The sequence below is a fragment of the Erpetoichthys calabaricus genome, chromosome 12 (genome assembly GCF_900747795.2).
Source record: "Erpetoichthys calabaricus chromosome 12, fErpCal1.3, whole genome shotgun sequence".
Taxonomy (NCBI): domain Eukaryota; kingdom Metazoa; phylum Chordata; class Cladistia; order Polypteriformes; family Polypteridae; genus Erpetoichthys; species Erpetoichthys calabaricus.
The window spans coordinates 124,602,833-125,722,326 of NC_041405.2; the positions used below are offsets into that span (position 1 = coordinate 124,602,833).

General features: G+C 38.8%; 9 protein-coding genes across 10 annotated transcripts; 5 read left to right on the plus strand and 4 right to left on the minus strand.

The window, feature by feature from the left end:
* The first annotated feature begins 37,758 nt into the window (after positions 1–37,758).
* gabra3 (gamma-aminobutyric acid type A receptor subunit alpha3) lies at positions 37,759–572,222 on the plus strand. The gene is made up of 10 exons (XM_028816097.2): positions 37,759–38,059; positions 103,119–103,232; positions 201,599–201,717; positions 258,591–258,658; positions 388,962–389,182; positions 448,903–448,985; positions 491,513–491,656; positions 509,150–509,302; positions 535,214–535,425; positions 562,359–572,222. The coding sequence occupies exons 2-10, from the start codon at positions 103,147–103,149 to the stop codon at positions 562,665–562,667; spliced, it is 1,395 nt and encodes a 464-aa protein (XP_028671930.1). The 5' UTR covers positions 37,759–38,059; positions 103,119–103,146; the 3' UTR covers positions 562,668–572,222.
* A 97,741-nt stretch (positions 572,223–669,963) lies between these two features.
* LOC114663147 (ATP-sensitive inward rectifier potassium channel 15-like) lies at positions 669,964–671,371 on the minus strand. Its single transcript, XM_028816898.2, has one exon. The coding sequence runs from the start codon at positions 671,355–671,357 to the stop codon at positions 670,353–670,355; it is 1,005 nt and encodes a 334-aa protein (XP_028672731.1). The 5' UTR covers positions 671,358–671,371; the 3' UTR covers positions 669,964–670,352.
* Positions 671,372–687,492: 16,121 nt separating this feature from the next.
* Positions 687,493–758,580, minus strand: LOC114663148 (amine oxidase [flavin-containing] B-like). Its single transcript, XM_028816900.2, has 15 exons — positions 758,377–758,580; positions 737,799–737,893; positions 737,122–737,259; positions 718,452–718,556; positions 717,526–717,617; positions 716,598–716,739; positions 713,597–713,746; positions 713,029–713,188; positions 710,738–710,834; positions 706,082–706,135; positions 703,170–703,227; positions 696,831–696,928; positions 696,069–696,180; positions 689,697–689,759; positions 687,493–688,484 (listed from the first exon to the last, which is right to left on the minus strand). Exons 1-15 carry the CDS (start codon positions 758,450–758,452, stop codon positions 688,329–688,331), a joined length of 1,596 nt encoding a protein of 531 aa, XP_028672733.2. The 5' UTR covers positions 758,453–758,580; the 3' UTR covers positions 687,493–688,328.
* A 13,197-nt stretch (positions 758,581–771,777) lies between these two features.
* On the minus strand, positions 771,778–803,321 carry brcc3 (BRCA1/BRCA2-containing complex, subunit 3). The gene is made up of 8 exons (XM_051934937.1): positions 803,113–803,321; positions 797,100–797,220; positions 794,999–795,085; positions 794,364–794,452; positions 792,290–792,345; positions 779,056–779,187; positions 778,615–778,658; positions 771,778–772,719 (listed from the first exon to the last, which is right to left on the minus strand). Exons 1-8 carry the CDS (start codon positions 803,215–803,217, stop codon positions 772,568–772,570), a joined length of 786 nt encoding a protein of 261 aa, XP_051790897.1. The 5' UTR covers positions 803,218–803,321; the 3' UTR covers positions 771,778–772,567.
* Positions 803,322–803,540: 219 nt separating this feature from the next.
* cmc4 (C-x(9)-C motif containing 4 homolog (S. cerevisiae)) lies at positions 803,541–811,411 on the plus strand. Its single transcript, XM_051934939.1, has 2 exons — positions 803,541–803,743; positions 810,872–811,411. The coding sequence occupies exons 1-2, from the start codon at positions 803,686–803,688 to the stop codon at positions 811,009–811,011; spliced, it is 198 nt and encodes a 65-aa protein (XP_051790899.1). The 5' UTR covers positions 803,541–803,685; the 3' UTR covers positions 811,012–811,411.
* An 804-nt stretch (positions 811,412–812,215) lies between these two features.
* fundc2 (fun14 domain containing 2) lies at positions 812,216–825,484 on the minus strand. The gene is made up of 5 exons (XM_028816104.2): positions 825,451–825,484; positions 822,060–822,210; positions 815,116–815,191; positions 813,267–813,395; positions 812,216–812,320 (listed from the first exon to the last, which is right to left on the minus strand). Exons 1-5 carry the CDS (start codon positions 825,467–825,469, stop codon positions 812,243–812,245), a joined length of 453 nt encoding a protein of 150 aa, XP_028671937.1. The 5' UTR covers positions 825,470–825,484; the 3' UTR covers positions 812,216–812,242.
* LOC127529867 (zinc finger BED domain-containing protein 4-like) lies at positions 820,424–822,053 on the plus strand. The gene is made up of 2 exons (XM_051934938.1): positions 820,424–820,524; positions 820,776–822,053. Exons 1-2 carry the CDS (start codon positions 820,433–820,435, stop codon positions 821,278–821,280), a joined length of 597 nt encoding a protein of 198 aa, XP_051790898.1. The 5' UTR covers positions 820,424–820,432; the 3' UTR covers positions 821,281–822,053.
* A 69,753-nt stretch (positions 825,485–895,237) lies between the features above and the next one.
* On the plus strand, positions 895,238–1,023,213 carry f8 (coagulation factor VIII, procoagulant component). The gene is made up of 25 exons (XM_028816098.2): positions 895,238–895,534; positions 904,486–904,592; positions 912,021–912,143; positions 932,669–932,881; positions 936,270–936,425; positions 941,648–941,863; positions 946,844–947,093; positions 947,724–947,898; positions 951,210–951,303; positions 965,786–965,997; positions 967,251–967,401; positions 973,512–973,721; positions 975,813–977,436; positions 980,806–980,971; positions 984,381–984,602; positions 988,845–989,073; positions 990,949–991,134; positions 993,381–993,497; positions 996,745–996,816; positions 1,000,621–1,000,706; positions 1,005,138–1,005,293; positions 1,005,918–1,006,062; positions 1,008,749–1,008,897; positions 1,014,316–1,014,498; positions 1,019,365–1,023,213. Exons 1-25 carry the CDS (start codon positions 895,395–895,397, stop codon positions 1,019,512–1,019,514), a joined length of 5,532 nt encoding a protein of 1,843 aa, XP_028671931.2. The 5' UTR covers positions 895,238–895,394; the 3' UTR covers positions 1,019,515–1,023,213.
* Positions 1,023,214–1,030,366: 7,153 nt separating this feature from the next.
* On the plus strand, positions 1,030,367–1,113,797 carry LOC114662565 (transmembrane protein 164). Of its 2 annotated transcripts, none has more exons than XM_051934934.1 (6): positions 1,030,367–1,031,494; positions 1,074,930–1,074,979; positions 1,079,256–1,079,322; positions 1,091,009–1,091,087; positions 1,101,597–1,101,697; positions 1,107,984–1,113,797. In XM_051934934.1, exons 1-6 carry the CDS (start codon positions 1,031,057–1,031,059, stop codon positions 1,108,188–1,108,190), a joined length of 942 nt encoding a protein of 313 aa, XP_051790894.1. In that variant the 5' UTR covers positions 1,030,367–1,031,056; the 3' UTR covers positions 1,108,191–1,113,797. The 2 variants fall into 2 exon arrangements, with proteins under 2 accessions (XP_051790894.1, XP_051790895.1); XM_051934935.1 differs by lacking the exon at positions 1,030,367–1,031,494 and adding an exon at positions 1,067,179–1,067,396.
* The last annotated feature ends 5,697 nt before the right edge of the window (positions 1,113,798–1,119,494 follow it).

Consider the following 1,119,494-nt stretch of genomic DNA (forward strand, 5'->3'; position numbering starts at 1 on the left):
CATGTGTAGCACTTCACACTTTTCTACTTTAAACTGCATTTTCTAGGTGTCTACCCAGTTCTGAAGATTCTACAGGTCTTCTTGAATTGTTTTTTCTGCCTCCTCAGTACAATATAATACAATACAATTTATTTTTGTATAGCCCAAAATCACACAAGAAGTGCTGCAATGGGCTTTAACAGGCCCTGCCTCTTGACAGCCCCCCAGTCTAGACTCTCTAAGAAGACAAGGAACCCCCCCCCCCAAAAAAAAAAAACCCTTGTAGGGAAAAAATGGAAGAAATCTTGGGAAAGGCAATTCAAAGAGAGACCCCTTTCCAGGTAGGTTGGGTGTGCAGTGGGTGTCAAAAAGAAGGGGGTCAATACAATACAATACAATACACAGAACAGAACACGAAGTAAACCTCAATACAGTATAAAAATAAAAAGATTACAAGTATGGAGCAGAATTTTCACAGTAGATGATATCAGTGTCTGCCATCCTTCCAATTTTAGTGCCATCTGCAAATTTGACATGTTTTTACTAACTATATCAGAATCTATGTCATTGATATAAATCGGAGAAAGTAATGGTCCAAGAACAGACCCCGAGTGACTCCACTGATGACCTTGCTTCATGTGAAGTACTCTCCTCTTATCTGTACTCTTTGTTTCTTGACGGTTAACCAACTAGAGATCCAGTTTATTAGTTTACCTCTGATGCCTATACTTTCTAATTTCAGAATTAATCTTTGGTGTGGGACAACTGTATAAAAGGCTTTTTGAAAGTCTAAGTAAATTAGGTTGAATGTTCTGTTTTTGTCAACTGTTCTGGCTGCTTCTGCAAAAAAATCTAAAAGATTGCTTTGGTGGGATTTTCCTCTCATAAACACTGTCTGTCTGCTATTTAGAATATGATTTTCATTTAGGTAACTTTCTAATTTATTTCTTATTATACAATAGTTTCCATAATTTTGCATAGCACAGAAGTAAGACGTATTGGTTTGTAATTACTAGGATCCATGTTGTCTCCCATCTTGAAAACTGGAGTCACATTTGAAACTTTCCTGTCCTTAGGTACTTCTCCTTTCTGAAGTGACTGCTGAAATATACCTAATAAGGGTTTATAGATGAAATCTTTCATTTCTTTTCTTTTGATTGGTAAGATCACATCTTAGTCTTTGACATATTGAAGGCTTGAAGCACATTTGACTCTTCTGTTTTAAAATCTATGAAGTCAGAGTTTGTTTTTACTTCTGGCTTTCTTCCTGTATGAGGTTTCTTCCTTTATGAATACTTGGATGAAATACAGAATTTGTTCATTTCATTTGCTATTACCTTCTCATTTCCAATGATTTATCCATTTGTGTCCTTAAGGTTTCCTAAATTCTCTTTTTTTATCATCCTTTTACTGGAGTAGTACTGAAAAAATGGTGCTGTTCGTTTTGGCTTCTGTATCAATTTTTATTTTGGTTTCTCTTTTGATGTTTCAAATGCTTTTTTGGTCTCTTGGTGTATTTTCTGGTATACCTCTACATCAGAATCTGGCATTTTTAATTTTCTAGTACAGTGATCTTTTCTGTTTTACTTTTTAAATAGTACTCCTATTTATCCATTTTGCCTGATTCGTCAGTCTTTTTTGTTTGTTTGTTTTATTGCTTTTTGAAATAAACTTATTTTGAGCCTGGATCAGAAGATCTCTGAAGTGACACTAACTGTCATTTATAGTTGCTGAGTGTTTGCTTTCCCATTTGATGTTTTGTACATACTTCCTCATCCCCATAAAGTTTGCTTTCCTCAAATTATAAGTGTTTTGGTGTACATCTGTAGTTGTTTCTCAAATTTACCATGTTGTGATCACTGTTGCTTAAAGTATCAGTAACTTGTGTTCATGTTGCTCTGTCTTTATCGTTTAAAAAGATGAGTTCTAGACAGGTGTCACCACGTATTGGACTTGAGACAAACTAGAGGGAAAAAAGCAACCATTTACCATCTGCACCATTTCAGTTTCCTTTATTGTATATCTGATCGGGGCTTCTCAATCAGCATTCAGAAAGTTAAAATCACCCAGGACCACTACATTCTCTTTGATGTACATATATCTTATTTAATTAAATAATATGTTAGTATCTAACATATCAGAATGTTGCGGCCTATAGCAAACTCCAGTAAGCTGATCTCTGCCTTTCTTCCTTACTAGCTTAACCCACAGTGATTCTGATGTTTCCTTCTTCCATCTTGAAGATGTGGGCCTGAATATTATTTTTCACGCACAGCGCCACAGCCCTTCCTTTCCTTCCTTATCTGTTTCTCCTGAAGGATATGTAGCCACTAATGTTATATTTCTCATCTTCAATCTCACTTATCAATGACTCTGTAATTCCTACAATATCATTGTCCCAAGTGAACACTGTTGCCACTAGTTCATGCATGGGTTTTTTTTCTAATGCTTCTATAAAAAGGAAAGTTACTACCCATACACTCATTGATTTTTGACCACTTAATTTTGGACTACTTACCTCTCTTCAACAAAATATTCGGTGATCCAAACAGATAAGGGCCATCATGTGGGAAGTTCGTATACTCCATTACTGTATAACTTTTGCAGTTATTTTCATGTTACAGAAATCTACAAAAGAGACTGAACATTTAACATCTTCAGAACAGCAATGTGACCAATACAAAATGATACTCAAGACTACCATCATGTTCAGTTTCATTCATTGTGGTTTTTAAAGTAGTCAGCAATGATTATGTAAAATATATAAGGAGCTAAAACAGATACACTTTACAAAGAAAAGTCAAAAGTTGAAAAGCTGCATGGATTTCAGATTTTGTTTTTTCCAAATAGACTTTAATTTTACACTATTTTCTTTTGCGTCCTAAAGATGTGCCTATTTAATTGTCAACTCCACATGGGCCCTTTCTGAATGAATGAAAATACATGTAGGAAAGTTACTATGCAAAAGGCAACTGTAAATTGGCCAAGCATAAGAGAGCGCCGACATGGACATGATTGTGCCCTCTTGATAGACTGGTATTCTAGCCAAGTTTGATTTCTGAATTTTACGTGATGTCAGTGGGAGATGCTCTGACCTTTCTTGTGGTTGTTAGGGTTTTCAAGGATTGATGTTTTTAAGCAATGATAACAACGTGAAAGCTATAGATGGCCAGCATCAGGTGAGAAAAATGTGTGTTTCATTATAAAAAAAATAAAAATGAAAGATTATTTTTCCATAATCAACATACAGACTTAATATTTAAATATATAGAGTCCATACTGCTGCAATTAAAGTCCCATCTAACCCTAAGGACTTGGTTTATAGAACCTAAGCCCCACCAAAGAAAACGCTGTCTTGTAACTTCAAGCAATGGGGTAGCTAAGATGAAGAAACAAGCAAAGGGGATTGCTGTGGGTACATAGACCTAACAAACAAAATATAAGGAAGTTCAAAGGTTACAGTATTGCCATACATTGAAATAAACTCTTTATTGTTTCTAAATTCAATTTGTCTCATTCAGTAAGATATCATGGGAGCAAGAAACAGTTTTTGCCTTTCAAAGGAAAAAATATTTGAGTCTGTATAACCAAAATAGTTCATACACTGTCTTTTTTCATGTTCATTTTGTACATCGAGTTTAATCAAAAACTAATTTGATTGTAAATGTAACCAGAAAAACTGTATGTATTCAATGTATTCAACAATATTTAAGTTGAATACATAACTTTTGTAGACATTAACAAATAGATGATCATTGCATATTTTGATGTTCATTCACTGATTTTCCCGAATGAGGAGCCAGTTCTTGGTGTCCTGTTTTCAAATGACCTATGCTGAAAGAATAGTTTTAAATATCTGAATAGGAGCTCATCTTCAACTTAACCATTTTGGATTGCATGTGGTGTGAGTATATCTCATGTTAACCAAATAAACGGAATTCTCCTTAACCTCCACCCTAAAGGATGGTGCTGTGAAATAATTATTTCTAATAACATCTCTCTTATTCAATACTCACCTGATAGGAGTAATTCTATTCTCCATAATGTATACTACTACAACCACTGTCAAATCAAACAGAATAAACAGATGAAGGTTTGTGACCCCACAAATGACCCCATTTCGAAAATGACAATTGGAAAAAATGCAGAAAAAAAGAGGTTAGGTGCATCACTAGTGACGTAGTGAAGGCTTCTTGCCTTCCTAAGAGGAGACCCTTTCTAGACAATAGTCTGGTCTAGAATGATGTTGTACTTCCTTTACTGACGAGTTATGTAGTGGAGGAAGAGAAAGGGTCAGAGTTGATGAAGTCCAGACAGGAAATGAAATTAGTAGTCCTTAAGTTGAGTTCTCCTTCATTCTAGGGCAAACAGAAACTGTGTTAAAGGCAAGGTGACACCCAAATCCTTCCCTATATTCATTTTAATCTGACCCAAGCCTATAAAACTCACCCAATGCTCTTGTTTATCGAAAACCTTGAATAAGAATCCTTCTCAGTGCAAAAAGGGTCCTTAAACCTTTTCTTGGGTCCCATTGTGGCTGCTGCAAAACTCTATATCTTAATAGCTTGTAGCAACTAATGAGATTGCTTGCCCTAGGTCTTTGTTTACAGTCTTGGACATTATCAGTCTATTTCCCAACATTCTTTTCATTGACCTGGAAAGATGGTGTAAGAGCCAATTTTAGAAAGTTAAAGTTTTGAGTTAAACTCATATTAATGTTTGCTTAATTTGAATTGAATATAATTTCTTCCATAGTCATAGACAATGGCATTTTCCCCCTATAAGTTAGTAAGAGATAGAATCTTCTTACTATAACTGAGAAACAGTGTGATATTAGATCTAGTTGTGTTTAGAACAAGTCCCAGTAAACAGGGACTTGAAAGACCCATTTTCAACTTAGAAATGGGATAAGCATACAGTTTTCTGATCGCTTTGAATTGGTTCAGAAACGTTTTGAAATGGTTCAGAAATTATAAGTGATTAGTAACAATTTAAGATGTAACAAGATTAAGCTTAGAACTGAATTTTTATTATAAATTTTTCCTTTTTTTTGCTATTTTAATTTTCTTTTTTGTGTGAACTGTTTTACTTTGAAACTTAACTAAACTTTAAAAATGAAGATATTTTGTCTGTGGAATCATTTCTGCGCATCAGGCTTTTGTTGAATCCCATTTTTTGAGTTAGAGTTGCTGAACTTTGGAAACTCTGGGGAAAATGCAGCTACAGATGGTATCTATCCTGAAATGCCAGGCACAATGCAGGTTCCATCTTTGGGCAAGCACATTTCTACGCAGGGCATACTGAGTTATACTGGGACAATTTAGACTCACTAACCAACCAAACACACATCTTTGGAATGAGGAAAAAAATAGAGTACCTGGAGAAAAAAAACCTACACATACATGGGGAAAATGTGCAAACATGTGAGTATATTGTACCTTTTATAGGGACCAATTTTAAGAATACAGGGGAGAAGGATTTGGATGTAACACACCCTCTGACATACTTTACTTACTTTAATAGATGGGAAGACCAGTATCTGGAAGATGGATAGTAACTTCTCTAGTGACTCTCTCCCTGACAAGATTACTGAAAACTCACCAAACATTGTTAAGACGGTATTAGTTATTATGTGATCACAAAAGAAGGCACACTTTCCTTTTCTCTAAATTAAATGGGTTTCTTTCTGGCACCCAAACCCTTTCCACTTGTTCTTTTGTCTTTTCTTATAACAACCAGTGACCAGGATTCAACCCAGGACTCTAGGACTGAAGATCTGTAGCAGGGCTAATCACTCTGCTGCTTTGCTGCAATTATCAATTAATTTTACCTTAATGCACAGGGGTCAATTCAGATTCACTTGTAAAAAAATTCTCCTAAAGTCAGTTTGCTTTCTAAGGTTTGGGCCTGCATAACCAGCTGCCAGATGGGTAGGTAAGTGTAAATGATGACAGGTGGATGCAAATGATTTCGTAGCCATGGTAGGGTGGCACACTTGTTACTATTGGCACCTGTGGGTGTACACCAGGTTAGAAAAATGAGAGACAAGGGGCCGGAAGTCTGGACCAGCAAAAGAGAGAGGAAACAAAAGTTTAAAAGTGCATTGGTTTTAAAGCCAACATTTATTTATATAGCACATTTTCATACAAACAATGTAGCTCAAAGTGCTTTACATGATAAAGAAAGAGAAAAATGACAAAATAAATAAGAATTAAAATTAGCGAACACTAATTAACATAGAATAAATGTAAGGTCTGATGGCCAGGGAGGACAGAAAAAAACAAAAAAAATCCAGACAGCTGGAAAAAAGAAAATAAAATCTGCAGGGGTTCCAAGGCCACGAGACCAACCAGCCCCCTCCTAGGCATTCTACCTAACATAAATTAAAGTGATTAGCAAATCCCTAAACCAAACCTTAGAATATCTGTCAAAGATAACCACAGAAATGTCCTGCCTCCCTAAAAAGATTTTATCTATTTATTTTTTAAAATTTTATTGTAATCATTCCATACAAAGAGATCAATTTTCACAAAAAATAGGATTGAAAACAAATCAACCCCCACCCCTGAGAAGGGGAGCATGGCCAATGGAATAAAACTTAAAAATATTAAAAATAAATAAATTGATGAGTTTTATAGGCAGATACAGATAAATGGAGAAGACAAAGAAATGGGGAGAGAATCTATTTCCTCAGTGCTTTAAGAGCTTATTCTAAAATATTATTGATTAGATTCTGCCAGGTTTTGAAAAAGTTCTGCACAGATCCTCTAAATGAGAATTTGATTTTTTCCATTTTCAAATAGTTTCCATTAAACATCAGCTAACCAATGACTTAAAGGAGGAGAGTTAGGATTCTTCCAGTTTAGTAAAATAAGTCTGCGTGCCAATAGCGTAGTGAAGGCAATCACAGTTTGTTTGTCCTTCTACACTTTAAGCCCATCTGGAAGAACACCAAACACAGCTGTTAGTGGATTACGAGGGATTGTGACACCAAGTCTGTCTGAAAGGTACTTAAAAAATTTTGTCCAGAATTATGTTAATTTGGTGCAGGCCCAAAACATGTGACCCAGTGAGGCTGGAGCTTGATTGCAGCGTTCACAGGTTGGATCTTACACATGGAGCTCAAATTAATTCTCTGCATTGCTACCTTCCACTCCTTTTCTGCTGAGTGAGAGATCCTTTTCCCATTGTCCTCTTGGATCTTTGAAAGGGAGGGACTGTAAAATATTTTTATGTATTGCAGAAATGCTGTCTGAGTCCTCGAGACTGAGCAATATTTTTTCCAGCATAGAGGAAGGTGGGATATGGGGAAAATCGGGCAGGTTCTGTTTGGCAAAGTTTCTAATTTGAAGATAGTGAAAGAAATGTGTTGCTGGAAAATTAAATTTGGAATGTAATTGTTCATAGGATGCAAAGATGTTGTCTATATAAAGATCTCTAAGCAATTTAATCCCAAATGTTTTCCAGATGTTAAAAACTGCATATGTTTGCGAGGGTTGAAAAAGGTGGTTCTCATGCAGAGGTGCCACAGATAAAAGATTCTCCATCTTAAAATGCTTTCTACATTGGTTCCATATTCTGAGTGAGTGAAGCACAATTGGGTTATTAGTATATTGGCGATAACTTGCATTTATTGGGGCACAAATATAGGGAATATAGAGAAGTACTGCAAGATTTTATTTCTATTGCGGACCAAGCCTGTGTATGTTCATCTATTTGTGTCCAGGTTTTTATAGCTTGTACATTTGCTGCCCAATAATAAAAATGGAAGTTAGGTAGAGCCATGCCACCTTCTGTCTTGGGTCCTTATAGGGTCGCTCTTTGGATACGTGGATGTTTTAGGTTCCAAATAAATTAGGTTATGGTTAAATCTAATTGCTTAAAGAATGGTTTATTGATGTATATTGGAATGTTTTGAAATAAAAAGAGAAGCTTAGGAAGGATATTCATCTTAACAACATTAATTCTTCCAGCTAGAGTGAGATGAAGGGTTGACCATCTATGCAAGTCTTGCTTAATTTTTTCCATACAGAAGGTGAAATTTTGTTGATAAAGAGCTTTATGTTTACTTGTGATATTTACCCCTAGATATTTAAACTGATCTGCAATAATAAAAGGGAACGTGTCCAATCTAATATTGTATGCTTGAGAATTCACTGGAAAGAGCACACTTTTATTCAAATTAATTCTGAGACCAGAGATCTTTTGAAATTCTGTAAGTGCTGTTAAGATTGCAGGCACAGTATTTTGTGGGTCTGATATATACAAAACCATATCATCTACATATAGAGAAATTTTCTGTTCCAGTCCTTCTCTGATAATCCCCTTTATCTGATAAGCATTTTGAAAGTGAACTGCCAGAGGTTCAATGGCAATTGCAAATAGCAGTGGTGACAAATATTTGGCCCAAACCCAAATTTCTCTAATGTAGTGAAAAGGTAGCTCCATTCAGTCATATCAAATGCTTTTTCTGCATCCAATGATAATAATATCTCCGGGTGTTTGACTTTGTAGGTGAATATATTACATTAAACAGGCATCGGAGATTGGAATCTGTCGGCCTTTAATAAATCCAGTTTGATCTTGTGATATTACAGAAGGCAGCACTTTTTCCATCCTTCTGGCTAGGACTTTGGAGAGTATCTTAACATCATTATTCATAAGTGAAATTGGTCTGTATGATGCACATTGTAATAAGTCCTTGTTTTGTTTGGGAAAGACAGTGATTAATGCTTGGCAAAAAGTTTGAGGTAGAATTTGATTGTCTCTAGCTTCTGTAAATGTTGCTAATAAGAGGGGAGCTAGTTGAGTGGAAAATTTCATATAAAATTCGACAGGGTAGCCATCAGGGCCTGTTTCTTTCCTGCTTTGAAGTGACTTTATAGCATCTAGTAATTCTGGTAGCGCCAGAGGTTTATCCAATTCCTCTGCAATAAAAGTATCTATTTGTGGTATTTGTAATGTATCCAGAAATGCATTAGATTGTGTATTGTCTTGTTTGAACTCAGTAGAATGTAAGGATTTATAGTAGTCTCCAAATGTGTCCATTATATTTTTATGGTCAATGATTTTATCTCCATTCATGTTTGTGATTGCTGGGACTGTATTGCGAAATTCTTGCTTTTGGATTTGTTGAGCTAAGACCTTATTAGCTTTCTCTCTGTGTTCATAGTAATGATGTCTTGATTTAAAAATGAGCTGTTCAGTTTCTTTGGTTGTTAAGAGGTTGAACTCTGAATGCAAAGCCTGTCTGTTCCTATGAAAAGCCTTGCTTGGACATCTGGCATGTTCTTGATCTATTCTAGTAATTTCGCTGGTTAGCTCTGATACCTTCTTGGTTTCTAATTTATTTCTGTGGGAAAGATATGAAATAATCTGTCCTCTTAAGAGCCTTTAGAGTTTCCCAGAGTATTTCTGCAGAGACCTCTGAAAATGTATTTGTCTCTAGGAAGAAACTGATTTGTTTTGATATGAATTCTGTACAGTTAATAGAAGTGGGTAAGACGGCAGAAATAACGGTCAGAAATAACAATAGCATCGTACTTGCAAGATTTAATTGCAGGCAAGAAATTATTATCTATAAAGAAATAATCAATTCTTGAGTAGCAATGATGCACTGGTGAGTAGAAGGAATATGTTCTTGAGTTTGGGTTTAGAAACCTCCAGGGGTCTGATAAGATGTGGTCAGTTAAAAACTGTGTAATTGTCTTTGCAGTGTTAGATGTCATCCCCCCTGTGACAGGAGACCTATCTAAGAATTGATTTAAAAGACAATTAAAGTCCCCAGCCATTACAATTTTATGAGTATTCGCATTGGAAATAGATGCAAATACATTTTGCATGAATTCCCTATCATCGACATTGGGTTCATAAATGTTATATTGACATATGACACCATCTTAAATAGCATCAGCAAGCTGATCTCACACGACGCAAATTCTAGTTGGCAACAGGACTCATCGTTAAAATCAGGAATCCATAAAATGGCAGCACCTGTAATCAAACCTCAAAATCAAAATGGTGTCATGAAAATGTCATACAAATAATGAAAAATATAATAACAATACTTAAATCACTGTGAAATAAAAAGAATCACACCCGAACATTAACAAAACACATATTAATACTACAAAACCATGATAGTTAATCTCTTCAATAAAGTATTAAGTAAAAATGAGAGGAAGAAAGGCTGAGGACTAGCTAGATGCATACAGCCTCACATAACAGTTTGTTACTACAAATATTTCAGAATGACACCAGGAAGCAAGGAATTGTGGGAATCTGGAACACACTACAGAGTCACGTAGTTAAAGCAGAAACCTTTGACAGCCTTTAAGAAGTATCTGGATGAGATATTGGGGCAGCTTAGCTGTTCGCTAAACAGACAAGCATCCTGTACTGAATGGACTCCTCTTGTTTGTCAAATATCTTATGTTCTTTATCAGGAAAGTAAAACAAACAAATGAAGAAATGCTTTATTTGCCATTGCAATGTCATTTGCATGGAATTAGATTTGTAGATACAAGTAATTCATCATTATAACTATGTATATGAAACATGTAGCAAAAAAACCAAGATATGTTTGAAAGTATTAACCACATACATGTGCTAAGGACAACAGGGTGTAGGAGGGAAAATGACGAGGCAGGACAAAAACCAAATACCAAATTAAACCCTGTTTAATTCCAACAAAAGGCACAAAACATAATGGAAAATATGCACTTGCAGGCATGTCCTGTAAGTGATAATTCCCTTTAGTAAGTGCTTGCTCCAACAGCACTTTGTTTCTTAATCTACTTGTTATTGTGGTCAGGACCAAAATGGGACACCACTTTCCAGGAGCATCTTCCAGACCAGAAGGGGCGGGCCCTTCTTGGCTTTGTTGCCCTCAATGGGACGTTTCTCGAGACTGTGAGGGGAAAAATTAGACAAGACTGTTAGAGACGGCACCCCCTTTCATCCCAGGGTGGTACCACATACTTTAGTTGAGCCTGGAAGGTGACTCTGTGGCGCACAGACATGAGAAGGGTCATTAGTGTAATACATGCCTCCTTTTTGCTGGGTGTCCCATCGTGTTCCTGTGCTTACATTATAAAAGACATACATCAACAGCTGTAAGAGATTCTGATGCTGTACTGCACGTCATCTCAGGTAAAGGAATCTGCCAAATGTACAGTATAATGACATGAAAACGAGGCAGTGCAGTGGGTCCCCAGGACAACTGTGAAGAACCAGTGCAGTTAACCATCAACATGTTATCAAAATGTTTGGAGAGACCATCAGCATTTCTTTTTTACTACTAAGAAAAAAATTGAAAATTCAGGTCTGTACATGCTATTTTAAACACAAGCCAGCTATTTGTCGCCAAATTTTATGTCATTTCCATCTCATCTAACGTGAAAGAGTAATTTAAAAGAAAACTATTATTTTGGCCGCATGCATTTCCATCATAAAATAACTCAAATTATTTATAAAATTTGCAAACACCAGCAACAGAGCATTAAAATATGAGTCATATTAAAGTTCCTGGAAAATAGGAAAAAACAACTGAAGAGCTTTATAAATGTACTGTATGTGTTGGTTTGCATAATGGCTCTATGAAAATTCAAGCATACAGAAATTCTGGTAAAAATATACTGTCTATAGGAAATGGATTTAGTATCATTTTGAAAATTTCATTGACTGATGAGGTAATCAGAGGTCCCACAGAACATAGCATTTTTTATTTAGTTTTGGGATAAACTGAGCATCAGAGCAACTTTGATGCGAGAAAGCCATTCAGCCCAACGTAACTTGTCAATCCCTATTCAATAAGAACAGGTCCTTTAATTTCTGTTAAGCTTAGAGAGCAATCTGAATACAAAATGGAAATTTAAGCGACTACATAAGACCTTTAATGATTGTCTTGAAACACAGAATCAACAACTAGTATATAAATTATGACCTCTAGGGTGCACTACTGAGCCTCAACCCCAAGACACAATGGTACAAATAAAATCCCAGGATAAAAAAGCAAGTGACTTTTATTTACACAAGCATCTTAATACACGCTTGTTCTTCCAGCACACAATACAATTAACAGAACACTTTTTCTTCTCCTTCCAATCCTTTCATGTAAGCCTCATCCACCTTCTCACAACTGCAAATGCTGATTGAGGTGAGACGGCTTCTTTTGAATCTGAAGTACTTCCACTGCCACATTCAGTGCATGGTGTACTGTAACCACTTATAAGACATGCAGAAGTTCCATAAAGCAGGGAGGTGTTCTCCCAGCAGCACCCTCTTGTGGCATGCAAGGGCCCCAATGGGATTGCTCCCCAGGACTACAAATCCCAAGTAATCCTGTGGATGTCAAAACTGGGTCCATGCCAGAGGAGCACTGCTACCTATAGTACTGGGGGATGATCTCTCCCTGGTTCACAAACTTCCTCGAGTCCATCCATTATTTGTTATCCCCGACTGGGATAAGAACTGGGAACCATCCCATTTGTGTTGCACCTCCATTCATCTGGTCAATCCATTGTGGCCTTCTGGATGGGTAAAGTATCACTCACCAAACAAATGTGGATAACATTATGAAATTCACAGCATAGATATATATTGTCACACACGTGCACATGGGTGACAGTTTATGGGCTCAAATAATGTTATTTCTCAGCCAAACCAGGGGCTGGCACTGTCATCTAATGCTCTCCCTTTGGCCCTCTGCAGAACAACTGAAGAACTCTCTCAGTAAGGTCGCTTCTGGGCCACAAGTACTGCTTCCTGATGACATAACTTCTGTGTCACCAAACCCCCTCCTGATGATTTCACTTCTGGCTTTGCCCATGTAGAATGAAACAGGACAGCGAGGAGGGCCCTGCCCGGCTCCCTACTCCTGACGTCACGCTTCCCCCTCCTCTTGGCCCACAGCCTCTGTCTCAGATTAGCGTGAATATATCGCTTCTGCAAGCAAACTATGATTCTTAGCATGGTGAGTTGAAAAATTATCCGGAATGTTCAAATATATATATTTGAATATTCTGGATGCACATAGTTGCTTTCCCCAATTTGTGCTTTTACAAATGGAGCTTAGGCAAGTTAACAGTTGTGTAGACCAGTGTGACCAAAGCTAGAAACAATAATTCACCTAACAACCTTGTGAGTCCAATACTTTAACCACTAAATCTAGACCTAGGGTTACAGTATTTCCCAAGGACAGGTATAGATGCCTGGGCGAGGTATTTACTTTGGGGCCTTTTGGGGTATATCTGATGTTTGTTAAAAGTTATATTGTATGTAAAACATTAAAAAAAGTTGTGAATTGGGTAAAATGTAAACAAAGTTAGGAACGATGGGCTGCTGTATGAAAAACCTGTACAAACTGACAGTTTTGTAAAAACCACCCGAATGCTTGGTTAGGTGCCCGAAAAGAGGAGATTTCCAGCGAAACCCATACGAATGGTAACCTTAACTAGATCAAACTGTCTACAATTACTGCTAGCCCAGACCTATTCATAATGTATATTTAAACATATATATTTTTAATAACTGGATTTGAAGCATGTTAAGTGATTTCTTCAGGGGGAACAATAACTCAGGAATAGATGCAGAATCTTGTGATTTAAAGTCCAATGATTTAATTGATAAAGCACAATGCCTGATTCATTAATATCATGTCTCAAAAAAATTCAGAGCATCTTTCTTTCTTTCTTTCTTTCTTTCTTTCTTGCTCCACATTTAATCAGACTTTAATGTCATTTTCTGTGCTTCCCATGTGTAGACTCAATTAAATGAGCGCTTCTATTTTTATATGCATTGAGTGGTTTATGGCTGTTGGTGGCCCGGTTGACAATAGCTCACCAGGCTTCTGTACCATTGATGATGTCGTTCAGTTAATAGAGTTATATTCCAGCATTTTCCAAGACAATATCCATTCATCATTCCTAACAGAAATGACTAACTCCATGGGCACCAATTTGTCATGAACATTTGGGGGCAAAAAATGATATGCTACAACATAAATAATCGTAATTCAACTCAGCTACAATAAACCGCTTTTCATTGACAGCTTGAGTGTAGAGACGTCATTGGTATCAAACAGTCAACTGCAGAGCACCGTAGAGATGTTTTTTATTTAAAAGAGTCATTAAAGGCCAATTTGAGAAGCCCATGTTTGATGAGCAGAGGTTTCGACTAGTTCTTTAGAGGAATTGTAGGATTTTTTTTCATATTTATAGGAGATATTTTTGTTGTTTAGAATAACATTGATGTGACTTGTAGTTTTAGTAATTTATTTCTTATAAAAAACAAGATCAAACTAATATAACAAGTCACATAGCAACTTCTTGAAAGTGATCAAAATTCTCAGACAATTCGGGAATGTGTGGTGCCGACCTTTATCCCATCATGGTGATGACATCTCACACACCTCCAGTCGTTTATAGTTTATACATAACCAATATCATGTTGCATGAAAAAGAATTTTAAAAAATGCATCCAAACAAAAAATGAATGAAACCACACTGAACTCCTTGACCTCAGAAACCCCCAAAATGATAGCTTAATGATTTTTTTGAGTTCAATAGATGCAACAAATGAAAATGCAGTCAACTGATTACAGTTAATACAGGAACTCCATAATAACCTAACTGTCAGAAACTATACACATGTGCAAGAAAACCAAACAGTCTGAGCTCTGTTATAAAGCAGGGTGGGCAGCATTTACGCTATGTATGGTATGCATTGGTAGAAACTTTTCTCTTCTGAAGATTTCTGCCCTTATTTGTATTTGATGTTTTTCATAGTACTGATCGCACTTCAGTGTCTCTGTGTACATTTCTTCAGTGCCCACAAATTAATTATTTCAAGCTAATAAAAAAATGTCTACAATTTTCTTTTATATCATATATTCAACAAGAATGTGCTTTGTCACGTTTTGTGTTTTATTCACTTTTTTTGTGCTTTCATAATTTCCTGTGGAAAAGAAAATCTAGATAATGCACTTATTATTGAAATTCATTTTTCAGTCTATCTTTTCCTCCCCGCTTTGCTAACAAGACACAGAGTACAGAATGAAGGGCTGCTTCATTTGCCCTCTAATAAAGCTTGTAGGACACTTATTGCTGTCTGAAGCAACTTGCCAATTTCAGTCTTATGTTTGGGAGGAAATGTCTCTGGCTGCTTCTTTTTCTTTCCACTGATAAGAATTGCTTTTTGCTTGTGTATTAATAATGACCATGCTTTTATTTTTCTCTGATTTCATAAAGCATCTCCATCTTTTTCCAAATGCTCGCTTTAGATGTACTGTCAAGACAAATAGCACAATTAACCCACTCTGCCCCCTTTCTATTGCCTTTACTCCCCCAATTACCAAGGCACTGCTTAATTGCTGCACTGACATAAATTTAATTGATGGCTGGTGCACAATCAATTCATCAGCCACAAAATTCTCATTATATTCTTTTTATCACACTGACTACATATTATTATTCTATCCCCATCTATCTGCCATCTCCGCTGACCACATTATGTCAACACCTATACTTGATCAAAACCCTATTTGTAATTTTATTTTTCCTCTCTCTCATTACATGAACTGAAATTGAATCTTAAACTCATTTGATGTTTGCCTCGTAGCTCTTCAGACCTGGTTTTAGTTCTTGGGCTGCCGACCATGTAGAGTTTGCCCCACCTTATGCTGATGTCAGAGGGGGACATTTTTTTGTGCACTGGGTGGTTCCATTAGGCACCCATTGTTGGGACTGGGGTGTGAGAAGTTAAAAGGCTGTCTGCAGGATGTAGGTATTTGCTGTGTTGCAAAGGAGTCACTTTGGCTGGTTGAGATTACAAACAATACCAAGTTGTGATAGCAGAACTAACTGCTCCTTCCTTGGAGGATGTCTGTATGTACCTGAAAATAACATGTTTGGCAATATTGGTTTCTGTTCAGCCTATATACATCAGACTTCCAATACAACTCGGAGTCCTGCCATGTGCAAAAGTTCGCTGACGACACTGCTATCATGGGCTGCATCAGGAGTGGGCAGGAGGAGGAGTATAGGGACCTAATCGATGACTTTGTTAAATGGTGCGACTCAAACCACTTACACAACTACTACTACACCTGAACACCAGCAAAACCAAGAAGCTGGTGGTGGATTTTAGGAGGCCCAGACCCCTCATGGACCCCGTGATCATCAGAGGTGACTGTGTGCAGATGGTGCAGACCTATAAATACCTGGGAGTGCAGCTGGATGATAAATTAGACTGGACTGCCAATACTGATGCTCTGTGTAAGAAAGGACAGAGCCGGTTATACTTCCTTAGAAGGCTGGCGTCCTTCAACATCTGCAATAAGATACTGCAGATGTTCTATCAGACGGTTGTGGTGAGCGCCCTCTTCTACGCGGTGGTATGCTGGGGAGGCAGCATTAAAAAGAAGGACGCCTCACGCCTGGACAAACTGGTGAGGAAGGCAGGCTCTATTGTTGGCATGGAGCTGGACAGTTTGACATCTGTGGCAGAGCGACGCATGCACTAAACAGTGTCATCTCCAGACAGAAGAGCAGCTTCAGCGACAGACTGCTGTCACTGTCCTGCTCCACTGACAGACTGAGGAGATCGTTCCTCCCCCAAACTATGCATCTCTTCAATTCCACCCGGGGGTGTAAACATTAACATTATACAAAGTGATTGTCTGTTTTTACCTGCATTATTATCAATCTTTAATATTGTTTTTTTTTTTTTTTTGTATCAGTATGCTGCTGCTGGAGTATGTGAATTTCCCCTTGGGATTAATAAAGTATCTATCTATCTATCTATCTATCTATCTATCTATCTATCTATCTATCTATCTATCTATCTATCTATCTATCTATCTATCTATCTAATCAGCAGATCTATACTCATTAATGGTTGGCAACAATACATTTTGTTAACTTGTGTTTTCATTAATTGTTAAACCCAGGAAATTTAGATGTGCCATTGATTAAACTGATTGTCCAGGACTGACAATGGCAGGGACTAAAGGAGATTTAAACTCCTGGGCAGCAGAAGGCAGAGAGGACCGGTCCACTGAGAACGCTGCCAAGATACTCGCAGAGAGCACAGGGGCATCGTAGGCAGACAAGGGTACCTGGCTGGCACGACGTGAGGCACAAGTACGGCAACACTTACTTCCAGGGAGGGAGAGACAGCTCCACAAGGAGATGCCAGTTGTGGGTCCAGCGAGAGAGGGAAGCCACATGAAAGGACCAAGCAAAGCTGACAGACGAGAAATGAGGCGTGTCTAGGTCACAGCAATACAAGGAGCCCAGAGTGGAAAAAAAGAGGAATGACGAAGAGACACTGACAGGGATTCAACAATTTGACACAACATCTGTTGGGAAACGAGTGTCCAGTGACCAGTGTGCATCCGTGGACAGTTGAACGATTGAGTGTTGGGGTAACACAGTGCGCAAACTGGACTCTGCACCACTAAAGGTTGTATCCTCCAAACCTTGTTTTTTTATGGACTTTTAGAGTGTGGACTGTGTGCGTTCCTTTCTAAAAAAGGAATTTTGTTCCTGATATTGTTAGATTTTGTTTATGTTCATTTATCTTTTTAATGTACTTTATATTGTCTTGGTAATAGATGTTACTGCTGCTTTCCCTGAAATTAGTGTGGTGTCTTTCATTGTGTCTTTACTCACCACCCAATTTAAAGAAACTTGTGTGCTATTATTGGTAAATTTCAAGAGTTCCCAGTCTCTTAATAAAACTGGGTGGCGTAGTCGGATATTTTAATGGTGTCTAAGTTAGATTACCTGTAAGTGTGACCAGACACCTGTCACACTTAGGTGGGTTTTTATTTCCCCTGTGAAATGTTGTAGGGAGCAGGAGGCTATCCTGGCTGCATTATGGACAAAGCAGGACCTAGGAATGTAAGTTCGTTGTGAGGCATTCTCACTCTCACGTCTACACAGCGCAAATTTAAATAATCCAGAAATAAACCAGAATACCTGAAGAAAATATATATGGACTGTATATGGGCAGTAGCCATGCTAGGTATTAATCCTGGTCACTGGAGCTGAGAATACAGTACCATTAACCACTTCACTACAGTCCGTACTCTAAGGAAGAAGAAGAACCTCCTTTTTCCTCAAAACCCAAATGCTCTTTATAATCACTTGTTTTTATTACAAGTAATTTGCTTCTACAGTTTATTTATATAAGCATCTGATTCTTTTCACCTTCTGTAATTCCTAAAGTATACAGGGAGATTCACTCGAAAGAGGCCCCAAATATTCTGTAATAACTCTTGCTAGGATGGAGCAATCTGAACAAAACAACGTGCGATGTTCCTCAGTATATGGAGCTTCAAACAAGTTGGAATGCTCCTGCGTCAGAGCGATGAGGTAGGTACCAGACAGCCATCGCAAAGTTTAACCTCTGTTTGCAACTTCTGGGTGCATACCGCCTGTACCCCTTCACTCAGTCACTTGACTTCTCATCAGGATGGTGGTGTACAGTATTGAGCAGCGCATCTTCATGGTGCAAACCTATTGGGTCACCAATTTTGTTTAAGAGATGTCAGAATCAACTGGATGATGTTTGTGAGTTAATGGAAAGGTACTTCCAGCAAGACGGAGCAACATGTCACACATCGGCAAGGAGCATGGCAGAAATTGAGTCTTTCTTCTGCAACAGGGTAATTTTAAAGGGGCTTTGGCCACCACGGTCACCGGATCTGACACGACCAGACTTCTTCCTTTGGGGTTTGCTCAAAAAGTCTATCGGAACAAGCCTCGTACTATGGAAGATTTGAAAGAAAACATCTAACGTGAAATTGTGGCTATTCTGCGACACTTGCCGATATGTTCAGGAACATGGAGTGCCATGTCGAAATGTGTCTGGCAGAAAACGGAAACCAATTCCAGCATCGAATGTAATGCAATCGATTACACTGTCACACACGTGTGTTTAGGAGACAACTAAAGGGCTTGAATACATGTGATTCCACTCCAGACAAGGGGGTGGCGAAGTGCACTCATTTTCCCTCTCGATCTTTTGCAGACCATTCTAGGGAAATCCCGCCCAGCTCTGGGGCAGCCAATGACATCACTTCCGTTCCGGTAATGATGACATCACTTCCTCCACTGGCCTTTAAAGCTGCCATCTTGTGTCAAGAGAATCAGTTCTGTTTTGGACTCTGTTATGTAAACATGATAACTTTTTTGAATCGATTTTGCAGCCGGGAACAATTATACGGGTGGCTGCCCCAAACCTTCTCAACATCTTATGGTCGTTTTTGTGACAACACACACGTCAAGGTATATAGTGTATCTTTTGGTTCAGATTTCTTCTTCCTAACGGGAGTTACAACAGAATATTCGGGGCCTCTTTCGAGTGAATCTCCCTGTTCATTTAAGGATTTTCTAAATGTCTGAATATATTTTGACTTTGTTCATTTATTCATCAGTGAAATCTTAAAACTACTTAAGGAAAGTGCATTTAGTACTAAAGCCTGGAAACATTTCTTTATGCAAAAAGTTGTGGCAATCTGGAACAAACTACTGAGACATGGAGTTGAAGAAGAAACCTTGACAACTTTTAAGTGGTATCTGGATGAGACATTGGGACAGCTTAGCTAAACAAATACGCTTGATGGACTGATTGGTCTCCTCTCATTTGTCAAATTTCATATGTTCTTATTGGAATTTTTATACAAGACTTTCACTTCAAAAATTTTCATTTCCAAAGAGTATTTGGTACTTTAATTCACATATGGTGGTATTTTGCTGGTTACTAATGGCAGGTGAGATAGCAGTTGATTTTGCACATCTTTGCATATATTTTTTCATTTATTATACTACAGGGGAAGCCTACTGCTCGGTCACTAATTCAGCATATTTGGTTCAAATCGTATTCCTAATTGTTGCCAGTGTGGATTTTACACATTCTCTCGATGTATGCATGGGTTTTCCTGTAGATTCTCTGGTTTCCCCCATACATCTATACATACAAAACAAAGTCTGTCTGTATGTCCCCTAACCGATCATACACCCTATCACTAATCTGGACAAAATTTTGCATAGTTTCTCTAGGACCATACGGATGAGAGAGACAACTTTGGAACCCAAAATTTTGACCTTGGGAGTACCAATGGGTTTTTTTTCCTCTTTGTGCTAAAGTTTGCACACCAGACTGAGGCACAACTAGCAGACAAAATGACCAGAGCTTAACATTACCTACCTGGGCAATGGCACATGCTGCTTCTATTTACAGCAAAATAAAAAAAGGAGTATTGTGCGCTTTTGCAAGGGGGTGTTAGATGAGGCTTGATCGAGAGTTGAGGTGCAGTGCAACGCAAAGGAGAATCAACGGGTGGTTGTTTAACACCTGCTTTGTTGGCATTTCTTCATATTTAAGACACTACAAACTGTCCACTTTCAAGTAAGAGGATGAGTCAAGGGTTACAACCAAGCAAGAAACAATTCTAAAATCCAATCAGACCCAAAGAAAACAAATTCTCGCCTCATGAGACCAGAGACATTGGTGGGAGAGCTAACAATACCAACAAGGTCACCATTTAAAAACACATAAACCTTTGCTTTCTTTCTTTAACCCATTCTACAAATATAACCGGGCAGTATCAGGTACTTCATTTAGTTACATTTTAAAAATGTTGAATTACAATGGATTTAATGTGGCTTTTTTGAAACTGATCATCAGAGAAAAAAACATTTTAATGTCAAAGTGAAAAGAGATTTCGGCAAAGTGATGTTAAATGAATTACAAATATAAAACACAAAGTAATCAGATAAGTATTCAACCCATTCAAGTCAGTATTTAGTAGGTGCACCTTTGGCAGCCTTGAGTCCAGCCACAAACTCGCAGTTGGATTGAGATATGTGCCCATATTCATCAAGTGTCTCAAAATTACTCCAAGGAATTGCAATGAAAGTCTGACTAGGATAAGAATTTGTCCCAGAGTAGGACATGAGAAATAGTTATGAAGCGACCTATACCAACTCCCAGTGAGGAGTAGGAGTCCACGTCTGAGAAAGAATGATGTCACAATTTTACAACAGTATGAACATACTGTAAAACTGGCACACATGAAGGTGTTTTGCAGTTTACTTGGAAATCATGATGATGTTTCGAAGCTTTCTGATACTAACACAAAGACTTTGCCACAAATAATAATAATAATATTTAAAGTAGTAGGAGAAGAAGAAGGAAAACATAATAAGGTAGGATATTGCGCCAGTCTGCACTTAATTGTTGCCAATTGTGAACAATATCAAGAAGACCATTTGCGTTCCAGACCACCTGTATGTTGATAATGTGATATCGCTTGCGATTCAAATATGTGTGCTCTTTCACATTTGGGGCAGTGAGCTTTATGTGCATTCTGTCAATCACACCGATAACTCCAGTAAAACCACAGATTTGCATTTAATGAACCTTGCTTTAATATTGCCTCACTTGGAATGGTGATGAAATGTATACATCTGTATATTACCTCATACATTATAAGGATGTTCAAAGTTTAGTGCAAAATTCAAGAAATGGTTGGTTATGACATACACCAATGCTAAAAGCTACATTTACCCTTGGCCAGAAAAAGCGACGCTACCAACACTTTCATTTCAGCTGACAGTGCATAGGTTCTCCGCATAGATGGAATAATTAAATGACATACAAGATTTACTACGAATATTATTCCCTCTCTGTCAAATCAATATCTTTCTATAAGCTCATTGCTGCCCAGCATTTCCCAAACATTTCAACCTTTCCCAGGATTTGCGTGCCTGAACATCATCTTCTGGCAGCTTCTAGTGAGTAAGGTCAGTTCACAAACTCTGCTAACTCCTGGGGCAGTTCGGAGTAGTTTCCTATATTAAGAAAATGGATAAAATGCTATTACTCCTTCTCCTAAGAGTAGGACCAATTTAGGTCACTCTGAGAGCAAGTAGGACTGTTTTCCTGCTCTGAGATGTTTAATAAATATGGGCCCTGGACTCTGAAATGACCAATGCAGGACATTTACATTATTGTTTTAAAGCCATTCCCATATACAGTAGCTTTGGCTGTATGTTTAGGGTTGTTGTCTTGCTGGAAAAGAAATCTTCTCTGCACCATGTTTTCCTCCAGGATTTCCTTGGACTTTGCTGCATTCTTTCATTCTTTATCCTTACTAGCCTTATATGTAGAGACAAGAATCTACTTCACAGTGGACATGGTGTATTCTGGATAATGTGCAGTGTTTAGCTTACATCAGACCTTTTTACGGAGTTGCTCGGAATGTTCTTTTTGTCTTCTGTCACCACATGGTGAACCTTATAGATAAAGGGGCATTTATTAATAGTATAATCAGTTGAAATGTCTTGACCACAGACAGGTGATCATCATTGAACTAATCATGTGACTTCTAAGACCAATGATTATATAGGAGTACCATGTGAATATTTATGCAATCGATTGTATGGATTATTTCATTTTATTTTTGTAATTAACTTAGCCCACTTTGCAGAAATCTGTTTTTACTTTGACATTAAAGAGTCTTTTGTTTCTGTTGCTCAATTTCATAAGGCAGTGTTTCCCAACCTCGGTCCTGTGGCCCCTCTGTTACTGCAGGTTTTTGTTCCAACCAGATTCCTAATCAGTGACAACACCTGATAACACTGAGCTCATTTAATTAGCTGGTATTATTTTTCTTTTATTCTACATTCATAGTACTAGGGTGTTGTACCGTGTTAGCCATTATGAATGTCGAGAAAAGCCAAGCAAAATGACACCTTTTATTGGCTAACTAAAAAGATTACAATATGCAAGCTTTCGAGGCAACTCAGACCCTTTCTTCAGGCAAGATATAATCTTATACAACATCAGCTAATATAAACAGAAAAAATTATTTGGGGATGACAATAACAAAACTACACAGGCACAATGGGAATGCACAAACTTAACTGGAAGAGAATTGTTACCTCTGTAGGTGATGAAGCTTCCACTCCACTCTGTGTTGAATACTGAAAGTTCTTTGTCTTGTGTTTCTTACTTCCTAGAAATAACGTAATTATAGAGCAGACTGACCTGATATTACCAAAAAGATAACAGAAAACTGAGTTACAGTATAAATTGGCCGAGGAAAAGCCCCATATATAGTAAATAAATGAAACAAAAAAGAGGTGTTAAGGAATATGTGTGTCTGTATTAATGTTTGTGTCACAAATGTGAGTGTATGTCTACTCCTTTGAGGAAGATATTCAAATTACACATGAGAGAGCTTAGACTTCTGTGCCAGAAAAATAAAACCGTGTTTCAGCCACAACCACAAATCCATTCATAAAGCGTTCCCTGGAGCTCACAACAGTAGTATAATGACCCGGGAGGCAAAACAGAAAACCTCTAAAGTGTTTGACAATATACTGTATAGTACACTGCATTTGATTTCTGTGAATTTGTTATGATGGAGTGTACATACAGTGCCCTTCCTACGCAGAATGAGGCAGAGGAGGCCAAAATATTCAAAAACAATGTTTTAATTAAATAAATGAATTTATTAAAGGGAAAATTTGACATTAGAAAAAGCTAAAATCTTGTAGCCTAACTGCACAGATGTTTATTCTTTTCTGTCGCATAGGGTGAATCATTCACTTCCCTACAGAAACCGTTTCTTTTTGTCACCTGTGGTCTCTTTTAGTTATGACCTCTCTAGATCCTGCCAGTTTAACCTTAACTAAATATTGCCTACTAATGAATAACTTAGTAAACCTTTGGGCTTTGAGGAAACCTTATCTCAGAGTAATTTATGTGAATCATGGAGGTTTACTTCAGGATTAAGCATCTTCTGGTGTTCCCATACCCATAAGCATTCAGTTTCCTTAAAAGTACCACATCTCTAAGGTGATCCTGCCTGTCATCTTAAAAAGGAAAAACTAGTCTCTGCCATCCCAGGGACTGTGTGTTGTCTTCTTTGCATTTATTTTTCTGTACCATGAAGGTTAGGTGTCCCAGGTACATGTTGGGTTGCTTTCCCTGTAGTGCCATGATAGAGCAATGGTTGCTGTCTCCCCTCTCTCTATCCCCTTCCTGGTTATCCCATCTCCAGCCTTTCTGGGACCTTCTGTACCAATACAGTGCCAACTGTACTTGCCAGTGAACTTTCCCCTAGACTAGAATGAGATGTACTGTACATCATTTCTGCTAGGGTGTTTCTTCTAGGGTCTCGCCGAGTCCTGTTTCATTGCTGTTTTTTTTTTTACTTGCAAACAAATTTTTTGCTTTATTTATTGTATGGCATCTTGTGTCTTAGTTTAACTATATGTACAGTAAATGTATAGCATACAAAAACATGTTGAACAAAATCTATTTTTTTTCATCATATAAAGATTTGGTAGTCAATAATATCCTAAATAAAAATCTTGATAGATTATTTTGCTAGACAAATAACATAATAAATTTGACTACCTCAGAGTCTTGTTCATGAATGAGGGGGAAAAGGATGGTGAGATCAACAGACGGCTAGGTGTGGCAAGCACACTTATGCAGTTGCTATATCGATCCATAGTGGTGAAGAAGGAGACGAGTCAGAAGGTGAAGCTCTTGATTTACCAGTCAATCTACTGTATGTCCATACCCTCATGTATGGTCATTAGCTTTGGGTATTAACCGAAATAATGACATCACGGGTAAAAGTGGTCAAAATGAGCTTTCTCCGCAGGGTTGGTGGCTCTCCCTTAGAGATAGGTTGAGAAGTGCAGAAATCCGGGACAAGCCCGTTCAGGTGGTTCGGGTATCTGATACGCATACCTCCCGGACACCTCCCTGTGGAGGTTTTATGGGCACGACCAATGGGTAGGAGACCCCAGGGAAGACCCAGGGCTCGCTAGGAGAATTATAATAATATGAATTGGCAAGAAGCCGGGGAAGGGGACATGTGGGCCTCACTGCCCCACCACCCAGCTGGAAAATGAATGAAGGAATGAAATAGTCTAATATTTCTATATGAATACTGGTTTTAGTGTAATATTGTGTCTTGCAGCAACCAACATCACCCTGACAAATGAGCCAGTTTTTCATCTGTAGGAGTCATGTGATGAATTCTCCGTGCACAGGAGTTATGGGGCAAGGTTATCATCATTAATGAAAACTTTAACAAAAATGAATATTATTCATTAATTCTAATTTACAGAAAACTAAAATTACACTATATACTCAACAGCAGAACTAAAGTTAAAATGGGAAGAAGCAAAAATGTGTTGTTTCTATTGTTTTATAAAATGATAAAGCAATTGCCTTACTGTTGACCAATGCACAGCTTTAGGACTGTGTTCGTATTTAATCCAATTCCAGTTTTTTCACTCATAGCTAAAATAGATCCACTCTTTTAAGTGTAAGTAGCAAACAACACATGGAACCTAAGTTTTTTTTAATCAAAATTAGACCACTTTGATATGTTATACTAAATCTGATACAGACATATGTGACTTGTCTGGAAAATTACACTACTCAGTTTTAATTCACTGTTTATGTAACCTTTTCATATCTCTGAACTGAAAAGTAAAATTGATTACAGTGCAGACTCAGCCTGCCAATGAAAAAAAGTGAGGTGGTTGATGGACTAAGGCTTTTGGAGTGACTAGCGACCAGCCAGTACAACTCAATTGCTATGTGTTTCCTGAGAGGAATGGCTAATCTTCTAGAAAATCTTGTGGACATTAGTTTTCAAACTTCTCCCTTAACATTTTGAAATTGTCACACCGTTGTTTTGCATCAAACGCTCCACATCCCATCCCCACCAGTCCTGGCCTAACTCTGTTTTGTCCACAAATTTTAATGTACAGATATGGTAGTGATAACTGAGGTCAAAGCCACTGCTATGATTGTTCATTTTTATATTTCTCTTCCTGCTACAATAAGCTGACAAATTTATATAATTTACTGAAAATAATGTTACGTAGATTAGTGGCTAGAATAGTGTGTGTGTTCATGGTTGTCTAGTAGGTTGCGTCTGTCTTATAAATTAGTTTTTATTAATTTTGCACACTTGGACACATTTTGGATAGATATCTGTACACACTTGTATCAGATTTGGATTGCTTTCAAAATTAATTTGAGCAGTCAAACAAGAAAATTGACTATAAGCTAAATTTGGAATTGAGTCACTACTGTGTAAACTTAGTTTACGTTTTGACATACAACATTTTCTACTAGCCAGCCAATAGTTTCAGTCTATTGTACACTGTTCAATGCCATTATTGACTAGATTTTTTAATGGACCACTTGGATTTAATAGTTTATTTTTATCTTGGACTCATATATTTGGATTTACTTAAGGTTTTTGCTGTCAAACACGACATTGTTATATCTACAGTATGTCAACTGTCAAACATCTATTAAAATATAACAGATTGTTTTGCAGTAAACACTGACATTGCAGGCCCCATACAGTTTATTAAAACACAGTTTCAAGGTTGACTCTCAGAGAAAATTCCATAAATCCATTCTCATAACTTCTCGTGCATTCAACACTCATTTCATGACACCTCAAAAGAACCATTTCAACTGAGATGGTCTTACAACTAGTTCCTCTAAAGGTTCACTGAAGTGTGTGGCAGAAAAAAATTAATAAGAACTTACTGAGGCCCGAATGTGTCAGGCAAAAACAAAACAAATCTGTTCGGACAAATTATTAATTTGTTTGAACAGATTATTATTATTTGTTCCCCTTGCAGTCCAGTTCTAATTCATTTTTTAAGAGTTGACAAAGATATATCATTGTGGTGTTTGACAGCCAAAACCTTAAGTATATCCAAATATTTGAGCCCAAGATAAAAATAAAACTGTATTAAATCAAAGTGGTCTATTGTCAAATCTAGCCGATAATGGTATGGAAGAGCATAGAACAGACTGAAACTTTAGGCTGACTACATTATTCCGGTTCCGGTTCATTAAATTACATAATTATGTAATTTGTTAAAACAGATTACTTTTCATTTTCCTACCTGACACCTACCGGGCTCAATACCATTAGGTTTTTGAAGGTGGCTAAATGCTTTTGATATGAAGCATTCTTTTTTCAGTTATATTGTTTTTCTGAGAACTAATTTTTTATCAGTGCTGTTTTGATTTCTGTCTTTCACATGATGCTGTCAGGTAAAACTTTGGTGGAACAGGCAGATTTGATCATTAATGAATGGATGGATGGAAAATATTATTTGCTAAAAAGTGAAATCCACCTCTGTCTGGTGGTCATGTTTAAAAGTTCAGAAAGTAACCCTGCTTTTTGGCTCTGATGCAAATGCAGAGTTGAGATCTGTAGCAATTTTTAACCACATTTGAATGATTTTAATAATCTAGTTACATAAATTATGCAATTAAAATGTATGTATCTACACAATTTATACTGTATGTTATTTCTTCAGTAATAAATGAATTAATTGTTTGTACCTGAATACCTTTAAAAACATGCCACTTTTATAATTACATTTATCAAAGTGTGTTCTGTAATGCATAAAAAATTCAGATTATTACATATGAATACATAATGATATTACATAATAGTAAGTACTGCACACATTTACATTTATTTTTTAACAGACACTTTCATCCAAAGTGACTTACAAAGGAGGTCAACATAATCAAGTAACTTCATCCTAAGGACTGTTTTGAAAAAATGTAGAACGACAGGTTACAAGACTTGATCACTACAAGTGAATAGCTATAAAGCTAGTGTAACAAAAATAATGAATTAAAAATATGACAGATATCCACGGAGCAAAAAAAAAAAAACATTCATTAACAATTTGACAGATATTCTCAGAACTGTAGGGTTTTCAATCATTTCTTAAACATATTGAGAGAGTCAGCAGTACGGATAGAGGTTGACAGCTTGTTCCACCAAATAGAAGCTACATATGAAAAGAGTCTGCACTGAGATTTGATACCACACAGAGGTGGCATCACGAGTTGCTGTCCACTGCCAGAACTGAGTTGCGAAAAAGAACACAGAACCTCACAAGTGTCTCCATATACACAAATGCTGACCCATTGAGTACTCTGTAGGAAAGCACCAAGGATACGGGACCTCATACATAAATGGTGTGTACTCACAAAAATGGTGCGTATGCTTGTTTCCACGCTACACCCTTATACTGTGTGTATTCAAGTTTCTGCTTGGTTTTGCAAACAGAGAGGCATCCAGCATCAAAGCAGTGGTACTGTTTCTGAGTGGTGTCTCTTTTTAAATTTGCATCCATGATGCAAGATTTATTAAATCCACCAAAATTAATTGCATATCATTTACAAATTGAATTCACTTGATTGTAATCATTCTGTAACAATATAATGGTGCACAGAATGGCCAAACTATTCCAACTACCATAGCTGCTTTAGCGTTGATAGAAGACATCACAAATGGAAGAATTACAAGAAAGAACATATTTATAAATGATAATGATGACTGGCTTCTAAGTCAGTTTTGATTTCCAAGAGCTATCCGCTTGGAACTGTGTGCTGAACTGCTGCCAGTTTTACAAAGGCAGACATTGAGGAATTGTGCTTTCCCTGCACCCTTGCAGGTTCTATCCACCCCCAGGTTTTTAGCCACAAAAGCTTTTCAACGTGAACTTGCTGACATATCCAGTATTTCACAAACATCACTGAGTTGCGCCATGCCAGCTCTATGGGATTTTATTATCTTCTTCTTATCCAGATAGATAAGATTTCTTTACACTGTGCTTGAACTGGCAAATATCAAAGCACAATTCGCAGCCATGTCTGGTTTTCCAAGTGTAACTGGAGTGGCCAACTGCACGCACATTGCTATTGCAACGGTGCTGGACAAGTTATATCAGGCAGGGATGAACCACCAAAAGAATAAGCTGCCATTACACCATCTATAGCAGGAGAACCTATAAAAACAGCAACTCCGCAAAGTGGCAGCTGCTTTTTCCAGCTAGGTTAGCAAAAGGCAAGCAGTCCTTTCAATCATAGCGAGTCACCTCAAAGAGTCATGTAAAGAGCAGAGAATCTGTCTGTTGTGGCGCTTAGTGCTGATGCTGCACTATAAAGGTGCCATCAGAGAATGAATTTGCTTATGTAAATATAAATCATTTCCACTCTATTAATGTGCTGCTCTATAGACCACAGAAAGTGTGTTGCCTTGTGCAAGCATGCATTGTGCCACATAATGTGGCACACAATCGTGGAATGACCATAGCTGAAGAAATGCAATATGATGAACCTGAACCTGACCAACCAAATGATCAACCTAATCGGTCAGTGTTACAACTTCATTTGAATGTAATTAGCAGAATGTAAAAACAGGTAATCAGATGCAGCATTTTTTTTTTAACTAATTCATTTAATTTGTGGTCAATATCACATAGTACAGCCCTTACATACCATAGTTCACTGGCCACATGTCTTACAGCATCCACTATTAATTTTTGTGACTCCAGAACAGTGGCCCTAGTGTGTGCTTGGTGTATATGTGTGTGTGTGTCCTGCGGTGGGTTGGCACCCTGCCCGGGATTTGTTCCTGCCTTGCGCCATGTTTTGGCTGGGATTGGCTTCAGCAGACCCCCGTGACCCTGTGTTCGGATTCAGCAGGTTGGAAAATGGATGGATTTTAAAGTGAAAGCAGGAACTGGCATTTCATCAAAAGCCTGAAATAAAAGGAAGGCCACCTGTCACAATTTTCCTTCTATACTAAGGAGCAGTGAAATTATGTTCAAAGGACTAAAGTGAGAATTAAGTAAATGACAACCTGTCAGTTAAGCAGAGTTTCTAATTGAGAGTTGTAAAAACAATTCTAAATTGTAGTGAAAGTGCAGAACAAAATATCCTTTAGCCAGAATAAACAAGATAAGCAAAACCACATGCAAGATTCACTGTAGTTATCCTAATCTCAGACAACCCAAAACCTCCAAGGTGACCTTTTGTGCCATTGAGATGATGACATTACGTATTACATATAGCCCATTCCATAACAACAAAATGACACCTTTTATTGGCTAACTGCAAAATGTTGGCACCTGGGACAACCAAGGTGGCATTGAATAAAAGACACAAATAATTTTACACTACTTGAGAATGAGCTTAAATCAAAAAAGTAACTCTGAAAATGAGTGTATACTTACAGTTACTTGGTTTCTTGACCAATTTTAGAGCATTAGAAATAATGATGCATAGGAACTTGAACAACCTTGACCTTGATACTTTATATAAAGGTGAGAGTGTTAATTTGATCCAGGATTTTGGGACACAATGGAGGAATGAAGCCTCCTGAAAACATGGTAATGGATAAATAGCAGGAAGTCACCTTGTGATATAATTTCTTCAACACCAGACACTAACCTGGAAACCACGGTAGTTTTGTTCACTTTTTTAAATTTTGAAAGGAACTGCTTGCTTAGCTCACTCTAATGCTATGAAAATCAGACATGAGTACAATTTTAAAAAACATACATCAGTGCACAAAAAGGAAACAAAATGATAAGCTTACAAACAAACCACTTCTTTGGAATATGGGGGAAAAAAGCTGAATTTCAGAGAGATTAATGTGGAGAGATTGCCAGCTTCACAGAAAGTCTGTCCAGGCCAAGATGCCTCCAAGTTATTTTTAGCCGTTCTGAAGTGCTAAACACTGTGCCAGGGTACCACCTCAGTCTCATTAAGATATTTTGAAAACGCTTGACTTTCTTCTGCCTGCTGTAACAGCTCCCTGAATCTTTTATATTCCTGCAATGTTTTACTCCTTAAGTCAATAGAAACTTTTAAGGAATCTTTGATTTAAACAGAGAAATAAAAAAAAAACTCTTCAGTCATATTTGGAAAATCTAGGCTAAATAAGATTTTGTGGAAACTATTGTAGGTCTGACTGATGTATCAAAGTTATTGTTTGCTTAACATTATAAGTAGAGTAAAATGTATTACACTTTGGATCAAAATGTGAGCCAGAAGGAACAGACAATTATTTCAATTTTTCCAAGGAATTGCTACTTCTAATTTTTTATTTCCTACCACATCATTTTGATCTGTTGGAGTAAATCATCTGAAGAAAAAAGTAAAGGGATGCAATTTCCCTGTATGATGAAAATGCCAGGAGAGAACTGCTCCAAAATCAACACTAGAAGCATCCACTTCTAAATCAAATGTCAAGCCTATGGCAGGGCATCCGAATACAGAAGCTGTTGTAAATTCTTATTTAGGTCTTTTTAAGCTTTCTATACCTGCTTAGTCTATTAAGATGTGTAGGTTGTTTTATGAGTCAATGTCATGATAGGTGTAATTATAGTGGAATTTGGCTTCTTCTAATCAATAATTGCCTTATCCTTATTTTTTAGTCACACTAATTCCATGTCTTAAAATAAAACAGTCGATTTATGGAATTCACCTTTTCTGATTATGCAAAGAAATTGGTAGAATGTTATCTATATTGGACATGTCGAACAAGTGTATGTTTAAATTGAATCAAACAATTGAAATACTGCAGGATTGTTTGCTGGAACATAGGGATTTACTTAATATCCATAATGTCGATAAGATGTGTTAACTGTAATTTTCCCTTCATCTTCTCCCTCTTATTCAAATGAGGTTGTGAGCTCTTTTTAGATCTATTTTCATAAATATTGCTGATCACATAACCAGTGTGACACATATCTAACGATGGCTATAGCAACCATAAACAGCATGGTGGTGTTCATGAGAAAAATCCACAAAATTAACAAAATGGTGGAAGATGTGAAAAATATATAAAAAAAATTACAGTTTTATCATTTTATTGATTAGATTAGAAAAACATATTTGCAAAATAATTTATAACACTAATAACAATGATGTTGTTTATCTTTTTCTCTTTACCATAAGGGACCCATTATTCATCTTCACTGAAATAACAGAGAAATCACTTTCATTCTGGGAAGGACAGAGTTATATTTTTCACATGGCAATATGGTGATGTACACATTCCCTTACCTGAAAAATGTTCAGGAGATCCTAACCATGTGTCCTCTTTTGAAATAGCAGCTACTGGCAAGAGTCATATGCAGACATTTATGACTACAAGAATGAAGTAGCTTAGAAATACATGGCTAAAGTAAATTATAAACCTATACTGGTTATTTCTCAAGAACTAATAGCTTAGAAAGTACAAGTAAAAAAAAAACATCTTCAAAAAAGTGAATAGGACAATAAGACTATCTGTCTTGCACTCTTAATGAATAAAATGAGGAGAAACTGGATTAAAGAGTCCAAAGATACACAGATGATGTATGTTCCATCAAAAATTGAACATTATAGTCTAAATATGAGTCTTCTTCATCTGCTTCTTTGTTGAAGACTAGAAATGCAATTTTATTCCAACATGTAGAAATCAGAATTCACTTTATCATTAAATTAGACAATTTAACCCTTGTGGAAAGTCTTCAATTAAAGAATAAGACGTTCACAAAACAAAGTGTTGGGGACCGTCCCCGTATATTGTCCTGCGGACAAAGTAGCAAAATAAATGATCAAAAGCAAACCAAAACAGTAACATTTGACAATCTTTATCTGACAAAATGGTGTTTATATACAGTATTGAATTGTGGGAACAGGAAATGGTTGGCAGGAAGTGACGTTATAACAGGAAGCGGAAACAACGTTGTTTGATGAAAACCGGAAGTGATGTCTTTGAGAAAGCATCGGAAGTGATGTCAGTTCATGTGCCCGGAAGTGATGTCATGGCGGCCATTTTGAAATTCAGAAAGGTTGGAAATTAGTTTTCTTCGGTTTTTCTGTGGAGAGAAGAGATTCCGGTAAGTACCACGTGACAACCCTTCATCTCGCGATGTTTCACTCACCTTTAGGCTTTTAGACTGCCTCCTAATCGCACGTGTGTGACACCCTGTATTCTGTTTTCTATTGTGGTGCCAGAACCATCTCCAGTGCCTGCTTTGGCTTCAAATTTTTGACTTACAATTGGGGATGTTCAATGTTATGATCTCAGCAAGAGCCAGAAATGCCTCTTCTTCTTCTTTCGGCTGCTCCCGTTAGGGGTTGCCACAGCATATCATCTTTTTCCATATCTTCCTGTCCTCTACATCTTGCTCTATTACACCCATCACCTGCATGACCTCTCTCACCACATCCATAAACCTTCGCTTAGGCCTTCCTCTTTTCCTCTTCACTAACAGCTCTATCCTTAGCATCCTTCTCCCAATATACCCAGAATCTCTTCTCTGCACATGTCCAAACCAATGAAGTTCAAACATAGCATCAAAATGGGTTCAGAAAGATGATTTAAGTGATTTTGAACATGTTCTGGTTGTTGGTACCAAATGGGCTGGTCTGAGTATTTCAAAAACTGCTGAACTACTGGGATTTTCACATAACCATCTCTAGTGTTTACAGAGAATAGTCTGAAAAAGGGAAAATATCCAGTGAGTGGCAGTTCTTCTGGGTGAAGCTGCTTTTCTGATGCCAGAGGAGAATGGCCAGACTGGTTTGAGCTGGTAGAAAGGCAACAATAACTCAAATAACCACTTGTTACAACAGAGGTATGCAGATCTGAACATACAGCATGTTGAACCTTGAAGCAAATTGGCTTCAGCAGCAGGGTGCCACTCCTGTCATAACGATACAAGTCCCACGAGCTAATAAAATTGGACAATTGAAGATTAGAAACACATTGTCTTGTCAGATAAGTCTTGATTTCTGCTGCAAAATTTGGATGAAAGGGTCAGAATTTGGCATCAACAACATGACAGCATGGATCCATCCTGACTTTTATCAATGGTTCAGGCTGGTGGTGGTGGTGATGTAATGGTATGGGGGATATTTTCTTGGCACATGTTGGGCCTCTTAGTACCAACTGATCGTTGTTTAAATGCCACAGCCTACCCAAGTATTGTTGCTGATCATGTCCATTCCTTTATGACCGCAGTGTACCCATTTTTTAATGGCTACTTCCAGTAGGATAACGTGCCATGTCACAAAGCTCAAATCATCTGAGACTGGTTTCTTGAATATGACAATGAGTTTACTGTACTCAAATGACCTACACAGTCACCAAATCTTAATCCAATAAAGCACCTTTAGGAGGTGATGGAATGGGCGATATGCATCATTAATGTGCAGTTGACAAATCTACAGCAGCTGCATGATGTTGTCAAGTCAATATGGACCAAAATACTTTGTTGAATCTATGTCACAAGGAATTACAGCAGTTCTGAAGGCAAAAGGGAATCCAACCCTGTACTAGCAAGGTGTACCTAATAAAGTGTCAGGTGGGTCAGGCCCCGCAAGGGGAAGCAAAGCTGTGTGCACCTGATGAGTCCAAAATAGGGTGAAACATGTGTCATGTACTCTCTGTATTATTTGGCCAGAAGGACTACACGGATGGAGGCACACCCTGGATGTGACTGTTTCTATTCTCTTCTCAGTTGCAGAGAAGAAATAATGGGTGGACTGGGGGAAGCCAACTGTGAATCCACTGTTCATCCACCAGCATGCTAGCTGGAAGTGCTCCTCTGCCACGGCCCCAGTTTAGACACCTACAGGGTTGCATGGATCTCCTAGTTTAGGAGGGAAGCCCTGTTAGGGTCCCTGGGGATTGCTGGCCAGTTAAGGCTACCCTTCTTCATGGAAATTCAGCCTGACCATGAAGTGGGTGCAATTTTGTGATGCCCTGGCATAAAAGAAACCACCTCATCTCACTCAGGGAGTCGGATACAGAAGGAGATGGACAAAGCATGCTGGAGTGGCGGAGGAGAAAGGGGAAAGAAAATTTTGGAGGTATTCGTACTTATTATGTACTTATTGTGGCAGAAGAGCCCATGGAAAGGTACTTTGTTTAATAAAAAAATCATTTCATTGAACTGTTGCCTATATGGTGGTGTCTGAGGTTATGGAGGGATCTGAGATGCCCACTAGTGGTTTATATATTTATGTTTTTAGCTTTCATTGACATTTAAGTGAAATGGAGCAAAGAAAAAGGTTAAAAATAAAGTTGACATTACCAAAAAGAGAAAAGTGTCATTTTCTGAGTTATACAAAGAGGCCTTTTTCAGGGATCAAGTAATGCACTAATAACTTACAGCAATGGAAATTAATTAAGCCTTGAAAGTTGATGTGAACAATTCCTACAGGAGGCCCAACTTTTGTTGATTACTTACACAATCTCTGTATAAAAGTGGTGTTGAAACAAATTGTTTTGCTAACTCCTCTAAAGCATTATTTGGACAATATTACGGTGTGGATTGCTATCATAAGGGTGAGGGAAAAGCAATTAACAAAAGAAGACAGACCATTATAACCCTTAAAAGTGTGGGTCATTCTGAGAAATTACGAAGAAAACCAAGGTGTCAGTGAGTACGGTTTCTTACACCTTCAAAGGGAACATGGAAACTGGAGGAAATTCTGACAGGAACGGGTCTGGCAGAAGGCAGGTTTCTGAGAGTTAACAGAATGCATGATAGACACCTTATAGGCCAGTGGTCAAAGTAGAGGTGTCACTTTCAACTGTGAAGAGGAGACTTCATGCTACAGGACAGAGTTGAGGCACAGATCTGGGGAAGGCTGTGAAAACATTTCGGCAGCATTAAAGGTTCCCAAAAGTACAGCTGTCATCATAAGTTTTAAATGGAACAAGTCTGGAACAACTATGATTCTTTCAAGATGAGGCCTACATTTGTTCCCCTATGGTATTGCTCTAAAGACCCAAAGAACTTATGTGGAAATGGAACAAATTAGCAGAAGGACATCCATCATTGCAACACAACCCTCCACTGATTTAGGTTTTATGATAGATGACCAGATGGATGCCTCTCCTCAGTAAAAGACACATGGAATCCTACTTGGAGTTTGCAACAAAGCACTTAAATGTCTCTCATACTGTGAGAAGCAAAGTTCTCTGGTCTGATGAAACCAAGATTGGTGTCATGTCTGGCAGAAACCAGGCACTGCTCATTGCCTGTGTAATACCATTCCAGTGGTGAAGCATGGTGATGGCAGCATCATACTGTGGGGTTGTTGGCCAGCAGCAGTGACTGGGAGATGTCAGGGTTCAGGAAAATCTGAAAAGAGCAAAATACAGAGGTACCTTAATGAATACCTCCTCCAGAGTACACTGGACCTTAGACTGAGCAGAAGGTTCACCTTTCAACAGGACAAAACAAGGACAGCACATGAGTAGCTTAGGGACAACTTTGTAAATGTTCTTGAGTGGCCCAGCCAGAGTCCAGACTTCAACCCATCAACCATACCTGGAGAGACCTAAAAATAGCTGTCCACTGATGCTCTCCATCTAACCTGACAGATCTTGACAGGATCTGCAGAGATGAGTGGAAGAAAATCCTTAGATCCAGGTACTGTATGTGAAACTTGTGGTGCCATACCCAAGAAGACTCCAGGACATTTTCATTTATTTATTTGGCTCATGCCTTTATCCAAGGCGGCTTACAACATTTATGATACAATTGGTTACATTTCTTTTGGTTTGCAATTGGAGCACACGCAGGTCAAGTGACTTGCTCTGAGTAACGCAGAGTCAGTAGTGGGATTTAAATCTACAACCTCAGCCTTAACCATTACACTACAGTGTCTGCCATAATTGTGACAAAGGTGTATCATTGAAATACTAAGTAAAGGGACTGAATGCTTATCTCAAAGTGATTGTGTAGTTTTTTAAATTATTTTCTAATACAGTTACAACAATTTCTGAATTCTTGCTTTCAATTTGTCATTCTGGGGTATTGACTGTAGCTTGATGAGGGGAAAAATGAATTTAAACAATTTTAGTATAATGCTGCAACGCGGAAAAATGTGTAAAAGTGAAGGGGTCTGAACAATTTCTGAATTCTTGTTTTGAGTTTGTCATTCTGGGGTACTGACTGTTGCTTGATGAGGGGAAAATTGAATTTAAACAATTTTAGCATAATGCTGCAACACAGAAAAATGTGTAAAAAGTGAAGGGATCTGAACACATTCTGAAGGCACTATATGTGTATTTATGTGTAGCCAAGATGCTAGACTAGCAAATCAATCACATCATTAATAGATATTCAGTAAGAGTCAATTGTAAAAACATGTCTGCGTTTTTGCTTGAGTAGGTTTAAATTTCTGTGGGAGACAAGACTCGGAACATAAAAGGACACAAGTACAATTTTAAATAATTTAAAAGAAAGTCCTTGAACTTCGCGAGTCACATTTTCAACGCGAATCCATTTTCTTGCTGCTTAAAGGGTGTTGAGAAGCCCTGGTGGCTTAGATCAAATTGCACATTTCATTACCTGTTATACTGTACGAGCGCTCGCTCGTCTGGCACTCCGCTGTTTTCCTGGCACGTCCTTAGCAATGTCAAATGGAGCAACAGTTTATGCTAATCGGCGTACACAGACTCGGCTGGAAAATCAACTTGTGGGCATTCTGTTGTGTTTCTGTGCGTATGTACGTGCGCGTGTGTGGGTTTGCAGGTGTTTCCTTCCTTGCTGTCCAATGAATGTTTAAGACCTATGAAACGATCAAGCGATTTTCTCATGTTGTGCTTTGAGAAACGCCAGTTGCATCAAACACCATTCCCGAGTTATTCATTTAAAAACCATACCATTGCGTCCAGTGGCATACCATTGAATGGTAATGACATGATCGTTGTCATTACCTGAACATTCACCAGTTGAAAAACCATGGCACAACATACGCAATAGTGTAGCTGCACACCCTTGTGTGTTCCTATGTGTGTATCAGTAGTGTATATTTTTCTGTCTGACTGCTTTCGGAAAGACGTGATCCGCGGAGACGGGAATTAAACCCTCCTTCAGGGGCAATGCACGCTGCCAGGCAGCACCAATGTGAACTGCTCGAAAGCGCACGAAGGGAAGGAAGGGGAGACGCGGAGGAGGAGGAGGAGAAGGAGGAGGAGGAGGAGGGTTTCCACAAGAACAGCTCTCCCTAATTCGAACATCTTCACCGAGCACTTCAGATTCTGCCGGACAAACAACTATCGCGCAGAAAGAAAGAGAGAGAGAGAGACAGAAAAAAAATTACAAGACTGGCGGACTATTTAGCAATAAACCGGATACACTGACATTCCTGGTCGTCTACAGAAAAAGGAGAGAAAATTGTCATTTCGGTAGGATTTTAAACGTGTTCCTGGTTGCTTGGTTACAACAGAGCATGATTCTAATTTATAGTGGAATGTTTTGTGACTGGAATTGAAAAGAACCTCTCCCACGTTTATGTTGCAGGCAAGGATAGGTTTTTCTTACAGGGGGGCTATGTGGTCATATTCTATCTGTATGCTATCTGTAAAAAAAGCGAGATTTGTTTCAGTGGAAGCGGTACAAATGCGTGAACTGAATGCAGGATTAACAGGTTTCAATGGGTTATTTCAAATTTTATTTGGCTTTCTGTGCGTAATGAAAAAGTAATTAGGAGATCAGAGTTATGAAGGCACTCATCATTCATCGATGACTGACAAAAGAAAAATTGTTTTTTAATTTGTGTTGTGCAAGGGCGATGTGTGTCAAGGAGAACAATTTTGTCCGTATCTGCTTTATGCAATTAATGTTATAATTAAGTTTTTTTCCCCACATGTGTATCTGCAAATCAGCATTGCTTTTCGCAACTGCATTGCTTTTTTTGTTGGTTATTTCGTCTATGATAAATTCGTTACTAGGAAAGCATTAGTCACATATACGCAGCCCTAGTGTAGACGGCTCACAGTGCCTTCCTTACCTTTCGCAGCAATCATTCAGTTTTAACACTGCGGTGAACAGTAAGAAAAGTTTTCCTTGCAGAGGAACATTCAACTTAAAAATGAACGGCATCATAATTAAAACAATATACAGATCCCACAAATAAAGCCTTTGGAGTATTTTACACACTGCAGCGATGTCTGATAAGGATCACCAAGATTACCTCTTCCGAAGTTGCGTTTAGCTGCGTGTAGGTTTTCTCCTCAAGATTTTAACGATATTAAACCACATAAATAGTTCCATGTTGACAGTTTCGGATAATGCGAAAAATAAAGAAACATTCGTGTTGTCTAGTATTTAAATTCTTCGTGCAAGCCAAAAGATACACATCTATCAAAAGCGTTTGCACCTTGTCATCATGCTTTTTTTTCCTGTTATTGATGCTGCAAAATAATTGGTATAAATATGTTAACAATTTAGGCAGCTTAATGGTGAAGAAAAGACTATAGACAGAGTTAATGCACCAAATGGATTATTAGAATTCGGGGAATTAAACCTTGCAAATTAACTTCATTCTCGCTCCATGGTTAAGCTTAGAAATAATGAAGTAGCGTACCTGATCACTGAATTTCACGGATCGTTCTGTGCATTCAATCATTTGGGAGCTGCGACTACTTTGATTATTTTAAACATTAAAAACAAATGTAAAGAAAAAGCGATATATTTATATAAAGTGCGTGAGACCCTAATCTTTCTCTCTGAAAACGCATCAGCGTTTTAATTATCCATCCATTTTCGAATGACTGTTGCTATTTTCTATCTCAGAAACATGCGCAAAACGCTTATTTCATTTTTTAAGTAATAAAAGTTGAAAAGCATTTTATTTTCACTTTAATATACGGGGCGGAACAATGGCTCAGCGGTTAGCCCAGCTGCCTTGCAGATCGCTGTCTGCGTTTTGTTTGCCCGTTCTCTCCGTGTCTTCATGGTTTCTTCAGCTACTCCGGTTTTCTTCCAACGTCCCAAAGACTTGTGGGTCCGGTTCACTGGAGATGCCGGGGTTCGTGTGAATATATGTGGGCCTTCCAGTGGAGCAGAGCCCAGCCCGTGCCAAGCGCCCGATGCCTCCATTAATACGCTCCGGGTCCTGGCAACTGCGATGTGAATTACGGAGGTCTGAATATTGTTCTGTGCGTTATGTTTCATAATTACAACAGAGGAAATAGTCATTGTGGACGCACTTGATAGATAAAGGTTGGACAGAAATAAATAATAAATGATATGCCGATCCACGCATTGCATGTTCAATAGCGGCGTTCATATGTTTCAGCCTGTATCAGATGGATATCACAAAAGACGTCGGGACCTTCATTGCAGTTTTAACATAATGAATGCGCCGGGAGTGCTGCTCGGTAATGTACCTTCATAAAGTACAAGCCTCAGTAGAAAAGGTCACAGAATGAGATTTGCGTGTGTCTACCTTTAGTAATAACGTCATGCCATAAGAAGGGTATGACACACTAACTTTATCAAAAGGCAGTGATCTGTGTGTGGGGAAATTTGTGAATACAACTAAGTGAATTACACAACCTTTTCATAGCCTTTACTAACGTGCATACAGTTCTAATCAATTTAGCTTTAAAGCCACACACACTCTACAGTACTTAACCCCAGAACAGGGATCACCCGAGGAATACCCAAAGCTGAGTCTGCAAAAATCGGTCTGATTTCAAGGGTGAAAAAGAATATTTGACACTTAGCTGTGTATCTGTATGCATGTTTATCAGCTGTTCTGTACATATTTTATCCTTGCTAAAAACAGCTATACAAACTTTGCTTCACTGGTGCCAGATGCCTACAGAAACACCTTCTGAAGTCTGTGAGGTTTCCACTCACTCATCAGCCTTTAATGAATGTAATGAATGGTAGATGCCTTGTGGTGACTGGTCTGTAATGATTACCGGATTCAATAACTATGCACTATAAAGATTGTGGTAAACATACGCATATTAATACAGCAGGGACAATTTCTATTAGTTATGCTCTTACATAAATTGATTAAGAGCTCACTAGAATCTATGAAGACCTATACACTTTGGTAAATACATTCATGCATCCATTCATTAATATTCTAAACTTGCTTTTCCATTAGGGAATGTGATGAATGTTTAACAAATATATCATTTTGCAGCTCTAAACTTGAGTCAACAATAACAACAGTAACATTTATTTGTATAGCACATTTTCGTACAAACAATGTAGCTCAAAGTGCTTTACATGATGAAGAAAGAGAAAAAAGACAAAATAAATAATTAAAATTAGGGGACACTAATTAACATAGAATAAAAGTAAGGTCCGATGGCCAGGGAGGACAGAAAAAACAAAAAAAAACCTCCTGACGGTTGAGTCTATCTTGACTTGAGTCTATGACAGTGAAGCATTATTCATTTTTTCTGTCTATTTTCCACAAATATATCTATTTTAATTTATGTACATATTAATTAAGGAATCTTCTATAGAACAAAACATCCACAGAGCCAATGCTCAGTGGGGTCCTCGAGTAGATGATTCACCACTATGTTGAAAGAATTTTGCTTGCAGTATACTCTGCTTGAGACTAAATAAGTTTAATTCTCTGGAGTCTGTCAGAGTAGGACATGTCCTCAAGTCCTCAAGTCCTGGGATGTTCTTGGCTGCTCTTCTCTGCCAAGCCTCAAGTGCTTTAATCTTTTTTATACAGATAAAATGTCTTTCTTGTGGTGTGCTGACCAGAATTGCACACAGTGCTCCAAAGACATTTTCATTAGTGCATTATAAAGTCTGAGCATAACGTCCTTTGGTTTATATGCAAAAGTTTTTAAGATATAACCTCTAGACTTGCATATCTTTACTATTATATCTTACTAGTGAAATTGTATTTATTATTATTGATTTTCACTGCACCAAAGAGCCTCTGTGCCCAGTTACACTTCATTGAGTGGAGTTGGAGGTGGTGCACTGCTACCAGTACTTGAGGATCCAAATCAGTCACAGGATGGACTGGTCTTTTAATGCAAATTAACTATATAAGAAAGGGAAGAGCAAACTCTTTTTTACTGAGGAGACTGTGCTCTTTTAATGTAGGTACTGACATCCTTTACATGTTCTACATCATAGTGATGGCCAGTGTGATTTTTTTTACGCTGTGGTGTGCTGGGTTGGTAGCATTATTTGAAGAGAGGCTCACTGAATAAACATTAAAGAATTATTAAAGCATTAGATTGATTAAAAGGACAGGTGTACTTATGGGATGCACTCTTGACCCCCTGGAGATAGTAGAGGAGGAGAGAATGAAGACAAAACTGATGGCTGTTATGAACAAAGCAACAAGTTCTCTATATGATACTCTAGCATTAAGTACTTTTAGCTTGTTTCTCAAGAAGCGCTTCTTCCTACCAATATCATTACACCCTTATAACGCGTCACTGTGATTGCTCTCTTATCTTTAGCCAAGCCAGAAATGTTGTGGGTTATTTTTATAATTCTTGTGTGTATCTGAAAGACATTGTTGTTATTGTTTGTTATGCTAAATTTCGTAGTACAGATAAAGTTCTATCTATCTATCTATCTATCTATCTATCTATCTATCTATCTATCTATCTATCTATCTATCTATCTATCTATCTATCTATCTGATAGCGTGACTATTTATTTATTTAGTGATCAGCGATTAATCTTCTATAGATAGATAGATACTTTATTAATCCCAAGGGGAAATTCACATACTCCAGCAGCAGCATACTGATACAAAAAAAAAATATTAAATTAAAGAGTCATAAAAATGTAGGTAAAAACAGACAATAACTTTGAATAATGTTAACGTTTTACCCCCCCCCCCCTCACCCCCCCTTCTGGGTGGAATTGAAGTGTAGCATAATTTGGGGGAGGAACGATCTTCTCAGTCTGTCAGTGGAGCAGGACAGTGACAGCAGTCTGTCACTGAAGCTGCTCCTCTGTCTGGAGATGACACTGTTTAGTGGATGCAGTGGATTCTCCATAATTGATAGGAGCCTGCTGAGCGCCCGTCGAACATGATCTTGCCTAAAGAAGGGGGGCCTGAGTTGCCTCGAAAGCTTGCATATTGTAATCTTTTTAGTTAGCCAATAAAAGGTATCATTTTGCTTGACTTCTCAGTACATTAAAGTTCCAATACTGAATAATTTGGGGCTTAAATCATACACATGAGTAAAGCCTTTGAGTCAATCTGTGTATTTACACAATATAAAAATGGATTCCACTACTAAGATTTTAATAAAATATCCTAATAAATTAAAAAGCAATAATCAATCTGGCAGGTCTCTCTGTGTTACTGGCAGCTCTGATCTGATTAGCTTTTCTAAGTACTTTGGATTTATAGTTTGAGTGTATGGCCTTTACTGCCTTGGGTAATGTCCATATTTCTTTTTATACATTATCACTGTACTTAAGCAAATGTGCTTTAGGGGAAGGGAATTTGGTCCTTATCTGTTAGCTTCATTCTGAATCTAAAACCAGCTTGATTAAAGTGATTGAATGGCAGGTGGTGGTATGCAGGGATCATTAAATGCTGTTGTAAAAGCTCTTCAAAATCCAGAATATTCAATCAACATTTAATTCAAGTTGTAACTGACTGCTTTTGGCCAGTTCTTGTAAAATATTATTAAAATCATCTCTGTTGGGTCACTTTGTTTTTATTTATACCCTTGTGATGCAATATATCCTGTCCTTCAAAGCTTGCATGCTCTGTGTCTTTGCAGTAGGATGTAGTCCCAAAAGGCCAAAATGAAACAAGAATTGGTTAGAAGACTGAAACACGTATTGCAAAACACCTGTGGACATAGCACAGGCTTCCTAGTCTTGACTAACCACTGAGTTGCTTTCTTATGATGACTTCAGCAAGTACTTATACCATTCTTATATATTTTTTTCTTCAGAAGCATTTTGGTTTTGTCTGCACCTCAATAAAAATCCCAAAGTGACAAATCATTTATCTTTATACAGTTAAACTTGTTTTGGATTTAACTGTTCAAGTAGCTGACGTAGAACTTATTACCAAACAGCCATTTCAGAAGCAACTGTCAGGGTGTTTGGTTACCAAATAGTTCATTAATCTTATCATGTCACCCACTTGTTTCTGGAAGATGGCAGAATGTTTGATTGCCAAATTGACTAGTCTGTTTTTTCAATGTTCACATTTGTTTGTCTTGAAAAGGTTGTTCCAACTCTATTCATGGCCTTCTCTTAGTCTCCACTAGGCATCTTTGAGTGCATATTTGGATATTTACCTGGAAGTATTATGCCAGATTCTCTTTGTTGATTCTTTTTTTTCCTTTGATTCTAGGTTCTCAGATTTGCCCTATGTAAATTGCATTGGCTAATGTTTACCCTGAACCTACACAGGCTTGGTTCCTATAACACTCACAGTCACTTAAAACACTTCACTGCTGCAGTGCTGGTTCATTTTTGAAGGAACCAAATTGCTTTTAGTTTTCAGTGAATAACTGTGATGCACCTCACTGTTCATTATTGTGGATGTTTCGCCTTTTTATAGTGCCTGAAATTGAACCCAACATAGTAGACTGTAGTGCTCAAAATATAGCAGGGAGGGTTGTTTGATCATGTAAGATCCATATATTCCCCTTTTATACCGTTTATTGTGTAAAATGTAATAAAATGTCTAAAACCCCATACACTTACCACTCTGTGATCAGGTAAATTAGCGCTTCCTCCCCCATTCCTTCTACTGTATATCTGTAACCTCAGGCAATTAGACAGAGTAAAGAAACAGGCAGGAGTTAAATAATATATTTAATTATGTATTATTGATAAAAATGCCAAAAAATATTACGGATGCAGAGTACTATGTGAATATTGACAAACCATGCCCTTATAGCCTAAATAGCAGCTTGCTTTGCTGCCACATGGTCTTTGAATGGAGTATTGAACAGGACAAATGCCTGTCTCAGTATGGCTGTTTTCATCTTGGTCATCTCTGGCACTTCATGGATGGTGGTTGGGGGCGCGGGGAAGGCAAGGTGACCAACTTTTTTTTTATCATTCTTACCTCAAATCACTAGCCACTGGGATGCTGTGGTATAGAATTGCCTCCAATTCTAAAGCAACCATAAACAGATATACTTCAGACCAACAGAATTAGTTTACCTGTCCCTTCTGGGGCCAGTCACTAATGAAAGTACTCAGGTACAACTCATCCCCCAGTTGCTTTGTGTAGTCAGTTTATGGCCTTTCTGTGGGTGATGGCTTATAGGCTCTAAGTCCAAACACAGTCACCCTTGCCAAACTGGTTTGATACGTGCTCTATCTCCCTGACATAAATTTCACACCATGAGTCAGTCCTAAAGATTTTTGGGGGTTGGTTAGGTAAACATCTAACCATTGCTGTACTCATCAATGAAATAAAACATGCCTTCTGAAACACTGATATTTAATTTTAATTTGCCTAGCTTACAAATACAGACATACAAAATATTTCTCAACTTATATACTAGAAATCACTGCATCCCAGAGGAGCAGAGGTAAATTTGTTTGCACTTTTGCCTAACAGCTCCATGGACCTGAGTTCATTAGTCAAATATACAGTATGTGTTACGTTTATTGGAATTTTAAACTGGCTGCACTAGAATGAACAGACAAACTATGCGGGGCTGGCTCCCTTCTAGTATCCAGTGTTGTTTGGATAGGTTCATGTCAACTCTAAAATGGATAAAATGAACCCAGAAAATGAATTGATAGTATACTGCAGAATATGAGAGGAACTGCTATTGTTTATGGTTTGTGTTTTTGTAATATTGCTGAAAATGTAGTAAATTGTTTTGTATTTTACTCTACATTATGTGAAAGATGACTAACTGTGTGGTGGAAACCTAACACTTGCTATAGAGACCAAGCTTGAGACAATTTTAAGACCATAAGATTAAACCACAATAAACACGTAAGGGAAAAACGTGTGTACTGTAATACATATGAACATTTTTGGTGTATTTATAGTGAAAATAAATTATCATAACCAGACGTACCATAGAGTTTTAAATAATGGAAATGACCTTGCCGGATCACTTCCTCTGTGGTCTCTAGGGTTTGTACTACATAGTGAAGTGGGACTGAAGATGACACCTCTCTCAAGAAGAGACTGATGCATGATGAGTGCCTTTTTGTTCTTGACAGCTTACGCCATAGTACCCTTCAAGTGAATTGGTATTGATAAAGTATGCAAGTTCTGCCCATAGCAAAAGCCGTGCAGTTATTATACTGGAGCAGGCATCCCAGCATTCCCAGGCTACACTGGCATGAAGAATACTACAGTGAATATTGCTTGAGGGTGAAATTCTAGATGGAACGTTAAAAATCAGCAATGCGACTTTAGGTCTGAAGCAATGAGAACAGCTCAATCATAAGAGTGTATATTACAGAGATGATTTTATAATCCACATAAGATCTAATAAATTATTTATGGTAATATAAGTGGCATGCTGAAAAACAGCAGTTTTATTTAATCAATCAGAAAAGTGTACATTGCAGAGATCGTTCCATGCAAAGATGACTTTCTAGAAACATCTAATAAAGTATTTGAATAAGTATAAATGACATGGTGAAAAACAATCCTTTTACAGTATGTATTTATTTTGCCCTATTATAGCCCCAGTATTGTGAAAGGCTAACCAGCAGACTGACATCAATTAAATGAAACGCTATTTTATATTGCATAACCACAACATCCATCCATTTTCCAACCCGCTGAATCCGAACACAGGGTCACGGGGGTCTGCTGGAGCCAATCCCAGCCAACACAGGGCACAAGGTAGGAACCAATCCTGGGCAGGGTGCCAACCCACCGCAGGACACACTCAAACACACCCACACACCAAGCACACACTAGGGCCAATTTTAGAATCGCCAATCCACCTAACCTGCATGTCTTTGGACTGTGGGAGGAAACCGGAGCACCCGGAGGAAACCCACGCAGACACGGGGAGAACATGCAAACTCCACGCAGGGAGGACCCGGGAAGCGAACCCAGGTCCCCAGATCTCCCAACTGCGAGGCAGCAGCGCTACCCACTGCGCCACCGTGCCGCCCATAACCACAACAAGATACAATTAAAATGTAAACATGAAAACAGTGCAATGCAATGTGAAATTAATAGGTAAATTAGAAAATGATGCTAAACAAGTCACAAGGAAATTCTTACGACGAAGGAGAGATGATAGAAATAATGTGAGAAATCACCGGTCCTTATCATAATCAGAATATCTTTATTGTCATTGTAACAAATACAACGAAATTAGGTGCAGTCCCTGCAGTTTCAAAATATAAATAAAATACAATTAAAAAAGGATAAGAAGAAATCAGGTAGAACACAAACATTCAACTTATGATTGAAGGCTGGACCTGACTGTTGGCAGTCATACCTTTCTAATGTGCAGCAGCTCTCAGTCAAGGTGCAGAGTGACCAAGCTTTTTCAGAGAGCAGAGTCCACCATCAATCCCATTGTACATCTGTTTTATCCTAATTCAGTGTGATTTAATAAGGCAAGAGGAAGTAACAAGAGCAGTTAATTTTCTCTCTAAATTAAATAAATTACCATAACTCTTCTGAATTACTATTGAATATACTGTAGTAAAGGTTTGAAAAAAAATACTTTTTTAATTCAGTGCTCACTATGCAGTTTGAAGAGCATGCTGCTACTTGATTACACATGATGGATACCCGGGTGAGGTAAGAGTGGGGATTCAGCTTGTAATGTATCCATAGCATAAAAGCTATGTTTAAATACGCAGTTCAACATCACGATAGAAAAGTAAAAGTAAAAATCTGTAAAGAAAACATGAAATAGAGCTGCAAATGGTTCCCGATTCACATGACATTTTTTGTACTTCCTCATGAAAAGTTTTTTTGAAGTGATTTCAGTTTTGGGCATTGTTTATTTTTCTGAAAGCCTTAAATCCTTAAGTTGAGTTTAACTTGCGTATCAATAAACTAATAGAACAAAGGCACATTTAACCAGAAGGTTATGACATATACAGTAATTGGCTGTCTGCTGTACATGGAATACAATAGCTAGGCTCTCACAAAACAGCACCAGTTACTCAACTTTACAGTTAAGTCAAAGACCCTTCCACTGGAGAAAGTAAAACTCAAACACACACCCAGGGATGGCATGATTGTAGATGGTATGAACAAACTCTAGTCTTTTAATGAAGCCATTTTTTATGTTTTTGTCTTATTCAATTTTTCTTTTTCCTTCCAGTTACTTTTTTTTCCTAGTCTTGTAATGTTATCCTCAACTCTGCACCATGGGGTGGCATGACAGACGTGTTTAAGTCAGGAAACAAGTTGAAATAACACAGATGATTTTGATGGTGTTATGTTTTTATTCATTTTTCATTTAGTTTTTTCAATTACTTTTTCATCTAGCCAGTTGTGACTTTTGCCCCTAGTCTTTTTACCTCCTACTCCTCAAGTCATCCTTGAAAAGGGCTCCTTATGGATGCCATGACTGGAGTTGGTAACTCTTAGAAATAACTTGTTACCATGCTTTATGGAGCCTCCAGCTCTTTTCAGTTCCCCAGTGTATCTACAGGAGATAATTCCTCTAGAATGACACAACTTTACATGTACAATGGGAAATTCTATTTATTATTATTGTTATTATTATTTATTATTAGGTAGTCTTATTGCTACTGCCTGCATTGGGCCTAGGCCAACACATAGGACAGTTTTTTGCGGTGCATATATTGAGTTTCGCCTCACAAAAGAGTATTTACGCCTGGTCACTGTCTGGGGAAGGAGCCACATTGCTTGTCTATTTATCTCTTCTGTTGTATAGTTGTCTTGAAGAGGATTTTGTTAATGAATATACAGCCCTGCAACAACCATACTTACCAATATATGACTGAACATTCTACTATTTTGTTGTGTAGCACCAGCGTTAGATAATGAATTAAATACATCCCATTACTACATTGTGTTTTTTTTTAATTTCAAAGTTGTTTTATTTTATTTGTACCTGTTAGCATGTTCCAGAGTGCTTTCGGAGTAATATTGGAGTGTTTTATTCCTTTTTAATTTTTTTCTCCTGCTAAACTTCCTGGTAAACTGAAAAGGCAATACCCTGCATTGGCATTAGGTAGCCTGATGCCTGCTGGTATCAGAGAGAAAATGATATTTTAGATATACCAAATACATATATGATCTTTATATGGTGAAAAGATTAAAACATAATTACGATTTTTAATCCCATCTTGTATCCATTCCTCTGAGATCAGTGGATTCCCAGCTAGCTGATATGGGAGATGCAGCCGAAAAAATGAATGAATGGATGGATGGCTTCATTTTCTCTGAGAAGAATTTGAAATCACTTACCCAAGAAATACAATATGCCAGTTCTATAAATATGTATGTGGCATAGACTATACTTTGGACATATTATTACACAGAACCTTGTGCTCAATATCCCATGTCTTGATTTGGAGGAATCACAGCATCTACTGCAATAACTCCTGTAAATTGATTAAGCACTTTCAAAAGACTTAACAGACTCACAGCCTAGTGACATCTGGTGTTTTCTGCAGTGGACTATAACAGCCCTTTTGTATTACTGTGTTGAGCTAACTGATAAATGCACTGAACATATCTGCTGATTTCAACGATTACATTTGCAATGGCTGCCTGCAGTATTGTGACCAAGGACTGATGGAAATGGGGAATCAGTCTAATTATAAAAGTATCATTCTTTTAATTTGGTGTCGTGGCAGTGCAAGACTCTTATTTCTGGCTCAGTCACACTCTGTATTCAGTTTGCACATACTCACTATGTCTGCACGGATTTTCTCTATCTAACATGGTTTCTGCCTATAAACTAGGGATGTGCATGTTGGGTGAATTGTTATGAGTGCACCTTGAAATGGGTTGACATGCCATCCATTGTTGCCCCCGTATCTAGGGGTACTTTCCACAAAACACAAGGAATAAAAGAAAATACGTAGTATATAAATATTAAATAATAAGTAAAATAATAATATTAACAAAAAACATATGGGGAAATAGTAATAAAAAAACACAAAAATTACTATAGAACAGAAAATAAACATAAGCCTGGAAATAGACCCTGGCTGTAACATGAGCTCAGCTTCAGGCTTCTGATGAGAAGTAAAATTAACATTCATCAGTGTCAATTACAGATAACTATGATGTGAGTAATGTTGCATTATAAGGGGATCTATTTAAACAAAATTCCAAACTGTTTTAATTAGAATGTGAATGAAAACCAGTTCCGAATGTATTCCAATATTTTCCACAACTTTAGGATTACTTAGAAATGCCGAATTAGGAACTCTAGTCTATGGGTCCTTTACAGGAGCAGTTTGGGCCACACATTCATTAGTACAAAGATGTACTGAAAAGCTAATCATTTCTTCGCACTTTGAATTAGGCACTTGAGAAATTAAGAGGACAAACATTCAAGATGAACTTTAAAAAGCACATTTTCACTGAAAGACTCATGGGAACAATTTACAAACCATAGAATCATCTAGTTGGGTAGGAACCCCTGACAACTTAAACAGAATAATCTGGATGAGACAGTGGGGCAATTTAGCTAACCAAATACGCTTGATGAACTAAGTGATCTTAACTCATTGTCTTGTGTTGTTTAAACTGCCTTTCAATGACACATTTAGATACATTAACTGCAGAATGAAAACTTTATAAGACTTTATAACAGAAAAGAGCCGTGATCTTCAGCTCTCTCTGGATCGGTTCGCAGCTGAGTGTGAAGCGGCTGGGATGGGAATCAGCACCTGCAAATCCGAGACCATGGTCCTCAGCTGGAAAAGGGTGGAGTGCCCTCTCAGGGTTAGGAGCAAGATCCTGCCTCAAGTGGAAGAGTTCAAGTATCTCGGGGTCTTGTTCAAGAGTGAGGAAAGAATGGAGCGTGAGATCGACAGGCGGATCGGTGCAGCATCCGCAGTGATGCGGGCTCTGCATCAGTCTGTCGTGGTGAAAAAGGAGCTGAGCCATAAGGCAAAGCTCTCAATTTACCAGTTGATCTATGTTCCTACCCTCACCTATGGTCATGAGTTATGGGTAGTGACCGAAAGAATGAGATCGCGGCTGAAATGAGTTTCCTCCGCAGGGTGTCTGGGCTTTCCCTTAAAGACAGGGTGAGAAACTCAGTCATCCGGGAGGGGTTCAGAGTAGAGCCGCTGCTCCTCCGCATCGAGAGGAGTCAGATGAGGTGGCTCGGGCATCTGATCAGGATGCCTCCTGGACACCTTCCTGGTGAGGTGTTCCGGGCACATCCAACCGGGAGGAGGCCCCGGGGAAGACCCAGGACACGCTGGAGGGTCTACGTCTCCCGGCTGGCCTGGGAACGCCTTGGGATTCTCCCGGAAGAGCTAGAAGAAGTGGCCGGGGAGAGGGAAGTCTGGGCATCTCTGCTCAAGCTGCTGCCCCCACTACCTGACCTCGGATAAGCGGAAGAGGATGGATGGATAGATGGATGGATGAAAACTTTGTTGCAATATTAGCTATAGTTCCAAATACGTAATAACACATTAATATTACCACTATATATTTTCTCATACATTCATTTTTTTACATTTGTTTTCTAATTTAGAGTCACAGGAAGTCATGATCAGAATTTATTCAGGCAGTATAAAGTACAAGATAGGACACCCAAACACAAATATAATTTCACCCACAATCAATCACATCAGGTTAACCGAGTTACAGTGTTTGACTTGAAGGGCTCATCTTTAAATGTAAGAGAAACCATCATAATGATAAAAAAATAATTTTATGTTTAGGCCTTACTTCTCCAAGTTTGAACTATTGGCTTGCCTATCACACCATATTTGGTTTCATTGCTACTGTGTTTTTGTATGTGTTTCAGAAACATATTTTCTGTTATTAAGAGGAGCTTCTCGTAATTCGTAACAAGAAATTTGACCAACAAGAACAGACCATCCAGTCCATTAGGTTCATTTGTTTAGCTAAAGGCTAAGTTGTCCAAGTATCTCATGCACATTCTTCTTTAAGGTTGTCAAGGCTTCTGCTTCAACTACATGTCTTAATAGATTGTTTCAGAGTCCCTCAACTCTTTGCATAAAGAAGTGCTTCCTGGCTTCAGTCTTAAACGCACTTCTCCTTATTTTCCATTGATGTCCTCTAGTACAGTGCTTCTGAAACTCGGTCCTGGGGACCCACTGTGGCTGCAGGTTTTTGTTCCAACCAGCTTCTGTTTTTAATTGGACTCCTTGGCTAATTAAGTGATTTGTTATTTCCCAACTTCTGTGTTTTGGGAACAATATAGAAATTAGAAAACTAAGTTTGGTAAAAAAAAATACATACTGTATGTATATATTAAATTGTACCAAGCAGTTATATGGGAATAATATATTTTTTTGTTTTTAACAATATTTTCATCTTGACTTTCATTTTACATTTCCAGGTGTTTTGTTGTTTAATTAATCCATTATTTACTAATTAGTTGGTCTGACAGTAAAGTAGTTGCAACCTTTGATTATTCAGTGTTGTTTGCCTGGGTGTCTGCTCTGCTCGTTTTTAATTGCCATTAATAAGATAAAACGAAGGGGGAAAACTGCACAGAGAAAGGGCAAACTATAATGAAATCAACAAAAGAGAGTTAGGCATTTACATTTATAGCAAAAGCAGAATTATTTGTAATCTATACATATAAATAAAAGGCAAAGCCCTCACTGACTCACTGACTGACTGACTGACTCATCACTAATTCTCGAACTTCCTGTGTAGGTGGAAGGCTGAAATTTGGCAGGCTCATTCCTTACAGCTTACTTACAAAAGTTAGGCAGGTTTCATTTCGAAATTCGACGCGTAATGGTCATAACTGGAACATATTTTTTGTCCATATACTCTAATGGAGGAGGCGGAGTCACGTATCGCGTCATCACGCCTCCTACGTAATCACGTGAACTAAAAACAAGGAAGAGATTTACAGCACGAGTCAAATGCGGGAACGAAGGTAAATGACGTTAATTTTTGACTGTCTTTTAATACTGTGTAACCATACATATTTACACATGTGCAATTAAACGTGTGCATTTACGGGGTGATTTCTCAGGCTTAAAAGCTCTCCGTTTACTAAAAAGGTAAATGCAAAACTATTTTCAATCATTCTATGATCTGCTTCTCACAACTGAAGGCACCGTGGCTGATGGTAAATGACGTTAATTTTTGAGTGTCTTTTAATACTGTGTAAGCATACATATTAACACGTGCAATTAAACGTGTGCATTTACGGGGTGATTTCTCAGGCTTAAAAGCTCGCCTTTTATCAAACGCGGGAACAAAGGTAAATCACGTTCTTCACTGTCTTTTAATACTGTGTAACCATACATATTAACACATGTGCAATTAAACGTGTGCATTTACGGGGTGATTTCTCAGGCTTAAAAGCTCGCCTTTTACTAAAAAGGTAAATGCAAAACTATTTTCAATCATTCTATGATCTGCTTCTCACAACTGAAGGCACCGTGGCTGATGTTACGTCACTTGCTGTCCAACCATAAGCGTTACCTAGTAGGTAACCGGACACTCACTTCACTCCCTTTCGGGAATCGAAGCTCTGAGGTTTTCTTTTGTTCTTAATTAAAATTTAAAAGCAATACTTCACCGCTGCTAAGCCCCTCTAGCGCTGATGTCCGAGGTTCGATTACCGTAAGCAAGTGCAGTGAGTGTGTAATTACATTCACGGCATTCGTAGTCTGATTCACAATCTGATTGTATGGGTGGTTACCTACGAGGTAACGCTTATACTTGGCCACCAAGTCAGGTCGAAGTGATCACTCGAGTAAAGGCAGCTTCACAAAAAAACAGATCCTTAACAAACTGTTATTAGTATATTTTCCCTCAATTTAAAAACGTTTTATTTTCTTCTTAATAAAAATTTAAAAGCGGTACTTCGCCGGTGCGAAGCGCGTGGATTTGACCGACTGACACATACAGACATATTCATGAGTGCAGGTACTTCGGAAAGAAAGCCCCTTGGGGAACTGAGCGAGATTCTGATTCCCCTGGAGGGATGGAATACATTTGTAGGAATGCCGACCCACTGCACTACAATTTGTGACCCACAACTGCCCACATCTATTTTAAACAGTAGCAACTTGTGACTCACCAGTAGCGCCCAACGTCCCGACCCAGTGGTTGAGAAACACTGTTCTAAAATGTATAACATGGTATCCCAATTATGGACTGGGTGCTGCCTCCTACCTTTCCAACAAGGTTCTAGTAACAAGAACCTAACAAAGCCATTATAAGTTAGACAGAAATTTTACAGAATAGGAGAGTTTGCAGAATCTTCTTAAATACTTGCTCCACCAGCTAGGAACTACACATGAAAAGAGTCTGGATTGAGATTTTGAAGCTTCTCAGAGGTGGCATCACCAGACATCTTTCATAAGCAAACCTGAGTGGGTAAGAAGGAGCACAGAACCTCATGAGGGTCTCCATACATATCAATGCTGACCCACTGACTACTTTGTAGGCAAGCGTCCAGGATTTGAATTTAATATGTGCTTCTACATGGAGCCAGTGTAGTGATCTGGAAAGAAGACTCACATGTGCCCACCTTGGCTGCATGAACACCAGAAGTGCTGCTGCATTCTGAACCATCAGCAGTGGCTTAGTGAGACATCCCAGTACTCCTGCCAGCAGAATGTTACAGTTGTTCAGACATGCCCAGACCAAAGCCTGACCTAGACGTTATTCTGCATACTACACCAGACACTGTCTATTCTTGCAGAAATTATATAGAGTGATTCTTGAATCTGCAAAACTTTGAAGTATTGATTGGAATTCTATTGAATTTTGCATTTCTACAAGCATATTTATGTCACATACTGTACATTTGTTATTGCAACATCTCAAATCATTCACTCCATAAGCAATACTGTATGTCAGTGGTTCTCAACCTGTGGGTGCGCCGAAGTAACAAAAAAGGGGGCGGGAATGTTGCCATATGTGGTGTAATTTTGCTATTCGTAGGGAAATTTTAAACTTGTAGTGGTGTATCTGAAGCAAAAAATATGGGAAGAAATTTTATTAGGGGTTCAAAAAAATGTTAGGGGGGTGCGATTAAAACTGTTATGAAAACACGGGTCACAAATACTTAAAAGGTTAGAAACGCTGCTGTATGTAACTACCATTTTAACAATGTTTTGTCTCAGTATTGCTAATACTTTACTGCTACATGTGTCCAATAGGTTTACAAAATGTCTTCCCATGCAGTATTCCACTGATGGCATGCATGTAAGCATGTTCTGGAAAGAGTGTAATGCCAATACCTGTGTCATGGGGCCTAGAGCCATTCAGGAAGAAGTTCTTATATTTCACTGGGAACTTTCACACAGAGCAATCAACCTACACAAACAAACCAAGTGTAACAAGGCTAAGAATTAAGCCTGTGCCCCGAATCATCCCCATTAGGTCACCATGTTTCAATGTATTATCAATAGTGTATGACTTGACTTAAACTAATGTGACACTTTATTTATAGGCTTCTGTTACTGGCTGAATCACTTTTTTGCTCTTGTATGTGTGCGTGATTGAGTCTCACAAAGTACTGGCATCCTATTTCTCCTGGGCTTAAACTGGCCGAATGTAATTTTACTCCACAATGCATATGGGAATAAACATATTTTGGCAAATGAGAGTTCTTAATGAGGTACTTTCAATATCGAGTTGTGGAACAGGCCCTCTTTAATAGTTTCACACCCTCAGTAGAGATACACATAGGGAGAACAGGAAAACTCCATAAAGATGTTGAACAGGCGAGCGATCAAACCTGAACTCATGGTGCTGTGTAACAGGAGCACCAGCTCTGCCCCATCGCACAGCCCTCGTTAAAAATCAGTACTAAATAAACTGATTACAGCTACATTTTGCCAGATGACAATGAAAAAGAAGATCAGTGATCTGATGCCAACTGAAACAATTGTGTTGATGCAGGAGCTCAGTAGAGTTGTAGCAGATAGTAAGTGAGTCACATATAAGTGCATACAAATTGATGTTCTTGACTAACAATACAGCTGCAATGTTTTAATAAATGTACTGGGAAGTACACACACTTGCTTTTGATTTTGTTTCCAGTTATTATATACTGTTAGTATTCAGACATTTTTTGTTTTTATTTTAGTTAAAGAAATTATATTTTTTTGTAAACATCATGTCTTATTTTAGTTTTTGTGAACATATGGTCCCATCAGGGTAAATCTATGATGGGGCTGTATTCTGACCTTTATATTTATGTAGTTACATTAATTGTCAAACAATGGTAATAGAATAAATTTAAAAATATTACATACTTGATATCTCTTACCAAATTTCCCCCAGGGGGTAAATAAATATCTATCTATCTATCTATCTATCTATCTATCTATCTATCTATCTATCTATCTATCTATCTATCTATCTATCTATCTATCTATCTATCTATCTATCTATCTATCTATCTTAGGTGTACTGTTTGCGTTTGGCCAGCAGCTTTCTTTGCTGTCCTCATATGGCTTAACCTGTCTTGGCTGGCTCACCCATTCTTGATTGCATTCCTGTAAACCCAGCTTCTCATACTTGTCGCTTGTCTACCATCTGCTTTCTGACTACCACTTATTCTAGGTGGGTCCCATTACCCTTATTTGTATTCTTTCAAATACTTCCCAAGTTTGAAGGTAACTCTTAGCATTCCACCTATGCCTTTCTCCTGTATACTTGTGTGTCAGACTCTCTTGGCTGGAGCTTCCTGTCTTGATCGGGTTTGACTGAGCAACCAAAGTGAAACTAATTAATCAGATCAAAGCCAAACTGACCAAACAGATTACTCGGAGAGACCACACACACACACACGCACGCACGCACACACACGCACACACACACACGCACACACACAGATAGCTGTGTTTTATTATATAGTAGATCATTTCAGTTCTACAGATATAAGGTCTGTATATATATTTATACATTCTTGTTGTCAGGTTATGAGTAAGCTAACATGTTGACAGTAAAGTTTCTGAAGAAGCAGAAAACTCTTGTGTACTTCATGTTATACATAGTGTATAGTATCAGTGCGTAAACCATGGCCTTTGAGTAACCCCTTCATTGAGAATTCTGTTGTAATGACTTTAAATAGCTCACAGAATTGTTCATCGACCACCACTGGAAATTACCCCAACCCCCAACAATCAATATGTGAACAGCATTATAGATGTGCATGAGAAGAATTACTTCTGTATTCGAAAAAAATTTACATTTATTTCATGTTCTAAAATGGAAACCATTGCTTTAGTGCTAACTTGATCTTCTGGCAAACAATTTTGAACTGTGAAAGCTTGGAACACATTACTCTGTTTCTCTTTGTTAGAAAGTCTTCTGCCTGCACTATGTCTGTGTTTTTGTTGCAATTTTCTTTATACATTTCTTTAATTGTTTCTGCATTTATTTAGATATCACATGCAACATTAAACATACAAAATGAAAGCTGTCATTGTCAACATCAAAGTTGATTGGGTGGGCTGTAGCAAGTGCTGTATTTAAATTGGTGAGCTGTTGGTATAAATCTTTGGCCAATAAGTGCTACATTTATAGGCAGCCACTACACGTCAGACTCCTATTAGGTGTGATACTGAAGTATCGTTATACTGAATACTGAATTTGGGACTTTCATTAGTTGTCAGTTATAATCATCAACATTAAAACAAATAAACATTTGAAATACATCAGTCTGTGTGTAATGAATGAATCTAATATACAAGTTTCACTTTTTGAATGGAATTACTGAAATAAATCAACTTTGTCATGATATTCTAATTTTATGACCAGCACCTGTAGTAGGTCTGTGGCACGTAATTTTAATAAATAAATAATACACTCTTGCTTTTGTCTAAGGCATAGGTAGTGTAACAGAGTGGTTCTGGAAGCAGATGTGGGAACAGGCGATCCTGCATTCATGCTCGCTCGTGCAGGATTGACCTGTTCTCTAGTGATGGGTGATACTGCTGATTTTCTTTTCGATCGAACACTGGGTGATTCTGAGGCCAGTATTCACAATACCGATACAGATACCAGTACTGATGCAGCCATTTCATGTGTTTTACCAGGTTTGTGGTGTTGCCGCCATAATGTATGGTCTTCTGACACATATCACATTTTGCTTCGGTATTGTTCACTCAGTGGGGTAAAATAACTCCAAACACTGGTTCACTTTCTTTCTGTCATTGCCTCACATACACAGCTCCACTGCTTTGGCTGGTGGATTGCTGCACTGCTGATGTGAATGCAGGACGATGAAAAGCACAGAAGGAAAAGTAGCTCCCATTTTACACAATATGACATGTTTAATTTAATAATCATGCTCTCACCATGAAATGCTTTTTAAAAATACTTGCATATTATTGAAAATGTGTATTAACGATACTTTTTATATGAACATCGATGTTTAAATTAAAAGGTCAAGATAGGTAGTATTGATACTTTAGCATCGATCTGTCCATCCCTACTGTTCTCTTTTTAGCACCAGAGCCATAACTGAAGCACTTGTGTCCCACAGGGTTTTAAAAGGGAGCCGAATCAGGATGGGGTGAAAAAAAAGAAAGAGAAAAAGAAATGCGTTGGAAATTAAAGAGATGGTAGAAAGAAGGCAGGATTGGGAAAAGAGCCAGTACAGAAAGGAAGGGAGGCAGGCAGCCGGGAAAAGAGCCCCAGGAGAGGAGCATGTGGCCGCTGCTCATGATAGTACTATGGTTGGTCCCATTGAGCGATTTGGTGAGCAGGTGTGACAGACTGCTCCAGGAGGGCTCCAGCTTAAGGCCGAGGACTGGCAGTGGGAGTTGAAGGAGCGAGGCTTGGTGCAGAGCCCTGCTGGGAGCCTGTGACAGCTGCAGAGGCCCGAGCACAGGTAATGGGTTGGCTGTGCTTGTAGGAAGGACGTCTCCTCGGGCTGAATGATCCCGTTCAGGGTAGGTGGAAAAGATTTATTTGTTTGACATTTTAACTTCCATTTTGCACATTTTATGGATTATTTATTGAAAATTTGTCCTGCTGTGCAATTTTGGATTCATTGCTTTGGTGTTAAAAGCACTAAACAAATGCACCAATCCTTGCTGACTGTGTGTCCTCCGTTACGTTTTTAATGGTTCCTGATTCAGGTGGCTCCCGGAAGCAATGGAGTCAACCCAGATCGTCAAAAGAGACAACTTTTTCTTGCACTTGTGGCTGCTGATCAGTGCCGGTGCTAGGTTATTTTGTACCCTAGGCCAGCTTATTAGTGCGCCAACCGACTGTTTGGTAGCTAACTTGTGCGGCTGGGCTTTTCCACCTGTTATGTTCTGTGCCCTAGGCAAATGCCTAATTCACCTTAATGGTGGGGCCAGCCCTGCTCCCGATACAATTTTGAGCATGCACTTTGCTTACCCTAAGAATCCTGTAACTCATAGGCTTGTGCAAAGTTGCAACTGTGAGCGTCCCCTCTACCAACAAGTCACCAATCAAAAAACAGTACTCATTAGAGCCCACCCTTTGGATGAATGAAAATGTCAGTTTTCATTCAAGTAGTATTTCATGTTGCGCTCACAGTCACTGAAATAAATTAAGAAACAATTAAATATAGTAAATACATTGAGAAATAAACAACAAAAATGGGCAGCACATTGGCACAGTGGTAGCGCTGCTGTTTTGCAGTAAGGAGACCTGGGTTCGCTTCCCGGGTCCTCCCTGCGTGGAGTTTGCATGTTCTCCCCATATCTGCGTGGATTTCCTCCGACAGTCCAAAGACATGCAGGTTAGGTGCATTGGCGATCCTAAATTGTCCCGTGTGTGCATGGTGTGTGTGTGCGTGCCCTGCGATGGGCTAGTACCCTGCCCGGGGTTTTTTCCTGCCTTGCGCCCTGTACTGGCTGGGATTGGCTCCAGCAGACCCCGTGACTCTGTGTTAGGATATAGCGGGTTGGACACTGACTGACAACAAAAATATTTTTCATGACAAATTGAATTATTTGTGTTAATTTGTCATTGTTATTTATTGTCACATTTTTACAAATATTTATTTCTGCATTTTATTTTGTCTAAAATATACCTCCAGGGGTATGAGTGAGTGTGAATACATAAGTGTATGTGCTTTGTGATGGATAGGTGCCCCAGACACTGAGATATAACATCTGCTGTTACAGATGGGGAGATGATTTACTATTGTGGCTGCTCTCCAGCCCATATGACACTAAAGGAACAATTGAAAGAGCTCAATGAGGTAATACAGAATCCTAGAGTAAAAGCTGAGGCCTTGAAGTAATCATTGGAACAGGTTAACATCTCAGTTCATGAGTCTACCATAGACAAAACATTGAACAGGCATGGTGTCCAGGGCAGGACACCAAGGAAGAATCTGCTTTTCTCCAAAGAAAATATCACTGAATGCCTGAAGTTTGCCAAAGGCCATCATGACACTTCACAATGCCATCTGGAAATAATTTGTGGACTGATTAAACTAAAGTCAAATTGTTCTGAAAGAATATGCAGCAGTTAGTATGGCGTAAAAAGGGCACTACATACCAACATGAAAACTTTATCACAATGGTGAAGTATGGTGTAAGGAGCATCATCATGTGAGGCTGCTTCACTGACTCAGTGCCTGAACAGCTTGCTGACGTTAAGGGGTAAATGAATTTCCAAGTCTATCAAGGTATCCCACACGGTAATGTCAGAGAGCTCAGTAGACGTTGGGTAATGCAGCAGGACAATGACTCTAAACGTCATAGTAAATCTAATATACTGTAGAATGGTTTTAAAAAAAAGAACAATCTGCCTTTTGGAGTAGCCCAGTCAGATCTCAGACCTTAATCCATAAGATGTGCAATGGACTAAGCTCAAAAGAGCCATTCACACCAGACATTGTAAGAATATGGCTGAGCTGAGGCATTACTATAACAAGGAATTATCCATAATTCCTCCTGAGCATTGAACATGTCTGATCCACATCTAGCAGAAACATTTTTAGAGAGTAATTGCTACCAAAGGATGTTCAACTAGTTATTAAATCCAACATTTCACTTACTTTTTCTACAGCACACCGTGAATGTGTCATGGTATAAAGGCATGAAAAGTTATACTTTTTTGAGTTATTAGTGTAAGCATATTCTGTTCATTCATACTTGTGGCTTAGATGAAAATTACATTTTATGGCCAAGTAATGCAGAAAGCCTGCTCATTCCAGAGGGTTGACATCCTTTTTCTTGCCACTGTAATTACAATGCAAAAATCAGGTTGTGTACAAAACAGTTTATCTGAGTAGTTGGCACGACAACGTCAACAGTTAATCATGACCTGAAAAGAATTTTTGGTGGGGTACAATAAGTCATTGGCCATTGGCCAAAACCCATGATGATAAGGAGGCAACCAATCAACAAGTGGGAAGTACAAAGACCTGTTAGACTTTCAACATTTTTTTCTGATCCAAAGTAGAGGTGAATGCTAGAAAGCTTAACCTGTTCTGTGAAGATATGAGTATTGAAGAGGCATCTGAACGTGTAAAGGAAGATAATCCGACAGCTTTGGGGAACATATTGTCAATAGATGAATATAGAACTTGAATATAGTAAGCTGCAGGACTGGGAAAAAAGTTTGGCGTTTTGTCCTTGAACCTAATCAAGTGTTGATAACCTGTTTTAAATTCTGATACTTATTAAAAACTTAATCTACAACTATCAAAGCTGTTTCTTTAACAGTTTAAGCAATTACATTTTTATACTCTTCAACTTTTAAATGAGACAAAACATTAAAAACATTTTAGCCTTCATCCAGGAAACCCTGTTTAATGGCAGGTTGGTTAAGCCAAAGATAATGATTGTGGTGGTAAAAGCTCTTCATAGTGCCTCTGTTGATCATAAGAATTTCTATGAAATGATATGAGGTTCTGGGAGGGTCTTCTGCTCATTCAGATAGGTGCTGGTTTGACTGACTCAGAGCCCTGCTGGTATGGCTCATTACTCTATATGATTGTGAAAAAGAGGCAGAGCAGGAGGTGGAGGAGAAGTGACACCAATCTCCACTCTAGGGAGAGAAATGGAGACTGTGTAAACAGCTGTTCCACTCCTCTACTATCACCTTGGTGAACTGACACTCCAACTTTGGAGTTCTTATAGTTATTTAATTACCTGACTTTTAACTTTTTCTAAACTAGGGGGCTTTGCTGCTCACATTGTGAAGTGGGGGCTGAACGCACACTAAGGAGATGTGGTCGGTTCAGCTGCTGGCTTGCTGCTGCTGCTGCTGAGGTGCGTGTTCTGCTTGTCACGCTGCGCATTGATCATTTAAAAGCCTGTACAGCAGCTGTCCTTTTGTCTCACTGCCTTGTCTCGTGGGACGTTAAAGTGTCTCCAAGAAAATCATGTATCGTCTCCTTCCAAGCCTTCCAAGATTTTTTTTTTATAATAGAGAGATATATGATGCAATAAAAAACTTCTCTTTGTAAATTTCCATCTTTTAATTAAATGATTGTGCATTAAACATAAAAATTGGGGAAAATCTACAGTATGCTGTTATGGCATAATGTGATTGAGATTTTAAGGAATTTATGTGTACAGAATATATTGTATGCTGATGAGATGATGTACAGTATAAGGTTTTAATGACCATGTATGTGAACAAATGTCACATATTAAAATGCACATATTTTTGTTTCATACATACACATTGGGTTAGTGTTGGTTTTGGGTTAGCAGATAAACTGCTTAATATTTTGATATTTATCACAGACACATTGTGTCATTTTCTAGAACACCATAATATATTCTTTAATCACTTGAAGTCAAAAGTTCCTGCTCATATGGCATATCAAAGCATTTCTGATTGCAATAAGTTTTTAGCATGCCATTATCAGTTCTGTATTTCCAAAATGGAAAAGTAGTAGTCTCACGTTATGCTAAATTCACTCAGAATCTGAAGGCATCTCATCTAATTTTCAAGTAAAGTAGAGTTTATCACTAGAATACACACTAAGAGACATAAAACATGGGGGCTCGTCTTGATTATTATTTTTCTTTTGAGTTTGAATGGTGATGATGCATTTGAATGCATATACTGCTAATCTGTTTATACCCTTCTAGATGCTGGAAAAGCATAACATAACATAACATTCTTAAACTTAATTAATCCAAATCAGGGTCACAGAGGACCCGAGCTTATTTTTCATTAAAAACAATTTCATAAAAAAAATCCAGTAATCATGTCCTATTTAAATGCTGGACAGAGACAGATGAGATGCTTTCATAAAATGATGTTTATTTACAACATAAGCACTACAGCTTCACAACTCCAGGGACCTGCCCGAGTTCTCCTTTATTGGATGGTCAGTGTCTGTGTGAGGTTCACACATGTCTGTGTTGGTTTTCTTTAAGCATTCAGGGTTTCTAAACAGGTTTACTGTGAATGAGTGTGGCACCTTGTTCAAGATAAATTTCTACTATTAGAGTAAGAAGGTTACAAAAATGTGAGAAAGATTCAGGATAGTAGAGCACTTGCACATAACTTGAGGTGGTGAGTTTTAAGATTGGATGAAAGACGTGGATTTGTTAAATCTAACCTTGCTAGAAAGTGAAAGTGAATTACCCCATATTGAAAAAAAACTACAGCATATATTGTTAGGAAGATACTGCATAATGTGCAAGGTGAGCACTCTCAAATATAATTATTTATAAGAAATAAATGAATTGAGGTTAAAAGCTCTAGTACCTTTTTACTATTAATCTATGCAATTCCAGAATGTCGAATTCAACATAATTCAAGTGAATTCATTCTTATTAAGCACACTTCCATTTGGACCCAGCACATTAAACAATGCAGCCGGAGGCAAGACACATTTTTGCCGCACCCCCAAAACATATACCCTTACAAGGCAAGTCAATACACCTAATTCATATGCAATATATGTTGCAACGCATTCTTCAGAATGCAATACTCCCATGACACAGCACATCCTCGGCACAATGGGAAAAAAAAAACCTATTATTATATTTGGAAAAATGTAATAAAAATGAAAAGGATTAGCTTAAAATCAATAAGACACACCATATATACAGTGCAGTATAAACAATAAAAATATATAAATTCTTCTTTGCTTCTGTTTCACCCAAATAAGCTTTTATTGAGTTTTATGATTGCAAAATTAAATGAACCTCGGCTGTTTCACTCATTGCATGTTCCTGCTTTGTGCCCTATGTTAGCTACTGTACAACAACAACAACATTTATTTATATAGCACATTTTCATACAAATAATGTAGCTCAAAGTGCTTTACATGATGAAGAAAAGAGAAAAAAAGAAAGTAAGAATTAAAATAAGACATCACTAATTAAAATAGAATAAGAGTAAGGTCCGATGGCCAGGGAGGACAGAAAAAACAAAAAAACTCCAGACGGCTGAGGTAGACTGCAGCCCTTCCCAGCAACCTCACTCTGGACTACGTTCCTGTGCACAATGCCATGTCCATAATGACATGGAGGAACTTGAGTGGCCAGGACAGAGCCTTGACAGCTTGAACACCTTTGTGATGAATTAGAATGCCGATTTATGAGCCAGGTTTCCTCATCGAACATCAGCACCTGACCTCACAATTCCTACTTTGATGGAATGGGCACAGATTCCCAAAAGACACACTGCAAAATATTGTGGAAAGCTTCTCAGAAGAGTAAAGGCTGTTATAGTCACAAAATGGGGCCAATGGGATTAGTGGACCCATGGTTTTGAAGTGAGAAATCCAACAATCTCATATAGGTGACATGGATCAGGTATCTACAAACGTTTGGCTATATAGAATAGTGTTTCTTAACCACTGGGTCATGACCATTTTTTTTTGCAGGCTGCCACTGGTGTGTCACGATCTGATATTGTTTATAATGGTAATGTTTCACGAGTGTGTTTTGGTGGTTGCCGCTCAAGTGACTATGCTTGATCCCCCCACCCAGTCTCCACCAATCATGGCTGAATCAAAAAAGGGACATTCCACTCTGACAAATGAGCTCAAATCACCAAGGGGGAGCCCACCCCTGGTGGGTCGCAAATACACTTACATAGGTAAAAAGTGGGTCACAATACCAAAAAGGCTGAGAAACACTGATATACAGTACACCTCAAGGATACAGTATATATGATACAGGGCTGATTCCTTTGCTGAAACTTTCCATAAAGTGCATCAAAGCAGGACTGATACTCAAAGTGGCAGAGATTTTTAAAGTGCGATCCAAAAAGAACTAAAGACTAAAACATTGTAAACATCAAGTGTCAAACACACAGAATTAAATAGTGAGCAAAACTCAAGGTCATTAAGCAAACAATGGTTGAACCCTGCAAACATTCCTTAAATTATTTTCATTATTTTTATTTCTCTTGCAAAATCTTTTCTTTTTAGACACTTACTAATCCATGTGTCAGCCTTAAATATGATGGCTTCCATGATGTCACACAACAGCACTTTGCCTCCTTAATGCTACAAAGCTACACCTTAATGGCAGCAATATTGGTGTCACCAGATAACAATGACAGACTAAACAGAAACACAAAAAGCGTAAAATACAATATTTATTTCCTGAATGCTGATTATTTTTGTCCGATGTTGCCAGCGTTCAGTCGTCCATTATCCAATAATGGAATAAGCTGGTTTGGATATTGGATAGATGAAGTAGCATTAAAAGTTTTAATGATCGGGGGCTTCATTAATCCAGCAAAAAGTCATGTCATGTACTTGCACTTGTGAATGTGCATCCACAACTCCAGTTTGTATGGTAAACAACCAATCAAGCTCTACTTTGTGTTCTGCGTTCATATACCTTGGTTTGTCATAACCAAAGAACACAGGTACAGAGAATGCTTCTCTTTAATTAACTCTTCTTACCCACTAATAACATTATTTGAATTATATTCTAGTACAGCGCTAAAGTTAAAATTCTTAAGCAATGTGCAGTAATGGCTTATAACAATCATATGTTGACTCACTAATTGGTGTTGTATCCTTCTACTTCCTGACAAGAATGCTTTGTTGCTCAGTTAGGAAATTGACAGCTTTATTGCGTCAGCTTACTTTTCCATATAGTCTGAAACTTTACAAGAGTGAATAGGTAAAAGCACTAGAACATTTACAAAAAATAATATTTGAAGCAGGTATTTTCATCACTGTCAGCTAATTAAAATTTTCATCTATTTCTTAACATTTAGAACTTCTGGTGAGGGGTGCAGTGTTAACAAGCTGAATATCACTAGTGATATACTTTACCCACTCAGTTTCACCAACCTCTCACACACCCTTTCATGTCAGCAATCTATTATATAATAAAATGTTCTGTGTGTGTCTGTGTGTCTTTTCCCTACAAGTAATCTGATTGGTCAGTTTGACTTTGACGTGGTTGGTCTTTTTGGCATTGATGATATGATTGAAACAGTAAGTGTGAATGTGAGACACAAGAAGAGGAGTTAAGGCGTAGAAGACTTTCAGACAGTTGCTTTCAAAGAGATTAAGTATAACTGTGGACAGGAGGTGAGCAAGGAGCCTCCAAATGACAGAGTCTGAGAAGCAGGCTTAATAGTAATGAAATCAAAAGAAGGAGCACCAATCAAGAAAGGTTCACACATGTTGATTCAGAGAAAAGGCACTAAAGGTACACATAGGAATTGAGATATCATGATCATAGATAACAACAGGAACATACTGACTGGTAAATGAGGGGCTTCAATTGAAACTTCAGGTTTCTGTCTGCACCACTAAATGGTACAGTCTCCCTGTCATCCCAAGAGTGGAAGCCACTGTTGTTTAGAAGAAAACCATGACCTTAGATTTGAATGTGCTGACTTCTATCCTGAATGCATCTCATTGAACAGCAAATCATTCAAGGTGATGCCAGAGGTGACGTTCAGAGGAAGCAGAACTGACAACATCATGGAGAAAAATCACATTACCTCCCAAAGCTGGAACGTTCTTACTTTTGTATATGCAGTATTTTTATAACCCGCTCTTGCACCTTACTAAAAGACGTAGACATTGAATGGAAAAATAACACCTAACATTTAAACCAGATATCACATATTTTGATACTTTTTTAAGAATATAATGAACTAATATAGAATATAAAACACTAACGTTGCTAAAGATGAACAGCAAAATGACCACTTTATATGCAAGGGTGTGTATTATTTAGTGAATGCACAACACCTAAAATATGTTACATAAAGGGCTATCATTCATTTCCCATATGCTATAAAGATGTTACCCAATTAATTGAAGAGAGAGACTTGGCCACAAAAACCTGTTTTATCCCAGACACATTACAGATTAAGATTGCTTACATCTAGGACATCATCTATATTGGCCTTTTTGATTTATGTTATGCTTGGAGACATTTATAACCATTTGTGCCCAATTATACTTTAAAATGAGCTAATCTGCAGTAAATTGGAACGACAACATCTTATGTGATGTAGAGATTCATCTGATCATTAATCTATCTAGTGATCTGCCATATTAATGCACTCTCCTATGCTTTTTATCGTGAAGGAATTTTCTAAGAGCTTCTTTTTTCTTTTTTAAAATGTAAATAAGAATATAGGTTTTGCACATTATTTTTTTATGCTCCTATTCTGAAACTTCCATTAAAGATGCTAGTTCTGTAGCTGCACTCACTGAAAAACACTAAAACAAATTGAAAAGCCACATGCATGTATTAGAAATGAGGAGAAAGCTTGTCAGATGTGAACAGTTGGTGTGTGTCATTGGTGAGACTTTATTCAGGTAAGGATTTGGTTGACTAGGCTGTTTAGATTCATGTTTCCATGTCAAATGGAGCAGATAAAATCAATACACTGTGTCTGAGCTCCACACAGCTACAAAGCACACCAAAACATATAAGGAAAATCGAGTGTAGCTGTCTGCTAAAAGTTTAGTTTTCAGTGTATTTGAAAACTTTCTTATTTGTTATCTCATGTTTAAGGCAACTGGAGCCTTCTTCTGCCATACCCAAGGGGTTGTTGTCCAAAAGACCAGTGGGGATGAGAATGAATTATGGTTTGCTTGAAAGAAAAGCATTTTACCAGCATCAATTAGCTGAGCCTTTGTTGACTAACTGTAGGTTTAGTTTCCTTTACATTTTACAAGGCCTGTACTAGGAGGCATGAAATATACTCTTCAACACATCATTTCACATCAAATACAGTTTATGGTTACATAATAATAATAATAATAACAATAATAATAATAATCATAATCATTTTTATTTATATAGCACATTCCCCATGCTCTTAAATAGTTTTATAACAATTACTGGTAGTTACGGTATATTCAAAAGCAATAGTAATAATAGAATGCAATTACATGTATTAGTAGACTACATTAAATACTGTATGTGCTCTTAAACAGCACTTAACAATGGAGTTAAAAACGGAGCACAAGGAGGCTTGTGGTGGCTCAATAGCTTTCATACACAGCAGATTGCAATTCAAGTGATGTGAAATGGCATTGACTGATGTGTGGTCGTCGTGCAGGCTTTGTGAATAATTGTTGTTCAATTGTCTTAAAAGTGACATTTTTGAAAGTGTATCCAGAAGAGTAGTGACCAAAAATTAGCTATTGAAAAATATTTATTAATACAAAATGACCGATACTAGCATAAAATCAGTATCAATATTATCGTATGAAAGGAGATAAGCAACTGAAAGAAGTTCCCCAACTAGCTATTAATATTAGTTAAAACACAGTTATTCGTTACAGTTATATAAATAGGTAAACACTTGTAAAAGAACTGATTTATTGTGTAACAGAAGTACAAAAGGTACACAATAGACAAGAAAACCAGGGGCTTGCCGCGATTGTATGTACATATGGGACTGAAAAATCAGGGGCTGGGCGCCTGAGATCAGGGGCTTAAGCCATTGAAGCCTCCTACCTCCCAACGTCACTGTCCATTTTTAAATATGTCCTGTGTTTACATCAGTTAGGTTCAGCTGCACCTTTCCAGTGTTATCAGTTAGATCAAACACCATTTTAGCTGTAGATTGATAATGTCAATTCTTTCCAATAATTATTTGCAGATAATGTCGTTCAATCAATTCAAGCTTATATAAACTTACATAATTGCTTTCCCATATCATCTGTTTCTAAAGAAGTGACTTTTTTGTACTCTAATGGTTAACTTACCTAAAGCAGCAGGAGAAAGGCGCTACTGTATGAGCTTTTTGATTGACTTGCATTGGGCATCCGGGTGGCTGTTAGATAAGTAAAAGAGGAAAATCTATAAAACATCCAAGTTCAAGCAACTGCTCTTTAATGTAAAACTGAAACAGTGAAATAATTCCTAGTTAAAGTCGCACAGAACATTTCTCTGTTTTGAGACAGATAAATTTGCAAATTCAGCAATGCTTTTCAAAGGGACATTTTGAAATTTAAAACTTTGTACAGTATGACCTGTCCAAAATATCTGAATGGAAACTGAACTGTCTTGAGAAATTTGTCTGAAGAATAAGTGTGTCATGTCTGAACAAAATTGGTCCTTTGGTGGCTGAGTTGTTTCATACCAATACACAGACAGACAGACAGACAGACATTGGCTTTTGCAATAGGTGCTTCATGCATAATATGCGAATGCACCTAAACATCCATCCATCCATCCATTTTCTAACCTGCTGAATCCGAACACAGGGTCACCGGGATATGCTGGAACCAATCCCAGCCAACACAGGGCACAAGGCAGGAACCAATCCCGAGCAGGACGCCAACCCACCACAGGACACACACACACACCCACCCACACACCCACACAAACTAGGGCCAATTTAGGATTGCCAATCCACCTAACCTGCATGTCTTTGGACTGTGGAAGGAAACCGGAGCACCCGGAGGAAATCCACGCAGACACTGGGAGAACATGCAAACACAGGGAGGACCCGGGAAGCAAACCCAGGTCTCCTAACTGTGAGGCAGCAGCGCTACCACTGCCCCACCGTGCCGCCATGAACTGCACCTAAACAAGAGGCCAAAATTACAAAATTATATATTAAATTAGCAATTCATTGAAACAAAGATTTATTTTTTAAAATTTTCTCACATGGACTGAATAAAAACCATGATGCAGTACTTACCATTATTAGAATAAAAATGCTTTAAAATATCCACAAAGTGGCATCTGGGTGGCATACATAAAACTGTAAACATAAGTAATGTAAAGAGACTTCTTTAAAACTGGGCTTTAGTTGCTTCTGTTTGCACTTAAGATGACTGTTGGACAAGATTAATCAAATCACCTAAAACTTTTTACTTCATTAGCAGGGAAAAAAACCATGAACATAAATATTGACTTGGTATGATTTTCCCCCACATACTGTAGTCGTCACCTCAAATCTGTGAACCCTAAATTAGCCCACTGTTCATGAGCATACCTCTGCAATGGACTGTCCTATCCAGGGTTCAGTCCCACTCCGACCTGATGCTGCTGGGATAGGTGTTAGATCCCACAAATCTGTTCTGGTGCAAGTGTGTTCTGGTAATTAATCAAATTATTGTTATTTATACAAATTACACAGAAAAAAAACAAATAATATTAACTAAATAAACATTTCATCAGTTCTTTTAGACAGTTGTTTTGCATGATTAACAGTCTGAAAGACTTTTAAAATTATCTGCCATTACAGATTGACCAAGGTCAAAGATTTCAGTTTTGCATCATCAAAAGATGATTTGGGCCCTGCACAAACTAAAAGAAACCACTTCATTTTGACTCATATTGCCACTAAATGGGAAGCTACAACCCCATACTATGTGCTGAAATCAAAGCAAAATCCTTGCCAAGGTTGTTAATGGTTGTGGCACACATTCAAACAAGAATTTTAAAGTGTTCCGAGTAAAAAGCTGCTGAACAAAGCAGTGCCTTCATCTGTCTGCTGCTCAGGTGCAGTAGTTCTTCTTACCTTTCTGCATATCTATTTGATTCCACTTTACAACAAGTTTTGCAACGAAAGGAAAGAGTTACAGTCTCATTCAGAGGAAAACCGAGTGGCCCTGATTGGACAGAACAACATTGTCCAGTGATGCCATTTTTTACCATGCTAGTGTTTTTTTTATGTAAATCAGATCAGCATGAATCTCTATCTATCTATCTATCTATCTATCTATCTATCTATCTATCTATCTATCTATCTATCTATCTATCTATCTATCTATCTATCTATCTATCTATCTATCTATCTATCTATCTATCTATCTATCTATCTATAATGTTCAGGGAGCAAACTTGATCATTCTCCAGGAACTACCTTAAAATAACATGAGAGCCTGAATCTAATTGCAATATACTTTGGAGCTCATTTTATCTTTTAACACTAAATTGGTTTAATTAATTAAATCATTTTTTCTTTTGTAATTCTTGTTTCAATGTTATGGGAGGATTGTGGTTCTTATTAACTCCGGTACAGCCTTGTCTAAAACCCCTGCATTGTGGTCATAAACAAACATCTCCAATCTGCTTTCCATTGTCATTAATGAGATTGCTGAATTATCTTTGATAATAGTCTAAACTGGGATCTTTTTCAAATTTTGAGTTCTTCAGTTGCATTACATTAATACTTTCTTTGGCATAGGCACCTCATGATCTGGACCAAGGTTAAACTTGTATCTTTAGTTTTTTTCTATTTCTGAGCAAAAGAAATGTGCCTTTACTCGAATTCCTATTAAAGTTTGTTTGAGTGCAGAAAAGGACTACTATTTAAACATTGTGATAAACCCAGGGCGTCAGCAAGCCCCAAACCCCAACACGAACACACTTGTGCAGTCCCGGGTTCAAATAATCAAAGGTTTTTATTTTAAGTACAGTACACTCCATTTAGCTGCAATGTTTTGGGGCTGAAGGCCCAATTGCAGGTAAGCGGAGATTGCAAATAAGCGGAGTTAGCTTATAATAGACTATGAGTCATGTGCTTCATGCTAGGTACGCACTTTATGCATGTATTGTGTCACTGTGGTCGCCTATTTATAAAGGACGCGCCTAACTGCAGTGCCTAGAGCTAAGGAATAAACACAACATATTGTTACTAACCAGCCTCAAATATAGTTTAATCATCTAATGTAGTCAAATTAGATTACAGTGCATGTAATATACATACAGCCATGCCGGTCTACAGCTGCTAATTTTCAATTGAGCAATGTTGTCGTTTACTCAGTGTTAGTTCACACGCGACGAAAATAATCTGTTATTGTGGTCTGGGCCTGGTTCAGATGACGGTCATAAATTTGGCTGGACAGTGCATAAAACGTTTCATATGAATCACAGCCAGTTGACTCTAGGTAGGTTCATATAAAATCCATCCTCTTTACTGCATTAGCGAACGTCATGGCAGGTGCAGTCTGAACGTCATCGACGTCGGCCGCATCCAGTCTCTCCGTCTCTTCTAGTTGATTAGCAGCTGGAGTAGACACCTTCAGGTTTTCGCATATCTCTTTGTCTGTTTTATCTGCACTTGTTGGAGCATTACTTTCGATTTCAACGAAACGATCGAAGTCATTAGTTGACATTCCAATAGGCAGCTGTAGCCCCACGCTGCTGCTATCGTCCACAACTGCTGCTGAGGCACCCGGAACTGGGATAGTGCCATCTCCCTCCACAGCTTTCACGAAGGTTGCCTGTCTGTAGCAGTTAATGATTGTTGACATACTGACATGACTCCAAGCATCCTTCTGCATGTGCAAACTGTCAAGTAGCGTCAGCTTACTGGCCAGCTCAATTGCTCTCATTGTTTCATTGTCACCTTGATCCATGATAGCCATCAAACGGTGAAGCATGAGGGATCGGTAACTTCTCTTGAAATTTGTCTGTTATGCCTTGGTCCATGGGCTGAGTTAAGCTTGTTGTGTTGGGTGGCATTAAAATGAGCTTGATGTTTGTCAGTCTGATATCATCACTGCGTGCTGCACAGTTGTCACAGAGCAAAACAATTCGTCGTCTTTTGGAGCTCATTGAATTGTCCAGCTTCTTCAGCCACTGCAGCCAAACTTCACTGGTCATCCAGGCGTTGCGATTTGCCTCGTATGCCACTGGAAGCTTCTTGACATTTTTGAAGCACCTTGGCTCTTTGCTTTTCCCTATTACCAGTGGCGGCAACTTTTCTGATCCATCCATGTTACAGGCCAGTAGCAGCATCAGTCTGTCTTTTGGCACTTTAGTTCCAGTAGCTTCATGGTTTTTAAACATTAATGTTCCCTCTGGTATGGCACACCAATAAAGCTCAGTTTCATCAGCATTGAAGATATTATATTCATCATACTCTTTGATGATGTCAGGAAGAATTTCAACTATCCAACACTTGGCACCAAATTCATCAGCATCCTGCTTTTCCCCGTGTTGCTGTTTAAACTGGATGTTTTCTCATTGCTTCCAGCACTCCAGCCAACCATTTGTAGTATTAAATCCCTCTATGTCAAAGCTAACAGCAAGCTGATTGGCTTTTTCACTCAACATCGGTCTGCTAACTGGGAGCTGTTTGCTTCTAGCTTGGGTGAACCAGTGCAACAAAGTGACTTTATCATCCTCAAATTTTCCTGCCCGTTTTCTTTTTCAGTCAGGATTAGCGTTTTTTTGCCAGTCATCAATCACCTGCTGCCGTTGCTTAACAATGTGACAGATTTGGCAACAAACACTTGACTTTCCTTACTATCAATTCGTTTTAACACTTCTACTCTATCTGCTAATGACAGGGCTTTTAACGTTTTTGAAGTCTTACACGCTGCCATATTAGACTAGACCTAAGGTAACGATATTCCAGCAACTTTTCAAAAAACTAAATTATGTCGATCAGTTGATGTTCTTTTCAGATCTGTCAGCTTTCTAAGTTACTGAAATAACAGACACCACCCACGCATATGCCTGGCACTGTCGACTTTATATGGTGTCATCTCTCTCTGTACAGTGTATCAACTACAGTCGACTCCACTTGTGTGCACGTGGCGATCTCGTCTGGAGGTTGTGCTCTTAAACGGAGTAGACTGTACAGTAAGCAGAAAATGGACTCACACGGCCATTGCAGCTATCCAAAGCCAACTGACCTGAATATCTCCGAATGCAGTTAGCAACAGAGTGTATAGTGAAAAAAACATGCCCAAAACCTGCATTGCAGCTATGCGGAGATTGCAGCTAATCAAATTGCAGGTAAATCAAGTTGCTGTACCTCCAAATGTGACACAGACACAAACACAGGTCTTCCTCTCACAATACCTTCTTTGTCCCTACCGCACTACCCTCCTCCACTCAACCATTGCTCCACTACCTCCCAGCTCTGATTCACTTGAATAATTGAGTGCGGTCCCTTTTATTACAGACCCAGGAGTACTTCTGGTGCCAGGGTGACTGCCCAATGAAAGCACTTTTGGGTCGCATGGAAGTCCATAATAGGGAGCTTGTCTCCCTACAGCACCCTCTCGTGGCACCCAGTGAATCCAGCAGGACTACATATCCCAGTATGCCCTGCTGGCTTCTTACTGTGTACCGACCTCTGGGGCTGCTGCCATCTAGCATGTTGGTGGAATAAAAAACCTCCAGCAACTTCTTCTCTTTTTAATGGGCTGTCCGTCCACCCTTTCCAGTCCTTCCTTCCAGGTCTGCTTCCTCTCCTGGCTGGGATTTCCGTCCAGCCTGTGTGGCATCTACAACATATAATATGTACCACATTGTAGTTAGTGTGATGTATTGGTTAGAATTTAAGGTTTTAAACAAGAAGGTTATAAAAAGGATGTGACAAGTGTATTGTCATGGACTCACACAATGAGCCTTCTCAGTTTGCAGATTTAGATTACAATAATCTTCAGAAGCAGTCTGTTATCATTCTGAGCTAACAGGCGACTCCTGGTCTTGGCCTAGCAGACCCTGCTTTAGAATCAGCTGAGCTGTCTGTTCAGCTCCCACTTTACAGTGCAGCTCTGCACCATAAGCATTGCTAGAGAAAGTCCAGTGGAGAACAACTAGGCTGATTATGGGTTGGTGAGATATGAGTAATGAAGAAGGGTTGAAGGAGCTTAAACTTTTCAGTTTAAGCAAAGCTTAGGAGATGACATGTTTGAAGTGATTAAAATTATGAAGGGAATTAGTACAGTGGATCTCAACTGTTACTTTAAAACAAATTCTTCAATAAGAACAAAGGGATTCAGCTGGAAACTTGTTAAGGGCAGATTTTGCACACAAATGTTAAAAAGTTGATCTTCAGACAGAGATCCACAGTCAAATAGAATAAATTATCAAGTAGTGTAGTAGAGAATAAGACTTTAGGAACCTTCAGATCTCAACTTGATTTTATTTGGAAAATTAGGTCAAAAAAATTGACGAGTTTGATGGCCTGAATGGCCTGTTCCATCAATATTGTTCTAATCTTTGTAATATTTGGGTTTGAGTCAGTCTTCCATTGCTTGTTTGCAATTAGTCCAGAACGCAGCAGCTAGAGTACTCAAGAAAAGAGAGCATATTTCTCGAGTTCTAGCTTCTCTTCACTGGCTTTCTGTTTATTATTGATTTTAGTTTAGGTTTTTATTCATTGTTCGTTATGCACTACATGGACAGGCCCTTTCATATACAGTATTGCTGATCTGATTATAGCTTATTGTCCACGCAGATCACAGTGATCATCTGAGCACCTGTTGGTGGTTCCACAGTCACGACTACAAACAAAGAATAATGTGGCTTTTTCTTGCATAGTACCCAAGTTAGGGAATACATTACCTCTTGTCATCAGATCAGCCTCATCAATTATGCTTTCTAAATCTACAGTAGATTGAAAACCAATTGATTTTCTTTGGCTTACAAATAATTTGTTAATATGTTCCTTTATGCAAGTGTGTATATTTTGCTTGTGTTGTATTATTGTATTTCATTGTTTTTTTTAACTTTTTTACTCCTGTACAGCACACTGGTCAACCTCAGTTGTTTTAAAATTTGCTTTACAAGTAAAACGTACCTACTTAATAACTTAGTAATGTGCTAATATTACCAGTTCAGTTCCTGCCTCTGACCTGCTGTTCAATTCTTTTGCCTTTCCTGCCCTCATACTGTAAAAAAAAGATTCTGAACTGTTCTACAGTATATTTTTTCTTTGTCATGCATACGTGTCTGTGCATCACCCTTCAGGCTTATCTGAAGCAAGTACTACCACCCCGGGTTGTGAGAGGGCACATGCGCGCTAACCTTCTCCTCTTTTCTTCCCACCGCAGTACCAAGAAGACGCACAGTGAGGGCAATTGATTCCCCTCCTTCTGGTTTCCTGCCTATAATGCCTGACGCTGCCGGATGGTGGTGGTCAGTTGTGAACAGACTGTAACGGAGCTCCCTATCAATTGACAAAAGAGATGAATCTCGTTGCATTAGCCAGACAGCTTTCCTATTTTTGTTTTTTCTTTTTGTTATTTGTACTGGCATGCACAGCAGCACTTTTTGTTACATTTTCTGTGACTGAATTAAACAGGGGGCAACCAGATTGGCACCCTAACATTTATCTGTGGGACCTGCATTATCTTTTTCGACCACATCTTATAAAATGCCCTGACACTATGTTTAATTTTAAATTCTATATGAAATAAAAGTTTTTTCTTAACTACCATCCATTCTCTGAAATATCCTTCCTAATTCAGGGTTGCAAAGAGCTGGAGCTTTTGAGCGCATGGCAGCTACCAGTGCTGACTAGGGTACTGAACAGACATGCTGGAAACAAGTCTGGAAAAAGAAAATGACTAAAATAAACTATTACGTCTACCAACATTTGAGATAGCTAGGTTGATAAACAGAGTTGTTGCAGAAATTAAGTCTTACAAATTTTGCAAAGTTAATTTAAAGTTTATTTACAGTATATTTAAATAAACTGCTCTTCACATATGATATCTTCCTGACTGACTGAGTTGTTTAGTTTAAAATGCATCCAATTTGTCCATGTGATTATTAACTTGGTTTTCCCGGTGAGCACTTCAATAAAATGTGCAATGACTTATTATGTAAATGTAATTGCATTTAATAAGTTGTTCTTATTTATAATGTTCTCCTGTTGTCATCTTCTTCAATGCAAATGTTAAAAGTCCATATGAATGGTAACCCATAATGAGTGTGCTTTTATGATAGGCTTCTTATAGTGTGACAGTTTTTACTATCAAGACACCCAAATTTAGCTTGATAACCAAAGCTGAAAATTGGGCTTATAAATAACCGCCCTTAATACTCATTTTAAAATGTCTCGGAGGCTGTTGTTTCATTATATTGTCATTTACAGGCTCCTCCTAATCCTTGCTGTTGGTGCTTCCAGTTTATTGCATGGAATGATGGAATTATGCCTCTTCTCAGATTCATTCTCTTAAATTACAATCGTCAAATCTAGGCATTAGGAGAGTGAGGCTTAAAGAAAAACACTAGATAAAGATATTTTCTTCCCCCATGGAGCTCAATGGAACTGCTGTCAGAAAAAAAACTGATGTTTAAAGCAGTACTGCATTTTAAAATATTGATATCTAACTACCGAAAAAAGCAAATTATGGGAAAAAATGCTGAAGTGGTAATATAAATGCTATTGCATGACCAGACTTTGATGTCTGGCTGATGGGGAGTGTGGGGATAAAGAAGTGGAAGATAATGTATAAGCATAAAAGAATGAACTTGTATAATGAAAAATAAGGGTATGTTACTTGTTAAAAGGGCAAGCACTGCAAATGAAGTTGTCTTCTTGGCCTTATTAGACTTTTCCATCTGGTCCCCACTGGAATGTTCCACAGCTAAGAGGCATTTAGCTGGCTTGAGAAATAGCACCTCCAGGTCTGAAGCAATGTTTTTCTTACTTAGATGAGTAACTTCTACTTTAGTGGTAAGGAGGAGATGCTGCTTAAAGTCCCTTATGGTCTTGTTCATAAGTAAAGGTAGAGAAGATTATACTAGTTAACAAACATTTTGCTGCTGGGATTCTTTCACCTGTACTTTAACAAATTTCACTTGCTGACTCCAAATCTGAAAACCGTTTTCGCCCAGCACATCCCATGTTTTAGTTATGATGTTCCAGGTCTTGGACAACTAGGGTGACTGGACAGTAAAAGCGATGCGATTCAGCATTTAAGAAATTAGTTTGGTCTCAAGAAAAGTGAAGCTAAAATGCAGGAACGTGTTTTGTTGGCCCTGAAATCTGTGAACTGATGCTTGACGAGAAGTTGAAAAGGAAACTGAAGCCCACTGTATCAGCACCCTCATTCATGCGGGCTCTCCAGAATTTTCTTGATAGTCACAGAGCAAAGAATAATGCTGAGCTTGTGGAGATCCTGCTGAACGTATATTAGCTTACGGAAGCCAGAATGTCACTGAAGATCCATCTGTAACATTCTCATCTCTACTTTTTTCCACCAAATCTAAGCAATGTCAGAGATGAGCATGGGGAAAGATTTCATCAAGATACAAAGGTGATGGAAAACTGATATCAGGGAAAATTTACTCCGAGCATGATGGGTGACTACTGTTGGTTCATGCAAAGAGAGACGGATGTGCTGTACAAGCACAAAAGCGAGTGCCTCCAACATTTTGGAGCATGCTGACCTGTGCAATTTTCTGGTTTAATGTTTATTTAGTAATTAGGTACCTAAATCACTCCCTTAAAGGGAAAATGTATGTATTTTTGTCATTCTGTTTTTATTTTTATTCACCCATATGGATCCTGACTTACTAAAATCTGTGCTGGGAGGCGGGAGAATTTCTTTTAGTTTGACTTTTTCACTTTTTATTCTGTTGGTGTTAATTCCTCTCTTGTGTGCATTTAAAAGAAACAAATTAACTACTTTTGAAAGAAACACTTGTCTCAGCATTATTCCATGTAAAGTATAAAGATAGTATAAAGATGCCAGGTGGTCTCTGTCCATTTATTATATACATAAACACACACATATACTTAGATACTTGCTCTCTTCTACATATACAGTATGGTACACATATATACAGTCTTGTTTATAGTACATTTTTCATAAAATAATTTGTGTCTGAAATAGCTTTATAAAATCTATGTTTGCCTATTCTCATTTTACTGTTAATTGCATAAACTGCCAGAAAATTGCTATAATATTTTATTTTATTAAAGTCATAAAATAAATTGCAGCAAAATAAAAATACTGTACCACTGTGTCAAATTAGCAAAGTGGCAAGATTTTACACCATGTTTTACAAGAAAGCAGAAAGGCCAAGCATCACTGGATCCATTACACTTACATTTGTATTCCTTTTCACAGGCAACATAATGATCTAGTTTTTATTAACAGGCATGAATGTACTTGAATGGGCTGCCAAATAGTTTTTGGTTGTCAACTCTGAATGTACAATGTGTTGCATTAAAATGGGCAGACAACACTTGAATTTAATGCATGCTGGACATTAGCCATTTAAACGGAAACGCTGAGGCAAAATAGTAGCTCAAAGGCAATGTGTAGGCTGTACACTGTTTATAATAATCTGAAATGGCAGTAAAAAAGGTATACTAGTGGCTATAAAAGACATGAAACCTCTTTGTTAGTAAAAAAGCATACTCAGAAATGGCACAGATTATTTAATATACATAGGAAAACTAGATGAAGTATCCTGAATTGCTTTGGGTAATTCCATGTATAATTGTTAAAATATTGTTAAACAGTCAAACAAATGTATGGGCTGAGGGCCTTATGGTGAAATAAAAAATCAGGTGTTTTAATCAAAACATTGTTTTGTTTTAATTAGATATATGATAAGGAGGCTAGGGCGGCACAGTGACGCAATGGGTAGCGCTGCTGTCTCGCAGTTAGGAGACTCGGGTTCGCTTACCGGGTCCTCCCTGTGTGGAGTTTGCATGTTCTCCCTGTGTCTGTGTGGGTTTCCACCGGGTGCTCCGGTTTCCTCCCACAGTCCAAAGACATGCAGGTGAGGTGCATCGGCGATCCTAGATTGTCCCTAGTGTGTGCTTGGTGTGTGTGTGTACCCTGCGGTGGGCTGGCGCCCTGCCTGGGGTTTGTTTCCTGCCTTGTGCCCTGTGTTGGCTGGGATTGGCTCCAGCAGACCCCTGTGACCCTATAGTTAGGATATAGCGGGTAGGATAATGGATGGATGGCTAAGGAGGCTAATTGTATACTAATAAAAACACATTTTTGTCTGTTAATTTACATTTTCTTTTTCCTTTTTTGTAAAATTGGCTTCAAGATTTAGAAGAATAGAAATGTATTCCTCTGTCTTTGATAAGGTGTTCACAAGCCTAAGCACTTCAGCTTTCTGGAATTAATACACAATTTAGTTTACCCTGATTTCATTTTAATTTCATTTAGTAAATTGTCTTTTAAGCATAGATGTTCCAGATGAAGTCTGAACTACAGTATAGATAGATAGATAGATAGATAGATAGATAGATAGATAGATAGATAGATAGATAGATAGATAGATAGATAGATAGATAGATAGATAGATAGATAGATAGATAGATAGCACTATATTTTTCCCTAGGGGGAAATCAGACTTTTCACAGATGCTTATTAAGTAAATAACTAATATTATAGTCAAATACACTCCAGAATGAATAGAAGGAAGGAAAACAAAAGAGAAAGAAAACTTCACACTTGGCTTAAAATAAGCACAGCAGTCTCAGTCAACATGCTGCGTTAAGCAGGTGTATTGCTGTTGGTATAAAGAACCTCCAGTCACGTTTCCTGAGCACACTTCTGCTGAATTAATTGTAAGTCCTCAGTGTTAGTGTGTCAGAGAGAGGATGTGCAGCATTGGTCATAATGATACTCAATTATGTTTTAATTCTTTCTGGTGCTACTGCCTCCAGGGGGTCCAGAGTGTGCCCCATATGTGAGTCTGCCTTTTTAAGGAGTTTGTGTATTCAGGGGGCCTCTCTTGAAGTGGTGTTACCAGCCCAGCACACCACAGCGTAGAAAATCACAGCGACTATCACAGAGTTATGGAACATGTGAAGGGTGTCACTACTCACATTAAATTAGCACAGTTTTCTAAGAAAAGACAGCCTGCTCTGCCCTTTGTGTTACTACAGTATTCTAACCTGTCATTGATGTGGACCCCCAATTACTTGTAGCAGTGCATCACCTCTACATGTACTTGTGTATAGTAACCAGACATAGAGTCTCTTTGGTAACCAGTACCTTGGTTTTGCTGATGTTAAGTTGCAGACAATTCTTTCAGCATCAAGAAAAACGTTCTGCACATGGCTGCTATACTCCCCTTGTAAATACACCCCATAAGTGCAGAATCAAATGAGAATTTCTGCTGCTGACATGACCTGGTGTTATCTTTATAGTCTGAGGTGTTCAGGGTTAAAAGAAAAGGAGACAGGACTGTTCCATGTTTTGTCAGTGTTGCACACATCTCTAATAAACAAAACAGTCCTTGAGTCTTACAGACTGTGCTCTGCCCAACAGATAATCCATTAGCAAGGACACCATAGGCTCCTCCACCTGCATATCCTTGAGCTTACCACTTAACAGTGAAGGCTGCATGATATTGAAGGCATTGGAGAAATTAAAGAAGATAATTCTCATAGTGCTGCCAGCTTTGCCCAGAAGGCAATAAGCCTTGTGGAGCAGATTGCATCTTCCACTTCAATCTTTGACCAACAGCCAAACTGCAGTGGGTTCATTTGGTCTTTCACAAATACTTGAAGACCAGCCTCTCAGAGGTGTTTATATTTTGGAATGTATGAGACACTGGTCTGTGAGTCTTTAGGTGAAGAGTCACCTGCCGTCTTTGGAACTTTGAACAATGCCTGATGTTTTCCACAGTAGTGGCAATTTTAAATTTAGGGATGGTAAGTGGGTAGTAGACATTGCAAGAAGGTGGTGATAGTGGAAGTAAGGAAAATATTTTTTAAATACTAACTAACTAACTAACTAACTAACTAACTAACTAACTAACTAACTAACTAACTAACTAACTAACTAACAGTTCATATTGAGATAGAATGGAGCAAACAATGTTTCAGAAAATATATTCCACCTGAAAGCACAACCTCCTCTCTCATTGCAATTCAGAGAGCGCATTTAAAAAATAGCAAAGACTTGACAAGGGCCTCAAATTTGAAATACCATAAATTAATTCCTGCCAAATTATATAAAATATTTGAACCATTCAAAGGAAGGAGAGTTTAATTTTTTTCCACTTTAAGATGATGTAAGAGAGTCACTACTACAACCTTTCCATTACACTAAATTAGATGGATCAGTTAATCAAGGTAAATCTTTGAGCAAGCAATGTAGTAAAGAACACCACCATACATTTTTCATTGCTTAATGTTATTCCAGCTGGTGTGGATCCACATGCTGCTGTCAAAGGACTTGGAGTGATTTTAGATCCAGTTCTATTTGTTGTCTGAATGAACAGCATTCTCAACAGCTTATGAGGTGGGCACTTGACAACAACATTCATATTTCTGATCTTGTCCAAAACACATTTTAAATGCTTTTAAGTGAGATATATTTGAACGATGTAAAATTTCAAGCAGCATTATGCCTTGCTTTTAACAGATTGAAAATGAATTAATTTTATGCATGGCTAAGTTTCATTCCTTTTCTGTAATTTGAATTGCAAGATCCTTTTTCCAACATCTCCTAAGATCCTCTAGAGATAACTTCCTTTACATTTTGTTTGTAGAATCTACAACAAACTGCCTGCATCTTCATGAAAACTAGCCAGAATTGCTTCAGGGATCGATATTGGAAGATGAGGAAAGCCGCAATGGTTACTTTTAATGAAATTCCTAACTGGTATATAGAAAAAATAGTGCATTGCCGGAATATTATATTTATTTTGTAGTAGTTTGATGAACACATATAGATTCTCTAGATAAAATATCTAAAGGACTGGATACCTGATGATTTCTGCAAAATCTTCTTCTGAACAGGTTAATGAAGGCTTACATATACAGTATGTGACTGTCATACAGAAGGGAGCTGGAAACAGCATTTCCAGTGGTTTGATATCCTAAGTGAGTGGTAGACCACTGGGTTGCTGGTAAAATAATGTAAATAATTACTGTAGTATTGACTGAGGCACGCAGCAAAGCATACAGATGGGATTTGGAGCAAGATTTAGTTTCCATAGCTAACCAAGAACATGTGGTTTCATTGACTTCTGCCCACTTCCAAAGTTTCAGTGTGAGTATATTTGAAGCCTAGTGTGACTGAGTAGAAAGACCACAAATTTTTAGGAAGGATGATTAGGGCACCAACTTGGTAACCCCTTTTATTACCAAGCTTGACAAACAAAGGATGTATAAGGGTGCAATGTAAATATCGCCTACAGCAGCCCACAAAAATAAGATTTTCCGGTCCAAATCAAAGGATGTAGTCACACTGGAGCTCTGTCCTCTGTGATTGCTGTGTCATAATGAGACACGACCTTCTGGGGCTCTTGAAGTTTTATGGTGTCCACCTGGAAGGGGCGGAGCTTGTTCTGGGTGCCATGGGTTAGGTGTCCTCCAGAAACAACTTCTCAGAACTGCAGGTAAATGGGAAGATACAATTAGCATCAGTACCCCCATCTCGTCCTGGAGTGGTACCACTTACCTTAGGAGAGCCAGGAAGATGATCCCCAAGCGTGCATGCGTGACACCAGTAACAGTGAAAAAATGTTGGAAGTGCCATGCCGTTTTCTTCCTTAGGTCTCTGTAGAGGCACGTCTGTTTGAATTTCTTATAATAGTTATTCCTAAGTATTTAAACTGAGTACTTCATTTACGGAAGTCTAGATATTTGAGTATGGAATGCTGATGGCTGATTTATTAGAACATGGCCCAAGGAAGTCAAAACAAAAAAACTGTAAAATATTCAGTAAATTAGATTTAAAGCAGATTGATAAAATATTTTTAATTTAACGGGAGCAGTGGATACAAACAATTTTTTTTGCTTGGCTTTTCTCTACATTTTTAATTAAAAAAAATTTAAACATGCTACATTTATGGAAAGAGCACAGAATTACTGCTGTAACTGGAAGCATATTCCTCTAGCAACTGTCCGTGTTTGGAATAAGGACAGGGAATCAAAAGTGAACAAATAAATCTGTTTTATTCACAAAAAAACCCCATAAAAGTAAGAACAAAGTGGGAAAACAAAATATCAAATAAACAAAATGAAAAAAAAAATCCCATTTCTGGGCCGGTGCATGTGGTGAGGCAACAAGGCCATTTTCTTAGGTGGCAGTTTGGTCAAGATGACATTTCAGGGAACGGTATTGTTTTAACATTACAAAATAATAATCCAAAAAAATAAAAGTGTGAACCTTAAGAATTACATTCACCTACTCTACCTTGTAGAAGTACCTTTTACAATTTAGAGAAATATTTTCACTTTAAAAATTTCAAATTTCATATAACGCAGTTAGCACTGTTTAGCTGCACCTCAGGCTTCTGAGAATCAATGGAATTATGTCCATCCATCCATCCATTTTCCAACCCGCTGAATCCGAACACAGGGTCACAGGGGTCTGCTGGAGCCAATCCCAGCCAACACAGGGCACAAGGCAGGAACCAATCCCAGGCAGGGTGCCAACCCACCGCAGGACACACACAAACACACCCACGGGCCAATTTAGAATCGCCAATCTACCTAACCAGCATGTCTTTGGACTGTGGGAGGAAACCGGAGCGCTCGGAGGAAACCCACACAGACACGGGGAGAACATGCAAACTCCAAGCAGGGAGGGCCCGGGAAGCGAACCCAGGTCCCCAGGTCTCTCAACTGCGAGGCAGCAGCGCTACCCACTGCGCCACCGTGCCGCCCTGGAATTATGTCCATTTACATAATTCATTATATTGGAGTTCTGCGGTGGGTTGGCACCCTGCCCGGGATTGGTTCCTGCCTTGTGCCCTGTGTTGGCTGGGACTGGCTCCAGCAGACCCCCGTGACCCTGTGTTCGGATTCAGCGGGTTGGAAAATGGATGGATGGATTATATTGGAGTTTGTTTTCCTGATTTTTCAAATAATGTAAGGTGCATATATGGTCATATTGTAAAATCTGATTAATTTCTAGAATGTTATTAAGATGTGAGCCACACATTCAATACCTTTTAAGTCTGCATCATGCATGTTTAGTTAACATTTAGATTTACATTTATTTGCTTAGCAGACACTTTTATCCAAAGCGACTCAGAGTTTGAAACTGCCAAGGTATTTAGAGAACTGTGCAGGATGAGCGGAACAGATGAGTTTCATTTCGCATTCAATTTCACAGTTGCAAAACTCAATGAAATTTTTTGGGAAGTTGTCTAGCTGAAGTGGCAAAGAATTTATACATTTTTGTTATTTATTTAGTGGGTTTTCATTTTTAAAGAATATCCTTTTCATTTTTTTCAAAAAGAATAGATATTTTTCATTTATACATTATTTATTTTTTGTTCATTGTTCCAAGGATGCTGTGTATTATGGGATTGTATTATGAATCTTGTATTGTATATGGATAATATGTATAGTCAAAGGCCTAGTAAGAACATATGAAGCCCCAAGCCAGGTCCTGGCCCAGCTTCTCCTAAATTAACTTGCTTCTTGGCCAAGCAAATTGGCTAATCCACTATCTCATCTCTTGGTATAAAACAAAGCACTTCTTCTCTGTCTCTCTCACTCATGTCTTTCTTTCTCTTGTCCTTCCCAGTGAATGTTCACCCAACATCATCTTCCACTGGTGGGGAGCATTTGTGATAGTTATTTTTTTGGCCAAGGTTAACAGTTCCTTCATACTGTACATCAGGAGTGAGAATGCAAAGTCCAGGAATCATCAGGACTCCTCAACCCAAACCTATTGTTAAGAGCTAACCTTTCAATATCACTTGTAGACTCCATGCCACTTCTTCCTCTGGGGTATCAGCGAGCCACCAGTCTCATTCAGAATACCTCTTCTGCCACATATAGGGTTAAAGGTTATGCACTGGCCTTTTCACAGTCCACCAGTAACTTGTCATATTCTTAAAGTGTTCAATTGGGTTTCTGTCTGCTATATTCTTAAGAAATATTGTTGGATGCTGTTTGAAACACATACTCTCCACTACATTGGCTACTTCAGAGGATTTATTTTCATGATCCCATTCACAATGAGAAGGAATGCCGCCTCCTTCCTCCAGCACCTACTTTACCACTGGCTGAGATGCAATAAATTAGATGCTGTAGCTGTCTTACTATTTCCAACACTTGACTGTATTTGCCCTGTCCTGTGCCACCAACTTGTCATCTCTGGCACAAAAACATTTAGCCTAGTGGAGAACCTAACCTACCTCCTTAAAACTGCTATACTCTTAACCCACTTACTTTAATATCTAATGTTGTCCCAAGAATGCAGGTAGAATGCTGGAACAAACCTTGCATGGGTCCTACACCATCACAAGGTATCATCACCAACAAAGCCACACTCATTTAGATCGGGTCTATTTAGAAATGAGAATTCAAAAAAAAATATTTAAAATGAGACCAGGAAACAAAAGAACACAGATGCAAATATGAAATACAAGAACAACATACAAACTGTACACAGTAACTGACACAACCAGGATTTGAGCCCAGTCACCTGGAGCAGTAGAATTCCTAGGCTTTAGATAGAAATGTAAATGAGCGTTGTTCCCCTGTCAGCACTGCGGTTCATTTTTTAATCAAATGAATCATCCACAGTACCATATGATCATGATCGCTGATGTCTTCTTAAGGTTGATATATGTTGTTCTTTACGGCCTTGACTCTGCTGTCATGCTGTCAACATTACAGCACTTGATCATATTGAAATGTGGCTCATGTAAGTGACTGCTCTCTCATTCCAGCTTAGCATGCAGCTCAGAAAACTAGACTGATTAAGTGACCGGAAGGAAACTAATTACAGCGCATTCAAACAGTTCCCTATGTAGGTCAGGTCACAAGAACAAAGTGAAGAGTACATCTGACAGAAATATGTCATGTGAGGCTTGGTACAGTGACATTTCTAAGAACAACTGTGCATTCCTACACAATGTAATAATTAAGACAAGAAAGATAAAGGGAATGAGTCTCATGCTGGATAAATCCCTGTTTAATTTCCATAATGAAAATAATAAAAAAAAATTATTGTTGCATGACTGCTTACAGTAATTTTATTTCTTTATACAGTCATTCCTTCTGAGCATGAGTGTGGTTTGAATATGTCCTGTTGAGCTAAGACAGGTCAGAGTCACCATTTTCCTTCTCATTAGCAGCTTAAGGATGAAACAGATATAATATATTATACTTGCTAATGTAGGCAAAACCCCTATCTGTGTTCCCTTTGTTTTTATCCATGTAAAGGTAGCAGAAGGCTCATACTCATAATAATCACATTATGAATATTTATTTGACCACATTATAAATTAAGAATTACTCCATCCAATTCAGAATATTTGGTAGTATAATTTATATATGTGTCTTCCAAGGTTGTGACTTCACCAGTCCATAGACTCAATAAAATTATTGTTTAGTACTAATCACGTTGAAAATATATGAGATATGACATATAAAACTATTCCAGTGAGCAAACGTTCACCTACTCTCAGGTTTAAGAATGGTATCGTGTCTGTCTATATAAAATGATTAAATTACAGTAATATTTTCTGTTTGTGTTGCCCATGGCAGTGAATTGGATTAAACAGGTGTGAGAATGTTATATTTTAGCCAAATATTTATAATCAATGAGCAATGTGCTGGACTGTTACATAGTAGTATGTTTTAAAAGAAAACTTCATCCAAAAATAATATTTTTTATATATTACATACACCATGTAGTTTATAGTCATGACCTAGAAAAATGCTTAACCTCATGTTTTCATGAAGAACAGAAATTACAAACTTTCTCATAGAATGGGCTTCTATGTAGACCAATGCTAGATCACAGCAAACATTATCAAAAAACATCCTTGAAAAATTTCACGTCTCTCGTGTCACATAGGTCAAGTCATTTAGTTGTATATGCACAATGGGCAAAACACATTCATTCTTTTGGTAAAATATGGTTACGTAAATACTTCGGCAAAATCAAAGCATTACATGTGGAGGAAGCGCATTCACATAGTAACGAGTATTAGAATGAAGTGCAGGACTCTTAACGAGTGAATGAGGGGGAGAGGCAAGTCGTCAATTCAAAAACTCATTCCTGCTTGAATTAGTTTCCTCGGCATGTATCACTCTGATTTATTTTAACAGTTTGGATTATGCAACATGAGTGATATCAGATGATTTCAAGGGTATTTTCTGTATTGTTTGCTATTGTCCAGTGTTGATCACCATTCTATCAGAAAGTTTGCTATCTCCATTCTCCATGAAAACATGAAATTAAAATGTTTTCTTGGCCATTGCAATTAACCACAAGGGGTAAAGTTAAAAATAAAAATATTTTTTTATTTAGGTATACCTTTAATCATTCAAATTACAGATTTTATATTTATGATAATTAATTATTCACATCCTGCAACGGACAGCCGGGACTCCTACCTTGCTGGGACACCTTTGTAACAGAAGGACAGGGGGAAGGATCTTGTACGGCACAATACCCCTCCAGGGACAACAGAGGGCAACCTTTCTGGCTTGTTACAGTGCCACTGGTTTGGAGCATGGAAGCTCAACCCTACTGGGCCCATGGCCACCAACAGGGGCCGCATGGAGAGTGTTTGAATCCTCCTCTGTAGGGCTGCTGCTACACCCGAAGTGCAGCTGGAAGGAGATTATAGAAGACCTGCAACATTTTTTAGGTGCTCTATAAAAGGGGCCGCCTCACTCCATTTGGGGAGCCAGAGTTGGGAGGAGGTGGATAAAGTTTGCTGGAGGAGGAGTGGGGGCGATGAAAGAGAGAAGCGAAAGGAAGAAGAAAAAGAAGAAGAAAGGCCTGGGTAGTTATTGTGCTTGTGTACTGTAATGTGCTTCTATGGGGATCGAGAAAAAGAATTCCTCACGTATAATAAACATGTGTCTGTTGCGTCAGGGGTTTGGGGAGTTGTACGCTCCTGGTGTCCACAATTTATATATCCAAGAACTCCGGACCAGTCGCTTTTGCTTTATACATCATGAAGACCTTTGAGAGGCGTGTCCTAAAACTGCTACGACCCCTGGTTTCTCTGCATTTTGCATATCAGACACAAATAGGTGTGGAGGATGTTCTGATCTACATGCTCCACAGAGCCCACTCCTACTTGGACAAAGTTGGCACCAGAGTCAGGATAATGTTCTTTGAATTTTCCAATGTTTTTAACACCATTCTTCCTCATCGACTGACGAAAGAGCTGCAGACTTTGAATCTTGATGCTCCCACAATCTCCTGGATCACGGACTACCTGACTTGTAGATAGCAGTTGTGAGGCTGAGGGACAGTGTTTGTCCAAAAATGGTGGTGTGTAATACTGGAGCACCTCAGGGAACTGTCCTGTCACCCTTCCCTTTACCCTCTACACAACAGACGTCCAGTGAAATACAAGTTCTTGCCATCTATATAAATTTTCAGATGACTTGTTCATCATAGGCTGCATTATGGAGACAGTCAGAGTACAGGAATGTTGTAGAGGAGTTTGTCTTGTGGTGCAGGGACAACAACTTGCAACTCAACATCAACAAGACAAAAGAGCCTAGTGGTGGACTTTTGGTGTTCCAAGAAGCCTCTGAAACCAATCACCATCCAGAGGAGGATGGTGCAAAGATATAAGTATTTGGGGCTTCACGTAAGCAATAAACTGGACTGGTCTGACAACACAGTGGTGCTGTACATAAAGGGCCAGGGAAGGCTGTACTTCTGCATTTCTCCATGGGATTAGTAAAGTTCATCTAATTTGTTATACTTGCAGAACATACTTTGTCCAATATGAAGTCACTGGGGCTAAAGTCTATCCTGGCTGCATTTCAATTAAAAATAAATTTAATTGAAATTAACCTTTAAGAAAATAGGAAACCCTTACATTTATGTTAATTTACAAAACAAAAGCATTCAAAGAAATACCAGCTTTTCTGAGTTTTATCAATTAAAATGTTACATTACTTCTAACGGTTTTTGTGCTGATACCCAATAATGAGTCTTACACGTTATGAATGAGAGCTACAATACTTTGTGAATGTAACATATTCAAGGACACCTAGAAAGCACAATTGCAAGATACCTATAAGGCTTATCAGAAAATGTATCTCATTGTAACCTCTGGATCAGAGAGTCTGTGACCCTGAGCCAAGAGTTTAAGTGTTTGTGTTACCTTTCAGAATATGAGGTGGTGATGAAGTGGTGCACTTGGAGATGCATCATACATTTTATTTTTTTTTTATTTTAGTTACTGAAATCGCATGTTGTTTGAGAAGAAATATAAGAAAAAAACATTCTGGGAAGAAATGGCAGCCAGCCAGGTGTTCATTTTGAAATGGAATGGCTAAAAGTTTATTTTGCAAGAGCCTCTGGTGCACACTCATGAGTGTCACAAAAGACAGAAATGAGTTTTCAGCATGTGCTTTATCAGCAGATCTAGCATTAGTCTGGCGAGACTGAAGAAGAAAAGGTTGATGAAAATAAACGTATAGGCAGTTTTCTGTATAGATTTAATATTGTATGTCTTAAAGCTTAGCTTTTTTTCTTTTGAAACTACTTCTAGAGTCTGGCAATTTCAAAAGAGGCATTTATCAAGTTAGATCTTTAACACTCATTACCGTTTGTCGATGAGCTGAAAAATATGAATTTTTTAAATTGGGACTCCCTGCAGTTTTGCAGGCTGCAACTAGTTGTAAAATACAAAATAAAATTTAAAGTTCCTGAAATTGCATCATGATACAGAAAAACTGTTGAGATCAGGAGACAATCAGTTGTATCACTTGTGTTGCCTTCCCATTGATAGAGTAGCTTATTATGAGTCTTGTGCCTGAACTTCAGTTAAAGTGAAAAACAAACTTTGTAGTCACTTTCTCGCGATTTATTTTGTGTTCACTTTCTCGCGATTTATTTTGTGTTCATATGGTAATATGAATAGCTTAAAGTTTAAAATATATTATTTGAGGACAGTGATTGTTAGAAGTAAATGCTTTAAATGTAACTGCTTGTTGGGAGAAACTCTCACTCCTATTTTGCTACACCATCCCAATGTGCTTTAAATTTTAAACGCACAACAGATAGTTTGCCCAAGTCAGACTGATGTCCATGGCTGGTTTCTGCCTTACACCCCACATGGCCATTAAAGACTGTGGCCCAGTGACCTCGTATTGTACCAAGCAAGTTCAGCAAATGGATGTATATGTGAATTTACACCATTTTATAATTGTAAATGTATATCCTGATATTTGAATGATTGTAGTTATACATTTATTATTCCTACTGACTTCTGTCAACATAATTGATTTTGTAATGGATGGGCCTTTTCTCTTAATATCTTCTCCAATTGTGGCATGTCACTACATATGTGAAAGTTAAAAAAATGTAATAATGTGTTACATGTAGCGATAACTTGCTAATTGTTGTTAATTTATTAGCCTTATAACAAAGGACAGTCCCCTTTCGAAAAAGGTATTGAAATCAAATGGCAAACTCTTTGACTGTTTTGTAAACACAGGCTACAAGGTGGGCTTAGATTTCAAAAGATCTTCATTTAGCAATTGTTCTCTTTTTTGATATGCACTTGTAGAAGTTATATAGAGTAACCACGATTTCCAATATGCACAGATTCCCACACTACGGAAATTGTTATGTGCTGTCCACTTCACTAATGGTTACATTTTCGTGATTAGAAACATGTCCATTACTCACATGTCCAATAGCTGAAGCTTCCACCATGGATAAAAATATGTATATTAAGTAATTTCAATGAACCAAAAGGCAAAGAATGATTTCTGTGCAGGAAGGGGTGATGTATGGAAATGAGACTTTGATTTGCCTGCTTTCAACCACTTTTGTATTGTCACTGTAAGCCGTTAATGGTTCTGTTTGTTGTCTGCCAACTTATTGCAGCAGATAGAATGGCCTGGGCCTGGCTGTTGTTTGGATTGTTTGATGTGGTGTGTGATTGTGTGTAATGGTACCATTATTCTTGCAAAATGTTGAAGAATCTCTGAATCTTATGAGTTCCAACACTTCTAACTATATTGGTAATGATGATTTAAAATTACATTGAAATATGTTGTTAAGTTTATATTTCTGTTGTGCATAGATACCCTGCTGATGGACTGATTCCTCACCCAGAACTGGTTTCTGCTTTGGCGTATCATTGGAACAAACAGTTTAGTTAAAAAATGAATGAACATATACAATTATAATCATGTATCATTATTACATAGCAGAGCAAAATCTATCTACCATGCAAACTACTGTAGCTTCACTCTTTCAAGTGCAGATTTTTAATGTAAAGAAACACTTTATACTACACTTTTATAGACCTCTAGTTTAGACCTTTGCATTTATTGTTGTGGAAAAAATGGGCAGAGGCATCATTTGTGAGTGATGGTCATTAAGGTGAGCATCAAAGTTTGGTTATTTGTTACTGAAGTTAGTTTGTGTGGATTCTTTAACTAAGGTGCATCTATCCATCTACCTGTCTATGGATGCCAATGGAGGGGGTGTTCCTGCAGTATGCAAATTAAAACATAAGGGACAGAAAGGGTTTTATTACAACTAAAGGCAATAACAAAGAGTGGTACAGGACTTTCGTGGCAAACATTCAACAAATAAGAGACTAAGGCAAAATAAGAAGACCTTCCACACCTTCCCTTGTCTACATCTCCTATCTTCCTTCTTTCTTGCACCTCTTTTCTTGCATTTCCTCCTCCTGCCAGATTAACACTCGTCAACTCTCCACCAATTCTAAGTTCCTCTGAGCAAACGTCTCTTTTATGCCCAATACCCGGTTTACTTCCAAGGTCACTTCTAGCCAGACTAACTACAAAACCCCTAAAGGAGATTCTTCTGGTGCCCCCAGGTATCTATCTATCTATCTATCTATCTATCTATCTATCTATCTATCTATCTATCTATCTATCTATCTATCTATCTATCTATCTATCTATCTATCTATCTATCTATCTATCTATCTATCTATCTGTCTGTCTGTCTGTCTGTCTGTCTGTCTGTCTGTCTGTCTGTCTGTCTGTCTGTCTGTCTATGAGAGTATTTGTTTAGGCAGGTTCCACTTATTTTATCTCAATCTTGATGTTCAGCTTAGATCAAGCTCCTAGCCTCTTTCTCTGTTTCTCACATGTCTCTGTAATATTCATGTTTTTATATGTGTATTTCTGAGTTACTTTAGGGTTTTATGCATATAGAAATTAACACTCTTATTAGTTTTGCAATTTCAGTTATATATTATGCCTGGGAAAATGAATGCATTAATTTTTACGATTAATGTGGCCTGTTTTAACTGTTAAAAAATATTGTTGCATTCTGGACTGGCAACGAGGCAAACACTTCAGGCAGTGCTTTGGTTAGAGCGGCATTTTCATGTTTTTTTTTTGTTTGTTTTCCATTACGAAACAATAATACCATAATGATCAGGCTAGTGATGTAGAGGGCCATGTGGTTGGGCAGCTACTAAGCACTGTGCTTTCAGAAGCCACTGTGCATTAAACAAATGAAACATTTGAGCAAGAGGATCAGTCCTGGTAAAAGGGTGGAAGGAAATATGGGTTTGAGTGTGGAAGGTGCTGGAACGGAGGCGCTTTTGCTTAACTTTGGTGATGGAGTGCAGGAGCGGACAGAGTGCTGTGGCACAGGTGCGGACAAAAAGGATCTGTGTGGTGTACGCACAAAGCACAGAGCTCAACAAGTGAATAGAGGGGAGCAACAGTGAAAGAGCAGCGTGCTTCTAGGCTGCAACACTGAAGTGGAATAGAGTATCGAATAAAGTATAGAGGGGTTAGATGAGTCTGAGTGCAATAAAACTTAAGGTAATCAGAGAGCTGCTATTATATCGGCTTCTCCAGGTAGTCCCACCCTCCTCAGACAGGTTTTGACAACCTGAGTAGCGTGTCTTTCTCAGGTCAGAATAGAGGGGTATTACATTGTTATTTAATGGCGCAGCATTTGAAAAACACTTGTGTAGAGTATACTGTAGTTATCAAGTTTGTTGATGGTAATGAACAATTGAGGATAGTATTTATAGAGTTTTAACACAAGTTTTAATGTACTGTATGCCCATTTAAGAGATGTTTATTCTTTCAGTTAAATCAGTCATTAGCAGTGCCTTTTTGCCTTCTTTTCAACTTGCATTTTAGGAAGGCATTAAAATTCAGGTTGTACTTAAATTTGTTTGTGTTGAATCTACATTAAATGTGTAATTGAATGTGTATCTACTTCATGATTTATGTATTAAATTTATAATTACATGTTTTAATGTTTGGTGTGATTAATCATAATTAATTACATCATACATTTACTGTATGTGATTATATACTGTAAAAGAATGAGTTTCAACACACTGGAAATTTTGGGACAGCCACCTGTATATTGTCCCTGGCTGCAAAAAGGGTTTGAAATAAGCAGTGATGTGAATGGGTTGAGTTCCAGACTGAACCGATCTGGTGGTGGAGAAGATGGAGAAAGATGACATCTTTCTTGGTGCCAGAACTGGAAGTGACGTTGTTGTTAAATCAGGCAGGTTTTCCTGTATTTGGCCTGCAGAGATTAGGTTAAGCGCATCCCGCCACCCCCTGGCCTGGTGAATAATTACCTCCACTTGGTCCAGTCAGCTTCCTCCTAATCACATGTGTGTGACTATATATATATATACCGTATATATATATATACAGTACACACAACATGTTTGATCGATCATGTTTCTGTGTCATTCATGCCTGTGACATCATGGGATGTGGTGCATATACTGTATAGTATATGGCGACATTCACAGTTGAAGTTATCCCTCGGTGGATACAAAATCTGTTTATCTCTGTAGTACCTCAATTTCAGTAGGGGCCCATGTCTGATTTTGGCCATGTCATAAATTTGGATTTATCTTAGGTAGAATGCCTAGAGGTAGCTGGGCGGTCTCGTGGCCTCAGAACCCCTGCAGATTTTATTTTTTTCACCAGCTGGAGTTTTTTTGTTTTTTCTGTCCTCACTGGCCATCAGACCTTACTTTTATTCTATGTTAATTAATGTTCCCTTATTTTAATTCTTATTTATTTTGTCTTTTTTCTCTTTCTTCATCATGTAAAGCACTTTGAGCTGCATTATTTGTATGAAAATGTACTATATAAATACAATGTTGTTGTTGTTGTTGGCCCTTGCAACATTTTGACCTAAAATATTGTGTTTGCTCTATTGCTCTGATCACACATTCTCATTTTGTCCCCTGATATTTTGATCATAGCTATTCTTTTTGACTTTGATTCTCAGATAATGTAGATTACATTATTTCCTGGTCCTTTTCACTCACAATAATCCATGGGTACTTAGCATAACCATAGCAGTCTTTTTCTGACTTTTATGTTTCTTTATCAACAGTGCTTAAAGAACAGAACTTGTTTAAAGCATTATTGTTTTTCATGTATCCAAACTAGATGTAAGGGTATAAAAAGTAGAATCAGCCAAATTATTGCAATGGGATTTGGATAGCACACAGACTTGGGCAGATGTGTGGAAGATAAAATTAAATGTAAGTTAATACAAAGTATTACACGTGGGAAGTAAAAGGTTAAATTTGAATACACTATGGGAGCTTTGAAGCTTGAAAGTACCCTTAAAGAGAAGGACCTAGGAGTCATAGTGAACACCTCACTATCTACTGTATAACCAGAGAGTGCATAGACAGCTAATAGGACATTAAGTCATATAGTAGGATGTGTGGAGTATAAGTCAAGGGATCTTATGTTTATGTTTAACAACACACTAGTGATGCTTCACCGAGAGTTTTGTTCAGTTTTGGGCTCCATAATCCAAAAAAAAAAAAATCCAAAAAAGATCAATTAGGCTGATTAGGTCTAAGAGGCAAGAGCTGTAAGGAAACAAGGACTTGGGCCTTTTCAGTTTAAGCAAACAGAGATTAAGAGGGCACATGATATAAGTGTTATTACGAAAGGAATTTGTACAGAGGATCCCAGTTGTTGGTTTAAAAATGAAAAAGAACACAGGGACACTGTTGGAAGATTGTTAAGGGAAAATTTAGCACAAACGTTACAAAGTTTTTTTTCACGCAAGGAACCATAGACATATGGAGAGTGGTAGAGCAGAGTGGTTTAGATTAGGTCTTAAGAGACCTTTAAATCTCAACTTGATGTTATTTTAGAAAATCTAGGTGAACAGGATCAATGAGCCTGTTGGGCTGAATGGCCTACGCTTATCACAATTTTTAATGTTTTAATGTATCAGCTATCCATTATATCAACTTGTCACCTCCCTCGTAGCTGTCTGTCTGTTATTCCAGGTCAGTATGTAAATTGCACTGTAGCGGGTGATACTTCTTGTTATCTCATGCAATTCAAACAACATTTCGTGGTCATTTACAGAAGGTTTCCGAGACTCAACTGAAGTTGTGTGATGAGTGGTATATGGCAGAAGACTGTGCATTTTGTGGTCATCAGAAATTAGTCAGAGGGTTCTACAATTAATTATTAGCAATTTATAGTTTATATTTTTCTTCTTGTATCTATCTACCTATCAATCTATATATATAGTTTAAACTGTATACTTTTTATTTTTTTTATAGAAAGAAAAGGACATTTCGCCAAACGGGTTACTTATTTATCCTTAAAGAAAAGATTTTGTGGTTTCCCCTTAACTTAAAGTTCTCCTTTATTATTCTTTGCAGTGTGTAGAATAACTGTCCATGGAAGCAAACCTTTCTCAACAGCATTGTGCAATTCTGAAGGCCAGGCCCCATCAAAAAAGTGTCTTCCAAAAATTCGCAACAACAAACATGTCCTAAGTAAAATGAAAAGATATAGAAACTATATTTTCTCATTAAAGTTCACATTATGATTCAAACAGATTTATGCATCCCAACATGAAAGCCTGGTTAAAATGCAGGTGCCAACAGAAGCTGTGAATTTTTTCACATAATGTAAAGAAGTGTTTTTCACACACTTCGAGCTATCACTGCTTCTTCAGCTCAGAAGTACTTGATATCATTCCAATGTTTTTCAAGTTATGAGCCAAATACGCCTACAAAGCCACATGGTCCGGCCAAGGCAGAGGGTATTCTACATTGTGAAGCTTAGAAATCACTGTCTGTCTATGAAGTTATTTCTCTCTCTTGTGACTAAACACATCCTTGACACTATTTCCTTACTTATTTTAATTTTTTGCAGTTTTGAAACACTAATGTCACTGCCTTATGCTTGTGTTTATCTCAGCTTTCCTTTATATGTGTCATTCTCTTGAATGCCGTGAAATAACAAACCTCCGCTTTGGTAACAAATATGATTTTACGCATTATACTCATTTCGATCCTGAATTCATTTTATGTTTTTGTTGATTTTTTTCTCAGTAGTACCTAAGGACAAATATATTTAGTTAATTAATAATTGCTATAACAAATGTAGTACAAAAAATGTTTTGAACTCAAGTCAGACATTATTTTTCTTTTTTTCTTTTAATTGAGACTTGATAAAAAACTTGAACTTAATCAGACATTGATTAAAATTAAGTGACTACATTACAAAAAGTAAAAGCGTTAATTTTGCTATTACCCAATTCCTTTCAGTTACTTCTTGTCCCTCCGTGAGGGCCAATTCAGTGCTTCTCAGAGTAAGCCGTGGGGGAGATAATCAACACAATGTCAAATGTCTCTTGGCTTCCAACTCCCAGCTCCAGCCTCATGTATTCTCCTTAGGTTGTGTGACAACGGCTAATATCTTATTCAAAGGGACTGCAGCTACCCATGTAATTAAAGCCTGCCATTCAACTCTGCTTCTTGGTGTCCTTAACCCAGCATAGTTCCTCTAACTCACAACCTCCATCTAAAGAGCAAGAGTACCATGCTGTATATTTTATGTACACATCTTACTAAATATAGAAGCTGTGAGAAACAGAAGAAGATTAGGTCTGGATTGAGTGGTCACATGTTTTATATTATTCATACATACAAGAGAGAAATTCATTGTACATATGATTGTTACTTGAACTTGCATTAGAAAAGTCCTCTAGATCCACAATCGTCATAATATCACCTACAGGACTAGCTACATTCATTATTAGTTCAGAAGCAGCAGTTATTATGAATCTGTTACTCCTCTGGCAATATACTCAAACCTATGCATGTTATTAAGGGTTTAATTTTTAGACAAGTGTCCTGTATCTTGTGGCTTGTAGGTGTTGCTTCTTTTAGCGGACATCAAACCCAGTAATGACTAAGGAGATTAAAAAAAAATGAACAGTTCTTTATTAAAAAGAAAAAAAATTACAAAGGGGTTGGTAATACAACAGAAGTGACAATATAAAGTGTGTTTTGCAGTATTAGAGATCTAGGTGACCCTATTTTTCCCCCCTTTTATACTCTTCATTATATAGACTTTACCAGAACGCCTCAAATCCCATAGTCTTAACACGCTGTCAGGTACTATAGTTCAGCAATGACACCGTTTAATTAGACAGAGTAGAAGAACAGGCAGGAGTTTAGTTACACATTCAATTATGTGTCATTGATAGTATGCCCAAATTATAAGGAAGCAGAGTATCATAAGTGTTTTTTACAAAGCAATACAACCTGATATTTCTAGATAAATAGTTTCAGATGGCCTAAAAACTTATAGTTACACTCGAGTTTTTCTGGCCAGCTGTCTTCACATCATCATTTGGTCTGCTATCTTCAGGATGAAACATGGAAGACAGAGTATGCCTTTGCAAGTCTCCCTTTTAGTGTTCCTCTGCAACTCCTGACACACATATACATACATGCATAAAGACACACTTCCTGGGCCATTCAATAAAGAAACATCTCAGGCACTTCCTAGTTTTGCTGCTTTGTAGCTTTATAATGTGGGGGTGTAGCATTCACTAATGAAACAAGCAAACTCAACCCCCAAGTCCAGCATTTTCAACAAACTAGAAAGAAAGGAAATAATTAGGTAATAAAAAAACTGGCCCAGATGGTGTTTTTCTTAGCAGTGAAAGTCTGGAGGTAGAAAAATAACTGGTTTGTTCTGCTTCCTTGCGTTTTACAGCTAGATATGTAGACTGATAGACATAAGAAAATAATAACTTATGTGCTAGATATTCTCCTCCAGTACAAGATGTTATAACTAAAGCAACTAAAAACACTGTGGGCCTCCCTAAATACAATAATGGGTTCCATCTCCAACTCCAACTTCCTGGGGTGGCTGGTCCTCTTACTCACTAACACCACGTTGACTAACACCTCTTTATTACCCTCTCCCAATCCACAATTGCCCACTTTCTTATGCCATCTGAGCTGTTGTTAACTGCTCCTCTCCTAGCTTCACAGGCTCATTGGCATTATGATCAGTGGCCTGTTTTTAAACTTTGACCTTTCAGAGTCAGTCCCCTCAGAATTATTTTCAGGCCTGTAAAACTCCTGGGGCCATCCTCTCAGCATTCCCACTCATCCCTGATGGAGGATCACAGGAATCATGGGAAGGAGGCGTCCTTTCATCGGATTGGCTGGCCCAGCACTGTTTCAGCCATGGAATGGCCAAATGGGGGAGGCAGCTTGATGGATGAGGTCTCCAGGACTCTAAATATATCCAAATCTTCTTATGTGATATCATTTACTGTTAAATTCTGCTTCGTACTTCTACATTTTTTATGTTTATACTGTATTGAGGATTTGTTCTGTTCTGTGTATTGTATTGACCCCCTTCTTTTTGACACCCACTGCACGCCCAACCTACCTGGAAAAGGGTCTCTCTTTGAACTGACTTTCCCAAGGTTGCTTCCATTTTTTTCCCTACAAGGTTTTTTTTGGGAGTTTTTCCTTGTCTTCTTAGAGAGTAAAGGCTGGGGGGCTGTCAAGAGGCAGGGCCTGTTAAAGCCCATTGCGGCACTTCTTGTGTGATTTTGGGCTATACAAAAATAAATTGTATTGTATTGTATTGGTGACTGCAGATATCCCTGCACACTTTGTACAGTGCCTATAAAAATATTCTCCTCATTGGGAATTACCACATTTTATTGTTATACAACATTGAATCACAATGGATTTAATTTGGCTTTTTTGACATAGATCAACAGAAAAAGACTGTTTAATGTCAAAGTGAAAATATGATCCCAGCAAAGTTGTCTAGTTGTTTACAAATATTAAACACAAAATAATGGATCCCATTAATTTTCACCACCTTTAATATGGCACAGTCTCAACTGGTTTTAGAAGCCAAGTGATTATTTCAAAGGAGATCACCTGTTGATTGTGATAGATTGTAGTATAAATACTCCTTACCTGAAAGGTCCAACTTGTGGTGAGTAATTATGGTGGCAGATGAAGACAAAAAAAACACAAGTGACCATGTGAGTGTCAGGGGATAGAGACAAGAAAATATCCAAGTCACTGATATTCTAAAAAGACCAAATTATATCCACTGTGATTCATTATTTTATAATAATAAAATGTGAAAACTTCCCATGGGGTGAATACATTTTATAGGTCTGGGTTTGGCCATCCTGCTGAAGCCTAAGTAACATAGGCAGCAAGAGACCAAACAAAAGGCAGTGTAGCAGCCTGCTATCTCCTGTTATATTGGGAAACCTATACTTTCCTTTATAGAAACATCTCCTGTACCACTATATCTGGTTATTTCCTAAGTAATTAGGTTTGACATCCGTACCAGAACTTTTACAGACGTTTTACATATCAGGACTAGTGATGAGCACACTCCATGGTATTCGCTTTGCCTTGAGTTCAGACAATTCATGGAAGTGTTCGAGAGTATCAGAGAACTCTGCAAAATAAATTGAAGTCAATGCGGACGAAATAACTGAACTTGACTGGATTATAATGGAGCAATCATTATTAAAGTGTCCCCGAGGGCTAGGGAAATGTCTGACAACTATACTAAACTGATTATTATGGCCAAGAAGGTGACCAAGCTGTGCAACAGCAATGCCCACTGCACCACCATGCCTCCATAAAATCAAAGAAGAAGAAATGCAGTCATAGACGTCATATTTATCAAAACAAAGCAGAAATACCAAAATCATAGTTACAAGAGAGAAAAAAATGTAGGTCATGATTGAAGCCACTGCCTCGCTCTGTTTTTTGATGTCGTGATGAAGGCTGTCCAAACTGTCTGTGCTGATGCTTTGCACTTTTTCATTCTATCAAAATGATGGAAATGTCTTGTAGATAGTAATAAATCTTTCATTATTATTATTATTCCATAAAGTCTCCAGCGTATGGGGTGGAGGGGGACATTTTATGTCAGTCTCCTTCAAGGTTTGTTTATTTTTTATCTCCACATGGCTAATTATGCATGCATCTCCTTCTCTTATTCTGACATAGAACTTGAAAATTGACCTGCACATTTGGCGACAAGCAGAGACAACTTGTTATATATGCTGTACAGTGGAACCTTGGTTTGCGAGCATAATTCGTTCCAGAAACGAGCTTGCAGTCCAAAGCACTTGTATATCAAAGCGAATTTCCCCATAAGAAATAATGGAATCTCAGATAATTCATTTCACAACCCACAGATATTTATATAAAAATGTTTAATACAAGGGTGGCACGGTGGCGTGTGGGTAGCGCTGCTGCCTCGCAGTTGGGAGACCTGAGGACCTGGGTTCGCCTCCCGGGTCCTCCCTGCGTGGAGTTTGCATGTTCTCCCCGTGTCTGCGTGGGTTTCCTCCGGGCGCTCCGGTTTCCTCCCACAGTCCAAAGACATGCAGGTTAGGTGGATTGGGGATTCTAAATTGGCCCTAGTGTGTGGGTGTGTTTGTGTGTGTCCTGCGGTGGGTTGGCACCCTGCCCAGGATTGGTTCCCTGCCTTGTGCCCTGTGTTGGCTGGGATTGGCTCCAGCAGACCCCCGTGACCCTGTGTTTGGATTCAGCGGGTTGGATAATGGATGGATGGATGGATGTTTAATACAAAATATAAAGTAAAAATACATAAAACAAACTAACCTGCACTTTACCTTTGAAAAGAATTGTGGCTGGTGTGAGGGAGATGAGAGAGAGGAGAGGAGGACGAGAAGGAGGAGAGTTATTGTGTAGGACGACTTTCACTCTAACTAACGCAATCACTGCTATCTGTTGGCTCACTGGAATCTTTTTCTTTTTTTGCGACTTTAACAAGGAAACCTCTCCAATGACAGTTGCTTTTGCCTGAAGAATCACTATACTTGGACACAAAAAAATGCTTTACGAACTGTAAGGTTTCTAAACTCTTTTGGGATTCCACCCAACGGGATGACATGCAGAAGAGTGTCCCGAAGCAACCGCAGGCTCCCAGCCCTGAAGCAGTTCGCCGTAAATGTGAATCAGAAAAGATCGCGGTCAAGCTATAAGCGCCTGCCGTCGATGGGTGATGCAAGGAACATTATAAATGCAAGAGCACAGTATTACTTAGCCACTAACCTGGTCACGACCCAGCCTGATTGTGTCTCTGTATTGGAGAGCAGTAGATCCCGCTACAATAAATAACTGTGCTGTTCCTGTTTCACACTGAATAAAGCTGGTGTCGCTAAAGTACTGAGACTCAGCCTCATGTTTTGGGGTGCATGACAGGGACTCACACGTTACAACACACACACGTGGTCACCATGCTATAGTAAACTGTACACGCTCATACGGATGTTGACTATATGAGTGAGGCACGCTGACTAAGAATGAGCATGGGAGAAGATTACCCACAATCCCCACGTGATGCTCGGTGGACAAAGCGTATACATACTACTCGTATTGCAGGACATCATTTATTAAAAATTTTAGCTCGTCTTGCAAAACACATGCAGGCCAAGTTACTCACAATCCAAGGTTTTACTGTATATGTTTCATAAAAATAAAATTTTGAGACCGTGCATTATTTACTGTTCTACCACTAAGTAAGTCCCACAGAGTCTGTAATGCAAATGATCAGCATTATATTCTTGGGGGGTGGTCCCATCCAATTTTGGGGCACTGGGGAAAAAGTTCTCCTTAACCGGCTTAATTTTCAGTAAATAATTTGACGAACAAGGGCGAACTTGAATGCTTTGGTGAAATTTGCTGATCATCACTAATCAGGACATCGCTAACAATTACCTAGTCATCATCCAAAGAGGTTGCTCTCCAAAAAGGATCCCATCTGTAATATCATCTGTAATCCTAGTTTCTTAATTCCCGAATTTGTTCCCATTTTTCATCAGCTGTGTAGCTGGTTGCAAAAGAATGACTGAATTGTGTAGTATAAGGATAATAGTAACTGCATTTGTGTTAAATTCTCATCATCTAAACACAAAAGCTAAAGATTTTACACTGGTTCTCAAACTTAAACATAGTTTAAAATTTATGACTTCAACTTAAAATCTCAGCTTTTTAAATAATTGTAAATCATTTATTTCTCATGTGTTTTTACAGGTGTTCGCAAACATTTCCTGTATGAAACATGGCCAGAAGAATTACCTGTTTTCCATCATTTCTGTCTGGAATATGGATACTTGCTTTGGTTATAGCCTTTCTCGCACATCCAGGGTAAGAGATGCCACCTTTACTCATGCATATGTTTTGACAATTAAGCATAAATTTTTCAATACATTCTGAAAAAAGAATACTGTATTTATTGGACACATTTTTGGGACATGGCTGTGTTTTTTAATCCTAAAAATGTACCTTTAAAAACTGGTATGGTAGCGGCATATGCCAACATATATCTAAGCCCGTTGGAATTATTGTATTTAAAGAATTAAGGGTTGCTGTTTAAGGGTTGTTCTCCTTTGAAGCCTTTCTTTCTAAACAGTTATCTTTTGGATATGGTTGCGGCAAAAAATGAATAACATTCAGATGTAATAATAAGCAAAGGTCCACTTGATTATTTGTTTTTTTGTTTGTTTATTTGTTTTTGCCTTTTCAAAGGATTAGCTCATCCAAAATTCATAATTTCACAGTTGTTTTCTTGACCTGAAAATTGTCTGTGGGTGGGAGGAATTTGTGTTTTCAGTTTGATTATTTAGTTATTCATTATTTAGTACATAAGGCTCCAAGGGTTTAGCATGAAATTCAGTGGTTCACAGTTGGATGCTGTGAATAAAATGGCAATAACTCCATGCAGTTCCAAAGCCATGTTGTTCAGTAATGTATACTCAGAATTATTTATGCATACCTGAAAAGTCAAAGTAGATGTTATTCTTATTTCTGTCTAGAGTTTTTTTTTTTTTTAATTTCGGGTTGGCACCATTTTGAATTTGGGACAAATTGAATACTGCAGGTTTTTCTTCCATTGCATGTCAGTCAAAAGTCAGTAGGCATGGCTTCAAGCACTCAGTGAACTCAATGTATGTTAATACAGTTAATTGTTAATATAGATGATGGTATCTGAATGTTAGGAGGTGGAAGATGATTCTGCCAACTAGAACCATTTGCATATGATTCTGATGAAAACATTGACAGCTGGATCCAAATCAAGCAGACCCAGGATGTCATTTTCAGCTCTATCACTCAATAACTATTTGCCCTGAAGCTACAAAGTTTGGCCACATCAGCATCACACTGCCTTGTCATAAACCCGAGGTCATGTCTGAGCACACCACTATAGCTCTCTTCTCGTATTCCAACACATGACTGGGCACAGCTCTTTATTCATGCTTTGCATATAGCTGATAACAGCACTGACAGAGGTAAATAATGATGTTGACTCAGAATAAAACACTCCATGCTGCACAGTCCCTATTGGCCTGGATTACCTGTCCGCTAACTGTGTAATTGTTATCTGCTCCGTCATCACCCAAGACAGCGATTTATCAGAGATAGACAGCTACATCCAAAGTCATAGAACATTGATTTATGTCAAGATGTTACATGCTCATTATTGGCTAAGACAGCCAAGGTACTCTTCCTGCATTCTGCTTGCTTTCTTAGCAGAGAAATCTTTGTGGTGTCAAAGCTGAAATTTTCAAAGGCTTCAACATAATGTGTCAAGTAGGTTTGTTTCTGCTAAAGAGTGAATCCCACCTGGGGAAGAGTAAAGACAGCTTAAGCTCTCCTTTATAGCAAAGACTAATTATAAATTTGGAATAAATTGGCAAATCACCAGGTACTGTAGATGGAGATACCCCAACTATCAATTAAGAATCACCATGATCAGATGGACAGAATGACTAAGTTTTTCTTATGTTCAGAAATGCCTTGCTTACTAACCCAGATGAAGAAAACAATGTATTTGTACAGAATCATTTACCATTATCATAAATGTGCATGTAAGCCTTTTAGTTTTTTTTAGATAGAAATATTTCTTTGTAATTTCTGCTAAGTTAGTGAACAATTTTAATTTTATTGAATCCATGTAGTCCACATTTCTGCTAAAGGAATGCTTATCCGCAAAAAGATGTATTTTTAATATGGTACTTACCTCATGTGGTTTGTAGTAATGCCTGAAAATTTTTAATGTCATGTATTAATGAAGGACAACGACAACAATTTTGCTGATAGCATACCATCTATGGAGACCAATGCTGGACAACAGCAAACAATAGAAAAACATGCATGAAAAAATCTCATTTTAGTCGTGTCACATAATCCACATGTCAAGTCATCCAGTTGTATGCTCACAACAGGCAAAATGGACACATTTTTCACTAAAATATCATTACATAAATAATTCTGGAATATCAGACTTGCTACCAGTGGATTACGTGAAGAGGCAGGTCGTCCGTTCAAATGCTTAAGTAGATGTGACAAAGTCTAAAAAAAGATAAACTGGTATAAGCTTTTAATTGTGGGGAGAGACAAGGAATAGTGAAGCAGATTGAAATTATTTTATTGTACAAACAATGCAGGATAAATTCATCCCCAAAATTAGAAGGATAAATAAGGACGTAAAAAGAATGTTTAATCAGTAGGTACGGGTAAACTAAAAAAATACAGAAAGTCAAAGATTAAATGCTTTAAATTTGAATTTTTTTCTGATGTTTTCATGTGTGAAGATGTCAATAACTCCCAGCAGTTACTTTGACTATTAAACAGATATTTGGGGATTTGGAAATTCTACAGAGAAAAGTGCTGCTTAAATAAAAATACATAAATCAAACAAATCAACAAGACCAGATAACATTTATTCTAACTTACTGAGGAAGATTAGTAAATAAATATATACAACCTGGACTTGTATTTTCCAAATATCATTCCATACTGGGAAAATCCCTAGAGACTGAAAGTTAGCAAACTTTGTCTCGTTATATAAAAAGCTGAAGGGCCTGATTTAATTAACGTTAGGCAAGTAAGCTTAACATGCATTATGGGTAAATGAATAGACGCAATTACTCATACTCATTACTTGATAATGATGGAGCATAACATGGCAAGAGCGAGTCAACACGGCTTTACACAGAAAGATTGTGTTTCACTAATATGCTGGACTTCTGTAAGGAAGCAATAAAAGAGATGTGATTATTGTATTATTTATTTTGATTTTCTGAAGGCATTTTACAGAAGGCTCATAATAAGGTATAATATGTGAAGTGAGGATTCAAGGTGCAGTGTGCAGATGGGTGCAAAACTGGCTTAAGCTTAGGAATTAAAAGCTTATGTTGTGAATTATGTGATATTAACTGGTGTCCCTTTCAAATCTGTGCCATAACCAATGCTCTTCTTAATATATATATATATTGTGGGGAACAGCCCGTACACAGACAGGCAGACATGATGGTTTTACCACACATGTGCTTATTTATACAATATATAGTGCACATACCCAGTGCCTCAGCACCAATCACCCCTTAAGTCCTGGCCACACGCACAATGCCTTTCTCAGTCTTTGGTCCGCCTCCACTCCTCTCCACCAAGCTTCGTCCTCTTCCACCCAACTCTTGCTCTTGACTGGAGGCGGCCCCTTTTATTCCTCCCGGAAGGACTCCAGGTGGATCCTGAAGGCTCATAGCCACACCCCTGTGTGGCGGAAGCTCCCATGGTGAAGCCGGAAGTCCACCGGGTGTCTTCAAGTCTCTTCCCCCCAGTACTTCCCGGTGTGGCGGAAGTACTGAGGGCCAACACTCCCAAGGCATTGGGCACCCCCTGGCGGTGACCACGGGCCCCTACAGGGTTGAGCTTCCAAGCTCCGTACCCGTGGTCCCCAAAGTCACCAGGGAGGACGCCCTCTCGTGTCCTGGAGGAGACACAAGCCCTCCTCCACTCCTCCTGGGCATCCCGGCCAGGCATGGACGCCCGCCGGGCACCACAATATATATATATATATATAAATTATCATGATAAAAATATAAATAATGAGATCGTTAAGTCTCCAGAAAATACTAAATGGTGTGGAATGGCAGATAATCTACAATTAATATAGATGGACCTGGGTAGAAATCAAACTGCAAATTTGTTGCATATTAAGTATAACAGATAGATACATACAAAAGGTGCTGTTAGATAGATAGATAGATAGATAGATAGATAGATAGATAGATAGATAGATAGATAGATAGATAGATAGATAGATAGATAGATAGATAGATAGATAGATAGATAGATAGATAGTACTTTATTTGTGCCAAGGAAGAAATTTAGCTTTTTACAGAAGCTCATGGAATATTATATAAAATGGTAACAACAGGACAGCATGGTGGTGCAGCGCTACTGCTGCCTCACAGTTAGAACACCCGGGTTCGCTTCCTGGGTCCTCCCTGCGTGGAGTTTGCATGTTCTCCCCGTGTCTGTGTGGGTTTCCTCCGGGTGCTCCGTTTTCCTCCCACAGTCCAAAGACATGCAGGTTAGGTGCATTGGCGATCCTAAATTGTCTCTAGTGTGTGCTTGGTGTGTGGGTGTTTGTGTGTGTCCTGCGGTGGGCTGGTACCCTGCCCGGGGTTTGTTCCTGCCTTGTGCCTTGTGTTGGCTGGAACTGACTCCAGCAGACCCCCGTGACCCTGTGTTAGGATATAGCGGGTTGGAAAATGATTGACTGACGATAACAACAATAACCCCCCTGAAACACAAAACAAAAGAATTACAAACAAATTGATGTTTTGATAGTTTGCTGTTGTATTGTATTGCCCCCCTACCATGACCGTTGAATCATAAACTTTCTTATCTCCTTTCTGAATCAAAACACAACAACAAGATTAAAAATTTTTCTTGTCCGTCATTATAAATCAACATTTAAGAAAAATATAGTTTTTGGGTGGAGTACTCCTTTAAATTTATATTAAAAGCATAGAATTGGATATAGTGACTAAAAGTTGCAGATGAAATAAAATCAAAAGTATAACGAATAATCCATCCATCCATTATCCAACCCGCTATATCCTAACCAAAGGGTCACGGGGGTCTGCTGGAGCCAATCCCAGCTAACACTGGGCGCAGGGCAGGAAACAAACCCTGGGCAGGGCGCCAGCCCACCGCAGTATAATGAATAATGTGATAGCAAAATCAATTCAGAAAGTCTGAAAATTCTTAAGAACTTTATCAAACTCTTGGAAAATACCATCTAATTGACAAAAACTGCAAAGTGGCACTTGCAGGTAATTGTTATGTACGTGTCTCTATTAATGTGCATTTTATGTTTTATTGTCTCTTTTGAATGAGTATCGGTCATATTTTTTATGTGTTAATATTCATAATTGTGTACTGCCCCTTTTAATTGTACTACCATTCTTTATGTGTTGTGGGTGGAGCCACAAGAAGTGGGACCACCCTGACATCACTCCTTTTGAGCCCTCACTCTGAATATTTAAGGTCAGAACTGAAGAAGCTAAAATCTAAAAGAAGCATTCTACTGTGAAGGAGATTTTGTGAGCATTGCCATTTCTTTCTTTTTGATGGTTCTTTGATTGTTATGTTCGGGTTATTTGATTCTGTTTTCTGGATATGCAGATTGGGAATTGTTTGTCTTGGATTGCCTTTTTTTGTAAGTCCTTCTGCCTATTTTCACTCTTTTGAGCACCTTGCTTTTACTTTTCTGATTTTTTTCTAATAAATCCGTTATTTATAAAGATTCCTGGTTTGTCCTGTTCATACAAGTTGACGGTTTTTGATTATCCTTCTTCTGATGGAACCTTTGATGTATTTTGCAACATTTTTAATTATTTTTTCAGCTTCCCATTTTTGTAGTTTACTAGACCAGAAGCCTGCAGTTAGAAGTTGTGAGGATAACTGGATTTTGGGTGACTCTTCTTGTGTAGGCTGCTTAAATTAAGGCCCTGCCTTTGTGGTCATTTTAAGAGGCCTGACACCCATTTTGCTGTGTTTGGGACTCCTAATAACAACAGAAATAGGAATATAACTTACAGGATGGGCAGTGCGGACCTGTGTGCTATAGGAGTTTACATTTAAATGTAATTCTAATCATTTAGGTAATATTATTAAACAATTAAAAAGTGAATAAAATGTGAGTTTATGTAATTAAACATGTTGGCGGTACATCAAGGTAATTTGCATAATGGTTACCTTGAGTAAGACATTATAGCATTAGAAGTTGAAGAGAGAAGAGTGATCCAACCATCTCTCAATTCATTTTCTAAACCTGCTTGTCCAGAGCAGAGTCTCTAGGAAGCTGAAGCCTATCCCAACAAGCAATGGGTGCAAGGCAGGAACAATCCTTGGACAGGGTGCCAGTCCATTGCAGGGTGAGAGAAGAGATACTTAATGGATTTTCTGGTTTACTGCTCTTCAGATTCAATAGAGAAGACTATGTGTGGACTTTTTCCAGAATTATTAAATTCTCCATGTCATTAATATAGTTAATTGAGCAAAATTCCCTTCACTTACTAGTTAATCAGGTGCTCAAAGTCACGTTTGAAGATTAGGTTGAGGTGAAGTGAAGAAGGAAACTAGAGTGAACACAAGAGAGCAAGGAACTTTCAATCAAACTATTGAGTTGTGTTGTGAAGGCAGAGACTTAAATGCTTTTCAAAAATGTGAGATCGTCTTGCACCATATAATCCTGATGGACTGAATGGTCTCCTCTTCTCTGTTAAATGTCCTCAGTTTATAATACACAACAATTTGACAAAGTCAAGGTGGTGGAGAGAGGCAAGTGCATTTTAAAAGCATCATGATAGCAACAGATATTGCTTATAATGCTTTCCTATTGCTGGAGAGCAGGGGGATTTTGTCCCATTTCTGTACTGACTCAGAATGACATTTTCTGCCTCATGTACCTCAGACATTCCAGCTGTGTCTCCACATGACATCTTGTCAGCTACAAAGGCACACTTGCAGAGTTAGTGAGACAATCCCCAGCAGTTATTTTAGCTTGCAAAACCAGATGAGCTATATATCAGGATCACTGTGATGAGGATATTACCTCAGTGTACTTGCTAGCTGTAAAATCAGATTACACTATATGTGAAGCCATATGAAGTTGCATCATATTCTGATGCTAATGGTATTAGTTCAGAGCATTACAGGCTTTATTGAAATGCTGAAAAGCTATAACACCTTATAGATACTGAGACATGTAAAGGTCATTTTTTATGTTTATCTCAGATAAAGTACACAAAGAGCATTTCATGACAACTTAATATTTTCAGAACACAAACTGCTGTTTTAATACATATGGATGGGCTTGCTCTGCCACTTCATACATAAATGGCCATCACAGTTTGGGAGATTCTCCTTGATAGTTTTGTTTTGATACATTTTAACTTGTCATAGAATTAGTATAAAACTAGAAGATTTGTTTTTCTCATCTCCATTACCATCATCTCTTGAATTTCTGTTCACCTCATTCTCAGCTGGAACATGTGGAACATGGAACATTTATTACTCTGTGTATACACTACTGATTGAGCTTCTCCCAGTCAAGAGTAGAGTGACGAGTTATAAAAGTTCTAGCACGGTTTTCTCTGTTAGGGACTGCCATAATAATCTGACAGAAGAAAGCAAAACAAGGAGATTTTAATCTACTGTAGGAATTCTTTTTGCACTATGCATGACGCCAATCAGAATGAGGCTCTGGAGCACCTTTTGCTTTTCACACAAAGCCAAAACGAGAGGATGGCTGCCAACTATGGCTAAAAAAAGCAAATTTAAAAAAGCCACTCAAGAAGCTGTACTGTATGTTTGGTCCTTTCACTTCATGAAAAGCATGCCTACAGTGATGCACTCCTGCCTTGAAATGTGACTTGAGTTTGATAGCTCTGTTTAAAAATGTGCGGAGTACTAATGCAGAAATTAAATGTTACATAGAGAAATATGATTTAAGCAAAAACCTGGATGCACAGTGATTGACACCACAACAACTTCCAGTGTTTTCCTGAGAAGTACATGGATGGTGTTGTGAGATGCACAGTGTAGGTAATATTTAAATTTAAAGTTGCTGAAGTTTGGCAGACGATGGTGGGAAACACAGACCTGACACCATCAATGTCTGATATACATTCTCAGTGTAATAGCAGATAATAGGATGAGCAAAAACAACACACACCCATATGACCTCCAGCTAATTTTCTTCAAAAAACTTCTATAATGGTATAAGCTTTTATTGAATCTAATTAAATTATAAAAGGCTTTACCTTCCACAAAAATACAATGGTATGTTGCACAAGTTTCCTCACTCAACACCTGAGGACAAGAACCTGCATGGTGCGGTTTCTGCCCTAATTTGTCTGACAGGGCTGTATCTCTTTCTTCAGAAATAACAACTCCATACATTTAACCTAGTGGAGGAGAATTTTTGTGCTGTGTACCAATCAGCATGCTTTGGTTTTCTTGTGGTTGCACCTTCCTTTTTTCTTCTACCTCTTCTCCTTCCTCTTCATCTTTTCCCACATACTGTATATGTGGTAATAATGTGCTTAATCAACCTTTTCCAAACAGTTTGGTCCTGCACCTCCTCACCAGTCAAGCTCTTGTCCTATAAATCTTTTAATTTATTCATCCACCTCCACTTAGGTCTCTCTTACTTTCTCTTCCCTTGTACTTCCATTCCCATCACACTTTTGCCCACATATTCATTGTCTCACTTCATCACATGTTCATACCACAATCTACTTTCCTGTTCTTTCTTAGATATCTCTCCCACTTTTGTTGGACCTCTGATTGTCTCATTTCTTATTCTGTTCTTTTTTTGTAATTATACACACTCATCTTAACCTTCTAATTTCTGCCACATCTAACTTCTTCTCCTTCACTCCCTTTACTCCCTGTCCCTCAGCTTCATACATCATTGCTGGTTTTACCAATGTCTTAAAACCTAACCTTTAAAATGTGTTGTCTTAATTCTTTGACCACACAAGACCCCTAATACCTTCTTTCAATTGTTCTGTCCACACTGCACTGCAGGTTACTTATGAATTCTGATCATCCTTAAACCTCATATATGCTGTCTTCTTGCTATTTATCTTCAACCCTCTATCTTCCAAAGCATTTCTCCATTCTCCCAACTTCTTCTCCACGTCCTCTTTTCTGGTGCTACACAACACAACATCATCAACAAAAAGCATGCGTTAGGGGAACTGGTCCTTTATCACTTGACTAAGCTCATCCACAACCAGATTGAAGAGGTAAGGACTTAAAGAAGAACCCCAACAATGCTAGGGATAAAAGACAGAATTGAAAATATCATTATGGCTGTTTGTGTAAGTCAGACTCCTTGTTTGTCAGTCATTGGGTCCTTTACTCCATCTGATCTTAATAAATAAGTGCAATTGTGTTGCCTTACATCAGCATTTTAACAGTTGAATTGTCTTGAGCAGCAAAGTTATGAAGGAAGCATTTCCAGAAAAGGTTAGAGGTTACGCATAGGCTGGATAGTAATTGTTTGTGTTTGTGATCTGTTCATGATGTAGATGCCATGAGGGTTGGATGGGCATTCCGGCCAGAAAACGTGGACGGACAGCCCATTAAAAAAGAAAGATATCCCTGGGGGTTTTTCATTCCCCCAGCACGCCAGATGGCAGCAGCCCTGGTTCTCGGTGTCCCGCGTGAAGTCAGCAGGGCATGCCGGGAAATGTAGTCTGGCAGGGCAGCCCTGCTGGGGTCACAGGGTGCCGCAAGAGGGCTCTGCAGGGAAATAAGCTCCCTACTGTGGTGATGGACTTCCGTGTGACCTGGAAGTATTTCGATCGGGCAATCGCCCTGGCACTGGAAGTACTCCCGGGACTGTAATAAAAGGGACTGCACTCCCTTATCCAGGCGAGTTGGAGCTGGGAGGTAGAGAGAGAGAGTTATTGGGAGGAGAGAAAACTTGTGGTTTGTGTTTTTCTACTGTGTTAGAGATATTTGTTGTTAATAAGCAACATTATTTGAACCTGGGACTGTGCTTCTGTGTTCGTGTCGGGGTTTAGACTTGCTGACGCCGGGTTTCCATCACAATGAATATTTAGAAGATGGTTTTATGAAGGTAGCTTGTAAGATCAGGCTATTATACATTTGTTTGCGCGTGAACTTTTATAATTGTTGAACAGTCAAGAACAGTAACTTGGTCAGGGTCACTCAGTGACTTACATGTGTGAAAATCCAGTGCATTGCTGACTACACTAACTGCCTATTTAAAAAAGAGTTTTGTTTTACTGTCTTAGTTCAACATATTTATTTTTCAGTTTTATAACATGCATCATGGGCACAGTGGTATAGTGGTTAGTCCAGCGGTTTCATAACTCTAGAATTCTGAGTTTAGATCCCAATCTGCCCATTGTGTGTGTGTGGAATTAGCATATTCTCCTTGTTTTTTTTTTTTTTTTTTACTTTCTCGTATGCAAAGTATAGGGAAACCATTGCAATTGTCCAAAAATTAGATTTCGAGATTTTACATCTCTGAGTCCCAAAATACCATTTTTGGAATGATGTCTGTGTGTGTGTGTGTATGTAGACACGATAACTTGAGTACGCTTTCACTTCGGTCAACCAAATTTTGCGTACAACTATTAGGTACAAAATGAAGATTTCTATCAACTTTTGAGCTATTTTCGTTAACTGGAAGTGGTACTTTACCTTTTATTCATGAAGCTGCAGAGTCCAATGTATTCAACTTTACTTTTATAATAATTGTTTAATATATTATTAATTTGATTTGATTTGTTGTTGATGGTTCTTTAATGTTCATAATATAAAAATATAATCATTGTCTTGCGGTTTACTCCTCAAATATCCATCCCCCTATCTAAGTATACGAGAAAGTCTAGGGGACTTTTTTTCTTTAGGTGTTCTGGTTTCCCCATATAACATATCATCATCATCATCATCATCATCATCATCGTTGGGCACACTGAATTCACCAGGTGGGCCAACACAGAACTGTGCCCTGCAGCAAACTGGTGACTCATGCAGGATTAATTCCTGCCCCCTGTCCAGTTCTGCTAGGGTAAGCTGCTGCATCCCACAAGCCTTTATTTAGTAGCTCATTGCAACAATTGAATAGACACTGAATAATGGGTAGTGGACTGAACTCTGCCATAATGGTTAACAATGCAGGCCCATAGCTTTGGGAACAAATTTGACAACTTGTGCTTAATCATTTATTTAACATGTGTGAAGTTCACTCACTAAGATAAAAGGGTTTCCCTTCCTAAGAGTGAATTAGAACAAAAAAGGTTAAAATGTTCAAGGGCAACATAAACACATTATCTAACATTAAAGAGTCTAAATGTTCTATGGAACATTTAAAGAGAAAAAGCAATTCAAAAATATGATACTCAAAAATGTACAACAAATAAATCATAAAGAGACTCGGTTTCTCCCCTCTCCATGTCACATTTGGGCACCCATGAATAATTGTTAGTGCTCAGCACAGGTTTCTGTTTAGTTTTGCTAAGTTGAATATGGGCTCTTTGTCAAACTGAAAGCACAATGATATCCATGGCTTCCTGTTTGTATTCTGGAATCTGTGAATGGGTTCAGAAAAGAACATTAGGTTGCAGGAATTTTTAAAAATTTAATTTTTTTCCCATATATGTCATTGCCTCTCAGTCCCTTCTCTGCCTATAGATATTTACACATTCTCCTTGTGACTATGTTCATTTTGATTATTTACTATATTTTTTCCTTCTCCTAAAGAATACTGATGCTATACTAATTGGTGATTTTGATCTGTCCCAGTATGAATAAGTGTGCATTAATACATCAGTTGTCACATTAACAGCTGATTCTTTGCAAACCTATAACACAAAAGATGGTTTTAGTAAATGGGGAATGGGGAAAATGATTAAATACCCGTATAAGTCAAGCTGTCAAGCTAAATGCTAAGTTATGGAATTTACAGGCTGGGGTTACATTTTGTAATTTGAATTCAATGGCACTTACCCAGACCTTCTCATTTTTCATTGATATTTACTGATAAAATAATACAATGAAAGTTTTCAAATATTCAGTATACTCAGGCAGATTTGCAAAGAGAAAATAGGCATAATGTAGAATAATGTTCACAATTTAATTCAGTTATGGTTTGAGAGTCATGTAGTTAAATTGTTATTTGTCACTATTATTAGTTAGTTACTGACATCTCTTAATTACATCTGTGTGATAGCTCACCTTGCAGTTCTGTCTGTGACAATCCCATTTCATAGAGTTGAGTATGAAGAGTGTTCACCAATTTCACTTCATCTGTTTTGTCTTCTATTTCTATGTGTTTTAGTTTTGACCTTCCAAACATCACGATACGTCTTTTTTTTTTCTTTTTTGTTTTTTTAAACAAATGACGTGGTTAAAATTACCATCAATTTGACTATAGATGATTATAATATGCAATCAAGTTTTGCCAGTTCCAAAAATATTGAATTTATCCTCTTCTGGGGCCTCATGCATAACGCCGTGCACAGAATTCGCACTATAACATGACGTTAGCACAAAAGCCAAAATGTGCTTACGCACAGAAAAATCCAGATGCATAAGTCTGTGCGTTCATCAACTTCCGCGTTGTTCTGCTACATAAATCCCGGTCAGCGTCAAAAGTAACGCTCGTGCACGTGCCTGCTGTCCCGCCCCAACTCCTCCCAGAATTATGCCTCTTTGAATATGCAAATCAATATAAATAGCCCTTAAGCTCAGTGTTCTGTGAAAAGACAATGGGAAAAGCAAGAGGGAAAATGGAAGAATTTCAGCGAATACCAAGTGGAGGCAAGGAAAAATGTACTATTCGTTGGTTTAAACAGTGATATAAACAACAAAAGGAAGGTAACTGACTGACATAGCGTGTCGGAGAAACTCAAAAGTTCAAGTTCACAAAGTCACACAGTGCCCGAAATAAAAAAGAAGTTGTCAGATATCAAAGTCGCCGTGAAAAGGCAATACGTAGCCCACCATCTCAGTGTCATATGAAAGCTTATTAGGGTACAGAGAAAAAAAAGGCACACAGTGGGGAAAAAGCACGAAATGTCAACTTCAATCTCGAAATTTCCACTTTAATTACGTAGATAATTTTGTCAATAAAGTAGAACATCATAAACTTCATCTTAAAATCGTTTAACTAACCAGTTTCTCAAATCACATCGTAATTAAAGTAGCACGTTAAATGCTTTGTTTTGTATATGTTCTTCTATGTGCTCTGTGTGTGAATCACTACCTGCTTCTTAAACAGGCTTTCTCTTCCTCCAACAGGACACAGAATCCATTACATTCGTGATATTACAGCTCTCTGAATAACTAAAATACTGAGATGTATATGTGATATCATTTTCATGATAATAGGAGTTAAAGCATGATTTTAAACATGGAAACACGGTGGTGCAGTGATTGTGCATGACCTTCGATGAAATAATTTATTGCAGCAGTACTCAGGAGCAGCTCTAGGCTCCTGGCAGCCCTGGGCAGAGAAAGAATTCGCCCGCCAATGTCAATATGGTATCTTATGCACGGTGGATGGCCACGTCCGTTGTGGACACTGCATAGCCGCCTCGTGCTCATGACACAAGCGTTTAACTTTTGCCGAAATTTGCTGCTGCATTTTTAGCTGTGTTGTTAGTTTCTCTTTCTGTTTTATATTCAATATATATTGGCGTGGTGGCCCCTGGGATTTGGCGGCCCTGTGCAGGTGCACAGTTTGCACACGCCTAAGGCCGCCCCTGCAGTACTGTCTCTTTGAAACGTACTAACCTCCAATTCCTGTCCTTCCTTTTCTTTCTCCAAGTCGCCACACAATCAGCTCTGTAATAGACATTAAGCCATCTGTAAGCTTATAACGCCGATTCTTCAAACTTGTTAAGGAACATTGAAATATCTTCGTAGTACATGTTTAATTATTCTATCGTTCACGCCTGTCCCAGTGAAGCATACAGCGCTTTTATCTGTATAATATAAAAAACATATTTTGCTGCATTTCATCTTAAAAATGATATCGTCATCATATGTAAATACGTGCTTTATAAAGTGGCTCAGGTTGTGCAATATTACAACTGTAGTGCAACTTTACAGTAAGGTGATTGTACTTATAAGTCCAAACAGTTCTACAAGGAGCAGTTGATGGACTGCTTGAATGCGTTTAGAGCTCTTGGTATGAAACTCTTTCTGAACCGCGAGGTCCGTACAAGAAAGGTTTGAAGCGTTTGCTGTGTGAGAAAGCATTTCAAATAGGAAACATGGCAGCAATAATTCTCTTTCCGACCAGCTGCTCCGAGTGGTGCAGTGAGAGCAATATGGGAAAAGATGATCTGCTGTGGCAACCCCTAACGGGAGCAGCTGAAAGAAGAAGAAGGTGCAGTGAGAGTAACAACGCTAAAGCAGTTATGGTATTTGGAATAGTTTGACTATTCCGTGGACCATTATATTGTTACTGGTTAATTACATTCAGATGCATTAAACTAATAAACAATATGCGGTTAATTAAACCACACAGGAACAGTAGCACTGCTTTGACGCTGGGTGCCGCCAGTCTGCAAAACCGAGCAGAGAACTTGCGTACGACAGGGTATGAGGTACCATGGAAATGTGCGTGGCTTTACGCCAAGTTTAGATTTTATACATCGCGATTTGAACGTGGAAATGTTCTTATGCAACATTTCTGTGCATACGTACCGTTTATACATGAGGCCCCTGGTGTTCTGTGGTAAATTCTATCAACTTTGCAGTTCAAACTTCTTCATTTTATTTTGTTCAATGTTTTTGATGATGTGTCGATAACAATTATATTTTGCTACTGGAAAAGTGTTACTTTAATTTTGTTGATAACACATCTTTCCATTGTGTAATATTTAGATTTGCTATGGTTTTTTACCAAGGAAAAGATTTATCCTCTTTTCTAGTGAATCCTTTCGCCCTGGCAGATGAAATGTTTACAACCTCCAGCACAGCATTCATTGTGTATTGCAATATATTATAAATAACTCTGGACACACTGGAAGCTACTGTGGAAAAGAGAATGGTGGCAAAATTAGGATGCCATCATGAAAAATCCACTCCATCACGCCCCAGAGGTACTCTCAGATAACTCTGGGGTACCTTTTCCGCCCACTGCTATTGGACAACTCAGTGCTTCCTTTCGACGTCCCGAAATAAATGCTTATACTCATTAAATTCACTTATATTCTTTTTGCCATTTCTGCACAATATACAACATTTATTTATTTAATATTTTTATTTACATGTAATGATTGGTTGTATTATTAGTTTTGTGAGTCTTTCTTTGTGTTTTATGCTTCTGTTGCTACAGTATATGCATCTAAATTTCCACTTGGGATTAATAAAGTCTATCCAGTTTGATCTAATCTGATCTAATCCAATCAAATCTGTCATTAGTACCCACCACAACTCGGTATAGTGGAGCCCATAGCAATTGTGCAGGTCAGGTTGGGGAGCATGCACTGGTACAGCACGTTGCCGCACCCAACACATGACGAAACAGCTTGGGATCCTGGTTGGCAACCCCCCAATCCCACCCTCTGGAAATGACCATCTATTTGCTACAACCAGGTGTTACGTTAGTGTCTCTTTGGCCTGGTCCAGCTGCTTGGGTCCTGTGAGCTGGATCAGCCTCGGAGAATTGTGTGTCATTCAACACAAAGTCAAACCAGTGGTACCAAAGGATTGTCTGAAGAGACACAGTACAGAAGGGGTCCAGTCTTCAGATCAATGGATAACATCCATGTCTCGCATCCATATAGCAAGACAGGAAGCACCAGGACTCTAAAGACTTGGACCTTCGTCCTAATGCATAGATATTGGAAGTGCCACACACCCCTTTCCAGCAACCTCATGACCCCCCCATGCTCTCCCAGTCTGTCTACTGACCTCATAGGAAGAGTCACCAGAGACATGAAAGTCACTGCACTGGTAAGTAAACCTCTCGATGAGGTCGACACTCTCTCCGCAGACAAACACACTGCTGATGGCTGTGCACAAGAGGTCATTAAAGGCCTGAATCTTGGTTTTTATCCAGGACACTCTAAAGCCCAGACACTCAGACTCCTCCCTCAGTCTCTTGAGAGCCCCAGAGCCTCCACTAACTGTGCGAAGGTCATAGCATCGTCAGCAAAGTCAAGATCAGTGAATCTTTCTTCATCAACAGATGCCCCATGACCCGGCCCAACACCCAGTCAATGCAAGCATTGAACATAGTAGGAGCAGAAACACTCCCTTGAGGAACCCCAGACTTAAATGGGAAAAATGCAGAGGTCCTGCCTCCACTCTGCATAGCACTTCGCAGTACCAGTGTACAGGTCAGCCATAATATCCTGCAACTTTAAGGGGTGTATGTGTGTGTAGTTGCATGGTGGAGTGACTCCAGGGTGTGATTTGGTTTGCTAAAAGTGCATTGATATGCGGATTTCACGCAAGTCAGTCAATTGCCTCATTAGCTCTCTTGAGATTAAAATCAGTGCCTGCACCCCTACATTCCTTAGAAATGTATAAAGAAGCCTGTGTAGAAAATAAGGGGAACGTAGAGGGAACCATGAATGAGAGGGCAGTAATTAGGTGCTGTAGAAAGTATGAGGGAGAAGAGGTAGAGCAGTTGGTAGCTCCACAGAGGAGCGATCGATTAGTGCTCAAAGTGCTCGTCTCCTTCTGAAATCATAAAGAAGCGACAACAATGGTGTTGGTGTCCTTCCTAGGGATCTCAAAGACACCAGAAGAGCGTGGTGGAAGACACAAGGACAGCTGGCACTAAATGGTTTAGGAGACAGTGAGGGAGGAAGCCAGGATGGGAGTCGGAAGTGAGAACTGCAGCTGCTGGCGTCTTTGCCAGCTGAGCAATCTGTTAGGGGATGCAGAGAGTGAAAGATTCACTGGACTCAGGTGAAAAAGAGAGAAAAGACTCAATGACTGTATGGTTTAATTCGTTGGATTATTTATTGGATTTTAACTCATGGACAGACACTAGTTTTATGGATTATTTGTTTAAGGAAAATAAACACTGCACTATGGATCTAATATAAGTACAAAACACTTGCAACTACCTTTTGCTGACTGTGTGTATCCTAATTTGTCTCACTTATCCTTGGTCAATGACTATTGACGGTTCCACGTTTGAGCTGCCAGAGACCATTGAGCCAACTTGGACCTTCACACCAGCATAGAACTGAAACTCAGCCTCAGCACTCAGAGCTCTGTAGGACAAAACAAGAGACCTAAATGGCTGAACTAAAGAAGAGCCAGTGTGGTCTGAGCAGACTGCATTTCATTTATCTGCATAGTCAGTACTATTGTTCTGCTCTGGCAGGCTCACACAAAAAGGTACACTCCCGAAGATGTGTGGATTGTGTCAGTCCAAAACAAAGGTATTACCAGGAACTGGTGAACCCACCAGGGACTGGAGAAGTTGAGATCCCTGCCTCTTTCTGGTTACAAGTACTAAGACCTAGTGTGGGAGAGAGACTGGGTGAGCCACAGTGGAATGGTGGATGTAAGCTGGCTGTAAGCTGTGCGATGGTGGTGGATTGTCTTGTACTCCTTTGGTGACTGGTGCTTTATGATCTTACTAAATAATCTGCATAACTAGATGAAAAACTTTTTGAGTTTTTTGCTAATGGTAAAAACAGAAAGAATAAGTAAATCTCAGCTCAAATAATAAAGAAAATCATTTAGAGAATTTGAAATGTAAAAAATAAATCTCCAAAAGGCATTCAATATTAAAAAATAACACCCATTGGTTAAACATCTCAAAGTATATTTATCAATTCGGGGACATATTTTTCTGAAGTAAACAGCAACAACCCCCTGAAATACTCAACAGAATTACTAAAAAAGAAAAAAACGTATGACTTGCTAATGATGAAAGAGCAGCCACAGTGGGGCATTGCTGTAGCTATGAAGGAATCCCAGTGATGTTTCTTGACACACATCTGCTGAATGATTTGTTAGCTGAAAGTCCTCAATGCTAGTGTGTCAGAGAGAGGATGTGCAGCATTGTCCATAATGGCCATCAGTTTTGCCTTCATTCTCCCCTCCTCTGCTACCTCAAGTAGTTTGAGAGTATACCCCACAACTGAGCCTACCTTCTTATTCAGCTTTTTGATTCAGTGGACCTTTCTTGAAATGATGCTACCAGCCCAGCACACCACAGCATAGAATATCGCACTGGCCAAGACAGAATTATAGAATATGTACAGGATGTTACTGTTGTGGCAAAGGCGCTTTATTGGCACCAACCTGACACAGACTGACACCAGAGGCACGAGTAAAATAAACAAACTATTTATTTTTTCTTCAGCCGTGGGGCACATCTTCCCCATGTCCCACAGGCCCTACACAGTCCCCAAAACACACAAAGAAAAATCACCCCAAATCACAATCTTAGTCTTCCTCCACTACTCCTCCCAGGTAGCTTCATCCTTCTCCTCCCGACTCTGGCCCTGAGTAGTGGCTGCTGGCTCCTTTTATAGCCCACCCGAAAGTGCTGCAGGTGCTCGTTGACCTGCTTCCGGGTGTGGCTGCACTCCCGCCCAGACGGGCTCGTTAAGCTCTGCAGCTCCCCCGTTGGAGGCCACGGAGCAAAACCAGAATGAGCTCCAGTGTTCCACATAAGTGGCCCCAACACAACCCAGGGAGGCTACCAACAAAGGTTCCGAGGGACGTAGAGTGTCTCCCATGGCTGCTCACCCGGATCCAGTGACAAAGGGGCGTCCCGACCAGGCATGGGTCCTGGCCTTCCGCCACACTGTCAACATTAAAGGAGCACAGTCTCCTAAGAAAAAAGAATGTGTTCTGCTGTTTCTTATATACAGTAGTTCCTCTGTGTTAGGAGGCTAGCCTAGTCTGTCATTGATGTAGACCCCCAAGTACTTGTAACAGTGGAGCATCTCCACATCCACTCCCTGAAAAACAGACGTAGAGGCTGTTTTGTGCGGTGAATGTCAATAACCAGTTCCTTAATTTTGCTGATGTTAAGTTGCAGACAATTATCTTTGCACCAAGAAATACATTTCTCAGCCTCACTCCTATACTCTGTCTCATACCCCTCATTGATACACTCCATTACTGAAAAATCATCGGAGAATTTCTGCAAGTGACATTAAAACCTGGTGTTATGTTTATAGCCTGAAGTGTACAGGGTGAAGAGAAAAGGAGACAGGACTGTTCCTTGTTGTGCTCCAGTGCTGCTCACATTATATACACTGTGAGGGATTGCTGGCCATATATTCCGGCCAACACCTCCAAGCCACCAGATGGAGCCCTCCTTGCAGCAAGGAGGTGCCCCGAATGCCAGCAGGGAATCATGGACCTTGGAGTTTTTCTTCACAGCCCTGCTAGATACCATGGGGGCCACCAGGAGTCGCTGCAGGGAGGCCCAGGGATTTATGCTTTCCGTATAGCCCGGAAGTATTTCCAAGTCACGAGAACGGAAGAAATTATATACTTCCGGGCTGAAGAAAAGGAGAAGTTTTTACCTGACCCAGAAGTGATAGAAAGTCACATGGACTTAGGGACAGAACCACTTCCGGGTCAAGGACTATAAAAGGATTGTGGGAAATCCCAGACGTTGAGCTGAGCTGGGTGGAAGGGTGGCAACGCGTCTGGGAGTGGAGGATTGTATTGATTGTTTATTTGTGATTATTGATTTATTGGAGTATAGTGGAGTGGAGGGTGCTTTGTGCACTTTATTATTATGATAAATATTCATTTTGGACTTTTAGCTGGTGTCTGACGTCTGGTCTGAGGGTTCAAGGGGTCGACAGTGCCTCTATTTGTCACAACACATTTAAGTTGCATCAAAGCAAATAACTGGCAAAATGTATGAACAACTTTATGAATGCAAATAAAACAAAGTGGTGCTGGAATAGAACTTTGAATGTCATGTTCTTACCCAGAGAGTGGACCCAACTGGCCAAATTAAAGAATGTCTGTACCACATGGGGATGGCTAACATTGTTATGTCTGGGAGGCTTTGATCGCACTTATATTTCCAATACTCATTAGAGCAAGTCTTGAAAGCCTCCTATGTGCCAGCTTCTATTCTATTATTTATTGTAGCTTCGCATTCCACACTTTCTGGGAGAATCTATGACTCCCAGCTGTTAGGACTACAAGTAATTATCACATATCTAGAAAATAGGCTGGCCATACTAATCAGTCTAAAGCAGGCCATTAAAATGAAAGCAACACCTGTCAAAAGACCTGTTAGATACTGAAGTCATTCCTGTAAGTCGACCTGAATGTAAAGATTCATTAGGCAACATAACATAACATAACATATGAGAAAGAAAAGGGGGGGGAGGAAAAACTACTATTGAATAGCAAGACAAGAAAATGAGGGAGGAAAAGACACCACATAAATTATGATAGAAAAATTTCAGGTCAAGTCACGTCAGGTTGGGGATCATGCACTGGTACAGTGGGTTGCCACATCCACCACATGACGAAACAGCTTGCAATCCTGCTTGGCAACCCCTCAGGCAGACATGTGGTGCAATCCCACCCTCCGGAAGTGAACATCTATTTGCCGCTGATGGGTATTACGTGGGCATCCCTTTGGCCTGGTCCAGCCATTTGGGTCCTCAACAATGAGGATCCTGGGAGTCGGATCACCCTTTGGGAATCACGCCACATGGCCATAGTCCCGTAACTGACGCTCCCTCACAATGCAGGTAATGTGCCTCATTCGGGACAAAGTCAAACCAGCGGTACCCAAGGATTTGCAGTTTGCAAAACTGTGAAGTTGTGTTTGATGACCTGTGGAAGAGACAGTGTGTTGTGGTGGAATGGGAGGACCAACAGGATTCAGGTTTCATTTCTGGGGATCCTTCACAATCTTTCCTTTTCAGAATGGAAATAAACTTTAATCTTTTTTTTTCTTTGAACATGTTCTAATTCCAAAAAATGAGCTGATCTTAGTTAAAAACAACCACAAGAACCTCATTAGATTCTTCATCTGGTAGATGATTTAACTTTGCATAATCTAGGTCTTTTTTATTTTATTGGTTTCAATGTGTAGGTACATTACACAAGTTGCAAGTTATTAAATTAGATACAATTACAATGAAATATTACTAATTGCAATTAACCTCCTTGTTTCTAACCAAATGAAAAAAAGTAGAAAAATGAAAAAAAGAGAAGAAGAAAAATTGAATAAGTAGTCACTAAGAGATACTTTAATCTAGAAAGTTTGCAATATGATTGATGTCGACTTTAAGTAGTCGTAGTTGAGTAGAACATTTCTAAAGGGCTGTCATACATGAAAATATTTTTGAGTTGTTCCTTGTTTAGTAAATTTAATGTCTATAATTTTACTAACAAATAAACATAATTTTCCAATTAAACTAATAGGGCAGTTAGGATTCCTCTGATTATCTACTATATAATAAAACACTAAGGTCTGTGCGTCCAGTTCTTCTGAGCAATCTGATTGGTGAGATTGGCCAGTTTGGCTTTGGTAACGCGATGAAAGAAGAAGTGAATGTGTAAGAAACGCAAGAATCTGTAAAGGTGTACAAGGCACAATGAGAGAGGCGTCTACAAAGATGGCAAATATAAAACTGGACAGGAGGTGAGAAAGGTGCCTCAAAAATAGTAGCAGAGTCTGAGAAGCAGACTTTATGGGAACACGCTCAATAGAAGGAGTGTTGGTGAACAGACATTAGTAAAGGTGTAGGAGGCATGCTGAGAGAATTGCCTTCAAAGATGGCAAGTATAAGGCCTGTGCCTGTGGACACTGCTGTTACGCAAACAGTGTACTGTTTATACTTGTACATGCACTTTATGTAAATCTGGAGGATTCCACCAGGTGATAATGTGAGATATTATCATGGTGAGAAAATAACGTTCAGCTTCACTGTGTTGTGAACTGCCAGAAACATCCATTAAATTCCCAGGACACCTCACCACAATATCTCTGAAAAGGATGGATGTTTAATGGTTACATCTATCAATCCAGCGATGCACCCATTCCAGCAAGCATTGGGCACGAGGCAGTACAATCCCTGGATGGGGCATCAGCTCATCGCATGGTGAATACAAGCACACACATATACTTGCGTCGTTTTAGCATTATCAAATCCCCAAACTTGCATGTCCTTGGAAGGAATTGGAGCACACTGTGGAAACCCACCAGAAAAACATGCAAACTCCAGGCAGGGAACACCCAGAATGTGACTCCCTACTGCAAGACAGCAGCACTATTGCTCTGCCACCACATGTGTAATTATTAACAGTATTAATTATTTAAATGAAGTTAACAATTTATCTGTAAAATGTAACATACATGCTTTAACACATTTCATCATGAAAGTGATGTCAAGTATAAATCTAAGGATTCTAAATGTGCAGAGAGCTGGAATATCATAAATTTAATGTGTTCTGTGGCAATCGCTGCCTGCTGTTGCTGTCAGTTCCTGAGGATGTCCCAGAAGCACGTGGTGATTAACAACTGGGTCAGTTTTAAAATGATGTTTACAATGTTCTACTTTAATGGCAAAATAAACTATGATATTAAAATGGAAATTTGTGTCCCAATTTTTTTTTCTGTGGCTCAAATAGACATCCGTACATTCTGATGCTGTTGCGAAGGTTCAAAGAAAAAAAAAGGCACAGAAGATGGTATGTGAGATACTTAAAATGTTTCACGTGATGCTTGTATTGCTTATGCGAGAAATAGATAAAGAAAAGCACCACGAATACATCTGTAAGTCAGCTTTGAAGTGTGATGAGTTGCTTCACCACATCGAACCATTCATCAAACATCTACTGCTTATGGTTTACAAAGCCTTAAATAACCTAACTCCATCCTATATTTCAGAATGCCTTTCACCTTACACTCCAAATCGTAATCTTAGATCTTCAAATGAGTGTCTGCTTATAATTACATGGGCTAAACTTAAAAGAAGTGGTGAGGCAGCCTTCTGCTGTTATGCACTTAAATCTAGAATAGTTTACCGATAAAAATTTGGTAGGCTAATACGGTGGATCACTTTAAAAAACTGCTAAAAACCTTTTACTTTAACATGGCTTTCTCATAGCTTCAACCCTGATATCCTGTATATGCATTTAATTATAATTTTTTTCATGGCTGCAAAATCAGTACTAACCCCTACTTTCTCCGCTGTTCTTTTTCTGTTTTTCTATGGTGGAGATCTGCGCCACCATCACTCGATCAAAGCATCATGCAGTCTCTACATTGATGGATTGAAGGCCAGAGGTCCACATGACCATCATCGTCGAATTCTTCCACATGAAGCCTGAAAACCATGAGGACTGATTGAGATCATTGATGTTAGGTAGAATGCCTAGTGAGGGCTGGGCGGTCTCATGGTCTTGGAACCCTTGCAGATTTGGTTTTTTTTCTCTAGCCCTTTGGAGTTTTTTTTTTTTTGTGTCCTCCCTGGCCATCGGACCTTACTTTATTCTTTGTTAGTATAGCCTAATTTTTATATTTTTTATTTTTTCTTCCTTCATCTTGTAAAGCACTTTGAGCTACATCATGTGTTTGAAAATGTGCTACATAAATAAACAAATGTTGCTGTTGTTGCTATCGAAGCATGCATGTTGATCCTGTAGGAGTGGCACTGCAGCTTACTGTCACATATTGATAGTAAGCAAAGACTCTGACATCATGTTTCAACTTGAACAAACTGTGACCTCCGATTTTTTGCTGGTACTGATATGGACATGTTGAGAGGAAGCGTCAAATGAACGTTGGGAACACATGGCAGCCATGATGTGTGCACATGCGTATTCTGAGCGTGAAGTATAAACCGGACCTAAAACTTACAAAATAATCAAATAAGCAGGAGTGCCAGTGAAGGCATGTTAGTAAAGGCATAGGAGACGACTGGGAGAGCTGCTTTAAAAGACAGAAACTATAAAACCTGACAGGAGGCGAGAAAGGTGCCTCGAAAACAATGAACAGCCTTAAAAGCAGGCTTTACTAGAAACACGCTAGAGAGGGGGAGTGCCGGTTAAGAGATGTTCACACACACACAGATATAAAGGAAAGGCAATGAAGAGATATCAAATTTTTTTTAATTATTCTATTACCTGTCCTCAACAGGTATCTTGGCTTGTTTAGAATAAAGCAGGAAAATATATTGTATTTTATGGTACGTTACTGGGGTAAAGTGTCCGTTAAGTGACAGTCTTTCTTTCGGTATTCCCCCTAAAAGTACAAAGATGAATATTTATACTAATCCTGATGTGATTAAAAAAGTTCAGTATAAAACTTGTAGTCCAGAAAGGTTTAAACACTAAGGGTAGATAAAACAGACAGAGATGCTTGAAAATGTCTATTCCAAGGTAAATGTTTGATCATCTTAGTCGAGGCAGAAGTATGATATGTACAATTTTCATTTGAATTACAAATGAACAAAATGTCTTGCAAGGATTGAGGAAAAATGCTTTCACCCTATAGATAATTTCCATTGTACTTCTGAGAATCATGTTGTAAGACCCTGTTTCCAGTGCTCACATTATCTAGAAATGGATTATTATGAAAGTACTGGCATACTTTTAAGATACAGTACTTTGTTTATCAGTAGTCATAAAAAAACCTCAGTAAGCAGATAATGGGGGAAGGATTGGGGAAGTGAAATATGATGTTTTTTTATATTAGGTTTCATTGCTTTACACAAAATAGTTATATTTATAGTATAAATCTTTGAAGGGAATAAATAAAATAATACTTAAATCTGATGAGAACATAAAAAAATAAAGTTTTCATGTTATCAGAGAGCAGGCTTCACAGTTGCCTTCTGAGAGTCGGCCTATTAATATTCTTGCTTTGAGGCTGGAGAGCTGTATTAGGCAGCTCCCCCTCCCCCCGGAATTCAGGAGACAAAAAATTCTCATAACTAAGCATGACCTATATATTCGGCAAAGCATTCTGTTAGCATCATAAGGCCCGCCTAAGTCAGTGATACTCAATTAGATCTAGCCGTGGGCTGAGCTGGGATTTTTTTCCTTTTTTTTTTTTTTTTTTACAACAAACAGTATGGAGAAAGCTGATTCAAAAAGTAAAAAAAGAAAAACACTGCAGTCATATCATCTACCGTTATGTTTTCTTTAGGATGCCTGCCTGGCACCTCTAGCAACCCCGTGGAAGGCACATTCTGACAACTTGGTTTAGTCATAAGAGCATTTATTTGTTGCAGTGTTTGACATTTTCCTAATACATGAAATAGCAGCTATGAAAGGGAGTAACACATGCAATTTATAAAAAGCTGTAAATGGCATACATCCTGCCACCCTCTGCCAGAATACACTGGGTCTGAAGTCCTGAGTAAGGTATACTCAATATCCCAAGAGGCACCTCTTTCTTTTTGTCACTGGCAACTGTAATTTCCGCAGGTTAATTGTTATTTTTTCTCTGCTTTTTAATAAATTGACTATTCACATCATTGTACTTTAACTGTATGGGCATTCACACTTACCAAGGATGCCCCCAACATTTTAAAAGAGCTGCTCTGCTGGATTGTTCCTTAGTCGATGCAAACCAAAAGAGAAACAAATAACAAGAGCAGGCATCACCTTCAGAAAATAAAACAGTCTGTCATGCCAAACACTCCTCTTTGAAATTTATAGAGCCCTGCAGCTCTGTATTGGAATACGCCTGTTTGGAAAATTGATGGATGGGTGGCTAATTACAAACTGTGAATGAAAGGTAGCATTGATTGATTTCTTCGGAAATTCATTGCAACAACAAAAAAGCATGCATTGATACAGCATCATGATGAAACAGAAATCAATGGCAATGGTTTCAGCAGTGAATAAAAGGTAAAGATGAAAATGCGTGTGTGCCTTTCCTGTGACATTCCAAAGGTATGCATTTCTGAAAAGAAACAACAGACACTTATTCATCTATTTCTTCATCATCCATTACAGGATATCATAGACCTTGTGTTGTAATAAGTGGTCAGAGTATAAAAAAGGGCGTGAGGCCACTAAAAAGGCCATAAAGGCTAGGAAACTTACTGACCTACCCAGAAGAGGGTCACCCAAGGCAGCTAGCTCAAACTACTACCTGTGTGCTTCAGCCAAAGTAGGCCCCAAACATGGGGAAAATGGCTTTAAAGTTAAAAAAAAAAAAGTAATGAAAGATTTACATTTAGACATATTTGCTTAGCTGATGGTATTATCCAAAGCAACTTACAGAAGGGCCCAACAGAGCTGAGTCAAGGTCAGTCAGGGGGACTGTTTGGTAAGTGTTAGGGCCGGTTTATAGTTCACGCTCAGAATGCATATGAGCATGCATCATGGCTGCCATGCGTTCCAGGCATACTTTTGACACATTTTCTGAGGACGTTCTCACAAATTAATGTGACACGTGCGTGAGTTGCAGTACCAGAAAAAGTATGGGTGACGTGTGTTTTCAAGTTTTGGTACGTGACGTCAGCATTGTTGTTTACTATCAACATGTAATGGCAGGCTTGCAGCTCCAACTTGGCTTGATGCTGTGAAGCAAATGAAATGCTGACATGCAAATGTCTTTATATGCTTTTCTTCTTCCATTTCTTCCATTTCTCCCATAGACAATATAAGCATCACATATTCCCCATTGTAATGATGCAATACATTTAAAGGTCTCTTGTACCATCTTCTGTGCCACTGTTGGCGTCTTTTTTTTTTTTTGCACCTTTGCAACAGCATTAGAATGCAAAGAGTTTGCATCTTTTATATCTTTCTACCCTCATATCACAACAGATGTTGTTTTCTCATCATGATGATTTCTCACATCTGGTGGAATACTCCAGATTTACTTAAAGTACATGCACAAGTATAGTCACTACACTTCTTGCGCAGCAGTAGCGTCCTCAAACGCACACCATGTATAGCATTAAGTATATTCCCAGCCTTATAAGGTTACATAATGATCATCACAAGTGAAGAGCTCTGAACAAAATGCAAGCAAGTTACAAAGTCTAAAACCTAGTAAGTTAGACAGAAATTCACCAAACAAGAGAGTCTCCAAGCGTTTCTTAAACACATTCAGGAAGTCAGAAATTCAAATAGAGGTGAGCAGCTTGTTCAACCAGGAGCCACCCATGAAAACAGTCTTGATTGAAATATGATACCACGCAGAGGTGGCATGACCAGACGCCATTCATCAGCAGGCCTGAGTGGTCAAAATACAATTCAAAAGTGCCTCACAAAGAAGAGAACCTTCAAACTCTGGCTACACTAAACAAAATAGAAAAACAGAGAAAAAAATAAACAAGTAGAATCCAGTAAATAGTAAAATCCAAGATAGCAGAAAAACCAAGAAATAACAATACTCGTTTTTAAATCCAAATACAAACTCAGTGTCCCATTATGGGAGTTCTTTTTCTTGCTGACTTATAAAACCAGTTTGAAGACACAGCAGCACTGATATCATGGTGGAGTCACCTCTTTAGATTGCACCCACAAAGTATACAGAATGGCTATACATTTAAAATAACAGTACAACACTGACAAACTATAAACAAAATTAACAGAAAAAAAAAAAAATAATTTTTCAAAATTAACAGAAAAACCATATAATAAACACCAGCCCCTGACTGTAACTCAACATAGACCTCCCTTTAACGGATGGCTTCCAGACATTACTAAACACATACAATAAAACTTCCCACACAAACAGAAACAATCCACAATAAGACTTAGCTTGGAAAGGGTGACAACGCGAAGAGACTTTAGCCCCCTTAACGAGGCAAGAAGACATTAGTCTGGAGGGGTGACCTGACAGCAAGAAAATCACCTCCCAGCTCTGATGGCTGATGAACGAGAAGACCACCACCTGGCTGGGATGAACGGTCTGAAAAATGCAAAAGCAAAAGTGAGTACTTTGTGACCATACTCACCTTGGTAACCACAGGACACAATGGTATAGGTGGCATCCTTCTGCTTCTAGGCAGGAAGATCTTCCTACGTGTATGTCTTGGGACATTTGGGCATCAGGGCACTGGCAACCATGTCACACTCTGGTAACAGCTGACAACAAAAGGGGCAGCAACTGAGGAGCACCTCTCCAAGAGATGGATCAGTTGCAAAGAGAACAGATGCAGAAGGCCCAGGTAGAGCAAATGGAATTGAAGGCTGAGAGGACAATGCAGACACAGCTGTTGCAGGCAACACAGTAGCCAAAAGAAACTGAAAGCAAAAGTTCAGTTGAAATAATCACCAGGGTGGCAGAGGAAGGGTAAAAAAAATAAAGACAGAAATTGGAGATGGATTGATTATACTGGCAAAAGCAGGTGCAGGAGGTGAGAGTTGAGATAAAAAACACTTGGTGAATTAAATCCACTGTGTTGAATTAATTTCAGCATTGTTTAGTGATAACATGTGGAAACTTCCAAGGGGATAAATCATTTGTATGGCTTCTATAGCGCTGAGATATGGTAGGAACCTATAAATAAAATGTAGAAAAAGGCAGAATGTGAAAACATCACGAAAAAAGTGAGCAACACTTTTCACTCAGTAACAGTTTTGTCAGACACCCATGAACCTGTTCTTCACAACCATAAAATTTCAGTAAAAAGAATATGTTGCATTTTGTAAATCGAGCAAAAAGTATTGCTGATGAATTATTTTCATACAAGCTATGCTCCCCGTCTAACACGAGTTGTAATCTAAAGAATCAACATCAACCTCAGCGTTAACGCTTGCAGTGCACCATGCAATGCCTATGTCTCTTTGTTACATGGCATTTGGTAAGGGATTCATAAAAGCACTGTTAAGGTGATGAGCAATCTAATGAAATGACAAATGGAATGCTTGATATTGCTAAAAATGTTTGTGATTCACCATCTTTTGGAATGACAGAGACTAGATGGACACACAGACAGACAAACAGACACTCATCCTTTTATTAAGGTGGACTTGCTAACTAAGTAGCCAGAAGCTGGTGCATACATTTGACCATTTATTAATTCTTAATTATTTCATGACTATGTTGTGTTTAGACCATACATCTCTATATTTTTCAAAGCCACTATAAAGAACGCTTGCTCGGTTTATCAAAGAAGTAAAAGAACTGATTTACTGATGTATAACCAGACTCCCAGCCCAGCCTCTTTTCTAACTCTTGTGACTCTGTTGTTAGATGTTGGGACTTTCTCAGGTGTCACCTAAACTCATTTGAGTTTATTGGCCCTCAGATTTGAGGAGCCTCTGAGCTCATCTCACTGATACTGTATTTTCTGGGGTCACTTTGTTACAATATTGATTTTTGCTAGTTGCTTGTTCCCTAACCCCATATTTGCCCTCCATATGCCAAAACATTTTTGCTTACTTTGATTAAGCTTTTCTGTTTTGCCAATCCTTTATATTCTTTCATGTGTTTGTTTGGTTTATTAACCTTTAATTCTTTGTTATTTTCTGTCCCATATTACCTTTAAACAAAGCCTTTAAGAGTATTCATTTGACTCTGCAAGTAGATGCCCTTAGAGTCATTTAATCCTAAAGATTCACTAGAAATAAAAGAGGTTTCATGCTACAAAAGTGAAAGCTTGGTGTGGGTTGGCAATGTTAACTAGCAAAGGCTTCGTAATAAATATGTGTGGTAAGTCATTGCAGCAGATGGTCTTGCTGCTTCACAGAGTTTTGGTCAGATTATGCTGTTTCAAGTTTTCATGTTGTTTCATTGTCCTCTTATAGATTCTTTTTTTTCTTAGAGAGTTTAAAGAAATGCTGATTGCTTGAATGAAGTTGATGTAATTCAGTTCAATTTATTCTTCTATAGTTCAACTCTACAGACAAGCCCTGGTCTTTGTGCACATTTTCAACTGTAGGAAACTTAGGAATAAAAATAAAAACACAAAAAAATATGCACAATGAGACATGAAAATACTGCCATTGTTATTATTTATATACTTGTTCTGATTATACAACTTAGGCTCATGAAGCACCAGTGCATATCCCAACAGCACTGGATGCAAGGTGGGAATCAACAAAGTCTGTAATCCTGCTAAGGATTTATAATTTAGTGGAAAAGATTTAATATATGTGTGATTAACCAATGAGAAATGCATGCCTTACCTAGACAATTTGAAAGTGCACTACAATGTTGGACTGTGGGTATCTCCCGCCAATGGCAAAGAGCAGATTATGTATGGTAAAAAAGTATCATTGAGTCACTTAAAAGTAATCAGTGAATTAATTAGCAGGGCATGGGAAAGTTTTAAAGAGAGAAAACTGTTGCCTGATGGCAATTCTAGAAGCATCTGATATTACCTGGTGAGAGCACAGGAGATGGCACTAATCACTTAGGGATCTCTTTCCATTAATAAGTGGAAAAACAAACAAGAAGGAGAGCACTTCTTCCATATATGACTGAATTAAACTTAGGAGGGAAAATATAAACACATAAATAAACAAGCGCTTTTCAGATGCTATATTTTTCTCTAACTGTTCTACTCCTAGTTTCTGTTGATGTCGAGTGTGGCATTATATATTCAGTTCCCCAAGGCATTTCCCTCATTGGAAGCTGCGGAGATTGGAGGTTTCTCTTTTATATTCTCATAAAATCTGAGAAATAATGAAAAAGATTTGTGTAATAAATAGCTGGTGGACCTCAGGCAGATGTTATTATGCATTTCCTGCTTTATAGTGTATGTCTTTGTATTTGTAAATCTGTGTAAGCTCTCTAAGCCTGTCTGAAAAGAGCTATTAACAAATACAGTATCATTTTCTTTGTTGTATCTTTATGGTTACATAACAAGTTACAAAATGGCATAACATTTAGGTGCTTTTGGAGACTTAACTGATGCAAAAGCTGAAGTATTTTACTTTTATAGAAACTTCAAAAAGTTTGCTTTTACATTTTAGATCTTTATATATAATATGCTACCGTGGCTGTTTGATTGTCTGTCCAGGATTTTAAATCATCTGTAGCTCGCAAACCATTTGAACTATTGACCTGAAATTTGGTACTCATATACTACGTGACGTCTTCTATCCACTTTCGGGGTGATGATTGAGCTCCAAGGTTATTCCTCATTCTATTTTTATTTTATTTTATTGTAGAATCAACTCTTAGCAGCGGCCAGCAAGGCGGCTGTGCGGCGCAAGCGTACGGGCACCGTTCTCATCCCTACCACCTTCGCTGTCACTTCCCCTGTATCTTCATATCTTAAATCATTCTTGAGGCAGATTGAACACTTAAGTACCAGATTAAGTGAAAAATTAAAGAAAATGTACTAAGTAATTGCAACACAAACACTGGCCTAATCAGTTTTAATGCGGAAAGATGCCGACGAAAGAAGAGGAGAAGTGGGTTGCTAGGGTGGAGAAAAGAAGAGCTGCAAGCAGGAAGCAGCAAGCACATCAACCTCTGAACAAATAAATGATAAATGGACAGAGAAAGAGTCTGAAAACTATGAATGATCAAGTGAAGTGTATTCACTGCACATTATCGTGCTGTGCATCATTACTGGAATTTATATATTTTTGTAATAGTGAAATATATTAAAAATAATAGAATACAATTATATGATTACATTACATGATTTTTAACAGTACTTCACAATGTCTTGTACTTAGAAATGTAGCCCATATAGGCTAGTGGTAGCTCAAAAGCTTTCATCAAGCACATAGATAGATAGATAGATAGATAGATAGATAGATAGATAGATAGATAGATAGATAGATAGATAGATAGATAGATAGATAGATAGATAGATAGATAGATAGATAGATAGATAGATAGATAGATAGATAGATAGATAGATAGATAGATAGGTGAAAAAGACACTATATACTGTAATAGATAGACAGAAGTTTATTTGTCCCCAGAGGAAATCTGGCTTTTTACAGAAGCTCTTTATACAAATAAATATGTAAATAGATAAATAAATAATATATACACACATACTTTGATCTAAATACACACCAGGATGACTATAAAGCAAGAAAATTAAAAAAGAAAAACGTCTGACTTGGCTGTCACAATCACAGTGAGGTGTTATGCAGATGTATTGCTGCTGGTATAAAGGAGCTCCAGTCGTGTTGCTTGACACACTTCTGCTGAATATTTCATTGTCTGAATGTCCTAAGTGTTAGTGTGTCAGAGAGGATGTGCAGCATTGTTCATAATTACACTCAGTTTTGTTTTAATTCTCTCCTTCACTACAACCTCCACCAGGTCCAGAATGTGTCTTATAACTGAGCTTGCCCTTTTAATTAGCCTGTTGTTTCAGTAGGCTTCTCTTGAAGTGATGTTACCAGCCCAGCACATCACAGTATAGAAAATCGCACTGGCTATCACAGAGTCATAGAGAATGTGAAGGATGTCACTTCCCACATTAAAGGCATGCAGCCTCCAAAGGAAAAACAGCTTGCTCTGCCCTTTCTTATATAATCCCTGTGTGTTCTGAGGCACGTACAACCTGTCATTAATGTGGACCCCCCCCCCAGTACTTATAGGAGTGGACCACCTCTATATCCAATCCTTGAATAGTGACTGGACATAGAGGCTGTTTGGTGTGGTGAAAGTCAATGACCAGTTGAAGTTATGTAATAATGGCATCAATTGATGTCCAGTTATTAGAGTTTAGCTGCAGAGGCTCTATAGCTAACTGTAGTTCAAAGTTCTTAAACATAACATTGTTGAAAGAAGTATCCATGGGGAATTAAATTCTGTTTAAGTTTCAACATATAATTTTTGGCTACTTCAGACCAATAAGGAGAGCAAGTCTGGAGATTTGCTGATAAATTATAGTGTCAGAGAAACACTGAATCATTATAATGTGCAGATAAAACATCCATGAGGTTATTTTTTGCTTAACGTAAATACTAAGTACGTATTTGCTCACTCCGTGCTACAGAGAGATTCTTACATAATTTGTTAACTCCGACAGTCATTTCCAGATAAGTGACATTTGCTTTTTTTTTGTCACTTTTAGTGTTACCTTACCACAAACACCATGAAATGTGAGGTGGGGTATCAGTGACTAGCGCATACTGTATAAATGCGCCTCCCTCGACATTTGATCCCTTCAGGAGTGGCTGTTGGATGAGTAAAACTGAAAAATCTGCTAAATATGCAAGCTAAAGTAACCTCTCTCAAGGTGAATTTGAAATTTGATTGAAGTCACACAGAATGTTTCTCTGTCATAATGTAGACAGATTCACAAATTTACTAGTCCTTTTCAATGGGAGCTTTTGAAATTTTCAAAAATGTGTACAGCACACTGTATTCAAGATATGCAAATTGACAACAAGTCTCCTTAGAAGAGTAAATGTGCCACATTTTAACAAAATTGGTCCATTGGGAGCCAAGTTGATTCATGCAGACATACAGATGGACAGACATCGGTATCAGCACGTATGTTTTGATGTGCTTTATTTAAAAATAAACAAACTGCTTTAACCCTAAACGTGAGACAGTGCTGAGAGAAACACTGTGACAAAAACCCAGCATAACAAACTTTAAGAAAACACTGAACAGATACAATTAAGTTCCCCATTCACAATCCAACAAATATGATTATGTTTTCTCCAGTAATGTTTGGTACCTTTGCTATAAATAAAGACTCCTTGATTGACATGATATATTCATGTATGGTCCCAGGAAAGTGCTTGAAGACCATTTTCTCCCTTGTCAGTTTTTATTGCCAAACTGTCACAGTTTTCAGTATGTCACGGAAAAGTACATCATGAATGGGATCACACCTTGCATTGAAAATTTTGTTGACTATGTAACAGATCCACTTTAAAGATGCATCTACAGGCAACCACTCTCCAGTCACTGCGCAAAAGGAGATTACTGATGATTGCTGAAGAGGCTGCAGAGACCTCTTCAGTCAATCAATTAATCAATCTAACCTACCTTAAATAATTATATCTATCAATCTACTCTATGCTGCTTTTCATATCTGTCTGTATATTGTGACTGGCATAACTACTGTATGCTCCTCTGACTTTGAATAAATTATTCATATGACCACAGTGTACTAAATACAATTTATCATTAAATAAGAAAAATTGAGGATTGAATATATACACAGGAGTCCACTAACGTTGGAAGTATTTTTAAGGCTTTGTCCAAAACTGTAAGATGGGATTTGAAGTGCACTCACTGCAGGGTGCAGCGGATTGCAAGAGGAATGAGCCTACTGCAGAGGGCGGATGCCTTCACAGTCAGGAACCTGGTTAGCTTTTTGACTTGATGGATCTTAATAATAATAATAATAATTTTTATTTATATAGCTCCTTTCTCAACCCCAAGGACACTTTATAAAATATGTAGAGATATAAGGAGCCAGAAAAATAAGAAAATAAAACAAGCAATATAGTCACAATACCGTAAGAATGAAAAATCTACGACTGAGAGAACTTTCAATTTAGTTTTAAAAGAAGAAAGTGAACAGCAGTTGTTCAAATGCTGAGGGAGTTCAAGATGCAGGGGAGTGATGATACTGAATGATCTGTTGCTCCAGGAAGAATGTCTGGTCTGTGGGATCATTAGGATCCCAGTACCAGAGGACCTAAGGACATGTTGAGGATTATATCTCTGAAAGAAGTAGGCAACATACAAGTATGTAGAAGTTAGATAATGTAAAATTTTAAAAGTAATGAGTGCCATTTTGTATTTCATACATGATGAAACAGGAAGCCAGTGCAATTGGTAAAAGACTGGAGTGATGAGCTCTGTTCGCTTGGTGTGTGTGAGGACTGTAGCGACTGAGTTCTGGATATACTGTAGTCTAGGGAGTGTTTTAACAAAAAGGCCAGAAAACAGGCAGTTAGAACATAAGAAAAATCTACACGAGAACAAGCCATTCAGACCAAAAAAGCTTGCCTCTCTTGTCCACTTAATTCTTCTAAAATGATGTCAAGTCGAGTTTTTAAAGTCCCTAAAGTCATACAGTCTACCACACTACATAGTAACTTATTCCATGTGTGTCTGGTTTTCTGTGTAAAGAAAAAGTTCCAAATGTTTGTGCGAAATCTACCCCTAACAAGTTTCCAACCATGTCCCTGTGTTCTTGATGAACTCATTTTAAAGTAACAGCCTCCATCTACTGTACTTATTCCCTTCATAATTTTAAACACTTCAATCATGTCAACTCTTAATCTTCATTGTCTTAAATTGAAAAGGCTCCACTCTTTTAATCTTTCCCCAAAACTGATCCCTGTAACCCTGGAATCAGCCTAATCACTCTTCTCTGAACTTTATCCAGCGCTGCTATGTCATTCTTGTAACCTGGAGACAAAAAATGTACCCAGTACTCCAAGTGAGGTCTAAGAAGAGCGTGATAAAGCTTCAGCATATCCTTCTTGGACTTGTACTCTACATTTTCTGCTATGTAACCTAACATTCCGTTAGCCTTTTTAATGGCTTCCAAACACTGTCTGGCACTTGATAATGTTGCATCCACTATGACTCCAAAATCCTTCTCATAAGGTGTACTTTTGATTTTCAGACCTCCAATTGTGTTTTCAAACCTAACATTAGCTTACATTAAATTTCATCTGCCACAGTTCTGCCCAAGACTGTTTACTGCCCAAGTCCCACTGTAATAATTGAATGGATACTAGATTATCCGCCAATCCACCTATCTCGGTATCATCTGCAAACTTAACCAGTAAATTACTTACATTCTTATCTAAATCATTTATATCTACTCTATATATACTGTATAAAATCTTAAGCCTAAATGTGCAACAATTTTGTGCAGCGATTTTATGTGATGTTTTTATGTGACGTTTTTTGTCATGCTTTAAATCGGGCTTATTTTAAAACCTACATATAAATGTTTGGTATCATTCTTTTCAAAATATGTCGAACTTTAATGTGATGTTGTTAGATTTTCAGATTCTTATTCCGTTTTTAAATTATAAACTATAAAAATATCAAGAACTCACATCTTGTGAGACGAGACTTTATGCCAAGAGATTTAACCATGCCTGGGGCCAGAAATAAATGACAAAGAGTAGGACAGCTGCTGTACAGGCTTTTAAAAGTGCTACGTGAGATGCAGATGACGCGGCATGGCAGCAGCAGCAAGCCAGCAGCTGATCAAGCAAAGAGGAGGTAAAAAAAAAACTATTTGTTTCCCATTGTATCACTGTTTAAGAGGGGGTTTCGGAGGGGCGACCGCGTCTCTTTGGGGTGCGTTCAACCTGGGGGGTTGGTGAGCAATGCGAGCTAATACATATATATATATAAATAGCAGCAGCACCATCATTGACCCCTGTGGAAACACCACTCTTAACGTCAGCCAATTCTGATATTGTTCCTCGCACCATAACCCTGTGCTTCCTGTGGCTGAGCCGATTTTGCACCCATCTACACACAACACCCTGAATTCCCCTCTCTTTTAATTTAAAAAGACAAAAAGAGATACAAATATTTGAGGTGAGAAGTAATGTGAGCTTGCACAAGTGAGTCAGCATCTCTCCCATTTAGTAATGGATGAAGATGATAATAAGCATTTTTGATAAGTGAGCTTATATGAGGCTCAAAGGTAAATGTTGAGTTGAAAAGGACATTTAAATTATGTACCATTTATGAAGGTTGAATCAATACAACATCAATGTTAAGACTGAAGTCTGAAATCTTAGAGGCAATTTACTTGGAAGCAACTAATTACACTTCAATATTATCAGCTTTGGATCTTATCTTCCTTGGCTCAGTTAGGTAAAATAGTTGCTTTCTGCTGTCTGCATAAAGTGAGAAATAGCTCACCATGGGATCACCATCTGTGCAAAGTGAGCCTGGTAACATTTGTGCTATGAGCCATATTATATAAATATAAATTTAATATAATATATAAATATAAATTTTGACCCATTAAATAAATATAAATTTAGAAACAACTTGCTGCAGAACATGAGGCTCTTCCAGAGTACAGTGGAGCTCAAGTGGATAGAAACTTTGACAGAAAAAGTAAGAAGTCTCATTAGTCACTACAGCTGATGAAGTTCTCGTTTACCTTGACTTGCCAACACAGTTGATTTCTCCACTTCATATCCTGTTACTGATAAGGATGGAAAGTAACAGGAGCACTGCCTGTAAATTTAAATCTGTTTTGAAGAGAAGTCCTCCAGATTAAATGTAGTCAAAGATCAGCATATTGTATTTGTACTCTTTTAAAATCTTACTTTTGAAGCACATAAAAACACGAATGGAAAGAAATTTAACATTCTAATTGCAAATAAATTTTTCTTTGTAAAACCATTCACGTTTTCTGCTCATGTTGTTTAAGTGAAGCTGAGAAGTCATAACTTTGGGTGAGCATTGTGTTGATAGTTTTCTCCTATAAAGCCACATGAGTGTTATTTCATGATCATCCTTTTCATTTCTTTAAGTTATTCTCTTTAAGGCTAGGCAGAAAAATAAATTGTCTCCAGATGGGCTTTGAAGAGCCCAGGGCTGACAGCAGTCTTCCAGACTCTGATGTCTCTGGGATCCATGCCACTGTCTCCTAGCATTCATAAGCCATTTTTGAAATGAATGACAGTTAAGTGCCATCTCAGTCTAACACTGCATACCTTGAGGACAAGAGCCACTGTTCCTGTATAAGAATACTAGAGCTAAAGTACAGTTCATGTAGAGCTTGACACCATTTTATTTTAATATAACAACAATAATAATGATGGTATTACATAATGATATACCATGTAAATTCAGCACAGGAAATGATACAAAAAGAAATGGAACTGAGTTGGCAGGAAGTGAGATATGGAAATAACGTCTTCATCGAGGGACGGAGTTGATGTCATCATAGGAAGCCGGAAGTGAAGCCATCAATGTGTGATTGGAAGTGACATCAGTAGTGGACCAGACGCAAAGTCTTTGGTAGAGGGACCTGAAAGTGGAGTTATTATGGAGAGCCGGAAGTATTGTTGTTGTACGGATTTGAGGTATTTTATGGTTGTTGTTCTTTTGTTGAAAGAAGAGAAAAGGCATTAATACTCTGTTCCAATCCCCCATCTTTCGTACCTTCATGTTTATTTAGGCCCTTTGGCTGACCCCTAAGCCTGTGTGTGTGACAATATACTGTATATACAAACGCCACACAGTTAGCTAGCCGAAATTTTGAAACCAAGTCAGGTCAGTCTGTTGCAGTCATGCCGCAGTAGTGCTGTGCTGTCATGTCACCTCATTATGCAAAAGTGTTGTACACAAAACTTGAAAGCAGGAAAATATAACTTTAATTTTATTTGTACGTTCAACATATTAAATTAACTGCCAATGAAATTTTAACGATTTTCAAAAACAAATCCATCTGTGCTTAATACTCAAAGCATTTCTGTTTTAAGGTTTAAAATATTCATGTGAACAATTAAATCCCCAGCTTTCCAACTCCCAAATTTTTGGCTTATTGTGTCTGAGACTTCTTTTTATTTTATCAAAACAAGACTCTTGAGAAGAGCTTATGAATTCCTATTCATGTCATTTGTTTAAAGCAACATTGGTGAGATCTGATACAAGCTGCAACTCTATTTGTCACTTTCTTTCATGTACCTAATGTTTGTGATTGATCACAGATGAGTACCACATTTATTTATTTATTGATTGATTTAATGTATTATTACTGGAAAAGTTAAAAGTAACATTACAATTTTAATAGTCTTATTATCAGGATGTTTTCCATTCTGCAGTACATTAAAAAGCTAATAATAGACAACAGTAATCACCAGATAGATAGATAGATAGATAGATAGATAGATAGATAGATAGATAGATAGATAGATAGATAGATAGATAGATAGATAGATAGATAGATACTTTATTAATCCCAAGGAGAAATTCACATACTCCAGCAGCAGCATACTGATAAAAAAACAATATTAAATTAAAGAGTAATAAAAATGCAGGTATAACAGACAATAACTTTGTATAATGTTAACGTTTACCATACTGGAATTGAAGAGTCGCATAGTGTGGGGGAGGAACGATCTCCTCAGTCTGTCAGTGGAGCAGGACATTGACAGCAGTCTGTCACTGAAGCTGCTCCTCTGTCTGGAGATGATACTGTTCAGTGGATGCAGTGGATTCTCCATGATTGACAGGAGCCTGCTCAGCGCCCGTCGCTCTGCCACAGATGTCAAACTGTCCAGCTCTGTGCCTACAATAGAGCCTGCCTTCCTCACCAATTTGTCCAGGCGTGAGGCGTCTCTCTTCTTTATGCTGCCTCCCCAGCATACCACTGCGTAGAAGAGGGCGCTCGCCACAACCGTCTGATAGAACATCTGCAGCATCTTATTGCAGATGTTGAAAGACGCCAGCCTTCTAAGGAAGTATAGTCGGCTCTGTCCTCTTTTGCACAGAGCATCAATATTGGCAGTCCAGTCCAATTTATCATCCAGCTGCACTCCCAGGTCTGCACTCTCTGCACACAGTCACCTCTGATGATCACGGGGTCCATGAGGGGCCTGGGCCTCCTAAAATCCACCACCAGCTCCTTGGTTTTGCTGGTGTTCAGTTGTAGGTGGTTTGAGTCGCACCATTTAACAAAGTCCTTGATTAGGTTCCTATACTCCTCCTCCTGCTCACTCCTGACGTAGCCCACGATAGCAGTGTCGTCAGAGAACTTTCTCACTTGGCAGGACTCCGAGACAAAGACAAATATGTAACAATAACATAACCAAACTCAATTTACAAAACACAGTGGTAAGTTGTACAAAACAAAGACAAAAGACAATTTATGAGAGATAAAAATGATTTAAGATATAAGTATTTAGAAAATAACAGAACAAATCAATGATCGCAGCTCTGCCCTTGAAGATGAAACTGGTTGTTTTATTTTTAAAATGAGTAAAGAAGATATTAACCCTGATATAATGAGGAATCTTGTGTAAATTTAAGAGAAGTGTCCTTTTTTTTTCCAGGATTCACCTTTGTGGAGCACTGCAAGTTCCATAAAGAAATGTTGGGATACCAGTCTGTCATCCCCGTTTAATTCTCCCAACAAAAGGTAACAAAAAAGGGCAATTATGTGCACTGATACAAGATCTCAAAAATCCAATAAGATGGCCATCAGGCTAGGCAATTGTTTAGTTCTAGTCAGGGAGAAAGGAGCTCCGTCCTGTGGTATGTTCTGTTCAAGACTAAAAACACCTCCTTCCAGCAGCTGTGGGCTTTATAGGTGGGGGAGCGGAAGGGGCCAAGTCAGCTGCCCTCACTGCGGCCTCTTCTCTGTAGTGTGGAGGGAACAAAAGAGGAGAAGTTAGCACAAGCGCCCACTCTCGACCCGGTGTGATAGTACCTACCCCAGATGATCCTGGAGAGTGATTTACAGACATGCATACATACCAGCTTGAACATTGTACAATACTGCCATGTTTTGTAGAGGCTTGGTTCTTAATTTCTTCTCCTCTTTTCAGTGTGGTTCTTTCTTAATTATAGTCTTCTTTGGCCTTTTACTTCATCTTCTCTCATTTTTCCATTTAAACCCATCAACTGAGCCATCCTTATCTACTTAGTTTAACCCTTAACTACTCGTGCTGGTGTATATTTTACACCAATCTGTTATTTTTGTCCAAAGTCCTTTTACTTGAACCTACCGTCAGCATCCCCCATCTATCCTCAGCATGATTCTTTACAAGTACAGTGTCACAATGCCTTCCCTCCAGTGTTCTCCCAACTGGTTTTATGAGTGGATGCACACTATATTCCATATAGTGCATTTGGTACACCGCACAGGTACTTACATATGTATGACAACAATAAGATGTTCTTCTTGCAATGTCTTTGTCTGCAAAGACAATTCAACAACTGAAGTGAAATGTGCTACATGAGCAAATCCTACAGTGGATGAAAGTGTGACCGATGACCAATGAGCACTGGAGAAGCGGATCAGGTTTATTTTCAGATAGTCCTAGACTGTGTCATACTATGCCATAATATGGTATTAAATTACATTAAAAACATGTACAACTTAAAATTATTGCAATATTTTATATTACAACATCACAGCATACATATAAATAGCCATTTTAACACTGGTGCATAAAATACACCACGTGAGTACTTATGAGATGAGAAATGGTGTGAGTAGTTAAGGGTTAAATAGTTAACAGTATACTTAATAAATAGTTCCAATTATTCCTAAATAGGACTATTAAGAGTTCTATAACTTGAAATTGGCCTAACATGTTTTTCTATGCAAAGTCCGTAGGACAAATATAACATTTTAACACCTTAATATTCAACCCATGCTATTTTTTTTTCAAATTTACCATATTTAGCAGTTTTGTTATTTAGTGCTGCCATCTTTTCTCACCTATCAACATGTCATACGCATATTGTTTACTGTTGCTATCCCCTTTTAAGATGGCACCATACTGTATCTGGCAATCAAGCATTGGATCCTTTATCAAGAAAAATAAGGTTTGCTAGACATAGATGGAGTTAAAAGAACATGGATCATTTTACAACTTGTGCAGTGTAGCTTTTGGCTACAAGCTTGGTTTGTGTTGAGGGTTTAAGTGTTTGGTTTTGTTTTGTCCTTTTCTGATTTCCCTAACCCCTATGTGCATTATGCCTTTTTATTTACTTCAAGCATTTCCTTGTTGCTTTTGCAACTTTGAATTGTTGGAATCATAACACTAAGAGCATTTAAATAAAATGACCATGTTAAGGACCATAGCAAAACACTAAACCTTGCACCACAATACAGTAGGAATGTTCACAGGCAGTAACAATCCTATGAAAACATTGACTACTACATTAATCTTTATTGATTTTTAATTTAAAAAGTTACTGTGGTTTAAAAATTAATTCATGCCAATCTTACAGGGTTAATGTTTAATGTTAAATTCATGTAAATGTTTGCTTAGTTTCTATAGAACATCAGTTTCTTATAGCTGCCTAGAATATGTTTCAGCCTTTTTCTCCCTGTAAGTTAACATGAGATCAAACGTTCTTGGCTATATCTGTAGAACAGAGTGTTAAATAGTCCTACTGCTAGAAAGGACTGTTAGATATGATTGCAAATAGAACAGGAGATGTCATACAGTTTTCTGACCGTGTTTAACGTGCTTACGTGATTAACCTGCTTAACGTGCCTGAAGTACGACTGTATGACCAAACTTAAAGAAATGAAACAAGATTTATAAACTTTAAATAGAACTTTTCTTAAACAAGAACTTTTCTTTACTATATCAATTTTTTCTCTATTTTTATGTGAACTGATTTGCTTTGAACTTTTACTAAAACTTTTAAAACAAAGATATTTGTCTGTGGAGTTATTTGATCACATGTCACGCTGGTGCTTGAATCATTCTATGAAGCAAACTAAAAGCTGCAGAACTTTGGTAATTTTGTAGCGGTCCTGTACCGCTAAGATTCACACCATCGTAGAGACGGTAATTTATTTATTTTTTTGGTGGAGATTCCAGGGACGCACTCAGCCTTGGCCCCCCCTGCACACACAAGCAGATGCAAAAAACAACAGGTAATAAAACAATTAAAGAATATATTAATCACTAATAAACGAAATATAACTACACGCTAAATAATCCCACCTTTTTCCACTTGTGGCGATGTACAATAAGCACAAATAAACAACCACAAAAAACACTCAAGATAATGTTCTTATATAGTCCAATACAGCAATAGCAGGTGAAATGATGTGGTGTGAAGATGAGAATCCCAAGAACAGCTTCCGTAGAAAATGAGTGAAACAGTCCTACCGGTAGTCCTGAGCGGCAAAGGGTGAGATTTCTAGGAGCACTCCTTTTGAAGATGCACGACGATTAATCCACCACTATACACACGACAGGCAAGCATGAGACAGTCCATTCATCCTAATGGGAAACGATCCAGGGCACAATTAACTTTTCAGACAACACGTTGGACAGGATACAGAAAAACACCAAACTCCAGTTGCTCCGTCAGGCCTCCCTTTTCAACTTTCCTGCTGGCCTCGTTCGTCCCCAGCAGCTCCTACTTCTGTTCCTGTCATCCTATGCGGGTAACCCCCTTGGGCTGCTGGGAAGTGAAGTTCTCCCACAGTAGCACTGCTACAATTTTGGATAAACACATCTACAATACATACATAAGAATATGTACAAACTGAGAAAAAAAACAACAAATCCTTTAAGGGCTAAGAAAATCATAAGAAAAAACAGCAAAACGATCATTCCTATCTATGATACCTATCTTTCTTCACCAACTGCTTTTACTAAGGTTTAATTCAGCTTCAAAAAACACAGACTTTATTAAAGTGGAAGAGATGACTTGTGACTAGGTGTGTTGCATTATGAAAATGACAACCAAAGTGCCCCATTTGGAAGAAGTCACGTTGAAACTCTCCACACCCTGCGATGATGTTAATAATCATTTGGCAACAAAGTGAATAAAATGTGAGAACCTGACACCTCATTTATGTCAGTGATACTGTTTTCCTGAGCTGGCTATTATATTAATGTCAGTTCTTCTGCATTATGTTTTACTCACCACTTAACAAGAAGTATCACACAAGGGAGAATGGCAGATGACTTCCAATTCAAGATTCGTCCATTATATGACAACCATCAGAGCTGGTTGAAGGTCACAGTTATGACAAGTAAATTATTTGTGGTAGCTGCAATCATCCTTTTGGCACAAGTTCAACTCCTCATTAAATTTTCATCAAATTAAACTGGCGGTCTCTCTCATGGATCTGCCAGGTCTGCTTTTCTACATTTTAATAGATTAATGTTGGTTTTTGGTTTCATCGATTTTTTTTTTACCCCAAACCTAACATTTTTTTTTCTTTTCCATTAGTCGTTATTTCTTACTAAGCTATTTGATCTGCTAGTAATTATACCTTATTTTTCTACAAAGCACTGCAGTTATTTTCACATAACAAACCCACACAATACAATTCAGGATTAGAAGACTAGAGCCTATACCAGCACCATTGGGCACAAGGCAAGACCCAAGTCTTTGTGATGGATGGAGGGTAGTCCAATACAAAGTCCACCCATACACACTCCTACAATCAGACTCACATGAGACGATTTACAAGCATCTTTGAGATGCTGGAGTAAAACTGGAAAACCCATGTAGACAATAGAGCATAAGAACATAAGAAATTTGACAAACAAGAGGAGACCATTCAATCCATAAAGCTTATTTGTCTATTTAATAACTAAGCTCTCCCAAAATCGCACCCAGATACTCCTTAAAGGTTGTCAAGGTTTAAGCTTCTATTACATGTCTCAGTAGTTTGTTTTGGATTTCCACAACATGTTTCCTGGCCTCAGCACTAAATGCACATCCCATTAATTTCCACTGGCGTCCTTAAGTGTGAGATTTGCCATTTAGTTGATAGAATTCTGATGGATCTACTTTATCAATGACTTTTAGAATTTTGAAAACCTGGAATAGGTTCTAATGCAATCTCCTCTGCCTGAGACTAAAGAGGCTTAATTTTCTGAGCCTGGTGGAGTAGAACATGTCCTTAAGTCCTGGGAGAGCTTCCAGTGCTGCTATGTCTTTTTTTGTAGCATGGTGACCAGAAGTACACACAATACTCCAGGGGCCTCATGTATAAACGAATCAAATCGCGATGTATAAAATCTAAAGTTGGCGTAAAGCGGTAGCTAAATGCTTGGCGTACGCAAGTTCTCCACTCAGTTTTGCAAACTGGTGGCACCCAGCGTCAAAGCAGTGCTTTTGTTCCAGTGTGGTTTCCCTTTCTTTTTAGATCCACATCCCTGACGCTGCTTTATCATATACACTGAAATTAACCACTGTGAAGTTGCAATCTTGAGGAAAATAACTTCAACAAAAACAGATAAAGATTTGGGGACCGTCCCCGTATATTGTCGTCCATACAATAAATAACGAAACTGATTCATATGAATTTGCAGTACATCGAACACTTTACTGTAAATAAATTGGCGTTTAAATAACAGAATGAATGATGGGACAGGAAATGGTTGGCCGGATGTGATGACTGGAGACAGGAAACGGAACCAACGTCATCAGGAGTCGACGGGAAGCAAGGGATGGTGGAACCAGAAGTGACATCATCGTGCCGAACCGGCAGTGACGTCATCGTGGCCATTTTGAACCCAGAAATGGAGGTCTTTATTTTTCTTCAGGTTTTCTGTAGATGGAAAGAGATTCAGGTAAGTACCAGGTGATGACCCTCTGTCTCGCAATAATTCACTCACCTTTAGACTCTTTGACTGCCTCCAACTCGCACGTGTATGACACCGCATATTGTTTATTAGTTTAAGGCATCTGATTGTAATTAACCTGTAACAATATAATGATCCACTGAATGGCCAAACTATTCCAAATACCATAGCTGCTTTAGCATTGTTACTCTCACTGTACCTTCTTCTTCTTCTTTCAGCTGCTCACGTTAGGGGTTGCCACAGCGGATCGTCTTTTTTCATATTACTCTCACTGCACCACTCAGAGTATTTATATCACTGTATCCGAGTGGGGAATCACAGCTCTACAGCAGCTGATTTGAAAGACAATTATCGGTATACAGCATCAAGCACACGCTGCCTCAGCCATGCTCCTATTTGAACTGCTCTCATACGGCAAACGCTTCAGAGCCTTTCCTGTACTGACCTCGCAGTTCAGAAACAGTTTCATCCCAAGAACTATAAACGCACTCAATCAGTCCATGAAGTGCACCTTGTAGAACTGTTTGTACCTATAAGTACAATTACCTCACTGTAAACTTGCGATACAGTTATAATATTGCACAACTTGAGCCACTTTATAAAGCACGTACTTACGTATGATAACGATACCATTTTTAAGATGAAATGCAGCAAAATAAGTTTATTATATTATGCAGGTAAAACTTTAACTTCATTTAAATAATCTATATTGTTAATAATTAAACATGTGAGGACACGGTGCCACAGTGCTAGCAAGGAGTTGGTGCCCCATTCACGGATTGTTCCTGCCTCGCGCTGTATTCTTGCTGGGGCTGGTGCGACACTGGAAGGATAGATGGATAGAGTAGTTAAATATTGTAGCAGTAGAGGCCCCTATCGACCTCTTGGACCCTCAGGTACCACTCCAAACACCGGGTAAAAGTACAATTATTATTTATTTTATAATAATAATGTGCACAAAGCACCCTCCACTCTACACTACTCATATAACACAATACTCAATCAATAATCAATCCTCCTCTCCCAGACGCATTGCCACACTTCCACCCAGCTCAGCTCACTAATCTGGGGTTTCCCAAAGTCCTTTATATTCCCTGACCCGGAAGTGGATCCAGCCCTGCAATCCATGAGTCCTCATCACTTTCCGGGTCAGATTAAAAGTCCTTTTCTTCAACCCGGAAGCACGTTGTTCCTTCCGGTTATGTGATCAGGATGCACTTCCGGGTTATAGGGCACGTAGCACTCCTCAAGCCTCCCTACAGTGGCTCCTGGTGGTCCCCATGGTATCCAGCAGGGTTGTTTATAAAAACTGCAATGTCCATAAGGCCCTGCTGGAATTCGGGGAACTTCCATGCTGCTGGGAGGGTTCCATCTGGCGGCCTGGAGGTGTGGACCAGAATGTTTATCCGGCCATCCCTCACAACATGTACTACAAAGATATTTCAATGTTCCTTAAAAGTTTTTAAGAATTTGCGTTCTAAGCTTACAGATGGCTTAACGCCTATTACAGAGCTGATTGTGTGGTGATTGGGTATTTGGAGAAAGAAAAGTATGGACAGGAATTGGGGGTTAGTACGTTTGAAAGAGACAGTACTGCTATAATAAAGTATTTCATCGAAGGTCGCGCATGGCGAAGCAAGCATCTTCCGTGTGACATGAACAATCACTGTGCTACCATGTTCCCATGTTTAATTAACATGCTTTAACTCCTATCATCATGAAAATTATATTACGTATACACCTCAGTATTTTAATTATTCAGAGAGCTGTAATATTATGAATGTAATGGATTCTGTGTCCTGTTGGAGGAAGAGAAAGCCCGGAAACACATAGTGATTCACGCACATAGAAGATCAAATACAAAACAAAGCATTTAACGTACTACTTTAGTTACAATGGGATTTGAGAAACTAGTAAATTAAACGATTTTTAAGATGAGGTTTATGATATTCTACTTTAATGACAAAATAAACTACGTGATTAAAGTGGAAATTTCAAGATTAAAGTTGACATTTCGTGCTTTTTTCCCACTGTGTGCCTATTTTTTTTTTTTCTCTGTACCCTAATAAGCTTTCATTTGACACTCAGACGGTGGGCTACGACTCGCCTTTTCACGGTGACTTTTATATGTGACAACTTCTTTTTTATTTCGGGCACTGTACGACCTTGTGAACTTGAGCTTTCGAGTTTCTGCAACATGCTATGTCATTCAATCAACTTCCTTTTGTTTTTTATACCACCGTTTAAACCTAGAAATAGTATGTTTTTCCTTGCCTCCACTTGGTATTCGCTAAATTCTTCTATTTACCCCCGTGCTTTTGCTATTGCCTTTTCACACAATGCTGAGCTTAAGGGCTATTTATATTGATTTGCATATTCAAAGAGGCATAATTCTGGAGGAGACAGGGTGGGACAGCAAGCGCGTACACGTGCGTTACTTTTCACACTGACCAGGATTTATATAGAGGAAGAACGTTGGCGTTCGCACAGATTTATGCATCTGGATTTTTTTGTGCTTATGAACATTTCTGTTTTTCTGCTTACGCCATGTTATAGTATGAGTTCTACGCACGGCGTTATACATGAAGCCCCAGGTGAGGTCTTCATTCCCAGAACACTGGGTCCTTGAGATTGTAGTGCTAAATACTATCATCCCCACTGTTAATGTAGAGCAATGCATGATCACAGAAGAAACATTAATGTTGACCAAGTTGGACACTGTTACCATTTCACTTTCAGTCATTCGGTTTTGAAATGTTTTATCAAATAGTGATAAAATCTCCAAAGATTGAATTTCTGCTCTGGGGCCTCATTTCTTCAGTCTCAACGGTAGGAGTTTATTTGGGCTGTCACAATTATTTTTGGGGTTTTTAATAGTATGGTCCAAGAAACGTTATCTGAGTCCTCATTTCACAATTCTTTCAAGGAGTAAGAAATGTATACCATACTTTTATGAATTAAATAAGTGCAGTAGCCTTGGAGTTCTTTTTTTTACAAACTGGTGAAAATTTTACTTTACTTGAAGTTAAGTTTTTTCATTTTGACAAACTCTGAAAAGGAGTTGAGAAGTATTCCTGAAAGTATTGTAAATGGAATGATGAAGGTATGGTTCACAGTGGACAACTCTTGCAACTGTAATGTGTGTTTTTTTTAGAGGAAAACAGCTATTAGTAATTCACTTTGGATAAAAGTCGTTGCTAAGCAAATAAATATAAATGTATTATGACATGGTATTAAAGGTTTGAATGATCTCCTCTCATTTGCTCTTATGTTCTTAAAAAGGTGGCTGAAGAGAGATCTGCATTTGTTCCTAAAATCCTATTACTACATACTATTGTATACTATTACATTTTTTCTCAGTTTCAAGAATTATGTTTATAACAAATTAAATATTGTCTTCCCAATAAAGTAATCTGTTGATTATTTTACTTTCTGAAACAATTATCCCAGTACAGTATCTCAGGGGAACAGATTCTATTTAGATAACATCAGAAACAAGGAAGGAATCAACAGTGGTTAGGACCAGTCCATCATAAGGTACAAATCATACCCACTCACTCCCTGCCAGTTTAATGTCATTAATTCAATTTTCATACACATCTGTGCAAACTGCAGACTTAGGGAATGTAGAAATTCAACATAAACAGGGGCCACACTAAGATTTGGGATGAGAATTTAAGAGTTCTGCCACTATAATCTCATAATACTGTAATTATCATGCACTCTTTCAGTGCTTTAACCACAGAGTATACGCCAAATGATGTCTAAAACATTTTGTCGTTATTAATAGCCCATCAGCTCATCATCCTGTATCCTTAAGCTCATAGCCCCATAAACAATTGGTAGACAAAAACATTTAAAATACAGTAATCCCTCGCTATATCGCGCTTCGCCCTTCGCGGCTTCACTCCATCGCGGATTTTATATGTAAGCATATTTAAATATATATCGCGGATTTTTTCGCTGCTTCGCGGGTTTTTTGAGGACAATGGGTCTTTTAATTTCTGGTACATGCTTCCTCAGTTGGTTTGCCCAGTTGATTTCATACAAGGGGCGCTATTGGCAGATGGCTGAGAAGCTACCCAACTTACTTTTCTTTCTCTCTCTCTTGCGCTGACTATCTGTGATCCTGACGTAGGGGATGTAAGCAGGGGGGCTGTTCACACACCTAGACGATACGGACGCTCGTCTAAAAATGCTGAAAGATTATCTTCACTTTGCTACCTTCTGTGTGCAGCTTTTAAGTATGCTGCACGGTGCTTCGCATACTTAAAAAGCTCAAAGGGCACGTATTGATTTTTTTTATCTGTCTCCTCTCTCTCTGTCTCTTCCTGCTCCTGACGGAGGGGGTGTGAGCTGCCGCCTTCAACAGCTTTGTGCCGCGGTGCTTCGCATACTTAAAAGCAAACAGCCCTATTGATTTATTTGCTCCTTTGAAGAGGAAGATATGTTTGCATTCTTTTAATTGTGAGACTGAACTGTCATCTCTGTCTTGTCATGGAGCACAGTTTAAACTTTTGAAAAAGAGACAAATGTTTGTTTGCAATGTTTGAATAACGTTCCTGTCTCTCTACAACCTCCTGTGTTTCTGCGCAAATCTGTGACCCAAGCATGACAATATAAAAATAACCATATAAACATATGGTTTCTACTTCGCGGATTTTCTTATTTCGCGGGTGGCTCTGGAACGCAACCCCCGCGATGGAGGAGGGATTACTGTATTAGCACAATTTTCAATTCCAAAAACATTTCTAGGATTGTGTTGTTTAGCGCAGCAAAAAGTTACTGCCCCAGTATTCATTAGTGAAAAGAATAACAACACATCTTTGTCATCTAGGAATATAAAATAACAAATGAAGTGAACGTGATTTATTGTGGAAGTAAATTTAAAATTTACAACCATATTTCTGAAGATATAAAAACATTTTTTTTATTGGCAAGTAGCATGTAGGCCTTTTACAAAACAGTCATTATCAGCAGTCAGCACTGATTCTTGGCATCTTTTGTGAGAATCACTTGTCTGCAAAATGGCATTGTGTAGTACTGCCAGCAGGGAGAAGGACAGAAAAGGATGCTTTCCAAAAGTCACACTTCGACTTGTCATAATTCCACTTCAGCCTTTAATTGTAAAATGCAAATCAACACCTTGCAATCATGAGAACACATAAAATAGTAAATGAAGTACAAACTAACATTTTTACATAGTATAAAACCATTTAATCCTTACTTGCATATTATACAGAATATGCATGTAAAGAGCATGTGATTTGATTGATTGAGTTAAAAATTGTACACATCAGCAGTCCACATAGATTTTTAGGTTCTATGTGAGCAGCTCACCCACACAAACTGGTGGCACATTGCTAATGTTTATTTTGTTGTGTATGCATCCTCTCACATACTACCTATGGACTTTTTAGACGATTAGAAAAATTTGAATGGGAAAAGGCCATTCGGCCCAACAAATCTCAGCAAACCTATCCACATAATAAATACAAAATTACATCAAGTCAAGTTTTGATTGTCCAAAAGTCGTATTGTCTATAACAGTACTTGGTAATTTATTTCATGTATCCATACTTCTCTGCATGAAGAAAAACTGCTATTAACAAGTCTCCAACTGTGGTCCCATGTTCTATTGAACTCATTTTAAAGTAGCAGCATAGATCCACTATACTAATTGCTTTTATTATTTTAAACACTTCAATCATGTCACACCATAATCTCTGCTTGATTAAACTGAAAAGGTTCACCTCCTTTAATCTCTCCTCATAACTCATGCCCCGCGGTCCTAGAATCATATTGTCATTAATTGTTCTGTCCATTACATGTTACATATTTTGTATAAGATATTTATTTAGAAATATAACACAACAATTTGAAGCCATATTCTATCTCAGGAACACAAGCCAGGATCCTACTCTGAACCAGTTCAGACACAAACACAGAAATAATTTAGAATTGGTAAATATCTTAAATACCCATGTCTTTAGGATGGGGGGAGGAGCACCAGAGTAACCAGAGAAATACCCAATCAGAGAGAAGGAGAATATGCAAAAGTCAGAGGCAGTGACCCGGCTGGGATTCAGACTTATGACAATGGACATGTGATGTGATGTGATACATCTAACCACTAAACCATCATGATGCTCTGATTTTTATTTATTTAGTAATGATAAACATCTGCTATTTTAGTGGTGTATGCCTTATATATTATACCATATATTCTGTTGTTGCTATATTTTTCTGTACCAGTGGGAATAGCAACAAATAATTTTCATTGTACTATAAGGTATAGTGACAGTATAGTACACTAAACTTGAAAACTGGAACTGAAATAATGCAGAAAATGGGCTCTGAAAATGGATAGATACAATCTGACAAAGCTTAAATATCCTAAGTATAAATTTTTCTTTTGCTAGCTTCTTAAAGATATATTATACTCACTTGCCATCTGTTCCTAGAATCATATTTATTACCATTATTAATTACATTACTAATTTACAGTCTTAGACTGTATCAGCTACAGAAGGCTGTGTTGAGCTGTGTTGACTGATAACATGCTGTCTTTGAATAATAAAAGGATGAGGCTCACAGGTCAGTTAGCTAACCAAAACAGACTTAATGGTCACTTCTCATTTATAATCCTTCTTATACTCTTAAGTAAGCAATCTGCAAACTGCCACTGAATTATCAAGAGAAAACTTAGGAATTGTGCCATTTGGTAATTTATACTGAACATTCAATGACTAATCAAAATACATTAAAATCCGAAAAAATGAAATGCTGAACAGTCATGTATTGCAGCAGATAGTATATAGTAAAGTTTTCTTAACAATACATACTTTATATACACAAAGGGCTTGTATAACTAAATCTTCAAGTCTGTGTAAAATAAAGTACAAAGAAAAAAGATTGTGGTTCCAAAGGATATCTTGTTCAATGTCCAGGTAGAAAAAGTGAATAAATGGCTGGTCCAGGCTCAGGAAGTAGAGTGCAGCTCATCTGGCTGACAAAGTGCTTGTTACAAAGAAATGTTTTAGTGCATGTTCTGGTGTAAATGGTGACTAATGACTTTGAGTGGGACTAACAACATCAGAATTGGACATGACATTACTAGTCTTCTGAAATGTCATCCTCCATTTCAAAAGAAACAGAAATTGGGTTAGGGGCGATGTCACACCAAAATCCAAAAATATGCATATTTTTAGACAAACATGCCTCTATGGGACACTTCCGACACTAATGTGCATGACATCTGGTTTTCTTAATTCATTGTTTTTAATTGGTCAGGTTAATCAGGCAGCATGCAAATTATTAGTTAAGTAACTTACAAATGTTCATTAAGAATATTATAGATATTAAACTAGTACAGTATGTTCTTTATCATTTTAGATTGTTTATTCCACATACTGTTAAGGTTTTCTCAGCATTTGTGTACCTACACCCACCACATTATTGAGACAAAACATGACTATAGTAATATGTGTCACTAAGAAGTTACAGTTTTAGAAATCTCTTCTTTGCTGGCAGTGTGTTGGTCCAATGGTTACTCATGGCTCCAGAGTGCTGGGTCTAAATTGTTGCCTGGTCATGCTCTGTGTAGAATTTCTACATTCCCCTTATGTTTGCCTGAGTTTTTTTTATTGTTCCCCTCGTTTCTTATCGCACAGCCTAAACACATATAGATTATACATGTGGGTACTGCAATTCATTTGGTCCAGAGCTGAACTGGTTCCTGTCTTTGGCCCGTTGCTACTGATATAGGCTTTGCTCTTCATGATCCTTTAATGGACTATGTAGATTTAGAAGACAAATGTAGCTGTTATTAAATACATCTTGACTAATTAAATTCTTTCTTCATCCTATTTTGGAACTTTTCCATGTGGTACAAGGTTGCAGAGAGCCACAGTCTATACAGTCAATTAAGAACAGGTTGCAAAAGTCATCCCTTACTAGGGGACCAGTTGATTTTAGGGCACAGTTTTACACACACCTACAACACACTAAATTTAGAGTTGTCTATCAGCCTGAGAACGTTAAAATGGACTGTTTAATTCTCTCTTAAGGAGACTTATGGGAATACAGTAAGAAGTGCAACTCTATACCCAGGGCAGCAGATTTCAGTCAAGGCAATCTGAAGTGGAAATACTGTCTGCTCTGTTATCATTGTACATACATCTGCTACTATTATTACTATTATTGCTATTATCCACATATACAGTAAGCCTTTCAAGGTCACATTATAGAAATACGCCTTTTCTACCGTTGGAGAATTTTCTTATAAATAACAGCTGAGATCATCACTATACTGGTTCTGAAGGACATCCTATACTCAACAGATTAGAGGGAGTCCGAACATAGGAACAGTATGAGTTCACAATAACAAATGCCAACAGTGCTTGAGCTTATAAAGGCTGAGGCAAATTGAAAAACATAGCTATAAAACACATCTTTCTACAGCAGTCACGATTAAGAGAATATTATGGAGAGCAAAAGTACAAAAATATCTGAATACAATTAAAGTCTTTGGCAAACGTCACACGCTACAGTTAATGAAAATGGTTAAATATCATATGATCTCTATGGTAGAGTGTTTTTGTGGAAAAAATAAACATACTAATAATAATTCTTTGTATTTATATAGTCCTTTTCTCACTACTCAAAGCGCTCAGCAATTGCAGGTTAAGGGGCCTTGCTCAAGGGCCCAACAGAGCAGAGTCCCTTTTTTGGCATTTATGGGATTCGAACCGGCAACCTTCCAATTGCCAGTGTAGATCTCTAGCCTCAGAGCCACCACTCCACCTAATATATAAAGGTTATAAGCAGCACTATAATACATTTATAGCAACATTACACTTTAATGTAAACCCTCTTCACTCATATGAGTTCCAGTTTCCAAGTGTGATGGAAATCACTTACAATACTCTTATAGTCTGAGTTATCAATATAACTCAGTTTTTGTCATATAAAATCAAAATGTGTTTGTGGGACTAATTAGAATGATTTCCAAGTATCTTTAACTGTATACCATTAAGAAATATTAAACACTTGTTAATATACAATATTTATAAATACAGGTTTTTATTTATCTATATCAGGGGTGCCCAAACTTTTTCCTATGAAGGGCCAAAAATCAAACTTGACTGAGGTGCCGTGGGCCAAAAGTAAATTTTGCATCATATATCAAACTGCATTACATTAAAGTTGCTATGGTTTCCCCTTATTTATTTCATAATATTTAAAATAAATATAAAACAACTTTAACCTGATTAACTAATGCAATTTTATTTGTAAAGTTTTGCATTTTAATGAACTTATTACAATAAAAACAAACAATCTGCAAGTGTTCAATGTACAATACAGTTCAATGCCAGACACACTAGTCAAGCTGTAAGCAATAATAAAACCATTCGGTTGCAATGTCCGTGACCTAATGAGAGATATGAGACTGGTCCTTATTTTTCAGAAGTTTTTCAAGATTGGGCTGTAGCTGACTTACAGACAAAGACAAGATATTTTGTAGGTGAGAGTCAGTTAGTTTGCTTCTGAGTTTACTCTTGTTCAAGTTCATCAGACTGAAAGTCTGCTCGCAGAGGTAGGTACTGCCAAACAGAGACAGCATCACTTGTGCCTGCTTGCACATCTTTGGGTACCTGTTTGCTGGGACACATTTGTAGAAGTCTGTCAAAGGAAGAGATGTGAACTTGTGTTTCAGTTCTGAATCACACTGAAGATCAATTAGTTCCATCTGAAGATCATCTCTGACTGCATCCACACTGATGGTGAAGGGTTGAGCAAACAACTCAAAGTCAGCAGTGTTGTGTCTGAAGTCCTCAAAGCGACTGTCAAACTCCTGGATAAGGTTGCTGAGAACAGCATCATATTCATGGACCTTCTCTTTCACCATGCCTACCTCTCCGAGACAGGGAAAATGGGCTAAATTTCCTGCATGTGGGGTGAGAAACAGAAAGAACAGTGTGAGATTGGAAGTGAAACAAGCAAAGCAGGCATGTAAAACAGAGGAAGAAAAAAATAGAATAACTGAAAAAAGGAGGAAATTATTATTTCATGACAATTTAAGAAACAAGCTAATTTTAAGCAAATTTTATCAGCTTGAAGTACAACCAAAACACAAATGCTGACATGACTGATTATAAATGCAAACTCCACATATAATTCTAAATATAATTACTAATAATATAATTATAATTGCACATAAAATTTCCTGAATATTATAACTGTAAATGTTACGGTTACCTGCTGAGAGATGTCTTTTTGAGCAGCAGTAGTTTTTGTTTGAAGGCTCTGACGTGATCAAAAAGCTGGGTGATAATCTGGTCCTTTCCCTGGAGCTGAACATTCAAAACATTGAGCATCTCTGTTACATCCACAAGGAAAGCCAGGTCAGAGAGCCATTTCTTATCAGTGGGCACTTGAATATTACCATCCTTGCTTTCCTGAAAAACTCTGATCTCATTACGCAGATCAAAAAATCTCCGGAGAACTTTTCCTCTGCTGAGCCATCTGACCTCCTGGTGGTACAACACATCACCATATTGCGCATCCATCTCTTCCATCAGTGCCTTGAACTGTCGGTGAGAAAGCGCCTTGGAGCGTATATTGTTAACAGTTTTGACGACGTCACGCATCACATCCACAAGCCCGCCAGATTTAGCACATAGTTGTTCTTGATGTAAAATGCAGTGGTACTTAACAACTTTTCCTCCACATTCACTGACTTTCTGAGACACTAATGTAGCAAGGCCAGATTTCCTCCCTACCATTGCCGGCGCTCCGTCAGTTGTAATGCCAGCCATCTTCTCCCACTTTAATTCATTTTTTTCCAACACTCTCTCAACAGCAAAAAAGAGATCTTGTCCTTTAGTAGTACCAGAAAGGGTCTCAATGCCAGCCAGCTCTTGTGTCACTTCAAAAGTTTCATTTACTCCACGCAAGAATACCAACAGCTGTGCGGAATCGGATATGTCAGTGCTCTCATCGCAGGCTATTGAATAGGCAGAGAACGCACTTGCCTTTGTCTTGATTTGCTCGCCGATGTCTTGAGCCATGTCCTCTATGCGTTGGGTGACAGTATTTCTTGACAGGCTAATTTGTGAGAACATTCGTACCTGAGAAGGACAAACTGCTTCTGCAGCCACTGTAAGACATTCCTTGACGAACTCTCCAGTAGCGAAGGCTCTTCCACTTTTAGCAATTAGAGCGGAAATCTGATAACTGGCCCGTGTGGCAATATCTTGTGCTGTTAAAGGACGTAGCAGCACGCTCTGTTCAAATCGAAGTTTAGCAAGCAGCTCGTTAGCCTTCTGTTTTCGCACCTCGCCGCTGTACTTTGAGAAAGCTGCAGAATGTTTTGTTTCATAATGACGACGGATATTGTACTCTTTTAAAACAGCAACCGACTGTTTGCAAACTAGACATACTGCCTTTGATTTGACTTCAGTGAATAAAAACTCGTCTTGCCAAACTTTTTTAAAATTTCTCTTGTCTGTGTGCCACCGCCTTGATTTCTCCATTATTGCGTTTGTTAATTTGTTGACGTTAATTGACGTGGAGTGTAGCAAAGCAGGCGGTGCTGCACCTTGAATTGTGCATGCACGAAAAAAAAAATCAAATTAATTTACATTTAATTTAAACATTTAATATCAGTTTACTCTTTTGTAGTTCAACAATAAAACAAACAAAAATGTTATGTCAAACTACAAATGACGATCTGTGTCGAAGGCATCCCCCTCCCCCCCTCTCTCTTCTCGGATGGTGTGGCGGGCCAAATCAAACATTACCACGGGCCAACTTTGGCCCGCGGGCCCTAGTTTGGGCATCTCTGATCTATATAAATATAATACAAATTGACTGACTGACTCACTCACCAGTTACTCATCAACAAAAATATTCCTTCCTGTTTAAGTGAAAAGCTGAAATTTGGCAGGATGGCATGTCTCGGGCAGTAGCTGTCCACTAAGAAAAAACTTCTCGGATTCTCTATATGTAAGGTTTTAAAAAATAAAATAAATAAAAAACAGAAAAATGAATTACTCCAAAATCTCAAATATGTTTAGACTGATTTGATTAAAATTTGGTGGTACTGTAGGGAAAAGAAAATTAGCAGACATGTTTTTTTTTTTTATTTTCTTGATAGTTGTCGTCAGTAATGCTTCAGCAAATGGAACATTCTAATGCACAGCATATCTTGTTTTGCCACAGTGCTGACAACAATCTCACAGAGAAATGGGGCATGCTAGTTAATACAGCTGCAGGCCGCCTGCACAATCAAAGTAAAAAGACAACGTTCAGCGAAGCTCGAAGATGATGCATTTAGCAAGTGCTGGCTGTGAACATACTCAATTTTCGAGCAACTGATCCATTAAGAAAGGTATTTAATATCACCCACCCACCTTCATCTTTATCTGAAACCATTTGCAAATGCTGAAATGGGGACTACAATTCCCATCAGCCAGTGCGCCTATCCAGACAATGTCATTAGCGCTAAGAAAGTTAAAATCAGAGCATCAATAAAAGTGACATGTTATTGCATTTTTTCCTCCACCACTTTGGGATAACAATTTCATTGTCTTGCTGGATTAAAGCATTTAACTTAGTGCAGTGCTTCTCTGCATTTATGGTGTTGTGACCTTTTAAAGTTCCTTGATGACCAACAGGCAGTATTTGAAGAGCAGGGATTGGTTCCTCCATCTTAACTCAAGGGCAATTAGAAGAGTGGGGGGAGTGGAAGGGGTCCCTTTGGTGAAATGAGTGCAGTTACAAATGGGGATAAATATCATACAGCACTGCCGACCACTTCAGCAGACCCGAGTTGTGTTACTTTTGACAATAAATCTGAGATAAACCGATTTCAATAAATACTTTTTTATCACTGCATATTTTTGAAAAAGCCAATATTGTTGTGTACCTGCATGTTGTCATTAAGCTTCCAATACCCATAAACGATTAACATTAAGTGGTTTTTGAAGGTAAAAAAAAAACAAAAAGGAAATAACAAAAGAAAAAAGTAAATTAATTTTTGGAACCAAATCACATCTTTTTAAAGCTGATGGATATTGATTTTCAGAATGTGATAAGAAGAAATGGTGGAAAAGGATTGTGAGTGAGTGAAGGTAATCAGTAACTTGAATTTTTTTTTTGTTGGTAGACATTTATTCAAACTCACTGTATACTGAAGCTGTACTCATTTTAGGCTTGGATACTAATAGAGCAATAATCTTAGCACATTTTAGCTTTGAATGAATAAATGTTAATCCACTTTTGTAACATTACAGAATACCGCTTTAATACGGAGTTCTGCTGCAATTTCATCCACACCAACACCATCAAGAACTGTATGTAGCACACTCAATAGTAAGTAGCTCAAAGGAACTAATGATATTTTGTATAGCATAAAGTATACAGAAAAGTTCTTGGACACATAATACTTCAGATACACACGATTAACCAATGACACAATAAATGAGGTCCATTAGACTCTGAAATTTCCTGAGCAAAGCCACGTAACACAGCTAGTCCTTAAGTAAAACTCAAATTCTTTAGATAACCAGGCAGCTGAGTCAGCCACATTTTTCTTATTGTTTCATCATCTGCAGTAATAGATGAATGTTTAGAAATTTTTGTTAATTTTTCTAAAATGCTAATGAAAATAATGTTGTGTTTTTGAGCACTGTATCTTTTGTCAATTACCCTGAACTGGTAAGGTAACATTTCTCCTAAAAAGAAAGTACAGTGACCTTCACCTAAGTACTCAATAATCAGACACACACATTGACACTAGCCTCTACCACAAGGCAATATTGCTTATTGATTAATGCACTGAACTATAAACCCATGAGGCCACTGTTTCAATGTCCATCACTTACTCTCTGTCTAACCCTCAACAAGTCCCTCAATCTGCTAACGTTCCGGCTCAACAGTTGTAGAAATGGCTGTACTATCTGCTTTGCATTTGTAAGCTGCTTTGTATAAAGGCATCAGGTAAATAAATACATATGGCATGCATTATGCCTCTTTTTGTATTTCATTACTCTGAATTGTTTTTACAGCAAAATCTATTTTTTCCCTATTAGTTTCACATTTTCTAATTGTTTGGTTAATACAGACCTGTTTCTAACTTCTCTTAAGGGAAATGATTTTTGTATACTTAATTAAAAGATTGGTGTAAGTTCAAATTTAGGTTCTATTAAAAAGAAAATTGACACACTCAGAATAAATTCTATTAGTTTAATTTAATTGAGGGAACATGTCATAGCTACTGCAATCAAGGAGGAATTAAACTCCAAAGATCAATCCCCCAGTTGTAAAAGTTTTATGCTGATCACTTGCAGATTAACTTAACTGATGAATCACACTGCATTTTTCCCACTAAAATGTATTTTTAAGTACTGAACAGAGATTATTACATTCTTAGCTGTTTCGCTGACTACTCAAGAAACTTGACAGTAAATTATGACCTTCTGTAAAAGACCTAATAAGAAATCTCAGAATCAAGTGCCGGCTCCCATTTCCTTGTGATGATATATATATATATATAAATATATATATTTTTTTTTGCATGAGAACATAGTCTATTTGTTATTCCCATGTTTCAAGATAATCGTTAAGTCTCAACAGTGATTCTGTACTTTCAAACATTCCAGATGGTTTGTTCTATGCATCTATAGTTCTGGGTGTACCAATCCACCCATTTTGTAATCTGCTTGTCCAGTTCAGGGTCATAGACAGCCAATACTTAACCTTAGTACAAGGTAGAAACCAACCTAAATGGGAAGCCAGAACTTTATGACTTAACCCTTTACTCATTCACTGGGGGCTCTCTTAAGTTTCCCACTGCAATATACTCCAGTATGCATTGCAGCTTATCTCTTTTAGACATTGTTGTATCTACTGGAAACTTCTGTCTATTTTTGTGGCCTTGACAAATGTTAAAATGAACTCAGATCTCAAAAATGGCAACTTTCTCCTCTAAGTGATATTCACTGGTCTTTGCAAATAAGCACTCTTATGTGTGACAGTGAATCTTTAGCTCGATTCCATGTGAAGGGTTTATAATGAATAGCATCTCATATAAGAAACAAAAAAGAACACGTTTTGGCTTAGATGTGTCAATGGTTGCTTCAGAAAAACAAAAAAGTAACAACAAAAACTCTTTCACATAAAAAAATAATGTATAATTTCTCTATTTTATATACATCAACAACATATTGTAAGTGGAGCAGGATAAAGTGATTTTGAATGGTCACACTTTATTTAACACCATTCTCATTTCAAAGCACTGAGCGCACTTAAACCCTCATTTGCCTGGAGCAATGCTTTGTGGATGAAATATCATTGAGAATCATAATAAGATATTTAATAGAATAAGTATCCAAAACAGGAAACCTGCAGATCTTCATCCATCCATTTTCCAGAACCTACTTAATTTTTAACAGGGGAGCAGTAGCCTTTTTCAAGCAGTATTGACCACAAAGCAGAGGTATAATTAGGGGGCCAGTTAATCACAGAACAGAAATACATGCTAGGCAAATGCATCAATCAAATGTGCATTATCTTTTAAATGTACAAGGAAACTAGAGTACCCCCAAAATATCCTGCTGAAAATATAGAAAATAAGCAGAGAGTGGCTGAGTTAACAATCAAACTTGGGTTCCTAGTACCGTAACACTAGAACACATACAGCAGATTAAAGAAAATGTGAAAGAGACAGCCATTAGCATTTTATATACAGTATATAGATTTGTGCATTTATTTAGAACATTAGAAAAATCTAGAAGAGAACAGGCCATTCAGCCCAACAAAGCTCGCCAGTCCTATTTTCTTCCAAAAAAAACATCAAGTCAAGTTTTCAAAGTCCCTAAAGTCTTACTGTCTACAACACTACTTGGTCTCTTATTCCAAGTGTCTTCTTATTCCAAGAAAAACATTTTAATGTTTGTGTGAAATTTACCCTTAACAAGTTTCCAACTGTGTCCCCGTGTTCTTGAACTCATTTTAAAATAACAGTCTCGATCCACTGTACTAATTCCCTTCATAATTTTAAACACTTCAATCATGTCACCTCTTAATCTTCTTTTGCTTAAACTGTATAGGCTCAGCTCTTTTAATCTTTCCTCATAATTCAACCCCTGTAGCCCTGGAATCAGCCTGGTCGCTCTTCTCTGGACTTTTTCTAGTGCTGCTATGTCCTTTTTGCAGCCTGGAGACCAAATCTGCACACAGTACTCAAGATGAGGCCTCACCAGTGCATTATAAATGTTGAGCATAACCTCCTTGGACTTGTACTTCACACATCATGCTATATAACCTAACATTCTGTTAGTCTTCTTAATGGCTTCTGAACACTGTCGGGAAGTCGATAGCTTAGAGTCCACTATGACTCCTAAATCCTTCTCATAAGGTGTACTCTCGATTTTCCGACCACCCATTGTGTATTCAAACCTAACATTTTTACTTCCTATGTGTAATACTTTACATTTACTGACAATAAATTTCATCTTCCACAAATCTGCCCAAGCCTGTATGCTATCCAAGTCCTTCTGTAATGATATAACGGATTCCAAATTATCTGCTAATCCACCTGTCTTGGTATCATCTACAAACTTAACCAGCTTGTTACTTATATTCCTATCTAAATCATTTATATATATTAAAAATAGCAGCGGCCATAGCACTGACCCCTGTGAGAACACTACTCTTAACATCGGCCAATTCTGAAGAGGTTCCTCGCACCATCACCCTCTGCTTCCTGTGTATGAGCCAATTCTGCACCCATCTAAAAACATCACCCTGAACTCCCACTTCTTTTAATTTGATGCCGAACCTCTCATGTGGCACCTTATAAAATGCGCCACCGTGCCGCCCATTCCCCTTTATTATTTCTGATGCACTTCACCTCCTCCTTGACTGATCCTATTAATTCCAAATTTAGGTGTGTATCTGTCCTACATTACATGTAAAACATTTTTAAACCTGTTCCACTGCTCCTCGACTGTCTCCACACTTAAAAGCTTATCCCAGTTTAGCCTACTTAGACATTGTCACATCTGGTCAAAATTAGCCCTACCAAAGTTCAACTTAACAATTTTAGTCTTTGCATCTGCACTCTTACAAAATACTAAGAATTGTATTATATTATGGTCACTTGACCCTAGTGGTTCAATCACCTCTACACCCTCAATTCTATCCTGATTATTACAAAACACTAAATCCAGACAGGCACCCTGTGTTGGTGCTTTAACATGCTGTGTTCAAAAACAGTCACTGTTTACTTCTAAAAACTCTTGTACTCCTCCATCTGCAAGGTTATCCCAGTTAATATTTGGATAATTAAAGTCCCCCATAACTATAATATCTCCCTGCATTTTGATATTACTAAAAGAATGTGTGTTGAAATTACTGTCTGAATTGGGTGGTCTATAACACACTCCTAAAATAAGACCTCTTTCTCTAATATTTTCCAGGCGAAGCCACATGTCCTCACTAAGATGGGGCTCATCATCCAACTGAAGAGGAATTATATTTAAATTCTGTTTGGCATAAACATCAATCCCACCTCCTTTTCTGTTCTGTCTATCCTTTCTGAAAAATGTGTATCCCTCTATGTTACACTCATCCCCATCTTTGTTATTTAGCCAGGTTTCCGTTATTGCTATAATATCATAATTATGATTTGCTACATACAACTCCAACTCACTTACCTTATTTAATACAGCAGGGCTCTCCAACTCCAGTCCTGGAGAGCTACTGTGGCTGCAGGTTTTCATTCTAACCCTTTTCTTAGAGACCAGATTTTGCTGCTAATTAACTCTTTGCCTTAATTTTAATTGATGCACAACTTAAGACTCAGGCCCCTTAATTATTTCTTTTTTCCTTAATTAACAACCAAATAGTATTAAGACAGAAAATGAACTAACACATAAACAACAACCTGTGTCCATCACACAATAACTGAAAATAAAAAAGGTATATACATGAACACCGTATATACATGTTCATAATAACATGGTAAGTTCTTACGTTTATAAACAAAGTGTGGAGAGTTTCCTGTTGTTTATATCTAGTCTTTTGTAGTGGAACATAACTAGAAGACCATATGGTTTGCTAGTAATATAAATAATATTATTTAATAATATATGCATAAGAATAATGTTTCTACTGCTACGTAACTCTGTTCCCGTCACAATGATATTATAAAATAAATAATAACTTTTGGCAAATGCAAGCACAGAATTTTAAGATTTGCAGTGTACAGGGTTGCTGGGAACCACAGTTTATCTATCCTAACACACCAAACCCAAAATATCAACAAATATGAACGTGACAGTGAATATTCATGTACACACCTACAGTCATTCATTCTAGGTAAGCCAACAGTTGACAATCAGCCTGTCCAGCACCTCTTACAATGTGGGGCTACCCACACAAAATCCACAGATTTTCACAGAAAATGTGCAAGTTCCATACAGATGTGACTGGACCACCACGTCACCTAAAACTTTTAATTTTTAAACAAAAAATGTATTCATGAATAAATTGATAATAACTTGTACATGATGAGATAAATACTTGAGGAACAGAGAAGTTAATGACTCCTACTGTCAACAAAATATATACTAACAATGTTCTAATGAGCAACAGGTTTAAAATAGTGTAATAATGTCATTTTAGGCTCAAGCATCCCACAATCCTAAAATGGATTAAGCAGGATTGAGAATATTATGCTATGTTATGATATAGTTTGTTTTTTGTTTTCTTGTAATCAGTTAGGCCTAGTGGATAAGATAATTGTGCTTCAGTCCCAGCTAACTCCATGTGTAACCTTAAAATGAGTCACTTAACCTACAGGTATATGTGCTGCAACTAGAAAACTCAAAGCAATACAGTGCTGAGCTATAAGGTGTCTCAGAGTTGTGATGTACAGTATGCACATAAAGGCCTATACACAAAACTACTGAATTATATTCCTGAAGAATACACTCTACCTCAGAATATGTTTTTATTTCTTACTGATACTTACACTGATACTAATGCAAACACTGCAGTTTATGCTACTAAATGAAATGTGTGGTAAATTGTGATAATACAGGGTGAGTCAGATTATGTTAACACTAATGGTACTGCTATGTATATACTTATATACAATTTTTGTGAACAATGTTTGTGTCACATATGGTACATGTGTTGAACATGATGGCAAACAGGTTGAGACATTCCTGTAAATCATCTTGCACAAATGAAGTAAGTTTTGTGAATAAACTGTTTCCGCCATTCAAATGTTAACATAATTTTGACTCACCATGTATATATCCAGTGTTTATAATAATAGTGGTAGACAGCTAGGTATAATGCAAGACTAGCAGCTGCACAAGACAAGTAAAAGCATCTATTTCTATAATTCTGATAAATTGAAAAAATGAAATTGAAGCTTACTGGTTTTACAAAAAGTCAAACTATGCAACAGATATACAAGTATGAATCTCTGTAAATGTAAAAACTTGTCCTTTTCAAAACATATGTAAGGTTAAATTGTAGACATATTAATTCAAAAATTATATACAAAATATCTGTGCACTTGCAAGGGTACTCAGTCTACTTTAGCTAATATTTATTTCAAGTTCAGAAAGGTTTCATATTTTCTAATTAGTTTATTTATTTTTAATTGTTATTTCTTTGTCTAATTTGAGTTTTCTAAGTTGTGTTCCCATATACTGTATTGTCTGCTGTATACTGTAGTAAGTTTCTACACCAGTAAGACTAGTTTCCATGTAGTGTAAGCAGAGACAGATGCCAAGTTCATGGACTCCTTGACTTAACAAGACATTATGTCCCTTTTCCCCTAACAAATGTCACCATTCAGAACTAACCTTACAGACACGTTGAATAAAGGAGCATTATTCAACAAAGTGCTGATGCTCTTTTGTATTTCTAAGATATCAAACACAATCTAATAGCTCTATTATATTAGTTGGACAAACAGCAGATACAGCCCACAAGCTGCACAATAATCAATCAGTGCTGTGCCAGCAGTGAGGTGTACCTGACCCAATCTGTAGAGCTACAAACAATAACATTATAGGGATGTGCTTTATCTGTTTTATATCCAAACTGAACCAATAAATACAGGTTAACACCTATCACTAGGTCTAATACAGTCAAAAACACAGCTAGGGAAAACATATACAGTAATGATTAATAAATAAGTAGTCCTAACTTACAAGGGCTCTCTTTCACCCAAAGAATGGCCTTCTAGAGGACCCAGAATCCTTACCCACCATACCTGGCATCAACCTCTGAGACTTTGTTGGTTTAATTTTCATGAGGCCACCTTCATACCGCACAATAATTGTGGAAAGCCGTTAACATATACATAATGAGTGAAGAAAATATAAACAAATAATGAACAAATCATCTAATATCATTGTAAATTTTAAACATTGCATAGGACAGAATACAACATTCTCTATTTAGGCTAAAAAAAAAACCTTAAGTCATCACACTTGCACAAAATAACAACCATTTCACATTTTTTGAACACCAACTCTTCAGTAACTAATGCAATAAGTATTGAAAGTGATTGTGTCATATCTGAGGTAAAGACAGCCCCAGAAATGGTAAGGGGAGCATTTGACATGCCGAGGAGTGGGTCCTAAAAATCTAACAATGCTCCTGTGTTAAATAACATCAGTGTGAAGGAAGCAACATTTAGTATCAGAAGAGGAGTGCTTCTGCTGATGAACACAGTGATCACAGTACTTCTCATAATGCCACCTGAGGCAAGGTACATTTTATTGCCCTTTCATCTCAACCTCATATATCCTTATCAGGCATGATATGATACACTTCATTCACATACAATGCATATTGCTGTATAGGCCTCTTGAACCAGTGCATTCTTTGAACATTGGAGAAAAATAATTCTTTAAATACTGTAGCATGTTATTTTTGGAATAAATGTAAAACAATAAAAATTATTAGCTTAAATAAAGCATACAAAACTGGTAATAAAATTAACAAAATCTATACTACGAAAATTAATGCAAGCCAAACTTAAATGTGTCGCTCCTCCTGCATGCTTCAACGATTACCTGAGCTGTTTCGAAATGTCTTGCAAGGTAAAAGGTGCCTGCTCTTTTAACTAAACACTAGTGGTGCAAAACTTAAGAGACTTTTGTGACACCTTAGACAGGTTCCAGAAATTAACAAAAATGTACAACATGACATTACTGTTATATATACAATGTATGTGCATGCCATCAACCCATCATAAATATCACTATCATCCATCCGTCCATTATCCGACCCGCTACACTATCATTATTATTACAATTATTATTTATTTAGAATACACTTTTATCCAAGGTGACATACATGAATGATTAGAAGGTGCAAGCCATAAAAGCAAAGAACAAGACAAAAAACAAACAAGGAGGAAGTAGTACTACTATATAATTATACCTACAGCCAGATGAAAATCAAAATCAGCATCCCAAACTCTTTGTGAGTACAACAGCAGCTATCCTGTAGATATTGGGAGAAGGGGGCAAAAAACTAAAGTTAAGAGCATGAATGAAAATTCAGCATTAACAACAACAAGACAATAATAATAAGACACAGGCATTGCAAAATCAAATTAAACAATCAGCACAGCAACAGGACTAGAACAGTAGATAGATAGATAGATAGATAGATAGATAGATAGATAGATAGATAGATAGATAGATAGATAGATAGATAGATAGATAGATAGATACTTTATTAATCCCAATGGGAAATTCACATTCTTCAGCAGCAGCATACTGATACAATAAATAATATTAAATTAAAGAATGATAATAATACAGGTGAAAAAAACAGACAATAACTATGTATAATGTTAAATATTAACGTTTACCCCCCCTGGTGGAATTAAAGAGTCGCATAGTTTGGGGGAGGAACGATCTCCTCAATCTGTCTGTGGAGCAGGACAGTGACAGCAGTCTGTCGCTGAAGCTGCTCTTCTGTCTGGAGATGACATTATTTAGTGGATGCAGTGGATTCTCCATAATTGATAGGAGCCTGCTGAGCGCCCTTCGCTCTGCCACAGATGTTAAACTGTCCAGCTCCATGCCAACAATAGAGCCTGCCTTCCTCACCAGTTTGTCCAGGCGTGAGGCGTCTTTCCTCTTAATGCTGCCTCCCCAGCACACCACTGCGTAGAAGAGGGCGCTCGCCACAACTGTTTGATAGAACATCTGCAGCATCTTATTGCAGATGTTGAAGGAAGCCAGCCTTCTAAGGAAGTATAACCGGCTTTGTCCTTTCTTGCACAGCGCATCAGTATTGGCAGTCCAGTCTAATTTATCATCCAGCTGCACTCCCAGATATTTATAGGTCTGCACCATCTGCATACAGTCACCTTTGATGATCACTGGGTCTATGAGGGGTCTGGGCCTCCTAAAATCCACCACCAGCTCCTTGGTTTTGCTGGTGTTCAGGTGTAGGTGGTTTGAGTCGGACCATTTAACAAAGTCATTGATTAGGTCCCTATACTCCTCCTCCAGCCCATTCCTGATACAGCCCACGATAGCAGTGTCATCAGCGAACTTTTGCACATGGCAGGACTCCGAGTTGTATTGGAAGTCTGATGTATATAGGCTGAACAGGACCGGAGAAAGTACAGTCCCTTGTGGCGCTCCTGTGTTGCTGACCACAATGTCAGACGTGCAGTTCCCAAGACGCACATACAGTAGACTTTGAATACATTACTAATGATTTAGTGGCAAGTGTAAGCATCTCTCAAATGGGCTTTCATTAAAACTTGCATTAAAACTTGCCACGTATCTTCATCTGTTGTTCACCATTATCAATGACTTGAAAATTATACTCTTCACATTCATTTAGCATCACTCCAGTATTTCTCTCAATTTTTGGTATGGTAAGGTGGTATATAAATACAGCACTGGATGTGTATATAATTCTTAGGATTCACACTTAACTTTTTTGTTTTATTAATTTGTAATGTTAAAATAAAAGAGTTACATGACAGTGCCACCCTTACCAAAGTAGTATCTATGGCAATTGCCTTGCGCCTCACTCCACATATCAGCCTGGCCTGGCAATGTAGGTGGGTGGGCTTCACATGATTTTTGTTGTGGCTTAGCCTCGATAAATGACCCCCTGGAGCCAGGCATGGGTAACCCACATTGCAGTCTATTTAAAATTAGCTCATTATCAGATAAGTAAAGCCAATTTCAAAACGAATAATATATTGTATGTATTCGTAATAATTAGGTGGCTTTTTTCAATTGGGCCTGTATACAGTATACAAAAAAATCACATTAAGAAGTAAAGCTCCAATTGCAGAGCATCAGATTTACTCAGTATGCAATCTCTTAAATAATATACAGTACCTAGAGAACATCTGTTATCAACTGCAGTAAATTGAATTACACACAAATGCTGGTGGTGCCTTGTTTTAATTTATTTATCTGTTAGGTTGCTTTCTTTCTTGTTTGCTGGTTTTCTGTTGCTAGGCTCAATGCTGGGGATTGTTATTCCCCATCAGCTTTATTTGAGAAAGAAACATTAATTGGATAAAGATCACTTTCTCTCTTTCATTTTCCTGTATAAACACTAGGCGAAGAAACAAAGCTTTTGAACACAGCTTGTGCACATTCTAAGAGAATAGGGTCTAGTGAAAGAAGTAAGTGAGAGCCGCATACACAGAAATGGACCAGGAGGAAAATTGAGTGAGTATCAAACGAGTGAACTAATATGTGAACATCATCTGAAAAGCTATGAACTTTATATGCCTCTTCAAGCAGAAAATGAATAGTAATGAACCTGCTGAACCCATATTTGAAAAAAAAGCCTCTCCTAAGAAAAAAAATACTCTCACTAGAGCATGGGAAGTGCTGCAGTAAAATTGATAATAGGAATCAGGAGGTGAAATAAAGTAAAAACCAAGCTAAGATTTGTAACCAGGAAATCAATAAACCAGTAGCCAGAGCCAAAATGCTGATTGTAAATCCCACTCAGAAAACGGAGCACTATTTCATGACCCAGAACTTTCAAAAGCAGCACAAAATGATCACTATAAGGTTTGTGGTGACTGCTAATCTTGGACAAAGAGCCCAGTGCTGCATCATCTTAAATTGTGAAATGCTAGTAACTTATGGAGTACTACTTGTGCCAAAACAAAATAAATAAAATGGTAATTATGAAATGAATAATCACAAGAAATAGATAAATATATATATTGTGACAGTTTAAGGGTCCCCGTGACCCCCTGAACCCTCAGACCAAACGTCAGACACCAGATAAAAATCCAAAATGTTATTTATTATAATAATAAATGTGCACAAAGCACCCTCCACTCCACTATACTCCAATATATCAATAATCAAATAAACAATCCTCCACTCCCAGACGCTTAGCCACCCTGCCTCCCAACTCAGCTCACCCCTCTGGTCTCTCACAGTCCTTTATATAGTCCGTGGCCCGGAAGCGTTTCTCTCTCTCTGTCCATGTGACCATGAACACTTCCGGGTCAGATAAAAGCTCCTTTTCTTCAACCCGGAAGTGTGTCATTCGCTCTGTTGCCGTGACTAAGACGCACTTCCGAGTTATAGGTGAAACAAAAGTCTCTGGGCCTTCCTGCAGCGTCCCCTGGAGGTTCCCATGGTATCCAGCAGGGCTATGATGAAAAACTCCACTATCCATGATGCCCTGCTGGAACGTAATTTAATTGGGAAATAAAGGTATAATTACAGTAATCACTCGCTATATCGCTATAACGGGAGAGCATTCCCTTGTTTTGCTATATTCTTGTCATGATTTCACTTTCATTATAAATTTTTCTGAATGGTTCCTGGAACACCAGAAATAATTTAGATATCAATCTGCAGGTTTTAGAGACCCAGGAATCCAATGGTCACATTTATTTTTTTGTTTCACACATCTTTACCTGTGCTGCTTATTTTTTGTGTTATCCCATAGTGGTATGATGTTGTTTTTGTTTTTTTTCTGTTTGCACTGCCATTTTGAGAGTTTGGTATTGACGGTTGCTATGTGGTTGTTAGGGGTGACATCAGGGGTCATGGATGTCATGACATCACAGCTCAAGGAGTACAGTAATCCCTCGCTATATCGCGCTTCGCCTTTCGCGGCTTCACTCCATCGCGGATTTTATATGTAAGCATATTTAAATATATATCGCGGATTTTTTGCTGGTTCGCGGATTTCTGCGGCCAATGGGTCTTTTAATTTCTGGTACATGCTTCCTCAGTTGGTTTGCCCAGTTGATTTCATAGAAGGGATGCTATTGGCAGATGGCTGAGAAGCTACCCAACTTACTTTTCTCTCTCTCTCTCTTGCGCTGACTTTCTCTGATCCTGACGTAGGGGGATTGAGCAGGGGGGCTGTTCGCACACCTAGACGATACGGACGCTCGTCTAAAAATGCTGAAAGATTATCTTCACGTTGCTACCTTCTGTGCAGCAGCTTCCTGAAGCGACATGCTGCATGGTGCTTCGCATACTTAAAAGCTCGAAGGGCACGTATTGATTTTTGCTTGTTTGATTTTCTCTGTCTCTCTCTCTCTCTGCTCCTGACGGAGGGGGTGTGAGCTGTCGCCTTCAACAGCTTTGTGCCGCGGTGCTTCGCATACTTAAAAGCCAAACAGCCCTATTGATTTGTTTGCTTTTCTCCATCTCTCTGACATTATCTGCTCCTGACGCGCACTCCTTTGAAGAGGAAGATATGTTCGCATTCTTTTAATTGTGAGACGGAACTGTCATCTCTGTCTTGTCATGGAGCACAGTTTAAACTTTTGAAAAAGAGACAAATGTTTGTTTGCAGTGTTTGAATAACGTTCCTGTCTCTCTACAACCTCCTGTGTTTCTGCGAAAATCTGTGACCCAAGCATGACAATATAAAAATAACCATATAAACATATGGTTTCTACTTCGCGGATTTTCTTATTTCGCGGGTGGCTCTGGAACGCAACCCCCGCGATGGAGGAGGGATTACTGTATATAAAAGTCACCTAATTATTATGAAACAGTATGTCATCATTTCATTTTGATTCAACAATGTAGCTATCTTACATTTAATTATTGTATGTTTTCTTACAAAGTAGCCTTATTTTAAAATACTGTTTTTATTTAATAATGAGACTTTTCCAAGGGCGGCATGGTGGCGCAGTGGGTAGCGCTGCTGCCTCGCAGTTGGGTGATCTGGGGACCTGGGTTCGCTTCCCGGGTCCTCCCTGCGTGGAGTTTGCATGTTCTCCCCGTGTCTGCGTGGGTTTCCTCCAGGCGCTCCGGTTTCCTCCCACAGTCCAAAGACATGCAGGTTAGGTGGATTGACGATTCTGAATTGGCCCTAGTGTGTGCTTGGTGTGTGGGTGTGTTTGTGTGTGTCCTGCGGTGGGTTGGCACCCTGCCCAGGATTGTTTCCTGCCTTGTGCCCTGTGTTGGCTGGGATTGGCTCCAGCAGACCCCCGTGACCCTGTGTTCAGATTCAGCGGGTTGGAAAATGGATGGATGGATGGACTTTTCCAAATGGCTGTTTTAATGCCATTGCTGTTAATTTCAAAATGGGCTGAACCTATTCTTATTGCTTAGTTATTTCCTGTCGATTACTTTTATCTGATTGAAGGCAGTAGACTGCCAGATATGTTTAGAACTGCTTTCTGACATTCAAACTTGTAAAAATATTGAGGAACAAAGAATTGTGATAGTTTTGCAGATGAAACATAAATAATTTACCATATTGAAGCTATGCTGAACAATGAACACAAAGTCCTTGCGAAACAACAAACCCGCACTGAGGACAAGATGTGGCTATTTCACCCCTCGCCTCCTTCTCACTGTTAAACTCAATGGTCCACCAAGAACAACCTCACCACTCCTGCATGTGGCTGCTGTTTATCAATAAAAGTCTCCACCTGTCTTCTTGAATGTTCTTTAGGCTGCTGAAATGCAAGGGTTTGCACCCTCCTATCTAACAGGTCACTGTCACTTAAGCACTTAGCATCTTCAATCTCAAGAACAGTCTGTCAGACACAATGAGATGCTATTTTAAGACAAATGTATGATATTTTGGGAATGCTTGGAACAGATGGTTTCTGTTCAAAATATTCACATTGATAAAAAGGTTTTAAGTAGTTTAAGATTAATGGAACACTGTCTGCACAGAAGGTCATTTGGAAGCACGTCACCTAGAAATTCCAGCCTCAGACATTCAACATCAATGTGTGCGTTTCTTCACAGTAATCTTCTGTGCAGACAAGATGCTCAATCAGTCTTACACCACTAATAAACTCTTCAGCAAAAAGTAAACAGTAAAAAGTTTGAAGGGCACTTGTCCATTTAAGCATTTCCAATATATTGTTAATTCTCTTTCTATTTCATCTGCAAAACTAAATATCCCAACTCTTAACTGCCTCAGGCCAACTGCCAAGTCCTTGGCAGTTGGAATACAACTAGTGCTAATGATCTTTAGTAGTCTGCCACCTACAATTAGGCAAAAGTAATTGACAGCAAAGGATTCATCAATAGGGGTTAGGTTCAGCCTGTTGGTCTTTGTCTTATGTTAACTAATGTTGTCTTATTTTAATTTCTTATTTTGTCTTTTATTTTTCTTTTCTTCATTATGTAAAGCACTTTGAGCTACTTTTTGTATGAAAATGTGCTATATAAATAAATGTTGTTGTTGTTGTCTTTATTGCCAAAAAACAAGAGGTATTTAGAAATAAATAGCACTGGCATTATAAGAGACATTCAGAAATGTGTTGTTTGGAAAAGTGACATTGTGAAATAAAACCAAACTTTAAAAATAAGGCCATTTTGGAAAAAAACTGCAATGGTTAAATGTAAGATAACTACATTGTTGAGGAGAAGAAGGACATTGTTGAACCAAAATAAAATTGTGACATTGTCTTTCATTATGAGTAGATTATTTTTATTTATTTACACAATTTAATGTAATTTAATAATGATTTAATAATTCTTATGTACTGTATACTGCAGTGGGCTGGCACCCTACCCAGGGTTTGTTTTCTGCCTTGCGCCCTGTGTTGGCTGGGATTGGCTCCAGCAGACCCCTGTGACCCTGTAGTTAGGATATAGCGGGTTGGATAATGGATGGATGGATGGATATATGGTAGCAAGATATCCACAAAGGGTGATATATATATATATATATAAATATAAATATTATTATTATTATTATACTAGGGGGGCCAAGCCCCCTGGTGCCTTTGGCGCTCAACCCCCATTTGCGGCCAGAATATTAGTAAAATCTGTAAATGTACAAAAGAAAAATTATTATTTATTGGAGTCAAAATTGCAAAATTCTATAAATATGTAAAAGAACAATTCATTATTATTTAAAATCATGAGAATAAAATATTTACTCTCCACTATGCTCGATGAGTATTTATAAGAGACTAAATAAATGATCCATTCCTTTTAACTGACATTCTTATAGATACAATATGTTTTTTAAATTACTCATTTAAATAACAGGAAAACACGTGAAACCTGAAGTGGTATGCAATGGGTCATCATAACTCGACCTTCAGCTAACTAATTCACCTAAATACAAACATTGGTGTTATGAATAAATAATTTTTTTGTAATAGCTTGTTCCTGTAAAAGAAAGTTTACTCGATCAAAAATAAAAACCATGACTTTCTTGATATTTTTTTAAAACGGAATAAGAATCTGAAAATCTAACATCACATTAAAGTTCAATAAATTCTGAAAAGAATGATACCAAACATATATATATATATATATATATATATGGTTGAAATAGTTTACTGTCAAATAAATGCAAAGAGTACACGACACGTGTTTCGCCCTCATTCTGGGGCTCATCAGGTGTACACACTCCACTGCACTCCCTCTCGGGAATCGAACCTCGGACGTCAGCGCCAGAGGCGATGCCCCTAACGTTGCGCCACGGCATGTGGTTCGTTTATTTGACAGCATGTAGATCGGGGTAATTACATTCACCTCACAAACTGAGGGCACCGTGGCGGATGTTAGCAGATTGCTGGCCAACCACAAGCGTTACCTGGTAAGTAACCACCCATACAATCAGATTGTGACACAGACTACGAATGCCGTGAATATATATATATATATATATATACAGTATATATGTACACACAGTATAAGTATAAAGTCACTGCAGTTTCTCAAGTTATTACTACTTTCATAATTGCCAATGTATTTAATTCATTTTGGCACAAATGGTATTCAGTAGTTACATCACATATTGCAACTTCCCAGGAGGAGTGAGGGTGGGTGGCTTGGCAGTTCCCATAGAAAAAGCAAAATGGTGTCACAGGAGAATGTGATGAATTTTTAACGTAGTTGAGAATGACTCAAAATGAAAACTCAAGGTTAAAAATGAATTTCTTGATCTTCAAAACACCAGTTTTGCACATGTGGTTTCAGTAAGAAGATCAAAGAGCAGCCAGAAAAAAATTAAATAATATAGCACATTATGGCAAGGCGATTCCCACTATGAATATATACAGTGTATTTGTCAGTCTCTCAAACTAGGCTCCAGAATGAGTAAGAAAGCATAAATGTATTAATGATGATGGTAAAGAGAAGACTTGTATGCATTTTTTCTGCAGTAAGGTGGCACATTTCCTGTAATTAACCTGTGGTGCTCTTATGTGTTTTTTGTTTATTTACCTTCCTACAGTCCATTGACATACTGCAACATGCACTGGCAGATCTCATGTGGATGTGTCTTTTTGAGCAGCATTGGATGGTGTTATCACTTAAACTTGTTGCTTCTGTGCTTACTTCTAGGATCCATGAATGTTAGTAAAATAAATGTATTTATACTAGAAACAGCCTTACATAAAAAGAACAAAGCAATAGTTTAACTGTCAAAGGTTTTGGGTGCAAAAATTGGTATGTTTTAACAACTGTCCTTTTGTATGTAGAATTAATGGTTAACACAAAGCGCAGCCATACTATACCAAAAGTCCTGACATCACAAGCATAAGTCTTTCTCAAAGAACTGATAACAAATGCAGTTTGCTTTTAAGCTAACATCTCCACTCATACTTGGTCATTATAAGCACCAATTGCTTTTCAGGCATTTTCACATTCATAGTCAGTCTTCTTTGTTCTGAATCGGTAAATGATTCTTTACTTTGTTTCACTCTCCAGTCAGCTTAGTTGCATTTCACACTGCAAACTTTCAAGCAAATCCGAACATTACAGGTACCCAATGGGCATGCTGGAGACTTCTTTCATTGGGCAGAAACAATTCTGTCCTGTGAAAAATCACCATGGAAGGTCGACAACAGCTTGGTGTTTGGGCACCACTGTATTTTGTGGTTTGGTTACTAAACATATCTCTGTGAGCAGAAAGTTTATTATCGGATAACTAAAAGGTTGCAAAAACATTACACGCTACTTCACTTGCTATAGAATGGACAGATTTCATCTAAGTGACTCTACAGAAGATGGTGGGCTCTGCTAAGGGCAAACAATGATGTGTTTCAGTTTCATTAGACATATTAGGTGAGTTTCATTTCTTGATGTTGTGTATTTACTCTTCAGTAGCCTACCCTACTATATCAATGCAGCCTGTTTACTTTTTTTTACAAATTACATGTGTACTTTATTTAGATCTATAAATATGTGTTAATAATATTTAATTCAGAATGTCTGATTAACATTTCCTGCATCAAAGTTAATGCACCTTCACTGTCAACATCATCCTGAAGAGTAGTCACTGTTGTGGTGTAAGATTAAGGGTCTGATTGTCAGTCTCACAGGGCACTGCTATCTGTTTCTCACTACATCTCTGTGTGATTTGATCAACACAATTATGACTGAATTTGCACCTTTTTTAATATGGTCAATTGTTATCCAATTACAAGAGAGACAGAAAGGCTTTGAGGCTGAATCAGGTGCCTGGTTTGCTTTGATTAACTGATATTCATGCAAGCCGTCTTATGTGAGCTGTGTTACATTTGTACATTATGGATGTGTATTTATTTTTATGCTGACATCACTTAATTACCTGCAACTTTGGCTTTTTGTGACTACTACAGGACTCACATATTTTATCCATGATACAAAGTATCTCTTGTACTTAGCCCATGTCGTATCACATTTATACCTAATGCAAATCATTTCAGAGTTTGCTTGCTGCTCTGCTGACCTCTTTTTTTGTAAAAGTCCTCCAGAGAGTGCAACGGAGAGATCACATCCACCTAAACAAACCTGACTATGGGGGAATCTACTCCAGAGTTTGAAACAGCCTCTCCCAAAAAAGTAGTTCTGAAAACACCTTTTCTCGTAGCATTGCTGCACTCTGGTTTCAAGTGCATCTCTAATTCCATTCTTAGAATGTTCACATAGCCCCATGCCACATGGCTTTTATTGGGTACGTTGGTTTCCTTCTGTGTCCTAAAGCCATTAATGTTAGGATAAACGGTGAATGTAAACTAACCAGCATAGATAGATAGATAGATAGATAGATAGATAGATAGATAGATAGATAGATAGATAGATAGATAGATAGATAGATAGATAGATAGATAGATAGATAGATAGATAGATAGATACTTTATTAATCCCAAGGGGAAATTCACATATTCCAGCAGCAGCATACTGATAAAGAAAATATTAAATTAAAGAGTGATAACAATGCAGGTGGTATTGAAGAGTCGCATAGTGTGGGGGAGGAACGATCTCTTCAGTCTTTCAGTGGAGCAGGATGGTGACAGCAGTCTCTCGCTGAAGCTGCTCCTCTGTCTGGAGATGATACTGTTTAGTGGATGCAGTGGATTCTCCATGATTGACAGGAGCCTGCTTAGTGCCCGTCGCTCTGCCACAGATGTCAAACTGTCCAGCTCCATGCCTACAATAGAGCCTTCCTTCCTCACCAGTTTGTCCAGGCGTGAGGCGTCCCTCTTCTTTATGCTGCCTCCCCAGCACACCACTGCGTAGAAGAGGGCGCTCGCCACAACCATCTGATAGAACATCTGTAGCATCTTATTGCAGATGTTGAAGGACACCAGCCTTCTAAGGAAGTATAGTCGGCTCTGTCCTTTTTTACACAGAGCATCAATATTGGCAGTCCAGTCCAATTTATCATCCAGCTGCACTCCCAGGTATTTATAGGTCTGCACCATCTGCACACAGTCACCTCTGATGATCACAGGGTCCGTGAGGGGCTTGGTCCTCCTAAAATCCACCACCAGCTCCTTGGTTTTGTTGGTGTTCAGGTGTAGGTGGTTTGAGTCGCACCATTTAACAAAGTCCTTGATTAGGTTCCTATAATCCTCCTCCTGCCCACTCCTGATGCAGCCCACGATAGCAGTGTCGTCAGCGAACTTTTGCACGTGGCAGGACTCCCGAGTTGTATTGGAAGTCCGATGTATATAGGCTAAACAGGACCAGAGAAAGTACAGTCCCCTGCGGCGCTCCTGTGTTGCTGACCACAATGTCAGACCTGCAGTTCCCAAGACGCACATACTGAGGTCTGTCTTTAAGATAGTCCACGATCCATGCCACCAGGTATGAGTCTACTCCCATCTCTGTCAGCTTGTCCCTAAGGAGCAGAGGTTGGATGGTGTTGAAGGCACTAGAGAAGCCCAGAAACATAATTCTTAGAGCACCACTGCCTCTGTCCAAGTGGGAGAGGGATCGGTGTAGCATATAGATGATGGCATCCTCTGCTCCCACCTTCTCCTGGTATGCGAACTGCAGAGGGTCGAGGGCGTGACGGACCTGTGGCCTCAGGTGGTGAAGCAGCAGCCGCTCCATGGTCTTCATCACATGTGTTACTGTATATGTGTGCATGAGCATGCCAGCAATGTACTGGTGTCACATTCACCCACCAGCATTTTGAGTATTTTTTATATGTTTCCTTTTCCCTCTTTCATAAGTGTAACTCTGAGTACAAAATCTCTGTTATATTAGTTTTTTTAACATAATAATAATAAAAAAAATAACAGTATCCTAAGTTACGCAGATATTTAGGGAAATCCATGCTGATATGAATGACAGGTAAAAGATGTCTAGATGCCAAAAAGAACATCTTTAGCAAAGCTGCACAAAGTATTGGTGAATTCCCAAACGTATCTTGACTGACATGTCATTTAAAACAAAATTTACATGTTTCATAACCAGGAAATAAACATGGCATTTAAACAACTGTATTAATATGAAAAAAATCATTGATACTGATTGACAGCAAAGATGTCACACTGTCAAATTAAACAGACTACACTGTCAAAAAAAAAGCTAAGTCTCGTGTGTGTAAATATATACAGAGGGCTGTGAAAATGAAAGTAGGCTCTCTTTCAGTGCTTGTTTTTGTTGTCTGTGCGAAATCCTTGAATTGAATACTCCTCTTGAAATATTGGCTTGCTGATGTCATGAGCTACATAGCCACTACATTGGCAATACAAATAATATGTCTACAGAGTACTGGTGTCTACAAAATAATGGAAACATTTTACAAATTAAAATAACAACTCAGAGCATACAAAAAAATTAGTGAAGGCGCAAAGCATCATACCCCAATAAACTAGCAAAACGTTCCCAGCCCATTAACATGGAGTCCCCTAAAATGAAAGTGTTTCTGTAATGGAGTATATAAATATGTAAAAGAATATCTGTCTCTCCATCAAAACCTGATGTACACCATGTCTAACTGCAGACAGGAAAGACAGATTACTGTCTTCAAGCTTCTGTGCAAATGAAAATGATTTGAAAGGTATGAAATAGGCTAAGATTTTGTGCCTAAGATGCCAAATTCATTCTCAAGACTACGTAACAGAGTACCATGCTGAAAATTATTAAATGCTGTGCTTAAGTCCAAAAGCATAATAATATTGACATTGCCTGCATCGTAAGAGATAAGAATGTCCTTTACAACATGAGTTACGGTGTCCCAGTGCTGTGAGTGGGCTCATTGCTCATAAGCACTTCACTTTTTAGATAAAATTTGAGTTGTACGATTAAACTTTTATGTAAAAGAAAGGGTAAACTTGAAATTGGTCTGTAATATGGACATGCATATCTAAATATAAGAGAAGCAAGGGCATTAATATAGGTGGGCAGTGCCTACCCAAAAGGGTCATCTGTCCACTTAATGAAAAAAAATCAGCAAAAATATCCAGTATATGTCTAAGGTGGAAATCTACATGCTGGAAGTTTAATTTTCTGAGGTCTTAAGATCACGTCTCACTGTGTCCGAATTTGGCTGGTGGGCCCGATGTCATATCAGAAATAGCCAAATGATTGCAACATACTGAGACCATCCAATTTTCTATTTGTACTACAGCTGTCAATGTCCTCACCTGGTAATTCAATTCACATATCATTCCTGTCTATTCTAAATCAGCTGAATATTTCATATATGCAAAAATGTCTGTAACATTAGTTTAAGAAGATAGGCTGATCATAGCTAATGATATACATAAGGCTACAAGATTGGGGCTATTGTGTCAAAAAGTGGACTTATGTTAAGTGTAAACGTAGATAACAGGTATAAGATATTGGGACTGTAAGATGTTGTGATTGCTGCTGCTCTTCAGGACAAATAAAGTCTTTGTTCCCTGAAAACTGTTCACTCGTGGAAAACTATTAAAGCCAAATAAAAGCAGCTCTTCTTTATTATTACTGTTATTGGCTAATTATGGATGCAGATTACCTGCAGGATCCAAAAGTGCCCTGTGTCTCTTAGGGATGCCACAAGAGCCGATACTTTAGTACCAAGTCAATACCAAAATGTTAAAAACATAATGGCACTAGCTTATTCACAGTATCAGCAGTACCGAGTGAAAGTGAGTACTACACTCATTCACGACTGCAAGTAGACAAATTACTTCAGAAGGCAAAATAATACATGAGAAAAATGTGATTAAAAATGGAAACAGCTTACATTGGGAATGATACAGCACTACATCAACTTATTTCAAAAGAGAACAGCAGATGTCATGTCTGGAAATGCTTTGTGTTCAAGCAGAAAAGTTTCAGCATACAATTGGTGGAATTAAGCTTATTATTAAACAAAATAATCACACACACATAGGCTTTCAATATTTCAATATTTTATCTCATTATGGAGTTGGCTCAGAAATAGGTTTGTGGGAGCTTTGAGAGCACAATGATGTGACCGATCAGAGTTGTAATCATTTAATTGTATTGTCAAGAATTTTTAGGAGAAAATAAAATGATAACTAGATTAATGGCTTTTTAATAGTGTTCTATACAGTCCTGATAAAGAAATGGAGGCTCTGCATGTACTCTTTGATTGCAATGAACCTGTCTAAATATGTCCATCCAAGCATCCATTTATTTTCTAATTGCAGTATATAGTTCAGGGCAATGGGGAAACCCCCTGGAAGCATTCACAATTACACATATAGGACTATGGGATAAAACTGTACACTGGTAGTGTTAATAACAGTGGTATTTAGTAAAAACTGAGGTAAATTTCAAACAAAGTGTCTGTTTAGCTTGCACACTGGCAATGAAGTGGGTTCCTGGATGTCTTAATGTCAAAATTAAATTAATTAATGATTCAATGCTTTGAAACACAAAGCACTTCTCTCTATTAATATGATATGTACTATACTAACATAATTGTATTATCGCTGAGAAAAGCAGCTAGAAGGATAGGAAAAAGCATACAGTATATACTTGCGTTTAAGTTCTCCCGCAGATTTTACTGTATAATTTTCTGTATTTTAAAATGTCAGTTGTACAAGTTGAATGTGGAAAACTCATGTTATTGGTCCAAGAGATTATGATATGCTAACACCAACCTGAAAGAGTAACCACGGAGCACACTGCCTTTTTTTTCTATGCATTGTGTCTATGTGACCACACGGTAATACCCGAACTATTCCAAAGCGACGTTTGCACTGATTTGTGTTTTTGTATCTCACACCCTCATACATCTTTATCGTAAGAGCATCCATTATCTAGAATGGAGCAATCGATCAGAAGAAAATATGCAGCTGCTTTTAAATTAAAAGTCATTGATGTGGCGAAAGAAATTGGTAACTGCGCTGCTGCAACAAAATTTGATGTGTCTGAGAAACTGATGCGAGATTGGAGGAAGCAAGACGATGTAAAAAAAAAAATAAAGTGTTATATTTTTGAACGGGTGTACAATACGGGGTCTGGTTTTATGATCAATTTTCTGGGTTTCAGTACCCGACTTATATGCGAGTATACATACGGTACTTATTGCCACATACAAATATGCAAATGCTAAATGCATGTCATTCATTTGGTTTCTGAAGACAAAGTAATGTTCACAAGTGTAACCCCTAAAATGTGGCTAACATAAGCACTAATCTTTGCATTGCTATGATTAATTGACTACTGGTAATTTCAGTCCAGTTAATTGTCTAATGTTGGATTTATACAAAAGTCCAATCACACATGTAAGTTACTTTAACAACAACACAACAAAGGCTGCTTTACAAGAGTTCTAAAATAATGGATTAATGTGAGACTGACAAGTCTGATTTCACACAGGAAGCTTTAAAGTTTGGACAAACGTACAAAGGAGGTACAGATTTGGATAATTAAAGCACCAGGAGTTTGTGACATCTAAAATTTTGCTGAATTTTACTCATCTGTTAAAAATTATTTTTCAATACTTTTTTTAAATCTTACAATAGCAAATATTTACAAACTTAACAGAATGATTTTCTGACAAAAAAAGCCTGTTGCTAGAAAAAAAAAATAGTTTGTTTAAATGAAAATAGCCTAAATTATCTTGGAACTCACTAATTCAATGATACAGATATAATAATGTTTGCATTTTTAGTTTTAGTACTGATTTTAAGCAGTATTTGCAGCTAGTGGAGAGGAAATGTTAAAGAATAAATTTACAATCTGCACATATTAAGATAAATCAGTTAGTTCAGGATGATATCACTCTTTATAAACCCAAATCTGAACTCCCCCTAAGATTATAACATCACACCCACCTGCCATTGTTGTTACATTGGAGGAATCCCAATGTCTGTCTCACTTTAAAATCCAAGCCCTGTATTTGATTTTAATATTTTTGAATGCCAATACTAATTTACTTTAAATGATAGTTGGATAACCGCTTAATGGATACACCAGTACTACTATTTTAAAGCTGTTGTTACTGCTAGTATTTATATATTTTATATTCTACTACAGAAAAAACAGAATATTGTTCATTTGAAAATTGGAGTTACTTTTAATAAAAAGCCATTGAATGTCATTTTTTTGTCATGGTATCAAATTATAATCTCAGTGGTACTGGTATCTAATACAAAATTTCTGATTTTGTAATATGCTTAATGTTTCCACTAGAGATGGCAACTGTCAAAAGATGTAAACTCTATAGCACTGCAGTCCAACCACGACTAATGTCAATTCAGACCCCTGTGCACAACAAGCTACCAAAGCTGATCCCCACTTGATGCATTATGCAAAAAATATTATATTGTATACCATATATAAAATAAATACATTGCCACAATGGGTAAGTAAGGAAAGTTCTATTGAAATGTTAAATTGGCTCAACTGAATTCAAATCAAAATATTCTTTGAGGTCTTTGCATCAACATAACAGATTGAACATAATGTCATAAACATTCAAGATCTCTAGCTGAACAAGACTCTTGACTTTAAGAGGTTGATTTCACTCAGCTATATACAGAATATCTTCACACTCTAATGCTAAATTACTCATAAAGAAGTAATTATTTTATCTTTATAATCATTTATTTTTCAACCTTTATACACTTCAAAATAACCAAAGATGAACTTACTGTGTATTTACTGTGCAAATTCAGCTTTTTTTCCATCAAGTAGTTTAATACATTTACAAATTAAACTGAAATGAATGTAGGTTTAGAAATAATGAATAAATTAAAGTACAACACTAGTCATGTTCTTGTAAAATAGAAATCAAAGGCAATGTTTGAAAATGCTTTGCTTTATGATGTGGGCGCATTGGCACAGTCTGTTTATCAGAATGTTTGGTGGGGCAAATTTGGAAGTTTTCAGCTTTTTTACCAGCGTGCCAATCAATCAATCAGTCAGTCAATCAATCGTTATTTTATACAGCACCATTCATTGAATGCACCATCACAAGGGGCTAACAATGACACATAATTAACAATGAATGCAGAGAGCTTCCAATATACATGCCATACTTCAAGGCTAAAGAGGTAGAACAAAGTGAACGGTAGAGTGGAGCGGATGAATAGATAGACAATTTGATAGACTGTAAAATATACACATAGAAAAAATATTCTAAACCCAGCAACAAGTACAGTAACAAGGTTTGCATGTAGTTCAAAAATCATACCAGTGATGTCATCAGGTGGACACTAAGATGACGATGTTGTTCTCTAGGTGTCCAACTTTTTAAATTTTGTGGCAAACTTAGGAATGATTAGTTGGTGATCTAAGTCTATTTAAAGAGTTAGGAATTGCTCTGTTTTTTGACTTTATATCATAGCTAGTGTTTTGGATTTTGGTTATTTTTGGATTTATTGTTTTTCTGGTATTTGACTCCAGTCTGTTTCAGACTAACAATTTTCTTAGCTTTATTTCATGAACATTTAACATTTTTGCCTCTCTGTCTCTGCCTGTCCAAGTAGGACAAAAAATATCCTCAGAAAATCTAATCATAAGCAAAGAGGCCAAAAAAAAACTTAGAGGTAAAGAGGAAAAGGTAATCCCCAGAGTACTGGTTTTGAAAAAGAATCAGAACAGCAGGTGAACCGTGTTCCTTGGTCTTCTTTAGCATAGTGTAGTACTGTATGTCCTCTGACAATTACATAGACATCTTGAAACCTAAGAAACAATTGCAAATCACCAACCAAACAAAACATAAAAAACAGAAATCAATGATTAACTTAGACCAAAACAGCAAAACAAAGTTTACTTAACTATCTGTGAAAGTTGGCAACAGAAAAATGATCTTCTTGTAAACATCCTAAACATAGAAACATACTAAAGACATTTTCAAAAGGCAATCATGCAATCATATTGAAAAATGACTGCAGTCATGAAAAGTGCAGATGCTTATGGCTATGCCCACAAGGGAAACAACAGGTTTTCATTAAATAAAGGTATTAAATAATAAACAATAACATTCAGAATACATATTGGGCTGACTCTAGTGTGACGATGTGGGTCTGCTCCAGGCTCCCAACCGACCTGCATCGTCACATTATGTGGAGCACTGCACTAGTTGTTTTAGCTTGCTGATTTTTAATAAAAGCACCTTTGCACTGATTGCACTAACCCCTGGCTTCATTAGAGAATTGTCCTCATTTGTCAGCTCATCTCGGTGACATTACCGACGGTGTTTGGTTTTAGGGCTCCCGTAAGGACGATGGGAGCTTTGGAGCGAACCTGCATCATCACATCTAGAACTTGACCCAGGTAACTTATAGAATTATACTCTCTTATTTGACTGATACAACTTAAATATTAATTAGGCAATTTTTAAATATGGACTTGAAAGTTCTATTATAAAGTATTATACTTCATATGTTCTGCATAGTCATTCATTACTTAACAGTTTCTAACGTGTAGCTGTATATACAAATTAATTATGCTCATGCAAATAAGTTATGTGGATGACTGATTACTGCAGACATAGGAGGAAAAATAGTTCATCACCGTGCTAACTAAGTAAAGAACGTGCTAATATACAATATATGGTTATATTTTTTAAACTGTAGCATACAAATGCTTTTTTTAATCTTCAATGTCATTGCATGCTTCACTGGCGGGAGTTAGGATGAACAAAACTGACAGTAAATCAATAGTGTATATTTAAGAGTGGCGGCAGATAAAAAAAAAACTTAAAATATAAAACACCAGAGATGTCCCTAGGAGAAATAATATGTACCTCTTTGTTGAATTAAAGCAATAGAAATGATGTGAAAGAAAGCCAAAAAAGGTGAAAAGTATAAAAAATGATTTTAATTATGACCTTTCTGACAGCTAGCACTCAAAGATTAAATATTGAGCACATTCTGCACATACAGCTCATAAATAATGACTTTTTTTATCAGCTGCTCAAAGAAACATCAATTATGTCAGAAAGCGCAGTAGGTGGGATACTAAAAGCAGCATCCACCAGATAAATGTACTTTGTTTATTCAAATTTCAATTCATCTCAATTGCCCTTCTCATTGGAGAATAGACCTCTCTAAAGTACACATTTACAAACATAATAAAAATAAAATGCTAAATGTCAAGTAATTTACAAATGTTAATGTGATGTAGTAAAATATGGTAAGCTAAGGTAAGACCAGTTAACAATGCTTCTTAAAGTGGGGTGTGGGTACCCCCAGGGGTATGCAGTAGGTTTTCAGAGGGTACATGGCAGAGATTTAACTTTGTCACAGTTTTTAAGCTTCAGAAGGGAATTTAATACATAAGAAATATGCTCACATTATAATATAAAGTTTGTATAACAACGAATGTGTTCAGATTCATTTGTTGACACTGAAAGTGTAGAAGGAGAGAAGTTGGTATCACCAAACGTTTGCACAACATAATTGGCTTAAAGGCTGACTTTTGACATTGCACAATTGGTGTCCTTACTGACAACAGCACTAAGGGTCAGTTCATGGTATGTTTTGTCTTTATGGAAGATACGCAAAACTAGCTACCAGTGCATCTGGAAGTATGGCCTCTTAATTAACAAAATTGCTCTCATTTAAAATTCTTACAGCCTTTAATATGATTTGCTGGCTGAAATGTATAGCAGGAAAAAAATTATTTAATGATAATTGATAGAACATAGCGATATACTGTATCTGCCTCAGACTTTTGTAATGATAACATCTTTAAAGAATATGCACCATTTGTGTAAGAACCACTTGTTAGTTAGTTAGGTTATGTTAAATTGATAGGAGCATTTCCTTAGGTAAGTTAAAATGTTTGCCTGTATATTATATTCAATGGGAGGTTCCGTTATAAACCCCACAAGCTAAATTAAAAATGGAGTCATTATTTTTTATCATTCCGACTACATACTAGTTCAGTTTATGCTTTGTAGTTTCTGAGGCATGGAGAGCAGTTTTAAACCATACCGAATGTATTGAACGTACTAACATACTAAAGTGAAGCCTATAAGTTTGCCATAGAAAAGTAACAACTTTTAAGTACAGAACAACTGAAGTTTAATAAGAGAAAGTTATGATTAAAGTTTTTTTTCCCTTTTGCCTTTTATTCTGAATTTTTGTGATTTGTTCTTTTTTTAAACTTTCACTAAACTTTTTAAAAGAAAGTTTTTGGTCTTTCTTTGTTAAGTGTTTGACTCATGCTGGATCCTGTCTTGCCAACTCAGTAGCTAATCAACTTTGGGAACCTAGAAAAGACACAGCTACAATTTGTATGTTTATTAATGGGATTAGTTTAAAAGAAATGAAAAAAATGCATCAAATATGATGAACATTATCTTAGATTTGAATTTTCATGAACTGCGATGTTATAAGAATTCTTTGCATTTATATAGCGCTTTTCTCACTACTCAAAGCGCTCAGCAATTGCAGATTAAGGGCTTTGCTCAAGGGCCCAACAGAGCAGAGTCCCTTTTTTTTTGGCATTTACAGGATTCGAACAGGGAACCTTCCAATTGCCAGTGCAGATCCCTAGCCTGAGAGCCACTACTCCTCACAAATAATCACAAATTTATTCCACTAAGTGTGATTTGTTATGAAATACTCAAAGATAAAAAATATGAACCATCCAAATAAAATTCACAGTTTTAGAATAAAGAATACCAAGCAAAGCCTACTGGAGTGTTTTTTTTTAAATAAATGAAAACATTTTCAAACTCTCCAGGAAATAATGCACAATGTGATAGGAGTGCAAAAATAAAAGCTTTGGAAACGTATATAAATTGGCTTACTTCATAACAAAATCCAGAGCTGCGTCAGTGATTGGCCAACTGACAGTAAGACCTAGAGATCATATTACTTTCCTAAATAACACTGGTCATTTTAGAATCTTAGGAATAGCTGAAAATGAGTCTGGCAGAGTCACTACCAAGTAATACAAGATGATGAATTCACTGATATGATGAATTTTGTTCATGATTTAGTGTTTGTATGATACAAAGTACAATAAATAAAGAAGTACACAGTGGTTTTGTATTCTACAAGCTTGTGCCCAGACATTCAACTGCCCTGTTAAAAATAAAGCTTCTTTAAAGGCACTTTTCTGGGGGTGCTGGTTCCTCATAGAATTACTGCTTAACAACAAACCATTTCATACTGGGAAGGATTCTCTTCATATGACATTGGTTCTTTGAGCTTTGAGAAGGTTCTTAATATATGGACAAAGCAAATCTTTAATGTATAGTAGGCAACATATAACAGGATATGACAGATCAAGAAAACCTGCATTATTGTATTGAACAAGAGTTCATTTGAAATCTGAAACCCATTGGTATTTCTCAAATCTGTGATCTGTTCATTAGTAGTATAAATGTCTTGGAAATCTCTTCATAAATTACCAATGAACTTGGCTAATGAAACTTATATGAGGCAACATTTGGAGAGTCTGTACGAAGACCTTTCTCAGTATTTCCTTGAATCTGACAATCCCTTTGTTTGGATAAGGAACCCTTTAACAAATGGGCAAACGTGGCCGAAGACCCTCTCACATTCATACAAAGAACAGTCCTTGGAAATGGCTTCAAAATATATCGCGGTTAATCAGATAAAGTTGTAAAGTATTTTCTGCCATTTCCTACTTTTGTGTTTTTGCAAAGTTGAATTTTTCTAAGCTAATTGAAACAAAGACAAAAAAATGAAACCACTGGATGTGGATCTAAAAGTGATAAATATAGACCCTCACATTAGGCAGACTCAATATCAGTTTTTTATTTTCGTTTTTTATTTAACTTTTTACTTTCTCGTATAGGAAAAGTATTGTAATTGTACAAAAATTCTCAACATTTTAGACCTCCCTGAGTCCAAATTACTTTCTCGTAGGGAAAGTATTGTAATCGTCCAAAAATTTGATTTTGAGATTGAGTCCGAAAATGCCATTTTTGGAATTATGTCTGTGTGTCTATCTGTCTGTGTGTGTGTGTGAACACGATAACTTGAGTACACTTTCAGTTAAGTCAACGAAATTTTGCGTACAAGTATTAGGTACAAAACATAGATTTCTATCAACTTTTGAGCTATTTCTGCAGGAAGTGGTACTTTTTTATTCATGGAACTGTTGTGTCTGATTTTTTTATTTTACTTTTATAATAATTGTTCAATAAATTATTAATTTGATTTGATTTGTTGTTGATGGTTTTTTAATGTACATAATATAAAAATATAATCATTGTCTTGCAGTTTACTTGTCAAATATTCATCCCCATATCTGAGTAAACGAGAATGTCTTGGGGAGACAACTCCCGATTTTTATTATTAATATAGAATGTATGTATAACATCTGTAATACAGTGATCCCTCGCTATATCGCGCTTCGCCTTTCGCGGCTTCACTCCATCGCGGATTTTATATGTAAGCATATTTAAATATATATCGCGGATTTTTTGCTGGTTCGCGGATTTCTGCGGGCAATGGGTCTTTTAATTTCTGGTACATGCTTCCTCAGTTGGTTTGCCCAGTTGATTTCATACAAGGGACGCTATTGGCAGATGGCTGAGAAGCTAGATTGCTTACTCTTCTCTCTCTTTTGCGCTGACTTTCTGTGATCCTGACGTATGGGGATTGAGCAGGGGGGCTGTTTGCACACCTAGACGATACGGACGCTCGTCTAAAAATGCTGAAAGATTATCTTCACGTTGCTATCTTTTGTGCAGCTGCTTCATGAAACGACATGCTGCACGGTGCTTCGCATACTTAAAAGCTCGAAGGGCACGTATTGATTTTTGACTGAAAAACAAACTCTGTCTCTCTCTATCTCTCTCTCTCTCTCTCTCTCTCTCTCTCTCTCTCTCCTCCCTGCTCCTGACGGAGGGGGTGTGAGCTGCCGCCTTCAACAGCTTTGTGCCGCGGTGCTTCGCATACTTAAAAGCCAAACAGCCCTATTGATTTGTTTGCTAGAGATTGTTTTCTCTATCTATGTGACATTCTGTGCTCCTGACACGCACTCCTTTGAAGAGGACGATATGTTTGCATTCTTTTAATTGTGAGACAGAACTGTCATCTCTGTCTTGTCATGGAGCACAGTTTAAACTTTTGAAAAAGAGACAAATGTTTGTTTGCAGTGTTTGAATAACGTTCCTGTCTCTCTACAACCTCCTGTGTTTCTGCGCAAATCTGTGACCCAAGCATGACAATATAAAAATAACCATATAAACATATGGTTTCTACTTCGCGGATTTTCTTATTTCGCGGGTGGCTCTGGAACGCAACCCCCGCGATGGAGGAGGGATTACTGTATATTATTTTCCTTTTTTATTTAATTATTATCATTAATATAGTATGCATGTATAACATCTGTAATATATTAAATATTATTAAATAAACACCACATTTTCTCTAGACTAGATAAAACATATTTACTATCACTTTCACCAGATTATGCTTTGCCTAAAAAGAGGTACACTGGTAAGAAGGAAATCTTAAACTATACATGCTATATTTAAAATTTGGGAAACATGGAAAAACTTTATTTAACATTGTTTAATATAAACCAAATTTCTATTAGTATTTTCAGTTTGTTCATTTGAGCTTACTCAACAGGCTCATTGCAAACACAACCTTTGTGCATGACTAGTAAAATAAATAGCTAAATAATATCTATGTTAATTTCATTAATACATTCATTTTTGTTTTATGTTTTATTTTTCATTAATTAGTTCTGGTATTTTTTTTTCTCCTCATGTTAATGTTTGCAATGATTTAATCGGAACTGTGTGACAAGTTGCTGCCGATGTACCAGTGCATAATGTCAAAATGGCCATCTTATAGAAGCATACCGGTACTTTTGCATCAATATTCATCTAAACTCTGATTAAAATGGAAGACTAAAGCTAAAAGAAATAAAATATCTCAAAAAGGTCTACAAAATGAAACCAATATCTCAAATAGCTCTTAAAAGACACTGTGGTTTGCTTAGTTTTGACCCTGACACTGTCCCTCAAAATATATTTTAATTATTTGATTAAATAGCCTTTTTTATAAATACACCAATAAAGACATGACAAGAGTAATGATTTCTCTTTTGATTGCAAATATACAATCTTAGCTAATGCACAATAAACCCATTGTTGTTATAATTTTACTTCTATGGCACTGTCGAGACATGCAGATGAATCTTGGATAAAACAACTGAGGTCTGGAGCTGATTATCTGTGGTCCTGGGGTTCTTTTAGACATTAGAATTAGCTTTCTTGCTGTCCCTTTTCTGAGGCAATTTAAAAGAACACCCAATCTCGACCAGCTTTCCTTTGCCTTGTACCCAGAGCTGCCGGGGCAGGCTCCATCATCATGAGACTCTGAATTTAATTAATCAGGTTTAGGAAAGTCATGTTATTCATTCACCTTTATGTTCAGTCATTGTGCCCTTAAATTTTCTCCATCTGTAAACTGCATGCTTAACAGCAAACTAATGAATCCTGAAAAGTTTTGCTGTCGTTTTTTAAATCTCTTCACTTTGATGACCACTTACAATCCTACACCTTAGGTCGTCAGAGGTCTCTTTAGATGGTGGGATCATGTTACAGTAATTTTATAAATAAGACCAAATTAACTTGGTATATTATCTTTATTTAATAACGGGCTTCTTTGGCTTTAACCCAGTGATTGGTTTTTATAATTACCTTGTTCACAGAGCTAATGAATCTTGTGGTTCATTTAGTTTTGCATGTAGGTTAATTATTTTTTTATCATTTTTTTATTGCAGTTCCACTTTAGTACATCTGTATATATAAATCCATTCTTTTACTTAAGTAAGGGATAGTTTTGATTAAACAAAAAATCCACAGCAGAATTTTAACACATAAGGGGCTATAAAAAGGGCTCAGACACTTTCAAAGAGAACTGTTTGTACATTACCTTCTTAAGTAAGCATGCTTTGTCTGAAATATCTGTTTTGGAAAAATCTCTTGGCTTCCACATCTTGACTGTCCTGTGATCGCTCCTTCTTTTTTTCATAACAGAACAGTTTTATGTTGGAGTCAATGGCTTTGTAACACCACATTCACTAGCGCACATGTCCTTGTCAGAAGTTTGTGTGGCACAAAGACAGTCATGTGACAATGTCTCCCTATGATACATAGTGATAAAAAACTTCAACTATCACATTTTCTCAATTTCAGTCAATTCTTTAGAATATGACTCATTCAACTCTACACAAGCCAGCATTTCAGAGGCTTTTTAACCTATTGTGTCATTTTTAAAAAGGAGACGCCAGATAAATATTATGTGAGCCTTTTATTTCAACATGGTAAACCAAAAGCTGGGTAATAATTCCTGTCTTTACAGTAATATTTCTCAGAAGAAAAAAAATCCTATGCTGTAACTGGTGTTATTAAAAGAGGATAAATAATTACCAGCAAATGGTTAAATGTATTTACTTCTCAAGCATTTCACACACTGAGCAACCTTGAGTTTAAGTATAAAAAAATCCCAGGAAGATGAAATCAACAGTTCATTGCAAAGTTCAGGGAAAGGGAAAATAAGTATTATGTTTAGCCAAGGCACTTCCTTAATTACTAAGTCACTGCTGTTGTTGTGACTCCTTCTTTAATTAAGTACAGCAATTAAATCTTTATCATTGCAACCTTGTATTTTTCAAGGCTTGTGTTCTGAATATAGAATTCAGCTGGCCAAATGGATCAAGCCTTGTAATGAAAAATCATTAAACAAGTCATTCAGAGATGTTACTGTAATCTTTTAATTTGTCTTGTTGTGACTTTAACCTGCACGATGTCTTAATCGGGTTAATCAACCACATGTAACGGGAGAGCATTCCCTTGTTTTGCTATATTCTTGTCATGATTTCACTCTCATTTTAAATTTTTATGAATGGTTCCTGGAACACCAGAAATAATTTAGATATCAATCTGCAGGTTTTAGAGACCCAGGAATCCAATGGTCACATCTATTTTTTTGTTTCACACATCTTTACCTGTGCTGCTTATTTTTTGTGTTATCCCATAGTGGTATGATGTTGTTTTTGTTTTTTTTCTGTTTGCACTGCCATTTTGAGAGTTTGGTATTGACGGTTGCTATGTGGTTGTTTGGGGTGACATCAGGGGTCATGGATGTCATGACATCACAGCTCAAGGAGTACAGTAATCCCTCGCTATATCGCGCTTCGCCTTTCGCGGCTTCACTCCATCGCGGATTTTATATGTAAGCATATTTAAATATATATCACGGATTTTTTGCTGGTTCGCGGAATCCTGCGGACAATGGGTCTTTTAATTTCTGGTACATGCTTCCTCAGTTGGTTTGCCCAGTTGATTTCATACAAGGGATGCTATTGGCAGATGGCTGAGAAGCTACCCAACTTACTTTTCTCTCTCTCTCTTGCGCTGACTTTCTCTGATCCTGACGTAGGGGGTGTGAGCAGGGGGGCTGTTCGCACACCTAGACGATACGGATGCTCGTCTAAAAATGCTGAAAGATTATCTTCACGTTGCTACCTTCTGTGTGCAGCTGCTTCGTGAAGCAACATGCTGCACGGTGCTTCACATACTTAAAAGCTCGAAGGGCACGTATTGATTTTTCTCTGTCTCTCTCTCTCTCTCTGCTCCTGACGGAGGGGGTGTGAGCTGCCGCCTTCAACAGCTTTGTGCCGCGGTGCTTCACATACTTAAAAGCCAAACAGCCCTATTGATTTGTTTGCTCTTCTCTATCTCTCTGACATCTGCTCCTGATGCGCACTCCTTTGAAGAGGAAGATATGTTTGCATTCTTTTAATTGTGAGACGGAACTGTCATCTCTGTCTTGTCATGGAGCACAGTTTAAACTTTTGAAAAAGAGACAAATGTTTGTTTGCAGTGTTTGAATAACGTTCCTGTCTCTCTACAACCTCCTGTGTTTCTGCGCAAATCTGTGACCCAAGCATGACAATATAAAAATAACCATATAAACATATGGTTTCTACTTCGCGGATTTTCTTATTTCGTGGGCGGCTCTGGAACGCAACCCCCGCGATGGAGGAGGGATTACTGTATAAAGGTTATCCTCTTGGACACCCTGGTTTGTCCAAGTTTGCAGACTCATTCTAAAACTCTACAACATGAAACTCACAAAAATAGTTTTAATTGTGAATAGTTATTTTTATTGGCATTCATTAAGACATAAAAAATATAATTTAAACATTTACATCACGTTACATTTAACTACAAAGAAGCCTAATTAAAATGTAACAAATTACTTGGTTTGTTCATGTATATGATATTGTTCGAAATTAATTTAAAATGAGATTTTTAAGTCAGTCTAATATTTTGAAACATATATGTAGAGAAACCATATTCATTGATTTTCTTATTACTTCCCTACTTTTTGCCACTTCTTATTTTTATGGCTCATTGTACATATACTTTTTCTAGTTCCGCCATGATACTGACATCCCAAAGTCCCTGGTACTTTTTTTTTCCTGTCTTTGATTTCCTGATGGAATCTTTCACCCTGTGCTTCAATCTCTACAATCCAAGATTTTCAGGGAAAAATTCCAAATGCGAATCCAAAAAGAGAACTTGGAGACTTGAATTACAGCCCAAATCCATAATCTTAACTGATATACTATACTTTTCACAGTTCCTTTGTAATCTATGTGCTTTATTCTTACCAAAAAATGTACAAAATACTTCTTTGAATGACACCTAAGCCTCTCAGTCCAGGTCATTCATAGCACCATCAATCTCTACTTCGGAAATCAGTTGTCTAATATCAGGTAAGCCAAAAATTCCCTTGTTCAATGTAGTCTTACACTAACACAGAAACGTTTGCCACAAATACTCAAACTGCTTCTTTAAACTAAGCTTAGTATGAAATGGTGATAACAGCACTTTATCTGGATCCACCAAGATAGGTGTGATGATGTTTTTGGTACCAAGTTGCAACTGTTTTCTTGCTGTTCATTCCCTCTGATCCCAATGTCAATTCCTGAATCTGTTTTCCAAGTCACAGAGAAAACCTGGGAATTATGTAAGTCATAATTGCTGACCCAGCAAAATATGTAGATCTTTCAGGTCCTTACATATCAACCAGCAATGTTCATTTTCTCAATTTTTTGCTTTAAAGATAGATTTTAATATTAAAAAAAATATTAAATTCAGACAAATTACCAAAATAAAATATTGACCTATGACCCAGCTCGGGATTAAACAGGCTTTGAAAATGGCATGGAATAAAATACTGGTATTTTATAATAGTGTGACAGCTAAAAAATGTTTTTTGTGATAAAACACTATGTGATAGAGAAAAATAGTTTTCTTTTTTAATTTGGTGTCCAAAAATTTATAAAAAACACATAAAATAATCAAAACAATGTTTTCAATATATACCTGTGTTACTGATTTTATAAGCTCTTTGGTTGCAATTTTTGTAATTGTTTCTGACAGCGACATTTGTCCTATGTCTAGTTTTGTGAACTTTGGGTTTCTAATCCTTTTGTTCCGTTCCTTGACCATGATTATTGTTTGATGTCCTGGTCTTTGTTTATTAGTTTGAACTTGACTCCTGGTTACAGCCTTGGCTTGTTTATTCTGACCTCTTTTTATCTCTTAATTCTAATTCCTTAAATAAATTGCCATTCCATGCAGTTTCAATACAGAATAATGTTAACAGAATCCACGGATCCGTTCAAAATAGTGTGTTTGTTTAGTAAACTACATACGAGAATGATGGTTAGGATTGCAAGCTTTAAAGGAAAGAGAGAAAATAAAGCAAAGTCTTCCTCCCTGAGCCTATAGACATCATCCTTAAGTGGCTGCTTGACATACCCCCTCCATATTACAACAAAGGCATTCTCCTTTCTTGCCTCCCATATGTCATTGTTTTCTGTTATAAATATTCTTCTTCCCTTCCAGTAAAGCTATTTCCAAATTACCCCTTGAGTTTGTCAACCCAAGGTTACTTCAGGGGTCAGATCAGTCCGATACACCTATAGGAGCACCAGACTAAAGTGTCCTCTGGTACAGCACCCATCAAGCCTAAATGGCCTTTAGTCTTCTTTTAACTTTAACTTTCTATATTCGCACTCTCTCTCTGATACCTCGGATAAAACCATCTGCTGCAACCTGCCAGCCAAGAAGGTTTGCCTTCTAACATTGTGAAGCAATCCCAACAGTTTTATCCAAGGAATGTGTTTTATTCTGCAGCCCTTAATGGTTTTTATTCAAAACCTCTAAGCTCTGTGCAGCATACCAAACCATGGCAGCTACTGCCTTGTCACCCAGGCATGTTAAGGACTTCCCCATCTGCCAGTGGTTATACTGCTGTCTTTGACTGGTCCCTGTTTGGACTGTCCTCTGTTCTGTCCTATCCTGGACAGTTTTCACTTTGTGCGGTCCCTGGTAGCATATTTGCCCCTGAAAGTCATTTTATATCATCACAATATATATTAAGGTATTTACAAGACAAGCAAGAATAAAATGCAATTTCTAATGCAAAACTAGAGTAATAAACAAAGCAATATTTTCCAAATTCAGACAGAGTCTGCAAAAGTAAAACAAAATATATGAAATTTAATGCAATGCGTATAAAAAGAGATAATTGACATCAAGAATGGACAGTACAACAATATCTGTATCAAAATATTAGATACAAAAAAATATGAATGAAATCCCAGGATTGAAGATTTTAAGAACAACAGAGTCCAGGGTAGATTTTACAGATTCCCCTGATGAGAGTATTCAAGTGCATAGATGATGTAAAGTTGAAATAGCTGTCACCAGCTGAATTTAGGGACAGCGAAATGGCTGTCTTCAGAAGAACATGATGTTTAGTGTGGTCATAGATGTACAGTATGTGGCATTGTACACTTTTACATTTTTCACATATACCTTTGGATAGTGAATAAGATTCAGAACACAAGAAACAATAGTACAATTGCTCATGTATTTTTTTGCAGTTTAAGCAATGGCATGTTAAGTCAGATAGATAGATAGATAGATAGATAGATAGATAGATAGATAGATAGATAGATAGATAGATAGATAGATAGATAGATAGATAGATAGATAGATAGATAGATAGATAGATAGATAGATAGATAGATAGATAGATAGACATTTTATTGTCATTGTCACTTTTACAAAGGAACAACGAAATTGAAGGGTTGCAGATTTAACGATGGAGCTGCTAGGAGTTTAATCTATAAACTCATTCATGAATAACAAGCACCCTGCCACTGAGCTAGGTCTCTATTTCCAAAACAGAAACTTCAAACATTGCCTGAAATGAGCTACCCTGACTTACACATAACTGGAGAGGAAATCCACCAAGATTACAGAGAACAATACATACTATCTGAACTGCTGCCTTCAGATCCTGCCTTCTGGGAGGAGATACATGACTCAAAAAATTCGAATAACTGAGATAGAGGCAGCTTCATCCCTGCTGTGATCAAACTGCTTTGTAGGATGAAAGTGACATGGCAACATGAGAATTTTTTTTTCTTAAAAATTGAACAAAGTAAAATAGGTTTAGCATGAACTTAAAGTGTTGCCGTCTACTATTGTGTTATATTAGCATGCCTTCCATCTTTTTGTCTTATTTATCTTACCCTTTGACTGTATGCCTGAGTTTTTGTGTCCTATACTGTTTGAGTTTGTAGACTGAAGCAGAATAGATTTCCACTTGTGGACAATAAAAATGATCTATTGTCACTTGCCGAAATTCTCATATGATTCTGCACTTATGGGGTGTATTGATAAAGGGGATGAGACAGAGGACAGAAGTAAGATGAAGAACTTTGTTTCTTGGGGCAAAGAAAATTGTCTGCAACTCAACATCAGCAAAATCAAACAACTGGTTATTGACTTTCACCACCCCAAAGTGGATTTGGAGGTGGCCCACTCCTACGAGTACTTGAGGGTCCATATCAATGACTGGCTGGACTGGTCTTGTAACACGGAGGAACTATATAAAAAAGGACAGAGCAGGCTCTTTATTTCTTAGGAGATGGCATTCCTTTAATATGGGTACTGAAATACTTTACATGTTCTACAAAACTGTGATGGCCAGTGTGATGTTTCTACATTTTGGTGTACTGAGCTGGTATCATCAGTAGAAGAGAAGTCAATCGAATCAACAAGCTAATTAAAAGAGCAGGCTCAGTTGTAGGAGGCACTCTGGAACCCTTGGAGTAGTAGAGCAAAGAAGAGAATTAAAACAAAACGGAGTGCCACTATGAACAATGCTGCACATCCTCACTGAGGCCTTTCAGCCAATGAATTATTCAGCAGAAGTGTGTCAAGAAATGCTTATTCCAACAGTAATATGCCTGCATAATGCTTCACTGGCACTGTATGTGTGGCTACTCTTTTTATCTTTAACCCAGTTGGAAGTTTGTCTTGTTTCAGTAATTCTGGTGAGTATTTAATGGGGGATGTTATTGTATGGTTATAATATTTATTGAGCTTTGACAAAATGCTAAATTTCCCCACTGTGACAAATAAATTACTCTCTCTCTCTCTCTTTCTCTATACAGTTAGGTCCATAAATATTTGGACAGAGACAACTTTTTTCTAGTTTTGGTTCTGCACATTACCACAATGAATTTTAAATGGAACAACTCTGATGCAGTTGAAGTGCAGACTTTCAGCTTTAATTCAGTGGGGTGAACAAAACGATAGCATAAAAATGTGAGGCAACTAAAGCATTTTTTTAACACAATCCGTGCACTTCAACTGCATCTGAGTTGTTTCATTTAAAATTCATTGTGGTAATGTACAGAACCAAAATTAGAAAAAAGTTGTCTCTGTCCAAATGTTTATGGACCTAACTGTATATATCTGTCTATCTTTCTATCTATGGCTACTTAAATACAACTGTTGAAAAATGTATATTTGTTTACTTTGGTGATTCATTGATGCAAAATAATATAGAAATCATGCATACAGAGTTTCTAATTTCTCCTGTTGCTTTATTTTCTACATTCTAAATTAATAGTAGATGTTTAAAAATTAAAAATGAAGTCCGTTAAATTGGTTTTTGTCATTCGAACTGGTCCAGATTAGGACTCTGGAAAAAATGTTCTTCATTCTGTTATAATTTAGGGCTGTTTTGTTTTGAAGACTATTGAAAATGGCAGTGCAGTAGTTCAGCACAAGTCAATAAAAGTGTATTTTCCAGTTTGGAGAGGTAGGGGTGGGGTAAGGATCTAGCCATGTTTAGTAGACAGAGTAATACAGTTATAAAACACATATATTCTTTGCATAGATGTTCCAACACAAATGTCTCTTTATTCAAAGCTGGTACTTATGGTCATCACACCTAAGGTAATATTTTATCATCTAATATTATAATTGTTATCAAGTCTTCATAAACAAAACTACCTGGCCATGACCTGAAATTATTTTCCTCCCCTTAGATCTGGAAGGCATGATGCTGATTTACCAGATGATGGCAAAGATAACATCACAATTTTTACACGAATCCTGGACAGACTTCTGGATGGATATGATAACAGGCTGCGGCCAGGTTTAGGAGGTTGGTAAAAACATTTTTTTGGTTTTATGATGTTAATTATAAACTTATATAATTTTATATACTTGACCCACCTTGTGTGAATGCCATAATTTTATACTTGTTTCTGCCAAATTTCCTTTTCCTCAATGCTATTTTTTTTGGTGACAATTTTGGTTGTGAATCATTATGTCATGGCTGTGAGCAAATAAAAGATTACTCTAGTTATCATAGCATTGGGATAGTTTAAAAAGATTTATGGTTGCTTCATAGTTGCTTTTATACTTTGATTACTGATTTTTTTCTTTTACTTTTGCCTGTCTTTTTATTCGTACCTTTTGCCTAGAATGTTGGTTTTGTTGTTCTGTTTTGACTTTTGGGTGGCAACGTCTGTTTGTTTTTGACTATTCCTTTGGCCAAAACCTGGCCTTTTCAAGTGTCCTCTTAAAGGTAGTCCTTTTGCCGCCAGTCCTTTTAAGGTGTAATCTTTCCAACTGTGCTTTTAAGGGCAAGCTTTAGTGTTTAGAGCAGGTGTGTCAAACTCCAGGCCTGGTGGGCCGCAGTGGCTGCAGGTTTTCATTCTAACCTGTCTCCTAATTAGTGGCCAGTTTTCACTGCTAATTAACTCCTTTTCCGTTCATTTTAAAAGCCCTGTTTTTAAGGATTCAGTCATCTGAATTAATTCTTTTCTTCATTAAATGGCAGCCAAGCAGAAATGAGATGTGAAACGAGCCAAAAGATGACAAGCTAAATTGGGGCTTCAAAGTCCAGCCAATTTCACTCCAACCAGATTCTTAATGAGAAGCTAATTCTTGCTGTTAATTAAACCCGTTATTTAATTCCATGGCTTCTTGCTGCTCTCATTGTGCCACAGCAGACATTTCCAAAATTGTTAATGTTCTGTTTTTTCTAAGAACACTGTCAAAATGTTTTGGTGAGCTGAGAGATCAGCCTTACTGAGCCCTTCACCTTTCTTTATTTTCAGATATTGTATGATGGACACAGTTTGCTGGTCATGTTTTGGCTCATTTTGTATCTCGTTGTTTGGCTGCTAATTAAGGAAAAAGAAACAACTAAAGGGCCTAAGTCAAGTTAATTAAAAATAAAGCAAAAGAAGTTAATTAGCATCAAAAACCGGTCACTAATTAAGAAGATGGTTAGAATGAAAACCTGCAGCCACTGTGGCCCTCCAGGACTGGATTTTGACATCCATGGTTTAGAGCACAGGTGTTACAATATTATTTATTGAGCTCTATAAAAAGAAACTCACAGATTTTTTTTGTTCACTTTTTGCTTTTATGTCAGTGACTCGGTCTCGGTCTACAAACTACTGGGTGCCCCATTCGGGAGAGGTGTCCATAGGCTGCAGGCCTGGTCAGTATAAAACTCACTTGTTTTAAACCAGGGCATGAGAGAAGGCAATCATTTGTTCACACAGGACTAGGTGGTACTGGATAACCATAATTTAAAGAAAAAAAACACAAATTGTGTTATTTGTTAATGTGTGTGCTATTAATCTAATATAGATTTTGGTTGCAGAAAGAAAGAAAAAAGCTATGTTAAAAATAAAATTCTAAAACCAACAGACCTTCATTAAATGCTGGGATGAAAAGGATATGAAAGCTTTTAATGGGTAGTAGCTGTATGCAGTTTTGTCTCTAAGGCTGAAACATTAGCTTCGCCTTGAGGCAGGATTTGTAAGAGGTTTTACAATGACAATCTGCCATGCAGTTCTAAAGCCTTTGTCTTAGAAATTCTCCTGTGCAAGGCCTGTTGCCTTGCAAATTAAATGATACTTCCCTACGGCAAAGCTGTCTCTAGAAAAGGCCTTGGCTTGGAAAAGTCAGTAATGCTAACTTGCATCCATTAGTTAGCTTCATATTGAGTATCTTTTAGCAACACTAGATAGTATCAAGAAAAACCAAAAGCACCAACAAGACTGCATAAAAACAACCAAACTTCATTTTACATACTAGTTGTAATATGCAGAAGCAGCATTATCTAATTGCACTTTAGAGATTAGGCACAGAACAACTGTTTTGTAATTTCCATATTATGAACATTGTTAGGTTAAGTGAGTTACTCAGAGAGAACCAGTGGAACTGATAACTTTTTGGATCACTTTTAGATGTCTCAGCCAATACATTCATATTTACTTTTATTCATTTAGCAGATGTTTTTGTCCGTAGCGACATACAAAATAATCAAGTAAACATCAGTTAGGGGGCTGTTTTAAAACAGTGTGACTAGATTCGGGGGAGCAGCCATGGGAACCACGCTACGTCCCTTGGAACCTTTGTTGGCAGCCCCAGGTTATGCGTCGGGGCCACTTTCGTGGAACACCAGAGCTCATCTTGGTTGGGCTCCGTGGCCTCCGCCAGGGGGAGCTGCACGGCTTAACGAGCCCGTTTGGGCGGGAGCGCAGCCACACCTGGAAGTAGGTCAATGAGCACCTGCAGCACTTCCGGGTGGGCTATAAGAGGAGCCTGCAGCCACTACTCAGGGCGCCAGAGTCGGGAGGAGGAGGAGGACAAAGCTGCCTGGGAGGAGTGGAGGAAGACAAAGAGTGTGATTTGGGGTGATTTTTCCTTGTGTGTTATGGGGACTGTGTAGGGTCTGTGGGGCATGGGGAAGACATGCCCCACGGCTGAAGAAAAAAATAAATCTTTTTGTTTATTTTACCCGTGCCTCTGGTGTTAGTCTGTGGCGGGTCGGTGCCAACCAAGCACCAATATCACAACAGGTTTTACAAAACTACTTAAAGGAACCGAGCAAAACAAGTGAAAATGCACTAGACCTTATAAATAAGCAAATATTAAGCCATTAAACTAATAGATCTGAAGTATAGAGTAGAAACATTTTTAAAAAATCAGTATTCTAAACTGCAAAAGGTTTTTTATTCTCTTTCAGTGAGATGAACTACCAATCCCATTCACAGGCAGCATGAAATCTATCTAAAATAATAATTATTTTTATTAGGAGGCCCAGAAGGTCCTATTCATTTGACTAGGCTAGATTTTTAACAGTGACAGGAGAACTTAACAATAAATAGCAGGGAAATTGAATGCTAACTAAAAGAAGGAGCCTTATTGCCTACATGGAACTTCTTTATTCACCTCCCCTAACATGCCTGCCTCCTGCAAAGCACAAAGAAACACTACATTTCTGGGAAAGGGAACAAATTAAAATAAAAATACATGCTTAAACATATTTCCAGGAGTTAATAAGAAAAGTCAGAAACATACAAATGACTGATTTTGGTACTCTAATGTAAAGACTGAAGGGTTTGACAGCCTCATTGCATCTTTGAGTATCTTTTATAAGAAAGACTGCCGTTGTAGTGTTACGTACGCGTGTACATGCACTTGTCATGCATTGGGCTGACGTTATGTGCATGTTATGTTTTATTTTTGTTTATGTTGTTTCTGAGTTTTTATGTGTTTCATATTTATAATTATGTACTGTCTCTATAAATGTGAGCATGTTTCGGGCCACCTATCAGTATTCATTAGAGCTATGTAGAGGAACAACCAAGTGCATCCCAGGACTGAAGGCCATGTCCTACTCTGACAGACTCGGAGAGTTAAGCCTGTTTAGTCTCGAGCAGAGGAGACTGTGTGGGGACCTAATCCAGACATTTCAAATCCTCAAAGGTATTGATAAGGTAGATCCAGCAACATTCTTTGAGCTTAATGGTGAATCAGGTACTTGAAGACATCAGTGGAAATTAAGAGGAAGTGCAAATAAAACTGAAGCCAGGAAGCACTTCTTGATGTACAGAGTTGTGGGACTCTGGAACAAACCACTGAGACATGTAGTTGAAACAGAAACCTTGACAATAACTTTAAGAAGAATTTGGATGAGATATTGGGACAGTTTAGCTATTAGCTAAACAAACGGGTTTGATGAAGTGAATGGTCACCTCTCATTTGTCAAATTTCTTATGTTGATTTAAGAACTGCTCCTTACCCTATAAAGGCTGCAGAGACAGGGAGTGTATGTGTGAATCATTTGTGTTTGTGAAGTTTTTTGTGAGCGTGGGTATTATTATTTATATTCTCGGTCCTTAACATTCACGCCTTTTTTTGCATTGTGTTTATTTTAATGCTTCTTTGTACAGCACTTGGGTGCAACCTCTGTTGTTTTAAATGTGCTTTTATGTATAAATAATCTAGTTTAATTTAATATTTAACTTTCGTGACTTCAAGTATTTACATGATTTTATTTGTAACCTCAGTTTTACTTTTGTGTAGGCAGCCATACTAAATAAGTGTGAGGTAAACTAGATAGCAAGCATACAGGGAAACACATGAAAACAGGATGCCTATGTGCAGCAAATGAGTTGCTTTTTGCCTCTCAAATCACCTCTCTTTCATTGTTGTTGAAGCTCCAAACATAACTTTGAGATGGTGATTCATTTCACTTGGGCCATAACTTTACACCAAGAGAACTCTCACTGTTGTTCTTAAAGGAAGATTAGTTTTTTCCTTCTATGTTACAGAGACTTATTACCATCACTCGATTTGTTTACAATTTGTTATTTCACAATTGTCTCATTTTCCAAATGTCTCATGTTATTTCGCAGATGCATTACAACATTGTCCACCCATGTGCTTTTCACGTCTAGTCACAAGTAGAAAGAGATTGAGCAAGGATATTGTGGCCCACACAGAAAATGAAATCAGTATATGAAGTAACCATTTAGTTTTATCAATAACTAGCTGAGGTACCTGGTGTTGGCCAGGTAAGAAAATGGAAAGATGCAAAGGAAGAATGTAATTACAAATTGCCTATTTCAAAACGATATTACCCTTTCATTTACTCATAACTATTTTTAGAATTGAATGGCTGATTTATATTTTGTACAGTGTGCTGCCCAAATAGCAATAAATGACTGTGGTGACCCATCGTGAGACACTTCACAAACCCTATGCAACTCTGTAGCAAGTCACATCACAAACTGCATGCAACCCTTTACCAGTGAGCACACCGGTGAGTCATGACCCTGTGTGACACAAAAAAGTTGCATCCCGTGATCATAGTTTAAGAAATTATAGACTACATACAATCAGTGATCCCAATTTGTTTTGAAATTTGAGTCAACTGTGAGGTCACAACTCCCACTGCCCCAGAGCCATCCCTATGGGGGACATGATTAAGAGTTTTATGTCATAAACTTAGCTTATGGTAAACAATACCTTTTTGCCAAATTTCAAGTCTGTAGCTTAAAATGCAAAGCCATCCTTCATTGATATGGGGATTTTGATGTGGGGTGAGGCTGAATTTCCAGTTTTGTCATGGAGTTTATGTTTGCAAAGGCTGATTGCTATGAGAGATTGTGCGTGACTGTGCCTAGTGATACATTGGCGTACCTTCAAGGTTTGATTCCTTCCATTAGCCCCATGCTGCAGACTTGAACTAAGCATATTTTCTGGTGGCATCACACACCTGTGCATTTCTTCCCTATTGATATGCCTTCACTTTGTCATTATGAGTTAATGAATGCAGCTTGTTTGGCAAAAAATGTCATATTTATCCATCCATCCATCCATCCATCCATCCATTTTCCAACCCGCTGAATCCAAACACAGGGTCACGGGGGTCTGCTGGAGCCAATCCCAGCCAACACAGGGCACAAGGCAGGGAACCAATCGTGGGCAGGGTGCCAACCCACTGCAGGACACACACAAACACACACCAAGCACACACTAGGGCCAATTTAGAATCGCCAATCCATCCATTATCCAACCCACTATATCCTAACTACAGGGTCACGGGGGTCTGCTGGAGCCAATCCCAGTCAACACAGGGCGCAAAGCAGGAAACAAACCCCGGGCAGGGCACCAGCCCACCGCAGGGTATACACACACACACACACACACACACACACACACACACACACACACCAAGCACACACTTGGGACAATTTAGAATCACCAATGCACCCAACCTGCATGTCTTTTGACTGTGGATTGAAACCTTAGTACCCATAGGAAACCCATGCAGACACGGGGAGAACATGCAAACTTCATGCAGGGAGGACCCAGGCAGCAAGCCAGGGTCTCCTAACTGCAAGGCAGCAGTGCTACCACTGCGCCACCGTGCCGCCCTCATATTTATCCATTTAAACTTAAATCTACCACACAATAATCCACCATATAGGCACACACACACAATATATACTGCTCACACAAAAACACATGTATTTACCACTCAGAGAGCATAAATTAAAACTATAATAATCTAAGCAGAGTTACTCAAGAGCTTATATATCAAAATAACATGCTTTATAATGGGAAGATACTGGTGAGTACTGTTGATCCTGAAGTTCAAGTAAGTAGAACTGCATTTCACAAGCAATACATTCAGTCCAGAACTTTAGCTCAGGTTGTTTATTTGTGTAACCTAAAACTAAAGATAGATAGATTACTTAACTGTCAGACATGAACACTGCATAAAAAAACTGAACAAATTTCTAATACTTTTTGTGGCAATGGTATCAGCATCCCGAAGCTTTAACTTCTTCACATTCAATCCTGTCAGGTTTGAGTGCCCTACTCTGTGACCCTGTTACATATCAGCATTCTGCAACTTCACCTGTAAGGACTTTACTCCTCAGTTTGTCCTCTCTTTGGAGATTTATCCTGTCAGCGATGAATGGCTTTTTCCTCAGCAGATTCTGATGCTGTCTACAGCTACATCTCTGTATTTTTTTAGCTCACACTTTTACCAAAAGACTTAAATGATCTCAATTAGAACATTAGAACATTAGAAAACTCTAGACGAGAACAGGCCATTCAGCCCAACAAATCTCACCAGTCCTATCCACTTATTTCTTCCAAAAAAACATCAAGTCGAGTTTTGATAGTCCCCAACGTCTTACTGTCTACCACACTACTTGGTCTCTTATTCCAAGTGTCTATTGTTCTTTGTGTAAAGAAAAACTTCCTAATGTTTGTGCGAAATTTACCCTTAACAAGTTTCTAACTGTGTCCCCATGTTCTTGATGAACTCATTTTAAAATAACAGTCTCGATCCACTGTACTAATTCCCTTCATAATTTTAAACACTTCAATCATGTCACCTCTTAATCTTCTTTTGCTTAAACTGTATAGGCTCAGCTCTTTTAATCTTTCCTCATAATTCAACCCCTGTAGCCCTGGAATCAGCCTAGTCGCTCTTCGCTGGACCTTTTCTAGCACTGCTATGTCCTTTTTGTAGCCTGGAGACCAAAACTGCACACAGTACTCAAGATGAGGCCTCACCAGTGCATTTTAAAGGTTGAGCATAACCTCCTTGGACTTGTACTCCACACATCGTGCTATATAACCTAACATTCTGTTTGCCTTCTTAATGGCTTCTGAACACTGTTGGGAAGTCGATAGCTTAGAGTCCACTATGACTCCTAAATCCTTCTCATAAGGTGTACTCTCGATTTTCCAACCACCCATTGTGTATTCAAACCTCACATTTTTACTTCCTATGTGTAATACTTTACATTTACTGTCATTAAACTTCATCTGTCACAAATCTGCCCAAGCCTGTATGCTATCCTAGTCCTTCTGTAATGATATAACGGATTTTAAATTATCTGCTAATCCATCAATCTTGGTATCATCTGCAAACTTAACCAGCTTGTTACTTATATTCCTATCTAAATCATTTATATATATTAAAAATAGCAGTGGCCCTAGCACTGACCCCTGTGGAACATCACTGTTAACATTGGCCAGTTCTGAAGAGGTTCCTCGCACCATCACCCTCTGCTTCCTGTGTCTGAGCCAATTCTGCACCCATCTAAAAACATCACCCTGAACTCCCACTTCTTTTAATTTGATGCCCAACCTCTCATGTGGCACCTTATCAAATGCTTTCTGAATGTCAGGATAAATAATATCATATGCTTTACTTTCATCGTATCCTTTTGTTGCCTCCTCATAGAATTCCAGCATGTTAGTAAAACACAACCTCCCTCTTCTAAACCCATGCTGACTGTTCAGAATAACTTCTGTCCTTGCCAGGTGTTGCTCAATCTTATCCTTAATAATTCCTTAAATTAATTTGCCTGTGATGCATGTTAAGCTTACTGGCCTATAGATGCTTGGATCTGCCCTGTCACTCTTTTTATATAATGGGATGATATTTGCCATTTTCCAGGCCTTCGGAATCTCTGCAGTGTGCAGTGACTTCCTAAAAATATGTGTCAAGGGTTTATATATGTACTCTTTAGCCTCCTTAAGAACTCGAGGGTAAATATTATCTGGTCCTGGTGATTTGTTTGATTTCATCTCTTTTAATCTGAGCAGCACTTCTCCCTCTTCAATTTCCAAATCCCTCAGTACCTCCTTCGTAGTCCCTGTTACCTCTTGGAGGTTATCCACAGTTGTAAACACCTCAGAAAAATGTAAATTTAGGGCATCCACTATTTCACTGTCTGTATCTTTTAATTCCCCTTTATTATTTCTGATGCACTTGACCTCCTCCTTGACGGTTCTTTTACTACTAAAATACTGAAAGAATCTCTTAGGGTCGTCTTTCACCTTATCTGCTATATTCCTCTCCAACTGTCTTTTAGCCTCCCTGATATCCTTCTTAATGGTTGCCCTCATGCTCTCATACGCTCTACGATTCACTTTGCAGTCATTAGTCTTATATGCCTTATAAAGCAGTTTTTTCTTTTGAAGCTTCTTTTTTAAATCTTTATTAATCCACTGTGGAGTTTTTTTTAGTTTCCTATTAATTCCAAATTTATGTACCTGTATGTATCTGTCCTGCATTACATGTAAAACATTTTTAAACGTGCTCCTCAACTGTCTCCGCACTTAAAAACTTATCCCAGTGTATTCTACTTAGACATTGTCACATCTGCTCAAAATTAGCCCTACCAAAGTTCAACTTAACAATTTTAGTCTTTGCATCTGTACTCTTGCAAAATACTGAGAATTGTATTACATTATGGTCACTTGACCCTAGTGGTTCAATCACTTCTACACCCTCAATTCTATCCTGATTATTACAAAATACTAAATCCAGACAGGCTTCACCCCTGCACATGCTGTGTTAAAAAACAGTCACTGATTACTTCTAAAAACTCCTGCTCTTGTGCTCCTCCATCTGCAAATATTTGGATAATTAAAGTCCCCCATGACTATAATATCTCCCTGTAAACTTGCCTTTTTGATATTACTAAAGAGATGTGTATTGAAATTACTGTCTGAATTGGGTGGTCTATAGCACACTCCTAAAATAAGACCTCTTCCTCTAATATTTCCAGGCGAAGCCACATGTCCTCACTAAGATGGGGCTCACCATCCAACTGAAGAGGACTTACATTTAAATTCTGTTTGGCATAAACAGCAACCCCACCTCCTTTTCTGTTCTGTCTATACTTCCTAAAAAATGTGTATCCCTCTATGTTACACTTATCCCCATCTTTATTATTTAGCCAAGTTTCCGTTATTGCTATAATATCATAATTATGCTCTACTACACACAACTCCAACTTACCTTATTTTTGATACTTCTAGCATTACGGCAAGCTAGTTTTAATGTGTTACTCCTTCTACATTTAAATGTTTGCTTAGAATTTACATTACTATGCATTTTTATTTCTACACCATTGTTTGTTCTTCCATGTATAGATCTAAACCTGGCCTGTCCTAAACTCCCTGCTCCCCCATTCCCTAGTTTAAACAACAATGGTACAGTTGTATTTAGGCTTCATCAGTGTGATCACTGGCAAATTAAGTGACATTTGCTCAGGGTTGCACAGTGAGTTATTAATGAGGAGTGAACTGGGCAAGTTTGTGGTTTACTTTTATAACATTGTACTAAATATGGATTGAATGGCACTGTACTGAACGTATACAAAATGATATATAATTCCTGCCATTGTCTCTATTGATCTAAATCATAATGACGTTGCTCGGACTGTTTTGTTAAATGTTGAAATCCCACAATAAGAACTCATACTGAAGACATCATGACTAAAAAAATACCACTGTGTCATTAGGAAGTTATCTTGAGTTTTTCAAGTTAAGGTATTTCTTGGTGCAATTCATTTGTGTGCAATCTAATTTAAAGTTGGTATAACATATTCATTTACTGGAGATCTTGAAGCTCTTTGGAGATTTTTGCTTTGAGCTGCTGTAATTGTTCAGCTAAAGAATGTACAGTCTCATTACTCAGCCTGCTGAACTGCCAAAGAAATGGTACATAAAAAACAGACACACACTTACTTTCAGTTTTATACATTAGATGGGAATTAATTATTATGCTTACAAGAAAAGAGATAAGAATTTGTATTTATTTTTGTTTTAGTGCAATGTCAATTGGCTCTAAAATTGAGTCCCGTCCAGCTCTAAGTCCCAAGGCAACTTGAAGGCTTCTGATTGTTCCTGCATACAGTGAAATCATTAATGCTGCACTAGCCATAACAACACTGTGCAACAGTTCACAGGACAGGTTCACTTAAGTTCACAAAAAAACATATTTGAGTTGCACCTTAGGTAGCACAGTGTTGCTGCTTCACAGCTCCAAGAAAACTTTTTTGGATGCCATTTCCTGTCTGTGTGTGGTTTTGGAAAATGAATAAAAGAATTAAGGGGTCCATTTGGGTGTGCAATCATTAGAACATCTGCCTTACTGATCAAACAAAAAATACTTGTGGAGCTAATTTGAGGCCCTAACACAAGTGTGTGGCCTTAGATGCTAACAGCAGGAATATGATGAGCTTGCAAGGTCTTTGTTTGAATTTCAGTTGTTTCTAATGCAGTTAGGTTGAGCACTTGTCCGCATAACTACCTCCTCCAAAAGTGGTAGAATACCATAGTACTGAAAAGAAAGTTGCCTAAAATGATAAAAACAGTAACACTAAATAACAAAGTTTGCTCAAAACATTAGGAAAAATAATCTGTAAAAGCAGACGAACACATGGAAAATAAATCTGAATTAATATAAGCTATCCTAATTCTGGGGGTTTACTAGTAGTGGTTTACTTCATGATGTATAATATAGTTGTGCGAAATAATTGAAATATTAAAATATGTTTTTCAAATGTTTAAAGTCCAAATATTCGCGAACGTAGTAGAAATGTTTCATTTTTTACCCTCTGATAGAAGTCAAAAGACAGCTAGATCCCTAGTACAGGACCAGAAATCAAAAAAAATATATCATATTCATAATTACCGACCTTGAAATAGTCTTAAACGATACCCCACATGTTTGTTTGAAATTTGTCATTTTTAACCTTCAGGGAGTGGCTCTTAAAGGGCTCGGACCACCGGAAAATAATCAGATATTAAAAATATCACCTAATATTGCTTTCTTGATCAGCAACCTCGAAAGAGTATCGACACTCCACATGCCTTTTTGTGAATAGGACTAACATCCCCTTTGTATCACATTAGAGGTTGAATCCCCTTTGTTGGCTGGAATGAGACGCACAACTTCAAGTCCTTCTGATCCTATTCCTTTGACCCTGGCCTGTCTCCATTATGATTTGGTTCTCCCAATTATAAACATTTTATTTTGAAAAGGTTTATTGTCAATGAGGTTTTCTAGCCACATAATGTATTTTGCAGTTATCATGTTACCTGGAGCTTCTTTCGTTGTATCCACGGACACTGTGCAGTCTTACAAATGGTGTCAGTGTGTGCAAATACAAAGTTTGTTAACAAAATGTGTTTCAGACTTCTATTCCTCAACATAACCTTGTTGAGAATTCACTTTCTTTTTGTAAAAGTTTCAGTGTTTCTATACTGATAGCCATCTCTGATGTTCTTTAAAGAACTTTTTGGTTACATATCATCCTTAGCTTAAATTTTACGGTTGTCTATTCATTGTCTTCTGCTGCAAATGTAATCTGAAAATACAAATGTCAATTCAAGCTGGTTTTTTTTTACATTTTTCCAGCACAATTAACATACTTCCCTGATATTGTTATGTTGTGTCTCACCGTGTTACTGTGTCATTGATGATGTGAAGAATAGTGAACATTCTCAAAGTGTTTTCTACCTAAAATAATTCAGTGGAGCTTACAAAAATATAGGGAAGTGATTTTACTAATTACAAATGACACCAGGAAGAAATTTTCAAAGGGGCAATACTCCAAGACATTGATACAGTGGCAAAACGACACTCTTATAACCTCTCTGAGCTTACCTTTGCAATTGCTGAGATCCTACTAATTTTGAGGAGTCACTGGCACAGTTTTTCATCAAGGTGCCTTAGAATAGGTCTCATTATCTTCCATCTGTTTCTTCCTTCTTTTCAGATCCTGGCCTCTCTTATTTCTGCCACACTCAGTAGAATTCTGACTGAGGGACAGCTTCATATGCTATCCCAGGAACACTTTCAGGACTAAAGGCAGCAATATATTTGCAAAAAGAACACAACTCAGAGATCCATTGGCAGCATATTATTTAGTGGGTCCTGAAGATGTCAGGTCTTAATACTATCACCCCTACTGCTTTTTCTATTAGAGGTACTGCATAGTTCAAACCCCCCCCTTTTGGGACTATGAGTCCAGTAGTACCAAGAGGAAGTTGCCATTTCTGGCATTTCTTTGTCAACCTTATACGTTTGGTCATGCAACCTTAACCTTAAGCTGGGTTGTCTGTCTGCTAACATATTGGACAGCATAATGTTTTTCCCCAACCAAATAATTATTGTTGTCCCTTTCTGGTTTTCTACAAGAGCATACTGCCCCTGGTTATGCCCATCTTTCTGCACTAACATAATAATTTATGTTGTCCCTGCCTGAGGCCTTGCCATCTTGTATTGTCCGCTGTGTCACAGTCCACCATGTCTTCGATTGCTATAGTTACTCTTCTTTGTCTCTTTACAAGTCTTCAAAAGCAATTTCCATGGCTCTGTGAAATATTTTGTTGAGCATACACCAAAGGGAAATCTTCAGTTTCAAAACTGGGCAAATGGCATTGTAATTATGCATGATGTGTGTTTCTCTCTTTCTATCTACAGCTGACACATGCTATAAAATGCATCTCAGATTTAAAAATATGCTCTACTTATGCCACCTCACTTAAAATTTCTTCTAATTTGGTGACTTGTAGTATGCAGTCGTTCAAATATTTGAATCTGTGCATATTTACAAAGTGCCACTGCATTTCTATACACAAAACATTGTATTGACCTATCACATAGTTTCCTAAGTTACATTGTTCACTTATAACATCAGTCTTCTTTTAGTGTTGTGGTCTCAAATATAATGAAATATATTGTAAACATTGTTCAGCAAGTTGTTTAGACTCTTTATGATGATCAACTAATAAAATTGGCCCTATTATGGTTCAGCCATGGCTTTTTCCCAGGTATGTTATCTTTTGTTAAGCTCATGTTTTTATGTTATTTTTTAAATATTTTTTTCTGTTTGTTTTTTTGCAAGAATCCAGTCATTTGTAACTTTCATATTATAAATTTTTCATGCCAGTCAAGCAAAACATGAAACAGTATGAAAAGACCCAAAGTGGCCACCATTTTTTTTTTCCCAAACCCATCTTCTTTCCTTAATTGACTTCCCTAAGTTTTCCACTTGCACAATTTTTTATGAAGCTGTCCGGAATTAAAAAAAATAATAATTAAATTGAAAAAGTCATTCAATGAGAAAATCCTAATTATATAACCAAATAAATAACCGATAATAATAATAATAAATAAATAATAAATAAATAAATAAATTATAAATAATATTTAAATAATAATTTAAATAACCAGGTAAAAACACTAAGGCATAAACCAGTTTGAGATAAAGGAGTGAGAGTCAAAACATAGAACATGAACCTTTCTATGAGCACCAGTTCACTGGTTAAATCCACACCTGTGACAATGCAGCTCATGCCACTGCCTCATAATTTATCAGCTCATATGGTATCATGAGGGTAGTTCCTAGCAGCCAGGCAAAGGTTCATAGCAGATCATTGCCTCCTGGATGTGGCTTTCAATGTAAGGATGTGATACAGACAGCTATAAAGTGAAAAAGAATTAAAAACCTTTTCAAACTAATTTTAAAATACTAAATTTTTGTAAACTAAAAAAAATATTCAGATCACAGAAATAATTAAATAAACCAGACAGGATTCCCAAGTTAACAGTTCTTATTTTTCTTAGTATTTATTGTAACGTATGTTAATTCTGTTAGTTGTCTTCCTTGTCCTTTGGAAGCTGCGCCATAGGGGGTGAACCCAAGATGCTGTACCTGTGTTGGAGGCCACCTATTTAAAGGCCTCAGGGCAAGAACATTAGCTCCTGCTCATGGTGTTCGGGTCTTTTTTCTTGGATTCTTTCTCTCTTGAGGATTTTGTAAATTTATGGTTCTGATTATTTCTTTTATGGGTTAATTTATGCCTTTGTCTTTGGCATTGATTTTGGATCTCAGACTTGAATTATGTTAATGTTTCAGTTACCTCTTTGGAGGCAACTGTTGCTTTTTCAAATTATGTTCTTGATATTCTAAAGATTGTTGCTTTGACTTTATTGAGTCAGGTGTTTTATAGGCCGTAAACCTAATTTTTAATTTCTGGACTAGGGTTGCATTAAGATTTGATGCCTTTCTGAGATTTGTGGGTCCAGAATTTCATAAAAGCTTAAAGTATCCATGCCAGCCTGAATATGCATTGCAATGCACTGGTGTCCGACCCAGAGTTGGTTTCTGTGCTGCTGGGATTGGTTCCATTCTTCTTTGGTTCAAAATGGGTAAGCGCTTTAGAAAATGGATTGATAAATGGATTTGTCATTCCAATACTTTATCTGAGATTTTTTTATAGGTTTTCCTTTTCTGTATTAATCTTGGTATTTGCTTATTTTATCAGTCCGTTGTTTTAAATGCAAAGTTTGCAAAGAATTGATATAATGTAGCCAGTTAATTATGCATATATTCTGTGCTTTTATATCATTTGACCATGCTCTTAATCCAACTTGTTTCTTTATCATGTAGGCATGTTTGCAGTAGTTTAAAATCCTTAACTGTTATTACATTCATCTTCAGTTCATTTTTCAATTTAAAAATCATTTCAATTCAACAGATACCTCCATGTGTGTGCAGGACTTTCTTTCTTTATTTATTTGTTAGTAACATAATTTCACTTCCATTGGTTGTCCTTCCTACCTACATTCTCTTTACTTTCCACTGTTGCTACATGTTTTCATAACCCAGCTAACTCATTAATAAAACAAAACAAAAAAAATAATCAAGATGGTCAAATGTTCTGCTTAACAGTATGAAACTGCTTTAAGTTAAAATGTTGCAGACAGCATGTGATGTAACTCATGGCAAGCCATCTCACTAGCCAGACAAAGAATTACATAAAGATTGCAAAAGTTGGTTTCAGCAAATAACTATGTTAAGTCAACGTGTGTGCCTGCCTGCTATAACTAGCTCCTAAAAGATATTTTAAACACCATAGTGCTAAAAAAATAAAAACAAAATAGTAATGACCTTAAAAAAAGAAAACAGGGCCAAAGGACAAGAAAATGTCCTGAAAAGTAAAAAAAAAACAAACTATAAGTTGTAAAAAGTACAGAAATAGAAGGAAACAGTACTACAGGATGTAATTTGGAACATTGCCTGGCTTCTCCACAAATACCAGTTTGACCATAACATTTCACCTGCATCTATAATTTTCTAAAATGGCTCTCAAGCCTAGATGACTATGCCCAGTAACATCACATGCCAATCATGTGACCACACCCAACACACATGTATCCACAAATACATGACGGTTGGGGTGCCACAGCAATCTTGGGTTCAGGAAACAATTTGATACCAGAAGCAAGTGAAACAAATTAAATAAAAAAAAAAAAAAAAATGTACAAACATTGTAATAAATAAGCATAACAAAAACTGTGGTTTGCCATCTCTGAATTGCTGTATTCATGGGACCCTTTCAAATTTGCTTTCTGTCTTTGTAAATGTGGAATGCACAAACATTGCTGCCTAATGCTTTTAGCTTTTTATTAGCTCACAGACACAATCTGATCTCTAACGAATAAGTCCAGAATGTCATCATGATTGCATGGCTATGTTTATATTTCCAAGGATGCAAGACACATTACAAGCTAAAAAATTCAACTAGCTGCTAAATACAGTAAGTGAAGACATTTAGTAGTTTAGCTGACCAGTATGCATTAAACCTATGATGTACTGTACTTCTTCACAGTTGTTCATGTTCCTTACGCTCTGCTGCATTGTATAGCCCACAAAAGTAGTGGATCTACTTTCTCATCTCTATACTTGTTATGATCTCTATTGCAGTCACTTCTAGTAGAAAACACTGTTTGATAGGTCTCCATTTACTGTCCAGTGGACCATTCTTTTATTACATACACCTATAGAACAAGCACATATCTCATAATGAGGCAGTGCTTATTTTTCGTAGTATTTTTAGTTTTCGTTAGTCATTATATTTTCTGCATCTACTTAAAGTCTAGTATAAGAATCACTAGTTCACCTTGCAAATGTATCAGTTTTTATCCGGATTTTCGAAATTCACTCTAGAACATTAAAAATTGTTTTAAGTCATGGATAACTTCAAACATATATACAGAAGCAGCAACTTGCTTCCTTTGAGATACAGATGCCAGATTCTCCTTTTAATCTTTCTTCGGTCTTGTAAATGAGACAGAATAATAAAATTCTAAAATAGGATTTTGCATCAATGTCAGGGATTAAAGGAACTGAAAATTAAGCTAATGATTTGGAAAATGGTGGCTCCTCTGCTGATGCTGTGAATCCCAAGATTCCTGGAGATACTGAATGCGCAATGCAACACTGATAGCTGCATCTTTGACTTTTTATTCACTAATCAATTCTAGGATTAATTTTTTTTGATATTTAGAGTGCTTAAGCAGACTTGAATAGGATATATATTTACTGAAATCCTGCAATATTTACTGAAGCAAACTATTTCATTTAACTAGTGAAATATGCAATAGCCCTGTGCTTATACCTGCTAATCTCATTGCTTGAACAATGCCTGCAGGTTTATATCTTATGTTAATATTGAATTATTTGACGACCGCAATGTGAATGTATTTTTGTGATGGATGCAGTTCCAATTATTGTTCTAAAACTTGGTTCCTTTGTTTATTTGCTTTACATAAGCAGAATATAAGAATCTTGCCTGCATTCAGTAAAACAATAAAACACATCTTGTAATAGCTTGTATAATTTTCATTACAAAAGTGCAACATAAATCACTATATAGAGAAATGAGGCAGGTTATTCAGCAGCCCTTCAGTATTGGTTTGGATGTTGCTGTCAGATGAGGTACATATTCAGAGCACAGATTTACATGTTAATAGTTTGGTTCTCTATAACTGTACACCTATCATCCACATACTGTAGATTTTGGAGAAACATTCCACCAGATTTTAAAACAGCTGACAAAAAGATACTAATGGTAGATCAAAAGTGGAAACCAGAACTTGCATAAGATTTTGTCGCACATGAAATCCAGAAACATTAGGGTCAATCTCAAAATAATAACTTTTGGGATAAATGGTACAATCAGTGTGAGATCAAATGTATGTAGCAGATCTAGGCAGTGGTGGGTAGATGTTTTTCCTTGGACATCATAACGCATTGTAATAAACCAAAACAGAATTTCCACAACAAAAAAGAGTTGGGGACCGTCCTTGTATAATGTCTACAGACAAATGAAAATGAAAAGTCAAAAATGGTGATCAAAATATGTTTACAGTACATAACATCAAGTTTTACAAATAGAGGCTTTTTATACACAAGGAAAATAGTGGACGGAAATGAGCTGGCAGGAAATGTCGTCGGAACAAGCAGACGGATACAACGTCATCAAAAGGGACCAGAAGTGATGTAGTGGGGAAGTGTCAACATGGGTCGGAGCCAGAAGCGACGTCATCAGATGTTGCCGGAGGTGGCGTTTCGGTGGCCATCTTGGAACCCGGAAGTAAGTTTTTCTCTGAAGAAAGAGGGGCGTTAGTACCGCAGATTAACCCTTTGTCTCGTGATATTTCACTCACCTCCGGGCTTGTTGACTGCCTCCTAATCGCACATGTGTGACAACGTTCATAATGGTCTATAAATTGAAGAGGGTGGGGGGCATTTTCTCCTAGAGATCATTCATATTTATATATTACACACAAAGCACTATATTAACATACAATAGAAGAGCAGGGGTTTTGCATATGCTTGGATGAGCCTGAGCTGGTCCTTACTTAGCCTTATTCTAGAGCCAGCCGTGGTTACAATAGTGTCATCATCGCCAAAAACAACAAACCTACTATGTTATCCTGCTTTATATGACATTGTGTAATAGTTTTCAATATAAAGAACTTCATTAAATAAAGAACATATTGTGGATGTATTGGCTCACACCACCCCGGGTCAAGTCTAGGCCTCATACAAATCTGTGATGGTTAACTAGATATTTTAAATTGGCCCAAAGTGGGTGTGGGTTATCTTGCACCCAATTTGCTACAATGACAATGATTTACGTTGAGTACATATACAAAGTTTTAACAGGCAACTCACAGATGTTTTAGCCACAGGTGGAATTTAATGGGTGACTGCCCCCAGCAGATGCACAATACTAAAATAATCTCCTATAAAAGGTTATTTTTCTTCAAAAGCTTTTTGAATGTAAATATGTTAATCAATGGATATGATATTTAAATCCATTCTACCCTATGCAGCTCCCTCTTGCACATTGCCCGTCCTTTAAAAAGAGAAATATCCTGTACGAATTCAATGACTAGTACGACTTCAATAATTAGTTTATGATTTCAAAATAAACTTGAGTGAGGTCACTTCACCTTGCATGTTTTGCATCTGGCATTTTTCTTTTTTACATGTCAGGTAGCTGCTCCTGTCAGCAAACAGATCCTCAGTAGTCAGACCGAGAGATTGAAACGGCCAGAGTGGCGACATTTTTAATAAACAAAAATGTTACCTTGATGAACTGAATGAAAAGTTAAAAACATGTTACCTTTCATAACAGTTAATAAAATCCCAGAATGCACCTGTGTTATGCAATGCATACATTTTCTAACTTGTTTAAAAATTGAGAAAGGGTTTATTTTGCCACAATTACAAGTAGACAAACAAGCTAAAAAACATTTTCTGACATTTAAACATCATTAGCAGTGCTTTGCTGCACCCACCACACAGCAAACCACCCAGACTGAGATCTGAGTGCAGCCGTGCACATTTTCATAATTCCAAAGTTGTAAATGCGTTGTTATAGGTGAGATTTAGCTTATACTGTAACATTATATTAGAAACAATTTTTGATATTTGACTTGGGATATGTAAATATGTGGCAGAAAAACAAATGCAGTTATTTTTTATCGTTTGATATGACATTGGCTGGATGGCAGATAAACTCCAACCATGATTTTTGCATTGATTTATGATTTTTTTTTTTATAATTTATTTTATGAGATTTGTTTGCTGGAGATCTCTAATTGTTTTCATGGATTTTAGATGGCTGCCATGTCATGACATCATAGGGGTGAAGTATTGATGGCCATTCTGAAACACTGTAAAAGCAAACTTAGAGGCATGGTCAGTTCAGCAGTTCTTTTGATAATTTTGGGCCTAGACTCTGCACTTTTGATGGTATATTAATTAAATAATTAAACACACTTAGGAGCTCCTGATAATTCTAATAACCTTAAGCCAGACTGATTGATCACAGCCATAGCCATAGAGCCTGATGAGCAGCACATACGTTTTAGTCATTAAAAGGTGAGAGTAACATCCAACACAAAAAAAGGAACAGTATCATGGGTTTAAAATGTAGTCACTCTCTAATACTAATACCATATTTTGATGTACAAACATTAGAAACGGGACAGGCAGGGTTTCATTTGTAACTCAAGTATGTTTTCTTTTTATTTAACTTTTTTGTTGATTCTTATAGGTTTTACAAATATTATTAATTTTGTTTTTGTTTTATCTCCATATATTTTCTGAGTGAATACTTTGTTTAGGCTGGTGTTCTGTGTTATTTGTCCCTTTTGTTCTGTGCTTTGTGGACTACATACTCAGTCTGGGAGAGTGGAGCCACCAGACACTGCAGCTGCAGAACCAGCGCTATTTATGGGCCCGTGTTGCTTCTTTTGTTTTTTTTTTTCTTTCTTTGTTAAAGAGAGTGCCATGGTTTCAGGTCGTATTTATAAAAATGGAATTCATAAGACCATACTAATGTGAGACATGAATGTGGCATGTGTGTGACTATTATACATGTTTCAAGGCAACGCATCATCACATTTGCAACAAAATGTCCTAGACTTCAGAAAGATAATGAGGAGAAAAAAAAAAGCAGAAATCAATCCAAAATGTCTAAAGAAAAAATGCTAGAAAAACACAGTGTAAGTAACTTGAAAACTTGGTCAGAATGCCAAAAATTCTGATATGGTTACATAATTTTTGGTGACCTTCTTTTCAGTGAGAAATGACAGCCACGCAGTTTCATTTGGGTTGTTGTTAGATTTTGAGAGAAGCAATGTTTGTGACTGTCATGCACCCTTTTCCTTTCTTATATTATTTATCAATAGTAATTTTTGCCTCAAATATATTATCTGTTGCCTAACTTTTCTTACATTATCTATCTATGATACACTATATTGCCAGAAGTATTGGGAAGCCTGCTTTTACACACACATGAACTTTAATGAAATCCTATTCTTAACACACAGGCTTTAATATGGAGTTGGCCCACTCTTTGCAGCTATAAGAGCTTCAGCACTTCTGAGAAGGCTTTCCACAAGGTGTAGGAGTGTGTTTATGGGAATTTTTGACCATTCTTCCAGAAGAGCATTTATGAGGTCAGGCACTGATGTTGGACGAGAAGGCCTGGCTCGCTCGTAGTCTCTGCACTAATTCATCCCAAAGGTGTGCTGTTGGGTTGAGTTCAGGGCTCTGTGCAGGCCAGTCAAGTTATCTCACACCAAACTGGCTCATCCATATCTTTATAGACCTTGCTTTGTGTGCTGGTGCGCAGTCATGTTGGAACAGGAAGGGGGCATCCCCAAACTGTTCCCACAAAGTTGGGAGCATGAAATTGTCCAAGATGGCTTTGTATGCTGAAGTATTAAGAGTTCCTTTCACTGGAACTAAGGGGCTAAGCCCAACCCCTGTAAAACAATCCGTGCCATAATCTCCCATCAAGCAAACTTTACACTTGGCTCAATGCAGTTGGGCAAGTACTGTTCTCCTGGCAACCCAGACTCGTCCATCGGATTGCCAGACAGAGAATTGTGATTCATCACTCCAGAGGACATGTCTCCACTGCTCTAGAGTCCAGTGGCGGTGTGCTTTACACCACTGCATCGGATGCTTTGCATTGCTCTTGATGATGTAAAGCTTGAATGCAGCTGCTCAGCCATGGAAGCACATTTCATGAAGCTCTCTACGCACTGTTCTTGAGTTAATCTGGAGGTCACACAAAGTTTGGTGGTCTGTAGCTATTGACTCTGTAGAAATTTGGTGACTTCTGCACACTGTGAGCCTCAGTCATACGCTGTCCCCGCTCTGTGATTTTACATGGCCTACCTCTTTGTGGCTGAGTTGCTGTTGTTCTCAAATTAATTCCACTTAGTTATAATACCACTAACAGTTGACCGTGGAATATTTAGTAGCGAGGAAATTTCATGAATAGACTTATTGCACAGGTGGCATCCTATCACGGTACCACGCATGAATTTACTGAACTCCTGAGAGCGACCCATTCTTTCACAAATGTTTGTAGAAACCATCTGCATGCCTAGGTGCTTGATGTTATACATCTGTGGCCATGAAAGTGATTGGAACACCTGAATTCAATGATTTGGTGGGGCATCCCAATACCTTCGGCAATATGTTAAAGTTTGGATTGCAGTCATAAAGGTTTTTCCTTTATACATCCTATTTTGTTCAATATTGTCATAAGGTGCTGACTAAAATCCTCCTCCTGAATGTACAAGTAAATGTTTGTTATAGGCAGCAATGTACATTACGGTGTTATAAGATTAAATAAACCAGGATCTTGCCAGTCTAAACCTGTTCATTATTTCACTTAGCACTTCAGTCTTTTTCTGTCTTATTTTATCATTACTTTCATTCAGGTCTTAATCCAGTGCAGCTATAATCCTAGGTGATTCTCTCAATGTCTTTACCACTAAGCATTAAATAAAAGTACTTTGTAGACACATGCAGTTTTTTAACAGTGACGGGAAGAAAAACAGCAGCATTTGGTGTAAATAACCATGAAAGACTATCCATAGCCTGAAAAAGAAAGATCTATGTGTGACCTTACTTTATCAGTAAGCATAAACACCAGCTTTATATGATCTAACTCCTAAATAAGCAATAAAACACTGCTATGCTCTACAAATTGAAAAGACAGCAGCCCTGAATAAACAAGTAGTAGTAGTAGTAGTATTTGTCAAATGTACAGAGAAACAAGAATGAATTAAAATACAGAATTTAATTTTAATTAAAACACAAATAAGCTTACCTGGTGTACTCCAAACTCCTATTTCTATGCTTCTGTTAAATGAAACATTATCATCCTTCAGATAATTGGTTAAGAGAGCTCTGCTGTTGTAAGATTACATGGAAGAGAGTTGAATTTTTAATGAATGCATCTTTGCTATTGTAACTGGATTTTGAACCCCTTCAGTATTTCTCTCTCTATAATATATTAGCAACTAGTAGCTCAAAATAAGAAAACATGTTTGAAAGTTCTAAATAATTGAATATATTAAAGATTTTAAAAGTGTTTTAATGTAATAAAATATTCTAGCCCTTTCAAAAAACTGCCTGTGTTAGTGTCTAATTTTTGCTTTGTTTCTGGGAATGCCTTTTTTCTCTTTTTTATGTTCTGTGGCAATTTGTTTATGTTATAATTGCTAATTCTTACCAATTTATTATGAAAACAAAAGGGATGGCTTGGTATTGCATTAGGGTCCACAGGTACTGCAGTAATTAGGGCTGCAGTCACCTGAGAGAAGCATAAAGGATCTCATTCCGCCTCAATTCTCTGTAGTGTCATTAGTGTCATTGCTGCCTTCTAAAATCCTAGTTTGGCTTCCCCATTTTTTTTTTTTTGACTTAATAATTTAATGATTTTATTTAATGATTTAAGATTTGGACTTTGATATGACTTCATTGTATTAGAGTTTGCAATTATTATTAAATTCAAATTAAAGATTTGTTTCTGGTTCTGACTTTTGTTCTTCTGCTTTTTAGATTTTGTTCTTCTGACTCTTTGATTCAATTAAGTACCTGTCTTTGCTTTTGCTCTGATTAAAATAAATCTATTTTAAATATTTACAATTTTGTTTGGTTTTGTTTTCTGAAGTTGGTTGACCTTGTCATTAGGAAAATAACAGTAATCATTAGAGCTGACAATCTACAACAGTGTCCAGGTCTGTTTATGAAATAGCTCAAAATAGCCTTAAACAGATCATTTAACTAGGCCTGACATATTAAATAATGCCACCTGAGGAAAGGGACATTTTTGCCACCCCAGCCCCTGTATTAAAATAGTGGGCATGAGTTGATAGACAATCCATATACAATATGTATTCCAATTCAAGGTTTAAAATGTAATTCTCCCACAAAACAGTACATGCTACCACACCCTAGGAACAGTGGACAAAATAATAACTATTATTTTTGGAAAAAACATTGAAAAAAATAAAAAGGATTAGACTTCAAAACAATAAAAACACATAAAGTAGACATTAATTTTGTAACTGAAATTGAATGCAAAATTGAACTTGTCTATTTTTCACATCCTGCACTCTTCTCTCAATACCTTGCCTTCCAAACTGTGTTCTTCAAGCTGAAAGGTGCATTCTAACTAAGCAGGTGCAGTGTAAACTCAAGAGATGTTTTATGCACATTGTACATGTGACTGACATTGTAATAACGTTCAAGAAATTAACAAAATTGTACAAAATGACAATTAATATGTACACAATAGGATGTGTAAAAATAGGAAAATGAATGCCAGTATTAGGACATATTGATACTTTGACACTCACAGTGAGATGAAGTGGTGTGGATTGCAGTTTTAAGAAAAAATATTTCTTACAATTTTCAAAGGCAGTAAAATATCAGGCACTTGATATTTATGTAATTCTTACAGTTCATTCTTAACTCTCATTTTTTTATCATTATCAAAGAAAATGAGATCAAATGTTAAATTTGTTCCAAACAGTATAAATAACTGTCAAATGCCAGAGGAACCTGACATTTTATCATTTAAAAGGGAATGGATTTACAGATCCTTTTTCCATCTTACATTTTCTTGTATTTACTTAGCAGATGCTTTTATCCAAACAGATCAACATAATTGAGTAAACATCAGACTGGGTGACTGTTTAGGAACAAGCGTTAGAGGATAAGGGTACAAAATTGATCATCACAAGTGCAGAGCTCAGAACACAATACAAGCAAGTTACAATTTCTAGATTACAAAAGCTAACATCTAAAATCGATTAGACAGAAATTTTGACAAGATGATGCTTTCCTAGGCAACTACTTCAATCAAATATAGTACAGGCCATTTGCGAATTTCCTGTCTTTAGGACTTTTGTGATTTTTTTTTTTTACTAACCTTCAAAAGTAATCATTATGAGTTTACATAAATAAGCATGAGCTTTTTGAAGTCTGCAAGATAAATATTGTGCATCCCCAGTAATGTATTTGCATTCACTCATCTTCATTTTTGAAGCACACTGTTAGGATTTGGCTTCCTTTTAAATTTTTACCTTATTATTCAGAATTTTTTTGAAGACTTTTTATTTTTCATCGCTGTTTTTAGGATGCTGATTCCATTTCTGGCATTCTTTTTTTTGCTTTCAAGTTGTTCTAATTTATTTGCAAAGTATTCATAGTTTTTGCAAAGCCTTTTTGTGGGCACCGCCATTATATTAACAACAATATTAATAATAATGAATTTTTTATATAGCACCTTTCCAATGCTCATTGATTCTTTGTATACTGTTGCTAGGATGGATAACATTGAGGGATGAACAGAAGTTGTGACCTTTGATGTAATCAGGTCAACAAGTAAAAAGGTCATTACTACGCACTTCCTGGACATCTAAGATTGCAGATTCCACTAAAGAACGTTAGTGTGCGTTTCTTTTCTTAAGACTTCCTAATTTATGTCATTTAGTTTTGTTTTAGGTTTAGAGGTTTTGGCTTTGTTATTTGGTTTAATTGCCTTTCTTGTATCGACTTTGGCTTGTTTTTTTTTTTTTGCAATGTCTCATCTTCTGGTCCCAAATCAAACCCACTCTGCTTCCTGTTACATTCTTTACACTGTGTGGGACAAATGTGTCCTGTAGATACTGGTATCACACCATCACACTGACTCTTCAAATGTGAAACTTAAACAAATATACAAAATAAATGTATTTGCTGTGTCCTTATAGAAATAGTACTTCCTTTATGCTGCTTTGTTACACTTTCATTTTCAACCATTGGATACCTCGTATACATTATGATTCTAAACAAAAACACAGTTCTCATCATCCATTGGTCACCTGATTGATTTCTGATTCTGTTGCAGAGATGTACTTACTCACCTTAAAAGAACAAACTTTGCACCTATAAGGATGAAACAGAAATGTAAACGTAAATAAAAGAAATCTGCAAAAAGTATTTTATTGCCCCTTAGTGGTAATCAGGATTAGATCACTGCTTGTGCATTGTTTCTTTTTAAACTCAATATGTGTAAAGGGGTGCTGTGTGCATTGTAGTAAAATGCTTAAATTGTTCAGAACACTTTAAACTTTTTAAGTTTGTGGGCTATACTTATTTATATTAATATTGACTCAGATTCCATTAGGGTGACGTGGTGCGGCAGTAGCTAATCTCGGGGTAATCTCAAGGGGTGAGTGGAGCCCCAGGTAGGTTTGGTATAGCGAAGGGATTTGTCACAGGATGAGTATCTGCAAGAGTGGTGCAGTGGTGGCATAGGGGAGTACCAATGAGGTGATGAAACAGCTTCTTAACTAGCCTGCAGAATTATTGCTAAAGCTATCGATAACTTCAGGTGTCTCATTACTGTTATGAGAAATTGTTGTGAGTAAAATAAAGAAAAGAAGTTAAGAAGTATGAGGCAGAGATCATTGTTGAGACCAGGCAAGGTCAAAACCAATGGATCACAAAGGTAACCCTGCAAACAATGCGCAGGGTTAAAGCAAAAAATGAAGTCAAAAATAGTTCTGAAACTTAGCACTAAGCTTACTTGTAATAACGTTAACTGTTGCTAAAGGTTTTTATTTGTTGTTTACCAAATAAGGGATAACTTAGACTATGTGCACAGCCAAATTTGTATCATCACTTCCCGGTAACAAAACAAATCACATGTCCCATCTCCAATGTCTCATAAATAAAAGAACAGGAATTAAATTGCAAACAGAATTAACATGTACACAGGTAAATCAAAAAGTTAAAGCAATTTGAAAATTACATGGTAACCTCAACGGATAAAAGCTGAAGCAATACAACATAATAGTGATGGTTTATGAGTAGTTCAGACATGCACAAGCAACACTCTGCAGTTAGTCTTGTTGAAGCCAAAGTCAAATGAACATGGGCATTCCACAGCATGATCACACCTTTGTTAAACAACATGAAATAGTGAGAGTTTTTGGACAAAGGGAGCAAAACTTGTTGAAATTCACCAAAGGATGTCGGCTCAGTGTGGAAATGAGAACAGCATGACTCAATGAAATGTTTCTGAATTGCTAGAAAGGTTTAAAGCAGGAAGAACAAGTGTAACTGGTGAAACTCGATCTGGTCAACCATCAACATCGCACAAACAAGCTCACTTCTTCATGGAGAATGCCTTCATCAGAGAAGACCGATGGATTACATTGTCTACTGTTGCTGCATATTTGGATATTAGCTATGGATCTGCACATGCCAAAGTTCATGATGACTTGGGGTACCATAAAGTTTTCGGAAGATGGTCACCCAAATAGCTTGCTGATCTGCACAAGCAAGCATCTTTTGTTGAACGTCAGCAGGTTACACTCCCCCTGCCCTAAAAAAACCTCACTATGGTGCGTTGTTGAACAATGGTGCAATCAGTTCTAAACTAATGGCAGAGCACTGCGCTCTGCATGTTTGTACTACCCATAAGCCATGAAGAACATGTTATATTGGGTTAGCTTCTATCAATTGTGTTCACCACGTAATTTTCAAATTGCCTTTACTTTTTGACATATCCTCATAATATAACCACTAGTATTCTTGTTGTGGAGATCATAACCCGTTTCCTTTAAATGCCACATTTGCAGCTTCCCTTTTCTGCTTCCTTTTTCTTTTTTCGCACCCACTTTAGTTGGCTTTTGCTCGCCATTTTTTCACTAGCTAACATTTTTTTTCCAACCTAGTTTACTTAGGCCGCATCACTAATAACTTATAACTTGCAACTGATGACGACATGACAAGTGTGATTCCAGTTTTAAATAGTGCATCTCTTATCCTACCCATTTTAGATTTCATCGTAAATAAAAATTAAGAGTTTTGTATCCCTTTATTGAAATGTTTAAACATGCATGTATTTATATTTTTATGCATGTGTGAAGAGGCTTTGCAGTTTGTGGAGTGCCATGCAGTAAGTGTGCCATGGGCTCTGGACGACCACCCGCTTTTCCCCTCTTCTTTGAGATGGCTCTGGCTAGTGTAGCTCAGGTGAGTTCTCCACCAACTAGCCTAAGATGTGCCATTTAGTTCAATTGTAGACTGTAAATTGACTCTATGAGTGTGCCCTGTGATGGACTGCCACACCACCCAAGATTAAATCCTGCTTTTAAACCAGTGCTGCTATGGTTGGCTCAAATCTCCACAACTCTGAATTGGTAAAATGGGTTAGGACATTGAATGATAAATGGAAATGGTCTACGAGTATTTGCTTCTCAAAGAAGAACAAACATTAACAACTAAAAACTTGTCAATAATGCAATTGTCTGTTATTTGAATCCTTAGAATTAGGACCTGCATGTGCTTTCTTATAATAGGAGACACTTGTTTCAATTTGTAATTGTGCAATAGCTACTTGTATTCTAAATGTGAAATCAACAAGGTGTACTGGTTTTATGACCAGCTAAAAATGTATCAATATTCTGAAGGCCCCACGTATCTCAACATCTTCATACAAGTCTCCACCACAGATCTAATGATGAACCTTTCCAGCCAATTATTTGTTTGGCGCAAACATAAAATACTGCAGGTGTGCTTCAAATACAAAAAAACTTGTAATAGTCACTTTTGTAAAAGTCATTACTTTGTCCTTTCCCAACTGCTGCAAGTAGTTGGTTCGCTAGTGTATTTTCCCTGAAACACTGGCATGAGGCAGCTAACTATTTATTTTAACTTCACACCTACGGTTCTTTATGTCTACCGCTTGCACTCGCTTTAATCTCCTAGCCTGAATAATAATGTCTTCCCAAGTGTGATCACCCATTTGTTTTGACTGCATGACTATCTCTGTGTTTCTGTTTCTCACTGAGTCTCCATCTGTTGAGCAGTTTGCCTACCTACTGTATGAGTGAGAATATGGCTCCTTATTGCCACTAGCATCAGGGTCAGGCAGGTGTTATTTTTCACAGTTGCTTTGAGAAGTGTGAAGGACTGCACTGTCTAATGAATTCCGGCTGAAGGCACCCTCCATTATTATCATGTCATTATGATGGCATTTAACACAAGCTGTGTGCTTCTAGGGTGCACAGCAGCTATGATGCATGTTTCAAGCATTCCTTAGAAGTTAAATGTTAATATTCAATTGGTCCTCCTTTTTTCTGACACCACGTAAGTTAAACTACCTTTTTCAAATAGGATCTGGGTGTCATATTTTTTCCTTTCCTTTCAATAAAATAATGAAATGCATCACCTCTTAAATGTGAGAAGTTCCTGATAAGCTAATTTTGAATTGATGTGTAAGTGAAGATAACCTGTGGATCAAGCCCAGCATGATGACCAACGGAACTTGCAGTGTCTTCTGGGAGTTCAGCCTGGCCCACCCTGCAGATGCCGTGTGTAGTTTTGTTCTCTTTGTGTGTAATAAAGGCTAAAAAAACATTTTCATAATCTGTAAAGTCTTTACTTTTTAACACAGGCAGGCTCTGTTGTGTAAACGAAGTTAACTTAGTGCTGATATGATATCCTGGAAGTGCAGTGCAGTACTGACAGTTTTTCCTCAGATTTATTTCAGGATGCACCCTATCAAGGGTACTAGGGAATTCCGGTTGAAGAGACAGTAGATCTACAGAGACAGAATCAACATGACTGAGCCTGAATGAATATGTAGCATACAGAGTAAAAAGATGACAGATAAAATTTGCCAGCAAATATAGTCTATAGTGATGTGTCAGTGCTGGTAATTATGAGCCGGAAAAATTAATTGTCAAGTTAAAACAAGTCACACTTTCACCACCTAGGGGGGATAAAAGAGCCGGTGTTCTTGACATTTTTTAATTTTGAATTTTCCAGATTTAAGATGCAACAGTTTTTCAACTCTGGAAACCTTTGTGCAAATGAAACATGAGTGAAAATCCAGGATTTGGTGAAGCCAAGAACATTTTTTATTTTGCCCCTTTCTAATTAAGCTTTTGTACATACAGTATGTAAGAGAATAGATTCCGCATGTGTCTGATTTGCAACAGATAGTAAGACACAGTCAGTCAAGGTCAGGGGCTAAATTCCTCAATTAGTTTTCACTGTTTAACATTTTTCAACCTATGTATCCAATATTTTATAGACATGCATCGTGTTGTAAGAACAATTAATGCTGTTTTGGGATTAAAGTTTTTTAATACAACTTGCATGTGTGGTTGAGCATTTGTGAATCTTATAGAGAACCCGGTGGGAAGTGTGCGAAGCCCCTTTTCTGCTCACTATGACAGTTTGGCCAGACTTAGCTCCAAATCCATTTCTGAATTTGCTGATGACAACGATAACTTAAATTTGATCACCAATAAGGATGACCTGCCTTTTCACACAGCAGTACTAAGTCCATGATTTTTCCCTTAATCCAAGAAAATCCAAGAAAACTACTCATAGACCAAAGGTAGCAGAAAGTAGACAAAACTCCTATTTACTTCATAGTGGATGCTGTGGAGAATGTTAGCAGCTTTACCTTTTTTGCAATCACCATTACTGACAACTTAAAGTTGACACAACACATCTCAACTTTATTTAAAGAGGCTCACCAATACTGTTACTTTCTTAGACAGCTGAGGAAAGTGCCGATATCTCCACCGGTACTCATCTACATCAGTACGGGCACACTGGAATCTGTTTTGACTGGCCCTAGACCTAGCACCCACTCAAACCATTTAAGAGGTAGGAGATATTGGCACTGGTACAGTGCTTCCTTCTGTCATGATCTGGCTTATAACTTTAATTTTTTCTACAACTGTTTATTGGCCTCTAAAACTGTCTAAGTAGGGTTTGGGAGGTGTCTGAAGAAGTGGTTATATTCATGCTTCTTTTTGTTTTTAACATGAATAAACATTATTCCATTTCTCCATGTTGGTGAAAAGTGATTCTCAGAGGTTGTGTGCCTGATATCACTAGTGCAACTTTTTAAAAACCTGGTGCCATGTGTACCTATTCATCCAAGATTTAGATTTATAAAGAAAAAAAAAATAAGTAAACATTTGCATCATTTCATATTGTTTGCTTTTGAATTTACTGGTTATAACATTTTTCCTGCCCTCTGATAATAATTTATATCTTGTTTCATAGCTCTGGTTATGTGTACCCTTCATGACTGTTGACGTATCGTTCTGTTCTCAGACCGTGATTCTGGTTACACATCCTTAGCTTTGTTATGTTAATTATCGTCTCCCCAGTTACAACTCCTTTATAAATTCCGATTTCTCTGTTCCATATTCTGATTCCGTTTTCTCTCAAACCTGCTGTTGCCTTGCGCCAGCAGTACACCTTCTGTTCAGTAATAGTGTGATTTTTGCCACATAGAATTTTCTACCTTTTTATAGCTTCATTTTAATTTCTTTGTTTGCCAAACTTTTTATGTTCTTTATTTTTTTTCTTTTTAAACCCATAATTAACCATAATTCGTAAATAACGAGAGACAACAGCAAAACTGGGGTCATTGTCAACTGTTTGTATATTCATAAGTAGCTATCCCCCGCGGCTCCACTCGTGTAGTAGTGAAACAGGACAAACTTTAAAAATCAAATAAATAAACAGGTATCGCTAGCTAAGCTGAGGCAAGGTATGCTCCAATGCATTGTGAGAGGTAGATCGATTCAAATGGAGGCTGGTACGTGAGTGAGGAGGGCCCTTTCTGGCTCCCCACTCCTGACGTCCCGCGTAGTAGTGAAACAGGGCAAACTTTAAAAATCAATAAACAAATAGGTATCGCTAGCTAAGCAGAGGCAAGGTACGCTCCAAAATGTGGCAACAGTTAGTCTGACTCAAACGGAGGCTGGCGCGTGAGTGAGGAAGGTCAGGCCCGACTCCCTACTCCTGACATCACGCTTTCTCCCTCCCCTCAGTCCACAGCCTCTGTCTCGGATTAGTGCGAATAAATCTCTCCTACAAGCGAACTATGATACTTAGCACGATGAGAGAAGTTGCAAAATCAACCAGAATGTTCAAGTAGATTATAGAAAAAAACAGAATCTAAATCCATTAAGTAGTTCTTTCATGAAAACTGGACAGACAGACAGATATTGGATTTTATATGTATAGAGATTAAGTCACTAATTTTAATAATCTATTCTATATCATGTTGCTATCCCAGAAAAGCAAAATAAAGCCTTGAAGAGACTTCTGACACATCTGAATGAAAATCAGGAACAAGGAGCATACAGTCTAATTAGATGGCATGTTTACCATAAACTAAAGCATTTTATTTGCTTTTAAGAACCTGGGTGGAGCAAAGCAGTGAAGCCATCACATCTCTTCAGGACAAGTGATGTCCACCTGTTTTACAGTGTTACCAGATCGCCTGTGACATGCGCCTAACATAAAATATAACAAGTAACCTTTTAGATTCTTTTCTATGTGACTAATAAGAAGAAATGTCAAAACCAGCTATGTAACTGTTACCTGTCACCTTCTACCTGTCTGATGGTCTGTGCCGAACCCTGTGAGATTCACCCTAGTAATCTCCATGGCTCCACGCAGACTGGAGCCGTCTTTACTTTTAAACCTTTACATCAGCCCAGTTTACTACCAATAGAGGGCTTCAAAAATGCCCACTTGAGCCCTCAAGTAGCTGCAGTGAGACTAGGAATGAACAGAATAACCTTCCAATTGCTAGTAGCAGATAGTGACACTGGCTTTAATCTTTCACTCAAAAACTAGTTTTATTTGCACCAATAACAGTGAGTATAAAGTGACACGTAGGATCATACAACAACAACAAAATGAAAAAGTACAGAATCGGCACAAATGAACACAAGGAGCACCTGGCTAACTAGTTTTCATCTCTGTTTGCAGTTTCTCAAAGCACCCTGAAAGCACCGTGGAAACCTGGGGGAATACAGCCAACCAAACCCCGCCACAGACAGGCAGAGACGCAGATGTAACACACACAAAACACTCTTTATTCTGAGCTGGGAAAAACTTTTTTATCACTCCTCAGAGTACAGCACAACACAGCACCAAAATACACAGTCCAACACAAAACCCTTTCCTGCCTCTTCTTCTTCTTGTTCTTGTCCTTCTTCTTCTTCTTTTTCTACCTCCACTTCTTTTCTGGCAAGCTTTATCCACCTGCTCCTAACTCTGTCTCCCTGAGTAGTGGTGGCCAGCTCTTTTTATAGGACACACGGAAGGACTCCAGGTGTCCGACGAGCATCTTCCAGCAGCATTTCCTTGTGTGGCGGAAGTGCTTCTAAATAGAGTTCGGAAGAGGTCTAGCTGACCCTTGGCGGTAGCTATGGGCCTCAGTAGGGATGAGCTTCCCTGCTCCAAATCCGTGGCCCCTGCTGCAAGCCAGAGGGGTTGCCCACTAGCATTCTGGGGGAGGTGGTCTCCAGAATAAACACTTTCCTACAGACGTTCCATGATCGAGGCGTTCCAGCTAGGTAAGGGCACCAGTGCTCCACCACAGCATGTACATCAAAATCATGTGCATCATTATCACTAAGCTCAAGGTGAATTTTCTGGAATTCACAGCTAACTAATGTCAACACTATAAAATCTGCACCTCAACTTCCTCAGCATGCACTAACTCCTGTTCAGCGTGACAATAATATAGACTAAAAGCAAAAGGCCTATTACCTAAAAAGTTTAAAGTATTTCCCCTTTCCTAAGTGCATATACTACTCCAATTGGAGTGATACTTCCATATCTTGCACCATCCTTGTTTTTGCATGGTTTAGGAATAGCCTTCTCTCACAAAACGAAGCAGAACTGCTTTTCATGGCAAAAACAGACATGTAAACATACAGTCAAAGGTCACCAATGGTTGTACCTGAATTCTTTAAACAATCTGAAATTCGAAGTCTAAGAGACACGCTACGATTAAGTGCACCTTCCAAATAAACACCAGTGGATGCTTTCAGATGATTTGTGCAGACACAGGGCACAGTTCAAAGTGAAGCTTTCATCCTTTCAGTTTTTATTGTCCAGGTGGAGATTTAAACTGGAATTTATATGGCTGTCAAATGTCACCTAGCACCCAGATGCCTGAAACATCATACAATAGTATGAAAAAAACAAACAAAATCTTCCCAGCAAAAGTCACTGTTACAGTAAATGTATCCATTAGTAATTTTGACATAGAAATTCATCTGTCCCATTTTACGTTCACAACATTCTGTTTCTTGCTGCAGAAAGAATTTTCTTCAACTTAACATCAGAAAAATCAAGGAACTAGTTACTAAACATGTATGCCTAGTCTCTATTCAGAGAGTAGATGTGGACGTGATGCACTGCTAGAGGTAACAGGCTGAACTGATCTTGTAACAAAGAGGAACTACAGTATCTAAGGAAAAGAAGAGCAGACTGTTTTTCCTTAGTGTGGGGAGTTACATCCTTTACATCTTCTACAACTCTGTGAGGTCCAGTGCGTTATTTCTAAGCACATTTCTACGCTGTAGTGTGCTGGGTTGGTAACATCACTTCAAAAGAAGCCCACTGAATTAACAGGCTAATTAAAAAGACAGCCTCAGTTATGGGACACACTCTGAACTCCCTTTAGGTCATAGCAATGTAGGGAATTAAAACAAAACTGACTGCTATTATGAAAAATGCTGCACATCCTCACTCTGTGACACACTAAGACTGAGGACTTTCAGTCAATAAATTATTCAGTAGAAGCGTGTCAAGCAACATCATAGAGGCTCCTTTGTACCAACTGCAATGCACCTCATTGTAACTGACTGGCAGAAGTTTTATTTCTTTTTAGTCATTCTAGTGTGTATGTATTTATTTACTTGTGTAAAAAGCCAAATTTTAAAAGTTGGGGTCTAATAAAGTTCTATCTATCTATCTATCTATCTATCTATCTATCTATCTATCTATCTATCTATCTATCTATCTATCTATCTATCTATCTATCTATCTATCTATCTATCTATCTATCTATCACTTCTGTTAATGAATTAGAAGGCCATTTTTGATAGAGCACCAGTCTACTGCAGGACACATTGAGTTTCTCACTCACAGCAACTGGTCCATCAAAAGCGCATCTTTGGGCTATGGCTGGAAGGCTGGAGCAGCTGAAGAAAATCACATGCTGGGACACAAGGAGAAGGCACAGACGGTATTCAGACAGTGAGCTTGAACAGACTGAGGCACAGTCACCCAGAGCTATTAGGTAGCAGCCCTTAAAGACTGCTCTGTCTTACAAGCAATGCTACAAGTAAAGTTACAATGCTGATGTTTTTGGTTTTAATTTTTAAACTGAGTGTATTTATTCCCAAGTATATGTGTGTGGAACACTTTTTGTAAAAAAAAACAATTGTAATATGACCACACTGTAAATACTTTCAAATACATAATATATCAAAAACACAAAATTAAGATAGGCAGTTAAAGTGAGCTGTTCATCTGCCTGTATCTTGTTTTAACCTCCATATTGCACTATAGAAATTATGTAAGTAGAAGGAAGTGGTGTTAAAAAAGCGTGGGTGGGGGGATCAGTGGACGTCTTTCTTGTGACGTCATGTTGATAGCCGAGTATGTGATTCTCAATTTTCTGAGAGAGAGAGACACACAAACTCAGAGGTGCCTTTTCCTCTGAAAATGAGTTGCCTGCTGGGCATCTCTTCAAAGTATAGTGTTCCATTCCATAGATGTGTAATGCCTTCACATGCACTTTAGTACTTCTCACGGTATACACAGTATATACAGTAAACCTTCTGATCCTAATTCTGTCTTTTAGTATGAGTCATTCTCTGTAAGTGGAAAACAGATGAATTCCTTAAATCAGTATGAAAGAATTTGTGAATTCCAGCAATTAATTGAAAATACAAACAGTATTAGACCTCTAGCAACTGCATAGCTTCACACATGGCATTAGGGTTCTTTACCAATGCTGTAAATCCTTAGTCCTTCTTGTCACAGGCTGCAACATGCAACAGTATCAGGCATCTGGCCTCGTTCTGAAGTTCATAAAGACATCTGGTCCAATTAGCCCCCTGGGGTTGCCTCGGTCAGTCAGATATTCAGCTGCCAGTCATCATTAGGAATTAAATAACCAACCAGATGCCAGCAGAGCTCAACACCTCATAATAACAGTGAGAAAGTAAACAGCTGCTGACACCGTAGTTTTACAGCATAATTTTGATTTTGGGATTCCTTCTTTTAAGTAAGGTAAGCCTGTAAGCATCCACAAAATAGGTCCATGCAAGGGATTGTAGACGCTGCACTCTAGATCGCCATACCTAAGTAGCGTAACTGCTACTGTGTATCAAATGGCTCTTTATAAATGACCAAACAAGGGTATGTAGAAGACGTTTTGTAACTTTCTTCATTAAAATGTGCTTTAGATGATGAAAGGTTACTGATTGTATTGTTTAGGATGCCCACTGCTGCCTCACAGGCCTTTGTTACTGAGCTCTATGAAAGGTCAACATGTTTTCCACGTTTGTTAGATTAGGTGCTAAATTGCTCTTCTGAGCACTTAGTTCTGCTTTGATATGACATTGAGAGAAATATCTCTTAAGCCACTATCAAGGTCACTGTGGCTGGAGCCTATCCCAGAAGCACTGGGTCAACACAAAACTCAACCTTGGATGGGATGTCCTCATACGTTAGCTAAATCTAATTAAAAATGTATATTAGTGATATGTCAGATTTCTCCACCTGAAAAACTGTATCTGCTTAAAAAGCTCAAAAACATTTTCTATTGTTCTTATGCATTGCCATCTGATATTCCCAGCATCCTATATCTGACCAGGCCTCCCATGTGCAGCTTGGCTCAAAACTCTCCTTTCAGCTGCATTGTGACTACAGAGGTGCAACAGTCAGTTGAATTCACTTTGCCTTACTGTCGGATGTACGTATACAGCCTTCCAACCTTTGTCTTAGCTTTTTGAGTCTCTAATGTACTTTGCTTAATTTTCTTTTCCTGTTATCTTTTATTAACTACTGTGTTCTTGAACTATGACTTTAAGTACTTTGATCTTTATGTCATATTTCTGACTGTTTCTTTTTATCAGGCTCATTACCACATTCTAACATTTTGTTTAATATTATCACTAACTGCTCTTACTCTCTCCAACACTGCCTGTTCCTCTGTATTAAAGAAACTCTCCCATTCTATTGTACTTTGCATTTTTTGAAGAGGATATGCAAGAAAGTAAGCAGACATGTGGAAATTTCATATTCCGACTAATTGTAAGACACCCAATTATACTTTTTTTGCTAATTAAATCAGACTCTTTGGTCCCTAAAGAACTACTATCACCTACAATACTTAGTGACTTCTTACATGTATATATAGTTCTCTACTCATTCAAACATTTGTGTGATAGTTACCCTTAGTTACCTTCCAACTCACATTTCCTTGTGTGGTCAAAATTTCACATCTTATTAAAAAAAAGAAAGAAAGAAGTATCATCTAACAGGACAATTCGATATTCAGGCAGGAGAAAAGCTGTTCATTGTATCTTTTAATTACTCCTCGGCAAAATGCCTTGGAGGGAGCATTCTTCAGAAGTAGTCTGTTACAGAATGGTCAGAGAAACAAAGAATAGAGATTCATTTTATAAACTTTTGAATTTACATACAGCATCAATCAATGCATACATTTTACTCTGGTTGGTTCATTGGTTTACACCCAAATGATTTATATAAAATAAAAGTCTGTTATATTATATTCTGGTTCTTCTTAAACCTTTGAGTTGCACCACAGCCTTGAAATTTCTGTGCATATAACAACTGCCCGTTCATGTTGCTTATAGTACATCTGCTGATTTCTTAGTCGTCTCCCAGTATATTTTGTATATTACATCAGCCTTTCTTCTGGTACATTCTTTATTTACTTGACCATCTCAGTATTTGTCCTAAACCAAAATTTATATTTAGTGTACATTTTGTTGTTCACTTGACCTTTATTTGGTTTTCCACATTTATTAACCCTTTATGTTATTTCTTTAAGATGAATGCTATGTTACCTTAAAATTATTCTTCCACACTTGTTGAAGAGCTTATTGTAGAGTAGTGTCTGGCATCTACCATAATAATTTGTGCCATCATTTGAAATATCCCTTTTCTGTTTCTCTTGATTTTCATTGGTTTAAAGGGAATGGTTCTACTCCTTCAAACATTCAATATAGCTTGTACATCTCAGTCTGAAATCAGTCTAGCATGGCTTCTCTACACTTTCTCTAGTACAGTTACGGAGACGACATGTACACAATGTTCCAGATAAGGCTTCACAAGGACAGTATACATATTAAAGGATAAGTTTGATATTTTTCAAATCAAAGTTATTTTTCACTATCATGGTGTATATTAATATGCCACAAGAAAGTTATTTTAAAGTGAAGCATTTTTTTATATATTTTTAAAAATATCTGGCCTGCCTTTTAAAGTGGAGGTGAATTGGGCTGAGATCCAAATGATTTAAGAAAATGTGCCTTCTGTGTTTCTAAAGAAATGCACAACATTTGCAAATTAGAAGTAATACATGTTTTCACAGATCGTTGGTACTATTTTCTTTAGGTAAGGATACATTTCTTGCTTGCTCATGGCAGTTGTGACATTTACTGAGCATACTGATCAACTCATCAAATTTTCCTAGCTTCAGGCAGCATATTTCCAACTTTTGTCTCTGTAACTCTGTTTCTTCAACGATTATGTTTAGCCATGTCTTTGTAGTGACTTATATATAATGGCACCTGGTCAGCATGCTTAGACGTCATGATTTAAGATGTGCATCAGTGCGGGTGGTACATACAGTATGTACTGTGGCAGCCAGGATGCCTCGATAGTGGAAGGAACGGGAGAGAGAGTTTATTCAGGACATTATCTACCCTGGAACAATAGAGGGCAGTCCCCCAGGCTTGCAGCGGGGCCATGGCTTTGTAACATTGAAGCTCAACCCTGCTGAGACCCGTGGCCTCTGCCAGGGGGTGCCTGGACGTTTGCCAAGCCCAGAAGAAGTTTGTTGGACACCTGGAGTGCTTCTGGGTGTCCTATAAAAGAAGCCAGCCACCACTACTCAGAGAGCCAGAGTCAGGAGGAGGTGGAAGAAGCTTGCCGGAAGAGGAGTGGAGATGGAAAAAAGGAGTGTGTGAGAGAGAGAGAAGAAAAGAAAAAAAGGACTGTGAGTTGTACTTTGGTACATTGTACTATGCTGTGGGGAAAGAGAAAAAGTCTCTCTGCAGTGAATTAAAAGTGTGCTGTGTGCTGCACAGTGGCACTGCCTGTCTGTGTTAGGTTAGGATAGCTGTATGCGCCCCAGTGGTCCACAGTACTTAACTCATAATATTTTCTTATGCCATGTGTACTCAAATCACATCTTTTATTGGCAATGCTGGCATTCAAAATGAAACACATATGAACATTCACAATTTTTTAACGACACTCAAATTATATGATTATTTTTTTTTATACGGTCCTTTCTTTCCCACTATTACCTTCTCTGTTGTTATTTTACATAGCCTATTGAGGGAGACCATGTGAAGCGCCAGATGGTGAAACATACATAGAAGAGTTTCATTGTACATAACAATACACTGAACTGATTAAAATGCATTACGTTTTTTATAAAAGTCTTACATTTTTTTAAAGAGCTAAGGCCATGTACATATTGATACCAAGTTCGCAGAGCCAAACAATACTCAGCATTAGATGGACAAACCACTGTGATAAATCTTCTTTCTAAATAAGAGGCTTTCACAAATATAAAGGTTTGGGCACCATCCCCATATAATGTCCGTAGGACAAAGAAACAGACGTACACTTTGTTGTTGATCAAAAACATAAATAGTATTTGATGATCGTTACATGTAAACATGGCATTTATATACAGACAGAAACAAAATGGAGACGGGAAGTGAGTTGGCAGGAGATGATGTCGAAGCTGTGGGATGGATGCAACGTCATCAAAGGCAGACCACAAGTGATGTGGAACTGGTAACGATGTCATCAGGAGGAGCCGGAATTGATGTCATGTGAAGAGGCTGGAAGAGATGTCATCTGGGTTTGACAGACGTGACATTTTCGGCAGCCATCTTTGGAATCTGTCAGCGCATATTTATTTTTCTTCTTTTTGTCTGATGGAGAGAAAGAAAGAGAGGCAGAGTTGCTGTATATCAACCCTTTGTCTCGTGATATTTCACTCACCTTTGAGCTTATTGACTACCTCCTAAGCGAACATGTGTGACACCACGATGAAACAGATTCATGGGAAAAAAAATAAAATTTTTCAGTGTAAGTTGATGTTATGGTGATTATTGCCTAGTAGTCTACAGCAGGTTTTCATCTCAACCAACTTTACTTTTAATTTGAATCCAAGCTTACTTGAACAAGCTGTTATTTCCCAGTCTCTCTGTTAGTTTAATTTTTAAGATTTTCATGATTTTTATTAATATTTTCTTGGCCACGGAACTTTTATTTAATAATGAAAACTCTAATGGGTCTAATACCCAGTAGCTATATATAGCCTTTTACCATTTTGTGTTGTTTGTCCCGTGGTCTGTTCTAGAAAGCAGGATTAGTGTGAAATCCCATTCAATTAGGATGTTATTAATGGCAATCAGGCTAATTCCATTCTAGAAAACCTGGATATAGCCAAACCTGCATTTCTGGAATTGATTAAGCCAGAATTACATGATTTGTGAGGCCAAAGATGCAGATAACTTGCTAAACCTGCGTTTTGTAGCAGGCTGGGGATTTGCCTGTTCCAGAAAGAACGATTTGAACAAAATCCAGCTGAATTAGTAAAGCAACCAATGCTGTGAAACAAATAGTAGGTTTATTGTAAAGTAATAACACTTTGAGATCATAATTAAGATCAGAGCATCCAATCATAGGCCAAACATGTCCTGTCAGAAATGCTGATCTCAGCTGCACTATTTCATAAGCAGAAAAAGCAGACAAAATGTTAAAAACATCATGACCCTTCTTGAATGAACAAACAACGCAGAAGCACAATTTTTTCACCAAATTCTGCCTAGAAAAACATAATCAGACTCCAATTTGATCAGACATTTTGGCATGCTCAGAGAGGTGTCTGCATAAACATTACCATTTTATATCTGAGACTTTAACATATCTGAGCAAACATGTGACATGTTCAGTGTCACACATCGTGGCTTTTAGCTGACATCCATGCAAACAATGGACATTTTCCATCTTTTTAAAATTTTTTTCTCATAAAGGGCAGATTTATGCCTTTACGATGCCACACTCATCGTAAAAACGATCGCAAAAGTGCAGCCAACTTTGAAGAGATGTCTGCTGACACACATACACACACACACACACACGTGACCTGTCTTCCCGAGACAGAAATAAATAACCACCATCAAAGAGGAATCCTACAGAGTTGCAGGTAGAGCAATCAAATTTAAACAACTGCAGCACTATTGAGCAATAATAACTGAACAACTAAGCATTTCACTACATATTGGACTGCATGTATAATTTCAATGTAACAAATAAAACTTCAGTTGATTTAATAAGAAACTCACTGGTGAAGCAATCTGTCCGCCCTCAGCCCTTCTGTGTAGTCCTTGACCATTTAAAGAGACGCCTCTGAAGACTCTCCTCTTCATCTGATACCTCCACCAAATATGCTTATTAATGCAGTTTCAATTCAGGGTTCTGTAATGGAATAAGGCAACAATATTACTTTCACATTTTATTGTAGTTTATTTCTCTGATGGCTTTTACAAATGAAGCACAAGTATGTACAGTATATTAAATACTCAATACAAATATCCATGTGTCCTATTATTCATTCTTAAAATAATACGAGATGCCACACATATAATTACTACATAGATGTGAAAGCCAAATGTACAGGATCTCACGTTTGAACAGGGTAACCATTTAAAGAGTGGACACCTGGAGTCTTCTGTTGCAGATTTGTAATTGAAAGTAATTAACCTTTGTTATCTTTTGTGAGACAATTACCCCACAATACAGGGTTCAAAGCAGGCAGCATAACGTTCAACATCTTTGACAGTAACAACTAGAACAACTCAATGTATGCTGAACACATCACGAGTCATACACTTTTTTGACGATATTAAAATTGAAAAAGAAGAATACAATGGTTATTGGAAGGCACATAACATTTCAAGTTAGAGTAATATCATCAGGGTACATTTTGCACACTACAACAATTTACCACACAAAGTTCACATGGATTTTACTCTTTAACTGTTTTACGTATTCATTGTGTCAGTGATATTCCTCTACATCATCTCCATTGGTGGCTGGTGAAAAAAATTTGGGCAGGGGGTGCAGCTTTTGGTGGGACAAACTGAAGCAGCACTTATCTATTATATAGTGCCTTTCACATCTATCTATCTATCTATCTATCTATCTATCTATCTATCTATCTATCTATCTATCTATCTATCTATCTATCTATCTATCTATCTATCTATCTATCTGTCTAGTCATTCCACATGCTCTCGTGGTCCTTATCATAGTGTCAATGCACAACTTAACCTGTCCATTACCAGACCCATAGGATAAATGCAGGCTGAAATGTATTACAGTAAACCCTCTTTTATCACGGTTAATCCGTTCCAGACTCTACCGCGATAAATGAATTTCCGTGAAGTAGGATACTTTATTTATAAATCGAATATTTTCACAGTTAGTACATAGAAAACCTGTTTACTGCCTTCTAAATACATTTTTTAACATTATTAGACCCCTCTAGACATGAAATAACACCCTTTAGTCAAAAGTTTAAACTGTGCTCCATGACAAGACAGATGACAGTTCCATCTCACAATTAAAAGAATGCAAACATATCTTCCTCTTCAAAGGAGTGCGCATCAGGAGCAGAGAATGTCAAAGAGAGAGAGACAGAGAGAGAGAAAAGCAAACAATCAAAAATCAATATGTGCTGTTCAGGCTTTCAAGTATGCGAAGCACCGCGTGAGAAGCATATCATATATCATTGAGGAGTTTTATTTAATACATAATACGTGCTCTGATTGGGTAGCTTCTCAGCCATCTGCCAATAGCATCCCTTGTATGAAATCAACTAGGCAAACCAACTGAGGAAGCATGTACCATAAATTAAAAGACCCATTGTCCGCAGAAATCCGCGAACCAGCAAAAAATCTGTGATATATATTTAGATATGCTTACATTTAAAATCCGCGATGGAGTGAAGCCGCAAAAGTCGAAGTGCGATATAGTGAGGGATCACTGTATACCCTTTCCACCATGCTGCCTATGTGATGTCAGCTTTCTCATTTCTACTGTGCTCCAAAACTTCAGTCCATGACATCCACAGTCCCCTTATTCTTCCCATACCTTTCCCTATAGATGTGGAAAGGAACAGGTGCACCTGCCACCCAAATTTTTCACTACACCCATCTCTAAATTGCCAAATCCCCTGCAACTTGCCCAGTTCTCCATTCTGCCAAAACCCACACCATATTGTCCCCACCACCTTCGTAATCTTCCAGTATCGTGGACTTCCATCTGTCCTACAACATATCCATAGTATAAATCCAATCCAAATTTTATTCTGCCTCTGTTAATACAGTGTCCAGTCCTTAGCCATTTCCAATCACTAGACCTATCATTTGCCACAACCACAGAGACATTCCCACCCTAATTTTATTCTACACTTGCTGACAGTCTGCCCAATCCTGTGTAAGTTTGCCAGGATTTGGAAAAAACGTCTTTGTAAAACTTCTTGCATCACCCCAGTCCCAAAGGTATCACGTCCTAGTGAGCTGAATGATTTCCAGCCTGTTGCTCTGACGTCACATGTGATGAAGACCATGGAGCGGCTGCTGCTTCACCACCTGAGGCCATAGGTTCACCACGCCCTCGACCCTCTGCAGTTCGCATACCAGGAGAAGGTAGGAGCGGAGGATGCCATCATCTATATGCTACACCGATCCCTCTCCCACTTGGATAGAGGCAATAGTGCAGTATGAATTATGTTTCTGGACTTCTCTAGCGCCTTCAACACCATCCAACCTATACCTGGTGGCATGGATCGTGGACTATCTTACAGACAGACCTCAGTATATGCGTCTCGGAAACTGCAGGTCTGACATTGTGGTCAGCAACACAGGAGCGCCGCAGGGAACTGTACTTTCTCCGGTCCTGTTCGGCCTATATACATCAGACTTCCAATACAACTTGGAGTCCTGCCACATGCAAAAGTTCGCTGACGACACTGCTATCATGGGCTGCATCAGGAGTGGGCAGGAGGAGGAGTATAGGAACCTTATCAAGGACTTTATTAAATGATGTGACTCAAACCACCTACAACTGAACACCAGCAAAACCAAGGAGCTGGTGGTGGATTTTAGGAGGACCAGGGCCCTCATGGACCTCGTAATCATCAGAGGTGACTGTGTGCAGAGGGTGAAGACCTATAAATACCTGGGAGTGCAGCTGGATGATAAATTGGACTGGACTGCTAATACTGATGCTCTGTGCAAGGGAGGACAGAGCCGACTATACTTCCTTAGAAGGCTGGCGTCTTTCAACATCTGCAATAAGATGCTGCAGATGTTCTATCAGACGGTTGTGGCGAGTGCCCTCTTCTATGCAGTGGTGTGCTGGGGAGACAGCATAAAGAAGAGGGACGCCTCACGCCTGGACAACCTGGTGAGGAAGGCAGGCTCTATTGTAGGCACAGAGCTGGACAGTTTGATATCCATAGCAGAGCGACGGGCACTGAGCAGGCTCCTGTCAATCATGGAGAATCCACTGCATCCACTGAACAGTATCATCTCCAGACAGAGGAGCAGCTTCAGTGACAGACTGCTGTCACCGACCTGCTCCACTGACAGACTGAGGAGATTGTTCCTCCCCTACACTATGCGACTCTTCAGTTCCACCCGGGGCATAAACGTTAACATTATACAAAGTTACTGTTTGTTATACCTGCATTTTTATCACTCTTTAATTTAATATTGTTTTTTATCAGTATGCTGCTGCTGGAGTATGTGAATTTCCCCTTGGGATTAATAAAGTATCTATCTATCTATCTATCTATCTATCTATCTATCTATCTATCTATCTATCTATCTATCTATCTATCTATCTATCTATCTATCTATCTATCTATCTATCTATCTATCTATCTATCTATCTATCTAGGCTTACCTCACCTGGGCACAAATTCACATTGTAAGATCCGCAGACCCCGCTTAAAACATAACTTACTCCCCAACCTGTCTTATACCTACACAACAAGTTCAACCTAAATCTTATTATGCCTTTACGATCAGGATTCCTATATTTCCTTGAACATAAATGTTGCCTGCCTTTCCTTCAGGCTTGAAAAGAATTGAGTCACTTCACTAAACCTGAGAAAAAAATGCACCGCGTACTATTGTTTATAGCAGTATTTGCACACTTTTTTTTCTGTAGTGGTCAACTTTTTTATAACCAAGGTCATCCCCAGGCACACCTCTACCTTACTAACCACAAACACATCTCATCTATTATTCTGGACAGGATATGTCAATTTTGGTCACCTCTTTGTTGTGTCTTCTAATGTCAAATACTGTAGCCTTTGTCTAGCAGTTCAGCAGTACTAAGCATGACAAAACAATTTAGCCTCATGTATTCTCTAGATGACTGTGGCTACTTTCATGCCGCTTGTATTTCTCAGAAAGATGTTTTAGATCTGGTACCCTCGTAGTTGTCCACAACACTTAGGTACCAACACTTTGAAACACCAACAGGGAAAGCACAAAAAGGCATTACTTATATCACACAAGTTAGCCAACTCATGGCCCTTGTCATAAGAAGAACTGAAAAAGTCAGTGTGTAAGCTCATCCTCAATCACTTGTCTGCTGCTGAATTCTTAAGTCAGGTCTCTCTGGTCCAAGCTCCTTTATCTTCTTTTTTTTCTTCAAGTGAACAATTTATGAAAGGGTATTTCATTAAAGAACTAACCGAATTTTCTTTGATTTCTGAAGTTCCGCTTGGAGTTGCCATCTCTTAAGTAATTTTCACTTATCTGTAGTTACAACAGTAACAACAACATTTATTTATATAGCACATTTTTATACAAACAATTTAGCTCAAAATGCTTTACAAGATGAAATAAAAAGAAAGTTGATATAAAGCATAAACAAACAAGATTAGGCAATAATATTATATGCATGTAACAAAGAAAAAGGTGAGGTCAGAATGCCAGGAGGACAGAAAAAAAGTAAGTTAGGCTGGAGAAAAAAACAAAATCTGCAGGGGTTACAAGTGCAAAACACTGCCCAGCCACAACTAGGCATTCTACCTAACACAGATGTTCTAAATCAGTCTTAATGGTTTACAGGCTTCGCATGGAAGAATTTCATGATGATGGTCATGTGGACATCTGGGACTCCCGCCATTCAATCCATAAACGCAGGGGGCAGCATGGTACCTTGGTCAGGTGGTGGTGGCGCAGATCTGCACCACAGAAGAATCAAGAAAAACAGCAGAGAATAGTACAGATTAGTACAGAATTACAGAACCCACAGGGAAATGATAATTCAGTGCTCTTGTAGACCAATAGTTAAAGGCTGGTATGAACCGTGAACCAATGATGTCAACATAACATAGCATGTCCAATCATGTTAGAGTAAAAAAAAAAATAATAATAATTATTTGTTGTCAATAAATGTGGGAGTGTCCGGGGCTCAGAGAGCTGCATCCCTGGAAAAATCTGAAAGCAACCCATTATACCTGCTGTCAAAAGATCAAGGACTTACATAGACATTCATCACTCTGGTGTCCTTCACTCCAGAAATATAGGTATTCACACAGAAATTAAACAAATACAAGACAGAACCAGTTTTTAATGGATGTTGACATGCGCTAGCACAAAACAAAATTTTTCATGATAATTTCGTATTACCTAATTAATTTAAGTATAGGTTTTGAAATATTTGGGCAGAGTGTGTCATTCCAGTGCCTTGTATTACAAACCACTACTGATCATCACTGATCATCTCCTTTTCTCCCGATCACCAATCATCTCCCTTTCCTTGGCTGTTGCTGCTATGTTTCTACTCTTTTAGTAGATGTGCCAATAATCTTCATGCACTGCCACCAGTACCTCTTGCTCTGCAGGCATGAAGGTTGTTCCCTCTGTTTCTCAGACTTGTAGTCCATGGTTAATAAGTTCATAAGGTCTTGGAAATTTCGCCAACAATGTGCATTAATCCAGATCAACCTATCTAGAATTGCCTGAGCCGACTGAAATCTGGTGTTCTAAATCTGGTTAATCTGCTGTTGTGAAATCATGCTAAAGAAAGCCGGAATTCATTTTGAGATTGACGGTTATCTAATTTCTCTTTCTGGAACAGACCTCTGGTGTTTACTTTATCTATTGTCAGTTGTCATTATAAGATGGGAGATAAAAAGGTGAATTGATAGGAAAATAGCAACAGAGAGATAAGCGCTATGGCAAAAATCGCATATGTGTAAAAATGTATTATAAATGTAAATCTCACACTATTGTGCTTTTTGAATGCAGACTAAGAGAAGAAAATAAAAGACTAGCCAATTAAACAATGAGATCATCCAACCATCCATCCATTTCCCAACCCGCTGAATCCGAACACAGGGTCACGGGGGTCTGCTGGAGCCAATCCCAGCCAACACAGGGCACAAGGCAGGGAACCAATCCTGGGCAGGGTGCCAACCCACCGCAGGACACACACAAACACACCCACACACCAAGCACACACTAGGGCCAATTTAGAATCACCAATCCACCTAACCTGCATGTCTTTGGACTGTGGGAGGAAACCGGAGCGCCCGGAGGACAATGAGATCAATTTAAGGTAAAATGACTGACTGATTGTGAAACAGGTTGGGATGAAAACCTGTAGTCTGAGTGATCCTCCAGGACTGAACTTGGGAATCGCTGGTCTACCGAACAGAGACAGCAATTCACATCTGGGAATCAACATTCAATAATGTCAGTAAGAGCGCTTGGAGACACCTTTTCAAAGTGATACCATAGCAGGCTGAAAGGTTGCTGCAGAGATAAACAGTCAGCAAGGTGAAGCGCACAGCTAGTCTCCTATTAAAATGACAGAATCCCAGAAAAATGTTTATCCTTTCTATAAAGAAATGGATACAATGATTTGCAATAAGCGCACAATCTGTATTTGTGAATCAATACTTGATAATCCTGTTGCATTGGAAAGTTGATGTATTTGGTAAGTTTTAAGGTTTTTCTTTTCATGTGTAGGCCTCTGCTCCATGACTTCCATTTTAAAAGGCTAGGTTTATTTTTTAATTATAAAAAATGCTTCACTTGTGAACACAGTTTCATTTAGCAAATTAATATTTATCATGATTGTGATCAAATAGTTTCAGCTTATACCAAAATTATCCTTTAAGAAGAGCCTTTCTTGATTTGTTCTTGACAAACTGTTTTATCTATTCTAACAGTGGCTTTTTTGAGGTGTAGTTTCAAGTTTTTGATTCTGCCATTTTATAACTATAATGTTTTTATTTGATACATTCAATACTTTAAATATGAGTAGGAGATGTAGTTTAATTTCAAATATGTCCACAACTCTGAATTCAGTCAAGATCTATCTATAATGATTTTTCTAACTTCAAATTATCTGCCTTTCCTTCTAGTTTAGTGTCATTTACAAATATAACCATCTGGTTCATTACCTTTTTATTATAATTTGTATAAATGAAAAAGAGAAGGAGTCAGAGCTCAGGCTGGAGGTTGATAAAATACCAGGTAGGTGTTGTCAGACTTCATTGCATAGCATTATTCAGGAACCAGACTCTTCAATTTAGTGTGATTGCTAGAAAGTATGGCAATAGTTACAAGCCCTGGTTTGCGTGATTTACAACTGGATTTTGCTCTGATGGATGGGAGGGTTCCCAGGATGAAAAAGAGTCACTAGGAGGAAAGCTTTTCATGAACAAATAAATATTCAGAATGTTCCATCTTTTTATGTACTTTGGATTTGGTGCTTGACAAGGAACCATCTGCTGTCTCTGTACTCTTACTGGAAGAATTCCAAATTTCTGTGGGGAGTGATTGAGATATATAATAAAAATAATAATAATTCATTACATTTATATAGCGCTTTTCTCAGTACTCAAAGCGCTATCCACACAGGGAGGAACCGGGAAGCAAACCTACAATCTTCCACAGTCTCCTTACTGCAAAGCAGCAGCACTACCACTGCGCCACCTGTGAGGACATGATGGAGCATATGATGGAGCATGATTGGGGATCAACTTACCTGACCTGATTCAGAGCAGTGAATTACTATTGGATATCTGTGCTAGTCATAGAGTGTATATAACCAACCTCATGATTGAACACATTGTGTCATCTCATCTGAGGCCATATGTTCTGAGCATGCAGATAAAGAGATGGGTTGAGCAGTCAAGTTATCACCACTTGAAGGAGAAGTGACTTAAATAGATGGAGAACCCACTGCACTGCCCTCAAAAACCTAAATGGCTAGTGAGAATTTGCTAGAAAGAAGTAGTGGCTGCCTGTGTTCTAAATGTTTTCATTACCCACCTCCAGAAGTTTATCTCCTGAATGAATATTGGGGGAGGTTTGTTACATAGAGTCTGAAAGGATCTTGGTAGTGCTGTGACTAGAGGATTGTTGTTGCCTGTCTTTGCATCAATCAGCAGACCCATTGGTGGGGACCAGTAGCTCAGGACAGGAATGCTTGAGCACTGATCCCTATTTTAAAAAAGGTAGATAAGACAGTGTGTTACAACTACTGAGGGATGACAGCCTCTCTGGAAAGGTTTATACATGGGTACTGGAACAGAGACTCCATTTGTGTTCATGTGCATTATAAATTGTGGACTGTGTCACAATGTTGGGGATGGAGCATAGAGATGAAGATGCCTAACGCTTTGATATCTTTTAGGAAGGGGAGATGGTGGGGGGCTGTCAAGGGGTGGGGTATAGTTATGTTCTTCCTCTAGGTTGTCTAAACTGTGCATAAACCCGCAGTAATCCTGGATTAACATTATCTTCCTTCAGAGCACGAGGTAATTGCAGAGATCATCCTTTACACAGAGAAGTATATGCCATGCCTGCTGGGTTCTGTTGTATATGTGGCTGATGGGAGGCAATCTACAATGTGATACTAGAGACTATTCCTAAAAACACAATATTTCATTACGTGATCCAGGATGCCCAATACCCAATAAGGCCTGTGCAAGAGGTTATTCCTAAATGATGTTTCCTAAAAGATATTTCTTCCTGTGTGATGTACCATGGGCAATGTCTATATCTACACAGATTTCTGGCATGAATAAATATCCAGAGGGGAAAGACCCTTAAGATAGCCATCCACTCCAACATTAGGTGAAAAGCAAGAATCAAACCTGGAAGGAGCAGTAGCTCATCACAAGGCACAATTATGCACATGCCCACACTCCATCATATGGACTGAAATTAGAGTCAGAAGTAAGTCAAACACATAGCTTTGTGGGAGGAAAATGTTAAGGATTTAAACACAGTGGGCAGGCTGGGCTTTGATACCAGGACCCTGGAACTGTTAGGCAGCAGTGCTAACCACTTTGCCGCTATGCTGCTCAAAAAACAATAATCCTAAGTAAAATATTTCCTGGTTATTGTTTGGAATTTGCACGTTCTCCCTGGCTTTCCCTGGGTCAACTAGACTCTGTCCCTTGCTCTCACATTCTCAAAGATGTGCATGCTAGGCTAGTTGGCAAATTATTCACTGGTGGGTGTGAATATATAGGGCATGTGAGTGGGATTTGCAATGAGCATCACTTGGGTAAAGCAGGTTTGAGAATGTTTATTTAAAATAAAAACAAAATAAGCACTTAAGCTTGGACAATAAGAGAATGGATGATTGCTGTTTTCCTCTTGATGAGGAGAAAGAATTCCATTATAACAGAAGAACCTAGCAGTGTTGAATTTTTATTGCTATTGGCATCATTACACAAACATGATCTTAGCATATTGCCTTGCATATCAAATTCATTTAGAGCTAAAGCATGACTGTAGAGTAAACAAAAATTTATTTACATTGATGTTATAATTAAACTAAGTTTTTATTATTGTATGAACAATGAGCAGATGGACAACAGTATGCCACAGCTCAGCTTGCATGAAAATACATGAACAGTAACATAGGAGGCTTCTAGGGAGCCATTCCTGTGTTTGTAATAGAGCCTTTTCCAATCAAATATTATTAACCTAACATTATACATTATATGAAGATGGCTTTTCATAGATAAAATTTGATCTAAAGAGAGTGCAATTAATTTACTAATTAGAGAGCAATGCTCTGCTGAATAACCCAACACACCGGCAGCGTATTAATTTTTTCTAAATTTCAAGTGGCAAATGATTGATTGATTGCACAGGAGATGTGTAGAGCAATCCACCCATTTGCAAATGTATTTTTTCCTTTTTCAAAACTTTCCACTTTTATTCTGAATTAGTTTTGTATCTAATGTTTTTTTTTACTTATTTCTAAGATAAATGGAAAGAATATTTAAAAAGAGGGCTTTCATTCAAGTTGCACAAGTATGCACCTTGCTCAGTATACCTACACATCACAACATAACATTGTTAGGTTTTCTAAATCCAATACAGCGATGTAAAGGGGCTAGAACTTGTTCGCACAACATTAGACCCATATCAATGCAAAGTCACCCATCCATGTTCATACTCAGCCAATTTAGAATTGTCAGTTAATATAACCTGTCTTTGGGATGGAGGAGGAAAACCTGAGTGTCCAAAAAACATTAATGGAGACACACAGAGAAATGTACTAATCCACCCAGACAGAGACAATGATTCAAACTGAGGATCTGAGAAGCAGCAATTCTCACTGCTATGCCAGAATATCCCTCATGCCTTTGGAGTTCAAAATTAATTTTAGAACTAATCAGCATGCCTTTGGTACCCTGAATGAACAATTGCTTTACACACATATAGTAAACATTTTCTAAACTGTTAAATCCTCAGTAAAGGTATCTCAGTCCTATGAGAGGCTAGAAGGCACAGGAGAAACTGTTGATGTGGTAGCAGCAATATGGTGATGTTGAATTTTATCAGATTAACTGCATAGTTAAATACTGCTACCAATGTTCCAAACTAAATGAAAATCAGATGGGTTGGGGAGAAGCATTCAAGTTTGAATTTATTGTGTGATCGCAATACAAAGAGACTGATACCACGACTCCTATGGACTTGGTGACATTAGTATGCTGTAGCGCTGCCACATAAAAATAATGTTTTCTGCTGTCGATCGCGTGTTGTGGGGAACATTCTTACAGCTAGAGACTGACAGCGGTGCCCCAGAGGTGGAACTTCTGGTTTTACTGTTTTTTCGGGGAGTCATTTGCATAAAGCGCGCCGTTTTAAAGAGTGAAAGAAGGAGGAGGAAAAGGGTGAAAGAAGAGCATCGGATAATTAAAATACAGATCATCTACTGCACTGGCCATGTAAAAAGCCTAGGAGCTCCTACCATCCTGTCAGAAGGTGGAAGGTCTTCTTTGGATTTGGGAATCGAACGTTCTGCTGTTTCCTACGGACTCTGGTGAGCTATTTCAAAACGACTTACTATATTTTATCATGCCGCAAGATTGACTGTATGTCTTTCATGACGAAGAGGGGAGTGTGCTTATAGTCTGCAATTTTCAGGACTCCTCGTCTGCTTGCCGGCAGTTGCGGGGCAGAACTGTGGACAATCTGTGGAGCTATTTATCATCTCTGGAAGGGGAACTGAGGGAATGAATATTGTTGTTGTGTATATACAGTATATGTATATGTGTGTGGAACTGCAATATAAGGGTTACTTCAGGGTGGCGGGATGCATGTGTAAGGGATTGTATTTCTTTTTGTTGTTTATTTGATGTAATGTAAGTATAGATATTGACTATAGTTTTTGTGGGCTATAAATGTATTGGTATTAAGGAACTGTTTTGAGTAAAATAAAGGGTATACGGGAAAATTTATCGGGGTGTGATATTGGCCTATCCTTTTATCATCTGCCGTCACCTAGGACAGATTAGTGGTAGCAATCGTCTCAGGTTAGCGCTCGAGACAAATTGTTACAATGCTAGGTCAGACAATGAAGCAAATCCAACAGCAGAGGAGGAAAAAAACAGCAAAAGGAAACATAATAGCAGATAATATTTAAAAAAACAAGTTTGGTATGGTAGCTAAAACAGTGGTCTTCAAAGTATAAGATTGATTGATCTGTACCTACTAGTGCTAGAGAATGTTAGTTTTAAAACTATGTTACTTATTACTTACAAAAAAAGTAATTACATATGTTATATAGTTAGCATTTGTTACTAAATCCAAAGTCCATTTATGTACTGATCAGAAATGTAGCCAAATTTGATAGTTTTCTTGTGGTTTATAAATATTTTTAGTCTTCAGGAGCTATAAAGTAATTAACTTTCATCCACTTTTTCCCTCCACAAACCGAGATCCCATAGATTGGCAATATGCGCACTGATCACACTGTTTCAGCTTACCAATAGTAAATAATTGGATTACAACTAAACTGACTCTTTATTTATAAGTTTCTGTTACTGGACTGCACACACAACACTCTTTTCTGCTTGGCTGTGAGATTTGAGTTGTACAAAGGACCGGCCTACATTTGCTCCTTGCCTTACACCCAGTTCTGCTGCGGTAATCTTTGTGACCCCAAAGTGGAGCAATTAAATTCAGCCCTCGACACATGCACAGCTGAATGTACACTTAGAACTATTGTTCAGTTCTTTTCACTTAATTACACGGTAGGCACGTGCTTAAGTTCTTCCTAACTAACTAACACCAGATAGCAGACGCATGTACAGTATGTCAGGAATAGACTTCAGTAGTAACACTGTAACACATATGTTGTTTCTTTTAAGTAACACAGGTATTATTACTTCTTTAAAATTACTTTTAACGTGTTACACCCAACACTAGTTGCTATCAGTCTTAAAAATAAAGGGGCCAAAGTGTTTTTTAGAACAATGCCATAGGGGAACCATTTTTGGTTTCCAAAAGATCCATCCACATGAAGGTTCCAGAAAGAACCTTAGTTTATATAGATCTGTAACAAGATCCATACAGTAAATACTGTAACTATGACCAGATGGCAACAGATTTGGGAAATCTCATTGGGTCATAATTTCAAAAGGACTGTTGCTGCATACAATAACACAGAATAACTCTGGGTTTTCTTAATCTGCTAGTGTCCTGCTCGATACCCTACCATACATTAGAGATTTCACTTTTTTTTACATATTGGGAAGTTTTTCAAATCACAAAGAACTAGCCTCGTGTGCAATGAACGCTACCCAGAATTAAATGGATGTAGTCAAGCAAAAATTCAACAAGGAACCGGACATCCCTGTAAAGTCCCATTAAAACAACAGTATTTTCAAGAGTGTACCTCTACTTAATTGTCGACCCTGAGCAAATCATTTAGCCTGATAACCTGTATTTCAAGTGGAAGAATTATCTTTTAGCGCATGTTACATATTCTGATATTATAAGTTGCCTTGGATAAAGTCATCAGGCAGATATAAAAAAATATTGAATTTAGATAGGCTTCATCTTCCCCGCAACCCTGCTCTGAATAAATGGGTTTAGAAGTTAGATGGATGGATGCATAAATGACTATGAGTGACGGCTGATTGACTTTATGTCCAGAGGGTAAAAGCTGTCCCTGTACCTAGTGGTGCAGCTGCTAGTGGTCCTAAACCCTTTGCCAGAATGAGGGAGAACAGTGACCATGAAGGAAGGCTATGTTCTTTGATAATACTTTTTTTCATTTCATGCCATGCTGTATGTTCTAAACAGAAGGGAGTCTTGTGCATATTAAATAAGGTTTTGTGAAGACTGTCATTTGTTTCATTTCACTAAATATTACAAAATGTCTTTCCTCATAAACAACTTGAAAGAATTTCAGTATTTAGTTGAATTGGCTAGATTTGTTCTGGCAATGATTTTGAGGATTATGAAAACAACTAAATTATCAACCCAAGTAATATTTTATGTTTAGACCTTAAGGAATTACATTTTTTTAGCTTGTTGGAAAGATGTGTCATTCAGTCCAAGGATGTACCTAGTTGCTCTTATTTGGGCTGATCCCCATGCCACTCTACCTTTTTCTGCAGGATGTTGACCAAATTCTATATAGAACGGTACTCTGAATCATTTAGTCTTTATTCTATTATAGACTTTGTACAGAAACCTGCCCTTCATTTTCTTTGGCTTTTACTATACAGAGTAACAATTTGTACAGTATTTTAATTCCTTCTACACATTACCTAGAAGTGCACAAGGCTGTATCAATATAAACAGCTAATCCCCATGGCATTTTCAGTGTTTATTAGCTAACAGTTGCTTTTTTCATTTTTCGATTTTCTCCCCTCATAGCTGATCTATTATTTGAAAACAATGAAGTCAACTGTGAAGTTCTGCATTTAATGAATGCCCTACTTCTGCCGTTTGTTGTGACTGTAAAATGTTAGGTATCTTGGGGATAGCCAGACCTCCTGGAATACAGGATTATGCTGCAGATAACTCGTCTCTCTCTCTCTTCACCATCATGAAGCACAGCACTTCAATACATCCATCCATTTTCTCCACTTGCTTTTCCCATTTCAGGGTCATATAGATCTGACACAAAACAGGAAACAACTTCTGATGTGACATGACTCCATCACAGGACACGGTCACGTACACATTCACACTCTCCCCCTCACTGGGTCAATTTAAAGTCATCAGTCAACCTTTCATGTATGTCTTTCAGATGTAAGAGGAAAACAGAATACCAGGGGAAGGCACATACCAACACAAGCAATATATGAAATAATATAGTTATTGCATTGGGCAATATATATTTCTATTGTGATTAAACCAAAGCATTGTTTAATCACAAATCTATTTTTAAAAGAGGTCAATGCATGTCTCCTGGAAAAGCCAATGAGGTAGCAATATTTTTTCCCCCAGATGCATGATTTTCAGTTCAATACGCTTCCCTATTTTCAACTGAATATGTATTAAATATCACATAGTTAACAGCTACTGTGGCTACAGTATAATAATAATTAGTGTTTTAATGAATACACCACATGTTTATATTTTGAATAATATACAGTATGTTTGGATGTGTATGTATTGTGACCTTTGGAGGAGTGATCATAATCCAATCCCAACCCAGAATAACATCAATAAAGAAAAATAAATGTGATGGTAGGTGCAATGGAAGCAGTAATAGAACATATCATGACAAACTAACAAAATCTACTCATTTTTTAGGCCTGACTAGCACAAATGAACAACTGTTCTCAACCTCTATAGTGACTGTTCCGCTTTCCAACTCTAAGAAGCAAACAATGATTTCCTACCCAAATCCTTCATCTCTTCCTCAAACATCTTTGACCTTTCCTCTTTCTGACAGATGAGCCATTGTTATCCACACGTCTCCCAAATCCCAGACTCACTAGATTTATAATCACTGGCTTCTTGTAAGACTATTCCTAAGAGTATTTCCTGAGTCACTTTTGGTGCCAAAATATTCCCAGCTCTATCAAACTCTTGGAATTGTCTTCCAACTACCTGACCTGGGTCCAGGACCACTACTGGCCCCATCCAAAGTACTTCTGGGCCAGACGCAGCTCTATTAAAATCTTAGAATTAGCTTCCTGGTACTCTGCCTGCATCCAAGGTCATTTCTGGTCCCATCCGAAGTACTTCTGAGCTAGAATTGTCTCTATTAAAGTCTTGGGATTGTCTTCCTAGAGCTCCACCGTCTTCCCATCAGCCTCTTGGTCCATGTATAATGAAAACGCTAGGCCACCTTGAAGAAACCTTATCATAGGGTACTGTCTCCTAATGTCCCAGTTATTATTTTTTTTGCTGGAATAGTGGGCGGCATGGTGGCACAGTGGTAGCGCAGCCTTCCCTGTGTGGAGCTTGCATGTTCTCCCTTTGTCTGCCTTGGTTTCTCCGAGTTTCCTCCCACTGTCCAAAGACATGCATGTTAGGTGACGTGGAGGGTTTGTTCCTGCTTTGCACCCTTTTTTCGGCCTTGATAGGCTTAATACCCCCAACAAAAAAAGAAAACCATAAAGACACTGGTCTGGATTAAGTGGGTTGGAAAAAAGTAAAAGAATAGGTTATTCATTCTGTCCTCTTTAGGCATCCTTACCTGGGTAGGATAATTTTGGTGTCCCTTCTGGGATGGTGTTGATAACCAATACCTTGCATATACAATATGTATACATATTATTTTTTCCTTTTTTCCACAGAAAGTGTAACAAAGGTTGCCACTGATATCTATGTAACCAGCTTTGGACCTGTTTCAGACACAGACATGGTAAGTGTATTTTATGCCTTTTTGTAAAACTCAATCCTGATAAGCTGGAGAAATGTGCTTGGTGTGAATATGACGTTGTATTATTTTAAGAGGAATCTTGCTGTACTGTGCCTAGTATATAGATGTACAACTTGTTCTATAAATCCTTATTCTTCTTGTAGGTTTCCTTCAGGACAACCATACAAGTTAGCCATTTTAGTCTACGGATTATATTGCAAAGAGCATTGTATACTAAAATAACAAATAAGAAATAATGAAAGACAATGTGTGAATGTTTTTCTAATAGCATGTTTATTTAAATTAAATATGAAAGTGCATTAGAGCAGTAGATTAAAGGTGTGCAGCCTCTAAATGAAATATTTTCAAATCACCTGAAATTCAGTTGAGTATCCTATAATTTGTCTGGCAATGTTCTGCAGTTTTTACAGGATGCTAAAATATATTCCTGTCTGTGTCATCTCTAACAATGTGTTTTGGAGATATGGAGCATCAATCGTAGAAAAATTCATTTGCTGCTTTTGAGCCGTAAACCACTCTGCACATCGGAGTCTGGGCTATAGGTTAATGGATTCACTTAACCATATTTTAATGATGCTGCCATGTTCCAAAAGGGCGATGCTTTGTGATTTCAAGTATAATGTTTGGATGGGACAGGTCATAGATGTTATATACCAAGCGTTGTTCTTTTATTTTTGGCTGCTTGGCCTTTGGTATTTCCCTGGGAGGGCATCAGTTCCCTGCAATTCCCAGCATTTGAAGTACAGTTCAGGTGCACTTGAATGCATCAGTGCCGTGACTAGAAAGTAAGTAGAATCTTCTAAGCAGTCATATTTTAAAGAAAGTACAAAATAAGAACAACATTTATTTCAATAGCACATTTGCATACACAGGAGTTATAATAGTTGAAGGTGTTTTATAAAATGTCAAAGAAATAGTTGCAAGAAAAGCAAAACAAATTAAATTAGGAAAGAATAATGACAAATAAAAAATAAACCAATACAGGCTTACATAAATTAGACATAAGTAAGAGAAATGTCTTTATATAATTTATAATGATTTGCTTATGGCAGCAGACTCTGGACAAACCAGCATATTAATTCTGTTAGACCTCAGTGCAGCATTTGACACTGTCAGACATGACATCCTACTGTACAGAATGGAGAACATGCTGGGTATCTCTGGCACTGCCCTCCAGTGCTTCAAGTCCTATCTGACTGATAGGCAAGAGTTTGTTAGTCTTGGCAACAGCAGATCCAGCACAGCGCCGATCACACAAGGAGTCCCTCAAGGCTCTGTCCTCGGTCCTCTGCTTTTCTGTATTTACATGCTTCCCCTTGGCCATATTATCCGTAGCTATGGACTGGGTTATCATTTTTATGCAGATTATACTCAAATCTACTTCAATGTTAAAAGTGGAACTTCATCAGAGCTTTCTCAGCTCACAACCTACCTTAGTGAAATTAAAACCTGGATGGAGCAGAACTCTTTAAAATTAAATTGCAATAAAACTGAACTCCTGCAAATTGGGACTAAAATGCAACTTAATAAAATGAGCTCCTTCCCAGTCTATCTTGGCGGTGATCTCATCAGACCTGCCTCTACTGTAAAAAATTTTGGTGTCATTTTTGATTCCTCCCTCTTATTCCGCCCACATAAATCACATTAAGAAACTTTCTTACTTTCACCTCCGTAACATATCCTGTGTTCGCTCCTTCCTCTCTTTCTCTAATGCTGAGAAACTTGTCCATGCTTTTATCACATCCCTCATCGATTATTGTAATTCCCTACTGGCAGGTGCCCCTTCTAATCTTATATCACAGCTGCAGCTTATTCAAAACTCAGCTGCAAGAGTCCTTACTCGAACCAGCAGCAGCGAGCACATCACACCCATCCTGCTCCGTCTTCACTGGCTCCCTGTGTCTTACAGAATCGAATATAAAATCCTACTAATAACCTACAAAGCCTTAAATAACCTTCTCCATCACTATGTGCCTGTCCGCCCACTAAGGTCCTCTGATTCTGGCAATCTTGTTGTGCCCCTCACTAATCTACACTCCATGGGTGACAGGGCCTTCAGCTGTATAGCACCCAGACTCTGGAATGACCTACCAAAATTAATCAGGTCAGATGACTCCATGAATTGTTTTAAAAAACAACTCAAAACTCATCTGTTCAGGAAGGCTTTTAGCTCTACTTGACTTTATTACCCTTCTCTCAGTTTACTTCTCTGTCAAGATGCTCATGTAACCTGTGTGTGTGTGCTAGACCACCAATGATGTTGTCTGTTTTTTTTTCAGAATTCACTATCTTAATTTTCTTTATTTATTTATCTGGTTTATACAATGCTATATACTGTATACACTGCCGTTCTTTATTATATTCTGTAAGTGCTTTGAGCATGGGAAAGGCGCTACATAAATAAAATGTATTATTATTATTATTATTATATAGAGTATCATGCAGTGGGTCTCGTGGACAGCTGTGGGACTTGCCTTCATTTGCGCATCACAGTGGTGTAAAACAAGGGTCAAACAAATCTTCTCTCACAGAGTAAGACTGGCAATGATAAATTAACATTTAGATTTAATTTTAAAATTTGTGATTTTGCTGTGCAACTTGTAGTGAAAACATGATCTGCGATGTTATTAAGGTGCTGGGGAAACCTCTAACAGAGCCAGTTGAAGAAGACAGCGATAAAAGTGGTATTAGTTCAACCAAAGAAATAAACTCAAATTAGCATGAAAGACAAAGCATTAACATATCACTACAAAAGTTTGAGCAGCCTAAATGGATTGAAAAGAATATAGAGATGGATGTGAAAATGAAATTTTTTTTAGTTTATTTTGTTATTTATTATGTAGAATTTGTTTTTAAAGTTCTTTGATCATGTCGATGCATTTTGACATCTAGCTGTGCTGCACTTCTAAGACAGGCTGCATAGATCTCTGCATTAACATTTGCAGTGCACCATCTATTGGAATGTATTTTGTAATGCATGTAGTACTAAAGTACATTGCATTTTTCATTCCTACAGATGGCGCATCACAAACATTTGTAGCAATAAAATGCATCACTACACATGTTTTTAATGCACTATTTGTTGGAATGACAAATGTAATGCATATGTCTCCATTATATGGCATTTGGTATGGAATTCATTAAAGCAGTGTTAATGTTTTGGTACACCATCTGTGGGAAAGACAGAGACCTAGCAACCAGACAGACACACAGACACTTATCCTTTTATCAAGGTGGAAGTGTTATTTCATTCCCGTTACATTTTTTTTTTTTTTATGTGACATAATGAGATGCGTCATATCAATTATGTCACAGGATGTGTCTCTTTAAATATGGTGGCAGTTCCATTGCACATTATCCCATGGTGGATAATGTCTCAAATCTTGCGATAGTTAGCTTCTGTAACAAGTGAGCACTAGTGTCCAGCTTTGTGTTCAGTTTATTGATGTTCCTTCTGCCTTCCATGTCTGATTCTCATTTTGCCCTTGTGGTTTGGTTGCCTTATGATTTGATATTTTCTACTCTGACCTGGTTTTCCCTTCACTATGCTTCATGCCTCATTATCGTTTTCTGGTTATCTACATTTCTCGCATCAATCCTTGAACACCTCGAAGTTATACAGTTTCCAAGCTAAGACATGAGCTCACTTAGCTTTTGAAGAATGCAAGGCAAATAACCTTAAACAGAAGCAATGAGGTACTAAAAAAGAAAAGTAGAAAACAAGAGAGATCAGGCAAAAATCTGTCACCACAATGCAATAATGAATCTAATGGAGGCAAATCACACATAAACAAAGTAGCAAAAATAGTACAATCATTATTTAGAGAGATTCAAGGTGCCTTGTGTACATGTGTGTACATTTGCAGTATTTCTGAAGATGAACACCCTTTTGTCGTCAAAACAAACAAAAAAATATACAGAATGGCTTTATAGTACTATCTGCACCTGAAGCTATGAAACTTGAAAATGTGAAGAATATTATAAATTAAACTTAAATACTGGCTAACCTGAGGGAAACTACTGTAGCCTGAGCATAGTGCTTAACATGCCCGTAAGGGGTTCCTCTCTGCCCATCCTCTGTATATCTAGTAAACGACTCGTATCCTGAAGACCAGGACTAGATTTCCTTAATCTTTGACATGCACTACCTTAACATCTTAATTTAAGCATTCCAATACTAAAATTTGATGAATATGGCTAAGTTTGTTCTTGTCAGATTTGTTATTTATTCTGGATTGTTGTGGAATAAATTACTGTTGTCCTTAGGCTGTAAGTTTGTATTGATGTTTTATTCATATGTCTTTGTGATATTGTTATGGGAATAAAGTATTTACCTTTTACTTTTCTGAAAAAATTGGGTTAAATGCAAAGTGTATCATTATTAGATACTAGGTATGGAACCTGTCAAAGACAGATAATGGGAAATATTTTTACATTTTTCTATGTCAGGCCCTACATGTAATTTCAGTGCAATTTGCTTTGTTTTGTTGTTGCGGGTCCGAACCACTCTTCACAGGTCCTTTCTCCTTCATGCTCGTTCTCGTAAAGCCCACTTCTCAGACTCTGTCATTATTTTCGAGGTGACCTCCAGTCCGGTTTTAAACTGTCCGTCTTTGAAGGAGACTCTCTCAGTGTGTGCCTTTACTCCTCCACATACGTCTTTTATTTGCATTTCTTCTTTTTATTTTCGCTTCACCAAATCCAAAGTGACCAGTCACACCAAAGCCAAACTGTCCAATCAGATTGCTCTGTGGGACTGGACATGCAGATGCTAATGCTTTATTTTACAGTAGATAGATTGTGTAGAGAAATCTTCTGGACCATTATTTAAAAACGTAAAACAATGGCTGAAATGTGCCATGTGAGCATATATGCAAATTAAAGCCTTACTGAAATGTTTGAAATCCAGATCTAAATGTGAAACCAAGGCTAAAAACGAATTTTTATTATTAGTCAAGGGCTTGTGTTACTATCATGAGGGATGAGGGGCCATACATATTTATCAAATTGGTTACAGAAAACTTGGGTTGTCTCTTATATTTGGGCAAAGCTGCATAGTTTTTCAACACAGTAAGATGAGATCCAATGTGATGAGACTGAGGACATTGAAAGCACTGCAGCCAATATGGCCACAAAGATATTAGTTTTGTGGAATGTGCAAGGATCTTAAATATTTGTTAGGGGTAGAGGTTCGTATTCTGGCATATTTGGAAAACGTCTTTATCCCAGGCGTCTTTTAAGATTTATTTTTACTTCCATGTAAATGGAGTTTGGTGATAGGTTTAAAACTTCACTATTCAGTTAAGAGCAGTTTCTGATTCAATGATATTCAAAATGTCAGACAGAGTTGATTTTAGCTTGGTGTCCATATGTTTGTCTGTCGAAAACCTAGGCACAATGATAACTTCCAAAAAGCTTGACCTATCTTTTTTCAACCAAATTGCATCATGTCTGTCTTGTTTCAGGCTCCAAGGCTGTTGTTTTTGGTCCAATCTGGGCCAGTACTTATTTCCATATCCTTCAAAAATGGTTTAGTCACACACACACACACACTCACACCACCAAAGAAATTTAAAATTGAAGATAGCTGACATACTGGGTGATAAGGAGAAAGAAATGAACACATGCCTAGATCTGTAAAGGCTGACGTGCACAGAGACATTCAGCCACCGCTCTACCAATCTGTCTATCTAAGCAGCTTGTTTACTTCATTTGACCCAAAGTGTTTAATTTCAAGTTAAATATTTTAGTTGTTCACTTCATTCAAATTTCCTGGTCGTTTTGTGTACATAGTAAATGTAGGTTAATGTACTTTATTGTATATTACAGCACAGTGCAATTGATTGCATTATACTGCACACTCTTCCATTGAGTGATTTCCTGTGGTATCACTGAAACCGTGGCAGCTGGTGGTCTTTCAAACAGGGGAATCACATTTTTGACCTACATCATAAAATGAGTCAATTATTGCATCATGTTATTTATATGTAAATTCTGCCTTCCTTTCTTTTTGTAGAAAATGCTCTGTGACCCTGTCATACCAACTGGGAGTCTTTTCCAGACACTTAACCAGTTTCCTCTCAATGGCCAGCAGAGAAAGGGTGCTTAAATGGCTTTGGCCCATTGTATTGCAGCTGTCTGCACCTGCTAATGCAGCATCAATTGTTGCCATTAAAGGTAGCCAGATCCCCAAAACCCAGTTTTCACCAAACAACCTGAGATGGTTTCATTAGAAGTACATTCTCTTTTTCACAGCACTTCCAGTTAGCCTGCTCACCTTGCCATAACAGGGGAGTTGAAAAGGCTGATTATTTTTCCCTGACTTTTGAAACTAATCAGTCTTGGGCATTGATATGTCCTGCTGTTTAATTCCGTGTCTCTTCTTATAAGGAAGACTGTCAAATGGCTTCGCCAAAATCACCAATATTAGCAATCTCTGCCATTATGAACAGCTAGATAGCTGGCTGGTTAGTCCCACGTGAACCAATTTGAAATAAACCAACAAACTTTACTAAACTGAAACAAGGAGTAAACTCAAGAACGCTATATTTATGTTTTTATTTACAGTAGGATATGTACAAATTATTACTATTTTTTTAATGTTTTATTAATTTTATTAAAATCAAATAACATTCCATACAAGCAAGACAAGTTTAACAAAACTAGGTTCAAAACAAATTGACCCCCACCCATGAGAAAGAGAGCTAGGTCAGAAGAGTAAAACATTAATAATAGTAAAAATATGTAAATAAATAAATGAATAAAAATAATAGAATAAAAAAAGAGGGGAGAGAATATGCTTCCTCAATTTTAATGCTTATTCTAAAATGTTATTGATCAAATCCTGCCAAGTTCTGAAAAAGGTTTGTACAGATCCTTTAAGTGAGAATTAGATTTTTTCCAATTTAGATAATATAAAACATCAGTTACCCACTGACTTAAAAGAGGTGAGTTAGCATTCTTCCAGTTGAGCAAGATACGTGCCAACAGTGTAGTAAAGGCAATTCCAGTTTGTTTGTTCTTCTTCACTTTAAGCCCCTCTGGGAGTCCACCAAACACAGCTGTTAATGGATTAGGAGTGATTGTGACACCAAGGCTGTCTGAAAGGCATTTAAAGATTTTGGTCCAGAATTATGCTAATTTGGTGCATGCTCAAAACATGTGGCCCAGTGAGGCTAGAGCTTGATTGCAATGTTCGCAGGTTGGATCTTGCCCTGGAAACATAATGGACAATTTTAAACGAGACAGATGCGCTCGATATATCATTTTAAGTCGAATAATTATACACTTTGCACATATGGAGTTCGAGTGAATTCTGTGCATTGCTACATTCCACTCCTTTTCTGAGATGTTGAGTGAGAGATCCTTTTCCCACTGTACTCTGGGATCTTTGAAAGGGAAGGATTTTAAAATGTTTTTATATATTGCAGAAATGCTGTCTGAGTCCTCAAGACTGATCAGTATTTCTGTCCGGAATAGAGGTAGGTGGGAGGTGAGGATATGTACAAATTAAAACAGTGGGCTATATTGCTAGCAAGTAACCAACTACGAGTAGCAGCTTGTCTCATGACTTCACTTGCCAAAAATCCACATAGGAATGAACTTGAAATGCTCCAATGCCAAAACGCTGTCTATCAAAGAGAGATTAAGCCACTTTGACAGTTCCTCTAATCATCATGCAGCAGCCCAATGTCCTGGCCAGCCCACTGCCCCAGTTACTCCCAGAGACGCTGAGCTTCCCTGGAAATGACAATTTGAAGCATTCATCCAATAAACATCCAGCTTTGCTGCAGTGAAAACAAAGAATTTTCTGAAGTGCTGTTGAAGTCCAGTGAAGTTGCACTTCAATGGGTTTTAATAGATCGTGCTGCCATGGGAATGTATGAGAAAAAATCATGTTAGATGTAGTGCAATAAATTATTGCCGAGTTTTTTCATGAGGAGGCGCTTCCCTTGTAGTCTTAGAGCAGTCTCCTTTGCACTAAAGTGAAATTTACATGGAAGTACTGTATGGACCATCCCACACCGCTTTTTACATTTGGAGAACAGGAAGTTTAGGTTGTCAGAGGGTCAAGAACCAGGGTGCAGATACCCATCATTTAAACTGTTTGTTTGACCCTCTAGAAGTTCATAACTGAGATGGGCATAGTGGTGAGTGAGAGACAGCAACCAGATTATATTAGCCAAAGAAATCAGTGTTCTTGTAGAGGTTAAAAACAATCAATAAATACTTTTAAATCCCTTTTAGAATTGCTTCATGGTATCCAGTTGTGCTCCTCAGCAAGACTAACGTGGCTGTCTCTCTCTCCATCTCCCCAGCTCACCCCAGTGGGTCCTCCTGGCAATGCCAATAGCTGCAGTCACCTTCTCCTGACTCCCATCCTTCTTGTCCTCATCAATATCGGTCGAGACGTATCAAGCTGGCCCTCCATCTTCCCATATGCTACTTTGCGCTCACTTCAAGTCCTCACGCCTACAGTTCAGTGAGGACATCCCTTGGAACAGCCATTTACATCACTCCCTCATGGATCCCAACCACCTTGCCTCTACTCTTCCATGTTAAAATGACTTCCCAATGCTGCCTTGACGTTTCTTTAGCAACCGTCCTTCAACCGTTCTGTCCTAAAGGGGACTCTCTTTTTAACTATTGGTGGGGCATAGGTGTTTAAAAATGCACCCTGGAGTGCTAATGAAGCTATTGGCCAGACCGTACACATGTGCCCACAAACTCATAATCTGAAGACCATCTTGTCAACACCCCGGAGTCGCTCCATCACGCTACTACACACCTATATGCTGCTGCCCAGGCTCCAAATTTTCTAAAAATTTGCACTGCCATGGACAGCGCCTCATGACATAAGTGACGTGTTCATGATGATGATCAACACGTGATTCAGAGTCATTTGTATACTACAAGGAGTGCAAGATGGTGAAAAATGTTTAGGGAGAACTAGGAGCCAGTTGCTACATCAAAAATAATCCCAGAATTTGACTTGTTGAATTAGATTAGATTATTTATTTGAATTGAAAAAAGAATGACTGAAAATGAGCTTTGAATGGAAATACAGAGTAGAAGAATATTGCAACACTTGGAGATTAACTCTGAGGTGGATGGCTCCAAATTGAAAAGTCCTGGGCCAATTTTTAGGTGGTAGTAGGGAAACCTGTTTGACCTTATCGGTGTTTCATGGAAGAAGAGCCATAAGAAGAGGGTGTTTCCCACTATCTGGGAATGTAATGAATATTTTACTGAAAATGAAAACCACAATGTAGTAAAATTATGCAAATGTAACACTAAAAAACAGTCATTGCTTGAGTTCATAGGGCTGCATGAAGATGCATTTTGGTATTGCTGAGCAAAGCGTATTGCCATTATTAGAGTAAAGAAACAGCAGAACCTTGTCAAATTCCAGAAGACATGTAGAAGGCACAGGCAAATTAAATGAAGGTTAACTGAAGACCTAATAATAACTGAGGAGCATAATACTGATTGTTTTACCCCAAGGTTACTGGTGCCAAAACCAGATACAGTAGCTCTGTCCAAATATGCCCACAATTTTAGTACAACTTTTCTACCAAAAACAATATGACAGATGCGTTGCAGAATACAGTTTTTTCCACCATAGACTAGGTACAGTATTTTAAAAGATAGTGCTTCCATTTGGATATTGTAGGCATACTGCAACATTGCAGTGTTTGATGAATCTAGTCCTGAAATAGAGCTCTGAGGGAAGCAGGATTTGCATCTAAACCTTTGAAATACCTGTTTGAGACAAGCAAGGCAAAATATCTGTAATTCATAGTTGTCAAGAGATCAATAAACCCCTAAACAGCTAGGTGGTATTGATATGGAATTGACAGGCTCCTATTAATAATAAATGAGTCACAGTAATTTAGGAAATTGCAAGTTATTATAATACTAGCTGTGTGTTGTCTTCGAGACCCGAAGACTCCTTAGCAGTTTTACCATATTGGTGAACTTGCAGAGGAGTCAGCTAAGTGGGCCAGGACAGGTCATATCTTGTCCAAGACGGATGTGTAGTCAGTGCAGCTGTGGCATAAATTGAGCGAGACAGGCTGAAACCAGCCTCAGGCAAATGTATGGTAGCTCGGTGTGTGAACGTACAACATGCATATACCACAAAGCTAAGTTCTTCTGCTTGGGTTGAATGAGAAGTGAGGTGCATGCAAGTGCCATTTCACCAAGTGCAAGTCACACTTCTATAAATAAGTGGATAGTACTGGCAAGTTTTGTTGGGCTGAATGGCCTGTTCTCGTCTAGAGAGTGTTCTAAGTGTTCTATAAGCTTATACATCTTCTGTAGAGTTCACACCAACTCCCATAGCTGTGGTTGGGTGTGAGCAGAGTGGACTGCTCCATACACCCACACAGGTCTTTCTGGTGAGAACTGAGTTGTATGCAAGTGCCGAAAAAAATGTAAAAGTGCATGCATACGCCATCTAGTGGCTGTGGTTGAGCGTGAGCAGAGCGGACTGCTCCATACACATTCACACACACACACACGCACGCACACACAGGTCTTTCATTTATATATGTTTAATAGACACATTTTAAAGACCCTTGCATACCTAATTGCCCCTTTATTGTGAAAAATAAGAGTCAGCTGGTTTTGGGCATAGCTATTCATAGAATAAGAAAGAGTGTAAATAGTTAAGCAGTGCATTTACCAAAGGACGGGTGTGGCAAACTGTGACTCTGAACTTGGGCTTATCTATTTATGTAATGAATAAGCGGAGCATTTGCCCAAATGAGGAATGTGGTGCACATTGGCTTAGAAGGATGTAGTGGAGGCACCATACTGTACAGTATGCTGGTAAGTGAGGTGGTGATAGATAGTGTAATTGACAAATTCCGCACTGCTTAGAATTCCACCATGTTGGGAGCCTACTGGCATGTAAGTTGCAAGGTGACAATTGTCGGGGAAGGAGATTGAATGATGCTTTTCCTGTAGGCTTACTTAAAGGTGGAATGAGCATTTGAAGAATAGTTTGAAGTGTTCAGTCAAGGGTTTATTTGAGTAGTTCCTTAGGGTCATTCAGATTGGTTTGATCTGCCAAACATGCGAGAGAGAGGGTATTGAAGACATGCAATGTGTGAACCGGCCTGATTAATTGTGAGTGATGGAGGTAGCAGTTGGCATGGATCAGGTGATGTAGTGAGAGTAGAGAAGCATGAAAGAACGCACATGTTGGATTAGTCTTCCAATTGACTTGACAAGTTAATTAATCTTGGGTGCTCTGAAGGAATAACGGCGAAGTTGTTGGATTACTGGGTTTTTAAAGGGTTAGTCCTGCACTTTTAACATTTAGTCTGGGAGTCATTCACTTGATTTACTTTGTGTTCTTTTAATTTGTGAAAATGCCACTACTGACTTTGATTGTTGTGTGAAGAAGCTTTTGATTTTACGTATAGTTTAGCACAGAAGAAAATAAAGAATTTGAAGTGATCTGCGTCTCTCCTTCCCTCACTGATGTTCGGTTATGTGCTACATGAAGCCCAGGGAGTAATTGTGCTTGGGTTTAGGGGATTGGGGCATCACATTATTCTTCATTTTATGCTTTCCAGATTTTTCTCCAGGGAGAATAGTTCAATATTATACTCCAAACACATCTGCCATCACAGCTGTCATTTGTACTATAAAATGATAACTATACAGTATATCTATCTTAAAGAAATTGTCGTGAATTTGGGGAAACTGAATTTATTCCCATTCAGATTTTGCAGTTTTATTTTAGGATTTGCAGCATTATTACTTGTTATTTTTCATTTATTTTGACACCACCATTTTGAATATTTTTTCATGGCACTGACTGTGTTGTTGCAGGTAATGGCATCTGTTCCTCCCATATGACAAAGGAAGTTTTGTTGGGTGCCATCATCACTCAGACATTTTTAATGAAGATGGCACACTGTTCCTGGTGTCCATGTTTGAGGATATGAAACACATTGCTCAGTATGCTGAAGAGTATTTAGCACTGTGGACATCTTAATGGAAGGAGTGTCATCACAACTGGGATGGAGGCTGATTCTTTGCCTGGCCGGGAAGCTATAGTGGAGGATCATGTGGATAGAAGTGCAACCGGGGTGGGATGACTGATGGTTAGTACCCCAGTCGGAGTGAACAGATGGTGGATGGACTGGTGGATCCACTTTATCAAGAGTGCTTCATGTTCCAGCATGAGAGATGGCATTGTTCCTGTGGCTTGGTTCTAGTCTGCACACCTATAGGGTTGCCTGGGAGAAGGCAGCCTGGTCTGGGTTCTTGGGTGCCACTAGGGGATACTGCCGGGAAAGAAGCACCCTGTTTTGGATAGCTTCTGTTTTCCATAGCACCAAAAGTACTCCCAAGTCCAATATAAAACAAAAGGTCTCCCTTCACTTGCTAAGTCAGAGTTGGGAGAAAAAGGATGAGGAGGAGGAGGATGATGACAAAGTACTTACATTCTCTGTATGCTTGGAAGTAAGCCTATTGAGGTATTGCTATTCAATAAAATAATGTTATTCTATCCTTGATTTATGGCTGAGGTGGTTGTTTGGCGTTCAGGGGCTCTGGAGAGCCTTCTAGTAGCCACACCCTGAAGATTCTTAGTATTATCTGGACATCTTTTTGTGTACTTTGACTTTTGGAATGCAATTTGGCTTTGTTATTTTAGCACTTTTGATTTTTCGGTGTTGACCCCTTCTAGTTTCAGACCATGGTTTTTTATTTCTTTTCATGTTCTTAGGTCTTCCCTAAATCCTTCTACAGCATAACAGTCGGAAGATTCAATAAGGTGGTCAGCTATTTTGATCTCTACTGAAAGGCTGGATTTCAGCACTCTCAAGTTATATTCTCCTTCCATCCTTACAGTGCTTTTTTGCCTGCCTTTTTTCCTTTTGAATTTCAGCCACATATTATTTTTGTGCTCCTTAATGTGTTGCACTTGATTTGTTTGTTTGGGAGGTCCTTCTTTCCAGCTTTGTGGTGTTTTTTCAGTGTGTTTGTGTTTGTGGGAACTTTAGGAAGTAGTTAGTATAGACTTCAGAAAGGTCTTTGGCTTATCTCTCAATTTTGTGTGGCTATTTGTAGGAACTGTTAAATAAAAAAATAAAAAAAGTTGAGAATTAAAGTCTTCCTATCATTATTTAAACCTTAACAAGACATTTTAATACCAGCTTAGGCATACAGACACATGGAATAAATTACGAGGTTGCGTGGTGGAGAGTAGTTCTTTGGTAATCTTCAAATCTTGATTTGATGTTATTTTAGACAATCTAAGTGAATAGAATGTACAGGCTTGTTGGACTGAATAGCCTGTTTTATTCACAATTGTTCTAATGTCCTAATGTCACCTTTTGCTCTGTAGTTTGTAAAAGCAGGTTCAGGAAATGAATGGATACAGCCACATCTACATTTTCTGAAAGTCCTTCTAATGTTTTTCTATTGCATGGAGCCAGGGCCTTAACCAGAAAGCAACTGTAATGACCTTTGCAACTGAAGTAAATAGAAAATAATTGGGAAATAAAACTGATAAAAGAGGAATTCAAAAGCTACGGGTAGCAAAAATGTGGCATTAAAGCCAAAATGCTGGGACAAAAATCTTAGTCAAAAATCCTAAAAAAAATCCTAAATAACTCATTAAGATCATTGTTTGTTTGAATGTATCTATGTACTGTACTTGGACATTGAGCTTACCACAGCACCTTCTGAAAAGCTGTCTGTGTGATCATGTGATAGCAACCAGCATAGCAACCATACACAACTTGCCACAGCTATGAAAATCAAAGTGAAATGATGTCACTTGAGCTGAAAACTCATGTGAAAATGGAGGCATAATGACATCATATTCATCACGATAAAATTGAAGAAATATTTGCAAAACTAATATAATTATATCAAAATTGACTAATTGTAAATACAAAATAAACAATTTTAGCAGAATCATATAAGAACTTAGTGCCATTATGAGCAATGCTGAACATCCTCTCTCTGACACAGCCAACAAATATTTCTACAGAAGTGTGTCAAAGAGACGCTACTGGGGCTTCTTTATTACCAACAGCAATATGTCTGTATAGCGCCTCACTGCAACTGTGACTGTGGTCTACATGTGCCAGTATTTTTGAACTTCAATTTGAGCTTGTTTTCCAATGTGGATCCGTGTGTGAATGTACTGTTTGAGACAATTTAAAATTGACACCTGTCTTTTGGATCTACATGATACTTGTGATGGAAAAGTTGGTAAAGAAAATGAATAGGCATGACATTTAATTTCCAATGTGAAAATGAATGAGATTGCTTTTTTGGTTTACTTGCTCAGCTTAAAACAAGATATAATAGTTATAAACAAAACAAGGCTGGTACGGCAGTGAAGCTGCATAGCTGCAAACCGGGAAATTCTGAAGCCATATTATCAATGAGTCTGTTTGCTTCAGCAGCTCCCAGCCAGAGTAAGGATTTGAAATGAGCCATTAAGCACACAGACCTGGCCATTTAATATAATGAGCAAACAATAAAACGGTTTGATGTTTAACAGCAACAATGAATATCTCCCATCCCTGCCTGAAGATGCAACTCAGATATCCAAATATTCCTCTGTCAACATTGTTTATTATGTAGAATTGTGACATAATTAACACTAATGCACCCACATATAGCTGTGTCACTACCACCACTGCAGCATTCTTCTGGTCAGGCAAGTATTGAGGCAATAGTAAGAGAGCCTTCTAATACAATATAGAGAAAATTTGAATATTTACACAATGAGAAGAATCATTTACAATTGAGTAGTAACTCTGCAAATTTAGATACAGCATATGCTAGGCTTAAATTCTGACCCTTTTCCATGCAGAGTCTGAAAGATTTGTGTATATTGTAGAGTGAATCAAATGTTCTGAATGACTGCTATGTTTTTATGCTATGCTAGTATTGTGTGGCACTGAGGATGAACAACATCAACAGACGTAACATTTTAGATGATATTTGAGTATTTTAACTGACTTAAGCTCCACAAACAAGAGTAAATGGTTTGTCAGAGTCATTAGGATGCGTTAGAATGAGCTGTAACACATTACTGGCACATATCCTGGCTCAATAACAAAGAACATGCAGAGTGGCTCAGCTTCTTCTTGTTCTTCTTCTTCATCATCTTTCCCCACTTCTTTGTTGAGTCGATGTGCTTGACCAGCCTTCTCCAAACAGCTAGGTCCTGCACCTCCTCTCCAGTCAGGCCCTTTTCCTTCAGACCTTCTTTTACTTTATCCATCCATCTCCACTTTGGCCTCTCCTGCACCCTCTTCCCCTTTACTTACATTCCCATCACTCCTTTGCCCACATATTCATTGTCTCTCCTCATCACATGTCCATACCACATCAACCTACTCCCCTGTACTTTCATAGAGATCTTTTCCACTTTTGTCGTACTGTACCTCTGATTGTCTTATTTCTCATTCTGTCCTTTTTTGTAATTCCACACATTCATCTCAACATTCACATTTCTGCCTCACCCAACTTCTTCTCTTGCACTCTCTTATCTGCCCATGTCTCAGCTCCATACATCACAGTACTGGGAGCACCAGCTAGAGTGCCATGAGCTGTCTGGTGGCCACTTCCCTGCTCAGAGGAAATGGTACAGTGCTGAAAAGGTAGCTATTGCAAAAATGATTTCACTTTCTTTTTATAAAATACAGCGTGTTGTTATGATATTGTAGAGTAACAAGATGGGTGTGGGTGGCCAGGCTAGTCATTAGAAGTGAAAGTTTATATGACATTTGACGGTGATTTTCTCTTTTATTACCAACCATGATCCACCCAGCAATTTTGCTGATTGTTTCCGTCTTATCCCTTGTTGTAGCCATGTCTTAATAATTATGTTAATGAACTTGTATTGTCATAGCTTACGTAAATCGAATTAAAATGCATGTTTTACTGTGTGTTTAATGTATAGTTTTTTTAATTTATGTATTGAGGTATATAAATGTGCTATGGTTTAGCAGTTTACTATGGATGCATTGCAGCCGTGGATTTGTGCAAACACTATGAGAATGCTGTAGAAGAATAAATTGAATTCTGAAATTGAAATTTCAGGTCTGCAGTACACATATTAAATACATATAAGATGACCAGCTTCTCCCAGGAATATTTTTTTCATATTTTAGAATGATCAGATGCAGCTTTTATAATATTCTAACCATGCAATCAATTCTTGCAGCAATTTTAGGTTTTCATTCCCTTTTCACTTTTGGAGATTCTGTTTTTCAGGTTAGAAACTAATTGGTGTCTTTAATTAGCCAGACACCACAACAAAAATGAAAAAAGAGCTTCTTATATCAGTCTCCAATAATGTTAGAGGTTCCGTGAACGCTAGTCATCAGAGTGGAACAAAACAGTGCACAACACCTGCTCAGATAAACAAAGTCCCATATGGCTCACCCAGGCGTTTCTGCACTCCCAGTCCTTGTCACTTAAAGGTGGCAGTAACTTGACATTCCTCAGGTTCTTTATCCAGGTGCCCCAGTCTGCAGAGATGCTCTTCCTTTTTCTTGACATAATCCTTGATTCGGCGATAGCTTCTGTTTGTATTAAAAGTAAGGCTGCACACCTGTTCCTTTATGGGAAATTAGATAAATAACAGTTATTAGATTAAATAAACCGTATTAATCGCATGGGGAAATTCAGATGCATACAGCAGCAGAAGCATAAAAAACAAGAATATAGACTCACAGGACAAATAATAACAGCCAATCAATCAATCAATCAATCAATAAGTAAATAAATATATAAAATTAAAGTTAAGGAGTATGATCGCAAACAAATTAACAAAGATTAAGTAGATAATATCAAAATAAATCTGGTCATTTCTCAAAAGTAAAAGGTGTGGCAGGCGGCTGGCGTCCATGCCCAGCCGGGATGCCCCTGCACACTATATTCAGGGGGAGCAGCCCTGGACACTGCAATTCCTCCCCCTGGACGCTAGATGGTCTGGGGTGGAGCAGTGCCTTGGTTTCCCACAGGGCTCCCTGGGAATTGGAGTTGGGTGCAGCCCTGTTGGGTCCTGCAGGCACCACCAGGGGGTGCTGCGTTTGGGACACCTGAGCCCATTTGGGTAGCAAATGCATCACACCCGGAAGTGCAGCCAAAACTCGGTGATCAAACACCTGGAGCACTTCCGGGTGAACTATAAAAGGAGCCAGCGACCACCACTCAGCGGCCAGAGTCAGGTGGGAGGAGGACAAAGCTTGGTGTGGAGTGGTGGAGGAAGAAGAGAGTGTGTTGTAGTGGTGTTTAGTATTGTTCTTGGGACTGTGTATTGCCTGTGGGTCACAGGGAAGACGTGCTCCCACAAGGGAAGAAAAATAAAATTTTATTTATTTTTATATGTGCCTCTGGGTGAATCTATGTCGGGTCGGGCGCAATATAGCGCCTTTTCTTACAAAGGAAAAACTGTAACATGTGACATTTATCCTAGCCTGCAATTATTGTGTTGCTCTTTAGTTTGTTGTTTTTGTCAATTTATTGGCTGTATTGTCATTATTACTTTTTATGCACTGTAATGTATCCATAATAGTCTCCATCAACAAAATGATGTTGCTGTAATATACAGTATTTATGCTCTGCAACAATATACTATTTGTGAGCTAGTCCTCGTACCTCATGAAACCTGCTCTAGTCCGTCAGTTTCCATGTCCACTAGATAATGCTTGAGTCATATTGTCTTTCTCAGGAGGTGCATCTGTTGCTATTGATTTTGCTAAACTGTAGTTATTAAAGATATTATTAAAGATATTCGAAGTTAAAAACTTTTGAGTACAAGGTTTTTCTTTCACAAACATCCATAGCTTGTTTCATTAACTAATTATATTTTAGGATGTTATTATATAGATAATGTGCCTTAATCATAGGCTTACATTAGTTGTTACATTTTATGTGATCTTAACATCATGTCTTGTTTGCCAGGTTGATTCCCAGGCCTGCCCTCTTTACATTTTCTGGTGTTTCCCTGATCTCTCCATTTTTCAAACCTCCTTATTTAGCAAACAAAAATTTTATATCAAAACCATGTAGCAATATTTTTTGGCTGCATAATTAAGGCCAATGTCACATTATGTGACTTCTGGTCAAGGGGTATATCAGATTTGCTGACTGCTTTCAATGATCTTGTTGGCAGACCATGTCAATTTAAAATGAAAATTGCTCGGCATGTCTGCTTTACTGACAGAGTGCCGATCTTCCAGCAAGCACAGTCATGCTTGCCCCTTTTTGTGTGCGGTATAAATAGTCAACAAGCTAGCAGGTACTGCAAGTTAAGCCTCAGACTTAGCGCTTTTTTCCTTTTTCCATTCTGTTTTAATATGTAAAACACGAGACATCAGAATGACGAGCCTCTCTCCTGTTTGCAAGATTCAAAACACGAGTGTCTCTTATTCATCGATGTTACAGTCAGTTAATTTTACTTTAGGATTAGCATTGATTAGGTTGTCATCTTTCATGTTCACCTCTGTGACTAAAGAGTAAATCAGACCTGTTTGACTTTACCGGAGCAAGTCACGGACTACTTGGTCTCAGTCATTAGTAATATATGTCATCCAGGGAGCAAGAGGCAGGACTTCCAATGAATGGCTAAGGATAGTGATGTCAGTGTGGCTGGGAGGGTTGGTCCTGGAGGTTAAAGGGGCAAAGAAGTTACCAACCATACCGTCTCTTGCTCAGAGTAATATTGCTCATTTTGTGGCCCTTTAGTTACTCCCTACTGACATGTGTCTGATGTGTTATCAAATCACCTGTGACATGCACCTAACACGAAAAGGTACCAACTAAACTTTTAAGTTCTTTTCCTAATAAGGAATAGGAAAAAATGTCAATACCTGTAGTCTCTTACCTGACTCGCTGTCTGTATTGTAGGGTCCTCTAATGGCAGACTGCTTTGCTTTCACAGTGTTGTTTCAACCCAGTCTTACTACCAATAGAGGTTTTCACAAGAGTATCTTCTCCTGTCCTTAAGTGAGCACAGTTTGACAGGGAATGGACAACCTAACCTCTCCGCTGTGCTAGTAACAATCAGACAAGGCCCTTGATTTAAGCGTTCACTTAAATATGACATTGTTTATTTCATTAAAACCAATAGCATCAAATATAAACGGTGCAAAGAATCATACAACCTGTGTGGATCAAGTCTTCATTCAGTCCCAAATAACAATATCTAGGCGGATTCTTTTTCTTAGCTGCAAATTATATATCCCTAATTGAACAAAAAAAGAAAAAAATTTCTTGCTAGTGTTCAGCAGCTAAGAGACAAAGCTCCATGAAAGTGTCAATTTCAGTTTTTACAACACCACAGAGATAGAGAGAAAGGCTGTTTGCAACTGTCCATTTTTGCAGCTGTTTACAAAAGTGTCAGAAAAGCATCAATTGAACAAAAAAAAAAACTCCTTTTAAGAAAAAATGGTCAAAAAAAAAAACAAAACAGCCTCTCTCCTCTCCCTTTTTGCCCCAAAAAATGAACACACCTACAATGTACATACATTGCACTTTTGTTTAGCTTCACGAGACTTTCAGGCAAAGATGTATTACTTGAGGGTATCAGGTGAAAAAGTTAAAGTCTCCCCCATAAAGATACTAAGGAGTCTGTTTCCCAGAGGAGAATGTAGAATAGACAAGGATAACTGGAATAGTGAGAAACACCAAGACAGTGCGGCCATATTACAGATGCCACAAGGTTATCTAGGAGTTGTAGTCCTGGGAGATCAATGTCTCTATCAGTAAAGGGCCAGCAGTACTTTTATTTGGTTCTGGTTGTCCTACAAAATGGCCAATTAAATTAAAATTGAAGACTGAATTGAAGGCAGGAGTCTTGACCAATGAATGACAGTAGAGGTGGATTTTCAATTGAAAAGCTCTTTTCCATGTGAATCATGTTTCCTGTGTCAGAAGAATGAGTTGGAGATATCAGAAAGGTTTGGGGCAGCCACCCGTATAATATGCTCGGCTGCAAAATTGCTTGTTTTTATACAAGATGTGTATGGTTCAGAGTCCAGAACAGAACTGCCTGTACTGAGGCAAGATGGCAGTTTTAAAGGCCTGGAAAGGAAATGACGTCATCGTAGCAGGAACTGGGAGTGGCGTCCTCGTGGTTGGAAGTGACGTCATCCTTGGGGGCGGCAAGAGGCGGGATTTCCCGGGAAAGGTCTGCAAGGGACTGAGAGACATAGTCAGTACACTCCGCCACCCCCTGGCCTGGCGTAGAACTACAAGTGACTAGGCCCTTCAGCTGTTCCCCATGCGCACGTGTGTGACACCTGTTTATGCCCTACTTTGGTTTTCCTTTGAAGCATTTATTTAACAATATTTTAGCAAAAAATGCATGCATTTTGCATGTTGTGAGCTTAGAAATGGATAACTGACATGTGGATTTTGTAACATGAGTAACAAGTTTTTTTTTTCCTGAACATTTTTGATAATTCTTGTTGTGATTCAGCGCTTGTCATCATTGACCATCCTATAATACATTTTTTTTAATCTCTGTTCTCCATGAAAATATGCGAGTTTATTCATCACTACAAACCACATGGATTAAGTAATATATTTTTTAATATAATTTTTTCATGGAGTATTCCATTACAAAGCAAAGGGAGCCAAAAAGCAATAATATCGTTAAGGCTGAAAAGGTCAGTTTCATAAAAAAATGATACTTGGCAGAACACTACTTATGCACAGAGTACCTTCAATATTTTATAAGAAATGCAAAGATGTAGAAACATTTTTCATAGTACTTCATTGCCACAGAGAACAGTAGTTTTTGTTGATGTGTCTTTTTGTACAAGAGGGACAATTTATATTACAAATTAGAGAACCAACCATCTTACTTTTTGCTTTTAGATATATCAGATGGCTTCGTTGACCACTCAATTTGAGCAGTTTCTCACCCTGGAGTCGACTTGCATGGTTACACGGCCAATATTCTTAAGATGAGCACTATTACATGGTCTAGCTGCGATCAGAAACTGTTACCAAATTGAATAAGCTTTCTTTCCCATTGGGACAGTTAGATGTAAGCCTTATATTGGCTCTGTGATACACACAAGACAGTCCAGTATGAAAAATTGAGATGGCACTCATGCACTTCCCTCTAGTGGAAACAAGCCCTGCTTTCTATCATTATTGTTTATTACAAAGTCTTCTGTTTCTATTACGGTTAGATTCTTATTAAAAGCACTAAAATAACAGCACTTTTTATAACTTTTTAACTCAAGGTTGTTATTTAATAATCATTAAATATCAGAAAGTAATGACACTATTATCTATTTGGTAAGATGTAAGATTAATTTAGTATTAACACTCTCTAGGCTATGGGCCATGGTTTATTAATCCTACAATGCAGTTTGCTTTTTTAAATATTACAACATTTCATTTTAGCTTTAATGTAACTCATCTGCTGAACATAACCTTGAATTGAACAGGTAAGTAGCCAGATATTTTTGACACTGATTGTTCTTAAAGCAAAATAAAAATGTACTGTACAATTCTGGCAGATTAATGGAGATCCTGCAGTATTCTAAAAAAGAATCTGTGCACTCAAGTGCGGAATGTGCTGTGGGCAAAGTGGCCATCGTAACAGGGCTGACTAGCCTGAGGGTTTCAGTGAAAGTCCCAAAGGACTATACCAAAGCCAGAGTCTTTGTAGGCTTAATGGATACGTTGCTTACCATGTTACAATGCAATGGGATTTCTGCTTTACTGTTTCTAGGGAGGGTGGACACAAAGCATTAATGCCTTTTTTGGTTTTACAATACTTTCACTTTTTTTTTTCTTCTGTTAACCTTGAAAAATCTGCAAAATCTGGGCTACCATGATTCACCACTAGTGATGAGCCAACCTCAGAAGAAGAATTTAATCCAGTATAGCAGCTGATCCAACATACTGTATACTACTAGGATCAGTATTATATACTGTATAAGCAGCAGCTACTTGTGCAAATTTCTGTCACACCACCTCACTTCTTATGCATATAGTAAATATTTACAGAATGTACTCAGCATTTGCAATGCACTTAAAATGACCTCACTGCTGCATTATCTGCACAGCAATGATTCAGTATTTCTCTGACATTATATTTTATCTTCAGAGTGCCACAATGACCTACTCTCCATCGTGGTTTAAAGGAGTGATTTATAGTCTCAGACTTCCACTTAGATTTTAATTCTCCATCAGGTGCTTTCTTTAAAAAACAAAATCAGCCATAGACCCTCTAGAATCAACAAATATGGATTTTTATATCGCTTGAGTTGTAATCTACTGTCTATAAATGTTTTCCCACCACAGGAATTTTGTCCAGGAACCAGAGACTTTTCAGAAACTTAGGGTCTTTGGTAACATTCCTGTCACATGAACTCGGGCCATTTGTAGTTCCTGGGACTTTATTTAGCTCCTACTCCCTTTGTATGTACTATTTATTTAACCAGGAACTATTGTGGATGGGGCTCAGGCGATGAATTGTGCTGATTGGTTGACCACAAGCACTGGTACCATCTCAGAAATTAGCTAAAAGTTTGCACTTTGAAGAGTTACTGGTAAAGATGAAGTTGCACACTTCGCACCGTATCACTTCAGAGCCACCTCCCTGGTGTGGTGCGCCATACACTACATCGAAGCAATCAGCTCCCCAGTGAAGTCACAATTGTCCCCCGCCTAGGTCCTACATCATACAGGAACTCATTGGTTCTTGTGGTCGGAAAACACCTTATGAAAGCTACTTCAGCCACCACAAGTCTGTTTAGGCTTCATTTTTAAGTGTGGTATTTGATATTATAACATGCTATTAAAAATAATTACGTTGCACTACAATATAATGTAAATGCAATTACATTCTCTTATCTCTGTTATTTTTTACTGTGACTCCCCATTAGAAAAATATGTAATAAACAAGAAAAAATGAACTCTAAAAATGAACTAAAACTGTTCCAACTTTTGAAAAAGATAACTAATACCCCGAATGCACTTGAATGTTACTCCACGTGTTAATTTTCTAATTCCTTAATTGTTCTGACTGACAATATCAAATCTTTGCATTTGCAAAGATGTATGAAAGAAAATAATGGCACACTGTAATGTAGAGGTGAAGGGTTGGTATTATGGTTGGTGTGTAAAAATTGAAGTGGCCTTTGTTTTATTGTCTAATGGATGGAATGTAGTTCAGGATCTAATGTTTGAATGTTTTCATTGGACACAAGCAGAGTGCTTATATTTTACATGTATTCAAGTGCATGTGATACTATTATTTCAAATAATAAAAACCTTGAACCAGCACAAGCCTATGTAGATTCCCTGGAAGCATCAGCCAATCAGAAAATAGAGTTGACAGAGTGTCAGTGATTTGTAGGATCCACTCATACACCCACACTACCCACAAAAGGACAATTTAGAGCCAGCAGTTACACTACATTCAGTAAATATTCAGATGCATTCACCTTGTGCTCACTTTATTGTGTTGTAGATTTAAGTTTTAGATGGATAAATATGCATTTTTGACCGGTCTACACTCAAAAGCCAAAACAACAAAGTGAAGTCATTTTTCCTAATTTATTATAAATCAAAATCTGAAACTTGCTGTGGCAGTTTAAGTTGTGGTTATTTGTATTCTGTTTGCTTTAATTATCCATTAATTGTGCCTAGAATGTGATGGGAGTCCACCGGTGGCAAATTAAATCAATTTATAGATTGTTTAGAAAGGCAAAAACCGGTGTATATACTGTAAGGTGCCATAATTTAAACTGCATGTCAGGACAAGAACCGAGGAACTCTCTGTAGATCTTCACAATCAAATTGTGGTGGGGCATAGATCAGGACAAGGGTATAAAACCATTTCTCAAGCTTTGAGTGTTACCAGGAGCACAGAGGCCTCAATAATTGTGAAATGGAAAAAGTTTGGAACCACCAGAACTCTTCTGAGAGTTGGGCATCTGATCTAAGAGAGCAACTGGGTAAGAAGGGCCTAGGCCAGGAAAGCAACCAAGAACACAATGGTCAATCTAACACAGCTTCAGAAGGCCTCTGTTGAGATGAAAGAACCTGTTGGAAGGATAACCGTTTTAGCAGCACTCCATCAATCAGTTACTTATTGTAAAGTGGCTAGACGAAAGATTGGAGTTGTCAAACAGCTTTTATAGGACTGTAAGAGCCTGTGGAAAAAAATTCTCTGGTCTAATGCCACAAAAACTGACGTATCTGAGCAGAAGTCCACGCACTATGTCTGGCGAAAGACCAGTCACTGCTCTGTCTACCTAATAACATTCCTCCGCTGTCAATGACAGGGATATGAAGACAGTTTGGAATTGAGAAAAGGATGAATTCAGCCAAATAGAGAGAATCCATTGAAGAAAACCTGCTCCAGAGTAAATGTGGCCTCAGACTATAGTGAACGTTGACCTTTAACCAGGACAATGACCCAAAGCATAGAGGCCCAGCAACACTGGAGTGGCTTTGGGACAAGTCCCTGACTGCCCTTGAGAGGCTCCGCCAAAGCCCAGACATAAACCCAATAGAACGTCTGTGGAGAGACATGAATCTGGCATTTCCCATGCAATCTAACCAGAGCTTGAGAGTATCTGCTAGGAAGAATGGCATAAACTGTCCAAATCCTTGTGTGCAAAGCTTGCCTGAGAAGACTAGAAGCTATGTTTGCTGTCAAAGGGGTTTCTACAAAGTTCTGATAAAAGAATCTGAATACTGAATGAATGAGAGAGTTTAGTTTTTAATTTTTCATAAATTTGCAAACCTTTCTGAAAACATCTTTTCACTTTAATATTATGGGTTAGTGAGTGTAGATTTATGTGAATATATGGCAAACTCATACATATAAAAATAAGTCTACAACACAGTAATGTGTGCAGAAAGTGAAGGGGTCTGAATACTTTGTGAATCTGCTGTAACCATACTTGCATATCTCTGGGAATGTGGGATGAAAACTAGAGAACCAGGAGAACAACACACACAAGCCATACAGATTTCACACAGAAGGCATCCAAGTATGAGATTTGAATTCAGGATACTAGATCAGTGAGGCAGGAGCACAAACCATCAGGCCACATGTGATATAATGAGGCAGCCCACCCCTGTGTATCTAATCCCTTTGTAACTGCTTGAGAATCATAAGTGTAATTGTTATTTTGAAGATTCTTGGCAAAGTTAAATAAAATAATGAGCCTTTTATGAAGCTGTTGGAATTACTCAATCAGGATACTATCTCTGTCCTTTTCTACAATGGTCCCACAAATGAGTGGATATTTCCTGGAAGTGACCTGTATATATAGAAACTTTCCCAGAAGGGCCAGTACTTCCATGGTCAGACCAGAAGCGATGTCAGGCATTTTTAGGGCTTTTATCTTCTGAGAAAAGAAGAGGAATTTAGCAATAGCACCCTTTTTTCTTCTCGGGATAAAACCAACTAACCTCTCAGGAGCCTTGATGGTTTCCCCTAAGCACACATGAGTGACAATGGACACATAGTGGCACGGTGCTTAGCCAGGTCAGGTCAGGTTGGGGAGCATGCATTGGTACAGCTTGTTGCCGCACCCACCACACGACGAAACAGCTCCAGATCCTGGTTGGCAACCCCCACAGGAAGACATGCAATCCAGTCCCACCCTCTGGAAATGACCCTCAATCTGCAACAGTCAGGTGTTAAGTAGGCCTCCCGTTGGCCTGGTCCAGCCACTTGAGGATCCTGTGAGCCAGATCACTCTTGGGGAATCACTCCACATGTGCTGTAACTGACGCTCCTTCACAATGAAGGTAATGTGTCTCATTTGGAGCTCCATGAGCAACTGCTCATTCAACACAATGTCAAACCAGCGGTACTCAAGGATTCTATGAAGAGACACAATACCAAAGGAGTCCATCTTCGTCTCAGGTTACTGGATAGCATTCATGTCTCGCAACCATATAGCAAGACAGGAAGCACCAGGACTCTAAAGGCCTGGACCTTCATCCTTTTGCATAGATATTGGAAGCGCCACACACCCCTTTCCAGTGACCTCATGACCCCCCCTGCTCTCCTAATCTGTCTACTGACTTCATAGGAAGAATGTCACTGCCAAAGTAAGTAAACCTCTCGACAAGGTCGACACTTTCTCCGCAAACAGACACATAGCTGATGGCTGTGCCCAAGAGGTCATTAAAGGCCTGGATCTTGGTTTTTATCCAGGACACTCGCAAGCCCGGACACTCAGACTCCTCGCTCAGTCTCTCGAGAGCACCAGGCTTCCTTAAGTATCCACTGTCCTGGGTGTGAATTCTGTTTGTGAAAAGATTGCATGCTCTTTTTTGTGGGTTTTTCTTTGTGTGCTTCAGCTTTCCTCGCACACCCAAAGACATCCATGTTAATTGGTGATTCTAACTGTCCCCTTGTGGGGATATGCATGAGTGAGCCCTGTGAGGGAACAGTTTGACATCCTGCTTTGTTCCCTGCACCGTCCTGGATTTCATTAGGTGTTTTGGACAGTGTTAATTTTTTAGTCTGTCATATGTCAATGACTCATGGTATCTTAAATTGCACTTAACCCAGTCGTAATTACTTGCAAGTTTTTAATTTGTCTGTTGTGGTGTAAAAGTAGCTGTAAAGTACACACATCTTTTAAGTATATCATGAGTTATTGACTATACATTAACAACAGACATATCTAATTGGGATTATATAATATTACAAAGTAATTTAGTGAATCCATCATCTTAGTTAGGTTAAAAAGATGCACCCTCAGGCAAAAGGCTGCCAGGATGGGACATAAATTCAGAGCCTCATACACGGTGGATCACTCTTTAGATTTTATAAATATTGGCAGGACTGTTTATTTATTTTTTCTCACACTGCTAGTTTATACTCTTATGTATTTGCTATTGATTAAGACAAAAATGTCATGCTAAATTAAATGTCTTAGCAGATTCCCTGGAGGCTGGAATCCAAAGGTAAATTAAGTTTAATGTAAATTTAAAAAGTATATCATCTTTTGACATCTATTTATTCATTTCATGGAGGCAAAGAATCAGTAGAAGAAATCAGCACAAGGAAAGTACTGTAAGGTGTAAGAATAAAATGATGTAAACTATGATGTAAACTTCAAGAAAATTTGAGAACTGTTAAGCACCACAGACTTGAAAAAATGTTTTTAGAAAGGAGCATCATGGACAGACATAGGACGACAGTGGGTGCAAGAAAGAAGAGTAACAATAACTTTAGAATTGTGCAGTGAAACATTAAAAAGGTGAGGACTTCAGGATCAGATGATATGGAATTTCACACAAGTTATGTGGGGTAAGCTGTGTGTTATGTTTCAGCCCTGGCTTAAGTTTATTTTCCTTTTTTTTGTTTATTTTGTTTTTGAAATATTTTTCAATTTTTTTCTATTATACAATTTAAAAAATATTTGTATGTTTATTAATTTAATACTTGCGCATTTATGTATTTTTGGGGCGGCACGGTGGCGCAGTGGGTAGCGCTGCTGCCTCGCAGTTGGGAGATCTGGAGACCTGGGTTCGCTTCCCGGGTCCTCCCTGTGTGGAGTTTGCATGTTCTCCCCGTGTCTGCGTGGGTTTCCTCCGGGCGCTCCGGTTTCCTCCCACAGTCCAAAGATATGCAGGTTAGGTGGATTGGCGATTCTAAATTGGCCCTAGTGTGTGCTTGGTGTGTGGGTGTGTTTGTGTGTGTCCTGCGGTGGGTTGGCACCCTGCCCGGGATTGGTTCCTGCCTTGTGCCCTGTGTTGGCTGGGATTGGCTCCAGCAGACCCCCGTGACCCTGTGTTCGGATTCAGCGGGTTGGAAAATGGATGGATGTATTTTTGTTTGCCTCTGTTAGTTGTTTTCTGAGCGCGGACGGAACCTAATAGGTGGGGCCACCATTACATCACTGCTGAGGGACCGCACATAGCCTTTATAATTCAACCTCAGAAGTGCCTTAATAGTTTCGGAATAAGGATTATTAGTTAAACACTGTTTGGATATCTGGTTTTTGTGATTTTCTGCTTCTGACTGTTGTGTTACAGTCATGTTTTTTTCATGGCTTGTATTTATTTTAAAGTTTACTGTTTTTGTTCATTTTAAATTTTTGTTTTTCACATTGTATTATATCTGTTAGTTTTGTTAATAATGTACCTTACCTTCAAATGTGCTGCCATTTTATGCACTTTTTGGGATAAGCCCTGACATCACTGCTGCTGTGTCCTCCTTGTGGCTTTACATTCTCAGTCAGAAGTGAGACCTTGCAGCAAAAACACTGAGTGGAGATTAAGAGTATTGTTTTCTTCTATTGGATTTACTGTTTTTTGTGATCTTTCTGCTTTTGTTCTTGACATAAACACTTGAAGCCTAATTACTACAGCAAGATAGCGAGCCGCTCCAATTTTCTATACCGCTATGTTTGTCAGATCATAAGCACTTGAAGACCAAGATCAAGGTTCAAGGCTGAATGTTTTGCAAGTTTTAGATTTTATATATACAGATTTCATACATTTTAAGATACACAGTGAATACTGTGTGGAGCTGAGGTCTTTGTAACCTTAAATGTACATTAGAGAATACCAAGACAAGAGGTCCCTAGTGTATTCCACAGACACTTAATCTGATTAGGCAAGAGGAGATGAATCTTTCTAGTCTAAACAAACAGAGAGAAAATAGACCATAGAGAGAATTTAAATAGTATAAATGCAATAAATAAAATTCATGACAGCTGTTTGGGTTTTTCAAAGATGACATAGGTAGATACTTAAGCAAAAGGAAATACACAATTTTACAAACACAGAAGTTTAACTACTGGATTAACAGTTTAGTAGTCTGGACCAGGCCTGGGGCCTTGTGAATTTAGACTTTTAAAAACTATTAGATCAAATAGCTGCAATGAGTGCATTATTTGTCCATGTATCTATCCATACATCAGTTCCCCTATTTATCCATCCATCCATGTCAAAGCCAGCTTAATGCATCTTAATCCGGGGTCACAGGGTCACTAGCTTTGTCTGAGAGCATTGGAGTATCAAAGCTGGAACTACCCCAGAATCTGCACCAGTCATTGGGCTGAACAAACCATGAACAAACCCACACCATGCCAATTTAGAATGGCCACTTCATCAGTTATTGAAGGTGGGGAGAAAAATCCATACCTGTTATGTAGGAAAATGCAAGATTTACAGAGAGCATCACATCTGATTTTGAATCCAGAACTCTGGTCCTGAGATACTTTGGCATAAACAATTTAAAATCCTTTTTTTATTTCATTTAGTTAAACAATGAACCTTTGCATGCACATCTATGAATCCATTTTCAGAGTCTGCTACAGTGTTGTGGAACATTGGAGTTAATTCTGGCATCATAAGACAAAAGATACCCTTGAACTTCATATGAAACAATCATTGACACTCTGTAATGGCAAACCAAATTAGAGTCACGAGTACATGCAGTTGTTTGAGATGTAGACGGATCTGGAGAAAAAGCATGTGAACACAAGGAGAACATGTAGCCTCCACGGAGACAGGGACCAAACTAGAAATTGAACTGGCAGAAGCGCAAACAAATCTCCATTTTAAAACAAATGGCAAAAACACAATAGACTTCAGTTTGCATAGTAACATTCTCAGGCTGCTCTACAATTCAGGGTTATAATACATGTTTTGAAGCAGAGCCCGTTTAAGTGATGTGATTTAATCTGATGTGCTGATCAAATTGCCAGACTTCTTTATTGATGTCCATTATTTGAGCTACTAGGCCACGGAGCCTGCATTAATGTAATGAATCCAAGTAAGGTCAAAGATTAAGGAATGACTTTGGTAGCTGATGTGTATTGGAGAGGATTTTCTACTGAATTAACTGTCTCTGCACTTGGATGACTGGGTTAAAATCCAAACTCACTTCTAAAATGTGTGGAATTTGTGTCCGTACTCTGGGCATAATAATTTTGTACATTTGTCATGTTAGATGGTCACAAATCTCTATGAATGAGTGTCCATGAATGTACCCTATGATAAGTGGACATTACATCCAGAGCTGGTCCCAAACATTTGCCAGATAATTCCTGTAGCTCATAAATTAGATTTAGTGAGTTCAGAAGATGTATAGAGGTTACATTTGAGTGCCTTCTGGAAGTTGTGGAACTTTTATTGAAGCTTACGGTTGATCAGCTTCTGAAAGACTTAAAATTAAACATACAACACAAACTGCAAATTTTCTGATCTAGCCTAAGACCTGATATACAAATTGTTTTTGCTTTACATGTTTTCTCATGGTAAGATGATGTGAGATCTTACACCAAAGTGACTAAGATATCAATATTGACTTGACACTGCATTTACCTTTTTAACAGATAAACACATTGCTCTTGATTTTTGTCTTTAAAATAAACAAACACTCTTATCCCTTTTGAATTTGTGTACATTTTTCAATCTTGCAGCTTTATTTATTGAGGTTTTGTTATTTGATTTTTTTTTCTCTTTGTACTGCACTTTATGGATTATGTACGTAAAGGTGTAACCGCTTGTTGCTGTTGAAATAAATGTAGATGTTTAACACTTTTTGCCTTAATCTCTCAATTTGACTGCATATTGTAATTATCTGGTGTCACAAGAATGACAAAGAGACATTGGAAAAGTTTGGGGCAGCCACCCGTATAATATTTCCCGGCTGCAAAATCTATTAAAAAGAACAGACATGTTCAAACAACTGAGTCCAAAACAGAATGGCCTTGCTGCCTTAAAATGGTGGCCTTTAAATGCAAGCAGAGGAAGTGATGTCATCAGGGCCGGAACCGGCAGTGACGTCATTGGTTGCCCCAGAACTGGGCGGGACTTACCGAGAATGATCTGCAAGGAATTGAGAGAGAGAATTAATGCACTTCGCTGCCCCCTGGTCAGGCGTGGAATTACTTTTATTCAAGCCCTTTAGTTTTCCTCTAATCGTGCGTGTGTGACACAGGTTTTATTGGTAAGCGAATAAAAGATTTAGAGAAACAGTAAAAACTTTCTTCTTAACGTACCTGAGTCATACAGACGTATTTTGACAATTACAGGAACTCAGTGGTCAGTGAGTAGCTCTGGTTAATTAGGACTTTTCATGTATTCCCAAGGTTTGTAATGATTTCAGATTTCCTTCCACTTTTTAAGTATGTCTTTGTCTAATACAGTAGATAACTGCAAATTGAACCCATGTGAGTACAATATGAATGTGCGTGAAACTGGGCTAAGAATAGGACTGGCATGTCACCAAGGGCCGGTTTCTAGTTTTCTGCTCATTGTTACTAGTATAGCCTCCGGCATCTTTGGACCCTGTACTTGGTTTAGAAAATGATTGGATGGGTTGATACAGTAAATAAATGGATAAATGATGAAAAAGTGGTGCACGTAGAATAAACAACACTAATATCTTCCAGTCTATAACAGCAATTTACACCAGGGACATGTCTGCAACATTTTTTACCAGTTATCCCATGGATGTTATGAGCAGCAGTTTTGTATGAGCATCAAGGATGGTGGATGTAATATTTATTTCTTCTAGCAACAGTGTTAGTGCCATGTTATCATGAAAAGGTTTTGTGGTGACTCGATCCTAAAACAAAGATTCTTTTATTCCCATGCCTAGATTCTTTGTTATATAGACCACACATATGTTCTTCACCCTAACCCTTGCACTCACCTCATCTGGAAGGAAAAACAGCCTGGTATCCACAATGCACTTGCCACTGGGACTATGGATGTGAACTACCCCCAGACTGACTTCTACCATTCTTCACTTCTCCTATTAGGGGACATCTCCTCTTCATTTATTTATACCCCAGGTGGAAACTGAATAAATACTAAAGACAGGCAAGGGGAGCAGGTAATAAACCTTTTTCAGTCATTATAAAATTTAACATTCTTAAATATTTTTATTGTGCAAAAACACAAAAGCAAATAAAAGTGAATGTGCATGGCAATTTGCTAATAATACAACCTGGCTATTTTACACAATGTTATGCGACGCACCCAATGTGTGTGACATTCAGATTCTGCTTCATCTCATGGCTTGGATCTTCTTGATGGATGTGTTCCTGGTCGCCCTCCTCTTCAATAGTTTCATTTTAACCTGATGACATTTTACAGTTTGCCAGGGCAGGGGTAACTCCCATAACCACTTTCTGCCCAATGTAATTTTGTCAGACCAAATCAACACATGTTCATGAGGCATGCATGCCTGAAGATAACCAATGGTCTGAGGGCTTCACTTTTTACTCAAGTGGAAGGTCCAGAAAATTACCATTATAACTTGACCTTTCTTAAAATACAGTTTTGCAATGTTTAAAGGTTTGACCTTTCTGTAAATCCTACTCATTTGCAAAAGGTAATTTCTTCTTGTATGCAAATCATGTCTCCTGCTCATTTGACTACAGAAAGCCCCCCTCTCTGTGAGAGTGCCTTATGTCTCTATTATCTTCCTCTTTTGTACAGTTAAAGCAGACTGTTATTAGAGAGATCAAAAGGTCAGTTAAAGAAAAACTGCACTTAGAGTTTAAACATTTTTTACACCATAAATTCGTCATCTGTAATCCTTCTTAACATATTAATAGAACATGTAACATCTATAATAATAAAATAACATTCACCCATATGCCATGATGCCATCTTGCTTTGTATAATATTTGGGCTCCACCATTTTGTGAGCTGTGATGCCATTATGTGATTTTCTGTTGCCATTGCTGTGGTCAAAGAATGTGTCTTTTGACGTCATTAAGGTTAGAACTAGTGGCCATGTTCTCATCTGAGCTTGTGTATAATCCCTGTGTTAGTGTACGATTCTTTTGAGGACAATTGCCTTCCTTGCTTTATGTTTTTGTCACCTCGATATTTTGTAAGCAATTTAAAACTGATTGGCTTAACTTTTGGTTCGTATTTTGACTTGTTCCCTGACCACATTTCATCTCCTGTTCCTTATTATTGTTTCGCTGTGAGTCTGTGCAAATGAAAATAAAGTCACACCAATATTCTTAAAAAGAAAATATGTGAATCTTGCATTTATTATATTTTATTACTTACTGGGCTATCGAAACAGATCTCAATACCAAACCTACCAGTAATTCATTTGGCCAATTGCATTACAACTGTCATTTTTAATCTTAACCTATTTTTAGTTATCCTTATTTTTCAGTGACTGCTAATGCTATTTGCTCTGCAGTGGGCTGGCGCCCTGCCCGGGGTTTGTTTCCTGCCTTGCGCCCTGTGTTAGCTGGGATTGGCTCCAGCAGACCCCCGTGACCCTGTAGTTAGGATATAGCGGGTTGGGTAATGGATGAATGGATGGATGTTAATGCTCTTTTTTGCTTTATGGTGGAATTCATTTTATAGCACTGAACTTAATAATAAATCTGCAAACCAAACCAAAAAGACTAACGTTTCATGTGGATGAAGCTAGATTTCACATCTCCTTGGTCTCTTTCCACCAATGTACACATTCAATGTCTGCTTGTATTTTGCATCCAGACTGTTTGACCAGAGATGAAAATAAAAGGTAGAGACAGAATATTAAACTACACTACGAGTTAGAAAACCCCAAAATCAAGGCCAAGATAATGAGCAGGATTCTTAATGAAGTCAACATTATTAAAGGAAAGTAAGCCCAATACACAATTGTAAAAATCAAGTTGAAGAAGCATGTGAAATATTCCTAAACCTTTTATTCAAAAACATACCACTAACACCATTGTAAGCAGCTCTGACCTTTGTATACCGTTACATGATGCAACTTCAGTTGTCCCATGACAGAAACACATCTAGCACTTTTATACCAACAACAACCAAAATGGTGGTGCCCATGAAAAGACAAAATAACAAAACAGTTGCATTCCTCATGGTTCAAAAACTCTAGTGGGAAAAAACATGAAAAAAATGCATAAAGCAGACCCCCCCAAAAAAAAAAAAGTAAACAAAATTATGTCCACTTACAAAAAGAGCAGAGCAGTGCTAGAGAAAATCACGTGAAGAGTCCAAGACTGTGGGGTATAAGCAAGGTAGAAAAACTGAAGTAGTTGTACATTTTTCAATTTAAGCAAACAAAGATTAAGAGGTGACATGATAGAAGTTCTCAAAGAGATGAAGAGAATTAGTACAGTGAATTTCAGCTGTTCATTTAAAATGGGTTTTTCAGCAAGAGCATGGGGACAAAGTGGCAACTGGCTAAGGATCATTTTCACATCAAGCTTAGACACCATTTCTTCACAGAGAAATTCATAGATACTGTGATGGACGGCCGGCAGCTCATCCCGGCCAACACATCCAGGCCGATAGATTGCGTCTTCCCTGCAGTATGGAGGTGCCCCGGATTCCCTCAGGGCATCATGGGAGATGGAGTTCGACTTCACAGCCCTGCTGGGTGCAGTGGGTGCCATCATGTGATGCTGCAGGGAGACGCAGGGATTTTTATTTTCCCTATAGCCCGGAAGTACAGTGGAACCTCTAGATACGAGTTTAATTCGTTCCAGCACTGAGCTTGTATAGCGAATTTCTCGTATCTAGAACAAACTTCCCCATTGAAAATAATGGAAATCCAGTTAATCCGTTCCGCACCCCAAATATATTAACATAAAAATCAATTTTCCTAACAAATAACACTGATAAATTATATATACTGTAGCCTACCTTTAATAAATAACACTGGTAAATAATATAACTGATTATTAAAAGAATCAAAACAGGTGTCCAAAGTGCAGTAGAGCATTCAATAAATCTTTAAATAAATAATCCTTAAAACAGTTGTGAAGTGGAGGTTTAAAATACACAAGAATAACAATCCTTTAACACGAGGTTAAAACGTCAAAAGGATGCCGTCTTTAAAAAACAGATGACAATCCCCGGTGCTTCTTCTCTGTTAGTGTCTCACCTGCGGGCTCTGCAACAGGCGAGACACTCTTAATGCAGCTGACCTTCTCTACACTATCCTGCTTCAGCTGTTTGGCTCGCCTGTTCAGCTCACTGTTCAGCTACACGCGAGCCTGCACTCGCTCGCTCGCTCGCTCGCTCTCCCGCACCAACTTCCGCCTGCCTGCCTGCCTGCCTGCCTGCCTGCGCTCTCTCTCCTCTCTTTTCTTTTACTTCTTCTCCCCCTTAACCGGCTCGTGCTTCTCTATATATGCGGGGAGGACATGGCAGCTGCAGCCCATCAGCCACAGGAACAATCATGGATGTGGGCAGTTTCCCACCTGTGCACATAAGTGAGAAACGCAGACACCGCAGATCGCGGCTCGCAACTGCTACCACGCCCCCTCGCTAAGCCGCGAGCTATACCCACAGCCTGGCTCATGGCTCGTTACGCGAGCCAATGCTCGCATTTAGATCTGAATTTTTCGCTCATACTTTCCTCGTATTTTGAATTTCTCGTATACAGAGGTGATCGTATCTCGAGGTTCCACTGTACTCCCAAATCACGGGGACAGAAGAACAGAAGTACTTCCGGGCTGAAGAAAAATATGTCTTCATCTGATCTGGAAGTGCTATTGAATCACATGGACTGAAGGACAGGAGCACTTCCGGGTCAAAGACTATTTAAAGGACAATAGGAAACCCATCAAGCTGAGCCCGAGTTGCGTGGTAGAGTGACAGAGCTGCTGGGAGAGGAGGATTGTGTTATTGTATTTGATTATTGGTTTATTTGTTTATGGTGGTGTTAGTGGTGTCTTCTGTGGCACAATATCGAAAAGAAGAAATTAAAATATTTCTAAGTGCTTTTACTTGGTGTCTTGGATGTTTGTCTGCGGGGTTTGAGGAGAGACAGCGCCCTCTAGTGTCACGACACGTAGAATAAATAATTAAGTCATGTTGAAGACAATAGAACTTTAGGGACCTTCAAAACTCAACTTGCTGTTATTTTATAAGATATAGTTGAGTAAAGATAGGATGAACTATGCTGGTTTGAATGTTCTGATCATAATTGTTCTGAGTTTCTAATGCTTTACTCTAGCATATTTAAAGCTACTTTAGATAGATAGATAGATAGATAGATAGATAGATAGATAGATAGATAGATAGATAGATAGATAGATAGATAGATACTTTATTAATCCCAAGGGGAATTAGGCTTTATTGCCAGTTATCTACTAAGCTACCATCCTGCAACTGTATGTCCTATCTCATTTTTTAACTGCCTTCTTAAAGTGAATCCATTTAAACTTTGGGTTCCAATGCCATATTGGCATTTCATCCCACACCGACATATTATAAACGTCTTGCAAAAATGGCTCATCTATTAAGGCATTCCACATCACTGCAAGACAAGACAGTCATACATGCAGTACTAAGAAGCTAATGTCTTTTTGTAATTTAATGTACCATTGAGGGTTTCTGTATTATGGGCTAGTGGGGCACAGCCCCATCAGATATTGTGCAAAATAAGTAAGAACTATATTTTAAGCTTATTATTAAACACCCAGCTTTATCTTGAGCAATGTTTTCCAAATTTCTATCATCTCTAGAAAAATATTGCTTCTTGTAGATGTGAAATTGTCTTTATGCCAGGTTCTGCAAGCCTGTTTCTGACTGATGGCTAATTGGCCCTGCAGTGTTTTCTATATCCTCTGGTGTGCCTACGCATATGCAACCTGAATAATCTAGTTTAGTGATACGAAGGTCATTGTGAGGACTGCTTTTTTTTTTTTAAACTTTGCATCGGCACTTCTGGAGCTTTCTCCATTTAAGACCATGTAGCGCACACCCACAAATCGTTACAAAACATCCAGTATATTATCTTGTCCCTTAAAGGTTCAATACCAAGAATGCATCACTTCAAATAATAATAATAATAACTCTTTGCATTTATATAGCGCTTTTCTCACTATTCAAAGTGCTCAGCAATTTCAGGTTAAGGGCCTTGCTCAAGGGCCCAATAGAGCAGAGTCCCTTTTTTGGCATTTATGGGATTCGAACCGGCAACCTTCCGATTGCCAGTGTAGATCCCTAGCCTCAGAGCCACCACTCCAACTTAAAAGACCAGTGGCATTAAGCAGCATGTTAACCTTCACCCGCTTGATGAGGACTACACTAAATTTGAAAAACCCACTAAGGAATCCTATGTGTGATCCTTCTAATTCAGGGAAAAGAATTTAGTACTGTGATGCTTCTGTTTCAAAGAAGTACTGAAAGAACTGCTATATATGTGGAAAAAAAATGACCTGGTAGTTAGCACTACTATCAGACATACAGTGTGCAGTTCCAGTCGTGCAGTGTGTATAGTCTGCATGTTCTTTCCTTGTCATGATGGCTTTTCCTTTTTCACTGGAAGGCTCTATGATTCTAAACTTGATGTCTTCTTACTTCAATTTAGGCAGTTCATAGCCAATAGATTTTCCTGTGCAGCAGGTGGTTGCAAAGCACTCACTTCAATTAGCTTTTAAATCAATATGATTGTATTTTGCCAGATGTTGACAATGTCAGTGTCTGAAATGAGAATGGAATCAGGAGACGGGAGTCGGCAGTAAATCAGCCAATGTCAAAACTGGGAGATCAAGAGTAAAAGAAACAAGCTCAAAATGAGAAACCAAAATTGCAGATAAGGGGTGGCAAAAGAGATGAAATCAGTAATTTGTGAACAGAACCATGACATTAACAGAAGCATGTAGTTAAATAGACAGAAAAAGACCACAACCTTGAAATCTATGTAAAACACAAAGAAAATCAATCAATCAACATTTTCCTCTCTGTTCCATACAATTTAAATTGTAACTTGGACAACCAAGAGATCCACGATGCTGACCTTCAAACCTTCAACCTGGTGATGCCACACACTACACACTTCCAGCTGATCTTACCTAGCAATGGCATAGCCACTTTCAACTAAAAGGTCTTGAAATGGCAGCACCCATTGCAAAAACAAGGCAGTGCTGCGGGACAACACATTTAATTTTCAACAGTGTTAAAATGCATTGAAACAAGAAATACCTTTGTATTCCTTGGTTTCCAAATCCCACTGAACAATGTAACAAATATTTTTAGAGACCAAGAAACCATTTTGAAAAGTTAAAATCAAAAGGCAGATGACACCAGTAGCATTCCATTGTCTGACATGAAAGTGTGACCTTGCATATTTTGCTAGTCATTGGCAAAACATGAGTAGAAATTATTAGTTTGGTAAGCATGTTTGAGAAGTCTGCACACATAAAGGAAAATTATGGTATGGCCACTGATGTATTTATTCTTGGAGTGTCATGGTATGTTTAGGGTAAGGCACTAGAATTGGAAACAGAAAGAAAGCTGCTGTTGTTTTAAATAACCTTATCATCTACACCATGCTGCTGCATTCAATTAAATTGTCTGTGATTATAAATAATATAATCAAAATATAATATCAACAGAATAGTAATTAAGATTACTTCTTATTGTTAAATATGTCTTAAAATTCTCTTTCTCTCCCAAAGTCAAGCATTTCACTTTAAAATTAATGTGACGTTCAATGTATTGTCTGCATAATTAGTACTTATTTAAATATAAATGAATGAGTACAATCAACAGGAAATAAAATGGTAATTTTCATAATTACATTAATTCTGCATGAGGTTCTCTAGACTTTTCTTTGATGATGCAAAATTTACTGGGTGTACCTTATACATTTTTATCAAATTAATGAACTGTTATTTTTTAAAATTGAAAATAACTGCCTAGACACAGAATAGCAGTTGCAGATCAGCTCTCATTTCTGAAGTACAAAGCTGGTAAGCAGAGTTTTATTCAGTTGTTTAATCATTAAAAATACTGACAAGTCAAACAAGCAATAAAAATTAAAAGGGCAGCCTTGCTTTAAGTAATGCTTAAACCTAAATTCAGGACTTTTATAGCTATCATTTAAAAATTAATATACCAATATGTTTTGCAACAGTAGATGTACAATTATTTCTGTTTTTTGGCTGATTTATAGCTGAGTGTTGATTGGCCTGTCAGTTTTTCTGATTTCATAAAAAGGAATTTCTGCATTTCATTTAATGCACATAATAAAATCACTGCAAATATTTGTATCTACGGCCAGATGCTAATACCTGTAGGTCAAACCCTCCTCGGATGAAAGTGGTGTAGAAAGGAGCATAACCAAGTAGTAAATCTTATTATTAATTGTAGTGTATAAAACTTTTTTTAATAATCAACAATTATGACTTACAGTGCCTAAAATTAGATTAGATAATCTAATAAACAAGCATCGAATATGCCTTGCTTTGTTTTTTCAAGTACAGTGAAATAAATGAACTTTAAGACTAGTGAGCATAATGACAGGATGATGGTTATTAATTGTCCACATGTGCACAGCATCACAGACTTAAGAAGGTATTAGATTGAAATTGAATAAAATGGTAAATTCACACACTCAGAGGATATATAGCATTTTACCAAGCAGCTTCACAATTTTAACTGCCTGTCACTCTCTCAGATTTGCTGTTAAATATGAAAGGTATAGAATGTTCTTAATGAAAATAGATAACATCAAGGTAAACAACTAGATTATGTTTATTTTATGTCAGTGACAAAAATAGTTGTTTTCTACATGCTAAGCAAGTCATTCACATATGCAGCAAAAGTATGGATGAATTTAAAATACAGGTCCAATTCTGTTAGAATCAAGTTCAGGGAACAGAAAAAACAATTTGTTATAACGGGGATTTCATTATGGAATTTGAACAAAGTGTTGCCTTTCAGCACCTAACAGTTGACAAAGGTCACTGCAGAATGTTGAACTTGATCTTTTTTTCTTCTTGCCAGTATAAATGGCAGTGAGAAGTTCCAACTTTTTCTGTGAAGTAAATTGCTATTCTTAATGTTGGTTGAAGCCCATACAGAGTCCCTTGAGTTAGCCAAACATCATCCTTCGGTGTTTATATCGTTAATAGTGGTGGTGGTAGGGGGTGGTCCAGAGAGCACACCACTTCAGTTACATAAATGGCACTCCCTCGAAGGGCAAAACAAAACTGATTCCCCCATCTGCTGCAATGCTCAAACCATTTCTCAAGAAACCTGAAAATAAACAACAGAGTCTTGCTGTGGTGAACCTTTACAGCTCCACAGGAAGAGCTGAATGAAGTCGAATGTGATTGACGGTTATCCTGCCCCTAGATCTGCCTACAATGTCTCCGGTCTGCAGTAACCCTCAAGAAGTTCCACTCTGCTACAAAAGTGTGACAAATGTCAAGTAAACCAAATGACATAAATGTGCAATCCTACTAGGAATTTGATCTGATTTACCACTAAACTGGGGGGTATTTTGACCATCACAACACCTTTCCTTAACTTAAATAAGGTTTAGGAAAAGAGACTTTGCAGGTCCTTTACAGAACACATACAATAACATGCAGTTCAGTCAAAGAAACACTCAAGTAAGCATTACAGTGGTACAGGAACTAAGATAATTTCATTTTGTCCAGTTTAAGGCAATATAAGATATTATTTTCCCATTGAATTATGTAAGGTAGATTAGAATTCTCCCAATTCCAAAAGAGTAGCTTTTGCGTAAGCAGTGTAGTTAAAGCTACCTATAGGTACACCCAAATATTGATGGTAAGGATTCCATAGCAGATCTGAGGCAGTCTGACTGTAGAGTACTCTCAAAACATATGACCTAGTGAGGTAAACACCACTTTTGATAACTCCTATTCTAATTTTAGACAGTTTTAAATGAGATATGTGTTCCCAATTTTCAGTTATAACTTTAATTAGGGTATTCTTTTCAAAAAATGAAGACATATTTTCTGAATAGTCGAATTTCCTTCCTTACCTGAAATTTTGATAGAAAGATCTTTTCCTGTCATCCCCAGAAATGTTCTTGGGGTGAGTTCCTTAAAATTTGTTATTTTGGCAGAGCTGAAGAAGGGAAGAGAATAAATATTTTTACCTGTAATTGTGTTTAACTCCCACTGCTCAATATAGAGAACCAATCTTTTACTCCACCAAGGAAAAAAAAAACAACCACTGGACTCCTAGACAACTTGATAAACCCATTAACCAGGTTCGCCCTAATGTTTTGATCTAAGCAATGTGCCAGAGTACTTGATTTTTACATGAAAATCAAACTTTTACCATTCCTGTCTTTCTTTTAAATATGTGAAACCCAAAATAAGCTCAAATGCTCTGCTTTCTAAAGCCATATGTGTTATTTTTCATCTTGCTCCCTGGGGGATATTTTTCATACGTGAATTACTCGTTTAGCCGGATGTAATTGTTGATGATTTGGCCTGATCCTGGATCTGTTGGGTTTTCTAAACTCTTGCTGGATGTGTTGTCATAGCAACACATCCTAATCCTCAAACCTGCTCCGAGCAGGTTTGTTTGATGTAAACAAGGATTAGCTCACACACTTAATCAGTGTCTGTGCATGGAATTCATTCAGTCATGACTTCGCCGTACATGAATGAGCGACCAGTTGATATCAGTACGCAATTTATAAGAAGATAATTTCATATAGAGAGGGTTTTGCGCGATCAGTAAGATCCTTTATTGCTCCCGGAGGAAATTCTTTTTGAAAGATACCGCTTTAGCCGAGGGGGAATATTGTACCTCAAAAATTTATTAGGACCTTATATTCGAAGTCAAACTTGGCGAAGTTGGGTTCTCACAACCACACAGACAGTATGCATTGCTTGAGGTTTTTTGCAAGCGGCACTTTTTTATATACTGTAGGCGATGCAGAAAATCTATCTAAAAGTGCAGTTTGCCGGGCAATTCGTAAAGTCTGTTTGGCTCTGAAATATTTCCTTTGGGTTTTCATAGCGTTTCCTGGATGCCTGCGTGTGCAGACAATAAAAGAGGTGTTTCATGCCATTGCAGGTATGTAAAACACAGGTAAAAACACCCACGGCTCCATAAAGAATCTCACAATCAGCCTAACATTCTCATTACCCAGGATTTTCAAATGTGATTGGGGCATATGGGACTGATCAGAGTGGAGTTTGATTTGGAAAATGTACCTCTCCTCTTTATGAATAATCAGACACAGTGTCTTCATCAAATATTTGACCTTTGTCAATATCTCGTTGGTCAGACACTGGTTCTAGGGATAAGACATTTCCTGCAACTGACCTAACAAAAAAAGAGGGATATATGGAACATACCTATGGCACACATGGAGGACAAATATATGCAATGACCATCCTTTACCTGAAATGAAGTGACCACTGCATCCTGCCACTGGTTCTGAGGAGGAGCTTCCTCCTGGAATGCCCTCAGAAACAGGGCGATGGGCATTTTGTTGGAGAGCCAACTCTTCTGCAGGGGTTAGGTCTGGATCGCGTGGACCTCCACCTGTTTTTTGCTTGTCTGCCTTCTTATTAGCTTTAAAATTAATGTTCTTTACATTATATATGATTCTTTATGTCAACAATTCTTTAAATAGTTATATACCAATATTTACCAGTTTGAAGTATATTCTTGTACTTCACTTTAACCTGTTCCCGTGTTCTCCTTGTGCTCACATTTGATCTGGAATTATGACATATTAAATAATAATTAATCTGACACATAGGTAATGAATTGCTGCTTTCAGTAAGTACAATGCACACGCGTTTAATTTGTCGGCCACTTTTTGCCAGCCATCTTTTCTGGTTTGGGCTGCTTTGGCAGTGTTACCCCTTGTGCATATTAAATCTTGAAATCCTTTGAGTAACTAACTAACTAACTAACTAACTAACTAACTAATTAACTATCTAACTAACTAACTAACTAACACACACACCCACACACACACATACACACACACACACAGCTTGTGTGAAAAAAAATGTGCCCGTTCTTTTGTCATTTTGTTGCAGCCTATCAAAGACTTGCTGATCATATTTTCTAGACTCAATATATATGGACTTTTCACTCAGCGCGGGCGTGCGCATTCATCTTGGATGATTAGATCCAGCTCGACTAATCTACTATGCAGCTGCATTTGAAAAACCGACTTATCCTGGATAAGTTTCACCGGCATTAACTCATCTAAGATCAGGCATCTGATCTCGGATGATTTAAGCGATGTATGGAAAATACCCCCCTGGCTTATGTTTATTTTCTGTTTTATTGTTGTTTTGTTATTTTTGAATTGACTGCCCTCAGGCCTACAAAGGAACAGGAAACACTGTGATACATTCAATGCACTTAGTCATGTTAGTGAGTTCTCTTGTGATTATTGTATTTTGTTGATTCTCTGGATTTGTTTTTCCTTTATTGTTTCAGGCAACTCCTTCTAGGCCTTTTGTACTTTTGTTAAGAGCTTCTCGTGCTGCAGAGCATTTTTGAAAATAAATCTTTATTTATAAAAATTCTTTGACTGCCCTTACTCTTTTACAAGCAGAAGGATGACAGAACTTTTCACTTGTGGGTGTTTTTGCAGCAGTTTATAGGCCTTTTGTGCTTATGAACTCCTAGTTCATGGTACTGGCAATATAGTGAACTAGGGAGAAATTCTCTGCAACAGATTGTCTCATATGTTGGCCTTGTTACCTTTGGCTTCACTTTTAAGCCAATCCTTTTTGCCCTTGTTTTTTAATTTGTTTTGTACTTTCTTTTTCTTTCTTTAAATAAATTCTCAATTTATAAAGATTCCTTTATTGTGTTGTCTAAACAAGCCAGAGGTGTGCAGTTTCTCTCTCCCTTGTAAATCATTTCTGCATATGTTGGGACTTTTATAGATTTTTTGAACTTTAAAAGCCAACTTCCCACTTTGGAGCCTACTCAGTCAGAAACCTCCAGGTAGCAGTAGCAAGGCTGGCTGACTTAGGGTGAGCATCCTCTGGGTTGACCAGTTTTTTTTTGAAGGCCTCACCCCATTTTTGCCATGTTCCTGTATCCCTTTAACAACACCATGTTAACAACCAAAAGTTGACCACAGCCTATCTTAATTCTCACAGGGACAGAAGAAAGGCTTCAATCCATAATGCAAGAGATTTTTAAAACAGTGGATTTTTTTAGGTACCAAAATGTATTCCTAATGAAAACATCTGTCATTACCGTATATACTCACGTATAAGTCTGGTCTTGAAACTCGAAAAATCGATCATAAACTCAGACCCTGACTTATACGTCCATTCAAAAATGTGACACTTATTTTTTTTTTTTACATCTTCTTGCTTCCTCCAATCTTGCACCAGTTTCTCGGGCACTTCGAATTTTGTTGCAGCAGCACAGTTACTAATTTCTTTCGCCACTTTAATGACTTTTAATTTAAAACCAGCTTCATATTTTCTTTTGATCGAATACTCCAACAAAGATAAGGGATGCTCTTACAATAAAAGTATATGAGGGTGTGAGATACAAAAAAAAACACAAATCAGTGCAAACATCACTTTGGAATAGTTTGGGTATTACCGTGTGGTCACGTAGGCACAATACATAGAAAAAAAAGGCAGTGTGTGGTTACTCTCTCAGGTGGGCATTAGCATATCATAATCTCTTGGACCAATAGCATGAGTTTTGTACATTCGACTTATACGACTGACATTATAAAATTCCGGAAATTATATAGTAAAATCAAGCCCCAACATATCTGTGGGAGAACTTAAACGCGAGTATATACGCTATGTATTGCACAAACAGATAAAATTATATATGCTGATGATATTGTGACTTGTAAGTGAATAAAACATATATTTTAATATTCATAAATAATCATTATACTATTCCCAAAAAGTTAAAACAGGCAACTCAGCCAACATCAACTACATTTGATCATTCATAATGTACAAAATAGTAGACTTCTGTGTTTTTCTTAAACAGCCTTGATAGAAAAACACCATTTATGTACTAAATACTTATGCATTTTTACAGCATTTTGAATTAGTTTACACTGTTCTGCGACTGGATGTTTGTGAGGCATTCTAAATAAATGACAAAACTCAGAACTGAAGAATGTTCTTCACACTTCCACTTATATGGTAATGTTATGAATTTGTCTCGTGGTGAGCCATCATACTTATAATCAGTCATATTTTCTGCCCACAAGAAACCGATGGCTGCAGCCTAAGAATTAGCTGGGTGGCCTCCTTTTAACTATTGTTTGCAGATATCATTGGAGTTAATCTGTTCTTACTAATTGCTATAGATTTTTCCTTCACTTTAGACATCTGAGGGATTATACAGTATAGGCTTCTCTGTACTCTGCCAGAGTTCAGCTGATCTAATTTATTTTAGCCAGTTCCATGCTAGAACAAAGCATGAATGCATTTTTTAAAGAGAAAGAACACCTTATCAAACAAATATGTATACTGTATTTCTAATACTATACAACAAAAGTTTAAGGAGCATAGAAAAGTTTATACTTCTGTTAGGGATTCCATTTCTTTGGATGAAATGGTGCCCATGGTGTGCTGTTTGTTTGCCCTGAGCCAAATGATACCAGTGTTATTGTTGTATTAAGACAGTGTAATCAAGAAAACATATAACATAAGGAGTGGTTCTGTTTCCTGTTTAAGGGTGTATTGTAGAGTGGTGCAGTTAAACTGGCCCTTTCCATATAGAACTTTATAATTCAAAAAGATATTTTATATGTCTTTATATGTCAGATAAAGAAACAATAGAGTAATAGGTATGAGGTGTGTAATGCTACCTGAGGCCTGAAGTTCTTACATTTCACAGACAAACTATAGAGATACACATCATGATTAAATAAGGAATTAGAAACAGAAATGTCATTTTGAAATATGAGCATTAATTGTGGGACATTAATTAATGTTATAACTAATGTTAATTTCACTAGACAAATTTATCTGTAAAAAAGGATTTAAACTATAAAATACAAAATAATGTGCACATCTTTTCACTTCATTAAGAGTACTATAACTTTACCAACCGACAGAAAACCCAATCGCAGCTTTGCATATATCAAGCCATTCCCTAACAATGCACTTTGGCAGTAAACTCTGGAGGTGAGTAGGGGCAAAGGTATACTGGGAGGAAGATAGTGGGGCCAGAACATGTTAGAGAGAGGTCAGGAGGTGAGGCAGTCTGTCTGATATGTTTAAGAGGGGATTGGAGAAAACACTCCACCCAGCAGCAAGTGAGCAGAAGGGCTTTGATTTTTTCAAGTATTCATATTGCCCTGAATGGTAGATGAGAAAATAGTCTGCAAATAATGGAGTACATCTTGACATTACCTTCATAACACACTAATCTGTTGTGATACTTGCTGTGTTAACTTATGAAGACTTCTTTCCTTATGGTCCAGAATACCAGTGCTGAATTGTGTGTTACACAGGAGCACTCACTACAGGACATTTATCCATGAATCCCTCCTGTGTCGAATTAAAGAAGCCTGCATGAACATACAGCTCCACAACTGAATTGTACTGTTTCAATAATTAAGGGCTGTCTTTTCTCTACCATACACACACACACACACGCACACACACACACACACACACACACACACACACACACACACACACACAGATAAATGAACTAACAGAATGAAACGAAATTAAAAAGTGTGCACTAGCTTCACCTGACGACATTTGCTATTGCGAAAATCAGGGTTGTATTCCTTACATGCAAGGGGTTCATTTTTTTGTTCGTCACCCTGTACCTTTTGACTATTATTGTCTTTCTTTTCCATATGCAACCAGTGTGATTGTGCACTTATATTAACTATCTTAGGCACTTGCATTTCAAATTAGCATAATCCATAGGATATAATATTGGCTTCGGTCTCTTGGACTGTGGCTATATCTGACTTTGTCTTTGAACTTCTCTGACTGTGGATTTTCTCCATGGATGGTACTGACTGGAGTTTTTTTGTTTTCCTCTCCTCCATTGTCAACTAGCCAAAGTTCAACAATAAAATGGACAGATATTGTTGGTTTCCATTTTTGTTATTCAGATTCAAACTACTTCGTTTTCCTGTGTGTTTGAACAAATCTATGTCTTTATGTGTATCAATTCTGTATTTAGTTATTTCTAAACGTTACACTTGAAATTTACCTCAGCACTTGTCATAGCTCTCTGTGCTTGCACTCAGTGAAGAATGGTTTACAAAAATAAACTGAATTAATACTTTCTACTTCTTTTCAATAGTGAATCTCATACTCACTTAAGTGAAAGTGCATTAAAGAACGAAGCTTGAAGGCATTTCTTTACAAAAGGTTGTGTTAATGTGAAACAATTTACCAAAAGTATCAGGATCAGAAATTGAGACAACTTAACTAATAGTAGATTTTAATGAGCTTCATAGACTGGGGGATGTCCTCTCATTTGTAAAGTTTCTTATGTTTCTCTTATTCTTCAGTAGTTAGAATCTATCCCGTCAGCCCAGGAGATGGGAGGCAGTGTTTTGCAGTGCCCACTCACGTAGAAGTGCGCAGTTCAGCTAACCTGCACATCTTTGAGATATCCAATGAAGACAGAATACTCAAAAACACTGGGAGAATATGTTCAAACACGCAGTGGTCCACCTTTGAAATGACCCCATCTCACTGAACTCTGCAGAAGGACCACCAACCATGCCACCTTGTCCCTCCAACTAAGACTATAAAATGGTTCAAAAAGGCTTTGGTAGTTAGTCTTTTCTTGCAAACTGACAGTCATTCACTAGAAAGCTGCATCAATCTGCCATCTGTCTAATTACATCCTTTATAGCTGAAATACTTCTTGTTGTTTACTCAAGAATGTCAATTGCATACATATCCTCGTTTACATCTTTCTTAATTTATAATCTTGATCTTGCATCCTTCATAAATAAACATCATTTTTTATCATACAAACAGAGCATTTTGGTTTTTTAATTAAGGATGTTTTGTGTTCTTATCAATGTTGTTGTCCCAGAAATGTGTTAAACTGATTTGGAAGCACTCCTTTTAGAAAAAGAAATAGTCGGACATAATTTTCGCTGTTCATTTTAAAAGCAAAACACGCTGCTAAGCAACTAATTATAAAGCAGAACTCCAGCTTAAATGTTGGCAGTTTTAAATGTAACCATGCTATTAACAGATTAGAAAAATTAATATATTTTCCTCATGTTATTGTTAAGCTCTGCATATCTTTAATTAAAAACAACATGATGAATTATGCATTGTTGCAAAAAACACTACAACAAATGAAAAATGCTTTTTTGGTGTAGTTTGTATGAAATACATTTTCCATAATGAAAAACATAGTTTATTTCATATTTCTAGTATTAAGTAAAATAAAAATAATTGAAAATTTGTTATTTAAATGCCATTGGGAGACAAAGTCAGAGAAGCGAGATTGCGTTGGTTTGGTCATGTGCAGAGGAGAGACACTGAGTATATTGGGAGAAGGATGTTAAAGCTGGAGCTGCCAGGCAAGAGGAAAAGAAGAAGGTCTTAAGAGAAGGTTTATGGATGTGATGAGAGAGGACATGCAGGTGATGGATATAACAGAGCAAGATGCAGAGGACAGAAAGATATGGAAGAAGATGATCCGCTGTGGCAACCCCTAACGGGAGCAGCCAAAAGAAGAAGAAGAAGTGATAAAATAAGGGTCCAGAGTGCCTCCAATATTTTTCTTCTTATGATGAGTGTGAGACTTTATGGCACAATGTGACTTAAGTATTTAAAAGCTGAAAGTTTATTTTTATGCAATAGATGTGCCAAATTTCCTGTTGAGACTATGTGTGCCCTCCTTCTATGTATCCATCCATTTTCTGAAACAGCTCATTCCAATAATAGGGTTGGCAGAACCAGAGTCTACTGGGTGGAAGGCAGGCTTGAACACTGCACAGGTCCAAAACCGTGAGTGAGATAAACTGGCTAAAGCTTGAACTTTCCCTGTCAGTCATTTCTTTGACCACTAATGAGGCCCAGAAAGTAAGCTCAGTTTTACACATGGAGCCTTTATTTATTTATAACACAGATCTAATTTTACCTGTGGATGAAGCTGGTTTAGACCAATGTGAAACTTAAAGTAAATCCATAACATTTGTGGGGAACAGCCCGGACACAGACAGGTAGACACGATGGTTTCACCACACACATGTTTATTGTACATTATTTACAATGTCCAAGTGCACAATACCCAGTGCCGCAGCACCAATCACCCCTTAAGTCCTTGGCCACACTCACAATGCCTTTATGTCTCTGGTCCACCTCCACTCCTCTCCATCAAGCTTCGTCCTCTTCCACCCGACTCTTGCCCCTGACTGGAGGGAGGCGGCCCCTTTTATACACCCCGGAAGGACTCCAGGTGCATCCTGAGGGCTTCTGTAGCCACACCCCTGTGTGGCGGAAGCTCTAGCGGTGTAACCGGAAGTCCACCGGGTGTCCCCAATCCTCATCCCCCCAGCACTTCATGGTGTGGCGGAAGTACTGAGGTCCAGGGCTCCCAAGGCATCGGGGCGCCCCCTGGTGGTGACCACGGGCCCCCACAGGGTTGAGCTTCCAAGCTCTGTACCCGTGGCCTCCACAGCAACCAGGGAGGACGCCCCCTCGTGTTCTGGAGGAGGCACAAGCCCTCCTCCGGTCCTCCTGGGCATCCCGGCCGGGCATGAACCCCCGCCGGGTACCACACATTTAAAGCATAGAGACCATTTACTAACGTTTAGTGTATACTGTTTGAGAGACTATATTTAAGAAAGGTGAATCCCTGCAACATGCTGCTCAATAAATTAATGTTATCATTTTTCACATCTTTCATGGTGGTAGACTATCAGCTGGTATTCTCAAAGCACACAAGACACAACATTGCAGAGACTTGAAGAAACTGAGCCCGACTCCTTACAGGTGTGACTTTACTCAGTCCTCATTAGTTTGGGTTGATGGAAACTACAGTACAGCATTTGTGCCCCAGACTTCATTAAAATCTTTCTTCTACAGGATCGGGGCATATTTTTGTTGTCTCAAACACCTTTGGACAGTATACTGGGCATCCCTGTAGTTTTTGCTTTTCTGTCTTCCACATTTAGATGTCTTCAGCACCTTTGAGATGGGATCAATTCTTGTTGTTGCCCACAAGCAAATTTACCCAGTTCTTCTTTGGCATTCCCTGCACATTCAGCCATGTTCCTCATGTTCAGACCATATGGGCATCACCTTTTCAGGCCTCTGGCCCAAATCATTGCAGTCAGCTCCTCAAATTTAACATCATCAGCTGCTTCGAAAAACATCAATCCTAATTGGTTCACTGAAATTGTACACTTTTTCAACACTTTTGTGTCATTTTAAAAAGAACATTAATCCTAATTAATTTTGTCACAGTATATTAACTTAAAATTCATAATGATGACATGTTGATTTCCCTTTGGTTGTTGTTTTGTCCCGGTAGAGTAATATATATATTGCTCTACTTTCCCCTATTGTATTATTAATATGTAGCCTTAGAATGCCTAATCTCACAGACTTACCACTGTTTATAAGGTATTATTGTATATAACTTATCCCCACCTTTACTTCTATATCTATAACCTTAGGCAATTAGATATAGTAAAAGACAAGCAGAAGTTAAGTTACAGTTTAAGCAATGTATTAGTATTATTGATAATATTCATAAATAATAACAAAATGCAAAGTACATTTGAATATTGGCAACCATACAACCTGATTAAATGATGATATGTAGTTCAGATGGCACACAGTCTTCTGGTTACTTAAATGTCTCTAGTTAAGGCATCATTGATGCTCAGCTTTCAGCCACATGTCTGTTCAAAATGGCTGCTGAGCTGTGCTGTTCATTGTGTTCTCTTCAGGTTAGCAAGAGAGATGCTTCTTCATCATATGTTGGTTGGTAAGAGAGAGATACTGAGGTTAAACACATACATTTATAGATGTTCTGTCCAATCCCAAGAGCCAATAGGACATCATGGTACTTAAAGGCCTCTGAACCGAGCCAATTCCAAACAGCCATACTTCAGACCAATGGGGGAAATAGAACATCTTAACACCTGCCCCCAAACCATATGTTAAAGTACACCTTAGCCCATTTGCGGGGGTAGAAATGACTTTTCAAAGAAACACTTGCCAAACTGGTTTAAAACACACATCCCCCAAATCCTGTCGTAAAATTCAAAGAGGCTCAGCCGTAAAAGGGGGGCAAACACGAATGCCTCTCACTAAAGTAACACTAAATTACATTGCTTTGCCTAAAAATCAAATAAAGACATACAAAATTATTCATCAAATAATATGTAAAATCTCACATCACAACAGTTGTGTAATAAGATTCCTCTTGCTCACCAAGCTTCCTCAGTCTTATATGGGGTTCAGCTCACACAGTCACATGTATCGACCAAAAAAGTATTCCTTTAGTGTCTTTTTTTCAATTGTCAACAGCAGACTTTTACTTCGATAGAGCGTTGCTTAATGTAAACCCTGTGATTGTGTCGGAATTACTTTTGGACCAGTAGAGCGGTTAGCTTGACTGCCTCAAGTGTTCAAATCCAGGAACTTTCTGTCTGGAGTTTCATGTCTTCATGTGAACTTTCACCTGACATCTAACTAAACTAAGCATCAAAGTAACTAGCAGACTACAACAAAGGATAAGGAATACATCATAGTTCCTCAAGACTATAGCAGAGTCTGAAGCCAAACTAAGAAAGAGACAGGCCTAACGAAAATAAACACAATCACATGCATTATTTTATGAAAAAATCCAAAAGTGTGAATGCCCTGGATGCCTCATTGCCATCTTAAATAGCTGATAGATGTTGATGTCACATGCCATGGTTTTGAAATTTAGCTGGAAATCTTGAGATGAAATCACATCTCAAAACATCAGTGCATTGATGGCACTGTCATTATGATAAAAATAAACAAGTAGCACATAAAATGAGAATTTATTACAAAAAAGATATAAAATAGGCGCAGAAAACCAAATTAGTAAGATTCTCCAAAAATAAATCCTTAGAAAAAGTATCAAAATTCAGAATATAGACACAAATGATAGGTTGACTGGTGACTTATACTGGCTCAGTATATATATATATATATACATATATATATATATATATATATATATATATATATATATATATATATATATATATATATATATTATGGTCAGCTGCTTTATTAAATTTTTTTCTGAGTTTTCCATGGGGTTTTATGAGAAGTTCTACATGTAGCATAGGGCTTTGCCTATGGAATCTGTTACTTACATTTGTTTTTAGTTTTAGATTAATTTTCATCTCTTATATATATTTCTCTTCTGGTTCATCCTGCTTCCACTTCAAAACTGTTCCCGCCCACACGCAGCCGACACAGCATTTCTCAATTCCTATTCGTCCTCTTCCAAACCCTTCCCCACATTCTTCCAGTACGGTTCCTGCAACAAAACTTTTAAAACGTGAACCTCACTTGCTAAACACAAGAAAAGGCATTCTTCCCAACAACTATATGAGTGCCAGAAATGCAATAAGAAGTTCACTACACAGGATTGTCTGCGTAAACACAACAAAACTCATTCACAACTCTTGCAATGCGACACCTGCAAAGCAATGTTTCCATAACAAATGCAGTCTCAGTAGACATACACACAAACCTCTTACCATTACCACAGGTACTTCTTCACCTAATTCCTGTCTTCCCGTCCAAGAGTACAAAATTGGGACTCCAGACCAGCACTGCAAACACTGTCATGCACTATACTGGCCTGCTGAGTGTAATACATCCAACAAGTACTCGAGATGCTGCCACAACGGTAAAGTAGCTTTACCACCTTTGTGGGAGCCACCTGTGTCTTTACAACAGCTTCTTACACAGCAAACATCAGAAACTAAAAATTATCATGAACAAATTCGAGAATACAACTCTTCTCTAGCATTTCTTCCATGTGTGCACAGATAACTCAACCTCCTGGCCACGGACCATACTGTTTTAAAATACACGGGCAAATTTATCACCAAATCTCTCCACTATACGCTAACACTTCTACCTCTCCAGGATATGGACAGTTGTATGTTTTTGACTTAGCGCAAGCTACTGAAGTACGCTTACAAAAAAAAAGCAAACTCTGAATGCAGCAAAAATTTACTTCTCCAGCTAGATTCCATGCTTAGAACCATCAACTCCTTCGCTAAATCATACAAACACATGCACAAAATCACTCAGTCCAATCCAACAGCATCTGCACGAATGGTTTTCAAGGAAAACCCTAGGCAGGATTTACGACGATACAATGCCCTGACATGTTACACCGATGTTGCAGCAATTTTCGTCGGAGAAGATGGCAAACCGCCTGCCGAAAGGGACATTTGCATCTATCCCATAGGCAACTCCTGTAAACAGATTTCCACGGTCAATATGAATTGCGATCCTATGGTTTACCCACTTTTATTCCCTTATGGAGACATTGGCTGGCTAAAAGATTTACAACATGTTCCCGATAAAAGAACTGCCAAGTGAATAAGGCTTACTCAATGCCAATTTTATGTGTGCAGATTAGCAATGAGGAATACATTTAGTGTTTTGCACTCCAGAGGCAAACTATTCCAACAGTACATCGTAGATGCGTATGTTAAAACAGAGGGCGGGCGTGTCATCTATCTCAGATTACATCAACATGATCTGTGCGTGGAACAATACAAAGGACTATCAGACGCACTACAAGCAAACGCTGAAAATAACAACGTATGTGTAGGCAAAATGATCATATTACTGTCCACATTTTCAGGAAGTCCAAGATACATGCAACAAAACTATCAGGATGCCATGGCCATAGTACGTAAATTCGGAAAGCCTGATTTATTTATCACTTTCACATGTAATCCTGCTTGGCCGGAAATTCTACATGCACTGTTGGATACCCAAAGACCAGAGTATAGACCTGATATTGTAGTACGAGTAGATCTTTCGACTCATTATCTGTCGTCTCCACCAAAACACCTATTCACAACTGCATCTTTCAAGAAGTATTTATTTCTTCTTGATTTCTGAATTCCTTTCTCACCGTTTTCCGTTCCTATTCTTACACCGCCATAAAGCTACCGCGGGCTTCAGCTATAATGTTAAAAAATACTAGCATTCTCCAATGACACCATTTTGTTTTCCCTTGGGTGCGGCCATTCTGCAGAGTTTTTGTTGGTCAACCTGAGGTGAGCAGTGTGTAACATCAGTGAATCAAAAGTATAAAGGTCAGCATCCTGGATGACTGAGATTACAGATACAATTTGAAAAGACTTGTTAGTGCGGCTTTTCTTTACTTTTTTTCTGGTTAACAATTCTCTTTGTGTGTTTTCCTGACCAAGAATTGTGGTTTACTATTTGTGGTTAGAACTTGGACTGGTATTTTAACTGTTTTATCTCCCGATCTTTATCTTTGGGTGGCAGAATAGTACACTGCCAGGATTTAATTTGGCAAACCCAAAGGCAAAATGTAAGTAATGGACTAGGAGATGACATGGAAGCATAATTAAAGTAAGAAGTGGTTGAAACCAAAATGTTAGACAAGAAACACAAAATATTACAGCCTAATACGCAAACACGAATCTTAGTCAAAAATGCACAAAGTTCTACTGTAAATCTCTAAAAAAAAGTGTTTTTCAGATTAAATTCACTACAGAAACACAAACAGGAATGCAGAAACTTGGACTCTCTCATTACCATTCTGTGTGGACAAAGATGGCGATAAAAATGAATGAGTGTTTGTACCTGCCTAACACCAGATGCTACTGAAACTGAGTGTTGTTGGGTGTAGGACATTATCTGCCTGTCCTTCCCGCTATAATAGAGCCATTTTAATACATTTAAGGGTCACAAGTGCTAGAGTACTATGGTAATACTGTGTGGGCACCATCACTAAAAACTATGAAAATGCATGTAGTTTTCATCCCATCGTTATATATAATACGCTGCAGTGGCTGTTTGTTTGTCTGTCTAGGATTTTAAATCACCTGTAGCAAACTGTTTGACCGATTGACCTGAAATTTGGTACACATATATTACGTGACGTCTACTATCCATTTTTGGGGTGATGATTGACCTCCAAGGTTCTTCCTCTTTTTATTTTTATTTTATTTTATTGTAGAATCAACGCTCAGCATTGGCCAGCAGTGAGGCTGTGTTGTGCATGCATACAGGCGCCGTTCTCATCCCTACCACCTTCGCCGTCACTTCCCCTACCTCTTCATATCTTAAGCCTTCAATCTGCCTCAAGAATGATTTAAGTGCCAGCTTAAGTGAAAAATTACGGAAAATGTACTAAGTACTTGCAACACAAACACTGACTTAATCAGTTTTAACACAAAAAGACACTACGAAAGAAGAGAAGGAGCAGGTCGCTAGGGTGGAGAAAATAAGAGCTGCTCAGGAAGCAGCAAGCGCATCAACCTTTGAACAAACAAATGCTAAACGTACAGAGAAAGAGGATGAAAACTAGGAATGCTCAAGTCAAGTGTATTCACTGCACGTTATCGTGCAGTGCGCCATTACTGGTATTAAATATTGCTTGAGAGTATTTTTGTTGAAAAGAAGTTTTGCCAGTTCTCAGCACAAGCACCTTCGGGAAGTGGCCCAAGTATATGGATGGATAATAAGAGACCCTCTTTTCTCCTTCATCAATTGTACGAAAATAAAGAGTGTTTTAAATTTGGTGTGTCTGTAATTCATGAGATGTAATACTTAACAGCATCAAGGACGAAGCAGAGACAAACAAAGGATGGGGCACATGTCCTTGGCAGAGCATATATTATCTTCTTATTATGATTTCTAGCAGTTACAGTAGAGTAGTATTCCATTAGGAGGCCACATGGTTTATATTCATTTGCCTAACTTTCATGCATCCAAAGCAGGAGGTCTGCAAGAAATGTTATCAGTTTGTAACTGATTCCCAATCTGCTATAGGCAAAAATGCTTTACTGATAATAGATTTGTTGGAAAGCAGGGCACATCTGAGGACATAAGAGTTTCTTTTATACTCCAGGGATGTATTTACATCTGCTGGACCCAATGTTTTCTGTGCAGGATGTCTGCTTGGCTAAACACGGTATTCTACTGACCCCCTTTTGTTGCCCCAGGGGGATGGGGCAGTAATTTACTGAAGAGAGAAATAAGTGGTTCAAGCAGTCAAGTGAAAAACAACGCATCAGGAACTGGGTTTTGTAATCCATGGCGAATACTGCCTGATTATTCATGGTGGAAGGGACTTGGCTAGAGGGAACATTTATAATTATTCAGAAGTAATAAAAAAATAGATTTCTAGCAAGTGAAACTCTCTTCCATCTTGAAATGATTGATAATGCCATCACATTGCTTTTTAATGAATAATCTGCATATCTGCATCACTCTATGTACACATTTGTTCTTTATTAAATAAAGTTGGATGGGCTTTGCTGACATCAGTAGCTGTAGGTGACCTGACTTGCTGTTGTGTAGCACTGCAGCTTACTGCATATAAGGCACCTGCCAAACTCCACACAGGCTGTGTAGGTGTATTCAGGAGTACGCCCTGCAAGGTGATGGTATTGCAAATTGCTTCAAGACTGCTGAAAGTTGCACAACATATTAACTGTTGATCATTTTTTATTACTTGAAATGGACTGGCATCCCATCTAGGTTTGGTTCCTTGTACCCAATGCTACCAGTATAGGAAGCGGCTTATCTGTCACACTTAATAGCATTAAATGGCATCTGAAATAAATGAATGGATGGCTGAATGGGCAGTTTCGGAAATACAGAGGGCTCTACATTTACAGAGACAGGAATTCACTATTCATATGTTCCACAGACCAAGCTGCGTACTAGCAATAAAATAAGTATGCACACTCTCTGTCTTTTAAAAATCTCACACAATTATCCTGAAACTCCAATCATGAAGTGATGCAAGCCTATGACATAAAAAGAAAGCTATAAAATGTAATTTAGAGGACAAAATGACAAGAAATAGAAATAAATTAACTTGGGGAAAATTCCAAGTAGACTAGTGTGATTTTTGATTGAATGGCTGCAACACGCTGAACACGAACAGGTGAAAACCTCTGACAATATAAAGGAGCATCGTCCAATATACTAATTATAAAATTGGGCAACATATTCTACATGCATGTGAGTAACCAGGAAAGGTTAACTTTTTTCTTAAATGCAAAATGTAGAATTATTGAACTGTTTACTTTCATCTGGTTTGCTGTGCTGGTTTGTTTGTGTGGAAGTAGGAATATTATACAAAGTTAGTGTGACTTGTGACTGTTGTGAAATGTTAATACAACCATGGCCACAAGGGTGAAAGGCTTCCAAACAAAACTCATGAACTAAATCAGGCCATGACTAGTCTGCCTAAAGCTAGGCCTCACCCCAAGCAGCTCAATCCCAAACTCGACAGGAACAAAACGGAGTTCAGACTTTTACATTTACATGCATTTGCTTAGCGGATACTTATACAAAGAGACTTACAAAAGAGATCAACATTTGGGAACAAGTGTTACAGGGAACAAGTGTTACAAAATTGATCATTACAAGTGAAGTACTCAGAACAAAATACAAACTAGTTACAAATTAGGCAAACAAAGAATCTTTAAAAAGAAAGGATTTATTTAAAAAGAGAAGAACAAATGGAAAAAGACAAAAGGATTTGCCTAAAAAGGCAATTTAAACAAAACCAACCCAATCCACAATCCGGCAGCATATATTCTCAGTGATGATGATGCTAGCTAAAGAGCTACTTGATATGGTACAAAAAGAAGGCCCTGTGACTATACCAAAAATGTTAACAAAAGCGCGTCTTTAACCAAAATTATGACAACTATAGCAGATATTAATTGGGAGATGGTCCACATGGCAGAAGAGAACAAGACAAGCTAGTTAGTCCACCAGCTTTACTGTTTCCTCTACACAGCGCAAGGCACAGCCAGCAGATGCTCTGCTGTACACACATTTGCCTGCTTTCCTGTGCAGACTTTAAGGTATCAGAAGCTCAAGTATTGCTTGCATTGAAGTAAAGAGAAGTAAGAAAGACACACAGTCCACTGTGGTTTCATGTGTCTTGCAGTTCACTGTCTGTTCTCCAAGCCACCGATGTTCAGTTGTCACGCACATTTGAGGCCATCTTGCAACTTTGAGTATGGCGTGCTGGGTTGACACACTTCTTTTCTTGTGGGAATACTGAACTTACAACGCAATGTAGTTCTAGTTTGTTTTGTTTAAGGGATGGATGGACATAATATTGTTGGTTTTGTTTTTTTTTTTTTTTGACACTTGTTATTTTAAGCATTTTTATTTCTTGGATTAGTTTTGGTTTCATGGTTTGTATAGTTCATGCCCCTTTAGGAAAGTAAGTGGCGTCACCTTATTGAGAAAACTGAAAGCCTGCTTAGCTTTTTGCTATTTAAGTCCCGAGATGACATCGGGAGGAGGTTGATTGACCGCACTCTGGAGTGGTGGACGAGTGTTGAGGAAGAGGCTGAGAGCACAGGAGAGAGAGAGTAGCTGTGTGGCTCAGTGCTTCGTGTCGGTAGGAGTGGCATTAACTCCTATAAACCCAGTGATGACTTCTGTTTTACTTTTCTCTGAAGTAGAGATGTATTGTGTTTGCTGTTTATAAACTGTGCCACAGCCTGGACTGTGTGATTTTCCTTTGTAAATAGTGTTCAAGGTTGTTTGTGCCCTCATTGTTTTAAAGGGATGGTAGCCTTGTTGTTTTTTAGTTTAGTGTCTGGGACTCTTTTTTTTTATTCTTTTCACTGCAATATATATATATATATATATATATATATAGATAGATATATCTTGTGGCAAGCAGCTGGGGGCGGTACCCAGCCGGGACACCTGGAAGGACCGGGAGAGGGACTACACCTCCTCCATTCCACGAGAGGGCAGCCACCCTGGTTGGTATGGGGGCCACGGGAACGGAGCATGGAAGCTAAACCCTATGGGGGCCCATGGTCACCACCAGGGTGGCGCCCGGACCCTTGTGAAGCCCTGGACGTCAGCACTATCGCCACACTCGGAGGTGCTGGCAGAAGGATTACCAGGGACACCCAGAGTGCTTCCGGGTGCTAATGTGGCACTTCCGCCACATCAGGAAGTACCGCAGGAAGCTCATCAGGAGGCACCTGGAGCATGGCCGGGTGGACTTAAAAGGGGCCGCCCTCCCTCCATTCAGTGGCTGGAGTCGGGTGGAAGAGGACAGAGCTCGGAGGAGAGGAGTGGAGGCAGTGAAGAGAGGACAGGAGTGTGAGAGGCCTGGACTGAGGGTGTGTGGTGCAGGGGCACTGGGTTGTGTATGATACACTTGTAAATAGAAAATATAAATAAACGTGTGTTGGTGATTGAACCATCAGTGTCCGCCTGTCTGTGTCGAGGCTGGTTCCCACAATATATATATATATATATATATATATATATATATATATATATATATATATATATATATATATAGGGACAAAGGGTTGGTGTAAACAATTACATTACATTCTTTTTAACAACATCTTGCATTCTCAGATTTGTTTCTTAGTGCTTACTTACTGTCCTAGTTAGTCCTGAACTACTAGCAGCACCTCTGTTACGACTGGTGGGTTGTGACAAGCTGACTTACTCAAGAGGATTATCTGTCTGCCTGATACCTACCCAAGTCATTAGCTTTCAAGTATTTTAGTGCCCTGGGCCATTTGTTTGTCTATATAACAAAAAATGCTTTAGTAATTTAAGTACACAGTATGCATTTTGGTTCATGTAGGCTGGCCATATGAATTTATTAACAGTAGAAAAACAAGGCTTGTGATCCAAAAACTGTAGATCTGGTACCTTAAAGACCCCTACAGGCATGAGTTGCCACATGCCTAATGTGAAAGAAATTCATTTGTCTTAAATGTGCTTCACAAAGCTATAAAATGTCTGGTGGCATGGAACACCAAAATGAATTTTTTCAGTGCTAAATGATTTTAAGGAAAGCAAAGAATGCTACATCAATACGGCCATAACATGAGTAAAGGACATTCTCAGTGGGGGCATCCTTAAAAATAAAGACAAACTTATTTGCTGTCAGAGATCACTTCTGCCCTAACTGTAGTAAAAATGGTCTCTGTCATCATAAGGGTGTGTTCTCCAGTAGAGAACACTCTGGACATTCCCTCAAGAGGATAGGGCCGTAACTCACACAATTACAGAGAGAATAGAAGATTACAAAAGGATACTTGAGACTTCAGTTATTAAGAAAACAAAGCCTTGGATGGTTGGCAGGAGGCTACCATAACCCCATACCAATAAATGGCAGCACAGCGCCTAGCTGAGCCAGATGAAACTGTCTTTCCCGTATAAGAGAGCGGTCATGAGGAACAGTATAAAAATCCTTGATTAGGGTGAAGAAATGTGTAACCTATTTAAGAGATTGAAATGTCTGGCCCTTTAAAGTCTATGCTTCTGGAGTGTAGAACCATCAGGAGTCAAAACAGAGGAGCCTTTGTCATCAGATTGCCAAAAAAAGTTGGCTTCTGAGAAACTCTAGGGCTTGAACCATAGATAGATATTGTTGTTTACTTGTTTAGTTAATTAGTTTCCACTTTGTTTTTGAGTATTTGAACAAATCAGTATCCTCATATGTGATAGTTCTGTATTTAGTGAGGGGAATAATCTATTCTTGCATCTTGAGAGTTGTTGCTGGGGTCTGCGACTGCCCTTGGTGAGGAGTGCTATGCAAGAACAGTCATCGTTTGTACTCTTGTATTGTATTTCTGAGGTGGCTCTGTGAAGTAGAATGCTTGTGTTCAGTTTTATGCATTCTATTTACCCCATTTTTTGACACCCATTGCACACCCAACCTACCTGGCTGGCTTCTCTTTACAAATAATGGCATTTATTCAAAATAAAGCAGGCAAGGGAAGTTCACAAGAAGTGCAAAAACAAAGGACTTGAAAAGGCATGAAAACTGGCTTTCCCCATCCCTGGCTTTCCTTTGGTCAGTTGTCTATCAAAGTAAAGGACTTTCCATTATATCATCATATCCACCATTCTGGTGTCTATTCGTGATTGCCAGCTCAGTTGTCCTTTAGTTTCAATGGCTTTATGGTTCAACAATAATAATTTATTTTCTGTATAGCCCAAAATCCCACAGGGTATTCCTTAATGGGGTTTAACAGGCTCTATTCTTTAACATCCCCCGCCCCCCCCCCCCCCCAGCTTTGACCCCTAAGAAGGCAAAAAAAAACTCCCTAATAAAAATCTTGTAAAGAAAACAAATGGAAGAAATCTTGACAAAGGAAATTCAGAGAGAGACCCCATTCCAGCCTCTCTCTCTCTTATATTTTAGCACTTTAGCTTGATTCTTACCTAGGTGATGTGAGCCTTACAAATTTTTTAATGTTAAAAAAGAGCATTTTTATTGAAGTGTTAGTTTTCTGTAACACACCTTCTAGTATCCAGTCTATTTCTCTACACACTCTGCGCTTTGTAACAGAGCCATACAAGTCAGCCTGCTTTCATATTTGTGCCTAAACACCTTTAGTGTCAAAAAGACTCGTCTTTAGATGTCTGCCGTTTATTGAGTCACCAGCACAAAAGATGACTCAATGTTTTCCTTCAAAAAGTGACAGAACAACTAAGATTGTAGGAAAGACCATTTGCATCTTTAAATGACTCCATCTAAGAGCTTGCGGTGTGTTACCATAGCAACAGTTCTGTGTATTACTTTGCTATCAAAATGCATGGTGCATAATTATAATGCAACAATAGTCACAGCATTCCCAAGTATCCATGGTGAGCCTCTCTTATTCATTTTCAAGGACCATTTACCATTTTCCTTCTCTTAACAAAGAATTTGTTTTTATATTTTTTGCTGATGTGACACAAGCACATAAAATTTTAAAGAAGCCTACCATTTTGATTATGCCAGAAAGTGTTTATTAAGTTAGAAAAATCAAGAGGAAGGCTTACAAAATGAGAAGTAGATCGATGTTTTACATGAAATTATAAAAAATGACTGAAAAAACTGTAAGACTATTTTCAGGATAACACGACACAAGCTGCTCAGAATTTACAGAAAAATGGCAACATTGCTTTTGCAAGGATATTTTGATCATTACTGAAACATTAAAGTGAATAGCTACATACTATCAGCGTCAAAACGTCTAACACCTTGTGTGACATTTCTCATACAGGTCATTTACCTATTTTATGACTTGGCAGCTTAGTAATACTGCAATCAGTGAATTTCATATGGAATGAGTTATTTTCAGGAATGGCTGTGAAGCTCCAGGGTTATAGTTGCTGCTTCACAGTTCCAGGAACCCAGATTTAATTATTTGTCTGCAGTTTGAATGTGGGTGCTTTTCTTTTTGGGTGTAGTGGATTTCTACCCCCACTCAAAAGTCTCCATTTTAGACTTGAAAACAGAACCATATAATGAAACTGTTGTCACCAATGACTGGCCCAAATTTAATCTTGCAACCAAATCTGCACCCATGTGTGTGCTTACGAGTAGTCTGGGAACTCAATGACCAGCAAGCCAAGGGCAAATAAGCCTACTGGCACTTTGTTTTTCTCTTTGTCTTTACCAGCTGACCTTAACTCAACATCCTCATTCATCTGTATATGTTTATTAATATTTAGCATCTTTAAGTAGCCAAATCTAGCATATTGTAGCACTATGGCAGTATACACTGTCCATAAGTCAGTGGATTATTGCACTTTACATTGCTGTTGTAGGTAACTCATGGTTCTTACAATGATGGCCCGCTGTTGCATCAAGAGGATGAAATTCATATGTGGCTTTAGCAGGCTAGCTGTTTTTATAGACTCCCCAGCAGCTGACTATGAAATTGTTCATTTGCATGGTGGAATGCCAGCTCATACTAATAGTGACTCATGCTCAGGCTGGTGCAATTTGTCACAGTATATGTTAGCATATCCAAACCTTTGTGGTATCACGACCCCAGGTTTTCACATGCCAGTAAATTTAGCTTGATTGTCTGAGCAGGGGGTGGTGGGATGGTCCCCTTGGTCAATCAAACACAATCGTCAAAGTGGTTGTTGAGGGGGTATCCTATGCAGTCACCAGAGGGTTAGATGAATCAAACTTTTCCTTCTTTGTGAATCGAGTGTGATCGCTGGAGAGGTGCAGTTTCAACAAGGGTTGGCTGCGGCCCACCTGCAATGTTGACACCACCCACAGGTTGGGACACACTAGTGTATATATATTTACATAATTAATGTTGTTTTCATGTCTGTTTTATCATGTTAGCAGATCACATCTCCCCTAACACAAAAGGTACCAACTACAGTAATCTGTTAAATCTTTTGCTTAATAGAGGATAGGAAGAAATGTCAAAATCATCAGTGTGCCTGTTATCTGTGTGGAAGAAAGTGAAATTTAAGACAGTGAAGCAAGCATGGATTAATTTTGTGACTCTTTTGAAACGCTATGTAAAATGAATGAATTTGCAACCTACAATTAATTCAATGCGTGGGTAAACCTTTTTGTCTCATAAATGTGCAAGGCACTGTTACGATACATTATTTGGACACATCATCAGTGATAGAACCTGGCATCACTGGGTATTTCAGGTCTTTCAAACTTAATACACCCTCTTCCAGGTGACCCCGATATGGTTGATCAGACCTCAGCCTGTGTCCAAGTGGCTTACTACAGCTCCACAGTTATCCTCTCTTCAGTGAGAACCATGGGGAGGCTTTCTCTGCAGCCTCCATGTTATTCCTGATGGCTCTTACCCTGCTTAACTCCATGATGCCAAAGGTTCTGTAGGCCTTCCACAGGGATTGCCCCGCGAACCACCTGCAGCCTCCTCTACAGGCGAGCACCTTGTTCTCCACAATTGCCACCAACAGCCCTCAACCAGCTCCTGGTATTTTGCCTACTTCCTGTCTCAGGCCACTTCCATCCTCTCCTCCCATGGAACCATAAGTTCAAGCAGGATGAGCTGTTTTGTGGCCTCTGATAAGAATGTTGGGTCTCAGTGTGATCGGGATGATGAGAGAAGATATTCTAAGTTGCTTTCCTAAGTCAACTGACATCACCTAATCCTGTGCTGTGGGTAGCAGACCAGTCTCACTACACTTTAGTGGCTGCCTTGGTTTCTCTCCAGCCTTGATAAATGCCACCACTTTGCTGGACACCCGGACACTTCCACTGGCATCTATCCTATTACTGATCTCTCCTGCCATTGACCTGAGTACTTTATCATGTTGACACTGATAAGCCTTAGGGCAGCAGCTTAATATATGCTCCAACATTCCTTTCCCTGGAATCATGTAACAGGCTGGTGAATCATTCTTACCCCATGAGGAAAGTTTAGATGGGCTTGGTAGGACATCATAGACTCACTGAATCAGGAACTTAATCCTATGGAGGTCTCCGTACCAGATTTCCTCCCAGGTGATGTTCTGCTCCCAAACCTGCTCCCACCTTATTCGTGCTCCTTGCTGCTTCATAACCACTGTTCTGTGATTCCTTTCCTCCTTGGTGGCTGCTCAAAGTTCCCCCGGCACACACTTCCTTCTTTTTTTTTCTGTGGGCAGTGTCATAATATAACATAAAATAATATATCATAACAACTGTCACAACATTCCCAAGCCCATCTCTGCCCTGGGCTACTCTTTCCACTAGGACTTTGTGCTGAAGTTGGGCCTCTGCTTGTCTCACAGTTTTGGTTGCCTTCCACTTCACCCCTGTCCTCACTGTGATCCCTGCACTAGGCCACCTTTGGGTCACCTGACTCAGTACATTGCAAGTGCTCTCTCTAGTGACCATAAACACCTCTTTCACTGAGCTAAATGGGAGTCTTAGCTTGTTGCTGTTGCCATACAATGCAATGCTGCTCAGGCTGTGTGGCAGATCTAACCACCTCTGAAGATGTCTATTGACCAATTGCTCCAAGACTTCCACAACCGCCCCAGGTACCTTGAAGATAAACATGGGCCAAAGAGTCCTTGGTAGGATCCTATGCTGGTAGATCCAGGCCTTAAATTTTCCAAAACCCAGACCTATCCACTGCCTTCAGCCAGAAGTCCGTTCAACTTGTTGTTTGCATCTTTGATGGTTTCTATATCTTTTTAGCTAAAGTTAAAGCCATACCTAAGCTTTTCAGTGGCTGTTTTGTTATGGATGGGTTTGGCACTCCTCCCACTCTAAAGCGGAACTTGTCCATGATCTTCCGTTTCTTCAGCCCCATTGACCTGGGCTTTACTAGCTTAAACCTCATGCGAGCCCAGGTCATTATCTTCTCCAGTCCCTGCATGATCCATCTGACTCCCAGAACCACCGTTGTTGTCACTATTAGATCATCCATGGAGGCTAGACTGGAGTTTGCCTTGTTCATGTCTTACAAAATGGGCCCCAGCATTCCAGCTCTGCTGCCTTCACCAGCATGTTTATAGCCAGAGTGAAAACAGTTGCGGAGATGGTGCAACTGGTGGATTCCTACCTGTAGCTGGTGCCACTCAGATATCACTAGCCCTGAAGAGATCCTCATCCTGAAACTACTATAATAATCCATAATGAGGTCTTTTATTTTCCCTGGGACATAGTGTCTCTTGAGTGCCACTTCAACCAGCTTGTGTGAGATTGATTCATATGGCAAGATCCAACCACAAAATGTTTAGGTCCCCTTTGCCTTCTCTAGCTTCCCTGATGATCTGAATCAGCATGCCTGTGTGCTCCAAACATACTGGCACATTGGAAATTTCTCCCTTCTATACACTGGTGTCAATGTATCCGTTACTTAACAGGAAGTTAGAGAGATGCTTGGCCACAATGCTGAAAAAGACCTTGCATTCAAAGCCAAGTAAGGTGATAATGTGGAATTGATTGATTTTGTCTGATCTCTCCTTTTTGGGTATACACACACCCTCAGCATACCTCAGCAACGTTCCCTCTCTTCCAGATTACCTTCAGGGCCTTCCAAAGCCAATACTGTAGTCTTGGACAGTTCTTATAGACCTTGTATAGTACCTTGCATGGCCCTAGGGTCAAGCTCATCCTAGCCTTCTTCACCATGGCTTCTACCTCTTAGACTGGGCTCCTTAAGACTGAATTCCATCTTAGGTATTGGTGGAGGACTGACATGCTGCATGACCCAAGAGCTTGGTCTTTCTCAGGGTTGCTATATGTCCACATCAGATATTCATCAATGCTGTCTTTGGTGATTTTTAGCTGGCCAGCACACTTTGTTTTTAGGAGCTGCTTGGTCAGGTTAAAAAGGTTAGCCAGAAATGATTCTCCCTTCCTTGCCCTCTCTTTTCCTCTTCTCATTCTGTGCCCCTCTGCTCTCTGCATCGTCAACAGTTTCTTCTTGAGTATTGCCCAAAACTCTGCCAGAGTGGTTCTTTCTGCCTCCCCTACTACCTGGAGCCACTTCTTAAGTGACTTGAGCTCCTTCCTTAACTGCTGAATCCTCACTGCTTGATGGTGTAAAGTATAAGCTATAAAGGTTAGTTTAGATGACAACTCCAAATTGGCCAATTACATGTGTACTACAATGTGCCTTTCACTGGACTTATACCCAGTGCAGAGTCAGTTCTTGATTTGTGCCCAATGCTGCAAGAACTCAAGAACTGAATTATGTGGTTGTGAAACACATGGATAGATGGATGGTGGCCGGAGCTTAGATCCAGCGGAATCTGGCACAGGATGGAAAACAAGTATGCACCCATATTTATCAAGCATCTCAGAGTAGGAAAAATGGTTGTAACTGGCTCAAAAATCTCACAGTGATACAAACCTGGCCCCACTCTTAGGAGTAGATGTAATAGCATTGTATTAATCCTAATTAAACTAACTAAATTACTTTCCTAATTTAGGAAACTGCTCTTACCTTTAATATAATTTAGGAGAACTTGCGAGCTCCTCTGACTCACTAGGAGCTTCCAAAAGATGGTGTTCAGGCAAAGAATGGCATGCACATTGTGGGATAGGCAAAATGTTCCAGAAACGCTGGAAAACTATGAATTTGTAAAAGGATATTTATTTGACAGAGATGGAATAATGTTCATTACAAATCTTGCATGTTCCATGATCACTTCATCTATGCAAGGAAGCCATGGGCTGTCTGCCCAAATTACAATCTTACTAACTTGTCATTTTTTGGCCATGTGGAAAAATGGAGCTTTGTAATAGTGACGATATGTATATGTCACAACCAACCCGCCATCCATCAATCCATCCATCCATTTTCTGCCACTTATCCAGGTCCAGGTTGCGAGGGCAGCAGTGTAAGCAAACATGCCCAGACATTCCTTTTCTCCCTCCACCTACTCCAAGTCCCCCGTGGGGATACCAAGGCATTCCCAGGCCAACTGAAAGGTTTAATCTCTCTAGTGTGTCCTGCCCTAAAACACCCCCAAAGGGGGAGCCGTCCAGGAGGCATCAGATGCTCAAACCACTTCAACTGGCTCCCTTCGATAAAGCAGCGGCTCTACTTTGAACTCCTCTCGAATGTCTGCACCTCTCACCCTATCTCTAAGACTAAGCCCAGACACCTTGCAGAGGAAACTCATTTCTGCCACTTGTATTCACAATCTAGTTCTTTTAGACACTACCCATAGCTTGTGACCACAGGTGAGGGTAGGAACATAGATCGACCAGTATATCAACCCTCTTCACTAAGACTGACTGGAATAATATCCACATCACTGCAGATGCTGCTCCGATCCCCCTGTTGAACTCCCATTCCCTTCGTCCTTCTCTTGTTTACAAGATTCCGATATACTTGAGGCAGCACCCTATCCCCAACCTGGAGAAGGCACACCATCCTTTTGCTGCTGAGAAGCATGACATTAGATTAGTAGCAAAAGGCCTCATGCTGGCCACTTCATACTCGACTCCAAATCCCCCCAGTGCGTATCTAGGGTCATGGACTGATGAAGCCAGCAGGACCATATCATAAGCAAAAAGTGGTGATGCGATCCTGAGGCCACTGAAATGGACTGCCTCCACTCCTTGACTGTGCTTAGAAATTCTATTCATAAAAATTATGAAAAGAATTTGTGTCGGAGCCCCACACCCACCGGGAACAACTCTGGCTTAAGGCCGGCAATGCAAACCAAGCCTTTGCTCCGGTTGTACAGGGACCAAACTTTGAACGCCCTTGCAATAAATGAGATAATATGCAGATTTATACATTTCCCCACCACTCCAGCTAATGGTAAAACAAGCTGCATTCATGCAAATCACTAGTTTCCGCAGGGTTATTGATGTGATTGACAGAATGCACATAAAGATCATTGCCCCAAATGTGAATGGGCACACATACTGTATGTGAATCACAAGCAATATCACAGTATCACTGCACTGGTGGTCTTGGATGCAAACTGTATTATTCTTGATGTTGTTGTGAAGTAGCAACAATTAAGTGCAGTTTAGTGCAATATTCTATCTTATTATGTTTTCTCTTTTTATCATCCTACTACTTTTATGATTATTATTGTTATTATTTTTGTGGTGAAGCCTTAGCATCAGTATCAGAAATCTGTAAAACATCATCATGATTTCCAAGGAAATAACAAACTCCTTCATGAGTGCCATTTTTGCTCAGGGTGCTATGAAGTTGTGACATCAATCATTCACTGGGTGAATGTGTAGGGCACTTCATAACGACTTCTCATGTACTGCAATTCTTATCCTTGTCAGACTTTTAGTGCAATTCCTAGGAGTAATTGCGAAATACTTGATGAATACGGCACTGGACTGGTAAAACATCATCATGATTTCCAAGAAAATAACAAACTCCTTCATGAGTGCCATTTTTGCTCTGGGTGCTATGAAGTTGTGACGTCAATCATTCACTGGGTGAATGTGTAGGGCACTTCATAACTACTTCTGGTGTACTGCAATTCTTATCCTTGTCAGACTTTTAGTGCAATTCCTAGGAGTAATTGTGAGATACTTGATGAATACGGCACTGGACTGCAATCCTGGCCTTTTAGAGGATGTTATGTAATCCATAGGATTCTTCTTGGCACTCTTGTCTCCTCACACATTCTAAACCTGTGTGGGGAACAGCCCGGACACAGACAAGTAGATGTCATAATTTCACCCAACACACGTTTATTGCACATTAATATTTACAATGGTGAGCACAAACCCAGTGCCGCAGCACCAATCACCCCTTAAGTCCTTGGCCACAACACAATGCCTTCTCACAATCTCTGGTCTGCCGCCACTCCTCTCCAGCAAGCTTCGTCCACTTCCACCCGACTCTTGCCATTGACTGGAGGGAGGCGGCCCCTTTTATACACCCCGGATGGACTCCAGGTGCATCCTAAGGAGCTTCTGTAGCCACACCCCTGTGTGGCGGAAGCTCTGACGGTGTATCCGGAAGTCCTCCGGGTGTCCCCAATCCTCTTCCCCCCAGCACTTCCGGGTGTGGTGGAATTGCTGAGGTCCAGGGCTCCCAAGGCATCGGGGCGCCCCCTGGTGGTGACCACGGGCCCCTACAGGATAGAGCTTCCATGCTCTGTACCCGTGGCCCCCAAAGCAACCAGGACGGGCGCCCCCTCGTGTTCTGGAAGAGGCACAAGCCCTCCTCCGGTCCTCTTGAGCATCCCGGCCAGGCATGAACCCCAGCCGGGTACCACACATGACATCAGGTTAATAATATTAATAATTCTACATCTTATTAATGTGGCATTGACTGCAATTTGTAAATGTGGTTATAATGTATATCCTGCAGTGAACTGACATGCCAACCAGAGCCAGTTTCGGCCATGTATCTATTGCTGCCTGCATAGACATGGAATATGCGGGCACATAAAGTGGATTAATAGGAAGGAAAGGATGACTCTCTATAATTTAAAATACTACCTTCTTTATAATGAACCTAATATTTATTTGTCTAGGCAATTTTCACTACATGTCCTCTTCTCGGAGATACAGAAATCACTAATTGGAACCTATGGAATCTGATGTGCTGCCGGGACAGGCTCCAAAGCCCCTGCGATTCACAGTATTGAAAAATGCATGAACAGATGCATTGTTAACGAGCCTGCAACTGTCAATTTTAAATGGATCTCATATATCAAGTATGGAGAACAGAAAATTAATTAATGATCTAAGCTGAATTTTCAGTGCATTGCTTTCTAATTTTTAAATTTTTTTAATCAAAAAAGCCTGCCTGTGACAGTTGGTCAATGACCCAACTTTGCTTATCATTTTCTCATATCTACTGTACTCTTACTAAATTCTGACATAAACCAGAAATTCCACAAACGCTTCTTTGGCATAACAATGTGCTGTGTGGTGTAAGTCAAAAAAATGCTGAAATAATGGCAGGTCATTATTTAATCAACAGTAATGCACCTACTGGCTGTTCTCAATAGCATTCCCCTCCATTAGCCTTCCTATATTGCGGCATGAGGCATTTGTTCAAGCTGGGCTGCTAGTTCTGCAGCATGTTTATTTTCTCTTAGATTAATTTTTGTTAGTTGTAGGGTTTAGTTTAATTTAAAATTCAACATCTGTTCACCTCTTTTCTGAAGCAGCTTTCTCCATTGCAGGGTCACCAGGAGTCAAAGGCTGTCCCTATGGCTCTGGATAAAAGGCAGGAACAAACCCTGGATGGGATGCCACTCCATCACTGGGTACATTCATGAACACGTTACATACTCACTTAAAGCAGCTCAGCTAACCAAAGGGTTAAAAAGTGGCCATGAAGTGTGAGTACATCAGAACACTCTGGATGAGAACAGGCCATTCAGACCAACAAAGCTTACTAGTCCTATTCGTTTAATTCTTCCAACATAACATCAAGTCTAGTTTTGAAAGTCCCTAAAGTCCTACAGTCTGTCACACTACTTGATAACTCATTCCAAGTGTCTCTGGCTCTCTGTCTAAAGTGAAACTTCCTAATGTTCCTGCTAAATTTACGCTTAACAAGTTTCCAAACGTGTCCCCATGTTCTTTATGAAGTCATTTTAAAGTAACAGTCTCAATCCACTCTACTAATTCCTTTAAATATTGTAAACACTTACTGTAAATCATTTCTCCTGTTAATCTTCTTTTGCTTAAACTGAAAAAGCTTAGCTGCACACAGTACTTCAAGTGAAGTCTAACCAGTGCGTTATAAAGCTTGAGCGTAACCCTCTTGAATATCGTGCTATATAACCTCACATTCTGTTAGCCTTCTTAATATCCTCTGAACACTGTCTGGCAGTTGATGGTGACGAGTCCACTACGACTACAAATCCTTCTTATAAGGTGTAAAGCTAACATTTTTACTTACTATGTATAATACTTTACATTTACTTACATTAAGTTTCATCGGTCATTAATCTGCCCAGGCCTATATGCTGTTCAAGTCCCAACGTAATGATTCAATGGATTCTAGAATATCTGTCAGTAGGTCTGATTTTGAACTGACATCCAAGGAGCTGAGATGTAAGAGCCCTAATGATTCCATTTATTCATTTATTTTTGTGTTTCATTGAGGTATGTCATGTATCTCTGTTGTCAGATCTTCCTACACCATGCTCACAAAAAGATCAGAGCCTCATTGCATTGTCAAAAATGTCTAAGCCTAAATTTGTCCAGGATTTTTATTGTGGCCAGTCCATATTTTTCTTTTGTGGTCTGCTTATGTCATGGCCAATTAGACAACAAGGCTGGGTAGAATAGATAACACAATATGGGAATGAGATAGTAAATCACGACAATGAAACAAGAGGATGTGCGCGTGGGCTGCTCTCATGAGACATAGGCAAGGATGTGATGCGTAAAGTAATTATCTCGTACATGGGTTCCTTTCATATTCCCACAATTTGCCATCTCATGGCTACATCTTTTAGCTCACCCACATGACATAAGGTCCCTGCAGTGAACAAAAAGGAAACATAGTCTCAATCGTGAACATTAAGGATATAAATAAAATTAACCATAGGGTGCTTAGAGGAGTAACTGCAATGTTTCATTCACACAGTATTTGGGATAACTCTGGCACTTAAGATATTACAAGACACCTGACAAATGCAGTACACTCATAAAACAGCGAGAAGAGAAAAACAAGAATAAAATTAAATAGAAATCTCTGGGTTAATATATTAGTAATAAAAAAAGAAAAGTAACTATATACTGAAATTACATCCTAGGAATGCAGTGCAATATGCATGTGCTATGACCCTGAACTGGATAACCGGGTTAGAACTGAATTGCTCCATGTTGGGTAAAAGCAGAAACGGTTCTAATTAATAAATAACTGCATTATAGTCAATCAAAATACATTTACAATCTCTTTATCATTCATAGCAGTAGCAAGCATATAGAACACTCAACAATATGCCCTCAGTAAAAAATCACTGAAACAGAAAAAAATTAATTAAATCAATGAACAAATCTTCTACCTAGTTATAGATTCTCTGTAGAACACTGCCATTAAATGAACTAGATGAAACAAAGCAGGACTATAAAATATGTTTTCATTTTATATTCCCTAAAAATGATCTTTTAGTGAGTATATTCACCATACAGGTGAAGTGACTTGGTCATGGTGGCACAGTGTCAGTAGCCGCATTTGAACCTACAACCTTAGGGTTTGAAGTCCTATGTCCCAAACCTTAACCACAACACAGTGTTGTTATTTAAGATGCATAAACCACCCTTCCATTTCAGAAAAGCAGTCCTGCTGGCCATTGTAAAAAGGGACTTAATAGCGTCCTCTTGTGTTGCCACTCAAACCGATTTCACAATGTCACTGTCAAATGAAGTAGAGCAGGGTACCTGTCCCATCCAGGTCTTCAAGACTGGTGTCTACCGTCAATTGAGCCTGTAAATGCTCTGACATTTTGAGTTTTTTTCAAGTCTTCTAAGCTGCATCTCTATATTTCCTTTTTCAGCAGCAGTTCAAACAGGCCACCCACTTGCACCAAAACTGTGGCTCAATAGTGCTCACCTACCAAACGACCTAAATGATTAAGGAAGATGTGACCTAGATTCTGTAGGCAGTGAGTGAATGACCAGGAGACGCTAGCAATGGTCTTTAATAATTAAAAATAATTGTTTTTAAAAAGCAGCAAATTTACAAAAATAGATATATTTAATATGTAGCGTATTTGTGTCTATCTGGCCTTGCACTAGCAAAATAGCAGTATCTGTTATCTTACTAAAGACAAAGTGCCTACAATACAAAAAAAAAAAAATTCTAATGAGTCCTCTAAAGCAATTTTTAATAAGAAATAAGCTTTTATTTAACACAATCAGGACTTCCTATTTCAGATCTTCGGGTGTTTTAACTCTTTCAGGGCTGATGTTGACTTTTGTCAAAAGGAGGAGTTGACGATAGTAATCAACTGTCAACTGTGACAAAACCAACCGTTATGTTCTGGTTGGTGTCTTGTTGCTAGAAAGAAAGTTAGCTTTGTTGGTTTTGTACTCCCATGAGTAGAAAGGCACAAACAATGGCAAAAATGGCCCTGACACCTGGCGAGAGATCCAAGTGGATGTGTAAATTAGAACACTATGGGGACGACGTTTTGCCTGTTCTCTCTGAACTGGACTATGACTTGTCAGACTGATTTTGATACAAGCGATCGAAAACGATTGTGAGGTTCCTGCTTCAGCTGACTGGTCCCCAGCTATTCGTGGTGCTGAACAGGTTCAAGTAGCTGACACACCCATGACACTGTTCGCCTGGGAGGACTGCCACTTAACAATGACAAGGGGTAGAAACCCAGATTGCAATGCACAGCGACAGTGACCGCTGCTGCTGCCCCAGCCACGCGAAAACAGCCTGGCAGCAAGCCTGCTGCACATTCTTGGCAAACTGGCAGCCACAGCCACGTTGTATGTTGATGTCTGTGTGACGCCATTGCTTTTCGGAAAACTATGTTTTTTGGAAAAAATATTCAGCCCTCAAAGAGTTAATGGGTTTAGATATGTTAGGGAAAAATGTGAAGATGTAGTATATTATAACAAAAGTAGTGCAAAGTAGCAGTTAGAATTAAACAACTAGTGGAATGAACAGGTCAGAAGAAGGAGTAACACTGTAAATGCTTATTGGAAAATGTATAAAGAAAGCAAAATGAAATTAACGATATGCATATACAGACTTCATTAGTCTGCCTTTCCGTTGTAATTAACTTCTTAATCGGGTTGGCAGTGCAGACAAAGACTTAGAGAGCTTCAAACATGATGTAGTAAAAGGCGTCACCCACTCTCGTGTGATCATATCAGGAACATAAGATGAGATTTTTACACACCATTATCACAGGTACACAGAGAATGGACCAGCACATATGAGAATCATTCAGCCAACGGTGCCTCTGTGATTGGAAACAGTTGATTAGAGGGGCTTATGGTGGTCACTAACACTTGTGCAGAGTAACACAAGGTCCACAACTGGTTAACTGAACTCTGAGTACTATAGTGATGATGAAAGACACGTCATTTCTTACCACATTATGGCTGCTGGTGACCCAATGAGGTTCTACTTCTGTCAGAAAAAAAGCAGAAAGGTGCTGTTTCATTAGGCTAAGTAATGCTAACAGTGGGGGACACAGGAAAAATAGTCTGTGGTCTAATGATTTTATGTCCCTGCTGATTCACACTGATGGGATTACCAGGAAATGATGTGAATTCCACAAGTCAATGGATGAGTCCCATGACATCAACAATTCACTCAGGGGGTAGGGTAATTGTGAAGTTAATTTTTGACTTTAGTTTGGAAAGTTTTGAATATCATGGGCCCATTTAAATCTTCCCATAAGATGAAAATGATGTACATGATAAAGTGATTAGTAAATGTCAGAGAAACTTGTAAGCGTTAATGGCTGAAACAGAGTCTCAAGAGAGGTCATTTCATTTGACTAGAGAATTAAAGGTGCTTGCAGAAACTGAAGGGCCAAAGCAAAACTGGAAATCACAATTCATGTGAAATCCTGAAATTCTCTTAAATTACGGTAGATTGCACAATGAAGTTTGTCCATTCTGAATAAACAAGACCAGGTAATTTATCTGACACTTGGCTTGACATTAAATGCCATGAGCCACCATGATATTATACACCATATTGTATGAGTAACATGGCTGGTAATAGTATGATGCCATAGTAACAATAGCACAGAATAAAGAATCGAATGCTATTAATTGCAAGCAGTGTTGGGGAGCATTACATTGGAAAGTAACTTAGTTACATTACTCATTACTTACAAAAAAAGGAAATAAATATGTTACAGAGTTACTTATAATAAAGTATAGTGCATTACAAACAGTGCGTTACTTTTTCTGTACTTTAACTTTTGTTGTTTGAACAACTACACATTTAACGGGTCAATATGTTATTAAATGCTAAGCCCAGATATGAACCTTCATGAAACTGTGCAGATAAACAATTACCGTATATACTCGAGTTTAAGTTCTCCTGTGGATAAGTTGGGGCTTGATTTTACCGTATAATTTATGGTATTTTATAATGTCGGTCATATAAGTTAAATGCGGAAAACTCATGCTATTGGTACAAGGGATTATGATATGCTAATGCCCACCTGAGAGAGTAACCACAGAGCACACTGTCTTATATTTCTATGTATTGTGCCTACGTGACCACACGGTAATACCCAAACTATTCTGAAGTGACATTTGCACTGGTTAGTGTATTTTGTATCTCACACCCTCATATACCTTTATTGTAAGAGCATCCCTTATCTACAATGGAGCGTTTGATCAGAAGAAAATATGAAGCTGGTTTTGAATTAAAATTTGTTGAAGTGGCGAAAGAAATTGGTAATTGTGCTGCTGCAATAAAATCTGATGTGTCTGAGAAAACTGGGGTGAGATTGGAGGAGGCAAGAAGATATAAAAAAAAAAAAAGTAAGTGCCATATTTTTGAACGGGCGTATAAGTCGGGTCTGATTTTATGATCGATTTTTCTGGTTTTAAGACCCGACTTATAAGTTTGATCATTTTCTTGTGCTTCATAAATACATTTAGTTGTTCATTTGCTTGAAGTTAATATTCATGGTATAAACACTGGCTGCTTTGCCACCAGATCACACTGTTTCCATACATTCATTGCTGCAGAAAACTAAACTTATTGGTTTCTGTAACTGGATTGTGAGGCTGCATCTTTTTTTGTGCTTGGCTATATGATTGAGCCTTTTGAGAACAATGAAGTGACATATTGGTTCACCACATCCATCTGGCCAATTAAATTTATACTTATAACTTCTGTTCAAATCTTTTCATCTGATTGCACCCTATGAACGTACTTAACCTCCTCCTCTTTATTTGTCACCAGATGGCCACAGCACAAACTTGTATGATGTTACCAAATGAAGGCAATACTTCTGCAAAATAATGCAGTAATATATTTTTTTTGGATGTTCAAGAATAAGATTCAGTAGTAATGCATATCTGTTTTTTGAAGTAATGCACATATTTGCACTTAAGTAAAATAAGTATTGTGCTACATTACTCGTTACTTTAAAAAGTAATCTGAATACAAAAAACATTACTTTTAACACACTACTCTCAACACTAATTGTAAGCAACACTCAACAAGGAAATATAAGTATGATAACAATGAAAATGATTTTATATATTGTGATGGGCAGCCACAGACATTACCTGGCCGTGACACCAACAGAATAGAAGTACCAAGGGAGAGAACAATGATGAGGCAAAACCTCTCCTGGGACACTAGAGGGCAGCCCACCTGGGTGGCTGTGGCACCATGGATTTCTGCAGGGCTTGCTGGGAGCTGGAGTTTGGTACAGCCCTGCTGGGTTCTGTGGGGGCCGCCAGGGGGACCTGCAGAGCCCTATAATGGACTTCTACCACACCTGGGAGTGATTCCAGGTAATCTTGATGAGTCACCTGGAACACTCCCAGGACCTATAAAAGGAGCCAGTTACCATCACTTAATGGCCTGAAGTGGACGAAGCTCGTGACGAGGAGTGGAGATGAAAGGACTGGAAAAGTAAAGGGACCGTGGTGCTGTATCGACTGTGCTGTATTTTGAAGAGAGCAAAGAAGAAACACTTCCCCGACTGTAAATAAATTGTGTGGTGAAACTTGTGTCCTGCCTGTCAGTGTTGGGTTAGGGCAGCCGTACGTTGGGTCTTCACAATATGTATTATTAGAAACAGATGACAAAACAACATTACTAATACTTAGGTGATGATGCATGAGATATCTGAATATAATTGCCAATGAAATGTTCCTCTTCATAAAAACAGTGCAATTCTACAGGCCAGAAAACTGATGGATTTTTTTCAGAAGCATGTCAGGGAATTCAGCTTAATTCAGTGGTCTCCCCAGTTGCAAGCTCTCCATCAAGATGAATGAAGCCCCATCAGAGTAGAGAACCACCATCAGCTAATAAGTAGCAAGTACTCATTTGTGAATTGTCATTTTTACAGGATAGCTCATGTCACCAGGTTAGTAAAATCATGCAATAACAACAAAAGCTGTGAAGTTATTTGATCAAGACAAGACCATTTAGTTCATCAAGCTGGCAAACTAACAACTAGATACTTTTTACATGCTGTCAAGGTTTCTGTTTCAACAGACTGAAGAAGTACTGCCCTGTAATGAAGTGGCTTTCATTTTAATTTCCATTACTATCTTTGAATAACTGATTTACTATAATGGAAAGAATTTTGTTGGATCAACCTTAACAATGCCTTGGGAAATTTTATGGCCTAAATTAGGCCTTCGTGCAGCTCTCTCTGTTAAAGACTAATTCCCTTAGCTTGTCAATGTAGGGTGCGTCTTTAATTCTATTATTTGGTTGCTTTTCTCCTCACGGTTTCTGGAGCTGCTATGTCTTTTTTGTATCAGGGTGATCACATCTGTTCACTGTTACCCAGATGATGTTTAACAGTTCAGTATGATTTATGTTCAGCATTTCTAACGATGTAACCTAGCATTTTATTTTACTTTTTAATTGTTTCAACACATCTGCCTAGATGATGAGGATGCTGCATCTTCTAGTTATAATTAATGGTTCCTACAATGTGAGAGTGAATTTGGCTTAAAGAAGTGAACTTTCCAATCACCAGCTCAATTTAATCAAGTGTGTAAAGGAGCAATCCAGTACCAGTTACATTCCAACAACTGTCCGACATGTCGGAGTCAACATGTTGTTGACTCTATGCCCTAACAAATTCAGGCAGATCGTCCCCTCCCTGTTCTTGTGTAAGTGTACCCAACTAAATGGCTGCTCATTGAATACATATGCATTTCTAATTCAATCTGTTTGCAGTGATGTTAAGTGCAGCTTTATAACAACAATAATAATGATTGCCATGGTTTTGCAGCATCTTCTGTAACAATGTCATCTTGAGACATCCTTAATGATGCCTCACATTCCATCCTCACCATTACAATCTCATTTCATCTTCACTGATCCAATCTCATTCCATCCTCTTACGTTAGCCTTTAAAAGCATCAGCTTTACTAATGTGATGTTGTTTCATTCCAACTGTCCATACTGAACCTTCAGAAAGCATTGCTTGTACAGTAGTAGTTTGCAGCATTATTATCTGTAATGTTTAAAAACTTGTTATAAGGTAGATATGTATGTCTTTGCCTAAGTTTTTGTGTTAAAGTAGCACAGCCAAATCAATATTTACAATATGTTAGGTGGTTCTGTATGCTTCAACTGTTTAAAGAAACAGATTTGCGATTGATTCCTCTTTACTTGATATATTTTGATATATCTTAATTCATCTGTAGGGATTGTGTTTCCTTTGTATTATTACGTCAAGCTCATTTGATTTTATGTATGTTTTCACAGTTTCACCATATTGATGATTTACTCCAAAGCAAGATATTCAGCTCAAGTTTGCTCATTTTGCTTCATTTGTCACCTTGTTTATCTATCAACAGTGGGGGCAGAATGATAATAATAAAATGGGGCAACACAGTGGTGCACTGGTGAGCACTGCTGCCTCACAAACCCAGCATTTCGGGTTTGAATCCTGTGCCCAATCATTTTCTGCACAGATTCCCTCTGTAGTTTTTCCTCTGGATACTTCGATTTCCCTCCCTCATCACCAAATGATGTGTGCGTTAGGTTAATTGGTGAATTCAATTTGGTTGAAACATTGTAAGAATGGGGGTGTGTGTGTATATAAGTGTGTCCTGTGTGTGTTTCTTCCCTTGGCCCAAGTGATACCAGGATAGGCTGTGGCCCCCCAATTCTGGCTTGGATTAAATGGGTATGAGACTGTTGTAATAATAATAATAATAATAATACCTACAGTATGTTCTAGGCATATCAGATACAGAAACAGCAGCATATCAATAATCATTTGTCACTAAAAACTGTGAAGCTCTATTTAGAGTATTATTAGAAAAAAAAGACAGATTCTGCTACAAAGCAAATTACATTTTATTTGATTTGGAGGCAGAATTTCCTTTGATTGATCCAATGATTCAACCAGGTCAGATGTCACATCAAAAGGATAAGATTGGATCGCTCCAGTAAAAGCACATTCTTCAAGCAATTAACATGTTATCAGCAGTTACTGTACTGCACTTCTGCACAGACGGCAAATCCTAATGGGAATTTGAGAAACAGTACCTCTTATTAGGAGTGAGAGTTTCTAAATATCTCTTAATCTTTAAACTATGGCACATACCATTGTATAACATATTGTTTTTGAAAAGGATTCTTTTACATACAATTGTACTTTATAGAATATTTTAGTGTATCAGCTCAGGGATTAAGTATATCAAAACAAAAAAAAATCAAAGTCAGATCTGTTTATTATTTACATGTTGTCCATCAATAAAATTATTTATTAATTAAATAAAATTATTAACTTTTTTTGTATGATAATCAAAGAAGATGTTTGGTTTCAGTCTGTATTAGATTTTTGCCCTTACCACTACCTGCTTTGAATTTACATTTTATCCCCCTCTAATGGCTTTTCTCTTGGTATTCCAGTTTCATTCCAAATCACAGAGACTTACAGCAGATGCTAGATTAATTACAGTGGCATCTGTATATTCCCCCACTATAAATGAATTACATTTTTACCTGTGGCACCTTATCCATGGGTTCTTCTTGCCTTGAGCCTATTGCTGTTAAGATCAGCTCCAGTTCCCTATGTCAAAGTAATGTAGAAAACAGGTTCTGAAAATAAATGCAGAGTTTACTAACTGCAGGCTACTATGCAATGTGATTATTTGTAATGCCTACCTAATATGCACAGTTGTATATTGTTGTAAATACTAAATTCAGCGATTGTTAATTGATTTTTTTGAATGTACGTAATAGCATACAGAGAGGAAAGGCTTATTATAGGATAACATTTTTCATTGGTTTCCCAAAGAATGAGCTTATTTCTTCTATTTCAACGTTGCTCTTCTCACTCACTAGTAACAGATGCTAGAAGTCACATATTGACACAATGTCAGCATAAATTGCACCGTACTTGTTGACAAGTTCACCACACACACCTGGTGGAGCAGACTGCTGTTCGCTTTATTATGAGTGTTTGTATTACTCTTAACACATGACACTGGGGTGCAAAGTTCAAATAACTGTATCTGATCACCTCTGAGCCCTTTATTCTCCACCTTTTAGTTAATTCTTATACACTAAGTCTACCAGACATGGTAGAGTTCTTCATATTACTTCTCTGAGAATGTAAAAAAAGAAGAAGAAAATCATTTCTAAACGTATGTTCATAAATAATGTATGCTTTAAGGTGAATTAAAAGTTCAGTTTCATTTAAGGTAGAAATTTGAGCGACCAGTTTGCCTTTGCATTTTCAAGGTCTTAACCTGCTCAGGAACAGAGATGAAAGTTCAGTTAAAAATAGGACCAAAGACCACAAAAATTCCATTAGTGTTAATAAGAAAGCACTTATTTTTGGAGTACTAGGGGGATTTGCCCCCTGCTCGCTTTGCTTGCCAACCCCCCAGCCTGCGCTATGCGCATTTCACTTTCACCAAACAATAAATCTTATTAATTCTCATGGATAGGCCTCTTCATTGGGAAGAAACACTACTTCTCCCTGATGGCAACATGAATTAGACGATCTACAAGTCTCTGACTTAAAGTTTAAAGCCAAACAATATCTACATACTGTACTTCTGTCATATTCCCCTATATCCATATATTCAATCTCTTTTTGCTTTTCCGTTATTTCACCGAGTAATAATTTCCGTTTGTTAGTGCTAATGCGATCTTTACTATCAGTTTGTTCAGACTTTCAAATTTTAGTAATTTCATAATCTCTAACCTGCTCTGCATGTTTATCGCGCCAATGTTTTTGAACCTCTTTACGATGTTCTTGTTTGTCTTCTACTCTTTGTCTTTTCTTCTTCTACTGTTTGTCTTGTACTTCCACCCCCTCTTGGACCTGTTAGGTTTTCAATTTATCTCTTGGCACAAAGTCTTGTCTCGTGGGACGTGAAATTATTTCTCTGAAAATGTCCCGTCTTGTCCCAAAATGTTTTTATATAATAGAGAGATTTTTGGGCGCTCTAACCACATGCATGCACACACACTTCAGTACATAATATTCCTGGCACCTGCAAGGTTCAGCACCCAGATGAGAGTGTTTTTTCCCCCATTTTAAAATTTTTATATTTTTTCAAGTGTTTATTTGACTCACTGTATTTCTGACCTTTAAGTTCCAACGTAATCATACTGTTGGAACATCACAGCAGAAATTGACATGCCTGCACATATCATGTTGTTTTATGGTGAATTCCCTCAATGGTGATTTGATTTTTCATTGTGCTTGTTTGTTTGTTTTGTGATCTGGGGGGTATTTTTCGTACGTGGATTAGTCGTTTAGCCGTATGTAATTGTTGACGATTTGGCCTGATCCTGGATCTGTCGGGTTTTCTAAACTCTTGCTGGATGTGTTGTCATAGCAACACATCCTAATCCTCAAACCTGCTCGGAGCAGGTTTGTTCGATGTAAACAAGGATTAGCTCACACACTTAATCAGTGTTCGCGCATGGAATTCATTAAGACATGGCTTCACCGTTCATGAATGAGCGACCAATTGATATCGGTGCGCAAATTATAAGAAGAGAATTTCATACAGAGAGGGTTTTGCGCGATCGGCAAGATCCTTTATTGCTCCCAGAGGAAATTCTTTTCGAAAGATACCGCTTTAGCCAAGGGGGAATATTGTACCTCAAAGATTTATTAGCACCTTATATTCGAAGTCAAACTCGGTGAAGTTGGGCTCTCACAACCACACAGACAGTAGGCATTGCTTTGTGGTTTTTTGCAAGCGGCACTTTTTTATATACTGTAGGCGATGCGGAAAATCTATCTAAAAGTGCAGTTTGCCAGGCAATTCGTAAAGTCTGTTTGGCTCTGAAATATTTCCTTCGGGTTTTCATGGTGTTTCCTGGACACCTGCGTGTGCAGACAATAAAAGAGGTGTTTCATGCCATTGCAGGTAGGTAATACACAGGTAAAAACACCCACAGTTCCATAAAGAATCTCACAATCAGCCTAACATTCTCATTACCCAGGATTTCCAAATGTGATTGGGGCACATGGGACAGATCAGAGTGGAGTTTGATCAAACATTATTTGGAAAATGTATCTCTCCTCCTTATGAATAATCAGACACAGTGTCTTCATCAAATATTTGACCTTCGTCAATAACTCATAGGTCAGACACAAGTTCTAGGGATATGACATTCCCTGCAACTGACCCAACAAAAAAGAGGGCTATATGGAACATACCTGTGGCACACATGGTGGACAAATATATGCAATGACCATCCTTGACCTGAAATGAAGTGACCATTGCATCCTGCCACTGGTTCTGGGTAAGAGCTTCCCCCTGGAATGCCCTCAGAAACAGGGCGATGGGCATTTTGCTGGTTATCCAACTCTTCTGCAGGGGTTAGGTCTGGACCTTGTGGACCTCCACCTGTTTTTTGCTTGTCTGTCTTCTTATTAGCTTTAAAAATTAGTGTTTTTTTATATTATATATGATTATTTATGTCAACAATTCTTTAAATAGTTATATATACCAGTATTTACCAGTTTGAAGTATATTCTTGTACTTCACTTTAACCTGTTCCTATGTTCTCCTTGTGCTCACGTTTGATCTGGAATTATGACATATTAAATAATAATTAATCTGATACATAGGAAATGAAACGCTGCTTTTAGTAAGTACAATGCACACGCGTTTAATTTGTCAGCACTTTTTGCCAGCGGTCTTTCCTGGTTTGGGCTGCTATTGCAGTGTTACCCATTGTGCATATTAAATCTTGAAATTCTTCATGTCCTTCGAATAAAAGGTCCTGCTCCGCTTGTGTGAAGAAAAAAAAATGCGCCCGTTCTTTCGTCATTTTGTTACAGCCTATCAAAGACTTGCTGATCATGTTTTCTAGACTCAATATATATGGGCTTTTTAATCAGTGCATTCATCTCGGATGATTAGATCCAGCTCAACTAATCTACTACATGCCTGTGTTTGGAAAACCGACTTATTCCGAATGAGTTTCACTGGCATTAACTCATCCAAGATGAGGCATCTGATCTTGGATGATTTAAGCGACGTACGGAAAATACCCCCCGTTGCTTTTTTGCTTGTTTAAATGTTTGTTTTGACTTCTTATTGTCACCATTGCTGTTATAACTCCTGTTTGCACTTAATTTTTCTGTGGCTTTCCTGAAGCTTTTACAATAACCTGTATGTGTTTTCTGACCCAGAGAATGCTTTGGGGGCATCCATTTTTTATGTAGAATTGTAATTTTGAAGTTTATAATTTTTTCCTGTCTTTTTCAATTACATTTTGGTTTTCTTCCGGGTGCCGCTATGCTGAGGTTTGCATTTCACTTGCACAATGCTGATGTAATTATTATGATATAATTATAATGCATTATTCAAAGTTATTGTCTGTTTTTACCTGCATTTTTATTACTCTTTAATTTAATATTTTTTTTTGTATCGGTATGCTGCTGCTGGAGTATGTGAATTTCCCCTTGGAATTAATAAATTATCTATCTATCTAATTGCTGTGACTGCACCTGGCTTCATATTATCTAAAATTTAATTATTATTTAGAAACCTGTGCTCTATTTTGGGAACCTTTGTGGGATTGACTGTTGCTCTGAAAATGACTTCAATTTTTTGGTTTGGCATCTCTGATATTGTTGTTCCTTTGTTTAATTTTCTGACCTTGTCTTTTCTCCTTGTTATTCCTCATAAACTTTTTCTGGCCTATTGCTGAAGTCAGTACAATTATAATGGTCAAATGTGCTCATTAGGAGCTAGCTTGCTAGGGTAGCTACGCCTGCTGGATGCTTTGGGCCAGCTGAACAAAACACATCCTTTGTTGGTTCCTCAATAGAGTCATTGTAATTCTTTCAATTTTTAGGCTAATGTCCAAGTCTAAGACATTTACTCCTAATTCTGATTTCTTGTTAAGCCTTTCTTTCACTAGCTTAACTGAGCAGCATACTGAAATGCCTTTTGAAAAGCCATGTGCATGTATGATTGCCCTTAAGTTGTTATTTTGAAGAATGCAATTTACTGCAGAAGCTCCTGTTAACTTGTGTCTCCTAACTGTAATTAATTAGCATAGTATGTGTTTTCTGTCCATACACTGATGTCCAAAGGTGAGTGCTTGAATTAACAATTGGAGGTTTTTGGCACTGACAGGAACCTCAATGAGATATTGCTTTTTCTTTGATTAAGATACATAATTAATTGATACTTATTTAATAAACCATTTTTTCTAACTACAGTTCTTTCTCAGGCACTAAAACTCTTCCACCTAAAAAATCAACAATAACAGTCCAAAATGGTTAAAGGGGAAATATCTGGTAATTGAGTCATGGCAACTGGACTTCTTTCTTGTTAGGTGGATACGTTTCACTGCTCATTCACTAAGTAAAAACAAAGGAAGGGGGAGGTGTGGGTAGATGTAACCATCACACCTTTTAACAGCCCCTCCTACCCCCATAGAGTGGGTCGTTAAGAGTGGTCCACCTGGTGGAGGTGTGAATTGGGCCTGATTTTCACATCACCCACTACAACACAAACTAGGAGTTATCAGGACTCTACACCACTGAGCAGACAACATCCCCATTTCCACAAAAGCTAAGAAAAAGGAAAACAGGCATCTGAAGACAGCTCTTAAGACCTGTGGATATCCCAAGTGGGCCTTTAACAAGGCAGTATCTTGTTCCAGAAAAAGGACAACGGAACAGTCGAAGTCCCAGGACCAACAGAAAAACCTGGTTATTCCATACATGGCTGGTGTGTCCGAAAAGTTAAAAAGACTTTTTGGAAAACACAACATACCTGTCCACTTCAAACCACTAACTCACTAAGAAAGAGACTCGTCCACCCCAAAGACCGGATACCGAAACAGAAGAAGAGCAATGTAATATATGCCGTTCAATGCGTGAAGAGTGTCCTGAACTGTAAAATGGAGAGACCAAACAGCTGCTATACAGGAGGATGGTCCAGCACAGAACACCTCGGGGCCGGAATCAGCTGTGTACTTCCATTTGAAGGACAAAGGACACTCATTTGAGGAAATTAACGTCCAGATTTTGGATAGAGAAGACAAGTGGTTTGAGAGAGGGGTGAGGGAAGCTTTGCATATGCAAATCAACAACCCCTCACTTAACAGAGCTGCAGGCCTTAGGCATAACCTGTCTTCAATTTATCATGCTGCCCTTTCATCCATCCCCGGGAAAATCAGGCCCAATTCACACCCCCACCAAGTGGACCACTCTTAACGACCCACTCTATGGGGGTAGGAGGGGCTGTAAAACGGTGTGACGACTACATCTACCCATACCTCCCCCTTCCTTTGTTTTTACTCAACGAGCCTAATCAGGGCAGGAGTGAAGTGAAACTAACCTGGAGGATAAAATTGTGGTCTATAACAACATTCCTCAGATGAGGTTCTGTTGTCTACATCTGAAGTTGAAGCGCAAGTGGTTCCTGTGGTCTGTAACTTTTCTTGCTGTCCTTTCATATTCCCGCACCAACTTTAGGGTTTCTGCCCCAAAATGCATAGAAATATGTCTGTGAAAGATTCTCAGTCATCCAGGTGAAATTATCTGGTAGTTGAGTCATGGCAACTACGTTTCACTGCTCATCCAAGCAGCTTCATCAGACCGTGGGCCTTTAACAAGGCAGACTGATGAAGCTGCTTGGATGAGCAGTGAAACGTATCTACCTAACAAGAAAGAAGTTTAGTTGCCATGACTCAACTACCAGATAATTTCACCTGGATGACTGAGAATCTTCACAGACTTAAAGGGAAAATGTATTGTTTCTGTTTGTTAGCTCATTGGATTCATTTTGTAATTTGGATATTTGGAAATCATTTTGGACTATTTTAAAATCTTTTTCGGTGTTTAGTAATTTAATTGTTAAAATGGTTGTGTCACTGCAGTGTTATCTTAGTATGTGTTTTTATAGTCATGGTCACGATTTTGCGATACCTTTGCAATGCTGTTGCCATGTTGTTTACTGTGATTATGCCTTTTGCCAAACACATGGTATGGAATTCATGTGATGGTGTGTGTCATTGTGCTCCACTTAAAAAGGATTGATGCACATAAGTCTCTATTGTCCTAGTGTTAGATCAATTGCAAAAAGAGAAATCAAACTTTGTGTTTGTATTATTCATGGTTAACTACTCAACACAGTGTTTAGATTTGTTACCTTGTTTGTTTTTTGGGCTTTGATTCCTGATCTGTGCTCCTGTTTAGTCACTAGATTTTTGTTTTCTCTTCAGGCATTTCACTGCTTTCCATCTCTTGGTTACTTATAAGCACACCAAAAAAATTTTGAACTCTGGTATCTATTAATATCTTTATAAAACAAAAATCCAACGGAACAATACTGCAACCTTTATAATTTATTTAAAATGAATGTTTTACGCTTTTTATTTCTTTCACTACTGGTTAGACACAAACAATAGGAACACTGCATGGGTACCAACTATGCTTATATGCCTCTGAATATGATATACATGGTTTTGAATTTTTTCAACAACAGTAATTACTTTGATTCTTTTTACTCTAGCAAAATTTACCAAAAATAATTATATTTGCAGTCAAAATAAATATGAGTTTTAAATATAATCTGGATATGAATCATTATTTTACAGCATTAAGAAGCAAGAAGAAAAAAAATGTTCTGTTATAAGGGTGAACTAGAGCAAGACAAATGTAAGGAGATGGTCTGAGTGCCTTTTTCCAGCTTAAGTTTTTTGCAGTATTAAGCACACAAGTCGCATACCGCTCTTAAACTGTATATTTTAGGTTTAGCATTTACCAGAGTTATATATATGTATACTAAATTTTCCTGCCTTCATTCCTTTGTCTTATTTAATAAATGTCTATAGGTAATACATGCTAAAACAGACATTTCAGACCTCACAAAGTTAATCTGTATGAGGTGCCTAATGCTGAGTGATTGATTTAATCAACTCGCAACAGACTCTTAATATTATTTCCTCCTGCCTGGAAGTCACCCGATCTGGCAACAGTGTAATGTCCCTTTTTACGCTTTGCCTGACAGCAGTGTCATTTATCATTTAAAGAAGTAATTGGAATTTGAAATATTGCTCCGGAGAGATAGAGTGTGCTTGGGAATTTCAGCACCATGTCCACACAGAAAAAAGAAAAAAAAAAAACAAGCAGCAAAAAAGAAAAAAGAAATAAAAAAATGAAAGGGCCTTCTCAACACAATGCAACTGTTGTGCTAAACTATCAATATGGAGTTTATGACAGAATAATACATTTAATAAAACATTTGTTTGGGAGTTGAGGTTTAGGAATAAAGCTAGTTGTTGGTTTTCCTGGTCTTTTATGTTTTTTTTTTCTTTATGCCCCATCAATATGCTATTTTTCTATTTCTTTCATCCTCTCTATCTCGAGGGAAGCTAAACTTCTTACAGATGCCCTTTCTTCGGAAAATCTTGCAACACTTATAAATTGATTTTTTTGCACGGTGCAAAGAAAAAGCATGCAAAAATAGCAGTAGATGGTGGACTTCCAAGATCTTTGTCATAGGTATATTACTATAATATTTATACTTTATGAATACATTAATATAAATATAGAAATTGCTTATAAATGTTGATTCACTGGAATATTAGGAAAATATTGCAAAAATGAAAAATAGATGGGCTATAAAACAAAGTATGCAATATCAGACATACATATATACTGTACACACACACACACAGACACACACATATACTGTATATATATATTTATACGTGTCATCCCAACTAATTGGAAAACATGACTTGTCATCCCTATCTGGAAAGGGAAAGGTGATCGCATGGATTCCGGCAACTACAGGGGGTAACACTGTGCCGGGTAAGGTTCATGCTATGGTCATCCTCACTTGTGCAACTGCCAGTGACTGGAGCAGTCTGATTTTATGCCTAGGAAGTTTCCCATCGACTGCATCCTGGAACTGAGGGTTCTCATGGAGCGCAAACGCGAATATCAGCAGAGTTTCTTTGCAGCCTTTCTCGATTTTCATAAAGTGTTCAACTCAGTTGATTGAGCTTCCCTGTGGGATATCCTAAGGGTTCGCAGGATCTCCTCAAGGTTGCTGGATATCATGGTCGGCCTGTACACTGGTACTGTGAGTGCTGTGCAGAGTGGAGACAGAACCTCTGCGTTTTTCCCAGTTGATTCGGGTTCATCAGGGGTGTGTTCTTGCTCCTACTCTGTTCAATGCTTGTATGGACTGGGTGTTGGGAAGAATCATGGGGTCCATAGGCTGTGGGGCATCTGTTGGTGAAGAAAGATTCACTGTTCTTGATTTTGCTGCAGATGCTGTGATCTTTGCGGAGTCAATGGAGGCTCTGAAAGACTGAGCAGGTGTCCTGGAAAAAAACCAAGAAGTATGAAGTCAGTAGATGGATTGGGAAAAGATCACTGGAAAGGGATATGTGGCACTCCCGATATATATGCAAAAGGATGAAGACCCACGTCTTTAGAGTCCTGGTGCTTCCTGTCTTGCAATATGGTTGTGAGACATAGATGCACTCCACTGACCTCAGACGAAGACTGGACTCCTTCGGTACTGTGTCTCTTCGGAGAATCCTTGGGTGTCACTGGTTTGACTTTGTGTCGAATGAGGGTTTGCTCACAAAGTCCCGAATGAGGCACATTACCTGCATTGTGAGAGAGCGTCAGTTATGGCACTATGACCATTTGGCACAATTCTCTGTGGGTGATCCGGTTCGTAAGATCCTCATTGTTGAGGACTGAATAGCTGGACCAGGGACACCCATGTAACACCTGGCAGTGGCAGATAGAGGGTCATTTCTGGAGGTTGGGACTGAACCACGTGTTTGCCTTGGGGGTTGCCAACCAGGATCCCAACTTTTTTCATCATGTGATGGGTGCAGTAACGCGCTGCACTAGTGCATGCTCCCCAATCTGACCTGACCTGATACAGTAACCACAATCTCAGACATACTAATGTCCAACACAATTCCAGGTTCAAATAAAAGATTTTTATTTGCTTCCACCATCTTTTTTACATGAACACCAGCCAATATACACAAACTCTCCTTCTGTCTCCAGTTGAGTGTTGCCTGCTGCCTCATGACTTTGACTTAACTAAGTGAGGTGGCAGGTTCTCTTTTAAATTCAACCTAGAAACTGCTTCTGCTGTCATTCCCAGGTTGTCTGGAGCATTTCCAGGTCATGTGGAAACCAGGGAAGTCCTCCCCCGGCAGCACTCTCTGACAGTATCCAAAGATCCCAAAAGGGCTGCATTTCTGAACTCCAACTCCCACTGCTAACTATCATTTGGGGGAATGAACTGCTCCCGGTATGCCCATTCACTATGTCCATCCATTATGACCTCCAGGCTGGGCAGGAATCCCTCCTTTATCCTGGCCAGGATACCTGTTTCTCCCTTGTTGCACCTGCTATATATACTGTGTATATATATATATATATATATATATATATATATATATATATATATATATATATATATACTGCGGTGGGTTGGCACCCTGCCCAGGATTGTTTCCTGCCTTGTGCCCTGTGTTGGCTGGGATTGGCTCCAGCAGACCCCCGTGACCCTGTGTTCGGATTCAGCGGGTTGGACAATGGATGGATGGATGGATATATATATATATATATATATATATATATACTGTATATGTAAGCAGAACATTCTACTATTAAGGTGGAGTTCCCAGAACATATGCTCCCTGAACCAACCAACCTATACACATATTGAACCCTATCTACCTTCTCTTTCCCAAACTTCTAACACAATACTTATTTGTCACCTCCCCTATTATACTCACACTGGCCTTCCTTCTTCTCACCAGTCGTGCCCCTATCACTAAGTTCACCCTCAACTCTAAACTCTGCTGACCAGTACAAGGGGCAGGGAGGGATGGGCAGAAACCCTGGGTCCATATGCCAGGTGATGTGTCCATGATTATAGATAGCAGCAGTCTATATATTATATAGAGGACTACTATGCTCGTCCACCAACAGATTGGGGGTCTGTCAACCAATCGGAAATCATTCCCCACGTCCCACTTCTTAGGACACTTTATTGTACTAATTCCTGAACTCCAAACAGATATTACGGAGCCCAGCACCCCTTTTTTGATGATGTCTTAGCTTCTACTTTATTAGGAACCTGTAAGGTCCTGTGGCCATTAGAAAGTGCCCTCTAGAAGTTGCCATAACTTTATTTTATAGAACCTAAAATGAAAAGACATGGTGCCCTGAGTAGCATGCAAATTCCACTGGTGCTAGTCTTATAAATAAAATAAATTGCCTTGATATTAATGGTAACATAAAAAATGTAAAATTAACTTTGTTTTGAAAGGTTGTACCTAGAGGAAAATTTGTGTAGTGTTCTCAAATATGATTCTTTTCAAGGGAGTTCATAGTATTATTTGCTATGTGCATGCAGTGCATGCCCATTCTAAAGACATATAGTAGTGCCCAGTAATGATTTAGAGAACTATTAAATTTGTTACTAGGCTAGATTGTTAAACTCCAAGTACACATTGCCATACAGAAGACTGTAAAAATGATTCAGGTAACTGAATTCATTTAAAATACAGAAAGGTAATAATACTTGTCAGCATGAAGAAATGTTTTCTAAGCAACTCGCCTAATGAGTTTGTCATCCAATTTTTTAACAACTAGTTTAATTACTTCTTGTTTTCATAATATGAATAGCTGAGTAACTCCCTCTGACGGATGGGTATTCTTATGAGAGTTTATAACATTTATTATGGTCTTTCTGGTAACTAATTAAATCATTGTTCTTGCAAAAATGAATGTACTGTATATAGATTGTCCCATCTGTTTTTTGAAGGTTTTTGAAATAATATGTTTGGCTCCCAGCTTCTTGAGCACAAATTTTTGTACAGCATTGCCATCCTTTGTGTAGTTTGCACATGGTGTCAGCATCTGTCTTTTAAGTTCCTCTTACACTCCGTGGATTGGTGTGTTGGGTTAACTGCTGACTAGTGTTGATCAGTGAAATTCACTCAAGCGTTATTCACTGTGGATATGCTGTGTGTGGAGTGACCATGTTTGCCAAATATTTTCTTGGACATTTGCTTTGTGCATTTAGTCTGGACACATTTTTTTCTCACAGCACCCCATGATTCTTTAAGAGGCCAGAGTGACATTGCAGAGCTACAGCAGCAAATTCTGGATGGGAGAACGGCAGGACTGATCATAATAGCAGGGTAACAATTAGCAGAAAACTGGCAAATTCGTTTAAATACAAAACACAAATATAGAAGGAAACTGGAAATGTATCAGTGTATTCATGTATTGAAGGTAATGCCTTTTTGTAAATACTTGTATGTGACCTGTTTGTAATACACGAGCCCACTCCTAAATGTATTACCCAGAGTGCTGTGTAGTTGATGCAAACCGGAAGAAGCAAAGAATTCACATTTGTGTTGTGCATTTGGTAGCTGTGGCAGTGAACAAGCAAAATTGCCAGGGGAAAAAAAACAAGGTGTACTTTTTGGTTTGAGTACCTGCTGTCAAATCTGTTGGGTGGCAAGCCCTATTGGATTAATACAGTCGTATGAAAACGTTTGGGAACACTTCTCAGCCTACATAATAATTTACTCTACTTTCAACAAAAAAGATAACAGTGGTATGTCTTTCATTTCCTAGGAACATCTGAGCACTGGGGTGTTTTCCGAACAAAGATTTTTAGTGAAGCAGTATTTAGTTGTATGAAATGAAATCAAATGTGAAAAACCGGCTGTGCAAAAATGTGGGCCCCCTTGTAATTTGGCTGATTTAAATGCATGTAACTGCTCAATACTGATTACTTGCAACACCAAATTGGTTAGATTAGCTCGTTAAGCCTTGAACTTCATAGACATGTGTGTCCAATCATGAGAAAAGGTATTTAAGGTGGTCAATTGCAAGTTGTGCTTCCCTTTGACTCTCCTCTGAAGAGTGGCAGCATGGGATCCTCAAAGCAACTCTCAAAAGATCTATAAACAAAGATTGTTCAGTCTTATGGCTACAAAAAGCTATCTCAGAGGTTCAAACTGTCAGTTTCAACTGTAAGGAATGGAATCAGGAAATGGAAGGCCACAGGCACAGTTGCTGTTAAACCCAGCAGGTCTGGCAGGCCAAGAAAAATACAGGAGCGGCATATGTGCAGGATTGTGAGAATGGTTACAGACAACCCACAGATCACCTCCAAAAACCTGCAAGAACATCTTGCTGCAGATGGTGTATCTGTACGTTGTTCTACAATTCAGCGCAATTTGCACAAAGAACATCTGTATGGCAGGGTGATGAGAAAGAAGCCCTTTCTGCACTCACGCCACAAACAGAGTTGTATGCAACTGCTCATTTAGACAAGCCAGATTCATTTTGGAACAAAGTGTTTTGGACTGATGAGACAAAAATTGAGTTATTTGGTTATAACAAAAAGCGCTTTGCATGGCAGAAGAAGAACACCGCATTCCAAGAAAAACACCTGCTACCTACTGTCAAATTTGGTGGAGGTTCCATCATGCTGTGGGGCTGTGTGGCTAGTTCAGGGACTGGGGCCCTTGTTAAAGTCGAGGGTCAGATGAATTCAACCCAATATCAACAAATTCTTCAGGATAAGTTTCAAGCATCAGTCACAAAGTTGAAGTTACGCAGGGGTTGGATATTCAAACAAGACAATGACCCAAAACACAGTTCGAAATCTACAAAGGCATTCATGCAGAGGGAGAAGTACAATGTTCTGGAATGGCCGTCACAGTCCCCTGACTTGAATATCATCAAGAATCTATGGGATGATTTGAAGCAGGCTGTCCATGCTCGGCAGACATCAAATTTAACTGAACTGGAGAGATTTTGTATGGAAGAATGGACAGAAATACCTCCATCCACTGGATAAACCTCTGGCACTATCAGAATTACTAGATGCTATAAATTCACTTCAGGGCGGGAAAGCAGCAGGCCCTGATGGCTACCCTGCAGAATTTTATAAGAAATTCTCCGCTCAGCTTGCTCCCTTCCAATTAGCAACATTTACAGAAGCTAGAGACAATCAAATTCTACCTCAAACTTTTCGCCAAGCATTAATCACCGTCTTCCCTAAACAAAATAAGGACTTACAGTAATCCCTCGCTATATCGCGCTTCGCCTTTCGCAGCTTCACTCCATTGCGGATTTTATATGTAAGCATATTTAAATATATATCGCGGATTTTTTGCTGGTTCGCGGATTTCTGCGGACAATGGGTCTTTTAATTTCTGGTACTTGCTTCCTCAGTTGGTTTGCCCAGTTGATTTCATACAAGGGACGCTTTTGGCAGATGGCTGAGAAGCTACCCAACTTATTTTTCTCCCTCTCTCTCTTGCGCTGACTTTCTCTGATCCTGACGTAGGGGGATTGAGCAGGGGGGCTGTTCGCAAACCTAGACGATACGGACGCTCGTCTAAAAATGCTGAAAGATTATCTTCTCGTTGCTACCTTCTGTGCAGCTGCTTCCTGAAGCGACATGCTGCACGGTGCTTCGCATACTTAAAAGCTCGAAGGGCACGTATTGATTTGTGCTTCTTTGTTTTTCTCTGTCTCTCTCTCTCTCTCTGCTCCTGACAGAGGGGGTGTGAGCTGCCGCCTTCAACAACTTTGTGCCGCGGTGCTTCGCATACTTAAAAGCCAAACAGCCCTATTGATTTGTTTGCTTTTCTCTATCTCTCTGACATCTGCTCCTGACGCGCACTCCTTTGAAGAGGAAGATATGTTTGCATTCTTTTAATTGTGAGACGGAACTGTCATCTCTGTCTTGTCATGGAGCACAGTTTAAACTTTTGAAAAAGAGACAAATGTTTGTTTGCAGTGTTTGAATAACGTTCCTGTCTCTCTACAACCTCCTGTGTTTCTGCGCAAATCTGTGACCCAAGCATGACAATATAAAAATAACCATATAAACATATGGTTTCTACTTCGCGGATTTTTTTATTTTGCGGGTGGCTCTGGAACGCAACCCCCGCGATGGAGGAGGGATTACTGTATTACAATGTGCATCATACAGACCAATTTCAATTCTGAATAATGATGTTAAGATACTCTCAAAAATCATAGCTAGAAGGATGGAGAAAGTGCTGCCTTCGGTAATATCACAAGATCAAACTGGATTTATCAAGGGTCGACACTTATCCCCCAATTTTTGACACCTGTTTAATGTAATATACTCACCAAAAAAGTCAAACACCCCAGAAATATTATTATCATTGGATGCAGAAAAAGCATTTGACATGATTGAATGGAAATACCTTTTCACTACATTAGAGAAATTTGGGTTTGGCCCGAACATTTGTGCATGGATCAAACTACTGTATACCAATCCAGAAGCTTCAGTTTGTATTAACAACATTTGTTCAGACTACTTTAAATTAGAACGTGGTACCAGACAAGGATGCCCCTTGTCACCATTGCTATTTGCAATCGCCATTGAACCACTGGCGGTTCACTGTCGAAATACTGATCAGATAAATGGGATTATCAGAGAAGGACTGGAACAGAAAATTTCTCTATATGCAGATGATATGGTACTGTATATATCAGACCCACAAAATTCTGTGCCTGCAGTCTTAACAGTACTTATAGAATTTCAAAAAGATCTCTGGTCTCAGAATTAATTTGAATAAAAGTGTACTCTTTCCAGTGAATTCTCAAGCATATAATATTAGATTAGACACCCTATATTTTACCATTTCCGAATAGTTTAAATACCTAGGGGTAAACATCACAAGTAAACACAAAGCTCTTTATCAACAAAATTTCGCCGTCTGTATGGAAAAAATTAAGCAAGAATTGTATAGATGGTCAACCCTTCATCTCACTCTAGCTGGAAGAATTAACGTTGTTAAGATGAATATTCTTCCTAAGCTTCTTTTTTTATTTCAAAACATTCCAATATACATCAATAAATAATTTTTAAACAATTAGATTCAACAATAACCTAGTTTATTTGGAACTCAAAATATCCACGTATCAAAAGAGCAACTCTACAAAGACCTAAGGCAGAAGGTGGCATGGCTCTACCTAACTTTCAGTTTTATTACTGGGCAGCAAACATACAAGCTATAAAAACCTGGACACAAATAGATGAACATACACAGGCCTGGTCTGCAATAGAAGTAAAATCCTGCAGTACTTCTTTATATTCCCTGCTTTGTGCCCCAATAAATGCAAGGTATCGGCAATATACTAATAACCCAATTGTGCTTCACTCACTCAGAATATGGAACCAATGTAGAAAGTATTTTAAGATGGAGAAGCTTTTATCTGTGGCACCTTTGAAAGACAACCACACCTTTCAACCCTCGCAAACACATGCAGTTTTTAATATCTGGAAAAGATTTGGGATTAAATTGTTCAGAGATCTTTATATAGACAGCATATTTGCATCCTACAAACAATTACATTCCAAGTTTAACTTTCCAGCTACACATTTCTTTCACTATCTTCAAATTAGGAACTTTGTTAAACAGAACCTGCCCAATTTTCCTCATCTTACACCCTCGTAAATGCTGGAAAAAATACTGCTCAATTTCAAGGACATAGACACCATCTCTGCAATATATAAAATTATTTTACACTCCCTCCCTTTCAAAGATCCAAGAGGACAATGGGAAAAAGATCTCTTAATCAATATATCAGAAAAGGAGTGGAAAATAGCAATGCAGAGACTTCTCTCGAGCTCCGTATGCGCAAAGCATACAATTATTCAACTCAAAATTATATATCAAGCACATCTGTCTCGCCTAAAACTGTCAAAAATGTTTCCAGGGCAAGTTCTAATCTGTGAACGCTGCAATCAAGTCCCAGCCTCACTGGGTCACATGTTTTGGGCCTGCACTAAATTAACATCATTTTGGACCAAAATTTTTAAGTGCCTTTCAGACAGCCTTGGTGTCACAATCCCTCCTAACCCATTAACAGCTGTGTTTGGTGTTCTTCCAGATGGTTTTAAAGTGGAGAAGGACAAACAAACTGTGATTGCATTCACTACACTTTTGGCACACAGACTTATTTTGCTAAACTGGAAGAATCCTAACGCTCCTCTTTTAAGTCAGTGGGTTACCAGTGTTTTATACTAGTTGAAACTGGAAAAAAAACAGATATACAGTTAAAGGTTCTGTACAGATTTTTTTTTAAACCAGGCAGGATATAGTCAATAAAATTTTAGAATAAGCTCTTAAAGCACAGAGGAAGCAATTATCTCTGCATCTCTTTTTCCTCTCCATTCATCTCTACTGGCCTATTAAACTCATCAATTTAGGTATGTCTACAAGCCTTAAGTTTTACTCTGTTGGCCATACTCTCTCTCTCAGGGGTGGGGGTCGACTTGTTTTTTTTTTTTTTCAATCCTATTATTTGTAAAAATTGATTGATTTGAATGCATGATTACAATAAAATGAATTAATAAAAAAAAATACCTCCATCCAGAATCCAGACACTCATCAAAGGCTATAAGAAGTGTCTAGAGGCTGTTATATTTGCAAAAGGAGGCTCAACTAAGTATGGATGTAATATCTCCGTTGGGGTGCCCAAATTTATGCACCTGTCTAATTTTGTTATGATGCATATTGCATATTTTCTGTTAATCCAATAAACTTAATGTCACTGCTGAAATATTACTGTTTCCATAAGGCATGTCATATATTAAAAGGAAGATGCTACTTTGAAAGCTCAGCCAATGATAAACAAAAATCCAAATAATTAAGAGGGGTTCCCAAATGTTTTCATATGACTGTAAATGCTCACTGTCTGTAAGAAATATTACTGTTCTGATATTCAATTTTACTAATGTTATCTCCGGAGGCAGTGGTTAGTACTGCTGCCTCACAGCTCAGTTCAAATTTTTGGCCACAATAATCTGTCACTTAAAAGACTATTGCACCACATTATAGTCCACTCAAAACTAGTTCGGTTTCTCTTTCAGTGCATTTTGCTGAGTTTGGTGGAGTTCCTAAACATGTCAGCGATTTCATTGAACTTGAGGCAAAGTTAAATCAGTGGGATTTGCTCATCACTACGGGTAACTCTTTCTAACCTGCTTAATCCAGATCAGTGTCATGGTCGGGGAGTGGAAGCTGTCCTGGCTTGCATAGGGCACATGGCAGGAACAAACCCGGAACAGGGTGCCAGCCTATCATAAGTGGAACACATAAACACACACACACACACACGCCAAATACTCTCTAGAGTCAATTTAGTGTTGCCAGTTCACTTATATGTTTTTGGACAATGGGAGGAAACTGGAGCAGCTGGAGGAAACACACACAAACATGGAGAGAACATGAAAACTCTACAGAGGGAGGACCAAGCATGCAAACCTGAGCCCCTGACTGTGCAGAAGCAGCAGCATTTCCAGTGTACCACCATGCCACCTGTGGATTTAAGTGTGAAACTGTGAAAAGAACTAATGTTTATTCAGGGTTGAAGCCTGCCTTGTTCCTAATACTACTGGCTGTCAGAAGAAACAGTCAGTGCATTTCATGCTATTTTAACTACTTTTGTTTTTTTTTTTAATTTCGTATTTTTTGATTCTTTTGATCTTGTTCCGAGACCCAAGATGGTTGCCACATTATAACGTCACATGGGGTGGTCATGTGATTGGTATGTGGCTACTGAACAGGGTCATGTGATGCATTGTGCACGTTCACATGGTCTCAACAGCCATTTTTCCCCAAAAACAAACTACAGTATATAATAGGCGCACACATCAAAGTCTTAAGCTCTTCTAGGGTTTTCTGCTGAGTTAAATCAATTTTCTTTTTCAAAAATGCTAGTGTGTTTAGCATGTAATTTTTTTAGTGTACAATTTTAGTACCGTGTTTTTGTTCTTTTAATGCTGTTTGCCTTTCCTCTTATTTAAACACAGTGATTCTTATTTTTGTTTGCCACCTGAGAGCTAGATTATTTTTGTGTTCCTAACACAGGGTCATGGGTGTCTGCTGGAGCCAATCCCAGCCAACACAGGGCTCAAGGCAGAAACAACTCCCGGGCAGGGTGCCAGCCCACCACGGGGCACACAGACACACACACACCAAGCACACACTAGGGACAATTTAGGATCGCCAATGCCCCTAACCTGCATGTCTTTGGACTGTTGGAGGAAACCCACGCAGACACGGGGAGAACATGCAAACTCCATGCTGGGAGGACCTGGGAAGCGAACCCAGGTCACCGTACTGCGAGGCAGCAGCGCTACCACTGCGCTACCGTGCCGCTCTATTTTTGTCTTAGTCACTAAAAACTTTCTACACATATACAGGTTAGCAAAGGAAATCCTTTAACATTTGACCATGAGACCTCATAATTAGCCCCATTTTTCATGCTATTGATAGGACCTGTCATGTGTTTAATCTCACATGCTGTTTTCTGTAATACTAGGGGGCTCCGCCCCCTGCTCGCTTCGCTCGCCAACCCCTGGTGTTGGGAATGACAAAGAGCGTGATGTATGAATGAGATATAGAATAGTGTGACGGTGTAGATGATGCAAATAGAAAGCAAACAATAAAGTGTGTGGCACAGTGTAAAGGTTTATTTGTAAATTTCTTAGTACACGCTGCTTAAGTGTAAAAGGTAATTCCAGCTCAGAACTTGTAAGGTCATTTAAGATGGTTATTGTTGTGATCAGAGTCAAGTTTGTCAGAGCTTAGAAAGAGTTGTGTCTCTCCAGGAAGTAATGGAATGACTTGGGTATTAATGTTTTCCATATTAATATTTTTTGGACATAATATAGTGCGTTGTGTTAAAAGGGGCATTTGGTCTAATGAGATTGCTGTTCGAAATGTCTCTGTAACTAAGTTGTCGCAGATAAAGGCTTGAGGAATTGTAATAATATGTGCCTGAAGTCCAGCTGTATTGGTGAGTGTACCATCTCTCAGTTGTAATAAGCAATTGTTATGATCTGGTTCTGGACATCGCATCTTTTTTACTAACTGTATCTTTTGAAAGCAATGCCAATTGTCTGCGTATTTTAAGGTGCACTGAACAATAGCTGAGTGCATGGCATCTGGAAGAATAGCTAATCACTGTCTAAAATCTCCTCCTCATAAAAGTACCTTTCCTTCAAATCGAATATTATTATTCATAAACGTTTGTAGAATTTTATGAATGGTGTTGAGTAAGTGACTTCATGCCATTGAACATTCATCAATAAACAACATTTTTTCAAGACGGATGTCACGTGCAGTGCCACCGTTAATGTTCATAGTGGATACCGATTTGTAGGATCTAATGTAGTTGATAAAGATTTCACTTTCAGGTACATCGTCAGTTATAAGCCTCTGTAGATATTCAGTATATGAATGTAAAGAAGGCAGTCTAATTTGACCCTTTTGACAACAACGTGTAAATGTATAACTTGTATTTCCAGTTGTTTCTTCAGGGAAGTGAACTGAATGACAATGATTGCAAATGACATTCATTAATCCGAATGAATTTTACTGGTGTATGTTTTTCTTGTGCCGTTTGAGAGGCGCGTTGTTGCATGTGTAGTATTTGGGACGTGTTGTTTTGGAGCTGTAATCGATTTGCCTGTGCTGTGTGAGAAGCCCGTTGTAGCCTTCGCTGCCATTAACGTATGTCTGAGACGGGAGGTGTTTCGTTTTGAATCCGTGCCTGTTGCGATGCAGCACTTTGATTGATAGTTTGCGTCATGTGGATCTAGGATGTAGATTTGTGCATATTTGCGTTGTTGATTTGTTTCAGGGTGCACTGTTCCAATGCGATGCAGTATTTGTGCACATATGCGAAAGTAGTATGGGCCATTGCCTTTTGGTGGCCTGATATTTACTCCGGTATATGCAAAAGCAAATGAACCATTGTAGGATCTAATGCAGTTCATAAAGTTTTTACTTTTAGGTACATCGTTAGTTAGAAGCTTTAGTTGAGCTTTGCGTTTTTGGAGTCGAGACATTTTTTCTTTTAGAAATATGGATAAGTAATAAGGAGAATTGCACTCACTGTTAATATGGAGCCTTTTCTGCGGTTGAACGGTTAATAGTGCCTTATTGTAATGAGATCCACCTATGCTGCATAGCCGTCTATTTTGTTGTTTCTTTCGTTTTCGTGTGTTTGTTCCTGTTATCCTTTCCTTTTCGTTTTGTACCTGTGACCGTGTATTCATGACTTGTTTCTTTCTCAGCATGCGAAATATGGATAAGTAATAAGAAGGATCGCAGTCACTGTTAATATGTTTCTTTTTCTGCAGTTGAACGGTTAATAGTGCTTTATTGTAAGGAGATCCACCTATGCTGACACCTATGCTGTCTAGTGTGAAGGTGTTGACGTTCACTTTAGAATATGTGGCTTTGGGTGTCACTTCTTATGGATGTGTGTGTGTGTAGGGGGGGTGGGGGGGTGGGGGGGGGTTCTTGGTTGAGGATTGTTGTTGCGCGAGCGTCTTCTTTCTTTTTGTGTTCCTGTGTCTTGTTGAATCCCCCTCTTTGTGTGTGTCCAGTCCCTTGCTTGTAGGGTCTGTGGGGTGGTTTTGTGTTCTTTTTTTTGTGTTCCATGGGCTTGTTGAATCCCCCTCTTGGTGTGTGTCCCGTCCGGTGCCTGTAGGGGGGGGGGGTGCCTTGCTGTTGTGCGCGAGCCTCTTTTTTTTTTTTTTTTTTTTTTTTTTTTTGGGTCTAGTTTCGTGTGCAATGTGTTTCGTGCTTTGCTTGCGTTTGAATACTTTTTTATGTGCCGTTTCCTTTTTTCGGTGCTCTTTGCGCCTCATTTCTCAATTTTTCCTGTGCTCACTCCTTTTTTCTGTGGTCTTGTCCGCCTCTCGCGGCCCCTCATCCGCCTCTCTCGCCCTCTTCTATCCGCCTTTCTCGGCTCCTCAGCCGACCCTCGCGGACTCTTTTTGCGCCTGCGCAGTACGTCTTTTTGCAGCTACGGCCCATTGCCGGATGTGCCTGCGTCCATCATCCGGTTTAGCATTCTCGGTTAGTAATATGGATGTCTCAGTTTCTTAGGAATTCAACAGCAAATAATTTGTATTTCAGTATTGTTTTTATTTGTTTTAATTTCATGTGCATGACCTTGAGATAAGCCCCAGATAATTATGTTGTGGGTAGAGTAGCATTTCTAGACCAGTTGTGAAGAGACTTGGTAGACAACAGTTGACATCAATGATGACAGATGTAACATATTATTAAATGATTGTACCACAGTTACAAGCACTAAAATGTGCCATGCAATAATCTAAAAGGCCCATGAGGGTTGAATGATCAAGTTGGTCCATGTCACCTGGACTGACTTTGCTTATTCCAAACTGTTTTACAAGGCAGAGGATTACTTTAATTAGAAACATTGATAGTTCAAGTTCTTTTATGATTTTTTAGACAAATAGTCCTGGGTAGCTTGGTGGCACAGTGGTAGTGCTGCTAACTCTCAGTATGGACACCTGGGCTCCCATCCTGGGTCCTCCCTGTATCAAGTTTGCATGTTTTCCTCGTTTCTGCATTGGTTTACTCTGCATGCTCTGGTTTCCTTCCACTATCCAAAGACATGCAGGTGAATTGGCAATGCTAAATTGATCCAAGCGTGTGTGTGTTTGCCCTGCAATGGACTGGCACTCTGTCTCGAGTTTGTTCCTATCTTGTGCCCTATGCTAGCTGGGATTGACTCTGATGTGGATTGAGCAGGTGAGAAAATGACATGACGTGACAAACAGTCATATCTCTGTCAGCTTCAGTTGTATTTGCTTCATGAATTTGTTTTCTTCATTTATTAAAAAGGTGATTCTTAAATTTCACTTTTGTGTGTAAATGATGCATATAGAAAATGGATTATCCATCCATCCATTTTCCAACCCGCTGAATCCGAATATAGGGTCACGGGGGTCTGCTGGAGCCAATCCCAGCCAACACAGGGCACAAGGCAGGAACCAATCCCGGGCAGGGTGCCAACCCACCACAGAGAAAATGGATTAGCTTATTAATATTTATTGAAATAAAAAAACTATTATATGCATGTCTGCGGTGGGTTGGCACCCTGCCCAGGATTGGTTCCCTGCCTTGTGCCCTGTGTTGGCTGGGATTGGCTCCGGCAGACCCCCGTGACCCTGTGTTCGGATTCAGCGGGTTGGAAAATGGATGGATGGATTATATGCATGTAACTATCTATCTATCTATCTATCTATCTATCTAAATGCTACGTAGTTTACTATATTTCTGTTACTATTTTATATTGTAAATCATTGTAAGCTGTCTGAGGCTGCCTTCAGAAAAGAACACCATATAAACACAAATTGAACTCCAGTTGGATTGATGTAAAGTTTTCTCAAATTACAGTGCCTATTAAAAGTATTCACCCTCTTGGAAGTTCAGTTTGATTTAATTTGGCTTTTTTAACAGGAAGAACAGAAAAATACTCTAGGTGTCTAGGTGAAAACAGATCTATGCAAAATGGTCTAAACTATCCATCCATCCATTCATTATCCAACCCATCCATCCATCCATCCATTTTCCAACCCTCTATATCCTAACTGCAGGGTCACGGGGGTCTGCTGGAGCCAATCCCAGCCAACACTGGGCGCAAAGCAGGAAACAAACCCTGGGCAGGGCTCCAGCCCACCGCAGGGGTCTAAACTAATAATAAATAAATTTAAAAAAAAAACATTGATGTACATAAGTATTCAGTCCCTTTAATATGACATACCTAAATCATCACTGCAAGGGTGATGATCGCTAAAAAGAGATTAATGCTTATGCACTCAGTTATTTCATGTTTATTGTGTATATTTGTAATTAATTTAGATCACTTTGCAGAAACACAAATATTTGTAGTAAGAATAATTTTTAACCCAAATGTAATACATATGTTTCTGTTGTATGCCATTTGGTATGGGATTTGTAAAATCAGTGTAAGATTTGTGATGCGCCGTCTGTTGAAAAGACAAATGCAATGCATTTTATTACTACAAATGTTTGTGATGTGCCATCTGTTAGAATGACACACAGACATTTGTCCTTTTATTAAGGCGGAACTTACATAATAAAATGATCTACATACAGTGTACTGTATACCGTAGGAGATATAAGTAACAACTTTCCAGACCAAAAATCTGCATTAAATCCATATTTTCTCTTCATGCTTTATGCTTCTGTTCATTTCACTCTGGACTCACCTCCTCCAGTCAAACATCTCATCTCTAAGCACTCTGTGGTCAGCAGGGTAACCTCTTTTCATACTTATTCCTGAGCATTATTTGTGCCTCCTCAAAAGATCATTCTGAAAGACTTTATGTACTCATTATACAAAATCTACATGCCCTCTGCCCCTCTTAAATTCTACTGTGACAATGCAGCATCTGTTCAAAGAAGAAGTTACAATTCTGACCACTTCTATACTGTGTATCAAGTAAGCCCATCAGTATTCATGGCGTAGCTTTCCTTAGCACTGTGGTGTACCCCATGGCTTACTAAGGCCATATCCCTGAAATCTCCCGGAATCTCAGGATATCTGTGAACCTAGGATACCCAACTGTTCTAATTTTTCCAGACTTGTCCTCATTTTTAATGCGCTATGGACTGTCCAGAAGGAATTTATAAAATTTTGAAAATGTCCAGAATTTTGGCTCCTAAAATTTAAAATGTCCATATCCTTATCATTGGTAAAAATTGAAAGCCGTACACAAATCAGTATTTGTAGAAGTAGTGCACACTCTTTTTTCCCAGAAACTTCACTTCCATTCCTTCAGTAAACAACACAGATATTGACATGAATAGTCAATGTCTGTCCAACTTGGCTTTTTCATTTCATCTTTTGAATTCAGCTTTATCTTCTTGGTGAGTAGACAGTTCATTGGAAATGTTGTTCCTTTCCTTAATTATTTGTAACTAAGTCAATTTATTCAAAATCGAACTTACAATGTCACGTTTTCTATGTGAGATCTTATTTTCGAATCTTCTTTCAGCAGCTTGGTTAAACAAGAAATTTCATACATCCAGGTATAGTCCATCATATTTAAGTGCAAGTAAGTACTGCTTTGTAATATTTTAATGGAAAATATAATTATCACCTGTTGTCCCAAAATGGATTTATAATTATAAATGAATGAGTCAACTATTAAAGTTTCAGTTAATTAAAAAAAAATCACATATTTATTCTGTCCTATGAATTCAACATCTTTTTAGTTATCAGTTGATCAAGTAATAAGTCACTTCTTCAAGTAATTTAATAATATTTTCATAATTTTTTCATTTACATAAATTCAGGAATACGCATTATACCAAAAAGAAAGTGCAAGTTCACTGAATACTTGAACAACAAATATTCTTGTTTTGGAAACGGCAGAACAGATTCAATTAAGGGGCCAATGCTCACAAGATTCAATTTCAGTAGCATGCTGTATGAAGATCTGTATTCTTAGCTATCCAAGAACGCAGATTTACTGAGAAAAATAGCTTCACTGGAAAAATATAAAACAATGTAGGTAAATGCAAATAAACTAAACTGAAAAGAGTTAAATTATTTTTTATTTTACTAGAAGTGAATTTACCATGTGTATCATTTTTTACTGGGTTACAACAGTTAAGCTATCCAAATAAGAATGGAAGGAATGAAGTCTGTTAATTTAAGAGGCTTGACATATTCAAAATATTGAGTGGGTTATTAGTTTGCCAATGATTGTGATTTTAATTATAGTGATAAACTGTTACTAAAGGTTTATATCATTTAAAAAACCATAAGACAGTATAAAGGTGTATTATGGCATCATAGGGAAAGGCGTCCTCAAAAGTCCTAATTTTCGACCCAAATGTCCTCATTTCCAGAGAAAGAGAGTTGGCAGCCCTATGTGAACTGAATTGTTAAGCTGTCCCTCTGGTATAGTAGAATAACTCATTCCTAGTTATCTGGTGTTAGGAAAACCTAGCACCACCTAAGCATTTGCAGCTGACAAATAAGTTCAAAATTATCTAGATCAGGGGTTCCCCACTCTGGTCCTGGAGGGCCACAGTTGCTGCAGGTTTTCATTCTAACCCTTAATTTGTGACCTGCTTTGCTGCTAATTAACTTCTTTTGAATTCAATTTAATTGACTTTCTCTTGAAGACTCAGACCCCTTAATTGTTTCGTTTTCCTTATTTAGCAGCCAAACAATAACTAGATACAAACTAAGCCAAAACATGATCAGCAAACTGTGTCCATCATGCAATATCTGAAAATAAAGAAAGGTGAATGTCCCAGGAATGTTGATCTGCTCGGGTCCTCAAAACATTTTATCGGTGCTCTTAAAAAAAGAGAAAATGAACAATTTCGGAAATGTCTGCTATTGCACGATGAGAGCAGTAACAAGTCAGGGAATTAAAGTATGAGTTTAATTAACAAGACTCAGTGCTTAATTAAGCAACTGGTTGGAGTGAAAATAGTTGGAGTTTGAGGCCCTGACTTAGTTGGTCTTCTGTTGGCTCACTCACTTCACATTTCATTTCTGTTTGGGTGCAATTTAAGGAAAGAGATGAAGAAATTTACGAGAACAAATCTTAAAAAACAAGTCAATTAAAATTAATTCATAAGACGTTAATTAGCAGCAAAAACTAATGCACTAATTAAGAAAAGGGTTAGAATGAAAACTTGCAGCCACTGGGGCCCTCCAGGTTTGGAGTTGGGTACCCCTGATCTACAGTAGATGGATCACTTCCTCCTTAGACAGCAAAAAATCTTAAATCATCAGCCTCACATTTTACCCCAATGCAGTATAAGCCATTTCTGTCTCAAGCACCTCAAAACATGTTGATAGACACAATCCTTATGTAGTCACCTTTATTGCAACTGCAGAAAATAAGATTATATCTGCATTTTAAATAGTTAAAGTATCATTTTGCTGTGAATTGCATAACATTTGGGATTTAGATTAATTAGAGTAAGGTATTTTAATAGGATTAAATATGATCATAATTGATTGCTCTAATCACTTTGAATTTATTAAAGACAAGATTCTTAGCACGTAAACTAATTTTTAGCCTATTTGTAATTTTCTGAGTCAGGTATCTGAATTTGCCCACACATACATAAAACATGACAGGTTGTGGCTCTTTCCATTTAGTCTCCTGAATTTTAGATTGATGTATTCACTGAACACAATTTTAATATACTTAGTACATTATGTGCTTTACTGCTTTTGCTGACATGGAGAATTTTATTTGGCTAACAACACATTTTTTGTACACTTTCCATTTTTATTAAACTTTGATAATCTGAATATTTCAACTTGCGGGTAACTATCCATCTTCATTTCTCAAGATAACTGCATATCAACAATGAGTGAAGTATAGCAGAACCACTAGACAGTTCACATAAAACATCCTAACCTGCAAATACGGGTATACATACAACAGCTTACTTCTATTTTTATGTTTATTTTAGATGACTGTGATTTGTCATTAAGTACCTTATCCTGTATATCAAGGCAACATATAAAACCTGTTTTAACCATTGTTTGAGGCTTTTATAATAAAAATTTAGTGTACTTATCACGGAAATAAAATGAAACTCTTGGGGGGGGGGGGGGGGGGGTTCATGGAAGATATTTCTAGTTGAGATTTTTGCAAAAAAAGCATTTAATATTAAATTTTGCTGTAATGCCTACTGTGGTGTAGAGTAGTATTAGTACTTTTGTACACATGTCAGCTGCAGAATCAAGGCAACGAGAATGTGGACATTGAACACTAATCTCTTTTTGGTGACCGGAAAGAAGCGCACAGGAAATATCCGCACAGAAAAAAGCGCACAGGAAATAACCACACACGGAAAAATGTGCACACGGGAAAAACCGCACGTGGATAAATGTGCACATGCAAAGAAGAAAAAATTTTTATATTATACATTGCAATAAACGAAATTGTATAATTGTTCACTAAACGTATTTATAAGCTTGTAGTTTGTGCTAATTGGGGTAGTGGGCTGTTGGATGGTCCTTAAATTAAAGTAGTCATTAATCCTTTTATTACTGTCATTGTTGTGCCTAAATTACCATTTCTAGGAAATTATTATTCTTTACAATAGTTTTCAAAATTTATATTATACCTTCTTATTCCACTTGTAGGCAAATTAAGGTTTTATAGTTTTGATTACGGCAAGTAAGTAAAGGTCATCCTATAATAGGCCACACAGTTAGAGTTTTCTTTAATCTTCTCTAATTTTCAAGCAAGGCAAGTCGACATTTTTTTTTTGAATAAGCGAGATGGAGTTTTCAATCAGTCAGAAAGGCAAGCAAATTCTTGGTTGCAAGGGATTTGAATATCTGCATTTTCGCACAACAAATGGAATAGATACTTGGAGGTGCCGTGAGAATCGATCAACAAAGTGCCATTCCTTAATGAAAATGAAGAACGGAGACATTGTATAAGAGCAAACCAGTCATTGTTTTATTATAATAAAAAATGTCTAGCAGTACAGGTGGAGTATATTTTATATTTGTAATAGTTATATGTCGCCGCCATGTGCTTTTTTCCATGAGCGCACTTTACTGTATGCGTATTCTTCCACGTGCGGTTTTTCCCGTGTGTGTTTTTTTCCTGTGCGCTTCTTTCCAGGATTCTCTCTTTCTACTCCACAAGTCTGACTTATGACCCTAAGTAGCTGGTTGTGCACACCACTGGCCACACCTTGGGACTTGCCTTGGTTGGTGTGCTAAAATTAGTGAGGGTAACAGAAAGTTCTGGTTTGAACTGTCAATATTAGGGGACGTCACCCGTTCTGTGCAGGAGTGGCTGAAGTAATGGAAATGGAAGAACCATAGAGTGATGTCAGTGGTGTGTATGGCATGATAGCAAGATGGGAAATGTGTCTGAAGCAGTCATGTAGTTTCATACAGTCAATTATGGTTAATAGTATGTTTTGTAGTTTGTTAATACAGATGACGTTGTGACCCTCGTGGCAGATCCTATTACATACTCCAGGGTAGCAGTCAATCTCAATATTTTCCCTTGACATTTAAACATATATTAAAAACATTTACACACATGCATACACAGGACATTTATGTTTGTACACGCACATGCACATTTTTGCCTTTTCTTCAACTGAATCCCAGTCAATTACACCTCTTATCCAAACAAATAAAATAAATAAAGCACCACTAGTACCACTCTAGTATATGCCTCCTATTCTGAACATAAGTTAAAAAAAGTCCAATTCATAATCGATAAGCTTCATGATTTTCATAAGAGAACATGCCTGCGGTGGGCTGGCGCCCTGCCCAGGGTTTGTTTCCTGCCTTGCACCCTATGTTGGCTGGGATTGGCCCTGTGACCCTGTAGTTAGGATATAGTGGGTTGGATAATGGATGGATGGAAGAGAACATGCTCCTCTACTGTTTTCTTTTCTCCACCTATGTTGTTAATGTGTTACCCGTTTAAGGTTCAAAAATGGACCATCAGTAAGGAGAGAGTAAAGAGGGAGAGAAAGAAAATGACAGTGGCAATACAAATCTGTGCCAGCATTCTACAGAAACTAAAAACTGGTTGTGGTACAGTTCTCTTCTGGCTTCTGCTGAATGATTCCAAAAAGCTGTGGCTCCCAAGCACCCTCATATTGGAATAAGACACTCAGCTACATTGTATTGCTTAAGACTATGATGCTGTAAATACCACCTTGATTTCCTTTACCTCTTACAAGAATGCAAAATGGCACTATACAGGCTGAAGCATTTTAGAAGAGTGATATTGCACCAGGAAGTTCTCATTGGCATTGTGTCCTAAAGACTCCATCACCTCTGTAAAACTTTACATCAACAACCTATAAGAAATGTGAATTTAATTTACCAAATTTAAATATTGCTCCAAAAATATATTCTCTTGGTGCCCATGTGCTTTTTTGGTACTTTGGTTATATCACACACACAAGTTATTTGTATATTGCTGTAAGTTAAATTGTTCAAGTCCAGCAGTGTCCCTCTATGAATCTATAATGGAGAAATTAGGTTAAAAAAATTACTGAATACTTTTGAACTATTATTTAAATATTCTTCACTGGCTGAATTCGAGATGTTATAAAAAAAAAGCTATGTGAATGACTCCATCAACCAGAAACTACTTACTTTCATCTAATGTACACCTAATAAGCGTAATAAATGAACACTCAGGATCAATGCACATTATCTTGCGGTCACTTAAGAAACTGAACATTTCTGCTGGCAGAGTAATATAATTTTACTAATCAACTGAGATTAACTGTCTATTTAAAATTAACAGTAATAGACTGACGCAAACAGAAAATAACAGGATGTTCCGTTGAAATTACACTTTGTGCATCTGCTTTCTTTCTGTCAGTTTGAATTCCATTCCTTAACCATTATATAATTGTATATTTCTTGAAGAGCAATTACAGAAGCTGTAAAATGGACCTGTAACCAGTATAATCCATCAGAAAAAAAAACAATTAATGAAACTAATGAGTATTTGATTTGACTCCACTATTCACACTAGAGAGGCAGCAATCTGTTTTTAAGACACTCATTAATTTCCTCATGTAATAACCAATCTGATCAATGTACATATAATTTTTTTATATTACATTTTCAAAGTGCTTTATACCCTACTAAACCCTCCCTTGATATTTCCAAGCTGAACATTTCAATCTGTTTATTTTCACAGCACAGTCCTTTAGTTAGTCTCATGTTCAATTTAGAGGAAAGGAACCCTCTTCTGTGTCATCGTATGAAAATGCACAACCAGCAAAGAAGCACAGCTAGATAGATTTTCATTTTGGACGTTGCCTGGATTTGTTCCCAAATGCTCCTGGTAAAGATTCATTGATGTTTCATGGGAACATTAAATGGTAGATTTCTCAGGTGGCTCAACTGTGGAGAAGACATTTCATGAAAATGCTAATTCAGCTTTAGTCTTTGGAGGATACAGGACAAAGGAACTGGTAAAAAGAATGTGGAGATACGCGTTTAGATATATGGATGCCTAAGTGAGACTTGTTCTTTTTTTTTAAGGAAGTTTAATTTTTTTTTAAGTTGTATTAATTGTACTTTTATTAGGCAAGAAAATACTGGAGTTTTCTTTCCCTGATAAGTAGAAAACATTGGATTAATTCAAATTTCTATTACTGTATGTATGCTTTTGTTGAAAAGTGTGGTGGGCGATTAGCCAGATTCATTTATTTTGCAAATGTTATCGAATACCTGAAAACGCAGCATTTACAGTAAATACTGTAGCTTTTGAAAATTACTACGAGATGTCTTGTTTGTTAAAGCTGACTTGTTATTCAACTGTGTATGGGTGTTTGGTCAGTTTTACTTTGGTTGCTCAGTCAAATATGTTTGAGGCAGGAAGCAAGAGGGGAAGAGAGGTTGACACACATGAAGATACCAAGCAAAGGTGTAGCAAGAATACTGAGAGTCACCTTCAAACACAGGGGGTATTCACAAAATTATGAATTATGCTATCACAGTAGGTAATTGGGGTCCATCTACCATTGGTAGAAGTCAAATAGCGAGCAGGAGGCAAACAACATTCCCAGAAATGAGTCTGAGAAGCAAACTTTTCGGGAACGTAATCACGACAGGAAGTGATGGCCAACACAGGTTAGGACACACAAGAATACCCAAGAAGGGTGTAGGAGGAGTGCAGAGGGTACGCATTGAGCAAGGGATATCAAATATCAATAAATACATACAGTATATATATATATTCTATTACCTGTCTTCGACAGGTAACATGGTTAGTATTAAATAAAAATATAATCCGTTGATCTATTGTTTTCACTGCTTTATTAATACATTTTGTACATACTTTCAGTCATGGTAATATTAATCATTAGATGTGAACACTTATGTGATAAGATACTTTATGTAATAATGTATACAAAGGTAACTGAGAAAATAAAAGAAACACCTGGGTAAATTGTCTTAATAGTTCATTAGGCTACTAAGAGGTGGCATACATTCACCACATTTTTGTAGCTGCATTGGAAAAACATGACTCCATTCCTCCAAACTACATCATCCATCCATCCATCCATTTTCCAACCCGCTGAATCCGAACACAGGGTCATGGGGGTCTGCTGGAGCCAATCCCAGCCAACACAGGGCACAAGGCAGGAAACAATCCTGGGCAGGGTGCCAACCCACCGCAGGCAAATTACATCATTTAGTATTTTAATTATAGTCTTAAAGACTGCTGTGTTCGACTTTGATCCAGAATTGCCCAAATCTGCTCAGTCCTGGTACATTCTTTTCACCGTTGCCTTGCTCCTTAAACCATTTTTTACCCACTCACGTTGTATGGATGATGGCACTGTTATTCATTGACCATCATCCAAATAGAAATGCTTCCTTAGAGGACACACAGAAGTGCATTGTATTTATTGTCAGTTTCCTTATTCTCTAAGGATGTATTTGGGCCTAAACAATACACTGAAAATATACCCAACACTATATCACAGCCCCCATAATCCTTTACTGTCAGAAGTAAGTATGTTGTCCTGTGGATCTTTTTTGCTGTATAGCAATTGAGAATGATGTGAAATATGATTTTTCTCCACTACTTTAACCACTTCATTCTTTATACCATTTTACTCACAAAAGTCTATTTTTAGGTGTAATAATAGGTATAATAGGGCAGCACAGTGGCACAGTACTGCCGCGCAGTGAGGAGACCTGGGTTTGCTTCCCGAATCCTCCCTGCGTGGAGTTTGCATGTTCTCCCCGTGTCTGCGTGGATTTCCTCCGGGTGCTCTGGTTTCCTCCCACAGTCTCAAAGACATGCAGGTTAGGTGCATTGGCGATCCTAAATTATCCTTAGTGTGTGCTTGGTGTGTGGGTGTGTGTGTGTGTCCTGCGGTGGGCTGGCACCCTGCCCAGGGTTGTTCCTGCCTTGCGCCCTGTGTTGGCTAGGATTGGCTCCAGCAGACCCCTGTGACTCTGTGTTAGGATATAGCGGGTTGGAAAATGACTGACTGACTGACTAATAGGTATAATAATTTATGCACCACACACCAACCTTATTACCACCGCCACACCTTTGAAGTTTACAGTATGCTATTCCCTGTCAAAATGATTCCAAGGTATAGTGTAGTTGCTAGGCTTAACAATCGGAGGTGTGTCACGTGACATCATTGCCGTAAAGGCAGCACATGTTTCTGAATTGTCTGAGTATTCAGATCGCTTCAAAGAACTTTTTGTGTGTCTTACTGTATTAGGTTGATTACTGTAGTTGGTTTTAACTTGTTTTAATAAATAGTATTCAAATTCCTGGCTCCCAGCCCTGTGTCTAGGTCATTTTGGATTCAGATTCTACGTCATGTTTTACGTCCTTTTTAAAATATTGAAGCTCTTACCCACTAACTTCAAATTCACCCTGCTTTTCTGATTTCATCTCTTGAAACATAATTTAAAATCAATTAAAATAATATATTTAAACAGGAAGTACTTCCTTATACGCAATATTTTAAGTAAGCACTCTTTCTTCATTGGGAATTTTCCTTGCCTTTCTGTATCAATAACCTTTACTTTAAACTTTGCTCTTGAGGTTGCTCTAGACCAAGAAACATATGCTCGGTCATATATAAAAACTGGAAATGATAAATAAATCGCATAAATATCTTAAGTGTGCCTAGTGATGGAGAAGGAGGGAATAATACACGTGCTTGCAAATTCAAAGCTATGATAGCTAAAGTGTTATCTGTGAGCCACCTAGAGAAATAAGGAATGCCAGCCTATGACAGAATTATCATGCTTTTGGATGGCACTTTAGCATATCCTCTAATATACGTTTCTGGAGAGTTTTATTTGACAGCCTGATATCTGTTTTAGAATTTTCCTAATAATTTTAGTGTGACTTAACCTCAAAAGTCATACATATATTGTACCATTCTAGTTTATTGTAAAGGAGTTTTTAATGTATATTCTAATATGTTTTTCTGTATATTTTAAAACATAAGTATACTCATATATATTGCTATTTTAGAACAAAAGACCACTGCCAGCCTTGCCTAAATCATGGTGAAGGTCTTAACTTAAGTTCCTTACTTTTCTACAGTCTATAGATGATTAACAGCTCTTTAGCTGTTGTTTATTATCTATGTCTATTTAAGCTTTAAGTCTTTGTTTTGTCAGTGTGGATACATTTCCTTCTTTTCCTTTTCTCCTCCACTCCTCCTGGCAAGCTTTGTCTCCCTTCTCCCTACTCTGGCTCTCTGAGTAGAGGCTGCTGGCTCCATTTATAAGGCACCCAGAAGTGCTCCAGGTTCTCGTTCACCTAATTCCGGGTGTGGTGGAAGAGCTGCTCTCCAGTGCTCAGCAGCAGCTGCAGCACCCCCTTTTGTCACCCATGGATCCGGGACCGTCCATCCACCACTATATATATATAAACTATTGCAGAGTGACTTCAGGACATTTATTTAACAGAAATTCATTCCAGTTTAGTTTGTAACTGCAGTTTGAGTACACATTGTTTACATAATAGGAGAGCCCATAAAAGTGTTAAAAACATGCGTGTTCATGTCTTAAATAATTGAGTACTTGCCTATTCCAACAGTCTAGTAAGACTTACAACCAAAACATACTAACAATGTAATCACACAAGCAGATACAGAGTAATTACTCTGCAAGTACATACAGAAATAATTAGGGGGATGTAACATAAATTGTTATTATAAAGTACTAGGGGGCTTTGCTCGCCAACCCCCGTGTTTGGTTTTCCGGATACACACTTTTAAGATTTTTTTTTGTTTGAATTGTTGCTATTTCATTAGTTTCACTTTTATTTCAGAACTTATGTAAAAACAATATTTGTAATCTTGTGAGTCCCAATATGCTGAATCTTTTAAATGAGGTCAGTGAGACATGTGTTTAATGACTTTGTACCATAATTCAAGATAGGTTTCTCTGTTTGGAATTTCAGCACAAACAAAGCGATCCACATCATCAGCAGTTAATAATTTTTTTTGCAAAGTAACCAATAAATGCATGTGAGGTAAACCCCGTTTTTGAAATTCTCTGACTTAAACTTCAAAGCCTTACAATACTTACATACTTCTGACATATCACCTGGGTCCATATATTCAATCTCTATTCGCCTTTTAGTTATTTCTCCGAGTAATAATTTCTCTTTTTTGCGCTAATGCAATGTTTACTTTTTTTTTGACACTGTCGTTTTTTTCTGCTTTCATATTCTGTATCTTGCTGTGCATGTGTTTCGTGCCTACGTTTTTTTTGAGTCTTTTGAATTCCAGTTTTCATTATCTCTAACCTGCTCGGCTGGTGTTTGCCCCCCTTGTGTTTTAACCTCTTTATGATGTTTTACTTTCTTTTCTACTCTGTCTTTTATTTTTGACCTCGCTTTGTCCTGCTTTTTTTTCAATGACACCTGGTCCGTGGTGATTATTTTCCCTTTCTCGAGTAATAATTTCCATTTGTTTGCGGTTCTGTGATCTTTTACTTTCTTTTTTTTACACTTTCTAATTTTCCTACTTTCATATTCTTTAACTTTCTCCACATTTGTATCGCACATAAGTTTTTTTTTTTTGAGCCTTTCGAATTCCACTGCTTTCATAATCTGCTCTGCATGTGTATAGTGCCAACGTTTGTGAACGTCTTTATAAAGTTCTACTTTGTCTTTTACATTTTGTCTTTTAATTCTGAGCCCGATTGGACGTGCTTTGTTTCAATTCCACTTGTTACGGGCTGATAATTACTTTCCTTATTTTCTGAATTTGCACCTAGATTATTTTTCTTTTTTGCTCTTTTTTCTCTCCAACGCTTTTGAGTCTCTTTTCTCCACGCTGATTTCTTCTTCGCTTAGTCGTTGATGTTTCATTTATAACATATTGTCCTTGTACGTTTTATATGTCCTGAGACCCTGGATCTGTGTGTGCCCAAATCCTTCACAAGACTGATCTGCTGCCCCATTGTCCTGTTTGATAGATTGTAAGTAGGGCGTGTCTGGCACAAGAACAAGAACAAGAATCTCATGTTCTACGTCATTGCGAGACTGTCCTGGGTCAATCTCTTGCACAATGTCTCATGTTTATGGTCCTCGCGGGTCTTTTAACTGTCTTCCGTGATCTTAACATGAAGATCATGTCTCAACGCCCTACTGTTTCTCTCCAGGATTTTTTTTATAATAGAGAGAAGTAAAACAGAACTTATCTTGCAGACTAAATTTCAATTATAAAGATTTCTCCTCAACTGAAGAACAAAACAGTATAATTTTGCTGGCATGCTGAATGCAGCGTTTTATTCCTTAAAGCAGGCCCAGTAGTCATTTGGGGCCTCATGCATAATGCCTTGTGTAGAATTCATACTAAAACATCCATCCATCCATTTTCCAACCCGCTGAATCCGAACACAGGGTCACGGGGGTCTGCTGGAGCCAATCCCAGCCAACACAGGGCACAAGGCAAGAACCAATCCCGGGCAGGGTGCCAACCTACCACAGTACTAAAACATGACTCACAAAAAATTCAATTGTATAAAACAGCGTGTAAGCAAAGTTCTATGTACTTTCCCTTTATAAATCCCAATCAATGTGAATTTTAACATATATGCACAAGCCTTCAGCTCCACCCAAACTTCTCCCAGAATTTTAACTATTTGAATATGCAAATCAATATAAACAGCTCCTTTCGTTAAGTGTTTTGTTAAAAGACAATAAGAAAAGCATGTGTAAAAAAGAAGAATTTCAGTGAATGCAACATCAAGGTCCTGCTAAGTGAAGTAGAGGCAAAGTAAAATATACTATTTGGTGGCTTAAGCAGTGGTATAAGCAACAAAAGGAAACTGAAGGAGCATGGAGGAGGCACTCAGAAGTTCAAGTTCAGAAGGTTTCATGGTGCCCAAAATAAAAAAAGGAGTGGGCGCATATCAATGACGACATGAAAAAACGAGTCGCAGCTCACCGTCTGAAAAAAAAAGGTCTATGTCGAGAAATGTCAACTTTAATCCTGAAATTTCCACTTTAATCTTATAGTTTATTTTCTCATTAAAGTAGAACATCATAAACTTCATCTTAAAATGGATGATTAATTTACTACAGTTTCTCAAACCCCGTCGTAACTAAAGTAGCACATTAAATACTTCATATTCTAAGTGTTCCCCAACCAGGCTGTTTGTTGCTACATGCTTCTCTTATGCTGACGGGAGCACTCAGGCAGTGTTCGCCACGCAGAACATGCTACTTTCATGATAATACAGCTCTCTTAACATTTTAAAATACTAAGATGTATACTTGATATCATTTTCCTGATGAAATGCATTAAAGTAGGGGTGTCCAACTTCGGTCCAGGTGGGCCGCTGTGGCTGCAGGTTTTCATTCTAACCCTTTTCCTAATCATCGAGTAGTTTTCACTGCTGATTAACTCCTTTTCCCTTCATTTTAATAGCCCTGTTTTTAAGGATTCAGTCCTCTGAATTGATTAGTTTCTTCATTAACTGGCATCCAAATAGAAATGAGACGTGAAACGAGCCAACAGATGACCAGCTGAATTGGAACGTCAAACTCCAGCCAATTACACTTCAACCAGTTTCTTAATGAAAAGGCAATTCTTGCTGTTAAATAACGCCGTTATTGAATATCATGACTTGTTGCTGCTCTCATTCTGCCTTAGCAGACTGTTGATTTTCTGTTTTTTCTAAGACCACCATCAAGATGTTTTAGTGACCAGAGCAGAGCAACATGACTGAGACCTTCATCTTTCTTTATTTTCAGATTAGCTGGTCATGTGGCAGCTTCTTTTGTGTCTCATTGTTGTTTGGCTGCTCATTAAGGAAAAAGAAACAACTAAGGGGTCTGAGTCATGTCAATTAAAACTAAAGCAAAAGAAGTTAATCAACAGCAAAAATGGCTCATTAATTTAATGGCTATTTAAGATGATGATTAGAATGAAAACCTGCAGCCCACTAGGACCGGAGTTGGACACCCCTTCATTAAAGAGTGTATTGAACATGTGGGGACATGGTGGCACAGCAGTAGCAATGAGCTGGCACCCTGTCCAGGGATTGTTCCTGCTTCTCATATGGTGCTTGCTGGGATGGGCGCGACAGCAGTAATGTCAAATGTACCAACCCCCAATTTATGTCTTTCTGGTTTTTTTGTCCACGTAACCAAGCACCACACAATAAGAATCTGTAGTAAATGTAAAACCAGCTGTAAGCCTAGAATGCAGAATCTTCAAATCTTTTTAAAGAATATTGAAAAATCTTCATTGTAAATGTTTAATTATTCTATCCATCCACCCATCCAGGGTCAAGTCAAACCCAGCAAGCATCAAGTACGAGACAGAATCAGTCCCAGGCTGGGGCGCCAGCTCATCGCAGGGTGAATACGAGCACACACATATACTAGTAGCATCAATTTAGCATCACTAAATCCCCTAACCTGCATACCTTTGGAAGGAAACCGAAGCACACGGACGAAATCCACCAGGAAAACATAGAAATTCCAGGCAGGATATACCTGGAACATAACCCTTTTAGATGTGAGGCAGCAGCGCTTCTGTCGCGCCACAGTGTCCCCACATGTTTAATTATTAATATTATACATTATTTAAATGAAGTTAACAATTTATATATATGCATTTTATCATAAAATTTATATCTAGTATACATCCTAGTACTCTAAAAACTCACAGCTCCAAGTGGGTAGCTGTTGGAAATGTAAATCTATTTAGAAGCCAGGCATCATCGTGGAACAGGAAATCAGTATGATCTGTAAATACACACTCTCTTCTAATTCTTTCATTTGTGATGCCTTCTAACAACGCATAAGCAACCATGGTAGTTGGAATAGTGTGGCCATTCTGTGCACCATTATTTTGCTACAGAATGATTACAATCAAGTGAATTAAATTTGTAGATGATATGCAATTAATTTCAGTGTATTTGATAAAGCCCACGTCATGGATGCAAATGTAAAAAAGAAAGGGAAACCTCATAGAAAATATGCTATTGACGCTGGGCACCACCCTTGGTATTTCTCTATTACTGCACTACTGATTTGTGTCCACCCATCCCTATGCAGTGCAAAAAAGTAAATCATAGACAAAAATTATAGACAAAACCCTATTAATATTTCAACACTTGCAGCTCATAACAATAAATCAATCCACTAACAGACCAAACCCTGGACTTTTAAATGAACAATAAAGTGAGTATACATAGTGAGCACTCAGGCACCCTTAACTTTGAATGGTTAAACTGTATATTCAAGGAACATTTTAATATATATTCAAATGTGGTATTTATCTTATCATTAATTTATGTGTGAAAAATGGCCTCATTTCTGTACCTTAAGATGAGTGTGTTTTCACATGTGAATAAGTGAATGTATTCCCTGCGTATTAAATGTGCAAACAGGCTTATGCATTCAGTATCTTATTAGCTTAATAAATATGTATTATTTTTTTCATTATCAGAAGTAAGTAGCATCTTTGAGTATGGGTTCCTATTTTGATTATCTCTTATAATAAATATGTCCATCAAGGAGTTGTTAGTCATTTTAAAGAAAATTTGCAGTTCTTAGATGAAAAATCCACTGCTCTTTTGCTTTTTTTTGCAGCAAATTCTGTCATGGTTTTATTATTTCCTCAAGCTTAAAAACATTTACATAATAGTATGTAAATCCGTAAGGCCCATAAAATGTGGATGAAACCAAACCATAAATAATAATTTGCTGCTCCTTTAACAAAATAAATTGATTTGTTTCAGTCAAATTTATGCAAAGATTCTACACCTTTTGTTTTTTTTCTTCCAGGGGTTGTTAAACCTTCCGGGTACCTCATTTTAAGCACTAAATCTGAATTGTACTGTAAATTGGTACAATATACTAAAGAATATAAAAGGTACAATCAAATGTGTAGCCCAATGGTTAACACTGCCAAAAGTCCCAATCTGGGTAACCCTTCTCTGTACAACTCACAGGTTTTTATTTTTTTTTTAAGATGAATTGTGGACTGAAATAATTAAGATATTTTGTAATTTCCTGAATTTCTTTTCCCTACCTGTTTTGCTTACCAATTTTGGATCCCATAAACCAGAAACCAACATTGCAGCATTATATAATATCCAAGGACCAGTCCGGAATAGGATACCAGTCTTTAATGGGCACGCTCACCCACTGTTATGAATGAGTTTGTCATGACCCTTCTTGCATCTTAGCATTGTGTTTTTTGGATTTTTTAAAAATTTGTGTTATGAGTTTAGAAACTTTCTGGAAGCAGTGGTGATAAGGCTTTTTGATTTACATTTTGTTTAATTCAGATAAAGTATTTATGCATCTTATTCTGATGCCATTTTATTTTTTCACTGCCGCTACCATTTTGTTTATGGTTGTCATAGTGTTGCTAAGGAAACGACCCAGGAGTGCACGACCTCTGATGTCATCGCTGAGATGAGATAAAAGGTCAGCACTGGGCAATTTCTGGCCATCTGACATTGGATCTCTCCTTTAAATATTCATACAATTTTCTTTGTCACTTTACTTCTTGGTAATAGATTATTGGCTCTGACTTTTGATGTCGATTTAGGCCTTTGTTTCTGATTTTGATGGCCGTGTTTTGCTCTCTTTGTTTTGATCTTTGTGTGTATTTTTTTCACTACTTTCATCTCCCAACTTTTTTCTGCAAGTCTTTTTTATAGCAGGGAAATTTAGGATTTAAAAAGTCAATGGACTTTTCAGCACTGTCACCTGGCTGAACTACTAGGGTTACCTTCCTGGCATTTTTGAGATTTTTTTTCTGTCTTTCCCTTTTGGCAGAACCCCCACATTCACTCCTATCCCAGTTTAGTTTATCAAACATGTCTTTGGGAATATAAGAGGAAAACACACACAGAAACATGAGGGGAACAAACTCCACAAAGACAGTGAACCAGTGGCATAGCCAAGATCAGTCTTCTGTGTTCTTGAATCCTATTTTATAGTTATTAACTGGGTTATATGGTTCTTCATAGAACTATTGCTTGACAAAGCACCTTTTCATTCTGTGATAGATTCTTCCATATGAAGTTGATTCTTTGTGCTGTGAAAAACTTCCTAATATGTAGAAAAAAAACAGAAATCTTAATGATAATAGAGCACCTAGCAGGATGCCAAGAAATTAAGAAAACCTGAACATAGCCCGTGTTATTGTTAGCGGCGAGAGTCCTTTTAAATCAGGACCCATTGGTATTAATATGTTACCACTGTGGAACTTGACCTGGACACAGACAGGCAGACATGTTAAGTTGCACCACCACACGTTTATTTACACTACTATTATTTACAATTATTGTGCCACAAACCCCAATCTTCCCCAAAGTCCAGGCCAACCACTCTGCCTCTTCGGACCGCCTCCTTCTCTCTTTCTTGAACCTTGTCCTGCTTCCACCCGACTCCAGCCTCGAATGAAGGGAGGTGACCCCTTTTATCCGTACCCGGATGTGTTTCAGGTGTGCACCGGCAATCCCGCGGACACGCCCCAGTGTGGCGGAAGTACCTGCTGTCCTCCCGGAAGCACTCTGGGTGTTCCCTCTCTTCTTCCCCCCAGCACTTCCTGGTGTGGCGGAAGTACTGGGGTCCAGGGTCCTTCAGGCAGGGAGACTCCCCCTGGCGGTGACCACGGGCCCTACAGGGTTGGGCTTCCAGGCCCTGTACCCGTGGCCCCCAATACAACCAGGGTGGACGCCCCCTCGTGGTCTGGAGGAGGAATGAGCCCTCCTCCTGTCTTCCTGGGCGTCCCGGCCGGGCATGAGCCCCGTCCGGGTGCCACACCATCTAGTCATGATTATTTACTGTATACAGCCTGTTATGGATATAGATGAATAAAAGTTTCTTCTGGAACCTTCATGAGGACTGGTCATTTTTGAAGCAAAAATGGTCACCCTGTGGCGTCGTTCTGAAGAACCACTCTGGTACTTTTATTTTTAAGAGCATGGAGTTGTGAGGTATCAACATGATTATTAACTCATTTCACTTACATCTTTATCCAAGGCAAGGTACAACATTTCAAATACAATTGGTTACGTTTCCTCCGTTTTTTCCATTTGGAGCACAGGTAGGTGATGTGACTTGCTCATGGTCATACAATGTCAGTAGTGGGATTTGAACACACAACCTCAGGGTGGGATGTCCAAAGTCGAAAGAATTTTGTGGCATTTCCTGCCACAAATATTACCCACAGTGTTATGCTGCTGTCCTGCAATACACCTTGAAGTTTCTAATTGAGCTAATTCAGATTACCTGTGGCTTAGGATGGTTCCATACAGAACAATGGAAAAGTATGTGAGTGGATTGCAACTAGATGGGCCAAGAAGTACAATGTACCATATATAGAGTTTTGGAAATGTGGTTTATTTGAAAAAGCACGCTGATATACAGTGGTGTGAAAAACTATTTGCCCCCTTCCTGATTTCTTATTCTTTTGCATGTTTGTCACACAAAATGTTTCTGATCATCAAACACATTTAACCATTAGTCAAATATAACACAAGTAAACACAAAATGCAGTTTGTAAATGGTGGTTTTTATTATTTAGGGAGAAAAAAAAATCCAAACCTACATGGCCCTGTGTGAAAAAGTAATTGCCCCCTGAACCTAATAACTGGTTGGGCCACCCTTAGCAGCAATAACTGCAATCAAGCGTTTGCGATAACTTGCAATGAGTCTTTTACAGCGCTCTGGAGGAATTTTGGCCCACTCATCTTTGCAAAATTGTTGTAATTCAGCTTTATTTGAGGGTTTTCTAGCATGAACCGCCTTTTTAAGGTCATGCCATAGCATCCCAATTGGATTCAGGTCAGAACTTTGACTAGGCCACTCCAAAGTCTTCATTTTGTTTTTCTTCAGCCATTCAGAGGTGGATTTGCTGGTGTGTTTTGGGTCATTGTCCTGTTGCAGCACCCAAGATCGCTTCAGCTTGAGTTGACGAACAGATGGCCGGACATTCTCCTTCAGGATTTTTTGGTAGACAGTAGAATTCATGGTTCCATCTATCACAGCAAGCCTTCCAGGTCCTGAAGCAGCAAAACAACCCCAGACCATCACACTACCACCACCATATTTTACTGTTGGTATGATGTTCTTTTTCTGAAATGCTGTGTTCCTTTTACGCCAGATGTAACGGGACATTTGCCTTCCAAAAAGTTCAACTTTTGACTCATCAGTCCACAAGGTATTTTCCCAAAAGTCTTGGCAATCATTGAGATGTTTCTTAGCAAAATTGAGACGAGCCCTAATGTTCTTTTTGCTTAACAGTGGTTTGCGTCTTGGAAATCTGCCATGCAGGCCGTTTTTGCCCAGTCTCTTTCTTATGGTGGAGTCGTGAACACTGACCTTAATTGAGGCAAGTGAGGCCTGCAGTTCTTTAGACGTTGTCCTGGGGTCTTTTGTGACCTCTCCGATGAGTCGTCTCTGCGCTCTTGGGGTAATTTTGGTCGGCCGGCCACTCCTGGGAAGGTTCACCACTGTTCCATGTTTTTGCCATTTGTGGATAATGGCTCTCACTGTGGTTCGCTGGAGTCCCAAAGCTTTAGAAATGGCTTTATAACCTTTACCAGACTGATAGATCTCAATTACTTCTGTTCTCATTTGTTCCTGAATTTCTTTGGATCTTGGCATGATGTCTAGCTTTTGAGGTGCTTTTGGTCTACTTCTCTGTGTCAGGCAGCTCCTATTTAAGTGATTTCTTGATTGAAACAGGTGTGGCAGTAATCAGGCCTGGGGGTGGCTACGGAAATTGAACTCAGGTGTGATACACCACAGTTAGGTTATTTTTTAACAAGGGGGCAATTACTTTTTCACACAGGGCCATGTAGGTTTGGATTTTTTTTCTCCCTAAATAATAAACACCATCATTTAAAAACTGCATTTTGTGTTTACTTGTGTTATATTTGACTAATGGTTAAATGTGTTTGATGATCAGAAACATTTTGTGTGACAAACATGCAAAAGAATAAGAAATCAGGAAGGGGGCAAATAGTTTTTCACACCACTGTACATACTTACTTAGAAACCAGCCTGTAAGGAAATTATGGCTTCTGCATTAGCTAAAAGGTGATTATTGCAGATTTGACTTGCTGACCTACGGAGTATTTTCATAGGTATTGCATGTTGGAAAGTATTTGCGCAGCAAGGTCTTTGATGTAAATACAGTACAGTGAATTTTTGGACAAAGTGTGATTTTAATTTGTTAGACTGAGTTATTTAGTACTATTTCCTTGTGGGTAAACGTACTCTGAGTAAAGTATATAGTGTGGCGGATGGTCGGGGCCCTTGCCTGGCCGGGACACCCCTGTGATGGAAGGACCTGGGGAGAAGACATATTCAGGGCAATACCTCCCCCGGAACACAAGAGGGCAACCCCTCCTGGCTCACAGCGGGGCCACGGGTTTGAAGTTTAGAAGCTCAACCTTGCTGGGGCCTGTGACTACTGCCAGGGGGTGCCTGGACAGTTTCTGAACCCTGAGTTGCAGCACTTCCACCACACCCAGAAATGCTTCTGGAAGAGGATCTTGGAGCACTTCTCGGTACCCTATAAAAGGGGCTGTCTCACTCCATTTGAGGAGTCAGAGTTGGGAGGAGGAAGACGAAACTTGCTGGGAGAAGAGTGGATGCGGCAGACAGAGAGAGAAAGAAGAATGGACTGGGACTGTGCTTATGCTCGTATACTGTGCTCTGTAGTGGGGGGGCAAAGGAAAAGTGCTGCCCCACTTGAAATAAAGATGTGTGCTGGACAGAACTTGTGTCTCTGTCTGTGTCAGGAAGGGTGGCTGGTACGCTCCCTGGTGGTCCACAATATTTAGTAGGAATTAATGATAGTATATTTACTGGCCAGTCTTGTGAGGTTTGCATGTTCTCCTTGTCTCGGAATCAGTTTCCTCTATTTATTGCAGTTTGGTTCAATTTTTTTCAATTCAATTTATTTTTCTAATGTGCTTATCACTGAGTGCAGTGAAGGTAAAATAAAAATGCTACATGTTACAAATACATGCATGCACACAAGTAAAAATACAAAACTGGTTAGGCACTCAGTAAAACAAAGCAATTTTAAACTGATTAACGTAAATAGATGTGAACAATATTTGAACAGTATTTGGACATTGATGCAATTGTTGTAATTTTCTCTCTGTATACCATTAGAATGAAATTGAAGTTAAGCAAACAAAATGTGACAAAAGAACAGACTTTCAGCTTTAATTTAAGGGGTTTAACAAAGGTATTGCATTAAGCGTTCAGAAATTACAGCCATTTTTAACAGTCTCTCCATTTTCAGAGGCTTAAAATCAATTGGAAAAAGGTATTATATATAGAATATGCGTATTGTTTTAATACTTGGATGAAAATCCTTTGCAGTTAATGACTGCCTGAAGTCTGGAACCAGTGGATATCATCAAATTCAGAGTTTCCTCCCTTGAGATGCTTTGCCAAGACTTTACTGCTGCCATTTTTAATTGCTGCTTGTTTGTTGGACTTACTGCCTTCAGTTTTGTCTTCAGTAACTGGGAAGCATGCTCTATTAGGTTGAGATCATGTGATGGACTTGGCCATTGAGGAATATCCCATTTCTTTACCTTGAGAAACCCTTGGGTTGCTTTCTCAGTAGGTTTTTTGTGATAATCCATTTGCACTGTAAATCATCTTCCAATCAGTTTTGCAGCATTTGGCGGAATCTGAGCAGAGAGAAGAGCCCACATTTGAACTCATCCTGCTACGTCTGTCAGCGGTCACATCATCAATAAACACCAGTGAACCAGTTCTACTGGCAGCCATACATGCCCATGCCATAATACTGCCTGCACCATGTTTGACAGACAATTTGGTATGATTCAGATCATGAGCTGCCCTTTTCTTTCTCCATACTTTTCTCTTCCCATCATTCTGGTACAAGTTGTTCTTAGTTTCATGTGTCCCAAGAACCTTACTCCAGAATTGGGCAGGCTTTTAAAGATGCTTTCTGGAAAAGTCTAATCTGGCCTTTGTGTTCTTCAGTGTTACCAGTGGTTTGCAGCTAAACCCTCAATATTTACATTCATGACGGCGTCTCTTGATTGTAGACTTTGACGGTGATGCACCTACCTCCTCAAGAGTGTTTCAGACCCAACTAGATGTTGTGAAGGGGTTTTTCTTTACCAAGGAAAGAATTCTGTGATTATAATAATAATAATAATAATTCATTACATTTATATAGCGCTTTTCTCAGTACTCAAAGCGCTATCCACACAGGGAGGAACTGGGAAGCAAACCCACAATCTTCCACAGTCTCCTTATTGCAATCATCCACTTGTGTTGTCTTCCAATGGGTTCCTAGGCTTTTTGATGTTGCTCAGCTCACCAGTGCATTCCTTCTTTTTAAGAATATACCAACATTGTTGATTTGGGCATTCCTAAAGTTTAGCTATCTCTCTGATAGGTTTGTTTTGTTTTTCCAGCCTAATGATGGCCTCCTTCCCTTGCATTGACACCTCTGTGGACTTCATGTTACGTTCTAGTGGACAGCTACCAAATGTAATTTCAGTGCTTTGCATCACCTCCAGACCTTTTATCTGCTTAATTTGTCATGAAATAAGTCAGTCCTCATGGTTTTCAGGCTTCACATGTAATAATTAGGTGATAATGGTCATGTGGACCTCTGGCCTTCAATCCATCAATGTAGGGACTGTACGGTGGTTTGATCAGGTGGTGGTGGTGCAGATCACCAACCACAGAAAACTGGAAAATAAACAGCAGAGAAAGTAGGGGTTAGTACGGGTTGCGGATCCATGATAAAAATGATAATTAAATTCATATACAGAATATCAGGGTTATACTAAAATGAAGCTATAAGAAAGCCATATTAAAATAATAGGATTTTAGCAGTTTTTTTAAAATGCTCCACCATATTAGCCTGGCGAATTTCTACTGGGAAGCTATTCCAGATTTTAGGAGCATAACAGCAGAAGGCCACCTCACCACTTTTTCTAAGTTTAGCCCTTGGAATTATAAGCAGACACTCATTTGAAGATCAAAGGTTACAATTTGGAGTGTAAGGTGAAAGACATTCTGAAATATAGGAAATATAGGCTTTGTAAACCATAAGTAGTATTTTAAAGTCAATTCTAAATGACACAGGAAACCAATGTAGTGACATCAGAACTGGAGAGATGTGCTTGGATTTTCTTTCCTAGTTAATATTCTGGCAGCTGAATTCTGCACTCGTTGCCACCGATTGATGTCTTTTTTTGGGTAGTCCTGACAGGAATGCGTTGCAGTAATCTAGTCGACTGAAAACAAAAGCGTGAACTAATTTTTCAGCATTTTGCAAAGTTATAAGGGAACTAACTTTTGCTATATTTATTAAGTGAAAAAATACTGTCCTAGTAATCTGATTACAGTAATAGATAGATAGATAGATAGATAGATAGATAGATAGATAGATAGATAGATAGATAGATAGATAGATAGATAGATAGATAGATAGATAGATAGATAGATAGATAGATAGATAGATAGATAGATAGATAGATAGATAGATACTTTATTAATCCCGTAATCCCTCCTCCATCGCGGGGGTTGCGTTCCAGACCCCCCCGCGAAAAGTGAAAATCCGCGAAGTAGAAACCATATGTTTATATGGTTATTTTTATATTGTCATGCTTGAGTCACAGATTTGCACAGAAACACAGGAGGTTGTAGAGAGACAGGAACGTTATTCAAACGCTGCAAACAAACATTTGTCTCTTTTTCAAAAGTTTAAACTGTGCTCCATGACAAGACAGAGATGACAGTTCCGTCTCACAATTAAAAGAATGCAAACATATCTTCCTCTTCAAAGGAGTGCACGTCAGGAGCAGAGACTGTCAGAAAGAGAGAGGAAAGCAAACAAATCAATAGGGCTGTTTGGCTTTTAAGTATGCGAAGCACCGCGGCACAAAGCTGTTGAAGGCGGCAGCTCACACCCCCTCCGTCAGGAGCAGAGAAAGAGAGACAGAGAAAAACAAACAATCAAAAATCAATACGTGCCCTTCAAGCTTTTAAATATGCGAAGCACCGTGCAGCATGTCACTTCACGAAGCAGCTGCACAGAAGGTAGCAACGTGAAGATAATCTTTCAGCATTTTTAGACGAGCGTCCGTATAGTGTGCAAACAGCCCCCCTGCTCAATCCCCCTACGTCAGGATCAGAGAAAGTCAGCGCAAGAGAGAGAGAGAGAAAAGTAAGTTGGGTAGCTTCTCCTGCCATCTGCCAATAGCGTCCCTTGTATGAAATCAACTGGGCAAACCAACTGAGGAAGCATGTACCAGAAATTAAAAGACCCATTGTCCTCAGAAATCCGCGAACCAGCAAAAAATCTGCGATATATATTTAAATATGCTTACATATAAAATCCGTGATAGAGTGAAGCCGCGAAAGGCGAAGCGCGATATAGCGAGGGATTACTGTAATATGTGATTTAAAATTTAGGTCTGAGTCAATAATTACCCCTAAAATCTTTACTTCTGTATTGACTTTTAATCCTAATGTATCAAGTTAATTTCCAATATCCTCATTATATCATTTTTTGCCAATCACAAAGATTTCTGTTTTCTCCTTATTTAGTTAGAGAAAATTACTACTCATTCACTCAGAAACACAAGTAAGACATTGTGTCAGTGAACCAAGAGAGTCGGGGTCATCAGGCGCTATTGATAAATACAGTTGTGTGTCATCAGCATAGCTGTGGTAGCTCACGTTATGCCCCGAGATAATCTGACCTAATGGAAGCATGTAGATCGAAAAGAGCAGAGGACGCAGGATAGATCCTTGTAGAACGCCATATAGAATATCATATGTCTTTGAAGTATAATTACCATAACTAACAAAGAACTTTCTACCTGCCACATAGGACTCAAACCAATTTAAGACACTGCCAGAGAGGTCCACACACTGACTAAGGCGATTTATAAAAATATTGTGATCAGTGGTATCAAATGCGTCACTAAGACCTAAGAGGATGAGAAAAGATAAACGGCCTCTGTCTGCATTTACCCGCAAGTCATTGACTACTTTAACGAGTGCAGTTTATGTGCTGTGATTTGTTCTAAAACCTGACTGAAACTTATCAAGAACAGAATGTTTATGCAAGTGATCATTTAGTTGCGTAATGACTGCCTTTTTTAGGATTTCACTTAAGAAAGGCAGGCTAGAAATATGTCTAAAATTTTCAAAAACAGAGGAGTCAAGATTATTTTTCTTGACCAGGGGTTTAACTACAGCAGTCTTAAGACAGTCTGGGAAGACCCCCATATCTAATGATGAGTTTACTATGTCAAGAACACTATCAATTAGCATGCCTGATACTTTTTTGAAAAAACTTGTTGGTATTGGGTCAAGGACGCAGGTGGAGATTCTCAGTTGAGAAATTATTCTATATAAATTGGGTAAATCTATCCTGGTGAAAGAATTTAATTTGATAAAAATGTACTATATTATTTCTAATATTATTAATTTAGTGATTAAAAATATAGCAAAAGCCTCACACGTTTCACTGGAAGTTTTTTGCAGGCTTTTCGTTGAGTGACCTGGGTTTAGCAAACAATCAATTGTAGAGAATAAAACTCTTGGATTACTAGAATTTGGAGAATTTTAGAGAATGACTAATAAACAGATAAGCACAACTAAACAGCAGCTCTAGTCAGGGTATGATACACTAAAGTGGTGTGCCTTCAGCCTGGATTTGAAAGCTGAGACCGAGAGAGGGATTCTCAAACAAGCAGGCAGATTTTTTCCAAAGCTTTGTTATTTTATTTATCCTTTAAATATTTAAATTACTCGAATCTTGAGGTCTTAAAGTACACTCTAGGTTCCATGTAATACTAAGTTCAGATAGGTAAGTAAAGTCTTGACCATTTAACCCGTAAACTGCCACATACTTGGGGGGTTAATGCACCCCTGGACGCCAAATACTTTTTTGCTGCACTTTTTAACGAAACGTCACAATTCACCAAGACAAGGTGAAATTTTAACGGAACACATTTTTTTCATGCAAACAGCATCACAATTACTACAACACAGATCATTTTACACACTGCCAATGAACTGTAAAAACTATAAAAAAATACTGCAACAATCTATTATTATATGTACAAGGGTCAACTGACGCCATTGATGAAATTCAGTAAATCACCGAGCCAACTGTACTTGAACTGGCTGCACGCAAGGACACAGAAGCAAACGCTAATCCTTGCAGGCTAGTCTAGTGCAGCGGCTGAATCCCAAGGACTTTGATGCTGAATCGTTATGGGGCGACAGTGGCCATGAGCTTGCTGTTCAATGAATGTACAGCACGGACTGATCGGCTCCAGCGTGCTGGAAATTGCACTGGGACCCGACTATAACTGGTTGCGGAGTTCAATGAATGTATGTTGCAGAATATACTCGGCTCTGGCGTGCTGGCAAATTGCATTGGGAACCAACTATAGCCGGTTCTGGCAGTTTATGGGTTAAGGTTTTATATGTAAGAAGGAGGACTTTTGAATTCAGTGCTAAACTTAACTGGAAGAGAGTGTAATGACTAAAAGGACAGGAGTTATGGAGTTGCGCATTCTGGTTCTACTAATGATTCTTGCCGTACAAAATTGAATTAACGGGGTCCTCCCACACCCCGCAGATTTGCATATCAGACTGATTGGTGACTCCATGAGTAAATGTGGGTTTATCATTTTTCCCCACACTCAAAGGATGCATTGTACATGTTATGTTAACTGATAACTTCAAATTGGCCCAATGTCTCTTTGTGTGGCTGTGTGTCAATACAGTTTAATAATGTATGGAATTCTACCTAGACTTGCCTTTTTTCTTGTTCTTCAAGCTGCTGGAATATGTTCTTGCCCTGTTTTTGATTTTACAAGATTAGAACATTGATGAATGAGGGGACACGTGAGTGCTTGTTATTAAAAAAAAAAAAAAGGTTACTTTTGCAATTTTGGAAATATTTTACAATGTATTCTTTTGAACATCTGTTGTTATAATAATTCTTTACATTTATATACTGTATCAGTGGTCATAATCAATATTTTGGATTTTTTTTTACAAAATGTATAAAATATAATTTTATGTCAAATAGGAATATACAATTGATGTCTTCTTCCGGCAACGGTGGAATGATGAGCGTCTGAAGTTTCATGGTCCAATGAAGATTCTCCCACTAAACAACCTTCTGGCAAGCAACATCTGGACACCAGATACATTTTTTCATAATGGGAAGAAATCGGTAGCGCATAACATGACGACACCTAATAAGCTACTCAGACTGACAGAAAATGGAACGTTACTCTACACTATGAGGTAGGACTATAATTAGAGTTTAAGCTTTTCAAATACTCTTTTCGTGACCACTGCTGTAATGTTATTTCACATGCTATAAAATAATAGTTTATTTATGTGTTTTCATTCTTCTTAATGCAAGCTGAACAAAAAATCCTTGTCATTGTGATGGAAGCTTCTAAGCCTGCAACATTAAGGTTACAAAAAAACTAGACCATTTACCTTTGGCATCTACTATATGACTTGTTACTTTTACTTTTAACCCCTTTAAATGCCTTTGTTACTTCTTTTGCATAAATGGAAACATAACGATACATATTATTAGGGCAAAATGTTCAAAAATAGCTTGCAAAAAGTATGAATGCTGTTGCAAAAGTAATACACAGTGATCAAAACATGCACATCAATGTTCAAAATGCAATGTCATTTAAATCAAACTGCAAGGCACAATATACAGTATGCTATATGGTCAAAAGTTCACTAAATTTCAGCAGGTTTCACTCCCTCTGCCCAAAGAAATCTCACCATGGTACGTTCAACAATAGTGCATTCCCACAGCAGACCTCACCTTCAACTAGACTAATGTCAGAGTGGTGCACTGTGCATGTTTGAACCACCCATAAGCCATCACGAATGTATTGTACTGAGTCACTTCTGTCAGTTGCATTTACCATGAAATTTTCAAAATGCCTTTACTTTTTGATTTACCTTTGTATATGTCTTAAGTATCATGTTTTGCTTGTGTCATTGAAGATTGGGACACAAAGTAGAGCATATATTTTATAATTTGCTGACCAGGCAGGTGTACTCCTGTTACATCCTCATTCCTTATGCATTCTCAAATGACCAATATCTGTAACCTGGTAAAAAAAACTGGAAGTAACATATTTCCTCTCTATGTACTGCTTTAGATCTTTCTTTGCAGGGTTGTTTTTTAAAGGCCGAACAACATAAACAAAATTGCATAAATATCAGACCACGGGGTGCTAAGATTTAAAGGGAATTTTTTTCTTCTTTAGCTCATTATTGAAACTTTTGCCATACCAGCTTATGATCTTTAACAAATAATCAATATTATTATATTTCTATGTTTCAGAGTTGATCTTTCAAGATAGAAAATAGATTTGTGCCCTAGCAATTAATAACTATAAGAATTTATTTACATCACCAATGTAAAGTATGGAACCAATGTAGGAAACACTCTAAGGTAGAGATACTATTCATCTGCTGTTCAGATGCACAAAAATCACGGAAGCAGGTTGGAATCCAGTCCTTTACCGGCCCCCATATTGACAACATGTTTGAATGGTTTGTTTAGCTACAAGTAAAACATAGACTTATAAAAAAAAATACAGGCGATAGCAATAATTCATTACATTAACCCTTAAACCGCCACTACCGGCTATATTCGGTTCCCAATGCAATATGCCAGCATGCCAGAGCTGAGTATATTCGGTGACGTTCATTCGTTGAACACCGCAGCCAGCTATAGGCAGTTCCCAGTGCAATTTGCCAGAACGCCGGAGTTGATTGGTCCGTGCCGTACATTCAGTGAGCAGCCAGCTCATGACCACTGCCTCCCCCTAGCAAATCACACAGCATCACTGTCCCTGGGATTCAACCACTGCACTAGACTAGCCTGCAAATATCAGCATTGGCCTCTGTGTGCCTGCATGCAGCCAGTTCAAGTGCAGTTGGCTCGGTGATTTACTTAATTTCATCAATGGCGTCAGTTGCACCTTGTATATATAATAACAGATTGTTGCAGTAGTTTTTTTTTTAGTTTTTACAGTTCATTGGTAGTGCGTAAAATGATCAGTGTTGCAGTAATGGTGATGCTGCTTGCATGAAAAAAATATGTGTTCCATTAAAATTTCACTTTTTCTTGGTGAATTGTGACGTTTCCTTAAAAAGTGCAGCAAAAAAGTATTTGGCATCCAGGGATGCATTAACCCTCAAGTATGTGGCAGTTTAAGGGTTAAAGCTCCAAGATGCCGTCGAAGTACCCTGCACCTTCTAAGGCTTCTGGCAATGAAAACACACTTACAGTACATGAATTACAGTACATATAGCGGTAACATCTGTATTTTACATTCTAGCACTACGGGAGACATAGCAGTACAGTATACAGGTTTACCTTTACATTCTTTATTTTTAGGTAATGTATTAAGCTGAGTTTGAAAGTAAAGTGTTTTGGGGGCATATTTAGGGTTTAAACTATAAAAATAGGCATTTTTTTAACTACATCCAAAATTCGCCGTTTTTCACAATTCATGGGTGCTCTAGAAATGTAACCCAGATTTAATGAACTAATGTCAGATTTTACACCCCTAGATGATCTTTGGCAACTAAGAGAATGCAATCTTTCTTCATTAATATATCAGACAAGGAATGGAATTCACTTATTTAGAACACACACCCTCCTTCCCTTCAGTTTGTTTAAAACTTGCATCATGCACATCTTTCCAGATTAAAATTATTGGAAATCTATCAGGGAACTGAAATCTATTTTGGAATGATGTCATCATGCATTGGCCTCATTATGTCATATGTTTTGGGAATGTGTCACACTACGAACATATTGAGTGAATATATTTGCTTATTTGTCATATTGCATTATATCATACATTATATCAAATCCCCAGTAGCATTATTTGGAATAATTCCAGACAGAGTAAGATAAATCTACTGTGATGTCCTGTAATGCATGCTTGCATGTAGATTTATCTTGCTTAATTGGAAAGACCTTAATATTTATATAACTGAGCGGGAAAATGATGTCTTTTATTATTTAAAGTTCATCCAGTTTACCTTGTGAGCAATGATGCCAAGTTTATTTTTCAGAAATTTAATTCCCCCAGGCTTTAACAGTGGGGCTTGCCTTATAGTCTAGGAGTGGATGTTCCTAGTTGCTCTTATCTGTACTCTGTGTTTATGGTGCTATATCTTCTTAAGTGAGTGGTTACCAGAGCTGCACACTGCAATCCTGGTGCAGTCTCACTAGGGTAGTGAAGAATCTCAGCATAGCAGTTACAGATTTATATTCAGTTGCTGTTACAATATACTCTAACATTTTGTTAGCCTTGTTGTTTTCTTCTGCATATTTCTAAGATGATGAGAATGTTATGTCAATGTAAACCCCTAAATCTTTGTCAGATATTGCAGCATGTAGATCACTTTCACCAATCTTGTATTTATAATTAATGTTCCTTTTCCCAGAATGTGGCATTTGTCACTTGCCTAGATGAAACTGCATATTCAAGTTATTTGCCCAGTTTTCAAAACTGCAGAAGTCTGTTTGACTTTTGCTGCCTCAGTATTTTTCCTATGAATGGTGTATCTCTGTTATTTCTTAATATGAAGAAAAAAATAATATAATAAAGTTCAGCGTCAAGGTGATGCTTGCTCAGGTATAAATATAGAATGGTTCTTTTTAAGACCAAAGTGCCACTTACTCTAAAACATTTACTGTTCCACGCTTTGGGTGAAGATGTTTGGCCAAATTACTTCCTGGATTTTTTTAACATGGCAATGAATAAGCAACTCTTGACCTTTTACTTGAGATATGGATTAGGTTGGTGAATTCAATTAAATTCAAATCAATTTATTATTATAAGCCACTCTTTTCTGAAAATAGGCTCGGAGTGCTTACAAAGATTAAATATGTAAAACAGTAAGGCAAAAGGCAGTGGAATTTTTCAACCAGATTGTTTAACGGAATCTTGGAAAGTGAGAGGATGCCAGAGGAGTGGAGAAGAAGTGTACTGTACCGATTTTTAAGAATAAGGGGGATGTGCAGGACTGCAGTAACTACAGGGGGATAAAATTGATGAGCCACAACATGAAGTTATGGGAAAGAGTAATGGAAGCTCGGTTAAGAAGTGAGGTGATGATTAGTGAGCACCACAGATGCAATGTTTGCTCTGAGGGTATTGATGGAGAAGTTTAGAGAAGGCCAGAAGGAGTTCCATTGTGTCTTTGTAAACCTGGAGAAAGTATATGACAGGGTGCCTCGAGAGGAGCTGTGATATTGTATGAGGAAGTTGGGAGTAGCAGAGAAGTATGTAAGAGCTTTACAGGATATGTACGAGGGAAGTGTGACAGTGGTGAGGTCTGCAGTAGGAGTGACAGATACATTCAAGTTGGAGGTGGGATTACATCAGGGATCGGCTCTGAGACCTTTCTTATTTGCAATGGTGATGGACAGGTTGACAGACGAGATTAGACAGGAGTCCCATGGCCTATGATGTTTGCTGATGACATTGTGATTTGTAGCGATAGTAGGGAGCAGGTTGAGGAGACCCTGGAGAGGTGGAGATATGTTCTAGAGAGGAGAGGAATGAAGGTCAGTAGGAACAAGACAGAATACTTGTGTGTAAATGAGAGGAAGGTCAGTGAAATGGTGAGGATGCAGGGAGTAAAGTTGGCGAAGGTGAATGAGTTTAAATACTTGGGATCAACAGTACAGAGTAATGGAGATTGTGGAAGAGAGGTGAAAAAGAGAGTGCAGGCAGGGTGGAATGGGTGGAGAAGAGTGTCAGGAGTAAATTTGTGACAGATATGGAACAAGATGATCCGCTGTGGCAACCCCTAATGGGAGCAGTCGAAAGAAGAAGATCTTGCATTGTCTTTCATTCGTTATTTCATTTTTTTACTTCATGGCCCCTGATTTATTGCTTTTGTTACTGATTTCAATTCAATTTGGTACAATTTGGTTTTGAAGTTCTCTATCTCTGTCTCTTAATCTTCTAGTTACAGTCTCTTGCCTGTTTAAATGACTACTCTCCTAGTCATTCCATTCAACTTGGGTACCTCCTGTCGCTAACTTAACAAAAGTAAAGTTTCACTTGGGTAGTTACATCTGCTTATTTTGTAACTAAAATATCATCACCTTCCTTCAGACACCTGTACAGAAATGAAAAAATCTTTTTACCCCTTATAAACCAAAGTCTAGACTTATCTTGCTCAACTGGATTAATCCCAGCCCAGCACTTTTAAGTCAGTGGATAACTGATGTCCTATACTATTTGAAATTGGAAAAAAAATCAAATTTTCACTCAGAGGATCTGTTCAAAACATCTTTAAAATATGCCAGGATCTAATCAATAACATTTTAGAATAAGGTTTTATATCAGGGCAAAGGGTACTCTTCCTTCTTTGCTCCTTCAAAGATTTGCTTTGTTAGCTGGCTCTCCTCTATTTCTTTTGGGTAGGTTTGAATTTTGGTTTTGTTAAGTTTGATTTGATTGTATGGAATGTTATTTCCTTTTAATTAAAATAACATTAACACTGTAATCATGGCAACACATGTCCACTTGGTACAGTAGTGATGTGATGGACAAACAAATTCAACCAAAACAACAGACAGAAACTAAATAAAGAAAAGCAGCACAAAAACAAGTAAAAGTAAACAGCAATAAAATGTTAACAAAGCCTCCATAATCCCAACAGTGGTATACTAAAGTCAAATTCGGCTACGCGTCCATGAAAGGTGTCCTCTATCATGACAAGAAATGAAACATGATCACTGCATTTACATTGTCATTTAAGTTTTCTGACGATTTTTCTCGAATGAAGAGCATTAAACAGAAACATTGCAGTAATCCAGGAGTGAGGTGGTGTGGGACTTGACAAAGGACTTTATTCTTTTATAAGAAGAGAGCGGCACTGATTTGGTGATGATATTTAAGTTGTATATAAATTCTTAACTGCAGCTGACAGGTGTGACTTAAAATTCAGATTACTGCAAAATGCAACAGGGCTCAGTGCAGAGCATGATGGGATGATATGACAGGATCCAAAAAATTGTCTTTTTTTAAGTTGGCTGGCAACCCCAGAAGAAGATGATCTCTGATTAGCATTCTGTCATCCTGCACCCTTAGACATGGCCTTGGCCAATCCTCTTGTTTGCAGATGATCTTTGGCCTTATCTCACAGGTGCTGTTTGCTTTTCTCCACTCTTCCCATTCTCACTTGAATGGCAGCTGCAGTTATTTGGCAGTCACCTAAATCCATTTTCTCTGTTTGCTTTTGCATTTAAACAAGCTCCCGAGTCTCATTCTGTAACTGAGTCTTTTATATCTTCGTTTTAGTTGCTGTTTCTATTCCCTCTAATCTGGTTGAGTTTTTTTTTTTTATCATTGCCATGTTCTTTGGGTACACTTTACCCAACGATTTTTCATGTATCTGCATTTTGAAGTGGATATTAGTGCCTTTGGTTACAATTATCGACCTGTTCATTTTACTGATTGGCTACAGATCATTTTCCATTTTGAACTTCCAGTCATCTTCATTTGTCAGTGTAAGTAAATATAGATCCACCCTGCACTATTGTATGATCAGAAGCTGTTCTCACCCACTCAACAACTGTTGAAACTTTTGTACTCCCAAATGAAGTTTCTGTCAAAGTGGGGTGAACAGTGATTGCCAACAGAAGGTGAAGATCTGCTTTTTGTCAAGGCTAATTGTCTAATGAGATGACACCTTTAGATGAAGGAAGCCAACATTCATCCAAGAAACTGAAAACACTGTGACTCACCTACAGCCAATTTTTGTTCCAAAGTAATTTTTATTCAGAACTATGTCTCATCAACTCTGTTTCCCAGAATAACATAATGTTGTACATGTATCCATTTTATAACAAGTTTGGCATGTTATTCCTGACAAGCAAACCATGTTCAACAGCCTTTTTTCCTTTCCTTTTTGCTGTCTGCAACATTAAACATTAAGCCTTTAGATTGTGGGGGGATACCTCCCACGTTAGAAATCAAAGTCCTGGTTTGTTCTGTTAACCTCTGCATCATAAGGATCAAGTTGTGTTGGCGTACACTTTATTTGCCACTTTTAATCTTTCAGACTTCTCTGTGATTTCTTTTTGGTAGCTAAAACGTCCCAGTGATCTCTGGCCTCCTGACAGCTTCTCGTAATGTGTGCAGGTCTCACCTCCTAAGCACCATCTATTTATACTTTCAATTGTTAGATACCTGGTACAAGAATAGACCGTCCCATCAATGTTAAAACTTTAACTACTTAATATCTTGCTTCTCTGTTATACTTTATTTATCTGAATCATTATATGTACTACTTTTTATCTGTAGTGACGTAATTGCTCATTGAATTTCTAGTCAACTTTACTGCATTACACTGCAGTTTCCCCTATTCTCAGCAGAACACAGTCATATTTGACTAGCTGTGCAGTGCCTGCCAAATAATATAGTAGCTTAGGAATGCTTGGCATCATTTCACAATGTTCCCTAAGGTGTTAGCAGATTTTTGTTAAATGTACATATGCATTCTCAGCATTCTATGTTTAGAAAAGCTAGTGTCTGGCACCAAAAGCCAGGAGCACTACGTCACAGTGTCTGGGTTCCTATTTTCACTTATAAAACAGTATCCTCTGTTCAGAATTCTACAGAGGTGACATTGCCCTGTAGAAACATCTGCATCTTACATAATAAAATGTACTGATCATAAATCATCACAGTAATTTAATATGGCTGTGTGTATAGAAGGACAATCATAGGAAGTGGAAGGCAATGACAAGAGTTCCATATTGAGAGCAAATATTAACTCATGCTAACAATATTTTTAAAAGTTCTCTTGGACTGAAAGAAGATTTCAGCATCTATTAGACACTTAGAGTCTAATATTCTATTTAAACAAGTATATAGGGATGCTTTAACTTTTTCAACTGACAGATTCCACGAGGCCTGAAAAACTTCTGGACAGGAGTGAAGTGTATTCTGGGAAAACTGAAAAACAATGTAGAACCTTAGAATGTTTTATATAGCCACTTTTTGATAATATAATGGAGCTTATGATTCCCAGGAAAATTGACCTTGAGCTTGTGTGGTAACTTTCTTTATTTTGAAAAACTGTAAAAATGTTAGCCGTTTTGCTAGCAGATAGTAAGCCGGGTGTGTGTAGTTAGTTTGGGTGAAAAGCCAGGAGACGTTGTCTGCCTTTTATTAGAACTTTTTCCAAAAAGAGTTTCAGTTCAGTATTTAAGTTTAGTTTTAGTTCAATTGGTGCTTTTTTTGCAAGAATGGCGCGTTTGGTTACAGCCTTTGTGACACTTTGACAGGAGTCATTGATATTAAAATGCTGATCGCCATTTGCTTAGCTATTGCAGAGGAGCTTTGTCTTTGGCAAGAAATCTTTCTTTTCGTTTTTTAATTTATAATACATAATCAGCAACTAAGGACTTAGGCCATCTGGGAACTGTCATTTGGGACTGAATGAAGACTGCATGAACTCACCCAGTTTGTATATTTGTTTTTAAGGCTTATATTTGCGGCTATTGAATATTTTGCAAATGAATATATTTTTTAAATAAAAGTGTAAATTCAATGTTTCTGTTCTGTTCAACTATTGATCACTAGCGTAGTCAAGTGCTGATTGATCATTCTTTGTCTATCTGTGGTCACTAAAGGGCACAAAGGATGCTTTGTGTAATTTTCTATTGGTTGTAAACTGGGTAGGTAAACGAATGAAATTTAATTACAGTGCCAGTCAACGGAAGACTAACATTAGAAGTATTTAGGGTCAAATATTCAGAGTACAATAAGGACAGTGAGACAGATACAGATGTTACAGGTAACAGTTACATAGCTGGTTTTGACATTCCTTCCCCTCTAAAAAAAGAAACTAAGAGGTTAGCTGGTACCTGTCATGTTAGGTGCACATCATAGGTTATTTGATATACTACATGTATATAATAAAACGCTACTGTCTCTGTGTGTTTGTGTTTATCCAGTCCTTCTGAGCAATATGATTAGTCAGCTCCTCCTTGGTGGCTCTGTGGCAGGGATGATAGCATGATACATTATAGATGTGAAGTTCAATTCCTGATTTTGACAATTTATGTTCAATTGTGACAATTTTAACCAAAAAATGAGTTAAAATGGAGCATTCCAATGACAAAAAAAACAATGATGCACCCAGCAATGTTGGATCACTAAATACTAACAAGTAGCAACCCAAGTCGCCTTCAAAGACAAGAATATGAATGACGTTTTCATGGCGAGGAACAGGGACCTATCTACCATTAGTGGTTGTCAAAAAGTGGATAGGAGGCGCCTCACAAGTCAGAGAAACTTGCTTTATGGGAATGTGAACAGGAGAGGAGGCACCAGGCAAGAGAAGTTGACACACTCTTTCCTCAGGATACTAAGGAAAGGCGTAGAAGGAAAGCTGAGGGCACACGTAGGGCAAGAGATATCAAATATTTTTAAATGTAGCTAGTAACATGATAAAACAACAACAGAGTAATGCAACACCAAATGTTTCTTGTTAAATTCTACTTATATTATTATAATACTACAGCAACTTTAAAACATTAGTCTTCAGACAGTTATAGTATTGGACAGTATAACCTAATATCTGAGGATTTGAACTTTAAACACAAAGCTGCAAGTCACTCACTGTGCGGGTCCAGATGAATCACTTAACCTGCAAATATGATCATAAATGTAGTGTACATCTGTGGCTTTATGGTTAGAAGGTTTGAAAGAAACCATCGTCTACATACACATAAACCCAGCTCCATATGTGGAGAGGGCCTAACACAGCATAACACTTTTAGACTGTTTTGTTTTAACTGTTTTGTTTATATTTAAAAAAACTACAGCAAAAGTGACCTAAAGTCTAAGATGTTGGACTGCAAACCATAAAAATGCTAAGTTAGTTGTCACTACTGACTCATTTTGTGACTCTTAGAGAGTGTAAATACAAGCAAACAAAACGAAAAAAGGTTTGGGGATCTTCCCCCATATATTGCAGGAATACAGGGTAGTGACAAGAGACTGTGTCCAAAACGAGACTGAGAAAAAAGGGTAGAGATTGGGTTTTTATAGGTAGGGAGAAGGAAGAAAACTTAGTAAATCCTCTGGGTCAAGCTGGCTTCACTTTCGTTTTATCAAATTCCGTAAAATTTAAAGATGCTTTTGTCAGAGATCCCCACCTACAGTAGGGTGACGTCGCTGCCCTCTCCAAGGATCTGAAAGATAGAAGAACCACAGAGAAACGCTTCTTGCATTATGCAAGCAGAAACTTATACAGGCTTTTATTAATGTGAGACAGATAAAGGATTACTATTTAATTTATGTTGATTGACAATGTGTTTTTTCTTATAGAATAAGCAATCCGTGAAAACAACAATACTGCCACCCTTTTAACAATATAAATAAAGACTGGCCAGAGAATGTGGCCTAATATCATAGTTGCCTTTCAAACCCCAGTGCTGTCTGTTGTATGACCATAACGGCTGATTTATACTTCTGCACAGAGCCTACTGTACAGCATAGCTATGTGTGGAGGCTGGACCGTAGACTATGTTGTCAAAAGCAGTTTATACTCTGTGTCATGCCGCACCACAGGTATATGCCAGAACACCATACAGTATGGCGGTGTTTGTAGTACACCAGAAAAGTGAATGATCCATTAAAATGCAGGTTGCTTTTGCTGTTCAGCATCACCACTCCTCTTGCTACATATTTTCTTCTGTATACGAACATATTTGTCCCTCACATTTTTCTTTTTTTTCCATACATTCGCTGACTACCAAACCAGAAGACAAATGGAAACTCGTTTCAGGAAGTATGCAGACACTACACTGGTCAAACAGAGTCATAGGGGTCTGCACAGGGCTTGCGTTGCTGCAACTCATAGTCACATTTTTGTGGAGGCTCACGTGAGACTATGTTGTACACTACATGGGCGATTGTATACCTACGGCGTTTTTGATGCAGATGTAGAAGGTGGGTCATTTAACCTTCCAAAGCATCATCTGTGGGGATACAAAAATAGTATTACTGAGTATTGTTAGCTGTACATTGATTCCAATGAAAGAGACATTTTATTTTTTAAAACTCTAAAGCTATAAATTATAGCATCTAAGAAGGGGAGTCAAGCTAAAGTTATAAAATGGATTTATTTAGAAAATGGAACGATCCTTAACAAAACTGATGATGTCATTTCTCAATGTAGGCTCCACACTTCTCAATGCACTTACACCACCTGTCTGGAAATGTCTGGATTCCAGCAGAATAAAAGGTTTTTTCTTGTCATCTCAGCCACTCATGCACCCAAGTTATTGTCGAACTCTACATGCCAAGTGGTACTACAGACACTAGTGTAAGTTACTGTGACTTCCTGGAGGCCAATGTGAAGCCTGCTATTCGATCCAAGCTGTTGGGGCTGCTGTCTCAAGGAGTCCTTTTACTGCAAGACAATCCCCACCCACCCACACACTGCTAAGAACACCAAGGCTTGTCTGAAGAAACTGAAGTTTGAGGTTTTGCCACATCCTCCTTAGTCACCAGATTTGGTACAGTGTGAGTTCCACCTTTTTGGACTGCTAAAAAACATCTTGGGTGGTCATTGATTCAAGACAGATGACGATGTGAAGAAAGCAACCTAGCTATTGTGACCTTTAACCATATATACTAGCCAGTCAAGTTCTTCCACACCAAACTCATCCAACCACATCTTTATGAGTCTTGCTTTATGCACTGGGGCACAGACATGCTGGAATAGAAAATGGCCTTGCCCAAACTGTTTCCACAGAGTTGGATGCATAGTGTTGCTGAAGCATTAAGTTGCCCTTCACTGGAAGTAACAGGCCTATCCCAAACCCTGAAAAACAGCCCCACACCATTATCCCTCCTCTACCAGACTTCACAGTTGTCACAGTGCAGTCAGGCAGGTAACGTTCTCCCACCAAATCCATACTCACCTATCTAACTGCCAAACAGTGAATCGTGATTTGTCACTCCATAGAACATGCTTGGCATTGAACTTGGTGATGTGAGGGTTGAAAGCAGCTGCTCGGCCATGGAAACCGATTCCATGAAGCTCCCGTCGCACAGTTTTTGTGCTTACATTAATGCCAGTGGAAATTTGGAATTCTTCACCTATGGAATCAGCAGAGCATTGGCGAATTTTACGCACAATGCACCTTAGCAGTCATTGACCCCGCTCTCTGACTTTATGTGGTCTTCTGCTTTGTGGCCGAGTAGCTGTCGTTCCTAAACACTTCCACTTTCCAATAGTGCCACTTATATTTGACTGCGGAATATTCAGCAGGGTTTAAAATTGCAAAGATGACATCCTATCACAGTACCACACTTGAAGTCACTGAGCTCTTCAGAACGACCCATTTAGTTTCAAATGAAAATGGAGACTGCATGACTAGGTGCTTGATTTTATACACCGGAGTCTGATTGAAACACCTGAATTCTATAATTAAGAGATGTGTCCCAATACTTTTGTCCATACAGTATAGATATATAGAACTTTATATCTGAGATCATCACTCTTTGACCTATTTGCTATATCATTAAGCTCCCAAACATGCATTTAAAGTCTTTTCAGGCAACAATGATTATGAAGAAGCCACGTTTTATTTCTTTCTTTTAGATTTAAGAATTTCCACGTCTTTATTTAATTCTGCCTCTCTTGCAGTCATGAGGGTTGATATTAAATTGCTGCTTCTGGTCTCCCCCTCTATATTCTGACTGGACTGATGGACATTTGCCATTTTCACCTTCATTATCACACAATAACTATTTAAATTTTTTGTCTTGTTAACTATCACTGCGCAGTGGTGTTCTTGCTTCTTGCAATGTTGTGTTTTTTTATGTCTCCTGGCAGCTCCTGTATAGCCTCTGATATCGGGCTACACCGCTTTCATGATGTCTCTGCTCGCTTAACATCGAGTGACACTTCAGCTGGAGGTGTTTTCTTTTTTCTTTTGATTTGTTTTTTTTTTTATTGCCCCCTTCTAGATAAGTTTTTTTCTTGCTTGTTGTTGACCTCATATGTTTTAAGAATTCAGGGACGCAGATATCTCTTTATGGGTAAGAGAGTAAGTCCAAGGAGTAGTTTATTATGTGGGGCTATTTCTTAGGTTTTCATACGGCCAGATGTCCAGCTCTCTCACAGTAACTCATTGCTTGTGCAGTGTTACTGATTGCTGGTGCAAATTAAAATATTTACAGTGGTTATTTATATCCTAAAGATAAGGGCTCCTGACCTTGATTGACCTGTATGAGAGAGTAACTTGGTTCCCAGCTCCCAGGAGTAGAATACATGAATAAGCAAAGAATGCGGGTAGGTTTAAATATTTTTTTAGTCATTATGCCAAAAGCAAAAGCAAAGTAAATGAGTGTGACAATCACACCATGCAACCTGGATGTGTAGCATATTTTATAGATGATAATGACCAAAGCACCCATTGTGTAATGGTGTCTACATGAATCTCAGATCTACTGGTTACACTTTAGTCTTTCTTCTTTGGCTCACAGCAAGGTGATCTCTGGTCTTTACTCCTTCCTCTTCCCTATTTTCACTTAAAATTGATGACTTTTTAAAAGTTTGCTAGGTTGAATATCCCTAGACCTGCACTCTGTCTGATGCCATGTTGACAGGCTATATCAGCACATGTTAATGTGGTGGGCATGCAGAAAGGTATTTGATCAGTTAATATTTACATTGCTTACATTCATGTCGTGTCCAACGATTCAAGAGCCTTGCTTTTAAGTATGTGTATCATCATACTGTAGTCACAATTTGATCAACATATTTATGTGTACATGCTGAGCAGGTTGGGGAGCATGCACTGGTACAGTGCATTGCCGCACCCACCACATGACGAAACAACTCGGGATCCTGGTTGGCAATCCCCTCACGCAGACATGCAGTCCAGTTCTATCCTCCGGAAATAACCCTCTATCTGCTGCAGCCAGGTGTTACGTGGGTGTCCCCTTGGCCTAATCCAGCTGCTCAGATCCTCAACAATGAGGATTCTGCAAGGCGGAGCAGATAGATAGATAGATAGATAGATAGATAGATAGATAGATAGATAGATAGATAGATAGATAGATAGATAGATAGATAGATAGATAGATAGATAGATAGATAGATAGATAGATACTTTATTTATCCCCAAGGGGAAATTCACATACTCCAGCAGCAGAATACTGATAAAAACAATATTAAATTAAAGAGCAATAAAAACACAGTGCAAGTTAAAAAAAAAAAAAAAAGAAATGCAAGGTGGAGAGTGCAAGGCAGGTATAACAGACAATATCTTTGTATAATGTTAACATTTACCCCCCTGGGTGGAATTGAAGGGTCGCATAGTGTGGGGGAGGAACGATCTACTCAGTCTGTCAGTGGAGCAGGACATTGACAACAGTCTGTCCCTGAAGCTGCTATTCTGTCTGGAGATGACACTGTTCAGTGGATGCAGTGGATTCTCCATGATTGACAGGAGCCTGCTCAGCGCCCTTCGCTCTGCCACAGATGTCAAACTGTCCAGCTCCGTGCCTACAATAGAGCCTGCCTTTCTTACTAGTTTGTCCAGGCATGAGTTGTTCCTCTTCTTTATGCTACCTCCCCAGTACACCACCGCGTAGAACACGGCGCTCGCTACAACCGTCTGATAGAACATCTGCAACATCTTATTGCAGATGTTGAAGGACGCCAGCCTTCTAAGGAAGTATAGTCGGCTCTGTCCTCTCTTGCACAGAGCATCAGTATTGGCAGAAGAGGACAGAGCTGACTATACTTCCTTAGAAGTCAGCCTCGGGGAATCATGCCACATGGCCATAGTGCCATAACTGACCCTCCCTCACAATGGAGCTAATGTGCCTCATTCGGGACTCCGCGAGCAACCGCTCATTTAACACAAAGTCAAACCAGTGGCACCCATGGATTCTCCGAAAAGACACAGTACCAAAGGAGTTCAGTCTTCATCTCAGGTCACTGGATAGCGTCTATGTCTTGCCATCATATAGCAAGACAGGAAACACCACGACTCTAAACACTTGGACCTTCATCCTTTTGCATAGATATAGGAAGCGCCACGCACCCCTTTCCAGCAACGTCATGACCCCCCATGCACTCCCAATCTATCTACTGACGTCATAGGAATAGTCACCAGAGACATGAATGTTGCTGCCAAGGTAATTAAACGTCTTGATAAGGTCTACATTCTCTCCACAGACAGATACACTGCTGATGGCTGTGCCCAAGAGGTAATTAAAGGCCTAGATCTTGGTTTTTATCCAGGACACTAGCAAGCCCGGACGCTCGCAAGCCCAGGACTCTGAAGACTTGGATCTTCATCCTTTTTCATAGATATTGGGAGTGCCACATACCTCTTTCCAGCGACCTCATGAACCCCCATATTCTCCCAATCCATCTACTGACTTCATACTTCTTGGTTTTTATTCAGAACAGTCCCTCAGTCTCTCAAGAGCCCCAATCAGAGCCTCCGTTGACTCTGCGAAGATCACAGCATCGTCAGCAAAGTCAAGATCAGTGAATCTTTTTTCACCAACAGATGCCCCACAGTTGCTGGACCCCACGAACTTGCCCAACACCCAGTCCATGTAAGCATTGAACAGAGTAGGAGCAAGAACAGACCCCTGACAAACCTCCACTCTGTCCAGCACTCACAATACCAGTGTACATTCTTAATCATGCTACTACATAAAAATATTGTAGTCCCCAACAAACAATTTTTGTGATATTGAGGGTGTATTCTATTTTAATTATTCATAGGGAGCTCTATGCATGGAAAGGAGTGTCTCCTTGGTTTTAGCAGCAGTAGATGTAGTTTGGTGATGTTGGGGACAAGTCTCCATTTATGTTTTATTGTATTTATTTAGCTTTCTCAGTTCTGATAACTGTGTATTGGAGAGAAGACATGCTGTAGTCACTGGAACAGTGTAATTCCACTATGCAGCAGGTTCCTTCAAGATGACATGTGAAGGATTCCTGGAACAAATATCCCACTGCAAGTTCACCTGTGAAATGCAAAGTTCAATAGTTTCTGAAAAAGTACCCACTACTGGTTCTCTAAGCAATACAGTAAAAAAGAAAATCCCTCTATCCATATCCCAGAGGTTTATGCTGAAATTGTGCATTGTATGGAAACAACTCCTCAACACAACAAATATTACAACAATGATGTCGATGAGTACTCAGTGATTTGCAGGCTACTCTTTCATGTTCCACCTGATATGCTTCAAAACTGCCACTTAAATAGTTAATTTAAATGACAGTTTGCTTTATATCTTGGTAGTAGTTAATGAAGTAGCAGCAGCAAGGAAAGCTGTTGACTATTCCCCGTGTACACTGCACTGGTTGAAAAAGTCTGCTCTGAAACGTTATGGATTCATAGATATGACACACCCACCCTGTTCTCCAGACATGGCCTCATGTGACTACCACAAATTCTTCAATTTGAATGGCTACCTTGTAGGACATGTTAAGCCAATGATGAAGGTGTCAGTTCAGCTACAGAACATTGGCAGCATGAGCAAGACAAAATGTTTTATGTGAGTGACATTGAAAGGTTTTGTGAACATTACACCAAGTATATTTGGGATTTTTTTTTTTGAGAAATAAAACTTGTTTTGTTCTACCGGTGTTTCTCCAGTTAGGTGAAGCACAAGTTTGGTTGGTGCTCATAATTGTACCAGATCACTTGCTGTTGTGCATACAGGACACTTTATTCTTTGTTTTAAAGAGGTCTGTGAAAAACAGGCTGCATTCTGGGCTCAGAAACTGGCATCTGGTGGATTTAGACTAAAATGCCAGTATTTTGTTCATATGTGCACCATCTTGTGGTCATTTTATTTTTTTGCAGTTCTGTACTATTAATAAAACTTGCACAGAAACCAATCAATTGCCACTGGTTCTTTTACCTCCAAGGTGTCAACATTTCAAGGAAATTACAAGCACCCTAAACAGCCAGTATTTCTTTACTTCAGATGTTAACTTTTGACTCCAAGAGGAAATAGAAGTATTTAAGAAGATAAACATAGACACCATGTCCATAAACTCTTTCATACAGTATATTGTCTTTTTGATCAGGAGGATCAAGAACCGAAGACCAGTTGTCACACATCACACTCATTCATGACTAATTTATAATTGACATGTTACTTAACAACCCATCTTTGTGATGAAACAGAAAAGTATAGTAAAGGAGAATTGACTTTGGTGTGGGTGATGGACCTCAGTCTACACCCTGTCATGTAAGCAAACCAGCCACCGTGGTGCAATGTCTGAGGCTTTGCCTCAGGTGTTGATGTCCAACTTTCAATCCCTGCAAGGGGAAGCAAAAGTGCATACATGTGATGAGCCCCAATTAGGGTGAAATACATGTTGTGTACTGTTTGTATTATTTGGGAGAAATTATACAGTATATGATGTTTATGATATGCTTCTTGTAACTGAGAGGGTGCAGCAGATGTTTACTGACTGGCTGACCAACCACAAGCGTTAACTGGTAGATAACCATCCAAAAATAAGATTGAGATCAACCTATGCATATATATATTGTGAAATAGTACGGCCCGGACACAGACAGGCAGACACATTTACAGCCATCACCATACCACCAGACATATTTACAGTCTCTAAGTGCACCGCCACCAAACCCCCACAGTCTCCCAAAGTCCAGGCTTCACTTAGCCACCTCTCTTCGTCCCGGCTTCTTCCCCAGCCGTCTCTCTCTCTCTCTCTTTTCTCACACACTCCAGGCCTCTCCTCGCCACCTCCTCTCCGACCTCGTCCAACTCCTCACCCGACTCCAACCTTGATTGAAGGGAGGCGGCCCCTTAAATAGGCAGGCGGCTGATGACCATACCCGGCCACCTGCAACAATATATATTGACAATATGACAATATATTATATTGTCAGAAACTCCACACAGAGCCATAGCAAGGTTTGGTGCAGCCACCCGTATAATTGGTATCCTGGCTGCAAAATCGTAAATATGTTAAAACAGTACTGATGTGCACAAAACCGAGTCCAAAACAGAACTGAGGGAATAACGAAAAGGTGGACGCTTTTAAAGGGGAAGACAGAAAGTGAAGTCAGAGGGGTCAGGCTCATAATGGTCTTCAGCCATAGGCTTGAGCCCGGACGTGACATCAAAGGGGCCGGAGCCGACAAGGTCTTCCTCCATAGGCTCGGACCTGGAAATGACGTCAACAGGGCCAGGTGGAATCTCCCATGGATGGTCTGCAGGCCAAAGAGAAAAAGAATCAGTGCACTCTGCCACATCCCGGTCTTACTCAGAATTGCCCTTACTCAAGCCCATTAGCTGTCTCCCATGCACACGTGTGTGACTATATATATATATATATATATATATATATATATATATATATATATATATATATATATATATATATATATATATATATACACACACACACACACACACACACACACGCACACACACACATATACATATTATAGATATACAGGGCTATTCAAAATGAAAGAGCAGATTTCTCTGCTGTATAGGACAGAAACACATTCCGCACATCACTGGATAGGGTAAAGTTAAAAGTTTGGTCCTATGGTCCTTGAGGTTGCACGCACTCAACATGAGCACTATGTGTAGCACGACAGACAATCAAAACAGTAGATAATTTCTTGCCACACGATTCAACTGGTCCCAGGTTACTAAATTCACAGCTTTAATGTTCCCTCATAGATAAAAATCGCAGGGGGAAAGGTCTGGAGACCTGGGAGGCCATAGACGATGAGCAAGATGTTGTTGTCCACCTCTTCCAAAAAATCGTTCTGAAATGGTGTCGTTCAGGTAACGCCAGACCTCCAAATGGAAATGAGGTGGGGCACCATCTTGCATGAAAATTAAGTCATTCGAATCTTCTTGAAGTTGGGGAAACAACCAGTTTTGTAGCATGTCCAGGTATGAAAATCCAGTCACAGTTTGCTTTGCAAAAAAGAAAGGTCCATAAAGTTTGCTTGCAAAAATGGCACAAAACGCATTTACCTTCGGTGAGTCTCTTTCATGTTTGACAACTATGCAAGGATTTTCATACCCCAAAATTCTAACATTGTGGAGATTAGCCTTACCACAGAGATGGAAAGTTGATTCATCTGAAAAAATCAGTTGTTCAGGAAAATTGTCCTCTTCCATATTCTCCAGAATTGTAGTGCAAAATCCAAACCTTTTTTCATGGTCGTCAGGATCCAATGCCTGTACTAATTGCAGCTTGTAAGCTTGTTGTTTGAGGAATTCCAAGTTTAATGCTTGCCCTTGATGTGGATTTCCTAGGGCTCCGTTCGAACACACCTCAGATACGCTCGACATTTTCATCTGACGTGTGTGAACAACCAGTGTTTTTTCTGTATGCATATGCAACCTCCTTCTATGAATTTTTAATGCCACTCGTAAATTTCCTTGTGACGAGGCGGCTGTTTGTTGAACCGTCGGTGGAATTCATGTTGCACTTGAACAATGCACTCACACTTCACAAATTGCAGCACACAAAATGATTTCTCTTGTGGTGTTGTCGCCATTTTACTATAAATGAGAAGCTAGCGGTTTGTGGCATTCACTGGTACTTTTAGGTGGGCTTTTAAACTTTGAACTTTCTTCAATCCAGTGATATGTGGAATGTGTTTCTGTCTTATATAGTTTGTTTGAAATAAATGTTGAAATCTGCTCATTCATTTTGAATAGCCCTGTATTGTATATACTGTATATATGTATTGTGGCCACCAGGGGATGCACTACCTCCCCAAACCCGACACAAACAGACATGGACACAAGCGCAACACAACACACAAGGCTTTATTTCAGTGGGAAATGCTTCCCAAATGGTTTCCCACCAGCGCAACACCAAGCACAGTACAATAAGCACACTTTTCTTCTTTCTCTCTCAGGTCTCCTTCTGCCCCCATTCCTTCACCAGCAAACTTTGCCCTCCATCTCCTGACTCTTGCCCCTGGAATGAAGGCAGTGGGCTCCTTTTGTGCTGCACCCAGGAAAGCTTCCGGTGGTCCATTAGCTTGGCCTGAAAACTCCTCCGGGTGAGGTGGAAGCCCAGCATATTAGAGCTCTCCAGGCCCTGCAGCACCCCCTGGCGGTACCAATGGAACCCAACAGATGCCTTGTGGGAATCTGTGGTGCTGCTGCAACCCATTGGAGGCCAACATCTAATGTTCCAGGGGAGACAATTCCCTATGCATACTGTTTCCTCCATCCTTGCCGACTGAGGGTGTCTCGGACGGAAGTTTACAGTATATATATATATAGTGAAAGTTTGAGGTCTCCGTGACCCCTTGAACCCTCTGAGCAGACGTCAGACACCATATAAAAGTCCAAATATTCCTTTTATTTAGACAAATATGTGCACCAAGCACCCTATACTCTACAACACTCATATATAACTAATCAATAATCAATACACTAACCACCACTCCCAGACACGTCGCCACCCTACCTCCCAGCTCAGCTCGGCGTACTGGGCTTTCCCATAGTCCTTTATACTTCCTGACCCGGAAGTGGTTCCTGGCACAACCCACAAGTCCTTATTCCTCCCGGGTCAGGGTAAACAGTCCTTTTCTTCAACCCGGAAGTACACCGTTTTCTCCTGTCCTGGGATTATGACGTACTTCCGGGTTATAGGGCATATAAGAGTCCACGGGCTTCCCTACAGCGACTCCTGGTGGTCCCCAAGGCATCCAGCAGGGCTGTGCATAAAAACTACATAGTCCATGAGTCCCTGCTGGAACTCGGGGCACGTCCATACTGCAGGGAAAGCTCCACCTGGCGGCCTGGGGGTATTGGCCGGAATGAAAAGCCGGCCACATATCACAATATATATATAGAATATACTGTATGCACACACACAGCACACAGGATAGAAGGTATTCAGACCCCTTCACTTTCTTGTGCTGCAAATATAATTTTAAAAGAATTAAATTTGCTAGTTACACCCATCATTCTACACTCCATAACCCGTAATGGTAAAGTTCAAACATGTTTTCAGGAAGATTTGCTACTGTGTTTAATATCAAAAAATGAAAACTCTCATTTGTATTTAATCTTAAATCAGTACTTTGCAGAAGCCACATTGACAGCATTTACATCTTCAGGTCTTCTTAGGTTAGTCTGCACCATCTTTGCATACCTGCATTTGGACAGTGTATGCCATTCTTCCAGGTGAATCCTCTCAAGCTCTGTTATATCGAATGGGAAGCGTCTATAAACTGCCATCTTCAGGTCTCTCCACAGATATTTTATGGGCTGAGCTATTCAAGGACAATCAGAGACTTGTCCTGAAGCCACTCCAGTGTTGTCTTGGCTGTATACATTGGGTCATTGTCATGCTAAAAGATAAACTGTCATCCATTCTGAGCTTGTGAGCACTCTGCAGCAAGTTTTCTTCAAGGACCCCTCTGTGTTTGGCTACATTCATCCTTCCCTCAATTCTAACCAGTCTCTGTGCCCATACTGCTGAGAAGACCCTATAGCATGATGCTGCCACCACCATGCTTCCCTATGAGAATGGGATTAGGAAGGTATTAAGCAGTGGCATGGTCTTCACCAGACATAGTGCTTGGAATTCTACCCAAAGAGTTTATTTTACTTCTCATCAGACCAGATAATCTTTTTTTCAAAGTCCTTTAAACTTTTACTAAAATGCCTTTTAGTGAAGAGCGCCTCCCATTAGTTACTCTACAATAAATGGCTGATTGATGGAGTGCTGCTGAGATGGTTGTTCTTCCAACAGGTTTTCCCATTTAGCAGAGGACTTATGAAGCTCTGTTAGGCCGGGTTTATACTTCACGCAACGCAACGCAAGCTCCAGAGGACGCTCCTGCTACGCAGCGTTTTACTGTTTATACTTGCATACATACTTTATGTAAACCTGGAGGAATCCACTAGGTGGCAGTGTGAGATATTATCACTCGCTGTGTTGTGAATTGCCTGGAACACCCATTAAATTCCGATGACACCTTACCGCAATATCTCTGAAAGGATGTTTAATGATTAAATCCATCAATCCAGGGATGTGTCCATTCCAGCTAGCATAAAGCACGAGGCAGAAACAATCCCTGGACGAGGCATCAGCTCATCGCAAGGTGAATACAAGCACACACACACACACACTGGCGTCAATTTAGTGTCGCCAAATCTTCATATCTTTGGAAGGAAACCAGAGCACACTGTGGAAACCCAGAAGGAAAACATGCAAACTCCAGGCAGAGAATACCAGCGACGTGACTCCCTGCGAGACAGCAGTGCTACCGCTCCGCCACTGTGTCACCCCCATGTGTGTAATTATTAACAGTATTATTATTTAAACGAAATTAACTATTTATCTGTAAAATGTAACATACATACTTTAATGCATTTCATCATGAAAGTGATATCAAGCATAAATCTAAGGATTCTAAATGTGCAGAAAGTTAGAATATCATACATTTAATGTGTTCAGTGTGGCGATCTATTGCTGTTTGCCGCAGCAGTCAGGTCAAGAGGAATCCCCAGAAAAAAAAGACGGCACAAAAGATGGTATGTGAGACTTTTAAAATATATCGTGTCATTACGATCGGGAATATGCGACGCTTTAATATAAAAGCACCACGAATGCATCTGTATGTTGGTATTTTGCTTCACCACTTTGAACCATTCATCAAACATCGAAGCGTGCACATCAAACCTACTAGGCTCCGCATAGCGGCTTTCTGTCACATGTAGATAGTAAGCAGAGACACTGACGTCACGTTCCGACTTTTATCACACTGCGCCCCCCCAACTTTTTGCTGGTACTGTAACTCGCGCACGCGCCACGTTAATTTCTGAGGACCTGCTCAGACGACGCGTCAAATGAATGCTGGGAACACGTGGCAGCCATAATGCGTGCGCGTACGCGTTGTGACTGTGAAGTGTAAACGAGCCCAAAGAGTAAATGTTAGGTTCTTGGCCGGATGGCCAACTTTAGGAGTCCTAGTGGTTCCAAACTTCATCTGTTTTGCAGTTATTAAGGTCATTATGCTTCTGGTAACACTCAAAGCTTTAGAAATGGTTTTGTACCTTTTCCCTGATCTACGCCTCACCACAATTTGACCACAGAGGTCAGTTCCTTGAACTTCATGGCTTGGTTTTCATCCTGACATGCAGTGTGAATTGTGGGTACTTACATACACAGGTGTGTGCCTTCCTAAATGACGTCAGATACATTCACAGATGGACACCAATCAAGTTCTATAAACATCTCAGAGATCATTAAACCAAACAAAATTAATGTAAGCTCAATTTGGAGTGCCATAGCAAAGGGACTGAATACTTTTATAAACGAGAGACTTCCATTTTTTGATTTTTAATTTATTTATGGGTAATTGAGTATTGACTGATGGGCAAAGATGACAAATTAATTCAATTAAAGTTAAATCTGCAGCACAACAAGGTGTGCAGAAAGTTAAGTGGTCTGAATATGTTCGGAACCCTCTGTATAAGTGGCTGTGTTTGTCTATGTGTGCAAAAATAAAATTGAATACATAAAAGTAGCATAGATTGTGTAGCCATGACCCCTACCTTCATAATTAAATGTAAAATTGTTCCATTTTACACTGACTGTAAATGCAAGGAAATATGAGAACTATGTTATTTGACATTGAATAATATATCTATTTTTAGTAAATGCTTGTGATTCTGCTTTTTACATTTAGTTTTAAATCAACCCACTTCATGTTTTGGAAGACATGCTGACACAAAGGCTAGCACAGAATGTCAGTTCAGCTTGTGGTGTCAGTGAGTTTCCTCTGGCTGTTCTTGTTTCTTATTATAGCCTGAAGACATGCAGTGAGGTTATACTTTGATGACTCTGAATAGGCCCAGTGTAGGTCAGTGTATCCCATAATGGACCAGTGCTGTGTCCAGGGTTAGTTCTTGCCTTGCAGCCAATGCTGCCAGTATCAGAGTTGGCGCTGCATATTTGTTGTCTTGAAATAAAAAAAAAAATCATAAAACAACACTATACTAATGTATTGTATGCTAAATATGAGGGTACATTTATGGAACAATTTCTCTGATTCCACCTGATGTACTCATTTATATTTATTTATTTATTTATTGATTGATTGTCTGTACTGTGTGTCCTGTGAGTCTATATTCTTGTTTTTTATGTTTCTGCTTCTGTATGCATCTGAATTTCCCCATTGGATTAATACAGTTTTATCTAATCTAATCTAAATATGAGGAACATAATGAGACATTTCCAAGGTTGGAAAAACTTGATAAACACTGACATTTTTTAGTTTGTGTCTTGCTTTTTATTTTCTTTTGTCTTTTTGAGCTTTTATTCTGCATAGCAATCACTGAATACAATTCATAGTTGGAGTGTAGTTGTGGTACAATTAATTATTAATAATTCAGTTTCAGTAGCCTTTAAGATTCACCAGCATGTGCACAAAACATAACATTCTCAAACCCACTTAATCCAGTTGAGAACAACTGGGGCCATCACCTATCTGGGCAGCACTGGGTACAACACTGGACTGGACTGCACGCCATTCATCACTGAGTTAACTCACTTATTCTCAGGCAGACACCCCTGTCATACAAAGACAATTTAGATTGGCTGGTCAACCTAAGACACACACGTCTTTGAAATGTGGGAATGAAACTGGAGCTCCAGAAGAAAAAGTAAAGCAGACACTGGAAGAATGTACAGACTGCACACAGATGGTGAGTGGGTGTAGGATTGGAATCCAGGATGCTCCGCGTACACCTGATGATGATCAGATTTCATTCATATGCAGAGTTTTAGTTAATCTGATCATTTAGGAATAAAATTAGTTTACTTCAATGAAGGTTGGATATAATTATGATTTTAAAAGTTTTTATTCAATGGTTTCAAAATTGTGAAATTGCTCTTTTAATCGCCCTGCATCATGTGTTGCAGTGTCTCATGTCTAGAGACAAATAACATACTTTAAGATCAATGACAATGATTTCTACTATGAAGTGCTTCTTAATGTGCATTTAAGACAAACTAATGCATCTCTACCATACAATTTCTAAAAAAGCAAATTTGCTAAATTTTCAGAATAGCAGCTTACTCTCATCTTCTCTTGTTTATGCAGCAATTAATTGACTGTCATTCAATGAATGTATTTAAACTGTGTATTTCATTGGTCTCAGTTGGAGCTCCTAAATGGCATGCCAACACATCTCTGCTAGCTGTCAAATCACTATGCAATCAACTTGCATCCTCTTTCATTTATTGTGAACAAGGGAGTAGCTGATTCTAGAATTCTCTGTTATCTTCTTTATCTTTCCTAAGAGCTGCCCAGGTCCAGCTTCTCTTTATGTTATGTAAAGCATTTCATCATCAGTGAGGTAGCTACCTCACTAACATTTAAATTCACATTTTAAATCATTGAACATATGATAATAGTATATCAGTGTGCCACTTGAATATAGGGTATACTCGCACGGTTGGAGGCAGCAACTGGCACTGCCAAAGGTGATGGCACCAAGTAAATTTCACAATGAAACATGGCCTCTGGTATTTTTCTTTGCAAATGGGGACTCTGTACAAAAGTTGCATGCTGGACAAACACACACACACACCCACCCCTACATACATTCAGCTTTATATTTTAGATATCTATGGCTTAAATATACTGTAAAATAAAAAACGAGAGAGAGAGAGAGAGATCATAACGGTGTTAGGGACCAGCAGGGTACTCCACTTAATATAACATAAATAATTTAAAGGCCCAAATGAAATCATATATGTCTCCCATCCTGTGTAGCTGTTGGCTAACTGTTTTCTAAGAATCTCCTCTCCTTGAAGTTTCTTCTGTGGAGCTCTGTGCTCACTGGACGTTCTTTCCTAACTGACTAATGACTTCCAACGCCACTGTTTCCTAAATAGTGCCTGAGGCGGGACCTCCTGGAGGAAACAGGAAGTGATGTCAGAGTCGTCTCGGAGCTCTTCCTTTGGTCTGTGGGTGAGAAAGTGTTACCGACCATGATCCCTCAAGGGTTTGGATTGGTGGCTTACCTTACCAGAGCCCTGTACACATCTCCTATGCACAGCATGTGACAATACAGATATGTATATACTGTATATTTATAAAATGATGAGGATCCCATTTAATGTCCGTTGGTAGTGGAAAAATATGTAAACAGATAGTACACATTAGCATGCCATCGTTATATATATTATTTTATATATTAATTACAAATCTGATGTTATGTAAAAATTACGCATATATAAAAATTAGAAAACTCTAATCTCAAGTGGTTATCATTTATATTATTTGATTTCACTCAGTCAGTCAGTCATTTCCAACCCACTATATCCTAACACAGGGTCATGGGGGTCTGCTGGAGCCAATCCCAGCCAGCACAGGGCACAAGGCAGGAACAAATTCCGGGCAGGGCGCCAGCCCACCACAGGACATTATTTGATTTGATTATGCCAATACACAGAAATTAATCAGTGATTGTATGCTTTTTAAAACTTGAAACTTTATTTAGTTCAGGGCTTCAGCTGTTTTTATTTAAACTTATGATTTATTCATAATGTTTTGGTTTTGGTTACTGGCTCATCTTGACTTGTGTGTGCAGACCTTTGCTTGTCCTTTGGACTATTGTTTTTTTTTTTTTAAACCCCTTTTCTATTTCTCTCCTGGTTCTTGTTTTAAATGTCCTTTCAGATTAGCATTTTTCACACAAGAGCCATAATAATGTCGCTACTGCATAATCAGTGTTACATAGCAGCAGATTCTGATAGAAGGGTCCTGGGGTACACTGAAGGTAAAAGGAAGCGTTAGGGTTGTCCTACAGAGTCTTTGACAGGTGTACGATGTCCCTACACATTTTTCAAGTTTTTAAAGGCCCCCCCAACACCCCCTGCAAATACACTGCTCTTGTAACTACTACACCTAAGTCTACAATTGTGCTTAAAAGCTTAAGAGTAATTTTGAGGTAAATGCCCTCTGAAATATGTTCTGTGTGGGTCCCATTTTCTGTTGCATGCAGACCCGGAGGATATGTGCTATGACACTGCTAGAACTCTGGTGCTGAGAGACATGACTTACGCTTTTGAGACCCCCTCTACCCTTGCTGGAAGACACAACTTACACCTCCAGGGCACATTCAGTTCTGTTATTTACACAGACTAACATTCAGAGAAGCGATGGGCACAATAGGGTGGCTATGGTCCTTCAAGCCCCCACCCCTTTTGCCTCATTGGCACAAGTGCCCTTTTCTCCTATTAGGACCTAACTGACTGCTTCCATCAAGAAGTTGTAATGGATGGCATCCATGCATTGGCATCCCTATCAGGCCACTTTCTTGCCAAGGTTGCAAATATCCCTGTGTAATTAAAAAACAGAAATAAAAGTGGGCACTAATTTGTCTCCAGGATTAAAATGAAACAAATGATGTCATTTAAAGTGCCCAGTGTCTACTTTGCAGAGCCACTGTCTACAAAAAGGATCAGTGCACATCCCTGATTCAGAGGGAACTTCAATTCAAAGCTCTTTTTGTCCTTTATTTAATTAATGAAAACATTTTTTAGCCTTTGGCTTACTGACCTGCACTGCGTAGGTCATTTTTGTTTCACACCTTTTTTTCACAGATTTTCCTTTTATGCTCTCATTTCCCTTGTTCCCCTCTTTTGAAATGTAACCTTTTTTTTTACCAGAGGCAGTTAGTGGATCACAGTGGTTTGGTTTAAGAATTGACCTAACAGCTTAAACTGAGTTCAACACAACAATGAGGAGAATGCTTAATGTATTTTCATTTAAATTGTACAAGTACATATTAAAGAAAAAATGCGCTATATAGTTCAAGTGAAATGTTTTGGATTTATCCTGAAGTGTACTGTAGTATATAAAGTCATATGAAAATGTTTGGGAACCCCTCTCAGCCTGCATAATAATTTACTCTACTTTCAACAAAAAAGATTACAGTGGTATGTCTTTCATTTCCTAGGAACATCTGAGCACTGGGGTGTTTTCCGAACAAAGATTTTTAGTGAAGCAGTATTTAGTTGTATGAAATGAAATCAAATGTGAAAAACTAGCTGTGGAAAAATTTGGGTACCCGTTGATCTGAATGCGTGTATCTGCTCAATACTGATTACTTGCAACACCAAATTGGTTGGATTAGCTCATTAAGCCTTGAACTTCATAGACAGGTGTGTACAAACATGAGAAAAGGTATTTAAGGTGGTCAGTTGCAAGTTGTGCTTCCCTTTGACTCTCCTCTGAAGAGTGACAGCATGGGATCCTCAAAGCAACTCTCAAAAGATTTGAAAACAAAGATCGTTCAGTATCATGGTTTAGGGAAAGGCTACAAAAAGCTATCTCAGAGGTTTAAACTGTCAGTCTCAACTGTAAGGAATGGAATCAGAAAATGGAAGGCCACAGGCACAGTTGCTGTTAAACCCAGCAGGATTGGCAGGCCAAGAAAAATACAGGAGCGGCATATGCACAGGATTGTGGGAATGGTTACAGACAACCCACAGATCACCTCCAAAGACCTGCAAGAACATCTTGCTGCAGATGGTGTATTTGTACATCGTTCTACAATTCAGCGCAATTTGCACAAAGAACATCTGTATGGCAGGGTGATGAGAAAGAAGCCCATTCTGCACTCACGCCACAAAGTCGCTTGTTGTATGCAAATGCTCATTTAGACAAGCCAGATTCATTTTGGAACAAAGTGCTTTGGACTGATTGAGTTATTTGGTCATAACAAAAAGCACTTTGCATGGTGGAAGAAGAACACTGCATTCCAAGAAAAACACCTGCTACCTACTGTCAAATTTGGTGGAGGTTCCATCATGCTGTGGGGCTGTGTGGCTAGTTCAGGGACTGGGGCCCTTGTTAAAGTCGAGGGTCGGATGAATTTAACCCAATATCAACAAATTCTTCAAGATAATGTTCAAGCATCAGTCACAAAGTTGAAGTTACGCAGAGGTTTGATATTCCAAGAAGACAATGACCCAAAACACAGTTCAAAAACTACAAAAGCATTCAGGTAGAGGGAGAAGTACAATGTTCTGGAATGGCTGTCACAGTCCTCTGACTTGAATATCATCGAAAATCTATGGGATGATTTGAAGCAGGCTGTCCATGCTCAGCGACCATCAAATTTAACTGAACTGGAGAGATTTTGTATAGAAGAATGGTCAAAAATACCTCCATCCAGAATCCAGACACTCATCAAAGGCTATAGGAGGCGTCTAGAGGCTGTTATTTTTGCAAAAGGAGGCTCAACTATTGATGTAATATCTCTGTTGGGATGCCCAAGTTTATGCACCTGTCTAATTTTGTTATGATGCATATTGCATATTTTCTGTTAATCCAATAAACTTAATGTCACTGCTGAAATACTACTGTTTCCATAAGGCATCTCATATATTAAAAGGAAGTTGCTACTTTGAAAGTTCAGCCAATGATAAACAAAAATCCAAAGAATTAAGAGGGGTTCCCAAACTTTTTCATATGACTGTAAAATATGGAGCTTGTTTTGGAATTTTTATTTACATTTTTCAAAAGAAAATGAAAGTATAAATTATGTGTGGTGTTCGCATTACGCACTAAAAGAAATCCTTTTAATCTTTCTTGCAGAAGGCAATGAATCGTGCACTTACAGTACGGCTTATAGTGTAGGAAAGTGCATTGACAGGCATGCCGCTGTAAGCTACTTTCACACAAGCATGCTTTTTCCAGCCCAGAGATGAAGCAGGTCAAATTTGGGTCTTATGATATTCTGGCTTGCTATGAATTTTAAGCAATAATGTCAGCCATTTACATGTTTCTCTATCATAAGTTTAACACAACATTTCTTGCTGTGCATTGACAAACACTTTAAATCTATTCATTCAATTTTCCATACATTCAGTTTGTTAACCAAGATAGTCGAATATAGCATCACTAGAACTGGGGTCTATCCCCATCAGCCTCAAGAACAAGGCAGGAATCATCTTTGAATAGTCTATCACAGGGGCTTCTTACACACCATCATTTATGTTCATTCCCATCAGACTAATTTAGAGATTCGAGTCACAGGTTGAGTTTGTCTTTAGAATATATGAGGAAATACACAGGGAGTGTGGTCAGGCTACAAACTAAACCCTATGAGTAGAAAAGAAGCTAAACCCTGTGCACCATGAGTCCTTCAGTAGAAATTAGGGCTATCAAACGATTCAAATTTTTAATCACACTGTTAACCAAGGTGGCTCAGCAATGACTGGTAGTCTCCTGTGAATGTGACTGCTGCACAACTTCTTAGCTGCTCAAACTATAAACATTTGTGCCTTTCATGTAAATCTTTGATATGTGACACAGTTGTCCCATGTGAAGATAATGTGTAAAAATGGTCAGACTTTGTTAAATGTATCTTCAACTATATTGAGAAGTCTGCAGTCTGAGGTGATCCATAGGTTGGACATAGGTGGAGTTGTACGTTCATGAATTGTAATATGACACCGATTTTGGACCCTACTGTTAGACATGCTGGGGTGGGGGGTGAGAAATACAGCACTCACCTGAGATGTTCACTGTCACCGAAGTCCATCACTCTTGGTATGAAGTGTGGAAGTGACAGGCAGTGGCTCTCTCTGAGCCAACCTGAGCTTTAAAAAGCCTTCATTTTAGAAAGACAGGAGTGGAGTGTCACAGCAGGAATGGTGTGAGATGGAGCGCTGGGATCGAACCACAACTAAGGGTGGAGATTTGTGGTCAGCTGCTTTGTCTTCTTTTAAGTGCCAGTTTTTACCTGATTTTTTTTGTTCCCTTTCGACTGCTTGTGTATCGCACCGTTCTTGTGTATAACTACATTCATATACAATGTTATGTAACAACTGCACTTTCAGTTACCTGGATGTTTATTTTAAAAACAGACAATTTAAGTCTTTAAAATCAGAACTGATGTTTTTAAAGGAGGAGCACTGGAATCATTGGGTAGGAGGGTCCTTTCATCATATTGGCCAGTCCCCTACCGACTCAGCTTGATGGCCGAGGTCTCCAGGACTTTGAACAAATCTGAATCGTATTACGTGATTTCATCTACTCTTACATTTTGCTCTGAACTTGTAGTATTACTATTGTATTATTGTATTGTATTGAGGATTACTTGTGTTCTCTTCTGTGTATTGTATTATATTTACCCCCTTTTTTTGACACCCAATGTACACCCAACCTACTTGGAAAGGGGTCTCTCTTCGAATTGCCTTTCCTGAGATTTCATCCATTTTTTTCCCTACAAGTGTTTTTTTTTTGGGAGTTTTTTTTTTGTCTTGTTAGATAGTCAAGGCTGGGGAGCTGTCAAGAGGCAGGGCCTGTTAAAGCCCATCGCAGCCCTCCTTATGTAATTTTAGGCTATACAAAAATAAATTGCATTGTATTGTATTGGGGCAGCACGGTGGTGCAGTGGTTGCGCTTCTGCCTCGCAGTAAGGAGACCTGAGTTTGCTTCTCGGGTCCTCCCTGCGTGGAGTTTGCATGTTCTCCCCGTGTCTGCGTGGGTTTCCTCCGGGTGCTCAGGTTTCCTCTCACAGTCCAAAAGACATGCAGGTTAGGTGCATTGGCGATTCTAAATTGTTCCTATTGTGTGTTTGGCGCCCTAGGTGTCCTGCGGTGGGTTGGTGCCCAGCCCTGGTTTGTTCCTGCCTTGCACCCTGTGCTGGCTGGGATTGGCTCCAGCAGACCCCTGTGACCCTGTGTTAGGATATAGCGGGTTGGACAATGACTGACTGACTGTATTGTATTGTATAAATGTCAACCTTGCCTGGGTCACAGCCTCCTGTTCGAAAACTATTGGCTTAAAAAGCAAGGAGTGTCGAGTAACGTGATTAAGGAAAAATAATGCACTATACCTTTAAAAATTAATTGCATGAGTTAATATGTTAACGTTGACAGCCCTAGTGGAAATACAAATTTAATTTGCTTGAAGATTGTTATTTATTGTAGCAAGTATTCTTTGCATACAATATTCTGTGTGAGCATTAATTTTTTTCTGCATTCCCATATCTATCCAATAATTTGTTACCTATCCCTGCTTTATGCTACATCAGGCTCAAAGCAGAAACCAGGTCTAGATGGAGGCCAGTCCATCATAGGGCAAATTTGTGTGTAAACCAATACACATTCACAACTAGCCAATTAACCTAAAATAAACATCTTTAAAGAGAAAACATGCCGTATCCATATAGATAAGAGAAGAACAAACACTTTACAAGCAGTGGCCAAGTCAGGGATATGAGCTCAGTTTTGTAAAGCTGTGAGGAATCAACCCTAACCACTGTGGTACATTGCAACCCAGCATTACAAAATCAAAATATTAATTAAGATTACCTTGAACTGAAAAAAATATACGAAACACTCAAAAGCAGATATACAGGTGAATAAATAAGCACACATTAACTTCAAATAGTTATCCCAGAGGACATAAGTGCAGGAACGCATGTTAAAATGCATCATGTGAAGTGTGTCTTATTTGAAGCTTATGGATGTATTCCCTAAACATCTGTGCTCAATTCATTCGCTCCAGCATTGCTTTCCTGACCTAATCTAATTTTTTTTCCCAGCAAATGACAGGATTAACAGCACTTTATAGTCAAATGATGATGACGATGATAATAATTATTAAAAAACGTATCACAGAATATAAACAGATGTTAATCTCCTATCCATGATTGATTGCAAACCCCCAGCAATGCAACGAGTTGTTAAGTAGTGGAGCAGCTGTAGAGAATAAATCAAGAGTACACTTGGAAGATACGATAAATATTTGCGACAACAATTCAGAATTAATTGCTGCAATTACAAGAAAGAGCAGAGTCAGTGATCATGAGCAAACAAGGTTAGGGGACTTCCTTCAGGATACCAGTAGTAATTTCAGTGGTACAATATATGGACTAAAACACATTTGGATCCATGAGTTGTCCTAATACAATAACAAAAGAGGAGTAAAGGCAGAATCAGGTAAACCAGAAAAAAAGGAACAAACATATTTCTAGAAAATTAGGACAGAAGGACATTCTTTGTACATATGGCAGGAGATACACCAGAGATTCTGATGGAACAAAGATGAACTAAGTCTGTAGATAATCCCACAGAGAAAAACAGGATACAATATAACCTACATTTTAAAAATGTAAAGTTATAGTTTTTGATTTTAGAAAAAAGAATGTTAATAATGATTATCCCTGTCATTAAATTTCCGTAGTAGGAATATAATAAAAAATACTAGGTATGTGTAAATAGTAAAAGAATAATGTAGTGTAACAAAAGGGATCAAAACCTTAATGAGAGACAGACGAAAGGAAAAAATAAGGAAAGGCAGACAAAGGTGATTAAAGTCTAAATGCGGCATTCCTTCATTCCAGATGTTGTGCCCTGCCCTTGCACTCACATCTCAGTATGCCCTTGGTCAAGTTCTCCGGGCAATGTTTAATCCAGGTCTTCAAAATACTCTGAGACATTGATAACTTGTTTTATACGTTACAAATCCATTTGTTCAATGGCCATAAAAGTCAAAGGATGTTTTCACATTGTATTATAAAGCATTGCATCACAGTGGAGTTAAACTGGCTTTTTTGAGATTGATAAACAGAAAAAGTCTCTTTAACGCCAAAGATAAAAACAGATCTCTGCAAAGCATTCTGACTTCATTACAAAATATAAAACACAAAATAGTTGATCGAATGGGTATCCCCCGAATTCAATTCAGTATTTACTTTAGTAGATGCACCTTTGGCAGCCATGACAGCCTTAAGTCTGTGTGCTCAGGTCTCTCTCTTATCAGTTTTGCACCTCCAGACATACATTCATCTTTGTAAAACTGTTCAAGCCCTGTCAGACTGCATAGGGATTGTGAGTGACCAGCCTTTTTCAAGTCCAGCCAGAAATTCTCAATTGAACTGAGATCTGGACTCTAACCCTTTCACTCCAGGACATTTACATTGTACTTGTGCAGCTTTGTCTGTATACATGGGGTTGTTGTTTTGTTGGAAAATAAATCACCCAAGGCATAGGTTTTTTGCAGACTACATTAGGTTTTCTCCAGGAGTTTTCTGTATTTTGATACATTCATTTTTACCCTCTACCCTTACACGCCTTCCAGGGCCTTCTGCAGAGCAGCATCCCCACTACATGACGCTGCCACCACCATACTTCACGATGGGGATGGTGCTTCTTTATACCAAACATGTTGTTCAGCATGTTGACTATTTCTTTTGGTTTTGTAAAACACTTTGAGCTACCTCCTGTGTATGAAAATGTGCTATATAAATAAATGTTGTTGATTAAAAAGCTCAGTATAGGTCTCATCAATCCTTCTTCCAGTAGACTGGAAAGCTCCACATATGACGTCATGCAATTTTGTTTTTTCAACAGTGGGTTTCTCTTTGGGCGGCACGGTGGCGCAGTGGCAGTGCTGCTGCCTCGCAGTTAGGAGACCCGGGTTCACTTCCCGGGTCCTCCCTGTGTGGAGTTTGCATGTTCTCCCCGTGTCTGCGTGGGTTTCCTCCGGGCGCTCCGGTTTCCTCCCACAGTCCAAAGACATGCAGGTTAGGTGGATTGGTGATTCTAAATTGGCCTTAGTGTGTGCTTGGTGTGTGGGTGTGTTTGTGTGTGTCCTGCAGTGGGTTGGCACCCTGCCCAGGATTGGTTCCTGCCTTGTGCCCTGTGTTGGCTGGGATTGGCTCCAGCAGACCCCCGTGACCCTGTGTTTGGATTCAGCGGGTTGGAAAATGGATGGATGGGTTTCTCTTTGCTACTCTCCCATTTAGCTGGAACTGGTAAAGCACTATGGCCCAGTTTTTGTCTGCACAATATCTCCAATCTGAGTCACTGTAGCTTCTGACTCCTTCATAGTTCTCATGGTGGCTTCCTTAACTTGTGTTTTTCTTGTATGATCACTCAGTTTTTGTGGATAGCCTGCTCAAAGCAGATTTACAGTTGTGCCATACTCTTTCCATTTCAGAATGATCAATTTAACTGGACTCCAGTGACTTGGGTATTTTCTTGTCTACATCCCACAACTTGTGTTTTTCAGTCACCTTTTCACAGCTGAATGGAGTGTTCTTTTGTCTTGATTGTGTTGGTTAGACCAAGACACTCTCACCACAAGTTGGACCTTCCAGATACAGGGGCATATGCTATAATCAGTTGAAACCCCTTGACTACAGACAGGTGATGAGCAGAGTCCTCAGGGAATTTAAATGTGCTGTTTTTGTATGTCTTTTTACGGTTTATCACAAACATATAAATAGTTATAGTTGATGTAAAAGTTACTTACCTGTTGTTTATTGCTCCAGACCAAGAGAATGTAGTGGTGAGGCAAAGTTGCACCAGTGTTCAATGTCTTCTCACATGTGATTTAGGATCCTCAATGTAAGTGGGCTTCGCCAGACTCGAACCGGCACTACGCCAAGGCGCGTAGCCAACGCTTTCGAATTGAAGTGCCCAGGTGGCAAAGCGCACACCTGAAGCCCCTGCAGGAAGAAAATATCAGGGTGCTGAGTTTAAAAAGTTGCCGGCAGAAAAAACACGAGCATAGGAAAATAAAATTTATGAATTTCCCCTTGGGATTAATAAAGTATCTATCTATCTATCTATCTATCTATCTATCTATCTATCTATCTATCTATCTATCTATCTATCTATCTATCTATCTATCTATCTATCTATCTATCTATCTATCTATCTATCTCTATCTAAAAGATGGAGTGAAATGAAGTGAATATTCACAGTTGAACTTACCTGCAGAGGTGAATGTGCAGCCAGAGGGATGTGGTTCCAAACACATTTGGGCAGGTAGGGGGAAAGTAGAAAGTATATAAATATAGAAAAACTCCACGTGAGCGGAGGAGGACGTAGGGTGTGTGACTCAATGTCGCTTGCTATTGGGTAACCCCGCAAGACGTGATTAATGATTGGCTAGGCAAAAGGGCAACCAGTATAAAATTGAAGTCCAGTGTACCAGGTCCTCTTTTGACCAGTCTTTGGGTTTGCACACACTTATTTACGGCTGAGTTGGTGAAGTAGAGAGGAGTGCTTAAATTTGAATATATTAATGACAGCAGTTTACTTGCAATATGTATATATTTTTGGATGCTCAATTGTTCATTATTGTCTGTGCATAATTTTTCACTTTTTATTTCTGATTATTTAAATAATAACAATAATGATTCTTTATATTTTTATAGCGCTTTTCTCACTACTTCAAAGCGCCTTACATAGTGAGTGGTGAGCCACTTTAGCCACCATTTTTCTGTGTTTGTGGAAGAAGGAGGAAGAAAAGGCTTTCTGATTATCTTTTTTGTTGGATGCTGTCTTCACTTTTTGCTTTGGAGTCACTGTGATTATTGTATATAGCACCTGCACTTATTTTTCTTGTTTTTGTTAATGTTCTTGCATTGAACTGTGCATGTAATTGTTATTGCATTATAGTAAATAGATATTGGCACCTCTGAAACAAACCAGAAATTTGTTTTGTTTTGAACAGTCTATGTCTCGATTCTCCCTTCCCCTGATCGTTCAGTTATGGCGCCGGGTGTCTGGGGTCTGAAACCGTGAAACTGTGCCACAGTGATCTCCATTGAACTAATTCTGTGACTTCTAAAACCAATTGGCTGCACCAGTGATGATTTAGGTGTGTCATATTAAGATGGGATGAGTACTTCTAGAATCCATTATTGTGTGTTTCGTATTTGTAATTTGGACCACTTTACAGAAATCTCTTTGCACTTTAACATTAAAGAGTCAGATTATCTGCTTTAATTCAATGTTGTGTAATAATAAAATTGGAAAACTTCCAAGAGGGGGGGTAAATAATTTGTAGGCACTGAATCTAATAACATCTGTAAATGTTACGGGAAAGTGAATTCAAGACACAAGCTCTTTTTACCACTTCTTTATCCACTTAATCATGCGAATTTAGAAGTACTAACAAATCTTGCAGTTGAAAAAGAAATCTTAATAACTTTTAAAGTTGTTGGAACGTCAGAGCATCCTATGAATAAGCTAACCAACAAGCTTGATGGAGTGAATGGTCGTCTTTTATTTATCACAGCTGTTATGTTCTCAAACACTCTTTTTAATCAAATGATTTTGATTTTAATTATCTGTCATTGAAGTCTAAGGCATCCTACATATTTCTTCCTGAGTTTTTCTGAATTTTTAGGATCTGGCTAATCTTGCTGTACTACGTCGGTAGCATTTGTACACTATTACAATTGTTTAATCTCAAATAGGATATACATTTTCCAACTTACTGAAAGGCCTTTCTTCCTGTACCTTTTTTAATGCAAAGGAATTCAGTGTTTTAACTGGTAATTTTGCTACAAAGCATGCTTTGAGGTTTTCTTTAGATAACATGTCAGGACTGAAGGGGTGTCACAGTTGCTTCATTTTCAGAGAAACAGAGGAAACCTAAACCTTTTCTTACTGGTCAAAATATTGTACTATACCAAAGTATGCCATATTGTATAAGCAATCCTATTAGTATTTGCAACATGATGTAGCTGTTCATTTAAAGAAGTGTGCACATGGAATTTAAATATGCACTAATTCATACAAATGAAAATTGCTAAGCTTATTATGAGAAATGAACAAACATCCGTGTAGAAAAATAATTCTGTGTATCTTTAATATAATTAAATTGGTTTGAATGAATTGAATTAAGCACACTTCCACTTACGAGCCCCAAGCATATACTCCAATTACAACTATAATAAGAAAAAAATGGAAGTACAAATATGTGAAAATTGACATTCATGCAAAAGTTAAAGAAAGAGTGAGAGATTTAAGTAATTAGCGCACAGTTCTGCAGGAGTCCATATTTCATGACTTATGAATTATAAATCGAAAACCTAGTTTGTAAAATGTAGCAAAAATTGTGATTAACTCTTACTCCTTGCATATTGTAGTGACATTTTACTTTTATTTTTAATTTTTTTCCTTTGGTGACCTAAGATGAGGAGCTAATTATTGTTATGAAAGTTTCAACAAATGGAATTCTTTTGTGAATCGTATTTTTCTGCCTGTATGGCCAAATTTAGAATCCTTAGATTTATACTTGATATCACTTTCATGATGAAATGCATTAGTATATGTATGTTACATTTTACAGATAAATCGTTAATTTCGTTTAAATAATGAATACTGTTAATAATTACACACATGGTGGTGACACGGTGGCGGAGTGGTAGCACTGCTGTCTCACAGAGAGTCACGTCGCTGGTATTCCCTGCCTGGAGTTTACATGTTTACCTGCTGGGTTTCCACAGTGTGCTCCGGTTTCCTTCCAAAGATATGCAGATTTGGTGACGCTAAAATGACACTAGTGTGTGTGAGTGCTTGTATTCACCTTGCGATGAGCTGATGCCCCGTGTAGGCATTGTTTCTGCCTCATGCCCAATGCTTGCTGGAATGGACACATCCGTAGATTGATGGATTTAATCATTAAACATCCTTTTCAGAGATATTGCGGTGAGGTGTCATTAGAATTTAATGGGTGTTCCAGGTAATTCACAACACAGCGAAGCCAAACCTGTTCTCACCGTGATAATATCCCGCACTGCCACCTGGTGGATTTTTCCAGATTTATGTAAAGTACACATGCAAGTATAAACAGTAAAATGCTTGCGTAGCAGGAGTGTCCGCTGGAGCATGTGTCGTATCGTGTGAAGTATAAACCTGGCCTTAGTGTCCTACAGAAATTGAATCTAACCACTGGAATTCATCTTTTGAGTATTGAGCAGTTTCAACAAGCTTCTTTGAGCTGAATAAGACCATACAAACACCACCACCTGTCTTGTCTCCAGGACTGGATCTCAGTGTCAAGTCCCAATAGCATTGTCCTGGGAATGTCATTTTTGTCTGGCATCTTCCTATTCATTAATTTGTTTTAGGTAATCCTCTCAGAAAGTTTAGACTTCTAGTAACATAGCCCTATAGACCAATAAGGCAGCCAATCTGCTCCACCATACAAAAAATCACAATCCTAAGAGAGGGCAGCAAACAACTTTTAGTAAGAAAAATAGCAAAGAAAAGAAAGCCAACACAAAAGAATATTATACACAATATCTGTTTTGGATAGGGATAATAAATAGTAAAATCTAACATGCTAATGGATGGCAATTCTCCAAATGACTAAGCCACAGCCTGTTTGACCATGTCTAACTGAACCTGGTAGACTGTCTAAGGAAGAGCTGCAGTTGCCAATGTCCATCAGACTTTGAAATTCATGTAAGGAGCACAGGCACCAGGAGGTTTATTTTCTCTTTGTTTCTCATTGCTGCACGGCTCTTTTTGTATCAGGAATGCTGGCAGTTTGTAAAATGTGGTTGTGGCTAATTTGTAATACCAGCAGTATAAAGGAAAGGTTCTCATCTACACTCATAAATAGCAGATCCTTTTTTTCTGGTTTCTTCCCGTTTATTTTGTTGTCACAATAAAATCTCATTGCGCCTCCTGTTTTAACTTGATGACAGCCTTGAAAGAATGAGAATAATGCTTTTTTTTATTTTATTGATTTTATTAAAATCGAATAACATTCCATACAAATAATTCAAGTTATACAAAAATAGGAATGAAACAAATCAACCCACTCCAGAGAAAGAGAGCTAGGCCAGTAAAGTAAAACTTTAAGCTAGTAAAAATAAGTAAATAGATAAATTAATAAATGAATAAAGATAATTGGAATAAAAGAGGGGAAAGAACTGCTTCCTCAATTTAAATGCTTATTCAAAAATGTTATTGATTAGATCCTGCCAGGTTTTGAAAAAGTTTTGTACAGATCCTCTAAGTGCGAATTTGATTTTTCCCAGTTTCAAATAATATAAAACATCAGTTACCCTCTGACTTAGAATAGGAGAGTTAGGATTCTTCCAGTTGAGCAAAATAAGTCTATGTGCCAATACTGTAATAAAGGCAATCACAGTTTGTTTGTCCTTCTCCACTTTAAGCCCCTCTGGGAGTACACCAAACACAGCTATTAATGGGTTAAGAGGGATTGTGACACCAAGGCTGTCTGATAGGCATTTAAAGATTTTGGTCCAGAATGATGTTAATTTGGTGCAGGCCCAAAACATGTGACCTAGTGAGGCTGGAACTTGATTGCAGCGTTTGCAGGTTGGATCTTACCCTGGAAACATTTTAGACAATTTTAAATGAGAGAGATGTGCTGTATATTTAATTTTGAGTTGAATAATTCTATTCTTTCTACATAATGAGCTCAAGTGAATTCTCTGCATTGCTACCTTCCACTCCTTTTCTGAAATGTTAAGTGAGAGATCCTTATCCCACTGTTCTCTTGGATCTTTGAAAGGGAGGGACTGTAAAATGGTTTTATATATTACAAAAATGCTGTTTGAGTCCTCAAGACTGATCAATATTTTTCTGGCATAGAGGTAGGTGGGAGGTGAGGAAAATCGGGCAGGTTCTGTTTAAAAAAAGTTTCCAATTTGAAGGTAGTGAAAGAAATGTGTTGCTAGAAAGTTAAATTTGGAATGTAATTGTTCGTAGGATGCAACTTGACACATCTGTCTATGTACAGCTCTCTAAGTGATTTAATCCAGAATGTTTCCCAGACATTAAAAACTGCAGAGGGTGGAAAAGGGTGGTTCTCATGCAGAGGTGTCACAAATAAAAGCTTCTCTATCTTAAAATACTTCCTACATTGGTTCCATATTCTGAGTGAGTGAAGCACAATTGGGTTGTTAGTATATTCGTGATAACTATACTTTTAAGGTCTACAATACGTTCCGTGCCTGAGCACGTTTGTCCTCATGCAACCTTGCAAAGTCTACTTCATTTGACTAGTGTGATCGCTCTGTGCTGGTTCAACTGTATCATGCCCTACCCCGCTTGGAAGAAGTGGGCCCAAGCATGGTTTAGTAGCATTCAGGACCACTGTGATCAATAAACGTGCCCAAGCACGGAAAACAGACATGACACTAATGATTCAACAGTCAGACAGTGCAATTCTCATTTCATTCAATACCATTTGAGTTAAAAACCTACATGAACATGAATTGCAGTTGGTAAGAAAAGCTGCAAATTCCTCCCTTAACATCATTTGTCACTGTAAAAATCCTCTTGTACATGCAGCATGATAAGTGTACACTGCACACTCAACAAATCTGTACAAGGGTAGAGCGTTATCCCACTCTACACGACCCCAAAACAACCATGCATGCTGTCACTCCATGTTCAAATCTTGTTTTGGCTTTACACAAAGTCGCATGGTCATGACGAAATCGTGCCTGGGCCCAGAACATTGAGCGCAGTGTGACTACAGGCCAGCACGGGAGTAGGGAGGGTGAACAATCCCGCTTGAGCACAATATGGAACAAACATGCCTAGTGTGAGTACACCCTTAGATTCCCACTGCATTATTGTGTTCCTGAATAAGTGCATTTCACATAAATGTTTGCAGGAGATTTTCCCTTGTGCCTAGCAGTATACTTTGACTTTATTTTCATTTCACAGATTACAGAGTTACTTTAGCTATATAGTATGGTGTTGTGATGATAGATTTCGGACATATAATGTATACCTTATGATAACATGCCTATCCTAATTTATCCCAAGAAGATATGATGTAGAAGAAGACCCAACACAATACCCAGTTTTTATTACAGATTACTTACAGTACCTCTCTGTCCAGACAACTTCATACTAGAGTACAGAGTGTCAGCAGCCGCTGAAGAACATCACAACTGGCTGTGTGCGAACTCCACCTGATAGCACAGGACCGGCCAGAGTCCTAATGGCTTCCTCTACAATGTAAACATTGAAACAAAATTGGGAGCTGACAGAGTTTTCTCCTTTGTTTTCATCTGCCTTCTTGTTCTGTTCTTTTTGATCAGTTTCTTCTTCATTTTCTTTGTATTTTTTGGTGTCATCCAGACAGGTTCTGCCTTCTTTCACTCCAACCTTAAATTTAGGTGCCTACCACAACAATGCAGTCATGGTTAGTTGAAAGATTTTTCCACTACCTTGTCTTTTTTTAAAAGCGTAAAAGTGGAGAATGTAATGTTGAGATGAGAACTGCCAGCTGTAATAGACATAGTGACTGTCTTGGGGGACTGCATCTGTGAGCTACACTCAGTTTTCTGTGTAAGAGAAAGGGCGATGGTGGTTTGACTGGTGTCAAAGTCTGATTGCCTGACACCGTAGATTCTTTCCAAAGTCCTACATGTAGACTTGGTAATGAATTGCAAACAAATTGAGACTTGTATTATTCAATTTCTCTTTAAATTGCTGTTCTGACAATAGTTTAATACAATTTCAGTGTTATGACTTTAGTTTTTAAGGTTTTATAACTCTATTCTCCACTGCCATTTCCCAACTTGTTTTCATACTTAAGATGTTTGGTATCTACAGTAATATTTTGTAAATGTTTGTTTATTACCTTTTTAAATATACTGTATATTTTTATATACAGTTATCCCTTGCAATTTGTGGAGGTTAGGGTCGCAGGACCCCTGCAAATGCAAAAATCTATAATTAAATTTTGGCCTATCCACCTCACCTCCTGATACTGTTGACCACATGCCTTAACAAAAAATATGAAGTTGATTATTTAACAAATTCTAGACAATAGACATTAGACAATATACAGTCTCTATATATATAAAATCCAACATCTGTCTGTCTGTGTGTCTGTCCGCTTTTCACAAGAGAACTACTTAACGGATTTAGATCTGTTTTTTTTCTAGAATTTGCCTGAACATTCCGGTTGATTTTGCGACTTCTCTCATTGCTCTAAGAATCATAGTTCGCTTGCAGGAGTGATATATATATTCGCGCTAATCCGAGACAGAGGCTGTGGGCCGAGGGGAGGGGGAAGAGTGACGTCAGGAGTGGGGAGTCGGTCTGCCTCTGTGTTTTGGAGTTTAACTTGCCTCTGCTTAACTAGCGATACCTTTTTGTTTATTGATTTTTAAAGTTTGTCTTGCTTCACTACTATGCGGGCAGAGCCACGGGGAATGGCTTGTTATATATATATATATAAAACAGCAAAAAAAGGGTAAAACAATGTGTAATTGCTATACCATATACTGTATTGTACTTCAACAGTAACATACAGATTCTTCACGTCCACTGATGTAACTGCAGCAATGGCTTCACGGATTTCCTGTTCTTTTTTCTTAATATACAGCCGACTCATTAAAGAAATACTCCACCTAAAAATATGTATTTTTTAAATGTTACTTACCTCATGTAGCTTGTAGTGGTGGTCGAGAACAAAATTTTAATCTCAAGTACATCTTGAATATTCAAACATGTCCACTTCATATGGTCAAAACGTGCAAAATGTATTTTTTGCTAAAATATTATTAACAGTTACTTCTTAGAAAGGCAGCGTTCATAGTAAACAGGAAAATGTCATAATTATAAATGCCATTCATTTATAGAAAAACATCAACAAAATTGGCATACAGCAGAAGGAAACACCAGCCATTGGATAATGATTTGTGGAGAATAACAGAAAAAGCACCGGGGAGTTTGTGAGAAGTGGAATGCGCTAATTGTGATTTATTATGGAAACATGAGAAAATGGATGCAATATACACTCGCCACAATTCTCAAGGCTCACAAATAAGGGGTCCTAAAAATCAGAATGCACCTCTGCAATTATTTATTGCCTGCTTATTTTATGCCATGCAGGCTGCTTTTCCTTGATTTTGTGCTGCCTGATTCGTAATAGGTAATATAAAAAGTGGAGTGTGACTGAAAATCCATTTATGTTTCAGTTAGGAGGCCAAAAATAACACAATGAAAGTTTTGGGTCCAGCAAAATAGATGGGTGAAAAATAGGTTAGTTTTTTTTTCTAACAAATGTACAATAACATTTGGCTTGTAAAGGGAAGCTGGAAAATATTTAATATTAATTTTAAAAACTGTCTATTAGACACTGTGAATTTCTCTCCATGGTTGAGGACAAGAGTAGCTTTACTGAAGAGGACATAAACTAAGACAGAAAGTTCACTTTATTTAACTTCAGTGAAGTTTGGTTTTAGTACAGGATGTTTACAAAATACACATCAAGCTGGTATTCCATCTGTGGAGAACAGCCTGGACTTAGACAAGCGGACACCATAGGTTGAACACCCAACACACGTTTATTATACATTTTATAAGTGACACACAACACACAACCCAATACTCCTCCAAAGTCCAGGCCTCTCAATCACAATGCCTTTCCTCAGGTCTGCCTCCACTCCTCTCCTCCCGAGCTCTTGCCTTCTTCCTCCCGACTCCAGCCATCGAATGGAGGGAGGCGGCCCCTTTTAAACCCACCCGGATGTGCTCCAAATGAGCACCTGCCAGCACTCCCTGGTGTGGCAGAAGTGCCGGCTGTACAGTGGTCTTCTTCCCACCAGCACTTTCGGGTGTGGCGGAAGTGCTGAGGACCAGGGCTCCTCAGGCATCGGGGCGCCCCCTGGCGGTGACCACGGGCCTCTATAGGGTTGAGCTTCCAAGCTCCTTTCCCGTGGTCCCAAAAGCCACCAGGGCAGTCATGGTCTGGAGGAGGTGTAATCCCTCCTCCGGTCCTTCCAGACATCCCGGCTGGGTACCGCCCCCAGCCGCTCACCACACATCATACAATCCCAGCAAGTGTAAGGAGTCTGCTTAGGACACTTACACACTGTTGCTGCTGATCCCAATCCTAGCAGTGCACAGATTAAGCCCATAATGTCATGATCACCTTTATTCCAAGAGTACTCTCCTCATTTACTTCTTCTGTACTTTAGTAACTGGCTTAGCAGGTCATTTTTTCTGTCATGTGGTGGGTGTGACAACTTGCTATACCAGTGTATGCTCCCCAACCTGACCTTTCAAGATTTATTCTAAGAAGATAACAGGATAATGGCATAAAGTATTCAGAAGTCCTTTGAACTTTTAGTTTTATAATGTATTGTCATTGATTGAGGGAACACAATGTCCACATAGGAAATGTTGGGATGCCACCTGTGTTGTGCCTTTTAATAACTACATCCATCCATCCATCCATTTTCCAACCCGCTGAATCCGAACACAGGGTCACGGGGGTCTGCTGGAGCCAATCCCAGCCAACACAGGGCACAAGGCAGGGAACCAATCCTGGGCAGGGTGCCAACCCACCGCAGGACACACACAAACACACCAAGCACACACTAGGGCCAATTTAGAATCGCCAATCCACCTAACCTGCATGTCTTTGGACTGTGGGAGGAAACCGGAGTGCCCGGAGGAAACCCACGCAGACACGGGGAGAACATGCAAACTCCACGCAGGGAGGACCCGGGAAGCGAACCCAGGTCCCCAGATCTCCCAACTGCGAGGCAGCAGCGCTACCCACTGCGCCACCATGCCGCCCTTAATAACTACAGAGTTCCAAAAATAAACAGGTACGTGATGGTGTTAGTATTTACAAGAAAACAAAATAGATGTCAAGCAAAATGACCCCTTTTATTAGCTAACTGAACAGATTACACAATATGCAAGCTTTTGAGGCAGCTAAGGCCCCTTCTTCAGGCATGATGCCTTAGCTGCCTCAAAAGCTTGCATATTGTAATCTGTTCAGTTAGACAATAAAAGGTCATTTTGCTTGACTTCTCATTACATCCATAATGGCTAACGAGATACAACACCCTAGTACCAAAGAAAACAAAAGCAAATAGCAAAGTAAGGCTGAAGTTTTTTCGAGGTTCTGTAGAATGGTCAGTTTTCACATAAGAGCTCCGTCATATGGTCTGATGTATCCGGAATGAGATAACCCCCTGCCAGGAGCGCCTTAGCGCTAGACCAGAAGGGTGGAGTCAGTTGCTCTCATTGGGCTATTTCTTGGGGCTATGGGTGAAAGAAGAGCTAATACCATCAGTGACAGCACTCACTTGTGTTCCAGAGTGGTAGTGCTTAGCTGTGATGAGCCCAGAAGGTGAGCCTCAGACACACATGCATGATGCTATTTTAATGACTTTGAATCTAGTATGGTTAATAAAATTGTGAAACAACATGACAGCATGTACTGGGAAGGCATTGTAAACAGTTCATAAAGATCTGGACAATCTTCAGAACTGGTACAGCGCTTAGAAAATGCAATTTAATATAGAAATTTGCAAGTTGCTACATGTGGGCAAAAGTATTTCTTTGACATAACATTCTAGTTATCTAATAAGTGGAGCCAGTACAAAATGGACAACGAACACAGACACCCCTTCTTTGTTTCTATATTCAACAAATGCCATGTAGGTTTAATCTTACTTAAGCTTGAAATGCCTGACTTTCTGCTTCATCATTAAACATTTGCTGGAGTGGTAGTCACTGATATATGTCTGCTGTGTCAAAATTAAGAAGACATTCGACATGATGGACAGGACAGTGATCTGGAGAACCCTAAAACACTGTGTCACAATAACAAGTCACAGACATCATGAAGGTTTGGGGCAGCCACCCGTATATTGTTTCCTGGCTGCAAAACTGATTTAAATTTGAACAGAGATGTTTAAAGAGCAGAGTCCAAAACAGCACTGGTTTGTATTGATGATGACGGTTTTAAAGGGCGGTACGGGAAATGACGTCATCAGCACTAGAACTGAAAGTGATGTCATCATGACCAGAAGTGATGGCATCATTGGCACCGAAACCGGAAGTGACATCTCTGGGGGGCCGGAAGTGACATCATCAGTGGCACCAGAAAAAAAAAAACAGAAGTAGCGTCTTCGGGACCGGAAGTGATGTCATTATTGGCAACAGAAACCTGTGGGATTTCCCATGGATGGTCTGCAAGAGACTGAGAGAGCCAACCCCTGGTCTGGCATAGAATTACTATCATTTAGGCCCTTCAGCTGTTTCCCAATCGCACGTGTGTGACAACTGGCATCACCCAGAAGATTGTCAATGTGATTTCACCGCCTGCAGAGTCATCCACAATGCTGACCTGTTGGAAAGCTTGAATATTAATAATGGAGCTAAGAATGGTTGTCTGCTGTCCCTGACTGTCACGATTATGTTAATGTGAATTTATTATTTATGTTCTACGTCTTGACCGCATTTTTTAGGTCCTTCTGCCATTTTGATAGTGGTTGTTGGTGCCATGTCCCATGTTGCTAGTACTGTGTCTTCTAGAGTCGTGACCAATAGGTAATCAGTGTGATAAAAGGTCATTTAAGGGTTTCCTTTCATTATCTGATCTGTGGATACAATCCTTCTAAATAAAATAAAAAAATACTTCTCCCCAGTTCCGTTTGGTTTTACCTCTTTGCCTGTATTTTGAGTTTGATTCTTCTCACACATTAGGAATTGGTAGCTATGTTTATTTATTTCTTCTGGTTTTATGCTTTTCTCCCAGTTTATCTCAGTAAATAAATCATCTTATCACTTGTAATCAGCTAATTGATTAGAACAATGTCTGACCAACCATAAAGTATATAGTGGGCATTCAAGTAGAAACTGGAAGACTTGGGTTTTGTGGATAGCTGCCTACTGTCACAGTGTTATGAACACATCAACACAAATACAAAGAATCTCCATAGCATTGCTAGCACCACAGGGCAGGAGATCAGCATCATCAAGAGCATGTGAACAAACACAACCCAGCATGGTCCTGTCAGCACAGACAGCTAGGCCGTAAAAGATGTCAACCGTATTACATATCTAGTTAGTATTGTCAACAAGACAGGTGAGTCAGATGAAGATGTGTGGTCCAGAAATTGCAAAGCACATTGCTCTGAAACCAGTGTGGGAGAACAAGAACCTTAGCCATCACAACGAGCGCTGAATATTTAACACCAATGTCAAATATGGGGTGCTGCATGGAGTAGAGATGCACCAAGAGGTTGGAGCACAGGGTGCAAGTCTTTATCTACACCTGCCTGTGTAACCAACTGCAGTCCACCTTTCTCTGCATCGTGTAAATGATCATCAAATCAAAAGGCATGTAGGGTCAAAACAGAAGCTTTTATTTTCTTGTCCAAGAAACTTTCCAAAACTTTTCAAAACAAAATGGAAAAAAAGGGGCAGAGCGTCACATTAGCAGCTTCTCCCCTATGCCCTCACAGAGTCCACGGCGCTTCTCCCCTTTAATTTATACAAACACATTGCATATAAAACTATTTACAAAAACAATTACTTACATTTCCCAGAGAGAACTATTTACAACACACATAGCTTTATATGAAAAAAATCCTAATTTTATAATTATGCATTCTTAACAAAAAAAATTAAATATGTAGCATACCTTTCCAAAACAAAAGGAAATAAAGCATTAGCTGCTTTTCCCCTATGCCTATTAAATAATAAATTAAATCAATTACAATTTATTATTACAAAATAAATGAAATAAAAATCAGGAAAAACATAGGGAGAACTGGAACCACAACCTACCCTCACAACATCCACCACGCTTCTGGTGCTACAGCCAAAAAACGTGGTGCATGCAGGTTGTGAGGTGTAACGATAATTAATGCCCGTAATACAACAGATTATATTATCAGTATGCTATTAACTATTCACAGGGAGGGATCAACTAATTTTGGGGAAGTTCATAACTAAAACAAAGCGAAATTATAAATAACATATTACACTTTGTTACACCTGCACCAGTTCCTGTGCACAAGAGCAGTTTGCAAACCGATAGCTCTGGAAGTAAACAAAGCAGATGCCCATCATCTGCATCATAGAAAGAAAAGAACTACAAAGGAATCTCCAGGGAGAGAAGAAGATCAGCTCTGACCTAGAGAAGAGCTATACTTAAACAACTGAGGACCATTGGAGTGTCCTGGGGCGAGACAAAGTGGGCAGCCCCAGACAGAGACAGATGGAATGTTGCAGTGGAGGCCCTATGCTCCAACCACAGTAAGAATGGTTAATAGAAAGAGTTTCTGGTTTTGGTTTTGTCTTCTGACAAAAGTACTCTTCTAAAAATCAGTACATTTTCTTTTAACAATACACTACTTGTAAGCTGATATTTTGCTTTAATTTACAGCAAAAATTATATGTTATATTGGTATTTACTGTAGTTGCCCAATATTTTTTATTCAAAAGAGTTAAATATTCACTACTAAACTTCCATGCGGTGCATTCAATCGTTTATCTTCTATGCCAGAAGATGAAATACTATAATGAAGTGCTGAAAAAAAAAAAACATTCCAAAATCAGCAAAACCAATGGTCATTGCACTTACAGTCATTACAAGAGATGAAATATTTCTACCAATTACCCTAAGCCATTTCCTACGGGAAGCCCTACATTATTAACATTCACTGCCACCTGAATCATGGGGGCGGGGAGGAATACATTTTGAATTTGTAGCTGAAGCAGTCACAGTTGGAGCAGGTGCAAAATGCACCTGTGTTTCTACCGCTCAATGTTTTGGAGATCTTTCATGAAAAATAAGTAGAAATAGCTCAGTTTGCTCTATTGATTCATTTACTTCAGAAGCTTTTGTCTTTCATGCTGCTGTTGAAGGCGACGTTCAAATGGCTCATTTGCTTAATTTACCGGAGAAGCTGCTTTTCGTCTTGCTGCTGGAAGTGAAAAAGAGATTTTCTGTCAAGTCATGTGGAGACATTGCTAGAAAAATGTAAATCAAGTGGCCCTTTTCAACTACAAACTCCACTTTGTATAATTATTTCTAATATTTTGACTTTCAATTCAAAAAACAACTTATCTATACAATATTCATATTAACTTTCTATGCAATATGAATTTTGTCCTGAATCATCTGTATAGAGATTGTTGACTATAGGGTATGTCAACTCATGTAAATTAGTGTCATCTACCACATAATATAACATTCTTCAACCCTATTAATCCAATTAATTGTTGTGGGAGATGGGAGGAATCCAACCTGGATGCACTGGGAGAAAGGCAGGAAACAGCACTGGACAGGGTACCATTCTATTACTGAGTTCACTACTGTACTCCCCTCTGTCATGGCACTGGGTAAATTTAGAGTTATCCGTTATCCTAACTTGCATGTCTTTTGGGAATATGTGAAAAAGCGTGAGGGAAATTCTACACAGACAAAAGGAAAATGTGCAAAGAGTAGATGACCAGTATGGGATTTCAAACTCAGGATGGTCTATCTCTGAAGAAGCAGGACTACCGATTATGCAACTGGACCTCACTCACTTTATTTCTGTTTTTTTGAGTGTCTCAGTGACTGAGGTAATCAGTCTAGGCCTCCTTTTATCTAACTAACATCAGCCTTCAGCACCTCCTGAGAAATTCTCACTCCAGCCTGGATAACCAAATTCACTCTCTATTTTAAATCCAGTGGTTTTGCTCTGAAGTTCTTAAAGATTGCCACATTCCTCACTTTTTCATGCAAGGTGAGACTGGTAATCAAATTTCAGTGTCTTATACTAATATGTTTTATTCTGTCAGTTACTTCTCAATGCTTATGAATAAAAAGTGAAGCTAGTCACAAAGATAAACGGGTAATTCAAGAAAGTTTTGTCTGAGGGCATACATCCTGTTTCCTTACCATTGTCTGGTACAATAGCTGCAGTACTACTGTGAATGCATCAATCTATTGCTTAAACTTACAGACTCCTTTACCCTCCCTCCTGAACAAGAGTCCACGGTGCTTACATTTTCCTGCTTGGGGCAGCTTCTCTTCTCTGCAGAGGGCAAGCATTATTTTTTTGGAAGAAAAATACAAATCTGTAGGTGCAGAAAGTATAGAAGCCAAATTCATGTTCTCAAACTGCATAATCTCCATGCCTTGTGTTCACAAATTCCTTAGTAAACTCCTCCTTGACAATACACCGATGCTGACTGCACAACGGTAGACTCATCAAATGTTTAGATGAGGTCTTTGATTTATTTTAATGCAAGTCAGCATTAAGACATAAATGTTATTTCAGAAATTGATTTAAATCTGGAATTACAAGGAGGAGTCAAGGTAAAGTTAGAAAATGAGATTTATTAGAAAATGGAAAGAACTTTAACAAAACTTATAATGTCATTTCTCAATGTAGTCTCCACCCTTCTCAATGTACTTGCGCCACCTGCCTGGAAGTGCCTTGATTCCAGCAGAATAAAAGGTTTTGTATTGTCCTCACAACCACTCATGGACCACTTTCTTCACGGCGTCATCTGTCTTGAATTGACAACTACCCGGATGATTTTTTAGAGGTCCAAAAAGGTGGAAATCACATGGTGCCAAATTTGGGGATTAAAGAGGATGTGGCAATACCTCAAACTTCAGTTTCTCCAGACAAGCCTTGGTGTTCTTAGCAGTGTGTGGGCGGGCGGGCATAGTCTTGCAGCAAAAGGACTCCTTGAGATAGCAGTCCTAACCACTTAGATCGAACAGCAGGCTTCACATTGGTCTCCAGCAAGTCACAGTAACTTGCACTAGTGACTGTAGTACCCCTTGGCATGGAGTGTTCGACAATAACTCGGGTGCACGAGTGGTTTCGAGGACAAGACAAAACCTTTTATTCTGCTGGAATCCCGGAACTTCCAGGCAGGTGGCACAAGTGCATTGAGAAGGGTGGAGACTACATTGAGAAATTACATCATCAGTTTTGTTAAGGTTCATTCCATTTTCTAATAAAGCCCATTTTCTAACTTTAGCTTGACTCCCCCTCATACTACTCCTGTTTTCGTATTTTCTGCATTTTGGGTGAGCCACTTCTTAAAAACCAATTTTTGCAATGATCAATGCCTCCGCTATAAATTCAATCATTCTTCTACCCTTTGCTCTCTTTTTCTTTAACCTTTTTTTACTATCCTGTCTTTTAGCTGAGTTCATCTGATATCACTGATTGTTTTTTTAAGGGCCCTCCATGTTTGGTCTTCTGTGTGTGGTCCAAAGATAAATTGCATGTTGAGCAAAATAAATTAAATCCATCAGTCTGCAGTGTACATTTGGCAGTATACATTGTTTTAGCCTATGTCAATGCACGTGCCTCTTGACATTTTGTCTGTGCCTATTTTTCACTCCACGTGATCAGAAAGATCTGCAATAAGCTGATTTATTGCACCGCAAAAGTTGGAACTTTATAATTGTTGCCCACTAGATTGGCTCCTGGGACACCTAGATGAAAACAGCTAAAATGCAGTTCGGCAGTCTGATTAACGTACGGACGAAAACAATATGTTATTTTTCTGTCCATTTATAGACATTTTGCATTAAGTGTACAGAAAGGCAAAGGAAAGCATTTTAGACACAGTGGAAAATGTGTCTGAAATTTGATAATGATAGCTGTTAGAAATTAATAACAAACGTATATTGACTGAAGGGGATTCCTGTGGTCAATAAAATTATTCTCTGTATCAGTCAGTTTGCACTAATCATAGCCCATCTAAATTCTGATGACAAAATAGCTAGTAAAGAAGAGATTTTTTTATTCCCAACAGGTTAAATGTATAGTACCGTCAAACTGATAAGTTTTGGACGAAAGTTAGGGATGAGAGTTTTCCGTGTCTACGGGTTCCCTTCCTTTAGCTTGCATTGCATATTTTCCATCCACAAGATGGAGCAGAGGGCTGTGCATGCCTGTAACTCTCTCATCTGCAGCCCAGCACCACCAATCAAGTTAGTGGGTAAATTTTCCCACATATGTCCTCTATAAAAATAGTATTCAGAATATATACTTTTTTCTACAAATAAAAATAAAGTTTTGTTTATGTCGAAGTGGCCTGTTTAAGTCTCTTATTCATGGTCCTCAGCTGATCCACTTGGTGGCCAGGGCTGTAAATAATGGCGATTAAAATAAAAATAAATGGCGGATTAAGATAAAGCTGAAGAAGAATATACAGAGGTGGGCAAAACTAAGTTTTGCAGTTGTGAGTATACGAGGATGGCAATTTGAGCATTCTCACATTCTTTTGAGTTTATAAAGCCATTGGTATAATCAAAAAGACCTGCATGTCTTTTTCCATACGGACAAATGTAAACCTACTTTTGCCCACCCCCGTATATATTTTTTTAAGTCAGGCAATAAAATTGATTAATATGTGCTCAATACATTTTTTGTTCATTAAAACTGTAATTTGCATAATATTTTGTTATATTTTATATAACCTAATTAGTGATTACACTATATTACATTTTTCATTCACAAACTATCATTTCTGATGTATCCAGTGTCATCTGGTATGGAGTTAACTTTGTGCTACAAATTACTATGCTCTCTGTGAAGTGTGCATGTACACATTTACAATGAGAAACATATTGAGGAAAATAAAAACAATATAGAGGTGAGATGCAATTAATCTACTGTAAACTGCTGCGAAAGAAAGTGAAGTATGTGAGCCATGAACCATAAGGCAAAAAAATACAGAGGCTTCATGTCTTGTATGGATGACATAACAGCTTGCAGGTAAAAAGATAGAGTTAGATGGCGGTTTTCTTTATTGGATTTAGTACCACACACAAAAATGGTATAAATCCAGTCAGAAAAAGCATGAGTTTTTTGTTGTTCACATATCTATCTAAAAAGATCAGATCTCCTGTCACATATGAGTGTGAAAATCAAATACGCACTGTGAATGTAAGTTTATATTTACTTTTAAGTACTACAGATTGGTACTTAAGCCATCAGCTTACAGTGACAGGAACATCATAATCATATTAAAGCAGGCACAATTAGCAAGTATCTTTTTTCAAGCATGGTTCTATCTTAACTTGTGGCAAAGAAGAAAGCTATAAAACAAGTTTTCTGGGTGGACGTAGGGGTTTTCAAGTGTACTACATAATGAGGAAGAAATGATGTATATGTTTAAAATGGAGAAGAAGATGGAATGTACAAGATGAGTAGGCTGTACAGTTAGTAATAATAATAATAATAATAATAATAATAATAATAGTAACTTAAATTTCTACCAAAAGACACAAAGTGCTTCACATAGGACAGGCAATTCAAGGAATAAAAACAAAATAAAAAAAACATAAAATAGAACAATGAATAAAAGTAAAAATATTATAAACTAACAAAAAAATCAATAATTGTAATTAATAAGCCAGTTATTATGGTTAAATCATAATTGCCAATTAAATTTAAAAGCTAGAGAATAAAAATCCATCCATTTCCCAACCCGCTGAATCCGAACAGAGGGTCACGGGGGTCTGCTGGAGCCAATCCCAGCCAACACAGGGCACAAGGCAGGAACCAATCCCGGGCAGGGTGCCAACCCACCACAGAGCTAGAGAATAAAAATACACTTTTAAAAGAAATTTAAAATTTGCTAATGAGTCACCTGATCTAACTTCCCAAGGTAAACTGTTCCATAGTCTAGGAATCGAAATAGAAATGGAAAATACTTTATCCATTTTTGTCTTCAGTCTAGACCTTGGCACAGTCAACAGGTCTTGATCTAAGGACTGCAGGGATCTTGCCATCGGATAAGGTATTAATAATTCAAAAATATAATCTAGAGCCTAATCATTTAAACGCTTGAAAGTAATCAATAAACAATTAAAGTTGATTCTGAAATTAAATGTTAACCAGTACAGAGAAGCCAGAATTGGGGTAATGTGATCACGAGATTCAGTTGTTGTGAGTAATGTCTGCGGTATTGTGTACCAGCTGGAGCCAGGTAAGAGAAGAGCATTACAATAATCTAGACATGACAAAATAAAAGCATGAATAACCCTTTCTCTACCTTAAAAACATAACATAAAGAAGCTCTGACCTTGGCAATATTTTTCTGTTGGTAGAATTATGATTGTTAACATCGTCATCATCATATTGTAACCTGATTAATCCTCAATCAGGTCCTGCTGGAGCCTATCTCAACCAACATAGGGTGCAAAGCAAACTTAACACTCATACACACACATCAACCCCAACCCCAACCTAGGGCTATTTTAGAAATGCCATTTAAGCTAATGTCTTTGGATTGTGGGAGGGAACCGGAGCACCCAGAGGAGGCTCACACAGAAAAGAGGAGAACATGAAAACTCAAAGCAGGGAGGACCTGGGACCCTTGTCTTCTTAATGCAAAGTAGCAGTGCTACCACTGCGCCACTGTGCCGCCATAGTTTTTTAACATGATTTTCAAAATTTAGGACAGAATCAAAAAAAATTAAAAAAACCACAGAATTATATTTTTTAAATCCCTAATGCTATAAAAAAGCTGAATTTTATAACACCTGGTTTACTTAAATACTGTCAATCCATATTAAAATGTACCCTACATTCTCCCCAAGTAAGTAACACAGTACATGCATAATAAAAAACACCACATGGTCCCAAATTATTTGGGTTCTATCACATTTTGTACAGTGAGGTGGCCCAATTTTAAATTCTAATTTACAATCCAAACATGGGACATGGCATGTAGAATATAGAAATTGTGAGTACTGAGATATGTGATATGATAATTCTGTTATTTTCCACTCAGTATGTAGGCTTATTAAGTATTCTTTACTGTATTCCTTTGAGGCATGTCAGTTTTCATATGAAACTATTAATGGTCTCAAGCAGCTTACCTGTTAATATATATATTTACACCCCCACCATCCTTACTGGGTATGTAACGATACACTTAACCTACATACAATACATATTAAGATACAGGCTTCATTATAAAATAGTCGCACAATACTGTGTATCCCCAAAATTGTGGAAACAAATCATAAATAAAGACAAGTTTTTCTCTCTCTCTCTCTCTATATATATACAGTATATATATATATATACACACAAACACATATATGTGTGTGTGTGTGTGTATATATATATATATATATATATATATATGTATATTTATATATACACACATATGTGTGTGTGTGTGTATATATATATATATATATATATATATATATATATATATATATACAGTATATAGTATAATACCTTTTTTATTTCATTTTGTAAATGTGTAAGTGGGTGCAAAATGAAACTTGGCTTTTTTGGTCATTCCACATGCTTCTCTAAATACTCTGGCAGTTTCAAAACTGCTCTGCACTCTAAAGGTGCCTGCCTTTTTTAACTAAACATGTGCAGTGAAAACTTAACGAACATTTAACAGACATTGTACATGTGTCTGACACCTTTATAACATTCCAGAAATGAACAAAATTTTACAAAATCACATAATCAATATATATGTTGTGACAATAGGGGGCGCTGTCGCTCCTCCAAACCCGCAGACAACGCGCCAAAACACCAGGTAAAAATATCAGAAATAATTTTAATTTCTTCAATACTGTGCACAAAGCACCTCCACTCTCGCAATACACAATAATAATCGATAAATCAACAATAATTAAATCCTCCTCTCCACCCAGCAGCTCAGTCACACTTCCTCCCAACTCTAGCTCAATCTGCTGGGTTTCCCACAGTCCTTTTTATAGTGCTTGACCTGCTTCTGTCCTTCAGTCCATGTGATTCCACAGCACTTCTGGGTCAGATGAAAACTTCTTTTTCTTCAGCCCGGAAGTACTTCATTTCTTCCGTCCCCGTGACTAGGGAGTACTTCCGGGCTATAAGGAAAATATAAATCCCTGTGCCTCCCTGCAGCGTCCCCTAGTGGCCCCCATGGCTGTGAAGCCGAACTCCATTGTCCATGATGCCCTGTGGGAATTCGGGGCACCTCCATGTTGCAGGGAGGACTCCATCTAGAGGCCTGGGGGTGTTGGCCGGGATAAACTGCCGGCCACCTCTCACAATGTGAAATAAGTGAAATAACATGTGACAAACCATCAATGCACATATTCTTCACTGACCTGTAGCTTTGAAATATGCATGCATCATTTTGAGTCTCTGTCATAAATGCAAAAAGATGAAGAAGTGCGACTGTGTTATGTGAAATTTTTAACTTTTAAAATGAAAATGTTTCTCACAATTTTAAAGTTAGCCTGTAAATAAGACACTGGATTTGTATGCAATTTCTAAGGTTCATACCTAACTCTCATATTTTGAGTTATTATTTTCTAATATTAAACAAAATGCTGCTCCGTAAAATGTCTGCCCTTGCCCAAGTGTCACCTGAGGCAATCGCTGTGTCACCTCAGCCTTTGTGCCCATCTGCTCAAGACTGGTCAAAGGTTTTATATATCATGATGGTGGCACAGTGCTCATTGTTGTATCTGACTCAGTAGAGAACCTGTTTCAGTTTCTGGATGAAGGTAAAGGCATAGTCCCAGCATATATTCTGTATGAAAATGTTATTAATTATAATGTTCTAGCACATATAAAAGATGTATGGGATAAAGTTTGAAAACAGAAATGCTACCATTTACAGACATGCAAGAGGATATTTTATAATGAGAAATTAATATTTAATCCACAATGAAGGACATAAATTACCAATGTAAATTTAAGAGTAAAATGTCAGTTTTGATACAAATTGTGTAGATTCTCCTAAGCTTTTGCTACACTAGTTTTGTCATTTTATTTTGTATTACTGGTGTTACCAGGCTTTGCTGTTGGTTAATCAGATGTATCAGAAGTACTATGTAACTAATTGAGTATTTTTCTGTATACATTTGTTTTTTTAAGGGGGCTAATATTATTAGTTCACTAAATTGCCTTATTCTTAAATATGCTACTAACAATTGGCCAGGAATAAAACATTCCTGCTGTAGATCAATACTTGCAGTTCCTAGTGACTTAGCTTTTGTAGATGGTCATTGCAAAAATAGAATTTTAGGGGAAACCATAGTCTTTTGAATTCAAACAGGTAATAAGAAGCAATAAAGGAAATTTTGGATTTGAATATAATTTTGCATCCTGTACAAGTGACCAAGGCGTGCCATCAGTCCCGGCATGTGTTGTACCCGGGGCTTGAGATGGGCTGGTATGGTGTACTGGCATTTGCCTGTTTATGTTTTGTAAACCACAGTGTAGTGGCACAACATGGTCTGACCTCCTAGGGGACACCCCAGTTCTCTGAAGTATTGCATGTATTTTACCACCAACACAACTACCAGCCCTCGCCCTGTTCTTTGAACTAAATGCATGTAAGTGCACTCGATAATCCAGTCTGACTTGAATTTGTACGTATACCACATCGTAAGGAGTAAGAAGAAATCAACAGAACATGGAATACTGTGTGTACCCAAGGTGGCCACTTGCTAACCGTGTCTTCTTTGAGCTTCTCCTACCTTCCCTTCATCCACATTTTCCACACAGATTGCTACCCCATTCCGTCTTCCAGTGCAGGGAAGCTGTCCTTCTCCACTTGCCGCCAGCTCCATTTCTCTGCACAATTACAGCTACAACTTTGTCTGCTTGCAACATTCCTTGACTTGAACTGCAAGCCCCATGTTTGCACAGGATCACATACTGCCTAAGAATACCCTACTTGCTAAATAGATAGATAGATAGATAGATAGATAGATAGATAGATAGATAGATAGATAGATAGATAGATAGATAGATAGATAGATAGATAGATAGATAGATAGATAGATAGATAGATAGATACTTTATTAATCCCAATGGGAAATTCACAAAGTTCCTAAAGCATTTCTACCAACAAATAAAAGAATATGGGTTGCCTGATTTTCTTTTTTCTCTTACATCACCAAATTTCAGTCAAATCAGTCAAATCGTTTTTGAGATATTGGTGTATTTTTTCTGGTGCATGGGAGCATTATCCCAAAATACTTACATAACCAAATGTCCTTTCTTAGCAAATATATGTGTCATCCTGCCAAATTTCAGCTTTTGTACTAAATGAGAAATAGTGTTTGTGTTGATGAGTGAGTGAGTGAGCCAGTCAGTCAGTCAATTTTGCATTATATATATATATAGAGAGAGAGAGAGGAGAGAGAGATTTAAATACTTTGTAAAAGGTTTTGCATGAAATTGATTCATTTTATTCCTGGCTACTGCACTCTTTCTTGTTCCCGTAACATATTGAATCCCACGAATCTTCTCTGTCTGTGTGGTTTGTATGTTCTCTGAGCATCGTCGTGGGTTTTCCTTCCACATTCCTGAAGAAATGCAGCTACATTTGCACAAATACCAACACACATATATAAAGAGGCACTACATTTCTATTTTATGCAGATAACAATGGGTTAAATGTCATTTTTTTTGGGTGCTGCATGTGTGGGATTTCAGGGAACGTCACTTTATTGTAAATAAAAGTATGCACATACTGTGAGACTGTTTGTTAATATAGCATATGAGAGCTCATCACCTAATAGATATTAATAAAGTATTTATCTATCTATCTATCTATCTATCTATCTATCTATCTATCTATCTATCTATCTATCTATCTATCTATCTATCTATCTATCTATCTATCTATCTATCTAATGGATATGAACATAATCAAATTAAATTTTCACTGAATTTTACGGAACATGATAACTGTTACACATGGGAAGGTCTCATATTGAGTAAAAAGGAGTAACAATACAAAGATAAGTTTAAACTTTCAGTAAAGATGTCAAATATTAATAAAAATAACTACAATTTAATAGAACAATTTGGTTTCTTTTTTTTTCTACTTACAACCCAGCTTGCAAACAAGGGATAACAGAGGAAGCGTAGAAGCAATGCACCAAACAATGCAAGTCCAGTCTGAGACCTTCCAGGCTAGTGACCTTATACCATTTTGGAAATATCACATGCCTGGGCCCTGGACATCCGAGATGAATGGAAAGGCCCCCAAAAAGGTGCTGCTTTTTTCATTCCTGACCTATAACAACCCCCTAAATACACCGCAGTATTTTTAAATGCCGTCTGTCCAGAACGCCCCTAGACTGCCCATGCCTGGCTATTCTGTAGCTGTCAGGATAACGTATGACTCAGAGTACTTGTCTGTCCAGCAGCTTCCTGCTTTCAATGTCTAATTTCAAACACACTCTTTTATCCTTGTTTATATTAATGAAACCCTTTTACTTTCTCATCATATTCTGCACAACTTTCATTTTGAAGGTAAATTAGTACTATGATTAATTTTTTTATCAAAATAATAAGGTATTTTCATCATTTTCATTCTTATTTTAGGCTAACAATACATGCAGAATGTCCGATGCATTTAGAAGATTTCCCCATGGATGCCCATGCTTGTCCTTTAAAATTTGGAAGCTGTAAGTATAATTTATTTTAACTTAATGTATATGAAACCATGCAGAAAATCTGCAACTCAATGGAAAACATTTGCTGAGATGTGCGCATCTCTAGCCAAAAATGGTTACAGTCTGTTTACAATTCTCATCAAAGTATCTGCCTTTCCTCAGAGTGGTCAGTTTTCATCATTTTATCTTAAATGCATGTCATCCAATGCATAAGTTTCAGTTACTATGGGGAAAAAATATCTTTGTTATTAAGTTGATGCATGTTGTTCATTGGAGCAGTGTATTAGATAATAGGTGAGCTTCAGCAAGTGTCCATTATGCTGTGCTTTACTAAAGGCATTGATTTCAGTGGGGTGAAATGCGACAATGTTCATGGGTCAAATTACATCACTGCCCCCACAGCTGACAATTGCAGAGGTCTTCTCGGTTGGAGGAATATTACTTTAACTCAGCAAGTCTGAAGCGAGCTGGATGGCATGCGGTTTCGGTTCAGTGTTTTTGAAGGAAAACTTGTTGTGGGTTCCAGCTGAATATCATTACTACATACAGTATATGTGTGTGTGTGAATATGTTAAAAAATTAACTGATTGTACAGGTCGTCTGTTATCATTTACTGTAACAGTATATAAAAATAATATGTGGTTAAATCCATAAAATTAAATTCTATACCTATGTGGACAGATTCTCTGTTTCTTTCCATCCATTCATGTCCTCAGTCCACTCTTTTGTTTGTGAGATGGATGTCGGCAATACTGGAGCACCACAATGAACAGTCCTGTCTGCTTTTCTCTTCACTCTGTACACCAATGATTATAAATATAACACCAGGTCATGTCACTTGCAGAAATCATCAGATGATGTATTGATAATGCAATGAGTATAGGAGTCAGGTGGAGAACTTCGCTTCCTGGTGCAAAATAATTGCCAGCAAACTAAACATCAGCAAAACCAAGGAAATGGCTATTGAATTTTTCTTCACCAGTAAGCCTCTATGTCTGGTCACTATTCCGAGATTGGATTAAAGGTGGTCCATGCCTACAAACACTCGGAGGCCCACATCAAAGACTGGTCTTGGATTGATCTTGTAACACAGAGGAACTATATAAGAAAGGGCAGAGCAGGCTCCTTTTTCTTAGGAGTCTGTGTTTCTTCATTGTAGATAATGACATCTTCCACATGTTCTATAACTGTGATGGCCAGTGTGATTTTCTACAGTGTAGTGAGCTGGTTTGATAGCATCATTTCAAGAGAGGCCCACCGAATTAACAAACTAAAAGGGCTCTCAGTCATAGGACATACTCTGGACCCCCTGGAAGTAATAGAGGAGGAGAGAATGAAAACAACAACAATAACATTTATTTATATAGCACATTTTCATACAAACAATGTAACTCAAAGTGCTTACATGATGAAGAAAGAGAAAAAAGACAAAATAAATAATTAAAATTAGGGAACACTAATTAACATTGAATAAAAGTAAGGTCCAATGGCCAAGGAGGACAGAAAAAACAACAGACGGCTGGAGAAAAAAATAAAATCTGCAGGGGTTCCAGGCCACGAGACCACCCAGCCCCCTCTAACTAAGCATTCTACCTAACATAAATGACCTCAATCAGTCCTCATTGTATTCAGGGTTCTCATGGAAGAATTTGATGATGTTGGTCATATGGACTTATGGCCTTTAATCCATCAATGTAGGAACATCACGGTGCTTTGATTAGGTGGTGGTGGCGCAGGTCGCCACCACAGAAAACCGGAAAAAGAGCAGAAGAGAAAGTAGGGGTTAATACGGATTTTGGAGCCACCATGAATAATAATGATAATTAATTGAATTTACAGAGTATCAGGATTTAACTAAGATGAAGCTATGAGAAAGCCATGTTAAAGTAATGAGTTTTCAGCAGTTTTTTAAAGTGCTCCACTGTATTAGCCTGGCGAATTCCTATTGGCAAGCTATTCCAGATTTTAGGTGCATAACAGCATAAAGCCGCCTCACCACTTCTTTTAAATTTAGCTCTTGGAATTCTAAGTAGACACTCATTTGAAGATCTAAGGTTACGATTTGGAGTGTAAGGTGTAAGACATTCCAAAATATAAGATGGAGCGAGATTATTTAAGGCTTTGTAAACCATAAGCAGTATTTTAAAGTCAATTTAAATGACACAGGTAACCAGTGTAGTGACATCAAAACTGGAGAGATGTGTTTGGGTTTTCTTTTCCGAGTTAAGATTCTAGCAGCTGCATTCTGCACTAGTTGCAATCAATTGATGTGTTTTTTTGGTAGTCCTGAGAGGAGTGTGTTACAGTAATCTAGTCAACTGAAAACAAAAGTGTGAACTAATTTTTCAGCATCTTGCAATGTTATAAGAGGTCTAACTTTTGCTATATTTCTTAAGTAAAAAATGCTGTCCTAGTAATCTGATTAATATGTGAGTGCCGTTATGAACAATAATAATAAAAACTGACTGTCATTATGAACAATGCTGCACATCCTCTCTCTGACACACTAAAACTGAGGTCTTTCAGCCAACAACTTATTCTGCAGAAGTGTGTCAAGAAATAACTACAGGCTCCTTTATACTAACAGCAACATGACTGCATAATGCCTCAATGAGACTGGGACTGCCAAGTCAGAAGTTTTTTGTTCTTTATAATTTTCTTCCTTTTTAGTCATTCTGGTCCGTGTTCAGACTATAGTGTGTATATATATATATATATATATATATATATATATATATATATATATATATATATTTATTTATGTATTTTTTAAAGAGCTTCTGTGAAAAGTCATATTTCCCCTTGGAGATAAATAAAGTTCTATCTACCTATCTTGTTCTTGTTTCCATCCCCTGACTTGTGCCTTTTAATCCCTTTTCATGGAGTTGCTTGGAGCCTTCTTTTGTCTTCACTGTGTTAGTTAGGCCAGGATACCGACTCACCTCAAGATGACCCATACAGATACAGGGACATTTAAACTACCATCAACTGAAATCCCGTTGAACTCATATTGGGACATATGAAATCAGTTGCTTACACCAGTGATAGTTTAGGTGTGTCATATTAAAGGGGTGAATACTGATGTGATCAGTTATTTTGTGTTTCATATTTTTAATGAATCACTTTGGGATTTGTTTTCTCTTTCAAAAAAGTCACTGTAGTTTAATGTATAACAAAAACTGTGAAAACTTAGAAGGGGTGAATACTTTTCATAGACACTGAATATATGTTGCAGTAACAGGGGATTTTGGAAAACTAGAAAAAAAGTGTATGGTCTATCCCAAATATATTTTGTTCCTACAAATTTCTGGTTGCTAATACATTAAAACAATATCGACATACAGTATATCAGATTTGGCAGGAGTCTCCAAAGGTCTTTATTTCTACAACAGCCTGCATTCCTCTCTCAGAAAACCCAAATCAGTTTCTAGAGTAAAGCTCCTGATACTTAGTTGGTCAACAATGAACTTTCCACTCCTTTCTTCACGTGTTCTCTTCAAATATAACTATAACCCGGCAGTAACTATGGCCCTCCTTTAGTAGGTTTAGCGTTTCGTCTTCCTTTGCTCATCAGAGTCATGCCACAGTATGATGTAGACTCAATTCCTTTCTGAAGGGAGAGTAAGCAGAGTTTAGAGTACTATGGGCTCTTAAATCCCTTCCTAATAGTCTCCCCCTGTACAATCAGTGGCCCTTTCAGGAGAAGGGGAAATTAACTATTAACAAAAGTTTAGTCTGATACTTAAAAGGGTCTGTTTCTGAATATGTGTAGTAATCTATATATATATATATATATATATATAAAAGTCAATGTATGTGTGTGTGTATGTATGTATGTTGCAGCATCACTTCCAAACGGCTGGAGCAATTTTCATGAAACTTAGTACACATGTTTCATTGGTCGTTTAAAAATACAGTAGGGCGAAAAACAACCCTAACCCACCCCCTTCTGGGTAGGGTGGGGGGTAATCTTGCGGTCTTCTATGCATGTTATCCTCCAGTTGACACTCGGAACAACCACCAGAGGGTGAACTGGAGGTGACTCCCAGCATTCACCGCACCCCTGTTGCTTTTGAAATTAAATAGAGTTGTCTGGTTCCGAACATCAACTGGATGATAACATACATACAAGACCGCAAGACAAGCACATTAGTGAGTCTTCATTGTTTGTTAATTTAGGTAGGGAATTAACCTTGATATCAGATGAGATGGAGGTCCATCCACCCTGACCCTTACAGTCTTATTAATATGAGGCCAGTTGTAGTGCCTGGGTTATGGCTCACTGGAAGATGACCTAGAATCAGACCCAGGAATTACTGGAGGGATTAAATCTCTTATGGTAGAGCTATGAAATCTTGATATGGATAGGGTGTCTTGATCTGCCCAGCATGGCATGGTGCCACCACAACCAACATCAGGATAAGCAGAAGAAGGCTGAAAATTAAGTGAAGCTTCAATGCTTTACCCATATGCTAAATTATATAATAAAAATAGTAACAAAATGAAAAGACGAAAAAGTCTGCTTTCCTGAAATGAGATAGCATTCAACTTAATTACTATATTCTCATATTTCGATTTGCAATTTTAACTAACACCAAATTTTTTTAATATTTGGTGCTTTAATTAATTGATTTCTGCATCAAAAACAAGTAGAATGACAATCTAAACAATCTGCTGTACAGCATTCGGACTTGGCATTAATGTGCTCCAGCCAGCACCATGATGGTGAATTCAAGTTAACACCAAACATCTTCAGAATTTAAAAGCTCACAGGTGCTGCAAAAATGTTTGTATGTGTTTGGGGAGTGTTGAATCAAAACAATTCACTATTTAAAAATCTTAAAACTATAAAACCAAAATAAAGTTAATTTTAATGCTCTCTTGTGAATCAGTATGAGTAAGCAGTAAAGTCATAAATCACAATGCCAACTGTAAATACCAGGAACAGTTTTTGTTAACTGCTCCATACGGAAAACTTACATATTCAGAAAATTGTTAATGTGTGCAGTATTACAAAATTTTATGTGCTTAAGTGTTTTCACTCTACATTATATCAAACTACATAAACACTCATACCATACTTAGAATGGTTTGCTACAGGAACAGTGCAGTTCATTATTTATGTCTTCTATCGCTTGAATTGCCAAATTTATACTTTATATATGTGGCAGTGGTCAAGCACGTAAGTGACCTCAGACAATGTCGGTCTCTATCATATCTAGGTGGAAATATATTTTTTGTAAAGTTTGCATGCATTTCTTATATTTGTATTAATATTTATCAGATACACATTTTTAATGACACACAGTGAAATTAATTAGTGATGCTTTATTACACCAGTGTTCTTTCTAATTTTTTAATCACAAGCTTTTACTTTTTAAATTTTAAACTCATGTTTTTTATAAAATATAATATTATGTGAGGGATTTGGGCAGAATATCTTGATGCAGGCCGTTATCGCATGAAAAACACATGTTTATACAATAGTGAGGCTGTTTAATTAAGCACCATCAAAGCTTGACAAAATATAATTAAATGCATACTGTCAACCAAAAAGAGTTTAATTAATGTTTTTAAAAGCCATATTACAGTATATCTTAACCATTCATCCATTCAAAAAAGAAAATGGGATTTGTTTGCAAATGGTGAGAATTATAGAATTTTGTTTGTTGTGATGTATATTTTACTGTTACCTAATTTAAAGAGTGTGTTTGGTCAGTGCTTAAAACAGTAAAACACTTCTGAAGTAATAATTTTTACATTTAAAATGAACCTCTGGTTTGAATATTGCCAATAAAGCAAAATATGTATGTATTGTCTGCGGTGGGTTGGCACCCTGCCCGGGATTGGTTCCTGCCTTGTGCCCTGTGTTGGCTGGGATTGGCTCCAGCAGACCCCCGTGACCCTGTGTTCGGATTCAGCGGGTTGGAAAATGGATGGATGAATGGATGTATGTATTGTCCAACAATTTAAACTAAATTGCTCTAAAGGCTGAATATACTGTCACGAAAACAGACCATCCTGGTCCACCAGTGAAATCTCAGACAAAGAACCGAATAGGGCCAGAAATGAACTGGAAAGGCTCCAAAAATATAACACAGGAATTGTCAGGTCTTGATGTGGCCATTACGTTGAAAAATGTAAACATTAAACAATGACCTGAACACAAGAATAAAGATATCACTTAACACCACAAAAATCAGCTTCTCCGAAATTTGAACTTTTGAACCAAAGGTGTTTTTTATTACTCCAATCTCCTGTCACATGCCACACTTGAAGCTGAGCTTTTGAGATATAATGCTTTGAAATAATTAACTGACAATTTACCAATAATAACATGCTTAAATAATATTAAATATAAAACAGAACACATAGCAGTGAAACCAGAATTAGAAATAGAGCAATATTACTTATGCAAAGAAATGGATATTTTAATGACATATGTTAAGGATTACTAGACATAAAGAGAAATTGCCTACAGGTATATCAAAAGAAGTCTTACACTGTCTCAGCAGGGAGAGTCCTGGGTCAATCAAAAGTTAAGTAAGATGGAAGAGGTTCAGTACACTTTGGAACAAAAGTGTTACACAATAACTTAACAAGATCTGAAATAAATCAGATCATCTTGAAGACAGTCAGGCGCGTCTGAATCTGTAGCGTTACCGCTGAATTGCTGTAAGAATATTATTTAGTTTTGCATTTAATATTTTATCTTTGTATTTTATTTATGTGTGTAAATAAATAAGCTAAGGTCTTTAACATAATATTTGTTTTGTTTAGATTCTTACATTTTTATGGTCTCACTGATTTAAGTGGAAGGGTGTTAACTTTGCAGTTTCATTGAAGGGCTAAGCAGGGTTAGAAATGCTAAATACAAGTCTGTGAGACAATGGCCTACAACAGGTAAACCAAAGCTGTTAACCCAGAGATTTGGAACTGCTTGGTGAACCTTAAGAACCCCAAGGTCACCATTGCCTCCACATCTCTCACTTCTTCACCTGAGAAAGAGAGATGGATAGGCTGAGTATCCCTTCAGGCCCTAATCTAGACAATACTCAACCTTGCTAAAACCTGCAAAAGATTCTTCATATTATTACCATCTGTGTTTCCTAGAATTGCCCAGGTGAATTTCACTTCACACTTGTCTGCTTATGAGAAAACAAGTTTGACTGTAGACATCTGGCTTCAAAACATAGACTTAGAGGGAAATACACCTATTGAAGAGGAAGGAGTATTTTGATTGAATGAAAAGAAAACATGGTATAAATAAGGATTTTACTTAATCACATCCTATCAAGATTGTGATCATGCAACTTCAACCAATCACCTTTAAAAGTTAGCTGCTGATATAGTAAAGTACGGACTCAATGCATGACAACAGAAACCTGATAGTATCAGATTCACCAAGCCCTCTCTACCAGTACATCAAGAGGTCATACAGTCTTTATTGTAAGTTGGACTGTCCCTCGGTTACTGTATATTCCAATTTTCATTCAAATATGCTCTGCTGGTTTTGAGCTATGCTGGAACAAGCATACAAACATACATAAATATATTTACAAAACAGTTTTTTCAAGCTGACAATAAGTCAATATTTTTTATATGCTGTACAATAGACATAACTGTGATTCCTTGATTACCATGTTTATTATTATTTCAAAATACGAATGTAAACATAATGTGGGAAAAATTATTGTGGGTTGGCTTAAAAAATATGATTGGTGATTCCAATTTTTCATGTGATTTAACTCAGTTCTGTTGTTACAAGTATTGGTTTGTAGCTTCAAATATGAGGGAGAAACAGTGCAAAGCTGATTGAGGTGATGGTGCAAGGATAAGAGATCATACTGTATTTGTGACCACAACTTATATTAAATACTTTCAGTAACAATATGATTCCACCTGGGGAACATTGTCAATTCTCACCTATTATGTCAGTTCACAGCACCCCTGGAGTTACCCTCGACCGGACCTTCACCTATAGATCTCACATGGAAAAGATGAAAGCGAAAGTTAACGCTCGTAACAACATCCTCAGAAAACTAGCAAACACCAGATGGGGTGCCAGCCCTACAACCCTGCGCTCCACTGCACTTGCACTCTACTACTCCACAGAAGAATATGCGTGTCCAATTTGGGAGTGGTCATCACATGCCAAAAAAACTCGACATTGTGCTCAATGAGAGCTGTCGCTACGTCACAGGATGCCAAAAACCGACACCCATCAATGCCCTCAACATCTTGGCCGGCATTGCTCCCCCAGACATAAAAAGAGATGTAGCAAGTAATCAGGAAAAACTGAAGCAACTAAAGGACCCCAGACACCAACTGTACAGTCATATCAATGTAGCCAAACGCCTCAAATCTCGTAAAAGCTTCATGATCGAGAGACCTCTAGACTCAACGGCAATAGCAACAAGGTTGGACTTATGGTGCGAACACATCAGAAACATCAACACAATTGACGGCATTAGCACAGAAGTGAGAGAACATCTACCCTCTGGTGGTGACCTAGATGGGCCAACATGGAAAAGCTTGTGCACCAGGACTCGCAGATCCAAAGTCAACATGACACCTCCTTATCTGCTGACTTCTGGACGAACCATGCACGATGGAGGACCTCAGTGCGGCCACCGACAGAGCAATAGCCTGTGCTCGCCATTGGAATGGCATATGAAACTTTTGGTTTTAAGGACTCGAGAAGAAGACAGAACCCCCAAATATTTATTAAAATACTGACTAGCAGCTGTGTTATTCTGAAGTTTGGCATTTTTGTAGCTAAGGGCTCCACCTTAAGGATAGTCATTAAGAAGGCTTTCATCTTGGGAGTGCAGTGTATGGCATTAATGTGTTCCGTAAGGAAAGCAGGGAAAAATCATTTTAGAACCAAGTTATTAAAACTAGCTCTAAACACTGACTGGAATTACAGCATAAGGTTGTGCTTTCTACTGCTAGTTCCAATTCTTTTGTCACTTTAGCTTTACATGCACAATCTTGGAGAAGATTTCAAAAACCTGAGAATTTTGAGATCAGTAACATCAGGCCATTAAATTTGGCTACCAACATCAACTTCAGCTGTGCTAATTCAATAGATGAGCAGGACTAAGAAACCATGTCTCACCATGTAAGCCTTCATGGTCAGCCTTCTGTGGATAGATTAATGCCAGATGATATTTATAAATACAAGTCTTGTATCAGTGGTCTTGCTTTAAAGTTAGAGTATTCATTTTTGGGATATATTCTATGTGAATCAATGAATGGGGTTGGTCATTAGAGAAGCAAGTCCCTAATATGTTTTAACTTAAGTAGGAGGTAAATGTGGTCTAGCTTTTACTGGTGATCTAGCTTTTACTTAAACCTTTTTACCTGATTTTAGGGTCCTGAAGACCCACAGACTGTGTAGACACAATCTGATGTGAAGCTGGAACCATCACCAGAAAAGGTCCTAATCTAGTGGAGGAAACAGTCATCACAGCACCAAACTGACCCACTGTGGGGCAATTTACAGGAGTTGGAATTGCCATTGACAATATTTTATAATATCTCCATGATTCCCCGAGTCATGATGTAATAATATTGCGCTTTCTTTAAATGTTTTACAATATATTAAGTAATGGCATTCATTTTTACCATACATTGCAAGCAAATATTTCCTTTATTTGATTAAAGTTAAAGATGAATTCATGTCAATCTGTCACACCTAAAAACAGTAACCCTTGAGTCAATTCATCATACTAAATGTCTCTCCTTAGTGAGACTGCATTCTCCTCAGTACATCCTTTAACCATAACACTCTCTGATTCCTTGTGAGACATTTTCTTAGCAGCACACCGGACAAAAATGTATTTAAAATATATCTGTCATGATTTGTGATTTGTCACATGCTTTTTCCTTTTGAATATTTTTTCTTTCCTGTTTATAGGGTAAAATGTATTTTTCAAATGATTCATTGTTTTATTGTTTTTTCTGGTTGCCATTATTTTGTCTTGCACTGCTGTTTGGTGTCAGCGGTTACCATGAAGAGCAGCCCCCAAAATTACGTGTACCATGTCAATTATGAGACAGTTTAAAGACTGTGGTGACGGTACAGTAATTATCTGAGTTTGAGAGATTCTGTTTAAAAAAAAACTTAGTCTTCTGGTTGTGATCCCTTGCTTGTTTAAATGGCTCCTCTCCTGGTCATTCCATTTAAATTTGGTTGCATCTCATGCTACCTTAACAATGCTGTTTGAATATTTAAAATTACATATATATCACATTATATGTTAATAGACTATTAACATGCTCTCTTCATAGTAAAATATTAACTAAACTTTCATACGCAACTGCAATATTTTAAAAATTAATTGGTTTTCAAATACTTCAGAAAAGCACTGGAGGCATCATACGTAGTTGCTAATCACATAGCTAAATCTAAAAAAAGCTCACACAGTAAGAGAAGAATTAATATAACCTGCTGCAAAGGAAACTGGCTTTGAGATCTTGACAGAAGAAGCAGCTAGAAACGTAAGTAAAGTCCCTCTTTCTGACAACACTGTGGTTTGAAGAATTGAAAATATAGCTAAGGACCTTGAAGCTCCGCTGTTAAAGAGAATTAATAATTCACGTCAATACACCATTCAGGTTGACAAATGCGGATAACAAGGCAATTTTACTCATGTATGTCTTTCAAAAAAATTTGCTTGAAGATGTGTTGTGTGCGATGTGCTGACAAGCACAACAAGGTCCAAAATTTTCAGATCCATGTTTTCCCGTTACATTATGATTTTTTTTTTCTTTACACTTTTATTATCGTTCTCTTTACTTGTCCTTTTTGTTGGGGCCTAGCACTAAAAAAGCTTTGTAAATTTTACCATTTCTTGCTTATTTTAAGATGCCATTCAATTCACAAAAAACAATTATAGAACTGAAAACTAGTGAAAATTTATCCCAGTGATTAATGACCACTATGCTGTACAAAATATGAAGTAAAAATAATCATAATGTTTCTATTTTTGTAATGATACTTTTAAAGCAGCACACTGAAAAATGAACTGCATATAATTTAAATATGACATTACACAACATAAAGAAAAGGATATGGTAATCGATCCTTCCTTTTTTGAAGACATTTTGTGACCTAGCACAGGATCACAGCCCACTATTTGGGAACCATTAGTCAAAATCATTAAAGGAGTTCATTCCTTTTCATGGCAGACCTGTATTGAATCAGGGATTATTCTGATTTTTTTTTTTATTAACGCCCATGCATTCAAAATTTTTACATTTGAATCACCCAAGTTAAATCTATATAAATAAAATAAATTGTTTTGTTTGGATGTCTGTTTTTTTGTCAGTTTATTTAACCACACAAAAATGACTGAACCAATTTTCATGAAATTTCGCGTGTCTTGTTGCTGGTCCAATTTAAAATATAGGCAATAATTGTTATAAGGAAGACGAGTTATAATGGGAAACAGCGTCTATGTAGGGACTACAGTTCCCATCAGGCTTCACGAGTGCACTTGGACGATGGCATCATTTTGTAGCAGCCAAAGAAGAATCTCATCTAAGACCACAGATACGTACATCGTTTTCTTCTCAAATAAATTGTTGCTGTCTTGCAGGATTACAGCTTTTCTCTAATGTATAAATAAGCTGAAGCTTAATTACTCAGAAACAGAAGTCAGCTTCCTTGACACCACCATTCATCTGAGAGATAATACTCTCATGACCTCTGTTGATAGCTTTCACCCCAAGCATATAAGGCGCTTCACCATTTTCAGCCAAGCAATAGGTTACAATCATATTTGCATAGACCTGACAGACCGGGATGAAACAACTACAGGAGCTTAGATAAGATTTCATTAGACAGTGATGTAGTCCCAAAACAACAGATGCTCAAATAAGAAGAGATACTGTCATACCCAGAGACAATCTTCTGGAATGTGAAAACAAAGACAACAAGATCTGCAACAAGATCTGATCCTTGTTGTCACCTACAACCCACATCTTGCAGCACTTTGAAAAATTATAAAAGAACTTCAGCCAATACTAAATAATGATGAAACGATGAAAGATGTGTTCCCAGAACCTCCCCTCCTGGCATACAGAAATTACCAAACCTGTAGTAAGTAATTGTCTGAAGCTCCCTGAGTGAACCAACAGATAATGGTACAGGTACAGATGTAAAACATGCGCTCACATTTATAATACAGATTGTGTAGTTATACCAGTAGTTATACAAGAATATCGCATAAAGTGAACATTTTCCTGCAGATCATTTGACGTGGTCTACTTAATTCTCTGTATGAAATGTCCCCACACTGCCCTCTATGTGAGTGAAACTGAACAAACATTCCAGTAAAGAATATATTTAAAACAGGTTCTACATTATGCATGGCAATAGGGATGTTCCTGTAGGAGCTCACTTCAGCAGCCAAGAACAATGTGAGAAGGAACTTAAAGTCACAGTGCTTATAGTCAACTACAAGACACAGAAAGAGAGAAAGGAATGGGAAGTTAAGCTGATGCTAATATTTAACACATTACAACATGGTTTAAATAGAGACAAGAGTTTTATGACCAGATATGAAGATCATTTACAACTCTTTGACTGACCCAGGCAGTTTGACTACAGATCCACTTTATATGGAATGCTCATAAAAAACTTCAAAAGATTTTCTTAACAGGTATCTTATCAAAAGATCTTGACTGTACATTGTTCTCCTCTCCTGCTAAATGAATCTTAGCGTGGAGAGGTCTATTAATTTTTTACATTGAAGATGACCCATGTAAAGGTTTTTCAATGCGGTCTCTGCGCTAGAGCCTCATGTATAAACGGTGCATATGCACAAAAATGTTGTGTACGCCCGTTTTCACACTCACTTCGAGATGTATAAAAACGAAACTTGGCATAAAGCCACACACATTTTCACGGCAGCTTCACACCAATGCCTACATATTACTTTGCTTGGTTTTGCAAACTGGCAGCACACAGCATTAAAAAGCAGTGCTACTGTTTCTGTGATCTATCTTTTTAAGAGTCATATCCCCATCCACAACCCAGGATGGATGGATGGAATAATTAAATATGTATAATGAAGATTTTTCAATGTTCCTTTAAAGTTTTGAGGAATCAGCATTCCAAACTTGCAGCTGTTTTTTCATTTAATACAGATGCTTATTGTGCGGTGATTGGTTATGTGAAGAAAGAAGACAGAAGGACAGGAATTGGGGGTTAGTACATTTGACAGAAACAGTACTGCTGCAATAAATTATTCCATCCAGGGTCACACACGTCAGAGCAGGCATCTTACGGGGGGCAGGAACAATCCCTGGATGGGGCACTACCTCATTGCTACCAATGCACCACCATCTCCCACATGTTTAACACATGATTTAAAGCATTTCATCATGAAAATGATATCAAGTATACATCTTAGTATTCTGAAATGTTCAGAGAGCTGTAATATCATGAATGTAAAGTATTCTGTGTGGCGATCACTGCCTGCATGCTTCTGTCAGCATAAGAGAAAGCCTTTTTAGGAAGCAGGTAGCAATTAACGACTGGGTCAGGAAACACATAGAATACAAAGCATTTAAAGTGCACTTTAGTTACGATGGGATTTGAGAAACTATAGTAAATTAAACATCGATTTTAAGATGAAATCTATTACATTATACTTTAATGACAAAGATTAAAGTGCAAATTTCGACATTAAAATCGACATTTCAACTTCAATCTCAACATAGACCTTTTTATCTTCACTGTTTCTCTAATACACTCAGACACTTGCCTTTTTACGTCAACCTCAACATGTAACCACTTCTTTTTTGAAATTCTTTTATACATGCTTTTGCCATTGTCTTTTAACAAAACATTGAACAGAAGGGGCTATTTATATTGATTTGCATATTCCAATATGCAAAATTCAAGAAGGAGCTGCGGTGGGACTCATGCACAGTTTTATGCATCAGAATTTTGTTTTGTGCATAATCACATTTCTGTTTTTGTCCGTACTCCATGGTTTAGTTTGAATTCTACACACAGTGATATACATGAAGCCCCTAGTGTCTAAATAAACACAGACAACTCCTGTTTTTGTATTACAAGTTGCCTAAAAAAATGCCCTAAGCTGCATTGAAAGCCTGCATATTGTAATCTCTTCAGGTAGCCAATAAAAGGTGTCAATTTTCCTGACTTCTCAAAATTTTAAAGAAAAGTAAAAGCTACACTCGTTAACAAGCTAACTATTTACATTGAAGTCTTAGTTAAAAACTGGGTATTCTCTCCGAATAGGAAAAAAAAGCAAATAAAAAAACAATCCCAAAAAAATCTTTAGAGCCAACTCTGTAGTTCACCCATCCATCCATTCAGACACACAAACACATACTATATATATAAATGTGTGTGTGAGTGTAGAAGGACAGCAGCAGCAGTGTGGGCTGGGAGTTGAGGACATTGCTGCTGAGACAGCACTACCCTCAGTATTCAAAAATAATATAAATACGATTTAAAGGTGATTGATTCAAAGTTAATTTAAAATTGCCATATCTCACAACACATTTTAGGCATCAAAGCCTAAACTTAGAACTGCTTCATCATTAAATAGACTTGAATGAATGTCTTCAAACAAGAAACAATAAAAGTTGCTAATACCATTCTCAGTCATTTTCTTTCTATCATATTCTGAACAACAGCGACTCGACATATTCTAAAAAAATTGCACTTCAGTGTGGTTCATCCTAGTTTACCTCTATTGCATTTAAAAACAATTTGCAAGAGTACAGCAGCATTGCTTTTGTAAAAAAATGTAAGTCTTTGAATTGTTAAAATTGTAGTGTCATCAGTTAATTTCAGATTTATTGTCTTGTCCACACTTGACTAATGTGCACCGGTTTTCATGTTCGGCATCCTGAATCACACTCCCATGTCTTATGTAAAGTATAACATCACAAAATGCCAATATTTGTTTTTTTGGCATTTTAAAAGTTTTTGGGGACAAGATGGGAAGAAATATAATTCCATATGGGATTGATAACAATGTACACTCCTTTTGGACCTGTAAATACGTCACAAAATGGTCTCAACTAAAATAAATGGGGGGAGGGGAGCTATCTTTTAGAAATTCACTATGGGTAAATAAAATGCAATCCACTATGAGACAAAAAGAGATCCTATAAGTCAAAAACTGTAATCTAGTTCATTGGGGTCCTCATTCCTACCTATCAACTCAGCGCCACCGTCCACCTCTGTGAGGTTGTGAAAAACTGTCTGGAACTTGGTGGTTGATCTCTAATGGACAGTGTGCACCTATTACCTTTCTCTTATATCAACCGTGACCCACTTGTTTCTACTTTTATGATGTGGAGTCCCCTTCTCATACCTCTTTGGGTGTGCAGACTATCTCCCTGAAGGACATATAGGTGAGATCTGACAATTCCTTACACAATGCAGGCTTACTATGTCAAGTTTGACAACCCTGAGTTCAAGCTGATGGATCAGATGGTATCTCCCACCGACACAGACCTCCTGAGATCCAAACCCGCCAAGGCCAGCATCCAAATAGTCCAACATGATACACAACTTGCACTGTATTGCTCTCATAATTATAATTTGTCTGTTTGACAGGTAAGCCCTACAAATTAATTATGAGCATAACTTACTACAGCCAGTGTTTAATACAAGCTGAAGTTCTTTAAGACATTTTCAGTGCTATGCACTTTAAGCTGACTGTTGAATGTGTTTTTATCCCATATTAGATTTTTCCATTACACCTGTCTTTTTCACAAAGAAACTGCTTCTTCACCCTTTCCTTTCTTTTTTCATCAGTTCAATATCTGCTTAAATATCCTCTTTTCAAGTGTACCCTTTACTCTTCCTTCTTCGTAGTACCAATGCTCATCAGCTCACATCATAGCTGAGATAACTAATGTTCTTTTACTTCTTTCCTTTCTAGGAAAGACACTCATTTTTTTCCTATTAAAAAATACAACAACAACAACAACATTTATTTATATAGCACATTTTCATACAAAAAGTAGCTAAAAGTGCTTTACATAATGAAGAGAAGAAAAATAAAAGACAAAATAAGAAATTAAAATAAGACAACATTAATTAACATAGAAAGGAGTAAGGTCCGATGGCCAGGGTGGACAGAAAAAACAAAAAAAAACTCCAGAAGGCTGGCGAAAAAAATAAAATCTGTAGGGGTTCCAGGCCACGAGACCGCCCAGTCCCCTTTGGGCATTCTACCTAACATAAATGAAATAGTCCTCTTTGTAGTTCGGGCTTTTCACGGAGTCACTTGATGCTGAAAGCTTACTACAAAGCTTACTATTTACTCGCAATGTTATTGTTGAGCTGTGCTAAACCTGGCACCGCCACTGCTGATGCTGGCTTGCACTACCAAGAAACACAGCACTGTACTAACTCCTAGACTAGAGAAAGTATTTTTGACGGAGGACCAGGAGACAAATGTGAGTCAAAATCTGTGCAAAGTTCATTAACAGAAGGTCAAACTGATCTTTCATAAGAAACAAAATCTAAACCTAGGAATCAAACTTGGTGAGAACAAAGCTAGAGTCAAAAAATCTGGGAAAAAATAAAAAGAAAGTCTTTAGTACATTGTTTCAAGATTTATCTGTCAAATTCAGATGGATTTCAAACTTGACAGATCTGAACCTACCAAACAGGTGACAGTTGCATGTCTGTATCCGTGTCTAGTGATCACTCTCTCTCGATTCAAGCAGTGGTTCAGTTATTCTAAAACTGGCTTTGTGGTTTTTTGCTTGCCATTGTGTTTTTTGTCTGAAGGCTGAATGTTGGTGAGTTACTACAAATTTACCACAGAGTACCAGAATGCATAGAAAGTTTCATAAAAGTTTTGTAGTATGATGTTATTTTATCCACTAGCTACCAGCAGAATTAATCAGGCTTAACACTGTAAAGCAGATCATTACACATCACCCCAAGTCTGACTTGGGTTTAATTGTATTTACATAGAATTCCTAGTTAATGTCAAGGAGGTTAACTTACCCAACCTCCCCAGCAACTGGAGGACAAGAATGCATCATAGCAACGGGATTCACAAAATGTTGGTGCCCAAGAGAAAAGTAAATCTCTGTGTGTTAAAACCATGTAATCAATATGCAATTAGCCAAAAGCTCCACTAGAATTTGCATAATACATTCTTGAAAATCAGAGATCATAATACACACCCTGCTCTTGCACCTGGCCAGTGTAAAAAAAAAATGTAAAAAAAACTTAGCACTTAATAAAAAACCTTCTAAATGGAAAAAAAATACTGTAAAAAGTGCTGCCTGGTCCTTTGGCAGCAACCAAAATCTTTTAGGTGTAAATGCTGTATTTTAGTAAGGCTTCACACACAAGAAACATGCAGCACCCGACTCTCTCCATACAATCCACCAGCAAGAATGACATCAGCAAATCTCCAATCAGAACTCTAAATAGCACTCTGGTTTTCCTTCCACTCCCAAAAACAGTGCATGCTAGGTAGTGTCATCCAGTGTGCCCACGAGTATGTTGTTTGTTGCACTGTCTTCCATCGAATGTTGCGGGGATTGGTCTTCAGCAAACTGTGTATTGTCTCAAGCCTAATGCTTGGTGCTAAAAGAGATGAAGAAACAGCATGGACGTGCAGGTTCAGGTATTATGGCTGCCTATCTTTAGGAGAGTTTTCCTTTGCTCCAGCTCTGTAGCTCTTTAACTTTGCTTCCTTTTGGGAAAGGCACTATATAGAATGATTTTGTGAGTGTTTTGTATTTTATACAACATTACATTGTCATTTCACTGAAATAATAATGAAACGAAAAGGAAACAGTTTATTAGCAGATATCAGCAATCATTTGTATGTGGTTATTGGAATCTGGCTGCTGTATGGAGCAAACTGTACATTTGAATTTTATCAGCATACATGTACCTCTTAAATTAAAGTTTTCGTCATAGTCCTCCATATTTCTCTGAAAATTGCATCAGAAACCCACAGTAATAAAACACCATCTCTAAATGGTCTTTTATTCATAGGAACCTGTTACCAGCTCTTTTTACCTATGAATGGACTTAATTTTTTTAATTATCCTTATACCGTGTACTAAAATTTTTTTAGGTGGCAAATGGGATTTACAGTATTTATGAAATTTATGTCAGAATAAAGATTGGATATTTTAAGAAAAAAGGAAACAGGTTTTTACTTCATAGTTTGGAAAGACGGAAAGACAGCGTAGGACGAGACGCTTCCCCTAGATTATGTTTTACTGGTCACCTTCAATAGGTTTGAGATGTACTTGAATAGATATTTAAGTTTAAGCACTTCAATTAATTTTTACATCTGTTTTGTAGCCGGAGGCAGGCGACGTGAAAGAAATCCACCTTGAACGGTTATTATAATATACTTTAATCAGTACACTGTCACTGCTGTTCTCATGCTGGCATGTTTTTAAAAAGAAAATTACTTCTCAGTGACTATTTGAAGAAAAACGTAGTTTTACAGAATATCACTCATTCTTACAACTGTTGACGTTCACTAAGCATTGGTTATTATTCATGGTTTCAAATAAATGGCACAGTAGACATTCCTTCACTAAACACCTGCTGGCCAAAAAAAAATGTAAATAAAAGTGGGCCATCTAAACTAAATGTGAACCATGTCTTATAAAAAAACAATAAAAGCCTCAGGTCAATATTTTGCTGGGCCACCTTTGCTGGACTACAGCCTCTTGCTGGATGTCCCCGTAATTTTGAAGTAGCAGACAGCCTGCTCTCCGAGAGATTAAAAAATAAATGTAAGCGCTGGAAAATATCTAAAGGGTTTCTCTTATGGTTTCTGTGCTTGCTTGCCAGGAGGATACTGACAAACAATGGCCTATTATCCATGGTAGCTAAAATGAAACCAAAAGATGGATTACAGTTGAGGATTTTGCATAGAAAGTCATTAAAGTAAGGCTGGGGCAAAGTCCTTGATGTAAAAAAAATCCACTAGCTGAGTGAATAGTTAGAGAAAAAAAAACTCAGACTAAGGTAATGCACAAAAGAAGCATGGAGTTTTTAAAATGAGAATATGTGATTTTTTTTTTTTTTTGCCTTTGTGTTAAAATGCAGCAAGTCATTTATCAGAATATTCTTGGGTTGGTGCTTCATTTACAGCCTGTTTAATTAAATGGGAAATGTGATGGGGTATGAATTCTAATTGAAGAGTTTATAGCGGTCGTTATGGCTCTGATGATCTAACCTTTTCCTGATACAATCATGAATATCAAACATTTCTGTAACACCCTTTGAGTAAATGTTCTTATACTTTGATGAGGTGGTTTCCCCTACATGTTACATTAACTGACCTCACAATTCCATTGCAAGGTCAAGGGGAGGCAGATCCTATCCCAGTACCAACAAGCACAAAGCAATAATTAATCATGGACATAGCAACATTGTCTTGTGGCACACTCTCATACACACGTAGGTGAGGCCTTCTAATGGAACTTTCACATCTTTTGGATTTTTAGAGGAAAACTGAAAATCCAAAGGAATAAAAAAAACATGAACAAAGGCAGGTCCACCAAAATCTGCACTAATGGTGACTGGGGTGGAAATTGCATTTGTGCCTATCAATGTGAAGCTGCTCTTAAAAAGAAAAAAAACAACTTTAAGAGCAAAACAAGAACCAGTCTTGGACAGGGATCCCATCCGTTGTAGAGCACATGCGTGCACACTCCAACACAGGACCAATTTAAAGCTGCCAATTAACCTAAGATGTGTGTATTTAGAATGTGAGAGAAGAGCCAGAAAAATCAGTGAGAACCCAAATATTCAACCCTAGGGACTTCTAAGGGTAGGCTGCTCACAGACTGGGACTGTCTTTTACTTTTACTCCTTCACTTCAACCCAGTTCACCACCAATAGAGGATTCCACAGAACAACTTTTGTGCCCTTAACACATTGACTGCTGGACCATTTATTACCAGTATGCTGCAGTATATACATATGATAATTAATCAACTCTGTCAAAAATGTACAGAAATGTACTAGAAAGCAACAGTTTTATTATCAACAGTAAGTCTGTCAAAAATGTAAAGAAACTGTTATTTTATTTTCACCAGTAATACAACTAAAAGTCTGCATTTTAATGAAAGAATTTGAAGCATGGCACCATGCAGAGTGCAGGCTTACAGGAACATGTGCCCCAAATATAATGTGTTTCTTTGCGCTATCCATGCAAGTTGCACCCTTCACATTTCATATTTGGCAACTCTTTGCGCTCACTGGGCGGCAGAATGTCCATGTACTGCTGTTTTGACAGTCTGGACAAGTCAGAGGCCTTGTAATGAAGAAACGCCTTTGGGGCAGCGATCCACAGAGCCTGCAGGTTCCACATCATCCAATTGATTGTCACTATCTCAATCACTGTCATTATTATTAAAATATTCACCTTGCAATAAATCTAGTTGTTTCAAAACATCAGCAGCTTTATACTTTTTTTTTTGCAAAGACATAACTATGAACTGTCTATTTATAGCACTATTTTCAGTAAGCTGTTGCCACCAAAAAAAAATTCTATGGCTATCTACTAGATGGCAGCACTATAGTAGATAACTGTGACACGGCAGCAAAGCTTGCCAGCAAATTGGCTGCATCTATAGTGGCTGTATACTGACAACTTCTCTCATATACCTAATTTTATTAGGCTCAATGAGATATAACTTAACTCATATTTCACATTCAAAATGTTAAGGGACTGCAGCAAGACAAGGAATGAACAATTGTAGCATTGGGCAATGCTAGTAAGCAATTGTTGGATAAAGACGTTGAGTGTAAGCTTTTACTTATTTGTTTGCACAATAACCAATAGCAGCAATATAAGCAATGCAAAGAATTATACAGCCTGGGTGGGTACATATAGTCTTAATTTTCTCAAATGACATTTCCCTGAAGGTCCCATTCCTTAGTCACAGACTATCAGTATCCTTACAGACAGTCAGTATCCTTAATCCAAAACTGAAAAAAAAAATTTCTTGCTAGAGACAGAGCTCCTTGGAAAGTGTCCAGCAGCTAAGCAGACAGCAAGATCCATTTAAATGTCTGTGGCTCCTTTCAATGCCTCAGAAAGGCAGAAAAGGAACCAAACAGTCCATTCTTGCAACAAACCACAAACTAAGGAAAAAATAAAAGTTCTAATAAAAGGTAGCCACTTCCTCCCCCTTCTTGCCCCAATTAAACATACATACATGGCTTACTATTTACTAGAAAAGCAGCTAAAACTTTTGCAATTTTTTATAACACATAAAAGTTATCACACAAGCTCAAGGTTGATTCCCATATTAATCTGCTCCAACAGATGCACCGAGTTGCAAACAGACAGGTTATATAAATGTTGAACATGGGAAAGGCACTATTATTATTATTATTGATAATAAGACCTTGCTTTGCCTTTCTGTTTTCTCAGAAAACAGGCCTCAAGCCATTTACCAGAAATCTGTCAGATGAAAATTTTAAAGCATCCCCCATCCACATGGAGAAGGTGCAGACTCCATTGAGACTGTGAATGGCCCAGGATTCAAATTCAGGATGCCGGACCTCGGAGTCAACCACTACTACTTGCTATGCCACTAACATTCAAGCCCACAGTCTGAGATTGTAGTGCTAGCTACTGCTGCACCACGCCATCTTAAAATCATAATTTTAATCTATTTAAAAATGACTATTCACTCAAGTTAAAACTTTATTGATTTTGGAATACAGTAGGTAAGAACATTTACTGTGTGAAGTAACTAACTTTCAAGAACATTAGTTTAGCAGATTTTTAACAGTGAAAGAAAAGGTTTATAGTATAGCCGATTGTGATTCCTTTTCCATGTTTACCTTTTCTTGTGTCATTATTACATTAAACAAGCAATATTTAAATACAATTATCATTATTAAATGTGGTAGTTAGCCCACTTCACAATGCAATCTTCTTTGGAAAATTCTGAGGCCTGTAAGGTAATTCAGGGCTTGAGTAATGTTCCCTTAGCCATTTTTGTTTTGTGAAGATGGATGCATTTTGACAGTATATATTAAAATTCCAGTCAAAGCTGAATACAAAGTGGGTGGACTCGTTTGCAGATTTTTGAGCGAAAGCAGGCATCCACTATGACCACCATGCCATCCCAGCTCCGCTAATCACAGAAATTCTTAAACTGAAATAACATTCACTTGATACATGCAAATATGTTAGCTTAACTGATTATAAACTATACCTATATGAAAGACCAGGTGTTGCCCAGGTAGCCTAAAGTGTAGGTGTAGCCAATAAGTAATTTTTATGGGAGGAAAAAAATGTGTTGCACTGGTGAAACTCTTTTTTATTTACCAGTAGCTATGGATAATCTGGCTTTTATACTATGACCTCAAAATACTCATCTGACAGGGTAGAGTCCAAGTCATCAGTGATACCAAAAACATCTTTTTCAGAGTATTTCTTTTGATAAGAGGAATCACTTATAACTGATGCCATGTTGTAAGAATAATTATAATAATAAGAATAATAATAATAACTCTTAACATTTATATAATGATTTTCTCACTGCTCAAAGTGCTCTCCATGCTGGTAGGATGCGGGATGTGAACCCATAAGAAGAATGAATGCCTGAAGCAAACGAGACTCAGTTTGTCTCACAGTCTTTGCAGCCATTTACCAGATAAAATTAAAGATATCATTCAGTTTCAGTCTTCTACTCCTTGATGGTGACTTTTGTCAACATCTACCTTGAAAGAGTTAAAAACACTATTCTCATGATTTTGTCATGATCTGGGCTTTATTTTATATTTTTTTCAGTGTTTCCTTGGCCTCTAAAAATAATGTATATCTCATTTTGGGAGTTCTTGATGTGAAGGGATTTCATTGTTAGGTTGTTTTTCTGATTCAAAGTATTTTTAAAGACATATTTGAACAAAGTCTTGCTACTCCACCATTTTGTTTTCATTATGGACACCACCATTTTTTACTGTTTGTGACGCAGTGTGTGCAACACATAAAATCATTACCACGACTGTATTAAGGTCGGTATCATATAATTCCTGACTGTGCAAGTTTGTAGATAAATCACAACTAAATTGAACACTTGCACTATTATTGTTTAAAGCTCTCTGTTTAAGAAATCTTTTTTGCTCTTTGACTATGATTTGCATTGTACATTTTGGCTTTGACTGTATGAAGCACTCTGGTTGCTGACTATTTCACTACATTTCTTGATCTTTAATTTTGTCTCACGTCCTGGCCTTTGTTTATTTAATTCCTGTGCTCCTGGTTATGACCTTGGTTAGTTATTACTATACATGTACGTTCCATCTGATTCCATCTTACTTTAAACTGCTGCAGCCAAACTATTTATTTCTTTTTATTGTTACTCTGCTGAAACCATTTCATTTTTTTTGGTTTGGTGCAGTTGGTGTTTATAATTACTGGGCTGGCATGTGAGATATTATATATATTATTATATTATCTCTCCCCAATTATTTAAGATGGCTGAACACAGCTTCAGACACCCAAGCTTTTTGGATTAATTTAAATTGCTTGTGGTTTATTCCTTCAAATCCTTTGAAAAGGAACCTTTCTCTTGTTAGTTTTGGTTTTGTCTCAGTTTTTTCACTTCTTAGTTTAGAACTTTGTTTTGGATTTTGAGACTCTTTTTTTCTAGTCTGTTTTTGACCTTTGCCTGCCTATTGACTATGTGTTTAGCCTGCTCCCATAAAAACATGTATTCTTCTACTTATTTTTTTAATTATTTTTGTACCATTTGAATGTTTTAATTACAGGGTTTCACTAAAATATAATAATTTCATAAGTAAATAATTTACTATTAAGTAAAATAAAAAGTTTTGAACTGTAAACAACTGTGTGGAGGCATTTAGAGACAAAAGGAAAAGGCAGATTTAAATAACAACATGTGCAAATATTTTATCATATTGGATTGTAAAATAAACCGTTTAGTGATGGGCAATTGATGTTGATATGTTTTCATTATTTTCCAAAAATTTGGAGGTGTTTTTTTCTTTACATGAATATTTCAAAAATACTATTTTTAACACATATTTAATGCTGTAGATTTAAGCGAAAGACTCTTTTGAAATTGCCCCATGATTACCATCCTAATTACATACATCAACAGTTGAGAAAATGCTGCTTAATTAAAATTTAGCAGCACCCAAACAGCATACTTGAAAGTACGTGAACAAAGAGAGTACATCTGTACAATTGCGTTGCAAAGTCCCCAACAGCTGTGTGAATTTGCAATTTATATACTAAGTACAAATGCTAAATCATGGCCAGCAGTGATTATCTGAAATTGCCAGTTCTTTTGGGCTGAAAAAGAACATTGCTTTATGTTCTGCAGTGCCCTCCGTGCTTGCAATATCACATAATAGTGAAGCTGCATTCTGATAAATTTGCTTCCTGCTCCAATATGGCAGCATGATCTATAAACTAATTTCAAATTAAAGTGCACTTCTGCAGCATACTGGCTAGTCAAACTGAACGCTTTGGACATTTTCCAGAAGATGTTGAAATTCTAATTTATTTGTAGTCTGAAATTGGAATGATCAGTTAGACTTGGGCACCAGGAGGCTTCCCCCACTAAACAGCTGCCTGTCCATGTTCTTAATTTTGATGCTCACTCTTCCGCAACTAAAAGATCAGCAATAACCACGACACATTTTTGGCAAGCCCACATGAGCTATGAAATATACCCTAACCCTTCACTCCCTGCTGCTTTCACCTGACTGTTAACACATATTGTACATATTTTCAGAAATTGGAAAGCTTGTTAATTTACCCGTCTATAAAACACTATGCCAATGATGTTTGGCACCAGTTTAAGAATTAATGAAAAAGTCTTACTTCTTCATGCCAAGGGGCCTTTCCAAGCCAACCTGCTTTTACAGAGTTAAGTAGGTCCCTGGCATAAGAGTTACAAGCAGCATCATGTCGCTTCTCGTGGTTTTGTGCCTATGCTACAGTTGCCAATTATATTTAAGTCTTGCCTTTTACATTGTGTGAGAAATTAAGTTTTCCACAACCTCTGAACAATTTTAAGAGCCTTTGCAGTCTGGCAAGCAATTTGCTTTGCACTTTGCATACTCAGTCCACTTGAGATCCTTAATTGCAAACTAAGCTGCTGGCTTCAAAAATAAAAGCCCTGTTGTCCCAAATGGATCTCTTTAAGACACACTTCAGACAAGAGCAGCTCTAGAAAAATCAGCAATCATCCTTTATTAATGTTACTAGTTTCACAGCCTGTTTAAAAGATGGGTGCAGTATAATTCTAATTAAGAGAGTAATTATCATTTTTTAAACTTTGTTTTAGCAAAACTGGAAGTTTTAAACTAAATGGAAAACGATAAATTGAAGCCATTCCTGAAATGTTACAGACGAACAGACACAAACACACACATATCTAGGATGCAAGTTGTAATCAATATTAACAGTAGGAATAAGACAAAGATCACAATTGACTTCTTTCACTTTGTCTTTCTAAAATATGACTGTCCATCTATAATACGTACTTGCTATGGATTTTGGATGCAAATTAAAACTACTTCATACTTCAGGTTACACGATGTTGTCCAAGGTCTTCAGTTAAACTGCAAGAGAAACTATAGCAGTAGAGTGTTGTACTGTGTTAGCCATAGATTGATACAGGAGAAAGTAGGGTGATTCATTGCCTGATGAAGAGGCCTTAGCTGCTTCGAATGCTTGCATTTGTAATCAATTTAGTTAGCCAATGAAAAGTGTCATTTCACCCTATTTTCCCCTGTAAGAGAAACTGAAATTTAGATTTGTGACGCAATCCAGCAGAGGGCGCTAGCTCCCTTGTTGGAATAAGTTGTTTTGAAATTGCGGCATGTTACATAACCCAAAACTATATAGATATAATATAAAAAGGCTATACCCCTCCCTTAGTGATATGGCAGTAAGAAATCACATAGGAGAAATAACTTAGCTTTCTTTAATGACGGTTTACGCGGAATAACAGACGAGGAAGCCATGACAAGACCTTGTGTAGAGTCTGCCATTTTCATTACTGCGTTGGAAGGATTTTCCGGATCGGATGACAGTATCTCCCATCCGTCCATCGGCCGGGCAACGTTCCAAGGCTTTATACTCTTTCTCCATGTGCAGGCCCCCACTTAGGTAAATCATGCCATTCCAAACAAGGAAAAGAAGATCCAATTTCATGCTGACTCTGACACACAGAAATAGTACAATGCCCATTTTGCAGTTGTCCCTGTCTTGTCTTGAAATGCTTGCTTAGCAGTTCTAAATGATGAGCCCCCATGTGCTAAATCTGGCCTTGTGTTAGCTGTACATGTGAGTGGATTTATAAAATATTTTTTGTACAGAGCACAGTGGCATATTAAACTTATATACTTATTACAGTGACCACATTTGATTACGATTTGGCTTTGTTTCTTATGCATTTATCACTCTTTTTCCCAGCTCATCATGTTAACAGTTCAGCTGTTTTAAAGCTTACTATCTTTTTGTGTTCATAAATGTGATCTATTACTGTATCCCAGGAAAAGTTTAGTTTTTCATATTATTCTAGTGACAGGCAAAAAAAAATAGAATGGGCTTACAGAAGCAGGCAATGTAGAAGATGAAGTATTACTAACACCAGAGGTTTTGGAGATGCAGGCTTTGAAAAGGGTCATCCTTAGTACCTGATGCATTGGAGCCTGTGCTTTGTGCTCTTCGGCACTGCGGTCAGATTGCATGCTGTTATCACTCCAAAGGATTCACCACCATGGCTTTAAGTTCTATACGTATGGTACACTCTTAAATTTAAATGTGCCACAGTGGTTCTTCAGAGCGATGCCTTAGGGCACGGGTGTTGAACTCCAGTCCTGGAGGGCCACAGTGGCTGCAGGTTTTCATTCTAACCATCTTCTTCCTTAATGACCAGTTTTTGCTGCTAATTAATTTATTTTGCCTTCATTTTAATGAACTCAACTCAGGCCCCTTAGTTGTCTCTTTTTCCTTAATTAGTAGCCAAACAATAATAAGACACAAAAGAAGCCGCCACATTAGCTACTCACCTGTGCCCATCACACAATATCTGAAAATTAAGAAAAGTGATGGTCTCGGTAAGGTTGATCTCTCAGGTCACCAAAACATTTTGATGGTGTTCTTAGAAAAAAACAGAAAAATCAACAGTTTTCAATAAGTTTGCTGTGGCAGAATGAGAGCAACAACGAGCCACAGAATTAAATAACGGGTTTAATTAACAGCAAGAAATGGCTTCTCATTAAGAAAGTGATTGGAGGTGAAATTGGTTGGAGTTTGAAGCCCCAGTTTAGCTGGTCATCTTTCAGCTCGTTTCACGTCTCATTTCTGTTTGGCTGCCATTTAATGAAGAAAAGAATCAATTTAGAGGACTGAAATCTTAAAAAGAGGGCTATTAAAATGAAGGGAAAAGACGTTAATTAGCAGTGAAAACTGGTCACTAATTAGAAAAAGGGTTAGAATGAAAACCTGCAGCCACTGCGGCCCACCAGGACTGGAGTTCGACACCCCTGCCTTAGGGGAACCATTGTCGGCTCCAAAAAGACCCATCTTCATGAAAGTTCCAGAAACAACTTTTATTTATTTAGATCCGTAACAAGCTACATATATTAAATAACCATGAATAGATGGTAACAGATCTGTGAAATACCAACAGGACCTAATTTTAAAAGTACTTTCGCTGCATATGTACAGTAACTCAGACTCAGGCCAGGTTTTCTTAATTTGTTAGTGTTCCGCCAGGTAGCCTACCATACATTAAATATTTCGTTTTTTTTGTATATATTAAAACGTTTTTCAAAGCACAAAGAACCAACTTCATATGCAAGGAAACTTCCCAGAATGAAATCGTTCTATTAGGAACCACACAACCTGGTAAAGAACCATATAATGCCATTATAGAACTGTCATTTTCAAGAGTGCAAGTGGTCAGTACTTTACAGTGAAGGCGGTGTGGCCTGGTGGGTAATTCTAGTTACTTTTATAGAATTGAAATCAAATATTTTGCATCCATAAATTGTCATTTTTACAATTTAATACAAGTATATATTTAAATGAAGTTGTAAAAATGGATTATTAAAAGCATAAGGAAAACGACTGAAGGTAACGAAAGGGGTAACTAAATGTGGCTTAAAGGTTGGGTACATAAGGCTTTTGCTTCATCTTAGAGGAGCCACCAAGATAGTTGTTAAGGTTAAAATGAAGTAGATGTGTAATGAACACAAATCAAGGACAAACTAGTGAAAAAGTCCAAACACCCCTATTATGAAATGGTGATAAGATCAATGGGAAAATCCGTAGGACACCCCTATTAATAAAACGATGTTTTGAATAATGGAAGAGTTGACATGTATACAAAATTACTGGTGGCTATAGTCGATTGGCTAAGATGATAGAATTCTGCATATTAAGAGTCAGATGACGTGATGTATTAGATAAGGTAATGGTAATAGAAAAGTATAAAAGGGAATGAATTGTTTTATTGATTGCTTACACCATGGACTGAGACATTTGTGCATCTCAATGTGCAAATAAAGAATCATTCTGCATTTTCGTCTGATCTCCATATGACTTCTTTGAAAACAGAGGAAAATTTTTTCCACTTCACTTTCCACTACAGACCTGCTATAAGACACCAAGCTGATCAGTCACTCATTACTCCTCCTGAATCTATCTTCAAACGGGCTTTGTTTAATAAAACATTTACATAACATATGCTAGAATTAAAGAACACAAGCCTATCTTTAACAACAATTAGTTTTAAAAAGATGGCAACTACCCAGATGGACCAGATAAATCAATTCTACCTATCTGAAGAAGGCTCAGCAGATAAACTGTTTGGTTTCTAACCTTCTTCCCATTTATTTCCATGAGCAATTAAGCTCCACCACTTTCTTTATACCTTGTGCAGAAGCTCTCTGAGGCAGTCCTTCTGCAACTCCTGTGAAATTAATCTCAGTTTTCTGTCATATTGCAAACATACCTTTATTAAATATGCAAATTTTTTCAAAGTGGTTATGGTTGGTCTATAAAGTTACAGTCACTACATAGCACACAGGTTTTACAAAAGCTTATTGTTAAATATTGTAAGAGTGAAATTAAGACAGGTAGCACAGTGCTGCAGTGGTGGGCACTGCTGCCCCACAGATGCAGAGGCTTGGGTTCAGACTCTGGTAGGGTGGAGGTTGCACATTATTTGGGTCTGTGTGAGATGCCTCAGAGCACTCCAGTGTTGTCCCACATCTTAAAAATCTGCGTGCCAGACTACCTGCTAATGTAGAGTGTGAGTGAATCTTGAGATAGACAGTCACCACATACTGAGTCTGCTAAGCCCCCAGCCCCACAGTGACCATGTATTCAAATAATCAATTTCAGAAAATGAGTATTCAATGATTTCCTGTCATTTCACCTGCATTTAAATGCTGCCATCACTTTGTCACAAGTCAATGACACTAATTGTCACAATAATTTACCATATTTGATTTGCTGCTGACTGGTTGTTCTGTTTGGTTTTTAATCATATGGTGGTTTCAGCACTGAAGGCTGTTATTAAGCTTATCACTGGTCAACAATGATTTTGTTGCATTTTAAAGGTACTTTTTCATGCTAATTTGAGAAAGATATTTGGAATTTTCTGTCACCTCTGGTGTTTGAGTTATGTCTTTTATAGGCTACATATTAAGTTTGTAATCCCTTATTACGGTGTACTGGTTTTTAAAGTTAACTTATTGCTCTTTGTAAACATTTTATAATATTCTAGAAGGGCATAAAATAAGTACAATACAATACAATATATTTTTGTATAGCCCAAATCACACAAGAAGTGCCGCAATGGGCTTTAACAGGCCCTGTCTCTTGACAGCCCCCCAGCCTTGGCTCTCTAAGAAGACAAGGAAAAACTCCCCAAATAAAAACCTAGTAGGGAAAAAATGGAAGAAACCTTGGGAAAGGCAGTTCAAAGAGAGACCCCTTTCCAAGTAGGTTGGGCATACAGTGGGTGTCAAAAAGAAGAGGGTCAATACAATACAATACACAGAACAGAACACAAGTAAACCTCAATACAGTATAAAAATAAAAATATCACAAGTACGGAGCAGAATTTAACAGTAGATTATATCACATAGGGCGGCACGGTGACACAGTGGTAGGAGACCTGGGTTTGCTTCCCGGGTCCTCCCTGCGTGGCGTTTGCATGTTCTCCCCGTGTCTGCATGGTTGTCCTCCGGGTGCTCCAGTTTCCTCCCACCATCCAAAGACATGCAGGTTAGGTGTATTGGCGATCCTAAATTGTCCCTAGTGTGTCCTTGGTGTGTGGGTGTGTGTGTGTGTGTGCGCCCTTCGGTGGGCTGTCGCCCTGCCCGGGGTTTGTTCCTGGCTGAGATTGGCTCCAACAGACCTCCATGACACTGTGTTAGGATATAGCGGGTTGGTAAATGACTATCTGACTGACTAACTGATATCACATAATATAATTCGGATTTGTTTAGAGTCCTGGAGACACTGGCCATCAAGCTGCCTCCCTCAATTAGCCATTTCACAGCTGAGACAGTGCTGGGCCAGCCAATCCGATGAAAGGACCCCTCTACCCAACAATTCCTGCGATTCTCCATCAGGGATAACTTTACCTTAGGCAGGCAAAACAACTTGGCGGGTGGGCAGTGGCACCAAGTGTCACATTTGAGTACAGAGAAGAGAAACAGAATAGGTGAGGGTTAGTAACAAATTATAACTATCGTGTTACTTATGTTTTAGTTCTAATGACTAAGAACAGAGATACAGTCTGTACAGTTAATCAGCAGCTCTAGTCAGGATATGCTAAACTGAAGTAGTGCGATTTGAAAGCTGAGACCGAAGGAGCACCTCTTATAGTAGTAGCAGGCAGACCATTTCACAGTTTAGGGGCCCTGTAACTAAAAGCTTGAAACTAAAAGTCTGTTGTGCCAGAGTTTTCACAGCGTAACACGTTTGCCCTGATGAAACAGGAGTCTGCCTCCTGACTGAGGCACAACGCCATGCCAGTTGGTGATCAGATGTCAAGGTGTAGACGTTTATGTGCTGTATTTTTGTTTCTCACAAGTTCTCACTGTTCTTTGGTTTAGTGTATCTTTGCACTGCTTATCAACATCTTGGGGCGTAACACCTAGAAACTGTGTGAATATTCCAACTCATTCTGCTACATTTGTGGTGAGTTAACAATTAAAACTCAGAATCCCCTCATTGGAAAATGTTATGAGTTTCTTTTTGGTTGCAAAGACAGTGACCAAGGTAAGAGCTGAGCCCCTCATATTTGCAGTGTGACAGCCTTCTCATAATACGGCCAAAAGGTTGTTGACATATGAATATTGCTATTCCTATGATTTGGTTGGAACCAAACCACCATTCTGCAGATTGTTATTTTTGCCTAACAAACCTATCAAGGATCAGTTCTAAATAAAAGCACACTGTGACATACCCTAAGTTACTATCTGTTGCGAGGCCTGTAGCTCACAGTGAGGAAATGCGCATGCCAGGAAATGTCACACCAACTGTCAATGAATATGAAAATAATAAGGATAATGTAGAGCAGGGATTTCAAACTCCAGTCATGGAGGGCCTTAGTGGCTGCAGGTTTTCATTCTAACCCTTTTCTTAGTTAGTCACCTGTTTTTGCTGCTAATTAAATTCTTTTGAATTCATTTTAATTGACTTGTTTTTTTAAGATTTGTTCCCTGGATTTCTTCATCATTCCTCTGAATTGCTTCGTCTCTTTCCTTAAACAGAAATGAAATGTGAAGTGAGTGAGCCAACAGAAGACCAACTAATTCAGGGCCTCAAACTCCATCCAATTTCATTCCAACCAGTTGCTTAATTAGGCGTTAGGTCTTGTTGTTAATTAAACACGTTCTTTAATTCCATGGCGTGTTGCTGCTCTCATTGTGCATTAGCATACATTTCTGAAATTCTTGATTTTCTCTTTTCTAAGAGCACTGTTAAAATGTTTTTTGGGGACCTCAGCACGTCAACATTCCTGAGACGTCCACCCTTTTTATTTTCAGATATTGCATAATGGACACAGTTTGCTGGTCATGTTTTGGCTCATTTTGTATCTAGTTATTGTTTGGCTGCTAATTAAGGATAAAGAAACAATTATTGGATCTGAGTCTTCAAGAGCAAGTCAATTAAAATTAATTCAAAAGAAGTTAATTAGCAGCAAAAACAGGTCACTAATTAAGAAAAGGGTTACAATGAAAAGCTGTAGGCAATGTGGCCCTCCAGGACCAGAGTTTGAGACCACTACTATAGACTATGGTCAATATATGACTATGTGGTCAATATAGACCAGACTATTCATTGTTAAATTTACCTATCTTATTTTTTTTTTGTTGTTTTCATGTTTCTCTTGCTGTTCTTTTTGAAGGGGATCTTCTGAGATAAGCTTCATTGATTCTTATCATTTCCCGCTGTGCCTTTTCCCGTCTTCCCAACCTGCAACTACCACTTTTACATTGACTGCCTGTCCATTCAACAATCAAAGACAGAATTAAAGTAGAAGAATGGATAAATAACATAGGCACAAATGACTCATTACACTTTTACTTGCTAAAACACACCCTACTCAATCATTTTCTTTTTTCTCCGTTATTTTCTCAATAAGAGTAATTAAGCATGCACTTTAATTAATTCAAAAGAAGTTAATTAGCAGCCAAAAACAGGTCACTAATTAAGAAAAGGGTTAGAATGAAAACCTACAGCCACTGCAGCCCTCCAGGACTGAAATTTGAGATCCCTGGAGTGTAGAGTCTGGTGATGATGATATGAAACTTGACTCAGACTTTGAAACTTCCTGCTCTTCTTCTTGATTGAGATTTGAAGGCAAGCAGGACTTCTAGGTTCCTGATGAAAAAGCTGGAATCTCCTCCACAATGAAACCAAGCAACAAGCATGGAGAATGGTCTTCATTGGGATATTTGTAAAATGGAAAAGTGATATCAAAGCAAGTGGAGTTCCAGCATGCTTGCTGACAGCTGCTTCCCCCTTAAGAGGGATATTTCTGAGGCAGGGTACAATAGAAGATTGTATACTGCTACCTGTGGTGATATGGGTCCACAGCTCTTCCAGCAAAGGCCAGTTTTGTTTTTAAATAAATGATCACTGAGCTCGCGGCTTAGCGAGGGGGCATAGTGGTTGTGGCTGTAGTGTCTCAGGACGATCTGCGGTGTGGGCGTTACTCACCAAAGTGCACAGGTGAGAGAGTGCCCACATCCGTGATTGTTTCTGGGGTTAATGTGCTGCAGCTGCAATGTCCTCTCCGCATATATAGAGAAGCCCGAGACAGTTATGGAAGGAAGAAAAAAAGAAAAGAACAAGAAAGGAAAGAGAACGGGAGGTTGCTGGAAGAAGCAAGAAGCAAGAGAGAGAGAGAGAGAGTCCCGGTGCAAGCGAATGGGTGAGCAAGAGCAGGCTCGAGTTGGAGAAGGCAGGCAGCTGGGAAGAGAGCCCACGAGGGGAGTGTTTGACCGACACTCAGTGGGGCTGAGAAAGCGGTTGCTCCAGCTGAGCGATTTAGGAGCTGGAGTGACCAGTGGAGGAGTCGACTGACCGTCGATAGAAGCGGGAGTCGATGAGGCTTTGGGCTGGTTGAGCCCCAGCATGAGCACCTTGGCCGCTGGTGAAATAACCCAAGTCTTGGTCCGGTTGGGAGCCCGACGTAGCCAAGGATCGGAGGGCTACCAGACTAGATTGAAGGGCAGCTGTTCCTGCAGGTAGGCGACTCTCCTGTAGAGCAGCCCAGCTGGGTGTAGCAGGGGAGCCGCAATGGAAAAGAGACACCGGGCTTAGTGTTTTTAAAGGATTGCTTCCTGTGCTATTTTACCTCATGGTTTTTAGAAGATTTTCACATTGTTATTAACCTCCACATTTCTTTTATGGATTATTTATTTATTGAACTTTACACTGTTGCACTTTAATTTGAACACTGTTTTTGATTGGATCTTTTAATAAAAGCACTCTGCACTTTTGAACCATCCCCTTGCTCCATTGTTATCGTCTCACTGTCTAGCTCATCGGTGACATTACCGACGGTGTTGGGTTCAAGGACTCCCGCACAATGCATGGGAGCACGGAGCTGAACCCGCATCGTCACATTTGGTGGTAGAGGTGGGATGAGTTAGCAGTGAGGACAGAAGAGAAGACAGAGCGGGATTTGTGCCAGACTTTTGAAGAACCCACGTACCCAAGCCGGAGAAGGACATTTTAATGGATGGAGCTTTTTTATGGCCATTTATTTATTGCTGGTTCTATTTGTCTTTTAAAGTTCTTATTCTTTTAATGTCTTGTTTTAATGAAGGGGGGCTTGGGTTGATTTTATTGTGGGATTATTTGTTTTCGTGCTTTTATTGGTTTTAGTGCAGTGTAGAGTGGCCGAGCTGTGGACCTGTGCTCCAGTTGCACTGGGTTGCCAGTGGCGTGGAGCCTTCCCATGCAACTGGAGTCTTATGGGGGGTGGAATGTGGTGATATGGGTCCACAGCTCTTCCAGCAAAGGCCAGTTTGTTTTTAAATAATTGCCACACTCATGGCTTAGCGAGGGGGCGTAGTGGTTGTGGCTGTAGCATCTCAGGATGATCTGCGGTGTGGGTGTTTCTCACCTAAGTGCACAAGTGAGAAACTGCCCACAACCATGATTGTTCCTGGGGCTAATGTGCTGCAGCTGCTATGTCCCTAAGACACTCTCAGCATGTACTCTACTGTATATATAGTGAAATTATACACCTAAAACCCTTGTGTGATAGAAAAAGTCTGATTAGATATTTGAATTCTGCCTGTAAAATAATGTAAGAGTCACCTATTTTGATTCATGTGACAAAAAAAGTTATTTTGTCACCCAGTGCTATCAGTTAGGTCAGTACAAGGGGGCTCCGCCCCCTGCTCGCTTCGTTCGCCTACCCCCAGCGTTGGGTATCCTGAAATACATTAGTCGAGCTTGTTCGTTTTGGAGCCGTGCCCGCTTTGCCCGTGGCATTTCAGACGCGCGTTGTAGGCGCCTGCGTTCATTGACTTTATCCAGGCGGGCTCGTGTTGGTATATCCGTCAGTCGAGCTCGTTCGTTTTGAACCCGTGCCTGCTTTGCTTCCGCAGTTTCAGACGCACATTGTAGGTGCCTGCGTTCACTGATCCTATCCAGGTGGGCCCATGTTTGTATCGTTGAGCTGTATTGTGTTTGAATTTGGTGTAAAGCGTTCAGCGGTTTGTACAATCCCAAGCAGCACATCATTCCTAACTTCACTCTGCAGTAGTGCCACTCACAATATGGCGGTGACGCCTGCGCCTTCACTACGCAGTAGTGCCACTCACAATATGGCGGTGACGCCTGCGCCTTCACTCCGCAGTAGTGCCACTCACAATATGGCGGTGACGCCTGCGCCATTCGTACTATCTTTGTGGACCTGTGGGGCCTCCGTAGCCTCTCACGTTTGACTCTGGGGTGCAGCGCAGAATCCTCTTTTTTGTGTGGTTGTGTTATTGGTAGTAGCTATGGGCGCGTTGTTGCTTCATTTCTCATTCACGTTTGTTGAGCTCTTTCGTTCTTGGGCCATGACTCCTTCGTTCGCGGTGGATACGACTTTGCGTGCGGTTTATGAGATGCGCGCCTGCGCAGTACGTCTCATGGTCCCATCGCCGTGTCCCTGCATCCATATCCGGTGTATTCTCAGTTAGTAATATGGATAACGTGTCAGGATTGCATTGTAGAATTCACTTCTAGAGGGTTTGTCATTCTTTTGACAAATGCTGTTGATGTTACCAGTTTCCAACATTTTTCTTTGTTGCTATGATGCTACACCTTGCTTGGAGGAGTGATTACAATTTCCACTACTATTATGAATATGGCCAGATCTGCATGTGATGTCATGGCAGCCATCTAACTTAAGAGCAAGCTGCTGGCTCAGAAAATGTCTGGTTTTCCCTTCATACGAATCAACAAAATGCAATCGTGTTAGCAGTGAAAAATAGTTTTCCAGGTAAGTCATTTGTAGAGGTCCACATTTGTCATAGGCAGTTATTTTTGTATTTGATTATGAGCCCTTCTTGCCTTCAAGTTTTAGTTGCATCGCTGGCTTTCATGTTGACTTCGGTGATTGCTGTGAATAATCTGTCATTCTTCCTCCCTCATGTATATTTGGTGTGATTTTAATCAAGTTCAGGCGACAACCATCAATGTTCATCCTGTGCACTTATCACTTGGACACTTTTTACTAAACAGTCTTGCTCTACACCTTTAAGTCTCTTTGGCAATCTTTACAAGGAATGCTATTATAAACAATTTTCTTTTTTGAGGCATCCACTCCTTCATGATAATCATTCTTACACCCACCTGAATACTGCCATACAATACTAAAAGGATCTCTGGTGCATTTACTGCTTTCACCTTAAGTCGTAGATCTTGCAAGCCACTTCTGTGAACAGCCTTGGACTCTTTCTTGACCTTGGCCTGAACTATAACTGTGCATCACAGTTGCTGTGGAAACCTGCTTCTAGTGTATGTATCATCCTAAGAGCCTGACTTTATTTTTCTTCCTCAGACACAGAAATACATTTTTTTATCCTTCTGGGTACAACACTGCCATCCTCCCTGTAACCCTCACATTAATTACATACTGAGCAATAGTATTAATTTATGAATTAATTTATCCAATTATTCTTATTAAGGGTCGTGAAAGTGGGATTACATCAGGGATCGGCTCTGAGCCCTTTCTTATTTGCAGGTTGATAGAGATTAGACAGGAGTCCCCGTGGACTATAATGTTTGCTGATGACATTGTGATCTGTAGAAAGAGAGTAGGGAGCAGGTTGAGGAGACCCTGAAGAAGTGGAGATATGCTCTAGAGAGGAGAGGAAAGAAGAACAGTAGGACCAAGACAGAATACATGTGTGTAAATGAGAGGGAGGTCAGAGGAATGGTGAGGATGCAGTGAGTAGAGTTGGTGAAGATGGATGAGTTTAAATACTTGGGACTAACAGTACAAAGTAACAGGGATTGTGGAAGAGAGGTGAAAAAGAGAGTGCAGGCAGGGTGGAATGGGTGGAGAAGAGTGTCAGGAGTAATTTGTGTAATTTTGACAGACGGTTATCAGCAAGAGTGAAAGGGAAGGTCTACAGGATGGTAGTGAGACCAGCTTTGTTATATGGGTTGGAGACGGTGGCACTGACCAGAAAGCAGGAGACAGAGGGTCAGCTCAGGTTGGACAGTTTGGAGACCAAGTCAGAGAGGTGAGATTGCATTGGTTTGGACATATGCAGAGGAGAGATGCAGGGTATATTGGGAGAAGGATGCTAAGGATAGAGATGCCAGGTAAGAGGAAAAGAGGAAGGCCTAAGAAGAGGTTTATGGATCTGGTGAGAAAAGACATGCAGGCGATGGATATAACAAAGCAAGATGTGGAGGACAGGAAGTTATGGAAAAGATGATCTGCTGTGGAAACCCCTAACAGGAGCAGCTGAAAGAAGAAGAAGATTCTAATTAAGGGTCAAGACTGGGGAGGTAATAGATTGGAGAGCACATCTCCGCAGGATTGAAGACAAAGGAGACACCAGTGCTTTCTGGACTTGGCACCAGTGCAGGCCACGATCCCACATCCTATGCTCACATAGGGCCACATTCAAGTCACCAGTTACTGATGCTATGCTATTTGTGATATGCGATTAAACCAAATACTTGGAGAGAAGTCATATGGGTACATTGAGAATGTCCAAACTACTACCTGCTAAGATTTGCATGCTGGCCCAGTGGCTGAAATATTAAGGTCTGTACTGTATTAATCCATCCATCCTTTTTCAAACCAAGATAATCTAATATTATGGTAACAAAAGGACCAAAGTGTTTTTCAGCAACAATGGGAAGCAGGGTAGGATTTCCCATTGGGATTAATAAAGTATCTATCTATCTATCTATCTATCTATCTATCTATCTATCTATCTATCTATCTATCTATCTATCTATCTAGGAATCAACTCTGAATGATATGCAAATATTTTTTAATACAAATTTAGTTAATAAACACTTGTTAAGTACAAGATAACTCTAGAGCAGCTATGAAGTATGGGCAAAATGTACATATTAGAAAGTGTTGCCACTGGAGTCCTGACCGCAACAAATGTTAAGAGCACATAATCACTCAACTGAGTAAACTACATTGGTTTTCTGTCAGTTCCGGGACAGTCTTCATGACCCTTCTACTTTCTTCCCATGCCGTGAACTCAAAAGGCTCCAGAATAGCTGTCTTCTGTGCTTACTCTTTGTGGAAATGTGTGATAGCTAAGACCTTTTAAAATGTGTCTTAAGGCTGCCCTTCTCAATGTACAACTCTCAGGGGAATTTTTATTAACTTTTGTGGGTGTAGTTGTTCTCTCCTTACTTCCAGCCCATTTTCATAGTGACTTATGTCTGCTATTATTTTGTTGATTTTTATGGGCTTAAAGAAAAATTGCATAGTCAAACCTACTTAATGCATTTCAGGGCTGGGAAGAGGTTGGAGTCTGGCCTTCTGGAACTGGGCACAATCCAAGAACCAGCCACAGATGCTTTGCCAGTTCATTGTAGGGTCCATCCTTAATCACGCTCACATTGAAAGAGAAATAATTTTGAATTTCCATTTAATCTCTTCTGCGGTGGGTTGGCACCCTGCCCGGGATTGGTTTCTGCCTTGTGCCCTGTGTTGGCTGGGATTGGCTCCAGCAGACCCCCGTGACCCTGTATTCGGATTCAGCGGGTTGGAAAATGGATGGATGGATGGATTTAATCTCTTTAGAAATGTGAGACAAAAACTTTAGTACCTGGAGGAAAAGCCATTCAGACACAGAGGGAATGTGCAAACTCCATGCACACAACAAGCCGGGTCTGGGATTTACAATGAAAAAGAATTTAAAATAATGATGCTTGCCTACAGAGTAGTGAGTGGGTCAGCACCTGTGTATATGGAGACACTGGTGAGGTGTTATGCTCCTTCTCGCCCACTCAGGTCTGCCAGTGAACAATGTCTGGTGTCGCCACCTCCTGTGGTATCAAGTCTCAAACCAGACTCTTTCTTTGCATTGTTCCCAGTTGGTGGAACGAGCTGCCCAGTTTCATCCATACTGCTGACTCCCTCAATGTATTTAAGAAGTGCTTGAAGATCCATCTGTTCTGGGAATATCTGTCTATTTATTGAATAGGAAAAAAAACAAAACAATGCTCTGTGATCCTTTATATTGTTTTTTAATTTGTTATTGAAGTTTAATTGCTTTATTGATTACAATCAATGATATAAATGATTATTTACCAGTAATGGCACACTGCACGATAACATGCGGTGAACACACTTGACTTGAGTGTTCTTAGTTTTCATCCTCTTTCTCTGTATGTTTAGCATTCGTTTGTAATATATTAGTTAATATATTAAGTAATATATTATAGTAGAGTGATATATTACTCTACTTTCCCCTTTTGTATTATTAATATGTAGCCTTTGTCAGAATGCCTCAAATCTCACAGACTTACCACTGTTTATAAGATACTGTACCATATAACTTCTCCCCACCTTCCCGTCTACATCTATAATCTCAGGCACTTAGGTGTAGTAAAGGACAAGCAGGAGTTAAGTTACAATTTAAACAATGTATTATTGATAATATTCATAAATAATAACAATATGCAAAGTACATTTGAATATTGGCAACCATACAACCTGATTACATGGTGATGTGTAGTTTCAGGCAGCACACAGACTTGTTAGTTACTTAAAATGTCTCTAGTTAAGGCATCATTTTGTGGTCAGCTTTCTTCAGAACAGGCTGCATGCCTGTCTCAATATGGCTGCCGAGCTGTGCTCTTCATTGTGTTGTCCTTGTCAGTTCATGCATCAGTTTGGTAAGAGAGAGATGTTCTGATGTAGACGTTCTGATAGATGTTCTGTCCAACCCCTAGAGCCAATAGGACGTCATGGTACTTAAAGGCTTCTGATACAAGCCAGTTCCAAACAGCCATACTTCAGACCAATGGGGCAAAGAACATCTTGACACCTGCCATCCACCAAAACCATATGTTAAGGTAAAGCTTGGCAGTTAGGCAGCCTGGCTTTCTTGCGGGGGTGAGAGAGAGACTTTAGCAGAGAAACATTTGTTTCAAGCACTTCCCCCAACTCTGTTGTAAAATTCACTTTCCTGACTTAGTTTTGCCTAAGTTACAAATAAAGACATACAAAATATTTATCAACTTACTAGGTAGGATTTATAAAATAAGTTTGTTAATTACCAATGTTATTTTTGAACAAATAAAGAGCATTTACAATAAATAGAAATTATATAAATATTAATTATTAAGTAGTAAAACATTTTGATAAAAGAATTTGAAGAAGATATAAGAAGCGTATAAATTATTAAACAGTCAAACCTTAACATTTAAGAAGTTAAGATACATTGAGTACTACTGCAGTGGTTTCGGGCAAACTACCTGCTTGACAACCTTGCACTATTTGCCTGTGATTTAAGCGAAAAATTATTCTGAGAAATGTGGACGCTGCCTTTCCGTGCTTAACGGGCAGAAGGTCCAAACAATTCCTAAGTCTAATACTTAACATGAAGAGGTTGGTACATCTTTTTAGATCCTCCATTTTCTTAAAAGAATTCATCACAAAAGCAACGTTGAATGTTGCAGGGTTTTAGTTACCCGAATTCATCTTAAGGGACAGTAGGTAGCCGTGCACCGCAATTTACCAAGAGAGTCCCGCTTCGATAGTGCCGATTACACTTATTCGCAAAGATTTCCACTGTCCCAGGAGCCGATGGGGCACTTGAAGTGTGACAAACAGTGCGAGAAGAGAGGACGCTGCCCGAAACTGCGAAGCTGTTGACCCAGACGAAAAGCCCAACATTCCACGCCTCCCAGTGTCCACTTTGTTCTTACGAATCCTCGCCGCTGAAGGCGGTCTCATCTTCACATTGTTTACAGCTCGTGTAGTTAAAAAGTAGAAAGTCGCAAAGCTGGTTTCTTCATCTCTTTTACTATCAAGGTGTAGCAGGTTCCTCTTAAGTTGAATGAGGAGCCCAGCACACACAAAAATCTTCTACTCTTTGGAAAATTAATTCTATTAAGTACGGAACCCAACCGAACCTTAGCCCCAATTTGATATCCTCATCTGGAGTTGTCTTTTATAAATTTATACAAAGGAAATAATCACCCCAACAATTCTTTAAACAATCAAAAAAGAATATATTATAAATCAAACAAAACAATAAACACCCATTAAATCCTTGTCAAATCTATAATAACTACACAAACCCTAATTAATATGCCACCCCCTTAAACACTCTATAATATACTCCCCAGAAAACGGCGAAACAGCAAAGAAAGAAAGCAAGCAAGGAAAAGAAAATGGAAAATTACCCTATTTACAAACAGCACGTTCTTGTTTTAAAGTCTAAATTCACACGGCCTGGGAAATCTGCAATGAATCCAGTGATCAAGTCAGATACATTCCGCTGACTCGTATACTGAATTTAAATGTAAAAGAAGCGATCTCACCAGCCTGGCGACAATTCCTTTGTTGAAGGAAGAAGTCCGTCTCACCCGGGTGTCTCAGCGTTAGCATCCGTCCATGGCCGACGCCTGCACCATAAAAGCAAAGTAAAGCCGTGTGCTCCGAAGGTCCTTCTAGGTTAGCCGGCACTCCTTCTCCGTGCACCCAACCGTCCTTATTACTGAGTCTCACTTGCTTTACCGCTGGCTTCTTTTTTACATTCACCTTCCCAGCTCCTTATTTAAATAGTCTTTTTTCTTCTTTTCAATATCAGTAAAATAATTCTCACACAAATAATATGTTCCTATATTATAATATGTTCCGTGGTCATACGTAATTTCCGTTACCCGTGGTAATACGTCATTTCCGTTTCGAACACAAAAAGAATTTTATATATATATAAATATGCAAAATCTCACATCACAACAGTCAGTGTTTGTGTTGCAATTACTTACAGTGATACGTTTTCCTTAATTTTTCACTTAAGCTGGCACTTAAGTCTTCAATCTGCCTCAGGAATGATTTAAGATATGAAGAAGTAGGGGAAGTGGCGGCGAAGGTGGTAGGGATGAGAACGGCGCCCGTACACCCTGCTGGCCGCTGCCAAGAGTTGATTCTACAATAAAATAAAAAGAGGAATAAGCTTGGAGGTCAATCATCATCATCATCAATCATGTGTACCAAATTTCAGGTCAATAGCGTATTATATAAGAAGATTACATCTTTTCACTTATGGCAATCAACTTTTTTTTACCTGTCCTATTACACTTGCTGAACAAGTAGGCCTTATCCTAATGTTACTTGATTATGTTTACCTCTGTGTGTTGGTTGCTTTCGATAAAAGCGGCTGCTAAGCAAATAAATGTAAATGTAAGTCATTTTTTTAAAATGTTGATTATCTTATTTGTAAAATAATCCATAATCCCCAACTTTTAGCATAGTGAACACACCTCTCTTCTTTTCTTTTTTCACAGATGCCTATACAAATTCTGAAGTTGTTTATACGTGGACCCATGGGCAGGAGAAATCAGTTGTGGTAGCAGAAGATGGTTCACGATTAAATCAGTATGATTTACTAGGTCACGCTGTTAGCTCTGAAATAATCCGATCCAGTACAGGTAAAGTTTGCACTCCCTTTATCTTCTACTTGAATGGAAATGTATAAAATGAAAGATTCTGGCATCTGTGTTGAACAGACTGAGGGAGTTGTTTTAGGGAGGAATTTCAATGATTCATTTTTATTCAGTCTAATGTACAGGGTAAGGAGACAAATAAGCTTAACATGATATTTTAATAAACAGAAAACAGAAGATACTTGAAAATCTGCAGACAGTTCAGTCCATCAAGTTTCGTCACAATATCTCACCCAGCTACAGTGTTTGTTGGTTTGTTTCTGATTTCCACCATCTGTTTTGTAAAGAAACTGTCTTTGCCTTAAAACATTACCTTACTGTAATATTCAATTTCTAAATGTATGTCAATAAATCAAACATAAATCATTTTTATAATCCAGAATATGATTAAAGAAATCTGCAAAACATGTTTACTTGCCAATTTTTTTACAAAAGGATAAGGTACGCAAGGCTTCTACTAGAACTACAAAAAACAAGAAACAAAATAAAAGCACATTCCAAGAATTACAAATGAGCAAATTGCACAAAAGAAAAAAAACATACTGTATATGATGTGGGCACATTTTCTTGATACAGCTTATCTTAACTTAAATACCCAAGCTTTCCATCTATTAAAACATGCAGTATACAGTATATGTAAATAAAAAAAAATGTTAAAATCCCGGGATTAGCAATCTCAAAACCTGTTTTTGAACATTTTGATTTGGAAAAGAATATTCATTTTATGCAAAATGATACTGTAGATTCACAGCTGATCCATGAAAGTGAGGGAAGCAATGGAAGAGTCAGTGCTAAGTAGTAATGGGTGAATCACAACTAATTCATTCTTTTTGAATGACTCTTTCAGTAAGTGACACAAATCAGTTTGTAAGTATGAATGAATAGATTCAGCTGAGCTCAACAGGCATGCTCATATCATCAGCGTGTTTCATTTCCCAAGTAGATTTTTAAAGTGGATGTGCACATGCCGTCTGTCCAATTCATGATTCTCGTTCATTTCTCTTACGATTCTTTTAAGTTCAAACTTAATCATTACCAACAAGCAAGAACTCTGTCAATGATGATTCTCTTGTTCATCATACAACTACAAGACAGTAAAACATATTTTTATTAGAAATAAATCAATTGTTTGTTTTGTATAAATCTTGTTTTGTATAAAACAAAACATGTAAACATAAAATTAAGCTAGATAGATAGATAGATAGATAGATAGATAGATAGATAGATAGATAGATAGATAGATAGATAGATAGATAGATAGATAGATAGATAGATAGATAGATAGATAGATACTTTATTAATCCCAATGGGAAATTCACAATTATGTACCTTCAACAAATTAGCTACACAAAATAAGAACGTTGTAAGAATATTATTGTAATTTCTAACCATTATTTGCTTTCAACATTACTTAGCACACACTTTTTTACGTCTCATTGACGACACATGGCATGTGTCATTCTCTGATTTGTTTAAATTCAAACTGAATTATTACCAGAAATTGAAGTGCATGATTCTCATTCATTTGATTTGTGAACCGTATCGTTACCAATGAGCGAGTTGCACAATTCTTGTTCATTTATGATTATTGTACATATCATCATATTGTAATTTTGCATTTTCACTATGCGCAGTCATGTTTTGAGTTTTCAAAAGGGACAATATTAAATTATTTGAATTATCAGCATGTTCAATATACAATTTAAAAATACATAAAAATGTATTCATTCAAGGGGGGAAAGGTTTTTATTTTACTGCTGCTAACCTCGGATCCTACTGATGAATCAATCTAATGAAATTAATGAAGTGAATTGATTCACTTAAATGGGGTAGTTCAAAAGAACTGAATCAGTAAAATTAATCAAAATGGTCATCTCTAGAGGTAGGGACCATTATTCATTTTCTTGTGTGCAAGATAGATTTTGTAATTTCATTATAGAGTAATACTCAATCTTCAAACCAATGGAGGGAGGGTCTTCTCTGTACTAATATGGGAGAGATGTTTAGTGGGAGATCTTCCTTGGATATAGCTATTTCATGAAAACCAGTTGTTGGTGCTACATCCAGTGATATGAGGCTGATGACGGACAGACTTTATATAATAGACACCAGTAACATAATAGACAGAAATTGTGTTTGTAACTGAACTATAGTCTTTACTGAGAGTGAGCCCAAAAACATGTACAAAGATATACCCCAAAACCCACTGCAGGCCACCTACTGCCTAGGAATACTGCCAGTTGTTATTCTCATCTTAATACAGAACCTGGTTAAGGCAGAAACCTGATTTCTTAATAATCTGCGTTTACATACATCTTCAGGAATTTATCTTTGGCAAAACACGCCACTACATACAAAAATAAGTATTTGTTTTTATTTGTGATCAATTTTTATTTATAAAATTAAAAAGGAGTACAGTAAAAGGAAAACAACAATAATAACTGACTATATGAAGTTGGGACCATGCGCTGATACGACGAACCACCTTAATTGGGACCCTATAGGAACAAATGCAAAACACTCTGCCCACCTGCGATGGCTATTTAAACAGAAACACAGCAAGAGAGAGAAAAAAAGAGAGAGTTAATGGGTAAACTGGTACACAAACAAGGCAAAGTAAGGGAGAAAAAGCAATTAAAAAACAAAGAAAGGTAGACAGGAGAAACTGCCTCACGGAGCAACTCCCTAGCAGGTCTCTACTAACTAAACAGCATGAAGCCAGTTGTGGATGGTAAAGCCAGAAGTGTTGTTGATCCAGAATGCCAAAAGTTTAAGAAGGATAAGACTGTAAAATCAAGGCTTCCAGATTGGAGGAGAGACAAGGGACACAAAAGAGTTAAACGTCATCACCGGATACTGTGAATTTGAAAATAAGCATGGCGCCTGTTATCATTTTCTTATGTTTTATAAATATGTTTAATCAAACTGATACTTTATTTATTGGTTTCCATTACCAAATTGCTCACAGCACAGTCTTTTCTTCTTGGCTGTGCAATTGAGCCCAGTAGAGGACCCGCCATGTATACTTGTTGCCTTACACCCAGTGCTGCTAAAATAATAATAATATTATAATGCAGGTAGTTTTACTTCAGTAAGATAAATATTACATTACGTTACTCATTATTTTAAAAAGTAATTGGACTACGTAACACACATTGTTGCTATTAACGTATTACCCTAATGCTCTTGAGATTGTATTGTTGAGTTCATCGACACACATTAAATAATTTCTGAAATATTGAGACAGATTATTCCAGCCAGGAGAAGTAACAATGCGATTGCCCAAACATTGCCTCTTGAAATTTATTTTGTGGACACTTCTACCCATGGCTTATGAAAGCGTGTGCAAAACAAATACATGTGCAGGCTGACAGAGTGCAACGGATGTGCTCAGGCAACAAAAACCAAAGCAGTAACTCGATTAAGGGTTTACTTGACCACATAATTGGGATATTCACCGAGAAAAATATCTCTGTTGACCATTTTTCTCACAGGCTTTAACATGATTTCTCTGAATCGTGATAAGGGTTCACGATCAGGTTTCTGTAAATAACCCGGCTATTGAGGCACAGGTAAATGTGCTTAATGAGGATGTTCACCCTTTCTGTATGAGCTAATTGAACCATTTTACACATGAGCACTTTTGTTGTTGCACCAAACTGTATTTAATCATCCTTATTTTTCTCCCTAGCTATTGACATTATATTTACAAAATACAGTCAACAAACACTACCTCTTACTAGCATCATATGCATTACCCCAGTTATAGATGACAGAGCACCAGCGCTCATCCTGAACAGCTCACCACGGGACACACTCCAAACACTTGCTGCATAGGGTCTCATAATGGTTGCTGTAATGGTTCAATCCCAGTATCCTTGAGAGGTGTACTAACTATCGCTGTGCAGTAGAGCCACCCTCTATTGAATTTATTTTGGGTGTTTTCTTTCTTACTCACTAAATGTAGGGTGAATTCATGTATTTTACAAATTGTATTAAGCCACAAAATAACTAAATTCCTACAGAATAATTTGGATATTTCATCACTTCCAGATAACACAGTAACATTCAAAGATATATTATTTTATTTGTTAATTTCAACATTTCAAAATATAAAAAAACACAAAATTTGAATGATTTCTAAACATCTGTAATAACGTATGGGAAAAAATCCTAATGATGTAATTAGAAGTGGAGTGTAATGAAAACACACTAATGCATATGTTTTTACACGTTCAACAAATATACAAATGGCTTAGGATATCAATGAAAACTAAATTACAAAAGATTGAATTGTCACTGTGTTGTATCATCTTAAAAAATGATTGCAATATTTCTAGCAATAAATGTTTCAAAATACTGGTGTATCTAAGTCACAAAATGAGTCACCGGCTTATAAAAAAAATATAAGTCATCAGTGTGACATAGTGACAGGCCTATACTGGGAATTGTACAGTCAGTGTCGCATTGACAAAATGTCTTTTTTTTGTCTGATAGATACTAGTTAAAGAGTTTCTGCAGTCTATTTAGTGAAACCAGCCATGATCCCAAATGAGCCAATTTGTCGTATGTAACTTGTATTTGATGTGAAGCAAACATATGCCCGAGAGCCAACAGCCATCCCTTTGCTGCTTCAGTTGACGTAAGGGAAGTGTGTTACTGCTTTTGTGTTCTTTACCACACCTGCATCATGCTGTCAAAATCCAGCTGGGCAAACAAAAATAAACAAAAACAGGAATCTCCTTGTAATGCCTGCCAAACTGCTGATGTTTATGTACTTACTGTTGGTATTCAAGGTCAAGCGCCTAAGCGATGGGCGAGATTGTGGCCAAGTAGTAAGAAAGGGATTACGATTAACACGGAAGGGATTACAATCAGTAATGTTTGAAAGATATTTTATTCAAAAGGAAGCAACAGCAATTCAGAGTCAGGGGTGCTAAGTGGCTGTCAAAACCAGAAAATTTAACTGACTTCATGGTGCATTTAATTGGGGAAAATTGGGGACGATCATGGGACATGCCATTGTCACAATCAGTTCAGTTTATTTGTTTATATCTTTCTTAAGAGTTTAGGCTTGGAGACGCTATACAAGCTTACAACTGTTGTTTATATAATAGTAAAATACTAAAGTTTACATCATATGCATACATAAGTACATATACCAATGCTTAAATGTAGCAAAAGTCCCAAGAATATATGAACCAATGTACAACCAGTTGACAACAGAGTATAGGAAAAGAAAAATTCCATTTTAATAAAGTATCTATCTATCTATCTATCTATCTATCTATCTATCTATCTATCTATCTATCTATCTATCTATCTATCTATCTATCTATCTATCTATCTATCTATCTATCTATCTATCTATCTATCTATTTTACACCTTTCCGGGGAAGCATAAACCTTTGGGTACCAAAAAGGTGCATTCTGCTGATCTAGTTATGCAGCAAAGGAATATTGAAATAGAAGCATCCATGGACAGCTATACCTGTAGAAAGGCTGATGTGTTAATAAAGCCAGCATCATACTACATGACTTTGAGCCGGAGAGTACGTCACGCTTAGAGACTTCAGTGGCTGGATCTTGTTCCATTGAGTGTGTTATACTGTATGACTAGTAATAGCAGAGGATGATGGTAACAATGAGTCAATAAAACTTTTTAGGACTGATACCGTTCACCAATTTCATGTTACTAGAATGGGCCTAATTTAGATGCTAAATTTTTTCTGTATGCTTTTAACATTTTTTTTTACATTAAGCTTCTGTGTAACCAGAGATGTAGAAGCTTTATGTTCTGTCTTCAAGTGTCAACCTTGGTATTTTTACAATTAAAATACAGTCCACAGATTTTACCTATTCATTTTTATTAATCAAATTCTGTAGACTTATTGTTCAGTGACCATAAAAATTGCTAAAATAAATACAAATCTTCTTAAAATGTATACCCTTTTAACTAATAAATTATGTAAGCCAAACTTTTATCCATAATGCATATGGAGGTAGCGCTGCTGCTTCAAAACAAGGAGACCAGAGTTCGCGTCTTGGGTCCTCCCTGGGTGAACTTTGATATTCTGTTTGTGTCTGCATGGGTTTTCTCTCACTGTCCACAGATATGCAGGTTAGATGGTTTGGTGACCCCAAATTGGCCCTAGTGAGTGTTGGTGTGTGAGAGTGTCCACCCTGCGATGGACTGGCACCCTGCCCATGAATTGTTCTTGCCTTGTGCCCTATGCTTGCTGGGATAGGCTCCAGGCCTCCACCACCTTATGTAGGAATATACAGGCTTAGAAAGGTATGGTATGGTACCTGTGGTATATAATTACAAACCACAATTGTAATAAAATGGTCATAGAATGTATAAAGCTTAAAAGGTTTATACATTAAATATATAAATTTGGCTCTTGAGCTAACAAGCCTATTGTTTACGAAACAACAAAGGCAAATTCTTCTTTTCCTGAATTAAAAATGTGGGCTACTGTACTAAACACAAGCTCTCTCACCCTCCACACTCAATTAAAACATAAAATGAAAAAGTCTGTACTCATTAAAGCAGCTTCACTTTTAACTTCTATTAAAGATACATCTCTCTTTTCTTTCACATTAAGTTCAGATGGACAACATATACTGTACGTCTGCCATTTCTCTCCATGCACAGGCATAATCCTCAGATGCCTTTTTTTGAGTTTATTACTTCACTTTCTTTAATGTAAAGATGAATATTCCAGTCTTCTCTCTCTTCTAAAGCCAGCCTGCCTTCTCTCTGTTTACATAAATTACCTCAAAGCCTAGAAATATACCAATCACTAATTTAGTCATTTAGAGGAAATATCGACTAATTTAGATTGGCAGCCGATTGATTGGAGCATCACTAGATAAAATACAAACAGAAACAGAAAGCAGTGATAGCTAAATGATAGTAAATGATCTTTCACCTGAAAAAATTAAGAGCCCATTATCTGATGTTACAACTAATGAATTGTATTGTTTTTTTAAAAGAAAGCACTTATTTTGATTTCATACTTTAAAAATATTCCAAAAAAAGTTTGGACAGTAAAAAAATCTGCCACTTTTTATCATGGCCTTTCATTATCAACACACCACTTAATAAACTTTAGGTACTTAAGGCACCCATTTATTGGTTTTTACAGGTGTAAGTTTGTCTCATTTTTCTTGCAAACAAGTCTTAATCTGTGCAACAGTTTTGGTCTTTTTTGTTGCATTTTACCTTTCAAAATGCACCACACATTCTCAACTGGGGACAGGTCAGGACTGCAGGCAGGACAGTTGGGCACCCACACCTTCCTGCTGAAATATGCATAGTTGTCGTTGTCGTCTTGAAGGAAGTATATGTTGCTCCAAAATCTGTATGTACTTTTCAGCATTAATGGCATCTTGAACTAAGTGGAAGTTATTCTTGCCTAACGTACTGGCACAACCCCATACCATTACAGATGCTGGCTTCTGAACTTGTAGCTGGCAACAGTCTGGAAGGTCCTTGTTTTCTTTGGTCTGGAGGACATGTTGTGCATTTCTTCCAAAAAAAGTCCTGAAATATTCATTTGTCTGACCACAGTATACGATGCCACTGTGTAATGGTCTATCCCAGATGTTTCCCGAGCCTAGAGAAGTCAACGGTGCTTCTGGACATGGTTATCATATGGCTTTCATTTTGCACAGTACAGATGTAACCAACATTTGTGGATGTAACTGCATAGTGTGTTACTTGATAAAGGTTTGCCAGAGTGCTACTGAGCCCATATGGTAACATCACTTATTGATGAATAACAGTTCTTGACGCACTGATGTCTGATTGGAGATTCATTGAAACTTTTAATTACACTGCTCAAAAAAATTAAACACATTTTAATCAGAATATAGCATCAAGTCAATGAAACTTATGGGATATTGATCTGGTCAGTTAAGTAGCAGAGGGGCTTGTTAATCAGTTTCAGCTGCTTTGGTGTTAATGAACTCTACAGCAGGTGCACTAGTGGGGCAACAATGAGATGACTCCCAAAACAGGAATGGTTTAACAGGTGGAGGCCACTGACATTTTTCCCTCCTCATCTTTTCTGACTGTTTTTCACTAGTTTTGCCTTTGGCTACGGTCAGTATCACTACTGGTAACATAAGGTGATACCTGGACCCTACAGAGGTTGCACAGGTAATCCAACTTCTCCAGGATGGCACATCAATGTGTGCCATTGCCAGAAGGTTTGCTATGTCTCCCAGCACAGTCTCAAGGGCATGGAGGAGATTCCAGGAGGCAGGCAGTTACTCTAGGAGAGCTGGATAGGGCCCTAGAAGGTCCTTAAACCATCAGCAGGGCCAGTATCTGCTCCTTTACGCAAGGAGGAACAGGATGAGCACTGCCAGAGTCCTACAAAATGACCTTCAGCAGGCCACTGGTGTGAATGTCTCTGTCCAAACAATCAGAAACAGACTTCATGAAGGTGGCCTGAGGGCCCAACATCCTCTAGTGGGCCCTGTGCTCACTGCCTGGCATCATGGAGCTCGCTTGGCATTTGCCATAGACTACCAGAATTGGCAGGTCCACCACTGGTGCCCTGTGCTTATCACAGATGAGATCAGGTTCACCCTGAGCACATGTGACAGATGTGAAAGGGTCTGGAGAAGCTGTGGAGAACATTATGCTGCCTGTAACATCGTTCAGCATGACCGGTTTGGTGGTGGGTCAGTGATGGTTTGGGGAGGCATATCCATGGAGGGACGCACAGACCTCTACAGTCTAGACAACGGCACCTTGACTGCCATTAGTTATTGCGATGAAATCCTTGAACCCATTGTCAGACCCTATGCTGGTGCAGTGGGTCCTGGGTTTCTCCTGGTGCACGACAATGCCCGGCCTCATGTGGCAAGAGTATGTAGGCAGTTCCTGGAGAATGAAGGAATTGATATCATTGACTGGCCCCCATGCTCACCTGACCTAAATCCAATAGACACCTCTGGGACATTATGGTTCAGTCCTTTCAACGCTGCCAGGTTGCACCTCAGACAGTCCAGGAGTTCAGTGATGCCCTGGTCTCTGGTCTAGATCTGGGAGGAGATCTCCCAGGACACCATCCGTCATCTCATTAAGAGCATGCCCTGACATTGTCAGGCATGCATACAAGCACGTGATGGCCATACAAACCACTGAGTACGATTTGGAGTTTCTGCAATGAAGTTTTGGCAAAATGGACTCGCCTGCCGCATCATGTTTTCACTTTGATTTTCAGGGTGTCTTTGAATTCAGCCCTCTGTAGGTTGATAGTTTGCATTTACATTAAATGATGTGGCATCCTTTAGTTCCTAACACATTACCCAGTCCATATCAGATAGATAGATAGATAGATAGATAGATAGATAGATAGATAGATAGATAGATAGATAGATAGATAGATAGATAGATAGATAGATAGATAGATAGATAGATAGATAGATACTTTATTAATCCCAAGGGGAAATTCACATACTCCAGCAGCAGCATACTGATACAAAAAACAATATTAAATTAAAGAGTAATAAAAATGCAGGTAAAAACAGACAATAACTTTGTATAATGTTAACGTTTACCCCAAGGTGGAATTGAAGAGTCGCATAGTTTGGGGGAGGAACGATCTTCTCAGTCTGTCAGTGGAGCAGGACAGTGACAGCAGTCTGTTGCTGAAGCTGCTCCTCTCTCTTATTACTAGAATTGTAATAATGCACTGTTAGTGCATTAGAAAGGCACAGAAGAAATTTAGCATAATTTAATTCCAAATTATGAAAACCTTGTATCAGTCACGTGAGATCTTTTAGCAAGTAAAGCAGGATCCAGGCAAGCTTACAGTACACTCATAAAAGAAGACACATGATTAAGATGGTCAGCTATAAGAAGAAGAAGGTTCAAAACACTGTACTTCACTACCAGTGCCTACCAATTTAAGTTAATTGAAACTGCATTATGTAAAACTGGAGTGATCGCTCTGGAACCTTAGCAAAGCAACAGCCTTGACATTATTCAAATTAAGCTAGACCAAAAACAAAAGTAATCTTGTGAAGAGCAAATTTAATTTTGCTAGTCTCAGGTTAAGATGTTAAGCAGCTAGTACTTAAGACGGATACGTATGGTCCATAAATAAAATAAAGGGTTGTGCAGCTCCCTCAGGCTAGTGGTATCCTTCCTTAAAGGTTACCCACATCATTATTTTGTACCACTAAAAAAAGTCTACATGAAAAATGAGTCCAAGGATGAAACATGTACAAGGAGCCAAATAGCTGTGAATGTAAAGCTCCAAACCAAACATCAAAATCGACGGACTCAGCCTTCTTTCTGGTCATGTGATTGGTTACTAGGTATTTCAAAAATTGGAGAAACAGAGGTTATGTTTATAAGAGTAAAATGAATTCAAAAGACCACCTATATTGATGCTATCTTCCCAGTAAAGTTTGAACAGCAAAGTTCTTACAATAGTTAAGACTGTGGCAATGTATAGATGTGAGCATGCAAAAAGGAAGAGGTTACAGATTCCCTTTCTCTGGGAATCAGTGCTGGTCCTGGTAAACTGAAGAACACTTCCTTCCAAACTCTCATTGTACGTACACTCACTTCTTAATATGATAACTTGAAATTGTGGTAGGCTCAGACATACTTTTCATTTTGGGCCTTTTTCCTCAGATGTTACAGTTTTAACCCATCTGCATTTATTCTTTAGAACAACGTAGCTATATGATACCTGCATACATTAAAAGAGATAGGAGTTCTGGTGAAATATTCATTTTTACTGTATTAATTATTCCCTTTAGTGAAATATGTATTTTGAACATAATATGCAGGTACTAATTGATATGCACAAAAAGGGAAGTGAAAATTTGCTGAATAGGTCTTTAAAGCTTTGCATAATAATAACTGCATAAAATGTGAGATTGTGTATCACAGTAAATGAAAGCTCAAAAATAATCATAATTATACTAAAAAAATCATTTTAACAGCAGAATTTATATCATGAATGCAGCTGAAAGTGCTTTACAAAAATGTAAATAAAATACAATATGTTTAGAATTTTTATGTACTGTATAATGATAAAGACAAAAACAGATATTAGTAAAGTGCACTGTTGCATTTGTATAATAACTGTTATGATATCTGACACACAAAACAAGAATCCAAAACCCAAAGTAGATCTGAATATAAGACTTAAATTTAGACTTGCAAGCTGCACCCTCAAAAACAGTGAAGTGTATAAAAAAGGGAGAGGAAAACTATACGAACCCCTGGCCCAAAGCACAAAAATAGAGTTTCCTTAATAATTGGTAATAGTTATTAATAAAAACGTTCAAACAAAAATGGCAAAATACAGAAAATAGCCAATTCCAAAACCAGAAACAAAGCCTAAAACAAGAAAGTTATGTAATCCTATATTCAAAATCCAAGAATGAAGCTAAACGACTTGAGAAAAAACAAATTCCTCTGTACTCGCTTGGGGGATTTGTAACCTAAAAATAAGCCAACATAGACAGTCAACTTAGCGTTAGGAGTCTCCCTGCCCACCCAGGCTCTCTTCAACAAAAGGCAGGATACAAAATTTTGACATAATAAGAAAACTAAAAATTATATTGATAGATAAAAAGACTAAAGAGTGATTGAAAAACAGAAAAAGACTTCACAGAAAATAGTTCAGCACAAAAAGAAAGAAATGAACAATAATCTTTACATTAATAAATATACAAATAGATAGATAGAAAGATTAGAGAAACTGAAGCCAGGGAGGGCACCCTGACAAATCTATAATAGTAACCAGCAATCATTTAGGCATTCTGCTAAAATGGATAACGCCAGTATCATGGTAGTGCATACAGGAACAATGACATTTATAGAATACTAATGATGTATTTTAAAAATGGAGTGATCATTTTGTGCTCCTAAGCTAAATATTTCTACAGGAACAAATAAGACATGAACTAATAAAGAAAAACACAGGATAAGAATTATTTCTTAAGAGACATTAGTAATTTAATCACTAAATTCTTCTAATAGTCATCAGTCATGTGAGTTTGAAAAATACAGTAGTATGTAGTCCGTGTACTGGAAAACCTTTTGCTCCGAGTTGCCCCTGTAATTACCCCTAAGATTCATGCTGTTACTCAAACAGAGTGAATGCTTCAATGGTAAAACTGGACGTCCTTCTTGGGTACAAAGTTGTGACAGAAATTTGGTTAGGCTGTGATCTTAGGATTACACTTTCTGTAATATTAACTAGAATTTTGAATAAAATGTCCCATCCAGTTTTTTCCATAGCCTTTTCTGCATTTAGAAATATTAAAATCTCTGAGGGCTCCGACATGGATGAAATGTATATTACATTAAAGAGATTGCAGAGATTAAAAAGCGTGTTTTCCCTTGGTGGATCCTGTCTGGTCCTTTAAAGTAACCAAAGGCATACTTTTCTAAATGGATAGTCTGCTTGGTGCCAGTGTTTAGAACTTAAATTAATCAATTCAGTTTTTAATAGGGTTTCATTTAAGTAAAAACACAGACTCACAGGCAGGGACACCTCTCCTTTATATGGTCTGGGGGAAAAGCAGGAACTAAACAATACCTACCCCGGGATGGTAGATGGCAGCCCCCCTGAGTGGCAGTGATGCCTTGGATTACCCCAAAGGGCTCCATGGGAGATGAAGTTTTCTACAACCCTGTTGGGATCTGGAGGTGCCACCAGGGGGCGCTGTAGTTGTTCCTGAGTGCAACCAGAAATAGGTCGTCAAACACCTGGAGCACTTCTAGGTGGGCTATAAAAGAAGCCAGCAACCACCACTCCAGAAGCCAGAGTTTGGAGGAGGAAGAAAAAGCTTGCCGGTGGGAGAGTAGAGGAGAAGACAGTAAAAAGATAAAGACTTGTTGGTGTTGTGGTTTGGTGCTTGTGGGACTGTGTTGTGCCCGTGGAGAAAAGGGAAGGTGTTGCCCCAGGCAAAGAAAAGAAAAATAAAACATTTATTTGTGCGGTGGGCTGGCGCCCTGCCCAGGATTTGTTCCTGCCTTACACCCTGTGTTGGCTGGGATTGGCTCCAGCAGACCCCTGTGACCCTGTGTTAGGATATAGCGGGTTGGAAAGTGACTGACTGACTGGCATTTATTTGTTTTATCAGTGTGCCTCCTGCATCTGTCTCTGTCAGGTTGAGTGCTGGTTATAGCAGCTTATGTCATAATATATATGTGTACACACACACACAATAGATGCCTTCCTTGGCATCTATTCAGGGCTTCTTGGAAAATGGAATTAATGATGATAATTTTGATGCAGAAATTCATAAAATTGTTCTTGAAGTGTTAGAATATTTATCTCTTAAGAAACAACAATTCATTAAACCCACATTATTTATGTATTTAAATGAGGGGAGTGCTGTGTCGTAATTTCTAAATAGCTTATTTGTTTAATTGTTTGAGAAATATCTGCTGTAATAAGATATAAGCATTCACACGCAGCTCCCTTCTGTCCAGAACAATTACAACAATGTAAAGGCTAACAGTACGTACTAAAAAGCCCAGCCATTCTGCTCCAACATTTTTCTCCCTCTTCCATACCTGGTGTCCTGTTCTTTAAAGAATCTGATCAAATTTGTAATTTTATACAGTGGATTCAGACCCCTTCACTTTCTGCACACTTTATTGTGTTGTAATTTTAAATGGATAATTTTGCCCCTCAATCTACACTCAATAACCCTAATCACAAAGTGAAAAGGTTTTTCAGAAAGGTTTGTACATTTATTAAAAATTAAAACTGAAATTGCTTTTATATTCAGACCTGTATATGTAAAGTCCCACAATTCACACTGCAGGTCAGGACAAAAACCAAGCTGTGAAATCTCTGTAGACCTATGCAATCAAATTGTGATGAGACACAGAGCTTTGAGTGTTCCCAGGAGCACAGTGGCCTCAATAATTATGAAATCAAAAACGTTTGTGACCACCAGGACTCTTCCTAAAGTTGACTAGACAAGAAAGGCCTTGTTCAAGGAGGTGACCAAGAACCCAGTAGTCACTGTAAGAATTTCAGAGGTCCTCTGCAGAGATGGGAGATCCTGTCTTAAAGGACTGCCATCTTACCTGCATTCCATCAAACAGGGGTTTATGGTAAAGTGGCTAGAGGGAAGCCACTCATAAGTAAAAGTCATATAGCAGTTTAAAAGACTGTGAGAGCATAAAAAAATAAAAAAATTATCTCATCAGACTGGCAAATCGAACTCTTTGGGCAGAAAACCAAACACTATTTCTGGTGAAGACCAGGCACTACTAATCATCTGTCTAATACCATCCCTATGGTGTAGCATGGTGATGGCAACATCATGATAAGGGGAAACATCTCAGTGGCAGGGATAGAGAGATACATTAGGTCAGAATTGAGGGAAGGATGAATGTATCTAAATACAGAGTGGTTCTTGATACAACTTGCTCCAGAGTGCACATCACTTCAGATTTGAACGATTGTTCAGTTTTCAACACAACAATAACCTAAAGCATACAGCCAAGACAATACATACATACAGTTAGGTCCATAAATATTTGGACAGAGACAACTTTTTTCTAATTTTGGTTCTGTACATTACCACAATGAATTTTAAATGAAACAACTCAGATGCAGTTGAAGTGCAAATTTTCAGCTTTAATTCAGTGGGGTGAACAAAACGATTGCATAAAAATGTGAGGCAACTAAAGCATTTTTTAACACAATCCCTTCATTTCAGGGGCTCAAAAGTAATTGGACAAATTTTTTTTTAAGTCATTTTTAAAGTTTGTCCTATTTCACTACAAGCGGGCAGAGCCATGGGGCACAGCTTATATATATACAGTACACATATATATATCAAATAATTGCTGGTCTATACTCATATACATTCATGACATTCATAGTCTGAATCACAATCTGATTGTATGGGTGGTTACCTACCAGGTAACGTTTGTGGTTGGTCTACAAGTCGGCAAACATCCGCCATGGTGCCCTCTTCAGTTGCGACAGCCCGGACACAGACAGGCAGACATCATTTCAAGCACCACAACACATTTATTTACAACGACTATATACAAAGATGACACACACAACCCCCTTCACCCCAAAGTCTAGGCCTTCCTTCACAATGCCTTTTCCTCAGGTCTGCCTCCACTCCTCTCCTCCGAGCTCTGTCCTTCTCCTGCTCCCAACTCCAGCCATCTAATGGAGGGAGGTGGCCCCTTTTAAGCTCACCCGGACGTCCTCCAGGTGCCTCCCGATTAGCTTCTGCCGGCCCTTCCTGGTGTGGTGGAAGTACCAGCTGCACACCTGGAAGCACTCCGGGGGTCCCTGGTCTTCTTCCCCCCAGCACTTCAGGGTGTGGCAGAAGTACTGAGGGCCAGGGCTCCACAGGTGACCACGGGCCCCTGTGGGGTTGAGGTTCTAAGCTCTGTTCCCGTGGTCCCCAAAGCCACCATGGTGGTCGCCCCCTCATGGTCTGGAGGAGGCGCAAACCCTCCACCGGTCCTCCTGGGCGTCCCAGCTGGGTACCACCCCCAGCCGCTTGCCATAATATATATATATATATATATATATATATATATATATATATATATATATATATATATATATATATACACACACACTGTATATTATATAAATATTTATATATATGCACGTATAGAATACCAATCAGACATCTGGGATTCAGTTTGTTGTCAGCTTAAAATGGGGCCTTTCAGGGCTTGGTGCCACTGACACTGGTTCTCAGAGTGAGCTTTTTTTACATAGCACAGCATGATATTCTGCAGCAGATAGCAAGCAGCTATTTGTGATACTGAATGCATGAGTGTTAGTAGTCAGAACACAGACATATGACCTTTTTAAAGCTCATTAATAACTTTCATTTCAGAACCTTCATAAACAGCCTGTAATTGCGTACTAGTTCAAATGTCATTGGCAGGTTATACACAAAAGCTTTAAAGTATGGTTTTTCATATTAAAACTCATATTGTTAAACAGAAAATTTAAAAAAAATAATTTTTACCCAATATTCCTTGTTCAAAGTCAGAGGAGTAGATTTCGAGCATAACTACTTGTTATTCCTTCAGTCAAACACTTAGGATTGTTTCTGCTATTCATGAATTTTCTGTGTAGCATCTTATAAATTGTACAAAGAATTTATTAAAAAAATCAATAATAATTATTAGGTATTGTTTGCCTAAAGCATCCTACACTCTTGTATGGAGGAATATTTGGGCAAAATTAATTAAATAAATTAATCTGCAAATAAATAAGTACTGTGAAATTTGACAATAAATACATATTAACAACATTAAATATGTGTAAAAATAATTAAAGGAGTCACAAAATATATGTTGTATTGCTTAATTCTTTATATGTTTACTCCTTTAGTTATTTATTTCATTGACACATGAAATAAGCCATGAAATAGAAGCTGTCACTTTCACTCATCAAAGCTGTGAGGACGGGTTCTAGCGAGTGCTGTTTTTTGATTGCTAAATTGTCGGTAGTGTGGACATAAACCTTCAGCTATCAAGAGCCACATTTACAAAAGACACTTCAGATGCAGACTCCTAATGATGAATTTCAGAATTTCTTGAATTGAAGTAGCCGCTTTGCACAATAAATCTTGGCAACTTTTCTTGCACTCATATCGGAGGCATAGTCACAACTTTGAGAATGCACTTGAGCCACAGGGTTCCAAAGTCAACAAAGTGCAAACGTCCACTCTGTGGATGATTCACCAGTCAAAAAAAGTACTTGCTAGAGCCCACCCTGTCAGCCTTGACAAGAGAAAGTAATAGTTTTCATTTCAGGGTTTTTTCATATAGTGTTTGATGTTACTGTATTAAATAAATGAACGACTAATTTAATAAATTCATAAAGAAATACACAACAAAAAAATGCTTTGTGAAATATTTATGCACCCATTTTATATTTTTGTTATGTAATTATTGTCACATTTTATAGTACTTGTATTTATTTGCATATTTACTTAATTTTATTATTTTTGAAATATTCCTCCATACTCTTGAAAGTTAATTAGCTAATACAGTGTTTGGTGGGCGGCACGGTGGCGCAGTGGGTAGTGCTGCTGCCTCACAGTTAGGAGACCTGGTTTCGCTTCCCAGGTCCTCCCTGCATGGAGTTCCCCGTGTCTGCGTGGGTTTCCTCCGGGTACTCCGGTTTCCTCCCACAGTCCAAAGACATGCAGGTTAGGTGCAATGGCGAGTCTAAATTATCCCTAGTGTGTGCTTGGTGTGTGGGTGTGCACCCTGCGGTGGGCTGGCGTCCTGTGTTGGCTGGGATTGGCTCCTGCAGACCCCCGTGACCCTGTAGTTAGGATATAGCAGGTTGGATAATGGATAGATGGATAGTGTTTGGTGCTCATTTTACATTCACTAAAAGAAAGCGAATAAATTAAGTTTTTTTTTTTTTGTAATTAACTTCAATGGTAATATCTTTTTTTTTTCTTTTTTTGCAGGAGAATATATAGTAATGACAACGTATTTCCATTTGAAAAGAAAGATTGGCTATTTTGTGATTCAGACATACCTGCCTTGCATCATGACGGTCATTTTGTCCCAGGTTTCCTTCTGGCTGAACAGAGAATCTGTGCCTGCTCGTACTGTTTTTGGTGAGTCTTACAGTTTTTCCTAAAATCTAATCTCATGATTGGATATATACAAATGCTACATTTGGAGAAAACTCTATTGCTGTTTTCTTAAAATATATTATAAATAACAAATAGAAACAATTGGAGCCATAGCATTTTTTCCATCCATCTCTGGAACCTGTTATTTCATTATAGGGTCTTGTGAACTGGTATTGAGTGCAAAGGATGAGCCAGCTCTGAATGTGTGGAGCACACTCATGCACACACCACTGCCCACTTACACTTGGCTATTTTTTTAACTTGTTCATTAACACAATATGCACATGTATGGGAAATGGGAGAAGAACAAAGTAGCTAGCTAAACAAATATAAAAATTAATAGAGAATATTCCATACACAGAAGGTCCAGGTCCCCAGATCTTTCAGGCACTAGTTCACCACTGAGTGAAGAATTACTGTGCTCAGTGTGTTCTCTCTGTTATAAGACATGAAAAATGAGTGTCGTAAAATTATTACAGAAGGACATCCAATAAGCGGTAAATACTAAGAATTGCATCTGTCTGTCAAGTGGCTACAACCTTCATCTGGGTCTTCATTGAAAGCTTATGATATAATATGCAGTGACGAAGCACAACATATTTCTAGCAAAGTTATTGTGTCTTTCTTATGGCAAACTTGGTATAGAAACTGATCAATAATTTGAAACAAAAAGACAAGCTGCAGAGTGTGAGGCAAATTACAGATAGGAAGAAGAATGACAGCTGTGGCTTCTGCTACGTGACAGCCTAGACTCTGCTATGCACAATCTGCTGGTTTGGCTAGTGGCGATGTCCACAAAGTTATCAGGCTTTGTGTCTTTCTTATGGCAAACAGGATACAGAATGCCAAGCACAAATGCATGTATGTGCAGAGTGAACTGTGCTCGAGTGTTCACAACTATGTACATGATGAAGAAGAACAAGGGCTGCGACTCCCACCAAACATCAAGCCAAACATAGGAGGCTCATCCTCGGTGAAGACCAAGAAAAATAAAATGACAAGGCATTGAGGCATTTACCAAATCAAGAAGTAAGCATCAATATTGAGTCATTGACCAAGCGCAACGCTACTGTGACTCAGCGGCATGTCAGTCACACTCCATGTTGCATTTTTTTGAGTCTCTTGATATGAAGACATAAGAGTAATGATAAGGCACACATCCCTGCAAGGAAAGATCAACAACCAGCTTTACACAAGCCATCTGTCTAAGCTGCTACTTGTGAACCACTGGACTTGGAACTTGATCTTTTGGAAACCTGCTGGTAATTGCACACTACTGAAACTGGAACCATGAGCTTGGGAGGACCGGAGGTTCACATGTTTTCTAGTGTGTATAATAAAGATGAAATTCCAAACAGAAACCATTTTACCTTTAAAATACCCAATGGTTGTCATGCAGCTACATACCGTGTCGCTGTGTGTCTGCTTGTACTGTTAAAAGGTAGAGAGTATTGGTAGAAATAAAATTAAGTTCAAATACCCGATTACTCATTCCTTTGCAAATTGTGAATTTGGACAAAGAAAGCAAGCTGTTTTTAATTCGCACTTTAGTTTTCTTTTCTTGAAGACTCATTAATAGATGGAACATCTGGCAGAAAAATAGGTGTTGTAATGATGAAGACAAGTGGGACATAACGAGGGCTGAGGTCACAATTTGGGAAAACCCCTTTTAATTGCTGTAGGTAAAAGGAAAGAATTTAAAAAGTAAGTTACGACCCAGGGGCAACAGGTAGGACCCGTGTCTATGACTGGCTTCTCAAGATAGACCTCTGCTCTTCTTAGCAGCTGGTTCACAATGAACACCATCTTCTAGTGGTGCTGTTTCCTTTATAGTGTGAGACCAGAAGAGGCAGGCAGAAGTGATGTTATGTGTTTTCACCCATTCTACTCTACTCCAAGGATGGAGGTGGGAGGTTCATTACTTTTCGTCTTCCTCTATTGTTCACCCACACTAGACCCTGTAAGGCACTCACAGGACTGACGTCAGTGTTTTATAACTAGAAGAAGATGCTCCAAATGACCTTTCATGCTTCAACTGAAAATCTCTCTGTCAAAATGAACTACCAACCAATGTTTTAGTTGTCCATTGATGGCCTAATACCCTAAATCCAAATTACACACTCCCTTCACCTTCCTCTGCTTTGCAGTGTTTTTTGCTAGAAATGTTTTCATTTGCTTTCAAACAATATGGCAATGACAACAGAAATGATAAATCATTAGAAAAGCATTAAAAGCATGCAACGAAAATGGCAACTGCCTGAAAATGTACAGCAAAAAGTGAGTTTGTAGTCTGAAAACAAGGCAAAGCAGGTTATTTAACACAAGCGGTAAATAGAAAATAGAGTTAAAATTGATGTTTTGACCTGGGGGTCTTCTTTCAGAAATAAGCTGAAAAAGGAAAGATAAAAAAGCTAAGTTGGCCATTTTTTAATCTTTTATCTTATTTTCAATGACCTTAGGTCAAAACATCAATTTAAGTTCTATTTTCTATTTACAGTGTCTATTCATAATCCATTTGTGTCCTTTGCCTGAAAATGCAATATGTACTCTCAGAAGAGATAGCGCGAGTGCTACAACACTTGATATCGGGTACTTGTTGGCTCTCAGCAGTCGTGGTGCTCCTAAGCAGCTTTAAGAGCCATTTTAATGGTTTAACTTTCTATCATTTGTCTTTGTTTCTCCCCTACACAGTTACTACTCTTGCCTCCATCACACTCAACACCATGTTGCCTATACTAACTGATGGGAAAGGTGCATGGAATTTGTTATTGACAATTCCCACTTCAATTTATTTTGTGTAGAGCATGTCTACATAAGCAGATTGGAACTTGAATATGAGCACAAGTATTTGGGGAGCTGCTCAGGTGTATATCCCCAGGTAACAAGGCAATTATGGGATAGCAGTCTGGTAAGCCTGAAATTATTCTGTCAGAATCCGGAACTAAAGACCAGTTGATGCTACCATTCCAAAAAGAATATACCTCTTTTTAAAGTAATAACTCACATTTTCTGTATCCTACCTGTTAAACATATTACAACCACTGCATAGCAAATAAGGAGGGGAGGGCAGGTGGATGGTGGGTTATTGATGAGGTGGGATTTGGAGGGTGTTGGTCAAAAGTCTTATTTATATGTGCATGTTCTTCTTTTCAAGCCTGCCTAAGCTGGGTTCACGTCCAAATGTCTGTTAACGGCGTTTTCATTGGATAGCTACGTTTCAGCCAGTTCTCTGGTACTTTTAGTGCTAGCCTTAAATTTTACTTGCACTGAATCCCAATTAAATATGTGTCCGGTCAAGCTTATATGTGTGTAAATCAGAGACCATGGGTGCTTTCTTCTGATCACATCGCGATGTTCCTGTATAAGTGTGGTGAGTGTTTTTGATGTTTGCCCCATGTATACAGCTGGACATGAGTCACATGGTATACTGTAAACCGCATTCCATGTCTCTGCTGCTGATTTCTTACTTATAGCATTAAAAAGGACTGTGTGCAGAGTGTTTGTAGGCTTCTGCACTACTTTGATTTCTGATCTGGACAGGATACGTGCTGTACCTTCTGATACCCAGGTTGGAGTTGATTGTTTGCTGGGGTCTGTATACAGTATATGTATAAATAGTGAGCGAAATAAAAAAGAGATGATAAAGTCCTGAGGTCCCAGAGGATGCCCTATTCAATATCTAGAAAAAAAAAATTGAAAAAGACAGGTGTAAAACACCACAAAAAAGGCAATATGTGTGAATCTTCTCTTGGTTCAGGACTAGCCACCTTGAGGTCCAGCTCCTTCGGTATTAGGGTTAAAACTAAATGCCAACTTCCTGTTGAATTTGGCTTTACATGATGGTGTAGGTGGAACAGAGGGAGTGGGAGTGTGTTCCTCCATTCTAAAGGTGGAAACTGAAACAGTAGTCATTTGCTGTGTTGCACCCTTAACCTTCCTGAGGCTCATGTCTCTGACTAATATATATACAAATTATATATGAGACATAGACTTACACAAAGTATATATATATACTCGCCCTAGAGAGAGCAAGACTGCCAGCTGGAGGTTAAGGGAATGATTATATGGGGTACTGGAGTTATGGGAAAGTGGACAAGACAGTTCCTGTGGTATTCCGGTTCAAGACCCAAAGAGCTTTGTTCAGAGAGCCTATTGATCTTGATTTTGTCCTTTGCAGTTTTCTGTTTTTCTGTTTTCTTGTACTTCCTATCTTGTTTAAGTTCTGTTTAACAAATTCACACATTCTTGACCTCTTTTGCATTGTTATATGGTACAATAGTCCCACTATGTATACTATGTCCCAAAAGTATGCATGTTAAATTACTTGGAAAAGCTAAATTATTTTCCAAAAAATACATCCATTTGTTTTTAATTGCTGGCTAGCTACAAAATCTTATTAAAAATTTAAATGGTCTGATATGATTTGTCTTGATGTTAACCGTTACATAGATCAAAGATGACGTTTGAATAAGAGTGTGAAGGCTTTTTGACTATACAGTACATTTGTGTATTTAAGCATCAGTATCAGTGCAATACAACAGATATCAATTAAAAATGGCCACCACAAAGCATGTTGTTTTTCTGCTGCATGTATTAACCAAGGTGGGGTTGACAAGACACCAAGTAAAACATTTAAAATCTATATTCACATTCACATTAACTCTGCCTTCTTAAACAATCCATTTCTAGAAATAAATAATGCATCATCAATTTAACAAGAAGCAAAGACATATATGCGAAATTATTCAGGGCACATAGAGTGATGTTTAAATATCTCGGGGTGATTTTTAATATACACAGTAAAGGATTGCCAAGCTAGCGAATGTAGCACTGGACTGGAATGTGGAACGATGTAGATCTGTCATAACATGGCCACATGGAGATAGACAGGCTGACATCAGTAGTTAAACAACATATTTGTATGCTATTGTTGGTAGATGGGAACCACCACATGGACAGTAGTTTCTGTAAATGTATGTACAAAGGTACTGTCACGGGCGGCTGGGTGCCACACCCAGCAGGGACACCGATATAGCGCCCCTGTTAGGAGAGGACTGCTGCCCTGGTTGCTATGGGGTTCACGGGAACAGAGCTGGGAAGCTCAACCCTATAGGGGCCCGTGGCCACCACCAGGGGGCGAGTTCTGGATCCTGAGCCCTGGAAGCCAGCGCTTCCACCACACCAGGAAGTACCGGCAGAAGTTCATCATGGGGCACCTGGAGCATATCTGGGGCAACATAAAAGGGGTCGCCTTCCAACAGTCGGGAAGCTGATGTCAGGTGGCAGAAGACAAGGTTTCGGAGAGTGGGAGAAGGTGGCCCAAAGAGGACCAGTGAGAGGAGTGGTGGTGGCAGAGAGAAAAGTGTGTTGACATGTGGTGTTTAACTGTACTGTGCTTGGGACTGTGTATTGCCTGTGGGACACGGGGAAGACGTGTGCCCACAGGGGAAGAAAAATAAACAATTGTTTTATTTTACACGTGCCTCCCGTTAGTTCAATCAGTGTCGGGTCAGGTGCTATCTAGCGTACTTCTTACAGTCCCCTGAAGGGGAGAGTCTCCAGTAAAACAGTATGTAAGAAGAGCCATGATAAACTGTGTGGAAGCTGCCAACAGTCCCTTAGGGTTAGTGAGGGCAGTAGAGGATCAGTGGTGCCCTGTTTACGAAAGGATGAACAGTTCACGTAAATATGGCTCAGATGTGTAGTTTCTCCAGTTGCCACAAGGGGGCACTATGGACTGACAGCCATGGAATTTTGTAAGAGCTTTGACTCTAGAGTGATTCCTGAATTGAGCCGGAGAGCACCCTGAGCTGAGACTTAAAAGGTCGCTCACTCTTTTCTGGACTTTGGAAACAAGTTGGCACATCCATTTTATGACCATAAGATATACAGTATAGCATGCTAAAGCTATTCTTGAAGCATAAACTTTTATTGGACATAAAGAATGTCCAAGGACTTGGTTGTTTTAATGTAATTTGAAAGGATTTAAAAATAATTCATTCTGTTTAACTTCCAGTAATGTGCGTATTTTATGAACTTTGTTAAAGTGCGAGTTATTACTTAGTAAATGTTTATGTTCAATTACAGCCCATATTACATTTTATATTGGGTGTGTGTCGTAGCTCTTTTAACCTCATTGTGCAGTAAAATATCACCTTTGAAAACTAATGCAGAGCATTTGGCAATCTCATGTATCTACAGTATTAATTAGATGTACTTACTCACTGTAGCAGATTTTGAGGAGGGCACTGTGCCAGTGGAATGTTTGACAACAGTCCTTCCCAGTTTGCAATCCAGATCTTCCTGGGAATAATTTGGTAATGATGAGGGCTACAAGATTTTTAATAGTCAAAAAGTGTGAAACCATTAGTGAGTAAAGTATTAAATGTGGAGTTTGCCAAAATCCACCAAATGTTCTGATATGTTTCATGGAAGAAGGGAGACCTCATGTGGCAGTGAAATGTTATCTATGTATTATTTTGCTTCTCTGAACAACACTAGCAGTGTTTTTTCACTACACTCAACTGAGTATTAATATACATTTTTTTTAAGAATTGAAAGAAGATTTAGAAAAATTCCTAAAGACAGAAAATCTTTCTTCTACACCAAAGTCAAATGCCAGAAAGCTCAGACTTCAATACATGTTCAATAAAGTTTATGCTTCAAGAATAGGTTTAGCATGCTATATACAGGGTACTGTATGCTGGGATTGTAAAAAAGGTGAATAAACTCTGCAATGTAGGGTTGAGTGTCAGTGGTGCCCATCCCAGCAGCACTTAGCAAAAGGCAGGAATCATTGCTAGGTAGAGTACCGGTCTGTGTCATGCTACACACATACATTTTCACTTATCCAGGGTCAATTTGGAGTCTTTAATTGACAATTAGCTTAACCTGCTTATGTTCAGAATGTGGGAGGAATTAATGACACCAGAAGAAAAATAATAAATCAACCTGAATCACAACTCTCCATAGACAAGCACAAAATTATCACCCAGGTCAAGGCACAGGAGGGACCAGATAGCACACCTAAACAATCCCTGACTATGTCATCCTGCAAAAGTCAATAATCGAGGTTTGCCTTTGTGATCTGCAGGTTTATGATTTGTGGATCCGCCTGTTTGTGGGTTAGTCATTGATAATTAAATGGAAATTATTGTGTGGGTTTTGTGACATATTGCAGAAAACTGCAGACAACACTATTGCTCTACTATTTAAATAGACTGCAAATCCTAGCAACCCCGGAAGTACTGCACCATTGGGCAGCTTTATTGGGTTCTGCTGGGTGAAAAATTAGGGCCAAGCTGGCAGGATCATAATCAGTGCTGTCTTTTGGTTTCAATGCTTCGGTTCACAATTGGCTTACAATCACACCCTTCAGATTACAGTTTTCTCTAGATTTATGTTCTTGTCCTGTGCCCGCTTGTTGCTCTAATTTCTTGTGGGTTGGAAAACATCTTTGGTAGGGCAAAACTTTACATATCTTTCAGGACGCCATTCACAGAGGATTTAAATTCATGACTACACCACCCTTCATCTGCATCTAGGAAACTGGACTGTGTCGTGCGTATTGTTTTGTACTAAGTGTTATGTTGGATTTCTTTTGTATCTGTAACATTGATCATTTTTGTCATTTACTACCATTAAATATACACACACATTTATCATAATTTAAATTTTATAAAAAGTTGCAATTCACTAAAGAATTGCTACTGAACTATGCACTTTGTCTGGTGGATGCCATGTATCTTTTGTCTCGACAGCCAGTCTTACACACAATTTGATTGCACAGTGATTATTCTATCTCATGTTTTTTACCACTTTTTACTTAGTGCAATGAACTTAGAATATACAGTAATTATGAAACCAAGATGTATTCACGGATTCATCTGTCCCCTAAGCCCCACGAATCACAAGGGATTACTGTACTGGTTTAGTTTATATTCTGTAAGTAATATAAAGTAAGGTAACAAAAAGGGTCTGATAAGCTTAGATGAGGGACAATTAAAACTTTTGCCAAATTATTTGATAAAATACAAACTGATTTATTTTAATATGTAAACTGATTCTAGTTCTATTTCTGTCATTTTACAAAATATCTATTAATTTTATAAAACAATAGATGCTAGTTTGGATTACAGTGGCATAGTGATTAGTATGTTTGCCTCACAACTGCATAGTCTGGGGTTTCAGTCCCTGCCAGGTTACTGTTTGTGAGACATTTATATATTCTCTTTGTTTCATCCTGGGTTTTTCAAGTTCAAGTTTGTTGTTCTGTGTCCTTGGTAAAACAAAATTTGTATCTGTCTCCTGAGGAAAGTAATAATGATACAGTACCAACAAAAGACAATCCACACTTTTACTAAAAAATATGCAACAACATGTACAGCATTTCTTATAAGACTGACTAATGATAACCTTACAAGCTGAGGATAGGAAATATCTCTGAATCTACTGGTGCAAGTGTGAATGGTCCTGTATCATCTAACAGAAGGGGGGCAGTGTGAAAACAACTGTGCATGATGACTGAGCTCTTTAATAATATGAATTGGACTTGTGAGCAAACAGCAATTGTAAAACAATTACTAGTCACATCTGTAACTTTTTTAAAAAGGTGAGGGGGGCGTTTCCTGACTTATTCAGCACATTTGGAGAATGTATTACAGTATTATCAGATGCACCTCATTCGAAGCACACCAACTAACCTCTTAGGTTCTTTTCTTAATGAGGGATAGAAAGAAATGTCAAAATCAACCATGTACCTGATAGAGATTTTATGTCCCATGAAGGGATCTCATATTGAGCCCTCCTCTCTGACCAAACCAACCCTATACAATAGCTGTGTCACCACAACAACTCCCCCTGTCCGCTGCACTGAAGTCCAATTGAAGCTTTTAATAATTTGCCTATGCTGGCTGGTAATAGCTCTAGATGAGTCCTATGCATACTAGGGCTATCAAAAATTAGCCACAAAATAAGGCTTGAAATGTTAAAAAATAAGTAAATATTAGTATGTATTCCAACTTAGGTTAATGATTTTAGGTGTTGTTTTTTTGTAAACATTTTTCTAATATGTCATTATTACATTAATGGTGCCGACATCAACAACAAAAACGAACAGAAAATAATAATAGCAATACTTGGGCATGCTTTGAATATAAGCATCTTGTATTCAGTCCCAAACTGATGACTGGGTGAACAAGAACTTTTTAGGATAAGAGAGGCATTAATTCAGTCTCAAAAAGGTGCTTAAATCCTTGCCAGCCATGTTCACTGGCACCACATTTTATTGCATTATTATTCATATTGGGATTATTTTTACTCACATTATGTCTGAAAAGCATGAAGCACTTATGACACTGTTGCACAGATACTGCAGCCTTTAAATGTAAGGGGGACTTGAAAACATCCGTACATTCTAAGTGGCATGATCAAAAAGAAATTTGTACATAGGTCCATTACTGCATGTAATGCTACCCAGAAGAAATCGGCAAAGATTTTATTATTATTTTCTTTTTCCCCAGCTAAATAGCTTTTAGCTGAATAAGGTGAGAAGACAATCTCTTTTATATAAACTGAGGCACTGTGGCACAAGTGACTAAGATGATGTGTGTATTGGCATCTCTTTCTAGTAGCTAAATATTCTAAATGTTGCATTGTAATGATCTGTACATTAGTCCTCATTATAACTTTTATTTAGTAGATGTTTTCAAATCAACTTAAATTCTGTAATTGTTATAGCCTTTATTTAAATAATAAAGTTTTACATACAGTATTATACAAAACATTTTAAAATATATTCTAGTGGCTCAGGGTTGGATTTCAGAGGAAATGCTCATCAGGTGGTCGGTGGGCTTTCTAAAGGGGTAGGAATGCCAAGAGACGCTGGCTATAAAGCAGTCTGTGACCAGCAATTAAGGAGGTGTGGGGGGTGGCGTGGACACAGAACTTAGAAGAGAACTTTGATCAATCACCTCCTGACTACTGAAGCCCATTGGTGTGAATGTTGGGTTGCCAGCAAGCCTCAGATTGGACCCTGGACTTGGGAGAGCAGGGGGAACAGTATGGCATATGGGTTGCCTCTGTGCCCAGGTGAGGCAAAGCCAGGTAGCACCTATGAGCCCCAGAAGTGACGAAGCAGCTGGGAGTGCAAGTCACCGCTGAATATCCTAGTGGTGGTTGTAGAGAAAAGTCAAGCAAAATGACACCTTTTATTGGCTAACTAAAAAGATTACAATATGCAAGCTTTCGAGGCAACTCAGGCCCCTTCTTCAGGCAAGATGTGGTGGTTGGAAACAGTTGAAGATGCCAATGGTCCTTTTTAGGGCTACTCATTAGCTAGCAGCATTAAGAAATGTTAATTCCATGCCCCAGTCTCCCACACCCTTGAGTTGTTACAATATGTACCAATACAAATAATCTCTCTATTATAAAAAAAAATCCTGGAAAGAAAAAGCAGGGAGACGATACGTGATCTTCTCTGAAGACACTTAAAAGACCCATGAGACAAAAAAGACAGGCCACGGAGCATCTCGTGGGGACCATAAACATGAGACTTGGTGCCAAGAGATTGTCCCAGGGCTGTCTCGTGGGGTCGTGGAACATGAGATTCTTGCAAGACACACCCATTTTATCAAATGAGAGCACAGCCAGCAAAACACTCAGTCACTTAAAGGCACGTAACATACACAGATCCTGTGCTCTCAGCACATACTGTATAAAGCATATTAGGACAATACATTCTAGATGAAACGTCAATGACTAAAAGCAAATAAGAAAGAGCAGCGCGGAGAAAAGAGACCCAAAAGCGTTGGAGAGAAAAAAAGGCAGATAAGAGATTATGAAAACAGTGGAATTCGAAAGGCTCAAACCAACGATGGCACGATACACATGCAGAGAAAGGCACAGAATATGAAAGCAGTAAAATTCAAAAGTATTGTAGCGTCCCAGCCAGGTTGAAGCCTTTTTTGTTTTAAGTGACTGTTAGGTCCGATTGAGGGGGACGGAGTACAGCACGGAGGACTGATAGCGGGGTATTGATTGATGCGGTAAGGGGGGCGAGACCCGGGGGGGGAGGGGTCAGAGAGGGTACTAGAAAGTTGTGTTTGGGGTTACGAAGTCGGCGATTGTTGAAGTAGAACTTTTGCGACACTTTATTACGTCAGTTGCTACAGTATAAAAAAAAAGATAGTAAAGATCGCATTAGCGCAAACATCCATCCATCCATCCATTTTCCAACCCGCTGAATCCGAACACAGGGTTCTGCTGGAGCCAGTCCCAGCCAACACAGGGCGCAAGGCAGAAACCAATCCCGGGCAAGGCGCCAACCCACCACAGGACACACACACACACCAAGCACACACTAGGGCCAATTTAGAATCGCCAGCCCACCTAACGTGCATGTCTTTGGACTGTGGGAGGAAACCCACGCAGACACGGGTCTCCTTACTGCGAGGCAGTAGCACTACCACTGCGTCACCATGCTGCCCTTAGCGCAAACAGAAGGTAATTAATCATCAGAACCAGGTGTAATTGAAAAAATAGCAGGACAAATTGCGGTCAGAAATAAAAGGTAAAGAGTGGAAAACAAAGTCTTTTGGCCTTCGCAACTTCATAAACACGTTCTCAGACGTTGGTGCTATACACATGCAGAGCAGATTATGAAAGCAGCAAAAAAAATGCATGCGCGATACAAATGTGGAGAAAGTTAAAGAATATGAAAGTAGGAAAATTAGAAAGTATAAAAAAAAGAAAGTAAAGATTGCAGAAACGCAAACAAACGGAAATTATTACTTGAACAAGGGAAAATAATCACCACGGACCAGGTGTCATTGAAAAAAAAGCAGGATAAAGCGAGGTCAGAAATAAAAGACAGAGTAGAAAACAAAGTAAAACGTCATAAAGAAGTTACAAAACAAAGGGGCCAAACACATGCAGAGCAGGTTAGAGATGATGAAAACAGTAATTCAAAAGACTCAAAAAAAACGTAGGCGCGAAACACATGCAGGGCAAGATACAGAATATGCAAGCAGAAAAAAATGACAGTGTCAAAAAAAGAAAGTAAACATCGCATTAGCGCCAAAAAAGAGAAATTATTACTCAGAGAAATAACTAAAACGCAAATAGTGATCGAAAATAAGGACACAGGTGATATGTCAGAAGTATGTAAATATTGTAAGGCTCTGAAGTTTAAGTCAGAGAATTTTAAAAACGGGGTTTACCTCAAATGCATTTAATAATAATTTTTTTTTTAATAATAATTTTTTGCATTTATATAGCGCTTTTCTCACTACTCAAAGCGCTCAGCAATTGCTGGTTAAGGGCTTTGCTTAAGGGCCCAACAGAGCAGAGTCCCTATTGGCATTTACGGGATTCGAACCGGCAACCTTCCGATTGCCAGTGCATATTGGTTACTTTGCAAAAAAAATTATTAACTGCTGATGATGTGGATTGCTTTGTCTGTGCTGAAATTCCAAACAGAGAAACCTATCCTGAATTATGGTACAAAGTCATTAAACACATGTCTCACTGACCTCATTTAAAAGATTCAGTATATTGGGACTCGAAAGATTCCAAATATTGTTTTTACAGAAGTTCTGAAATAAAAGTGAAACTATTGAAATAGCAACAATTCAAAGAAAAAAAATCTTAAAAGTGTGTATCCGGAAAACCAAACACGGGGGTTGGCGAGCGAAGCGAGCAGGGGGCGAGGCCCCCTAGTACATTAAAATATTAAATGAAAAATATTCAGATTATGTGATATACCTAAGCTGTATGGAAGCAAAATGAAATGTCACACACCAATTAGTATTTTTTTTTATTTATAGTGCATGCTTAGTTACTCTTATTGAAAAAATGATGGAGAAAAAAGAAAACCATTTAGTAGGGTGTGTTTTAGCAAGTAAAAGTGTAATGAGTCATTTGTGCCTATGTTATTTATCCATTCTTTTACTTTAACTCTATCTTTAATTGTTGAATGGACAGGCAGTCAATGTAAAATGTAAAAGTGGTAGTTGCAGGTTGGAAAGACTGGAAATGCCACAGTGGGAAATGATAAGAATCAATGAAGCTTATCTCAGAAGATCCCCTTCAAAAAGAAGAAAGATGAAAATAACAAGAAAAAATAAGATTGGTAAACTCAACAATGAATAGTCTGGTTTATATTGACCACATAGTCACATATTGACCATAGTCTATAGCAGTGGTCTCAGACTCCGGTCCTGGAGGGCTGCAGTGGCTGCAGCTTTTCATTCTAACACTTTTCTTAATTAGTGACCTGGTTTTACTGCTAATTAACTTCTTTTTAATTAATTTTAATTGACTTGCTCCTTAAGACTCAGACCCCTTAATTGTTTCTTTTTCCTTAATCAGCAGCCAAACAATAATGAGATAAAAAATGAGCCAAAACATGACCGACAAAATGTGTCGATCATACAATATCTGAAAATAAAGAAAGGTGAAGGTGTCTAGAATGGTGATCTGCTCAGGTCCCCAAAACATTTTAACAGAGCTCTTAGAAAAGAGAAAATCGAAATGTCTGCTATTGTACAATGAGAGCAGCAACAAGCCATGGACTTAAAGAATGGGTTTAATTAACAACAAGACTCAGTGCCTAATTAAGCAACTGGTTGGAGTGAAATTCGTTGGAGTTTGAGGCCTTGAGTTAGTTGGCCTTCTGTTGGCTCACTTACTTCACATTTCAAAGAAATGAAGCGATTCAGAGGAACGATGAAGAAATTCAGGGGAACAAATCTGAAAAAACAAGTCAATTAAAATGAAAGGAAAAGCAAAAACGGGTCACCAGTTAAGAAAGGGGTTAGAATGAAAGCCTGCAGCCACTGGGGCCCTCCAGGTCCGGAGTTTGAGACCACTGGTCTATAGTCTGTATTGACCACCGATTTAGTTAGAACAGCCAGTTGAACCTAAATCTGCAACCTTTGTGATGGAATACAGTGCTTTGAGTGTGCTTAGACAGAGCCTAAAGACGTCTACCAGTAGGCTGTTCAAAATGTGTTTATCAACTTCAGGGAGTTCTTTCTACCACTCATCTCCATAATCCATCAAGTTGTAACACAGATTGTATATCTGCTGGAACACTTAGAAGGCCTGGAACTATTTGCTTGACTTTCATTTCTTGTTTCTTTGTATTAATTGTTGTCAGGAGTTATATACATATATATATATATATATATATACTGTATTTGATTCAGGACGATGTCTTGGGATGGGAGTCTTGTAAATAGTTATTTGTATTTGTATTATTTTTGCCAAATCATAATTTATGTGAGACTAGTACGGAAATAATGTTGTTAGTTTTTCTGATAATTTTTGCAGCATGTTGTAGGGTTAGTAGAATATAATTTCTTCACCTTCCATTTGTTAACTCCAAACAAGTGTTACAAAAGCAATTAGTAGCGTATTTTGTTCCTTGTTGGTAGACATTAAAGTCCATATACTCTTTAAAATAAAGGTGCCAGAGTGGTTCTTCAGAGCGATACCATATAGGAATCATTTTTGGTTCCCAAAAGACCCATCCACATGAAGGTTCCAGAAAAAAACTTGTATTTATTTAGACCTGAAACTGGCTCCATGCAGTAAATAACCATGAATAGATGGTGACAGATTTGTGAAATAGTGATGGGCCATAATTTTAAAAGGACTCTTGTTGCATTCAATAACACGGGCTAAGTCCAGGTTTCCTTAATCCATTACTGTCCTGCTAGGTAGACTACTGCATTTAAGATTTCAGGGATTTTTTCTACATATTAGGAAGTATTTCAAAGCACAAAGAACCAACTTCATATGCAAAGAACCCATCAAAGAATGAAATGGTGCCTTGTCAAGCAGTAGTTCTAAGATGAGCCACACAACCCAATAAGGAATCATAAAACGCAGCTAATGAACCTTTAGTTTTAAGAGGGTAGTATGCTGACACACTTATGCTCATAAGCTTCTATGCCAGTACAAACTGATGATATCAATGAACATTAATAAATATCAGATCCAGTGTTGTCACCTGTAGTAGGGAGTCCTGCAGTACTCTATGTATATTGCCATCCCAAAGCTCTGCCATAGGACCGAATTCTTGGGCTCCTTCCTACTGCAAATTCTTTCCATGGTGTTCTGATACAGATAAATGTCAGACCAGCGATGTAGCAGTTCAGGTGACCTGCAGCATAGCCAAGGCTCACTTGTTCTTACATTGCCAAGCTTCCCTGCTACAATAATAAGCTAGCAAAGAAATATACGTATAAAGGTATCAGGAGAAGAAATATCGTCAAAAAAGAATTACACAAAGTTCAGACCAAAGAGTTCAAAACACACTGTCCCTAAAGCCTGTAAAAAAAAAAACCCTAAATGAAAGTCAAAAATTGCGAAACTAAGATTTTATTTCCAGGAGTTTTACACATAAGAAAATCACACACCAAAACTCAAGAAAATATCCACAATCTTGGATGACCTGGAAATGAGTGGTATTGACCTTTATACTATTAGCCTGATAACATTGAAGGGTGCGACCGCTAGTCAACCCAATACAGAACGGCATCCAAGAAAAGAAACAAAAGAACATGATTTAATTTTGCCTACTTTAAAACATATTTGAAGCTAAAAATAAATGTTAGAATCTGCAACCTAGAAAATCTATACTTACTGTATGTGTAAAGAAATGAGAAAAGAGGAAAAAGAAATCAATTCAAAATCAATTCAAAACTCATGATCCATGCAAGAGACTTTAAATTAGTAGGCATGTTGACTGCCATTTTCTAAAAAAGCAAATAGGCAGCCATGCATGCCTAAGATTTCTAGAGTATACCTGACGTAACAGTAGCCTAAAACAAGGTTTTTGTGTGACATACTGAAACACCACTTGTAGTCTACTCCACGTACTCAGTAGACTGTTTGCCTTTTTGCACAATGCATAGCTGAACACACCTGTAAGACTCCATGCCTCAATAGACTTGTATCACCAACCCTTAGGATATTAGAAAATAAACTGAAATAAACTGACCCAATATGATAGTTTTGTAATCATTGTTTCAATTCATGGATAGAAGGATACCTTTAAAAATTAATTGAAATGTTATTTTGTACCTCGGTGTTTAACATTTAAATTCAGATTCCTAAACTTAATACAATTTCAGAAATGAATATTCATCCCTTTAATACATGTGATTAAGTTAAATTTAAGGTCAGATTGAATCGAAGCCCATTCCAGGAACATCAGGCACGAGGCAGTGAGTGTTGTGTGTGGTTCATCTCAGTCCATTGCAAGCCAATTGAAACTGCTAATCAATCTAACATGCACCACTTTGGGAGGAAATCTGATCATCTAAAAAATAACCATAACCACTTGAAAATGAGTAGCAAATGGAAATTCCACACAAAAAGTGTTTGGGCTTTGGTTTGAATGTCAGGCTTTGGAGTTGTGAGATCACTACTGCATTGATCAATACACCACCCTGCCAGCCTAGTATCATTGTATCAAGACAGATTCTGGCTTTTATTTTCATCTTTTGTTTATATTTTAATATTCCCTCTATGGATTAATTTTGGGGACACCATTTCTAACACAAGATACAATAAGGATGATGCTCAGCTTATATGAAAAAAACATGTATTGCGACAGATTGATTTAAGTTCCCATTCTAAAAATCCTAAGGGACAAATTGTTTAGTGTAAATGTATTCATAGGCAGAGATGATGCCACATATTCAAAGATTAACCTGACCCTTTATGTGATCTATTGCGCTGACACATTTTAGCATATGTTCTAAGAAGCGCATATGGTGCCAAAAGTAAAAAATTTATGATAGCTGATAGACTGTAGTTACCACTGTCTGAAATTTTACAATGTCACTGCTAAAAGTACGTCCTTAGGGTGAAATGAAACACAAAATGTAGAAGGCTCACACTATCTGCTAAATTCTAAAATATTAGTTCACCTTGAAGAATACACTTCAGAATATTTACCTATGATGCATGTGGGAAAAAGAAAGAAGAAGAGTAACTCAAAAGAATAGCAGATGACAGGCTGACTAAGAGAGAAGAGCGTGACATCTCATTAAACAATCTCTTCATTTTTTTATTCTTTTGATATATGGCTGTCATGTGTGACAAATACGCTACTGTAAATTCAAAACGTGCTCTGTTTTTGGCTCAGTAGGAGTTCAATGTCTAATTGTATATAAAAAGCTGGAAGCCAGTTTCTGTGCCTGGTTATTATAGAAAAAAAATAGCAAAAGTCTGCTTTGGCCCAAAGAAATGTTGCAGTCTGCACATCTGTAGTACGTATACATTTTGTTTTTCACAACCATCTTCAGAAGATATTAATCTTTGTCTCTGTGTTTGTTGTTGCATATGCCTATGTGAGACTTGTCCGGACACCACCAGTCGGAAACCACATCTTTATAAATTGCACACATTTATTAAACATTAATAAACACAGTCCCAACACTACACACAATGCACTCAGCAATAATCACCCCAATATCTCTCTGTCTCAGTCCTTGGCCACCTCTGCTCTCCTCCTGGGAGCTTCGTCCTGCTCCCACTCCCGACTCTGGCTCCCAGATTGTACGAAGGTGGCGCCTTTTATTCCCGCCCGGATGTGCTCCAGGTGTCTGATGACGTCCATCTGGCATGCCCTTTGCACCGGAAGCACTCCGGGCGTCCCTGGCAGGTTCCTCCGCCATCTTGCCAAGTGTGGCGGAAGTAACTATTTTCAAGTCCTACGAGGCTTGAGGCGCCCCCTGGCGGTGGCCACGGGTCCCAACAGGCCAGAAGGTTTTTGTTCTTCTCCCGTGGTCCTCTCCTGCTCCAGGGCGGTTGCCCCCTCGTGGCCCGGAAGCTATTCCTGCCACTTTCCGGTCCTTTTAGGCACCTATCACATTGTTCAGAATTGTTGTACAGGTTGCTGTGCTTTTTTGCCTACAGGATGTATGGCAACTCATGACATAGTTGGTGACATCTTATTAAAGGATCTGGGTCAACTTTATAAATGGTCTGAACTTTAAAATAAAGTAAGGAAAGACTTCACGCTACTAAATGGAATAAAAACAGTTTAAGAATATAATTTTTTTTGATTTACTGACATTGAGAGTTGGTTTAGTCCCAATGAAATCTAAATGCCAATCACCTGACCCTTGCATCTTTGCTAGTGTTTGATTCAGTCACAGTTTTCCCTTAATTTTGTCACTCAAACTATCTTTCTCCAAATTTATTTTATTTGAAAAGTTTATTCTTTGGTTGCACACTATTGTTAACATTGTGCTGCAGTGATGAGATTTGTTGCATATAAGAAACAAAATCAAAACATTACAACATTAGAAAAAATATGACAAGAACAGGCCATTCAGCCCAACAGAACTTACCAATCCTTCCCACCTAATTTCTTCAAAATAACTTCAAGATTAGTTTTGAAGATCCCTAAAGTGCTACTTTTCTGTCACACTACTTTGTAATTTATTCCACATGTTTATGGCTCTCTGTATGAAGAATGATTTTCTAACATTTGTGTGTAATTTTCCCTTAACAAGGTTCCAACTATGTTACCGTGGTCTTGTTGGACTTATTTGAAAGTAACAGCCTGGATCCACTGTACTACTTCCCTTCATAATTTTATACACTTTAATTAAGTCACCTCTTGATATCTCTTCCTCTTTTAGTTCCTCCTCAAAGCCCATATCTCTCAGTCCCTTTATCAGCCTAGTTGCTCTTCTCTGGACCTTTTCTAGTGCTGCTATGTCCTTTTTGTAGCCTGGAGATTAAAACTGCACACAGTACTCCAAATGGGGCCTCACCAGTGCATTATAAATCTTGAGCAGAACCTCCTTGGACTCCACACATCGTGCTATATAACCTAACATTCTGTTTGCCTTCTTAATGGCTTCTGTACACTGTCTTGATGTATGAGGGGGAAACCCAAAGATTTCCAGAAAATCCACTGCATCCACTAAACAATGTCATCTCCAGAGAGAAGAGCAGCTTCAGCGACAGACTGCTGTCAATTTCCTGCTCCACTGATAGACTGAGGAGATCATTCCTCCCCCAAACTATACGACTCTTCAATTCCACCCGGGGGGGTAAACATTAACATTATACAAAGATATTGTCTGTTTTTTACCTGCATTATTATCAATCTTTAATTTAATATTGTTTTTTTTGTATCAGTAAGGTGCTGCTGGAGTATGTGAATTTCCCCTTGGGATTAATAAAGTATCTATCTATCTATCTATCTATCTATCTATCTATCTATCTATCTATCTATCTATCTATCTATCTATCTATCTATCTATCTATGGAAACATGTAATGTACTCACCTTTTGTTACCATGTCTAGAGCTTCTTGAATTTTTTTTCTGGATTTCTAACACAAAGGCAAATCATTTCCCTTCAGTTTCTATTTTAATTTCAGGAACAAAGTCACAGGGAGCGAGATCTGGAGAATATGAGAGGTGTGAAACAACAACCACATTGTATTTGTTCAAAACCTTTTTGACTGATAACGTGGTGTGTGCAGGTGCATTGTTATGGTGCAGCGATGTATGCAGTTACGCTGTCATTTTGCAAAATGCATTTTTCGTATGCCAGTGTTCTGGACGTTGTTTCCTGAGGCTTTCCTGCAGGCAACTCAGCAGTTTAGTGTAATGTTGTCTATTAATAGTCTGTTTATGGGGAAAGTCTTTATTAACAAGTTAGTTAATGTCATAAAACTTGATCATCATTGTCTTGTTGCTCCATATGACCTGATGTGCTTTTTTTTGTCATCCTCACGATTTTAAAATATAGTAAATACACATCTTGATCAGTTCAGCACAGTGCCACTCAGCAGACAGATTGGCAAGACTGATGATAACTACACTTCTGTGCTACTGACCAATTCCGGGAATTTTTGAGGCCCCCCCTTGCATAGTAAATAGTGTGGAGTACCTCTTTAAAGTAGACATATTTGGCTTCCATTCTGAACATCTTGCAAATGGTTCATCCAGTCAGTCTAAAGGCCAAACAATTGTGAAAGGCAGCTTTAATGGAATATGTGGTAACATGCTGGAAAAGTATTCGTAATTCACATGTCCTCTTCATTTGCAATCTCTCATAAATGTTTTTGGGGACCTGAACATTTTTTCTGGACTATATTATGCATTATTAGTGTAGTGGGGAGTAAGTATGGCAATAAGTTTGTCGAGTAGATGGAGTGTCTTTTTAATTCCTGTATAGGCTTTGTATCTTTAAAAAGATGTATCGCAGATTATTCTCTAGCTGCCTCTTACTTCACAAGTCAACTTCAGCAACTTATTACCCACTTCATTGGTTTCTTACCGGCTGTCAGGTTTACAACCAATGAATCTTGCACCACTCTAGCATTTCTTGACACAAGTCACCTCATAGAATTTGCCGGACTAGAAACCTCGTTGTTACAACAACCAACTAATTCACACAGTTATCATCTCTGCAACATTACAGTATTTGTTTCAGGTGGAGTAAAAAACTCTTCCTTTTGTATAGCTCAACACATTCTAATATCCTTGTGGTACTCATGAAGCATTCAATTCCTCTTACTATGATGAACAGAGTTTTTGTTTAAGTGAAGTGCAATCACCTCAATAATTTCATTCATACTCCCTTTCCAGCCTAATGCTTTCTGAAACTTAATTTCTCTTCTTTACCAATTGACCCTTTTTCCCAAATCCACTCTTGATCTCCTACCACAACTTTGCTCACCTGTGTGTTTTTTCCACAGCTTCCTTCACAATTTATTTTCCGATCTACCCCAGGCAGAATCAACATCCAGGCAGTTAAAATCCCAAATGGGACAGAGGATTTTATACATTATGCATTCTAATATTCTGGTGTGATGGTTGCTGCTCCCCATGAAAATGGTTGGCTCTCTTCACCTACACAAGAGATTATTTACATATATCTATTCCATTGAAAGGAGCTCTTTGAAAACTCAACTGAATTTAGATTCCTCCTGGGCTTCAATACTGAGTCCATCCTGCTGCAATGATGAGCCTTAGGATATGTCCTATGTAGTAAATGGTTCTAATATTTAAGTTAGTTACCCTAGAGCAGGGGTCTCCAACCTTTTTTCCCCTGAGAGCTACTTTTACAAAATGAAAATGGCCGAGAGCTACTCATGTTTTCTAACGTTTATTCTCATAGCTTATTTCAACCCAAACTGAATAAGCTTGTTTTACCTGAACATTTACAAAATTTTGGTGTCCACAGACCACATGTTGCATTAAAACATCACAAAAAATATTTAGTTCACCTGCAAGTGTATTTTGTATGTCTGTATGCATTTTCTAGCGTATTTCACACTATTGAATTAAACATGAATGCTGTCAAAACAAAACAATACAATTCCAAATACACAGATACAGGTGGTACCCCACAATTTGACCCTAATCCGTTGCTGGACTAGGGTCGAATTGTGAAACGGTCGAATTGAGAGACACCAGTTCCCATACAAGTCTATGGGAATTCAATTAATTGGTTGCAGGGCCAAGAAAAAACCCCACTTAATTGTAGCAAAAAGATTCGAAGATTTTTGTGCGACGCACAGAGATAGAGGAGTTACACGAAAAGCTTCTATCTACTTTAAATAAGGAGGGAACGATTAAGAAACAGAAAAAGACATTCGCAGAAAAGTCTAAGAAATGGAATGAATTTGTTGTCGCTACTACGGCATGGCTGAAAGATGCAAATACTGTAGACTGCTAACACACACATCTGATGAACAGCTAGTTAATCAATTAGAAGAGATGCAATTACAAGAACGAGACTGCTCACCAACCAACTCACCACCAACTCAAAACCATGAGTTGTAGACCTGCTTTTGTCCACAACTTTTTTTGCTCCCACAGAAACCTTTGCACCCAGAATCTGTTCCCTGTTTTTCCAAAAAGTTGACACAGTTGTCCTGGGAACACCATACTCCTTCGCAACATCCACGATTCTGGCACCTTTCTTAAGAGCAGCACAAAAACCCTAGAAAAGTGGCTGAAGGGAGCAAAAACGCGAGTCGACTCTCCCAGGACGGCGCGGACATATTTTCTACATCGCATTTGACGTTTTGCGTCTCTCAACCTGCACGCTGCACAGAGCACGTGCAGGTCAAATTGCAGGGCAGAGGTCGAATTGCGAGTCGACCTCCCAGCAAATTCGACCGTCGAATTACGGGGTGTATGAATTGCGGGAGGTTGAATTGCGAGGTACCACCTGTATTCCTTATTCATTTGTCATTTTGTTCCATGTCACTGTTTCACTTCACAAGAGTATTCACAGGTCCAGTTGCATGTGTGATGTGCTTTTAGTTAGTCAGATGACTCAACAAGAGAGGCAGGTGTATGGTGGAGTGGAGACAATTAGGTTCACTCTTCTGGAGTCATTTAAATGCTCATCTATCAGTCTTGTTCTGAACTTTGATTTCATGACATTCATGACAGACTCACAGAGGTATGTAGACCCAAACAAAGCAGACATTTTCAGAGCTGCTTGGTGAAGATTCTTATAGTTATCTGGCTCTACTAAGCTCCAGAAATGCTGAGAATGCTGTTGAGGCTTTAACTGCACATTATTTTAAAGGTTTACTAATATATAATATATAAAATCCAATGTCTGTCTGTCTGTCCGCTTTTCACGAGAGAACTACTCAACGGATTTAGATCTTTTTTTTTCTATAATTTGCTTGAACATTCCAGTTGATTTTGGGACCTCTCTCATTTCGCTATATATCATATTTCGCTTGTGGTACCGATTTATTTGCTCGAATCCGAGTGAGACACGACGGACCGAGAAGTGGGGCCTTCCTCACTCACTTGCCAGCTTCGGGGTGTGTTCCTTAACTCCGCCTAGCTAGCGAACGAGAGAACAATTGAATTCAACTTTGTCTGATATTTAAAATAAAGTGTTACTTAGGTCTTGATGAGTCTGAGTTCGGATATTCTTTTAAGTGTATGCCACATTGAAAATATAGATTGCAATTCATATTGTGGATCGTGATTTTGTGTTAAAAGGATCATGATATGAATTTTTGGAAAGATCACCCACTCCTAATTTGAGTAATCAAGTTTTCAAATTTATGTAGGATTCATTAACCCTTTGGAAAGGGGTTGCGAGCTACCAGTAGCTCATGAGCGACATGTTGGAGACCCCTATCTTAGAGACATCAGTGTTTGCACACTAGTATTAAAAGTGATGTATTTTGCTGCATACAAGAAAAAAAAAAATTAAAACATTAGAACCATAAGAAAAGTTTGACAAGAACAAGCCATTCAGCCTAACAAAGTTCTCCAATCCTACCAACTTAATTTCTCCAAAATAACATCAAATTGATTTCTGAATGTGCCTAAAGTGCTAGTGTATACGACACTTCTTGGTGATTTATTACGTTTTTACGGTTCTCTGTATGAAGGAAAACCTTCTAATGTGTGTGCGAAATATACTCTTAACAAGTTGCAACCTGCTCCAGGCAGAATCATCTACAAAACACTTCCAATCCTGAATACAACTCAGCAGTTAATACCCTAGAGTCGTCAACTGAGAGAAATGCACAAAATATCGGGGTGCCAACTGGGCCAACCCATTTACTGAAATAATAAAGTTGAACAAAATAACAGGTGCATGATGGCACTGTAAGGAACAAAAAAGATAGAATCAGCCATTGGCTAAAGTAAACAGGGTTGAAAGAGAGGTCAGGCTTCAGGGTCTGAGCTCTGCTTGGCAGGTTGCTCATTTCCCAAATAAGACGCCTCCTTCAGAGGGCACCCTGTTATCTTATAGCTCATGGCCAGGAATGGGCAGGTCAGCTGCCCTTAATGGGTGTCTTCTTGGATCTGCGGGTGAAAAAAAAGACAAGAGAGTCAGCGGTCATGCCCTCTGGTGTCCCAGGGTAGTAGTGCTACCCTCCGACATTCATGTCTGACACTAGGCATTCTGATATTCATGTTTGATGGTTGTTACTCCCCATGAAAATGGTTGTCCGTTTTCACCCTCATAAGCAATAGTTTACAGACATTGTACTGAAGGAAGTCCTTTGGAAAGGCCACTGGATTTAGAGACTTTCTGTGCTGCAATCCTGTGTCTATCCTGTGTCAATGATGAGCCTTAGCCTACTTCCTATATAATATATGGTTCAGATAGTTAATCTGGTTACCCCACTGACTTCACAGACTTTGATTTTTACCCACAGGCAAAAAACATGTTTTCTGGTTAACAGGCATACACAATGACTATAAGACTTGACTTCACTACCAGATACTGTAAAACACAAGCTCTGAAAGTCAGAAATGGACTAACTAGTTTTGAATGGATGGACTTCACTGGTATTATGAGCACAGCAATCCGATGCCTTTACAACAGGCCTCTGACAAGTATTACACATTTGCTGTCCATCTTCTGGGACATATTGTGTAGAGAGTGCTAATATGATAAACACTGTTATAAATCGTCCCTGATGAGCATGAAATTAATATCTCAGACATTGAGAGATCGAAGAGTGACATTGCTACTAATTAATGATTTATATGTAGCGAAGGAAGAAGAAAAACAAAACACCAACATACTGTACAAAACTAATAATACATGAAAGCAGTGCAGCAAGTAATCAATCAGTAGAATGGACTAGGACTCTAGTGAGCTTTTAAACTAAACAGTTCTGGTGAAAGCTGACTTTAACAAAATTGCTCCCACACTGGTGCTTACCATGTACTGACTGATCAGGATGAAAATACTAATGGATGTTCACTATTGAACACAACCAAATATAAATGTGGAACATCACAGTGACGCAGTGGTTAATCTTGCTATCCTATTCAAATACTATGCCTCCTCTGTGCCCGTGTGGTGTTTGCATGTTCTCCAGTATTCTGTGTGGATTTCCCCTTGGGCTCTGCATTTTTTCCTCCCACATCCATATAGAACTGTGGTTTAGTTTAATGGTGATCCACATTGGCCCTATGTGTGTGTGAGGGTGGATGAGTGTGTGTGAATGAGCACTACGATGGACAGATGCCCAGTGTAGAGCCGTTTCCTCCTTTGTGTCTGATGCTACTGAGACAAGATCCAGCCTTCTATGACCATGACTTGGACTGAACAGATTTCAGAATCTTCTATTAAATATAAATGTGAAGAAAACTAAAATAAAAAACAGAATTTTTTCAAAGATGATACAAATTTGTTTAAATGCATACACTATTTTTTGGAGTTGTTTGAGATGTTTATATACACATACTCAGTAAAGTAGGAGGCCAGCCCATCATAGGACATAAAGGACACACTCTCACACAGTGTACTGATTTAGAGCTGTCAGATTGTCTAAAATACACATCTATAGGATGTGAGAGAAACCTAAAGGAAACTCACACAGTCACTGGGAAATCATGCAAACTTCACAAAGGCAATGCCCCCCTGGGAAGCAAACCTTTCTTTCAGGTGCTGTAGAACTTTGCTGACCTTCCTGTCAACAGTTAACTGAAATAGCAAGTGAAGGGGCAGATAGGAATCAACTCTCTATATTGTAAGCACATGCTGGAATTTCAACTTATGGTTTGTAAGAAAGCTTTGGATGTCACTAACGTAAAAAAGGTCTACTATAAGACTCAACTGTATAATTCATAATAAAACTGTACTATACAGTAAACTTTGACTCCACATTTGTTTTAGCTTTGACCACTTTTAACTCCAGAGGCAAATGTCTCTGTTTCAATATTTCTTACTTTGGAATGTCCACATCGTTTTCTTTTAAATAGTAGTATTAGTAGGAGTAGAAGATATAGTCGCCATCTATCTTTTAAGTATAAACTAATTTCCTGTTGAGTTATTATCAAAACACTATATTTTGCAATATCATTGTACAATGAACATAAACTAATGCATTTCTGTTTCATTTTTTAGGTGTCACCACTGTTCTTACAATGACAACCCTGAGCATCAGTGCAAGAAATTCTCTACCCAAAGTCGCATATGCGACTGCCATGGACTGGTTCATGGCTGTGTGTTATGCCTTTGTTTTTTCAGCACTAATTGAATTTGCAACTGTAAACTATTTCACAAAACGGAGTTGGGCATGGGATGGAAAAAAGGCTATGGAAGCACATGAGTTCAGGGTAAGTTGGACTGGTTATTTTATGACCAACATGCTTAATCTTCTGACAATCCCCAGACCTCACTCTTTAAGAGGCAAAGAATACATTGTGAGAGCACAGTAGAGCAACCTGCTTTGGAAGTAGGGCTAGCTTCATGGAAAGCTACATGGGAAAAGACTTTCATATACTGTACTTGTTACAGTTAACAGGTTTTATATGCATATATTTTAGGATAGTTGGTGTTTTTCTTAATCATGCTGATTCTGATTTTGGGGTTTATTTATAATTGTGAATTATTTTGACACATCCAGTTTTTCCTTTGTTTTTACAATGCAGAATGATGTGTCACGTGACTGTGGTCATCGCATCCATGATGTCACGGGAGGTGACAGTAAAAATACATTATTCGTCAGTGGATTCGAGCCTTTAAGATAAATAATTTGTTAACAATAGTTAGCTTCTTACCAAGTGGACTCTAGTGTCAGGTGTTGTTTCTGGTTTCCTTTTTGAACTCTAGTCATCCTTGAGTTGGATCTTTATTTTGCCCTTGTGTTTTGTTTGCCTGATATTCTGATGGTTTTGGCTTTGACTTGTGGTTTCCCTGATTATAATTGTTTATCATCTTTTCTGTTCTCCTCATGATATTCTTCAGACACCCTGTGTCTCTTAACAATAGAATTCTGACCTTATGTTTGTGGGGGGGTGGCACGGTGGCGCAGTGGTAGTGCTGCTGCCTCGCAGTTAGGAGACCCGGGTTCGCTTCCTGGGTCCTCCCTGCGTGGAGTTTGCATGTTCTCCCCGTGTCTGCATGGGTTTCCTCTGGGAACTCCGATTTCCTCCCACAGTCCAAAGACATGCCAGATAGGTGGATTGGCGATTCTAAATTGGCCCTAGTGTGTGCTGGGTGTGTTTGTGTGTGTCCTGCGGTGGGTTGGCACCCTGCCCGGGATTGGTTCCTGCCTTGTGCCCTGTGTTGGCTGGGATTGGTTCCAGCAGACCCCCGTGACCCTGTGTTCGGATTCAGCGGGTTGGAAAATGGATGGATGGAATCTCATTAGACCAAATGCCCCTTTTAACACAACGCACTATATTATGTCCAAAAAATATTAATGTGGAAAACAAATACCCAAGTCATTCCATTACTTCCTGGAAAGACACAACTCTTTCTAAGCTCTGACAAACTTGACTCTGATCACAACAATAACCATCTTAAATGACCTTACAAGTTCTGAGCTGGAATTACCTTTTACACTTGGATGGATGGATGTTTGTGGGGTACGGTGGGATTGCATTCAATGTTTCATCTCCATCTATTGATATATCCTTTGGTGAAGAAATCAGACATATCATTATGTTAATTCAGTCTTAAACACGTAATTGGTACACATTGCACTTACAAGTGTGAGTTGGAATTACTGCCAATGTCCAAAGAGATCACAAGTTGCATGCATTTCTTTCACAGACCAAATGTGATCTGTTGACTACATGTTGTGCAACCCTGCAGCAAAACGTGGCTTCACTCATTCACAGTATATGTACAATGACTTTCAGAGAGGTTTTTACACTATTCAAAAATTATTAATGCTTAAGACAGTTTAAATTCTTTATTTTCAAGTTTCTTCGTGATTTGAGAAAAAAGTTTTTTTTTTTTGGTTGAATGCCATTTCCTGATCACATGTATATGCCAACCCTTAAATTGTGACTTTCTCTTTTATGTGAGTCCCTAGCTTTCTTCTGTTTCTCATCACTGATTATTGTGGATGGCTGTCCAGAACATTCTAATTCTGCCATACTTGTCTGAACATTTTTAAATATCTCTATTCAGTGATATACAGTATCTTTCATTGAGATAAGGCATTACCCCATGCTCACGTGCATACATTGGTTTGAATTTCAGCTTGGATAACACCTTCTCCCTGTAGAGAAAGGTTTTAAATGTGACACTGTGATCTGTGAAGTTTGTTACAAACACATTATTTTATAAAAGAATTGCCATACAAACTAGCTGAAAGGGTGAACCTAACAGGGAGATGAGATGAGTCAAGTGTTATACAGTACTGATGTGCCCTGTTTGGTAATGATAAATATTATGGCCAGGGTCACCATGGTCACTGTCCACTGTTTCAGGGTTTCTCAAACCTCTGCAAGCAACCTGAACTCATTAAAGGCCATTAAAGGAGAGTAGGTGGGTTATGAGCTATTCATGCTAGACCAGAAAAAGATTGTTTCCATGTATGGCTGTGGCATGTTCAGCTTTTGGGGCCTTTGATCTATAGAAGAAGCCTAAAACTTGGACAACTGCATGGTACCCCAGAGCTCACCTATGGACGGGTGGCAGACATCGCTCCTGCCCATGCCTAAGACAAAATGCTTTCCGCACTCTTTCTTGAAGTTGGACAAGTGCCAATTTCATGAAACCCTGAGTGTAATATGGTTAGGCAAAGTATAGCTCTCCTCCAAGTATTATTTTATTATGAGTGTTAAACCGATATTAAACAGAAGCTAAGTTTAATCTTCCTTTAGTGTTACTGATTCTTCATTTCTAGAATCACCGCCACACCACTACACTGTAAAAAATAATGCGTTAAAAGTACTTAAAAAAATAAGGCAACAAATTACAAGCAATATTTTTGAGTAGATTTAATATACTGCACTATTGAGTAAGGTTAATTTATTAATTTTCTCAAATGTACCTAAAATAAATGAGTTTGATTAAATATAAGTAGTGGCAAAAATGGTTTTATTTTACTCCAATTTTCATTTGAATTACAGTACTCAAAAAAATGAGTAATAATGCAATGACTGTATATGACTGTATAACAAATAATGCTAAAATTCCATATATCTTTATTTATTTGAACCTACACAGATAGTCACAACGGAGTTATATTTTCAAAGGAAAATTAAATCAAATGTCTGAGGATAATTTTTACTGAATTACTGACATTTACAGTAAATGTCAATGCAAAGTTTCTTTTCTTTTTTAAACTTACACAAAAAGTATATCTCAATCAAATAATGTCCCAGGAATGAGTGCTAAACGGGAAGGAAAGGTAGAGAGTGAAATGAGTGAAATCCTGAGGCAGATGGCGCACTTCAGACACGTCCTGCATTTACACCAACATATCCGCTTAAATGAATGGCCGCCTTTTCCACTACTTTTCAGTATGCGATAGCAAAAATCCTGAAATAAAATAGGGCGTAGGAAATCAAACATCACTAAATAAATCACAGTGTTAAAAATTAAGCAGAAAATACATTACCTATGTAGAACACAAATTAAATAAAAGGTCAAATAATACCGTGATGGTTAGGCAAACATCTTTTTATGTTGTTTACAGGTCATAGTTTAGGACAAACGCCATAGCGTTCTCAAACTTATCTCAAAGTGACATTTTCTTTTTCTGTGTAAATTAAAAGTTTTAAACAATAAAAAAAAAAAGAACAAATGTAAGTATCCGAGAAATGTGCTTGCTTTTTAAATCAAACCAACGAGGCAGGTTGTTAGAAAGACGCTACCTTGCTCGGCATGTTTCCCACATGAAGGGAAAGGTTTCGTGAAAACAACAAATGCTTACGTCTGTAACTATACGAAATTAAATACTAGTTATTCATTATGGAATTAACATGCTTTATACTTACACATTCGTAGTAAAATAGCTCTTATTATGGATAAGCGTTACAGCTGAATGCGTTGTTGTAAAGACCAAGAAATCGATGTAAGAGGAAGTGCCGTGTCATTACATTTCGATGTGAGAGGAAGTGCAGTGTCATTAAATTTAACTTAACTTAAATGTGTTCCATTCACAGTATAGTTTTTTTACTTAGAATAAGTTATAAAAAATGTTTACATTTTAAGAAAAATAATAAGTTAACATTATTCTTAATTTTTTTATTGAATTAGAATTAAATAATCAATAAAAAGGGTTAAACCCATTTTTATGAATTAAAGTAATGATCATTTTGCGTATAGTTAGCTATTTTTTATTATTATTTTTCACACATGCAAGATTTATTTTTTACAGTGTACTGTATATATATGTATATAATATTAATAATTCATTACATTTATATAGCACTTTGTGGATTTGAGTACTGAGAAAAGCGCTATATTAATGTAATGATTATTATTATTATTATTTATATATATATATATATATATATATATATATATATATATATATATATATATATATATATATATATACAGTAATCCCTCACCTATCGCGGGGGTTACGTTCCAGAGCCCCCCGCGATAGGTGAAAATCCGCGAAGTAGCGACCTATATTTATTTTATTATTTATACATATTTTAAGGCTTTATAAACCCTTCCCACACTCTTATAAACCTTTCTCACTCTCTTGTTAACCTTTCCCACGCTCTTATAAACACTTCCTATGCTCTTAAACACTTTCTACATTCTTAAACACCTCAGACCAACACTGCACACTGCACGCAGCGATCAGACGTCAATGTGTCTGCACTCACTTTGTGAAGGGGGGCAGCTGAACTCACGCTGAGCAGAAATGGACTTTGTGCTGCTTCTGCCAAAACGCCTGCTTGTTGCTCTGCGCGTTCGGAAGGAGGAGTGTGTGTGTGTGTGTGTGTGGGTGTGTGAGAGCTGAACGCACCTTCGCTCAAAACCCCCCTCCCCGGAAGCGCAGTACGCTCCTGCCACTTCGCATTGTCAAGGGGGTGGGGAGCTGAATGAACGCTAAGGAGAAGTGGATTTGTGCTGGCTTTGTGCTGCTTGTCGCTCTGCGTGTCAATAATTTAAAAGCCTGTACATCACCAATTTTCCTGTCTCACTGTCTTGTCTTGCGTGAAGTTAAAATGTTTTATAATAGTGAGATGTTACTCGTATCCTTAGCCCGACATCCACATATCATATGTGTTAACAAAGTGTGTTTTATAAGTTTACATGTGTTTAAAGCATGTGGGATGGGTATTTTAAGGCTTAAACTATAAAAATGTTTATTTATATGGTCTTTCTATATCGCGGATTTTCTCCTGTTGCTGATGGGTCTGGAACATAACTTCCGCGATAGGCGGGCAATCACTTGTATTTAAAAACCCGCGAAGTCGTGAATCCGCAAAAAGTGAACCGCGAAGTAGTGAGGGATTACTGTATATATATTGGGACGGGCCTGGCCGGGACACCCCTGCTGCATATGTTCCAGGGGAGCAACCATGGGCAGCTCAATACCTCCCCCTGGACGCTTGGTGGCAGCCTCCCTGACCGACGGTGATTCCTCAACCTCCCGCAGGACTCCATGGGAGATGGAGTCCTCCACAGCCTGGTTGGGAGCTGGGGTGGCCACTATGGGGTGCTGCCTAGATTCCACAGCCCGGCTGGACAAATCTTCAGCCCCGGGTGGGCTATAAAAGGGGCCAGCTACAACCACTCAGTGGCCAGAGTTGGGAGGAGAGGACAAAGCTTCAAGGGAGGAGTGGTGGTGCCAGAAGGGCGTGTTTTGGTTGTGGTCAGTGCTTGTTTGGGACTGTGTATTGCCTGTGGGGTTCACAGGGAAGACATGCCCTACAGGTGAAGAAAAATAAATCTTTATTTGATTTTTATATATGCCTCCGTGTGTCTGTGCTGGGTCGGGCACTATTGTTACAATAGATATATATATATTTATATATATATATATATATATATATATACAGTATATTATTGTAATAAAGCAAACATACACAAAAAAAGGTTAGGGGATCCTCCCCGTATATTGTGGAGTCTAGGGTTATCAAAAAAGACTGATACTGGTCTTAAACTACTGTAAACTATACAAAGACAAAATAAGTTAATGGATGGTTTTTATAGGAAGGCAGCAGGAAGTATGAGGTGAATCCATCAGGATTGAAGTGAGTTAATTAGGACAGGAACTGGAAGTGATGTCATCAGTGTTGGACAGAAGTGAGGTCATTGGGATGGAAGTGTTTGGACAGAATGGTTGTTCTACTGTAGGTCTGTAAGAAGAAGAGAATGGCATTAACACTCATTACCAACCCTTTCCTTCCGTTTGATCACCCTGAATTGGACCCTTTGGCTGACCCCTAAGCACACATGTGTGACAATATATATATATATATATGTATATATATATAGCTTAGTAAAGGCTTCAGTCTCCCAGGGAGCATGCATCCCTGTTGGATACACTCCCACAATTTTTTTTAATATTCAGGGAAATGTATGACTCAGTAGCAACTTTCACACTGACAGCAAGGTCCGCAGCAGAAGGATACCAAACAACCAGATTAAAGGCTACAAGGTATCAAAATTTCAGGAAGCTACTTTGAATAAACTGTCCAAAAAAGTTGTGATTTTTTTTTCATACAATTGTGAAAGCTTTTTTTTTGAAGAGAATGGACAGTATGCCTGTCCCTAAGATTGACAGTGCCTACACTTTTTGTTCTGTTTTGTAAACACTTCCATCCATTTCTTTGACTCATTAAGTCAAATTTAAACACAAATATACTTACTAGAACATCACCAGTGTAGGATACTAAGCTGTCATGACTAGCTGGCAAATAAAAATGATACACAAATATAGAAATATACATAAAATATACCACAGAGCCCCAGAATTATTAGCAGGCAAAAAAAAGATATAAAGCATTTGTAGTTAAAAGCCTTCACAAGCCAAGTGGGTGATCTTTACAAAGTTACTTCTTTACAAAGCTGTACATCTACAGTAGTTCACAAGAGCTTACTTCACTAACTTGTCCATGTGCAGGCGGTGTAAGCACAAATCCACAATAGTTAATCCCTAATGCATACATCCAAGACAATTGTGAAAACAAATAAAAGAATTATAACAGAAAATAAACATGCACACAGTTGACCAAAAAGTTCCAAAACTCAACCAACAAAATAGTCAAACACTGAAAACACTGAGAAGAGTAGGCCTTGAACAATTTTAAGACTCTCAGCTCTTCTGACTGGTTTGGAATTGTTTGACTAGAGGAGAAATTGGATCTCTTTGACTTTAAAATGCTGCTATCATTTTGGGCCTGAAACAAGGTACGGTCACCAGCCAGTCTAAAATTGAAAACAAAAGAAAACAAAGGAAATAATAACACAAAAACAACAGAATCTGACACCAATCAACCTAACATGGATACATTAGAAATGCTTGAGAAAATCCATCCAGATAAGGAGGAGAATATGTAAACTCTGCAAATGCTGGGTCAGAAGTTGAACTTCGGTCACCGAAGCCATGAAAGTACAGTGCTAACTACTGGGCCATAACGCTTGCTTCACAAAGAGCTGAAGAGAATTTTTACAGATTATGTAAAATAAGTTTAAAGCATAGCCTGTAAGGAGTGTAACATCACCTCACACCTCAGACACAACTACACATACACAGTCCCAGGTTCAAATCCAGTGCTTTTATTCGATAACAAAGTAAGCCTTTGGCAGGCTTCCTTTCCAGGATGCTGTAAACAACTCAGACATAAAGACAAAACAGCACAACAATTCCTTCTGTCCTTCTCTTCCCTTCCTCCTGGTCAAGTTCTAACCTGTCTTCATTCTTAGCTCCGGCTACCTTGTTCAAGTGGAGGGCTCTCTTTTAACAGTTGACCCAGGAGTACTTCTGGTGCTCAATCCATTGCCTCTGGGAAGCACTTCTGGGTCAAGCAGGGCCACCCTTGTCCTTGTGCAGTCAATATGTGACAGCTCCCCCCAGCGACCCCCACAGAATCAGACAGCCACATAGGACCACATGGCTCTCCCATGGCTGCCCTGTTGGCGTCTATACTAGGGCTCACCAGACAGAGTATTGCCACACAGTGTATGGGGGGAACACTCTGTCCATAGCAGGCAGTCACCCACTGTCCTGTCCTTTCAGCCTTACATTTCAAACCATGTGTCCATTCATAGTTGTTGGACGCAAGCCCTGGTGTAGTTGCTGCTGCAGCATCCTTCCATATTTGTGTCCTGGTATGGAAGAGGAATATCGCTGCCCCTTTGTTGACCTTCCTTTATCGTGTCATCCTAGCCAGGCAAGGGAGCAGGGTCCAGTTCTTAGCCCACAATGAATAAGATGCAACTGCTTTGCGTGATGTGAAAGGCACAACATCAGCTATTTACTAGAAGGAAACATATTATCAGTAGTATTTCAGCATTGTACATATTACATATGAAAGTGAAGGTTTTCACATTGTGTTTGGTTCAGGGAGAATAGATGTATACAGCTACGTTGTACTTTTCTCCCTTGGTAATAATGCTAACCTATCCTTCAAATCTAGCATGCGCAACAACTGACTTTTTTGCATATATATAAAATGCTGGGGGAACTGCACAGTATGCATGAAGATCTACAGTATTTCTCATTGTGAAAGGCAGTTTACGAAATGAAGGGTAATTTATTAATGTCATTGCAAAGCTCAAATACAGACAACAGCTTTGCTGCTATTTTTTTACCTGTTTAAACATAGTGAAGCAAGAATGCAATTTCTGTGTTAGTTCCATCCTGCATTTGATTTCCATCAGTTTTAGTCAAATCAAGTGACGCTTATATGTAAACAGCAATAATATAAAAGTCCATGAGCTGTAGATACTATTTTTGTAAACATCAATAAATATTGATTGTATGTAACCATACAGATGATTAGAATGATAAATGAAATACAAGAACTAACAACACTCTATTGCATGCTAGCTATAGATCAATTTTTAGGTGCAGAAGCAATCACCTAATTACTAATCCCATAAATAGGCACCAACTGAAACACTGGCTGGTTTTAGAGATCTCGTATGCAAGAGCACTGTGTTTGTGCCTCTCCAGCATGGTGATAAGCCATAGTTCTCAGTATTTTCATAAATGCAGCCCCCTCTTGCCAGGTGGCCTATTAGTGCAACATCAGTAGAACATCAGGGCGGAGTGGTGGCTCTGAAGCTAAGGATCTATGCCGGTATCCAGAAGGTTGCTGGTTCAAATCCCTGCCACTGCCAAAAGAGCTCCTACTCTGCTGGGCCCTTGAGCAAGACCCTTAACCTGTAATTGCTCCAGGGGCGCTGTACAATGGCTGACCCTGTGCTCTGACCCCAAGGGGTATGCGAAAAGTAACAAATTCCTAATACAAGAAATTGTATAAGGTGAAATAAAGAATAAAAAAAGTATAATTCAAGGAAGCTTTACAAATGGTAGTAAGTGGAAACATAGAAAACCAAAAACCAAATAAACTAATTATATTAAGGATCAGATAGCCAGTGAGGAAAGGTAAAAGGAAAAAAAAAGTCCAATGGTGAAAAAGGAAACCTTTGAGGTTCTATGACCAAAATCGGCCCAGGCTCTGCTGGGCATTCTATCATATATCTAAGATACACAAAAATCTTCTTATGTAATACACTACCGTGGCTGTTCGTTTGTCTGTCCAGGATTTTAAATCACCTGTGGCTCGCAAACCGTTTCACCTATTGACCTGAAATTTGATACACATATACTACGTGGCATCTACTATCTGGTTTCGAGGTGATGATTTTTATTACTCTTTTTATTTTTATTTTATTTTATTGTAGAATCAACTCTCGGCAGCGCACAGCAGTGCGGGCACCGTTCTCATTCCCTACCTCCTTCGATGTCACTTCCCCTACCTCTCCATATCTTAAATCATTCTTTAGGCAGATTGAAGACTTAAGTGCCAGCTTAAGTGAATTAGTTTTAACGAGAAAAGATGCCGACAGAAGAAGAGAAGAAGCGGGCCGCTAGAGTGGAGAAAAGAACAGCTGCTCATGAAGCAGCAAGCACATCAACCTCTGAGCAAACGAATGCTAAACGTACAGAGAAAGAGGATGAAAACTATGAATGTTCAAGTCAAGTGTATTCACTGCATGTTATCAGGCAGTGTGCCGTTACTGGTATACAATAAAAGAGAGAGTCCTCAGCACTCCTCTTCTTTCCACCAGCCCCAGGAAAACAATATGATCAGTCACAAATTTCAACAAAAAGCCAGTTTTAAGATGTGATTTTAACAACTCTGCTATTCCAGCCTGATGTCTTTCAATAAGTAGATTATTCTAGATTTTGGAAGCACAGAAACTAAAAGCAGCCTCACCATTTCTTTCATGTTTAAACTCTTGGAATAACAAGCAAAGCAGAACTTGAGGATATAAAGTTCTGATTGAGAATGTAAATGGACAAAATATTCAAAGATATATGAAGTTGTAAGATTATTCAAAGCTTTATAAACAATTAGCAGTTTCATAAAACTGATTCTGAATGAAACAGGCAGCCAGTGTGAAGATGCTAATACTGGTGCAGTGTGGTCAGATTTCTTATTTTTAGTTATAATTCTTGTAGCTGCATTTGGAACCAACTGTAATCAATTTAAATCTTTTTTGGTAGACCTGTTAGAAGTGTATTAATATGAGATTTGGAATTAAGTTCTGAATCTAAAATAACTCCAAAATTTCTAGATTTCTACTTTTCAAATTTTTATGTAATTTCAATTTGTTTGTATTTTTACCAGCAACAAATAGTTCAGTGTTCTCCTTATTTAATTTAAGAAAATTACAACTTCACCACTAAGCAATCTGTCAGACAACCTTTGGATCATTTGGGGCTATGGATAAATAAAGCTGCATGTCATCTGCATAGCTGTGGTAATTTACATTGTGTTTTAAGATGTTCTGGCCTAAAGGGAGCATGAAAAACAAGAAGAGTAATGGACCTAGAACTGATATTTGCGGGACACCATATTCAATATTGTGTATTTCCTAAACAGTCATCAGATGCCTCCTTCAAGGCAATTTGTTGTAGTTGGAAATGTCTCATTAAAATTATAGATATTCCTTTCTCGCTTTGTGGTAATACACACAGGAAAGATCTAAATTTTTGCAAAATTCAGTGAAATGGACAATCTTTATTTTGTGCTTAGAAGGGCTTTGTTTAAAAAAATTGACATAAAAGTGATTTGTTTTTTTTTGACGTTTATTCTATTACATGCAAGAAAGATGCCTTAAAAATGGTATATCATTTGCACTTTGCATTTATATATCATTAGGCACACTATTTCTTATGGGCTGCCATGATGTTGCCTCAAACTTAAGTGTACATCAGCTTAAAAGTGGATTACTCATCAGCTAGGGAACTTGTGAGTGAATGTAGTGTCATCCAAAGGATCAATTATGTAGACTTTTATATTTTTTGGAAAAAAAAAATCTTGCAGTCACTTAGAACCAAGTAAATGAAATATAAGCAAAGGATTTGGAATTTTACCACAAAAGTGAAGAAAAGAATATTTATCATTTAGTGAGGGAAAATTCATCCATCCATCCATTTTCCAACCCGCTGAATCCGAACACAGGGTCACGAGGTAAAAAAAATAGGAATTTGTATGTCTGGTGCAAAGTGAGGCAACGCCAACTTCCACAATTAATAAAAAGAACAAAATAGATTTTGTATTTAGTGGGGAGAAACTAGAACGTAAAACATCAGTGTGTAGCAAGGTAACCTGAGTGAATACATCATTGATCAGCCTGAGCAAGTAAAGCACAGAATAAGCTGGGCAGGTGAAGCACCTTGATGTGGAGATTTGTAGCATGCAGAAGTTTTTCAATTTCTAGCCCAGGATTTTCTCACATATACTAAGCACCAAAAAGAAAATTGGTATGATAAATGACTTCAGTGCATGGCAAAGAAGACAGGAGAGAAAACTATGTTGGAATTTTTAGGAAGAAAATTAGACGCCTCAACTGTCACGCTTTGTTTCTGACTAATATTCTTGTGAATATTTCGAGGTTACTCTCACACATTTAAACTGATACCAAAATGGCATTGCAGTTTTGACTTGCTCGTTTCCTTAATTAAGAATTTTGAATGCTTCCTTTGTGAATGACTTTGCAGTTTTCACTGGTTTATTAGCGACAATCAAATCTTTATTAATTGCCCAAGTTTGTCTGGTAACTATTTCTTTTTAATTTTTTCCCCTCAAAATAAAATAAACAATAGAGTGATCAAAAAGAAAACTTTCATACCATTTTACTTTATTGTATACAAAGTATAGGGAAAGTATTGTATTGATGTTGAGATTTTGATAAATCTCGATGCTTTAGACCTCCCTGAGTACGAAAATAACATTTTTGGAATTATGTCTCTGTGTGTGTGTGTGTGTGTGTGTGTGTGTGTGTGGGTGTGTGTGTGTGTGTGTGTGTATAAACACAATAACTTGAGTAAGCTTTCACTTAGGTCAACCAAATTTTACTTACAAGTATTAGGTACAATATGTAGATTTCTATCAACTGTTGGGCTATTTTCCACTAATATCTTCTGTGATGGCCAGTTCAGTTTTCTTTGCTGTAGTATGCTGGGCTAGTAACATGATTTCAAGAGAAGACCACCAAATCAGTAAGCTGATTAAGAAGGCAGGTTCAGTTAGGACCACACTCAACACCCTGGAGGTAGTAGAGGAGGAGAGGATGAAAACAAAAGTGATGGCCATTATGAACAATGTTACACAGCCTGTCTGTGACATGCTAGCATTGAGGACTTTTTGCCAAATAATTATTCAACAGAAGTGTGTCGAGTAATGCCACTGGGCTCCATTATACCAACAGCAATATGCCTTAGAACTCCTCACTGTGACTGCTGTATTATTTTTAGCCAAGTCAGAAGTTTTTCTTCTTTTTTTGTAATTGCTGCATGTTTATTTGTTATAATATTTCTTGAACTTCTGTAGAAGCTATGCTTCCCCTTGGGACAAATAAAGTGCTATCTATCTATCTATCTATCTATCTATCTATCTATCTATCTATCTATCTATCTATCTATCTATCTATCTATCTATCTATCTATCTATCTATCTAGCTGGCACATTTTGACGCACAGAACAAGCAGGAATGAGAGGGCAGGCGGAGAAGCCAGGAATAGGTGTAAACTATTAAGTCCTTAGTATTTCTTTTCAAATAGTGTGGATAATTAAGGCCCACAGAAAGGTCTTTTTAAACTCCTCAAATCTTATTTTGCGAATTTCTTATTGTTTCATTTATAAGCTGTGTCTGTCTAGTGACAAGGCCTGCTCGTCAAACCTAAGGCACATTTTTTTTTGTTTTGCTCTTTTGAGCCTTTCTGGATACAAAAATACTAGAAAAAGTAGTTTATGAGCAATTAACTCATCACTTACAGGACCATCAGGTAATGGACCTTTTTCAATCAGGCTTTAGGCCCCAACATAGCACAGAAACCGTGCATTTACGTGTCCTAAATGACGTCCTTTTGGCATTGGACTCAGGAATTCATGTGATTATGGTTCTTCTCGACCTATCCGCTGCATTTGACACAATCGATCATGGCATCATGATCTCCCGACTCGAATCCTGGGCTGGTGTATCTGGCTCAGCCCTCGACTGGTTCAGGTCATATTTCTGCAACAGGACTCTTAGAGTCATGTTGGACGATTTTTCATCTGAATCAGTCCTACTCCCATGTGGGGTCCTCCAGGGTTCCATTTTAGGGCCACTACTTTTTTCAATCTACATTCTGCCTTTAGGTGCAATTTTTAGAAAACATGCAATTTCATATCATCTATATGCTGACGACTGCCAAATTTATTTTTCCCTTAAGCCAACTGACTCCCCCAAACCTCTCCTCGACTGCCTATCTGACATTAAGGATTGGCTGGCTGTAAATTTCCTTCACCTGAATGATTCAAAAACCGAGGTCATTGTTTTTAGTCCCAACTACAAACAGATTCCATCTTTTGGCCTCGACTCTCTTCCCACTCCAGTAACTTCATCTGTCTTTAATCTCGGAATCAAAATGGATTCGTTCCTGAAAATGGATGCTCAAGTCAACAGCACAGTAAAATCCTGTTTTTTCCAGCTCAGGCGTATCGCCAAACTCAAGCCTATTCTGTCTAACCATCTCCTGGAATCAGTAATCCATGCATTTATTACGTCCCGGCTTGATTACTCTAATTCCTGCCTTTATGGTATCAGCAAAGCCACTCTTTCTAGACTACAACTGGTTCAAAATGCGGCTGCAAGGCTTCTAACAGGGAGTGGCAGTGGCCAACATATTACTCCAATTTTAAAAACCTTACATTGGCTGCCGGTTAGATTCAGAATCGATTTTAAGATACTCCTCCTAACTTATAAGGCATTAAATGGTCTAGCCCCCGCCTATTTGAGTGTTTTGCTCCATCGATACAATCCCCCTCACGTTCTTAGATCCGCAGATCAGCTCCTTCTAACCGTTCCCAAGGCACGTTTCAAAGTTCGTGGTGAAAGGGCTTTCTCCATCGGTGCACCCAGGCTCTGGAACTCCCTACCCTTAGTGGGTAGGCAAGCCACTTCAGTTGCCACATTCAAATTACGCTTAAAACGCACTTCTTCACATTGGCTTTTAATTCTTAACTTGTTTCATTTTCTACTTGTTTTTCGCTATTTTCTCTATTTTATTGGATCCTCTGACCTGTTTTTAGTTCTTAGTTCAAATTCTCTCTTAATATTTGCTTTAATATATTGTTTTTAGTCCTGTTTGTTTTAACTGTACTGCGCTTTGGTCGGTTGTAATGCTGTGTTTTTAAGCGCTCAACAAATAAATATGGTATGGTATGGTACGGTATGGTATGGATTTAAAATCTGTTTCCACATCTGTACATTAATTTATTTTTAATTCTTCTCTGAACACAGTTTTGTGTTGTTTCTTTTAACACTTAAAATTCTGTTTTTCTAAATATGTTTTAATTTCTAAGCATTACATTTTCTTTGAACTTCATGCACACTCCTTCTGTGCTATAAATCCAAGATTCTCATTGTGTAAATCAATCCCAAGATTTCCATGTTATATTCTTTGTTCTCACACTGCTAGAAATTTACTTTATTCAGTTATTAGCCAGAAATAAAATTTGCGTTGCGTTTTTCCCATTAAATACTTGTTGATTTTTTGCTATTTTTCCCACTAAACTCTAGATTATGGGTCTAAAGTGGCCCTTGATGACACTTCCAGTTTTTTGACTCTTAGAATTCCAATTAGAATGGATAACCCAAATATGGGAATTATAAAATATACTGTAAAAGACACCTAAAAAAACATATACTGCTAAAAATACAGTTAAGTAGAAGAGTTGGTCAGTGTCAAGTTACTCAAGGACAAACCCAACATTTTGAGAATGTGATAGCAGCTGTGAATTACGAATCATTACCTTCACTGCCTGTGGAGTTGCCAAAGGGTCTACATATGATTGAAATTAATGTGCAGTGTCATTCTCAGCCTGAAGAAAAGCTGAAATGTTTTAATAAAGTAGTCAGACTTGCCAGATGCTTCATTTTGCCTTAACAGTATTACAATAATGCCATCGTTTTCAAACAAAGCAAATTGATGTGTTGGTAAACAAATTTCTTTTGACCATTCAAGAATGTTTATATATATATATTTTTTTTTAATCATTGAAGAAAAAGAATTTTCGAAAAGACAAGTGGGAGAGTCACAGCACTCAGCAATACAACTGAAATGTGCAAATAGTCAACATGCATTGTGATTCCAAAATATTTTATCTTGTGATATAATACAATAATAAAAATTAATTGCATTTATATAGCGCTTTTTTCAATGCTCAAAGACAGAGGGGAACCACTTCAACCTCACCCAGCTGAGTGATGCGACAGAAACCATTATTGTGCCAGTACGCTCACCACATATTAGCCAATAGGTGGTGAAGGTGTGAGAGAGATAGTTGGCGACTCAGAGACAGGGAATGCTTAGGGGACCAGAATGGGCAAGACCATGGTGGGCAATTTAGCCAGGACATTGGGATAAACCCTGTTGTTTTCAAAAGATGCCCTGGGATCTTTAATGACCACAGAGAGTCAGGACCTCAGATTTATATCTTATCCAAAGGCTGGCATCATATTTACAACACTGTGTCCCTATCACTGCACTGGGATATTGGGATCCACACAAAGAGCACAGGGTAAGCAGCCCCTGTTCGCCTCACCAACACCTCTTCCAGCAGCAATACAAACTTTTCCTAGTTTTGTCTCCCATCCAAGGATGCTCAGCCTCAGGTGGGTGACCAGTTCTGAAGCGTACTGTAGGTGCAATGGCTGCTGGTACTGATGTATAAGACACAAAAAGACATGAAGTATCATGAAAATTCTGGTACAGTCACTAGAATGATATGCAAAATAAATTCTATAAATGAAATTAACATTTACCAAGAACAACTATTATTGTTGTCCAATAATTGTAAGTTTATTAATAAACAATGGTAACTTTTACAAAACAGTGTCCTTATAAGGTGAGCAAAATTGTATACAATGAGAAGAAGAAGGCCATTTAAAGTAAAAGGTTTTTTTTCTGCTAATACAATTGTGCCAATAATAATGAAATTAATGAATAATTTGAAACTTAATGTAATGGTAGTACATATTCCTTTAGCTTAGTGTGCCATATTCATGTGCAAGCTGAGTGTTCAATTAGTAATAATTTAAGAATTTCAAGAGTTATTTTCATTATAAAGTATCTACAAGAAGGTGTACCATACTCCAAGGACTGGAACAATGCACTGTTAAGAGATGGAATATCACATAATAAACCCATTTCAGTGGCTATGAAAGTTGTGTAATCAATGTGATCTGAAAAAGTTGGTATAGTTGGATTCTTAAAAGTTGAATTTAACAGTCTCCATATTTTAATGCGCTTTATCACTGTATGCTGTATATTGCACCAGGATGCAATCCAAGTAAGAAAATTCTACAAATGAATAAATCCAACATGGTCTGCATATGACGTCCTACATATTTACAATATGAGTATAGGAATACGGTGTAAATTTACCAAAATATATGAAAGACGCATTACCAATGAAGTACATTTCTGACATTTTAGTCTAACAGATTGCCACATTTATTTTTTTCATATTTTGTACGTAACTAAAAATATAAAATATTTGTACTTACATTTCTTTACCATAAGTTTGGACAGTTAAAGAATTAATAATTTCATCTGTAATTGCATGTGCTTTGTATTAATTCCTTAACTCATGGTATGTTTCATTTAAGATTTTAAAAATTACAGGAGAGGGAACAAAAACCAAGCGCCTTCTGTCAGATTAGATGAAGATTATTAATAAGTGCAAGTTTTTCACAAAATGTTATAAGAATCTGAGAATTTGTTCTCGAGTTACAGTAGCTACCAAATCTTTTCCACAAACACAGACTCACATTTTCCAAAAAAGGCTCACAACATGTTCCAAAAATATCAAAACATGTTTTTCTGATGAAAATCCAAAGTCAAATTGTTTAATAAAAAATAACACGTCCTTCATATATGAAATATTTTTTTCCTTGTAGAAGCTTTTTTTTCTCATGTAAACAAAAGACAAGAGGATTGTTTATATTTACAGTCAGGGCCATAAGTATTTGGACAGTGACATAATTTTCATACTTTTGGCTCTATACGCCACCACAATAGATTTGAAATAAATCAAACATTATGTGATTGAAGTGTAGACTTTCTGCTTTAATTTAAGGGGTTTTACCAAAAGTATTGTATGAGCCGTTTAGGAATGCCAGATGTTTTTATACATGGTTCCCCAGAGTCCTCTGGCTGCTGGAAGCATGACCCTGACCTCGTTAGGTGTAGGGTTTAACAGCTGGCTTGAGCGGCCATGTTTTAGCCAAGTTGTTCAGAAAAGCCCAGAATCACTGCATGAACAACTGTTGTTTTTTGATTTTTTGCATTTAATGAATTCTTGGTCTTACCTTCTTGATTTTGAATTTTCAGTCATGTCTTGTTTTTGAGGAAAGAGGCTTTTTTTGTCATCCCAGTTTTTGATCTCTTGCTCGTGGTTCTGACTTTGATTCTTTGATCACGTCTTTGTTTGAAAGTTAGGATTAATGTTCATTTCCTCATTTAAACTTTATGTTTCTCTCAGTCCTTAACATAAAAAATGTTACTGTCTCCCTGCAGGGCAATACAGGACTCATCACTGTGATGGGCTGCCCCAGGCTAATTCTTTGACTTTCCCTATATAATTTGGCGATTAAGTTTTATTTTCAGATTCATTATTCCGAATTTTTCTCCTTTACACTGGAATTTAGTTTCATGATACAATACAACAAGACAGGAATGTGATGCTCAGTGGGATATTCAAAGTTTGGATTATTTTTATAACCCAACCCTGACCTATACTTCTCCACAACTTTGACTCTGACCTCTTTGGAGGGCTCCTTGGTCTTCATGTTGCTTGCTTATTGTTGCTGCAGAGTCAGGGGCCTTTTAGAGCAGGTCTGCTTATACAGACATCATGTGACAAATCATGTGACACTTTCATTGCACACAGGTGAACCCTAATCAATGAATGATGTAACTTTTAAAGTTAATTGGTTGGACCAGATCTTATTTAGGAGTTTTATAGCAAAAGTGATGAATACATATTGTGGAACATGACCCGGACACAGACAGGCAGACACGTTTTGAATCACCCCACACACGTTTTGAATCACCCCACACACGTTTATTTTGGTGCTCCATATTTACAGTTAAGTGCTCAATAGTCCCCAAGTCCCCAAAGTCCTGGCCACAACACAATGCCTTTTCCTTCTTCAGGCCGCCTCCTTCTCTCTCCTTCAGACGTCGTCCGTCTTCCACCCGACTCTAGTCACAATATGAAGGGAGGCGGCCCCTTTTATATTCCCCCGGATGTGCTCCAGGTGTGTTCTGGCAATCTTCCACCGACACGTCCCAGTGTGGCGGAAGTGCTGGCTGCATCCCCGGAAGTACTCTGGGTGTCCCTGCTCCTCTTCCCCCCAGCACTTCCGAGTGTGGCGGAAGTGCTGAGGTCCAGGGCTCCAAAGGCATAGAGGCACCCCTGGCGGTGACCACGGGCTCCTACAGGGTTGAGCTTCAAAGCTCTGTACCCGTAGCCCCCAAAGGTACCAGGGTGGTCGCCCCCACATGGTCTGGGGAAGGTGTAAGCCCTCCTCTGGTCCTTCTGGCCGTCCCGGCTGGGTCGCCCCCACTCCCCAGCCATCTCCGACTTTTCAGTTTTTCCTTTTTATTTAATATACGCGGTGAGACATGAAAATAACCAGATTGGTAAAAAAAAATATTTATCGATGAATTAGAGCATTCTAAATGTTGTCACCTTCTATATACTCCCCCTCCCGATCTCTACAGCGCTCCATACATATCTTCCATTGATTGAAACAGTGCTGGAAGTCTTCTTTCTTGAGGCTGTTCAACAGGCTTGCCATTTTTGTCTTCACTTCATCCACTGAAGAAAAATGTGTTCCCTTTGGGTCAATTTTGATTTTTGTGACCAATCAAAAATCACAGGGAGATAAATCGAGCGAAGAGGGAGGATGATTGAGGACAGGAATGTTTTTGTCAGTCAAAAACTGCTTTACGGAAAAAGAGAAAAATCACAAAAAATTTGATGTTGATTTCCTGTTCGATTTTTTTCACCCAACATTTTATCGCGGCAACTCGTGTAGCGATTGTTGTGCAAATGCTGACTGGGCTATTCACAGGATAGGAGGGGATATAGTTCTATGATTCATGTCCGGGAAAACCCAAGCCCAGTCCGGTTATTTTTGTGTCTCACCTCATATATACAAGGTAATTTATTTTCATTCCACTTCAACAATTTGGACTATATTGTTAAGTCCATTCCATAAAGTCCAAATGAAAATCCATTTTAATTCCAGATTGTAATGCGACAAAACAGGACAAACACAGAGGGGGATGGATACTTTCTCAAGGCACTGTAAATAGCTTGCATTTTATTCTGAACTCTCCATGGGTGACGATAAATTTTTTAACCTTGTCCTGTACGACCTATTCACAAGTAGTCCCCCAGACTGCTGTTTACTTGATTATGTTGACCCCTTTTGTAAGACTCTTTGGATAAAAGCGTCTGCTTAGTAAATAAATGGAAATGGAACTCATTTTCAGCTCATATTAACTGTGCTATGGATGAGAATTTAAATTTGACATGTTGATTTATTGTGCTTACAAAAAGAACAATGCAATGCGTAAAGTTAAACAGTGAAGATGCTGAAAGACAAACATGTTCAAAGCTGTTCAAATGACCACTTTTAAGCAGCAGTAAGAATATAAATGAATACGTGTGACAAGATGTTCACTACCAGGATTGCCTGCAAGCAGCAAATTAATCTGGGAGAAATCGATACAGACAGTGTGTAGTCTGAGGAAAATGAAGACATTAGTTATAAATCATTGCAATGTGTTGAGTTCCTTTAAGAGTTGCCAAAAGTAAAGACAGGTAAGGGTAGGAACACAGGGACTGAATTATCAATAATATGCTACAGTATGCAGGTAAGCGCTCGCACTTGGGTACAGGATTGAAGTATTGAGGTTAGCTTAATAAATGATGCTCTTAGACTGTGTGTTTGTGAACAATACAAATCAGTTCAAGTTATTAGACATCACTGACATAACTTTCTTAAAATTAAAGTAAAGTTTGAAAACAAAAGGTGAATAATTTGGTATTATAGCCTGGGCGAACTAAATATACAATGAAGTGGGAAGTGATTATTTTTAAAAATGAAACCTGAAGGTAATGTAGATGTTAAGAAACATGCATATTTTTTGCCAGGAGGCACAGTAGATTATCTGGTAGTGAGAGTGGCAATTAAAGAAAGCCTGGCACCTTCATTTTGTAATATAAATGGTGGGGATGCTGAGCAGGCTTTTTAAGAGAGCAAGAAAGGTCATAACTGGGAAAGACTTGGAAGACATTCAGCTTTCCAAAAAAGCAACTTTAACTGAGGTTGATGTGACCTTGATGGAAAAAAGACTGAAATTGGAATCTTTTAAGTAAGTAACTCGCAGAAACACAGCATGATATAGAAATATAAGGGGCAGGCAAAATTCTAGTAAATTACAGTATTTTGGATTGTTAAGATTGACGATGTTATGATAATGAATGGTAGGAAGCAATAATGGGAAAAAAAGCTTCAGATGTGCAGAAGAAAGGGATGAGGACAGGGAACTAAAGATATATGCATGGGGTGTCTGTCAGTTAGGCACAAACGTAGGTACTGAGAAACAGACAGCAGCACACACCAAAGCCCACCGCTATTAACTAAAGCCTCGAGGTACAACAGAGTGGAAAATGCAAAAGGCAGGGCTCTCTGTTGCACACCTCATTAACAAGCTACTTACTGACGCTGAAATCGGTCAATATGCTGTGTTGTTTCCTTTAATACTTTGCATTTTAATGTAGACTGTGGGGATTAGTTTTAACTAAGCTTAAAGCAAACAATTCATGAAAACATTTATAACTTTTGAGAATAAGCTCAAACATGTTTACAGGAATAGATTTTAATTTTATGATACTGTTGCTAGCCTGTGAACGTTTGTGCTTGCATGGATACAATCAATTGTCTAGTTATTTTCTGAAAGTTTTTCGGAAACTGTTGTGGCCCAAAAGAATGATATAAATAATTGTTTGACTTCAAGAAGCCTATGTTGGTTGTCTTTTACATTCATGGATGATGGATTCAAGTACAGTAACATTTTTATTTTTACTTAGTATATGTTTTAGTGATTGTGCTTAGTGTATAGAGATGTCTGCCTGACAACTCGGCGGTATGGACAAATGTAGCACTTAGATAGATAGTGATGTTACCAGCCCAGCACACCACATTGTAAAAAATCACACTGACCGTTACAGAGTTGTAGGATGTCACTTCCCGCTTTAAAAGAACACAGTTTCCTAAGAAAAGACAGCCTGCTCTGCCCTTTCTTATATACACTAGTTCCTCTGTGTTCCTCTGTGTTCTGAGACCAGTACAGCATCTCATTAATGTGGACCCCCAAGCGCTTGTAGGAGTGGAACACCAGATCAGGGTCTCGGACATAGTGGCTCTCTGGTGCAGTGAAAGTCAATAATCAGTTTCTTGGGACAGCTGATGTTAAGGTGCAGACAATTCTTTCTGCACCAAGAAACAAAGTTCTTGACCTAACTCCAATTCACCCTTATCAATATACCCCATAAGTGTACAATCATCTGAGAATTTCTGTAAGAGGCATGACCTAAAGTGTTATATTTATTAGTCTGAGGTGTACAGAGTGAAGAGAAAAGGAGACAGGCCTGTTCCTTCTGGTGGTCCAGTCTTGCTCACATCCATACCAGAGAACAGTTCTTGAGCCTCACAAACTGCAGTCCATCTGACAGATAGTTCATTATCCAGGACACCATAAATCTGCATATCTCTGTGTTTACTTATTAACAGAGATGGCTAGATGTTATTGAGGGACTGGAAAAATTAGTCAGGTCAATAATTTTCATAATTTTCATAATTTTAACTCTGTACACCACCACCACAATGGATTTTAAATAAAGCAATCAGTAGATGATTGAAGTGTAGACTTTCAACTTTAATTTAAGGAGTTTACCAAAAATATCATGTGAGCCGTTTAAGAATGACAGTCATTTTCATACATGGTCCCCCTATTTTTAAGTCCTCAAAAAAGTATTTGGACATTTGACTGACAAGCTGTTCCATAGCCAGGTGGGAGCAGTTCCCACATTATTTTATTAACTGTTAAGCAGGTAAATGGTCTCAAATTGATTCCAAGTCCGGAATTTGCAGTTGGAAACTGTTACTGTGAACTCTCAATATGAGGTCCACAGAGCAAGTAAAACAGTAAATCATTAGGCTGAGAAAACAAAACAACCCCTTTAGAGAGATAGCAGAAACACCAGGAGTGGTCAAATCAAATATCTAGAACATTCTTAAAGAGAAGGAACACACAGGTGGGGGGTGGGGGGGGGGGGAGTTCAGCAACACCAGAAGGCCTGGACATTTATGGAAGACAACTGTGCTGGATGAACGCAGCATTCTTTCCTTGGTGGAGAAAAATCCCTTCACAACATAAACGAAGAACACCACTCTCCAGGAGGTAAACCTATCATTTGCAAAGTCTTACAACCAAGAGAAAACTTCATGAAAGTAAATATAGAGGGTTTACCACAAAGTGAATAGGAAGGGCAGATTAGACTTAGCCAGAAAACATTTTTTGAAAGTATGTCCAGTTCTGAAACAATTTTCTTTGGACAAAGGAAACTAAGACCAATATATACCAGAATGTTCAAAAGAGAAGAGTATGGTGAAGAGAAGAAATGGCTCATGATCCAATGAATACCACATCATCTGTTAAACATGGTGGAGGAAGTTTTAGGTCACGATCATGCATGGCTGTGAATGGAAATCAGTCACTAGTGTTTTTATTGTTGATATAACTGCTGACAAAATTTGCAGGATGAATTCTGAAGGCTATAGGGCTGTACTATCTGCTGAGATTTCGCCAAATTCTTCAAAACTGATAGGACGACGCTTCACAGTACAGATGGAAAATGAGCCAAAAAACACTGTGAAAGCAAACCAAGTGCTTTTCAAAGCAAAGTAGTGGAATATTCTTCAAAGGCCAAGTCAATCAACTGACCTCAATTCAAATGGACATACATTTTACTTGCTGAAGATAAAACTGATGGCAGAAAGTCCAACGGACAAGAAGCGAATGAAGACAGCTGCAGAAAAGGCCTGGCAAAGTATCACTAGAGTGGAAACCCATAACTTAGAGATGGCCATGGGTTCCAGACTTGAGGTAGTCATTGACTGTAAATGATTTTCAACCAAATGTTGAAAATGATCATTATATTTGATTATGTTAGATTGTCCAAATACTTTTGAGCCCCTGGAAAAGGGGAACTAGGAAGTAAAATGGCTGTCATTCCTAAACGGCACATACATTATTTTTGGTAAATTCCTTAATATTAAACCTGAAAGTCTACACTTTAATCACATAATGACTGCTTTACATCAGATCCATTGTGGTGACGTACAGAGCCACAATTATGAAAAGTGCATCACCGTCCAAATACTTATTGACCTGACTGTACTTGTGCGCCCCATTAAAGTTCTGTGCTGACTGCATAATGTAACAAAAGTAGAATGTAAAATTTAAAAGGGGGGACTTAAAGGTTTAAAATAGGGAGTCAAATAAATCTTTCAAACAAGTCAAAGACGTTAAACTGAAACAAGTGAAATAAATGAATTTCCCATTGGGATTAATAAAGTATCTATCTATCTATCTATCTATCTATCTATCTATCTATCTATCTATCTATCTATCTATCTATCTATCTATCTATCTATCTATCTATCTATCTATCTAAATGAATAGAAAAAGTCAGAAACCAAAATCATAGTTGAAAATGAAAGAAAATTTGTGGATAGAAAATTAGGAAGAATGTAAAGAGGAACACTAGAGTTTTTCCTTTGACTTAGCCACCTATTTGGACAACCAGAAATTATATGAAGCTGTCCTTTATACCTTTGACTTGAAGATGTCACATGCCACACATTTCCTGTTGACTTTACTTAGCAATAGCTTCGTAGTCACACCAAACAAAATGCTCAACAAAGTGTCACCAATAATGCAAACAACACAGCACCATAGAATTTAATTTCACATTTTATGTTGTTAAAAATGTCACTAAATAGAAATTAAATATATGAACTAAATTCCTAAACACCAAAACAATGTCTTGATGATTTTTTAAAAAACAAGGAATTATTATAAAAAATCAAAAACATAGTCAGATCTCAGATCATGGCAGGTTCAGAGGGAGAAAGAAAGACTGATATTACAACCCAAGCTGACAAAATTAAACCACCTCAGTGTGAGCTAATGGAAGCCACAGAAGGGTTGTTTTGGAGGTATACATTCTTCCATTAAAAAACAGAAAGTCATGAAATATTACTAATCAAATATCTTCTTATATAATACGCTACCGTGGCTGTTCGTTTGTCTGTCCAGGGCTTTAAATCACCTGTACCTCGCAAACCGTTTGACCTAATGACCTGAAATTTGGTACACATATACAGTGGAACCTCGGTTCACGGCCATAATTCGTTTCAAACCTCGGGTTGTAAACCGATTTGGTCGTGAACCGAAGCAATTTCCCCCATAGAATTGTATGTAAATACAATTAATCCATTCCAGACCGTACAAACTGTATATAAATATATTTTTTAAAGATTTTTAAGCACAAGTATAGTTAATTACACCATAGAATAAACAGTGTAATAGTAAACTAATGTAAAAACATTGAATAACACTGACACAGACACCCAGGCTCCCTGTTCAGCTGCACGCGCGGGCTCTCTCTCTCTCTCAGCAGCACGCGAGCCCTCTCTCTCTGTAACATTGCAGCAGTTCGCGCTATAGCCTTACAATCCGATCGCTGTATAAACACTTTTTTTTAAATGAGTTTTAAGCACAGGGGGAAAAAAGGAACATTTGAACAAATCCGAACTTTATTTAAAAGCCAACCAAGACAGTAACATTGCAGGAGTTCACGCTAATAGCGTTACAACCCGATCGCTGTAAACACTCTTTTTAAATGAGTTTTAAGCACAGGGAAAAAAATTAACATTTGAAAAAAGAGAAAAGTAACATTGCAACACTTTCTTCTCATGACACTTCACTTGCTTAGAAGCCATGGTTAACTGCAAAAGCACACGAAATACTGTAGAGCACAAAGAGTTAACAGGTAAAGCACGCACGTCTGACTGAGAACAATGAACAGGGATAGGCTGAACACGTGCTTAAATACAGTAATCGGTGCGTACGAACCGGAAGGGAAATGAAATAGAGCACAAAGAGTTCACAGTGAAAGCATGCATGCACGTGCAAGCATGCACGTCTGACCGAGAACAATGCAACACGTGTGGAAATCATCAGCGCGCACAAACCGAAAGGGAAACTGGCTTGTTCGTATACCGAGTGTGTGGTCGTGAACCGAGGCAAAAGTTTGGCGAACTTTTTGGTCGTAAACCGAGTTGTACATGTACCGAGAAGTTCGTGAACCGAGGTTCCACTGTACTGTGTGACGTCTACTATCCAGTTTCGGGGCAATGATCGACCTCCAAGGTCAAAGGTCAACCCAGGAAGGTCAGGGTAAAAAGTAAAATGACCTGTAGCCTGAAATTTGGTACACTTATACTGCGCTGAAACTCTGCACTACAGCTTTCTATTTAAAGCGAAGAGTTTTGGAATTATTACTCTTTTAATTTTTATTTTATTTTACTGTAGAATCAACTCTCGGCAACGTTCTCGTCACTACCACCTTCGCCGTCACTTCTCCTACCGCTTCACATCTTAAATCATTGTACACATATATGGCCAACGAAGGTCAAGGGTCAATGGAGTATGGTCAAGTCAAGTGTATTCACTGCACGTTATCGTGCAGTGCGCCATTACTGTCTAGTATATAGATATTATTTGTCATCTACTGCTATGCCCCATTCAAATCTGATTCCCACCTTGAGCTCATTGTTCCTTCCTGTCCCTCAACTCTGAGTTTGCATTAAGCAGGTTTGAGAATGTTATGCCATGCAGTTCAGGTATTTAGAAAGAATTCAGACCCCAATATGTCCTGCACACTTTATTGAGTTGTAGATTGCATTTTAAATGGATAGATTTGCCATTAATCTACATTCAATAACCCATATTGACAAAAGTGAAAACAAGTTTTCAGAAGGTTTTGCAAATTCATTTAATAAAAGCATCCTCAATAGCACTACTAAGTTGTAAGCCTAGATCCCAACATCCACTAAGAAGTTTTTCTTTCTTTCTAAAATGTATGAGGTGAGTGTCATGCTCTAAACCCAAACATTTTGACAGTAAAAGTTATGTCATTTCTACAGACCACCAAGCAAATGATGGCCCCTGTGACTTGTGCTGTGGGCCACATGTGTTGTGTGGCCCAAATAATGGAGCTGAAAATTCAATTTCTGTTTTCTATTTACTTATCAATGAACTGTATATTATTATATCTGGTTAAATACAGTCAGTTGCCTACTGTTTTCTTGAATTTGGCTCACATTCATATAATACTGCTGTTGTGAGATTTCTTTGTATTTGTTTTTTTGCAAAGCAGCATTTATTGTTTTATTGTTCTTTTTTCAGAAAAAGGATTCTGCTCCACTTTCAAAGAAAGCCAATAACACTTACAACATTGTTGGGACAACCTATGCCATCAATATTGCTAAAGATCCTGGCTTATCTACAATTTCTAAGAGTGCAGCAGCTCCAGTGAAGATACAACGAATTGAGGAAAAGTCTCCAGAAAGCAAGAAAACCTACAACAGTGTTAGCAAAGTTGACAAAATGTCTCGTATTGTATTCCCTGTCCTTTTTGCAATTTTTAACCTGGTTTATTGGGCAACATATGTTAACAGAGAACCGATAATTAAGGGTTCAAGTCCCCAAAAATAAAAATAAAAACTTTCAAAAGCAGCTAGATTTTCAAGGCCAAGTGTTGTCAAAAATCCTTTTATTTCTTTATACCGCTAAACTGTTTATTAGAGTTATATACAAATTTTTCTTTATTCTCTACAGGAAATATAATCCTTTCACAAATTACTGTGATGATTAGAAAGCAAAAATTGACAAGAGTAAAGTGGCAGCTTTTTTTCTGTGTGTTTTAAAAATACAAATAAGGTAGGTCAAGATCTGTGAAGTTATCCCAGAATAATACAAAGAATTTTTACTTCTCTCTAGGCAGCAATGAAGCGTTTTAGTATACAGTAATCTGATATTTAATATTTGAAAGTGCCAATTAAGGGATGTGCTTACTGACATATTTAAACAGTGCCATATACCAGCATATATTGCATCGCAAAACACTGCTGCTGTTATTTCATGCCTCAAAAATAAATGCAGTGCTCGACAACACTCAGTAATTGTTGGTGTAATGTTTTGTGAATTGGTCTCTTGGATTTGCATTTTATTCAAATCCTATAACGGTAAACAGCTAAGAAAATGCAGAAAAACAGTGTTATACTAATCATATAATCCAAATTTTTTGGTTGGTCATATAATAAAAAATGTTAACTTTTAAGTGCAGCATTGGCTGATACTGTGGAGTTTATTAACATAATTTCATTCACATAGTCTGAGTAATGCATGGCCATGCAATGTGAAGAGCTATTTAATTGAATGAAAGGCCTCTCGACTCTTAACTTCAGTTAAGTCCTGTTTATTGGATAGTATACATATTATATATTTATTTCCATCTTGGAGTAACCAGGCAGGAACCAACTCTGGAAAGGGAGCTAATCTATCGCAATTGTCTACTACATATACTCACACAAGACTGTACATTTACTTAGAAGACAACACTTTAGGGAAGCCAATAAAACTAACATGTGAGTCTTTATGATCTCAAAGGCATCCCGAATGACTGGAAAAAATGCCTGAAATACAATGAGAATGTGTAAACTTCAAACGTTCAGTGGCTGGCCTGTGAATTTAAATTCAGTGCCCTGGAGCAAGCCAGTGACCAAAAGTACTGCCACACAGATGTGTATGTTTGTAAACATACACATGGAGAGGTACATAATATGCATTACCTTGGAAAAGTGTTTAGATCCCAAAAAAAATGCTTGATTGTAATTATTTAAAGTCTTTTGTCTCCGACATTTTTAATATTAAGTAAAATTAGAACCAATTTTTTAAGTGTTATTTATAATCCCAAATCATTTGAAAATGTTGAATGCTCTTACAAGGCACTGCATAATAGAAAATGTATTTGTATACAGTAAATATATTGGCAGCTCTACAGCATATGTTCTGTCTGCACTGTATATTATATATGCCTGGCAGTGTTGGGGATAACATGTTAAAAGTAACACATGTTATATAGTCACATTACTTTTTAAAGTAATGAGTAACGTAACCAAATACTGAACTTCTTTTCTTCAAGTAAAAATACATGCATTACTTAAAAAAGTAATATGTATTAATGCGTTACTATGAAAGATTATTCCTGCCAATCCAAAATTGCGATTTATTTTGCAAAAATATTGCCTTATTTCGCCAAGATGTTGCCTGCCACTGTGAAAGTAACATCATGCACAGTTGCGATCCAGCTATCTGGTTAAGCATGTGAGTAGCGTTCAATCAAGTGAGAAGAACTGTACAAAAGTTTTCTTTTTGATTAACTATTTAGAGAATGAAAGGAGACTTCAGAAAGACAAAATGAGAGGAGATTAGCACTGTCCCACTCTCTTCCACCCAGATTTGAATAAACGTTATACGTAAGTATACATTTAATTCTGCATGTGCTGAGGGGTCGGTTTAGGGTCACAGTGAGCATCACAGCATCGCTGGGTGTAAAGCATGAAGCCGGTGGGCTTTAGCAGTTGGAAGACTCGATCAAAGTGCTCTCCTAGTGCTGTGTCTGTGCCCCTCCTGCACTGCTTTTAATAGCTGCCTTCTCCGTGGATAAAGACACGTATAGGACACCTTCTTAGTCCGGGCCAAGGGGCGCTACAGTATTTATAAAATATAAGAAAGGGATCAAATTTGGTTGTGTTTCTGGTCAATTCCATGAAAGTCCATTGGTTTAGGATTTAATAACAAATGCTGGCCAGTCAAATGTGCTGCTTTTTATATACCAAAAAGAAGAAAAAGTAACCTAAAAGTAACGCACTGTTTGTGACACATTACATTTAATTATAAGTAACTATGTAACATATTCAGTTACTGTTTTGTAAGAAGATAAGTAATGTAACGAAGTTACTTTTAAAAGTAATGTTCCCCAATACTGATGCCTATCTATATACAGTAGATCCATGCGTTAACACATACAGTATATATAAGAGTAAATCTGCAAAATACTTGACAAATTCCAATTTTGCATTTCCTTGAACTTAAGAAGTCTGACAAACAAGAGGAGACAATTCAGTCCATAAAGCTCCTTTGCTAATTTGTTGAAAGCAAACATTTCTGTGAATATTGCTAATACACATTGAACAAAAGGGATGCTTCATGCTACTTTATGCCATAATTCGTGTTAAAATATCATTGACATATTTTATGTCTCCACACATTTGAGCAATAGGCGTTAAGAAAATGACGAGTCACATAAACAGCAGAAATATACAAAAGGCCCTGCATTTATTTGCTAGAGTGAAGAGCAGTGAGATATTACAGTTTGCATCTAAAATGAGGCTGAATCCTCTCACTCTCCAAAATGACTAATATGGGCTTTGGTGGCTTCATTTTTATTACATGAAGGCACACGTCCCTTGCACTTTCATTGCATTTCTATAGTAGTTAAATCTTAAGATATATTTTATCTTTTCTGCTAAAGGAAGGTCTGATGGAAAATTATTTATTTTTAAGTAATTGCTTTATAATGTATTTAATTCACTTACCCAAAGTAAAAAAATATATATAATTATGCTTCTGATCAGCCAAAAGAGACTCTAAAATGTAATAAACTGATTTCAGTTACAAATGCATCTGTTGATATTATGCTGCATAATTTCTTCTTTAAAATATCAACAAACTAGCAAGCATAGTTCTTTGTTCTGAACAAAGCGTGAGGCCAAATCTACCCTGTTACAGCGCTTTAGGATGATTTATGTATTTGAATTCTTTCACCAGAAAATAGTTTTGCTGTCAATTAATCTAAGGAGATTTAGAATTCAAAGTTTGCCTTATCAAGATTACAGTTCTTAGTCATTGCCTGAAACAGTGTGATTAAAATTGTAAGTATTTGAACTTGAAACTTGAAAAAAAAATCTCTTTAATGGACAACACTTGACCTTATTTATTTTTTAATACGGATAAGAAAACTGTGATTCTTTTTTTATTATTGTGCCTGTTTGTTGTAAGATCTATGGCTTTATTCTTTGTTTGCTTGCATGTATAATGAAAGAATTCACAAAGGTGTGTTTCTAAGAATACTTTGGCATCTTTTAAATGGTTGAGCTTATTCTGCAGTGAGTTCCAGTAAACTTTTAAAAGTAAAAAAAGAAGAGAATATCAGGGGAATAACTGAACAATGCTGGGCCTCTGCTCACTCATCCAACAGGATTTACTGGTAAAGTATGTTCTAAACACAGCCCTCTGGACACTGCAGTTTCCAAACTTATACAGAAATCTCAATCAAAAGCAAAAATCTGTATAGTATTTTATTTTCATAAATTCTTGAGAATAAGAGGGCAGTGATCCCCTGGGTGATAACTGAGTTAGAAGGAGTGCTCCATTAAAGGCTGATGTCTCCTTGTGTAAGTGTGGTTCAGATATAAATCCAATTTTTTTAGCACCATAGCCTTTAATCTGTAAAACAAACCAAATTTATCGGCAGTACGTGTCACAGTGTGAGAGTAACAATCTTGATAAATGAAGCTGGGATGCCTTCAGGTGTTGTATAACCAATGAAATTCTAATTTTAATTAGGAAATAACTGAGTGACAATCGAAAGTGAAGAATGCATTAAGCTTATCATTCAAATCCTGAGTAAAACTGGAGTTTCAGTCAAAAATGTAAAGCCGAGAGCAACGTTCATTGTGAAACATTGGAGAAAACACATTCTGCTTTTTCAGATTTAGCTATAAGCAAATTTTTACTGGACTGGTCTGCTCAAAGAAGCCTTTAGGAGGCACAGATTTAACAATGATGGCAAAACTGAACATTTTGGTTGAACGAGCTGAAGTTATCCACGTGAAAACACTGCAAGGAGAATACAATTTCTTGTTTCTGGTTTACAAATTCACCTTGTCATAAACTCCTTGCTTAAATAAGCTTCTCGTTTCTCTTTTATTCCTCAGTTTAATTTAATTAAGCTTTTAGCTTCTTGGTCACCAAAGTAGCTTCCTTTCCTGTGCAGTTAGATTTTGGCCTCAGTCCTTCATGTCTTGTCTTCCAGTCACTTCTATTATTATTGTAAATATTGTATGACAAATTCATATTTTACCTTTAAATTGTAGCCATTGTTAGGGTAACAGGGGAGCTGAGAGTCTATCTTGGCAGAACTGAACACAAGTGAGGAGACCACCCTGAACAGATTGTTACCATGTACTGTTAGGACGTATTCACAGACACCCACACTCGGACATACTGAGGCAATTCAGTATCTTCAATTAACCTAAAGAAGTGGATGCCATACCAGAAACCCCACCTAGACACAGGGGAGGCACTTCTTTAAAATATGCCCACCATTTGTTAACTCGTACAGTTTAGAACTCGTTTAAGAACGGAAGGGCAGTGGAGTGAAGCAGCCAATGATAATTTTATAGAAGGCATTTCATTAAGAGCACATGCTTTACAAACACAGAAGAAAGAATGTGCAAACCTTTTATGATTTTTAGAATATGGGCAAAAACTACGTTGTTCTTCATCTTGTTTATAAAGCAGGGTAAGCAAAGACCAAGAGCCAAAGTATATCTTTTTATGTCTTCAGAAGAAACACACCTGCGATTTTAATGAAAGGCAAAGGGTCGCCTTAAATGTTGTTTTTTTGGATGTGTTTGTTGGCAAGATGCATTTGCAACCATATTGCGAACATTTATAGAGCAGCAGGTTAATGCATGACAATCCCTCACACTTTTAAACTTGTAAATATCAGGCTAGATTATTATTCTCCATTCTACTTTAAAAAAGCACATTTCATACTTCCAATCTATAAGTATTCTGGCAAGCTTTAAAGACTTGGATTGACACCAACCTGAAGTCAAAATATTGTGTTGGAGGTTTCCATTTTTATAGCAGACTAGCTGAACTACCCAGCATTTCCCATGTGGAAAAGAAAGTGTTTTTTTTTTTTTAAATATAATTAAAAAACACACAACTTTAAAAATAAAAATAAATTAACAAACAATGAAGACTCACTAATATGCTTGTCATGCAGTCTTGTATGTATGTTATCATCCAGAAACAACAGGTGTGCGGTGGTGCTCAAACATAAAGAATACTGGCAGTCACCTCCAGTTCGCCCTCTGGTGGTCGTTCCAAGTGTCAACTGGATGATAAAATGCATACAAGACCGCTAAGATCACCCCCCACCCTACCCAGAAGGGGCTGGGTTAGGGTTGAATTCACCCTACAGAATTTTTAGTCGACCAATGAGAAACATGTGTACCAAGTTTCATGAAAATCACTCAAGCCGTTCAGAAGTGATGCTGGAACATACATACACACACACACACACACATTGACTTTTATATATACAGATTCAACAATGCATAAAAAAACTTTTTAACCCCAAACAAACAAAGAAGAGTGTCGTTAATAATTATAATGTACCACAGCCTCCTGCTCTGTTAATAAAGTACTTCCCCAGCTGATAAAACTGACCTTACAGAAGCATGCAAACACTGGGACAGAGATTTACTCCCTCCAGCAGGGCAGTTAGAGCAAAGCGATGATATTCAGTTACTGATTATTTGTTTTCAAGCAGTCAACCAATTACCTGTTTATTTGGATTTGAATGATTACTTAAATCCATCGGCCAAGACGATTTGCAGCAGAGTCAGATACAAGGTGCAAGTGTGGCGTGTAATTATGATCTATTGGTTATGCATCAGTGAAGATGTCATTGTTCTCTCTAACTATATTCTTGTTTATCATATTAGTTATCACATATCACACAGATACTTTATAAAATTGATAAACAGCCCAGAAGCATCACATTTGGGTACTGACTTTCCTTGGTATGGCTGCCCACTTCCTTTGACTTTTTAAAATCCGTGACTATGTCATGCCCACTCTTATTAAATCTGTCACTCATTCGCCAAATCAGGCAGCCAATCATAATGTTCTATTCCCTCCCATGTGACTCGAGGGAAGGTTTTATTTATTTATTAGAAAAAAAATGCAAGACTCCATTCAAGTAGCAGCTAATACAATTTGATCAGCACAGCCACGGTGCGTTTCCCTGCATACCCCAGTAAGCGTTCCTCACCAGGAGCCCAGTTTTACATTAGGAGGCTAATTGCTGACCCCAACTTTTACATGTATGCTCATAATGACTTTTTTTGTTGCATAAAATTGTTTTCTCTCTCTCTCTGGTATGGCCCAGATGTTTAGTTTATTGATCGTATAGCTTTGTTGCACATGTTTATATATAATCTGCAATGCAGATCTAACATGATGCGTAAATATAGGAATAAAATAAAATGCAAAGACATTTACCTTCACTGTGCTAGAGTCGATAGAGTTTGGTGCCTAATATCAGAATTATGTTGGTCTCTGAGCTAGATCAATCTCAATTTAAGACAATCATGTTGTTAGTGAAAAATGATCCTCTAAACATTTTTACATAATTCATTTCTATTTCACTTTCTTGTGTCACGTAAAAACTGAAACTTAAATTAAAAGTAAAACTTTTAAAATGCATCTAAATTAAAATCCATTGAAAAATCCCAGTTAAAAATATGTTCTGCAATTCATTAAATAGCAATGTTTTTATTCTGGATTTTAAAACCTTCAGTGTCAGTGCTAGAACTGTAGAACCTCACGTTTCTGTAATTTTGTAGGCTTTGTCTTCTAAACTTACACAACAGGATAGAAATAGTTATTACCAGATGCATTACCAAATACATTTTTTGATTCAACAGCATGTATCACGTCATAAGCTTTCAAATAAGACCAAGATCAGGGTTTTAGGCCCAGTGCTATGCGAGTAATTATGTGACAGATGGACACAACCCTTAGCATTTTATATAGATACTAGGTGTGCTACCTGCCTGAGATGGGTTGAAATCTAAGGCCTCAGCATTAACGTTTGCAGTGCACCATTTATTGGAATGTATTTTGTAATGCATGTTGTAATGAAATGCAGAGCATTTGTCATTCCAACAGATGGCCTATTATAAACATTTGCCTCAGGCGCTGACATCCAAGGTTCCATCCCCAATAAGGGCACGCAAAGGTGTGTACACCTGATGAGCCCCAATTAGGGCAAAACAAGTGTCGTGTACTCTTTGTATTATTTGGCAGGTACTGTGTCACATTTGTAGTAATAAAATGCTTTTACTACAAATGTTTGTGATGCACCATCTGTTGCAATGACAAATGTACTGCATAGGTCTCTGTTATATGCCATTTTGGTAGGGGATTTGTAAGAGCAGTATTAATATGTGTGATGCACCATTGGTTGGAATGACAAATGAAATGCATTTTATTACTACAAATGTTTGTTATTTTCCATCTGTTGGAGTGACAGAAACACGGCAACTGGATGGACCCACAGATACACAGACATACTGCATATCCTTTTATCAAGGTGAATATATATATATATATATATTTTTTTTTTTTTACAGTTGTGAGCAAAGATGGATAAAGTGACTCACTAATGGTCACACTGTGAGTCAGTGTAGCCTCAGGCTGCACTTTGCCCAAAATGTTATTTATATGTTACATTCACTGTCAAGTCCATCTCAAGGAGCTTTATAGGTCCACTAGAATGAAGGGATTCTTTTTCAGTCAGGACTGATCCAGTAACCTTCGGCCACTCTCCCTGCCAACCCCATTTCATAAACATTTATGTGCGTGCATGCAATGTTGCATCATATGATACTCATTAATTTATTACAACTGACATCTGTTTTAAATGTCCAGTAGCGTTACACAATCCATATCTTACAAATGATACTCACAGCTCTATTAAATAATACACTTAAGGATGAAATTAAATTAAACACATTAATCAAGCTCTTCTAAGCAGTCATTACAAATTAACAGTATCACTGGACACAATCTGCTAAAATGTATTGCTTTGTTCTCAACAGCGGATGATCCAAAAACACATTTCTTGTTATGTCTGATTCAGTGCCCCACTAATTGTAATATTTTTATGCCGTAATAACATCCATGCTAAATTGTGCCAAAAGTCCACAGCAGAGTCTTATTCACCAGTCTTACAGTCCTGATCATTGTTATTAACTGTGACTAAGGACCGATAAAGAAGGTAATAAAGATTCATGATTCTTGTGTTTCTTCATTCAAGTGTTTTGTTGGTTATTGTTTAGTTGTAACTATAACAACAAAGGATACGATTACAAAGTATCTAAAATACATATGTGATGTCAGCCACTATTTCAAAGTGTATTTCCCAAAATGCAGTTCATTGTTGGTTAAATGATCATGGACTACACAGCTGTTTATTAACGCAGGACCTAATTTTTGCATTTCTCAATGTGAAGTTTTCATTTCAATTTAAAAGGCATGCGTTGCATTTGCAACTTTGGTCTAACAGTGACATGTCATAGTTCTGATATTCGCAATGTAAGTCTAGAATATATTGAAAACGCATTTAAATATCTAAATAAAACCAGTTGGGTCCAAATATATCATTCCATATCATGGCACAGTTTAAGGTTTATTTTATGTCAGCTACATAATTTTAACTTCTGTCTAAGGCCATAAGTTTTAAAACCATGCTATATTATGAGAAAGTGTCAGGTTTCCTCTATGCATACAGTATTAAAAATGCAAAAATGTTCTTGTGAATAAAGTGGTTTACTTGAGGAGGTGATTCAGAAACAAAGTACTGGTAAATAAGAGGATATTCTTGTTTGTTTTTTGAATATAAATGATAGGGCCTTTATAACAGAGTTAGCGGCCCTCTCATTGTGCTCTTCACAGCCGGTGTTGTTTAAAGTCAGGTAACCTCTAGCATGCTTGATGACATAAGATGTTCATAGCCTTATTATACTGGGATTATTTAAAAACATAAAGAAATTAACTCATGTTATCCAGCATATTCAGTATTGCTTGATTTTATAAACAATCCACATGTACTTGTTTTTTCTGTAATTTTTGGTTGTGTTGTTGTGTTCAGTTCTAATGTTGCAGTCACAATGTCTTAATAGTAAAAAATGATTTATTAACCTTTCTATCTGTTATATTTGTTAGATAATGAATGTAAACATTGTGTACATTCGATTGTTTTTATCATGTTAACTGTTTTGAATTTTCACTGTACTTTCAATAAAATTAATAAAAATTACCAAGCAAGTGTGTTTTAATAAGCAATACTGTTTTAATTTTCTTCTTGCAGCCACACTGAATCTGAGTTTAATGAATGCAAGATTCATTATGGAAAGCACAAAGCAAACAATATTATTTGGAAATGTTTTGCAGCTTGACATCAAAATTTTTCAACGTATTGATTGATATTTTATTTAATGATTCAAAGTTGGCAGTTTAAAAAGTCTAGACAAATCCTGATTTGGGTATTATTTCCGTGGATTCAGAAAGTATTCAGACCCTCTCACTTTCTGCACATTTTATTGTTTTAGAAGTTTAATTTTAAATGAATAAATTTGCTATTTTTGCCCATCAGTCTAAATTCAATAACCCATAATAACAAAGTGAAAAGAAAAAGGTTTGCAAGTTTATTAAAAATCAACTTATCTCAAATTCTGTGCTTTGTAGAAACCCCTTTGGCAGCAATAACAGCTTCAAGTCTTCTTGGGTAAGTCTCTACCAGAGTTGCATTTGGGCACTTGTTCCCAAATTTCCTGGCAGATCCCCTCCAGCTCCATTAGATTGGTTGGGAAGCATCTGTAAACTGCCATCTTCAGGTCCCTTCACAGATGTTCTATGGAGTTTAAGTTTAGACTCAAAGCCACTCCACCATTGTCCTAGCTGTATTCTTCGGGTCATTGTCGTACTAAAAGTTGAACGATTTCCACAGTCTGGTTGCATGCACTCTGGAGCAAGTTTTCTTTAAAAGGACATCTCTGCATTTGTCTAAAATCCACCTTCCCTCAATTCTGACCAGTCTTCCTATGTCTGCTGAGAAGTAACCCTGACCATGATGCTTCCACCACCATGATTCACAACAGAGATTTTATTAGGCAGGTGATGAACAGAGTTTGGTCCATGACAGAAATAGTGCTTGGAGTTCTGCCTAAGGACTGTCTCATTAAAACAAAGAATCTTTTTCTTCTTTCTCTCGGATTCCAAATGGGCTGTCATATGCCATTTACTTAAGAGTGGCTTGCATCTAGCCACTCTACCATAAATGCCTGATTGATGGAGTGCTGCTGACAAATTCTCCCATCTCAGCAGACTCCTTTAAAGTGGTCATTGGGTCCAAGGCCCATCTTTCCCTGTTACTCAGTTTGGCCAGACTCGAGGGAGAGTCCTGGTGCTTCTCAAAGCCTTAAAAATGCATTTATCCCCTTGCCCTGATCTACGCCTCATCACAATTTCATTGTGGACATCTACAGAGAGTTCCTTGGACTTCATAGCTTTGTTTTTGTCTTGACATACTGTGAGAATTGTGGGACCTTACATACCTTTCTAAATGATGTTCAATCAATTCATTTTGCCACAGGTAGACTCTAATCCAGTTCTAGACACATCTCAAGGAGAATTACAGCAGACAGGATGCACCTGTGCACAGTTTGGAGGAATACGTACATGAATGAGAGATTTCAGTTTTAGATTTTTAATAAATTTGTAAACCTTTCTGAAAACATTTTTTCCCTTTGTCATTATGGATTACTGAGTGCAGATTGATGGACACAGATTGGAAATTTATTGTGTTATAGGTTTCATTTTTAATTGATAAATTGAGCAGAAAATTAAGGGGTCTGAGTCATACCACTCTTCTCCAAAGATTATCTTTGATTGGCATTACCCACACTCCACTAGATTGGTTCAGATCCTACCTCTCAGGCCACACTCAGTTCATTCAGCTTAAAACTTTCACATCCAAACCCACCACTGTTACTTCAGGTAACAGCCCTGGGGCCTCTTCTTTTTATTATTTACCTTCTTCCCCTTGGCAATATCTTTCGTAAATATAACATTAATTTTCACTGTTATGCTGATGACACCCAGCTCAACCTTGCTAGTAAACCCACCTCTTCTTTTCCACCATCTTCGCTTATTGACTGCATTGATGAAATTAAATTCTGGTTTTCTTCAAATTTTCTTAAAATAAACAGTGACAAAACTGAGGTTCTCTTTACTGGTACAAAATCATCATTATCCAAAGCTGATAATCTTTCACTTGCTATTGATAACTCCTTTGTTTCCCCTTCACCTCAGGTCAAGAGTCTGGGCGTCATCCTTGATAGTACTCTATCTTTCCAATTTCACATTAATAACGTTGCCTGATCTGCTTACTTATATCTACGTAATATTAATTGCATCTGCCCCTCCCTCACTCCCCATACTACTGCCATCCTTGTTCACAGTCTTGTTACTTCTTGTCTGGACTATTGCAATTCGCTCCTCTTTGGTCTCTCTAATAAATCTCTCCATAAGCTTCATCTGGTCCAGAATTCTGCTGATCGCATCATTACTCGAATCCCATCTATTCACCATAATAATCCGGTCCTACAGCAGCTTCATTGGCCCCCGATTAAGTTTCGAATTGATATTAAAATTCTGCTGTTAACATTTAAGGCCATTCAATATCTTACCCCTCCATATGTGTGCTTCCTTTTTCATGTTGCCATTCCCTCCTGTAACTTTAGATCCTCTTCCTCCATTCACCTGACTGTCCCTCTCGCCCGTCTAACCACCATGGGGAGTAGAGCATTCAGCTGTTCTGTTCCCAAGATCTGGAACTGACTCCCTACTGAGCTTAGAAATATTGAATCATTTTCAAATTTCAAATGTAAACTCAAAGCCCATCTGTTCAAAATGAATTTTTCTTTATGATTACAGTAGCTTTGTTTGGTTTTAACTTTTATATTTTCTGTTGTTTTAAGTTTTGCTTTGTGGAACACAGCCCGGACACAGACAGGCAGACATTTTTGGATCAAACCCACACACGTTTATTTACAATTACTATGTACAAAGTGAAGCACACAACCCAAAACTCCCCCAAAGTCCAGGCCTCTCACACAATGCCTTCCTCTCTGGTCCGCCTCCTCTCCTCTCCTCTCCTCCAAGCTCTTGCCTTCTTCCTCCTGACTCCAGCCATCGAATGGAGGTAGGTGGCCCCTTTTATATCCACCCGGATGTGCTCCAGGTGCCTCCCAATTAGTGACTGCTGACACTCCCCAGTGTGGCGGAAGTGCTGGCTGTGCACCCGGAAGCACTCCGGGTGTCCCTGGTCGTCTTCCCCCCAGTACTTCCGGGTGTGGCAGAAGTGCTGAGGAACAAAGCTCTCCAGGCATCGGGGCGCCCCCTGGCGGTGACCATGGGCCCCTATTGGGTTGAGCTTCTAAGCTCTGTTCCTGTGGTCCCCAAAGCCACCAGAGTGGTCGCCCTCTTGAGGTCTGGAGGAGGCGTAAGTCCTCCTCCGGTCCTTCTGGGTGCCACCCCCAGCCACTTGCCACAGCTTATAATGTGCTTTTTTTATTGTTTATTCGGTGTCCTTGAGTGCTTAGAAAGGTGCCTTTGTATAAATAAAATGAATTATTATTATTATTATTACCTCCTGAAGCCAGTGTATGGGAAGTAATGTCACATCACTACGATTTTATTGATTTCAAACATGCATTTTCACCCTGACACAGAATAGCATACTGAGATCATTTACCAGTCTATATTAATATACAGCTTCTATTTGATTACCAAACAAATCAAGTCACCCAAGAGCCTCCTTGAAACAGATGTCTCCTTCTTGACTCCTGCATGTGATTCATTATCTACTGGGAATTAATTTTCTTTCTAAGGTGACACTCCCAGAACTGGACATCTGAAAGATATTACAAATAAAGTAAGATATTCAAGTAGACACAGGAGTTATAGTAACTGTAAGTGTATTGCATATATAGTAAAGTTCCTGTCAGCAAATTTATTTTTCAGATTTGGGATGGCTGAAAGCTCAAGTGTAATGAGATTGTTTGCAAAAGAAGCAAATGTCCACATCCTGAGAAACACTTGGAGAGTCTTCCAGATTGTAGGGGTTGTCTTACCAAATATTGTACCATTTTAAATCCTTGAGCTCCAGCTAAGCTCTTTTCCCGCAGACTTTTGTCATTTGTGATATTTTGGCTTCAAAAAAAAAATTTTAGACTGAAGCATAGCTATTCCTGACAGTGTAAGCAAAAGTTTAATATGTCACTTGTGCTCTGTGCAAATCTATCTCATAAAAACCTGATTTTGATACTCACATGTTGTATAGCAGACACATAGCCAGATTAAGCACACTTGAACTGCCATGCCAGCAATATGACAAAAAGATAGACTAGAACAAAGGAAATCGTGCACAGTCAGACTGTGGGAGCTGTAACCTGTGCTATTTCTATCTGTTACGTCAGCACAGAATTGTGTCCTTGTGTGGAATTGCATGCTTGTCTGAGGTGGCTCTGGATGTGGAGAAAGAGTATAAAGCTTTGGAGCATTGCCCGGTACACCTTTAAAGCCAACAAATGAATAGAAGACATCACCACCTGTTCCTGAGAATGCCTTCTGCATCTGCACTGACGACATCAACAGACTCCACTCCACAGGCCCCCACTCCCAGCTTGAAACTGGCTCCATTCGTCTTTTTACTATGTGCGGTGTAAGGCAAAATTAAACAAAGTTAAATATCTATGTACTGTAGATTCGGGTTATCTAACATGCCGCAATTATAAAAGAACTAATTCCCAGGGAGCGAACACCCCCTGAAGGACACAGATGGTGGCCACTCTTTTTATTACCCAACCTGTACAATAATGACAATTTAGAGTTTAAATGTCTTGCGAGAACAAACCTATAATATCAAAAAGATATCATTGTCTTCTTAAAGTAAAAAAGGTAAATAACTGCAAAAGACCCCATATTGCAGCTATTATTCATTGCTAGTAATTCTGCGTCCCCAAAGATAGTTGTTTCCAATTCCAGGGTCCCCAGTGGTTACAGCTAATTAAACAATCAGATCAATTACAGCTAAAGAGAGTCCCTAATTATAAAATTAGGAACAAAAACCTGGAGCCACTGGGTTCCCTTAGGACTCAGGCTGAAAATCACTGCCCTAATGAATTGCATGAATAATTGCAGATTTTCACACCTTTTCAAAGTTTCATGTTAAGATAGCAAAATGTGATATGATTTACTCTGATGATATATCAATTTTCTTCTCCCAGCTGCAGTTTTAGATTGACTTGGACAAATCCAATGTTGTCGTTGGGATTTGTTAACAAAAAGAATAATTACATGGAACAGAAATCTTTTTTTTGGTTTTGTTATCTATAAAAGGGACCTGCAAATCTGTGCTGAGCAGAAATTCAAGGAAAATCTAGTTTCAGAACTTTTTGTTTTATTTAGATGTTTTTCATGTGAAAAAGGGGGGCTTCATAAATTATATAAAGTGGGTATGCTTCTCTGCGGTGGGCTGGCACCCTGCCCAGGATTGGTTCCTGCCTTGTGCCCTGTGTTGGCTGGGATTGGCTCCGGCAGACCCCCGTGACCCTGTGTTCGGATTCAGCGGGTTGGAAAATGGATGGATGGATGGATGGGTACGCTTCTGATTGTATAGCTGACCATCTCTTACTGAGGAATAACCATGTTCTGTTAGTTCTTTTGTGCAGTTTCTTGCTGAGCAGTGGATATCTGGTCCCACTGAAGCAGCTCAGATCAACTATCTCAGGCTATCGGACCTTACTCCTTTTCTATGTTAACTAATGTTGTCTTATTTTAATTTCTTATTTTGTCTTTTATTTTTCTTTTCTTCATTATGTAAAGCACTTTGAGCTACTTTTTGTATGAAAATGTGCTATATAAATAAATGTTGTTGTTGTTGTTATTAAACAACTGTCCAACATCAGCATACACCAAATGCTGATCAACATTAACACCACTGATAGGTTAAGTGAATCTTGTTACAATGGCACCTGTCAAGGGGTGGAATATATTAGGCAGCAAGAGAACTCTTCTCATTGAGTAGTTGAAGCTCAGTTTTCCAGTTTTGTGGGCTAGTAAACTGTAACAGGATTGTTTTGATCTGACTTTCTGACACGTATCCTGACCATAAAGGTGCTATGACACATGTGAAGCGTCCGAGAATTATTGTGAGAGACAAAAAAGACCATGAGATGATGTTCTTAGACTGAGATGTAGTCACGGGCAGCAAAGAATCAAAACCAGGAGATCAATGAATAATCAGGAAACCAGCAGCAACAACGTTTGTTTCTCTAGCATACTTTTACACACATGATGTAGCTCAAAGAGCTTTAAGAAATGTAAAAGGAATAGTTATAAGAAAGGAAAAACAAATCACATTAGCTAAGAATAATAATGAAGGCCTATCATAATGAACACACTACGGAGCTGAACAAACATAACGACTATACTTCCTTAGAAGGCTGGCATCCTTCATCTATCTATCTATCTATCTATCTATCTATCTATCTATCTATCTATCTATCTATCTATCTATCTATCTATCTATCTATCTATCTATCTATCTATCTATCTATCTATCTATTTATCTATCTATCTATCACAAGTGCACTCCATTACAAGGAAGGTTTTTCACTTAAACACAGAACCAAAATGCTCTACTAGGCACAGCATCAGACATCATTTTTAAAGGCTTTGGTTTATAAAACTGATTTACCTGTGTAAAAATAAGTAGAACTTAATGCAACTAGGTAACTGCCATCTAACATCCTGTTTCCTTATATTTAATTGTGACTTTGTAACAACTTCATGATTGACGGTGTCAGGTAATCTAGCTTTTACAAGCTTTTAAATAATTTTGAAATGAAAAGAGCCTCACAGTTTAGCTTTCTCTCATCCACATATAAGCATTAGAGGAGGGCAAACTGTCTAAAACTGCAAAAGTGAAAGCTAAAGATAAAAGTTTGAAAAATAAAGAAACTCCAGAAAACATTTTAAATAAACAGAGCAGCCTCCTCCTTGTGATTTGTTTATCTGCCTCATCTCTTTTACATCACATCTTCTAGGTTAATATATAAGTAATTATTAGATTTATGTAATTATTGTGTGTGTCAATAAATGAGTGTGCTTCACTTTACAGTTAAGTGTAAGGGCCAGGAACGCCATTCTATAGAGCAAAGTACGGAAAATAAAGAGGGAGCCTTACCAAATGATGTCAACAGTCAAAGGCATTGGCACAAGCAGAGCTAATAAATATTTAATGGATTGATTAACATTAATCTATCCGTAACTCTTTTCTCACAGTTATGTTAACATATTCAGTGTCCCAAACCAACTGACCCCCCAATACCACTAGAAAAGCTTGGAATTACAGTTTCTTTTCTGGAAGTAAAACAGTAACTGATTTATGCACAATGTAGGTACAATATAGTCATTTTCACTGTTACAAAATGGTATTTTACATCTTTTATAGCATATTTGAATTGACCTAGAAGTCCCAGTATATTTACATTTACTTATTTGACTGGCATCTTTCTCCAAGGTGGCTTACAACATCTGAGATACCATTGCTTACATTTCTTTTGTTTTCCCAACTGGAATCCAGGCAGGCCAAGTGATTTGCTCACGGTCACACAGTGTCAGTAACAAGATTTGAGCCCACAGCTTCAGGGTTTGTAGTTCAAAGCCTTAACCAGAAAACCACTCCACCTGCCTGTGTGGAGCAAAGCAGCGGGTCCAGATGGAGAATCGCCACGACTGCTGAAAGTCTGTGCGTCGGAGCTGGGGAGTCCTCTACAGTGCATCTTCAACATGAGCCTGGAACAGGGGAGAGTCCCGAGGCTTTGGAAAACATCTTGCATCACCCCAGTCCCAAAGGTATCACGTCCTAGTGAGCTGAACGACTTCCGGCCTGTCGCTCTGACGTCACATGTGATGAAGACCATGGAGAGGCTGCTGCTTCACCACCTGAGGCCACAGGTCCAACACGCCCTCGACCCTCTGCAGTTCGCATACCAGGAGAAAGTGGGAGCGGAGGATGCCATCATCTATATGCTATGATGCATGATTATGCTATCTATATGCATGATTTTTCACCCGGGGGGGGTAAACATTAACATTATTCAAAGTTATTGTCTGTTTTTACCTGCATTTTTATTACTCTTTAATTTAATATTGTTTTTTGTATCAGTATGCTGCTGCTGAAGTATGTGAAATTCCTCTTGGGATTAATAAAGTATCTATCTATCTATCTATCTATCTATCTATCTATCTATCTATCTATCTATCTATCTATCTATCTATCTATCTATCTATCTATCTATCTATCTATCTGTGTGTATATGTGTGATAGCTACAGTGCCCTCCACAATATTTGGGACAAACACACATTTTTCTTTGATTTAATCCTATGCTCCTTGGATTAAAATGACAAATCAAACAATTCAGACGTGATTAAAGTGCATATTGCAGACTATCATTTAAGGATATTTGCATACATTTTAGTCACAGCGTGTAGAAATTACATATTTGTTTGGGACAATTGCCGTCCCTGGTGTTTGTGATTCCTCAGGTGTGTTTCATTGCTTCATAAAATACCTTGGCTTGCTTCTACCCTTTGGAGTCTGTTTTTGTCAATGTCCAACATGAGGACAAGAGCTGTGCTAAAGAAAGTCAAATAAGCCACAATGAGGCAAAAAAACAAGAATAAAACCCTCAGAGACATTGGTAAAACCTTAGGATTACCTAAATCAACTGTCTGGAATATAACTAAAAAATAAGAACACACTGGTGAACTCAGTAATTGCAAAGGGACTGGTAGGCCAAGGAAGACCTCCACTACTGATGGCAGAAGAATCCTCATTATGATAAATGAAAAAGCCCAGATGTGCCCCAGGTAGATGTGTGTGTGTCAGAGACAACTATCAGCAGAAGACTTCATGAACTGAAAAACAGAGGCCACACTGCAAGATGCAAACCACCAGTTAGCCACAAAAACAGGATGGCCAGATTACAATTAGCCAAAAAGTACTTCAAAGAGCCTACAGATTTCTGGTAAAAGGTCATGTGGACAGACGTGACAAAGATGAACCTGAATGAAAGTGATGGTAAGAGCAAAGTGTGGAGACTAGGAACTGCCCAAGACCCAAAAGTATACCACCTCTCTGTTAAACATGGCAGAGAAGGTGTTATGGCTTGGGCATGTATGGCTAACCTGGGGAATTGACACATTATCTTCATTCATGGTGGAACTGCTGATAGCAGTGGTACAATGAATTCTGAGGTATATAGGAGCATCTGATCTGATCAAATTTCAGTAATTGCCTTCAAACTCAGTGGGCAGTGTTTCATCCAACAACAAGTTGGTGATCCCAAATATACTGTGAAGGCAACATAAGCTAAAAAATGGAAAATTCTTGAATGGCCAAGCCAGTCACCTGATTTGAATTCAATTACGCCTGCCTTCCGTATGTTAAAGAGAAAACTTAAGGGGAAAAGCCCCCCGAAACAAGCAAGAGCTGAAGATGGCTGTATTTGAGACTTGGCACCTGGTGATGTCTATGAATCGCAGACTTCAAGCAGTCATTTCATGCATGAATATGCAGCAAACTACTAAATATGACTGTTTTAATATACCTGCCATTGCTGTGTCACAAATACTGTGGTGTCCTGAAATGTGGGGACCATGCAGGACAAGTGTGACTGAAATGTATGCAAATACCCTTAAATGAAAGTCTACAGTGTGCACTTTAATCACATCTGAATTGCTTGATTTGTAATTTTAAACTGTGGAGCAGAAGGGTAAATTAAGAGAAAATGTGTCTTTGTCCCAAACATTATGGAGGGCACTGTATAAAGGCAAATTTTCCTTCTGATCCGCATTTCCCAAACTTTCCTTCAGTCTGCCCTCTTTGTTGCCATGCCAGCTCTGACCAATTACTGTAAACTTTTTTTTCATTATTTTTGACTGGTGTTTTTATTTTCGAAAACTACTCTCAATTCATGTATGTTGTCATTCCCTTGGACTCCAGAAATGAATGTTTGTGAATGCCAACTAAAGAGCAGACATGATAAATGAACTGAAAATGGCTTATCCTTGATCGGAAATCAGTGTTCATTATTTCAAGTCAGACACTTGCCTGGGTAATGCAAGGTGACCGATAAAGATGTTTAAGCTTTGCAAAATAACTCCTTTTACTACATCAGTGAGATTGCAATCATAAAGATGCACACCGTAATGAAATGGCAGATCACTCTAACAAATCATGATGGAACCATCCTTGTGCTACTGGCTGACTTGAGAACATTATTAGAATGTATGCATTAGGATTTCTTTTGCCCAACAATCATTTTTATTTTTCATGTATGGGCTGGTGCCACCTTGTGGTCAACTTGTGTAGAGGTGACCCTTCAACATTAACCCTAATCGCTTATTGGCAAAAGTGTGTTTAAGGGGTCATGCAATGGAACGTGAAGCTCCATTTACACTAAGACCTTTGAGGTAAGCCACTTGCAAAAACTCTTTAAGAGAAATTTTAAAAGTTAGCCTCAAGTGGTTTGTCCTAAGCAACTAACATAGAAGATCCTTGTAAGTTAGGTAAGGAGTGTCCTGCAGTATATATTAGTATTCAGCTTTTGCATTTTGCTTTGCCTTTCTTCCTTTGCTTATTTCAGATTATCTTTCCTGCTGGATTCATCCTCATTCCTAACATTTATAAAGCTGGCATTCGCACAAAAAGAGACTTACTAGATAGATAGATAGATAGATAGATAGATAGATAGATAGATAGATAGATAGATAGATAGATAGATAGATAGATAGATAGATAGATAGATAGATAGATAGATAGATAGATACTTTATTAATCCCAACTAATAAGTGTCCGCAACTTCCCGCGCAAATGTTGGGATTTATTAAGAAAACTTGAAGAGAAAGCTTTGCATATATTTACACCGACTTTGATTCTTGTGTAATGAGCATTTTGAAGACCCTGGAAAATGACAACATCTTTGATCAAGCAGGAAAATGCAGTCAAACCAGCTAAATGACGACTTGCATGCATAATAATTCATATCACTGAACCGTCATTATAATGTACAGACTCTGTTTCAATTTCCTTTTAAAAGGGCCAATGCTACGTATTTGTACTGAAGAACTTTTTTGGCTTTCTGGCAGTTTATGTTGACTACCTCAGTGGTTCTCAAACTGTGGGGTGGGCCCCCCTAGGGGGGGCGTGAAGTAACAAAAAGGGGGGTGCGAAGATGTGAAAAAAGAAAACAAGAATCAAAAATATGTAAAATACATCTATTGAAACCAAAACAAATTAACTTAAGCTACATTCTGATACTAGAAAAATAAATATAGAGTTAGATAAATGTCGATAAAAGTTAAGTAGGTATAATAAAATATGCATCTATGATATATCATTAATTAAAAAAGAACAAATTGGTATTAGTAGGCTCCTTTCAAAAAAACGGTAGGGGGGCGCGATTAAAACTGTTATGAAAACTCAGGTCGCAAATACTTAAAGGTTGAGAAACACTGGACTACCTGTTGTCACTTCTCGGGGAACAAGCTGACAGGTCAACAGTACCTCCGTTAAGCTTCACTCCCATCATGCCTGCTGTGCTGAAAGACATTAGCCGACCGGCGAGGCCCTACATCCAGTTTTCATATGGTGTTGATGTACATACATAAAACAAAACATGTTTTGCCGAGATAAAAAGGAAATTTGCAACAGTGTCCAGTACTCCGAACATAAACGGAGCAATTTATTGCACTTACTGTATATGGCAATAAGGACAGCTAGCGAGAATGACGCTGCTTTTGTTAGCCATAAGCAGTTATATTCCATTAATGCACAAGTCATCCAAGATGTGACTGGCAAACATTGTGGGGTCAGCCTGTGATACATTTATTTTGAGACAGAGTAGCTTTGACGTGGTGGCCAACTTCTTGGTGAGGCAATGGGCCGAATCTTCAGTGTTTTATATGGCCTTTACTATTCATTGTAACAGCAATCATGTCATTACATGTGCCAAGATATAGCAACTACACACTCAGACTCTGGTGTCTTACACCTTTCCTAGACCCCCCACAGTGAAGAGCAGAGGCGATATAATGCCAAGCATGATCTTGCACTCTCAGTTATGGAGCACAGCCAGATACTCTTGAATACAGGGGCGGAGTGTCAACACATCAGGAGTGAGGCCTGCTCTACCAGCCAATGAAGTTCTGCAGCATCGTCATTGCATATGTATGAGCATGCTCCATGTACGGATGTTTTAGGGTGGTGTTTGAGATTAATTCACATATGGATATTTGCAAGGTAATAATGATTTACAAATGGTAAATTATATAGAAATGTGCATACCCTAGGTTATATAAATCTGATTTTCCTTTAGTGTGTGTATATTTTGAAATTTCTAAATGAGGCCCCTGGTCCACAGTAATGGAATGATACCTAGTTGAAAACATATTCTAAGGCTTTTTCTAAGCAAAAAAGTTGTACTGTTTCAGATTCTTTGTTAATTTGGTTGCATTTATTTTCATTGTTTGTTTAATTTTTATAATTTGTTCTTACTGTATTTGTTTTCAGTACTGGCAATATTCCATGATTTCCTAGCATTCCAGAAGGCTTCCAATTTGGGATGCCACAGTGGTGTAGTTACATGCAGCACAGGTGGTGCTATATCGTGGATGTGTGACATGTGTGACAAACGATGACCAAAAACATTTTAGAGGCACTAAATAAGCAGACCAGGAAGCACAGTTGGATCATTAGCTCTTCTGATTGATTTAGGAAAAGTTTGTCTTGTCTTCTTAATTTGCATTTGATAAATATGTCAAACCCCCATTTCTATCTGTGTCAGTGCTTTATTTTCAATATTTGTCATAGTAATTTTTGAACATGTTTTGTTTTTTTGGGAGTATATTGGTTGTAGTATGGATGCAATTTTAAATGAATACATTCCAGAGAAGCATACACTGCATGCTGGATAAGCACATATTTACAAATATAATACAGTAACAGAGAGAGGACATAACCCTAAAATATTTATATACAAATAAACAAATCAGTTTAATATATAGAAATAAAACAACCAATAACCTTTAATGCAGATTTTAAGGGTGTTGGGCATGGTTTATGGTGTTCTTTCTTTCTTTCTTTCTTTCTTTCTTTCTAGGATTTTTTAATTTGTGGCTTTACTCCAGATGCTTCTTGGTAACCCTCTTTAACCCTCACAACATCTTTGTCTCAGTAGACGTACCCTAAATTTCCTGTTCAGGATGAAACCATGCAATTAAATGTATGCCTCCCAAATTAAAGAAAAGTAAAAAATGGTAAAAGACCCATAGTTTGTACATGTTTTAAAAATGTTTAACTTGTCATGTCTTTTTGGGTCAGTTTTGACCCACTATTGTGTTTAAAGGATTTTTCTGCTGTATATACGGTGCTTTGTTTGTTCTCAATCCAGCTCAGAAATTTGAAGACATTTAGCAAAGTGCCCAAACTTTGCAATAACATTTCCAAATGTCATATGCTACACATTTTGAACACTGCCATGTCCTTCAGGTCTTATGTTGACCCACAATATACTGTAGCGGATTTTACCGTTCATTTATGGTGCTTTAATTGTTCACAACTCATGCAGACATCACAAATGGTATCTTTCAAAAATGTGATGGACTTTAGTGAGGTGACCTAACTTTACAAAAACATAAAAGTTTGCAAATGTCATATTTTTGTACAACTGTTACACATTTTGAACACTTCCATGCCCTTTGGATCAGTTTTGACCCACTGTTGATTCTCCATTGGATATAAGTTGCTTTGTTTGTTCACAATCCATACACATATCCTAAATGTTATCTGTTCTAAACTTTAGAATCATTGGTACTACAGGCTTAGTCAATTAATACAGTATAAAATAGTTTTGACGTGATGCCTTAATGTCCAGGGCATCTAATAAAAGGGGTTTTCAGAATCTGGTCAAAAAGCACTAGAAAATGTTTTGAAGGTTAATCAAATATTTGGTAAGAAATGAGACAAACATCCTTCAGTTTATTTGGCACATTTTGTGTTCTGTCAGAGAGATGTTCCTATCTGAAAAGACCGTAAAAAGGACCAGAAGGTGACATTACTCTGTTTTACTGTTTAAAAGTTCCAAACCTGAAAGTCAAAATGATCAGTCATCAAGCCCAAAAGGAAAACCCTAACTAGAATTTGAAAAAAAGAAAAAAAAAGAAACCTAAAGTTTTTTTTTCACTAAAAGAATCAAAGATATTTTTATACCAACTTTCGCAGATATATCCGCAAAATCGGATGACCAGGGAGTGCTGGTGCTGACCATTGTTCCGTTACAGTGACAACGGCACATGCCACACACTTCTGGTACATTTCTTTAGTGATGTCATAGCAACCATTTCAAAGATGGTGTCGCCCATGGAATCCAAAATGGCTTTGAAAAAACATGCCAAAATATTTTGGATGTGGTAGATGAATTTTTATTCCAAAAAATTCATAGTTCAAAACCCAAAATGGGTTTAACAAAACTATGAAAAAACAACATCTGTAAGAAGGTGGTGAGGACTGAACCCAACATTTTGGGGTATAAAGTTTAGCTCCTTAGCCAATAGCCTACACTTCTGGCCTAGAGAGAGAGAGAAAAGTGAATGATGAAGTCCTAATCTGCTGCAGACCACAAAACATTTGAAAAAGGAAAATATACTAAATAGATTGTATTAGATAGATTTGCAATGATAGAGAGTACTAACAAGAAATAAAACAAATAACACGTTTAATTAAAATCATTCTTGAGATTTAGACAAAAAAGCTTCATAAATGCCTTGGGCAAGGTGCTATATAAATAAAATATATTATTATTATATCTTAGTAATAGGGTTTTGATGGTAATTCAGTATCAAACTTGAAGTAAATATAAGTGAGACAAATGTGGGGTCCAAGTGTTTTGTTTTGGTTGTAGTTTCCTTCTTGCAGAAAAAAGAGAACTAAATTAGTCCAGCCATCAACTGATAAAAGAACTGACAAAACACCAGAGTATCCAATCATAATTCAAAATAAAAGTGTAAAGGAGTGTGAGATGAGGTTTGTAAAGCACTTGAAGAACTGCTCTTAACTGCCACCCATTTTACATGAACACACACTCTCTTGTTGATCCATTCCTGTGTTTGTGGAGCAGCTTATAACACTATGTGACAATAAATACCCTCACACATCACGAAGGTTTGGGCAGCCACCTGTATATTGTGTCCGGGCTGCAAACTGTTTGAAAAACAAAAACAGATCTTTACAGATCAGAGTCCATGGGGGTATTTTCCGTACATCACTTAAATCATCCGAGATCAGATACCTCATCTTGGATGAGTTAATGCCAGTGAAACTCATCCGGGATAAGTCAGTTTTTCAAACGCAGCTGTATAGTAGATTAGTTTAGCTGGATCTAATCATCTGAGATGAATGCGCGCGCCCTCGCTGAGTGAAAAGCCCATATGAGTCTAGAAAACATGATCAGCAAGTCTTTGATAGGCTGTAACAAAACGACAAAAGAACGGGAGCATTTTTTTTTCACACAAGCTGTGCGTGCGTGTTACTCGAAGGATTTCAAGATTTAATATGCACAAGGGGTAACACTGCCAAAGCAGCCCAAACCAGAAAAGACGGCTGGCAAAAAGTGGCCGACAAATTAAACGCGTGTGCATTGTACTTACTGAAAGCAGCGTTTCATTTCCTATGTGTCAGATTAATTATTATTTAATATGTCATAATTCCAGATCAAACGTGAGCACAAGGAGAACATGGGAACAGGTTAAAGTGAAGTACAAGAATATACTTCAAACTGGTAAATATTGGTATGTAACTATTTGAAGAATTGTTGACATAAAGAATCATATATAATTTAAAGAACATTAATTTTAAAGCTAATAAGAAGTCAGACAAGCAAAAAACAGCTGGAGGTCCACGCGGTCCAGACCTAACCCCTGCAGAAGAGTTGGCTCTCCAACAAAATGTTTCTGAGGGCATTCCAGGGGGAAGATCCTCCTCAGAACCAGTGGCAGGATGCAGTGGTCACTTCATTTCAGGTAAAGGATGGTCATTGCATATATTTGTCCTCAATGTGTGCCATAGGTGCAGGGAATGTCATATCCTTAGAACTTGTCTGACCAGCAAGATATTGACAAAGGTCAAATATTTGATGAAGACACTGTGTCTGATTATTAATCAGGAGGAGAGGTACATTTTCCAAACAATGTTTGATCAGTTCCATGTGCCCCAATCACATTTGGAAACCCTGGGTAATGAGAACGTTAGGCTGATTGTGAGATTCTTTATGGAACTGTGGGTGTTTTTGCCTGTGTGTTACCTACCTACAATGGCATGAAATGCCTCTTTTATTGTCTGCACACGCAGGTGTCCAGGAAACACTATGAAAACCCGAAGGAAATATTTCAGAGCCAAACAGACTTTACGAATTGCCTGGCAAACTGCAATTTTAGTTAGATTTCCCGTATCGCCTACAGTATATAAAGAAAGTGCCGCTTGCAAAAAACCTCAAAGCAATGCATACTGTCTGTGTGGTTGTGAGAGCTCAACTTCATCAAGTTTGATTTTGAATATAAGGTCCTAATACATTTTTGAGGTACAATATTCCCCCTCAGCTAAAGCGGTATCTTTCGAAAAGAATTTCCCCCGGGAGCAATAAAGGATCTTGCTGATCTCGCAAACCCCTCTCTATAAGAAATTCTCTTCTTATAATTTGTGTACCGATATCAATTGGTCGCTCATTCATGAAAGGCGAAGTCATGACTAAATGAATTCCACGCACGGACACTGATTAAGTGTGTGAGCTAATCCTTGTTTACATCGAACAAACCTGCTCCAAGCAGGTTTGAGGATTAGGATGGGTTGCTATGACAACATATCCAGCAAGAGTTTCGAAAAACCAACAGATCCAGGATCAGGCCAAATCATCAACAATTACATCCGGCTAAACGAGTAATCCACGTACGAAATATATCCCCCATGACTGAACTGAACTACTGCCTTAAGATGGCAGCTTTAAAGCCAAGTGGAGGATGTGACATCATCAGGGCTGGAACCAGAAGTGACATCGTCGGAAGCGCCAGAACCAGGTAAGATTTCCCGGGAATGGTCTATATGGTATTAAGAGAGACAATCAGTACACCTCGCCACCCCCTGGTTAGGCATGGAATTACAACTATTCAGGCCCTTTAGTTGTCTCCTATTCGCACGTGTATGACAACTACTATAGTACAATTAAGTCTAATATACTTAAAGATGCATGTCCTGATTTTCTTTGTTTATTGTCCCAGCCCTATTGTCTGTGCTGTTTTCCTTTGGTCACCCTTATTTTTGTCTTGTACTGACATCTAATTTTTTTTAACCACATCTTGGCTTATCTCTGCGTTTCTTGTATGTGTCATGCTGCTGATTCTCAGTTCTGCTGCTTAACCTACCAATGATCACCTCTCATGTGATATCTGCTTTTCTATTTGTGTTTGTTATTTAAGTGAGTAATGGTTTTTCCTTAGCTTTCAGCCTGCATTGCTACTTATTATATGGCATTCTACCGTTCTCTTGAACCCATTTGTGTATCCGACCCTAAGCTTTATTATTTTCGACCTTGCTTACAAATGTTCTTGAACTGTACAGTATACTCATGAAATGAATAAAGCTTCTTGTTAGAACTCATCTGCTTAATTATCCTTTTAACAGCAGCTTGTGCATTAACTTACACAGGTCATCCATTGTTTTATCTTCAGCGCATTTGGAATGCCTGTCCTTGACTGTCCTCTTTTGCAGCCAAAGTAATTTATTGTGGATTTATTATGACTGTGTGAATGCTTGTTTCTCGGTGGTATTCCGTTCAAAGCTTTTAACTGTCTATGTTAACCCACCAGCTGCCTTAGAGCACTGTCTCTTTGTCCATTTTACCACATGCATACACTTATGCATCAAGGTTGTCCCATCAATTTTGTATATTTATTTAAACATCAATCAATGCCCTGAAAGCTGGCCATGTAGATAAGCCGATGTCACAGAAAACTTTTCTCAGTGAAAATCACTTCATTTGATATGTTGAACACTTAAGTTTATACCTTTCTTGTCAACTGAGACTATCATTTTTATTAGTGTGCTGAATTCACATGCTATCAGACGGATTGTAAATACAAAGTCCAGAATTGGAAATTCCAGAAAAATGCTATAGAGACCTGGAGCTACGAGTGGAACAACTCAGCAAAACAAAGCTATCCAAAGTCTGTGTGTTGTGACATACAGTAACCCTGATTTTTCACCTTTCTCAATTGTGCAAAATAAAGGTCAGCCAGAAATGACATCTTTGTGGTCAAATTGCATTGGGAGTGAAGTGATACACATTTAATATTTTTAGTCCATTCTTTAATTTCACAAAAAAATATACAGTTTTTCTTTAGTTGCTTTTTTTATTACAGACCAAGTAACAAATCAACGGTGACCTCACGTTTCTATAAACAGTCCAACCATAAATATACACGATTGTACTGAAATGCAATTACATTAAAACAAAGATCCTCTGATAGCACTTGGGCACAGCATTAGTTTAGTTTAATTGACTTTGTTTGTCACATGGACATTGGAGCATGTTCGAAAGCAGTGCTGATTGGCATTGCCTATTTTGCTAACCTTTGACACACGTCTTTTGCTTAAGAGGAAAATGCCAGTTCCTCTTAACTTCAGGTATTGTGTTAGTTCTCCTCACAGGGCCTGCCTTTGCAATGCAGTTTCTGGGCATCATCTGATAAGACTGATCAGTCAGAGACAAAGTGACATCCAAACATATCTCCATGATGCATCATTTAAACACTTGGTCAATGAGCAAAGAACCATAACACAATAATTGGAAACCATGATGGACAAAACATTGTGCCAGTTTTTAACCAAAAGGCTGGGCTTATGTGCAACCAAGAAACCAATGGCAAAATGTCCACTCCTTCTTTTATAACCCATAGCAAGCACTAGATTTGCGCTCGCTAATATGGTCTTGATGCTCATGGCCTGGCAGTGACGTCTGCTCCATGGCAGGACACCTATTGCTTAGGCTGTGGCTGTAACAAAGGCTGGAGTGATCCCATTCACTCCAAAGGGTAACCAGGTGCTAGACTGCAAGACTGTCTGTAATGGAGTTGAACAAGGGTGACACAAGTCCAAACTTTGATAAAGGAAAGCACAGTACATTTGAAAGAGATAAAGTAACATGTTCATCTTGTGGAAGGAGGCAGTCGACTACTCATAGAGTATCTAGCAGATATACATTTTATTTTAGCAAATGAGGATCACTGTGTATGAAACCTTGGAGAAACCTGCAGTACCATCTGTAACTAAAAAGTGTGTCCAAAGCAAAGACATAGAAGAGCTTCTTAACAAAGGAAGAAAAATTGCACTGAACATTCTTCCATGAATGCTTAAGAATTGGAACAAAGCATCACCTAGGTACCTATTTTGATTTTAAGAACTATTGAGTGTAACTTAGTAGTTAAGTTAAAGCCAGCTAATGTATCCAAGCTATTGGTAATACTGTGATTCAAGAGAAGTAAACTTTGTGAAGGATAAGTTTGTAACTGTTATAAATCTCTCTTCCTAAATTCAGTAGGAAAGATCAGAGCAGCTTCTCTCTCACACACACACAGAGGAGCTCTGTGGGTGGCGGGGTAAACCCGTGTTGACTATGTGTAAATTAATGATGCCATCACAGTGCATGTGCTAGAAACGTAACATCTGGCTTAAGAACTTATCCATCTTGACCAGCTGAATGATCTGAATTCTTAGAGAACATTTTAAAGCCAATCCAGAATGAATAATGTTTTTCTGAGTACTTCCTTAGATTAGAATTAAGCTAATAGAATTCATAAGTTATGTGCCTTTTTCTATAGGAGAGAAAAAAATAACTGAGATAGTGCAGATTAGTTTCATGTTTTTTTGTTCTTCGTTCTATATCTATATGCAGTTTATGTACTGTATCTGCATATATCATTGTTATGAATAAATTGTAGTAATTGCTTTATGAAGCAGGCACGTTTGAGTTATTTGTTGAGAAATATTCTATCACCATCTCTGAGAAAACAGAGAAAGTTATTTAATATGGACTTCTGCCATTAGTTTGGTGTGCCAGCTGGAAGTTGGAACAGAGATGTCACACATACCACAAGCAATAGATAGATAGATAGATAGATAGATCTTTATTGTCATTGTCACTTTTACAAAGGAACAACGAAATTGAAGGTGCAATCAACTCAGTGTGAGGAATAAGGGTTAAAATGACAAAAAGACAGAATATAATAACAAACCGAATAGTAATAAATATACAAATTGCACTTGTTGAGCTAAGGTATATATTGCACATTGGAAGAATAATATAGAGCAGTTTTATTTTGAGTTCAGGGCCATGATTGCTTTCGGATAAAAGCTGTTTTTAAGGCGGTTTGTCCTAGTTTTCATAGCTCTGTATCTCTTGCCCGATGGCAAAAGCTGGAAGAGGCAATGACCGGGATGTGATGAGTCCTGCGAAATGTCTATTGCTTTTTTGCGGCTTCGGGAGGTGTAGATTTGTTCCAGAGTGGGGAGGGTACAGCCAATTGTTCTCTCCGCTATCCTGACGACCCTGTGTAGCGCTTTCTTTTCTGAGGAAGTGCAACTGCCGTACCACACACACAGTCCGTACGTGAGCACACTCTCAATGGAACAATGATAAAAAGCAAGGAGCAGATTTTTTGGGAGGTGGTTCTTTCTGAGAATTCTCAGAAAATACAGTCTCTGCTGTGCCTTCTTTAGCAGCTCCTTGGTGTTGGCACTCCAGGTCAGGTCATCCTCCAGCTCCATACCCAGAAACCTGAACACCGGGACCCTCTCCACACAGGCCCCGCCAATGGTGAGTGGCTGGATGTCAGTTTTGTTTTTCCTAAAGTCAATAACAAGCTCCTTTGTTTTTTTGTTGTTGAGGAGCAGGTTATTGACTGTGCACCACTCTGACAGTCGCTCCACCTCGTCCCTGTATGCTAGCTCACCCTCCTTGCCCGAGATGAGTCCGACCACCGTCGTGTCATCCGCAAACTTTATAATCTTGTTGCTATGGTGAGTGGGGACACAGTCATATGTGTAGAGGGTGTAGAGGAGCGGGCTGAGCACACAACCCTGCGGCGTCCCGGTGTTGAGGCTGAGAGCAGTGGATGTGTGGAGACCCAGCCTGACCCTCTGGGAGCGACCCGACAGGAAGTCCAGTATCCAACTGCAGGTGAGTGATGGAAGTCCCAGATCTGCCAGTTTGGACACCAGTCGTTGTGGGAGGATGGTGTTAAATGCCGAGCTGAAGTCTACAAAGAGCAGTCTGGCGTAACTCCCCTGCTGCTCCAGGTGGGTCAGGGCAGCATGAAGGGCTGTGGCCACAGCATCCTCCGTGGATCTCTTTGCTTTGTAAGCAAACTGAAATGGGTCCAGGTCTGCTGGCAGGCAGGCGATGATATGACTCCGCACCAGTTTCTCAAAGCACTTCATGATGACAGATGTGAGTGCCACTGGGCGGAAATCATTCAGACTGTTCATGTTGGATTTTTTTGGCAGCGGAACAATGATTGAGGACTTGAGGCAGGATGGGACAGTGGCCTGGGACAGGGACTGGTTGAAAATCCTGGTGAAGATTCCGGCCAGTTGATCTGCACAGTCTTTCAGCACCCGTCCAGCCACACCGTCGGGTCCTGCAGCCTTCCTCGGGTTCACTTTCCTCATCACCCGCCTCACCTCACACACTTCCACTGTGAGTAAATTGCTGTTGTGAACAGGCTGTTGTGATGGAGCTGCTGTTGGTGTCGCCTCAAAGCGGGCAAAGAAGATGTTCAGCTCCTCTGCCAGAGAAGCGTCTCCCTCAGCAGCCAAGGAGTTGCTGGATTTGTAGCCGGTGATGTGCTGGACACCCTGCCACACCTGCCTGGTGTTGTTACTCCTCAGATGATCTTCTATCCTCCTTCTGTATGCTGCCTTGGCCTCTCGGATGCCTCTCTTCAGGTTCGCTCTGGCTACACTGTAAAGAGCCCCATCCCCAGACCTGAAAGCAGTATTCCTAGCTTTCAGCAGACTCTGGACATCCCTCGTCATCCAGGGCTTCCTGTTAGGATAAATCCTTATGCGTCTGTCCCTGGTGACGTTGTCCGTGCAGAACCTGATGTAATTCAGGACTGCAGTAGTGTGGTACTCCAAGTCTTGGTGATAGAAAACCTCCCAATCGGTTCTCTGGAAGCAGTCCTGCAACTGTTGGGAGGCCTCCTCGGGCCATATGGTAACAGTCCTGGTCATAATGGGAGCTTGTTTCCTGAGGGGAGTATATGCAGGGATTAGAAGCAGAGATGTATGATCAGACTGGCCAAGGTGTGCTAGGGGTTTAGCCCTATAGGCCTGTCTGATGTTTGTGTACAACTTGTCCAGTGTTTTTACTCCCCTGGTTGCACACTTTATGTGTTGATGGAATTGAGGGAGAACTGCTTTCAGATCTACATGATTAAAGTCCCCAGAAATGATGTGAACAGCCTCAGGATACTTGCTCTGTTTACTGCTGATGGTGTCATGCAAGAGCCCCAGAGCCGAGTTAGCATTAGCATCAGGTGCTATGTACACAGCAGTTAACAGTATAGCATTGAATTCACGGGGGAGGTATATGGGTCTGCATTTAATTGTCATAAACTCCACGTCTGGAGAGCAGTGTCTGGTGACTATGGTGGAATTTGTGCACCAGCTATTGTTCACATAAATGCACAGCCCCCCTCCTCTCTTCTTACCGGATTGCTCTGTCCTGTCTTGCCGGTGTGCTGTGTGGCCTGCTATCTCGATCGCCGTGTCCGGTATGAGTGGATTAAGCCACGTCTCCGTGATCAGCAATATGCAGCAGTCCCTGATGATCTTTTCCGTTGCAATCCGCAGCTGCCACTCGTCCAGTTTGTTTGCCAGCGACCTCACATTTGAGGAGAAAATGCTTGGAAGCGGTGGTTTGTGTGGCTGCTTCCTTAGCCTCACTAGCACGCCGCCTCGGCACCCCCTCTTTTGTTTACGTTCTTTGCGCCGCCGCCGGCTCCTCGAAGCTGGGATTGTAATCCACGGAGAGCCCGGTGTTCGTGCGATGTCGTCCGGAATGTTGTGGACGCGGAGAAACTCGGAGGTCGAGCAACTCTCGCTCCGTAAACCGATAGATAAAATATCCTGCCGGCTATACGTGTATTTATCCAGGCAGGGTGGAAAAAACACAATCTGAGTCGGAGAGCACACAGCCGCAGCGTCGAAGCGCGCCGCCATTGTCCTCAATAGCAAGTAACAGTGCATAAAACATTATTGAACTTATGGATGCCATATAATATGCAGTAGAGTATTCATTACAGAACAATGATACAACATTAACTGAATAGTAGTTTTGAATATATGACAATTTAACCAATATGCTGCAGCCTATAAGGGGGTTCATTTAAAAGGAAAACAAAGAAGGATTTGGCAGTTATGTCTTTTTCTTCAGGATCATTAACTTCATTTGCTGTCCACCTTCTGAGCATGCCCTTCATGGCACTTCACTGTGTAAACTAGGTTGACCTTCAATATGACATTTTCATCTGGATGACCAACATTGAGATTACATGCTGAAGGCACTTTCTCCTATAAATAAGAGTCGATGTCACCACTGCAATGATTTCAATAGACGTCCATTATTACAACAGGTATGAAGGATCCCTGCCGTGAGTACACCTCAGTTCACAATGACAAGACAGAAGAAATATGGCAGAGCTTTAGTTTATGGAGGCTAGGGTACTTTGCAAAACATAGCTGTAAAATACATCAGTTTGCACCAATCAACATAAAGAGAATCGTTTAGTCCATTGTACTGTGGCAGACGACCGGGGACCTTGACCCACCGGGATACCTGGAGAAGGGAAGGATTGGGAGAGGGACAATATCTTCCCCGGGGCTACAAGAGTACAGCCCCCTTGGATTACATCAGGGCCATGAATTGGGAGCTTGGAAGCTCAACCCTGTTGGGGTCCGTGGCCTCTGCCAGGGGGTGCCTGGATGGCAGCACTTCCACCACACTAGGAAGTGCTGCAGGACGTTCATCAGGGCTCACCTGGAGCACATCTGGGTGCAATATAAAAGGAGCCGCCTCACTCCATTCAGGAGCCAGAGTCGGGTGGAAGAGGACAGAGCTTGCAAGGAAAGAAGTAGAGGTGGAAGACGACTTGAGGAAGAAAAGGGACTGAGCCTTGTGGGTAATTTGTGCATAGTGTGCTGTGCTAAAAGAAATGTAAACAAATAGAACGTGCATTCGGACATTGTGTGTCCTTGGTGTCTGTCTGTAGCCAGGCTGGTCTTCTACAATAAATAATATGTTTTATATAGCTAGAAAGGTACCAAAATATCTAAGTACATTAAAAGTCTTTGACAAATAGATCAGTCTTTGACGAACGTCTTATTATGTAGGAACTTCTTATGCATAGACAATACAGTTAAAAATAAAAAGAGTTAAATGTCATATGATCTCATCGTCTCCACAGTAATTGTGCTAGAAATAGATGGACTCATGAAGTCTTGGTTGCACTCACAAATACACACAGAAACTGTCATCACTAACTGCCATAACAACCATAAACAAACAGCATTTTGTTTTTTTAAGCCTCTTGTTTTCTCATGACAGTTACCCTGTAACCACCCTATCTTTAATTCTTAGTTATATATTACCACCACATTTTTCTTTTAGGGGCTGTCAGCAGGGCTGTTTTTTGCTCATCGGTCTACACAAGCTTGGTGTGTCTATAGGGTTGGGTTTTGGTTGGGATATAGTGTAGAGTATAAGAAGATGAGTTCTTGTTTTATTGCATTGTTAAAATTGGTGTATGTCTCTTCGGTATATTTGACATTTTGTGCTCCAGTACCTCATGAACCTGTCAAGGAGAAAGCAACATCAGAAGATTGATGGACATCATAGCTGGGTGACTCATTTCTTTGTCAGCTTGATTTTTATTTTGAATGTATGAGAAAATGAGTTGCGTTTTCCATGGTAGCTGCTTTACATGCTGAGAATCTGACAAATGAATTGTTTTGTTCATGGTTTCATACTTATTTTGGCAGATATGTTGTGTTTTCTTTTTCTTAGTAAAAAAGTTTATCCATCTTTCACCTTTACATTTTTCATTTTCACACAGATGGTATCTTAACTCTTTGTATAGTAATTCTTGATCTAAACCAGTTCCAGTCAAGTGAAGGACTTCTTTTATTAATGAGGTGTCGTTCTCCTGCTTGAATCCCAAAGTGTTTGACTAAAATGAAATACCAGCTATTCCTCCCTTTGCCCTGTTGCTATCCATTACAGTCAACTGAAGCATACATCAGAAAAACTGGCTTTCTCTCTGAATAATGACTTCCTACAGATGCCCAGCATTCACTGCACCGGGGATCATTGCATGTGGTTTGTCAACGTATTAATTTCTACTGTTTAATTTTTTTGAGGAATTATAATTTGGGACCATCAATATGCCAGACAAATGCTTTGTATGACATCTTATGCTCTCTAATGTTGTTTGCAGATGAGTTAATAGAGATAAACTCATCACAGCAGTCAGCGGTCTGAATCTTAAAATATTATATTTTAGCTGTTCACTCAAAAAGGTGAATTTAAAAAAAATGAAGTTGTTTGTACTATTTCAATATGTCATTTTAATATCTGTTTAGAAGTTTAATGGTCAGACAGACCCTTGTAAAAGTGAATATTTAAGAAGACAAGAGCATTGTTTAAGCAAAGACATATGCACTGTAAAATCAACAACATGTAAGATAAAACAGAAAGCACCAAGCTTTTAGTCATATCCCAGTTTATTGTCAAACAGCTGAAAAACACAAGATAATAATATGAGTGTTGGTGAGCTTCACTTCTTCTGCCTTTTTCAAAGAGTCTCCTGCCTGTCAAGAAGACTACCATTGGTCATTTTACTTAAATAAAAAGTTTTAAATTATTCAGAAGTCTCAAATATGCAACTGAACTATGTAAATGTTAGCACAAGGCCAGAAAATGCAGAATACTGCTTGGAGTGTACGCCATAATAAACCCTATCATTGTCCTGAACAAGAAAGCAAAATGGCAAACAGAGTTTTCTGCACTCTCAGTGTGGGCTCCTGCCTACTTTAACTAGCACCTAAATGAGCAATGAAACACCACAGTGGGAATGGCAGTTTAGCACTAACCACAGAATAGACAATAATGTAACCAAATCTTACAGTATTTATTAGACTGTCTACATCATTTTGGCAACATTCTGAATCATTGTGTGCAATATGTTGATGTGTTTATTATGCTATCACTCTACTGTCATTTAAAATGGAATAGGCCACAAATGAATTTTAACAAAACATAAAATGAATGATCTACTGTAGGAAAAGCGGAGTGATTACAATAATAAATGATTCTGATTACTACTTGCTTTGTTGTTTGTCTTGGCATTTCAGATTTCATTTTTGTTATTTTTTAATTGTGCTTTCACTTGCTTAAATACTACTTTAGAGCACTGTTTGAAAGGCCTTCATTTCCTGATCAAAGACTAATGCTAGTGTCAAGTCTATTTGGACATTTTACAAATAAAATTATAACCAGGACATATTTGGACTTAAAATAATTTAGAATCCTTTAACAATTCTGTTCTGTAACATCCAGTGGGAACTTCTGCTTAATGAACAATTGGTTATAACTTAAACTAAACTCCTAGCCTGGTATTTTACTCAACTGTAAGGATCTAAATGTGCCTACTACAGAATGATGGGGAAAAGCAAGTAATACTTTACTTCAAAAGATAGAAAAAAAAATTTACAGTGAAAATTCTACATTTTTGTAAAATCTGCCAGGTATCGATCAGAGCTGCCTACAATTAACTGAACCTGCCAACCATTGGTAAGTCTTAAAAATGTTTTCCTGTTTTTGTGTGGTGTGAGAGATGGCTCCTCTGTGTGTGTGTTTGTATCCCGGCCAATACCCCCACGCCACTAGGTGGAGTCCTCCCTGCAACATGGAGGTGCCCCGAATTCCTGCAGGGCATCATGGACAATGGAGTTCGGCTTCACAGCCCTGCTGGGTACCGTGGGGGTCATCAGGGGACGCTGCAGGGAGGCACAGGGATTTATATTTTCCTTATAGCCCGGAAGTACTCCCTAGTCATGGGGACGGAAGAAATGAAGTGCTTCCGGGCTGAAGACCCTCGGGTCGAGCACTATAAAAAGGACTGTGGGAAACCCAGCAGACGGAGCCAGAGTTGGGAGGGAGTGTGACAGAGCTGCTGGGTGGAGAGGAGGATTGATTATTGTTTATTATTGATTGTTGATTACTGAGTATTGTGGAGGTGGAGGTGCTTTGTGCACAGTATTGAAGAGATTAAAATTATTTCTGATACTGTTACCTGGTGTCTGGACGTGTTGTCTGTGGGTTTGGAGGAGTGACAGCGCCCCCTATTGTCACAGTGGTTATTTCATACTAAATCTTTTCCATTCCCTGTTTTCTAGATGGGCAGGAGAAGGGGTCCTGATAATATATGTCATTGTTCTGTAATGTTTTAATTGGAGTGAACACTTGAAATTAATGAATTAATTAATAAAATATAAATATAGAAGTGCCATAAAGACAATAGCCTTAAAAAAGACAACAAACAGATGCACAGGACAACAAAAGACACTCAAAAATACAAAAGCAAAAACTATTGGGAGAGAAGAAAAAAATATTTTAAAAACATTTCTGTAATAAAATGACAAAAAGATAGAATCTGGCTTCTCCTAAATAATCTGAAAAGATGACAATGGTTCTGGGTCCCTAACCTAACCCTAAAATGGGTGCTAAGACCGCAATGTCTTGAAACTCACATTTATATTTCAAGCTGCATGTGGTCTTCGGGACAAAAAACAACCCGAAGGCTCGCTAGCAGTTTTATTATATTGGTGAACTTGGAGGGGCGTCAACTAACTCTTAAGAATTATCCATGGCAGAGGACATAGACCCACCTGTGCTTACTGCCCCACTGGCTTTTGTAAGAAGACACTGGCAATACCACATCTTATCCGAATCACTGGCATATGAGTCCTGTTAATCTTTTTCTTAAGAAAATACCTCCAGATAGACAATGTTTATAGTGAAAACTTGCTGTGGTGTTTCACTTGCACGTTGTTGAGCTGGGGCGTTTGCTTTCTTTCGACGTTGTGACTCTTCATCCGTGTCATTAGCATGACATTATTGTTGAACTGCAGCATTTGCTGAACACAGGTCTTTCGTTGTGAGATGCATGCAAGCGCTGAAAAAATTTAAAATTGCATGCATGTGCTATTTAGGGGCTTTGGTTGAGCGTGAGCAGTACAGACTACTCCGTACAAACATAGTTCTTTCATTTATATATGTCTAATGTGAACACTCCAAACACAGATAATCTACATGTCTATGCAGCCTCCATATCATGGTGGCCAAAATAGGCCCCGTTAAGCAACGCTAAAAGAAAATAATTTTCAAACATTGCACAAAAAAAATTAAAATAAATAAAAGCCCTGTAAATCACCTGTAGAACCTGACATCATTAGTGTAAGTGGAGGTCCTTTCATGAATGGGCCCATGGGTGTAATGGGAGCAGCTTTTCCGGAGAAGTCACAGCTCCTTCTCTGATTTTATATGCAAGACTCTGCCCTATATGGTGTACTCTTGAAAATTTTTCCTCTAAGAGAAGATTTATGGCTTCACCCTTGAATGCATATTTTCTTTGATAAATATGGTAATTTGAAGTTGAAGATATGTCAAGTTCATTGTTGACTTTTTCTCTTACATTTTGCAACAGCTACATTCTTATCTTTGTTATTGAAAATTTACAAAAGTTTCTAGTACACAGTATTTCAAAAGACTTTTCATTTTGAAGTAAAATATGCCAAGCGTTGGTTTGTTTTTATTGTGATAAATCCACATTGCCAAATGCAGTATCATCTTCTTTAAGTTCTGGAATATTTTCAATGTGTTTCTTATTGTCTATTTTTTATTTTTTATTACCCTGGCAATGCCCTTTTGTGTTTCTGCCACCACCATTCTGTAACTGTCATATTGTTTATGATTAATAAGACCTTTGCTGGTGAAATGACATTGAGGACATGTGACAAATGGTAACACTGCCTTCACCTATTTAAGATGGTGGCATGCATAACTTGAATTAAATAGAATTGTCATTTTGTGATGTTTTCTTTCATTTCTATAATAATCACCTGGGGAGATGCAAGTGCTCAGTGATTTTAGTTTTTATTTCAAGTGATAGAAAAACCAGGAGATGAAGGAGGCTTAAGAGAATAAACAGAGTTGTGGTCTGATAGCTAGCCAAAGTCAAAATTAGAGAACTGTCAGTGCCAATCATCCAAACCAAAACTGTTGTCAAAAGAAATGTTGCCAGTGCCCTTAATGATAACTTGGATAATTGCTGTTAATACTTTCTAAATGTACTAGTCATTTTTTTCTGTCTTGCTGGAGTTACCATTTTAAACAGCCTGCACACAATAAACGAATAAACTCTGATTCAACTCTGATTCAACTCACTACAGAGAATATTTTTTATTACTGGGAGCTGCTCAAGTGTGGCCCTGGTGATTAACTATATTTTCTACCTTTGTCAAATATGTAGTGAAGTGTCCTATCCATAAATGTACGGCAGTGCCATCAATATCTTTCTTTATTAGCATACATACTTATTTATTTTATTTATTTATTTGTCTTTTGTCCAGTACATTCTGCATAGGGGGAATAATAAACTAAATTTCATGATTTCAGTCTATTAATTTTTGCACCCCTTTTTCTATTTTGGGGATCTATCCCAATAGAACCAAGTGCAAAAATCAAGGGCTGATCATCTCAACAAGCATGTCCATCGTATCCACCTAATTTCTCCAAAATAAAATGAAGTTGAGATTTGGAGGGCCCTAAAGTCCTACACAACACCACACTACTTGGTAATTTATTCTATATGTCTATGTTTTTTGTGTAAAGAACATAAAAATCATTGATGGTTTCGTCTCTTCATTGCAGTGTAGAACTAAAAACACAAACACACATTCTTGCTGGCCCAAATTATAGTTGCTAGTCATTCAACCATTGGGATGCGAGAGGAATCTGGAGTAACAAGTGAAACTGCTTGGACACTGACAGAGCGAATCTAACACTGTGCTGCCATTTCCTCCAATACGACCACTAAATTTATTTGCCCCATTTCCTTTTCAAATCTCCTAAAAGTCACTATAATACTACAGTTGTTATTCTAAAATGAATTTGATGGGGAATGCTTTTTTTATTGTGGAGCAGACAGGCTACAATGCACATACAGACTAGGGTGCCATAAAAAGTAAAAACATTCAAATTATCAGACAGGAGTCTCCATGATGAATGTAACAATAATTTGCACCATCATTTAGGGGTACATCAAAATGGAACAAAGTACAAAGCTATTACTTCAGAACTACAGTTGTCTTGTTTGACCAACCTATATATGACTTTACTTTAATAATAATAATAATAATACATTTTATTTATTTGTAGGCGCCTTTCTAAACACTCAAGGACACTGAACAATAGATAAAACACAGATTATAAACAAAACTAAAATACAAAAATTAAAATCAGACAGAGCAATGGTAATCAAAGAGACAAAGCAGTCTTAAACAAATGAGTTTTAAGTTTAGATTTGAAAAGTGAAAATGATTCAGTATTTCTAAGCTCAGATGGTAGTGAGTTCCAGAGCTGGGGAGCAGAGCATTCAGTTACTCTGTGGTGGTAAGACGGACGAAGGGGACAGTCAAGTGGGTGGAGGACGAGGATCTAAGGGTACGGGAGGGAATGGCAACATGGAGGAGGTCAGACAGATATGGAGGGGCAAGGTTGTTGATAGCCTTAAAAGTTAACAGAAGAATTTTGAATTGAATGTGGAACTTAACTGGAAGCCAATGAAGCTGCTGCAAAACGGGAGTGATATGGTGAATAGAGGGGGTTCTTGTAATGATGTGGGCAGCTGAGCTCTGGACCAGTTGAAGCTTATAAAGAGATTTGCAAGAAAGACCAAAGAAAAGGGAATTGCAATAATCCAGACGAGAAGTGACAAGGCTATGAACAAGGATAGTGGTATGAGGAGTGAGGGAGGGGCGAATACGATTAATGTCACGCAAGTGGAAATATGCAGACCAGGAGATGTTATTGATGTGGGACTGAAAGGATAAAGTACTGTCAAGGATGACACCCAGACTCTTAACCTGTGGGGAAGGGGAGACAGAGGAATTATCAGTAACAAATGAAAAATTATCCATCCATCCATCATCCAACCCACTATATCCTAACTACAGGGTCACGGGGGTCTGCTGGAGCCAATCCCAGCCAACACAGGGCGCACGGCAGGAAATAAATCCCGGGCAGGGCGCCAGCGCATCCACCCACATACCAAGCACACACTAGGGCCTATTTAGGACTGCCAATACACCTAACCTGCATGTCTTTAGACTGTGGGAGGAAACCGGAGCACCCACACAGGGAGAACATGCAAACACCACGCAGGGAGGACCCGGGAAGCGAACCTTGGTCTCCTTACTGCGAGGTAACAGTGCTACACATTGCATCACTGTGCCGCCCTGAAAAATTATCAGTTTTGGATAATGTTGATTTTGTAGCAGGGCGGCACGGTGGCGCAGTGGTCACGCTGCTGCCTCGCAGTTAGGAGACCCGGGTTCACTTCCCGGGTCCTCCCTGCGTGGAGTTTGCATGTTCTCCCCGTGTCTGCGTGGGTTTCCTCCAGGTGCTCCGGTTTCCTCCCACAGTCCAAAGACATGCAGGTTAGGTGGATTGGCGATTCTAAATTGGCCCTAGTGTGTGCTTGGTGTGGGGGTGTGTTTGTGTGTGTCCTGCGGTGGGTTGGCACCCTGCCCAGGATTGGTTCCTGCCTTGTGCCCTGTGTTGGCTGGGATTGGCTCCAGCAGACCCCCGTGACCCTGTGTTCGGATTCAGCGGGTTGGAAAATGGATGGATGGATGGATTTTGTAGCAATGAAGAGAACCTCACTTTTGTCACTATTTAATGTAAGAAAATTTGAAGAAAACCAGGATTTGATTTCTGCTATGCAGTCAATAAGTGAGGAGGGTGGAAAGGAAGCAGTAGGTTTGCTAGTGAGATAGAGCTGGGTGTCATCAGCATAACAGTGGAAGCTAATGTCATATTTACAAAAGATATTACCAAGGGGAAGGAGGAAAATAATGAAAAGGAGGGGCCCAGGACAGAGCCCTGGGGCACATCTGAAGTAAGAGCATTCGGTTGGAATGTGAAAGTTTTAAGCTGAACAAACTGAGTGCGGCCTGAGAGGTAGGATCTGAACCAATCTAGTGGAGTGTGGGTAATGCCAATCAAAGATAATCTATTGAGAAGAGTAGTGTGACAAATAGAGTCAAAGGCTGCACTCAGATCAAGGAGGATGAGAATAGTAATTAAACTAGAATCAGCTGCCATAAGGAGGTCATTAGTAATTTTTATAAGTGCCGTTTCTGTACTGTGGAGGGGACGAAAACCAGACTGGAATTGTTCATACATATTTTTTTGAGATAAATGAGAATGAAGTTGAATGGCCACCATTTTTTCAAGGATTTTGGAAATGAAGGGTAGATTAGAATAGGACGAAAATTACTGAAATTAGTCGTAGAGGAACCAGGTTTTTTCAGTATTGGGGTTATTGCAGCAGTTTAAAAAATGAAGGAACAGTACCAGTAGTGAGAGAAGTGTGGATTATAGCAGAAATATGAGGGACCACAGAAGGGAGGCAGGCTTTCACCAGAATTGTAGGGAGGGGGTCCAGATCAGTTTACAGATCAGTTTTTCTTTCTTATCCTGGTAGCATCATACTTACATATTTAAAGGGAATATAACAAGACTGGGGAATGTCATTTATGTGTTGCAAGTGTGATTATTCAAAACTGATGTTGTCGAAGGAGCCCAAGTTCAGCAGTATGCCCAGAGAGATTGTGAAACATCCTTTCATCACCAATCTACAATTTTATTTCGAATATTACCACAAGATGGCAGCCTATTCACAACCACAAAGAGGTCAGAAATTATACATGTTAATGTTCCAGAGCAAAATATCCTTCAAAATAATAAGAATTTACCAATGACTGTTTACACGTAATTTGAAATCTTATTTCTTGTTTTATCACCTTTGACTTGGCAATGTTTCAGTTGAAGTAAAATTCAAATCTTTAACACAATGAACAGAAACACATAAAACACTAACAAAAAAGTATCGTATGTCACAAGGAAGGTATTCGCTACTCAAGTGATACGGAACCCTCAATGTCTTGGAGTCTGCTAAAGAAATAATGCATCATTTTTTCACAACCAGTCCCCTATATGAATTTGGTTGTTATTCGTGTATGTTAATTAGTTTCTACTTTGTTTTTGATGGATTTGAAGAAAGCTGTGATAGGTCTGTATTTAGTGAGTGGTATAATCTGTTTTTCCATTTTGCCTTGAGAGTTGTGCTAGGTGAGGAGTGCTGTACAAGAGCAAAGTAGTTTGTACTGTTGTATTGTATTTTGGAGGTGGCCATGATAGATTGCCCATCTAGTAGGTCTGTGAAGAGTATTACCTGTACTCTGTTTTGTGTGTTGAATTTACCCAATTTTCTGCCTTTCCCAAGATTTCATCTATTTTTTTTTTCTGACAAAGTTTTTTTGGTAGTTTTTTCTTGTCTTCTTCAGGAGTCAACGTTGGAGGGCTGTCTAAAACGGCCTGTTAAAGCTCATTGAGGCATTCCTTGTGTGGTTTTAGACTATACAAGAAGTAAATTGTTGTTGTTGTTTTCTTACCAGGCTTCATAGGACCAATGTGCTGGCTGATTGAACATTGGAAGGTAGGACAATGAAGTAAAGATACTTTGGAACACATTAGCACAGACGAAGTATAATAACAGTGAGTCAGGGTTTATTCGGATTTTAGGTCCAGGGACCTTGAAGTGCTGTCATCTTGAAGAAAGTGAATGAATAGGACTGATAATCTTAGCTGGGTTGACTAGCCTGTTCCCATCTTGAAAACTAGTTCTAATGTTATTTTTTTTTTCATTTTGGATTTGTATTGGCAAATGGATACATGTTTGCTTCAAATGTAAGCAAAAATGAGACTGATTGGTGTAAAGCTGAAAATGACAGACATATTACATGGCTTATAAAAAGAAAAAAATCACATTCCAATTTAAATTTAATATTGTGCTAACCAGAGGTGGTAGAGTAACCAAAAATTGTACTCAAGTAAGAGTAGCATTACTTCAAAATAATATTACTCAAGTAGAAGTAAACAGTGGCCATCAAAAAATTACTCAAATAAGAGTAAAAAAGTACTTGGTGAAAAGAGTAACTGTTTGAACATAATAAATGATTTATTTTTTAGAAATGTAATAAGACAGACAAAAACATAAAATAATGTGCAAATTCTGCTATTTCCAAATAATAAAATAAAAAATGACTTAAAATAAATAACATCTTTACAAAATAAAGATGCATAAAAAACACAAAGTTCCAAACCTCAGTTTTTCACAACAAAGCTTTTGAAGCCAATACCTACAGTAGGTAACATGTATGTTTGAACAGTGTAAACTACTCACAGTGACAAGATATACTGTACACTGACAGTATAATACTGTATATTCACTTGCCATCCAAATAGCACAGCTGATAGAAAATAACATTAGAACAAGTCAGCTTGTGCACGTACAAGAAGTCTCACTTTACCTTGACTGTCTGTGTCTGTGCATGTTTGGTTAGAACCTGCTTGTTCTTCACTCAGTGAAGTGATGGTTAAGCTTCAGCAGCAGTTGGCTCTCATTTTTCATGTATTCTTTCTTTCCATGTCCGCTGTCTGTGAGGAGTTTGTGCTGCTATGCCGCCACAGTATGTGTGTGCAGTCATGTGGCTGTATGGCTACATCTGATTTGTGAAATGGAGCCATGTGATTATTGTTGCTACGTCTGATTGGTGAAATGGAGTCTTGTGATTATTATTGCTATGTCTGATTGGTGAAACAGTCATGCAGTAGATCCACTAGTGGATTCTCTCTGGCAAAAATATAGCGTATTGTCACACATGTGCGACTAGGAGCGAACTGAATGGACCAAGTGGAGGTGATTACCCGCCGGGCCAGGGGGTGGCGGGGTGCTCTAAACTTGTTTCTGTTAATTCTACAGATCAAATATGGGAAAACCTGCCTGATTCGACACCACTTCCGGTTCCGGCTCCCAGACTGATGTCACTTCCGGTTCTGGCTCCCAGGCTGAAGTCATTTCAGGTTACAAACTATAAATCCTCCATATTGCCAAACCGAGTTCAGTTCATGTTGGGAACTCAAACAAGCAACATCAGTTGTGAACTTTAAATCCTTTTGCAGCTAGGAACAATATACGGGTGGCTGCCCCAAACCTTCTTTAGTGTGTTGAGACTCGTTATTTTACAGTGGCGTAGCTGGCAGGATGGCCTCCTGGTGGAAACGGAAGCCGAACCAAACTTATGTCTCAACACACCAACGTGATGAACCACTCAAGACCTATCAGGTAGGAAAGTACCATTCTTGTGTTGCCGAGCTGGTGTCTGATGGTGTGTGTTGGGGGGATCTGGAGAATGTTCCGACCCAGTTCTCCTTAAAGAGAACCTGGGAGCGTAGGCAGAAGACCTACAGACGAGGGCCAGGTTCTGAAAGGAACACAGTGGGGACCTATTATGGGCTCTCGCGGACGGGGACCGACCCAAAATTCTTTGAGAAAGGTCGGGGTGCCCTGGGTCGGCAGGTGAAGGAAATAATGACCTGGGAATACAACCCAGAGGAATCCCTCCGAGAACAGGCCATGACTCTATGGCAGAAAGTTGGGTGTTGGCTACGGCCATATAATAAAAATGCCCGACTAATTGTAGAAAAGGTGGCCTGTGCCATAATAACGAAGGGCCTACCTGCTAAACTCGCCCAGCTGACCTGGGGACATTCATATAACAACATGGTCACCCTTGTGGGGATCATTAATACCTTGCGGGAGGAAACCTACTTGGGAGACCCAGAACGGAATCCCTGTGAACCCAGAGGGAGTTGTGCCACTAACTTAGGGTCTTACTCTTACATTGCAGAGCATGCTTTGGAAAACTCTGATGAACGGTGGAGGGCTTCGCAAGGTGACATGAGGGTCTGTGGAGAAACACAGAGCAGGGGGCAGGGTGCTCCTACTAATCCTCTGGCCTTTTGTCATACGGGAGAAGCGCTGGTCAATGGCTTTAAAGTACGATCTTTATTTGACTCTGGCAGTAACATTACCATTGTTGCTCGCCATTTAGTGTTGCTGCGACAAAGATTAAAAATAAAGACCCATCTGACCTGTATTCATGGGGACGTCCGGTCATACGAGTCCACCCGCTGTTACATCTGCCAAAACGGCATTATAAAGAAAATAACGGTGGTGGTGCACGACAATCCTCCATTCCCCTTGATACTGGGTAGAGATTGGTCAGATATAAACTGCAGCATAACACTCGCTATCCCTACTAAAGCACTCGGCCTTGTTATGGACACCAATTCTGCATCCTCAGCTACCTCCACGCCGTGTACACAGCCAGTAGGGGAACAGAATGCTGCCTTAGAGAATGACGTGGAAACAGCCGGACTGTCGCAGAGCAAAACGTCATCACCAAGCGCTGCGCCGGCTCAGTCTGAAACCACGCCCCTTAAGGTCGAATCTGATCCCCTCAGTTGTCTGCAGTTTCAGTTTAGGCAGACACCGGCTTCATTTAAAAGGGAGCAATGGAATGATGACTCTCTTAAATTTGCGAAAAATGCAGTGGTCTTAGTAGATGGCCAGCGCACCACACATCCCATGCCACAAGGTCCCCACTTTGTATTAAATAATGACCTTTTATATCGGGTGGCAGATCATGAAGGAGGGGTGAGGTCACTGCTCTTAGTTCCACGGACTTACCGGTGACAAGTCTGTGAACTAGCTTATACCCACTTCCTGGGAGCACATCTGGGTCCCAAGAAAACTTTAGAGCGAATCAAGCTCCAATTTTTTTGGCCTGGGATTAATGAGGAGGTCCGCCGCTTTTGCGTGTCCTGTCCGGAATGTCAATTACGGCAGATTCCTAGAAGGGACCGTGCTCCTTTAATCCCTTTACCCTTAATTGATGTCCCTTTTGAATGTATCGGGGTTGATCTGGTGGGACCCCTAGAGCCTTCAGCCAGAGGACATAAATATATAATGGTCCTGGTGGATTATGCCACCTGATATCCTGAAGCTGTTCCATTACGCTCAGTCACTTCCAAAAATATTGCACGGGAGTTGGTAGGAGTATTTGCACGAGTCGGAATCCCTAAAGAAATCCTGATGGATCAAGGGACTCCATTTACCTCGGAAACGTTCAGGGAAATTGCTAAGTTACTGAAAATAAAACATTTAAAGACCTCTGTATATCATCCTCAAACAGATGGTCTAGTTGAGAGGTTTAACCAAACTCTCAAGCAGATGTTACGCAAGGTAGTCAATGAGGATGGAAGGAACTGGGATCAGCTTCTCCCCCTTGTCCTTTTTGCATATCAGGAAGTCCCCCAAGCCTCCACGAGGTTCTCACCCTTTGAATTATTGTATGGACGACAACCCCAGGGTTTATTGGATATATTAAAAGAAGGCTGGGAAGTGGAGGTCCTTCCCTCTGTAAATATACTTGAATATATCGCGCAATTAAGTGATAGATTTGCAAAAATTAGACCTATTAGGCCCAGGCTCGGTGTTATAACCGTGGCACAGGCTCAGTGTTATAACCGTGGCACATTTCTTCGGGAGTGCTGCCCAGGGGATCGAGTCATGGTATTAGTTCCTACCTCACATTCCAAATTACTGGCTTATTGGCAAGGCCCATATGAAGTTAAGAAGAGGAAGGGTTTGGTCGATTATTTAGTTATCCAACGTAATCGTCGACCTAAAGAGTGGATTTATCATGTCAACTTGCTGAAACCGTGGAAGGAAAGGGATCCCAATCCCTCCTCTGGACAGCCCTGCTCCCTCTTCGCTCATAAATTACACCTTAACTTCGGTGATAATTTGACTCGCCAACAACGACGGGAGCTCGAAACAGTTATCCTGTCTGTCCCAGAGGTAGTGAACGAAAATCCTGGACGAACCTCACTGGTTGCGCATGACATAGTGACTAAACCAGGGGTTATAGTCAGAGAACGCCCATATCGGATTCCCGAAGCAAAAAAGGCAGAAGTGGAGTTGGAGATCAAACGAATGCTGGACCTAGGTGTGATAGAGGAAAGTTTTAGTCCCTGGTCCAGTCCCATTGTATTGATTAAAAAAACAGACGGAAGTTGGAGGTTTTGTAATGACTTCCATCGGCTTAACCAAGTCTCCCAATTCGATTCCTATCCAATGCCGCGAGTGGACGACCTTCTCGAGCAGCTAGGACATGCCAAATTTTTGACTACTCTTGATATGACCAAGGGGTACTGGCAGGTTCCCTTAACGGATTACGCAAAGGAAAAGACTGCGTTTAGCACTCCTAGCGGACATTGGCAGTATTGTGTACTTCCATTCGGATTACATGGGGCACCTGCTACCTTCCAACGTCTGGTGGACAAAGTGCTCCGACCCCATAATTCGTACAGTGCTGCCTACCTGGATGACATTGTCATCTATTCCAGCACATGGAAGGAACACCTACTGCAGGTTGAGGCTGTATTACGGACACTAGCGAATGCCGGACTTCGTATTAATCCTAAGAAATGCTATTTTGGGTTGGTCGAAGCCAAATATTTAGGTTACCTAGTGGGCCGGGGTATGGTCAAACCACAATGCTCCAAAATAGATGCCATAGTGAATTGGCCCAGTCCGATAACCAAGCGGCAGGTACAAGCATTTCTCGACCACTTATCGCCAGTCTGTACCCCGGTTTTCCGAGAGAGCAACGCCCTTGACAAACCTGACAAGGAAGGGGAAACCTAATCACGTGGTTTGGGATGATGAAACTGACGCTGCATTTAGTGACCTTAAGCAGGCCCTTATGTAAGCTCCTATTTTGAAGGTTCCTGATTTTACTTTGCCTTTCATTCTCCAGATGGATGCTTCGGACACAGGTCTTGGTGCTGTGCTGAGCCAAAGCATCGATGGAGTGGAACACCCCGTTATGTACCTGAGTCGGAAACTGTTGGACCGAGAGACCAGGTATGTGGCAGTGGAGCAGGAGGCTTTGGCGATTAAATGGGCGATTACGGAGCTGAGGTACTACATCCTGGGTCGGGACTTCACCCTGGTGACTGACCATGCAGCGTTACAGTGGATGGCGTTACACAGGGATTCAAATCCACGAGTCACGAGTTGCTTTTTGGACCTACAGCCTTATAAGTTTTCGGTCATTTATCGTCGAGGTCTCTTGCAGGCAAATGCTGATGCCCTTTCTCGGTGCCATGACCTCACGAACAGGTACGCCTGACCCGATGCGGTCTGGGCTGAGGGGTGGGGCTGTGTCACACACATGCGACTAGGAGCGAGCTGAATGGACCAAGTGGAGGTGATTACCCGCCGGGCCAGGGGGTGGCGGGGTGCTCTAAACTTGTTTCTGTTAATTCTGCAGATCAAATACGGGAAAACCTGCCTGATTCAACGCCATTTCTGGTTCCGGCTCCCAGACTGATGTCACTTCCGGTTCCGGCTCCCAGGCTGAAGTCATTTCAGGTTACAAACTATAAATCCTCCATATTGCCAAACCGAGTTCAGTTCATGTTGGGAACTCAAACAAGCAACATCAGTTGTGAACTTTAAATCCTTTTGCAGCTAGGAACAATATACGGGTGACTGCCCCAAACCTTCTTTAGTGTGTTGAGACTCGTTATTTTACAGTATATAATGGAAAAAAAGTAACGATTCGAGTTTTGCCCAATGTAGCGGTGTAAGAGTAGCATTTCTTCTTCACAAATGTACTCAAGTAAAAGTAAAAAGTATGGTGCAGTAAAACTACTCTTAGAAGTACAATTTTTTAAAAAAGTTACTCAAGTAAATGTAACGGAGTAAATGTAACTCGTTACTACCCACCTCTGGTGCTAACAAAGAGATAAAGATAACCCTTTCACCCCTTGTTGATGGCTTTTGTTTTGTCTTCTTGTCTTTTGCCTGTCTTTGACTACATCAAACTCAGCGTTTATCATCTCCCAGTCATTTCTCTCTCATAATAATCAAAGTGTATGTAACAGTAAGATATACATTTTACTATTCAGGTTTACTGATCATGCAATGCACAAAAAATATCATTCAACATGAGCAGGACTAGAACTAAATAAATTTAGAACTAAATAAATATTTTCTCTCATTATATACAATATAAAAATAAATGAAAATAAAAGCACGCTGAGTCTGGGTGTCAAGATTTTTAATGATTCAGATATATTTCAGGCACTAGGTGCGTTGAAGGCCAACATACAGTAATTCATGGGCCTGATGGGATTATTCTATTAGTGCAAATAGGAAAAAAAGACTTTATTTATAAACAATTAATATTCTTTATTAGGAATCACTTCAAGTGTATAGGTTCCCGATGAATGAAAAATTGTTAATGTAATTTCCAGTTGGGTATCATAGCATTTAAAAAGAGAAGAATATTATCATAGTATCCACTGTATATTCAGGAGTACAGACGACAACTGGGGATTGCAAAAGGGAGCCTTCTCTTTTACCAGGTTTCTTATGATACAAACTATGTTACACATACATTTTGGTACAGCGGCCTGATAAAACACTATATGTCACATGCACAGAGCATTTTAAAATAACTATTACATTGAAAGAGCCATTCAAAATAATAGTTGTATCATAAAATACACTAAAAATGTGTTTTGTGATGCAGTCCTGCATCCGCAGCTAGAAGATATTGGCATTAGCAATAACTTAGCTGTGCATAGAATTCACACTAAAATATGGCATATGGACAAAAGTGGAAATGTGTGTACACACCAAAAATTTAGATGCACAATTGCTAAACCAATGCTTAAGCCAAATTCCACGCACTTAACGTCCCATAAATCCCGGTCTTACGCTAACAGGGCACAGAATACATTATATTCATGATATTGAAGTTCTCTGCACTGTTTAAATACTAAGATGTATACTTGATATCATCATGATGATACATGGGGGCACGGTGGTGCAGTGGTAGCAACGAGCTGTCCCCTGTCGAGAGATTGTTCCTGCCTTCCGCAAGATGCTTGTTGGGACATGCGTGACCCTTGATGAAATAATTTATTGCAGCAGTACTGTCTCTTTCAAACGTACCAACCCCCAATTCCTGTCCTTCCTTTTCTTTCTCCACATAACCAATCACCACACAATAAGCTCTGTAATAAATGCCAAATCATCTGTAAGCTAAGAAAGCAGATTCTTCAAAACTTTTAAAGAATATTGAAATATCTTCTTAGTACATGGTTAATTATTCCATCCATCAATCCATCCAGGGTCGTGCAAGTCCCAGCAAGTATGCAGCGCTAGGCAGGAACAATTCCTGGATGGGGTGCAAGCTCATCGCTTCCGCTGCGCCACCGTGCCCACATGTTTAATTATTAACAGCATACATTATTTAAATGAAGTTGAAAAATTATCTGTATAATGTAATACAAACAGGAAAGCATTTCATCTTAAAATGTTATCAAGAGCTCCAGGAAGATAGAGCTTAGAAATCTAAATTGACTTAGAAGCCTCCTCATCATCTGTAAATACACACTCTCTTCTATTGAATTGAATTCCTTTACTGTTATTGTATGGTATAATGAGATTCAATAAGCAAATCCACCATAAAATTATTTTTCTATAAAATAACAAAATAACAATGATAATAACATTAAACTACTAATAATAATACAATAAAAAACAATAAAAATATACAATATGAAAGCATGAGTACAATATACATGTACATATAGTGAAAATGGGTCATAAAGTTGCTCAGGTTGTGCAATGTAGTGCAAGTTTACAGTGAGGTAATTGTAATTATAAGTACAAACAGTTCTAACAGGAGCACTTGATGGACTGATTGAGAGCAATTATAGCTCTTGGGATGAAACTGTTTCTGAACTTCGAGGTCTGTGCAGGAATGGCTCTGTAGCATTTGCTGAATGGTCAAAGTTCAAATAGACTGTGTGCATGGCTGAGGCAGCTTGTGCTATAAATGTTCTCCAAGGCTAGATGCTGTATCCCAATAATCCTCTGCGCTCTCGACACAGTCCGCTGTAGAGCTTTCGGATCAGCTGCTCTAGAGCTGTGATTCCACACTCAGATGGACTGGGTTAAAATACTCTGAGTGGTGCACCGAGAGTAAAAATGCTAAAGCAGCTATAGTATTTGGAATAGTTTGACCATTCAGTGGACCATTATATTGATACAGGTTGATTACAATCAGATGCCTTAAACTTATAAACGATATGCAGTTAATTTCAGTGTATTTGATAAAGACACATCAGGGATGTGAATCTAAAAAAGAAAGGGAAACCACACAGGGACAGTAGCACTGCTTTGATGCTGGGTGCCGCCAGCTTGCAAAACCGAGTGAAAAAAGTGCATACGTGACATGTTATGCTGCCATGAGAATGTACATGGCTTTACGCCAAGTTTAGTTTTTATGCATTGTGATGTGAGCGTGAAAGCGGGCGTACACGACATTTTTGTGTGTACGCACCATTTATATATGAGGCCTCAGGTCTGTGAGCTCTTGAATAATCAGGTGAAAAAGAGTCCATGTATGAGGAGACTGCATTACAAGAGATGAGATCATCACTTGAATCCTTCAGTCACAATTAAGATCGTAGACATACCTTTATCCATGCTGCAAAGAAAAGAAGTTTAAATACACAACATTTCAGCTGTATAGCCTTCATCAGGTGTGCAAGTGAAAAGGAAATAGCAGGTAATATAAATTAGAGGGGACAAAATCAGGGAAGTTAAAGGGAGAAAAGGTGAGAGTTGTTGTGAAAAAGTTGCCATTAGAGAAGAGACTGAGGTAGATCAAAAAGTTAGTATGTGATATATGTAATATGTGATCCCAAACTGAGAATGAGCTTAGCCTATTCTGTTCTTCTTTTAAAAGTGTCTTTGAAGCCCTGTGATAGAACACAAACTGAGAGATCAGTGGGGCTTAGATCAAGGGATGTGAAGTGTTCTAAAATAGGCTCTGCAATGTCTTTAATTTTAAGGATTCAGATATGCTCCCTGAAACGGTCTGCAAGTCACCTCCATGTTTCACCTCTCTAGATGGCCTGACACTTCCTACAAGAATAGTAGCAAAAAAGATTTTCAGACTGGCTAGAGGCCCATTAAATTTACTAGAATGTGAATTTCCCCTTGGGATTAATAAAGTATCTATCTATCTATCTATCTATCTATCTATCTATCTATCTATCTATCTATCTATCTATCTATCTATCTATCTATCTATCTATCTATCTATCTATCTAGAAGGACCAGATACAAGAGTATTGTTGGTGAGATGTTTGCAAGTGACACAGAAGTTCCTGTTACAGCTGAAAGTGCCTAGGCCCTAGGGTCTTATTTATAAGACTTTGTGAGGACTCAAGTGTGAAAATATGAATACTCCAAAAAACAGGAAAAAAAAGTAATCAGCCAAAAAAAATCTGATTTATAAAACCTGGTGAACACACATTTTTAAAACAGTTTACCTTTGTATATCACAATCATCTTGTAAATGTGCATACAGTGGAACCTCAGGCCACGACCATAATTCGTTCCAAAACTCTGGTCACAACCCAATTTGTTTGTGACCCGAAGTAATTCCCCCCATAGGATTGTATGTAAATACAATTAATCTGTTCCGGACCACTGTGGTGGGTTGGCACCCTGCCCGGGATTGTTTCCTGCCTTGTGCCCTGTGTTGGCTGGGATTGGCTCCAGCAGACCCCCGTGACCCTGTGTTCGGATTCAGCGGGTTGGAAAATGGATGGATGGATGGATGTTCCGGACCATACGAACTGTATGTAAATACATATTTTTTAAAGATTTTTAAGCACAAAAATAGTTTATTATACCATAGAATGCACAGTGTAATAGTAAACTAAATGTAAAAACATTGAATAACACTGAGAAAACCTTGAACAGAGAAAACTAACATTGCAAGAGTTCACGCTACAGCCTTACGAACCGCTCGCTGTAAACACTTTTTTTAATGAGTATTAAGCACAGGGAAAAAAAATTAACATTTGAAAAATCCTTAAGTTATACAAAAACTAACCATAATCAACCAAGAAAACTAACCTTGCATGAGTCGAGCTTGAAGGAAGTGAGCAGGAAGCTGGGTGGACAGGAGGTTACAGTTTTGAGGTAGAGTCCCTCTGCGCGATGCACGTCTGACCGAGAACAATGTACTGTACAGGGAGAGACTGAACACGTGCGGAAATCATCGGCGCGTACGAACCGAAAGGGAAACGAAATAGAGCACAAAGAGTTCACAGCGAAAGCACGCATGTCTGACCGAGAACAATGTACAACATGTGCGGAAATCATTAGCGTGTACAAATCGGAAGGAAAACTGGCTTGTTCGTCAACCAAGTGTGTGGTCATGAACAGATACAAAAGTTTAGTGAACTTTTTGGTCGTAACCCGATTTGTACGTGTTCCGAGAAGTTTGTGAACCGAGGTTCCACTGTACTTGAATACGCCTCAAACTCTGCCTGGTTGCCACCCAGGAAAAAAACATCTATGGACTGGGCTAACGAACCTCATACATATGTAATGTCGATGTTGCAGAACGTCATTAGCTTGTAGAGCAGCCTCACACCTGATGCATCGAGACACCAGCACTGCGAGTTTGAGGAGTTCTATGTGGTACTCCACACAGCATTGAAGCACCTCTCTTGTGCGCTCTGGGGTTTTCCTAGATGGCCTGCCATCCAAGTACTGGCCAGGCCCAAACAAACTGAGCTTCAGGTGGGTGACCTCTTCTGAAGTGTATGTGATGTGGCTGCTGGTTGAGTTGTGGTTGTATTGATGAAGGCTATACAGCCAAAATATTATGTTTTTAACCCTCTTAACTTTTCAGTTTGAAATGAACCTTTAACCTTTTCTTCTTTGCAGATGAACACTGACACAGTCCTAGAATAGCTCCTTTGGATGTGCCATAGAGTGAAAAGACAGCCTCATATTGGTCCTAGGAATTAAAAATAAGAACTAGACAAGATATTTTTTTTAGTATTTTAATAACCTACCCTTAGCTTTGATTAATTCATAAGGCATCAGTATGTGTCAACAAGACAGATGTGAATTGAGAAGATGGTAGCTAAGAAAATAAAAGTAAAACTTATATGAAACTGCAATGCATTTCCCTCTAAATATAAACTTACTGAGAATTTTTAAGAACCTTTTTCTCCTTTGAGTAAAAAAAAACTGACTGTAATAATCATTGAAATAGCAGTTGCTGTTACCTTGTTCAAGGGCTTAAAAAGTCACCTGTTACACAAGGTGACAGAGATCTAATATGATAATTCATTAGCTAGTTACCTTTATTATATTTTACTATAATTAGATCAAGCATGTAGTACGTTTGAATGCTAATGGCAAGAAATTCATTAATAGCTTTCTTAGGAATAAACTCTGACATTGAAATCTCCTGAACTGCAGAAAGGTCTCCCTCATCACAAAACAATTTTAAATAGTTAAGTACCCTTGTAAAATGCCCTATACAAAATCATACTGGAAACATAGTGCTGCAGTGGGTACGTTGATATTCCTAAGAGTATCCAGGAATAAAGTTGAAATTCTTCTAAGGGATTGTATGAGGTCAGACTGAGACTGAATTTTAACATTCTAAACTTCAGTTTGCACCTCAAGGTTGCTGGATAGTTCCATGGCACTAGACTGAGGCTGAGAGTTTGGCCTAGAGGAATCAACATTTCAGAGCTACGAGTAATGTCAATCCAGTCTCCTGTAGTGCCCATAATATCCACTAACTAGTTATGAAGAAAAGAAGCTTAACAAAAATTGTTATCATTCATTCATTTCATACATACCTTTTTCCAGCCACACTTGCTGCTCATACTGTGGCAAACCAAGGCATTCCCATGCCATCTGGGAGATTCAATCCTCCTAGCCAGCCCTGGGTCTTCCCTGGCCTGAGTCTTCCCCTGGGTCTCCTCCCAGCTGGTCATGCCCATTAAAACTCCCAAACTGGACCATGTCACCTGCAAAAAGCAGGCACGCGATTCTAAGGCCATCCAAACTGGACATTGATAACCTGTCCATGAAAATCACAAACAGGATAGGAGACAAAGCACAACCTTGGAGGAGTCCCCCATCCACTGGAAACGCTGCTGATGAGTATGCGGAAACAACTCTTATACATTATACAGGGACCAAATAGCCCTTATTAGGGGCCCTGGAACCCCATTCTCTCCCAGCACCCCCAACAGCATCCCTTTAAGAACACTGTCGTACACCTTCCCTAAGTCCACAAAACACTTGTAGACTGATTGGGTGTACTCCCATGCCTTCTCCAGTATCCTCGTGACAGTAAAGAGCTTGTCCATCATTCCAAGGCCTGGATGGAATCCACATTTCTCCTCCTGGATCTGAGGTTCCACAACTGGGTGAAGTCTCCTTTCTTGTGCCCTGGCATAAGCTTTTCCAAGGAGCCACACCCTTCCGTCCTCCTTTGTAAAAATGGGGACCACCACCCCAGTCTGCCACTCCAGAGGCACAGATCCCGATGATCACGCAACATTGAAAAGGCCATAGCAGCTAAAAAATCTCCAGAGCCTTCAGCATTTCTGGATGGATCTCATACACCTCTGGGGCCATGCCGCTGTGGAGTTGCTTGACTACCTTGGGAAAAGGGCATTGATCCCCCATCAGCTTCTGCCCATCAGGTTCAGAAGCTCCTCAAAGTGTTTCTTCTCTATTATGTTAATCTTAAAACTCAAGAAGTAACATAATAAGGTGAAGTCCAAGTCTATTAGACACCTTTACTGCAGCAGCTTGCCATATCAGGGCAGTGCTAAAAAAATACTGTGGAGGGCACTGAAGATAATATGTGGACATCCCTATGAATAAATCTGCTTTAACATGTAGGTGGATTGCAGCACACAGGCAGCATCATTGTTGAACCACATCAGAATACCACCAACTCTGTTTTCCAGGCTATACCTGCCACTTAGCATTTATGATGAGACTGCAAAGGAAACCCAATGTACCCAGAGGAAAGAATTGGACAATGAATGCTGTGATGAAAACCCCGACACCAACAAGCCCAAACCCTGACACAAACACACAAGCACAGTCTTGGGTTCAAATAAAGGTTGATTTATTAACCAAATCCTCTCAAATATGTCCCACAAGCACAAAACACAGGTTTTCTCTCCACAATACTTTCTTCCTACCGCACTATCCTCCTCCACTCAAGCACTGCTCCACTACCTCCCAGCTCCGATTTGCCTGGATAAAGGAGTGCGATCCCTTTTATTAGAGACCCAGGAGTACTTCTGGTGCCAGGTCAATTTCCCGATGGAAGTATTTCCGGGTAACACGGAAGTCCATTATAACAGGGAGCTTGTCTCCCTGCAGTGTGCTCTCATGGCCCCCAGTGACTCCAGCAGGTCTGCTCTGCCAGACTACATTTCCTGGCATGCCTTGATGGTTTCCTACTGGGCACTGACATCTGGGGTTGCTGGGGGAATAAAAAGCCTCCAGTGACATCTTTCTTTCCCAGTGGGCTGTCCGTCCATCCCTTTTGGTCCTTCCTTTTGGGTCTAATCCCTTCTTCCTCCACGGCCGGGATGCTTATCTGCCTATTAGGAGTCTCCCGTACGGGTACGGAACCATCCCCTCTCCAGGCCAGGATGCCCGTCCAGCCCATGTGGCATCTACAATGGTAACCACTTTACTAATGTGTAGCTTCTTTTTAATCTTGTTTGTAGTTCTAAAATAGATAGATAGATAGATAGATAGATAGATAGATAGATAGATAGATAGATAGATAGATAGATAGATAGATAGATAGATAGATAGATAGATAGATAGATAGATAGATAGATAGATAGATAGATAGATGTAACCTACTAAATTGGATCTCAAGTTGGTTAAATGCTAGGAGAAAAATATTTCAGATAAGAAGAGAACACTCCAAGTGGGGAAAGGTCATCAATGGAGTCTTTCAGTGGTTTGTCTTTGGAGTTCTTCATTTTTTAATTTATATTAATGACATAAGTATCAATATAGTTAGTAAACGTTAGTAGGGAAATTCATTGATGAAACCAAAATTGGAGAAATAGCAGATGCCAAGGAGGAAGAAAAAATAATTCAAAGAGACTTGGTCACTCTTCAGAACTGGGCAAACACTTGGAAAATGTATTTTAATGTAGAAATGGGCAAAGAGGAAATCAATTATAAATTCAAAATGGCAGACATTGTCCTAGAGGAAGCAACCTCTGAAAGAGAATTTGGTGGTTTATGTTCACACAACATTTTCATCAACTATGCAATGCACAGAAGTGATTAAAAAGGCAAATAAAATATTAGGTTATATTGTAAAACTGTTGAATAAATATCAATGGACATAATGCTTATACTACATAATGCACTAGTGAGACCATATCTGGAATAATGTGTGCAGTTCTGGTCAAGAAAGACAACAGCACTTGATGCTGAACACAGAAGAGCAACCAAGTGCAATCCAGGACCCATTTAGTCTTGAGTAGAGGAGACTACGTGGACACCTAATCCAGGTCTTCAAAATCCTCAAAGGTATTGATAAAGTAGATCAAGCAAAATTCTTTTAACTAAATGGTGAATCACATACTTAAGGATGCCAGTGGAAATTAAGGGGAAGTGCATTTAGAACTGAATCCAGAAAGAGCTTCTTATTGCAAAGAATTGTGGGAATCTGGAACAAACTACCAAGACACTGAATAATTCATTGGCTGAAGCAGAAACCATGACAACCTTAAGAAGTGCCTGGATGAGACATTGGGATATCTTAGTTTATTTCCAAAAATAAATGAGCTTCATGTACTGAATGGTCTCCTTTTGTTTGTCAAACTTCTTATGGTCTTATAGATAGAAAGATAGTACTTTATTTGTTTCAAGAGGAAATGTAACTTTTACAGAAGCTCAATAAGTTTAGAAACAGCAACTCCCACCCAAACCCTTGGCCCCCACAACCCCATGAAACACACACACACAAGAATTTAAAAAAATGAAACTTCTGCCTGGGTTTAGGATAAAAGAGCAATCATACTGAGGCATTAAAAAGACACTTTGCTGTTGATAGAAAGGAGCCCCAATAGTTTTTCTGGACACACTGAATAAGTCATTGGCTGAAAATACTCAGTGTTAATGTGTCAGAGAAATGCAGAGGTGCAGCTTTGCTTATAATGGTCATTACTTTTTCTCTTCATTCTCCATCAATCCATTTTCCAACCCGCTGAATCCGAACACAGGGTCACGGGGGTCTGCTGGAGCCAATCCCAGCCAACACAGGGCACAAGGCAGGAACCAATCCCGGGCAGGGTGCCAACCCACCGCAGCTCTTCATTCTCTCTTTATGTAATTGTCCACAAAAACTGTCCTGAATTTGTAACGCTTACTTGATCCATACAGTTCAAATCTGTCTGGTGTTTGCCTAGAGTGATACTAAAATAAGGATGGCCATATGTACCAGTTACCCCTGGCTGTGGAATGTGAAGACCCTTTCCAAATGTACCACCATGCAGCCTATTAGGACCTTGATGGCAAAGCACAGCATTATATGAAGCTCTCTCTAATTGTCTTTAATGGCTGAGAGGGGGTCAGTGTCAACTCGGTCTATGCAATTCCTAATCTATGGCAATGGCACAAGTTTTGATCAGTAGGGTAATATATCATTGTTTATGGGTGAAGCAAGGCACAGCCAGAACTACATAACTAACAAAACAAAAGAGAAGACTGTTAAAAGAGTAGATGATAATCTGCTATCATTGTGTCTCTTAATCTACAAGCAACATTGAGCATAGAAGGTTTGGCTTCCAAGTACAGTGGTAACAGCTGCGTATCGTTCAAAACAGAGACTTACCATCAGCCAGCTGTTTTGAATGATCTCAAAAGAACCATTCAGGGTGTAGAACATTGAAACAAAAGTGGCACTTGTAACATGTATGTGCTTTGGGAGCAACCTAAGGGCTTAGGTAAGTGTGATTTACCGCCGAGACATGAGGTGGCACTGTCTAATAATGCTCTCTCTTCTCCTTTTCCCTCTGCAGAAGGGAAGATTGACATCTCTCCCACTCTGGCATCACTTCCGGGGTCAGACCATCTGGACCCACCTCTTCCCCCCAGAATTCCTCATAAAGGGGATCGATGCCATCTTAAGATCAGATTGTCTTGAGAATCTGTGACTTCACTTGTGTAGTATCGCGCATTTCTTTTTTTTAATTTAAATACACCTTTGCTTATAAGGGCCATTACTTTTTCTCTTCGTTCTCCATCCATCCATTATCCAACCCGCTATATCCTAACTACAGGGTCACGGGGGTCTGCTGGAGCCAATCCCAGCCAATACAGGGCACAAGGTAGGAAACAAACCCGGTCTGGGCGCTAGCCCACCGCAGGGCACACACACTCACATACACACCCACACACCAAGCACACACTAGTCAAGTCAAGTCAAGTCAACTTTATTTATAAAGCACTTTACATACAACAGCCGCTGATCAAAGTGCTGAACATAGGCTAAAATAAATTTTAAACAAAAACAAAATAATAAATAAGTAAAATAAAATACAATAAATGAAACTAATTAAAACATAGTAAACACAACTAAACAGAGTTAAAACAGAGTAAAATCAACTGCTCACACAGGATCAAACGCCAAACCAAAGAGGTAAGTCTTGAGAGCAGACTTAAAAATGGTTAGTGAGGAGGCCTGTCTAATGTGGATCGGCAGTGAATTCCAGAGCCACAACGGAAAAAGCCCTATCCCCCCTGAGCTTTCGCTGAGTCCTAGGCACATCCAGAAGCAGCTGACCAACTGATCTGAGTGAGCGGGAAGGAGAGAGCAGATGCAGCAGCTCAGTGAGGTAGGGCGGAGCAAGCCCATTTAAGGACTTAAAAACAAATAACAGAATCTTAAAATGAACTCTAAACTGAACAGGCAGCCAGTGCAGTGAGGATAATACAGGTGTAATGTGCTCATTTTTTCGCGTGCCAGTTAAAAGGCGTGCAGCAGCATTTTGCACCAGCTGGAGCCGAGACAGGGTGGACTGGCTAACACCAACATACAACGAATTACAATAGTCCAACCGGGTTGTAATGAAGGCGTGGATTACTGTTGTAAATTGATCTTTGGAAAGAATGTTTTTTATCTTCGCCAAACGTCTTAGCTGAAAAAAACAAGATTTCACCACCGCGCTGATCTGACCATCCAGTCTAAAATCCTCATCTATCCTAAAACCCAAATTTGTAATAACAGGTGTACCATATTGTGCAAGGGGACCCAAATCCACAGGAGCAGAAGTAGAAATAGACCCACTGGTGCCCCCAGGACCAAAAACTATAACCTCTGTCTTATTTTCATTAAAATTTAAGAAGTTTACTGCCATCCAAGCTTTCACCTCTTCTAGACACATAACCAAAGTTTGTATGGAGTAAGCATCCTTGCGTTTGAGGGGTACATAAACCTGAGTATCGTCTGCATAACAATGGAAAGCAATTTTATGCTTTCTAAGAATAGAGCCAAGAAGCAGGAGATACAAAGAAAATAGCAGAGGACCAAGTATGGAGCCTTGTGGAACCCCACATGATAGTGAAGCAGAGGAGGATCTAAATTCATCTAGCCTCACTGAAAAAGTTCTTTGAGTCAAGTACGATTTAAACCATGCCAAGGCAGTACCACGAATGCCCACATAATGCTCCAGACGAGATAATAAAATACTATGATCTATAGTATCAAAAGCAGCTGTTGAATCGAGTAGAACTAAAATCACATAATCCCCTGAGTCTGTTGACAAAAGGATGTCATTAAAAACCTTCAGTAATGTGGTTTCAGTACTGTGAAGCGGCTTAAAACCAGATTGAAACACTTCGAGCACATCACTTTCATCTAAATAGGCTTTCAATTGAATATACACACTTCTCTCCAAAATTTTGGACAGAAATGGAAGCTTGGAAATTGGTCTAAAATTGGATAGCACAGTGGGATCTAGGCTTGGTTTTTTGATCAATGGTTGCACTATGGCATGTTTAAACAAATTAGGAACTACGCCTGAGGAAAGGCTGCTATTGATAATATCAAGAACAGATGGCCCTAAAACAGAAATAATCTCTTTAAAAAGAGAAGGTGGGACAACATCAAAAGGAGAACCTGAGGGCTTCGATTGACCAACAATCTCATGTAAACAAGATAGAGTCACCGGCTCAAACTAGGGACAATTTAGAATCCCCAATGCACCTAACTTGCATGTCTTTGGACTGTGAGAGGAAACCGGAGCACCCAGAGGAAACCCATGCAGACACGGGGAGAACATGCAAACTCCACGCAGGGAGGACCCGGGAAGCGAACCCAGGTCTCCTTACTTCTAGGCAGCAGCGCTACCCACTGCACCACCGTGCTGCCCTTAACATAAACATAGCTCCTTCTAATGAAGAAAGACTACAGAATGGTGACATAGGAAGTGACATCAGAGATCAAAAGATTTGAGACCTTCTGCTTTGGATGTCACAAAATTTGACCTATGAATAACATTAACTAAACCAAAAGTTTCCCAGAACAACATCCACCCCATGATACTTCTGATTTTCAGTAAGCTTTTTTTATTTTATTTTTTATCATATTATTTTATATTTGGTATTGTTATATGTTAATAAATACCACATTTTTTTTATTTTGTCTATACTTTGTCTTTTATCTTCAGTGATTGAAGTAACAAGTGGGCACCTAGTGTGGGAAAGATCACTGCTTTCTTGCTCACAGGCTTTATCAAAGCTACTAAGGCTGCTCCTCAATAATTAAAACTGTGTTGGTTGGTATGTGGTATATAACCAAAAGACTTGCACTTTTATGTGTGTTGCAATGACAACCACATGTTTGTTAGTGCTGGTGACAATGAGTCTCTATGTAGAGAATCCTATTGCATAGTGACTGGCAATCGGCACCATCTGAGACTTTGTCTGACCAGGATCTCTATATGGATGTGTGTAGAGAGAATTCTATGTGGAATATTGTGGGTTGACTGGCAACTAGCAGCACTTGAAACTTTGACTGGATAAAATCTCTATGTGTATGTGTGTGTATCAGTGTGTGTGTGTTAATCTTTCAAGGGCCAGAGTAGAGCAACCCAGTAAACGTTCTTGGCAAGTCTCTCCAAGTTCACGATAATACAGTCTCAAGGTGGCCACCATGTGTATTAAACAGCCTACTCTTGAGTGCTGAAAGAATATGGAAGTGCTGTAACACTAGAATATTTATTATATATGTGTATGTGGTTACATACTGGGTTCTTTTATTTGTTATTGCCTTTCAGTTATGACGCAACACATCCAAGGTGGGCAGCACAGTTATATTTTGCCTAGAGTGACAGAACGGTTTTCTATGGCACTTGATATTTCATACCGATATGTAAACTTGTTAACCTTGTAAAGCACCTTATGATGGCACCTGCTGTTAATAGTGATAAATAAAATAAAGATTGCTTGATTACTTTACTGATAAACAGAAGTTGCAAATGGAACAGTAAGCAAAATGCTGTGAACAATAAATATTGTGACAGGCATGGGTTTATTTGTTCATTTCACAAAAACGAAGAGAAACTCAAAGTTTACTGCAGGAAATAGGTGGCAATATAAAGTACAATTTGAAAATAAATAAGACATCATCGCCAGATGGCCAGACACTTAACGCATCATATACGCAATTATATAACATGGTCAGCCATTGCCTTAGGTGTGAAGTCAAGCTTTACAACGGCTGGATGACAAAACTGTCCATGTGTGTCAGCCTTGTGTTGTAACATTTGCATTTGTTTTTTTAAAGAGTTCATATATTCAGTAATTTATTGTATTTTAAAGATATAAGCGAAAGCAGTATTGTAAACAACACCACTCAGTTTTAGTTTTTTATTTATTCTGAAATAATACTACACAGGAGAAAGTTCCTTCAAGTCGACATAACTCAGGCTGACGTTTTTTGCCTGCAGTTTTACCTTTCTTGAATAATGATGAAATTAAAGATGTTTTTAACCTACAGCCAGCCTTGAACCATAGAAAAATGGCCTTTAAAAATAAAGACGTCATCAAAGAGCAATGTGAGGTTCAATGGTGTTAGCACGCAAACTGCCTGTTGCAGTTATCATTACTCGGCCTTGAATGTAAAATTGGTTTGTTGGCAGGTTATAAATCCAAGATGAGTGTCTGTTTTCTTTTTGCAGGTAATATCAAAGACTGGTGTGGGGATCTCATCTGGAGCAGCTATAAATAAATGTGCACATTAAGACTTCAAGGCCATGTTCCTTGGGTAATTATTAAACTGCTTCTAATATCAGGCTTAACCAGGAGAGGCTAAGGAGAACAAGTGAACAAAGAAATATATGAGCCAATATAATGAACACATGCAACCTTTTTAATTTTCCTCTGAACTCCAATTTCTAATATAATGTTTTCTTTAGTGGTGTGTTACCATTAAGGCAGCGTTGGTATCGAGCTACATTCTAAAGAACCATTGCTCCATTAATTGGGCTGTCTCAATGTTAGGAACTCTGTGTTTTAATATGATCTTGAATATAAATCTTCAGTGATGAGGAGAAGGAGGGCTCACCCCCTCAGCACATTAAATAGGCTTTTGTTCTCCATTATGAATAAATAGGCATAGATGGAAGTGTCATCTATTTATTTTAAAGAAATCAAAAATCAAGGATGTGCAAATTGAACTACAGTATCCAATTAAGGTTACTCAGCGGCCACTCATACTATATACACAACAAAATATTAAAACAAAGAAAAAAACATGGAAGGTAACTGAATTTCTTGCTATGAAACTTCATTTCACCACCCAAGGAATTTAACTGACATATACTGATTCAGACTTCCCTGCCTATTTAAGATGGTGGCACATAGTGGCTCATTAGGCCAGCATTGGATTAAATTTGAACAGAAACAAAGAACATTAATGATAGTTAGGCAAAAGAATTTGAGTTAGAAAATTACCTTTGCTACGTTCATTGAATATGATTTTTATTTTTGTGTTTTGGCTGTGACGATTGGTTTCGGCTTACCTTTTCTATTAATAATAATAATAATAATAATACATTTTATTTATTTGTAGGTGCCTATCTAAACACTCAAGGACACCGAACAATAGATAAAACACAGATTATAAACAAAACTAAAATACAAAAATTAAAATCAGACAGAGCAATTGTAATCAAAGAGAAAAAGCAGTCTTAAACAAATGAGTTTTAAGTTTAGATTTGAAAAGTGAAAATGATTCAGTATTTCTAAGCTCAGATAGTAGTGAGTTCCAGAGCTGGGGAGCAGAGCAACTGAATGCTCTGCTCCCCATTGTGGTAAGACGGACGAAGGGGACAGTCAAGTGGATGGAGGAAGAGGATCTAAGGGTATGGGAGGGAATGGCAACATGGAGGAGGTCAGACAGATATGGAGGGGCAAGGTTGTGGAGAGCCTTAAAAGTTAACAGAAGAATTTTGAATTGAATGCTGAACTTAACTGGAAGCCAGTGAAGCTGCTGCAAAACAGGAGTGATATGGTGAATAGAGGGGGTTCTAGTAATGATGTGGGCAGCTGAATTCTGGACCAGTTGAAGCTTATAAAGAGATTTGCGAGAAAGACCAAAGAAAAGGGAATTGCAATAATCCAGACAAGAAGTGATGAGGCAATAAACAAGGATAGCAGTGGTGTGGGGAGTGAGGGAGGGGAAATACAATTAATGCTACGCAAGTGGAAATATGCAGACCAGGAGATGTTATTGATGTGGGACTGAAAGGATAAAGTACTGTCAAGGATGACACCCAGACTCTTAACCTGTGGGGAAGGGGAGACAGAGGAATTATCAATAACAAATGAAAAATTATTAGTTTTGGATAATGTTAATTTTGTACCAATGAGGATAACCTCAGTGTTGTCACTATTTAATTTAAGAAAATTTGAAGAAAACCAGGATTTGATTTCTGCTATGCAATCAATAAGCGAGGAGGGTGGAAAGTAAGCAGTAGGTTTGCTATTGAGATAGAGCTGGGTGTCATCAGCATAACAGTGGAAGCTAATGTCATATTTACGAAAGATATTTCCAAGGCGAAGGAGGTAAATAATGAAAAGGAGGGGCCCCAGGTCAGAGCCCTGGGGCACATCTGAAGTAACAGTGGTGGGTTGGGATGTGAAAGTTTTAAACTGAACACACTAAGTGCGGCCTGAGAGGTAGGATCTGAACCAATTTAGTGGAGTGTGGGTAATGCCAATCGAAGATAATCTATTGAGAAGAGTAGTGTGACAAATAGTGTCAAAGGCTGCACTCAGATTAAAGAGGATGAGAATAGTAATTAAACCAGAATGAGCTGCCATAACAAGATCATTAGTAATTTTTATAAGTGCCATTTCTGTACTGTGGAGGGGACGAAAACCAGACTGGAACTGTTCATACAGATTATTTTGAGATAAATAAGAATGAAGTTGAATAGCCACTATTTTTTCAAGAATTTTGGAAATGAAGGGTAGATTAGAAATAGGACGAAAATTACTGAAATTATTTGGATCGGCACCAGGTTTTTTCAGTATTGGGGTTATTGCAGCAGTTTTAAAAGATGAAGGAACAGTACCAGTAGTGAGAGAAGAATGGATTATAGCAGAAATAAGAGGGACCAGAGAAGGGAGGCTGGCTTTGACCAGAACTGTAGGGAGGGGGTCCAGTTGACAGGTGGATGGCTTAGACTTACAGACAAGAGCTGAGATTTCTGAGAAAGTAGGAAGCTGAAAAGAGGAAAATGAGTGAGTTGGTGGCTGAAACTCAAATGAAGTACTGGAGGAATCTGTACTGGAGATTGAGACTGATGAATCTTCTGGATTTTTCCATTAAAAAAGGACATAAGGGAATTGCAAAAATCATTTGAGTAAAGGTGAGAAGGTAAAGAATCTGGGGGTTGTGTGATATTATTAAGAAGTGAAAACAATGACTTGGTGTTGCCTTCATTGGAAGAAATATTGTGCGTAAAATAGTTAGATTTAGTTTGGGCAATACAGTCCTTGTAATAAAGTATATGATTTTTGTACATCTCTTTGTGAACAAAGAGTCCAGTTTTCTTTTATAACCGTTCAAGTTGCCAGCCTTTGGCTTTCAAAAGCCGAAGTTCAGGTGTGAACCAGGGAGCAGAAAAGGAGAAAGAAGCAGATCTAGTTTTTCATGGAGCGAGAGAGTTAAGAATACCATTAAGTCCAGTGTTATAGTGTGAGACCAGTTCTTCAGGAGTGGATAAATTATGAATGTTCATAAGGGAATTAATACTAGAGGAAAGAGAGTCTAAGTTGATATTCTTAATATTACGGAAAGACATGAGATGGGAAAGCTTAGTATTGGAAAGTGCAAGTTTAACATTGAATGAAATAAGAAAATGATCAGTTATGGGGAGTTCATCTGCAGTATAATCAAGCGGGGTAACTCCAGAACAGCAAATCAAGTCCAAGATATGTCCTTTGGAATGAGTGGGAACATCAGTATGCTGCTGGAATCCAAAACTCTCAAGGCAGGATGTAAAGTCTCTAGTGATAGGGACATTGATATTATCCATATGTATGTTGAAATCCCCCAGAAGTATTATGTTTGATTAAACAATAGATAAGTGTGGAAGAAAAACAGCAAAGTCATTCAGAAAGTCATTATTTGATTTAGGGGGCCGGTAAACAGTTGCAATAATAGTAGGAATAGGTCCAGTTAATTGACACACGAGAAATTCAAATGAACTGAAGGCAGGAACAGACAACGGCAGGACTTTCCACTTCTCACGATACATTAACGCAAGACTTCCTCCCCGGCCAGAGCCACGAGGTTGAGAGATGTAAACAAGCCCCGGAGAAGTGGATTCATTAAGTTGGGAAAAGTCATGAGGTTGTTGCCATGTCTCGGTTAGACAGAAAAAGTCAAACTTACGATCAGTGAGGAGATCATGGATGAGAGGCCCCTTGCTTGTAAGTGAGCGGATTTTCAACAGACTGAAGTTGTCAATGGTGTTATCGCATTTAGCAATGGTGTTAGCCGACCAGGATAGGCTGGCTAACACACTGTGGTCAGTGACTCTGCCTAAGTTATGTGGAGGACGTCGAGAACTGGACCAGATGGAGTTTATTATTTTCGAACTGTCTGATTGGATATTCCGGCAGGACCCGTGGTGGATGTATCTCCGAAGCAGGAGGAATACGATGTCTGGGTGGAGATACAGCCCAGTCAGCGGAGGCTCAGATAGGTGGAAGCACAGTCGGAGGAGCTCGGTAGCTGAGTACTGAAGCAGGCTTGTCGCAGGTAGTATAGCGAGTGACAGGAGGGACCAAACAAACATGGACCAAATAAATATCCTACTGGTTCACATGTTAAGCGAAGACGCAGACAACTCAGATGTCCATATACAGCCAAATCACCAGTCTAACTAGAAATCAGTCAAGCTTTAAATGATTCAAAAATGATTGAAAAATAAAACTCAACGAATAAATCTACCCAAAATGAAAATGAAAACAGTTGATTAGTCCATTAGATTATAAGTTAATTGTAAAAAACTTAAAAAGTTACCAGTGAGCAGTGGCGACCAGTCACACCAGCGTTCTCTCAACCGGACATTTTGATGAACTCTTGCCTGTTTCTGACAATAATTTTGCCAGTACCCTTAACTGTCTCCATTTCCTGGTCACCACTTTTACTTCAAAACTTCAAAACAAAAAAAATTTCACTGACCACCCAAATGCTGAAATTAAACAACTATGAGAAGGAGACGGATATAGCACAATGTGTAGAATACAGATCAAAGGAGGTTATGGCACCCTAGTTAGACCTCATCTGGAGTACTGTGCACAGTCTGGTCTCCAGGCTACAAAAAGGACATAGCAGCACTAGAAAAAGTCCAGAGAAGACCGATTAGGCTGATTCCAGGGCTACAGGGGATGAGTTACGAGGAAAGATTAAATGAGGTGAGGATTTTCTGCTTAAGCTGAAATAGATTAAGAGAATACATGACTGAAGTGTTTAAAACTATGAATTAAACTAGTACAGTGGATCAAGACTGTCGCTTTAAAATTAGTTAATCAAGAATATGGGAACACATTAGGAAACTTGTTAAGAATAAATTTCATACAAACATTAGGAAGTTTTTCTTTACACAGGTAAACACACGGAGTAAGCTACCAAGTAGGACTTCAGGGACTTTCAAAACTCAACCTGATGTTATTTTGGAAGAATTCATTAGATAGGACTGGTGAGATATGTTGGGCTGAATGGCCTGTTCTCATCTAGATTGTTTAATGTTCTAATGAGTACTTTATTTTTTTGATGTACAACAACTCTGAGTTCTCACTCTAACTTTCAGGAGCAGCTGCAATGCAAGGAGTCATTTCTTGATCGCTGCTTTGAGGAAGTATTTGGTCTGGCAAAACAAATTCAGTTGTCTGTGCCAATTAGTTTAGAGGAGGATAATAGACATGTAACTTAAAAGGTTGTGCTATTATTGTAGCAAATCAGGGCATATTATTGCTAAACGCCTTGATTTATAGCATCTTACTTACGTGGGATCTGATTTTAATGACAATAGTAATCTAAAATTATCTTATGATAGTTTAATGGTGCCTGTACAAAACTGTGGGTCTGTTAATTTATTTACTCATTCAGAAGAGAGTTTTATACCTTCTGGGATTCTGCAACAATTAGCTCAGAAAATTTAATTTCATGCTTCTTCTGTGGAGTGCGGTCCTATTGATAGGAGATTAAGTATATTACCTCTCCCATATAGCTTTAAACTGAGTGTCTCCACCATTTGTTGTTTGTTTTAGAAGCACCATAAACCAAAATTAATCCATGCATTCCCATGACTTAAAAAAACGAATTAAACTCCCCAGTGCTATAATGAAATGGGTGCTTGAAAATGGGATGAAATAGCTGCTGACAAAGTCATCTATATGAAAATATTAAAAAATATACACATTCATCAAAATGAGATTGTATAACTCATGTTTGTAGCACAGATTACAGTACAGTGATCCCTCGCTATATCGCGCTTCGCCTTTCGCGGCTTCACTCCATCGCGGATTTTATATGTAAGCATATTTAAATATATATCGCGGATTTTTCGCTGCTTCGCGGGTTTCTGCGGACAATGGGTCTTTTAATTTCTGGTACATGCTTCCTCAGTTGGTTTGCCCAGTTGATTTCATACAAGGGACGCTATTGGCAGATGGCTGAGAAGCTACCCAACTTACTTTCTCTCTCTCTCTCTCTCTTGCGCTGACGTAGGGCGGTGTGAGCAGGGGGCTGTTCGCACACCTAGACGATAGGGACGTTGCTACCTTCTGTGTGCAGCTGCTTCGTGAAGCGACATGCTTCAGGGTGCTTCGCATACTTAAAAGCTCGAAGGGCACGTATTGATTTTTGACTGTTTGTTTTTCTCTGGCTCTCTCTCTCTCTCTCTCTCTTTCTCTGCTCCTGACGGAGGGGGTGTGAGCTGCCGCCTTCAACAGCTTTGTGCCGCGGTGCTTCGCATACTTAAAAGCAAACAGCCCTATTGATTTGTTTGCTTTCCTCTGCCTTTCTGACAGACTCTGCTCCTGACGCGCACTCCTTTGAAGAGGAAAATATGTTTGCATTCTTTTAATTGTGAGACGGAACTGTCATCTCTGTCTTGTCATGGAGCACAGTTTAAACTTTTGAAAAAGAGACAAATGTTTGTTTGCAGTGTTTGAATAACGTTCCTGTCTCTCTACAACCTCCTGTGTTTCTGCGCAAATCTGTGACCCAAGCATGACAATATAAAAATAACCTTATAAACATATGGTTTCTACTTCGCGGATTTTCTTATTTCGCGGGTGGCTCTGGAACGCAACCCCCGCGATGGAGGAGGGATTACTGTATTGCCAGTATCTTGGACAAGTGCCAGTAGAAAAGGGCTTAGAGTGGGGAGACTGGGTGTCAATAATATTACCAGATGGGGTGCTGATGTTGTTTAGGTGGATTAAACTGAAGTTTGACTTTCTTCCATACCCCATCCAGCCACACTGAGACACTGGGAATGTGTGTGTCTACAGAGAGTGCACAGCATGTCATTGTGGTGTTATGGGTCCACAGCTCTTACAGCAAAGGCCGTTTGTTTTTAAATAAATAATCGCCGCGCTTGCAGCTTAGCGAGGGGGCGTGGTAGCTGTAGCGAGCCGCAGGGCGATCTGCGTTGTGGGCGTTTCTCACCTAAGTTCACAGGTGAGAGACTGCCCACATCCGTGATTGTTCCTGTGGCTGATGGGCTGCAGCTGCTATGTCCTCTCCACATATAAAGAGAAGCGCGAGCCGTTTAGGAAGATAGAAGTATAAGGGAAAGAAACAGAGGTTGCAGGAGACGGCAGGAAGTAGCAGGAGGAGAAAGTCGGTGCGAGAGAGAGAGCGAGCGAGTGTAGGCTCGTGGGCAGCTGTACAGGTAGCTTGGGTGTATGGTCGACACCCGAGGAGTAGCAGCAGTGGTCGCTCTCGCAGAATATTCTGAAGGGCAAGAGTGACCGGAAGGTGGATGACTCTCCGCGGAAGGCAGCGGGAGTTGGGGCTTGGGGTGTGTATTCCCCAGCGTGTGCGCTCTGGTCGCTGTGGAACCCAAGTCGCTGTCTGGAGGAGCCTACCGGAGCCAGAGGTCGGTGAGGCGAGCCAAACAGCTGAAGCAGGACAGTGTAGAGAAGGTCAGCTGCATTAAGAACGTCTCACCTGTTGCAGAGCCCATATGGGAGAAGCAGGTGAGACTCTGACACTAACAGAGAAGAAGCACTGGGGATTGTCATCTGTTTTTTTAAAGACTGCTTCCTGTTGACGTTTTAACCTCGTATTAAAGGATTGTTGTTTTTGTGTGTTTTAAACCTCCACTTCACAACTGTTTTAAGGATTATTTATTTAAAGATTTATTGAATGCACTACTGCACTTTATTAGAACACGGATTGTTTTGATTTGTCTGTTAATAAAAGCACTTTGCACATTTAATACATCATCCCCTTGCTCATTGTTATTGCCTCACTGTCTAGCTCATCGGTGACATTACCGACGGTGTTGGGTTCAAGGGCTCCCTAATAGCCAATGGGAGCGTGGAGCCGAACCTGCATCGTCACAGTCATGTGTTTGTGTTGTATATAGTGCCCAAGTTGGGTCATTACCTTTATGCAATGAGTACACATAAAGGTACAGATTTGTTTAAAAAGACAGCAAAACAAAGTAGTATGAAAGTGATAAGTATAAAAGGAGCCCAGCAATATCAGTACATTAATTAATTGTTGAACAATGAAAAATGTCAGTCTTTATACACAAGTTATTACTTTCCATATGATCTTTCTATATGCTGTCACACATGTGCGCTTAGGATGCAGTCAACAAGCCCTGAGGTGAGTGAAACATCGCAAAATCACTCCTCTCTACCGATCACTACACTGACTTCATTCTGCGGCAAGTATTAAGTTCAGATTCTTGAAGCTTGCCTATTGGGTAGTAAATGGGTCAGCGGTATATATGTCCACCACTGGCGCCCTTTGCTTTTCACAGATGAGAGCAGGTTCACCCTGAGCACATGAGACAGACATGAAAGGGTCAGGAGAAGCTGTGGAGAACGTTATGCTGCCTGTAACATCGTTCAGCATGACCAGTTTGGTGGTGGGTCAGTGATGGTCTGGGGAGGCATATCTATGGAGGGACACACAGACCTCTACAGGCTAGACAACGGCACCTTGACTGCCATTAGGTTTCGGGATGAAATCCTTGGACCCATTGTCAGACCCTATGCTGGTGCAGTGGATCCTGGGTTCCTCCTGGTGCATGACAATAATAATAATACATTTTATTTATATAGTGCCTTTCCCATGCTCAAGACTCTTCACAGAGTCTTAGAAAAAAACAGCAGGGTATATGTAACATTGGATATAAATGTTTTCTTGAATAGAACAATGAAACAGATAACAAAGCATTAAATAGAATAAAGGACAATAAACCAGAGTAAAATACTAAATTCAATACTAAAAGAAAAACCTAACAAATAACCTAATTTGTGATATGACAGACATACAAATTATCCTGAGCACCTGGACAAAGAGGTAAACTGAAAGAAAGAGCAGAATGTTAAGTTAAGTTAAAACCCTTCCTAAATAGATGAGTTTTAAGTTGTTTTTTAAAAGAATGAATGGAGTCAGCTGATCTAATTAATTTCGGGATGTCATTCCAAAGTCTGGGTGCTATGGAGCTGAAGGCCCTGTCACCCATAGAGTGCAGGTTTGTGTGGGGTACAACAAGATTATCTTAGTAGGCGAACAGGAGCATGCCCAGGCTTGTGTGGCAAGAGTAAGCAGGCAGTTCCTGGAGCATGAAGAAATTGATACCATTGACTGGCCCCCATGCTCACCTGAACTAAATCCAATAGAACACCTCTGAGACATTATGGTTCAGTCCATCCGACGCCACCAGGTTGCACCTCAGACTGTCCAGGAGCTCAGTGATTCCCTGGTCCAGATCTGGGAGGAGATCCCCCAGGACACCATCTGTCATCTCATTAGGAGCATACCTTGACGTTGTCAGGCATGCATACAAGGACATGAGGGGGGGTTGGGGGTGCCATACAAAATCCTGATTACGATTTGGAGTTGCTGCAATGAAATTTTGGCAAAATGGACTATCCTGCCACATCATTTTTTCACTTTGCATCTGTAGGTTGATAATTTTTATTTCCATCAAACGATGTGGCATCCTTTCATTCCTAACACATTACCATATCAGTCCATACCAGTAGAGATATCCAGCATGATTTTTTTTCCAATTGAGATCTGAGGTGTTTTCAAAGTGTTCCTTTAATTTTTTTGAGCAGTTTTATTTTCGGGTGGCACAGTCATGCAGTGCCTATCATTGCTGCTTCACAGGTCCCATGCTCAGTCAATGTCCATATGGAGTCTGCACCTTCTCCCTGCGCGTTTTTCTTCAGGAATTCTCCCGGATTTTCCTCCCACATCTGATTTGATTTACTAACAATTCTAAATTGGTGTCCTGTGCTTGATATGTTTCTCCAATTCTATCTGGAATCATCTCACCAAGGGTGATATTGTTCTAATCTCGGTTATTTCATCATGTGGAAATAACCTTTCCCTCACTTTTCTAATCTCATTTGTTACACCAGGGACCCCCAGCTCTTATAATCGCTCTCATATCACCAAGGGGAAAGCACTCTTCAGTTGCTTTCTGTCTGCTGTCAGTGATCTTAAAAAGGTAAAACTGGATCCTGAGACCATAAAGCTGTAGAGTCACTGCTATAATGTATTTTGACTACTTTAGTATTTTCAAGTAGAAAATCTTGAAATGTATAATTCTGTTTATATTAAATCAGTTTAGATTCAAACTGAAAAGATTTCCCACCAGGTACCAATAAATGAGATGTCCAGTTCATTTCTATTTATTTCCATTCAGTTCACTCTGGCATAACACTCTTAAGCGTGTTTGTGAAAGGCACACCAACAAAACTAGAAATGTTTTTGAATGCATGAATCTGACTTGGTAGTAAAAATGCACAGATTAAAATTTACCCATTTTGGGCTCATTTAACACTGGGTTTTTGTTGCGTATGTTAGCCACAGATATGTCACCAGGTGGCCTTAGTGACCATAACAGTGGAAAAGCAGGCTAATCCATCCAGTAAGAGTGGAGTCAAGCAATTATGATCTAAGATTAAAGCAAAAGAAAAGTCTTTCATAATATAAAGATATATGTTATCGCAGTGCCCATTACAAAGCTAACTGCCAAAGACCACAGAACCAACTAAAATCATCTCTCACACACACAAATATCTTCAGGTTTTCAATGGACTGCTGTGTATTTCAGCTACAGTATATCTCAGCTCCATGAGCTTGAGTTTGACCTCTGGTTCCGCCTCAGGGAGTTTGTACGTTCTCCTCGAGTGTTCATAGATCTTTCCTCCAACATCCCAAGGTGTGCATTTTATGTTGATTTATACTCAGATTGGCCTTGTGTGTGAAAGTAAGGGTTCATGTGGATGGAAGCGGACTGTAAACTAGGCCTGTGTGAGTGAGTGTGCTTTGTAAAATACTACCATTGCATATGGGTTTTGGTGCTGATTAATGAAGAGAAAGAGAGAAAGAGAAGGTTGGATGATGTGGAGATAGTGAATCAGGAAGTGCAACGGATTAGCAAGGAGGAAGTAAGGACAGCTATGAAGAGGATAAAAAATGGAAAGCTCGTTGGTCCAGATGACATACCTGTGGAAGCATGGAGGTGTTTAGGAGAGATGGCAGTGGAGTTTTTAACCAGATTGTTTAATGGAATCTTGGAAAGTGAGAGGATGCCTGAGGAGTGGAGAAGAAGTGTACTGGTGGCGATATTTAAGAATAAGGGAGATGTGCAGGACTGTAGTAACTACAGGAGGATAAAATTGATGAGCCATAGCATGAAGGTATGGGAAAAAGTAGTGGAAGCTCAGTTAAGAAGGGAGGTGATGATTAGTGAGCAGCAGTATGGTTTCATGCCAAGAAAGAGCACAACAGATGCGATCTTTGCTCTGAGGATGTTGATGGAGAAGTATAGAGAAGGCCAGAAGGAGTTGCATTGTGTCTTTGTAGACCTGGAGAAAGCATATGACAGGGTGCCTCGAGAGGAGCTGTGGTATTGTATGAGGAAGTCAGGAGTGGCAGACAAGAATGTAAGAGTTGAACAGGATATGTACAAGGGAACCGTGACCGTGGTAAGGTCTGCCGTAGGAGTAACAAATGCATTCAACGTGGAGGTGGGATTACATCAGGGATCGGCTCTGAGCCCTTTCTTATTTGCAATGGTGATGGACAGGTTGACAGATGAGATTAGACAGGAGTCTCTGTGGACTATAATGTTTGCTGATGACATTGTGATCTGTAGCGAGTGTAGGGAGCAGATTGAGGAGACCCTGGAGAGGTTGGAGATATGCTCTAGAGACGAGAGGAATGAAGGTCAGTAGGAACAAGACAGAATACATGTCTGTAAATGAGAGGGAGGTCAGTGGAATGGTGAAGGTGCAAAGAGTAGAGTTGGCGAAGGCAGATGAGTTTAAATACTTGGGATCAACAGTACATAGTAACGGATATTGTGGAAGAGAGGTGAAAAAGGGAGTGCAGGCAGAGTGGAATGGGTAGAGAAGAGTGTCAGGAGTAATTTGTGACAGACCGGTATCAACAAGAGTGAAAGGGAAGGTCTACAGGACGGTAGTGAGACCAGCTATGTTATATGGGTTGGAGACGGTGGCACTGACCAGAACAGTTAAAGATGCTAAGATTTTCACTGGGTGTGACGAGGATGGATAGGATTAGAAATGAGTACATTAGAGGGTCAGCTCAAGTTGGATGGTTGGGAGACAAAGTCAGAGAGGCGAGATTGTGTTGGTTAGGACATGTGCAGAGGAGAGATACTGGGTATATTGGGAGAAGGATGCTAAGGATAGAGCTGTCAGGGAAGAGGAAAAGAGGAAGGCCTAAGAGAAGGTTTATGGATGTGCTGAGAGAGGACATGCAGTTGATGGGTGTAACAGAGCAAAATGCAAAGGACAGAAAGATATGGAAGAAGATGATCCGCTGTGGCAACCCCTAACGGGAGCAGCCGAAAGAAGAAGAAGAAACTGCCAGGATAGGCTCCAACATCCTGCAGCTCTATAAAGGAATAAGAAAAGCTGAATAAGACACATGTGACTGTTTAGAATGAGTGCTGTCAGTTGAATGCTATCTGCATTTTTTTTTCTACTCAGTCTGACAACTTGAGATGCCTGCTTATTTGCAGATCTGCCCTCAAAAGTGGCTTAGGCACTCTGATCTAAAGGGTCGCATTTATTTCATCTCTGAGAGCGTGCAATTCCATGCCAAAAGCTGCTTCTTCTTTGATTACATTAACTATGCGCAAGCAATATATTTCCACCAGCGTGTTCGTTCTCCTCCGTCTCAGGAAGTTCAATCAAGTTTGCTAAATGAACTGTGAAACGCATGCTTGTGATATTTGGAAATCATTTTGCAGAGGCATTTTTTTTTGCGTGTTACATAAAACATGTTGTTCATTTGGTGCATTTGTATTCTTTTCTTTCACCTCCAGAGGCTTGACTTGATTATTTTTTCCCAGTTGAATTACTTTAATAAAAATGACTCGTTCCAGCCATGTCACTCGCATACAGTAGACTTGCTTACCATTCTGAATGTGTTGTCCCCAGCTATCTCCGGAGTTAAAAATAGCCCTTTAATGATAACTGTGGCATAATCTTATTTGAAAGTAAACTGCATTTAAGTCAGGACGGTGTTTAATAATGAAAGACATTTCATGACGTTAAGGTTTTCTCAGCTATTCACTGCTTTCAGATAGCAGTATATAAAATGCAGTTTAATGCACATATATTCATTTCTTCACTTTGGTGTGTCCAGCTGCAATATGTTATGAATAAAATGTTTTCATATAACTGAATATAATGGTTTTTAACATTTGCTGCTCCAACAGAATTGCAGCCTGAGCTGTTTTGCAAATTACTCTAATGGCTCTGAAAACACTCCAGATGGTGCTTAAATACAAATATTATTCTTATTACTTCAGCATCTGCATATTTTTGTACAGTCATCCAGAACTTATTATACTAAGGACCATTAACTGGTAAATCAAGTCAAATTAGCAATCCATCAGTCCAATTAGTGCGCCCACTCACTCTCAGTTGGGGCACGGCGTTGCAGGAGCACACTGGCACAGCTCACAATTGAGGGTAACTGGTCAAGCTGCGAACAGGAAACCCTCACTAATACAGCACAGCGTGAACGGTTGTGAATCCCTGTTGGCTTTCTTTAAGTGTTATATTAATGCCCTGAAATGTTTACCTGATCACATCTAGTCATTATTTTGTAAAAGAAAAGATTTCTAACCCCAGGTTCTATTTTATCGTTCAGAAGAACTGAGGTATGCATCAGAAAAAGAACCTTTGAATGCAGCAACGTTACTGAGACACCATCAAGGCAGATGGTGAACTTTCCCATATCAAAATGACCAGCAGCTTTCTATCATCAATGATGGTAAACAATGCTGAAACGTGGCTCAAAATCTTCATCATGACAGTGTCTAAAATGTACTGGTTGAGGTATTGTCTTATATCTACTCATAATTGCAATAATAAATAGAATTAATTAGGCAGCTGGAGCCTTTGACTACGAGAAATGTTCATCCTGCTAATATTGAAGAGCACACGTCGGCTCAGCATTTCACTGAATGCCTAGCACAAGTTATTTTAATTTACTTTTGCTATGGCTGCTGCAGAAGCTGCTCATATCTGTGAGGCACATGCCACTCAGTTGGGCCTACAGAAATGATAGCTCTCTCAGGACATCTCTCCAACCACTAAACGCCATGCCATGAGGATAGAAAGCCATGTAGAACTTGGTGGGGCTATGTAGAAAAAATGAAAAATATAAAAGACGAATAATAAAGTAATGCTAAGGTAATGCCCGAAAGAACTTTTATTTATTTGGATCTGTAACAGGCTCTGTAAATAACCATGAATAAATGGTAAAAGATTTGTGAAATCACAATTAGGACTGCTGCATACAATAACACGGGCAGAGTTTGGGCTTAATTGATCTGTTGTATTCTTTGAGGTAGCCTACTTCACATTAAAGATTTCTGTTTTGTCTACATTTTAGAATTATTTTTAAAGGAGTACTCCACCCAAAAACAATATTATGCTTAAATGGTACTTACCCCATGTGTTATATAGTGATGGCCAAGAAAAAGTGTTAATCTCATGTTTTCTTGCAGAAAGTACAGTAGATAAGAAAGTTTATAATTCGATGATTGTGGTACAAGGGGCCAATGCAGTACAACGGTAAACAATACCAAAATGTCAATTAAACATCCATGAAAAAAATCTCACGTTACTCATGTCGTTGCATAATCCACTCAGTTGCTTAGTCACAAAGTCTTCAGGTCAAACCCTGGAAGAGGTTTACTTAAAATTATTTTAGTGAAAATACACGTTTTGGACATTGTGAGTAAGTGACTATGAGTAAGTTGACTTAATTTTTTTTCATGGATGCTTCATGGACGTTTTGATATTGTTTGCTGTTGTATTGCATTGGCCCCCTACCATGATCATTGAATCATAAATGATCTTACCTCCAAGGTTAAAAACAGTAACAGTACCATAATACCATGTTATTTAGGCAGGAATGATGTAATATGTCATGTGTCCCCTATGTCATGTGACCAGCAACAAGCATAGCAACCATAAACAGTATGGCAACAGCTACGCACAAAATACTAAAAAAATGGCAGTGATGATCCAAAAAAACGAGCACAAAATGGCTTCAACAATAAATACAAATTCTGTAATAGTACTGAGCTCATTCAGCAGCCTGCAACAGTAATTGCTGTGTATAAGGACACTGCTACAAAAGCAAAATCACTTAACAAGGTGATTACAGATGACATCACAATGTAACTGACGGCAAGCAATGCCAACCCACATGAGTAAGATTTCAATAGTGGCGGTGGTGCACTACTGACTGCTTCTTCTGGGGAATGATGACAGTGAGCAAGTTCACATTTAGAGAGCATGCCCATAATTCTATAATTGTAGATTCTTGTTTGCCACAAGATCTTAAAATATTATGTGTGGCCATTTTATTTGGTACCTGTTCATATTATCAGGTGAACTGCCGATTTACCACCAGAGCAGCCTTCTAAATTTAATGGTCTCAACAAGGTGTTAATATTATGGCACTTAACTAAAATGTGTCCTAAAGTTAACTATAGTGTATTTGGATAGATAGATAGATAGATAGATAGATAGATAGATAGATAGATAGATAGATAGATAGATAGATAGATAGATAGATAGATAGATAGATAGATAGATAGATAGATAGATAGATAGATAGATAGATAGATACTTTATTAATCCCCAAGGGGATATTCAGTTTGTCAGATTAGCTGGTGTTGGATTCTGTCTACATAATTCTTTTGTCCATCACACCCATATAAATGATTGGACTGAAAAATGGTAAGATGGGAGGGCATTTATGTTCTTCAGGTCATTCCAGCACCTTCTTATACTTGTGGTCTGGATGTTTAAAAGCGTATCTGAAGATGGGTACTTTGCTGCCATGATTTTTGAAACTACTATCCTAGAAAAGTCAAAATCACCTGCTTGTCGCTATTAAGTTATCAATTCCAAACAACACTCAGTATTATGTACTTTTTTGGTGTGTCATGTACACACACAGTTAAAAATACTGAGAAAATGAAAAAGCCAGATTATACGATAGACCTAAACCACAATGAAACAGACTGAAGTGCCACAATCCAGTTATTTAATTTTATAGAGCATGCTGAGCCACGTTTGCTAAGGATATGGTAAGTAGTAATTAGTAACTTATACTGTTTTTGTGATAGGCATTTACTTAAGCTCATAGTACTTCTGCAGTCAATGACTAAAATATCTGGAGCCCCAACCGGTGTTTTAGATTTGTCTATGAAGTTCTTCATCACAGGTAGTGACATTTTCTTGATGATTATTGTCTAGCTGTCTTCAGAGCAGCGACAGCAATTGACACTGAGGCAGCAACATTCAATAACTTCAATTGTAACAGAGCCAAGAAAGGAGTTTTGATGGTGCATGTGATATGCTAGAGTGTGGCCAAAGGTTTTAAATGTTCCACTGTGATCTGTGAGTTTAAATCTACATTATATTATTTTACCTTCAGACTGGTAACTGAGGCCATGCATAGACACAGCTGAAACATCTAAGTAATGTAAATGTGTTGACAGAAAAGGGTAAAATAAGGGGAGACAAATGGAGTGGCTCAAGAAGGCTATTAAAAGGGTGCGTGTGTGCCCCTTGTTTGGTGATGGGGTCAGTTTATGGTCAGCAGTTAGTGTGTGCTAACTAAAGCTGAACTGTGTTACCAAAGATTGAATTCCATGTTGGACAACGGTATGTTCTTAAACTCACCCTATGGACAGGTAGAAGACTGTTGCTGTGCCTAGGACCATCCCTCCAGTGCTATCAAAATGGTCAGAGACGACTGCCAGGGACCTCACTACAGCAGCATTCTTTGCCAGGAGCCTCCTTCGACTGATTGTTTGTTGGAGCCAAAATTAAAAGAAGCTAAGTTTGTCCTTTCTTTAGTGTTATTTTTTTTTCTTTTTCCATGTAAGATTTGCCACTGTATCACTGGTAAGGATATACCGTATATACTTGTGTATAAGTCGGGTCTTGAAACCTGGAAAATCAATCATAAAATCAGACCCCGACTTATATGCCTGTTCAAAAATGCAACACTTACATTTTTTTTTACATCTTTTTGCCTCCTCCAGTCTCACATCAGTTTCTCAGACACATTGAATTTTGTTGCAGCAGCGCATTTACCAATTTCTTTCGCCACTTCAACGACTTTTGATTTAAAACATGCTTCATATTTTCTTCTGATCAAATGCTCCATCGTAGATAATGGATGCTTTTACAATAAAGGTGTATGAGGGTGTGAGATACAAAAAACACAAAACAGTGCAAACGCCACTTCAGAATAGTTCGGGTATTACTGTGTGGTCACGTAGCTACAATACATAGCAAAAAAAGGCCGTGTGCTCCGTGGTTACTCTCTCAGGTGGGCGTTAGCATATCATAATCCCTTGTACCAATAACGTGAGTTTTCCGCATTCGACTTATACGACCGACATTATAAAGTACCGGAAATTATACAGTAAAATCAAGCCCTGACTTATCCACGGGAGAACTTAAACGTGAGTATATACTTTATATTACTTGACCCTTATTATTTGATGCATGAATATGGAAAATCCTGAAGGGTTCACTAACTTTCAAGCACCACTGTATATGTAATATATCAATTTTTTGTCAAAGTCGGGACTGTACAGTACTCACCTGGTAACGAGGATGAAAACATGGAGAAGAGCTTCCTGGTCATATAATGTTTAGATCTTCAATATTTATGTGTGTGTATTTTGGACTGTAACTTGATGGTATTGTGTTTATTAATGAAGCCTTTTGTGGAAAGGAACCTTGTGCCTAAAGCAATTTTGATCTGGGTTTGGGGTACAGGTCACCCCTTTACCATCAATCAACCTGTTTAGTATGCCAGCCCGTCCATACCCCTTTTTAGAAAGATATAATTAAAAATATATTTAACTGAAAACTCCATTAATGACAATGGAAAACGTTCATCAGCTGTATATATTGCAAAGTATTATAGATATGCTATAATTTGCATTCTGCTCTTTACAATATTAAATTGTAGATATCTGTAATAATGACTAGTCATAAAAATAAGCAGTTTTGCAGCCCAAATTTAATTTCAGCTAGAAAGCTACAGTTATGAGCGGGGCTCATGCAGCATGAGAAAACATAAATAAGTGATTATTATTACAGTACGACACAACAGATTACAAAATGCCCAAAGGGGAAAAACATTCTGAAAAAACTGTAATGTAATTTGAGTTCACATTCATTTTTTGTGCTTTGAAGCCAAACATTCAACTAGATTCCTAATGAAAGCTATTTTTTTTTATTATAGTTATACATATTGTAAAGAACAGCACTTCTCTTAACTGGCCAGGAGGCCAATGTAACAGAGATATCAGGGCAGGCTCCAGTTCAAAGCTATATGCTCCCCCATTCTGCTAGATGCCAGCATTCCTGAGCTTTGGGACCAAACTCAGATACCCGCAGGGAATGCTGGGAACTGTAGTACAGTGAGGCAGCCCTGTTGGTGTCCATGGGTGCCTCCAGAGGGTGCTGCAGGGAGTTATACTCCCTACTTTATGTAACTTCCAGCTGAACCAGAAGTGCTTCCATCGGCAGGGTTCAAGATAAAAGGAGCTGCGTGTGGAGGACAGACAGAGCTCACCTGGGAGGTGTTGAGGTGAACATAAAGAGAGACAGAAGAAGAAGTGTGTTTATTATACAGTATGCCCATTTTGAGGCCTTTCTTTAAGGTATTATTATTACTAAACCTTTTATTTATATCAGGACTTATGTCTGTGAGGTTGTTTCTGGGTTTGGGGTGCTGCACTGCCCCCTGGTGGTTACATTCTCAGTTGTATTGTCAGTATGTGCACATTTTGGTTTTGCTGCACTTGCATGTAATCTAAAACAGTCACATGTGTCAGTTAAAATCAGCCCATCACTTATTAAGACCTGGACAGCACCACCATTAGACACTGAGCCACACCGTCCAGCTTTAAACAGGAATCAGCATATGTGACTTATTATGTGGATAGATGATCTGAACTGACAGAATGGGATTATTTTCTAAAAATGTAGCTAAACTTGTTGAAGGAAAATACTAAACTTGGAAAAAAGTTGTACACAATAAATAAAGTTTTGATGTGTGATAAAACAAAAGCTGAAAAATTGGGCTGATAACTTTCTTTTTATTATTTGGTGTGGCATTCAAAAAATTATTTTTTCTTTTTCCTTTTGCAATTGCCTCCTATTTAACTTTTGTTTAATCTTCCAAGCAGCACATCAAGTCTTTTATAGACGCTTGCTATGAACAAAACCTGCAATATACAAACTAATGACTGGCATCCTCCAGCATTGTGGTTTTCATTTTTATCCCTTTGCTTTAATGGCAAATTGTAACCTGCTCAAATTATTTTCTCTAATGGCACTCTAAGGAAATTTTTCAAAGCTTATGCAAACAGCAGTGCTGGTGAATCAATATTTTAATTGTAGCAGGATCCATGTGTTAAAGCTGTCATGTTAAAAGTATCTCATACTCTGCATGTGTTTAATATGATTTTTTTATTTCCTTTTTCCCACATTTTTGTTCTGTTTAGAGGCTTGTCATGACCATATATTGAATCTACTGGATATCTTCATAGATTAATTATTAGAAGATGTTACATTTACATCACATATAAACGTGTGGGGTTTATTATCCAACAAATGGCCGGATGTTCAAATTAGTGTTGTATGTTTGTTTTAATAATTATAATTGGAAATTGCCATCCTCTTCTAAGTGCAATCAGATTTATACTCACGTTAAATTGGCTCATCGATGATGCTGTCTAGTGGTGGTGTTGAATGCGCCATGATAATTATGTGGTTAAGAATTGTCGAGTTATTTACTCAAATACACAGATAATCATTTTCCATGACTGTCAGGATTTTGCAATGCAAGTCCTGGTGGACCACTTTATTTAATCAATTTCATTATTTTATTTTCTTATTTAGGATTGGACCATTGAAGGAATATATTCAATAAATGAAAGTGATGAGTCCAGAGTCATGTCAAGATTCCTAACTGTGACTGACGGTGAAAGGGTGACATCTTCAAGGGCAATGCTTAGAGACAAATCTGAAGAATGAGAATCAGGAGCAAATGCAAGGTATCTGACTTTGAAAGGATGAGATGGCAGAGAGGCAGCTGGAAGTATGGGCTGCAATATGTGTTTGGTTAGAGGGAAATGAGAGGAAGATCTGCACATCATCAGCAGAGAGGTGGTAGGAAATAGATAGATAGATAGATAGATAGATAGATAGATAGATAGATAGATAGATAGATAGATAGATAGATAGATAGATAGATAGATAGATAGATAGATAGATAGATAGATAGATAGATAGATAGATAGATAGATAGATAGATAGATAGATAGATAGATAGATAGATAGATACTTTATTAATCCCCAAGGGGAAATTCAAGAATGATAATAATGCAGGTGAAAAAAAGACAATAACTTTGTATAATGTTAAATGTTAACATTTACTCCCCCGGGTGGAATTGAAGAGTCGCATAGTTTGAGGGAGGAACGATCTTCTCAGTCTGTCAGTGGAGCAGGACAGTGACAGCAGTCTGTCGCTGAAGCTGCTCTTCTGTCTGGAGATGATACTATTTAGTGGATGCAGTGGATTCTCCATAATTGATAGGAGCCTGCTGAGCGCTCTTCGCTCTGCCACAGATGTTAAACTGTCCAGCTCCATGCCAACAATAGAGCCTGCCTTCCTCACCAGTTTGTCCAGGCGTGAGGCGTCTTTCCTCTTAATGCTGCCTCCCCAGCACACCACCGCGTAAAAGAAATAACATCACCTAAGGAACAATATTTAGTAGGAAAAGAGAAGTGGACCCAACACTCATCCTTGAGGCTCACCTATGGAGAGTTTCTGTGGAGAACACAAGGAGTCAGACCAGGGGACACAAAAGGATTAGTTAGACAGGTAGGACCTGATCTAAAGCAGACCTGCTCATTCCAAGCTTAATATTAAATACATACTGTATTTGTCCAAAGCAGAATAAATTGAAATTAAGTTAAATAATAGTAGTGCATGATATCATACACGCAAGCCTCACTTTGCTCTGATCCGGTAGGAATGGCAGGGAAGTGTGAAAGTTGGTAACTGACTTTGCCTTTGGGCAAACAATGACATCACTTCCCCTGTGTCTCCAGAAGCCACACCCCTTGCAATCATTATGCTATTTAAGAAGAAGGACGACTGGAAATCAGCATTCATTTTAGAAAGCTTGGTTTACTGGGTGAAAGTACTGTCATAACAAGTTTCCTTTTTTTTAAGTTTATTTTATTTAGAAGAAATTGTGTCACAGTAAATGGGGACAAGGGGCTGGCACTGCACATCTTTGACTTTGTCAGCCCTCTTTTATTTTATGCTGGTAGTTGTAAGAGCCAGTCTTAGAAATGTAATGCTTTAAGTTAAATTAAATTCATATTAGTGTTTGCTTAGTCATAGCCATAAGTGATGGTGTAGCCTTTTTCCCCTGTAAGTTAGTATGAGATAGAACTTTCTTGCTATAACTAAGATACAGCGTGACAATTGAGTCAGTTGTTGTTTAGAATAGGTCCCAGTGCACAGGGACTTAAAAGACCCATTTTTAGTATAGAAATGGGATAGGCGTACAGCTTTCTTACCATTTTTAAATGGTTCAGAAACATTTAGAAGTGATTTGTAATGATTAGAAACGAAACAAGATTTATAAGATTTGAACAGAAATGTTGTTAACATGGGCCACGTTCCGTGCCTCTATTGTTGAGGCAGCTGACCGGAGCTGTGGCCGTAAGGTGGTCGGTGCCTGTCGTGGCGGCAATCCCCGAACCCGCTGGTGGACACCGGCGGTGAAGGATGCCGTCAAGCTGAAGAAGGTGTCCTACCGGTCCCTTTTGTCCTGTGGGACCCCGGAGGCAGCTGATAGGTACCGGCAGGCCAAGCGGAATGCGGCTTTGGTGGTTGCTGAGGCAAAAACTCGGGCGTGGGAGGAGTTTGGGGAGGCCATGGAGAATGACTTTCGGACGGCTTCGAGGAGATTCTGGTCCACCATCCGGCGTCTCAGGAAGGGGAAGCAGTGCAGTGTCAACACTGTATATGGTGGGGATGGTGCGCTGCTGACCTCGACTCGGGATGTTGTGGGTCGGTGGGGGGAATACTTCGAAGACCTCCTCAATCCCATTAACATGCCTTCCAATGAGGAAGCAGAGCCTGGGGACTCAGAGGTGGGCTCCCCCATCTCTGGGACTGAGGTCACCGAGGTGGTCAAAAAACTCCTTGGTGGTAGGGCCCCGGGGGTGGATGAGATACGCCCGGAGTTCCTCAAGGCTCTGGATGTTGTAGGACTGTCTTGGCTGACACGCCTCTGCAACATCGCATGGACATCAGGGACAGTGCCTCTGGATTGGCAGACTGGAGTGGTGGTCCCCCTCTTTAAGAAGGGGGATCGGAGGGTGTGTTCCAACTACAGAGGGATCACACTCCTCAGCCTCCCTGGAAAAGTCTATTCAGGGGTCCTGGAGAGGAGGGTCCGTCGGATAGTCGAGCCTCGGATTCAGGAGGAACAGTGTGGTTTTCGTCCTGGTCGCGGAACAGTGGACCAGCTCTATACCCTTAGCAGGGTCCTGGAGGGTGCATGGGAGTTTGCCCAACCAGTCTACATGTGTTTTGTGGACTTAGAAAAGGCATTCGACCATGTCCCTCGGGGAATCCTGTGGGGGGTACTCCGAGAGTATGGGGTACCGGCCCCCCCTGATAAGGGCTGTTCAGTCCCTGTACGATCGGTGCCAGAGCTTGGTCCGCATTGCCGGCAGTAAGTCGAACCCGTTTCCAGTGAGAGTTGGACTCCGCCAGGGCTGCCCTTTGTCACCGATTCTGTTCATATCTTTTATGGACAGAATTTCTAGGCGCAGCCAGGGTGTTGAGAGGGTCCAGTTTGGTGGGCTCAGGATTGGGTCACTGCTTTTTGCAGATGATGTTGTCCTGTTTGCTTCATCAGGCCGTGATCTTCAGCTCTCTCTGGATCGGTTCGCAGCCGAGTGTGAAGCGGCTGGGATGAGAATCAGCACCTCCAAATCCGAGACCATGGTCCTCAGCCGGAAAAGGGTGGAGTGCCCTCTCAGGGTTGGTAGCGAGATCCTGCCCCAAGTGGAGGAGTTCAAGTATCTCGGGGTCTTGTTCACGAGTGAGGGAAGAATGGAGCGTGAGATCGACAGGCGGATCGGTGCGGCATCCGCAGTAATGCGGGCATTGCATCGGTCTGTCGTGGTGAAAAAGGAGCTGAGCCGCAAGGCGAAGCTCTCAATTTACCAGTCGTTCTATGTTCCTACCCTCACCTATGGTCATGAGCTATGGGTAGTGACCGAAAGAACGAGATCGCGAATACAAGCGGCTGAAATGAGTTTCCTCCGCAGGGTGTCTGGACTCTCCCTTAAAGATAGGGTGAGAAGCTCAGTCATCCGGGAGGGGCTCAGAGTAGAGCCGCTGCTCCTCCGCATCGAGAGGAGTCAGATGAGGTGGCTCGGGCATCTGATCAGGATGCCTCCTGGACGCCTCCCTGGTGAGGTGTTCCGGGCACGTCCAACCGGGAGGAGGCCCCGGGGAAGACCCAGGACACGCTGGAGGGACTATGTCTCTCGACTGGCCTGGGAACGCCTTGGGATTCTCCCGGAAGAGCTAGAAGAAGTGGCCGGGGAGAGGGAAGTCTGGGCATCTCTACTCAAGCTGCTGCCCCCGCGACCCGACCTCGGATAAGCGGGAGACAATGGATGGATGGATGGATGTTGTTAACAAGAACTTTTCTTTTTTTGCTATATCAATTAACTCTTTTTTGTGTGAACTGTTTTACCTTGGGGTGGCACGGTGGTGCAGTGGGTAGCGCTGCTGCCTCGCAGTTAGGAGACCCGGGTTCACTTCCCGGGTCCTCCCTGCGTGGAGTTTGCATGTTCTCCCCGTGTCTGTGTGGGTTTCCTCCCACAGTCCAAAGACATGCTGGTTAGGTGCATTAGCGATTCTATATTGTCCTTAGTGTGGGCTTGGTGTGTGTGTGTGTGTGCACGCCCTGCGGTAGGCTGGCACCCTGCCCAGGGTTTGTTTCCTGCCTTGCACCCTGTGTTGGCTGGGATTGGCTCCAGCAGACCCCCATGACCCTGTAGTTAGGATATAGCAGGTTGGATAATGGATGGATGGATGGATGTTTTACCTTGAATTTTTGCGAAACATTTTAAAAATAAAGATATTTTGTCTGTAGAATCATTTCAATGTGTCAGGCTTTTGCTGAATCCCATTTTGTATGCTAGAGCTGCTGTAATTTTGGGAAAACGCAGCTACAGTAGTGAATGTGAGGTTAGTTGAGCAGAGGCAGTATCAGGACAAATAGCCAAAACACTTCATTTGAATATGGCCACTGATGAAAATCTCTCATCCATCTGCTTGATTCATTTCATGCTCATCTGAGCCTTTTCCATGATAATCTTGGACAGGCATTATGGTCCAGTGACTGAGCCATTGCACTTTAAACCCCAGCGCTGCTAGCTCAATGCTCACCTTTGACTTGCTGTGTGACCCTGAGCAAATTGCATTGCATAAATGTTGTGCCAAAGTGCCTTTAGGATGGTGTTTTACAACAGAAGGATGCTATATGAAATAAAAGGTGGCTAGGATTGGGTGCAATGCAGAAGATAGCCCTGCCTTTGGTGGAAACCAAGGGTAGACTTTTAATTTGAAACAAAATGAATTAGTTTAGCCACTAGGTTTGTATTACAAAAAAAAGTTGTATCATTGAATACTATGAAAAATAGCAGTATTCAAGATGAATAAGCTTCTTGCTGCATACTTTAAAGTGATTTGAAACAAACACAAAAGTGAACTTAAGTAAGCCTTAAACAAAAAAGGCATCTCTCATGCAATATCCAAAGCTCTTTATATATGAAATTTAGACAAAAAGGAAAGAAGTAAAAAGTGAATTCTTTTGTGGAAAGTGGAAAGTTCCTATTTCAGGCTACATTGATTTTTATAGCATACTGCAGCCTGTTTTGAATAGCAGCCCTAAACATTATTGAGCTGGTAACATCACTCAGTTCATATTTTTTAAACACTTTTCTCCAGTCTCCTGAGTGCTCTGAGGATTCAAGTGGGGGCGTTACGCCATTCTGGCTTTAATTTGTTGATACAGCAAACAGCATTGATTCTATTCATTTGCTCCTCACAAGTCCTATCACATGAAGCAATGAAGTGATGAAAAGCCCCTAAGAGTCATTTTCAGACTTAAACTTGAAATCCTAGCACGTCATTTTGCCGTTTTTTTTTGTATTCTTTTCCTTTGAGTTGCCTATTGTATTTAATTTAATTTTCCTTTTCGTTTGATGAGTTTTAATGTGACTAAGAAAATGTATTTAACCCTGAGAATGTATCTTTTTCTTTTTAACATATCTTATATCATTTCCAGAATTTAAATATTTTGTACTCCTAGTATCATTAGTAGCTTTACTGTCAAATATTAACAAGGGTAGTGTTACTGCTGTATCATTTTTATACTTACGTTATTATATTTCATTTTACTTAATCTATTAATTGAGGGCTGGACCATAAAGCAGTTTTATCCAACACAGACCTGGGGGAGCTGAAGTCTATTCTAGTAGTATCAGGTACAAAACAGGAATTAGTGCCAGATGAGACTGCAGACTGACATCTTCATATATAGAAAACAAAAATCTGACAAATGAGAGGAAACCATTCAGTCTATCAGGCCTGTTTGTTTAGCTAATAGCTAAGCTGCTCCTGAGGTTTATTGGCATGGTAAAAGAATACATGAAGAAGAAGAAGCATTTAAATGGTACTCTATCTATTAACAAGCAGCCAAAATTCACTAGGGTCTGGTCTCAGTAAGGTATGGAACCCATGGTGCAGAAGTGCAAGCTTTAATTGACTTGCAGTGCCCCCATGGCACTGTTGCACAGTTTCAGACTCAGAGCACATGGAACCATAACTGAATGACCAGGGATGGGAGGTTAGAGACATGGACAATGATGACTGCTCCAAAAAACAGAAATCTGGTCTATTCCACCTGTGGCAATAACTATTTACAATAATGTTTTGCAAATATATACAGTTCAATGCAGGAACATTAACAAAAACAAGAAAAATAAGTACAGGTGCTATATGTAATAATTACAGTGACTCCAAAGCAAAAAGTGATGAGAAAAAAAATCGAACAAAAATTAACAAAAATCCAGTTGCTCCACCTTCTACTTCAACAGACAGTTCATAAAGGACAGACAGAAAAATAATCAAAAACAAAAAGTGAAAACAATGAAAACAAAGAAATGAGTACCCACATACACAGATTACTTCCACCCAAAACTTATACACAAATCGGAAGTAAACTGTCATCACTAATATTTACAAACTTTAATGCTCTTCTCTCTGCTCTACCCGTTCAGCAAAAAGAAGTGTCTACAAGCCTGGAGATCAGTCAAAAGACAACCCCTGGCAGTCTGCACTTCAGTTTTATACTGCCATTGTGTTTGCCTATCCAATCATTATTTACACTTTCCGGAGATCCCCAATACAAAATGATGTACCCATCATGGAGAGAGCTGGCCCTTTCTTTCTTACACAGAGTGAGGGATTTAAATTTTGACAATCATCTGCTTTTTGTACAATATGCCAAATTAGCTAAACCCAACTTACCAGCAATCTGCCACACAGCACTTCAGATATGGTACAATAAATTTGTAAGGTCCACATTAAATTTGGATAGCTTTTGGTGGTTAATAGAGGAACCTTTAATTTGGAACAGGGCTCTTGAGTGTCGACTGTTATAGTCTGACCGTTTTGTTTCTGTCCACTTGAGTAAAGGGATCACAAAAATCCGAGACTTCATAAATGAGAGCACAAGGTCCTGGCACACTCCTGCTCACCTAGCTGTAATGTTAGGGATACGGTCAGAACGCTTGGTCAGGCTCTTCCTCAGTCAATTAAAAGCAAAATTGCACAGATTAGGCACAGACCCCCTATGTGTGGAGTACTTTGCATGTAAAAGAAAATTAAAGTTGGGAGACATCACTTGTTACCATTATGATGAGACCAAATGTCTCTGACTAAGTGTAGAAATACCAGGGTACATTCTAAGATTTGGTAATCTGGCAGACAAACAGTTAGAAGATGGATGGACGCATGGATGGATATAATAGATACTGGGAGACAGAAACATCTACACAAAGTACGGTTACAGTAAATAGCCCAGGATTGACTTCGAGCTCATAACCTCAGAGAGTAGAAGATGAGTTAGACATTAAAATGGAAGTAGCTATTAGAAAGAATGATGAAATAAAAATGTTTTGAAGAATAAATTATTCAAGAGATTGTTCAGCTTGCAGGGAAATATGACTTAAATAATAAGAAAAAAATGATCCAATTTACAATTACAGTATATGAAAAAAATTAGATCATTCATTTGTTTAAGGATACAGTGTATGGAAAACTGGGAATAAAATCACAAAATATTTTAATTTAGAGGAAAGAAATTCACAATGTAATTCATTGAATAAATTAAAGATTAAGATTAGAGTTTTTGATAGAATTGAAGAGATTTCATTACATATATATATAACAATTGTTTGTGCAAAATTAGATGCAGAAAGCACTCAAAGGAACAGTGTATAAGGTTTTAAAAAATTAATTCAACATAGAATTAAAATGTTAAAAATAATTTTTAAAAACTATGAAAGAATAACACCCTTGAAGAAGTGAAATTGTGCTTTAATAGCGTTAGGATAATAAAACTTCAGAAAATGATGGATTAAAAGATACATTTTATAAAACATTTCAGTATGACCTAACTGAGGATCTGTCAGCAGTATACGTGGTAGCCATAAGTAACAATGAAGTGCCCCCCCTCTTTAAAGCAAGAGCTGAAACCTACATAAATAAAAGTCAAATTCAGCTTAGAAATTTGGGGGCTGATAACTTTGTTAAACAATGATGCTAAAATACTGAGATATTTGTCAATCTAATAAAAACAACTTGAGCAAATTTGTAGACCAGTCTTAATCTGGATTTTTGTAAGGAAGATACACAAAATCAATTATAGTGACTTTTTTAAAGATGAACTTTACAGTGTAAAAGCCTTTGGCACTGCTGAGCCTGGTGTTATCTTTGCTTCATTACAAGCTTTACAAGCATTTGATGTACAGTATTACTCCAAAAGGTGGTTAAGATTTAATACAATGGTAATAACAGTTGTATAAAACTATTCTAAGGCATGATGCCTAGGTTTGTTATTAGGAGGAGGTATTTTTGAAAGATATCCAACTTCACCGATTTATTTTTGCTAATAAACTGGATACTTTTGCAGGCATAACAATCTTAGATTGTCAACATTTGTCAATAGTCAGATGATATTACTGCACTGATGGGCATATTACTTCAAGGACAACGGTAATGAAAGAACAACAAAAAAAGCCTTAACTGAAGGACTTCATTAATGCAGGCAATGCAGCAAGAGTATCACAATTAATTGACAGCTGTTTTGTGGAACTCCATAATCTATTGCTTAAGTGGTGTTCACCTACCAGTGTCTATGATGTGACTGAACAAGCTGAACGCTTACACAAACATGTAAGTAAGTTTGAATTACACTAACATCTTAACATCTTGTTGCATTGTCAAATGCACTGAAAGATGGCCTCGTTCAGCGACACGTACAATTCTTACAGTTTTATAGAATGAAAGTTTTCCTTTGGGGTTGCACCACACTGCAGATCAATAAGTTCCAGTAATCAAAACACATGACCTTTCATCTTCATCAGAGTAAGGGAATCGACAGAAAAATTATCCATGCAAATCTGTGAGGGAATTGTTGTACCTTTCTGCTTGAGCATGTAATATCTCTAGCAAGAATGGATATATATATACCTGTATATATATATATATATATATATATATACAGTATATATATGAATGAATGGCTGATCATCTATTTCAAGAACAGCTTGCTTTGTTTAGAACTTTTATATATGCCAGCCTGTAAACTAGCATCTAGTTTGGCAGCCCTTACGTCACTCCTTGCATGAAAGTTTGCTAGTATAGGTAACTTGTTTAGTAGAAAGGTGCCTACCAAGTTTGTATTCTTTGAACACTGTGGTAGAAATCAACATCTTTAATTAAAGAAAGAAACATATCCTTTAAGAGGACAAGTCTGATAAAACCTTTTTGAATCTGTAATCAGGAAGGAGAAAAAGCTTGTCCATCTGCGTCATTTATTACCCATGCAGCTGGGGACGGAACATCTCTCACTGCAGTCTGTTACAGAATGATCAGCATGGTCAAATTATGAAGGGTATACAGTAGGCATATTTTATAAGCAACTGAATTTACAAAAGTGTCAATCAATGCATACATTCATTCTGGTTGGTTTGTTGGTTTACACCAAAATTAACTATATGAAATAAAAGTCATGTTCTTATTCTTCTTATACTCTTTGGGTTGAGCCACTACCTTTGAAATTTCTGTGTAAGTAACAACTGTCCATTCTGGTTGTTCACATGACATCTGCTGAATTCTTAATCATCTCTTAGTTGTCTTTCATTTTTACATCAACCTTTCATCTGATACACCCTTTGTTTACTTGACTATCTCAGTAGTTTTCCAAAACCAATTCTTACATTTCAATGTACACTGCAAGCCAAAATACTGAGCTATTGTTACCTCAAGATTTATTCTCTCACAACTCTCCAACACTTTCTTTACAAATTAAACACACAGCTTCTGTTGCAGCCTCTGTGAAAAAGCATTTGCAGTCCATTCTTTGCTCTATGGTCTTCATTCCCTGTCAATTTTCTGCTTCCTCATTGTACTCATTTTGGCGTTGGTTCTCTCACAGTGTAACAGTCGTACTCTAACTCATGAATGAAGTGTTTATGTGCCATCCATTGGCAAGGCTCATGAAATGACACCAAACAAAAGAATATTGCAAATATTGATAAATTTAATTTTCTCCTCAAGGGCCAGTTAAAACTGGCTGGAGAGTCAAATATGGTTCATAGGCCATACTTGGACTCATCTGGCACTATTCTATTCTTAAAAGAAAAGAAATAAAAAAGTAAAGCCATAAAGCGTATACAGATGTTTTTAGAAGTTTCTGGTGTAATTTTCGATAACACAGAGTTTCAGTTATTCGCTTTTAAAGGCTGCTAGATAGGAAATCAAAATGTGAGTTTTCTGGAGTTAGGAATTTGTGCACTTTTGTTGTATTGAAACTTTCATTGATGAAGTAACAGCAAGCACATTATATTAATAGGAAAGGAACACAGTAAAACAACAAAAATAACAGAAAGAAATAAGTTGTGAACATTAACAGCAGTCGTCAAGGTAATGCTTGTGTTAGCACCTCTTGTCGCCACCATTACTTGACACCTCGGGCACAAAGAGCCAATGGGCCTCTGAATCTGCAGTGTCAGATGTTATCTAATTCCTGCAGAAGTGCCAGATGAAGTTGCTGGCTATTGGCAGGCAGAGGGTCACAAATTTTAGGATGCTGTGACCTAGAACATCCCAAAGGTGCTCAATGAGGTTAAGGTCAGGAGAGGAGGCAGGCCAAGGCACCATCTGTACACCATCAGTCTTTCCTCAGGACAATTGAGATCAGAGCAGTTGTGTGTGGATTGATCATTTGCCTGTCATTTTCCTACAGGGGCAAGACATTTATGAGGTGTGAGAACAAGGTTTCTAATTGGTGGTCTTTGCTCTAAGATCAGCAGCATGCAGTCTGTCCCTCACTGTTCTGTGAATAATGCTGGCATTGTGTCTGCAAGCAGTTTTAGCAGCAGTATGTGTAGGAAATCTGACCAATCAGACGTGTTGCTGCTGCACTGTTGGAGTAACTTGCTGGTGAGCAAATTATGGACAGTCATCTGTCCTAACAGTCTGCTGAAACCTCAACTGCAACCATGAAACAGGGGTGTGTCACAGTGTCTGGCAAGTGATGTGCCTGCCTGCCTGCCTGCAGCAGGCCAATAGCTGCCTCCCTAGTTCTGGTGACATCTGAGGTACTCTGGAATGCACAGAACACTGAGCGAGGTGAGACCTAAACATTAGATTAAGCTCTTTTAAATGGTAACCTAATCAGGCATTGCTTCACCTGAACCTCTTTGGGTAAAACTGCACCTAACATGCTTTCATGTGTCACCACTTTTTGGGAAAGGACACGTGACTGTAGTTTTCTCGTTCCAGATAAGGATTTTTTTTTTCCATTTATAGAAATTGAATAGTGAAAGAACAATAATCGGAAAATGAATGAAAAATTGTGTATAACTGATAGGTGCAAAGATACTTACTATATCTTTACAAGGGCAAATATTATTATCAAAAAGTAAAGGTTTATCTAGAGTTATATATTCTATATTACGTGCCCTTAATATAGTTAAAGAATTAGATACTAATTTATACAATTGTATTTGGAGAAATAACACCTATTGTATAAATAAAAAAATATTTTTATGAATATGCATATGGAGGCTGGAATGATGCCTGAATGAGGCCTGTCAGATATTCAAACCTCTAATACAGTGGCTTCCCAAACATCGTGGCTGCAGGTTTTTGTTCCAACCAACTTCCGTTTTTTCATTGGACTCTTAGCCTAATTAAGTGTGTCATTATTTCCCAGATTCTGTGTTGTGGAGTCAATGTAGAAACTACAAACTAAGTTTGGTAGATTTTTATTAAAATGTAATAAGCAGTTCTGTGGGGAATCTGTAGTTTTTTTTAAGCCGTTGACATTATTTTCAACCTAATTTTCATTCCGCTTTTCCAGGTGTTCTAGTCATTTAATTGATTATTTACTAATTAGCGGGTCTGACACTGAAGTCGTTGCTGCTTCTATCATCCTGGGTGTCTGCTGTGCTGCTTGTTAATTGTCACTATTAGTGTTAAATGAAGGGAGCAAACTACACAGGAAAAGGGGAAATAAATAAGAAAATAACAAAAGAGAGTTAGGCATTTATAGCTTTAGAAAAAAATAGAAATATTTCTAAATGACTTGTAAATGTAAAAACCGTACTGTTGTGTTTTTCTGAATGCAGAATAAGAGAAAAGTAAAAAAGACCAGCTAATTAAATGAGATCAGTTGTTATTAATTATTATCACTGATTGTGAATCTGGTTGGAACAAAAACCTGCAGCCACAGTGGGTCCCCAGGACCGAGTTTGGGATTCACTGATCTAATACAATATATGAAAAAAAATTGTTAAAAATTATATAAAAAATAAACACATTATGTAAAGTATTTTTCCTAAACTCATTTTTTTTCTTGTGGGTAGAATTGTTTCATATATGATGTAACATTGACATAAAAACTCTCTAAAATATCTTATTTTTACGAACAAGTATAATGGCATATCATCTAATCCAGTGGTTCTCAATTTTTATTCCTTATTGTTTGTTACCAAAATACAAAATGTGTCAAGTCATTGGACCAGTCCCGCTGGTGCCTGCTTTACGCTGATGTCGTTTTTTTGTGTAACACCACAAGACAGGAAGGTAGAAGGATAGAGAAAGGCTTTGGGTTAAAAGCATCAAGCACAAAACTCAATCATTATTTATTGGAAAATGGTTTAAGAACAACAGTTTACTAGTAAAGGATTTGCTGAACAAAAATGGGAATGTATTAACGTACTTATTTATTTAAGTACGTTAAGTAAGTAAAGGATATGACATTTTATTTAATATAATTCTAAGTAAGGCATTAACATCACTGAAAAATAAGGAAGGTAGTCAAATTACAAATGAGAAATATTCCTATACTGCGGTGGGCTGGCGCCCTGCCCGGGGTTTGTTTCCTGCCTTGTGCTTTGTATTGGCTGGGATTGGCTCCAGTAGACCCCCGTAACTCTGTAGTTAGGATATAGTGGGTTGGATAAATGATGGATAGATGGAAATATTCCTATAGGTTCATATGTTGGAAATTAATCTTTTATTATTTAAAAGATGTAATAATAATAAATACCGTATTTCAGTAGTCTGTTTCAATAAAAATGTTCTACCTGCTAGTTATTTCTGAAAATTAATTTTTACTGATAAAGTATAAAGTGACATAAAATTTGAAAGATACTATTTTATTTTTGCTTTATATATAATAATAAAAAAGTTAAATGGTACATAGAATATGCTCAGTTAAAGCAACATTAACTAATTTTAAAATTTAAATGAATGTCATAAAATATGGCTTCTGTCAGATAAAATAGATAAAGTATAATGATGATATTTTTATAGATTTCAGATAAGAATAAAAATATGCTATTTATTTAATTTATAACTATTGGGAAATATCATTTTAACAAAATGAAATGAAGAGAACCAAAGCCCAAAATAATATTATTTAAAAATATTACTTACAAACAATACAGATTATGACATTGCAATCATCTGATTATCTCCAAACAAGATGGCAATAGAAACTTGCAACATATGGTATTCTGTATGTTAGCAGTTTCTGAACATATTGGTCAGTTTTATTGACATATCTGAAACCTCTGAATACACCCCACACCGTCCAAAACTCATCTACCTGAAAGAAAAACTTCAAGCCCTGCTGGACTCTGCGCACTTCAAAAAGCCCATATCAGCCTTAAAACCTGGAGGGGAGTAACACACCACTCCATCACTCACATATGATAACCCTTTTTCTTTTCCTTTCTTTCCTTATAAAGTATCTATCTATCTATCTATCTATCTATCTATCTATCTATCTATCTATCTATCTATCTATCTATCTATCTATCTATCTATCTATCTATCTATCTATCTATCTATCTATCTATCTATCTATCTATCTTACATTCATTAAAGAAAATTGTGCTGCATAAGGCAGGGAGACCACACATTAAAGCAATAATCTTGACAAGCCTAAACAAATGATCAAACTTTCATGCTTTAAAGGACTTGCAAGAAACTCGGTGGAGGGACTTTTAATAATGAAACATCACAACTAACCTGCCTGGAGAGGACTATACAAACCACAGATAGAATAAAGGGTTGCTACATGGAGCCATTGCTACAAATTCTTTATTACAGTATTTATTTCGGGAGTCTACTGACATCAGTTTTGTCCATTCTGTTCTCTAAAGGAAACTGTTTTTAATTTTTTTTGCATTCTGCTCTAGATTAGAACCTCTATTTGAGTTCCTTTATTGTTTCTTTTTTAAAAGTTTGATTTGATTTGAATGTTTCTGAAAATGTATTTTAGGGGTGTCAATTTCTCCAAAAAAAAGAAGAATTAATGTTTGATTGCCAACTTTTTGGTAGGGCAGGCCAAATTAATTATTTTTAAAACAAGAAGAAATAAAGATGAGAAGATGTTTAGTGATGTTTAAAGTTTTAGTTTAAAGCAGATTAAGTGTAGAATTTTCTGATTATGAACTTATTGATGATTTAACATTTTTAAATACATATGGAGTATTGAGAAGGTGATGAGCACTATCGATAAGGGAGAAGGAGTTTTTAAAAATCTATCTATCTATCTATCTATCTATCTATCTATCTATCTATCTATCTATCTATCTATCTATCTATCTATCTATCTATCTATCTATCTATCTATCTATCTATCTATCTATCTATCTATCTATCTATCTATCTATCTCTTATAGGGAAGACACTATATATCTATGTTAGTTTATGTTTGTATTTTCATTTGGTAGAGTTGCTTTTAAAGATGGACTGACAATCATAACATACTACATTAAAATAGACCATCTGTCTCCTACACAATTTTTCATCTTCTTCTTTCTTCTTCCTTGTGTCCAGAGGTAATTTTGCCCTGACTGGCAACAGGAGGACGTTGCTTTCCTATGATGGGATGAGAAGTAATCAGCATTAGCATTTGAATCCTCGATTCTCTGCATTTGAGTATCTTCACAGAGTGCTGCCTGAGGTGACTGGCATTAGGCAGATGCCCAGCATTTCGAGCGTGTCAGGCTGGCGTTCACACCGCAGCAGCTCACCTTATCATGCTGACAGTGCTGTGCCCTTGTTTCACTAATTACTCAGCTGCTTCATCATGCATGAGACATGTTCTTTTCATGATAAAATGTTCTTTTGCTACTAACCACAATTTCCAAATAAAAATCCAAGTGGTTGGACCTCAAGAGTCTCAAACAGAGTATCTGCGCAAGTTTAAAAAAGCTGGTCTCCATGACATTGTTTAGGTCTTTTAATGTAGGTTTCAGAAGTAAATGTTAAATTAACAGAAATAAAGGAACAAAAGATCAGTTTGTTGATGTAAATGCCAACATATTTGGTCCAGTTTAGGTTTGTGGGATGAAGTAGCACAATTTGACAGTTAAAGGCTCAGTGCAGAACCCATGGCTCTATCAGCCGGGTGCCAGCCCATCACAGTTTACACAAATATACTTCGGTAAGACCTGACATCTTTGGGAGGCACAGAACTTAATCCAACTCCCTGCACTAGGCCCCCCAACATCATCTTAAGCCTCGGGAGGCTGCAGTGTCCACCACTGTAATTTGTTAATCTTTATAAGAACTTTAAGACAATGCAAGCACTTGGTGTGATGTCCCACTGATTGCGGTAATAGACCTGAGAGTGTTGACCAAAGCTTAGGGCAAATTAAGGCTCTTGTGTTGCATGCCACATCATTTGCTGGCTTCTGTTTAAAAATAGTGTTGTGCTCACTGTATGTTACTAACAATGAACAGGACATTTCCTTACACAGCACGTCCATGCTTACTACAACAATAATATTCCAAAATAAAACAACATGTGGTACAGTGTTGGTTAAACAATTAACTCAAAAGCGTATGCCAGCAACATAAAACTGTTTTCCTGTAAGCTTTCTTGAAGGTCAGAGGGATTGTGGCAACATATACCTTACTGTAAAAGCTAAAAAAATATTAGGAGCTTTAAAGGATGAAAAAATACATTAACAGTGTTGGGAATCTGTCCATTCAACTGAATGCCAAGGAGTAAATTAAAGAGAAATCACATCAAGGGGATACTGGAAGGAAATCTTAAATCTCAGTGTTCACAGTCTGTAAGTCAATGAGCAGATGAAGATCAAGGGTCCCACTATGCCCACCATCCTGCCTACTGCCATGTCTGTCAGTCACAAAAAATGAAATGCCCTTCTTAGTGTATCAGCTTCATCTAATGATCAGATGGGAGCAGGACACTGTTCTTGACACCCTGTGCATCTCCTATTCAATTTAATCAACCTCAGTAATAAAAGATGATTATTCCACCTGCACCATAGCCCTTTTCATTGGACATTTGTGCTTATTTTATAACATTTATGTAAAAAAGTACCCATTTTTTATTGTACTGTATGATTTTATATATCAGAATATGACTGACAATCCTCTAGTCCTCATTAAGTCATAAAATTAGGTAACTTTACAGTATACTGAACTAACAAAACACGTAACAGATTTTATTATACGTATACTATGGGGCTTCACCCACTGCTCACTTTGCTCGCCAACCCCCCTGCCTGCTCTACACGCCAGCCACTTCGCGTTAATTCTCGAGGATTCGCCTCTTCATTGGGAAGAAACACTACTTTTCCCTGATGGCAGCATGAATTAGAAGATCTACAAGTCTCCGACTTAAAGTTTAAATCCGAACAATATCTTCAATCTCTTTATGCTGTTCCATTATTTCACCGAGTACTAATTTCCGTTTGTTTGCGCTAATGCGATGTTTACTATCATTTTTTTGAGACTTTCGAATTTTAGCACTTTCATTATCTCTAACCTGCTCTGCATGTGTATCACGCCAACGTTGTTGAATTTTTTATGACGTTCTACTTTGTCATCTACTCTTTGTCTTTTATTTCCGGCCCCTGGGCGTGGTTAAATCTCTTGGCACAAAGTCTCGTCTCGTGGGACTTGAAAGTATCTCTCTGAAAAAGTCACATCTCATCCCAGGATTTTTTTATATAATAGAGAGATTCATTTAACAAAAAGTCACTATGAAGAAGCCATTTGTAAGAAAGTGACCCTAACTCTTCAGCTTATTCAGCCATCGTAACATAAAGCTGTCATTTTCTGTTTAACTTTCTCCTCTCCTTCATTGTACTGAAGGGCTTTTCACCTTATCTTCCTAACAACGCTCCTTCAGTGCATTGACGTTTGCTACCTTTTTTGTTTTGCAATAGCATCTGAGTGAAGCTGAAATCTGGAATTTGGCTTTGCCTTTTTATTCAGCCATTCAATCGTAAATTTGTAGGTGATAGTTTATGATCTTGTCTTTTTGGTATAGTCCAGTTGTGGCCCAGCTTTAGCTGTCAGACAGAAGGCCTCAGCTTGATATTTTGGTATAAAGAGAAATTCAAGATAAATCCAATAATTCAGAGACTTTCAGGTCCTGTATCTGAAAAGCCACCCCAAATTGTCAACCATTCACTACCGTGGAGTAACGAATGGCATGGGGTTCTTGTGTTTTCAAGCCATGTTGGGTTTCCAACAAATATAGCATAGTACATAACAATCAAACAAGCAAGCAAACAACTCCAGCTTGGTCTTGTCTATCCAGTGGGTATTACTCCAGAAGTCTTCTTATAAATTCAGAGCTGACATTACATTCTTCTGGATTTCCAATGGAAACCATACTGGTTTATGTATATTTCTAATGGTAGCATCATATGAGGACGGCCCAAAGATTCTCAGAATTGTTAAAAAAAACCTTTATTATAAAACTTACAGCAGTTCCTTTTTGGTTACTTTCAAAATAATCTCCTTGAGATGCAATACACATCCCAGTTCTTTCCTCATTCTTGGAAACATTTCCTATTTCTTTTGCTACTATGTCTGGAGTTTCCTGCATTTTTTCCTAGATTTCTTCTACAGTAGTAAATCTTCTCTAGAATTTTTTTTCTGATGCTTTCCTGTAGACAACTTGGAAGTTCATTGTACTGTTGCTGATTAACAGTCTGCCCACAGGGAATAAAGTCTTTATGAACACATCCGCCAATGTCGAAAAATGCAATTGTCTCTTGAAAATCTGTCATGGTGGCTTTGAGAAATCAGCTTACCCAAGTCACGTCCACATTTGTAGAGCAAACACCAAAAAAAGCAGTTGATCAACTCAGCATGATGCCACTCGGTTGACTGAATAACCAGGCTTTAGGCATGCAATACCTAGAGGCGTATTGAAGAGCCACCTCCATGCTATTGACCCATTCTGTGAATTTTTGGGTTCCCTCTAATATACTCTAATATTTACCATGTTCATAGGTGCCTGTAGATCCTTGTATGTAGTTTTTGAAATTTCTCAGAGCATCATATTGTGGTGAAAGGCACACATTTTTAATGAAGCAGCATTTTATTATACACATTTTCTGTGATAGTCATCAAAATTCAATGCTATTCTTCACAGCATTTACAGCTTATACATCTTTCTGATGCCCATGCACATGTGAAAAGCAGCACCTCTAAGTGACCAAACAATACAATACAATACAATTTATTTTTGTATAGCCCAAAATCACACAAGAAGTGCCGCAATGGGCTTTAACAGGCCCTGCCTCTTGACAGCCCCCCAGCCTTGACTGTCTAAGAAGACAAGGAAAAACTCCCAAAAAAAAAAACCTAGTTAAACATTACAAAAGCAGTATGGAATGTCAATGCAATGACTATTACCTAATAAAACTCTATCAATTACTTATGCACAGGACAGAAATACAGTCATACGAAAAAGTTTGGGAACCCCTCTTAATTATTTTGATTTTTGTTTGTCATTGGCTGAGCATTCAAAGTAGCAACTTCCTTTTAATATATGATATGCCTAAAGGAAACAGTAGTATTTCAGCAGTAACATTAAGTTTATTGGATTAACAGAAAATATGCAATATGCATCATAACAAAATTAGACAGGTGCATAAATTTGGGCACCCCAACAGAGATATTAGATCAATACTTAGTTGAGCCTCCTTTTGCAAATATAACAGCCTCTACACGCCTCCTATAGCCTTTGATGAGTGTCTGGATTCTGGATGGAGGTATTTTTGACCATTCTTCCATACAAAATCTCTCCAGTTCAGTTAAATTTGATGGCTGACGAGCATGGACAGCCGGCTTCAAATCATCCCATAGATTTTCGATCATATTCAAGTCAGGGGATTGTGACGGCCTCTCTTGACACTGAGTGGACCACACACATATCGACCATACAGCAGTTCAAATGGGGAGAATCCTGTTGATGACTGTGGAACCTCTTGATATGCAAAAAGCAGGTAGGGTAACCATTGGTCCCAATCAGACCCTGTCTCATTCACAAACTTGCGCAACATCTGCTTCAACGTAGCATTGTACCTTTCCACAAGCCCGTCAGTCTGTGGATGATAGGGTGTGGTCCCTAATCCCCTGATTCCTAACAAACTGTTCACTTGTTTCATCAGTTTGGAAGCAAGATTGGATCCCTGATCAGTTAAAAGCTCTCTGGGAATCCCTACCCTGAAGAACAGCTGTATAAGCATCCTAGCTATACTGCTGGCATTGGTCTTCTTGAGGGGAAAGGCTTCAGGGAACCATGTCGTATACTCACACACTACTAAAATGTATTTATAACCAGTGCGGCTCCGCTCTAAAGGCCCGACCAGATTGATTGCAATCCTGGAGAATGGCTCATCCACTACTGGCAGTGGTATTAGGGGCACCTTATCTCCCCTTTTTACAGATCCTACTTTTTGGCACTCAGCACATTCTTTGATGTATTTTCCCACATCCTTTGTCCAACCTGGCCAATAAAAATGTCTAGCTAGCCATTCTGAAGTCTTTACTTGCCCCATATGTCCAGACCAAGGGCTGCTATCACTAAGGAAAAGCACTCTATCCCTCAGTTCCTTCGGCAACACCAGTCTCTGTCCACTCTCATCTTAGTGATAGAGTATGGCATGCTCTATGACAAACTTTTCTCCAGTTTTAGTCCCCTCACAGCTTGTCGAAACAAGCACACAAGCTCAGGTCATCACGCTGAGCAGCGGCCACATCACTCGGGATGTCAAAGAAATCTCCTGGAAGAATAGGTGGAGGTACAAAGTTACCAGCCTTCTGGGGAATGCCCCAGAGCTTCTCTTGCCTCCTCTGACACCGGGCTTTATGGTACATGTGCAGGCTCTCAGCTATTGAAAAGGGCAGCTCATACCAGTAATGTTGGGATCTCTCCCTCTGCTTGGCTGCTTGAGCCCGTGTGACCACAAGTGCCACTGCCTGCAGAGCACTCTGTAGTAAGTCTTCAATACCCGGCATGTCCAACCCTAAAAGTACTGGGTATGGCATGTTATCCATGACTCCCATTGGTAACTCGTAACCTACCCCTTTTATCACCAAGTTTACCCTTACCAGAGGATAGGTGACCTCTTCACCATGAACACACCTCAGAGCTACGCTCTGCCCCGACTCAATCACTTGGCCTTCCAGACACTCTCGTCTCACCAAAGACTGAGTGCTTCCCGTATCTATCAGTGCTTTGTGCTGCCGTCCTGCTCATGGAAAGCCTCATCAACCCTGACCTCAAAATCCACAATGGCTGCTCTGTGCATCAATAGAAGTGAAAGCTGTGGTATTGTACTGCTTATTGTCAATTCTGTCTATTTGTGTCTCACTAGATCAGTCATAAACACAGTACTGTCCAACTTTTATCTGTGAACATATTGCTATGGTGTTTGGCTACGCAACATACTGTGTAATGTATTGTAATCAGCTTGTTCAGTAGTTGTCTGTATTCTGAAAGAGCAAGCACAACAGGTGTTCTTGGTGGTGTCTGTATTGGTATTTCAAATGTTTTCCTGAAACGAGGTCAACTTGTGTGTGATATCATTCCCAGCTCCAATATGTGACTCCTCAGATTAGTAGAACACAGCATACATTTCCCTAAATTAGTCAGCATGGAGCACTGGTAGCCTAAATAACAGATTTGAGGGTCTGAGTTCATCTTCTGCCCAATCACTGCCTGTATGGAGTGTATTTATTTTTTGAAGACCTTCTCCGAAGATCCTGTTCTCCTCCTCCAGTACATTCCAAACACTTGCAGGCTGTTTTAACTGACTTGTTGTCAGTGAGTGTATTATATCCAGGTTTTCTTTCTTCCTAATGTCTGTTTTGGATTAATACTTGCTCCTGTAATTGAAGATGAATGGAAGGAATGTTAAATTAAGGAACAAAAGAGGAAAATCTGGACCCTAAAGATGCTTTATCATTTAGACAGGGCACTGTGTGAGTGGTCAGCATGGAAGCTGAGTCTGTCTGCATTCCCTTTGCACCAAGAGAACAGAATCTCAGGAAGCTAACAGCTGAATCATGCAAAATGATTTGAAATGGTGTTCACCATAAAAGGTGGTACATGAACAGCAGGCAGGCAAAGTGTCCTTTACACACCATTACTGTACCATCATTAAAAATAATATTTCAGAATGTGACTGCATACAGTTTCTTTTTATTAAAGAAACACATCTAATGAACTGAGCTACGTCAATATAAAGATGAGTATACCATCCATCCAGCTGTTTTCTGAACCTGCTAAGTTTAATTCAGGATAGTGGGAGCCACAGCATACCTCAGAGGCATCAGGAACAAGACAGGAACCAATCCTGGAAGCGGCAGTAAAGGTGACTTTGATAAAATTAAATTAAAATTGAGTACTTTACATTTTTAATTAAAAATATAATTAAGTTCAAATGAATAAGAGGGCCCCCCTTCGTTAGATTAAGGCAATTCCTAAATTGACTATGCTTCCATTAACTGCTAAAATTCAGTCATTTACTGAGTCCCCTTATTCCAATTTCAGAATAGAGTGAATAATTGGAGCTGATTGGAACGATTCCAGAAACATCAGGTGGCATGTAGGCATTTCAATCACAGGGCACACTCACATGCAGGGAGTTAGTTACCAGTTATCCTGAGGCACTGTCTCTGGGCTGTTGGTGCAAACCTCATATAGACACGGGTAGAACATTCAAACTCCAAACAGTCAGTGACCACTGATGGATTTGAACTAAGTCAATGGAGCTGGACAGAGCTATGGAGCAGCAGCACTACCTGGAGTGCTAAACTATTCTGAGTGTTTTTTGTTTTGCAACGAGCCTTAACACCATATGTAAATTGAACGAATTACAGCAAAAGCTGGAAGTCGTGCCGAAGTTAATGAGATGCATGTTTTTTTTTATGCACATCCATTCATATACAGTGTAACTGTGACCTTGTTTTGGAATAAGTCAGTTTGAAAAATGAATGGGCAAGCACTACAAGCTATGCAATTGTTTTCATTGGGTGACACCTTGTGGTCATGGGAGGTATTATTAAAGTGGCAACAAAATCCAGTAAAACTCAGCATTTCTAACAGAATGTGCAGTTAATACAGAAACCTGGATCTTTGACAAAAATATTTAAAGTTTCCAGTGATGTCAAATGACTCTTTGTTCCTGAGAAACGATGACCTAACAATGTAGTTAAGGAACTATGGATACAATATATTCATAAAAATAGGAAGAGAAAACACAAGTGAACAAAATGTTCCAGTGAAAACATCTGTATTGTTTACAAAAGCAACATTGTGCTCCTTAGAAGATCATGTCACCCTCATGCTCCTGAGCTGTGTAATTCTATGACAGAGGTCATATGAGATATGGTTTTTTCAGCAACAAAAGTCCTGTCTACATTTATGTTTAATTAGCAAAAATATATAAGAACAAATTCAATAGGATCACTGGGTTATTGTTTGGTGTGGACCATCGAGCAGACTTGACAACCATGTGGAGGTTTAGATAACCAAAGTTAAGGCTAGACTAAAGATTGGGGTGTGCAAATCTTACCTGAGAGAGGAGGAATAATAGAAGGTGGTGTAATTCGAGGGCTGCCATATTTGAGATCAGAATTACCAGCTGACAGTGACAGGCTCAATGACCAGTAATTTATGGACTCAAGAACAACAACAATTTATTTTTTGTATAGCTCAAAATCGTACAAGGAGTGCCGTAATGGGCTTCAACAGGCCTTGCTTTTTGATAGAAGTCACCCCCCACCCAACCAGCCTTGACTCCCCAAGAAAAAAATACCAAAAAATCCATAGGGAAAAAAAATGGACAAAATGTTGGGAAAGGCAATTCAGAGAGAGACACCTTTCCAGGTAGGTTGGGTGTGCATCACTAGAGGATCGATCGTGTATTGATATCCAAGTGGAGTGATATATCCTTTTTTTTTGGAACTCTTTTCGGGCATAGCAGACATTGAATAGCAGTCCTATAGGAACACAAGAAATTTAAAAAAAAATAACGACATGGATTCAAACCTTTGTTCGTTTGGTTGGTTGTCCTAAGTATTCAGAATTTAGCAAATTCACCTTTTTTGGCTTGCTGGTTGGCTACCATAAGTTTTTGATTATGTGAGGATGGCCACACACACTATGGGAAAAGTTGACCGTGTGGGTACGACATTGGTGTAGACAGGAGTTGTTCATTCTGTCTTTGAGTTGGAATGCATATGTGCGTAAACACAGCTAAAAATAAAAGGAAAACCAAATTGTTGAAGTCTTGTCTGCTACGGTTAAGAAAAATTGTGACTCCCTTTCACATAATCTCAAATAAACAATACGGCTTAGATACAAACACCTTTACAGTAAAAAAAGCATGAATCCGAAAAAGGCAAAATGATGCTCCCTCTTTGGATTTACTAATGTCAAGTGTTTTCTTCTTTGCAGTGAAGACCTTTTCAGTTCCACCTAATCCAATTCAGAGTTATAGTGTAAAATAACATCTCATTGCAATTTTTCACTCGGATTGACCCTATCAAATTCTTTCCAATTTGCTTTGTATTTGCCATCTTCTGCAACTGTAAAGATGGAAGCAAAATTATGTCCCCACTTAATTTCACTGGGTAAGTAAGAAGTACGTGCTTGGCAGGTAGCCCCAGTGGAAGCAATTATTCCAGAAATAACAATGACAAGTTCAAACTTTTGATGCTCTAGATTTTGCTCATTAAGTCCTTTCATTGCACTTTGTTCATCAATTATGTGGTAAAAGGTGACTGGAAATCCCAAAAATGGCTCCTGCGTTGATCCATCAACTGTAAATTTGACATCTTCCTGTGTGAATGTAATAGCCCTGAAGTTCTTGGATGGCACCTTCCTGAACAGCTTGGCAGAAATATGACATTTCACCAAAAAGCATCGTCCAAGATCAGCCACTCGAATAAGGAGACACAGGCAGCCATCAGTGTGGGTGATCAAGGCGTTGTGACTGAACTTTATCATTGCAGAACGTCGGCTTGGCCGTGAAAGCTCAGCGAAAAGCATCCCACCGACTAGAGCATCCAGAGCGATCCCAAAAAGGACCTGAAAGACAAGTAGAATGATGCTGAAAGGGCACACCCCAGTGACATGCCTAGAACCGTAGCCGATTGTTGTCTGAGTTTCCAGTGAATATAAGAAGGCACTTACAAAGCTGTTCACGTTGGTGATGCATATTGTGTGATTGGATGAGCTCTGCAAATCGCTGTAATAGATAACGTTAAGGTACCAAAGCAGGCCAAAGAAAATCCAGCTTACAGTGAAAGCCAGACCCACAAGACTGAGCTTCATGTACCATTTAAAATCTAATAAGGTGGTCCATAGGTCCCGGCATAAATAAAGAAAATAGTGCGAGTCAATATTTTTCAGACAGATGTTTATTTCACCTTCCTTGCTTATAAGTCTACTGTATGGGTTTTGCTCATTAGAGGCACATTGTGTTGCTTCAGATACAGCCTGCAATTCTGTATTCATCTTCAGGATGCTGTCACACTGTTGTACAAAGAAAGAATAGTCAATACAATAAAGCAGAAAGAAAATCAAACTAGTCACTAAATTAAACTGAGTGATGCATATACTGTACTGTATGCATGGAAATATTTACATATCTCTCCCAGTTTCTCACTTCTTGTTCTCAAGTTGTGCGATGATCTTGTTCTGACTATTCAAACTGGACTCCAGGTCACTCTTGGTCCATTTGTGGACTGCTTAAACACTAATCGGGACATTATACATTTTGTTCCAACCTGGCCAAACATTCAACTAATTGTTCTTTTGTACTTTAAATATGTTACTTGTCAGATATTAAAGGAGTGATTAGATCCTTGAACTCTGCCAATGTTTTTCTCAGTTGGGTGGTGTATGACTATGGCATTAGATCTTTGACCATGATGTTGGCATTTTAGTTGCTGCTTCTGCCTCACTGTATGACCATGAGGGGGTCACTTAACCTGTCTTTGCTACAAATGGACTAACAATTGTCTTGTACCCTGATCTTCTAAGTGACTTTGAATAAAGATGTCTGCCCAATCTAATATATAGAGCTGAATATATGTGAATGGGGGTCTCCATTGAGCCTCTCTCTGCCAAATTTTGCAAAAACTTCCCTTTGGTATAGAAGAAGACCATAGGTTATGTTTCATTCAAAAATGTTTTCAGAATCCCCACCCTGAACAGCACCAGCTGGTGACCTCACCCAGAGCCGCACTGGCTACCCTTGCTAGTACACAATAATAACTGTTGCACTATATAATTAGGTAGGTAATTTGATTTTTGTTCAATGTTTTTAAAGAAAAATGATAATTCAATTAATTTTTATGTGCCAAGCTTTTATTAGATCAATATATGCAGTATACCAATGCATCATCAATATATTCCATCTAGTTTAGTACAGATACGAACATGCAATAATACAATAAACCAAAATTCTGAACACAAAAGCACCATACTTTCACACATGCATGGCTGAGGTTTGACTTCCAAGCTCACCTGAAGTAAACACCAACACTCCAGGACACAAGGGGGCGCAGGAGCTGATGGTAACATCTCCCTTTTCTTCCGCAGTCCTGATAAACTACCCACAGAAGGAAACTGACTTCACCCCCCGTGGTCCCTCTGCTAAAAAAATGAGATGCTCCTGGCATGCCATGTCTAATTCAAGAGACCACAGACTGATGACTGGAACTCTTACCTGAAACTGATACACTCAAGTGACTGAAGAAGCCTCCTGTTTAATTTTTAGATAACCTGCTTATTTGTTTTGCTTTATTGGATGTGCAATCAAGCACCTGTTTCTGTTGAAGGACATTGTAAAGGGGTGACCTGGCTGGTGCCCCAGCATTTCCTTTGTGACCTGTGCATTCCTTCGATCAACAATATACATATATATATATATATATATATATGTATATATATATATATATATATGTATATATATATATATATATATATATATTCACGGCATTCGTAGTCTGTGTCACAATCTGATTGTATGGGTGGTTACCTACCAGGTAACGCTTGTGGTTGGCCAGCAATCTGCTAACATCCGCCACGGTGCCTTCAGTTTGTGAGGAGCAGATCATAGAATGGTTGAAATAGTTTACTGTCAAATAAATGCAAAGAGTACACGACACGTGTTTCGCCCTCATTCTGGGCTCATCAGGTGTACACACTCCACTGCACTCCCTCTCGGGAATCGAACCTCGGACGTCAGCGCCAGAGGCGATGCCCCTAACATTGCGCCACGGCGTGTGGTTCATTTATTTGACAGCATGTAGATCGGGGTAATTACATTCACGGCATTCGTAGTCTGTGTCACAATTTGATTGTATGGGTGGTTACCTACCAGGTAACGCTTGTGGTTGGCCAGCAATCTGCTAACATCCGCCACGGTGCCCTCAGTTTGTGAGGAGCAGATCATAGAATGGTTGAAATAGTTTTACCTGGTAGGTAACCACCCGTACAATCAGATTGTGACACAGACTACGAATGCCGTGAATGTAATTACCCCGATCTACATGCTGTCAAATAAACGAACCACACGCCGTGGCGCAACGTTAGGGGCATCGCCTCTGGCGCTGACGTCCGAGGTTCGATTCCCGAGAGGGAGTGCAGTGGAGTGTGTACACCTGATGAGCCTAGAATGAGGGCGAAACACGTGTCGTGTACTCTTTGCATTAATTTGACAGTAAACTATTTCAACCATATATATATATATATACAGAGAGAGCGAGAGAGAGAGAGTGAAACATGTGAACATCCAGCATATAGTATTACATGGTGTTGGGTCAGTCTGAAATACAAGGGGGAGTCAAGCTAAAGGTAGAAAATGGGATTTATAAGAAAATGGAAGGAACCTTAACAAAACTGACAATGTCATTTCTCAATGTAGTCTCACATCCTTCTCAATGCACTTGTGCCACCTACCTGGAAGTACCTTGATTCCAGCAGAATAAAAGGTTTTGTCTTGTCCTTGCAGCCACTTGTGCACTGCTTTCTTCACATCGGCATCTGTCTTGAATCGACAACCACCCAGATTTTTTTTTAGTGGTCCAAAAAGGTGGAAATCTCATGGTGCAAAATCTGGCGACTAAGGAGGATGTGGCATTACCTCAAACTTCAGTTTCTCCAGACAAGCCTTGGTGTTCTTAGCAGTGTGTGGCCAGGAGGGCATTGTCTTTCAGCAAAAAGACTCCTTGAGATAGCAGTCCTCACCACTTGGATTGAATAGCAGGCTTCACATTGGTCTCCAGCAAGTTACAGTAACTTGAACTAGTGACTGTAGTACGCCTTGGCATGTAGTGTTCGACAATAACTCAGGTACACGAGTGGCTGCGAGGACAAGACAAAACCTTTTATTCTGCTGCAATCCAGGAACTTCCAGGCAGGTGGCGCAAGTGCTTTGAGAAGGGTGGAGACTACATTGAGAAATGACATTATCAGTTTTGTTAAGGTTCATTCCATTTTCTAATAAAGCCCATTTTCTAACTTTAGCTTGACTCCCCCTAGTACTTATGGGGAAGGATTTGGGTGTGACACAACCACTAACACAATTTCTGTTTGCTCTCCAGAGGACTACCAGCATTGCTTCTTCCCTCAACGTATCAGTCCTACCTCTTCCTTTTCCTCTACTACTAATCTGACCACCACAGGAAGGATAACAGATAATGCTTGAATGCTCTCACTGTGTTCTCATGCCTTGTGTCCTCTCAACATTAGATTATTTGGGATCTCTAAAGTGTCCCCATTTACTGTATGTGAACACATGTATGTACATATACAGTACATACCCTCAATTCCTGATTTCCACTCATTGTTTCTGGAACAGGTGTTACCAAGAAAAATGCCAGGACAGAATAATAGAACAATCCAGACGAGAACAGGCCATTCAGCCCAACAAAGCTTGCCAGTCCTATCCACTTATTTCTTCTAAAAAAACGTCAAGTCGTGTTTTGAAAGTCCCCAACGTCTTACTGTCTACCACACTACTTGGTAGCTTATTCCAAATGTCTATTATTCTTTGGGTAAAGAAAAATATCCTAATGTTTGTGCGAAATTTACTCTTAACAAGTTTCCAACTGTGTCCACATGTTCTTGATGAACTCATTTTAAAATAACAGTCTTGATCCACTGTACTAATTCCCTTCATAATTTTAAACACTTCAATCATGTCTCCTCTTAATCTTCTTTTGCTTAAACTGTAAAGGCTCAGCTCTTTAATCCTTCCTCATAATTCAACCGATGTAGCCCTGGAATCAGCCTGGTCACTCTTCTCTGGGCCTTTTCTAGTGCTGCTATGTCCTTTTTGTAGCCTGGAGACCAAAACTGCACACAATACTCCAGATGAGGCCTCACCAGTGCATTATAAAGGTTGAGCAGAACCTCCTAGGACTTGTACTCCACACATCGTGCTATATAACCTAACATTCTGTTTGCCTTTTTAATGGCTTCTGAACACTGTCTGGAAGTCGATAGCTTTGAGTCCACTATGACTCCTAAGTCCTTCTCATAAAGTGTACTCTCGATTTTCCGACCTAACATTTTTATTTCCTATGTGTAATACTTTACATTTACTGACATTAAATTTCATCTGCCACATATTTGCCCAAGCCTGTTTGCTATCCAAGTCCTTCTGTAATGATATAACGGATTCCAAATGATCTGCTAATCTGCCTACCTCGGTATCATCTGCAGACGTAACCAGCTTGTAACTTATATTCCTATCTAAATCATTTATATATATTAAAAATAGCAGCGACCCTAGCACTGACCACTGTGGATGATTGATTGATGGAAAGGATGAATGGAAACATTGTAAGATGATAAAAACTTCAATCATGCTGTGTGTCTGTGTCTACTGGTAGGATCAACCTGCATGGCAGTCCTTTAAATTGTGTCAAACTGCAGACTCTGTTCAAAAAAATAATGCTGAATCAATAATAGGAAACAACTAAACAAACAAAACCAAATGGAATGAATGGATTGGGACAGGGCCCCCATACATTATTCTGATATTTTCTCCATTTGCTATCCAAGAATTAAAGCAAAGCCAAAAGTCAGATGTTTGTAATTTATTTAAACCAAAAAAGGCAACACCACAAAATTAGCGATGCAGCACAATGTCCCCTCCTGTCCTCCAAATTCTCTTCATGTTGAGCTTAATAACAAAAACACACCATAACGTGTTATCTTTGGGACAAATGTAATATTCATGAACAGCAAAAAATATTGCACGTTATACTTTAAATAGCTGACATGGTGAAGCACAGGCTAGCACTACTGCCTCATACATCCTTTCCTTTGCTTGAATCCCCATTTTGTGAGCAGTTTCTATCGTCTCCCCAGGTCTTTTTGAGTTTTCTTCTGGGTACTGCAGTTTCCTCCCACATCTTAATAGCTGCTGGGTTGGTGTATTGGTGATTGGCACTGTTAGTGTGGGTGAGTACATGAATGGGCCTTGTGCCTGATACTGCTGAGCCAGACTCATGCCACCATCCCCGAACCAAACTGAATTATGTGGGTTTGTGAGTGGCATGTTATGATGAGATATTTTAAATTTAAAATAATTAGCAATTGGCATTCACAAATGCTAAACATTTTATAATTTCAAGACTGCTTAAAAGTGACATTCATGAAGGGATTAATGATGACATTTACTTAGTTTAATTAATTTGTCACTATTAGTTTTATTACTTTAGATACCAACAGAGTAGTTTTTTTTCCTTGTAAGTGATCATCAACTAACTGTAAAAAGATACATGTTACATGATCTGCTATTAACAATGAAACATAAAACCTGCTACTTACAAGAAGCATGTCAGTCCCACATGTATGTTCACAAATATTGCTGGTTTAGGCAAACTAAGCTTTGGGCTCTACAGCACTTTAGCATGGCTCAGTCACAAAATGCTGATAATGAGACGGCCTATTCATATGAGTAGAAATTACACCAAGAACATTTTTTTCAATGGAAGAGTGAAAAACTAATTGGGTGGTTTTATCTTAAATAAAAGAATACAGTTATTACATGCTAGGGTATAATACACACCAAAATTGCCTGAAAAAATATCACATTTCTTTAAAATCATAAGTAAATGTGTTCTGTAATATTAAAGTAAGACATTGAAGTAAACATTCATTTAAGAATAATATTATAATGTTCATTTTATTTTAATAACTTAAAGCTAATGATGTCAACAACATTTGAAAATCTCACCTTGTTCAGTGTTTCTCCTGACCACAGGTAAACTGCAAAAACACCAGGATATGCGATCTTATTCAGTAGACTGAGGCTGCGAGAAAGGCAGATGGGACTGGTTTGGTGAGCACAGAGCCGCCTGATTTATTTTCAGTATAAATAAAGTAACTGGACCCAAAGTGTACAACAGAGGAACATAAACAGTGCTTCAACTCTTACAGGATTAACAAAGTTGAAAACAAGCTCCATTCCAAACAATTGGATATTTAAGCGTTCTGATTATATAACCACTAGATAATTTAGACTGATAAACAGAATCTGGCTACTTAGTTATAGATAGATAGATAGATAGATAGATAGATAGATAGATAGATAGATAGATAGATAGATAGATAGATAGATAGATAGATAGATAGATAGATAGATAGATAGATAGATAGATAGATAGATAGATAGATAGATAGATAGATGAAAGGCACTATATGATAGATAGATAGATAGATAGATAGATAGATAGATAGATAGATAGATAGATAGATAGATAGATAGATAGATAGATAGATAGATAGATAGATAGATAGATAGATAGATAGATAGATAGATAGATAGATAGATAGATAGATGAAAGGCACTATATGATAGATAGATAGTGTGGACCACCAGACTGGCACCGCCAGCTTAATCCGATACCGACAAGCATGGGACACAAGTTCGAGGCACACACTGATTTTTATTTCCTTTTTCTGTTGTGGGAAACGCCTTCCCCATTCCCCACAAGTATAACACAGTCCCAGCACAAGCAAAGCAGAAACACAATACAGTATTCTCCTTCTCCACTCTTTTCCTTCTCCTTCTATCCTCTGATCAAGCTTTGTCTTCCTCCTCCCGACTCTGGCTCCCCGAGTGGTGGCTGCTGGCTCCTTTTATAACACACCCGGAAGTGCTCCAGGTGCTTGATTATTCGTTTCTGGCAGCACTCCTGGGTGTGGCAGAAGAACTGCCCAGAAGGGCTCAACAGCTCCTGCTGCAGCACCCCCTGGCGGTGCCTGCGGATCCCTACAGGGCTGCACCAAACTCTAACTCCCATGAAGCCCTATGGGAGTCCAAGGCACCGCTGTAACCCAGGGAGGTTGCCATCTAGTGTCCTGGGTGGAGGTAACACTCTGGCCACACTTGCTTCTGTGGTCCTCCCAGTGTAGAGGCATCCCGGAACAAAATCACTTAACAAGGCGATTACAGATGACATCACAATGTAACTGCAAGCAATGCCAACCCACATGAGTGAGATTTCAATAGTGGCAGTGGTGCACTACTGACTGCTTCTTCTGGGGAATGACGACAGTGAGCAAGTTCAAATTTAGAGAGCATGCCTATAATTCTGTAATTGTAGATTCAAACATCTGTTTGCCACAGGATCTTATGTGTGGCCATTTTATTTGGTACCTGTTCATATTATCAGGTGAATTGCCGATTTACCACCAGAGCAGCCTACTGTAAATTTAATGGTCTCAACAAGGTGTTGATATTATGGCACTTAATTAAAATGTGTCCTAAAGTTAATTATAGATAGATAGATAGATAGATAGATAGATAGATAGATAGATAGATAGATAGATAGATAGATAGATAGATAGATAGATAGATAGATAGATAGATAGATAGATAGATAGATAGATAGATAGATAGATAGATAGATAGATAGATAGATACAACACACACAGGAACATCTGGCTTGGATAATAAGTGAGCTTTTGTCATCTAACAACAGACTTATAGGAGGGAGTTGGATTTAGTCAGACCTGTCAAGTTGTGTCTCAGGTTCACAAGTTATTTAACATTTAGATAGAGCAGGTCCACCTTATTGTGTCCACAAATGGGATATGCTGATAGATGTCTGTTCCTTCCAATTGTGAGTGGAGACAGGGATGCCATGATGTATGGACAGTGTAATGGAAGAAGTAACCCAGCTGGGATGGTGAATGATTCCTATCCCAGTTGGGGTGTAGTGGATGGACTGAGACAGTTTATACCCAATCACATGAATTTGACAGTGCTTCCCTATTTGGACACCTGCAGGGTATCATTGGGCCTGTAGTATCAAAGGGCAATCCTGTAGGGGGTCACCGGGTGTCTCCTTAATTTGGGGAGCTTCCATCAGACCTGGAAATGCTTCCCATGAGCTACAACATGGCATCGGATGTGCTCCCAGGTCTTCTATAAAAAGAGTCCCCTTACATCTACTTGCAGAGGATGAAGCTCACCTGGAGGAGTGGAAGGAAAGGAAGGAAGAAAGAAAATGGAGAAGGAATTGTGCTTGTGTGTGTGCTTGAGAATAACCTGTGTGAAGGTATTGGCTAAAGTAAATTATTAAGCCGAGGACTTCTGGTGGTGCTGTTTGGGACTTGGGGGCACAGTGGCGCTCCCAACAGGTTACACAAAGTTTCCTTGGTTCAAGTCACAAGAATGATTAAATATTAGACATAACATAAGAACAAACATCTGCTCCCTAAACATGAAGGAAGCTGGAGCAGAAATGAGAATAAGAATAAGAATAACAAGTGTGAGAGCCAATAAAACTATTTTTTATTAAATGCAGAGTTACACACCAGCCTGGGTTGTCTAAGTTTATTATCTCTTTTAGCACCAGCCTAGTGCCTCCTCCATTCCACAGCTTCAAATATATGTCATTAAGAGCCCAGATCCATCCATCTTTATTGAACATAGCAGATTCCACAGAAAGCATCATCACAATGCACTTTACAAATAAACAAATGCTACAATCCATTTTTAAAAATGTATTTAAGAATGCGTAAACATGTTTAAGATGATGCATTTTATATATTTTCTTTTGGAAACTCTGATCTTTGATCTAATTATTACATTTTCTGTGCTAATAAGCAAATATTACAGCTGTGGACTTACACGGAAGAAAAAAAATGACAAGACATTCCTCTGATTTTCTTATTTCAGATAAATTGGCAAAAGGCAAAATTGTTAAACGGTCAAATGAGATGAGCAGCCTTAGCAGCACTCTCACTTGTGTTTATTGTATAAAGTGTCTTCAAAAGTGAGAACCATTTACAAGATTCTTGAAGAGCAAAAAATGAGGCATGTTTAGGGAATGACGTTAAGTAAATCAAATAACGAATAGTAGATACAGTCTGTACAGTAAGACATTACATCTGAAGGGCTATTCAACCATTTCTTAGAACTGATCTGTTAAATCCATTTCAGGGGGTCAGAGCCCATCCTGACACAACTGGCTAAAAGACAGGAACCACCCTGGCCAGAGCAGCGAGCCATTGTAAGGCACAGAGGTGGGACACTCCACCAACTTAGAATCACCTCCAACCTTTATCCACCTTCCATGGTTATTTCTGTCTAAAATCTGGGGAATAAAATCTTCTAACTGTATAGTAAAATCAATCAACAATAACCTTCAAAAGTTATGGATTTCAAAACATTTAATCAGTTCCCTCACCAGCTTCAGCTGTAAGCCTTTCCCCTAAAAAGCACTCAGCTCCTGACTTGCGCATTTTAAGGACTTGATAGCTTTTTTATGACAAGTCATTTCTTTAAATGTAACTTTGATTTAACCTGCATGAATTTGCAAACCTCATCTGTCAAAAGAAAAAATCATAATGAAACCTTTCCTCCATCCATTACAAATGTCATGGTTGTGTTATTTTATGACAAGTCCCTTTTATAAATGTACAATTGTTATATGAATGGTGTTTACTGGAGTGCATTTTAGGACATCCTCAAAAATTCTGCAGCATCCCTCCACCTCATACATCAAATGAGAGAAAACCACAACTGTGATTTATTCTTTATGTTCATTACTTTTTTTCAGTATTTTCAATTTTTAAATCAAAATATATTCTAAATTTATATACTGTAATGTAAATGACCATACCAGTAGCAGCATACATATAGACAGATAGAACTTTACTTGTAATTTGGATTTTTACAGAAGCCTTTTAGATAGATAGATAGATAGATAGATAGATAGATAGATAGATAGATAGATAGATAGATAGATAGATAGATAGATAGATAGATAGATAGATAGATAGATAGATAGATACTTTATTAATCCCGATGGGAAATTCACATAGATAGATAAATAGACAGACCAGAATGACTGACAAGGAAGAAAACCTCTGCCATTGTTGTCCCAGTCACAGTGGAGTGCTATACAGGTGTATTGCTGTTGGTATAAAGGAGCCCCCGTAGTGTTTCTTTACACACTTCTGAATAATTTGTTCACTGAAAATCCTCAGTGTTGGTGCATCTGAGAGAAGATGTGCAGCATTGTTCTTAGTTCTATAGCGCCTTAGTGTTTTATTTTAATTCTCTCCTTTCCTACTACCTCCAGGGGGACCAGAGTGTGTCCCATAACAGAGCGAGCCCTTTTAATTAGCTTGTTAATTTAGTGGGCCATCACAGAGATATAGAAGATGTGAAGAATGTCACTTCTCAATAAAGGAATGCAGTTTCCAAAGGAAAAAGAGCCTGCTCTTCCCTTTCTTATATAACTCCTCTGTGTTATAAGACCGGTCCAACCTGATCCATTGATGTGGACCCCCTAGTAGTTGTAGGGGCACACCATCTCCACATCCACGCCCTGAACAGTGACCGGACACAGAGGCTGTTTGGTGTGATGAAAGTTAATAACCAGTTTCTTGGTTTTGCTGAATGAATTGTATGAATGTTTCTGGAAAAAAACTATCACATTTTTGAGTGTTTTATAAAAACATGACTAAAAATCATATTCAAGTATAATTAACACAGGACTGCAGTTCTCAACCTTTTTCTTTCTGTACCTTCCCCAGGAATTGAAAATGGGTAAAACTAAGGGTAATGTTTCTTTTTTTGACCCATTCATTTGCCCCAAAATCATATTGGATGGTTTAATAATATATTATGGATATTTTGTGATTGTGTGTATGTGTCTTTTATTTTTTCTTATATACACCTAATTTAATGAATTATTTTTTAATTTGTGAACAATAGTGTGGTCTCAAATGGAATAAAAATACCTAAAATCTCTATACTTTTAATTTACAAAAAATACACTTTCACAGCTTGAATTTCCTTTGTGGCAGAAAGGTGGGATTTCCACCCAGGGGAATAACAAATGGGGGCACTTTATTAGTTTTGTGGGGTTTCGATGCTATGAACATCATGGACTACCCAATTTATCTTACCATATGCACATATTAAATTTATACACTTACAGTTTTTGTCTATTAATTGTAAAATAAACACTACTTAAAAAATTCAAAGATTGTCATGTCATTGCCATGTGAATTATTGAATGCTAAAATATTTTTAGGATATATTCATTTACACAAACTTTTTAAAGCTTCTTCTGTAACACCACACTTATTAAATCAGGTTTGTCAGAAGATCCACTTGTCAGGTTTGTGACATTTGCTGTTGCGTGTCAGTATATGGAGAGGACGTTAGCTGGTTAAGAACAATTAAGGTCAAGGCCAGAAGACCCGATCAAGACCCCCAGAGGCCCCTGGATGACTTAGCTCCTTAACAAAGGCTCCTTAACTCAGTCACACAGACACCAGCGTAGTAGTTCTCACTCTTAATTTTGGTGCTAGGCTCGATCACTTCATCGCCTTTTGGGGTCCCTTTGGTCATTTCAGCATGCGTAAACTCAAACGTTTTATCGAGTACATGCTGGGGGGTTGGGGAATTGATATAAAGACCCCTTGCCATCACAAATCCTTGGGCGCACACCCAGAATATCCTGATGGTAGATTCCCCCCTGCTTCAGAGTAATATTTAATGAATAAGTCAAAGTAACTAAATTTAGAATGTCACAAACTCCTGATGCTTTAATTTTCCAAATTTGTCTCTCCTTTTTTAGATTTATTGTACCTCTAAGGCTGCCATTCTGAACAAAATGTATTATTATTAAATCAAATTTGTCAGTATAAGATTATTATTATTTCAGAAAATAACAGTGTTTGTTCTGTTGTTTTCAAATTGGCTCACATTGTGTAACTGATCACTTTGCTGTCACTTATGTCTGTGTACTAATCCAGAAATTGCTTCTAAGTCGGACTACAATAATTCCTCATAACTGGAGGTTGCACCTCATTCCCTCCAACATCTTCCAAATATGTGCTGTTTGTGCTTTCACCTTGCTTGGTATATTTTAGTTATTATAGTAATGATGATCTAAGTTTCATTAAAAAAAAATCAGAAGTGGTCTTCCCATGACTTTCTCATATGAAAAGATATGTGGATGGATATTTGAGGAGTATACCGCAAGACAATGATTATATTTTTATGTTATGTACATTAAAGAACCATCAACAACAAATCAAATCAAATTAATGATATACTTAACAACTATTATAAAAGTAAAGTTGAATAAATCTGACTCTGAGCTGCATGAATAAAAAAAAAATTGAGTATGTGTTCAGGTGAAGTAACGCTTCTGGTTAGCGGAAATAGCCAAAAAGTTGGTAGAAATCTACGTTTTGTCCTGTATGCAAAATGTGGTTGACCTAAGTGAAAGCACACTCAAGCTATCGTGTTTACATACACACACACAGACAGACACACAGACATAATTCCAAAAATGGTATTTTCAAACTCAGGGAGGTCTAAAACATTAAGATTCATCAAAATATTGAAACAGAATTTTTGGAGGATTCCAATACTTTCATTACACTTTGTATACGAGAAAGTCATGGAGGTCTAAAAGGTTGAGATTCATCAAAATCTTGACATCAGATTTGAGGATGATTACAATACTTTCCCTATACTTTGTATATGAGAAAGTAAAATGAAAACACCATGCACTACTCAAAGGTTGTGTTTGCTAAATCTGTTTTATGAAAATCTTTATTATTTGCGCATTTTTCTGAAAAGTTTTCACGTTGTCTTTACGGGTTATTAACCTTTTCGGCCCTGACATCCTATTGCTAGTACATATATATCCATCCATCCATCCATTATTCAACCCGCTATATCCTAACTACAGGGTCACGGGGGTCTACTGGAGCCAAGCCCAGCCAACACAGGGCGCAAGGCAGGAAACAAACCCCGGGCAGGGTGCCAACCCACTGCAAGTACATATATATGCAGCCATTTTTGTAAAGCACAGGTATGTTTGCAGCCGTTGGAACCGGGCGTGCTAGTATGAGTGCAGTCTGGAGAGACTGGTATATAGTCTGTGAAACACGGAAGTGAAACAAGTAGTATTGAAGTATTTGGTAGCTATTGTATAATAATAGTGATCATTCTTTTTTGTTTTTTTCATTTTTGAGCTTCCCAAACACCCCAAAGGTAGAATACCTCACAAAATAATTTTTCACATAAAAACAGAAAATACAGGGCCAAAAGGATTAAGTGTAGATTGATAGGAAAAAATGGCAAATATATCCATTTAAAAGAAAATCTGCATGAAAATAAAGTGTGCAGAAACTGAAGTGGTCAGAATACTTTCTGAATCCACTGTATGGAGCAGCTCAGTTCGTCACCATTGTAGACGGATACATGCGAGGATGGCACACCATCCAACGATACCTGTGTGTCTCATGTAGCTAGGATAGGCACCCACTCACAACTATCCTAAAATACAGTAGATAAGTTGGTTTTAAAATAAATGGGTGGTTGGAACCACAACCATAGCCAAGTTCATTACAGAGAGAGGATGAATGCAAAGCCATCGTTAATTTATCAGGTCTCAGAATGGTGCTGTTTTAACAGGCAACTGAAGTGATGGCCAGATTAACGTCCTCATTTGTGCAACGTTAAACTTAAAATGACTACAACTGACAGTTGATTGGTCACATCACCAAGCTCTCAAAACATACACAAACTGGGGATTTTTTATTTCTAAACCAAAACCAGAAACAAATACAGGTGTTAATAATTAATGCGGCGGCACGGTGGCGCAGTGGGTAGCACTGCTGCCTCGCAGTTAGGAGACCTGAGTTCACATCCCGGGTCCTCCCTGCGTGGAGTTTGCATGTTCTCCCCGTGTCTGTGTGGGTTTCCTCCGAGTGCTCTGGTTTCCTCCCACAGTCCAAAGACATGCAGGTTAGGTGGATTGGCGATTCTAAATTGGCCTTGATGTGTGTTTGTGTGTGTCCTGCAGTGGGTTGGCACCCTGCCTGGGATTGGTTCCTGCTTTGTGCCCTGGGATTGGCTCCAGCAGACCCCCGTGACCCTGTGTTCGGATTCAGAGGGTTGGAAAATGGATGGATGGAATAATTAAAGCTTTTTTGCATTGAAAATACAGCAGAATGTTTATGCTTCTTAAGGTGTAACTGCAATTGTGACCTCTGTTCTCACTCTCTCTGCCTGACTTTTTTGTGTTCCCTCAAGTGCCACCCTGTAACTCCTCATGTATCATACCACAGATTAAGGACCACCACTATAGAGCATTTATTGTAAATGTAAAGTTTATGTTTTAATCATCCCAATCTGGTAATGCCTCAGCCAAGCTGTAGGGATATAATGATTGCTGACTGATTTTATTATTTGTTCTCATGCATGCCTGTACATCTTACATGAGCCATTTTAAAGATTTGGTCATTTGGGATTAGCAGAACAGAGTAAAGATTGTACTGGACCAAAATGATATGTCAACACTTATTGACAAAGATCAATGATCAGTAACCACATGCTGAATTTCGTAGAGTATCAAATTGGCTTGCTGAGATGGGCATAACACCTTAAAGAGATAAATCCTAAAAAGCTGAAAGAGGTTAGAAATGTTTACCACATTCATGAAGTATTTCATATAAGTAAGGACACAAATAACCACTTGTGATGTAATCCATTTACAAGGCACATCTGGAAACTGACTGTCAGCCTTGTTCTGGTTTCTGGGGTTAGAGGAAAAGTGACAAAAGTACATAGTAGGTACAAAATACAAATAATTATGAAGGAAACAAGAATGGATTAAATAAGACAAAAAAAACAGGCACAAAGTGAATTATTGCAGGTGACATCATCATCGTCATATAAAATTGTTCCTTTATTGTAAAAGCATCTTGTGATAAAGCAATACTTGATACCCCCATATATGTTAGAGAGGTTCATTGTTATGAACATGCCGGGCTGATAATTTAATGAGATAGTTTACCATGGATTATGAATGACTTATAATCAAGCACATTTAGTACAGTACAGCACAGCACAGTAAGAACAAATTAATACTCGTAAACTTACGTATCTACAGACCAGGAAACACTTAATATACTCAAGCACTACTCAGGATTTTTTTTTTTTTTGTATTTCACTATAATAATGTCTGTTATAATTGTTTAAAATGTAGTATAACTGAATTAATGAAAGCCAGACTTTAATTTTTGGTAAGGCATCCAGCTTATTTCTTGAGCTACGAAACCCACCTCAGTTTTTAACCATCAGAAACAATCAAATAATGTTTTACTGCTAAATGTCCTACCAAACTTCACATATAAGCATTTCATTACTCAAATGAAATGCTGTCTCCGGATTTTAATGGCAGTCCTCCCACACATAAGGTTGGTTCCATTGGCTTGCTGTGAGTGAGTGATGAATTTGCACTCCCTCCAAAATTGGCTCCTGCCTCTGTGATCTTACACAGCAGGGGTCTTCAGGTTTGGTCTTGAAGGGCTGCAGTGTTTGAAGCTTTTTTGCTCCGACCCAATTTCTTATTTTTCTCCAGGTAACGGAACTTGCTCTTTCATTCTACTGCTGGTTTGTGTTCATGTTCTGCCACGTTAGGTCATTCTTATATTGCAGATTTTTCTTTTGTCATCCAATTGATTTTTGGACTGGTGTATGTTATTCATTTTTGGCCCTTCACTCACTCTCTTCCATTTCTTTACACATATTTTATTAAAACAGATACTTCAGGACTGCGGTGGGTTGGCACCCTGCCTGGGATTGGTTCCCTGCCTTGTGCCCTGTGTTGGCTGGGATTGGCTCCAGCAGACCCCCGTGACCCTGAATTCGGATTCAGCGGGTTGGAAAATGGATGGATGGATACTTCAGGATGAACACACATGTGTAAATGGGACCAAGTTAGATGGTGAGCTGCTGTTTGCTTTGTTAGTTGCATTTTCATTGTTAATTATCAACTGATTTAGAAAACAACAAGCAATTAAAACAGTGAATACGATTGAAGAAACCTTTAAGGATTAGGACTTCAGGGAATGTAGGACGTTCAACTAGACTTGATGTTATTTGGGAAGAATTAAGTGGATAGGGCTGGTGAGTTTTGTTGGGCTAAATGGCCTGTTCTCGTCTAATGTTAAAAAGCAAATTAGCTAAAATGTGCGCAAATATTTTGCATGATCAAGAATTTACTTCAGCAGCAATATATGGTTTCTAATTTAGAAATTTGGATGTAATAGAAATCCTGCACCACCTATACAGCTCGGGTGTCCTTGGGTATAGGAAGGAGTAATAAGTGATGATGCTCACTTCACATAGATCTTCATGTCTGTATCTTGTAAAATCCTTGGATACAACACCTTTGTCTCTGAAATCTCTAGTCTGGTATCTTCTCTTTCATATTTTCTGCAGCTTTGAAATCCAGCAGGACCATTGGGGCAATAAACCAAAAGCATCGATGAAAGTTTAATAACCAGTGTTTCCATTGCACGCTCATAAACCTAAAGCTGTAGAAACAGATATTTAAAATATTTTTTAAATCTGGAGGATGCGAGGAACTTGTTGGGTAGTTCAAATCAGTAAACCTCTAGTTTAACAGCCCTTCACCACTTGGCCATGTGACTTGCCAAGACTACCGGTGTTAGAACATTCTGTTAAACATTTGACAGAAATCGATTGACTGCCTATTACTGATTCATAACCTTATTATTCTAACAGACAGAAACAGGCTGGGTGAAGAAATGAGAAAGCTCCAGTGTTTGAGTCTGAGTAACAGTACACTCAGCCAAATGTGGTGGAAGGATATTTATAACAATTAATCTGAAACTGAAACAATGAGGATGTGTGAATCTGTACAGTTTCAAAGGACCCTATGAAAGCTGCAATGTGTAATTTAACATTAAATGGCATTACGTGGCTCTGTATGTTTATGGAAATTTTACATTTCTGTCTCTTCAAAGAATGTTTATCAAAGGCCCTGCAGCATTCCTTAAACATCATTTTGAAAATGAAAGGATCTATTCATTCAGAGAGTGCTATGCACCAACTTAGAACAGCATGGGTTTAACCAACATGAACACAATAATTGAGGTAGAGCAATTTGGCAATTACTGTAAAACAACATTAGATGTTTTCTTTAATGTCACAATTCCGAGAACTGCTGCTGTAAAGGCAGTAGAGACCCCTAGAACTGTAAAGAAAGCAGGAACTGATGGCAAATGTTTCTCCCAGAAAGTTGATTTAATTGGACGACTTGGAACATCCTGTAAAATAAATACAAGGGCCAATTAAGTAGGCATCCTATTAAAAAATTGAATGTAACGTGTTTTTAAAATTGGCCTCTGGACAGTTCAGAGTTACACATATCTCAACAAAGGATTAAATATACAGTATATTATACAGCATATACCACTGATGAACACATCGTCTAAGCAATGGTGAACATCTCACTGGTCACGGTCATTCAAATATCGTGTTTTTATGGTGATCCAAAAAGTGGTTCTCAAATTGTTTTGAAGCATGGGCAATGTTGTCAAGGGCAAAAATGTAGTGGACCACCTATGGCTTTAATTATGCTTTACAATTATTTTACTTTACTACATGTATTTATTTGAAAAATACTAATACTCCAACTCAATATTGTTTGATTTGCGTTTCAAAGTTCTGAAGTGATCCATATTAACCTCTGACTCAGAAGTGGCTTATATCACCAGTCATACAGAATTACAGTAGATGAGATTAGATTAGATAAACTTTATCAATCCCATGGGGAAATTCATACTTAAAATTAAAGAATTACCTTTAATGTTTAAACATAATTCAATCTCTCTGTCTCTAAAGCACAGTTTCTGCTTGTTTGCTCATTTTTCAAGCCACAGATTTGAAATTTGGTGCACAGATACTTCTCATAAAAACAGGCTTTTGACATATAACTTTGGGCATTAGTCTAAACAAAATAAACTTTAAAAATAATATCTGAGCATAGCTACTAAAGCAAGATACAAAACTCTCACAATGAAATTCTTCACTGTGATCAACAGACAGAGGAACAACGCCATGCATGTTGTGATGGTAGAGTGGTGTTTAACATGCTTACCTTTCAACCAAGAACTTCAGGTGTGTCTCCTGACAATTATATTTAACCTTTTCGTTAATCAAGTATCTCCCTCACTATTTTTGTAATGCCCCCAAATCATTGTTCAGGGAGTTAATTATTGTATCTCCCTTTGGGATTCTTTGCACCAGAAGGAAAAACCAATACTAACAATGATTGTGTACTCAATTCAACAAGTCTGAATATAATCAAATTTGGTCATCTTTAATTTGTAATTACTTTTTACCTTTACACTTTATCTCAACATACAGCATACCAAATTCATTTCAACTGTGAATGTTTCTGTAGCACTCAAATAATTTATTTCAATATCCCTTAAAGATGAAGAAACAACCATTTAAAAATGTAGACTTCTTCATACCTGGGATTCTGGGTGCTCCTTCCAAATTTCAGACTCAGGAATCTTTCCCATTGCATGTAGCACCTTAAAAAATTAAACATTTAGTGCTTTGATATGCATTAAATTGATTTTTTAATTATAACATTACTATAAAAATTAACATTTACATAGATCAGAAAGTCTTAACATTGAGTAAAAGTGAACTGAGTCCACTCTCCTCACCCCTCCAAGTTTTCCTAAAGAGGGACCCCTTAATCCACCAATGTGTTTGTAATCTACTGTGGATTTTACCGCTCTAGATGAATAAGACAGTTTCAAAAATAGGTGACTGAATATTTTCCAAATCTGTGTTATTTTAGATGGCTGTGATGGATCAGAGCCTGACTCCAGAAGCATTCATTACCAGACAGAAGAATACCCTGGGCAGGATGGAATTCTGTCATAGTGCAGTCCTACACTCACAGGGTATAGTGTATAGTGCTGCCAAACAATGTAACATACAAGCCTGGGTGAAATGGCTGATGTTAAGAATGAAGCCCCACAGGGTTCAGTGCTATTTTTAATATATAAATGATTTGGATAGGAATATAAGTAATAAGCTGGTTAAGTTTGCAGATGATACCAAGCTAGGTGGATTGGAATCTGTTAAATCATTACAGAGGGACAGTATACAGGCTTGGTTAGATTTGTTGCAGATGAAATTTAATGTAAGTAAATATAAAATACTACATGTAGGAAGTAAAAATGTTAGATTTGAATACACAATGGGAGGTCTTAAAATCGAGCGTACACCTTATGAGAAGGGTTTAGGAGTCATAGTGGACTTAACACTGTCAACTGCCAGACAGTGTTAATAAGCCATTAAGAAGTCTAACAGAATGTACTTTACACATCAGGGTGATATATAACGTAACAAGTCCAAGGAGGTTCTGCTCAAGCTTTATAACACACTGATTAGATCTCATCTGGAGTACTATATGCAATTTTGGTCTCCAGACTACATAAAGAACATAGCATCGCTAGAAAAAGTCAAGAGAAGAGCAACTAGGCTGACTCCAGGGCTAGAGGGGATGAGTTATGAGGAAAGATTAAAGAAGCAGAGCCTTATCAGTTTAAGCAAAAGAAGATTAAGAGATGACATGACTGAAGTGTTTAAAATTATGAAGGGAATTAGTACAGTGGACCGAGACTGTTACTTTAAAATGAGTTCATCAAGAGCATGAGGACACAACTGGATCTTCTTAAGGGTAAAATTTGCACAATAATTAGGAAGTTTTCTTTACACAGAGAACCATACTGTAGATACATGGAATAAGCTACCAAGTAGGGTGGTGGACAGCTGGATGTTAGGGACCTTCAAAACTCAACTTGATTTCATTTGTAAATAATCTTAACACTTCCCATTTCTTCTGGCCATGTCTATGAAGAGGCAGTTCCCAGTGTCACCTAAAGCTGCTTTACTAGTCAGTGCTTTGTAAGTGGAGTGGATACTCGAGGAACATTTAGAAAGCTAGCAGAAAAGACAAGGTGTACATCCTCCTTGTATGAGTGTACAGTGTTACAATAGCATGATACTTTTGCTTTACTCAATGAGGTCTGCCATGTGCAATGGGTTATGATTTGAAATTGTGGTTAAGCTATTCACAATTTCAAGTCAGGTCAAGTTGGGGAGCATGCACTGGTACAGAGCGTCGCCGCACCCACTACACGACAAAACAGCTTGGGATCCCGGTTGGCAATCCCCTAGGCAGATACGCGGTCCAGTCCCACCATCCAGAAATGACCCTCTATCTGCCGCAGTCAAATGTTACGTGAGCGACCCTTTGGCCTGGTCCAGCCTGTGATCCAGATTACCCTCAGGGAAACGCGCCACATGGCCGTAGTGCCGTAACTGACGCTCCCTCACAATGCAGGTAATGTGCCTCATTCGGGACTCCATGAGCAACCACTCATTCGACACAAAGTCAAACCAACGGTACCCAAGGATTTGCTGGAGAGACACAGTACCAAAGGAGTCCACCCTTCGTCTCAGGTCACTGGGTAGCGTCCATGTCTCACAACCATATAGCAAGACTGGAAGCACCAGGACTCTAAAGACTTGGACCTTTGTCCTTTTGCATAGATATCAGGAGCACCACACACCCCTTTCCAGTGACCTCATGACCCCACATGCTCTCCCAATTCATCTACTGACTTCATAGGAAGAGTCACCAGAGACATGAATGTCACTGCCAATGTAAGTAAACCTCTCGACAAGGTCGACACTCCCTATGCAGACAGACACACTTGTTTTTTATCCAGGACACTCCCAGACAGTCAGACTCCTCGCTCAGTCTCTCGAGAGCTCCGATCAGAGCCTCCATTGACTCCGCGAAGATCACAGCATCACCAGCAAAGTGAAGATCCATGAATCTTTCTTCACCAACAGATGCCCCACAGCCGCTGGACCCCATGACCTTGCCCAACACCCAGTCCATACAAGTATTGAACAGACTAGGAGCAAGAACACACCCCTGACGAATCCCAGAATCAAATGGGAAAAACACAGAGGTTCTGCCTCCATTCTGCACAGCACTTACAATACCAGTGTATAGGCTGGCCATAATATCCAGCAGCCTCGAGGGGATCCCGCAAACCCTCAGGATGTCCCACAGGGCAGCTCGATTAACTGAGTTGAACGCTTTACGAAAATCGACAAAGGCTGCAAAGAAACTCTGTCGATATTCACGTTTGCGCTCCATGAGAACCCTCAGTGCTAGGATGCAGTCAATGGTAGACTTCTTAGGCGTAAAACCAGACTGTTCTGGTCGCTGGTAGGTGAGCAAGTGATCACGGATCCTATTGAGGACGACCCTAGCAAGGACCTTACCCGGCACAGAGAGCAGTGTTATCCCCCAGTAGTTGCTGCAATCCAGGCGATCACCCTTCCCTTTCCAGATAGGGACAACAAGTCCCGTTTTCCAGTCAGTTGGGATGATGCCAGTCTCCCAAATGGAAGCAAAGATTGCTTGCAATGCCAGGAGGACAGCCTTCCCACCAGCCTGGAGAAGTTCACCCCAGATACCACAGATCCCTGCAGCCTTTCCTCCCCCCAGCTGGTTCACCACCTGTGCAATCTCAGTGAGATTGGGTGGTTCACAGCTAATTGGAGGATCAGCCTCAAGAACCATGGACCCAGAGATATCCAGCTTCCTAGCCCGAGGATCAGCTATGAACAGCTGCTCAAAGTAGCTAGCCCAGCGGGTTACATCTGTGTCATCCGTAAGGACCGTTCCATCAGCCGCCCTGACTGCGACTCTCTGAGGAACAGATTCGGATGTGTGTAATGCTTCGATTCCTCTGTAAGCAGGACGTGGGTCACTAGACCTCAGATGGTGTGTCACTTGCTCGCAGATTTCACTAACAAACACCTCTTTATCTGCCGTCAGAGCCCTCGCAGCCGTCCTTCTCAGTTCCCGGTACAGACCAGATATTGAGCCATTGAGTTGTGCTCTGAGACTCCTCTCGATGATATCCAGGATGCCCTGCGAGATGAAACACCTCCTTCTGGGAACACCGGTGACACCAACACAACCCTCAGCAACCTTCAGGGTCTTGTCACAGAAGGTCTCTCACATCACATTAGGATCGGCAGTCACACCCAAATCTGCAAGTTCCTCAACACAAACTGTGTGCAAACTCGGCCTGGTCTTGGAGTCTGGCCAAGTCCAGGCTAATTTTCCTAGTAGGTGGTAACCTACTGGACCTAAGCTGGATCTTAAGAGTAGCAACAACAACTCTGTGATCAGAATTCATAAACTGGGCACTTCTGTAGACCCTGCAGTTTTGCAAGAGCCTCCAGCGTCTGCCCACAAGGATGTGATCGATCTCCTTCACCGCACCACCAGTATTGGAGTACCAAGTCCAATGATGTAGTTCTGGGCGCTGGAACCAGGATCCAGCAATTTGGAGCCCCTGACCTTTTGCAAAGTCTAGGAACATAGAGCTACTTTCACCATGGTCACCAGACCCATGGGGACCGAGACAATCCTCATAGCCAGCCCTGTCAGTGCCAGTGGCTGCATTGAAGTCACCCATGACCAGAGGAGTGTCACCTCGTGGGCACCCATCAACCACCTAGCGTCACTCACCACGGTCGGAGCATACACTGAGACAACAGACAAAGCACCCAGGGAGTGCCGTAATCTGAGTCTCATAATATGCTCGTTGAAAGGAGTGACATCGGACACCATCGGAAGAAGCCAATCCGCTACAGCAACAGCTACTCCCGGAGTATGACAGCCATCAGAGCGATCAGACCAATAAAAGGTGTTCCACCCACAGAGATCTGGCCAGTCCCCGGTGTGCACACCTCGGAGAGTGCCGCCACTGAAATGCGGAGTTTCCGTAACTCCTCCGACAGCAGAGGAAGATGATCATCATGCCAGATCGACAAGACATTCCATGCGCCTACACATATGGGCCACCTCAAGTTGGGACCAGAGTGCTGCTGTGCAGCGGGCGACGCCTCAGCACGACACCAGTTCCGATCCCCAACAGACCTGACCCCATTGGCTCTCCAACGGTTTCGACTCTTCCGAGGATGGGACTCCCAAGGGCTTTCCCCCATCCCTTTCAAAATGCGAGCAGCCTTCCTATGGGCGGCTGCAGCAGAGCTACTCCCATGGAGAGCAAAAAGGAGTCTTTTCTGTCGTCTCGAAGCTGTGCGAGGTTTTTTTACGGTGGCTGGAGTGCCAATCCTGCCACCAACCCCCATGATTTCCCTGCAAGTTGGAGGACCACTTGCAGGGCCGGATGCAGTTTAACGTCATACCCAGACAAACAATGATAATGAGCAACTTGGAATATAAAAAGTCATTTGGATGAAATATAAAAAATACATATGGTCTGCAATAAATGTAAAAATCAAGCTATCATACGAATCAGAATATGCATACAGGTAGGTTGATTTATGTTTTCCATTAAAAATTGAAGTTACTGCGCCTATAAAAAATATTCTCCCCCTAGGAAGCTCTCACATTTTATTGTCATACAACATTAAATCAAATTGATACAATTTGGCTTTTTTAACAATGATCAAAAAAAAGACTGTTTAATGTCAAAGTGAGAACTGATCTCTGCAAAGTTAATTAATTACAAACATGCAACAAATGATCAGATCAGACGCCCTTCAAGTCAGCATTTAGCAGACATACCTTTGGCAGCCATGACAGCCTTGAGTCTGCATGCACAGGTCTTTCTCTGTCAGCTTTGCACATCTGGACACTGCACGTTTCCCCTCATTCTTCTTTGTAAAGCTGCTCAGGCTTTGTCAGGTTCAGATTTTGTGTGAACAGCCTTTTTCAAGTGTAGCCACAAATTTTCAGTGGGACTGAGATCTGGACACTGACTCAGCCACTCCAGGACATTAATGTTATTGTCTTTAAACCATTCCTGTGTAGCTTTGGTGTTACACTTGGAGTCATTGTCTTGCTGAAAAACAAATCATCTCCCAAGGTGTAGGATTCTTGCAGACATTCCTCCAGGATTTCCTTGCATTTTGAAACATTCACTTGAACCTCTCTACCTTCACAAGCCTTCCAGGCCCAGCATCTCCACAACAAGATGTTGCGAACACCATGTCTCACGACGGGGATGATATATTTCTGATAATGTGCAATGTTCAAACATGCCATTTAGTCTAATTGTCTAAAAGTTTAATTTTGGTCTCACCAGCCCATAGAATCTTTTTGCTGCCAAATTCATAGATCTCTGGCTGGCCCCCCTCACTTGTCAATTTTTGTTTACGGCCTACTCTAAGCAGATTTACAGCTCCTCCTTTCTCTTCCACCTTTTAATAACTGATTGGAGTGAACTCCAAAGGATATTCAGTGACACTGATATATAGTAATAAAATATGAAAACCTCCAAGGGGTGAGTCATTTTTTACAGGTGCTGTATGTATTTAAATAATTTTTTGCTTATCATGGTGCCAGGATGCAGTGACTTGTTGCATGTTCGTTGGACTTGCAAGCATGACTTTCACTGTATTTTCTAAATGTGACAATATTACTAATACAACTGCAACCTTTTTTATTGCACTGGCACTTTAAATCATATTCGGATGTGTTTTGGGATGGTTTACTCCTAAAGGTAAAACATTAATTAATTAAAACAAAACATTAATTAATTCTGTTTGTTCTGATCAGGTATATATTAAAAAAATGGATGAGAGCAATAAAGGGCACATTACATTCTTCTTCTTTCTCAGAATAAATGAATTTAACAATAATAATAACAGAGCAGAGTCCTTTTTGGCATTTTATGGGATTCGAACCGGCAACCTTCCGATTGCCAGTGCAAATCCCTAGCCTCAGAGCCACCACAACAATATTAGACCCCATGCCAGCCTACCTCCTTGGCAGCTCTCTCTCCAGCCTGCACTGCCCCATCCATGTATCCACTCCACTTGGTGGCTGTCTCTGTTCCTGCAAAGAACAGTCTTCCAAATGGCTGTCTCAACACTCTAGAAGACAAATTCATACTTTTACATAAATTCATCCATCCATCCATTTTCCAACCCGCCATATTCCTAACTACAGGGTCACGGGGGTCTGCTGGAGCCAATCCCAGCCAACACAGGGCACAAGGCAGGAACCAATCCTGGGCAGGGTGCCAACCCACCGCAGTACATAAATTCAAACATTTCTATATATTTATTTAGCTTTGATGGGCACTAAAAATTGCACTAAGCATCAATTTGATTTTAGCCATGATTGTAATAATGCACCAGTGTGAAAAACATTTGAGAAATATTATAGCTAGAAATTTGTAATGAACGTATCCATCTATTTTCAGGTCATTGTTTCATGGTGGCAAAAAGCCAGAGCTATTTCTGGTAGCATTGGGCAGCCCTGGGTGAGGTACAAACACACAGCTTGGCGCTCTGTCTGGGCCAATTTACAGTTGCCAATTAACATGCATGTCTTTTTGATGTAAGAGCAAAACTCGCTTGGAGACAAGGGATGCATATTGGGAATCAAACCAAGCTGTCCAGAGCTGTGAGACAGCATTGCTAAATACTGTGCCTGAGCCGCTAAAACAAAACTAAGAATGTTAAGACAGTGGCAGCACAGTGAACATAATTATTAGAGCCTGGCATAAAATTAAACCTACCTGCTAAACTGACAGAACGTTCCTGGTGGAAAATAAGCAGTATAACAGCCTCCAGAGTACTGTTCCCCACACCAGTCTTTTTCTTCGTAATGAACAGGCTATGAAGAAAAGGATGTTCATAATCAGATTCAGCTGAATAAAAAATTTTAGGATTTGTTGTAACATTTTCAGAAACAGAAGTATTTCAGTATCTTAAGACTAAGCCAGTTTTTAGCTACCAGAGTCCATTGGCTGCCTGATGATATCACGGAGGGTCCGTTAACATGCTGTGCCCAGGTACTCAGAACAGCCTGCCTGTCACCACATGAAGTGACACATCCAATGTGCAGTGTTCAGAAAGGAGTTACCCCAACCACTTCCAATTTTATTTAAAAGCTAAGTCGTGATATGCATCCATCCAACTTTTTTCTATTACAGGGTGATCTAAATCATCAGCACAGTGCAATATGAGACACAAGTCCATCACAGGGTTCTTTCATGTGCTCCCTCGTCCATGTTCAGATAGCTTAACCCTAACCAGCATATCTTTGGATAACTGGAGGAAACAGAAGCACTTAGAGAACATCCATTCAAGCACACAGTGAGATCATATAAACTGTGACCAGGATGAAAACTGAACTGCGACCCCAGGGGCCTCATTTAGACAGCTTGCATATGCACAAAAAGGGGCTCAAAATGTCAAAATTTTAAAAAAGAAACATGTGCATATTTATGGCAACTCTGACCCATTCTTATGCAACATTTTAGAAACACTGGAAATTGACGTTGACGGGTGGGCAAAGTCGTTCCTGGAGGGCCACAGTGGCTGTGGGTTTTTGTTCCAACCCAATTATTCTTCTTAATAAGACTTATTGCTCAAGTGACACTTCTACTTCATTTTCGTGGTCTCGCTTGATAAGATTTTGAACCCTTATTGCTTATTTTAGTCTTAAACAGCTGCATTCTCGGTTTTTAATTGCTCTTTAGTAGCAATAAAATGCAAATGACAAAAGAAACCAGCAGTTCTCCATTTAGTTTGTTTCCAATTTATACCTGTGTGTATTTATCATGCACTATTTGGTTTAATTAAGTACTTAGTAGGAAAGTGAAGAGAAAAAAAAGTGAAGGACTGAGAATTACTTGTCCGGTTTTAGACGTCAATCAGGAAAAAAAAATCTAGGATATGACAATGGACTGACATCCATCCATCCATCCATTGTCTCCCACTTATCCGAGGTCGGGTCGCGGGGGCAGCAGCTTGAGCAGAGATGCCCAGACTTCCCTCTCCCCGGCCACTTCTTCTAGCTTTTCCGGGAGAATCCCAAGGCGTTCCCAGGCCAGTCGAGAGACATAGTCCCTCCAATGTGTCCTGGGTCTTCCCCGGGGCCTCCTCCCGGTTAGACCTCACCAGGGAGGCGTCCAGGAGGCATCCTGATCAGATGCCCGAGCCACCTCATCTGACTCCTCTCGATGCGGAGGAGCAGCGGCTCTACTCTGAGCCCCTCCCGGATGACTGAGCTTCTCACCCTATCTTTAAGGGAGAGCCCAGACACCCTGCGGAGGAAACTCATTTCAGCCGCTTGTATTCGCGATCTCGTTCTTTCGGTCACTACCCATAGCTCATGACCATAGGTGAGGGTAGGAACATAGATCGACTGGTAAATTGAGAGCTTCGCCTTGCGGCTCAGCTCCTTTTTCACCACGACAGACCGATGCAGCGCCCGCATTACTGCGGATGCCGCACCGATCCGCCTGTCGATCTCACGCTCCATTCTTCCCTCACTCGTGAACAAGACCCCGAGATACTTGAACTCCTCCACTTGGGGCAGGATCTCGCTACCAACCCTGAGAGGGCACTCCACCCTTTTCCGGCTGAGGACCATGGTCTCGGATTTGGAGGTGCTGATTCTCATCCCAACCGCTTCACACTCGGCTGCGAACCGATCCAGAGAGAGCTGAAGATCACGGCCTGATGAAGCAAACAGGACAACATCATCTGCAAAAAGCAGTGACCCAATCCTGAGCCCACCAAACCGGACCCCCTCAACGCCCTGGCTGCGCCTAGAAATTCTGTCCATAAAAGTTATGAACAGAATCGGTGACAAAGGGCAGCCCTGGCGGAGTCCAACTCTCACTGGAAACGGGTTCGACTTACTGCCGGCAATGCGGACCAGGCTCTGGCACTGATCGTACAGGGACCGAACAGCCCTTATCAGGGGGGCCGGTACCCCATACTCTCGGAGTACCCCCCACAGGATTCCCCGAGGGACACGGTCGAATGCCTTTACCAAGTCCACAAAACACATGTAGACTGGTTGGGCAAACTCCCATGCACCCTCCAGGACCCTGCTAAGGGTATAGAGCTGGTCCACTGTTCCGCGACCAGGACGAAAACCACACTGTTCCTCCTGAATCCAAGGCTCGACTATCCGATGGACCCTCCTCTCCAGGACCCCTGAATAGACTTTTCCAGGGAGGCTGAGGAGTGTGATCCCTCAATGGACTGACATGGCAGAGTTAAACCACTAATAAGCCATGACATTTAATTATTGGCAACAATTGTTTTCTAATTAAGCAGTTGGGTTGGAACAAAAACCTGCAGTCACTGCGGCCCTCCAGGACTGACTTTGCCCACCCCTGGTCTAACTGATATTGGCTCTTAGGTTTTTGTCATCTAAGAATTGCAACTTGCATGTATTTTGTTCTGAGCTCTTTACTTGTGATGACCAGGTTGGTACCTTTCTCCTGTAATGCCTGTTTCCAAACTGTTTACTCGATTATGTTGACCTTTCTTTGTAAGTTGCTTTGGATAAAAGAATCTGTTAAGCAAATAAATGTAAATCTAAATGCAAATGATAAAAGCTTGTCTAAAAAGTCACTCAGTGAATGACCTTGAGTAACTCACTTATCCTGCCCATCTATGAATTTAAAGACGTGAATAAAAATATTTTAAAAGTATTGATAAAGATGATCAGGTGAAAGTCCTTCAGCTAAAAAGTAGATCCTATCCTCAATGACATTTGTGCAACTGAGGAGAAGTGCATTCATGGTGAAGGCTCGGAACCTGGAACGAAAAAGAAAAGATCCTGATGGCTTAAGAAATGCCTGGTTAATATAACTGGTAGAATCAATTTTTATCTTCTCAAACAATCCAGATGGACAGATACTCTTTGATGTTATTTGTAAATCACATTTAACAGTGATCTTCCTTCTACCCCTAGGATCACTCATTGCCATTCACATGCAATCTGGAATAATCAGAGGAATAATTGTTTATGTTGCAGCCCAGATACTTTAGTTTGGCTAAAGTAAATGTAGATAAATAGTCTTTAAAATTAACAAGCACATGGACCCTTTCATGGTGTCATTTTTAGGTGCATTCACATATAATGCAGACATGTCTTAATGACTATCGACTATCGACCAGTCACTCTCACCCCTGTCATCACAAAGTGCTTTGAACAACTGGTAATCAGCCACATCAAAGCCTCCATCCCAGCTGATCTAGACCAACACCAGTTTGCCTACTGGTCAAACAGATCAACTGAGGAGGCCATCTGTGTGGCTCTACATGCTGCCCTCTCGCACCTGGAAAAGCCCAACACCTATGTTAGGATGCTCTTCATTGACTACAGCTCTGCATGTAATACCATCATACCTAACCAGCTGATCAAAAAACTCTATGCACTAGGACTTGATCCGTCCATATGCAATTGGTTGGTGGATTTTCTCACCAACCGCCCCCAGTCTGTCAGGATGGGCAAACACACATCCTCCACCCTTACCCTGAGCACTGGTGTGCCGCAAGGATGTGTACTAAGTCCCCTTCTCTATGCACTCTTCACCCATGACTGTCAACCCATCCACCATTCAAACATTATTGTTAAATTTGCAGATGATAAGACTGTCATTGGGCTTGTAACAGACAACAATGAAGCTGCATATAGGGAAGAGGTTCAGAATCTGACAGCATGGTGCAACACCAACAACATTGTCTTAAATACCAAAAAGACCAAAGAAGTTATTCTGGACTTTAGGACCACTAAAAAGACCAATCACAGTCCAATAACAATTAATGCAGATGCTGTGGAGAGAATTTCCAGCTTTAAGTTTCTAGGAGTCACCATCTCAGAGGACCTGTCCTGGGCTGACAACAACTTGGCTATGCACATCAACGCCTCTATTTTCTCAGGAAGCTAAGGAGAGCTGACCTCCCCCAGAAGCTGCTGGTTAATTTCTATAGATGCACTATAGAGAGCATCTTAACTAACTGCATGATGGCCTGGTACAATAGATGCACCAAGGCTGCTAAAGAAGCCCTGCAGCGGGTCGTAAAAACAGCAGAGGCCATTATTGGGACTCGAACTCTCATATAAGACTCGCTTTGTGAGAAGGGCCAAAAACATTCTCAAGGACAAAACTCATCCTGGAAATTCTTTGTTTGAGCTCCTCCCATCAGGAAGACGCTTTAGGTCAATCCGTGTACGCACAAACAGACTAAAAAATAGCTTTTGGCCATCTGCCATAAACTTTCTGAACTCTGAATCTCCTCAGTCTGAGATCATTTTTAATTGAACATGTGCAATAAGCTATATTGGTAATGTGTAATATACTAATGAAATACAATATATAATATGTAATTTGCTATTCATTACCAGGTGCAATAACAATTTATGCTGATGTACTTTGAGCAATAATAATTTGCTCTGGTTACTTGATCACGTAACACTATATACGACATATTTGGAATTATCTGACTTTTCTTTAAATGCACCTTGGGGCTGTCACAAAAAGTAATTTCGTTGTGTGAAACAATGACAACAAAGATGCTTGAACTTGAACATCACCTTCTGCGGCCTCCATGTCTATCTGTCCCTTTGTCTGTCCACATGAAACAACTCATCTCCCAGTGGTCCAATTTTGATTTTATTTGGCATATTTATTCTATAAATATACTTGTTAGGAAAGCTACTTGTTTGTAGACATATCTTGACTCATCTGTCGTCTGCTCCTGACTGAAACTGTTCCTGAGTTAGTCCAACACCAGGAGAGGAGAACTTATGCTACACCTCCGCTACATTAGCTCATTTCACTTCTCCTGCTGCTTGAGGTATGTTAACTATAACAGTAAAAAAATCACTTATCTAGAATTAAAAGAGAAAAGTAATTATGTAAGTATTGCTCTGTAAGCACAGAGTAAACCAGTATGGACTCAGGATTTCCATTACACTAACGACAACCTCACGTATTCAGTATTTCTCTGACACTGTAATTTATCAACAAAGCTCCAAGGCTCATACTTTAACAAATGTTTAAGGAATTTAAACTACAATTATTAACAAACCCTGCACAACTAACAACTAGCAATAGGCCATCACCCAGTGGCATTTTTACATCACTTGTCTTGGACTCTATGAAAGTTACTGAGCATCACGGGCCTTAAGAAGAAAGCATTAAGAAGAAAGACGGCTCACGCCTAGACAAACTGGTGAGGAAGGCAGGCTCTATTGTTGGCATGGAGCTGGACAGTTTAACATCTGTGGCAGAGCGACGGGCGCTCAGCAGGCTCCTGTCAATCATGGAGAATCCACTGCATCCACTAAACAGTGTCATCTCCAGACAGAGGAGCAGCTTCAGCGACAGACTGCTGTCAATGTCCTGCTCCACTGACAGACTGAGGAGATTGTTCCTCCCCCAAACTATGCGACTCTTCAATTCCACCCAGGGGGGTAAACGTTAACATTATACAAAGTTATTGTCTGTTTTTACCTGCATTATTATCAATCTTTAATTTAATATTGTTTTTTGTATCAGTATGCTGCTGCTGGAGAATGTGAATTTCCCCTTGGGATTAATAAAGTATCTATCTATCTATCTATCTATCTATCTATCTATCTATCTATCTATCTATCTATCTATCTATCTATCTATCTATCTATCTATCTATCTATCTATCTATCTATCTATCTATCTATCTGGGTTACATTTTTAACTACATAATATTATAAAATGCTGTTATAATGTGCATACAGTATTTACAAATGCATTTAAATGCATTCTGTTATCAGTTATTTTTGAACATGACTCACTATTATAAAATGTTTATTAAATAAAAATTAGGTCATTGACTTTCTGATGAAGTCACTAAAAATGTCAAATGTTCCATCTCTTAAATCAGTTAGCCCAATTTCTGAATGTAACGCATTCTAACTTGTGTTACTGCGTATGGTGAGTTTCAGAGATGTAGATGTTGTGACCTTATATACAGTATGTGGTACCTGAAGACAGTTAGGTGCTTACAGAATATACAGCATCCATGAGAAAGAGAACCTGCAGAGTAAATAAAGCCTTAGAACTTACATGGAGTGCCTCCTCAGAATCAAGAACTTTTGCGTAAATTTCGGAGACCTTAACCTTCCTGTAAAACATATTTTCATTTGATACATTTATTTATTTTCAATTGTATTGATATAGTACATTTCCCATGAGCAAACCATTTGCAGTATACTATTTCAGAACTTATTTTAAAATTTTCGTTACAAAAACCATTTAATCTGACAGATATACATTGAGAATGAGACGTTCACAATATGTGTTGTCTTTTAACATACATGAACATGTGTAAATGTGATCCTCATATCAGTGTTAAACAATATATTAGTATCAGCAAATCTAACAAATAACACACTTTGAAATTATACAATCAAGAAAAATCTGCATCAATGCAGTTTAAGGAAAAGTGTAATAAATAGCAAAATCTGTTATAAACGTTATACAGTAGGTACAAGAAATATTCAGATGCTTTCACTTTCCTGCACACTTTGTTGTGTTGTAGATTTCATTTTAAATGGATATATTTTCAAATTTTGGTCATCAAACTGCACTCAATAACCCATAATGACAAAGTAAACACGTTTTCAAAAAAGTTTACAATTTTGTTAATTATAAATCTCTTTCATTTAAGTTTTCCACCTCTTTGCTATGGCACTCCATACTCCCTGAGAATGTTTCTAGAACTTGATTGGAGTCCACCTGTGGGAAATGGAATCAATTGGATGTTATTTAGAAAGGCACACACCTGTTTATGTAAGCTCCCACAATCCACACTGCAGGTGAAGACATAAAACAAACCAAGGAATTCTTTGTAGACCTCTGTGATCTGACTATAGTGAAGCATAGACCAAAGCAAGAGTATAAAACCATTTCTAAAGCTTTGATTGTCCCCAGGAGCACAGTGGCCCAAATAATTGTGAAATGGAAGAAGACTAGAAGAAACAGGATACTTCCTAGAGTTAGTTGTTTGGCCAAACTGAGTAAACGATCAAGAAGGGCCTTATTCAGTGATATAGTCAAGAAGCCAGTGGTCACTCTCACAGACCTTAAGAAGTCCTCTGCTGAGATGGGAGAGCCTGTCAGAAGAATAGCCATCATTGAAGCACTCTAACAATCACGAGTTTACAGTAGAGTGGGAAGCCACTCTTGAGTAAAAGGCATATGTTAGTTTAGAGGACTCTGAAAGCATGAGGAAAAAGTTAATCTGGTCTGATGAGACATAATTTGAACTTTTTGGGTAAGATCCCCAAGCACAATGTCTGGTGAAGTCCAGGCACTGTTCATCACCTTCCTAATACAGGGAAGCATGGTGGTGGCAGCATCATGATATGGGGGTGCTTCTCATTGGCAGGGACAGGAAGACTGGTCAGAATTGAAGCAAGGATGAATGTAACCAAATATAGAAGGTTCCTTGAAGAAAATCTGCCCCAGAGTGCAATGGACATCAGACTGGTGAGACGGTTCTCCTATGAGCATAACAATGACCTAAAGTATAGAACTAAGACAACGCTGGGGTGACTTCAGGACAAGTCTTTGACTGTCTTTGAGTGGCTCAGCCAAAGCCCAGATAGAACATCTGTGTAGTGACCTGAAGATGGCAGTTTACAGACACTCTCCATCCAATCTATCAGAACTTGAGAGGATCTATCTGGAAGAATAGGATGAACTACCCAAGAACAATCAAAGCTGTAATTGCTGCCAAAGGAGCTTCTACAAACTATTGAATTAAGGATCTCAATACTTATATGAGGTGTGATCAAAGACTTCAGTGAATGTTGATGCAGAGCACCATCCAAGAGCAACGCAAAACAATTCAATGCAGGTTCTAACATGTACATCCTAGAGCCAAATTTGTGACAAGTTTCAACTTGTTTGATACTGTCAGTCGTTTGTGAGCCACTGTTGAGTTCAAATGTGATTTGATTTGTGATTTCAACTTTGTCGTTAATAATGGATATTGAGCAACGCATTAACATGAAATTTTGTTTCAAATTGCAAAACATTCAGGAAACCCATCAGATGTTATAATCAGTTTATGGTGACACTGCACCGACAATTAAGACTGTTTACAAGTGGTTTGATCGATTTCATAATGAATCTGACTCGGTTGAAGACAGGAAAAGATCAGGACTTCCTTCAACATCAATAACCGAGGAAAATGTTGAAACGGTTCATTTCTTCATCATAACAACGATTCTTGTCACACATCCCTTCTAGTACGACAATTTCTGTCGAATTAAAACATTTCGCTGTGTCTGCATCCATCTTATTCGCCGGATCTGGCACTGTGCGACTTCTGGCTGTTCCCTAAATTGAAAATGACCATGAAAGGCAAACAATTTCCATCCATTGAGGACATCCAGGCAGCCACGACCCAACTAAAGATACTCTCGAAAGAAAACTTCCAGAACTGCTTTGCGAAGTGGTAGGAGCGTTTGGTTAAGTGCATTCGAAGTGGAGGAGAGTATTTTGAGGGTGACTAGTAGTTGTAAATCTTTTACTGCAATAAACATTTCTTTTTTAAAACATTCACCGTATTTTTTGATCACAACTCGTATAAATGAAGAATTTCAGTTTTTTATTTTAAATTTACAAACCTTTCTGAAAACATGTTTTCACTTTGTCATTATGGGTTGAGTGTAGATTAACAGGCAAAAATGGCAACTGGATCCATTTAAGAAGTAAATCTATAACACCATAAATTCCGAAAGTGAAGAGATCTGCCTACTTTATTAAATCCACTGTATACATGCATGTACTGTATGTACAAGGTAAAAAAAATTGAAAATATATGAAATTATTAGGATAAAGAAGAAAAAAACAAACTTGTAGTGTATTGGTTCCACTGCTCTTTGCCAACAGTGGTCTACATCTTGAGAACTCATTGCATGATTAAGCCCACACTAGAACGGAAACACCAAATCACATGGATTGCTTACCTCTCTTCCTTGCTCAGCTGGATGAATTTCCTAGCTTTCCTGGCCAAGATAAATCTGTTTAAGACAGAAAAGCATGGGTAGCAAGGTTTTTGCCATTTGTGACATTAAGGTTGTGTAATCTTTCAACAGGCTGTTTACGAAAATCTGCTAATTAAAGCTGATATAATGTGTGGTACAGTAATGTAGTGGTTAGTGCTACTGCTCACAGATCCAGTGTCCAGGTGCATGGGGTTTTCTCCATTTACTCAGTTTTTTCTCCAACCTCCAAAAATGTTTGTTGGGCTAACTGTGAATGTGATTCTAAATTGTTGACATATGTGTGTGTGTATGGATGGGCCCTGTGACTTGCATCCTGTCCAGAGCTGATTCCTCCCTTGGTTCCAATGCTGCGAGCGTAGGCTCCAGTCCCTCACAAACCTGAAATGGATTAAACGGATTTAATGTTATGTGGCAACATATTGTCTTCCCATGGGCTCACCACCTATGGGAGGGGCCAAGGAGGTCGGGTGCAGTGTGAGTTGGGTGGTGGCCGAAGGCGGGGACCTTGGCGGTCCGATCCTCGGCTACAGAAACTGGCTCTTGGGACGTGGAATGTCACCTCTCTGAAGGGGAAGGAGCCTGAGCTAGTGCGCGAAGTTGAGAGGTTCCGGCTAGATATAGTCGGACTCACCTCGACGCACAGCTTGGACTCTGGAACCAATCTCCTTGAGAGGGGCTGGACTCTCTACCACTCTGGAGTTGCCCCCGGTGAGAGGCGCCGAGCAGGTGTGCGTATACTTATTGCCCCCCAACTTGGAGCCTGTACATTGGGGTTTACCCCGGTGGACGAGAGGGTAGCCTCCCTTCGCCTTCGGGTGGGGGGACGGGTCCTAACTGTTGTTTGTGCGTATGCACCGAACAGCAGTTCGGAGTACCCACCCTTTTTGGAGTCCCTGGAGGGGGTGCTAGAGGGCATACCTTCTGGGGACTCCCTCGTTCTGCTGGGAGACTTCAATGCTCACGTGGGCAATGACAGTGAGACCTGGAAGGGCGTGATTGGGAGGAATGGCCCCCCTGATCTGAACCCAAGCGGTGTTTTGTTATTGGACTTCTGTGCTCATCACGGATTGTCCATAACGAACACCATGTTCAAGCATAGGGGTGTTCATATGTGCACTTGGCACCAGGACACCCTAGGCCTCAGTTCGATGATCGACTTTGTGGTCGTGTCGTCGGACTTGCGGCCACATGTCTTGGACACTCGGGTGAAGAGAGGGGCGGAGCTGTCAACTGATCACCACCTGGTGGTGAGTTGGCTTCGATGGTGGGGGAGGATGCCGGTCAGGCGTGGTAGGCCCAAACGTGTTGTGAGGGTCTGCTGGGAACATCTGGCAGAGCCCCCTGTCAGAAGTAGCTTCAACTCCCACCTCCGGCAGAACTTCGACCACATCCCGAGGGAGGTGGGGGACATTGAGTCCGAATGGGCCATGTTCCGTGCCTCTATTGTTGAGGCAGCTGACCGGAGCTGTGGCCGTAAGGTGGTCGGTGCCTGTCGTGGCGGCAATCCCCGAACCCGCTGGTGGACACCGGCAGTGAAGGATGCCGTCAAGCTGAAGAAGGAGTCCTACAGGACCCTTTTGTCCTGTGGGACCCCGGAGGCAGCTGATAGGTACCGGCAGGCCAAGCGGAATGCGGCTTTGGTGGTTGCTGAGGCAAAAACTCGGGCGTGGGAGGAGTTTGGGGAGGCCATGGAGAATGACTTTCGGACGGTTTCGAGGAGATTCTGGTCCACCATCCGGCGTCTCAGGAAGGGGAAGCAGTGCAGTGTCAACACTGTATATGGTGGGGATGGCGCGCTGCTGACCTCGGACTCGGGACGTTGTGGGTCGGTGGGGGGGAATACTTCGAAGACCTCCTCAATCCCATTAACATGCCTTCCAATGAGGAAGCAGAGCCTGGGGACTCAGAGGTGGGCTCCCCCATCTCTGGGACTGAGGTCACCGAGGTGGTCAAAAAACTCCTTGGTGGCAGGGCCCCGGGGGTGGATGAGATACGCCCGGAGTTCCTCAAGGCTCTGGATGTTGTAGGACTGTCTTGGCTGACACGCCTCTGCAACATCGCATGGACATCAGGGGACAGTGCCTCTGGATTGGCAGACCGGGGTGGTGGTCCCCCCTCTTTAAGAAGGGGGATCGGAGGGTGTGTTCCAACTACAGAGGGATCACACTCCTCAGCCTCCCTGGAAAAGTCTATTCAGGGGTCCTGGAGAGGAGGGTCTGTCGGATAGTCGAGCCTCGGATTCAGGAGGAACAGTGTGGTTTTCGTCCTGGTCGCGGAACAGTGGACCAGCTCTATACCCTTAGCAGGGTCCTGGAGGGTGCATGGGAGTTTGCCCAACCAGTCTACATGTGTTTTGTGGACTTAGAAAAGGCATTCGACCGTGTCCCTTGGGGAATCCTGTGGGGGGTACTCCGAGAGTATGGGGTACCGGCCCCCCTGATAAGGGCTGTTCAGTCCCTGTACGATCGGTGCCAGAGCTTGGTCCACATTGCCGGCAGTAAGTCGAACCCGTTTCCAGTGAGAGTTGGACTCCGCCAGGGCTGCCCTTTGTCACCGATTCTGTTCATAACTTTTATGGACAGAATTTCTAGGCGCAGCCAGGGTGTTGAGGGGGTCCAGTTTGGTGGGCTCAGGATTGGGTCACTGCTTTTTGCAGATGATGTTGTCCTGTTTGCTTCATCAGGCCGTGATCTTCAGCTCTCTCTGGATCGGTTCGCAGCCGAGTGTGAAGCGGCTGGGATGAGAATCAGCACCTCCAAATCCGAGACCATGGTCCTCAGCCGGAAAAGGGTGGAGTGCCCTCTCAGGGTTGGTAGCGAGATCCTGCCCCAAGTGGAGGAGTTCAAGTATCTCGGGGTCTTGTTCACGAGTGAGGGAAGAATGGAGCGTGAGATCGACAGGCGGATCGGTGCGGCATCCGCAGTAATGCGGGCATTGCATCGGTCTGTCGTGGTGAAAAAGGAGCTGAGCCGCAAGGCGAAGCTCTCAATTTACCAGTCGATCTATGTTCCTACCCTCACCTATGGTCATGAGCTATGGGTAGTGACCGAAAGAACGAGATCGCGAATACAAGCGGCTGAAATGAGTTTCCTCCGCAGGGTGTCTGGGTTTCCCTTAAAGATAGGGTGAGAAGCTCAGTCATCCGGGAGGGGCTCAGAGTAGAGCCGCTGCTCCTCCGCATCGAGAGGAGTCAGATGAGGTGGCTCGGGCATCTGATCAGGATGCCTCCTGGACGCCTCCCTGGTGAGGTGTTCCGGGCACGTCCAACTGGGAGGAGGCCCCGGGGAAGACCCAGGACACGCTGGAGGGACTATGTCTCTCGACTGGCCTGGGAACGCCTTGGGATTCTCCCGGAAGAGCTAGAAGAAGTGGCCGGGGAGAGGGAAGTCTGGGCATCTCTGCTCAAGCTGCTGCCCCCGCGACCCGACCTCGGATAAGCGGGAGACAATGGATGGATGGATGGCAACATATTGTAAAATCTATCCAACCAGCCTAATTCGATTCAGTGTCTCATGAGGACCTGAGCTTATCCCTTTACACAGTCTGGACAGGAACCTGACCATCACAGGACTCACTCACGTGCATATGTACATTCACTCAAATGGGGCCAATTAAGAGTGGTCCAAGAAGAAAGACCACACAATAGACATGTGGACTACATGGTTGCTTTGACAGAGCAGCAAAGACGACTGTCCAACACTTAACATAATATAAAATGCTGCCTTAAATTACCTTAAATGTACAAAATAGGAGAAATCCCTAGAGAGGGAGAGAGTTCATAAGAGTGGAAAATCCAGCAGAAACTTTCACACCAACCAGTTAAACATAAATAAGAACTCTAAGAAGAAACCCAAGCAAACACAGGGGGCACAAGTAACTTCAGTATATAATACACCGGCTAATGGGATGTTAAGTTAAATAGCCGTAAGTGTGGTGCACAAGTCAAGGGAAGCTATGCTTACATTCTATAACTCATTTGTGACATCTCATCTGGACTACTGTGTAGAGTTTTGATCTTCATTTTTGAAAGAAGGCACGACTGCACTAGAGAAATAAAGCTGATTCTGGGACTGAGAAGTATTACTTATGAGGAAAAATGAAAGGAAATGGACCTTTTTAGTTTAAGCAAATGCAAATTAATGCATGACATGATTAAAGTGTTCAGAATTATGAAGGGGATAAATTTCGCAAATGTACAAAAGTTGTTAATCAAATAAGAGAAATACAGACACATGGCATAAGGTTCCCAAGTACTGTGGCAGACTAGGACTTTAGGGGTCTTCAAAACCCAACTTGATATCACTTTGGAGAAATTAGGGCAATAGGGTTGCGAGATTTGTGAATTTTGTGAATTTCCCCTTGGGATTAATAAAGTATCTATCTATCTATCTATCTATCTATCTATCTATCTATCTATCTATCTATCTATCTATCTATCTATCTATCTATCTATCTATCTATCTATCTATCTATCTATCTTGTTGAGCTGAATGGCCTGGCCTTGTCAAAATGTATCCACTATTTAAACAAGGACTGACTAGGAGTCATGCGCTTTGGGATTTCACCGCCATGGCAACATATGGGTCTATATAAATGTGGATTTTTTAATATATTTACCCCATAATACATGGATATGAGCCGTCAGGTTTTGTATCGTCAAGAGTCATTGATATGGGAGAATCTTCATCTTCAATCATCATAGTTCCACAGTAATCTAATCAAAAAGAAACATTTACCATGAAAGCTTTTATCCCTATAGATGAGTTTTAGTTTTGCTTCAGCATCTTTAATCACACCTTCTATAAACAAATCAATTTTTGAAAATGCGCTCACAAAGCAGGCTACAGGAAGGCTTTGTAGTCTACTTAGAGAGACACGAGACTGACACCAAGCAAATCATTTTACAGGTTTAGGCTGAAAATGCCAGAATTTACATATCTCTGTACAAGTGTCTAGCACTCTGAGTTTTTATTTATTTATTTATCATGCAATCCACCCCCATAAAAGGACAAGTATCTGTGTCTTTGTCCAGTTGCTAAGTCTCTGTTATTCAAAAGATGGCACATCACAAACATTACCATTACTTGTGTGAATCTCATACCAAATGGCATATAACAAATGTGCAATTTGTTGGAATGAAAAATGCAATGCATTTTATTGCTGCAAATGTTTGTGATGCACCATCTGTGTGGAATGACAAATGAAATGAATTTTATTACTACAGATATTACAAAATATATGCATTTCAAGATGGCATCCTGGTCTCTTTTTCACAAATCTCAAATGAACTTTAACATATTTCAAAACCATTTTGAAATATCTTGAAATAAATTTCCATGCATTTGAGATATAGTAAAGTAAAAAAAGTAAAACAACACTGTGCATTGTGAGATATCTGACATTCAATTCAACATACCTCAAAGTGACTTCCTGTAAAACTGGGACTTCCTGTCACTTTAAGATATCTGGAAATGCATTCCAATAGATTTCAACTAGTTTAAAATGGCTAGCACAGCTAATGTACCATATAAAACTATAAGAGACTGGTACATAACTAGGATTTATTTTTATATTTTACAGACAAGTTTCATTACCAAATTGTGCTTTTAAACAACAACATTTACTTATATAGCACATTTTCATGCAAAATGAATAACTTAATATGCTGTACAACAAGTAAAAGAATTACAATTAAAATAGCGAATGGATTAGTAAATACAATGAACAATTCAAACAAACTAGTCAGTCATTTTCTAACCCTCTTAGTCCTGAGCAGGGTCACGGTGGGGTTGGAGCCTATGCCAGCTATCATAGGACTCAAGGCAAGAACAAGCTCTGGACCCATTGACAGTTCATTGCAGGGCAAACACACCTGAACTACACACTAAGGCTACTTTAGTATCACCAGTCCACCTAACCTCCATGTCTTTGGACTGTGTGAGGAAACCCACACAGACACAGGGAGAACATGCAAACTCAACTCAGGGTGGACCTGGGACACAAACCTGGGTCTCCGTACTGCAAGGCAACAAATAAATTAACAAGATAAAAATGGAATTTAGATCCTGATAGGATTAAGCATAACCCAAATTATTATTAACTTTATGCATATTTTAAATTTCTAATAGTTTAAACTAATGGCATTTCTGCATTAAGGGCCAGTGGAGCATCACCTTACCAGATGTTGTGCAAAATAAGTAATATGTTTCAATTAGTAATTTAATTTATATTTAAAATGTTTATAAAACCCTCAACTTTGTCAAATTTCCATCATTTGCCTAATGTAATTTCCTTATGTAGAAATACTTTGCTTTTTGTCATATGTGAAAACTATCTTTGTGCCTTGTGGTTCTAGCTCTGTCGGCTGTGCAGTGCCGCAGGTTGGTCCTTGGGTGCTTGTGAGCGCCTATAAAACTGTAGTTTACCAGTTTAGCAATGGAGCTTGAAGGCTACAGCCTCTTTATTCTTATCCTCGCCACTAAGATGATCACCTGTTTTATATTTTTGCTTTTTGAATCATTGCTTTTCATTTTTGGTTCAAACTTTTCCCAGTAAAGGCTATGCCGCATAAGTCAAGAAAGATTTACTGTTTTCCCCCTTGAATGTACATGGCATTTTGAAAAAAGAGAGAAGATCAACATCAGGAATGCATCAAGCATTACAGTGATGAGGTATGAGTGGTACCTTAACCTTCACCAACATGACATGAGAAGTTGAAGCATCCACATCTCTCTCAAAATCCAAATCTATTTACATGAGCTGTTTGAACAGGCCATGTTTTATTATGTCATACCCCAAGTCCTTCAATACTTCTTGATGTTCTTTCTTGAAGCAATCCACCTTTGCATGGGACTAGAGGAGACATTAATGCAATCAACAAATAAAATGAAAATTCAGCATGTAGATACCCTTTTCTTTCCAGAATGGGCGCTTGTAATACATCATACATTTAATGATGGACCCCATTGGAACTCTTTGGATAAGCTGGTTTCTTACAGAAGGCAATTGAGGGTCATAGTGTACCTTCATTGTCAAGCCAGGTGGAACAGCGTTAACTATATAGGAACCCTAAAGAGGGAGAGAGAGAGAGAGTAGAACTGTATAAGTTATTTTAATATAACATTACATAGCATATAATTTTCTAAGCCATGTAATCCATTTCAGTGCTGAAGGGGACCAGAGTCTGTCCTGAAAACACCGAGTGCAAGAAAGGAACCAATTCTGAACAGTACACCTGTCCATCATAGGACTTACTCACACACACACACACACACAGGAAAACTGTGTGGGAGGAAAACTGGCACACCTGGAAGAAAAACAATGCAGACACAAGAGATCATGCAAACCTCACACGGGCAGAGCCTGGGCATGGATCTACTATACAGACATAAAATCAATTTATTTTAGTTTACCTCCATTTTTGTATGTAGGTCTGTCTTTTCCTTAGTATGTTATTTACCAAAAGGCATCACTTACCTCATATTTTCCCCCACTTATTGTTTCTACAAAGACTGCTGTATCTTTCTGACAGATTTTTATAACAGGCTCATTAAGTCTGACACAGCTGCCAAGTAATTCAGCTATTCGCTCACTGATTTGTCCAGATCCACCAATAAATTTTCTTTCCTATATAAAGAGAAAAAAAGGTAAAAATATCTAACTTAGTGTTATGCAGCTAAAGGTGAGTGGACATTCACAGATTCAGATGGATGTTCCTCTTGTACAAAAATACGTATTAATCTATTTTTACTTCATTACTTCCAAAGAAGCTGCTGAAATCTGAAATCTGATATTTTTTGTTGCAAATGAACATTACATAGATACAGGGATGTTTCACTTTTTTTGTTTTAAGTTTTTTTGAAGTAATATACATAAAACTGGAATCAACACTAAATGAGATACCACCCTGAAACACATGAACTAATAAAGAGCCCCCCAGCATGCCATCAAACAGTGTGGCTTTGGACTGTGGGAGGAAAACCATATAAGAACATCACAAAACTTTTGACAAGAACAGGCCATTCAGCCCAACAAAGCTCACCAATCCTATCTGCCTAATGTCTCCAAAGTAACATCAAGTTTGGTGTTGATAATCTCTAAAGTCCTGCTATTTACCACACTTATTGGTAACTTATTCCTTGTGTCTGTGGTTTAACCTTTGTAACATTTGTGTGAAATTTACCCTTAACAAGTTTCCAGCTGTGTCCCTGTGTCCTTGATGAACTCAATTTAAACTAACATTCTCAATCCACTGTATTAATTACTTTCATATTTTAAACATTTCAATTGTATCACCTCATTATTTCTTTATGGTAATAGTTTTGCTATTTGCACTTGAACACAAGGAGAATTTGAACTCCTCACTATAGATATCAAAACAGGATCCAAGAAAATAGTGGTCTGGCCAAATATTTCACTCCAGGTATACAAAGAAAACCAGGGGTGTGGGAATCTTAATACATAGAACTATTCCATTTGTATTGTCAGAGGCAATATCTAATTCTGAAGGGTGATATATCATGTGGTTGGGCAATTTATCTAATACTAACCTGAATTTGATTAATATCTATGCATCTAATATGAATGATAGAGTTTTCTTCCAAAATGTACTTGCATCAATCCCTAATGTGAACACTCACAAAATTATAATGGCTGTAGACTTTAATTTTGTTTTAAATCCAATTACCTTTATTCTCTCAGAATATGGAACTAATGTAGGAAGCACTGTAAGACAAAGAACCTTTTATCTGTTGTGCCCTTACACGACAACCACCTTTTTCCACCCTCTCAAAAATATACACAATTTAATGTCTGGAAAATGTCTGGGATTAAAACACTTAGAGACTCGTACAAAGATAATATATTTGCATCCTGTGAACAATTCCACCTCAAATTCAACTTCTTAACAACACTACTTTCAAGCGAGAAACTTTGCTAAAAAGAACTTGTCCAATTTTCCTCACCTCCCACCTTGTTCCATTCCAGAAGAAATATTGATCAGTCTTGAAGACTCAGATAGCATATCTACAATTTATAAAAAATATTTTAAAGTCCCTTCCTTTCAAAGGCCCCAGAGTACATTGGGGAAAGGATCTGTCAGTTAATATTTCAGAAAAGGAGTGGAAGGCAGCCATGCATAGCATACATGCCAGCTCCACATGTGCAAAGCATTCAGTCATTCAACTTAAAATATTTTATGGAGCTCATTTATCTAATTTAAAATTATCCGTAATGCTTCCAGGGCAAGAGTCAACCTATGAACATTATAATCGAGCTCCAGTCTCATTGGGCCACTTATTCTGGGCCTGCACCAAATTAACATCATTGTGGACAAAAATCATTGCATGCCAATCAGATAGCCTCTGTGCCACAATCACTCCAAACCCATTAACAGCTGTGCTTGCTGCACTCCCAGATGGGCTTAAAGACAAACAAACTGTAATTGCGTTTACCTCACTACTGGCACGTAGACTTATCTTGTGCAACTGGAAGAATCCCACCCCACCACTTTTAAGTCAGTGGGTAACCAATGTTCTATACTACGTAAAATTGGAAAACATCAAATTCTCACATAGAAAATCTGTTCAAAACGTTTTTTAAAAAAAGGGAGGACATAATCAATAACATTTCAGAAAAAGCTTCCATTTCGGGGAAAAGGATACCCTTCCTTTCTTGTTGCATAGAGTAGCTTTAGTTGCTGGCTTTCGTTTCTTTCTCTTGGGGGGAGTTGCATTTTGCTTTGCTTTGTTAACTTTGACTTGATTTTATGGAATATTATCTGCTTCTAATTAAAATGATGAAAAAAAGAAAAAAAGGACTTAGCCTTGCGCTGTGGTAGCCTGCAATAACGGCTGTTTGGTTCAGGTATGGACATTCTACCCTCTCAAGTGCAAGCAACAGAAAAAATAAGAAAATGTGCAAAGAAATGCACTTCTACTGGATGTGTGCTGCTGACTGTTTAAAAATATATCACCAACGGATGTTGACTAAACTTGCATTGGTACAGTAGTAGACATTAAACATTATTTTCCTACTATACAGGTAAAATTCTGTTACAATGAACTGCCAGGGACCTAAAAAATATTTTGTTGTAATGAAAATTTCATAGTAATGAGATTTTGTATTTGTCGCTATAGTGCTTTCTTTAACTTACGTCCAGGCGTTTGCAATCATTTCAATAGAGTCTTTCGCATTACTTTTAATCTCCTCCTGTCTACAAGTTATGCTGACAAAATTTCTCAGCATTTCCTTGTGATCCACTTCAGGAGTCAGACCCTCTCACTCACATTAAGTTAATTTAAATTTGCCAATCAAAGTATTTCTTTTGACAGCTGAAGAAAAAACTCAAATGGTCAAAAGAACAATATGCAACTGCCACACCAACAGTGATTTAGTCTTCTGGAACTCTGTAGGGGGCAGTGCTAATTACTGTATTACTAAAATATCCAGATATGTTGATTATAGTAGTGGGCCCTACCTGACCTCCATTTGAGGTGGAAAAAATCCTTTTGGTGCCACCACATTGCTTGATATACCATAGGAACCAGAGTGCTGAGACTTCATGTGGTTCTGATGTTACATTTACATTGATGAAAAGGGTTGCAAAATCTCTGGCTACCCTGTAAAATTAAAAACAAAATACACATTAGTCCTGAAATTGAGCTGAGCTACAGTGGAAAAATGTGTCAAAATCTAAAAGCCTATGCGATTAGTGCAGATCTATGGTGTAATGATTACACTTAAAAATATGTATATATGTAATTAAAAATAATGCCATAAGACATAAACCATGTAGTTTATACAGTATATCCAGATAGAGTGTCACTTATTTAGATTAGTGACTCTAATTTAGATATATGATGTACAGTATATTTGAATATTAAATATAATCTATAATAAGTGAATTATTCAGAATATTTTCACACTTGGGAAAATGATTGTGCAAAAAGATGTTTTAGATGTTGATTTTGGCTTAGAAACGTAACTGGAATTCAAGCAGGTTAGATGATGTCCATGAGATGTCTTCAAGGTGGCCTGGCATTTCCATTAAGTTGGTAGAATACTTTATTATATAGTCATTGCATTGTGGTTGCATATTTGTTTATTTTGATTTAACATTCTTTTTTTCATAATGTTGTTTTAATTTTTTCATGTTACTAAAACAATATGCAAAATGAATAATTCAAATTTCTTTATTACAAATAGTGAACTAAACTCTTCCTTGACAGAGCTGACAATGGCATGACATACAGGCCTTAAACACAACATAGAAAACATATTGTCCGTTTTAGATTTTGGGAACTTTTTAAATATTGTCCTGCACATCCATTACATGAACCCTTGGGCAGGACCATCTCTCAGCTCTCTTTAAATATATGACACAAAAAGTTAAGCTCCAACTTAACCTTGTCCAGCAAAGTTTGTCAAAGAGCTCCTTCATTGACATGTTGTCCCACTGAACAGCCTGAGCTGCTGTCCATGGAGCTTCAGCAGGGATCTGGAAAACACAAAAGGTGAAACAAATGGAGCCATAGCACAAACTATTGAAATTATATTGATCAAATATCATGTTTATCCTGATTAATCTACCAAGATTAATGCATGGTGATAAACTAGATTTTTGAAATGAATGAACTGTATGTTTTAGTGGTTTTGCACCATGATGGCCATGCACCATAAAACATTTGTATGCTCATGTAATGATTGTTACACTCCAAACCAGAGGGTGGTGCTGTTGCCTAATGGCTTTTCTCTTCCTTCCTCTGTAGAATGGCTGATTAATGGTCACTTTTGGTTTCTGCACTCCTGAGCCTGTCCCTTCTGGATTACCACATTGAAAATTCGCCTCAACATAATCCTGGATCAGTCCGTAGAAGATTACCATCTGAATTGGACATTGCTCTTTATTTTGCTTTTCTTTTCAATCACATCTTGTCTTCACAATATATGGGGTTCAGCTTGGTGCCCAAAACATTTTTGATGTGTCGTTTTGTCTCATTACAATAAACAGAAAAAGAGAAACATTACGGTTGGTTCCTTCCATGCCTACAGTAAGGGTTGGGTGGTGTGGTATATATTGTTTTTGTTTCTTAACTGTATGACCAACTAAAATTTAATTTAATGGTTAAAATAATAATGTTACAATGTAATATTTAACTTTTTAATATTTACCATACCAGTAAAGAGCCAGTAGCCTACAACTGTCAATGGGCTGTTATTAACTGGAGAGTATTTATGGTAGAAATTCCATAAAACTGGATACTTGATCTCTGCTTAGAAGCCATATCTCTTATCTTTCAAAGAAATGTAAAAATGAATAAAACACACCAACCTTCTCTCCCATTTCGTCTATAGTTCTCCACAGGTTATTGTAATCCAGGTAAGCTATTGGATTCCAAACTGGCGGAAATAATCCTTGGAAAGGGTATGTTTTTCCCTGCAACAGAATAGGGTAATTTATTTTATATTTCCTATAAACTAGTCACCTCTCTTTGGATTTATTCTTTAGCTCTGCTTTATATTTTACTATATTTGTGCTTAATGTTGATGCTTTTCTAACTGACGTACTCAATGTTTGTTTGTTTTAGTTGTATAAATAAATATAAGCAGCAGAACTACTGTATAAACATTCTAACTGAAATGTGGTTTTGGCAGAGCCACAGATTGGTACTAAAATTCTCTTTTTAATTGTAATAAGGAACAAAAGCAAAAAAAATGAATTCTGGTGCAGCCAGCTTTGTTGAACTGGTACAAACTTGTTTGATGTTTATTTAATCGTTTTTATTATTTAAATATCATTGTTTCACATTATCAAAGAAAAAAAGGTTAAAGGTTACTTCCATGCTGAAAAGGAAAGAAGGTAAAAGAAAAGGAAAAAAGAACAAAAGGCAGACCTTTGCTGAGTCTGCGAAAGAGGGAGGACAGAGGATAGAGTTGCTATAAGATTACTGTCAGACATTTTCTTCTCTGGCTTGTTTATCCATAAGTAGATGCAATTGCTCTCCTTGCTTTTATTGTGGAAGTGGTAGAGCCTGGAATGTACAGTTCTAATGAGGTCGCTGAGGAAATAAAAATGCTGATCAGCATCTAGAAGTGTATGTTATTAATTTTGTCCTTGGTTTTGTATTGTCTTTGTATTAATACAATATTTTGATTTTATTGATATGTTTATTAATTTGGATGTTTTATGTCAATGTTGTACTTTGTGTTTTTTGCTATCTTCCTGGCTTCCTCATATGTGCAGTCTGGTAGTATTTTAACCCAATAGCATTTATGACAAAGCTGAGGAAGACCTAACACCTCTGGCATTGTGATCGTGATTAATTACTGTACTGGATTTTTTTTTGTTTGCTCTTTTTTCTGTTTTGTTTGGATTTTATGGACTTTTGACCCCTGTTCTTGTTCAAATGTAATGTCTTTGTTTAGTGTTTATTTGGATTTGTTTGATTTTAGATGTTGCCTTTTTGGCAAATCTATTTTTGCTCCGAATTTAACCCTGCCTTATTGTGTCCAATCCTATGGTATCATCATAATAAATCTTTATATATCTAAAGAGTTTTGCTATGTTTTGTTGCTTTGAGTGTTTATTCTTTCCCCTCTTTTCCTTTTGGTCAGTCTTTTTGAACTTCAAAAGCTTAAGCCTCATTTTTGGGCCTGTGAAGGTTGAAAGCCTGCTGTTGAGTTTGGGTTTAGGCTGTCTGGGGTAGGCCTATTCCTGAGTCTTAAACCTGGACCAAGATTGGCCTGGCCTCTTTTGTGTGAGTGTTTGGAGACCTGTTCCATTTTTGTGCTTCTTGGTGGCAGATACTGTATCATAACAAAATTGTCAAGACAGCATCACACTACTAAAATTCTTCATATAAAAGATTGATTCTGTATGACTGAAATGTCCTTCTTTACATGACACATGCAAGTAAGAATTTTACTATACTCCATATATGTGACAATAATCTATACTGTATATATAAAAGCCAAATACCACTGACTCACTCATCGCAAAATCTCCTGAACCATGAGGACTTGGGACTTGAAATTTGGAATGTAGGTTACCCTTGGCCCATAGGTGCTCGCTAAGAAACGGTTTTAAAAATTTTGTGGTCCAAGTTTTTTAGAACTGTGTGTATGTCTGTCCGCTTTTCACGAGAGATACGTAACAGATTTAGATCGGGTTTTTTTTCTATAATTTGCTTGAGCATTCCGTTGATTTTGCGACTTTCTCATCGCAGTAAGTATCATAGTTCGGTTATGGTACTGATTTATTAGCACAAATCCGAAAGAGACTCATCGGGCTGTGGCGAGGAGGGTGGGGCCCTCCTCACTCACGCGTCTGCCTTGGAGCGTAACCTTAACTCTTCTTAGTTAGTGAACGAGAGAACTACTTAACAGCTTTAGATCTTTATTTTTCTATAATTTGCTTGAACATTCTGGTTGATTTTGTGACTTCTCTCATTGCGCTAAGAATCATAGTTCGCTTGCAGGAGCGGTATATTCGCGCTAATCCGTGACAGAGGCTGCAGGCCGAGGGGAGGGGAAAGAGTGACGTCAGGAGTAGGGAGCTGGGTGTGGCCCACCTCACTGTCCTGTTTCACTTCTACATGGGCTGAACCAAGTGGGATGGCTAGTGACAGTATAAACCTGTAATGACACTATAGAAAATGGAACTTTCCAGTGTTACATAATGGCATTTGCATAAAAATCCATGTAACGCAGAAACAACTGCAACTTCTATCATCATATAATAAATAATTATAACTTATCCTAAACATGAAAACTTTCTCAAAATGCTGAAAAGCCCTTAAAGATGAGGAGAATATGACAGGCTGTACTTCTCTCTCGATTTGTTATTTCTTTCTTGTTCGTGTACTTATTATATATCTGATTCTGACACTGTGTCTATTAGTTTTCTTAAGATGAACCTATGTACAAAAATGCATTACTGTCAGTCTCCACCATCTACAGCGTTCAGCAGAAGCCCTACTGCATCCAAAGTATATGATGTTACATTTTTGATGTAACAAGAAGAGAAAAACATTAACAAAAATGGACAGTTTCTCATTCAGTTTTTAGCATCACATTCAGTGTAGCCCTGCAGGGTGTGAAGCTTATGTGATTGAAAAGATTAACTAAGACAGACAGACTTTAACTCAATCATTTGTATCACACAAGAAACTGGTGCATCTGATGGACAAAAATAAATAAGAATTGACAACAAAATGAACATCTTTCTTAAAATAGATCCACAAGGATGGCACGTCTCCTTGGATCCCTCAAGCAGCACAGATTAAGCTTATATCCTTGATGCTTGCCTACAGAGTAGTCAATGGGCCAGCACCTGGGTATATAGAGACACTGGTGAGGTGCTATGCTTCTTTTCACCCACTCTGATCTGCCAGTAAACAGTCTCTGGTGATGCCACCTCCGGGTGGTATCAAATCTCCCTCTACACACTTTTCAAGTGTAGCTGCTGTACTAGCTGGTCTGCCCACCTCCATTCAAACCTCCAACTACTTCAATATGTTTAAGAAACGATTGAGAACCCTTGCTGTTCTGTGAATATCCGTCAAATAGTTAAGGAATGTGTTTTACTTTGTGGATCTGTCATTGTCAATGATGATTGTTTTGTTTTTCTAGCTTTTATTGGTATAACATCAGTTGTTAATTGATGATTCACTTGTGGTAATCAACGTCTGTAACCTGTCTTGCTACACTTGTTCAAATCGATCCTTAGACTGATTTTACCCGATCATGTTGACTTCTTTTGTAGGTTGCTTTGCATAAAAACATCTGCTAAGCAATTAAATCTATACTAATAAAAGGCAAAGCCCTCACTGACTCACTCACTCACTCACTCACTGACTCACTCATCACTAATTCTCCAACTTCTCGTGTAGGTGGAAGGCTGAAATTTGGCAGGCTCATTCCTGACAGCTTACTTACAAAAATTAGGCAGGTTTCATTTCAAAATTCTACGCATAATGGTCATAACTGGAACATCTTCTTTGTCCATATACTGTAATAGACTGCAGCTCGATGGCCGTGGGAGGCGGAGTTGCGTATCGTGTCATCACGCCTCCCACGTAATCACGTGAACTGACTGTGAATGCAGTACGTAGAAAACAAGGAAGAGCCCCAAAGAGCGCTGAAGAAAACATTCATTACACAATTGAGAAGGCAGCGAAACAATAAGAAGTGGGCGAGTGACGCATAAATTAAGTTCATAGACCTACAAAAGGTTGCCATTGATTTGAGGCAAGATTGCTTTTCTCCTGTACAACTATACGTTGCATTCTCAACAGTAAGCTTGCACGGCTTGGTCATATTACAACCGGAGTGCTGAACTGACAACATGGTATACAAAGAGAACTATAACAATCGTAATAAACGAACAATAAAACAGCAGAGAACCTGTGGATTAAATAAAAAGGCTGCTTCCTTGGCAAAGCAAGGAAAAAGGATGGCCTTGTATGGCGTTCGTTTATAAAACAGCGGAGAAGCTGTGTAAAGGCTGCTTCACAAAAAAACAGCGGAGCGCCTTATATGAGCAGGCAGTCAGCTAAAGAAGGGAATCAATAAATAACTATAATCGTAATAAACGAACAAAAAATAGCGGAGAATCCGCGGATTACATAAAGGAAATGGGTACCTGAACAGAAAAGTGAGTCTCAAATAGCTACACAATAACTATAACAATCGTAATAAACGAACAATAAAACGCTACAGAACTGCGAAGCAAGGAGAAAGGATGGCCTTATATGGCGTTCGTTTATAAAACAGCGGAGAAGCTGTGTAAAGGCAGCTTCACAAAAAAACAGATCCTTAACAAATTTGCCGCTGCGAAGCACGGGGATTTTGATATATATATATAATATATATATATATATATATATATATATATATATATATATATATATATAGATATGTATATGTGAATGTATGTATGTATATCTATATATACATACATATATATATATATATATATATATATATATATATATATATATATATATATATCTATAATAATAAAAGGCAAAGCCCTCACTGACTGACTCACTCACTGACTCACTCATCACTAATTCTCCAACTTCTCGTGTAGGTGGAAGGCTGAAATTTGGCAGGCTCATTCCTTACAGCTTACTTACAAAAGTTAGGCAGGTTTCATTTCGAAATTCAAAGCGTAATGGTCATAACTGGAACATAATTTTTGTCCATACACTGTAATGGAGGAGGCGGAGTCACGTATCGCGTCATCACGCCTCCTACGTAATCACGTGAACTAAAAACAAGGAAGACATTTACAGCACGAGTCACACGCAGGAACGAAGGTAAATTACGTTAATTTTTGACTGTCTTTTAATACTGTGTAACCATACATATTAACACATGTCCAATTAAACGTGTGCATTTACGGGGTGATTTCTCAGGCTTAAAAGCTTGCCTTTTACTAAAAAGGTAAATGCAAAACTATTTTCAATCATTCTATGATCTGCTTCTCACAACTGAAGGCACCGTGGCTGATGTTACGTCACTTGCTGTCCGACCATAAGCTTTACCTGGTAGGTAGCCGGACACTCACTTCACTCCCTTTCGGGAATCGAACCTCTGAGGTTTTCTTTTGTTCTTAATTAAAATTTAAAACCAATACTTCACCGCTGCTAAGCCCCTCTAGCGCTGACGTCTGAGGTTCGATTACCGTAAGCAAGTGCAGTGAGTGTGTAATTACATTCACGGCATTCGTAGTCTGATTCACAATCTGATTGTATGGGTGCTTACTTCCAGGTAACGCTTACACTTGCCCACCAAGTCAGCTCGAAGTGATCACTCGAGTAAAGGCAGCTTCACAAAAAAACTGATCCTTAACAAAGTGTTATTAGTATATTTTCCCTCAATTTAAAAACGTTTTATTTTCTTCTTAATAAAAATTTAAAAGCGGTACTTCGCCGGTGCGAAGCGCGTGGATTTCACCGACTGACACATACAGACATATTCATGAGTGCAGGTACTTCGGAAAGAAAGCACCGCGTAAACCTGAACTTTAAATTAACTTCATACACCTACAAAAGGTTGCCATTCATTTCAGGCAAGATTGCTTTTCTTCTGTACAACTATACGTTGCATTCTCAAAAGAGTGTGCTTGCACGGCTTCGGATATAGATATATATATATATGTATGTCTATATATAAATATGTAAGCTTATAAGTACTGCCTTACTTCTCTTTAAGAAAGGAACATGTAATGATACTTGATTTAAACGATTCCATGTCTTCCTGGGTTTGCGTAGCTTATTGTCTAAAAAGGAGAAACCCTCATTTATAAAACTTTGCTGCAGATGACTTAGCTTATTGTCAATATCTTTACACGTTTTTTTAACACTTATTGACTGAAACGTGCTTTCACAAAAAAAGTTAGGGCTTTGCTACAGGATACACCCTCCACAAGTTAAGCAAGTAAAAATAAAATATATATTTCTGTTTTATTTAAACCTTTTAAGTTCGTATGCATAGCCCCATTTGGCTGTTTAATTTTTTTTTTTCTTTCTTCAGTAATATTTAATCTCCTTAAAGAAAAAGAACATATCCATTTTACTTTTTTTCTATCTCTGTAGTAATATTTTACTGTAAAAGAATAACCACTATTTAAACTTTTTATGTTACTTTATACATTTATTTTACACAATGTTGAAAAATTAATAAAAAACCTACATATTTTGGCAGCTGCTGCTTTCATTTTCAATAAAATGAAAAAAGCTCTCCAAGAGAAAACGTCAATAAAGAAGAAACAGTTTGCACTATCTAAAAATCAGAAACCCTCATTTATAAAAGTTTGCTGCAGATGACTTAACTGAAAATAAATGAATAGTTCCTATGTGTATAATACATATTTATCTATTTTACTTATGCCTTTATTCCAGCAACTTACAACATCTGAGGTACAATTTGTTACATTACTTTTGTTTTTTGCACAACATGCAGGTGAAGTGACTTCCTCAGGGTCACACAGTGGTGTCAGTACCAGGATTTGAACTGACAAGCTCCGGGTTTGCTGAAATATTACTGAAGAAAGAAAATAAACGAAAACGGGCAAATGGGGCTATGCATACAAATGTCCATCCGTCCATTATCCAACCTGCTATATCCTAAATACAGGAGCCACTAAGTAGATATGTATATATACAGTATATATATATATATATATATATATATATATATATATATATATATATGTATATATATATATATATATATATATATATATATACAGTTTATATATATATATATATACAGTTTATATATATATATATATATATATATGTATATGTAGATATGTAAATTTGTATATGTATATATATGTTTATGTGGATGTGTATATGTGTATATACGTATGTATATGTAGATATGTGTATATGTAGATATGTATATATATATCTATATGTATATATATGTTTATGTGTGTGTGTCTGTGTATATTATATATATAAAAGACAGCAATACTCATAACAATGACAACACAATTACATTGACAATCATGTTACGTTATTTTTAAAATGTTTCCTTTTTTTTTTTTCATAACCTCTTTAACACACTACTTCTCCGCTGCAAACCGTGGGTATTTTGCTATATATATATATATATGTGTGTATGTATGTATGTGTGTATATGTATGTGTATATATATATGTTGATATATGTATATATATGTGGATGTCTATATGTATATATATATATATATATATATATATATATGTATATATGTACATATGTGTATATGTAGATATGTATATAAGTATATATGTTTATGTATATATATGTTTACATAACCTCTTTAACACACTACTTCTCCGCTGCAAAGCGCGGGTATTTTGCTAGTATATATATATATATATATATATATATGTAGATATGTATATATATGTAGATATGTAAATATATATATGTATATATATGTGTCTGAATGTGTATATATATATATATGTGTGTATGTATGTATGTATGTGTGTATATATATATATATATATATATATATATGTATGTGTATGCATGTATGTGTATATGTATATATGTATATGTGTGTGTTTTTGTATGTGTCTATATGTATGTGTATATATATGTTGATATGTGTATATATATATATATGTATATATATATGGATGTGTATATGTATATACTGTATATATATGTATATATGTGTATATGTAGATATGTATATATATGTATATATATGTTTATGTGTGTCTGTGTGTGTATATATATATATATATATATATATATATATATATATATATATGACAGCAACACTCATAACAATGACAACACAATTACATTGACAATCATGTTATGTTATTTTTAAAATGTTTCCTTTTCATTTTCATAACCTCTTTAACACACTACTTCTCCGCTGCGAAGCGCGGGTATTTTGCTATAAAGAATATAGCGGACAATGGTTTAAAGGAGTACATATTTAAAATTGGTGGTAAGAGTAAATTGTTTGGCAAATGAAGCTCTTCATAAAGAGTTAAATGAACACATCAAAGAACTGTTGGTCTCATCCATTGTGACAAATGGATGTCTAGGATGGAACTCTAATGACAGTGATGTTATTTTGCCTTTTTTGAGGTATCCTGTATTTAATCAACCTGAGAGGTTTTAATTACGTATATGTACATTAAATCATGAGCAGAAGATCAAAGGTTCAGAAAGATAAGGAAAAGGCAACTAAAGCTTCATCAAAGCCTAATTCAGTCTTAAGTTTACAATACGGCCTGCCAGAGACTTATTTGAAAGAGACTGGCGAAGGAATGGATCTACTTGGACCTCACACTGCAGCATCGGCTCCAGTCGAGAGCGAAAGTGGAAGCAAAAATATGAGTGAGGTGGACAATGAGAATTCACAGATCTCAGGTGGGTTAAGGGAACTGAGCTTTACCTCTCTGTCTCCACTGTCAATTACTACTAATTCCCACAGTGAATCAACAGTATCAAGTCCAACCGGAATCATGGCTCCGCCTTTGTAGGGTATCTATACTAATAAAAGGCAAAGCCCTCACTCACTGACTCACTCATCACTAATTCTCCAACTTCCCGTGTACGTAGAAGGCTAAAATTTGGCAGGCTCATTCCTTACAGCTTACTTACAAAAGTTACGCAGGTTTTATAGGGCCGAACTGACAACGTGGTATACAAAGAGATCCATCCATCCATCCATCCATTTTCCAACCCACTGAATCCGAACACAGGGTCACGGGGGTCTGCTGGAGCCAATCCCAGCCAACACAGGGCACAAGGCAGGGAACCAATCCTGGGCAGGGTGCCAACCCACCGCAGGACACACATCCTTAACAAATAATTATTTGTATATTTTCCCTCAGTTTAAAAATGTTTACTTTTCTTCTTAATAACAATTTTAAGGCAGTACTTTGCCGTTGTGAAGCGCGGGTATTTTGCTAGTATAAGTATATAATTAACTGATATTCCATCATCCTATTCATAATCTCTGTGGTGTCATTGACATCTCCAACATACAACTAGCTTAAAAGATTCTTAGATCCTTAGTACAATGTATTTATGAACTAACTGTAGAACCCAGCATTGTCAGTATAAATAAAAAGGGAAAATATTCTTTTGGAAATTCAACATGATGAAACACTACCCATGATTAAATATTAAATAAAAATGTAACCTTAGATGATAATAGCTATAATCCAATAAGACAAAAAAAAAACTATTATCCAGGTTTTTTTTTTTATAATTTTATTAGTTTTATTGTAATCATTCATACAAATCGATCAATTTTTACAAAAAATAGGATTGAAAAACAAGTCAACCCCCACCCCTGAGAGACAGAGCTTGGCCAACGGGGTAAAACTTAAGGCTTGTAGACATACCTAAATTGATGAGTTTAATAGGCCAGTAGAGATGAGTGGAGAAGAAAAACAAATGCAGAGATAATTGCTTCCTCTGTGCTTTAAGAGCTTATTCTAAAATTGTATTGATTATATCCTGCCTGGTTTAAAAAAAAAATCTGTACAGAACCTTTAACTGTATATCTGGTTTTTTTCCAATTTCAACTAGAAAAAAAGACTGGTTACCCACTGACTTAAAAGAGGAGCGTTAGGATTCTTCCAGTTTAGCAAAATAAGTCTGCGTGCCAAAAGTGTAGTGAATGGAATCACAGTTTGTTTGTCCTTCTCCACATTAAACCCATCTGGAAGAACACCAAACACAGCTGTTAATGGGTTAGGAGGGATTGTGACACCAGGGCTGTCTGAAAGGCACTTAAAAATTTTAGTCCAAAATGATATTAATTTGGTGCAGGCCCAAAACATGTGACCCAGTGAGGCTGGGACTTGATTGCAGCGTTTGCAGGTTGGATCTTGCCCTGGAAACATTTTGGACAGTTTTAGGCGAGACAGATGTGCTCGATATATAACTTTGAATAATTGTATGCTTTGCGCATATGGAGCTCGAGTGAAGTCTCTGCATTGCTATTTTCTACTCCCTTTCTGATATTTGATTAAGAGATCTTTTTCCCATTGTCCTCTTGGATCTTTGAAAGGGAGGGACTGTAAAATGGTTTTATATATTGCAGAAATGGTGTCTAAGTGCTTGAAATTGAGCAATTTTTTTTCTAGCATGGACGAGGGTGCAAGATGAGGAAAATCGGGCAGGTTCTGTTTAACAAAGTTCCTAATTTGAAGATAGTGAAAGAAATGTGTAGCTGGAAAGTTACATTTGGAATGTAATTCTTCGTAGGATGCAAAGATGCTGTCTATATAAAGATCTCTAAGCAATTTAATCCCAAATTTTTTCCAGATATTAAAAACTGCATATGTTTGCGAGGGTTGAAAGAGGTGGTTCTCTTGCAGAGATGCCACAGATAAAAGCTTCTCCATCTTAAAATCCTTTCTACATTGGTTCTATATTCTGAGTGAGTGAAGCACAATTGGGTTATTAGTATATTGGCAATAACCTGCATTTATTGGGGCACAAAGCAGAGAATATAAAGAAGTACTTCATGATTTTACTTCTATTGTGGAACAGTCCTGTGTATGTTCATCTATTTATGTCCAGGTTTTTATAGCTTGTATACTTGCTGTTCAGTAATAAAACTGAAAGTTAGGTAGAGCCATGCCACCTTCTGACTTAGGTCTTTGTAGGGTCGCTCTTTGGATACGTGGATGTTTTGAGTTCGAAATAAATGAGGTTATTGTTGAATCTAATTGCTTAAAAAATGATTTATTGATGTATATTGGAATGTTTTGAAATAAAAAAGAAGCTTAGGAAGAATATTCATCTTAACAACGTTAATTCTTCCAGCTAGAGTGAGATGAAGAGTTGACCATCTATGCAAGTCTTGCTTAATTTTTTCTATACAGACAGCAAAATTTTGTTGATAAAGAGCTTTGTATTTACTTGTGATGTTTACCCCTAGGTATTTAAACTGATCAGAGATGGGAGTAGATTCATACCTAGTGGCATGGATCGTGGACTATCTTACAAACAGACCTCAGTATATGCGTCTCGGGAACTGCAGGTCTGACATTGTGGTCAGCAACACAGGAGTGCCGCAGGGGACTGTACTTTCTCCGGTCCTGTTCAGCCTATATACATCGGACTTCCAATACAACTCGGGGTCCTGCCACATGCAAAAGTTCGCTGACGACACTGCTATCGTGGGCTGCATCAGGAGTGGGCAGGAGGAGGAGTATAGGAACCTCATCAAGGACTTTGTTAAATGGTGCGACTCAAACCACCTACACCTGAACACCAGAAAAACCAAGGAGCTGGTGTTGGATTTTAGGAGGCCCAGGCCCCTCCTGGACCCCGTGATCATCAGAGGTAACTGTGTGCAGAGGGTACAGACCTATAAATACCTGGGAGGGCAGCTGGATGATAAGTTGGACTGGACTGCCAATACTGATTCTCTGTGCAAGAGAGGACAGAGCCGGCTATACTTCCTTAGAAGACTGGCGTCCTTCAACATCTGCAATAAGATGCTGCAGATGTTCTACCAGACGGTTGTGGCGAGCGCCCTCTTCTACGTGGTGGTGTGCTGGGGAGGCAGCATTAAGAAGAAGGACACCTTACGCCTGGATAAACTGGCGAGGAAGGCAGGCTCTATTGTAGGCATGGAGCTGGACCAGTACCGCCGCTCCCTATACGCAGAGTACGCAGTCTGCGTAGGGCACCAACTCCCAGGGGGGCACCATCCCAGCTGCTCAAAAAAAACGTTTTTATATATTATAATAATAAATTAATATTAATAATATACATATACAAATAAACAAAAATATAAACGTATATATTGCATTTTATGGTGAACGCAGAGTAGGCTAAGCACACGTGATGACGCGCGCGCCCTCACCTCTGTTACGGCTGCCTAACTAATATTTGGGGGAGGGGGCACAAAAGTAAATTTCTGCTTAGGGCACCCATTTGGCCAGCAGCGGCCCTGAACTGGACAGTTTGACATCCGTGGCAGAGCGACGGGTGCTCAGCAGGCTTCTATCAATTATGGAGAATCCACTGCATCCACTAAACAGTGTCATCTCCAGACAGAGGAGCAGCTTCAGTGACAGACTGTTGTCACTGTCCTGCTCCACTGACAGACTGAGGAGATCGTTCCTCCCCCAAACTATGCGACTCTTCAGTTCCACCCGGGGGGTAAACGTTAACATTATACAAAGTTATTGTCTGTTTTTACCTACATTTTTATTACTCTTTAATATTGTTTTTTTTTTTGTATCAGTATGCTGCTGCTGGAGTATGTGAATTTCCCCTTGGGATTAATAAAGTATCTATCTGATCTGCAATGATAAAAGGTAGGGTATCTAATCTAATATGCTTGAGAATTCACTGGAAAGAGTATACTTTTATTCAGATTAATTCTGAGACCAGAGATCTTTTGAAATTCTGTAAGTGCTGTTAAGACTGCAGGCACAGAATTTTGTGGGTCTAATATATACAGTACCATATCATCTGCATATAGAGAAATTTTCTGTTCCAGTCCTTCTCTGATAATCCCATTTATCTGATCAGCATTTTTGACAATGAACCACCAGTGGTTAAATGGCGATTGAAAATAGCAGTGGTGACAAGGAGCATTTTTGTCTGGTACCACATTCTAGTTTAAAGTAGTCTGAACAAATGTTGTTAATACAAACTGAAGTTTCTGGATTGGTATACAGTAGTTTGATCTATGCACAAATGTTCGGACCAAACCTAAATTTCTCTAATATAGTGAAAAGGTATTTCCATTCAATCATGTCAAATGCTTTTTCTGCATCCAATGATAATAATATTTCTGGGTTGTTTGACTTTGTTGGTGAGTATATTACATTAAACAGGCGTCGAAGATTGAAGGATAAGTGTCAACCCTTGATAAATCCAGTTTGATCTTGTGATATTACAGAAGGAAGCACTTTCTCCATCCTTCTAGCTATGATTTTTTAGAGTATCTTAACATCATTATTCAGAAGTGAAACTGGTCTGTATGATGCACATTGTAATAAGTCCTTATTTTGTTTAGGAAAGACGGTGATTAATGCTTGGTGAAAAGTTTGAGGTAGAATTTGATTGTCTCTAGCTTCTGTAAATGTTGCTAATAGGAGGGGAGCTAGCTGAGCGGAGAATTTCTTATAAAATTCTGCAGGGTAGCAATCAGGGCCTGCTGTTTTCCCGCCTTGAAGTGACTTTATAGCATCTAGTAATTCTGATAGCGCCAGAGGTTTATCCAGTTCCTCCGCACTAAATGTATCTATTTGTGGTAACTGTAATGTATCCAGAAATTCATTAGATTGTGTGTTGTCTTCTTTAAACTCAGTAGAATATAAGGATCTATAGTAGCCTCTAAATGTGTGCATTATATTTTTATGGTCAATAATTTCGTCTCCGTTCGTGTTGGTAATTTCTGGGATTGCATTGCGAACTTCTTGCTTGTAGATTTGTTGAGCTAAAAGCGTATTAGCTTTCTCTCCGTGTTCATAGTACAGTAATCCCTCCTCCATCGCGGGGGTTGCGTTCCAGAGCCACCCGCGAAATAAGAAAATCCGCGAAGTAGAAACCATATGTTTATATGGTTATTTTTATATTGTCATGCTTGGGTCACAGATTTGCGCAGAAACACAGGAGGTTGTAGAGAGACAGGAACGTTATTCAAACACTGCAAACAAACATTTGTCTCTTTTTCAAAAGTTTAAACTGTGCTCCATGACAAGACAGAGATGACAGTTCTGTCTCACAATTAAAAGAATGCAAACATACCTTCCTTTTCAAAGGAGTGCGCGTCAGGAGCACTGAATGTCAGAAGTGAGAGAAAACCAAACAAATCAATAGGGCTGTTTTGCTTTTAAGTATGCGAAGCACCACCGGTACAAAGCTGTTGAAGGCAGCAGCTCACACCCCCTCCATCAGGAGCAGGGAGAGAGAGAGAGAGACAGAGACAGAGGAAAACAAACAGTCAAAAATCAATACGTGCCCTTTGAGCTTTTAAGTATGCGAAGCACTGTGCAGCATGTCGCTTCACGAAGCAGCTGCACACAGAAGGTAGCAACTCTTTCAGCATTTTTAGACGAGCGTCCGTATCGTCTAGGTGTGCGAACAGCCCCCCTGCTCAATCCCCCTACATCAGGATCAGAGAAAGTCAGCGCAAGAGAAAGAGAAATGTAAGCTGGGTAGCTTCTCAGCCATCTGCCAATAGTGTCCCTTGTATGAAATTAACTGGGCAAACCAACTGAGGAAGCATGTACCAGAAATTAAAAGACCCATTGTCCTCAGAAATCCGCGAAGCAGCAAAAAATCCGTGATATATATTTAAATATGCTTACATAGAAAATCCGCGATAGAGTGAAGCCGCGAAAGGCGAAGCGCGATATAGCGAGGGATCACTGTAATGATGTCTGGATTTATAAATTAGTTGTTCAGTTTCTTTAGTTGCCAGGAGGTTGAGTTCTGAATGCAGAGCCTGCCTTTTCCTATGTAGAGCCTCGCTTGGAAGCCTGGCATGTTCTTCATCTATTCTAATAATTTCGCTTTTTATTTCTAATACTTTCTTCGTTTCTAATTTATTCCTGTGGGAAAGATATGAAATAATATGTCATCTTAAGAAGGCCTTTCGAGTTTCTCAGAGTATTCCTGCAGAAACCTTTGAGGATGTATTTGTCTCTAAGAAGTAACTGATTTGTTTGGATATAAATTCTGTACAGTTCTTCATCTGCTAATAGAAGTGGGTTAAGACGCCATCTACGAGGTGAGTGTGTGGGGCATAGTGACTTTAGCTCCAAGATCAGAGGTGCATGGTCGGAAATAACAATAGCATCGTACTTGCAAGATTTAATCGTAGGCAAGAAATTATTATCTTTAAAGAAATAATCTATTCTTGAGTAGCAATGTTGTACTGGTGAGTAGAAAGAATATGTTCTTGAGTTTTGGTTTAGAAACCTCCAGGGGTCTGATAAGTTGTGGTCAGTTACAAACTGTGTAATTGTCTTTGCAGTGTTAGATGTCATCCTCCCTGTGACAGGAGTCCTATCTAAGAGTGGATTTAAAACACAATTAAAGTACTCAGCCATTATAATTTTGTGAATGTTCACATTGGGAATAGATACAAATACATTTTGTATTAATTCCTTATCATTGACATTAGGTGCATAAACATTTATCGAAATCATTTTACAGTTAAATAAGTTGCCCATGACCTTCACATATCTCCCTTCTGGATCAGATACTACATCTGATGCTACAAATGAGACTGTTCTATGTATGAGAATTCCTACACCTCTAGTTTTTTTTGTAAAGCTAGAATGGAACATTTGGCCAGTCCATTCCTTTTGCAGCCGAAACTGATCCTTGCTTAGTAAGTGGGGCTCCTGTAAAAATACTATTTTAGCGTTTAAACCTGTTAGGTGAGAGAGTACTTTGTTTCTCTTTAATTCGTGATTCAGGCCTTTAACATTCCAGCTCACAAAGTTAACTGTCCCATCATGGAGACATTGATTCTGAATTTTTGATGTCATTTTATAGTCTTAACTGGAAGTGAGACAGCTTTAACCTTAATTTCCTATTTCCCCAAGAGTTATTGCCATGCAGTTTATTGTTACATTGGTAGTTATAATTATAAGGATTATCCAGGTTATGTCAGTGCTGGGTTTTGTGTTACCCCCTCCTGTTATAACCCCTCTCCCCAATATGATATATAAGCCTGTATTTTAAGCCGCATCAATGGCAGGATACACGCAGAATTTCAATACAATCGGTTTAGTCATTTTTGTGTGGTTAACAAACAAACAGACGGACATACAAACGACATCAAATTTTATTTATATATATTTATTGCAAGATGAATTTGTTATATGTAGAATATCCTCAAGTATTGTAATTAGGAAACTAGCAGCAATTTCTTTTCTAAACAAATAATACAGTTTATCTATCTATCTATCTATCTATCTATCTATCTATCTATCTATCTATCTATCTATCTATCTATCTATCTATCTATCTATCTATCTATCTATGTAAAGAAAACATTACAATCGTCAGAAATACATGGACTATATTTGTTATGGTATTTTGATGAGGTGTGTCTTATTCTAAGGGTCCTTAATCACAAAGAAAATAGTCAGAGGTCGCCTCATTCAGCGGTCAGTGGATTATGCATATCTTGTTTATACTCAGGGCTAAGGCTGCATAAACATGACCATGAAACGAGAAGATTTGTTTTTGTCAAGTGACAATTTATGAGTGAAAATACACTTGAAGCTAAAATATAAATAAACACAATATTGAAAGGTCAGTTGAAATGGAATCAAAAATGTGACTGACAAATCTCCTATGGCTGGCCTGCGCAGCTGTATTAATATGAGATAACCTTTCCCAAAAGACCTTATCTGTGTGCACATAAAACTCACACAAAGGAAATGACAGCCAGCCCTGAGCATTTCCTTGCTCTTGGGTATCCATAGCAACGGAAGATGGTTGAAAAGAGAGATCTAGTCTGGTAAAAAACACTAATTGTGTTAGTAGAACAGAGTCATAAGATAGTAAAACATAAATAAAGGATGAAACGCAGGCTTTAAAGACCAGTGAAACACTGGAGCACTGCACCTTTTTATTTCCCCACCTATACCTATAGGGAAAGTGTTGTTACTTTTCAGTGGATTTACATGTTTACGGCTTCCTTGACCACAATGTTTACACACTGGGAGAGACGCCTGCCTGTCTGTCTGTCTGTCTGTCAGGATATGAATCGTTGCCCAAGTTAACTCAAAAATGCATCACTCAGCCTAATTGAAGCTGTTATTAACACTGTAAATACATCCAAGACATTTCCATTCATTAAATATAATATATCATTGTACTCCACCTTCAGTGTTCCAAGATGGTATTATTCTTATGTTTTATTCCACAGAAATAAAATTTTGGATACAGTATTTTCCTGTTAAAATCCAGCTTTACGCACTGAAAGTCATATGCTCGACACACAGATCTGCCGTGGGTCAGCACTGATTCCTCTTACCTTTGAGCTTGTTCCAGTCACTGATTCATATTGTGCTAGTTTAGAAGTATGTGTCACTAAGACATGGTAGGAAAATAAACTGCTCAATAAAATTAAAGGAACACTTTGAAAACACATCACATCTCAATGGGAAAAAAATCCTGCTGGATATCTATACTGATATGGACTGGGTAATGTTTTAGGAGCGAAAGGATGCCACATCGTTTGATGGAAATGAAAGTTATCAATCTACAGAGGGCTGAATTCAAAGACACCCCAAAAATCAAAGTGAAGAAATGATGCAGCAGGCTAGTCCATTTTGCCGAAATTTCACAACTCAAGATCGTACTCAGTAGTTTGTATGGCCTCCACGTGCTTGTATGCTCCTAATGAGATGATGGATGGTGTCATGGGGGATCTCCTCCCAGATATGGACCAGGGCATCACTGAGCTCCTGGACAGTCTGAGGTGGCATCGGATGGACTGAAACATAATGTTGCAGAGGTGTCTATTGGATTTAGATCAGGCGAGTGTGGGGGCCAGTCAATGCTATCAATTCCTTCATCCTCCAGGAACTGCCTGCATACTCTTGCCACATGAGGCCGGGCATTGTTGTGCACCAGGATATAAAGCAGATGTACAAAATCTCATTGACCAATTCAAAGCGTTTTCGAGTTATCGTGCTTACACACAGACAAACATAATTTCAAAAATGATATTTTCAGACTCTAAAACATCAAGATTCATTAAAATCTCGGTCAAATTTTTTTACGATTCCTATTCTTTGTCTATACTATGTATACAAGAAAGTAAAAAAAAACCTAATTAGACCTGCTTATTCTGATTGAGGGTCACAGGGGACTGAAGTCTGTACCAACATCACTAGGAGCAAGGCAGGAGACAACCCTGGTTGGAGGCCCCAGTTCGTCACAGTGCTCACTCACTCACACACCCACACATACTCAGCTAGGAGCCAAGTGTGTCATAGCTATTTATTTATAACACACAATAGGACTTTGCACACAAAAAAAGATGCCATTTACATAAAATAGTGAATCTGTTTATCCTTTCTCATTTCAGTAACTGTGTCAATTTCACAGTGGACAGTGTGCCTGTGTTTTATCTGTGGTGACTCAAAAGAAGATCCTGCCACCAGTTCTCAGGACAAGTTGAAACAGTGTAGCTTAAAAATGAAGGCACATTCTCTTTCTAAGGTACTCTCAGGCTTCAGTAACCATCTCCGCTCAGGAATTTGCTCTGTGGTGTCATGGCTGAGTGCTGCCTACCAGTTGCAAACCACAGACCTCTGAGTTACAAAGAAGTTCTCTCATCTCATTGAACAACAGAAGCAGACCCAACAGATGTCATTGTTTCTATGCTGCGAGCCGCAGACATCCATCCATGTCTCCCACAACTACAGTAACACATGGGGAATACTACCTGTGAAATGCCATAAAGATAAAAAACCAGTACAATGTCAGCATGGTTATTTGAGCCAGTGCTGTGCATCACCTTACCTTCACATAATGTATGAGTTTCTCCTTCTCATTTATGAGGTAGGTCTGCACTCCCAGTTCTTTAGCAAGTTTCAGGATGGCATTCTGAGTCGGGCCAACATATGCTCCACCAAGGTCTACATATTGAAACTCAGGACCCTGTAAAAAAAAACAAATCACTTGATGCACACACTACAGAGTGTTGTCTGAATGCACCGTCTTTACACTTCATTTGTAGCATTCCATTGGTCGTTTAAGTTTTCAGGTACAACTGAAGCTCCTACAGTGACACTGGCACCATATCCCACTCTCTTCTTGCTGAATTCCCTCCCCTGCCTATGGGATGATTCTCAAATGCCACATATTGTAAATACAACTCTGGAGAGAGCAGTTGAATTATGAAAGGAAACAGAAGAGGGTCTCATGCAACCCTACAAGGTGCTCATGTGGTTTTGTTTACTTTTAAGTCATGATCACTTCTGTCTACAATATTCTACTGAGATATCTAAAACTGTTAATCAATAACCATTAGAGTACCCAAGGAAAAAAGTCTACACACATGTAAAATATGCGTAAAGTCTACACACCAACAAAGATGAACTCAGGTGCACGGACCAGTCAGGCAGCAAGCACCATGACACTACCCATAATACCCACTAGGTTCAAACAGCTGAATGGGCGGCCAGCATCCTGCTTACTTGAACAGTGTAGGTCCTTCCACCAACTCGATCCCGAGCCTCCAGAACAACCACTCTTAGTCCAGCCTCTTTGAGGACTTTGGCAGCAGCCAGGCCTAAAAAAAAGTAACAAGGTATAATGTTCCATTTTTCAAATTTCATTGCCAAGATCTTCGAGAAGGAATACTCAGCTCAGTGTTGGGAGGGTGGAATTTTTGTGTTGTAGCATTGTAAATGTGTTATACAACTTTCAGCCACATTATTAAAAACCACCTGCCTAATATTGTGTAGGTCCCCCTTATTCTGCCATAATAGCCCTGACCCATCAAGGTTCAGAGGGTCTGAGGGTCTCCTGTGGTATCTGGCACCAAGACGTTAGCAGCAATGACTCTTTAAGAGCATTAGGTTATAATGTGGAACCTCCCTGGTTTAGACTTGTTTTTCCAGCACATCCCACAAATGCTCAATCGGATTGAGATCTGGGGAATTTGGAGGCCAAGTCAACACCTTGAACTCTTTGTCACGTTCCTCAAAAAACTCTTCAACAATTTTTGCAGTGTGGCAGGGTGCATTATCCTGCTGAAAGAGGCCACTGTCATCAGGCAATACTATTGCCATTAACGGGAGTATGTGGTGTGCAACAATCTTTAGGAAGGTTGTATATGTCAAAGTAACATGCACATGAATGCCAGGTCCCATTGCTCAGAGTATCACACTGCGTCTGCCAGCTTGACTTCTTCCCATAGTGCATCCTGCTGTCATCGTTTCCGTGTGTAAACTACGCATATGCACTTGGCCATCCTCATGATCTAAAAGAAAACAGGATTGATCAGACCAGGCCATCTTCCTCCATTGCTCCATGATCCAGATCTGATGTTCATGTACCTATTATAGGTATTATTAGCAGTGGAAAGGAGTCAGCATGGGCATTCTGACTAGTGTGTGGTTGCACAGCCATCCATGATGCACTATGTATTCTGAAACCTTTCTGTCATGGCCAGCAATTAAGTTTCACAGCAGTACCTCGGTTGCATCAAACCAGATGGGGTAGCCTTTGTTCCTCACATGCATCATTGATCCTTGGGTGTCCACGAACCTATTACCAGTTCACCAGTTGTCCGTCTTTGACCACCTTTGGTAGGTACTAACCACTGCATACTGGGAACACGCCAGAAGACCTGCTGGTTTGGAGATGCTCTGACTCAGTCATCTAGTTATTACAGTTTGGCCCTAATCAAAGTCCCTCAGATCTTTACGCTTGTCCACTTTTCCTGCTTCCAACACTTCACCTTCAAGAACTGACTGTTCACTTGTTGCCTAATGTATCCCACCCCTTGACAGGCACCATCATGACTGATCGGTGTATATCTCTGTACTTGGGAACAGCGTTCAATACATCCATTTACCTGACACATTTACTCCTGGGGAGAGAGGAACTATTCTGGTGGCATTGGGTGTCAGGCAGAGACCAACCTAGATGGGCATCAACTCTTCACAGGGCAAATTCACACACAGACATGCCTGCACTCACTGGTGTATGGCCAGTTTAGTCAGCATTTAACAAAATATAGACATGTTTTTGCCATGTGGAGGAAATAAAAGAACTTAAGGAAATCCTGCACAGACAGTAATCATACACAATGTTTCATCCATCTGTTTTTGACCAGAATATTAGTAATCATTAATTAACTATTTTTGAGGGTATGGGGTAAGCTTGGGCCTGAACCCAAACAAATGCAATAAAGAAAGAAATGTACGTTTTTATTAGAAAAATTAAACACCCGAATAAGCGATAAACAACATGTCCAACATATTTCAAGCATGATCAGAAGAAATCAAAAATCACTTGTAATTTTCCCAGCCTCCCCAGTGCTAGATCTAAGCTCCTGTCTACAGGGGTCTGGTGGCATGAGCACTCTAGACTAAAGTGCCAGTATTAAACAGTCCTGTCGCAATTCCTGTACCTTTTTCTCCTCAATTTAGCTGTTCTCCTCTCTCGAGTCAAGGCCTCATCCTCAACACTTCTCCCAGCTCCACACCGATCACTGGTTTGACCTATTGAGCCTTAATCCCTGGTCAGGAAATAGCTCTGGGATCAGGATTAATCTTCTGGAATCACTGGAGACTTCAGGTGTCCCAAATCTCAGTTAAAACAACCACTTTTTGGTTGTACTATTTTCCAATCAATTTCATCATTAGGAGCTCCTAAACCTTTTGTTAACTGGGCATTCGTAGTGGAGAAGGATGGTGCTCGGCCATCGGATTTAAGGATGCCAGTGGGTTCTTTTTCCTCCCAATCCAGTCCAATGATGCTCTTTGAGAAGAGGTGCACCTCTGAAGACGATTTTTCTGGATGCTGGTGGTAGGAATGTATTCACTATCCAAGTTCTGGGAAGCAGTTTATTAAAAGGGAGTATTCCGCTCATCTTTCTGTCCTTTAACCATTGTTTACGTTTCCAGAACCACTTCCATTATCTATTATAGTAAAGACTTTTTCCAGGACTGTACATATCATTGTGTGGAGGTTTGTGCGTCGGTTTTGTTTTTTTTTTACATCAGTCATTATTTTGCTGTACCGTGTTGGTGAGTAGTTATTCTAGTATATAAGGATTATTTGTTTATTTGTGTGTTGGGTGTGTTCAATCTGTATGGGCATTTTCCTGGGGTATTGTTAATATTCGAGTAGCAGGTGTGATAGAACCAGGGCTGTTACAAGCCCTAAACAACCAAAAACACACACACACACAGAGTCCTGGGTGCAGATACAGGTGTGTTTATTACACCACACTCCTTTACAAGTTACAAAAGCACAGGTTTTCTCTCCTCATTATAATTTCTCTCACCACCGCACCGCCCTCTTCCGGTCAAGTGATGCCAAACGGGAACGGCCAAGCTCGCATATATAGCGTGTAAAAGTATAAAAATCGATCAAGAAATAACAGAGTTATAGTTGAAAATAATTAAGGTGGTGCCATTGCTGCAGCTTGCACTTCATCAGACAACAGCTTTGAACAGCAACTTGAAATTGCAATGCGTCAGTCTGTTGCATCTACATTATCTGTGCCAAGAAACTTGCCATCACAGAATGATGACAAGAAACTGAATGCATCAGTAAAAGCTGAAATGGCGGTGTTTCAGCGCAATGGCAAGCGCGGGTGTTGTTTAGAACAAGTGTATCAGTATCTGATGATTGTGCCGCCTACTTCAGTGGAGGCAGAGCGTGCTTTCTCAGCGGCTGGCGTACTTCTGCATGAAGGTGCGCTCTCGCATGGACGATCGCACGCTGGACACGTTAATAATAATAATAATAATTCATTACATTTATATAGAGCTTTTTCTCAGTACTCAAAGTGCTATCTACAAAGGGAGGAACCGGGAAGCGAACTCACAATCTTCCACAGTCTCCTTACTGCAAAGCAGCAGCACAATCACTGTGCCACCTGTGAGGACGTTGTGCTTTCTACGCTCTTATTACCACAACTATAGATACATGTACTTCTATGACAGCATGAACTGCTTGTAGATAAGGTTAGTCTTTTATTTGTGTCAACATATTGCAGTAGTTTTATTAAAAATAAGTGTCGGTTGTTCTAAAACCGTTCACATGTGAGATGCCCGGGAGCCCAGGATTCCCAGAAATGAAATGCGGGATTCCTGAATTTCCGGGAATGGATAAACCCATCCGGGAATGGATTCCCTACTCTGTACCTCCCATCTCCAAATCACCTGGCCAAGGGAGTGCGGTCCCTTTTATTAAAGATTCGGGAGTACTTCCGGTGCCAGGGCCATTGCCCGATGGAAGCACTTCCTGGTCATATGGAAGTCCATCACAGCAGGGAGCTTGTGTCCCTGCAGCACCCTAATTCGACACCCAGTGACCCAGGCAGGGCCGCTCTGCCAGACTACATCTCCCTGTATGTCCTGCTGGCTTTCCACTGAGTACCAATATCCAGGGCTGCTGCCATCTAGCATGCTGGGGGAGTAAAAAAACCCCATCAATATTTTTCTCTTCCATCGGTTGTCCGTCCATCCCTTCTGGCTCTTCCTTCTGGGTCTGCTTATTTTCTTCTTCCTGGCCAGGATGCTTATCTGTCCATTAGGATTCTTCCATCCGGGCAAGTATCCATCCTCTTTCCTGGCCGGGATTCCCATCCAGCTCATGTGGCATCTACACAGGGTGAAACCACTTGTAGGGCTTAGGTGTTGGCCTGATTCTATCCATCCCTCATTTTAACAGTGTAGCAGCTGCTTTGGTATGTAAATCTGGTGGCAACCTCCGCACATGCTGGATAATCATCTACTTATTGTCATGGCCAGCAGGAGGTCCGGAGTAAGCTAATAGGTCTCCTTGCTGTTACCTTTTTGGACTTAGGGACTCCTGTTACATTACCTGTCAACCCTCACTGCCTATCCTTGATACCATCACCCAAGAAGTGGTTGTTTCTGAGGCTCTCCCTTCTTTCCCCCTGGTGTTGTGCTTCTCCTTAGCAGAGGGTCGTCCAGTTCAGTTAGCCACAGGATAGGCTGCCTCCTAGCATCCAAGTTGAGCATATCTCTACTCACAAGACACTCTGTGTTCCCTGATTCTGGCAACCCAGTTCCACTGTTATCCCAAAATGGACATGGCTGTCCCCAAAGGCAAGCAAAAAGACCAGAAGATAACTTTAAAATCTGCAATTTAGCAGGAGGTCAAGGCCAGGAAAACAAACCAAATCCATTTACTTATTTGTCTGACTCTTTTATCCCAGGTGACTCACAACATTTAAAATACATATGGTTATTTCTTTTGTTTTTCTAATTGGAACACAGGCAAGTGAAGAATCTCACTCATAGTCAGTAGGGGGACTTAAACCCACAACCGGAGAGTTTGAAGACCAACATCTTAACCACTTCACCACTCTGTAAATATGACATGTAAATCATGGTCAGAAGAACTTGGCCAAAAGTCTTTAGCCATAATTTCTTAAACAAAGCAACACTCATGAACTGCTTTATTTTTGTATGTAGAAACTTGGACAACTGTAAGCAACGTGTTGCCGCCTTATATAATGGTGACCTGCTGATATCATACACAGAGACAGACCCCAGGTGCATGAGCCCTGGGATCTGGAAAGACAGCCGGCCCTCCACCAAATCATGCAGCCAGCCAGAACCAACCTACAGACACATTGGATCAAAGTGTGTTATTTAATCAAATCTCAGTGTTTGTTTGTATTTATAAGAGGACAGACATAATCTAATGACATTATACTTGATGAGTGGACAGCACATACTACATGATGCATACAAGAATAATTTCCATTGGGATTACAGTGCTTTACATAAAGAGATGATACTCTGTGAAAAGTGCAGTAGCCCACACACATTTTACATTCATTAATAAAACACAAATCCAGTTACTGGGAAATATTGCAGTCATCGCTTGGCTGCCTTCCTACCCCAAAAATTATCAAAAAAATCACAGCCACTACTTCACTCATTGGCTGCAAAGTGGGAATGAACCCTGCATTAGGCCCACTTACACTCATTCCTACAGACACTTACCTCCGCACTTCTTTATTGTGGCTAGTAAACCTGTTTGGGAATTAAACCGGAGGACATAAAGGGAAACCACAGTGCCACTGTGCCGACTTTATGCTATTCAGTAAAAGCAGCCATGGATAAATAGACCAACGCCTTCAAACCTATTCAAGTTAAACCAACAAAACAAAACAAAACATTTTGCTTAAACACCATACTTTATTTTGTTTAAACACCATTGTAAATTACAAAGAGAAAATGTGTCTGTCCATTTGTTCGAGGATTTCTGTGTGTCTTTAGTTTAAGGGTCAATTATCCGTCATCGGCAGAAGGCCGCCCATGCGCTAAAGCCAGAGTGGCAATACATCTGTGTAAACACAGGGATAGACTCGGTTATTAAAAACCTAATCAGCACCTGCTTTTCAGGAAATTGTTTTTCCAGTCTTCGAACTGAACAGATCACTGCCTCAATAAGAATATTACACAGAAGCAACGAAAACACTGCAAGCGGGTTGCCATGGTACCCGAGATTTCATTTCCAGGAGGGAGCTCTTAAACACACTGCTCTTCTACGAGGCGGCAGAATGACATTTGCTTCGTTTGCATTCATATATTTTTTAAACTAATGACTGTCATAATCTTGACATTTTACAGGTCTCCTATGAGACAAGCTCACATCTGTAATGCTTCCCCGCCTGGCCATTGAACACTTTACCTGATCATTTTGGGAATCATCCAGTTGGTGTAATGGAAGAAAAACAGAGAAGCTGATGTGCGTACCTGATATGACTAAGTGCATTTCTGTCAAAGCAATTCGTGAAATGAACTGAAGATGCTTCTGTAGCACCAACCGGCACCCATCAGCCCTGGCAAGGGCCGGCAGCTTTATTCTTATGCATTCATCCATCATGTTTCTTTATCATTGAGGTGACAATGGGCACAAGACAGGAGCTAGCCCTGGAAGCGACACCAGTTTATTGGGGAGGTATACACACGGAATGAAATTCAAATTTTGAAATAAGCTTTATTGTTCTTACAGTACTGTTTCCGTCTGAAAAGGACTTTAGCCAGATAAAGCAGATGAAAGATGAGCAAGATGTGGCCTTGAGTGAGCATGATAGGATCAAGAATAGATGGAAGGTGTATTTTGAAAAGCTGCTGAATGAAGAAAATCCAAGGGTAGTATTTAAGGATGGAGGCCTAGTATGAAGAATTTGGAGGGAGGAAGTAAAGGAGGCACTGAAAAGGATGAAAAATGCAAAGGCATCAGGACCAGATGAAATGCCAGCAGAGGTGTGGCAGTGGGTACGCAGTGGGCTGTTGTGAGCCCAGAAGAATGTCCTACACGTGTTCTGTCAGAAGGGGGGTTGCATCAAGTCTGGCAGAATCTGCTTGACATATTGTTACAGAGTCAGAGACAAAACATTCAAATGATAAGGGAACAGGTGGGAGAGAGTCTCACTGGAGTATCCTAGGAATAGGAACTGAAACCATTATTGAATTTTCTACTCATGTTAATGACTTTCAGGAAGTGGCAAAATCAATTTAGTGTAGGGAAATCTGGAGCAACAGATACAGGTAAAGGAGTAAATAATTGTAAATGTACAAAAATGATGCTGACCTATTAGAAAAAGAAAAGGATTTAGGGATTTATGCCAATAGGATCTTCTCATCAGCAAGACAAAGTGTATTAGGAATAAAAGTGTTAATCAAATATTAGGCTGTATTCTAAGAACTCTTTAATATAAAGGAGTGTTATACTCAGATGGGTGATCTGATCTGATATCTGATCTAATATGCTAATCAGATGACATCTAGATTGGGTGGGAATCACCTTATTGGCTCTGTCGAGATAAGTGGTTCCACCCCACGCCAACAGGGGGCACTGTCACTAACACGGTCTTCTCTTTCCCTTACAGTTCCAACATGCCTAGTGCCCTTTCAATCAAGGCACAATAAAAACATGTGGTCCCCAGAAGATGGAGGCTCATTTCTGGAAATCAGCCAATGGAAACTGAGCTTCCGCTGACCAAGCACCTAATGCTGAATTCGATTGTTGCTGGAATGGCTCTGCTTTTGTTTGAGTCTGCTCTCTCAAAGAGTGATTTGGGGGTGGGGGTTCATTGTTTGGCCAGATGTATGTAAAACAGGGGTCCTCATTCACAATCCTGGAGGGCCGCAGTGGCTGCAGGTTTTGTCCCAACTAGTTTCCTAAGTAAGCAGTCCATGCTGATAATGAAAGTTGGTATTGAACTGTTTGGCTTATCAATGCTTGCATTCATCCAAGAGCAATTTTAATTGCACAGTAGAGTTTCCTTCTGTGAGAACATTATCCATGTGGTTTGTGGACCAGAAGAGATTTAAACTTAATAGTCCTTAAAATTCCCCTCTCATTCATTTCTAAACATTTTTTATCACATATACTTCATGATAACCATGTTAGCTGGAGAGCTGCTGGTTTTATTGGTTATCTGCATTTCATTGTTAACTAATGTCTGATTAAGAAAACAGGCAACAATTAAAACTTAGATACAGCTGCTAAAATCTAAAATAGGCAATTAAGGGTTCTCAATGGTAGCAAAAAACGTTTTGCTTTAGTAGTAAATGAAAGAGTTCCAATTAAGAAAGTGAAAACCTGCAGCCAAAGCAGACCTTCAGGACTGTAATTCAGGACCTCTGATCTACAAAATAACTCAAATTTGTCTTTGATGAATGAAGGCACTAACAAGGCATAGAGTTAAACATCAACTTTCATTATCAGCAAGGACTGAGTTCTAATTAGGACACTGGCTGGAATGAAAACCTGTAGCCACTGCGGCCCTCCAGGACCGTGATTGAGGACCCCTGATGTAAAGTAAACACGGTGACCTGGCTGGCACCCCAACTCCACTTTGTGACTCAACCGGTCACAACTGGTCATAGAAAAGACATCAGATACTAGAAGATGTCCAGAGAGAGGCTTCTAAATACATCCCAGGACCCACTCAGATGAACTAAGTAAACTCTGTCACTTTGATTATAAGGCAAAAAGCCAATGTGTGGCTCCAAACTCAGTCTATCAGATGAATAGCCAGCATTACAAAGATCAACATCAAGCCCTCATCTGTTCAAACAACCGACAGGCACTGCTTCAAACATTCTCGCTGTGCTGGAGCAGCTTCCCAGTTTTTCATGCGACTCTGGCGGACAACCATCACTTTATTCAGCCATTACAGGTGCGACTATTTCTCATCACAGAAAGTGTGTTGCAAAATCATAATGTATTTTAAAGTAACTATGAATAACAAGAAAATATTTTTGAGTTCAAATTAATAATTTTCCTGAAATGTGTATACTTTCACATGTCTCTTATATACAGTGAATTCAGAACGTACTCACACTCTCTTTACTTTATGCACACTTTGTTGTATTGCAGATTTCATTGTTATTGTTCATTGGATAATTTAGCAATTTTGCCCATCAGTGTACGCTCAATAACCAATAATGACAAAGTGAAAGCATGTTTTCAGAAAGGTTTGCAAATGTATTAAAAATCAAAAAATGAAATCTCTCATTCATATTAAGTATTCAGACCTTTTGCTGTGGCCCTCCAAATTGTTGTCAGGTACATCCTGTTTGATTTAATTCTCCTTGAGACGCGTCTAGAACTTGTATGGAGTCTGCCTGTGGCAAACTGAATGTATTGGACATTGAAAGGCACACACCTTTAGATCTAAGGTCCCACAAGTCACACTGCATGTTAGGACAAAAACCAAACACTCAGTAGACCTCCATGATCAAATTGTGGTGAGGCATTGATCAGGGCAAGGAGATAAAACCTAAAGCTTTGAGTGTTCCAAGGAGCACAGTGACCCCGATGATTGTGAAATGGAAGAAGTTTGGAACCACCAGAACTCTTCCTAGAGTTGGCTGTCACGCATAACTGAGCAACCGGGCAAGAAGGATCTTGGTCAGGAATTTGACCAAGAGCCCAGTGGTTACTCTAACACAGATTCAGAAGTCCTCTGCTGAGATCATAGAACCTATCTGAAGGACGACCAACTCTGCAGCACTCCATCAGTAAGGAGTATATGGTAGAGTGGCATGATGAAAACATTTTCCCAGTCTGGCGAGACAAAAACTGAACACTTTGGGTTGAAGTCCAAGCACTATGTCTAGTGAAGACCAGGCACTGCTCATCACCTGTCTAATACATGGAGGTGTCAGCGTCATGCTATGGGGGCAAGGACAGAGCAGACTGGGAAAGAATTGAGGGAAAAATTAATGCAATTAAATGCTGAGAGGTCCTTGAGGAATATCTGCTCCAGTTTGTGCTCTACCTGAAATAGGGCCAATGGTTCACCGTTCAGCACAATAATGACCCAAAGCATACAGCTGGAGTGGCTTCAGGACACATCTCTGACTGCACTTGAGTGGTCCAGGCAAAGCCCAGACTTAGGCCTTGAAAATCATCTGTGGAGAGACCTTAAGATGGCAGTTCACGGACACTTCTAGTCCAGTCTAACAAAGCTTGAGAGGATCTGCCAGGAAGAATGGGAGAAACCATTCAAATCCAGTTGTGTGTAAAGCTTGTAGACACTTATCCAAGAAGACTCAAAGCTGAAATTGATGCCAAAGAGTTTTCTACAAAATAATGAATTAAGGGCAGAATTCTTATATGAATAAGAGATTTCAGTTTATGATTTCTAATAAATTTGAAAACCTTTCTGAAAATATGTTTTCACATTTTGGGTTACAGAGGGTGGATTAATGGGCAAAAATTGGTAATTTTGCCATTTTAAATGTATAACACAAAGTGTGCAGAAAGTGAAGTGGTCTGAATACTTTTGAAATCCACTGTTTATACACTACTAGTTAAAAGTTTTAAAACACCTCAGTTTTCTTCAAATTGAATCAGTTGAAATGCAATGAATGACCTAAAATGGTGAAATGGAAAGCAGTAAACTGCCCGAGGTTTAAATTTAAAGTTTAGGTTAGCAGAAACAGAAAACAAGAAAGTTCAGAATATTACAAATGGGCCTTCTTTAGGACACAACTAATAGGTTACAATCTACAGATGTTCTGCAGCAATTCAAGTAAATTAAGCCTTGCAAGTTGAAGCAAACAATTTACACAGGTGTCCCAGCTTTTGTTGATTACTTAAAAACCCTTTTGTTTGTCTTAAAGCAAAGACTGTGTTACTACACCCTATGAAGTACTACAAAATTCCAGTGATAATGGCAAGAAAATGGCAATTAACAAATGAAATGAGACAGAGCATTATTACCCTTGGAGGTTTAGGCCTTTCATTTAGAGAAACTGCAAAACAAATCAAAGTGTCAGTGAGTCCTGTGGTGTCCTACACAATCCAAAGGCAATCGGAAACTGGAAGAAACTCTGATAGGAAGAGATCTGGCAGACCCAAAGTCACCAGCCGTTCAGAAGACACATTTATGAGGGTCACTAGCGCCTTTTGTTGTGTTCATAGTAGGACATATTTATGGAACAAAATAACAGCTCACAAAAATTGAAACTTGAGGAAGAATCACAAAGTAAAGTCGATTTACTCTTCAATACCAGTAACTGTAAGCAGATGAACGTAAGTTCAGTCACTTCTCCACACAATCACCCTGCAGGATGACGCACTTCTTATATCATTCTGCTAACTTCTTTATTCCTTGGGAGAAGAAGCTTTTTGGCTGACCCCAAATCCAGGTCTCTACCCCTTTCTTAACCTCATCTTCAGAGGTGAATCTGCAACCTCGTAGAGCCTCTTTAAGCAGACTGAACATGTCATAGTCGTCTGGTGCTAGATCAAGACTGCACAGGGCATGTGGAAGACCTTCAAACTGCAGCTCAGGGGCGTATCTACTATGAAACTAATGAAGCTTTAGCTCCTAATTCTGAAGGGGCCCCAGAAGTGACTTTAACTTTCATCCTCCCATAACTCAAAAACTATAAGGCACAGGAAATACTCAGTTACACCAGTGACTTTGATATGTGAGATAATCTGGCATAATAATACAGCAGTTTAGTCAAAATCTGAGATGCAGAAGTGAAATTTTGAAAACATTTGTGGTGACTGGTCGTGGAACAACTCCATTGAAGAAGATAACAAAGGCTACCCAGACCTTTTTGCTGGTTGTGAAGGGTAGGACTCAAAAGTGTAGGTCCACCACTGTCATAGCTGCTGCATTGCCTCCACTGCTGTGGCCTTACATGAGGACGTGCAGCAAGACTGTTCTTCATAGGGTTCCAAAAATGTCAGCACGTTTCACTCTCTCTGCCCAAAGAAATCTCACTACAGGGCATTGTTCAACAATCCCGTCCATGTTCATCTGACCTTGGCTTCAACTAGTCTAATGGCAGAGCGCCGCAATGTGTTTGTTCAAACTACCCATAAGCCATCATCAACATGTTGTATTGTGTCAGCTTCTATCTGTTGCAGTTAACGTGTAATTTTCAAATTTTCTTTACTTTTTGACTTACACTTGTATATTAAAAAAACAACCTTAGTGTGTGAATCTCTGTAAAGTATGATTCACAAGAAACAAGCCTCAAAAATAAATAAATAAATAAACATGCTGTTGGGATTGAATGGGTGGCTGCATTTGGAGAGACATTATTAAACAAAGAGCATAGCCAGATGTCTGTAAAAATAAATGATATTTTTCTGAAGACAATATCTACACTTTGCTAATATTTGTACAATCGCAAGGCATAAATCAACACTCGTAAGTTTTCAGACTTCAGTTTCAAGTTCTACCATTACAAGCTACAGATTTATTTTTTCATTATAAATAATTCTTCACTAAAGAACACATGTTTTAAGAGCAAAGGAATGCATGGAAAGACTAAAAAAAGTGGCTGACTTCAAAAAATCTGTAACTTATCCTTTAAGAAAAAATCGATCAGAGCCAAACCTGTCTAGGGATATTTGTAAAGCAATTTACCATAAGATGACAGCTCGGCCCCTCCATTTTATTCTTCTTTTTGCTCTTTTGTTCCATTCTTTCTTACACTCTCTGGGACTTGCATATTGCCCTGTGGATCTCTTCAGCAAGCTGACATCTTGTGCATATTCTTGGAGTTGTAGGCAGGTGTATTTGTATATGCACTGTGTGAGTGGACATATGCATGTTGTGGCGGATGGCTGGGGTTCTTGTCCGGCTGGGACACCTCTCCCTTGTATGGACTAGGGGAGCAAGCCTGGTCAGGACAGTACCTTCCCCGGAACGCTAGATGGCAGCCCCCCTGGGTTGCAGCGGTGCCTAGGACTCCTGGAGGGTTTCTTGGGAGTTGGAGTTTTTTGCAGCCCTGTTGGGATCCGTCGGTGCCAGCAGGGGGTGCTGTAGCTGCTGCTCAGCCCTACAGAGCGGCTCTTATGCCACACCTGGAAGTGCTGCCGGAAATAGATGGTCAAGCACCTGGAGCACTTTATAAAAGGAGCCAGCAGCCACTACTCCGGGGACCAGAAGCGGGAGGATGGACACAAAGCTTGCCGGAGAGGAGTGGAGGAGAAAGAAACAAAGAGAAAGGAAATTGTATTAAGGATTGTGCTTGAGACTGTGTTGTGGGCCTGTGGGACAGGGAAGACGTTCCACACGAGCAAAGAAAAATAAAAACTTGTGTTTTTATAAGTGTGCCTCCCATGTCTGTCTGTGATGGGTTGAGCAATGATATAGCGTCATGTCACAAAGTATATATGTACACTGTATGTTTTACTCATTCTGCACGTATGGGGGGTATTGATAAGGGGGGGCGAGACAGGGGAGAGGAGTCAGGTGGAGAACTTTGTTTCTTGGTGCAGAAAGAATTGTCTGCAACTACACATCATCAGAACCAAGGAACTGGTCATTGACTTTCACCACACGAAAAAGCCTCTGTGTCCAGTCACTATTGAAGGAGTGGATGAAGAAGTGGCATCCTCCTACAAATACTTGGAGGTCCACATCAATGACCACTTGGACTGGACAATAACACAGAGGAACTGTATGAGAAATGGCAGAACAGGCTCTTTTTCCTTAGGAGACTGTGTTCCTTTAATGAGGGAAGAGACATCCTTCACATCTTCAAAGAGTAGATGTAGAGGTGGTCCACTACCACAAGTACTTGGGGGTTCACATTATTGACAGGTTGGACTGGTGTCAGAACACAGAGGAGCCATATAAGAAAGGGCAGAGCAGGCTGTTCTTCCTGCACCTTTCATGCAGCATTGTGATGATAAGAACCTGAAATCCCACCCTTGTTCCGCCTGTAGTCATCACATGTGGTCCAGTGACCTTTCTTCTGCCTGACAAGCTTTGGTTTAATCCACTGAGACGTGGCTAGTCTGCCTCACTGGCCTTTCTCCTGTTGTACCTCCAGGTATTAAACCCATCATTGTATTCAGTATATGTGTAGTAAGCTACTAAATTAAGTTCTTTAATCAATGAGCAAAACTTAACTAATTACCAAAGTCTTCATCCAGCCAAATTCAGGTGAAGCCATACAACGTAAATGGCTGGATTCTTTATGTATAATTTTATGTAGTTGCAGACTGTGACATTATTGTGAATGGCACCTTAGTGCCCTGAACTGAATATGTGGATTAGAAAATGGGTGGATGGATAGATGTAAGGATGGGTGAATGGATGGATGGATGGGCATGGGAAAGGCGCTATATAAATAAAATGTATTATTATTAATAATTGTTATTGTGTTCAAACAAAGCCATAACAAAACTGACCTCTCACCAGAAAAATAGGTATAAAAATGATTTGCTGTATTTTATTATTTACTGTACGACATACTTCACTGGCAACAATGCAATCATAATGTATTAATGAACTTAACTCATTCATTTTCCAAGTCCCAGAACCGGTTTGTAGGGGGGGGGGGCACTATAGCTTATGCCAGCAGCGTCAATGTAAGCAGGTAACAACCCTGGAAAAGATGCCAAGCCATCACAAGGGCACACTCATGCCCAGTTTGCCAGTTTAGAGAGACTAATCAACTTAATCTGTCAATGTCTGGGAGGTGCGTAATCAAACAGTGAGAGAACCTGCACCATAAAGGCCATGTCCAAGCTGAGATGTGAATGCAGGTGCTGTGAACTTCTTTTCAAACTCCATTAATCCAGTTCAGGGTCATGGAGGTCTGGAGACTATCCTGGGAGCACTTGGTGCAGGGCAGAAAACATCCTACCACCTAATGTTATCAGGGTGGTCGTCATCACTGTGCCACCGAGTAGCCCTAACAAATACACTTACAGTCAATCATTCTCAAACCCACCTAATCCAGTGCAGGGGGGTGGGAGGTCAGAGCGTATCCTTGGACCACTGCCCAAAAGGCAGTAGACAGATGGGGCACCAGTCCAAGACATAATGATAGTCCAGGCACACACACACACACACACTCACACAGGGCTAGTTTAGAAATACCAACAAACCTAATGGATAATGGAAAACCCACAGCGACACCAAGAGAATGCACACGGGTGCGGAATTCAAACCCAGAAGGCTGTGCCAGTGAGGGTCAGTGCTAACTACCACGCCACTGTGCTGCCCCCTTTATTTGAAAGAAAAATAAGACAAGCATAAATTTAAAAAAAACATGATAGCAGAGATCTTATTTACTGAAAGATAACTTGATGAAATATTACAAGATTATTAGATTGGAATGCAGCGGGGATATGTGGAGAGAGCCGGCAATTCACCTGTTCAACTCCAGGACATGAACTTGGCCTTTCAAAATTGTTTTAACTTTGCTCTGCATTTTCCACTCTGAAGCAAAAACCAACCAAGCTGAAGAAGCTGTTCTCTAATCCACAAAACTTGGCGGCTTTTAACTACAAAGGGTGAGTGGCATGGATATACTTGCACATTTGCACACGTTATTTCAGACCTAGTAAGGCCCAGCCCAGTCACGATCTATGTGGCATTTGCACCTTTTCTATATCTTTAGGTTTAGCGCTGGATTTCCTTGGGCACCCTGATCTCTTCACATATTCACAAGGATATGTGGCTTAGACTGAGTGCCATTTTGAAATTGCTTTGTTCCGGATGTGTATGTGAGTGTGACCTGCAATGGGCTGGTATTATTTCCAGGGATTGTTCCTTCACCACTAACACTTCTGGCCATTAATAACTGGATAACACAGATTTAGCAAATGGAACTGAACTATCCATGAACTGCTTTTCAAACTCAATTAATCCAGTTTAGGGTAATGGAGGGCTGGAGACTATCCTGGGGGCATTTGGTGCAAGGCAGAAAACATCCTACCACCTAATGCTATCAGGGTAGTCGTTAGTCCTCCATAACACTAAATTAGATAAAGTGAGTGAGTGAAAATCCTGTACAGGGAACCAGTTAATGAAGATTATACTTACTGCATATAGTCTGGTTGGCGAGGATGCCTGGGTTCAAATTCTGACTCAGTTACTGCCAGTTTGTATTGTGCACATCTTTTCTATATTCATGACTATTTTACTTTGGTACTGCAGATCAATCCAAGGGGCCTCAATTCTAAAGATTTGTGCATAACATAGCGTGAAAATATGCGTACGCCAAAAAAATCGATTTATAAAAACTGACATACATACATTTCTATGCAATTTACCATTTATAAGTCACAATCAAAATTAATATGCATACGTGAACACCCTACAACATCCTGTATGGAGCCTGCTGATCGCAATGCCTCAACTTTCATTGGCTGGTAGACATGTCGAGACCCCAACACCTACATTTCAAGAGTATCTAGCTGTGCTCGGCAACTGAGAGCATAAGGTCATGCATGGCATTATAGCGCCTCTCCTCTGCGATCTGGGGGTCCAAGAAAGGTGTAAGGTGCCATTGTCTGCTATCAAGTGACACATTTAATTACGTGTTTGCTGTTACAATGAATAGGAAACTGAGGGCTCAACCAGTTAGCCAGCCATCACATACAGCACCATCACATCTGTCAAAGCTACTTTCCCTCAGAATAAATGAATCACGGTTTGACCCAGGTGACTGAGACACAATGTTTGTCAATCTCATCTTGGTATCACAGATGACTTGTGTGTTAATGGAAAGTCACTGCCACTGTTAATAAAAGCAGCTTCGTTTTCACTTGGTGTCCTCAGTGGAATATGACAGCAGTAAATAGTAGTATATTGCTAAAATCCACCCATTGGGGTTTAAACGTTAACACTGTACAAGATTATTGTCTGTTATACCTACATTTTTATCACTCTTTAATTTAATATTGTTTATTATCAGCATGCTGCTGCTGGAGTATGTGAATTTCCCCTTGGGATTAATAAGTATCTATCTATCTATCTATCTATCTATCTATCTATCTATCTATCTATCTATCTATCTATCTATCTATCTATCTATCTATCTATCTATCTACCTTTGCACACACATGAACTTTAATGACATCCCATAATACATAGGCTTTAATATGGAGTTGGACCACTCTTTGCAGCTATAACAGCTTCAATGCTTCTGGGAAGCCTTTCCACATGGTGTAGGAGTGTGCTTATGGGAATTTTTGACTATTCTTCGTGGAGAGCATTTGTGAGCTAAGGCACTGATGTTGGCCTGGCTCACTCTCAGTCTCCGCTCTAATTCATCCCAAAGGTGTTCTATCGGGTTGGTTCAGGGCTCTGTGCAGGCCAGTCAAGTTCCTCCACACCAAACGCATTCGTCCATTTCTTTATAGACCTTGCTTTGTGCACTGGTGCGCAGTCATGTTGGAACAGGAAGGGGCCAACTCCAAACTGTTCCCACAAAGTTGGGAGCATGAAGTTGTCCAAAATGGCTTTTTATGCTGAAGCATTAAGAGTTCCTTTCATTTGAATTAAGGGTCCAAGCCCAATCCCTGAAAAACAACCCACACCATAATCCCCCCTCCACCAAACTTTACACTTGGCACAATGCAGTCAGGCAAGTACTGTTCTCCTGGCAACCTCCAAAACCACGTTTGGATTCACTGAGCTCCTGAGAGCGACCCATTCTTTCACAAATGTTTGTAGAAGTCGTCTGCATACCTAGGTGCTTGATATTATACACCTGTGACCATGGAAGTGATTGTAACACCTGAATTCAATGATTTGGAGGGGTGTCCCAATACTTGTAGCTTCGATTATGTTAGGAAAACCAGAGACTGCTCCAAATTGCCTTTTTACATTGGAAAAAACATGTTATGTTTTATGTATGTGCCCCCACACCACAGGAAAACTGGATGTAGTGCCTTGCCAGGTCTTCTAGGGCAGCAAGCAAGACGGAGTGAAGGCTTGGCTGAGGTACTGTTGACCTGTCGGCCTGTTCCCTGAGAAACAACAACAGGTAGCCATTATAAACTAATGAATAACTAAAAACGTTCTTCAGTGCAAATACGCAGCAGTGGCCCTCTTAAAAGGGAGATCCAATACGGTCTGTGAATCACATTCATCATTTTTGAGGTGTAAAATGTTTGTCACATCAATGCACATTCTAATAACGGCTCAGAGATATGAATTATTATGCATGTGAGTCGTCATTTAGCTGGTTTGGCTGCATTTCCCTACTTGATCAAGGGGGTTGTCATTCCCCAGTAGCTTTGAAATGTTGTGTACAAATGGGTCAGAGTTTGCCATAAATATTCCCACATTCCCTTGTCAAGTTTTCTTTTATAAATCTCGCCGTTTGCATGGGTACACACATGTCAAGCCTCTTTTTTGTGCATACGCAAGCTTTATAAATGAAGCCCCAGGTCTGAAATACTAGTATTATCTAGCATTTACCATATATATTCATATAAAAGTCGGGTCTTGAAACCCAAAAAATCGATCATAAAATCAGACCCCGACATATACGCCCGTTCAAAAATGCAACTTTTTTTCTTTTCTTTTTTTTACATCTTCTTGCCTCCTCCAATCTCACACCAGTTTCTCAGACGCATCAAACTTTGTTGCAGCAGCGCAGTTACCAATTTCTTTCACCACTTCAACAATGTTTAATTTAAAACCAGATTCATATTTTCTTCTGATCAAATGCTCCATCGTAGATAATGGATGCTCTTACAGTAAAGGTGTATGAGGGTGTGAGATACAAAAAACACAAATCAGTGCAAATGTTACTTCAGAATAGTTTGGATATTACCGTGTGGTCACGTAGGCACAATAGAGAGAGAGAGGTTAGGAGCACACGCTGATACAGCGCATTGCAGCACCCACATAGAAAAAAAAGGCCGTGTGCTCAGTGGTTACTCTCTCAGGTGGGCATTAGCATATCATAATCCCTTGTACCAATAGCGTGAGTTTTCCGTATTCGACTTATATGAACGACATTATAAAATACTAGAAATTATACGGTAAAATCAAGTCCTGACTTATCCGCAGGAGAACTTATTCACGAGTATATACGGTATTTCAAATTTATAAACCAGCTGTTTACAAATGAAAGTAGATGTGTGGCCTGTGAAGGACGGGCATTCTATCCACAGCTGGTTCTTGGTAGGGATGAGTGAAACAGGCGAGTTTTGTGATAGTGACACTAAAATTAGTTTTACAAGCAATGTGGCAATTGTGAATCACAAAACACAATAAAATAATTTTTTGGAGTGTTTTAAAGTTTTCTGGGTGTAAAGCAAAGTATATTGCTGTCTAAAGCCTCATTCACACTTCCATCTTTACCTGGATTTGTTTCTACAGCTGTGTAACGCATGTAATCTGTAGCACACTGGTAATATCAGTTTAAATTATGTCAGTCTTTTACTTCACCATGGAGGAGGGCAGAACGTTTTTTAAAATATATAACATGCTGCATAAGTTCCACGTGAACATACACCAAAACACACAACTGGGCACATCACTCTGCTTTCGCTGCAAGAAAACACAACACACAGAAATCTGCCGCTGCCCAACGCCCCACTGTTACCTCGTTGAAGTTACGTACACTGATGCCATTTTTTTTTTGTTTTGGTTTTCACTAGAGAGCTTAATTTAAATATTAAATGACAGGCATGAAAACACTTCGAGACAGGAACTAAACACCTGAATGCTTGTGTGAATGATACACATTTTGGTGGAAGCGAAATGTGATTTGGTCATTTTTTTTTTTCTTTTGCAAAACCTAACGTTGAGTTTCGCTGTAAATTCATTTTCTCGCATTACCTGCTCTGGACTTATGGTCAGTAGTGCTAAGACAGGCTCTGATGCCCTATGACTTGGCAATGGAGAAATCAGGTTCAGAAGATGGATGGATGGAATTTAGAGTGGACACTTTTCATATATTTTGTATTGCTATTACAATGTAAATGATTATAGTAAAGAAATCACAGCCGGTTGAGCAACTTGAGCAGTTTTTATCTCACGTAATACCTAAACTTGGTTAAAATCTTCATGTACCTTTCAGTAGATGTTTGGATCATTACGCCTGATGTTGCCATACATTGTGTGGTTCTCCCACATCCCTCATTAATAGACGTACCTTATTGTGGTGTAAGCGAGTCCATGAATGTGTTCTGCACTGGGCTCCAACACAGATATGCACACACATCCACCGACACACACAGGCTGATGAACTGGCCACCTGCGTTCTCACACCTCTCTTTGTAATTTGACGCCATTGTTGAGCCCGTTTGCTGCTCATCCCCTTGTCAAATTTGAAGCTAAGCCGAGATCATTTTCTAGCAGACTCTGATACATTCAGTACCTACCACTTCTGCTCAAATGTCTCTCCTGGAGCTAGTCAAACATAATCTGCCCCCCCCCCCCCTTTAATACTTATTTTCTGCTATTTCCTTTGGTCTGTGTGCTTGTTCTTCTTAAATGCCAAAAGGATCATTTCCTTTTAAGCTCCTGATAAAAATAAAGCCTCATTAAACAAAAAATATTTGAAAGTGCAGTAAAGTGAGCCAACGCAAAAATCATTTTAAGGAGTCCCAACAAATGTTTCCTTTTCTACTCTTTAAGTTGTTCTAAAGCTGCTGACACTGAGGAGACCACAGAAGAGCTGCATCTCTGAAGAAAACAATTGTTACAAGCAAAGTGAGCCACATTTTTAAAGGAGGAAATCAAATTTCTGTCCCTTAGCATATTACTAGACTGATAAATACGCATTAGAGGGCAAAAACAGTTTATCTTACCAGACAGACCACCGCCAACAATAATCACATCACTCTTCTCAAATGAAGATTTACAGGTTGCTTCCATTTCGCACATCAACAATTCCCCAACTGCCGCATGAACAACTTTTAGCCTTCAGGAGGGATGCTCTGCTCCAGTGAAGTATCCTCTGAGCAGCAGTGATGACTGAGCCCCCCGACATGCCAGGGACTCCACCTCTGGAAAGGCGGAGCTTTCCCAGTCAGCACTGGGCTTGGTCTGGCTGCAGTGCACGTGAGGCGAACGGCAATGACTTGTGCACACTTCAGAGGGAACAGAGGCAGCCTGCAGCAGAGGACACACACCGTCCTCTCAGTTAGGCGACAGGGAAATGAATTTTATTGCTTAGTGCTACCACCCACCACTTTGAATGGGGCTTGCTGTGTGTTAACCGTCTTAAAGTTATAAGCCTTCAGGTCCAGGTTTGCTTGATATGATAGATTCTAAGGGAACATTAAGTCCACCTAAATCAAGACAAAGTGGGCAATATTGAGGGGCCAAAGGAGATGAATAAACTAGGAGCAAACCGGTTTTTATAAAAAAAAGTGCATTTAATGGAGACAGATGGACTTTTTCAGGGCCCGGCTCTAAACAGGTCTGTTGTCCACTATTTTTCATAATAAATGTTACAACAAAGACTAAAAATACTGTAATGAGCATTTACAGTTTCATTGTAAAATATGAAAGTGATTTCTGACATATGCAACATACAGTATATTTCTACCAGCCTATCCATATTATATGCTGAGGCCTGCTCTAACACTTCAGTTTCAAGCACAAGGTATGTATTGTGAACCAGGGGTGTGTACAGCCAACCGAACCCCAACACAGACAGGCAGGACACAAATTGCCACACAGCACACACTTTTATTCTTCTGAGGGGAAGTGCTTTTTAATTTTGCTCCCCACTTCTCAGCACAATACAAATAATCCAAAGAGCCATAGCACAGTCCTTCCGCCTCCTGTCTTCCACACAGGATTTGTCCTTCTTCCCACCAACTCTGGCCATTGAATACTGGCGGCTGGCCCTGTTTTATAGAACACCCGGAAGCACTCCAGGTGTCCAACGACCTTCTACTGGGCCCAGCAAACGTCCAGGCGCCACCTGGAGGTGGCCACTGTGCAAGCCAAGTAGGCTGCCCTCTATCAGCCCGGGGGAGAAAGTGTCCTGAAAAAGCTCTCTCCCCTGGTCCTTCCATTGTTGGGGCATCCTGGCCGCCGGGTAAGGGCCCTGGCCATCCGCCACAATAGATTTATATATATATACAATGGAACCTCGGTTCACAAATGTCTCGGTACACATACAAATCGGTTTACGACCAAAAAGTTTGCCAAACTTTTGCGTCGATTCACAACCACACACTCGGTATACGAACAAGCCAGTTTCCCTTTCGGTTTGTACATGTTCAGTCTCTCCCTGGGCATTTCCTGTACAGCGAGCAAGAGAGAGAGAGCGCGACACACACACACAGGCAGCACGAGAGAGAGAGCTGGACGCAGAAGGTAGGAAGGCAGTTAAAGAATGCACCGGGCTTGATTTTGTTTTGACTTCTGTTTGCAGCGATTGGTTCATAGTGTGCATTGTTACAATGTTACTTTTCTTGGTGGTTTATTAAATTACGGATTTTTTTCAAATGTTCATTTTTTCCCTGTGCTTAAAACTCATTAAAAAAAAAGTGTTTTTAGCCAGTGGTTGGTAGCGCTATAGCGCAAACTATTGCAGTGTTAGTTTTGTCTGTTGTTCAAGGTTTTCTCAGTGTTATTCAATGTTTTTACATTTAGTTTACTATTACGCTGTGCATTCTATGGTTTAATTAACTATATTTGTGCTTAAAAACTTTAAAAAAATATATATTTACATACAGTTCGTATGGTCTGGAACAGATTAATTGTATTTACATACAACCCTATGGGGGAAATCGCTTCGGTTCACGACCAAATTGGTTTACGACCAGAGTTTTGGAATGAATTATAGGTGTGAACCGAAGTTCCACTGTATATATATATATATATATATATATTATATATATATATACTAGGGGGCTCCGCCCCCTGCTCACTTCACTTGCCCAGCCCCTGGTTCGGTTTACCAGATATATAATTTAAAGAGATTGTTATTTTCATGAGAATCGTTACATATGCATTATTTTCACTTTTACTTTAAAACTTTGGTAAAAACAATACTTGTTCTTTATTTCCGGCCCCGGGCGTGGTTAAATCTCTTTCTCGCAGGACGTATAACACTGCTCGTGTTGTCGACGGAGGGGGGGTGGGGGTAACTGAACGCATGCTAAGGAGATGCCGTCAGATCATCTGCTGTCTTTCTGCTGCTGTTGCTGCTGTCGCGCTGCCCGTCGATCATTTTAAAGCCTGTACAGCAGCTGTCCTTTTGCCACTTCGCGTCTCCTTGGGGGGTGGGTTGTTTGGTGATTTAGGGTGGCTGAACACACGCAAGGACAAGCGGTCAGATCATCTGCTGGGTTTCTGCTGCTGGCGAGCTGCGTGTTTTGCTTGTCACTTGTCATTGTTTTAAGAGCAGGGAGCAAGTTAAAGTGTCTCTCGTGGGACTTCAAATTGTCTTCCGAGAAGATCACATCTCGTCTCCCTAGTCTCCCTCCCAAAGATTTTTTTTTTGTAATAGAGAGATAAATAAATAAATTAATAATTATAACTTAATAAAAGGACAAGTGTCTGTGTATCTGTGTGTCTGTCCGGCTGTTACGTCTCTATCATTTCAGTAGATGCTGCAAGACAAACATTTGTAGTAATAACTAGTAATAACACTTACACACTGTTGAATGTGTGCAGTGGAAAAATGCATTGCATTTGTCATTCCAACAGGTGGCACCTCACAAATATTAACACTGCTTTTACAAATCCTATACCACATGTCATATAACAGAGATATATGCATTGCAATTGTCATTCCAATAGATGGTGCATCAAAAACATTTGTAGTAACACATTTTAGTACTGTGCTGCGCCATCTGTTGCAGTGGCCAATGCAATGCATTTTAAGACTACACGCATTCAACAGTGTGGAAGTGCTGTGTGCAGCCCACAATACCTACAGGTCAGTCACGTAACGCTCACAACATCAGTCACAAAATGCCCATCGATTGCCTGGTTACACTATGGTTAACATTAGCGTTGTGAGATAGTTATCTGACTCAGTGGGTGTTCTGTGACTCCATGGGTGTTGTGTGATGTACATCTTACCTATGGCGGGCTGTAGTTGGACCCAAAGTTTTACAAAATACATTCCAACAGGTGGTGCATTACAAACATTAATGCTGAAGTCTGTGTTGATTACTTAGATTTCAATTCATCGTAGATGTATGGTACACCTAATACTGTATGTGTCTATGTTGAGGTGCCAAGCAGGTCACCCCATTTACTCAAAATAACAAGTTTACTTAAGTTGACAAGTGCATAGTGGTGCAACAAGAAAATAAAAACAAAGACTGTAGTTTAATGGCTGTGAACAGCGGTGAGGCTTCAGGGTCTTACTCATCTTCCGAGTGAGACGCCTCCTTCTGGGAGTGTCCTGCTTTTATAGCTCAAGGATTGGAAGGGGCGGAGTCAGTTGCCGTCAGTGGGTGTCTTCTCAGAGCTGTGGGTGGAAAAAGAGACAGAAGAGTCTGTGATGGGAGTCTTGGGAGATGAAGCTTTTTATCCTGTGACGAGACGTGCTTTTTGAAGAGACTTTTTGGAATGAAGTCCCGCGAGATGGAGACTTTTAACATGAGATTCTTTCAAGTCACGCCTTACTTACAACTATTTTCAAACAAGACCACGGTCCTCTCACCTCTCATTCGTGTGAATGCTTTTGTCAGACATATTTCCTGCTCTCTCAGCTCTTATAAATTTTAACGTTTTCCTCTCTTTAAGTTCACAATTAAAGAAGACGTATTATGTCCAAATCTTATTGAAGAATTTCATCCCGAAGGGTTATCAACAGAAAAAAATGAGTACACGGGCAATCCTAGCACCGAGAAACGATGAAGTCAAACGAATTAAACACCAAAAATGTTGATCGGTAACACAGCAAAATGGTTAAATGTGTATCAATAGACTATTGCTGAAACAGTTAGTGGTGATCATGCGGAAGATGAAAACATCAACTTACAATATCATGAGGAATATCTACAACTGTTAACACCATCCGGTCTTCCACAGCACAAATTACTGTAGAAAAAAGGATGTATCCAAGAAAGGGAATGTAGTACATCTCCTGCAAATAACATTAGACAACAAAGGAGATCTTGATATGCCATTCGTATGAAAACGTTAACAGTTTCCTGTTAGAATAGCTTTTGCAAAGACAATTAACAAATCTCAGAGACAAACATTTCAAAAAGTCGGTTTATTTAATAGACAGAAAGGAACAAAATGCAATCACGGGCAGTTATACATCACGTGGATGCAAATGTAACACTTCACATGAAAATTAAAATGTTTAAATTGTACATTCACATCCCCATACGCGAGTGGTAGAACCACAAAGAGGCTAGCGTGTACCGCAGGCCCGGGGGTTGGCAAACGAAGCGAGCAGGGGGCAAATCCCCCTAGTGTATTAAAAAAAAAAAAAAAAAAACGGGACTACCCCATTGACACAAATAATCAGTTCCTGTTTGAAGCACCTCTGCAAGCCTGGGGACAAGCTTCATGAACCTCGATTTGGGGATTTTCTTCCAGATCCTCCCAAGTTCTGTCTGGTTCAGTGGACGGCTATTGTCAGGTCTCTCCAGAGATGTTCAATTGGGTTCAAGTCCTGGCTCTGGCTGGGCAGCCCCAGGACATTCCCAGAGATGTCCTAAAGCCATCTCAACACAATCCTGTCTCTAAGCGCTGCAGGTAATTCCTTCAACCTCATAGCTCGGTTTCTGCTCTGATGTACACTGTCAGCTGTGGCACTTTCTACAGACAGGTGTGGCCCTTTCCTAATAATTCAATGAACTGAATTTACCACAAGATGTAGAAACATCTCAGTGATGATCAACAGAACGGGATGCACCAAAGTCAAATGTCAAGTGTCACATGGAGTCGGAAAACTTGTGCTAACGTGATATTTCAATTCTTTGGGCTTTGGCCCCTGCTTGATTTGCTCTCCCACCACCCCAACCAGGGCGCACTATGCTCCAACCTCTCTGCCACTCATGTTGTGAAGTGGGGAGAGCTGAACGCACTCTGAGGAGATGCGGTCTGATCAGCTGCTGTCTTTCTGCTGCTGCTGTCAAGCTGCGTGTTGATCATTTAAAAGCCTGCACAGCAGCTGTCCTTCTATCTCACTGCCTTGTCTCGCGGGACGTCAAATTATCTTCCGAGAAGATCACGTATCATCTCCTTCCAAGATTTTCTTTTATAATAGAGAGATGTGCAAAAAAAAAATCTATAATCCTGTTTTTGCTTTGCCATTTTGGGGAATTAAGTGCTGCTTGATTTCCAGAAAAAAATCATTTTAGTGATTTCAGCACAAAGCTGCAGTATAACAAAATGTGAAAAAGTGAAGGCGTCTGAACACTTTCTGCATCGACTATACCACAAGGACTCTGCAGAATCGCAGTTCACATTACTATTTTTACAAACCGTATATACGGTGGTGCAGTGAGAATCACAACCTAAAGAAAGATAAGCATTGGGGTGGAATGTGTTCCACATTTGTCTGGCCCTTCGGATATTCTGATTTCCTTAAATAATCAAGTCAAGCAGGTTATGGCAATTGGCAACCCCAAATCAGGCTTGTTTAAATGAGTGTGGATTTACGTGTGAGAGGAACAGAACGCCATTCAGGGGTGTGCACAGTGACACCACAATAGGCACCAGCTCCTGCTCAGGGGCACAGCTACAGGTGGATGGGGTGGGCCCACCACAAAGTGTTGTCTGGCCACTCAATCAAAAATCAGTAAAAAAAAAAAAAAAAAAAAAAAAGGCTTATTTTAGGATTTAGTTACCTTACCTACATATCCAAAAACCCACCCAGAATAACCTCCTAGTACCACCACTGCTCCCGATACCCACACCTCAGCATCAGAATAAATATAAAACAGTTTATGTACAATACACGTCCCTTCACCTATTTGGCTGTCATCTGATGTTCTTTAACTCCCAGTATTAAAATCCCACCCCAGCTCTAACACTATCAAATGTAATAAGTGAGAACCCCTAAATACATGCAGCCAACTGGGACCACCACACTTGCACTGGGAGAGCTACACAGCTGGCCCAAATCTCTCCTGTATTCTCTTCAGCAATCTGTTGTTTCTACCAGAGCTCACATTTCGCTCACAGCCATTAGTTGTATCTGATATTTCCTGAGTGATCTGGGACCCCCGAACTTCCTGTTATCATTACCAAAGATTAAAGCGTTTCTAAACCAAGAATGTTCTTTATTAAATTTATCCTTTATTTAATTTGCTGTCTCCTGGTGGAAACTACATGAAGACAGTGTCTACGTGCAAAAGCAAAAAGACAAAACATTCATCCTATAGGTAAGAAAAACTGTTAGCCCTCCGGCTGGCAGTGTCCTTTTTATTAGGTTTCAGTTATTAAATTGTACAAAAATAAAGCTTTAGTCATGCTGGTTGCCTGAAAGTACAGACTTTAAGGTACATTGTTGTTGACAGGGTGCAATGGATTCTGAGAATGTAAATGTAGAAGCTTCCACTGTTTTTGCCATTATCTTTGTGGCTCCTTAATCCATATGTGTACTCTACAATAATATCAGAAACGTCAAGTGTCTGTCCTATAGAAGATGTAGGTGAAGAATGACTCTGAGCTTCCAGTTGAGCCACCAATTGCTGCTTTAACCACACTGGAACAGTGTTCACGCTGCACCAATGGATACTGGGTAGCGTGAATGGATACCTGCAACAGTAAAAGCCTGCTATTTAAAAAGTCAGAATACGGTTGAGTATGCAGGGATGAGCTGGGATCAAAGACCTTGATCTTTTGGAAGACTGACCCACCACAATGGTCTGGACGCCAAGCATCCTTGCACTTCCTTCAGTGTATCTACATATGACATTCCCTTTAAATCTCCAAGTACAGCAGCATGGTATGCTCCCTTGCCCCCCAGCTTTGTCCTCCTGCCTCTCACCAGCTACCCAGCGGTGCTCTTCCACATGTGAGAGTCTAACATGTGTACAATGTGAGGCTTTATTCCTAACTAAACCTCTGTCCACTGCTTCCCAGCTAATGGTAACTTCACTCCACATGTGTTTGAACGTTGGCAGCCCTGTAAAATAAACCATAAAACAGTTTAGCCCTTTGGCTCTATTAAACTAAAGGAAATAAAATCAAAGAGAAGTGTCTTAACTAGGACATTGTCTCATTTATCTCTGAACATTAACACCTAAACTTTCGACTTACCTTTCACCATTGGGGTCACTGTTGTGGTGGACAGCCAGCACCTTTACCCGGAGAGAAAGGACCAGGAGAGAGCATTTACTTAAGGCATTATCTACCCTGGACCACTAGGCGTTAGCCCTCTTGGGTTGCTACAGCACCTTGAATTCCCACAGAGCATACTGAGAGTTGGAGTTTAGTGGCTCAGTCCTGTTGGGTCCTGCGGGTGCAGCCAGGAGGTGCTGCAGGAACTCCTGAGTCCTACGTCATCAGGCTCCCAACTTATCCAAAAGTGTTTCCGGACAAATCCTATGAGACAATGGAAGTACTCCCGTGGATTATATAAAAGGAGCCAGAGTCAGGAGGGAGAAGGCAATGCTTGCCGGAAGAGGGGTGGAGGCAGATAGACAGAGAAGAAGAGTGAAAGAGAAGGCAAAGGCAGAGACTGCTTTGTGCTGTTAGTGAACTGTGGGAAATGCTTAAGGAGGAGTTTCCCACAGCTCAATAAAAGCCTGTGTGTTGTGCCTGTGTCTGCTTATGTCAGGTTTGGGGAGCTGGTGCACCCCCTGCAGGCCACACTGTTTACTAAATCATTTGCTTATTAATTTGAGCGCTTTGGTTTGCATGCCATTATAAGCAGTCACAGTAAACAGGCTGATGAGCTGACCGCTTCTACACACTGATCCTGCTACAGACCCTCACATATAAATTAATAATTTATTTCATGTTGCTGCACTTATGTTACAGTCTGGATTCAAGCATGTCTTATTGTTATTTTCGAATTATTTTTTATGTTCCTGTGTAATTTGCATTCTGAGTGGTCAAGGCCACTGTGACATCACACCTGAGGGCCCCGAGGCACAGGTGGATGAGACAGCTTCCTTCAGGTTGCTATTGAGTGTTGTAGGAGTTCTGCACAGCAATCATTGATTTTTTTTTTTTTGGTCTGCTCCTTGGATTCTGAATTTGGTTTTCAGATTTTACTTTTTCAGACATACACGTTTTGCTCTTTTCCATTATAATTTAGTAGTGTGTGCTTTTGTGAATACATTTTATAATATATATATTTTTAGGTAAAAAGATTCTTCTTTTGAACTTGACCATTTCAAGCCAGAGGTTTGAGTTTTAAAGTTTAAGTACTCTGAACTTCTAAACCAGCTTCCTAATTTAGGCCTGTGTAGACCACAGCCTGCAGGTAAGACCAAAGCTGGTCAGGTCTGTGAATGTATTGGCCTGCTTTTTGGAACTCTTAGTACACCTTGCACACTTTTCCAAGTTTTTCACTCCAATTCACAACAGCTGCTCTTCAATGTAAAGTTTACTGTGTCCAGTTTTAAAATGACACACTGCTTAATCTTCTCAAAACTGGAAATACAATGTTCACTAAACAGAGCCGATAGGACTAGTTTTCTTTTCACTTTAAGGTCCCACCAATATTTACTCATTTTCATTTGAATTTTCTGAACGCTTGATTTACAATTAGTGTCACAGTTATGCAAAGACAATTATTTTACATTTTTCTTATTAAGTGACCACCAACATAAATTAAATTATACACAAGTACAGGAGAAAAATTTATTTTGTAATTTTATCGTTCATCTAAAGGTAAGGCCTAACACTACAGTGGAACCTCGGTTTGCGAACATAATTCGTTCCAGAAACGTGCTCACAATTCAAAGCACTTGTATATCAAAGCGAATTTCCCCATAAGATGATTTGTTCCACAACCCAAAACTATTCATATAAAAATGATTAACACAAAATATAAAGTATCCATCCATCCATCCATCCATTGTCTCCCGCTTATCCGAGGTCGGGTCGCGGGGGCAGCAGCTTGAGCAGAGATGCCCAGACTTCCCTCTCCCCGGCCACTTCTTCTAGCTCTTCCGGGAGAATCCCAAGGCGTTCCCAGGCCAGTCGAGAGACATAGTCCCTCCAGCGTGTCCTGGGTCTTCCCCGGGGCCTCCTCCCGGTTGGACGTGCCTGGAACACCTCACCAGGGAGGCGTCCAGGAGGCATCCTGATCAGATGCCCGAGCCACCTCACCTGACTCCTCTCGATGCGGAGGAGCAGCGGCTCTACTCTGAGCCCCTCCCGGATGACTGAGCTTCTCACCCTATCTTTAAGGGAAAGCCCAGACACCCTGCGGAGGAAACTCATTTCAGCCGCTTGTATTCGCGATCTCGTTCTTTCGGTCACTACCGATAGCTCATGACCATAGGTGAGGGTAGGAACATAGATCGACTGGTAAATTGAGAGCTTCGCCTTGCGGCTCAGCTCCTTTTTCACCATGACAGACCGATGCAACGCCCGCATTACTGCGGATGCCGCACCGATCCGCCTGTCGATCTCACGCTCCATTCTTCCCTCATTCGTGAACAAGACCCCGAGATACTTGAACTCCTCCACTTGGGGCAGGATCTCGCTACCAACCCTGAGAGGGCACTCCACCCTTTTCCGGTTGAGGACCATGGTCTCGGATTTGGAGGTGCTGATTCTCATCCCAGCCGCTTCACACTCGGCTGCGAACCGATCCAGAGAGAGCTGAAGATCACGGCCTGATGAAGCAAACAGGACAACATCATCTGCAAAAAGCAGTGACCCAATCCTGAGCCCACCAAACCGGACCCCCTCAACACCCTGGCTGCGCCTAGAAATTCTGTCCATAAAAGTTATGAACAGAATCGGTGACAAAGGGCAGCCCTGGCGGAGTCCAACTCTCACTGGAAACGGGTTCGACTTACTGCCGGCAATGCGGACCAAGCTCTGGCACTGATCGTACAGGGACTAAACAGCCCTTATCAGGGGGGCCAGTACCCCATACTCTCGGAGTACCCCCCACAGGATTCCCCGAGGGACACGGTCGAATGCCTTTTCTAAGTCCACAAAACACATGTAGACTGGTTGGGCAAACTCCCATGCACCCTCCAGGACCCTGCTAAGGGTATAGAGCTGGTCCACTGTTCCGCGACCAGGACGAAAACCACACTGTTCCTCCTGAATCTGAGGCTCGACTATCCGACGGACCCTACTCTCCAGGACCCCTGAATAGACTTTTCCAGGGAGGCTGAGGAGTGTGATCCCTCTGTAGTTGGAACACACCCTCCGATCCCCCTTCTTAAAGAGGGGGACCACCACCCCAGTCTGCCAATCCAGAGGCACTGTCCCTGATGTCCATGCGATGTTGCAGAGGCGTGTCAGCCAAGACAGTCCTACAACATCCAGAGCCTTGAGGAACTCCGGGCGTATCTCATCCACCCCCAGGGCCCTGCCACCAAGGAGTTTTTTGACCACCTCGGTGACCTCAGTCCCAGAGATGGGGGAGCCCACCTCTGAGTCCCCAGGCTCTGCTTCCTCAGTGGAAGGCATGTTAATGGGATTGAGGAGGTCTTCAAAGTATTCCCCCCACCGACCCACAACGTCCCGAGTCGAGGTCAGCAGCGCACCATCCCCACCATATACAGTGTTGACACTGCACTGCTTCCCCTTCCTGAGACGCCGGATGGTGGACCAGAATCTCCTCGAAGCCGTCCGAAAGTCATTCTCCATGGCCTCCCCAAACTCCTCCCACGCCCGAGTTTTTGCCTCAGCAACCACCAAAGCCGCATTCCGCTTGGCCTGCCGGTACCTATCAGCTGCCTCCGGGGTCCCACAGGACAAAAGGGTCCTGTAGGACTCCTTCTTCAGCTTGACGGCATCCTTCACCGCCGGTGTCCACCAGCGGGTTCAGGGATTGCCGCCACGACAGGCACCGACCACCTTACGGCCACAGCTCCGGTCAGCTGCCTCAACAATAGAGGCACGGAACATGGCCCATTCGGACTCAATGTCCCCCACCTCCCTCAGGATGTGGTCGAAGTTCTGCCGGAGGTGGGAGTTGAAGCTACTTCTGACAGGGGGCTCTGCCAGACGTTCCCAGCAGACCCTCACAACACGTTTGGGCCTACCACGCCTGACCGGCATCCTCCCCCACCATCGAAGCCAACTCACCACCAGGTGGTGATCAGTTGACAGCTCCGCCCCTCTCTTCACCCGAGTGTCCAAGACATGTGGCCGCAAGTCCGACGACACGACCACAAAGTCGATCATCGAACTGAGGCCTAGGGTGTCCTGGTGCCAAGTGCACATATGAACACCCCTATGCTTGAACATGGTGTTCGTTATGGACAATCCGTGACGAGCACAGAAGTCCAATAACAAAACACCGCTCGGGTTCAGATCAGGGGGGGCCATTCCTCCCAATCACGCCCTTCCAGGTCTCACTGTCATTGCCCACGTGAGCATTGAAGTCTCCCAGCAGAACGAGGGAGTCCCCAGAAGGTATGCCCTCTAGCACCCCCTCCAGGGACTCCAAAAAGGGTGGGTACTCTGAACTGCTGTTCGGTGCATACGCACAAACAACAGTTAGGACCCGTCCCCCCACCCGAAGGCGAAGGGAGGCTACCCTCTCGTCCACCGGGGTAAACCCCAATGTACAGAATCCAACTTGGGGGGCAATAAGTATGCCCACACCCGCTCGGCACCTCTCACTGGGGGCAACTCCAGAGTGGTAGAGAGTCCAGCCCCTCTCAAGGAGATTGGTTCCAGAGTCCAAGCTGTGCGTCGAGGTGAGCCCGACTATATCTAGCCGGAACCTCTCAACTTCGTGCACTAGCTCAGGCTCCTTCCCCTTCAGAGAGGTGACATTCCACGTCCCAAGAGCCAGTTTCTGTAGCCGAGGATCGGACCGCCAAGGTCCCCGCCTTCGGCCACCACCCAACTCACACTGCACCCGACCTCCTTGGCCCCTCCCATAGGTGGTGAGCCCATGGGAAGGGGGACCCACATTGCCTCTTCGGGCTGTGCCCGGCCGAGCCCCATGGGTGCAGGCCCGGCCACCAGGCGCTCGCCATCGAGCCCCACCTCCAGGCCTGGCTCCAGAGTGGGGCCCTGGTGACCCGCGTCCAGGCAAGGGAAAACGCCGTCCAAAATGGTTTTTCTTCATAGGAGGTTTGTTTAACCGCTCTTTGTCTCATCCCTCACCTAGGACCAGTTTGCCTTGGGTGGCCCTACCAGGGGCATAAAGCCCCGGACAACAGAGCTCCTAGGATCATTGGGACACGCAAACCCCTCCACCACGATAAGGTGACGGTTAAAGGTTAAAATATAAAGTAAAAATACATAAAATACATAAAACAAATTAACTCTTGTGGAATTCCATCCAACGGGACGACATGCGGAAGAGCGTCCCGAAGCAACCGCAGGCTCCCAATGCTCTAGCAGTTCACCGTAAAAGTGAATCAGAAAAGATCGTGGACATGCTATAAGTGCCTGCCATTGATGGGTGATACAAAGAACATTATAAATGCCCAGGGCACAGTATTACTTGGCCATTAATCTGGCCCCGACCTTGCCTGACTGCTGTGTATAGGAGAGTGGCAGATCCCGCTACAATAAATAACTGTGCTGTTCCTGTTTCAAGCTGAATAAAGCTGGTGTCGCTAAAGTACTGAGACTCAGCTTTGTATTTTGGGGGGCAAGACAGAAACTCACAATGCTATAGTAAACAGTATATGCTCGTATGGATGTTGACTATTATGAGTGAGGTACGCCGACTGAACCAGAGAATGGGAGACGATTACCCACAATCCCGCAGCGAGAGAGAGAGAAGAACCATCAGCTCAGCTGTGATCACGTGATGCTCGGCAGACAAAGCGATTAGGTACTACACGTATTGCAAGACCTCGCTTGTTTATCAAGTCAAAATTTATTACAAATTTTAGCTCGTCTTGCAAAACACTCACAAACCAAGTTACTCGCAATCCAAGGTTCCACTTGTATATTTATAGTTACATACTCACAGAAATTTAAACCCATCTTCTTTAAGCACACACTGTTGTTTGGGTCTGTGTGCTTTCAGAATTGTAAACAAACAGCCTTTTAATCATTGGCTAGATTGTTCCTTTAAATTAATTCTCAATTTTCTTCTTAACAACCTTGCTATTCAAATAAATCAAGCAGTTCGAGTCTTCCTTTTTTGTTACATTGTGCAAAGATTTACAAAGTTTTCAAAGGATTTATTGAAAGTGCTTGCTTCGGTCTTTTTGATTGGAGAAGATACAATCATATCGTTCACCAAAACTTTTTAAATTTAACAGTTTAGTAAGAATAAGCAGGCTGCTTATGTGTAGCTAAAATGGCCTTGTGTGCCTTACTATACCCTGGATATAGTCATTAGTATCAAAAACCTGTATTTAAAAAAAAAAAAAAAAAAAACACTTAACAAGAATATCCTTTATAAAATGCGTTCAATACCTAAACTGGTTATGAAGAAATACTTTAACAAAACATAAATACGTGGAATGAAAATCTGCAGCAACTTTGACTTTGAATCCAGCTCTTAAGTATTAGATATAGTTAAAGATTAAAATATAAGAAAACTGAATTTAACAAATTAAAAATTATACCATTTACCTAGGGTTCTTGACTTAAATACACATTTTAGTGATTCTGATTTACATTAAAATTGGTAAGATTAAATTGATAGGTTTATGCATGAACAAAGGGTATTTCTAATAACAAACTGTTTTTAAATATTCCAGGTCTCACACATTTCAAATCATCCAACATAAATACAAAAAAGTAACAGCACACCAGGGCCAAATGAGAAAACTGCGTCCATTAAGGGTCACTTAAAAAGCACATACAGCTTGGCTCACGAAAAGTGGTGCCATTCTTGGTTATTCTGCATTTTCCTTGAAAAGGGCCGCACCGTATTTCACTTCCTCTTCATCCATTTTTTTTCAAATGTAGTTACAAATATACAGGTCAGCTCTTTTAATGTTCTCAATCCAGTTCTGCCAATTCTTGTGTTAGCCTCTTTTTCTCCTGCTGTAGTTCACTTATGCGCTGTTTATTCTGGTCCAATCTGTCTTCAAGCCATTGTAGCAGTGGTCCACTAATGGCTGACATTTGGCTACACAGATTTTTGGTAAAGACTGGATTAAAACAAAACAGAACAAGAAATTATAGAATAGGAAAAAACACAAAACACCTCACACATCCTCCAAAAATGTAAACAATAAATCATACTGTAGTCTAAGTTTCCATTCAAGTAAAGTAACTTCCTTTTATTATTTATATATTAGATTACTTGTCCTGATACAGGACTTCAGTGGGAACTTTTAATTCTGCTCAGAAAATTCAAGGACAATAAAAAAAAGTATACAACACTTAGGGCCTTAGAAAGGTAAGCAGAATGGTTCAACACCTCAGCTGTCCTTCAAAGTCACTTATTTCATTCCTTCCTTTTGGCAAACCAAACAGGACCCTTTGTCATTCTTATTGACCGATTCAATAACAGCTCCTATGATTATTGGGCAATCGGTCAGAATAGCAAATTATGTAAGAAATATTATAGCTTTAAAAACACTGTGTGTGTGTGTGTGTATATATAATATATATATGTGCATGTTGCACACTATTTATACTCTTATTAAACGTGTGGATGTCCTTTGTATTGTATAGTACTATTATCAACTGTTCTGAGGAGACATGCATGTCAATATATAATGTACAAAAGTTTGTACACCTCATACCACGTATAATCCTCCAGTATAACAGATGACTCTTTATGTTATGGATATCGGAAAGCATAAATAGCAATGGGGGCCATAAGTTCCATTCTTCAGGGCTATTACCCTGCAGGTAATCTGTCAACATGCCATGTACCAGTGATGATACCAAACTGCTTAGATGTTATATAATCATTTTCCTTGGAATTTATTATGGTCATATTAACTGAGACTAATTATGACACAAACCCAGACATCTAATGACAGAAGTTCACATACAGGATTCATGAACAAAAAAAAAAAAAAAACCATGTTATGTAAGAATAAACACTGCTTAAGCACCTCTCACTTACATATATAAACCTTATTTGTCTACAGAGTGCTCATGTGTTAAAAAAACAAAAGGTAGATGTCAATAACTCAAGAGCAATATAAAGTAAATATATTGGAGTACACCTTCAACAGCGATAAAATGGAGTGGAATCTTCTTGTTTGAAGTTGTATGCCGCAACACAAACAAAGACGTGTTTTGACAATTTGAGCTTGTTAAGTATGCTTCCATAAATTGCATAAGTCATCTTAATCACAATGAAACATGAATACATCCATCTAACCACCCATTTCCAGATCCTACTTTTTTAAAATATGTACAATGTCACAGGGACCTAGAGGAACTGACAGCAGGAACTAACCCAGGATGGCACCACCCTCTCGTGCCAAGTTGACTCAGACTTACTGGATGTTCTGGGAAATGGTACAGAAATTGAAATATCCAGGAAAACCTGCAGATGGACATTACTAATAGAAGTGTATCTAAGGAAACCAACCATGCAAGAGGAATACCATGTCGATGGACTGCACATGCTGAATTCGGTGTAAAGGAGGTTTTATAAAATCAAAAGTGAAAAGAAATGTGTGGAATGTTGCACCCTGCTTACTTTGATGCTGCCCTTCCCATTAAACTTTCCCTGTTCTGTTATCAATCCAGATATTCAAGTAAAAATCAGGGAGTTAAAAAGAGTATAAACAGGGATAGGTACTCAGTCTTCATGTGCGTTGTTACCCTACTGTGACTAGAACTCCCAAATAGTATTTATATGGGTTTTACAAATAATTTGTATGTATTTTGCAAGTAAATCAGACATCATTCCAACATTTTGTTCATTTCTTCTTTTTTTAAATAATTATTTTAATAGGGGCGGCACGGTGGCGCAGTGGGTAGCGCTGCTGCCTCGCAGTTGGGAGACTTGGGGACCTGGGTTCGCTTCCCGGGTCCTCCCTGCATGGAGTTTGCATGTTCTCCCCGTGTCTGCGTGGGTTTCCTCCGGGCGCTCCGGTTTCCTCCCACAGTCCACAGACATGCAGGTTAGGTGGATTGGCGATTCTAAATTGGCCCTAGTGGGTGCTTGGTGTGTTTGTGTGTGTCCTGCGGTGGGTTGGCACCCTGCCCAGGATTGGTTCCTGCCTTGTGCCCTGTGTTGGCTGGGATTGGCTCCAGCAGACCCCCGTGACCCTGTGTTCGGATTCAGCGGGTTGGAAAATGGATGGTTGGATGGATTATTTTAATATATACTAGTTTCTGCATTAGAAATAAGAAGGTTGCAGTATTGCGTCATTGTGTTAAAGCGGAGAAGAATGAGATCACCTTTCTGTGTGCATAATGCAGAAAGTTTCAATTTGTCTTAAATCTTCAGCCAAGTCCTCTTATACTGGAAGCTTACAATGAAATCTGTATCATAAGAAGTTCATCTTTCACATGAGTCTCACACACAGCACCAGTATTTACAAGAAAAGACCATGCCATTTAATCTGGTTGTGTATTTGGTGTACAGTATAATTCATTTATTATGATTTATATAAATGCTTAATCATTGAAAACTGAAATTTTCTCTCTCCAGTGGATGGATGAAAATGAACAGCAAGATGGACAGACAAACAGAAATAAAAAAGAAAATCCTTACTAATATATGTGACTTTTCTACGCAAAACAAAAAAAAAAAAAAAAGTGGCAGAGACATCAAAACTGGGCAGCACGGTGGCGCAGTGGGTAGCGCTGCTGCCTCGCAGTTGGGAGACCTGGGGACCTGGGTTCGCTTCCCGGGTCCTCCCTGCGTGGAGTTTGCATGTTCTCCCCGTGTCTGCGTGAGTTTCCTCCCACAGTCCAAAGACATGCAGGTTAGGTGGATTGGCGATTCTAAATTGGCCCTAGTGTGTGCTTGGTGTGTGGGTGTGTTTGTGTGTGTCCTGCAGTGGTTTGGCACCATGCCCGGGATTGGTTCCTGCCTTGTGCCCTGTGTTGGCACCAGCAGACCCCCGTGACCCTGTGTTCGGATTCAGCGGGTTGGAAAATGGATGGATGGATGGACATCAAAACTGTTTGTCCACAAACAGGAATACATAAGAATGGTTAACAACCAGATCTCAGGTGTAATCAACTGTAGACTACTGCATGGGCTTAAAGTGATAAATTTAATGCACAAAGTTTTTAAAACTATTACTGGTATCTTGGAGACTTTCATTTTATTTCAAGTAACCATATAGAAAATCGTGAGTGGTCTCCCCAGACTTTCTCATATACTCAGATATGAGGATGGATATTTCAGGAGTAAACCGCAAGACAATAATTATATTCTTTTGTTATGTACATTAAAGAACCATTAACAACAAATAAAATCAAATTAATAATATATTGAACAATTATTATAAAATTAAAGTTGAATAAATCGGACTCTGCAGCTGCATGAATAAAAAGGTAAAGTTCCACTTCCGGTTAAAGGAAATACCCCAAAAGTTGACAGAAATCTACGTTTTGTACCTAATACTTGTATGCAAAATTTGGTTGACCAAAGAGAAAGCGTACTCAAGTTAATCGTGTTTACACACACACATACACACGCTCAATTCCAAAAATGGTATTTTCGTAATCAGGGAAGTCTAAAACGTCGAGATTCATCAAAATCTTTGGACGATTACAATACTTTCCCTATACTATGTATATGACAAAGTAAAAAAAAGACAATGCAAAACTGAAATATGGCTAGTCTCCAGTAAAACCAATATTTTAATATTTTTATTGAATTTTATCATAATGGCCTACATTTCTTTTCGAAATAAATATGCTTTTCTAAAAATAGGATGAGAAGTTAAAAAACAAATGAACTATTAAGCTAGTAAGTCTATACTGACTTAAACTTTCTCTCAACCTGGGTTGGGTGGAAGTGCCTATTTATGTCTAAACATGTTCTGCATGTGGGCAAGTGCGATAAAGTGCAGCTTGCTGTTGCTTTAAAAGAATTTTTACTTGATGTTTCTGTTGTTCATGGTTTATTCTTTTGTAAAGTGACTTTATGTAAAATGCATAGCACAGCCAGTGATGTGAATACTTAGTGTGCAGTAAGGAGCATTAGACATCATTACAAAAGCTTTTAAAAACTGAGGATGTAAAGCAGAAAAGAGCATTGCTTAAAACAATTTACAAAAGGGAATGAATGCCGATTACAAGCAGACTAAAGGGTCACTGGCAATTCCTGTCATCAATTCACTATTAAACTGGTAAGGTCTCGGACACTTCTGAAACTCTTCATTAGTATATACTGCATGATAGAAATATTAGCAAAGCAACTGTTGACTATTGTATTCATTATTATCTACTGCATTTAAATGATGTAATTAGTTGAATGTATAATGTAAAAACTATTCATTTTATACAAAGAAACTTAAATATTTATAGGCCAGTAATGGACTGGTACCTCTATTCAGAACAGGCTATAGCCTTACACAAGATACTACCGAGATCAGCTTTTCATGATCTTAAACTGTATTCATAAGGTTTGAGAATCTTATGCTATATATAAATGTTGAAGGGCTTACATATCTTTGGAGCCCTTCACAGTATGCTCTTACAGGAGTTAAACTATTTTCTTAAAATGTGAAAATTAAGACTGTACTGAGATTTAGGAAGCACCAAAAGGTCTTTAAGCTACTTGGGAGTACTAATAGAAAAGGAGCTTGGGCTTGGTAATACCCTAAGTTCTTGTCTATAAGCCGCGGCTTATCTAAGGAAAAAAGTTGTGAAAATGAAAAAATAGAATATCGGCTTATACATAAGTCCGGCTTATACATCCATCGCGGGGGTTGCGTTCCAGAGCCACCCGCGAAATAAGAAAATCCGCGAAGTAGAAACCATATGTTTATATGGTTATTTTTATATTGTCATGCTTGGGTCACAGATTTGCGCAGAAACACAGGAGGTTGTAGAGAGACAGGAACATTATTCAAACACTGCAAACAAACATTTGTCTCTTTTTCAAAAGTTTAAACTGTGCTCCATGACAAGACAGAGATGACAGTTCCGTCTCACAATTAAAAGAATGCAAACATATCTTCCTCTTCAAAGGAGTGAAGCAAACAAATCAATATGTCTGTTTGGCTTTTAAGTATGCGAAGCACCGTGGCACAAAGCTGTTGAAGGCGGCAGCTCACACCCCCTCCGTCAGGAGCAGACAGAGAGAGAGAGGGAGAGTTTGTTTTTCAGTCAAAAATCAATACGTGCCCTTCGAGCTTTTAAGTATGTGAAGCACTGTGCAGCATGTCTTTTCAGGAATCAGCTTTACAAAAGATAGCAACGTGAAGATAATCTTTCAGCATTTTTAGACGAGCGTCCGTATCCGTATCGTCTAGGTGTGCAAACAGCCCCCCTGCTCAATCCCCATACGTCAGGATCACAGATAGTCAGCGCAAGAGAGACAGAGAAAAGTAAGCTGGATAGCTTCTCAGCCATCTACCAATAGCGTCCCTTGTATGAAATCAACTGGGCAAACCAACTGAGGAAGCATGTACCAGAAATTAAAAGACCCATTGTCCGCAGAAATCCGTGAACCAGCAAAAAATCTGCGATATATATTTAAATATGCTTACATATAAAATCACAATTTAAATGACCGCTACGCACGCGTGTTGACTCGGCGACGCCCAGAGCAGAAAGAACGAGCTCCGGCCGCTCCAACCGCGCCATGCGGGGAGTGAGAGAGACGCTAATATCTCACACTCTCTCCCCCCTTAAAGAAATTAAATGGGTGCGAGTGAGACCACTGACCTCCCTCCCTTCTATTAGTTATAGGTTATAGTACGTTCGGCTTATCCATGAGTCCGGCTTATCTATGATCCGATTTTATTTTAAAAAATCGTATGATTTTTGGTCTCCGGCTTATACATGAGTCCGGCTTATAGACAAGAACCTAGGGTACTAAAAAGAGTTGAAATATAAATGCAATTACATTTTCTCTATTTTTTTTTTTTAAATAAACAATTTCTTCTTACCAGAGCCATTATGAATTTTTGTTACTGGATCCAGATGAGTCAGGCTGAAATGGAGACAAAAAATACAGAACTTACTATCACAAGAATAAATTTGGTTGTTCAAACATTTCCTTTTCGGACATTGCACTTTCATCAGAAATTTGCACATCAGTATAATATGTTGTATGAACTGTAATAATACATGTGCTGGGGTAAAAATACCACACTAAACAGCTTTAATGTTTTAAATAAACAATGCAGCTTTGATGTAACTCAATTTCTGTGAAGTGAGACCATCTCATTTAATATAAATATGACACGGTACTTCACTATTTCACTTGGACTCAGTTTACTGTATACCTCATTTGTTTAAAAACACCTAATATCAACCTTATAATTATGAAGATTAAATTAAAGATAAAATGTATATATTTAAAAATGAAACATAAAAAGGCCTCATACTTGTGAATCCTCCTGTAAGCATCTTGCTCCTCCTGACAAAGGATCTTAGGTAGTTCTACAGCCGATTCCAGGCACACTTTCCCAATTGTTTCATGAGGAACTACATGAATTGGGATCTCAACTCTCTCGTACCTTTAAAATAAGAAATGATTATAGCTTGAACATGGTTATTAAAATTCAATAACATCAATAAAATTACTAGATGAGCCAATAGCATTTTCCAACTCCTCTCAATTTCTGAAACAATTTTATTTATAACTATTTGTTTCACTTTTAAGATGTAAACAAACAATGATATAAAAATCTTCAAGTTGGCCTATTTTTTGACATTATAACTAAACAGATGTTTATCAAAAATAAGTCATCATTACAAATAAGTAATTCACCTTTCTGCAAAACTACTAAAACAAAACAGATTTATTAATTGGACGATCATAGGAAGTACACGTCATTTTGACAGGAATGTAAACTGGTGCAGTGAGTGTGGATGTTCTTCTTCAATGAGACCTGCAGAAGGTGTGCCATCGATGGTTGGTTTCTGATATGCACACAATGCTGAGGGGATAAGCTGCAGATGTCCAAACTTTGAATATGGATTAAGCAGGAGCAGAAAAATATGAAGGAACTGATGCATTCCAAATATTATTGCAATTTTTAGCTGTGCTCAATGTAGACGTTATGTTTTGTATTTGTCCATTTAGTTCGATATGATAATACGCACCCTGAAGAAAGTTCTCCCTAAATACTATCAGCACATCTCTCCCCCCACAAGAGGTGATCAAACACTGGATCATTGTTACACCTTATTCAAGGACTCCTACAAATCTCTCCCTCGACCAGCTTTTGGAAAAGCAGACCATTGCTCTATATTGCTGCTGCCTGCATATAAACAAAGACTTAAACAGGAAAAACCGGTTTACAGGAACATCTACAAATGGGAAAGTGAAGCTGAGGGGGTCTTACAGGACTGCTTTGAAACAACTGATTGGCAGATGTTTGAGGATGCAGCTGATGGCAACATCAATGAATTCACAGACTCTGTCACAGGATATATCAGCAAGTGCATTGACGATGTTGTCACTAAAACCACCGTTTGCATATATCCTAACCAGAAACCCTGGGTAAATAGGGAGATCCGGGCTAAGCTCAAGGCGCGGACCTCTGCCTTTGGCTCAGGGGACTCTGATGCATACAAAGCAGCCAGATACGACCTCCGGAGGTCCATCAAGAAGGCCAAACGGGACTTCAGGGACAAAGTGGAGTCAAGTTACCACAGCTCTGACACCAAGCGCCTGTGGAATGGACTGTGCTGCATCACTGACTATAAAAAGAAAAACACAGTCAGTGTTCAGCCCACTGCATGTCTTGCAGATGAGCTCAACACTTTCTATGCTCGTTTTGATGCAGCCAACAAAGAACAGGTGCTATATCCTCAAAGGGGGCAGTGAGTCTGTCACTCTGATTCTTGAAACGTCTGATGTGAGAAGGTCCTTCAAAAAGGTCAATCCTCGCAAAGCTCCGGGACCAGATGGCATCCCAGGCCGTGCCCTCAGGGCGTGTGCTGACCAGCTAGCAGGTGTGTTCACCAACATTTTCAATCTCTCCCTGAGGCAGTCAGTGGTCCCCACTTCCTTCAAGGCATCCACCATCATTTCTGTCCCAAAGAAAACAGTGGTCTCCTGTCTGAATGACTATCGCCCGGTTGCACTGACATCGGTCATTATGAAGTGCTTCGAGCAACTAGTCAAAGGTTACATCTGCTCCTCCCTCCCTGACACGCTGGATCCTCTCCAATTTGCTTACAGAGCAAACAGATCGACAGAGGATGCCATTGCGCTAACAATAAACACTGCCCTCACCCACCTGGAAAGAGGAAATACATATGTAAGAATGCTGTTCATAGATTACAGCTTGGCATTCAACACCGTCATCCCCTCAAAACTCGTCTTGAAGCTTGACGACCTTGGGTTGGGGACGACCATCTGCAGATGGATTTTCTCTTTCCTCACAAACAGGCCCCAGGTGGTGAGAGTCGGCAAACACACGTCCTCATCACTCATTTTAAACACAGGAGCACCGCAGGGCTATGTGCTTAGCCCCCTCTTGTATTCCTTGTTCACCCACGACTGTTGCAAAACACGGCACAAACACCATCATCAAGTTTGCAGACGACACAACCATCATAGGCCTTATCACCGACAACGATGAGACGGCCTACAGAGAAGAGGTGCTGGCACTGAGTAATTGGTGCCTGGATAACAACTTGTCTCTTAACGTCAGCAAAACCAAGGAGATGATCGTGGACTATCGAAAACAGCAAGGCAGAGAACACCAGGCCATCTACATCAGCGGCATAGAAGTTGAAAGGGTTAACAGCTTCAAGTTCCTCGGAGTAAACATCACCGAGGATCTCTCGTGGACCCTTCACATAGACACTGTGGTCAAGAAAGCTCGCCAGCGGCTCTACTTCCTGAGGAGGCTGAGGAAGTTTGGCATGAATGCCAACATCACCTCAAACTTTTACAGGAGTGTGGTCGAGAGTCTGCTGACGGGCTGCAATACCGTCTGGTATGGGAGCTACTCTGCCAGCAGCCGGAAATCACTACAGAGAGTGGTGAAGGCAGCAGAGCACATCACGGGCAAGAGTCTTCCTGCCATTGAAGACATTTACCTCCATCGGTGCTTGCGTAAGACAAGCAGCATCATAAAGGACCATAGCCATCCAGCACGCCAGCTGTTCTCCTTGTTACCATCTGGCAGACGATACAGGAGTCTAGCTGCTCGGACTACAAGACTTAAGAACAGTTTTTACCACCAGGCCATTCGACTCCTCAACAGCAACACCTGAACACTTACATTACATCTACATTGCACTACTCACACACAAACTGTACCTGCACACACTCAGAATACTGACTGGGACATGCATCTGCACTTTATAGAATATGCATCTGTACTTATAAAACATTATCAGTGCAATAACTGTCATTTGTATTTGCTGCTCATTCAACTCATATTGCTCTATAACTTCTTTTAAAACATACACATTTTATTTTATATGGCTTGTCTATTTTTAACTTGTAATCTTTTTTTAAGCTTTATTGGATCTAGGCTGAGTGACTTGTTTTTCTCGTCATACACATTTCATTGTATGTTGACCCTGTGTTAACATATATATGACAAATAAACCTAAACCTAAACCTATCCCTTTCTCACACTGTGGCCATTTCATCTTCAGACAGAGCTGGCCATTTTAGCCGCTTTCTCGTGGCATCAATTGTTGAAGTGATAAGTGTTTGACAAAGTCAAAGTGCTTCCTGGGAAAATGTGGTGGCAGTTGCTAGGTTTAGCAACTCTAGCCTAGTCATGTCGGGGCTTTAGTTTTCTGACATGCGCATCGATTTATCATTATTTTCACTCATCCATTGCCCACCATACATTCAGTCATTAGTACTACAGCTATAAAGCTCATTCACGTGATCTGAGTGGCGGCAAGAAAGTTGCTACCATGCTGCTGTTGCCAGAATTAACATGTCAGACAACAGAACAGGCCGATAAGAACAATCACCTTATTCTTAGACCCTTATTTCTATTACCATGTTTGATTTTTTGACCCCTCTTCTACACGTTTTGTCGATTTTTTAAAATTTTTCTTCCTAACCCAAGCAACTGGATACACGGATACAAAGATGCATGCAGTCCTTTTTTAAAGGTGGATATTAGCTACATATGATTAGCAATAAAAAAAAAAAAAAAAAACACAACATCTACAATGTTAAAAAGCTTCTCATTTCATGTGCATTTAAATACACAAGATGTCTGCTTTTTGCTTTATTCAACCCGTTAGAGGGACCAGTGGCAGCTAAGTGACTGTCACTATGTAATTTAGACTTACCATGGTTACAGTTACAAAAATACAGTAATCAATTATGCTTGAGGTGCCTTGGATAAATCAAAATAGCTAGGCAAACAAATGTAGACAGAAAAAGTGATAGTACTTAGAAAACACAATCTTTCATTTCACACAACACTCACTCAAGCAGGTTTAACAATATTTTGCTTAACTCTGGTCAGGTCTGACGTGAACAGTTTACCTAACTAATAACATGTATTTTATCAGCATCTGTCTGACTCTGTTAAACTCTGCAGTTTTGGATAACTTCAGTAATTACATTTAAAATAAATAAGCCACCAATTCACTTATATTTTATCAACCTGGTTAAATCCAGCTCAGGGTTGCTGGGTGAAAAAAGACAATCATTCTGAATATTTATTTCACATAAGATTATGGAACACATTCCAAATACCATAAGTAATTACATTCTCGTGATTTTTTTTTTTTATGAACAAAACATTTTGAAAGAACTGAATACTTTCTTTCCAAACAATGGAATGTTAAGGGACTAAATAATAATTCTGAGATAGAAAGCAAAACTGTACACACCTTACTATGAAAGGAGTAAGCATACAACCATAAGGGTCATTCCATGTCAAATCAACTAATGGCCCACACACTTCGGACTCAAAAAATTCTGGAAAAAATTACCAGGTTAGTCAGACACCCTGTACATTTTTTTGATGCAAGATTAATACATTCCTAAATACAGGAGGGGGTGTTGATTTTATCCAGCCTCATTTTTTCATCAAAGTCCATAGCTCATAAATTAAACCACCGAGCAGGCTGAGACTTTGCGCGCTGGTACAATAATTAGTATAGTATGTGACAAAATTAAAATATTTGGTCCAGGTGACCGTGCATGGTCAAAGCAGCCCCTTGAAATTGACCAAAATGTAATGTGAGTTTTTGGCTTAGCTATGTTTAGACCTCAAAAACACATATTTGTAACCAACACAGACTTTTGATTTTTTTTCCCTTATTCAAATAACTATTATTATAGGCTTTCTGAAAAAGCAATAAACAGAAAAGTAACTATCAGGTTTTGAACAGTAGACCTCTCAAATCCAAAAAATCATTTTGGATTTCATTTTCAGAGTACCCTAACTACATGTGGGAATGTCAGATAATTTTTAAAACATTTTTCATTTATTCTACATTGTCCTTTCTTTCTCAAAATACAAACCTTACTTTTCTTAAGCAAATCTTTTCTGTTTATTTTCCATTCTAAACAGGCTGAATCCTCCGTGTTGTCAATAACAGTAATCATGCAGTTTTCAATCAGTAAGTTATCAAAAATTTCTAACATTTTTCATATCAAATGACGATGTCCTATCTATTGTTGCTGAATAGAGAATGTGATTCTCCATGGCCACAATGGCACCGGATACTCAAGAACACCACTGTTACATCCCTACAGAAGATGGCAATGTCAAAGTTGGCCGGGGGTCTGATGAAGACAGTCAATTGACTATCTAATAAACACCACTGAAGCAGCAGCTGAGATCCTGCCCTCTCATGATCACACTCCTCATGGATCAGATGTGTCCTTCACATTAGGCCAGTGTCCTATTGGAGGCTATGTTGGGTGCATGTATGATGAAAATTGTTGGAGTGGTGCGATTTGTGACAAGAGTGATGCAAAATCAGACATCCTGATATGTTTCATGCATGCAAACTATTCTGCACAGTCTTTCCATTGGCTTCATAGAGACAGTATTTGTTGGGTGCCATTACCGTGTGTCATTACATTGCTTAGTGCACCTACCATGGTCAGTGGTAGGAAGTACCATCTTGATACCAAAGACAAAGATGCCCTACACTGTGCGCTTTGATTGAAACAGAAAAGAAATGGGTCACATTCGCTGCTGCTGCAATACCAAGATGTTAACATTATATCTAGTGTTATATTTAATGAAAAATCAAGCATCTGTTCTTCATGTGCTGTGCTTAATGTGCCTTGGGCGATTTATTGTTTTTCATTAATCCTACTAGACATTAATCCCGTTATAATAACAGGCGCTTGAACAGTAGTGCATAAACATTAGTAGGAACAGTCTATATTAAATGGCAAGGGACCTTGACCTCATTCTGTTTCTTGTCTTAATTTTTTTGTTGTCAAAAATATTTTTGCAAGAAGCCTAAAGTAAAATAAGGATAAAAATAAAATAGTGTATTGTCATATACGTTTCTAAGTATAATTAATATTAGATTTATCCTCTTCTCTGTGGCTGTTGATTGATGTATTGTGTCTGTTTGAAGATCTCCTATCCTGCCTCTCTTTATTTTAGCTTGCTGTGGCGTCTCTCTAGCAAGTACTGTGCAGTTCCCCAGCAAGTATTTTAATCTGTGCTAGCGTGCAGCTGATTATTGTATGTGTGGCGTCTCCCCAGCAACGGATTTTATGTGTGCGAAAATAAATCTACTTTTAAAAGTCATCCTATTGTAATATCATGAAAATTTGTATATTTAGGAAAACCCCTTCAACGACTGACACTTTACACTTTACCGGGCCAAGCTTCTTAATTGCAAATCTGACATCCTCCGAGTGAACACTTGCACAACAAACACACACACCTCTTTGGGGAAGCTGGTCTCCACGTCTCAGTACCCGATTGGATTTTTCGTGCCTTATGTTTTAGGTGTTGCCTCATTTACCGAAATCAGATTGGATCGGCCAGGCGATATTTTATAGGTCCTGCCCTCTCCGTCTTGTGTGATGCGTCAGGCGGCCTTTGAAGCATCTGCTAGAGGCCGGTGACTGCCACTCATTCTGCCCTTCCCTGTACTTCCGCCTTGTCTGTAATATGCGTTTAATTTTCTGTCACAACAGTGGGTAATCAGCAGAGTCTCCCCAGGAACTGATGTAATGTGTGGCGTGCAGCTGATAATCGTGGCTGTGGCGTCTCTCCAGCAAGTACTGTGCAGTTCCCCAGCAAGTATTTTAATCTGTGCTGGCGTGCAGCTGATTACTGTATGTGTGGTGTCTCCCCAGCAACGGATTTTATGTGCGCGGCCGCGAGTACCCAATCAGTACTCTCCCCAGCAATGATGTCCTTTATTAAAAAGAGTGCCCCGCGCATGTGCACTTCACCAGAAGACACACACACACACACGGACGTACACAGGGATTTTATTAAAGAGGATACCCAAGTTAGTGATGAAGAACTTGATGATTATCATCACTGACAAATGGTGAATTTAACCCATGAATTGAGTGGAAAATATAAATGCAAGATTCACGTAAGAAAAGTAAGACTTGTTTTTTGAGAAAGAAGGGACCATAAATAATTAAATATAAAATAGATAATTGTTTATTATTATTTACTATTATAAACATTCTAACAGTGCATTAAGCTTGTCTAAAAATTATATCAAAAATGAATTTTTCACATTTGAGAGGCCTGTTGGTCAAACCCTGATGCAGTTTGTTTATAACCTTTTGAAAAGCCCTGTGTAAGTAAGTATCTAAAAAATTCAGTAGTCTGTATCAGTTAGAAGTTAAAGCTAAAACATTGCAAAGCAAAAGACGCAAATTTTTTTTCCATTTTTGATGGTCTGCTCTTTCCAAGCTAAATGGATCAATTCTTGAGATAAGGTCTTGTGAAATTTCTGAAAAAAAAAAAATCAAGCCGTGTCAAATATGACACCCCTCTCCCCTCACAAAATTGGCTGTATCTTGGAGAGTATTGATCTTAAATCAACATAATTTTACCGGGTGTTCCATGGATAACATGGGTACATCTGGTATTGCTTTCAGAATTTTTTGAGACCAAAGTGCATGGGATTTCTAAAAAAAAAAAAAGTTTATTTGACATAGAATGACCCATAAGTAAATAAATCTAAACTATGACTGAAATGCCATGCTTGTAACTGAGCAACTAACTCATGGCCTGTTTGACTCATGTGCATCTTCTGTGATGAAAGATTTAAGAAACTGACCTTTAAGTTAGATGCCTTGAACTGAAAGCTGGCAAACAGTACCAGCGTTTTAAATTCTCCAGAGTGTCACTTACAAGGCTAATTACACAGGTCTGTTCAGTTAAATTCCTCACTGAAATTAACAGAGACTATACTTTCGTTTGCCTCAGGTTCAACATTTAATAAAAATGCAGTTAATAACAGTAACATTAATTGGATATTTTTTAAGAAACTGAAAGCATACAGTTTGACTCTTTAAACCTGTTTAAAAATCTGATCCAGTGGACTTTTTATTTATAAAATCTTCCAACAAATGTAATTAAATTACAAGATTGTTGAAGAAAGGGTATAAAATATACTGTGTGAAAAAGCCAGGGAGTGCACAAGACAGCCATTATAGATGATAAAGAGATCAAAATGCTAATTACTTAGTGCTGATAGAACGTGACATTAGGGTTTAAGAGGCTTTTCCTTTACTCTTTAGTTGGTATGCTTGAAACTTTGGGAAGTTTTCATAAGATGACAGAAAAGCTATCTCCGTGTTTCTCCTTACACAGATTGCATAGTACTCTCTAAAACATGATGCTGGAGAGAAACCATCCAGAGGAAACAGATGGGAAGTCATGAGGTCACTGGAAAGGGGTGTGTGGCACTCCCGATAGTCTTGGTGCTTCCTGTCTTGCTATATGGTTACAAGACACGGAAGCTATCCAGTTACATGAGACAAAGACTGGACTCATTCAGTACTGTGTCTCTTCAGAGAATCTTTGAGTACCGCTGGTTTGACTTTGTGTTGAATGAGCAGTTGATTACGGAGTCCTGAATTAGGCACATTACCTCCATTGTGAGGGAGCGTCAGTTACAGCACTACTGCCATTTGGCGCGAATCCCCAAGGGTGATCCAGCTTACAGGATCCTCATTGTTGATGACCCAAGTAGCTGGAGAAGGCCAAGGGGATGCCCACATAACTGGCTGTGGCAGATAGATGGCCATTTCAAGGGGGTGGGACTGGACCGCCTGTCTGTCTGGGGGGTTGCTAACCAGGGTCCTGAGCTGTTTCGTCGTGTGGTGGGTGCGGCAACGCACTGTACTAGTGCATGCTCCCTAACCTGACCGGACCTTCACGAAGAAGATGGCGCCGACTGGTGGGGCTGGCCATCCGATCGTCTTGCTAATCTATGTTTTGTCTTTCTTTTTTGTATTAGTTTATCCCAACGACCACTGTCCTACGATCGTGATTCTTTACTTAACAATTTTTTTCCCTCTCAATTTTCATCTCCTTTTGGGATATTATGTGATCCTCCACCTTTGTTTTATTCATCTACTGACTTCACCTGGACGCTCGTGTTTACCTCTATCAGTGAGCTGAATGCCTCTCGGAGACACAAACGCACCCGCCGCCGACGTGGAAGAAGAGCTGGTATTGCTGTTAAACAACGCAGACTCAAGTCCCAGAGCTTGGTTTCCCGATGCCTGCGAGTTGCCTATGACCCATCTTCTCCTGCACAGGAATCCATCCCTGGTTCATGGGCGCTGGACACTGGATTTAATTTCTTCATTTCAAGGTGGCATCACTTTTCCTTGGTGTGCTCTCGGAGAGTAAACGCTGCTAATCTTCGCACGCTCACCCGTGCTCATCCCACAACGAGCTCTTCTACTTCTATCAAGGCTGCTCTCTTGAACGCGAGATCAGTGTCTAATAAAACTTTTATTCCGCAAGACTTTATTATCTCAAATAATCTGGATTTCTTTTTCATCACTGAGACCTGGATTGTAAATGGTGACTCTTCATGTTTTACTGACTTGGTGCCATCAGGTTATTCATTTTTCGTCTGACTCGTCGTGGTGGGGGTGTTTTTAAAAGTATGTTCCTGTGTCGGAGCCTTACAAAGGGTCTGTTTAGTAACTTCGAACTGCAACTTTTCGAAGTGTGCAGCTCCCCTTCTTTGTTGTTTGCTGTGGTTTATAGACCTCCTGTAATTAATGATATATTCATTTCTGAATTCTCTGATCTCCTGGCTGAATATCACCCTCTCTCATGACAAAGTACTTATTGTTGGTGATTTTAACATTCACGTTTGTTGTCAATTCGAAACCTTTGGTTAATGACTTATCACTATTGGATGCCTCGCAGTTAGGAGACCAAGGTTCGCTTCCCAGGTCCTCCCTGCGTGGAGTTTGCATGTTCTCCCCGTATCTGCGTGGGTTTTCTCTGGGTATTCCGGTTTCCTCCCACAGTCCAAAGACATACAGGTTAGGTGCACTGGCAATTCTAAATTGTCCCTAGTGTGTGCTTGGTGTGTGTAGGTGCATGCGTGCCCTGCGGTGGTCTGGCGCCCTGCCTGGGGTTTGTTTCCTGCCTTGCTCCCTGTGTTGGCTGGGATTGGCTCCAGCAGACCCCCGTGACCCTGTAGTTAGGATATAGCGGGTTGGATAATGGATGGATGGATCGATCACTATTGGAATCATTTGATTTTATCCAGCATATTAATATGCCAACTCACTCTCTCGGTCACACCCTTGATCTCGTTCTTACACGTGATATTTCAGTTAATGATATTGATTTATGCGATGTTTCTTTTACTGATCACTTTTCTATAATGATGGATTTGAATATTACTATAGATGTCCCTACTACTAATTGTGCTTCACACTGCTCTGGCTTTTTAAATTCTTCTATTATATCCGATTTTAAAACCATATTTTCTAGTCTTGATGTGCATGTCCAATATGATTGTATCGATGATTCTGTCTTAGAATTGAATTCTTCTTGTAAAACGATATTAGACTCAATTGCTCTGCTCAAAACACACAGTAATAAGGGAAGACCTGCTCCCTGGCTAAATGAAACTACGCGATCGCTGCGCCGCGTCTGTCGAACTGCGGAACAGCGTTGGAAAAAAGATGGACCAATTGTTTCTAAACAGATTTTTAGGACTTCTCTATTCAAATTCCAGGTTTCAGTTAAGAAATCTAAACATGATTTCTTCACTGATTTAGTTTCCCGTCATTCTAAGAATCCTAGGGTCTTATTTAATTCAATTAATGTGGCCATTCACCCTCATTCTGTGATGTGATTAAATAGCACTGTTCTTTCATGTGAGCAGTTTCTTTCATTCATTGTCAGTAAAATTGATAAAATTTGCTGTGGTATTGTTCCAACTGACTATGAACTTCCTTCTGTTAATCATGGTATTGTATTTGAATCTTTTGATCCGGTCTCACTTTCACAGCTAAAAAGAACTATTTACACCCTTAAACCAGCCCCCAGTCCTCTGGATATTGTACCACCACGCCTCTTAGTGGAAGCCTTTGATGTTTTGGGCCCATCTTTACTCGCCATTATCAATGATTCTATTAGTGAGGGAGTTGTGCCCTCATTTTTTAAACATGCTGCAGTGCGTCCCTGTCTAAAAAAGGCAGAATTAGATCTTGGAGTTTTAGCCATTTTTCGCTGGATTTCCCAATTGCCATTTCTGGCTAAGATATTAGAAAGAATTATTTATAATCAATTGGTTGATCAGCTTAACTCCAATAATTTATTTGAGATCTACCAATCAGGCTTTAGGCGTTATCATAGTGTTGAGATGGCCCTCCTTAAAGTATTCAATGACATCTCTATTACTACTGACTCAGGTGGAGCTGCGGTTCTTGTCCTCCTGGACCTGACTGCTGCCTTTGACACTATTGACCACAAGATACTGTTGTTGCGGCTTGAACATCTTGTTGGGTTTAAAGGGGCTGCTCTTAACTGGTTCAGATCATATCTAACTGGTAGACACTTTTCAGTGACTTTAAATTCTTCTTTTTCGTCTACTGCTCTTCTTAAATGTGGTGTTCCTCAGGGATCCATTTTGGGTCCTATCGTATTCTCTATATACCTTCACCCTATTGGAGCTATGTTTAGGAAATTTAACATTTCTTTTCACTGCTATGCTGATGATACACAGGTTTAAATTCCCATCTGCAACTCTGCAATAAATCAACTGTACAACTGTCTTTCTGAACTAAGATCCTGGATGGCTAATAATTTTCTTGATCTGAATCAAAATAAAACGGAGGTGCTTATAGTGGGTCCATCTGCTAAAGCCCAAATTGATCTTGGACTTCTTGGCTCTGTCTTTTGCAAACCTCAAGTCCGCAATCTAGGTGTTATCTTTGACAGTAACCTCTCTTTTGAGAAACAAGTTAATTCTGTAGTCAAGAGTTGCTGTTTCCAGCTTCGTCTATTAGGTAAGATAAAGCCTTTTTTATCTTCTAGGGATCTTGAGAAAGCTACTCATGCTTTTATCAATCCTCGCCTTGATTACTGCAACTCGCTGTATTCTGGGATTAGCAAATCCGTGACACACAGGTTACAGTTGGTCCAGAATGCTGCTGCTCGCTTTCTGGTTGGGGCAAGAAAGTATGACTCTTTCTCCAATATTAGCTTCTATAGATAGATAGATAGATACTTTATTAACCTCAAGGGGAAATTCACATACTCCAGCAGCAGCATACCGATACAAAAAAACAATATTAAAGAGTAATAAAAATTAGGTAAAAACAGACAACAACTTTGAATAATGTTAACGTTTACCCCACCCCCGGGGTGGAATTGAACAGTCGCATAGTTTGGGGGAGGAACGATCTCCTCAATCTGTCAGTGGAGCAGGACAGTGACAGCAGCCTGTCGCTTTTTACACTGGCTGCCTGTCAGTTTTCAACTTGATTTTTAAAATCTTGTTGGTAGTTTTTAAATTTTTACATGGGCATGCTCCTGCCTATTTATCCGAATTATGTGTTTTACACCAGCCATCCAGTGTGCTTAGATCTTCTGGTCAGTTGTCTCTTGTTGTACCTCATACCAAGTGTAAAACTAAGGGGGACAGACAGGGCTTTTGCAGCTGGTGCTCCTCACCTGTGGAACTCTTTACCTCATCACATAAAGGAGTCGTCTACAATTGAACTGTTTAAAACAAGATTAAAGACTCATTTCTGTTCACTTGCATTCTGTGACCTTCAGTAATACTGATGGTTTCCTCATTGTGATTATATTACATTACTTCTATTTATTATTTCTTTTATTTATGTCCATTTATTTTATTTCTATTTATGTTAATTGTATGTTTTTCTTTAATTCTATTATTGTAAAGCACTTTGGCCACAGCATTCCGATGTTGTTTTAAATGTGCTATATAAATAAAGTTGACATTGACATTGATACTTATATAAAATGATCCATAATATGTTATCTTAAAAACTGACCCTAAAATCCACAAACAACTTTAATACCGTCATGAAGAGATAACGAAAATGACAGCTGGTGCCCTGGCAAAGTTTTATCTTAGCTGTCTAAATGCCAGTTTAATGACACTGAACAACTCGGTTTTCTCATGTCTCATTTACAGAAATCAAACAACAATAAAAATACTCACTCAGAACCCTTCTGTGCCTGTACTGACTGAAAACATGTATAGAGTATCCGTCCAGTCTGCAGAAGAGAGCATAAGAAATCAGAAATGTACATTTTACTTCTTTGATACTGCATGCCATTTAAAGTTTGTAATTGTACTATGTGATTTTTACAATATTTTTGCTTTTTGGGCTTAACATTTGGTATTCACTTTCACTTTTTCATAGCTCTGGATTATATGGTTTTAAATATATACTGGGTTTATTTAGTATTAAATGCTATACCATCACAAAACAAAATGGGTATGCACAAACTCTGGATTCAGTTGGATAAATATTTATTATCTTAAATAGGGTATTAAATAAAAAAAAAAAAAAACATGCAACATTTGGGAGGAAATATTTCTTCATATAAATGTATATTACAAACTTGATAAACGACCTGACATAACTTACTAAATGCCAGGTAAGAGAATAAAGTTTGATACTGGACGGCTGAAGTGGTGGTTACTTTTTGTTTGAACTGAAGTTCTAAATTAGATGCCATTTATGGCTGATTATGCAATTACTGCTCAAGAAGCACTTTGTGTTTAAATTTAGTAAACTCATTTGTTAAGTTTTCCATCCATTAATTGCTTCCTTTACTGCTTCTTTTCAGTGTTATTTTTATTATGATGTTCTTCTTTTCTTAGCCCACCACCAATTCATAATGAGATTCAAATGATAAAGAATCCAGCAGCTCACCCTCTAGTCAGACCTCAGACTAGACCAAGGAAATTAATTTTCTTCACTGTAAACAACCACACTGTTGCTCCTGCATTATGTTTAAGTTCATTGACCTTTTGAAGCATCAGTGTTTCTCCCAGTTTCATTTTCTGACACAGTGGAAAAGAGATGTTGTATTATTTCCCTGTAATGTCCCCGATTAATCTTATAATAGAACCCGAAAAGACTGCCAGAACCCAGTGATGAAAAGCATTCCAATACTGTAATGCTATCAGTGTTATACTCTTCTACTACTACTACTACTACTACACTACTGTGTGAACAGTATAAACGTGACTGCATGCAATATTTAAATTGCATCACACACCATTTAGCGTTCAGGCCAAAGGGCTTCTCACCAGACCACAACTCTTTAGTAATCTGTGGATAAGGGCTTCTTCTTTACCACTTCAAGTGAATGGTCTCCTTAATAATTTATGAATATCTCCTTTAAGCACAGTAATTTGTCAATTAGAGTGAAGATTTATCTTCAATACGCTTCTCTCAGAAGTGCCCTTACTGTCTAACAAATAAACTGTAAAGAAACAATCAGATCAAAGCAGTATAGTTGTACTTTTGTAGCTCCCCCCCCCCCCCCCCCACTTCTATTCAAAGAATGATCAATGCCTTTGAACTGGTTTCATATTCTTCCCATTGCTTATACTTTTCTATGATTAGATCTCTGACTTCATTACAGTGTTTTTCTAAATTCAGTTTGAAGTTTAATCACTTCCTTACCCAAGACCTTCCAGAGAAAGAAAGAGGTCATTTATCATAAATGAATAACAATCAATTCTGTAACATACTGTATCTGAACAACTTTAATATGGCATATACTGTATTAAAAGGAATAACAATTTGCTTGATTTCAAATTTTTCATTTTGTATGAAGTGTTCAATGTCTTTGATATTTTAATTTCATTTAATATTGTGTGTAAAGTCTGTAGATCACCCTAAGGGAAAGAAAATACAAATTTAATCGGTTTCAAATTTAAAGTCAGACATAAAAAATAGGAAAAATCCTTTTCCGAAATTACTTATTTATTTATGAAGTAGAACATGAGCTAATATTTTTAAGTTATGTTTTCTATAAATGCATTAATCAAATCATACTTACTTTGCAAGCTATAGTAAAAAACTAAACAAAAACCAAGGATCAAAAGTTTGCAATCAAGTTAATCTATATTCATATATTTATCCCTCCAATTTCCACAGTTCATTATGGCAAGCTAAACTGTCAGTGTAAGCAGTAGTTGCATATACTTCACACATCCTGAATTTATCAATGTGTAGTTTATTCATGCAAATTTATTTTGTAATAAGAACACATACCTTTGTATTCTTATCTTCAATAAAACATGAGAAAATAAGTCCAACAAATCCTTGATCCATCATTTGGTACATTGCCTGAGTGCGAACATCTAAGGAAAACATGAAAACAAACAAACAAATAACATGAATAACGTTCTAGATATTTTATCACTACAAAAATTGCTAAATTACGTTTTTGTTCCCCATTTTTATTACTCCTGCATTCATATAATTTTTATGCAATGCAAAAAACATATACAGTATGTATTAAATGTTTTCACTTAACTTTTAAAGATCAACAAAAAAATAAATGACATTTCCGTAATACATATCTACCTCAAATTAATCAAGGCATTTTATTAGTGTTTTTCATTTCAAATACATGAAGTAACTTCAGTCTTCCCGACAGCATACTGTGTGACTGGAGGTCTGAATGGGAATTTAGGCTGACTTGTGAATTTAGACTTTTATCCAAGTACTTGTGCAGCACAAGATCCAATGCACCACTGCAGCTGAAAGTAAATCTGTTAATCAGACAATTCTTTCCACAGCACTATCCAGTTTAACCATCAAGAGAACTGAATTTCTGGATCAAAAGAACATACACCAACATCATAACTTAAAACAAAATATAAATATATAGTGTATGAACTTACCTACATGTGACGGCCATACGGTTATATGAGGGTGGGAATGGTACCATCCCACAACTCTCATTGGCCTTCCAGTCATTTCCGCCAGCCTGTAATAATTATTATTAAGGGCAATAGAGGTCATACCAAATTGTCAAAAGCAAAAACTAACTTAAACATAAAAACATCACAAAAGGATGTGGAGGTTAGGTTAGCACCACTGAAGTGGATACTAAACCACTGACCAACCACTTTAAATACAAAATGTTCTGCCAAATGTATTACACATTAAAATTAGAAATGCACTAAAATTACTTTTTTTTAAAACTTTGATTAAATTTATTAAAAGCACATAACATTCCATACAATCAAGTCAAACTTAACAAAACTAAATTCAACTCAACCCCTACCCATGAGAAAGACAGGAAGGCCAACAGGCAGAGTAAGACCTTTGAGAGTAGTAAAGAGGGAAAGGAGTCCTCCTCCCCAATTAAAATGCTTATTCTAAAATGTTACTGATTAGATCCTGCCAGGTTTTAAAAAAAGTTTTGAAAAGATCCTCTAAGTAAGAATTAGATTTTTTCCAATTTCCAAATAGTATATAACATCAGTTACCCACTGACTTAAAAGAGGCGGGCTAGGATTTTTCCAGATGTACAAAAAACGTCTATGTGCCAATAGTGAAGTAAAAGCAATTACAGTTTGTTTTTCCTTCTCCACTTTAAGCCCATTTGGGAGTACACCAAACACAGCTGTTCGTGGATTAGGAGGGATTGTGACACCAAGGCTGTCTGATAGGCATTTAAAGATTTTTGTCCAGAATGATGTTAATTTGGTACGAATTATGTAGATATGATGTTAATATTTTATAAGATAAGTGATTCAATAGAAACAGTTGCAGGCTACAGTAAACTAATTATTGTTACTTAATATTTACGAAGACTCCATCCATCCATTATCCAACCTTCTATATCCTAACTACAGGGTCACGGGGGTCTGCTGGAGCCAATCCCAGCCAACACAGGGCGCAAGGCAGGAAACAAACCCCAGGAAGGGTGCCAGCCCACCACAGATTTACAAAGAATAATTTCCAATATTTTTGACAACGGTTTATGCTGCACATACCTAAAAATGGAAAACAGATGAATGCATGCTATTTTGTATTTCATTTTAAGAAGACTGCACATCAGTATGGCTGTCTGAGCTTTGAACGGGAAGTGCTCCATAGCAGAATAAAATAATTAGAATTTACCTGCAAAAGGGTTAAATATATGTATGTTGAACAAAAGGAAAACAAAGTATTGATACAATACTGGATACACTTGAAATGTGTTTTTTTTTTTTTTTTTTTTTTTTTTTTTTTATAGGTCAAAAACTTATCTGAACTTCTGTCCTAGTGTTTCATGCCTTATGTTCACTATGGCCAACTATCCATCCACTCATTTTTTTGTCATTAATTTAAGCTGCCTCAGGTGTAAGGCAAGAACCAATTCTAGATGGAACTCTTAATCCATCATGGGACACATTTAAGCACACACGGTTAATTCAGGAGTGCCAGTCAACCCAACAGCATACCATAGCAAGTTGGAATCCTTGGAGGAACTGCACACAGAAAACACCCAGGCTAGGAAGTGGACTCAAGTAGAAGCATTCTGAGATGGCAACATTACATTGTGTTTTCAAAAAAATGCAACTTGTTAAATAACTAACACAGAGAGAATGGCCTTTTAACATTTGCTTCATAATAAAGTTTCATTTGTCCTTTTTCCAAACTGCTTACACAATTCAGAGTCACAGCAGGCCAAAGTCAGATTACATTCAGACAGTATCAGCTGTAAGGCAGGAACCCACCTTGGACCATGGGCACACCCTAACTCATTCACATGGGAACAACATAGTCACCAATCAGCCAAGCATTTATTCCTTGAGATGTGGGAAGAAAAGGCTAAGTTGACAGGAAAATATGAAAATTTCCTACAGATAGTACCCACGCCAAAGTTCAGAGATCCCAGAGATATGAGGCAGTAGTGCTAATCATTGCTGCTCTCCTCCCTCACCACCAATAAAACTGCATTTTAGCTAGGAAAAAAATAGCACATTTGGCTGAAAATAAGAGAAAAGGATATCTCAGCCTCTGTAGAGGCTGCCGAAAGCTGCTCTGGAGAGATTTCCACACGGTCTTTCCTCTTATCAGAACGGCGCAAGATAATAACTGAATGAATATGGACTATCCTACTGGTGTCAACCTAAAAATATGAAAAAGTTCAATTAGAGACATAAACAAGAACTTCAGTTACATGAAAATAAATATAAAATGAAATACAGTAAATCACATTTGATTGATATGATTTGAAACTCATTCCTGTATGCATAAGTGCAAATAGCAAAAATCTGCATCATTGGCCCTGAGCAAGTCTCTTAGCATACCAGTGCACTGATCCAACTTAAAAATATATTAAAATTGTAAAACTGAGAAGCTGTTTAATATTGAAACTGCAGTAAACAATAAAAGTGTAATCAGTGTAAATCAATAACACTCTCCCAAATAAGAAAGTATGTCACCTTTAAATTTCTAGAATTTATATATGCATATACTCCATTGTGAAGAGGTGGGCTGAATGAACCCGAAGGAGACACGGCCGCTCCTACGAAACCCCTCTTAAATGGTGATACATTGGGAAACAAATAACAGTTGCTTTAATTTTACCTCCTCTTTGCTCGATCAGCTGCTGGATGGCTGCGTGTTCTGCATTTCGAGCGGTGCTGCGAATTTTTAAAAGCCTGTACAGAACCTTCTTGTCATCCTCAAACACTATGCGATCTGTTTTCGCCGTTTTGTTATTTCACCGAGTAATATTTTCCGTTTGTTTGCGCTAATGTGATCTTTACTCTCATTTTTTTGAGACTTTTGAATTTTCTTACTTCCATTATCTCTAACCTGCTCTGAATGTGTATCACGGGACTTGCTTCCAAAGGTTGTAAGTATGGCGTGACTTGACAGTCTTGCGGGACGTGAAAGAGTCTCGGTCTCTCTTCAAAAGATCTCCTTTCCAAAGATCACATCTCATCGCAAGATTGTTGTTTTTTTTTTTTTTTTTATATAATAGAGAGATATGGACCTTGATGTTTTATGTTTCATGCCAATTATTCACAGTGATGTTGTTCATAGTAAAAGCTGCAAAAAAAAAAAAAAAAAAAAAAAAAAGAGAGATTCAAAGCCAGTAGGCATAAGTCAGTCCCTTATTTATTAACTTCAATTTTTTGTATTTAGATTCTGCCTAATTATATGTATTATTTACTTGGAGTATACAAACAACTGTCTATAAACAGGGCCATCCATATCAGGATCATGTTTCAGAACTGCTAAGAGTGGTTATTTTATTTTCAGCGCACTGGCTCAGCACTTACAGCCAAGTTTATGGGCTCCTTGAACAAGCTGAAGAATGATTTCTCCTAAACACCATGGGTAAGTGCAGCAGGATATTTAAATGAATCAGATTTATCCTGAAATGAGTGTCTTATGAGAGTCTAGCACTCCAAAGGAGGATTGGGTTAAGCCGTCTGGATAATTTCTGGCTTTTCATGACATCCATGCTCAATTTGTGCTGTATTAATGTTAACTTTATACCTAATCAATAGGAATATATATGTTGTTTAACAGTAAGTAATGAACTGGTTTAATGTATATTAAATAGTTTCATACTAGTTACTTTCTTTAAGTTGTAACCAAATCTGTATCTTTATAGGTACAGAATATTTTGGAGCTTCAAGGACAGACTGCTACTGATAACACAATTAAGGATCTCTGTAAGCAATAAAACTGATAAATGTTTGTTAGCTAAGGGTCACCAGACATGACCTAACTCTTGTTGGTATGAAGTAAGCAGGTTGGCTTTGATCGATGAAATTACAAGAGCAGGGGGAAGATTTCCAAGTTATAAAAAGCTGATGTTAAAAATTCTGGATGGGTATTAGTGCCATTAAAGACCTCCTTTTGTTAAATTAAAATATTGTGGCTCCTTTTCTACCACACATTTGTGTACATACATACACAATACATTAGCATTTTACATTACAAGATGTGCACTGCCATCATATCTTTTAGCTTAAAACATGTGTTCTCTCCAGTTGTCTTTTTCCATAGTATGCAGTATGTTTTCTTAAAAACAGAGGCATGTACAGTGTAATGTGACCAAAAAATTTCAAACTGAGAGCAACAATACATAATAAATATGGAATTGTTCTTGTAAATCAGCAGATCAAAAAAATATAGAATGTACAACACATTCCACGTCCACTTTTGTAGTGAAACATTTACTGTTCTAAACGGATTAATCTTTTGGATAAAATCTTAGAAAGAAAACGCTTTAGAGAATAGCAGCACAATTGCATTAATAAAAGCAGTAAAATATTTTCGTTTGACAATAAATGTCGTAAGACATCCACTCACTTTCTGCACCTTATTTTTCTACTACTAAAATGATATGTGTCAGGATTTTAAGAAAGACCAATCTGTGGATGGAGTACTGACCTATTCATGAGTCGACAAAAATCAGTGATCCAAACTAACCTAAAGTGTGGAATGACACCACAATACCCACGGTTTGGCAGAGTGGTGGCTCTGAGGCTAAAGGATCTGGGCTGGTAACTTGAAGGCTGCCGGTTCGAATCCCAGCAGGGACAGAAGGAATGCTACTCCGTTGGGCCCTTGAGCAAGGCCTCTAACCTGCACTCCAGGGGTACTGTACAAATAGCTGATCCTGCACTCTGACCCCAAAAAAACTCAGGCAAGAAAGTTGGGATATGCGAAAACTGACGAAGAATACACGAAACTGCTTATGGTGATTAAAAGGATTAAAAAAATGAAGATAAGCCATGTAGATACAAACGTCACATAGACATTGACTGGACGAGAGAAAATAACCAAAACCCCTGGAGATATTAAACATCTGTGCTACCCATAGCCATCATGCAAGCAAAATGTTAAGAAAGATAAACATTATATTATCTTGGTCACAATTATTTACAACAGTTCGGAGGCTTTTTCAAACCACATGGTGATGGATGACAAACTCATCTTGAGTATGTAATGCTGTCTTTTATTTAATGAATATCTATGCATTTCTTGTTAGTTCAGCCATGCACATGTACACTCACATTAGTGATGGGTCAATTTAGATCCACAAGTTAACTTAACACATGAATACATAAATAAAGAGAGTATCTTGACAACAAAAACACACACACGGAGGAGGAATGCAAACTGCATACAGGCAATACATGACAGCTCAAGGCAGCAGTGCTAACCACAGTGACTTCACACTTTTATGTTTGTACACAAGTATACATACAAAAACTCAGCAGTAGTGAGAAAAGCCCTATATAAATGTAAAGAATTAGTATTACTACCTTTTAACAATATTTTATTGTTTAAATGCCCATTTCACATCTGACCACCTTGTTAATACTGACCACTAACTTGTTATTGATCATAACGAAACACTAGTGAAAATACGTGGGCCTACAGTCAAATTTAAATGCAAATATAAACCAAGTTAAAGATAAGGACCTGTGGATACTTATGTTTTCTAAACTTTAGTTCCTCTAGAAGTTACAATGCATGTTGTTACTGGTGGTGGCTCATAAAGAGCAAGTGAAACTTTTCAATTTTGGCAACATGCTCTTGTTTTCAGCATGAAGAAAAAACACCTTGACATTGATCACATCACTGATGTAACTTTAAGCAATGACTTTTAAAGAAACAATCGATGTAATAAAAGCAATACTCCATATGCTTTATCCTTCTGCCATTATCATGTTTTTTGCTTGGTTTTGCAGTTACTTTGCCACGGACACATGACCACAGATCACTTTACCGGTCTTTATGTACATGTAATAAAGTTCACTGATCAATAAACACAATCCATACAACTGATTATGAAGTCTGAACACACACAGTGCTGTGGAAAAGTATCTTCTCCCTTCCTGATTTCCTCTATTTTTTCTCATACATAACATTTGATTGTTTGAGCACCAAACAAATTTAGCATAATACAAAATACAATCTGAGTAAACACAAACAGTTTTCAAATGATCATTTGATTTAGGAAGGAAAGTTTCCTTATACCACCCATGTGAGAAAGGCTGTCCCTCTAGACTGGCTTGAGTCCCACTGAGATATTGTGGCAGTTTCTAGTCGAAAACCCTCCAATGTGGCTGAATTTAAACTATTCTGTAGAGAAAAGAGGGCCCACATTTCTCCACTGCAATTGTAAAGACTGCTCTTCAGTTACCACAAGTGTTTGATTGTACTTGTTGCTGCTAAAGCTGGCACTACCAACATTTACAGTGCACCATTCATTGGAATGTATTTTGCAATGCATCAGGTCAGGTCAAATTTGAGGGCATGACTGGTACAGCATGTTGCTGCACACACAACATCATGAAATAGCTTGGGATCCCAGTTAACAACCCCCGAGGCAATCCCCGAGCTGGATCACCCTCGGGGAACTGTGCCACATGGCCGTAGTGCCATAACTGATGCTCTTTCACAATGCAGGTAATTTGTCTCATTTGGGACTCCATAAAGAACTGCTCATTCGACACAAAGTCAAACCAGCGGTACCCAAGGATTCTCCAAACAGACAGTACCAAAGGAGTCCAGTCATTGTCTCAGGTCACTGGATATCACAACCATATAGCAAGACAGGAAGCACCAGGACTCTAAAGACTTGGACCTTCGTCCGTTTGGAGGGATATCAGGAGCGCCACACACCCCTTTCCAGCAACCTCATGACCCCCCATGTTCTCCCAATCTGTCTACTGACTTCATAGGAAGAGTCACCAGAGACATGAATGTCACTGCCGAGGTAAATAAACCTCTCAACAAGGTCAACATTCCCTCCACAGACAGACACACTGTAGATGGTTGTACCCAAGATATCATTAAAGACCTCCATATTGTTTTTTTATCCAGGACATTTGTAAGCCCAGACACTCAGATTCCTCTCTCAGACTCGAGAGCCCCGATCAGAGCCTCCATTGACTCTGAAGACCACAGCATTTTAAGCAAAGTCAAGATCAGTGAATCTTTCTTCACCAACAGATGCCACACAGCTGCTGGGCACTACGACCCTCCCCAACACCCAGTTCATACAAGCACTAAACAGAGTAGGAGCAGGAACACACCCCTGACAAGCCCCAGAATCAACTGGGAAAAACACAGGTTCTGCCTACACTTTGCGCAGCACCAGTGTACAGGCCGGCCATGATATCCAGAAATCTTGGGGGGATCCCGCAAAGTCTCAGGGAAGCTCAGTCAACTGAGTCAAACGCTTTATGAAAAATCGACAAAGGCTGCATAGAAACTATTTGCATTTACACTCGATGAGAACCCTCAGTACCAGGATGCGGTCAATGGATAGTCTTAAGCGTAAAACCAAACAGCACCAGTCACTGGTAGGTGAGAAAGTGATCACAAATCTGATTGAGGATGACCCCAGCAAGGACCTTACCCAGCACCAAAAGCAGGTATATCCCCCTGTAGTTGCCGTAATATAGGAAATCACCCTAATGCATGCAGCATTAAAATGCATTGCATCTGTCATTCCAAAAGACAGCACATCATAAACATTTCTAGTAAAAGAATGCATTACCACAAATGTTTGTAAAGCACCATCTGTTGGAATGACAAAATCAATGCATTTTATTACTACTTATCCAAGGCAGATGGGATCTGCACTAGTCAGGGTGTGATTCTATTGCAGGGTCCACTTACACAGACACCCACATTCATGTCCATAACGGATTCGAATTAAGCACAACTTAAACCGGGTGAGCTTGCTTAGCACATAACAGAATGTGTGAGGACATTCTTTGGACAAAACAATCCAAATTAGACTCTCGAAAAAATTCATTTTACAGCCGTTTTAATTTTACTTAGGAAGTGCAGGAGCTTGAGATGTCGAATAAATTCAACTTTGAGATGGGAACCAACCTCCGGCTGAAAAATGAATCTCACTTCAGCGCTCAGTATCACAGTCTGACACCTTTGTTAATAATTTCTAAACAATCAGAGCTCGGAAAAGACTACCACCTTTGAGCACAGAGGGGCGTACAGCAAAACATGTCATACTCACCTCCCCGATGCAAAGCCCCATAACTTCCTCCTTCTCGGTGCTCAGTGCGTGATTAAGACAAACCAAAAACGCATCCGATTCCAAATGAACGGCACTTACTGCCATCCTGAATGAGAGTCTTGATTACAACTAGTCGAACGCTTTCCGAGAAACAAAACCAGCAACACTTCCACAAATATTGTGTTCCGTCTGTCACATAATTCCGGTGTGCAACGTGAACCGCGCAGAACTTCCTAACCGCACTAGCTAATTATTTTGTGCAAAAACTGACTTACTAACTAAGCAAACTCTTTGATCTTTATATCAGATTTACCTTACATAAAACACCTGGTAACAATTAAATCAATTTCTAGGCAGTAAGAAATTCTTCTAAATGTAATTTGCAAACATTTACACGACATGCAACACGGAAGTCATTCAAAGGTGAACTAAAGCTTGCAGGTCTGTCAGTGAGCGGTGACGCGATCGTCTGATGACGAGTTAAATTTAAATCGCCTGAAAGCACGAAACACGTTTACGTATTTATTCATGTATGTATGTATTTACTTATTTATTTAAGCTCAGTATTGTGCAATGCCTGAGAAAGACCCCTGTCAGAAGCAAGCATGTGAGATCCAGAAATGTTTACAAGGTACGGTTCAATGTCCGGCGTCGAGTTGAGTGTACCGTTCACAGACATGTTTGGTTTATTAACAATGTTGTGACGCTGAATATTCTTTCTAAGTCAATTTGTATGACCAAATAGAATAGTCCTTAAAACAAATGGGACTTAATGTGAATTAATTTTCAATGTCAAAATTTTTTTAACGATAATTCAGTTCTTCCATTCATTCTTGCATCTTCTATACTCGCTAATCAAATTACTAATTAAGTAAAATTGTATGTGTCACGTGCAAATTATACACACAGTGTAATAGGTAGTGAAATGCTTAGTTGCTAAGCGTTAAGACTGTTGGGTTGGGAGCATGCGCAGATTGTCGCACCCGCCACATTACGAACCGCCTGGATCGGGACACGAGTGCAGCGGGTGACACTTCAGCACCACACTGGAAGGGTGTGACGTTTTTACGGTGGCTGGTGTGCACTTCCTGCACCCAACCCCCAAAGTTTTCCCTGTAAATTGGAGGACCTGCTCGCAGTGCTAAATGCAGATTAACGTCATACCCAGGACGAAGCATTTGCGGGTTAAGTGCCTGTGCATTTAAGAATAATATGAAAGGACAGTAACAGTAGTACATGACTTAGTAAACATCGGTAAAAATGATTGCAATAGTATGCATTGTAACATAATTTTAAAATAATTGAATAATATAAAATATGGCAGTTATTATAACTTAATGTAAGAAATCTAACAATGGGGGTTTTAGCTCTTGACACAGTCCTCATTCTTGATGTTGCAGGACTGTGAAAGGAAACGCTTCTCAGCCTCTCTGAACTGGACTCCAGGCAGCAATGGTGTCTCTTTGACCACAACTCAGAGAAGAGGCCATCGTTGGAGTGGCTATTCTCACTAAATCATTTTCTGTGATAATTATCCAGAATAGGGTTCAGCCATCAGGCACAAGGCAGGAACAATCCCTGGACAGGGAACTAGTCCATCATGGGCAAACAGACCTGGGCAGATCAGGAGCCGGTTTAACATTCGAAAATGCACCTGAACTGAATGTCTTTGGACTGTGGGAGGAAATTGTAACACCTGAAGGAAACCCATGAGTGCAACATGCAAACTCCATACAGGGGGCACCCGGGATATGAACCCTGGTCTCCTTGCCAGGGCCATTTTAACAGCATCATAGGCTCCCAGGCAAAGTTGTGCGCTGGGGCCCCTGTTTTTACAGCAAACAGAAACCTACATAGGCATCAGAAACATCGTGGGCCTCTGTGCTCCTGGGGCCTTCAGCCAGTGCCCATATATTAAGACGCCCCTGCACTTTGCTGTAAGGCACTAGTGCTATCACTGTGCCATTCAGTTCAGTTCACTTTATTGATATTTGATAGCAGTAGATAGATAGATACTTTATTAATCTATGTATCTATCTATCTAGTGCTATCACTGTGCCATTCAGTTCAGTTCACTTTATTGATATTTGATAGCAGTAGATAGATAGATACTTTATTAATCTATGTATCTATCTATCTAGTGCTATCACTGTGCCATTCAGTTCAGTTCACATTATTGTTGTTTAGCAGTCTACATGGAGTGCAGGCCTAGGGTGCTGTATTAGGTTTACATGCAAATACAGTTACCAGCTTTACAAAGTACTAATTACATAATGAATACACACAAAGAGAAACACACAGGCAAAAAACAATTCCAAACTGATTAACATACAGTGCCTTCAGAAGCTATCAGAATACTTTATTAATCCCAATGGAAATTACTTATGTTATAATTGTACAATAAATCCTCATTTACTATGCTCTACAGGTATGCAGTGAACTAAATATAATAGATACTACCGGTATACATCTGAGTCTCTAGTTTACTAAACTGAATAGTACACTGAGCAGGAAGTATTTCACATAATAATATTGCACATATTGGTGAAATATTGCACATTTTGAGAGCAGAAAAAGGTCAAGAGTTAAAGGTTATTCACATGAGAAGCAAGAGAAAAATTATTGAACTACTAAGTAGTTGAAAAATGTTCTGGAAGATCCATTAAGGATAGAAGGAACAGCTTACTCTGTGAATGACTGACCAGAAAAGGAGTTACTGTATATAGTCTGCACTGTGGGGAGGAAGGATTTTCTGTGACATTCAGTGGAGAACTTTGCTAGTCAGTCTACTGCTAAAAACATCCCTCTGGCCAACCACAACACTATGAAGTGGGTGATTATCATTTTGAATAATAGACTGACGTCTAGACAACATTCTCCGATCCAAAACAGTTTCCAAGCTGTCAGATTTCTCTCCTGCCACAGGGCCAGCCTTATGAATCAGTTTGTTGAGCTTCTTAATGTCCGCCACCTTCATGCCACTTGCCATAATGAAAAAAATGGCACTGGCAACTACGCACTCAAAGAACATCCGCAACGTAGTATTGAAGACCCTAAAGAATCTGAGTGTGTAGAAAATCTAGCCTAGTTTCAGCCTTCACCGTTTTTTTTAACCCGTCCACCCTTATATATGGCCAGTATTTAGACCCCTTCACTTTTTACACATTTTATGTTTGTTGCAGCCTTGTGCTGAAATTATTTAAATTCATTTTTCTTTCATCAGGCAACACACAATAATCCATCCATCCATTTTCCAACCCGCTGAATCTGAACACAGGGTCACGGGGGTCTGCTGGAGCCAATCCCAGGCAACACAGGGCACAAGGCAGGAACCAATCCCGGGCAGGGTGCCAACCTACCGCAGGACACACACAAACACACCCACACGCCAAGCACACACTAGGGCCAATTTAGAATTGCCAATCCACCTAACCTGCATGTCTTTGGACTGTGGGAGGAAACTGGAGCGCCCGGAGGAAACCCACGCAGACACTGGGAGAACATGCAAACTCCACACAGGGAGGACCCAGGAAGCGAACCCAGGTCCTCAGGTCTCCCAACTTCGAGGCAGCAGCGCTACCCACTGCGCCACCGTGCCGCCCAACACACAATAATCCAGAACAAAAAAGCTAAAACTGGATTTTAGGAACTTATACAAATGTATTAAAAACTAGGTGAGTTACCCATCTATGACAGGTAGATTACTACTACAAAAATGCAGAAGAATAAACATTTGGTTTCATTTCTTAAATATTTATTCTACTTTATAATGTGTATCGATATTATATTAGCTGTTAAGGTTGGTGGCCATGTCTGGAGAATAGGGTAGCCGAGACAATTGTTCAAATTCACCGTTTTTGCAGGGTAGCTTTTGCTACCTATGGAGTGTGATTGGGGTAAATTGGGGGGGTATGATCAACAACTTTCCTTGCCTATTTTCCCTACAGTGTAATTTTGATCAGCTATGTTGGCCTTTTGAGGCATGTAATCCATGCGAACTACAAACTCAACATCACAAAAAATTCTGCACATACTTTCACCAGCACTGGCTTGGACCTCAAATATATTTGACTTTGGAGAGTCCCTGTGCTTCATAGTTTTCACTAGTCCTGGGTAACATTGATGTATTCACGTTTCACCCTCAGTCGTTAAAACTTCTTAAATTTCACCCAAAGTGAATTAATTATCTTACAGTTCGACATGGAACACTAGATCCAGTGATGATCATTTTAGTAGTCAAGATACTGGACACCCAGACCTAGCCTGTTTAAATGTTTATGAAGAATGGGTTTAATCATCACAAAGCGTCACTATTCAGTTCTTCATTATAATTTGCTCCATGGTGGCAATACTTTCTTCTGCTATTGATGTTGCTGGCCAGAACTTGGATCATCTTCAAGAGATTAAATTCTGCCCACCATCTCTTGGCTATGGCACATAAAGGTGACTGAATGGGTGTAAATCTCCATCTGAAGGTGTATTCTCTTGTGTAAGAGATTCACAGATAGCACAGTAGATCATTTTATAGTTTTCAATATTCATGTTTACTTTGGTTTAAATCAACAAACACACTATAACCCTTCAATGCTAAAAACTTATATTTCACACAGTGAGCTAATCCCCGGCCACTTTCAAAATCAGCACTTTTAAGAATTGGGCTGAAAACTTTTTGAGGTACTCTCATTTACCATATAATGTTCAACGTAGTGTTTGGTGTTCTATTTACACTACTGTCTCTAGTCTGTGGGAGACAGGCATGTCAGTTTCTCATTGTAACGTGTACACATGCCAATAATCTGAATTTGAAACTAATGTTGTAGCATAATAAATACTGTGGATTTTCTTTTATTGAATTATATGAAAGGTATGGTCTTCACACCAAAGGCTACCCAGGACTACAGAGAATGCATAGAAAATAACTGGGGTCAACCAACTAACCTGTGTAAATTCCGTGACATGACCAGCGATGACATAAAACAAAAAACAGCACTCAAACTAATATTACATGGATGAATGGACCTGCAGCGAATTGCAGCAGCATCTTTAAAAAATGTGCAGTAACAAGACAAATGGAAATTGAACAAATGTTAATAATACTCTGTGTGTGTGTGTGTGTGTATATATATATGTGTGTGTGTTGGGAGACACATACAGTATATAATCTTGGACCTTCTGAATTTACAGACTAAATGTCTAAAAATGTGTAACAGTGGTCCAACAAGTAATTGACCACTGACTTTAAATCAGTTAAGCGTCTAAAAAAAATGATATACACAAATTGTAAAATGTATTAGAATTAAAGCCGGAGTTGTAGGCAAGTCAGTTCCCAGGCTCACTAAATTCAATGCCTCCAATTGTGTGTTTAGTGGTTTGACATAGAAATAACTTTGGTGTAGTTCTACTCAGGGCTGTGGAGTCGGTACATAAATTCTTCGACTCTGACTCCTTAGTTTCCGGTACTTCCGACTCCGACTCCTCTGTATTTAATATGCTAATGTATTTTCTATGTTGATTGAAGGAAGGCAACATACACGTAATTTAACCACATAACTACTGGCTAGGAAGCTGGCTCTCTACCGTATTGGCCAGTTAAGGTTTTGTTTATTGTTTTTCAAGTGGCTATAAAGTAGTAGCATGCATAAAAATCAGGAACAGAACTTTACCAGTTCAAAAAATATAAACCACATTCTTTGGTAGTTTTAAAACAAAAACAAAGCTTAACTACATGAACAAAAAACAGTTTATATATTAAACTTCGAATACAGTTGTAGAGTAGAACAGCTGTTAAATGCAATCCAAAATCAACTCAATGCAACGTTCTAAGAAACAGAATTGCTTCTGCCAGACCCTCTTTCATAGAAGCTCTTAAATCTGACTTGATTATTTTTGCTGCTGAAAATAGTCTTTCAACACTGACTTGGGTGGGTGGCATTGCTGTTACAGTTCTAGCCACATCACTATTAATCTCTGGATGAACAAGGATGACTTCTTCTACAGTCAGTTTCGATGAGTGATCATATTTTTCAACTACTTTTAATTCTTTAAAAAACTCCTTCTGGAATCTCTTTATTTGGACATTTACTGGTTGTTTATCTTTTACACATAGGTGATGTTGGTTTGCTTTTGAAACTTCCATTTTGTCCAAGTAGGAATCAAAGTCTAATTCTTCATTTGAAGAGGATGATCCTGAGTTACCAGTGCTTATAGCTTCATCCAGTGGTGGTGTTTCAGGTAGTAGTAATCCCTTCTTGCGAACTGTTACATCATAGAGTGCCTTTTTTTCATTAGCAAGCTGGTCACTGCTCAACAAAATTCGGCTCATTGGATCAACATAAATAGCGGCTAACAACATCTGATTATCCAGTAAGAGACTCAATCTTTTCTTCATTGAAGATACAATGCCGTTAGCTATTAACCCTCCACTTTTGTTCAGGCAATATATCAAGCTCTTCCATTCCAAGAAAAATTTACCAGGTGTTAAATCTTCATATTGTAACCTCTTGGTTACAGTAAAGGGGTAAGAAAGTAGACTTTACAGTTCTTTTACTTGTGCCCACTGGCTTTCAGTTAATAAAACATTTTCATTGTCCAGTTCTTCAAGAAAGTCTTTTAGTTAAAGCAAATGCTTTACCATCAAATAAGTGCTTCCCAAGCATGTTGTTTGATCCAAAATGGCTGCTTTCCCTGCACATCTTTTCAAAACAGCATCTGTTTTAGGAGCCCTGACTGCAACAGTTACTTGCCTCAATTTGCCAATTAGAGTGGCTGGATGACGATCTTTCAATCCATCTCTTATTGCAAGTTGCAGAGTATGAACAGCACAATGCATATGTTGAATAGTAGTAAGCTTAGATGCTTCTTCAGCAGTGTTATCCAAAATTTCACTATTCTCTTCGGTTTCACTTTCTCCAATACCTGCAGAACTGTCTTCCTCTAATATCTGTTTTGTCACTTTCTTCATCTACTTTCTTCATTTTCTCAATTGTGCTTAACATATTAGAAGCATTACCTGACACAATACATAGAATCTGTTCCTTTTTAATATCAAAATCTTCTGGAACAGGTGGTGTGCAAAGTTATGCTAAAGATCAGTCCTGGGTGGAAGCATATGTGGAGAATGCAGACAGAACCCCTAAACACACATCAGGCCATAGCACACACCTAGACTATTACTCTTGTTTACACTCAAATTAACTTGTTAAACACATTATATCTGAAATAAAATAAACACTTTTTGTAATGTACCATAATCCACATTACATTATGTGAATGTCAGGTTGCGTAATAGCTCAGCGTCACACTAGCAGTAACACAACTATGCACTGGGCTTTATTCTTACATCAGAGAAGTACTTAATTATGACTTGTTTGTGAAATGGGACATTTGAACTTGTATTTTTTTTCATTACTATTTAAATTTATTAGGAGTCTGTACATTTTTGCTGACTCCAACTCTAGATACCCAAAATTGTCTCCGACTCCACAGCCCTGGTTCTACTTTCTCTGTGAAGTGTTTTGCAGCACAGACATGTATGCTTTATGAGACTTTTTTGTCGCAAGTCAGAAATGTGGATCTGGATTTCATTTGAAAGGCTGTTGTGCATAAGGTCCATAGGAAAACCCAGTGCCCCCACAACCTCACCCTGCTAATTTTGTTCTGTCACCAACTCTGACATTACTCAGATGTCACAAGTAATAAAGTAATAAAAATCAGTTCATGTTTGATATATAATTGTATTTCTAACAATTCTTTTTTTCAGCCAACAGATACATTGAGAGCAAATGTGAACACGTGATAAGAGAAATGCTGCGGTGCTGTGCTACACATTCAGCAGACAAATCTGTGTGTTGTTCTGGATTCAAAAAAGAACATGCAGAAGACAAAACAAAAAACAAATGATTGTTACTACTGCATTGGACATTAAGTTATGCAAGTGTTAGACATTTTCTATTTAAAGAAAAAAGAAAAAAATGTAAAAAAACAAATTGTAAAAGCTTTTTGGATTTATTTAAATCTTTACGATGATCATTTTTTAACGTTATTACAATTGTGTCTTACTATAATGAACAGCACAATAAGTGCTTTGGCAAAAAAGTGAAAAGTACAAAAAAAATGTAACCAAAACACAATTAAGTAGGTATAACAACTTTGTTACAGAAATAGAACTTTTCACTTTGTATTTGCATTACACTGTCCACAACACGTTATTCCCTGCAGCATGTCTGTAAACAGAAAAATCAAAATCTTAAAGGACTTGTCGTTCACTTTTACTAAGTACTATTCATAAAAATTCAACAGATTTGCTTGTTTATCACTTTTATTTGACATTTTCCTGCAAATATAACAAAAGTCACAAGGAAAAAGGAAAACGGTTAAAATTTAAATACTGTGGCTAGTTTATAGTGGGAACTCTCATATAAATATAATTAACTACACATTTGGCATAACACAGAATACTATAAAATTAAATCCAGATTTTTTTTAAAGTTGTCCTTTAACAGTAACAGCCCCTCTTATACACATATTCTTTTGCTTATTTTCCCAGAAAGTGTGTAATTTCAAAAGATGCAAGTCCTGTACACATAAGAGAATCCTACAATATGATAAAACATCACTAACAAATGAGTTCACTGAATTAACTAGGTAGTCTAGATTGTTTTAAATTTTGTCTTATTTTCGCTTTCATTTTTTCTTAATTAACCACTGGGTCACTGCATAATCATAATTTACACTACACCACTTCTGTACCACTTGTAATTTTCAGCATTCCATGGTTTATGTTCAAGCATACTCTGAAAAATATCAGTATTATAGGATACAACAGCTATTTTCTAAAAGTAATAGTTCCTTAAACAGTATACTTAATTGTAAAGCATGGGTGTAATAAACAATACAGAAAGGTGCTGCAAGCATTTCTGAAATATCATACACTGAATGCTTTTCAAAGCCCACTCACAGAAAACACCCCAGTTTAATTGTGTGTACTAAACATAAGAACGATTTTGAGACAAAATTCAGATAGTGCTTTTATAATGCCCAGAGACAATGGTGTTTCCACCTGTAACTGACAGCATTTGCATATAAAATCCTCTGGGTTTATTTAAAAAAAAGAACAAAAAAAAAAAACAACTTATGATGCAAGTCCAATCAAAAAGCCACCAGCAAACCCACCAGTCAGTACGATGTTCTTCTTCACAAATGTAGTTACCTGTTTAAAATGAGGCAAAAGAGTTATAATCAAAAACAAAACCCTTAAGACACTGTCATAGACTTTGATGAGGGGATACATTCTACCTTCATTACTTATATGGTTTCTTTAATTGCTACAATGGCTAATACTTCTAATTTGTACTACTGTGGTCCCAATGCATTTTCAAACTAGGATTTCTTCTTTGCATAGATTTTTGTCAAGTGATTCTCAAACATTACCACAGCTAAAAAATGACTTCAACAATAGACAGCAAATTAATCTTTTTTGGGGTCTTATCAGCACCTACTACACTCTTCTCCTGGCATTTGACAGGGGATTCAAAATGCTAGATGCTGCATTTAATACTTTACCTAGTGAGCTGAAAATAGTCTGGTGAAAGTGTGCCGAGTGACATAAAAAAAACACATATAACAGTGATTTGGGCATGTAAGTAATGTTTACTGTAATGGAGGTGGACGGACTCAGAATAAATAGAAAAGTGAAGATGGAATTGGTGGCATGCAAAATCAGAAGAATGAGTCTTGGAGTGTAAGGATAACCAAAGCCTTATAAACTTCTAGATGTGAAATTCACAGCAAACCTGCAAAAACATCCACTTTAATAGGGACCTACAATAAAGTACTATAAATAGAAAACATTTGAGAATCAAGTGGAATAAAAACCCTTTAATAAGGAATGTGGTGCAATGATAGTTTCGGGTGTTTGCATTGCAGGTATTTTTTTAGATACATGTACATTCAGCTGTGTATGGGTGTGACTTTATGTATCAAAATGTCTCTCTGTCTTGTTAGGGATTTAAATTCAGTATATTCTTGTTGAAAGGATAATGATAAATGAAGTAAATGTGTCCAGCCAGTTTAAACCCTTCTACAAAATTATCAAAGATATCACAATGCTGAAATTAAAGTGTCAATAGTTGAATTAATATACACATCCAAATTACCTCACGCATTTTAGTTTTTGCTTCCTCTGGAGGCTTTTCTGTGTTTATTTTAAACTGCTTCTTCGCTTTATTTACATCTTGTTCCACTCTCTTCCAGTCAACCTTAATATATCCTGTGTGATTTGCAATCTACAAGACATGAAAGGTATTTTGATTAGCTTTCATTACGAACCTCTCATTCAAATATTTTAAAGCTAGAAATTGTATACAAACAGAATTTCAAGGAGAAAAAGGAACACTTAATGCTTCCAATGTAGCATCAACATTTCCATTCACATAAAAATCTCAAATTTAACAATCAGTCCTTGACACTTACTTTCTGCATTCTGCTTTAGGAAAGAGATTAGAAGGAACACTTTTAGCGACAAGCACTTTGAATGTTTCATAAATAATGTGTCTTGCTTTTTAATCATTTGGAATAAGGCACATGTTGAAATACAATTTCACTTTTATTTTTTTGTGTGCTTTTGTCTCTAAAAATATATACAAGTTTTAATCAAAGCTTTGATTTTGAAATGAGTATTCTACAGTGCTGGAGAAGGTCAATACGCTCCTGTATACTGAAATATATGAATTACAAAATTCTAGCATTTGTGGTTTACAGTAAAGTAAGTAAAATGGACGCTACAAACTGTAAAATCAAGTAGTGTTATCAAGCCTCAGAAATTCAGTGACAGCAAAATATGACTTTGGAGGTTCACTTGCTTTGTAATGTGTGTTAAGATTACTGTCTCTGAAATTCCACAGTCAAAAGATTGGCTGTACAGTTATACTATGCAGGACATCTTTCAAAGATGACCCAAAGTCCTGCTGGCTATTGACATATGCAACCAAAGAAAAAGTTGCCACTGTGGAGTTAATCAAAATGACAAATTAATGAGTGACAGTTGTGAGACAGCTATGGGTCAGCTGAACCAATTTTTCAAGAACAACTCATGACTACAGTTTGTGCACACTGTGTACTCAGAGTATTGGCTGAATGTAACATGAAGTATCATAAATTTAAGATGATTAATAATAATAATACATTTATATAGCACCTAACACAACTGGCAATTAAACTTGCACATATCTTTATGACCCAGAATGAAAACAACAATCTATACAATGGTAGCATGGAAATTCAGGATGCATGCCAAAATCACATGCACATTCTATGTTGAGGTTGTAGTGGGTATTACCACAAATGGCCAACATAAATGGTTAATATTACAGTTAATTGCTTTGGCATTTGAGGCACTCAGTCAGGGAAAACAAAGCTGTCAATCATCATCCTCTTCATTCCACGACACTTCTCCTGCTCACATGGTATGAGTTGTAAAGGATGGTCTGCGAAACAGGATTCAAAGAGATGCCTCACCCACCCTATTTTCCAGACCCAGCACCATGTGACTGTGACCTTTCCCTAACTTTTGGGGCTACTTCCATGTGATGCACTCTGTCAGTAATGAAGACCTCCAAGTTAGTTACGGAACAGTGACTGCACAAGAAAGAAACAATGTTTTAAGTAGCATAGAAAAGCTTTGTGAACTAAGTGTTCACAGGGATTATACTGAAACATAAAACTAGTTCAGGCTCAAACATTTCTCTAAAACTAAAAGTAGAAATATATATAAACTATATGTATGAAGAGAGATAGAGCGCAATATAAGTGTAATTACTTAGGACCCTAAACACAGAGTTGACACATAGGCTGTTTTGTTCAGGAATGTTGTTTCTTATGGATTGTAGCATTGCCTATCTGCTAAAAGGACACTCAGAAAAAGTAATGCACATCCTTAGAAGGATATATTCACATAACAATGACATGAAATATACAGTTCAAGGAAAAAATCTTAAGTATACATACCTGAAGCAAAAAGAATCCTCCTCCTACTGCTGATGCTGCGAGTTTTCCAACTTTCTTAAAGAGGTATCCAGCGCACCTTAAGAAAACAATGCTGTCTTTTAAAAGATACATTTTGCATAGCCTTTAATATGTACGGAAAAGTTAAAAGAAGCTTCACACTCACTTGTGCACCAATACAGTATACTTGCTTCTGCTTATGTTGCTTTTTCCTGAGTTAGAGTTGAAAGAATCTTAGTAGAGTGCAACAAGCTGCATATTGCACACATTAAGGACCCAATTAGGGATAAGGAAGTGAAAAATCAGCTCCAGATGAGAAGAAACTATATGCCTATGAAGACATAAGCTACTGAAACCTGAAGTGGAAAAGTGCCTGGCCTTGTTCACCATTAACGAGACAAAGCAGATAATGTCATCAACAGAGGCTCTTTTAAGTGGACTGCTCAAAACTTTTTATGTCTGATTTGAAGCCAATGTGATGGTTAGTTGTTTGACTCAGCAATTTCAAACCTTTATTCACACAAATTCATACTTAATAAATCCCCAGAAAGTTCTGACCTGAAAAACTGCTGGATTTAGTTTCCCAGGATAAAATGTTAAAAGTACTCTAGGAAAACTAGTTAGGTAGTGTTTGTGTCTAATAACAGAAACTTTAAACTGTACAATAATATTTATAAAAGAATGTTTTCAGGAAGTTAATGCACATTAGACAATGCAAAGGTAAAAAAAAAAAAATTCTCATTTTCAAGTACTAAACCTTTTATTGGAGGGCAAACATGACCTATAATTAATTTTCTGTGTAAATGTTAGCCAAATAACACTTTAAACAGAATTTGCTGCAGTATACTAATAGATAGAAGTTTTTTAAGTGTTGTAGTACCCTTCAGACTATAGCACATGTGTAAGAAAAAGTCTGCTTTAGGAGACATTTCTAAGTATGGTTATTAAACACAACTATGTCTTTACAATTTCCTAAGCAACAATAAATTTGTATTTATATTATTATTATTATAGAATGCACTATTTTAAATGATTGTTTATACAAAAATGGTATCATATTTTGACAAAGCATACATTCCTTAGCCCTCTTCCATGCTAGACACCATGGTCCACATAATTCATTAAGCATTATTCAGTGACAGTGCCATCCAAGTATTTAGACACCAACACAATTGTTATTAGTGTGGCTTTCCGCCCAAGCATAATGGTAGTGAAATTAAATAAAGGATAGGAGCTTTTACTGTAGACTTTAAACATTAAACTGGGGGTATTTACATAGATAACAGACAAATGGTATAGAAATTGCAGCACTTCCTATAGGTATACCCCCGAGGAATCAAAAGTATTTGGACATATATTCTTAAATAACACTGTCATATTTATTACTTGGTTGCAAATCGTTTATAGTCAATGACTGCCCAAAGGCGGGAAGGTTTTTTTTTTCCTACTGGTAATTCTCTGACAGACATGTACTTCTACCATCTTCAGTTCCTGCTTATTTCAGAGGCTTGTTGCCTTTAGTCATCTTCAGAAAGTGAAACACAAACTCAAGTCACATTTGGGTTAGCTGATTGACTCAACCATTAAAGAACAATTCACTTTTTGAGCTTGAAGAACTTTTGGTTGCTTGAGCAGAATGCTTTGGGTCACTGTCCTGCTGCACAGTAAAGTATCATGTTGACTCTGAGCAGACAAGATGTCTCTGTACACCTCAGAAGCAAATCCTGTTGCATTTATCAACAGTCACCCCATCAATAAATACAACTAGTTCCAGTGGCAGTAACACATGCCCAAGCTATATAACATGTTTCACAGAGGAGATGGTCTTCTTAGGATTATGAGCAGTCCAATTCTTTATCCACACCTTTCTTTTTAAATCACTCTGGTACAGATCAATGTTTGTCTCTGTCCATAAGACGCTGTTCCAAAACTGTACAGGGACTTTAGCAAATTGAAATCCTACATTTCTGTTCTTAAGTCGTTATATTGTGTAGTTAACCCTCTGTACATATGTACAACAATATTCGCTTTATGCTTATCATGGATGCAGCTACACCTACATCTTAGAGAGCGTGTTTTATCTGGCCAACTACTGAAAAGGGATTTTTTTTTTTTCTAAGTGATATTATTCTTGTGTCATCCACTGTCATGGTCTTCTTTGGTCTTTCATGCCATTTGTTTCACCATTCTGTTCTCAGTTTTTAGTAATGTACCAACCAGCAGCTTTTGGTAAACCTAAAGTTTCTGATATGTTTTAGATTGCTTTCTAATTGTTCAGCCTCATAATGACCAAACTTTACTGGCATTCTTTGGTATTTAATTTGATTGACAACAGCAACAGATTTCAAATGAAAATAACACACTTAGAATCACCAGCAGGCCATTAATCAAATCAATTATGCATGAGTTGATGATGCCGTAAGAAACACTTGACCAAGAAACAGTTATGCAGCCAATCATTAAGTTACTTTTGGTTCTTTAAAAGGGTGGAGCACTACATATAACACTGCAATTCCTGTAACATTCACCTGAATTGTCTGTTAATACTCTCAATTTAATGCTGAAAGTCTACAATAAAAGCTCATATGCACTGCTTAATTTCAATACCGGCATACTTGGGTGAAGAGCCACACCAGTAACCATTGTGTAAAAACACTTTTGAACTGCAGTGTATGTAGCAGCATACCAGAGGCTGGAAATCCACTCTAGAGAAGTCCTGGTGTGCACCAACGACTGGAGGTTTTTCTTGTCCTATTAACTGAACTTTTGGTGCAATAAGATGGTCTACGTCTGGTATTGGTTTCATATAAATTCCAAGTGTTGTGGGTTATTTCTATTTATGAAATTCAGAAAAATGCTTGCTATTTATGTTTACTCACTCTCAAATTTTAATTTCCTATTCTTTACCTACTTTCTTGTTACAATTCTAAGTTTGTAGTAGTTTTTTTTCTTAATAGTTACTAGGGGGGTTCCCCCCCTGCTCTCTTTGCTCGCCCAAACCACCTGTGCTACGCGCCAACCACTTCGCGTCTCTGACGCTCGCGTTGTGAAGAGGGGCGCTGAATGCACCCTAAGGAGACGCGATCGGTCCTCTGACACCCCCTCTTAAACAGTGATACTTTGGGAAACACATAGTTTTTTTTACCTCTCCTTTGGCTGCAGCATCTCGCTCGGCACACTTCTGTCATGTCACCTATCTCCATATATTTGATCTCTTTTCGCTTTTACCTTTTCATCAATATTGCATTGAATTTTGATTCCGTTTAGAACTGCATCGTGACAACGCAATGTAGAACTGCCCGTGAGTGAATACCGTTTCTTTCTCTCTACAAGAAATGTATCTGACATAACCAAGCAGGACTTTTCCAAATCTCTTTGCATAAGCTGTTGTCTCACAGGGCTTCTAGCCCTGGGCGTGGTTATATCGCTTGGCACAAAGACTCATCTCGCGGGATGTGAAAGTGTCACTGAGACAATCACGTCTGGTCTCCTTCTAAGATTTTTTTTTTTTTTTTTTTATAATAGAGAGATTTTTTCTTCAAATACCAGTCAGTTAATGAGGCACAAATAAATAGAAATACACTATGGAAATAGAAATTCACTTGGTACATCTGAGCACTGTGGTAGTGATTTATGGCTTGCTTGTGTCAAAAAATATAAAGTGTATCAGTACTATCATCAAACTTTAGGGGACTAACTGTGATACACATGTAGATGTGGCTGTGAGACTGTGTGTGCCACATTCTTATACTTTTTGTTATTTCAACACCACAGAAAAGGGATCTGTGTCATAACAGCAATGGCATACCACCTCAAATTTAACTGTATTTCTGAAAACCCTTCTACTGAAATGTGTTTCATATATCACTTGTACTTATTGCCTATAAGGAAATGTGCATGTGATAGGGATGCACCGATACCGGTATCTGGTATCGGCCTCGATACCACATTTTCTAAAGTACTCGTACTCGTTAAAAGTCCCCCGATACCGGGGACCGATACCACGGTCTGAGAAATGTCTATTTTTGAGCGGCGTGTAAGGGGTTAATCACAGGCGCCGAGTGCCTGCCCCCAGGCCCTGGCTGCAGCTCAGAGTGGGGAGAAGGCGAGGCGAGACATGTCAGCCGTGTGGAACTATTTCAAAGTGAATGAAGATGACAAAACAAAGGCGGACTGCAAATTGTGCTCAGCGAAATTGTCCAGAGGAGGCTCAAAAGGTAGCGCATTTAACACAAGTAATTTAATCAAGCACCTAAAATCCCAACACGACAACGAGTACAAAGAGTTTACCCACGCTTCTAAACCAACACAACCCACGCTGCAGCAAACTCTTGCAAGACGAGAGAAAATGTCCAGAGACAATCCACGTGCTGTGAAAATAACACAGGCAATTATCGAGTACATTGCATTGAGTGACCAGCCACTCTCGGAGGTAGAAAATGTGGGATTCCTGCGTCTCCTCCATGTTCTGGAGCCCAGATATGATGTCCCAAGCCGCCGCTACATGACTGACACGGAGCTGCCTAAACTACACGACTCCGTGAAAAAACATATCCACAGCCTACTGCAAGCCTCCTCTGTGTTTAGTTTCACCACGGATATTTGGACAAGCAGTGTTAGCCCCGTGTCGCTAATTAGCCTAACCTCCCAGTGGATAGACAAGAGTTTCACGCCGCAACGAGCCATATTACATGCAAAACAATTCCGCGGCTCGCACACCAGCCAGACTATAGCACATGTGTTTGAGGAAATGCTCCAGACATGGGGTATACCTAAAACATCAGTACATGTTGTGCTTCGTGACAATGCCAAAAACATGATTAAAGCCATGAATGACGCAGGGCTCCCAAGTCAGCAGTGTGTCGCGCACACGCTCCAACTGGCTGTTCACGAGGGCTTATTAGCACCGAGGAGCATAGCTGATGCTATAGCAGTGGGGCGGAAAATAGTTGGGCATTTTAAACATTCCGCCTTAGCCTACTCCCGCCTCGAAGACATTCAGGGACAGCTCAACCAGCCAATAAAGAGACTGCAGCAGGACGTACAGACGCGCTGGAACAGCACGTATTACATGCTCCAGTCCCTCATTGAGCAAAAGCGAGTGCTGGGGGTGTATGTGTCCAAGCATGAACTCCCTGACTATCTCACCGCTCACCAATGGGCTCTTATGGAGAAGACTGTTGCCAACCTTGCCCCCTTTGAGGAACTAACTAAAAAAGTGAGCAGCTACGACGCACTTACCTCTGATGTCATCCCAGCTGTGACTGTGCTAGTGAGACTTCTAAACAGAGAAACAGACGAGGACCACGGCGTCAAGACAATGAAAGCAACCTTACTGGCAGCTGTCAAGAAGCGCTTCAGTGACGTCGAGACCAACCCACTGTACTTCATCTCCACCATACTTGACCCAAGGTAAAGTCTGTGTGCTATAGGTATTCAATGATAAACTACAGTACTAAATGTAAGATTAATTTCCATCTGAAATATTATATTTTTGTAACTAAAATACACAAATACAAATGTATGCAATATATATAATATGAAATATATTTCCCTTATTACTACCAGAAAGCCAAATGGCTGGCATTTGTGACAGTGGTTTAGGGGTAACTAAAATCAGTCCTATTTTTCCACATATTAATACATTCATGAATTTTGTTCAGGTATAAAGATCGCTTCTTCTCCAACAACACTGCTCCGGAGGCCAAGCTGCACCTGAAGCAGGAGCTGCAGATGATGTCCAGAGCTGAGGCAGAGGGGAGTTGGGCAGAAGCTGCAGAACTTCCTGCTAAACTGTTCCTCAAGGCCCAGGCCAGCACTAGCAGCAGTCTGGACACTGTATTTGAAGAAATCGCTAAGGAGCAGCCCCAGGCAGCACAGCCGCTGGCAGCAGGTGCTGCCATTGAGCTCGACATATACCTCGGAGAGGCCCCAAGCCCTCGTGAAGACAGTCCTCTGAAGTACTGGGGTGTCAACAAAATCAGGTTCCCCACTTTGGCTAAAATGGCCCAGAAATACCTCTCAGCCCCATGTAGCAGTGTGGAAAGTGAAAGGCTTTTTAGCTCAGTGTCACACATTATAGATGAAAACAGAAACAGGCTGACTTCTGATAATGCAGAAAAGCTACTTTTCTTAAAAAAAAACCTGCCACTCACTTTTTCTAAATAGGCTCCATTAAGTGAGTCGTCTTAGACTTGATGTTAATACCTACCTCAGTTGCACTGACTGCCACAGTTCTATGTTGGTGGATGTTGTTAGTTTATTCAAATATTGTGCACTAAATAGCAAAGATGTTTATTAATGCCCCTTGTGTTGTCCAAAGCGGCAGAGTTTACAACAAACTGAAAAAAATACTTGAGTTGCACTGTCACTGTTTAAATTTTTTTTTATAATTATTTATTCTGTAATATGTTGCATACAACATGCTTTTCATTTTAAATAAATGTTCTTAATTCCAAACTAGTCCCTTGTTTTTTTTGTTAAATTATATGACTAAAGTTGTTACCTGTAAATTTAAATCATGTTTTTATTAAGTACTCGGTATCGGCGAGTACTGAAATGCAAGTACTCGTACTCATTTTCCAAAAAAGTGGTATCGGTGCATCCCTAGCATGTGAGAACATAGCATCAGGACAGGAGTGCATGACAGAATAACTTATCTCAAGGTTGTGAACTCAAGTCTCCATTATAAATTGCAACAAAATTAAAACATGTATTAACCACAACTGGCAAATTATTATAAATGTTTTAATATAGTAGATTTTAATTTATTCTATTGATATCAACTGCCAAATACACATAATAAAGATATTTAAATTATTATTATTATACTGTTTGAATTGCTTAACAAAGTTATCAAACAAAACTTATAATAATGCTGAATACACCTTCTCCTCTAAAAGGTAAGAAATTATGGCATACATTTCAGAATCATTAAATGAACTCACCAGCCAGTAACTCCTCCAATTGCTAGCTGAGTTGCTACAGAGTATTTTTCTGCAATTGGTCCAGAATTTTGTCCAAACACTTTATTCCACCATCTCTGTCTCTTGGCATATTCTGCAAGGTCCATCAAATCTAACCTGTCTTCATCTTCTTCTAAAATAAGAAAGAAGCACAAAACCGTAGGAAGCATTTTTATCATGGACCCCTTGTTAACAAAAACAGATTTACAGCTATACAACAAGAAGAAAGGGGCTCTTATAAACATTTTGTCACAATATATCAGATCCAGGTTACTCACAAAGACCAGAAATATTTGCTTCAGCCACGTATGGAATGACAGCATGCACACCCAACTTAGACTAAAAGATGCTCGACTGGAGTAAGCAAGGCAAAAATATTGATCACATAGCCTCTCCTAATGCAAAAAGTAGTATAAACCTTCATGAAATAAGAAGATTTTAAAAACGGATGTACAAGTAAAGACCAGGACTACGCTGGTCAGTCAGTGTGCCTCCCACATTGTATAAATGATCTATTTAATTATTTCCACTTGTGTTAGGGAGTATGCATTGCTATCTAAGGTACTGCACTCTAGGCTGATGGATAAATCGGATTCTAACTTGCTGTTTGACCAATGAACCAATAATTAAACCGCTTATAACAAAAATATGGAAACAGTTGTGCTGTAGATCTGTAGAAATAAAAGTGCTGTGTGACACTGTTCATGCAGACAGTTCAATCAGCACTCAGTACATCACTGCAGTCCGTGTACTCCATAAGCTTTGCATTTACATACATAGGCTGCTTATGATATTTGTTCATATACAACATACATTTTATAACTACTTATTATTAATAATATTTGTGTGGCTTGCTTTTTTGTTTTCATTATCATGCTGTATTACTCAGAGGAAGTATTTCTTGAGCTCCTACAGGAGAAATGCTGAAAATGTTCTTTGTTTCCAGAAATTGCAAGCCAAAGAAGACAAAGCCCCTAGTGAAACATCAACTGGTTTAATGTACCCAAACTTATTCATTTTAAAGTCATAACCTCTGACTGGTTCAAACCTGGGACTTCTGAATTGAAATTCTCTGCAACTTTCCACCCTTCAAAACTCTACTGTCTGGAGAAGACAGCAGCCACAGAACTAACAGCACCTCAGCTAACAGTTCCAGTGGGTGGGCATCCTACCAAATTCATCTATATACTCATCCTGTCAGTTTCCAGTTGGGATTTTACTGGCACAGCCTGATACAGATTGTGCATTGAATTATTCTTTAATACAACCCAAGTAAAAAAAAAATGTTAACTCATGCCATGCAGCATTATTTTGCCACTGTATTTGGCCGCAGTCCTCTAAGTAAACTACGTTTCTGCTGAACCTGGTCCATTTGTGGAGATAACAGTCCCTGCTGGACACAGATCACTAATTAAAAATACATTTTAAAAAGAAATAAATAAAAACATTACTACCTACAAATATCATTTACTACTGCTGAACCTCTAATTCTAATGTGCGTAATTTGTCATCTGCTATTATTCTGAACTGGTAATTTAAAACTCCGACCTTCAGCTCAAAAACAAGACTTAAACAGTTTTAGCAGCTTGTGTGTCAGTTTATCCTGCACATTTCTAACTTTCTTTCCTCATATCTCTCAATTGATGTCAAGGAAGCTATCTACCTGCTTTGCAATACTACATACACGATACCAGAAAATTATATTCCGGAATACCAATTTGTCTCCACAGGTGTGGAGTCTGTAATGTTGTTAAAATTAATTTTATTTTAAACAATTTATTTTTTAACTGACTTCGTTAATCCAATGAAAAGAACTCAGCATTCATTTTGTTTATTAATTCAGTTAGTTCTTGCATTATTCTTAGTGCTTCAAAAATGGACCCAATAATTGAAAAAGCAAGTTTACAACATGAAATTGGTTGTTTTCTAAATTTATGGTACAAATCCATAAAAGCCTCACCTACCTTAAAAAACTGATTAAAAATGCAATGAAGAATTTTGCCCATTAGATATTTTAAATCTAAGACTAGAGGTTGAGCACTAAAGTAAAAAATTAATTGAACGAGTTCTTTTCTAGAATTTCAACTGTACAAAAAGCTTTGCTGCAGTCTTGCAACAAACGACTTAAAAAATCTTTAAAACAACTAAAACATAACCAAGACTTGTGTTTATTGACAAAAATAGCAACAGTAGACATACGGATATTTCTCGAGCATTCACGTCAAAGGAGTTCCTAACTTCATTTATATGACACCGCAATTCTCTGCTTAAGAAGATTAGTCTTTTTTGATGGTCCCAATGAATAATCAGCAGATATGGCACAAATAACAGAGAGTCATAAATAGAAGAAGCTCGGATCTGGCCAAAATATTAATGTAAAACTTTCAGGTGCAGGTAAGCCAATTTGCTGATGTACTCAAAATCCGCATGTCTTACATATTTTCATTAAAACATAAATAGCACCGAGGTGTTCATTTCAGACGCAAAGCAATCGAGATTGTCTTAAATAAAAGTAAAGCCATAATTGCCCTTTTTCTAGTATATATACCTGATTTCTTAAACGACCCAGTGGTATTTCTCTTTCTCTCTTTAGTTTTTGGATCAAACATTTAACTTTTACTTTCAGTTCGCTCCTAATGCCAACCATCGTTACTGGGTATTTGCTTAAATTCTACATTTATTTTTTTCTGCTTGAAAGTTGCCAACTCTGGTGATCACATAAAACTACAAATAAAGTCAACTACCTGAATGCCTTCAAATATTATCCGATGTTTCAACAAGTGAATTATGCAGAATCCCCGATTTAAGGCACAAGTTGATCATCAGTGTTCTAACTGACTTGAGATTAAAATGTATACGACTTAAAATATCCCAGACTTTATGATTCCTGTTTAGTCTCCACTGATAACTGGAGGTGCCCTTTACATCCAGTCCTGTTACACTCAGTTTGACAGTTCTCGCCCACAACTCCTCACATCAGCACATTTCCTTTTTCGGGCTCCGATGCAACCTCTGCATCTACCCTGAGCCAAACATAGGGACAGTAGGGTGACTGGATAAGAGAGCACGTAACATTTAAGTCACTACCACGAACAAGTAGATTGCTACTTGTGGGAAAAATAAAGATTTCTTATGTTGAGAGTACGAGGTTTTATTCCACTTGCCCACGCGAAACAGAAAGCCGAACAATTACAATAACGTAACATGTATGTATGCCCCGTTTCTTATTATACGCTTAAACGAAAGAAAAAGGAAAATGAATGACAATAATGAAGTGTTCCACTCTCAAGCACGATGGCTATGACACCATAACTACAAATTCCTCACAAAGGCAAAATGAAATGAGAGAGTATGATCTTTTCTCCTAACTCACCTTTCCTCTTGGAAGCCATTTTCAGACTTTGTGTTAACCCGGAAGTAGTAAAAGACAAATACTTTGACGCGCACGCGCACTTCACGCTTGTTATTTTTAGCCGGTCGTTTTTACGTCGGAGGTTTGCCTATTTCAGTATTGACACATCCAGTATTGAATTTATTAGTGTTGGACATAGACATATATAGATAGACGCCGCATTCACTGTGTTGCCCAGTCGACACGATACGTCAGCGCGTCCGCCATATTGCGAGTGGCAAAAGTGCTATTTAAACTAATACAGGTAGACGTGAAAACTGGGTTTTCTGATGAAAAAACAATAACGTTTAAAACAGTATCGTTTACATACAACATATTTTGGCAAATCGTTTAAATGCAATTATTTATATCCATTTATACACTAATAATGGCAATTATTAAATAATAATAGTAATTATTATTATTATTAAATAATTCCTCCCATATAGGCCTAAGTAACATTTTTCGGACTGCCTTCTTCCATCTCCGAAACATTTCTAGACTTTGTCCTGTTCTTATGCAACACAGTACTGAAGTATTGGTTAATGCCCTAGTCACCTCATGTATTACAGATTACTGTGCAGTAATGCTATTCTATCTGGCATCCCACAAAAACGTATCCATCGCTTACAACTTCTTCAAAATTCTGCTGCCAGGATAATAACCTGCTGTTCTAAATCCACTGAACATATTACACCTATTCTCTCTCAACTTCACTGGCTCCCTATTAACTACAGAATACAGTACAAAATACTGCTCTTAACATTTAAAGCTCCCCCCTACCTCGCTGATCTCCAACAGACTTACGCTCCTCTCGCTCACTCAGATCCCCATCTGCAGCTCTACTTTCTGTACAGCACATCAAACTCTGTTCTATGGGAGCTCGAGTGTCTCTCATTGTGCTCCTCAACTCTGGAATTCTGTTTTCTCTCATATATGTCAGCTCGATTCAATAACACATTTTAAAACTACCCTCAAAACTTATCTTTTCAAACTGGCATACCAATTGTGAATTTTGTTTTAATTTCTGAAAACATTTCAGTCATTCCTCTCTCAATCTCTCTCTCTCTCTCTCTCTCTCTCTCTCTCTCTCTCTCTCTCTCTCTCTCTCTCTCTCTCTCTCTCTCTCTCTCTCTCTCTCTCACACACACACACACACAATGTGGTTACTTAAATATATACAGAATAGGATCTAAAATCCATGAAACAGAACTGTCTTACATAGCTTTTTCCGTGTGTTGCCACTCTGTAATTTGAGAGTATTCAGTCTGGCAATATGGTGCAGCCTTAGTTTGTGGAAGACAGACATAACTAAAGACATGAGCATAAAATGATGGTTGTCAATTTCAAACTGTGTTTCCTCAATGTGCTCCTTGAGAAAAAACATATCATCTGAACCAGTCTCACCCCGAACAAACTGACAGCTTGTCCTAATTTCGACTGTCGGATAACACGCTTAGCTACTTTGACCCTCATAAGGAATCATCAAACCTCCTTTGTTTTTTTAATGTGAGCAAGTGGTAGCTTTGATCATATGATGCTGGTACAGCATCTGTTACCAAACTAGCATGGCACACATCACAGGACAGCTTTCTCAAAATCCCATCTAAGGGCTACCTCCCACTGCTTCCTGAGGTGGATTTCTTTGGGAACCCTTCAAAGTTTGAGAAATGTTAACAGCTAACAACAGTCTACATAGTTAGTGACTAAATAGGTTTAGCCAAAATGTTGTTTGGAGGCTCACTTGAGCACATGAATGCATAGCTTTGCTAGCTTAGCCTGGCGTAGCTAAAGTTAAGATTATAAAATGGGATTTTCTAATGGCCAAATATAACCAAAACAATTGTTCAGCCTTACCTATGAAATGTAATCACCCGGGATCTGGTTTGGAGCGTACAGCAGTTTGTACAATCCCAAGCAGCACATGCGTGAGGCATTTTATCCACTACTTCACTCCACAGCAGTGCCACTCGCAATATGGTGGCGACGTTGACGTACGATGCTGCTGGTAATGAGGTGTCTACCTATATATGTCTATGATTACGACACCCTGAGTTGAATTTCTGATCCTGCCTTAGACTGTGTGGAATTTCTCACTTAATCCCACCATCAGTGTGTTTTCTCTGGGTATACTCATTTAGACTAATATCCTGATAATGAACATTTTAGGTTCATTAGCCACTCTAAATGAATACAGTATTGCCATGGCAGAAGACTATTTTTATATAATGTGTTGCAGCTAGGTTAGGACGAAAGTTTCAAAGCAAGGTGGTTCTACTCACTAATAGTGCTATAGAATGGCAATGTGTTACATATTTACTGGTTCATCCAAGTAAGTATTTCATTGTATGCTGTGATAAGGACAGGCATGTGTATACAGTATATATATATACTGTACTGTATATATATATATATATATACTGTACTGTATATATATATATATATATACTGTATATATATATATATATATATATATATATATATATATATATATATATATATATATATATATATATCAATACGGCAAACCTGCAAAGTCACAAAAGAATTATAACTAGTGTGCCAGCAGCGAGCAGTCCTTACAAAGATAACAAGTTACTTAAAAGAGCCATAGAATCCAATTGGCATGTGGCCAGCACTAAACCTTAAAATGTACATACATAAACACATATGTCAAAGTAAACAAACAGTAAAACAAATAAATTTCAGTGTTGAACTGTTTATCCATTTTGTAAGTCCAGTTCATGGCGAGGAGAACATGATGGTGGATATTGTGTGTGTGTATGTGTGTGTGTATAATGATGATCCAAAACATCATGACCACCTGCCTTATATGCTATTGCTACTCCAAGTGTTACTAAAACAGCTCCATCCCACCGAGGTATAAACTTTACAAGACCTCTGAAGGTGTCCTGTGGTATCTGGCATCATTGTTCCAACTCATCCCACAGATGCTCAATTGGATTGAGGTCTGGTAAATCTGAAGACCATGAGGAAACCTTGAACTCTTCATCATGTTCCTCAAGCCATTCCTGAACAATTCGTGCTGAGTGGCATGGCGCATTACCGAAAGATGCCACTTTCATTGAGCAATACCATTGCCATGAATAAATGTAGCTGGAGGGCAGGGGTGTTTAGGTAGGTAATCGATTTATTGTACAACTGAATGCCCAGACATAGGATTTCCCAGTTTTCTTTGCCGGCTTTTGTTCTTTCCACAGTGCATCCTGGTGCCATATTTTGTAAACAACACACACATGCACGGTCATTCACATTATGCAACAGAAAAGAGGGTTCTTGGGACCAGACAGCCTTCTTGCATTGGTCCAAGGTGCAATTCTGATGTAGGAGCTTTAGGTAGACAGGACTTAACATGAGCATTCTGACTGGCCTGTGGCTACACAGTCCTACACACAGCAGGGATCAATGTACGGTTGTGATGCATTACTCCCGTAACCATCCATCCATCCATTTTCCAACCCGTTGAATCCGAACACAGGGTCACGGGGGTCTGCTGGAGCCAATCCCAGCCATCATTAAGATTATGTGCAATCTGTGCCACAGTAGCCCTTTTGTTAGTTTGTACCAGTTGGAATAGCTTTTGTTGACCTCTTCCAAAGATGACCTTGGCCATCCCTGTTGAGAGTTCATAGTTTTTCCCCTCCTCAGACCACATTGGAAGGTATTCACCACGGTTTGTCGTGGGCACCCCACAAGCCTTAGTGTTTCAGAAATTCTCTGACCCAGTCCTCTAGCCATAACAATTTGGCCATTATCAAAGTCACTCAGGACTTTACAGCTGCCCATATCTTCTGCATTCAATACATTGACTAAAAGTACCTTAAAGTCAGCTTACCGTCTAATAAACCCCTGACCTTAACTATCCTGTAACAACGGCTCATGTCAACATCAGTAGCTTCCTATGGGAGTGGTCATAATGTTTTGACTCATCAGTGTTTGTGTGTATATATACAGTATACAATATAGTTAGTGGTAAAAAATAATGCAAAATGACACCTTTTATTGGCTAACTAAAAAGATTACAATTTGCAAGCTTTCAAGGCAACTCAGGCCCCTGCTCACTACATTCTCACTACATCCATAACGGCTAACACAGTATAACACAGTATAATACTACAGATATAGTTAGTGGGTATTTTTATGTATATACTCTAGTAGAAAAAAATGAAATAGTGGAAGTGTGTCCCATATTGGATGTTGAATTATTTTGCCTTTTGTCTTAGATTTAAACTAGAGTGACACTTTTGTAAATCACTTTGGAAAAAAGTGTCTGCTAAGCAAATAAATGTTAAGTGTACACAATGCCAATTAAGCCATTTTCCATTACAGTCAGAATTGGCAACTTCAGAAACAGCCATATTACAGATACACTCACATACTGTATATCCAGCGACCAAAACACACACATGTGGTGTTTGTGATGTGGGAGGAAGGCAGAGAATACTAAAGCAAACATGGGAAGAGTGTGCAAATTCTGTTCAGTGACCAGAAATGAAACCCAGAAATCTGGACCTGTGAAGCAGCAGCACAAACCATTTTGCTTCCCTATAACATCAGGCATTTTAGCTCAATAAAAGAAATATATGGCCCTGTTTCATAAACAGTTGAATACAAAAGCACTGAAGCTAGAGATGAATGGATAAGTGTATTGTAAGAAATGAGAATCTTAAAACATCTTAAAGATGTTTTTAATTTAATTAAAAAGCCATGTGGTTAGCATTGCTGCTGCACAACTCCAGGATCTGGACTCATATTTTAGCTGTGCCGTATACAGTTTGCACATAACTCCACACACCTGTGTAGGTTTTTCTCCTGTCTGTTACAGATGTGTGTGTTTGGTTAATTGACCACACTAAACTGGCTCAACATGATTGAGTGTGCCCTGCTATGGACTGCATGTTCTCTCCAGAGTTGGTTTCTGCCTGGCACTCACTGTTCCTGACTCTGTAACCTTAAAGTGGATTCAGTAATGGATGGATGCACAGTTTCTAATGGTTTTATTTTTCAATTATGCTTCTTTTTCTTATCTTTTTTATTTTATTAAAATCACACAACATTCCATACAAATAAATCAATGTTTACAAACATAAGATCAAAAACAAAATCAACCCCTACCCCTGAAAAAGAGAGCTAAGCCAGCAGAGTAAAACTTAAAGCTAGTAAAAATAAGTAAGTACTGTAGATGAATTAATAAGTGAAAAATGATAAATGGAGAAAAAAAATGGGAGAGAATCTGCTTCTTCAGTGCTTTAAAAGCTTATTCTAACATATTATTGATTAGATCCTGCCAGGTTTTGAAAAAGTTCTGGCACAGATCCTCTAAGTGAGAATTTGATTTTTTCTGGTTTCAAATAGTATATAACATCAGTTACCCACTGACTTAAAATAGGAGAGTTAGGATTCTTCCAGTTGAGCAAGATACAGTAAGTCTACGTGCCAATAGTGTAGTAAAGGCAATCACAGTTTGTTTGTCCTTCTCCACTTAGAGCCCCTCTGGAAGTACACCAAACACAGCTGTTAATGGGTTAGGAGGGATTGTGACACCAAGGCTGTCTGATAGGCACTTAAAGATTTTGGTTCAGAATGATGTTAATTTGGTGCAGGTCCAGAACATGTGGCCCAGTGAGGCTGGCACTTGATTGCAACGTTCGCAGGTTGGATCTTGCCCTGGAAACATTTTGGACAATTTTAAACGACACAGATGTGCTCGATATATAATTTTGAGTTGAATAATTGTATGCTTTGTGCATATGGAGCTCGAGTGGATTCTCTGCATTGCTACTTTCCACTCCTTTTCTGAAATATTGAGTGAGAGATCCTTTTCCCACTGTCCTCTTGAATCTTTGAAAGACGGTGACTGTAAAATGGTTTTATATATTACAGAAATGCTGTCTGAGTCCTCAAGACTGATCAATATTTTTTCCGGCATAGAGGTAGGTAGGAGGTGAGAATAACTGGGCAGGTTCTGTTTAACAAAGTTTCTGATTTGAAGGGTAGTAAAAGAAATGTCTTACTGGGAAGTTAAATTTAGAATGTAATTGTTCGTAGGATGCAAAGACGTTGTCTATGTACAGATCTCTAAGTGATTTAATCCCAAATGTTTTTCAGACATTAAAAACTACATATGTTTGAGAGGGTGGAAAAAGGTGGTTCTCGTGCAGATAAAAGCTTCTTTATGTTAAAATGCCTTCTACATTAGTTTCATATTCTGAGTGAGTGAAGCACAATTGGGTTGTTAGTATAATGGCAATAACTTGCATTTGTTGGGGTACAAAGCAAAGAATATAAAGATGTACTGCAGGATTTTATTTCTATTGCCAACCAAGCCTGTGTATGTTCATCTATTTGTGTCCATGTCCAGGTTTTTATAGCTTGTACATTTGCTGCTCAGTAATAAAACTGAAAGTTAGGTATCTTACTTATCTTTTTTTATTAAGGTCAAGGTGGCAGAGCAGGTGGAGCCTGTGCCAGCAGTCATTGGGCACAAGGCAGGAACAGCCCCTGTACAGGGTGCCAGTCCATCACTGGGTGAGTACACACACGGGGCAATCTAGCAACACCAATCCACTTAACCTGTCATTGGAATGTGGAGAAAACCCACACAGGCACAGAGAAAAGGGCCAACTCCATGTGGGGAGCACCCTGGAATTGAGACCTGGTGTCCTTGTTGTGAGGCAGCAGTGCCACCAATTTATACTTACATTACTTAGTATATTTAGTAACTTCTTTTGACTTTCTTGGGGATTTTATGCATTTATGCAACACTTAAACTTGCTAATCATGTCACACCTAGTTATACAGGTTTTTCAGAAACCAGAAACATGATGTTTGTACAAAGTGTTAGCTCCAAATAAAACAAAGACTTTTTTTGCCCATATCAGAGTAAGCTACAATCCTGCCAAGGTCTGCAAACAAAGTTAAACTAGAACTTGAACGGGTGCTCTTCAATATTTAGAGCATCCGCTCAATTAGATAATCATGTGTTAGAACAGTAGGTGGAAAATGGGGCGATGAGAAGGACACTAATCTAAAGTTAGTAAACCTGCTCACTTCTTTTTTTATGATTCTTTTACATTGGAACATTAGAACATCAAGTCAAGTTTTTAATGTCCATAAAGTCCTACCACAATACTTGGTGAATTATTCCATGCATATATGGTTTGTGGACACAGACAGGCAGACATGTTCATGTCACCCAACACACGTTTATTATACAGTATATTTATAGTAATAGTGCACAAACCCAGTGCCAAAGCACCAATCACCCCTTCAAGTCCTGGCCACAACACAATGCCTTTCTCTCTCTCTGGTCCGCCTCCACTCCACTCCAACATGCTTCGTCTTCTTCCTCCCGACTCTCGCCCTGACTGGAGGGAGGCGGCCCCTTTTATATGCCCCGGATGGGCTCCAGGTGCATCCTCGGGGTCTCCGTAGCCACACCCCTGTGTGGCGGAAGCTCCCATGGTGAAGCCAGAAGTCCACCGGGTGTCCTTAAGTCTCTTCCCCCCAGCACTTCCCAGTGTGGCGGAAGTACTGAGGGCCAACGCTCCCAAGGCATCGGGGCGCCCCCTGGCGGTGACCACGGGCCCCTACAGGGTTGAGCTTCCAAGCTTCGTACCCATGGTCCCCAAAGCCACCAGGGAGGACGCCCCCTCGTGTCCTGGAGGAGGCACAAGCCCTCCTCCACTCCTCCTGGGCATCCCGGCCGGGCATGGACGCCCGCCGGGCACCACAGGTTCTCTGTGTGAGGAAAAACATTCCAATATTTGTACAAAATTTGCAAAGATTCCAGCTGTGTCTCCGTGTTCTTGCTGAACTTATTTTACAGTCACAGTCTCAATCCACTGGAGCAATTCACTTCACAATTTCAGACACTTCAATCGTGTCACCTCCTAATTTCCTGTTGGTCAAACTGAAAACATTTTAACTTCTTCAGTCTTTCCTCATATCTCATTCCCTGCAGTCCTGGGGTTTTGTTGACAAACCTTTATGGGGATTCCAGCATGAAAAGATGTTTACACCATAAAACAGAAAGAAAATCTTATTTATTTAATACCGGCCGTATGTGCACATTTCTACACAATTAACCTTTATAAAGCACAATCATCTTGTAAATGTGCGTACGTGAACACACCTCTAACTCCACCCAGTTGTCAGCCTGAAACAACCATACATGGACTATGCTAATCAACCTCATACATATGCAATAACAACGCTGCAGAACTTCATTGGCTGGTACAGCAGCCTCCTTCCTGGCATATTGTTTCTCCGCACTGTAACTAAGTTCACCAAGAGCATTTGCCAACACCAGTCCCCGCTGTAGATGATTTCCACAGACCATGCTGTACATACCATAATATTTGTCCTTTTCTGTACAATGCTTAAAATGTTCCATTCATTGCATGAGCCACATAAATGTGCAGCCTGTAAATGAGTGTGGACCAGAGTGGGCACTGCAATGGACAGGTGTCAAGCCCAACTCTGTTTTCTTGCCCTTGATGGAGCCAGTATAGGCTCCGCCTCCCGTGGCCTTGAACTGGATTAAGCAGGTTTAAGAATGTTATGTTAGGAATGGTGTATTTGTTGATGCGTGACCACCGAACATATGTGCTGCTTGTTGCTGTATTGTGATTGTATAGTATGTATGTCACACATGTTCACCTGGGGGTTACATTCCTGGTTCTGCTCAGGAAAGTAGTACCACTATGGGCCAAAATGGGGTGTTCACACTAACAGTTCTTCCTTTTCCAACTGCAGCTCCAAAAAGTCCATCAGAAGAGGGCAACTGTTCTGGCCAAAGTGCCCTGAGCTGGACTCACTCTTCCAGTCAAGGCTCTATAAAAACCTGATAGTTCCCAGAGGAAGGTGCCTGCTTTTTGACCTGATTACCACCTGGTACAAGCTCCTACACTTTTTCTGAACCTCCCTAAATGGGACTCTTTTCTGTTGAACTGGCCAACACGCCAAACTTTTCCATCACGCAAACTTTTTGGTTTTTGTTTTGTACCAATTAAACAGAGACATCCAGGTGGTGCCCCAACATTTTGAAACACCCAGTCACACTAAATAGTCCTAAATCCACAAATCTAATTTTTCATTTGGTCAGACTGCTTGTCCTGTTTATAATCTGTAATTTAGTACACTGTAGCATAACATTTTCAGACCCACTTAATCCAGTTGATCCTTTCAAGGGGCCAGAACCTGTCACTACAGCATCAGGCTCAAAATAGAATCCTGCCCAGTCCATATGTGAGTATCCACACATTCACACATCCACCCTTAGAGAGAAGAACTTGTCCAAAGCAAAAATGTTAGATTTGAATATACAGTGGGAGATCTGAAAATCGAAAGTACCCCTTTATGAGAAAGATTTAGGAGTCGTAGTGGACTCTACATTATCAACTTCCAGACAGTGTTCAGAAGCCATTAAAAACTAATAGAATGTTAGGTCTTATAGCTCCCTAATGTGTAGAGTACAAGTCTAAGGGAATATATCCCCCTAAGCATAGCTCAAGCTTTATAACACACTGGTGAGGCCTCATCTGGAGTACTGTGTACAGTTTTAATCTCCAGGTTACAAAAAGGACATAGCAGCACTAGAAAAGTGTGTTTATGAAGAATATGGGAACACAGTCAGAAACTTGTCAAGGGTAAATTTCGTACAAACATTAGGAAGTTTTTTTTCACACAGAGAACCACAGACACATGGAATAAATTACCATTAACTAGTGAGGTAGACAGTTGGACTCTAGGGGCATTCAAAACTCAACCTAATGAATTAAGCAAGCTTTGTTGGGCTGAATGGCCTGTTCTCACTAGATTGTTCTAATGTTTTTTATAAAAAAAAAAACACATTGGAGAACATACAAACTTCACACAGACATAAACTGGGAGCAGGGTCCCAGGATGCTGGAGCCATGAGCAAACATGCTTACTGAACAGAAACAGTCATTTTTATTTTAGCCTTCATTTTTCTCCTTACTCCTCAAGATGCTGCGAGCCCAGTTGGTTTATTATACACCAGAAAGGCCTCTTTGGTATTTTAACTTACTGTAACAGACCTCTTGTGCACAGTAAAGGGCACTTTTGAGCTGTCTGCATGGTGCACTACATCACATATAAACAATTATTTGTGGACATTGCTATTTTTTTTCTGAATGCCCTAACTGGAGATTTTATGAAGGAGTGCTTTGTGATTTATGCCTGCATTGTGGAAGGGGAACATCCTGCTTTTCCCAAAGGAAATTGATTCATTCTAGGCATAAACCAAAAAAACAATGTCTTACTAATAGACTTAACATCAACATTCTATTTAATTTTTTTTTGTGTTTGTTTTCTTGGCTGGCTATAAGTGTGCTGGGCACACATTGCATTGTCACTAAGTGTATCCTTCATTATAACAGTATGACAGAACATCAGAGTGATCCTGTTGACAAGTTCACCCTGTACTGAACAACAGTAATGGCAGCTGTGTGGTCTATAAGGGTTTTCCTTAAGCTTAGTCAGTTAGGATATTAAGGAGTTTGTTTTGTGGTCTGCAGTTGTCGGTGTAAGTTCACGCAGCTTATGGTGAGTACAGAACAGTGCGAATGCCTTTACACTTGTTGTACATCAGAAAAGTGAGACTGCAGCCCAGTTGTGTGTGAGCCTCCTCACCTCAAACATCAAATCAGAAAGTTAGGCTGCAAATAAAAACCATTTTGAAAAGCACAAATGATTGAATAGTTTCTGGTTTCATTTTAAGAGCATCTGACTTCAAGATGGTTAGTTAACACAGCCATAATGGAGATGATGCATTTAACACTGTTTATTCTAATTGTGGTGGCACAGTGGTTAGGGCTGCTGCCTTGCATTTTCATGTGCTGGCTTCTCATGGCTGCTCCTTGTCTTTGTGGAGTCCCCATGTTCTCCCCGCCTCTGGATTGTTTCCATCCCACCTCCCCAAAGCATGTAGGTTAGGTTGATTGGTGAATCCAAACTGGCAGAGTGAGTGTAAGCCTGTGTGAAAGAACCCAGATGCTATACCCGGGGTCATTTCTTACTTTTATGGACAGGGTCTGAACACTTGTGACCCTGAACTGGATTGGGTAGATCTAGGAATTCTAAATATCTAGTTATTCTAGTTGCTATAGGCTGTTAAAGTGAATATTTACTGGCAGTATTTTCAAAGAAGACTAATACACTTAGCTCAATAGTCCTGCCCTCTTCATATGCTGACTGAATGTTGTACAGTATATGTCATTTTGCCCCAATTGTGATACCCCCTTTAAGGTGCCTTGGTCATCGGTTTTTTCATCCCAAACCTAAATCATCATAATGTGCAATGTCAATAATCCTAGTTTTTAGACCAGATGACATTTAGGTTGTTTTTATGGGTCGAGAACAAACAAAGAACATTGGATGCAGCATGAAGTCAATGGTGGGTCAAAACTGACCTAAAAGACATTGCAAGGTAAACATTTACTAGAAGCTATGCAAATTATGGAATGTGTAGATTGTTTTTTTAATGTTCATCAAGTTTAGGAAATGTATCAAAAGTTACAAAGTCTCAATGTGATGAGATTAAATTTAGGGTACTTTTACTGATTTCAAACACAAATCAGGTCAAATTTGACCTAAAGACATTGTAAGGGTTAAGGCTCTTAATCCAAGCAGGAAGGTTTTCAGCCTCTGTGTCCACGCGCAATGTTGATTTACTCTATCTGTTCGGTTTTTAGCTTCTGGTTTGGATTTCCTATTCGGAAAAGTCAAATGACACATATAAAAACCAGATTGTTTAGTGCAGATTGCTGGAAATCATTGTTTTTGTCTTAAACCAGCAGGGCTGCCAGAATACATTCCTGTTGCACTTGTTAACATCCTTCACCACGCAAATTGCAACTGGAGTTCCCATGACCCCAATTAGCATTTGTAGATACCTTAATCTAAATTTTAACAAAAAATGTTTTTTGAACAGGACCTAAATCAAATGTTGAAGCTCTTGTGATATTTTTAAATATCTGTCAGTATATTGGAAGCTGACTAATATACAGTACAGTATTGTTATTCCGCTTATCACTGTAAGAATGTGAAAATGAGATTTTATGGGCTTGTTCCATGCTGGGTCACACTTTGGGCTCAGTAGATGTGGACATATCTGTTGGTACACTTATAGCTCATTGAAAAAGTGCTGCCTGCCTCCTGAAATGTGATTAAATGAAAAGCAGTTGTCCCATGTATACCTGCATGACTGATATGTCATCTAGTAAAGCAAAGTGCGAAAAGAGATAAAGTTTTGCTTATTCTAGAAAGATATTCTAAGATGGTTTGGACACATTTGTTTGTATCCCTAGAAATGATCACAAATAACTGTGATATAATAAGTGATTTTTCAAACTAGCCATTTTCTTTAATTAGTATCACACATGTCTCCAATTATGCAATCAGTTATTAAGCCTATTTAAATGGAGAAAAGCAGTCACTCTGCTGTTTGGTATCACGCTGTGTCCAACACTGAACATGGACCAGAGAAAGTGAAGGAGAAAGTTGTCTGAGGAGATCAGAAAGATAGAAAAAGGTTATAAGACCACCTCCAAGTAGTTTAATGATCTTATGAAGACAGTTGCAGATATTATTAATAAGTTTACAAGGTCCATGGGAATGTAGCCAACCTTCCTGGATGCAGCCACAAGAGGAGAATTGACCCAAGAATGGGCGGAAGTGTAGTGAGAATGGTAAACAAAAAGCCAAAGACAGCTTCCAAAGGGGTACCAGCTGAACTCCAAAGCTAAGGTCCATCAGTGTCTGATCACACCATCCATCGCTTTTTGAGTGACAGTGGGCACAATGGACGAAGATTCCACAGTTGAAAGAAAAACATAAAAAAGTCAGAGTGGAATTTGCTAAAATGCATATTGACAAGCCACAATGCTTATTGGAGAATGTCCTTTGGACAAATGAGACAAAACTGGAGCTTTTTGGTGAGTCATATCATCTGCATTACCACAGATGAAAAACATTAAGCTCTCAAAGACAAGAATACTTAACAGAGGCTTGGTTATGTTTTGGGTCTACTTTGTTGCATTTGGCAGGGAACAATGAAATCTCAAGACTATCAAGACATCTTGAGTGAAACGTACTTCATATTGTCCAAAGATCCTCCAACAGGATAACGACCCAAAACACACAGCTAAAAGTATTCAAGAATGGCTAAGAACAAAACATTGGACTATTCTGAAGTGGTCTGTCAGTCCTGATCTGAATCCAATCAAACTTCTATGGAAAGAGCTGAAACCTGCAGTTTGGAGAAGGCCTCCTTCAAACCTGACCCAGCTGGAGCAGTTTGCTCAGGTAGAGTGGGCCAAACCACCTGTGGACAGGTGCAGAAGTCTCACTGGGAGCTCCAGGAATCGCTTGTTTGGAGTGATGCCTCTAAAGGTTACACAAGAAAATATTAGCTTAAGAGTCCTATCATTTTTGTCCATGACATTTTCATTTTTGTTATTTGAAATATTCTCTTAAATCAAAACTCTAAAGCAAAGTCTGATTTGTGTTAATTACGGAATAAAAAATGATGGGTGCCAATTACTTTTGTCAATTTCTCAAGTTATTTCAGAGATAGTGGTGGGTTCTTCTTTTCTTGTGGAAGGGTACCAACAAATATGTCCACATCCATATTAGCTCAACATCTGAAATTTTTCAATTTACAATGTTTGGTATTACTGAAACATACAAACATTTATCTGTTTGTGTTCTGGGCAGTTTATTGTCAATTAATAGTTGGCCTCTATGTTCATAAACTACATTTTTTAAGTTTCAAATGAAGAGTTTTAGGTGGTTTGCTGCCTCATTATGAACTCAAGGAAGTAAAAAGTTGACATTGGAGGAGCAAAATGATTATTGATTGTGTGTTCCTGCCTAACACGGGAGTCTTGGACTCAGGAGATTCTGAATAGATTATATGTAAATATTTAGATTATAAATAATAATTTATTTAATTATATGTAAATATATAGATTCTGTCATCACATTGGACAGCACAGCACAGACTCTACAATAGTATACCCATGGGGGGGTCTCCAGGACTGTGGCTGGGTGTGACTTTGTCTTATCATAATTGACCATGGACCACCTCATTTTTTTCTCCAGTGATGAAGTTTTTGTTTTCCTCTTCTCCGTCGTAAACTGGCCATAGCTCAACAATTAATTAATGGACAGATTCTGCTGGGCTCCATTTATGTTAATCAGTTTCAAACCACTTTGTTTTGCAGTCTGTTTAAACAAATTTGTGTTTATGTGTACTCATTAGTCACGTGCAAAGTCTGTAATTCCATTTTACCTGAGAATTCGTCATAGCGTTCTGTGATTGCAGTTAGTGAAGAGCCTTACATAAACCTCAGATTCCTCAAATATAAAATTGTTTTTTATCTGTAAATGAGTCAGTAGAAAGTGGATTATGCTTTACTTTGCTAACAAATTGTTATTAAGCATTTAACAGTTTTCCTGTTACATATTTCATTTTCTTTAGTTGCATAATAAGAGCATTTTTGGAAATATATCAAATGAATCTGTCAATTTCCAACCTTGCTAGAGGCTGCCATACAATTGTGTCACTTGCTTGTCTAACTGAGGTCACTTTACAGTAGCTTTCTTGGTCACAGACATTTCTACTGCATAAATAAGTATGCCTGTTTCATTCTGGCTTGTTTCCCTCAGCTCAGTAGACAGAGAGATGTGGCTGCCGATGTTATAAAGCAGAGGTTCACCAGTTTACATTGATACTAAATATTTCCATGTATGTAATTCTGAAAGAGATGCCCCTCATCACAATAAGAGCCGGTCAGTTGCTGTCCTTCACTGATACTTACAAGACAACACTTAGATTGTGTTGCAGATGGCTGCCTAGCCCTTGCCTATATGAAGCCAGAGAGAGTCCTTTTAATCTGGCGAGTTGTTATGCAGTAAACACAATCGTAACCAGAGCCATTCGAATCTCATTTGTTTCCTGGGAGGTCAGGTGGCCATCTTTACCATACTGGCACTGCCTGCTAGTTTGACTAGTATTCTGCATCTTTGTTGCAAGTATACATACAGTAGATATAGCAATTACATTTTGAAAAGCCAGAATCAGAAATTTTTCACTTTTGATATGTATCACTTTGTATAGGCAGTATATCTATTATGAATATATCACAGAGGGGGCCTTAGTACAGGGACTGCAGGTTGCTTATTCAGGACAGGAAGAAAGCTGTAAGATACCAAGGTACATTATATACTGGATGTTAGTAGAGTGGACTAATCCCATGAGGAGACACTATGCCCCATAATAACGTTGAGAACCTTGGAAGTAGGTAATCACAGGGTGCTAAAGAACTGTGGATCGCTGGTTAATAGTGCATGTTGTAAAAGAAACGAGCTTTACTCTTAGGTTAGGTGATAAAATGCACAGCCTTTTTATTAAAGAACTGCAGGAGTATTCACACTCTTTGAACACATGGATCCCATTTTAAAATATGGCCCAAGTTGGTTCATGACATGTAATGCACATAGACTCTCGAGCAAAATGGCAATACTGTATTACACTTTGATTGATTACAAAATATGTTCCATATCAGTAAACGTTGGGTTTGTATACAAGCTTACAGGTTGTGTCTCTGAGAGGAAAAGTGAAATAACCCGTTCAATTAAACACAATAACATCAAGGCTTTCCAAGCAGTTGGATCAGAGAGTTTCAAAAGAGCTACAGAATGCAACCAGACTTGTTTCACAGACTGTGCATAGCCTACCTGCTTCAAGTTTGATTTTCACAATGTGTTCCCTGTTATGACAGGTGGCAACAGGGACATTACAGCCACTAAAGAAGTTCTGGAAGGAAGGTTCCAATAGCTCTTAAAGCAATTGCTTATTCAGAAAGTTATGTTGGAGATGTCCCACAAAGTGGTTCTGGCAGTAAATGCTGCTTCTGGAAAATCCCTAATTGAGCCTGGGGAAGAAGAAAAAATGCTCAACTGGTGGATGGAAGAGAGAAAGGAGTGACCAGGATGAGTGTGTGGTGTAGTGCATCTGTGAAAGGGAGTTAGGCCTTTTTTATTATGTGCTATTTTCTCCTTGAGTTTATATCTCTGAGAGAATCTGAGAGTATTCAGAACCATTCACTTTTTTCAACATTTCACTTTTCTGCTCAAGGGAAGTGATGGGAAATCCAAAGATTGTTAGAGTGCCAATCGGGTTCACCATTTTAATTTGATGCCTTTGGCACAGAATGAAAAGCAACACTACAATGGCCTAAAAGTAAAGCAAAAACAGTACACAGTGGTTGCCTGGTAGAAGGTCATGGTTGCTCAATAGATTTCTGTCCTGTGGCCAGCTCTGGTCCAAATGCGACTTCATCTTGTGGGGAAAGTCTGCTTTTATGGGACTCGTCTGGAAAGGGTAGAGTTAGTTGCTCTCATGAGGTGGATGAGAAAAGACACAACACTGTAAGCGATAGCACCCTTTCCTGTCCCAGTGTGAAAGTACAGTTCATGTCCCTGACGAGCCTAGAAGGTAATCCTCCGAAGTGCATGCATGACATTATGTTTCAGCCTTGTGATAAAATAATTTAAATTCATTTTACATCATATCAAGCAGCCCTCAACACCCAAAATTCATAAAGCAAATACAGGATTTTAGGATTCTCTACTTTGATGAAATCATGATTAGAGTTGTATCTGGTTGAAACCAGTCATTGCTCCTCACCAGTGCAATACCATTCCAACTGTGAAGCATGGTGGTGGCACATCATGCTGTAGGACTGTGTTTTAGCCACAGGGACTGGGAGATGAGACAGTGTTAAGGGAAAGCTGAACAGAGTAAATTCAGAGATATCCTTCATGAAAAACTCCTCTAGAGTGTTCTGACCACCAGACTGGGCTGAACATTCACCTCCCAACAAGACAATGACTCTAAAAATAAATCAAAGACAACATAGGAGTCACTTAGGGAGGACTTGAACTCAACTGAACATCTCTGTAGAGACCTGAAAATAGCTATTTACCAACAGTCTCCATCCACCCTAACAGACCTTGAGAGGATGTGCAGAGAAGAATGACAGAAAATCCCCAAATCCAAGTGAAGTTTGTCACATCCAATTCAAGAGGACTCCAGGCTAGAATTGCTGCCAAAATGGCTTCGACCATGTACTGAGTAAAGGGTCTGAATACTTGTGTCGAAGTGGTATTTTTGAGGGTGGAAGTCCATTTAGGAATTGTCTGCAATGGGTTCCAAGGGATGGTGGGAAAAAAGAACAGTGCTCCCTCTCTCCATGGGGTGGAATTAATGACAGAGCCCTGAAAGTGTCCCCTAATGGTACATGCATGACAATAGATTTAACTAACGCTCTGTGCAAAGCAACTGTTGTTTCTTTTCAAAAAAGAAAAAGTACACTGCAAATTTTAAAATGTAAGTATTTTTGGCATTAGGTAAACAGTTATTATCAGTATAAAATATACTTTTCAATTTCACGAGACTGCTTAGAAGTCAATTAATATTAATTCTGATGACCTGACTGCTGATTTCCATCCCTGTAGCAGTTAGACAGAAGTGACTTGACAAAAAAGGGGGCGCGAAGATGTGAAAAAAAAGAAAACAAGAATCGAAAATTTGAAAAATACATCTATTGAAACCAAAACAAATCAACTTAAACTTACATTCTGGTACTAGAAAATTAAATATAGAGTTACCGTAGATAAATGTCCATGAAAGTTAAGTAGGTATAATAAAATATGCATCTATGATATATCATTAATTAAAAAAGAACAAATTGGTATTAGTGGGCTCCTTTCAAAAAAACGTTAGGGGGGCGCAATTAAAACTGTTATGAAAACTCGGGTCGCAAATACTTAAAGGTTGAGAAACGCTGCTGTAATGTCTTTTTGGTCAGTCTGTCTCAGGTTAAGGAACAGACTGATAATTTGTTAACCCTGCCAGTGGTGCCTTGTGCAATGGGAGAGGTGTTCATAGAACTAATCTGGAAACACTTTATGGATCCCACCAATTAACACAAACAAGCTCAGAGATCAAAAGATATTTTTCACTGGCGTTAATTCTGATCCAGAAGGAATGATAGAAAACTAGTAACAGGTAGTTTCCACACAGATTATTATAGATCAGCAAAGCATGTAAGTCTTGTAAAAATACAGGGCGTCAGAAGAAAAGTAGGCCTGGGCACAATAAGGAGCCCCACCCTGGTTTTAGCAAAAGCAAACATTCAGTAGTCAGGTGATGCCAGTGGGAAGTCCCCATTCACATTTAGTTTTGTTTTGTTAGTTTTGTTATGTGTTGGTGCAATTTTACGTACATAAGAATATAAGAAATTTGACAAATGAGAGGAAACCATTCAGACCATCAAGCTTGTTTGTTTAGCTAATAACTATGCTGACCAAATATCTTATCCAGATTGTTCTTAAAGATTGTCAAGGATGCTGCTTCAACTTCATATCTCAGCAGTTTGTTCCCAATACCCCCAATTCTTCAAGTAAAGTCATGCTTCCTGGCTTCAGTCCTAAATACACTTCCCCTTAATTTCCACAGGTGTTCTCAAGTATTATTTACACTTAAGCTGAAAGAATTTTGCTGGATCAACTTTATCAATGCCTTTCAGAATTTTGAAGACCTTGAGAAAAGACATGATGTGTTCTATTGGAACAGCACTGTACAGGCTGTTTCAAGTTGACATGTTAGATATTAATGGAATAACATCCTGTTGTGTTTGTTGCAAAACACACAATTCAGCAATTGCTGTTAAAGTGGCATACTACGGGTTCTGTGATCAATGCACTGAAACCAGAAAACTCTTCCATATGCAGTACAGAGGTTATTGCCAACATTATGGCTCATGTGGAAAGCAGTCCTCATAGGTCGATGTGGTTATTATCACAGAAGATGGTTGTTTCATGTACTCCATGATATGCAGCCTACATCTTTTGCCAGAATGTACAATATGGCTTATGCTTTCACCAAAAGTGGTGAGGAAACCCAACATAACATTACTATATGTACTGTACACTAATAGGCACATGTAGTAACATCTACCTGTATGTTAAGTTCACAATTAAATATATAAGATCAAACCTTATCTGATGGAGTATTCAGCACAAATCCTGTAAAGTCCAGTAATTGGTCTTGTTATGTCTGGACTACTGCAGCTCTCTGTTGACAGAAGATCCAGCAAGTGTCATCAAGGTGCTGAATATGATTTAAAATGTGGTGGCGCATATGAGATGGGCTCATGTCACTCCTCTTTTCAGGACGTATTACGTTTATTAATCTGTCGTAGATTCCCAGGGACATGTCTCCGCCGGGACGCCGGAAGAAGCAGGGGACCGGAAATGAGACAATATTCTCCCTGGAGCACAGGTGGGCGGCCTCCCTGGAATGTGTGGGGGTCACTGAGCTGCGAAGCTCAACCCTCTGTGAAGACAGAGTCACCGTCAGGGGGCGCCCGGACGTGGTTAGAACCCTGGATGGCAGCACTTCTGCCACACCAGGAAGTGCTGCCGGAAGAAATTCCAAGGACACCCGGAGTGCTTCCGGTTGCCCTCCTGACACTTCCGCCACACCAGGAAGTGACGTCAGAATGAGCACCTGGAGCCCATCCGGGTCATTATAAAAGGGGCCGCATCCCTCCAGAAGGAGAGCCGGAGTTGGGAGGAAGGAGATGAAGCTTGTGAGGAAAAGGGAGAAGAGGTTATTGAGAGAAGGAGAAAGAGACTGAGACTGTTGGAGAATAAGGCATTGTGGTGTTGTGTTTAATAAACGTGTGCATTTTGGACATTCTGGTGTCTTTCTGTCTGACTGTGTCCGGGGGCATGCTTTTCACAAAGCTAAAATCAACTGCTTATCACCTATATATATATATATATATATATGGGGCTCGGCCCCCTGCCACTTGCAACGAATCGTACTGTGCTTTTGGATAAACACGAATATCAATTCTGTCTTTGATATCTCTGTCTTTTGAAACTATTATCGCTAACAATTCGTCACATGTTGGTTTATTATATATGCGAGATTGATCTTTTGGATTCATATAGAAATCCAAGAAAACTTCTTTGTCCGTGTTTTTCAAATAATTTTACTATTGTACTATTTTACATTGTACTATTCCTGTATATTAGAGATGAAATTGAATCCTCTCCTTGCCTTGTTTGGAATGGCATGATTTACCTAAGTAAGGGCCTGCACGTGGAGAAAACAGTATAAAAGACTTGGACAGCAGCCAAACACCTAGAAGCCGATGGGGGATAATGTCATCCGTCCTGAAAATCCTTCCATTGCAGTGACGAAAATGGCAGAGTCTCAATGGGCTTGTCATTGGCTTCCTTCTAACTAAGACTTGTAACTCACCTGTATATTTTTCTGAACTCTTGTGATGATCAATTTTGTACCCTTGCTCTGAGGTTTTTTCAATTATGTTGACCTTTTTTGTAAGTTGCTTTGGATGAAAGTGTCTGCTAAGCAAATAAATGTAAATGTAATTGTATAATCATAGGCCATATGTACTGATCGGAATATACTATTAATATATTCAGATAGAACAAATGGTTTCTAATATACTATTTAATTACATGAGTAAAATGTTGCTTTAACAGATTTTTAATGGATAATATGCTATATAAAACCTGCAGGAACCAAATCCCCTTAAAGCATGCATTGTGAGTAAAAACAAGACATCCTAATGTTAAGTTTAGTGGGAATCCAGTTTGACCGACTACTGTTCTGTGCCAATATGACTTTTAATGGCATAGGACAGTTACAGTTAACAGTATATTTTCAGTTTTGTACTTAATAGCATCAAGAGCAAAGCCCCCTAGTGTTTAAAAAAAATAATGCACTGAAATTTTACTGGCCTTTAGAGTTGATTAGTTGTGGATTTTGTAGCAGAAATTATGAATAAAAATTGAGTGACTGCTAAAATTAAGTCTGTACAAGTTTGGAGATACAAACCTGTGTGTAATACAGCCTCCTGTTTGGTGTTTATGACACCCACTACTCTGATCTGAGAGAAAGACACCTTTTTTACATCTATGGAAGAGCTTTAGGAAACAATCAGCTGCAGTGAGAATATGTCATAAGTGACCCAGTAATCAGATGTAGCTGTGCATTCATATCAGACAGACTCTACACTGAATACTGAGCAACCAATGGCCACCCATACATTCAAGGAAGTCCAGATGGCGAGTCTAAATCTGGAAAAAAGTAAATAAACATTTGTTCATTCAGACCCTGCACAGTAAGCACTACCACAAAATGTTTTACAAGTCTCATAAAATTATAGTAATTATAAGAAATAATAATCTACCTAGGAACTGTTTTTTCGGACTCTAAATTACATTTAAACAAATGTTACTGTTCTGTTTGTATTCTACAACCAATTTGGAGTTCTTGAAATATGCACACAAACTTTAATAAACCTAAAAGAAGAAATGGTCTCTTGTTCTGTTTAAGTCACCCCCTTATAAGCATAATCAGTCATTTACGCATTGTTACCACTAGGTGGTGCTCTCAAGAAGTCTCCAAACTGAAAGAATGCAAAGGAAGCCAAGAAGTCTCAAAAATATGCTTCTGTACAAAAAAGGAGTGTGATTTAGTACAAATAATAAACTACACAATGGAGTAATATAAATAAACAAGGGAAAGTAAATCACCCCCTGCCTTGCCCCAGCCCATGGGCTTTACCACAAAGTGTCCGTGCCCCTCTGTAACAGATAACCTTATCAGGCATATAAAAAGCATATTCAGCTATGCACTGTTACTGCCAGCTATCTTCTTTGGAAATGATAACATCTTGTCAGCATCCCTGACTATCCCTCTATTAATTTGGCATCCCTGCCAGGACAGGTCATCATTCTCCCCACCTTCCACTATGGCAGTAACTACATTGTATCTGAAGCCCTTTGCAATAGTCATTGTATTGCTGAAAGACATATTTTATGTACTGTTATTTAACACAACACATCTTTTATTACATTACACGTTTTATATATTTCTAACACCTGTATTGTGTGTTTATTTGTTGCCATATTCTGTATACTTTTAAACCCACACATCAAGCTCAAATCCTGGAGGAACGCGGTGGCTGCGTTTTTTCCTTCCAGTCATTTTCTTAATCAGTGACCACTTACTGTTACCAACAGAGCAGTACCTCAATTTTAAACTGACTTGCTTTTTAAGAGCCGGGACCCTTAATCATTTCTTTTTTCTTTAAGCAGCAGCCAAACAAAGATAAGATGTAAAGAGAGCAAACCAACAGCCGGCTAACTTGATCCTATTTTCACTTGGATGATGACAATGCATCTGTTTTAATTAAGAAAAAAAGTAAAGACTTGAGAAATGTGGAGCTGCTCCGGTCCACAAAACATTTGGATCAACCTCTCATAAAAAAGGAAAATGAACAGCTTTGGAAATTTGTGGTGTGGTGGAATGAGTGCACTCTACTTAAGAAACTGGTTGGATTGGGCACTGAGTTTGAGACCCCTGAGTTGGTTGGTCAGGCTTCACATCTCATTATAGTTCGGTTGTTGGTAAAGGGACAAAAATAAAAATGGGCATAAATTGGCTTTAAATACTATAAACTGCACATGAAAGAAAAGTCAGTTTGAAACTATACTGCCCATTCTTAGTCCTTTATTACATTAATAAAACATTAACGATTTTAAAGGTGACATTTTGATATTCACTACTTGCTGTTCAGTTTTACCAACTGCTGTGCACTAAGACTGGCACATGATAAAGTACATCAGATAATATTATCATGCGTAAAAAATCTAAAAAGAGAATGGTACTTAGTTAAAAAAACAACACTCGAGGGATGGTTTATCTCTGAGTGCTAATGCTGGCAGAATGGCAGAACTTAACATCCGATTAGCAAACTGCCCTTGGTAAAGATGCTGAGCACACCTTAACGATCACGTTTGCACTGAAGTTGCACAAATGTCTTAGCATTGCCTCCTACAGACGGCCATTTGTTACAGCAGTTTAGAAAACCTTGACTGTAAGATTTGCTACATGTTTGTCAGTACTTTGAAACTTCAGCACTTTTACTTACCATCCGAAACTCCTGGTGTGTTAAATCTATTTTTGGCATGCAGCGGGAAATACCATATGCTTCTTGTTATTCATTTCGGTAATTGGTTATTTCCCCTAATGCCCTCTAACCTGGAATGTCGCATGAGAGAGTGCTCTCAAATCTCTTTTGTTCTGTCTGCTTAGGTTTTTTTTTTTTCCCAAAAATGATTTTTTCATTTGCACAAATGTCAGTGATAAAGGGTTAGGGTTAGGGGTAGGGTTAGGGTTACTGCCACTACCGACAGGACAAAATCCCCCGAGATTTATTATTGCTTGTAAGAAACAGGAACCACCATCTTGTGATGGACACTGTCCCTCCTGCCATTGCTCTTAATAAATGATTAAGTTTCCTCTCACATGTTGAACGAATGTGTAAAAGGTAGCAGTTTATATTCTCCTGTCTATGCAGAAGCGGTGCTTAACCTGCCATGACAGTTAACGACCTTCATTCTTTGTTATCTGATCTTCAATTGAAAAATGATGATATGAAATATTGTTTTTCCCCCCAAACTAAAACAGAAAATATCTCAATGGAATTTGACTATTCTCATTGTTAGAATTTCTAATACATTCAAGTTTCCATTTACATTTTTTTCTAGTTATTTTTAGGCTGAAAGAATGACAGAGGTCAGGAAATTGTTTTAAAGACTCACCATGAGATGTAAACCTTTCAAAGTGCTTGAGAAAAAAAGTAATAAAACATTTTACTAACATGTTTAGTATTGGTAAAACAATATTAAACTTTGTCAAGATGATAAGTGCAGTTAAAGTAACAGAACATAGTATTTTTTCATAGCAGCCATTAAACATGTTATGTCTAGCACTGGTAAAACTCCATACAGCTGAGACTTTAAAGCCAACACGTTTGTCACACATGCTGTTAGGCAACAGTCAAGCATATGCTACCTGTTTATTCTGTAAGACATTTAAACTGGTGTTCATTCATATAAAACATAAGAAAAAGAAGAGTAACAAAAACCTACCTGAACACATACTCTACCTTCTTCAACAATTTTTCGCTCCGCAGCTTCAAAAAAAGAAAAAAAGTGTGGGTAGACACATCCTTCCTGCATCTAGCAAACCAGCAATTCTAAGAAAATGCGCAAACTTCCTTCGTTGTATTTCATTAGAAAGATAATCTGGAGCCGCTTAAAAGCCAAAATAGTACATCAGAGCAAAACCCAGCGCTTGAAAAATGATAGACGACACGAGGCTCATCTCCCTCACTTGCAGAGGCCACCTTTGTCTATAAGATGTAGTAAGGCACTGCTATTAGTACTCAAGCATGCTCTGAATTCCCCTGGGTCTCTCCCCACACCTCATTGGGATTTATATTACTCATCGCCGAGGGACTGCCCCGAAACAAATGCAAATGCACTGCAGTCTTCTAGCCCCCGAAAGCCTCCTCAATGCCTCCTCTTATTCATAAGCTGGAGAATTCTCAAAAAATCAAACAATTTCTGAAATTAGAGAAAAGTATGGTGCATTACCTCAAGAGCAGTTAATGATTTATATCCATTTTCTCTTGCTGTATCGAGGGACTTTTATGCTATTGAGGGAATTCTCGTGACCTGATTAGGTGCACATTTGACAGTGCACTTGCTAAAATGAAGCTTTCTTTCATTGTGTCCTTAAATGACACTGATGTAATAGGGCAAAAAACTTGAAAGTACTGAAAATTTAACATTGTGTAAAGGGTTCTTTCCATGTTAATTAACTCTGTGAGGCAAACATTTACATTTATTCAAAAGAAGCTATAATTTCAAGCATCTTACAAATAATGAGTACATAAAACAAATACCTGGGCAGCTATAAAATACAGCATTAATAAAGCTTAAGTAGAATACCATTAGAGGGAAATTATTTATTTAAATTTATAAATGAGGTGCCTAGTACAGAAAAGTATAAAGAATTACAAGAAATTGCCCAGTTATTAGGGCCAGCCTTGGTTACTGTCTGTATGCATTTACCAGAAGCCAAAGACTTGTAGATGTGATTGACCGGTGATTCTAAACCAGTCCAGTCTGAGTAGGTGTGTCTGTGCTCTTTAATGAACTGGCACCCCATACATAGCTGGCTTTGGCCTTGTACCCAGTGCTGCCACCCCAGCAACCTTGAACTGGATATGTGGGTTAGAAAAGGATGGGCAGAGGGAGGATTTCTCAAAATTTTAGTTTATATAGGGCATTTACTAGTAGTTTAGAAAAGCTTTACGAAACACATACAGACAACACATTCTCAGTGCTTTGACTATGGCTGCCTGATATTTATTCAAAAAAACTTAATTAGGATTTACCAATAAATTACCTTTTCTGTTTTCACTGTGGATTCTCATGTCATTCTCTAAAGTACAAGATATGCCTAATGTATCAGAAGGAAGCAGACGGGCAAGTCTTTAGTATGATGGAAACAGTCTGACAAACTGGAATCACAGTAGTAACAAGAAAAACAACTTAAGAAAAGAAAGAAAATTAATTATGAGAACAGGATGGCAATCACTCTGTTTATTTGCAGAGCCACCTCTTCTGCGTTGTGTAGATGCCACATCCTTTTATCGATACTTCTATTTTATGTAGCAACATTCATCAGAATTAAAAAAACGTTTCTGCCTCGATTACTTTATTTAGATACAGTATTTAAATACCTATACATGTGTATAAGGTACTGTATGTATATGTCTATTAATTTACTATACTTGCCTTTTGAAATATATTATCCTTTATTATTATGCTATGCCTGTTATGATACCTTAATATAAAAGTTAAGGATGAATAACCAATGCACATTACAAGTAAAGGTAACAATAAACTTTGATTGAATATTTAGACAATGCGATCTTGGTCAAAGGTACATGCTTGTTGCGTTTCCCATTTATTTAGCATGGCCTTAATGTTGTATTTTTCATTATTTAAAAAATAAATTATCACATAAAATGTAGTATGATTGCACTTGAGAAAAATGTAAAACATTTTGCAGATGGTCAATAAGCATATTTACTTTTATTTACTTTTATTACTGATATTATATAATGATTTTACAAAATCTGGGAAGGTGGCTCTGAGACTAGGGATCTGCGCTGGCAATTGGAATGTTGCCGGTTCGAATCTCGTAAATCTCCAAAAGTGATTCTGCTGCGTTGGGCCCTTGAGCAAGGCCCTTAACCTGCAATTGCTCCGTCCTGGATATGACGTTAATCTGTATGTAGGCCCTCCAACCTGCAGGAAAAAACTTGGGGGTTGGTGGCAGAATTGGCACTCAAGCAACCATAAAAAAACCTCACACTGTTCCATTCCATTTGAACTAGTGTGGTGCTGAGGTGTCACCCGTTGCATGGCTGTACTCAGGCCCTAATCTGGGATCCTGAGTTGATTTGTCATGTGGTGGTTGCAGCAATGCACTGTATCGGCGTGCGCTCCTAACCTCTCTTACAAAATCTGTAACGTTAATATGTCTCTTAGGTAGTGATGTAAAGTGTGTTGAAAAATCTTTCAGGTTAGAAAGTCAAAAGTGTTGACATAAGGTTGCTGGACTCGCTGAACATGTGAGAAGATTTTGGAAGAGGCAAGCAAAATGGTCTGTCTGCCAGCTTCTTTTACATCTCTGAAGTTGCTGACCTGGATGTAAAGCCATGACCTGCAATGGTTCCCAGCTGTCTCTCTGCCTACTGACACCCTCAGCACTGGTTCCTTTAAAAGGCTCAGCTCACCAGTTATCAGATGTCTTCCATGGTCAACAAGCAGAAGATTACTCTTATCACTTGTATTTTGCAACAGACAATACCAACTGTATCTTTGGTCACCACTGGCTTCTATATTTTTACAATATACTGTATAAACATATTCAGTTTATACTGTATAAAAATAAAATGTATGTAGTCACACATGCACATGCGAAGATCAACTCTGGTTGAGTCATGTGTTGAGGCCAAGGGTGAGTGCTAAGATAAGAAGCTCAGCCTCCCTTAAGGAGGTGTCACTTGTGAACTGAGCAGATCAACGAACGCAGTTCCAGTAAATATTCCCAACATACTTCAGCTAAGAGCTGGATTTTTCAACTGTTCATTTTGCCTGAATTGGCTGTTTTGTTGAAGCCAGACTTTTTTGTTGGATTTTGTTATTGAAAGGGACAACTCATTTGGTGTCCCAACTATTTCTCTGTTTCACAACCTGTCATTCCTGCACCCAGCAGCAATATATATACATATATGTACTTACCGGCCACTTTATTAGGTACACCTTGCTAGTACCAGGTTGGACCCCCTTTTGCCTTCAGAATTGCCGTAATTCTTCATGGCATAGATAGCATCACACAGTTGCTGCAGATTTGTCAGCTGCACATCCATGATGTGAATCTCCAGTTCCACCACATTGCCAAAGGTGCTCTATTGGATTGAAATTTGGTGACTGTGAAGGCCATTTGAGTACAGTGAACTCATTGTCATGTTCGAGAAACCAATTTGAGATGATTTGAGCTTTGTGACATGGCACCTTACCCTGCTGGAAGTAGCCATCAGAAGATGAGTACACTGTGATTATTAAGGGATGAACATGGTCAACAGCAATACTCTGGTAGGCTGTGGCAAGAAAATACCATTACACTATCACCAGCAGCCTGAACCATTGATACAAGGCAGGATGGACCCATGCTGTCATGTCGTTGACGCTGATTTTTGACCCTATCATCTGACTGTTGCAGGAGAAATCAAGACTCATCAGACCAGGCCATGTTTGTCCAATTTTGGTGAGCCTGTGCCAATTGTAACCTCATTTGCCTGTTCTTAGCTGACTGGAGTGGCACTTAGTGTGGTCTCCTGCTGCTGTAGCCCATCTGCTTCAAACTTCAATGTGTTGTGCATTCAGAGATGCTCTTCTGTATACCTCAATTGTAACAAGTTATTATTTGAGTTATTGTTGCCTTTGGACCATTCTCTGTAAACCCTAGATATGGTTGTGTGTGAAAATCCCAGTAGATCATCAATTTCTGAAATACTCAGACCAACCCGTCTGGCACCAACAACCATGCCACGTTCAAAGTTACTTAAATCAATTTTCTTTCCCATTCTGATGCTCCGTGTTGACAGTGTCTACATGCCTAAATGCACTGAGTTGCTGCCATGTGATTGGCTGATTAGATATTTGCATTAACAAGCAATATATATATATATAAATAAAAGATAAGGTCTGTGTGTCCAGTCCCTACCAGCAACCTGAATGATGAGTTTGCCTTTTGTCTTGTGATCAGAAGAGGAAGTGAGAGTGTGAGACACACAAGGAGGAGTAAAGGTGAGGAAGGCAGACTGAGAGTCGCCTTTAAAGATGGGAAGTATAACAGCCGACTAAAGGCAAACAAGGCACCTCAAAATGATAGAAGTTGAGAAGTTGGCTTTACGAGAATGTGCTCAAGAGAGGTAGCGCCGGTCAAGAGAGGTTCAGACACACACGGATAGAGAGGAAAGGTGCTGAAGGTACATATAGGTCAAGAGATAACAAATATTTTTACATTTACTTTTTTGGCTGATGCCTTTGTTGTCTTTTTCAATGGACCTGGGTGGCTATTTGGCCTTTAGACCTCTAGAGGTTTATTTTCTCCAGCATTCGGTTAGCTGGAGTTTTTGTTTTCCTCTCCTCCACTACCATCTGACCATAGCATAAATTCGGACACTGACTTTCACATTATAACCAATAGAGACTGAAAAATGACTTAAATGAAGTTGTAACATAATTTATCATCATGCTTGTTAGGGATTTATTCTACTTTGTCCTTTAAATAAACATTTGTACTGTAATTGTAAATCTTACTTTTATATTTGTAAAGCACTTTGTGCTTCACATTTTGTATAAGAATGTGCTATAGAAATAAATGTTGCTGGATCCAGAATGTTAAAATAAACTGATAAGGATGTCACGTGACACGAAAAGAAAAAAAATACATTGACTAAGTATATCCGGCAGGTACCTCATAATGTATGCGGTCATACAGCTCACAGAATGTAACAGCTGAAAAGATAGCATGCACGCTGCATTTAAAAAGTCATTATAAAGCTGTCATCCCTTTAAAAACAAATCAAAACACCACACCAAAAATTTCCACTGTTCAACAGAAAATGGTAGAAAACTCCACCAAAGAGTCCTGGTGCCTCTGCCCACAACGAGCCGAGTGTGTCACGATTTCTGTAGGAGGCACAAGATGTACGGCGCATGACTGTAGCAATGAGTGAATTGCAGTACTGCCCTTCTGCTTTTGCTGATTGATATGATCTTATGTTTCTTATTTCTGAAATATTTCTAACAAAATAATGTTTGAAAGGTTTACAGTCATATTTATTTGCTTGCTCACACCCTCCCTACGTGTTTTCAGCTTTCTTGAATGCTGTCTAGGATGCTAATATAGACATGATGCTAAATGTTAATTCCTTTCTGTCGCTTTCCCAAACTAAGATTCTTTAAGCAATGACTACTAGGATTAAAAGGGGACGGTGTTATCAGTATTTGATGCACAGTATGAGAAGGACAGAGCTTCGACTCTGTTGCCACCATTAATATTTCCATGATTGACAATAGCCATATTTCCTTTTGATTTTACCTGTTGTTTTTGCCAATAATTAAAAGGCTGGTACCCCAACCTTTTGTCTGCGTACCCTAGTTGTTTTCCCAGCCGGGTTACATTTGTGCCTTCTGTGTTAGGCACATGTCACAGATGATCTAATAACATGATAAAACAATCACCTAGAATTAGATTTTTCTTCAAAAATGTTTTAGGTGTTTACAGAACACAAACAATTCTGTTCAGTATACCTAAAGTGAATGAAAGCACAATACTACCTGTCCATCTGTTTCTGAATCCATTTTATCTAATAAAGCTTTACATGGCAGCATCTGGCAAAAAGAGGAACAAACCAAGGAAAAAAAATGAGCTCTTCACATTTACACACACTTAGACCTTTCAAGGTCAATAGTTAAACTAAGCTTCAGGTCTTTAACATGTGGTGGGAAAGCCATGAGACCACAAAGGGAACATGTGAATACCTTGCTGGAAATGAAACCGAGGTCCAAGGACAAAAAAAGCTATCAGCAATCTGATAGAAATTATTCTTGTCATTACTAAAGTGAATAATGGCTACTATTAACACCTTACTATTACTAAAAATGAAAACTGTTTCACTTTGCTTCTGATTAAAAAGTGTGGGATAAAATAGCTGGTTATCATTATGGCAGATTCTACTAAATTACCTGAAATGGGGATGATCAAGGTATAAAATTAATGAACAATTTTAAAAAAAGCATTGCTTTTGTTTTTCTGTAATGCACTAACATCCTGGGCTGCTTCCCATCTTATGTCTGATGTTGCTGCCAACAGGATGCAACACTCTGCTCCCATGTAACATAAAAACCATAAAAAAATGTTGTCAATTGTTGCTGTTTTTTAAAGAATCCACGTAAAACACCACTATGTTCTGCGATGGTTTTTACCCTCAGGGCATAAGGCTGCTCAACAGACATGGCCACTGAAAGGAAAAACTTCCTGATCCCAAATTCCTCTTCTTGATCCCCAGTACACTTTGTGAATACAAAGGACTCCAGTAAATATATAAAAAAAAAAGATTTAATTAAGACACCTCAGCAGATAACTAAGTAAGATATTTTTCTTGCTCTGTAGTCACAAATATACTAACAATTCTTTATTCAGGCAAATCTTTAATGGCTATGAATATACAAGAACATCTTTAGCATACAGCTGATAACATGCACATCACAGGCAAATTATTTAGTTAAAAGATGGTTTAAACATGAAGAATAGAATAAAAATGACCTGTAGAGGTGTAGCAGAGCCCCATACACCCAGACACAACTACACCGGAATAGTCCTAACTGAGTTCAGATAAGGTATTTCTATTTTGGCAAATATCTTCTACAGACTATTTACTCTTTTCTTAATTCCTTCTCTTTATCCTCCACTCCTCCCAGATGAGCTTTGCCTGATTTCACAACTGGCCATGACTGTCCTGGAGCAGATGAGATGGTCCTCTTTCAGACTAGAAGCACATCAGCACTGTAACCAGGAAGCCCTTCCAAGTCATGTGGAACTTCCCCCTGACATGATCTCCATCATGACACCAAAGTACCCTAACAGAGCTGCCCGACAGGACTATATCCCAAATCTTGCATTGCAAGTGTACAAAAGGGAGCTCTGCCAGAGGGATGCTGTCACCCAGTGTTTTGGGGTAATACATGGCCTCAGGAGGCTGTGTCCCTTTGTCCTTCCATTATTATGGCCTCCTGGCCAAGACGAACATCCATCAAGATCCTTCTATCATAAAGGCTTCCCAGCTGAGTAAGGAACCATTCATCCTGGCCATTATGCCAGCCAACTCGTGCCGTATGTGACAATATTCATGGCACTGAATTTCAAGGCCAGAGAAGTGCCTGCATACTTTAAAGCAGATAGATAAAAGTCAGTATAAATCACTTTTGTTATATTGGTAATCATATGGCATCCTTTCAAGGATAAACTGAACACAGCTGCATCTCTTAGAATAATTCTTTCATGTTAAACAGTAGGAAAGAGCTAGTGAGCCTAAAATTTTCTCCAACAACACTGATAAGTGCACAGATGGGCCCGATGTGCTTCTTGTATTTGTCTCCTGATGTTGTATTCACTCTCTGCTGTTTGTGTTCCTTGTCTGTTGTTGGTACTGTTCTTCTGACACTAATTAGTGGAGAAATAAAAGTTCTTGTTGTAGCATATAGAAACGACAATACACTTGAACATGAATATTAGTCTATATGGCTCGATACTCACTTCTTAAATGTATAGTAAAGGTTTCACAAAATGTAAATGGCAGGCAATAGATGTTTCTTACACATGTTAGGTTACTTGCTGATTCTAAATTGGCCCCTTGTAGATGTCATTAACTGGCACCCCATCTAGAAGGGTTCTTGACTTGTGTCTTATGCTGCCAGGATGGGTGCTACCCACTTTGGCTCTGATTGAAATTTGTGAATTTGTCATTCTTTAAAATCATTCCAAGTGCACATACGTGAAAAATGTCACCTTGCCTTCTTCAGCATACTCCATTGCTCTGCATATGTTCTGTTGAATTCTTCTTATTGCAACTTGTGCTTGACATCTGCAGAAAGACAGATGAGCCATTATAAAATGGAATACATATTTATTAATTCAATAAATTATTGAGATGCTCTTTAATCTGCTACAGTTTTGAAGCTGTAATATATCCATCATAGACAGGTAATCTGCAATTTAAAAATAAAGTTAGGAAAATTGGTCTGTATAATGATAGTACGAGTCAGGGACAGCCTCCTGTAGAAACTTAAACATTGTTTTGTCAATTTTTAAATTTCATAACCCATTACTTCTTCATTCTAAAACGCATGCCTTTGCATCTTGGATACACATTCTATTGTCTTTATCTTCTATTTTTAATACTGCCTATTTTCAAATTATAATGCATACAGTATTTACTGTAATGAAGACTACATTTCAAATTGTTTTGGTAACATAAGCTTGGTATGAAAAGGTTCACTATATAAAAACAAAACAAGTAATTGAGTTTTATTATTTAATAATAAATATGCTTTACAAATCAGGGGCATACCCATAGGGCCGAGATTTCAGGAATTACTTACTTACTTTCTCTGCATTGCCAGCTTCTCACAATGAGTTGCAATGTTACCAGTAATACCTGGCCCACTCATACTTGCTCATGTATTTTTCTCCCTTGAATGTGAAACGATCACACATTTGACCCACCCTATTATCCGTTACTCTATATTTGGTATGAAGTGAGATGATTGCTGTTGGGCCAGGCAGGCATACAGTAAATCTAGGCCACTCACTTCTTTCTGTCACTGATATGGTGTATCAAGTTGAACACATTCTTTGTATGTGCCATATTAGCTCTCAAATGCTTATATTTGTCAAGTTACTGAAACAAGACTTTGGCGTTCTGTTGAGCTAATATTGAACCATTGATTTCTATTGTGAGTGAGGTAGCCATTATCAAGGGGTACTCAACCATAGTTTGGAGAGCACCAGTAGTTGCCAACTTTCCTTCACACTGTTTCCCTCAACTGAAATCAGCCCCAAATTCTTCTGGATTAGACATCATTACAAGTGAAGTTAATTCAAGTTGGGGGGCATGCACTGGTACAGCGCGTTACCAGCACCCACCACACGAAAAACAGCTTGGCAACCCCCCAGGCAGACACAGTCCAGTCCCACCCTCTGGAAATGGCCTTCTATCTGCCGCAGCCAGGTGTTATGTGGGAGACCCCTTGGCCTGGTCCAGCCATTCGGATCCCCAACAATGAGGATCCTGCGAGCCAGATCACCCTCTAGGAATCGCACCACATGGCGGTAGTGCTATAACTGACACTCCCTCACAATGCAGGTAATGTGCCTCATTCAGGACTCCATGAACAACCACTCATTCGACACAAAGTCAAACCAGCGGTACCCAAGGATTCTTCGAAGAGACACAGAAATTTCAGGTCACTGGATTGTGTCCATGTTTGGCAACCATATAGCAAGACAGGAAGCACTAGGACTCTAAAGACTTGGACCTTTGTCCTTTTGCATAAATATAAGGAGCGCCACATACCCCTTTCCAGCAAACTCATGACCCCCCATGCTCTCCCAATCCACCTACTGACTTCATAGGAGGAGTCACCATAGACATGAATGTCACTGCCAAGGTAAGTAAACCTCTCGACAAGGTCAACACTCTCTCCGCAGACAGACACACTGACATCATTACCATTCACCAATATAGAGGATTTACTGTATGAAACTCAGCGTTTCCTGCACACCAATCTCTTCAGCCTATACTTTCTTTTTTCTTTTCATTTTGATTTAATTGTTTCCATTTTGTATGATTCTGATTTCTCAACTGTTTGGTTTTTTTTCTTAGCCAGCCATGGAAATTGACAATGATGTACAAATAAAAAGAAAACCATCAATGTACCAGTTCATCCTGTACTTATACCTGTGGGGCATATTCACCACAGATTCACAGTCTTAATAAAATAATTGGAAATGAATAGGGTAAGAAAAAGATGAGGACAAGTTCTTGGAAATGTTACTTTTAAAAGCAACTTACTCATTACTTACACAAATAAGGCAACTAAATATGGTCGGTGGCTGCTTATTATCAAATACAAACAGTGTATTACCTCTGAGTTACTTTTTCATTCTTTTGTATAAAAGAAAACTGCACATTTCACTAGCCAGCATTTATTATTAAATGCAACACCCACAAAACCACAAACAGGTGAAGTGAATAACATCGATTATCTCTTTATAATGGCACTTGTCAAAGGGTGAGATATGTTAGGCAAAAAGTCAGCAGTCAGTTCTTGAATGGGATGTGAGGGAAGCAGGAAAAATGGGCAAGCATAAGAATCTGAGCGACTTTGACATGGGCCAACCTGTGATGGCTAGACGACTGGGTCAAAACATTTATAAAATGGCAGGCCTTTTGTGGTGTTCCCAGTATGAAGTAGTATATTTACCAAAAGTGGTCTAAGGAAGGAAAACTAGTGACAGGGTCATGGGCGTCTGAGGCTCATTGATGCGCATGGGGAACAAGAAAAGAGCTGTTGCAGTGCAAATTAACAAAAAACGTAATGCTGGCCGTGAGAGAAAGGTGTCAGAATACACACAGGGCATTGCAGCTTTCTGTGTATCGTGTTGTGTAGCTGCAGACTGGTCAGAGTGCACATGCTGACTCCTGTCCACTGCCAAAAGCACTTACAGTACAATGGGGACATGAGCATCAGAACTGGACCATGTAGCAATGGAAGAAGATGGCCTGCCTGATCTGATGAATCACATTTTCTTTTAGATCATGTGAATGGGTAGGTGCGTGTACGTCATTGAACTGGTGAAGAGATGGCTGTAGGATGTACTATGGTAAGAAGGCAAGCTACAGAGGCAGTGTGGTGCTCTGGACAATGTTCTGCTGAGAAACCTTGGGTCGTGGCATTCATGTGGATGTTACATACCACCTACCTGAAGATTGTTGCAGACCATGTACACCCCTATTACCTGATGGCATTGGCCCCTTTCAGCAGAATAATGCACCCTGCCACACTGTAAAAATTGTCCAGGAATGGTTTGAGGAACATGACAAAGAGTTCAAGGGGTTGACATGGCCTCCAAATTCCCCAGATATGAGTATAAGTGACCATCTATTGGATGTGCTGGAAAATAAGTCTGATCCATGGAGGCCCCACCTTGCAACTTACAGGACTCAAAGGATCTGCTGCTAACATCTTGGTGCTACATAGCACAGAACACCTTCAGAGGTCTTCTGGAGCCCATCCCTCACCAGGTCAGAGTTGTTTTGTCAGCACGAGGGGAAGCAACACAACATTGGTCAAATGGATTTAATGTCGTGGCTAATCAGTATATGAACTTTCATAAAACTAATCAGAATCACAGTGTGTTTTATAAGTACATTTAATCCTTCGTGTGGTGTGACATAAATAACATCTATTGACTTCTTCCATCCCTAATGTAAGTCCCAGAAGATTTGCAGTATGAATCCTAATTGCTGCACCACCAGATTACACAGATTCAACATATCCATAGCAAACATATGGATGAAAACTAAACTAACACATTATTAATAGATCTCTGTTCCCAAATGGCACACGGTACACTCTTGTCTGTTTGGCTGTGTGATTGCACCCTGTAAAGGACTAGCGTATCCACCATGTTTGCTTTTTGCCTTACACCCCAGTATCCCTGTGACTCTAAACTGGGCTGATTAAATTTACCGCCCAATACGTGCAGGATTAAATCTTTACTTATAACTTTTGTTCAATTTTTTTCATGCGTGTGCATGATGTTACAATGACAGCAGCAGGCAACGTCTTTGTGAAAAAATGTCTGTGAAATAACACAGTAATTACTGAATAAGCTTCATTCGTAAAGCATTAACCCATGTCTGTTTTTATTTTAAGTAATGCAGGTGTTTTACTTATTTTGTTAGGTCACTTGTTGATTTAAAAAAGTAATCTTGCTATGTAATGCACGTAACTTTTCTTATCATGTTACCTCCAACAATGATGAGAACTGAGGGCCAATAATCAACGTGTAAGCTTATCATGTTACAGTGATGATGCTGCCCCTGCAAAAAAACAGCATGAATCAACCAATCAGATCACTTGTGCATCCAAACTGCAGAAGATCTGGAATCTGAGCCTTGGTGGTGGACAAGCTACAGTGGGTGGTAGGAACGATCCCAAAGCAGAGAGCTCTCGACAAATGTAACTTGTGAAGAGTTTGTAATGCACCTGACTGTGTGAGATAATCTTGAAGTGTTGGTGTAACCATCCCTGAAGATATGAACTTATTTAGATCAATCAGTCAAACTGCTGTGTGTATGGTCTACGGTGAAAGCTGGTAACATGAAGACTGGGGTTCTGAGACCTCAGCACACATTTCCTCTAACAATAAAAGGCCTTTTATGAATGACAGGGCTTTGACTTTCGAAAATGCAGCCAAATGACCAGTGTTAAATTTACCATTAAAAGTGGATATAACAAAACATTGTTTTCATGTATACACTTTCAAGTGTTCATTTAACACTGTAAATTTTGCTTAGAATAAAATGTGTATATGGCTCACTCCTGGAGCATTTCCTGCTTTCTACTGAAATATAAAGTAAAAGGTTGGGTGTGCACTGGGATTTCGATCACTTCTATAATTTACCAGAAGAAAAATGAGATTTTCCTGTAAACAACTTAACTTTCCAACCATACATATAAAAGTGATGATTATGCAAACATAAGTGTCCCTTGGGTACTTTTAAGATAGAGGATGCAGAGATGAAAATCTTGTGTGGTATTCAAACACCGCTCACAACAGCCAGAAGGAAAAATAATCAGTCCTGCACGTTATCTCACACACCACAAAGACATTGATGCCCCCCGAGAGCCCCTGCCCGCTACAATTGTCTGGATTAAGCGGGTAAGAAAAAGACAGGACAAGTTCAGTTGTTGTTGAAATATCCTGAACCAAGCACCAGTGTGTTTTTTTAAATTATCTAAAAACAGAAACACATTCTGTGTATCCACAATTACTTATCAATTTACTGTTTCAAATTTACCATGAGAGATGTTATTTCACGTTGTACATATTCCACTGATACACATCTTACCCTCTCCTGATACTTTATGTTTCTTTGAAGTTATTGAAACATTACAGGGTGTACTTGAACACAGATTTTGACTCTTTCTCCCATTGGGAGAAACTCAGGGGCAGCAGACCCAGGAGAAACAGGGAGAATTACGCACGTATCTCCTGGTTGGCCTGACAGCATTCGGGAATTCCTGAGGAGGAACTGGAAAACAGGTGCTGAGGATGGAGCCGCTTTGCCTGCTAACACAGCAATCATCAAAGGGAAATGCAGATGGAAAGTGACACAAGGTAAAAACAATGACAATCCAAAAAAAGAAAATTAAATTAAATTCTGGGTATCAACACATTAAGTCTTGAAAAAATGAAAGGGTTAAGTGAAGAAACACCTTAAAAAAATGAAAACTAAAGAGTAGAGAAAGAGTGGTTAACATGTGCATGAACCCTGATCAATTAAAGAGACTTAGGAAAATAATTCTGTAGAAAGGAAACCCCAAAAATTAATCACCAAGTGTTAAAAGGTAGTGGTATGGAGTAATGTGAAAGTGAAGATCCAAAGATCTCCGGAGACCAGCACAATCTGCGTACTGGTGATGCTGATAGATAGATAGATAGATAGATAGATAGATAGATAGATAGATAGATAGATAGATAGATAGATAGATAGATAGATAGATAGATAGATAGATAGATAGATAGATAGATAGATAGATAGATAGATAGATAGATAGATAGATAGATAGATAGATAGATAGATAGATAGATAGATAGATGGCCTTCATGGTCTACAGGTGGAAATATATGGTCAGTAATGAGCAGCACACTAACTCAGTTATATGGACATTTGGTTTATTCATTCATTCTAGTAGATGATCCAGACCATTTGTTTAAAATGTATCGTTATATTATGAAAAAATAAGGATCACACTTGTAATAACTCTGTACACCCATGAAGGGCAAATGTATGGAAGTGGTATTATATGAACTACACAAGAGAAGGAGAGACAAAAGCACAAACACACAGTACAAATTATACAGAATAAAATCAGAAATGTGCTGTCACTGTGGGTCTGTCTAAATGTCTTCATACCCTGTCTTCTTGATGGCAGTCTGCCTCAAAAGTTCTACCATGCTCTGCCTTTTTCACCTTTCGTCTCTCTCAAACCCAGCTCCCACCACAAAGCCTAAACTGAAATCATCCTCTAGACTCAGCAACTAGTCTGCCTTGAGGTAGAACTTAAACCCCATAGTAGTACACTTGGGGCTATTTCTCAGAATCACTTCTGAGTAATATATGGACAGGCTATAACCCCCCTCTAGTGGCCCCTTGTTGTCTCTACAGCCCTGAGTCTTCTGTAGCACTTATAGCAGTATTTCCCAACCTCGGTCCTGTGGCCCCCCTGTGACTGCAGGTTTTTTTTCCAACCACATTCCTAATCAGTGACAACACCTGATAACACTGATCTCATTTAATTAGCTGGTATTTTATTTTTCTTTTATTAGACATTCAGAAAAGCATAGCAGCATGATTTTTACATTTATAAGACATCTTAATACATAATTCGCCTGCCTCCTCACTCACTCACTCACGTCCGTCCGAAGCCGAATGTGCAGTCGCCTTCAGCGCACGTCCGAAGCCGAATGCGCAGTCGCCTTCTGCGCAGCTGCCTGAAAAACCTTACGAGACCGACATCCAACCCCAACATCGCGGCAGGCGGCGGATTTACAGCCGCAAAAATTCAAAGAGAAAGGCGACTTCGATTAAAGCTCTAGAGGCCTGAAAGATGATTTCGACTACAGCTCGGCACCTATATCAGGTTTGTGGTGCTTATACTTATTACCGTTCCATATTGTACTGGAACATTCATCATTCAATATTATACTATAGGCCTGGAAAATTCATCAACTAACAGTACAAGCCTGGACAGTAATGAGTAAAGCGGACTACAATCATTACAAAACAACTTCTTTGTTACTTATCATTTGTTCTTCATACACTGCTGACAAAAACTCGTGCCCGTTTCATCTTACGTTGTTGAAACGGGCTCTTTGTCTAGTTTATAAATATTTCTGCTTTTGCTATAGATTTAAATACTTAACTCTCTTTTGCTGATTCATTATACTTTGCCCTTTCTCTGTGCAGTTTTTCCCCTTCGTTGTATCTTAATAATGATTATTAAAAATGAGCAGAACAGACACCGAGGCAAACAACACTGAATAATCAAAGGCTGCAACTACTTTAGTGTCAGACACACTAATTAGTAAATAATGGATTAATTAAACAATTAGAACACCTTGAAAAGTAGAATGAAAATCAAGTTGAAAATACTGTTAAAAAGAAAAAAAATACATTATTCCTATATAACTGCTTGGTACATTTTAATATTTTTTTTTTTTAGCAAACTTAGTTTTCTAATTTCTATATTGTTCCCTAAACACAGAACTTGGGAAATAGCAGTTCACTTAATTAGCCCAGGAGTTAAAAACAGTAGCTGGTTGGAATAAAAATCTATAGCCACAGAGGGTCCCCAGGACTGAGTTTGGGAAACACTGACTTATGGGAACAAGTCTCTAAGCTTCTCGCCTGCCTCATAATAGCTCAGGGAGGAAAATGCTGACCTCCTTCCCAAACCAGTCCTTTAATTGTTCTCAGCTTTCCCAGTTAGTGGCCATAGTCCATCACCTATGTGGTCTCTTTCTAGCCTTCCACGATTTTACTCTCTGTCTGTATTGAGAGTCAAGAATACCTGTCACCTGCTGAGCTTCCATCCTTGTACAAAGCATAAAGGAGAAACCAACTTTGGAAGGGACACCAGTCGCACATGCACACCCCCACGCTTATTCACACACAGCCAGTTAACATTCACACAACTGAAATTTAAGAAAAACCTTCACCAACATGAGGATAATGTGCAACCTGCACACTGGTGATGAGCAAGATAGAAATCAAATGAAATTAAGAATGGGAAAGCAGCCCTTTCCAATTTTGGGTTGTGCTTAGACGTTTGTTCGACTCCCTCAAAAAAGGAAAGTACTTTCTGTCCTTTTAGGAATTAGTCATATGAAGTCAGTAGACACCCAGGCACTGAACTTTAAACAGCAGAGGCAGTTTGTCTGTTGTTAATAACCCATACATGGGTGTTCATCATGTAGTCATGAGTGTCCTCAGAGTTCTTTAATGAAGTGCTAGTCAGTGCATTTTTGATGAGCAATAACACTTAATTGTCACTAGACGGCAGCAGAAAAACAGTTTTTATTTCTGATGTATCAAGGAACATCCTTGGTGCATTTGCCAAGTTGAACAATAGAAGCTTCTCGTCACCTTCTTCTGGATAACGCAGGGTCTTCATATATGCAAAGTATGTTAAACAAATAATAGTAAAGGAAGCCCAGTTTAAGGCTGCTGCCTCATTACTATAGGACCCAGGCTTTGGTTTTCAGCAACTCTCAGTTTGTGGAGAGTATTCATATTCATAAGCCTTGGTGGGCTTTTTGTTAACACTTTGTTATTGTACCCCACATCCTAAAATTCTGCATTCTTCCATCTCCTTTTTATGAACTTTGCTTTACTGCAGGGTTATGAGCTGCCAGAGTCTTTCCTAGTGGTACTGGGCACAAGGTGAGGGCCATCCCTAGGTAGGACACTAGTCCAGTACAGAATGAACTCACATACACACACACACACACACACACACACGCACACACACACACACAGACACGTAGACACGCTCATACAGGACCACCTTCGAGCTGCCAGTCAACCAAACATGCCTACATTTGAGATGTGGGAGGAATTTAAGCTCATACTGCCATTCTTACCATCTGGCTCAGTTCACCACTCTCTTCAGGTGCAGATGAAGAACGCAGGCATCATAAACTGTATCTTTTACTTCAGTTTCCAAATTTTGCCTTTATTTATTTAATTTACCCTTTATACAGTAGTATTTAATGATTTTATTCTAGTTTCAATCCAATATTTTTATTGAGCTTTTCTGTTGTGCTTTTTTGAGCCTGGGGAATATAATATAGAAATGAAGTCCAATATTATTATTATTTTTTAATAACCCATCATAAACAAAATTTACATGGACATGCAAGCTTCAGACAGACAGCACTCGAGCTAAGACTCATCCTATTTCTTTAGCGCTAACCTAGGTACCATTGTTTCTGCCTTACCAGTTAGATGGTGTGTAATTAATATTGATGGGGCATGAACCAGATGTGACACCAGTCTATCAAAGGGCACACTTGTGCTCACTATTTCTGTTACACACAATGGAACAATTCAGAGCACAGATTCTTAAACTACGGGTCTCATGTTGTCTGACTTTGGGTCATGCAGAGTCGTGAATAACAATAGTACTGAATGGGAAAGGGTCATGAACGTCTTGCGAAGTGCTGCCGCGGTCAGCTGAAGAAAACATGAAGGCAATCAATGGCATTTCTCCATGCCTACCACCAGGCATGGTAATGTATGGCAATTCTCCAACTGGGATACCCCCACTACCCCACAGGATAAACACTCCAGGGCAATAATCAAAGACCACCAGGCAAACTCTATGGGGAATGCTTTACCCTCTTCAACTGACAGATTTCAGGTGAATGGCAATGACCTGAAATACTTACCAACCTGAACAGGAGTGAAGTGTATTCTGGGAAAACTGAAAGGCTAAGCAGGGCCTTAGAACGTTTTGTATAAATAGTCTCTTTGCAGCTTAATGTGTATTGATTCCAATGTGAATCGGCCAGGAGCGTGTTCAATAAACCTCCTATGTTTTGAGAAACTGTAGAAATGTTAGTCGCTTTGCTAGCGGACATTACGCCAGGCTGCCTTCTTATTAGAAATTTTTCAAAAGATACAAATAATATTAATGTAATTCAGATTGATCTCTGTGCTATACCAAATTATTTAAGGTGCCCACTTTATTAACGTTATTTGCTGAAAGGTGAAGAAGATGTACAGTACTTTTATGCTTGAGGTCTGAACTCTGAGGGACAGCAGGTAGGACCAGCCCTGAGTTAAGTCTCTTCAGTACAGAACAACAGCACTGATTTTCATGGCCACTTAAAACTCTCTGACAAACTTTGAAGAAGCAACACCTCTGATCAAATAGTAATATAAAAATTGGAATAAGAATGATAACGTTGAATAATGGATCAGCCTAATACTGGCAACAGTACTGACATAAGATGAAGCGTATTGATGGAAGATGGGAACTTTACCTTTACACAGGAGTCAACACCTCCCAGTCAGTGTGTTAAAAAAGTGAATGTGCCATCACCTTTCAAGAACATACACAGGTCCATTTAGATGTTAAATAACATTAATTGAACAGAAGCCCAGAATTGTCTTTTATAATGCAGCATGTGTAATCAGAAGGTTACAGGTTCAATCCCCAACTCTGACTTTCCATCTATTTCTGAATAATCACTTAACCTTACTAATGAACTATGAAAACAGTATTATTGCAAATGTAAAGTCTCCTAGCATACTGTAGCACACGACATAATATAACACAACATTCTCAATTGCACTTTATCCATACCAGGGTCATGGGGGTCCAGAGCCTATTCCACCAATTCTACAAGAAGCAGCAGTGGACAATACATTGCATGGTCCTCGTACAGTGCCCACTGTTTACATGTGTGGACAACTGTTGTTGGTACTCTTAAAACTCATTTAAAAAAGTGCCATTTGCCTCCTGAAAAGTGACGAAATGAAAATCAATCGTCCCATATATACCTCCATCCCTTTGATATGTCATCTAGTAAAGCAAAGCAGGTGTGAAAAGAGATCAAGTATTGCTTATTCTACAAAGATATTCTACAATAGCTTGGACATATTTGTTGGTACCCCTAGAAAAGATCCTAAATAATTGGATTTGAGTGATTTTTCAAACTAGCCATTTTCTTTAATAAAGAATATCACATATGTCTCCAATCGTGCTGTCAGTCATTCAGCATGTTTAAATGGAGACACTTTGAACTTTGGAATCCTTGTGTGTCCCACACTGAACATGGACCAGAGGAAGCAAGAGAGAAGTCTATCAGAGATAAGAAAGAAAATTATACAAAAAAAATGTTAAAGGCAAAGGCTATAAAACCATCTCCAAGCAGCTTGATGTCCCTTTGATAACAATTGTAAATATTATTAAGAGATTTAAGGTCCATGGGACTGTAGCCAACCTCCCTGGATTTGGCCACAGGAAGAAAACTGACCCCAGAATGGGCAAAAGGAAAGTGAGAATGGTAAACAAAAAGCCACCTTCCAAAGAGATACAAGCTGAACTCCAAGGTCAAGGTCCATCAGTGTCTGATCACAACATCCATCGCTCTTTGAGTGACAGTGGGCTCAATGGAAGAAAAGCCAGGAGGATTCCACTGTTGAAAGAAAAACATAAACAAGTTAAACTGGAATTTTCTAAAATGCATATTGACAAGCTACAATGCTTCTGAGAGAATATCCTTTAGACAGATGAGACAAAACTGGAGCTTTTTGGGAAGTCACATTAGCACTATGTTCACAGATGAAAAAACCATACCACATCAAACCTACTGTGAAACTTGGAGGAGGCACAGTTATGTTTTGGGGCTACTTTATTGCATCTGGCATGGGGTGCCTTGAGTCTGTGCAGGGAACAATGAAATCTCAAGACTATCAAGACATTCTGGAGCAAAATGTACTGCCCATAGTCAGAAAGCTCTGTCTCATTCACACATCATGGATCCTCCAGCAGGATAATGACCCAAAACACACCACTAAAAGCACCCAAGAAAGGCTAAGTACAAAAAATTGGACTATTCTGAAGTGGTCTACTATGAGCTCAGATTTGAATCCTATCAAACATCTATGGAAAGTACTGAAACAAGCAGTCTGGAGAAGACACCAATCAAACTTGATACAGCTGGAGCAGTTTTCCCAGGTAGAGTGGGCCAAACTACCTGTGGACAAGAGCAGAAGTCTCATTGAGAGGTCCAGGAATGGCTTGTTTGCAGTGATTACCTCTAAAGGTTGTGCAAGAAAATATTAGCTTAAGAGTCTAATCATTTTTGTCCATGCCATTTTTACCTGTGTTATTATGTGAAGTATTCTGTCAAATCAAAACTCTGAAGCTGATTTTTCTTAGAAATAATAAACAATGATGGATGCTAATTACTTTTGGCAGTTTCAAGTTATTTCAGAGACATTTTTGGGTTCTTCTTTTTCCGAGGAGGGGTATCAACAAAATTGTCCACATAAACTTTGAAGTTGCCGACTGATTGCTTGTAAATTTCCGAAGTCCTTACGATAAACAATTCTATACCACAGATTTACCATAAAGGTACACTTTAGAGCTGATTCTATTCATTCACATTAGGTCACTTTAAAATGTACAATCCTTTATACAGTAAAACAAACGACGCAATTCATTTGCATAAATGTTTGGTGAATCATGATGAATGTTTCTCTGTCAGGTGGGGAAAGTTTCTAATGTGACCAGACAGGAAGGAACATTTGTGTGGCTTTCCCCAGAAGTGGGTGTAAATGTCTCATTTCTTTTGTTAGCAAAGCACAGAAATGGCAGTCCCAGTTGATGACACTCTCACTAAAGATTTTACCAATATGAATGAAATAGATTTTGAACCTCAATGGTAGCCTTATGGTTTAATGTAAAAATGACTGAAGAATTTCTATAGTTTTTAAAAGGAATTTGGCCCTTAACGAGTGAGCGTATTATGTTTAATGTCTGTATCTATTATCCTGGACTTAGATAAAATAATATTTGTCAATTAAGTTCTCAGCCACCTGTCTCTAGCATTTTAGCAGCTTCCCATAGAGGTTCTGCACTGGAGAGAATAATTAATTCTGCATACATCCCTGTTTCTTTAGTTCTCTCTTTTGAACTTGACTTTACAGATTTGGATTTTTTCTAACTGTTTTCTTGACCTAGATGATGAATATTACAAGGCCCAATAATTCAAATATTCTGTTTGTAATGTCATCTTTTGTTTTTTCAGTGTGGAGATAACCATGACCTGTTTATTTCTTTCACAGACACACACCGATGCAGCCAGCCTCTCTCCATCTTCATAATCTGATTTATCTTTGTATCCTTCTGGATCAGCCTTGTCACCACTGATTTAGGGCTAACAGTTCCTGCTGTCAGTTAACTGCAAGCCTCAACACTTTCTAGCATTTCACCCAAACTGCAAGAAGGAATCTTTAAAGGAGAAGTATTAAAGTGTGGAGGAAAACTGAAGCTATTGTGTCTGCCAAGTGAGTCAAGACCACAGCTTCTTCTTTCAAGTTTAGGCATGGTTACCCTTATTTCCAAGTGTGTATAGAAAAAAAAATACAATATATTCCTGTTCTAAGACAACATCTTAACCGATTGCTTAAAACCCCCCATATACACTTCCTTCAAGAAATCCTTTTGGATCCCTTATCCTTGGTCACCATCCTAGTGGTCAGGGCTAACGTACATCTTCTTTTCTTTTAAATTCATCTGATTCTGCTAAGGCAGAGTTCTCCTTCTTGCAGCATCTGGAAGTGACCTGCCTCCAGTGACTAGTAGTGGGTGTAACAGCACCCTACAAACTGCAAACACAACCTCAGTGACACCCTTCAAGATTCAAATATGCATTTTTATTCAACAAGGTACCGTTGACAGGCTACTTCTGATCAAAATATGACACAGCAAAGCAAGTATTTTTCTTCTCTCTTCTCGTCTCCTTCTAGGTATGTGTTGTCCAACTCCTCTCCTGACTCCAACTCACCTGAATGAGCTTCTTTTATCTATGACCTGGAAACACTTCTGGTGCTAAGGGATAGCCTGCTGGAAGAACTTTTGAGTCAAACTGAAGTACCTTAATTTAGGAATTGTGAATCCCGGCAGCTCCTCCTGGCGGCCCTCACAGAGGCCAACAGGGCTGCCCTGGGGGACTACAGGTCCCAGCATGCCCTGTTAGTGTCTGTGAAGGAGAAAATACTCACATGTCAACATCTCCCTTGGTCTTTCTATTGCACTGGCCTCCCAGCCAGGTAAAGGGTCCCTGTTCAATCCTAGCTGGGATGCCAGCCCATGTGTGCCATCCATTACACTTGTTCCATTTTTTAACTTTCCCAGTCAAGAGTTTTATGGCCAGATATGAGGATTGTTCACATCTCTCAGAATGACAGTCAACCTGTCTACAGATCCACATTGTTTTGAAAAACTCATTACAAACTTCAAAAGACTTTGTTGGACAGTTATCTTATACAAAGATCTTGACCATACATTGTTCTTCTCTCTCTTGTTAAATTAACCCTACCCTGAATGAATCTATTAATTTTTTACATTTAAAATTTCTCATTTAAAGATTAACCAATGTTGTTTCTTGTCCTAGAGTGTGTATATAAACACAGGGAACTCCAGTCTCTGTATTACATCTTGCCTGAAGAAGGGGCCTGAGTTGCCTCGAAAGCTTGCATATTGTAATCTTTTTAGTTAGCCAATAAAAGGTGTCATTTTGCTTGGCTTTTCTCTACATTCATAATGGCTAACACGGTACAACACCTTAGTACTACCGGGAGTCACCGTAATTGACATGGGTTCCGAAGAAGACATCATGGGGTGTAATTATTCTTCTCTCTATCCTGATGACCTCATCAGCTGTTGGCACATTCCTTGGGCTTCCAGTCCTCCACATTCTTTGTCTCCATAAAGATTTTTCCTGTTCACCTTACTGAAGTCTTATTAACAGACAGAGGAAACCATGATGCCATGTAATATTTGTAAAACTATTTTCTTATTTAAAAGGTTAACATTACCAACACTACAACCACATCATATTACGAAGCAAATACATAAATTAAAAACTAAACAATTACCTGTAGTGTTAGAATTGAGAGTTTCCTACTTAAATTATAACTTTATCTTTTTCCATATGTGTAGCCTTGTGATGGACTGGTATCTCATCCAGGGCTGTTTCCTGCCTTGTGCCCAGTGCTATCAGGAGAAGCTCCAAATTGCCATGTCCCTGAGTTTGATTAAGTGGGATTGAAAATGTAATGTTATAAATGTGCCATTATCCAAAGGCAGTGAGACCTCGGCTTTGAGCAACCACTACCACAATGCTGCTGGCTCAGTCTCTGCCTGGGCTCCAGCTGTAAGAGTCACCTACATCTGCTCTGTAGCTCTTTATTCGCAAAGAACCTAGGGAGGGTGTTTATTATAGAAAGGCACCTAAAATGGTGGTTGCATTTGTTTTCTATTCCGGCTTTGAGTATTATTTATTTACAATATCTACTTTTTGTTGGGGCAGCATGGTGGCGCAGTGGTAGTGCTGCTGCCTTGCAGTAAAGAGACCTGGGTGTCGCTTCCCAGGTCCTCCCTGCATGGATTTTGCATGTTCTCCCCGTGTCTGCGTGGGTTTCCTCCGGGTGCTCAGATTTCCTCCCACAGACATGCAGGTTAGGTGCATTGGCGATCCGAAATTGTCCGTGGTGTGTGTGTGCCCTGCAGTGGGCTGGCGCCCTGCCTGGGGTTTGTTCCTGCCTTGTGCCCTGTGTTGGATCCAGCAGACCCCCGTGACCCTGTGTTAGGATATAGCAGGTTGGAAAATGACTGACTGACTTTTTGTTGTATTTATATTTACATATTATTGAATTTTTTGTCCATTTGTGCATTTTATGAATGTGCTTTTTTCTGTTGTATTTATATCTACTTTGAATTTGAACTTTTGGCCCATCGATGAATTTTATGAACCTACATTTTTAGTACATTGTCATGATGTCTTTTGATGGGGCATGAACTAGATACAAAACCAGTCTATCAATGGGCACACTTTTGCTCACTATTTCTGTTACACACGATACAACAATTCAAAGCACAGATTCTTAAATTACGGGTCTCATGTTGTTTGACTTTGGATCATGCAGAGTCATGAATCACAATAGCACTGAATGGGAAAAGGTCATGAAAATCTTGCAAAGTGTTGCCGCAGGCAGCTAAAGAAAACGTGAAGGCAATCAATGGCAATTCTCCAAGGGGGATGCCTACCACCAGGGATGACAATGCATGGCAATTCTCCAAGTGGGACACCACCACCCCCATCATGAAATACTACTCTATGGTGATAATCAAAGACCACCAGGTAAACTCTATGGGGAATGCTTAACCCTTTCCAGTTGACGGATTTCAGGTGAATGGCAATGACCTGAAATACTTGCCAACTGAACATGAGTGAAGTGCATATTGGGAAAACTGAAAGGTTAAGTTGGGCCTTAGAACATTTTGTATGATTAGTCTGTTTGCAGCTTAGTTTGTTTGGTTTCCAATGTGAATCGGCCTGGAGCGTGTTCAATAAACCTCCTGTGTTTTGAGAAACTGTAAAAATGTTAGCCGCTTTGCTAGCAGACATTAAGCCAGGCTGCCTTCTTATTAGATTTTTTTCCAAAAGGAGTTCAGTTTTTAGTTATTTAGTGCTTTGTTACAAAAACAGAGCATTTGGTTGTTGCCCTTTATGACACTTTGAGAGGAGCCACAGACATTTAAATGGAGCTTGCTAAATGCTTAACTGCTGGATACTTTCAAAGGAGCTCTGTCTCCAGCAAGAAATCTTTCTTTCACTTTCCCATTAAAGATATATAGTATAATCAATAACTAAGGAACTGGGCTAAATGGGACTTAATGAAGACTGTGTGAAGACAGCATGAAGCCACCCAGGTTGTTTATTTCTTTGTATTGTTTGTATTTGCTACTACTGGATATTATGAGGATGCATATAATTTTAATTTAAAAAGCTTAAACTCAATATTTCTGTCTGAATATTGATTACTAGTGTAGCCGAGTGCTGGGTTGATCATTTCTTGTCTAGCTGAGGTGCCTTAAGGTCACAAAGGATGCTTTGTGTAATTTTCTACTGATGGTAAACTGGATTGAAGTAAAGGAATGAAAGTAAAACACAGTGCCAGCCAGTGAGAAGCCAACCATTAGAGGTCCCTAAGATGGAATATACGGGATACCATAAGAACAATGGGACAGATAAGAAATTAAACGTAACAGTTACATAGCTAGTTTTGACATTTCTTAATACCCCCCATTACAAAAAGAACCAAAGAGGTTATATTGGTACCTTTCTTGTTATGTTCACACCACAGGTGATATAATAACAGGATAAAACACAGACTGAGGGAGAACATGCAAACTCTTCACTGTAACTCTTCCAGGAGCAGAAACTCAAGTCTCTGCACCTATGAGGCAGCTGCATGAAACGCTGAGCCACAATCACAACATACACACTTTTGTGTTTGATTTTTTAACACCTACATAGATTGCCCTATCACATTCAAAGAGACCAAAAATGCTTGGGAGCCATGAATAAAAGGATTTGGTGTATTATAAGACTGGCAAGTTCAATCTTATATAATACCTTACATTGCCCAGGAGGTGTGGGTGGTCTATTGGGCTAAGTCTCCAAAACTCTGCCTGTGTATGACTTTGTCTATTTGTATTCGATTGTGGATACACCAGAGGCTTATTTTCTCTGAGGAGGCTCCTAATTGGAATTTTTGTTTTGGTGCTGATTACACCACACATATTTTTCTCTCTGCACTGTTATTAAATGTATGCTTCGCTTGTCTCATTTATTAACCTATTATTTTAACATGGCTTTCTCATAGCTTCATTGTATTGTAACCCTGATATTCTGTATATGCATTTAATTATCATTTTTTTCATGGCTCCGAAATTCGTACTAACCACTACTTTCTCTGCTGTTCTTTTTCTGTTTTTTCTGTGGTGGTTATCTGCACCACCTGATCAAAGCACTGTGCAGTCCCTACATTGATGGATTGAAGGCCAGAGGTCCACATAACCATCATCGACAAGTGAAGCCTGAAAACCATGAGGACTGATTGAGATCATGTTAGACAGAATGTCTTGGGGGTCGGCTTTTTGGTCTCATGGCCTTGGAACCCCTGCAGATTTTGTTTTTGTTTTTTTTTCCTCTGGCCCTGTGCAGTTTTTTTTGTCCTCCCTGGCCATCGGACCTTATTTATTCTTTGTTTATTCTTTGTTAATTAGTATTGCCTAATTTTATTTTTATATATATTTTTTCTTTCTTCATCTTGTAAAGCACTTTGAGCTGCATCATTTGTATGAAAATCCATCCATCCATTATCTAACCCGCTATATCCTAACTACAGGGTCAGGGGGGCCTGCTGGAGCCAATCCCAGCCAACACAGGGTGCAAGGCAGGAAACAAACTCCGGGCAGGGTGCCAGCCCACCGCAGGGCACACACACACACACACTGTCACGCACGAGCGCATGGGGAACAGTATAAGGACTCAGACCACATCACGACAACCCATGCCGAGGGACAGAGGTGGTGCACTAACCTTTCTCTTCTTGTCTCATCAGCCAGAGCGAGGACTCTCTGCCGTAATAAAGCTCAGAGTAAACAAAAAGAAGCAATACTTCCAGGTTCCCGTCTACCCTCCAGTCACAAGATGATGACATCTTTATCCCAGCATGCATCTTAGTTTTCCCAGCATCCCTGATTCAATTTCCTGACCCTCTGTATAAATGTTCCCCGTTTGCTTTATACTTTGTCTGGTGTGACCATTTGCCTTGTATTGTGGGGACAGTACTCAACTTATGTTTCAGTAAACTGGGGCGGAAACCCCAAAAGTTTATACTGTGTGACTTTGTTTCTTCACAACACACACACTAGGGACAATTTCGGATCGCCAATACACCTAACCTGCATGTCTTTGGACTGTGGGAGGAAAGCAGAGCACCCAGAGGAAACCCGTGCTGATATGATGGGGAGAACATGCAAACTCCACGCAAAGGAGGACCCGGGAAGCGAACCCAGGTCTTCTAACTACGAGGCAACAGCGCTACCCACTGCTCCACCGTGCCACCTTTGTATGAAAATGTGCTATATAAATAAATGTTGTTGTTGGTGTTATTTATTTTACTTTGTCTGCAGTCCTGTGCAAACATGGCTCAGAGTTGCACAAAGAGCAAGTACATTTTGTATTTGCTGATGCCAATGTAGGCATTGCATACTGAGTAAATACTGGTGATAAAACCAAGCTTAAAATTTTGAGTAAAAAAAACTGTTAAAAGAATAACAATCATATTTTGCTATTTAACATCAGTGACTGAGCATACAAATGTCCATCTCTTAATGTTTAATGAAATCAACTTCAATTTTATATTGTACACCGAACACTGCAATTCTTATTAACATGCCTGACCAACAATCAGTGAACAACCAGAGCTTTCTTCAATGTCCCAGTCTGTAACAGAGAAAAAGAAGCACAAGACCTTCATCCTTCTCTTGGCTCCTGGTTTTAACTGAAATATAGATAAGCTGTACTTGATAACACTGCCCGTTAAATAAATAAATATAGTTTATTTTAAAAAAGTACAGTACATTTGCAGATAAGAAGTGGCATTGTTTTCAAACTAGAGGGAAATATGCATATACTGACATTAAGTAAGTATGATACATTTTGGGAATCTTGTTGCTAAAACATTTAGAGTTATAGTGTAGCCCCTACTCCTCTTATTGTTTGTTCTCAGATGAATGCATTAGTACTGCAGAAGTCAGAGATGAAGATCAGGCTTACAGTAGGTGGGAAATCTGACTGGTCAAACTGCCTACCTGGGAACATGATGAGGATGGCCAATACAAGGGTCCTGCAAACATCTCCTTTATTTTCAGAATTAATGACATTTATTAGAAGGAGCCTGAGTTGCCTCGAAACCTTGCATATTGTAATCTTTTTAGTTAGCCAATAAAAGGTGTCATTTTGCTTGGCTTCTCACTACATTCATAAAGGCTGACACGGTACCACACCCTAGTACTACAAATTTAATGATGAAATTTAGGGGATAGCAATGTGGGAAAGTTCTTTCCAAAACATTCTGGATGATGGTGTTGTCTATTCCAAGTCTGGCATTTTATTTAGTCTGGTTTCTCTTTCTCTCATTGCTTTAACAATGCCTTATCTCTTTAACACACCATACTGATAGTTGTCTGACGTATCTGAGTTTTGTGTATTAACATACTCAAAGATATCTGACTGTACCAAAACACTGTCCAGGTACTATGAAGTTAAACATGTCCTCTCGACAATCATTAAATGGCATGGATGTAACTGTCCAAGCCCTACTCTCTGACCAGAATCCCTGTCTATAAGAATTGTCAAACCGGAAACCAAAAGCTCCCACCTCTCATAAGATGTACATTTGGTTGGATGAGATGGCTGTCAATGGGGGATACTGGAGTAGTGTATTGATGTCACCAAGCAGTCAGTGCCACATCTGCCATAGCAGAAGAGACGGCCTACCCTGATGATTGTGAAGATGGGTATTGAAGTAAGCAGCTTTAAGTTATCCCTGATGAAGTGGTTTCACTGACAGGTCCTGTCACAACAATGTAGGAATGAGCATGCCCTATGGTGGACTGAAGTCATGTCCACTGCTGGTTCTCAATTTGTAGTCAGTTCTCCCTGGTAGACTCCTGCCTCATGCAACTTTATGTTATTAAACGGTTTGAAAAATGAATACATTATCTTTAACAACATCATGTTTTTTAAAAGCACTTAGTACAAAACTGTCCAAATTGAGTCTTCAATCTTAAATTGTTGGAAAATTAAGGCATTTTATAAATATGCAGGAAACTTAAAAATTAATTCAGGTATTTATTTCTAGTAGGATTTACTTCTGCAATACATTGTTCACTGGATGTTCAAATTGTTCTTTATACAGCTTTCAGTTAATTCACATTTCTGCTGCAAGGATTATTATAAGTGCGCCCTGTGTTGGCTGGGATTGGCTCCAGCAGACCCCCGTGACCCTGTAGCTAGGATATTGCAGGTTGGATAATAGATGGATGGATGGATGGATGGATGGATGGATGGATGGATGGATGGATGGAGTATTATAAGAACAAGAAAGTACAAACACATAATTCCAGTTCTCAGGCCCTGGCTCCCAGTTACGTTTAGGACAGATCTCAAAATCCTCCTTTTAACATATAAAGCCTTAAACGACCATGGTCCTGCTTACTTATCTGAATTTATCATTACTTACAAACCAGAGCGCACATTAAGATTTCAAGATGCTGGCCTGCTTATGATTCCAAGGATTAATAAAATTACAGTGGTAGGCCGAGCTTTCAGCTACAGGATCACAAATCTGTGGAATAGTCTGCATGCTGCTCTAACAGATGCCCCCTCAGTCTCAAATCCTGACTGAAGACTCACTACTTCAATTTAGCATACCCTGACTAGAGCTGCTGGTTAGCTGTGCACACTTCATCTCTGTTGTTAGTCATTAGTACTAAAGCATAAGTACGATAGTATTTGTAGTATTAGTGTTACTAATGCTTGCCTATCCTATTTCTCTTCTCAGGACTCACATGTGGCACTTGGAGCCACCACTCTATTGCCAGGTTGTTTGCCTGCCTATGAAAAAGTCATTTCAGATAAAGGAGCACTGGAATGATGGAGTAGAAGGGTCCTTTAATTTGATTGGCTGTCCCAGAACTGACTCAGCTGTGGAATGGCCAGTAGGGGAGGCAGCTTATTGGCTGAGGCCTCCCGGACTCCAACTGTGTCTGGATTGTCTGACTCCTCTTCTATAATCTGGTTGTTGTTCTACAATAAGCTGATGGACATATTATTTTTCATTTATGTTAATTAGTATCTACTTTGCTTTTGATGTACAGTATTTGAACAAATCTGTATCCTATTGTGTGATAGCTCTTTATTTTTGCATTTTGCAGTACTCTGTGCCTGCCCTTGGTGAGGAGCACAGTGTAAGAACAAAGTAGTTTGTACTGCTGTATTGTATTTCTGAGGTGGTAATAATAGATTGGCCGTCCAGCTCTGTGAAGAGGATGTTTTGTGTGTTGTATTTACCTCATTTTTGACACCCATTGCACACCAAACCTACCTGGAAGGGGATCTTTCTCTGAATTGCCTTTCCCAAAGAACAAAATAACATAATAAAATATTCATGCCATGCCTTGATGTTATTTTGGAAGAATTAGGTGGATAGGACCAGTGAGCTTTGTTGGAATGAATGGCCTGTTCTCATCTAGATGGTTCTAATTGAAAGAGGAGAAGAGAGACACCAGCTCTGACCTGGAGAAGAACTACGCTGACAGATCTGAAAACCATTGTAATGTCCTGGAGTGGAAAAAGTAGGCAGCCCAAGACAGAGACAGATGGAGTCTTGCAGTAAAGGGCTTATACATAGTTATTGTCTGTTTTTCACCTGCATTATTATCATTCTTTAATTTAATATTATTTATTGTATCAGTATGCTGCTGCTGAAGAATGTGAATTTCCCATTGGGATTAATAAAGTATCTATCTATAATAATAATAATTCATTACATTTATATAGCGCTTTTCTCAGTACTCAAAGCGCTATCCGCACAGGGAGGAACTGGGAAGCGAACCCACAATCTTCCACAGTCTCCTTACTGCAAAGCAGCAGCACTATCTATCTATCTATCTATCTATCTTATGCTTTGACAGGAGGAAGAAGGATTAAGAGAAAAAGGGAAGGTTGGGAAATGCACTTTTATGCAAAAATGCTAATTACGTTACAAGTTAATTTGACAAAAAGAACTTGTGATTAATTTATCTTTATACGATTTGAAAGACCGCCTCTTGACTTGAAAGACCGCGTCTTGACTTGAAAGACCGCCTCTTGACTTCGTCCTATTTGAGAGTACATGGTGAACTTGAGTTCAATAATTAATTTTCCCCTTGCCTGAATTCCTTAATGTGATGATGTAAATGTTGATGTTATATTACACACTGTATACTTTAAAATGCTGCAATCTGCAAAAAATCTGCAAAAAAAGCTATTTAGAATTGGTCTGTACCATGTGCTGCCTTGAGTCACATTTGATACCCTGATATCTGAAGTCCAACTATAGATTTAACTAGCCATTGATTAAGGCTCTCCAATTTCATGGTCCAAATAAGTAACACAGAAGATTATGAGTTTGAAAATCTAGATGCTGAAGACTAATATAAATTAATTAATATGCATTCTGAACAGGACATGGAGAGACTGATGGGAAAATCATGAAGGAGAAAGCCTCAAGGAAAGGATTCTTCATTTCCCGCCAGATTTATTATCTCAAAATGGTAACAAAGGAGCCTGAGCTCCACATTCTCTTCTTGGAACTGAGTCCTGTTATCTAAGAGCAGCAGCTTTGTTATTGTTTCCAGGGCCAAGTTCTTCCTTTGCAGCCTAGTATTGTTCACTCTCAGCTAAATAAGTTTAGCTGGCAGCCGGAAACAAATGTCCTGTAATTATGCTTTTCTGCTGGAGGGGCTCTCCTGCTATATTGTTTTAACGATGTCACTTCTACTGAGTTATTTATTTATGAACAACATTACATTGTATTCTCAAAGCTGCCTTATTCAATTCTGGGTCAAGGCACTGGGTCACAGCCTGTCCTGGCACTACTGGGCCCAACGTCAAATGCTGCTGAGTTATGCCTCACAGTATAATGTACAGGTAGCAGTGAAGTTCAAAAATTCAAGATAAAAATGTAATATTGTACTAAAACATGTTAGTTATATCACTAGTCGTATATTGTATATTGACTGCTGGAGGAATTTGGCAGAGTGCAGGAATGTTGGCTCATTAGTGAACACAGTGTCACAGCGGTAGTGTTGCTGCCTTGCAGTAAGGAGAATGCGGCTTACATCCCGAGTCCTCCCTGCGCAGAGTCTGCAAAGTGCTTTGAGTAGTGAGAAGGTGCTATATAAATGTAAAGGATTACTGTATTACAAATTTATAGAATCTGTTTGAGAGACTTAAATGACTTTATAAAGCAAGAACAAACCTATCTGGTACAGTGGATAGTTCATGCTGCATTATGATTCTGAGATTTTAGAATGTCTAGATGAGGGGTCTCCAACCTTTTTTTCCCTAAGAGCTACTTTTACAAAATGAAAATGGCCGAGAGCTACTCCAATAGTTGACTTTATTATTAATAAACAGTGCACAAAGCACCCTCCTCTCCACAATACTCATAAATCACTACAATAATACACTAATCAATAACACTCCACCACTCCCAGACGAGTTGCCACCCTTCCACCCAGCTCAGCTCACTCTCTGGGATTTCCCATAGTCCTTTTATAGTCCATGACCTGGAAGTGTTTCTGTCCCTCAGTCCATGTGACTTTCTATCACTTCCGGGTCAGGTAAAAACTTCTCCTTTTCTTCATCAGCCCGGAAGCACTTTATTTCTTCCAACCATGTGACTGGGATTTACTTCCGGGCTGTATGGAAAATAAATGTCTGTGTCCCCTGGCGGCCCCGACATTATCCAGCAGGGCTGTGTATTAAACCTCCATAATCCATGATGCCCTGCTGGAATTCGGGGCATCTCCACGTTGCAAGGAGGGCTCCATCTAGCAGCCTGGGGGCATTGGCTGGGATGAAGGGCCGGCCATATCCCACAGTACTCCCCACCCAGCGCAGAATTATGATTCGGAGCGGCCAGCCCCACGAGGGATGTCTTCCTCCAGGAGGGACTGCTAGTCGGACCTTAGCTGTTCCTGTTGAAGTATTCCCTGGAGAACCTACAAGGAATATCATAACAGTGATCCACTTTATCCCCCGCTCTCCTGGGACAGTTTCGCCAAATGTGGCCCGGCCATCAGCATCCATAACACTGCCTCTGTCCTTCCGGAATTCTCCATCTGTGATGCTGGAAACATTCGGGGAACTCAGGCTCCGTCCCTTTTCTCTCTGAGGAGGGTTCCAAAGCTGCCTCTGTACTTTTAACGCCCTTTTCTATTTTATCAGGAGACCCCCGTTTCTCTTTTGGGATCTCCTTTTTAATCTGGGGCTTGTCCACAGTTTGGGTCTTTCTATTAGCAAAAGAGAGCCCTTTTACTGTGTGCACGCCCTTTGATTTTGAATTGACAGGAGGCGGCGTCTTCAGCACCGCATCGCTCCGGGAGACAGCACTTTTCAGCTGCTCCGGTTCGATCGGAGCTTCCCCCGCCCATTCTGTCATCATTCCACACTACCTTGTAGGGCTCACGTTGACTTGGCACCCGCTACTAATTAACTGCCGGCCCGTGTCACTCCACGTCCCCTTAAACTGCACTGTACCGGCAAAACTCACCTGTACCGCCAAATCAATCATGACGGGAGACTCCCAACCTAATCACTGTAGGTATTCCTCTACCTTCTTCAGCGGCGCTTTGGCCGTCGCTCCCAGTTCCTTTATCCTACTCTCGATCTCCGTCAGCATCTGAAAGAAACTCCGTAAGGGCTCGATTAGCTTCTCAAATACCCGCAAGTCCATAAAGTTATTTAATTCAGCCGGAGGCAGGCTCACTCCATCATTTGTCTTACCTCACGGCCGGGAGCCAATGAGCACGCCCGCTCCTGGCACGTGCTCTGACGGGCTTCACAAGGGCGGCTGTGATTTGGAGTTTTGAACTACAGAGGTCCGGGGTGCCGCTACTGGCCGACTGCGATCCGCCTTTTTTAATTTAACGGCGGACTGCTCAGTCATATCCCGTCCTTCTATACCTTTATTTTCGGCTAGCGCTGCTTCGTCTGCCTCCCCTTTCCCTTTCAGGGAGCTCGGTTCCGTTGGGGAAACGGCGACCTCACCTATGGGACAACGTTGACCTTCTCCTTCCCACAATCCTTGGGGAGATATCACGTGTCCTGTTTCGGCGAATGGAAGGAAGCCGTCATGGTCATGAGTTCGTTTGAGTCCTTTAGGTTTCCCCAGCCTGCTCCGGAATAGTCCACGTGACTATTCTCGTCGAATAGTTTCCCAAATTTCAGACTCCTAAATCAGCTAGACTCTTCTGTCATTGCGGCCATCTTGCTCAGGTGGGAAGTATGTTTCCGACTCCTCATCAGAATCAAGAAGACAAGCCTCTGAAAAATAATTAAAGTAAGGTCCTGGTGCATCGAACGTTTTTTTGGCACATACCTCCAGATTCCGATTGTGTCCTCTTAGTTCATAGAGGTTGTCCTGTGCGTCCAAAGTTCAACAGCCCTCCCAATGTCTTAACGCTCGGGTTCTGTCTTTTTCGCTTCCCGTCAGGAATGTCCATAGATGCGCGGCATCATCTAGGGTCTGCTCCTTTTTTGTATTCCCATTCTTTTTCTCAGATTTCTTCCCCATCACGGACCAAAGTACAATAAGGCTTACTATATTGCAGCACTGCCTGCTGAGTTTGGCGATTTTTCTCTGCGTGTCCTGACGCTGTCTTCTTGGGGTTCTCTGTCCACAGAATATTTTTTTTAAATACAGGTCCTCTGCCAAACTGACGGCCAGAGAATCCTGCCGGCTACGCCATTGTGACAGATAAGGGGCGCTCTCGTTCCCTTGAACCTTCAGACTATACGCCCGACACCAGGTAAAAGTCCAATAGTTGACTGTATTATTAATAAACAGTGTACAAAGCACCCTCCTCTCCACAATACTCATAAATCACTACAATAATACACTAATCAATAACACTCCACCACTCCCAGACGAGTTGCCACCCTTCCACTCAGCTCAGCTCACTCTCTGGGATTTCGCATTGTCCTTTTATAGTCCGTGACCCGGAAGTGTTTCTGTTCCTCAGTCCATGTGACTTTCTATCACTTCCGGGTCAGGTAAAAACTTCTCCTTTCCTTCATCAGCCCGGAAGCACTTTATTTCTTCCAACCATGTGACTGGGATTTACTTCAGGGCTGTATGGAAAATAAACGTCTGTGTCTCCCTGCAGCGTCCCCTGGCGGCCCCGACATTATCCAGCAGGGCTGTGTATTAAAACTCCATAGTCCAAGATGCCCTGCTGGAATTCGGGGCATCTCCACGTTGCAAGGAGGGCTCCATCTAGCGGCCTGGGGGCATTGGCCGGGATGAATGGCCAGCCATGTCCCACAGTACTGTCACTTTGTACAATAGTATGTACAATACAGTAAACGTGTGTTGGGTTTTGTACCTGTGGTGTCTGCCTGTCTGTGTCTGGGCTGCTTACCACAACAGATATAACTTATTCATTTGTCATTTTGTTCCATGTCACTGTTTCACTTCACCCACCTGTACTTATCACTTTTCTGGTGCAGATCAGGAGGTTAATCGTCAGTCAGAAAGGGGCATTTGTTTCTCACTAACTCTGTCTGTGGATTGATTCCCACCCCATTACAAGTGAAGTTAAACCTTTTTGTTTTGTGGACAACTGGTATAGGATTGTGAGAGAGATAGAGAGACTCTGAGGCTGCTCTCAGATGCTAGGACTGATCTGATTGTTTCGTTCTTGTGTTTTATATGAGTTTGTATGCATTTGTGGATTTACTTTTGTGCTGAGATTAATGAAGAAAAACTGCAGTGTAGCAACAGTGTACCAAAGGGCACACAAATATTTTCCATAATGCACAGTGTTTCTTGTAGTTAGTCCTGTGTTGGACATATTCATTCTTCACATGGACTTGTGCAGGGTTCACTTGGTACCATGCTAGTGTGCAGTTGGCATATTCACAGCTGCCTAAATGAACTGGACTATGCGGAAATCATTCCAGTGCTGGAAATGGCTGCTCCAAATTGATGGTGTTAAAACGCCTTAAAGCAGAAAAAAGTAATAGCGACAAATAGATAAGGAGTCCATACATTCACAATCATTTTATTCAAAGTCAGAAAATAATATAAATAATTTAATCCATTTATCCATTTATCAAAGATGCTGCTAGAACCTATCCTGGCAGCATTAAAGGTATGGGTTGGGGGTGAGGCAGGGCAGTATTACTAATAACTGTACCATCACTGATCTTAAAATTCAAATGTAGAAGAAAAAATTTTTTAAAAAATATCAAAAAACAAATTTAATTGGAGATCATTCAGGCGTCGATCATTCAGGTGTCTAATTAGGATGTACTCCGGACGACTTCCTGTGGAGGTGTTTTGGGCATGTCCAACTGGGAGGAGACCTCAGGGCTGACTAGGAACATACTGGAAAGGTTATCTCCCAGCTGCCCAGGGAACACCTGGATATCTATCTGGAGATGTTGGCAGGGAAAAAGGACATCTAGGCATCTTTGCTTAGACTGCTGCCCGGAGACCAGATTAGCGGGAGAAATGGCTAGCTAGCTAGATAGTGTGGCAGACGGCTAGGAATCATGCCCAGCCGGGACACCTGGAAGGACCGGGAGAGGGACAATTCCTCCCCTGGACCACGAGAGGGCAGCCACATAGTCTGCATCAGGGCCACGTGATCAACCTGGAGTGGTTCCAGGTGCTCATGAGGCAGTATAAAAGGGGCTGCCTCACTCCATTAGTCGAGCTGGAGTCTGGTGAAAGAGGACGGAGCTTGTGAGGAGAGGAATAGAGGTGGCAGAAGAATAGAAAGAAAGGACTGAGTATTTGTCTAATTTGGACATTGTGAGGTGCTATATACAGAAAAGAAATATTAAATGTATGTGTTTTTGGACATTTGCTGTCTGTCTGTCTGTCTGTCTGTGTTAGAGGCTTCTTCCATGACAGACAGACAGACAGACAGACAGACAGACAGACAGACAGACAGATAGATAGATAGATAGATAGATAGATAGATAGATAGATAGATAGATAGATAGGGGGCGCTGTCGTCCCCTTGAACCCTCAGACCAGACGCCAGACACCAGATAAAAAGTCCAATAACTAAATTTATTGTAACAAATGTGCACAAAGCACCCTCCACTCCACAATACTCCAATAATAAACAATACACAATCAATAATAACCAATCCTCCTACTCTCAGCAGCTCAGTCACCCTTCCCCCCCAACTCAGCTCAACTGCTGGGATCTCCCACAGTCCTTTTATACTTCTTGACCCGGAAGTGCTTCTGATCCCCGGGTCAGGTGAAAGGTCCTCTTTTTCTTCAGCCCGGAAGTACTTTTTTTTTTCCATCCTCATGACTAGGAAGTACTTCCGGGCTATAAGGCAAATAGAAGTCCCTGGGCCTCCCTGCAGCGTCCCCTGGCAGCCCCCATGGTATCCAGCAGGGTTGTGCATTAAAACTCCAAGGTCCATAAGACCCTGCTGGAATTCAGGGCACCTCCATGTTGCAGGGAGGGCTCCATCTGGCGGCTTGGGGGTATTGGCTGGGATAAACTGCCGGCCATATCTCACAATAGATAGATAGATAGATAGATAGATAGATAGATAGATAGATAGATAGATAGATAGATAGATAGATAGATAGATAGATAGATAGATAGATAGATAGATAGATAGATAGATAGATAGATAGATAGATAGATAGATAGATAGATAGATAGATAGAGCAGGAACTGTAAACTATGTTGATGGCACAGGATCAGAGATAAGTCCCTCAGAGTTAAAAAATAATAAATGACCTAACAACAATGAAAGAAGTGTATGTGGGCAGCAACCACCAGAGAGCAGTAGGCCTTGAGAGCACAGACAGCATGTCAGAAGGGAATTTTTGGGAATGCATGGTTAAGAGAATAGTTGGAGAGGACTGCAAGGAACAGAGATGCAAGAGATGTAGCAAGCACATCCATCAGGTGACAGGTGTGGTCAGATAGCAGCTTTAGAGCCTTCCTATCTTATTTATATTCTATTCTCAGCGGTGTAGTTCATTAAGGGATACTAGAGACTACTGCAGACAAAAGACCCTCGAGTTTTCTAAAGCACCTTTCATGCTAGTATTCCAGCCCTTACAGTGTACCCCTTACAGCCCAAGATACTAACCTCGGTTGGTTTTCTTAAGACTTCCTCTTATGAACATGGCCTCTGTCAGATTGGTGAAGCAATAAAAAAAACAGTGAGTGGATCTTAAATGATGCGTATACTAAAAGAATGCCTGCAGGGCATACCACTGTGAGACAGATGTTTTATAATAAAAGGACTAATGAAGTAGTGTCTAATGAAGTAGAGAAGCATTCCAAACCCCTGGGCCATGGCGGTATCAGAAGTGGGCCGCAGCCAAACCCAGAGGAAATCCCAAATACCACTCGTGTTTTATTCACAGCAGCAGCATTGCAGGTGGCTCGTGGCTGATCCAGAATGACCTCCCCACCCATAGCTCTCACAAAGGAGGAAAAGCTTTGACTATCGTGCTTAATTCACAGAGAAGGAGCCAAAGATGGGTCACAAACACACTAGCATGTCAAAAACTGGGTCATAACATCACAAAAGGTTTGGAAACACTGAAGCAGAACTCACTTCATGATGTATATAAGGAGAACAGATGTGGGCCAAAGGAATTGGAGGAAAACTACGAGGGACGTTCACAAATGTTTCTGTGCTTTTATATTTTCTTTGGAAATGGTGAAGGTGGGAGGAGTAGTAATTGGCCAAAAAAGTTGGTATGACACAGGGAAAATTGCATCACAAATGAAAGTGACTATGTAGAAAAGTGATGTCATTTGTTTTTGAAATTCTTAATAAATAAGAGTTAAACAAAAAGTGTGGAAACTTTTTGAATATTCCTCGTAAAATAAATGCTGAGGTTGAGACAAACTTAAATAAATACTTATTAGTTCATTGAGTAAGGGGACTGTTTAAATACAAAAAGATGTTTAAAAAAGGCAAGCAGTCAAAACAGGTATCCAAAAATTTAAGTGATGCATCATCCAAAAAACTGTAGATACCTTTCTGGTCATGGAAGCAGCGGAGCATTTCTTTGTCCTTGCACAGATACATACAGAGTATCTACAAGGGCTTTGTGTACCCCATTACATGTCTGTGTGGTTTTCTTCTGGGTATTCTGGTTTTCCTTTCACATGTTCAAATATGTGAATGACAACTAAATTGGCAATTTCAAAATGGATCTGTTCCCTGCCTTGTGCCTGATCCCACACAGCCTTAAATTGATTTAAGCGGATCTGAGAAAGGTATGTTATGCCGAGTTATTATCTTATCATGTGAAATGTTCTTTACTGTACAACAACAACATTTATTTATATAGCACATTTTCATACAAATGATGTAGCTCAAAGTGCTTTGGTACATCAATAATGCACCATGCTCACAGACAACTGAATTTGTTCTCGGGGAAACAGGATGCATAAAGAGAACCAGAAGACAGAATTTATTATTTACATTCAACAAAGACAAGCACATATCAGCAACAAAATTGTGAGCCAAAGCCAGAAGTCAAAAATGCCCAAAATTAGTAACTAAACAACACACTGCAAAGCAGAAACCCATCAGCCTTTCATAAGTGCAGTAGACCCCCTGCATGAACTCGGCCTAAATGCACACAATTAGCCAATCACGTGACTGCTTTAAAAACAAAGCCAGAGTGCACAGACAACACACTCTCCACAATCAATATTAAACGAGGGCAGACCAGAACTATTTAGAAACACTGAAAAATATTTGAAATGAAATATGTAGACCTTTTAATTTTGTACAACCTTTACTGGATTTGAAAATGGAGTTTTTAAGGTCACTGAAAAAAAAACAGAAATTGCATCCAGTAATATGGAAGTGCCTGCTAAATAAATTATGTTCAAAACCAGTGGGATTATTACATTTGAGATGCCAAATTTGATTGAGGCTGGTCACTGTGTGTAGAAGCCGTGCACACTGCACTCACACAGACGGGCACAAATGACACCTTCACGCCAGAAATAGGCAACTCATGGTCATGGATGGCTGTAATTACTGATGGGTGAAATGACTTTTGCAGCAAAACTCAATGTGTCCCTTGAAAAATAAATTGAGTTGCACTTCCAGTAAAATTTGTACCATTCAATCAATAAGAAAGGTGTTTAGTTCTTGTGTGGAAGCATTTTCATGCATTAATTGTGCATGAATCTGCCTGTCATTTAGTAATTGAATAAAGATCTCTACTTGGAAAAAAAATCATTAGAAATGTGCAGATCCTCAGCTAGGATAAGGCGGTTGCTAACAGGAGAAGACATAATAATGTGCACAATGGTGCCTTTTAATGTGTCATCATATGGAGAATATTACATTTTAAAAACCATACTGCACTCCTCTGTGGGGATGTAACTGAATGGCATAAATAGAACTGACTTAACTGGTGTGGTAAGGATTACAGGTAAACACAGAATTGTGAATGAAGCTTTCCTTGTTTTCCAGCTAAAATAAACTTAAACCTTCCCTCTCAAAAAACTGTTTAGTGAGTTTCACATTTTGCAATTGCAAAATTGCCTACAAAACTAATTTTAGTGTCATTTTCAGGAAGCTGTATGAGAATCGAAACCTTCCTGTTTTCTCATGTAAATTTGTTAAACTTGAAGTTGAAATGCCAACCCTATTAGAACAATTTCCTTTTACTAGCTATCTCATAGTGGCCACTTGAAACCAGAAAGGTGTCTGTCAAGGTATTCAAAATGTCTTTAGATAATCAAAGAGTTGAGCCCTTGAGCCACAGATCTTGGGGGAGTGGAAGCAGGAGGTTCAATATGGCCGTCATAAATCTCCCCTTCTATTGGGACCTTTTCTTCACCTCAATAGAATGGCAGTAAGAGTCTCAAATTGAAGTGTCAATGTCAATTTCTTTATAGAGCACATTTAACACAACATCAGCAATGCTGTAGACAAGGTGCTTTACATTAAAACATACAATAAACATAAATAAATTAAACAGAATAAAATACAATAAAACATAATATAGCCAGTAGTAAATTGAAAACAAACACATGACTAAGAAGAGTGAACCATCAGCATCACTGAAGGTCACAGAAAGCTAGAGAATAGAAATGAGTCTGCCTGATCAAAATGAATGAGATATGCTACCTGGTGAATCATAAAGTGCTATAAGGGATGCTCCTGACAATGGTTTCCCAGCTGGAAGCATCCCTCATCTGACCATCAAAATAAAATAGGCCTTGAGGGTGTCTTTGAACCATTTTCTCTTGTCACTTTGAGTGACACTCTGAGCTCAGTCCAGCCTTGAGGAGAGGACTATTTTGGGGAGACAGGAGTCAGGCATTCTGATGCAATGGCCTACCCATCATAGTTGGTTGTTCAGGAGCATGGCTTCAATGATGGTCATCTTTGCCTTGGTTAATAAGCTGTGATTTATGGTAGAATCCTCCTGGTTGATACAGCGACTCATTAGGAGGCAGAGCTGATGGAATGTCAAGGGTTTTTAGGTGGTTGTAGATAACCCAAATGTCACCAACATACTGGAAACTGCTTTATAGTCAATTCCCTTGTTTCCTTATTGAGGTCATGGTTTTCAAAGACCCAAAAGCCTAGTTTCTTGAATTAGATGTTGGCACATCTGATGCAGTGTTGAATTTCTTCGTCCACGATTGCCTTCTGGGACACTTGACTGTTGAGGTATAGAGAGTGATGAACAACTTCCAGAATTTGTCAAGAGCTGATCATTACCAGGTCTAACATGCTAAGCCAAGAACATCTTGGTAGAGGTGTTGGTTTTCTTGAAGTTGAAAGACAGTTCTACCTCTGTGAATATTGAGACAGTAAAAAAGTTTTGTGTTCTTTAAGTTTTGATAATTTGGATTTGGGTTAAGATTTGGAACAAATTAAGTTAATGAGTTTAGCTGCCATTCTGAATGATCAGTCTGCCCCTAATGCAAATAGCCAACAATCTTATCAGGACAATGCCTGATCAGGACAATTCCTCAAGACCACTCTCTGTCTTCATTGTTTGTGACGAAGTGTTCACTCTAATGCCTGTTGAATCCTATCCTTCAATATATTTCATGTACTTCATCGAGCAGTACAGCTTGTGCTTGTCAGTGGACTCCTACATAGAATGGGCTGGAGTTTTAGGATTGTACTCATTAGAAGACATGAACTGAGCATATGGATGGCCAGCATGAAAATGACAAATAATATTTTGAACCATGTAGTAAAAGTTAATCACAATGTAGCAAAGTAAAAGCAATATTATAAGGACAAGAACAGGAATAATTGGGAACCTGAAGCTTAATAACTCAAGAGCAAGAAATTAAATTGTTACTTATAAAAACACATATATGATCCATTAGATTTTAAATATGAAGACTGGAAAAATTTTAGGGAAGACAAATGTTAGAAAAAGGTCTCAGAAAACTGAGAATGATTGCCAAGAAGACTATTGACAAAAATAATATCAAAAATCTTCCTTCCAAAGATTTCAGTTGTCATAACTGATTTTAATTTTGAACTTCATAAAGGAAAGTACATTGTAGTCTTCATTTTAGCCGTATCATACAATCAGATTGTGACACAGACTACAAATGCCGTGAATGTAATTACCCCAATCTACATGCTGTCAAATAAACGAACCACACGCCGTGGTGCAACGTTTGGGGCATTGCCTCTGGTGCTGACGTCCGAGGTTCGATTCCCGAGAGGGAGTGCAGTGGAGTGTGTACACCTGATGAGCCCAGAATGAGGGCGAAACACGTGTCGTGTACTCTTTGCATTTATTTGAAAGTAAACTATTTCAACCATATATATACATATATATATATATATATATATATATATATATATATATATATATATATATACAGGTACTGGTCATAAAATTAGAATATCATGACAAAGTTGATTTATTTCAGTAATTCCATTCAAAAAGTGAAACTTGTATATTAGATTCATTCATTACACACAGACTGATGTATTTCAAATGTTTATTTCTTTTAATGTTGATGATTATAACTGACAACTAATGAAAGTCCCAAATTCAGTATCTCGGAAAATTAGAATATCAACTAAGACCCATGCAAAAAGAGGATTTTTAGAAATGTTGGCCATCTGAAAGGTATGAACATGAAAAGTATGAGCATGTACAGCACTCAATATTTAGTTGGGGCTCCTTTGGCCTGGATTACTGCAGCAATGCGGCGTGGCATGGAGTCAATCAGTCTGTGGCACTGCTCAGGTGTTATGAGAGCCCATGTTGCTCTGATAGTGGCCTTCATCTCTCCGGAATTGTTGGGTCTGGCGTATTGCATCTTCCTCTTCACAATACCCCATAGATTTTCTATGGGGTTAAGGTCAGGCAAGTTTGCTGGCCAATCAAGAACAGGGATACCATGGTCCTTAAACCAGGTACTGGTAGCTTTGGCACTGTGTGCAGGTGCCAGGTCCTGTTGGAAAATGAAATCTGCATCTCCATAAAGTTCGTCAGCAGCAGGAAGCATGAAGTGCTCTAAAACTTCCTGGTAGATGGCTGCGTTGACCTTGGACCTCAGAAAACACAATGAATCAACACCAGCAGATGACATGGCACCCCAAACCATCACTGACTGTGGAAACTTTTCACTGGACCTCACGCAACGTGGATTCTGTGCCTCTCCTCTCTTCCTCCAGACTCTGGGACCTCGATTTCCAAAGGAAATGCAAAATTTACTTTCATCAGAAAGCAGCAGTCCAGTCCTTTTTGTCTTTAGCCCAGGTGAGATGCTTCTGACGCTGTCTCTTGTTCAAGAGTGGCTTGACACAAGGAATGCGACAGCTGAAACCCATGTCTTACATACGTCTGTGTGTGGTGGTTCTTGAAGCACTGACTCCAGCTGCAGTCCACTCTTTGTGAATCTCCCCCACATTTTTGAATGGGTTTTGTTTCACAATCCTCTCCAGGGTGCGGTTATCCCTATTGCTTGTACACTTTTTTCTACCACATCTTGTCCTTCCCTTCGCCTCTCTATTAATGTGCTTGGACACAGAGCTCTGTGAACAGCCAGCCTCTTTAGCAATGACCTTTTGTGTCTTGCCCTCCTTGTGCAAGGTGTCAATGGTCGTCTTTTGGACAACTGTCAAGTCAGCAGTCTTCCCCATGATTGTGTAGCCTACAGAACTAGACTGAGAGACCATTTAAAGGCTTTTGCAGGTGTTTTGAGTTTTGAGTGTGGCACCAGGTGTCTTCAATACTGAACCTTTTCACAATATTCTAATTTTCCGAGATACTGAATTTGGGACTTTCATTAGTTGTCAGTTATAATCATCAAAATTAAAAGAAATAAACATTTGAAATACATCGTTGTGTGTGTAATGAATGAATCTAATATACAACTTTCACTTTTTGAATGGAATTACTGAAATAAATCAACTTTGTCATGATATTCTAATTTTATGACCAGTACCTGTATATATATATATATATATATATATATATATATATATATATATATATATATATATATATATATATATATACAATATATAGTTTGAGGCCACGACCAGTCAAAAGTTTTTGAACACCTCAGTTTTTCTTTATATTTTATCAATTGAAATGCAATGAATGACCTAAAATGGTGAAAAGGTAAGCAGTAAACTGCCAAAGGTTTACATTTAAAGTTAAGGTTGGCAAAAACTGAGAAAAATGGAAATATCAGAATTTTACAAACAGGCCTTCTTCAGAGAAAAACTAATAGGTGACAACCTACAGATGTTCTACAGCAATTAAAGTAAATTAAGCCTTGCAAGTTGAAGCAAACAATTTGCACAAGCATCCCAACTTCTGTTGATTACTTAAAAACCCTCTGCCTGTCTTAAAGCAGAGCTGGAACTGATGGTGTTTCTACAGCCTCTGAAGTACTGCTTGGACAGTATTCTAGTGATAATGGCAAGAAAATGACAATTAACAAATGAAATGAGACAGAGCATTATTACCCTTGTAGGCCTTTCATTCAGAGAAACTGCCAAAAAAAAAAATCAAAGAGTCATTGAGTACAGTGGTGTCCTACACAGTCCAAAGGCAATTGGAAACTGGAAGACACTCTGATAGGAGGAGATCTGGCAGACCCAAAGTCACCACCCAATCAGAAGTCAAGTTTCTGAGGGTCACCAGCTTGCGTGAACACAGGTGCCTCTCAAGCACAACAGCTTCAAGCACAGCATAACAGTGCAGGTCAAGAACAGCAAGTCTCAGTTTCTACTGTGAAGAAGAGACTTTGTGCTGCAGGTTTGACAGGGTGAGCGGCAGCCATTACATCCAGGAGAAAATAGGGCCTTGAAATGCCGGGTATGGACTACAAAGTGAACCAATGAATCAAGGAAAGACCATTGCACTATGTGCACATGACAATAAACTTGACTTGACAGAGCGCTCTTAGGTTCACCACATGAAGGAAATTATAGGGAACCAATGTTGTCTCCAAATTTTTTAGATACTTAAGCAGGATGTTATGGTAAATGTTGTCAAAATCAGCTTTGAAAGCAGCAATGCAAGTAGACCTCTTCTGTAATTAATGTGACAGAACTAGTCTTAAGCAAGCTGGCACAAAGTTAATGGTCTTCTGTTGCCAATTACTTAACCTTTTTCTGGTTTTCAGGCGTCAGGCATACAAAGGTCGAAAGCGAAAAAAAATTCTTTCTCTGTTGGAATGTCTCTTCAGATTAGTGAGATAAAAGCCTATGCAGCTCAACGCAACAGATTATTTTTAGAGTAGCTCCTGTATCTAGAAGCACATGCTGGACTGAATTTCCTTTCATACTCCAGGAGAGAGGAGGAGGTGGAAGGGGGGGTGGGCCGAAATGAAGCCAGCCTTCTTGTTCCGTGTTTTTTCCTTTTTCTATTTCCTAATCTCACAAGGTTTTGTGTTTTTTTTTCTATTGCTTGAATAATTGTACTACGTTTCCTTCTTACGTAAGCCTTCTAAAGCAGTTAACACATATTGCAGTTTGTGAAATGGCAAAGTGATTGCCTTGAAGTAGCTGAGCATAAAACCCGGTGGATACAATGTGGCTTCGTGTGACTTTATTACTTGGATTATTAAGAGAATCGCAAACTATTACTAGGGAATACAACATTGCTGCTGTGGAATTCGACTGGGACTATCACCACAGTGAAATTCTGGACCAAGTCTCTTCACGAAGGCAGTAAGATACAGTTATCTCCTTCCCTTCACACTTTTCAAAGTTTTAAATCATAATTGTGATAGTTTCTCACGGTGTAAGTTGCAGACAGTTTCTGTGGGAGTGTGGCAATTTGGAACAAACGAGACTGAGAGCAAACTGAGCTGATATGATTACTTTGTATAATATAGCTTGTTCTGTTTTGTGTTAAATGTTCAGTTTTCTTAAGAATATTTCTCTTGCACCTTTCTACTTTCCCAAGGGGTTTATACCAGCCTGTAAATGTTTAATCGTATGTCAACTAACTGAGTTTTGTTTATGGGACTAGTTTACTGTCTGATTCAGGAGTAACTTATCTATGGTCTACATACTTTGTACTTTCTTGTTAAATACTGGATTGATGTATTATGTGTAATATGTGTGCCTATTACACACGTATATTTTTCTTCTTCTACTTATATAGCTATTCCCATTCCCATAAATAATTCTATTGTATGTCATTAAATATAAGCCTTACTGTGTCCTTTATCAATGGTCACTTCTTTAGGTCATCATCAATTGGTCCATTTTTATTTAGAAGGGCATTAAAGGTAAACACCCCAGCATGTCTGAGAATGTTTATGGACAGGACTCAATGAGCTTTAATGAGCTGATCCTTTTGAAAAATAGATTAAGTAGCTAGGAAATACCTTGAATACAAATTTAGCTTACTTTATTTTGTTGTTTAGAATTTTTAAAATGTTAATTTATTTAAAAAGTCTATTTATGCTTGAAATATTATTATACATTTAGGACGTCTAAATGTATCTTATTTATGTTTTCCAGTTTCTAAGGTAGGTCTGTCCTGAAGATATGATAAATAAAGCATATGTTTTATTTTTTGGAGCTTGGCTCATAGGGTCTCTTTTGAGTCATAGTGGCGCTGTGACCATGAGGGTCACTGTTTGATATCTCTAGATGCCTGGACCCTTTTTATATGATTGGGTAGATCCAAGCAACTGTAGCCCAGTAAGATTAACGTGAATCACAGGTAAATTAATGGAAGGAATTATTATGGAACAGATTGAGCAACACCTGGCAAGAACAGGAGTTTTGCTGAATTGTCAGCATGGGCTCAGAAGAGGGAGATTGTGTTTTACTAACATGCTGGAATTCTATAAGGAAGCAACAAAAGGATATGATCAAAGTGGAGCTTATGATATTATTTATCTTGACTTTCGGAAAGCATTTGATAAGGTGCCACATGAGAGGTTGGGCATCAAACTAAAAGAAGTGGGAGTTCAGGGTGATGTTTTTAGATGGGTGCAGAATTGGCTCAGACACTGGAAGCAGAGGGTGATGGTGCGAGGAGCCTTTTCAGAATTGGCTGATGTTAAGAGTGGTGTCCCTCAGGTGTCAGTGCTCTATTTAATATGTATACAGTAAATGATTTAAATAGGAATTAATTAACAAGCTGGTTAAATTTGCAGATGATACCAAGATAGGTGGATTGGCAGATAATCTGGAATCTGTTAAATCATTACAGAGGGATTTGGACAGCAGCAGGCTTGGGCAGATTTGTGGTAAATGAAATTTAATGTCAGTTAATGTAAAGTATTACATGTAGGAAGTAAAAATGTTAGGTTTGAAAAACTCAAATGGGAGGTCTGGAAATCAAAAGTACACCTTATGAGAATTTAAAAGTCACAGTGGACTCTAAGCTATCAACTTCCCGACAGTGTTCAGAAGCCATTAAAAAAGCTAACAGAATGTTAGGTTATATAGCGCCTTGATGTGTGGAGTACAAGTCCAATGAGGTTATGCTCAAGTTTTATAATGCACTGGTGAGGCCTCTATCAATGTCTATTTCATTCAGTTACACAAGGCATTAAACGAACATAATGAGAATATTGCTGAAGACCTGTTCTTGTTAAGTGATGCCTCCTGACCCCAGAGACCAACTTGTCTTTATGGCGTTTGCAGTTTCTCCATGTGCCTTCGTAGGCTTTCGTTAGGAATGCTGGATTCCACTGACTCAAAACTGGCGTTGGCTAAACTGAATATCTTCTTTCAACCCTGTAATGAATAAACCACCATCCATTTTGTCTTTGTATTCCTGATAATGTGATAAATGTCAACTTGATTGATTAACTGAAAACTAGTGAGTTCAGAGGTGTAATATTTTACAATGGCAAATCAAGTGTATTCTACCCACTACATCAATAGGATTAGAAATTCCACAAAATATCTTCCAACACATTGGCACCCCACATTAAATGTTGTAGTAGAACCCATGAAAACACTTGAAACCACCAAAGATAATAACAATTATATATTCAAGAATGTGGTGGAAAAATTAAGATACTGTCGACTTAAACACCAGTGTCCCATCACATGACATAGTTGGTTGTTGTCTACAACGTTGTCACACTCAGCTTCAAATACTTCATAAATAAAATTAATGACTGGGCCATTCATCTTCATATATTAACCCTAAACTAACCTAACCCTAGGTTCATCTATTCATTTAACCCTTGAATGATTTGTTTGTATTTTTCAAGTCAAAATTATTTTTCACAATTATGGTATACATTAATTTCCCACAGGAAATTGTTTTACTCATGCAAAAGATTTGTGTGTAAATTTGAAAGAACACAGTGCCTTTTCTTGCGATTTAAAATGGGGTATATGGTGAACCAGTCCAAACATGATAAAAAAATCTTAAAATTTACCGAATATGTCAATTTTGCCGCAACAAAGGCTTTGTTTTAGAAAACATGCTTTCTGAATTTCCGAAATGAGTTTATGACAACAAAAGAAAAGTAGAAAGAATAAATTTGCCACCGTTTTTCCATACGGTAGGGGTACGTTCTGTTTACTTGTCTAATTATGGCTGGAATTTTCATGGAAATAAGTAATTGAAATAGCATAAAACCACACACATGCTTTCTACCAAAATACTTTGAAAATATGTGCATCTGTATGTAAAATTAGACTGAAAAATCAAGTGTCTAGTTTCAGCTGACTCCCTTATGGTAATCCTGATGTCTTGAAGTTATGGCTGTTAGTGCTTAGGACTGATGTGATTAACTCAATTGAAGAATTTACAGGACATTAATCTACAAGCATGTGGTGTTCACTTTCACAAAGCTGACTTGCAGCCCAAGATAAAAGAAAAGAAACACAGAACAAGTGCAAGATAAGATAAAAAAACTATACTGTACGATAGATAGATAGATAGATAGATAGATAGATAGATAGATAGATAGATAGATAGATAGATAGATAGATAGATAGATAGATAGATAGATAGATAGATAGATAGATAGATAGATAGGTAAATTAAAATATTTTAATAAATTGAAATAGTATAAATAAATAATGATAACAACTAGTAATAAAATAAAAAACAATTATACTGCATATAATTAATCTAATAGGAGCAGATCTGAGGGCAGGAGAGCAGCACAGAGTTCAGAGTTTGGACAGCCAACAGTAGAAGCTATTGCAGACCCTGGCAGAGCTGGTTTGGATACTATGGTACCTTCTGCCAGATGGAAGTGGGACAAAGAGACCATGGGAAGTGTGGGTACAGTTCTCCACAATGCTGCAGGCGTTGCGCATGCAACACTTATTAAAGATGTCCTTAATGGAGGGCAGGGAGGTCCCAATGATCTTTTGTGTTGTGTGTACTATCTCTGATGACATTTTACAACAGCAACAGTCATAGTAACCATAAACAACATGGCTGTGGTCATGAAAAGATAGTCAAAAAATGGTAGTGCCCATACAAAAAGCAAAACACAAAATGTTTTGGCCAGAATAATGGTGAAAATTAGGAATAATGTGAAAGAAATGTCTACAAATGAAACAATCAAATGAAAAATCCAGATTCATAACACAGGACAAACTAGATCTGATGTTAAACAAGTGCAGACAGGATCATATCCACAACAAGGTCTAAATGAGGTAGCCATTGCCATGATTTAGGGTTTTGTTTTCCAGGTGCAGAAAGCAGTTCTGTGTTTTCTTAGTGTGGTTTCGTTTTTCAAGTGTTACTGTATTTTTTAATGTTATAGTTTTTTGTTTTTTTTCATTTTGTTATGTCAGAAGAATCCTGTTGTAAAGAATTGTGACCTTTTAGTTTTTAGTTTTTGACAATGAAACTAGTTAGCATTTTGCTTTGTTTTATGCAGTTTCTTTTGACTAATCTGATTATGAGTTTTTTAAAATCTCTTCATCTTGCTGGTGCTTTTTACCTCGACCAGTTTCATTCTGGCAGAGCAGCCATGGGCAGGGTTAGGCCAAAACCATGACACCACCAGCCTTTCAAAAGCTACACAAAATACTAGGATTTTATAAATTGTGGAATTTTAACGGACCAATTCTTAAATGTTAGCCTTAATGATTGTGATTTGCCTGCTTTACTGACTAAAGAACAAGGAGTGATGGTTTGAAATCCACCTCCAATTTACAGTCGGCCATTCAAATTTTAATTAAGCAGGTAGAGGATGTGAGTGCAAGGCTAGCGCCAGCTCAGCTGTAACCTTAAGTGATTCTGCATCTATTATAATTCCAATTGACTTAGTAACAGAGGTTTACCTCCCCTTGTAAAAAGATTAATTATCATAGAAACTGCAGAATGGAGAATGTCACTTCTCAACTTTTCACCAACAAATTTGGGCATGGTTTGTATTCTGTCCATGCTTTCCTGGCAGAGATGTAAATGATATCTAGCTATGCAATTCAGTCATTAGTGTTTTCTTTGTACGCTCCTGTCAAGGAGACATCTCCCTGCATCAAGTATTTTATGGACTGACCCTATCAGAAATTCTCTGATGTTCCGTCTGTATTCCAACATTTAATTTTGCAGTTCAATGATTTAGATTCTTTCATTCTCAGCCTGTGATCCAACATTATACTATCTGCAATATGACGGGTTTGTTGCTACTACTTCATTAGCAGGGAAGTTTCTTGCACTTTGCATGAGATGGATGGCAAGTAATTGTACTTTTAAAAGTCCAGTACTTGAGAGAGCTTTGTAGTGTTGGCCCTTGGAAGTTTCTTAGGGACATCAGGTGGGCACTCCCCATCAATTTGGGTTTACAACACCTCTAGGGAGATCAATAGTGAACCCCAGCATCCTAGGGCAGCCCCCTCTGCCCGTTAGGCCCCACATCCACTGAACTCTGCCCTCTACTGATTGAGTTGTTGCAGTGTTCATTATGCTTCAGCCAAAGATACCATCATGCTGACTCTGCTTGCTTGGTGACGTTAGCCACAAGCTTCTTTCAGGCTCCCCCTAGTGAATGGCCAGGAAATCCTCTGCAGCCAACTTCCACTGAGTGATTCCATGCCCCGCATCGCCTCTGTGGATATCCGAGGAGGAGTGCTTTCTTTCATTGACTTCCACCATCCTCTCCTCTCACGGCACAGTCAGCTGAAGGAGCCCCACTTGCTTTTTTTGCACAAGACCTGGGGTCAACAACGTTGGTCATGGAAGGCCGCATAGGCTGTTGGTTTTTGTTCCAACCCAGTTGCTTAATTAGATGCCAATCCTTACCAATAACAGCTCTCATTTAATTTCATAGCTTGTTAGAGTTTTAGCTCTGCATTGTCAGTTCATTCGTATAGCATAGATGATTTTTTACTTTCTAAGGATGTGATTTCTATCTATCTATCTATCTATCTATCTATCTATCTATCTATCTATCTATCTATCTATCTATCTATCTATCTATCTATCTATCTATCTATTTGAAGTAATTTTCAGTCCCTCACTTTTTTCTCTTCAGTTTCCTCCTAAATATTTTATTGAAACAGATGTGTGTACATCGATGTTAGATGGAGAACTGCTGGTTCCTTTGCCATTTGCATCTTATTGCTAATAATAAGCAATTAAAAACAGTGAATGCAGCTTTTTATGAATAATTAAGAGTTCAAAATCATAACAAATGAGACAACTAAAATGAAACAGAAAAATGAACAATAAGTGCTTCATCAGCAATAAATGACTTCTTATGAAGCAATCAGGTTGGAACGAAGTCCTGCAGCCACTGTAGCCCTCCAGGACTGACGTTACTCACCAGTGCACTAGACCACAGAAAGTTTCTGGCCTGAGCATTGAGCTAGCAATCTCCTCTAGGAGTTGTAGTTTTCTCTTGAGATCTGCACTCATTTCACAGTGTAAAATGAATAGCCTTGACACACGTAAAAAGGTTTGGGGCAGCCACCCATATATTGTCCCTGGCTGCAAAAGTTTTTTTTGTACAGCACTCATGTGCACTATTTTGAGTTCTCCACTGAACTGACTAGTGGAGGAAAGATGGTGGCTTTATAAACCGAAAGGAGGAAGTGATGTCATCTGGCCGGAACCGGAAGAGACTTCAGTCTAGGGGCCGGAACTCTAAATGTCATTGCATCAGGCAGGTGTTCCCATTTTTGGCCTGTAAAGATAACAGAGGTAGGCTTAGTGCACCCCGCCACCCTCTGGCCCGGCGGGTAATTACCTCCACTTGGTCCACTCAGCTCACTCCTAGCCGCACGTGTGTGACAGCAGTCAGCTGCTGATGTTCTCTAAGAGCTTTCTCTTAGTTTGATGAAGCAGGGCCTTTTGGTTTTGATTTTAACTCTCATCTTCTTCCTCACCTCCTCAGACTGCTGACTGAACAACCAGTCATTCACTAACTTACTAAATGAACTTCATTCTGTCGGTGCTAAGCATTTTGGCATCCTTAATGGCTCCCTGAAAAATTTTGCACACATTTTTTCAAATACTAATTTGTATTCTCATAATGTCGTATGTGTCAGGAATTAAAAGGAAAGTTAAGTGTTAATACTTTAATTTTTTGTATGTGTTGACTCACACAGTTATGACATTGTCAAGTAGCACTGTCTGCAAGTATTGTTACTGTAACCCCTGTATCCATAGCAGGAAAGCCATATGCCCAGTAATTGTCTGTACTCTATGAGAACACAGAAAAGACTCACAGGTGGGAGAAAATATGTTTTTGAGCAAATTACATGAATGAATATCAAGTTAAGTATTCTTTAATGTCATCACATACATATACAGTACATGGTGAGACAAAATTGCATGCCTTCAAGCCCACTGTGTAAAGTGATACAACACAAGACAGCATCGCTTAATCGTAGGTCTTCAATAATGACTTTGCATTTTTCTATAATTGTTGGATCTTTTGGTGTATTGATACCATATCTCTGCAGATCACTACAAAGAAAATGTGCCATTTTGATCAGTTATTATTCGGCAAGGATCTTAATGTGCTGGACATTGTTGGTGTTTGCTATACCTGTTGTATATTTTCTGTCTTGTCATTTAAGACAAGAGATGGAAATTCCCACAAGAAGATCTTCCTCTTGTCACATACGTCTTTGCAACATTCTGCATAAAAGGAAACAGCTATGACATAGCACTTTCAACATTTGTTCTTGGCATGAACATGTAGAAATTTACTGCAAGGTCTTCCTGGAGGCCTGAAAGTGACAGGGATATAATATAATATGAGTCCCTCTTTATAACACTCTTAGGACAAGCAAATAGTCAGCCATGACCTGGACTGACTACCTGAGACTTGAGCTGAACATGCATTAATAAATGAGTGGCCTCTTGAAATCAGCCTGTACTGTGCCCTTGAGTCTACTATCTTAGTTTTTTCTCTTTCATTTCTTACCTTGCATGTTTATGACATTACGTTTTTCCTTTTGACCAGTTGGCTAATTTACCTGATCCAGTCGTTATGCCTTCCTGCCATCCAAATTACATTTTGAAGGTTAGGCCTGTAAGTAAGACCACTAGCAGCTCTTTTTCCTTTGACCTTTTCTTTACCCTGTGGTGCCAAATTATTTGTACTTAATGCAGATCCACTTAGGTAACCATCTACGTCTCCTGGTAGAAAATCCTCTGGGACGATGTTTTCATGTGCTTCTACCTTCCAACTCATATCCATCCATCCATCCATTGCTACTGTATATCCTAACTACAGGGTCACGGGAGTCAGCTGGAGCCAATCCCCTTCCAACTCATATCCACTCCAAAATAATGGTGCTAGGCACTCTCATCTGTCTTTGCTAGCTGTAGTGTTCTGTGACCACTTCAAATTCAATGCCAACGAAGATAAACACCAATGGGCTGAAGATAAATGACACTTCACATAAAAGTAGTACAAATGTTACTTTAATATTCTGTCAGACTGGGCAAGTAAATTAACTGCTCCACTTGCCATTATTTATATAGGTCAACTAAGCATTTGTTATATATACATAGTGGGCGCTCGAGAAACTGAGCAAGGAGTCTGAGTGTCTGGGCTTGCAAGTGTCCTGGATAAAAACCAAGATCCAGGCCTTTAATGACCTCTTGGGCACAGCCATCAGCAGTGTGTCTGTCTGCAGAGAGAGTGTCGACCTTGTTGAGAGATTTACTTACCTTGGCAGTGACATTCATGTCTCTGGTGACTCTTCCTGTGAAGTCAGTAGACAGATTGGGAGAGTATGGGAGGTCATGAGGTCGCTGGAAAGGGGTGTGTGGCACTCCCGATATCTATGCAAAACGACGAAGGTCCAAGTCTTTAGAGTCCTGGTGCTTTCTGTCTTGCTATATGGTTGTGAGACACGGATGCTATCTAGTGACCTGAGATGAAGACTGGACTTTGGTACTGTGTCTCTCCAGAAAATCCTTGGGTACCGCTGGTTTGACTTTGTTCGAATGAGCGGATGCTCATGGAGTCCCGAATGAGGCACATTACCTGCATTGTGAGGGAGCTTCTTTACAGCACTCAATGTTGTAAATCTTTGCTTATCCTCAAATTTTGTAAGAATCTGTACAACAATTGAATTATTCTCTTAACTGAAATGTAAAGTTATTATAATATTTTTAAATAGAAACTCTTTTCATGCTTTCATTTAAATTTTTCTCTTTGAAATGTTATAAAAAAATATGCATGGGAATTCACTTTCAGCACTTACATATATTGCAGAAACTTTCAACGATCCCAAGAAGAAATCCAAAAGTACACCAAAGCAGTATACTGGGAATACACGGACTCGACATTCACCAGACCAAAGTCCAAACCTTCATGGATGGGTAAATGAAATATTTTCAATTTACGAATTTAAAATTCTAAGAAGTGTACAGTCTCCTATGTAAAACCAGGATTTAGTTTCTTTGACTGTTATTTAAAACTGTTATTTAGAGCTTCACTAAAATGACCATCCTTAAGGCTACTTTGTTTAAAAAACAACCTGTAAATCACTAAATTATCAGGTTTTACAAAAATGGGACATTGTGATGAGTGATAATGAGAGAATTAAGAAAAACATGCCATTCTTACAGTAGCCACAGGGCTGTAAGAAAAGCAAAATTCTACTAACGACACCAATGAGAACAAATATCAGGCTGCTCTTAAGCGTATACAATGTGCAGACAGATCTATTGTTGGCATGGAGCTGGACAGTTTAACATCTGTGGCAGAGCGAAGGGCACTCAGCAGGCTCCTATCAATTATGGAGAATCCACTGCATCCACTAAATAGTATCATCTCCAGACAGAAGAGCAGCTTCAGCGACAGACTGCTGTCACTGTCCTGCTCCACTGACAGATTGAGGAGATCGTTCCTCCCCCAAACTATGCGACTCTTCAATTCCACCCGGTGGTGTAAACGTTAACATTTAACATTATACAAAGTTATTGTCTGTTTTTTCATCTGCATTATTATCATTCTTTAATTTAATATTATTTATTGTATCATTATGCTGCTGCTGGAGAATGTGAATTTCCCATTGGGATTAATAAAGTATCTATCTATCTATCTATCTATCTATCTATCTATCTATCTATCTATCTATCTATCTATCTATCTATCTATCTATCTATCTATCTATCTATCTATCTAAAATTGCATTAACTTGAATGATTCATGTGCTCTGAGGTGCTCATTATGTTCATTATTTAGAAGAATCTTTAGTTGGAACAGCAGAGAAAGAGTTACAGGCACATATCTGATACATGACAGTCTATGAAATCTTTCACTAAAATCAACACATTAAGTGGAAAGTCCAAGCAAGTTATAACCAAACTAAACCTATTTCTGTTTTTTTTAATTCTTTGAGTTTCTATAAAGCTAAGCTACTGCAGACTTCAGTTTTGATGATCCAAGGCTTGAAGTGATTTTGTGTGTGTGCCGCCATCTTTTACAAAGGCAGCTTGTTGACATCATAAGCCACATCACCATTGGCCTACATGGTTAGTTAATCGTGATGTCGCCATCAACAACACGGCAGCACATAACAGCAATAATGCACAAGCAAAATGGTCACACAATTGAAGTCATGAAAATAACAATTAAGCTTAAAGGATATATTCAGAATTTTTCAAGTTAAAGTTATTTCTTCAGAAACACGGTATACATGCATTTGCCCCAAGAAATTGTGTTCTAAAGTATTTTCTATAATTTAAGAAATATATAAAGCATGTCCTGCTGTTTTATAGTGGAGCCTTATGGGGCATGAGAGACTAAAAATTCACCAAATACATTCATTTTTTCAAGTCAAGATAGTTGTTGAGTATCAATCCACATCTTGTGATTACACACACATTGTAAAATAACTTTTACATGTCATTTTTGAACAAAAAAAACTCAAAATATTATGGGATTCAGAAATTAAAAGAAGCTGAGCATTTGTCATTTTCTGTAATAAGTGGCCACCGTGTCGTGGTTTCCTCTCGAAAGCCCAAATCACAGTAAACTTTTTGTGCTACGTGGTTGGTTTTGTTTTGAGTTACTTGCATATTTATGTGAGAACTCACACAGATGAATAGAAAACCTATCTTTACCTTGAGAAAAACAGTCCCAGGAATATGTGATAAAATGACTGTTTCCAGAGTCCTTTGTTGTCGCAAAACATGCGTCTGAAATGCGGAAGGCAGATTTTCTTTTATCAAAACTCAAACAGGATGTATAGTTTTTATGCTTTTATTTTCCATTGGAGCCCCATGCCCCATAGATTCATTTGTAAAATACCAGGATAGGCTATGTATTTTTTAAAATATATACAAAATGTTTCACTTTAGAACACAGTTTTGCATGTCAAATGCATACAATATATACTCATGGATAAGTTCTCCCGCGGATAAGTCTGGGCTTGATTTTCAGTATAATTTCTGGTATTTTATAATGTTGGTCGTATAAGTCGAATGCAGAAAACTCACACAATTGGTCCAAGAGAATACGATATGCTAACGCCCACCTGAGAGAGTAACCACGGAGCACACAGCCTTTGCTTTTCTACGTATTGTACCTACGTGACCACACAGTACTACCCGATCTATTCCAAAGCAACGTCTGCACTTATTTGTGTTTTTCTATCTCATGCCCTCATACACTTTTATCGTAAGAACATCCCTTATCTATGAAGGAGCATTCGATCAGAAGAAAATATGAAGCTGGTTTTAAATTAAATGTCGTTGAAGTGGCGAAAGAAATTGGTAACTGCACTGCTGCAAGAAAATTTGATGTATGAGAAACTGGTGCGAGATTGGGGGAGGAAAGAAGATGTTAAAAAAAAATTTTAAGTATCGCATTTTTGAACGGGCGTATAAGTCTGGGTCTGATTTTATGATCGATTTTTCGGGTTTCAAGAGCTGACTTTTATGTGAGTATATACGGTATATACCACGTGTGGAACAGGGCGTCCCGGACACAGGCAGGCAGACACATCTAAGTCCATCACCACACGTTTATTATAGATACTACTATTTACAAAGTCAATAAGTGCACCAACACTACTCCCCACAGTCCCACAGTCCTGGTTCTCATTAGCCATCTCTCTTCCCAAACTCTTCTCACACACAGGGCCTCTCTTCGCCCCTTTCTCTCACCGACCTCATCCAGCTCCTCACCTGACTCCAGCCTTGATTGTCGAGAGGCGGACCTTTAAATAGGCAGTTGATTGCCGACCACACCCAGCCACCTGTGACACATGATTGTGAAGAAATAACTTCAACTTGAAAGAGGCTTAGATTATCCTTTAATATCAAAGAACATAAATAAAATTAATCAGAACATTGTCTAATGGCGTCCTGACAGAGAATATTCTAAAAGCCATGTCTCAAATTATTTGAAGAGCTGCTAATATTTACCTTTGTATATTTTGGGCAAAATTCATTCAAATCATTGTAGTTAACATTTAGAGGAAGAAAATGAATTATGAGTTTTAAACTGATGTGCTGCCTTATTTAATATGTTACAGGCAATTCATCCTCCACAATCTCCATTGAATAATTTAACAACTGAAATAATCCCCTTGTAAGCCTCAAATCAATAACGACAGAACATACACTGAATGCTAAATACTGCTATTTTTCTAAGAACTCAATGTACAGCACAAAACAAAAATCTCATGTAAAAAGAACTTATTCCTACAATAAAACTCTATTTGCCCATCTATCTATCCATTTTCTGAACCCACTTATCCCATTACAGGGTGACAGGGAGCCACAGCAACATAGCAGACAAGGCAGGAATCGGCCCTTGGTGGAACGGCAGTCCATTGCAGACACGAGCTCTCTCAGATCTTGTCGCTTTAATTCAACATGCATGTCTTTGGGGCAGAGACTGGGACTATATAATCATACTGGAGCTCAAATGAGCACTGGGAGAATGTGTAAACTCCAAGAAGGCAGTAATCAAGTTCAAGTTCAAGTTCAAGTAGGCTTTATTGTCACTTCAACCATATACAGTTAGTACACAGTGAAACGAAACAACGTTCCCCAGGACCAAGGTGCTACATGCAACATAAATTTACAACATAAATTAACAGAAAAACTAAACTAGCTAACTAAGAGGCCTAGTTAGCTGGCTAGCAGAGACAAGACAGATTGACCTAACATAAATTACCTAACATGAATTACCTAACATGAATTACAGCATAAATCAACAAAAACTAACTAACTATCTAAGGAAGACTTTTTTAACCAGACAGCAGACAACAAAGTGCACGTGCAATGTGCAAACAAAAGCAACAAGTGACAGTGCGACAAAAAACACAAACGTAACATAATAATATGGTGTTGTGGTGATGAGTTGAGGTAGTGGAGAAACAGTAAACATTCCTTAGTTTAGCAGCAAAAAAATTAGGAAGTAAAGAAGTTAGTGCAAAAAATAAACCAGTAATGGATATTGTGCAAAAAAAGAAAGCATTTACAGGTTGGTGTGTACGATAGTTTGGTAGTGTAGGTCAGTGTGTTTAAGCTTGTGTTGATTAGTCAGTCCAATCTCAATGTTTTGAGGTAGTTGAGTTAAGCTAAGTGATAATGTTTGTGTGTGCGTGTGTGTGTGCGTGCGTGTGTGTGTGTTTATCAGTCCAGTCCCTTTTTGTTGAGAAGACGGATGGCTTGTGGAAAAAAGCTGTTGCACAGTCTGGATGTGTGTGCCCGAATGCTTCGGTACCTTTTTCCAGATGGCAGGAGGGTGAAGTGTGTGTGAGAGGGGTGTGTCCGATCAGCCACAATGCTGGTGGCTTTGCGGATGCAGCGTGTGGTGTAGATGTCTTCAATAGAGGGGAGAGAGACCCCGATGATCTTCTCTGCTGTCCTCACTATCCGCTGTAGGGTCTTGCGGTCCGATATGGCACAATTCCCAAACCAGACAGTGATGCAGCCGCTCAGGATGCTCTCGATAGTTCCTCTATAGAAGGTGGTCAGGATCGGTGGTGGGAGCTGGGCCTTTCTCAGTCTTCTCAGAAAGAAGAGACGCTGTTGGGCTTTCTTGTGTAGGGAGCTGGTGTTGAGGGACCAGCTGAGGTCCTTCTCCAGGTGGACGCCCAGGAATTTGGTGCTGTCGACGATCTCCACAGAGGAGCCGTTGATGCTCAGCGGAGAATGGTCACCTCGTGTCCTCCTAAAGTCAACAACCATCTCCTTTGTCTTGTCAACATTCAGAGACAGGTTGTTGTCTTTACACCAGTCCGTTAGCCCCTGCACTTCCTCTCTGTACGCTGACTCGTCATTCTTGCTAATGAGACCCACCACGGTCGTGTCATCAGCGAACTTAATGATGTGATTTGAGCTGTATGTTGCTACACAGTCGTGAGTCAGCAGTGTGAACAGCAGGGGACTGAGCACACAGCCTTGTGGGGCACCAGTGCTCAGTGTGGTGGTGCTGGAGGTGCAGTTCCCGATCCGTACTGACTGAGGCCTTCCGGTCAGAAAGTCCAGGATCCAGTTGCAGAGGGAGGTGTTCAGGCCCAACAGGCTCAGCTTCCCGATCAGTTGTTGGGGGATGATCGTGTTGAATGCTGAGCTGAAATCTATGTACAGCATTCGAACATATGTGTCCTTCTTGTCCAAGTGTGTGAGGGCAAGATGGAGTGCAGTGGAGATGGCGTCGTCCGTTGAGCGGTTAGGACGGTACGCAAATTGCAGTGGGTCCAGTGAGGGGGGCAGCAGGGACTTGATGTGTCTCATGACAAGCCGCTCGAAGCACTTCATGATGGTGGGTGTAAGTGCAACAGGACGATAGTCATTGAGACAGGACACAGAAGACTTCTTGGGCACGGGTACGATGGTGGTGGCCTTGAAGCACGTGGGAACGACGGCGCTGCTCAGAGAGATGTTGAAGATGTCGGTAAGAACATCTGTCAGCTGTTCTGCACATTCTCTAAGCACTCTGCCTGGGATGTTGTCTGGTCCAGCAGCTTTACGTGGGTTGACTCTGCGTAGTGTACTCAACTGTACTATAGTGAAATGCAGAAGTATTGCATTTACTGCTTTACAGAGATTAACTCAAACACGCGGTATGTTTCAAACACTAAGATCATACAGAGTTTGCTGAAATCGTTATGTACCAAGAATCAGAGAGAGCCTAAACCAGCTATTCCCAAACTTTTCTATGCCCAAAACCCCTAGAAAATGCTTGATTTATGTTTGCACCCCTTAAAAACGTAATAGCATATTTGAAGATGAAGAAGTTAGTTTTCTCATTTTTGAACCACATACAGTACTGCAGGTGAACAAATTGAATTAAAAAAAATGAGCTTTTAACTCAGTTCATAAAATTTTAATACAAATTGAGCAATTTACCTCCATATATCTCAACAGTCTTGTAAATATGTCCCCTATGAGGTTTAGACACTTGATTGATGATCCTTGGGTTTGGGGTAGTATCAAGTGCCACGAAGAAATGACACATGGTCATCGATTGAGGGGTTTGGGAGTTTGGAGACCCCCGTGAAGCAATGGGTGTTGGTTCAACAAGCTTTTGTCCCCAGATCGCACATGCACAGCAGTTAAGACACAGATGCACCACATGATAATAACAAAAAAGGTAAAAATAAAAGTCAAGTTCAGAATGAAAAAGGAAACACAAGGCAACAATAAAAATGAACTGACCACAGTTCAAAACCTCATAAAGCAGACAAGATCAGGTCTAAGTATCTACTGCCTTAGGTAAAGCACATAGCATAAATAAAATATTGACTGCCAGTACCTCATTATGCATGAATGGGATCTGACTGTGATAACTGTGTTATAATTAGTTTTGTTTTATTTACAAGCAGCAGGGATGCAAACAACCCTAAAGGATGAATTCAATAGAACTGTCAGTACACAGAGAAACATGAAGCAAAAAAAAATGAAAAGCTAAAGCCAGATGTTTGCAATATTCAAAATTTATATTGCTCTGTTATAAAAAAGAAATTGAGACAAGTCGAGATCTTTTGAAGAGAGACAGAGAGACATTTTCACGTCCCACGAAATGGACAAATCGTGTCATACTTATAACCTTTGGAAGCAAGTCACATGATACACATGCAGCGCAGGTTAGAGATAACGGAAGTAGGAAAATTCAAAAGTCTCAAAAAAAAGGAGAGTAAAGATCGCATTAGCGCAAACAAATGGAAAATAGTACTCCGTGAAATAACAGAACAGCGAAAAGAGATAGAACAGTGTTTGAGGATGTCTGGGGGAGAAGAGAGACGAAATGCAGATCACGCAGTATGGCAGCAGCAGCAGCAAGACAGCAGCTGATCAAGCAAAGAGGAGGTAAAAAAAACAACTGCATTTGTTTCCCATTGTATCGCCGTTTAAGAGGGGTTTCAGAGGAGCGGCCACATGTCCTTGGGGTGCGTTCAGCCCCCCTTTTCACAACAACGCGTAACGCTGGTGGGGGGAGGAAAGGGGTTGGCGAGCAAAGCGAGCAATAATTAACCATTAAAATAATGTTTAAATATGTTCTGTACACAGGAGACAAACATATGCATGACAATACTAGGACTACTTCTGCTGCGTCTATGTACTGTATACTTTAGGAATTTAACTGAAGAGCCATAGCAACATGCGCATTTGAAATCTTTACTTAATTTTCAGCAGATTTCATCCTCTGTAGAAAGTTTGAAAGGGATACATTTGAAGCCAACAGATTAGAAAATGTAAAGATGCTGTTGCTTCAATTAAGATGTTGAGTAGGTGTCCTTTCTAAAGTCTGTGTATTTGTGTTTTTTTTTTTCTTTCCTTCAGGTATTCTAGGTCCTACTATAAAAGCTGAAGTCAACGATAAGGTGGTAGTTAACTTCAAGAACTTTGCTTCTCGTCCCTATAGTGTGAATCCGATTGGTATTACATACTGGAAGCAATCAGAAGGTACGTCAGGTTTGTTTTGCATATTTTAGTTTCACAGAAATAACAAAAGTTGTTTGGAAGACTTCCATGTGCTAATAAATCTAATCATCCTTTCAAGATAGAATGATCCTGAGAGTATGACTGAATTGAGAGGCAAGGGCAGCAAATGGTGAATATGTATTCTGCCACAGTAATAATTCAATGTGTTTACATGCACACACACAATCAGGTTAAGGTAAATAACTTGATTAAGTCACAAACCTGGTTTCTTAATAATCCGCATTTACATGCGCAAGTAATCCCTTGGAGGTTTTCTCTGGCAAAACACTCCGACGTCATTAAACTGCGCAAAAAAAAAAAAAAAGACTTAAATGTCATCACCAGCCCCTTAGAATCCGAAAACAAGCCTGATGACTGTGACAATTTTGTGTTTTATAAATATGTTTGTTGAAATTTACGCTTAATTTAAAGGTTTGTTACACAGCAGATTACACCCAGCACCCTCTTATCTGCTTGGCTGTGCTACTGAGCCTTGCAAAGGCCCGTTACGTGTGCTGAATAGGTGTTTCTCTTTACATCAGTAAGATATGCGTTAAGTTACTCGTTATCTTAAAAAGTAGTCGGACGACGTGACACACGTTACTTTAAACGTGATATCCCACTGCTCCCGAGATTGTGCTGCTGATTTTATCGCTGTACGTTCAGCTCGTCAATACAAATTTAACGGTTTCTGTAATACGGAGACAGCTTATTTCTGTCAGGAGAAGGAATAATGTGATCACCCGAACTTTTGTTTCTGGAAATGTATTTTGTGGACACTTCTAGCCGTGGCTGATAACAAATACACGCACTGGTTGACTGAGTGGAACGGACACCTGCAGACTACAATGTCCTTAACAGTAATAAGGGCTCATTTATACTTCCCGCTCAGAATGCGTACGCGCCCTCATCATGGCCCCCACGCGTTCTGAGCGTTCATTTGATGCGTCCTATGAGCAGGTCCTCAGAAATTAACGCGACGCGTGCGCGAGTTACAGTACCAGCAAAACGTCGGGAGGCACAGTGTGCTACTATCTACACGTGACAGAAAGCCGCTTTGCGGATCCTACGAGATCAGTGTGCGCGCTTCGATATTTGATAAATGGTTCGATGTGGTGAAGCAAAATGCCGACATACAGATGTATTCATGGTGCTTTTATATTCAAGCATTGCATATTCCCGATCGTAATGATACGATACGTTTTAAAATTCTCACATACCGTCTTCTGTGCTATCTTTTTTTCTAGGGCTTCCTCTGCTCCTGACAGCAGCGAATCACCAGCAATAGATCACCACACTGAGCACATTAAATGTATGATATTCCAACTCTCTGCACATTTAGAATCCTTAGATTTATACTTGATATCACTAACATGATGAAAAGCATTAAAGTATGTATATTACATTTTACAGATAAATCGGTAATTTTGTTTAAATAATGAATATTGTTAATAATTACACACGGGGTGACACAGTGGCGGAGCGTTAGCGCTGCTGTCTTGCAGGGAGTCACGTCGCTGATATTCCCTGCTTGGAGTTTACATGTTTTCCTGCTGGGTTTCCTCAGTGTGCTCCAGTTTCCTTCCAAAGATATGCAGATTTGGGGATTTGGTGCCGGTAAAATGACGCTAGTGTCTATGTGTGCTTGTATTCGCCTTGCGATGAGCCGAGGCATCGTCCAGGGATTGTATCTCACTCGTGCCCAATGCTTGCTGGAATGGACACATCCCTGGATTTAATCAATAAACATCCTTTTCAGAGATATTGCGGTAAGGTGTCATCGGAATTTAATGGGTGTTCTAGGCAATTCACAACACAGAGAAGCCGAACATGTTCTCACCATGATAATATCTCGCACTGCCACATTCCTCCAGATTTACGTAAAGTACGCGCACAAGTATAAACACTTCAACGCTTGCGTAGCAGGAGCGTCCGCTGCAGCACGCGTCGCGTCACGTGAAGTATAACTCCGGCCTTCCCGGCTGTGCGTTTACATGGCCACGTAATCTTATTATTTACAGAAAAGTTTTCCTCAGTTATTCAGTTTTGTCAGAGGCCAATAACCCTATTTCTCTGAACGGAATAAGGGTTTACATAGCATTTTAGAAATCAGGCTTCAGTGAATAATCAGGTTATTGAAGCTCATGTAAACGTGCTAATTGAGAACGATTTTTAATGCAGTTTAAAGCCTTGTGAAGTTCAAAACTAGCAAGTCTATATCGATCTCTGCCATAACCAGAAAATCAATAAATATAATGCCCTCCCAATTGAATATTTTTATCCAGAGCTCGGATAACCAAAAAATTCTTCAACTGACCTCACGGGTTGCCATCTTTGGTTGTCCGGCATAGCAGTATAGGTAGCACTGTCGACAAAGTAAGCCCAAAATTAGTGGCACCCATTGATAATAAAGTGGCGCTGTTGAAAGACATTAAAAGAAACTATAATCAAAAATGAGTTCAACAACCTTCCAAACCCTTACATGTAATTAAATTGGAAAAATAAAGTAGTAAAATAAAACAAAGTGAAATCAAATCATAACAGCTGAACCCATGTCTGCGATTCTTGCAGTCACAAAATGAAGAGAATTAGCCAGACAATTAAATAAGTCAGAAGCCTGAAACTGATTCAAAGAAGATGGTGGTACAATAGCAAAATACCCAGGCAAAAAAGCAGGAATCAGACAACTCAGAATAATAGATGGAAATGTAAAGCAGAGACACATTAGAGGTTAAAATATCAGAACTTTGAAATTTAGTTTTAGAAGTCAAAGCACACCAGGGACTTGACTGACTCAATGAAACAACCCTAAACTACACTCAGTGAGCAAACTAATCAGAACACCTGCTTATCCGTACAGTTATCTAATCATCCAATCATATGGCAGCAGCACAATGCATAAAATCATACAGATTCAGGTCAGGAGCTTCAATTAATGTTCACATTGAACACCAGAATGGAGAAAAATGTGATCTCAGTGATTTGATCTTGGCATGGTTTTTGGTGCCAGATGGGCTGGTTTGAGTATTTCTGTAACTGCTGATCTCCTGAAGCTTGCACACAGGACAGTCTGCAGAGGTTACTCGGAATAGTGTGAAAAACAAAAATCGTCTAGTGAGTGATGGTTCTGTAGACAGAAATTCCTTGTTGATGAGACATCAGAGGAGTCAGGCTAGACTGAGACAGAAAGGCTACGGTAATTCAGATAACCACTCTGTACAACTGTGGTCAGCAGAAAAACATCTCAGAATGCACAACACGTCAAACTTTGAGGTGTCTGGGCTACAACAGCAGAAGACCATGTCAGGTTCCACTCCTGTCAACCAAGAACAGAAAGAAGAGTCTTGGTGGGCACAGTCTCACCAAAACTGGACAGTTTAAGACTGGGAAAACGTAGCCTAGTCTGATGAATCTCAGTTGCTGCAGAGGTGCACAGATGGTAGTATTAGAATTTGGCACCAACAGCATGGATCCATGCACCCAACCTGCCTTGTGTCAACAGTCCAGGCTGGTGAAGGTGGTGGTGTAATGGTGTCGGGAGTGCTTTCGTGGCACACTTTAGGGCTATTAGTACCAATCAATCATTGCTTGAATATCACAGCCTATTCCAGTATTGTTGATGAGCATTGTGCATCTGGTCACGACCACAATTTATCCATCTGCTAATGGCTGCTTGCAGCATAATAATGCACCATGTCACAAAGCAGAAGTCATCTGAAACTGATATCATGAACGTGACAAGGAGTTCAGTGTTCTTCAGTGGTCTTCCCAGTCACTGGGCCTGAATTCAGTAGAACAGCTCGGGGATGTAGTAGAGCAGGAGAATCGCAGCATGAATGTGCAGCTGACAAATGTGCATGATGCATTCATGTCAGCATGGGCCAGATTACCAAAGGCATGTTCTCAACATCTTGTAGAATCCATGGCACGAAAAATTGAAGCTGTTTTGTGAGCAAAAGGAGGCCCTACCCAGTATTAGCATAGTATTGCTAATGATTTGCTCATTGAGTATAAAGTAAACTTTTACACGTGACTGTTGCATGACACTGGTGACCAGAAAATTCAAATTAAATAGAAGAGTCAAAGGTGCGAATGTGTGATCTAGAAGGTAAATTACAGCACAGGAAAAACATATAGCATCACAGTTACCAGCCTGAAAAAGGAAATTAATAAAATGTGTTTCAGTCCATTTATTCTTTTATCAAAGTAGACCTCAGTGTTAATGTTTGCAGTGCACTGTCTATTAAAATGTATTTTGTAATGCATATAGTAATACAATGAATTGTATTTGTCATTCCAATAGATGGTGCATCACAAATATTTATAGTAATAAAATGCATTACTACAAATGTTAGTGATTTGTCTTCTGCTTGAATGACAAATACATTAAATGTTTGTGATGCACCATTTGTTGGAATGACAGAGACATAGAAACTGGATGGACACAGAGACACACAGGCACTTATCCTTTTATTAAGGTGTATGTTATCATGTGAAACATCTCCATATTTTCTGATTATTTATTGTTTGCTAGTCAAATAATGACACTAATGCTAATGCACAGAGGTGTGAATTAAATCTTAACTTTCATTTCTGTTTCACTTCAGCTTTTTAAACAGGATTTCTTTCTAAACTACCCATCTCCTGTATACAGCATTGCCCTGTTATCCAGTTCTGTAAATGTTTTACCCAAACTCCCTTGGTGGTGTGCTGAGCTAAACAGAACCCTGACGACTTCCATCCATCCATTATCCAACCCGCTATTTCCTAACTACAGGGTTATGGGGGTCTGCTGGAGCCAATCCCAGCTAAAACAGGGTGCAATGCAGGAAACCAACCCCGAGCAGGGTGCCAGCCCACTGCAGGGTACACACTAGGGACAATTTAGAATCGCCAATGCACCTAACCTGCATGTCTTTGGACTGTGGGAGGAAACCGGAGCACCCGAAGGAAACCCATGCAGACACGGAGAGAACATGCAAACTCCATGCAGGGAGGACCCAGGAAGCGAACCCGGGTCTCCTAACTGTGAGGCAGCAGCGCTACCATGCCGAGCCCCTGACGACTTAGAAAACCAAAATTAATTTAAAAAATGTATGTGAATAATATAAATAAAATGAATATAGAATTGTTTGCCTCATTGTGCTGCTCACCTTAGGCTGCATCTGCACTTTCTGTTTAATGCATTTGTCTCACACAGAGATGCTAAGCACATCTGTTCTTCTGTGTGTTTTCTCTCATTTTATGTAATGCACTTCACACCTCACTCAAATACTTTTTTGCCACTTTAAATTATTCTTTACCTAAGTGCATACCAAGTTCACCAAGTAAAATATTTGCCTCATAGACTTTTTCATTTGAAATATTCTGTGCCATTTTGTTTCTTGAAAGATAATAAAAAGTCCAAGATATGTAGTTAGAGGTCAGCAATTTTTGGACAAATTTGGATGAATTCATAAAAACAGAGTTAATTTTAGGGACCAGTGCCTATAGCCAAAGAAGTGCTTGGTGTTCCAGTTCAAGATATTGTCTGATTTATATGTCATCAGTGATGGAGTGGATTTTATCAGCCCTAAAAATGAAAGTGTGTATTCTATGTAGTTTGTAGCTCTTACATTCATTCGGATTCTTGATCATTTTTCCATTAAAGCAAGCTTAGTTACTAGGCACCATCTGACAATAACTGACTTATGACTGATATTAGTATCCTACAGATTGCATCTGCAGTTCTGGTTGTAATCTCTCTATATATAAAATCCAACATCTGTCTGTCTGTATGTCTGTCCACTTTTCACAAGAGAACTACTTAACGCATATAGATTGTGTTTTTTTCAATAATTTGCTTGAACATTCCGGTTGATTTTGCGACTTCTCTCATTGCGCCAAGTATCATAGTTTGGTTGTGCCACCGATTTATTCGCATGAATCCAAGAGACAGGCTGTGGGGTGAGGGGAGGGGGAGGCAGGACCTCAGGAATAGGGAGCTGGGCGGTGCCACCCTCACTCACACGCCAGCCTCCGTTCGAGTCGCTCTACCTCTCACCATGTGTTACAGCGTATATGTCTCCACTTAGCTAGTGATACCTGTTTGTTCACCAGACATTATCATCTAGAGATTGTTAAAGAGTAACGTTTGATGTTTTTGAGAGAGAGATCACAGCTACGTGTGTTTTAGAGGGTACCTGCTCATTGAAAGAAATATCACGGCCACGTGTTCTCCCCACGAAGGGGACGCTCTCCCATCAGAGCTGAACACGATCAGATACAGTGGCAACGTTTCACATTGGAGCACACCCACCTCCCACTTGGCCAGAGATACCTTTGCAACTTTTTACATTTTTGGCAAAGAGATCACAGCTACATTCTTGCTCCTGATAGCAAAACCAAGAACATTGTATATGAAGAGGCCCTCAGACAAGAAAGCTATCAATATAAATTCTTCTCAAAACAGGTTGAGGAGACCCTGGAGAGGCGGAGATATGCTCTAGAGAGGAGAGGAATGAAGGTCAGTAGGAACAAGACAGAATACATGTGTGTGAATGAGAGGGAGGTCAGTGGAATGGTGAGGTATGCAGGGAGTAGAGCTGGTGAAGGTAGATGAGTTTAAATACTTGGGATCAACAATACAGAGTAATGGGAATTGTGGAAGAGAGGTGAAAAAGAGAGTGCAGGCAGGGTGGAATGGGTGGAGAAGAGTGTCAGGAGTGATTCGTGACAGACGAATATCAGCAAGAGTGAAAGGGAAGGTCTACAGGACGGTAGTGAGACCAGCTATGTTATATGGGTCGTAGACGGTGGCACTTACTAGAAAGCAGGATACAGAGCTGGAGGTAGCAGAGTTAAAGTTGCTAAGATTCACACTGGGTGTGATGAGGATGGATAGGATTAGAAATGAGTACATTAGAGGGTCAGTTCAAGTTGGATGGTTGGGAGACAAAATCAGAGAGGCGAGATTGCGTTGGTTTGGACATGTGCAGAGGAGAGATGCTGGGTATATCGGGAGAAGGATGTTAAGTAAAGAGCTGCCAGGGAAGAGGAAAAGAGGAAGGCCTAAGAGAACGTTTATGGATGTGGTGAGAGAGGACATGCAGGTGATGGGTGTCACAGAACAAGATACAGAGGATAGAAAGATATGGAAGAAGATGATCCGCTGTGGCAACCCCTAATGGGAGCAACCAAAAAAAAGAAGAAGAAGATTGATTTTTAAAGTTTGTCCTGTTTCACTACTATGCAGGCGGAGCCGTGGGGGACTACTATATAATGAAACATGACAGTCTTATGTCCAGTCCCTCAGAGCAATGTAATTGGTCAGTTTAGCTTTGGTGATGCAATGAAAGAGGAAGTGCAAGTGAGAGACGCACAACAAGGAGTAAAGGCGTACACAGAGAGAGTCGCGTTCAAAGATGACAAGTATCAAGTATAAAGGCACCTCAAAAAAAATAATGACAGAGTCTGAGCAGCAGGCTTTACGGGAACACGCTCGAGAAAGGGAGCGCCGGCAAAAAGGATTTCAGACACATGCAAATACAGAGGAAAGGTGCTGAAAGTACACATATTGCAGAAGGAAGAAAATATTTTGAAATTGCCCTATTAGCTGTCCTTTAAAGTACCATGGGTAATGGTGAATAAAGACAGAGCAACACTAGATTCTACCAGGAAAAATCAAGTTAATACCTGGATTACAGGGCCAGTCAACAGACTTACAAATGGATCCTGTTGTGTTTTTTTTCTCTTATTCATTCAGAGAAATAAAATAATTTCATCTAGGGCAGTTCTTCCCAATCTTTTCTATGCCCTGCACCCCTAGAAAATGTTTGATTTATGTTCACACCCTCTACAAAAGCAATACTACATTTAATAGCAATGAAGCAGTCGAATTTCAATTTTTTTTAACCACATACAGTACTGTGGGTGAACAAATTGAACTCAAAAAAATAATCGCTTAACTCAGTGCATAAAATTTAAATATAAAATAAATTCACCTTTATGCCTCTCAATAATCTTTTAAATATTTCCCACGTGAAGCTTGATTCAGGGATTGAGGCATCCTGTGAAACATCAAGCGCCACAAGTAAATGACACCTGATCAACAATCGAGGGGTTTGGAGGATTGGTGAAGCAACAGGTGCCGGCGAACCGCAAAGCAATGAAACACTTTGTCCCTTGAGAACACCTATACTGCAGCTCAAAAACAGATGCACTGCACAGTTAAATGTGCTGCACTACTGTTAGGACCACCAGAAGGTTTGATGGGCTGAATGTAAGCAGCAGGTGTTCCATCCAGTTTAGTCTCCCTTGTCCTCCAATGGCAAAAATGTCAATCGAACCTTGAAATCAGTGACATTTCATGATCAGGGCTTGCATTGAAATTAATACAATGACCTCTACGGATCATGGCAAGGTCCAAATTCCATTCCCTTAAAAAAAGTTATTTGCCTTTATGAACACTCCTCTGGCAGCGAGGAACACACCAGAGTTTGCATTTGTGTGGCTCATTACACCCACAATTAACTGCATGTGCAATACTTGATTCTGTTCATATCATAGACCATGAGCGCTAACTAATAAATGACCTGCAAATCACAGCACCGATTGATTGCACCCTGATAAAACTGCACAGTGCACCTTACTCGCAATGCAGCCTTCCCCTTTGTTGCACCCCTGAAATGCCATTTAGCACTCCAGGTTGGGGACCCCTAATCTACAGTAGAGGGTGTTTTATGACTGTTGTTAGATCTCTGACCTGTGTCATTTTCAAGTAATTTAATCTCAGCAAATACTTCTTTCATACTGGAGACCCTTAGAATACTGTGAAAAGTAACAAGTGTTCAACAGACCTGGAGTTTACAAACTAAAGCTTGGTCAGAAATCCAAAAAGAATCAATCAGAAATTCAGTTGTCAAAGCCAGAATCCTAAACCAAAAGTAAAAACAGTCCTACTACCAACTAGAGATCCCCAGCCCTCCTTAATCAGGTAAAACAACAACATTTTAAATAGTCAGGAAATAATGACAAAACATTTTTGGAATATTCCAATATACATATCAATAAATCATTCTTTAAGAAATTAGATTCAACCATAACCACATTTATTTGGAATTCAAAACATCCACATATCCAAAGAGCGATCCTACAAAGGCCAAAGGGAGAAGGTGGCATGGCTCTACCTAACTTTCAGTTTTACTACTGGGCAGCAAACATACAACATATTAAAACCTGGACATTGATACAAATTGATGAACATATGCAGGCTTGGTCTGCAATAGAAATAGAATCCTGCAGTACCTCTTTATATTCCTTGCTTTGGGCCCCAATAAATGCAAATTATTGCCAATATACTAATAACCCAATAGTGCTTCACTTACTCAGAATATGGAACGAATGTAAGAAGCATTTTATGATGGAGAATCTTTTATCGGTGGCACCTCTGCATGAAAACCACCTTTTTCAACCCTCGCAAACATATGCAGTTTTTAATATCTGGAAAACATTTGGGATTAAATCACTTAGAGATCTGTACATAGACAACGTCTTTGCATCCTACAAACAATTACATTCTAAATTTAACTTTCCACCAACACATTACTTTCACTATCTTCAAATTAGAAACTTTGTTAAACAGAACCTGCCCAATTTTCCTCACCGCCCACCTCCTTCTATGCTGGAAAATATAATCATCAGTTTCAAGGACTTAGACAGCATCTCTGCAATATATAGAACCATTTTACAGTCCCTCCCTTTCAAAGATCCAAGAGGACAATGGGAAAAGGATCTCTCCCTCAACATATCAGAAAATGAGTGGAATGGAGCAATGCAGAGAATTCACTCGAGGTCCATATGTGCAAAGCATACAATTATTCAACTCAAAATTATATATCGGCACATCTGTCTCGCTTAAAATTGTCCAAAATGTTTTCAGGGCAAGATCCAACCTGCGAATGCTGCAATCAAGCTCCTGCCTCACTGTGTCACATGTTTTGGGCCTGCACCAAATTAACATCATTCTGGAACAAAATCTTTAAGTACCTGTCAGACAGCCTTGGTGTCCCAATCCCTCCTAATCCGCTAACAGCTGTGTTTGGTGTGCTTCCAGATGGGCTTAAAGTGGAGAAGGACAAACAAACTGTGATTGCCTTTATTTTGTTATTGGCACGTAGACTTATCATGCTCAACTGGAAGAATCCTAACTCTCCCCTTTTAAGTTAGTGGGTAACTGATGTTTTATATTATTTGAATTTGGAAAAAATCAAATTCTCACTTAAAGGATCTGTGCAGAAATTTTTCAAAACCTGGTAGGATCTAATCAATAACATTTTAGAATAAGCTCTTAAAGCACTGAGGAAGCAGGTTCTCTCCCTATTTTCTTTTTTTCTTTTTCTTCTCCATTTATCTATATTCACTTATTAATTTATCTATTTACTTATTTTTTACTAGGTTTAAGTTTTATTCTGCTGCCCATGCTCTATTTCTCTCTAATGACAAAACATGTCATGTGATGGGCAATGAGTGTAGTAACACAAGGATTTCCATAAAGAAGAAAAAGCAAAACACTACCAGAATAATGATAAAAAATGGTAGGCTTATTTTAAATGAGAATAATATTGCCAAAAAGCATATTTAAACACCACTACAGAACAGAATTGATATTCATAACATCACTTAGTGTTCAACCCTCAGGTAAATTGTTGAATAAAGACATGAAGAGTACCTTCGGTGTGTTAAGTTACTTAATCAGAGTTTCCTCATTTTTAGCTCATAGATAAAGCTCAAATGAAATTTCGGTCAGACCAATGCTGGAATATGCAAGGCTGTAAAGGGTGCCACACATGCAATAAAGCTGTCAAAGTGGGCATATGCTGATTTATATGATGACTGATTCTGTTTAACTGAAACTAGCTTAAAAAAAAAGAACGAAATGTTCTCTACTCAGCAGGAAGGCAGCCAAGTGCGTTTCAGTCATATTCCACTCATAATGTGATTCATATATTATTAGCTGGATTATCTAATCTCAGGGAGTACGGGACAGAGAGATGCCTCTGAATGTAGGAGGTTAGTATTCTGATGAAAACAGGACTGCAACTTCTGGGAAAATAGTTGTAATCAATTAAGATAAAAACAAAAGTGGAGCAAAGTGTACGTCATAAGGAAAATTATATTTTTATTTGTATTTTTTAAAAGGTTTTAGTAATATCTTAAGAAGAACTGTTTGGGTAATCATTATCATCAACACAACAAGTGTAAGTAAGACAACCCAGAAATACTGTCAGTTATTCTCATGCAGTTTTGGGGGGCCTGAAGCCTGTCCCAGCAGCACTGAGCACAAGACAAGCACAAGACACGAAAGCCCTGGATAGGCCACCATGCTACACTGGGCCACTGCTCCCACTATCCCAGATCAATGGTAAAATGAGTCCATACTGGCTGTACTTGTATTTTGTTACAGACTACTAGGGCTACGTTCAGATATATGGTGCCTTCAGAAATTATTCAGACCCCTTTTATATATTTCGTTATGTTGCAACTTTATGCTAACATAGTTTTTACTGATTATTTTCCTAAGCAATACTCCATACCACAGAAGGACAAAGTGAAAACAGGATTTTAGGATTTTTTGCTAATTTATTAAAAACTTTAATAAACAAAAAAAAAAACTGAAATACCACACACAAGTATTCGAGCCCTTTGCTATGACATTTGAAATTTGTCTCAGGTGCATCCCATTCTTTTGATCTTCATTGAGCTGTTTCTACACCTTGTTTGGAGTCCATCAGTGGCCAATTCAATTGATTGGACATGATTAGGAAAGGCACACACCTCTTTATAGAAGGTCCCACAGACCAAAAACAAGCAATGAGGTTGAAGGAATTGCCTGCAGAGCTCAGAGACAGGATTGTATTGAGGCACAGATCAAAACAATTTCTGCAGCACTGAAATTTCCCTAGAGCCCAGTGGCCTTCATAATTCTAAATGAAAGAAGTTTAGGACAAATATGACTCTTCTTAAAGTTGGCTTCTTGGCCAAACTTAGCAATCAAGGGAGAAGGGCCTTGGTAAGAAAGGTGACCAAGAACTCAACGGTCACACTGGTTGAACTCCAGAGAAACTATGTGGAAATGGGAGAAATTTCCAGAAGAACAACCACAACTGCAAAACTCGAAAACTATGACACTATGAGTGGACAGATGACAGATTTTATCAAACAGTCTGGTAAACAGTGTGAGTTTAGGGACTGGTGAGCTTTATTGGGCTGAATGTTCTCATATAGATAGTTCTAATGTTCTAATGACACATAATGGCTCACTTCAAGTGTGCAAAAAGACACCTAAAGGATTCTCAGACTAGGAAAAACAAGATTCTCTGTTTGGCCTCAATTCTGAAGCAGGGGTCTGAAGTCTTTCCTCGCTGCACTGGATGCAAGTCATGACTCAACCCTGTATAAGGTAACAGTTGATTGCAGTGTTCAGCCATTGCAGTAAATACACCAGAATATTGATAAAGTGGTTTTAATACAACTGACTGAACCAGGTAAGATCTGCCAGAAGCACAATGCAAGTGGCACTCAACCAGAGACAAAATCCACATGGGAAGAGTTTAGAAAATGATGCTTGAGAGAATGCTCCATGCTTACGAACAACCTGATACTGAATCTGTGATGAATTGGCAGTGTGTAAGTGGGGGCGCAGATCCTGGGATAAATAATAAATAAATAAATAAATAATAGACCCAAACATAAACTATACCTTTCCCATTTAAAAGACACAATTAGAAAACACTACTGAATGCCAACAAATGCATGTGGTTTGAGGTACAGATTCTGTTACGAAAAGATTTACTACAGTCAACTTTATCAAAAATGTTCCTGTTGTAGCAAGGATTTGGTTGACACATTTAATGCTGTTGTATTTTAAATCATTTTGTAAATGAGGTCAGTACAAAAAATCTGTGGAGCCACAGTGCAGTGGGCATCACTGCTGTATCAAAGCTGTATGGATTAGGATTCAATTTAGGCCTCCTTTCAGACCTTGCTGTGCTTCTGTGAGTTGGTATCCAAGAGTGAAACTGGAGATCAAGCGGTTGAGGACTTGGTTGATGAGCTTATTGGGTCATTATTGTCATGTGTACAGAATATTGTGAAATTCTTACTTATATAGATGGGGGCAAATTTTTTTTTATCCTTACAGCTAATTGAAAAGGTGCCATCTGACAGGATTCAATGAAAAGCAATTGTTCCATGTATACCTGTATGCCTTTGATATGTCATCTAGTAAAGCAAAGCAAGAGTGAAAAGAGATAAAATGTTGCTTATTATACATGGCCTGGATATATTTGTTGGTACCCCTAGAAAAGATCATAAATAATTGGATTTGAGTGATTTTTCAAACTAGCTGTTTTCTAGTATCATACATGTCTCCAATTGTGCAATCACTCATTCATCTTACTTAAATAGAGAAAAGTAGTCACTCAGCTGTTTGGTATTATTGTGTGTCTCACACTGAACATGGCCCAGAGAAAGCAAAGGAGAGAGCTATCTGAGGAGGCCAGAAAAAAATTATAGCCAAACATGTTAAAGGCAAAGGCTATAAGACCATCTCCAAACAGCTTGATGTGACTGTGACAACAGCTACAAATATTACTAGGTATTTTAAGATCCATGGGACTGTAGACAGCATTCTTGGGCCCAGCCACAAGATGAAAATCATCCTCAGAATAAGCAGAAGGATAGTGAGAATGGCAGGCAAAATACCAAGGACAACTTCCAAAGAGATACAAGCTGAACTCCAAATTCAAGGTCTATCACTGTCTGATTGTACCATCTATTGCTTTTCAAGTGACAGTGGGCTCAATGGTGGAAGACCCAGGAGGACTCCACTGTTGAAAGAAAAACATAAAAAACCAGACTGGAATTTGCTGAAATGCATATTGATAAGCCACAATGCTTCTGCAAGAATGTCTTTTGGACAGATGAGACAAAACTGGAGTTTTTTGGCAAGACACATCAGCTCTGTGTCCACAGACAGGAAAATTAAGCTTTCAAATAAAAGAACACCATACCTACCGTGAAACATGGAGGGGGCTTGTTTATGTTTTGGGGCTACTTTACTGTGTCTAGAATGGGGCGCCTTGAATCCATGCAGGGAACAATGAAATCTCAAGACTGTCAAGACATTCTGGAGTGAAACATACTGCTCATAGTCAGAAAGCTCTATCTCAATCGCAGGTCATGGATCCTCCAACAGGATAATAACCCAAAACACACAGCTAAAAGCACCCAAGAAAGGCTAAGAACAAAGTGGCTATCTATGAGCTCAGATCTGAATCCTGTCAAACATCTATGGAAAGAACTGAAACATGCAGTCTGGAGACGACACCAATCAAACTTGACACAGCTGGAGCAGTTTGCTCAGGTAGAGTGGGCCAAACTACCTGTTGACAGTGTCAATGTGTGGACGCTTGTGGGCGCTGTTGCCCCGTGAAACCCAACAGACAGATGCTGACACTGGTTTAAAAGCACTAAGAAATAATTTAATTTTCTTCTTCCAAGTGCCCCAAAGCGCCTCCACCACCATATACACAATCAATAAACACAATAGTTAATACAATAATTCCTCCTCTCCTCCCAGCAGCTCTGTCACACTCCCTCCCAACTCCGGCTCAGCTTTCTGGGTCTCTCACAGTCCTTTATATAGTCCTTGACCCAGAAGTACTCCTGTCCTTCTGTCCATGTGGTTCATTAGCACTTCCAGGTCAGATGGAGACTTATATTTTGCTTCAGCCCAGAAGTACTTCTGTTCCTCAGTCCCCATGACTTGGGAGTACTCCCGGGCTATACGGGAAACAAAAATCCCCTCGTCTCCCTGCAGCGTCACACGGTGGTCCCCAGGGTACCCAGCAGGGTTGTGAAGCCAAACTCCATCTTCCATGATGCCCTTGGGGAATCCGGGGCACCTCTAAGCTGCAGGGAAGACGCCATCTAGCATCCTGGATGTGTCGGCCGGGAAGAGCTGCCAGCCATCCATCACAACAGATACAGAAGTCTCATTGAGAGCTCCAGGAATCGCTTGTTTGCAGTGAATGCCTCTAACGTCTGTGCAACAAAACATTGGGTTAAGAGTCCCATCATTTTTGTCCATGCCATTTTTTGTTTGTGTTATTATGTGAAATATTCTGTCAAACCAAAACTCTAAAGCAAAGTCTGATTTTTGTTAAATATGGAATAAACAATGATGGGTGCCAATTACTTTTGTCAGTTTCAAGTTATTTTAGAGACTATTGTGAGTTCTTCTTTTTTCACGGCGGGGTACCAACAAATTTGTCCACGTCTGTTAAACAATCAATGAACAGAGAGCTGTGTATAACAAGCAAAAGTTGGATTACACTAACATTTTAACGGTGCAACACAGACAGCTGTCACACAACTGTAACAATTGTTCTTTGTGTTTTCAGTCATCTATTGTGTCTAAGGTTAGGAAATCTTACAATGCATCACATACACTTTATCCATCCATCCATCCATTTTCCAACCCGCTGAATCCGAACACAGGGTCACGGGGGTCTGCTGGAGCCAATCCCAGCCAACATAGGGCACAAGGCAGGAACCAATCCCGGGCAGGGTGCCAACCCACCACAGGACACACACAAACACACCCACACACCAAGCACACACTAGGGCCAATTTAGAATCGCCAATCCACCTAACCAGCATGTCTTTGGACTGTGGGAGGAAACCGGAGTGCCCAGAGGAAACCCACGCAGACACGGGGAGAACATGCAAACTCCACGCAGGGAGGACCCGGGAAGCGAACCCAGGTCCCCAGGTCTCCCAACTGCGAGGCAGCAGTGCTACCCACTGCGCCACCGTGCCGCCTCACATACACTTTATTGACACGGTAATGTTTTGTATTCCCTGATAATTATCCAGGTTGACTTTTTCAAGCTGGTCATGAAGCCACTTACATTGAATTTATACTACACAGTACTGCATCGTGTCCAATGTAAAGGTTATCATTAAAATCATGGTTAACATCAGCCAAGAGAACAAGATGGCACAATAATTAATGTTGCTAACTTACAGTTCCTGTGACCTGAATTTTGAATCTGGTCTGGTCACATTGTCTGTTGACATCTGGACTGTCTACCAGTGTTCATGTACAGTTGCTTTTGGTATTCCAATTTTTTTCTGCATCATAAGGATCCACTTGATAGGTTGAGTACGGGAACAGGTTACAAACTTGATCATCACAAGTGAAGAGCTTAGAAAAAAATACAATTGCGTTACAATTCCTAGGTTACAAAACCTAAAAGAGAAATTCACCAAATCGAAGAGTCTTCAAATGGTTTTTAAACAAATGAGGCAATCAGAATTTCAAATGGAGGTGGGCAGCTTGCTCCACCAGCCATTAGATACACATCAAAAGTGTCTGGACTGAGGTTTGATGCCACACAGAAGTGCATTCATTATATGCTGTGCACCAGCAGACCTGAATGGTCGAGAATGAGCATAAGACCTCACAGGTGTCTCCATATATGTACTGTAGGTGCTGACCCATTGACTACTCTTAGGCAAGCATCAAGGATTTGAACTTAATACACTCCGCTGCAGAGCACAAACATAGTGATCTGAAAAGAAGAGTGACATGCATGTTGAGTCATCAGCAGCTCTAAGTTGTCCTGGTGTGTGTGAGTGCAGATGTGTACAATGGACTGGTACCTCTACCACGGCTGATTCCTGATCCAACTCTGTGCCATTTGCTGCTGGGATAAGCAGTAGTAGGCTTTCCTGGAAATAAGAATGTACAAAAAAATGTTGGATGGATATACCTGTACTTGGAAAGGGGCTAATGCTAGACTCTCTGATAATAAATAAACATTAAACTTCTTTCTTCCTTTGAATATCAAAGATCCATCTCTGAGCTTGAGTGTTCATTCATTGATTCCTTTAATCATTTTTCAAAATGGGCGGCATGGTGCCACAGTGGTAGCGCTGCTGCCTTGCAGTTAGGAGACCCAGGTTCGCTTCCCGGGTCCTCCCTGTGTGGAGTTTGCATGTTCTCCCTGTGTCTGCATGGGTTTCCTCTGGGTGCTCCAATTTCCTCTCATAGTCCAAAGGCATGCAGGTTAGGTGCATTGGCGATCCTAAATTGTCCCTAGGATGTGTCTGTGTCATGCAGTGGGCTGGCACCCTGTCCGGGATTTGTTCCTGCATTGCACGTTGGGCTTGGCTCCAGCAGACCCTCGTGACCCTGTGTTAGGATATAGCAGGTTGGATAATGGATGGATTTTTCAAAAATCCAGATTTTTCTGCTTCGGTTCAAAGACTATTCCAGCAGCATCAGACATAATGGACGTAACAACTGTCAGGGTCCCCAACTGTTTATTTTTGTGTGCTTCAAATATTTTTGCATGTTGTTTCTTTGAATGAATTTTATTTATTTTTCTTCCTCTTTTGATCATGTCATTGATGATGTGATTTAGAGCTGATGTTGGACTGCTTTATGGAGATGCTTTTCCTTTATAGGGTGACTGGTGTATATGCAGCAGATGACAGGTTACTTAAGAAAGAGGGGTACCATTGGCATATGTTTGATTCTTATGACCAGTAAATGAAATACTCTTCACATTCTCATAAAGAATTAAGGTTAGGGTTAGGGGATGGCTTAGGTTAAAATAAAGAATTTCAGGTTTGTGACTTTGTTTGTTCTTGACTTTGAGTTTTAGTCTGTACTGTTTGTAAGAATTTGCCTGATTGTTTTAACCCCTGCAAGTTTATCATCTCTGATTTCTGATTAGTAATTTCAAATCTCTGCCTCTTGGTTCAGTTTTAACAAATAATGGTTATGTTTTTTGTGAAAGTATTACTGGTCAAACAATCCAGGGATAGGGTATCTACTAAAAAAAATGTCTTTTGACCAAAAAACATATATTGTTTCAAATTGCAACTTGAAATTATGAATTAACTAAATATGGTAAGAAATATAGTGTGAGGAATTAAGGGTTCGGAAGGATCTCATTTGGTTTTATCTCAGACAAATTAACAAATGTCACACTGGTTGATTCTGAAAATGTACCCATATCTAAATGGTACCTAAAGCCTCCCACGCCCGGCTTACTGACAAAAGATCTCTGTTTCTAACTAACTCAAGCTCTGTCTCAGCTTGCTTTCTTTAAAATAATAGGTTATTTGTAAAAATGCTCTTTCTATGCCCATGTCCATAAGACATCAGACCTACTCCTGGTTTTTGACTTTGCTCTGGAGCCAAAGCTTGACAAAAGTAATGTTCTTGTTCTCTGTAAAAATGAAACCAGTCTTATTTTCTGACATGTAATTTATTTATTGCTAAAATCTGTCACTCTGCCAATTTTTCTGAAAGAACAGGATGCATTGAGCCAAGAGCAATACCTTCCAATGTGCTTGACTTTGATCACTGGGCATTCATAATGAGCAGGAGGAAAACAACAAAGCACTTTTTATGCAATAGTCTATTAGACAATTTGACTAGGATCATTGTTAAAACTTACAGTACCATTCTCCACCAAATGAACACTATGTAATCGTCCTGATGATAACATATACCATCAGCAGCCCAAACATCACATAATAATGTCTGCAGATGTTCCAGCTTACTCATTTCCATGTAGAACAAAATAAACTGGACATTCTCTACATGGAACATATCATAAATCAAGAGTTGCTTCATATACCGTAGAGCTGCGATGTCAAACTCAAGGCCCGTGGGCAAGATCAAGCACTTCGACCTTTCAAATCATGTTACATATGGCCCTTCTCTTTATTTGGAATTTCATATACACTCCAGATCATAGCCGTGCATTATTTACATATACATTAAAATATGTCTCGAGTGTTCACTCACACATTTATGACATGCATTGCTTACTCATATTAACCCAAAAAAGATGAAAAATAAAAACAAGGTGGCATGCCACACTACTATTAAGAATTAGTGTTTAAACATGATGCCAAACATGTGTCAGTCTCATGAATAAAACAGAAGCTTGACTGCTCACATGCAGTTGCCAGCTCTCTGCTCACTTTTTAAAGCTGCACAGGTGTCAGGGCTGGCCACCATTTTGTGGTTTACCTGACTGCTGCCACCACGCTGTGGAAATGTCTTGCTTTTCTCTGCTGATTTCACTGTTGTATGTGGATAATAAATGCTTTTGCATTTCCACCTCTGCTAAATGTTACTGCTCTCTGTTTTTGACCATCACAGAATGTGGTCTGTGTTATCCATCACCAGGGCATTTACTGACCTGTTTTTTAATTCTGGTCAAGTGCCATCTGATTGTGACGAGAGTTATTGAAGATGCAAACTGATGTACTTTAGCTACAAATTCTCACGTATGTCCAGACAGCTCCACTTACTCAACTTTATGCACTAATGTCATTATTTCAATCAATGCTGATTTCAGTAATATGGTAGCTGGTAACCTTCTTAAAGGCTTTAAAAAAGGAAAAACAGTCTCAACAAAGAATATATGATTATGATGAGCATGGAGGTACCTGTATGTCTTGTGTCACGCATGCACATATAAGGATCTCCTTCCAGGTTAAGTCGAGGTATGTAATAACGCGTCGGGACAAGAGGGGGTGCTACCATTAGCGCCGTCTTCTCCTTCTCTCCACGCAGCACCCAGTGAGGTCTCCTGACTCTGCCCCTTCCAGTTTCCCATCCACAAAGCCACCAGACTCCCAGAAGGAGGTATCATTTGCTAGGAGGAAGCACTACTATGCTTTCTTTTCTTTTTTGTTTGCCTGAATACTGGGAAGTTTATGCCAAGATGGATGTTACCTTTGTTTATCTTGCAAATAAATTAAATGGGATGACCCAGTTGGCACCCCAAATTTTGATAGGACAGTCTGTCATTCCTGCACCTGGCCACATTTCATTGTAAAGTAAATCTGGTGGTAGATGTCTATTGATAGATTCTGGCCTGCATTGGGCATTTAAGGACGTGTTGCACATTTTCTGCTCACCATGTTGTATGGAGTGGTTATCTGAGTTACTGTAGCCTTTCTGTCACAAGAACCACACCAGCAAATCTATTCTGACCTCTCTCATCAAGAAGGTGTTTCCATCCATAGAACTGCCACTCACTGGTTGTTTTTCTTTTTCACACCATTCTGAGTAAACGTTAGAGACTATTGTGCATAAAAATTCTAGGAGATCAGCAGTTACAGAAATACTCAAACCAGCCCATCAAGCACCAGCAAGAATGCCACAGCCCAAATCACTGAGATCACATTTGTTCCCCAATTAACTAAACCTGCTGCTGGGCTTGGGTTGCTGCCACATGATGGGCCGATTAGATAATTACATGGACAAGCAGGTGATCTTGATAATATTGGCTAGTCAGTGTAGATATCATAATGTATGTAATGTATGACACTAGTGTGTCCTTTTTTAAATATTGAGCTCATGCTTCCATGATCATCTGCACATGGTTCTGCTTTTACTGAATTCACTAATTCATATTTCTTTATATAAACAGGTGCTGGCTATAATGATGAAACATCCAAGTCAGAGAAAGGGGATGACGAAGTTGCACCAGGGGATATGTACACTTACACCTGGGAGATTCAGCCTGAAACTGGGCCTATGCTAAGTGATCCTCAGTGTCTCACGTACTCATATTCCTCACATGTGAATCCTGTTAAAGATTTCAATTCAGGGCTAATTGGAGCACTTCTTATCTGTAAACCAGGTAGTAAACATTTATGTTTTAAAATGAAATGTAATTGATAGATTGGTTATTTGATATTATCCATTATCAGTAATGTTTACATAAATCCCTTTTAAAACTATCTCAAAGTGCTTAGTGGAACCATTAATCAATACATCCTCTATTATATAAAATCTTTAATTGCAGCTCCTTGAAGAAAGTGCATAATAAAGTCATCAATCAATCAGTGTTTACATGATATATTACCTTGCATAGTGACTCTGCCAGAAAGTGTTTAGCAAAGAAATACTGCACATCAGTACACCTTTGTTTAACGTAACACCTTCCATAGTGAATTGCTTCAGAAGGAGCACACAGCGGAGAGGTCAACAACAATCAATGCTCATATAACCTGGCATTTATCACTGTGGCTATATGAGACATTGACTAGCCAAGCAACCAGATATTCCGTATTTTTTCTATGGGGTCTTTTATACTGAGTCCCATTATAAAGCAATTTGTAGTGCAAACAAGACAAGATGCATCAAGCTGCATATCAGATTTACATCAAAGAAACACATGACCATGTGAGTGGGCTTTAAATCAAAAACAAGTAGAAAAGGATTATTTAAGTGATAGTATAATTTTGGGTTAGGCTGCAAGAGGCCCCAAGTTCATATTGAAAACTAGTCTATCCTTTTCTAAGCATAATGTGTGTGAACTGCTGGCTAAAGGTCTGTTTAGTCATTGAAGATGTCCATGTCCATTACTAAAAACATGAGGAACAATTGTACCTTTGTGATTTGTTAGTCACTTGGGACACAAGTGCCAGCTTGAGAGGTCTGACGCTAATCCCCAGCCTGGTCACTGTCATTTGCACCTCCCCCACTTCCCTTCCTGGTATGTCAGCTTCCACTCAAGAAGTGCTTGTTATATTAAATATCAGATCTACATTTTCTTGGAATTAATTAGTGTCTGTTGGTATGCACAGTGGATTCAGAAAGTATTCACTTTCCATTCGCCATTTTGCCCCTTAGTCTACACTGAGTAACCCATAATGACAAAGAAACAACATTTTTTCTGAAAAGTTTGCAAATTTATAAAAGATCCAGAACTGAAATCTCTCACATATATACGAGGGGACCCCCAAAAATAACGAGAATGTTTTTATCTAGGGCCTGGAGGAGCGTTAGTTCCGACGTTTACCGCTAGGTTCGTATACTAGACTGCCCTCTGCATCATTTCGTCAAGCAGCGTCCTTAAAGTGCTCAAGCGACTGCGTGATGCTGTGCAGAGAAAACGACCCGATTTGTGGCAATCAGGTGAGCGGCTTCTGCATCACAACAACACTCCCATCCACACAGCATTGAGTGTGCAGAAGTTTCTCATGAGAAATGGGATGACAGCGGTTTCCCACTCCCCCTACTCCCCGGACCGTGTACCCTATGATTTTTTTCTTATTTCCAAGAATGAAGACCTTAAAGGAAAGAGTTTTCAGGATGTGGAGGATGTCAGGAAGCAAACGACGGAGACACTGAAGACTATCACTTTGCAAGAGTTTCAGAACAGCTTTGAACAATGGAAAAAGCAGTGGGACAAGTGTATTGCATCTCAGGGAGAGTACTGTGATGGTGATTAAATTTTGGATATGTTCTGAGAAATAAGACATTGGTTTTTTTATAATTCTCGTTATTTTTGGATCACCCCTCATAAGTATTCAGACCCTTTGCACTACAAATTGCACTCAGATGAATCCTGTTTGATTTAATTCTTCTTGAGATGCATCTAGAACTTGATTGGAGTCCTCCTGTAGCAAATGGAATTGATTTGACATCATTTAGAAAGACACACCCTTGTGCATATAAGATCCCACAATTCACAGTGCATGTCAGGACAAAAACAAGTCAAGAAATCCAAGGAACTCTCTGTAGATCACCACGATTAAATAGTGATAAGGCATAATGTTTCCAGGAGCACAGGGGCTTCACTAATTGTGAATGAAAAAAGTATGGGACCACTTGGACTCTTCCTAGAGTTGACCATCAGGCCAAACTGAGTAACTCTGCAAGAAGAGACTTGGTCAGATAGGTGGCCAAGTATTCAATTGTCACTTTAACAAAGCTTCAGAAGTCCACTGCTGAGACAGGAGAACTTGCCAGAAGGATGACCATCTGAACAGCACTAAATTGCTATCCCACTTGCAATTTGCCTAATGGCTATTACAGGATTCTGAGAGCATGAGGAAATATATTCTGTGGTCTGATGTGACAAATATTGAAGTCTTTGGGCAGATCTCCAAACACTATGTCTGTTGAAGAACAGGCACTGCCCATCACTACTATCTCTACAGTTTAGCACCATCAAGCTATGGCATGCTTCTCAGTGGCCGGGAGAGGGAGACAGAGGTCAGAATTGAATGATGAATACAGTCAAATACAAAGGTATCCTTGAGAAAAACCTGCTCCACAGTGCACGTGACCTCAGACGAGGTGAGGGTTTACTTTTCAGTAGGACAATGACTTGAAGCATACAACCAAGACAAGGCTGAAGCAGCTTAGGGACTAGTCTCTAACTGTCTGAAAATGACCTGGCCAAATCCCAGACTTGTCCCCATAGAACTTCAGTGGAATGACCAGAAAATGGCAGTTTACAAACGCCTCCCAGAGAGAGGTTATAGAGAGTTACCCAAGAAGACATAAAGCTGGGCTTCTACAAAGTACTGAATTAGGGGTCTGAATACTTACATAAATTAAAGATTTCAGATTTTTAATGCATTTGTGGACTTTTGTGAAAACATGTTTTCACCTTGTCATTATGGGTTATTGAGTATATATTGATGGGCAAAAATGGCAATTTTTTCAATTAAAAATTAAATCTACAACATAATAAAGTGTGCAGAAAGTGAAGGACTCTGAATATTTTCTCAGTCCCTCTAATGGACCAGCCTACTGTCCAGGGATGGTTACCTGGCTTGCAAATAGTGATGCTAGGATATGTTCCATCTGTTTACAATACAGTAAAGGAAAAGGCAAATCGATAAAAGAGTTTGAATAGGTAAATGAATAAAAAAATGGTCTGCCAGCCCTAATAATTATTATTATTATTAAATAACCATACTTAATCCTAATTACTGTAGAAAACACACACTGTAATTTAAGTTATATTCATTGTAATGTCACTCCAGGATCATATTTACTAAAACAAAGAAAAAAGGTGAGATAGAGTGGCATAGTGGTGGCATTGCTGCAGGAGATTACTTTTCAATGCTAACCCTGAGTGGGTGAATTTGCCCTGCCATAAACTGGCACAGTGGCCAAGATTTTGTCTTGCCTTGCAGTCAGTGCTGCTGGGATAGACTCTGGATGCTTAAATCTGATTTAACCAGATTTAGAAAATGAATACTTTTGCTAAAAGCTGTATTTTCAAACAGGGACCCTAAAATCGGATGGAATTCAACCTGCACAGGATTTTGTTCTGCTCTTCTCAGTATTTGATGAATCTCAGACATGGTATGCCAATTCAGACCAGCCGACACATAAAAAGCAACTCCATTGCATCAATGGATATGTCAATTCAACATTACCAGGTATGTAAATATGTTTCTGTAAGCTCTGACAGGATTTAGATAGATAGATAGATAGATAGATAGATAGATAGATAGATAGATAGATAGATAGATAGATAGATAGATAGATAGATAGATACTTTATTAATCCCCAAGGGGAAATTCACATACTCCAGCAGCAGCATACTGATAAAACCAATATTAATTAAAGAGTGATAAAAACACAGTGCAAGTTAAAAAGTGCAAGGTAGAGAGTGTGAGGCAGGTATAACAGTCAATAACATTGTATAATGTTACTGTTTAGGCCCCCCCCACCCACCCCCGGTGGAATTGAAGAGTTTCATAGTGTGGGGGAGGAATGATCTCCTCAGTCTGTCAGTGGAGCAGGACAGTGACAGCAGTCTGTCGCTGAAGCTGCTCCTCTGTCTGGAGATGATACTGTTCAGTGGATACAGTGGATTCTCCATGCTTGACAGGAGCCTGCTCAGCGTCCGTCGCTCCGCCACAGATGTCAAACTGTCCAGCTCTGTGGCTACAATAGAGCCTGCCTTCCTCACCAGTTTGTCCAGGCATGAGGCGTCCTTCTTCTTTATGCTGCCTCCCATGCATACCACCACGTAGAAGAGGGCGCTCACCACAACCGTCTGATAGAACATCTGCAGCATCTTATTGCAGATGTTGAAAGACGCCAGCCTTCTAAGGAAGTATAGTCGGCTCTGTCCTCTCTTGCACAGAGCATCAGTATTGGTAGTTCAGTCCAGTTTATCATCCAGCTGCACTCCCAGGTATTTATAGGTCTGTACCCTCTGCACACAGTCACCTCTGATAATAACGGGGTCCGTGAGGGGCCTGGGCCTCCTAAAATGTATTCATTCATTAAAATCCGTACCATCATTTGGTTTGTCTAATTTTGTCTCTAATTATCTATAAATATCCTGTACATTTTCAATCCCTTTTCAATATAATATTAGTAATTTCACTTTTTTTTTAAAATTTTAAACTAAAAGGTATATTTTTGTAGTTCACTGTATCCACTAGATTTTGTTATAATCCTGTCTATTCAAAATGTTGATCCCTCTAATAATGAAAGCAAGACCTACACTCCCATGCAGGCTTGAACCAAATGAGCAGGCCTCACCACTCCTAAGCAGTCTAGTCCCAGATGTAGGCTTAGTCTCTGTACAGGCTAAATAGTGGTGCAAAGGCTTTAAAATTAAAATGTCTACAAAAGGGGAGAGGAATACCATCAAACTGCTGACCCACGAAAACAAAACAAAAATCATTTATAAAGATTTATTTAAAAGGATCAATTAATAAATACATAAACAACACAAAGGAGAACAAAGCTGGATGAAAACAAAAAAGGAAAGGAAAAGGTTTGCCTTTAAAGAATGATTCCTAACCTAGAAACCAAAAACAGTACCCTAAACCAAAATTTAGATGTCAATAACCTGGGAAATACAAATACAAATCGGAGAACAATAAGACAGGAGATCACTGCAATGTCAAAGCTGCCATTTTAAAGGCTGTTTCTTCTTAAGTACTGTTAGGGGCTACAGCATCAGGTGGCCCCGCCCCCCTTTGGCTCAACATACAGAATACAAGGTAAGTGCACATGGTCATACATTTCAGCTTCAACTAAACTTAAAGCCTTGATAATAACCATGTTAACTTGTACTTATTTCCTTATTAATTGAATATCCATTTCTAAGGCTTCTGTAATTGGAGTTTTAGTTTTTGTAAGATGTATTACATTTTTCAAAGACACATCTACCTTCCTGGTGAAGAAGGGAAAACCTACCCATATATATTTTATCATCCGCCATTTCATCCTTGACATCCTGATGTTAATCTCCCTTGTGTGTTTAAATAGAGATTGTGCTTATGATTCAAAGCCCAAATCTTTCAAATGTGTGAAATTAAAAGCTGTATTTTCAGCGCTGCTTTCTCCCCATTGCAGATCTGCCTAACAAACAAAGTTCCTTTAATGTGTAATGCACACTTTAAAAAAGTACAAATCACAGTTTTCTCCTGAATAACATTAATATTTAATTCAACTAGAAATTCCGTCTTTAATCATGCAACATATAATTTAAAGAAACATTACGTGGTAAATATAAATTCTTATCTTAAACATCCTCTAGGCATCTTTTAAAACCACATTTATGTACTATTTCTGTGAAACCATTTAAATAAACTTCAATGGATTTCAGCCACATACATAGTTTTTGAACCTGGTTAATGGGAAATAATAAATAAATGTATTAAAATTTTAAAAATGAATTCATTAATGGCAAATGCACCTACCATAGTTTTAAAATACAGCAATGTTCTGTGAAAAAGTAAATGCCCCATCCTGATATCCTCTATTGCTGTTGTGAAATGAATAGCCTTGACACACGAAAAAAGGTTTGGGGCAGCCACCTGTATAAGTACAAGATTAAGTACAGATGTGTACAGAGTTGAGTCCAGAACAGAACTGAGTAAAAGCAAGATGTGATCTGGTTTTTATGGCTGGTTGGCAGAAGTGATGTTAATGAGACCGGAACTGGAAGTGACGTCAATGAAGCCGGGACCGGAAGTTACTTATTCAGACCCGGAACTGGAAGTGGCATCTTCGGGGTTGGAATTCAGGCAGAGTTTCCCATGTTTGGCCTACAGGGATAGCAGAGAAAGATTTAGCGCTCCCAGCCACCCCCTGGCCTGGCGTGGAATTACCTTCTATTGGTCCGTTTAGCTGCCTCCCATGCTCACGTGTGTGACATTGTATACTTGTCACAATGGAGGGCTCCAGATCGTTAGCAAAATGTGCTATTAGATAAAAGCAGCCTGAGTAAACATATCACACCACTAATAAATTGCTTCTTAACATATTTAAGTAATTAAGTTATACAACATCTGTATTGCTCATGTTAAAAGGTATTTGCTCCCTTGGTTACTCAATTAAGCAGCTATCCAAAGCTCATTGATAATCTGAATCAACTGACTGACCACTGCAAAAAGACCCTTACCATGACAGTTTCAAGAAGACCACTATGCCTTGGTCAAAGAAAATTCCAGAAGAGATGAGGAAAAAAATTGTTGAAACCTACCAATCAGACAAAGCTTGTTTATAGGTCTGTCCAGTAAGCAGATCTTACTCTGCACACAAACTCTTCTCACTGCACCTTTCGCATATGGCATTGTCTTCATGACTTGACCTGTTACTCAAGAGCTACGAGGTGCTGCTTTACCTACAATCAGAACAATGTTTCCTGGTTCAAAATTTCTTCTTGGTGTTGTTCTTGAAGTATTGGTATTGAACTTGTTTCCAGCATCTTTGTGTATACTGGTCATTTTAGGAAAAAAAAACATTACAAGGCATTTTTGAAACTCTGGGATTCAGAGATAATGACTTTCACTGCAGTAAGTCTTCCCAAAAAAAGCTGGACTGCCACATGTACCCCAAGGGCAAAGTGACAACTCCTTCAAGAAGTCACAGAGGAATCACAGAAGAACATCCAAAGGACTGCAGGCCTCTCTTGCCTCAGCTAATATCAGTGTACCGTACATAACTCCATGGCAAGAAAGAGACTGAATAAAATTGGGCTTCATTGAAGAGTAGCAGGACAGAAATGTCTTCTATTTATGAGTAACATCACCTTTGGAAAGAAATACCTGGACAATCCTGAAGCCTTTGAGAATAATGTTCTAAATATTGACACATCAAACGTAGAAGTCTTTGAATGACACAGATCCCACTATGTCTAGCATGAACCTAATAAAGTGCTCAAAATTAAGAACATCATGGTTACCACTAAGCATGGGGGTGGCAGTGTGATGTTGTGGGGGATGTTTTACTGTTGCAGGATCTGGAATACTTCCTATTAGAACATTATAACAATTGTGATAAGAACGGGCCACTCCACCCAAAAGGCTTGCCCATCCTATTCACCTATTGAAGGGACTGTGAATTTTGCACTTTAACAGAATATTATTAAGAAGAATGTCTGGCCAGGGCGGCATGGTGGCGCAGTGGGTAGCGCTGCTGCCTCGCAGTTGGGAGACCTGGGGACCTGGGTTCACTTCCCGGGTCCTCCCTGCGTGGAGTTTGCATGTTCTCCCCGTGTCTGCGTGGGTTTCCTCCGGGCGCTCCGGTTTCCTCCCACAATCCAAAGACATGCTGGTTAGGTGGATTGGCGATTCTAAATTGGCCCTAGTGTGTGTTTGGTGTGTGGGTGTGTTTGTGTGTGTCCTGCGGTGGGCTGGCACCCTGCCCGGGATTGGTTCCTGCCTTGTGCCCTGTGTTGGCTGGGATTGGCTCCAGCAGACCCCCGTGACCCTGTGTTCGGATTCAGCGGGTTGGAAAATGGATGGATGTCTGGCCATCTGTCTGTGACCTGAAGCTGAACTGTAAGTGTATCATGCAGCAGGACGATGACTCAAAACACAAAAGCGAATCAATAACTCAATAGCTAGTACAGATGTTCTGGCAGAACCTGAAATGAGAAGTTCTGGTATGCAAACCTGCCAATGTGCCTGAATTAAAGCAGTTCTGCAATGAAGACTGGGCTTAAATTTCTCTACTATGAGGTGACAGACTGCTATCAAATTGAAGAAATAAAGGAAGCAATGATTTAAAACTGTAGTGCGTACTTGCTCAAGTTGCATTTCACTAATATTGAATTTTGTTAGGGCTGAGAGCCTAAGGACCAGGTCTGATCCAAGGTTGGGATGAAGTCAAGCATAATTCCTGAATGAGGCCCCCACTTAGGGCAATTTCAGTTTTAGTTCCAATATTTATTGACAGCAGATCTCCTCTTAGTTTAGCGAGTCTTGTAGCAAGTTAACAAAAAAATAAATTACATGAGCAATCAGGCCAAGCCTGTGTTACTGTGATGCCATTAGGATTATGTAACAGAGCATGAAAGGTCAGATCATGAACAGGTTGCCTCGTATTAAAAACATTTCCTTGACGTTTGACTAGTAAGATGACAGAATTGTTTTTTTCAGTGTAGTTTAACAAGAGCTCATATGGATTCAATTTTTGTCTTTTTTCAAACACTTTCCCATTGTGAGGTAGTTTTTAAAATTAAAAATTAATTGTTTGGTTTGGTTTCACTTTACTTTATTAGCATTTATATTATATTAGTACTGTTTTCTATAAGAATCTTCCAGTAACAAAATGCATTCAGTAGAAGTGCACGATAAAATCCAATTTGACAATATCAATAAAATACAGAATGTTTTGTCTTCTTCCATAGACCTGAAAGTGTGCCTTAAGTCAAAAGCTCAATGGCATCTCATTGGAATGGGAACCAGCCCGGAGATTCACTCTGTTCATTTTCAAGACCACACACTGCTTGTGCAGAATCACAGGAGGATTTCCTTTGACATGACACCAATGACATTTGCTACTGTGCAGCTCAATGCTCTTAAACCAGGAAAGTTCCTAGTATCATGCCAGTTACATCAGAATGGTAAGGTGTTAGTTGAAATATTTACAAAATGTGGGAACGTGTTGGTGCATAATGGCACATGGGTATGAGATTTAGTTACCAGTTGCATGCTCAACCTCAATTTGCACAAGTCTTCTCTGTTTGTTTTTTACAAAGTCAAAGATACCAGGTAAACTGAACAATTTCTCAAGACTATGTCTTTGTGTACTCCTGTGTTTGTGTGTACCTTGCAATGCATTAGCCTTCCATCTTGGCAGGCATCCTCTGTCAGGACAACCTCCAGCATGCACTGTATAGTAATAAGGAGTGGGCCTCTGCACATTTCTAGACATCTGCAATTGTACCACTAAAATCTAGATACACAAGCTAGAGAGAAAGATGAGCTAAAAGAGAAGATAAAGCATCAAATAAAATAGGACAGAAATACAACCCTGCTGGCCTTCTGGGCCTACATTCAAAGGGTGCTCCCCCATTTGTCTACTAGCTCGCCCACCTTCTTACTTTTTGATACCATAACAAACAACTCACTCTCATCTACTTTCATATATTGGCCTCTTCTCTTCCCAACCAGTGAAGCTTCTTCTTAACTAACCTCCTAACTACTAACTTATGGACTCCCATGTAAAGTTTAGCTTTTGATTTCCAATCTGTCATTGTTTTTCTTCTTCTCACTACTGCTGGTTTCTGATATTTCCATGTATCATCCAACAAGCATCTCCATTCTAGTTCAGCCCGCCCATTAACCATATCTCTTCTTGTCAGATTGTCATGAATCTTACTTTTGAAACATATACTTGTGGGTATGGACACCTTTTCTCAATATTAATCTTGTTGTAAAATGTTATTGCTATATTTGTGACATAATTGCAGAAACACTTTGTTATAATTTTATTTGGATACTGTCACCCTTTTGAAACTTGATATTATTTGCAGCAGGGGTATCATTAGACCTTACGTGGAGGACTGACGTCATTACGTGTGATGCCATCACATTGATATTTTTAGTTGGCAGAGCATCACAGACATCCAAGCTTCGGATTAAAACATTACATATATAAAAAATTCCTCAAAGATTAGTTTGGGAAAGGCCACTAGACTTCTTGCTTTGTTTATTTTGACTTTCACTACAGCTTAGTATTTTAAGTTTTGACGACCTTTTCTAATCTGTGTATCCCTGTATTTTGACTTCACCTGCCTTTGACCTCAATATTGTTTTTATCAATTAATTATTGTTTTCATTTGCTGTACATATTTTCCATCAATATATTCAAAACACAGATGAGCTAAAAACAGACATTGTATTTTAATTTTTGCTCCCAAGCTGTAGAATGAAATTACCATGAAAACGCAAAAGTGCCTCGCAATATCTTTCTGTCATAATACTGCTTTTACTTATCCTTAGTATTAGGACATTTGTATTTTAAAATGTTTCTGTTATTTGTTACCTTTCTTTTCCTGTTAAACAAAATGTATTACATTTAGATTTAGTTATTGCAAGTTGCCTCAATTAAGGCATATGCAGTTTTGGACCACTGAGCACGAGTGCCTTCTGTTGGACCCTGAGATCAATGTACCACTGAGACCCACTCTGCCTTATTTCAGGAGCATATTAGTTTCTTTTGCTTATAAATGTGTTTCTTTTTCATCTAGTATATGCTCATAAAACCAATCTGAAAAACATTGACGTATTTTGTCTTTCAATATTCTGGTTAAGGATGTCACAAGAACCAAAACTTTGATACCAAGATGATACCGAAATGCTGAAAATGTAACGGTACAGTACTGGATCTGGACAGAGTGAAAGTAGATACCATACTGATGTGTGACTGCAAGTAGTCGTATTACTTTGGAAGACGCAATATAATAATAATAATTCATTACATTTATATAGTGCTTTTAGCAATAATATGTAATTAAAGTGTTAGTAAAAGCTAAACATAAAAATGTCTCACAGTGCTACAGCACCACATTCTACACATCTCGAAAAGAAAAACAGAGGAAGTCATGTCTGCAAATGCTGTGTGATGGAAGCAGGAGAATTTCAGGGTGTGATTGCTGGAATAATGGTTATTACTTAAAAAAATAAATAAATCAGGCAGAATACATACACATAGGCTTTTGTTATTGGCACTTTTGTCCCATTATGTAGCTAGGTCAGAAATACATCAGTGTGTGTTTTGATGCAACCGATTGAATGTGAGTTGTCCATCCATCCATCATCCAACCCGCTATATCCTAACTACAGGGTCACGGGGGTCTGCTGGAGCCAATCCCAGCCAACACAGGGCACAAGGCAGGAAACAAACCCCGGGCAGGGCGCCAGCCCAGCACAGGGCACCAGCCCAGCACAGGGCGCGCACACACACACACACACACACACACACACACACACACACACACACACACACACACGCACACGCACACGCACACGCACACGCACACGCACACGCACACACACACACACCAAGCACACACTAGGGCCAATTTAGAATCACCAATGCACCTAACCTGCATGTCTTTGGACAGTGGGAGGAAACCGGAGTACCCGGAGGAAACCCACGCAGACACGGGGAGAACATGCAAACTCCGCACAGGGAGGACCCGGGAAGTGAACCCAGGTCTCCATACTGTGAGGCAGCACCACTGCGCCACCGTGCCGCCCGGATGTGAGTTGTAATTGTTTATTTTGTAGATGGCGCTTTTTAATACCATGTCCAAGTATTCATTTGTTTTCTATGTGGAATGTGGAAGGAAACTGAAGACCAGCACTGCCAGATGTAGCAAGTAAAAATCGAGACAAGTGTCAAACAAAGTGGCTGTTTCACTTGTGTACACCGACAATGAAATAAGCTGTGCCATTTGTTAATACCAAAATAACATTCATTTAGAGTCTTTCAATGCCTTGAAGCACAAAGCATGTCTCTTTCACAATATGACATGTACTGTGCTAACAAAAAGGCATCCCAGAGACACACAATTATGGCAATACAGACAAAACAGCACACTGAAAGCAAACCTACAAACGCTAAAGTTGTGTCAGTCATTTGGTTTTTGCAGGCAGACTAATGTTCATGTGAGAAATATAGTGAAAGCACATACATTATATCATATATTTAAATGGAACATTGGCGCATGTAATGCCATCTCTCAGTTACAATTAATTGACTGCAAGTAACGCAAGTCCAGCTAATTTTCTAATTCTGGATTTATACACGGGCCAGGCAATAACAAAGTCTAATCATGCATATGCATAACGCAACAAAGGTTGTTTTTACAAGAATTCCAGACAATTGTATTAAAGTAAATTTGACAGGTCTGGTTTCACACAGGACAAATGTAAAAAAAAGGAGGGACAGATTTGGACAGTTAAATCCCCAAGAGTTTGTGACTTTTGAAATGTGAATCAATTTGACTCAGTCATCAATTAAATGTACTCTTTAGCAAGTCTTTTTTGTACTAGGAAATGTTGCAGCATTTTTCAGTTAAAGGAGGTCAAATGGCATGGAATATATAATCTTTGTAAGATAAATCCTGAAATCCCCGCAATTTGCCATTACACTGGAGGAATCCCCATATCTATTGGAAATTAAATTCCAGTCTTGATTGTAATTTGATATTTGTGAATGCCAATATTAGATTGCTTAAATGATAATTGGGTAACTACTTGATGGATCTATCACTATTCTAAAGCTGTTGTTACTGTTAGTGCTTAAATATTTTATATTCTATCTCTCTATTATAAAAAAAATTCTTTGAAGGAGACGAGACGTGATTTTCTCAGAGAGACACTTTCATGTCCCGCGAGATATTGTCAGGCACATTTCTTGTAAAGAGAAAGAAATAATATTCACTCATGGGCAGTCATACATTGCGTTGTCACGTTGTAATTCCAAACCCGGAATCAAAATTCAATGCAATATAGATGAAAAGGCAAAAGCGAAAAAAGATCAAAAATATGGACATAGGTGATATTACAGAAGTGCGCTGCATGAGATTCAGATTACATGGCACGGCAGCAGCAGCAACCCAGCAGCTGATCTAGCAAAGAGGAGGTAAAAAAAAACACTGGATTTGTTTCCCATTGTATCACAGGTTGCGGAGGAGCGACCGCGTCTCCTTGGGGTGCGTTCAGCCTGCTTCTTCACAACGTGAGCGACAGAAATGCTGGTGCATAGCGCAGGACAGGAGGGGTTTGGGGTTGGCGAGTGAAGCGAGCAGGGGACGAGCCCCCTAGTTACAGAAAAAAACACAATATTTTCAATTTAAATAAAGGAAGTACTTTTAATTAAAAAACAGGTGAAAGGAACTTTGTTTTTTGTTGTGGTATCGAATAGGTGTGAGTATTGTAAAATTTCACTGGAATTGGTATTGAATATAAACATTCCAGTTTCATTCTAGTTAACTTCTCACCATTGCTTTTTCTCCTCTTTTTGCTAAAGCACACTGGACTAATGGTGAGCAGCTCTTTTTATCCTACGTATGTGCATAAACCTGGCCACCTTACACAGAACTGGTGACTGCACTCATCACTGCCTGCCTGTAGTAACAACATTTACAGCCAATTGTAATTTTCATTTCTTAAACTAGATGTAGTTTAGGATCTTTTTAGTACTGGAGAAAGCTTTAATATATTCAAACTGAATTCAGACCCTACCCTATACATAAGCATCACATTGTGAAAACACATAAAAGATCATATTTCCTTTGATTAAGCCTTACCTTGGACACACACTGCACTTTTGATAACGGCTTTTGATTTCTGTTTGCCGGTAGATCTTTCTGTCCACTTTGCAGCTGTAAATGGCATACATTTGCATATCATGAATATTACTATATTCAAGTTTTACTTCATCTGTCTAGCATAATACTTTAATCATCTTTTTTAGAGCTCAGCTAATTAAAAAAGCTAATACATGAAATCAATACTTGGGTTATCACAAATACTTATAATTGTTCCCAGAATTCATCCTCATTCTTGCTAAGCATTCTTTTTTCTTTCAGCCGGCATGGTTGCATATTTTACTGTTGAAGCATGCGCTGTGGAAATGTCAAACAGAAAAGTCAACCAAGATCACGAAGATGAAGAATATTACTATAATTATGAGGATATTTTGGAAGGCCTGCAGGAAATTCAGAGCCCACTGCAAGTCCGTTCATCTGTAAAACTTCAGTCAAAAATATGGGTGCACTTCATTGCTGTGGAGGAGATCACCTGGGACTATGCTCCTGACCTTTACAACTTAAAAGACAGGTTAGCTAAGTGGCCATTGTTACTATTCAAAACTGCAATTAATTTAAGCTGCATAATGATTCAGTGCCCTCTCACAAATTGTTAAACTACACCATTTCTAAAACATCAAGCAAATAACAATGTAAGTCAAGAAGGACTGCTGGTCTTTCAAACAGTATTATGGGAATCCTGGTTCAGTGTATATTGGTTTTTGCCTTGTTTTAGCTTTTTATTATTAAAATAATAATAATCTCATATATACATGGTTTGAGAAAAAAATATAAATACTTACAATATTTGTAACATAAGATTATATTGTTGTCTTCATGGATAACCACAGAATGGCCCAGTGGAACACTTCTTTATCAAAGCTAAAAAGACAGAAAAAGTTGAAAAATATTTTAACACAAAAACATTGAAAGTTACGATTAAGTTCTTGTGGTTCTGTGCAGCCATAAATAGCCTGGCTGAAAGTTAAGAGTACAAGGCCTGGAAAATTTTGAAAGATAGCTAAGCCCCTCACCTCACTTTACCAGGACAAAAGGGCAAAGTGACTGTGATGGAAGACGGCATGTGCAAAGAGTACCACAGTTATTAAAAAGTTTAGACTAAGTTGTGTCTCTGTGATCACTTTCTTTCCTTACTTTTTAGGAAACTTGCATCTCTTTATTTAGAGAAAAATTCAAAAAGAATTGGAAAGCAGTACAAAAAAGCTGTGTATTTTGAATATACAGATGGCAAATTCACAACTCGCATCCAGAAACAAGAGAAGGATAAAGGGATCATGGGCCCGGTATTGCGTGGAGAAGTTGGAGATGAAATAAGAGTAGGTATATTTTCTATTTATATATTGTTATTAATAATCTTAACAATTAATTAATTGATAAAAATACACACTTATTAACAAGCAAAGAAAATGTTTTGTTATTCTGCACTTACTGTAAGGTAACAGATATGGTCCACAAGCAGCTTCACTGGATGTAAGTGTTGATTTTACAGGAATTTAAAAAGTATGAAAATTCCCTGATCTTGAAATAGTATGCCGTCTCATTTCATTTTGTGTTTTTTCAATTGTTTAGGTCATTACTTGCTATGTTTAGTCTTATTCAGTTGATTATCACTCGCACCTTTTTCCACTCTATGATTGTTGATAGTACTGATACAATCTCTGACTATTCTGGTTTCCAGCTAAACCAAGCAGGTCAAAACTGGTAATTCACTGTGTAATTCTGCATTATATGCAATAACTCAAAATGCACTAATGTGGTATACTGTAGTAATGGAAAGTAGGAGTTCCGAAGATAGATGGATGGTTTAAGTGTCACATTCTGTAGTGTGTGGTGGTGTTTTTTCTGTAACAATATAATTTGTATTGTATTGTACTGACAGAAAATCACTGAGATTATCAGCCTGTGATTATGACATTTTACCTGAAAAGTAAAGTTGTACAGTAACAGCAATTTTTTCCAAATATACACATTTGTTGCCACTTATAAAAAGTACAGATTTGAATTTTTACAAAAATGATCATTTCTGAACATAGATTCTTCATACTAATAATTTATTTCTAATTTAAATTATGAAAAGCCAGTCTTCATTGTGTTTATTGGTAGAGAGATTGATAGGAAGTACACTATATGAAAAACAGATAGAGAACAATATCCAATAAAAGGGAACTTAATAGTGATAGATAGATAGATAGATAGATAGATAGATAGATAGATAGATAGATAGATAGATAGATAGATAGATAGATAGATAGATAGATAGATAGATAGATAGATAGATAGATAAAGTTTATTTGTTCATAGGGGGAAAATAAAACTTTACAGAATTTGGAAAGCAATATCACATATCTATCTAAAGCAAGAGACTTGATTCCATAATGTTGGAGGCAAAGACAGATTTTTTTCCATGATTTACCACTCTGATCCACACTTTAAACTTAACAATTCAGATGTGAATAAAGTGCGTAATGTAAAATTTATTTTAAGGGTATTTTTATATATTTCAGTCACACCATGTAAAACTGTCAATACTTTTCCTACGTGGTTCCCCATTTCTGGGCACAATAATGTCTGGGACAACTGGCATCACAGGCTTTTGTGATTATTCAGTTGTGTTCCATTACTTCATTAGTGCAGGCATAAGATACCTATGCTAGAGGACAAGAGCCATAAGAAGCCATTATGAAGTTGAAAAACAAGAATAAAACCATTAGAGACATCAGTAAATCCTTAGGATGACCTAAATCAACGGTCTGGAATATCATTAAGAGGAAAGAACACCCTGGTGAGCTCAGTAATCACAAAGGGACTGGTAGGCCAAGGAAGACCTCTGCTGCTAATGACAGAAGAATTCTCACTATGGGAAAGATAAAGCATCAAATGCCTGTCCGACAGATCAGAAACAGACTTCAGGAGGCAGATGTGGATGTATCAGAGACGACTATCAGCAAGAAGACTTAATGAACAAAAATACAGAGGCTACACTGCAAGATGCAAACCACTAGTTAGCCACAAAAACAGGATAGACAGATTAAGGTTTGCAAACAGATACTTAAAAGAGCCTACAGAATTCTGGAAAAAGGTCTTGTGAACAGATGAGATAACGATGAGCCTGCATCAGAGTGACGACAAGAGCAAAGTGTGGAGACAGAAAGGATCTGCCCAAGATCCAAAGTATACCACCTCTGTGTTGAACATGGTGATGGGGGTGTTATGGCTTAAACGGCACACTTATCTTCATCCATCCATCCATTTTCCAACCCGCTGAATCCGAACACAGGGTCACGGGGGTCTGCTGGAACCAATCCCAGCCAACACAGGGCACAAGGCAGGAACCAATCCCAGGCAGGGTGCCAACCCACCGCAGAACACACACAAACACACCAAGCACACACTAGGGCCAATTTAGAATCGCCAATCCACCTAACCTGCATGTCTTTGGACTGTGGGAGAAAACCGTAGCGCCCGGAGGAAACCCACGCAGACACGGGGAGAACATGCAGACTCCACGCAGGGAGGACCTGGGAAGCGAACCCAGGTTCCCAGGTCTCCCAACTGCAAGGCAGCAGCGCTCTTATCTTCATTGATGATGTCAATGCTGACAGCAGTTGCATATTTAATTCTGAGGTGTATAGAAACATCTGATCTTCTCAAGTTCCAGTAAATGCCTCCAAACTCATTGGATGGCACTTCTTCCTACAAGAAGATAATGATCCCAAACATACTACAAAGGCAAGCCAGGAGTTTTTCAAAACTAAAAATGGAAAATTATAGAATTAGAGAATGGTCAAGCTAATCACGCCTTTTAAATCTAACTGAGCATGCCTTCCATATGCTGAAGAGAAAAATTAAGGGGACAAGCCCCTGAAACAAGCCGGAGCTGAAGATTGCTGCATTAGAGGCTTGGCAGAACATAACCAGAGAAGATCCTCAGCAACTGGTGATGTCTATGAATCTCAGATTTCAAGCAGTCATTACACATAAGGATATGCAATGAAGTACTAAATATGACTGCTTTTATAGATCAACCATTGCTGTGTCCCGAACATTGTGGTGCCCTGAAATGGGAGGACCATGCAGAACAAGTGTTGCTGTGACTGAAATGTATGCAAATACATTTATATAAGTGAAAGTCTGCAATGTGCACTTTAATCTCGTCTCATCTGTTTAATTTGTAATTTTAAACTGTGGAGTAGAAGGTAAAGGAAAGAAAAATCAGTCTCTGTCCCCAGCATTATGGAGGTCACTGTAGGTAACCATACCCATTAAGAGGTAGATTAACAGTGTGATATTGTTCATTATAAAAGGCTAATTGCTGCGTAACAGAACACCTAGTTGTTCTCTCAATTTTTAAATTCTTTGATTTACTACACAACAATTCATTGTTTAATACTGTTTTCTAAAAATAATATGTTAATATTCATAAATGGTTGTAAATAACTATATAGATGAAAGGTTATTTTCCAAATAGCCAATATTTTAATATTTTAATGTTCAAAAATTTAAAGAAAATACTGTACATTTATTTAAGAATGCATTAAATACTTCACTTATTTTTGATTTGATAAATTATAAATGCATGGATGCAGAGGACATGGAGAAACATACATTTCTGAACTCTTAATTTTAGATTGTCTTCAAGAACCTGGCTAGTCGTCCATATAATATCTATCCACAAGGTCTAACTTCTGTCCGTCCATTCGTAGACAGTGGTCCAGCTAAAGGTAAGACTAGCTTATTCATTTCCATCTGTCAATTTCTAAAATTTTCTGCTTGTACTGTAGAGTCTTCTGGAAATAAAACTAATAGTAGCATGGAGCACAATGTAGGAATTACCCCAGAATGGGGTTTCATATCTACTCATAACAAGAGACAGTCCTGCACATGTCCAGATAGTGTCAATGTAGGGCTAGCAATTGACTTATTACACATGTTTGTGGGATTTTGAATTAGATTACACAGTGAAACGTGGTGGCCACTGTGCACAGTGAGACAGAACTTGAAAAAGTGTCCTTGGAGCTGTGTGACAGCCATGCTGACCACCTGAACACTGAGACTCTCTTTCCTAACAACAGGGGGGCCTCGCTCACAGAAAAAAGTTTCTTTTACAGTAACTTGTGCCTAACTCTGCCCAAATTATCCACATGCACGTGAAAATAGGCAAAGAGGAGTTTAATGCTGATTTAACTTCTTGAAACAAGCAGCAGTGAAGGCACATCAAATACAAGTGTCAAGTAGTGAAAGGGCATGATCGTGTTTCTTGTCTGAAGCACAGGTTTTGAGTAAACGTTCAAAGGCTGGATGGCTCAATGACTTCCAGAAAAAGAGAATACAGATGTTAAACCAGACAGACAGACAGTTCATGAGTGAGCATTCAAGCAGCAACAAGATCTCTTATCATCTAATCAAAATGTTATTTACAAAAGTTGTGAAACAAAATATAAAATTATATACAGTATCCATCCCGCTATATCCGAACTACAGGGTCATGGGGGTCTTCTAGAGCCAATCCCAGTCAACATAGGGTGCACAAACACACACACACACCAAGTACACACTAGGGACAATTTAGGATCACCAATGCACCTAACCTGCATGTTACATGGACTGTGGGAGGAAACCGGAGCGCCCGGAGGAAACCCATGGAGACACGGGGAGAACATGCAAACTCCACGCAGGGAGGACCCAGGAAGCGAACCCGGGTCTCCTAACTGCGAGGCAACAGCGATACCCACTGCACCACCATGCCACCCTCTATACATTATATGCCCATAAATAATTCTTAGTTATATGTAAGATCTTCCCTCTCCCTCTTCCTTCCGCCATCCCTCTCCTTAAACATCGTTTTCTAATGTCTGTCTGGATGCCCACATTTCAAAAAATGCCTTATTTCACAACTGATAATGCGCGTAATATTCCAATTACAAGTTTAAATATTTTCATTTGCATGTATATTTATGTATATGCTAGCTGCATGTTGTCTTCGGGACAAAAGACTCCCTAGCAGTTTTACTATACAGTATCTGTGAACTTGGAGAGGTGTCAGCTAACTCTTAAGAATTATCCAGTGCAGAGGACGTATGACCCACCTGTGCTTGCTGCCCCACTGGCTTTTGTAAGAAGACACTGACAATACCATATCTTAGCCGAAACCACTGGCATATGAGTTCAATTAATCTTTGTCTCCAGAAAATAGCTTCAGAAATGATAATGTTTTTAGTGAAAACTTCAAGCCTTGCACTCCGTTGCTGACGTGTTTCACTTGCACGTTGTTGAGCCGCAGCATTTGCTTCTTTTAGACATTGTATTTCTTTCTTCTGTGTAATTAGCATGACGTCATTGTTATGCAGCAGTGCTTGCTGCACATGGGTCTTTCGTAGTGAGAAGTGAGGTGCATGCAAGTGCCAAAAAAAACTAAAAGTATATGCATGCGCCGTCCAGTGGCTGTGGTTGAGCATGTTTATATATGTATAATAAAAATACTGCAAAAATCATATACATTATAAGTATGCATAAGCAATAAATCACATGTATATCCTAATTATTAGTTATGTTTGATACACAAATTAAAAATTTAAAGAAATAAATATACTTGTTCTAGCTTTTTTTTCTTTTTTTATTATAATTAGAAACATATGTGAAACCTGAAATAACATGCTCTATGTATTCCCCTGGTCCTTCTATTGTGACTATATTCTAAGTCAAGAGAGAAGTATGTATCGCTAACTGTTCATCTTATTTTTATAGAAGATTAGCCATTCTCCGCAGCTCTGGCCATGTAGTAGTGAAACAGGACAAACTTTAAAAATCAATTAATAAAAAGATATCGGTAGCTAAGCAAAGACAAGTTACGATCCAAAACACAGAGGTAGACTGACTCACTACTCATGACGTCATGCTTCCCCCTCCCCTCGGCCCGCAGCCTCTCTCTCGGATTAGCGCGAATATATATACAGTATATCGCTCCTGCAAGTGAACTATGATTCTTAGTGCAATGAGAAAAGTCACAAAATCAACCAGAATGTTCAAGCAAATTCTAGAAAACACCTGATTTAAATCCGTTAAGTACTTCTCTTGTTTGCTAGCTAAGTGGATGTAACATACGCCCCAAGGCTAGCACATGAGTGAGGAGGGCCCCCATCCCCTCCCCTCGGCCCGCTGCGTCTCTCTCGGATTTGTGCAAATAAATCAGTACAGCAAGCGAACTATGATACTTAGCGCAATGCGAGAGGTCGCAAAATCAATCGGAATGGTCAAGCAAATTATAGAAAAAAACCCGATCTAAATCCGTTAAGTAGTTCTCTCGTGAAAAGTAGACAGACATACAGACAGAAAGACATTGGACTTTATATACTGTATATAGAGATTAGACTCTGCTTTAAGAGTAAATGAACAGCATTCAGTCAGGATCTTGTAATACTATACTAATACTGAGTACGGCCTCCTTTTTGCTCTCAAGATAGTCTCAGTTCTTTGTGGCATGCATTCCACAAGTCTGGTTCATGTTGACATGATTGTATCATACACTCTCTGCGGATTTGTCAGCTGCACGTTCATGATCTGAATCTCCCGTTGTACCACATCCCAAAGGTGTTCTATTGGATTCAGACCTGGGGCCTCATGTATAAACGGTGCATACGCACAAAAATGTTGCGTAAGAAAGTTTCCACGTTCACATCGCGATGTATAAAACCTAAACTTGGCATAAAGTCATGCACATTTCCACGGTAGCTCATACCCTGTCGTACGCAAGTTCCCTGCTCGGTTTTGCAGACTGGAGGCACTCAGCGTCAAAGCAGTGCTACTGTTCCTGTGTGGTTATCCTTTTTTTTCAGATCCACATCCCTGACGCGGCTTTATAAATACACTATAATTAACCGCATATTGTTTATTAGTTTAATGCATCTGATTGTAATTAACCTGTAACAATATAATGGTCCACAGAATGGTCAAACTATTCCAAATGCCATAGCTGCTTTAGTGTTGTTACTCTCACTGCACCTTCTTCTTCTTCATTCAGCTGCTCCCATTAGGGGTTGCCATATCGGATCATCTTTTTCCATATTACTCTCACTGCACCACTCGCAGTATTAATATCACTGTATCTGAGTATGAATCACAGCTGTACAGCAGCTGATCGAAAAGAGAATTATCGGTATACAGCATCAAGCACACGCTGCCTCAGCCATTCGCTATTTGAACTGCTCTCATCCGACAAACGCTTCAGAGTCTTTCCTGTACTGACCTTGCGGTTCACAAACAGTTTCTTCCCAAGAACTCTAAACACACTCAATCAGTCCATCAAGTGCTCTTTGTAGAACTGTTTGTACTTATAAGTACAATTACCTCACTGTAAACTTGCAATACAGTTATAATATTGCCCAACCTGAGCCACTTTATAAAGTGCGTATTTACATATGATGATGATATCATTTTTAAGATGAAATGCATCAAAATGTGTTTATTATATTATACAGATAAAACTTTAACTTTAACTACACGTTCCGCAGCGCTAGTGAGGAGCTGGAGCTTTGTTCACGGATTGTTCCTGCCTCGCGCTGTATTCTTGCTGTGGCTGGCGGGACACTGGAAGGACAGATGGATAGAATAATTAAACATTACGAAGATATTTCAATGTTCCTTAAAAGTTTTGAAGAATCGGCGTTCTAAGCTTACAGATGGCTTAACGTCTATTACAGAGCTGATTGTGTGGTGACTGGGTATTTGGAAAAAGAAAAGTAAGGACAGGAATTTGGGGTTAGAACGTTTGAAAGAGACAGTACTTCTAGTAATAAAGTATTTGATTGAAGGTCGCGCATGGCGCAGCAAGCATCTTGCGTGAGACATGAACAATCACTGCGCCACCATGTTCCTATGTTTAATAACATGCTTTAACTCCTATCATCATGAAAATGATATCACATATACTTCTCAGTATTTTAATTATTCAGAGAGCTGTAATATTATGAATGTAATGGATTCTGTGTCCTGTTGGAGGAAGAGAAAGCCCAGAACCACGTAGTGATTCACACACATAGAAGATCAAAAACAAAACAAAGCATTTAACGTGCTACTTTAGTTACGATGGGATTTGAGAAACTAGTAAATTAAACAATTTTAAGATGAAGTTTATGATGTTCTACTTTAATGATAAAATGAACTATGTGATTAAAGTGGAAATTTCGAGATTAAAGTTGACATTTCCTGCTTTTTTATACTGTGTGCCTTTTTTTTTTCTCTGTACCCTAATAATTTTTCATATGACACTCAGACGGTGGGCTACGACTCGCTTTTTCACACCGACGATGATATCTGACATGTTCTTTTTTATTTCGGGTACTGTGTGACTTTGTGAACTTGAGCTTTCAAGTTTCTCTGACACGTTATGTCAATCGATTCAATTTCCTTTTGTTGTTTATACCACTGTTTAAATCAACAAATAGTACGTTTTTCTTCGCCTCCTGCTTGATATTCGCTTGAAATTCTTCTGTTTTCCCCTTGTACTTTTGCCATTGTCTTTTCACAGAAGGCTGAGCTTAAGGACTATTTAAATTGATTTGCATATTCAAAGAGGCGTAATTCTGGGAGGAGTTGGGGCGGGACAGCAGGCGCCTGCATGTGCGTTACTTTTCACGTCTGACTGGGATTTATGTAGCAGAAGAACGTGGAAGTTGGCATTCGCACAGATTTATGCATCTGGATTTTTTTGTGTGTAAGCATATTTCCGTTTTTTGTGCTTACGTCATGTTATAGTGTGAATTCTAAGCACAGTGTTATGCATGAGGCCCCTGGTGACTTGAAAAGCCAACTGAAGAACATTTGAACTCATTGTCATGTTCATGACATCAGTTTGAGATGACTTTTGCTTTGTGACATGGTGCATCATCATGCTGGAAGTAGCCTTTAGAAGATGGGTAAATTGTGGCCATGATGGGATGCACATTGGTCAGCAACAATACTCAAATAGGCAGTTGGATTCTAACAATGATTGATTGGTATTACGGTAACAGGCCCAAAGTGCGCTGTAAAAACATTCCTCACACATTTACACCACCACCACTAGCTTGGAAGGTTGACACAAGACAGGGTGGGTGCATGGATTCGTGCTGTGTAGCAGCAAATGCTGACCCTAGCATCTGCGTGCCTCAGCAGTACTCGAGCTTTTATCAGACCAGGCTACATTTCTAAAGTGTTCAACTGTCCATTTTGGTGAGCCTGTGCCCACTGCAAGCCTCAGCCTTTTCTGTTCTTGGCTGAGAGGAGTGAATCTATGTCCTCACTCCCCTAGAAAATGCAGCTGCTAATATAATATTTATATAAAAAGAAAAAACAACTTCAACAGCTTTTTTGTATATCTTACAAGCATTCAGTACATTTATTGAGATATAATGCACTCTGAAAAGGTGAATAAACTTTAGATTGGATTTGGGTGATCAATGAAGTTGTAATATTTCATAAAGAGAAGCACAACTCTAATAGAATCTGCACAATCATAAATTTTGTTAAATGAAAATAAAATTTTGTTGGCAAGAATTCCATTTGTTTAGTTTAAAAACAAATAAAATAAACAAATCCAGTGTAAAATTTTGCCAAATCAATATGCAGACAACAATACAAATTTCCATACCAGATCAGTCGAGCCCTGGGTTAACAACGACTGCCACCAGTACTGTTAGTCAACAGGGTGCTGGCAGATTTTGGGCTACTGTTGTTCGAAGAAGAGGGGAGAGATGTGTCCGGAGGCAGGAGGAGAGGAGGAAGGTAAAGAGAGTGGGATTGAGGGTAGGAACTTTGAATGTTGGCAGTATGACTGGTAAGGGGAGAAAGTTAGCAGATATGATTGAAGAGAAGGAAGGTTGATATGTTGTGCGTGCATGAGACTAAATGGGAAGGGGAGTAAGGCCAGGTGGATCGGAGGTGGATTCAAATGTTATATCATGGTGTGGATGGGAGGAGAAATGGGGTAGGAGTTATTCTGAAAGAACAGTATGTCAAGAGTGTTCTGGAGGTGAAAAGAGTGTTAGGAAGAGTAATGATTATGAAGCTGGGAAATTGGAGGTGTAAAGATGAATGTTGTTTGAAGCATATTGCACCGCAAGTTGGGTGTGCAATGGATGAGAAAGAAGATTTTTGGAGTGAGTATGGATGAAGTGATGAACAGTGTACCCAAGGGACAGAAAGTGGTGATTGGAGCGGATTTCAATGACATGTTGGTGAAGGGAACAGAGGAGACGAGGAGTTGATGGGTAGGTATGGTGTCAAGGAGAGGAATGAAGAAGGTCAGAGGATAGTGGATTTTTAGCCAAAAGGATGGACATGGCTGTGGTGAATACGTATTTTAAGAAGAGGAGGAACATAGGTTGACGTACAAGAGTGGAGGAAGATGCACGACAGGTGGATTACATCCTATGCAGTAGAGTCAATCTGAAGGAAATTGAAGACTGCAAAGTGGTGGCAGGGGAAAGTGTAGTTAAGCAGCATAGGATGGTGGTCTGTATGATGACATTGGAGATCAAGAAACAGAGAAGAGAGAGTGAGGGCAGAGCCAAGGGTCAAATGGTGTGAAGATGAAAAAGGATGACTGCAAGGTTGAGTTTTAGGGAGGAGGTGAGACAGGCACTGGATTGGTAGTGAAGAGTTATCAGACAGCTGGAAACTACAGTAGATGTAGTAAGGGTGACAGCAAGAAGGGTGCTTGGCGAGAGTTCTGGACAGAGGAAGGAGGAAAAGGAAACCTGGTGGTGGAATAAGGAACTACAGGGAGAGTATACAGAGGAAGAGGATGGCAAAGAAGAAGTGGGATAGTCAGAGAGATGCAGAAAGTAGACAAGAGTACAAGGAGATAAGGCACAGGTGAAGAGAGAGGTGGCGAAGGCTAAAGAAAAGGTGTATGATGAGTTGTTGAGAGGCTGGACACTAAGTAGGGAGGGAAAAGGACCTGTACCGATTGGCTAGACAGAGACCCCGAGCTGGGGGAAGATGTGCAGCTGGTTAGGGTGATAAAGGATAAAGATGGAAACGTTCTCACAAGTGAGGAGAGTGTGTTGAGCAGATGGAAAGAGTACTTTTGAGAGGCTGATGAAATGAAGGCAAAACGAGAGAGAGAAGAGGTTGGATGATGTGGGAGAAGTGAATCAGGAAGTGCAAAGGATTAGCAAGGGAGGAAGTAAGGACAGCTATGAAGAGGATGAAGAATGGAAAAGCGTTGGTCCAGATGACATACCTATGGAAGCATGGAGGTGTTTTAAGAGAGATGGCAGTGGAGTTTTTAACCAGAATGTTTAATGGAATCTTGGAAAATGAAGAGGTTGCCCTGAGGAGTGGAGAAAGAAGTGTACTGGTGCTGATATTTAAGAATAAGGGGGATGTGCAGGACTGCAGTAACTACAGGGGAATAAAATTGATGAGCACAGCATGAAGTTATGGAAAGAGTAGAGGAAAGCTAGGTTAAGAAGTGAGGTGATGATTAGTGAGCAGCTGTAAGGTTTCATACCAAGAAAGAGCACCACAGATGCGATGTTGCTCCTGAGGGTGTTGATGGAGAAGTTCAGAGAAGGCCAGAAGGAGTTGCATTGCGTCTTTGTGGACCTGGAGAAAGCATATGACAGGGTTCCTTGAGAGGAGTTTTGGTATTGTATGAGAAAAGTCGGGAGTGGCAGAGAAGTATGTAAGAGTTGTACAGGATACTGTAGAGGAAAGTGTAGACAGTGGTGAGGTCTGCGGTGGGAGTGACGGATGCATTCAAGGTGGAGGTGGGATACATCAGGGATCCGGCTCTGAGCCCTTTCTATTTGCAATGGTGATGGACAGGTTGGACAGATTAGATAGGAGTTCCCATGGACTATGAGGTTTGCTGATGACATTGTGATCTTGCAGCGATTAGTAGGAGCAGATTGAGGAGACCCTGGAGAGGTGGACATATGTTCGAGAGAGGAGAGGAATGAGGTCAGTAGGACAAGACAGAATACATATGTGTAAATGAGAGGGGAGGTCAGAGGAATGGTGAGGATGCCAGGGAGTAGAGATGGCGAAGGTGGATGAGTTTAAGTACTTGGGATCACAGTACAGGAGTAATGGGGATTGTGGAAGAGAGGTGAAAAGAGAGTGCAGGCAGGGTGGAATGGGTGGAGTAGAGTGTCAAGAGTCATTTGTGACAGACGGATATCAGCAAGAGTGAAAGGGAAGGTCTACAGGATGGTAGTAAGACCAGCTATGTTATATGGGTTGGAGACGGTGGCACTGACCCAGAAAGCAGGAGACAGAGCTGGAGGTAGCAGAGTTAAAGATGCTAAGATTTGCACTGGGTGTGACGAGGATGGACAGGATTAGAAATGAGTTCATTAGAGGGTCAGCTCAAGTTGGACTGTTGGGAGACAAAGTCAGAGAGGTGAGATTGCGTTGGTTTGGACATCTGCAGAGGAGAGATGCTGGGTATATTGGGAGAAGGATGCTAAGGATAGAGCTGTATATTCTGATTTTTCTTTCTTCTCACATTCTTCAAGCTATGCTATTTGTGTAAAGGTGTATTCAGTTGCTTATATGATGATCAAAGAAATTGCATACTTGGCAAGTAATCAATGTAGTGGAAAGCTATGCTTTTATTTGTAGAAAATAACATTGAGATATGCTACTGTGAATAAAACAGCCAGACATTTCACTTCATATGCAAAGAAACATTCTGCAAACTGGCACATGTGGGTCAGTCCTGGGGGGATGAGCTTCTCCTTTATCTTATGTTCTCTACTCCGCACCATACAAATGAAACTAAGAAATATCACTGTTGAACAGTACTATAATATTCATTCATGACACAACTTGAAATTACACACAAAATACAGAAGAAGTAAAGTATGCTATTATAGATCTGGTAATCACAAAAGCTGCTGCCTCGCAGTTGGGAGACCTGGGGACCCGGGTTCGCTTCCCAGGCCCTCCCTGCGCAGAGTTTGCATGTTCTCCCCGTGTCTGCGTGGGTTTCCTCCGGGCACTCCGGTTTCCTCCCACAGTCCAAAGACATACAGGCTAGGTGGATTGGTGATTCTAAATTGTCCCTAGTGGTGTGCTTGGTGTGTGGGTGTGTTTGTGTGTGTCCTGCGGTGGGTTGGCACCCTGCCCGGGATTGGTTCCTGCCTTGTGCCCTGTGTTGGCTGGGATTGGCTCCCAGCAGACCCCCCGTGACCCTGTGTTCGGATTCAGCGGGTTGGAAAATGGATGGATGGATGGATAATCACATAAGGTTGACTATGCAGCAAATTGCATCATAACAAAAATTATGTCTGATCCAAGGTTTCTGGTCCGTGGACTCAAGTCAGCAGACTGAGCTGAGAAGCAACAATACATATTATAAATACACATATCAGAGTTAACTGTTCTTATGTATAATTCAATAATGGAGACGTATAAAGTACTGTGCAAAAGTAAAGCAGAAGTATTTTCAAAAATAATGTCATGAACAGTTTTTATTAATCAATAAGCTTCCTAGAAAGTGTAGAAAACAAAAAAGCATAAATTCAATCAATATTGGGTGTGAACAGTCTTTGCCTGAAAAACAGCAGCAGATCTGTTCAGAGCCCTGTCATGCAGTTTCTGAAGGTACTGTATGTATTCGTAAGGTCCATTGTTCCAAGTCTCCCAGAGAAGTTTGTGCAGTTCCACTGCAGACTTTGGCTGTCTTGTTTGTAATCCCATACTGGCCGAATAATGTTGTGAGCAGGGCTCTGTTGGGGTCACACCGTCTGGTGCAGGTTTCCTTGTCTCACATTTCACTGCTAACAGCTTTTTTGCCCATGTGTTTATGTGGGTCATTGTCATGCTGCAGAATGACACTGTAACAGATCAGATCCCTCCTTGATTATATTGCATAATGAAAAAAATCTCTGCCTGTACTTCTCAGCAGTGAGGCGCACATCAATTTTGGTGAAATCACCAAGTCCATTTTCAGAAAGGCAGCCCCAAACCTGTCGGGAACCTCAACTGTGCTTCACTGTTGAATGTGGCCATTCATCTATGCCCCGTCTCTCCCAGCCCTTCAGTGGACCATACCGCCTTCTGTTAGTGCCAAAAAAATTCTAATTTTGACTCATCAGTCCAGAACATCTGCTGCCATTTTTCTTCACCCCAGTCCTTGTGTTTTCCTGCATGGGTGAGTTGTTTGGCTTTATTTGAACCTCACAGAAATGTCTTTCTGGTCACAATTCCTCCATGAAGACCACTTGTGATCAGGGCAGATCTATTATGAAACTAATGAAGTTAATGAATCCTAAACCCCACAAAGGTTCCCAGAAACAATTTTAGTCCAATTTCTCAATAATTTTGGGTATGAGAAGGGTTTTAAAATAAAAAAAAATATTAGTACTGTAGTATAAGCATAATTCAATATAAAATAATAGTTAAAAATAAAAATTAAAGTTTATTAAAGTATCATGTAGGCTACATGTAAATGCAAAAAACTTTCAAATTAAGGATGTTTCATCTCTCTATATATAAAATCCAATGTCTGTGTGTATGTCTGTCCGCTTTTCACGACAGAACTACTTAATGGATTTAGATTGGTTTTTTTTTTCTAGAATTTGCTTGAAAATTCCAGTTGCTTTTGTGACTTCTGTCATCGCGCTAAGAATCATAGTTCGGTTGCAGAAGCGATATATTCATGCTAATCCAAGAGACAGGCTGCGGGCCGAGGGGAGGAAGCGTGACATCAGGAGTGGGGTGCCGGGCGGGCCCTCCTCACTCACTCACCAGCCTCCATTCGAATCAGTGTACCTCTGGCCACGTTTTAGAGCGGACCTTGCATCCACTTAGCTAGCAATACCTGTTTGTTTATTGATTTTTAAAGTTTGTCCCGTTTCACTACTATGCGGGCAGAGCCGTGGGGGACAGCTAGTTCTAAATATATTTAATATAAAATAATTAAAAATAATCTAAAACATTGTTAACATTAAAGTTTTTATTAAAATTATTTATCTTTGAGTAGCCACAATGGAAAAAATGAAAGTACATTTTGTTAGTTGTTGTCTTTATAACTTTTAATTTACAAAATAATCTTAAAACCTAATTTTCATCCTCACATAACTCAAAAAGTATAAGGTATAGGACATTTTTATTCACACCAGGGACTTTGACATGCAAGATAATCCATTACAGCGATTTTAATCCAAATCTGAGATGTAGTGGGTGCATTTTTAAAAAAATTGTCGTCATCTATCATGTAACAAACTCCTTGAAGAAGGTAACAGCGGTTACCCAGACCTTGTTTCTGATTACAAAGGGGCCTCACCATAACAGTTCAAGCTTCAGGGCCCCAAAAATGCAGGTCTGCCACTGCTTCTGATAAGATTTATCCAGACGGTAGATGGGTATCAGAATCTCAGGGTTACTGCCAGTTCTGCACTGACAGTGGTGTTGGACATTTTCTATTTATCAAGCAAAGTAAGCACAATGGATTTCTCATTTGCTGCGTTTTCAGTTGTTCCCCTTTCAGGTTTATTGTGCTACTGCAGAATAGCTTGGACAGCTCATCTGGAAACAACTATCTGCCATAAAAGTTCAGCTTGGAAGAGGCCTTGATGATGTAGGCTAACCACTAGGTATCTGGTGTAGGATTGTAGGTTTGCTACATTTACTGCCACCTCCCCTTTGTAGTCTGCTTGTCCCTCTCCTATTGTTGTTCCCTCTCAATCGTTGTTTCTGTTTCAGTAAACCACATGTGTATTACATTTGCTTAATCAGGCACTGCCTACAAAGATTTCATGTTTTTCAGCTGGAAAGCTGTCTATTATTAAGTATCTTATTACACTGCTTCACTTTTTGAGAAACTGAATGTATGGAACTCTTAAATATATTTGTTTCTATTGACACACTAATCCAGAAGACTTTAAATAACTATGTTAGGCGCATTTTTGGAGAACTCTCTAAAGTGCTTGGGATTTTTGCATATTACTGTATTTTTGTATATGTGGTGCTTGCCTCTGTTTTAGTTTTATTTTTAAAAATATTCAAAAAATTTTAAATTTCAAATTGAGCCAAGATGTGCAACCAAAAATGAACATGTACCTAATTGTGAGGCTTTAAAATATTATAAAAATAACCCAGTTACACAATGAGATAAAATGAATAATGTATTAATTGTCGGTACATGCTGCATTTGATTTTTAGAGCATAACAAATATATTTAGCAACCACTGTAAAGTGAAGTAATTACTTATACTACATTATTAAATCTTGGGAACTCACCGTACCTGAGGACTGCCTTGATTTGTTTTAGGATAGTGGTTAACAGTTGCCTAACAAGCAACATCCCTTTATGTTATGTTATTTTATTTTAGTCAGTCAGTCATTATCCAACCCGCTGTATCCTAACTACAGGGTCACAGGGGTCTGCTGGAGTCAATCCCAGCCAAGACAGGGCACAAGGCAGGAACAAACCCTGGGCAGGGCGCCAGCCCACCGCAGGGCGCGCGCACACACACACAGACACACACACACACACACACACACGCACACACGCACACACACACCAAGGACAATTTAGGATCGCCAATGCACCTAACCTTCCTGCTGTCTTTGGACTGCGGGAGGAAACCGGAGCACCCGGAGAGAGAACTGGAGAGAACAGCAGGGAGGACCCAGGAAGTGAACCCGGGTCTCCAAACTGCGAGGCAGCAGCGCTACCACTGCACCACCGTGCGGCCCCTAATTTATTTTATTGTTAGCAAAAATATTATAAAAGTTAATCAAAGAATGAGCAAGTATATAAAAAATTTAAAGTGTTCAAGAGGGAAAATGCAGCAGATTTTCTCCAAATGAATAGCAAATACTACACTTAAGGACACAGCTGAGGGGAAATTTCTTAATGTATTAAACAGGATGCATTTTTTTTCCAGAACGATGAATTGATTGGAGAGTGGAGCAAACAGAAGATAATCTGTTGTTCTTTAAAAGCCAAAAAAGCCCCAGCATCTGTGTCTTTGCATAATAAGATAGACAGAATGACCAGCATATTCTTCTGAGGTTTACTCTTTTGTTTTACACCAGCAGTGATTTGGTTTTCAGTTTCTATCAGCTTATCAACTTATTACTCCTTTTGCAGTGATTCACAATAATTGTTTTAAAAGCTACCTTCTTTCTTCTTCTTTATTCCATAGCTGGCGTTTGGAAAGGAGGTCGACCTCTTAGCCAATACGCTGCTGTTGGTGCCGCTGGATTCCGTGCTCTGTTCACCACACTCTTCCATGCTAGTCGATCGGTTGCGACGGTTCTTGCTTCGATTGTTGTCAGTCGCTGGTTCTTTAGGTTGTTCTCTACGTGTTTCAACCATGTCATCTTCGGTGCTTGTTGTTGTATCCTCCAATCGGGAGGACGTTTTCTCCATAGGAGTTTGTGCGGTAGTCAATTTCCACCCATTCTACAGACGTGGCCAAACCATCTTAATCGACGTTTTTGAATTTCCTCCGCGATTGATGCCTGTTGATCGCACCTTTCTCTGATTGTCTCATTTAGGAGGCGGTCACGGAGTGAGACACGGAGAATCTGTCTCAAGCATCGCATTTGGAAGGCCTCGAGCTTGTTGAGATCCGGCTTGAGCAATGTCCATGTTTCCGATCCGTAAAGAAAAATTGGAAGGATCAGCGTCCTATTTAAAGGCATATTTTGGTTTTGATGGTAATATTTGCCCGCTTCCATATGCACCACTTGAGTAAGGTGAATACTGCTGTTGCCTGGACTATCCGGCTGTGAACTTCAGCTGCCGACGCTGCTTTCTTCTCCGTGATCAATGATCCCAAGTACTTGAACTTTGGTACCTGCTCGATTCAAGTTCCCTCAAGGTAAACTCTGGCTTCCGATCCGTCTGTTGTAAGTACTTTGGTCTTATCCACGTTGATTCTCAATCCGTATGACTGTGCAATGCGGGAAATGTCATACAAAGTGTCCGTTGCTTCAGTATCCGTGTCGGCGAAAACAGCGCTGTCATCGGCGAACATCAGGTACCTAAATAACACAATGCACAAAATCTGGAAACTTGAAAGTCTTTAAAAAGAAGAAGCTATACACAATGGTTCATCACTCAGAGCTTTCTTGTTTTTTGAGAGACACCACAATATGAGAGATTTTCAAGTAAAAGTCGTCCTATGGCAGATTATTTCTAACATTCTGAAAAGTCATTAATTAAGTAAAATATTCTTGTGCTTCTTTACTTTATCATTTAAGGAAAGAACCTAAAATTCTTTGCAATTAAGCCCAATGAATCGTTTATTTACTCCTGGAATATAACATCTGAGGATGGGCCTACATCTGCTGATCCTCGCTGTCTGACCCGAATCTATTCCAGCACTATTGATCCAATCAAGGATGTTGCCTCCGGTCTCATTGGCCCCTTACTAATATGCTACAAAAAGACTCTTGATACACGTGGGAAAGTGGTAAGTGCCCTTTAAATTCTTGGTTTCATGGTGAATACCATTTTTCACAAAAAAATATTTTGAATGAATAAATAAGCTCTTCTATGCAATAATCAATATTTCTATAGAATGTGAGAGAGTTTTTGATCTGCAAGTGACTGCACTGACTCCCAGAGGAAACAATGATGTTAACTGCCTAAGTAAAAAAGGCCATCTCATTCTCAGTCAGTCAGAAGGCCTCTGCGTCCAGCCCACCGAGGGCCATGAGCATGAGGGCCCACAGGTAATGTTCTTAGAAAGTGTGATGGAGTGACATTCTTACCCAGCGTCGGTGCCTGAGATAGTGACTAGAATTGATTTGAGTTCCCTGAGGCCCTAAAATTAGATTGGAATGGTTCAGTAATTGAATTGTTGAATGTTTTTTTTTCAATATTTTATGTATGGTATTTCATCTCTGTCACAATAAGCACTGCTGTTAAAAAAAAAATCGCAAGATAATGTTCTCATTACATCTGTATAAAATTACATTAATTTTCAAGCAACATCAAAAATATGTTTGCTTTAAATATAATTAAACATGGTTGTATACAGTAACTTATAAGCGAGGAAACTAGCATTTACAGCAAGAAAGGAATAAGTCTTTCCATGAACTCCCTCTGATGGCCTCTTCCAGGGGTTCCCAGATTATTTCCCATCCAAGTACTGTCCAGGCTTAAACATGTTTAGCTTCAGGTGGATTACCTATTCTAAAGTACAAGTGGTATGGCTGTATGAGGAACACAAATGAAGGTTTATGTCCAGTTACATGTGTTTAACAGTTGCGATTGCAGTGACGAGTATGGCCACCAGGTGACCTCTATGGATGATATATTGCCCAAGAAATACCCAGGGTAAGAATAGTGATCAATTCATGTCAGAGGGCACCAGTTCTTGAGTTGGGAGGTTAGATCTCAGGAGCAGGAGCAGTCAGAGGAACAATAACATGTGATCATTGTGCTTTTTGAAGAATTAATGAGCAGCCACTCCTGGGGCAGGTAATTTGACTACTAGTGTGAAGTGACCCAATCTGTCGTGCTGTGATGAATTATTCTACAGCCATAAAGCTTTCAGCTAGGCACAAAGCTTTGATTTTAAGGTATGACTCTGCACCAGTAGTTGCCCAGGGGAGCTTTCATACATTTTTAATGAAATGTTAAATATACACAATCCTGTGAAAATGAAATCATTTTATCTGTAAGACAGCTGTTAAAATACCCTTTTTTCTTTATTTCTAGGTGAAGTCTGACAAAGAAAAACACTTGTTATTTGCAGTTTTTGATGAAAATCAAAGCTGGTATATCAATGAAAATATTCAACAATACTGCACAGATTGCTCTAATGCTGATCGCACAAGCGCTGAGTTTTACAAGTCAAACCTGATGTACAGTAGGTATCTTTTTTATCGTATTTAACATCTAAACTGTAACATGTTTTGAGAAGCTATTTTGAAATATTCCTGTATTACTCCAATTTCCTTTATCTGCTCTTGAGAAATCATGGAGACATAAAAATAAATACCAAATGCAGTATATGTTTTATATCCATTTAATTTTGATATACGTAGTGTGGCGGACGGCTGGGACGCCCCTTCAGTGTATGTTCAGGAGGAGCAGCCATGGACTGTTCAATATCTCCCCTAGATGGCAACCCCCCTGGGTTGGAGCGGTGCCTCAGTCTCCCACAGGGCTCCATGGGAATTGGAGTTTGGTGCAGCCCTGTTGGGTCCCACAGACGCCGCCAGGGGGTACTGCCGCTGGGAATCCTGAGCCCTTATGGGCAGTGTTTTCACCACACCCGGACATGCAGCCGAAATTCTGTAATCAAGCACCTGGAGCACTTCTGGGTGCCTTATAAAAGGAACCAGCAGGCACTACTCGAGGAGGCTGAGTCAGGAGGAGGACAACGCTCGTCGAGAGGAGTGGTGGACAAGAGGGTGTTGTGGTGACTTTCTTTGGGTTTATTTGGTGTGTTTAGTGTTTGGGACATGGGGAAGACATGCACCCTAGGCGAAGAAGAAAAACAAATTATTTTTGGTTGAAATTAACGTGCCTCCATTGTCAGTCTCTGCATATATAGCACCCTTATCACAGTAGATATTTACAAACATTTGCATACCTGAAACTGATTGATTAGATTTTTTCATATATATTTAGATTTCTATAACATGTGCCCAAAATAAATCATTGATGAAGGGATTAATAAACAATTACCTGTTAAGAAAAGTACAGTTATCAAAAACATTGAGTGTTTGATATTGCAGTCTTATTCAGTGAAATGGCTTAAATCTAAACGTGTGCATATTGCCCATTGAGAAAGTTGGAGTTTACAGCAAACAAATGCAAACTGCTATCCTAATTGTGAGTAATTTGTTACTCTGTAAACAGTAAGGTTTCTCCATCAGCGCTCCATGCCGCTAAGTAACTTTGTAACAGTGAGAAAGCCGATTAACCTGGCAGTGCCCCCAATGGCAGAAATATACAGTAGAAGCACATGTAGTATACAATTACGATTCCCAAATCACTGTAAATAAACATGTCATATGAGTAAATTCATTTTAAATGCTCTGGCAAATCACTTATTCTGGATGTAATGCAATCACTCAAATAAAAATCTTATTTGGTCATTTGTATTGATCATATAAATGATAGTATAAAAGAAAATTAATAAATATATACAACTTCAAGCTCCATGCTCCAAGCTGCAGATGGCTTTAATAATTCATACTGCCATCAGACTGGTCAAGGCAAGTTAACACATAGGTGAGATAATATAGAAGTGAGAACTCTGAAGCATTTTTGTAGGACTCAATGTCCATCTATGCCCTTGGCCATTACTCTTGTTTACCATAGTATATCAATGGAAACTATCCGATCATCACCAAATGTAAGTTTCAGTTCTGAATCACAATATTTTTAATCAGGGGTTGTTGTTTTCAGTTATTAATTCATCTCATGGTGTAATAAACAGCTTAAGAAGTACCAAGTTATAGAAGGAAGAACTTCCATAAATTTACAGAGTTGGGACATTCAAGTGAGATGCTTAGCATCAATTGTTCTCAAGGAGAAGATTCTTTACTGCATAGAAGTGGCAGAAGTAAAAGCACAGGGATCTAGTAGAAGGAAGATATCAGGTGAGAGTGGAACATGAACAAAGAGGATCAAAGGAAGAGAGTTAGAAATGAAGAACCCAGAAGAAGCAGATGGGAGAACATCCAAAATATAAATAGTGATGTACCAAAAGTATTTAAGGAACAGAGATGGCAGTATGGGACATCAGCCAGTCTGACAGTGTACTGCTTATGGTACACAATGATGAATTTACATTAAATATATTGATGATTATAGTTTCCAGAAGAAAGCTGAACTTTTTCAAAATGGTATTTCAGGATAGAGTGGTGAGAGGTGGGAGGTCATGTTTTCAAACTGACTGAAAAGGTAAAAGGTTATAAGGTGTTTGATACAAAGCAGCATACAATGCGGTAACTGGTTTTGTATGGAAGGGCAAGAGAATGAAATAAAAGAAGAGGGAAGAAGAGGAGAAGATGATAGAACTTCACACTTTTTGAGAACTGACCTCAGCTGTCCACCAGCTGGAAGGGTATCATTGTAAAAGATTAGAGTGTGCAAGTGCCACCCCAAATAGGTGCAAAAATACCTTTCAACCGCATGCTATTATGATTATAGTTCTTCTGGTATTTTTTATGTGCTCAAGCAACTTTTTTTAAGTCTTCTTTTATTTTTTCTAGTATAATTACAAGTATGCTAAATTCGGTATCGTTATTTTCTTTCAGATTGAATTAGTTTTACAACATGCTGTTTTATTTAATTGTTACATTTTTATTCCACCATGATGGATTTTTCTGCTATTTTATGGTAGCACCTTCATGCAGAGCCTGGTTGCTACGCTCTGAATTGTAGCGTCAGCGCAACATAGTTTAAGTCAGTAGCTTTGTCCAAATTTGTGGATAACTTATACTGTAAGTGATTTTCGCTGCATTTAGGTTTTTGAATTCAGGGTTAATGATGTTTCTGGCAATGTATTTAGATTCTGACTTCATTTTGTGTTTGTGGTTTGGTCATAGGTGTTGTTTATTTAATAAAATGCAATATTAGAAACATTGGAAGGCTTTGACAACAATGTTTCATAACATGGTATTTTCTCAATTCTCTCCTTCCCTAGCAGAACATATGCCATATCCCAAGACCTTGATTGTCTTGAAATATTTGTTTTTAATGAACTCTGGTTATTGTTTTTTTTTGTTATTTTTTTAATACAAGTGAGGATTAATATATTGGCTCTGGTTCATTGTGTGTCTACTGGTTTTCAAATTCCTGTTCTCTTTATTTGGCTAAGATTTTTGTCACAAATGAGCCTTGGTTATTTATTGAGCCTTGGCCCAATGTCCTCTAGTGGGAGCTGTTCTCACAGCTCATCATCGTGCAGCATGATTGGCATTCACCTGAGAAAACCACAACTGGCAGCTTTGCCATTGGCACTTCATTCTCTTCAGAGATGAGATCAGGTTCACAATGAGCACATGTGACAGACATGAAAATATCTGCAACATCATCCAGCATGACCAGTTTGGCGGTGGGTCAGTGATGGACTCGGGAGGCATACCTTGGAGGGTCACACAGACCTCCATGTGCTAGGCAACAGTACCCTAACTGCTGTTAGGTGTCAGGATGAAATCCTCTGAGCCATTGTCAGACCCTATGCTGGTGCAGTGAGCCCTGGGTTCCTCCTGGTGATGACAAAGGTATTGATACCATTGACTGGCCTGCACATTCCCCAGACCTGAATCCAATTCAGAATCTCTAGGACATTATGTATTGGTGCACCCAGCACCACCATGTAGCACCACAGACTGTCCAGGAGCTCACCGATGCCCTGATCAAGGTCTGGGAGGAGATCCTCCAGGTCATCACCTGCTGTCTTCTCATCAGGACCATGCCCAGATGTTGTCAGGATTGCACACAGGCATGTGGGGGCCATACACACTACTGAGTCACATTATGAGCTGCTGTGATGAAATTCACCCATTCACCCTGTGATTTCAGTTTTTGACTTTGATTATCAGTATGATGTTGAATTCAGCCCTCAATAGGTGATTTTGGTCTCCATTGACTGATGTTACATCGTTTTGTTCTCAATGAATTACAGAGTGTTTGCTCAATAAAGATTTTCCACTTGAATATTTTGTTCATTAAGATCCGATGTGTGATTTAAGTGTTCTCTTAATTTGTTTAAGCAGTGTACTGTATATACAAAAAGCAAGATGGTAAAAATAATTTCAAAAAATGGTAGGGGAAGTAATGAATCATAGATTTTTTTCATTGATAAAGCAATTTGGAAGTTTTATCAGTACAGTAGACCAAATTGTTATTCATATCTTATCATAAGTGAATATGCACAAGTTTAATGAATTCGTTATGGTAAATATAGCACATTAATTGTCTTCTTGCTAGTGTCATGTACCCCATAAAACTAGTGGAATTTGTAATCAACATTTGGACATATTTCAATGACTACATAAATCTACTATAAAATATTCAAAATCGAGTGTGGGTTTTCATATAATATTTTCAGAACCTGAGGCTAAAGTACTAATAACTGGTGGCTTCTGTATGCAGAATTCATGCAACCAGTTGACAAGATCCTAAATCTTCCAGGAGAACCACTACAATACATGCTATGTGTGATGAAGTGCTGTTGGGCATATTTGATCAACAAGACCATAGCTCTCAGCTTAATTTGCTCTAAAAGATCTAAAATATCATAATGCAGTGTTCTCCAACTCTGGTTCTAAAGGGCTGCAGTGGCTGAATTTCTGAATTTCTTCATCGTTCCTCTGAAGTGCTTAATTTCTTTCCATAAATGGCACTCAAACAGAAATGAAATGTAAAATGTGTGTGCCAACAGAAGACCAACTAAGTCAGGGCCTCAAATTCCAACCATTTTCATTCCAACCATTTGCTTTATTAGGTGCCGATTCTTGTCGTTAACTAAACCCGTTCTTTAATTCTAAGGCTTGTTGCTGCTCTCATTGTGCAATAGCAGATATTAATGAAATTGTTGATTTTCTCTTTTCTAAGAGCTCTGTTAAAATGTTTTGGGGACATGAGCAGATCAGCATTCCTGAGACCTTCACCTTTCTTTATTTTCAGATATTGTATGATGGACACAGTTTGCTGGTCATGTTTTGGCTCATTTTATATCTCATTATTATTTGGTTGCTAATTAAGGAAAAAGAAACAATTAAGGAGTCTGAGGCTTCAAGAGCAGTCAATTAAAATGAATTCAAAAGAAGTTAATTAGCTGCAAAAACAGGTCACTAATTAAGAAAAGGGTTACAATGAACACCTGCAATCACTGCGGCCCTCCGGAACTGGAGTTGGGGACCCCTGTCATCATGTATGTGCAAGTAGCTATCAGTTGGCAGATATGTTCAGAATCAAGTGCTTCGCTGATGTGCGCATTCTTTCCCTCTGATCGTGTTAAGTAAGCACATTATTTTTTTATTTACAATAAGACATGAAAGTCACTAATAATGTTATTTGAGAAATATTTATAAAGCATTCAGAGGGCTAAAGAACATGAAATCGTGACAAAACAAAAATAGTTACTAACCAATCGTAACTAGAAAATAAACCAAGTAGGAGACAAGCGAACAGTACTTAACTGAAAACACAAACTAAGCAAGACATAAAAGTGTTGAGCACAGTCAAAAGTCCAGAAACTGAAGTCACAAACATACGGTAGTAACCAAAACAAGCACTAGTGAACAAAACATTTGCCTCAATGGTGAAGTGACAATAGTTATTTAAAATGCCTCCTTTCATTTTAAACATACCGGTATATGGGCAAGTGATTATAATAAGTGCTGTTACAAGGCAATGGCAAAAGAGAACAAGCTTAGTAAAAGTTCTGCACACATTTGTGGCATTACAATAATAATCTAATTGTAACCATCAATAGTTGTCAGCTAATTACATACATTTTCCCAGAAAGTACAGGGTGTACAAAACTCTCTACCTAGGGAGAATTTTTATAGGCTTGCAAGGAAAAGATAGTACTTACAATATCAAATAATATATATTAAAATGTAGTGTTTAATCTGACAAATGTCCATGCACTTTATAGATGGAAAGTAGCACAGCAGTTAGGACTGCTGCTTCATGGATCCGGGCTTTCAATTTCCATCACTGTGATCAGAATAAGCTGGATCAGGAAATGATTGGATCAAAAATATATTGTACATGATTTGAGGTGAAGGAACTTAAAATAATGTTAACGGTGAAATGGGTGAAATGTTATGTACAGAGCAGTAAATAAGGAGTGAAGTAATAATGTTGGTTCTTACTGGCTGCTGTTTAATTGAACTTCTGAGATACAACAAAAACAATAGCCTACATTAATACTGGATATAAAAACAGTTAAACAGGAAAATAAATGGTGTTGATCCGGTACCAATGACATATATTGCTTTGTTACAGGCATTAATGGCTACATGTATGACAACCTCCATTTCAAAGTGTGCTTGGGAGATATTGCCTTTTGGCATGTTATGTACATAGGAGCCCAAAATGAGTTTTTCTCTGTGTACTTTTCCGGAAACACATTTCAACTGGATAACATGTACGAGGTGGTGCTTACTCTCTTCCCCATGTCAGCTGAAACAGTGTATATGGAGTTTGAAAAAATGGGTAAGTGATGACTTTGACTTGACAAACTAGATGCTAAATATTATTTTAGTAATACCAAAGGTATGCTGTAGAAATACCCAATAAATCCAGTGTATTTCAGGAGAATAATGGCCTGGTAGAAACAGCATGCCTTCTCAGAACAGATCCTAATAGAAAACTAGAAAAATAGATAGTTTCAAGCAACTCTGACCAGACACTATGCAGTTTGAGAAATATGTATGAACAGCCATTACAGCACAATATGGAAGATTACAAGATGCACAAGAATTTTCAGTCTTTCATCACCACCCCATACAGTATGTCTTATCTGAACCAAACTCTTCTAATCCATTGGCAAAAATCTGATAAAAAGTTTCTGTGTTAAGATAGTGAGTATATTGCCTTTCAAAGAAAACTCTGTTAGAAACACATTGGTTCAAAGACCATAATTACAGTAACGCAGGAGAGTGGGTTTTATATTTTGGCCAACTCACTGTGTGTATATTATTATTATTTATTATTATTGTCCTGCGGTGGGTTGGCACCCTGCCCGGGATTGGTTCCTGCCTTGTGCCCTGTGTTGGCTGGGATTGGCTCCGGCAGACCCCCGTGACCCTGTGTTCGGATTCAGCGGGTTGGAAAATGGATGGATGGATTATTATTGTTTTTTTTTAGTTAACCAGACACCTTTACTCAACAATAATAACCACATAATACCACAGGTAGTCCCTCTGTTAGATGAAAAACAACAACGCACGATGGCAGAGTTTGTGTGTTCTTTCGATGTCTGTATGGATTTTTCTCAAGTTTCGCCCCTCAGTTGAAAGACATGCAGGCTACATTTCTTGCCAGCCTGAAGTTAGCCTGGCGTGAGTTATTGTGAGTCTTTACATGAATGCGCCATGCAGAGCACACAGGTCCCCTTTCTAGGACTGGTTATACCATTTTGCCTTTCAGGATACATTCTTGTCCCCCATAACCCTACATTTGGATTAAATGACTTGAGAATACGGGTACATGGGAGACTGCAAATAAATTTAAGTTAAATTCTCTTCAAAACTAGTCATATAACAGAACATTCTAAGACCATCTTAATCCAGTTTAGAGATGCAGGAGGTCCATGGCCAATTTGCACTACATCAGGTTCAAGGTGGGAACCAGACCTGGACAGTAGGCCATAACATCATACTGCACACCCACACTTAAGTAAAGTGTCACCAACAAATCTAACATGCATGTATTTAGGGAAGTGTGAGAAAACCACGAATTGCCATGTAGGCACAGGGAGAACATGCATACCGCACAGAGACAATGGTGTGGCACTGTCATCCAGTATGGTGAATTTGCAAAGCTGCAACACTAACCATTATGCTACTTAAAACTAAAACCAATAATAAAATCAGTATAATAACTGATCATTTATCTGAAATTAGTTTTATAAGAATATGTTACAATAAGTATGGTACTGTACAATAATATTTCATATAAAATTCAGTTTTAACACCTCCCGCACCCCATCTGAAGGGGCATGAAATAATAGTGATTGACTTTAAGATCTGTGGACTAATTGGAATCTCCTTGACAGGGGGGCTGGGGGCTTTTCCTGTTGAATTAGGCGCCCAGTACCCGTTAGCCTTGGAGCAAACTGAAAGGCTGCAGGATGTTACTTGTGTTGTATAAAACTGATCAAAAACTAAGTTAAAACATAAACGTATTAATAAAAATGTGGGAAAAATTGGAAATATAAAAGATGAATGGTATAATTGTAGGGGTGCCTTTTAACATACTGTATATACAGATACAGCAATTTAATGATTTCTTTGGAACTGACATACACTGGTACATTGCTGTTAGCATATGATGTTACTTGTAGTGGCTTTGAAAGTCTAATTAAAATAATTTCTGTATATGAATATGTTTTTGTATTTATACATATATATTTTCATTTAAAGTGCTGTTTGCTGACTTTGAAAATGTGAGTTATTCTACATTTAATTTATTTGAACTTAATAAATACATAGACTATAGGAAAATATAGGATATAAATTATACAGCCCCAGGTATAATATTTATTTTGCTTTATTAATTAGTTATTTGTTTTAATTCATCTAGGTGAGTGGATAATTGGTGCTTTAGACTCCAACATCAGAGACAGAGGCATGAGAGCCAAATACACTGTTTACAATTGTGACCGAGAAGACAAGAATATGATAACAAACCCTGAAGAAGATGATTATTATGAAGTATTAGATTATATTGAGCATGGGTGGTCACCACGTGGTTTTAATGAAAAAAACAGAATGGCTGTGATTAAACGATGTAAGAAAATGCCTACCTTTAATGCCACATCTGGCCCTCAAAATGACACAGCTAAAGCACAAAATCCGAACTGTAAAATAAAAAGTACTCAAATTATTGAAGACAAAATTAGCAAGGCAGTTAAATCACTAGAAGAACCCACTGAAGATGGGAATGTGTCAAGCAACCTGATGAGTCCCACAGATATAAAAGAAGACCTCCAGTCTCCAAGCGTGAAAAGTCAAACTGCATTGTTTTCACAGGAGGAGAATGCCACAGTTGGAGAGAAATTAAATAAGCCTGGTACGACAGAGGTCCCAGATATTACCATGATTCCAACTATTCCAATATCTCATAACTTACACTCAGGGGCAAATGGGATTGATGGTATGCCAAACCACACAATTTCTGGTGAACCTTATGAACACAAAATTGAAGAAAACAGAGAAATGCGCTATCAGAGAAGTGTGGACTCTCAAGAGAAAAGGAGAAATAGTAAAAGTGGTAACATGACTTTAAACCTCCCACAAAACATTGCAAATTCTGAAAAGAAATACAAAAACGGGTCTTTGAAGTCAGAAAAAAATATATCTGAGAGAATGACAACTGTAGTACCTCTAGCAAGAACCAATAACAAGCGCACAGAAAACAAAATTCTCCCGCAAACTAACAAATTAAAGACAAATGATGCTAAATTCAAATCACCCACCGAAAAGGGAAGGTTACTTAGCATAAATACATTTTTAAATGAAACAAACAAATCTGACAAAAAGTTTAATGTAAGTGAAAGAAACAAAGAAAGAAGCACACACCGTCCTCAAGTGGAATTATCAAAAATCTATGAAAATATTTCAAATAGTGAAAACATAAACTTACAAAATTCATTCATCAAAGAACATTCCAAACCAGATAAATCAATATTTAATTCTGGGGTAGAAGTAAAAGGAAATGACAGAATAAACAAAAACAACTTGCATGAAGAAGGAAGTAACATTAAATCGACTCAGATTTTTAAACGGGAGAATCAAAAAGAGCTTAACAGTCAACACGAAAATCAAGTGCTTAAAGACCTTGGAACTAAGGAACTGCTGAATTTAAACCAGACAAATGAAATTAATAAATCAACCGTAAAAACAATAAAAAGTGAAAAAGGAGTCAAACAAAATGTCACTGATTCAAAAAAAACAGAACAGAAAACTGAAGAAGTCCAAGTGAACTCATCAGCAATAAACCGATTACCAGACAAAAACCCTGACGCCTCATATTATGATGAATATAGTCTTGGGGAGAATGACACCCAGGAAGATTTTGACATCTATGATGAAGGAGGATTCAATGTACGAACTAACGAGGGAAGAATACGCTATTATTTTATTGCAGCCGTGGAAGTGATGTGGAACTTTGGCATTAAGAAAGCCCCACAAGAAACCCAATCACGGTAAAAATGTTGATTTTTTTTTTTCTTTTCCTTTCTTTTCCTTTTTCAAGTTAAGGCAAATAATTTAAAATGTCAGATTTCTGATTTGACTGATTAACCTTTTATCAGCACTCTGTAGCTTAACATTAACTCTGTCACATACGCAGTCTATGGTAATGGTTCACAAATGCCGTCCTGACAGTTTTCATTTCGGGGCTTTTTTGTTATTGCGTGTGTCACTGAAATTAATGAAAGAAGAAATAATTAAATTAATGCATAAATAAGTAAGCAACAAAAATGTATTTCATGACACATTTAATTATTTATACTCATATTTCAAGTTGTTATTATTTATTTACTGCCACATTTCCCAGTACTTTTATATTTTGTGTATTTATTGATTTCATTTTGTCCGAAATATTCCTCCATGCCTATCAGGTCTGTGAAACTGATTTTGACCAAGCCCATTTGGCTATTCTGTCCACTATGTCCATGATCTCTCAGTTGAGGTATCAGTAAACGTTCACGCGAGCCATTTTGTAGGCACTGTCTTTAACTTATTTGTATATGTGCACGTGACATTTGTAGTGTTGTGGAAGTTGGCCTAATTAATATTGAAAGTCCTTTGCAGGCTTGACTATCAAAGAGGCACATTGTTTAGCACCTCTACTTCCGAGCTTTAGAGTCCTGGTTTCGAATACCAATATGGCCACTGTCTGTGTGGAGTCTGCACAGAAAGCTATGTCTTCATGTTTTTTTGCTCAGTTCTTTTGTTTTCCTGCCAAATACTAAAAACATACATGCACATTAAGTCAAGTGCTTATGTATGAATGTTCACTTTGATGGACCTGTGGTGGTTTCCTGTCTTGTACCTGAAGCTACTGGTATAGGCTGTAGACCACCAGAGCCCTAATCTGCTGTAACAGAAGTAATTTATTAACGCTATCATAAATACTCATTTCTAGGAATGTTAGAAAGACAGATCATTGTAGTACAATCTACTTAAAGAAGTTAAAGAAAACTATTACTGTGAAAATGAAATCAAAACTACATCTCTGCTGCTACTCATTAGTATCAAAAATTACTTAGGAGGGGAGCTTACAGCTTTACAGTGAATTTACATGGACCCCTTTCTTTTTAGGCTGTTTCTTCTAAAATAATACTTAAATTCATTTAAATAGATTTTCAAAATCCCTTGAACAGTAAGTTGTGTATATTTAGCAGAAGTTTAGGGGCCTTAATAATGTCACTATAGTATACAGTTCACAGAATACACTACTTTAGCTGAGGCAGTTATAAGAGTTAAGTTTTGATGAAAGTGCGGATTAATAAAAGGCATTAGTGATCCGGACATTTGTTCAGTAAGCTGTGAGTGAAGCTGGGAAGTAGAATGATAAAGTGCTTTACCTCCCTCTGAGATTTTAATATCAATCTAGATGTTTGATTCAAGGATAGTTTCTCCTGAATCTAATTAGAGGTCAGAGACGTTGAGTTTGAATGGACTCTGTGCAAATCCTTAGTGAAGGCAGTTACAAGTTGTTCTGGTTAGAAGCACGTTGGGGCCTATGATGGCAATCCTACAAACTGTTGGTGGATATCACTGGTAAGGGAAACTTGTCTGGTTGCAGGTACAGACCTTCTTTAAAATGTTCTCCAGATTTGACTAACAGCTAGTGGCAGGCCAAAAATGGTCTTCTCAGCACAGGTGTGGTAATGCTGACCTCATATTTTATTAAAGTTTGAGTAACAAGTAAACAGACCCTGCTTTGAGGAGTTAGTTACACTAGCACTGGTTGGGAATTAGTGTCTGGCAGAGGTCAGTGCAGTAATTAAAAAGCTTCATAGTGGCAGGGCTACAACGGTAGGTTGGTTATTGCAGGGATGTTTGGTCAGCTGTGTGGAATGCAGAGACTGTACCTCAGGACTCTCAAACTGACTCGAGGGTTCCCATTTTTACAGAGGGGCACAGAACAGTTTGCTCCAATCACCCTGTTCGTTCACAGAGTATCCAGTTTGAGAGCCTAAGGGTTGCATCTCTGTCCTACCATAATGCAATCGATGGTGTGCACTGGAGCAGGTGCATTTGGAAATTTAAAACACCCAAATATGAGGTCATGGTCCTTTTCTGAACAAAAATGAGAACTATTCAGGTAAAGACTGACCCACTTTCACAGGTTCAGGAGTTTGTGGAGAAGTTCATTTAAGTTTATATAATATGTGCAAAAGAAAGGGGCCAAGTGATTGGGTATATGAGAAAGATCAGTGATATAATGTTGTGACAGAAATTTTGCCGATATTGTACGGAACAAAGTGGTAAAGCGGGAGCTAACTCCTAAGATGAACCTTTTACTTGAGTATTCAAACTACATTCCTATCCTCAAGTACAAAATGGTCACAAGCTCTTGGTAGGGATTAAAAGAATTTGATTGTGACTACAAATGGCTGAAATGAGGTTCCTGTGCAACGATGTTGAGCTCACTCTTGGTGACAGAGTGAGTACTTTAGCAATATTGGAGGGCCTCAAAGTAGAACCACTGCTTCCCTGGTTTGAGCAAAGCTAGTTGAGGTGCATGCAGGTTTGGGTTGTAGTTAAAATGCCTCTATTAGCAGGTTTACCAGGCATGACCCACTGAAAAAGACCTGGGGTAGACTCAGGATGACTGGCCTGGAAGTGTATGAACTTTTCCTAGAAGGAATTTTAAAAAATGCTGAGCAAAAGGTTGCTTGGTCTTTCCAAAGTGAAATGTTTACTTCACATATTTTATTAGTAGGAATCCATGTTTTATTTTTATGAATAGAATAAATTGTGAGAAAAAACATTATAAAATAAACATTTCAATGTAAATTAACAGAGAGCAATCTATCGATCGCGGAACACACATACACACCCTTAAAGCTCATTTTGAGGTACCAGTTACCTTAAACGTCGGTCATTTTTATGTAGGAGGAACTCATAACCTATTTGGACATGAAGAGAACGAATAATTTGCACACATAAAGATACCAGGCAACATATCCAAGTCATGTGCCTGGAGGTGTGAGGCCACAACAACCACTAGGCCCCCATTTTCTCCCCCTACCTTTTTTGTAGTGTTATTTACTAATTGTATGTGTGCTTCTTGGTTCAGCTCTCTAAACTGTCTTGCTAACATTTCAATAATCATTACAGAGCATTCAAAGCATTTTCATCCTTTCTAGTATTTAACTGGGTGAGCCTGTCTATCAATGTAACTGTCTTCTTTTCTACATGGCCTTCTTATATGTACAGTTAAGAGAAACAAAAATTAAAGCAGCATACTTGATATAGTACAGCTTTAAAAGCGCTTGTTGGAAACTTTTGAAGACGCTTGTCATTTATGTTACTTTCTCCCATCATGTTTTCTCTCATAGAAGTAAAAAAAATGAATGGCAGAAGTCTTTCCCTGAGTATAAAAAAGTAATTTTCAGAGAGTATCTTGATAGTGAATTTACAAATATGGCTGTTCGAGGTGAGATGGAAGAACACCTGGGAATCCTTGGACCAGTTATAAGGGCTGAAATTAACGATTTTATTGTAGTAAGTATGGATTCTGTTCTATGATTCCCTTGTATACTCATTGAAAATTTTGCTACTTTTTATTTTCCTTTGTATTCTAATGGATTGTATCTCTAATTTAGTTTCAGATTAACCATTAATCAAAAATATATTGGTGTTATTTACTAAAATAATTTTTTTTGTCTTTGATATTCACTTTTCAGTAGAAAACTATGATGCCAGCTTGCCGCTCTGTATGAAGGTGTTGTCTGAGAAGGCCATAATGGTGCTCCATATCTGCTGACTCGTTTCTAAATACAGTGCAATATTTAGTTAAATGTTAATCTGATTATAGTGCCCATTGACTTGATCTACCCCTCTACTCCACAGTTTAAAATTACAATCAAACGTTTGGACTGAGTTGGTGTGATGAGGTTTATGGTGGCTCTGAGGCTGAGGATCTGTGCTGGTATATGGAAGCTTGCCAGTTCAAATCCTGTTATTGCCAGAAGGGATTCTACTCCATTCAGCCCTTAACCTGAAAGTGGCTACAGGGTTCTGTACGATGGCTGACCCTGTACTCTGACCTCTAAAAAAGGGTCATGCAAAACACAATTTCTCCTCAAGGATTAATTGTATGAAAATCAAAATTCAGAAGGGATTAAATTGCACATTAGAATTGTTCATTTAAGGGTATTTGCATACATTTCGGCCACACTGTGTACAAATGACAATACTTTTTCTACATGGACCCTCATTTCAGGTTTCGGACATTTGGCATCACAAGTGTTTATGATTACCTAGGTGTGTTTCAGTGCTTCATTACTGCAGGAATATGATAACTTGGCTTGCTTCTGCTCTTTGGCGTCTGTAGTTGCTATTGTTCAACATGAGGACAAGATCTGTGACAATGAAAGTTAATGAAGCCTCCTGAAGACTGTGTCTGATCTGCCAGATTGGCGCTTGGGACTTTATCTTTACCATAGTGAGGATTCTTCTGTCATCAGCAGTGGAGATCTTCCTTGGCCTACCAGTTCCGATTACGATTTCTAAGCTCATCAGTGCATTCTTTCTTTTTAATGATTTTCCTGACAGTTGATTTACATAATCCTAAAGTTGTATCAACATCTCTGATGGTTTTATTTTTGCTTTCAGCCTCATAATGGTTTCTTTGACTTTCATTGGCACGGCTCTTGTCCTCATGTTGATCAATGGCAACCACAGAGTTCAAATATTAGAAGCGGGCTTAGGAATCGTATGCCAGCATTAATGAAGCACTGAAACACACCTGAGCAATCGCAAACACCTGTGATGCCAATCATTATGGTGTCCTTAAATGGTGGGACCATATACAGTATATAAAGTGCTCTACATGCTATGACCAAAATGTAGGCAAATACCCTTACATTAAAGTCTGCAATGTGCAAATTAATCATGTTTGAATTGTTTGATTTGTATTCTAGCATGTCATGTCCTTGGATCCTTGTCTTTGTTTGACCCCTTGCACCAATTTTGCCCTGCCAATGTACTGACTGTTATTTGTCATGATGTCAACATAATTTTGTGTATGTGTGTGTGTTTTTTTTGGTTGTTTTTTTTTTTAGTTGTTGGCCTATTGGCTTCAGTTCACCTACTTTAAGATGATGCTGCTGGCAGGAATTAACTTGCTTTTGCCAGTCCTTTGAACTAACAAACTTTGAGAACTTCAGTTGAATGAGAATATCTGTTGTGTGTGCATTATTAACCATTGGTGATACAATAAAGTACTAAAGAACACAGTGTTGATCTCATATTGGGCACCTGCACTTATTCTAGTCAAGCTGCTGTATAACAAATACACTATGTTTGTACCCTTCATGTGCAGAGGTAACCTTTTAAAGGATATTTCACATTTGCTTTCTTGTAGCACAAACTAAAGCTTATCAAGTTCAAATCCATTCTTGTGTACACTTAGTACAGAATTTTTTTTATTTGAATGCCCATTTGGCACGAAACACATTACTACTCTCTGGTATCATGATCTGTATTTTGTCATCGGACAAAGGTAAGACAGGAATCAAGATGAAATGTTGGGGTGCCAACCGGGACAACCTGTTTATTCAGAATAATACGTTTGCTCAAATTAACAGGAGGACAATGACACAACAAGAAAACAAAAGCACAGTGTAGCCTTAAGCTGCAGTTAACTGGTTCTAAAGAGTGGTCAGGCTTCAGGGTCAGAGCTCCGTAACTCAGGTGGCTCATCTCCCAAGTGAGATGCCTCCTTCTGGCAGCGCTGTACTTTTATAGCTCATGGAGCAGAATGGGTGTAGTCAGGTGCCCTCAATGGGGTTTTTTCAGAGCTGTGGGTGGAAAAAAATCCAGAAGAGTCAGCGATCACTTCTCCTGACTTCCTGGGGTGGTATTGCTTACTTCTGACAAGCCCAGAAGGTGACCCTCTGATGCACTTGCATAACAATATATTACTGCAGACATGTGAACTGGCAGTTGTTCTCCATATATGAACAGCCCTGGCTCTGAAAGACCTCAGTGACTATACTCTTACATTCTAGCTGATTTTGTCAGTAGATAATAAATCTTATGGATAATGATGATCTTTTACCATCATTCTGCTGTTTTAGACATTCATATGTATATATATATTTGCTAAGAAAATCAGTAAAATGGTTTTATAGAGATAAATAGATTAGCACCTCTGAATCCCTTGGATTTTTATAATCATTTATGTTTTTGTAAATATTTTAGGATCAAGCTGGTTCTGCTTTGCAGTCAACATTGCCAGTTTAGCCTCCAAACCTCTGCGACTCTGAATTGAATTAAAGGATTTTGAGAATGTTAGGTTATGTTAGGTTAGGTCATGACGGTGGAAGTGGTTTTAAGTTAGCTAACATGCTGTTGAATACCTTGTGTATTCTTTATTAATTGGCTATTAGTTATGAAAAAGGAAGCACTTACGAACGTTAAATTCCGAAAAAATGAACCATCTAAAATGTAGACACTAAACAGAATCCTCTGCACAAAAATGTATGGTCATGATGATCTGGCAACAAACTCTGAGCCTGGCCTGAATGGACCACCAATCCAACACACTCAACCTTCATGCATGCCCCCACACCAATCCATACTGCACCAATTTAAAGTCAAGTACAAGTACATATACATTTAGGGTATTGAAGGAAAACTTGAGTACCTGGAGTGGAGAAAACTCTGCACATTGACCACACCAAGGTTCCATATGAGTCTCATGGAGATGTTAAACAGTAAGACTAACCACTATACCACCATGCCATCCACAACATCAATTCATTTTCTGCATTTCAAAGAGAACAAGTAACAATATGTTTTGTGTTTGATACTGAAGATTAAATTATACATTTTATTATAATCAAATATGATTTATATACAGAATACTTAATTTGAATAAAAGCTTTTTTTGCTTTTTTTTTCCAAGGTTATATTCAGGAATCTTGCATCCAGGCCATACTCCTTCCACCTTCATGGAGTATATGACAAAGTCCAAAACAGTCATATATATGAGGCAAGTAAAGAAGCTTCAGAAGCTGTGCAGCCAAATGAGACCCGGAAGTACAGCTGGAAAGTCACAAAGCGGGAAGGCCCCACTAACAAGGAATTTGACTGCAAGACGTGGGCTTATTATTCCAATCTAAACACAGTAGGTATTGTATCTCTAAACATATAATTGTGTTTCATGAAAGTTCAATTAAAACAAATTCTTTAATTTTTTACTATGGAGTATCTTCATGTCAACTTAAAACACACGATAATATCCAACAATTAATCTTAGCCGAGACTAAACTAGCAGTCCAGGACACAAAAGCGTGGGTTTATCTTTTCAATATAAATTAAAAAAAAGAACACACTTACTCAGAAATACGTGTATTTTCTTAATGTAAAGTATGAGTTCAATTTAAACATGTTAATAATACATAAAACTGAAACTAACTAAACTAATAAAAATGTTACTGTGGAACCTATGTATGGAATAATAACTAGCAAATTCTGAACAACTACACCACCTATTCCAAAAAAGTTGTGACAGTATGGAAAATGCTAATGAAAACAACAACTTTGATTTGTATATTAACTTTGACTTTACTTGTATTCAGATAAAAACAGTATAAAGACTGCTTTACCTAATACACAGCCTTTTTTTGAAGATTCACATTTATTTTGAAACTGATGCCTGTAACTTGTTACAAAAAAAAGTTGGGATGGAGTAGTATAGCATTAAAAATGATGTGACAAGTTAAAATAACAAAGTTATGTAAAACAGGTGCTGTTATAGTATGTGTGAAGCCTCCAAAAAGGCTTAGTCTGTCAAGAGCAAAGATGAGTCAAGGCTTGCCAATTTGCCATCAGATGTATCTTCGAATAACCGCGCACTCTGAGCACACCATTCCCAAAAGACAGATCAGTAGGATTTGTGGCATTTCACCCTGTACAGTGCACAATATAATTAAAGAATTCGAGGAATCTGATCAAATCTGTGTGTAAAGGGGAAAACCAAAAAACACACCACTGTCTTAAAATCTGTCGTGCAGCTGTAATGAATACGATGAAATGGGCTAGGGGATACTAGGGGATACTTCAGTAAATTTTTGTCAATCAACACCATTCACCGCTGCATCTACAGATGCACGTTAAGGCTTGTAGAAGCCATATAATATCACAGCCCGGAAGCACTGCCAACTCCTCTGGCATCAGTCTCATCCAAGACAGAAAGTAACATAGTGGGATTTTGTTTTGTGATCCAATTAGTTAACATTTCAAATAGTTTTTGGAAAAAAAAACAGCTTTTGTGTTCTCTGATCCAAATAGGAAAAGGACCATCCAAGCTTTTATTAGTGTCGGGTCCAAAAGCCAGTGTCTGGCATGGTATGGCTGTGTGACAGAGCACATGGCATGGCTAACCTGCACATCTGTGAGGGCACCATTAATGCTTAAAGATTTGAACGACATATGGTGTCAACTACACACCATCTTTTCCAAGGACAACCTTGCATTTTCCAGGAGGGCAACAGCAAACCACATTCTGCCTGGATTACAAGTGCATGGCTGCAGAAGCAGAGAGTGTGGGTATGAGACTGCCCTGCCTGTAATCCTAACCTGCCTCTGAATTGAGAATGTGTGTGGCACATTATGAAAAGCAAAATATAGCAACAAAGGCCACATACAATCACACAGGTAAAGACCTGCATAATGGATGAATGGGGGGGAAATCCACCCGCTAATCATAACCTTCTTGTGTTATCAGTGCCCAAATGCTTAATAAATGCTAATAAAATAGATGGTGATATTACACAGTGGGAAACACTTCACCATGCCAGCATGTTGCAGTCATCAGATTTGATACAAGTATACATTTTCAAAAAATCAATTCAGTTCACAAGGTAAAATGGTTCGGTGGCAACTGGGCAACAGACAACTCGGCGAAAAGACAACTCAGCGAAGAAACAACTTGGTGAAATACAACTTGCCGACATCCTTTACCAGTTAGGCAATAGTTAGGTTCAAAGAGATTTTTTAATTATATTTAAATGACAACGTGATTTAAAATGTTGAAAATAAATTTATATAATTGACGAATGAACTTTATTCTGCAGATGGAACAAACTCTATCTTACATTATCTTCTGCAACCAAAATTGCTAATCCTTTATATAAATTGTATTGATTGTAATCGTATGATAACATTATTTAGAATAGAAAAGGTGACCTGCGAGTACGGTTTAAGGAATATCTTTACTCTCAATGTATTGGGACTCTCATAAAGCAGGTGATTCTGGGGATTTTCCAGCGCCCTACGTTGTCATTTAAAATTTCATTAAAAAATCTCTTTGAATCTAACTATTACCCAACTGGTAAAGGATGTCGCTGAGTTGTCTTTTCACCGAGTTGTCTGTCGCCTAGTTTGTCTTTTCGCTCAGTTGCCTTTGAACGAGGTAGAACATCAAATAATGTGCTGTTGTGGTGTTTTCAATATAATACAGGGTGAATAGAATTTACAGATCGCTCTTTTTTTGTTTTCATTAGCATTTTCCATACTGTCCCAGCATTTCTGAAATTGGAAATTATATTCATTATAGAAACTGTCAGCTTCTTTCTTCCATGTTTCTCTTCATAGAGGCTGCAAATAACTGTGACTTATTTTAAGGTAAATTTTAAAAAGTACATGGATGGATGAATAAATGAAACACCAAAAGTAGTGATGTTTTTACATAATGAAATATGGATACATTGAACATCACCATCTGTTAATCTATTAATCCACTGTTTGCTTTCCTCCAAAATCAACAGCTCTCTCCAGTAAAATAAACTTTGTTTATCCCTCATACGCATAGACTTCACATCAGATTTCTTATCCTGTTTTACATTTCCATGATTGCAGCCTGAAATATCTGTCTTTTCTCTCTACAAACAGTATGCGTGACACACTTCCTCTAAAAAAATCATCCAGTTGATCTGATTGTTGGTGTAACTAATTAACGACTACTTGAACTTTCTGTAGTCATACAATAAACATTACCATCGTCCCCACTTTAAAACAACCACTTATTATTAGGCAACATGGGGGTGCAGGAGTTAGCACTGTTACTTTACCATTCTTGTCTAATTTCTGCTTGTCTTGTATAATGCATGTTCACCGTTTTCTTTCTTTCTTTCTTTCTTTCTTTCTTTCTTTCTTTCTTTCTTTCTTTCTTTCTTTCTTTCTTTCTTTCTTTCTTTCTTTCTTTCTTTCAATTTGGAACAGTTACATGTTTATTTTAGTCATCATTGCTCTGTTTAATGATTTGACTCTTTATTGTTTAAAACACGTTTGTGCCCCCATTGGGACTGGTAAGAAATACTGTTCATTGTACTGTAAGGTATAATGACAAAAAAAACAAATTGATTTGAATTCTAATTGAATTTATTTCCAATATTCTGGATTACAAGCCCATCCTGCTTTTCTTAAGGGACTCCACTTCTCCTTCTCACATTCTAAAGATTTGCAGGTTTGGGCACCTGGGAACTGTAAGTTGGCCTATGTGTGTGTGTGTTTGGTTAGGTGCTGTTGGAGAAAATCTTTTACTAACCCTTTAGGATCTCGGACTAGTAGGAGCATAAGGTTTTTCTAAAGGTGATAGGTAAACAACTATTGTTCTTAGAGATGCAACTGTGCTTCAACTTACCCTTGAAAAGAGGCCAGATGATTACAAATACAGCAATGATGCTTTGTACTGACTTTTGTCTAACTACTGTAAAGTAAGCAGACACTTCTCTAGGAAGCAGCCTCTGATCTCGAGTCTCAGCAACAAGAACATATTCCATTATTCATGTTTAGATCATCCTCCTTTACCTTTTTAAGTAAATGTACTTGCCTATAATTTGCATGTTCTCAGCTATATGCTAAAGATGATCTTGTACATTCATATCTATAAAAGCTTTGTCCACACATACTGTAAAATTGTTAGAATCTCTTTGATTACAATGCAAGACTAATATCTTGCATGGCATGCTCCTGAGACATCTTTGTTAAATAAATATCATATACTTGCTGGAGTCCAGAGAGCCTTTGTATTCAACTGATGATCAAAAAGAGGAATCTCGGCTCAAGAATTACTCCCTATTACTGCATGTGTCTAATCTGCTGTGAAGGGTATGAATATGAAAATATGTACATTTAACAGAACAATGAATATGAAAATGTTTACGTTTAACAAAACTATTACATGATTTTATCAGTAAACATTATGCTGTAGAATATAAACAAAATGTTTTTTTTTCTTAAATGATAATGGTAGAACTACTATATAGTACACCACAAGTTGGCGTGAATAAAATGTTCTAGCTGTGCAGTCAGCTTGGAATGGATAATACCGTCCATGTGACGCCATGTTCTGTTTGATTTCTAGGAGAAGGATATTCATTCTGGTCTTATTGGGCCCCTGCTGATTTGTAAACCTGGCACCTTAAGTACAGTTTTTGGTCGTCAGCTATCAATTCAAGAGTACTCACTCTTCTTCATGGTATTTGATGAAAACAAGAGCTGGTACGTGGATGAGAATATTTCAAGAAACTGTCCAAAACAATGTCAGATTAACAGAAATGATGAGATTTATAAAACCAACAATATGTTTTCAGGTAAGAAAATGATAATGCGTAACATACAACTTCATTGGCTTCAAGCAGTATTATGTCATATTAATTAATCTATCCATCCATCCATTATCCAACCCGCTATATCCTAACTACAGGGTCACGGGGGTCTGGTGGAGCCAATTCCAGCCAACACAGGTGCAAGGCAGGAAACAAACCCTGGGCAGGGTGCCAGTCCACTGCATTAATTATTCTAACAACCTGAAATATATTATTAAGTATACTGAAAAATGCTCTGAGTTAATACTCCATTCCATGGGTTTAGCAGGTCCTTTGAATATCGTGCAGTTTTCAAATATATTAAAAGCATATCATATCATAAATGGTTGAACTTGTGGGTGAAATTGTAGCCCAGTAGTTTGCTATGATGTACTGTGTTCCTTAGATCTCGGTTTGATTTGACTCTGGTGTTTACAATATACAATTAAAATATTCTTCATATGTTTGAGTGGGAAATTTCCAGATATTGTATGCTCTTCTCATATCGTCCTATGTAGCACTTTTCAGTGTTGTGACTGATGCTGCATGCATAGAAAGCAAGTGCTAATGGCTTTGGTAATCATGGTGGACTCAGTTCTACATGTTGCTAAAGTTCTGTATCACTTATAATTAGTATGCTGTCAAGTCATTACATAAAGAAGCAGAAGGAATGTATTGAAGTGAGGCATCCTTGGACTATTTAGGGAATTTATTGAGCCACATGTTAAGTTCTAGGTTTGATACGTTTATATACTGTACTGTAGCTGTAGCTCATCCAAATAGGTAGAATTTGTCTTTTTTTAGACTTTCTTAATGTTACAGTGTTTTATTAAAAAAAAGGTACTAGGGAATTTGCTTTGGGCCTTAATACAGTAACAGTTCTGGATATGTCTACTGTCAAGATAGGTATGATTATATATGTTACAGCCAAAACCCGAAATCGGCCAAAGTGGGAAGTGTCCGGCCAAATCAGGAAATGGCCAATGTCGCTGTAAATTGACCAGCCAATGTCCATTCTTTTCCTCGATTTTGGGATTTGGCCAGCCAGTTTGCGAAATGGCATGGGGCGATCAGCCAAAGTCGAAAGAAAAAAGGCATGAGCAGCGACTTGTTGCATACTTAGTAGTGCAGTTACATCGAGTGTAGCCTTGGCCGTTGGTTGGTGATTGGGAAGACGTGACAGTTCTTAGTGATTTTTCTTCTGTGCCTATGGATTCCAGTGTGAGCAGTTTCTCGTGCAGAATGGAAAACTCACTTCTGAATCTGCATCTGAAATTTTTTAAGCATCTGTGCACCTTGAGCGGACAGTCTTACATCAGCATATTGAAATTTGGCCAGGGAGTTCTCGCCACTTCGTGAAATGGCTGGCCAAAGTAGCATATACACTGGTCATTTCTAGTAATTCAGACTTTGTCCACACCTCGTGGCCAAAATGCAAAACGGCCAACCAATTCGGGAACTGGCCGAATGTTAATCCTATGAAGATAACATACTCTAGGTAACCATCTAATGGCCTATACTATGGATAGGCATCTCTCAACCCTGGAACCTATGACTATTTCTGGCTTATCTGCTTTCCTCTACACAAACTCAGAATGTGACTCCTTGGACTCCTAGTGGCTAGGAGGTATAAGGACCTGTCAAACCCCACTGTCCATACTGACCTCTAGAGGATTTCACCTCCAGCATGACTCCAGTCATGACTTTTCCCAAGTATTATGCCTTTTTAATTCCCACACTACCTTTGGCCAGACTTGACCACTAGGACAGATCATCACCATAGTATAATTAAACTTTTTAATTTAGCCAGTAATTTTCTTGCTGTATAATTAAATAACAAAACTGAATAAAAGCATACCATATCTTACCTTCCTTACATAGCAATCAATGGCTATACAGCGGAGACACTGCCAGGTCTGCTAGCTGCTCAGCACGAAGTTACACGCTGGCATTTACTAAGTATGGGCAACTTCAAAGAAGCACATGCAGTACACTTCCATGGACAGACATTCACATTTCGAAGAAATGATCAAGAACACCGGACCAGCATCTACAACTTATATCCCGGTAAATATATTTTCTATATTCTGAATGTAATAGTTTGTACATTACAGAAGTGTACTTTTGAAAGTCAGAATAGACAATTATTTTTGACAGGTCAATCAGTATTATGAGAATTATGATTCTGAGGTTTTCTGGGGGGTCCAAAGATCTAATTTGGCATTCTTGGATCTCAGAGAACCTCATGTATTTAGCACCTTGGTTATAACATCAGCTATCATTTTTGCTCATGAGTACATTTCTGACCCTGCATAACTGTTAGACAGATTTTAGTCATAGCTTAACACAAATCCAGCAGGTCTAAAAATGACTGTTTAGAATCATCAAAAATGTCTTCTGCATTTCAGAATAGTTTATTTCTTTAAATAAAAGAGCAAAGCTCCTATTTTGTCTAAAACATGTGCAAATCTCAACAATTCATGCTTTAATAAGTTGTGAGTATGTAGTGTTGCTGAGGCATTTTAGTTTAACCTAGAATTTTTAATCTTTTGAATAAGGTAACAAATATAGTGCCCTCCATAATTTTATGGGCAAAGTCGCATTATTCCTTGATTTACCCCTCTTTGCAGGTAAGGTATATGTAACAAAATACTAAACGTGACTGCTTTAATATACCTACCATTGATATGTTCCAAAAATTATGGTGACCTGAAATGTGAGGTTTATGTATAAAAAAGTGTCATTTCTACATGCTGTGACCAAAATGTATGCTAATACCCTTAAATTAAAGCCTGCAATGTCCACATATGAATTGTTTGATTTGTAATTTTAAACTGTGGAGCAGAGGGGAATAATTATAGAGGGAACTGTGCATACTTAAAGTTTATGCATATACACTATATTGCCAAATATTTTGGGACCCCCCCTCCAAATCATTGAATTCAGGTGTTCCAATCACTTCCATGGCCACAGGTGTATAACATCAAGCACCTAGGCATGCAGATGGTTTCTACAAACATTTGTGAAAGAATGGGTCTCTCTCAGGAGTTCAGTAAATTCATGCGTGGTACCGTGATAGGATGCCACCTGTGCAATAAGTCCATTCTTGAAATTTCCTCGGTACTAAAAATTCCACAGCCAACTGTTAGTGACATTATAACTAAGTGGAAGCAATTGAGAACAACAGCAACTTAGCCACAAAGAGGTAGGCCACGTAAAATCACAGAGTGGGGACAGCGTATGACTGAGGCTCACAGTGTGCAGAAGTCCCCAACTTTCTGCAGAGTCAATGGCTACAGACCACCAAACTTTTTGTGCCCTCCAGATTAGCTGAAGAACAGTGCGTAGAGAGCTTCATGAAATGTGTTTCCATGGCTGAGCAGCTGCATCCAAGCCTTACATCATCAAGAGCAATGCAAAGAATCAGATGCAGTGGTGTAAAGCACACCGCCACTGGACTCTAGAGCAGTGGAGACGTATCCTTTGGAGTGACAAATCACACTTTTCTGTCTGGCAATCTGATGGACAAGTCTGGGTTTGGAGGATGCCAGGAGAACGGTACTTGCCTGATTGCATTGTGCCAAGTGTAAAGTTTGGTGGAGGGGGAATTATGGCGTGGGGTTGTTTTTCAGGGGTTGGGCTTTGCCCCTTAGTTTCAGTGAAAGGAACTCTTAATGCTTCAGCATACAGAGCCATTTTTGGGAACAGTTTAGAGATGGCCACTTTCTATTCCAACATGACAGCGCACCAGTGCACAAAGCAAGGTCTATAAAGAAATGGATGAGTGAGTTTGGTGTGGAGGACCTGACTGGCCTGCATAGGGACAGCCCTGACCTCAACCTGATAGAACACCTTTGGGATGAATTAGAGCGGAGACTACGAGCGAGCCAGGCTTTCTCGTCCAACATCAGTGCCTGACCTCATAAATGCTCTTCAGGAAGAATGGTCAAAAATTCCCATAAACACACTCCTACACCTTGTGGAAATCCTTCCCAGAAGCGTTGATGCTGTTATAGCTGCAAAGGGTGGGCCTACTCCATATTAAAGCCTATGTATTAAGAAAGGGATGTCATTAAAGTTCATGTGTGTGTAAAGGCAAGCGTCCCAATACTTTTGGCAATGTAGTGTATTTGTATCCATAAAAATTGTAATGCATCCTGATCTTATATATCATGTGGGTAAAGGTATCTAGCATATATTAACTATTTTGAAATATTCCTAAATATGGTTCAAATCCTAATTTATATACAGTACAAAGCTTCACTGAAAAATGTTCATAATCATATTATAACCATATCTTCTTTAATGATTAGGTACTTTTGGAACAATTGAAATGACAGCATCAAAGGTGGGCTCCTGGTTGATAGAATGCAGAACTGGAAACCATCAGTTCACAGGGATGCGTGCTAAATTTTTAATCTACAATCCAAGTAAGTATCAACCCAGATGATACAAATTTTTTAACAATGAGGCATTAGTCTGAATTAAATTAAAACTTGGGTAATAATGATGTGGGACACAGCGGCCCAAAGAACTAGTCAAATGGAAAGCAACTTCTTTGTTTCTTCCAGTGACTCATACACAGTACAAACAGAAGAAGAAACACATGGTGCTTTAAGCAAAGATTGAGACACAAGTAAACTGTCATTACTTTAATTTATTAAAAGATGCCTACCATACAGTTTATATAAATTGTATTGTAATGTTTTCACTTACTTTTTAAAGGGCTTTGAGATGATGACTACTGTATATAATTGGCAGTACAAAATGATTAATTGATTTTCATTATCTTATAATGAAAAATCATATGTCGTCTTTCCCTGTGAAAATAACGCACTCTGCATTTGAATAAGAAATAAATATATACAATATATATATATATATATATATAAATATTGAATGGCAATGTGGAAAAATTACCATAATAAATACGTATTACCCTTCTTCACCACTGAAAATAAGCACTTTGAAGCAGTCCATTCACCCTCGACCTTTTGTTTGGTTATCTTCCAAGAACACTAAATCTGGATGGGACTTTGGCTCACCTTGGGACACAATTGCACTTGTGGACCCACTAAAACTACAATTGTCAGTTAACACCTGCATCTTTAAAACTTGGATAAGAAGGAGATACCCTGAAGAAAACTCACATGGGAACAGTAAAAATGTGCTAACTTCGCATTAACAGTTAAAGGGAATATGATTTGAATCTCTGAAGTCTCTAAAGCTATGAGGCAGCAGGATTAACCGCTGTGCCACACACAATTGAAGATGTTATACAATATATGACATGAAGATTGAATAACTGAATGTAGAAGCGAATATATGATTTACTGTATATTATGTGAAAGCTTGAGGTCTCCGTGACCCCTTGAACCCTTGGATCATACGTCAGACACCAGATAAAAGTCCAATTATTATTTATTATATAATAATAATGTGCACCAAGCACCCTCCTCTCCACAATACTCAATAACAAACAATAATAATCAATAATCAATCCTCCACACTCCCAGACACTTTGCCACCCTTCCTCCCAGCTCAGCTCAGTGTACTGGGCTTCCCAGAGTCCTTTTATACACCCTGACCCGGAGGTGTTCCCGTTCAACAGTCCACAGTTCCCTTTCCCTTCCGGGTCAGGGTAAACAGTCCTTTTCTTCAACCCGGGAGCACGTCGTTTCTTCCTGTCACGTGACCATGACGTACTCCCGGGTTATAGGGCACATGCGAGCCTACGAGCCCCCCTATAGCGACGCCTGGTGGCCCCCAAGGTATCCAGCAGGGCTGTCTATAAAAACTACATAGTCCATGAGGCCCTGCTGGAACTCGGGGCATGTCCATGCTGCTGGGAGAGCTCCTCCTAGCGGCCTGGGGGTGAGGGCCGGAGAAATAAGCCGGCAATCCACCACAATTACTAAGTGGTTCTTTGATAACTAAGTATTTCAAGATAGTGGGGAATACAGGAGTGACTTTGGGTTTTACTAAACAGAACTCCACATTCAGACAACAAAGACAGCTAAATCTACAACTACCACACAAGAGCAGCTTGTCTACATTTTTAAATATGGTTATTTCCAATGATAGCCTTCAAAGTTATTTTATTTTTGTCTGGTGTTGTAAACTTCTAATCTTGATGCCATAGTAGCATAGTGTGGCCTGCAGGGGGAGCACATTGCCCCAAACCTCCAAACACAGCTACACAGACCACTTCTAAAGTGCAAATACGTATTCTATTTCTCACAAAAATACATAGGACAGTCTTCTCAGTAGTTTTGCGCACTTTCCAGTCCCTTTAAGTCTCTTTTCTCCTGTCCTCGACTTCTCCCAGGCGAGTGTTACTTTCTTCTACACGGCTCTGTCTCTTACAGACAAAGTGGAGGACTCACATTTAAAGCCTGACTCTGAAGCGCCTCCAATGTCCATACAGTTCTCTCTAGGAGGCACTTCTGAGTCAGGTGGAGTCCTCCTGAATTAAGGCATTTCCAGTATCTTTTGCTAGTTCCCCCTTCTGGCCCACATAGAACCCAACAGGGCAACCCTATGGGACTATAACACTCAGCAGGATCTGCAGGAATCCATACTGTGGTTTGCCAGCAGGGGCACTGCTTCCTAACATATGGGGGAACAAACTGTACAGGATAAGCTGTCTCCCATGAGTCTACTTTCTTTAATAATAATTCTTTACATTTACTGTATATAGCGCTTTTCTCAATACTCAAAGAGCTTTACATAGTGAATAGGGAGCCACTTCAACAACAACTAAGGTGCAGCATCCACCAGAATGATGCAGCAGCAGCCATTTTGCACCAGTATACTCCTCACACACTCGTTATTAGGTGAAGAGGGGTGAGAAACAAGGTAGAGACAGGGGATGATTAGGATGACAGAATGACTAGGGTAAATGTTCACTGCTGGCCCTAACAACACCTCTTCCAGCAACAATCCAAGCTTTTCTCTGTTGGTCTTCCATCCAAGTACTGGCTAGGTCCAAACATGCTTAGCTTCTGGTGGATCACGTGTCCTAAAGTGCATATGGTATGGCTACTGCCATACCAGGAAGGGGACTAACAAGCATCCTGGCCAGTATGTCTCTTTCTTGAGGTCATTCCTCCATGATGTTGGCCAACTAGCCAGGTAAGAGATTCACATTCATAATAGCAGGGATATCATTCCTGGTACTGCAGATCATAAGGTGGGAGGGGTTACCCAACCGCATGGGTTAGCTATCGATCAGTTGGTTGGCACACTAAGAAGCTTGGCCTAGGGCACAAAATAACCTAGCACCGGCACTGGCTGCAGCTGACACTGTGCTGCTCCACGTCCACCTCCGGTCGTTCATGAACATCCCCTTCCTTCCACAAACTAGGATTCAGTTCAAGGTCCAGTCGCTGTCTTTATGCTCATGTGAGCATCCAAAAGGTTCATATTTAATGTACACTGGTGATTCTAAACTGGTACTGAGGTTACATTGTGGTGGAAAGTGGTTTCCATCAGGAGAGCCTGTTACTGTCAGCCTTTGATGATAAAACAACAACAACATTTATTTATATAGCACATTTTCATACAAATAATGTAGCTCAAAGTGCTTTACATGATGAAGTTCAACAAATTCAAGTTCAAGTTCAACAAATGAGGAATGTATGGCCACTTCTAAATCTTATGATTTTTTTTAATCAGAATGCACAGAACCACTTGGAATGATGTCAGGAGTAATACAGGATGAACAAATTACATCTTCTGGCCACTATGGTAAGATCATTGTTTTATCTTTAGTTTAAATTAAAGTGTGAGCTGTGTTGAATAAACAGTATAATGTGTCTCATTGGATATTCATACTAAAACTATAATAAGTTTAAAGATGGGACGTCATATGTAACTGGGCCATCTATAGTGCTTGAGAAATAAAATTCCCCAACTTAGTGAGTAATAAGGTATATTCTAAGGACTATTTTACAAATAAAATGTGTGAAAAGATCAGACTCGACACAATTAAAAAGGTTTGGGGCAGCCACCCATATATTATCCCAGGCTGCAATGGGCTTTGATTTTAAGACAGAAGTGTCTTCGGTGGAGTCCAGAAATGAACTGAAATCAGGTTGTAAAAATGGCGGCTTTAAATGCCAAGACCGGAAGTGACCTTCTTCTGACGTCACAATGGAACTGAAAGTGACATCGTCCTGGGCACCATAACTGGAAGTGCCGTCGTCCTAGGCGCTGGAACCGGAAGTGGCGTCATCAGGAATGAGTCAGACAGGTTTTCCCACGGCTTGTCTGTAGAGACAACAAAAGAAGGTTTAGCGCACCCCGCCACCCCGTGGCCTGGCATGGAATTACCCTGACTTGGTCCATACAACGTCCTCTTACTCGCACGTGCGTGACAAATGACTACAACATACCTGCTTGGTATAAGTAGAATGATGTAGGTAGAGGAAAGAGGCAGTACGAAATTTGTATAGAAGAATTTGTTGCAGATTATACTGAACAGGCTCAGATTCAGCTAATTTTTAACATGTAAGGCACATTATATGCCACTCTAAAGGTTTACTAAAACTGAACCCCTCTTTTAAAATTGTTTAAAGCGAACATAACAGGCATGACAGAGGAGTAGAATGACATTCTCTGATCGAAAATTATTACAGGGAGCTGTAATTTACTAAATGTTGTAGAAAAGCAATACCAAAAATATGAGCTTATTCAGAATCATAAGAATAATCTTGACAACGACTAACTATTCAATTTAACATAGTTTGTTCTTTCCAAATCATCAAATGTTTTTTTTTTTCAAAATATCGTCAAGGTCTCCAAAGTACTACATTAAACTACACTACTTCATATCTTCTTTCACCTGGGTATACACCTCTATTATTCTAAACCTTGGTGAATCCAATTCAGGGTCACAGGGAGCCAAAGCCTGTTCCAGAAGTTGTGGGTACAAGTCAGGAGCCAACACTAGACTAGGCAGATGTCTACTGCAGGACCTGCTCATGCAGAGCCAATTTAGAATCACTTATTATCCTAAGACATGCACCTTAGGGGATGAGGGAGGAAACCTGGAGTACCTGGAGAAAAACCTTACATACCAAGGAAAGTCAGAGTTTGAGCCCAAGGTAACAGATCTCAAAGGCAGGCGCCATAATTACTCCATTATTGTCAAGACTTCTGCAGTGTCACCTCTTAGTCTTGGATTGTGTGATCTAAACAAAAAATGCTTCTTCAGAGAGGAACTGGGAAAATTTCAGTGCCAGTGAAGTAGCTAGACATTTTCTTGTACAAACTGTAGGTTCTTGCAGTTTGCTTAAATGCCTGATTGGAAACACATGGACCGACATTTTTTTCCTCCAGTTTTAAATTATCGGAAGGCAATTTTTATTTTGACTGATGCCTTTATCCAAGGTGACTTAACAAAATTTGAGATACAATTAGTTACATTTAATTATTTTTTTCCAATTGGTGCACTGGTAGGTGAAGTCACTTGATGATGGTCACACTTTCAACAGCAGGATTTGAACCCACAGCTTCAGGGTCTGAAGTCCTAGGTCCAAAGCGTCAACCACTGTATCACACTGCTCATCCAAACCTGGGTGTGAATGGGGACAGAAGTGGTAGTACAAATGTCCACATTTAACTTATTCAATTTGCCCCTTACTTTATTTGGACTAACTTTATGGTTTTCTTTCTTTATAAAGGACTTTTCTTTTGTGTTGCTTCTGTATGATCATATGCAGATCACCCTCCCATTTTAATACTCTAGTTTCCAAACCAAAAAAATAAATAAATATTTTTTAAAAATAAATAAAATTTAAAAGGATTAGCTTAAATAATGCACAGAAAGTCTTGTCAAATATACAACAATTATCTTTATATACTAAATGCTGGGTTGAAAAATGCAAAAATGTCACAAGATGAATAGAGAACTAAGGCGCAAAAAAAAACTTTATAGTCAAAGGTGATGTACTTCACTTTAGATAGATAGATTTTACAGAAGCTCCAAAAAATAATCAATTTCACCATTGCACATTCACAAAAATCTCCAGTCCCACGCCTGCTTTTTCCACTCCGTCTGATGAAACCTGTCCAGCATTAAAATAGTGTCTGAAATAAGAGGTGTTAGCTGCTTCTCCGCGGTACCCAAAATATCACAGTACCTGAACTTGCTATAACTTGCCATGAGGAATAACAACACTTTCACAGGTAGTGGAAGCAGAAACAAGTGTAACCCGTTAGACAAGGTAAAGAAATAAAATAACGTGACAACAGGAAACGGGAGTGCTTTTAATGAGGAGTTAGGATGAAACTGTGAAACAGATCTGGGTGTGAAAGATATCTTTTTGTTTCCTGTTTTTTCATCTCAGCAATTTTCTACATGTTGCACATTGTCTTGGTGCTGTCACAGAACTGACTATACTTTTAAATGTTTTTCAGTGGGTTATCATTTTTATTTCTTACTAGCTCTTTGCTGTGTAAATGGACTGCAATTTTCAATAGAATACAGTCGTTTACTTGTTTTGTCTGGCTGTTTTGTCTGACGACTCTTGACAAGATTTCTCATCAAATGTCCATAGGTGGCAGTATGCAGCCTTTTTAGCATCTGCAAATAATAGAGAAATAAATTCTGGTCTGAGGAGAAAAAGCTAAAACACATACGTTTAAAACTGAATGTACATACAAAAAATAATAATCATGTTAAAATGAGACTATTGAAGCTGATCAGTGATATCTGGATGGCACCATTGTGCAGTGATTAGACTTGATTTCTCATCAGTTCATCATCTGAGGTTTGAATCCCAGGATGTTTTTTGTCTGGGTACTCCCGTTTTTCTTTCACATCCCAGGAGATGTGCATGCTAAGTTACTGGGCAGTTCTAAACTGGCCCTCTATGTGGCTGAGTGAGCCCAACAATGGACTGGCAATGCATCCACAGTTGTTACCTGCCTTGAGGCTTGGAAAGTCTTCTGTCACACCCATGACCCTGAATTGGATTGAGTTTTAAAAATAATTAGATACAGAGTCAAAATGTTGGGGGTTCCAAAGGAAGGTACCTGTTTTAATTGCCTATAACAATATGGGGGAAAAATGTAATTTAAATAAGTTGGGCAACACCACTGTGTCTTCTTCAATGGACATCCTTCGACTGACACCTTGTCAGGGGGCACTGAGAATGTAAAAGCTTTGCTACTGGAGGCAGCAGTAATGGAGACAGTGCAGCTTATGGGGTTCAGTGTTCTTTATCCAGCTCTCTGTGACTGAGGACAGAAAGGGACACTCAGGTCAGTAGCAGTGTTACATCCAAACTCTCTTATAGTGTCCCCTTTAAATTCTCCCCCATAAATGGTGTGTTTGTCTTTTAGTTTTCTGATTTTTTTAACAAAAATGGAAAAATGTTCTAAAAATACATTGGCTGTAAATTAATACTTAGAAACAATACAGTAAATCACACCTATTGTCAACAATTTGATGTCATCATGATTCAGATATTTCTCCATAATGTGAAGTAATTACACAAAGTACTATGGATGGAATGGATATTGTAATATTTCTCAATTTTGTTTAAGGTGACTGGCAACCTAAACTGGCAAGGTTAGACTTTTCCGGGTCAATCAATGCTTGGTCGGGATTGGATACCAAGTCTTGGATACAGGTGAGAATTAAAATATTGCATGTTGCAATAATAGAATAAAATAAAATATTCAGAGCTTCTCTAAATACAGTATGTTTGTAACTTTTTAACATAATCTCATCATCACTTTAAAATGATTTTTCTGATTTATTAACAGTTACAGACCACTGTTCATAACATGTTGTCTATTAATTTTTTAATTATTTGTTCATTTGAGTTCATGTTTTCAGACTGGTGGAATAAAAGTATGTTTATTTTCAAATTGTTCTCATTTACTTTTATTCAATGCTCTGCAGTCATTTAGTCTCTGAGGTTTGGACTAACAGTGGCTGACACCATAAGACGAAATGAGTTCATCAATTTTGTATTCGTTTTGTTCCTATTTTCTTTAACATTTAAAGTTTGCTTTTAATTTATGCTGCAATGAACATACGTTTGACTGATATTTAAAGTAATTCTCATACTTCCTTAAAAATTAATTTATTCAGCATTCCTAAATTGTCAAAGGTGCAGAAACATCATAAATTAATTTTCATTAACAAATCTTCTATAATAAACACAATGGTTTTGATTTGTAGCGATAAAGAAACAAATAATGTAATACTATTTTAACCTATTTTCCATCTTCTCAGTTTAACCTGTTCAATTTCAAATTTGTACATTATTAAGCTGTGATATATGCTGAAAGATGTTTTATTGAGTATATAAATTACATTGCAATAAGTAAAACACACTTCAGTCAAAGATACAGTGAACACTGCATTCCAGATATTTGTTTAATGTTAAATCAAGTCAAACTGAGCCCCCATTCCCTACCCAGTTCAGAGAGCTATATGAACAGAATGCTCAATAAGACCGAATTCTTCATGTACTGTAAATTGAGACATCAGAAATGTTAACAAGAAACTCAGAAAGTTTAAAAATTGTAGATGTTTTGAGCATGCATCTCACAGACTAATTTCACTACTGAACAACAATATTAATAAAGAATGAAGAAGATACTCCCCAATATAATACCACGAGATCAAGTTGGATTTACTGTATTTACACTAGACTATTATTAAACCTTTGGTGATTGTTTAGTGCAATATGTACACCTACACTATCTGAATTCCCAGAGGTCCTGTTATCTCTGAGCACAGTTTTGGTATAGCTCAAGGGCAATATCTCTTTACTCTGTTTGTATAAACAATATATTTCACACTAGAATAGAGAAACAGGCAGCACTGTCCATTATCACCAAAGCTATTTGCAGTTGCTATTAAAACTCCTGCTGTCCTTCTTTTGTAACATCTAGAAATAAAGGGAATCATAAGGAAATCTTGGAAAGTGAGAGGATGCCTGAGGAGTGGAGAAGAAGTGTACACAATAATGTGGATGTGCAGGACTGTAGTAACAACAGGGGGATAAAATTGATGAGCCACAACATGAAGTTATGGGAAAGAGTAGTGGAAGCTAGGTTAAGAAGTGAGGTGACGATTAGTGAGCAGCAGTATGGTTTCATGCCAAAAAAGAGCACCACAGATGTAATGTTTTCTCTGAGGATGTTGATGGAGAAGTATAGAGAAGGCCAGAAGGAGTTGCTTTGCGGCTTTGTTGACCTGGAGAAAGCATATAACAGGGTGCCTCGACAGGAGCTGTGGTATTGTATGAGGAAGTCGGGAGTGGCAGAGAAGTATGTAAGAGTTGTACAGGCTATGTACGAGGGAAGTGTGACAGTGGTGAGGTCTGCGGTAGGAGTGACGGATGCATTCAAGGTGGAGGTGGGATTACATCAGAGATCGGCTCTGAGCCCTTTCTTATTTGCAATGGTGATGGACAGGTTGACAGACGAGATTAGACAGGAGTCCCCGTGGACTATGATGTTTGCTGATGACATTGTGATCTGTAGTGATGGTAGGGAGCAGGTTGAGGAGACCCTGGAGAGGTGATGATATGCTCTAGAGAGGAGAGGAATGAAGGTCAGTAGGATCAAGACAAAATACATGTGTGTAAATGAGAGGGAGGTCAGTGAAATGGTGAGGATGCAGGGAGTAGAGTTAGCGAAGGTAGATGAGTTTAAATACTTGGGATCAACAGTACAGAGTAACGGGGATTGTGGAGGAGAGATGAAAAAGAGAGTGCAGGCAGGGTGGAATGGGTGGAGAAGAGTGTCAGGAGTGATTTGTGACAGGCGGATATCAGCAAGAGTGAAAGAGAAGGTCTACAGGATGGTAGTGAGACCAGATATGTTATGGTATATATGGTTTGGAGACGGTGGCACTGACCAGAAAGCAGGAGACAGAGCTGGAGGTAGCAGAGTTAAAGATGCTAAGATTTGCATTGGGTGTGACAAGGATGGATAGGATTAGAAATGAGTACATTAGAGGGTCAACTCAAGTTGGACGGCTGGGAGAGAAAGTCAGAGAGGCAAGATTGCGTTTGTTTGGACACGTGCAGAGGAGAGATGCTTGGTATATTGGGAGAAGGATGCTAAGTATAGAGCTGCCAGGTAAGAGGAAAAGAGGAAGGCCTAAGAGAAGGTTTTATGGATGTGGTGAGAGAGAACACGGAACAAGATGATCCGCTGTGGCAACCCCTAACGAGAGCAGCCGAAAGAAGAAGAAGATAAGGAAACAATGTATAACAGATCCATATTCATCATTGTCATTAAACCTGTTGGACGAATTTCATAGGATCTCTGAGTTCAGGATTAATTTGAATAAGAGAGAACTTTTCCCAGTGAATGTTCTTGCTTGTCACACTAAAATGGATTACTATTCATTGATTGCCTTTGAACAGTTTAAATATTTATGTGCTATAATGTTATAGTTACAAGAAAACTTAATGACCTATTCAAATATAATTTCTTCAATATGCCGGAAAGCAACAAACAAGATGCATGTTTATCATAACCTTCAAAAGCTCTTTTATCATTTTCATATGTTAGATTGAAGGGGATTGATTACTTACTTTTTGGAGCATCTTAGAATATACTATTGTATTTGTAGTACTATTTTCATTTGCTGAGTTGTGCTTTTTATTATATTTTGTTTCTTAAAAAAACACAACTAGATAAAATTGTAACCTACTTAATTTGGTATGCCATATTAAAGACAAGTCTACAAAAAAACCAAAAGAGAAGGTAGCGTGCAACTGTTAAACTTCCAGCCTTTATGATTGGATCATGAATCAACATACAGTGAGACCTCAGAAGGAAGCAGAAAACAATAAAGCTGCACCTGTCTGGTTATCAATGGAAAGGAAATCTTGTTCAAACTGCCTTCTTTATGAATTGTTCTGTGTTCTTGTCAATATTAACTTTTACCAAATTATTAACAACCAAGTAGTGCATCATTCACTCAAAATATGGTACAACTGTAGGAGATACTTCAAAGCATAATACTATTCTCATATGCACTCTGTATATATTCTTATATGTCGTATATAGTCTTCCTTAACCTACACTGCATTTAATCATGGAATTCATTAGGTGTCAGGACCTTTTGTATAGATAATGTGAATAACTATGCTTTATGTATAATCTTAAAGTAACACACTATTTTTTGTATGTACAAACTAAAAGGTTTGTCAGACTTTGCGTGTGTTCCTTAAACTATACTTGATAATAAAGATGAAGACAGAGGTAGTATTTCCAAACTCTGTTAATGCATTTCAAAGATATCACCCCTGGGTGATTTTAGACAACAACGAGAATGCACCTGGTGCACATCTGAAACACTAGGGAGGGGGGCTTACAAAAATCAAATAAGTGACAGTATACACAACAGCATGGGTCGGTTGGTGACCTTGATATGATATTATTTTAGCTTGACTAAGCGACTCCCTAAAGTTGGGACTGTGTTATTTTGACTTTCCAATCAGCATCTCAAATAAGGATCAGAATTTAAACATTTGCACCATATATTCCTCTTTTTCTGTTTTCGCAGCTTAAGGATGGCTTCTTTCACCTGCATAGAGAGCTCTTTTGACCGCATGTTGTCTGTTCACAGCAAAATCTTCCACATGCAAGCACCACACCTCAAATCAACACAATGACATAACGACGGACTTGCCCACACCTGCCCATGAAATAGCCTTTGAGTCAATTGTCCAATTACTTTTCAGCCCCTGAAATGAAGGGATTGTGTTAAAAAAATGCTTTAGTTGCCTCACATTTTTATGCAATCATTTTGTTCACCTCACTGAATTAAAGCTGAAAGTATGCACTTCAACTGCATCTGAATTGTTTCATTTAAAATTCATTGTGGTAATGTACAGAACCAAAACTAGAAAAAAGTTGTCTCTGTCCAAATATTTATGGACCTAACTGTAACATTATTTATAAAATACACTTATGTTTTTAATAAGTTGTTTTTAAATGAATTGCAATAAAGAAGTCATTTCTGAAATTCAATAAACTTAATATACAGTATAAATAAACAGATTAAATTAGATGCTTATATCTTCTAGGTTGATCTACTGAGACCAATGCTAATTCATGGAATTAAAACACAAGGTGCAAAACAATACTTCTCTGACTATTATATAGCTCAATTCCTCATTTCATACAGTTCTGATAATGAAAAATGGAAAAGATACAAAGGGAATGTGACCAACACAGAAAAGGTTTGTGACCACCATCTTACTTGGCATGAAAATGACTACATGACAGATTCTAGTAGTTATCTTAAAAAAGGATAGATAGATAGATAGATAGATCAGAATATACTGATAGATAGATAGATCAGAATATACTGATAGATAGATAGATAGATAGATAGATAGATAGATAGATAGATAGATAGATAGATAGATAGATAGATAGATAGATAGATAGATAGATAGATAGATAGATAGATAGATAGATTTCTACGGTTGCCTCTAACTATCCAAAAATAAACAGAAATCTGAATTTGTCAGTAATTATTTACAGAGAAATAATGTTCCTCTATTTTATGCAAAATATTGATATTGTAGATCGATACAGTAACTATCATTCAGAGAGAACACTTCCTTGATCCCTTGCCATACATAAATATGTACTGTGCTAGAGAACAGAAAACACTTTCATAAGTGCTGTCTAGTAAGGGCCTACTATAGTCATTTTTGCATCAATCAATGATAGATAGAAATACAGTAACGGTTTGAAGGTAGATAAAGCAAAATAAAGTAATAGTTTAAATATTGCTTCCCTTTATTGAACCATTTGGATTTGCATTTGTGATTTTATTTAATCTTTTTGTTTTAAAGATATTTGGAGGGAATGTTGATGGTTCAGCCATAAAGGAAAATGTATTCTCCCCTCCAATAGTTGCTCGTTATATCAAAGTTCATCCTTTGTCTTTCAACAAACGCCCTACCCTTCGAATGGAACTGATTGGCTGTGACTTAAACAGTAAGTGTTGATTTTTTTTGTTCTTTCACAACTGTATATATTTTTCACTGTTCTGTGTGCTTGTGTGAGTAAGTACACCTTGAGATGGATTAGAAATTGATCCCATGGTGTTTTCTGCCTTTTGACCAATGCTCTTAAAATACAATGTTGCCTTCCATAACCATGAATCAGATCAAGCAGGTTTGATAATGACTATCATTGCACCCTCCACACATCCTTCTGCTGATACCAGCATAGGAAAGACATCCCCACCCATAATTACAACAGCGCAAGTGAGCAGAGAGCTGAGGAGACTTCGTGCCAGCAAAGCAGCGGGTCCAGATGGAGTATCGCCACAACTGCTGAAGGTCTGTGCATCGGAGCTGGGGGGTCCTCTATAGCGCATCTTCAACCTGAGCCTGGAACAGGGGAGAGTCCCGAGGCTTTGGAAAACATCTTGTATCACCCCAGTCCCAAAGGTATCACGTCCTAGTGAACTGAATGACTTTCGGCCTGTTGCTCTGACATCACATGTGATGAAGACCATGGAGAGGCTGCTGCTTCACCACCTTAGGCCACAGGTTCAACACGCCCTTCACCCTCAGCAGTTTGCATATCAGGAGAAGGTGGGAGCGGAAGATGCCATCATCTATATGCTACACCGATCCCTCTCTCACTTGGACAGAGGCAGTGGTGCTGTAAGAATTATGTTTCTAGACTTCTCTAGTGCCTTCAACACAATCCAACCTCTGCTCCTTAGGGACAATCTATCTACAGAACACCATTCAAATGTGTATTACACTTTAGTATATTTAGCATCTTCAGAAAGCATGTAGACAGTTTTATTTACTCACCCAGTGACACAGAATGAGTCTTCAGCAGAATCTAAAATTTCAGTGAATAAAAGTGCATCCAAAGATAAATTTTCTTAATTGAACTGTATGGATGTGGAGAGGCAGAGTTTAGTCTGTCGCATTCCATGCAACGTGTAAAGCAGTCCTGGATGGCGCATCACTAAAACACCCAGAAGCACTCTGTGAAGGACAGTACCCTAAAATAAACAGAACTCACACTGTCTGGACAATTCAGAGAAGCCAGTCAATCTAACATATGTGTCTTTAGACATGGGAGAGTACCTGCTGGTACATGCAGACTCCACACAGGCATTGTGGGTGAATTCAAAATCACTCTTTCATTTTCCTGTGGCAGATGGGCCAATTACTATGCCACGGTGCCCATTTGTATGAGAAAAAAGTCAAACTGCATAACTACTAGATGACACTGCCTGCCAGATCGATGTTTTTCTGGCTCTATGATCATATTTTTCTAAACATATTTGCTGATAATTACTGAATCCATCACAAACACAAATTGAATCTCTGGGTAAAGTGCTTAGGTGAATTTCTTCTTGTCTCTTTTTAATTTGGTTAGTGCATTCAAAATGTGCATTTAACTTTTCAAAGATGCAGGTGTCTATAGAAAGGTGTACATTGACTCTCCTGGACCTAAATGTTATGTTTTTGCATTCATTTGCTGCTTTGTATGAAACATTGTTGCAGTGGGTTAGTGCTGCTCTCTTACAGCTCACATCTACATGAACTGGATTTTGGTTATCTCCTTGGTCAGCATGATATTTGTATATTTTCTTGTAAACAGTAAGGCTTGACATTTATGTAACTATGCTGTATAATGCATTTTGAATTCACCCAGATCTGGACCCGGATTTACACCTAAAACTGTTGGAAATGGCTCTGTTTCTCCATGATCCTGTAATTGATAAAGTAATAGGGGTAGATGTTAGTTTCTTGTTCAACTGTCATTGTGTGATAAGCACACACACAAATGCAAATTATTAGTCAGTCAGTCAGTCAGTAAGTCATTGTCCAACCCGCTATATCCTAACACAAGGTCACGGGGATCTGCTGGAGCCAATCCCAGCCAACACAGGGCACAGCAAATTATTAATAAGTTATCAATGTTAGAATCTGTGTTGGAGCACAATATTATTTTATAAAATGGAAGACAATGGGAAGCAAAAGACTAGGCAGAAAATGATTAAAAAGGAAAAGTAAGTAAGAGGAATAAACTGACCATGATAGACTAGAATCCTGTGTCCATTCTGCCTAAATTCTGTTGATGCCAAACCAGATTACAGCTCCACACATAACAAAAGTAATAAATTTTTTTTTTTAAATGGGAAATTGTCAGGAACACTGTGACATCTGGATACTTAAATGACAATTTCAAATGTTCTTAGAAAAGTAAAAAGTTAGATGTGGCACTTTGTCATTGACCCTAGAGATAGGCTACAGATAAAAGCTGTTTATAGGGATTCAAAGAGTTTAGATAAAGTAGGGCTTATTCCAGTCAATAAATATATGGTAATGAAAAGCAAAATCAAAATTTTCAAATAAGCCCAAATTTATGTTTATCTTGTAATTTTCCAGAAATAAAATCTGTAAATATCAAGTCTAGTATACTGCTGAGGACTTAATAAGGTGTGAGAATATTTGCAAAGCTTATTTATTTCTCATAATAACAGTGAGTACTTGGAGTGTTTCGTCCATAATATACTTTATCATTTTAAATATATCAGCTCTATTGATATGTGAAATGTTATTGTAGAGTCTTTTTGGTCTGTCAGATTTGGATATTATGCACATTTATATTAAAATCTAATTTGCTTTGATTTATTTTCTTTTTCTAGGCTGCTCTTTGCCATTAGGAATGGAGCGAGGTCTTATCCAAGACAATCAGATTAGTGCGTCTTCATTTTTCAAGAATTGGGTTTCTTCCTGGACACCCTCTTTAGCACGCCTCAATTTACAAGGAAGAATAAACGCTTGGAGACCAAAAGTAAAGTCATATGTCAGTTATTTTATGCTTCAGATTATGTAATCATCTAAGATCTTTAGCAAATAGTTCATATCAAAAGAGATATATTCTACATACAAAATACCTCAACAGTGTACAATAAGTAAGACATATGGCGCAAAGATGGCATTGCCTCTATTGCAAAAATCAGGCTAAGAATTTAGGCTGTAAAAGATCTGGGATCAGAGGACAACTGTGGCAGGCAGCAAAGGCAATCTCAGTTAAAAATTAAAATAAGAATTTTAAATTTTAATATTATAGGTGCTGATGCACTGCTCTCTGGAATCTAAAGAAAGAAACTATTCAAAAATGTTTTCAGTGTAATTGTAGCTTTACTACCTCATATACTGTATATATGTGTGTGTGTTTCTGGACATGAAAAAATCAGTAACATGTATATACATTATTTTAGTATATCAATCCACCAATTGCTCAACTCACTTTGTTGATTCATTATATGATCATAAGGGCCTGGAACCTATCCTGGCAGTACCCGCTGCAAGGCAGGACCAACCCTGAATAGGATGCCTCTTCACTCCATGATATTCACACATACACTACATATGCACGCTAACAAAACTTCAAGTCATTGGTGAAACTAACACACACCTATTTGAGGTCTGAGATGAATCTAGAAAACACAGAGAAAAATTACTTGAACTTATTGAGAAATTACAAACTCATATATTCTAGTTAGTAAAACTGAACCTGGACTGAAAATTACAGTATGTCCCTGGACCTGTGAGACACAACTGCTAGCAGCATATAATAAAATTAAATACAACTAAACACACTTTGAATCCTAGCCTGGTCCTGTCTGTTTAGAGTGTACGCTGTATATGCAGAAGCCTTTTGGTAAGTGGTCTGGGTAGCCCAAGAGACATAGGAGACTCAGTAAACGTGAGCGTGGGTCTGTACATGATTATGTACCATGATGGTTGGACCCACTCCACAAACAGGCCTGGTTCCTATAGTTGCAGACTGTGCTGCATTGCCATTGGTTTCGCATATTCCTCATAGTCTGTTTCAGTGTTTTAACACCCCATTGTGGCAGATTATTATTAATATATCTTATTATTAAATAAAATACTCAAATAAGCACGTACTTTCTGTAGAAGGAATACTGTATGTTAAGATATTCCATGGAGTACATTGCCCATCACTGAAATGCTTTAAAATACTTTTTCATTCTAAAAAGCTTAGGAAAATACATAACCCATGTTGCCATATCTTTCTTTATTTCACATAAACAAACAATTGATAAAAGTTATAATAGCTTGGTGTACATCTAAAAAATCTGGACTGCTGGCTTCTTTTTTGCCTCAAGAGTAAAGCTAAAAATACTTCTATCATATAGTCGCTAAACAATAATATTAAATCCATCCATCCATCCATCCATTATCCAACCCGCTATCTCCTAACTACAGGGTCACGGGGGTCTGCTGGAGCCAATTCCAGCCAACACAGGGTGCAAGGCAGGAAACAAACCCTGGGCAGGGCGCCAGCCCACCGCAGGGCATAATATTAAATTTTACATTAGTTCAAAACAGACTGTATGAGGAAAGAGATAAGCCTCCACTTATGAACAAAGTTAATAAAACAGCAAAGGAGCACATAAACACTTTCACTTTCTCTGTTTTGTGGATTGACAATAAATCAAATTCTAACATAAGAATTAGAGCATGTGGATACCTGCATTTATATACAGATACAGGACAATAAACTAGCATCACTAAACAGAAAGCTGATTTGTTTTTCTGTCCTTCTTTTGTAAAGTGAGCACTAGCATGAATTATATTTCCCCTGTTTAATTTTGGCCCAAAAGAACTGCAGAAGAAAACATCCATTTGGTACATTGCAGGTTAAATGAATAAACTTTTGCTTGGTCTATAAGTATCTGACTGCTTGCATACTTGACAGTTGTTATCCTACAAATCCTCTGTGATGTTGTCACAAGCATTTTGAAGTTGCTGCATGGATGGACACAGACAGACAGGAAACTTATTTTCTAATGAGTTTAGTCTTTCTATCAACTTTATAGAGTGAAACTCAGAACTTGCTTTCTATTTTGGTTGTTTGATTACATTGTTGTTTTACTGATGTGGACCACCAGGGGGTGTACCACTCCCCAAACAGTGACACAGACAGGCTGAGACAACACACCTTTATTTAAGTAGGGAAGCGTTTTTCTTTTGCTCCCTACTATGCAACACAGTACAAAGCACCAAATAACACACAGTCCTTTCTTCTTTCTCTCACTTTCTCTCTCTTCCTCCTCAAAAGCTTTGTCCTCCACCTCCCAACTCTGGCTCTCTGACTGGTGGTGAGGGGGCTCCTTTTAAAGTTCACCCAGAAGTGGTCCAGGTGTTTCTCGACCCTCTTCAGCTGCACTTCCAGGTGTGGCAGAAGCGGTGGGTGCCACAAAGGACTCAGCTGTACCTGCAGCACACCTTGGCGGCGCCCACGGAACCCAAAAAGGCTGATCCAAAATACAACTCCTGGTATGCCCCATGGTGCCATAGCAACCTAGAGCGGCTGCCCTCAAGCGTCTCGGGGAAGATACTATCCCAAACAGGTTCTCTCCCTCTGTCCTTCCACCCAGCCAGCGTCATGGCATGGTAATGGATATTTGGCCATCCATCACACTGTACAGTAATGAAATACAACTTCTACAAAGAGGAAAAGAAGTCTTCTATGCAGTGGTGTGCTGGGGAGGCAGCATAAAGAAGAAGGACGCCTCACGCCTGGACAAACTGGTGAGGAAGGCAGGCTCTATTGTAGGCACGGAGCTGGACAGTTTGACATCCGTGGCAGAGCGACGGGCGCTGAGCAGGCTCCTGTCAATCATGGAGAATCCACTGCATCCACTAAACAGTATCATCTCCAGACAGAAGAGCAGCTTCAGCGACAGACTGCTGTCACTGTCCTGCTCCACTGACAGACTGAGGAGATCGTTCCGCCCCTAAAATACAAAGATATTGTCTATTTTTACCTACATTTTTAATACTCTTTAAATTAATAATGTTTTTTTGTATCAGTATACTGCTGCTGGAGTATGTGAATTTCCCCTTGGGATTAATAAAGTATCTATCTATCTATCTATCTATCTATCTATCTATCTATCTATCTATCTATCTATCTATCTATCTATCTATCTATCTATCTATCAAAATACAGGATTAAAATTATCCACTTATTCACAAAGTACAACAGAAAGAGTAGATTTTGTTCTAAACTCGTAGAGTATCTAATGCCACTTTTAGTATCAAGTGGGCTTCACCCAGCTAAAGCTTTGTGTATTGCGAGTACTGTAGCTGTGTTTGACAAACCTTGATATTTAATTGAGCTTTTAAAGGGATAAATAAGGTTGGTTTATACAGAGTTTATACAAAGTGTCATTCACATCAGAGACCATACATACCATACCACACTTTTCACCGTGAGCTTCACTCCAAAGTGGAACACACGCAGGCTAAGCGATGTGCTTGGGGTCACTCCTGAATTCAGAGCAAGCACATGAACCTTGCCTTATAATCAAATTATCACTTTACACTGACTAGGCTGGCTTCATTTACACACAGATTTGCTCAACATACATTTTAGAAGCATAGAGTTAGTGAAGGGTTGCATTATCATGCATTTGGAAAAGGAATAAAAGAAAGACACAGTGGTTCAGCTGAGTAGCCATCATCAAGTGATAGTTAAGTAAAAAAAATACACTTTTAAAAATAAAGATGCAAAGTGGTGCTTCAAAGCGATGTACTTCCCAAAAAAGCACCCACATGAATGCTCCAGAGAGATCTTTTATTTATTTACATCTGTAACAAACTCCCTAATTAACCATGAATAGATGTTAACAGATTTGTGCAATATCAGTGGATTCGTGATTTGAAAAGAACTCTTGCAGCAAACAATAACAACTGCTAAGTTCAGGTTTCCTTTATCTGTTAGTATCCATAGGTAGCCTAAGATTTCTGTTTTGCCCAATATTAAGAAAGTTTTCAAAGACTGAAGAACCAATGAAATGGTTCTTTGTCAAGCAGTGGTTCTATGAGGAACAAGAACCTCCATAAAGTGTCATTTTAGAACCAAGAGTATAGGAAGAGAAAGATGGAAAAAAGCTGGAGTAGACAGGATTGTAACACAAGCGTACGCATAAAGCACAGCCATTACAGGAAGAGGTCAAATGGCTGGTTGGTCATTTAGTAGTGAAGAAATGTGTGATCCAAGCCTGAGAATTATTTTAGCTTCTTCTGTTTTTCTTTTAAAGGTATTGTTGAAGCCTAGTGAAAGTACAAAAACCAGAGAGATCAATATATGTAGATATGATCAGGGAATGTGAAATGTTTTACAATAGCCATTGCAAGATCTTTGAACTTAGTAGCTTGAATGTGCTTCTTGATCAGTAAGCCATCTTCCAATGTGGATGGTTAAACAATTTCTCCAAGGAATAGAGTAAATAAGATTTTTGAGCTGGCTGGAGTCCCATTAGTTTAATATTAATTTTTTCACAGGAACCAGAAACGGTTGGTGACATATTTACAGATGATACAGTGGCTCCTGACACAACACAGGCATGTGGTGGGGAAGGTGATGCTGCTTCATGAAATACAGAAAATATGATTGTCTAATTAAGGTGGTCGATGGGTGAATTAGGAAAAAAGTTCCTTTAGAAGGATCCATCTGTAAAATTGGGAAGTTTTGTTGTAATGACCAATGGGGCAGATAACAAATTAGGGTGGAAAGGGATAACAAGGGGAATTTGTGTTTAATTTCTGGTGCCCCCGTTTGGATGGATGTCATGAGGTCTGTACCAACTTGGTTGAGGGATTATCCAAAATACTGTATATGTAATTATTGAATATGCATTAGTTTACTTTTTTATTTCCCCTATGGGAATAACCATTACCCTTTTCAGGAGCATTAAGACACTTCTTTGACTAAAGTGCTTGTGTTTTTATAGTAACATAATATAATACATTAACAGATATACCGTAGATAAAAAGGAAATCTATGAATAGTACAGGTTTTAGGATTGCTTACTTATAGTGCTATTGACCTAGATTTGATTTCTAGCACAGTCAGCTTCTCAAAGGAATTTTCACATTGTATTCATGCCATGCTTATTCTGGATTTTCCAGTTTGCTCTTACATCTCAACAAATTGCATAATGGTGACTGTAACTTGGCGTTTTGAGAGAGTATGGTGGAATATTCATTATTTTTATCCTGCAAAAGGCTGACTTCCAATTCTGAATCAGTTCTTGCCTTCTTGCTCATGGTGTCGTGTCGGGCTCTGACTGCCCACCACCTTGCAATGAAAAGAATAAACAAGAATGGATTACTATATGTACAATTACTTTTACATCTCATTGACTTTAATGTCTGTTTCCACAAACAGGTAAACAATCCTCATGAGTGGCTCCAAGTAGATTTTATGGAAGTCAAAAGAATCACTGGCATTATTACTCAAGGAGCAAAGGAGATTTTCACCTATATGTTTATAAAGGAGTTTTCCATTTCCGTGAGTAATGACGGGGTAATTTGGTCAGATGTTCAAGAAGATGATGGTTCCAAAAAGAAGGTATGTTGAATAATAATACATCATCAACATTAATTAATTGAATGGCATTACATCCTGCACAATATCAACAAAATATGTATTGTCAATTTATGACTGGTGGCTTGGGGAGAAATATCTATTCACAGCAGTTGGGCATTGTCTAAGTACAAACATATCTTGCCTTCTGTGTGGAATTTTACAGGACTTCTCTGTGGAGTTAGATTTTCTTCATAATTAGAAGATGTACCACTATGTTGAACCTACAGTTCACTAATGGCTATTTCCTGTTTTGCACCTGCTACTTTTCCTTGCGACCTTCACCATTACAAATAAAACTTTTATTTCTGTACATAGCACCTTCAAGGCTGGTATCATAACCATATACTTTACAAAGCAAACAAAATGACAACATAATTAAATTACAAAGTTAAAAATGAAGAGAAAACGGATATCCTAGTTTATTTAGGATTTATAATTTAGTTATGTAGGTGTGTAATAAAACATTTTGCTAACTGAACATCTAGTAGTACATTCCCTTTTCTAGTGGATGTGTCATCTACTGTCCTCATTCTTGATGCCTGAATGGCTTGATTATAAACCTCCAGCAATGCACATCGCCTGAATAATAATAGAAGGGAGTTCCAAATTTGCTTTTTTCTTTAGGTTTCATTATTTTTAGCAATGGTGTTAGCAGGAGGAGAAAGTAATATAGATCTCCTGAAAATATAGTAATATAGTAATACTATATTCTTCACAAAGAGCTGTTCAGCGTTTATCTAGGAATATTGTGACAGTCACCAATAGCTCTAATCAAGTGATTTCAGGGATAAAATGTAGAATTGTGGTGGCTTTTATCTTCTACGGAATCAGTAAAATCAGATAAGTTATGTTTTGATATTCTGCTTATGGTATGGCTACAACAAAAGTACAGAAAAGTAACTTCATTAATTGCAGAAGAAGGAAACATTTGGAGTTTGGCATTAAAAGCAAACCTCACCAGTGCAAAATTTCAAGAACAAGTGGTCTGTCATGACATATCTCACCAGTAAATTCTAAGTTATCATGTATCTGTGTGACAAAGTCTTATTGTTTACTAACAGCTAACTTGATTGGGCCTTATGTCCAATCTACAGCTCACTCTTGTGTCACTAATATACATAGTGGAAATTTAAAGATGTCTGTGCCAGCTCAGATAGCTGAGAGTAAAAGATAAGAAGAAAATTGAAACTAAATACTAAACAAAAATTAGAAACTAAATACTTTTTAAAAATATTACAGCATTTTTGTTGCAAATACAGTATATATTTTCTTTTGTATCTTACCACTTCTCCGGTGGGTTGGCACCCTGCCCCGGATTGGTTCCCTGCCTTGTGCCCTGTGTTGGCTGGGTTTGGCTCCAGCAGACCCCCGTGACCCTGTGTTCGGATTCAGCGGGTTGGAAAATGGATGGATGGATGGATCTTACCACTTGTTGTAATCCAGGAATATTAGGTTATACTTCAGTAACATTATGGTCTTTTTAAGAAAAAATTATTTGTTGTGCATAAATATAGCATCTTCTTCTTCTTCTTTTGGCTGCTCCTCTTAGGGGTTGCCACAGTGGATCATCTTCTTCCATATCTTTCTGTCCTCTGCATCTTGTTCTGTTACACCCATCACCTGCATGTCTTCGCTCACCACATCCACAAATCTTCTCTTAGGCCTTCTTCTTTTCCTCTTGCCTGGAAGCTCTATCTTTAACATCCTTTTCCCAATATGCTCAGCATCTCTCCTCTGCACATGTCTAAACCAACGCAATCTCGCCTCTCTTGCTTTGTCTCCCAACCGTCCAACTTAAGATGACCCTCATTTCTAATCCTATCCATCCTCGTCAAAAACCCAGTGCAAATCATAGCATCTAATTTTGGTATTTAGCATTTAAATATCATAAGATATTTTTAGAACATTTAGAAGAAGTTGATGGGGTATCTGACACCACATTTCTTCCTGCTTATCTTTGGGAGCGTTCTGGGGCTTCAGACAAGATGGAAACTAATGATTGCATGAACCACAAGGTGGTCTCTTAACCAAGAAGCTGTTCTGGATGTGGTCTAAGTGATCTAAACATCTTTTAGGTCATTGATACAAGATGCCAGGTTGATGCACTTGCAGATATTGATAGGAAGGCGTTTAAGATGGCTGACGATCTTATTCTTGATAGCAAAGCCATCTCCATGGGCACTCTCTTTTCTGGGTAGTAGTCCTTTCTACTAGAAGATGTTTCTGCCTTTGCCAGTGATGTCAATGTTGCATATCACTAGCGTCTAGTAAGGATGGAATTCTTTGATTTTGGACAATCACTGGTGGTGTTGTCTGTAAGGGTATGGACATTTCAAATGGTGAACTTCATGAGTTTGATTTGTGTTTTCAACCACAGAACATGATCCTGCCAGGGACATTTTTCTGACTAGAACGTAGTATTTTGGGGATATGTTTAGTGCACAGTGTCTCCTTATGAAGCTTAAGTTGTGAGCACAGTGCATCCAGAATAGAACATCTCATCTAAGCTGCCAAACTGAAGACTTCTCTCAGTATGCTCAAGTGACAGACAACTTTGCAATCACCTACATGTAGGGTCCAAGACCAGGAAGGGAATTTTTGGGTGGAGACCTTGATGGGAGCCTGTTCATAAGGTCTGTGGAAAATGCAAGGAAGCCAAAGCACAGGCAGAATGCACATGAGCTTGACTGGTTAATAACATTGTTTTAATTGAATGGGAGACTGCTATGATTGGAGATAATTAAGCAGCTGCAGCCTTCTTCTGGTTTCACAGCTATTGTGACAATATACATCTTCCTCTCTCATTGAGGACATAGATTTTGCACCTCTGATTTTCTAGACCTGCTTTCTACACATGTTTCCTATGAGTGGCCCTACTAGAAGTACAACTCCCCAAGTGGTCAAACTTTAGGTTAAAAAAGCTCTCACAAATCTCATCACGATATCAAGATCCTGATATGAGGAAGACGAAAATACGCATACTCACTCAAATGGGGGCAATTTACAATTAATAGTATCCAGTTCTTTAAGATATGGGAGGAAATACAAAAGAACAAATGGTAAATGTGCTGAAGTCCTCAAAAGACACTGATCAGGCCAGACATTGCACCCAGATGTTAGGAGCGATGAAGCAGGAATGCTAACCACTGCACTACTGTGCATTCCTGGACTTTATTAAAAATATAAATATCCATCAAAGAGGGTAGCAGTGTAAGCAAATCTAACAATATCTGAACAGTTTAAATTAGTGCTTCCCAGACTCAGTCCTGGGGACTCACTGCAGCTGCAGGTTTTTGTTCCAACCAGCTTCTGTTTTTAATTGGACTCCTGGGCTAATTAAGTGAACTGCTATTTCTCAAGTTCTGTGTTTTGGGAACAATATACTGTAGAAATTAGAAAACTAAGTTTGGTAAAAAAAAAAAAAGTATTAAAATATACCAAGTAGTTATATGGGAATAATGTATTTTTTTTTCTTTTTAACAATATTTTCACCTTGATTTTAATTTTACTTTTCCAGATGTTCTAATTGTTTAATTAATCCATTATTTATTAATTAGTGTGTCTGACGCTAAAGTAGTTGCAGCCTTTGATTATTCAGTGTTGTTTGCCAGCGTGTCTGCTCTGCTCGTTTTTAAATCTCATTAATAAGATACAACGAAGGGGGGAACTGCACAGAGAAAGGGCAAAATATAATGAAATCAACAAAAGAGAGGTAAACATTTAAATCTGTAGCAAAAGCAGAAATATTTCTAAATGTCTTATAAATGTAAAAATCATGCTGATGTGCTTTTCTGAATATAGAATAAGAGAAACAAATACCAGCTAATTAAATGAGATCAGTGCTATCAGGTGTTGTCACTGATTAGGAATCTGGTTGGAACAAAAACCTGCAGCCACAGTGTGCCCCCAGAACCGAGTTTGAGAGCCCCTGGTTTAAATAAATTGTTCATAATACTGTAATGAGAAATGGAGAAACCTTTCAGCAAATTTATGAAACAGATAAAGTAAAGCCTTCTAATTGGAAAAAGTGAGAAAATATATAAAAAAATATGTAATTTACAGATTCCAGATAAAGGCAACACATACACAGTTAACTCATATTCAATTTACTCAACTCTAATAAGACTTAATGAAAAAACGTTCACATAGGCATTTATCAGATTGCTCTATGATTCAATCAGTTACAGTCACTGAAGTAACAGCTGCCACAGCACCCCGTCACCAGTTCTGTTAGGGCTTATCTCAGTTTCCATTTGCTTGGACTGAAAGAAACCAGTTTATACAGTCATGAAATAAGCCATGTGGATCTCCGTATGAATTATGTAGTCCAGTGTATTGATGTTCTAATTTCAAAAACAAACTGTTGCTCTAAATGACAACCTTTAGTCACAGTAGTAGACTCCAATGTCATTTTCTCCATCTTTCCTGTTGCAGTGATGACTTTGTTTTTCCTATCATGATAGTAAGATCAGAGTTTACTACTTACTTACAGAAAGAAAAAAAACATGATCAATAGGGCTGATAACTCAAAAGGCACGAACCGTCTGGTCCATCTTCCCTTGTCATCTTTAGGGGTATACACAATTTCTTTAAAGGGTCAACTGTTTTAACCTTCTTTGGCAACAGAAGTTACAAACAGTGACTTACTGTAATACTCTGTGGGCATCACCTTGGATAAAACCAGAAGTTAAATGATCAAGCAAATGAGATACTTCAGAAGTCTGCAAGAAGATATATTTTTTTTATTAATTATTTGTATTGTTGTTTAAAACATGATGTGTGGAGTGATTAACTAAATGGCTCTGATAATTGAAAACCTTTTTCATTTCTCCTTTTTATCGTTTCTAGGTATTCCAAGGAAACCAAAATACTAATGAGAGCAATCTGAATATATTTGATCCACCATTATTCAGCAGATATATAAGGATCTATCCCACAAGCTGGAACAGCGGCATCGCCCTGCGTCTTGAATTTCTTGGTTGTGACACTCAACAATAATAACATAACATAACAGCACAGACTGTAGTTTTTGTGTAAAGGTTATCTCCCCATTATTTGTTAAATCATTTCTATCATTACTATAAGAAGCTATTCCCAAAGGAAAAAAATCAATGTGAGTACATTCTGCAGTAGAGTATGGTAACTCGGAGCAAACATAGCATGTTTGCAATTTTTTTTTTATATATTTTAGGTAGCAAGACTATTAAACAAAGAATGCTAAAATATGTTTTGCAAATACTGTATATTTTTATATTTTATTAAATACACTTCCAAATATGTCATTTTTGTGTTCATGTCAGCAAAATACTTTACAATGAAAATGTTTAGAAAAAAATACAATGTGCACTGATACATTTTTGCAGTAGCTTAAGAAGTGATGATTATACAGTATCTCCAAATCAGGAAGCTGGATACTGTAAAAGTGGCCCATTAATTTTCCCATTTGTTTTACAACACAGTCTTTGTGTACTTTTCAATATGTTTTGCAGTTCTGTTTCTCTGTTTCCTAAATGATTTACTGTATTCAATAAACACATTCAAGGGTACAGGGGAACTATTCAGAAAGTCAATCATTCCCACCCAGTACAAATTCGCATCACATCTTTCACCCACACATTGTGTCCATTCTCCAGTGACCTGGGGTCTTAGTTTGCTGCACCTAACTAGGATAATCTCACTTAAATATCAAAATCATTTCAATCCTAGATTTAAACTCTAAACTATATGCAGTATATTTACGGTATGTGTCACTTTTTATTAAATAAATAACCTTTACAAGTCAAAACTTTATCAGAATAACTTTTAACAAATTGTTCTGTAGATGAAAGCAAATGTTTACCCATTTATATTGCAAAAAAATAAGAATTTGGCAAGCAATATCACATGACTATCTAAAGCAAAATGCTTGTGGTCTAGCTTAGAGCTGAAACTCTTTGTTTTTACTTTGTCCTGATTTTCAGAAACTGGAATTCTCCCTGCTTTATTATAAATGTGGAGTCTATCAGTTTAATTGACTTGCTTATCTAATATAGGACTGCAAGGAGCCGCCGGCAATCCCAGCATTTAAGAAGAGTCAGTTCTGGGTATGATGTCAGTCTTTTCTGTAGGTCACAGTTATATCCACATTCTCTCACACTGGGCCAATTTAGATTTTAGAATCAACTAAATATGCACCTCCGAGAGTCTTGGAATTCAATGATGAAAGGATTTCATTCCCATGTTTTACACTGCCTGTCATGTACTTACAGAAACGTATGTTTGTCTGACTTTGACAGTAACATTATCTGTTACAACCAACCAGGGGGGGGCCACACGGGTTTATTTACTCCAGTAATACCCTTGACTGGAATTTTTGTGTTCTGCTGCTCCATTGTCATCTGGCCATACCTCTTTTATAATGTAAATTGTCTTAATATTATTTTCTTTATGTTAATCATACTGAAACTGCTCTTTACTGTGGTTTATATTAGGCTGTATGTTAATGTATGTAAATGCTGTATGGTTAAGAAATTTGCTGTTGTTAGTTGTGGATTTATCAGAAGACTTAAGGAACGAGGAAATTGCTCTCAAACTACTTCTTAAAATTAAATACAATTGCTCCATTCATAGTGTTGATCACAAAACAATGCAATAGACATAATGTTAAGGATTCAGTATTTTTAATATTTTCTCTTGCATTGTTTACCAGAGGGCTAGGCAACAGTGTTTGAGGGCTATAAATATAAGCCTGCCTTGAAGGTTTTCTTGAAAACTGGCAAATAATTAACATCTAATTAAAAAGCTTTTACCAGTTCTATGCAGAAAGAATTCTTATATTATTATTATTAAAGTATACACTAAATGCTCAACACTATAGTTTGTCAAGTGAAGGGGAATTCCATAATTTACGTAGCCATACAAACTTAGATAGATAGATAGATAGATAGATAGATAGATAGATAGATAGATAGATAGATAGATAGATAGATAGACAGACAGACAGATAGAGTTTATTTGTTCATAGGGGAAAATAAAACTTTATAGAATTTAGAAAGCAATATCACATATCTATCTAAACCAAGATACTTGAGATCTAGCTTAGAGCTAAAGCTCCTCATTTTTACTTTATATATATGTATATATATTAACGCCCAAACACAATAACAGACTTGTAGGTAGCAGCAAGATGGTCAGACTTGTCCAGATGTACATTTGAAGGCATTACCGTTTGAATACAGCAGGTCCAGCTTGTTGAGTCCACAAAAGAAACATGCCGTTACAACTTTGTTCAGAATGACTCACCATTAGAGTCTTGAAGTCAATGTGAATCATTTCAGTTACCGAGTTTAAAAATAAACAACAACAGGATGTTGCAAACCCTCCTATGCAGTGATGTGGATGAATTCAGCCATGAATTTCAAGGACTGGATCACACGTATTTCTCATTCACATAAGTCTCCAGACCCTCTTCCACTCCGTCTGACCATATCAGATGAAACACATCGAGCCTTAAATACCATCTGAAATAGCAGATTTAAGATGGTTTGCCGCAGTAACAAAAAGGCCACAGTAGATGAACTTGCTGTAATTCATCATGTGATGTGACAGTTTCTTCAACCTAAAAAGCGATTGAATATTCCTGGTTATATGGAGGAGGTTGGCCAGTTTTGAATCCTTTCCACCTTGCATTTATCCTCAGTCCAAAGCTTCATTCACTCCATCACCTGATGACCTGGTCCTCCAATAGAGTGGAAGATAGCACATTTGGCGGTAGTGATTACAGTGCTACCAGCCAAGTACAGGAATATTTAGTATGCGCCAGTTTCTGTTCCTTAGACTCCCTTACATACTCAGATGTTGTACACATACAGTAAAGTACCTTTAGACACATTATACTCATCCTGTTACATCCCACTAGTTCGAAGCTTGTCCCAAAAAGCAGTTGAGACAGGTTGAAGCTTCAGTCTGTGATGACGGCAGCATACCTTCAATTAAATTTTAAAATCCATTTTACAAATTATAATAACAAGTAACAAGCCAGGAGACAAATCTTAAAACTATTGATAAATAACATTCATTATAAAAGAGAAACTTTATTAAAAGGTTTATCAAAAAAAGAGAAGAGAAAGAACTTCTTTAAAAAGCTGCCACATAAAGCTACACCAGGAAGGGCAGGAGGACCCTAAAAAATATTTTTTCTCGTAATACATTAGCATGTTATACATGCTTGTATTGCAAAGTAGAGTGTGAGACCCTTGAATAACATAGGTGACTGCCTTATTATAACATAGATAGGAAACAAAAAGGGATGCAACAATGTGTTTTTATAATGAATTTTATTGGTTTCAAAAAAATGCCAACACCATAAGTCATTAAACAATACATGTTGATGCAGTTTTCATTAAATTCCTCTCAGATGGGTTCAGAGAGTGGTTGAGGTCTCTTGTTAGTCCTCCTTTTAGGGGTGTTTCATAAGAACTGCCAGGATGTTGCAGACATTTATGCACTGAGAAATGAGACTGGTTACAAAAGTTGACAGGGTTACACTTAACTGTAAGTAAAAATACAAAGCTAAATCAAAAACAGAATACAAGCCTAATTATATTTTGTCCTAGCACAAGTCTCTTGCAGATTCTATCAATTACTTTCACAATGTTCAGACTCTGCTTTAACTGCTTTCCTTTGACATCTGATGAGATCTAATAAAAAAGTTAGCTCAAATCTCAGCTGTTTGCTCGGGCATTATATGTATTCTTCTGCCTTTCCAGAGATGCTCCTCTTAAATCGTAATTTGCTAGATGTTTCTTTAGTTTCTGTTCTTAAAATGATCAATTTGATTTTAAGTCTTGTTTTATTGATTTGTGCTTTCTAAAATATACAGGTAAAATTTCAGTACAACGAACTGCCAGTGACCTAAAAAATAGTTCACTGTAATGAAAATTTTGTAGTAATGAGATTCTGTATTTGTTACTATAGTGCTTTCTTTAACTTGCGTCCAGGCATTTGCAATCATTTCAATAGCTTCTTTCACGTTAATTTTAATCTTCTCCTGTCTACAAGTTATGATAACGAGAATTTTTCTCAGCATTTCCTTGCAATAATACACTTTCAGGGTGCTAATGATGCCCAAAACCAATGGCTGAAGCACTTCTGTACAATTGGATGGGAGGAATTCAACCCAAACATTATCTAAATACAGAAGCCTGTTGTGGGCAGCACAGTTATCAATCAGAAGCCGAATCATCCTTTTCTTCTTCTTTATATTGATCCCCCTCTCCACCCAACGGGAACGTCACACTGAAGTGCGTCCTGAAGCACTATCGCTGCGTCTGTGTAAGATCGTTTGTCCGTTGCCAGGGCAGGGCAACTGCAGGCTTACAACGCTGCAGTGAGGCACCACAGAAGTGAATCCTAAAAGATCGGAGTCACGCTATAAATCCCTGTCTTGTTGCACCCCAAAACACGAGGCTTAGTCTCAGTACTTTAGCAAAACCAGCTTTATTCAGCTTGAAACAGGAGCAGCTCGGTCATTTATTGTAGCAGGATCTGCCACTTTCCTATACTTAGACATAGCAGTCAGGCAGGGTCATGGCCAGGTTAGTGGCCAAGTAATACTGTTCCCTGAATCACCCATCGAGATCTTTGCTGTTTGCTTGGTGTGTTGTCCAGTTGGAGGAGGTCCCAAGGGAGTTAAGAAACCTCACATTTTCTTGAATGAGTGCCGCATTAATAGGAATGTTTCTTGAGCGAGCATCACTGAACCACATAAAAACGGCTTTTTCGGTGTCTTCAAATGCAGCAGTTTGCATACATTTGCAACCTGAGATTTTTCTTCTTTTTTTTTGCTCTGCTTTTCAAGAAAGTTGACAGTGTCAATGGCGAAATTCTGAATTTCTACTTTTATTTTCTAATATGAACTGTTATCGTTTTTTTGTGTCTGCCGTTTCTTCAGGTGGGTGACAATGAGTTAAATTCCAATGGATGTTTTTCAAATGTTGATGAGCAATAAGCAATAGGTATCACTGAAAACCACTGAAAACAAAAACAGCAAAAAAAAAAAAAAAACAGTACGAGGAAAGTTAGAAGAAAGAAAAAAAATACAATGTTTCTGTTTGGGGATCGTTGTGCACAACTGAGCAGCGACCACACAACTAACTGCTCTGTGAATGATTCTTTCAGGCATTTCAAGGTCACTTTGTTGTAATGAAAGTATCTACTGAATGTACAGTACTTCATAGTAATGAGATTTCTATAGACTTGTGTCATATGGGGAAACTGTCAGGACCATAAAAATACTTTGTTGTAATGAAAATTTCGTTGTAACGGAATTTTACCTGTATATATATATAATTTCTAAAATAATTTCTAAATTTAGATTAAAAATATTTGGGCCTTTTAGTTTTATATTAATTGTTTAGAGTTTTGTTCACTTCTTAGTAATACTTTTTCTTTAACTTAATTTGTTAATTAGTATCAGTTTGGTTTTTGTCAATTTTTCTGGAATTACTCAGTGCAAGCTAATGAAAATATAATTTTATGAACATGTTGTGTAATGCGTGACAGAATGATGATGTTGTTGTTAGTGCTCCAGGTCACTTGGTGAATGTCTGTGTGTGTCTGCATACAGTAGCTGAAGCAAAAGTTATGAACACTAGATGTTATGATATTGTTATGATTTAATTTATCCGTATATTTCCTTTAATGTAAACTAATGCTATTACATTTATTTCTGGATACTGTGTTTATAATCATGTTAAAAAGGAATTGATTTTCCCACTGAACCATTTTGTGCTAATTGTTGTCTTTGTTGCAAGACAGTTGCTAGTTAAGGTCAATCAAAAGTGTGTGATACGTGACATCATGGAGTCTCAGATATAAATGTCGACGTCGGACACTGCCTGGTTTATCAAAGTTTGTGAATATTGCGACTACTCTTTGTGATTGAATCTTTGTTTTTTTTTGTTTTTTTTCTAGCTAATGACTTCAGCACTGTTATTTGACTTTGATTTTTTTTCAATTCTCCTTTTTGAAAAGATGAATGATTAGCCTGATTAAGTTGTTTTCGACTCATTCTTTGTTTTGACTATATTACAATTCCCAATCCTTCTATTAATCTTTTGCACACATGTTTTGTTTCAAAACACTATGTTAATTGTTGATACTCATTTGGCTTAGTATGATTGAGTGAGTGAATGTGCCTGTGTGTCAGTGGATCCTGTGATGAACTGCTGCTCCAAACAGAGATGGTTCCTCTCTTGCACCCAGTGCTGTAGAGATGTGTTCAGCTGTGTATTACCTTGAAAACTAATTATCTGGCTTAGTGTATAGATAAAAGATATGTAACACCTCAGATGGCTCATCTATATGGGCTGTCAATTTCAAGGTAATGTATAAAATTACGTTCACTTTGAAATATCGAAACAGCTGGGCCAATGTGCACTGCTTAACAAAATACTATTGCATTAATACCATCATTTTAGCAGTATTAATCAACAACATAAAAAGTAGTAGGATAACTCAGACATTTAAGAATATTTTCATTCAACCTTGGTTCAAATTAAGATGCAAATAAAAAACTGAAATATCATAATGCGGCTGAGGCATGAAAGCAAAAATAGATGCAAAATGTTGCAGAACCAGTTGTACACTGAATGCATGAGAAGCAACCAGATGCAAATTCTGACAAGAAATAACAGAACTTCTTACACTCTGATGAGCATTTTCTTGATTAGCAAATGAATTGGTTACTAAAGCAGATTTGAAAGAGAGCCATGCCAAAATTATAACAATTACCATTTTCACATATGTGTGATGTGGATTTAACCATGGAGTGCTGTGTATATTACTTCTTACATAATCAAAAATCCATCACAAAATAACCTTTTCCTAAGTTCCTTTACATAAAGCATACATAAAAATGACAGCATAAAGGGAAATGTATTTTTATATAAAGTAAATGTTGTGAAAACTGCTTGACTTGTTAGTCACAGTATTAACATAATAATTTTAAATTAAAAAGTACTTTTATTTTCACCTGCACTGATTGACTCCCATCATTCTATACAATATAAATAACAAGCAGATAGCAAACAATTATAGTAACTAAGGTTTTGCTAAATATGATAATCATTTGATACCATTAGAAAATTAAAACAGAAACATTAAAACTGGGATGAGACCTAATGAGTGTTGTCTGTATATGAAAAGATATTAAACATCACAGAATTGATGTACTGTAGTTCTGAAGGAACATTGGACCAGAAGTCCAACCAAATGATCTGAGAAACTAATCAAAAATTGAAACATTTAATTCAAACTATTGCTGGCTGCTAAATAAGGCAACACAAATCACTGAATCAAGGACTGAACTTATTTTCATACAGAAATACCAACTTTTTTATAAATAAATGAAAACACTTAACTTATATATTACTTGTCCAGGGCTGCATGGTGGTGCAGTGGGTAGCGCTACTGCCTCGCAGTTAGGAGAACTGGGTTCGCTTCCCAGGTCCTCCCTGTGTGGAGTTTGCATGTTCTCCCCGTGTTGGGTTTCCTTCCGCAGTCCAAAGACTTGCAGGTTAGGTGCATTGGTGATCCGAAATTGTCCATAATGTGTGCTTGGTGTTTGGGTGTGTGTGTGTGCCCTGCCCAGGGTTTGTTCCTGCCTTGCGCCCTGTGTTGGCTGGGATTGGCTCCAGCAGACCCCCGTGATCCTGTGTTAGAATATAGCGGGTTAGATAATGGATGGATGGATGGATTACTTGTCCAATAAAGATGTATTTATCTATGTTTAAAAATTGTTGAGGCTTAGATGAAGATCAAATGTCCATCTATTTACAGGACATACTTAACTCAATTTTCAGATTATTGAGAATTAAATCCTAACAGAGCATTTGACATAAGGCAAGATTCGACCCTAGAAAGGAGGATAGTCTACTACAGTCACACTGTTGCATACAAAATTACCTCAGTAGGATCATCTCTGAGCTGCCTGTCAACAAAATGTGCACATCTTTGGAATGTGGGCAGAATGTAAAGATCAAGATATTAAAGTATACAACTTGTTGACAGGGCTTTTTGCCTCAATGCCTTGTGCTTGTTAGTGCCAGGCACAAACTGTTGCTGCTCTCTCTGAATCATAATTTGGACAATATTAAAATGTATATTGCCATCACAATGGTAAGAAAGGAAAATACCAGGAAAATAATGGATGGAAGGCAGACACACCATTATAGCCCTTAAAAGTATGGGTCTTTCCTTTAGACAAATTATAAAGAAAGCCGGGGTGTCAGTATGTAGTTTCCTACACCATAAAAGAAACATGGAAACTGGATGAAACTCTAACAGGAACAGGCATGGCAGACCCAAAGCCACAACAAAACCAGAAGACAAGTTTCTGAAAGATAAAAAGCTTGTGTGATAGGTGTCTTACAGGACAGCAACTTGTACTATCCATATCTCCAATTTTGTATGTATCCTATGCCTTAATATCTAATACACTGAGACTGGCGGTGGTTGCTGGCCCAGGCAAGCCTCTTGTTCTTATTTTACAATTTTAGGAATGCCGTTCTAACTGAAACTCAACCTGTTAAACATGCACCTCGAAGTCTTCTAAAAGTGTCACAGTGTCCTATGTCCAGTGTCGGTCAACCCATTAGGTGACACAGGTGGCTGCCTTAGGTACACTCTTCTCAGGGTGCTGATTTAAAAAGCTAATTTTGTTTTCTCTGGGAAAGTGGTGTTGTGCTGCATATGCTCCTCATCCCATTAAGAACATGTGCCTTCATCAGAGCCAGCACAGAACAGCTATGCAATGAGTAGGGATGGAAAGGTGTCAAGGCTCCTGTTAGGTTAGCTTGGTGTAACACATACCCTCCACCAAAAAACTATACATTGTAAAAGAAGTGACAACAGGAGGATGAGAATTCATGAAGATGTTTTAAAATGAAAAAGCAAAAGCTATCATGTGCTCATTAGAACAAAAAGAAAAAGGAAAAAGCGAATAGGCAAACTAAACACAGGTACAAACACTTTGTCATTGTGTAAATTGTGTGACGGAATAAATACCACTCTTAGTAAAAATATAAGCAAAAAGCTTTCTGTGCTAGATAATGGATGTGCAAAGTTAGCATGCAGGCTGTTAACCTGCTTGTACTAAGCTACCTCTATTTTCTGTTCTTCACATGCATAATGGCACTATCTAGACATCACCAAGATCTGTACTGATTGGAAAGATTTTAAGGAAAAGATCACACACTGAGCCTGAATTTGAAGATCAAGATATTAAAGCATACAACTTGATGATGGTGTCATAATAACTCTCCAGTTAATCCTATTACCTAAGCATGGCCATATTAAGTCAACAGGGAATATGCCCCAGGGTTTGATTGTGTGTATATCCCTGATCATTTAATAGCTGAAATCAGTGAAATTGGACAGTAACATTACTATTAATGGTAATAGGGGCAAACAATTAGGCTACCATTTATGTCATTTCAAATGTCAGTCCTTAAATTTTGTTACGTCAGTTGTGAAAGTTGTGTCAATTCTGCAATTACTGTGATATACAGTATATAAATGATAATGTATAATGTAAATTGATCCAGGAATGCTTGTGTTCTTTTCATTTTATTATCCATATACTCTTCAAGTGCCACAAAGCACATAAGATATTAATAATTATTATTTATATTTATAATTACCTTACTATCACTTTACACATGTTTAGTTTGCCATTATTGTACTTTGGTCTATTGTATTAAATGAAGGCACCTGTGTTTTCTACATCCATTGTGCAGTTTTTTTTCTTCTTTTTTTATGTTGAGCCTTGCTTAGGGCTCACATGGGCTTTGACTTGGCACTGCCGGCGTTCTTGGCTTTCTTTGCAATTTCTCGAAAAGACACACACTTTAAAGGGAGTAGTGGACTGTCTTCCTTTGTTAATTGCTTTTTCTTCACCCTTTTGATAGCAATTCACAGTGTAATATTGTCCAAATAATGCTTTAGAGGAGTTAGCAACACATTTTGTTTCAACAATGCTTTCATACAGAGGGCTTATATGTAAATCAATAAAAGTTGGGACTCCTGTAGGAATTGTTCACATCAACTTTCAAGGTTTATTTAACTTCCATTGCTGCAGAAAAGCAGTTAATTTAATAGCACAGTACCTGTACCCTGAAAAATTCATTTCTGAATAACTGAATGACAATATTTTTTGAATTTTTGGTAACCTACACTTTTCTTAACCTCTGACAGTTTATATAAATACAACTAGGCTGTGGGCTGTTTTTTGTTTTAGTTATTCTTTTTACTGGAATAACTAACAGAGTATCCCTGTTTGACCGTCACCTGTTGAAAAAAATTAACCGGGTAGTTGGCAGGTTTGGGGGGGGGGGTTCTCATTTTTCTGAAAACACCATTACTGTACAAATAATATTCCTATTACAATAAAACACGCAAACTACATTCTAGTCCGTGGTATTTGGAAACTCCGGGAGCTGATAAGATCAAACCCGTTGGAAATGCTAAATTACGCCTCCTGCTGTGAAGCGTGAGCGTTGCGAGAAACTTGCAGAGATCGTCTTACGGCGCCCTCTTCTGCGTTTACGGTAACACGAGCTCGTTTTAGCAAAACAGGTGAAAGGCGATGCAGGTGCTATGCTTTGTCTGGTTCTTACGGCGAATATTTAAGAAGAGCACGGCGCTGAGGCCAGACTGATAATTTGAATGTCTCCGTACAAGACGTGCAGATAGACAACGAGGAAGGGAAAAAAAGAGGGCGGGAAGGAGGCGGAGACGAAAGCGGGCGGGAACGTATACTGCAGCCAGCCAATCAGCTGCGTCACAGGCTGACTGAGGCGCTCAGCGCCTCATTAACATGCTTCGAGAGCCGCCGTGTAGCAAAATCTACTTAACGTAGTTTGTCGCCTTCCGGAAGCCCGCGTTAGTAGGGAAACTGTAGCTTATCAGTCGAGGGTGTCTGTAAAATAGGAATGTCGCTTAGGATCGGGCAGTATCCCTGAGCTGTGGCTGCGCGCGGAAAGGCTTGTGTTTTTGCTGTAAGTTTCTCGATCCCCCTTGTGGTTCCCTCAGCGTGATCGTACAACCACAAGGTTTTCAAGCGTGGACTTACGTGGGCCCTGTTCTGCTGGCTTATACCCTCACTGCACGCCAGCAAGAGGACCGCTTTGTATTTCGCGGCATGGTTCAAGCAGGCGGCCAGCCGTTTGTCATGTGTGATTTATGGCGAAGTCTAATGGCATGCAACCCGATCGTATAAGGATCAAAGGATCATACATCATAGTTCACGACTCGGTGGATAGTGTAATAAAATATTTGCCGTAAAAGGATTTCGGTGGACCTGTCAGTGCACCCTGAAACCAGATCCTCTTCTCTGGCAAATTGCGGTACACTGTCGGTGGACAGTTGGGATTACAATCAAACTTTCACACTTGAACAAAGTGCACGTTGATACGCGGGGACGTTTGCTCTGCTGTGGTCCAAAACAGAATTTTATTACAACTAATAAAAAGGGATTTCGCAAAGTGAGATTTCGAAATTGATGATTCGTCCGGAAGTGAATGTCTTAGCTTTTATCCCGTCTTGGTTATATCGTTTTCAAGGCGAGCAGCGCAACATGTCCAGATACCACATCTCTAGCCTCCTGGACTGGATATATGGAGGCGTGGACCCTAAGTTCGAGGGCAATGGGGGACCTGAATGTGCCGCCTTCCTTACCTCTAAACAACGCTGGGTTGAGAGTCTCGTCATTGTCATAATATCTATCTTCGAGATCGTACTGGCACTGAGGATGATTCAGGTATCCAAAGAACTGAAAGAAGCTACCAGGAACGAACGACACTCCAAAGAAGAGAGCCTGGGCAAGAACGTGCTGCTTGTCGCGGTCTGTTTAACTTTCGGAGTGGAGGTGGGCTTCAAGTTTGCCACCAAGACCATCATCTACCTACTTAACCCGTGCCACGTCGTTACCATGTTGCAGGTAAGAGGCTTGTTTTCAAGGTCTCTGATGTGCCATGCGCCTCGCGTTAAGGATAGACAGCTGTCGTTCACTTGCCCATCTCAGGCGAAGAATCAGTCAGTGAGACCCCCATTTATCCATGTTTGGCGCTTGGCAGCATAGAATGACTGGACAAGACTCCGAAATGGTGGGTACGGTAGGTTTGTTTGCACGTTATATATTAATTTGGATCTAAAGATAATCCTGATTGCATCCCTGCCAAAGCTTCACGTCAGTCTGTTAGTTATCCTGAGACAAATTCGTTATAAAGTGCATTTTATCGTATGTACTGTAAATCACACAACCGTTAACATGACGTTACTCAAAACCCATGTGATTATGTGGATAGAATGTAAAGGAAAACTGATTAAAGAACATTGACCTGGCATGAGTTAGGATGCACAGGTTGAGATCCCATATAGCATCCAGTGCTTCTGCTATGGACTGCATTGTCACGTGGCTCTGGAATTAAATTGAGCCAGATCAGAAATTTAAGGATTGATGGATGAATGGATCCTTATTGTACTGTATATTACAAGCCTGTGCAGAAATAACAGTATCTGCCCCACACCCAGAAAGTGTTCCAACTAGCATACTGTTCAAACACCTCTGCTTGGAAGTTTCCCAACATACACATATTCCATTTGCATTTATTTATTCAGTAGTTTTATCCAAAGCAACTTACACATATCTGGTGTCCCCTTCAATTTGTGGTGAGAATTAGCATGATTTTCAGCCTATAGCAGTAGCCTCAAGACCACATTGCCTACATATTTCTTTGATGAAAACATTTGCCTGTAATACTTGGATGCTTGTTGAGAAGTAGTGAAATACAGTAGCTGGAATCTAGATAGGCTTGGTGGGCATGGATCATTCACACCATTTCAATCATGTAATAACTTCCTCTTGGATTTGTAGACCCTGAAATCTGATAAAAAAATTGACTTTAAAGTGTCCGTTTGGTGTAAGAGACAGTAAATAGAAGCATAAGGACGGTTTTATCAGAGGCTGTAATCTCTCTGGACTATTACTAGCTTTGCTTTTGTTGGGTAGGTGCCCTCTTGTTTCCATTGGCCTGCATTAGAACTAAGTTTTTGTTTCTTTAGTGAGTGTAGTGGGTGGCGTGGGTGCTCTTGGTTGACAATGCTATTGTAGTAGGCATTGTGCCTTTAATTATAGGGCTGGAGAGGTATGCAAAGAAGACATTTGTTTTTAAATCCAGCAGGCTACTGTTCTTGTAAGCACAAAATGAGATGAAATCTGAATATAGGTTGAAGTGGAAATTTATCCATTTTAAAGGTAAAATTATATAGGATAGTGTTTCACTCAATTAAAAATAATGTTTTTTACATGTTAAGACAAAGCAGACAATCTAGTTGTGAGGGCTGGGAACCTTTCCGAGTATTTGAATGTTATTAAAAAGGTACTGTATGTGTATATGTTGTGCTATTTACTACAAGCCTACTACAATGGCATTGCTAACCAAGAGCACCTACACCACCCACTAGCCTTGCCAAAGATATTTGATATATCATACTGTAACTTCAGTGAGTTCTGTTTTATTTTACAGTTGGTCATGTTTTGCAAATGTGGGCAGTTATGTTGTGCTTTGACAATCATAATGTAATTTTATAATCCAGGCAAACAGTCAGCAGCTACAGAGAAAAGATATTAGCGAGACGACTGCCGAAAGCCTAGTTCACTGAACATTATGGGGAAGACAATTCTGTTTATTATCACAAATATTACATTCTAAGAACAAATAAGCAAAAGAAAAGAAAGAAAAAACTTGTACAAGCCAATACACAGCCAGGTAATTACATAAAGTATTACTCTATATACTTTTATTTACCTTTTATTCTTGTATAGTAATTAGACAGCTTTCCTTTCTTAAAACAGTTTTCTCAGAGGCCATAACATTTCATAAATGTATGAACAAAGTTAACTGTATGTACACACATGATCCTGTCAGCAGGTTGAGAATTTATGTAAAATAAGGACTGATTAATATTTTACAATTCTCTACATACAGTAAACATGTGACTTAGTATTTTATTTCTTTGTTATTCTAACATATGATACATGTATGAAGCAATGCATTTTATAAACCACTGAGAAAAACCATAATAATTAAGTACCACATGAGAGTGGACGTACAGCATGTGCTCAATAAATGTTTTTCGTTTGCTAATGGCTATTATTTTAAGAAATGGAAAAATTGGCATGTTCAGTTCATTCATCCATTTTGAGATATATTTAAAAATACAGTACACCCCCAAAATTCGCGGGGGTTACGTTCCTAGAGCACCCGCGAATTGAGAAAAACCGCGACTTTTGGATGTGGTTAAAAGATGCCTTTTAAATGCCTATTTTTATAGTTTAAACCCTAAATATGCCCCAAAGCACTTTAATCTCCTTGCAAACTCATCTTAATACATTACCTAAAAAATTACCTTAATACATTACCTAAAAAAAGAATGTAAAGGTAAACTGTCAACTGTACAATACTGTACTGCTATGTCTCCCGCGGTGCTATAATGAAAAATACCGATCTTACCGCTATATGTACTATAATTCATGCAAGTGCGTTTTCTTTGGTATGTGCTGTCGTTTTCTTTGTTATAAATAGAGTAAATACGTCATAATTTAATTAAAATACAGTAAAATGTACAAGTACTCACCAATGATGAATGATATTTATGATGATGATAAAGTAGCTGTGCAGTACAATGCAGAGGATTTACAACTCCTCAGGTGGCGCCTCTTCTTCAGGCGCTTCAGAAGGAGTCATATCTTTGGACGGGTCTTCTTCTGACGATATTTTCATTCCTTACGGTTGTTACCTTTTTGGCACTATCACAGAAACTTACAGATACGGTACTCCAGATCGCTGCTTGGTTCTTCTTTATGTAGCGTACGGCGCTTTCATTAATGCCATAGTGGTGCGCTACTGCAGCATAACTTTTTAGTTCCTGGAGCAAATCCAGTAGTTCAACCTTCTCCTGGAGTGTTTTAAACTTCTTCTGGCACTTAGGCTCAGCGCCAGAAGCCTTAGAAGGTGCAGGGCATTTCAGCGACATCTTGTGCGTTTAAGAATAACAAAATGAGTACAATAACAAAATGGAAAACATAAGGACACTTGGCTGGAGACGCGTCACAGGACAGCAGTCAATTAGCACAGCAAGGAAATTGAAAGGCTTAATTTACTTTAACTGCTGCATAATATCTGTAGATTATAACCTATTAGTTGTTCCTTGAAGAAGGCACATTTGAAATATTCTGAAATCTCCTTTTTTCTGTTTTTGCTAATCTGAACTTTAAATTTAAACCTCTGGCAGTTTACTGGTTACCTTTTCACTATTTAAGGTCATTTGAAGAAAAACTGAAAAAACTTATATGTGCTACAAATTTTGACTGGTAGTTTACTACATGTGTAGTTAGATGGGATGGACGTATGGATACTAAAGCATCAGTGCTTCTGATCCTGACCTTTCAATTTAAACATCGAGGTTTAGATTAAAAGTTTCAATATCACATTGCATTTTCAATAATATGAAAGTATATTAGAAATTATTTTTAAAAAAGCATTTGATAGTGAGAATATGATTAAAATCGATTGTGTCATATTGTGTAAAACAGGAGCTGCATTTTCTTATGCGTTTTTCATCACCCTGCATTCCCAGTGGCAGTGCTGCAGTCCACCAACCAAAGCAGCGGGGCTGTGTGTGTGAGGCAATGGCAAAAAGAAAGTGACAAGTTGTTTGGAGTTATTTTACTCCACTGAGTGAGCAATGATGAAGCAACATATGATATGTGTCAGAAGACTATACCTTATTGCGGTAACACCACAAACCTAATAAACACCTAAAAGTCAGTCACATTGCTGAATGTGCAGAATTACAAGGGAGATGATCAGAAGAGCGCATGGACACTCAGGCTGCAGTGAACACTTAAAGGAGCCTTCAGATTACAATACTAATATTGCCTATGGAAGTAATTTTGTTGTAATTGTTTGAATATAAAATAATCAATGTCTGTTTTTAGGGAGGGAGTGTATTACTTTAATAGCTTGATGAATGGACATACTTAGAACACATTTTCAAACTTAATATATTTCTTATGTCCATTTTGGGGAAAAAAAATGACTCGATATCATTTTTAAATCGTATTCCCTAGCATTACACGTGAGTGTCACTCGAGCTGTAAAAACAATGCTAGTAGTCCTGAGCGTTAACCGGGGAACAGTATAGCCATGTCTTCTCCTCTCACCTGTAGGTCTGCCTAATAATAATAATGGTGTCTCATAAAAAACTTTTTTCATCAGTCCAAGTGTTGCACGCTCTTGACAGTGATACAAACAGTGATGACGAAGTGAATCTATCTTCAGTCAGTGAAATTGAAATGGACAGTGAAACCGAAAGTGAGTTTGATGAATTCGACTCTCACTTGATATTTGCATCATTATACTTTTTACACTTCTGACTGCGTACTTTTAGTGTTTTGCACGTTTTACGGTAAAAAATAAAAATGTAACTTTTTGAGCTAAAAAAATCCAATTCTGTTTACATGTTTTTTTGAGAAAAATGTATCTGTAACGCTTGTTATTTCACAGATCTTTTGCAAGAACCGAAAATTTTTAATCATTTCTGTTAATAAACAAGCAAATAAGTCTGATCTTTGTCACTATATGTAATAATCTACTAATTAAAAGTATTTAAAATGTGACTTTTTGATAATCGCACATACTGTAAATTTTTACAGAAGATTAACCATTCTTGCAAAACAACACTCTAGCTGTATCAGTATCAGTGTTAGTATCGGTATCGGCAATACTGGCTTCAGTATCGCCCAGTATTGGTTCAAAGAGAAAATCAGCAGTATTGCCCATCACTAGTAGTTAGCAATAGTAGTATTAATATTGTCACATGCCCAGAATAGAGTGAATTTTTTACTTACATTACCAACCAGCATTTACATGCCTCTCCAACCAGCATGCAACACTTCACCCCTCTCCAGCACCATGATAAACTAATTTGTATTAAAATACATAATTTCATTTTATTTACTAGAAAGCACAAATCAGCTCACCTGATGTACATCCTTACTCCTGTTACTATGCTCCCATTACCTGAAAGTACTTAGTGGTGTTATTTCATAACTCCAGTGGATGTGAAGCCTGTTATAGAGAATAAAAGGAATGGAATTCATAAAGACCCCTCCACTGAACACTGAATGCACTGCTAGCCAGGATATATTCTGGTGCGCTGTGGCCCTGACATGAATAATGGACTTAACAAGATGGATGGCTGTTTACTCTGAAACTACACGGCATTATCTTTGTTAATAAACTATCCTGTATGCTCCCTTAGGCGACTCTGTGGTCAAGTGTAAAGTGCTTTTCTCAGGCAACCAATTGTGTAAAGGGAGATCTGCATTCACAACAAAATATCTGACAAATAAGAGTATTTGCGGTGAAATTCTGTTGTCTTCTGAAAAATGTTGCTCCCATCTTGCTTTGTCATACACTAAAGTTTCAAATACACCCCTAATGTTTATAGGTTATCACAGAGATCATGGTAGTTGTGCTTTTGTGGGAATTTCCCCTTGGGGATTAATAAAGTATCTATCTGTCTATCTTTTCCATACTTGGAAAACTGTGGAAAAGAGTGACCAATAATGCTGCTCACAAACTGTAAACAACCACATTTTATTTTATGTAGCACCTTTATATAGCAAATAACTCATCTATAGTATAATAAATCTTATTACTGTTAGTCTATACACATAGAACACAGGCAGGTTCTCAGGGTAATGATGTGAGACACAGGTGGGACCTTGTAGTTTTAAGGCCAATGCCAAACTTCGCACACTCATTTTAGAGTACAAATTTATTTTCAAAGTTTCCTACACAATATCTAGAACAAATCATTGAAATCCAATTAAAATATTTTTTTCAGTGACCTAACATCTTTTTAAGGTTGTGTCAGTACTGAAACAATGATAATAAAGGAGATGTTTTTCCCCAGAACATCATCGTTGTGCTTAAGTAAAATATTTACAAGGTTACAATTCCTGCCCCTTAATCCTGTTATTGTAGGGCTAGACGTTTTCATTATAATAAAACATTTTAGTGGTGGTCAAGCTGGTGCTTTGATTTTTATACTGGTATTTGGTTTACATTAAACATCCGCCCATAGTTTGCTCAGGTATTTACTGTAAGCCTTTTCTACTCAATAGAGACATTTAGCATATCTAAGCAACCTACATGTAAACTCCTTTGGGTGCTTTTGTGTCGGCACCTCTACAGAATAAAATTCCCATTTGGAACCTCATTGTGCCTTATTCCCGTGTTTACCATATCAGGCCCACAAGTTCTGTCAACTCTGATAAGGATAAAATAAGTTATGAAAGCGAATGCTTTGTATTTTTTGTGATTACATTTTGGAATTATAATGCAAAATAAGTGTCAAGAAGTGCCAATAGTATTAATGTTAAAAATGCAAAAAGGAAGTGAAGAAAATTATTTGAAAATAGTTTTTTTTTTTAAAAAAAAGCACTGCTTTATCACAGCTTCGATTCAAACTGGTCATTTCTGGGTTTTTTTAGTTACTCTAATTTCCCTCGATCAATTTGACCACAGTTTGCCTCAGCCGCTGCTGTCAGTATTAGTTTGGTGCCTCTTGTGCCTAACATTTTGGATTTTTCCATCCTCTCTGCTCAGTGTCCTTGCCTCAGAAGGTGGAGATTGATGGGCTTGTGTCATGCTTATGGGGTGAACAGCACTGTTGGGCACAAAACTAATGCTGATCAGAGGGGCTGGGTATAAATTTTAGTCGAAAGCAGTGGTTAGAAATAAAAACTGTGCTCACACCTGCAACCCACCACCCCATGTGTTAAGTTAATTGAACAATTGCTGGTGATTGTGGGTGTGATCGTGCCCTACAATGGATTGGTGCCTGTCCATGACTGGACAGTATTCATTCAGCTCCCTTCCACCCTGTAGTGGAATAAGTAGTTTCAGCACATGAATGAAAAATGATGGTATATTGTGAAAACAGATCTTTTTCATTATATTGTTCAATATTTTCTGTATACCTTAAGAAAGGATAAATCCTTCACCTTTTAAAAATTTGGTAAAAAATATTGGCTGTCAACTCTGTATGTGTGCTTGTTGATTTGTGATCAGTTGTTAAATGGAATATTTGTTTACACACAAATTAGATTTATAAATATCAATAAAAATCCAAAAATATAGTTAGAAGTAAAATCTTTAAAGATTCAGAAAGATGCACTCCCTCCATTTCTATTCTTCCTTTCATAGTCTTGGGTGACATCATGGGTAACACCTTCTCTACTCATGTCATCTTTACAGTATTCTGGGTCTTATGACCTCCTGCTCCAATCAAGTCTTAGTCTTTCTATCACACATTTACAGTAAATCATCCACACTACTACAATTTTGTTTTAATATATAGATGATTGTCTTTGTTTTCACCTTTCGTCCACACTATCCCTGCATTTTTAACCATTAAAAACAAGAGTTGAAAATGCTCCCCAGAGCAGTGTATTTCTGAAAATACTAGCTCAGCGTTGCAGTGGGGATGGGTACAAACAAAACGTTTTGAAAGTGCATACTGTAATCGTGCTTGATTGGTTAGTGCCTGTTACTGTCCTTTCCCCGATTGGATTCTGCTCAGTACATTTTCCCAGCTGGTTTGCTTGCATTACACTTGTGCATTAAACTTGAAGCTTCAATAAATGTCTAGCGTGCGGAACATTTCCTTCTCATATTCCTGCCAGTGCATGCATGCCCAGTGTAGGCAAACGGCTACATCATATGTGTTTTTGATCATTTTAGCGTGGAGATATTTTCATAAATCACATGAAAACGCTAGTGTGACTGGAGTTTGTTTTCAGCATTTTTAAATGAAAATGTACTTTTGTTAATGTAGCCTAATTCATTCTTTCAACTCTGCACTCATGTCTTTCTTCAGTAACAAATCTTGGTGTACCCTCCAAATGTTCAAGGGCTTAAGTGATGAACATTCAGTATAATACTTGTATATTTTTTTAAGTGTTTTTCTTTGCTGAAAGGCTGTTTATATAACAAATTAAAGTTCTCTGTGTTATAGTGCTCACATTTAGGAAAATAAATATCCATGCTGGCAAACAGAAATATACTTTGCTTTTATTTGAGATTATTTACAATGTGGACAGCACAAAAGTTAAGTTGTTGGTACTGTGGTACTATAACTCCCGAGGTCTGGGTTTGATCAAGTCCTGGCACTGTACAGTATGTATGGAGTTTGTATGCTCTCTCCGTGTCTCCATGAGTTTTCATCCAGGTACTACAGTTTCCTTCTCACATTCCAATGATATCAGTTAACCTAACACATGTGTTTGGCCTAGTGTGAGTGACTGATTGTTTGAGTGAATGTGGGCTAAAATAGACTTGTACTGCTCTAGGCCTGGTTCCTGCTTTCTACATCATGCTACCAGAAAAACACAACTCTGAATTGTATAAGCAGTTTGGAAAATAGATGGATATTTTACAATATCAGAGAATAGCCCAAACACAAGAAGAATAAGGACACACACAGTTAAGGACCCAGTTTGAGAATAAACAAAATACAGGGACACAGTCGGAAAGTTGTTAAGGGTAAATTTTGCACAAACATTAGGGCATTTATCTTCACACAGAGAACAATAGACACTTAAAATAAGTAGTGTGGTAGACAGTAGGTTTTTAGGGACTTTCAAAACTCAACTTGATGTTATTTTGGAGGAATTAAGTGGATTGGACTGGTGAGCTTTGTTGGCCTGAATGGCCTTGTCTAAATCTTTCTGATGTTCTAAATAAAAATTGGCTCATCCCAGAGTAGTAGTGTCTGGGTCTTGTGGTTTTCTTGCACTTCAGAAATGTGCAGGTTAGTTAAGTGGTGCTTTTCAATTCAATTGAATTTGGATTCATTTTGTATTGTGCTCTTCATGAATGGTTAGAGTGCTCTAACAAGCTTACAGTTATAAAACTAATTACATAATGTAGAAACATAAAAATACAAATTAGGCTAAACACACAGTAAAACAGAGCAATTTCTAATTGTTTAGGCAAGAGAAGCTGTGCAATCTCAATGGTGTAACTTTGAGATAAGATAAGAATTGTCTCTAAAAGCTAGGACTGTAATCCTGTGGCTGGTGGAGGAGTCCCATGGCAAATGAGAGACAGACATGTGGCAGTAGCTCTGGACACGCATCTGCCATCAACAGACAGATGTCTAACAAGTTTTTCTTGGCAGGGATTTGTAAATGAGCAATTTTAGGTCCAAGACATACTGCATAATGTTGAGTTGGAGATCATGTCAAATTGAGCGATTCCAGTTCCTGGATCTTGGGATCTTGAGGATGTCATGTTACATGATTAGGAATTACAGGAGATGATGGTTTACTCAAACACCTCGTGTCGATTCAGCACAGAATTCAAATTTCCACAGTATGGTGGGCACTCTCCATTCTGACAACCAATTAGTGTGCAGCCTGACAGCACATGTTACTCACTGTGATCTTAAAGTGTTTTTCTTTTTATATTCTGTCATGGCAGGACAGACACAAGCATTGGACAGACAAGTTCTTTTTTTTTTTTTGTGCATCAGGTTGTATGTGTTGTACTTCTGGTTGAATGACATTTGGCTTTCACCTCTAGCACATGCACAATCCTGTCCATAAAACTGTAGACCCAACCAAATATGACTGAGTCTGTGGGGATGTCAAACCTCTAAAAAGTTCATCCATCCATCCATTTTCCAACCCGCTGAATCCAAACACAGGGTCGCGGGGGTCTGCTGGAGCCAATCCCAGCCAACACAGGGCACAAGGCAGGGAACCAACCCACCGCAGGACACACACAAACACACACACACACCAAGCACACACTAGGGCCAATTGAGAATCACCAATCCACCTAACCTGCATGTCTTTGGACTGTGGGAGGAAACCGGAGTGCCCGGAGGAAACCCACGCAGACACGGGGAGAACATGCAAACTCCACGCAGGGAGGACCCGGGAAGCGAACCCGGGTCTCCTAACTGCGAGGCAGCAGCGCTACCACTGCGCCACCGTGCCGCCCCCTCTAAAAAGTTGTATAATGTGAATGGGGTTCAAACTGCAATTTCATTTATGTGCAGTCTTTTCACACATGTTAACATAAAGTGGTAAATGATGCAGACTCTTAGAAAGGGGGCTGTTAAGTGCTGAAGCTCATAGCACTTTAAAATCAGCAATCCTCTTTTGCATCACTGACTACAGAGCGAAATGGGTTTCCATAGCCGAACAACTGCACACATGACTAAGATTAGTAAATGCAATTCCAAGTGTTGAATGGAGTGGTGTTAAAACACACCACCATTGGCGTCTGGACCAGTGGAAACATGTTCTCTGGAGTGATGAATCATGCTTCACTATCTGGCAGTCTGATGGACGAATCTGGGTTTAGTGGATGCCAGGGCAATACGACCTTTTGGACTGCATTATAAAGTTTGGTAGATGAGAGGTAATGGTCTGAGGCTGTTTTTCAGTGTTTAGTCTAGACCCTTTCTGTTCCAGCATGACTATGTTCTGCTGCACAAAGCGAGGTCCATAAAGACATGGAGGAACCTGAGTTACCCTCACAGAGCTGTGACCTGAAACGTAATGAACACCTTTGGGGTGAACTGGAATTCCAGTTACGAGCCGGGTCATCTCATAACCACTACATAACCTCAATAATGTTGTTTTGGCAGAATGTGCACAAATTCCAGCAGAACCACTCCAAAATATTGTGGAAAACCTTCCCAAAAGACTGGTGGCTGTAAATAGGTGTGAATAGTCAGATGTCCACCTACTTTTGTGATGATACAGTGTATGTGTTTGCATGCATTTTGCTACAAATGTGGAAAGGTACCTCACCCACTTTACCAGCTAATCAATCATATATACATACATTTTAAAGGAATGACTGGCATTCAAACTATTGATTTATTACCTGTGTACTGCCCTAAATCCACTTCTAAAAACTTGTGTTGATCTCATGCAAAATATCATCAGTGCTACATCTGTAATGCTTGCACATGTTTTACAGTAAATAATCATTTAGATTGTCATACAAAGTGGTGTTCCCATCATTTATTTCTAATAAATTCAGTCAATAATTCTGAAGAACATTCAGATCTAGACAAAAATCTATTAGGTGCCGCCTTGAAGACCTCTAAAGAAAGTTAGCCAGTAAAGGTGTCTTATTTTCTGTATGCCCAGTAGAGTCACTATAAGGAAGTTTTTCAGTTGATATTCAGACTGAAGGGAGGTGGGGATGGTTGTTTTTTTTGAGAATTTGGTGATGAAATTTCCTCCTCTTTTCATTAACTTAGACATAGATTAGTAACAGGATGTGTTTATGCCACTGATAACATCCTATAAATTAATGCATCAGTTATTTTCTTTAAGCTTTGTTTTTGTAATATTCATGAGTTAGTGCCAATTGTTTGGCAATGGTAATAATTTAAAGTAGGACTACCCATTGGCATCCTGCATGTCTAGTATGCACAAAAGTTTAAAATGGCAAGGGAAAGGAATAAAAAGATACACACTATATAATGGTTTTACAATGGAAATTTGATATTTATAGTACAACTGTTCTGTACTCTGTTAACAATTAGATTTCTTGAGCAATTGTGACTAGTTCAGCTGATAATATAATAATAATAAACACATAATCAAAACAAAAAAACAAAGATTCTGTTAACATAATGATTATTTGCCAAAAACTGCAAGTGTAAATTATGAACAGTGAGCTCCAGAAGGACTGAAAACAAAGAAAGTAATGGCGCAGACTTCTAGGTAAACATGATTTTGCAAGCAGGAAAGCCTAGCAATTTTGTTTTGCAAAAAGTTAGAGGAAGGTTGAGGAGAAACACACAGAAAGAGAAATGGAAATTTTAGCAAAGAAAACAGGAAATGATAGAGTAAGAGGAAATGCTAAGACCAAGCAGATGATCAGAAGCACAACCCATTCTGTTGCCTGAATAGTAAAATGGAGATTATCTTTAGATAGTAGCATTTTTGTCTATTCTGATTTGTCACATGGAATTTCTGCCCTTTTTATTCATTTTCAACCTTTTTAATTTGTATGATGTGCTTAGTGACATCATCCCAGCATTATGTTGTAAGTGATTTTCCTAGCAGTACTTGTCACCTTGTATTATTTCATTGCTTCAGCAATATTGTTGTTGATGACCATGCCCTATTGCTACCATTAGCAGTGTTGCATGTGATATCATTGCATATAAGATGATGGCACGCATCCCCAGACATCTTAACTTTGGACAAACAAAAAAAAAAAGAAAAAACTACAAAACTAAGCTAGACTGAAAGAAAATGTATAATCTAGGTATAGGAACTTAGTTTTGTCATACTGACATTTTGATTTTGGGTAACATTTGAGTCTTTTTTTCTGGTCTATTATGTCAGCCTGCAATTTGAATATTTTTGTGCCTTTACCTGACACTTGTTTTTTGTTTCCTGATCTTTCTTTTTCTGAATTTTGGACCAGCCCATTTTCAGTTAGGTGTAATAAATGTGGTTTTTATAGCATGGAAGAATATATTGTTAAAATAATTAAAGCATGTGAAGAATTTTTAAAGGTACATACTTGATAAGCATTTAAGGCAGTGTGAAAGACAGAAAGACATTTGCCAATTAATCAGGTGCTGGAATATAACAATATTTTGAGACCACACCAGCATTACTTTGTCTGTTTTTGAGATTTTTTAAACTACTACACTAAACCTTGTTTATACAATTCAGCTGGATATTGTCCCAGCCAGTAAGCAAATAAAAAAATAATATATTGTAGTTTTAGAGAATGTTTAGCCATGAATTTGTAGCAAAATGCAGACAAAGGGAGAAATTGAGCCCTATCTTGAACTGAAAAAAGGGAGCTAATCACAGAGCCATATGTCAGGCTTGCAGGAGTGTGCTTATCCCAGTTAACCATTGTAGTTAGTGTGGGTGCAGAAAATAAATGGGCTCAAAAAGACAGACAAAAACAATGTATGAAACACATTGATACTAATGAATAAAATGCTTTTAAAAAGTACCAAAAAATGATCTCTAAATCTGCCCTTATTTATCAGGCATCTAAGAATTACTCCCAGGAAATCTCTGACTAGGATAAGAATTTGTGACACAAGATGTAGTTATGAAGTGTCCTACATCAACTCCCAGCAAAGAGTAGGAGTTTTCGTTTGAGAAGGAATATGACATGATTTTACAGCACTCCAAGCTACAAAATGGCACTCGTGAATATGTTTTGTAGTTTCTTTGGATGATGTCATGATGATGTTATGTAATTTTCTGATTCTAACGCTAAGACTTTACAACAAAGATAATTATAGTAATTAATAATGATATTCAAAGTAGTAAGATAAGAAGAAGAAAAATAAAGAAAAAATAACAAGATAGGATATCATGCTAAGATGCATTTAATTGTTTTGCAATAACATCAAGAATAATACCGTAGGAGCCAGCATTTTACCCTAAAGATAGGCAGGGTTGGATGAGTGATTGACAGCAAAATGTTACATGAGTACATTGAGTTGTGCATTCTGTGAAACCCCAAAAAATCGTGCTAGACTTTACAAGCCTGGTAAAGTTCATTAAGGCAAGGTGGAGACTCCTGAGGCATCGGTTAAATAGAGCCTTGCAAAACATAAGTGGGGATAAAGGAGAAAGACGCAGCACATTACTCTGGAAGATAATAGGGAACCCTGGAAGAGTGAATGCGACTTCAGAAACTGTTCCAGAATAGCTGTGGCTAGTTTCAGTAACTATTACTTTAGGAGGCGTTTTATGTGGCTATAATACTGAGAAGGTAACTCTTCTGAAAATACAGCAATGTATCATTCACTGTTAAATAAATGCACCCGTTATCAGGCTTAACTGTCATTTGTTCTGTATCTCAGTCTTTCCGTCTCGGTGGTTGTTACAATACAGTTTGCATCCACGACCACCTGTGTGGTGATACCATGATGTTGCTTTTAGTTCACATATGTATGCCCATCCAGACTTGGGGCAGTGATCTTTATGTGCTTGCTGTCAATCTCACTAACAACTCCAGGAAAAATGTCAACTTGCATGTCTGCCGCTTTTTTAACATTATCTCGGGTAGAATGGTGTAGAAATGTTTAAATCAGCCTATTACCTCACATATTGTAAGTGTTTTCAAAGTTTGGTGCAAAATATGAGAAATGGTTGGTTTTGACATACCCTAATCATTGCTACTGCAAAGCTGCATTTTTCCTGTGGTAAAAAAAAACATAACTTTACCAACACTTCTCATTTCGGCTGACAGTGCATGGCTTCTTTGCATAGATGGAGCTATCACGAGATGTACAAGATTTGATACAAATTTTATTCCATATCTGTCAAAATTGATATCTTTTTACGATTTCATTATTGTCCAAAGTGCCCATAACATTTCCAGGATGTGCACTTTGATCTTTGCCCAAGCCCATCTTCTGGCATCTCCTAATGAGTTAGGACCACTCATGAGCTCTCCTAAACACTTAGTGGAGTTAGGAGTAGCTTCCTAAATTAGGAAAATTTGATAAAATCTCATAACATTGTGATTCATATGCCCACAATGTGGTACTTATGTGGCAATATTATGTCCTTGAAGTCAATATAAGATTGCCATTCAGACCAAATATTATGAGAAAAAAATAATACAATTCAAAAAAAGTGCACAAATGTATTCAGTCAGCTGACACACCTAACAAGTATACTGTTGTGTGGTTATGACTCTGCATTTCTTTTTGACCGTAATGATTTTTCCCTTAAATCTTGCTAATAAACGTGCATAAGATGACAAGACATATAAACAAGTGAAGTATTTAGTTCGAAGAGTAAGATTGCCAAAGTGAAGTGACGGTGAGTGTAGTGCAATTGGACCTCCTATTATGCAACAAAACATGAAGAAGAAAACAACTGCTCTGTCACTACTGATCCTTTCAGTGATTAACACAAGTGGTTTTAGGCCAACTTGACATTAAAGTGCAAGCTGCTACCAAACTCCAACAAGCATGAAAATTTGGCAGACATTGGTCACAGGAGGTGCTACTGTGTGTTTAGCAGTATGCAACATATTTACGAATGGGGTACTTTAGACTGCCTGCTGCAAGTGTGTGATGACCCTTATAAAAAGTTGAGTGTTGGCAGTGCTTGAAAGGCAAACAAATAAAATAGTGGAACACAACATGTATGTAATCTGTAATTACTTAATATCTTAACATAAAACCATATACAGATGACAAATCTCCTTATACAGTATAAGGCAATTAAGCGTTGTTTGGCGTCTTGAGTGTAGGCAGTGCGAGGGAAGCAAACAAATATAATAATAGAATACAATAGGTAAGGAATCTGCATTTACTTAATAGTGTAACTTAAAAAAAAAAAGAACAGTTGACAAATCATATATATATATATATATATATATATATATATATATATATATATATATATATATATATATATATATATATATATATATATATATATATATATACCAGTGCATGTGCTGACAGAGTCCACCCCTGCAATTCAAGATGATGAGTTGTAGACTGTTTTTCTTGTAGTATTTGTATTTTTGTTTTTTATTCTGGTTTATTAGTCTGTTATTCTGTTCCAATTCTTTGTATATCCTGTATTTATCTTTATTTAGTTTCTTATGCAGATATTATTTGTATACAATGTTTTACATGTCTCGTTATTTCTGAATTTCCTTGAAGTGGTTTGAGCATGGAAAAGGTATTATATAAATAAAATATATTATTATTATTATTTGGGGTGAGCCTCTGGGCATGTACCATTACACAATTGGCTTCACAGAAGCATGCCATCGACTGCCTCTGATTTGCTAAGATTACGTAAGTGAAGGTAAATGAATGAAAATTGCTGGAAAAGTTATTCAAAGTGAAGTGGTCTTTACTTAGCACATGGAAGCAGAATGGCCATTGTGTGCTCTGCTTATAATACTAAAGCAATATTTTTATGTATAGTAAGTCTACTCTAAAGTGTCACGTCCCTTTCCATTGGCTCCTGACATTTGCCATCCATGTAGTGCCTGTGTTTATTTAGACTGTTTTGCACTGTAGATTTACCACCAAGATGTTTAGCTTTAATTTGCATTCAGCATCATTTACTGCATGTAGCCCTTAGCCACTGGCATTATAAAGAGCACAAGTGCCCAAAATATCAACTCATAAACCAGAATTCAAACATAAATACAAGGGTTCAGGTACTCGAGAAATGGTTTGCATGCAGTAGTGAATTCTCTCACAAGTAGCTGTGGTAAGGGCAAAGTGTTTTAGGACTATTGATTGTCTTTAATTGTATTTCCGTATGGATTTTCATTTATGTAGTTTTATTGCCACACTGAATGATAAACACAATATTTTACAGTCTTTTTTTTTTATTTGCATTCATTTTCTAACACACCTATTCCAGAAGCATTGGGTGCCAGTCCATTGTAGAACACACTGTTTGGTAGGGCTGTCACTAGAACTGATTTTTCAGTACCCGTTCTATAGTGAAGTTCTGAAAACATAACAGTACTAGCATTGGCAGTACTGAGAAAGTCCTTTATTGCATGTTGATATTTATGAATGCCAATACTTGTTTATTTAAATGGTAGCTGGGTAATTATTTGATGGATCTGCCAGTATTTTAAAGTTGTTTTTATTGTTCATAAGTACAGTGCATCCGGAAAGTATTCACAGCGCATCACTTTTTCCAGATTTTGTTATGTTACAGCCTTATTCCAAAATGGATTAAATTCATTTTTTTCCTCAGAATTCTACACACAACACCTCATAATGACAACGTTAAAAACGTTTACTTGAGATTTTTGCAAATTTATTAAAAATAAAAACATTGAGAAAGCACATGTACATAAGTATTCACAGCCTTTGCCATGAAGCTCAAAATTGAGCTCACGTGTATCCTGTTTCCCCTGATCATTCTTGAGATGTTTCTGCAGCTTAATTGGAGTCCACCTTGTGGTAAATTCAGTTGACTGGACATGATTTGGAAAGGCACACACCTGTGTATATAAGGTCCCACAGTTGACAGTTCATGTCGGAGCACAAACCAAGCATGAAGTGAAAGGAATTGTCTGTAGACCTCCGAGACAGGATTGTTTCGAGGCACAAATCTGGGGAAGGTTACAGAAAAAATTCTGCTGCTTTGAAGGTCCCAATGAGCACAGTGGCCTCCATCATCCGTAAGTGGAAGAAGTTCGAAACCACCAGGACTCTTCCTAGAGCTGGCCGGCCATCTAAACTGAGCGATCGGGGGAAAAGGGCCTTAGTCAGGGAGGTGACCAAGAACCCAATGATCACTCTGTCAGAGCTCCAGAGGTCCTCTGTGAAGAGAGGAGAACCTTCCAGAAGGGCAACCATCTCTGCAGCAATCCACCAATCAGGCCTGTATGGTAGAGTGGCCAGACGGAAGCCACTCCTTAGTAAAAGGCACATGGCAGCCCGCCTGGAGTTTGCCAAAAGGCACCTGAAGGACTCTCAGACCATGAGAAAGAAAATTCTCTGGTCTGATGATACAAAGATTGAACTCTTTGGTGTGAATGCCAGGCGTCACGTTTGGAGGAAACCTGGCACCATCCCTACAGTGAAGCATGGTGGTGGCAGCATCATCCTGTGGGGATGTTTTTCAGTGGCAGGAACTGGGAGACTAGTCAGGATAAAGGGAAAGATGACTGCAGAAATGTACAGACATATCCTAGATGAAAACCTGCTCCAGAGCGCTCTTGACCTCAGACTGGGGCGATGGTTCATCTTTCAGTAGGACAACGACCCTAAGCACACAGCCAAGATATCAAAGGAGTTGCTTCAGGACAACTCTGTGAATGTCCTTGAGTGGCCCAACCAGAGCCCAGACTTGAATCCGATTGAACATCTCTGGAGAGATCTTAAAATAGCTGTGCACCGACGCTTCCCATCCAACCTGATGGAGCTAGAGAGGTGCTGCAAAGTGGAATGGGCAAAACTGGCCAAGGATAGGTGTGCCAAGCTTGTGGCATCATATTCAAAAAGACTTGAGGCTGTAATTGCTGCCAAAGGTGCATCGACAAAGTATTGAGCAAAGGCTTTGAATACTTATGTACATGTGATTTCTCAGTTTTTTTATTTTTAATAAATTTGCAAAAACCTCAAGTAAACGTTTTTCACGTCGTCATTATGGGGTGTTGTGTGTACAATTCTGAGGAAAAAAATGAATTTAATCCATTTTGGAATAAGGCTGTAACATAACAAAATGTGGAAAAAGTGATGCGCTGTGAATACTTTCCGGATGCACTGTATATATTTTATATTGTATTACAGAAAAACAACAACAGTATTTATTTCTATAGCACATTTTCATACAAGTAATGTAGCTCAAAGTGCTTTACATGATGAAGAAAGAGAAAAAAGACAAAAATAAATAAGAAAATAGAATTGGGGAACACTAATTAACACAGAGTAAAAGTAAGGTCCAAAGGCCAGGGAGGACAGAAAAAACAAAAAATAACTCCAAACGGCTGGAGAAAAAAAATAAAATCTGTAGGGGTTCCAAGGGCACAAGACCACCAAGCCCCCTCTAGGCATTCTATCTAACATAAATTACCTCAATCAGTCCTCATTGTATTCAGGGTTCACATGGAAGAACTTGATGATGACGGTTATGTGGACTTAAGGAAGAAGTATGGAGATATTTAAGGCACAGTTATGTTCATCTAATACATAAAAAGTCATTAAATGGGATTTATGTTCTTATGGTATCGAAAGGTATCAAGCTTCACTGCTATTGAATATAAAAATAATTTATAACAACTCGTTTGTAGAACTGAGCCTGCACAAATGCACACAATCACCCTTTTCACTCTTCACATTCAATTACGAACTAGATAGATTGCATCTTTTTGTTTCAAATACTTTCTCTCTAGTTAATAGCTACTTTAATGCTGGAAAGTAAAGAGATAAATTAGTTAATAATTTCCTAAAAAGCAACATGCAACAAACTGGCTAATGGCTGATGGCCCTGATTTGCTTTGCAGTAGCTTTCAGCCTATGGCTCTGAATAGGCTTCTTGATATAGTCCTAAAATTTTGAACTTTTTTTACCATTATAGAGACAAAATTATTTTATTCTGTTGTACTCTGTCCAACAAGAAGACAATCTTTAGGATCAGATTTCTTTTCTTTTGTCAATTAAAGTGTTTATTTGTAATTTACTAGTGCAAATTCAATTAGAATGGTACTGGCAGTGGCTGCTTGCATTTAATTGGCGTATTGACTTTCAGGTCAGCCTAGAGGTTGCTCACTGATTACCTTGTTTACCTTACATGATGAATCTGTGTGTGGGATTGGAAACATTCAACTGACAAGAGTTGACCTAAAATATGAAATAAATATAGGATAAAATTCCCTGATATAGCCTGTCCTGAGTTCTTAGACATGGAAAAGTAGTCCAGTGGTTGCTTCAGAACCCCTTTTAGAGGGCACTGCACCTGAACCTTGTGATATTTAATGGTGATTAAATATGATTTAAATATGTTCTCTTTTATCCGTAAATCTATTATCTAATTCAGCGGAATGGCAAGTTGTTAGCATTTCTGTATCCACTTGGACAACTGTTGGCTTTGAGGATCCTGTTCAATTAGAACATCAGTTATTTTTTATTCTTTGCCATGTCTTATAATAATACTGGAGATTTGTTGTTGCTAATGTATAGTCAATACATTCATCTACAAAACATATAAACCGTATGTTTCAGTAGTCTGTTTTTAGTGAGAAGATATAGGTACTATGATAGCTATTACAAAAACAAGAGATTTCCTAGGGTTTTTTATTGAGTATTTCTATATACATGATTTTGTAATGGAACTTTTCTTTTTAGTTCTTTCTCTGAAAGACTTCTGCAAAACATGACAGTATAAATCTGTTATTAGGCACATGATTTGCATGTGCATGGCTTGGTGCATAATTAATGTAGATGACGCCTACATATATTTTTGCAAACATGTTTGCTATTAATTAAAGCTTGCGATGGTGTCACAAATTTACTTTCTGCTGGCAGAAGCATCTTCCCACGCCTCTGTCAATGCTGTGCTCAAGATGACTAGGAATTAAGCAATGGCATCTGCTCATTTATGACTGCACATTTTGTAGCATGCAAATTACACTCTGCCTTAGATCTTTTGCATTTATAAGTATTCTTGGAAAGAGAGCAGTTTTATTCAGACAGCAGTAGTTCAATGGGAAAGAAAACCAGCATGGGAGATTGTTGTATTCATGTTAGGCTCGTATGTCTCTATACTTGTGATTACAACTACAGGGCTACTACAGGCACCTCCTGAAAAGGGTATCACTGGATAGAACAACATTTGGATATGTGTACCATCTTTAGAGAGCACTGTGAATGTCTTGGCAATGTGATTGTGAGCTCCCGGAAGAATTAGTAAGTTTCAGGTCTTCATGAGGCTGACATATTAGTAGGATAATTCTGGCACACATGATTGATTCACAGTGATGGATATTTGAGTCCCAGAAAAACAGGACCACGTGAGGACTAATGGATCATACAACAGTCCATCAAAGCACCAATAGCTAACTTTAACTATTACCAGAAAGTAAAGCTGCATGCAAACTAAATAAAAGAGAATGTCTTTTCATCTATCAGTAAGTGCTAGGCAAATAAATCTCTGTTGCACCATTTTTTCCAGAATGTTTAAATATATTTACATTAAAAAGAAATAACAACTACCAGCAAACATGTACAACCCCAATCCCAAAAAATTTTGGACACTTTGTAAAATGTAGATAAAAACAGAATACAATGATTTGCAAATCTCATAAACCGATATTTTATTCACAGTTGAACACAGACAACATATCAAATGTTTAAACTGAGAAAATGTACCGTTTTTAGAAAAGAATAAATAAGTTCATTTTGAATTTGACTGCAGCAAAACATCTCAAAAAATTTGGGACAGTGCCATGTTTACTACTGTGTAACATCCCCTCTTCTTTTAACAACAGTCTGTAAACATCTGGGAACTGAGGAGACCAGTTGCTGGGAGTGGAATTTTGCCCCATTTTTGTCTGATATAGGATTCTAGCTGCTCAGAAAGTCCTGGGTTGTCTTTGTCGTATTTTTTGTTTCACATTTTTCATTTGGTGAAAGGTCTGGACTGCCGGCAGGCCAGTTCAGCACCCGGACTCTTGTACTATGAAGCCACGCTGTTCTAATACATGCAGTATGTGGTTTAGCATTGTCTTGCTGAAATATGCAAGGCCTTCCTTGAAAAAGACATTGTCTGGATGGTAGCATATGTTGCTCTAAAACATGTATATACCTTTCAGCATTGATGGAGCCTTTCTAGATGTTCAAACTGTCCATTCCATAGGCACTAATGCACCCCCTTCCCTTTAGAGATGCAGGCTTTTGAAATGAGTGCTGATAACAGGCGAGATGGTCCCTCTCCTCTTTAGTCCGGAGGACACGATATCCATGTTTTCCAAAAAGAATTTTAATTTTCCATTTATCTGACTACAGAACAGTTTTCCTCAGTCTTTGCCTCAGTCAATTCTAAATGAGCTTTGGCTCAGAGAATACAGTGGCATTTCTGGATCATTTTCACATATGGCTTCTTCTTTGCATGATTGAGTTTTAACCGGCATTTGTGGATGGCACTCCAAATTGTGTCCACAGACGATGATTTCTGGAAGTGTTCCTGAACCCAGGCAGTGATTTCCATGACAGGATCAGCCCTACATTTAATGCAATGCAGCTTGAGGGCCTGAAGATCACAGGCATCCAATATTGATGTTCAGTCTTGTCCTTTGCACACAGTGATTTCTCCAGATTCTAGAATCTTTTGATGATATTATGTACTGTAGATGATGAGATATTCAAAGTCTTTGCAATTTTGCGTTGAGGAACATTATTCTGAAATTGTCCCACAATTAATAGACAGTTTTTTGCAGATTGGTGAACCTCTGCCTATCTTTACTTCCGAGAGACTCTGCCTGTTTAAGATGCTCTTTTTATACCCAATCATGTTCCAGATAACCTAATTAGTTGCAAGATGTTCCCCCACCTGTTTCTTTTTAGTACAACTTACTTTTCTAGCCTTTTGTTGCCCCCATCCCAACTTTTTTGAGATGTGTTGCTGCCATTACATTCAAAATGAGTTCATATTTTTCATGAAATAGTAAAATGTCTCACTTTCAACATTTGATGTGTTTTCTGTGTTCTGTTGTGAATAAAATGAGTTTATGAGATTTGCAAATCATTGCATTCTGTTTTTATTTACATTTTACACAGTGTCCTAGCATTTTTAGAATTGGGGTTACAGTAATCCCTCCTCCATCGCGGGGGTTGCGTTCCAGAACCCCCCGCGAAAGGTGAAAATCCATGAAGTAGAAACCATATGTTCATATCGTTATTTTTATATATTTTAAGCCCTTATAAACTCTCCCACACAATTATGCAGCATAAACCCTTTGTATTCTCTTAGATATTAGGTAAAATTCGTTGAAATTATGTATGTAAACACAGTTTATATACAGTAAAACCTAAATATTATTTTAAAGATATCAAGCGTCTCCGATATCACATATGTTACAGCCTTTACGACAGACAGGCCACCAGCAATAAATACGTACAATACAAGAAAAATTGTATACAGTAAAATGTGTGTACAGTGACACTAAACTATGTACATGTAATAAGTACTATACGTAGATAATTAATTATGGTTACTCACCAACAATGACATGATGACTTGTCCGATAACAATGAGTTTAATTTTACTGCACAACAAAGGATAGCGTTACAGCTCTTCTAAAGGAGCCTCTTCAGGCGACTGTGTAGCACCGCCGTTGTTCTTCTTCCAGCACTCTTCAATCCAAATCCCTAAAGCAGATTCCATCCAGACTACTGCCTTATCACGTCCACTTGCAACTCGTTTTGCACCCTGGTTAAAGGACACTGCGGCCGTAGATCTTATATGCTTTTTCTCCTTTTTAAATAAAAAGAATCGTGGACTCATTGATGCCGAAATGGTGTCCTGCAGCGGTGTAGCTGTTCCCTTCCTTCAACATATCCAAAACTTTTACCTTTTCTGCAATCATTTGCATCTTCTGTTGGCGCTTGGACACGGCCCCTGAAGCAGTAGCAGGAGCACGTTAGTGCTAAATGAGTGAGATGAGACTTCCTGGTTAATGGCTCAGCGACGGAGTGCTGCAATCAGCAGCACACAGGAACTTAACTGCGTGCTCTGATTGGGTAGCTTCTCAGCCATCCGCCAATAGCATCTCTTGTATGAAATGAACTGGGCAAACCAACTGAAGAAGCAAGTACCAGAAGTAAAATGACCCATTGTCCGCAGAAACCCGCGAAGCAGCGAAAAATCCGCGTTATATATTTAGATATGCTTACATATAAAATCTGCGATAGAGTGAAGCCGCGAAAGTCGAAGCGCGATATAGCGAGGGATTACTGTATAGGAATATCGGACTGAATTTTACTGTACATCCAATATTTAATAAACTATGAAATGAGTTAAAATTGCCTAAATCCTAAAGCTATCAAATAATCAATCATCCAAATTCCCAAAACACATATGTCCATCTGAACATTTCCTTTCTGCTCATATTGTATTTCATATGCATCAGGTAATCAACATCTCAATGGGAGTGCCACAGAAAATAGCTTACTGCAGCTCATCTACATTTCTTTGTTATTTGTCAAAAATAGAGCCAGTAAAAGTATGACCGCAAACACATGAGCCAAACATGTCCATCAAAAATATAACATTGTTCACTTTGTAAATACTGTATGAGATGTTTTGTATTAATAGGGTCTGTATGTTTTGGATTTATAATTCATAAATGGTTGTAGTTTAAAACATGTTTGCCTTTACTAACCAGACCAGAATGTCCACTTCTCTTTACTCAGAAAACACAAACTAAAACTACATTTTAATAATAGCCCATTTAGTCATTTTAGTGAAATTAGCAGCCGGGTGACTAAAGGAAAAATATAGGCCTGATGTGAAAGACATGATAGATGAGCCTGCAAGGGCTTGCTTCACTTACATAGCTCTAAGAGGACAGCCACAAGTACCTGCCTAACAAATACCTGTCTAACTACGTCCTAATAAGAATAAACAAAGTACATTTCCCTAAAAAAAAAAATTACATATATACAAATAAAACCATAAAAAATAAACTACAGCAACATTGTGCTTATATAAGCTAAAACCACAATATATTTAAAATATACTTGTATCCTCATGCCTTCTATTATAGGGGAGAAATCTCATCCTGTTTCAGCACATGGCCATGCTCACTCTGAGGAGTGGGCTGTGATTTTGTTACTAATCCTTCCGTATGTCTTTCCAGATCCTCTAATCTTCTTCCATCTGTCTCTGCAGGTATGAAATGCTAATTTCACAATAGTTGTACAACAAAGGTTCAGGGAATATAAGTTAAGGAAGGTCTGATTGTGCTTGTTATGCAACTGGGAAAAGTACACCACAAGGGCAAAGGATATTACCAGGAGGTAAACGTCTTAACAAATTAAAGTTAAAACCAAAACAGAATATCTAGCATCTAAAATCAAAACATAATCCTAACTTGTAGTCAAAATCAGATCTGAATTAAAGATTTGAGGATTTGAAACACATGAATGCACATAGTTTTTTTTCTTTTGAAATCCGCAAACTTGAATAATCAAGGTGTAATACCTTAAGAAAAAAAGCTGGAGTATTTTTCTAAATAGAAGTGAGGAGATGAAACACAAGTCACAAAGGATTTACTGTTTTGACAGTTGCTTGCTATTAGTCACTGCAGGTAAATCACTAAGCAAAAATGCAGTCAACATATCCTTGCAGAAATTCTAAAACCAAAAAGACATATAAATTGTGAGGGACAGCCAGCATCTTTACCTAACCAGAATGCCTTCTTAAAGGAAGGACAGGGGGAGATGGCTTTTGAAGGGCGCTATCTCCCCTGAACTCCTATTTGGCAACGGTACCTCGGATTCCCACAGGGCTGTATGGGAATTGGTATTTATCAGTTCAGCTCTGTTGGGTTCTGGGGATGCCACCAGGGGGACTGCTGAAGCTGTAGAGCCCTTCTTTGGTCTTTCACCACACCTGGGAGTGACTCCAGACCTCGCTAATAAGCCACCTGGAGCTCTTCCAGGTGCAGTGTAAAGGAAGCCAAATTCGGGAGGAAGAGGACAAAGCTTGCCAGAGGATTGAACTATTTGGGAAGTGTTTCCACATGTAAATAAACATGTGTGTTACTGCAGTTGTGTCTATGCCTGTTGTTTCGGGTGTTTGGGGAGCTGGCGCACCCCCTGGTGGTCACACAATACAGACACTCTCCAGATTTTTAGGTTTTTATTCAATTTTGGATAATCAGGAAGTACATGACTCTGTTCGGTGACATCAAGGGTCTTGAACTCCAGTTGTCCTGCATAGCAATCTGGTTAGCAACCATTCACAAGCGAAGTTCAAAATGGTGTTGTAATTAGATGTTCCTTTTTCCAAGCAGTTGTAGCAATTGCCATTAGTACAAATATAAACTTTAAAGGTATACTCCACCCAAAAATTGTATTTATTTATTTTTTTACCTTACTTGACCCATGTACTTTGTAGCAGTAACTGAGAAAGTTTTTTAATCTAATGTTTTCATGCAGAATGTAGGCAAAAGAGTGTATGGTATAATGGACAGTAATGCTGACCAGTTTTGTCCAACTACAGATGATCTGAAAATGTCTATGGGGAAAAAAAATCCTCAAATAACTTTTGTCTCATAATTCACACGTCCGTTATCTATTCATATGATGAAAACATGCAAAATGTGTGCATTTTATTAATATTTAACCCTGTAAACACAGAGTTGCAGACCAACCGGAAAGATGTCACTCCCAGCAAATCCAAATGGAATTACAGAAAGAAGCAAAATAATTACAGTATAATAACTTTAAATCACCTAGATGCTACTATTGAGGATGCCTTAAATGACCCCAAAAACCAGTAAAGAAAAACAGAACTCAAGAAAATATGACAATATAATAACAAGAAATAAATCTGCTCATGCACTTTATTTTCATACCTCTGCACTGTTCCATCTCAAGTGCCCCCTTAATGGTTTGTGCTTTTTTTTTCTTTTTTTTCTTCTGTTGCACTCCCCTTTTTTAACTTCTTGAATTTTGTCTACTGTTTTTTGGGTTTGGACTTACTGTATTTAGACCTTCTGCTTGTTTTTGATTACAGTTTTTAAATTTGGTCTTTTTGGATTAGTTCATTACCCCTCCCTGTGCATTCTTCCATGTAATGTATAACCTCTGAAATGTTTTTTTGGATTACAGTCTTGTTTAAATAAATATTTAATCAAAATGTCTGCTTTATCTCTGGTTCACCCAGATCAGCTATCTTGGATCCTAAGAAGCAACGGGAGATTACCAGCCAAACAAAACTTACAATAAATAATTAAAATATCAAACAAACAGTCCATAAAACAATGTCAGTTGACAGCCTCTTTGCAAGGCTGGTTTTCTGCATTTGTGGTATTGTGGTATTGAATACAAGATACTGTATTGTCAAAGGCCTGGTGCTGAGAGCAGTTAAACTGCTTCCAGCTATTCTGAATTGTGTTAGCACTAATGCTATAATTCAAGTACAACCTTGACTTTAAAAGGTAAGGAGCTTTGTTAGAAATGACTTCAAGCAAGATAACTGTATTTGGTATGAGCATGAATATGTGCTTGCAGCATTACAGCAGACATTTTGTATTATTAATGAGTGGTGTGGACTTGTCCATAGTCTGGAAAGGGGTTGCATAGCCCAGAAGAATACCAGTACACCATTACCAGACCAACACTCCATCAGATTTAACTCTGTTCTTTGCATACTAATTGATTGTTATGGAGTATACTCCATAAAGTACAGATACTGGGCTAAGAAAAAATAGAGTTAGAGAATAATCTGACTAAACAAATGCCACAAAAGGAATGGTACTTTTGCATGTCTTTTATTGAATGAATTGACTTATCATTAATTTTTTGGAAAAGTGTGTGAAAACAGCTCTGTATTAAGAAGGTACTACAAAATAGATGGTGTCAGTTAGATTATAATGGGCACTCCCTCGTGCCCAACAGAGTCTAGTGGGGGATCCTCATGCACCTGTGCATGCCACTGTGTTGTTAAATCAGTCTAGTTCATCCAAGTGCCATTTTGGTTTTGAGTGATGTATTGCTCTCTGTTTGTGCAATGCAGCTGATGCATCACAGAGAGCTTTTATTTTTGTGGTATGAAAATATAATAAAAATTTCTCACAACACAGTCAGTCATATCACAACCTACAAAACAATCGAACTCTGATGACTGACAAGCCAAGATACATATAAGAAAGAGGGACTGCTGCACCTGTTTGAAATACCTATGTGAAAATGACAGATGTGGTACAAAGATGTGATGATTTTTGGGGTGTTGTTGAGGGTGAGCCATCAATAAGGTGACGGTGTATAGTGCAATGGTAGTGCTGTATGCTAAGCACAATTTCATTCGCCCTGGTCAACTTGTTAGTGCCTTATCACATATTCATTGTTATGGCATACTTTGAATCTACAGTAAATCGATTTTGTATTAAGGTTAATTTGCCTTGACAAGGAAGGATTCCTTCTAATAATGCTATCTTAAAGTGGTTTGATAAATTTCAGTCCATTGATGGTGTGAACGACACGTTTGTTGGATGATTGAGAGCTATAAGAATACAAGAAAAAGTCAAAAGGGTGATACGGACTATATAGTGGAGCTTTTGGCCTTCAGCAGGATATGTAGTAGCAGATGTTTAAAGCTGGAGTGTTAGAGTAAATCTTGATGTAGAATTCCACGATCACCCAAAAATGCAAAGTGCACATATGTTATTTAGGAATAATTTAGCTATAAAACTAAACTTTTTTATTTAGTTTATATTATTATGTACAGTGGTGTCTCGTACTTTGAACGTTCTAGAGTTCGAATGCTAAATGTGAGAGAAATCTGATCTGGAGTTTGAATGATGCTTCTACGATTGAACTGCACGTGCAGTGAAAAAAAGAAGCAACAGATGGTGCTTACGCAACGAGCGTAAACGTCATCTGACCTGTGCCCAAGTCATCGCTCGCTCTCACCGTGAAAGCATCTTCTGTGTTACGCTCATGTGTTTTCAATACTTTTTTGCTTTATTTTTGATGTGTTTGGTTATATGTAGAACCTCAATCTATTTATTAATCATGGCATCCACACAGGACATCACAACTTCTCAATAAGGTAAGGTAAATTTAAATTTTCATTTTATTATACAGTATTTATGTATTTTACTTATTTTTCCATGTTTTAATTTATTAGGGTATTTAATTGTATTATTTTTACCTTAAATTATGTGTATTTGCTGTTTAAATTTATTGAGGTGGGTTTTGATTAGGGTATAGGAACGGATGAATTCATCTTCCCTTATTGCTAATGGGAAAAACTGATTCGGATTTTAAACAATTGAGAGTTCAAATGGCCCCCTCAAACAAATTGAATTTAAAGTACGATGCACCACTGTATTTTGGTTGCATTTTTTATCATCTGAAAAGATGAATCAAGAGACTAAGTTCAGTGACCATGCATACTGTCATTTCAAATATCATCTTATCCTCGTGACACACCTGTTACAAAGAATTAATTTCTCTTAGCTTTACTAGATTATACACTAAGCATTTTCACTGGCAGTAATATAACTCGGGGAACTGGAGTACCCACGTAGATCCCAAAATGGCATAAAAGAGAAAGGACCCAGAAATTCCGTACGCCTATGGTCTGGTTATTCAGTTCGCCAAGTATTAAGTGCCTGGTAGAAGGCTTTTCTGCTAAACAAATGACTAAATGCAAGAATTTACATACTGTTTTTGCAAATGATGGGACAATATGTCTAATTTTTGTATTACAAATCAAAGCTTTGTACCTGGACGGAGACCATAAAACAGTTTTAAAGAAGGAGTGGAAGGAACAGGAAAGTTTTACATGGCACCAAATTATAAAGGGAGGCAGACCCTGTACTGGCAAGAATGTAGGTATGCTTTCAAGTGGGCACAACGTGGAAGACTTCTGCCCAGCACCAGGTAACAGAAGCATATAATTCCTTGCAAAAGAGCAAAATAATGTGAAAGGTAATGGAGCTAAATATATCTGAATACTGTTAGTAACTGCTTTATAATTGGCCTTTCCTGGTGCTTGAAGAGGCCTTGCCTGTCTGGTATTGGCAATACTGCAGTCATTAATTTTTGCATATGACATTTTCTAGTGCTCTTTTGACAGTCTGTTTTGTTTAAAAACCTGTCAGCTGGCAGTGAAACAGAATTTAGAAAATGATGTACTATTGTTCATTTTTTCTTATGGTGGGCTTAGCTCTGTATGGTGGAGAAAAGGCTTTAGACTGATTTTGTATTTAATATGCAAGCCACCTACAATTTGTGGGTTTCTGTTTACACATGGATGAAATAAAGCCAAACAAATCCTCAGAAGGCTGTAGTGTTGTAATGTTTCTGTTTAGTCTCCTTAAGATGTTTCATGCTGAATTCAGTGGGTGTATTATGTAGCTTGTGGGTGTGATGGTTATCATATGTCATCCATAAAAACTCTCTTGCTATACTGAAAGTAAAGATTTGCTTGTGTTGTTGTAATTTACCAGATGTTTGCCCTCTATAGATCTTCTAGCTTGAAATTAATTCTCTGAGTCATGCCTTTTCCGTCTCACTGTTTTACTTTATATTGGAGCATCAGTTCTCTGGAATCAGAGCAGGGTCATATTGACTTTCTTACTACTTCTTTTTCATTGTCAGGCTTTTTTTGTCAGTGCTCCTTTTTTTTTCTCCTAAGGCAGAGGTCTCTGACTCCAGTCCTGGAGCACTACTGAGGCTGCTGCTTTTCATTCTAACCCTTTTCTTAATAAGTGACCATTTTTTGTGCTAATTCAATTATTTTCTTTTCATTTGAATTGCCTTATTTTTTAAGATTTTTGCCTTCTGAATTTCTTCATGTTTCCCTTTCTCTCTAACATTTTAAAATTAGTATGGCACTCACCAAGGGTTTATATCTGTGTCCTTAAATGGCTTAGGAGTCCAATCCTTGAGCCACAGATCTTGGGATAGAAGAGTAGCAGAGTAGAAGAATAATGGCTTCTTGCATATATGGGTTCTCTTCCCTTTGCTTCTGTTGCTGTTTTCTGTATCTCTTTCCATGGATTTTTGAAGATCACCTAAAATAACACAACCAGACTAATACATGGTATGTTGTTGTTTTAATGTATAAATATAACACCAGACAAATTACTATACATAACAATGGCATATGCATGCATCCATCCATCCATTTTCCAACCCGCTGAATCCGAACACAGGGTCACGGGGGTCTGCTGGAGCCAATCCCCATACATATAGTAAATCTAAAGTGCTTCAGATAGTGTAACCTATAAAAGTCCCTTAAATTAGTTATATGATAAGTGTTATTCAAACCATCTTTATATACAGTATTATCCACCATTATGTGTCGAAAACCCTCCAAATGAATTCACAGTTCCACCAGGATTCTGATGTCCAGTCCTCTACTGATAAACTGCAAAGTTTTTGCAAGCGTACACCCATCTAATGACATGAAATCTGTCAGTAATTAAGGTAGCTGTATAGAATCTTGGACTTTGCAAGTTTCTTCGGCATTAGTCATATCTTCAAACTGCATCCATTTGGGCTCTCAGTAACAGCTTGCTTTAGTATCTTATGTGGCTTTACCAACTTCTCTCATTAATCACTGGCACAACTGGCAAAGCTTAAATGCGCAGTGAATAACATGCAGTTATTATATTGCAGTTGGTGGATGGATCATGTGGTGTTGCTGTTTTGTGGACTTGTTCTCCTCTGTTGTTATTTAGATTGTCTCTCTCCTTCTCAACTGTCCCACTATTTGTCCTGCTGCTTCCCATGATTAGATTGTGTTAATGGTGGTATTTGTTAGTGATTGCTCATACCAACAATTATAAGTAATAGGTAAATGTTTACTATATTCACATAGACTAGGTGGTTACCTTGCTACACATTGGTTACGTTTACAGAAATCTTCGACAGCCATATTTAGATATCTTGTTCAGTCCTTTCATGGCAGCAGTGTACCCACATGCTAATCATCAGCATTTTCATAAAGATAATACTCCATTTTACTAGCTTAAAAAAGTCCTGGAGAGTTTTTGAAACATGAGTGTGAATTTGACTTAATATAATCGCCATCCCAGTCACAGTTTTCAGTCTAATCAAACATCTATGGGATTTGATAGAATTAGTTGTCCAAAAGAGAGGTCTACCTTCTGGTCATTTGGAGCATCTATGGATAATACTGAGATCAACATGGATCAGTCTTTAAATACAGTTGAAGTCAAAAGTTTACATACACTTAGGGTGAATTCTTTAAAATTCACTTTATAACCCCTCCATAGATTTTATACTCTTAAACTATAAATGTGGAATATCGTTTAGGACATCTACTATGTGTAGGGCAAAAGTAATTTATTCCAACAATGTTCAAAGACGGAGTATTTCACTTTTTATTGACTCTATGGGTCCAATGGATCCATTGACTCTGTTGACTCCAATGGGTCACAATTTTTCATACACTTTTACTGTGCCTTTGCACAGCTTGGAAAATTCCAGAAAATAACGCCAAGTTTGGCTATCAGAAGCTATTTGTCTAATTGCCTATTAGCCTAATTGGAGTCAACATGTGGATGTATGTTAAGGCCTACCATCAAACTCACTGCCTGTTTGCTTGACTTAAAAATCAAAAGAAATCAGCAAAGACCTCAGAAAAAAAAAATTATGGATCTCCACAAATCTGGTTTATTCTTGGGAACAATTTCCAAATGCCTGATGGTTCCACATTCATCTTTACAAATAATAATATGCAAGTATAAACATCATGGGATCACATAGTCATCATACCGCTCAAGAAGGAGACACATTCTGTCTCCTAGAGAAGAATGTACTTTGGCATGAAAAGTGCAAATCAATCCTGGAACAACAGCAAAGGACCTTGTAAAGATGCTGGAGGAAACAGGTAAACAAATATCTATATCTACAGTAAAATGAGTCCTATGTCAACATAACCCGAAAGGCTTCTCAGCAAGTAAGAAGCCTCTATAAAAAAGCCAGACTGCAGTTTATGTCTTAAATGATATTCTAAATTTATAGTTAGGGTGAAGTATTACCCTTCCACAGATGTTATACTAAGTGTACGTAAACATCTGACTGTACCTTGATGAGTCCATGGACTGACACATATTAGATAGGTGATTCAGTATATGTTATACAGTACATCTGTATAAGCAGCTGACAGGAATGATCCCAAGCTGTAGTGTTAAGAATTTGTTATATATATAAGTTAGTGTTTTCGGGGCTTTTCAACCCAGGGATTCAAATTTGGTCATTTATTTTTCATTTTGACCTTCTCTGGAAAAGTTTATTTTGTTTTCCGTCTTGCTTACACAGCATACCCGTGATGCATTACGTGACTGCTATCATGCTGATGATGATACAATGGAGAAGATATTATAAAAATGTAATCCCCCAACTATATATTATCCTTTTGTGTATACGCAGCCTCTTGTTCCTCTAGTGCATTTGGGACTACTTGAGAAATAACTTAAGTGTTAGGTTTGTTTCAGGTTCCTGACTGCTGTTTTGCCTTTGACTCTTGAATAATGTCTTACCCTTTCATTTTGGATTCTGTTTAGAAGTTTAATCACCTGGTTTTGACACTTTGCTCTCCCTGACCACATCTCTGCCTAATAAATCATCTCCTGGTTGTTTTGGATTTCTCACAATAATTACTAAAACACACTGGGCGTCTTATAATGCAAGTGTCCACATAACGCAAATAAGCCGTTACAAAAAGAGCTTGTTAGCATTTCGTTTTATGCAAATCATCTGATAAGATGTTCTACTTTCACTTTTAGTGAATGTTAATATTAGATTACATTTCATAGTCACGACTGTACCACTGAACTTAATAGTAAATAAATTACTCTATAAAGCTCCTGTTTAAATCATAAAAATGTGTAACTGAAATATAAAATTTAGTATTCATAAATATGTATGAACGGCTGAGCTGAAATCTATTGTTAATTTTCAGAAAATGCATCTAAATAAATGACCGACTACCTTTTTTTTCTGCCCTTTTTAAATATTTGAAATTCCATTTGCTGCTTCAGTGACTATTTGCTTTAAAGCAAAAGTCAAACTCAATTATTCCTCAATTGCTTGCCAACAGGGTAGTAAAATATTTATTCAGGGATCAAGGTCTGCTACCAAAGAGTTTGATAACAGAGGCGTGCAATAGGTGAATGTGTAGTGAGCCTTCATAGTGTTCAGTTTTACTCTGAAATGGACAAGTGTACTTTTTCTCCCTGTGGCTTAAAAGATGAGTTTGGTATTTTTCAAGTGAAACTTTCTTCTACACAATCATGGCGCATGTTAATTTGACACTTTTTTCTAAAGTGAAGCATATTGTATGAATTTAAAAAATTTGGACGTGAGTGTCAGTAGGCTTTGTACCCTAAGAACCAAGTTACCCAAACTATTCTGTAACATTTCAGTAATTATTTACTGCTCTAATGCTGATCTTTCTGATCATAAAATAGGTCATTACTATAGCAATTGACGAGAAGAATTCATAATTAATTGCAGAATTACGGTATTTGAGGGTTCCTCTAGAGGCCTCTTTCTCTTGCACGATTTGGCTCACAAACTAATCAGTACATTGTCATCTCAAAACAGGCTTACGTTTCGTGTTTGGTATTTTTCTGTCCAGCCATTTTAGCTCAAGAATTTGTGACACACAGATGCACGCACACAGACACACACACCCATCATCGAGATATCAATGTTTTCGGTATCCGGAGACACTAAAAAGTTGAGATCTGCCAAAAACCAGAGATTTAAATTTTTGACGAATCTAAAGCTTTCGCTCCTCTCCCATAGATGATAAGATATGGTGGGTGGAGGATGCAAAGCAAAAAGTAAATACTTTTCCTGCTCCTGCATTTTATAATAGACCTTAGGGGTAACTGTGATTGTCCAGGTTGGCTCCACGCTTCCTGGTTGCTTCTGACAGTAATGAATCGAGATGAGCTGGGCAAGTGAGGACAGACATTCAGCAAGGGGTTGGCACAAAGGTGTCAGGGCTTTTATTTAAAATTCAAACAAAACTGCAAACAGTGTCCAAGGTGCAGTGTATCAAAACAATCTTTTATACAGTAAATAAATAAATATTTCATTAAAACATTAAGTTTGAAATGTTCCATAAATAGATCTCATAAAAACAAGTTTAAAATCAACGGCAGGTTCTTCCTTTAAAGACGAACATGAGCCGCAATGCCTCTCTCTAAAATCTGGTGTGTCCTCAGCTTATCCAATTAGGACCTTGTAGCCTGCCTACCGACAGGTGCTGTCATCCCTTAAACACAGGTTCGGTGCCTTATGCCAGTCTGTTGGCTTTTATAGGACACTCCTCCGAAGCCCAGTAGCCAGTCCTTTGCCATCTATCCAAGAGATTGCTCACAATGGGGCCACTCCTGCTCCTCTACATACAGTAGTTGCTCTAAGGAGCGCTCCTTCTCTAGGTCTGCCGCTTGCTCCCTCCAGACATACTCCTGACCACCTGCCTCCTTTTGGACGACTCGGGCTCCTCACCGTCCTGCCTCTCTTTCCTCCTGTAACCTCAGTTTTTTCCTTGATCTTTCTTTGTATTCTCCCCCTCTCTGCTGTTCAGTCTCTCTTTATACTGCCTTATTAGGTACAGATGTTGTCCTCCACTTGCTCAGAGGTGTGAATGAGGCACCTGACAGATCCACTTGCATTTGCATGTGAGTGCGTGATCAGCCAAGCACCCATTTCAACTCCAGAGTGAGCGCCAGCATGTGCACACTCACATCCAGTCAAAGCCTGCCAGTTGAGAGTTACAGTAATCAATGCGCGATGTGATAAATGCATGGACAGGTTGCTCAGCATTAGAAATGGAAAGGAGTGAGCAAACATGGGATATGTTAACAGAGGTGAAAGTAGGAAAGTTTCTTAATGTGATTTATGTGAGTAGGATAAGAAAGGGACGAATCAAAAATGATACCAAGTGACTAAGAAGGAGCTCATTTTCTTAAGTTGTGCTTTAGTACCAATTTTCAGGAGTTCAGTTTTGTTGTAATTTAATTTTAAAGAGTTCTGCTTCACGCAGGATTTAATTTCTCCGAGTCAAATTGTGAGCTGAGAAAGTCCTGATGAAGTTTCACTTTTAATATTGAAATAGAGTTGAATATCATCAGCATAAAAATGATAAGTCCAAACTACGAATGATATGGCCAAGGGGAAGCAGAGGGCCAAGAACAGAGCCCTATGTGACTGACACTGAGCTGGATCTGCTGTTGCCAAGACTAACAAACTCTTGCCTGTCAGTCAGGTAGGACTTTAATCACTGGAGGACAGTGCCAGAGATTCCCAGAATGTTCTCCATTCAGGACAGTAGAATGTCATGTCCGACAGTGTCAAATGCTGCACTGAGATCTAACAAAATAAATATGCTGGTTTGTCCAGAGTCTGCTGCCATAAGCAAATCATTAGTTAGCTGTGCTGTGCTGTGCCCTGAACCAGACGCATGAAATTATTAGAAGTTAAGTAATTGGTGAGTTGGGAGGCTACAACACTTCCACGTACTTTGACAGAAAAAGGTAAGTGAGAAATAGGCTGAAAATGTTAAGATTGTCAGCATCAAGACCAGACTTTCTTAACAGTGGGGTTATAGAAATGATTTTAAAATTGGCTGGCACAAAGCCAGTGTCAAGGGATGTATTTATTATTGTCGTAACTGTCGGGATTGTGGCATGAAGGCAGGATTTAAAAAATGTGCTTGCAGTGCGTCTGATAATTCTTTGTATTGTTCCACGTGGAGATCTTGTTGATGTAATCTGAGATAGTTGAGATGCGCGCCCTCTGTTTTAATATGCGCATCTACAACGTAGATAGTTTGCCACTGGAGCGCAAAATACTAAATGTATTCCTCATTGCTAATCTGTATGCGTAAAATTGGCATTGAGTAAGCCTTATTCGCTTGGCGGTTCTTTTATCGGGAACATGTTGTAAATCTTTGTGCCAGCCAATGTCTCCGTAAGGGATAAAAGTGGGTAAACCATAGGATCGCAATTCATATTGAGCGTGGAAATCTTTTTACAGGAGTTGCTTATGGGATAGATGCAAATGTCCATTTCGGCAGGCGGTTCACCATCTTCTCCGACGAAAATCGCTGCAACATCGGTGTGTCATGTCGGGGCATTGTATCATCATAAATCCTGCCTAGGGTTTTCCTTGAAAACCATTCGTACAGATGCTGTTGGATTGGACTGAGCGATTTCATGTATGTGTTTGTATGATTTAGCGAAGGGGTTGATGGTTCTAAGCATGGAATCTAGCTGGAAAAGTACATTTTCGCAACATGCAGAGTTTGCTTTATTTTGTAAGCGTACTTCAGTAGTTTGCGCTGTGTCAAAAACATACAACTGTCCATATCCTGGAGAGGTAGAAGTGTTAGCGTATAGCGGAGAGATTTGGTGATAAATTTGTCAATGTCAATGTCAATTTATTTATATAGCACATTTAAACAAACATAGTAATGCTGTGGCCAAAGTGCTTTACAAAAATAGAACAAATTAACATAAAACATAAATAGAAATAAAATATATGAACATAAAATAAAATACATAATAAATATAAATAATGTTATATACATAAAAAATAGAAGTAATGTAAGATAATCACAAAGAGGAAGCCATCAGTATTACTGAAGGTAACTGAATGCAAGTGAGTAGAAATGAGTCTTTAATCTTGTTTTAAACAGTTCAATTGTACACAACTCCTTTATATGATGAGGTAAAGAGTTCCACAGGCGAGGTGCGACAGATGCAAAAAGACCTGTCCCCCTTGGTTTTACACTTGGTACGAGGGACAACCAGAGACAGCTGACCAGAAGATCTAAGCACTCTAGATGGCTGATGTAAAACACACAGTTCAGATAAATAGGCAGGAGCAAGCCCATGTAAAGATTTAAAAACTAGCAGCAGGATTTTAAAATCAATTCGAAAACTGACAGGCAGCCAGTGTAAAGAAGCTAAAATAGGAGAAACAAAGTCATACTTTCTTGCCCCAACCAGAAAGTGAGCATCAGCATTTTGTACCAAATTTGCCCGTGTATTTTAAAACAGAATGGTCCGTGGCCAGGAGGTTGAGTTATCTGTGCACCCATGGAAGCAAACGCTAGAGAAGAGTTGTATTCTCGAATGTGTTCATGATAATTTTTAGCTTCTGATGTTTGCTGTGTAAGAAGCTGTTGTAAAGACACAGGAGCCGCAGGAAGCATGGGGAAGGGTTTGGAAGAGGACGAATAGGAATCGAGAAATGCCGTATTGGCTGCGTGTGGGTGGGACCAGTTTTGAAGTGGAAGCAGGACAAACCAGAAGAGAAATATATAAAAGAGATGGTAAATTTTCCTTAGTGTGCTTAGCTTAAACTTTAATATAATATAGCTTAACACAGATAATAGCTTGCCATAACATGTAAAAGTTCTTCCAACTAATTTAAAAGTGATCAGACATTCCACCTTTATGGAGACAGGCTACTTCTAACTTTTATTCTTGCTCCATATTCTTTACATCTTTGGATGAGCTGCTTCTGCTATAAGGTGCTACAGTCAGTAGTGAACACAGAGCTACCAGCTGAGTAGGGGAACATTTAACATTTCTCTCTTTATGTGCTCAGAGTCTCTTTGATGTTATAGACATAGGTAGCCATCAGATTCTTCAGAACCTCTTCGTTTACGCTGTGATAACTTTCAAGTTCCCACCCCATCCAAAAAGCAGTTGATACGGGCTGACTGCTCACGTCTGCGTCTGTGATGAAATTGGCCTATGTTAAGATGACATCAGCCTATGTTAAAGTTAAAAATTCATTTAAGATTAACAGTAACAAGCCAGAAGCCACATCTTAACATCGTCTCAATAATAATAAATTGGTCAATAACCTTAAAAAATCATAACAATCTCAGTGGGTAACTGATGTTATATATTATTTGAAACTGGAAAAAATCAAATTCGCACTTAGAGGATCTGTGCAAAACTTTGTCAAAACCTGGCAGGATCTAATCAATAACATTTTAGAATAAGCATTTAAATTGAGGAAGCCGATTCTCTCCCCTCTTTTACTCCATTTACCTTTTTTATCTTTATTCATTTATTATTTTATTTATTCATTTGTCTTTACTAACATAAATTTTTACACTGCTGGCCTAGCAAACATTAGTGTGCTGCACAGATTCCTATGCAGGCTCTGTATGCCTCACAAAGTGTATCCATTCCTGAAAACTGTTTTTTAAGGTGCTGTGGGTGTACATAAGTGTGCCCTGCAGTGGGCTTGTGCCCTGTCTAGGAACAGCTCCTGCCTTGTACTCAAAGCTACTACAGTGGGCTCTGTCCCCTTGTGATTCTGAATTGTATTAAAAGAAAATATCAGCCAATAAGCAATATTTGTTTTATGTTACTTAAAGCATGTGGTTTGTTTTAATGTCATGTGTTTCATGGAGATAATAAAGTTTCTGATTTAATAGGCATCTGTGGAGACAAATGCTGGACAACAGCAAACATATAAAAATGTTCATGAAGAAATTTTCACGTAACATTATCCAATTATTTGCTAAAAATGTGCAAAACGCTTGAATGTTTTGGTAAAATACTGGTAAAATATCAGGACTCTTTGACTAATGACTGAGGGGGAGAGGTGGATCTCAATAGGAGAAGAGATGGGCTCCTCCAAAGTAAGAATTAAGTGCAGAAGTAAGAATTTCAGTCTACTTTGTATATTTGACATTATTACCACAACTACTACTAGTAATGTGAAGAAGACATTCCCATCAAATTCCATCTCCATTTCTTCTCCAGACTGTATTTTTGCTTCTTATGGCCTTTGAAGATAAAGTGCCACCAGTGCAGTGGTGAACATTGTCTGTGGATAACGAAAAGGAATTTGGGTTTTCTGTAGTTCTGATTCATAAACACATTAGTATCTCATTCATTCATTTACTTAACCCTCTCCATCCAACTGGGGTCACACTGGAGTCTGTCCTGGCAGCATTGGTTACAAGGCAGAAATAAACCTGAAGAGGATGTTGGTCAATTCATTCAGCTCATGTTTAGCTTTCCAGTCAGCTGGAGAAGGAAACCAGTGTACCCAGTGAAAAGCCTTTGAAGAGAACCTGTAAGCTGCACACTGAACGGTGCTGGGGTTTAAAGCCATGTCTTTTGGAGGTGTGAAGCAGCAGCAGCACAAACTGCTGTGCTACCCTACCTTAATACCCTAAATTGATTTAAACTTTTTTTTTTTCCCTGGAAAAGAATTCTTCCAGGAACACCGAAAACGTGTTACATCTTGTGTTTAACCAAGACAGTGACTTTGCCAGCTATAATGCAATGTCTGTCACTTAAATGTGAGATGTGTGGATGTGTATTATTGGGCTGAGCCAACAGTACTGGTGACGTAGGGTGTACTCACACTTGCAATTTGTTCTTTGCCCGAGCACATTTGTCTGAATTTAAACCCCACCAAAGTCTAGTTTGTTTGACTTGTGTGATCGGTTTGTGCTGAGCCAATAATACTGTGCCTTGGCCTGCTTGGAAGAGGTGCACCGTGGCATAGTTCAGTAGGAGTCAGTCACAGTGCGATCGCTAAACGTGCCCAAGCACAGAAAACAGACATCATGTCAATGACACGACAAGTCAGATAGTATTGAATGAATGAAATGAGAATTGCACTATTTGAGTTAAAAACAGCTTTTTATTCTCACCTTACAGATGGACATGAATTGTAGTTGGCAAGAAAAGCTGCAAATTCCTCTCTTAACATCATTTGTCTCCGTAAAAACCTTCTTGTACATCAGCACGATTAAGAGTAAAATGCTGCTCTGTACACTTGATAAATCTGTAAGAGGATAGAGTGTTATTCTAATCTACAGTACATGACAACAAAAAAAAAAAACACAAAGTAAGTAATAAAATAATTTTGACATACATGCTGTCACCCCCTGTTTGGATGTTTTTGGCTTTGGTCATGATGAATGTGTGCCCAGGCCCAGAACATTAAGCATATTGTGAGTGCGAGCCTAGTGTGTGTACACCCTCAGCCAGTCAATCAATGGCTTGTGTTGTAAATCAGTTATAAATACAAGATGGGAGAAACTATCATAAGGGAAGAGACCTCTGAAAAGAACTTTGGGGTATATGTTGACACAACTTTTTCATTGACTAAGCACTGCACGAAACAATTTAAAAGGCAAATAAAATGTTAGGTTATATCATAAAAACTGTTCAATATACATCAAGGGACATTATGCTCGACCATAAAATGCACTGGTGAGACCACATCTGGAGTACTGTGTGCAGTTCTGGTCATAACAGTACAAGAAAGACATAGTAACACATGAAGCTGAGCACAACTAGGATATGTTCTACTATGACAGACTCAGAATTAAACATGTTTAGTTCCAAACAGAGGAGACTGCATGGGGACCTAATCCAATTGAGAAAGTAGCTCCAGCAAAATTCTTTCAGCTTAAGGGTGAATCACATACTCAAGGACATCAGTGGAAATTAAGGGGAACTGCATTTAAGACTGAAGAGATGAACGACTTCTTCACTTAAAGAGTTATGGGGATCTGGAACAAACTACCGAGCCATGTAGTTGAAGCAGAAACCATGACAAGAAGAATCTGGATGAGATATTGGGACAGCTTGGCTGCTAGCTAAACAAACAGGCTTGATGGACTGAATGGTCTCCGCTTGTTTGTCAAGTTTCTTATATGTGTCTTCACCACATGTTACTTGTCTTTGCCTTTTAAAGGACTCCACAGTCATTGTGAAGTCAGAAGGATTCCAGATGGACTGATATTTTAGTTATCCTCTGGAGTATTGCTAATTTCATACAGTTTTAATTATGGTATAAATTAGAACTGCATGTGTAAGGAAAATTCATAGGAGAGGACTGTTTCTGGGGCATTTTTCACTTGTAACTTATGTGGGACGATATTATCTGATCACTTCATGACATTCTTTTATGCACTTCAGTTAGAAAAGCTTCTCAAAATTGACTGTTTAGAATGGACTGTTTTCGAAAAGAAATTAAGCAAAAAACAAGAGAAGCATATCATTGCACCTCTCTGTAACATTTTTTGCAATGGCAGCTGTATCTTGCTTAAGGAAACCTGCCAATCTAACTGGTGTGCCAGGTTTTGGGTGATGAACTACAAATTCGATTCCAGCCAGTTGACTTTGTCTGAAACAGCTGCCTTGCTGCCTATTAGCAAGCTGTTAAACACAGACACTCAGAAGATTAATAGCTTTACCTTCACCTAACACATTGGCAGGTAAATTGAGCGTGAAGTGTTAAAAAGAAAAGACCTTTAAAAAGCTTGCTTCTTTCAAAATAAGAAGGGCATTCCCCATCTTCTGATCTAAAACATGACTAGTTTTGGAAATTTTAATACCGTTCGCCTTGGGGTTTACTATATACAGTGCTTTTATAAGGAGCACCGTTACAAATCACTTTACAGAGTAAATGAGAGTGAAAGTCAAATCAACACAAGATAACCAGTTAAACCAGCAGTACATTACAGTCGGGTGACATCTTATGGATCTATTTGGGACTGGCCATTTGGCCATATGTTGGTCACAAAATGTACAGGTCATTGCAGTCAAGGGTCTGTGGGTCACCGGTATGCATGCTTTAACTGTTGGTACAGATCTTCGAGTCTCTGCCACTGCATGCTGGGTATGTGTAATACAGAGTTTCTCAACCACTGAATTGCACCACTGGTGGGTGATGGGTTACTGTTGTGGGGCACCTAAGCAATTGGTACCATTGTGCAACATGTTTCCCCATTTCTAAGTGAGCTTGTTCCAACAATGTTGTCGATGAATTTAAAAAGGAAAAATTGGGGTGTGGGACCATAAAATTTGAGAAACACTGATGTAAGGTAGGTGGTGCGGACTGAATACGTAAGAAGCAGCCGCATGGGACAGCAGCAATCAAAACAAATCTTAAAGGGCCCTTCAAGGTTAAGAAAACATGAGAACCTGTGAAATACTAATAGTAATAACACAAGATTCCTTACTGCTGCTTGTTTTGACAAATTCTAGTACATTATTACCGTGTCATTTTCCTATGGCCCTTGACTGTAAGTATGAATTGCCTCAGCTTGGTCGGCCGAAAGAACTACTGAAGGTCTGCCACATTATTTCTAAATTTATTCCACATATTGTATCTTTGGTTTTCTGTGTGAAGCTTCCATCTGTGTTGTGTGTGCTAGGAAAAGAACTAATCCTTCATACTTCCTCCATTCACAATTCTGAACCTTCTTGTCATATGTCCACCACCACTTACCAACTGCTTAAACTGAAAAGGTCCCCCACAGTTTGAAGGAGAATTTGTGTTTTTTTCTCAGTCTGCAAGTCCCTCCGGGTTCTACATCCCTTCCTCTTTTTTTTCCTTTTATGGGGTGAATAATGGGGTGTATCAGTTTCCTCCCCTTATCCTGCTCATCCACTTTTTATTTTTGCTCATTAATTGTCATCACACACACAAAAACAAAAAAAAAAAACAGTTGCCACTTTATTTGCGGCACTATGCAGAAGATTCCAGCAAGCCCATTACCATTGTATTCTGTGTGGCAATGTGATCTCCCGTCCTTCATTGCCTTGTGGCAGTACACCATCTTCAAGATTGTCACTCTGACTTCCAGGAACACCAGTTTTCAGCATAGTTTAATTTTGTCCATTATGAACGTAGATTTATCTGTCGACCCTCTCTGTCATTTCTACATCTTAAATGTCTCCCACATGTTTTTAACTGCCCCACTGTCACTCCCTATTGGCTTGCTCTTTCGAATGGGGTGGGGTGTTATGGGGTGTTTTATCTCACTATCTTATAATTCATTTTGTATATCCTGTTTCTTTCTGTATTTTCACAGGATTCAAAATCATATTACTGAATCAGTGCTAACCACTGTGCCACACTCCTGGCCCTCTTTTTAAAATGTTTCAGGATATTTTTTCATGTTAAATGGTCATTTATAAGTAAAAACTTTCTATGTTTATACTTAAAGCTGTGGTTTCATGCTGACTCCCTACCTCTTTTATGTTCTAATATGCTGTTACTTTTCATTGCAGATTTTTCTGCTTGCTTGTCCTCCCTGTAAAACTGCAACCATTGTATTTCGGTAAGTAATTAGCTATTTCTCTAATATTCTTTTAGCATAACCTTAAACTCACCATGCAGTAAGACTTGTACCCCATCCTGGGTTAGTTCCAGGTTTAAGTCCAGTGTTGATAGAATGGAATTCAGACTCCCTTGCAATTCACTGAATGGATTAAGCAGGTTTGATGATAGACGGATGGATGAATAATTATGAAATGGAAATTAAAAAACCAGCCGAACTGCATTTCATTCATAATCTGTCAGCTGCCTTTTACACTGTTAGTTACTTCCTTGAAGAAAGCTCCAGGGACTCTGAATACAATCCAGTGTATTGATCATGAATTCTTGTAATTCAAAACTGGCTGCAGCTCTAACATAACTTCAAGATGGTAATAAAATTATGAGAAAGCAGATCACATATTTATTCGGGAAAGGAAATATACATGTGTTTGTCAAATTCCTAATAGAAAACTAATTCTTGACAAATTGCGTGCAAATTCGTACGATGATGCATTAAATGAAAAATTGGTGTAGTGGCCACACCAGGTTATGTACTGTGCCAACTATGTCAATGTTTTGTACACAAGTACTGTCTTTATTCATTTAATTAGCAGTGCTAAAATGTTAACGATTAGCAGGGAGCATGTATCGTAGCAGTGTGAAAAGTTATTTGGGATGGCTTCCAATGACTGCTTTTCAAAATGATATCGATTAAGCTGTCATTATATATCCTTCACAGGTGCACCTTGAGTGGACTGGCATTCAGGTCTGATTTGCAGGGTGCAACCAAGTGTTACCATAACCGTTACTTTTCAATTATTTGTCATTTTATGTAAATACTGATGGAAGCAGGTGAAACAGTGACACAAGATACCTAAAGGGGTATTAAGGCTTCAAAAACAAAGGCCAGATCAGGATCTCACTGAATCAGCCTCCCAAAATATGCCTCACTCAAGGCAGCCAGACCCTAAAACTCAAGAGGCAGGCCCCAAAAAGGGGTGCTGGCTTTAAACACTTCTAAAGTACTTTAAATATTCAAAATACTCAAAAATACCCTTACAGAGAGAGGATTAAAGGAATTCTACACCCAAAAATTACATTTTTTTAATATGATATTTACCTCATGTAGTTTCCTCCCACTGTCCAAAGAACATGCAGGTTGGGTGAATTTGCAACACTAAATCGTGTGTGTGTGTCTGTGTGTTTTTGCCCTGCGATGGACTGGCGTCCTGTCCAGGGTTTATTCCTGCCTTATGCCTGTGCTGGCTGTGATAGGCTTCAGCAACCCCTCTAATCCCTGGTCTGGATTGGACAGGTTAGAAAATTACATGATTTACCCCATGTAGTTTGTAGTAATCCTCATGTTTTCAAGCAGAATAGAGAGAAAGAAGTCTATCATATAATAGAAGACAATGCTGTACAATGCCAAACAATGTGAAATTAATAAAAAACAAAAAATCTAACACTACCCGTGTTGCATAATCCACATGTCCGTTATCTAGATCAGGGGTTCTCAAACTCTGTCCTGGGGACCACTGTGGCTGCAGGTTTTTGTTCCAACCAGCTTCTGTTTTTAATTGGACTCCTGGGCTAATTAAGTGGACTGTTATTTCCCAGTTTCTGTGTTTTGGGAACAGTATAGAAATTAGAAAAAAAAATGAAAATGTACTAAGCAGTTATATGGGAATAATTTTTGTACTTTTTAACAATATTTTCATCTTGATTTTCATTCTGTTTTTCTGGGTGTTCTAATTGTTTAATTAATCCATTATTTTCTAATTAGTGGGTCTGACAGTAAAGTAGTTGCAGCCTTTGATGATTCAGTGTTGTTTGCCCGGTTGTCTGCTCTACTCGTTTCTAATTGTCATTATTAAGATACAATGAAGGGAGCAAACTGCACAGAGAAAGGGCAAAATAGAATGAAATCAACAAAAGTGAGTTAAGAATTTAAATCTATAACAAAATTAGAAGTATTTCTAAATGTCTTATAAATGTAAAAATCATTCCTCTGTATTTTCTTAATGTAGAATAAGAGAAGAGAAAAAAATAGCAGCTAATTAATTGAGATAAGTGTTATGAGGTGTTGTCACTGATTAGGAATCTGGTTGAAGCAAAAGCCTGAAGCCACAGTTGGTCTCCAGGACTGACTTTGGAAACCCATGATCTGGATATATAATAATAATAATAATTCTTTACATTTATAGAGTTTCACATAGAGAGTGGGGAGCCACTTCAACCACCAACAATGTGCGGCACCCACCTGGTTGATGCAACTATGGCCATTTTGCAGCAGTACGTTCACCACACATTAGCTATTAGGTGGTGAAGGGGTAAGAGAGAGAGCCACATAGAGACAAGTGACGATTAAGTGGCCAGAATTACTGGGTGGTGGTGGGCAAATTAGCCTGGACATCAGGGTACACCATATTCTTTACAACAGATGGCCAGGGATCTTTTATAATCTCAAGAGAGTCAGGACAGATGTATACTTATATTGTGCAAGATGCAGGCTTTTTTTTTTTAAATATTGTTAAATATACACTTCTGGAATATTCTGCATACATCATAAACATTCAATTTAAGCCTCTTGGCAGTCACTTTTTGAAATAGAGAGGACTCTTCACCAATGAATGAGGGGAAGAGTTAGGTCTTTAATTCAAAAAGTGACTCCCATGAGCTTTTAATTTACCATTTATGATGTGCACTGAGCAATCTAGAAGTTAACTATTTAGCAAAATTTTAGTAAAATAACACGTGTTTTACCTGTTTTGAGCATATGACTGGTTAACAGACGTATGGATTTTTCAACTGGAGATTTTTTTCTTTTTTCCATGGACATCTTTCTCATTGTTTTCTGTTGTACAGCATTGATCACTATTGGCTACTATTATATCATAAACGTCTGAGTGAAAACATATTACATTTTTTCTGGCCACCATTACAAACAGCAATGGGGTAAGTAACATGTAAAAAATAGTTTTTTGGAGGAGTATTCCTTTAACCATAAAACAACTGGCTTGACTGCCAAGGCTAACAAAGAATCTTGTAAATGAAGAAGTTACTTGTATAAAGAAAAGGAGCAGCAAAAAAATGGTAAAAACAGGATAAAGAACAAAATAATTACAAAAGGCAAACAAGACCAATCCGCAAACCAGTAAATCAGAACAGTGCTCACTCGATACTGTCTCCATAATTCTCAGTGATGTTCAGTGGTCCCAGCAGCAGTGACGTCAGAGTGGACCTGCCTCTTGCCGTTCCTCCCACAGAACACAACAAATATATTTTAAACATGTTAAATACACCATACAAAAAAATTAAACAAATAAATATAACAGTAGTAACAATAATTACATTATAGCAAAAACCATATGACAAATAATAATTCAAAAACAACAGAAAAATGGAAAATTATACTAAAGCCAGGGAACTGAAGGTATAGAAAAAGCATTGAGGATTCTGCTCTGAAGATCTTATAATTGATTAAAAATGTATTTGCTGAATGTAGAGACAAAGAATTCAAAATGTAGGAATGACAGGTACATTTCTATTAGGGATGGTTGTTCTGTTTCACAAGTTGCACCCATCAAAACCCATGTGAACAATGAGAGAGTATGTAAACTCCCCCAGATAATGACTGACCTGGCAGTTGAACCCTCTCCTCGGGCACTGTGAGGCGGTATATTCAGGTTTCAGCTGCATTCCTACAAACAAATGGGGAAAGGTGATTAACAGGAAGACATGGCACACATTGTGTGCTTGAGCTCTGGTAGTTTTTATTTATGTCACATATAAAAATAGTGCCAGGGCAGATATGATTTTGCAATATGTGGGTTTGTGGACAAGTGTTAAAAATAGAAATATATTAGATTGTGCTTGTATGTTTAAAATAAGCACATTTTATCTATGATTATCTGAAAGGATAACTGTTGCATTTAGGTTTTTAGGGCGGAGTGGTGGCTCTGAGGCTAAGGATCTGTGCTGGTATCCAGAAGGTTGCTGGTTCGAATCCCTGTCACTGCCAAAAGAGATCCTACTCTGCTGGGCCCTTGAGCAAGACCCTTAACCTGTAATTGCTCCAGGGGCGCTGTATAATGGCTGACCCTACGCTCTGACCTCAAGGTGTATGCGAAAACTAACAAATTCCTAATACAAGAAATTGTATAAGGCGAAATAAAGAACAAAAAAAAAAGGTTAGGTATTTCTTGTAATAAAAATATTCATCTTTGTAATATAAATCAGAGTAGTAGGTTTGTTAATCTGTAGTTGTCATAATAGTCTGTATTTGTGTTTTATTGCAGGTTACAAATGCATATGCTTAATGGAGCACTCTTGGCATTATTGTTTCCCGTTGTCAACACAAGGCTGGTAAGTTTTTTTGTGCATGCTCCTTTATCTATTCACTCATCCTGCCATGTGTGGTAAAGGTGCAGGAAGGAACATTCATCAGGGCATTTCCACTGTAAATGACCTAAACCTCTTCCACATTTTACACTGACCTCCACCAGCACAGTCACAGTAAAACGCTTTCAACCAAAAGACAAATGATGGACTTGAATGATTCCACTAGACCGTAGGGGACATGGCTTCAAATATGTGAGATGCACTAAATTCAGTCCATTCTATTATAATGCTCATCGCTTTTTGCAGACTGAAGGTGCTTATACAAATTTCCGAATATAAATGACCACATGACAGGTTTACCTGCTGACTCGATGGCATCAGGAAAACAATCTGATTTTTAAAGTCAGCAAAACTAAAGAGCTGCACATAGAAAAGTTGAGGAAGCAGAAGGCAGACCATACTTGCATCTACATTGGAGGGCATGCTGTCAAAAGCCATTTTACATTTCGTGGAGTGATTTATCACTGATGAACTGAAGAGGGTGTGATACCCGGGTGCCTGCAGCCTTGGGCCTCTTCCGGGGACATCATAGTCATGATCCGAGATGGACAAGGACAGTGAAGACACAAACAACAAGGTACGATGCAAAGTTTAACATGCTTTTTATTCCAATAAACAAGCAGTGTCCAAAGTATGGTGCTGTTCAATAAAGTCTTCAATAAATAATAAAATAATAGTGACCTGCTAAAGATAAAACCAATAAGTAAATTCAATAAATAGTTAAAAAATAGGAGTAAAACCAGTCAGAATCAACATCCTTCAGTGTGTCTCCAGTGCTCTGCTCAATTGTCTCCCCTGCTCATTCACAGGGCTTGTTTGCTCCAATGAATGCAATCAAACATCTGCCTTGTGTCCCAGCCACCTCAGCTGGTAACTCACTGAGACTGTCATTGCTCTTCTATACCACCATAGAGTCAGCAGGACCCCTGGAGCCGGTGATTGCTTCTGTTGTCTGCTGCTCAGCAGGATTGACCTGCCTTGCGGAGCTGTTCCTCTCACCCCACTGGGCATCTCATCTTCACAGCACTGGTTTGACTGCACGATCCTGCTCTCATATACTTTTTAGTTTTCTCTATCATTGTTTACCATCTCTCCATTTTTATTTCCGTTCTGCCCTACTCTGACCTTTTTAACACCGTGCAAGTGCAGGTGCACTAAACCAATGTTTCTGAACCACTCTGTAGCTATTGTTTATATTGGTCGGGTGTCGTGCTGGGTTACCAATCTGACAAATTTCCTCAACCCCACCCACCAAACGTGGGTTGCCGAAACAAAATGGCCAAGAAGCACTGCACTAAACGATCTGTGGAACCTCAATAAGGGAAGGCTGTGCTACCTGCACTCTTGTACGTACCAAGCAATTCGCCAGTTAATCTAGTAAGTTCTCCGCTGTATGGCTTTCCTCCCGTACACCTACACTCACAAGGTCTGAGCTGCATTATTTGATTAAAGCCTTCCACCCATTCCAACACACCACAAACTTTGAACACGCTTTGCCACAGTGAGCACAGTTGCACCTCTGCTTCCTTAGACATCTGAAGGCTGCTTGCATTTCTCCCTCTGTCCTCACAAACCTTTACAGGTGCACAGAAAATTCTACCTTCACTGCCAACCTAACATCCTGGCATCATACTTCCTCAGCTCCAAGACTGTAAAACACTGCAGATGATGATAAAGGCGACACAGCTTGTAACTGACCCTCAGCCACCTTCTGTTCTTGACATAAGCAACACCTTAAAAGGCAAACAGGATTATTAAAGACCTCCGCCACTTTTTTATCTCATGTCTGGCTTTCCTATGAAAATGAACCTCTGCAGTATCAGAAACAGGCAAAATCATGGACCACAAATGGTTTCCCACCATGCTTTGGGGGTTTTATGAGTGCATATCAAGGCAAGACACTTTTTCAAACAAATCACGAATATGACAGGTTTAATTATCCCAGGAATTTGGTGGCATATGTTCATTCCATTGTGTATTTTTCATAGTATTCACAGGTAACAGAGACTGCAGACAGTAGGACTATGAGGATAGTAGGTGCATTTGTCATGTATCCTCCCTGTAATCCATGTGGCCTTTGGTCTCGTCCCGTCATCACTGTGCAGCCTGTCTATCTCAACATTCAGTATGTTTGCTCCATGTAAGCCCCATAATGGCCCTTGATTCAGTAATTTTGTTCTTGGCGCGCCTTTCCCACTTTATTTCTCTTCTTGCTCTGTTAAATTTATGCACATTAAAAGGATGCAGCAAGCTTCTCTAAGCAGAGCAGGCTAGAAGGATTTTGTTGCTCAGCAACATCATTGTCCCTGCAGTTCAATTTATTTAATTTTTTTCTGGAACACTTATAAAAACATATACTTATAGAATATTGAAAAAGGTTGTTGTTTCACATCACAATATGTGGAATGCAGGATTAGCTTGTGATTTTTCTGTAGATATTTCAATACAGCACAGTACAAAAGTTGTAAATTCTTGAAGCTGAAAGGTGTCACCGTATTAACTGCTTTACTTTAGGCTAGAAAAAAGGGAAACATGTTCAAATTACCTTTTAAGGATTTACTCAAATTCCAGTCCCCTCTTTTTCATTCTGTTATGCCACTCAATTGTCACCTTTCTCTTTAGTGATGAACATAAACTGTCTTAGTCATTCAGCCATCTATTAGCTTATCCATATTACATTTTTAGAACTGTTTTCTCTGTAGTGTCCAGTTTGCTGCCTAAAAATGCAGACTTATAGGTTTGTAGGCTCAGTGTTGTGACATGTGGAGTCCAGTGAAATTCTTACTCATGTGCTAATCAACATACAACCCGGTGCCACTCACCAGTGCTTTGATCATCCATCCATCCATCAATTATCCAACCCGCTATATCCTAACTACAGGGTTACGGGGGTCTGCTGGAGCCAGTCCCAGCCAACACAGGGCGCAAGGCAGGAAACAAACCCCGGGCAGTGCACCAGCCCACCGCAGGGCACACACACACACACACGCGCACACACACACACACATACACACACACTAGGGACAATTTAGAATCGCCAATCCACCTAAGCTGCATGTCTTTGGACTGTGGGAGGAAACCGGAGTACCTGGAGGAAACCCACGCAGACACGGGGAGAACATGCAAACTCCACGCAGGAAGGACCTGGGAAGCGAACCTGGGTCTCCTAACTGCGAGGCAGCAGCGCTACCACTGCTTTGATCAGGGAGTTCAATTACCTTACCTTGAAACTTCCATCTTCCATATCTGAAATAACCATATATCCATACATCTAATGTGGTTCTTATTTGGTCTGACTCCCTGCTATTAAATATGGACAGTAAACTGTGCTTATTATATAGGTAGTAAAATTTTGACTTCAGTATTAATACCAGCTCTTGGAACTCAATACTGATACCAGAACAGTTCTGAAGCAAATAACGGATAACTCCCCCCAACACCGCATCTCACAGCTGCTTTGTTCACCCAGCCTGCATGCATGCGCATTCTGTTCATCAATAAGAGGTGTCTCCCATTTGGACTATTCAGCTTATATGTGTACATTAATATATATATAATATAATGTAGCTAGGGTTCCACAAAGGGAGAAAATGAGTCACATATCTTAAAATAGTTTTTAATTCCTAAGCTTTTGACAACCTACCAGGTGTCATCATCAGAGGAAAATGATTAAACATACAGGAATCAAAGGCAATATTTAGCAGGTGAAGGGTGGGAGTGGGGTTTGGTAGGTGTTGGTCATAAAATCTTTTTTATTATTTAGATGTTTTTCTTTTTAAGCCTACATTTGCCGAGTTCAAGTCCAAGTGTCTATTAATGGCATTATCATTAGAGAGCTATGATTCAGCCAGCTCCCTGACACGCTTAGTATTGGCCCTGAATTTTACTTTCACAGTGTCCCAGTTAAACATGTGTCCGGTGGAACTTGTATGTGTGTAAATCAGAGACTGTGGGTCTTTTCTTCTGATGGCACTGCGATGTTCCTGTATGCGTTTTGAGAGTCTTTTAGCTGTTTGTTTCACATACACCACTGGGCATACACTGCATGGAAAGCTATAAACTGCGTTTCTTGTCTCTGTGGTCGACTTTCTGCTTTTGCCATTGAAAAGGACAGTCTGTAAAGTGTTTGCCGGCTTGTACGCTTGATCCCAGAGCTGGGCAGGACGCGTGCTGTACTTTTTGACACTCCACAATGATAAGGGAGGGTGTGGTAAGTACTGTGGGTACCAAGTTGGAGTCGACTGTTTGCTGAGGTCTGCGACTTCTCCTATATAGGCATTGTTTAATAATTGTCTTGGGGTAGCCATTTGATATGAACAGACGATAAAGATAATATATAATGTAAGAAGATGCATTCCTTGAGATAAACACTTGTAATTAAAACCTGCGTGGTATAGATGCCACACGAGGTGGACGGACATCGCGGCCAGGAAAGGAAGCAGACCCGGAAGGAAGAAATGGACAGACAGTCCCTATAGAAGCAGAGATCGCTAGGGAACTGTTATTCCCCCTGCACACTAGATGGCAACAGTCCCGGATATCCCCACCCAGTGGGAAGCCAGCAGGGCATGCCGGGAAATGTAGCCTGGCAGGGCAGCTCTGCTGTGGTCACAGGGTGCCGCAAGAGGGCGTTCCAGGGAAACAAGCTCCCTGCTCAAGTAATGGACTTCTGTGTGACCCGGAAGTACTTCCATCGGGAAATCGCACTGGCACCGGAAGTACGTACTTCCAGGTCTGTAATACAAGGGACCGCACTCCCTTACTCAAGTGAGTCAGAACTGGGTGTTAGAGAGGCAATACTTGACTAGAGGAGGGCAGTGCGGTGGTGAGAGAACATATTGTGGAGAGAAAAAGACCAGTGTTTTGTGCGTATTGGTGATATCTTTGGAGGTATTTAAATAAAACCTTCATTTATTTTTGATAAAGGACTGTGTTTTGGCGATCGTGTTGGGGTTTGGGGCTCACTGACGCCTGGGGTTTATCACAGTGGTTACCTCTTTCAATAGAATTGTCAAGGAAAATTGATGTGTCCATTCTTTTCTTTTTCCATCGTGAACTGGATTGTGGGGAATACTGAGCTGATGTTGCTGTAGAATTCATTCAGCAGGTTACTTTTTAATATGACAAATGTGTCGTCGATGTAACATATCCACAGTTTAAGTCTGAGATGAATGTTTGAAATATATGTACACACACACACATATATACACATTTGAAGAGCAGGGGGCAATTGGTTTCCCTTGGTGTTTTGATTATGCTTAAAAATAAAAAAAAATAAAAAAAGGGACAAAATGTTGGAGAACTAACATTTACTTTTTTCCATTTCCTCAGCTTCTATGTGTGTGCACCTCCCTTGTGCGGTACACACGGTAAACTGATGAAAGCACCCTCCTCAATGGATTATTCAGCTCATTTAAATAAATGAATTAGGTATAGAAAAGAATAACCCCCCTTCTAAAATATTCACATTTTGTTGCTTTGCAGCTGAAATGAAGACACACACACATAAAATCTCCATCTGTATTTACTCAATGCAACTTGTAACAGAAAAGTGAAAGATATAATAGTATAAAGTATAATAGCAAAAGTTCAGAAAAAAAAATAAAAAACAGATTCACTGAGATGGTTAAAGAATCACCGATACCCCCCCTGCCACCAAAATATACTCAATCAGGTATAACTAATCACCTTCTTCATTGTACACCAACTAATTGTCTTCCACCTGTGATCAACTGTAATAATTCTAATCAGCATTAAAACAGCAACTGAAAGCAAGCAATCAACTATGGGTGGCAAGTCACTGTCAAGAGATCTCGGAGATTACATTGTGGACAGGCACAAGTCAGGAGATGGATACAAAAAAAATTCAAAGGCTTTATTAATCCATAGGAGTACAGTAAAATTTATAATCAAGAAGTGGACAGTGTTTGGTACAACTAGTACCCGTCCTAGATCAGGCTGTTCCTCCATACTGGATGAAACAGCGAGGAGGAAACTGGTCAGAGTGGCTACCAAGAGGCCTATGGCAACTGTGAAGTGGTTACAGGAATTTTTGGCAAAGAGTGTTCATTGTGTGCATGTGACAACAATATCACAAATGTTCTACAAATGTGGCTTACATGGGAGGGTTGTAAGAGAAAAGCCCCTCCTCAAGAAAAGTCGCATCAAGTCTCGATTGAGCTTTACCAAACACACCTTGAAGATTCTGAGGCCAAATGGAAAAAGCTGTTATGGTCAGACCAAAATTGAACTATTTGGCCTCAGTGCCAAACACTACCTCTGGTGGAAAGCCAATACAGCTTACCATCATAAGAACACCATTCCTACAGTAAAGCATGGAGCATCGTGTTGTGAGGCGCTCGTCAAGATAGAAGGAAAAATAGATGAGACGAAATACTGCCAGTTTATGAGGAAACCTTCCTGCCCTCTGACACAAAGTTGTCAATTGGAAGAAGGTTCACCTTCCAACATGACAGTGAACCAAAGCCCACAGAAATGTTGACCACGCAGTGGCTGAAGGTGATAAAGGTTACTGTCACTGCATGGCCTAGTCAGAGCCCAGACTTAAACCCTATTGAAAATCTATGGAATGACTTAAAGATTGCAGTCCACCAACAGTCACCATCCAATTTGACTGAGCTTGAGCAGTTCTGTAAAGAAGAATGGGCAAGTATTACAGTCTTGATGTGCAAAGCTGGTAGAGACGCACTGTATCCCAGCAGACTCATGGCTGTAATCAAAGCAAAAGCTGGCTCCACAAAGTACTGACACAGGGGATGATCCTTTAACCATCTCAATGATTCTGTGTTTTTTGTTTTTTTTTTTCCTGAACTGTTACTATAATATCTTTCACTTTGCTGTTATAAGTTGCATTGAGTAAATACAGCTGGAGAAGTATTTTTGTGTGTGTCTTCATTTCAGGCTGCCAAGCAACAAGCTGTGAATATTTTGAAGGGGGTATTCTTTTCTATACCCACTGTATATTCAAAGAACAGTTTGGGTCCCTTGGTGATTAAAGCTAGATTTAATACATACATTAAAATCAAACAACGTATGGTCCTCCTTTGACTTCTGATAAGGTGCTTAAAAACTACCATTTACTTCCATTACCAAAATTAAGAAAATCCTGATACTGTACAATTTTAAAAATTGAGTTTTTTGGTATTTTTTCAGTACTGGTTCAACCCTATGGTAGCGTGACCATAATATGTCTGGATGTAGTGTCATCTGCTCTTCATGTAGTTCTATTCAGCACTTAACTGTTATACCAGAGAGTTTTTACAGGATTTTATAAGATTTACTGGCACAAGCCATTAACATGTGAGTGATTAGTCTGTCTTTTTACACTAGAATCCCTGAAGCCTATGAAAAAACTCATAATCCTGGCCCACCTTAAATTCATTTGCACCTCTCCATCAGCATCTTTTGTGTTGTAAATGTGCTGAGCAGCACAAGCAGCCTGCTGTCCCTTCCCCTCACCACCGCAGCTCAACTTGGGTTGGGGGGTGTAGTTCTCCCAGCTGAAATCTTGTTTATCAGCGTGTGACTTCCCTGGAGTTGTATGGGTAAATAATATATAGTTATTTGGAACATACACATTTCATGTGTGTTCCATGTCTACAACGATCTGTGTAAGTGGAGGATGACAGGAAATGCAAGAAATGTTCAACACATACCTAAAACACAAACTTTTTTCATGTTATAGTACTAACGACAAAATTTTGACATTAAGTGTATAATGTGTGAAGACTGAAGTCCAAATATCAAATAAACACTTTCACAAAAAGTACATATACAACAAAACAAATGCACTTTTATTCAAGAACATAACAGAAGAAAAAGAAATGGGGTTAGGGTACAGCATTTCTACAGATCAACCTTCTGGTTTAAAATTTAAATCACGAATGCTGTCCATCTTATGATTTTGATTGTGACAAAGAATATCCAACAGACAAGTAATACAGTGTAACATGTTAATTTGTTACAATAAGAATAAGAAAAGCTTACCGTGCTTATGAAGACGCTGTTCACCTCTAAAGCTTTACTGCCCCGGATGTTTTTTGTTAAAAAGCTGAATGACAATGGGGAAAAAAGAAATTCGGGATCATTTTGTGTGTATTGAAAGCAACTGTCCTCCAATTTACTGAAGGTAAGGGCTGTATGGAACAGTTGTCTGTCATTGACTGAGATGATTGCCAGTTTCTTTACCATCACTTCTGGCACACACATATCAAAATATCCAGTTTTCTCTGCATGTCTGATAACCTGTTGGTGTTTTTATTTGTTTTTAATTTTGATTTGTCAGACCACTAAGCCAGGTAATGGAGCAGAGCTTTATAACAGACTGGGACATACTGGTAAAAGCATGCAATGAGAAAGCAGTCCACTTTTACACAGGAGAAATAAATGCCAACATCATTTAGAATAGATATTTGTAATATTTTATGTTCCAGTTTAGATTGTTATTTATGTGAGTTCCAATTTATATTGATTTACTGTTGTACCTTCTGTCTCTGAACAGCAATAGGAGAGCATAATAATGTTTGCCTCTCAAAGTCAAATATAATGCTTTAGTAATTTTCACATCCAGTGAAAGAGAGTTGTTAATACATAAAACTCCACAAACAGTCCCGGTGACTGAAGTAATTGGCTGTTGGTCTCCCCTGATATGTGACTTATCACCATAGTGTCATCAGCATAAATGATATTGGGACAGTGACCAGGTCACAGGCGTACAGTGTAAACAGTACCATAGGCTATATATCTGAAGCAATGTCCTTTGAAATAAAGTTCTGCAGCAGCCTGTGAATGATTTAAAAGAAAGTCCAGAGTCCATAATGTAATACATGGATTAGGATTTATGTTGTTCGGTTTCTTTAACAATGTATGAGGCTGGACAGGATTGAATGCTGAAGACACATTCAGAAATACTGCATAGGACATAGGAACCAGCAAGAGAGTAAATATAACATAAAATATCAAGTCCATCGATTCCTATACTTCTGTTTGTGAAGTAATCAAATCAGTCAGTCAATCAGTCATTGTCCAACCCGCTATATCCTAACACAGGGTCACGGGGGTCTGCTGGAGCCAATCCCAGCCAACACAGGGCACAAGGCAGGAACAAACCCCACCGCAGGACACACACACCAAGCACACACTGGGGACAATTTGGGATCGCTAATGCACCTAACCTGCATGTCTTTGGACTGTGGGAGGATACCGGAGCACCCGGAGGAAACCCAAACAGGCATGGGGAGAACATGCAAACTCCACGCAGGGAGGACCTGGGAGGCGAACCCAGGTCTCTTTACTGTGAGGCAGCAGCGCTACCACAGCGCCACCATGCCGCCCGTGTAATCAAATCAGCTATTTCAAAAAGCAGAGTGTGTCACCAAATGTTCAAAGTATTGCTTTGCTATGGGTTCTTCAACCTGTGACACGGGGTAATGATTGACTGATGCCACCGCTGAGTGGACCAGGAATAACTGGAGGGAACTGCTTAAAACATGAGAGCTGCCCAAGTACGCCATTATGCTCCCAAATCCCCACCCCGTCCTGCTGGATTTGAGCCGACACAAAGTGACTTCTCCAGTTCAGCTGTTCTGACCTCCACACCAGTAATATTTCTAGTATTTTTGCTAAAGATCTCCCTTAGTTGTTCATTTTGGATATGGAAATCATCTGTTTCAAATCTTGTTTAAAAGGCATTTGATTTATTAATAAAAAACTTGTGCTGCTTGTATGTTGGAAACGTTGCATTTCAGCACTCCATCATGTGATAATTTACAAATCTTTCCAGACTTGCTTTGGATTGTTAATCATAAATCTCCTCTTGATTATTTTTTTTATTTTGTAAGTCATTATACATTATTTAATAGACTTTTTTTCTACTTCATCTTCCAAGAGAGCATGTTGTTTTTTCCAAAAGCATTGCTTTAATATCTTTGGTTATTAATGTCGATTAGTGAGACTTGCCAAAGCGTTTTTCACAGTAAATATGCTGTTTTTGCTAAATATGTTTCTGGAAATTCAACATGTGGCTGGCTTAGGCAAACAGTTTTTTCCAAGTACCCAATGATGCCTACTGTAAGATTGTTAACAATGTGGCCATAGCTGTGTCGCAAGCACAAGAGGGGGGTGGGGGGGAAGCCATTTCTGTTACTGAGATGGGTTAATGTTTAATGGATGACTACACATTTGGAGTATGCGACATCCATGGATGTTTTAATATTCTGTTGCTCAGCATTGGTCTCCATAGATGACCAGCTGCATCATCATCATCATCATCATCATTTGGTTTGGGAACTGCAGCATCTCAAACCATAAGGACCTACAATGCATAGTGCACACTACAGAAAAGATCATTGGGTTCTCTTTATCCTCCATTAAAGACGTCTTTATTAAGCCCACAGAGTTGTGGAGGACCACTCCCACCCTTCCCACAGTCTCTTTGTCCCACTTCCATCAGGCAGAAGGTACCATAGCATGTGAAGCAGTTCTGCTAGGTTCTATCCCATGGGTGCCCAGACTCTGAACCCTGTGCTACCTGACTGCCTGTTTCACTGGGGTATAAATATGAGGTGGCACGGAGGCTGCATTCCCTTATTCAATATGCAACATGGGAAAGATAAGAGAACACACAATTCAAATGAGGGAAACGTGTGCTGACCTTCATAAGTGAGGGAATGGCTATTAAAAAAACTAGAGGCATTTTCAGGCGAATGTCTATCTACAGTTAGGGCAATAATGAAAAAGTTCAAATCAACTGGAACTGTTACTAACGTGCCTGGAAGAGGCCCAAGTCTATTTTCCTCACACACACACAGTGAGCAAGTTGGCAAGAAAGGTAAAAAAATCCCCAATGGATCACAGTGCCTTGGCTGGATTTCATTTAAAAATGTGAATTACATATACGTTAAGGAAATGGCACACTGACAGCCCCTTTGGCATTGGATTTTATGTGTGTGTTCAGTATCTAAGGGCAGTCGGATTGGTCAGTTTGGCTTTAATTACACTATCACAAGAGGAAGTGCGAGTGTAAGATTAATGAGGAGCAGCAAAGCCGTAGGAGTTACGCTAAGAGTTGCCTTCAAAGAAGGTAAATATTAAAGCGGACAGGAAGTAAGTAAGGTGCCTTGAAATGACAGATTCCAAGAAGCTGGCTTAACGAGATTGCACACGACAGAAAAACAGCCGACAAGAGAGGCTCAGACTCAAGGAACTGAAGATGCATATAAGGCAAGAGACAGAATTCATTTAAAAATATTTAATATTATCTGTTTTCGACAGGTAACTTCACTAGTATATATACTGTATATAATGCCCAGTTCAGTATTTGTTCCCACATCCTATGCCCCAATACTACATAAGCCACCTTAAAAATATGCAAATGGCTGGAGGGATTCCGAAACGTCAATAACCTGTATGAAGACTTTGGAACCTCATGTACTATGTTCAGATTTTTTTTTTGTTTGTTTTTTGATCAACATTATATACTTCCTACATTTTACCCCGACACTTTTCCTCTTCTTTTTTGTTACAAGTTAATGTGCATGCGTTGTACTTGGGTGGGGTAGTTGGGTCCCACCTGCTATTCTGCACATGTTTGACAAGACCGTGACAGACTTGTCTGCTTGTTTCCCCACAGCTGCCCTTCGAGATGGAGGTCTACTACATCCAGCACATCATGCTCTATGCTGTACCGATATACTTGCTCAGGAAGGGAGGTGAGTGACAGCATTGCTCTTTTGGTTGAGACACTTTCCTGTTGCCTTGTATATTTCCAGTCCCTTCATTACTCAATACAGCAACTGATCTTTCTTCATACAACATCCTCTGAGGATCCTTGTAGTTATGATGAGAATGAAATATGATATGCCTATGGCCTACTGGTCATGATGCCTTCAAAAATGGAAGGCAAGGGGGCAGTCAAGTGAATAGGGAAAAATAAACCTTATTTTTGATTATTGTTAAGGGATGTGATGGTGCAGCAGTTGGCACTACTACTGTGTTCAGTTTCTAGCCTGGTCCCTGCCTCTGGAAAGTTAGTATTCTTTAGTTTCTCTGTAAATTGTCCCCAAGATTGACATGTTAAGTTCTATTATTTGTCAGCATGAATGTGCCCTGCTTTGCGATGGCATCCCATTCAAGTGTGGGTCATTCCTTTCCAGGGTCCAACTCCAGTACTGGTGGGCTGCAGTGGCTGCAGGTTTTCATTCTAACCATCTCCTTAATTAGTGAGCCGTTTTTGACGCTGATTAACTTGTTTTGCTTTAGTTTTAATTGATGTGACTCAGACCTCTTTTTCCTTAATGAGCAGCCAAACAATAATGAGAGACAAAACAAGCCAACACATGACCAGCTAACATAAAAATAAAGAATGGTGAAGGTCTGTTATGTTGGTCTGCAGGTCACCAAAATATCTTGACGGTTGTCTTAGAAAACACAGAAAATCAACAGTCTGCTATGGCAGAATCAGAGCACCAACAAGTCGTGATATTCAATAATGGCTTTAATTAACAGCAAGAATTGGCTTCTCATTAAGAAACTGGTTGGAGTTTGACGTTCTGATTTAGCTGGTCATCTGTTAGCTAATTTCACATCTCATTTCTGCTTGGCTCCCATTTAATGAAGAAACGAATCAATTCAGAGGACCGAATCCTTAAAAACAGGGCTAATAAAATGAAGGGAAAAACAGTTAATTAGCAGTGAAAACTGGTCACTGAGTAGGAAAAGGGTTAGAATGAAAACCTGCAGCCACTGCAGCCCACCCCTGCTTTACACGCAGTGATTCCAATCTATGCTGTGTGCAACTCTAAAATGATAGGCGAGTTCAGAAATTAAAAGAACTGATATAAGTACAAACACATAAACCAACTTTTACTTTTACATAAATTAGGCTAGTCAGCGTTCTGTGCACCACACAGGCACTTCATGCAGATTGTAAAGAGGACACACCAGGACATCCCAGATACTCTGTCTGCCTGATTGGCTAGTTGAAGAATTGTGTTGCAAAAAAAATATTCACAGTAAGATGCCCAAGTAAAATTCCCTGAGTTATTAAGCTAGAAAGACATCTTCCGGCTTTCTGAGGGGATGGCACTGAATATGTCAGAAATGCAGTGGGGAACACAGACGATGACTTTCACTCTTCAGGCCATGTCTCAATATGCGACTTTTCTGGCTATTTTTATTTGTAGCCATCATTTACATAATCTTACCATGTCAGAGGCAGTCAGTGACGCTTGTATAATGTGTGTCAGCTAGTCTGTGACCCTCTATAATAAAATCAAACCAGTTTGCAAAAATACAATTTTCAGGCTTGAATTTTGTTAATGATACCTGTACCTTTTTAATTGTTGTAGTCATGTGGATTTACAGTTTGTTTAAAATTTCTCTATCTTGTGTCCCTTCATTGCTGTAATATTCCCACAGTTCTGGCCAACTTAAAGCACAGTGGGAAAAGCCATAATGAACTGCCGCCCTCTAGTGGTTCAGTGTGGATACTGCCACTTAGTTTTTCTTCACCACATTTTCCATTGTAGCCCCACCTTGAAAAGTTTTAATATACAGGTGCTGGTCATAAAATTAGAATATCATGACAAAGTTGATTTAGTTCAGTAATTCCATTTAAAAAGTGAAACTTGTATATTAGATTCATTCATTACACACAGACTGATGTATTTCAAGTGTTTATTTCTTTTAATGTTGATGATTATAACTGACAACTAATGAAAGTCCCAAATTCAGTATCTCGGAAAATTAGAATATTGTGAAAAGGTTCAATATTGAAGACACCTGGTGCAACACTCTAATCAGCTAATTAACTCAAAACATCTGCAAAAGCCTTTAAATGGTCTCTCAGTCTAGTTCTGTAGGCTACACAATCATGGGGAAGACTGCTGACTTGACAGTTGTCCAAAAGACGACCATTGACACCTTGCAGAAGGAGGGCAAGACACAAAAGGTCATTGCTAAAGAGGCTGGCTGTTCACAGAGCTCTGTGTCCAAGCACATTAATAGAGAGGCGAAGGGAAGGACAAGATGTGGTAGAAAAAAGTGTACAAGCAATAGGGATAACCGCACCCTGGAGAGGATTGTGAAACAAAACCAATTCAAAAATGTGGGGGAGATTCACAAAGAGTGGACTGCAGCTGGAGTCAGTGCTTCAAGAACCACCACGCACAGACGTATGCAAGACATGGGTTTCAGCTGTCGCATTCCTTGTGTCAAGCCACTCTTGAGCAAGAGACAGCGTCAGAAGCGTCTCGCCTGGGCTAAAGACAAAAAGGACTGGACTGCTGCTGAGTGGTCCAAAGTTATGTTCTCTGATGAAAGTAAATTTTGCATTTCCTTTGGAAATCAAGGTCCCAGAGTCTGGAGGAAGAGAGGAGAGGCACAGAATCCACGTTGCATGAGGTCTAGTGTAAAGTTTCCACAGTCAGTGATGGTTTGGGGTGCCATGTCATCTGCTGGTGTTGGTCCATTGTGTTTTCTGAGGTCCAAGGTCAACACAGCCGTCTACCAGGAAGTTTTAGAGCACTTCATGCTTCCTGCTGCTGACAAACTTTATGGAGATGCAGATTTCATTTTCCAACAGGACCTGGCACCTGCACACAGTGCCAAAGCTACCAGTACCTGGTTTAAGGACCATGGTATCCCTGTTCTTGATTGGCCAGCAAACTCACCTGACCTTAACCCCATAGAAAATCTATGGGGTATTGTGAAGAGGAAGATGCAATACGCCAGACCCAACAATTCAGAAGAGCTGAAGGCCACTATCAGAGCAACATGGGCTCTCATAACACCTGAGCAGTGCCACAGACTGATCGACTCCATGCCACGCCACATTGCTGCAGTAATCCAGGCCAAAGGAGCCCCAACTAAATATTGAGTGCCGTACATGCTCATACTTTTCATGTTCATACCTTTCAGTTGGCCAACATTTCTAAAAATCCTTTCTTTGCATTGGTCTTAATTGATATTCTAATTTTCCAAGATACTGAATTTGGGACTTTCATTAGTTGTCAGTTATAATCATCAACATTAAAAGAAATAAACATTTGAAATACATCAGTCTGTGTGTAATGAATGAATCTAATATACAAGTTTCACTTTTTGAATGGAATTACTGAAATAAATCAACTTTGTCATGATATTCTAATTTTATGACCAGCACCTGTACATCTTCGGCATCTTACTATTCTCACAAAATGGTGATAGAAGCTGGAAACAGCCCCAGCAACATCAGGCACAAGGCAAAAAGAAACTGGGAATGAAATGTCAGACCACTTCTGTGCCTACTCAAACGCATTCTCAAAATCATGCCCATTTACAGTGGTGTGAAAAACTATTTGCCCCCTTCCTGATTTCTTATTCTTTTGCATGTTTGTCACACAAAATGTTTCTGATCATCAAACACATTTAACCATTAGTCAAATATAACACAAGTAAACACAAAATGCAATTTGTAAATGGTGGTTTTTATTATTTAGGGAGAAAAAGTGAAAAAGTAATTGCCCCCTGAACCTAATAACTTGTTGGGCCACCCTTAGCAGTAATAACTGCAATCAAGCGTTTGCGATAACTTGCAATGAGTCTTTTACAGTGCTCTGGAGGAATTTTGGCCCACTCATCTTTGCAAAATTGTTGTAATTCAGCTTTATTTGAGGGTTTTCTAGCATGAACCGCCTTTTTAAGGTCATGCCATAGCATCTCAATTGGATTCAGGTCAGGACTTTGACTAGGCCACTCCAAAGTCTTCATTTTGTTTTTCTTCAGCCATTCAGAGGTGGATTTGCTGGTGTGTTTTGGGTCATTGTCCTGTTGCAGCACCCAAGATCGCTTCAGCTTGAGTTGACGAACAGATGGCCGGACATTCTCCTTCAGGATTTTTTGGTAGACAGTAGAATTCATGGTTCCATCTATCACAGCAAGCCTTCCAGGTCCTGAAGCAGCAAAACAACCCCAGACCATCACACTACCACCACCATATTTTACTGTTGGTATGATGTTCTTTTTCTGAAATGCTGTGTTCCTTTTACGCCAGATGTAACGGGACATTTGCCTTCCAAAAAGTTCAACTTTTGACTCATCAGTCCACAAGGTATTTTCCCAAAAGTCTTGGCAATCATTGAGATGTTTCTTAGCAAAATTGAGACGAGCCCTAATGTTCTTTTTGCTTAACAGTGGTTTGCGTCTTGGAAATCTGCCATGCAGGCCGTTTTTGCCCAGTCTCTTTCTAATGGTGGAGTCGTGAACACTGACCTTAATTGAGGCAAGTGAGGCCTGCAGTTCTTTAGACGTTGTCCTGGGGTCTTTTGTGACCTCTCGGATGAGTCGTCTCTGTGCTCTTGGGGTAATTTTGGTCGGCCGGCCACTCCTGGGAAGGTTCACCACTGTTCCATGTTTTTGCCATTTGTGGATAATGGCTCTCACTGTGGTTCGCTGGAGTCCCAAAGCTTTAGAAATGGCTTTATAACCTTTACCAGACTGATAGATCTCAATTACTTCTGTTCTCATTTGTTCCTGAATTTCTTTGGATCTTGGCATGATGTCTAGCTTTTGAGGTGCTTTTGGTCTACTTCTCTGTGTCAGGCAGCTCCTATTTAAGTGATTTCTTGATTGAAACAGGTGTGGCAGTAACCAGGCCTGGGGGTGGCTACGGAAATTGAACTTGGGTGTGATACACCACAGTTAGGTTATTTTTTAATAAGAAATCAGGAAGGGGGCAAATAGTTTTTCACACCACTGTACTTTTTGTTTTGTTTTTTTTAAACTAAAGATAAAATGTTATTAATGAGATGAGAATTGACTTTCAGATATACAAAGGTATGAGAGGAACTGTAATTATGTTGTGGATTTATAAGCAGCTGTACAGACAAAGTTTAGATACAGGCATGTGAAAAACACATACACCCCTTGAAATATTTTTTTTTCTTTGTTAACATATGTAAACATATCTTCATTGAAACAGTATCTTTAAATAAAGGTGATGTCATTTAAAAGAACAAAAAAATTTGACTTGTCAGTAATTTATGCAACAAAAATGAACAGACTTACCATTTTCATCTGTGAGTAAATCAAGTCCACCCTCAGTTCTATTACCTAACATTGTCTTCCCAAGTTGTGTTTTCCTATAACTGTCTTCCAGTCTCTGACATTGGCTTTCAGAAAGATTTTCCCACTTCTCCCACTGCAGGATTGTTTCAGGTGTGTGATGGCTGAGGAGTGTCTTGCACAGTTTGTTTTAACCCCATAAGACCTCACTGGGATTCAGATCTGTGCTTTGACTTTGCCATTCCAGAACCCACCACTGCTTCTTTTCAGCAATTCCTTTTTGGATTTCCTTGTATGTTTAGGATCACTGACATGTTTCAAATTCCTATTTTGGTTGAGCTTCACCCTTCTGACAGATGAAAACACCCTTTGATACAAAGAAGAACTCCTAGTGGATTCATGATGGTGAGCTACTCAGGCTCTGATAATGCAAAGCAGCCCCAAACCATTTCCACCACCATGCTTTATAGTTGCTGTCAGGTTCTTCTGTTCAAATGCTGCCTTTGGTCTACGCCAAACATGTCTTCTGGTCTTAGCCAGTAAAGATGTTGGCTTGTTCAGATCAGTAAGCTGTTTGGGTTCCCATCTGGAGATAAGGCCTTCCTCAGGATGACCAGAGCCAACCTGTCTCGCGCTATAAGGAGAGCTAAGTGGGCATACGCACAGAGGATCAACAAACAATTCAACAGCACCAGAGACACACGTCGTATGTGGCAGGGCGTTCAGACAATTACAAACTACAAGCCCAACCCACACAGCAGCGATGGTGATGCCTCCCTTCCGGATGAGCTGAACAACTTCTTCGCACGGTTTGAGGCACAGAACATAGAGCCTGCAAGAAAAACAACGCCTCCCTCCACAGACCAGGCACTATGTCTCTCCATAAATGACGTGAAGAGGACTCTATCCAGAGTCAATCCACGCAAGGCTGCAGGACCTGACAACATACCTGGTCGTGTGCTCAAAGAATGTGCCAGTCAACTGGCTGGTGTCCTCACAGCCATCTTCAACACATCTCTGAGCCAGTCGTCAGTCCCAGCATGTTTCAAGTCGACCACGATCATACCAGTGCCAAAGAAGTCATCAGTGACATGCCTGAATGACTACCGACCAGTTGCACTCACGCCAATCATAATGAAGTGCTTCGAAAGGTTTGTCATGTCACACATAAAGACTAATCTCCCTGCCTCCCTTGACCCTCTTCAGTTTGCATACCGCTCAAGCAGGTCAACTGAGGATGCCATATGCTCTGCCCTTCACCTCTCCCTGACACATCTGGATAAAAAAGACACATATGTCAGGATGCTATTCATAGACTTCAGCTCTGCCTTCAACACAATTATCCCTAAAAAGCTGGTTGTAAAACTGAGCAGGTTGGGCCTAAACACCACCCTCTGCAATTGGATCCTGGACTTCTTGACACAGACGCCCCAGTCAGTTCAGATAGGCTGCAACACTTCCAGCATCATCACACTGAGCACAGGAGCACCGCAGGGCTGCGTGCTTAGTCCACTGCTGTTCACCCTGCTGACTCACAACTGCACAGCCATGCACAACACTAACCACATCATCAAGTTTGCGGATGATACGACGGTGCTGGGACTGATAAGCAGGGATGATGACGCAGCATACAGAGATGAGGTGGAACGGCTGTCCGCATGGTGTGAAGACAACAATCTATCTCTCAATGTCGACAAGACAAAAGAGATAATTGTGGACTTCAGAAAATCACGTCCTGCCCACATCCCACTTAGCATCAACGGTTTAGATGTGGAGACTGTTAGGAGTACCAAGTTCCTCAGTGTGCACATAACTGAGGAACTTACATGGACACATAACACCTCATCACTAAACAAGAAAGCCCAGTAGAGACTACACTTCCTGAGGCAGCCGAAGCGAGCACATCTTCCCCCTTCCATCCTCACCATGTTCTACAGAGGCACCATTGAGAGTGTTCTGACCAGCTGTATCACTGTCTGGTATGGCAACTGCAACATATCCGACCGCAAGCGCCTGCAAAGGATAGTGAAGACAGCAGAGAACATTATTGGGGTGCCTCTCCCTTCACTACAGGACATATTTTACAAACGCAGTGTCCGCAAGGCCTGCAGCATTGTGCAGGACCCCATACACCCCTCACATGGACTTTTCACACTTCTGCCATCCAAGAGAAGATACTGCAGCATCAAAGCCAGATTTGCCAGGATGCAGGAGAGTTTTTACCCCCAAGCTGTTAGACTACTTAACACCAGGCTGCCCCCTGCCCTTCCACACGGCCTCAACCACCTCTAAAAACAGAACTTTTATACATGCGAGCCACTGTCCTGCAAAGACGAGTGTGCAGGTAGAGAAGAACTGAAAATCTCATACTGACCTTTAAGTATTTTGACACTCTTGATATCCTTCTGACCTGTCATTGTTTACACATGTCTTAAACAACTATTATCATACACTGATCATTTCTGTATTATCTATATCCATTATTTATTATTTATTGTATTACAAATCTTACACATCGATATTGCTGCTACTTCTTTGTCTTGTCTTTGCACAATGTCTTGTCTTGTGTATGTTTTAATTTTAATTTAATTTTTAATTTTAATTTAAATTTTAATTCTATTTTTAAATTATTATTTGCACGTCATGTTGTTACACTGTGGACCCTGAGCTTCGCAATTTCGTCTATCTGTATACCTGTATATGGTTGAGATGACAATAAAGTTCACTTTGACTTTGACTTATGCAAATTTACAGTACCCCAAATCATCCTACACTATGACATGTGCAGATCCATAGCTGATACCCAAATATGCAGCAACAGCACACAACGTAATACAGAGTCGTGCTGTTTTCACTTCCGTACTGAGCCAACATCCTTTGGTGAATTTCAGCAGGTTTCACTCTCTGCCCAAATAAATCTTACTACAGTGTGTTAAACATCGGTGCAATCCCACAGCTGAACATGCATGTTCATTTGACCTTGGCTTCGATTAGACAAATGGCAGAGCGCTTGCACTGTGAGTGTTCAAACTGCCCATGAGCCATCGCAAACTAGTTGTTTTGTGTCAGCTTCTATCCGTTGCTTTTACTGCATAATTTTCAAATTGCCTTTACTTTTTGATTTATCCTTGTACATGTATGCATGCTGGAGACATGACATGTTCATTAAAACAACATTGTACAGGCTCCCTCTAGTTGAGATGTAAGGGATTCATCGAATATCCCCTGTATTATTGTGGGATGAGTGTGATCGTCCTACTCTCTTGCCCTAATCTTTACACATACAGTACATACTCTATCCACACAAGCTCTGATTAGGAGCAATGTCTGCACAGCCTATCACTCTCCAGTACTCCAAATAGGGACTCACTAACTACGTCAAGAACAACACATGGGTGTACCCGGATATAACTCAGACCTAAGGCTACTTCATATGGGAGGAGTGGTGGCTCTGAGGCTAGGGATACGCACTGGCAATTGGAAGTTTGCTGGTTTGAAACCCGTAAACGCCAGAAGTGACTCTACTCCGCTGGGCCCTTGAGCAAGGCCCTTACTTAACCTGCAATTGCTCCATCCTGGGTATGATGTTAACCCGCATCCTGCCCTGCATCCCAACCCCCAAGTGTTTCCCTATAAGTTGGAGGACCTGCATGTCCTCCAACTTACAGGGAAACACTTGGGGGTTGGTGGTAGGAGTGGCACTCCAGACATTGTAAAAAAAAAAAAACCTCACACTGTTCCAATCTGGTGCTGAGGTGTCACCCACTGCTGGGTGTTATCAGCACATGCTCCCCAACCTAAAGATACTTTGGTCCCCAAAAATAAACTAGACACACAAATGTCCCCAGATTTAACCTAGACTTAAAGGCCAACACCCCTTAATCCTGCAGAATAACCGTGACACACTGGGTTAAAACAAAATGTCAACCAATTACTGTGAGATTCATTCTGTTTTGGGCATCCTCCTTGGCCTGCTAACCCAGTGAGATAGTGACAGTCTTCTCACACTAGGTGTCCTGTATTTACTGTCATTATTTTACTCAGTCCAGATATAAAAACAAAGCATACTGATGTAAAAGCAGAGCTGTAACAAAATATAGAAAAGCCTGGATATGTTTATATAGGCTTCTAAAGCTTACTGAAACTTGGCAGCAATACCAAAAGAGGATGTTGTCCTGGACGGCTTTTAGATTCAGCAGTCAGGCTGATGACAAGCAGTTAAAATGATGTGTGTGTCTATTTCTCTGATCTATCTGTCTTTAACGTCACTTCTTTTTGGTCCCTCAAATGGGCCGCCATTTATGTCAAAAATCCACATGGGACTCTGATCTTGTGATATTACACATGAATGATTGGCAAGTTCTCTTGGTGATGGATGGCTCTGCCTAAAAACCTTGATTCTCATACTTACCTATGTGCTCTTTTGGTGTTTCCAGTTCTTTCACTATTAAGTTGTAAATTGTCTGATTATTTTAACATAAATTACAAGAAGGAAAGAATGCACAGATGTAGTTAGATAAACACAAAGGAGAGAATGCACAAATGTATTAGGTTCATAAATGATTGGTCACCGGAAAGAATGCAGATGTAGTTACTGAAGGTAAATTGTCTTTATTAAATTCTAAATTGTGAATCACATTCATCACAATTTTTGAAGAAAATAAAAAAAAAAACTTACAATAAAGGCAGATTGACGCTTGTCATTGTGTTGTTTTTTTTTTTCTTTCTTCGTACAGTATATGCAGTTCCAAAATAATGATTTTATCCTCAAGGATAATCCCATTGCAAGTGCTCCTACGAAATGCAAAATTCAGCAATCCCTGACTAAGTGGACACTAAAAACTCTGTGAGCCGTTTACCAAAACCAAGAAACCCTTCCGTGTTACTCCAGAGGTGGTTGACACTGTGAGACATACGAAAGAAGTCCGCTTATATCAGTGGGACAATTATCCCAAAAGGCACTATGTCCTGAAGGGTGTGTCATCATGCCTGCCATAATTAACCAGTTTCTTTGTCCTGTACTATCTGGTGCACGGAAATCTCTGCCATTTTTTTTCACATGGGAATTTTCCCACTCTACCAAATTCAAGCACTGTACTTTTTAAAAAAAATAATTTCAGAAAAATCAAAGTTGCTTGCAATTTACTAGTCATTTTTTGTGTTTTTTTTTTGTCTAGGTGTTTACAAGCCTGAACCTTTGGCACAGTTCTGGTGGTCTTTTCTTTCGACTGGCCTCCTCTTCTTCTATCATTTCACATTCTTACAAGTCCTTGGGCTGGTAAGTGGATGTGCCATATGCTGAATGTCACACATGATAGCCCTTCATTGTGACTGGGGTCTCTGCATTTTAGTTGGACCTCAATCAAATGTGATGGAGTAGATTTACATCAGGAAGGTGGAGACACAACACAAAAAAGATTAAGGTTTACTTTTTATGCATAACCAGGAGGAAAGCTACAACCTCATTGAGTTCTTCTGGTTACTTCTTTGATGTGCACTTTATGGCTTTATTTTGTGTCATTTCTATTAGTCTATTTTTTGTTTTCAGTGCTGTTAACTTCTCTCTGCCTTTCATTTTTATCTTTGTACAAATACAACTGCACATCTTTGTAAGTGTAATTATTTCTTTAGCAAACTTGTAAAATTGAGACATGTACAGTAATATGTTTTAATTCAACAATAATAATAAAGTACAAGCAGTGCCATATTGGGATAAGGAGTGAATAGTATGGTGCCAGATATGTTTGACCAGATGCTAACCTTTTTAGCAAATTCTGTAGAAGTCCTTTTCAGAAATTACTTTTTCAAAAATGTGGACATTTCTTTGACAAAGAAACGTGCTATTCTCTGGATTTGACCGCATTTACAAGGTGGTCTATGGGGGTCTATGCTGCCATCTCTTCATTGGTGTATCAGGAAGCAATGATAGGGAAAAAATGGCAAAAAGCATATCACTTGACAAGTGTGGTAGAATTAGTAAGAATTAATTTTTTATTACAAAAACAGGCATAGGAGCGCTAGAGAAAGTCGAGAGACGAGTGACGAGGCTGATTCTGGGAGGTATGAGTTATGAGATGAGATTGAAGGGGCTAATTTTCAGTGGATTCCAGTTGTTACTTTAAAATTGGTCCTGTTTTTACATAATAAAAATTAATTTTCAAAACCTACAACTAACAAATGTGTGAAAATGTAAGAACACTATATATAATTACATTGTGAACTGTATGACACCATTTAAAGCAGTGTTTCTTAAACTTTTTGGGACTGTGGATCCCTATACAAAAACAATCCCAGATGAAAATGTAAAAAAATAAAATAAAAACAGAAATTACAAAATAATCATTCATGTGAAAAATGTTTTAATCAAGAAAATATTTAATAAATACAGCCATGATGATGAAACTTCCATAACAGATATAATACATAAAATCAAATAGCGTTGAAATGCTGTCGTAGGTGGTCTTTTACAGTATTATTTTTTATTTTTGTATTATTACTGTGTTTTAGTAATTATTCATTTGTGTGATGCATGTATTATGCAAATGTTAAGTTAGCTTAGGATAGGTTGTGTCAGCTCAGGTGTATACTTGACGCATCATCGGTGAAAACGGCACAACAGGACATCCTGGCGTGCTGCTAAGTGCATATCCAAGTGACATCAGACACAGAGGCATGCCCCGCCCCTGGCCCATTAATGTATGTTACACACTTAACGGCAAAATCGACTAACGACACACCGGTCAAGATCACAACTGTATATTGCACATTCAGGATATTCTTATAAAAAGAGAGGCAATAATAAAATCTGTTTCATTTATAAAAAAATGTAAATATTTGGTGTAAGGTTTGTTAAAGATAATCTTCATGTAGATGTCATATTTAGCCTATTTGGATATTTGGTTTTTATTGCAGTGACAGTCAAATCTACTTTCACATAAGCATGTAGAAGCAATATGGAGTAGGCACCTAAGTGCTTACTCACTTAAACGTCCACAGTCACTATGATTATGTATCTAAAACTGATCAAGAGGTAAGCTGGTCTTGCATTTGTTTTTTAAATATAATCTGTAAAGAAGGATCATCCAGCATATCTTCTTCATTCATAGATGATGCATTCTTTACTTGTTCAATAAGATTAAAAGTATGCACAAAAAAACCTCAAGTCTGGACATTTAGTCTTCAAATGTAACTAATAAGTTTTAGTTGGTTAAAACTGTAATCTTCATTTCTCTTTTTTTTCTCATTCATTTGGTCATTCTAAAATTGTTTTCAATTCTTCTGTTTTATTAGAACTGACTATTCTTGTATGTGTTACAGTACCTGAAGTAATAAGTTAATCTTTTTCAAAAGCTGAAGTATCTCTGCAGTGTAACACAACTTTATGTTAAAATCAGTATCTTTTTTTTTCCAATAGGAATATAATGTCTGCTCTTGCTCAGTGTGCGATTATACAAACAAAATATAACTTGAGTAGTTTACTCTTATTGGTAAGAAACAAACAAACAAAAAAAAAATAACCACAGTTAGTTAATGCACACAACTAGGTGACAGCGATGAATGCAACACTGCATGCATGAAGCAACAGAGACGTTTAGTAACTAAGATGACAGACAGCAGGACTTCTGCTCCCTGGTTCAGTGAGCTCTGATCAGTACAGTGTCAAATTAGGGTTATTCGTTGATCGCCGCGTATTCTTCCAGTAGCTACAGCTGATATGAAGGCATTGTGACTGGTGGCAGTGAGGAGACGCTTCACAATGTGATACTTTAAAACAGGGGTGTCAAACTCTGGTCCTGGTGGGCCACAGTGGCTGCAGGTTTTCATTCTAACCATCTTCTTAATTAGTGAGCCATTTTCACTGCTGATTAACTTGTTTTGTTTTAGTTTTAATTGACGTGACACAGACCCCCTAAGTTATTTCTTTTTCCTTAATGAGCAGCCAAACAATATTGAGACACAAAACAAGCCACCATGTGACCAGCTAACCTGAGAATAAAGAAAGGTGAAGGTCTCTGTCATGTTGCTCTTCTCAGGTCCCCAAAACATCTTGACAGTGATTTTAGAAAAAACAGAAAATGAACAGTCTGCTGTGGCAGAGTGAGAACAGCAACACGTCCTGATATTCAATAACGGCTTTAATTAACTTGGCTTCTCATTAAGAAACTGGTTGTAGTGAAACTGGCTCGAGTTTGATGTTCCAATTTAGCTGGTCATCTGTTGGATCGTTTCATGTCTCATTTCTGTTTGGCTGCCATTTAATAAAGAAACGAATCAATTCAGAGGACTGAATCCTTAAAAACAGGGATATTAAAATGAAGGGAAAAAGAGTTAATTAGCAGTGAAAACTACTTGCTGATTAGGAAAAGGGTTAGAATGAAAACCTGCAGCCCTCCAAGACTGGAGTTGGACACCCCTGATTTAAAAGCACTTTGCCCCGTTTGTATCTAATTATTTGCAGAAACTGTACTTCTAATAAAAGACAAAAAGCCACTTGTTCACTTACCGGTTTGTTAGCAGGGTACACACCGGAAGCGACCGCATGTTCTTTGGGTGTGACCGTAGTGTTTAGGACTTGCGGTACTGCATAGTAAGTATCTGGTGTATGACTGACGTGATGTGGGCTGCTGCGGAGTGTCGACAACTCATGCACGCGCGTGGCACAATTGGCAGGTATTGTTTAAGCTAGGCACGTGACCAGGGAGGGCGCGGAGTGTTAGACTCAGGTCAGGTGATCGTTGACCCACGATAAAAGACGGTCTTTTCACCAGGCACAGAGTTCAGTGAAGTTCAGTTAGCGAAGAATTAAAGCAGCAGTAGGGTGATCTACAGGTTGGAGAATACACTGATTTGCCAGAGCGTTTTTTGGATAGGGAGGGAGAAAGCAGTCTAAGCATTCTGTTTACTTAAAGTCCGATTCTTCGGAGCTCATTGAAAAGGGATTGACTTTTTTTTTTTGGAGGATTTTTTAAGGTGCATGCCATGGTGGTGAATACATTTTTTTAATGAACATTTTTTTTTATTTGTCTTTCATGATAATTATTGTAGTGTTTGTATGCATTTTTCCTATATTGTCACTGTAGGGCCCTATGATTTCCGTGATGCGGAAAACACGGACAGAATCACGGAATTAACGCATAAAAACGGATTTTAGATTTAAAAAAGGAAATGTGCGGAATTTAGAGACTGAAGGGGTGACTGTTACAAAACTTCACAATAAATTAAACGATTGAATAATCTGTAGTTCATCATTCAGATACTATTTTCTACTTTGTTGTTTTTCAAGCGAATACAATTCTTGTGGAAATTCAGCTCTGCGTCTGTCCGTTTGTGCGCATTGTTTCCTGCACGTTTTCTCTTTAGAGGCTCGCGAATTAGCTCGCTGCACGAGGCAGAAATGTCTGAGCGAGCAGTATCAGATACCCTAACTACGTAGAAAAAACTAAGAATCACAAGCTTAACCGCAAAATTGAGGGCACAGCAATATCACGGCGACTTTTATGGACATCTTTTCTGCAAGTTTTGCCAGCATACCATAGACTGGACACGAAAAGAAACTTACAGTGACCACGTCAAATTTAAAACCCAAGGAGAAATTAAAATCAAAAAGTGCTCCCCTTCAGGTAACAACGGAGGAAACAACAAAATCGTCAAATGCAAGACGCCAGTTTGTGTCCATGTGAGTCAGATGTACCGCTCGAAAAAATGACGATGATGCATTCTTTATTTATTAAGCATTGTAAACAAGGAGGCGCGCTGCCAGAAAATGAGAGCTGCCTTCGTCAAACTCATCTGCCCCGTATCTTTGAGCAACATATTGACACCGTTCTTCAAAAGATTTGTGGCAAGAAAATATATGTTGTAACTGATGAAACCACTGATAGCCGAGGCCACTTAGTTCTCATCATAGTGACAGACGAGTAAACAGAATTCTTTTATGTAGGCAGTTCGAATTGTACGTGATGTATTTACTGTGAATTATTTAACAGATTAAATTACACAGGCATTTAACCGGTATTAACAGTCTTTCCCATACAAAAATGTTATTAGTGAACAGCACTGGTTGTTATAATGGGTTCCCTTTTAAAAATGAACAACGATGTTTCAGTTTAGTAAACCAGGCACGCAAGGTCAGCATTTGACTCTTCTGTTATAAACTCGGCACCAACAAACCTGGGCAGAAGAGCAGGCTTCTCCTCAGACGCATCCAGCCCTTAAAAGCGGGTCTCTTTCTTTTTTCTAAAAGTGAAGTTAACCTTCATCTCAGAAGGATGCATCAAACTAGTAAGAGCTCTTACAATTTTGGAGGGCACTCACTGTCCTACTGCAGTCTCGGTATTCAGCGTCATGGAGGATCGGGGCTCCTACCTGATGAATGGAACTGCAAAATTAGGTTCAGTTGTGCTAGTGTTACGTTACTACTTTCTTACAGTAAAAAAAAAACCCCACAAAATTCAGAATCGAGGAAAAATAAAATGGTAAAAAACGAAAATCAAGAGAAATAAAACAAAATTTGTGAAAAAATAAAGCAGATTCCATAGGGCCCTACCTAAAGCAGGGGCACGGGGCTATGACAGTGGCTCACAGAAGTTTTTGAGGGATGTAACACATTTTAGTAAACACTGATTTAAAGCAGCCAGTGTCATGCACTATTAAGTCACACTGTTTGTAACAGACTACAGCACATCGTTTGGCTCTTATTTCTTGTTTTCATCGGTGGTTTGGGCATAACATTCAGTTGGCCTGCTTGGGCAGGTGAGGAGCGATGGTCAGTATTTGATGCTTTGCTGTAAAGGAAAAAGTGGTGTGAGCCTCAGTTTATTTGTCAGTCTTAACTGCCATCTAGCAGATAAAGTCAAACAATCCACTGTAGAAGAGCTTTGTGGTACATTCTGCTGATTTAATCTCGACTTTTGCCGACAATCCATCTTGAAGTAATTACTCTAATTCAAGGTTTTTGGGTGCCAGAGCTTATTACAGTAGCATCTAGTAGGGTGTCAGCCTTCAATAGTTTGCCAGGTCCTACTCACAAAAATGACCAAGTTAAGATCAGCTGGTACCCTTAAAACTTGTCTTAGAGATGCGGGAGACAAACCAGAGCAGACCCTGAAAGAACACAGAAGCCAAACACGGAGTGTGACCAGGCTATGCAAATCCCGATTCTTCATTTTCCTTGCAGCATCAAATACCAGCTGTTGCTCTCGTCACAAGAAATCCTCTACAGCGGAGGTTTTGTGTATTCTTGACGACACAGAGCCCGCACTGTCAGATGAGGATTTTGAGCTGTCAGAAGAAAGTGACAATGCAGAAAATCAGCACATAGCCTAAGACAGTGTGACTTAGCATTGCATGTAATCGGTTGCCTTGAATGGTATCACACACCTCAAAATGATCGGGTACAGGGTGTTCACACAGTTCTAAGTTGTGTGTTTTTCCACAATTTGAGTAAGAAAAACAACATGTTGACATTTTTATGAAAATGTGTGATTTTCTGAACAAAATTCAGCCTTATAGCTGTGACAAAGAAAAGAGTTCAGATGCTGACTTGTATTTTTTGTTCTTTCTAGGTTACTGAAGTGAACCTGAACAACATGCTCTGTCCAGCAGTCTCAGATCCTTTCTATGGTCCCTGGTATCGGATCTGGGCATCGGGACATCAGACAATCATGACAATGACTCACGGAAAACTGATCACGCTCTTGTTCCACCCTGCTAGTCCAATCTACAAATGCGTCACAGATGTGATCACACTGCGGACTAAGAAAATTGCTTGATAATCTTCTTAGAAGTTGAGTGTTTACAGCTTAATGCAAGAAAGATGACAAGACAGAAAAAACAAACAAACAAACTGTAATGTGCTTCTAGTGTGGCATTCAGATTAGACCAGCATATTCAGGTCTTCACTGCCCATACCATTCTAGTGGCCTTGCCTCCATTTTGAAAAAGCTTAGTTGGCCATCTTTGTGTTTCTGTAATTCCAAAGCCGGTAGTTTTAAGTTAGTCATTCTCTAAAGGGACCATTTGTATTTTTTAAGGCCTTCTAGCCTCCTCCTCATTAGATACCAAAATGTTTTCATGTTCTTAACATAAATGCTCCATATTGCACAACGTTTAAACAAAACAATCTGCCAATAACTTCACGATTCTTAAGACCGTTAATTTATTATATTTATTATTGGGTCAGAGGTAAAAAGGTAACACATTTATTGTTCATTCAGCAGAGACCACAGTTTTTGAGCAGTAATGTATGAAATGCCGGTGAAGTTAAAAATCTGAAATACGGAGTGCAGTTTCTATTCCATATCGACCCTTCGCTCAAATGCACAGAGCGACTTTTTATTTTATTTTTTTTTAACCGGAGACATTTCTTTTGGAATAAAACTGAAATGGGAGAACTTGTAGTCCATGCATTACTGAAAATTATTTGTAGCAAGTTGTATTTCTGTTTGCTCAGATGAGGTCGAGTGGAACAGACGCCCGCCCGCCCGCTCTTTTACAGCCAGCAGACAGTGGCAGTTTCATTCAAGTTTACTGGAGTAGTCGAGAGGAGTATTTGTGCCCGGTTTAGTTTTTTTACGATGTATTTGATACCTTGCGATAACAAAGGGAACGCATGCAGGTCTGAACGTTTGAAACAAATGGTATCCTTGGTGGTACGCATCTTACTTGGGATGGATACAGGAGTTTGACGTGACATTCTTCACTTGCGCAACTCAAACACAAAGTCGCATCAAATGGAACTTTTGCTGATTAGCAAGTGAACGCGTCCCCAGTAGGTAGGTTTTTAGTTCAAACTTGTGCTCTATGCCTTACATTCTATTTTAAACACAGCAAATGAACACTTGAAGGGATTTTATTACAGGTTTACGGTATTGGGCCTCGGGTTGTTTTAAGAATCAGTGGGTTGAGATATCGCTATTTTTCCTTCGATTGATCGGAGCTCATTCACTGTTTTATGGTGAAGCAGTTACACTCAGACACTTAAATGAAGCTTTATCTAAAAAGGGTTATTTTATTTAAATCCTAAAAAGTTTCTAAAACAATTGGCTATAAAAAGGAAATCTACTTACTATAGAAATGAAGCCAAAAGCTAAAGAGTTTCACAATTTAGACGTTGAATGACATCATGTAAGGAAGATCAGCAGTGGTTTGGCCAACTGCATCTAAGCAGAGGGAATAATCAAGCAGGCTATGATATTCACTTCACGCAGATCAAAACAGAGGACAACTTGTTACAAAATCACTTCCATAGGCAGTCATTCATTTAGGCTTTGTATCGTAGCCTCATTTTATGCATTGCAGATGCCATTTGGAGATCGAGAAGGTCTCCTCCCAGCATGTTACCAGGCAAAGATGGGTACAGCTTCCTAACTGCAATTCTGCCAGAGGGGTGATGGAGTTGGCAGCAGGTGACAGACTTTAGAGCTGGACATACTGGAGGAGTTGGCCATCAGATGCTAGTTATGAGACCTTAAAGCAGGGGTGTCCAACTCCAGGTCTGGAGGGCCGCAGTGGCTGCAGGTTTTCATTCTCATGCTTTTCCTAATCAGTGACCTGCAGTTTTCACTGCTAATTAACGTCTTTTCACTTCATTTCAATAGCCCTGTTTTTAAGGATTCAGCCCGCTGAATTGATTGGTTTCTTCGTGAAATGGCAGCCAAATAGAAATGAGACACGAAACGAGCCAACAGATGAGCAGCTAAACTGGGATTTCAAACTCCAACCAATCTCTTAATGAAAGCTGATTCTTGCTGTTAATTAAGCCCGTGATTTAATTTTGTGGCCTGTTGCTGCTCTCATTCTGCCACAGCAGACATTTCCAAATCTGTTGATTTTCTGTTTGTCAAAATTTTTGGTGACCTGAGAGATCAGCCTTACCGAGACCTTCACCTCTCTTTAATTTCAGATATTGTGTGCTGGGCACAGGGGAGCCGGTCATGTGGCGGATCGTTGTGTGTCTCTTTATTGTTTGGCTGCAAATTAAAAAGAGAGACAGCTAAGGGGCCTGAGTCAAGTTAATTAAAACTAAAGCAAAAGAAGTTCATTAGCATTAAAAACTGGTCACTAATGAAGGAGATGGTCAGAATGAAAACCTGCAGCCACTGCGGCCCTCTAGGCCTCAGGGGTATTTTTCATACGTGGATTAGTCGTTTAGCCGGATGTATTTGTTGACGATTTGGCCTGATCCTGGATCTGTCGGTTTTTCGAAACTCTTGCTGGAAGTGTTGTCATAGCAACACATCCTAATCCTCAAAGCTGCTCGGAGCAGTTTGTTCTACCTAAACAAGGATTACTTTACACACGTAATCAGTGTCCGTGCGTGGAATTCATCCAGTCATGGCTTCGCCGTTCATGAATGAGCGACCAATTGATATCGGTGCACAAATTATAAGACGAGAATTTCAAATAGAGAGGGTTTGTGCGATCGGCAAGATCCTTTATTGCTCTCGGAGGAAATTCTTTTCGAAAGATACCACTTTAGCCGAGGGGGAATATTGTACCTCAAAGATTTATTAGTACCTTATATTCGAAGTCAAACTCGGCGAAGTCGGGCTCTCACAGTCACACAGACAGTATGCATTGCTTTGAGGTTTTTTACAAGCGGCACTTTTTTTATATACTGTAGGCGATGAGGAAAATCTAACTAAAAGTGTAGTTTGCCAGGCAATTCGTAAAGTTTGTTTGGCTCGGAAATATTTCCTTCGGGTTTTCATGGTGTTTCCTGAACACCTGCGTGTGCAGACAATAAGAGAGGCGTTTCATGCCATTGCAGGTAGGCAACACACAGGCAAAAACACCCACAGTTCCATAAAGAATCTCACAATCAGCCTAACGTTCTCATTACCAGGATTTCCAAATGTGATTGGGGCACATGGGACTGATCAGAGTGGAGTTTGGTCAAACATTATTTGGAAAATGTACCTCTCCTCCTGATGAATAATCAGACACAGTGTCTTCATCAAATATTTGACCTTTGTCAATATCTCGTTGGTCAGACACAAGTTCAAGGGATATGACATTCCCTGCAACTGACCCAACAAAAAAGAGGGCTACATGGAACATACCTATGGCACACATGGAGGACAAATATATGCAATGACCATCCTTTACCTGAAATGAAGTGACCACTGCATCCTGCCACTGGTTCTGAGGAGGAGCTTCCCCCTGGAATGCCCTCAGAAACAGGGCGATGGGCATTTTGCTGGAGAGCCAACTCTTCAGCAGGGGTTAGGTCTGGACCGCGTGGACCTCCAGCTGTTTTTTGCTTATCTGCCTTCTTATTAGCTTTAAAATTAATTAAATTTGGGCTGCTTTTGCAGTGTTGCCCCTTGTGCATATTAAATCTTGAAATTCTTCATGTCCTTTGAATAAAAGGTCTTGCGCCGCGTGTGTGAAAAAAAAATGCGCCCGTTCTTTCGTCATTTTGTTACAGCCTATCAAAGACTTGCTGATCATGTTTTCTAGACTCATATGGGCTTTTCACTCAGCGCAGGCGCGCGCATTCATCTCGGATGATTAGATCCAGCTCGACTAATTTAATACACGGCTGTGTTTGAAAAACCGACTTATCCTGGATGAGTGTCACCGGCATTAACTTATCCAAGATGAGGCACCTGATCTCAGATGATTTAAGCGACGTACGAAAAATCCCCCCCTGGAGTTCGACACCCACGCCTTTTCTCGAGGCTGTAATTTAGGGGTCCAAACACACAACCTCTGATCGAGAATTCATGTACTCCTAGACCCCCAAATGTGCTAAATCAGCACTTTTGCTTGAAGTTTGGTGCTATGACATTGCTTACGACAACAGCATTTTATACCTTGGACAGACTCCTTTTTATTTGTTGACAAAACAAGCCAGTAGTTTAGTCATTAATACAAGAAGCATTTGTAATTTGTATTTATTTTTGAGAATATTTGGTGCAAGAGCCAACCTTAAAAAGTTAACGTTAAAATTCAGTAACGTTGGGTATGTTGGAGAAGTGAGAACTATGTAGTTGTTGATGACAAAAAGCGTATTTCTGTTTTTATTGTTTTATTTAGTGTAGTGATTGAAGTAATTCTAGGAGAAATGTTTATTTGGTGTTTGCAGGCCATTATTTGAATATTTTAGAGATGCTAGCAGTCCCTGGCTTCTCTCGACAGTCGACGCTCTACAACAGCAGCCATTGGACTCCTCATTTAAACATCGACTTGTTGAGGGACGTCATTTGATTAGAAAGGATGGCCACGATGGCTTCCGGTCTATTGTGGAGATTTTGGAGGGTCCGCTTCCCAACGTATTTGCTGTCGATGGTACGTTTTTGATTGTGTGCTGCGTTTTGCTCAAGTTTGTCTCTCGGGTTGTGTGGTGATCTTTGTTTTAGTGTTTGTGATGCACATGGAAGTGATGGATTCTGCTGTTCAAAACGAGCATGGCAATGTCTTATTTGAGTGTGTTGTATTGTGAAAGAGATTTATTTCACCAAAAATAACACTGCGACATTTTTGTTACCATTTATCGTTGTGCGTACCCTGAACGGATTCTGGATGATCATAAAAAAGTTCACAAGTAGTCGTCACGCTTCGCCGTAATGGTAACAACCTGAAGTACCAGGATGAAGGAGTCTACCACCGCCCTGTCAATGAATAAGTGGAATTTGTTCTTTTCCAGTCAGCTGCAGTTTCATTCACTTTTCATCTTTGTTCATGTTCGGTCGTGTAGGCCTGTATCGAAGGCAGACTTTGGGCACACTCCGTGTCTTCCTCCGTGATCGAGCCTGTTGCCTTCTGCTACGATTCGTGAGACTACATCCGTGTGAGATCACAGGACTGTATTTACTTGACTCGGCTCTAATCGACACTGGTTTGAATGGTAGAATTAACATGTGATCATTCATCAAAACTCGCTGCATTATGGGAAAGAAAAAAAAAAGTCGTCCAGCTCAGTCTGAAGACACCACAACCCGGAGTCGTTCACCGTGTGTCACCAAATTCAGCCAGTGGCTCAGTCGAGGGGCCGAGGCGAAGTTCTGTTTGTTGGACGAATCCGAGAGGTGAGCTCAGAGGTCACATGATGGCTGCTGCTTACCCTCCCAGTAGAAATGATGAATTTGTCTTTAGCACCGCAGTTTCCAGTGTCACGTTATGCAGTCTTAGGGATGACGGTCATTGGCAATTCACTTAAGATGTTAAACACCACAATAATGCCTTCGTAGTCAATTATTTTAAATTAAAATGTGTGTTAACTATTCACAGTTTCGGTTTCTTCTTCTCCCACTGATTATTTAGGACGATGGCTACTGTGACCTGTTGTATTTGGTGGAAAAATCAAAAGTGACCCTGTGCTTTTACATTGTGTAAATGTTATTTTGTCAAATAAATGAGTGAAACCTTTTGCATTTTTTAGTATTCATTTCTCACGGTTCATAAGCTGCCCCTCAATCCGTCTCAAGTTACTATCCCTCCGTTCAGTTGGCTCTTTCCACTTTTCTATGTTGTGCTCAGTGTAATTACTTGCCGTATGTGACGTGGTCTTTGTGCTGGGGGCTCATCCAGTCGGTCACTGCCCGGATTAAAACGAGGACCTCCTATTTCTCCTCATTTTTAAGTATGAGCTTTTCTCAGTTGAGGTCAAGTAGCACACAATACAACAAGAATAGAAAAAGTCTGGTGCAGTTTGCTCTTTTAAACATCCATCCATCCATTATCCAACCCGCTATATCCTAACTCCGGGGGTCTGCTGGAGCCAATCCCAGCCAACACAAGGTGCAAGGCAGGAATAAATCCTGGGCAGAGCGCCAGCCCACCGTGTCTCTTAAACATACAAGAATTAAAAAAAGAAAGAAGATCAGTAGAAAGAGTCCATCGTTCACAAGACATCTCACTTTTTACTGACTGTTGATGAAGACCATGGTAAGTTTGAAAAAAGCCACTGGGTAAGCCTGCGTGTGGCGCCTTCCTCTTACTGGAAAAGAAACCAGCAGGATGAGGCCCATTTCTGAAAGACGCACAGGGGCCAGGGGTCTCTTTTTTTTTTTCAAATGGCATGGATTTGAGCAGGAAACGATGAGTTCTGTCAAAAGACAGCAAACAAATCTGATTTATAAACCCTGGTGTACGCACATTTCTATACAATTTACTCTTTAGAAATCCTACATGAATACGCCACAGACCCCGGCCTGGGAAACAACCATATATGGACTATGCTAATATTATGCTAATCCAGCTCATGCATTTGCAATAAGGGTGCTGCAGAACAAACCTGACACATCGAGACACCGGCACTTACATTGGAGGAGACCTGTGGTGCACAACTGAGTGTGCGAGGTCATGTGTGCCACTGTGTAGCCCCCCTTCTGCATTGTGAGGTTTGGGGTAAGGCATAAGGCGCCAGCGTCTGAGCGGGTACCTGCTATTACCTGGCACAATGAATAGCACAGGCCATATGAATGACTGCAGGTGCAAACAGTTACCTCACCAACAAGGAGGCTACCATGTAAAGCAGCAGCATGTCTGCCAAAGCTACTCTGCCTCAAAATAAATGAATCACGGGCTGACCCGGGCTACGGAGACACAAGGGTTGTCAGCCTCATCTTGGCATCACAGTTAACATAAGCAGCTTCATTCTTGTCAGATGCCCTTATTGCAATAAGAGTGTTGTAAATTTCTCCAATTACGTTAGGAGAACCGGCCACTGCTGTAAATTGCCTGTTTGTGTTATGTATGTGTATCCACACCACACACAAGATGGATGTAGCGCCTCCTCAATCACTTAATGGCTTCCAATGCCGCGGTCATGATGGAGCAAAGTTTGGATGAAATTGTCCTGACCTCTCGGCCATTTCACCGAGAAGTGACAACAGGTAGCCGATATGAGCCGACAAAGCCAAAAATATTCTTCAGTGAAAACCCGCCGTCTTAAAAGGGAACTGAAAAACAGGCAGTACATCATATTCATATCCTAATAACGGCTAAGTAATATGAATTATTAAACACGTTAGGCATCATGGAGCTGGGCTGGCTGCATTACCCAGTTTCTCCAAAATGTTGCATAGACGGACGGGTCGGAGTTGGCGCACGTAAATATGTACACGCCGCCTCATCACGTTTTCTTTTATAAATCTTGACGTTTGTGTGGAAAGTTGTGTGTGCATCGTTACGGGCCTCGTTTTGTGCGCACACAAGTTTTATAAAGCTGACCCCCCCAAAGGGTGCAGAAAGAACCCATACTGTTGGAGGTAGGAAATCACGTTTTTTGATTGTTAGCTGGACCTGCGCTGACCAACAGACACTCGGCCTCATGGCTACTAGCGCAGCTACCCATTACACACGAAGAGGGACTCGTCTTTTTTCATCTCTAAATGTGAGATGTTGCTGTTTCAAAGCAGGCAGGCAGGGCATAGCCGGACGATTTTCCTGAACAGCAGATGGTTTGGAGGCTCTCAGTTTGACTTGGCTGCATTTTGTCCAACGATGATGATGACGACGACGATGACACCCAAGGACATCCAGTCATTCAATTTCTCGTGACGCCGATTGTGCGTGAACTTGCCTGTCTGGCTAGCCATTGTTAGTTAGGTAAGTTCATGTTGCCATCAGAAGTCTGCCAACCACCACTGCTTGGCGGGGCGCAGTGTGTTCAAGTTTTGGTAGGTGCTGTGGAGGGTCTTACTAATGCAGTTCCATTTCTAAAACGGAGAGAATAAACTCTGAGACGCTCAGTCGGGCGCAGTTTTAGAGGCATTAAGAAAACAAAGCGTGGCACTGTGCACCAGCAGACCGAACTGTATGACAAAGCGGACCTTACCTATCAGCGGCGAGACCCTTCATTAATTAATCAAAATGTAAAAGCGTTGTTGGGGGCCGATTGATGTCACACCTGCCTTAGAGACCCAGCAGGATTGAGCCACAAAGAGAGAAACCCACAGGAACTTCCAGTGAGGGGCCTATGTGGGTAGTCGGGGGGGCATCCCAACGTCCATCCTTCAGTAGCAGCTGAGAGATCAAGACTGGAACCAGGGGGAAGGTCTAATAGTATTATTAGTATTACTACTACTTACGAGGGCAATCCCAAAAGTAAGGTCTCCTATTTTTTTACAAATACAAACAACCGTTTATTTTCTATAATATTTACATCATTTTAAAGGTTAAAGAATTATTTATTTTTCTACATAATCGCCATTTCGGTCGATGCATTTCTGTAGACGCTGTGGTAGTTTTAGAATGCCCAGGTCATACCAGCTCGCCGCCAAGTCCTTCAGGAAGCGTTGAACCTCATCTTTCACCTCTTCGTCGGAGCAGAATTGCCTTCTGGCCAAATGTTCTTTCAACTTAGGGAACAGATGGTAGTCACTGGGTGCCAAGTCCGGACTATAGGGTGGCTGGGTCTTCTGTCAGCATACGTGGTACCCATCTTGCACACACCTTCCGATATTGCAACTTTTCCGTTAAAATCCTGTGGATGGTGTTTTGGGAAACCTCAGGAACCAAAATGCAGAGAGCATCCAGAGTGATCCACCGATCTTTACGCAGGTTTACCTCAACCTTCGCGACCGTCTCGTCGGAAATTGACGGTCTCCCGCTCCTTTGTTCGTCGTGAATTTCAGTACGACCGGCTGTAAACTCTCTACACCACTTGCGAACTTTTTTGACATCCATGCACGACTGTCCATACACTCCCGTCAACCGGCGATGAATTTCAAACGGTTTAACGCCTTTTGCGTTCAAAAATCAAATAACTGTGCGAACTTCGCACTTGGCGGTAGCGCATGCTCCCAGCGAAGCCGCGCATGCTTGTTTGGGAGAGGAGGAAGCACCAATCACAACAGTGTGGCCAACAGCCGTACGAACAGTTTCTCTACGTCCCCACCGCTTTGGAGACCTTACTTTTGGGATTGCCTTCGTATTATTTGACTGACGTCTTTATCCAATGCAGCTTACAACATCTGAGATAGAGTTGGTTCCATTTCTTTTGCTTTGCCAGTTGGAGCAGAGGCAGGTGACATGACTCGCTTCCCACCACCATTGTATTTATTTATTTAGAACTTAGGTGGCTGCTCGCTGCACTCGTTTCTTTCTCTCTACAAGAAACGTGTCCGACAATAGCATTCACACAACTGAGAAACGATTGAAGCGGGTGTGTGGTTACGTGGGGAGGACTTTTCCAAATCTCTCTGCATAAGCTCTTGTCTCGCTGGGCTTCTGGTCCCGGGTGTGGTTCCATCTCTTGGCACAAAGACTCGTGTCTCTCTGAAACAAGAACATCACGTCACGTCTCCTTTTCCAAGATTTTTTTTTAATATAATAGAGAGATTTGAACACACAAACCTGAGGGTCCGGTATAGCAGAACGTCAGCAGTAGGTACAGTGAGGAAGCCTGGGGAGACGTTGCCATGAGGCGATAAGGGTATGCGATCTGAGAGCTTTGCCCACTGAGACCAGAAAGGTCTAAAGCCGGATTTACACTTGAGGCTCAGAGCGCTTACACGCACACGCATCATGGCTGCCACAGCAGAGTGACGCGTCCTCTGAGCATGACGTCAGAAATGAACGTGAAGTGCGTGCGCGAGTTGTGGTGGTGGGGCGCAGTGCGCTTGTTCACCGACATCACCATAGTGACAGCCACGCCTGTCAGAACAGCTGGCATCAAATCGTTAGCTCTTTGACACTTTATGTGGAAACGTACAAGACGTTAACAGCAGGAAATTCGAGACCGATCTGTCCGTGCAAAGCAGAAATTGGCCGAGAACACAAGTGGGGATTCGGCTGTTGGAAGATCACGCAGTGTGACGGCAAGTCGCATTGCAGCTCCAACAGGACCGATGTGCGGTGCTTCGATGACTGGTGAATGGGACGATGCGGTGAAGCACATCATCAGACTTAAATGCTGCCATGTGAATGTATTCGTGGTGCTTTTCTTCACACAGTCAGGTGCGAGTTCTTATGATAGTAAACAACGGGCGGAGAGTTTACTGTTGTTTACAGCGTCGAGCCTTTTGTAAAGCGACGAAACGAGCAGAATGTGGAAGAAGATGTGCTCCGTTTGAACGCCTCTCTTCGGGGTTTGTTTACATGCTAATCACGAGGAAAAATATATGCTGTTGTTTAACACTAAGCACTGAACTGGGCGTCATCCATGTTGGATAGCTTCACACTAGTTATTTTCTTCAAGTGTCAGCCACATCTTTAATGTAATACCGTAGGGCCTTATTAAGTATAAGGCAGACATTAGAGTTACGTGAAGGCACAGCTTTGTTCTTGTGAAAGGAATAACTTTTGAGTCCAAGCAGTTACTGACAGGGCAACTGATGATCTCTGTGAGCGGTGCGCCTGTTAAACGTGAGCTAACTAAGGGCCACAAAAAAGTTGCCAGCCATGACGGAACTCCTGTACGTGAACATTAGAACAATCAGCAGGCCATTCAGCCCAACAAAGCTGGCCAGTCCTATCCACTTAATTCCTCCAAAATAACATCATGTTAAGTTTTGAAAGTCCCCAAATTCTGACCGTCTACCACACTACTTGGTCACTTACTCCAAGTGTCTCTGGTTCTCTGTGGAAAGAAAAACTTCCTAATGTTTGAGTGAAATTTACCCTTAAGTTTCCAACTGTGTCCCCGTGTTCTTGATGAACTCATTTTAAAAATAACAGTCTCGATCCAATGGACTAATTCTCTTCATAATTTTAAACACTTCAATCATATCTCCTCTTAATCTTCTTTTGCTTAAACTGTAAAGGCTCAGCTTTTATAATCTTTCTTCATAATTCAACTCCTGTAGCCCTGGAATCAGCCTGGTCGCTCTTCTCAGGACCTCCTGGACCCGGTGATCATCAGCGGTGACAGTGTGCAGAGGGTGCAGACCTATAAATACCTGGGAGTGCAGCTGGATGATAAATTGGACTGGACTGCCAATACTGATGCTCTGTGTAAGAAAGGACAGAGCCGACTATACTTCCTTAGAAGACTGGCGTCCTTCAACATCTGCAATAAGATGCTGCAGATGTTCTATCAGACAGTTGTGGCGAGTGCCCTCTTCTATGTGGTGGTGTGCTGGGGAGGCAGCATATAGAAGAGGAACGCCTCACGCCTGGACAAA

Bases quoted from the DNA above. Each gene is read 5' to 3' on its own strand.
- gabra3 (XM_028816097.2), top strand. From the start codon at position 103,147: ATGGCCAGAAGAATTACCTGTTTTCCATCATTTCTGTCTGGAATATGG. The intron at 201,718-258,590 runs GTTGGTAAAAAC...TTTTTTCCACAG, and splicing joins GCTGCGGCCAGGTTTAGGAG to AAAGTGTAACAAAGGTTGCC. The intron at 258,659-388,961 runs GTAAGTGTATTT...TATGTCAAATAG, and splicing joins CTGTTTCAGACACAGACATG to GAATATACAATTGATGTCTT.
- LOC114663147 (XM_028816898.2), bottom strand. From the start codon at position 671,357: ATGAATACAGAATTGCAGGCTGTATCTGAAGCAACACAATGTGCCTCT.
- LOC114663148 (XM_028816900.2), bottom strand. From the start codon at position 758,452: ATGTGCGAAATGGAAGCAACCTGTAAATCTTCATTTGAGAAGAGTGAT. The intron at 713,189-713,596 runs GTAAGTGATGCC...CTCCCTCTTTAG, and splicing joins TAAGTGGGGGAAAATATGAG to GGTTCCTATATAGTTAACGC. The intron at 689,760-696,068 runs GTAGGCTGGCAT...TAATTTTTTAAG, and splicing joins GAGAGAGAGCTGCCAAGGAG to GTGCTACATGCAATGGGAAA.
- brcc3 (XM_051934937.1), bottom strand. From the start codon at position 803,217: ATGGCAGTAAGTGCCGTTCATTTGGAATCGGATGCGTTTTTGGTTTGT. The intron at 797,221-803,112 runs GTGAGTATGACA...TCATATTTTTAG, and splicing joins TGGGGCTTTGCATCGGGGAG to GTTGACACCAGTAGGATAGT. The intron at 778,659-779,055 runs GTATGAGGCCTT...TCTCCATTTCAG, and splicing joins GCTTACAGGAGGATTCACAA to CCTGACTCATCTGGATCCAG.
- cmc4 (XM_051934939.1), top strand. From the start codon at position 803,686: ATGCCTGAGAAAGACCCCTGTCAGAAGCAAGCATGTGAGATCCAGAAA. The intron at 803,744-810,871 runs GTACGGTTCAAT...TCTTTTTTTCAG, and splicing joins GATCCAGAAATGTTTACAAG to CCAACAGATACATTGAGAGC.
- LOC127529867 (XM_051934938.1), top strand. From the start codon at position 820,433: ATGAAAGCAACCTTACTGGCAGCTGTCAAGAAGCGCTTCAGTGACGTC. The intron at 820,525-820,775 runs GTAAAGTCTGTG...AATTTTGTTCAG, and splicing joins TCCACCATACTTGACCCAAG to GTATAAAGATCGCTTCTTCT.
- fundc2 (XM_028816104.2), bottom strand. The intron at 815,192-822,059 runs GTGAGTTCATTT...TGTTTTCTTAAG, and splicing joins ATTGGAGGAGTTACTGGCTG to GTGCGCTGGATACCTCTTTA. The intron at 813,396-815,115 runs GTATGTATACTT...CATGTCTTGTAG, and splicing joins GAGGATTCTTTTTGCTTCAG to ATTGCAAATCACACAGGATA.
- f8 (XM_028816098.2), top strand. From the start codon at position 895,395: ATGTGGCTTCGTGTGACTTTATTACTTGGATTATTAAGAGAATCGCAA. The intron at 932,882-936,269 runs GTAGTAAACATT...ATTTTCAAACAG, and splicing joins ACTTCTTATCTGTAAACCAG to GGACCCTAAAATCGGATGGA. The intron at 1,005,294-1,005,917 runs GTTTGTGACCAC...TTTGTTTTAAAG, and splicing joins ATGTGACCAACACAGAAAAG to ATATTTGGAGGGAATGTTGA.
- LOC114662565 (XM_051934934.1), top strand. From the start codon at position 1,031,057: ATGATTCGTCCGGAAGTGAATGTCTTAGCTTTTATCCCGTCTTGGTTA. The intron at 1,074,980-1,079,255 runs GTAAGTAATTAG...GTTTTATTGCAG, and splicing joins ACTGCAACCATTGTATTTCG to GTTACAAATGCATATGCTTA. The intron at 1,091,088-1,101,596 runs GTGAGTGACAGC...TTTTTTGTCTAG, and splicing joins ATACTTGCTCAGGAAGGGAG to GTGTTTACAAGCCTGAACCT.